Source organism: Sciurus carolinensis, chromosome 12 (assembly GCF_902686445.1).
Source record: "Sciurus carolinensis chromosome 12, mSciCar1.2, whole genome shotgun sequence".
Classification (NCBI taxonomy): domain Eukaryota; kingdom Metazoa; phylum Chordata; class Mammalia; order Rodentia; family Sciuridae; genus Sciurus; species Sciurus carolinensis.
The window spans coordinates 107,643,570-108,797,002 of record NC_062224.1 but is presented as its reverse complement, the minus strand read 5'-3'; the positions used below and the strand labels follow the sequence as shown (position 1 = coordinate 108,797,002).

Here is a 1,153,433-nt window from a genome sequence, read left to right as displayed (position 1 = left end):
GGCAACAGGTAAATTTAAGAGACCTGACTACTGGTCTCTAAATTACTCATTATATGACCACATATAACTGCATAGCAATAAAATGTAAACTATAGTTTATATGATTATGGAGACTATTTGTCAGAATCTAAAGCAGATTTTAAAGGTTCTGAGACAAAAAATCATTTTGGTTTCAATCAATTCTAAAATGGGAAATTTTTCAAGGATGGTTAAAACCAATTGAAACGGTTTTACCATGGAAATAATCATAAACTCACCCTCACTCCCACCCCAATGAAGCTTAGCTGACAGTTTTTTGAAAACAAGATAAAAGTTAATAGTTTATTTAAGTACACTAAAGGTCATGCTTCAATCAAAATGTTACAAACTAAGTGACATTCTAAGGTTAAGTACATATTTGTTCAAAAACATTTTAAATCCCTGTTATGTATAAAAGCTCGCATAACAATGTATAAGTAGCCAGGCATGGTGGCCCACGCTTATTGTAACCCCAGTGTCTTGGGAGGCTAAGACAAGAGGATCATGAGTTCAAAGCCAGACTCAGCAAAAGCGAGGTGCTAAACCACTCAGTGAGACCCTGTCTCTAAATAAAATACAAAATAGGGTTGAGGATGTGGCTTGGTGTTCAAGTGCCCCTGAGTTTAATCCATGGTACTCCCCCCACCTCTCAAAAAAAGTACAAGTATAAGAAAAGTCCAGTATTCACAAGAGCACTATAGAGTATGGGAAATATACACAAACTAACACACTTACTACTGAAACAGAACAAAATAAGCAGGGATTTTCTAAGTGGTTAATTCTATCCCCTATTCCCCTTTACCCCTTCCCTCATTTTTTAGATGACCTATAAAAAGAATAGAGAAGATTTCACTCTTGGTTGGATACCTGGAGGAAAAGGAGACCGAAGGAGGTAAAAACTACTCAGTAGATGAATCCATGCATTAAATGAATCCAGAAGAGGATTCTTGGTAACAGGAATAAATGGCATAAGCAAAAATACCCTGACTTTTTTTTCCCTTCTTTTTGTGGTACTGGGTTCAACCCAGGAGCACTGTACCACCAAGCTATATTCCCAGTCCTTTTTTTTTGAGACAGGGTCTCATTAAGTTGCTGAGACTGGTCTTGAACTTGCAATCCTCCTGTCTCAGACTCCCCAAGTGGCTGGGATTACAATCATGTGCCACCAAGTCTGGCTTACCCTGACATCTTACTTTAGAGTTATATTCAATTGCCTTTCTCCCTTCCATCCCTCTTGTGTTATCAGGGATTGAAACCAGGGGTTCTCTACTTCTGAACTACATCACCAGGTCTTTTACATTTTTGCAGCAGGGTTTGTAAAATTGACCAAGCTGGCCTCAAACTTGCAATTCTCCTGCCTCAGCCTCCCAAGTGGCTGGTATCATGGTGTGCACCACTGTGCCCAGCTACACTCAATTTTAAAGCACAAAATATTGCAAGATAGGGGTCAAATTATTATAGAAAGTATATGTTAAAAGATTTCAACCACCTCATATAATAAATAACTACTGAAAGATTTCAAGCAGGCAAACAAGTTCCTATTTCTGGCAATAATGTGTAAGAGGACAGGTGAAAAGATCACAGACAGACTCCATGTGAAATAGATCTAACAGCAGCAGGAAGAGCATAGACAGGATAAGACACTAGGCTACTCAAATTAGGGCAGTCCAGGATTTCCAATTATTTTTTTGTTTTTCAACTCATTTACATACATGGTTTAAACATAAATCCATAATTTATGTAAGGGATTCAAGGGGATGTAAGGGGTTCTCATTGTAGAAAAATGAATCTAGAAAAGGGCTTTTTAAAGTAATTCTGCTTAAAACAAAGGAGATCAAAACTTTAAAGAGAGGAATAAAAACATAAGCTACATAGTTATTTAAATAATGAAGCTAGTAAATATGAAAGAAAAAGTTAATAAAATTGCAACTACGTTCTTAAAAATGAAGAAAACAGTCTAACATTTTTTACAGCAATGAGTTCCTCTCTTAATCTTAAAGGTCATATTCACAAGAGTTTTTAAGGGTGGTAACATATTCTCAAGTGCCTATCTCAATCCCTGAGTGATATCTGAATCAACTGCTTAAATATTAAAAGACTCTTTTAAAGAAAATATTGTATGTTTTCCCTTCTTCAACTACTAACCAGTGTAACTATGCCAGAATTTCATCTGATAATAACTTGTTCAATAATTTTAGCAATTCTCTCAACATTTCACAGACCTTATGAAATTTTGTATATAATATCTGATACTTTATTTTACAATGCAACTACCTACCAATAAATATCCTAATCCAAACTATCATTTACCTTCTTCTGGACTTTTGCAGGGATTCCTATCTTTACTCCCTATTTCCAATGGCCCAGAACTGGGAAGGATACAGATAGTGTCTTCTCTGTTTTTCCACACAGGAACCCAAATAAACATTTTAAAATCTAAACCAGACCATGGACAACACTATCTAATGACTTTCCATCATATTTATACTTTCCTGCATGTGCTGGCTTACATGTCATGTCCTAAGATAAGTCCAACTGTCCAAACTGAAATAAAATCCACTTGCAAACCCCCAACAAGTCTACCTTTTCTTCCAAGTCTACATACAACTACCAGGTTACATATCTGTTTGTTTAGTGTTTCCTCAAACCTCTATAAGCACATCCCAAAAGGTAAGGTCCATAATATCGGGGCTTTGCCATCTAGATTCAACATCTAGAACAGTGTCCAATCCATTAGAGGCATTCCAGAAATACAGCAATTCAGTGAATACACTATATTGTCATATTATTTTCATAAAATCCAACAATTAGTAGCAAGTAAGAAATTGAGTAGCAAAGGCTTGAACACAATAGAGAAAAATAAACAAAGGAATATAACATTGGGAATGAATTACTAGTTTTAGACAATTTTTGCTCCACTGTATACTTATATAATATTCCGTTATCAAAGCTCCCACGTATCAGAAAGTGAATGCCAGACTGAAAGATGGCAATATTCCTATAGGCCTAGTTTTTCAAAATGTTTCAAAGAAAATACAACCTGGTGGAAAACTGGCTGAATTATACAGTTATGGTGACCATAAAATCAAATGAAACTCCCAAGGATTCTTCATACTATGGTTAATGGGAAAAATATACAACCTTTCAAGAATGCTCCTAAATTGAAACATTCCCTGCACCGCTTTCACCACATGCTGCACCAAACTCTACCCATAATAGTATTCCTGAACTGATAAGCGTTCTGAAGATTAAAGTAATCCACTGTACTAACATTAGATTTCCTGATAATCCACATGTTTTCCTAAAACAAATTTTCTGAAAAGTTTCCATTGGACCATTATTGTCCTAAATGAACTAGTGAATAATAAAGTGACTTACTTCATGTAAAATTGCTCTTGCTTTGAAAATTTCAAGTGTAAAAATTCAAAATTCAAAATTCAGAATTTAGTAGTACATATTTCATCAAATAGAATTTTAGAACTAGAAGAGATCATATTCATTCATTATATATGTATAAACACCTAAATTAAGCTAAGTATTATTCTAAAATCTAGGGAGACAGTCATGAGCAAAACAAATATAATTCCTGCTCTAACAGAGTATACAGAAGTGAAGACTTAATTAAATTATTAACAGGAAGTTATAAGGGAATACCAGGGAGATATCAATTAATGGATCTATCTACTGCCCTTATTTTCAATCTAGGGAAAATGATCATCTCAAAAATATTCAATGCTCAACAATTTCAAGGTTCTTAGCCCACATGTCCCCCCTAATACTACCTTTTCATGTTCAAAATTTAGATTCTGAATGTCATCTGACATTAATTCACAAGACATATAATACATTATTTTAAGAAACCTACCAAACTTTAAATCCTATTGTAAACTCAAAATATAATATTGTTCACTAATTATTCCTAAAATGAAAATCCAAAGCATTAAGAAAACAGATGGGCCATCCAAGTCTCATTTCTAAATCATGACCAAAAATAATTTCTTAGGGGTGTAGCTCTCTGCATTGAAAACTATCCCAAGGACTAGTATCACATGTGTACTTTGTACCTGTGTGATGGAGAAGGAGCTTCAAATTGAGGCACTGTGCTATCTTCACTGACAGGAGAATATAAGCCGCTCATTTCCTGAAAGTACAATTATTAGAATTAGACACTCCAAACAGAAAATGTATAAATTAAAAAAAAAAAAATGATACTGGGGAATAAACTGACCAAATTATATTGTTATACTACGTTCATATACAAATCCCACTATGATGTAAAATTATAATTTGTCAATAAAAAAAACTTTCGAAAAGAAGGGGAAAAAAGTCTCAGAGATATGACATCTTCCTTTTTATTCCTGGATTTTCATTGGTCTCTTTTTGTCTCAACACCCAAATTTCCCAAGGATTCCTCTCCACAGAGTACAAAAGTAAAAATAATCTGAAAATGAGGTCAGTCTTTTCTGTAGTACATATTATTAAAGAGCTTTGAATTCTCTAATAAACATTGTTCCTCCCTAATGAAGCCACCAATATGCAAACTTACATATTTGAAAGAAAACATGCAGCACACTATGTGAGCTGTGAACTAGCTAATCATTCATCCAGGTGATGACCTAGTGATACATATTAGGATAAATATGATGGCAAGGTAACTGAATCATCAGGTTCAAGGCTTTAAAGTACAAAAAAATCCAGGTTATGTAATTCTCTACTTTAAAAATATTCTCCACAAAAAGTAAGAAAAGGGGGTCGGGGATTTAGCTCAGTGGCAGAGCGCTTGCCTTGCACGCGAAAGGCCCTGAGTTTGGTCCTCGGCCCTGAAAAAAAAAGAAAAGAAAAAAAAAAAAAAGAAAAAAAAAAAAGTCTAAAAAAAAAGTAAGAAAAGTAATACTTTCTTGATTAAAATGTTAGCTCTGTTTAATAATGCATTAAATTCTAATCTTTGATCATTAAGCCAGGAAAAGGCCTCTTAATAATTATCACATAAATTATGTCTCAGAATCAGTTTGACAACCAGCCTCCTTTTCTATGTGCTGCATTTGATTAATGGAAAAACAGTATATTTGAAACTACCACTAAAAGGCATAATTGGGTAGAATTATTTCTGGCTAATTCAGGCTATGTCAAGCATATAGTCAAACAAGAAACAAGAATATAGCAAATTGAGAATGTCACATGAGATACTAGATATTCACTGAACATTGAATCATATCCTTTAATATGTTCTATACGTCAGCAAAAGAAAATTATAATGTGAATAATTTAAAATACACACTAAATTTAAATACAGCAAAGGCAAAAACTTTACATCATGACAGTCTACAAACTTTCCAAGAATCCTCCAACAGATTCTGTAAGTAAACTATATTTATTAAAAATTTTCCAGAATATTGGTAATGTTGTCTCATCTCTTTGATGAACTTAAACATCTAGTAATGCAGACAGTAGATATGTAAAAAAATTTTATTACTACATCAGTGGAAGAGTTAAGAATCATTTAATGGTAATAAGTAACATTTGCTACTTTCCTCATATTCAAGACCAATCCCATAAATTTAAAATGGCAATGTAAAGGAAAAGTGATAATTTCATAAAATTAAAAAACTTCCAGAGATCTGAAAAATTCTTAATGTCTTACTTCCACTCTTTTAATATCCTCTTCCAAAACACTTAGTTCCTTCTGGATCTGTTCCAGTTGCTGCAGATAAAAGAAAAAGAAAAAGGTCTAAGCCAAACCACACTTGTATCACCATGTTCACAAATTAACTGTAAATTTTGCAAATGATTTTTAGAAAACTGGGAACTGGTAGCAAATTAGAGGAATGAAGAGTTATCAAAAATAAATAAAAACCCACAGCTAAAAAGGTTCAATGTTAAAATGCAAATGGAGAGTTAGTTTTTAAGAAAACACTATGTTGTATTTCGTTAACCCAGTCCATCACATCATCTTATGTGAAATATAAATAAAACTTAAACAGCATATAATATATAACACCAGTAAGAAAACATTTATAATGATGTTAGTGAGTATTATTTAATAGAATGAAACACATACACTCTAGATTATGATTTCAACCTATTTTAATGCACCTGTGTCAATTTCATTGAAATATTCACAGAATTGAAAATCTGGGAACTAATGGGTTAATACAACAGGGACTGACATAACAATAATATGAAAAATGAACAATGATAATAAATGGCTTAAAAACACAAGATATGCATTCAAAGAAATTTCATATTACCTAATTTAATTATTGAAATTTAAAAATTCGACATGTCAATTTTTAGTCCTTTGAGAAAGTGGCAGAACTGGAAGTCAAATCAAGACAGCCAGGCATCTTGCTCCATACTTCAACGCTTCTAACAACTATGCTATAGTACCTCTTAAAAATAGTTCTGTTATTTTCTTTTTAATGACTGGTAAGTGTCAACAGGGTTTTCAAAATTTATTAGCATTAGGATCTTCTCTTTTGTGATAATACAGGCACAGCTGGTGACCTAACTGATAACATTATCAAATATTTACCAATTTTAGGTATTTTGTTAAGTACTGAAAATAACAGTATATAGGAGGTTGGAGGGTGAATAGCTAGATAACTGAAATTAGATATGAAATTGAAATTAAATCAAAGACTGAGTCTTAAAGGACTAACAGAATTTGTCCAGGTGGAAAACAGTGGATAAAGACAGAATAAAAAGCAAATAATAATACACGTGAAGGTTCTAAGGGTATGAGGAAGGGAAATAAGAAATCCAAAGCTATGGCAATGATTAAAATTGCCCAACATCAATCTGTATAATCAGAAAGGGAAAGAGTCGAGTCTGGATAGTAGGGGACAGCAATGTTAAAGAGATTAGCAAAGGAAGAAGCACTATTAACTGGAAGGGCAAGAAAGGAAAATGGAAGCCACAAAATCAATGGAAAAGACAGTAAATTATCAGAGAAATCAGGGGTTAAAAAAAAAAGTGATTAGCATTGCCAAGTGCTTTCCACTCAGCCATCTACTTTAATAAACTTTCATCTACCTTAAAATTTGTCATACAATACTAGTACCTTAACTAAAACATTCTTCCTTGAAGATACTACCTGTCTTAGAACTCTTTCAAATAAAAGTTGATCAACTGAGAAATTCCTTAATGAGCATGGTCACAGGACTAGGCGGGAATTCACAACTTCTACTCCGTTTCACTGTCATTTCCAACAATTAATTTTCCATCCTAACATGACGATACTCTTGTATAGTTCATATTTGGTAGTAAATCACTCTCTACCCATTCTAGCCATCCATAACTTTCCATTTTACCCAACCACCACTGAAGGCTTTTGGCTCATGACCATTAACAATCCCAGTGCTCCCAACCTCTCATTCTGCAAAGCACTCTCATGGTCATCTCCTTATCATTTTCATTTAATTACTCTGAAATGTTCTACTTCTAAAATCTTTATTTAAACAAATGCTTTATTGTAGGGACTCTTTAGTATGACAGTAATACTAGATGTAAAAAACACATCTAAAAACGGATGCAAGTAAACACCTGTAATGTCATCACTGACAACAAATGTCACTTATACATGAGTGACATCAAATTAATATGTAAGATAACTTTTGAACTTGAAATGCCAGAAAAAATTTCAGTGTGACCTGAAATCACAAAATATTCAACTCTGTCCTTTTCTCTGTAGATAATGTCCCATCTTCCTAGCGCCCCAAAGCTTTTGCTGTATAATACTCCTATTATTACATATAAATAAGGTGAACTACATAAAACTGTCAATATTCAAGATTTTTTTTTTAAATTCCAGGAATTGAACATGGGGGCACTTGGCTTTAAATTCACAATCTTCCTGCCTCAGCCTTCCAAACCACTAAGATTACAGGCATGCACCACCAGATCTGGATCAAACAATTTTTACTTTAAAAAAAAAAAAAAAAAACCATTTCATGATATTTACTTAAAATGAAACAATTAAGGTGTGAGTGATGCCCTGATGAATGTATTTGCATAATATTTAATATATATCACAAATACATATGTATTATATATAATATATTCACCAGTAAAAAAGATGTAACTTATAAATAAGAGTCTGAAAACGTGTCAGTTAAGAACTAGTGAAAAGAAAAAAGGAGTGAGAAGGAAAGGAAACTGCTTAAAAAGCATATATTGAACTTTATATATACTCTACTTCAAGATGAGATTCTCTAAATTAATACAACATCAATGCAAGATATTTTAGTACTAGTAAATAGAAGAAAGATAAAAGACAAATTATATAAAAGACAAATTATTCAAAAGACGTGGAAAGAAAAACTAATGGCTAAATTCGCTCTGTAAACATCATAACTAGAGAAGTAGAACCTAGAAAAAAAGAAGGAATAAAAGTATAAGAATGTTGTGGAGCTACAAGAAAAGTTCATGAAGCCAAACCATTTTTATCTAAATGAATATCAACCACAAATTAGAAATGACAAATTCCTGAATCTAATTTGCCCTAACAATGTCATGGAGTTTGGAATTACTAAAAATATAATAAATATATAAGATAAAAAACTAAGACAATGTTACTTCAGAGGATGGCCTTAAGGCATCAACAGCAAGCACTCTTAACAATGTCAAAGGTCAAAAGAAAATTTATAGAAACATTTAAACAAACAAAGTGAAGAAAAGTCTCAAACGCTTATTAAGATAAAAACGTGGGACTGGGGTTGTGGCTCAGTGGTAGAGTATCTGCCTAGCACATGTAAGGTACTGGATTCAATCCTCAGCACCACATAAAAAATAAATTAATTAAATAAAGGTATTGTGTCCATCTATAACTAAAAATAATTTTTAAAAAGATGAAAATGTGAAGAATTCAAAACTTTAAATTCCTTTATTATTGACATCTGCTTAGGTGCAGATAGGTATCTTCAGTACTCATTTATCTGACCTTCACTACAGTTTGATTAAGATATTTCAGTATTAAACCCATTACATGAATTTTGGTTTTTAGAAGTCAATATAATTAGGAATAAATTATATATAACTATTCCAAAATGAACAGAAGAATACACTCTTACACTTTAAGGGGAAAAAGTTGGTAGAAGAACAGCAAAACTTGATGTGTAGTAATTCTAAAAAGAGTTACTAACAAAAACAAAGCTAAGGAAATACACACTTCAGGAAGCCCAAACCCTTACTGTCCCATTCCACCATCCTCAACCCTACATGGCCTCAATTACCTAGTGGCAGGCTTCATTTCAAGACTTCATTCAACCCTCCCAAAAATTTTTCTTTTCATGCTCAGAAGAAAATATAGAATAAGCAAGACCAAAAATAAATAAAGAGTAGAGAAGGGACAAGTTATAAGGTGGCTTACTTACAAGCAAATGTAAACAGATGTTAACACCAATATTCTGTGATAAATTACAAATGTATGATGTAAAACTAGTGAAAAGAATACAAAGTAATGCACTCAGAAATATTACAGATGATTCAAATTAGAATTCTGAAAAATTCCAAAAAATTCTGAAAAAACCCACAAAGAGAGAAAAAGAACAAAAGGAAAAAAATAAAGGGGAATGAGTGATAGAAGAAGAGAGACAAGGAGGAAAAAAATAAAACAATAACAAAATGTCAGCCTTAAGCTATAGCATTTATATTTAGTAAATCATCTAAATACACAATTAAAGAGAGAGACTAACAATGGATTAAAAAAAGTCCAAAACTCACATCATATGTAATGATTCAGTAATTGATATAGTAAGAACACTAAAACTCAGTGAGTGAGTAGAATATTTTCTTCACACAGTTAGCAACTTTACACTGCACCATGCAACTGCAGAAAACATTCTTTTAAACACATATATTTCAAAATCTAACCAATTATTAGGTGGTATGGCAAAATATCCAAAGAAATAAAAAATATTTTTATTATATAAAGAAATCTATAAGAAAAACCAAAATAATCTTCATGTTGAAGGATAAAATTGTTTATTTATAAGTAATCCAAAAGGCCCAAGAAAAATTTGTGATAAAAATTAAAAATTCTTTTGGAATAAACCAAAACAAAACACTGTACCAAAATCATTAATCTGATGGAACTAAGATTAAAGAAAAAAGAGAAAGAAATTTATGGTTATAGAATTATCAAGAATATAAGTAACAAGAAATGTTAGCAAGGATGTAGGGAAAACGGTACACTCATGCACTGCTACATGAGTGGAACTACAAACTGGTGTAACCACTATGGAAAGAAGTATGGAGATTCCTCAGAAAACCTGGAATGGAATCACCATTTGACCCAATTATCCCACTCCTTGGCATATACCCAAAGGACTTAAAATCAGCATACTACCTATGATCTAGCCACATCAATGTTTACAGGAACTCAATTCATAATAACAAAGCTATGAAACCAACCTAGGTGCTCTTCAATAAATGAATGGATAAAGAAAATGTGGTATTTATACACAATAAATATTACTCAGCCATAAAGAAGAATGAAATTATGGCACTTGCTTGCCAATGAATGGAATTGGACACTAGCACACTAAGTGAAATTAAGCCAATCCCCCCAAAAAACCAAAGGTCGAATGTTCTCTCTGATATACAGATGCTAACTCACAATAAGCAAGGGAAGAGGGGAGAACAGAAGGTCACTGGATTAGTTAACGGGAAATAAAGGTAAGGGGGTGTTGGGGACAGGAAAGACAGTAGAATGAATTGAACATAACTTTCCTATGTTGATATATGAATACGCAATCAGTAAGCCCACATCATATACAACAAGAAGAATGGGAAGTTATACTCCATGTATGTTTGATATATCAAAATAGATTCTTCTGTCATGCATAACTAAAAAGAACAAGTAAAAAAATGAAAAAAAAAAAGAAACTATGGCCATAAAGGCCTATATAAGAAAAATGTCTGAATAATATGTGCATTCAATTCAACGAATTAGAAAGGAACAAAAAAGTAAAAATGAAATTCACAAAATGATCCAACCCTGACAAGAACTAATCAAGAAAAAAAAGAAAAAAAGGAACACAATATCAGGAATGAAAGACTTCACTAAAAATTCTGGGGACACTGAAAACCTAAGGCTGTTAAGACCAATCTTATGGTAATATGTTTTAAAATTATGCTAAAGCAGACAACTCAAAGTATAACATATCAAAAGTGATATATAAAACAAAAACCTAAAAAGCATATAACCTTTCAACTACCCGCATCAAGAATTTGAAAGTTCCTGCAGACAAATCCTAGGTGTATGACTTCTCTAGTAAGATCTTTAAAAATCCAACAAAGACACTGATCCTAGAATATACAAATTCTTCTAAGAAACAAAAAAAGAGGGCATAACTCCCAACTCACCTGACAAAGCTAACATAATCTTTATAGTAAAACTGTACAAGATGAGTGCAAGAAAAAAACAATCTCACAAACTCATTCACAAACACAGATGAAAAAATCCTAACAATCCAAACTGTATAGAAGAGAATATGCATAATGACCAAGTTTGGTTTGCACAAAAGGAAGCAAAGAGGCTCAACCAACTGTCCTGATGGGGTTTCCTAAAATTATAAACATCCTAAGAAAAGATACTCCTGGATCAGTCAGACAGTCAGAATGGCTGGTCGCTTCAGGGGCAAACTGACTGACTTTCTAATATTAAACCAATATAATTATTCACATTATCAGAATGAAAAAAAAAAATCACGTTTGCCTCAGATGCCCCCAAATTTAGAGTGTACTGAACTACACTCATAATTAAAGAAAATCCTCTTAGCAAACTGGGAATAGAAATATATTTCTTTGAATGATTAAAAAGTACCTACAAAAAACCTACAGAAAACATCATACCTAATGGTGACACGTCGAATGCTTTCACTTTGAGATCAGCATCAAGACTAGGATGCCCAGCTACCACCACTTCTATTCATCATTGTACCGGATGTCCTAGCCAGCAGAGTAAGACAAGAAAAATAAATAAAAGATATAAGAATCATAAAGAAAGACACTGAACTCTAATTATTTTCAGATTATGATGTGCACACAGAAAACAAAAGAATCTACAAATAAAGTAGAATTAATGAAAGTTTAACAAGGATGGTGGATATTTTCTAAAACTATGTAAAAAAAAATCAACTATTTCTACATATCAGCAACAATAAGAAACTAAAATTAAAGACAAAGACATTTTTAATAGCATCAAAAATGACTAAATCTAGAATAAAGATATGCAAGACTGATCAAAATTTTAAGATATTTTTAAAGACCTAAATATAAACAGAAATATCATGTTCATCGATTAGAAGACATAATTATTGTAAAGATATAGTCTCTCAAATTTATCTACAAAATAATCCCAATAAAATCATAGCAGACTTACCATAGAAATATACTAGTTGATTCTAAAAGTAATATAGAAATACAAAGAGCCATGAATAGCCTAGTTTCCTGAAGAAAAAAATGTAACTTAAAAGTTCTAGTAATCAACAAAATATGGTACTGCCAAAGGATAGACAAAAAACAGTGAGCAGAAAAGAGAGCCTAGAAACACACACATGCATGTATGATCACAGGATGTGTGACACAGGTGAAATGTCAAGGCAACAGTTAAAATGATGAACTTCTTAATAAAAAAGAATGGACACTTGGGTAGCCATATGAAAAGATTCGTATACATGATATCATACACAAAAATAAATCTCCAAGTAGAGTATAGATCTAAATATAAAAGACAGAAGAACAAAGTTTCAAGTAAAGGACAATATAGGAAATATCTTCATGACTACAGGTGAAGAAATCTTCACAAAGACACTCTAACAGGAAATATAAATTAACTGAGTTTGAAATTTCTGTTAATACATGTAAAAGTGAAAAAAGCAGCCCAATTAGAAGGAAAGATATTTGTGATAAGTCTGTTTAAGAATTTACATTCACAATATATAAATATCAAGTCATTAAATAAAGATCAAACAGAAGAACTACAAAATGTCTTAAGTAAGTAGTACTTCAGACACAGATTGATTTTTAAAAATCCATATGGCCAGTAAACAGGTGCTCAACCTCCTTAGTCATCAAGGAAATACAAATTAAAACCCCAAGGTCAACTAAACTGGAAAATGTCTACCAATACCAACTTCTATCAAGAATACAGCACAACAGAAACCCTCATGCAATGTCTTTAGGAGGAATAACTAATACAACCTGCTAAGGAAAACATTTTGGCATTATTAAATTTGAAGATACACATACTCTATGATTCATGCGTTCTACTTCTAAATATATTTCATATATATGGATGCTAAAATACCTGGATACATATATGTTAAGTACCATTGTTTATGAGTAGCCTAAAATTGAAACAACCCAAATGTCCATCAACATCTATTTTTATGAAAATATGGCATATCGATGTAATGAAACACTCTGCAACCGAAATCAACTATAGTCATGAACAACCGTATGGATGAATTTTAACACTGAGTCCAAGAAGAAAAAAAACAAAGATTACGCACTGCACAAAACATTTATAGAAAGCTCAACTAGAGAGAGACATATAAATACTTAAGCAGCAAAATATTAAAGGCAGGCAAGGGACTTATCGTCATACATATCAGGATATTGGTCACCTAGTAGGGAAGGGAGTAGGTCATGATCTGAGAAGGGTATAGGCAGGCAGCTTTAGGAGACCCAGCAATATTCTGCTGTTTACTCAGGACAGCAGTTACACAGGTATTACTCTCTTTTATATTGATTTATGCACTTTTCTGTAAAAAGTCTGATTCAGCTAAATTCCAAACAAAACCAAAAGGTAACTAAGACTCATCAAACTATTCTATTTAAAAAAGTAATACCCAAAATGCCCAAAAGTCTGTTTCAAAATTAAATCAAATGAAGTATAAAGCAATTGTTCAAATGCTGGTACAGATTTAAACAGATAAGCCTAGCTTTTACATGGGACCCAAAGTTGTTCTGTTCAGTTAAACATGATGGAAACAAAAAAATGAACATCTCAATACATTTAAATATAAAATGCTATTACAGGCAGACTTTAAGATGGCCTCCAAAGATCCTCGCCTCTTAGATATTCACACCCTTGTGTAAGTATGGAGTAAACCAATGAGTTTCCAATGTGTGGAAAGAAAAATGAGTCCAAAGTCTAAGACAAAAAAAGAAAAAATGCAAAATAACTACAGCACAATTTCACGTAGTAGATATAAAATATAAAAATTTATCATTTTTCCAGAGAATTTTCTATAGCAAAAAATGTTGAGCGTATACATGTTGGATTAACTTTTATATTACATTTTTAGCCTTATCAAAGGTGGTCCAAGGACCATGAACTTCAAAATCATGGGGCTTGTTATAAATGCAGATTGTCAGGATTCAAAAAGATCCCCTTAATGAGAACTTGTATTTTAACAACATCCTTGAGTGATTTTCATGCATACTGCAGTTTAAGAAGTACTACACTATAAACATTTAAACAAATGAATGACTAGATCCCATCTCCTCTCCCACCCAAAGGGGGAAAAAAAAAACCGCAGACACAAACAAATCTTAAAATCTTAAACATACAATGAAGATGTTTCCATAAACAGACATTACAATCATAATTGTTGACTTAGTAAAAGTTAAGAGTCACAAATCATGTTGAGTATTTAGCTATCATCCCTAGCAAAATCCAGGCAAATATAATCTAAACCAAGTCAGAAAAAGTTAAGAACAGGACACAATGAATAACCAAAAGTAGGGAAATTAAGTTCTGGCAATGCACACTTAGACTACATAATCATAATAAAAACCTCTCTCATATTTTTATTTTTAAAAAGAAAATAGTCAATAACACAGCACATAATTGTTTGCTTTTTTTCTAAAGAGTAAAAAATGCTCAAATTAGACAATTTTTAAAGTAAAAATACCACAGATTTGAGGTAGTTAAGACTTTAAAGAAAAAAATCAGATTTCAGAGTAAGTGTAGCATGCTAGGCAGATGACAGGATTCTGCCTGCTTGATTTTCCCATATTTTATACATATGTGAAATGAGAAACTTTACATTAAATTAGAACACTGCTTTAAAAGACTTAATATAAAACTTTTTTTAGCTACTTTGCATGACTTAGACTTTCCAAGTTCCAAATATGTGACCATGTTTTACTTATTTTCCCCACAAGCATTTTTTCTGAAAGAAAAACTACAACCCTAAAAGCTCTAATTAAATTTCCCTAAGTTTTGTTTTCATGATGAAGGGTAGCCTGCCATTTGATAATTCTATCATCTGTTTTTATAGCTTTAAGGTTTGTCATTAGTGTAAATTTTTCTGAAAACTTTTCAGCACATCTCCAAAGAAGAATTTAAAATAAATCAAATTGTAACAGTAAAACAACAAAGCATAAGAAAACTTCCTGAAAAGTCAAATATTCTTATTTAAATATTTCTGTAGCCAGACATATTTAAAGAAAAGTCAACAACAGTAAATAAAATAGTATGTAAAACACAAAATAATATACCTCTCTTTTATTTCTTCTTGCAACCTTGAGGAATTCCATTAGGATCTGTAGCTGAGCTGCATGTGACTCCTACAAAAGAAAATTGCAATTGTTCTTTTAAAAATATAAACTTTGAATTCAGGGTTACCAACATCAAGGAACTTTACGCACTCATTTCAATTAGTCTACTGCTTCTAGCTAAATAGTTTTCCCACTTGCTAGTTGACATTTCAAAAAGCAAACAATTTTTGATGAAAATAACTGAAATTAATTTTAAGAAACATGTGTTTTACATGTTGAAAATATATTTCTGGGGAATTCTTCTCTTCCCAAACATCAAGACAAAACTCATGACATAAAAATCACTTTTCCCATAAAAACTTCCTTTTGCAGGAGTAAGCATAATAAATATAGAGAAATTCATACCTTTCAAAAGCCAAATTTACCATTTGAGTATTATCTACTCAGTGGATATGAGAATTAATACATTTTTGTAGAAAACTTCAGTCAAAACCAAACATCTGGAAACAAAGATTTTTATCATAAATGGCAGGTGTGAGTGTGTGTGTGTGTGTGTGCACGCGTGCACGCGCAAATATTCCTAATTGGTAATTGAAACTAAGATGAAACAGATAAGTGACAATTATACGGGTTGACATTTACTATACATCAAAACATAAAAACACAATATTCATAATTTACTGTCAAAATTCACCAAAACAACCAAGTGAATCTGATAAATATATGTAAAAAGAATATCGAAAGCTAAAAACAGAGTAATTATAAGAGAAAGTTCATGACAAATATAATTTTTAAACGTTTATGTTTAAAAAAGAATTTAAAAATCTAGTGGAGTAATAGCAAAACAAAAATAAATATGAAAGACTAATAAAACTTCCATTTCTCTCATTATGCAACAGAATTATCTGGGGCATTTGTAAAAATACAGACAGGGTGAGATTTTAGAAATTCTAATTCTCTTGCTGTAGAAAAGATTCCAGGAATCTGTTTAATAAGGGTCCAGATGATAAAAATAAGCCCATTAAAATCTGAAGAATCACTAAGGTAAAACACATACTTAGAAAAAAGCACCGGTACTTCACACCCATTCCCCAAATTTATCTATCCTTACAGGGAGAGGGTGGAAACGTTTGCACTTAAAAGGATAAGCAACGAAACAGACCAATGAAAATTTTAAGTCAAGGCAAATAAGGAGAGATGAAGACAAAAATTGATAATCATACTAGAATATTACAAATACAAAACACAATTGAATAATGTTTAATGATTAAACCAATTTGTAAATCATGGTAACATGGAGATGATCTTTTTATATTTATTATGTATGAACAATTTGGTTCTTATGATTTTATTTACATGAGTACATCCTCCCAAGCACTGTGAGCTCTACAGTAGCTTTTCAACAGAACATCAAGCATGTTGAGGAAAGAAATGTTTCTACTTGCATAAGACTTTCCAAATAGAATGAAACAAGAGTGTTTTTTTGCAAAGTAGAATTATTATAGATAATGATAATGCACTATACATTTTTCAAAAAACTCAAGAGAATTTTGAATGTTTTTGTCACAAAGAAACCATAAATCTTTTAGAAAAGAGGTTTACTCTGATCTGAACATTACAAAAGGTACACACATATCAAAACATAAATATGCACAAATTTTATGTTGACTTTAAAATAAAACAAATAGAAATGTAAAAGCAAATTAAAAAACTGAAAAGCTTGTATATAGGAAGTTGATAGGGATAGGGAATGATGAAACTAGGGAATGCTAATGTTTGCTTATAAACCCTGTTTATAAATAACATTTGGCATTGTAAATTACAAATGTTTATAACTTCATTTAAGAGAAGGGAAAGAATATGGAAATAAGCAGCAAGGGGAGAGAGAAAGAGGAAAAAGAACTTTTCAGGTATGATAACAAAAGTCAAGGGTTCCGGGATTCCAACCCAAACATCCTACATAATTTTATGAGTGCATTCCCTGCTTGGCTTCAGATTCCCTATCAAAAAAAATGACCAGGTAACCTTTCTCAAACTAAGAGTCATTGTGTCATAACTCACATATCACAAAACAATTATTCAAGTGATATTTTTTCTCTGTATCAACACATTATTTTCCTTAAATCTAATTCAAAAGAAAAATTTTAAAGAATATTCACTTTCAGTTGCACAATCAGCAGCAGCCTCCAAGCTGGGTTACAAACCCATGGAAGAATGTACCAAGATCTTCCAAGAGTATATGTTGGGTACAGAAAGTTCCAGGAAATTTATCCCCAAATATTCAAACTTCCATATTTCTCTTTCCTACAAAAGATCTGCTTGCCAAGCATAACTCCACTTCTCTTAATATTTCTCATTTGTTCTTTACAAATTTAAGGGGGAAAAAAGCTATATTTTACTCAGCCAGAAGTTTATCTTGCTGCATGGTCCTGGGGCATAATAGCCCCTGGTACAACAAAACAAGACAATTTTTAAATATTGCTGTTTGGAAAAGTGAACAGCTCTAAAGAAAGACTAGGCAATGAATCCTCTTATATGTGAAGCAGTTCCCAATTCTGTGTGTTCAATATAGTAGAGGATATAAAACTAAAAGTATAGTAATGGAAAGAAAACTGAAAAATCCTTAATCACATTAGTAAATTAATACACTTTTCACTGTACTAGTTTTTTTTTATTACAAACTGATTTTAAAGGGAAAAAAATGAAGTCGAAAGAAGATATGAACAACCAATTAAAAATTATTAAAGAACATAAATACACCTGTTACAGTTTGGATGTGAGGTATCCCCCAAAAGATCAAGTGTGAGACAATGCAAGGTTTAGAGAGAAATGATTGGATTAGGAAAGCCTCACCCAGTGAATTAATCCCCTGGTGGGATTAACTGCAACTGAAGGAAGGCAGGGTGTGACTAAAGGAGGTGGATCACTGGGGATGTGCCTTTCTGGTATATATTTTCTATATGGTGAGTGGAGTCTCTGCTTCCTGATCATCATGTGAGCCGCTTCCCTCCACCACACTCTTCTACCATGACATTCTGCCTCACCGCGTGCCCGAGGAATGCAGCCAGTCATCTATGGACTGATACCTCTGAAACAGTGAGTCCCCAAATAAACTGTTCCTCCTCTAAAATTATCTTTGTCAGGTCTTTTAGTCACATTGGTGAAAAAGGTGACTAAAATAAAACCCCAAACAATTTAAGAATACATGTGCTTCAAAGCATGAGAAGAATATTTGTAAAAAGTCACAATAGTTCATAGAATGAATAACTAAAATTTGGAAGAACTAGTATCACAGTTAATACTTTCACAATATAAAACTGACATTAAAACAATAGGAACAGGGCTGGAGTTGTGGCTTAGTGGTGTTATGCCTGCCTGGCATGTGTGAGGCCTTAGGTTCAATACTCAGCACCACATATAAATAAATAAAAGATCCACTGACAACTAAATATATGAAAAAAAGGAACAGATCCACTTTAGATTAAAAGTGTTGCTCCTACAGAAACAATAACAACAAAAAATATATGAACTCAAAAAATATTATTATCAGAAGTCAATAAAGGAAAAGTAACCCAAGCAGTAATTGAGCCCAAACTCAGGTAAAATGCTGATTTAGACCCAAAAGAAATGAGTCTCATCCTTTCTTCCTGATAAAGAAAAAGTCAGACTGTTCAGGAAAAATACACAACTACTTTAGTCTCCATACCACTCATGAATGTAGAATAAATAGGATGACCTTTTAAAAAAATTACAAGACAGAAAAAGTAGTAGAAAAGCCAAATGATACAAAAGACCAACAGAAGGAAATTCAGATAATCTAGATGCTAAAATAAGCAACAAAGAACACTAAAACATTCCTATAAATTGTTAAAGAATTGAGAGGAAAAGTGAACAAAATAAGTGAAAGATGGAGAATTACAGAAAAGAAATGAAAAAAAATATAAATATTAGAAATGAAAAATATGTCTAAAATTTTACAAATTTAAGGAAAAACACTAGGGATAGGGGTATGGCCCAATGGTAAAGTACTTGCCTAGTCTCCCCCTCAGTTCCATAAAGAAGGGTATGGGAAGGAAGAAAAAACACTGAATGAAAACACTACATGAGGTTAGAGGCAGATTGGACACAACAAAGGAAAGGAAGAAAGAACTCAAAGAAAGCTCAATATGTATCATTTAATCTGATACACAGAATATAAATTTACCTAATTAATTTTGTTATATATTTATTTTATTTTATATTTTATTTATATAAATAAAAAAAGAACAGAGCATCAGAATTAAGTGATTAATGAAACTTGGTAACAATATGTCACTGAAAATCAAAAGAAAAAAGAAAGAGAACATAGTGCTAAATAAACAATGGTTGACAATATTCGAAAAGTAGATATTCCTATTCCACGATACCCAACCAGTATATTATAGAGAAAATGAAACCTAGGAATATCACAATCACACTGCTGAAAACCAATGTCAGAAAGAAAATCTTAAAAGTAGCAATAAAGAAAAGGGGAGTATTATCTTCAGCAGAGCAGTAAAAATGATTTCTGATTTCATCGAAAACAAAAGAAGCAAAAAAGACAATGAAAGTATCGTTAAGTGGTAAGTGAAAATAAGAAAACCTCTAGGCTTCTGTATATAGCAAAACAATCAACTTTACAATAAATAGTAAAGAAAGCTATACAGATAAAAGGAAAATGAGCCACATGGAAGCCCAGATCTAAGAAAAAAATGAAAGGGTAGATGAAATTTTTTTAATCACATCTTCAAAAGACTATTACCTGTTTAAGACAAAAACAACAATATTTAGCAGAGCTTATAACATAGTTTGAACTCAAAAAAGCAGGTTGGCAATAAATTATTTTAAAGCTTCATGTTTTCCTTTAAAGTGGTATACTAAATATTCAAGGTTGACTATAAATATATTGTCCTTGAAGTGGTATTATAAACTCAAGACTGTGAAGAGAAAAAGACATTTTGTAAACTTTACAAGAACCACTAAAAACAAAACAAACTATGCAAAAAATGGAAAAGACAGAATGGCTTACTAAAATGCAAAACTAAAATCTTAATGATTTCTATAAAAGGCGAAACATAAAAAACAGAATAGAGAATAGATGGAAGAAATGGAAAACAAACACCATGAAGTAGACTCAAACCCGACCATATCAATAATATAATAATATTAGAGGATGGGATGCAGCTCAGTTGTAGAGGACTTACCTAGTATGTGTAAGTCCTGGGTTCCATTCCCAGCACCACACACACACACACACACACACACACACACACACTATATGGACTTGAATTGCATTTGAATTAAACAAGCTTATTGTGTTTAAAAGAGAACAGAAATAAACCATATGTAGTGTTAAGATACACAAGAAATAAACCATATGTAGTGTTAAGATACACACGTTATAAGGACAATGATGGAACGCAAGTGAAGGATGAAGAACAAAACAATTATAAGGTGCTATTGATGTATCAATATCAGATAAAATAGACATCACAACCAGGACTGTTTCTAGCAACAAAATGATACATTTCATAATGCTAAAGCAAATAATTCATCAGGAAATGTAAGGATCCTAAATTACATACATGTAATAACAGTTTCAAAATACATGAAACAAAAACATTACAGAATTAAAAAGAAAAGCAATCAAAATAACTTTAATATACCTCTACCAATAGTTGATAAAGAGGAAAAAACGATTTGTATAATATTAACCAACACTGCATAATATTTATAAAGCACTAAAACAAATTATTTTCAAGTGCAAGTGTCACATTTGAACAAAACAGACCATTTCCTGAAAAATCACAATCAATTTCAAAGAACTAAAAGCAAATAAATCTCTTGGCCAAAATGGCAGAAGAGGAGCTAAGATTTTACATTCCTACCTTTAGTAAAGCATCAGTTCAACTATATGAAACATTAGCTCTCAAAGGACCAGAAATATCATATGCTCCCAGCAGCCTGAGTAAAAAAATCTAAAAGTACACAGAAATCACACACCTGCAGAGATTGTGTGAGCCATAGGGCAAAATTAGTTTAGACAAAAGAACTGTTCTGGTCTCACTTAAAAACAAGTTTTAAGAGATGCAAATTATTTCCAAATAACTACATATCAGAACAAAGCTCAGATATGTACAAAGGAATACAAAAAATCCAGTACAGAACAAGGTGAAATTAATTATTTCTGGTATCCAATAAATAAATTAATACACATGCAAAGAGGCAGGTAAATGTATCTCAAAATATGAGGAAAGGTCAACGTACATAAGCAGATACAGATACAGATAAGAGAAGACAAAGATCAAAGCATCATTTTAAGTAAGCATGTTCTAGAAGTTAGATAAAACAATGAGCATGTTAAGGAGAGAGATGGAAAATCGACAACATCACTGAACCTGAAAATAACAAGAGAAACTATCCAAAATGAACCACATAGATGAAAACTAACAAAAATAAAATTGTTCTTTAATGTCTGCGAAACAACTTCAAACTAATAAACATGTAATTGAAATTTCCATGTGGAAGAGGGAATAAAAAATATTTGAATAATGGTTAAAAGATTTCTAAATCTGAAGGAAACTATAAACCTATATATTCAAGAAGTTCAAAGAATCCCAATAACTAGAAACAGGATGGTACATCATAATGGAACAAAAAAGAATGAACTGAGAGAAATTCCTTCAGAAGACCATAGATAAGAATAAAAGTAGCCTGCTCATCTGAAACAATGCAAGGCAGAAGACAGTGAAGAAACATGTTTTAAAAAATCAACCTAGAATTCTACATTCATACAGAAGTACCTTTCAAACACAATGGTCAAATAAGGACATAAATATATTGAAGTATTAATTTGTCACTAGCAGACATGCACTAAAGCAATATAAAAGGATGTCCTTGAAGCAAAAGAAAAATGATAACAGATTCAAATGTGATATATATGAAGTACCTGATTGATGCCTTCAAATGCTGGAACTCTCCCTACAAGGTAAATAGGGTTAGCTCTTGCTCTCTTGCTGCTTAGTATAGTTTTATCAGATCTGTAAATCTTTTACTTTGCATTCATCTGCTTTATAGCTTACAAAATATTCTTGCCAGTCTCTTCTCCCATTTTCTTTGGTTTTATCATCCCTTTTCTACTGTTATTTTCATAGTTTCAAAAGGGAACAAGATAACTGCATATGCTCAATCTATCACAAGTTTCTCCCTTTATTACTGTGAAAATATTTACTTAATTTATTAAACACACACCCAAAACAGTCTTGTCCACAGTCCTTAACACCCCATCCAACACACAGCATATGTTAAAAGAAAACTGTCTAAAATCATAAGGGGAACAGGCCGGTGGCAGATGCTTGTAATTCCAACATCTCAGGAGGATTTCAAGACTGAGGCTAGCCTGGGCAACTTTGTAAGACAATGTCTCAAAATTAAAAAAAAAAAAGGTCTGGGGATATGGCTCAGTAGTTGAGTGTGCCTCAGTTCAGTACCCAGTACTGGGAAAATAAAAAAAATTTAAAAAGAAAAAACACAGAACTTACCCCCATCTCTAAGGAACACCCATTCTCACTGGCAAAACCTCAAGACTCTTTTCCCTACCAAAATATTCCCACCCGATTCAGCAGTATTCAGATCCAAACTAAATGAATCAGAATCTACCCACAGAACTTAAAATGAAGTTTAAAAGGAAAGACGACCTCTTTCATAAAAAACAATAATATAAGCAAAATGCAGATGACATGATAAAAATCTATGGGAAAAGAAAATCAGAGATGTCCCAACAAAGTAAACACGGAGGGAATGAAGAAAGACTCCCAACATTGGAAGATCTCATTTGCCTGTAGTTCTCCAGAGAAGACACAGTTCTAATCTCAATCTGGCTAATCAGCTCATGCTTTCTGTTTATGTAAGCTATTCAGACATCCTGTCTTAAGCTATATACCCTTCAAACATCAGCTCCATTAAGACATTGTTTATGATAAGGTGTGTACTGCCTTTATTATATCATATTCAATTCCTAATACATCTAACTACCCATTTTACAATTTTTTATGGGGAGGGTGTGTACCAGGAGTTGAATGAACTCAAGGGCACTCTATCACCAAGTCACCTCCCCAGCCCTATCTGTATTTTATTTAGAGACAGGGTCTCACTGAGTTGCTTAGTGCCTCGATTTTGCTGAGACAGGTTTCGAAATTGAGATCACCTTGTCTCAGCCTCCCAAGCCCCATGGGATTATGGGCATGCACTACCTTGCCCAGAACCATTTAAAAATTTTTTACACTTATTTATATAAACATAATTTTAACCTTTTATTTTCATTTAAGTGCACGAAACAAGATATATTTAGATACACACATCTCTACAAACGTTCTTAGTGAAGCCAGAGACTACTGCTGCTACCAACAGAGAAGTGTTGAAGTTATATAATGGAGTTAAAAATCATCTCTATTTTCTGCTTTAAATCTCAAATGTGAAAGGAATATGACAAGAAAGACAATCATTGGAAGAAAATAATCAACATAACTGTTTATATGAATTTTTTTAGATGTTGACAGACCTTTATTTTATTCATTTATGTATGTGGTGCTGAAAATCAAATCTAGTGCCTCACACAAGCTAGGCAACTGCTCTACCACTGAGCCACAACCCTAGCCCCAAAATAACTGTTTCCTATTAAAATAAAACTTTACATTTTCATGGTCCTTAACATTCAGATTTGTTAATATAAACTGACCACTGCAGATAGGGTAAAAGGAATTTTTTCTTTAACTTGAAAAGGGGACAGCTGTCAGAATGACTTTGCAGATGTTTCTAGACCAATAAGAACAAATCTTGACTATGAATTTATAGATATTTTTCACTGCAAAAGCAGATTATTGTTTAAAATTAAATTATTGTTTTCTCTAAGTTTAGCTTCCACTTACTGCTTCTAGTTGTTTCTTCTTCTGCACTAGTAACTCCAACATGAGATTGACATTAGCCAAATCAAGGTTATCTTGATCAGTTCCCAACAAATCTTGAAATATTTGCCATCTGTGGCCATTCTAAAATGAAGAAACACAATAGTTTCTTAAGATTATTTTGGAGACTCTAAACAATGTTTAACTGCTATTTCCTATATGCTTATTATATAGACACCAAAAATATACTACATAATGTTCCAACCTACTCCTCCTAACTAGTGAATCGCCACTGCCTCTTAGTTATAATATAAAAACTTTTCATCCTTAAATGAATTTTGATAACAGATACAAAAGACACATTAAAGATAAATGCTAAACCAGAATCTCTGAAAGTGTAATTTCTTTTCAAAATAAATAACACAATTTTAATTATTTGTCAAACAATATTATCAAACTTTGCATTTGGTAAGGTATTAATTTAAGCTCACTTGGCTTCAGTAATTTGGGGTTAATCCTTTTGAACTAAGAATCTTTTCAACAGTTTTTTCAAGTATCTACTCATTATTTCCACTTTGCCATTTACTACTTCAAATGTCACATATTACAAGCCAAATCTGCCTCACAGTGATCCCACCAGAACTTTCAAAAGATGATCACTCTAGTAAAGTATTAATATAATCAAGAAAGTTATTTAAATAGAACAATCTTAAACAATTTTTCTTTAAGAAAAATTAGTTATATGCTAAACTTCAACATCTATTAATATTAACAAAAACAATAAAATGGAATTTATTAAAAATAGTAATAAGAGTTGAAACATACGGTGCTACTCACTGAGTGGTCCAATTTGAACCTCTTTTCCTCAAATCTTTGCTTCTGTTTGAGAATGAGTTCATTCACTAAAAACAGAAACAAAAAATACACATAATTTGTACTTTTGTTGGCTGCATCTTCAAATAGTTCTGCTTGGATGGTGTTATGGTTTGGATATGAGGTGTCCCCCAAGAGCTCCTGCTTTAATGCAGGAATATTCAGAGGTGAAATGAATGGATTAAGAGCTCTAACCTAACAGTTCATCCTAGTTTGAATGGATTTACTGGGTGGTAACTATAGACAGGTTGGGCAAGGTTGAAAAGAGGTGAGTCACTGGGAACCTGCCCTGGAAGGGTGCAACTTCCCTGGGGCCACTTCTCCCCCTTCCTTCCTCTCTCAGCTTCCTGGCCAGCCATGAATGGAGCAATGTTCCTCCACCACACTCTTCCATCATAATTCCCTTACCTTGGGCCCGTAGCAATGAACTTGAACTAAATCTCTGAAATCAAGAACCAAAATAAACATTCCCTGCTCTAAGTTGCTCTTGTCAAACATTTTGGTCACAGCAACAGCAAAGCTAACTAACACAGATGGATTCTACTTTAACTTTACAAAGTTCAAAATTAAAACTCTTTGCTAAAAAGAACGTGTTATTAGCTTTTTGTTTTATTTCAAATTACAATCTTCCTGAACGTTACCATTACAACTTTTATTACCACAGAAAAATTCTTTAGAATATAAACTTTCTTTTACATGGTTTCTCAATAATGACATTTGGTACTTGGGGAAAGAATTCATCACTGTGTGTCTCATGTTCCACACGAGACAGGCATGGGCATCTGAGTATTTACAAGTAGGTATAAACACTGAAAGGTTGGTTTTGTTGTAATTTTCTAATAATACTGTCACTTATCTACCCCAAACCCATCTTATCTTTTTCTTGATAAGAAGAACTTTTTTCCAGATGGCAAACTGTAATATAACTTTCAGTAAGCCTAGATCCATCTCCAACCCTACAAGTATGGTTCTTGACTAAGATAGGCCAATCTAGTCATTCATATCCTTCCCAACAATGATGTGGGGTCACTATGTAACCCAGTTTTAACCAATGAGAGACATGCTGCCTTTCAGAAAGAGAACAGTAGAAAAAACAAATTTCTCCCCTGCCTTTATAAAGAGAAGGTATCCAAATTTGCTTCTAGCCATTTTCAAACTTGAGTGTACCTAGCCAAAGACCAGGGCACATGCTAGGGATGAAAGAACACACAGAGAGAAAGAACTTATCAATGCACCACTGGATTACCAAGCTCTGGAAATTCTTTTTCCATTAGCCAATACATTTTCCATAATGTTTAAGTCACTTTTAATTGCATTTTTCTGAGTGTTTTGATGGTCAATGCATACTAATACCCAAAAAAAAAAAAGATATAGAAACAGGAAACTAGCACTAACATGGTACACAACTCACTTTATAATCATCTTACATATTATTCTATTAAGAAATGAGGGACTATTAGGACAGAAAGCATAAAGCACTCTCACCAACATACAGAATCAAGAGTTGGGATCCACACTCAACCATCTAATATCTTCCACTGTACCAAAATGCAAGTATAAATATTTCAGAAAAAAAAAAAAAGATATCAAAATCATATTAGAAATCCAAACTTTAAAGATAAATAAAACAATCCAAGACTTCAAGGAACTCAAACTAGCAAGACAGATATAAATGATGCAGTAGTTGCAATATAATGTAATGATCAATACTATCACTGATATAGATTTACAAAGAACACAAATTGGATCAATCAAAATGTTAACAAGCAGGCTTCACATAAAGGTGAAATTAAGAATTGGGTCACATAAGGACACAGAGACTCACAAAGCAGATAAAGAAATTTAATAAGGTTGTGTATGAGAAAGATAGAAAAGCAAAGTCATAAAAGAGCTAGAGATAAAATAGATATAGTGAGAGATGAAGTCAGAGTGATTCTATGCATGATTAATATAAGCTAAGAACTAAGGGTAGAAATGTGAGCATATACAAGTTTGACTCGAAAGAGCCCAAAATGTATGTATTTCCCAAAGTTTTCATACAGAGAGGATAAAAAAAGAGAACTTGAAATAAGGCAAGGGAAAAAAACAGGAATAATTAAACAAGAGGGTAATGTATGAGTTACAGATATAAACAACTGAAAAAAATTTGGCTGTTAAATAACATTTTCCACATCATTACAATTTAATAAGAAATCTGACATATCACTGAATTTGATTCTTACAATACTGTAATGATCATCAAGTTTTTAAAAGCCAAAAAATTAAATGACAAAATGGTTCCAGCAAATAAAGGCTAAAAACAAAACATAATAACTGGCATAAAAATTATATATATACCAAACTAAAAAAAAAAAAAATTGGGGGGAGGGGGCAGGTACCATGTATTGAACTCAGAAGAACTCGACCACTGAGCCACATCCCCAGTCCTATTCTGTATTTTATTTAGAGACAGGGTCTCACTCAGTTGTTTAGCACCTTACTTTTGCTAAGGCTGGCTTTGAACTTATGATACTCCTGCCTCAGCCTCCCAAAGTTGCTGGGATTACAGGCACATGACCCACCCAAACTAAAATTTTTATTACTAGATCAGACTTTTCATGTAGCTACCTTAAAAAAAAAAAAAAATCATGTTTTCTTCTTTAAAAACCATATCCTGGGGTTGAAGTTGTAGCTCAGTGATAGAGTCCCCACCTAGTACTCTACCTGGTAAGGTACTGAGTTCAATCCTCAGCACCACATTAAAAAAAAATAAATCAATAAAAGTATTATGTCTACCTATAACTAAAAAAATATTTTTTGAGTATCCTATAATGACCAGGAACAATCCCTAAGGAATAAAAATAAATGAACTTAAAAAAAATTTTTAGTACATTTTACTGAAATTATTTCATCATGAAGAAATGTTTTCTTTTTTTATTTTTGTACTTTAAAAGTGAACAAAAAAAGCCAGTTATGGGGCACACACCAATAAACCCACTGACTCAAAAAGCTGAGGGATAGAGGATCACAAGATTGAGGCCTGTCTCGGCAACTTAGACCCTGTCTCAAATAAATAAATAAACAGGGCTGGGGATGTAGCTCAGGGGCAGAGACCCCTGGGTACAATCACTAATACCATAAGTAAATAAATTAATTAAAATTTTTAGAAATGCAATTAAAAATAACTCTCTTAAAATGCAAGATATATATGATGGGCTCAACGTGCAAAATTTAAAATATCAGTCACACATTTAAAGAGAAACATCTTTGGAAACTATGCCATAACTGACAAACAAGAAATGCAACATGATCAATTCCATTCTGTATCTTTGGAGTATTACTTTTGAAACAATGTTTACCTGCTGGGGGAAAAAAAAAACAGCTAGTTTCTTTAATCTACAAATTAAAGCATTTAATGAATCAACCTCTAACTTATACAGTGGCTGGCACAGAGTAGACACCACAGTTTGTTGACTGAATAAATTAAACTTTAATGACATGACTTTGATTTCATATTTCACATGTCACTTTTAACTAACACTTTTATATTTTTAAATCAAAACAGGCATGTACTTGAAACCATACCCAGTTCGCAGAATTGAGATCTAAACCTGCACTACTGTTCATACATTTGTTAATTTTAAGTTTATAGAGCCCTACAATATCCACAGTCAGAGAGAACAAACATTTCTTAATACTAAGAAAAATGCATTTCTACTGCTAAAGCCTTCACTCCAGCAACTGTCTTTTCAGAGGCCAAAAGAGTATAGAAAAAGAACAGACTCTGGAACCAGACTGCTTAGGGCCAAATCCCAATTCCATAATCTACCGTCCGTAAAAGTTAACCCATGTTATCCAATTGTCTCTGCCTCCTGAGTTTCCTCACTTAAGGAATGAGGATGATAATAAAATACCTATTTCAAAGGACTACAGCAGGAATTAAATGAATCTAAGTCCATGAAGCCCTGAGGATAGTGCCCTATAGTAGTAAGAAGATAAGTTATATCTACTCTGTTTCTAAACATGGATCTCTGAATGCATGGTGTCTTCTAAATCAATGAGTAAGAGGAACATTCATTAATAAAGTAATAAAACTTCATTTACAAATTGTTTATAAAGATAGAGAAAGGTAGACAGTCATGGGGGGAGAGAGAGAGAGAGAGATGAAAAAGACAAAATCAAGTGTACCCATGCACGCACACAAACACACACACACACACAAACACACACAAGGTAGGGGGAGATAGGGAGCAGCTGCAGAATAAGTCTTGAGAAGAGTAGAGGAGAGGACTTGCGGAGTATATATGAGAATAGCTGTGCCAAGTGTTCAAAGTGTTGTAGCATTGTGTTTCAGAATTTCCTTCCTTTTTAAAGCTGAGTAACATTCTATTGTATGTTCATTCTACATTTCACTTATTCACTTATTCATTCACCCCCGCACCTCCAATAGACAATGGACGCTTCCACCTCTTGGCTCTTGGGAATGATACTGCTGGGAACATGGATATACAATCTCTCTTCTGGACCCCGCTTTCAATTCTTTTGGATATCTACTCAAAAGTGAAATTGCCGAAGCACATGGAAATTTTGTTTTTTAAATTTCTGAGGAGCCACCACACTGTTTTCCAGTGGATGCATCATTTTATGTTCTCACCTGCAGTACACAAGGGTCCAGATTTCTTCCACATCCTTGTCAACACTTGTTTGTTTTGTTCTGTTTCTTTTTCTGATTTTCGTTTTTATGAGAGTAACCATCCAAATGAGTATGCAATCTGTTTTTTTAAAGCATTTTTTAACCTTTATTTTATTTATTTATTTTTACATGGAGCTGAGGATCGAACCCAGTGCCTCACACATGCTAGCACGCACTCTACCACTAAGCCACAAGCCCAGTCCCTGTTTCTTTTCTTTTTCCTTTCTTTCTTTCTTTTTTTTTTTTTTTAATTTTGCTGATTTATTACAAAGGATACAAATGAAGATTCATATGCAGCATAAGACAGGTGGGGAAAGGCAGGAGGACTTACATACTCTGCCCAGGCATGCAACCCGCCCAACACCTCCATGTGTCCAACATGCAGCTCTCTGAACCCTAGCTTCACCAAGTTGCCATGCTTGATTAAACAGTGGCCACTGGTGATCAACTCAACCTTTGGCACCTTCTGCACTGGGAGTGGAGGAGCTAAAAGTCCACCCTTCTAAATCCATGGCTGGTTTCCCTGAAAACCAGTCATCCAGAGGCTACCCTGGAGCACCCCAGACATTAGTCATCTCATTGTGCTTCTTCATTCTTTTATCAGAGGTGGCACATCCTACTTATGATGCCATGTTCATGAATAATCTACCTATTTCCTTGGCATATTAGTTTAGCATTAGTCTTTTCTGTTGTGCTCTAACAGTCCTTACATTCTCATTCGTACTGAGGTTGGGTCCATAACTTCAAGTTGGAGTTGGATATGATATGTAGCAGGTTGATATACTTCAGTCATGTAGAGTAATGGGTGTTAATATCCCAACCTGAACAACACTTAGGAGAAAAAAAGAAGTCTCAAGACCCAGGGAGAAAAATGGAGACGAGCAGAAAGAGTGTGCTCTGGAGGGAAGAAGAGGACAGACAGGAAAAGAAAATGGAAGGTAGAGACTGTGTGACTGGTAAGAACACACAAGTTGTCACAACACCTAACTCTGAGCATGATATTCTTTAGAATGAAGAGTTAACCTTTTGACATACATATCAACAGTGTCCTCCTTGACATACCTACTTTAATCTGACAATTTATCTGGCTTCATATTCGTTCTTCAAATACTCAAACTAAAGGTGTCCCACAATATCTTCAGCTATTTGATATGAAGATTTTTTCCCCCCAATGTTCCCAATTGGCCTCTAACTACATACTATGTCTAACCATTTACTATTTATAGTTTCGCATGCATGTCTCTCCAGTTTTTCTGAATTGGTACATTATGAATAACAGTGTAATTCATTATGCCCTATTCATATATGTATATGATAGAATTTGATGTTCCTCTCCAGTTTTTACCATTTCTGTATAAAAATATTCTGTCTGTACATCTTCTTTCCCCAGCTCTGACTTTTCAATTGTCTTCCCAGTTCACAGACTCACTTCCCTTATTTAGGAATTCTCACATACAACTTCTTTCTACCCTTTTCCACAATATTCACCAAAAATGGGTTTCCCCCTCTTTGTGAACCATTTCCTGTTATTTCTCACTGCTGCCCCAGCAGGAAAAGCAGAGAAATATGTAAGATTGCATAGAGAGACATAAAGGTGTTCCAAACCTTTGTCATTCTCCATAAACCTCACATCCTCTCTAGCCATCTACATAAAATTATAAAGGCAGCATCAGTTTTTTGTTTTTTCTCTTTTCTTTTCTTTCTTTCTTTTTTTTTTTTTTTTTGTTACCAGGGATTGAACTCAGGGCACTTAACCACTGAACCACAGAACCACATTCCCAGTCCTTTTTAGGGCTTTTTTTTTTTTTTTTTTTTAAAGAGACAGGGTCTCACTGAATTGCTTAGGATCTCACTAAATTGTTAAGGCTGCCTTTGAACTTGCAATACTCCTGTCTCGGTCTCCCAAACTGCTGAGATTACAGGAGTGTGCCACCATGTCTGGCCCTTTTTTTTTTTTTTCTTCCTCTTTTTGAAACTTAAAAATAATACAATATGGTACTAACAATGGATTGAAGTTATACCATAACCTAAGAAGAAGGTACCTGGGTGGGTGGTAGAGAGAAACTTGCTTACCTCTGACCTAGGTTTTCTGAACAAATTAGTGCCAGCACAAACTTTTGGGAAAAGAATGTTTTATAAAGTAAAAATAATTTCAAAGACTCACCCAAGAAATTAGGATAGAGATGGTCAATATTGTCCACAACATAGTTACACTTGGGACATCTATTATTGTCCTCCAAACTCTGATGAATACACTTGTAGCTATTAGCAGGGGAAAAAATAAAACAAGCTTAATTAAATCCATTTAAAAAACTGAAAAACTTAACAAATGGTCACAAAATGTCAGTCTAGTGCTCCTCGTTTTCAACGTAAATAATCTTAATTTATTTCATCTTGTATTTTTACATCATAAACAAGGTACATAAAGCATCTACTGCATGATTAGTATACGAGTAATGTGAAAATAAACTCAAATTGCAAGTCTATTACATACGAAATTTTAAAGGTACAAAATTTTAAGTTTATACAATTTACATAGTACAAAATAATTAGAAAAGCAAATATCTATGGTGTAGTTAAGCTAACAAAGTTTACATGTTACTGGATGCTAATATCCTTAATATACTAAGACCTCATTCACACAAAAATGAAAAGAAAAATCATATATAGAGAGTAAGTAAATATGAGAAAATCATTACCTTCACTAGTAACAACAATAAAATCAAAACTGTATACAAGATCTTAATCAGAATGGGAAAATAAAGAAAATGCCATCATATTCAAGGAGACATATAGATATGATATTTTATGTATTGTTGCAGGATATGTAACTAGAATAACTTTCCTATAGGGCAAGTTGCATTAAAATTCTTAAGGTTTTGCATCCCTTTTAACGTAGTGATTTTACTTTTAAGAATTTAATTTATGAATTGGACATTATTACCCTATGTGCATATATGATTACATGACTAGTATAATTCTACATCATGTACAACCAAAATAATGAGAAGTTATACTCCATTTATGTATGATGTGTTAAAACGCATTCTACTTTCATGTATTAACTAATTTCAACAAACTTTTAAAAAAGAATTTATTTTAAGGAAATATATAGGTAGAAAGGTATTCAATGTAGGGTTATCTATAAATAGTCAACTAAAATGAAAGCAACTGAAAAACCAGGAAGTTGAAAATGAAATTTTTTAACAATTCAATGAACCCTATATACTGCCAATAAAAATCATATTTCAATATATGATATGAAAATAACCTATTAGTAGTTATCTCTGGAAAAATGTGATTATGGAAAAATTTTCTCTTATATTTCTATAATGTTGGACCTTTCACTACTGAGTGTTAACATTTTAAAAACCCTCTTTAAATACTGTTCAAACAAATCACAGAAAAATATCAAACTGACATGAGAAAAAGAAAAAAATCACCCCATCATTATACATACCACTGGATACAATATAATCTCACATTTTAAAAAAATTTTATATATGTACATTTTAAATAAACTGAAAAAGACATTCACTACAATGTTCAAAAAGTATTTGTCAATAAAAAAGAGTGTTTGTGAACTATATAATTATAAAAAATGTTTTCTTTATAGATGTCCCTAAGTTCCTAAAATAAATATGCAATACTTATATCAATCAGAAAAAATAACGACTTACAAAATTACAAAGGGGGCTGAGATTGGGGTTCAGTGGTAGAGCACTTGCCTAGCATGTGTGAGGCACTGGGTTCAATCCTCAGCACCACATATAAATAAATAAATAAATGTCCATTGATAACTAAAAAATATTTTTAAAAAAATAAATTACAAAGGTGATTTATAAAGATCATTCCTAAAAAGAAAGTACATCTTTTTATTCTGTATCCTAGTTATTTTAAATTTATCTCAGCTTTATAAACTAAAGCTGACTATCCTATCAACCTACCCCACTCCACTTTACCAACAAACGAAAACACCCTATATCCATCAGGTTCTCCTATTTTGGTTATCAACTATTTCTCACCTCACACTGATTACTGCCAAGTAAAAAGGAGAAAGGTACAAAAAAATAAAAGTAGCCCTAGTTTTGGCATAGCACAAGAGCTTAAAATTCAGACTAAATGCTTGGTACATAATAAAAAAAAAAAAAAACCTATTAAACAAATGACCTGCACAATATTCCAGAAAAATCATTACCTGTTGCAACTATGGCAAGGGTAGGATTACCATATTATCATTAGATATGCTCTGTATCTGACTAAAAATTTCCCATATGGAAATTTCAGTGAAGCAAAAAACATATTAAATGTTTGTTTTCATTTTAATTATGAAAGAAACATAATACAGAAGTACAAATATTTCTCCCAACATGGAGAAACATACAGCCTGCTTAGAAAAAAAGGCAATGAGTTAACATTACAGGAAACACACGACAAGACTTTTAATCTTTTAACAATCAGCAAATTCAAATAAAGTCAAGTCATAAAGAAGAGAATCTAGGAAGTTTACTAAACATGAGAGAAGTTGAAGATAAACAGGTAAACATTTTGAGTGATAGCAAATAGTTTCTGCTGAAAAATAGTTCAAAATGGTCAATAATATGACAAAAAGGATGAGTTAAGGGCTGGGGGTATAGTTCATTGGTGGACAGCACTACAAAAGAAGGGTAAGTAAAATCTTTAAAACTCAGAGTTTTTTTTTTTTTTTTTTTTTCAATATACAAGAAACTGTTCCAGAATCTAGAAAAGTGCATCCTCTGTTCTTTGGCATACTAACCATATCCCCCATCAATTGGCTTACTATCACACTATTTCTCTAGGAAGAAAAAGTAATCTCTGACACAATCAAAAAGAATCGTCATCAGAACAAAAGTCCAACAAACTTTTCTGCACTGGACTTCATATACATTATTTATCTATACCATTAAATTAAAATGCATCAAAATACTAACTAACAATAAGATGCATCTTACAGCATCTACTAACTCATTACCAGTCCAGCATAGACCTACTGTAGTTAAAAAAACAGTAATTATCATATCTCGGACTTATCTCTGTATGTGATTGTCAATCCCTCTTCAATTTGCTTATAAAAAGCAAGGATTTGTTTCACTCATCTCTATACCCTTAAAATTCAGCATAATGTCCTGTTCAGAGTTGGAAATCAATAAATGCTTAATCCATGAAGGAATAAATAAAACAAGTTACACGTTTTGCTGCTTTCTATATTGTAATAGTACTAGAACTTTTCATTATTTCTAATTCATTCTCATTCATCTATCTGACTTATCACTGGTCCACATACAATACTCTAGATGCCAAGAGAAAGATAAATGACTACACTTGTAGTCCAAACAGTTGGGCAAAAAGAGGTAAACAGAATATATATATTGGGTACATCCCAGAATTTTCAAGCTGTTCACAAATGACATAAACAGGTACCTTTTTTTCTCTATTAAATATATAAAATGATAAAAATGATGATTAAAAAATGAACATTTCTCTAAAGATGCATATGAGTATCTGTTTCTTCTATTATCTATATACCTGTCTACAAAATATGGAAACTTTTTTGTCTTTGTGAACAAGGATGAGTAGACACAGAAAACTGAGTAATAAGAAAAATTTTTATTAAAAAAAAGGCAAAAAAACTGTACCATTCATCAAATATAATAACCAGGTATACAAAAAGACTACAGCATGGTATAAAATGATGAATTAGCCTAGGATCCCAAAAGACATACTGACACCCAGGCTGATAATCTATATAGATTTTATTTACACCCTTAGATCATACCCCAATTCCATTTTTTTTTTTTTTTTTTCTGTTCTAGAGATTGAACCCAGGGGCACTTAACCACTGAGCCACATCCCCAGCCCTTTTTTATTAGGGACAGGGTCTCAATGAGTTGCTTAGGCCCTTGCTAAGTTGCTGAGGCTAGTTTTGAACTCAATCCTCCTATCTCAGTCTCCCAAGTCGCTGAGATTACAGGCGTCCGCCACTGCACCTGGCTTGTAATTAACTTTTAATGTAGCCAAAGAATAAATCAAGACATGAGGTCTAAGAAGTGAGATACGGGGGACTAGATGGTGGCAGCAAAAGGGTAAAGAGAAAAAGTCAATTTTATCTCTACATTATACAGAAGCTGAAGTTTTTATTAAATCATTGAGTTTCAGTAAGGTTATAGCTTAAAGGCAGGATCACACAAGATGAAGAAGAGTTCTCGAGTGGGAATGAATGAAGTGAAAGACATGCTGTCAGCTTGTCTCCAACCTGCCAACAGCAAAGACTTATTTATATGTAAGATGGGATATGAACAGTTGATATGGTCCAATTTGATGTAATGCTAATAATCTGGATGCAGCTTTGAGTGGTATATCACTTGGCTCCAACTTACCAGCAAAAACCCATAGAAGAGAGGTTATGTTTTATGACTGAAGTTCCAGGGGCCTCGCACATTAGCATAAATAATTATGAACTTTTGCTTTAAACAAAACTGAAAAGAATTTTCACAGTATAGCAAAACTCACACTGGAACTGCCAGACTCCAGTTCTATTAGCTCCTGCTAATGTGATAGTCTCTGTTCCACCAAAACCAAAATGCAATCACATCAGGATATAACATAACTTCAATTGTAACAAGGATCTAAGCCTAAATTGTTGTAATTTGAGAGGAGAAAAAAACTATTTAAGAAACCAATGGGGTTTCCAACAATGAACTGAAGACACCAAAAAATTATAGCATCAATTAAAAAGGACCAAGATTTCCAGTTATAAGATCAACTAGTAATTTATTATACTTCATAACATAAATTACTGAACTGATCTGGGGCCCCTGTAAAATACCACAATAAATGTATAAGTTAAAGGACAATTAAAAAGAAACTTTTTTATAATGTTTACCACTTCATGAATTTTAAACCTATGAAAAGAGAGGAAGTGAAGGAGTAAGCAGAGAATGGACAGGAAAAAGAGGGAGGAAGAGAGGGGGAGGAAATAAAGGAGAGAGAAAGAAAAAGGCAGCAGAGAAGACAGGTTAAGTGACTTGACATAGGGCAGGTAAATTTTAGATCCAGAAGTAGTATCTCGGTCTATGACCAAAAGAGCTGGCTCTAGATAATAGTTCTCAACTGCAGACAACTGTGTCTCCTAAGGCACATCTGGCAATGTCCAGAAACATTTTTGGTTACTGCAGTGGGGGTGGGGTTTGCTATAGAACAGAGGCCAACAATACTGTTAAACAATCTTCAATGTATAGGACAGTTGCTCACAACAGTAAATATCTGTTATACTATATAAATAATGCTAAAGTGGGAAAAAGCTACTCCAGATCATTCAATTTTCATAATGATCAAATTCCAAAGTTTTGAGAAGTATATGGTTTTTCTTTGGAATACTGAGGTGTTGAATCAATTTATGGACCCAGGAGAATACTACTGCTAAATAATCAGCCTAAAAACACCAAGCCCATTCACGTATGAAACTAAAAGGAAGATTCAGATGACCAGAACTTCATTAGCAAATTCACAGAAAAAAGTGATTCATGAATCAATAATGACAACACAATGATATATGAAAAAATAAAAATTATTGAAGACAGCAAGATAATCTTAAACAGCAATAAGATTCTGAAAAGCTACCCATTCCCTGATTGCCAGTGATAACATCCTAGAATGGAAGAAAGATTAGGAAAAGAGAGACATTTACATTTCATATTATATATTTCTATTACAATAAATGTTGCATTCCTAAACAAAGAAGTATTAATTGGTCTAATTTTATTTTTAAAAAGAATATAAACAATGCAGGTAAAGAAGTTTTAAATGTTTTTCAAATGTTTTAAGTGACCATCAGACTGGATATACCGATCAATGAAGCATCATGTACCAGATGAATCTAAAGAACCTACAGATTTGTGATAACACACCTGATATTCTTCATAACTGAAGTATATCAACCTGCTACATATCATATCCAACTCCAACTTGAAGTTATGGACCCAACCTCAGTACGAATGAGAATGTAAGGACTGTTAGAGCACAACAGAAAAGACTAATACTAAACTAATATGCCAAGGAAATAGGTAGATTATTCATGAACATGGCATCATAAGTAGGATGTGCCACCTCTGATAAAAGAATGAAGAAGCACAATGAGATGACTAATGTCTGGGGTGCTCCAGGGTAGCCTCTGGATGACTGGTTTTCAGGGAAACCAGCCATGGATTTAGAAGGGTGGACTTTTAGCTCCTCCACTCCCAGTGCAGAAGGTGCCAAAGGTTGAGTTGATCACCAGTGGCCACTGTTTAATCAAGCATGGCAACTTGGTGAAGCTAGGGTTCAGAGAGCTGCATGTTGGACACATGGAGGTGTTGGGCGGGTTGCATGCCTGGGCAGAGTATGTAAGTCCTCCTGCCTTTCCCCACCTGTCTTATGCTGCATATGAATCTTCATTTGTATCCTTTGTAATAAATCAGCAAAATTAAAAAAAAAAAAAAAAGAAAGAAAGAAAGGAAAAAGAAAAGAAACAGGGACTGGGCTTGTGGCTTAGTGGTAGAGTGCGTGCTAGCATGTGTGAGGCACTGGGTTCGATCCTCAGCTCCATGTAAAAATAAATAAATAAAATAAAGGTTAAAAAATGCTTTAAAAAAACAGATTGCATACTCATTTGGATGGTTACTCTCATAAAAACGAAAATCAGAAAAAGAAACAGAACAAAACAAACAAGTGTTGACAAGGATGTGGAAGAAATCTGGACCCTTGTGTACTGCAGGTGAGAACATAAAATGATGGATCCACTGGAAAACAGTGTGGTGGCTCCTCAGAAATTTAAAAAACAAAATTTCCATGTGCTTCGGCAATTTCACTTTTGAGTAGATATCCAAAAGAATTGAAAGCAGGGTCCAGAAGAGAGATTGTATACCCATGTTCCCAGCAGTATTATTCCCAAGAGCCAAGAGGTGGAAGCGTCCATTGTCTATTGGAGGTGCGGGGGTGAATGAATAAGTGAATAAGCAAAATGTACAATGAACATACAATAGAATGTTACTCAGCTTTAAAAAGGAAGGAAATTCTGAAACACAATGCTACAACACAGATGAACACAGAAGACTTTATGCTAAGTACAAGTCAGTCATAACATTCTGCCATATGAGGTATCCAGACTTGTCCAGCTCATACAAACTATAATGTTGGCTGCCAGTTGATGGAGGTAAGGGAAAATGGGAAGCTATTTTTAGTGTATATATAAGGTTCAGTTTCACAAGATGAAAATGTTTGGAGAATAAATGTTCAAAAAAATAAACATACCTTACGATACTAAACTACACACGTTAAAATGCCTACAACTCTAAATTCTACTTTGTGTCAGTTTAACAATTAAATTTTCTAAAATATACACACTAATGTGACATAAAAATATCTAAAGATAACACTAAGCAAAATGTTAAACAAGAGAACACAGAACTTTTTGATCCTCTCTGTCCTTTTCCCATGTTTTCCCCAGCCTGCTTTAACGGGTCTTCTGCTTAGTCCCATAAGTGACTAATGGGTTGTTTATGTTTAGTTCTGACTGATCATCAACCTCAATTTTCTGAAAAAGATTAGTTGCAATTAATTAATAAACAAAAAATTTTTAAATCCATTTTGAAGACTTATATAAAATATTTCACACAGCTCATGTGCCAACCATATTACTACCTTGAACAGTCAATCCTATCACACAGATCAGTAAAGGAAATAATATAAAATTAATTTTAAAAGCATAATTTCTCATTGGTTTACATCTACATTTAAGTTAAAAAACATCAAAAGACTATTTTACTGAATAAAATCATCTTACCAAAAGCTGTGGCCACACTTTGTCATGTATGCTTCCTCGATCATATCAAAGCAGATGGGGCTAAAAAGAAAATAAAAAATAATTGACAATTTTTTTAAGAAGAGTGATTGCAAATTAGAAAAGGTTAGTAACAATACCAATGAAATCTGCTTCAGCAAATACTTGAAAGTTATATCTTCAAACCTATCAATGAAAGATGAAATTCCTACTGAGTTGAACTTTAGAAAGATTGTTGGTAAAATAATGAGTACATTTAATTGGTTTAAATACTTTAATTCAACCCATAATTTTATAGTGCAACGCAGTCACAGAGCCCTTAAGAAAATTCTACCATCTTCTTCCACAATTCCCGTATTCAAGAGTACCTACCTAGACCTGTTAATCTACGTGACCTCTTTTCTTTTCTATCTCCAAAATATCAATTCTTCAAGTGACAGATTTAGAATTCTAGTTTCAATGATGCTTATAGATAATAATGATTACCAACACTTCAAATAACTAACTAGAACCACTGAACCAAGACATATATTAAATAGTTTTAGCCTTTCTACAACACAATGATAAAGGTACACGTTACAGGATCCATTTTACAGATGAGGAAACTGAGGCACAGAGCTGTTAAAAACCTCAAAGCTAGGAAGTAACAGTCAAAATTCAAATTCAGGTCTAAACTCTGATGAAATTGCCTAGAGATACAACCACCATTTGTGACTGAGAAGACAAAAGCCATAAGCCTGCAACAGGATACTGGTTCCTTGATGAGATTCTCAAAAAGCTCTATCAATCCTAGATTGTCTATCTCTGAAATTCTCTTTGCAAGAGAAAAGCAAATCTGTCTCTTTTTAAGCCAGTGTTTATCCAGTTTTCTTTACTAGTATATAAATCCAAACCTTACTAATGATACAGTAACATTTAAAACTTTAAATGAAAATTCACCTCTTCAAGGAATATTTCCTGAGTGTAAACAGTATCCTAGAAAGTGGGGATGGAAAGCATTCTGACAGAGTCAAACATGTTATGGAAAATTGCCATAATGGCTACAAGGGGACCCAAAGGAAAGATATTTGAGATCTGTGGGTTAAGAAAAAGAATTACGGGGCTGGGGAGATAGCTCAGTCGGTAGAGTGCTTGCCTTGCAAGCACAAAGCCCTGGGTTCGATCCCCAGCACCGCAAAAAAAAAAAAAAAAAAAAAAAAAAGAAAAAAAGAAAAAGAATTACAAATCAACCAATTCACTGAATATGTCAGGAGTTATCCAATAGAAAATAATGCATATCTAATGGTAGAATTCTGAAAAAAGGGGTATTTTAATGCTTGAGTTTCTTCAAGTATATCATTAAGATATAACAATAGTTCTATGCAAGTTTTAAAGGGTACTCCCTTAAATTAGATGTGGCACCACAATCACATAAATTGGTGCTTTGTGGAATTAGAAACAGGTAGTCTCTCCTTCAGTTCCAAAAAAGGACAAAAGTCTTAATGAGTAAAATGTAAACTGATTTTCATGCTCTTAATCGGTCTCACCTTGATCAGACAGGATTGCTCAGTGTGCACCCTACATAAGAGTATCTAACAGCCTTAGATGCCAAGTCTCCAAAATTACTTGCCCAGAATTTAGAAGGACAAAATAAATTCTGATAGACTTTCAAGTCACAACAGCAACAAACAACTAAAAACATTTCTCTACTGTCCCTCCTAAACCTATTAAAATAATAGAGGAAAAAAAATAATGCAGGATTTAAAGTCACAATAATGAAAAAAAAGTTATTAATGATAAATATACTTGAACAAACTTCCACAAGATGAAAGGCAGATACAAAAGTAAATGAAGACTCAAGATAGAGACAGAGAAAGTCACAGATCAGAGTAAACACTAAAAGGGATAAAACTAAAAAGTAGGTCAATCAACCCTGCATAATCCCAAAGAGGCTCAATCCGAGGAGATGTTAAGTATGAAAAAGGCAGGCTGACTGAAAACAGAGAGAATAACTGGAAACCTGAGCATGAACAGTGTGGCTCATGGGCCAGGGTTGGTCCAAGGATTGCGGTACCCATTACGTTACCAACTTCTGAAGAAGCACAGAAATTCAAAGTTTAGAACCTTCACCTTGTAGGGCAATTTGACAGAATGCTGTTGAATATAATTTAAATGAGGCCTGTTGCATTTTATGTCTTATGTCCTTTATAATTTCATTTTGTAGTTAATTCATTTTCATTAATTTTTTAAAAATTATAAATGACAAAAAAATGAAAAAAATTATCACAGATAGTTTGAAAGCACTGACATAAAGGACCCCAATCGCCTACCTCTCCCAGAACTACCCAGCCAAGCATTTACCCTCTTGCTCCAGACTACCAGTTTGAAATAGCTACCTCTTCATCTATGATAGCAAGTTCAAGCAATAAGTCAAGGAACCATAGTATTATTGTTAGTTTTTGGTCACTGCGGATATATACCTGAGAACATCAACTTAAAGGAGCAAAGACTTATTTTGGTCTCGGTTTTAGAGGTTCTTGTCCATGATTTCTTGGCCCCATCACTGTAGGCTTCTAGTAAAGCAGAACATCATGGTAGGGAGGGTGCAGTTAAACAAAGTTGGTTTAGTTCATGGCAGATGAGAAGATACAGCTTTTCAGAACACTTCCCCAGTGACCTACTTCCTCTAACTAGGCCCCACCTCCTAAAGTTTCCATTACCTCCCAAGAGCAGCACCTTTGGGATGAAGCTGGAATACGTGACCCTTTGGGGAGTATCCAGATCAAAATTGTAACAACCATATTATTTAGTGAAATGAAGGCAATCTAGTGTATCAGTACATAGTACAGGTAGAGAAGTCATGATGTCTGTGTTAAATCCATAGGCTGTCTACTTATTAATTATATAATTGTGATGAATTGTTGAATCTCCCTATGCCACAGCTTGTTCATGTGTTACTATGCTGGTAACAACAGCATCTACCTCACAAGGCAATTCAGTTGAAAAGAAAAGAAAAAACCTACTTACAACATTAGAAAACACCTAATAAGCACTCAAATGTCATGATGATGACAAGGATGATTAATTTCACCAGAAGAAACAGCTATAAGAATTAAATGGATTGCTTCTCAGAGGACAGATTATCTTAGTATCTTAGGAACATTGAAGAGGAAGTTTTGTTTCTTGTCATTCACTGTAAGACATTTTAGCCTAAAACTACTTTTAAATGGTAAAAAATGTATCATTGTGTAATGTTTCAATCAGGGTAAACATACCTATCTCCTTAAACATTTATCATTTCCTTAGATGACAACATTTAAAAACATTTAAAAATCCTCTCTTCTAGAATATACGGTAACTAGCTATAGTTCCCCTACTGTGCAATAAAATACTAGAATTCATTTCTCCAAATCATATCTTAGTATACATCAATAGGCCTTTCCTAATCCTTCCTCCCACTATTGTACCCAGCCTCTGGTAACTACTAATCTATCCTATTTCTATAAGAGCAACTATTTTAGATTCCACATATAAGTGAGATCAAGTAGTCCTTGCTTTTCTGTGACTGATTATTTCACTTAACATAATGACCTTCAGTTTCATTTGTCTCAAATAAACCACACATAATTTTGATTTTTAAAAAGTCCATCTAAAAGAAACTCTGTAGTCTAACTATTAACTAATTTCTAAAACTAGAAACATTCTTGAACAATAGTAAATATCCAAGTTTTCTACCACAGGTCTAGGCATTAACAAACCAATCTTTCAAACAACACCATTAATGCGGCATTTTTTAAATAAGGAAAAGGAGATCTTAATTCCAAATTATGTTAATAAATGTGAGTAACAATACCACCAATGGACATTTTAGGGCTGGCCATGGCATCCACAATGAACCAACTGTGAAAACCTATCAATATTCACCCAGGAATTTCCATTTTTAACCATTCAACAAATTATACGATGAATACTAACTACACACCAGACTCTGTTCTTGATACCAGGATTTAGAATAAAATAAAAATCCCCCCACAGCATTTACAATCTAATAAGAGACAAATAATAAATAAGATTGAAAAAGACCTTCTAGAATAATGTTAGATTATGATAAAGCCTAAGGAAAAAATAAAGTACGGGAAGGGCCTAGGAAGGGTTGAGCTGGGAAACAGATTACAAATTTAGGAAACCAACAGTCAGGGAAGCCTCAATGAGAAGCTAACATTTTAGTAAATATTTCAAGGTAGTGAAGAAATTATCTACAAGGCAATCTAGGGGAACAGCAATCTGGCAGAGAGAAGAGTAAGTGCAAATGTCCTGAGGTAGGAAACATAATTGACACATTCAAAGACTAGCAAGACGACCTGAAGAATAAGCAAGTGAGAAAATAGCAGAAGATCAAGACAAGGCTAAAGAGATGACAGGAGTCAATTTGAAGAACTCAAAGTAAAGTTAAGGACTTTGGCTTTTACAGTAAATTAAACAGGAATTGACTGGAAGGTTGAGAACGAAGATGTGACATGATTAGACAAAATGATGAACCAAATCACTCCACCTGACACAAAGTAACTGAAGGAATTGAAAGTAGAAACACTAATGGAAGCTAATATACTCCAGTTGAGAAATATTGCTGGACTGCACAAGGGTAGTAGCAGTGGGGTTGGTGAGAAATCATCAGATTCTAAATATATTTTGAAGGTAGTTATGGTTTGTTGATGGATTAGATTTGTACATGAGACAAAGTAATTAAGACTTTTGACCTGAAAACTGGAAGAACTGACAGCAGGTTTGTTTTACATAAGGCTCTATCATCCATTAATTAATTTTTTTTAAAAAAGAGCAGAGCTGCAGTGTGTTATGTCATATAATGTACTCCACTAATACTAAAAGTTGTGAAACCTAAAAATTACCATCAGATTAGCTTAAACCAGTAGCTTTTAAGGAATATTCTAAGTAACATAAATTAAACAGAAGAAAATCTTCATTCTTTTCATCAAAAGTTAGCTTTATGACCTTCATGAAAAAATGGAATCAATAGAAGCTAATCCTAGCTATGCCATGCACAGGTTTATGACTTTGGACAAGTAGTTTAATCTCTCTGATCCTGTTTCCTCATTTGTATAACTGGGATAATACTTAAATAACAGAATCACTGCTCTCATTAATAAGACATATATGAAGTGCTCAGTGCAATACCTGGTATGCAATATCTAATTAGTGATAGAACATACAAAAAAAAGATAATATAGAAAATTATGTACCAGTGATAAAATTGGTTCTACAATCTTAATATTTGTGTCCCCCCAAAATTAAAGTTGAAACCCCCAAGATGATGGTATTAGAAGTCTGAGCCTGTGGAGGTAATGATCTAATGAGGGTAGAGCCCTCATATAGGAATTAGTGCCCTTACAAAAGAGGCCTTATTTATGTTCTTTTGTTTTACCAATTTGAATAGACTAAGGCATTTTGAAAAGGTGGCATCCATCCAAGCAAAAAACTTTAGGGAATTCCTATTAGAAATAGGAAGAAGATAGAATAAAACTCCCTTTCCTAAGAAATAGACTAAGGTAGATGACAGCAACTACAGCAATACAAAGGAGATCCCCCAAACACCACAAATTCTTTCAACTTTTTAAGGGCAAGAACATAACCAGAGTAGGTTCAGGAAGAAACCTCTCCATTTACAAAAATACATTTAAAAAAACAAACCATTTAGAACCCCTCCTCTTCTGCCAATTGACAGCAGTCACAGAGGATGGGTCAAAAGACCCAAGCATAAGTACAGGCATAGCAAACACCTGAAATGGCAACAGGGCCAAACATACAGATGCCTGAAAGTTCATACAAATCCCTAAAATTTTATATAGACCCCCAAAACCTCTCTCAAATACCCAAAACCTTTTCCAGCTTTGAAGTCTAATCAATAAAGTCTTTATATATTAAAGGTATTCAACATGTTTTGATACACATATACACTGTGAAATGCTTAACATAATCAAGCTAATTAACATATGCATCACCTCACAGTTACCTTTTTTTTGTGGTGAGAATATTTACGATCTACTCTCAGTCAATTTTAAGTCTAATGTAGCATTACTAACTACCGTCAACACGCTACACATTATATCCCCAAAGGTTATTCATCCTGCACAACTGAAACTTGGTACCTTTTGCTCCATCTCTCTATTTCCCAGGCCCCTAACCTCTGGCAGTCACAGCTTTACCCCTACTTCTGAGTTCAGCACATCTAAGCAGCATCACATGCTAAGTATAATCTACACACATCTAAGTAAGATCACTAAGCATTTGTCCTTCTGTGCATGCCTTAATTCACTTGGCATAACTCCTCTAGGTTCATCTATGTTGTGGTAAGTGGCAGGATTTCCTTCTTTTTTACGGTTTAATACTATGGTCTGAATGTATCTGAGAAAATTCATATGTTGAAATGTAATGGCCAATGTGATGTATAAAGAGGTAGGACCTTAAGAAGGTAAGTAAATTACACTGGCAGAGGTCTCATGGATGGGATTAAGACTCTTATAAAAGGGCTTCAGGAAGTGGGTTTGCTCTCTTTGCCATGAGAGGAATCTATTCATTCTCCTTTTTGCTCTCCTACTTTCTGTCATGTGAGAAAATGCACTGAAAGCACCATCTCGGAAGTAGTGAATGGTAAGAAATAAATTTCTATTACTTATAAACTACCCAATACCAGATATTTTGTTATAGCAATACACAGACTAAGACAATGAATAATATTCCATTATGTACCACATACATTTTCTTTCCCTTACCCATCAACGGTCATTTAGGTTGATTCCATATCTTAGCTAGTGTGAACAGTGCAGCAATGAATATGGTATTGTAAACATGTCTTCAACATATTAATTTCATTTTTTCTGGATACAAAGGCATCCCTTGGTATCCACAGGGCATTGTTCCAGACCACTCAGACACAAAGATCTGCTGATGTTCAAGTTCCTTACATAAAATCATGTAGTATTTGCATATTTACAAGATTTTAAATAATCTCTACATTTTTATAGCACATAATACAATGTAAATGCTCTATAAATAGGCTGTTAGAGAATAATAAGAAATAAAACATACATGTTTAGTAGAGATATATTTTTTTCTGACTATTTTCAACTGCAACCTGTTGGTTAAGTATACAGATGTAGATCCCATGGAAATAGAAGGTTAACCATGTACTCAGAAGTAGGATTGCTAGATCACACAGTAGTTTTGTTGTATCTGAAAAACCTCTATACTGTTTTCAACAATGAACCAATTTATATTCCCACTAATGGTATATCAGGTTCCCTTTTCTCCATATCACTACTGACAATTATTATCTCAAAATGTCTTATGAACTCTCTAATACAGTGGCATTATCCAAAAAAGAGAAGAACTTACAAATTAAATTCCCTGCTGGAACTGTTTATACCTTCTGCATCACCATAATTACAAACAATTCCTATATATCAATATGTAAAACCAGTAGGAAAACATGGGAAAAGATATGAACTGCTAATTCATAGGAAGGGAAAACATATCTTCCAAGTATATGGAAATATTTCAACTCACTAATAATCAAAAGATGCAATTTAAAGCAATAAAATACTCTATCTCCATTAAATTATTAAAAATACTAGACTATCAAGTATGTTAGAAATTGAAGAAATAAGAATCTTCACACATAGTAAGCAAGTAATCTAGAATTAATTATTCATATTTAATGACCCAGAAAGTCCACTCCTGAGATTATATGTAAGTAAATAAATACACACACACCCCGGAGTATATAGCTATGTGTCTACATGGGCATGAGTGTGTGCATATTTGTGTTAGGTGTATATGTGTGTATATGTATTCATACACACATATCACATCCCAGACAAATATCCGCATTTGTCAATAAGGGAATATGTATGTGGATACTTTTAGCAGCAATATTGTGATAGCTCTAAATCAAAGGCAGCCTAGATGTTCATCATGAGTACAGTGAAGAAGTAAAATGTGCTTGTAAAATGTGTTTGTGCCCATGATGCAAGGTCAGAAGGAATGAGCCAAAGGTACATGGAGCAACATGGTTTGATGCTTTGTCAAGAGAAAACAGAAAGGAAATGAGATCTGTGGCATAATTTATATAAAGTTAAAGCACATATAAAAATATATTTCACAGCAATACATCTATCCAAACACACACACACACACACACACACACACACACAGATACATCACAACTGAACACAAAACTAAGAAGTTCAGAGATTAAGAAAATAAGGGGGGGGGTAATACAATAGTCCCCTATTTAGTAAGATCTAAGATATCATCAATAATGAGATGTACCCATTACAAACCACTAAAAAGAGAAACAACTCCAAATATTTTCTAAGAAAATGTGGTATGTACACATTCATAATGAAATATTGTCATTAAAAATGAAATTCTGTCATTTATAGCAAGAAAAAGGAAACTGGAGAATATTGAGTTCAGTAAAAAAAAGGCAGGCACAGAAAGATGAATATCACATGTTTTCACTTATATGTGGAAACTAAAAAGTTGATCTCAAGGAAGTAGAGAATAGAACAGCAGCAATCAGACACTGGAAGAGTACGGGAAAGGAGGGTAGAGAAAGAAAGGTTAGAGTACAGGGATCAAAAGCTGGAAAGGAAGAAGAGCTTTTAATATTCTATAGAATGGAAGGCCGATTGCTTCAAATTATTCAAAATAGCTCAGAGTATTCTGAATGCTCCCAACACAATGATAAATGCCTTAGGTGATAGACTGCCAACTGTCCAGATCTGATCATTACACATTGTACACATGTACTGAAATGTTACACTGTCTTTTAAGTGTGTTCAAATACTATGCGTTAACTAGGTAGCACCTGCCTATTGCCTGTAATCCCAGTGACTCCAGAGGCTACGGCAGGAGGATCTCAAGGTGGAGGTCATCCTGGGTAACTTGGTGAGGCCCTGTCTCAAAATAAAAAAGGGGGTCACAAATAAACATACAAATGTATACATATACTATGTATCTATATAGATAGATAGAAAGAATATTTTTAAGGGGTCCCTGAGAGGGGAAAAATGTGTATATATATACATTTATATATTTTTTTATATATTTATTATATTATATATATTTAAATATTTTATATATATAAAATATATATAATAAATATATAAAATATATATATATATATATTTTTTTTTTTTTTTTGGTGAACCCAGGGCCTATGTACTTACTATCACTGAGTTATACCCCTAGTCAAAAAAATAATTTTGTTGTTTTATGCTTTTCCTGGACCTATTTAAACTTAACACAGGTTTTGTCACATAGCAATATTGTGAACATAGACAAGAGAAAAACCTAGGGTTTTCCTGCAAATTATCATTTTTCAGTGTCTAACTTTTCTGAATTACTTTTTAATCACTGATATCTAGATTTTTCCACATTACACTATCCATTATTTCGGTGATGCAGCATTTATTAAGGGAATCTATACCAGAATCTTAAGAAAGTTAACCTACATCTGACTCCAACTTTGAAATGTTGCTAAACATGTCTAATTTTCTTTTTTAAAATATTTTTTAGATGTTGATAGACCTTTATTTTTTTATTTATATGTGATGCTGAGAATCAAACCCAGTGCTTCCCATATGCTAGGCAAATGCTCTACCACTGAGCCACAACCCAGCCCCAAACATGTCTAACTTTCTACATCCCAAAATCTCCTTTGCCTCTCATTCCTATATAGAAACAATTAGTTCATAGGGAATGAAACAGTTAATTCACAAATGTCTCAAAAAGACTTTTGTTCAATCTGCTGAAATTTAAATTCGTGTTTTGAGGCAGATATTTCTTAGGTTCACGCATGAGCATTAAATGACAGCTACACCCAACCAGCAGCTAGTTAACAGTGATTGTTAATATTCCATCAACTATAACAAATAACCTACTTTTTAGAAATGTCAAAGCATTTTTTAAAAAAGGAGAAAAGCTCCATTTAGAATAAGAGAAACGTAATAAAGTAAAACAAAGCAAGAAAGGAGTCTTGCATGGACCACAGGACAATGTTCTTCGTAATGAGAAATGTGACTAATTCACTTGCACTCAAGGTCAATACTGAACTGGGAGCAACTTTCCTCTGACCATACATACTCAGAAAACTGGGTGGAAAATAAACTAAACAATTGCTTTCAGATATTGAACACTAGACAGCACAGATATTAAAAAAATTAACTGAACTCTACAGCTAAAAAATGGTATCTGCAATAAAAAATTCCTCTCAAGCAACAAGAATATTGGAGAAATAAAAAATATATAGGGATAAGATTACTTATAAGTAAATATTCTTATGAGTTACATTCGAATGGTCAAAAAAAGGAAATAATCCAGAATGGACAAACTGTGCATAATATAAAAAATATATTATGAAAGCATAATTCTAAAAAGTTGACAAGTACAGTGGCACAAGTCACAGCTATTAGGAAGTCTGAGGTATAGGCATCACTTGAGCCCAGGATTTCAGGTCTACAAGAACCTGACTCAAAAAAAAAAAAAAAAAAAAGAGAGAAAAAGGTAATAAAATTACAATACACACAATGATATAGTTTAATCTCAAAAATATGCTTAGTAAATAAGCCACAAAACAGCATATGACACAAGAATTTACTTAACATTTTATAACAGGCAAAACTAATCTAGTATTAGAAGTCAGATCAATGGTTGCCATGAACTGAGAGTAAGGAAGATTAACTGAAAAAGTGCATGTGGAAATTTTCTAGAGTGAATGAAATGGTCTATATTTTAAATATGTTAGTGATTACACAAGTACATATATTTATCAAAACTCAGTTAATTGTAAATTATTCCTCAGTGAAACTGATTCACTTTTTTAAAAAAGTTCTTCCCGGTAATCTTAGGTCAAAAATTCCAAAAGGAGCCCTCTGATAGACCCAGCCTATGTCACACACTCAATTCTGAATCAATTAATCAAAAAGTCCTAGAAATTTTGACAGGCCATTCTGAGAACAGCAGCAGAAACTGTTACAGGTAATAATAGATGCTTATAATAGATGACAAATTCTTACATTGAAACCTTAACTCCAAATGGAATAGATTTAGGAGATGGCGTCTTTGGGAGATAACTAGGTTTAGGTAAGGGTGAGAGAGTGGAAGCCTGCCCCCATGATGAGATTAGGATCCTCCTAAGACTAGAATGTGCTTTAAATGAGCCATACAGCAACAAAGTGTCTATCTACAATCCAGAAGTGGCCCTCCACCAGACACTGGATCTACCAATGCTTTCATCTTGGGCTTCAAAGCCTCCAGAACTACCGTTCTTTTGTTTAAGTAACCAAGTCTATGGTATTTTTGTTAAAGCAGACTGAACTAAAACAATGTCATAATTTGTGGGTGAGTACATGACAATCACTGAAAAATCTGACAATGCTGGAATGGTCTGGGGACATGAACTCTCTCAAAATCAATAAACTAAAACATACATCACAATAAATGAACACAGTCCAGCAATAAGGAGAAACCAGTCTATCACAAAGTGACAAGCATCAGCAGTCTCTACTAGGGGATGGGGACAGAACATACATATAACTCTTCTGAAAAGCAGGTATGAAACTGAAAATTGAGAAGAAAAGCTTTCTGGCACCCCAAACCTCACCCCAAACTCAAGACAATATTGGTAGAATGTGAAGCCTGTGGTAGATGGAAGGTGACTATATAGCAACAACAAAATCCAAATTCAGTCCAACTCCTGATCACACTGACTCAAAATAACAGGAGAGGTGTGATTATTTTCAGGCATAAACACTACTGTACAAGCAATCTCCAGTAGGAAATACACATAAAAAGAAGAATATAAAAAATCCCTGCCAAAAGTCAAAGCAATCAAGATTCAAGAGAAAATTCCAATGGTAAGCACACGAGACAAGAACTACAATTATTGTTAACAGATCTAGTAGAAAAGATGGCAATATGTATGAAGAAGGAATTTTAGCAAAAACAAGGAAACTAAAAGGGAAAATAAAATGGAATTGCTAAAACTTTTTAAAACACATGATATGATCCGAGATAAAGTATTCTTTTGATGGATTCATCAAAACACAAATAAAGAGGCAATAAATGTGAAAACAGGCCAATCTAAATGGTTCAAATTAAAACACTAAGCCAAAAGGACAACAGAGGATCCAAAAGCCACAGGACAATATCAAATGGTGTAACAAGTATATAAGTGAAGTCATAGGAGGAAAATACAGAATAGATCAAAGAACTATGTATAGAGTTAGTAGCAGAAATCTTTTTTAAAATAACAATAGACAACAAACCACAATGCAAGCTCTGAAAAGTCCAAAAAAGATTTTTTAAAAACATGATTCCTACCAGCTGAAGTGGCACATGACTGTAATCCCAGTGGCTCAGGAGGCTGAAGCAGGAGGATCACAAGATCAAAGCCAGCCTCAGCAAAAGTGAGGAACTAAGCAACTCAGTGAGACCCTGTCTCGAACCAAAATATAAAACAGGGCTGGGGATGTGGCTCAGTAGTCGAGTGCCCCAGAGTTCAATCTCCAGGAACCGCACCCCCCAGAAAAATAAAAAATAAAAAAAATAAAAACAAGATTCCCTAATACATATGTTGCTTTTAAACTGCTAAGTTCAAAGAGAAAAAGAAAAATTTCAACCATCTGCAAGCCAAGGACAGAGGACTCAAAATAAATCAAACCTGTGTATACTTTGATTTCATATTTCTAGGTTCTAGAATTTCGTGGTATTTTGTTATGGCAACCACAGCAAATGAATACACCTTATACCAAAAGCAGAAAAGTTACAAGAAAATTCTACATCAATATCACTCACAAAGATTACAAAAAAAAAACCCTCTTTCAAAAATCCATTAATATATTTTAAATAATGCATACAAACTAGAATAAAAGGAAAAAACTTAATTTGCAGATAACATAGAATATAATTCTATATTCTGGGAATATAGCTCAGTTGGTAAAGTGCTTGCCTAGCATGCACAAGGCCCTGGGTTCAATCCCCAGTACCACCAAAAAAAGAAAAAAATCCATATTCTACCAAAAAACAATTCAAGTGAATTTAAAAATTCATAGGCTATATGGTCAATATACAAAACTAAACTTGTATTGCTACATGCCAGCAACAATTAGAAACTAAAAGTAACACAACAGCATCAAAAGCATGAAATACTTAGTGACAAATTTAACAAAATATTTTCTTGTAATTTTTTCTACAAAATTTGTATTTTTCTTATGGCTGTAACCCTTTTCAAGGCAGCTTTTATATATTTCATATATATACATACCTTTATATATATACACAAATACACCAGTGTATGTATATACATATATGCATACACACACACACACACACACACATATATATATATATATACCTCCCATGGATGTCTGATTATCATATTTAGGTCCTCTTTAATTTGCAAAACTCAGGTAAAGTATAAGATATTGCTGAGAGAAATTAATGAAGACCTATTTGAAGAATCACCCCATGTTTATAAATCAATTCAGTATTTTTAAGATGTCAAGTTTTTCTGAGTAACAGACTAAAAGAAACTCAAATTAAGAGCCTCCATTCTCTTTTATATGAATTGACAAGCAATGAGCATAGTGGCAGCTGTAATTCTGGCAATTTATGGGCCTGAGACGGGAGGATCACAAATGTCAGGCCTGTCTCATCAATTTAGCCAGGATCCTGTCTCAAAATAAAAAGGAGTGGGGATGTAGTTCAGTGATAAACCATCCCTGGGTTCAATCCTCCCAGTACACAAAAAGGAAAAAAAAAACTGACAGGCAATTTTTTCTTTGTGGTGCCAGGGATCCAAATCAGCATCCTGTGCATGCTAGGGAAGCAATCTACCACTGAGTTACGCCCTCAGTTCCCACAAATAATTTTTAAATGTATTTGGAAATGGAAAGAATCTCAATAACCAAAACAACTTTGAAATACAGGAACAAAATTTCACTACCTGATTTCAAGGCTTATTATGATGATACTGTAATCAAAATAGTGTAGTAATGTTGTAGAGAAAAACAGATGAATAGAACAGAATACGAATTCCATACATTTCATACATAAATGGTTAATTTACGACAAGTTAATACCTCTTAGTAGGAACCTTAATGAACAATGATGGTCTTTTCAACAAATGGTGCTAGGATGATCAGATACCCATGGGAAATGAAGTGGATCTCAGCCATAAGAACCTAAAAATCTTCCAAGAAGGAAATCTCTTGTGACTTCATGCTAGACGATTTCTTAGCTAAAACATTTTTTTTAAAAAATCACAAACAATAAGAGACAAAAATCAATAAACTTGACTTTTTGGGCCCCTGAAGAAAAATAGTAAGAAAATGAAAAGAAACAACAGACTGGGAAAAAATATTACACTACATCAGACTGACAAGACATGTAGCCAGAACATAAAATGAACCCTTACAACTTAAAATGAGAAGCAACTTAGGAGAAAAACAGGCAAAAAATCAGAACAGATGCTTCATAAAAGATATGCAAATGAAAAATAAGCAGTTGACAATATGCACAACACCATTAGTGATTAAGGTAATGCAAATTATGACAAAACCACCACGTATACACTAGTGATTAAAATTTAAAAGGCTGAAAACACCAAGTGTTGGCAAAGATGTAAAACAACTGCAACTTTTTTATGTTGCTAGTAGAAATGGAAAGGGGTACAGCAACTTTAGAAAAACTTGCAGTTTCATTCTGCAGTACTGGACTTGAAACCAGGGGCGCCCTACCCACTGAACGTCACCCCCAGTCCTTATTCTATCTTCTGAGATAATCTCGACAAACTGTGGAGGTTGGCCTTGAACTTGTGCTTCTTCTGCCTCAGACTCCTGAAATCCTGGCACAGGTGTGTGCCGCAGGGGTGGGGGTGGAGGAGGATCAATGTCAGGTGCTCTCCCATCCCTCTCTATTTCCTTGCAGCATAAACTGGTACACTGAAACTAAGATAGTGCCTAGCAGACTGTGAATGTCAAGTTAAGTATCTGGTGAATGACTGAATGAACGGTTTCCTCCTTTCTCACATCTACACTATTTTAGAGACTTATAGGGACGCTGGCATGTTTGATTCTTTTAATCAACTAAAAATTGAAATATGAATGTGCTAAAACAATAACTAAATCCCACAAACTCCCAATTTATTTAATTAGCTTCTACTTCGGCATGTGGCACTATTAATTGAGTAAAAGAGTAAACATCTCTTTGATAAGCTTTAAATTATTTATACATGTCAATTATAGTCCAATTTCAGTGAAAAATGAATTAATTCTGAATTCAGAATAATTTAAGCAGAAATATGAATAAAGACGTAATTCTTTTTCTGCAGTAAACAGAAAGTATAAGTCTAAACAGCAACTTTTCTATTTCCAACTTCTAACCCGATCATAGTTAACAACACCAAATCTGGCCCCCTTCAACCCTGAAGTGAATCAACTTCCCCAGTAATGACTATGCAAGTCAACTTCCTAGGTCACTCAAAATTTACTCAATCAACAATTTACTCCAGAAAAAAGACACAAAACCCTGCCAGTTCCTAATCAGGGAAAAGCAATTACTCTCTCATAATCCTACAAAGAATACCTAAAATGAATGAGAATTTCAAAACACTCTCTCTCCAAGACAATCAACTCCACCTTTCGCTTAATGTGGTAAGAAAGCCCCACTACGCCAAATATGACTGTGTTTCAAGATGCCAACAATGACAACAAAAATATCTATACCCGAGCGCTCCTCAAGCCAGAAGTTCCAGTATACTGTTACACAGCACAGTGCAATAGTGACATGGGATACATGGATAGTCAATAAATGCGGATCCCTCTGGTTCCGTTGAAAAGAGGACCTTTGGTGAACAAGACTGACTACAGAATCCTCGCCAGATTTACAAGGGGCCTTCGCTTTGCAAAGGAAGTACACATTTATACATACCCATCATGGGTACTTGCAACATCCATACCCATGTTTAGAGCACCATCCACCACACTCACAAGAAGCAAATTCTGACCGGCAATTCCCTGCCTCAGCATCCCAAGCAGCTCAGTCCTCTTCCTTTACAAACTGAATGCACCTGAACAAGTACTCCAGACCAGGCGCTTAGTCCGTCCGCCAAATAGCAAAAATTAAAATAAAATAAAATAAAATAAAAAAATTCAAGATCCAAGCCCCTTGCCCCAATTCCTCCTCTTCTGCACAATTTATCTGACACCCACCCCCGTCATTCCCCAAACTCCCTGCACTTCCTGCCCACCGCACTTGGGGCTGGTCGCTTTTAGCCCGCTTCCCCGCCCAAGCAGACCCGGCGCGGCACCGGGTCCCGGCTCTGCAGCGGACCGCCCCCGCCGGAGCCCCCAGCCCAGGCGGGGACGCACAGCCGCGCGGGGGGCTCCCCTCAGACCCACCAGACGAAGTCGTTGCTTTTGTCCTCGTAGGAGTTGATGAGCCCGTTGCAGAGGGGCGCGAGCAGAGGACGCTTCCTGCTGCCGCTGCCCAGGCTGGAGCCGCTCCCTCCTACGCCGGCGCTGGGCCTGGCCGCGCAGCTGAGCCGGGACAGGCCCGCGGACACCGCCCCGCCGCCGCTCGCGCCGCCGCTGCCCGACACCGCGGCCGCCACCAGCACAGGCCGCACCGGGCCCCCGAGGCCGCCCGAGCCCGCGGCCTGCGCCGCCCCGCCGGACCCCAGCGCCGCCGCCGAGGCCGCCAAGGAAGGCGGCGACGGGGACGAGGATAAGGACGAGGAGGCGGAAGTCACCGAGGAGGCCGCCGACGAGCCGGGGCTCGTCCCCGCGGAGCCCGACCCGGCCTGGCGGCTACCGGACATCGTGACTCCCGCCCCTCCGGCCGGGCGCTCGGAGGCGAGGGACCGCGTCCGCGACCCTCCACCGCGCCCCTCCCCTCAGCTCAGTGCATCCTCAGGACGCGCGCCGGGAGGTGGGGCTGAGGAACAATAAAGTTGGGGGGTCTCAAGGCAACCGCACTACAGCGCCCGACGCGAGGGGGCGGAGGAGCTAATCAGGCAGAGGCGAGCCACAGCCGCTCTCGAGGCCGCCGCCGCGGTCCCCGCCGCAGCCAACCCCGGCGCGCCTCGGCCGGCCGTGCGCGCGCGAGCGGCGGAAGGGGCGGGGCGGCGGGGCTCTGCACGCAGCCGGCGGCGTCAGAGGCGCACGGGGGCGCGTCGGCGGGAGACCCCCAGTTGGAAGCCCTTTTCGTCCGTGACGTGCCGGAGGGCAGGCCGTATTAAGGGGGCGAGAGAGTAGAAGGGAGCGGGATGAATGGCAGGGTGGGGGTTGGTTGGGAGGCTCGGGAAGGGGCTCCTGAGGTGACTGCGCACGCGCGCCCTCGACACGGACGCTCGCGGTTTCCCCGGGCATCCGCCCAGAGTGAGCCGCGCGGCGCCGGCGCGGAGTCCCCGTGTCACGCATGCGCGCCAGCGAGCGTGCCGGGTTCCTGAACGCGCCGGGGAGCCGTCGCGAACGCGGTCTCCCGGGACCCAGGCAGCGTGTCGGGTGGCCGGGACGCCACAGGAACTTGCATGTGGTGAAGGGGAAGCGCTGTAGACTGGGGACTCCCGGGCAGGAGCGGGAGTCCCGGAGCAGTTGTGAGAGCAGGGGACCGAGTCGCCTCCGCCTGGCTCTGCTGGTCCTGGGCGAGTCGCCGCGTCGCCAGCAGCAAACGGAAGAAGTCAGTGGAAGGTGTTGAATGGCTCAGTCGGAGCCTGGGTGTGAAGTGGGTCTTTTGCAACCCTAACGAAACGAGGTTGCCTCACGTGTAATGCCACCAGAAAGTGGACGGTTTCTGGAAGGCTTCCTCTGAGTGTTGATCATTGAGGGCGGATTTTCATTTGCTACTTTGTGAACCCCTAAGATTCGGGGGAACGTAAATTGAAACAGCTGAAGTGGCTGCTTCTCTGTATCCTTTCCTGTCCAACGTGGTCGTGCTGTGATTCCTAGAGGAAATAGTCCTCGATGATTCCGTCCTGGGTGTCCAGTGGCCTGGACCTTGCTGTTGACCTGGCAGCAAACCATTCTGAGACTGGCACCCCCTCCTCTGTGCTTTAGCTCACTCACATCTCCAGCTGCTTGGACCTAGCTCAGATTTCTGCTCAGAATAATGATACAGGAATTGGTTTATCAAGTTTCTGAGGAAAACCCCTCATGTAAGAATTTTGCATTATTGATGTTCAATAATGCAACGATTAACGATCAAGACCCAGGTGAAAATGAAGCCTTCCTGATTTCCCTTGGCAGAGCTTTGCACCCTCCCTTGTGCTCTAGGATCCTTGGTTTCCATATATAACATAGTTTAGTGGTTTATACGTGAGTGTCCTCCACAAGCCTATCAGCTCCAGCTTCGTGTTGTACACAATACTTGGTGTGTGACAGGTACTTAAACATTTTACTAAGAAATGAACAGAGCTCTTGATCATCTTACTGCTTATCTCAATAAAGTCTTTGCAACTAGAACGTAAGCCCCATGAAATCAAGGACCATACTGGTTCTCATTGGGCTTTCAATAATTACTTGATGTAGGAATGCATAAATAAATAAATTTACAGAGTATTTTGAATACTTATAAAACATAAGCCTGGACTAAGCAAAGAAGAGAAAGAAGTTAACAAAATATTGTTTCTACATTCAGGAAACTAACAGGATAACTGGGGAATTAGAAAAATAAAAGATAATGCCAAGGAGCACATGCTTATTGTTTATTGCAGAAAGAAGAGAATCACAATAAGAGCTGGAGAAAGCAAGTTCTGAGGGCCAGCCAAGTTGGTGGAAGAAGAAATCAGGCCTTAAGAGAAAAGTATAAATTGGTCAATCAGAAACTTCAGTTAACATCATGAGCCCAGAAAATAAAATGCTTCCATCAAGTTCACATATCTGTTTGGTAGAAGCAGAAGTGTATTCCAGAGAAATGTATTTGGGAACCAGATGGTGAAGAGACTTGACCTTACATTGTAAGGTAGTCTCTAAACAATTGGAAACACGTGGTAAGTGAGATAAGTCTTTATTAGATTAAGTTTTCAGAAGATGTGGGAGATTAGGGAGCAAAGAGTCTAATTAGGAAAAAAAATTACATCAGTCCATGCATAAGTGTGAATATTCTAGAGTAGGTTACATATTCAATGTAAGTTAGGGACTATTCTGAGAAAACCAGTAAAGAACAATAGGATTAAGATACTCTGTAAAAGAAGACCCTAGAGGTCATTAACCACTTCTGCCTTTTTTTTAAATCAGTTTTCTCTAGTGCTTTACATAATGACCAATATGTTAAATCAAAATGATGGAACACAAAGATAAACCCCTGGATAACAACTGCATGACAACAGAGTTGGAGACATCTGGTGGGTGGTTTAATTTAGAATGTCTTGAGTGAATGTAGGATGAAAAAAACATTTAAGTAAGCATGACCAGGCAGTGATTGATAACACAAAGCTATGTCACAGGAGAAATACAACACAAGAGAAATATTTGGAATGTAGTAAGGGGATAGTGTATTAATCATCAAGTAGTTTTTATGGACCTATCCCTTGATAAACTATATTAGCCCACTTTGCATTGCTATGACAAAGTACCTAAGGGTACCCATAACATAAACAAAAGAGGTTTATTTTATTTACACTGTTACAAGAGCTGAAAAGCCAAGATTGGATGACTATATTTATTTTGGCTTCTGACCTGTGCAGAACGGGCTAAGCAGGTGGTCCTTGCTCTATATACAACATGCTCTTGAGAGGACAGCTTGTTCTCACTTTTCAAGAACAGCACTAATCGCTTTCCAGCAAGGACCCCCATCATCAAGTTGCCTTCCACTAGACCCTGCCCCACTTCAATACCACCACATTGGGAACCAAACTTAGCGGCACATGAAGATTCTGGGACACACTCAGACTATACTGTGAACATTTTGCTATATCCAGAATTCTCAAACATTGGTCCAGAGAAGAAACATCTACAGAGTTTGTTAACAACTGAAGAATCTTGCCTGGTGGACATGGTGGTGCACACATATAATCCCAGAGGCTTGGTAGGCTGAGGCAGGAGGATCACTGAGTTCAAAGACAGCTTTCTTTGAACAGAAAGACACTAAGCAACTCAATAGACCCTGTCACTAAACAATACAAAAAGGACTGGGGATGTATGGGGGGGGGGTCTCAACCACATCCCACGTGTATGAGAAAAGGGTTAGCAGCTGGAGGATGATGTTGGCTGTTTTCAGTCTATTACCCCAAAACTTATCTATTCAATAAACACACAAGAGCCAATACTCTTTTTAAATGAGAGGGGGGCATGACGGGTCTGGCCATACCAGCTCTGGCCTCTTAACAACAACACAGGTAATGGGAGCAAGACCTGGAGGAGCTTCTGTGATGAACAGGATAGGGTGGAGTTAGGGGAGACATTCTCTTAGGGGAATTAGACAGGGAACCCTCTGATTCAGCTAGATAAAAATGGCTTCCCACAGATGTGGCTCAGTAGTTAAGTGCCCCTGATTTCAATCCCTGCTACCACCACCCTCCACCCATCCCTACCAAAAAAAAAAAAAAAAAAAAAAAATTCCTGAGCTCTACCTCCAGAAATTCTGACTCTTAAGATGTGGGGTATGTCCCAGGAATATGCATTTTTACCAGCACTAGGTGGATCTGATGCAGATAACTAACCCTTTGAAAACACTGATTGATAATGCAAGGAATGTAAATGAAATATGTGAAATAATCTCTTTCTTTCAAATAGCCTCGTCCAGGGACAAAGGAATATGGCCCCAACAGAGACATCTCTTAGGAACAAATCAACAGTTCTTGGTATTTCCTCTTTGGGATCTGTCTTCAGTACAATCTTAATTGGTGAACTGAAGCTGGTGGAATGTGATGCAATAGAATTTCCCTTTGTACCAGATAAACATGTAAAGACTGTGTGAAAGTCCACAGTCCTTATTAGTTTCTACTGGCAATATCTTTTGGGAAAACAGAAGAAAAAATGAGGAAACATGGCAGAACACACCCAAAAAAGAAGAAAAGGAAGTCAGACAACTTGGAAGAAATGCAAATAGAAAAGAAGGAAATGTTTTTTTAAACGAGAGTAAATAGAAAGTAAAAATTAAACCCAAATAGTTTTAAAAAGTTTCATCATGTTGTTAAATATACTAATCCTATGAACCACGAAAATGATCAATGAAAAAAATCCAAAGTCTACTAGGGAAGGAGTTAAGATGGAAATGGAATTGCCAAGAGGACTGAACTTCTCAGGTATATTTCTGAAGTGTCATATATAATATTACAAATATATAAATAATACAGAAAATGTATAAGTTTATAATGTTTTAGGGAGATAAGTCTGCTGGTTTCCATCTTCAGCTGGTCTTATCCTTTGGTAACCAGTCACCTAGAAAAATCCTCCTTAAAAACTATATCTGCCTGACTCACCTGGAAGGTTTGCTGCCTATTTTTACCCTGATTGCTCTCTAACCAAATCAATAGCTTCCTGTTGTTTTTTTTTTTTTTTTAACTTTGTTGAAACAAATTAGTGATGTGAAATAAACTAAACCTGGTGTTCAAAAGCTAAACTTAAAAAATGAGAAAACATCTTTTTGTGTGTAAATGAACAAAATAGAAATGTTTCTATAAATCCAGTGATGACATAATGCATCTGACAGAAAATCATCTGTAATCTGTTGGTAAGATGACAAGCTCCAATTTATTGATTTTAAAACAGGTAGGCTATAGAGGAATATAATATCTTAGGCTTATTATTTGAAGACAAACCCTTTTTCAAAAATGTCCCACTTCTTCACTGTATAAAGTTTCACCATTTAGCTTTTTATAAAATTACAAACATTTTTTTAGAGAAGATAAATAGCACTAGTACCCTGGTAAATCAGTCACCATATTTTAAAAAGTTAATTTTCCTTATTTCATTTACTTTGCATGCTGCTGCTAGCAATTTTAGTCAAGGCAGTTGCACAATATAGCTTGAACTAATTGGAAGTATTGTAGCAATAAAGGATGATAGTCACAGCTGTATGAATGTGAACATAAGTTACTTAATAGAGCTAGTTAGCTTTAAAAAAAAATCCCAAGATTAGGGAAAGTCAACATTTACTGAAAAAAAATTTACTTGTTTTCTATACAGTGAATATGTACATATTTTATGAACATATGAGAAGGTTTGGATCCACTTGAAGGTTATAAGCCAAAATAAAATGAAGTCTAATGGATTCTACAAGAACAGAACACTCGGGGCTATCATAAGAAAGAAAAAAAATCTCACATTAAAACAGAAGCAAATGACATCCTCAGTCTTTTGTTCCATGGGTTCCACCACCAATGAATAGAACATAACTTGAGTGATCTGGGAAACAGTCTAGAGCAAGAATCATGAAATGTTTAAAACGGTATGTTGTTGATTGTAATCTGCATTAAGACACCTTCCTAAGTCATCAATGATATTTTTATGCCTAGACCCCTGTGTATTTAGGTGTAGTTGCTGGACAAGCTTAGTAATAGTTCCTTCAAGATCTATTCATATCTCTTCTAAAGGTTATTTTTATCCTGTGTGTTTTGGGCTTAAAATTAAATAAAACAATCAAGAAGAGACAACAAAATCATGAAATGATGAAGTCTAGGGTCAAGTACTATGTGGAAAAGAAGGGTCCAGTTTTCCAGAGAGACAAAGAGATTACAAACTAACTTTAGTTCCCAGCATAAATCCTATACTATTTGTACTTTATTGGTGTGCTCATGTTGAGTCATGCCCGAAAGATTGTTTCTTTACATGAGCAACTTGTAAGTTTTATGGTAGGAAAGGCACCTGGTGGCAGAGAGAGATGATGTACAAATTTGTTTAAGGATAGGCATGGTTATCAGAGTAAGTTAGAGTGTCTTGAGTCCTACACAGATTGCCTTGCAACCATCCCCCTGGGCTTATGCCCAAGTCCATGGGGTAAAAAAGATTGCAATAAAAGGCTTACATCATTGAATTACATGTAAGTTGGCATTGCTAAAGTAGCACTAAATTGTGAAACAATTTTTTTAAAAACCTAGGATGAAGAATGGAAAGAATTTGAACATAACAGTGGTAGTTAAGAGTTATGTCAGCTTAAAAGAGAAATAGTTCAAAGGTTAAAAATCTTTGAAGGTAATGTCAGCTAAAACAATCATTCCAATATTTTTCTTATATTTTTTGAATCATTGTAATTCTTATGTTCTTAATTTGCTGTATTCAGATACAAGTATTTCTTTTCTTAAACCATCAATCCTCTCATACAGAACCCTGGGCATCTCTCATTAAACCAGTTCAACAGCTTTTGCACTAACCAATTTGTAGTGAGATAATAGAAACTGATATTATCTAATTTTCAGTTTGGAAAAATTAGGTCAGAGCAATAAAGCTGGTGGCAAACATCTTGGCACTCCACCCTCTGTACGATGGCTGAGGATTGCTGAATCTGACTCTTTTCAACTGATACAGGTGTGTATCTTGATTTTGAATCAATTGAAGCAAAGTTACAAATAATATACCACTTTTACTTTGTTATATCATACTGTATCACTCTCAAACACTTGATTTGTACCAAGATAAAACTAGATGTTGATAATACCTCTGATGAAAGTACAGGTTGTCTTCTATACTGAAGGTCTAATGAAGTATTGCCATCTACTTCAGTGCCAGTTACAGCATGTTATTTTTCTATTGTTGGTATCACAAATTTAATATCTTAAAACAACAGAGTTTAGCCTCAGCTGGTTTCTCTGTCAGAGTCTCATGACTGAAATCAAGATGTTAGCAGGGCTGTGTTACTCTAAACGTTCTGGGGGATAATCTGCCTCAAAACTCATTTGGGGTGTTAGATTTGATTTTGCTATGGTTTTAGGATTAAAGTTTCCATTTTCTTACCCACTGACAGCTAAGGGCCATTCTAGCATTCCTTACTTAGTTCATGGTCCCCTCCCTTCATTGTCAACAACAGTGGATAAAGTCGTTCACACATCACATCTTTCTGACTTCTGCCTTTTTCTCAATTTTTAAGGGCCTATATGGTCATACCAGGCACACAAATAATCCAGGATAATCTCCCTGTCTTCAAGCCAGAATATTCCATCTACAAAGTCTTTTTGCCATATAACATTAACATATTGATAGGTTCCAGGGATTTGTGTATGGATTGGGATGGCATTTAATCTTCCTATCATATCCAGTGCAGATTATACATTGCTTGATGAATACTCATTGACTAGGTAATATGAAGTACTCTTTGGCCTACCCATGCAAATAGAATAATTGCTTTTTATCCCTTTTAATTTTCTCTAAGAGGTAGCCATCTCTCAGTATCTGTGGAGTGACTGGTTCCAGAATCCTCCATGGGTACTGAAGTCCACAAATGCTCAAGTCTTCTATATAAAATGGTATAGTATTTGCATATAACCTATGCATATCTTCCTGTATACTTTGTCATCTATAGATTACTTTTAATACCTAATAAATATAAATGCTATGTAAATAGTTGTTACACTACATGACTTAGGTAATAATGACAAAAAAAATTCTGTGCATGTTCAGTGCAGTTTTTTAAAAAATATTTTGAATCCATGGTTTGTTGAATCTGTGGATATGGAAGGCCAAATATACTAGAAAAAAATGTATTCCATTTCTCATGAGTCATCTCACCCTTCAGATATTAAATTTGACCAATGCCCTCTATTCATTATATTTATTAAATATTGAGTAATTTAATAACATGTCAATAAAGATTTATATCAACAGCTAATTTAGATACTCACTTCTGGACACCATGATTATTTCTTTGCATATCATGCAAGAACAGTGTCCTACATTTTTGGTGGAGATACTGTTCTCATTTTTAAAATGTTTAACATATTTTTATATTATAAGAGATACTTTCATCCGAGTGTTGAGACAAAAGTCTGGGGAACATTGAAACTCTGGTTCATTGATCCAGAGTATAATTTACCCCTCCCATTCTACTGTGTAAGTCAACCCAAAATTGGGATTCATGCCAGAAATGAAAAACTCTGAGGTTTCTGGTTTCAAGATGTCAGACCGAGATCACATGTTTACCTCTTTCCCTCTGAAAATACTTTGAAAACTAAAGGAATAATATTTTTTAAAAGAGTAACAGCACCAGCAAACCAGAGGAGACCAACAGTGATCAAGAAAAGTATACATACATATATATACATACAAAGTGTGTATGTATATACACACTTTGTATGTATATATATATGTATGTATACATATATACTCAAAGCTCAAAGTGTGATAAAACCCTCCACTGTTAATTATCTTAATTAAATGACTTTGGAACCTTGGATCTAGTTAAGTCCTTCCCCATTTAGCTGTGTACTAGAAGGCTATTAGTAATAGTATTTGCTCCTAAGCTACAAATCAAGAATAGCTCTCTAAAGCAAGTAAATCATGGGTGCTATTGAATTCAATCCCCAGTTCTACAAAAACAAACAAACAAGCAGAAAACATCAAGTGAATCATCAAGATAAGTAGGTATCTAACATGGTTGAGGATATGGAAAGATGTGGGCCAAATAAACCCTGAGATAACTCTGAACTCACATAATGGACATGAGGTAAGGGAAAAAAATGAAAAAAGATGGAAATTTGACCTTCATTAGATAATTAAATGCCGTAGAGAATATCATTACTTGAATGAAATCTTTCTTCATCATTTTTGAGAGTCCATCACTTATCTGCTTGCTACAGCTTTTCATGGCTCTGATCAAAATACTCAACGAGAACAAATTAGAGAAGAAAAGTTCATTTTGACTCATAGTTTCAGAGGTTCAGTCCATGATGGGCAACTCCATTGCTCTGGGCCAGAGATAAGGCAGAATACCATGGTGGAAGGCTATATGGTAGAGGAGTGCTACTCCACTGATGGTGGCCAGGAAGCAGAGAGGGAGAGAGGAAGGGGTCCCAGGGAAGATAAACTCCCCCAGGTCACTTCCCCAGTGATCCACCTCCTCCAGCCATACCCACCTGCCTATAATTATGACCATTAGTTCTTTTAAATAATATGTTAAATGAATTAACCTAATGATTAGGTTATAGCTCTCATAATCTAATCATTTCACCTCTTGCATTAACACAGAAGCTTTTGGGGAACATTCATGTTCAAACCATAACATTCAACATCCCTGCACACTAAGGAAAGCCTATCATGTGTCTCATAAACATGAACCTAAGTAAGCTTGACCCTTTGAGGCTCTAGTGAGAAAGCACACTCAATTCCAGTCCTGTCACTTACTTGCAAATTACAGTATTTAACTTCTCTCAGCTTCATGTGTAAAAATCTCATTTGCAAGAGTTAAAAATAGCAGTACGTACCCGTCTGATTAAAATAATTCAAATAGATTGAGTATTAAATAATATATTAAAATGTTTAGAGCACTGGTGACACATGGTAAATGCTTGTAAATGTTGACTGGCATTACTCATAAGTAAGAACTGGCAATAAAGATTAAATTGGATCAAATACATGAAAATTAGGGACCAATATAAACATAATAAGCAACTACAAAGAAAACATAGATAATAATTTTTTCAAAGTCTTGATATCTGCAGAAGGATTTAGCAAAATATGGCATTTGTGAAACAACATCACATTGTAATTTATTGAAGGTGGGAGGTGATCTAAAGACTAATAAAAGAGTTCTTGGAAATTAAACATAAAAGAACCAAAATGAAATGTCAAGTAGAATGTGCAAAAATATAATTTAGTAATCTAGAAAATAAAGGTGAAATAACTCCTTACAGCAAAAATACATGAAATAGATAAACTGTGGCACATCAGTGTAATGGAATATTATTAAGCTGTGAAAGGATATGAGTTAGCTCAAGAAATGATACCAAGAATTAATATAGGGATGGCATCAAATTAAAAAACTCCTGCACAGCAAAGGAAACAATGAAGAGTGTGAAGAGAGAACCTACAGAATGAGAGATCTTTCCTAGCTACTCTTCTGACAGAAGATTAATATCCTGAATATATAAATAACTCAAAAAATTTAACACTAAACAAAACCCAATCAATAAGTGGGCAAATGAATTACACAGATACTTCTCAAAAGAAGAAATACAACTGACCAACACATGTGAAAAAAATGTTCAACGTGTTTAGCAATTAGGAAAATGGAAATCAAGACTACAGTGAGATTTCATCTCACTCTAGAGAATGGCAGCTATCAAAAATACAAATATTAATAATTGCCAGAGAGTATTACACTGTTGGTGAGCTTGTAAATTAACACAACCACTATGGAGGTCAGTAAGGAGATTCCTCAAAGAGTAGGCATGGAATTGCTATATGACACAGCTGTAACACTTCTCAGTAGTTATCCTAAAGAATTAAAGTCATCATACTATAGTGGTACATGTACACCCATTGTCAATCAAGTGTGAAGGCAAAATGAAGAAATTTCACAATGGCCAAACTATAGGAAGCACCCTACTTGTGCATCAATGAATGAATGTTAATGTGGTCTACATAAACAGTGGAGTTTCACTCAGCCATGAAGAAGACTAGAATTGTGCTCTTTGTAGGACAATGGATGGAACCTGGGAATATCATGTTAAGTGAAATAAGCCAAACTCAGAAAGTCAAGGGTCATAAATTTTCTCTCATTTGTGGAAGCTAGAAAGAAAAAAGGATGAAAAGAGGTGGGGGAGTGGATCCCATAAAAATTCAAGGGAAAGCAGTAGAGGAAGGGGATGGGATGGCTAGGGGAGGAAAAGGTGAGTCACTGGATGACAATATTGACCAAATTATATTGTTATATTTTGTGCATGTATGAATAAGTAACAACAAATCCCCCTATTATGTATAGTTACAATGTACCAATTAGAAATGTGGAAAAAAAGATGTGATAAATTAAATCACTTTAAATGCATATGGATAAGTGAAAGGAGCAAGCTTGAAAAGCCTTCATACTATACAATCCAAGCTATGATGTTTTGGAAGAGGCAAAACTATGGAGACAATAAAAAGACAAGTGATTACCAGGGATTCAGGGGAGAGGGAAGGAGGACCTGATAGGTGGGATACTATTCTGAATAATAACTGTAATTGAGGGTACATGGCATTATACCTATGTCAAAACTCACATACCTGTATGACACAGAATGAACTGTCATGTAAACTATGGTTAGTTAATGATAACGAATCAACATCCCATTCATCAACTGTATACATGTACCACACTAAAGCAAGATACTAATAATAGGAGAAACTGTTGGAACAAGGAGAAACATGGTACCTCTCTGTACCCTCTGCTCCTTTTTTCTGTACACCTACAACTGCTCTTAAATATGAAGTTTTTTTTTAAAGAATTACATATTTTTTAAAACTTTATTTTATATATTTATTTTTATGTGGTTCTGAGAATCAAACCCAGTGTCTCACCTGGGCTAGATAAGTACTCTACCACTGAGCCCAAAAATGAAGTTTTAATTTTAAGAAAACATGGATATGAAAAAAAGAAAATTCCAGAGATTTGAGAAATATATTCAGGATAATTGAAAGAAAAAAATAGACAAACTTTTAAAGAGAAATTTCTAGATCAGAATAAAAACTTTATGGCAAGATTAGAAAACCTAAGAAGTCCCCAGGATTTATATGAAAAAACTTTTTCCAGCTTTTTCAGAAAAAAGCTTTTTCAGATCATCATGGGCAGAAAGAAAATACTAATGATTCCCTCTACAGAGAAAGATAACTATTACTTTAAAATAATGAGAATCATGTTGATAACACATAAGCAACACTAAATGCTAAGTGACAACAGAAAAATACCTTTAAAGTTTTTAGGGAAAACTACCTTAGGCCTAAAATTTAAAACCAAATTGTCAATCAAGTGCGAAGGCAAAATGAAGACATTTTCATATATAAAAGGAATTGACGTGCTTATTACCCAAAATAAATACTGATGACTCCCATCCAGATTCCTTATACTTGGCCAGTGTACCCAGCTGCTGAGTGTTAGCCACAGCTGCTTTCTCTGGAGATGGCCCTCGTATGAACTGGATGCCAGCATTACCTTTTATAACTACTCCCATCCCTCCACTCCCCTCCAATCCTAGTAGCCAATGACCAATGACTGACACAAGATCAAATAAATATAAAAATTTCAGCTCTCTTGGGACAAACATTGCAGCATTGTTTGCGCTACTGAGCTCCCCAGAGGACTAGGCTGACATTAGCCTCCAGTGGAGACCTCACCCTTGCTGACTTCTCTTCCTCTACCCTAACTTGCTTCTCCCTCACTTTCTCCTGAGAGCACACCCCAAATAAATAATTTTCACAACAGTTCTCATTTCTGGCTCTGATTCTTGGAAACATAATCTACTATTTTATCCAGCATGAAAAAAAATTGCTTAAGAATAAACTCCAACTTACAAAATAACAAAAAGAACACAAAGATCTTCTATTTCAGATGAGCATGGAATAATAAGGACCAAATTTATCATCCCCATCAAACTATGAGAAAGTATGTACACATTATACACTCTTAAGACCTCAGATGTCAAGTCGTGTAGGATAGTGATCCCTGAGAAAGGGTAAGAAATGAGGTGAGGCCTATAATTGCCTCTGCTTATTCCAGAGGAAAGGGAATGGGTAGCTAGGCAATGCTAGCTGCTCTCTCTCTGCCAAGGAGACAGACGTGGGAGTTTGAGAAGTGACTGGGAATCTAGTGGCTAAATTTTTCAGGGAGGACTCAAAGGGAGGAAAGAGCTGTACAAAGAGCTCATAACATCTCAAAGGCTTTTTCCTTAAGCCTTCAACTAGCTCATGCAAAACCTGAAATAGTCTGAAACATGTTTGTGGGTTGCAGCAACCAGTGCATGTTACTCTGATTCACAAAAATTTCAACATGCTTTTCAAATTCCTAGCAAGAACTGAAAAAAAAGGAATAAGTATAAATATTAGACATAAAGAAACAGTACTGTCTTTAGTCAATAAATAAGGAGGGACTATTCATTTAGAAGAATAAGTTGAATCCCTACTTCACACCATGCAAAAAAATATAGCCCAGACAAATCAAGATTTCAGATAATAACTAATATTTTTGAACTTTTTTCTTTTTCCTGGAACTAGGGATTGATTCCAGGGGAGTTTTATCACTGAGCTACATCCCCAGTCCTTTCTATTTTTAATTTTGAGACAGTTTTGCTAAGTTGTTGAACTTGCATTCCTCCTTGCCTCAGTCCCCCAAGTTATTGGGATTGCAGGCATGTACCTTAAATTTTTGCATTGCACTTTGCTCAATCATTTTCATAACCTTATAAGATGAGTATGCTACAATGCTCAGGTTATAGTGAGTAGGATCACAAGCTTTGGAGTAGGGTAGGAGAAGGCTTGCCTACATTTCTGTCATTCCCTACCCTCTTAGTATTTCAATCTAAAATCAGATCATTCTTTCTTATATCTTCTATTTATTACTCTATAAGCCTTTTCAAACCATGTTTTTTTCATCTTTACTTCTAAGAATTTAATATTTATTCCTTCATCATATGTTTTGTCCTTTTTTTCCTGAGATTTCTGTCGGTCGGATTTGGCACTTGTGTTTCTATCCTCTATGCCTCTTAACTTTTTTTTCTATGCTCTTCACTTGTTTGTCTATCTTATCTCACTAGTTTGTTCTATGGCTGGCTCCACCAGTTTTTATCCTATTAACTGTTGCACTTCTATTAAATATTTTCACTTGGTTCTTCTTAAAAGAATTTTGGTCCCTAAAATTGATAAATTTGGTAGATAACATCCATTAATTATTCATTCAAAAAATGTTCAAGTGGTTTAGTCTATCTGTGTCCTTTAGGAATAACATTCATTCATTCAATAAATACTTGTTGGGCATTTAATTGGTCAAATATTACCCTTCATCAACTGTTGTACCAAGCTGTATAGTGATTACAGAAGCTTCCTTCCTCATGGGCTTCAGGTGCTAATGAGGAAGACGGATAAATGAGCATTTAAGGCAGGTGATAAAAGCTATGAAACACAGATAAGTGATAGAAATGCTGTTCTGATGAAATTGGTCAAAATCATCCTCTCACTGATGTTTGAACAGAGAGAATGAAGAGAGGAAGTAGGCCAAAGGAAGAATTGGGAGGATCATGCTAGGCAGAGGTTGTCATAGCATGTGCAAAGGCTGTCGGAAGGAGAATGTTTGGAGTACTTGAAACTTGAAAGCTAGTTTGCTAGAGCAGTGTGTCAGAGGGAAAAGAGAAAGAAAAAGAAATGAGACCTGAAAGAGTGCTATGAAGTGTCTCCCTCACAATTTCATATGTTGAAGCCTATCCCCAAGTACCCCAGAATGTGACTGAGGTGGGGATAACACGGTCTTTAAAGAGATGACTCAGTTAAAACAGGCACTAATCCAGTCTGACAGGTGTCTGTAGAAGAGATTTGGAGAATTTGGACACAGAGATACCAAAGATGAGCCAGCACAAAGGAAAGACTAGGTGCGGACACAAAGAGAAGGCTGCCATCTGCAAGCCAGGGAAAATGGCCTCAAGAGAAACTAAACCTGCCCACACCTTGACCTTGGACTTGTAGCCTTGAGAACCGAGAATAAATTTCTGTTGTTTGAGCTACTATTTTGTTATGGTACCCTAACCAACTGAAGTAGGTAACCAGCAGCCTTTATTTATTTATTTATTTATTTATTTATTTATTTATTTTTGGTGGTGGTGGTGTTTGGGATTGAACCCAGGGCCTTGTGCATACTAGGCAAGAGGAGCATTTTTTTTTTTTTTTACGGTGCTGGGGATTGAACTCAGGGCCTTAGTGCTTGTGAGGCGAGCACTCTACCAACTGAGCTATCTCCCCAGCCCAAGAGGAGCATTTTTAACAGCAAGCTGTTACAACATGTATAGATGTTTTTATTCATATACATTGTAAAATCACGTGTTCCCTCTGTTTTACTAATGTAAAATATGTCTTTTTCAGAAAGATACAGAACTTGGTGGGACTTTCTTGATAACAATGTCGAATACTTTTTTCCCTTCATGAGAAGATGCGTAAATGAAAGAGGAACTTTTGCTAGACCATCTAGGAAGAGAACTTATGTTTTTCATATTGGATCTGAAGCATAAGAGATCTTCCTATAGGGACTGAAACTGTTGCCACATCTTGGTTCATCTTGCTGCCTTATGGAACCAAAGACCAGCACAGAGGGAAACAAATGGAGAGACCTGGGTGCCGTGGAGCACCCCTGTAATCCCAGCACTTTGGTAGGCTGAGGCAGGAGGATTGCAAGTTCAAGGTCAACCTCAGTGACTTAGTAAGGCCCTAAGCAACTTAGGGAGACTGTCTCAAAATAACAAATAAAAAGTGCTTGGGGTGTGACTCTGTGGTTGAGCCCTGGGTTCAATCCTAAGTACCAAAAAAAAAAAAAGAGTTGGAGAGAAATGAAATTCTAACCATACAATTTCAACCTTGAATTCAGCTTACTATTAGTATTCCCCTAAAATGTATAGTTACACAGGCAATAAATTTTTCCTGTCATTGTAGTTAGCATTGTAGTTGTCAGTGTATTTCAACTAGACTGTTAGATTCTTGACTATGTCATTTCTGACATAGTCTGTTCCCAGTATCTGGCAAAATACCAGGTATATAAAAGGCAGGGTTAATGTGTTTTTTCTAAATGGATGTTGAATTAATATACTTTCATATTTTAAAAAGTACCATAAAAACTAATCCAAATTCTTATGTAGTTTTGACTTTACAATATCATGAAGATATTTTTCAGTCTAGGGTGAATACATGACTTACAGAGAACTCATTACTATCCTCTTAATATCATGATTCCATACTTTTGGTGGGTGACACGATTTGATACACTCTCAAACACCTCCATAGCAATTGAAGTTTCAAAAATATACCCAAGAGATGTATTTTTGTTCTTGTCAGTTCACATCCTATGTGTCATCTCAGATTAGGAGCTCTAGTAACAATCCACTTTGGAAGTCCTTATTTGCCTTTTTCCTTCTGGAAATCATTAAATGCAATCTCCAGACTAATGTTATTTGTTGGTTAATTCTTTCATTCATGTATTCGGTTATGAATCTATTGCTTTATGCAATAATACATGTATTATTGCTGCATAACAAATGCTCATAAGCTTTAAATGACATCCACTCACTTAATTCATGACACTACAGTTTAGCAATTTCTACTGAGCTCAGATGGGAAATTCTTCAGGTCTCACTTGGATCCATTATTTTATTCTAACCACAAGTGCTAAGTAACACAGCTATGTGTATCTCATTATTTGATCCTGAATATTAACCTAAGGTTAAATGTGAAATGTAAAACTCTTAAGTTCAGGATGTCATAGAGGAGACAATACCAAGAGAAATCACTGATGACACTGTGGAATAAAAGTTAAACCTGGACTTAATAAGAAGAGACTTGATTCAAAGGATTATTGCAATAGGGTCAAGGGACCATTGCAACAGGGGCAAGAAGACTATCACAATCAGGAAAATGCTTTGACCACAGGTCTATAAGTGACTTGAGAGTCAGGCAAAAAGTTTTTCTTTTTATAGCTAGGAGTAAACAAAGATAAAAAGAAGCAGGTATGGGTAAGTAGGATGAATCGGTGATTCTCTCAGGTGGTAGATGAGAGAACGTTTCACCCTGAGATCCCTTTGTTCTCAGGAAGGGCTGTTTGGTGACTCATGCTGATGATGGAACAAAGTGCAGGGAACTGGAGGAAGAAGAGAGGTTAACCAAAAATTTGCTAAGGAACGTTCTGTTCTGTTCATTCTGTGTTTGTTTGTTTGTTTGTTTGTTTTTTGGTGGGGAGTGTTTGTTTTTTCCTTATTTTTGTACAAGGAGGCTGGAGTTGCCTCAAGGTCTGCAGGTCCTGGTGGACGGAAAATATAATTTAGGAAGCTAGACACTTAATGCTCAGAAATGAGAAGGTGTGATGGACTGGGCTTTATGCGAAACTTTTAGTAGCCTGGGAGTTAAGGCAGCCATGAGTCCCAGCATGGATTCTTATCAGTGTTTCCAAGGCTTCTTTTCAAATGCAAATGATTAGAGTGAGTACAAATTACTGTGTTTCGAGCATAACCATGCTTTTTACTGTTTAAAAGCTTTTCTCAAAAGCAACATGTCCAAAAAGGTATTTGACTTCTGGTTTCAGCTCGAAAATGAAAATGTAAAGAAATCATTACTCTCGTCCTTACAATAAAGCCATTTTGGCAATCTACTGCCTTCAGCAAATAGTTAGCAAATATGTATTCAATATGCCAGGCATCATTTTTGTCCCAAGGATAAAGAAGTGAATAGGATAGTTTCTATCCTCATGAAGAGTTCACTCTAGTTGAGAAGCAAACATTTTATGTATTTAAGAGGGCTCTTTAAATATTAGGGAAAAGGACTTCTTATGAATTGCAAATTGCTTTTCCCTACTTTATAGACAGCATGCTTGTTACTGATTTTAGTGAAAGTACTTCTACAGTCTTTCTTTATATTGTACGTGCTTTTTGCTGTAGATGGATGTCAGGTAGACATTGAAAAACTTGAATATGTTTCTGAACTGAAGGCGTTTCTATCAAGAACAGTTGCTCTGTGCCGAATACTTCCTCCACATGTAATTTATTATGTTTTTCCTTCAATCAGCTAATTTAGTGAATTTTATCCTTTTTTCTTCCTAAAATAAACTTTTATCTGGTCATCATCATAATTTTTGAAGTATACTAATCGTTCAGTCATCTTATAAGATTTTTACATCTATGTTAACAATAAGATTGATCATACTTTTCTGTTTGTCCTAATTTGGATATCAAGTTTACTTCATAAAATGAGTTAAATAACTTTCATCCCTACTTCTTCTCTGAAAGTTTAAAGGAGAAAGACATTATCTTTTTATTTTAAAAAAAGTAACTTGGGCTAACTATTCAGCTTATTTTTCTCTGTTTTGACAATTTAATCAATAATGTATTGTTTCTAAAATAATTTCTTGGATCTTTTGTTATTAGTTTCTAATGTAATTGTATTATGATCACAGAACTTGTTTGTATATATTGGTTCCCTGGAATCATGAAGGTGACCTTTGTGTCTTAGCAGATACTTATTGCTTTAAATATTCTATGTCTTTTCAAGAAGAATATATAAACTGCATATATTAAATGTACTATACTATATTAGCATTGTATTTTTCAAGTATTTTATATATTGTTCCTGAAATTTTAGTTTATTATTAATATTTTTTGAGTTGCTGAGGATTGAACCCAGGGCCTGGTACATGCTAGGCAATAGCTTTGCCACTGAGCTTCGCTCTCAGCCCCTTCTTACTGAAATTTCATGTGCTTGTGCTATCAACTTATAAAATTTTTCTTTTTGTGGTTTTTATCTGTTTTTGCTTTACATATTTCAAAGGTATAGTATTTAATTCATATATAGTTTCATTATAATTTTTTCTTACTGAGCATTATTCCTTTTACAATGATTTAGTATCCTTTTCATTGCTGTTAGTCTCTTAAATTTTAATTTTTCTGATAATGTAACTCCAGTTTTCTTTTAGTTATTATTTCCTTTATTTTATACTTTTCATATTTTTTTGTTCCTCATAGAAAGCATGTAGCTGGCTTTAAAATTTAATATGATAGTCTCCTTCAATACATGGTTTAAATCCATTTGTCTTTATCGTGATCACTAATTTATATGGATTTACCAATGTGATAATATTTTTTATTTTCATCTATTCTTTTATTTATTTCGTTCTTTCCTAGGTTGCATTATTAAAACAAAAGATATTTATCTATCTTCCTGAATGAGATAAGGACTTACATATTTTATATTCATTCTCACTGATTTGTCCCATTTTCCATGTTACTAATCATCAGAATCCTAGCTTCACCTTTTTAAAACACAAAATCACTTACCATGATAATCACTCATGGCTATAGCCATTGTACACTTTCTGAAGTAAAATAGGAAAAAAAAGCTAGGTGTAAAGGAGTCAAAGAGAGTAGAAGTAAAATATAACTTTAATCTGAAAGCCTGTTCCTCATACCTTCACTCCTCAGGCCAGTTGTCTCTCCCAGGTTGTCACTTGCAAATTTCTGGGAAATCTATAAATCTTCACTCACAATCTCAAAGTTACTGGAAATTCACCCACTTATGAAAATTACCTGGTGCACTGTTAATGAGCTCACTAGTATGTTTATTTTTAGAATAGATTGTGTAAAGGGATATGCGAACCTTATAATATAGGATACTTTCCCAGAAACCTATATTGGGTATTTTCTCAATATGGTCTATTGATCAGATAATGGAGATGATGTCAACCTAAGGATCTTGAGAATTGCCAGACCACTGTAAACCATCTTATAATGACAGACTGATGTCATCCCCACACTCCTCCCCATGCCCACCCCTCACCATATGTCCTTTAATAGAAGAGCCTAATAACTGCAAAAGCATCTCTCATTCCCCAGATGGGCCACGTTATCTCTTGAATGTGGATTTCTTGCTTTCCTAAATTAATCTCTTTGCCTTAATATCTGATGGACTGAAATTCTTTTCTTTCACATATGTCAAGAACCCAGTCATCCTGAATTGAGGTCTTCCTCTCTGGGACCTACTTGAACTACTTCTGGTGATAGGGCTACCTGTTTTTTTTTTTGTTTTGTTTTTTTTTTTTTTAATTCCAGAGCCCAAGTCTGAAGCGTCATAGGTAGATCTTTGCCCTTCTGGTCTGTTTATAAATCAAAGAAATGCTTATCTTGTTTTTAAATTCATCTGGGTCCTTTAAATTTTTGTGCACTTTTTCATTGCCATGTGTTTGCAGAAAAAATATAAGGGAAGCTTTGCCATGTGAATCTCACAACCCACATGCCCACACTTGACCACAAGATTTTCATACTGTTTTTAATCACAATGTGGAGTAGTCTATGTGCCGGTGTATTTGGATATTCCCTCTTACTACAGATAACTTTCTGATATTTAATTTATAACCTTTCAAATTGAACATTAAAGAATTCACCCTTCAGCTTCTACATTTTTGATTTAGTTTTCTGACTTCAGATATCATGCTACCTTGTAAGAAATTCTTCAATGAAGACCAAACATGTAACAAATGTTAAACTATTTACTATTGTTACTATTATCATTATTGAAATAAAACTTAGAAAGTTCTATTTTCTAAGATGGAGAAGCATAAAAAGATTGGGAAGAAGATGATCTCTCAATCTGATCTAAAAAAAAAATAAATTGCATGTCAATAAAGATATGATTGTTCCACATTTTCCAAAGAAAAGATGGCAAGAAAGACAACTTCCCTCATTTTACAGAAAAGAACAAGAGTTTCTGGTTGTTAGAAAGGAATAATTTATACATTTGGACATTCTGACTTCAATAGGCAGAAGAGAGAATGGACTGAAATGTTCTATTAATATCAAAGGAACCCTTGTGGGTGTTCATGGCATTGCTGAGCTGATGATGCAAGAATGACTTAAAAGACTGCTAACTTGGGAGGCAGAGGATATTATGTGAGTTGAGAACGCTCCAGGACCTTCATCACACTGTGCTGAGAATACTGGGACCTCATAGACCTGGAGAGGTACTCAGGCTGATGCCTTGCCCCTCTTAATCAAGCATTCAGATCCTAGAGCAGGGGTTTCATTCAGAGAGAAGATTGCCATTCTCCCCAACTTCGTTCCAAACCCCTGCCTCAGAAATTTTGCCTGGGAAGAAAAGTGGGCTATAAAATAGTTCTCTTAATCTCTTCCCAAAGGAACTGATTTCAAAAACACCTGGGGAAGTTCAAGTCTAATGGCAGTTGGAAGGATATCTATGGATTTAATGGAAAGACAGATTGGACTATAATCTGGATGATTTATAAGAGAGCATTAGAGAATAAAGCAGCTGGGAGGAGTCCTAATGGGTCAGAAGAAATATTGGATGTTGACTTCAGAAACTATTCCTGCAAGCTGGGTGCAGTGGTACATGCCTGTGATCCCAGTGACTCAGGAGACTGAGGCAGGAGAATCCACAAGGTCAAGACCAGCCTCAACAAATTAGCAAGGCCCTAAGAAACTTAGACCCTGTCTCAAAACAAAAAATAAAAAGGGTTGGGGATGTAGTTCAGTAGTTAAAGGGCCCCTGGATTCAGTCCCTAGTTAAAGAAAGAAAGAAGGAAACCATTCTTGAAAAGGAGTCATGTTTGATTGAATTCATTTGTAGAGTGATGGATGCTCACAGCTTTGTTGAAAACAATAGAGCAATCATCCAGCAATTAGAAGAATTTTATCAGGGACAGTAAATGGCAGGGGTAGAGAGGAAGAGAGCAAATGCCATCCAGAGGGCGAGTGGTTGTGCCCAAAGCTGCCCCTCTCTAAGAAGCAATAGTTCAGATTTACACTTTGTGTGTATGGGGAGAGGTGCATATGTGTATGTGGTGTGTGTATCTGAAGAGCAAAGATTTCATTAAAATAATCAGTAAATAAACAAGCTCCCTAAAGGGTGGTGAAGTAATGCCATGATTTGACTCTGGCTTGTCCCCTCAGAAACTCACGTTGGAATTTTATCCTCACTGTGAGCCATTAGCAGGTGGAATCTGGATCTTACTATAATGTTTAGAAGTGTAGCCTTCTGAAGTGATTAGGATTAGATAAGGTCAAGGTGGGACCCGATGATTTGGTACCAGTGACTGTATAAGGAGAGAGAAAGTGTGAGACAAATTAAAAGTGGTTTATTTCTTAGCCTAATTTGTTTAGAGTTTTTATCATGAAAGAATTTTGAATTTTATCAAACTTTTTTCTGTATCTATCAAGATGATTATATGGTTTTTGTCCTTCGTGTTGTTGATATGTGTATCTGAGTTATTGATTTGTTTATGTTGATTAATTGTCCCTGGGGTAAGTCCCCATTACATGGTGAATAATCTATTTAACATGCTGTTGGATTTGATTGGCTAGTATTTTGTTGAGAATTTTTTGCATCTATGTTCATCAGTGATATTGGCTATAGCTAGCTTCCTTTCTTCCTTCTTTCCTTCCTTCCTTCCTTCCTATCTCCTTCCCTTTTTTTTTTTTTTTTTTTTTTTCTTTCTTTCTTCCTTCCTTACAGAATGAGTTTGGAAGAATTCCCTTCTTTTCAACTTTTTGGGAAGATTTGAGAAAAATTAGTATTAGTTCTTCTTAAATGTCTGGTAGAATTCAACAGTGAAGCCAGGGTCCTGAGCTTTTCTTTGATAGAAAGACTTTATTACTGATTCAATTACTCATTTTTTTAAATCTGTTTTCTATTTCTTTATGATTCAAACTTGGTAAGGTGCATGTGTCCAGGAACTTGTCTGTTTTTTTCTAGGTTATCAAATTTGTTGACCAATAATTGTTTGTAATAGGTTCTAACAAACTTTTATATCTCTGTGTAATGTCTAATATCTCTTTTTTCATCTCTGCTTTAATTTATTTAATCTTCTGCCTCTCTCTCTCTTTCTTTAGTCTGACCAAGGGTTTGTCAATTTTGTTTATCTTTAAAAAACAAACAAACACTTCTTTGTTTTATTCACTTTTTTATTTCCTATGGTCAGATTTAACAGAAAAAAATTTGAACTGGCCATGATAAATCAGTTCATAGCTAAAAAAAACTAAAAAGAAAGCATAACTAAATAAGTAAAGGAAGATATGATGGCAACGTTGTTACCATGGATGATGCATAACAATAAAGATATAGAAATTACAGAGTAACCAAGCAGAAATTCTAGAACTAGAAAGTACAGTAGCTGAAATTAGAAATTAACTGCAGGACTCAACAATAGATTTGAAGTAGCAAATAAAGTGTTAAGAGTTTTGAAGCTACAATACAAACTTTCCGAGTTCTCTTTAGATCTATTTAGTAAACTTTTATGTATCTTTATTTTTAACTTCAAAATTTGTTAATTTGTGTAAGATTTCTTCTTTGAAGAAATTTCTAATTTGTTGTTTTAGTTTTCAAATATTTGACGCTTTCCTAATATCTAATTAGTATAGATATCTGATTTAATTTTGTTGTTTGGAATGCACATTCTGCAAGATTTCCAAGTTTTATAACTTGTTGAGATTTGTTTTGTGTCCCAGCATAACCTCTATCTTGGCAAATGCTCTTTGTGCACATGGAGAGAATGTGAATTTGTAGCTGTTGGATAAGTTGTTAGGGTGGTTGATAGATTTTTTTTCCAGATCTTCTAAATCTTTACAGATTTTCATTTAGGAATTAAAAGGGCAATTGATATTTCTACTTGTGATTGTAGATTTGCCTACTTATCACTTGAGTTCAGTCAGCTTTTTTTCATTGTTTTTTAAACTCAGTTTTTAGCCCCCGACATTTCAGGATTTTTATGGTTTCCTCATGAACTAATCCATTTATCATTATAAAATGTGCCTCTTTTTTTCGAAGTCTTTATTCTTCTTGTCTTGAGGTCTAGTAAGTGTGGGATAATTTAGAGATTTAATGGATCAAATCCAACATGGAATTCTGGAATTGGTCCTGGAACAGAAAGAGTATATTAGTTGAAAAACTGGTTTAAATACAAGTAATGTTTGCAAATTTACTTTATAATAATGTACCAATGTTAATGGCAAATTTATCAGTGTTATGTAAAATATTAACACAAGGGGAAACTGGGTGAAGGATATGCTAACATTTTTCATTATTTTTATAATTTTTTTAAATCTAAAATTATTTCAAAATAAATAATTTATTAAGAATATAATATATACTATGACTGTTAATAGTAACTAACACTTAAAGAACTGACTACATTACATTTTATTTTGTTTTCTACATATATTAATTCATTCCCTTCTCACTAGAAAAACAACCCTACTTGGCAGGTGTTAACAACTCCATTTCACAGAAGAAAGTGAAACACAGAGAGATTAAGATAGTACGTGGTAGGACTGGAATTTGAATTCAAGCAATCTGGTTCCATCATCCAGACTTCTTTAAGCCCCTACAATAATAATAATAAAAATAATGATAATAACAACAACAACAACCCCCTGCTCTATAATGCCTAAGACCAGGCAAGAATAATAATGCAACAGTAGGTATTGATGTTTGAGTTATGTGACAAGAGAGGCACACCTGGATCATACATTTCTTCCCAATATCACGTATTACATAAGTCACCCAGAAATGGAGTCCTCTACTGCCAAGGAATAAGGGAAGCAAAGGAAGAGAGTAAATAAATACCAAATATTTATCCTCAAGAAAACTGAATCTAGAAGCAATTAAGCTTTTTTTTTTCCCCCTAGAGTGACAAGTATCCTTAAAAATGTGATTTGCAGTTCTTTCATTCACTAAGAGGAAGTTAGGACTTTTAGACTGGTTGAGCTGTGTTATAGAAAGTCAAATTTTATATTTGCACATAAGTCATCCTGCATACATTTAAACCTGCTGCAAATGCAAATCATGTTGTCACTTTCTCACTGAAAACCAGTTACTTCCCACTCCCTTAGTAAAGTCCAAATCTTTCTGCTGTCCAAAGGCTATTCGGCACAGCCCCAAGCCTCTTCTGTTACCTCTCTTTGCTCTCTGTGCTCCAATCATTTCTTTAAAAATATTTAATTGAATTTGTAGCAATTTCTTAAAAGAAGCATACCCTTTCTAGTAGGGTGCTAATGGAGGAAATAGGGGATGCAGGCATTGTGTGTCTGCTCCCAATGAGGAAGAACTCTGTGTGTATGTGTGTGTGTGTGTGTGTGTGTGTGTGTGTGTGTGTGTGTGTATTGAAATTGGCTTATGTTTTAGATGTACAGAAAAAAATCTGAAGATATTTGAGACAGTTCCAAATATTCCATATCCATTTACCCTATTATTAACATGCTTCCTTAGTATGACACATCTGTTAAAATCGATGAACCCATATTGTGATATTATTAACTCAAGTCCACACTTACTCAGATTTCCTTAGTTTTTACTACATAGACTTCCATTCTAGGACCCTGTCCTATACCTTATGTTATATTTTCCTAGGCTGTACTTATATGTGACAGTTTCTCAGATTGTCCTTGTTTTTAAGGACCTGAACAATACTGAGGATTATTGGTCATGTATTGTAAAGAATGTTTTTTCAGTTGGAATTTATTTGATGTTTATTCTTGCATTTCGACAGGGATTATGGGTTTGGGGGAGGAGAACTGCAAAAGTCAATTGTCTTTTTCTCATATCACATCAATGTCACTAGAAATAAGGAACACAGCCTTGAATTTCCTTGCCAATGTGGCTGAAGTAGTGTTTTTCAGGTTTCTCCATGCAGTCTCTTCTCCCATCCATCACCAATTTTTTATACTGTGTTCTTTGGACAGAATTCACTATGTGTAGCCTGCAATTAAGGAGCAGGGAGCTATCCTCCTTCTCCACAGGGAAAAGTACATAAATTATTTGTGATCCTTCTGCAGGGGAAATTGTCTCTTCTTCCCTATTTACTTATTTAGTCAATAATTTATTTGTATCACTATGAACCATAAATATTTATTTTATACTTTGGATTATAATCCAGTACTACTTTATTTATCTTAATTCTCAAAAGATTCTGGCTCTGACATAGGGACAAATGATGGTGGGGCATTTTTTCATGTGCTCATTTATCTACACATCTTTGGTGAGATGTCTATTTAGGTATTTCTTCTCAACTTATATTTGGGTTCATGTTTTCTTATTGTTGCATCTCAAAGTTTTTTTGTATATTATGGATTTAAATTCTTTCTTCGAATTTTTTTCAAATATTTTCCCTCAATATTCAGTTTACCTCTTCATTCTCTTAATGCTGACTTTCACAGAGTAATAGTTCTAAGTTTTAAAGTCAACTTATGAATTTTTTTAAGTGACTCATGATTTTGGTGTTCCATGCAAAAATTCATTGCCAAACTCCAGGGTTGGTTTTTATAGAAAATTTCTTCTATGTTATTTTCTATGAGTTTTCTAGTTTTGTGTTTTGTATTTTATGAACCATTTTGAATTAATTTTGTGAAAACTATAAGGTCTATGTAAGAATGAGAGTTCCTGATGATATGGGACAGAGGGATGTGAGTGGGATCACAAGGTTAAGGGAATAATTCTACAAAATGGGCTCACTGCTCTGACTTCCACATGCTTTCTTTTCCAAGAAGCCATTTACCTGCATCCCTGCCTGGCCTAAGTAGATAGGATATGTCACCGTCCTCTGCAAACTACCTGTTATCTGAAGTAAAAAATTTTGATAAGAGGAATCTAAGTTACCCTATAGGGGGGAAATTTTGTGACCCTTTCCACAAACCATATCCCAGAACTCAGGAAGATAAGGATAACTCCTCCTTATCATAAAATCTGTGAGAATTTGTGGTTAAGAACACAATTAAAACCAGTCAGAATGGACCAAAGTGACCTAGAGTTTTCACAGTGGTGGGGACTTGAAAGTCTGATGTCGTTCTGCTGTCAGTCAAAAGTCAAGAGGTAGACCCTGGCAGGACTCTCTAGAAACTTCTCTGGGATCCCCAATAAAACTGAAGTGCAACAGAGTCACACAGTCCTTCTCTCTTAGAGGACCCTCAGTTGGGAGAGGGTCTTCTCTTCCTATTTCCTATCCCTTCTAATAAATTCATTGCCTGTTATTCTAAGCAACATGTCTTGAGTCTTTCTGACTTTATCACAAGAATGGGGACTTGAAGGGGAGTCTTTGTGCTGCCTCAGTTTCCCGGAAGGCCCCAGTCCTGTAACACTGATACGTGACATCCTCACTAATGTTTAGGATTTTAGCTTTTTAAATAGGTTTGTAGTGGAATCCGCCCCCTCCCCCTTTGTTTCTCTCTCTCTGCATATGGAGATACTAAAACCTTTTGTAATCACTTATTAATTTCAGACTTTTTTGTCAATTCTTTGGATTTTCTATATAAGCAATAATGTCATTTGCAAGTAAAGACAATGTTGTTCTTCCTTTCCAATCTGTATGCATTTTATTTCCTTTTAACTATAACTATACCTATCATAGATGTCATAGATGTTGAAGCATCTATTATAGTGTATTTGTCTATCCTTTTAATTCAATACATTTTGGCCGTGTGTGTGTGTGTGTGTGTGTGTGTGTGTGTGTATTTGAATGCAGTGTTGTAGGTTTATATACTTTTAGGATTATTGCTTACAAAAGTATCTCCTTTATTATTATGTATTTATTCCTGATCATTTTCCTTGTTCTGAACTCTGTTTATCTGAAATTAATGCAGCTACTATAGTTTTCCTTCACTGATTGATTCTAGCATGGTATACTCTTCTTTATTATTTTGCTTTTTACTTGACTCTTTAAACTTAAAGGCAACATCTTGTTTAGTTCTCCATGTTGTTAGTCTCTATCTTTTTTTTAAAATTTATTTTTATTGTAAACAAATGGGATACATGTTGTTTCTGTTTGTACATGGAGTGACAGCATACCATTTGCATAGTCATACATTTACATAGGGTAATGATGTTTGATTCATTCTGTTATTTTTTCCTCCCCCCCACCTCTCCCACCCCTCTTTTCCCTCTATAGAATCCCTTCTTCCTCCATTCTTGCCCCCCTCCCAACCCCTATTATGTATCATCATCCACTTATCAGCAAGATCATTCGTCCTTTGGTTTTTTTGAGATTGGCTTATCTCACTTAGCATGATATTCTCCAATTTCATCCATTTGCCTTCAAATGCCATAATTTTATTATTCTTTATGGCTGAGTAATATTCCATTGTATATATATACCACAGTTTCTTTATCCATTCATGAATTGAAGGACATCTAGGTTGGTTCCACAATCTGACTATTGTGAATTGAGCAGCTATGAACATTGATGTGGCTGTATCTCTGTAGTATGCTGATTTTAAGTCCTTTGGGTATAGGCTGAGGAGTGGGATACCTGGGTCAAATGGTAGTTCCATTCCAAGTTTTCTAAGGAATCTCCACACTGCTTTCCAGAGTGGCTACACTAATTTGTAGCCCCACCAGCAATGTATGAGTGTACCTTTCTCCCCACATCCTCGGCAACACCTGTTGTTGCTTGTATTCTTGATAATTGCCATTCTAATTGGGGTGAGATGGAATCTTAGTGTAGTTTTGATTTGCATTTCTCTTAGTACTAAAGATGGTGAACATTTTTTCACATGTTTGTTGATTGCTTGTAGATCTTCTGTGAAGTGTCTGTTCATATCCTTAGCCCATTGTTGATTGGGTTATTTGTATTCTTGGTGTAGAGTTTTTTGAGTTCTTTCTATATTCTGGAAATTAGTGCTCTATCTGAAGTATGAGTGGCAAAGATTTTCTCCCACTCTATAGGCTCTCTCTTCACATTGCTGATAGTTTCCTTTGCTGAGAGAAAGCTATTTAGTTTGAATCTATCCCAGTTGTTGATTCTTGCTTTTATTTCTTGTGCTATGGGAGTCCTGTTGAGGAAGTCTGATTCTAAGCCAACAAGTTGAAGATTTGGACCTACTTTTTCTTCTATAAGATGCAGGGTCTCTGGTCTGATTTCGAGGTCCTTGATCCATTGTGAGTTGATTTTTGTGCAGGGTGAGAGATAGGGGTTTAGTTTCATTCTGCTGCATATGGATTTACAGTTTTCCCAGCACCATTTGTTGAAGAAGCTATCTTTTCTCCATTGCATATTTTTGGCACCTTTGTCTAGTATGAGAAAATTGTATTTATTTGGGTTTGTGTCCATGTCCTCTATTCTGTACCATTGATCTACCTGTCTATTTAGGTGCCAATACCATGGTGTTCTTGTTACTATTGCTTTGTAGTATAGTTGAAGTTCTGGTATTGCGATACCCCGTTTCATTCTTCCTGCTAAGGGTTGCTTTAGCTATTCTGGGTTTCTTATTCTTCCGGATGAATTTCATGATTGCTTGCTCTATTTCTGTAAGGTACATCATTGGGATTTTAATTGGAATTGCATTGAATCTGTATAGCACTTTTGGTAGTATGGCCATTTTGACAATATTAATTCTGCCTATCTAAGAATATGAGAGATCTTTCCATCTTCTAAGGTCTTCCTCAATTTCTTTCTTCAATGTTTTGTAGTTTTCATTGTAGAGATCTTTTACCTCTTTGGTTAGATTGATGCCCAATTATTTTATTTATTTTTTTTTGAGGCTATTGCAAATGGAGTTGTTTTCCTCACTTCCCTTTCAGATGTTTCATCACTTGCATATAAAAATGCTTTAGATTTATGCATGTTGATTTTATAGCCTGCTATTTTGCTGAATTCATTGATGAGGTCTAGAAGTTTTCTAGAGGAGTTTTTTGGATCCTCTAAATATAGAATCATGTCATCAGCAGATAGTGACAGCTTAAGTTTCTCTTTTCCTATTTGTATCCCTTTAATTTCTTTAGTCTGTCTAATTGCTCTGGCTAGAGTTTCGAGGACAATGTTGAATAGAAGTGGTGAAAGAGGACATCCCTGTCTTGTTCCCATTTTTAAAGGGAAGGGTTTCAGTTTTTCTCCATTAAGAATGATGTTGGCCATGGGCTTAGCATAAATAGCCTTTACAATGTTCAGGTATATTCCTACTATCCCTATTTTTTCTAGTGTTCTGAGCATGAAGAGGTGTTGTATTTGCTTTTTCTGCGTCAATTGAAATAACCATATGATTCTTACCCTTAAGTCTATTGACATGATGGATTACGTTTATTGATTTATGGATGTTAAACCATCCTTGCATTCCAGGGATGAACCCCACTTGATTGTGGTGCATGATTTTCTTAATATGTTTTTGGATATGGTTTGCCAATATTTTGTTAAGGATCTTTCCATGTATATTCATCAAGGATATTGGTCTAAAATTTTCTTTCCTTAATGTGTCTTTTCCTGGTTTGGGTATGAGGGTGATATTAGCTTCAAAGAATGAGTTTGGTAGGGTACCCTCCTTTTCTATTTCCTGGAATACTTTGAGAAGTAGTGGAATGAGTTCTTCTTTGAAGGTCTTATAGAACTTGGCTGAGAATCCGTCTGGTCCTGGGCTTTTCTTGGATGGTAGGTTTTTAATGGCTTCTTCTATTTCATTGCTTGATATTGATCTGTTTAAATTGTGTATGTCCTCCTGGTTCAGTTTGGGAGGAGCATAAGTCTCTAGAAATTTGTCAATGTCTCCGGTAGTTTCTATTTTGTTAGAATACAGATTTTCAAAGTAGCTTCTCGTTGTGTTATGTATCTCAGTGGTGTCTGTTGTGATATTTCCTTTTTCATTATGAATTTTAGTAATTTGAGTTTTCTCTCTCCTTCTCTTTGTTAGTGTGGCTAAGGGTTTGTCTATTTTGTTTACTTTTTCAAAGAACCAACTTTTTGTTTTGTCAATTTTGTGAATTGTTTGTTTTGTTTCAATTTCATTGATTTCAGCTCTGATTTTAATTATTTCCTGTCTTCTACTACTTTTGCTGTTATTCTGTTCCTCTTTTTCTAGGTCTTTGAGCTGTAATGTTAGGTCATTTAGTTGTTGAATTTTCCTTCTTTTCTGGAATGCACTCCATGCAATGAATTTTCCCCTTAGTACTGCTTTCATCGTGTCCCAGAGATTTTGATATGTTGTATCATCATTCTCATTGACCTCTATGAATTTTTTTTATCTCCTCCCTGATGTTTTCTGTTATCCATGTTTCATTCAATAGCATATTATTTAGTCTCCAGGTGTTCGAGTAATTTCTGTTTTTTATTTTGTCATTGATTTCTACTCTCAGTCCATTATGATCTGATAGAACACAAGGCAGTATCTCTATTTTTTTTGCATTTCCTAAGGGCTGCTTTGTGGCATAACATATGGTCTATTTTCGATAAGGTTCCATGTGCTGCTGAGAAGAAGTGAATCCGCTTGTTGATGGATGGAATATTCTATATATTTCTATTAAGTCTAGGTTATTGATTGTGTTATTGAGTTCTATGGTTTCTTTGGTTGGTTTTTGTTTGGAAGATCTATCTAATGGTGACAGTAGTGTGTTAAAGTCACCCAGAATTATTGTGTTGTGGTCTATTTGATTCCTGAAATTGAGAAGGATTTGTTTGATGTACAGGGATGCACCATTATTTGGGGCATAAATATTTACTATTGTTATGTCTTCCTAATTTATGGTTCCCTTAAGCAGTATGAAGTGTCCTTCTTTATCCCTTCAGACTAACTTTGGCTTGAAGTCCACTTTATCTGATATAAGGATGGATACCCCTGCTTTTTACTGAGTCCATGTGCATGGTAGGTTTTTTCCCATCCTTTCACCTTTAGTCTGTGGATGTCTTTTTCTATGAGATGAGTCTCTTGCAGGCAGCATATTGTTGGGTCTTTCGTTTTAATCCATTCTGCCAGTCTATGTCTTTTGATTGATGAGTTTAGGCCATTAACGTTCAGGGTTATTATTGAGATATAATTTGTATTCCCAGTCATTTGGGCTTATTTTTAGTTTTTAATTTGCCTTGGTTTCTCCTTTGAATAGTTTTTCTCTAAGGTAGTTCCTCCCTTTGCTGACCTACATTGTTGTTTTTCATTTCCTCCTCATAGAATATTTTGTTGAGAACATTCTGTAGTGCAGGCTTTCTATTCGTAAATTCTTTTAACTTTTGTTTATCATGGAAGGATTTTATTTCATCTTCAAATCTGAAGGTTAGTTTTGCTGGGTATAGGATTCTTGGTTGACAACCATGTTCTTTCAGGGCTTGAAATATGTTGTTCCAGGCCCTTCTAGCTTTTAGAGTCTGGGTTGAGAAGTCAGCTGCTATTCGTATTGTTCTCCCCCTATATGTAATCTGATGCTTCTCTCCCACGGCCTTCAAAATCCTATCTTTATTTGAATGTTAGGCATTTTCATTATAATGTGCCTTGGTGTGGATCTATTGTGATTTTGTGCATTTGGTGTTCTGTAAGCCTCTTGTATTTGATTTTCCACTTTATTCTTCAGGTTTGGGAAATTTTCTGATATTATTTCATTGAATAGGTTGTTCATTCCTTTGGTTTGTATCTCTGTGCCTTCCTCAATCCCAATAATCCTTAAATTTGGTCATTTCATGATGTCCCACAGTTCTTGGAGATTCTGTTCGTGATTTCTTACCATCTTCTCTGTTTGGGCAACTTTATTTTCAAGATTAAATATTTTGTCTTCATTGTCTGAAGTTCTGTCTTCCAAGTGGCCTAGTCTTTTGGTGATGGTTTTCATTGAGGTTTTTATTTGGTTTATTGTTTCCTTCATTTCAAGGATTTCCATTTGGTTTTTTTTTGAGAATCTCTATCTTTTTGTTGAAATGATCTTTTGCTTCCTGCACTTACTCTTTCAGCTTTTTGGTATTATCATTCATTGCCTGCATTTGCTCTCTTATCTCATCCTTTGCTTCGCAAATCATCTTAATCATGTATAATCTGAAGTCCTTTTCTAACATTTCTTCTAACATACTGTCATTGGATTCCATTAATATAGAATCTAGATTTGTTTGGATCATTTTCTTCCTTTGTTTTTTCATGTTGTTCATGTATCTTCCCCTCTAGCAGTGCAGGTCTGGGGTATTGCAGATTTCCCCCTATAGGCTTATACTGGTCATATAAGTTTCCAAAACCTTTTCTTTAAGGAGAGATCAATATTAGCAGTGCCCAATTCAGACACTATGCAATCCTAGACCAAATAGCCCCTATGAGGACAATAACAATATTATCATAATAAACAGAATGAGTTCAAATATTATCTTCAGTTAAACAAACAGATTTGCAATAAGGTCTGCAGTTTCAAATGGAGGACAAAGAGGATGCAGAGAGATGTAGAATGTAGCTGTTAATGGGATAAGAAAAGAATATACAGAAGTTCTAGATAATAGAAAGGGTGAGAGTGTAATCAAAAGAAATTGGATGTTAGCATGCAAAAAAGGGTGCAAGAGACTCTGAGGGGACAGGTAAACAAAAGTAAAAGAGAGCAAGAAAAGTAAAGAAATAAAAACTTAAAATTTTTCAATAAGGAGAAAAAAGAAAATCTACGCTATAACAGTCATATAGTAATGAAACCTCCCAGTCTTCAGTAGCCTGATGCATGAGAGGTACCTGACAATGAGCTTCAAGTCTCCAGCAGGTGTCTCAGGATGGGATTTGCCCCACCTAAAGATTGGAGCTACAGCTTCCAGGATTACCCAAGATGGCCGCTCTGGCTTCCAAAAGTGTTGGCAAATGGGGAGCTGCAGCTCAGGGGTGTAGACGTGGTCAGCTGGAGGTCCTGGAGGCGGGGTGCAGTTGGTCAGGCAGGGGCCCTGGAGGTCAGGCGTGTTTGGTGTGGTTGCGGGATCCTGGAGGCCAGGTGCAATCAGTTGGTCTGGGGTCCCGGTGATAGGGTGCAGTCAGTTGGTCTGGGGGTCCTGGTGGCAGGGAGCAGTCAGTCGATGTGAGGGCCCCAGAGGCAGGGAGTGATCAGTCAGGCTGAGGGATCCTGAAGATGGGGCTCAGTCAGTCCAGTCAGGGGTCCTACAGGGCCTGGCTGTTGTCTCAAAATGGCGGCAGCCACGTGTAATCAAACCTGCAGCTACTGTGACAGAGAACTTCCAAGCAACAGCAGGCAGCTGGTGCTCCACTGGCGGTCGGTGATCAGTTTGCTGACTGTTGTCGGATGATCGGGAGGTGAACCTTCTGCGTTGGGTGATGGATAGGTGTAAGGCAGGCAATGGACAGGCGAGAGGCAGGCAAATGGCAGATGATAGGTGCCTGACAGTGAGCAATCTGCACTCAAAAAACAGTGTCAATATGCTGGCAGACTGCAGGTGATCACAGCAGACAAATGGGGTAAACAGCAGGGGATGGATAAGCAGCAAAAACTGCCTCACCAAGAAATAGATATCCTCTGCTTGAAACTGGAGTTTTGGAGCGACAAGGAACGCAGCCTCCCTCTAGTCCACCATCTTGGATCCTTCTAGTCTCTATCTTTTAATTGGTATATTTATATCATTCACATTTAAGTAATTTTTGACAAGGTTGAATTAATACTTGTCCTATTTTTAATAGTTTCTATTTATTATAATTGTTCTTTGTTTCTGATTTCTCCTAGTTCTGCTTTTTCTAGTTTTAACTGATCATTTCATATTATTATATTTTGTCTCTTAACATATCAATTACATTTCTTTTAAAAGTTTTTACTGATTGTCCTAAAGTTTACAGTATATGTTGTTAGATAGTAAGTTCATCTTAAATTATACCATGCCACTTCACACAGAGTGCACACATCTTATGCATGTCCAATTCCACCATCCAATTCCTCTGACATTACCATCACTCATTTTACTTATCCATGTGCAAAATTTACCCCACAGTTTATCACTATTATTGTTTTTAACAAAGTTATTTTAATTACAAATAAGTGCAACAAAATATTTTATCTACCTTCTTTGATTTTTTTCTCTAAGGCTTCCTTTTTTATGTAGACTATGTATCTGACCTATATCATTTTCTTCTCCTGGAACAACTTGTTTTTAATATACATTTCTTAAAGGACAGGTCTGCTGGTGATAAATTCCCTCTGGTTTTATTTGTCCAAAAAAAAAAAATTATTTAATCTTCCCTTTTGTACTAGATACAAAATTCTAGATTGTTGGAGATTTTTTTTTTTCAATTCTTTTATTTTCAACCACTCTCTTGCTTTCATGGTTTCTGATAAGAAATCCACTTTAACTCTTATCCTTGTCCTGTATTTAAGGTGTTTAAAATAAATGTCTTCATCAAGACTTTGTCTTTGGTTTTTTGCACTTTGATACAATATACTGAAATATAGATTTTTTTTTTTTTTTGGTATTTATTCACTTGATGTTCTCTGAGCTTTCTGAATTTGTGCTTTAATGTTTGCCATTAATTTTGGAGAATTCTTGGCCATTATCACTTCAAAAATATATATTTTTTGCTCCATTTTATTTTTCTTTTCCTTTTTGTATTCCAGTTACACATATTTTATACTATTTGAAATCATCTCATAGTTTGGATGTGATCGAAAGACAAAATTACAACAAATTTAGTTGTAAGTCTAATTGGTTCTTATATATAATTCATAAATTAGTGTAGTCTCCATTCTACAAAATTTAATAATAACGCCCACTTGCATTGTAGAGCAGTAGGTTTTATGAGGTAGGAATAAGGAAAAAGAACAATAGAAAAAATCTGATTGGTTCATATTAGGTTACTTCAGATTACTTTTTTATAAGAGTTAAAGCAAAGGGGACTTCCTTATGCTGATTCACATAGATTGGAATCTCTTGTTTTCAGAAAAAAAGCAAAACAAGCTGATCTATTAGAAATCTATGATTCAATATGATTACATGGCATTTAAATGTTTTACTCTCTTGTTTTTTATATTATTTTTAAGTCATAGATGGACATAATACCTGTATTTTTTTTTTATTATTATTTTTATTTAGCTTTTAGGTTTTTATAGACTACATTTTGATTCATTGTACACAAATGGGGTACATAATTTCATTTCTATGGTTGTACACAAAGTAGATTCATACCATTGGTGTAATCATACATGTACATAGGGTAATGATGTCTGTCTCATTCCACCATTTTTCATAACCCTCTCCCTCTCATTTTCTTCTACATATTCTTAAGTTCCCCCATTATTCTCTCATTCCCCACCCCACCCCCATTATATATCATTCTCCACTTATCAGGAAATACATTCGGCCTTTGGGTTTGTGGGCTTGGCTTATTTCACTTAGCATGATATTCTCCAATTCCATCCATTTATTTGCAAATGCCATAATATTCTTCTTCTTTATGGCTGAATAGTATTCGATTATGTATATATACCAGAGTTTCTTTATCCATTCATCTGTTGAAGGGCATCTAGGTTGGTTCCACAATCTAGCTATTGTGAACTGAGCTGCTATAAACATCGATGTGGCTGTGTTACTGTAGTTTGCTGATTTTAGGTCCTTTGGGTATAAACCAGGGAGTGGGATAACTGGGTCAAAAGGCGTGTGCATTCCAAGTTTTCTTAGGATTCTCCATACTGCTTTCCAGAGTGGCTACACCAATTTGCAACTCCACCAGCAGTGTAAAAGTGTGCCTTTTTCCCCACATCCATGCCAACATCTATTATTGTTTGCATTCTTGATAAAAGCCATTCTATTTGGAGTAAAATGAAATCTTAGCACAAGAAATCGAAGCACGAATCAATAAATGGGATGGACTCAAACTAAAAAGCTTTTTCTCAGCAAAGGATACAATCAAGAATGTGAAAAGAGAGCCTACAGAGTGGGCTCTCTGTAGAGATCTTTTCCACAAAAGAATCTTTTCCACACGCACTTCAGATAGAGCACTTATCTCCAAAATTTATAAAGAACTTACAAAACTTTACAACAAAAATACAGAGAACCCAATCAATAAATGGGCTAAGGAACTGGACAGACACTTTACAGAGGAAAACACACAGGCAATTAATAAATATATGAAAAAGTGTTCAACATCTCTAGTAATTAGAGAAATGCAAATTAAAACAACTCTAAGATTTCATCTTACTCCAATTAGAATGGCTATTATCAAGAACACAAACAATACTTGTATTTTATTTATTCATTTTTATGTGGTACTGAGGATTGAGCCCAGTGCCTCTCACATGCTAGGCAAGTGCTCTGCTACTGAACTACAACCCCAGTCTCAACTCTTTTAAAAATTCTATTTTCTCTCTACCTTATAGTTTGCAAAGTTTTTATTGACCTATTTTCAGGCTCACTGATTCTTTCCTTAACTGTGTACAAATTAATGAGAACATCAGAGGCATTCTTCATTTCTGTTATAGTGTTTTTTATTTCTAGCATTTACCTTTGATTTTTACAGTTTCTATCACATTTGCATATTGTCCACCTTTTCTATCACCGGCTTTAGCATGTTAATTATAGTTATTTTAAATTGTCTGTCTGATAATTCTAAAATGTGTTATATCTGTATGTGTTTCTGTTACATGTCTCTTCAGACTGCGTTTTCTTGCCTTTTAGCATGCCTTGTGATTTTTTTGTTGAAATTGGACATATTGGATTAGGTAATAAAAATTGGGTAGAAGATCTTTAGTGTGCAGTTTTATGTTAATCTGTCTAGAAGTTGAGCTATGTTCACATTTGCTATAGCTATAGGTGTTAGAAGCTTCAAATTCTTGTATGTCTTTGTTTTTAAACTTCCTTGTTGATGTTTGGCTTCCATAAGACCTCTTTGGAGAGATTTTGTGAACTCTTTCAGTTGTGACCCATTGTTATCACAGTAGAGACCTATGGGTATGGTATAAGGTGTGGGAAGGACAATTTCTTCTTTAAGGTTATGATTAAATTTTAGCTTTTTAATGGGGATTTGTCAGTGGACTATGAGCTTCACAAACATTTCCTGGGGTTTTTCCTCCCATAAGTGAGATAGGAAGGGTGGGTGGGGCAAGAGTCACAAATTACCTTTACCACAATGGGATAGTTTTGTGTACTTTTGCTTCGGAGAGAAGCCTTTATTGTCCAAAATTCTCTGGGTTATGTGATTATTATTTTCTCTTTTCCTAACCATGCTAATGTCACAGGGGAGCTTGCTTTGATTATTCCCCATGAGAATATAATGGGATTTTTGGAGGTAAGCCTAATGAAAACATGGAGGTCCCTCCAGAATCATGGCCCCTGGGAGCCTCTTGCTTAAACACCAACCCAAACTTAGACTGTCACTTCATCACAATAACCTTGTAAATGTTTCTACTAGTTCTGGACTCTGGGAACTTTGAGTCATTGACAAAGGAAATTAAATCAAGTTACTTGAGTCTGAATACATAGGCAGTGTCCCTATTGTGGCCTCCACTTCAAAAGGGAGACACAGTTTCTAGAAGAAAGTGTCAGACTGGATCACTAGAACTAAGAAGAGCTAGCTTCAGTGGCTGCTTGCAGGGGGTTTAGGAATGGTGCCCTGGTGAGCTACATGCAAGAACCCTAGCTCTAGTGATGCACCTGATACTGCTTGAGGGTGAATAAATAAGGTTCATTTGGTATCTGACAAACTGTAAGCTAAGTTGAGACCTTTTAATGGCTTTCAGGTTATGAGCCAAGTCCCAGGAGTGCATATACCCTTTGTCTCTACTATCTCATTACCAGTTTATGGTCCCCAAAGTTTCTAATTCAGGTCAGAAGTTTTAAACTGGTTTCTTTCCAGATTTGGGGGAGTTGATTTGTCCTGAACCACCATTCTCTGATAGGTCCAAGGAGAACTGATTTTCTGTTTTTCTGGATTTTTTTTCACTATAGGAATAACTACTTTCATGCTCTTTACATATCCCATCTAGAACTGGAAATGTGGAGAGGAATGTTGTATTACTGATATTATTTAGAATGGCTGACCCATATTGCTAATAAAAAGTAGATTTATTTTTATCAATTTTTAATTTCTTTTAAGGTCTCTGCAGATAATATATTCCTTATTGCATCATTTGGGAAAACCTGTCCTTTCTCCCCTTCAGCTCTTTTGTACAAGCTACCATCTGCCTACTTTTCTTCCACCCTTTTCTCATCCTTTACCCAGTGACTCCTACTTGCTCTTTAGGTCTTAAGTCTCACTTCTTCAGGAATATGTCTCTCCAAAAGAAGTGATAAGTGCATAAGATAATGAAATGCTAAGTACTTTGATACTTAGCATTGGATCAATATAAAATGTATAGATTTACTGAAACATCAAATTTTACCCTATAAATAAGAGTGATTATAAAGTGTCAATAAAGATATGTTCTTCACATTGAAAGTTAAATTTAACCTTAGTTTAAATTTTTTTATTCTGTATTCTTTTGCTAACCAGTTTGCCACTTTTGTTAATATTCAAGTCACTTGAAATTACTTCTTCAGCATCATTTTTATGAGGGCAGGGACCATTTCTCTATTTCCAGCATCTAGCATGATTACTGTCACAATGTAGATACTCCACAATTTATTGCCTGGTACGGTGGGACACTCCTGTAATCCCAGCGGCTCATTAAGACTGAAGCAGGAGGATCACAAGTTCAAGGCCAGCCACAACAGTTTAGTGAGGCCCTGTCTCAAAATAAAAAAAAAATTAAAAAGGACTTGGGGAGGGAACCTTAGTGGAAAAACACCCCTGGGTCCAATCCTTGGTACTGGGAAAAAAGAATAATTTGTTAATTGATACTTGACTGAAAGGAGTAAGCCAAGAATTCTATATCTAACTGAGTTGTCTCCAAAGTGTAATGAGCAATGATAACAGAAATAAATCCTTCACCAAAGGAAAAAATAAAATAAGAAATAATGTATAACTGAAGAAGTATTATGAACAATGAGTTGTCAACATGAACTTTAGTAAAGCAGAAACATTTTAAAGCAGACTGCAGTTTACAATTATTGAAACAAAAACTACATGATACAAAAATAATAATTTGATAATAATTAAATAAAATCTTGGAGCATGACCAAAAATTGAGAGTTTTCATGCTTATTCCATTCTGTTTCTGAAAGTGAGAAATATATATGTGTTTTAGTCAGGTTTTTCACTCCTGTGACCAAAAGACCTGATAAGAACAAGTTTAAGGAGGAAAAGTTTATTTTGGGGATCATACTTTCAGAGGTCTCAGTTCATAGATCCATAGATGGCTGAGTCCTTTCCTTGGAGCTTGAGATGAGTCAAGATATCATGGCAGAAGAGTGTGGCAGAGGAAAGCAGCTGGGAACATGGCCACAAGAAGGAGAGAGAGAGAGAGAGAGAGAGAGAGAGAGAGAGGGAGGGAGAGAGAGAGAGAGAGGGACTGACCCTGCACTAGCCACATACAAAATATATATCCCAAAGCACAGTCCCAGTGACCTATCTCCTCCAGCCATACCCTACTTGCCTTCAGTTACCACTCAGTTAATTATCAGGGGATTAATTCACTGATTGGATTGAGGCTCTCAACCCAATCATTTCACCTCTAAACCTTATATTGTCTCACATATGAGCTATCAGGGAATACCTAATAGCTAGGCCTTAACAATGTTTATTTAAAAATTTAAATGTTACCATTATTAAAAAAATAAAAATCAGAGTATAGCTTCCAAGTTTCTCTGTCAGAAGATGGGGTGAAGAGCAAACAATGGGAAACTACATAAAAGTTAGAAATTGAAGAAAGTGTCAATGAAACATGAAAAAGTTGCAAAATAATACAGAATTAAAACGTATTTTGTCTATATATTCACACATAAACACATGCATAACTTGAAAGGAATAAAATCATTGACTGAATAAAAAATAATCAAATAAAGAAATGCAAACCCAACTATGTGCTGTTTATAAAAGACGTATTTTTTGCTAGGAAGGATATGGGGGAAAAGGAATCCCACTCTTGGTGGGATTGTAAATTAGTACAACTACTATGGGATTCAGTATGGTGGAACCTCAAAAGACTAGGAATGAAACTACCACATGACCCAGCTATATCACTACTCAGTGTTTTTCAAAAAAAATTAAAACCTGCATACTATAGTGATATGTGCATATTCATGATTATAGCAGTGAAATTCACAATAACCAAGTTATGCAACCAGCGTAGGTGTCTGTCAACAGATGAATGGGTTAAAAAAAAGTGGTATATATAAACAATGGAGTTTTATTCAGTCATAAAGAAAAATAAAATCATATTATTTGTATAATAATACAAATATTATACTGGAAATATACAAATATTATACTGGAAACTGGATGGAACTGGAGAACATTTCATGTTGAGTGAAATAAGCCAGACTCAGAAAGTGAAGGGTCATATGTTCTCTTTCATATATGGAAATGAACATAGCTAGAGAGGAAAAGTAAAAAGAGGACTAATGGGAAAAAGAATGGAAACCAGTTCCACAGAGTTGAGAAAGGGGATGGGGGGAGGAAAAATAGGAGGAAAAGGGACAGTATTGGGAAAAGAAATTGATCAAATTAAGTGCATGTGTGAATATGTCACAATGAATTCCAATATTATGTATAATCATAATGTACCAATAAAAAGAAAGAAAGAAATAACACATTCAAAAGAGATTTTTTAAAAGATTCAAATTTAAAGTATGAGTATAAATATGTAATAAAAGAACTTAAAATCATAATGCTAGAACAACTGGAATTCATGATAAAAAGGTCATTTATGATAATTCAGGATATAATCAAAATGAGAATGTTACAAATATATGAGTCAAAATATTCTTTTCAGGAATATGGAGAAAATGTACAGAATATAATAGTAATGGAAAACTGTATTTGACCTCTCTGTCCTTGTATGATAGAGAAAAAATATGTAAAGCCACAGGGAGACAAACACTGAATTAATAAGATTGTTTTAGTTGATATACATTTCTTCAGTTCTACATCTAGTAGACAGATAATGCAGTTCCTTCTAACTCATAAAATATTTATACATTTTCTTCATGTAGTAGGTCATAAAGGAAACCTTGAATAAACCCAAAATATCAAGGAATACAGACCACATTCTCTAATTATAATGAAAAAAATCCTCAATTTTATTTATGAGAGTGGTTACTAGAAGGATTCAACTGATTAAAAATGAAAGAAGTTTTCTTTATATACTCCATGTCAAAAAGGTGGACTCAGAAGAACATGTATACCTTTAATTACTTTCATAACCAAAAGGGAAATAATTAAAATAAATCAAATTAATATTGATCTTATTTTTGGGGAAAGAAAAATAACCTTACAGGGACTGGGGTTGTGACTCAGTGGTAGAGTGCTGACCTAGCATGCATGGGACCCTGGGTTTGATCCTCAGCACCACATAAAATAAAACAATAAAGATTTTGTGTCCACCTACAACTTAAAAATAATTTAAAAAATAGCTCCTCCTTTAAAAAAAATAACCCTACAGTAAACAGAAGGAACAACTAAAGATAAAAGTACTAATAAATGAGGCAGAAAAGAAAGAGTAAATATACATTCTAAGAACTTATTTCTGGAAAGCAAACTTTATTAAATAGTTTACCTTCTCAAGAAGGAATGGAAACAATGTAAATACAGAAAACTCAGGATGAAGAAGGAGAAACCATAAGAAATGGAGAAAAGCAAAAGAAATTATAAGCAATACTTTGCAACTCTGTTAATAAATTTGATAAACATGAAATGGTATTGAAATTTATATACTGTGGTTTAATTTATAAATCTATAGCTTCTTCATTTTCTATAAGTGATCTGAACATTTCCATGAACTTACATCCCAGTGACAATGGGAAATTCAGTGTAAATTTACTAATTAGAAAGAACTTACTCTGATTGTACCTAGAAAATGGACCAAGAGGTTCAATATCCATCAGTATGGCTTGGATCTTAAATGTCCCCCTAAAATGTATGTGTTAAATGCTTGTAAGGTGGTGAAACCTTAGGAAGTGGGACCTCGTGCAAAGAAATTAGGTCACTGGGGGTCTTTGGGGGCACTGAAGGGAATATGGGGAACTGACCCCTTTCTCTCTCTCTCTCTCTTTACTTTCCACGTGCCAGGAGTTGTGAACCCTTCTGCACCACATGCTCTGGCCATGATGTGCTGTGCCCCACAGGCCCAAAGCAACAGGGCCAAGTGACCATGGGCTAAAACCTGTAAACTGGTGCTGAAATAAACATTTCCTCCTTCAAGTTGATTCTCTTAGGTATTTTGTTACAGTGATTGCAATCTCACTAACATGCCCACTGATTTCAGTACTGGAGAAAAGTGAGTATTAGAGGTTAACCTAACATCATACATATCGACTCAAGGTACCTCACTCATTTCTTCAAGGATCATTAAGCTTCCAATTATACCTGATCACATCTGGGGCAAAGGGGTGGAAAAAGAATTGAAAGACCCTCAATATTTGTCTCAAAGACTATTTCTTTTTCCATGAGAAGTTGAATTTACTATTTTAAAAACTTTAAAGACTATAGTTAGAAACTTTGAATTCCTTTCTCTCACTACCAAGTAAGATATTCAAAATCAAGATGAATTTAGTTATAGAAAACTAGAGCCCAATAATACCAGACTCTGTCATTTGGGCAAATACTTCCGCTGGAAAAAAACTAATGTAGATACAAAGTGTCATCTAAAGATATCATAGACCAAGCAAGGCAATGGACAGTTACAGGACTGAGATCCAGGGCAATCTAGAAACGCCAACATGTTTTGCTGATCTGAGATTGGCAGTTGTTAGGATGAACAGTGTTTGGGGGAGTTAAGAGGACCAGAGTCAGAGTTTGGGGATCACCCAGTGGGGATTTCTGGATGACCATTATTTTATGAGCATCTCAATTCTTAAACTTGGATTAAGATGGTCCTAGACCATAAGAATCAAGAAGAAAAGTGTTATCAGAAAAAAAGTGTTATCAGAAGAAAAATAATAGCTGTAGTCTTAAGTTGTTTCTGTAACTATGTTTACAAATAAAACACTGAACACTGGTGGGGAGAAAATTATATATTTTTTTCTCAATCCTGGTAAGTCTATAGTTGAGACACTCCTGGCAGGAAAAACAGATTAATGAGAGAAGAAAGCAAAGCAAAACAAAACATCAACAACACAACAGAACAAAACAACGAAAACTAAGCAAGTTTATCAATGCATACCATGTGCATCAGATGGGAAAAAAGTAACTCAGCTCCATGACCTAGGAACCTGCTTAAATCATATTTTAACAAAGAGAAAGAACTTAGAAGGCAAAAAGACAAAAGAGAGGTCAAGTACAGCTCTCAGTGGCAGGGAAACTCTGGAAAGAGACTAAGGAAGGTCTGCTCTCAGGTTTTGCTGGTGTCCCTGGTGCTGTCTCTGAGCTAATAAGCAGCTGTCTTCAGTACTGGAGAATTTATGTCCTGCCTTTAAGCAAATAAACAAAAGGCAGGAAAGTGCCCCCCCCTGCATTTTAATTGTCCTTAGCTCAACAATCTTCACTATTTTAGAAAGAAATATTTTGGGTTTCATCCATACAGTAAAACAAAACCAGCAAACAGTGGGACAAAGTAATTTGGGAAAACAAGCAGAAAGAAATCAACATATACAAACTCATAGAGATGTGGCTATCAAAATATTTTATAGACTGTCAGACATAGTCTAAAAAATAATGATGCTGACTATGTTTAAGAACAGAAAAGCCAACCCAGAAAATTTTGCCAGAAAACTAGAAGCTATAAAAGTGACATTTTGCAATATCTTTTAAACATTTGAAGAGATGATAGCTGATACTTTTTAGAATTGATGAAGGACATCAATACATAGAAGTCCATCAAATCCCATGCTAGCTAAATAAAAAGACACTTCACAGAGAAGTTGCATAAAGCAAGTCAAATGGAAAAATCTTTGAAGCAGCTAAAGAAAAGAGGCCAATTACCATAAAAAAGGCAACAGTTAGACTTATAGATAGACTTCTCAGAACAAAAATGAAGGTCAGAAAGTAGTGGAATGATAACTTCGAGGTACCAAACAAAATGACAACTAATATAGAAGTCTCTGTCAACTGAAAATAGTCATTAGATATAACAATTAAAATATAGAAATTTTCAGATCAACAGAAAATGAATTTGATGATACTAAACAAAATTCTGCTGGGTATTCTTCAGATTGAAGGAAAATCAGAGATAAAAAAGAAATAGAACTAGGCATGGTGACACATGTCTGTAATCCCAGTGACTCAGGAAGCTGAGGCAAGAAGATTGCAAGTTGAAGGTCAACCTAGCAACTTAGTGAGGCCCTATGTAACTTAGTGAAATCCTGTGTCAAAAAATAAAAAGGGCTTGGAATGTGGCTTAGAGGTAAAATGCCCATGGGTTTAATCCTCAGTACCAAAAAAAAAAAAAAAAAAAAAAAAAGAAGAGGAAAAATAGAAGGCATTGAAAGAGGTAAATTTAAATCAAATTGAATAAAACAATAATAAGTCTGTCTCATGATGTTTAGGCTCACTTGTTCTACATACCTACCTACCTACTCATCTGTTAGTCTTCTGCCACTATAACAAATACCTGTGATAATCATTTTATAAAGAGATTAGGTTTAAAGGTCGAAAGAGGTCGAATGTTCTCTCTGACTAACTCACAATGGATGCTAACTCACAATGTGGACAGGACAGGAAAAAAAATAGAAGTACTTTGGATTATACAAAGGTGAATGAAGGGAAGGGAGGGGGAACAGGAGTAGGAAAGTTAATAGACTGAATCAGACATTACTTTCCTATGTTTACATATGAATATGTGACCAATGTAATTCCACATCATAAACAACCAGAGGAAGCCGGGCATAGTGGTGCACACCTGTAATCTCAGTGTCTCAGGAGTCTGAGGCAGGAGGATCTCAAGTTCAAAGCAGCCTTAGCAATGGCAAGGTGCTAAGCAATCAGTGAGACTCTGTCTCTAAATAAATACAAAATAGGGCTGGGGATATGGCTCAGTAGTCAAGTGCCCCTGAGTTCAATCATTGATACCAAAAAAACAACCAGAAAAGAGGGTAGTTGTACTCTATATATGTATAATATGTCAAAATACATTCTACTGTCATGTATAAAAAATAAATTTTTAAAAAAGAGATTAGGTTTATTTGGGGTTATAGTTTTGGAGGTTCCATTCCATGGTTGGTTGACTCTGTTGCTTTTGAACTTGTGGTGAGGCAGAACATCATGGCAGGAAGCATGTGGAAAATTACCTCATTACTGGGAAGCAAAAGAGAGAAAGAGGAAGGAACAGAATCCAACAATCCTCTTGAAGGGCATGTTCCCAGGGACCCAAAGACTTCCCACGAGGGCCTCAACTCTAAACATTACTGCCACCTCCCAACAGTGCCAAGCTGGGGACCTAGCTTTTAACATATGGGCCTTTGGGAGACAATTAAGATCCAAATCATGTCTGTCTGTCTATCTATCTATCTATCTATCTATCTATCTATCTATCTATCATCTATCTTCTATCATTTATCTATCAATCTTTATCTGTGATTGTGATTTATAAAAAGAAATACATATTTGGTCTTCATTCCCATTTCCTGGCACATAGCTCCTAAAACCAAAAGTGATAAGCATTTTTTCATATGCTAATGAGATGTTAGAGGGTTGGTGGCTGAAGATAGCTTCAGGAAGGGGACTGGTTGCCAGGGGATCCAACCATGTGATTAGAGAGTTGGAATTTTCAACCCCATACCCCAAATTCCAAGGAGGGGAGAGATTCTAAATGTTGAGCTGATTATTAGTGACCAATGATCTAATAAATCTGCCCATATAATGAACCTTCCATCCAAAAAACCCAAAAGGATGGGGTTTAAAGAGTTGCTGTGCTGCCTAATAGACCAAGATGCTTTTTAAAGCTAATGCACTTAAAGAAGGAATGGAAACTTTGCACCCTTTCTCATATATCTTGCCTATGTATCTCTTCACGTGACTGTTTATCTGCATTCTTGGTCTTATCTTTTATAATCAATTGGTAAACATAAGTAAAATGCTTTCCTTAGTTCAGTAAGCAGATCTAGTGAATCACCTAACCCAAGGAAAGGGCTTTAGGAACATCTAATTTATAGCTAGTTGGTCAGAAGTTCCAGAGACTGGATTTGCTTTTGCTCTCTGATGTGGGATCTGGTCTTATGGAACTGTGTTAATTTCTGCCACTACAACAAAATGCCTGAAATAAATCAATCTTATGAGGGGAAAAGGTTTATTTTATCTCATAGTTTTACAGGTTGCAGTCCATGATTAGGTGGAGCCATTGCATTTTGGCCTGTGGCAAGACAGCACATCATGATGGGAATTCTTGGTCGAGAAAAACTGCCCAGCTTGTGGCCAAAAAGTAAAAGGGGGCAATTGCCTTCAAGGGCATTCCCCCAATAACCTAACTAGTTTTACCTCTTAATGTTTCCACAGCCTTCCAACAGCCACAACACTGGGGACCACGCCTCTAACATCTGTGCCTTGGGGGGGCACTCAAGATCCAGACTAAGGCATCCAGGGTAAAAGAACCAACTGCCAAAGGTGGAAGTTACTGAGAGGCCGAAGGGAAAGATAGATGCAGGATTGCACAGAGCACAATTTATTGAGGACTTATTGACAGATCAAGGTCAAGGGTGACACAAGACCAGTGGATCTCTGAAACCTGGGTTGGGGGTGGGGAAGAGGCTCACATAGTGCTCAGGACAAAAGTAGCTTTTGTCAAGCCTGTTCCTGATCTGTCTCAAACTAACAAGAAAAACATCAGGCACACTCCTGGCACAGATGGTGCAAGGATCTTTTGTTAGGCACCACATACCATTCTAATGGTTTTATTTACTTATAATCTGCTAGAAAATTACATGGGGAAAATAGGCCAGGGTTATTCGGGGTAATTGTGGTGGTTATGACTCAAGATGGCTGCAATCATGTCAAGCAGTATGCCTATATTAGCTCACTGATAGGTTTTCTAATTAACTGGTCCCATAATCCCCACTAGTAAATCTAAAGCCTGTCAGAAACATCATCCAAGGACTAGGTGATCAGGCTTCTAAGAGACCCTTGTCTTGGAAAAATGGCCTTCAAACAGTTTAGCTGGTTTCCATGACTTGGGTTGTGAAAATGGCAGCAACCATTTGGTTTTCAGATAGTGCCAATTATATCTGCCTTGAAACTTTGCAAAATTATAATTATTTTCTAAAAATAATGTGTGCTAACAAATTCATTCTATGCTACCCCAAAATCTATATATTTTTTAACTCAGTCATTTGTTCTATAAGGAACAGTAGAATTCAGTAAACAACCAGTCAAATCTGTGACACTGAGTAAATCTAATTTCTTAAAATGGCAAAGCCCTTAAATAGCTGTTTCTCCAGCAAAGAGATATAAATGTCAAATAACCATGTGAAAATATGTTCAACATCTTTAACCATTAAATAAATGAAAACTAAAGCAACACAGATAGCCTACATAACCATCATAAAAACTAAAATATAGAATAGTGACATCACCAAATGCTGGTGAGAACATGAAGAAACTGGGTCCTCATACTTAGGTGGTGAGGATATAATATTGTAAATCCACTGGGAAAAGTTTGTCAGTTTCACATAAAACTAAATATGCAAGATAGGTCTTGCCATGCACAGTGGACTCTGTTTCCAACTCTCTACTGTATGCAGCATGGCAAGGGCAGATGAATTCACTGTGTAATTGTGACATCCTGTCTCCATGAGATGCTGGTTTTGTGACTTGTAAAGCCCAGAGTGCAACTTTTTGCAGACTGGCAAGTGGAAAACATTTCACATCTTGCATGAGGTTGCCATGCATCTGTAGACCATTCCCGAGCGTGGCACACCCCTCAGTATACTCCACCCCCTCAGACCTGAGGCAAGTCCTTGGGTCTGGCTGTCGTTAGGCTTCTTATGATCCCTGGTAGAAGTTCTCCGTTTTTCAGATTAACTCCAAGTAACACATTACTACATACTCCTCAAACTGGACCAGGCATAGCCCCTGTTCTGTGTAAGGGCATGGAAAAGATCAGAATAGCTGTGAAACATCTTTCTGGAACATCCACTTGACTATAAGATTTGAAAGGAACAAATTTAAGTGACTTCCAAGAACCATTCCTCCTTTCTACAAATATGGAAGAAGGAGCAGAGCAGATAAAAAAAGGTCCCCATGTTAGGGCCCAGGTCTGCAGTTTTCCCAGGTCAGGCCCAGTCCTTGTCTTCAATTAAGACCTCCTAGTCTCTCTAGGTGGCTCCAGGTCATCCTTTATACTTAAGCCCAGCAGGTATTTTTTCCATAATGATTTGGATACATGGAGTTGCTGAATAACCTCCCACCTTGAATCCCACTCAGAGAACATCATAGCAGTTGGCACATCTCCTCCTTCTTCTACATAATATCCTCCGGGCTGGGTGTGCCATGGTCACATAGTGGCATGTGCTTGTTGCCCAGCTCCCATTCAAGTTGTTCCCTACGCCTGGCCAACTTCTGTACATGCCATTTCTTGCACCGTCTCACAGAGCTCCATGGAACTCAGGATCTTTATGTTCTGTGTATAGTGCAGGGAGTGTGGCTCAACCTCCTTAAGTTCTTGGGTTTTATTCCAGGCTCTGCTGCCCACAGAAGATATTGTACTCTGTTTTGAACTGCATGCATGCCTGATTTTTCTGGTTGGTGTGACACAAAGTTGTCTTATGATCAAGTTGACAAGACTACCAGTGGGTACTTGCCAGCCCTGGATCTTACCACAGAGTTGAACTTGGTTCTCAGCGTTGAACTCTCAGGTATGGAGGAGTCTCATTTGGAGTACACACCTGGGAGCAGTTGGCTTCAGCTGGGGCTCCACTGTACTGCTGGTGCTGTGGATTCAGGAGGAGGTCCCTGGCCATCCTAAGTGCTGTCCTGGGGTTGGGGATTCCTTATCTCCAGGTCAGAGATTATTTTTTTCTTTCTTCCTCTTCCTTTCTTTTTTCTTTTTTGATTCTTTCTTGTCACAGAGTAACTTGATATAAGGCCTTAATTCCTCTTGCTGGCCCATGTTTATATATGAATGCTTCATTGTGTCCTCTAAATTGTTTCCCTTACTGGTTTTGAAGATCAGGAAGTTCTTATCAGGTTTTCACATTGAAGGATATGAAGAAAGGAATGTTGTATATGTCTTTTAATATTTGCTCCCACAGCTCTTAAAAGTCTTCCCCAACAAAAGGTAGGTACTATGGTATTAGAGGAGGACTCCAGACCCTGTAAATCCATCATAGGGCTGTTGTATCTTTGGCCCTGGAGAAGTTCCAGAGAATAAGGGGGAACTTCCACAGAAGGTGTCAAGCTTATGGCCAGCAGTAAACCTTTTTCTAAAGTCAAAATCTGTTGTGTTTATGTAAAGGTTAATATCCAGAAGGAATTTATGTGACTTTAGTTTCCTATGAATAATATTCCTTCTGGGGCAAATACTACACAGCAGACTTAAGAAATTTTCCTTGGGCCTCTCTTTTATGTGGCCATTGTCTAGTAGGCAGTTGAATATCATTCCTCCATTAGCATCCTCCATGACCAGATGAAGTATATTTTGGGTCTCAGTCATCTGGTTGTTTCACAGTGTTGTAACTAATTAAATAAAATAATCACAAAGAGCAGTAAATATATATTTATTCCTGGGAAAGGTGTGTAGAACAATGCTACAATAGTAAGGTTACAGCTGGTAGTCTTGTATTCCGTGACATTGAAGAAGATGTCAGTGTTTCTGTGTTAAGTGTGATACTTACTAGAAGTAGATTTATTCTGAATGAAGCTTCAAATTCAGTCTCCCACTGAATTTGCCACGTCCTTGGCAAAGTGTTCACATGATCATATATTTTTGTAAAATTTGCAAAAGTAAAATATTTAAACACCATGGTTTGGATGTGTGGTATCCCCCAAAATGCACATGTGTGACAGTGCAAGAAGGTTCAGAGGAGAAATGTTAGGGATTAACTGAGTGGTAACTGAAGGAGTAGGGTGTGGCTGGAGAAGGTGGGAATCGGGGTGTGACTTTGGGTCTATATTTGTATCTGGCAAGTGGACACTCTCTATCTGCTTTCTGATCATGATGTGAGCTGCTTCCATATGCCACACTCTCCCACTATGATGTTCAGTCTCACCTCAAGCGCCAAGGAATGAAGTCTGTTGCTTATGGATTAAGACCTCTAAAACTGTGAGCCCCTAAATAAACCTTTCCTCTTCTACAGTTGCTCTGGTCAGGTCATTTAGTCACAGCAACAAAAAAGCTGACTAATACACACCATAAAATCAAATAAGCATTATTTATTTATTGCTGACTTCCCTGTCTTTATATTTCCACTATTGTCAGTTGGCATTGGAATTCCTATGATATATTTATTGTTTATTGTTATGAAAAAACCCAACCCAAAATATAAAACAATAAACATTAACTATTTCAAAAGTCTATGGGTGGGCAATTTTGCTTGACCTCTGCTGGAGATTTCTTCTGCTGTCTTTCCTGGGCTCACTCATCTGGTGCAGGTAGATGGTAAGATGCATGGGAGGATGAGGGGTCCCTAATGGATTCACTCACATGCCTGGGGTGGTGGAGGAACTAGGTTGGCTGCATGTTTCTAGTATCTAGCAGGAAAGCATTTACGTCTTCACATGGCAACTATATTCCTTTATTTCTTTTGCCAATACCTTACTCTCCTCATTTACTATAACCTTGATTTCTTCAACTTTGTTCTTCTTTTCAGAATTGTTTTGGTAATTCTTGTTACTTTCTTATATAAATTTTATTATTTATTTGTTTAGTGGTATTGATGACTGAACCCAGGAGCTTTCTATCTCTGAGTTACATCCCTAGGCACCCCCTCTAAATTTTATTTTGAGACAGGGTCTTGCTTAGTTTCTAAGGCTGACCTTGAACCTGTAATCCTCCTGCCTCAGTCTCCCAAGTTGCTGGGATTACAAGTGTGTCTCAGCACATCTAGCTTTATATAAATTTTGGAAGAAGCTTGTCAATATCTACAAAAATCCTGTTGGGATATCTATTAGTATTGTGTGGTACTTATAGACCAAATTGGGGAAACCGATACCTTAGTAATTGAGTCTTTCATTTCATGAACGTTGTGTATCTTTCCAATTATTTATAGCTTTGATTTCTCTTATTGATGATTTGTGGTTTTCAGCATAAAGAATTTGTCCATATTTTGCCAGATTTATTCCTAAGCATTTCACATCTTTATGAAGTGGCAACAGCATTTCAATTAATTGGAAATTTCAATAGTTCATTGCTAATATAAAGGAATACAATTGACCTGGACCTTATGACCTTGTTTAATTTACTTACTATTTCTAAGAAGTGTTTTGCAGATTCTTTGGCATTCTCTATACACAAAAACGTTATGTGAAAATAAAGGTAGTTTTAGTTCTCTCTTTTCAATTTGTATGCCTTTTATTATTTTTTCTTGCCTTATCGTAGTGGATAGGATTTTTACGATGATCTTCAGAGAGAGCATTTAGTCTCTCACTAATCACCATAATGTTGGATAGATAGTGGTAGTATAGATATCTTTAATTAGGTTATGGAAGGTCAACTATATTCTTTGCTGAGTTTTTATCATGAATGATGACTTTTCTGTATCTAATGAAATGATCATTACATTTTAGTTTGTTGATAGGTTGATTATACTAATTGTTATTTGACTGTTGGAATAATCTTGAATTCCCAGGGTAAATCCCCATTTTGTTGGAAAATCTTATTCTTTTTATATATTTCTGACTTAAAATTGGATTAAAATTCAAGTTCTCATCATATCTGTTCTTTTATTTACCACCACAGATGTGGATTTTAATTTGGCATTGTGTTTGGGATTTCCTTGCATTTCTCTCATTTCAGTTATCTTCCTTTTCCCTTTGTCTTGTTTAATTTTATTTTCTCTTATGGTACCATTTCCTGCCTTATCTTCCAGCTTGTCTTGGAAGATATGAAATTAATTCCTTTTCTTTTTTCTTTTTGGGTACCTGGGGTTGAACTCAGGGGCATTCAACCACTGAACTACATCTCCAGCCCTATTTTGTATTCTATTTAGAGACAGGGTCTCACTGTGCCTTGCTTTTGTTAAGTCTGGTTTTGAACTTGGAATCCTCCTGCCTCCACCTCCCAAACCACTGGGATTACAGGCATATACCACCACACCTGGCTCAATTCCTTTTCTTAAAGAGATGTTTTATTTTATCAAAGAGTAGGTTAGTGTGTATAATCATAAATGTTCATAGGAAACACTTTATCTTATGCAGGTGAGCTGCATTGGCATTAGATCTTGGTTTAACAAGTGGGTTTTCTGATGTATTTAAACATGATATATTTTTCTGATGTAGTGTGATATGAAAAATTATATCCCTGCATGTACTAATCCTGGTGTACTTCTATTTTATATGATTTTATGTAGACTTACTTAGGTAACTAAGAATGAGTAGATGCACTCTCCCTTCAAATACCTTGTCTGTTTTCTGCTTCATTGAGCTCTAGAGAATGTAGTTCTTGAGTAAATGCAGAAGAGAAAAATAAACAGTGTCAAATAATATGACTGCTTGTGATTTGGGCTGTGACTGATATAGTTGGAAAACAGTAATTTGTTTGGCTGGTTCTTATATTGCTTGTGTCTCAGAGTTGGAGACATGTAGTCAAAGGCTTTTCCTCCCTTTTTTGGGCCTTTCTATGTTTTATTCAGATTGTGGAAAATGTGATTTATAGTTCAAAAATGTTCTTAATCCATTTTGATTAACAATGTAGCTAAATGGAAATTCCCCTTGGACTTGTAATATGTTTTTCTTATTTTTAGCTCATAACATAGCAAGTTTTTGTCTTTTCATTGTAATTCTTGCTGTATTATCATGGATTTTGAATGGTGAGTTGAGTGAGAATTATATCAGGCAAGGTTGGTATATTGTCATTCAGAGAAACATTCTGAAAAAATTCTTGGGTTTATGAAGTGACATATAAAGTCATAGGGTGGTAAGTATAAAATTTTATGCTTAATTTAGTTTTGTTCAGTGTTCAATGTTTCAAGGTTACAATGAGATTTTAAAAATAATTCAATACAAATGAGGCAATGAAAGTGTCATGTAGCATAAATGCTGATTTTATGAATTTGGTGGTAAAGCAATGGTATTTATCCAAAGTGAGGCTAGACCTCTTGTAACTGAAGTGAAGTGTTTGTGGAAGTCCCTGGAGCTGAGGGATGTGATAGCCCAAGAGCAAAGCTGTAAAAGTTGGTAAGAATGGAAGTGGAATTAAATAAGGAATGGGCGAACAAAAGAATAGTCCATTTATTGAAGGCATCAGGGATATGACATGACCTGTAAGTACTGGTGATAGGGTGGTAAAAAGCCGTCCTGAGTTGATGAAAAAATTTGGAGAAAGGAACATTCAGGGCTTTATTTCTTCCATTTGCTTACTTACTGGGGCAAAAAGAATGCCTTCTTCCTGGAAGATATCTGTATAGTGGTTGAATTATCATAGCCAAGCCATGTTTCAGTTAAGACAGCATTTGTGCAAGTTCTGGGACTCTAGAGGACGCTCTGTCCACACTTCAAGTGACCCCTTAGTGCTTCTAGTCCCCATGGTGTCCCTGGCTTCAGGTTGCATGTCTCCAAGTAAGTGGATTCATGTACTCCATTCCTGTCCTCTTGCAACTCCATCCATGGAGATTACACTTCTTTCCATTTCTTTAGCAGAAAGAAATTTAATCAGGTTCCATGAAGTGCTCTATTTTTGTCCCGTCCTTTCTGGTTTTCCCCAGCTAGCTTTCTTTCCTGAATCCTCAGAACCTCTCTCATTTTTTCCCTGGGAGCCACTGGTTGATTTAAATCCATCTGCAAAGTCATTTATAGTGTGCTTTCTTCACTCAGTATGAATTGCACCTTCTTTTTTTTATTTTATTTTATTTTTATTTATTTATTTATTTATTTATTTTTATTGTATACAAATGGGATACATGTTGTTTCTCTATTTGTACATAGAGTCAAGGCATACCATTTGTGTAATCATACATTTACATAGGGCAATGATGTTTATTATTTTTTCCCTTCCCCCCCACCCCTCCCACCCCTCTTTTCCCTCTATACAGTCCTTCTTTCCTTCATTCTTACCGCTCTCCTTATCCCTAACCCTAAACCTAACCCTAAACCTAATGCTAACTCCTCCCACCCCCCATTCTATGTCCTCATCCGCTTATCAGTGAGATCATTCGTCCTTTAGTTTTTTGAGATTGGCTTATCTCACTTGGCATGATATTCTCCAATTTCATCCATTCACCTGCAAATGCCATAATTTTATCATTCTTCATTGCGGAGTAATATTCCATTGTATATATATGCCACAGTTTCTTTATTCATTCATTAACTGAAGGGCATCTAGGTTGGTTCCACAATCTGGCTATGGTGAATTGAGCAGCAATGAACATTGATGTGGCTGTATCTCTGTAGTATGCTGATTTTAAGTCCTTTGGGTATAGGCCAAGGAGTGGGATAGCTGGGTCAAATGGTGTTTCCATTCCAAGCTTTCTGAGGAATCTCCACACTGCTTTCCAGAGTGACTGCACTAATTTGCAACCCCACCAGCAATGTATGAGTGTTCCTTTTTCACCACATCCTCGCCAACATCTATTGTTGCTTGTATCCTTCTTAATTTATAACAATTGAAAGATTTCTCTCTCCCTCCCTTCTTTCTCCCTTCCATCCTACCTTCCTTTTTTATTTAGTTAAGGGGCAACCATCTCTCTTGACCTTTGTTCAGGAAAAAAAAGAGGAGAATAAAACTCTATCTCTTCTGCTTTCTAATAAGTTGAGAATTCTTATAGTGATGTACTTTAAAAATATTTTCTCCAGCTTTATTTATGAGTGTGTCCTTCAAGACCAGGATTAAAGTCTTCTTTCTTCCCTTTTCATCAATAATGGCGGGCAATCTGTCATGGAACAATATTACATAGGTTTGACTGATTAATCATTCCCAAAGTCCCACTGACTGCTCACTGGAAGACTAATGAAATGATTTATGAGTTTGATCTTTTCACATATCAAGTTAAGGTGACCATGCTATCATTTTTAGGGTTATTACTTTATTTTCTTCTTTAGCGGCAAGCCCTGCATGTGTCATTTCTCAGGTTTTAGGCTTCATAGCATGTCTTCCTTGTGTTCAGAAAGATTGTTTCTATGGTAAGTTCAGGACATGTCTTAAATATTTCTGAATCTATGCTACCAGGGCATGCTGATCTAAAAACATCCAGTATATTTATCTCTGACTCATTTATCTCCTATTCTGGATGAACTTTGCATCCTATTGCACAGGTGATTGGAACTGTTTATCTGACCACTATTTGACCTTTTTACAGGCTTCACACTCAAATTTAGTTTTAGGGAAAAAAAAACGAGAGCTACGAGGTTCGCTCTATAATCTCTCTCTCAATTCTGAAATTAGATGATAGAAATAATCAGAGTTATTTGAAAACCCTGGGAATGATGCACAATAACAAAATATATTTTAGTTTTTCTGTGTATTTCTAATCTTCTGTTGCCATAGATTGTTTAGAAATTGGTAAAGGAGGCATTTTAGCTTTACTTTTTATACTAAAAGATTTCATGGTCATGTCACCTTATGCGCCTGATAAGTCTAACTCAGAGGTTTTCCTAATTGTGGATTTCTTTCTACTTAAAAGAAACTAAACTTATTTAACTGGTTTATTGAATGAACTGTGTTTAGTAGAGTGGAACAGGAAGTATCTTTAATTTATTCTTTTTCTCTTGTTCTTTACAGCCTCTAGGATAAAATCTCTGTCAGGTCAGGTTCCAAGTCTTGCTTTTTTTTTTTTTTTTTTTTTTTTTTGTGTGTGTGTCTTTAATGAAAAACAGTATAGATAAATAGCAAAAGTCCAAAATCTTATTCAGTTTAAAATTTCTTTGTCCTCAGTTTAGGCTTGCCTCCAGCTTGGGAGAGAAAAGATGGGCAGGGAAGGGCTTTTTTGATCTGACATTTCTTGCTTCATTGCATTTTCCACCTAATAAAAATTAGAGTAGGCGAGGGAGAGGTAAAGGGAGGAAAGTGCTGGACCTGGGGCACCATAATCCCGCTATGAAGACGTGGGGGCATGAAGGAATCTAGGACTTGTCTTTGCTTTCCTGGGCTGATGTCTTTGATTTAGTGACTCCTCGCTGGAGACTTACATCTGGAGATCCTGGCAGGAGTGACAGGGCTTCCATGTGGCTGATTTTAACCCTCCACTCCATGTCTGCCCCTAGGGCACTCCTTCATCCTCCCTTTGTTGAGCTGCCTCATTCTTGGCAGGAGATTTTGGTGGACTAACAGCTGGCCAGTTGACTGGCCTATCAGCCAGCACCATTCCACAGGTTTTGCTCGACGAAAACCAGACTTTTGCTTTTAAGGGTACAGCTTTCTTTTTCTTCTATAGGCAGTTCTAGTACACTTACCTTTGCTTTTTAAAAGCCTGAACATATACTTTAAAGATTATAATTATTAACATATTAATTGTGAATTAATGGAATTCATTGTGGTATTTCCTTACATCATGTATCATGAATTGGTCATGTCCACTCACCCTTCTTCTATTCTACCCTTTCCCCCTCTGTTTTCTAGTTCCATTCATTTTCCTGTGAATAACAGGATTTCCTTCTTCTTTATGGTCATGTTGTGTAGGCATATCATTTTCTTTATGCATTCATCATTGACAGGAACATTAGGCTGATTCTGTATCTTGTCTGTTGTGAATAGTGTCACAGTAAATATGTGTATGCACGTATCTCTGTTGTGTGCTGACTTCATTTCCTTGAAGATATGTATACCTTGAATTGTGATAGCTGGATCATATGTAACTCTATGTTTAGCTTTTTGGGGAACTTCTCTACTTTTTTTCATAGTGGCTGTAGTAATACACATTCCCACCAGCAACATAAACAGTTCCTTTTTCTCCACATCCTCACCAGTGTTTGTTTTTTAATGTTTATCTTTTTTTATTAATAGTTATTTTAACTTTGGTGAGATGGAATCTCATTGTAGTTTGTTATTCAGTCATGGGTCAGATAACTTTCCCTATGCCCCACAGATTCCAGAGGATGCATACTCATTTTTCAAAGGGTCTTTTTGCGACCTCCCTCAGTTGGTGAGTGGGAGTGTGAGGGAACTCGCCGCCTCTAACACAAAGCCTCTTGGCAGCTTTCCACACACTCACTGCACTCTTAGAGCTCAGACAGAGGAAGCTAATGACTGAAGAACTGCTTTCCCAGTGACTTCAGGTGTCCAAGGAAAGAAAGTGGCAACACAGCAGGTATTTTTGTCTGTCATGAGTAGTGCTATGCCATTGGTTGTAGAAGAGTGCCTGGCGCTTAGTAGGCACTTGGGAGATGTAGCTGCACATATGTGTGAAAAAGCAGCATAGCACTTTGCTTTAGTTAGTATGTGAGTCATTTCTGTGTTGCTCTCAGACTTTGGGATGTCTATTGAACTAAAAACAGAACAAGAAATCTAAAATGTAAAACCCTACTATGCATATCTTATTTTAAAATGATCTATATAAAGAGAAAAATTCAAGATTTGTGGATTATCTTTCAATGATGATAAAAAAAATTCATGCATCTTTCAGAGAGCAAAGGCTATAAAACTCAGAGCTAAAAGCTTAACGAATTTTAGGCCATCTAGAATGAATAGAAAATTTCTTTTATTTAAGTAATTTGTTCCACCCATATGCAGTTTATAAATTTCAGCTTAAACCTCGAGAATCTATAAAGAATGAACAGAAGTGGAAATCACTAATCTCTGCGGATCACAGAGGAAGAGACACTTTAGGGCCAGCCTCTGGCAATGCTCCTTTCTCAAATTTCTCTGGTCTGTGTCCATGCCTTAAAAGCACAAGTGTTAAAACTTGTCCCCACTACGGATCATGTTGGAAGTCAAGACTGAATCAAGTTGGACTTTTGGAACTCCAAACATCAGCATCCGTGGTGTCACTGGAGAAGTATCCCTAAATTGACTGCATAAGTGTCTATTTGCATCTACAAATGAGAGATTTCACAAGCGAATTACTTACTTAGTAAGAATCACAAATATAGACCTTGCATGGCAAATGATTTTTGTGTCATAGGTCAGTTTTGGTCAATTGGTAGTGATTTTTGGAAAGTCGGACTGAGGAGGGTTTTGCAACTGAATTCAGTCCCGTTGCTGTGTGACTGATGAGAGGCCCTGGAAGACAGCCCACTCCAGTCACTATGTTGCTCATTCAGGTAGAACGAAGTGTCAGACTGTTCAAGTTGCTAAATATGAGGGAATGTGCTTGAAGATGGTAAAGGTAAGTTTATCCCAAAGTTTAAAGAAAAATAGTAGAAAATATCTTCTTTGATACAAGTAGGAATCATAACCCTAATGGTGAAGTAAAGTTGGACCATTGTAAAGTTGGACCAAACAAAGGGAAAAGTAAAAGGAATCTATCTCTATTTTTGAGCATGTTCAGAGTTCCCCAAAATAGATGGCTTAGACGTGAAGAGCACAAACAACATCCTTAACTGGAATGACAAGGTCTTAGATGTAGATAGGCTTAGGACGTAACCCGGATTTTATTCTACCCTTATAGAGTGGTAGGAGAGTCAGGACTAAGGAATTTGATAATAAAGCAACCATTTCATGAGGAAGAGTGGTGCTATGACCTGGTGAAGAGATGAAAGTTAGTGACAGTCTACTTTGCATCTGCTGATCATTGACAAAGTAAGTATATGGTGTGGCCAAGAAGGAAGCACCCCCCTGATTTGGAGCATGGCTCACTGCAAGCGTGAAGATGCACTGCAGAGCACCCAGCATGGTGGGAAGTGTCTGAGAAGAACATAGTTGTGGACTTGCCTGTTGTTATAACTCTCCTCATAGCTTGTCTTCAGCAAATAACAGCCCTTGAAGAAAGGTTTAAAAATGCACCATCAAGGGGCTTACGCTTAAATTCAATAAGTGTAGCAAAGAACCAAATGCACAAAAGGTTGGGGATGAGTCCCATGGGAGGAAGACATCTTAAAAGCTGAGCATTTCAAATAAACACTTAATATCAACAAGATTTTAAGTGGTGAAACAAGAGCTTAAAAATAATTTCAGATGGCAAAAAGAGATGAAAAGTCCTCTGGAAGCAGGCAGAAATGAAAAGGAAAGGCAAGAAAAAACATTTCAGGAACAAAAGCAGCATGAAAAAAGGAAAAACAGCATGGAAGATAGATTTGAGAAGAATGTACATGAAAGATGTAAAGAAAAAGTTAACGCAAAGAATAAAGAATTAAAAATTGTTAAAGAAAACAATGTGTATATGAGACAAGCATATCTGTCAGAGTTCAGTCAGAAGACAAAAACCAGACAGCAATTGGAACTAGGAAAATTTAATATAAAGAATTATTGACTACAACAAGAAGTTAGAGTAACAGGGAGTTGGCTAGTGTAGTGTAACTAGGGCTACAACCTCACAAAATACCATAGACTTGAGGGCTTAAAGAACAGAAATTCATTTAAAAAAATTCTGGAAGCTAGAAGTCCAAGATCAAAGTGTTGGCAGGGTTTCCTTATTCTACCTCTCCATAGCTTTCTTCCCCATAACTTCACATGGTCTTCCCTCTGTGTCTTCCTGTGTTTTTCTTTCTTGGTGTGTATGGGTCTAAATTTCCTCTTAAAAGCTTATTTTTAACTTAATTAACACTTTAAAGAGTCTATCTCCAAAGAGTCACATTCTGAAATACTGGGGTTAACTATGGAAATCGAAATGGAGGTTCCTCAAAAGACTGGGCATGGAACCACCATATGATTCAACTATACTACTTCTCAGTATTTACCCTGAAGAATTAAAGGCATCTTAGTATGGTGACACACGCAGATACATGTTCATAGCAACACAATTCACAGTAGTCAAACTATGGAACCAGCCTAAGTTTACACAAGCTTCAGAAGAATGGATAAATAAAAATAGTATGTATACACTATGGAATTTTATTTAGCCATTAATAAAAGTGACATTATGGCATTTCAGGAAAATGAATGGACCATTATTTTAAGTGTAATAAGTCAAACACAGAAGATCAAGAGTCCTGTATTTTCTCTCATATAAGGAAACTAGAGAGAAAAATAGAAAACAAAGGCAGGGGTGGATCTCATGAAAATCAAAGAGATCAGTAGAAGCAAGGAACCAAGATGTGGGAAGGAAGGCGGGGGAAGTGTTGGGGCGCCATGTTGGTCAAATTATTTCATTGTATTGTGCACATGCATAAACATGTAACAACAAATCCCATCAATATGTACAACTACAGTGAATCAATTTTTTAAAAATGGGGAAAAAATAAATATGGGGGTTAGGACTTTTACCTGTTCTGTTTTTTTATGACAGAATTCAGCCCATAACAACCAGCAATGGCAGATATGTATAGCAGCCACCATCCCTAAAGATGAGGTGGATTACTCAAGGAGGATAGGTTACTCAGGCTCTAGGAAACCTCACTTCCCTTTTGTTATAGTTTGGTTGTTGAATGCTCCCAAAGGCCCATGTATTTAAATGCTTAGACCCTAGGTAGCCATTTCGGGAGCTGCAGTGGACCTTTAAGAGGTAAGGCCTAGAGAGAGGTCCTTAGGTCATTGGTGGTGTGCGCTCAAAGGGAGTTGAGGTACCTCAGTCTTTCAGTCGCCTCCTGGGTTGAGACATGAGCATATGCTCCAACATGGACTTTTGCTATGAAGTGTTGCCTTTGCCAGAGGCCCAAACCAAGGTGGATGCTTGATCTTGGACTTGAACCCTCAAAACCATGAGCCAAATTAAACCTCTTCTTACTTCATAAGTAGTCTGTGCCAGGTATTTCATTAAAGTGATACAAAGCTGACACAAACCTCCCCTCAGGTCTGTGATCCAGACTTTGTGGAGATTGTATTGTGACTTATTGGAAGGCAAAATTTGTGGAGGATATGAAGCTATCTATGAGGAGTAACTGGTCTGACAGAGAGCATTCTGAGTGAAGTTTCCCTTGGGAAAATGCCATGTCCTGCTGGTCCAAGGAAATTGCTATGTGCCTCTGGTCACTCAGAGCTGTTAGAACCTACTGCTGTAGAAACCTTGTGTGCTGTTGGATCAGGACACTGCAGAATCTACATGTGTGGGAGGAGGCTGCCCAGAGGAACACTGGATCAGGATGAGAACCTGCTTTCTAGGATCTCTCCAGTGTCCTTCATCAACGTTATGTCAGCTGACCAAGGATAAGTATTTACAGGGTCTAACTTCATTCTCATAGCACAGGCAATGAAGGTAAATTTTGTTTATGGAAAGGCAATAAATGAATAGCTGGCACAGGAGGTATGTCCAACATATTTACCACTAGTATCGCTGAAGAAAAATTGGCAAAAAATGAAACAGAAAATACAGTAAGAAGAGATGCTTAGAACATGAACCCGACAGGGAGAGTCACTCAGAATCACCAACAAGCTATATGTTATTTACTTGTGTACTGTGTTGTCTTAAAATTTTCATATACAGAAGAATTCTATGAAATCGAATATGCTATTATTTAAGAAAAGCACTAGTTGTACTCGCAAAGCAGGGGAAAATGTGGTTGAGGAAGTGGTAGATAGGTTACCAGATGTTGTAAGTCTTGCCTAGACCGTGACATAGGGGTCTTCAAGGTAGTGTTTCTGTGGTATAAAGGGATTTCAGGTTGCAAGCACCAAACTAAATCCAGTCACTAAATGTCTCTTTTGCCCTTTCTTAAAATTGTTGCAATGAATATCCCTTAGTAAACTGATATATTTCTATCTCTAACTAAATTTAATGACTGCAGTATTATGGGAAATTTTTCTATTATGTTTGGGTACTTAAACCCCTTTCTCCACTGTATTTCTGTTGCCTAGAACATTATTTAGTAGATGATTAATACATATTTGTTGACTAAGATAATTATCAAGTCATGGTTGCTAAAAGGGGATATATAGAAAACTCTAAAATTTTACTTGGTTTACTCCATTCAATTATAATGTTAAGTCTTTGTAGCATCAGTAGATACTAATAGATTTTGGGGAGAGGTTAGATCCTAATGTTAGCTTATCAATTATATGAATACATTTACAGCTCCACAGAATACAAGAATAGAAAAATTTCCATAGACACAAAAGATATTGAAAGAATTGTAGACTCCTTTGATCAATTCTAAACAAATAAATTTGAAAATGTCATTGAAACAGATGGTTTTCTAGGAAACTAAGTCACCAAAGTTGATAGAGATATGAAATAAAAACTAAATGATTTTCTAAGAATGGAGAAAGTTATCCTAAGAGTTACTCAGTAAGAAATATTAAGCCACGAGATTGTTTAATAACTTTTCTGTTTATTTTTTGTGTGGTGCTGAGGATTGAACCCAGTGCTTCATGCATGCTAAAGCAAGCATGCTACGACTGAGCCACAACCCTAGCTCAAACTTGGAGATCTTTACAGATATTTTTGACCTCTTAAGAAAAATCTCAATGTTATTTTAGGTGTTTCAATGTACAGAGAAGGAAAATTTCCAAATATTCTCTATGACACCAGAAAATAATTATTCCAAAACATGTTAATAATGGGACAGAAAAGAAAATTTAAAAATGTGATTTGTGAATATCAATGTGAACCCTAAGAATTAGTTAATGGCATCTATTAGTAATATAAAAAAACTATATAAGGCACAGTTTCTGTTCATTTCTACATGTAGTAATGAAGAAATGGCTCAATATTAAGAAACCTTTTGATTTAAAACATATTAATGGGTTAAAGGGTTAAATGATTGTGATATAATTCAATATCCACTCCTAAGAAAACAAAAAACCAAGTAAATTATAATAACAGCAAGTTGCATTAATTCCCATTTAAAACAAAGGGAGATGCAGTTATTCATTTACCCAAGGTTATATAACCAGTAAAGATGGAACTTGGATTTGAACCTAGATATCTTTTTGCCCAGAGACAACTTAAGCCTACACCCTACACACAGCATCAGTGTTCCTCAACCTTCTTTGGGTGCTGTGCACATAGAAAAGGAAAATATTTTCATGACATGTTGGGCAATTAATCAGGCTGTTTGTAGAGGCAGCTGGCCTAGGTCTTGGGTGATCTCAGGCTCACAGCTAAGCTGCCCCAGGGACCATGGGGACCAATTTTTTTGGCATTTCTTAGCTTGTTAAAGCTGACTTAGCTCACACTGTCTCTAGAGGATAGCAAAGTCTACAGATGGGCTCAGAATAACACAGGAGTATATGTGACTTTCCAAATCAGTGGGAAAGAAAATAGACTATTAGTTTGGTATTAGAAAAACTTTGTTTCCATTTAGGGAAAAATATAACTGAATCTCTACCAACCTTTAAGTTGTCAAAATAAGTGTTTTAAAAAGAAGAAACAAAGTATTCAAGAAAAACATGCAGATTTAGAAAATCAATAATTTTGCAGTAAGGAAGAATTTTCTAACCAAGATATAAAAACACAAAGGCAGAAGAAATATCAATAAGTAGCTACATATCAAAGAAAAAGAAGCTTTCTGTGCAGAAATAAATATTCTAAACAGAATCAAAAGACCACTAGAAAAATTCCAATATATATGTACATATATGTATATATGTACATATATATATGAATATATATAAAAACACTACAGGAAAATACTAATTTTCTTAACACAAAATTTTACAAGTCAACAAGAAAAAGTCATGCTACAAAAATAAAAAAGCCAATAATATAGACATTTCACAGAGAAATAAATGTATCTCTGGATTGTATATAAGTGAAATTATGCTCACCTTTATTCATCATTAAAGAAATGAATATTTAACAACAACAACAACAACAACAAAAACCTCAAGGGAAGTATCATTTTCCACAGATCATATTGTTGAAAATGACTAAAAAGTTGGTTAATACGAGAATGTTACTGAAGATACAGGGATACAGCATACTTTTCCTGTAGGAGTACAAATTGTTACAAAGTACTCTGTGGAGGGCAATTTAGCAATAACCACACACAAAGCTTCTTATCTAGGAATTCCACTTTCAGGAATTCATTCAATGGATATACACCTATATAACTGAAGAGATGTATGTGCAAAATATTGAGCATCATTTGTAATGAGAAAAAATAAACACCCTAAGTGTCCAGCAAGTCTCTAGACGAACCCGTGGGAACAAAATGTTCTTAGTTATGAGTTATAAATACCAATATATTTTCCATCTTTACACTTGGAAGTCCATTTGGATGGATATAAAATTCTTGAATTCTCTTTTCTAGGTAATATTGAAAGTATCACCACATTTTTGTTTGCAATAAAGAAAATATTGATGATAAAATAATAGGGGAATATATACAGGGTTTAAGAAGAAACATAATAGGTAACTATAGTGTTTAAAAAATATGGAACAAGTCATATCCGTACATTTGTATAAAGCAACGGAACAAGCTAAATAGCTAGAAAAACACATATACATATATAACTACATAGGACTTATTGAAACTTAAATAACAAACTCCTTATATAGGCAATTTTGAGATATAACTGGATGAGGGTCTGAAAGGGAAGGAGCTCCCTGTTGTTCCATTTGAAGGTCCCTCTCCATCACACAACAAGTACTATTTCATTTTTTTTTTTTTGAAAAAGAAATAACAGTAAATTAGTCTTAAATAAAACTGATCATTTTAGGAAGTCTGGTGTCCTGTGGGGGGAAAATCATCCTGCTGACCTCTTCTACAATGGCCCCCCCAAATAAAGTATTCCATAAAGTATTTCAAAGACTCATTGCTATCTTTGTGGTTTTATCCAGGTTGTTATGGCTCTTGTTCTACTTGACCAAGGATGCATTTGTGATGGTCAGAACAGACTCTGGTGCAAGAGTCCATGCCCCAATCCTGTTTCCTTTCAGACTTGCAAAATAAGCTCCCTTCTGGTATGAATCTGCAGAGGGAGATTTCCCATGGAAGGAGGGTGGGTGCAGGTGCTAATGAGGGCAGGAGAGAGGTGAAAAAGGTCTACATTTAAGTGTCTTTACCTAATACTTTTGCTGTTGGCCTACTGGGACCCATTTCCAGGACCCAGACAGGGACTGACCATTGGACTGTAGATGCTGGGTCATCCTCACTAGGGAGAATTTAAATCTGGAATGGCATGATAGAGAGGGGTAATGGGCATACTTCTGGGGACATGAGTGCATAGTAAGATAATCATCTCCCATGGTGTGAGAAATATGAACTCAGAAGGAGAGGGACATGGGCACTGACTGAATTCAGTTTCTGAAAAAACAAAATGTATCTTAAACTAACTGTTCCTGGGCAAGTGCTTTTGCCATTGAAGCCTTTTATGTAAAACATAGCCATGTAAAACCAGGCAGCCATTTAGTTTGAGTAAGTCACAGGTAAGGTGGTGCCATTCTTTCTGCTTCCTGGTGTTTCTCCAAGTACAAGCAGCAAAAATACCCTAATGAGTGTCTTCCAGTTAAGTTTTCTTCAGGTAGAGCATGTCCTCCTTTTTTTTTTTTTTTTTAAATCAAAGAATCGGTGTGTTCATTTTCCTGTTTCACAGCTATTGGTTTGTTATTCAGCTATCTGCCCCAGAACCAGTCTCCACCCTGAGGATGTTATTTGGAGTGGGGTCATACCTGTGATTTGGAGTCTGAAATTCTGAGTGCCTCCTCCCCTCACTTTGTGACTTAGGTGGTACATGACCCAGATAGAACTGTTTTCCTTTGGGCTACTGTAGTAGGTGGCCTAATGGGTGATCACTGGTAGCATTGATATGCAGGTCAAAGGTCAAATTATCCTGATAAAGACAATTGGATCCCAACTGGGTGTTGGTAGTTGGCTGGTAGTTGTTGTGGGGCAGAGAGGAGTTATTGCTAAGGGAGGAGTTACTTGCAGGTCACGGACAAGAAGGAAGGCCTGTGCAGAGTCAGTGGGGCTACCATATGTGTAGCAGCAAAGAAAAGGCGAGGTCATCATGGCCAGACAGGACAACTGCAATTAGGTCTAGTACATGGTGGTGATTTCGGAAAAGTGTTGTTTCTCATTGAGGACAACGATGGATGTGACCAGAAAGAGTTTAGAGTTCTTTCCTCACCAGTTGATGAACTGCATCTTGGTGTGCACGTCGCACACGCTGACAACAAAGCAAAGCAGCAAGGGCCATCTCAATTATTCACAGGTAGGTGAACCTGGTTACTGTTGCCAGACACTGAAGCAGATGAGAATCAACAGGCACCATTACTCAGAAAAAGGGGAGTTTCATTGTATATGCTCAAAAAAGTTGGTGCAGGGTATTGGATTTTGCCTCAGCCTGGGCTGAAATCCCCGGGGGTACTGGGGGTCTTCTGACTTGCTCAATTTTCCAGGACTTGCCAGTGTGACAGTAGTGGCCAGTATCTGCCTTGGAAGAAGGAGGTCCCAGGAAAAGGAGGATTTGAGGTTTTAAACATCCCAACTTTATAGAGTGTGTGTGTGTGTGTGTGTGTGTGTGTGTGTGTGCAGAGTTTTTTATTGTTTGCAACAAAACATGATAATATTTTGATGTAAAATGCTTAAAACAGCTTCCTGATCACCAAGTAATATAGTTAACAATTGCTTTGAATGTAGTAATATAAAGTTTTCATACTATAATATAATCTTTATATTTGAGCAACTAGCAAACAATTATAAATACATTTTTAAACTTTTGTCATGTGTTCTTTCTTCATCCTGAATGCTGGTAATTTTTCCTTTTTCTTAATGTAGTGAACCCCATTGGTTGATTTTCTTAAGTTGACCTAACTGCATTTTAAGGAGAAACTGTGTTGATTATCGTCATTTTTGTTCTATTTGGTGGATTTCATTGGCTAGCACTTTGTTGAGGCTTTTAAAATTCTGTGTTCATAAAAAATATTAGTCTGCAATTTTCCTGTTTAAAAAATGTTTTTTTCAGGTTTTGGTAGCAGGCCTCATAAAACAAATTGGTAAATTTTCACTTCTGTTTTATGTAAGATTGGTATTCTTTCTTCTTTGAATATTTGATAGAATTCACTTGTGAAGTCATCTGAATCTAGAAGGTTTTTGTGTGTGCATTTGGGAAAGTTTTAAATTAAATGTTTTATTTCTTTAATAGAGTTGTTGCCATCGTTTTCTATTCTGTGATGTTCTATGAGAATTATAGAGCAAAATGACTAAATTTTGTAACCATTGTAGAGGGACTAGAATGTTAGCCAAACTGACATACCAAATTGGGCCTTTTCTACTAGAACAAGTAGGAATAAATGAAATGAATTTGGGGCTACCAGTGGCCATTTTCCCTAATCACAGGGGAGAAGACTTTGTTTAGAAGAGAAGATGAATTTTGGGGGGAAGCAGAGTTCACATCTGGAAGGGAAAGCAGTCTAATCATATTGTTTGGACCTGCAAGCCATTTGATGTCTACAACTAGTTCTATTTCTAGACTTTTCTAGTACACAGGCCAATACATCCTTTTAAAAGTTATATGTTGGATTCAAAATGGCGGAGTAGAGAAAGGCTGCATTCCTAGTCGCTCCATGATTCAGGATTCAAGCGGTGGGAGTACTGTTTCTCAGCAAGGTGAGTGAAGGAGTGATTTCACTAAAATTCCATAGTGCAGACAGTCAGAGTGTCTTAGAGACTCAGACATTTGGGGACATTGAACAGAGAAGAAAGAGAACATTGGAGCTGAGCTGATTGTGGCAGTGGCAGTGGTGCTGGTTCACCAGAGGGAGGCAGAATACAGAGCAAAACACAATGCATAGGTTTGATATGGAAAAAACCTGAGCTCATACAAGTGGCCTGAACTTAACTGATCCAGAGGCTGCACTGTGACCTGGTGTTTGAAAAGTGCTCTGCTTCTTAACTGGCTTAATGGAGAGCTGAGATGGAGCCATTTGAGGCACCTTGCTGCAGCTGCTGCTGGGGAGCTGGGAGATCAGAGCAAACATTACCACAGTGTCCCAGCCATCACCTGTCCTGTGGCCTAGGGTGTGCCTAGCAGGATGTGAGAGAAACAGGCACAGAGAAGAATGTACCCAGAGGAATTCAAGTCCGAAAAGCAAAGGGGAGCCCAACTCACTTCTCTGAGTCTGGCAGCTCACGTGACGAACTGAAGCAGGTTGGGGATCTGAACAGTTGGGTGTGAATATTCTCAGGGACGAAGTCTGGGAGTGCTGCTGTGCAACAGCGCATGCATAGGACTGGCTCCCCTGCCCCTTGAGTAGATTCCTGACACAGATTGGCATCTGCACGGCCCTAGGGATGTGCTGATCTAATCTCAACAGAGCCGACACCACCCAAGAAAGCCCCTGAGGTCTGATCAGACCTAAGCTCCACTTGCTGGAATTCCACTCATAGAACTCTGCAGCAACTTCACCCTGGGATGGTCCAAGGTGCACGAATCTGCTCTATGCAGACAGAACTCCAGTGGACAGTACTTCCCACTCCATTCCACCTCCTAGTGGTGAGAAAGGAAGCTGAGTTATTTCAACCAGTGTTAGTCTTAGGGCACTCCAACTGTCAGCTTGGTGAGCAACACAAAAAAGGGAAGGATTTAACAACCCCCAGCCTTCTCTCTCTCTCTCTCTTTCTCTCTCTCTCTCAGTATATAACCAAAGAAGGAATGGTAAGAAAGACAGTTAAGCATAGACAGTGACCATTCATTCTCGTAGACTATTTCGACCATCTCAGTGGAGATGATTGCTTCATTTTTCATTAAGAATTGCCCCCCATCTGCCTTTTCTTGCTTTGTGTGTTCTTGCTGTGCTGAACATATATACACAGGGACATATATACACATACATATTTGTTTCTATTTTTCTCATTTTTAGTATTTTTAAATGTAGTTGTTTTTCCTTGTCCTGTCTTTTGACAAAGCAATTCTAAGCTAAAGAAGCAATGGTGGAGGCATTGCAATACCTAACTTCAACTTATGCTACAGAACTTCAGTACCCAAAACTGCTTGTGCTGGCATAAAAACAGACACATAGACAAATGGTATGGAATGAAAGACACAGAGACAAACCCATAAACCTGTAGCCATCTGATCTTTGACAAAGGTGCCAAAAATATACATTGGACAAAAGACAGCCTTTTTAACAAATAGTGCTGGGAAAACTGGTTATTCATATGTAGAAAAATGAGACTAGACCCTTATCTCTCACCCTGCACAAAAGTCAGCTCAAAATGGATTGAAGACCTAGGAATTAGAACAGAAACTACAAAACTCCTAGAAGAAAAATGTATGGTCAATACTCCAGCAAATAGGCAAAAGGCAGCAACTTTCTCAATAGGATCTCAGAACTTCAGAAATAATGCCAAGAGTTAGTAAATGAGATGGCATCAAATTAAAAAGCTTCTGCACAGCAAAGGAAACAATTAGAATTGTGAAGAGAGAACCTATGGAAAGAAGAAAATCCTTGCTAGCTACCTTTTTGACAGAGGATTAATATCTAGAATATATAAAGAACTCAAAAAACTTAACACTGAAAAAGCCAAATAACCCTATGTATAACTGGGCAAATTAATTAAATAGATACTTCTCAAAAGAAGAAATACAAACGGTCAACAAATATATGAAAAAATGTTCAATATCATTAACAATTAGGGAAATGCCAATCAAAACTACACTGAGATTTTATCTCACACCAGTCAGAATGGCAGTGCTCAAGAATACAAACAATAAATGCTGGAGGAAGGGATGTGGAGAAAGAGGACCTCTTACATCGTTGATAGTACTGTAAATTAACACAAATGCTGTGGAAATCAGTCTGGAGGTTTCTCAAAAGATTAGGCATGGAATCACCCTATAAGCCTGCTATACCATTCCTCAGTATTTATCCTGAAGAATTAAAGTCATCCTACTACAATGATACATGCATCCCCAAGTTAAATAGCAGCACAGTTCACAATAGCCAAACTATGGAACCAGTCTAGGTGTCCATCAACAGATGAATGGATAAAGAAAATGTAATATATACACACAATGGAGTTTTATTCAGTCACAAAGAAAAATGAAATTATGTCATTTGCAGGAAAATGAAAGGAGATAGAGATTATTATCTTAAGTGAAATAAGCCAAACTCAGAAGGTCCAGAGTCCTATATTTTCTCTCATATGTGGAGGCTAGAGAGGAAAAAGGAAAAGAAAGTTGGAGGTGGGGTGGGGATCTCATGAAAATCAAAGGAAGATAAGTAGAGGAAAGGGACCGAGGAGTGAGGGGAAGGAAGGAAGGGGAAGTGCTGGGGAGTGATATTGGCCAAATGATATTTTTATGTTGTGTGCATATATGAATATGTAACAACAAGTCCCATCAATATGTACACCTAAAATGAACCAATTAAAAGTGTGGGAAGGGAAAAAATGTTATATTTTAATTTAGGTTAATTTGAGTTGGGTTTCTGACATCTGCCATGAAGAGAGACTTTAATCTCTCAGTAATCTACACTCTTGTACTTTCAGCCTCACTCTGTGGGTTTATGAGCTGTGGGAGCGGTGTAGAGTTACCTCTCCTTTCCTCATTAGGAAGGAGGTGAAGAGAGAGGTGTAGGTGTACAGACAGTGTTCAAGAAATACTTTTTGACATAAAATGAACTTGAAGTAAAATGAAATGAGCTGTTCTTATTTCAAAGTTTCAGTGGGTGAGCACATGGCTTTGATGTCCTGAATAATCAGTTTGAATGTATTTTACCTTTAAAACATCAGAGTATATGGCAACTAGATTCACCAGAAGAATTTGGTCTTTGAAATGTTATGTATTTTCTATATAACACCCAGTATACTCCTGTTAGGATCACTTCCTTGTGTAGAAATATAATTTCAAGTCACAAAATTCTCAATTAGAATATTTTGGGGAAGGTTATTGGAAAATCTGCGAACTATATTATTCTTTTATATCAGAAGAATCTCAGAGATTGTGTCCTACAAAATAATGAGGAATGACCTAATCAGACATGTCAATAATGAGTTGTTTCCTAAGACTAAATGAGCTCTACATTCCTCTATCTTGGTGAATAAATAGTCAATAGCACTGTACTTCATGAGTTTATGGAATATACTACCTACCTAAATTTCTAAATACCAAATGACTTAAAAAGTATATCAAGACTTTATATTTAATTAAACCTCAAAGACTTCTGCTTAAAATTTCTGTATAATTTAAGGGCTAAAGAAATTCATTCAATTTATAATTAAAAATAGGCTTTAGCAGACAATAAACCAACGCCTGGGAGTTGAGGTGTGGATTTGGTGGTGTGTTTTAGCAAAGTCTCACGTGAAGGTCAGTGGTGACTGGGGCCGACCCAACAATGGCAGGTTGGGCACAGTCCACCTTGGGGCAGACATCTATTTAAAGCCATGTTGCTGGTCTGGGTGACCCTACTCTTCCTCCACTTGGCGTCCTCCCGGTTCCACCAAGACTTTGCACCACCAGGTCAGCAGCAGAAGGAGGCCTCAGCCGACCTCTTGACCCAGATATGTCCATCCCTGTGGGGGACACTGGACACCTGGGTGGGGTCAAAGACCATGCATGTGGTTTCAGAGACTCTGTCGCAGGTGATGTGGCCATCTCATCAGCCATCTCTGTGGCCTTCTTTGCCCTGTCTGGGATCACAGCACAGCTGCTGAATGCCTTGGGGATAGATGGTGACCACCTCGCCCAGGTCCTGAAGCTCAGCCCTGGCCAGGTCCAGACCTTCCTGCTGTGGGGAACAGGGGTCCTGGTCACTTACTGGCTGCTGTCCCTGCTCCTTGGCTTGCTCTTGGCCTTGCTGGGGCATCCTGGGGAGTCTGAAGGTTGTGATCTTCTTGGTGGCTTTGTGGCCCTGGTGAAATGGGTACCTGACCCCTCCACCTGGGCCTTGCAACTCCTGGCCCTGCTGACTCTCTATGCCTTGCTGAGCTAGCTCACTGGCACCCGAGCCTCAGGGGCCCAACTGGAAGCCTAGGTGCGAGGGCTGGAGCGCCAGGTGGAAGAGTTGCGTTGGCAACAGAGCCAGCAGCCAAGAGGCCCCGGGGTGTGGAAGAAGAGTGCCAGGATGCCCCACAGTGCCACCTGTACTGTACCAAAGAGCTGAGCTGTTTCTGGGTCACTAGAGCCCTCCTTGCAACCCCTGCCCTTTTCCCTGCCCCGGTCCCCACTGGTCCTCTCTCTGCTGAGGCTCTCCGTCAGGGCTTGGCTCTCTGTCAGGGCTTGGCTCTCTTAGCCTCTCTCTGCTCCCAGCCTGTCTCCACCAGGGCAGGTTGGGGGACCTCCGCCTGGCTCCACGTCTGCTCTTAGCCTACACTGCTGCTGCTGGCCCCGTGACTTCCCTAGCTCCCCTCTGCTGTCTGGCTTTTCCTGAAAGCTTTGACTTTTTAACCTATGCAGCTCCTCCTTAGCCAAGCACCCAGCCCGCTTCCTTTTTCTCTTCCTTTCAGCCCTGTACTCACTAAACCACAGTCCCTGGAGGCCTGCTCCTGTCCTCATTGCCCAGCAGTGGGAAAAGGCAGGGGACATGGGACCTGAGGATGAGGGAGGAGAAATGGGGTCTTCAGAGGCCTGTGGGGCTGGGGGAAATGATGGACCTTAAGTCTGTTACAAGTGCCTTAATCCGAACCAGCAGGGCCCTCTGCTCGCTGACGCCATACTCTGTGTAGGAGTGTGCTGTGGCTACCTTGTGTCCAGAAGAGAGCAGTCCCTCAGAATCTTGATTTCTCTTCAGCCAAAGCAAGAGATGGCTGCTGCTTCATAGACCTGTGTCCTCCTGGGGAGCTCAGAGAGCAGGATCTCAGAGGCAGGAGGAGCCACTTCCTTGTCTGCACAGTGGCAAACCATTCTGTTCTGTTGTCCTTCCATTCCTGCCACCAGGAGCAGTTCTGGTCAGTGTCCGGGAAGACACAGGCAGCCCTTTCCTTTGTGCATGCTCTGCAGGGCAGAGCCGGCCCGCCACTGACCCCTCTCCACCAGGACACACACTCTTGGTAGTTAGGGGTCACTTCTTCCTGTGAGGCCCTGGTGGAGGTAGGTGTCCTCTGGCAGCCTGGCACCTGATGTGAAGAATCAATGCCCAGTTCTCACTATCAAGGTTTGATGTGGAATCACGGCTGTAGTGATATATATTTTTATCAGTGGTTGGTTGATTTTAAATAAACTGCATGCTATTTTATTATCTTGTTCTGAATAAAATGTATTTACTCAAAGTAAAAAAAATAAGTTTTAAAAGTAAATCAGTCAGGGATGTTATATAATTCTTCAATTTACCTAAATGGATAATATAAAAATATTTTGTTGGTATTTAGTATTTCATTTTTAGAAAATAAAATTTTATATGATTAGTTTTGGACTATTGTGTTTGAAATAGCAAAAAGAAATTCATGTGTAACAGATTGAGAATTAAGATGGCTCCATGACATGGATCCTGAAGCAAATCGTCGCATTACTCATTCTTAAACGTCAATAAGGAGTCTATTTCTAGATAATGACATTTACTGGTTTGGAAACTATTTTCACCTTAATATTAAGAATATTACTTTTGCTAAAAGTCTCTTAGAGGTTTGATGACATTCACTGATTGAATTTGAAAGAACAAGGAGAGATGTTCCCTCTCCTACATTACGCATGTGGGTTTTAAAGTTAGAAAGCTCTGGCTTCAATTCTTAGGTCTGCAAATAACTGGTTGTGTGTGCATGGGGAGGTTACTCAACTACTCTGGGTCCAGGACACTAACCTCAAAGGTTAATGGGAGCAGTAGTGATACTGAGCCTTAGGAATTCATCATAGTGTCTGGCACAAGGTATTTCCTCAATAAAGAAAACACTCTCAAGCAGGGTAGTGGAAACCATCTGGCCACGTGCAGATCTGAAGCAGAATGGTTTCCCAGAGAACTCCTCATCTGTCTAACTATAATAGCTACATTCGACCACATTTGACTCTTTCTATAAGGTAAGAGGTATTTTAACATGGATAAAATATTGGGATTTATTTCTGAGAAAATGAGGATAAGGAAGAGAGCCCCAAGAGCAACTGAAGCTGTGTCTGAGGAGGGAATTCATGTGTAGTGTGTGTAGGGGAGTTGGAGGGGAGGCAGGCAGGTTGTGACCAGAGAGATCAAGCTTCCTTCCTCCTTATGAAATCAGAGAGCATTTCATATATAGTCAGGATTTGTGTGATTGTGTTTTTTCTTTACTCAATGCATGCCCAAACTGGAGATTTCCAGAGACTACTAGAAAGTGAAATGTTTAGAAGGTAGCCATAGTGTTGTGAAAACCATCCCAATGGACAGGAAAGAGATGAGTAAAGGTGAAGGGAAGGGTGAATTGCCTACTTCTTGTACTGATCAGGGCACTGGTATATATATATTCTGTGTTTTGAAATTAAGATTGCCCGTGTAATTCTGGGCTAGTAGGGATTTCGAGATATGTGCATGAAGAGAGAAGTTGCAACAGATGCTTATTTCTCTTCCCAGTATCCTTTCACGGCATGAAAACTCCTACTTTGGGGCATGCATGTGAAAACACATTTTTAGCCACCTTGCAGGTGGCGTGGCTGAGTGATACAGTTCTGACCCATAAGATGCAAATGTGTCTGTGGGTATATCTTGGAAAACTTATGCTTTCATAATGATGAAGGACAGCAGTGACCTTTATTGTCCTTCTCACATTGTTCTGGCTTTGTTTGTGGTGTGTGGAGACATGGCATCCACCTTGTGACCGTCACGTGTCAAACACAAGGATCCATGGACCCAAAAGCCCGACTCCATGAAAGCACCATGGCGCATCAGAGCCAAGAATAGTCACCTCCCCTGGGCTTTTTGTTTTGTGAGAAAAGTAAAATCCTTTTGGCTTAAGTGAGTATCAGTTCTCTGAGACTCATTATCAAACATATTTACAACCAACACTATTGATTAATAAAATAGGTCATGTAGTCACTAATTCTTTTCTTTCTTTTTTAATAAAGAAATTGACATTTGTTGAGATATAACTAACATACCATAAATTACCAATTTAAAGTGTACATGTGGTTTTTGATATATATTCACAGGACTGTGCAATCATCACCACAGTCTAATTTTAGAATTCTTTTCTCCCTTCAGTAGAAGCCCCTTACCCATTAGCAGTCATTCCCTAACTCCTTCTTCCTTCTCTCCTAACTCCTCTGAGCCCTAGGCAGTCACTGCTTTACTTTATGTTTCAATAGATTTGCATATTTTGTACATTTCATATGAATAGAATGAAACAGAATGTGGCTCTTGGTATCTGACTTATTTTACTGAACATAATGTTTCCAAGGTCCATTCAGATTGTAGTACGGATTAGTAACTATTTCTTTTTTGTGGATGGATTATATTCTATTGTTAGATTTCACACTTTATTTACCCATTTATCAGTTTATGAACATTTGGGTTGTTTCTATTTCTTGGTTGTTATAAATGTTGCTTCTGTGAACATTCATCTGCAAGTTTGTGTGTGTGTGTGTGTGTGTAGAAATATGTATTCATTTCTCTTGTGTATATGTCTAGGAATGGGGTTGCTGGACCATATAATAACATTCTGAGAAACTGCCTAACTGTTCTCCAAATAAGCTTTCCCATTTAACATTCTTCCCATTTAACATTTAACTTCTTACCTGAGGTTTCCAATTTCTTCCCATCCTTATCAACACTTGTTATTATTGGTCTTTTTGATGATAGCCATCCTAGTGGGTATGGAATAGTCGCTAGTTGTGGTTTTGATTTGCATTTCTCCAATAACTAATGATGTAGGGTATTTTTTTCATGCAATTATTGTCTATTTGTATATCTTTTCTGGAGAAATATCTATCCAAATCCTTTGCCCATTTTTTTTTACAAAAGTGTTTAAAATTTTATTAAGTTTTAAAAGTTTCACATTTGTGATACAGTAAGAAATAGGAGTGCTGCTTCTCAAGTTATCCTTTAATACTTAGTTAATGCTGCAGTTTTTTTGTTAAGTGCTTCATGTGTTCACAGTCTTGTTTTAGTTCTGGGAAAATTGTGTCACCATCTTCTTCCTCACCAAAATGTCTCTCAGTGATATTCTGAGCTGTCGGGCCAATCTGATGGTCCTGGTGAAGCTGTAAAGTCCCAGTTCTATTGACCCCACTGAGTTCTTCTACCACGAAGGCTTTCCTTCTCACACAGTTTCCCCGCCATCTAGAGCCTATCAGAGATGACACTGAGGATGATGAGAACAATCTTTACATCTGGGACGTGAGTAGATTCAACTAGGGCCCCAGGATTCCAGAGTGGACCAGTGGAAAACACTGGTCCACAGCGGCCCCTGTTGCGAAGTCAGCCCCATCCAGACAGCTTCTTTATGGACTTTGCATTCTCTGTTTTTTAACAGAGCCACCAAGAAGGCAGCATATTGAAAGCTATCAGTTGCCAGATATGCTGATGGGTATCAGGAGTGATGAATGAATCATTGCTTTCAACTGTCCTGGACAGCGGATGCCCCGCTTGGGAATTTCCGGTGCAAAGGTGTCGAGAAAACGGCCCATTTGGGGTAGACCCTGTTAAGAGGAAGAATTCTGTGCCTCACAGAATTTATGGTTCAATAGCTCTGGGTTCAAATGCCAGCTGCCCGAAGGTAAAAGAGATATGGGCACGCTCAATAGCCTCGAGGCACCAACTGCCTGGAGGCAGAAGAAATGCGAACGCAAACTGATAAGATTTAATTGGGCTCTTCCCCTCACAAACCTCATTTTTGTTTATGTTGAAGAAGCTTTCTCACAACAAGTCCTTTTGATATTTAAACCTATGTAAGGAACATGGGAGCCTGCTCTGGTTCCAGTCCCGTCTCATCAGGGCCAGCTCTCCCACTGGGTCCTGCTTTCTCTGTATTTGTATGTTTGTCTTATTTCCAATCCTCTCACTGCCTACATTCAGAGAACTGATCAAACATTGCACAGGTTGCAGTGGATGGGCCCAGTGGCCCCCTGCTCGGAGCCCATCCTTTTGAATAGAAGACTCAAGGTGCTTCAGGAGCTGGTCTCCTTTGATGGGCAGTTGTGTCTGTGATCCATACCTGTGACAACATTCCTCATGATTCAGAGAGAAAGGATCGAGATATTGAGTTCTGAGCTGATGATGAGCTGTACCAGCCTAGGCAGAACCCCTGGGTCAACCTCTTGGCTGGTGTGCTCATTGCAGCCATTGGTGAAGTAGGACTGTCCAGTGGCTATCTGAGAGATTCTCACTGTCACAATGCAGCAAAAGGCGGAGGGGACCAACAGCATTTGCTTGACTGCTTCCTTGCAAGGATATGAGCTCTTGTCTTAGCATGAGGTCCATGTGACATTCCACAGAAATGTGATTGGTATGGTTGACAAAATCAGGGCCCACAGATGTGGGATGCATTGTTTGAGATAATGACATCTCTGAATTCTGGGTCATCACATGCTATGTTACTCTGCCTGCTCACGCACAGTGACAAGGGGGGAAGACAGGAGTTCAGTCAAGGCCGAGATGGTGCCCACTTTCACAACAGCTCGGGTCTGTTCCAAAGTTCCTAAAGCAATGTTAGTCAGAGCTTAGGCTGCCTGGAACTGCAGGTAGGGACAAAGTGATCGCTTAGGAACTCCAGCAGTCTGGGAAAGAGCCCTGCCTTGACGGTCAGTCTTAGAGGGGTCCTTTCCTGATTTTCCTGGGTGCCTGGATGGCCTGGAAACATGACTGGATTGGAGCTATTCAGACCTTTGATTATTTTATTCAGAGTGAAATTGATGACTTTGGCTGTTTTTTCAGAAGCTGGATTGGGGGATAAATGAGTGGCATTCCTTCTCCTTAACAGCTATTCATCTTCCTTGGCCTTCCAGAGCTCCAGATTGACTGCATCTTCTGTTGCCACCCCACAATGCATCTTTGCCTTGGTATTTGAATTTTCTCAGTCCCTTTTCTGGAGTATCTATGGTAGGCATACTGACCTGGAGAAGGAAACCACCTGGCAGTGGCTGCTCTTTGCCTAGTTTTTAATTGGGATGTCTTTATTATTAAGTTGTAAGAGTAGTAGCTATTTAAGCCAGCAATTAAATAGTAGCTTTTTCTAAAACAATATACTTTAAACAAAGTAAAACTTTAAGCAATTATAATTTTAGTACTTTTCAGTCAGTCACAGGAGGCATTAGCATTATATTCTTATTAATATAACTAGTATTAGTATTTCATTATCAACACATTTAATTATAAATCTTTTATTAATTTTAACTGCTACTGTCTTCAGTTTAACCAACTCTGGACCCAGTAGAATCAAATTGCTGGATCTTTCCAGACACGTGTCTGGTGGCTTGTCCCAGCCAGTGCACCAATGTTAAACACCTTTATTTTCTGCCTTAGTATTAATGATTCTCTTAAATTAAACTTATCAAGGCCTTTTTCTCTGACTCCCAAGAAAGTCCTTTGAGTGTATGACCTTCTCCTTTACTAAGAGTCAGAATTCAGTGGAGTAAAACACTAATGTACTCTAGATTCAGAGTTGCTCATTGACTTGTCTTCCACAGTGGTGCTGTAGGTGCAAGCTTCCCTTCTCTAGTGGTGGCATTATTTTATCTTATCAGGACTTAAGCTTGGGACAATTCATGAATATTACAGACAATTTAAAAAAATATATATATATAATTGGAATGAATTTGGTTCATGGTATCCTACTCCTTTATTTTGCGTTTTCCTTTGTGGCTATTTCAGATTTCTGTTCTCCCCTACGTTACTTCCTCACCATCTTCCTAGGATGCCATCAACTTTCCCTCCTACCTCTTTGGAGACACAGAAGCTGTCTGACAGGAGCGCCCTCAATTTCCTACCCCCTGCCTTACAGGAGAACTGCCCGCATCTGCCTCTACCCTTGCTTGGTCCTGCCATCCCGGGGAGGTTCCCCCCATGTGAGACTCAACCCTGTGCTTCTTAGTTCCTTCCATCTGCCTTTGCACTGGCCTTTGCCCATCAGTCCTGCCTACTCCTCTCTTTGTCGACACCTTTTCACTAAACGTGGGAAAAAATCCTCATTTGGTCACATCTTATAAAAACAAGACAACACCTCTCTGATCTCCATGAACTCTAATTGCAAACCTAGATCTCTGCTTGCTTTGTAAGATAAAGCCTATGTTTACTTCCTCAACTCCCTTCCACCCCTTCTACCCTTTGCATGTTTTCAACTTTTGTTGGAAGCCATTATACCAAAGTAAAACTTAAAGACAAATAGGAAATATTGGAGCAAAGAAGAGGGAATCATATTCTAGGCAAATAGAATAGTGTGTGTAGAGGCCAGGTGTTAGAGCCACAAGTGGCTCAATGTCTTCACTCTGTAAAATGCAGGGGAAGGGGCACTTGGAAGTGAGCCTGTTGAGGTGAATAGAAACCAGAAAATGAAGGGCCTTATAATGTGCAGACCTCTATCCTGGGGGCTCTGGGCAGCAAACCAAGAGAGTTTAAAAAGAGAAGTAACCTGGTCAGACTTATGTTTTTCTGTCATCTCTCTCTCTATGCAGCTTGAAAGGTAAGGAGCCAGCCTGATGTGGGTATGATGAGACAGAAGATGGTGAAGGAGATCCAGGAGAGAGAAGATGTTTTCCATGGAACCAGGGAAAGGCAGTGCAGATGAGGGAAATGGGCACATTTGAGAGACATGTGGGAGGTAAATAGGGATGAGGCTCAGTTACTGATCAGAGAAGAGCAACACGAAGGTGAGAGTGGAGTAAATATGATGCAGGCTTACAAAATGGGTGGCTTAGCCCCTCATGGCACCTTCATTAGCACAAGGAGCAGTAGAAAATAGGCTATGAAGAAGGCAAAAGCTCCTGTTAGGACATGTGATCCACTTGCAGTTTCCCTGGAAAGTTTATATGGTTATGTTGAATAGATACTTGTGCACTGATCTGGTCCTTACGAGACAGCTGTAAACTGAGTTATTACCTTGGATGTCTGACCGTGGGAAAGGATAAGGGTACCAAGAAAGAATGTGAAGTGAGGAGAAGAGTGCTTACTTCAGAACTCTGAAGATTTTCAGTATTTGGAAGTCAGAGTCTGCAAAGGTGACTGATAAGGGACACCTGAAAAGTAGAAGGAAAATAAAATTTCAGTGATGGGAAGCTGTTTTTAGCATCAAATGATTCAGAGCAGTCAAGGAATTGAATTATGTCTCTGAGATTTAACCAGAACATTTTCAGTTCTTTTAATGAGCATAGATTCAGGGGTTTGCTCACTCAGCTAGTTAATTGCAGACCTGAGATTTGAAGCCAGATCTAACTTTAAAACCCACGTGTACATGAGAGGGAACTCTCATTGTTCTTGACTTTCCAATTCAATGTGCAAATGTCATCAGATCTCTAAGAGATTTTTAATAAAATAGTATTCTTTAATATGAAGATGGAAATAGTTTCCAAACCAGTAGATGTCATCATGTCTGGAAATAGAAGCTTTATTGGTGTTTAAGGATGAGTAATGCTACAATTTGCTTCAGGATCCATGTCATGGAGCCATCTTAACACTGAGTCAATTACACATGAATTTTCTTTTGCTATTTCAAGCACAATCGCCCAAAGCAGATTCACATCAAAGTCTACAGCAGCAGGGGAAAATGGAGAGTGAGGGAAGACCGCACTACCAGAAGGGAGGACGTCTGATCAGAGCCTGAGTGCAGTGAGGAGCAAATCCACGCACCCCATCAGGGCCGGGTATTTACTCAGAGAGAACCGCAAATGCAGAGATCCTAGGGTAGCAATGGCCCATTGTAGGGGAGGCAGAGTAGAAGGACTTAGAGCCCCTGGATGGATTCTTTGTGGAGTGGCTGAATGAAAGGAGACAGTTTCCAGGTGTCTATTTGTTCCTTTTCAAATCTGTTTTGAAATGGAAATACTACTATTACAGAAAAGTTATAAGTAACTTTTTCCCTTTTGAAACATTTGGGAGTAAGACCCTGTCACAACCAATCACCCCCAATTTTAATGCGCTTTTTTTTTTTCTGTAGATAAAGATAGGTCCCAGGGACACCATTTTGAAAAAACTGTATATTATTTCCTCACAAGTTTGCCATTGAATATATTAAATATAACCAAGATAAACAATAATGTTTATTCATTAAAATAGATAATATGAACAAATACATACAATGAATTAGTATTTTAATAGTTAGCAGAAGTTGGGAGTACATTGTTTTATAGATACTCAGTAAATATTTATTAACTGATTGAACAAATGAATGAAATTAATTTATACCCTCAGGAAGATTTCGTACCATCACATTTTTTTTAATTTTATTTAAATTTTTTTTAGTTCATGCAATTTAAGGATGCAAGATTTCTGCTGTTCTATTTGTAACATCTCATAATTCAGTGTTATTATTACTTTAAATTATTTTTATAAAGAAATGTAATGATGATGCATTTTTATCTTAGTGGATTTTAATAAGAATAAAATATTTATTTAATATGTTCAGTGGAGTGAGCATGGTAGTAAATATTAAAATACCATTAATGAAGATTTGAGTCTATGAATTTATTAAAAATAAGAAAGCCTTAAATGAAGTTTAATACCTGTGCCATTGATAGGTATTATTTGAAGATGTGGTTAAACATTCTGAATATCTCCAATTCAAGTATCTTAATAGTTTTTCTAAGTGATTAAATATGTTTATATAATTCATTTTCCATTTTCAGGTTTAATTGAATTTGTCTTTTACTCAAATAAATAAGTAATGAAATATTTGTGGTTCTAATTTGAAACACAGGATTTTAAGTTAAGGCTACAAAATCATCTAAGTGAACTTACTAAAGTAATTGAATAAATTAGAAATGTGAATTTCATGTGATTATCTTATTGACTGTAATATCAAACCTTTATTTTATAAGGCAAGCACTTCTTTCACTTGTATAGATTGTTTACATGGGCACTGGGTATTACTGTCCTCAGTGATGACTATAATGACAGCTGTGACATTTCCCATTACTGAAATAGTTGAATTTTATTAATTTACTAACACCCACTATTTTGAGGCTTTACTCTGTTCAATGCATTGGTTTGAATGCTTCCCTATTTGTCTCTATGAAGTCATCTCCTTGAGTTTGGTTTTTTTTACCAAGTAAATCCAACATGAGTAGGATCCACTAATCTATGCATGTCTGGGGCTGCTGAGCATCTCCACCATAGTGGGAGGACCTGTCTTGTGGGCTGTATATCGTCACCACATATGTTGGTGCAATGAAGAGAAAGAAGAAAGAATGAACAAACAGAAAATAACTCAAGTAAATAGCAAAGGAAAATTTAGTAATAAAGAACCCACTCTGCTCTTTACTAATTACAGCTCCTCATTTCTGAAGGATATTTTTGTGCTCATCATGAATGTAATTCTCATTCTCAAGAGATGAACAACTTTAAAAGGCACCAATATTCCTTCAAAATACCTCCAGTGCCTTCACAGTTGAGAAGTTAGTTCAGTGATGTCTAACTTTGATCTTTGCTATCGATTCTTCTTTTGCTTCCCTGTTTTCAACTGCACCCTCCTCAAAGAGGGGTTTAACTCCCCCTTAAATATAACTGAGGAAAATTTGTCCTTGTAGTGTTTGCTATGTTTCCTAGGAATTTCACATAAAAGTCCAACTTTTCTAGATGGTTTCTAATAGCCCCCTGATTTGGAACTGTAGCATGTTTCACCTGTTGATGGTGCAGGTAATTTGCCACCTCAACAACAGCAGTCTGTGCTGATCTAGATTAGTCCACCAGCTCTGCCAGGTCACCGTCTGCAGTAGCTCTGCATCATTCTCCTCATCTGTGTGCCTAGGCTAAGGCTGCTGTCAGGTTTAAGTGATTCATGTGTTAAGGACTTTGAACAATGCCTGGCATATAGCAAGTACTAACTAAACACTAAGTAATAAGTTCTAAGGATTATTAAGTAAATAAGCACCAGATGTTACTTGTGCTAAGTTTACTGGTACCAAGGAAAACACTTTCCAGTTTCCTGCACTGTCAGTGGGGTTTGAGGCTGTAAGGTTAACTCTTTCTTGTCTTTTTGTTCTAATGCCCATCCCAACTTGACTAGGGTGTTCGAGACCATATTTAGAGGCAATATTGTGTCTAAACCACACTCATGTCTGACACTAGCATTAGCAGAATGAATTGCTGTCTGTGTACATGCTTCTCTCTATTTTGGTCACAGAATAACTCTTGCCCTATCTTCTGAAGGCAGCAAGCATACCTGGACCCTGGAATATGTGGTGCCCCTCCTCATAGCTGTGCATCCCTCCCACAAACATCAGGTTTCTAATTCCAAGGAGCACAAATATCTTAAAATAAAAGCAGTTTGGAGAATATATAAATTCATTTTTATCATTGTAACACATCTGAACTGTGTAGGAAAAAAAAACTGAGCAATATTCAGGAAATGGACTCAGTCTGTCTTGGGGAAAAATAGTTACTAAGTTCTTTGGAGGCGCAGCAACTTTAGTTATGTTTTGTGTCAGGAATGCTATTGCTCCCTTTTTGCTCCAGGAATTTAAAGGCAAATCCTAATTAATTTAGTTATAAGCATTTTATGATACCCTTGGGTGTAACTGGGGACAGCTGACCTTGGTCTCAAAAAATGAGCCTTGGGGATCACTGACTAATTTTTAACTTATCAGTCACAGTTGATGTCAAAAAAATCAAAAAACAAAAAACAGATCAATGCACCAACCATTCTTTATTTATTTATTTATTTATTTATTGAGAGAGAAAAATGGAGTTTTACTTATTTATTTATTTTTTATTTTTTTTATTGTAAACAAATGGAATACATGTTGTTTCTCTGTTTGTACATGGCGTAAAGGCATACCATTTGTGTAATCATAAATTTACATAGGGTAATGTTGTTTGATTCATTCTGTTATTTTTTCCCTTCCCCCCACCCCTCCCCCCCTCTTTTCCCTCTATACAGTCCTTCCTTCCTCCATTCTTGCCCCCCTCCCTAACCCTAACTCTAACCCGAACACTAACCCCTCCCACCCCCCATTATGTATCATCATCCACTTAATAGTGATATCATTCGTCATTTGGTTTTTTGAGATTGGCTTATCTCACTTAGCATGATATTCTCCAATTTCGTCCATTTGCCTGCAAATGCCATAATTTTATCATTCTTTATGGCTGAGTAATATTCCATTGTATATATATACCACAGTTTCTTTATCCATTCATCAATTGAAGGACATCTAGTTTGGTTCCACAATCTGGCTATTGTGAATTGAGCAGCTATGAACATTGATGTGGCTGTATCTCTGTAGTATGCTGATTTTAAGTCCTTTGGGTATAGGCCAAGGAGTGGGATAGCTGGGTCAAATGGTGGTTCCATTCCAAGTTTTCTAAGGAGTCTCCACACTGCTTTCCAGAGTGGCTGCACTAATTTGCAGCCCCACCAGCAATGTATGAGTGTACCTTTCTCCCCACATCCTCGCCAACAACTGTTGTTGCTTGTATTCTTGATAATCACCATTCTAATTGAGGTGAGATGGAATCTTAGGGTGGTTTTGATTTGCATTTCTCTTATTACTAGAGATGTTGAACATTTTTCCATATGTTTGTTGATTGCTTGTATATCTTCTTCTGTGAAGTATCTATTCATTTCCTTAGCCCATTTGTCGATTGGATTATTTGTATTCTTGGTGTAGAGTTTTTTGAGTTCTTTATAGATTCTGGAGATTAGTGCTCTATCTGAAGTATGATTGGCAAAGATTTTCTCCCACTCTGTAGGCTCTTTTTTCGCATTGCTGATAGTTTCCTTTGCTGAGAGAAAGCTTTTTAGTTTGAATCTATCCCAGTTATTGATTCTTGCTTTTATTTCTTGAGCTATGGGAATCCTGTTGAGGAAGTCTGGTCCTAAGCCAACATGTTGAAGCTCTGGACCTACTTTTTCTTCTATAAGATGCAAGGTCTCTAGTCTGATTCCGAGGTCCTTAATCCATTTTGAGTTTAGTTTCGTGCATGGTGAGAGATATGGGTTTAGTTTCATTCTGTTGCATATGGATTTCCAATTCTCCCAGCACCATTTGTTGAAGAGGCTATCTTTTCTCCATTGCATATTGTTGGAACCTTTGTCTAGTATGAGAAAATTGTATTTATTTGGGTTTGTGTCCGTGTCCTCTATTCTGTACCATTGATCCACCTTTCTATTTTGGTACCAATACCATGCCGTTTTTGTTACTATTGCTTTGTAGTAGAGTTGAAGATCTGGTATTGCGATACCCCCTGCTTCACTCTTTCTGCCAAGGATTGCTTTAGCTATTCTGGGTTTTTTATTCTTCCAGATTAATTTCATGATTGCTTGCTCTATTTCTGCAAGGTACATCATTGGGATTTTAATTGGAATTGCACTGAATCTGTTTAACACTTTTGGTAGTATGGCCATTTTGACAATATTAATTCTTCCTATCCAAGAACATGGGAGATCTTTCCATCTCCTAAGGTTTTCTTTAATTTCTTTCTTTAGTGTTCTGTAGTTCTCATTGTAGAGGTCTTTCACCTCTTTTGTGAGATTGATTCCCAAGTATTTTATTTTTTCGATGCTATTGTGAATGGGGTAGTTTTCCTAATTTCTCTTTCTGAAGATTCATCACTTATGTGTAAAAATGCCTTAGATTTATGTGCATTGATCTTATATCCTGTACTTTACTGAATTCACTTATGAGATCTAAAAGTTTTCTTGTGGAATTTCCTGGTTCCTCTAAGTATATAATCATATCATCAGCAAATAGGGATAGTTTGAGTTCTTCTTTTCCTATTCGTATCCCTTTAATTTCTTTGGTCTGTCTAATTGCTCTGGCTAGAGTTTCAAGGACGATATTGAAAAGAAGTGGTGAAAGAGGGCATCCCTGCCTTGTTCCAGGTTTTAGGGGGAATGCTTTCAGTTTTTCACCATTTAGAATGATATTAGCCATGGGCTTAGCATAGATGGCCTTTACAATGTTAAGGAATGTTCCCACTATCCCAATTTTTTCTAGTGTTTTGAGCATGAAGGGGTGCTGTATTTTATCAAATGCTTTTTCTGCATCTATTGAAATAATCATGTGATTCTTGACTTTAAGTCTATTGATATGGTGAATGACATTTATTGATTTCCTGATTTTGAACCAACCTTGCATCCCTGGGATAAAACCCACTTGATCATGGTGCACTATCTTTTCAATAGGTTTTTGTATGCAATTTGCTAAAAATTTTGTTGAGAATTTTTGTGTCGATGTTCATTAAGGATATTGGTCTGAAATTTTCTTTCCTCGATGTGTCTCTGTCTGGTTTAGGTATCAGGGTAATATTGGCTTCACAGAATGAGTTTGGGAGGGTTCCCTCCTCTTCTATTTTATGGAATACTTTGAGAAGTATTGGAATGAGCTCTTCTTTAAAGGTTTTGTAGAACTCGGCTGAGAACCCATCTGGTCCTGGACTTTTCTTTGTTGGTAGGTTTTTGATGACTTCTTCTATTTCATTACTTGAAATTGGTCTATTTAAATTGTGTATGTCCTCCTCGTTCAGTTTAGGCAATTCATATGTCTCTAGAAACCTGTTGATGTCTTCGAAATTTTCTATTTTGTTGGAGTATAGATTTTCAAAATAGCTTCTAATTATGTTTTGTATTTCAGTTGTGTCTGTTGTGATATTTCCTTGTTCATTCCGAATTTTAGTGATTTGGGTTTTCTCTCGCCTTCTCTTTGTTAGTGTGGCTAAAGGTTTATCAATTTTGTTTATTTTTTCAAAGAACCAACTATTTATTTTGTCAATTTTTTGTATCATTTCTTTTGTTTCAATTTCGTTGATTTCAACTCTGAGTTTAACTATTTCCTGTCTTCTACTACTTTTGGTGTTCGTCTGTTCTTCTTTTTCTAGGGCTTTGAGCTGTAGTGTTAGGTTGTTTATTTGTTGAGTTTTACTTCTTTTATTAAATGCACTCCATGAAGTAAATTTTCCTCTAAGTACTGCTTTCATAGTGTCCCAGAGATTTTGATATGATGTTTCTTTGTTCTCATTTACCTCTAAGAATTTTTAAATTTCCTTCCTAATATCTTCTGTTATCCATTCATCATATAATAGCATATTGTTTAATCTCCAGGTGTTGGAGTAGTTTCTGTTTTTTACTCTTTCATTTATTTCTAACTTCAAACCATTATGATCTGATAGAATACAAGGTAGTGTCTCCATCTTCTTGTATTTGCTAACATTAGCTTTGTGGCTTAATATATGGTCTATTTTAGAGAAGGATCCATGTGCTGTTGAGAAGAAAGTGTATTCACTCTTGGTTGGATGGTATATTCTATAAATGTCTGTTAAGTGTAAATTATTGATTGTGTTATTGAGATCTATGGTTTCTTTGTTCAATTTTTGTTTGGAAGATCTGTCCAGTGGTGAGAGAGGCATGTTAAAATCACCTAGTATTATTGTGTTATGGTCTATTTGGTTTCTAAAATTGAGAAGGATTTGTTTGACATACATGGATGAGCCCCTGTTTGGGGCATAGATGTTTGTGATTGTTATATCTTGCTGATTTATGCTTCCCTTAAGCAGTATGAAATTTCCTTCTTTATCCCTTCTGACTAACTTTGGCTTGAAGTCCACATTATCTGAAATGAGGATGGATACTCCAGCTTTTTTGCTGAGTCCATGTGCATGGTATGTTTTTTCCCATCCTTTCACCTTTAGTCTATGGGTATTTCTTTCTATGAGGTGAGTCTCTTGCAGGCAACATATTGTTGGATCTTTCTTTTTAATCCAATCTGCCAGTCTATGTCTTTTGATTGATGAATTCAGGCCATTAACACTCAGGGTTATTATTGAGATATGATTTGTATTCCCAGTCGTTTGGTTCATTTTTTAAATTTTATTTATTTAGTTATTTATTTATTTGACACAACTTGGTTCCTCCTTTATTTGACAGTTCCTTTAGGATAATTCCTCCCTTTGCTGATTTGCTTCTTTGTTTTTTATCTCTTCCTCATGGAATATTTTGCTGAGAATGTTCTGTAATGCTGGCTTTCTTTTTGTAAATTCTTTTAGCTTTTGTTTATCATGGAATGATTTTATTTCATCATCAAATTTGAAGGTAAATTTTGCTGGGTATAAGATTCTTGGTTGGCATCCATTTTCTTTCAGAGCTTGAAAAATGTTGTTCCAGGCCCTTCTAGCTTTTAGGGTGTGGATTGAAAAATCTGCTGATATCTGTATTGGCTTCCCCCTGAATGTAATTTGGTTCTTTTCTCTCACAGCCTTTAAAATTCTGTCTTTATTTTGTATGTTAGGTATTTTCATTATAATGTGCCTTGGTGTGGGTCTGTTGTAATTTTGTGTATTTGGAGTCCTATAAGCCTCTTGGACTTGATTTTCCATTTCATTCTTCAGATTTGGGAAATTTTCTGATATTATTTCATTGAATAGATTGTTCATTCCTTTGGTTTGTTTCTCTAAGCCTTCCTCAATCCCAATAATTCTCAAATTTGGCCTTTTCATGATATCCCATAGTTCTTGGAGATTCTGTTCATGATTTCTTACCATCTTCTCTGTTTGTTCAACTTTGTTTTCAAGGTTAAATATTTTGTCTTCAATATCTGAGGTTCTGTCTTCCAGGTGTTCTATCCTATTGGTTATGCTTTCTATGGAGTTCTTAATTTGGTTTATTGTTTCCTTCATTTCAAGGATTTCTGTTTGGTTTTTTTTCAATATCTCTAACTCTTTATTGAAATGATCTTTTGCTTCCTGTATTTGCTCTTTTAACTGTCGATTGGTGCTATCATTCAATGCCTGCATTTGCTCTTTCACCTCATCATTCAATGCCTGCATTTGCTCTTTCATCTCATCGTTTGCTTCCCTGATCATTTTAATTATGTACATTCTGAACTCCCTTTCTGTCATTTCTTCTGCCATGCTGTCATTGGATTTTAGTGATGTAACATCTAGATTTGTTTGGGGCATTTTCTTCCCTTGTTTTCTCATATTGTTCAGGAATCAGTGGGTCATTAAGATATTGCAGATTTCCTCTATTGACTTATAATGTCCCTGAAGATTGCTAGTATATCCCCTCTTATCCTTCAGTAGCCTGAAGTCTTGGAGGAATTTGATAATGTGGAGCTCCATGAAGAAGCTGCCTCTCTAGGGGTGGTGACCCTCAGGTGGGGTATATTCCCTGTTAGTGGGCAGAGGTGCCTCCACTTGTTGACCAATGGTCATCCAACGGGGAACTAGGCTGCGGGCTGAGGCAAGGCCTGTTTGTGCCTGTGTCTCTGGTTTTACCGTCCCTGTGGGAAAACCTCACCCGGCAGGGAAGACTCACCCGGTGGGGAGGTCTCGCTGGTCAGTTCCCCTCCTAGAGGTTCCCCTCAATCTACAACTACCGCCTGGGCTGGGTTGTCTTCCTCTGCAACGTTCCCAGGGGCCCGGACCTACCTTCTGGGCCTGGGAGCGTCACCCTTCGCAGGCGAGTCTCCTTAGGCTGCCTCTCCTCAGAGAATCTGCCCGCAGTCCTGGAACCTTCACTCCGCCCCTAGGTGTGTCTCTGTGCGTCTCTTCCAGCAAGAAGCTGCCTAGGCCCTGGGACCCTGCTCTGCACCCAATCACTTGGCTATGCGGCCCCTCCTCTGAGTTGCTACCTGGAGCCCCGTACAATAGCTCCAAGACCCAGAGACCTGCCACACACCTCTTCCTCCGGACAGCCGCCCGGTTTCCGACGCAGTCACTAGGAGTCCAAGCAACTCACTTCGCGTCTCCTCCTCCTGCCAACTGCCCGTAGCCCTAGGCAGTCACTCCGAGTCCAAGTGACCCGCCCTGTTCCTCCTCCTCCTTGGGGTAGCCCCCCGGGTGTTCAGGAGCGGTAGCTTTGAGTCCAAACAACTCACTACTCACCTCCTCCTCTGGCAACCGCCTGTAGCTCTGATGCAGTCACTCCTAGACCAAGCGACCTGCCACGTTCCTCCTCTTCCTCCGGGAAGCCCCCCGGTGTTCAGAAGCGATCACTCTGAGTCCAAACAGCTCACCACGCAGCTCCTCCTCAGGCAGCCGCCCGGAGCCCCAGTGGTTGCTCCGAGTCCAAGCGCTGTGCTGAGCCGCCTCCTCTACGATGATCCCAGTGGTCCGTGTTTACCACTCCAGCGGGGGGAGGGGCGTCTCGCCGAGCAACTCTACTTCACAAAGTTCCCTGCGTTCCGGGACTACCGCCCCATCCGGGACGCCTCCCCAACGGGAGAGACTCACCCGGCGGCTTTGAGTTGGTCCCAAGTCTCTCATTATCTCCTCTTTTGAATCCTGCGTCCTGGAGCAACATGAAATGCAGCCGCCCTCTAGTCCGCCATCTTGAAAACCCTCACCAACCATTCTTTAATCTATGGATTTCATTCCTCTCTATACCTAGCAAGAGACATTGAATAAAAACTTGAACTAAAAAGGACATTTTTATTGTGCATTAGTTATACATAATTGTGAGATTCATTTTGGCATATTCATAAATGCGTATAACATAATTTGCTTCATTTCAATCCCCAGTGCTACCTCCTTTCCTTCCCACCTCCCTCCCCTTAACCTCCTTATTCTACTCTATTGGTCTTTCTTCTGTTATTTTTAAAATTGGTGTATTATGGTTACATAAAAGTGGAATTCATGTGCTCACTTCGGTAGCACATACACTAAAATTGGAATGATACAGAGAAGATTAGCATGGCCCCTGCAAGGATGACACGCAAATTCGTGAAGCATTCCATATTAAAAAAAAAGTGGAATCATTGTGATGTATTCATATACGCACATAGCATTGTTGGGTCAATTTCATCCCCTCCCTTTCTCCTCTCTCTTCCCTCCCCCTTATCTCTTTCCTCTACTCCACTGTTCTCCCTTCTATCTCCATGAGATCCTCCTTTTAAAAAATGTCTTATGGTTTTTTGTATTCTTGATGATTGGCATTATAACTGGAGTGAGATAAAATCTCACTGTATTTTTGATTTGCATTTCCCTTAAGGTTGAGGATATCGAATATTATTTCATATATTTGTTGATCATTTACATTTTTTCTTTAAGAAATATCTGCTAAATTCTCTTGCCCATTTGTTGATGGATTGATTTTTCTTGTTAAGTTTTGAATCTCTTTATGTATTCTGGATATTAATCTACTATAAAGGATTTCTACCATTCTGTAGGCTTTCACTTCGCAATCTTGATTTTTTTCCTTTGCTGTGCAGAAGATTATTTTTTAATTTGAAGTCATTTCACTTACTGATTCTTGGTTTTATTTCGTCAGCTTAGGGGTTTTATTAAGGATCAGATGACTGTAGGTGTGTGGGTTTATCTCTGTGTCTTCTGCTCTGCTCTGCTGGTCTATGTGTCTGTTTTTATGCCAGTGGCAAGCTGGTTTTGGTACTCTAGCTCTGTAGTATAGCTTGAGATCAGGTATCGTCATGCTTCCAGGCTTGTTCTACCGCTCAGTGTTGCTTTGGCCGCTCTGGGTCTTTTATTCGTCCATATGAATTTTAGGACTATTGTTTCTAATTCTGTGAAGAATGTCATTGGTATTTTGATGAGGATTGCATTGAAGTTGTATACTACTTTTGATAGTATGACTGTTTTAACAGTATTAATTTCGTCTATCCAAGAACATGGGAGGTCTTTCTATCACCTGTCTTCTTCAATTTATGTCTTCAGTGTTCTAAAATTTTCATAGTAGAAGTCTTTCATCTCCTTGGTTAGATTTATTTCTAAGCATTGTTTTAAGCTATTGGGAATGGAATCGTCTCTGGTATCTTTCTCAGCAGATTCATTGTTGGAGTATAGGAAAGCTATTGATTTTTGTATATTGATCTTGTATTCAGCTACTTAGTTCAATTTATTTATGAGCTCTAGTAGTCTTTTGGTAGAGTCTTTTTGGGTCGGGTCATGTCATCATTAAACACACATAATTTGGCTCCTTCTTTTCCTATTTGCATCTCTTTATTTTCCTTCTCTTGCCTGATTGCTCTGGCTAGAGTTTCAAGTACTATATTGAATAAGAGTGGTGAGAGTGGACATCCTTGTCTTGTTCTTGATTTCAAAGGAAATTCTTTCAGTTTTTCTCCATTAAGCATGATGTTGGCTTTAAGTTTGTTGTATATAGCCTTTATGATGTTGAGGTAGGTTCCTTCTATCCCTAGTTTCTTCAGTGTTTTTTTTTTTTTTTTTTACCATGAATGGGTACTGAATTTTTTCAAAGGTTTTTTGGAATCTATTGAGACGATCATATGATTTTTGTCCTTAATTTTATTTATGTGGGGAATTACACATATTATTTGCATATGTTAAACCAACTTTGCATCCCTGGGATGAAACCAAATTTATCTTGGTGTACAGTCTTCTTAATATGCTTTCGAATATGAACTGCTAATATTTTATTAAGGATTTTTGCATTAAAGTTCATCAGGGTTATTGGTCTGCAATTTTCTTTCCTTGTGTCATTATCTGGCTTTGGTATAATACTGGTTTTATAAAATGAAGTGTTCCCTTCCTTTCTATTTCTTGGAATAATCTGAGAAGGACTGGCATCAGTTCTTTAAAGTTGTGGTTGAACTCAGTTGAGAATCCATCTGGTCCTGGGCTTTTGTTTGTTGGAAGGCTTTCAATTACTGCTTTAATCCCATTGCTTGATATTGGGTCTTTTTAGGCTTTATGTATCTTCTTGGTTCAGTCTGGATTGGTCATATGTGTCTAGAAAATTTTCAGTGTTTCTTAGATTTTCCCATTTATTGGAATATAAGTTTTCAAAATAATTCCTAAAAACACTCTGGGTTTCAGAAATGTCTGTGGTGATATCTCTTTTTCCATTTGTAATTTTGTTGATTTGAGTCTTCTCTCTATTCCTTTTGGCCAGTTAAAAGGGCATTTATGGGCATTCCTTCTGTGTTACAAGGCACATAATGAGCACAGGAATAACAGAGGGAAAGCACAAGATTAACTGTGGACATTTTTCTATTCAAAATCACTATCGTTGCAAGTCATGAGAGTTCTTGTTTAGAGTACAGTGGAAAGAACTTATTACTGAGTAGGCTGTTGGAGACTGAGTTTATGGAGGAGGATAGAGAAGTGAGTATATGAAGAAAGGAGTGGGACTGGAATGACTGACCTGGTACTGTGACCCTTCAGTTCAGGGGTGAGCAAAAGCATTTCTTTTCCTGCCTCCATAAGTCATGTCTGACTCTTCAAGCCTGATACTCCAACCAGGGCACAGCAGAGGTCAGCCTGACATAAACCCACAGACAAGAGACTTGTGCAGATTTATTTAAGGTTGGAAAGTTCTGTTTTGTCTTCTTTCTTTTCTTCTCTTTTTCCAAATTCCCCCTGGAATGCCATTGGGAATCTTAGATACTCCCAGGAACTAAGCTCAATATGAAGAAAGCAAACCGAAGTTCATGTTCTAATAAGTTTACAATAGCTAACGACCTGAATTTACATTAGAATTTTGCAACTCTTGCTGTTTCTATATGTAATTCATTTATTTGTATATGCAATTTATATATTTCTTCTGCCATTACATAGCTCTAATCAAATATTAGGCTCACTTTCCTTGTTAAATTCTAACTAAGGTGAAATGATACTTGTAACTTGAATGGTATGTCATTCTCATTCAGTAATGAACAGATGCTTACTGACACTGTGCTAGTGTGAGTATGTATATGTAAAAAGCCACAAACTATCAAAAGATGACTGCCTTCTGCTCCAGGAGAGAAGCTGTGGCTTTACACTGGCAACTCTCAACACAGTCCTAGTTACTCTGACACTTCAGTTGGACCGTGAGGATGGATAGTGGGAGGAGAGAGTAGGTATTTTAGGTGGAGGAGACCTGAAATGCCATGGCATGGGCAATGAAACTCAGATGTTTATAGGAAATAGTCCATTCGTCTATTCCATGAATGATCGTAGAGCACCTGGCAAACACTGCTGTAGACCCTGAGATCCAGCACTAAGAAGGCAAAATCTTCACTTGCATGAGACTTACCTTCTGAGAGGTGAGGGAGGGTGGTGAACAAATCAATTACATACTTTCAGATAGACAAGTAGTATGAAGGAAAAAGCAAGGTATTGGACAGCATGAGTGGGGTGGACAATCTTAGGCAGGGTGGTCAAGGAGTTTGGGTTGACTGGAGAGTAGGGTTTAAATAGGGTTATGGAATGGAAAACTAGGAAAGGGGAGGTTATGAAACATGCTGAATGTCAGGTCTGGTTAGCTCTTTGGAGGCATTTCTAGAAGACACTATGTACCTAAAGTGTTGAAGACATGAGACTGTTGCTCACTTTCCTAACCAACGGGCTTTTCTAGAACTGTCTCTAGAGGAACAACTGCATCTATGCTTGACAGTCAAGTGGAAATTGTCACTCTGCATTTGGACACTGCTTGGTTAGGTTTTGTATCAAGGAATGCTGTTGCCTCATACTTACTTCAGAAATTTAAAGTCACATCCAAGTTAATTAATTAGTTTTCTAAAATTTTTTTCCTTCCCCCCCACCTTTCCCACCCCTCTTTTCCCTCTATACAGTCCCTCCTTCCTCCATTCTTGCCCCCCTCCTAACCCCCATTATGTTCATCATCCACTTATCAGTGAGATTATTCGTCCTTTGGTTTTTTGAGATTGGCTTATCTCACTTAGCATGATATTCTCCAAGTTCATCCATTTGCCTGCAAAGCCATAATTTTATCATTCTTTATAGCTGAGTAATATTCCATTGTATATATATATACCACAGTTTCTTTATCCATTCATCAATTGAAGGGCCTCTAGATTGGTTCCACAATCTGGCTATTGTGAATTGAGCAGCTATGAACATTGATGTGGCTGTATCTCTATAGTATGCTGATTTTAAGCCCTTTGGGTATAGGCCGAGGTGTGGGATAGCTGGGTCAAATGGTGGGTTCATTCCAAGTTTTCTGAGGAATCTCCACACTGCTTTCCAGAGTGGCTGCACTAATTTGCAGCCCCACCAGCAATGTATTAGTGTATCTTTCTCCTCACATCCTCTCTAACACCTGTTGTTGCTTGTATTCTTGATAATCACCATTCTAATTGGGGTGAGATGGAATCTTAGGGTGGTTTTGATTTGCAATTCTCTTATTACTAGAGATGGTGAACATTTTTTCATATGTTTGTTGATTGCTTGTAGATCTTCTTCTGTGAAGTGTCTGTTCATATCCTTAGCCCATTTGTTGATTGGGTTATTTGTATTCTTGGTGTGGAGTTTTTTGAGTTCTTTATATATTCTGGAAATTAGTGCTCTATCTGAAGTATGAGTGGCAAAGATTTTCTCCCACTCTGTAGGCTCTCTCTTCGCATTGCTGATAGTTTCCTTTGCTGAGAGAAAGCTATTTAGTTTGAATCTATCCCAGTTGTTGATTCTTGCTTTTATTTCTTGTGCTATGGGAGTCCTGTTAAGGAAATGTGATCTTAAGCCAACAAGTTGAAGATTTGGACCTACTTTTTCTTCTATAAGATGCAGGGTCTCTGGTCTGATTTCAAGGTCCTTGATCCATTGTGAGTTGATTTTTGTGCAGGGTGAGAGATAGGGGTTTAGTTTCATTCTGTTGCATATGGATTTCCAGTTTTCCCAGCACCCTTTGTTGAAGAGGCTATCTTTTCTCAATTGCATATTTTTGGTACCTTTGTCTAGTATGAGAAAATTGTATTTATTTGGGTTTGTGTCCGTGTCCTCTATTCTGTACCATTGATCTACCTGTCTATTTTGGTGCCAATACCATGCCGTTTTTGTTACTATTGCTTTGTAGTATAGTTGAAGTTCTGGTATTGCGATACCCCCTGTTTCATTCTTCCTGCTAAGGATTGCTTTAGCTATTCTGGGTTTCTTATTATTCTTAATTAATTAGTTTTAAGACTTTTTACCTTTGGGGTAATTGGTGACACTTGGATTTTGGGATCGTTGCATCTTGAGACATTTAATTTCACTCAATTTCTAAATGCCTAAGGCTCATCCAGACAATCTTTAAGAATATTTTCTTTGTTGCTCATGAAGTGTTTTCAAATCACATTTAGTTTGAGTTTATTATTTTTCCTGTGTTTCACTAAAATTACCTCATTGAAGTCAATCTACACAAGAATCCACAAACTTCAGTCACTTTTTTGTTGGTTTTATAAAAATAGCCAGATACAACTTGGGAAAATAAGGGTCATTTCTTTGTATCTATGCCTCAAATATAAGCAAATAATAATGATACCTCCACCAAAAACTGCAGCCTAATAGACTTATCTCAAATATTAAAGTAATATAATTTTCATTCAGTGTAAATATAGAATATATTAACTTATAAGGACATTTTTCTCTTTGTGACCATACAGTTTATTTAATCCAAACCATGCTAATAGAAAGAAGACACTGAAAGTTTTAAACATATAATCTGCAGTGGAAACTCTTACCTTAATCAATGATATTTTTGATATAGAAACTATTAATTGAATTCTGTTAGCCTTATTATAATTCTAATGATCTATCTTTCCTTCCCTTGAAGATGTCAGTTCCTAATGTGTGTAGAATAGCTATCAGAAGTGTGTTTCATGAGAAAAAAAAAAAAGAGTTTTCACAAATTAAGCTGAATAGCACCAAAGAAATAGGCAAGATTGAGATCAATGGACAAATGTGTCAGGCAGGAAAAACTTGAGAGTGGGGACTTGGTTGTGGATCATATTAAAGATTAGAAAACAATAAAAATATAAAAAGAAAATGGCCTGGGATGGGATTGTTTCAAGAATTAATTAGGACACACAACTTCAAGAGGTCAAGACACATTAGCACACTTGTTCCTAATAATTTTGCCCATTTTATGGAAACATCACTAATAGAACTAGACACTTAAGTAGAAGAAAAAATCTTCATTGCTTTACATGAAATTATAGGGCACACTCCTAAAAAGCAATAGACAAGGTTGACTTTATGGTTGCAAGTAAGGTGGAGTATGGTCCCCAAATTACTGTGACGAGTTATTACCCTTTGAATTTCATTCAGATTATGGAATATTTCATCTAAAGATTTTGTAACTGGCAGGTGGATGGTGGATTATGATTCATCCTTCTGTTACTATAACAAAATATCTGAAATTATCATCTTAAAACAAGAAAGGGCCATTTTGGTTCACAGTTCTGGAGGTTTTAGACCATGGTTGCTCAGCCCATTCCTCAAGAGCATGCCCCCTGTGACCTACAACCTCCTGTAGGCCCCACACCACAATAGTTTTCACAACCTTCCAAAAAGCGCCAAGCTAAGAACCAAGCCTTTAACACACAGGCCTTGGGGTGCGTTGCAGATCCAAACTTCAGCAAGGGAAATGCAGCACATCAGAGTGTTGGTGGCCAGAGAACCAGGGCTGGTAGCAGGCAAGCAGTGAAGAGTCAGCTACGAAGAGAAAACAGGAACCACATGTGTTTTAAACTGCGCTGGGTTGCCATAACAAAACACCACATACTCAGTGGCTTAAAGAATAGAAATTTGTTTTCTTATAGTTTTGGAGACTGGAAGTTCAAGTTCAAGATTCTAGTCAATGCAGTTTTTGGAGGGCCCTCTTCCTGGCTTGCTCTGTTTTCTGAAGGCCTTTTCTTGGTGTGTGTGTGTGTGTGTGTGTGTGTGTGTGTGTGTGATCTCTGGTGGGTCTCTATGGTGTCACTTCTTATAAGAATACTCATACTATTGGATCAGGGTCCTGTTCTGGCAACCTCCTTTAACCTTAATTTCTTCAGTAGAGGATTATCTTCCAGGTGACCACTGGAGATTAGGGCTTTAATATAATTTTGAGAGGACATACACAGTCATCTCATAATAATGTAGAAAAAGGGATGGAACTTCTAACTGAAGCAGAAAGTAGAAAAGTTTTACTACAATTGAACAATAAATTAGACTATGAGTTTTCTGACACAAAGAGAAATATAAAGTGTGAATTTAAGTCAGTGGGTTGCTTCTTCAGTATCTTAAGCCTTTTTGTCTATCAGTATGTCTCTTAAAAACATTAGTATGTTTCTTAAAGTAATTTCAGACTGACCAGACACAGATTGACATGTATGGTATGTGCTGGAGCAGGCATGTGCTATGGGCTAAAAAGTCTGTTACATTCTGTAGATTTTTTTCTATGTGAAGTGCTAATTGCAAACACTGATCTCATCCTTTGGAGCTTGGGTAGAAGACATCAGGCAGTATAAAATTTGCACCTAAGTTGGTTTTATGGCCACAGAATGAAAGATGGGACTCTCTGAGCTGTCGATGCATATTCAGGAATACAAGAAAACAAGTGAAAAGTCATAAACTCTGCAAACGGGTGATGCAAATCTGAGGGGAATTTGCATATCCTGTCTCTGGTTCAAAGTTAATAAGATACCGCTTACTAAATGGATGGAATTGGAGACTATCATGCTAAGTGAAATAAGCCAAGCCCAAAAAACCAAAGGCCGAATGTATTCCCTGATAAGTGGAGGATGATATATAATGGGGTTGGGGGTAGGGAATGAGAGAATAATGGGGGAACTTTAGAATATGTAGAAGGAAATGAAAGGGAGGGGGTATGAGAAATGGTGGAATGAGACAGACATCATTGCCCTATGTACATGTATGATTACACAAATGGTATGAATCTACATGGTGTACAATCATAGAAATGAAATTATGTACCCCATTTGTGTACAATGAATCAAAATGCAGTATGTGAAAAATTAAAAGCTAAAAAATATGTGCTAAAGAAGATCACTTAAGGTAATGCTGTTGTTGAATTTAAAATAATTTTATGCTCAAAATCACCAATATAGGTTTTTTGGTCACAAACTAAGGTTAGTGGTTTCATTTTCAATGCCCTGGGTTGGTCAGTGTCATGTGCAGTGCCAAGGGAGCGTGTGAATGAATGCTGCCCCAATAAGTTAGGGCTAAGTTCTTCCATGGCTTGTGTCATTCTTGAATCCTGTTTAGCTTGTGTGAACTTTCTTTGACTTCAACTTTGTTCTTATTTTATTTAATTCTTTTTTTAAAAAAAATTATTGATTTGTCTTAGTTTTACATGATGGCATCCACTTTGATAAAATTATACAAGCAGAGAATATACATTATTCTAATTAGGACCCCATACTTGTGGGTGATTACGATAATGGGATTTGCTTAGGTATTTTCATAAGTGTATATAGGAAAATTATGTTAGATTTATTGTACTGTCTTTCCTATTCCTATTGCCCCTTCCTTCCTTTTGTTCCCCTTTGTCTAATATACTAAACTTCTCTTCTTCTCCTCCCCACTTTATTGTGATTTCGGTTCCACATATCACCAAACACATTCAACCTTTGTTTTTTGGGGATTGATTTATTTCACTTAGCATGATATTTTCCAGATCCATCCATTTACTGGCAAATGTCATAAAGTCATTTTTCTTTATGGCTGAGTAATATTCCATTGTGTATATATACCACAATTTCTTTCTCCATTCATTTGTTGAAGGGAACCTAGGTTGGGTTCCATAGCTTAGCTATTGTGAATTGAACTACTATAAACATAGATGTGACTATGTCACTGGAGTATGCTGATTTTAAATCCTTTGGATGTATGTTGAGGAATGGGATATCTGGGTCAAATGGTGGTTCGGTTCCTAATTTTTTGAGAAAACTCCATACTGCTTTCCAGAGGGATTGCACCAACTTGTGGTCCCACCAGCAATATATGAGCATTCCCTTGCCCCCACATCCTTGCTGTCAGTTGTTGTTACTTGTATTATTGATACTTGCCATTCTGACTGGAGTGAGATTCTTAATTCTATTTTGTTTTCTCAAAATTGTAGAAAGGGAAAATATAATTCCTAATCATAGAGATCCTTTCAAAATGGGAAGTTCAAGAATATCAGTGTTTAAAGGTATAACAACGTCAACAAAAAAACCCAAATAAGTATAATGTAATAAAATAATATTCTCCTTAATTCATCCTTTTGTTCATTCAGAATCTGACTGATTTTTCTTGAGTATTTTCTATTCAGTGGGATATTTTTTGGGCTCTGGATAAAGGGGTGATCTCTCAGAACTTTCAAGCCAGCAGATAATGCAGGATTGAAATACAGTAGTGCTGTGGGGCTGGGGTTGTGGCTCAGTAGTCGAGCGCTTGCCCAGCAAGTGTGAGGCACTGGGTTTGATCCTCAGCACCACACAAAAATAAGTAAATAAAATAAAGGTCCTGTGTCCACCTACAACTAGAATTACATGTGCAGTGCTGTATGATAGCTGCCATCCTAGAGATGTGCACAAGTGTCACTGGAATTCTTGCGAGGGCCACCTGTCCTGGATGAGAAAACCCAGGCTGTTCTCTGGAGGAAGTGGCCCCCAAGCTGAAGGTGAAGAGGAGCAAGTCATGGACAGGCACAGCTTCTAGAGATCGCTGCATGCTGGAAGCAGCTGGTGCGAAGGCAGACAGGCACACCCAGGTGCTACCTGGCAGAGGGACACCTGGTGTAGTGAAGCTAGAGTCGAAGGAGTAGTGGAGGCAGGAGGTGAGGCCAGGACACGGCAACACTACTGATTTGGTACTTTCCCCTAAAACCTCTCCTAAAGCCTTGGAAGGGTTTTAATCAGAGGATGGGCCTGATCAGGTCTGTGATTCGAATGACAGTGGGAGTGTGGCAAAGGGACTGAGGGTGTGGCATGAGGAACCACGGTCCAGGATCAAGTTAGAAGCCGTTGTGGTGACCCAGGCGGGTAGTGATGAGGTCCTGAGCCGACTGTCAACGGCTCCCAAAGACATCAAAACAAACGTCTTACACAATCCTGGGCCAGATGCTTAATAAGTGATTTAGAAGAAAGCAGATCATATGTGCTTGCAGGCAGGGCTAGTTAATTTCTCCTATGAAAACACAAAGAAAAACAAAACCTGTCAATGAAATTTCAAAAACATACTGTATTTTAGAACTCCTCAAGAAAACAATAGATAAACAGACATCCAATCCTCTGTGCTTACAAGCAGTCTACTCCGTTTTCAGAAAATGCTATGCAAATTAATTAGAATCAAACTCATAAATCTTAATCTCACACGTGTCCTGTCATCTGCCAATGCATTTTCATGTCTGTGCAGGTAGGACCCTGGGCCGTGATGAACGAATGAATTGGAAAGATCAAAGTTATTTGATCTGGTTCTGTGATTTGTAATTTCCAAGTCAACATGAAGAGAAAAGAGCAGGCATCAAACATCCATGGATGCCTGAACCAGGTCACACACACTCTATCCCAGCACAAGTTTCCATGGTAAACAGGCCAAGCCTTGCCAATACTTCACAGGTTTCCAAAAAGCAGCTATGTCCCTCTTGGGAGAACTTTGTAAGTGGAAAAGAAAATCTTTACAGATGAAATCTCCAGCAAAATAAAGTCACAGACTGTATTTCTCCAGAAAGTCTTTTGCCAAATGTCTCGTCACTGAGTCGAGCACAGCGCCGGCCGGCCTGCCTATGGTCGAGGTGGAAGGCGCTGCTGCCAACACTTGTTTTCATTTGTTCACAACTTCCTAGAAAAAAATAATCTCACTTTGAATTGAAATTTTCCATGTTTCATCCCAGTCCAAAGGTGACTGAAAAAAAATTTTTTTTTGAAGATTGAATTGAATTCAAGTGAAATTTATAAAGTTTAGTCATTTGGGGAACTATGTGTACACAAAGATCTCACTGGGTAACACAGTAAAATGTCAAAAATTACATTTTCTTTTTCTTTGTGACTTCTGAAAGACTAATTCCTTCTGACTGTTACTTCTGGAAGGATTTAACCCTGTTAGGGTCAGGAAACCAACCATTTCAAAAATTTATTCAATCAGATTTGATTTGAAGAATTCAAAAAGTAAGACTTTAAGTATTAAATCCACTAGTAGTTTTTTCTAAATTTGTTTTATATACATATGTATCACATATATATTTTCTTTATATTTATTTATTTATATACTTGATAGGAAAAATCTTTAAAAATAAGAATTTGATCCAATTAGACTCAATAAATCTGTTAAGCCAGGTATTCAGGATTTGGGAAACAGAAAGATGAAAAGACAGTTCCTAGTCCCAAGGGATGTACTTTCTGGTAGTCAAGGCAGTGAAGAAGGAGAGTAGTAAAAAGGGCAATAATGTGGAGCAGAATAGAATGTGCTGTAGCAGAAGTATAGACAATGTAATGTGCAATGCAGAAGTGAGAGAAAAAGTTGACTGGACAGTAATAGTTCATTCTGAGTCTTAAAGAATTGAGGGGGACAAAGGTCAGTGAGTTGTGAAGCACATTCAGATTAGAGACCAGGGTGAATGCAACCTTAAAGGTTAGAAATGAGATTAATTTGTGGAGTGACCCCTGCCTGCAATCCCAGCCACTTAGGAGGCTGAGGCAGAAAGACCACAAGTTCAGGTACTTTAGCAAGACCTCATCTCAATATAAAAAATAGAAGGAGCTGGGAGGTAGCTCAGTGTTAGAGTGCCCCTGGGTTCAATCTCCAGTACTGTCAAATAAATAAACAAATAAATAAGTAAATAAGACCAATGAAAGTAACTGGATTGGTATGGAGTGTTGGATATGAGAGAGGAAGGAATAGGAAATGGAGTTGAAAATTTAGATTGTTTCTAGATGGATGTGCTACTAATATTTTGGGTAGATGATTCTTTGTCATTTCAGGGGCTGTATATCCCTGGTCCCAGTCCCCTGAAAGCTGATAGTGCTCCCAATCATGGGGACCACCTGAAAGAATTCTCCCCCAACATTTTCAAACTGCCTTTGAGGCAAGCAATATCCTTCTGCAGAAATTGATTGAGGAGCTGCCAAGTTTTGGGGCAGCCTTAGTTCTGTAGGTGGTGAGGGACTAGGGAGGTTTGACTGGAGAAAGGGCACAGTCAGACCCATGGGTCAAGATAGCAGTCATCCTGGAGATTGCCTCAAGGAGGGACATTTTGGGATCATAAATTTGGTCTATTGCAAATGTCCAGACAAGAGCCACCGAGGGCTTGAACTAACGATTTCACCACTTTCATGTCTGAAAATATTAGTGTACGTTCTTTCAGTGACTGTTCTTGCCTCTGACACTCCATAGTCCTGCACTGCAGAACTCTCTGTGCTGTGGCTGCTTTCCTGTTTTATTTTTTTTTTTTTCATTCTCCAAATTAATATCATATGGTAAATTCAGTATTACAAAAACAAGATTCTTACAGGGTGATCATAACACCCGTTCTACAATACACTTTCTAATTATAGAACAAACCATGTGAGGGATGGAAAGCACTAATTTTAAAAAACAAGACAAAAAACTGCTCTGTTTCCTTTGAGATAGTATTTGGATTCTTTTTCTGCTTGACTATATTTTCCTCTTTTTAAAAGGAAGACTCTGTTGACAATAGATTGAATGATTTTGAATCACAGATGTCAGAGCAGTGGAAAGTCAAAGTGGATAGGCAGATGGAGCCTGTCAGAAGCACCACCAGTGGCCAAGACAGAAGACGGTGCCCAAGTCCAGGGAGGCAGTCTGATGTGTGCAGGAAATCTAGCAGACCGGAGGTGAAGGCTGCATGTATCAAAGGGTGTCTCGACTTAACTCAGTGTCCTGTGGTGTGTCCTCTCCCACCTGATGCAATATTGCAGTTTTCGGTTTTCCAGAAGAACTTTGGAAGGAACACTACTGACAGGAGATAAACCACAGACATGTTATGCTAAGATTTTGCCTTAAAAAATCCTCTTTAGAAAACTTTCAGCTGTGTGTGTTTGTGTGTTTGTGTGTGTGTATGTGTGAGAGAGACAAAGTGGTTTGTTCCACATTTATGCTGAGGTCCAAGGACTTGGCATCACAAGTTTGAATCTGTCCTATTCATTAGACAGACTTCTCCAGATCTTTTCCATGGGACCAGCTTCCTGTTAAAGGTTTCCAGAATTGGCTTAAGTTCCCACCCAGATTTTCTGGACTATATATATTCCCACTAGGTTCCCTGTGAAAACTTGCTAATTTTGCTCTTCATTGAGGAACATACTGAAGAAATAATGACAGTAATGCTTTTAATTGCTATGGTGTTTTACATGTTATAGCATTTTCATATCCATTGCCTCATTAAGTGCTTGGAAAAGCAGTGAGTTCAAGGGACTAACTCGAGGTCATTGCACAGGAAATCCAGAACTCAAGTCCAGGTCTTCTGATTCCAAGCCTGCGCTATTCCCTCGTCTTCAATGATTGTGAAGAGGGTCAGAGACTTTTGAGCAACAAGATCTCCCAGGTCTGACCTAAGTCTGCTGCTTCAAATAATGAGTGTCAATTCCATTATCAGTTCCCAGCACTGTCTTAGAAGTGCTGTACCAGCAGTTGTGAATCATAGCCCTAGTGACAAAAGATGCCAATGGCCCCCACTCCTGGTGACCCTTCCTCGGTGTATTATTGCATCCAGTGGTCTTTCTGCTGATTGTGGTAACTCCCAGTTACTCCTGTCAACAGCTCTTGGAAAATCCTATGGGTCATTCCAGTCTCTTCTTCCTGGAATAGTTCCTTGGCAGACAGATAGCTCAGTGTCACAATCTCAGCACCACCTCTGGGGGCAGATCACAGCTCTAGTGCTCTACAGCTCTTATCAAAACTTCTTCAGGTTGGCCTCAAAGTGATTTGTGGAAGTGGGACTCCCATAAGGGCCTGTAACTTCACACTGCTTCCTGGAATTTTCTGGACACTAGAACAGAGGTGGGTCCATTGAGTCTCCATTGGTTTTGAGTAAATGCCTTGATTCTTTCCTTAGAAGTCACATGTGTGGCCCACAAAATTTCTCTCTACTTGCTCATTCTTTCACTTGTTATACATTTATGTGGCACAGGTCCCAAATATTTCCCTAGACATCTCCATTTTCTGACAGTGACCCTGTTTTGTATAGAAATTCAAAATCAATCCCCATAACCACTTAGCAATAATAATAAGGTAACATTTATTTAGGTCTACCATGTGCCCAAAACTTATTATGAAATCCTTCTATTGACTTTTATAATCCTTGAAACACCCTCCTGAGGAAAGTCCTACTATCATCTCCTTTTGACAAACATGAAAACAAGGCTTATAAGGTCCAAAGACAAAACTTGCTCAAGAGGTAATAAAAGGGAGATCTGTCTTTTATTCCAGAAATTTTTAGCAGCTAAGAAACTTACACTTTCAAGAATTTTTGTGTATCCTATATTCTCCTATAGAATGCCACATCTTCTCTGAGGGTAGACTTCTTAAGCCTTTCACACGATCTGGGCTGAGCTGGGACTTCTGTAGTAGACGCTTCCATCCTTACCCAACAGCTCTTCCTTCTTTCTCACTGAAGTCCTGGATGCTCAGTTGGCATTGCACTGCTGGGCTCCCATGGATTGGATCCTCCTTGGCCCTGTTTAACCTAGCAAACCCATTCTCCTTTGCATGAGGTAGAGGCACAGGCTTGTGACCTGCTTCTGAATGAACTTCAGGATCTTTAGGAACTGGAAGACAATGTCATCCTCTCTGAGTGAAGACAGACCACACAAGGAGGAAGGCTTTTGCCCTCATCCTTCTCTTCTGCTGTGGGTAATGTTGAATGAGGTTGGGACATCTGAGCCTGGGACTTATGGTCATGAGATTAGAAGCTCAAGGACAGAAATGAATATGCTGTTGATGGCAGAGTGGAACCATGAAAAATAAACTTGGTCTTTGTTAATGGTATTGAGCCCCAAATTACTCCTGGGCTGACCTCTGACTTTATCATGAAGTCCACAGTAAATGTGCTTGTATTTATGCCAAGACTTCTTGAACTGTGAGTAATAGGTGCCAGTTCACAGACCATTTGTTACTGCTCTATAAAGAAATAAGAAAAACAATGGAGAAAAAAGAGTTTAGATCCCTTTATAGCAATTTGACATGTTGCAAAATCCAATTTGGTGACCAGTGGACATCTATCATTCAATAAGGTATTGACCAGTGCAGGATAGATTGGAAAAGAAAGCAACAATGACAACAAAAACAACTTGTTTGGGAAGAAGTGTCGGGGAAGGAAGGAAAGTAGAGTGAAACAGACATTATTACCTCAGGTACATGTATGACTGCATGACCCATGTGATCCTGCAATATGTATAATCCGGAAAATGAGAGATTATACTCCATTTATGTATGATCTATCAAAATGTATAAATGCATTCTACTGAACAAATAAAATTTAAAAACTTTTCTTTAAAAAACCAACTTGTCCTGCACCAGTGGATGTATCCTTTTTATCAGCTGAGAGTATTCTTAACTTACAGATCTCTTTGGAAGATTGTGTCCATGTGGCTGATATGCTCTCATATTTTAGCAAATTTATTATGTCAAATGATAGAGACCCAGGCATAACAGGCTTTCTGCTTAGAGGCTGATTTAGTAAATGACCTAATGTATGGCTTTTTTTTTTTTTTTTTTTGATTGATTCTTCTGTGCTTGTACACTCTGAGGGAAAACCAAGTCACTTGAGGTAAGCAGGCTATGCAGAGTGCCCCCTCATGAGCAGGCAGCCTAGGGCTCTCTCACACTATGCGTTAGAGGTTCTTCACGCTCAGTCAGCCTTTTATTTTCCACTCCCCACCTTCTTGTTGGTCTCAGCCTGACCCTAATTGATCTTCAATATAATTCCAATAAACAAGTTCCCATAAAGACTCTTAAGACTTCGAGGCTTTAGGAAATCACTAACTTCTCTGATCTCCATTTCCTTATTTGTATCATGGGTATAATATGACATCTTTTACATAAATAAAAATGGTAACAGCAACGCCTAATGCTTATTGTCTACTTACTCCATGCTTAGTACAATTTTAAGATCTTTATAGACATCATCACATTTAATTCCCTTAACAACCTTATGATATATGTTTGCAATTTTATCTCTGCTATATGAATGAGGACTGTAACTCATGGTTACACAGCCAGGAAAAAGCCATGATTCAAACCCTGAGGGGATCTCTAGAACCCTCCTCCTGACCACTCTGCTGCACTTCCTATTGTGAATGTAAGAAATTATCAATATTGTATACTGAAAACTTTGCATCAAAAATGCTTGTACCATGATTTTGTCTGTGTGAAACACCCATTCATATCACTGTGTATTAACATTACATGTATCATTGCTTTGGTTTGATTATGTCCTTAGGAGTTCCTGTGTTGGAAAGTTGGTCCCTAATGAAGTTCTGAGAGGTGGTGGGACCTTTAAGAATTGATTGGATCATTAGTATATTTTTTTTTTCTTAATTTTTTTTTCTGCTGTATGGATAGAACAGAGGACCTCGTGCATGCTAGACATGTGCTTTACCACTGAGTGATATCCCCAGCCCTTTTTGCTTTATTCTGAGTCAGGGTCTCCCCAAGATGCTAAGGCTGGCCTTGGACTTGTGTCTGTCCTGCCTCAGCCTCCTGAGTAGCTGGTGTTAGCGTTGAGCCCTTTGCACCCCACTTGACTGGGTCATTGAGAGGAATGAGTCCATTCTTGTGGGGTGGGAGTAGCCACCTCAGGGCAGGTGGTTAGGGTGTGAGGCTGAGCCCTTCTGTTTTGTCTCTTCTGCTTCAGCCCCTTCCCTTCTGCTTCTCTGCAGTGTGGTGATACATCACCAGATGGAGCAGCCTGATCTTGGACTTCCAGCCTTCAGAACTGGGAGCCAAAGAAAACTTCTTTCCTTTATAAATGACCCAGTCTCAGGTATTCTTTTGTATCTAAGCCGTTAGTAATGAGCTGCTTCAGAGTAAGGAAGCAGGGAAGGAAGGAAGGAAGGAAGGAAGGAAGGAAGGAAGGAAGGAAGGAAGGAATGGAGGGAGGGAGGGAGGGAAGACAAAGAAAAGAAAGAAAGAAAGAAAGAAGGAAAGAAAGAAAGAAAGAAAGATTGGTCAGCTGTAACACTGGAATGTTCCTGTTCAGGAGTTTCCTAAAAGAGATCTTAATTATCCTATTGACACTGGTAGATTAGAACATGTGACTAGCTGAGTGTACGTGGGCTATTGGACCAACCCTTTTCACCTTTGTCGTTTGGGAACCCAAGGCAGTGGGAAGATCTCCTGTGTTCCTTGATAATCAGCCAGTTTGGTGAAGTCCAGGGCTGAGTCCAGGAAACATGGAGGACTTGAAATTCAAGGAGCTGGCCTTTAGGGCTGGCTCTTTTAGCACCTGATCAAGGGCAAGTCACTCAACCCTTCCGAGTGTTATCTTCTTTTGAGGTGAGGGGCAAATGAAATAATCAAGGTTCAAGCTACATGTATGCTGTGAAACCTTGTGAGCACAATTGTTATTGGATTTTTACTACCACCTGACTCCTAATGTTGGCCTGTGGTACATTTGGATACTGTAGCTGTCTTAATAAAATTTCGCTGACTCAGATGAGCTGTCTGGGTTCCAACCTTACTCCATCTCCAGTTGTTTTCTTATATGAAAAGAGGGGTTGTGTGTGGAGGGGTTTCCTCAGAGATCTCTAGGACCCTGTGCTGTCTGGAGAGACATATGGGGACACTTCCTTCAGGTATTTGCCAACAGGCTCTGTTGCTGTCATACTTCTGCATTTGCTGAATCCCATTCTCAAACCACACCAGAAATCTGGTTTTCTGACCCACAAAGAGCAGATTACACAGCTGCAGGTCCTCAAGGTAACACCTGGACACCGTTCAGCTGTCTGCCAAGGGGAGCAACTTGCCTGCACACGTGGAGAGCGTGCCAGGTACCTCACTGGAGTGAATGCCATGTGCGTATGCTGCTGCCAGGACAAGCCACGGTTGGCAGTACCAGCTCTGTTGGGACTATCACGGCTATAAAGGTTGCGGTGGAGGATAAGGAAACAGAGGTTGAGAGAAGACACCACAGTTGTCTGATGCTGCCCAGATAATCAGCCATCAGCAGAGCTGTATCCTAGCTCATCTGATTCCCAGACTGATTTCCTTAATTGTCTCTCGTAGCCTCACTTACAAAGTTGACATTATTAAAATTATCCCAAGGGGTTGCCCAAAGAAATCACCACAAAATAGCAAAAGAACACAAAACCTTGAAATATTCAGATGATTTATATATTTTTCACTTACCTCATTTAAGACATGGATAGTTGAGAAAAATTTTAAATAGCATGTAATTATGCATATACAATTTAGTAACATTCCTCACTTAATTTCTGAGAATTTTATATAACCACAAGAATAATATTATGAACTCAAACTGGTGAAAATTTATATTTGGAAGATTTCCCTTTGGGGCTTCTGTTTCACAGGCATCTGAGGCAGATATCTTAAAAGAGTCTTATGTTCATGTGGAGCAAAATGTAAATGCCATCTCAAATCAATCACGGGGACATGTAGAGTGAAAGACAATGGCCAGGGGAATGGAGCCAGACCTGAGACCGTGGTGGCCATCAGTCAGGTGAGTCTACAATGGCTTACTCTGGAAATGAGTATTTTGTTTGGGCATTTCAAGTGGAGTAAGCTGAATTATAGCCACAATTATAGTAATTTTATTATTAGTACTGTCAGCCCTTCAACTTTCCTTCTGGAATCTACTTTTGTACTTCTCTTCAAGTAATCTGGATAAATGGCAAAAGGACAGTGGAAAAGAAAAACTCTGTTAATAAACAAAGCAGAGCAGCTTTCAATCGTGTGAAAGAGTATTATAATGTTATTAGCTGCTAGAAGAGGAAGGAGGGTCAGATGAGATATAAAAAATGATCTAATTACAATATTCATTGAGAATTGGGTGGCAAATTAATGGCTATCATTTATTGGGTGCTTAAATGCCAGCTGTGCTAAGTGCTATTCATAAGTGATCCCATTTAAACCTCACAGAAATCTATACGGTGAGAACTATTATTAACTTTATTAGTAGTTAAGGAAACTGAGGTTGAGAGATGTTTGGTAACTCCTCCAAGGTCACACAGCTAGAAGGAAGATGAGAAGATTCTGTTTGTCATAGACCCAACAGCGGCTCCCTCCTTTTAATTTTTTTCAAGAACGCCACCAATGTTTTTCACCATTAGGGGCCAGGTGCCTCCCTCTTGAGAAGGGATGCCTTCTAGTTGTTCTAAATCATTCGTGGCAAAATCCTCCATGCTGAGTGTTTCAGTCATGAGAATGAAACAATTCGGCTGATCAGATAGGAAGAGAAATGCATTGTGGGGCTTCTGGTCAGCTGACCCTCCTCTGTCTCTGGACGCTGTGGTGTGAAGCTGGGGTGTGGAGGGCACCAAGGCACATTCTGAGGAAGGCAACCTAGAGAGAAGGGAGGACTCGACAGGGGAGTGGGACCCACCCACGCCCCCACCTCCCGGCTGCCTGGGAACCTACCACAGAGGTCAAAGGTGCTCTTCAGCTAAGCTGCTACTAGCTGCCCTTTAGCTGCATGTTGCTGAACATATTCTTACTGATAAAGTAGAAACACTAGAACTTGAAGCCATGCCTGTCAGATATCAGAGTCTGTGTGCTTAATCACAACAGATAACTGAGGGAGACAAAACTGTGGCTTTAAAAGCAAAGAGAAAATTAGGGAAATTTGGCACACTAATTTGAGCAGATTACTTTGGGTGGTTTGGACATTTTAACAATATTAGTTCTTCTAATTTATTAATGCAGAACATCCTTCCATTCATCTGTCTTCTTCAATGTTGTCATCAGTATTCTGAGGTTTTCAGTGTACAGGTCTTTCACCTCCCACTTTCACCAGGAAGTAGAGAGAGACTCTGTTCAGCAAAATCTAAGTATCTGATTGTTTTGTAGATACTATAAGTTGGTTTATTTTCTCAATTTATTGTTTGGATACTTTGTCACTAGTTGCTACTATTTTTTGTATGTGGACTTTGTATCCTGCAACTTTACTGAATTCATGTTTTGCTTCTAAACATTTTTGACGAAATCTTCAGGGTTTTCTATACACAAGATAGTGTCATTTGCAAACAGGGACAATTTAGTTTCTTCCTTTCCAATTTGAATGCTTTTTATTTCCTTTTCTTGTCTAATCACTTTGGTACTTCCAGTTTTATGTCGAATAGACATGGTGAATGTGAGCATTTTTGTCTTGTTCTTACTGTTAGAGAAAAAGCACTCTTCATTATAGAGTATGTTGCTCTCTGTGGGTTTGCTGTAGATGTCCTTCATTTTATTGAAGTACATTCCTTTTATACTCAATTTGTTGAGAGTTTTAATTTTGAAAGTATGTTGAATTTTGTTAAGTACCTTGAAATAATTATATGGTTTTTGTCCTTTCTGTTAAAGTGGTTTATGTCATTTACAGATTTTCATATGATAAACTATCCTGTGTCTCTGGAATAAAGCTCTTTTGATCATGATGGATGATCCCTTTAATGTGTTGGTCAATTTGGTTTTCTAGTGTTTCGTGGGAGGATTTTGCATCTATGTTCATCAGGAATGTTGGCCTTGGCTTTCTTTTCTTGAGCATTCTTGTCTGGCTTTAGTATCAGGGTAATGCTGGCCAGGTTAAATTAGATTGGAAGTATTTCCTCTTCTTTCATGTTTTTAAAAGAGTTTGGGAAGGATTGGTGCTAGTTCTTCTTTAGATGTTTAGTAGAATTTATCAATGAAGTCATCAGGTCCTAGGTTTTTCTTTGATGGAACATTTGTTATTCTTGATTCAATCTCCCTACTCATTGATTTGTTTATCAATCATAGTTTTATGTTTATATTTTTTCATGATTCAGTCTTGGTAGGTTGTATGTGTCTAGGAATTTATCCATTTCTTCTAGGTTATACGATTTGTTGATATGGAATTTTTTTATAATATTTCCTCATAATCCTCTGTATTTCTGTGTTATCTATTAGAGATCTCTTCTTTCTGAAAATGATTAATATGAATTCTTTGTCAGGCAATTCATGGATCTACTTTTGTTTGGTTGGGTTATTAGAGACATGTTTTCTTCCTTTGTTTTTTTCTTGGTTCTTCTTGTTTCTCATAGTTTTGCTTTGTTGTCTGCACATTTGAAGAAGCAACTGCATCTCCCAATCTTTGTGGATTGATTTTGACAACAAAGATTTTGAGACTGACCCTTGAGGAGCACAAAAATCATGTGAAAATAAATGATTGGCTAGTGTTTTAGCCAGCTTTGTTTTTGTTTGTGTGACCAAAAGGCCTGACAAGAACAATTTTAGGAGGAAAAGTTTATTTTGGGGCTCATGGTTTCAGAAGTTGCAGTCCACAGATAGCTGGATCCATTGCCCTGGGCCTGAGGCAAGGCAGAGCATCATGGTAGAGGAAAGTGGCTTAGGATATGGCCACCAGGAAGCAGAGAGAAACTGAACTCAGCTCACAAAGTATACACCACAAAGGCACACCCCTGATGACCTACCTCTGCTAGCCACACCCTATCTACCTGCAGTCACCACTCGGTTAATCCCTATCAAGGGATTAATGCACTGATTAGGTTAAGACTCTCATAACCCAATCATTTTACCTCTAAACTTTCTCAAATTGTCTCACATGTGAGCTTTTTGGGGATACCTAATATCTAAACCATAACAGCTGGGAACTTTTAAACTGAGAATAGTATACAGATGATTTAGGCTCCCACAACTGGAAGAAGAAAATGCAGTTTGTTTAGAAAGACATATCTCAAACCCAGGATACCCAAGATTTCCACATATAAATTCACAATGAAGATATGCTCACACTCCAAAATTACAAAATACCAGCTGGGCTCACAAATTCAAAGTCAGCCTCAGCAACTTAGTGAGACCCTGTCTCAAAATAAAAAATAATGGGGCTGGGGAGATAGCTCAGTCAGTAGAGTGCTTGCCTTGTAAGCACAAGCCCTGGGTTTGATCCCCAGCACCCCCCCAAAAAATAATAAAATAAAATAAACAAAAAAAATAAAAAAGGAATGGGAGTGGCTCAATGGTTGAGCACCCCTGGGTTCAATCCCTGGTACAAAAAACAAAAACAAAACCAAAAATGAAAACAAGACAAAAAAAAAAAATATATATATATATATATATATATATATATATATCTCCAAAGAAATAATTCACTGTGAGTGACAGTGTATCAATTAATAGAACTATCAATGAGACTGTCAAGTATGTATACTTATAAAGACATAAAAGAAGGAATAAAATAAAGCATAAGGGGATTGTTAAAAAGAATAGGCATATTTAAAAATCATTAGAACTTTTAGAAATGAAACATATAGACATTGAAATTAATGAATAGATTAAGCATTAGTTATGGCTAAAAAAAGAAGCTGTGTACTAGAAGATAAATCTGTGGATATTATCTGCAAAGCACTGAAAAGAAAAAAAAATGTTGGAAAATATGAACCATCAAGAGACATTGAGGATATAAAAAGTTGAAATATACATCTACTATGAGTTTCAGTTGGAAAGAATAAAGAGAAGGATGGAGAGGTAATATTTAAAGATAAAGCAGATAAGATTTTTTAGCATTAATGAAAAAGAGAGTCCTGTGATTTAAGAAGCATGACAAGTTTCTTGGCAGAATAAGCAAAATAAATCCACGTAGAGACACATCTTAGTGAAACCACAGAACAACAAAGGCAAAAATAACATAAAAGAAACTTTAGCATTATGAAGAAGTTACCAATAAAGGAATGATAATTTGACTGGCTAAAAACTTTTCAAGAGGTAATAATAGAAGTCAGAAGATAGTTGAATATTGTTCCAAAAAGTGTTAAGAAAAAGCAAATATTAACTGAAATTTTATATCCAGCTAAACTGTCTTTTAGGAATCCCACTCCCCAAATATGACAACAATAAAATCCACAAATAACTTTCTGAATTTAGCAAAAAAGAATTTTTGCTGAAGAAACTACTAAAGGATACGATTCAGGAAGAATAAGATAGGAGTAAGAAGAGAGGTATAAGAAGATATGGTGAGCAGGAGAACTGCTCCTTCTTATTGCTGCTGAGGATCCAGTCCCTTTGTTGAGGTTAGAGGTAGAGTCTTAGTATGGAGATGAGGTAGGGAGACATGTCTGTATTCATGCAAATTTATATCTGAGCATTTACACTCATTTTCCCACAGGAGCAGTGTTATATGTAGTAATTAAGTTCCCATGCTGGCCCTTCAAAGCCTATTGAACTCAGGTGCTACCAACATATAAAACTATCTGATGAAAGAAGTACTTGAGTCCATAAAGAACCATCAGCAAAGAAATCAAGAAATTCCTTATTATCACATGTAAAGTCTAGGAGTGTTGACAGTGTTGGCAGTCAAGGGGATGAGGACAATGAGTAGCTGAACATCAAGTTTCTAAAGGAAATTGTACATTCTTACAGTTCTCCTGGATTCAAATTAGACTACACTTTTTCTTCAGTGGTTACTGACAATAAAAATGGAAGAACAAAAACTTTGGAAAAATATGTTGAAAGAGGCTATGATTGCCAGCAGCCTTTGAATTTCACAGGAAGGGACCTTTTAGGCAAAAACTTCTTTAGCCTCCAGGCACAGCTGATTGAAACACACTTTAGTGTCAAATCCTTTTTCTGAAAATAAACTCATTGGCAGAGCAGAAATCAGACGATTCTGTGGACATGCAAAACCTAGAAACCCTCTGGACCGAAGACATTCCTGAGTCCAGCCCAGCGGGCACTGAAGGTTGGGAGAACGGGTGAGGAGACAGCAGATGTTCTGGGTTGTAGCCAAGGGTTGCGGCAGACAAGCCCGTAAACCTCCATGAACTTGGCCCACACTAGGGTGGAACATAGATTCAGGGCAGGTGCAGTTTAAAGGGAAATCCCAGGACAGCAGAAAATGGAGAAGTTTTTGGAAGGAGAACCAGGCAAGTAGGAAAAATTAGTCGCCCTGCACCCACCTCCACACCCAGATAGAGATGAAACTAATGGACTCTCAGAAAATTCCAGGGGAAAACGTGGGTCTGAGAGCATTCAGTTATTTTGTAGGAAAGAACAGAAATGAAGAAAACGATGATAGCAGAAGCGATGGCTATCGTGTTAGTGCAGTCCAATGGAACCTTAAAAAAACCCACACAGTTTTGCTGTAGCATAGTTAAACTTTTAATAAGAATAAGGGTATTATTTAGTATGGCATACTCAAGGAAATGAGAGATCAAGAAGTCCTTAAAATATACTGCTTTTCTATAAAGGATTTCAATTTAATAAAGCCTCACATTTTAAAAAATAAAATAGTTGATATTCTAGAAAGGTGCTGACAAGCCTAATTAGCCTTTAATTGGGGAACAGGGATGTCATAATTAAGCAACTTGGCAGAATGAGAGCTGAAGAACTGGCTTGAAGGGTTATGTTAATTTGAAAAGTAATTTATGCAGTACGATGATCTTACCTCCTGAGCTCCTCTTTTTTTTTCTTTTTCCTTTTTTTGATTCAGAAAACATGGACAATGGATTATTATCTCATCTCCTATTTCTTCCTTCCTGTCAACACCACCACTGCTATTTCATGGAGATGTTTTTTTTTGTTTTCCCTAATGAACCCTTTATTCTAGAAGGAGTCTTTGTTCAAAAATCCAGGGAGATACATCAATTTGGTTTAACAAATATTTATTGAATGTCTACTATGTCGGATAACATACCGGGGACTGCAGCTGCAAAGATGGATTGATGTAAAGATGAGTGCGGGAGGTGGCAAGTGACGCAGTCAGCTCAGCATTCATTACACTGGATGAAGGACAGACTGCACTGTGCAGTCTGAGGTTTATTACTAATAGGGCCGAATGCTGAGGATGGGGGGGTCCTCAGTACTGGCTGTATATTAGAATTACCTGAGGAGATTGAAGAAATATATTTACTTGTTATATTGTTATCATTATATTTTTATGTTATTACGTATCATATTATTATATTATATTGTTCTTGTCTCCTGGTTCTGAGTTAAGTATCTGGGTGAGGCTCAGCCCCCTTTCTTTCCTACAGTTTCCAAGCTTAATAGCTATTAACTTAACAATGGGCCATTTTATTCCAAAGCCTGGTTTCAAACCCAACAGTGTTAGGCCTTAATTTTCTCATTGCTAAATAGGAACAATGTCAGTATTTGCCTGGAGTGGACATTTTCCTGGCAGTTGACTTTCCATTGGAACTCATGGTGCCTATGAGTCTGCCAGTTCCACGATCTACCTATCTTTGGTGGGGAGTGATGTTCACATGGCCCAAGCCTGGTCCACCAGACGGTCTGTTTGTGGTGGCTAAGACTAGCTGGGCCATTCACAGTCCTTCCATGATTGGGAGGAGAGGAAAAAGGCAAGGAAAGGGAGGGAGCAGGAGAGTTTCTTTTCCTTTTTGACTGTCATTCCAGGTGAGTCTTGGAGCTTCCAGCAGTTAATTTCCCAAGGTATGTCAAGAGTGACTGTCTGTGATTGCAGTCAGCAGAGTTGAGCAATAAGAACAGCGACAGAATCCTGGTGGCATTATTTGACCCCTTGGTTGCACCCATTTCTGAAGCTAGGAATATCTGTCCCTGAACTTGCCAGTGCTGCAAGACAATTCCCTTAGTGGTGAAGCTATTTTGAGTTGGTTTTGTATAATCTGTTACCAAAAGTTCTATCTAACAATATATAGCATGAGCTTTCTGTGAGGATAAAAGATGAAATCTTGCAGGTAAAGCACAGCTCCTGGAATATAATATCACTCAGTAGATGTTGGCCGCCATCTTAGTCTTCACCATCTCCACATGATCTTCTTTCCCTTAGTCCTCTCTTCTTAACTAGACCAGTGGATGGAATGCAGTTTACAGGGTTTTCTCCTTTCCCTATAGAACTAAAAACTAAAAACTTTTCGACATTCTGTAGAGTGTATTTACAATTGTTAGCCAGCCTCAGTTACCAGAAGAAATAGGGCAGCTCCAGCCTGGGGCCTTGCATATACCAGATTTCCCAGTTTTATGCCTTCGCAGGCAGAGGGCAAGGTATTACCTAAAGAACATCTGGTGTTAATATTTTCACCATTAGTTGAAAAATAAGCCTCAGCACCCCTCTGCAGTTCACCCAAAGTTCCCTGCATGCCTGCTGCCTGGTTCTATCTGTACGTTTGCTCCAGTTTGCCTCAGCGTACTTCCGTGCCTTTTATTTGTCTAAGCCCAGCTGCCCTTCAGGACTGGGATCAAGTCCCATGTCTCTGTGGAGATTTTCTGGGATATTGAACTGCCCCCTACTCCCCGTTTCCTGAGCTCCCTTAATGTCCTGCTGTGGGATTTACTCCTGAGCATGCAATTACTTTATTTCCTCAACACCTTACTACCACTGAAGGCAGGGCAGTCCCCCGCTTCTTTGAATCTTTCATGTACCAGATTCTCCTTTCAGAGAGTGCCATTCAAATTCAAAAAAGTTTACTCAGCAGTGGATGAGGAATGGGCTTTGGTTGGTTGTAATGCCGCCTTGTGGACCCATTTCCAAAAGGCTAGCAATTGTCATTGCAAGCCATAGATCCAGCACAGGGAATTCTAGGGATCAGTGTTTTTTTTTTTTTTTTTTCCTGCCTTGTGTTTGAAGCCAAGTCTCATTCATCTCCTTCCACTGTTTCATATTTCATCCACTTCTGCCTTGGGATTACCTAGGAGGTTAGCATGAATGTTTAAACTCCATTAAGTTAAACTTCATTACATTCAACATGAAAACCTCATTTTATGTGCCATAATCATATTCTTGAAATCTATGTCAACTTCCACAACTTGTTCTCCCCTGGTCTTTCTCCTGTTTGCTCTACAACTCAACTATGTGCACTGTCTAGTGAGGTCATCCTTTGGTGTATTATGAAGAAATGATTCCTGCTACTCAAATTTAGGTGCTAATTATTTGGGATCTTTTCTCCCCAAATGTGATTGTACATACTGCATTCAAGCCACGTTTCAAATGAGCAACAACCTGTTTCATCCTCTCCTCTAATCTCAAGTTCTTAGTATTTGTTTTAATGCTATTTTGGAAGTTTTTCTGCCTAAGATTCTGGATCACGCAAGGAGAGGATATGGCACCTTAGATTCAAGAACATACTTTGGCATATATCCATGAGAAGACAAAGCATTTAATAACTTTTGAAAACCATAAGGCACTGTAAAAGTGAGGGCCACTATTATAATTAGATCATTTACAATTCTGTTTTATATTGGTTTGAAATCTTATTTTTTTCAGGAATTGAATAACAGCATGCCAACCTCAAAATGGTTTAATTGCACATTCAGGTCCGGTCTTTTCATTGATCCCCAAGAAAAAGCAGGAGGAAATCTAACGCACACACACAGGCACACATACACACATGCCTATATGTGTATTTTAAAGAAAATATTGAATATAAAAAGAATCATTGCTAAAGAAACTTGTCCAGTTACTCTAAATACGTATTAACACGTTACATTTAGAACCATGAAACATGCTGATATTATTAAATAATCTTTATGAAGATTTGAACACAGATGTATAAGGAACAATTGAGATGATGTAGAAGAAGAGCATTTACTTAAGAACCATTAAAGACGAACACAAATGGATGAATTTTCAGTTATGTACATTGAATCCAATCTCAGGCACTAGGAATCAACACTTTGTCATGTGGCATTGACACACACTAGAGAATGCACAGTGTAAGGGGACTAGAACCCCAACATTGCAAAACAGCTTTGTCAACTGAACAACAAAGCCCTATTTGTCCATCCTTTTCTACACAGGAAGCAATAATGAAGTGAGGAGTGAAGCTGTATCCCTTTTATTTTGTGTTTAAGAGCAAACGGAAAATAAGCATAAATATCACTCCAGTTATATACTAAAATTTGTGTTCTATCTCATTTGTACAGAAGAAGAATTAAGATAAAAATATATCTATAGACAATGGTGGGCTGGAATTGTCTAGTACCAACTCACAAAAACCAACTCTTTGGTGACATGACTGTGTTTCAAATTTCATCATGGTAGGAGTATTTACACTTCAGAAATTGGCAAATGCTGTAAATAAGCACTCCCAACAAAGACCTGGTTTTTAAACATTTTCTAGCACACCGCTGAGCTCAGGGCACAAATGATTGTCAGTAGATCTTAGCCTTCTGCTGGTGATCAGGAGGAACCACCTCATAACAGCTGGCACTGCATAGTGTTGCAGAAATTTCTGCCAAGTGCTTTTAAAATCATGTAGAGGGCTTAATGCTACAGCTAAGGTCTCCTCATCCACAGGTGTGTTGGTTAGTAGTGATTGGATTTGTGCAAATAATTTCAGCAGATGTAGCATTTCTCAAACACGGGACATGCATTCATCAGGGTGGTCTGCAAGAACTCCAGAGTACTACGGTCTTGGAGTTGTAGAGTGGCTGGGTGTCCAACATTATATGCTTTATGTGTGCTGTCATTTCATCAACAACAACTCCTTAGGGCCCGTAATTCCCTGAGATGTAATCACCAAGAGTCACTGCACACTTCTCTTGGTAAGAAGATGAAAGCAGCCATGTCTGGTAACGGAGTTCCTGCCATCAGTTGGCCTTTGGTTATTCAGGGGTTTTTAACTTCACCTCTGTTCATGAGTGTTTCTTTGCTTGCAATTTTGGAGTCCACTTGGGTCCCTGTCTTCTGAGGGGGCTGAGAGGTCTCATTGGTTTGGTCACCAACTCATTTTCTTGAGTTTTCTGTTTGTCTTTTCCTTTTTACTCTAACTTCTTCTCTTCTCTGAACTTTTTGCAGACCATATATCTTTCCCGGAGAAGTCCTTTCGTCAGTCCCTCTGTATTATTCCTGATTGACTTCAGAAGTGCTCCCTCTTTTGCTTTCTGGAATACATTCATCCCTTTGACTTTAACTCTGGTTAAAAGTTTTCACTGGTTTTCCCCCATGATGATCTTTTCCTAAAGAAGGTCCATGAAAGCACAGCCCCTACCACTCTCCCAGAACTTGAACTTCAGGATCTACATCAGTGCTGTGCAACAGTGATTCATCACCTCCTCCTCTCCCACCATCCATGATTCCCCAACTAATATTTACATATGCAAAAATTACATGAGGTGCTGGAGATGCCTTTACATCCTAGTAGTGTAGGCTCAAAGTAAGTACTTTGCAGAGAAAAATAAGATATGGTGATGTGTGCGAGGATAGCACAACACAGGACTGACTCAAGGCACAAGTGGTGTAGCACCTGGCAGGGTCAGGAGATTAACTTCAAAATGGGAGTTTGAGAATGTGTTTGTTTTTTTCTTTCAGAAAGGAAGAAAAAATTATGGAAAGAGGTAAGACTAGAATGGAATGAACCACGTGTCACTGGGTTGGAGGTCAAAGTATTGGTATGGACTTACAGATATACATAAAATAAGTGTGAACATATTCATATACGAGTGTTATTTTTATGTCGTGTCTGTTTACATGTGTATATGTGTATAAACATGTGCGTATATTTTCTAGTTCAGCCCACTGAAAGGGACAGGAAGCAGTGCTATCCCAGGGGCTTCCAGTCCAGATCTTGATTTCCAAACACCATCTCCACTTGAAGAAGTGGTAGACTCTAGGACTGGGTTGGAGGAAGTAGGTGTGAGCTTCCAGTGGTTTGCTGTGTAAGAAAGAAAAACAAATGACCGAAGAATGATGGCGGCATCGCAAGGGTACAGGAAAGAGCTGGAAGGGCTCCCATGGACCGAATCTCCAAGACCTGTGTCAAAATAAACGATAGTTACAGATGATAATCTGCTGAAGGAAGGAGGAACTGATGAGTCCCCACTGGTCACATAAATGGGGAGACGAGAAACCTCTTCCTTATAATAGAAAGTCAGCTAGACACTGTAGATGAGTGATGGCATTACAGTCACTATGGAAGCCATCAGAATAGTTAATACAGACGAGAAACATCAATGAATACTAAAACTAGTGGGTAAAAGTGGGGCGAGAATTGAGCTCATTATATGGTTTCAATTCATCTTCCCACAAAATATTTATTAATTTCAAAGATGAGTAATAATATTACTGTGGAGAAAGCTAGAACGTGCTGTCTCAAGTGATCAAGATGGAGACTACCAGTTACAACTTTCCAGCATTATATTCACAACTGTTATAACTTCCAGTATGTCTCCTTAAGTCCATTCTGTGTATGATGTGGAAAGTAGAGGGAGGGGAGGAAGAGCAGAGTTCAGAAGTCTGGCTACGTGCCTGTGTCAAGATGGTAGTCATGAGAAGACATAGCAGTGCAGGCACTGAGGAGTGGAAGGGTTGGTGACTTTTGCAGATAGAATGACAAAAGTCTGGGGATGAATTGAGAGGTAGGACAAAGAGGATTAAGAATAATTTATTGAGTTTTGGTCTGAGCATCAAGGTAGATTTTGAGGCTGGGAAGGTCCAAAACAAGAGTAAGTTGGGAATGGGGAAATGGAAATTGAGAGTTGTGTTTTGACCATGTTTAAGATCCATATGTGTCTTTGTGCTATGATAGTGCCAACCACAGAGTGCAATGTTACTGTGGAAAAAGTGAGAAGGTATTCTAGAACAAAAGCTAAAAGACTTCTAAAAAATAATATCTTAGATGAGGTGATTTATATAAATAGCATAGATTTACTACTGTTCACAGTTCTGGAAGTTGGGAAGTCCAAGATCAAGGAGGCAGCTGATTCAATGTCAGGTGAGGGCTTGCTCTTTGACTAATCACTTCCCCCAAAGACCCATCTTTTAATAGTATCACTTTGGGTAGTAGGTTCTAAAACATGGATTTTGGGGTGGACACCAATATTTATTCCATATCAATCTGTAATGAAAATCTATCAAACTATCTCATATATCAGCCTAGAGTTTCTAGGACAGGTAAGAGCTAGAGACACACTGGTGATGTTTAAATCTGTGAGACCATGAGAGGTCACTAGGGAGAGTGTACTCCCAGAGAAGAGTGCAAGTCAGAGGCTGGCACTGCAGCATGTAGGATTCCAGCAGAGGAGACTGAGCTGCGAGAACATCAGACGGGTGTGTGTGTGTCACAAAAGCCAGGGAAGCAAAACAGAGTCAAGTTATAGGCAACAAAAGTAATGGCTTTTGAACTTATTAACACAGAAGTCAGTGTTTATTCACCCAGTTATGCTGAGTACATATTGAATGTCAAGTATTATGTAGACAACACAGGAAGGGAGACAAGCAAAGGACAATTAGATTGCAATAGGAGAAGTGGTATGATAGTGTCCACCACAAAGTCCTATGGCAATTTAGGGAAATATGCCTGAGCCAGCCTTGGAGTAGGGAGCAGGTATGGAGGCCTCTCGGAGGTGTTTATACTGGTGTTGGATGAGTAGAGAAGTGTGGGAAATTTGCTTTGAGCAAAGGAAACCCATGTAGAAAGGCTTGGAGGCAGGAGAAAACCCGTGCAGAACCACAGACAGGTTTGTTTAGGTGGGCCGAAGCATGCATGTGAAGGAGTGGAGGAGCATGAGGCAGAAGACCAGGCGCCAGATGATGAATGACCCAGGAGCCTGCAGGAAGTGGAGGACCAAAGCCAATGAAGGACGATGGAAGATGTGGAGAAATACCAGGTGGACTCCGGTGGAAGGTCAGCTTGCTCATGCTGCCTTTGGTTCTTGTGGGTCCATACTCAAGGTCATAGGAACTGTCCTTGATTACAAAGCTAGGGAGTAGATTCATGAACAAAACCATTAAGGTTGATAGAGCAGTTGTCAAGGTGACTTGGAGGAGAAACCAGAGGCAGAAACACCAATCTGTAGCAGAAACACAGGCATAGGGTAACGAGGGACTTGGAAAATGTCAAGGGCAGTTATCTGGAAGAAGCTGCTTATTAGAGCTTTGTAAGGGCAGAACACATAAGGCAAGAAGAAAATAATATTCAGAACATTTCACTTGGTTCTGAAGTCTTTGTACATCTGCTGGACCATAATAGCATCTCTTATTTTTAAAGTATATGGTGCTTTAGTGAGTAGCAGGTATTTCTGGTTGATCCGTAGGTTGGCATTGTACATCTATTTTTAATAGAAGAGAGGCTGAGGGAGGTGATTAGGTCAAGGCCACATACCAGTAAAAAGTTATGAATCCAGACCTCATAACTTTGAGTTCAGCAGATCATTTTGCTATCAAGAGAGATCCTGAAATAGCTTCCATCTGGAAGGCTTGGTGATTAAGCCCAATTAGGAGAGTCTATCTCCAGGTGGAGCTGTTAGACCACAATGCAGGCATCGTCCACCAGAGGGTGCTCTTGCCCCAAGAGAAAATTGGCAGTTCTTCACAGTTTAAGGGCACAGCTAAAGCATGTCTCTCCTGAAGATCTCTCTCTTTAGAAATAATGGGATTGCAGTAGCCCAGGAACTGCAAAGTACAGAACAATGACCTGTAGCCTCCCACAGCTTGTGTCAGAGAGCAATATTTGGCAGAGAGATGTTTAATTCTCTATGAAATAATCCCAGATTATGTTTGGGTGGAGGAAAATAGGAATAGACAGTTCAGAAATGAGGTTTTTCTGTTGATGTTCAAAGATAGAGGAACTACTTCCTGTGATTCCAGTGCAGGACATATTTCCATAAACTGTAAGGGTTTCCCAAGGAGAGATTCTTAGTTTACTTGTAGGTATAATGATGGATGTTCTCAAAGGGTCCAATTTAAAATTTTTGATTTTGCCTTAATAGGACAATTTCATTTGCAAAGTTATGAGCATAATAATGTCAGCCATTTTTTTTGCTTCTGTGCACAGGTTCATTCATTATCAGTTTGTTTCTCTCTCACCTTTTCCCTCCTTCCTTTCCTTCCTTTCTTCCCTCATGCATCAGTTAATTTAGTCAAGGATACAAACTCATTTGCCTTATGGTTAAAATACCGATACTAGCTTAAAATGTTACATTCCTAGGAGTATATGCATTATAGCAGAAATTAAGGTCTTAAACCAAGAGGTTAAAATTTTAAGGTTCTACAGAGGTACATCCAGGGGACCTGGGTGATAGAGAACTTTGTGGGTACCAGTGGTTTCTCAGTGGAGTTTTAAGAAATCATTTCCTCATTTCCTCATGAGCAGTCTTGCATTTGATTGGCACCTTATAGCTACCCTGAGAACCCCTTAGTAGTGTCATTCATTTATTGCTTTTCAGGAGAAAAGTGTGAATACTGCATAATAATCCGCTTCAGGAAACTTGAAAAACATCTCCCTTGCTCTTTGTTCCCTCCTCTCTTCACTGGCCACTCTCCCTTGACCCCTAGGAAGGCAGTAGGAGTAATCCAGGGTCGAAACTACTGAGATGTTTCTCTCTATCCCTACCTGCTTCTCCCTCCAGGCATGGACTCTGACTAGCTAGAACAAAAGTGGCCTCCACCCAGTTAATGCTGCCCTCCCAGGACTCGATCTGGGTGGGCAAGTGGGGGTCCAGGACACCAGATTCATTACATGTGTCCTTTTCAGTGGTTCCTCTCTTGAAAGTCTTCCATGACTTTTCCCCGGAGGGCAATATGGCCTAAATAAAGACATTTCAATTCAAACCCTCAGGAAGAAAGGATGTCGTTAATGAGAAGCTGGAGGCCTGTGACCATCTCCCCCAGAGACAGCAGGCCTAGGTCTTAACTCCTGTTTGAGAAGACTTGAGAGACTCAGCCTGCTTTCTTCATTGGGTTCCAATGTCTTCTCCTCACATCAGATGGGGCCACAGTGTCAAAGCCATGGAACAAGCCGTTTGTCTAGTGAGGGTTTTGGGCAAGTTCTGGTTCATGGTTCATTCTGTTGATGTGAGTTGGAGTGGCTGTAGCTCCTCTTCTGGGCAGACTGGCTCCTCTTTTGTGGTGTGTTCTGTCCTCTTTCTCGCAATAGTACTCTCAATAGTGAATGCCAAGGGTGATATGATGGATGGGGCCACCGAGGTCTCATAATTCTGCCTTTGTAACTGTGTCTCTTTGATCCTTGAAGGTTTCTTAGTCTTCAGGAATCATCTATTAAAATGAAGCTGCTCCAGGGGAAAATCGGCCTAGTCCTTGGCAATTGCTGTTGAAGTTTCTAATTCACAATTTAGCAGGTAAAAAAGTTTTCCTTTAGAGGAACTTCAAGTATTACTCACTTTACAGATGAGGAAACTGAAGACAAAGAGAGAGAGAAGTGTCACTTAAGGTTATATGTCCAGAAAAAAGCCGAACTAGGGCTTCAATTCACTTTTCTTCAACTTTTAGACTGATATGTTTTCTTCTCTGTTACCTGTGAATGAGAGGGGAGGGAGTGAAGGTTAGAGGGAGAAAAGGAGGTCACAGGGAGGAAAGAGCCCTTACAGAAGAGGTGGTTAGCTATACTGCATCTGCTCAAAGAGCGTGTACTGAGGTCTGCTCTTCTAGGTACTGAAGCATTGAGGTAGGCTCGCAGGCATCAGCCACAAATGCAACTTGGTCGCTCCTCTCCTGAATCCACGGTCTAGAGGCTGAACTGGGCAGACAAATCAACAGTCAAACTGAGTGTAATGGTAGAAATGAGAGCCAGGGGTGTGCTTTGGAAGGATGGTCTATTGTTAGACTTCTTTGGATTACAACCAACAGAACTCTTGGTTTAAACCAATTTGAATAAAGGGAGAAGTTATTGATTCACGTGACTAGAAGGACCAGAAGTTATTTCTGGTTTCAAACATAGCCATATTCAGAGTCTCTAAAAGCATTTATCAGGACAGTATCTCTCAGCTCTTCTTTCCTATGCGTTGACATCATCTTCAGGCAATCTATCTCCAAATTATTCCAAGGATGGATGAGAGTTCTGTGATCTCATATCTTATCAGTTTAGCAACCTGAAGGGAAAGAGGGCATTTTCTGTTAAGTTGACTGACTTGAATCATATGCCCATTCTAAAGCAACTAGAGAAGATGTGATACTTCTGGTCAGGTCTGTGTCTAACACTTATCTTAGAGTTAAAGAAATGAGATTAGTTTTACTCATACAACATGGAGGATGATTCCTTTTGGTCTTGCAAAGTTGACACAGACTCCTTCACCAGCTGGAGGGGATGTGGAGAGGAGGAACATGGGATTTTTCTGCTTTAAAATCCAACCAGGTATGTAGTGCAGTGTGCTTCTGATGCCAGTCATCTGGAGTTAGCCCTTGGCAGTCACCGTTGAAGTTTTTAATTAACACTTTAGCAGGTATTACCGTCAAGAATGTTCTCCTCTAGAGCATATTCAAATATTACTCACTTTACAGATGAGGAAACAAGCGCCACAAGTTAAAGGATCAATCCTCTACAAGACTACTCTTATCTCAGGCTCCACCTGCACTCTGGGGATCCCTGCATCACCTGCATATCTGACTGACTATGAATTTGGGGGTTTCTATGACACCTCACTGAAATAACATGTAAAATTCACAAAAGAGCTATGCTTATGATTACAATTTTACTATAAAGGAGGCACTTAGGGTGAGATCTAGGAGGAAATGTAGGGCTTCCTTGGTCTGTCACAGTGGAGTCAGTATGCATGAATCTTCTGGCACCTTAATGGATTCAAAGACCAGAAACTCCATGAGCTTCAGTGTCTGGAGTTTTTGTTGTGGTTTCCTTGCACGGACATGTTGATCGAATCGTTGGCCCTGTGACTAAACTCATTCTCAAGTTCTGCTCCCTTCCTTGGAAGTCCAGTGACTAAAAGTCCCAACTCTCTTCTGCTGACCATCCCCCATCCTGCAACTCTGTCTTGGGACCTACTACAAGTCACATCGTTTGCATGACAAGGACACTCTTATCACTCAGGAAATTCCAAGGGTATTTGAGTTTATCAAAATAAGGACCAGACACATTATAACACAGAAGTGAAGAACAGATTCCTACTGAGGTGATGTTTGAGTTAAGTCTTCACACTGGAAAGACCACATCTGTGTGAAATCACCAACGTATGAGAAAGAAGTGTAGTTTTAAGGCCCCGTAAGAATAATGTGGTGTTGGAGAGGGGGCTAGAGTTGGACAGTGTCCATATCTGGCAGAGCTTTGTAGGTCTATGGGTCTATCTTGTGTGAGCTGTCATGAGCTACTGAAGGATTTGAATTTCAGTATTAAGTCTGTAGCATAAGCATGGAGGATGCTGGGAAGGTGAGTAATATGGAAAGTGGTGAGGACACTAAGTAGGTGGGAATTTCAGCTTCCAGAGATATCTCTTTTTCATTTTGCCAAGGACATACCTTTTGCCCTCAGTATTGTTATTTAGGGTGGCTATTACAAATTGTCCCAAACTAGATGGAGTTAAACAATAGATGTTTATTCTCTTCTGATTTTGAAGGCCAAAGTCCAAAATCAAGGTGTTGGAGAGATTGGTTCCTTTTGGGAGAGAGGGTGCTCTCTCCCAGCTTCCAGTGGTGTTGGTGATCTTGGCATTCCTTGGCTTTCAGAGGCCTCATTCCAGTCTGTTTGTCATCACAGGATGTTCTTGTGATTCTGTCTAAATTTCCTCCTCTTGTAAGGGCAAAAGTTTGTGGATTAGGGCCTACCCTAACTCAAAATGACCTAATCTTCATTTGATTGGCATTATTTTCTGCAAAGGTACTATTTTCAGTTGAGGTCACATTCACAGGCACTGGTTAGGACTTCAGCATACTTTTTGGGGGGACTTCAACCTATGTCTCAAGTACTCCTGAATGCAGAAAGCAAAGTGATGGTTCTTCTGTAGTCTCATTGTGTCATAGCCATTCCTGTGGCCTCATCCACACAAAAACCATAAGCTCTGACAGCACTCTGGATGACTGATCTTGTTTGTTGGCTGGGCTGAGCTAGGTTGGGTAAAAGGTTGCCTTTGCTACTATCCTGGAGGAGAAAACTCTGTTTCTTCTTTCTCCCAACAATATTCTAAATTGTGGGGAGGGGAGCAGGATCTGAATACAACCCTCCCCTGCATTGATCCATAATTTTTGTAGCTCCCATTCTCTAGAGAAACTAAAGAATAGATGACTCTGAGTCCAATGACTGGTACTGGAATCCGTTACTGAAAGAGAAATGGTAGTAGGAAAGAACCATAGGATAGCTTTCCTCCCTGTTCTTGACTTCTGTCTTTCTCAACCAATACATAAGATGCACCACCTCAATCTAGTGTTGTCTTTGGTGTATTTAGGTTGTAATTCCTTGTGATAAAAATGTTTTACTGATCATGTCTCTAAACTAAACATTCCATGGTGTGTTGGAAATGTGAAATTGGTAGTTTAATATTAATCAAATCAGACATTTCCATGTGTAAGCTATATCCTGGAAATCACTTAGACACTTTTAGGGAGCTAATTTGTTAAATGGTACTCTATTGCCTCGAAGAGACCAGGTGTACCTGGGTAGAAGCTAAATTTTTGAAGTTATGGATGTTCAGGTATTTGTTAAGGGGTCCAGATTGCCTATCTCTCTGGAGCCAGTATTCTAAGATCAGACCTGATTGGTGTTTCTGAAGTTGTTTTTTTAAAAAATGTCTTATGCATTTCCCTTCTTCTATTTGAATATGGATTACTATGAATTAAGGCAAGGGAGTAACAATTTTTAATTATTTTAGAGTTGAAAGAAATAAGATCTATTTAGGGGAAGTGAATTTTCCAGACTCACTTCACAGAGTGGGTAACTCATTCTTGTTTGTCCTGGATTTTCCTTGTTTTAAAACTAAAAGTCCTAGGTCTTCGGAAAAACCCCCTCAGTCAGCCTATACCTTAAATGAGACCATAAATTCCTCCATGGCAGATATTCCATATTTACCATCTTGTCCCTTTTTCTGCCCCGTCATAATGTCCAGCATAAATTTTAGGAAGTATCTGCTGTCCAAAACAATGTCAACCAAGAAGCCAGAACTAAAAGCAGCAAAGGAAGTTCACCCAATTTCCAGTGTTTGATTTTATCCCATTAGTGCCCTTAATACTGAAGAGATTGAGAAGGTCAAGAGGGAGAGAGCGGTGAAAATGGAGGATGCAAACTCAGAATACTATTTATAGTCTAGGACGAGGCTTTGGCTGAGTTACTGGTTCTTGTCCAAGGGTCAAACAGTTCCAAAATTCCAAAGGAAGCCCCTGAAAAGGAAATTTTTCAGGAGAAATCACTCTGTAAATTTCCTAGTGAGATCAAAGCAAGTGTCCATTGGTGATGTCCTGTTCCGTTTCCTTTCACCCCTGGAGATCATCTCTCTGATGCAATTTACGGACTGTGATCAACCAAATACTGGTCACAATTTCATAGCCAAAGTATATTTACATGCTTGTTATTATGGCAACCATCAATAATATTACCAAAAGTCTGTCTTGTTGAACCAGATGAATGGGACATGTAAACACAGACAAGACCAGTCATATCAGATGTCAACATAGAAGAGCATAAGCACAGCAGTCTGTATGCTGGTTTTCATCTTCCAGGGCACCCCAGCAGCCACATTTGTCTTGTTTTGCCTGAAACACACACCGAGTAGGAATTAGGCAAGTGGGTACACAACAGGAAGGAGCCTACTTTGACCTGTTATGTAAGAAAAAGATAAATAACTCACCATGAGTTCAGGACTCCATGGAACCAGGGCTTCCCTGTACGATATTAGTACATTGTTCACCAATTAAGGTCATCATAGAACATATTGTCCACAAAGCTTTTTCTTATTAAGTATTCTCTTTGCACATGTTCATGACTTAAGTAGTGGTTGATTTTAGCTCGAGGGTCAGTGGACACAATAGCCTGATGATCACTGAATGTATTCGGATTCTTCTTTTGTAAAAATGGCAACGTACCTTAATAGATGAATGGAACATGTAATAGAAAGAATACCTTAATAGATGAATAATGGGACAAGTTGTAATAGAAAGAAAGAATAGATACAAAGCCACTGGCACAGTGCTCAGCAAGTGAAATCTCATGGAAGGCTATCACAGTGATCATGGACTTGGAAGTTAGTTTGAATTCCATCTATTCTATTTTCCAGTGGTGGGTAAGTTTTATAAATCTCTCTCAGATGAATTTCCTTATCTACATGAATGGCACCCCCATTATATGATTCTTGTGAGAACTAAGTGACATTATATACCCCAAGTGCTTTTTCCAGTGCTTAAGCTTTGACCAGGAGTTGGTAAGCAGCAGTGGTTGTTGATATTACTAGTCATGGTAGTACTTGCGCTATAAGTCACCTAGGGATGGGACAAAGCAGGTTGCAGTAAAAAATTGGAGGAAAACTGTTTTTCTTCAGGGATTGGGGCTACAGTAGGGTAATATTATTAATAATCATAGATTTTCTCTGTCCATCTTTGGTAAGTATTGATGCTACACCCAAGGAATCTTCAGTAGATTCCCAGTGTACTTCAGTGACAGATCGGAAGCACTAGTCTTTGAAACTTTCTCTCCAACTTTTAAATTTCACTTTTTAGGTTGGAATTAGTGCTATAAATCATCAGATTATATCATCATTTATTCTAGGCTCAAAGCACACTCTTATAGGTCTAGTTTCCTCACCTTTGCTATTTCCTTTCTTGCCTGTTCACTCACAGAGGCCAGTATCCTGCTAATATTTACTGTTGAGCTCTCAGAAAGCTTTACTACCAGGGAGGGGAATAAGAAGCTCCTTTCCTGACACCCTTGGCCCTTGTGCTCCTGGTTACAGAGAGATCTTTAATCCTTAATAACCCTCTTTTTTCCCACATTCTTTCCATTGCTTGATTAAGACACTTGTTTTTAAGAAATTCTATTGTTTGTAACTTCTTTTTTTTTTTTTTAAACCCTCACTGGAAGAATTCTTAGAGTTCATATTTCTAAAGGATTCCTAGAGTCCATATTTCTACTAAAAATATGTTCAAGGTAATTTCAGTTTTCTCCAGACGTGCGGCTCAAAACTATTTTGAGATATCCCATGTTCTTGGATAGGCAGAATTAATATTGTCAAAATGGCCATACTATGAAAAGCATTATACAGATTCAATGCAATTCTCATTAAAATCCCAATGATGTACCTCATAGAAATAGAGAAAGCAACCATGAAATTCATTTGGAAAAATAAGAGACCTAGAACAGTCAAAGCAATCCTTGGTAAGAAGAGTGAAGCAAGAGGTATTACAATACCAGACCTTACACTATACTACAGAGCAATAGTAACAAAAACAGCATCGTATTGGCACCAAAATACACAGGTAGGCCAATGGAGCAAAATAGAAGACACAGAGACAAACCCACACAAAACAGTTATCTCATACTAGACAAAGGTGCCAAAAACATACAATGGAGAAAAGATAGCCTCTTCAACAAATGGTGCTGGGAAAACTGGAAATCCATATGCAGTAAAATGAAATTAAACCCCTATCTCATACCCTGTACAAAACTCAACTCAAAATGGATCAAGGACCTTGGAATTAGACCAGAGACCCTACATCAAATAGAAGAAAAGTAGGTCCAAATCTTCATCATGTCAGATTAGGACCCGACTTCCTTAATGAGACTTCCGAAGTGCAAGAAATAAAAGCAGGAATAAATAAATAGGATGAATTCAAACTAAAAAGCTTTTTTTCAGCAAAGGAAACAATCAATAATATGAAGAGAGCCTACAGAGTGGGAGAAATCTTTACTACACATAATTCAGATAGAGCACTAATCTCCAGAATTTATAAAGAACTCAAAAACTTTACACCAAAAATACAAATAACCCAATCAATAAATGGGTTAAGGAACTGAGCAGACACTTCACAAAAGAAGGTATATAATTGATTAAAAAATTTATGAAAAAATATTCAACATCTCTAGCAGTTAGGGAAATGCAAATTAAAACTATCCTAAGATTTCATCTAACTCCAATTAGAATGGCTATTATCAAGAATACAAGCAATAATAGTTGTTGACAAGGATGTGGGAAAAAGTACACTCACACATTGCTGGTGGGATTGCAATTTGGTGCAGCCACTTTGGAAAGCAGTATGGAAATTCTTGAGAAAACTTGGAATGGGTCCACCATTTGACCCAGCTATCCCACTCCTTGGTTTACACCCAAAGGACTAAAAATCAGCATACTACAGTAATGTAGCCACATCAATGTTTATAGCAACTCAATTCACAATTGCTAGATTGTGAAACCCACCTAAATGCCCTTCAATAGATGAATGGATAAAGAAACTGTGGTATATATACATAATGGAATATTACTCAACTATAAAGAAGAATAAAATTATGGCATTTGCAGGTAAATAGATGGAGTTGGAGAATGTCATCCTAAGTGCAATAAACCAATCCCAAAAAACCAAACCAAATGTTTTCTCTGATAAGTGGATGCTGATACATAAAGTGGGGTGAAGAGGGTAAGAGAAGAATGGAGGAATGTTGGATTGTGTAGACAGAAATGAGGGAAGGGGAAAGGGTGGTGTGGGGAGGAAAGATGGTGGAATAAGACAAACACATTACCCTATGTACATGTATGATTACACAAATGGTGTGACTCTACTTCGTGTACAACCAGAGAAATGAAAAGTGGACTCTGTGTATAGTGAATCAAAATGCATTCTGCTGTCATGTATAACTAAATAGAGCAAACAATAAACAAAACAAAAACAAAAACAAAACTCTTTTGATCTTCATCCACTGCCTAGTTCCAAAGTCAGTCCCATTTTACCAGGTATTTTTTAGTATCTGTCTTAGCTACCTATACATAAAAATTATCCTCAAACTTAATGACTTTTCACAACAAGCCTTCATTGTGCCAAGTGTTGTGAGTCAGGACTGAGTATGGGTTAGCTAGGTACCTCTGCCTCATGTTCTCTCACAAGCCTGTCATCAAATTTTTAGCTAGTGCTGCAATACCATCTGAAAACTTGACTGTTGTAGGACACATTCTCAAGCTCACTATCATGCATGTGGTTGTTGACAGGACTCAGCTCCTCATGGCTGGTGTACAGAGGGCCTCAGTTCCCACCTGACTGTGTTTAGAGGTCTTCCCTGGTTCCTTGCCATGTAGGTAGCTACACAGGCCAGGTCTTAAGATAGCACATGGCTCTAATCAGAATGAATGAGAGAGAGCGTGTTTGGGACGGAAGCCACATTCTTTTTAACTCAATCTTGAAAGTGACATGTGAATGCATTTGCTGTATTGTGGATTAAAAGTGAGTTACAGGCTTCATCCTACACTCAATCCTCCAAGTAAAGAGAATTACCGGAATGTGAATACTAGGATGTGGGAATCAGTGGAGTCATCTTAGAGACTGGCTACATAGACAGCCATCGTGTGCTATGGGAAGAAACAAGATGTACACAAAAATGTGGAGGTGAGGTCCTCAATCTGCCCGGGCTCCTGGTGTCTATCCAGTTCCTACTTACAGTCCTTCCAAGAACCATCCACATCGCTTGCCCTTGGCTTCCATAATATATCCCTACATTTACTAAATGCATTCTCGTTTTTCTTTCCTTAAGTGAGTTTTAGTGATTTCTGATACTTGCTACTTGATTAGACCTTGACTGAGGCAGGACTGTACTTCATCAACTCAGGTCTCAGTCCATATTAGATTCTCAAACCACAGTTGCTGAACGAATTAAACAGACTATTGACAGGATATTTCCTGTGGAATCATGGCATTCTCTTAAACATAAATGAACATCAGCAAGAGTACCTCCTATTTCAATGTTTGGTGTCCAAAGGATAGGATTTCACAGACTGAGGGCTTAGGCCAGGGCCTGGTGGTGTGAGTTGTTTATCGTGTCTGTTTTTATTCGGTGTTACAGTATTTGTGTGAGGAGTAGACTCACTGCTGTGGGCCTTCACATTCCATGCATAGACCATAGTGCTGAGGGGAGATGCGGAGGCTATAATAACTGGGGAAGGGAACTGAAGGCTGCCCACAATGCATTCCTTGCTCCGAATAGTTGGAGGCAGGGGCTTTTATCATTAGTCTCAGCATGGTCCAATGTGTTTTAGAGTTTCATTCTTTCAGTTTTTCACCACTACCCCCTTGCAAAGGGCCTGGCTCTGTGGTAATGTGGACTGACTATGCAGTATTCAAAATCCCATGTTTGGCAAAATGTGGAAATTCCTTTGAGGACAACCATGGCTCATCGTAGGGGATAATCCTTTCAGGAATTCCATGTCTGGCAAACGTGGCCTTCAATCTGTGGACTTTTGTGGTAGATTGGTATTGTTCAGGCTTTCCAATCCTGAGATTTTTATTGTAGTTATCCTCCCTAATGATAGAGTCTCCATTACTTTTTCTTCCAGATAAACATATTGGTGCCAATGTTCTGCTGTGGTCTGGTTGTGGAAGCTTGGGATATCATTAGCTTAAAAAATATATATATATATATTATATATATGTATATTGTGTGTATATATATACATACATATGTATATACCTTTCAAGTGAAATTGGACATTTGCTGATGAGTCAGCCTGTTTACTAATGAAACTACTGAGTTGAAGGGATAGGCTGCTGGTGGCATCTTTGACCCTTACTGGGACCATGACAGTTAGGAAACTTCAAGAGACCATGGAGATTATCCAGTTCACAGTCCCCAGTTCAGTCAGCCTTAATGAATCCAATGCTTGAACCTAGGGTTTGGGATTCTTGCTCTTGACCATACCACTTTTAACTTGAGCTAGTGTCTTAATTGTTAATTGTACTTTATAGAGTTAGGAGAAACAGAACTTAACTTTTCAATGAACATTTTGAGTCATCGTCTCTTATTTCTACTAATATTCTCTTTCCCAAAAAACTTCTTGAGGTAGGAGATTCACAGTTACTTAGGAGTCAAATGTAAGTTAACGTTACCAGGTTTTCCAGACTCACCAATCTTTGCATTTCTGTACTATTGAATGACCGTAGTTGAATCCTCTGAGTTATGTGGCTGTAGGAAGTCTAATTCTCTCTCTAAGTATTGCTGAAAATGCTTGGTTTGCAACAGGAATGATTGCATATCACATAGTTACTCATTTGCTTTATCCCACAATACATACACAACTGTCTGAGAATAATAACACCAGGCTTTCCACCAACAATGTGACTTAGATTCTATTTTTGAAGTTCCTTCAGTCTTCCTCTCCATGTGGTTACGTGACCAGTTGGATACACATTTAGGTTTTTAGTTTCATTTTCTTTTAACCTTTTTAGAAATGATTAAAAAATTGTGTTTTCTTACAACTATGTACATGATTCCAAAGTTAAATCTATACAACATGATGTATTCAGAGAAGTCCCAAATATTCCTGTCTAGTCCACAATATTCTTCTATGTAATTAATTTTTTAAATTATGATTCATTCTTCTACTTTGTTCTGCAAATAGGTCATATAAATATTCTTTATGTAGTTTTAAAATCCCTCTTTATTTTTATTTTATATATTTTATATATATATATGAGAGAGAAAGAGAGAGGAATTTTGATAAAATATGGTTTAGAATGTGGGCATCGGGTATTTAACTTTTTGGTGTTGTTTCTTTTTAGTATTGGAATGAGAGTAATCTGGGCCTTACATGATAAACTGGGAATATTCTCTGATCTTCAATTTTCTGGTAGAGTTTGTATAAAATGAATATTGTTTCTTTTTTAAATGTTTGGTAGATTTCATCAGTGAAGATATGAGGGCTGGAATTTTCTTTGTGGAAAGGTCTTAGAGATTCAATTTTTAAAATAGATATATGATTATTAAATTTATTTATTTCTTTTATTAGTCCATGTAATCTGTCAAATTTATTGTCATAAAGTTACTCATGATACTTCTTATTATCTTAGTATCTATAGGTTCTATAGTGATGTCACCTCCTTCACTCCTGATATTGAGAATTTTCCTTCCTTCTCGTCTTCCTTATTAATCTTGCTAGAATTTTGTAAATTTTATTTATCTTCTTGAACTATTTATTAACTGTTTTATTCTCCTATGCATTTGATTAGCTTTTATTCTAATCTTTATTACTTTTTATACTGCTTATAGTAGGTTAAATTTGATCTCTTTTTTGCAGTTTGACAAGTTAAGTTGGAAACTGAGGCCATTCATTTTAAAACTTTATTGTTTTCTAATAAAGGCACTTATTACTATGAATTTCCCTTTAATCTCTGTTTGGCTGCATCCCACAAATTTTGAGAATTTCCTTTTCAGTGTCATAAAATTTAAAATACTTCTTAGCTGGCATTTTTAAATTTCTTCTTTGACCCAGAGTTTGTTTGGATAGTTTCTATTATATACTGTATGTGTTTTATTTCTAATTTAGTTCCATTGTGGCTTGAGAACATTCTTTGTATTATTTGAATCTTAATAAACTAAGCTTATTGAGCCTAATTTAATAGCTCAAGAGTATGATTTATGTATGAAAAAATTCCATACACTCAGAATGTATGTGGAGTTGGTATTTCCTAAATGTCAATGAGATCAACTTGGTTTAAATGTCATTTAAATCTTCCATATGCTTTATGATTTTCTTTCTACTTGTTCAGTCAATTATTAAGAGAGGTGTTGAAATCTCTGAAATAATGGATTTGATTCTGCAGTTCTCTTGGTTTCACTACTTTTATTTTAAAGCTTTGTTATTAGCAAATAATCTTTTAGTATTGTTGTATCCTTTTGATGAATTGATCTCTTTATCATTGTCAAGTGAACTTTATACTTGGTAATAGTCTTTGATCTGAAAACAACTTTGTTTGCTATGGATGTAGTCATTCCATTTTTCTTTTGATCACTATTAGCATTCTTTATTTTTTTCCTCTCATCCTTTTATTTTTAAGCTGTTGATATTTTTATTTAAAATGTATCCTGATAGGGAGTCCATAGTTGGTCCTAGTTTTTTAGTTCAATTTGACAATATTTGTCTTTACATTGTAGTGTTTATACAATTCAGTTATGGTTATAACTGAGATATTTGAGTATAAACTACCATCTTGGTATGTATTTTCTGTTTGCCCAATCTGGTTTGTGTTCCTTTTCTGTTATCTTTTGGATTGACTGTTTTTTATGATTTTTATTTAATCTTCTTTTTGGTTTCTTATCCTTGATTCTGTCTTTCACTTTCATATTTTTGTTTAGAGATTGATTTAGAGATTATGTAATCTTTTTAAAATGTAACATTTTTAAAATGTTTACTTTCAAGTGATTTTAGGCCACATTATGTACATTATAGAACCTTAAAAGAGTGTATTTCTAGTTCTCCCTAGAATTTTGCTATTATTTTTTACATTTTGCTATTATTTTTTACATATTTTATTCCTATGTATGTTATAACTCCTATGACACATTGCCTATCTTTTTATTAAATCTTCAATGATATTTTAAGAATATCTAATAAGGAAAAAGGTAGTCTTTTAATTTACTCACACAGTTATCATTTTCAGTATCCTTAATTCTTATAAGATCTACTTTTCTACCTGTTATCATTTACCTAGCCTGAAGGATATTCTTCAAGTTTTCTTGTGGTATAGTCTATTAGTGATGAATTCTTTTAGCTTATAAAAAATGATTGAAGATATAGTTATCTTACCTTGTCTTTTGCAAGATATTTTTACTGGGTATAGAATTTTAGATTGAAGTTTTTTCTTCCTCCTTAGTTTTTCAATGTTGCTCTACTGTCCTCTGGCTTACATTATTTATGTTGCTACTCTGTTATTTGTATATAATGTGCCATTCTTTAACTGTTTTTAGGATTTCATCTTTATTTCTGGATTTAAGTGATTTGGTTATGATGTTCCTTGATGTAATTTTATTAATGTTTCATGAACTTGGATTTTGTCAAGCTTCTCTGAACTGTGGTTTTAATTTTTTGTTGAATTTGAACTTTTTTGTCCACTAGTTCATTCAAAACTTTTTTGTTTCTCCCCTTTATGTTATCTGGGGTCAGTCACTTGAAGTTGTCCTTCATGGATACTGTATTTTTGAAATTTCTTCTTCTCTATATATTCTGTTTTAGATTGTTTCTATTGTTTTGTTTTCCAATTTATTAATCTTTTCTTCTTTGAAGTCTCATTTACTTTCATATCCATCCAGTGTACTTTTCATCTCACACATTTCATCTCTAGAAGTTTTACTTATATGTCACATATTTTATGTCTCTACTTACCACAGTTCATGTTTTCTCCAGTTTCTTGTCACAGTGAATATAGTTAAAATTTATAGTGTGCTGGCAAATGTTTAATTTTTCACATTTGCCTTTGTGCTTTAAATGATCCCTCCATGACTGACATGTCATCATTAGATGTACATTTGGGAGAAAACACACAATGGTAGGACACTGTTATGCAATATTTTCACCCTACAGATACAATAACCTTAAATAACCTCAGAAGCATAGATTATGCTAAATGCAGTAAAATAATAGCAAGTGATGAGTGTTAGTATTTATTGCCTTTTCATTAAATATAAACTAATTATGAATTTGTATAATTTGATTTAAGATAATGGTTCTGTTTAATAATTGGCTTGCAAAATACTCAATTATTGTGAGTAATTGAACAATTGGCTTTTGTGAGCCAGTGTGATATGACTAACACATCATCGGATAATAATTATTTTAATGTCTTTGTCTATCAAGTCTATCTGTGACATCATTGGGTTACTATATGACCATATTGTGGGTCATTCCCTTTCTTCTCATATCTGGTAACTCTGATTGGATGGCAGATACATTGTCGGTTTTACTTCATTGGTACTGGGTGTTTTGTGAAAATTGGCTCTCATTCTAAGATACCATTTAATTTCTGGAAACAGTTTGATTCCTTTTGGTCCTGATTTAAATTTTTTTTGTATGTCCAGAACAGCATTTAGGATAGGGTTAATTTCCCCCAATATTGTGGCAAAAGTCTTTTGACTACTTAACTAAATGCCCTGTGGATTAAGTTCTCTATGTTGGCTGGTGGGAATCAGAATTACTCCCCAAGAAGCTCAAGAACTGTTCCCTAAGAGTCTTCTAATCCCTTTTGGTGGTTCTTTCCCTTGTTTGAGCAGTTTTCTCACATGGATGGAGTGAGTACTACTCAGATGATGATTCAAGGGGGACATCTCTAGATCCATTAGTCTTAATTACTGAAATCATATATTCTTTTATTTATAATTCTTTCCTGAGTCCTATGTCCTCTTTTCCAAGGTTTCCAATTATAATATTTTGTTTTTTCAATCATTTTTAAAATTGATTTCTAGCTCATTTTGAAATATTAGGTTATAGTTTTCATCTGTTTTATAGACATGACCTTTTGGAGTGCTTTTGTTGTCTGAAAGGATTTTATTTTGCTCTTTATTTCCTTTTTTAAAATTATAACATTTTATGGGATTGGACCACAATCCTTGTTTGTGGCTCATTTTAAGTGAAATGACTTTTCCTGTATTTTAAGGATGGTAGGATGGGCCAAGGTAGCTTTTCAGACATCATGGCTCAAGTTTCCTCTTCTGTTGTTTTCACAAAGTGATTAACAAGTGGCCTCATGCTTTCTGAGATTTTCCTCCCCTACACTGGCATGGCTTCTTGCTCCTGTTTCCCTTCTGGTTTAAGCAGATTCGTAGGGATTTCTCCTCTTTGCTGGGTTTTATCCTGGATGGATATTTTAGTTTTAGGAATTCATATAGGCTAGATAATCCAGCTCCTTTATAATTTGTTGTGTACTCCTTGTACTTACCCTGCAAACTGAAACTCTACCAGTTCAGCTACTACTCTCCGATCAGTCCATTACCCTTTCCAGTGAATACCGAGTAAAGTAGATCAGGAGATCTCATGTTCTCAGGTGCTTCCGATACTGCCAATTTCCTCTGATTCATGGCTGGCGCCACCAATACCTTGTAGTTGCTGACTTTCTTCCTTTCTCTCTCCCTCCATCCCTTGCTCCCTCCCTCTTTTTGTGTAATTTGTGGCCATTTTTTATCATCGTTCTGTGATAGATTGTCAAGGAGCGCTTGTTTAGCCATGTGTGGTAGGCAGAATAATACCCACCCCCAAAGATGTCCCCATCTTAATTCTTAAAACCTGTGCCTATGCTCCCTTACATGGTGAAAGAGATTTTGTAGATATCCCTTATTAAGGATCTTGAGATAGGGATTATGCTGGATTTTATGGTTGAACTCATGTAATTTCAAGGGAAGAAACAAGGGAAGAACCAGGGAAGAAAGCAGGAGAACTAGAGTAGGTAGAGCCATGGCGGAAGCAGTGTTAGAGTAAAGCCATGCGAGAGTCTGACCAGGCACTGCTGGCTTTGGAGAGGGTGGAGGGATGGGACTGGGTGCCCAGTAAAGGGAGATGGGTCTTTGAAATCTCCTCAGTCATATTATTCTAGTACACCAGTGAGTAGGCGTCAAGTGGCTGCTGCAAAAATCTATCACAAATACGGTGGTTTAAAGGAACAGGCATTTATTTCCTCACAGTTCTGGAGGTCAGAAGTCTGAAATCCAGGTGTCCACACGACTAACATTAATCCCTGCTTCTGCCTTTACCTGACCTCCTCTCTGTCATTTTCTCTTTGATTTCTTATTAAGGTACCTGTCACTGGATTTAAAGTGCACCTATCTAGGATAATCTCATCTTGAAAACTTAGTTATATCTGTAAAGGCCTTTTATCCAGATAAATTTATATTCTCAGGATCTGTAGGTTAGGATGTGGACATTTCTTTTATAACATTTTGAAATAATTTAAATTAATCATTATTATTTTTATTGTACATTATAATATTGCATTATTATTTTTTATTGTCCATATGGAGCACAGTGTGATAATCTCACACATGTAAATATTACATGATGTTTGAATCAGGGCACAGGAAGGTGACTACAGTAACCTGTTGTATATTTTATGTATGTCTTTTTAAAAACTTTTATTTTTATTTATTTGACTTGATTTCTTAGAGAAGTTTAGGTTCACCACACAACTGAGTAAAAGGTACAGAGGTTTCCCATTTATTCCCTGCCTCCACATAGGCATATATTCCTTCATTCTTGGACTAGTTAGTGCTGTTGTAGCAGAATGCGACAGATTGGGTAATTTATAATGAACAGAAATTTGTTTATTACAGTTCTGTAGGCTGGAAACAGTTAAAGATTGAGGAGCTGGCATCGGGCAAGGGTTTTCTTGTTGCATCATGCCATGGTGGATGAGCCCACACTGACATATTATTATCACCCAGTCTGTGCTTTACAGTAGGGTTCACTCTTGATATGTTCTATGGACTTGGACAAATTTATGATGTCATGTATCCATCATTGAAGTATCATATAGAATATTCTCACTGCCTTAAAAAATACTCTGTGCTCTGCCTACTCATGCCTCCTGGGTTTTGCCTTTACCAGAATGCCATGTGTTTGGAACCATGCACTATGTAACCTTTTCAGAGTGGCTTCTTTCACTTAGAAATATGTATCTGGGTTTCCTTTATGTTTCTTCATGTCCTGATAGCTCTTATCTTTTAAGGACTGAAGTACATTCTCATCTGGATATAACACATTTTATTTATCCCTCTATCTACTGAAGAACATCTTGGATGCTTCCAAGTTCTGACAATTATGAATAAAATTGTTATAAACATCTATGTACAGGTTTTTGTGTGGACATATTTTCAGTTTCTTGGGGTAGATACCAAGGAACTCAATTTTTGGATTATAAGGTAAGAGAAAGTTTAGTTTGGTAAGGAACTGCTAAACTTTTTTCCAAAGTGCATACACCATTTTGCATTCCCATCAGCAATGAATGAGAGTTCCTGTTTCTCCATATCCTTGCCAGCATTTGGTATTGTTAGTATTCTGGATTTTGGTCATTCTGATATGCATGTAGTGGTATCTTATAATTGTTTAAATTTTCATTTCCCTGATGACTATAATGTGAAGCATCTTTTCATATGCTTCATTTCCATCTGTGCATATTCTCTGATGAGGTGTCTGTGCAGATATTTGGCCCATTTTTAAAATTGTTTGTTTGAGTTGTTTTTTCTAAATGCTTAGTTTTATGGGTTCTTTGAATATGTGAGATAATAGTCTTATATCAGGTATGTGTTTTGCAAATATTGTCTCCCAGTTTGTGGCTTGTCTTTTCATTCTCTTGGCAGTATCTTTTGCAGAGCAAAATGTTCAATTAATGAATCTAGTTTATAAATTCTTTATTTTATAGGTCATAATTTTGGTGCATATATAGAAAGTCATTGCCAAAATCAAATTAATCTAGATTTTCTCCTATATTAGCTTATATTTTTAAAGTTTTACATTTTGCATTTAAGTTTTAATTAATTATGATTTAATTTTTGTGGAGAGTGTAATGTCTATATTTAGATTTAATTTTTTTTTGTACTTGGAAGTCCTGTTATACCAGCACAATTGATTTAAAAGGCTATCTTTTATCCATTGTATTGCCTCTGCCCCTTTGCCAAAGTTCAGTGGACCATATTTCAGGCCTCTCCATTCTGTTCCTTTGATCTGTTTGACTGTTCTTTTACCAGTACCACTACATTGATTACTGTAGCTTTATAGTAAGTCCTGAAGTTGGGTAGTATCAGTCCTCCAGCTTTGTTCTTCTCTTTCAAAATTGTGTTGGCTGTTCTGATTCTTTTTCTTCTTTGTATAAAATTAATAATTGGTTTTCCAATATCCAAAAAATAACTTGTTGGGATTTTGGTTGGAATTGCACTGAATATATTGATCAAGCTTGGAGGAATTGACATCTTGACAATATTGTGTCTTCCTATCCATGAATATGGAATGTCTTTCTGTTATTTCACTTTTCTTTGGTTTCATTCACCAGGGTTTTATTGTTTTCCTTGTATAGATATTGTATATATTTTATACCTAAGTTTTAACTATTTAGGTGCTAATATCAATGGCATGTGTTTTATATTTTAAACTCCATTTGTTAATTGATGGCATATAGGAAAGTGATTTTCCTTTGAATACTAATCTCATATCCTGCAGCTTTGCTATAATCACTTATTAGTTTCAGGAGAGTTTTTCTTTTTTAATTCGTCAATTATTTTTGTTCTTCTACGTAGATGACAATGCCATTTGCAAACAAAGATAATTTTATTTCTTCTTTCCTAATAGCATATCTTTTATTGTCTTTTCATATTTTATTGCATTAACTAAGCTATAATGTTAAAAACCAGTGGTAAGAGGGAACATCCTTGCCTTATTCTTGATCTTGTGGGAGAGTTGTGAGTTTCTCACCATTAAGTATAGTGTCATCTCTAGGTTTTTTGTAGATATTCTTTATCAAGTCAACTATTCTTTTGAGTGCCAATGAGCCATTTATTACAACTACCTGAAGTAGTTATTTGAAAGAAGGAAATTCCTTCTGTTGGCCAGTAATACTTCTATTACAGAAGATCAATGATTTGACCTGATGCGGTAGCACATGCCTATAATCCTAGGGACTCAGGAGGCTGAGGCAGGAGGATCCTGAGTTCAAACCCAGCCTCAGCAACTTAGTGAGGCCCTAAACAACTCATTAAGATCCTGTCTCTAATAAAACATTAAAAAGGGCTAGGGATATGTTTCAGTGGTTAAGTGCCCCTGAGTTCAATCCCTGGTACAAAAAAAAAAAAAAATCAATTATTTGATGTCTAGTTCATACTGTACAAATTTAAAATACTCTTTAATATTCTTGTGAATATAACTAATGATGATAATCTGAGACTGTTATTTGTATAATTAATTTTGTGAGTTGATTGTATAACACTTTAAAAAAATTAATTAATGATGCCATTTATCACATTTTGGGATCTTTATAAGAAAAATTATTATAAGCTAGCTTCTTTAAGCATTTATCAAGTTGTCCTTTATACTTTCTCCTTAGGTTGGGGAGAGGAGATTTGAAATCTGGGTATTTTAAAATAGATTTTTATAGCCTTTTACTTTCTATACATCTGGTTGCTCAAGAAAAGTAATTTGGAGTCATATTAAAAGTTTGGGAGGTAAGGGAAGGAGATAGCACTGGGAAAAGAAATGGAGAAAATTATATTATTTATATTCGTGAATATGTCAAAATGAACTGCACTATTAAGTACAGTCATAATGCTCTAGAAACAAGTTTAAAAATCGGACATCCTATTGAAACTCTAATTTCTGGTATCTGGGATAAGAATGGGGATTTATAACACCTGGAATTTTCCTTAGGTGATTTTAGTCATGGTATTTCAAGAGGTGAACAAAGTAAGCAAAAATGACCAAAACCTTTTCAGTTTTGGTGTCTTCTTTTAGTTTCATGCCTATCTAATAGTACAGTTACCATTGTAGTGAAAGTCTAGTCCCAAGAAATAAATTTGAATCCTACATTGTATAGTTAACTTTTTTTTTTTTTTGGTGACAATTTCATTAACTTATAAGAATAACTTTAAAGAAGCTGGATTAACTCTAGAGAAAATGAATTCTAGAAACTATGTCTGTTTTTTTGCCCAGTTATGATAGATCAGCAATGGAATGTGTTGGAAGTAGACTAGAGTCAGTGTGTAGACCTTTAGATATGAGTAATAGAAAGGCGTGGATATAATACTAGATTGTACTCTCCTGTGGTTTTTATTTTAAAGTAACTTTATCAGAAAATCAACACATAATTTGACTATTTTTATGTTCTCATAAATAAATCTCAGAGCAAAGATAAAATGAAACATTAAACTGATTGTTTTAATGACTTTAGATGCCTATTATTCTGTAGGCACTAAATTAATTTAATTTCTGGTAGTCACATATGTTTTATTGGTCTGCACTCCAGAGTTCAAAGCCTCTGTGTTTAATCTTACGGGTGCTTCTCTGAGGACTTGGAAATGGACTTCTCAAATAGCTGCTTGATTCTGACTGATTAACTCAGAGTTCTCTCTCTTCTTTTCTTCCTCCTTCTGTCCCTTTTATTTATTTATTTTTGCCTAATGGCTTCTTTTATGATTTAGATGTGAGGTGTCCCCAAAAAGTTTTTGTGTAAGACAATGTAAAAATTTTCAGGGGTGAAATGATTAAGGAGAGGTGTAACCTAATTGGTGAATTAATCCACCGATATGGATTAACCAGGTAGAAGCTGTAGGCAGGTATGGTGTGGCTGTAGGAGGTCGTTCACTGGGGGGCGTTCCTTTGGGTTTTATATTTTGTCCCTGGTGAAAAGAGCTCTCTCTGTACTTCCTGTGCCATGTCCTGAGCTGCCTTCCTCTGCCATGCCCTTCTGCCATGATGTTCTGCTTCACTTGGGCCCAGAGCTCTGGAATCTGTTTGTTGACCATGGACTTGAACTCCTGAAACCATGAGCCAACATAAACTTTTCCTCCTCTACATTGTTTTTGTCAGGTCTTTTGGTCACAGTGATAAAAAAGCTGACTAAAACAGCTTCTCTGCTGTTTGACTTAACTTCTACTAAGTCCGGTCTTTTCTCTTGTGAACTTTTTAAAAGTCTCATCATATCACACAAGACTAAGTAAAGGATAAAACAACTAAACAAATGGTGGAAGAAACAGAATTGGGAGCCAGAAAAGTGCTAAAAATTTATTCCTTTATTTAAGAGTGTACCACACAATATTAATATAGACCTCACTTCTTCATTCTTATTAAAGAAAAAGAAAACTGAAAGACAGAAAAAAGAATTAGAACATAAGATGAATAAATAATAACAAGAGGACATTCAACTACTTTAAATGTTTATCTGTATACCAAGAGGAAGTAAAAACATGGGTGGTATATATATTACTACTACTAATAATCTTTGAGAAAACATGGCAGAGTGGAATGCCTTATTCCATTTTATGCTGCTATAATAGAATACTGGGGACTGAGTAATTTCTAATAAACAGATATTTATTGGCTCATGGCTCTGGAGGCTGGAAAGTTCAAGATCAAAAGATCAGCATCCAGTCAGGGCCTTCTTGCTACATAACATGGTGGAAGGCAACACATGGGTTAGAGAAAGAGGAAAGGGGGCAAAACTCTCCTTTTATAACAAATTAACTCCATGATAACTAAGTAAACTTGTGATAATGACATTAATCCATTCACTTTCCCTTATAGACCAACCATTCTCATTAAGTTTCACCTCCCAATACTGTTACATTGAGAATCGAGTTCCTAACACCTGAACTTTGGGGGACACACTCAAATTGCAGCACAGAGTATTGCCAAAAACTTGAGGAAGGCAAACATCTCAACTTTCACAATGGAAAATACATATTGCAGGAGCCACGGATGAGAGATGTTGATGTTGAACCATACAACTGTCCAGGGCGGGTCTGTCCATGCCCGTGTTAAAGCCCAGGTTAACGGTGCCTTAATACTATGGCAGCTCCCGAATTCTGTACTGCAGTACAATACCTGAGCCTCTTGATTTCTGTTTGCCCAGGAGGGGAGCTAGAACTGTTACATTTTATAACGAATTGTTAAATAGGTTTGGGAATTTTAAAAAACATGCCATTTTCACTAGGAGTCAGTACAAGTTCAGTGGTAAAAGTCATGTTTTACCCTCTTAGGCATTTACAGAAGGATTGTATTCCAAAAAGATACCAGGAGTTGTGGAATTGTAGAGCTGATCTTAGAGATCATCCAGATTAAATTCCTCATTTGTAAGTGAAAAAAGGAAGATCAGAGATATTAACTCTTTGACTTAATGTGGCACAGCAGGTTTGTGACAGGCAGGGTAGGAATAAACTCAGGACTCCTAGTCTGCATTCTTTCTAGCACATCAAGTTCTTCTTACATATTCTTTTTTGACAGGAGCAAGTATGGGCTGAGTGAAGAAGCACAGTTAGGTGGATTTATAGTTGGTACAATAGCCGTATTCCAAAAATGTTTACCAGATTTATGTCACTGTGAAGCGAGATCTATAAAGATACCCTTCAGGGTTCTGGCTCTGTCGCGGTCATGTTTCATACTGTAACCGCTGAATTATAAAGAAGACATGCACACACACAAAATAAAAACCTCTTACAAAATTTTCAGATGTCGCAAAGCTGAGAGGAATAGCTAATACATTGGATGATAGAAGATTCAATAGGCTTTTGACAGATTGGAACAATGAGATGAAACTAGTAAGATAAAATTTAATAGGGGTAGAAGAAAAGTACTATAATTAAGTTAACGAAATCAGCTGTGTCAGTTCAAGATGGGAGGATGGTTGGACGGAGTTTCAGATGAATGTAAGTGTAACGTAGACCAACTGTGTCATGTGGCTGCCAGAACAAGTTCTTGCAACCTTGCTCTGACTTATGAACGTCACCAAGTCCTGATCAAGGGTGGCAGATACTCTTTGCATTGACTGTATGCAGCCTTCAGACACCACATGAGCCTTTGGGGGACATCCCAGATCCAAACAGTGACACTCGCCTTATTTTTCCCCCTGTTGGGTAAGTGCTCAGAGTCTGCAATCCAGCAGTGAGGGAGGAGCATGTGCTTAGGGAGACTGTCCTGGTCACTCTGTGATGACTTTGTCAAGATGTGCTCTGCCTTGCTGTGACACTCACGCGGTGCTGCTTGCTCCTCTTGGCCGTGCACCGTTAGCGGTGTGCCCTCACCACCTGTGGGCACTTTGGTTGTGGATGGTGTGGCAGACTTGAAGCTCTGTTCTCAGCCTCCACTTCATTGATATTTGACAGAAGCTTCTCTCCTCCTCTGCCTACCTTGGTTCTCTGAGGCTTTGGCTGGTGAGGAAACTCGTTACCCCTCCTTGTGTCTTTCACCTTTAGAGGGTGTCCCTTGGCACAATTACGTGGCTCCCTCTTGGTGAAGCCTTCCATTTCCATCATCCAACCCTCTTTGGAGGTCATTTTCTCTTGTAAAATGCAGATGTCTTTACTGATTCATTTTTCATCTTTTGTTTTCATGCAACTCTTTCCTGCCTTGGATCTACAGACATCCCAGCGGACTGGCTGGGGTAGATGGAGAGTGTTTTAAAGATAACCTCATTTTATACCCAGAATAACCGCTCCCTTTCCTACAATCAGACCCTGATACTAATTCTGTCCCTCCCAGGACTCCTCCTCACTTGTGGTAACTTTCCCTTTGGTGGCCTTGGTTGTGGCTTTTTAGAGCATGACTTCCCTTGAGACATCCCCAATCTATCAGAAATGTCTGCATTTGTCTAGACTTCAATTATGGACACAGTTCAAGTTCTTTCCCTGGGGGTCCCGGGCCCCATACCAGTCAAGGGATGCAGCTAGATCCTTATCTAAGTGTCTACAAACATTCCACTGCCGTTTCTCTTAATAGCCCGGTGCACACAGCTGACCTCTGAACAGGAGGCGCCTAATTCCACATGCTGGCCTGTCTGAATCTAAGCCAGCATGCACTGCTACATACAACTTCAGGGTTCCAGGAAGTGGTCCTGTGCCATAGGGAGGGAGCTGAGACCCGCGACAGTTCTGTGCTTTAGGTCTTTGGACCGCGGTTTCCTCAGTTGTACATGTGGGAGTGAGACTAGGTAAACTCTAACAGCTCTTTCCGTTCTAACACTTTACGATTCTTGCTAGCTATTTGTGTCATCTTTCCACACTCTTTATTACCATGACTTTAATTGGATCTGGCATGAATTCCTCCGAGGGACGATATTTCCAAAACAGTTTGCTGCTGGAATGTCGATGACACTTTTCCAGGGTTGAGACATATGCATTTCTTCGTGTGACCTCTTGAGCCCAGGACAGAATTTCCCATCATAGTCTGCCTGGGATTGATCAAATGCTTCAGGGAGGCCCATCCGGGAGAGCTCCTTTGCAGCAGACTCTTGGCAGCAATCCTTGCTCACCTTGTACATAGGTAATGTGGAAGACTGGGAGGAAATGAGTTGGCCTGAGATGGTCTTCAATGCGTTTATTGCCCCTATACTAGACCCCTGGATTCAGCGAGCAATAAAAAACAAAGATCAGTAGGAGAAACTGGTACCCTCACTGAACAAGTGGTTAGAGTCCCCAAAGTGGTTCCATGGGATCAAATACACCATGTGTGTTGTGTGTGTGCATGTGTGTTTTAACACAGGTGGAAAACCTAGGAATGCGTCACATGGTTCGGGACAACTGTGAAGGTGTCTGTGTTGCTATTTCTTAAGGGTAAGTGAACACCCAGCAAGCAGTCTCAAATGGAAGATGATCAGTGTTGCCACAGAAACCAACAGACTGTAGCCCTCAGGAGGGAGCACTCTGCCTTCCTGTTTATAATAATCCACTGACCAGCAAGTGTGCTTGTTTTCCATCTCCATTCAGAGGAGGCAGCAGGCAGAGAAATAGTACAAAGTCACCTAAATGTTAGCCTTCTCCAGCATCCATTGTGCATGGTTCTGGTCACTCTAATGTGTACCCTGTCTTTGTCACACCTCCTTTGCCTCGGTTGGGGCCCTTCTCATTCCTAATCTGGATTAATGTTGTTATCTCTTAATTCCAATAAGCTCAGTTCAATGGTGTAAGGAGGAAATGGGACCTGATACAAAATCTGACATTCCCAGGTCCTCACAGTACATCATAAAACTTCTCATTCTCCTGCAAGCGTAAGATTGACTGAAAAATAAGATCAACTAGAAATTATCTAGCAGTCATAGGTCAGGAAGCTAGAAAAGGAGTGAACACTCAGACACTGTTGGGCCTGAGAGTACTCGAGACTTGAAGAAAGTACCACAGAACCATGCTTGCTATAGTGTCTTGTGTTCCTAGGAAGTTCCCTAGGTTTGGAGAGAAGGTGTGGGGTTAACTGGATCTAATCAGAGCGTGTGGCCACACTTCTTGCTTCCATACTGCTTGCTTCTTTCCCTACCTATTTCTCAGCATGTTTCCTTGGCCCTGGGATTGAGCTGCGCAGGTCTGCCATACTCCTCTACATCAGAGGCACAAGCTTAGTTTTTCTACAGCTTAGTCTACTTCTTTAGTTCATCTTTTGCATTGCTATGGAAGTGATTCTTTAATGCAGATCATATGGTGTACCTCACTCGATACCCTTCCATGGCTCCCACTGCCCTTAAGGGTCCATCCAAACTTCTTGGGATAGACAAGGCCTGCTGTGATCCAGCTCTTGCTCACCTCTTCTCCTTTTCATCTTGCTGTCTTCCTTCATGCATGCTGTCATCTTGGCCTGTGTGCTTACACAACTCATTCCAGCTCATCTCAAGAGTCCCCTCCCCAGAAGCCGTTCCTCATCCCTCTTCCTACTCTCCATTATTCTAATTCATTCCTTACGCCTGTGAGTTCTAAGGAATCCTAAACGTGTGCCTCTCACAGTCTGCATCATTTTGCAGTGCAATCATTTTTCACCTGGTTGGAAGCTTCTTGAGGTCTAGACATCTCTTTCATTTTTATGTCTCTTACTTTAGTACTGAAACTGGCCTGAAGTATATGATTAATGGTCGTGGGTGGGGTATGAAGTTAAAGGATTCCCTAACAAGGATGGTCTAAAGAAGATTTAAAATCTGAGTACAAATCCTAATTAGGCAACCTCTAAAGTCCTTAGCTCTTAGATATCTGCTTTTATAATATATTGGGACCTTAAGAGATGAAATTCTCAGAAAGTAGCTGCTTCTATAGAACAACACACATTTTTATTATTTGGGTGTCAAATTGGATAATTTTGATATTTTTTAATGGTCAAATGCAGATGAATCCTATTTTCCTAAGGTTCTTCTAATTCAAACGTTTTATACTTAGATAATTCAGTTCCATTATCTTTGTTCAAACAAGTGGCTCATGTTTATTACCCTGTGAGTTCCCATGGAATCTGAGCCTGTTTCCATCATGCATTCTGCACACTCTATTGCAGCTGTCTCCTGTCCGTATCTCCCACAAGGAATCGGGTTGGGACTGAGAAGAATGAGGTGGAGCTAATCCCAGGAATGGGCCAGATCTAAGGGCCAATGTCAAAGCAGGGCCAGGAGTCAGAAGCCCCTTCAGCAGTGCGATCATGTCGTGGATGTACCATGCATCCTGACAAGGCAGAGCCATAAACCCAGGCGAAGGGTCTGAAATCAGGGGAGAACAAACCCGCCAAGTTAGGGCCAGGCAAGTCGGATGTCCTAAAGACTGGGCGGCGAGAGAGAGGAGGAGCTAAGAAGGACTGGGTGCGAGGAGGTCAGGGAAGCAGAAGAGAGGAGAGTCACGGAGGGGCACCTTGATTCTTAGCCATTGTGGTCGTCAGAGGATTCTCGATGTGCTTCGTATTGGCAGATATTAGCATCACTGCTAATTCAGTCTAGACCTAAGCATGGTTTTACACTTGACGGCGGCAATCTGAGGGCGGCAAAGGAGCAGACATTGACTAGTAGCGTATGGTGACATTGCTGGTTTGATGGTCTTTGTACTCTTCCTGATACAAAGCTTAAAAAAAAAGCTGGACAACCTCTAAAGTCCTCCTAGCCCTTAGATATTTGTCTCCTATTCAATGAATGGATTCCTTCAGAGCAGGGGCCACGCACTTCTATCGTCGGACTGCCCATCACACTTAGCATACTACTTTATACATGGTTGGTAATTCAGTTGCATATAATGAATTAAAAGAGATAGAGATGATATTATGAATGCTTCCTGGATATAATTGAGAGGCTCCAGCAATTCCCCAAATGTTCATTTAAGCTGTGTGTAGATTTGGGTGTTCTTATGCCCATCACTGATTTTTTTTTTTCCTGGATGATTGAATGTTAATTGGAGTCTGTATGATCCTACAGAACAAGTCTTGCTCTGAGAGATGCATTGAGATCTCTGATGAGACAAAGAAAAGTGAGTTTTTCCTGGGACAAGTTCCCTGTGGAGCATCTGCTTACTAAGTGAGGTGTGGTTCAGTGGTTTAGTATCCCTGGGTTCAATACATGGTAGCAAAACAAAACAAAAATGTTGAGAACACTATTATCATTACCTATTTTTTCCATTCTTTTTTTTCCTATTTATTTATTTTTAATTTTGAATTTTACTTTTTCTAATTTGTACATGACAGTAGAATGCATTTATACATTTTGATAGCTCATACATAAATGGAGTATAATCTCTCATTTTTTGACTATACATATAGGATCACATTGGTCATGAGGTGATAATGTCCGTTTCACTCTACTATCCTTCCTTCCCCTATATCCCTTCCCCTCCCTTCACTCCCCTTTATCTAATATAAAGTAACTCTTTTCTTCCCTATCCTCCCCCCTCATTGTGAATTAGCTTCCACATATCAGAGAAAACATTCAGCCTTTGGTTTGAGGGGTTTGACTTATTTCACTTAGCATGATATTCTCTAACTCCATTAATTTACCAGTAAATGCCAGTATTTCATTCTTCTTTAAAAATGAGTAATATTCCATCATTACATATACATATATACACATATATTTAAATATATACATATGCACATATATTTATTTACACACACACCCCACAGTTTCTTTATCCATTCATCTGTTGAAGGGCACCTAGATTGGTTCCATATTTAGCTATTGTGAATTGAGCTGCTCTAAACATTGATGTGACTGCGTCACTGTTTATAAACGGAGGAGTGGGATAACCAGATCAATTGGTGGTTCCATTCTAAGCTTTCTGAGGAATCTTCACACTGCTTTCCATAATGGTTATACCAATTTGCATTCCCACCAGCAATGTGTGAGTGTACCTTTTCCCCCACATCCTCACCAACATTTATTGTTGCTTGTTTTCTTGATAACTGCCATTCTGATTGGAGTGAGATGGAATCTTAAGAGTGGTTTTATTTGCATTTCTCTAATTGCTAGAGATGTTGAACATTTTTTCGTATATTTGTTGATTGATTGTATTTCTTCTTCTGTGAAGTGTCCAGTTCCTTAGCCCATTTATTGATTGGGATATTTAGTTATTTGGTGTTAACTTTTGTGAGTTCTTAATATAGCCTAGGGATTAATGCTTTATCTGAGGTGCATGAGGTAGAGATTTTCTCCCAATCTGAAGGCTCTCTCTTCAAATTATTGATTGTTTCTTTTGCTGAAAAGAAACTTTTTAGTTTGAGCCCTTTATTTCTTCATGAAGCATTTTGGGAAGCTTATCGCCCCTACTGTTTTAAATTTTTATGTGCAAACCTTTATGTAAAATGCCATGAATTACAATGAAAGACAAATAGAAAATAACAATCATCACACTGCCACCAGCACCCTCATCAACATTGTAGTACAAGGAACACAGAAATAAAAACAGTGTCAGGCCAAGAGGAAGCCTCTAGGATTTGAAAGAGCAACTGAACGAACCCATGGTGCTCATCCGCATGTGCAGGACCAGGGTTGTCGATTGCTCTGCAGGGATACCCACTTTGGTATGATTTGAGGGATGGTGAAAAACATTTTTGTCCTACAAAATAATCCTGCTAATGGCTTATAGTGGAAAGTGGACAAAGCCACAGGAAACTAGTATTTACGTTCTCTGTGGGATATCCACCTGTCTTAAGGATCTGTGGAGTTTGGGGACAATGTCAGAAATAAGATTCAGGATTTCAAGGATCAGCAACTTTTTAACAATGAGGTTCCAAATCGGACCTCTGTTCTTTTGGTGTCTAAGGGAGAAGCCACATCTAGGGGAAAGCTGAGAGAAGATCATAGATACTTAGAAAACCTGCCATCAGAACCTTCTGTTTGCACTCATTCTATTGATTAGGGATTGATTATATGTGGGCACCATGCTGTGGTGGACAGTCATCAGTCATAGGATGGGGAGGCCGGGGCTCTACCTTTGTCTTTGCCTCAATAAACTGTGTTTGGAGTTTTGGGCCTTCATAACCCTGGGGCTCAGTTTCTATATCTTTAAAGTAAAAGGGTTGAATAAATGATCTCTCACTTTCTTCCTCCATAAAATGTTGTCGAGCTCCTGCTTCCTGCTTGGTACTTCACTAAGGTGTGATGGTATAAAACAGATACCACACAGACCCTGTCTTCAGATCACCACAGACTAAGAGGGCAGACAGGAGAGCAGACAAATGGATGTAATAAAGGAACGCCAGCGTCCAGTCCAGTGTCCTCTGAGTCTCTTTTAATTCCAATGTTCTATTATTTTGAATAACTCTCATGTGATCTGGAAGCAGTAAGTTATCAGCAAGGCAGTTTGACCTCCTTGCAGTTTTGTCAGGGTCCTGTCATACAGTGACCTTCCTGTTAACTAGTGAAAATCATTTCCCACAATTCTTCACTGCCTGTTTCACATTTTGGAAGGAACTTTCTAACCTAAAAAGAAATTACTTTGATATATTTTAATTCACATCATTATAGCACCACAGATTCACCAAGATATGACACTACAAATGACAATAATGATCATCACTAATGACAGTATTCATGTTAGTGCCATCCACTGAGGTCATCCCAGAATTCCCCAGGTAGATTTAGAAACTTCCTCTCCTGCCTTACCATCTCATTACCTATTTCTCCCTCTCTACTCTTTTACGCCTTCCCTCCTTTCTTCTCTGCAGTGTCATTATGGTTTTGTAATCTTGTCTCCTCCACTTGATGGTGAGCTCCTCCAGGGCCCAGGACTCTTACCTCTGTTAGCTCCCTGGCACTGAGCGTGGTCTCTGGGCACAGAGTAGACGCTCAGTAAACGTTAGCTGAATAAAGAATGAATTTGATTATCTTAACTATAGTTCTCTAGACAATAGAAGCTTTAAATAATAGTTCCTCGTGAAGATCCAGCCACATTCTGCAGTTAGGTCCTCAGGCTTTATTGCTCCACTGGAGGCTGGGGGACTCTAAACATCTGTTTGTGTTTAAAGAAAGGGACTCCAGTGTGTGTTGTGGTATAGATGTTCAGATCTGGCTATTTTTTCAGAAGTGTTTCTTTCTCTTTTTTGAAAGCACCCATTGTCCATGACCTGATCTACCCACCACACCTCAGACCCCTCCTTCGCCCACACTTCCTTTGGCTTTCACATACGTGCATCATGAAGCACCATTTGGGGGCAGGATTTCATGGAGAGGCTGGACACCTTAGGTGTCAAAAAGGTCAAAGAAGGTCTCACAGTTTCTTTGGTTGCAAAGAGACTTGCAAAGAGAGCACAGCTATGTGAAGGACTCCGAAGACTGAATTTGACACCCAGGGATTACCAAGTGGAAGTTGGCAGGGGGAGGTGCTAGATGTGAAAATTTGAAGGAAGAGTTTGAATTCAGAAGCAGCTCTAACCCAGTTGCCAAGTAACCAAATGCCCCTTTGTTTCCCTGATCTTATCCATGAAATTTGTATCTGAATAAAAGCATACTTTTTGCTGGTGGGACACAAAGTTATTCTGTTAGAGTTGAGTTTTTAGTGTTTTGTGTTCTTTACCCCAAATGTTCCATGAGTTCTGAATAATCCTACCTTGTCCACAATCCACAGTAGTGAAGAAATATCAAGAAACATTAGCTTCAGACCTTCTCTAAGTTTCCCCCCTCAGCCTGGGATGATGCCAGATTCCCCTTCTATTGTGGACACAGCAAGCCACTAATACCCACATTAATCTTGATTTTGTTGACTTCATACCATTCTGACAACATGTAACATTCCATATCTTGTTTAATTCCACAAAAGAAGGACAGTTCTCACTGAGTCATTTATGCACCATATTTCAACTGCAGAACATTTGATTATACTTTTAATATGTATATAGTGCCATGGTGCCATTGATGTCCATGGTGAAGAAAGGCTATGCTCTCAGGAGATCACAGACTGAAAGAATGAACTCTCACCATTTGGGAGAAAAATTTGAACTCAGAGAAGTAAGCAGGCATATTTAAAATTCATCTTAAAGTACAAGGTAGTTGAGATTCACTTAATCACGCAAAAGTATTTATTACAAGTCTTAGTGCATAATGTACTAGGTGCTGGGGATAAATTCTATGCCCTGGTGGAACTTTCAGTATTGAACCAGTGACTGTGGGTCATGAAGAAGGATATGAAGAGAACATAAAGGAGCGGCGGGAGACAGGAACCCTAGAACTCCCCTGTGGGGTCAGGGTGGCCCCCTGGTACAAGTAATAATAAAGCAAGTTCTGAAGGGAGGGTAAGCCTTAGTTAAGGTAGTAGAGAGGGTTCTTTGTAAGCAGTAAGATTGGAAGCTGAAGGGGAATGGCATGCTAGAGGACCTAAAGTCTAATTCAGCTGAAGCATAGGGAGTGAGGGTAGGTAGGTAGAATGATGGGCAGCATTCCTTTGAAGATAGGGAGGGATTTCTCAGTCATGGAAATGGCAAGAAAGGACTCTTAAAATGAAAGCAAGGTCAAGGGATTAATGAGCAGAGTGGGAAGGATAGGGACAGTTGATGGAAAGGAAATGGAGTCATATGACTGGGGGATTTTAATGAGTATTTTCACTGTTCTGAGTATTGGGATAGGGTTTTGGTACATCTTGAAGAATTACTCTTGGAACTATGTGATTGGAATAGGTACTTCTCCTACTCGTAGAAACTAGACAATAAACCCTCTCAGGGAAGAATCACATCTTTTTGTTCACTATTGAAGCACCTAAATTTAACAAGTACCTGGAATAATGCTGGTTTTCAACAAATATCTGTTGAATGATGAAGAAATACATGAACAAACAAGAGGTTGAATGATTATCTAAACAATTATCTTCATGCACCTTTGTTTGGCTCCATTTGCTTTGTCATTCTCCTAGGGTTTCTTGGAGACCCTTGGAAGCTTTGTAGATCTCCTTTCTTTGCTAAGTTTTGTTCCAGAACTGATCTCATGGGCAGCCTTGGACTTTGTAGGTCTGTTTCCACCCTGAGTGCTTGAAACAGTATGAGTGGGGACATCCAATGATGGAATAATAAAAAGCTCTGTGGGTTAGGGGTTTAACTTAATAGTGAAGAGGTGGTTTGCCACCACAACTCTTTATAACTTTTCTAAATGTTATTTTCAAGAAAGACTTTGCTAATCCCATAAATCAGATTATAAAGATTATTGGTCTTTTAAGAAGACCCTAATGGTTTAACTCATTATGTTAGTGGGAACTAACATTTTTGGAGTAACTTAAGTGTTTTTGGAGTGTACCTATGTGGTTTATAACTTCACTACTTCATTCCACTTTGATATTATAACTATTTTGTACAGACAAGGAAATTTTTTTTCTAAGGTAGTTTACCCAAGGTGACAAACTAACAAATCATGAAGACAGGATACACACTTTATTCTTCAAGGGTATTTTTTTACTAGTGTTTCAGCAAACATTAGGTTTGGGACCTTAGACACTTTATTTATGAGACTTTAGTTTCTTTGTAGCTATAAAAAATGACAACTATGTTAGAACTAGTTCTCATGACTATGGCTTTAAATTTTATATCTGGGAATATAATACTAAATTTAAAGTAATGGATCTATAGTGGTGTAATTTCAGGTGTTTTAGCAGACTTATTAAAGTAATATACCTATGTAGCAGGGCCTTTTCATGCTGCTTAAATTTTATAAAGAAGTATATTAAATGCAAAAAATAAGAATTAGGAGCTGGAAACCCAGAGCAATCCACTAAACTCTGTGTTTCAGGAGTGCTTCATAAAATTCAACCTGTCATTGTTGCTCCACCTCCTCAAAAAATTGTTGTGAGAATTAAGATCTAACATTTTTCAGAAGACTTTATAAAATATGTATGACAATGCATGCTACCAGTGCTTATGGCTAACTAAAAATTCATAAAAACAGGCCACTTTGATAGAAGGAATATTTGTTGAAATCAAGAGCTCAGTTCATAAAGATTTATCATGAACTCTCACTTTCCTCTTGGATGGTTGGTCAAATTACTTGTTTGTCTCTTTGTTCACATCAGGGATTATAATAAATGTCCTTGATACCCTTTTTAGGCATGATGTGTAGACAAATGAAAAACAAATTGGAAAACATCTTTGAGGAGGTTGTGTTATAAGATTATGTTGAGTCTTTTCAGATTCTTCTTGCTATATACAACAGATGTGTCTGCAACATTAATGTTTTAAGGACACTTTTCCACCCTTCTTTCATGGTGTTGGGTGATGAATCTGATTCCTTTTCTCCAATAGATCAGAAGGAGAATTGGGATGGGAATACACAGGGGTACTGAGGTAACATCTAGAGAACAATTTGGTCTTCCATCAAGCCCAGCAAATGGAATAAAATGCATGAAACAAAGGAAGCAGAAAAAAATATACTTAATTTTAGTATAAGAATTACACAGGAGAGGAGGTTGGGACAAGATGAAATTCGTCTAGGAACTGAGTGGTGAAGGGCCTTGACAGGGAGGGCAAGAAGTTTAAATTGGTTTTTGAAGGCACTGAGGAGCCTGGGAAGGGGCTAATTGCATTAGCATAATGTAATAATAGCATAATGTGCATAACAGAAGTCATTATGGTGAAGGGAGTGCAGCAGCAAGTGCTAAGTGCAACATATTCCTATAAAACTTCAATTTGGTGTCATTGTTTTGTAAAAAACGTATTATTTCTCTTCTTCCCTCTCTCTTTGGATAAACTTCCTCTCAGAGAATGATTCACAAGTATACTGCCATTGTGGAACTATGGTAACTTGAAAACATGGCCCTAGATTGGAAACCCTGTTGTAGATGAATTTTAATCCAATGAATGCCAAAGGAAATGATGTCTCCACACCTTTGCAATTCTGATAGGCCAAAGCGTATTTTCCCTAGGCTTCTTTTTACCCCAGGTTCATGGAAAACCTACAAGAACTGCAATGCAGGGTGTTTGAGAGGGGCTTGATCCAAACCCCAGACTTCCTGCATCACCTGAATTCCACGTGTTAAGGAAAGGAGCTCTTGTTCTAAGCAGGCAGATGCCTTCCCGGTTACATCTGTCCTGTGTGTGAATGCTGGCGCTCATCCCAGGGCTCTTTTTCTTTCCCGGGAGGAGATCCAGGCTGGAGGCACCTTGCTGAGGACATGAGCAAGGCCCCACCCTCCTCTCTCCTGTGGTGGCGAGCCCTTTAAAAGAATGTTGAGGTTTGGGGCCTCCACCCTGAGATACCCAACAGTCACTTCAAGGAGCTAATTAGTGAAGTACAGTAACAAGAATAAATCTCAATGAGCTTATTAAAAAATGGAACCACAATTTTGGCAAGGGCAGGAACCATTGTCTGGAACTTGTTTGTCGATTTGCAGAGTGTTACAGGCCTTTATACATCTCCCTCCCTCTCCCCTTTCAGAACAGAGAGATTTAGCAACAAAAGATAGATTTTCAAAGCTTCACACAGCTGTGATTTACACTCCACTTTGGAGACTGTCCGGATGGCTTCTTGTTGGGATTGTGAGGGGGACCAGCCAATCTCTGTTCTAATGGGCCTCCTGAGACTTCTGCTGTGGTGTGTGTGGAAAGTGGAAGAGCTCTGATCCAATCTCCATCTCTTGCAAAGTCTTCTTTGTAATTACTTTGGATTTTGTGAAACTCTCCTACCAAGAGCAAAAACTGGTTTCAAGTGCTGTAAGCCTTCTGTCCTAGACTCTTATCACCAACAGCATGGAATTGCCACCAAATGGCCTTTGCTTCCTTGCTGGGATGAAGATAATGTTTTCAGAGCATCTATAGAATTTAAATACTTTGGGAAATTTCAGTGAATCCATGACCCTCAAGGTCTTACCTTCTCAGGACTGTAGAGGTGCAGTTCCTAACTGGCTAGTTCTGTACCCGTTTCCGATTAAGAAGACTCAGGTTGGAGAGTGGAAATCACAGGCAAAAAGTGACAAATCACATGTGAAAATACTACCTCCAAATGTTTGATGTTATCTACTAAAACCAAACACATGTCTTCCCTGGGACTAGCAGTTACACTTCTAGGTGTGCACGCAGCAGAATTGCAGGAAAGCAACATGCTCAGGAATGTTCCCAGCAATATTTTTTATAATAGCCAAGTCCTGGAAATGAACCAATGTCCACTGACAGTGGAAAGGACAAATTGTGGTGTTTTCACACATAATATACAGCAATTGTAATAAATGATCTACAGCTAAATGCAATGGCATGGATGAATTTCAACAAATAATGTTGCACAAAAGAAGTCAAGCACAAAAGAATCCACATGGTATGACCCCGTTTATATAAAGTACAGAAAAAGACTAAGCTAATTCATGGTGTTAGAAGTCAGGAAAGTTTTTGCTCTTGGAGCGTGTGTGTGTGTGTGTGTGTGTGTGTATGTGTGTGTGTGTGTGTGTGTGTGTGTGCGCACGCTCATGCTTGGTTACTAGAAGGGAGCATAAGGGGGGTCCTGCGGTGGCAATTAGACATGTTCATTTTGTGAAAATTCTTTAATCTCTATGCATATGCACTTTTTTGCAAATATATTAAAATCAAGTAAGAAGGTCTAAGGAGTTGCAGGCTGTTGTGTGATTCAGTTAGGTGATTGCTTAGCTAAACTCCAGTCTTCAGGAGTACCCTAGGAAAGGTATTGCTGTTGATTGCTAGACAGAGTGGAGTTGGTGCCTAGCTCACTGTAAACTTGTCAGCACAATTCAAATCATAACAAATGAACACAAAAGTAAAACTACAGGCTTAAAAATTTCCATTGATTGGTAACACCACCTCACTCCACCCATAGGGGCTCTGAACCTTTTGCCTGTGTATAATTGGAGGGCTCCAGGTGGGCTCTCATGACCCAATGGGAAGAATGATGGCAGGTGTCTGCTCAAGACAGCATCCCAGGTAGACTGGTGGGGCCAAATGAGGGGGCCTGTCCTTTGCAGCAGGAGATTTTCTGGCTGAATTTGGTGATCTCCATATATCTTCTCTGTCATCATCTTGGTGAAACCAGATTCTCATCTACTCTTGTTATAAAAAATACTTTCGCTGAAATTGTTACTCTGCACATTCATTTGAATTAAACTGAAAGGAGAAATAAGACAGAAAGCTTTCAGGGTTAGGTTTATCCCCATCTATACTGAAAAATAAGGAGTTCTTTCAACATACCAAACTTCTTATTGAACCACTTTAGTGTAGAATAAAATATTATTCCCACCTTTAAGCTTCTTGGGGGGGAGTTAGACTTATGAATATTGAGGTCTGCTTATCAAACAGAGCTCCTGTATTTACTTATTTCTCCATTTATTAGCAGATATTTGCTGAGTATTTGTAGTATTTATAGACACTGGGGCGGGGGTCAGCACACCAGGCGACTTTTCCTCTTTCTATCAATGGATACCTGCATAAGCTTGTGTTTTCTCTATCACATCAGTGAAATTGGAAGAAAAACCACATTTTAAATGATAAAATCGTAATAAAAAAGTGGTTCTAAGACACATAAACCAGAGTTTGATTCCTGACTCAAATACTTAATAGTATACGATCTTGGGCAAGTTCCTTACTTTTTTCAAGCTTTGGTTAAGACAGGAATAATAGTTGTAACTGCCTCATCGTTCTTTGAGTAAGGATTAAGTGTGTTACAATGACAATTCCATCTGTTTTGAATTCAACTGGTAGCTGGATTTGAAAGAACCAGAGGCTTGTTTCTTAGGGTCCTTTCAGTGGACACTTTCTATCCTCCTCCAGATCTCAGATCCCTCCATGTTCTCCAGTTTCTCTTGAGAACATTTCCTTAATAAATTACTTGCATACGAGCCCTCATTGCCAAGTCTTTTTCAGGGGGGACCTGACTTTTAAGTCAGTCCTTATGGTCACATACAAAATAAAGTAAAAATTGGGAGAGGAGGTAGTTGGATTTGGGATGAGAAAAAGACAGAGGTGTCAGAGGGAGGGGTGTGTGCAGATGGGGGTGGCTTCTTGCTCTCCTATAAAGCAGTTCCCAAACGGGCTCAAGGTGTTACAAAAAATATTCTGACACTGCCCAAAACTGTCTTTTTCAGCAATCATTGGGTTACCAATCATGAGTCAGACACTACAAATAAGCTTTGTCTGAGTAGGTAACCCACAGAAACTGAAATATTAAGTATTGTTTGAAGACATTAAGTTTGGAGGTGATCATTACATGGCAATGCGTACTCGATAGAAACAGTAAGGAGGCCCGTTTGGAAGGAGCAAAGTGGTCCGGGGGCATGAACTTCACCCATGAAGATGCTGACTGGTGGGTCTGATTCTTCGAGGTCGAGGTCTGGGCAGCTACATGACTTTAAACAATCTCCAGGTAACACAGTCACGCAGCCATGCTTGCACACCACTGAGGAGAGGAATCCACTCAGGGCACAGTGGCAACACCAAAAGTGAGGCTCACTGTGTCCCAACCAGATGCCTGTCCTCAGGGCTAAGACATGCAGGTGACCAGGGTACATTCACATCACAAATCAGAAAATCGTACTAAAGGCTTAACTGATGTTTAGAAGATGACTTTGTAATAGTCCCACTGAATGTGGAGAGCCCAAGAGTTTGAAGTTTTTTTTTTTTAACAAGGAAACTTCCTTTTTGAAATACAATCTATAGGAAGTAAAATACTTCCCTTCCTTTTTAATATCAATATGCAATATTTGTATGTATTTGTGGAGTATAGTACAGTAGTTCAATATATGTATGAGATGTGTAGCAATCAAATCAGGGTCATAAGCCAAAACAAAGCAGGACACAACAAGAGCCCTGCCTTGTTTCCCATTTCCTTCTTGTTCTTGCCGCCACCTTCTTTGTAGCAAAGGCTTCTCTTGGTTGGAAATTCTGCTGAAGTTTCCTGTACCAATTTCCACTGCAAGGTCACCCTGTTCCTAGATCTCGTCATTGTTTTTCCAACTTTCCTTCATCAGAACCTATAGTTAACATCCATTATTTTCCTGGAGCTGACTGGCAGCTTCCTTTGACTGTGGTCAGGGTCTTTAATGAATTCTTTAAATAAAGCACACTTTCCCACTTTGAAATTCAAGGCATTTTTGTGAGTGTCAATGAAGAGTTTTTAAGAAAGAAGAAAGGATTCCCCTGAAGGGTATCATAAGACTTAATAGATACTACTAATAATGTCATTATAATAGCCATGGTTATACTAATATTGACTGACATTTACTGAGAACCACTAAGAATTGCTTTTCTTTATGAATTTGCCACAGTCTCTCTAATTTGGAGGCATCCCCTGTCCAATTATATTTCTGAAATAGTCTTTAAACACTCTCATGCTTAATCCTGCTAATTTTTATTCATATTTCCAGTTTCATAAAAAACATCACAACCTCTGGGAAGCCTTCCCTGACACCAGAGACTAGATCTTCTAGCATTCTCTTCTCCATACATTATGCCCACTGTAGTTCAGTGTTCCTGCTTTTCAATTCTCTCCCCTGCAAGATTCTGACATCTTGGGAGAGGCCTTGCCTAGTTTGGTTCCTCATGTCAACCAGCTGGCCTGGCAAACAGTAGTTGATTGAATAATATCTGATAAAACAATGGGTTCCTTTTAGTGCAGTTGACAAGCATTGGGTCTTTACATACTTACCTGTTAAAATCTTATGACAATTCTACAAAGTATATATTAGTTCCTATTGGCAGGAAAAAAAGACAACCAAAAAACCTGTAGCTCCAAATGATTAAATGAGTCAAGTTCTCATAGCCAAGAAGTGTCAGAGTTTGGATGGGAACCAGATGTGTTAGACTCTAAAACTCCTAAACATGACACTAGGTTTCCCTTGCAGCAGGTGTTGGGACATTGGGGAAAGTGGTAAAATTGAACAGATTTTATAGCCATGTGATAGAGGAATCCTGACCCCTGCCTCTTAGCTCAATGTCTTGGCTTATTAAATTCCAACTTAACAGGTCCAATGCAGTCATTGCTTTATCTTTTTCTTTTCATTCAAGATGTAACCTCATGGAACTTAGCTCCAACCACTATTGCTGGCTGGTTTTCTTTTATTTGTTCCCTTAATCACATCCAATAAATGTTTGACTAGTGCCCACTTTGGAATGGTGCTTGACAGGAACTGGGGCCACAGAGATGAAGAGCCACCCTGACCTCAATGAGTTTTCATTCTGGTGGAAGGAGTCAGAGGGGCATAAACAAGTATAACAGATTGTTACAATTTGATTGTTTATCCTTGGTAAGTTTTTCTTACTCTGCATCTGTTCTTTCAACTGGAAATAGTATTTCAGGGTTTTTTTTTTTTTTTTTTTTTTTGTGAAACTTCTCCTTTCTGCCTGGTTCATGTTGTCAGATAGGGCTGATCCAAAGGTGGACAGGCAAAGACACAGGCCTGTCCAACTGGGGCCTTCTGTACTCTGGTCACGTCAGTTCATTCAGGAAGGGTTTATTTTGGGATAGGACAAGATAGACCTGAGGACTCCAACTGCAACTCTGATGAAGCTTCCAGGGAGGGAGCAGCTTCTTTCTTCTTAGGTTGCCAGAAAAGTAAGATACACCTGGAAACTGACCCCAGGAGAAAATCAGTGTGCATGGAAGCCAACCCCGAGGAAGGCAGAGAAGAGAGGTGGAGGAGAAGACAGATTCTGGATGATGCTGCCTGAGTGCTTCTTCATTCTTATTATATTTTACCTAAATCGCTTTAAGTTTCATTTTTATTAAATATGAAGAGATAGAAGGGTAAGAGAGGGAGGAATGGCCTGGAGGAGGAAGAAGAACAAATGACTGTGTGACCTTTCAAGATCGCAGAGCTGAAGAAGTGACCCAGAGCTATTTCAACAATTTTTAGAAATTAAGAAATGCCCATGAACTGCTGAGCCAAATTTGAAAAGGAAGAGGAAATGGGAATTCACTGTAGCAGATACTGAAACTTACTACAAACATATATAGTAGCAAAAACTAATGCTTTATGAGTAGAAGAACAGGAAAATAAATCCACATGACCATAAAAAGAATCAAAAGTAGACCCACATTTATTTGGAGAACTAGTACATGAGAAGTGTGATTCCACGAATAGGTATGTAAGTAGGTTATTTAATATACAGTGTTTGGGCGTCAGGGAACTATATGGGGAAAGTGAAGTCAGATTCCTATAAGACATTAATTAATCTTCCAGAAGGATCAAACGTGCATGGAACCATAAAGATAATGAAGAAGAACATCTTTGTGAGTTAGGAGGGAGGGAGGCCTTCGTGAATAAGACCACCAAAGCACAATTCACAAAGCAAACCACTCACACATCTAATTACAACCAAATTAGAGGATTTCTTTTCAATGGAACTACCATAGATCAAGTTAGTAGACTGGCTACTTTGGGAGAATATTTTTGCATTAATCAAAACAACAAAAAGGGATTGATATCTAGATCAGAAAAGTAATTGTTACAGTACAGCAACAGAGACTGGCACACTCAATAGAAAATGGACAAAGAATAGGAATAGGCAATTCACACAGGGGAGATCTGAATGGTCAACAAGTAAATTTGCAAACAAATTCATTCAAACTCAGAAATCAGACATATGAAAATGACAATAACAATGAAATACTATTTTTTCACTCACCAACACAGCAAAGTAGAAATACCAGTGAGAACCAGGGGATGCTAGAACTTTTGCATGCTGCTAGTGAAATACACATTAGTGCAGCTTTTTTGGAGAATAACCTGGCAGTATCTGCTGAAGTGATGCCTGTGGGTAGATCCTATGTATGAGCCAGGACCCCCAGGCCGGAGTACATACCCCAGAGTATTTCCCACATTATCAGAGGGCATGCTCAAGGGGACTCACAAGTGGAGGCAGAGAGTTGGAAGCAGAGAGCTAGAGGCATGAACACATAGAACAAATAAAAGAAATAAATAGAATATGAAATTTTCAGCCTAATGCCATTTAAGTAAATTTAAAACATGAACATACTCCATACTACTATTTATTTTTCAAAGGTAACCCCCACCCAACACACACATACATCACTTCTGACACATTAGTTTGGGTGTCTTTAGAGTAAAGGAAGGTGTATGAAGAGAGAAGGAATGAGGGAAATAGGAGTGGGATAGGGTATGAAAAGGGACTAATAAATAGAAAACCCCTGTAGGGAATGACAATGATAGCTTATTATGAACTGAAGAGTATAATCAATTCAACGGCTTATTTTAGGTAAAAAATAAAATTATCATTGAGATAAAAATTTTAAAGCGCCTCAGGTGAGCAGATGGTCAGGATTATGTCATAGAAGCTGTAATCTCATCTTATCTGGAAGCAACACCATGTGATCTGGCCCATCTCCACCTGACACGAAGAAGAGGTTACCCTCGCCAACTACCTCTCTGTTGTAATCAGGGTGAAGTTAGATCCTGTTTATAAATCATTCTCCATGTTTTGCAAAGTAAAGCAATGAAAGCTGGTATTTTTGCATCTGAGATTAGAAAGCAATTTCTATCTTTTAAAAAGCAAACAAGTTGTTGGAAATCTGTATATTTATTTTCTAAAATTGTCAGCCTGAAATTGGTGCTTCTGTCTTTGTAATAATCCTCAGTTTGGGGTTTCCTCAAATGTCCAGTGGTAAGCAAGGGTTGGCTGGCCTTGTGTTAAGTTGTACTGTGCTTTCTTCCAGGTATGATCTAAGAGTCACAAGTCAGGAGGACTATTAGATTATAAACAATAACTAAGACCCCTTTCTGGCTTTTGTACCTCTGGACCCAATTAAGCGTATTCTCAGAGGGCACATAAAGCTTTTCTCTGCATGATGCAAATCCAAAGATACCACCCCTTCTCAGCCATGGCATAGACTCTACAAGCACATAAGCAGCATGAAGTTCAAAGATCAGGCAGCTATTAAAAGCAGATCCTAAAGAGGTGTTCAGGGAGGACAAGCCTAAGTTTTCTTGTTCTCCACTGTATCCCCATGCCTGCTTTCATACCTGGTATGTAGTAGGTACTCAACAAATATTTATGGAATGAGTGAATGTACATACACACACACAGGGCATACCTACTTGTCTGTGGCCTGCAATTAATTGGGACAATTCACTTTTTATTTTGCTTCTGCATTTTTGATTTTTAAATTTATATATATATATATATATATATATATATAGAGAGAGAGAGAGAGAGAGAGAGAGAGAGAGAGAGAGTGTGTGTGTGTGTGTGTGTGTGTGTGGTGTTGGGGATCAAAGCTAGGACCTTGCACATGTTAGGCACGTGCTCTTCCACTGAGCTACACCCATGGCCCTCTCCCTCTTAGAATTAGCCACACAGTCTTCTCTCCTCTTGAGGTATTGACATCATATATGAATCATGTATGCCTTGCAAGAGCGGAGGAGAAGAATAACAGAAATGATAGAACGGCACTCACGGAGGAGAGGCTTATGATCCAACAGGGCAAACATAGATGAGGAAGACACTGGAATAACATTGTTTGAAAACTTAGAAGAATGAGACAGGGTGGATCTGTAGGCAGTGGGGAACTGCCACCCAAGTAGCTGACAGGAAGCCCTGGGCCTCCCAGCACAGCTTGGGTCTCTCGGGGGTGGTAGGGGGTTGTTGGGAGAGCTGGCCCCAAGGAAGAGTCTTCAGGAAGTTCTGCTGGGGGAAGCAGAATGTGCGCATTGGCGGAGGCCTCCCTGTGCTAAGCAGCTGCAAGTGGGAACTGGGCCCTCCTGTGCCAGAAGAGGCCAGCACTTCCCGGGATCCCGCTGAGCTTCTGCAGACGCAGCCTCTAAGGAGTGGAAAACTCCATTCCAGACCCAAGGAGGTCGAGAGGATGCCCGCATACGTGAACAGGAAAATTGTGGCAAAAAAGCCAATAATACAATGATGGAAATCCTCAGCTTTGCGTCCAGGGAAAGCTTGGTTTAGCAATCACTGAGTGAGTGGAACCAGCTCAACCAACGTCAGCAATTTGAAGACATCTGGTCTTTATTTTTGGACTTTTGTACACTGAGGAGGATTATGGTTATGTGATGTAGAGGCCATTTGGTTTTGTCAATCTACAGAATTTCTTATAATAGGAATCCCTCACACTTAGAGTAGAACCTTGCTCTTAAAAGTCTCCTTGAGATTTTCAGATATTAACTCCTTGTCCCCCAGAGTGACTTTCTGACCTCAAAAGAGATGTCTTGGTAGAGAAATTGAGTCATAGAGGAGGTATTTATTTTACCAAAGGGTAATCTAATAGTTGGTGGAACCCTCAGAGCTTCAATGTCCTGTGACTGCCAAAAGGAATTCTTTTGCCCTGTTAACCTCCTTGACCTTCATTTCTTCCCGCTCTGCTTGGCCTTCTGGGTTTGTCTTTAACCATCCCCTAGCCGATGCTGATCTAGGAAAAATCCTTCATGTGGTCAAGTCATTGGAGATTCATGTTTATTTTCCACCCACCCTTCATGTTGGTGGGCTAAGGACCTTGTACCTCTACACCTGAGGGTGTCTCCCAAGGTCCCTCACAGATTTTCACTCTCTTGCCTCCCTTATCTCACCCTTCCCTGCTTCCGCCATTAATACCTGTGTTGGATTCCACTGCCCAGGGCAAATCACTTGTAGCAAAGCAGTTAATAGCCTAAAAATGGCTCAGGGACTTCCTCCTGTCAGTGAACAGTTGCATTTTCTTTAGGAATTGCAACTTCAAAGAAGTCAGCTGAGGATTCCTGCACCTTGGCAGTCTCTCCTGTGATTTTCTCCCTACCTGTCTGCTCACTGAGCCCAGCCTTTAGCCTCAGACACCTTATCACAGGTTGTCGCTCTTGAAAACTGGATGGGCTTATGTCTCTCATTCTAGCGCCTTTCAGTTTACACATAAACTGTTTTCCAATCTATTCTAGGAGCAAAGGGCACAAGAAAAGGCAGGTAACAAGAAAAGGAAAGAATTGTGATTGAGTCAAGGACCAGGTCTCTGGGCTGAGGTACTTAGTCTGTGGAAAGGCCCACTGGGCTCCGGTGATGTTGTTGTCCATTAAAAAAATCCATAGGCTTTTAAAAAATGCATTTCACCTTAATATAGCAGGAATGGGCACTTCGCTGTGCAATGCCCAAGGATTTATGGCTGGCTGGGGTTAATCGTTGCAGGTGTTTTGTTTTTTCTGTGCTTCATGAATCCAGGGAAATGCCTGTGCGGAGGTGCTCATTCGCCCTTGTGTGACTGTGGGCTGCAGAGGCACCCCCACCCCCACCCAGCTCCAAGTGGGTGGCTGAGGTTGGGGCATCTCAGCTCTCAGCTCCTCTTCAGGCTCTGTCTGGACCACCATGTCCCTCAGGCCTGGCTGGGTGAGTGACCCCACAAAGAGCTCGATGAAGTCTAGATTAGTTTTGGCAGCTCATTCTCTTAGGTGCTGGATTTCTTGATATGACTCTATGGCTTTCCCTTTCCCCACCCCCTCCCCAAGTTTGAAAAGACAAAATTGGCTGTGTCTGAGAAGAAGAAGAGTGAGTGCAATCCTCCTCATGCAGTGGATGACAGAAGAGACTGCTTGACTAAGGGGGCGAAATGGGAAACGAGACCTTTCCTCTCAGCAGCACAACATGCTTCTGACTGATCAGAATTTATCATGAGAGGGTGTTAATCATCTTCTTATATCAAACACCTCAGGTGATCAACTTGTGGAGAAAAGGTTTATTCTGGCTCTCAGTTTTGGAGGGTCCTGTCCACAGTGGGTTGGTCCTGTTGCTTCTAGGCCTGAGGTGAGGTGGTGCAAGATGGTGGGAGTGTGTGGTGGAACAGAGCTGCTCACCTCATGTCTGTGAAATGCAAGAGAAGGGAAGAAATGGGGGTTCCACAGTCTCTTTCAAGGGCACACCCAAAAACCTCCCATGAAGCTCCACATCTTACTTTCCACTACCTGCCAATAGCGCCAAGGTGGGGACTAAGACTTTAACACATGGGCCTTTGTGAGACATTCGAGATCAAACTATAGCAGAAGGAAAATCATAACTTCAAATGGAGGCAAGAGTGTTTATAAAGTATTCTCCTGTACCTTTCCACCTTCCTTCCTTCCATAAATATCAGTCGGGCACTTACTTATTAGGGTATCAGTGTAGATCTCAGAAACACACTATGAACAAGAGTGCCAAGGCCCTGCTTTCAGGTTTTTTTAAAAAATATTTTTGTGTGTGTGCATTTGAGGCATGTATATTAGAGGGCCAGATACGAATAAATATTAAATTTTTTTTATTCTCCTGTGGCTCAAGCCCATACTTACTTCACAAATAAGAGGTCAAAAACATTGGAGTAGTAACTTTTCAGAGGAGCCAGTTTCATTCATTCATCTATCAAGTGATTTCATGAACCTTTGCCTGTCTTAGATAATCTGCAAGTCTTTTGAGATATAAAGATGATTGGGGTATGAGTCTTGCATGCCAGGGCTCACAGAATAATGGGGAAGGAAACACATATAGACCAACATATTCCAATCTGAGTCTTGCCAGAATGGGACCTTTGCTTGCAAAATACGGACTTGGAAGAAGAGTCTTCCTGAAGGAGTCAGAGAAGCAAGACAGAGCTGGCTTGGGACACAAGTGAACGTCTGCTGCATAGAATGCGCTGCAGAACACTTGTGGACTCAGCTCTTCAAGGTGTGACTTATGACCTGGTTTAAAAGTGTTCTCAGGCCACTAGAAACCTTATATTCAAATAAAGCAAGAACAAACAAGCAAACAAGAGAAACAAATTTCGCATTCCAAATGAAAATAGCCGTTGTTTGTTCCATTCTTGGCTAGCCTTCTAACTTTTGTGTGATTAATTAAAGACAAAGTAGCCACTAAGTAGTGAGGTAAATGGTAAATTACTCAGGTCTTATTTATCAACGTCAAAATGCCCAGAAATTCCACTTAGAGTCTACTGCCTCCCCCATCACCTCTCCCGGATACCTCCTTACTGCCAGTAGACCACCTTCACCTGCAGAACATGGGTTTCAACCTCAAGGATACCAGTGTAGAAGGAACCACTGCACCAGATTCAGGAAACCTGGCTTTGTGCCAGGACCCCATCCTCAGTTAAAATTCTGATCCTGGGTAAGTCACTTAGTCTCTCGATATTTCTGTTTCCTAGGTTATAAAATAGGGTCATAATACCTGTTCTACCTTTTATTACTGGTCCTAGAGAGGGTCAGAAGGAATGTGACAAGTGGCAGTGATTAAGGAGGAGCAATCTGCTGTGTGTCAGGCCAGTCATTACCATTACTGCAGTGTGCTTGCCCACTGCGACTGTGGAAGAAGCTGGGCATTTGCTACCTTGTCTGTGAGGGACATTGGGTTTCTCATCTTCTCCACTGTCAGAGGGCTGGCAAATGAGGCAAGCAACCCCCTTGGTGCTGTTCCTCCACCCCCAAATGTCAGGCTCCCACTGAAGGGCTTTGTTCAGCAGTCTCATAAACGGCAACAAACGGTCTCAGTTTTCCTTATAACTGAAGACCCCTGGCTGCCTTGTCTCCTCAGGCTGCTGCTTCCATGAGTTGGCAACTCTGGTTCTCCTGGAACTTGGCCAGGCCTGTGCAGGAAGACCACAGCAGGATTAGGATGAGGGTTATTCACATCCTCTGCAGAAACCTTCTTGTGTTCAGAGTCTGCTTGGCTGCATTGGAGGCAGAGGCAGCGCTGAGGATGGGTGTGTGCCGGGTGGAGGAAGGAAAGGGGGGCAGGGAGGGTTCTGTTGCTAAGTTAGAGGGACAGAAGAGCAGAAGTGGGTTGAGGGGAAAGTGGAGAAGGGAGGATACACCAGTCGGAGCCAAACATCTCATTGGAACAGACAAAAGGAATAGTATTTTTTCTATATTATCCAGATCAAACACAGAGGCTGTGGATTAGGATCTAACAGATACATTGATGAGAACTCCAGGGCAGAATAGTCTCCGTATATGCTGTATGAAGAAATTCTGGATCGGGGGCTCTCTTCTGTCTCTGACCTCATACTCTCCCTTATTTCAAATCTTGGTGAATGTGGTTTTGTCAACAGGCACAGTTGGGAAGTTTGTATTTGGGACCCTCCTCTCTACCTGTCTTTCGTTTTCTTTCAATGAGTATCTACTGAACCCCTACAAGGTCTGGGGTTAGGGTGCAGAATCTGCGCCCTCACAACAGGGCCCCACGTAGGTTTAGTTTAATGTGCTACTGTTGTTATCTTGAAATGTGTAATATTTCTTGAAAAAGGAGTCCTAAATTTTACTTTGCACTGGACCCCATGAATTAATTACCCAGTCCTGTGTGGGGTACCGTATGAAGTGTTGGGTTGCAAAGATGGAAGGACACGGGTTTTTCTACTGTCTTCCCTGGCTGCCTCTGGCTCCCTGTGAGGCCCTCGAGGTGCCACGCCCAGCTTTTGGATCTGCTGGCACAATCTCAGCTCACTGGGAGTTTGAAAAGTTTCTTCCTAATTCACTATAAAGCATTACAAATTACATAAATATTTTTTCTTGTTACAAGTTGTGATGAGAGTTGCATTTTGTAGAAATTATTACATAAAATTAGGAATATGTAAAAATTATAAAGAGGAAAATAGAAAACAATCCATGATCCCATCGCTCATATGCAATGCTTATCTCTAGATGGTAAAATTATAATTATTCATATTTACACTTTAAAAAAAATTAGAATAGTAATACCCAGACCATTTTATAATCCCTCCTTTTCACTTAAAATTGCATTTTTGCTATTTCCCATGTCATAAAATAACTTCTATCACACGGATGTGCTACAATATATTTTCTTCCTCTCCCTATTTTGGGTGTATTGAGGTTGTTTCCAGTTTGTTTTTTTTCCGTGTTAAAAATCATCTGGATGAATACCCTTATATATAAATCTTCGTCTGCTTCTTTGGTTATTTTCTTAGGATAATTTCGAAAAGCAGAATTCCTGGTTAAAGGGCACAGAGTCACATGACATGCAGAATCTCCCAGGAGACTGGAGCCACCTTCCCTTCAACCCTTGTGGACAACAGGCCTGACTTCACAGTCTCCTAGTACTGCCTATTTTTATTTTATGAGTCGTCATCCAAGTTGACATGTGACAGCATTTCTTTGAATATCTGTTAGATTTGGCATACTTTCCCTGCATTTATCAGACACAATGCCACCTCTTTTAAAAATTGTCTAATCATAGCTTTTACTCATTTTCCTATTAGAGCATTCCTCTTTTTCTTAGTTATATATAAATTAGTTACCTGTTAATTATCTTGGATTTTTAAAAACATATTAGGATACATACAGAATTACATATAAGTGACTGATACCACAGCATATTTAACATGTTATCTCTGCTAAAGGATATTACATTTAAAAATTCTTTAAATATAGGATATTCTTTCCTATTTTTAGGCTTATTTTTAATTGACAAATAATACATATATTTATAGGGCTCAATATGATGTTTTGATACATGTATACATTGGGTAATAATCAAATTAGGCCAATTAGCATATTCATCACCTTACATATTTATTACTTTTTGTGGAAAGAATATTTAAAATCCTCTCAGCCTTTTTAAAATATGAAATATACAATACAGAAATGTGCACATAATATACAAATCTGCCTTAATGTTAACTATAGTCACCATGCTGTTTAACAGATTAGAACTTACTCCTTCTACTTGCTATAACTTTGTACCTGTTATTTTCTATGATAATAATTCAATAGAACTTAGTGAGACCCTGTATGGGAATGAGTTAATGCAAAGGAAATGAAATTCCTGTAATTGGAAGAATCACTACAGAGACTGAAAGAACATCAGATGATGGAGAGGGTATCTTGCATTGGGAAAGAGGTTGGACTCACTGGATAATGGCCAGTCATTTTGACACTCTGTAACTCTAATGGTAAAATTTCAAGCACCATTATCTATTTGTGAGGGCCCTTTCAATTCTCCACGAGTAGTTACTTGAAGGTACATTTAGGCTTTCCTGGGTCAAGTTAAGTTATCCCATTAAATAATTGCATATTATTTGAGACAAAATGACATTAAGTTCCAAATGCTATGATAAAGAGGTCTATGCTTAAATGTCTTCAAAAAAAGGAGTCAGAGAAGGAGGAATTTTATAAGGGTCGTGGAAATTAGGGAAGGCCTCGTGGAGAGAGTGAGTCTTGCCTGCAGCAGAGCCTCCACAGTGGAGGGGATGTGATTTGCCAGGGGCAAATGGCCCTGTGTGTTCACTGCAGCACAGACTAAAGTTAAATTGAGGCCAAAGGGGATTGATCATCTTGGGAAGACAGCTATTCCTTGTAACAGAGTGAGAAAAATAGTTTCCAGAGCTCAGGGCAACTCTAATTGGGGACTCCACAGTGAAATTTTGGTGTTGGGCTCATCTGTTTTGTTTAGAAATCCTATATTATATTTTTGTAGCTCTGAGACTATGTTGGAGGCCCAGCCATTCTGGAATAAATCCAAGAGAGCTGAGGGTTTTTTCCCTCTTTTCCTTTCTCAGTAGTTTCTCTCTGAGTTTTTATTCTATCTTAGTCTTAATTGACATATAATCGTGCATACTTATGGGGTATTATGTGATGTTTGATCTATGTATACATTACAGAAATATTCAATCATTCAATCATGCCAATCAACAGATCCCTCACTTCACCAATTTATATTCTTTTTTTGTGGTGAGAACATTAAAAATCTATTTTAGAACTTTGAAATGCACAATACATTATTATTAACTCTGGTCACTATGCAGTTCATATATAACTAAAACTTAATCTTCCAATTTAACTGTAACTTTGTACCTTTGGATCAACATTTTCCCTTTCCCCATTCCTCTCCCTTACTCGACTTTTGGAAACCACCTTTCTAATCTCTGTTTCTATGGGTTCTACTGTTTTCCAGATTCCACACACGAGTAAGATCACACTGTGTTTGTCTGTGTCTACTTCTTTCACTAAGATCACACTGTGTTTGTCTGTGTCTACTTCTTTTACTTAGCATATGTTGTTCAGTTCCCTCTACATTGTTACAAATGACAAAATTTTCTTCATTTTAAGATGATATAGTATGCCACTGTGTGTATATACCACATTGTCTTTTTTATCCATCCATTGATGGATATTTAAGTTGCTTTCATTTCTTGGTTCTTGTGAATGATGCTGACATGAACACAGGAGAGCAGATCTCTCTGCAAGATGTTGGTTTCAAACATTGAAAAAAGAAATTGAAGAAGACACAAAGAAATGAGAGTGCCCCATCAATCCCATTAGGACTCTTACAGCTCCTGAACCCCATGTCGTAAATTGGAAGAATCAATATTATTAAAATATCCATGCCACCTAAAGCTACATATAGATTCAATGCAATTCCTACCAAAATTCCAAGTCATTTTTTTCATAGAAATAGAATAACAATCCTAAAATTTGTATGGAATCAGAAAAAAACACCAAATAGTTCAAGCAACTTTAAGCAAAGGAACAAAGATGGAGGTATCACACTGCTTGATTTAAAAACATTTTATACAACAATTATCATCAAAATAGCATGGTACTGGCATAAAAACAGACTTTTTGATCAATAGACCAGGTAGAAAGAAATAAACTCAAATATTTGCAATCAGTTGATTTTCAACAAATGTGCCAAGGACACACAAGGGAGAAAGGGCAGTCACTTTCATTAACAGTGTTGGAGAAACCAGATATCCACATGCAGAAGAAGGAAATTGGGCCTTGTTCTCACACTGCATACAAAAATCAACTCAAAGTAAGTAAAAACTCAAATGTAAAACCTGAAGCTGTGAAACTAGTGGAAGAAAACAGATGGGGAAAGGTCCACAACACTAGGTTAGCCAATGATTTCTTGCATAGGACCTTGGAAGTACCAGCAACCAGAGCAGGAACAGGAAAATGGGATGGCATGAAACTAAAAAACTTCCACACACAACGGGCCCGACAGAGTGAAACGACAGAAAATATCTGCAAACCACACATCCAATAAGGAGCCAATATCCAAATACATGAGGAATTTAACTCAACAGCCAGAAAGTACATTCTGAACAAAAAATGAGTAAGAGATATAACGGACATTTCTCGAAGGAAGAGATGTGAATGACGAACAGATACCTGGAAAAAGGCTCAGCATGAGATTTCACCTCATTCTTATTAGAATGGCTGTTATTAAAAAGACAAATTGGTGGTGGTGAGGAGATGAAGAAAAGGAACCCCTTGCTGATAGGAATGTAAACTACTCCGACCTTATGGAGAACAGCATGGAGGTTCCTCAAAAAACTAAAACTAGAACTCCCATGTGATCCAGCAGTGCCAATTCTGGGTATCCATCTAAAGGAACTGAAATTAGTATGCTGAAGAGACACCAAGCCCTGTCCAGCTTTTATTGTCCTTGTGAGGAACACTGATGCCAATCAATGCTCAGCTCTGATAGGGAGCAGCTAAGCTACCAGTTTCCCCATCTGAACTTTGAGATGCTGCTTTCACAGGTGGACAACTCTCTTTATCCCAAAGAAGGGTTCTGTTGCAGGGGCAGGAATCTTGGCACCTTGGCTACCGAGTAGATCAGAGTCAGGGTACACTTCAGTGTTTGCAGAGCAAGGTGTGAATGAAATTCAGGTCTGGGATTCAATTCTCAGTTGAATCAATTATCTTCACTCTGTTTCGCAAATGGTCCTAAGTTATACTTCCTAATCGGATCTGTCAGTTTACGGGTCACCAGCATGGGAGCAGAAGTGTAAGTACTTCAGTCCAAACCACTTTGTGAATTGTGCCTCACAACGGGGATGCTGTACACACAGGGTGCTTCATGAATCCATTCGATGAGCATTTGTGCAGCCCTACAAGGGCCCAGAAATTATGCTAGGTGATGCACCCACCGAGTTACACCGACACCTCTCCTGTGTACTGGTGCCCGGTGGATTCGATAAGTATGTGAAGGACAACATTTGCACCCAGAGACTCAAGGGGGCTGCTGGGGGAGGGTGAGAGGCAGCAAGGAGTGTGAGATCAAGGTTAATGGAAAGTGGACACAATGCAATAGACAGGGATGATCTCCCACAACTAGGGAGGGGGCGTGCGTTAGGACAGCAGCTATGTCAATCAACTGAGGCAGTTCTGCTTCCAGTTCATCATGGACAGCTTCTGAGTGTGGGTCCTATCACTTCTTTCTTCCCACTTCCTTGACACTGAGCACCATGGTCCTGAAGGCTCCTCACCATCCAGGTCCAACCCTCTTGTGAGTGAAGTTGCCTTGGAAAGAACCAGGAGCTACCTGGCACCTGCAGAGCAGCAGCTGCAGTGATTGCTCTTTCCTTCCTGCCCTTGTCTCTCAGGTGGAAGTGTGCCCTGATTCTAAAAGCTGCTGGTCCAGCCACCACGAGTGTTGGCATGGCCACTTAGGTGTCTGCTTCTGTTCTCCCCTCCTGCATCCAGTTTCCCTGATGGAGGGATATAGGAAGAATGTTGATCCCCTGCTTATACTTCTTTTTGTCCTTCATGAGTGCTGTGGGACATGTATCTTCACTAAGTACTTTAATAAATAATAATACTCTCTAGTTATGGATCATACCCTACCCATCATGTTCTGTGAGTGGCAATCCAAATGTGTCATCTCATTAAATGCTCACAACAGTCTCATGAGGTAGAACTGTTACCACACCTTAGAGGTGAGTGAAGTGAGAGTGGAGAAATTCATGCCTTATGTAGCTGGAAGGTGGCACAAGCAGGGTTCAAGTCCAGGTTGTCTGTCTTTGAACTTTTTCTACACTGTCACTGCCCTGCCTCCGAATGCTTTGGACTTGTCCACTCCCAGCAGCATGCATTGTGACAGTACACAGGAGGGGAACGCTCGCTGTGGGTCTCAGAGACCAATGCTTCTTTCTGCTTTAATTTCCTTGATAAGCTCAGGTCTTTTTGTCCAGAAAATATTTTTCTTTCCTCAACTCTTTATAGTGCCCTCTTAAACAGAATTGCTGGAAAAGTACTTTCTAACTGGACAGAGAAAAGGTGTTTCTAATCTCCCTCTAGCGTCCATCAAATGCTCTTCCTTGCTCTATTTTCTTTTTGATTTCTGAGTGGGTGTGTGACGCCTGTGGATGTGGTGCCCCAGTGCATGCTAAAACACATGCAATGCTCTAGCACCTGTGCGAACACACTTATGAATGACAGGTGGGAGATGGGCCAGGACTCGTTACATTGAGAAGTAACCAGAGCAGTTTTTTGGCTCGACTGTTACTGGGGTGTGCTTTCTGCCTAGACTGGAAGAATAGCCCCTGGGAAAGAAGGAAAGGAAACACATGAGAACATCCACTGGGCTCAGTGGCCCTGACTGTTCTCACCTCCCAGGTACGGAAGGGTCCCAAGACACTTCAGGTATTCCTCAGATGTCCAGAGTGTGTGTCACCTGGGAGGTGTTAGCGCCTTGGCCACAGCTGTGGTATACATTCCAGGGCGGCAAGTACACAGCTCCCAGAGCCGCGCGCTTCACTCTGAAGTTAGTTAGTCCCCGTTTGGCGTTGATCCTCCTTAACACCTCTGCATAGGAAGATGCCAGCTACTTGATAGAAAATTTCATGGGCTTGAGGGAGGGAGTTCTTCTTCAAAATTCTGTCCAGAAAACAGGAAGAGTTTCTCTTACAGGAGACACAACTTGCAGTTTAGTTGGATTCCCAAATGCAAATGCTAACTGAGATTCACACTAATGTGTAAAGGAGAAGTGGTCCAGCCCATGAGCAAGAAGGTCTGAGATTTGTGAGGGAGGTGAGAGAGGATGTGGTGGGGCTCACTTTCACCATCACGGGGTTGAGGGAGAGACGGGGGCTGGGAGTAAACAGCCTGTGCTGGCTTCTCATTTTGCTCAGGTGGGCATCTATTTCTGTCAGTTGCCTCCATTCACCAGAGGTTACATTGACCAAGGAGTAAGAATTCTCACCTCCACCCCACTCTCCAGTGGGCAGCTGGAGAAAACACAGAACCATCTCCTTCCTTTGGTTTCCCAGTAATGGGATGTCCACATCCGCTTTGCACCTATCTTTCCTAGACCTGAAAGTTGAACAGGCTGATCAGAGGGGTGTGTCCAGACCTGGGAGAGGAGGATAATGGGGCCAGGAGACGCCAGGCAGAAGGCAGGCTGGCCCGGGCTGCAGGGCGCAGTCCCAGAGAAGGAAAACAGAGCTGAGTTGAGAAAGCAGTGCCTTCCTGAAGGAACGCTTCATCTCCCTGAGGGCAACAAAGAAGAGCATTCAGAGAAATGTTCAGCCCCCAGTGAAAATGGGAAAAAATGTGGAATGAAAACACCATCATCTTTAAAACAACACAATTCCGAGAATACTTTGCGCTTATCAGCTCTGCGCCAGCTTCTCCGAGTGGCGTCTCCTCTAATCGTGGCTGGATCTGGTTTCTAATCTGGGGACCACTGTTTTGGGTCATTGAATATCCCTTTTTTAAAAGTTTTGGGCAGAAAGAGAACAAGAACTGGCCCTGTGGTTTAGTTCCAAGTCCCCAGCGGCTTCTCGGGTCAAGTAGCACGTCCTCAGAATGTGAGGGAGCCCACGACGCTAGGATCTGGGGCTGCCTTCTCTGGCTGGGACAGACTGCGGGTGGTGGCTTGTGAACGCAGTGTGCCTATTGGTGGGAATCGTGCCTCTGTCAAGGAGGACTCCAGAATGGAAGTGTTTGTTACCTAGCACAGAAGAGCCCGCATGGACCAGTGAAACAGCCACGCACCGGGGAAGAGGGTGATGGTGGAGTTTGAACTTGACGAGCTAGGCCTGAGGGATTTCAGGTGTTCCTGCCTCAGTAGGGTTCTTTCCCTCACAGACAATTTGATTTTCATTCCCAACTCTTATTTGCCCTGCCTCTTTTGCTGCTGTGTTTTGTTTTTGCAGTGCTGGGGAATCAAAGAACCCAGGGCAAACACTCTAGCACGGTGCCACATCCCCAGCCCTTTGCCCTATCTTCTGAGACCCAGGTCAGGCTATCCTATGTCTATAAAACCTTCTCCAATTCCCGTGGAGTGTTTAATCTTAAACCTTTTTTAAAATGATAAGACACAAGCACAGAAAACCAGACACGACACGTACAGAACTTGAAGGACTTTTATATGGCAAGTGCCTTTTAACCGTCACTCAGGTTAAGAGGCAGGACTTAATCAGCCGAGTCCCAAGCCTCTGCCTGCCTTTGCAATGGCAATCACTATTGCAGGTGAAACTACTATTCTGACTTTATTGGAATCACTTTCTTCTATTTTTTTTTAACCACCCAAGTGGCCCTCCTACATGCACTAATTTTGTCCATTCTTTAATCTTTGATATGTTTCTAAAATCTCTTTAAACCTACAGAATTTTTACAATTTTATTTCTTTTATTTTTTACATTTTTTGTTTGTATAGGTTACATTTTGATTCATTGTACACAAATGGGATACAACTTTTTGTTTCTATGGTTGTACACGATGCAGATTCACACCGTTTGTGTAATCATACATGTATATAGGGTCATGATGTCTGTCTCATTTTACCATCTTTAATACCCCCACCCCCCTCTCATTTCCCTCTACATAATCCAAACTTCCTCCATTCTTCTCTTACCACCCAACCCCCATCCCCATTATGTATCATCATCCACTTATCAGGGAAAGCATTCAGTCTTTGGTTTTTTGGAATTGACTTGCTTCACTTAGCATGATATTCTCCAACTCCATCCATTTACTGCAAATACCACAACGTTATTCTTCTTTATGGCTGAATAATATTCCATTGTGTATATATACCACAGTTTCTTTATCCATTCATCTATTAAATGACATCTAGGTTGGTTCCATAATCTATCTATTGTGAATTAAGCTGCTATAAACATTGATGTGGCTGCATTACCGTAGTATGCTGATTTTAAGTCCTTTGGATACAAACCGAGGAGTGGGATAACTGGGTCAAAAGGTAGGTCCATTCCAATTTTTCTGAAGAATCTCCATACTGCTTTCAAGAGTGACTGCACCGATTTACAACTCCACCAGCAATGTACAAGTGTACCTTTTTCTCCACATCCTCACCAACAAAAATTATTGCTTGTGTTCTTGATAATAGCCATTCTAATTGGAGTTAGATGAAATCTTTGGGTGGTTTTAATTTGCATTTCTCTAATTACTGGAAATGTTGAACAATCTTTCATATATTTGTTAATTGTCTGTATATCTTCTTCTGTAAACTGTCTGTCTGGTTCCTTAGCCTATTTATTGATTGGGTTATTTGTATTTTTGGTGTAAAGTTTTGTAAGTTCTTCATGAATTTTGGAGATTAGAGCTCTATCTGAAGTGCCTGTGGTAATTATTTTCTCCCACTCTGTAGGCTCTCTTTTCACATTATTGATTGTATCTTTTGCTGAGAAAAAGCATTTTAGTTTGAATCCATCCCATTTATTGATTCTTGTTTTCATTTCTTGTGCTCTGGGAGTCTTGTTAAGGAAGTCTAGTCCCAAGCCAACATGATGAGGATTCGGGCCTACTTTTTCTTCTATTTGGTGCAGGGTCTCTAGTCTAATTCCTAGGTCCTTGATCCATTTTCAGTTGAGTTTTGTGCAGAGTGAGAGATAGAGGTTTAATTTCATTTTTCTGCATATGGATTTCCAGCTTTCCCAGCACCATTTGTTGAAGAGGCTATCTTTTCTCCATTGTGTTTCTGACTCCTTTGTCTAGTATGAGGTGACTGTATTTATGCGGGTTCGTCTCTGTGTCTTCTATTCTGTACCATTGGTCTGCCTGTCTGTTTTGGTGCCAATACCATGCTGTTTTTGTTACTATTGCTGTATAGTATAGTTTAAGGTCTGGTATTGTGATACCTCCTGCTTTACTCTTTCTGCTCAGGATTGCTTTGGCTATTTGAGGTCTCTTATTCTTCCAGATGAAGTTCATGATTGCTTGTTCTATATCTATGAGGTACATCATTGAGATTTTAATTGGAATTGCATTGAATCTGTGTAGCACCTTTGGTAGTATGACCATTTTGACAATATTGATTCTGCCTATCCAAGAACATGGGAGATCTTTCCATCTTCTAAGGTTTTCATTTCTTTATTTCTTTAGTGTTCTATAGTTTTCATTGTAGAGGACTTTCACGTCTTTTGTTAGATTGATTCCCAAGTATTTTATTTTTTTGAGGCTATTGTGAATGGAGTGGTTTTCCTAATTTCTCTTTCAGAGGATTCATCATCTATGAATAGAAATGCATTAGATTTATGCATATTGATTTTATATCCTGCTACTTTGCTGAATTCATTTATTAGTTCTAGAAGTTTTCTGGTGGAGTTTTGTGAATCCTCTAAATACAGAATCATGTCATTGGCAAATAGTGGCAACTTGAGTTCTTCTTTTCCTATTCCTACCCCTCTAATTTCTTTGGTTTGTCTGATTGCTCTGGCTAGTGTTTCAAGGATGATGTTGAATAGAAATGGTGAAAGAGGGCATCCCTGCCTTGTTCCAGTTTTTAGGGGAAATGCTTTCAGTTTTTCTCCATTTAGAATGATGTTGGCCATGGGCTTAGCATAGATAGTCTTTACAGTATTGAGGTATGTTCCTACTATCCCTATTTTTTCTAGTGTTTTGAGCACAAAGGGGTGCTGTATTTTATCAAACACTTTCTCAGTACCTACTGAAATAATCATATGGTTCTTAACTTTAAGTTTATTGATGTGATGAATTGTTTATTGATTTCTGGATGTTAACCCTACAGTTTTCTGCCTACAATTTTTCTGTTGAAGAGAACAGCATATTTGATCTACAGTTTCTTGCAGTCTGATGCTGCCAACTTGTTGGGAGAAATCCTAGTTCTTGGCTCACAGCAGTTAATGTCTCAAGTGTGTAAATTTGCAGAGAGGAGCGTTCTGCTCTGGCCACCTAGGAAAGTAAACAACTGCCCCAAATTGACCTAGTGTTACCAAGGAAACCTGTATAGAAACTTGGTGGTCTGATCCCCCATGGCACATTGTGATTGGGCAAGAAACCTATAAAATGTATGGATATTCCTGCAATAAACAAGTTTGCAGGCTGCTCTCCACAAGCCTGCTTCCACCCAACTTCCGGAGTCTGGGGTCTTGATTCCATGGCCCTTACCTGCACCTGAGCTAGCCTGGCACCCCTACACCGACTGTGCATCCTTTATGTGTGGTTCGACATGTTCCTCTATCCTCTGTATTTCTTGCAAATGGACAGCTGGTTGGAAGGTCGAGGAGATACTAGGTCTATCCCTGTGGCAGGATAAGAGCTGACGCATCAGGAAGTACCTAATGTGTGCCTGTCTGTCTTTGTGACCTTGGCAGATATGGAAGTTGTATATTTAGAATTTCTAACTTGTGGGCTACAGATTTGTATCCATATATTTATACACATATTCAGCATATTTGATTTGTTTCAAACCATCATAATAATTATCTTTATGCAACTCAGTTTGTCTCATCTTTGGCCAGCAAGAGTCCCTTGCCCTGACCTTGAATCTTCCTCATGCGATGTTCATGGTCTTCGACAGTTTCCTTGCTCTCTTACGTGACAAGATGTTTTAGGCTTATCTTGTGTACTTCCTGTCCCATACCTACAATCTGCCATTTCTTCAAGAATCACTGGTTTCTGTGAATGGGAAACAGTATTTCAAAGCTACAATGCAGGCACAAAATATGTTTATTAGTACTGCATTGATCATTGTTTCTAGGACTCTCCAGTGGACAGAGCTACAAAATATATTTTCAAAGGTAACATGCCTCATGAATTCATTTTGATACTTCCAATACAAATTCTAACTGTAGGTTTTATAAACACAGCAGGCAGACAAGGATGCTAATACTACCACAACCAATAGGATTATTTACAGTTACATTTTTCATTTGCTCTCTGTATTTACCTTTATTTTTTGGTGTCTTTAAGTTTTTAAATTTTGAATAGACTATTTTTTAGAGTGGTTTTAGATTCACAGATAAAAATTGAGTAGAAGGTACAGAGATTTCCCACATAACTCCTTCCTCCACATACTGTCTCCTCGCTCTCAGCAAATTGGAGCATTTGTTGCAATCCAAGAGCAACTGACACATGATTATCACTCTGGGTCCACGGTTTATGTTTGGATTTATTATTGGTGCTGTACTGTCTGTGGATTTTGACAAATAAATATATGTATGGATGTATCCACCATTTTATATTATGCAGAACAGTTTCACTGCCCTAAACTGTTCTGGTTGTACCAATTCATCCCTCTCTCCTCCAACCCCTGTCACCCACTGATTATTTTATTGTCTCCATAGTTTTGCATAGACAAGATTTGGGATTATACAATATGTAACTTTTTCAGGTCATTTCCTTTCACTTTAATATGGATTTATGTTTCCTGCATGTATTTTCATGGCTTGATAGCTCATTTATATTTTAGTGCTGCATAGTAGTCCACTGACTAGATGGGCCACAGATCATCCATTCACTTGCTTTTTCTTTCCCGCCTCCTTTGCTGGTGTGGGTGGGGAGGTGAATTAGGGAGGGGAGCTGAAGTAGAACTGGGAAGAAATTTCTGTTGACTGTATGGAGGTAATTATTATATACATTTACTTTGTGAAGGACATCCTGGCTGCTTCCAATTTTTGTGAAAATTGTGAATAAAAGCTACCTGTGTTCAGGTGTTTTACATGTTTTCAACTTTGGATAAATACTAAGGAGTACAATTGCTGGATTGCATGATAAGATCATATTTAGTTTTATAAGAAAATGACAAACTGACTTCCAAAGTGGCTGTACCACTTTGAATTCCTGTCAGCGATGGATGAGAGTTCCTGTTGCTCCGCCTCCTCCATAGCATTTGGTTTTGTCCCTGTTTGGGTTTTGACCATTCTAATAAGTGTGGTAGCATTGCATTGATGTTTTAACTTGTGATTCTCCATGACTTACGTTGTTGAGTATCTTTTCATATGCTTATTTGCTATGTGCAAAATTTCCCTGGAGAAGTATTGCTTCAGGTCTTTTCCTGCTTTCTGATCTCATTTTGGTTTTGGTCAACTATGATTATGTGCCACGCTTAGGATCAGTGTGTTAAGTTAGCCAACCGCCCAGTTTGAGCCCAAGCTGTATCCATTGTAGGCTTTGGATGCTTGAAGAATTGGTGGAAGAGGGGACTAGAAAACTGCTTGCACATTTCCTGGGAGTGGGTCCATTAGGGCGATTCTAAGAGCAGTGAAATGAATATCACTCCTATTTACCTCGTGTATGATTCTTACGGAGGAGTTTATCTGTATGTAAATACCTTTTAGTTCATTCTTCTAAATGTTTTTAATAAAAACTGTCCTTAGTATCAAGGATAGACCGTGCTCTGATGCAGTGACAAGCGAGCATCAAATTCCAGTGGCTTAACTGCACGATATTTATTTCTTGCTCACTCTACAAGTGAAGGTTGGGGGTGGGCTTGATTCTTCTGTCCCGCGGCCCCGCCTGATGAACGCTCTCTTCCGTGGTCGCACTCCCTGCAACACGGGGCCTTCTGGGTCAAAGGGAGGGTCTCACGAGAGCTCCGTGCCGGCTCTACTGTCTCCTGGTCGGAGGCGACACACACCTTCCCTGTCCGCAGCCCTGTGACCGGCATTTGTCACGCAGCAGCCCGATTGCAGGAGGCCTGCGGGAGGGAGAGGCGGGAAGGCAGCAGGGAGGAGATTTCCATTTCTTGCGCTCCCTCTGTCAGAGGAGGTGAGCACGGTGGCTGCCATGGCAGTGTCTGCTCTGAGGCTAGAGTCCAGCAGGAGGCGGCAGCGCCCAGTGGACCTGGAAGGGCTTTCCCGCAGGAGACTTCAGGACCTCCAGCTCCTGTCTGGCAAACTCCATGATTGTTATATTCCTTTACATAAAAGCTAAAGTTGCCAACTCTTTCAATTTGTACAGTATAAAAATGTGAGGCAGCTGCTACCAGAAAACATGGATGTGTTCAAATCTGAGCTGTGAAGGAGGAAGCCGTAGATTCCACTGTGACCTGCCATGGTTCTGGAAATACCTGTGCTGTCAAGACTTAGGATCTCACATTTGGAAAAAAAAAAAGAAAAACATAATTTATAAGTGAGGAAAACAAGAAAGATGGAAAACTGCATGCACATGGTGACTATATCTACATCAAACAACTAGGATAAAAACTAGATACCTTAAAAAAGGGAAAAAAATAGAACCAATTGGAACTGGCAGTCATCTTTGGTTGGTGATATTAACATAAATATTTTTTCTTTTAATTTTTAAAGCTTTCTATATTGAAGATTAACACAGTGTGAATTTACATAACACACAATACCTGAAAGCCGTCTCATAAAACGGTTCCTGGGGCACATGGCTCATCTAAAACAAGTGCCATGGGTTTCCTATGGTGAGAAAGCCACACTGTCATTAGCTCTGGGCTGGCATAAACTAGGTGCTCAATAAATATTTGTTGAATGAATGAATGATTACATATGTGTGTGTGTATGACTTGGCTCACAAATAACCAAAAGCCTAGTATAGGTGAGGAGTTTTTAATGGAGTGTTACTGAAAATGAAAAGCCCAGATTCTCGGCTCTTGGCCCAGAATCAGTTGTTACTGGCCTCAGTGCATCCTAACAGGAGAAAGGTCTGCAGTGGGGAGAGATGGGTGCCTCTTTCAGTAAGCTGTGAGAACCCCTTGTGCTGTTACTTCATCCTCCCGATGCCCAGGGAGAGCCCTGACTAGAGAAATCCCTGTCCTTGTAGGGTCAGACATATTTGTTTTCAAAAAATCCTACCAGACAAGTTTAATGATTGAGAAGGTCATCTGGTAATATCTTGGTTGGGCCAGGAAAATAATCTAACATCTGATATTCTTTTTAATAGAATTTAACAAATTTAGTCTGTTCTTTCACTTTGTTTTTTGGAGGATGGGAGAAGGAAATGGTTGAGGGATGGGGGAAAGAGTCAGGGCCATTTGTCCACTTAGTTTGGAAAGTCTGAAAAATTAGAGTGGTAAAATGTTAAAAGGAAATAAGCTGAATTATCTTTATTGAAATGCCTAACTGGTATCTATAATGGAAATGGGAAACAGAAACCAAAAATAATTACTGGACTTGTAGGGAGTGTGCAATTTTTCAATGTTAGTAGGGTATTGGCTTTTCTGAGTGACTGTAGTTATTTGGTGCTGTGACTTTCAAAGACTTTGGTAAATTGTGGATAAAAGATTTATGTTACTTGTATCATTTCTCATGACATCATTTCTGATGATCAGACCAGTGTTTTTAAAAAGAGTTAGAGAAGGTATACAAAATGCAGTCTCAAGAAGGCCTCTATCTCAGTTCTTCCAGTATTCCAAAGTCTGAGTCATCTAGTGATATGAAATGTGTTTCCAAAACTACCAGCAGGCACTTGTGCTTTATGTCAACAATGTACATTTCATGACAGCAGGGACCTTGCAGTCGGAATAGTGCCCAGCACACAGGGGCTTCCCACACTGTTCATTGTTGGCTGAATAGACTTGGTTTTCTGCTCTACCCCATCCTAAGAGCTCAAGAGCTAAAAGCTCAAGTCCCCATCTAGATAAGGACAACAGATGGCGACTGCCATTTTCCCCTAGAGCCAGTGGCCCTGGTTCCAGTTGACTTGTTTTGTTGCGATGGGACAAAGACAGAGATGGCATCTGGCTGGGCAGTTCAGCTGCAGAACACAAGACCATCAACTTTGTTTGATGAGGTCCAGAAAAGCATCCTTTGGGGTAGAAATCGGGGTGGCAATAGTCATTTACAGCTGTGACAGGAACCTGTCAGACATCTAATTCCCATGGCAACGAGGTAGGAAACAGTGGGCATTGGTAGATGAGAACTGCAAACTGCAAGTGGTTTCGGTGGATTTCAATGACTGCTCTTTATGGAAAGGACCGTGAGCTCTGGATTTCCAGCTGGGGGCGCTTCACAGACACCAAGTGGCTTCTGTGCCCACATGGTTATGAGCACAGAGTCATCTTGGTTCAAATGGAAATTGTGTTCTATTCAGGAAGGAGGTCTCTAGCCCTCTTCATTTTCAGACTTCTCCAGCACAGAGCACTTAATGCTTGTGAAAAGAAACTCTCCTTGGCCTCGGCGACAACAGACTCCTGCTGGGGCGTTCTATTCCTCATTCGAGCCTGAGATGCAGCCCGTCAGAATTATGTAAGTGATAGCCTTTGGAAGGAGTTGGCCGCACTCTGGACTGTGGTAATAAGAGCTTAAAGGTCTTGTTCAGAAGAAAGACAGGGAACTGCTCTTCTGCCATGAAGACTTAATCCTTGGCCCTGTTCCTTGAACTGGTTTCTTCTAGTAACTCTTGTTGGATAAAATACGGTGCTTGAGACAAACGGACTCCTAGAAATCAAAGCATCTTTAAAACTTGCCGAACTTAATGAGTGGGAGCCCAGGACTTTGGAGTAGTCAAAACAGAAGTTTGAAGCCTTGGGCAGCCTCAGATCTGGAAGCAGGCTGTCGGCAGGTTGCTGTTCTTGGGCATGGAGAGCCATGCTGGTGCCTCTCAATACATGGTCCTATGAGGGTCTGGGCAGCCTTCTGTGTGAGCACTGATTTGTGCCTCTCTCCTGCCTGCACTCAAAGACTCCCAGCCCCTCGTTCCTGCTGAGCATGGTCCCATGGAAGTATTGCTAAGCCAGCACTTGGACGCTCACTTCAAGGAGTCTCTTCTTTTCAACTGTTTTCTTGGCTCAGTTGCAGCTTGAAAACCATGGTTAGGTTGACATTAACAGTGTAATTTGGGAAGATTTACAGATTTCTGCTTTTTATATGTTTTAAAGGTGGAAGTCTTAGAATTTGTTATTTTTAGGAAATATTTTGATGTGAAACCAGTTTGGAAACAATTGCTTATTGTCCCTCTGTTGACACTTGGATTTTTGACTGGCGGAACCTGCAGTCAGGTCTTCTTAGCCTGATACCATTTGGTACAGCACCGGGGACCGCAGAGCCCCCAATGGCGTCACAAGAACTTCTGCCTGGGCCACAGTCATCCTTAAGGGATCTCTGCTTTCCTCCCTAGCCTCTTTCCTCATCCTCCTTAGCCTTTTGAGGAGAACTCCAAGAAAAAGCCTTCTCAATCCCAAGAAAGGGAATCAGTTTTAACCACTCTCAAGAAAGGAAATCAACTTTACATGAGAAAACCAGTTTTGATGCCTTTATTTCTACCACCCAAACCTACCCCTCCCCCAACTTCCTCTCAGGTTTACAGCCCTGTCGTACTTCCTTCTGTGACCTGGGTCCAGGCTGGTACTTCCCTGGGAGGGCCAAAGGGAATGTGAGCTGGACGTGTGAGCTTATATTTGTAAAACCATGACTTTCAAACATTTTTATTTATGATTCACAAAAGATTCATTTCATATTATGATGCCTCATTACACATATGCACACCTTTAGGAAGTTTCAAGTGACACTATTTGTTCTTACCACATATGGCATTTGCCATTCTCTATACTATTCCATTTCATAATAAAAATTCTGACCTGCACACACAAAAAAGTATTTTATGGCCCCCTAGGGGGGCTCAGCAGATTATTTGAAAAACACGGCTGTAAGGATCCCAGACTGAGCTTTGCCTTAAGTATGGGTGTGGGAAAAATATGCGGCAGTGAAGAACTTAGGCTATTTACAAGTCATCAGCTTAGTTATCTGCCCTTAAAGACTTGGTACACTGATGCAGCCTCAACGAGTAGCTCTTATAGCTGATGGGCAGTGTTTCTGGACACCTCCGAAAGCTGCTGGCGTGATCACCTTGGCCAGGATCTAGCGCTGAGTATTTCGAGTAGGAAGAAACAGCTGCCAGATTACAATGGATGAGCCATCAAAGACATTTAATTTTCTTTCAATAAGAAGAGACTGAGAAATCCTGTTAAGAATCCATGTTGATTTCATTGAACCATCCCAACGGAATATATTCAGATATGGTATAATTCTTTTAAAAGTGACTTGAAAGCAAGTAGGAGTAAAGAATACTTGTTAAGGTCACAGACTCAGGAGGCATCAGATAAACCTCCTGTTCGCTTCCGGGTTCAGTCACTGATTAGCTGCTCATCTTGAGCAATTTACTTAAGTGTTTCAGTTGCCTCATCCGTAAAATGGGAAAAATGGAATCCATCTACCAGCAGAGAGCCAGTGAGGAGGAACTGACAGAATATAAAGTGCTCGGCAGGATGCCTTGCAGACAGTCCCAGCTTCACAGTGGTTACTTGCATGACAGCAGATTCCAGACATAGGTTCCACAGTGGACCGCATGTTACCCTAACAAGGCTCGATAATGTGTGGATAGGAACCTTCTTAACCTTCAGCATTCTGCCACAAGTTCTTGAGCAATTGGTCATGCAAAACAGAAAATGCCAGCGAGGCTAGTCGATGTGCCCCACACTCAGGTTGTCACTCTTGGGTTCAAAGAAAATGTGCAGTCTTGCTAAATTCTTGATGACCTCTCCAGCTGGTCATGGAGGAGGACCAAGTCCTCATTTATAATGATATATTTATATCACGCTTTATACAGATACACACTGTAGAAGGTCACCTGTTTATATCATAGGAGTTAGACTTTGCTGACCAAAGTGGAGCTGGATTCAGTTGCACTGAGATAAGATCAAAGTTCTAGAGGGCCTTAGGGACCAACTTCCAGATCTTTATGTGAATCAACTAATGAGGATATTTTCTCCACAGGGACCTGACAAGAATCCCACTCAATAACATTTTGGAGACACTGATGATATTAATGGTAATGATTTCAGTCACTATGATGCCTGTAGGCACTTACTATGTGTTCTACACATTTTTACATGTATTAACTCATTTAATTACTATTGCGACTGATAGGATAGATACTAGTATTTCCATTCTGAAGATAAGGAAACTAAAGCACTGAGAAGTGAAGTAATTTTTTCAAGGTCACACAGTTGGTGCAAGAAAGCATGAGCCAGACTGTGAGAATAAAAGATAGCAGCATTAGCAACAGAGATGTTGGTTCCAACTGACATCGGTAGGTGAATCATCTTTTAAGGACTCACCAGAGTCATAAAAAAAGGGAGGTGGTGATTCTTCTTTGGCTTTTGCAGTTATGGAGATGATTGCACAGCCGACTCTGCATACCAGGCTACCACCAAGTGCCCCCAGGACATACACCCCCTGACTTAGTATTACACGAGGAGGGAGATTGTTGGAGACGGGTGTGAGTTCAAGGCTAGGAGGCCATGGGCAGCCTTGGGAATTCCTGCAGGTGTTTGCCCAGCAGTCTACAGCGAGCTGCTTAGAGAAGTGTATGAATGGGGAGAGCCTTTTGCAAACTCTTCATTCTTGTTCTTTTCATTGTTAGCCAATCTACAGTATCCAGGACCTAATGAGGTAGACCTCGTTCCCTGTGCGGAGTTAGGAGCTTTCCTTCTTCAATTTCTGGGGACAGGAAGTCTCAGGATGCAAGATAATAACTGTATGATAGCTTGATTTGTAGCATTGACTGTCGTTGCTGTATTCCCCAAATTTATAGTACATTTACCTTAAAGCTCAGAAAGTTTAAAAAACCTTTCACAAGCTTGGATTTGAAAATTTTGCCGCAGAAGAGAAATACACAGGGAAGTGCCTGTGGCTCAGGGCCCTGTCTACCTCCTCCTGGACCCAGGGTAGGGTTTCCAGCTAGCTGACCACCTCTGAGGCCTCCCCTCCATCACTGGTGCTCACCAGCTCTGCTGGAGCCATGCCAGCTGGTAGGGAGGGGTGTGTGGAGAGCAGCCGTCCCTCCAGTCCCGCTGCCCACACCTACCTCGACCGACCTGAAACTGGGCCTCCTCAATTCCCAGCTTGGCTTGGCACTGCTGCTCTGTGCAACAGTCTCCAAGAAGTCTCTGTGCCTCCCCAGCAACTGGGGCACCTGAAAGGGCAGGCTGGAGAAGTGTCAGTAACACAGAGCAGCCCCAGGGAGAGGGCCGCCCCACGGCTTCTGGGCGGGCAGACCTGGAATGAGTTAGTTGGCAGGCCTAACTCCAGTCCTGAGGGACAGGTACCCACATCAGGAAACCGCCATCCTAACTGGCCCCCTTTTTGGCAGTCTGAACGGAGAGGCTAAGAAGGGAAAGGAGAAGGTAGAATTCCACCCCACCTCAAGGGCAGGCCTGTGGGTGGCGGGGAATGGAGGTGGGCAAGCCCGAAGGGCCAGGTGGGAAGGGGACACAGAGGGGACATCACGTAGCCCTTGAGCTGCCGGCTGAGCAAGGTCTGTCTTTGTAGCGTTCACCCAGGACCTCCTTTATACACCCATGAGGTGCACCCAAGTTCAGCAAGAATGGATGGAGGCAAATATTTTTTCTCTAGCAATAATTTCATTCCATGACACTGGTTAGGACCCCCCCTCCACCCTCGCCACTCCCCACTCAGGATCCTGCCAGGAAGGAAAATCCTACGTACACACCTGGAATCACTGACCAGACGAAAACACTAAAACCAGTCACCCAATTGCACACACATTCTCCAACTTCCCAGAGCAACCACAGTAGACATGGCTCCTCGTACGCCTGTGACGACCTCTGGGAGACCCCCCTCTGTGTGGTCCACTACACCCTGTGGTGCCTTCCCCTCCTCATCTTGCTCTTCCCCTAGCCTCCCTGTCACCACCCATCCCATTAATGAGCAGGATTATGGAAGAGTGGAGGGTTTCTGAAAATAAGTCTGAACCAAAGTGACGAAGGAGGAAGAGAGGCTTTCTGAATATTGGATTGAGACTGGCTCCAGGAATATTGATATTCCCATAAGAAAGCCGTTAGCTTGCCCACTACTTTAGATCCCATGAATATTTCATTGGTTGATTTAAGCACTGAGATCTTAAAACACACACACACACACACACACACACACACACACACACAAAGCACATTTTTGGTAACAGGGCTCTCCTGCTGTCCTGTGCCTGCGGTTCTGACGTGGCTCTGGGGTAATGCCATGTGGTAGGTTTGAGACAGTCATCTGTCCACCTCACAGGAATCTAAATTTATATCTAAGCAGGGACATCTAGTGTGGCCAGGACAAGGTTTCCAGAAGGCAAACAGTGGCTTCCCTTGCATTTGTGACTCACAGGGAAGCTGACTTCCCTGGCTACCCACTGCCGGGTGACAAGTGTTTCCACATACAGATGACTTAATGAAGGGGCAAATTGGATTTGATTATTGTATTTGGGGATATAGGAAAAATTGAGGCCATGACTTATGTAACTCTGACCTTGGACAAGATTGGGTATTCTTAAAAGGATATATCTTTACAAATTTCCAAATTAATGCCAAAATAAAGAGTTTTTACCCATTCTCTCGGAAGTTACCTCACTTTGATACTCTTAAATTCTCTGTTTTCACCATGAACTTCTCATATCATAAGGAGAAGAGGGTCATTCAACACCATCCAGAAAAACCTTTCAGTTATACCAAAATCTGCTAGCCCAAATCCTTCTCTCCCCCCGGGCTGTCCCATGGCAACTTTTAAGTGACACATGTACCGTCAGTTGTAACGAATGCAGCTGCTCTCCTCAGAGCAGGGTTTACTGGAGTGGAAGGAACTGCCTGAGTCTGGAGCCCCGCATATAGACCCAGCATGGTCACAGGCTTAGACAAACCCCTTAGTTCATCACTTGCTTTCCATTTTACTGTCACTAATTGAATGTTACTATTTTACTCATGTCTCTTGGTTGCAAATGAAGAACATTAAATTTCAATTGGCATGAACAGAACAAAGGTTTTTATCTCATGTAACTAAAAAACCCAGGGGTGGCTTTAGGTCCAACTGGATCCAAGGACTCACACAAATATTACAGGAATTTCTGTTTTCCCCAGCTCTGCTCTCTACACCGACTCTGCTCTCAGCTGGCTCTGTTCTGCTGGTGACCTGGGGAACATCTGCTTGTTATTCTCAGCTCTGTGTCCAGTGGGAAAGTATTCCTATTTCCTGGATGCTCCAGTGAAGGTCTTGGGTGTGAACACTAATCTAGGTCGTGTACTCATCCCTGAACTTGTCACAAGTAACCAATGGCTGTGGCACTTCAGCTAGGCTCAGGTCACATGCCCAGCTCTGAGGTCCAACCTGCACAAACCATGTATGATGAGAAAGAAGACTGAGCAGCAGTCTAAGGGAAGCTTGTGCACTTGTCCCATGAATTGGGGGGAAGATGCTGTGTAGGTCAAGTTGGCATATGACCTTTCCAAGATTACCCATATTGCTCCATATTGCTGAATGCCATAGTCAATGTTTGCTGCTGTACTTACATGAAATCAACACCATTTCACACACAGGTCACTCCTGCCATCTTGCATTGGTTTCTTCATTTGAATTTAGGTCCTCCCACCCCTTCCCATCTGTTCTTTACAGACTCTCTTTGCTGGTTTCTTTTACTCCCTGGCTGTATCAATCAGGGCCCAAACAGAAACTACACCGGAGATTTGAAGAGAAAAAATAGAAAACAAAAAAACTGTCTTACACTAGTGTATTGTTCTTACTAGAATATTGCCTCATGCGATAGTAAAAAGTGGTTAAGAGAAGGGATGAAAGAAGACTCTGAAGGACAGAGAAGTAGTAAGTGTGAAGGCAGCAGCTACTTCTAGGGCTGATGGAAATGAACAAGGAAGGAGCCCTTCCCCAACCCTAGCTGGGGTTCAGGTCTCTTTGAAGGGGCCATGACTGCTTCAGGACAGGGAAGCCTGCCAGGGGTGAAGAAATTTGGCAAACAGCACGGCATGGGTAGAAGCATCAAGGCATGGCTCACAGTGACCTTGAAAGTCGCAGAGGCAAGGGCTTCCCATTACTGAACCCAGTCCTCAATATGGCATCGTATCAAACCATTCTCTCAGGAAATCGCAGCTGTACACTTGAAGCTGCTCAGACCGAAACGCTGAAGTCAACTTTTCCTTCCTTCATTCTCCACATTGAACCTGAAAGCAAGTTCTGTTGGTTCTACACACAGTGCCACCAGGACTGGACCCTGCCACTGCTCCCTCTTTGGTCCAGGACTCTCTCCTGGATGGAATCCTTCCCTTGCTCTTTCAAATATTTTTTCTGTTCCTTTCTCTCTTTTTCTTCTCTCTCTCTCTCTCTCTCTTTTTTCAGTGATCTCACAGGTCTTGGATATTCTGTTTAGGGTTTTTTTCTATTTGTTTTCAGTTTCAGATGCGTCTATGGAGACATCCTCAAATCTGGTGATTCTTTCCTCAGCCAAGTCCAGACTACCGAGAACCCCTCTAAGGGCATTCTTCATTTCTGTCATAGAATTTTTCATCTCTAGGATTTATTTTTGGCTCTTTCCTAGAATTTACAACTCTCTGCTTGTATTACCTATCTGTTCTGTTTTTTTATTCATTAGAGTCTTTAGCCTGTTGATCATAATTGTTTTAAACTCCTATTCTGATCATTCTAATGTCTCTGCCATATCTGAGCCTGATTTTGATGCTTGGTCTGTCTCTTCGAACTATTTTTTGTCTTTAAGTGTATCTTACAATTTTTTCTTTTTTAAAAATGTTAATTATTGGTGATATTAATTATATAAAAGAATGGGTACAGGTGTGTCTGTGTTAACTCCCTTTGGAAGAGGACCTCAACTCCAGTAGCACTCAGAAATCCCCACATCTCTGTTTCTGCCCCAGGACTGTCTTATCATTGTGTAGTCTTGACTCCTAGGAGAGCTGAGGGCCCTATTACCTTCTCTGCTGGAGTTCGTTTTGACCTTGGTAACCATGGTCAAGTAGACAGACTCTGAAGAAGCAAAGGGTAAATTTCCGAAGTGAAAGTCCTGAATCATGATTAGAAATCTAATTATGATAAATCCTAGAAATGCTAAATATCCTGGAAGCATTGATTATTATTTATTTTCATTATTTTTCCAATCCCTGAAACTCTGGTTTTGGTCAAAAGCACACAGACACATAAAGAAGCAAGCAAGAAAAAGCCAAGTGGGTGGCCAGGGCTGGGGTCAATAGTCACAGAATAAACATGACTTACTCTGGACTCCAGTAGCCAAGCCTGGTGAGATGATTAGGCTGGGTTCTTTTCCCAGGAGTTCATTGTTTTGACTCTAATAAGTGTTTATTAAGTGTGAGTATGTGCAAGGGCTTTACTGGGACCCGGTTGAGAAGAGTTTGAGGCCAAAAGGAAATAAAATGTTGTTTCTGCTCCCCAACGGGTTCAAACCAAGTAGGGGTCATATGTGTCAAGTAACGCAGGAGTAAAGGACAAAAGGAGCCAAAGAAGGAGTGGGAGAAGGTAGCAGGGTCAAGCATGGCAGTGTGCAGCCTTTAGATTCCAAATGAAACACCGGGTTAGGCAAGAATCCATGTCTAAATTCAACAGAAGCAGTGAGTGTGGGAATCCAACTTGGGATTTCAGGCAGGTGAGTGGAAAGATATGGAAGGTGCTACTTTGAAATCCTATTTCAAAAGTGAGGAACAAACACATCTTTGGAGTTATTAAGCCTTTACATTATTATTTTATTGGTTCTTTTTTATTTATTTATTTTTACAGAGTGCATTTTGATTCATTCTACACAAATGGGATACAAATTTTTGTTTCTATGGTTGTGCACAATGTAGATTCACACCATTCGTGTAATCATACACGTACATAGGGTCATGATGTCTGTCTCATTCCACTATCTTTCCTTCCCCCACCCCTCTCCCTCTCATTTCCCTCTACATAATCCAAAGTTTCTCCATTCTTCTCTTACCCCTGTCTCCCATTAGGTATCATCATCCACATATCAGAGAAAACATTCAGCCTTTGGTTTTATGGGATTGGCTTATTTCACTTAGCATGATATTCTCCAGTTCCATCCATTTACCTGCAAATGCCATAATTTATGATTTTGTACTACTCTTTCTCCAGCTGTGCTGTGTGGATAGAAAATAGACCCAGGTCATTTCCAGAGTAACTATATGTTTGTGAGCATCTTTCTGTTATTTAAAATAAGAGAACAGTAGTACTGGTTTGAGTATAACTTCTTATTTCCTAGGGATGCTCTAGATTTATCCTATAATGCACAAATTGAAGTGTGGACTATTAATGAGGGCTGAAGATTTCATTTCTATTACCTATCTTTCTATATATAGTTAGATATAGATATTATGTACATAAATGTTGGTTTATAAAATGTATAAAATTAACTTAGAGGTACAGATAGAGGGAAAAAATGGTCAAAATATGGGAACCTCTGGAGACAGGGTTACGTTGGAGACAGTAAGAGGAAATGACTTTGGAACTAGCTTTGAGTGTGAGTCTTGAGTTCTGTGGCCTTGGGCCATTACCTAATTCTCCAAGGTTCAGTTTCCTCACCTGAGTAATTGGGATGAAAAAATGATCTACTTCACATAGGTGGTGGAAGGTCACAGGAGGCTCTGTGTGATGCTACCGAATGTTTCTACTCCTCTGTGGGTGGAACATGGTTGTACAAGAGGAAGGACAGAAGTCTAGCAAGGCCAGTGCCTACTGGCACAAGGGGCCTGAGGGTTCAGCTTCTCCATTCTCTCTCTCCCTCTCCGTTTTCTCTTTACCTTCTGCTGTCCCTACCCTCCCCATTGCAATCCTGTGTGGATTGCACTAGGATTTGGGGAAACATTGAAGAGGGCATTTGATCCTTGTTTCTGCCTGCAGCAACGAGACCGTAGGAATTTATCGGAGGCGGACTGGGAATGAACTACTTCTTTATCTTTTTTCTGCTATGCTTCCTTGCTTGCTTCCTTGCTCCCTAGTTTATAGAGGAAGAGAGGCTTGCTTGTTTTTAGAGGTGCTACGCTTTCAGAGAGGCTATGCTTTCAGAGGGCTACTTCTTAGAGGTCTGCTGCTTCTTAGAGGTGCATCTTCCTCCCAGGTGAAGAGAATGTCTTACATACACTAAGGCAGCCAATCAGCTTAGGATTAAGTAGCAAGATTGGAGCACGCACCACAGTACCAATCAAGAAAGAATGAGGAACATCTGTTGACCACGAGCGCAGAAGAGACATCAACCAATCAGGCAAAAGGTCATGAGAGATCACGCCATGTTAACACTAATTATGCGCCACCTCTTGGCCCAACGCCAGCTGCCATCTCAACTACTTCCTCAAACGACTGTAAGCGTGTCTCTACAGATCCTAGTTTTGGTAGAACACCAGGCTCTGGTTGAGTTCTGCCACTGATGACAAGCATTTTAACGTGTCTGGATCTCAGTTCTCATCAGTATGATGAGGCTGGGCTCCATGCTGTCAAAGGCAGTTTTACAAGCTGTGAGCTACTGCTCTCATTTTACACTGTGACCCAGTGTGTACACGTGATGTGCACACACACACACACACACACACACACTCACTCACACACACACACACACACAAGCCTCTGCATTCACAAATGTAATGGTACCACTACTGTATGTGATGTATTCTGATATTTTCTGTCCTGCTCTGTCCTGTTCGATGTCATTAAAGCATTGCATGTCTTGGCCAAGTTAATTGATTTCAAGAGCAGCCATGGGTTGGGATTGGAGTTCAAACAACACTGGTCTTACCACCCTCCCCTTTCTGATATATGGGATCCTAATGCCTACAGATGCATCCCAAGAGCTGCAGTCTCTAGAGCCTTGATTCAAATTTCCTTTATGAATACTTTATGGCAAGTGGCTTTTACTCAGAAGTAGAATGCTTTGGAGATGCTCCCATATTGATCTTCTTGGCTCTCTAGGGAGGCTGGTGGCACATCACAGTTGGCAGGTGAATGACTGAAGTCTGCAGTGGTTGTATACTTTGGGGTCCCAGGGCAGATACTGCAGATGGCTGCGGGAGGTCCCTGACTAAATCCCACCTACTCACTCTAGAGAAGGCCAGGATCATGTTAGGCATATTTGCTTTACAGTCTAGGAATTTAGGTCTCTCTCTCCCTCTTTTTTGGGGGATGGGTACTTGGGATTGAACTCAGGGGCACTCGGCCACTGAGCCATATCCCCAGCCCTATTTTGTATATTATTTAGAGACAGGGTCTCACTGAGTTGCTTAGTGCCTCACTTTTGCTGAGGCTGGCTTTGAACTTGAGATCCTCCTGCCTCAGCCTCCCAAGTTACTGGGATTATAGGCATGTGCCAGCATGCCCTGCTTGGGTCTCTGTTTAATGATATATTTTTGGTGCCAAGACATGGAAGTGTTGAGAAATTGGCCAAGACCCAGGTCCACAGTGCCCTCTTTGTAATTTGAACTTTATATTGATCTTAGTATCTGTGGCATTAAATGATCCTTAGCAGTTTATGTATTTGTCTCTCTACTGAACTATTAATTCCTTAAAAGCACAAAATGATTTTCATTTAGTGATTTATCTCCAGATTATTATCAGAGGGCCTAGCACGAAGCATGTACTCAATAAGTGTTTGCCAAATCGATTTAAGTGAATTTGTGAAGCAACTCCAGACGAGAGCTCCTTCTTCTTGATCTTGTTCTGTGCCAGCTGGGCCAGACACTGAGAAGAGAGGGCCCTTAGTATCAGAACAGGGACTTATTGGACTGTATTACTTTTAGGATGGATCCCTTGGGTATCCTGTCTATTTTGTTTGATTCTCTTCTTCCATTAATGATAATATTTCCTCTGCTGATGTTCCAGGACCCCTCTGTTCTATCTTCTGTCTCAAAGAATCTGATGAACTAATTCATACAATGATTAATGTAGTATCCTTTCTGGGGCATTTAATAAAAGCAACAAGCATCAATTCAAGGAATGATAGGCTTTGGATGTTAGATCTCCATTTATCAAGTAGCTTGATAATGGAGGTATTTTAGGATAGAGCTGAGGCAATGGGAAGGAAGGGCCTGGCTGTACTAAAGCTCTTCAACATAAGCACTTCTCTACCTGTCTATGAAACCATCCCAGATTATATTTGTGTGATGCAGATGCAGAATCATAAATCAGACTGCCATTGTGTGTTTGGCATAGTTTGGTCCTTGGTTATGTACTTCTGTGTGTTTTCCTCCACATATTTCCTATGGGTTCATTTTTGTTCTCCAGGGATGCAGAAAGGCTGCCTCAGACAGGGTTTACACTTGTCTAAAGTGACCAGAACTCAAAGAAACCAGTGCAGGAATAAGGAAACAGCTGACTCTATCAGGGTTCCGTGGTCCTTTGTATTAAAGGAAACAGGTCTCTGGACTGTTCCTTTGACAGTCACTCCACAGCTTTGGTAGGAACCCTAAAGTTTATCTGGACCTCAAGATTTTCAATGCTACGAATAGATGTTTACACCCTTTTTTTTTTTTTTTTTTTTTTTTTTGCGGTGCTGGGGATTGAACCCAGGGCCTTGTGCTTGCAAGGCGAACACTCTACCAACTGAGCTATATCCCCAGCCCCAATGCTACGAATATAGTTGTTTGTTTTTGGTAACCATACATTTTAGCTTAAAATAGAGACTATCCTATCTCCTGCAGGGTGTCTGATGACTATGTGGTGGTCTCTGCAGCCCGAAACATGATTCACACCGTGATCACAAGTACTGGCTCTCCCTGTGACTTCACCTAAATGCTGTAGGTCGTGGGAAGTCAAGATAGCTATGTTCTTATGTCCGACATTCACTGTATGCTAGCTGAGGGCCAGGCACTGTGGAAGGCTGAGATGCAAACATGTACGGGACAGTCCAGCCTTCAAGGCTCAGACAGTCTAACTGGGGGAATACAGACTGTGAAGACACTTCTGAGGCAGCTCGGATGTGATCCCTGAGGATTAGGTAAGATGGGATCCTGATGTGGAAAAAACCGATTACTTGGGAAGAAGATGGAAGCTGCTGTCACAGATGAGGGGAAATTGATGCTGGACTTGAACGTAAGTGGAGGGTTAGGGGAGGGAGGAAGACACTTGCATGACCAAAAACACAGTCATGAGGGACAATGTTTGGGAAATATGGAAGCTGCATGTGCCCACAGCACAAAAAAGGAAGAGTCGATGAAACAGTGGAAGATTAAGGAAAAAAATAAGTAGGAAAAAAAGTAAATGAATGCCAAAGGAAGTTATTTGAACTGGTAAGACATATATTTGAGAAAAATATACCCTGTAAAGACCAGCATTTTAAGTAACTGTTATTAATTACTTAAAAGATTAGTGGTCTTATATATTTATCTATCATCTATTTATTTATTTATGCATTTATTTATTTATTTATTTATTCACATTTTATCCCTAGACCTTGTTTCCATATTTTTTGGGTGCATTATAGTTGTACATAATGGTGGGATTTGTTGTTACATATTTGAATGTGCACACAATATAACAATATAATTTGGCCAAAATCATTCTCAAATATTTCCCCTTTCCCTCCCCTCCACTCTCCCCTGGTTCCCTTTCCTTTGTTGATCTCTCTTTGATTTTCATGAAACCCACCCCAACTTTCTTTTCATTTTTCCTCCTAGTTCCCACATATGACAGAAAACAAGTGACCTTGACCTTCTTCATCTGGCTTATTTCTCTTAACATGATGGTCTCTAGTACCATGATGGTCTCTAGTTCCATTCGTTTTTCTGCAAATGCTGTTATTCCATTCCTCTTTGTGGCCGGATAAAGCACCATTGTGTACACACACTACCTTTGTTTCGCTCTTGTAAACATCCTTCTGTTTTGAGAAATGCAAATGTTCCAAATTTTTACTCATTGTCCTTTGACTGATTTTCTGCCTGGTTTCATCTGATTTTATTGAAGGAGGAAAACAACATAAAGAGAGATGAAATAAGTTAGGTCACATGAGAAAGTAGCAGAGCTGAAATGGAGAAGGGGCCTCCCGCCCCACCCCTCCACCTTGCACTTGGCAGATGCAGTAGGGTTCAGGCTCTTCTCTGCACCAGCTCATGGTCTGATGCCCACAGGACACTCCTGAACACGAGGCATGGAACTCTCAGTCAAAATGCCAGTGGTCAAGTGGATGGGCTAGGAAACAGCAGGGAAAGGACTTGAAATAACAAATGTCTCGGAAACTGTCAGTGATGCTCCCAGCACAGGGGAGTGCAGAGGCTGGCAGCAGGTCCACCTGGGCTCACCTAGGCAGCAGGTCCACCTGGGCTCACCTAGGCGGCAGGTCCAGCGGGCCTTGCCGAGGCTGCGCTGGGAAGGTGGAGCTGGCTCAGAGCATCCTTCCTCCTCTTCTCTGCCCCTCTTAGCCCGGGAGGGATTTCTGTCTCTTCAGTGTCACCAAAGTTTCTCCAGCAAAAGTGAGGAAATTTCTCATCCATCTTTGCAGAATATAAAATAATAATAGCTGTTTTGAAAAAAGATGATGATCGTATTGATCAGAATGATGAAACTCTGAGAATTTGAAGGATTTTCCTCAAGTTACACAGTGAATGGCAGAGCTAAGTCTGGGTCCAAGGCTGAGCAACTCCAAGGCGTGCCCTGACCACTGTCCTTCCTCAGCCTACAGGTGCTGCCAGGATTCCCTTTCTTTCTAAGCCTGACTGATCTGTGGCTCCACAGTATCAGTAGTTTCTCAGAAGAGTGCCGGGTAGGTGGGGCTGGTGCTATGGTTGCCCTTTTGTGTGGAAGAGCTGTACAGAATTGTCACCTGTCAGGTAGTAGTAGAAGCAGTAGTAGTAGCAGCATGATCATAACAACACCTTAAGTATGCATAATGCATTAAGGATTTCAAAGCATTTCATTTGCATATTCTCATTATAATCACTTGGCTTGGTGGATGGAATGGGTGATACCCTTAAGGGAACTAAAGATCAGCTTGAAGGTTGAGTAGGAAGTTGGAAAAACTGAATGAACTTCAACAGTTTTTACGATAACCTACAGTTGAAAATAATTTGTTGTGAGCCAGAGTAATATAAAGTCCTTTGATCTATTCTATTCTTATTCCATTTCCATTCATCCCATTCTACCCATCCTGTTCCATCCCATTCCATTCATCCCATTCTATTCCATTCCATTCCATCCCATTCCATCCATCCCATTCCGTTCATTCTATTCCATCCCATTTCTTTCCACCCCACTTTTTCCCACTCAACTCCATTCCATTCTTTTATTCATAAATGTTGATCAACATCCAATAAATTGATTTAATGACATGCTAATCACTGTGACTCTAAGTTTGAAAACACTGGGTAAGAAGTCTCTCCTACTCTGATCTGTTATGGTTCCATGATACAGTAGAATACATAATCATGAATTATTCACTAAATATCACAACAAGACTAGGCTCCAAAGTGAAGTGAGATCAGTGACCTCTTGCCCTGCTCCATGGCTCCCCCAGATCTGATTTTCAAGGCCAACTACTGTTAAATTCTTTCCCCACCTGATATTTGCCCCACTCTCTTTCTAAGTAATGTTCTTAGAGTTTGTAATTTGTTGGTTTTAAACACTAGCTAATGTCTTCTTGTCTACCTACCCACCTTTCATTAAAATATTGGGCCAACAGATATCAAGACAGAAGTCTTATGGCTCCTAAAGTTAGTGGGAAATATAGTTTAGGTATAAATTCATATTACTGATCTCCTGAACCAAACAGGATTTTCCCCCATCTGCTCTGCAGTTACAGGCAATGCTGCTCCCCTTCTCATGTAAAACCCCTAGCAGGGGAACAGAGAAGAATCCATATTCCTTGCAAGCAGGAAAATAACCACAGAGAGTGGGAGAGGAAGGAAGGGTTGGAATAGATATGCTTTGCTCTTGTCCTCAAGTTTACTGTTCATAGAATTTAGTCCTTCCCTGAGAGGAGAGGGTGAGAAGCAGCTCCAAAGGCTCTGCTGTCAAGTCATCTACAAGGAAACCTGCTGCATGGGAGATGTGCTTGGGCACGCACCTAAGTTCTAAACAGTACAGGGGACATTTGGATCCAAAGCAGGAAGTAGAACTTCCAGCAAATGGTTAAAGGAAACAGAAATATCTTAGTTGAAAATTTTATGTATGTGTGTATTTGTTTATTTATTGCCACTAACCTGGCTCAATATTGCAATTGACTTGTGTTTTACCACTCAGAATCATTACCAGACACTCAGGTTTGGGAGACCCAATTATGAACAGTATTGCAAAAAAATTAGGTTGAATTTTAAAAACCACACAAATATTAAGACAAAGCTATGGCTATGATGAAAATGCATTAGACTGAAACTTAGACTGAATACTCCAAGAATGCTAAGCCCAGAATTTCACTACATACTTGCCCATCATCTAAGGTGGGGTGTGGAGTCTATTTGGCACCATTAACTGATTCCAGTGTTGTTATTAAGGCCTAGGCTAGAAATGGAATTCTGTGACCAACAATGAATTAGAACTGTGTGTTAGGGTTGTATCTGAAGCCACAGAACCAATCTGGGAGTCCTACAGAAAGGTCTTACTGCAATGGGAGGCCACACACAACACATAGGCATAATAGCATTAAGGCCTTCCAACTGCGACTTGAGAAATTGGGTACTCACTTACCCAGATGAGATTGCCAACAGTACAATACTCTACTGCATTTTTCTGACCCTCGGGGATCTAAATTTGCAACCTGCATCAGCAAAACTTTTGGCACTGAATTCTATTAAAATCAAAGAGCCAAATTTCTGCCTTCTGTTACATGAGCACAGTTCTTGCTGACGTCAATGAGAGTTGTGCATGCATAACTGAGGGCAGGTTTTGGCCTGGGCCATAGACATATGAGAACTGGCACACTATGCTCACATCAGAACTCTGTCCCACTGGTCTTTTGATAACATGGCCTCCTCACTGTCCCAACACTGGGATCTGAACCTTATAGTTACAAGCATCATCTAACACAGAAATCGAAGCCAGAGGCACACGCAGGGTAGATGTGGTCCAAGCCACCTGCGTGGTCACTATTTAACTGCATATTTCACAAACAGATTCTGGGTCACCTCCCTTTGACATTTACTCAGTTCTAATGTAGGCAGTCCATGAAATAGGCAAGGAACCCTCCCTACTTCAACCTTACTCTTTGGTTTCTACCCTTGAGGTCGCACTGCCTATACTAAAGTCAGTATCCTGCTGCTGGTGTAAGAAATGCTACCAATGATATTCCAGGCCCGGGGAGGAGGAGGCAGCCCAGCAAGTGTCTAGTGGATAAATGGATTTTTGTAAGGCAAGAGACAAGAGTTTGCGGTTACACAGTGTGTCAAGCACTGTCTTATATTTATTGAATTATTTAATCCTCAGCAACCTTACTGTGTAGGTTTATTGTTTTGTAAATGGGAGATGATAGTGAAGTTAAGAAACTCAACAGATCTAAGTGATGGAGCTGGGATTTGAATCCAGGATGAGGCCAGGCAGTTATTCACTCTGCTAAGTGGCCTAGGTTAAAAAGTAGGTATTGTTTATCATTAATTAATTATTAGTCAAGTAATGTTTATTGATAGCTGGACAATCCTGTGGAGAAAGGAATATTTACTATTAAGAGCTTGCCAAGAACATTTGCATGTTCTTTGTTGTTTGAAGAAGTTTTTTTTTCCATCCAGAAATTTTTTCTAATGTGGGAAGCAATATTATAATCTCCCAGACTAACCAAGTGTTACAGTCTTGATAGTTTCAGTAATAAGAGAGATGAATTTTGCAGTGAATTTTAAAGACAAATTTTACATATACCACATTGAAACAAATTTAGTGTATGGTAAGTTAACAGTAAACAATGGTTCATGATTGGTTGGGATTTTGAAGTACATATCTAGTCATGCCATGGTCCCAGAGTAGATGTTAATCGCCTTAATCCTTGTATCTTCAGGGCTCTGTCTCATACTTGTTCCAAAGACCTACAAAAATCTTCAAGGTGGTTTATTGCATTTTGTGCAAGTGGCTTTAAGCTTTTGCTTGGGCCAGGAAACATATATTTAAGTGGATCTTAGTGAAGAGAAAGAGCACTGTTTGCTTCCATCTCTGCTTCCCTGGAGTGTATCTGTGATCCTTGAGTTTGATTCCCAGCCCAGATCTGTCTTCAGTTAGGGAGGGAAGACCGTGGTGGCAGCTCCCTCCATCAGCTCTTTCCACACCACTTCTTCTCCTACACACAAAGGGTCCTGAGACTAGAAAGACTGATTTGAAGAGGAGAGCTTGCCTAAGTTTGGTCTTATCACAGTCTGTCTGTCCTTCCTGGACAATTGGCCAACCCGGGCTTTAATTTACTGTGTGACTAATAACCTTTTGGGTTTGAGTAGGTCACCCTTCCTCTCCAAGCTCGTGGTTACTGAACAAATACTTGCAGCCTTTCCCTGCGTCTGAGTCAGTGATGTGTCTCTGTGTGTATGTATGTATTTGGAGATTATCATGTTCTTTCAATAATAAATGAGAACACCATGCTCTAGGTTTGAAATATTTACAGCTCTTTGCAATTTAATTAGAAACAAGAATCCTAAGATAAATGAGTGTGTGTGTCTAGATGGATAAATGCACTCAAGTCAAAGTAGAGGTGACACTTTTGAAAATTTTCACATTTAGGAATATTTAAATGTATATAGAAAGTTGTGAGGCTTTACTAACTCAGTAAAAATAAGACAATTTTCTAGATATTTTGCTTCTTTCCTCATCCCCAAGTTGGAAATTTTTTCTATATATGTTTCTATTTCCAGTTATTTATATTTCAAGGATCAGAAAAACAATGATTTTATGGAAAATATAAAAATAGTATTTTTTTCCTAAACAAAAGGAAAAGTGACTTTAGATCACTAAAACAATTCAATTTCCTGATGTATTTTATTTCTAAGAACTTTTTAAATACCACAACAATTTGCAAAGGAAACTGAAACCTCCAAGTTTATATACACCTATGCATAACCAATCACATCTGATCTATGAGCTTTGTACTATTTTATCATAGTAATTGTAATTTAGGCATCTATCACAAATTTCTTTTGACCAACATGAATTAAAAAAAATATTTCTGGCTGAGATTAGAGGTACATTCTGTAGTCATGCAATAAATCAAACATAACCAGGTCTTACTGGAAGTAATGACTCAATACCAATTTCCCCTAACCTATGTGATAGCATAGACCCAAACCATGGTTACTGTTGGCGTCAGCGATGTTAATTGGCTAATGCCTAACATGTCTGCCTAATGTGGCCTTGAGAAATCATCCTGAGGCAGCTCATTTAAAATATTGACTAATATGACTTTGCTTTGCTAATAGTCTGAGCAAATTGGTTTTCCCTTTGTTATATATTAGTACCTGGAACACTGGTTAGTATTAACTGACTGTTGTCAACCCTTCTCATTTCCAAAAGTTAACCATAAAAAATATATACGTGAAGCAAACAGAAATCTACTCAGAGGACTGAATTCAAAAGTTAAAAGCAGAGAAGAAGCAGCAGCAAAGCAAATTCCCCATCTTTTCTGATTTTATTCTCTTCAAAACTAGTGACGTCTAACAAATATATTTCTAGTTTTTAGTTATGCCCCTTAATAATCCATCTCTACAACTTTGAATGGTAATTGCAAACGAATAAGGAATAACAGGTCTTTACAGAGAATCTATTGTCACTGCAGAATTCTTCTAGGTGAAGTTGCCCTGTCTTGCTTCATCTCCATTTCCATCCCTCAGGCCACTTTTTCTCCAAATCCCAAATTCATACCCTCATTTCTGTCCAAACTGATGAAACAAACAAACAAACAAAAATCCTACAGAAACTTAAAATGGGAGCAAACAAGCTAACAATGAACTACTACATCCCTTGACATTTATAAGCCTTTTCTCTCTGGCTAATGTAATTTTCCAGTCAGAAATGGGGAAGCCTTTCTTGAGGTTATGTCAGTACAAATGGTTGTAGAGGAGCCCAGAGACTCCATTTCATTCTTTGCAAGGGTCAGAAAAGAGTGATTGCTTCCTTCGCTTTGTGGCCCTGCTCATTCCTTAAGTGGTTGAGTAAAACACAACAAGACATCTCAGGAGGAGGGCTCTCTAATGGGTTTCCTGTGGTCCAGTGCCCCCGGGTCCTCCCATCACAGCAGGTCGCCATGGCAATGCCACACTCTTCAGCCTCCCTCTGAACCTTTTGTGATAGTGACGCCAACTTCTCATTTATAAAATTAATGCACTGTGGTTCAGCCTCATGGCTGCTAATAAAAGACAATCTCCTGTGGTATATACAAGTGAAGAAGTGATGCATGTACAGTAGTGTAAAAAGTGGCGTCTGGGGTCAGTTCTCCATTAAATCAGCAGGACTGATGCTTATTGTTGAATGTAGGGATGACCTACTAAGCAATAAGAAAAGCCTTGCAAGTTTTCTTTTTCAGTTTTCTCCTACCCTCTGACTCAGACACATTATCTGTCAGTACCATTTTTCAGAAGTCAAACAATTCATCTGAGACCATTGGAAAAAAGTGGAGATGTCCCCAGACAAGTTCTTGCCCACATATCTTTAAGTTGAAATGGTCTAGGGGAGTACATGTCAGGCTTTCGGTGTGGGACAAGTACCTCTTATACAGCTATGAGCATGAAGATGGAGCTTGTTGCATTCTCAGTCATTCTGTTATACTTACTCTATCTAGAATTTCCATCCCTGAAGTGGTTAATACAATTGATACGATCAATTATTGACCAGTGTTTTGAGGGAAAAAGATTTATTTTTTTGGGTTATGCCAAATAAACTTGTGCATATTTTCTTTACCCTGCCCTGCTCTACTCTAAATGAAAGATATTACATCTGGTCAAACTTGCAGTGAATAATAATCCTGAGCTATGTTTCAGGAGATGTGGACAAGATATTAAGACCACAGTGTCATCTGTCCAGGTAAAAGGCAGATAAGCACTATGGAAGGCTTGTGCATGGTATGATTCACAAGTTGTTTTTCTTTAGTACAACTTGTTTCACATCCAGTTGAAACTTGACCTCTTCTTAATGTTTCTGAAGTTCCTCGTGTGGGTTGGTTATCAAGAGGGGTTTCAACATTTAAATGCTTTGAAAGAAAGAAAGTGGTACAACATGATCAGGTATCTGTGAAATCCATGTCCCAGGTTTTTCTTCCAAGCTTGTGAATAAAAGTGGTATATATCTTGAGTATGCGACTCCAGTGCTATACATAAACACTGAGGAATAAACATATTGTATTACTTTCATATTGTTGTTGAAACAAATTGCTGCATATTTAAAAGAACACAAAAAATTTACTGTCTTACAATTCCATAGGTCATTAGTCTCACATTGGTCTCACTGTACTACCCTGGGCTAAAATCAAAGTGTCAGGAGGCTGTGTTCCTTCTGGGGGCTTGAGGGACCATCAATTTCCTTGCCTGTAACAGTGTTCAGAGGCTGCTCACATTCCTTGGCGGGCAGTCCTTGTCCATGTTCAAAGCCAGCAGTGGCTGGTCATCTTGCATTCCATCAGTCTGACAGTGACTCCTCTTCTGTCTCCCATTTCCATTTTTGAGAACCTTTTGATTACATTGGGCCCACTTGACTTGGATCATCTAGGACAATCTTCCTATTTAAGTTCAGCTAAAGAGAAATGGTAATTCCATTTGCAAACTTAATTTCCACATAATGTAATTTGTTTTTGTAATTTGCATATAACATATTAACAGAGGATGGGATTAGGATGTGTGCATCTTTGAGTGGCCAGTCTTCTGCCTCCCTCCTAAACAGAAGAATTTCAAGAATTTTCAAAAACTTGAAAGCATAGTCACAGAGGCATCTCTGAAAGTTTCTGATTCAGACCATAAAATGACAACTGGTTAGTCAAAGTGTTCATTATTTCAGAGTGGGGTAGACCTTATTCTTGAGTAAAGGGCTCATGACTTGAATACTGTGAAGTAGGAATTCTGGGAGAAGTAGTCTCTCTTCATTGTAAGGTTTAGGCATGGGATTGACTCTTGGCATTCTGAAAAGTGTCTCCATGTTTCCTGGCACAGGAAGCAGATGCTGCAGAATGCCTCTTCAGAGTAGGAGATAGGAAAGCTCATCAATAACAGTTTTCATGGAAGAAAAACATGGGAGAGAAAGAACAGCACAAATAAGCATTAAGTCTTGATTCTGCTTGATTTCTGTTGTTGGTACGTTATGAGTTACACATTGCTGTGTGGGATGAAAGGCGCCCACCTGAGAAAGTCCCTTGACAGTTTCATTTCATGATTTTCTTTGTAATGGGGTAGATCTCTGGAAACAGGAAGGACTTCTTGAAGTAGCTCTGAGAGTTCACTGTGGTTGAGTCTCTGATTTCCACTGTGGTCCTTCTGTGGTGTGGTACTGTCCTTACTCTGCGATATACTGGAACATTGTTGGGGAAATTGGTTGACTGATGTCAAACTGTTCTACATATGCTAATACGGGTTTTTTAAATTAATTTTTAAAATTTGCTCTAATTAGTCATACATGAAAGTAGAATGCATTCATACATTTTGATGAATCATACATAAATGAAGTGTAATTTCTCATTTTTCTGATTGTACATATTGTAGGATCACATCAGTCTTGCAGTCATATATGTACATTAGGTAATCATGTCTGTTTCACTCTAGTATCCTTCCTCTCCCCATTCCCCTTCCCCTCCCTTCAGTTCCCTCTACCTAACATAAAGTACCTCTATTCTTCCTTAGTGCCCCCTCACACTTATTGTGAATTAGTGTCTGCATAGCAGAGAAAACATTGTCTTTGGTTTTTTGAGTTTGTCTTATTTTGCTTAACATTATATTCTCCAACTCCATCCATTTACCTGCAATGCCATAATTTCATTCTTCTTTAAAGCTGAGTAATATTTCATGGTGTATATAAATTTATATATATTTATATATATATATAAATGTGATATATAGATATATATACCATATATATAGATATCTATATCTATCTATCTATCTCTCTATATATATATATATCACATTTTCTTTACTCATTCATCTGTTGTAGGGCACCTAGGTTGGTTCCATAGTTTAGCTATTGTGAGTTCAGTTGCTATAAACATTGATGTGGCTGTATCACGGTAGTATGCTGATTTTAAGTCCTTTGGGTATAAACTGAGTTAATACAGTGATTTTTAAAAGTCATTAGGAAAATAATGAATACCTTTGGAAAAATTTAAATAGACAAAAAGGGTGTCTCCCAATCCAGATTCCAGCATTATTTTCCATAAAAAATATTTTTCCTGAATATTATTTTAGAAGTATCAAGTTCCTATGTATTTTCAAGGCCGAAGTTGTAATGCCCATCTTATGGTTTTCCATTATCTCTTTCTCAGCCATAAAACTGTGTCTCAGAAGGGAACTACTCCTTCAACTGAGTAACAGCATGAAGATGGTATGGATCAGAACTGTAATCCACCCATAATAAATGGGTAGCATGTATGAGAATAAAACTTTGTTATCTCAAGTAACCACTATTGGGAAGTTAGAATGATCTCACCTATCCTGCTTGATGTTGGAAGCAAGGAAATGCCAAAGAATGTGAAAATATTTAACAAAATAGTCCTTCCTGTTGTGAAATGGCTTTCCAGTGACCTTATATTTCCTGATTCCTCTTCTCAAATTTATTTAATCAAATATTTTAAAACCCACCAAAATAATATAACATGATACTTATTGACATATATAACATTGTCATTCGATTCAATAAATTCTTTCAAACTTTTCTAGGCTATTTCGTCCCCAGATCAAACCAATAAATGCATTCATGCTTGAAAAACAAACGCATGCACTGGGGCAAATGGCTGCTTTTGACCATGATAGAATAACCAGATCCAGATTCCCCCTCTCATCAAAATCAACTAAAAAACTGGATAAAGTACACGAGGCAACTGTTTCAAAGTAGGCAACCTACAGCTGTAAATCCTGAAAGTAGAGAAACAAGTGAAGTGGGACTCAAATTGCCCAGATGTATGTCAGAAGGCACTTTCTAAGCCTAGTTCAAAGGTAAGGATCCCAAACAGAGCATTGTAGAACTGCTGAGTTGCAGAGATAAAGACAGCAGGAATGCTGAGGAACTGGAATTATTGGGACCTTTTTGGATAAGAAGAAGTCACAAGAAAATAGGTTCACATCTTTCACAGGAACCCCCACTGGCCTGCTGCTGAATACTCAACTGTGCACACAAAGGGTGAACCCCCACAAGGTGAATCGAAGCATGAGGAAAGTACTATAAGTTGAAAGATTTCCAGAGTTCACACATGACTGCAAGGTGTCCAAATTCTGAGCACTTGGAACGGAGAGTACTTGTTGAAGAGTTGGGATGTTTGGTGGAAACCTCAGAGAAGCCATGCCTTAATAGTGGCTAAAGTATCCATGGGTAAATACTGCTCAGGATGCGCTTTGTAAAGCTTAAAAACAAACTTCAAAAAGACCTAGTTGACTTCAAGCAATGTAATTCTTACCAGAATGAAGTTCAACATGTTTTAAAGGAACACCCCCAAATCCAGCACTTGACAATATAAAATGAACAAAGTTCAGTATTCAATTAAAACTTAGTAATCATCTAAAGACAGAAAAATATAAACCATATCCAGTAAAAACAATCAATCACCATAAGCATCCCCACGATGACAGAAATGATGAAATTAGCAAATAAGAATTTTAAAATAAATACTATAAATATGTATATTATTAAAAGAGAAATATGAACATATCAATGCTAAAAATGAAATATATCAAGAAAAGAAACTTTCATTTTGAAGAATAAAATATCTGGAATGAAAACCAGTGGGTGGAATTAATAGTAGATTAGAGTATATAGGAAAAAAAGACTGAACTTGAAAAAAGAATAATGAAAACTATCCAAAATGAAGCACATATGGAAAAAAAAACTGAAAAATTAATGAAAAGTGCTTCAGTAACTTTGGAAACATTTTGATGCAGTCATATATATTTATATTTCCAGAAGGATGGAGGACAGAAAAATACTTAAAGAAATAATGACTGAAAATTTCCAAACTCGATGAAAACTATAAGCCTGCATACTAGAGAAATTCCAAGAACTTTAAGCAGAATAAACAGAAATAAACCACTTTATACCAAATTTATAAAAGTAGATTTAGAGAAAAATCTTAAAAAAGTATACAGAGAAGGGAAAGTGTATTATGAACAGAGAAGCAAGGGTAAGTGTTGCCATAGTTTTCTCATCTGGAAAAATTAAAATCTGAAAATAGTAGAATACCACCTTTTAAAGTGCTGATACTTATAAAATATTAAAAAAAAGAAAGTACCCTGTCCAACTAAAATTCTGTATTAAATGGAGATTAAATAATGGCTTTTTAGGCACAGGCTGAAATAATTTGTATTCAGGAGATTTGAACTATAGAAAAAGTTAAAAGACATTTTTGAGGGAGAAATTTAGAGGCATACAAAGAAATAAAGATCTCAACAAATTGTAAATATGTGAGTAAATTAAAAAATATTTTTAGATTAATTCAAAAGATAATCCACTGCTTAAGCAAAACTAGAAATACATTCTGTAGTTTAAAATAAATGCAGATGTAAACTACATAATAGTATAAGGAATGGGAAAGAGGGAATGGAAGAATACTGATGAAAGTGGTATAAAAACACCTAAAGTCAAGTTGTGATGCATTGAAAATGTAGATTTTAAGCCCTACAACAAACTCACATACAAACAAAACTAAATAACAGAGAGGTAGAATTAATTAGCCTGTAGCAGAGATAAAACCCAATTGTAAAAGATACAGTATTTAATTTGACCCCAAAGAAGGCAGAAAAAGAGGAACAGAAGGAGTCAAATGGAAAAAAATAACCAACTATCAAGATAATCAATTCAAACTTTACCAATAATCACTTTAAATGAACTTCCTAAACACTTCAATTATAGGACTAATATTACCAGAATGAATAAAAAAGTAAGAGCCCACAGATCCTATTCTTGCTTTATGTTGTCTATAAAAATCATACATTAAATATAAAGGCACAAATATGTTAAAAAGTAAAAGGATGGGAAAATACATAACATCCAAACACTGATTGGGCGAATGCCAGAGTTGCCATATTAATAATAGAAATAATAGATTTCAGAATAAGATACAATTATGATACCAAAAAGCATTTGAAGAAATGCAAACTCTGCTCATGATCAAAATTCTCAATCAACTAGAAATAGAAGCATATTTTCACGTACTTCTGATTTATAGGGCATCTACAAAAAGCCACAGTGAGCATCAAATTAATGGGAAACAGTAGAATATTTTCCACTTAAGATTGTAACAACTCAAGAACGTTTGTTTTCATAACTTCTATTCAACATTTTAATGTTAGTCCTAACTGGTTGTGATGGTCGATTTTATGTATCAGCGTGACCGGGTTAATGGATGGCCAGGTAGATGGCAAAATGATGACTTCAAGAAGAGGTAAATAATCAGTAGTCTGAGTAACAAAGACCATCCTCACCAGTGTGCATCCTCAAATCTGTTGAGGGCTTGAACAAAACAAAAAGGTGGACACAGTGAGTCTGTTCTCTGCTTGAGCCTGGGACATCCCATTTCCCTGGCTCTTGGACAATGGCACTCCTGGTTCTCTGGCCTATGGGCTTGGACTGAGACATACACTAACTGGCTTCCCTGGTACCCAGGCCTACAGGTTTGGACTATAACCATACCATCAGCTTTCCTGCTTCTCTAGCTTGCAAACAGCCGCCTGTGGGACTTACTACCTTCTGTATTAATGTGCACCGATCCCTCCCAATAAATCTGTTTCTGTTTATCTGTATATAACCTGTTGGTTCTGTTTCTCTGGAGGACTCTGAATAGTGTGTGATATTGCAAAATATAGACAATTTTGAAAAAGTAAAACAAAGTAGAAAGACTTGCATTATCTGATTTTAAGTATTACTGCAAAGATGTGGTATTCAGAATAATGTGGTGTTCATGTAAACATGGTTCATGAACCAAATAGAGTCCAGATAAAGACCCCCACATATATGGCTGACAAGAGAACTGAGGAAATTGAAAAGGAGAAAGAGTAGTCCTTAAACAAGTGATGGCAGAGCTATTAAATATTTATATGGAAAAACACAGCATGAACTCTAACTTTATATCATGAACATTAACTCACTTGAAGTGGTTTATAGTTCTTAACATAAAAGCTAAGAATATAAAACTTCTAGGGGAAAACAAAAGAGAAAATTCTTTGTAGCCTTGAGATATTACAAAAATGTTCTTTGACATATAAAGCATAAAACAAAAAAGAAAAATTATGAATTTTATCAAAATAAAATATTCTCTTGAAAAGTCACTATTGAAAATGAAAATGGAAGCTATAGATTGGGAGGGAATACTTGCAATGTTTATGTCAGAAAAGAACTTGTACCTGGAACACATGAAGGACCCTTACAACTTGCTAGTAAGAATAAAAATGATCCATTAAAACATAGCAAGTACTTTATACCACTTCATAAAAAAAGGACATGTAAGGGGCCACTATCATTGTCATATTACTCAATATCATGTCTCATCAGGAAAAACAATTAAAATCATAATGACATTCCACTACATCTCTACCAGGACTTAAAAAAAAAAAAAGACCACATCAAGTGTTGGCAAGAATGTGGAGCCACTGAAACTATCATATGTTGCTGGTGGGAATGTAGAATTATGCAACCAACATGGAAAACAGTTTGGCAGTTTATTGTAAAGTGACATACACTTATGTGACTCAGTAATCTTAGTTCAGAGAAATGAAAACAAAGATGTGTAGATGATAGTTCATAAAATCTTACATAACAGTCCCAAACTCAGAATAGTCCAATATCCATTTATCAGGTGGCAAATTTTGAATTATCCATACAGTGGAAAACCTCTTAGCAATAAAAAAAAGAAGGGAACTTGTAGATGTTCAGAGACAGGTTTCCTGAGGGTGAGGATGAACGATGCCTACCCTACCTAGCCTTACCCAGCGCGCTTACTCAGGCATCGGAGATCGAGCTATGAAGGCACGGATCTAATTTTATTTAGGGTTGCACAGGACATATATAGGTACATCATCCAATCAAGTTAACACGCTTGTTAAAGTATAACAGAGTCAGCCTATAGGTGAACTATATGTTGAGGGTCGAGGTAGTGTAAACAAACCAAGCATGCCTAAGCAATTCTGCCCAGCAACAGGTCTGAGACAAAGGACTGGAGGAATGTCAAACTCTGCACACAGCATGAGGCAAGGCAGTGCGGGCAAGCTCACATTACAGCTTTCTGGGATGTGCGACAGAACGAAGCCTTCCCTCAGTTCAAACTCAGCCTCAACAGCTGCAAAGACCTTCATTCCATGCGAGTCTTTACCATTACCTCAGTTTCTCTGTTCAGACTGTTTGGCTTACTTAGACCCTGGTGTCAGTGATTGCTGTCAGATAAGCTTGAGGGATGTTCCCTACACTACAACCAATACATGCAGCAACATGGGGGAAATCTCAAAAGCATTATGCCACATCAAGGAAGCTGGATGTGAAAGAGTACACACTCTAGCACTCCATTTGCAAGAAGTTCAAGAACAGGAAGCACTAATCTGTAACAATAGAAAGTGGATCATTGTCTTTATGGAACAAGAAGTGAGGGAATTGACTGCAAATGAACATAAAGGAGGCAAAATGTCCACAATATTTGCCCAACTTTCCTTTTAGCTTCAGTAAAATAGGGAGAATTTAAATATGGACCACCTGGGATTATCTGAGATGGTGCCCATAAAACACTGTGTTGTATGGTTCTTGAAAAGTCTTTGATAACTGTCAGCCAGCATCATCATCACTGTCACTGGGGGAGAGGGACTTCTGTTTGTAGAGAAGGACCTAAAGTAAGGACCAGGGTGGTAAGGAAGACATCCCAGAAGAAGGGACACTTGAACTGGTCTGAGGGATGAGGGGGAGTTTGATGGCCGGAAACTGTAAAAAGGCATTCTGGTTGGATAGGTCCCTACATGATCTCATCCAAGAGGGCTGTGATCATCCGGACGTTGTGAAAACAAAGGACCCCCAGCTCACAATGGAAGTGACCACAGTGAAAGGACAATTAAGCTGCAGCCTATCTATGGACTTCCTGCTAAACCTAAATGGGTGCTTAGACCAGTGACTCATCAACAGGACAAACTACATGTACCTTTTGCATAAATCCGGTGCTTTTGGTTTATTTTTATCTCACTTCTGTAACCGTTCTTTGTTCCATGATTAATATCCAGCGCGCTGGGCAAGACGGGCTTAGAGATGTAATAAAATCCATTTTGGCCTTTTCACTTGTTATGCATTTTTATGACCAAAAAAAGTGAATTCTTCATCGCCCCGTCTTCTTTTCTTCCTTCTGAAGAAATGTTCTTCAGAACAACATGGAATAGCTGACACTTCTGCACCTCATTCTACAGTGGACACATGAGTGGACTTGATATTGACTGAGTATCGCACTCGGCACTTGAAGACTTCCTCTCATTCAGTCCTCACAGTGGTCCACTGATGGAGACAGTTGTCCCATTTGATAGGTAAGACTCCAAATGTTGACAGAACTTGCCCAAAGTTAGCTAGCCTAAATGTGAGGTGTTGCTCTTGGTGACTTTCTCTAGTAGCACTCACTTTCTGCAACATATTCTCAAGACACCCATGATTGGGAAGAGCAACTTATGGGGAAGGCAGATCCCCAAAGACATTTCTGCCTCTGCTCAACTTAGATTTCCCCCAAGTGCAGGTCCATGGCTATGTTTATCACAGATGTCGCCATGATTTCCATTTCTATCTCTGGAAGTCAAATAGATCCCAAATCTCTCCTTTATGACAGGTTTTCACGTATCTGAGAAAAGTTTAAGTGATGAGGAATATCCTCATCACTTGCCTCTATCCCCCTTCTCCTTTAGTGATTGGTATTAAAGTAAAACAATTTCCATTATGAGACAAAGAAAAGTAAGACACAGCTAAGGTTTGAATGCTGTGTTCCTCCAAAATTCATATTGAAATCTAAGCCCCAGTGCAATAATAGTAATAGGTCGGGCCTTTAGGTGGTCGTTAGGTCATGAGAACTCTGCTCTCAAGAATGGGATTAGTACTCTATGACTGGAGAAAGCAGATTTGGCTCTTCTATCTCTTCATCCATTTGAGGATACAGTGTTTGTCCTTCGTGGGTGAACACAGCAATGGGGGGCCATCTTGGAAGCAGATAGTGGCCCTCACCAGATGCCAAATCAGCCTGTGCCTTGATCTTGAAATTCCCAGAATGTAGAATGGTTGAAAATAAATTTCTGACACTTACTAATTTCCCAGTCTGGAGTATTATTTTACAGCAGGAGGAACAGAGTAAGATAATGACTGTGTGACTATCTGTGGCAATCTGATTAGCTTTCAAAGGTCCCATGTGGGTGAGTCATTCATTTGTATGAATGGCTATGTGAATGGTTTTTCTACTTTCACCTTTAGTTCCTTCTCTATTTAAAAAAAATAAAATCTATTACCTTTTTTCTCAAGTTCCTGTTCTGTGATTTCTGGCACAAATGAAACTTGTGAAAACTCTTAAAGATCAGTAAATTTTTAGTGTGAGCAACTTAACCCACACTCCCTGTTCAATTTCCATTTCTACCAAATTCTCATACTTATGAAACATCTACCTCAACTTCCTTCATAAGCCAGGAAAAGTTTTCGTTAGTTAAAACGCCCTTTTTCCCTAAAAAAGTCAGGGCCACGATGGCGGTCCCCTTACCATCCTCCTCCTGCCTGGCTTTGCCTGGTGGTGGCATTAATTGGACCGCAATCAATCTGCTAAAAGACAGCAAATCGGGAATGGCAGGTGGAAGGAGGAAAACATGAATATTAATTAGATAAGATTCCAAACAGAAGCCTTTTAATTATATTAAAATGCATAGGCCTGCAGGCAGTGAGCTAGTTCCTGCTATAAATCTGTCGACAGGCCATTACCTCAGCAACGTCAATGTGTTTTAATGAATGAATATATACATTTCAAGTGGGGGAGAGGAAAATACTTTTGTGTTAATAAATATTAAAAAGAAAACTACTGATGTGATACCCATGACAGCCTTGGTGGACTGGCGCTGCTTAGGAAAGCCTCCACGGTCTCATCCTGGTGTGAAAGGAAAGCCCGGGCCTCATAGGAGGACTGAGTCCATTGTGAGCAGGTGACTGAGCCAGAGCAGCCAGGGACTCCGCAGCTCTGGGGTCGGTGAGTGCAGGACTTCAGGAAGCCACACTGACGTTCAGGTCACTTCAGAACTACTCACAACAGGAAACACGGAAGTCAGGTGCCTTTCTTTGGTACTTGTTAACATGAAGAAAACATTCAAAGGTTGCAAGGTGACTGGCCGCCATGGCAGAAGGAGCCATAAACTGAGGAGAGCTTAGAATTCCAGGGCAATAAAGATCTGGAATTTGAGACAGCAGACCTTGGCAGGTCTAGAGTCACCTTGAAAAGATCCATGGAAAAGGATGTCAGGAAGGCGACAGAGAAGGAGAGCTTGTCACAGGTTACCAGGCTCAGGGGCAAAGCGAAACTGAGTGATGGCTCAGTCCAACCCCCATCATCTTAGAGATCTGAAAACTGAGTCCCAGCAGGGAGGTTTGGTAGGGAAATCCTGGTTTTCTCCCTTACTTACCTACCGATCCACCTGCCTACTTGCCTATATACTGTGTACCTGCTCACCTATTTACCTATTCAGGGACCACTGCTTTCTCTAAAGTATTCGAGGCCTTCCACAGACCTCCTGACTCCTAATCTGGTAGATTTTCCGAGACTTCTTGCTGCATTGATAACTACATAAGAACTCATTTGAGGGAATTAGGAGTACCACATCCTAAGCACACTTTACATAATCAGGAGAATATCATGTAGTAGGAGCTCAGTGGTTCAATCCAAATGCAGGGAATTGATAAGATCCACACAGATCAACCAGGGTGTTGAGACCTTTGTAGGGTTGCCTTTGATTTTGGAAAGCCCAGAAGGCAAAAAAACCTCACTGGGAGACCCCTGAATAGGCCTTGAAGTTTGACAATGGCAATTTCGTAGGGAAGATAAACTAATACTTTTAAGTGCAGGTAAAAAAAATTCTATATATTTGAAATTCCTCCAGGTTCCTTATGAATTTGAAAAGCTTCATGTGGGTTTTTCAGGGCTAAACTCGGCAACCATCCTGTGCATGCACCTACCCGCGGGTGGAAGTGTGTGCCAAGGGTTCTGAGAAGGCACAGGTTGGCCCCATCATCCAGTAAGACTGCATTCCCACAATACGAACACCTGTCTTCGGCTCAGGAGGAATTCAGTAGAGCATGTGATGACTTATCAAAGGACACTTCCTTCTGGAAAAGCCATGCAAGGGGTACCTGAGAAAGAGGGTAAGCAAGTATTACTGCTCAATTACAAGGATGCAGATGCTCACACACGTTGTTCTACAGAGCAGAGACGAGGCGAACTCAGAACAACTTTCAGATGCACTTAACTTGGCATCCTCACTGTGAGGCATGTTAATATAGTTTATTTGGCAACATACAAAAGAATAAAGAAGATGCTAAAACAGCAGTATGTTAAATATCCTTTCAGTTTAATTCAAGGTGGACTTAACACCTTCCATGTGCCAGACACGGGTTTAGCATCTAAGACACAATCCGACTCTTTTTCAGCCTTCTCTTCTTGGGAGGCACATGCTCAGGCCACTTCACCACCAAGGGGTAAGAGCAGTAGTGGGGATGTGCCCAGGGAACAGGAAAGCAGCACCCAGCTTCCCCTGTGGCGTCATGGAGACTCCTGGAGAAGATAGTCTGAGCATGAATCGGACAGGCAAGGAGACCGTGAAGGGGAGAGGGACGGAGGCAGGGAGGGGAGAGGACATGACCTTCAGACCTAACAGCAATAGCAAAGGTACCCGGCAAGAAATGCAGAGTGCTTTTCCTGATCTATACCGTTTTTCTCCTTAGAGGAAAACTTATTTTACTTTCTGGCCTCCAGATAAAGGTCCAGGGTTATCTGAATTAGAAATAAGCTTCTCCATGAGATGATGATAGAAAAAACCAATAAAACGAAACATGTAGCAATCTATCATTCACTGTCTTGAATTGCTCCTATTTTCCTACCTAAGTGTTTGGAAGATTTGGCTGCTGATAATCTCCAGGAAGTGGGAACAACATGAATGTCCATCACCTGTCTGGATAATGAATAGCAATTAATCAATATAAGCCAAGATATGGTGATTTATCACAAACTACCCACACTTGCTGATTCTATCTTTTCCTTTTTAATATTCATAACCAGATAGCAAAGCTGACAGTTGATAGTTGGCTGGAAACTACAATAGGAAGTAACTCTTTGTTCCTTGGCTCTTCTTGTCTGTCCTTCTTCTATAAGGTAAGGAAGGAGAAACTTGACTGGGACAGCTGTGTCTTACCTCTGCTCAACTTGTTTAATCAGTGACCATCCTTGGGCAGTCTTAGCAATTGACCAAGGTCAGATCTTGACTGACTGGAGAGGGGACAGGAAGAAAGCCATCCCTCTGCAGTCTTAGTGGCTTTTTGACTCACTCTAGAAACTCGCATCCCTTCTCTTCCCTATCCAACACTGCCTCCTATGTCCTGCCCTCCCAGGCCTCTTGCTAGTCTTGGATACATACAGGGCTGATCAGAGTCTGTACTGTGTTGAAGATTTGTTTTGGAAGATGGGATATTTTCACTTTTTGGGGGTCTCAAAACTACCTGAAAACTCTAGAGCCACCCCAGTTCAATTGAGTTTGAAACTTTGACTCACTGGAAGTCTTTCTAGAGTTGTCTGTGTTCAAACAGTTCAGCTACACTTTCAGAGAGCAGAATTGTTAAGCTGAGGTTAGACTTGGGGAACTTCCAGGGGTATATGGCTATCCTGGACTCTTTGAAGATCTTGTCACCTCTGTGCCAGTGAGGGATAAAGAGCAGAGACATTTCAAAGTGAGCCCCTTATCAAAGATGGCATATGTGTATCTCTCTGACTGAGGTGAATTCATACTTTTTGGGGTAAGCCAGTGAAATTAAAACCACAAAAAGACACACCCTGTGATAAATGTGCTGGTCACAGAGGAAGGGTAGCTAACTGAGAAGCAAAGGAAGCTGGGAAGGAGGCTGCTTGGCAGGGGATGATTGACTCAGTGGACAGTCCTGTGACCAGACTCTCCCAGACTTGTTTCTAAGGCCTAGGGAGCTGCCAATGGAAATAGACCAAGTGGTTCTCACAAGACTCTCTCTCTGCAAGAGGCTGGCAGCAAAGGGATGCTCTGGGATTCAACGTAAGAAAGCATAGTGCTAGAGTGTGTGTGTGTGTGTGTGAGAGAGAGAGAGAGAGAGAAGAGAGAGACAGAAAGAGAGAGAGAGAGAGAGAGAGAGAGTCAGAGTAGGGTGGTGTGACAGATTCAAGATGATCGTAACTTAACTTCTCCTTTCTTCTCTTCCTTTTCTGTTCTCTTTTATCTTCTCCTCCTCTATTGTCTCTTTTCTTCCCTTCTTCCCTTCTTTTATTGCCAGTCTTCCCATCAAGAAGTAGAATTTGTTCCCTCCTTTGGGATGTCACCACTGGAATGTGGCCGAGATCATGCTATGTGCCCGAGATCATGCTATGTGCCTCCTGAGGCCAGATCTCTTTTCCTTTCACCTTTCTTGGAAAGCCCCTTCATGGACTCAGCCACTGCACTGTGAGGAAGCCTGAGAAGCCACATGGTGAGACTACTGGGGGGAAACCAAAGCCCCCAGCTGAGAGCCCTGACCAAGCCCCACCATCAGCCAGCACTAACTGCCAGCTGCTACTAATGAGCCCAGGCTTGATCCTCCAGTCCTTCTAGTGCCTCACCTGGTAGCATGTACAGGGGAAGGAATGCTTGGTCAACTCACAAGATCATGAAAAGTAAGTTGTTTTGAACCACTGAGTTTTGTGGTGGTTTGTCATGCAGTAATAGATAGCCAAAATGTTTGGAATCACCACACTTTGGAAGGAATACTTTAATGGGAGTGCAACTTCAGTCAGGAGTGGGGAGGGCAGCCACTGGACGCTTCACCTGTGGTAAGAGGTGGTTCAGTTGACAATGGGGTGACCACTTCCAGAGGGCAAGTGAGGCAGGGAGAAAAGTCCTTATTCTGTAATATGTGGGGAATGCTTCTGAGGAACTTCAAGAAGAATTTGCAGACTTTGATGGCAGTGAAGGTAAGATCTTGAGATTCCACGTTGATGAGTAGACATCAACTAGGGAGTCCCAACCTATGCAGGCTTGTTGGGTCTTCTCCTTAAGGTCTAAATCAGATTGGTTCAAACCTTGAATTCTGCTTTTATGAAAGATTCTCCAAGGTTATTGTGAACGTCTAGGAGAATTAGTTTCTCCTCATTAGTCCTGAACTCTTGCTTCCTCCTTTAATGGATGGTCTCACCATCCCTTTTATGCTTTTCTGTTTCACATATCAACCTAGACACAACCCTGAAATTTTCCTTTAATTTCCACAATTTCTACTCATAAAAGCAAATTTTGCGATTAGCAGATATTAATAAGGAATTCTTGAGTGTAAGATGAGGATTTGCAGTTGTAGCAATATGACCTAATTGAACCGGAGACCATATTCATTCTCAAAATGTCTTTGGTTGCCCTGCCACTGAAGAATGTCCAAGCAGTAACTCTTCAGCTAATGACTAAGCTGAGTCCTATGCCATGGTTTCTCTCCTAGTAGCAAATAAACAAACAAACAAATAGAAGTTCCTCTCCTGCTCTCCTGTTTAGTAGTGTCAACATCTTCTGCTCCATCTTCAGCAGCTTGGGGTATTCACTCGCAAAGACAGTTCTCCTCCCAGGAGCAATTTTATTAAACAATAAGTCTGGACCTATGACTCATCTCTGTACCCATCTCTTTGTCCTCCTTGAGGTGGGGTTGCTGCCCTGCCAGGTGCCTCTTGTGGGCTTTCTCTCCAACCCTTCCACCTTGCCTAGGTGCAAAGGGAAGAGTTTTTGCAACTCCCAACACGGGGCCTCTTCCACTCACACCAGGTTCCTCTCCTAGATTTGGGGTCAGTCGAGGCATCCTTGAGGACTTAGGAAAACCATTGGTGTGGATGGGCAGCCTCTTAGGACCAGCCACTTCTCAGTATGACATGAAATGCCCCAGTGGTTTCACTGAGTTGAACCCATTAGGCAGATCTTCCCTCACCTATAGAACACACGAAGCTCCCTCTCCCTACATCTGTGCGTATGTGCCTGTTTCTCTATGGCTAGAGTGGGCTGAATGTCCTCTGATTTTCTAGAATACTTTATCCAAACCAATAGAATGGTTTTGTGCTAATGAGGCCTGGCTTCTTTTTGTGACGTCTAAACATGTCTGAGGAATAACTGCTGCTGTCTTGGATGATGACGTCTCTTCCCTCTTCCCCCACCCTTGCTTTCTCCTCTGGATGCCACAGCAGTCTGTTCTCTAGTCTGGACAGGACTACTCCCTTGGATGGGGGCTACATTTGCCCTAATTATTTTCATTGATCACAATGAAAAGGGTCCCTCTGGGAACCAGGGATGACTGACTATGTCTGATCCCCAGAGGTAAGAGAGTGACAAATTCCAGCCTTTCTCCACAGCAGAAGACATTCCCTGGGCTCATCGTGCCTTGTCTTCCTAGGAGATCCCTGACATGGGGGAAGCTTCTGACAAACATGATCTATACTTAGAGTTCCTGACGATTTCCATTTGCTACAGGATAGGCTGCAGTTGGCAAGTGGTCTGTTTCACTTAGAAATTCACCCACTTTTTTTTATTGGTTCTTTTTAGTTATCCATGACAGTAGAATCTATGTTGGTATGATTATGCAAGAATGGAATATGCTAATTAGGACCCATTCTTGTGGAAGTACAGGATGGTAGGATTCACTGTGGTGTATTCATATATGTACATAGGAAAATTATATCAGATTCATTCCACTGCCTTTCCTTTCCCTATCCCCCACTCCCTACCCTTCATTCCCCTTTGTCTGATCTACTGAATTTCTATTCTTCCTTTCCCCACTTATTGTGAGTTAGCTTCCATATATGTTCAACTTTTGACTTTTTGGGCCTGGCTTGTTTCACTTAGTGTGATAATCTCCAGATCCTCCCATTTACTGGCAAAAGTCATACCAACTGATGAATGGATAAAGAAAATGTGGTACATATACACAATGGAGTATTACTCACCCACTTTTTTTTGGAGGGGGCTACCCACCAGGGATTGAACTGAGGGACATTTGACCACTGAGCCACATCCCCAGACCTGTTTTCTATTTTATTTAGAGACAGGGTCTCATTGAGTTGCTTAGTGCCTCACTTTTGCTGAGATTGGCTTTGAACTCACAATCCTCCTGCCTCAGTCTCCCAAATCGCTGGAATAGGCATGTGCCACCAAACCCAGGCTACTCACCCACTTTTAAAATGTTTTTGGCATAACTCTAATAGAAACCTAAGAAAGTCCAGCATGAATGAGACATAGAATCTCTTGTTGAAAGAGCTTACAATTGAGTAAGAGAAATAAAACAGTTGTAGCTCACAGGTAGCCAGGCTGATGCCATGTTGGAAAGTGGAGAGCTAAATGAATCAGTGTTATAAAGGAAATCTATGGCATCATTTGTGGAATTATGTTCCCCCTTTTGTACACCAGCAAGTGATTCCTCTCTCCCCTCCAAATTCCCTGAAGCCTATCCCTTTCATATGCCTGGTGCCTTCTCAGGTGATGTTTCAGGCCCTCCAACACACCAAAGGCTCCCGCCAGTCTCTGCTTCCCTGCTGCCTTTTACCCTGTGTTTCCTTATCTGTGGCCACTGCCTTTCAGAATTCCTGCACTGTTCTTGACCTTACCTTGAACATCCAGCATGTAGTGCTCGTCACGTATTTCTTTTTAGCACGTCATGTGCAGACAATTTCCCAGTCATGATGGGTCAAAACTCTTGTCTATGAACATAAAACAAATGGCAGGCAGAGAGAGGATCTGGTGGACTCAACCACACCTCCAAGAATACTGAAGGTAGCATGGTAGCCCATCCCTGGCAGGGGACATTTACGATGTGTTAACTCTTAATGTTGGTGACCAAGAGTGCTGGGGTCAGGCTGCCACACCAGCAGCCATGGGCTGGCACTCAGGCCATGAGAAAGAGAGCTATGTGGCTAGCATATTTTAGCAGATTTTTTTTCTTGAAAGTATTTCAAAGAAAACAGGCTTATACAAGTCAACACCACAAAGGAGGGGAAGGGGATGTTAAAATAAATGTCATGGTCTTTCACTAACAACACATTTAGTGGTGCCCAGTCTCATTCTTGAGTGGACATAGGTAACCATTTATTTTGGGATCATGAGTTAGTTCTAGTCTCATGTAATCTTCCGTTATTGTCGTGAGTAGATGTGGGCTCCTAGTATTCATGTTCTGAGAGGCAGCTCCGTGCTCAGGGGTTATAAACCTGCCTAGTGACCTGGAGGGAGAACTTGAGGCCATGTTTGTCTCACTTTATGCTGCTTCCTCTCCTTGGTGACTCCTGCCTGAGGGCTTACAAAGTCTCTGTGTGTACATTCGTCTGCAACAACCCTGCAGAGAGAACAGTCTCTGGAGTCCCCCATTTTGTAGGTGGTGTGTTCCAAGAGTGTATAATCTCCAGGAGATGGCTGCTACTTAAATTCTGGGGCTTTTGTCCACTCTAGCAATGATTTATATATATTCACTAAACCCTATTATTGTATCCTCATGGACACACAGCTACACTGCATTTCCCAGCATCCCTTGCGGTTAGGTGTGACCATGCAACCAGTTCTGGCCAAGGGGGTATGGGTAAAACTGATCCCCATATTCTACTTCCAAGCCTAAGGATTAAGCTTCAGTTTAACAACATGGAAGGAGAACTACCATGGAAGAAGCTGGTTTCTGGAGGGTCATGTGCATCCTCATTCGGTAATTTTATGAGGAGAAAAACTTTTATTGAACAAAGGTACTGAAGTTTCTGGGTGATTTGATACAGCAGTGGGTCTCCTCTGAATACTAAAGCTGACTTGTAGCTGCAATGCCCACTTGTGATTTGAGAGCCCCAGACCAGTGGGCAAAGGGTAGAGGTCTTTCAAAGAAGCTACTGGAGTGTGATGTGGCATAGGCAAAAATCTTAGAACTTGGAGTTGAAGAAATGGGGTTCATTCTCACACTCTGATCTGTGTGACCTATACTAATTGCTTATCCTGCCAGACATTCTTCCCCTGTGAAAGGGGAATAACATGAGATAACATATGTAAAAGAATCTGGCAATAAAACTTTTTAAATCTGAAGACTCTTAAGAAATGCAGTTAGAGTTTAGCAGAAGTTGAAGGAAATATCAAAGAGGAACAGTTTGCTGCTTCAAATAGCAAGTCCAGAAAGCCAAAGGATGCCACCGGGGCTATACTGAGACTTGAACTGAGTGGCAGGCTCAGTAGAGGGTGCTTTACATGCATTATCACATTTGACACTGCAACGACTCTATGAAGTATGTGCTATTATCTCCTGTTTGGAGATGAGGAAATTGATACTCACCTAGATAAAGTTTGCAACTGGGTAAAATTTTTTTTTGCAATTTTTTTTTCCTTCCTTCCTTCCTTCCCTCCCTCCCTTCTTCCTTCCTTCCCTCCCTCCTTTCTTCCTTCCTTCCTTCCTTCCTTCCTTCCCTCCCTCCCTCCCTCCCTCCCTTCCTTCCTTCCTTCCTTCCTTCCTTCCCTCCCTCCCTTCCTCCCTCCCTCCCTCCCTTCTTCCTTCCTGCCTTCCTGCCTTCCTTCCTTCCTTCCTTCCTTCCTTTTTCTTTCTTCAGGGTAACGATAGGATACCAGTCCAATGTGTCTTTTCCTGCACTGCATGCTGAGTGCTCAGTGTAGAACCTGTCACAGAGTACATGTTTCATGCGTATTTTTTTTTCTTTTTGGCTGAATGATGGATTAATTGCTCAGAGGAATAAAAGGGTAATTTGAACTTCACTTCCCCCACCCCATACCCTCTTCCTCTCACCTACAGGTAGAATGGCCTATAGACCATACGTAAGTGTGTATATTCAGATTTCTGAACTCCCTTAACCTTGGGATTGTTTTCTGACTTTTTGTTTTAAACCCCAGGCATTCAGAACAAACCCCTATGCAAGCTGATATTTTGATTTAAGGGTACAAGTGGATTTGAGAGATAGATGGGAGGTAATAACAAGTCTATCGAAGGCTGGCAGCTCCTTCTAGCTCTTTCCAGCTCTACGACAGAGCTCCAAGTGGGGGCAGATCTCCGATGGAGTGGATGTGACGCCACTCATTTGGACATTGAGTGCAGGCAAGGTGGCCTGCTCCTTCTGGTTTGCCTTGGACGTTCCTACTTTTATTATTTATTTATTTATTTATTTTTTGGGTGCTGGGAATCGAACCCAGGGCCCTGTGCTTACAAGACAAGCACTCTACCGACTGAGCTATCTCCCCAGCCTCGTTCCTACTTTTAAAACCCACTCCCAGGCTGGGAATGTCGCTCCGTAGTGGAGAGCTTACTTAGCATGCACAAATCCCTGGGTTCAGTCCCCAGCACCAAAGAGCATACAAAGGAAAGTAACATAACAAACAAATAAAAACTGAATCCAAAGTTTCACATCCTGAAAATCCCTTTAGTCTCAAATAAACCTAGACAGTTGGTCACTCTCTTCGGTCATATCTGACGATCCATAGTGAAAGATAATTATGCTAGGCTTGGCATGGAGGAAACGGTGCCTTCCACATTTAAATGGACCAGCAGGGCTCAGACATCGAAGATCAGGTTGCCCAAGATGAACTGAAGAACCGAGGCTGTACCCACACTTTCTGGACTGCACAATCCAGAAATTCTCAAATTTTTCCAGTGGAGTACAACTCAATCCCTGACTGTCCCTCACCCCTAAACATGACAGAGAATACATTTCTTGCTTTCAAGCAAGAGTGAGAGTTAATCAGATTTGGAAAAAGAAGACAACTTAACAAGACTTGCCCAGGAGCTCACATCTAAATCATGGTAGAACAGAACAGGGCTGTCTGGCTCAAAGGTCTGTTTCATTTCGCTTTTGAGGCCCACTGAATCAAAAGGTAAATAATTTGTTCATTCAGGTGGACTGCTGGACACACTCTTTTTCATATGACTTTTTCTTTGCTTCATCTGTTGATTTGATTGACGTAGCACCAGTTTCCCTTGCCTCAAGTCTGAATTTCTCTGACATTCAAGACTCTCTGGTCTGAGCCCTAACCCTATCTTTTCAGGCTCTGAGCCCACAGTGTCTCCCGTGCAGCCCGAGCTCCAGCCAAGCAGGGGGGCTTCATGCACTTCCACCCTGTGCCTCTGCCTCTGCTGTGCCTTCTCCCCGGAATGCCCTGTCCTCCAGCTTGGCTTATCAAGGTGCTGTCCTCCTCCCAACCCTCACAAAGCCTTCCCGGACACTTCCTTCTTCAGATCTTCTGCAGTTCATATTTTCTGCATTCAGTTTTCCCCACAATAACTCAATTCAGTTTGCTGGAACCCAGGTTCCTTGTGGGTAGGAAACAGGCCATTCACTTTATTTTATAACCTTCAAGATAACCTAGCACAGTGCTACTATGTGCACATAGTAGGCACTCTAACTATTTATTGAAATGCAGTGGAGAGGAAGTTTTTAGCTTTTCCTTAGAGTGTGACTTGGAATTGGGACAAAAGTATTTTAGGAAAATCAGGTAGGAAAAAAAAACAAGGATAGAGATGTCACAAACAGCTCAGTGGTAGAAAGATAGAGGTGTCACTGCGCAGCCCACAGCCCACAACCCACTTCATTCTGAGTGTCCCTGGAAATCTCAGCAGGAGCCAGAGGCTGATCTCTGACCTGCAGCCAAGAGTCAGAACACACCTCCCTGTGGTTTGAAAGCCACTCAGAGGTTCTCTGTTGTTGCAGCCTGTCTTACGGGATGGAAGCAGACAATCAGAGAATGCTCTGGATCTGATCTCTTGGCTGCCCAATTCACCGAGGTCCGCACTTGGAGGTGCTGTGGCTGTCAGTTATGTAAAGTTGCATGGCATTTTCTCCCACCCTGGGGTGAGAGAAGGTAGGAAGGAGAGCAGCTATGGCCCCAGAGAACAGCTGTTTGAGCAAGCGCTCAGCGACAGTTGCCTCTGCCTCCCTACCACACAACCCTTCCAGAGGTGCCCTGATGGGATTGTGTGACCAGTTTTGTTTTCAATACTGTGGATCGTTTTCTGGTGAGCCATCACCAAAATTAAAAAAAAACAAAACAAAACAAAACAAAAAAACACCCTTTGGGCGGGCCACTTGCCTTTCTTATGGGCATGTCTGCATCCGTGCTGCTACTTACTTTCTCTTGAGGCCGAGGTTTTCTTTTTTTTCCCCTTCCTGATTTTTGCCATCTGTGCCACATTTCTTTAGAGTGCTTCTTCTCTAATCCCTTCTTTGAAGCCAGGAGAAGTAAAACCAATGGGCTGGAGAAATTCCAAAGCTTGATGCACTGAGACTGACTAAAAACCTCAACAGCATTACTTCACACACATTCTGGAAACTTCTCTCTTTTTGATTTTTTTTGCAAGTGGGCATGGGATATGGGCCACAAAGGAAGATAAAGCTCACAGTTCAGCCCTTCCCAGAGGCTGGTGGGCCATCTGCTCCTAGAACACAGATCAGGAAACCCAGGAATTTGGGATGGCCAGGACTGCAGATCCTTATTTCAAGTAAAAAAAAGAAGACTATACTCTTTCCTCAAACCCTGAACTCTTTCTTAAGTTGTGAGCTGTGAAACCTGTAAAGCTTTGGACCCATCTTTCTTTTGAGGAAACCACGATATCCCATATAATATACTCAACAGAAGAAGACCTGTGAGGAGCAGAGTAAGAGCCACGAAAATCATTAACTAAAAAAGAAAGAAGAAAGAAGTACAGAATGCGTCCCATCACTCTGTAGAGATCCTGGTTTACTTGACCTAGGTAGGAAATAGGCATGAGATCAAAATCTAGGTAGAGGCTGGGGGTGGCTCAGTGAGAGTGTGCTTAGCAGGCACCTAGGTCCTGGGTTTGGTCCCCAGCAACCCCCGACCCCAATCTAGAGTGTGCCTTGAGAAGACTCTTTTGTGTTGTTCATTTTAAAGTCTTGTCAAGTTGACAATAAAGCAATCCATCTTCCATAAATTAATAAAAATATATTCATCACTTTAAAAAAAAAAAAAAAACCTGTTGAAGATTCTCCTTTTCCTCTTAAATTGTGTGGTTGAACGAAGCTGAGACTGAGAAATAGAGACTTCCAGCAAATAACTTTGTGGTCTTGGAAAAGTCATTTAAAGTCTCTGGATCTTCATTTCTTTATTTGAATGAGTTGAAAAAAATTGCAAGATTCTATACTGGGGACCTGTATTTCATGGGGTACTCTCAGAGATTGGAGTTGAAATGGTATAGAAAACAGAGAGTAAGAACTGGAACCCAACATTTTACAGGGCTAAGGAAGTTTGTGCATTTTTTCCTTTTCTTTTTCTCCCCCCTTTCATACATTTTTTTACTTCTTGCTTCCAACTGGGAGAATCAATTCTATGACCACATGAAAATCTCATTAGGCCCAATATCTTAGGTCACTTTGGTGGTTCATAAAAGACAACCAAAGTTTTAGTTACATCTACATGAGGCCTCCAGGCCAAACTGGAACTGAATGTTCTAATTTGTATTGAATTATTTGCCAAGCAAATATGGAGCTCTTTTGATGTAAACAGGAGTATTCACACCAACATGGTTCTTAGCAGCAGGCAAGCAATTCTGTTCCAACTTGGATTCCGTCTCCTTCCAGTAGCCCTGCATGGATGTTGATGTAAGTTAGTCCAGCGGGCTCCTGTGGATGTTTAGGGTTCGCCATCATTGGTTTTCAGTGTATTGTATCAAAGGCTAAGACTGCCAGACACATGACGTCCTGAGCAAAGATGGATCTGAGAGGAGCCTCCGTCTGGGCACTAGGATCTCTAGAATGTCTTGTGCTTGGTATAAAGATGGCCACAATCCTAGAATTATCATGAAAGTCAAGCAATACTAATTGAAAATCCATCCTAGGTGCTGAGGATGGAATACTGATGATATTTCCTGAAGTGGTATTTACCCATTTCAAGTTATCCCACAGAGTCTAGACTTTCAATTAATTTTGTCAAGCAAATTGGCCACTGTCCTACCTTCATGAAGGACAGTGAGAGCATGTGTGGACAGTCCCTACAGGGATGTGCTGGGGTTGCTGATTAACAATCAACTCACATCTCACTTTTCATTAGAGGGTATAATATCAGCATTTCTCTCTACTCTCATCTCCAGAATTTTCTTTCCCACTGAAGCGTGAATAGTACCTAGATCAGTTTTTTTAAAAGATGCTAATATAATAAATATTCTTTAGTATTTGCTGGAGTTCATACTGAGCACTAGTTGCCCCCTGGCACGTTTTGGGCCTGATTTGCCTGTTCGGTGCTAAACGGTAGCACATCTGTACCTTGGGAACTGGGTCCCTAGAGACCGCCTGTGTCAGGGCTGCCTGGAGCTCAAGAACTGGCCCTGATGTTTTGGCAGCAGTGCTAAAGAAAAGCTGTCTCTCACTCCGAGGTTTTTCAGTCCATAAACCAGCAGCAATTTGGTTGTGGAAGACCCCGGCAGAAACAACAAGGGAAAATTGAAAACACATAAGCACATTTGCTGGGTTTAATAGCCCTGCTCCTTCTCTCTACCTCCGGTACCTTAGGCATAAATTGCTGACCTCTATTTAATTTTCTGAACTGCAAGAATTATGGGCTCAAAGTTCAGTGAATTGGAAGAGGTAAGCTTTTATGCCTCTGAGCCAGCTTCCCCATAAGCATTAAGTCTACAAATAAAAGCAACATTTCTATTTATACTTCCTGGGGTTGGTGTATTAGGGAAGCCAGGCACGTCCCTGCAGCTCTACGAAGGTGACTGCATGGTCAAAGCCGTGTCCAGGTAATGCGATGGAGCCTTCCAATCTGGGCCAGAGGAAACAACCAAAGCAGATGGACAAGAGATATTAAAAATAACACACACAATTTCATTCGGAAAAGGGCACCTGCTCAAACAGTGTTTGTTTGATTCTCCTTCTGGCCCCTGGTAATGAATGTGTGCTAGGTTAAATCTTACGTGCGTGCCCTTCCTGGGTCCTCACCTCTAATCAGAGTAGGATCCTGAAGGCCACCCAGCTTCCTGAACCCACACAGATTGGGATAATGCAGCATCACCTTCTCACTTCAGAAACAGCAGGGGTGGAATTCTGCCACCACCAGGAACATGGACACTCACAAATCCATGCGGTGCCTTCTTTGTGGCCCTGCCTGATTGCTCTGTGCTTCCTAGATCTATCTCCACTCTGTCTCTGCCTCCCTCTCTGATGTTCAGCACCAACCTAACCTTGCAACCCACACTCATGGGCACCCCAGCTGATGTAGAAGCTTCTCTGCTCACTCCTGTTCCCTCTCCGCTAGAGGAGGCTCAGTGGGTCAGTCTGCTTCCTCACTGCTGGCCCCTTAGGTCCCCTGTCCTCCCTTGGGACCACTGCTTGCTTTTCCTCTTCCTATCGAAGCTTTTGTTTTCTATTCCTTTTCTCCTACACCTGCCTTACAGATTCTTAATATGGTACATAGGTAAAGTGACATCAGGTGCCCCCCTCCAGGGGTGAGTTTTGCCTGCTGCCAGGGGCTTTCTGGAAATAACACTGTAGTCCAAAGATACGAGTCAAATGGTGAGGACTTTAGTTCCTTTGGCAGACTGCTGAGGGAGTTATTTGGGGGCAGGCAGTGATCCACTTGAAATATTTCCTGTGACTCTGTGCAGAGCTTCTGCCTTGGTAAAGAACTTAGGTCACAATCACCATCACCGAAAGCCATTTCTTGACAGCTGAGCCCAGGGTACAGGACTGCTTCGAAGCCCGGGGCTGCGAGGAGACACTGAGATGAGTGTCGATCTTCGCTCGATCATGGTGTCATTGTAATTATTTTTATCTGAGCAATCAGCCAGAGGAGTGAGGGAATTTTGTACGCTCTCCCTTCTGCTTCTGTAGCCAAGCTTATATTTTTGTATGCCACCTAAACTCTTCTTCTGAGGGACTTCTGCCTTTGGCTACCGTGGCGCTTGTCAAACTTGCCCATCGTTGAGGATCTTGTTAAAGGGCAGATCCTGATTTGGTGGAAATCCCAGAGATGGCAATTCTAGCAGGTTCCCGGGGGCTGCTGCTGGGGTTGCCGGTCTCTGCACCACCCTATGAGCAGAAAGGGTCTAGGCTGCGCTGTCCAGCACAAGGACACGCTAGCTGCATGTGGCTGTTCAGCTCTTGAAATGCAGCTAGTCCCAGCAGAGACTAGCTCTAAGTGTAGAGTACACAATAGAATCTGTGGACTTAATACATAAAAGAGAATGTAAAATGTTTCCTATCAATCATTTAAAATTGTGATTTATATTTTGAAAGGATATTTTTATATATATTTGATTTTATAAAATTTTAATGATATATTTTATTACATTATTACATTACATATTAAGATTTAGTTCACTTTTTTTTTTTACTTTTGTTAAACATGGCTAATAGAAAATTTTACATCGCATGTAGGGCTTGCATTACATTTCTATGGGCTAGCTTTGATTTAGAGCACTGGGCCCATGGAAGGGGCAGAGAGGAGAGGAGTTACCTCTGCCGGCTTTCTCCTGAACTCTGGTGCTTTCTTGCACTCCTGCCCTGTTGTCCCAGGTTTTGGTTCCCATTGGCCCCCTGCCTCTTTCCCCGGGCTTCTAATATGAGACTCTAGGCTGCTCACTAACTTCTGGGTGTCCTCTGGGTCCAGCCCACTCACTTGCTTCTGTTCTAGTGTTGACCTCTCTCCCAGTCTCCACCATTCATAACGTCTCAGAGCCTCAACTAGATGGTGACCCAAAATATGCCCAGATGATAAGAACCCAGTCTGACTGCTTAGAATAGGGCAAGAACGTCGTGTTTGTTCAGGTCGCCATTGGATAAGAAAAAGAGAAAAAAATTAATGAACACATATGAAGACATCTGGTGACTTAAACAAAATGGGTTGGCATTTAGAAGGGAACCATTATACTTAGGCTTATCAATGGCAGGAAAGCCCATTTCAACGTGAGCTGTCTTCCCTGAATCTGAGCACATGAGAGGTTCATGTCTGAGAAAATAATCCAGGTGGGACAATTTATCCCAGGGAGTGGCATGGGCTCCCAGAGTCAGCTCCTCTCTCATGCGTGACCATCCAAACTGGTAAACTGAGGTCCCTGAAACTTGGTTGCATGTGATTCAACAGCAAACTCATGGATGTGTGACTCTGTGGGGTGGAATTTGGAAAGAAGAATGAAGAAGAGGGAGGTGTAGCAAATAGTTGGAATGGAAATGATTTGCTCTGGGAATCCTGCTCAAATTACAGTTAAGTCCCTTGCAAACCACTAAATGTCTTACTTAATTGGGTGCAAGAAGGTCCCAATTGCTCTTTATCATGTCCCTCATGCTTCAGTTTCCAATGAGAATCAGAGAATCAGAGGGAGATTATAGAAGGTTGCAATGAACTTGTGGAAAAAGACTGGATTAGCTAGCTACAAAGTGCGGAGAAGGAAGTAAAAAAGAAGTGAAGAATAAAATATGAGAAAAAGCATCCATAAACTAAAGGAACCCGGCCTCTTATTGCCTTCTACACTGCTGGCTGCGGGTGGGGGTGTGATGGCTCCAGCTCAAGCAGCCCCCTTGCACCATGAAGCAGATGCATGTGCTGAGGCTGTGCAGCAACAGGAGTGAGCGAGGCCAGATTCTCACTGACTAAGAATCCCACACCTACCCTGTTTTGCTGACCTCTAGATTTTATCTTCGTAAGAGGTAAACTAAACATTTTCCATCTGGCTTCATCTTCCATTTTTCTGAGTTTGCTTTTCCTCACAGTTAAACTAATCCTCTGATAACAGAGACACAACAGGCAAGCAACTCGAGCAAAAGAACACAGGGTCCGAAAGGCAGCATCCACCCCAGTCACAAGACCAGAATAGGACAGACCCAGCTCTCAATCCCAGCCGCGGTACTTACTGTGGTCTCAGGAGGGTTTAGATTCCTTCTGGGGGCCTCAGTTTGCTCAGATATCCATTGGGGATTTGACTGGTTTATGCTTGAATTTTTGTGTGGCATAAAGAAGATGCTGCACACTCTGTGCCTGGTATAGTGCCCTGCACAGAGCAGATGCTGCCTGTTAATATGTGCAGGGTGTATGGTTTGGATACGAGGTGTCTCCCAAAGCTTCTGTGCCAATAGGTGAAATGGTTGGGTTGTGAGAACTAGGAATCAGTCCATCCTAGTTTGAATGGACTGACTGGGCAGTAACTGTAGGCAGGTAGGGGGCGGCTGGAGGCAGTGGGGGTGCGTGCCCCGGAATGGTTGTTCTTCCTTGTGACCCCTTCCCCTCCCTTGTTCCACTTCCTGGCGGCCATGAGGTGGGCAGCTTTCCTCTGCTACACCTTCCACCATGATGTTCTGTCTCGCCCTGGGCCCAGACCAATGGACTTGCCCAACCATGGACTAAACCTCTGGAACTGTGAGCCCAAAATAAACTGTCCCTCCTCTAAGTTGTTCTTGCTTGGGTGTTTTGGTCACAGCAACACAAAGCTGACTAGTACACATGGAAAGACAGGAAGCCCCGAGGACTTACTCCATCTCGTGCCTTTGAGTTGATGGTCTCCTGACACAGGCTTTCTGGAAAGTCCCTGTGAGAACACATAAGGTGAGAATCTGAGTTGATAGGAGGAAGGTTCTTCACTAATTAAACTAATTAACCACTCATCATAACAGCCTGTGAGGCCACACTGTCATGGGCATCTCTCCTCACAAGAGAAATTACAGCATCATTAGCTGCGGCTGTCAGGAAAACAAGGCAGAAAGTTCGGAGGCTGCAGCCACCTGCCCATTTTGTTGCCTCTTTTTTTTTTTTTTTTTTTTTCTTTTTTTCCTTTCTTCAGGAAAAATAACAGGTTGTGAGAATGATGTTCTGTCTTCAACAGCTCGAGGCCTCAGGGAGCCTTTTTGTGCTCCTCTTAAAAGTAATGATAATAAAAGTGATAATAAAAATAATGGCAGTAGCAACGTTAGTAATAATAGCAAATATATAAATAGTTATCTCTGCTACAATAATGCTACTCAGCAACCTCATATCAGAAACCTCAGCGGCACACAGCAGCATAGTGAATGAGCTCAAGAGTTTTTAGGTTAGTCGACCTGACTGGGTTGATCTTGGCTGACTAGGTCCTGTCTCTGAGGTCAGCTGCAGGTGAGCTGAACGGCTCTGCTGGCCTAATCTAGATTGGATTGCTTCCCTGTGTGGTCTGGCTAGTGTTGGCTGATCCAGGATGGCCTCAGCCAGGGTGACTGGGATTATGCACCTCTTTTCTGTGTTAGCCTGGGCTTGTTCCCATGGCCAACACAGCAGCAAGAGAAAGGATGCCCAACCCTGCATGCAGTCTTCTTTGACACTGTGCTGAGCTCTGTTCCTGTATCATCTCACCTAATCTACCCAGAACTCTGTGAGAGAGGTACAATTACCATCCTGATCTTGCAGATGAGTCCTGAGGCTTAGCAAGGGTATGCATTAAGTGTTTGATAGAGAAGGTGAGGAACCCAGTTATTTCACACTGAAGCCCAAACATTGAGCCTGTGTAACAGACTGTCTGCGTTCAGCAGCATGGAGATAGGGCAGATGTTTTCCTAAGGGATTTGTTTCCTAGAGATCTTTCTTTGTAGATTTCCTGGAGCTGGTTAACAATGGGGTACAGGCGTGTTGTAGAAATGATCCCATCCTTTAATTGCTCTTTTGCTCTGAGTATACTTGGTACAGATTCAATTCTGTTCCCCAGTGTTACTCAGCAGGTGCCACTGGCTACTCTTCTCATTCTGTCTCCCAGGCGGCAGACAAGTGAAGGGACCCAAATGTTGTCACCTCTGCTATACCATCTTGTACCTCTATCCACTGCTTTGTATTGGGTCCCTGGGGACCTAGTGACACTCATCTGCCATCTATTTTAAGTGGGTCAGCTGAATATAGGAGGTTCAATCAGTGCTACACTCTGACTTATTTAAAAATTCCGACACTCGACCTGGTACTTCAGCTATTGGTGTTCTGACCCGGAACACACCTTGCATCTTGTCCATGCACCAGGTTCTGTGTTCTTTCATTTATGTTCTATCTATGTTCAGTGCTTAAGTAGCCAAGTCTTAGAGTTTTACTGAAAAGACAAAAGAGTGAAGGTGACTTTTTGAAGCAAGAGAGGGGTGTGTGTGTGTGTGTGTGTGTGTGTGTGTGTGTGTGTTCTTTTCCTGACAACAATGAATCAATGAATAAAATTAATTTGGGAAAGATTTAAGCATAGAATGTCCTGAAGCATAGAAGGACCAACACTTCAATGTCACAACAACAGCACCTCCTGAGATGCCTTAATCACGGTTCTCTCTGGCTCTACCTACCATCCCTCACCCGCAAACAGAATAGCAGCCTTGTCCTAGAAGGGGAGTCTTCCATTGTTAGTACAGTGACCTCGGGGGCCCTCGTCCTGCTGCCTGGACCCATAGGACCTGGGCCTTCCTGCCTTCTAGTCCACAGTAGCCTGAGTAGTCTCTACTTAGACCTCTGCGATTCTTCGATCTCCACCCACTCCTGCATGCTAACCTCAGGCTTCGTGGACTCCTTCTTCCTATTCGAGTACCAAATCTTGACTATTCCGGAAGTCCTGCTGCCCGCTGCCTGCTGCCTTCCTCCCTCCCTTTCTGCTTCCCTCTCCCCTCCCGCTCCTCCTTCCTCGGGAGGACCCTGCAGCTCTGAGGAAGACATGTCCCAATTCTTGTTTCCTGTCTCAAGGAGTACTTCGGCTCTCCTCGGGGACCGCACTGCTTCTCACCTCTGCTCCTGTCCTTCACACTCCAAGTGGCAGGGTTGCCTCTTCCATGCGTCCCCTTGGTGGTTTGCCACTCATTCCTCCTGGAGGGGGAAGGGGCAAGGGAGCCCCTCCAGGTGTCCGGAGCGGGCCTGCATCCTTGCATCCCATCCTCATGACAGCCTGTGAGGTCAGTGCTCTTCGTTTCTCCATTTTGTATCATGGACATCAAGACCCAGGAGGAGAAGTCATTTGCCATGGTTACACTGATGGTAAGGACACCGCCAGGCTCCAGAACCACATATCCACCCCCGGGGCCTTGGTCCCCTGTGCTCTAAAACATGTTTCTTCCTGAAGCCGAACTGGGTATGTTTCCTCTGAACCAGCTCCTGCGACTGCTTTTAGAGGTGGGGGCAAAGCTCACAGCCTGTCTCACTTTTGGGTCACTGTGCTGTTCTTCAGTATCTTCCCTCCGCCATGGTGGCCCAAATTTCCTCTGCAGAATTCCGATTCAGGCAATCCCTTTCTTAAGTCCCTTTACCTCACCACTAGCCAGCATTTCACAAATCCAAGCCACCTATAAACCCTGCTGCCAACTCTCCATTCACGGGTCTTTGAAAGGCAGACTCATAAAAGAGGTCAGCTGAGATTCTGGTTCTAAAAAGTCTTACAGTCTGTTTTTGCTTGGCCTCACAGGTTTAAAAAGTTTTGGTTAAAATTATGGCTGTTGACATAACCTTTATGGATTATCCCTTGGATTCTTGAGGAGACTTCAGTCGCTCTGAGGCCTTTCCTTTCACCTACATACTAATGTCTTGGCTGGTCCTAAAGCTCACCCAGTGTTGGATGGAACTGGGATTTGAGCTTAATAGGTGCTAGGGAAAGGCCTTCATGTCCCTTGGGGTAAGTTCCTCACTTTCAGTTCAAACACCAGGGTGCTGGTTCTACCAGGCAGACAAGACCCACTTGGACAGCAGAGCTTGGAGTACTCAAGCTGCCCAGATTCCTCATGTGTCTGCCAAGGTTGGTGTGGGGGGTAGGGCATGAGCTGGGGAAGAAGGAACTATATGGTCCCGGACAGTGAGGAGGTTTCCAAGGGCAAGTTGAAGGCACGTGGAGTGAAGCACAGACTCAGGTCATGGCCCTGACCAGCGGGAGCCACAGATAGCACCCTCAGCAGAGCAGACCCTCACACATGGCCTCTCTTTCTCTGCAGTTCTATGACCACTGATTGTAGCTCCCTTTTGTTGTCCAGGTTCTGTAGGAGGCTTCAGGGACATACGACTGAATAAGAAGAGATCCGTGAACTTAAGCAGCTCATAGTCTGGGAGGAGGGAAGACTTCCAGGAAGAGGATTGTCCAAGGTGCTGGAAGACTCCAGCTGAGAGTGACATGGGTTTTCCTCAAGGAGCCGAGGCAAGGAGAGGACACTCATGCCTTTGGAAGCGAATGCTGCTGCCCCCAGACAGTGCTCTTCCCCCGGCGCAGATCTCTGCTTCCCCTCTTCATTCTGTGGGATCCCACTGTCCACCGTCAAGACCCTACTGCTGGGCAGGGAAGTTGCAGAACTCCTTTCCTCCAGGTGTGGTCTCGGCTGAACCTGATTCTGGAAGGAGAAGTGAGAAGCAGATAGTTTTTTGCTATTTAAACAGCATTTTCTCTTTCCTTGTGTCTTGGACAGCCCTGGGCAGTGCTCCAATCTCGGTGTGCCCCTTCTGATCTCAGATTGCTGGGAAGAGCTCTATGCTCTTCACCAGGAAGACAAGGAAAGGGAAGGGTCATTTGCCTCTCTCAAATAGTTTCTTCTCCCCAGTCATCCAACTGTCTCATATTTCCATAACTGAGCCTGTCATTTTTTTTTTTCAGAGTTGGAGATATATAGATAATAATAAGTTCCAACTTTACCTTTCATTGTTGGGTGAAAATGTCATAAGTCAAAAAATGCTTTTAAAACATCTGAGCTCCCCAACGTCATTTCTGAGCAATACAGAATTCTGTAGAGCATCAATTATTTCTTCTTGCAATTGTACATCCGACTGCAAGCAGCAGTTCATTGCTGCTGTCCAGCACCAAGAGAGAGTAGCACACTGTATATGACTGGCCTGGAAAAGTTCAAAATTCAAAATTAGAAGTATGAGTTACTGAAAAGCTATCAGTAGCTTTCACGTCATTATAAAGTAAAAGATCACAAGTCAAACTATTGTAAGTCAAGGACCATCTGTATGTAAACAAGTGTTCAACCAGAATGGTCTGCGCATTTTGGCCTTGGTTTTAGATGAGTGTTTCTCAATGGGGGATGTTTCAGTCAGCTTTTTTGCCACTGTGACTAAAAGATCTGACAAGATCAATTATAGAGGAGAAAAATTTATTAACTGCTCAGGGTTTCAGAGTTCTCAGTCCTTAAGACAGCTGACTCCATTCCTCCGGGCTCAAGGTGAGGCAGAACATCGTGGTGGAAGAGTGTGGCAGAGGGAAGCAGCTCACATGACGATCAGGAAGCAGAGAGAGAGAGGTCTCCACTTGCCAGATACAAAAATATACCCCAAAGTCACACCCCATTCCCACCTCCTCTAGCCACACCCTACCACTTCAGTTACCACTCAGTTAATCCCTTTTGGGGGATTAATTCACTGATTGGGTTAAGACTCTCACAGCCCAATCATTTCTCCTCTGAACCTTCTTGCAATGTCTCACACGTGAGCTTTTGGGGGACATCTCACATCCAAACTATAACAGGGGACATATTTTCCCCAAGAGACATTTTGAAAATTTTTGAAGTTACCCCTGGCATTCAGAGAGCAGGCTCTAGAGATATTGGATGTTCCTACAGTGCATGAATAGTCCCATAAAGCGCATTTTCAGGCTTGACTCTCTAGTGTTCTGCTAACATCTGTGTCAATGCAAAACACATTTATAATGACCCAGTCTGTTGTAGATGTAAACTCTTTTATGCAAAGTATTTTTTGTACTCTTCAAATATAAATTTTTTAATTAATTTTTTTAGGTTTTCATTATTTATTGCAATTATGATTTATAAGTCGCTGCAAATACTGTATTAGTAAAAAATCAACCGTGTTGTTAGGCGAAATAGGTTTCATGTGAGCTTCTGTTTGCAACATTTTTGTTAACCACTAAATACATAATTCTATTTTATATACATTTTGTTCAAAAATATTATTTAACATATACATTTATAAATAATGAACTATGTGTGGTATTTCTTTATACTAAAACACTACCTGAGAAGAGTTTAATGATTCCTGAATCTGACTAACATGATCATACATTTCTTTGACTTTCAACCTTGCTTCAATACTGAATATCTTACTTTAAAAATGTTGTCATCTCAAGAAACTAAAAATTTTATTTTATTTTATTTTATTTTTATAACTCATAGCATTAGAGCTGTTCAAGTACAAAGATGTGTCATTTACTAATTGGAAAAATTCCCTCTTTATTTACCAATGCACTGTATTGTTGGTGCATTAGCATTTAACTCACTACACAAAGCTTATCTAACATACATATTTCCTCTGTGAGGCACATCCAGTGCCTTCTTGAAGAACATTATGTGTCACTTCAGCATTATTTGAGGGGGGGTCATTGTTTTTTATTTGTTCTTTTTAGTTATACATGATAGCAGAATGCATTTTAATATATTGTACGCAAATGGAGTACAACTTTTCACTTCTCTGGTTGTGTATGATGTAGTCACACCATTCATGCAATCATATGTGTATATAGGGTAATGATGTCTGTCTCATTCCACCATCTTTCCTACCCCTACCTCCTCACATCTCCTTATTCCCCTTTGCACAATCCAAAGTTCCTCCGTTCTTCCCTTACCCTATTACCCCTGTTGTGTATCAGCATCCACTTATCAGAGAAAACATTTGGTCTTTGGTTTTTTTGGAATTGGCTTACCATGCTTAGCATGACAAATATACATTCTTAAGAATTGAGCTACCATGTTATCGAAGGAAGATTATCTTTGGGCTTGTTCACAATTTTTATTGAGATTTTTTCTCCATCTTGGAAAGTTAGGCCATTGATGACGATTCTGCCCATAGTATTTGAGTCACTCATGTCATGTACCCATGTTAGGCACTGTGTCAGCATTTGGAATTGCTTATGGTCGTGTTGACTTGACAAATACAAACTAATGTACTTCATTAACCCTTGAGTCACAATGTCAATACTGCATAAAAAAATACTTATGTTTTTGGTTGAATGTTTTTCTATTTCTCTCCTTACCTTCCCACCTTTTCTTAACAGGGCCTTGCAATGTTCCTCGGTTAGACCACCAACTCCTGGACTCAAGCAGTCCTCCCACCTCAGCCTCCCAAGCATCTGGGACTGAAGATGAGCACCACCATGCCTGGTTTGTATTTCTCTTAAGTCTGAACCTATTCATTGTAAGTAGGTTCAGACATTTGTTTAAACCACTTGTCCTCTAATGTAGAAATATTGCAAATATTGCAACTACTCACAAATCAAACTTTATATTATTTCATTGCAAATTATTTACTTTTATGTTTCTCTTATGTTACTGGTAATGCATTAACTCAAAAAGTTACTTATATGATGTAGGTTATGTTATGGTTGAATTTTCAATATGAAATATTTGCTGTGACAATGGGGCTTCTGAGACTGGGAGGATTGAGAGCAACAGACTTAGACAAACACAAAAGCAACTGAAACACAGGAAAGGATTAATTATCTTTTGAGTACACTGAGAAGTGACATCAAAATGGACCCTTGGGAGTGACTGCAAGCTGAGAATTTGCAGGAGCTCACTTCTGTACTAATGTTCCTTAAGTGCTTTCTCTGTGCCAGATCTGTCACCGAGATATGCTCTATTACTGCATCTCCCCTATGCCAGAGGCATGGGCTTGCCCTCCATGGTAGCACAGAACTTGCCAGGACCACACGGGCCAGGGAACAGAGCCCAGATTAGAACCCCTGTCTGTCTGCCTGCAAACCCTGCCTGCTCAACCCTGCCTCATTAGCCAGAGTTCAGGCTATGGATAAGAAAAAACTTTTCATGGTACCTATTGTCCAGGCTCTCTGTTGAATGGATTCGAGGTCACTTGACAAGCTTAGGGCTCAGACTGCTGATGCTTGATTTTCTGTTGTGGCTGTGATCCGGGGGCTGGGCTGGGGATTAGGAAGGGCACACGTCCTTCCCACAGGCCTGCTCTTTTTCCTAAAGACACCTGGGAGGCATATCCATTTTGAAATGATACTTCCACAGGGACCACATTTCAACTATTAAAAAATTCTTTAATGACACAGCCCAACAACAGGAACTCTTTATCAAAGTATTTTAAGTGTCCCAGGCCCTGCAAATTTCCCCAGTAGAAATTCCTCTAAAAAAGATAATTTTAACTTTGTCATCTCCACAAATTCCTGGACCCCAGCTCCTTCCCCTATAGTTTCCAAGCATGGGAGAAGTTCCATAGCCATCTACCACAGCTCAGTTACTCTACTTCAGACTGAAGTAAAATGAATCCAAATGTCAATGCTGACTTCCTTAGGGTCCCCACAGTGTTGTGGTGGCATTGTCCAGAAGCATACATAGGAAGAGGGAACCGTTCTCTGAACAAAAAGTCCATCTGTGGTTCCCTAGACCTCCACCTGTGGTGTTTATGGAGACTCCATTATGGAGGCATGGCTGATTAATTTGATGATGATTCGTGATTGAGTCCATCTCCAGTTTCTCTCCTATCCCTGGAGGTCAAGAAGTGGGGTTGAAAGTTCCAACCCCCTGGTCCCAGGGGTAAGTTCCTCTGGCGCTCAGCTTGAGTCCTCCAAGTCACCTCATTAGTACAGACCACAGTGTGATGGGCAGGGGCTCATTCTGTGGAAGAAAGGATGTTTCTCTCTCCAACCACTTAGGAAATTCCAAGGGTTTGAAGTTCTTTGAAAGAGAGAATGAAGCCCAAACACAAACACTCCTTGCTTTACAATGATTAGAAGTTGAAAATATCGTAAGTAGAAAATGCATTTATTATATCCAATCTACTGGCCATCATAGCTTGGTGTAGTCTGCCTTAAACATGCTTGGACACTTGCATTAGCCTGCAGGTGGGCAAAATTATCTAATGCCAAGCCTATCATATAATGGAGTGTTTAATATATCATGTAATTAATTGAATACTGTGCTGAACATGAAAAACAGAATAGTAACATGGGCATGCTTCTGCACCAGCATAAGATCGAAAAGTTCTATGTACAGTCACCCTAAGCTGGGGACTGTGTCTATTTTTATTATAAATCATGATACATAGCCTTCTTTATCTGAGACAAAGGACAAGCAGTGAAGTGGAGGGAGCACCCTCTGTGGGTGACAGCTTTCCTTCTCAGTCTTGATTTTTTTCTTGCTAGTTTTTGTGGCATCGTATTAGCTTGTCTCAGTTGGCGCTCAGCCAAATTTCCAGTTCTTAATACACGCTGGTTTTCCTCTTATAAACGTAACTTCTTTGCATTCTTCTCAAATTAGAAAAGGTGGCATGTGCACAGGATTCATAGGGTGTTTATTCCTGGAATACCAATTTTACCCAAAGGGTTATCAACGTCAAAGTAAGAATGGATAGATTAAGGAGTAAAATGTAAAATTAATTAATTTTTAATGATAAGACCTGAACTTAACTCTCCCTTGTTCAGGACTGCTTCCTGGAAGTTGGAGAAACACTGCTAAAAACCAGTAAAGGCCCTTGCCGGGGCAAGTTAATTTTTGCTACCTGTTTTGACTCTGTGACTTCCACCCATCTCCATCCCAATGAACCCAACTTAGGCCTGGAACATTTTTTGCCAATGCTTTCTATTTGCTTCTCTTATACAGATATTTAGGCTGCCACTACACACAGAGTAATTGCAAACAAGTTAGTTTGGGGCTATAATAGGACAATCGTTCCTGAATAAGAGAGCAATTCTGGAATATTTGAGGAAAATTGCTCATGGTTTTTGTAAACTAGCCAGGTAAGTAAATAAGTGAAAACAGTCCAAAGTTCTACCCAACTCATAATGAATATTACCAATAGACATAATCAGTGCAAAATAAATCAGATAAGTAATAAAATTGCACATGGTCAAATTTACATATAAAAGATTTGTCATAGGAAAATTGACTCAGTAGCAATAATTGCCCCAAAAGAAAACTCACAAAGAGGAAATTGTAACTGAAAAAGCTTCATGATCTAGAAATCAAATTTTTGTTTAAGTAAGATAAGAGCTAATACATTTTCTGGGTGAAAGTTGATTTTAATAAAATAAACACAAAAATAGAAAATAATGAACATTATTTAATACCACTGATAGGAATTTATCAAAGAAATGAAGTGACTTAATCAATTTGGCTCTTGACGTCTAATTTGTCTTGGGAAAAAAATGCCGATTTCATGTTTATTTTTTATTATCAATTAATGAGTTTTAACCTTTAATATTTATTTTCACAATGTGAAATCATATTATTCCCTAGAACCAAAAATAGGAGCTTTTAAAGCATTCACTGAGTCAAAACAATGAGGTCAAAATTAATCAGAATAGTAGGCCGCAGTACTCCCTGACCCTTGGCTTGCATGTGGCGGTCAGGCCATGCAGTGAAAGCTAGTTCACTCCATGCCAAGCCCTACAGTACTGTTGGCAGGTAGCATTTCATGAACCTTAGGACGACCTGTGTGGTATGTGTTAGTTCCTCTGTTTTGCAAATATGGAAGCTTTATGTCAGCCTGCTCTTATAATTCTTTTGAAAAGACCTAGCTCTTTAGGGTTTGTCCCTGTCTCCTATGAGCTCCTTACGTTCCACTCCACGGCTGTCCACATAACAAGATGGTGGATCTGGGTAGTAAGGGTGGTGGACCATCTTGGGACAGCTCAAAACTCTCTGGTATCATCTGCATTCCTTGTCTCAATTCAGTTAATAAGTTGAAGTAGACTGCATTATCGTTCCCAATAATTTGTTACCATTCCTATTAGAATGTAACATAACCATGCCTATTGCCACTGGACTTCTTGCAGACTTTCCTTGTGTGAGGGGCTGACTTCCCTGCCTCATGGACATCCAGCTTGGACATGACTTACTTTGTTCAGTGGGAATAGACAGGAATGACCTGTGCAGGACCCAGGCCGAAGTCTTCAGAATCAGTGTGTGATCTTCCATACAGAGTTTCTCAGCCTGGGCACTATGGACAATGTGGGCCAGATCATCCTTTACTGGGGTGGGAGTAGGGATGGAGTCTGTCCTGTGTGTTGGAAAATGTTTAGTAGCAACCCTGGCCTCTACCCACTAGATGCCAGTGGTACCCTTCTCTCAATCGTGACCACCAAAGGTGTCTAGAGACTTTGCCAAATGTCACCTGGCAGGTTCAATCATCCCTGGTTGAGAACTGCTGCCCTACCACAACAGTGGCATGTACCATAGGAGTTGTTCCTTTATCCTTAACTGTGAAATTTAAAAAAATATGTGGCAAGCAGGGCTGCAGCTGACCGCAGCTTCATGCAACACGAGAGAAAGGCAACCTTCCTCAGGTAAGGCTTTGAGATTTGGGGATGTTCATTAGTATAACACACTCTAATGAAAGCTGACTGATACAGGAATGTAGAAGAAATCAGGGGCCCATTAGAGATAATCACATTCTCATTTTGAATAAGGTAAAAATAAGGCATATATTTTATGATGGTTAATAAATGATAAACTAACAGCTGCTATTAGTATTAAAGGTCAGTGTTAGTTAAATAGACAAGTTGACATTTATCCATCTGGTGTGACTCCACACTCATAGGGTTAATGAGTTGGAGGAATGACAGATTTTCTACTTATAATTGGCTGGTTATTTGTCCCTCCGATGTCAATGGGGACATGATGGTGGATCTGGGTAGCAAGGGTGGTGGACCACGAGTTTGCTGACCTGTGGTAAATACCTCCATTGGCAAAACAGCCGGATGCTGTTACTGACCATGACTGCATTTCCTGGAGGCATCAAACCTTCACACAAGGCACACTTTAAGAAAAGACCTAAGGATAGTCTTTCTCTTCCTTTAGAGAAATCATCAGGAAAGATGGTTTTGTTATGTTGGGAATCAAGTCATGATCAGTGTATATTTATGCCACTCATGAAAAAGAAGTGCAATATAGTGATTAAGAGTGAGGGCTCATGGGCTGGGGCTATAGCTCAGTTGATAGAGCACTTGCCTTGCGTGCATAAGGCCCTGGGTTCAATCCCCAGCACCAAAAAAAAAAAAAAAAAAAAAAAGAGAGTAAGGACTCAGAGATAGTGGATGAGTTCCTTAGCTTGAACTCTCTGTGCCTTGAAAACTGAGGATCGAGGTGGAGCTAACTCAGGTTAATTATTGGATTACATAAGGTGAAGTTTGTACATTGTTTAAATAGATTTTCATTGAGTCTGCATTGAGCATGTAGTATGTACTCAATTAATTTTATCTACTATTATTGTTACTATCATTTTTCATTTACAAATGGGGATAATAGAAGTGCTTGCCTCACAGAACTATTGTGAAGAATGAATGAATTAATATATATAAAGTGACCAGAACAGCACCTGCCATATGGTAAGTAATGAGTGTTAGCTTTTACTGGTGTTAATTTTATTTCAATTTTGGGGAAGTTACCAAATTTTAAAATTAAGGCAGAGTACAAAATTTAAAAACTGCTCCATTTTAAGTATTTTTACATAAATGTCAGGTGTTCTAATATTTGATTTGTAAAATACATGACAATGATATTTAAGTATAGGACATCTTTTTTACTAAACTAATAGAACAATAAAACTACATTCTGCATATCAGTGTTTTCTTATTTTGAATTTAAAAATATTTTTATTAGTATACTATAGTTATACATAGCAGTTGAATCCATTTTAATGTAATTGTAAATGTATATAATGTAGTTTACTAATTCTCAATATCCAGTTCTTTCCTTTCTTTCCCCGGATCCCATTCTTCTACTCTACTGCATATTACTGTTTCAATGGAGTTACATTTGAACATATGGCTTTCTTTAAGGGCCGAAATAAATTTCATGAGTATTCATGTTTATGTATGCTTAAATCTCTGGCATGTTGATAGCAAGTGAGACTATCAGATAACTGATAGTCTCAGTTATTTTTGATAACTGAGAAGACAGATTCAAAGAAGATTTGGGGCTGAAACTTAGAACATTTCAAGTATAACCTAGAAGGGAACTTAGAGGTCTTCTATTCCAGTCTTGTCATTTTAAGAAAATTATTTACTATTCATGGCACTAGGGACTAAATCCAGGGGGTACTTTATCACTGAGTTACGTACACAGTCCTTTTTATTTATTATTTTGAGACAGGGTCTGGATAAATTACCCAGGCTGGTCTTGAACTTGCAATCCTCCTGCCTCAGCCTACTGAGTAGCTGGGATTACAAGCATGCACCATTACGCTCAGTTCCAGTCTTCTCATTTTACAGATGACTCAGAGAAATTAATTAACATGCCCAAGGTCAGACAACTATTAAATGAAAGAACAGGGCATAATTGTTGACCAGTCCTCGTTAGCTGATTAGTTATTTGACTTGTTGGGATCTTCTGGATGGATGGAGTCAGCTTGGTGTTCCATCCAGTCCTGTTCCACGAGGTCCTCTCAGAGTCTAGGTAAGATGATCAGTGACTAGTTTAGGCACAGAGGGGCCCCTACCTATGACCAATCAATGTCACACTATCCTCTGGTCTCTGGGCACCTGCAAGATGTAAAGAGAACCTTACTCCTGACTCCATCTCTTCCCTCCCACTTACTGAGGCATAAGTTACATATGATGACCATTTTTAGGACATTATGCTTTAAATTTTAACAAATGTATAGTCATTCATTATTACCACCATCAAGATGAGAAGAGTCTTATGACTTCCAAATCTCTAAGGTTTTTCTATTCAACTTTTCTCCCAATTCTTAGCTTCCAGCAATCACTAATCTATTCTCTGTCTCCATGGTCTTCCATTTTCTAGAATGTCATAGAAATGGAACCATACAGAACATGATCTTTTGAGTCTGGAATCTTTCCCCTTTGCACAATACATTTGAGGTTTTTCCTGGCTATGTTGTCACTGCCTGCAGCTCAGAAGGTAAGTTACCTAGCCTCTTTTATTTTCTGTTTCCTGTATAAAATGATCAACATATATACCTTGCATTTATGTCCTGTGGTTAAGAAGAAAGAATGCACATATATATGCTTTAGGGTGGAGATTCAAGATGACAGAGTAAAATAATTCTGCAATTTCTGTTGCTGCATGGCTCAGAATTCAAGCAGTGGGAGTATGGCTTCTTAGCAAGGTGGGTAAAAGATGGATTTTGCTAAAATTCAATATGGGGCAGTCATAGTGTCTTAGAGACTCAGACGTTTGTGTACATTGAACGAGAAAAAAAAGAGTATGTTGGAGCCAACTCAGTTGTGGCAGTGGCAGCAGTAGCAGTGCTGGTCCACCACAGAGGGGACAGGTAACACAGAGAGATACAAGGCACAGGTCTGATACAGAAAAGTCAGTACAGCCTGCACCTGACTGATTCAGAGGCTGCATTGTGAACTGGTGTTGGAAAAGTGCTGTGTTTCTTGATTGGCCATGGAGAGCCGATGTGAGAGCTATCTTGAGGAAGCCACAGTGCAGCTGCAGCTGTGGCCAAGAAGATCACACCAAACGTTGTCATACTGTTCTGCAAGTGGCTACTCTGTGGCCTAAGGTGTTACCTAGCAGAACATGAGTGAAACAGGCACTCCGAAAAATGAAGGAGAGCCTTTGACTCTGAGCTCATGTGACCAGCTGAAGTGGGTCAGGAATTTGAATAGGCAGGTGTGAATCCACTCAGAGACTAAGTCTGGGAAGGCGGTGGGCAACAGAGTGTGTGGAAGGTTGGCTCCCCTGTCCCATGAGTAGAATTCTTGGGAGGAGGCTCCTGAGATCCAGAGTCCTAGTTGAAATCACCATCTGCTGGGCCCTAAGGGTATGTTGATCTAATCTCTCCAGAGCAGATACCACCCAACAAAGCCCCAAAGTCCAGACTAGACCTAAACCCCAGCCACTGAACTTCTCCCATAAAACTCTGGAATAGCCCCACCCTTGGAGTGTGTTAATCTGGTCTTTGCAGACAAAACTCTAATACATAGTACTTCCAATTCCATCCTACATTCTACTGGTGAGAGGGAAGCAGAGAGCTATTTCACCCCGATTCAGTCTTTCACTACTTCAACTTGCAGCTCAGTAAGTAACACAAAAAGAGGAAGGGTTGAACAACCCCAGCCCTTACTGTTTCTCTCTCAATATGTAGTCCAAGAGGAAATGAAATGAATATAGTTGGGAATAGACAGTGACAATCCATTTTCTTCAACTGTTTCAACCACCTCAGTGGAGATGATTCTTTCATTTTTCATTTAAAAAATTGTGTGCATGTGTGCGTGGGCATGCACATGTATTCTGCTGTGTTGATTGGTTTGTGGATATATTACATATACATTTTCTTTCCATTTTTCAGCATTTTTTAGAGGTAGTTATTTTTCCTTGCCTTGTCTTTTGAATGTTAGCATTTTTGGTTTGTTTCAGTTTTGTTTTGTTTTTATCTGTTTCTCTTTCTCTCCTTTCTTCTCCTGCTAATAGCTAAATTCTTTTATTGTTTCTTTCTTTCTCCCATTACCTTGCTTTTCCTATTTTCTCTTCTTTCCTTATAAACACTACCTGCTTCATCTCTTCTGCATTCACTCTGTTCACATTTTGAACATTGTAAACTCTCTTGCACCTTCCTATAACATTTTCTTTTAATGGACTGTATTACCATCTTTTAAACTAATTGGTTTATATAACACCTGACTCCACCATTCATATTGCTGTGATTATTACATTTGTGGTTGACATAGTTGAGACCTGCTGTTTAATATCAGATCTAGTTCAGGGTTACTTATTGGTTTTGCTGTTGGCAATCAGCAAAACACCATCCCAATTTTTGTGGTAAAACTGTGTTGTAGATATTGTAGCAGGAACTGGGCATTTATTTTAATACTGTATATTGTTTGTGTCAGTTGTTGCTATTTTTTGTTTGCTCCCTTTCAGTGAAGTGCTGGGAAATTATAGGAACACTATTAGTTCACAAGGCAGAGATTCTGCTGCTGAACTAAACTCTGCCAAAAGAGAGTGCAAATTGCTGCACACACAAATTAATGACACTCAAACTTCAGCTATAAAACAAAGTATAGAAAAGATAAAATCCCAAACTAATGACCAGGCCCCAAATAGGAATGACTGGGGGTGGATCCTTAGATCCCACTCACAGATACCCACTGCTACAGTGAAAACAGAATCAACACAAAGTCTGTAGATACTAATCCTATGAGGGGTCTCAATCTAGATCACTCTAGGATACTTTAGCAAGAGAAGGCTATGCCCTAAAAAGGCCCACATGTAAGAGTGGAAGAGAAATCCATTCCAACTGATGCATAAAACCCAACATAGGAACACAAAATGAAAAATACAAGGTAACTTGATGCCTCCTAAAGTTCATAATTCAGCAGCAATTGACTCCAGGAATACTGAAGTAGATGAAATATCAGATAAAGAATTCAAAAGAATGATTCTAAAAATTATCAATAAATTCCAAGAAAAGACAAAAAACAACTGAATGAATTAATAAATTCAGGTTATGAATGAGATATTCAATAAGGAGATAGACACATTGAAAAAGAAGCACAGAAATCTTGGAAATAAAAGGCAATAAAGCAAATAAAATATTCAGTTGAAAGTCTAATAGAGTAGACCATGCTGAAGACAGAATCTCAAGGCTAGAAGACAAAGACTAGTTTTGAACACTCAGAAAGCATTAAAGAAAAGAAAATAAGTAACCATGAACCAAATATACAAGAACTCTGGGACAACATTAAGAGATCAAATTTGGGAATCATTGAAATAGAAGAGGGGCATAAAATGTAGGCTAATGAAATGGATAACCTTTTCAGGGAAATAACGGCAGAAAAATGTCCAAATCTTGAGAATGAAATAGATGTCCAAATACAGAAAACATTCAGAACCGCAATCAGACAAGACTTAAAAAAGAAAAAAGGAACCTCTCTATGACACATAGAACTCAAATTGTAACATACAGAACAAGGATAGAATTTTAAAAGCCTTAAGAGAAAAATGTCAAAGTCAAATTTAGGGGAAAGTCAATCAGAATTACTTCTGATTTCTCAGTACAAACTCTAAAAGCCAGGAGGACTTGGAATGATGTGTTCCAAGTACTGGAAGAAAATAAAGGTCAACCAAGATTGCTATATCTAGCAAAACTATTCTTAAAAATCAAAGAAAAATAAAAATCTTCCTAGATAAGCAGAAAAAAAAAAAAAAAAACTACTAAGCCAGCACTACAGAATGTACTTAAAGAAATACTCCACATGAAAGAAATCAGTCTTAAACTCCAGAGCTCAGAAATGAACAAATGTCATTTGAAGAATAGTTAAGCAAATGAGAAACAGGGCCACATTAAACATAGAAATAAATCAAAATAGCAGAAATTAACAAACTTCTCTCTATAATAGTATTGAATGTAAATGGTCTCAATCCAATTAAAAGACACAGGCTGGCATAAAGGATTAAAAAGTAAGCCAAACTATATGTTGTTTGCAAGTGACTCACCTAACAGGCAAAGACAGTCACAGGATGAAAGTAAAAAAATGGAAATTGATATACCATGTGAATGGAGGTCCAAAACAAGCAGGAGTTTCTACTCTCATATCTGACAAAGCAGACTTCAGACCAAAATTAATAAGAAGAAACACAGGAAGACACTTCATATTGGTAAAGGGTAAATCCAGCAAGAAGATATAATTGTAGTAAATATTTATGCCCCCAATGTGGATGCAGCTAATTATATAAAAGAGGCACTACTTGACTTAAAGCCTCAGACCCCAGTATGATAATACTTGGTGATTTTGACACAACTCTCTCACCAATATATAGGTCATCCAGTCATAAACTCATTAAAAACTCTTTGGACCTGAAAAATATAAATCAAATGGGCTTAACATACATCTATGGAATATATTATCCAATGACAGCTGAATACGGTTTGTTTTCAGTGTCTCATGGAATCATCTCCAAAATAGACCATGTTCTATTTTGGTGCAAAGCAAATCTTGGCAAATAACAAAAAAAAAAAAAAAAAAAAAAAAAAAAAAATCCTCAAAAGAACAAAAAACATAAAGCCTGATATAATACATTTCATCTCATCAGATCATAATGGAATAAATTTAGAAATATGCACCAACAAATCTCACAGAAAGACATAAACACATGGAGATTGAACAATACTTTTTTTTCTTTTTTACATTTTCTATATCATGTATAACCAGAAGGAGGAATTATATATGATGTATCAAAGTGCATTCTACTGTCAAGTATAACTAATTAAAACAAATAAAAATTATAAAGAAAGAAATTATGACTGGGCATAGTGGTGCACACCTGCAATCCCAGCAACTCGGGAGACTGAGGCAGGAGGATTGAGAATTCAAAGCCAGCCTCAGCAATTTAGCAAGGCCTAAGCAACTTAGCAAGAGCTTGTCTCAAAATTTAAAAACTTATATATAAAGAGCTGGGGATGTGGCTTGGTGGTTAAACACCCTTTGATTCAATCACAGGTACCAAAAAAAAAAAAAAAAAAAAAAAAGAAATGTAGTTAATACATTTTTGAATGATAAATGGGTAATAGAAGAATTCAGGGGAGAAACTAAAAAATTCTTAGAATCAAACAAGAATAGTATAAAACATATCAGAACCTCTAGGACATTATGAAGGCAGTGTTAGGAGGGAAATTTATAGGTATGAGTATCTACATAATAAAATCAGAACTATCCTAAATAAACGACCTAATGATGTTTCTCAAGAACCATGTAAATGAAAAACAAACCAATTCCAAAACCAGTAGAAGTCTACCTTCCAAGATCAGAGCTAAAAATCAATGAAAATGAGAATAAAAAAATACAAAGGATCAACAAATCAAGAATTGGTTCTTTGAAAAGGTAAATAAAATTGATAAGCCATAACAAACTAACCAAAAGAAAAAGAAAGAAGACTGAAATCAATAAAATTAGAGATGAAAAAGTAGAAATCACCACAGACATCACAGAAATTCAGAAGATTATTGGGAACTATTATGAAAACTTATACTCCAATAAATTGGAAAACCTAGATGAAATGTATACATTTGATCTGCTGAAATTGAATCAAGAGGACATAGAAGGGGATGGGGTTATAGCTTAGTGGTAGAGCGCTTGCCTAGCATGTGTGAGACACTGAGTTCAATCCTAAACACCACATAAAAATAAACAAAATAAAGGTATTGTGTCCATCTACAACTAAAATAAAAAAAAAAAATAAAAAAGAGGACATAGAAAAACCAAACAGACTAATAACTAGCAATGAGATAGAAGCAGTAACAAAAAGTCTTCCAACAAAGGAAAGCCCATGACCAGATGGATTTTCAGCTGAATTCTACCAGACTTTTAAAGAAGAACTAATACTAATAATCTTCAAATTATTCCATGAAATAGAAAGGGATGGAACATGAGAGATAGAAAGGGATAGGACACTTCCAAATTCATACTGTGAAGCCAGTACCACTCACACCAAAACCAGATAAGGACACATCAAGGAAATAAAACAACAGCCCAATATCCCTGACAAACTTAGATGCAAAAATCCTAAGCAACATATTAGCAAATCATATTCAAAAACAAAAAGATTGTACATCATGACCAGGTTTTATCCCACAGATGCAAGGATGGTTTAACATGTGCAAATCAATAAATGTAATTCATCACCTGAACAGAATTTAGGACAAAAATCACTTAGTTACCTCAATTAGTCACATCAGTAGATACAGAGAAAGTCGTTGGCAAAATTCAGCACCTATTCATGACAAAAACACTGAAGAAACTAGGAATAGAAGAAACTTATCTGATCATCATAAAGGCTATATCCAAAAGACCCAAATCCAACTTCATAGTAAATGGGGAAAGCAGAAATAATTTCCTTTAAAATCTGAAACAAGATAAGGATGTCTACTCTCACCAGTCCTACTTAATATAATACTAGAAATTTTAGACAGAGCAATCAGGCAAGAGAAAGAAATAAAAGGGATAAAAATAGGAAAGGAAGAATATCACTGTTTGCAGACGATATGAACCAATATTTGGAAGATCCAAAAAACTTTACCAAAAGATTGCTAGAGCTAAGAAATTCAGCAAAGCAGCAGGTTACAAAATCAACATACAAAAGTCAATAGCTTTCCTACATACCAAAAATAAATCTGCTGAGAAAGAAATAAGGAAAATAATTTTATTCACAACAGCCTCAAAAACAAACCTAGGAATGAATCTAACAAGGAGGTGAGATACATCTATAAGGAAAACTATAGAACATTGGAAAAAGAAATTGGAGAAGACAGAAGACAGAAGGACCTTCCATGCCCATGGATAGGCAGAATTAATATTGTTAAAATGACCAAAAGCAATATACAGATTCAATACAATCTCCATTAAAATAACAATGATATTCTTCATAGAACTAGAAAAAGTAGTCCTAACATTCTTTTGCAGAATAAAAGACTCAGAATAGCCAAAGCAACTCTAAGTCAAAAAAAGCAATGCTGGGGGCATCGCAATACCTGACTTCAAATTATACTGCAGAGATATAGTTAACAAAAACCGCATGATACCAGAATTAAAACAGATACACAGGCCAGTGGAAGAGAAGAGAAGACACACAGACAGTCCTACACAGATACAGTCATCTGATTCTTGACAACAGGGGAGAAGAGATAGCCTTTTTAATAAATGGTGCTGGGAAAGCTGGTTATCCATATATAGAATGAAACTATATCCTTATCTCTCACTCTGCACATAAATTAACTCAAAATGGATCAAGACCTAGGAATTAGACCAGAAACTATGTGACTCCTAGAAGAAAATGTAGGTCAACACTCCAGCATATTGGCCCGGGCAACAACTTTCTCAATAGGACCCCAGAAACTGAGGAAATAATGCCAGGAGTTAATAAATGTGATGACATTAAATTAAAAATCTTCTGCACAGCAAAGGAAATAATTAGGAACATTAAGAGAGGACCTGGGAGAAAATCTTTGCTATCTACTCTTTTGACAGAGAATTAATGTCTAGAATACATAGAGAACTCAAAAAACTTAACACCCAAAACCCCCAAATAACCCAGTTAATAAATGGGCAAAATGAATTAAACACTTTTCAAAGGAAGAAATACAATTGGCCAACAAATGTATGAAAAAATGTTCCGCATTATTATTAATTAGGGAAATGCAAATCAAAATTACAATGAGATTTCATCTCATACCAGTCAGAATGGCTGGTGTCAAGAATATGAACAATAATAAATGCTGGAGAGGATATGAAAAAAAAAAAAAGAAAAGAAACACTTTTACACTGTAAATTAGAATAACCACTATGGAAATTCAATATGGAGATTCCTTGAAAGACCAGGAATGGAACCACCATGGGACCCAGCTGTACCACTTTGGTATATATTCTGAAGAATGAATGTCATCATACTACAGTGACACATGCATACCCATGTTTATAGCAGCACAATTCAATATCCTTTCCCAAATCATATTGTTGTGTTATGTGCATGTAGAAATATGTAACAACAAATTCTAGCATTATGTACAACTGTAATGCACCAATCAAACATCGTGGGAGAAAAATCAAATATGCTTCAGGAAGAGAGAAGACGCCCATGCACCAGCCCATGAACCCTAGAGAGCACCTCCTTCCTGCTGAGCAGCCCAGGGCACAGCATCACTGAGGAACCCTGCCCCAGCTAGAGAGCTTCACAGGCCAGATCCAAGGCTCAAAATCTTTCAGGAAACACCCACAAGGGACGAGGGACGGTCACCTGGGGATATAGCTCTCTGGCATGTTGCCTCTTCTACACCATTTCCCTGAGGTGATGGGAAGCCCAACCTGTCTTGATCTATTTGGAAAAAAGGCAGTTTTGAAAAAACAACCATGGACATTGCTAATAATTTATAATAGTAAATATATTGAGAAAACAAGATAGGATTATCTAACGGACAGAGCACCAAACAATTCCACAGAAGACAGGGTTTCTCTTGGCTCCAAATTCACAAGAGAGGAGAGTGAAACCCACATTTGCATTTCCTTCTGAGGACTGTGTGAGTCTGCGTTACAGAGCACGTATGACCAACAAATGTTCCCAGGGCACTTTTGCCTGGATTGGAACAGGGAGGCTGGTCTTTGGTTCTGCCTTCCCAACTCATGACATGTAGCTGGCTGACCAGCAAGTTAGGTGAAGACCCCATGTGTAGCTAGAGGAGGAAAAAACGGGACATTGATTTAGGAGACCTGGATGTTGTATCTAGTCCTGCCATTAATTGTGAGTTTATGTCACCCATGAAAAAGGTGACTGAGGTAAGCAACTCCGAAGGGAGCTCCAGTTAGCCCATGAAGGACAGAGTCACGGACTCCCAGATCTGAGCACCAGCGTGGCGGGCGTGCAGAGCCAGGGCCCAGAGCCTTCGCTTGGAGCTCAGTCCTTCCAGCACAAGTTGAACAGTATTCCAATAAACATATTGCTGAAATATTTGTTTCCGGTTGTCATTTTAGACTGCAAGTAGCTAAAACAGATCCGGCTCCTATATATAGATCCTGCGTTTGATTGTGTTCTGGGAGGCTTTTATTACTACGCTCCTTGGCTGGTTCCCAGCTAAGCTTTTCCGTCAAGGGATCAGATTTTGGAATCAGAAAGTCAGAGGCTCAGTGACCACACTCAGGGGTCTCTAGCTCTCTCTTCCTCCCTAATGCTGTGTTCTGCAGGTGGCTGCCAGCGTGGGCTGGCTTCTCCCTCTGCTCCTAGCTTCCTAATAATAATGACAATGCTAATGGAAACTGACCAGCTCCACCTTGGCAGTAAATAAAGCAGAGCACCTCTGACCTCCGGGCTTAAAGGAAACATCTTATAATTTGGATTGAAATGAAGTACAGATGGTCACAAACAGCCCAATCTTGAGATAAGAGGACCCAGGACCCTTTGTGCAATGAACAAAGAAGGGGGGCCTTAAGGGTGGGTGGGCTTCTGGAATTGACTCCTAAATTCTCCAGGGGAGGATTTGCCAGACAGCAAGGTGAAGGAAGGGAGGTGGAGGTGGTGGGTGTTGAGGAGGAGGTGTGGGCAGGGAGGGAGGAGGGGACAGGGCTTTCCTTACGGAGACAAGGTTGAAGCCTTGCAGTCTGATTTTTAAAACTGTGTCCGATCACCAGATCACCAAGAGACAGTCCCTCTCCTGTGTGTCCTTTGTTTTCTCTGCCCCATTTTATAATGTCTCCCTTCACCTGCCTCTGTGATTTCTTTACGTTTACCCATCCTGGATCTAACTGCCTTCCTGGTCTCCATATTTTACGTGCCTCCCCACCTCTTTCTCTTCTCTCCTTCCTCTCTGTCTCATTTCTGCCTCTTCTCTTCCCTACTTCTTGTTTTCAGTCCCTTCTCCTCCCAGACTCTCCTCTTTTTCCTACCCTCCTGCCCTCCCTCTTCCATCCCTCCCCTCCCCCTCCCCTCCCTCCCTTCCCTTTCCTCTTTCTTTCCTCTCTCCTCCCTCCCTGCCCTTCTCTTTCCCTCGCCCCCTCCCTGTCCTTCGCCCCTCTCTCCCCTTGCCCATCTCCCATCCCCTCTCCTGCCTCCTCTCTCCCTCTTTCCCTCTCCCTCCCTCTCCCACCCGTCCTGGTCCTTGTTTATCTCTGAGCTCCCATTTCTTGCCTTATACATTTACCTGCAGCACAAGACACCGCTCCTCTTGCAAAAACTGTTTAAGAAATCCACATCCTCTCCCTTCATTCCTTGGGCATTTCAGAAATGATATTCCTCCCCCAACTACCCCCGTCAAAATAAAATGAATGCAGCCAGCTCCTGCTGTGTGTCCTTAAATTCATTCCCTCCAGCCTTGCTGATCTGAAAGCCTGTACCCTAGAAGGGGCCTCCTGCATTTGCTGGCAACCCTGCTCCAGTCTGATCGCCACAGATAGTGCTTTGGAGTAAAAAAAAGGGGGGAAAACCCTCTCGTTGGAGATTTCAAAACAGATTCTACCAGCTTTCAAATCCCTGCACTTGCGGAGTGGCGGGTTTGAGGAAGAGGGAATGGGGACTTGGGGTGTGGGTGTTTGTCACAAACACATAAGCAACAGAATTTATATATGTATAGATCTGGGCTTCCCTTGGCATGTTTTGGTGTCTTTCTCCCTGGCATCGAGGGTGGATGCTGTGTAAGTCTGACTTCTCTCACACTTCTCGGGTTTGTGTGTGTGTGTGTGTGTGTGTGTGTGTGATGGAATTGAGGAGGGGGTGCTGTGTTTTTGATCTGATTCACTTGACAGATTATTTGAATCCAGCCCACCTTTCCGCACATGTCAAACAGATGGGATCATTGTTAAAAGCCTTGAGAGCCGGGCTGAGCGGTGGGTAAGGCAGGGGGGGGGGGAGCCAGGAGGGGCACCGAGGGGAGAAGGGGGCACCTTCCAGTGGCTTTGTGTGTTCACACATTGGGACTGACAGGAGCCCTTCTTCTCCGTGGGTGGGGGAGTGTTTGGGGGTATGGGGCTGATGAGGGGGGATGGAAAGAGAGAGAGGTGGGGTGTTGGTGGGCAGGGTTATGATGTCACAGCCAAAGTTACAACAGGAGGAAAACACAGAAATGGTTCAACATTTTTTTTTTTAAACTTTGGACTGCCAAGAGCTGAAGGAGAGTGGTGAGCAAAGGAATGAAGGGGAGAGAGAGAGAAACTAAACTGGAAGCTTGAGTTTTGTGTTGCCTCTTGAAACCTTATGAATGGATTACCAGCAGCTGGGAGCCAGGAGAGACCTATAGGGGATGCGAGCTGACTTACACACTAGCAGGGGAGCAGCAGGCGGAATCCTCCTTCCCTGCTGGGTTACCCTCCTTCCTGAGATGAATGGTAGGAAACCTTTTTCTGAGGGTCGTTGGGGTGTATGGTGGAGGGGGAGCTGGCTTCTTTTCTCACCTGAGTATCTCCCCTCCCTCTTCTTGTTTTCCTCCTCTCTCTCCCCCGCACCTCCCCTGCTGTTCTGACTTTCTGTACATCCCCCCTCCCCACTCCAAAGCCTCCATCTCTATTTTGATCTGCTAAAGGGAGGAAAAAAAGAAAGAAAAAAGAACTGAGTCAGAAAAGTGAATGGAGGTAGGGAAGTGATAAGAGAAGAAAGGACACGCAGACTGAGGGGCGTCTGCTTAGTAATGCCCACGTGCCTGGGTGATAGCCTCGCGGGGACTTGCTTTGAGGCTTCAGTGGATGCTACTTGGGGAAACAGGGCATGCCGGGGGTGGGGTGGTTAGGACTCAGCCTTCTCAAAGCAAATGGATCAGTTATTAGCTGGGTAGAGGAGTTTAAAGGACAATGAGGGGCCCGAGGCAGAGGAGGCAGCGAGGTCTTCCTCCCCAGTCTGTGGGCTGCCTGTTTTAGAAAGTGGGCTCCACAGCAGTGATTTTAAAAGTGGAAGTGATTTTTCTTAGACTTGAATGAAGGACCCAGAGTGCTTCTCTCCCTGTTTTGGACTACCTGTGGTCCAACTTGCTTGCGTTGAGGATTCAGAACCACGCTGTGTGTGTGTCCATGTGTCCCTGTATGTAGATAAGCATATGCCGGTAAGGAGTGGGGACCCTTTGAGAAAGCAGTGTGTGAGCATCTAGGCAAACGTGACAGGGGTTAGAATCACAGCATCTACCTCCTCGTTTTATCCATTCATTTCAAATCAGTTGAAAAAATAGTTGGTTGAGTTTAGCTGTTCATTTTTGTAAATTACTTATTTTGGGCATCTCATTTGTTTATTTGCTCACTCAGCATATGGTGACTTTTACTAACTTCAGATGGAGGAACTTCTGGGAGAAAAAGATCTATGTACTATGAAAGCATGGCATTTCCATTTAATGCTTCTCACAGCAGGATAATTGATTTCTCCTTTCTTCCAGTGTCCAATATGAAGTGAATTTGAGGTATTCTTTTAAATCTGAAATGATTGATTGAAATAAGAAAAAATGCAGGAGATTTGTGAGAAAACAAAAGAAAGAGATGCAAATGTTCCTAAAAGGCTAGTGTGGGCTTATTAGGGAGGTCCTTTCAGAATGGGGTGTGTGTGTGTGTGTGTGTGTGTGTGTGTGTGTGTGTGAGAGAGAGAGAGAGAGAGAGAGAGAGGAGGTACACACAGAGTGCTCCAAAACAGTATTGATTGTTCGCTATTGATTGTGTAGGCTGCGGCTGCAGAGAGAAAGCCCGAGATGTTTACTGGGGAAACCAAGAGTAGTCTGTCCCCTGTGCCTGGGTGAGCCAGGGAGGTTTTCAGGAGGAAGGAGGGGACAGGAGGAGGTGGAGTGATGCACCAAACTTACTAGCTTGACATCATCATTGTCTTTAAATGAAAAAACAAGAAGATAATTACAGGCAGAGAGAAAGGGAGAGAAGGGGAGAGGAGAGGCCAGAGGGAACAGGTCCTTGAAGTACATGCTCATCTTTGCGCTCTTTTCCCTGTCTTCCCAGGGACCCACAAGCCTCCCAGAAGGTGAAGTCGAGGGCTCCCAGACTCATTTGGTTAAGAGAACAGCAGACTGGCAACCCCAAGGAGAACTTTACAGAGACTCACTACATACCAACAAGTTGGAAGGGGATAAAAAAGCTTCGACCGTCAACACTCCACAGCACCAAGCTGAGGGTAGTATCCTATCCTGAGCTGGCAGACTGGCAGCTGAATGGGACCTGGCTGAGGACATCTGAGAGGGAAAGTTAAGTACCAGCTTGGATTTTTGTGCTTCCAGATTCTTTCTGCATTTTTAGATGATAGCCTTCAAATTGTATGTCTCTGTAGAAAGATTGTTCTAGCAATTCGCTTTCAAGTGAGCATTATTTTGGGTGAAGGAGTACAAAAAGAGAAGGTAACCCCTAGGGAGGGAAGAAGAGAAGGAAATGAAAATTGGACAATGCTGTTGTTCTGAATGACTTGGGGCAGCGTGGGTAAGTGTGTTCCTTGAGGAACTTTGGCATATGCTCTCCTCTTCTAGTATCAGCGTGGGGAGGGATTATTGAAGAAGGAAGAACAAGAAAAAGGAAAGAAACCTGAGCTCTCTGAAAGGAAAGTCAAAGGAACCAAGAGCCATTAGCTTCGTTCTGCAAGGACTAAACTAGAGCAGGAAGAGAGGTCGAGGAAGCAGCGTGAGGGAAGCACCTGCCGCGAAGCAGTGGAAGTGACCCTGGCTGGCAGAGCTGCCAGGACAGCAGGTCCTCAGGGGAGGCGCTCTGTTGGGGCAAGCTGACAAAGTTCGGTCTGTGAGTGGAAGAGTCTCCCCAGGGACTGTACGTTCGCTGTGGCCGTCTCTCCCTGCTCTCCCCGCCATCCCAGCCTGGCACCCAGAAGTTGACTTCCGGCTCTGTGGGAGAGCCGAGGGAGGCACGATGTGGTTAACGATCCTGAGAGTAAGCCTGGTGGTCCTGGCCGGGTGGGCGTTCAGCACTGCCAGCTCTGAGCTGGGCGGGAGGCACAGGAAGGCCTTGGCTCAGAGGGGACACCTGAGTCAGGTGCGGTTGGAAGGGGAGCGCTGTTGGCTGGGGGCCAAGGCTCAGAGGCCCCGAGCTGTTCCCCAGCATCACCTCTTTGGGGTGTACCCCAGCAGTCCTGGGGACTACCTGAGGCCCTACCCCGTGAGGGAGCAGGGAACCCATCCCGCAGGACGCACTGAACCAGACTCCCTGAGAAAGACTGCTCCCCAAGACCTGGCTGAGCGTGCGGGGGGAGTGGGGAGGAAGCCGAGGGAGCCCCCAGCAGCCCCGTGGGTAGGGGACGGTCCTACTGGGCAGTCGGAGCTGCCGGGAGATGATGGCACTTATCTTGGCAACCAAGGACCCAAGTGGTCTCTAGGCGAGGCTGCAGCTCGGGGACGCCGGGCAGCAGCCGCAGCCATTCCCAACACCTCTCCACACCTGGAGGAACCCGAAGCGCAGAGCCAAGGAAAGCGCAGGGCCACGTCCAGGCATCCTCGCCGCGTGGTGAAGAGGCAGGCAGAGGACGCGCCCGGAGACCCTGATCTCCCTCCCCTGCATTTCCAACCTTGGCCTAAGCGCCCCCTTAAGCACAGGGTCAGAAACAGTCCGCTGAAGGACAGCATCCAAGATGGTGGAGGAAGCCCAGACTGGGAAGCAGAGACCTTTAACCCCCGAGGAGGACTGCCCGTCTTGTACTTCTCGGGGAGGCGGGAGCGGCTGCTGCTGCGTCCAGAAGTGCTGGCTGAGATTCCCCGGGAGGCGTTCACAGTGGAAGCCTGGGTGAGACCGGAGGGAGGACAGAACAACCCGGCCATCATCGCAGGTAATGACCCACTCCTGGGCTTTCTGACGTCCCAGGGAGTGGCTGGCTCCATTTCTGATGGGGTTAGATACAGGGAGCAAGGTGGGGAAGGGGGCAGAGCAGGAAATCCAGGAATAAGGATGGGGAGCTGGCCAGGGACAGGGAGGAAGGCAGGGCCTTTATTTATAGCATAGCAGGATGCTGGACACCATCAAAGAGAAGATAATGCCCCTCTGCCATAGCAGCATTTGCCCCCGTATTGATCTCATGTAGTTTTGTGCTTTGAGCTTGCCCTCAGGAGACCTTGGCTTGGCTTTCTTACCTTTTTTAAAGGGAAGAGACTTTTTCATCCTTTAGTCAAAGGAGAAGGGGTCTCATACCCTGTTTCTCATCGTCCAATTTGCGATACCCAGGCAACTTTGAAAATAGATGAGAGTCCAAGACCTGCACTGTGAGTCATGCCAGACTGGGCCAGGCTGGGCCAGGCTGGGAGGACACAAGGCTATCAGGCACACGGCCATCTTGTCCTGCCTGGTTGCCTTTTCTCTGAACAGCCCTATACGTAGGCAGAAAGGTGCCACCTGTTCCACTTCTGGGGGTCCCCTTCACTTTGTCCCGACAACAGTGTACACAGACTAGGAACAGTAAGGTCTACTGGAAAAGGTGGGCACTCACAAGCCAGGATCTTGGCTTCTAGCCCTGGCTGTTGTAAGAGGGATCTACAAACGAAACCTAGTGTAACTCTACGATGTTAATCAGAGACACCTAACTGGGAGTTTTACTTGTATTTATTCTTCACTATACCCAGATGTTGGAATTTTTTGAAAGTTACTCAGAAGGGAAAAGAAGCAAGTAGAATAGGAGTTGCTGTCTCCCATTGCCTGCCTGGGGATCCTGATTCAAGCAAGGGGTGAGGGGTTAGGCTTTGTATCTCATCCTTTAATACCTTTGGATTCCCCATGATGGAACCTAACCCCAAACAAGGCACCTAGTAAAACAATGTAATTTCATTAATGTGGATTATCTACTGCACCCTTTGCTGTTTGTCTGTCCCATACATTGAAGGGGAAACGGAGGCAGCAAGGCGTGCCAGAGGTAGGCTGGGGTGAGACTTCAGAACCCTGAATTGCTTGACAGCTCTCCAAATCAGAAACTGCTCAGGTTGCCGGAACCCTGCAAATAAGTTTGAGAAGAGGGAAAGAAATCTGGAAGGAAGGAGCCTCTTCCAATGGGGTGTTGCTGGAACATCCCTTCCGGACACTCTGTCTCCCCCCCATTTGGCTGTGATTTCTCCATTGGAAGCTGGGATTCCCAGACACTGAGCACGCTCAGATTGTGTGGTTTTGCTTTATTTTGGGGTGGGAGAGGGGGTAAGGGAAAGGGAGAGAGAAGGGGCCGGGCGGTGAGCTAGGTGGGGGCAGAGAACGAGTAGAAGGAAATCCTTATTCTGGGGCCAAATGGAAGAAATAATGAGATGATTATCTGATCAGAGCTGGCAGTTTCACAGTCCCTCCCAGATGACTTCTTCTTGCTGCCTAATCTTGCTTCCTAGTACCCATCTGCCAGGGAAACTGTGTGCTCGCCGTCTAGACTGAAACCCGCGACTCTGCCTACCCCTCCTCTCGCAGTAGCAACCTAGAGACCTGGGATCAGTTCGCTGACTGTGAAGAATTAGAGAAGGATCCAGCAGGAATACACGTAGGAGGCTATTAGTAAAGCGTGAACCTGGGGAGACAGATACACAATCCTGGGTACCTGACGGCTGTCCTGTCCCTCTCATGTCCTGTCTCATGCTCTGCACAGAGGAGAGCAGTGGTCCGATTTGATTCTAGTTCTCAAGTTCCTTGCCGCACCTCCTCCAGCCCACCCCAGTACTCCTCCTCCCTGCCTTGCACACCTGTCTGTCCGTCACCACCAACCACTCCTCACACTGCCCCAGCGCACCCTCAGAGCCTTCTCCCAAGTGCTCATCTGACTCTCTGAACCTCCCTAAGCATATAAAATTGGGCAGGAAATCTGTTGCAGACAGTCTAGCTTCTGAGGTTTCTTCTCTTCAAATCAAAGAGGCCCCTGCGGTATGCTGGGATTTCCCCTTCAGGTCGGCTCCAGGAAGGTTGAGGGCAGAGAACAGCCAGGTCCAGCTCTCCTCCACCTCCCACCCTGTTCTTTTCTTCAGTCTTGTGTACATCAGGAAGTACCCCCACATAAGGATTTAGGATAAAAGTTGGTGAAATTTAGGGGTTGGAAACAAGGTCGCCATTTGTCAAGATTCTGGCAGATGGGCTCCTGAGGATTTAGGTATCCTGTCTGCTCATACTGATTACCATGCCACTCACCTGTGGACCCTGTGAGTGAGAACCATGTGGTCACCAAGCAAGGAGTCAGGAATTCATTGCACCGAATGACTCCCATCTATCAACAGAGAGCCCCTCTTTCCTCTTCCCTAGCACTGGACCTTGAGCTGGTCACTACCTGTTCCTAGGGTGGTTGGCTTCTCTTATTCAAACCAACAATGCAACATCATGTCCCTGGAGCGACAAATGCTTCAACTACTGCAGTTCTGCTTTCCTGAGGACAGTACAAGGTGCTACAAAGACTTGGCTCCCACACTCCTTCCCAACAGCTCTCAAACCTCAGCTTCTACCTACTTAACTTGAACCCCCTTTCCCAGTCTTCATTCTACCAAGCCTGAGGTGTTTTCTCTTGAGTAGAGTCATCAAGCAATTTGGCTTACACCAACTGTTGCAGAGGAAGCCCCACCCCCAGAGGTGGGGCCTTAGGGAATACTTCCCACTCGGGGCACTAGGTGGCAGTGTTGCCTCATTACAGCAGAGCAGGAAGCCTCAGAGCTGGACTGTGATTTCTTGGAGGGCTGTCCTGCCCTGGCCTCAGAGTGTAATTTAATCATCCTCTCCCAGAATGTTAGTAGGCATCTCTGGGATTTAGCCTCATATGGGGTTTTCTTTTTTTTTTTTTTCTCCCAAAAAGCTAATATGGCATTTTTAGGGGTTGTGACTGGCTTGTATTTCTAGCAACTAGCAAAGAAAACAACTAGAGCTGTCCTCTCCTTCCACCCCAATACTCACATTTTTTTCAAAATAGGAAGCTGGACTCCAGAATGGATTGCCACAACAGTTTTATTTAGGTTTGAGGATGATGTGGGGCTCACAGGCTGTAGGTGCTGAGGGTCTCTCATGGGGCGTAGGCCTTCCTGCAAGGTAGGCCTTCTGCAGTTGTCTGTTGCCCATGGCCGAAGCAGATCAACTGAGATCTAGGGGAGGGAGGCGTGCACTGCTCCCCTGGAGGGTCCCCCAGGAGCAGCTAGGGAGGGCCTGGCTGTGTGACATGGGAGTAGTCTGAGGCCTGGGCCCCATTCGGGAGGGCCATTGGAACTGAGTGGGGCAATCTGGGGGAACGCTTGATGCTCCAGCACTCAACCTGAAACCATCCTGTTCCTTCCCGCCTTCTGGACTTCCTTTCCTCTCCTTCAACCCCAACATACACAAAAGAGAAAATTTAATAGGTTCCTCCACACCCCTAATTGATTTCAAATGTTCCCTGAAGTGGCCCAGCTGAGTAACCACCTGCAACTCCAAGATGTAGGAGACTGAGTCACTAAATCCATGGCAGGACGGGAGCCCAGGTTTCTTCATCCAACAAATATTTATTTGAGTACCTTGCCATGCAGAGTGCAGCAAGCCACCGTGGGGAATACAAAGATGTCTAAGAAACTGTCCCCGACAGGGGGGCAAGTTTTCCTTCTCTGAGGATCCAAGTTTTAGAGCATGTCCCAGTGCGGAATTTGGGAGGAAGACAGATCTGGAATCAGGTCCCTTCTTAAAACTTATCAGGGCTGTGGTCCTTGGAAGTTCACTGAACTTTTCTGAACTTTTGTTTCTTCAAATTGAAAAATGAGAAAAAACAATATATATATATATATATATATATATATATATATATAAATGTATGGTTCCATCTAAATAGAACTAATCTCCAAAAAAAAAAAAAAGAAGAAAAACAGAAAAAGACAAATGAGAGAATGTCTTGTAGAGTTGATGTTTAAATAAGTTGTGTATATGAAGTGACAACACAGGACCTGACCCATGAGGCGTATTTATGACATGGCAGGTGTTAAAAGTGGGAGGCATCCATTACTAAGATTGTGTGTCAACCCATTCTTCTTTGGTTCTAACCTACTAGCCTCTCATTTTTCTGTAGGTGAGATATTAACTTTAATTCCTTAGGAATTTAATGTGCTTATATGTAAAATAGGAATTGTGGTAAATAGGGTGGTGTTTTGTTTTTGTTTCTGTTTTTTTAACAGCATGGTCTCAGGATACTTAAGGACTAGAATCAGACAGAGGCCCCAAAGGACCCATTTATTTTATTTTTAAAAACTGTCATTTTTTTTAGCTTGGGCAGCAGTACTATTTCAAATAAACTGAACAATGGTGCTAAAGTTTTTTTGGAACTGTAAGTCCTTTCGAAAAGCCAATGAAAGCTATGCTTACTCTCTAGAAAAATGTACAGGTTCACATGGCTTACATAACATTTAGGGCTTTCTGGATTTCGATGACCAGGGTCTGCTGACATTAGTCCATTGTTCAGAGCCTATTGATGGCTTTTCTGTTTTGACTGACATCTAAATAATGAGATTTTCTAGGATGGCTTGACATTCCCTTCTCTCCCAAGGAGGAACTCTGTATTCAGAGTAAGGAGTTCTTCAGTGGAATGTGGAGCTTTGTGGAAGACAGATTCACATAGATGTAAAGAAAATGGGGGCGGGCACATGTACTGTAGCTAACTTTATCCAGCAAGACTTAAGATTTACACGGGACTCTCAGGCCTGTGAAGACAAGCTTTCTATGGCCCTCCTCCTCCTCTTTCCCATATGCAGCAATGGTCAAAATCACACCGTGTGTCCTCACAGGACCCTGAGGGATGGTCCAGTTCCTATTTACCAGAACTCAGCTCCCAACCAGGACCCAGCTATGCAGTGAGGCCACGGCAGGCCTGCCCTTGGTGTAGAAGAGCTGTAAGAGCTGTGGAGTTGGGGCCTGCTGTGGGCCTCCAGGGCGGGTTTGCCACTGTGATGACGAAGAGACTCCTGAGTTTTATGTCAGAAGAGGGCGTGTGCCTGATGGTTGTAAATTAGCAACTCTACACAGGAGAGTTCCCATTGCGTGGCTGTGACTTTCTGACCCTCCAGAAGAAAGGCATGGTGGGGACATGAGGTGTGTGATGACAGAGGTAAACAGAGCACCAGCGTGGCCTTCTCTTACAGCCCACTGCAGGCCCGTGTCCCCGCAGACTTCTCTGACTCCCCGTGTGGGACCATCTCCTCTGTCTGCTTCATGCGTGCTCTCCCAGGTTGTGGGGTGCCTCCTCTTTACTAGTTACGAATGTGTCTTATTTCTATCCCCTGAAAACTTCTCAGGAGCCAAATGCCTTTGTGATTGACTTTTGTCATCACCAAACATCTACCACAGTATTAGAATCTCAGTTAAGTTTGTAGAATAATGTAGAAATGGAGATTGCTGGATGCCCCCAGGGTGAGTGAGAGGTTCGGGGAACCTTGGACACTGGAGGCTCTTTGGGAGGATCCAGGCCAGTGGCTTTCAAATTCTGCTTCTGCTGCCTGCCGGGATGTCTCAGGGGCCTCTGAGGGAAACCCTGAACGAGGGGCTCCCTGGGCTCCTTCAACAGGAACTGCCCCTCTCTTACCTATTTCACATGAGAGATGTTTTGATGACTTTAAGAAAGCTCAAACTCTACAACTCTAGAGCAGAGCTGGCATACTATGGTCTATGGGCCACACTGGCTGCAAAGCCAGAACCAACTTTTATAAATAAAATTTAATTGGAACACAGCCACACATCTGAGTATGCATTTGCTGCAGCTTCTTCTGTGCTAAATGGCAGTTTAGTAGTTTCAGCAGAGACCGTATAGCCTGCAAAGTCTAAAATATTTCCTGCCTGGTCATTTGTAGAAAAGGTTTGCCAACCCCTGCTTCTACAGCATTGCTTCTTGAGTGTCAATGTGACAGAGGTGGGCTGGGACAGTTCAGGCTGCCATGGGAGCACACCTAGCAGTAGATACAAAGAGGACACGGCTAATGGGGCTACAGCCAAGGGGAACTGCATGTGCTCTGAAGAGCCTCACTGCAGCTGCATGCAGGCCCCACACCCGGGATGGCAGGGAGGATGGCAGATCAGGTCCTGGGACACAGTGGACTCTGGTTCCGGGACTATCAGAAGCTTTGTGGAGTGTTCCTTAGACCGCTCAGCAGTCTACAAGGCTGCTGCCTGACTCTTCTTCCCTCTGTCCTCTCCTCGGGGTCTGGCTTGCATCATGGACTGGTGGCTCTCCCAGCCTTTTCTGGCTCCTTCCAGATTTCCTCTCGTAGTTGTCTCCTCTAATAAAATTCTTGCATATTTAATCCTGTCTTGGCATCTACGTGTGCTACACGACTCTCTAACCCAAAAGCAGATTTGGACTCAGTAGGTCTGGAGCCTGAAGTTTTGCCTAACAGGCTCCTAGGTGCTGCTGCTGCTGAGAGTGTGTGGATCATGGTCTCAGGGGCAGGGCTCCAGACTCACGAGCCTGGGGCGGGGGCTGCAGACTTTTTCTGTAGAGGGACAGCCAGCAAATTGTTCTGACTCTGCAGGCTATTCAGTCCTTGTTGCAACTACTTACTAGGACATGCAAACTGCCAAAGACAGCATATAAACACATTGCCATGGTTGTGTTCCAATAAAACTTTATTTATAAAAACAGGTGACAGTAGTTTACCTCCCCCTTATATAGGGGAATCTTTCCAAATGCTATGCTTCTTCTGTAGTTCTCTCTTGCTTTGCTTCCTGTGCCACACCATCCAGAACAATGCCAGCTGAAAGACTGTGGCACTACCAGTGATGGAAAACATTATTTTTGCTTAAGTGAAAAACAAAATTCACAGAGTGTTCCTGCAGGAAATAGTCATGCTAGTTTCTTGGGATGAACACTAAATATGGGTTATATATTTCTTTTATTTAGTTTTTAATCTTAGTATAGTATATATCTTAGTATATATAATAGTATATATATATATAATCTTAGTATATATAATAGTATATATTTCTTTTATTTAGTTTTTAATCTTTTTTCTTGACATGAAATTGTACATATGTATGGGGTATAGTTTGCCAAATTTCACATGTATACAATGTGCAATGATCAAGGTTCTTTTTAAATAGCATATTGAGATATAACCTTTATTACTTAAAGCTGGAATGTTTCAGTGTATGTTTGCTTAATGGTTTTTAGCATCTTTATGTTAAAGAATTATGCAACTGTTACCACAATCTAATTTTAGGACATGTTCATCAGACCCAGAAGAAATACTCTTAGCACCGTCCTTCCTAAATCCATCACAGGCATAGGCGTACCACTAATCTACTTGCTGTCTCTGCAGATTTGCCTATTCTGGACATTTCATGAAATATACGGCTACTTGCATTTAGTTTCTTTCACTGGAGGTTCACCATATTGTACCATGCATCAGAGCTTCGTTCCTTTCTGTGGTTGAGCAGTATTCCATAGATATGTCCAGTCATTAGTTGATGGACTGTTCAGTCGTTTCCACTCTGGGCTATTATGAATAGAGCTGCTTTGAACATTGTACACAGGTGAACATGTGTTTTTATTTGGGTAGCTAAATATCTGGGAGAGGGATTGCTGGGTCATATGGTAACTCTGTGTTTAGTTTTCAAGGGACTGATGGATTATTTTACAAAATGTCTGTGCCATTTTGCAATCCCCAACAATGTGTGAGGGTTTGGTTTTATATTGCTGTCCTTCAAAAATGAAATGGGTTGCTGTGGCATCGCTAGTGAGTAGGGCTTTGTCACTGGCAATGTCTGATGAGCATTGGAGGTCTTGGAGAAATGTGCTGTCATCCTACATAATCAGGAGAGTATTTCTTTGATGCCAAGGCCCCTGCAATCCCAGGGAGCCCTTACTGGTTGAAATGGGGACTCTTGTCAATCTCCCTCCTCTAGCTTCTTGAGGGTATCCCAAGATGAACTTGGACTCTCATGAACTGGTATCGGCATGTGGGGAGCTCATCTTTGATCCAGAGACCATTACTTTGTTATCTCTCACCTGATGAACACTGAATTACAGGCTTTTGGGGGACACTCAGCCACTTGGAAAAGTCACATTGTATCAGAGTCTAATACAGCAGTACCTTCAGAAAGAAAAGGAGAAGAGAAACAGAGCAGGAAGATGGAGCCCACATGATGCCAGGCTTATGATGCCAGGGCTTTCTCTGGGTCTTGCCCTAACTGAGGGCCTGGGCCCACTCTGTTCAGGGCTTTGTGTCTAATTCACAGGCTTCCATCCGGGACTTTGGAATTGAGCTGTTTTCTGGGATGTGGGTGGGGAGGAGGGGTTTCCACTGAACACGACACTGATCATCCTGCCCATCACCCTGCACTTCAGTGCCTACCACCTGCAATTACCCTCCCTCTCCTCATCCCCCAACCTGCAGTTACTGTGAAAGAATCTCCTAGGTTCTTTTGATGTGGTGAGTGAAGTTTCGACTGTCTCAGACCCAGGTAGTACCATTGGTGGCTCATTCCCCATCCTCTTTGAGCCTGTACCTTTGGGACCTCTGGGTACAGTTCTAGGGTAGAGTACAGGTTGTTGAGTTGGAAATACTCAGAAAAGGTGGAGGCAGGGTTAGAGAGTAGGACTCACCTACTACATTCTTTGGGCTTTTGGTGACCCAAATAAATTCAATGTTTGCTTGTCACCAGCAGCACCCTGTCCTTTACCTCTGCTAAATCCTCTGCGCACTTCTTTCTTGTTCCTCTGAGCATCTAATTCATTCAGAACGTGTGTGCCAGGAGTCTGGCTCCTTCTCTTTCCTGTTTTAGTTCATGCCTTGAGGAGGCCAAATAAACACCTTATTTGGTGTTTATTAAGAGGAAGGCAACACCTTAGTCTGGATCCTGAACCTCATATGCCGAATATCCACGCTTTGGTTCCTGATGTCATAAACAAGTACATAAATCCCGGGCTTCTGCCCTGGAATACATGGAATTAGGTTACTCTGGGGGCTCATCAAATCTGTTTCTGCTCACGTTGTACACACCCTCGTCCTAGCACCTTCCAGAAAGCATATTTCAATGCCAAGTTTGTATCCAGAGAGTAGCAGCATTCTTCCCTTCCCATGTTTACTACCTGCTTTAAAACAATCCGCCTTTTTGGAATTTTTTTTTTTTCTTAAAGAGAGAACAGCCAGGAAATAAAGCTCAGTAGGCAAACAAAAACATCCCAGTTCTCTTTATGAGTCAGAAGTGAGTGGTAAAGAAAAGTGGCTCTGCTCAGATATGCAATATGGCAACTGGAACCCAAGGGCTCAGGACTTTCTGAAGTTGAAGTGTTGCCATGACAACCAGCTAGGATATCAAGACCAGGCATTATGGCACATTTCTGGGTTAGAAGTCCAGTTACTTGATCAGAGAAGTCTCAGAGCGTAAAAGTTAATGGATTAATCAGTCATCGTTTAGGTGGTGACTCAGTACTTGCTAAGTTTCATACATGTAGTTGGTGCACATTCTGGTGAGGAAATTAAAGAAATACTTTGGTTCTATATGTTCATTCATTCATTTGCTCAACATTATTGAGCTTTTGTTAGGTGAATTGTGAAGCATTTAACCACATGCTGGGGAATTAAGGACTGCTAAGGCAGAGGTTTGCCTGAAAGGTACTCAAGGTCCGGTGGGTGGCTTTCTATAAATGGATTATTACAGCCTGGCTTGTGGCAGTGGCCAGACTTGCTTGGGTGAGCCCAAGGAGGTAACTGAAGAGACAGAGGAAGGGCTAGAATGTGATAGAATTGGGAGGAAGATAAAGGAGGTCAGACAGTGCAGGAGCACCAAGTAAGACTGCCTGAAGAGGGTTCTTTGGACTTTGTGATCAGGAAGCACTGGTATCTTTACAGAGGGCAGTTCTGCTCTAGAGCTGGCACCCAGGAGGAGAGTTGCTATTATAGTAAGTAGTGAGAGGCAGGGGAGAAGATGGCTGAAGACAGACGGCGGGTCTGGCACACCTAGATACAGAATGTATACAGAATGGTGGCTGAGAAGAAAGACATGAGGAACAGTACAGGCTCGGAGAGATCTCGTTTTATGGTCAAAGATCCAAGCCCCAGGCTTCATGTTGAAGAACTACTAATCTCAATACAGCACAAACCAAGAAAATATCAGAAGATAAATACACACAAATGTAAAGCACACACCTGCTAACACAATCAGTCTGAGAAATTATTGCAGATATTCTTTCTTAACAAATATGTCTGTAGTACTTACTCTGTGCCAGGTTCTACAGCAGTCAGTTTACAAATATTAACTCAAGAGCTTCTCAAGAAAAGAAATGGAGAAACTGAAGTACAGAGAGAAATAAGACCCGGCCTAAGGTCACACGGCCAGTCAACACAGAGCCAAGGTCATGCAGCCAACCCACGCAGAGCCAAGCTTTGAACTTCGGTGTCTGTCCCTAGAGCTCATGTTCTTCTCTTCTACGCAATACTGTTTCCAATTTTTTACAGCAGGAGAAATAGGGAGTGAAGGATCCCAGACTGCTCAACTGAAGCCCGCTATGTCTCATACCTACTCTTCTGTTTCCTGCAGGTCAACAAAGGGCCCTGCCATGCTGCCTAGGTCTCTGAGTGTTCCTGTCTCGCTTTGTTGCCCCTCACCCTCTACCGCATCCCATACAATGCCAATAATCAATCACTCAGTGATGACTGGTTTGTGTCTGCACTATGTTTCGATCCTGCTATGTTCATCCTTATGGCCTGTAGCTCCTGGAAAGATCAATCACTGGGCTGCAAGCTATCTGAGCTTTCTCAAATGCAAAGCAGCTTGTTGCTTTCTTGCCTACAACCATTAGATGATTCTGCTGTGCCCTCAGTATGAAGCTCATGACCTTCAGGTCAAATGGCATTCTACTTACCACCTTCTCAAGTTCATACTATCCTTTAGGCTAGGCATACACTTGCACACCCACATGTATACACGTGCACACATGCATGCATGTATATATGTATGCATACTCGTACACAGACACATGTAAGCATATACACACATGTACGTGTGTGTACACATGCATGCACATACATACATGCACACTCACATACATAGACTCACAAGCACTCACGACCATGATCAAATGCATTCACAAGTATGTGCCCCTTCAGTTCAACTTCCAAAAGCACCAAACTGCTGTCAGTGGTACAGATATACCATCTCTTCCTGGACTTGGGCCTCTGATATCTGCCCTTTGTCTAACAGTAAACTGTTCCCCAAACCCCGTATTCACCCAACCGGCTCTTGTTCACCACCTGAGTTTTCAGTTCATGGGACCTCTCTTCCCAGAAATTGACCTTGATCTTCCTCGAGACTAATCTAGATTTGTTCTCCTGGGACCTTTACTCTGCTTTATCAAAATACTTAGAAGAATTTACCATAATTTCCATTTTGATTTCTATTCACTAGACACATACTCATATGCCAGGTACTATATTGGGCATAGGCATTAAACAGGCAGACATGGCCCCACCTCTTGGTCATTTCTATCCCAAGCTAGCTCCCCAACCCTGGCTGTAAGTCTTCTGGGGCCAGAGGTTGTCCTGGTTCATTGTGGCATCCCTAGAACCTTGTGCATGGTCAGCTAGTAATAAATCACTCTTCCAATAAATATTTGACAAGAGGGTGAATGAATAAAAGTACGTCAGTAAGGAATCAGTCTTAGAATCTGCAAAGTGAATTATTCTATTTGAAAGTGGGAAGGAAGGCCTGGTCATCTTAAAGTTCTATTGATTTGGAAGATGGTCAAGATGCTTGAAATTTCCTAACAACTGGAAAGAGCCATTATTCTTATCCTGTACCTCAATTCACTCTCCCGCCTTGATAAATATTGACTGGAAACTAATCTAGAAAAATTGCATGCCGTTTACAACTTGGTTTAACCAAGATTATTTCTAAAATTTCAGCAGTTTTCTCTTGAAGTGCTTCTTTGGGTTTTCATGCAGAGTCTCTTTCTCACTCTCGTGGGCTTTTGTGTGTGTTTGTGCCTAGTTCCTGGAGTGGAAGGGAGTGGAGAAGGGCACCTCTGGAGCTAGCCGGATAAACAGGCTAGCAGGGACCTGGGCATGTTCCTCGGGCTCCAGGTCTTTCCAGGGTTGTTCTTTTTCTAGTCCTCATAAAATCTGGGGTTTTTATAAAATTCCCTGTGGGGGTAAAGTCCGTTTAATGTATTCATTGGCAGCTCCTAGGTCAGCTCATTTTTTATCCAGACACTCACTAGTTCCTTTATTCAACAGATATTTATTGAGCACAAAGTAGGTATTTAATAACTAATTTTGAAATGAACTCCAACTTCACATGGAATAAACACTAACCACAGTAAAGGTCTATTTTAGTTTTATTGTTTGTTCCAAGGCACATGAATAATTTGGAATAATTACACAATAGAATATCCTCATAATCCTGATAGTACAGACGTGGCATGGATCCTGAAGAAGGAGGTCATCCTAGCAGGATTCCCTTTCTGGGTGTGGCATTCTTGCTGGGCCCTTGAGCAGGGTGTGGGACGTCACTTGATTGACCTCAATCAGGGACCAGCCATGGTAGAGGTGGGGACACTGGGTGGTAATCCCACCCTCTCTTCCTCTTTGCCCTTCTCCTCTCAGCATTTCTGGGGACTGAGCAGTGACAGTGTGTCGCCGCATGCTGCAGAAACCCAGGCACCAAAGGGGGGAAACAGCTGCTTACCTTGCATTCCCTGGGCACTTCTGTCAACAAGATCCTCCTGGCCCTGCGTCCTGCCAGCCTGCAGCCTTCCTGCTCTCCGACCCAGCACCCTGTGGCTGCCCCTTCGAGCTGCTGCATTCATCAGATACAGCCTCTGACCTTGGGGGACTCTGGGTCCCAGGCACCTCTACTCTTCAGCATGATGCGTGCATCCCTGAGCCAGGCGCCTCTTTCTCTCCCCTCCCCACTGCCTGCTGCTTACCTGCTCCTGGCCTCTGCGCAAGCTGTCCCCTTGTCTTCAGTGTCGTGCCTCCACCCCACCATCTGTCTAAATTCATTTCCTACATGTAGTGGGTAGGAAGGCTGAGGTGGGGTCTGATGTTCTGGGTTCAGGTCCTTTACTAGAACTATACACTTGGCAAGTTCAAGTCCCCTCATCTGCAAAATTGAAGCAGTGGTGATTTCTGTGTCAGAATTGTTGTGATGATTAAATAAGTTAAAATGAACTGGAGGCTTGGGTGGTGCCCGGCACAGGGTGCTCTCTGAATTTTGGTTGCTGTTTTCGTTATCTGCAGAGTTCTGTGGCGCCCAGGGACCAGAGCTGGCTGTTAGGACGCTCCCAGTCCTGGCTCATGCTGCCCTTCCCTGGGGCCTTCCCTGCCCCTGCTAGTCTCCTTCTCTGGAACTTTTGTTTCATGGATGTCTATATGGTACAATTTAACATGTAATCGTAGTGAAATCTGCTTAACTGGATTCCAACTAAGCAGGATTCTTAACTGTGCTTTGGTTATTCTGCTTTTTAGGAGGATGGGTACATGATAAAAAGGTGAGTTCAAAAGAGGACCCCAGTGGAAAAAGACCCTGCCCTTTAACACGTGGGTTCAGACCAATCTGTTCCACCTTCTGTAGCCTCAGCCATGAAGGTTTGGGGTAGTGAGAAACAGTTCCAGCTATGACCCGAAAATCCTTTGATGTAAATCTAGGGACAGAGATTCCAGGCACAGTCTGTCCAGGCAGCAGACAACCCACCCCAGTCTCCACTTTGCAAATGGGACAGTGAGGCCCAGAGAGGGAAAGGGAACTTCCTGATATTACACAGGGATAGGCTGAGACTCTGCTCTCAGGTTTCCTGCCTTGCAATTTGGTGTAGTTTCAACTCTGCTGCTTGATTTAAATCTCTCACTGGAAAGCAGAAAAAAAGATTTTTAAGGAAGATTTTCAGTAAGAAAATGAAACAAACAAACAAAACCGATGAGGACCACAGTCCTCATATGACCTGAAATGCCAGTGAACTTGATCACTATTTCCCTTTGCCCTTTCTCATTCTCACTCAGGAGCTAAGTGGCCAACCTATGTCACTGCAGGGATTTACTCTGGGGCCAAATATAAGTGTCCTCTTTGAACACTAGGCTCTGAACACACCTGGATTCAGTTTGGGGACACACACTCTGTCCTCTGTTTCTTCCAGACTTTCACACTCATGGAAAAGGGGCTGTGAGCATTCAAGTGGACTGCCCCACTATTTGGTGTGTATGATCTCTGGGTCACCAGCCTCAACTTGTTCCCTATAAGGCAATCAGAGTCCTCTTGCCTTACTTGTTGATGGCACAGAGAAGGCAAAAGTGTTCAGCTCTTATTAAATGAGCAGAGAGGTTTACAGAGGATGACAATAAGACACAGCAGGCTAATGTTGGCAGAGTGAAGTAGTGAATCGCTTTAGACACCCTCAGCCTCCAGGCAATCGGGAAGTTGTTTCATTGCAAAAGGGTCTTCTGCAGGCTTGCTTTACACAGTGACTCCGGCAGTGCCTCTGCATCATTGAGTCTGTGTGATACTATTTAGGCACTTCTTAAGGTAGTGTTGATTCTGTAAGTTGCACTTGGTAAAAGAAATGCCAGAGCAAATTTCTGAGAGGAGTCTCAAAATTATTTATTTGGCAGAGGAGAAAAATGACCGAATTGATGGTGGTGCTGCTTGGTAGCTGCGAGAGAGAGTTCTTGGGCAGCTCTTGGTAGAGATGGAGGCAGGCTGGGGACGAAGGGTGGTGGCATCCTGCTGTGAGTACCACTGAGGCCCTCCCAGGATGGACAGGTGCTGGGGCATCTTATCAAGGTGAAGATAAGGCATTTATCTTCACAACATTACAATGCTTATTCGATTTTGCTTATTTATTTATTTTCCTATGTGGGGAAAGATAAAGTTGCTAAATGTTCTCAGATGATGGGTGATGTTGGGCAAAATACTGACTCTAGAGGAAATTGCCCAGGAGAGTCAAGAGGTGACAAGTCTGATGGTGGCTCAATTCTTCTTGGTCCCTCCCAGGTAATGGGGAAGGAAGTGGAAAGCCAGCGTGCTTTCCTACCAGCATTGTGGGTGGAGACGTGCTGGGCAGACTGGTAACTGCCCCCACTACGGGGAGGAAGTGGTACAGAAGGCTGGAGGGATTTTCTTTATTAGAGGTGAGGGGTTTTGAGTGTCTTGTGACATATTTTCAGTTAGGAAGATGCTCTTTTGTGGATTTAGTCCATTAATGGATTACTTATTCCTACATGGGCTTGATGTCAGCCTTACACACGGGAGTGTGGAGAGCGGAAGGCTGGTAGGCAGCTTTCACCAGGCTTATTAGACACGTGAAGAGATAGACCTAAATATGCTGAAAGGCTAACAATGATGTTAGCAGAGAATGATGTTATTGCGAGCTTAGTAAGTGCTGGGCACTGCTTTGTTTTGCATGTGTGCCTTCATTTAATCCTCCCCAGGTGAGGCCTGGTTCTGGCCTTCACCTGGCGGGGATGAGGAAGTGAGGTTTGAAGAATTGCATCAGGTTGCTTAGGGTGGCAGAGCCAGTGCATGTGGTTGATCTAGGGTCTCGAGCTCCACAGCCTGTTCTTTCAGCTTCAACAGATTTAACTCTCTTTTTGGTTTTCAGTTGGCTACTGGGCTGGCTCTTCTTGGTCACTGGTGGGTCTCCAAGGCCTTGGAGAGTCTGGGGAAGTTGAGAAAGGGGCAGGATTGTCCTGAGAGATACCCAGAAAGCTCCTGAAGGCACTGGTCATTCTTGGCAGGGCATGTTACAACTCTAGGTCGACAACCTGGTCTCTGTGTGTTGCTTTCTCAGCAAGAAAATAGGAACAAGCCACATGGCTTGTTGCTTGGTGGCCAGGCAAGTTCCCTGGAGAAGGCTCCTGCTGCTCTCGATCATTCCACGGTGATGGCAGCACTGGGCCTGGTTCTTCACAACTGTGGGCTTCACACGGACCTGTGCCTGCTGTTTATAGATTTTTCCAGAAATGCAAGATTCCTTTAATCAACCTCAAGGCCATGTAGAAATGAAAATGATCAATTTACTATTTACCTACTAACTTATTTTTGTCCCTACATTTTTCTTATTCTAATCTTCTAACAAAATCTGATTAGTTCACTTTTTCTACTTAAAATCCTTTAGGAGGAGTAGACTTAGGTTGTTTAATAAATTAAAAAATTAAAATTAATTAAATTAAAAAATTAAAATTAAAAATATTTTTCCTATGAATCTGTACTTTTGAAATAGACCATTTATTATTTTAAATAATCTGGATTAGAGTATATATATTGTTTCAGAATTTACCTTGTTTTCTTTTTTTTTCTTATTATTGTATACAAATGGGATACATGTTGTTTCTCTATTTGTACATGGAGTCAAGGCATACCATTTGTGTAATCATAAATTTACATAGGGCAATGATGATTGATTCATTATTTTTTTCCCTTCCCCCCTACCCCTCCCACCCCTCTTTTCCCTCCACACAGTCCTTCCTTCCTCCATTCTTACCACCCTCCTTATCCTTAACCCTAAACCTAACCCTAACCCTAACACTAACCCCTCCCACCCCCCATTATATGTCCTCATCCGCTTATCAGCGAGATCATTCCTCCTTTAGTTTTTTGAGATTGGCTTATCTCACTTAGCATGATATTCTCCAATTTCATCCATTTGCCTGCAAATGCCATAATTTTATCATTCTTCATTGCGGAGTAATATTCCATTGTATATATATGCCACAGTTTCTTTATCCATTCATCAACTGAAGGGCATCTAGGTTGGTTCCACAATCTGGCTATGGTGAATTGAGCAGCAATGAACATTGATGTGGCTGTATCTCTGTAGCATGCTGATTTTAAGTTCTTTGGGTATAGGTCAAGGAGTGGGATAGCTGGGTCAAATGGTGTTTCCATTCCAAGCTTTCTGAGGAATCTCCATACTGCTTTCCAGAATGGCTGCACTAATTTGCAACCCCACCAGCAATGTATGAGTGTACCTTTCTCCCCACATCCTCGCCAACAACTATTGTTGCTTGTATTCTTGATAATCGCCATTCTAATTGGGGTGAGATGAAATCTTAGGGTAGTTTTGATTTGCATTTCTCTTATTACTAGAGATGTTGAACATTTTTTCATATATCTGTTGATTACTTGTACATCTTCTTCTGTGAAGTGTCTGTTCATTTCCTTAGCCCATTTGTTGATTGGATTATTTGTATTCTTGGTGTAGAGTTTTTTGAGTTCTTTATAGATTCTGGAAATTAGCGCTCTATCTGAAGTATGAGTGGCAAAGGTATTCTCCCACTCTGTAGGCTCTCTCTTCACATTGCTGATAGTTTCCTTTGCTGAGAGAAAGCTATTTAGTTTGAATCTATCCCAGTTGTTGATTCTTGCTTTTATTTCTTGTGCTATGGGAGTCCTGTTAAGGAAGTCTGGTCCTAAGTCAACAAGTTGAAGGTTTGGACCTACTTTTTCTTCTATAAGATACAGGGTCTCTGGTCTGATTCTGAGGTCCTTGATACATTTTGAGTTGAGTTTTGTGCATGGTGAGAGATAGGGGTTTAGTTTCATTCTGTTGCATATGGTTTTCCATTTTTCCCAGCACCATTTGTTGAAGAGGCTTTCTTTTCTCCATTGCATATTTTTGGCCCCTTTGTCTAGTATGAGAAAATTGTATTTCTTTGGGTTTGTGTCCATGTCCTCTATTCTGTACCATTGATCCACCTTTCTATTTTGGTACCAATACCATGCCGTTTTTGTTACTATTGCTTTGTAGTAGAGTTGAAGATTTGGTATTGCGATACCCCCTGCTTCGCTCTTTCTACTGAGGATTGCTTTAGCTATTCTGGGTAATTTATTCTTCCAGATGAATTTCATAATTGCTTGCTCTATTTCTGTAAGGTACATCATTGGGATTTTAATTGGAATTGCATTGAATCTGTATAGCACTTTAAGTAGTATGGCCATTTTGACAATATTAATTCTGCCTATCCAAGAACATGGGAGATCTTTCCATCTTCTAAGGTTTTCTTTAATTTCTTTCTTTAGTGTTCTGTAGTTCGTAGTTCTCATTGTAGAGGTCTTTCACCTCTTTTGTGAGATTGATTCCCAAGTATTTTATTTTTTCGATGCTATTGTGAATGGGGTAGTTTTCCTAATTTCTCTTTCTGAAGATTCATCACTTATGTATAAAAATGCATTGGATTTATGAGCATTGATCTTGTAACCTGCTACTTTACTGAATTCACTTATGAGTTCTAAAAGTTTTCTGGTGGAATTTCCAGGATCCTCTAAATATATAATCATGTCATCAGCGAACAGGGATAGTTTGAGTTCTTCTTTTCCAATTCGTATCCCTTTAATTTCTTTGGTTTGTCTAATTGCTCTGGCTAGAGTCTCAAGGACGATGTTGAATAGAAGTGGTGAAAGAGGGCATCCCTGCCTTGTTCCAGTTTTTAGGGGGAATGCTTTTAGTTTTTCACCATTTAGAATGATATTGGCCATGGGCTTAGCGTATATGGCCTTTATAATGTTAAGGAATGTTCCCACTACCCCAATTTTTTCTAGTGTTTTGAGCATGAAGGATGCTGTATTTTATCGAATGCTTTTTCTGCATCTATTGAAATAATCATGTGATTCTTAACTTTAAGTCTGTTGATATGGTGAATGACATTTATTGATTTCTGGATGTTGAACCAACCTTGCATCCCTGGGATAAAACCCACTTGATCGTGGTGCACTATCTTTTTAATATATTTTTGTATGCGATTTGCTAAAATTTTGTTGAGAATTTTTGCGTTGATGTTCATTAAGGATATTGGTCTGAAATTTTCTTTCCTCGATGTGTCTCTGTCTGGTTTAGGTATCAGGGTGATACTGGCTTCATAGAATGAGTTTGGGAGGGTTCCCTCCTCTTCTATTTCATGGAATACTTTGAGGTGTATTGGAATGAGCTCTTCTTTAACGGTTTTGTAGAACTCACCTGAGAACCCATCTGGTCCCGGACTTTTCTTTGTTGGTAGGCTTTTGATGACCTCTTCTATTTCATTGCTTGAAATTGATTTATTTAAGTTGTGTATGTCCTCCTGGTTCAGTTTAGGTAATTCATGTCTCTAGAAATTTGTTGATGTCTTCGAGGTTTTCTGTTTTGTTGGAGTATAGATTTTTGAAATAGCTTCTAATTATGTTTTGTATTTCACTCGTGTCTGTAGTGATATTTCCTTGTTCATTCCAAATTTTAGTAATTTGAGTTTTCTCTCTCTCTTTGTTAGTGTGGCTAAGGGTTTATCAATTTTGTTTATTTTTTCAAAGAACCAACTATTTATTTTGTTAATTTTTCTGATTGTTTCTTTTGTTTCAATTTCGTTGATTTTGGCTCTGATTTTAACTATTTCCTGTCTTCTACTACTTTTGGTGTTGGTCTGCTCTTCTTTTTCTAGGGCTTTGAGCTGTAGTGTTAAGTCATTTATTTGTTGATTTCTACTTCTTTTGTTGAGTGCGCCCCATGAAATAAATCTTCCTCTAAGTACTGCTTTCATAGTGTCCCAGAGATTTTGATATGATGTGTCTTTGTTCTCGTTTACTTCTAGGAATTTTTTTATTTCCCTCCTGATGTCTTCTGTTATCCATTCATCATATAATAGTGTATTATTTAATCTCCAGGTATTGGAGAAGTTTCTGTTTTTTCATTCTGTCATTTATTTCTAATTTCAATCCATTATGATCTGATAGAGTACAAGGTAGTATCTCTATCTTCTTGTATTTGCTAACAGTAGCTTTGTGGCATAAAATATGGTCTATTTTAGAGAAGAATCCATGTGCTGCTGAGAAGAAAGTGTATTTGTTCTTTGTTGGATGGTATATTCTATATTTGTCAGTTAAGTCTAAATTGTTGATTGTGTTATTGAGATCTATGGTTTCTTTATTCAATTTTTGTTTGGAAGATCTATCCAGTGGTGAGAGAGGTGTGTTAAAATTGCCTAGTATTATTGTGTTGTGGTCTATTTGATTTCTGGAATTGAGAAGGATTTGTTTGACATACGTGGATGAGCCAATGTTTGAGACATAGATATTTATGATTGTTATGTCTTGCTGATTTATGCTTCCCTTAAGCAGCATGTAATGTCCTTCTTTATCCCTTCTGACTAGTTTTGGCTTAAAGTCCACATTATCTGAAATGAGGATGGATACTCCAGCTTTTTTGCTGTGTCCATGTGCATGGTATGTTTTTCCCCATCCTTTCACCTTTAGTCTATGGGTATCTCTTTCTATGAGATGAGTCTCTTGCAGGCAACATATTGTTGGATTTTTCTTTTTAATCCAATCTGCCAGTCTATGTCTTTTGATTGATGAGTTCAGGCCATTAACATTCAGGGTTATTGTTGTGATATGATTTGTATTCCCAGTCATTTGACTCATTTTTGTTTTTTGACATGATTTGGTTTCTCCTTTATTTCGCTATTCCTTTAGGCTAGTTCCTCCTATTGCTGATTTGCATCGATCGTTGTTTTTCATCTCTTCCTCATGGAATATTTTGCTGAGAATGTTCTGTAATGCTGGCTTTCTTTTTGTAAATTCCTTTAGCTTTTGTTTATCATGGAAGGATCTTATTTCGTCGTCAAATCTGAAAGTAAGTTTTGCTGGGTTTAAGATTCTTGGTTGGCATCCATTTTCTTTCAGGGCTTGGTAAATGTTTCAGGCCCTTCTAGCTTTTAGGGTCTGGATTGAAAAATCTGCTGATATTCTTATTGGTTTCCCCCTGAATGTAATTTGATTCTTTTCTCTCGAGGCCTTTAAAATTCTGTCTTTATTTTGTATGTTAGGTATTTTCATAATAATGTGTCTTCGTGTGGGCCTGTTGTAATTTTGTATATTTGGAGTCCTATAAGCCTCTTGTACTTGGTTTTCCATTTCGTTCTTCAGATTTGGGAAATTTTCTGATGTTATTTCATTGAATAGATTGTTCATTCCTTTGGTTTGTTTCTCTAAGCCTTCCTCAATCCCAATAATTCTTAAATTTGGCCTTTTCATGATATCCCATAATTCTTGTAGATTCTGCTCATGATTTCTTACCATCTTCTTTGTTTGTCCAACTTTGTTTTCAAGATTAAATAATTTGTCTTCAATGTCTGAGGTTCTGTCTTCCAGGTGTTCTATCCTATTGGTTATGCTTTCTATGGAGTTTTTAACTTGGTTTATTGTTTCCTTCATTTCAAGGATTTCTGTTTTTTTTTTTTTTTTTTTTTTTCAGTATCTCTAACTCTTTATTGAAATGCTCTCTTGCTTCCCGTATTTGGTCTTTTAACTGTTGATTGGTGCGATCATTTAATGCCTGCATTTGCTCTTTCATCTCCTCATTTGCTTCCCTGATTGTTTTAATTATGTACATTCTGAACTCCCTTTCTGATATTTCTTCTGCTGTGCTGTCATTGGTTTTTATTGATATAGTATCTAGGTTTGTTTGGGACATTTTCTTCCCTTGTTTTCTCATATTGGTCAGATGTCAGTGGGACCCTGAGATATTGCAGATTTCCTCTATTGGCTTATAGTGTCCCTGTTGATTTCCAGTGTTACACCTCCCAGCCTTCAGTAGCCTGAAGTCTTGGAGGAACTTGATAATGCAGTGCTTCTGAAGAAAGCTGCCCCTAGCCCTCTACTGGTTCCAGGGCTTGGAGCTGGCTCTGTGCAGAAAGGCTCTCACTGGGGGCCTGCATCGCGCAGCTGGCCATGTGGGAGGAGCCCACCTCCAGAGTGTGCAAGGCTACCTGGGGAAGACTCTAGCTGCCCTGCCCTGCTCTGATAAGCCGCCCCTATCCGTCGTCTCTCAATGCCTCCCCTTCTTGAATCCTGGGTTCTGGAGTGACTGGAGATGCAGTCACCCTCTAGTCCGCCATCTTGGATCGCCCTGTGGAAAGTGCCTGCGGCTGGAGGGGGCAGGGCCGCCTGGAGAAATCTCTGGCTGCCCTGCCCTGATCCCAGAGGCTGCTTGCGGGTCGAAGCTCTTCGTTGGCTTGGGGACTTGTGGCTGGCTCTGTGTAGAAAGGCTCTCACTGGGCGGTCTGCTCCGAGAAGCTAGCCTTGAAAGGCGCCTCTTGCCGCAGAGGGTCGGGCTGCTTGGGGAAGTCCCTGGCTGCCCTGTCCTGGTCCCTGAAGCTGCTTGCGGGCCGGAGCACGCCGTGCTGGCTCCGGGACTTGGAGCTGGTTCTGATCAGAAAGGCTCTCACTGGGGGGCCTGCTCCCAGTAGCTGGAGAAGCTGGTCGTGTGGGAGGGGCCTACCGCCCGAGTGCGCAGGGCTGCCTGACGAAGAGTCTAGCTGCCCTGCCCTGCTCCGATAAGCCACCTCTATCCAGGCCTGCTGCCCAGGCCGAGCTTTACCCGGTGGGTGAGACTCACCTGTGGCTCTATTTTAGTCCAAGTCTCTCAATGCCTCCCCTTCTTGAATCCTGGATTCTGGAGCGACTGGAGATGCAGTCACCCTCTAGTCCGCCATCTTGGATCGCCCCCTACCTTGTTTTCTAATAAATAAGCTGTGAATATTTTCTTCCTGGTCCCTAAATAGTCTTCAAAAATATGATTTTTTAAAAATGGCAGGGTGGTATGGACTGTGTTATTTTTCTGTGATTAAGTAATGCTGTTGTGAACATCCTGTGAACATACCTCTCAGACTGTTTTCCTAAGGAGGATTCTTAGGACTGAAATGATGGGGCTGGAGGGTCTGAATGTTCTGGCAAATGATTTTCAAATGACTCTCCAGAATGGGTTACCAATTCTTTTTCTCCAGCAGTGCACAAGTGTGCCTTTTCCTCCACAATGACACCTTATCTAGAGACTGTTGCTGTTCTTCCTTTGCCAGGTTGATAGATGAGAATTTTATCTTGTCTTCATTTGCATTTCTTTGATGTTAAACACTTGAAATTCTTATGTCCACTTGAAATTTTTATTTCTGAGTTTCCTGTTCGTGTCTTTGTACCCACTAGGCTCTCCCCTCTATTGTTGGCACCTAATATTGTGCTGGTGATAAGTGAGCAAAGAGGTGTCCCAGAGGATCACTAGGCAAACATGTCTATGGTGTGTTTGCATCTATGTGTGAGCCTGTGTGTGTGTGTGTGTGTAATAAGAGAGGTGAAGGTGGGAGTAGAGGGGGCTCACCTGAGGGTGGGAATGGTGTTACAGTCACTTGATGAATGTTTATCACTCACTGCTGACAAAGCCTGTCCTCAGAGACAGTCTGCTCTGATTTGGAGACCTGCTCCTGAGGGCCTGCGAGTTGCAACTCAGCAACTGGGCATGTGCATAGCACGTGTGTCATGGGTCGGATCCCCAGTACCACCAGAAAAACCAAAAAAAACAACCAACAAGCAAACCAGAAGCTCAGTGGTGGTGCTCTTCACTCCAGCACCGCCCGAAACAATCAAACTCAGCCAACGAACAAACCCCCTCCCCCAACGACAAGGGCCGAGTGGCAGTTGCTGCTCAGAGTGTAGTCTGAGGCTCAGCACCAGTCCTGGGAGGCCCGTGGGAAGGTGGGATTGCAGTCACTGCTGGGACCTGGCTTTTCAATCCCTAGTAAAATGTGAGAAGCTCTGGTCTGGAGCCTCTGGTCTTCCCGGAGGTCTGTGTGCCGCTTCAGCCGGACTTTCAGGCAGGTGCTTCTGATACTAGGTAGTGCACAAGGTGGGCGTGCTTTGGAATCAGGCCCCTGCCCTGCCCACATGCTCAGTCAGTAACAGTAGCATCTCAGAGAAGCCAGCGCAGCGTCGCCGTGCGGGATCTCTTGACGACCTTCTAGAGGTGTCATGCACGGGTCGCCTTTCCTGAGTTGTGAACTCCTTCAGCTTCTTCTTCCCTGCCTGCCTTCTGTGTTTTCTTGCTCTCTCAGGCCGTTTCAAAGCAGCCCTCCCCTCTCCCTGCAAACCTGCCTCCTGGACTCTCACCTTGTGCATGCGTGGCCTGTGGAGAGCCAGGGAATCCCCTCCCCCAGGGTCCCATCTTTGCTCATGAGACCACGACGAAGGTGAGAAGAGCTCTGTAAGGAGAGGATGAGCGATCTGTGGCCAAGGTGCCAGGGAACAGTCCCAGGAGGCTCCCCACTCGCGCCAACTCCTACTCCTTGGACTCGCAAATGAAAAGCTGAGCCTACTCCTGTCCTGACGGAGACCTTCTGGAGCAGCTGAGAGACCCTCCCTGGCTCGCCGCGCTCGTTCTTCCTGCTCATGGTCCTGCTCTCTGCAGGTGTGCAGGTCTTTGATGGATGGCTTCTCTCCTTCTCCTCTGTCCTCTTCGTCCCTCTCATGCTCTCCCTGGGGGGCGGGGCGTAGGTCTGCAGAAGCAGTGCGCATGCCTGTGGAGCAGCCCCAGCCATGACACCCTGAGAAAGGGCCCTGCCTTGCAGCAGGCTGATTTATGGCTGTGACCTCCCCTGGACTTGTTTTATTGCTCATTTTCCTCCTAAAAACAAACTTACACCACACAGCATGTTTTTTGAGTTACCAGAATGGATGACACCAAGCGTGACTCCTGTTTTGTTGAACGGAGCTTCACCTTCCCGGAAGCTGCTGGGGCTTCCTGGAGAAGCATTGCTGTCACCCTACTGATCCTCCAGAGGCGCAGAGTAGAGCTTCACTGGGGCCATTTCCTGGAAGTGAGCTTCCCCCACTGTTTCCACCTCACCTTACCTTTACCTCCTGTCAGCTGAAAGATCTCCTCTGTCACACTCTGCATGGACAATGTTCCCTCCACGGTGGGCCTTTGTCATGCCACGGTGTTGTCATTCACCTGTGCAGGGTTCAGAAGGAAGCAGTTTGTCACGTGATGGCAGGAAAAGCACACCTGACACCCTGGGAAGTGACATCCCCTGTAGCCGCAGCGAGAACCCGTGAACCCCTTTGGTTCATTCCTGTCAGTTATATGAAATTGCAGGGCAACCAAGAACCCCCAAGATTGGTGGAAGCACTTCCTCATAGTCAAGACTCTGGTGACTCAATGTGGCTTCTGTAGCAGAGGGGGTGCAAAGAAAGAACAAAGACCCGCCCTCCCTTGACCTTGGGGGAAGTTCACTGATGTCTAAGAGAGGCTCTTGCCATCAAGGAACTCTCAAGTTGCTTGGATGAATAATAATAAAGAAAATATCAGCAGGACACAAAGCTCAGCAAGTGGCACTAGAGAATCCCTTTGATGAGGGCAGTCAGGGGACTTTTCAGACAAGATGAAACTCGGTATTTGGAATGGCATGTCCATAGATGGCAGGCATTTCAGACGATGGGACAGATATCATTTCTGGAACTGGGACTCTACTTGGCATGTTAGTATTTAGGAAAATCATGGTTCCAGGAGCACATGTGGACCAGGGAGAGGGGTTCAGTTGGAGAGGCATAGGAGAATGGAGCTCCAGAGCATCGGTCTCAGCATCGGGCCCACGTGGCCTTTCAGAGTGAGGCAATTTGACTTTCTCATTGTTGAAGCTCTTTGAAATAAGTTGAAATACAGACACGTCTCTGCTTTGACGAGAAGAAGGGGCTGAGATGGTACTTTTCCCTTTTGCATTGCCATAAAATAAGCATGCCAAAGCAGTGGGTTCCTGGAAGATCTTAGATTGCTTTTTCTCACCTATTTATTGACTTTTCCAGCTCCTGGAGTGGAGGACACTTTTCCTCCTCATCGTGGTGCCAGGAGCTCTGTGGATGCATCACTCTTTCTCTCTGGTCTTGTCAGGGACTCCATTTGGACAAAACTGGCTGACAGAAGGTGACAGGGAGGGAGGCGATAACCTGGTAGGGAAGTAGGTGTGCCATTGCAGTTCTGCTGGAGCAGTGGCCAGGTGGGAGCAGCTCCTAGATGGAGCACCCCACTTCCCATTTCTATGACATTCTCTTCAGGCACAGATTCCTTTTCTACCGGAAAGCTGTTGGCCTGAAGGGAGTCCTCAGCGTATCCTCTTCTCGTTAGCTTCTCTCTACCTTCTCCCGCTTTGCTCACAGTCCCGGCTTCAGGATAGCAAATGCCCTCTGCCTCTGGGTCCCCTAGAAGTTAACTGCTGACTATTGTACATCACAGAAGACCCTGTGGAGCCACCCCAAAATCTACCAAATACCCAGCAAGGCAGCCTGTCATTTCAGGCTCTGGTGAAGAGGGAGATGTGAAGAACCGAGTCTGCCACTCTGTTCTCTCCTCCAATATATTTCCAGGTGTGGATGTAAATTTGTACTTTTTTTAGGATTCAGATCCTAGTTGTCTTCAAGTAGAGACCTACAAATTTATTAATGCTACATTCAGCAGCCCATGTCACTCTTTTAGTTCCCAAACAACAGCAGTTAAACATTGTTTGTTTTAGTATTTGAAATATTTTAGTGGAGTAGGAAGGATGTGTAATTTTTGATCAAATAAACTTAGTTTTGATCCTGTCTCTCGTACTTACTAGATGTGACTGTGAGTCACTTGCTCAGTTTCTGGTCTACAAGGGAGGATACTGAAATCCTCAAAGATTTGTGGTATAGTTTAATAGGGTGGCTACATGATCAGTAGTTGTGTCATAGTAGACATCTATTAGAAGACAGTTAGAGTCTCCATTTTTTCTTGGCATAAGCAGCAGATCTCTTGAATGCAAAGAAAGAATCCAAGAAGTGGAAAGAAGCAAGGTTACTTTCATACAGAGGCCACACCTTGGAATTTCTCCATTTGACATTGTGTGTGAACCTCTACTATGACAGTCACACTTCAGTTGAGTTTTTCATAATCAGCCTGGAAGAATGTTCCAACTTGAGAGGAGGACTTTTTCCTTGAGGGAAGTTGACTCTATCAATTCCAAATGCTGGTTATTAATAACAGAGAACTAGATGCAAATTATTTTTGTGGAAGACACACTTGAGTGTATTGCTCTCTTAAGATACCCATGGTCTCTAAATATGATTTCTGGAACTGAGAGCAGTAATACAATGAATGGGATATGCCCACTTAATTTACTTTCTTTTCCCTCCAAACCCAGTCTAAGTACAGGGTAAGGTGTTAAAAAAAAGTTTAAATTTAATGAACATTGACATATAACAGAAGGCAGTTGTAAGCAAGAGATGAAAAAGTTATTCTTAAAGTTTTAAGACGATGTGGTCTGAATGTTTGGCTTCAGCAACATCCCCATCTTTTAAGTTACATCATTTGATCTGATTTTTCTAACCATGAGCTATCATAGTTCAGGGTGGTGTTGAGTGATTTCATAAATCATATTCATGATCTGTTCCCTCTGTTCTTCCCAAGAATGTGGCTTTGATGAATAAACAAGTTATAATGTGCTTGCTTCTATCACATGTACATCCAAAGTTATAAAAGTGCAATGTTGCACGGCTCAGAGTCTCACCAGGGATATGGCACTGGCTTAGATGAAGTTGGAACTGCCCTTGCAGTTCTAGACTGAGAAGTCAGAGAAGTCTCCCAAATGTGGCGATTCTATAACTTCCCTTTTGAAACATATTTGGTCTTGTTTCTGCTTACTGAGGTCGAGAAAGCGGGACTTGGGATCCTTCTCAGGACACGTGGGGGCTGTGACCATAGCTTGTGGTTAAAGGGCGCTGAAAAGCAGATGTGGGATGGATGGATTTTGTACCCACGTACGATTGGTCTCTGGGTGCTCACAAGTAGACATCTTAAAGTCCAAAACCCAGAGTGGAGGCAACATTTACTTCTCTTAAATCACAGGAAAGTCAAATCATCAGAAAAGCAGCCACATCTACTTTAGTCAGAGGGAAAAAGAGACCTCTGGCAGCTTGCATCTGCTTTCCTGTTTAGTCCTGCAGCACTGGAAATGGCTCAAACTGGCTCACCCGAGCCAATTGTGTGTCTCTCCCCAGCCCCACGTCTATGACATCATGTTGGTAACTTGAAATTGGCCATTGTGGGAGTAATTTACACCACAGAAATTGGCAAATGCTGCAAATTTGTAACTTGGTTGTAAATTTTATAGCTTCCTATGAGGCAAGTAAGTAGAAATAATTATTTTATTGATAATTAAATAGAAGTTCTAAAGATAGTAAATTAAAGTGCTCAAAGTGGTAACTAGATGCCTGGCAGGTAATCAAGTCAATTATCTGGTAATTTATATACCAAGTCTAGTATTTTATACCCCAATTCATACACATACCTGTGTGTGCAACAGACATAAATTAGACTACCTATTTTTTTCCCTAAAAACCAGCATATAGTTGACAAATTAGTACCTCTGTGGTACTCATTTTAAACACTCTAGCACATTCATTCACAGCTCAGCAGACACACATAATTAAGGCTCTGCACTACTTATAAAAATATGTGAACCAAGAAGAAACTATGAATCAGGGAACTAAGTATTGATCTGAACAGGTTTGCCTTCCGTTATGAAAATCTACCCAATGCAAGAATTTTCAAAGCAGTATTTCTTAAGCTTCTTTAACAAAACTGGGCATAAAACCAACAAACCCAGACCCACATTGGAACATCCCCACCACATCCTATGCAGCTTCTCATCACCAGTTCTTCCAAATATCACTGTTTGAATCACTGGGTTGGTTAGGAGCTGTTTTTGGTAAAAATAATTTTTATCTTTTAAATCACAAGTAATTTACTTTGGTGATAAGAGAAGATATTCTGTCATTTCTGAAAATACAGCTACTTGCCTGCCCTCAGAATGGGAAGCCTCCTGCTTGTAATTTGAGACCATCCATAGATGAGTAGTGTTGGCTTGGACAATATAGAAGATCAAGGATAAATAAAGTTCTTGTTCAAGAGCCTGGGGGAGAAGGACTTGGCTGCTAACGCAGGGCACATGACTCTAGGGCTTGTCGATTTCTCCCACCATTCATTCATCAGATCAACAAACAAGTGTTATGCACTTCCATGCAGTGACTGTTGCCTTCATTGTCTTACAAGTACAAGCCCCTGAGCCTACACAAGAAGCAGCACCTGGGAGGACAGGGTGGGTTAACCAGCCACTGGTGTCTGGGAGCACTCGGGCCCTTGGCCCTGCCACACTGGACGAGATTACCTTCTCCTGCTGCTAACTGCAACCATCAGGGATCCCCAGGTGTTCCTGCCTCTTTTCATTCAAATAGACTTACCAGCCCTGTGCCCACTCCGAGCAAGGTGGTGAGGCAGAGAATGGCAGGGACCTTCCTCTATGCGGGAAGTCTGGCTTGCAGTTGTGGTGGGTGGGCAGCTATGGGTCTAGAATAATCATCCTCAGAACTGACTCCCTGATTTTTTAGGCTGGGACCGTGGGGCAAGACCATTTGCTTTCTCTCAGAAGCAATCATCCCCGGGGTGATTGTTGCTCTGTCCATGGAGAGGTGCCGGAGGGAATAGCAGGCTCGGATGATGTGACCCTCTTTGACAGACTCTTTGAGTCACCAACTCCTTATTTTCTCTATGAGAATCATCATTTTAATGTTCAATAGAGGAAAATGACTTTTAGAGGGGACAGGAGATTACTGTTGTTTGCAGAATCAGGGACTGTCCACATGGCTTCTGAGGAAATGGAAAGGAGTTAGGATCGGTGAGAGAAGGCCGGGACTCAAAGTCCGGGAGCATGCCAAGTGTTCCTGCATTGGATACTCATTTTCCAGCTTCCATTTTAGTTATTGAAAAATACCAGAAAGGGCCAAATTGGGTGGATTCTCAAATCAGCTTCCTTTTGAGAACGGAAGCTGACCGATGGTTTAATTTGGGATACAGATCAGCATCCCAGGTGGGGAAACTATCACTTTTTTCCCATTAAAACTCTACATTCTGGTCATTTACATGGGTTTTCTTCCCCTTTTCTCCATCTCCCTTTGTATCTGGTATTTCTCCCTTCAATTCTTGTTTCCCAGGTGTGTTTGATAACTGCTCCCACACGGTCAATGACAAGGGCTGGGCCCTGGGGATCCGCTCGGGGAAGGAAAAGGGCAGGCGAGATGCTCGCTTCTTCTTCTCCCTCCGCACTGATCGTGTGAAGAAAGCCACCACTGTGACTGGGCACAGCCGCTATCAACCAGGCACATGGACGCACGTGGCAGCCACTTATGATGGACGGCGCATGGCCCTGTATGTGGACGGCACCCGGGTGGCTAGTAGCCTAGACCAGTCTGGACCCCTGAACAGCCCCTTCATGGCGTCTTGCCGCTCCCTGCTCCTGGGGGGAGACAGCTCTGAGGATGGGCACTATTTCCGTGGACACCTGGGCACGCTGGTCTTTTGGGCGACTGCCCTGGCCCAGAGTCGCCTACAGCACAGTCTGCAGCATCCTAGTGGGGTGGAGGAGCTGACCACCCTGATCCTCACGGCCAGTTTTGATCCTCTGAAGGAACAGTGGGTCCCCTTTAGAGATGAGAAGTATCCCCGGTTGGAGGTTCTCCAGGGCCACCAGCCAGAACCAGAGCTGGTGTCACCTTTGCAGCCCCCGCTCTGTGGGCAAACAGTGTGTGACAATGTGGAACTGATCTCCCAGTACAACGGACACTGGCCCCTCCGGGGAGAGAAGGTGATCCGCTACCAGGTGGTGAACATCCGTGACGACGAGGGCCGCCTCCCCAGCGTGAGCGAGGAGCAGATCCGCAGGCAGCACGAGGCGCTGGCCGAGGCCTTCGGCCGCTACAACATCAGCTGGCAGCTCAGCGTCCACCAGGTCCACAACTCCACCCTGCGCCACCGGGCCGTGCTTGTGAACTGCGAACCCAGCAAGATTGGCAACGACCATTGCGACCCCGAGTGTGAGCACCCGCTCACCGGCTACGACGGGGGCGACTGTCGCCTGCAGGGCCGCTGCTACTCGTGGAACCGCAGGGACGGGCGCTGTCACGTGGAGTGCAACAACATGCTGAACGACTTTGATGACGGGGACTGCTGTGACCCCGAGGTGACTGACGTGCGCAAGACCTGCTTTGACCCCGGACTCACCCAACAGGTAAGGAACTGGGGCTCGGGGCGTCCTTCTTACCGTGTGCATTTCCATCCTTGTTCTCTCCTTTGGCTTCTGGAGACACAAAAGGGTTCATCCAGTCCCAGAATAAAACAGTCTTTCACCCTATCACACATTTTTTGGGGGTACTAGAGATTAAACTTGGGTGCTTTACCACTGAGCCACATCCCCTGCCCTTTTCATTTTTTATTTTTGAGACAGGGTCTCGATAAGTTGTTCAGGGCCTCGCTAAATCACTCTTTCATGATTTATCAGGATTTTTGGAAGTACCGGGTATCATGTTAGGCAATTAGGGACACTGAGAAGACAAGGGACAGCCCTTACAGAACTCAGGATCTGTGGAGCAGTCAACTGTGTGGCATCCACCTAAGGCACAGGGGAGCTGAAGGGCTTGGTCTACCAACCAGGTCAGGATCTCAAAGAGAACAAACACGGTCATGATAGAAACCAGTCAATGCCAATCACACAGGCTGTTCTTCCTCTAGTCACAGGGTCTTATCAAAGTAAAACAAATCCATGGAAACGTCTCATGTCTGCTCAGTCTTTGGTGAAGTTTGAGCAGTTCCGTGCTTTCATGAACACAAGCATACTTTATGCCTAGCCTCAAGTCCCTTTAGGTGACTAAAGTCTTCCACTGTTCCCTGGTAATTTCCATTTGCCATGTGGCATCTAGAAGGATCTTTTGTGGAAGGCAAATCAGATTCTGTAATTCCCCTTCTGAACTTTTTTCCCACTGCACTTAACACTTAATTGCCTCATCTGACTCACAGGTCCTGCTGTGACCTGGCCTTTCCTACCTGGCCAGCTTCTTCCTCTCCATCACTTTCTCTGCCCATATGGTGCAGCCTTGCTATCTGTTCTGTTCAATAGAGAGATCCTCTTCCCACCCCGAGGACTTTGCCTTGACTGGTTCTATCTTCTTGGAAATCTTTTTTCCTTCATCTTCCCTTGGTGGGCTCTCTCATCATTCAAATATCTATCTGCTACCTCCTGGAGGAGCCTCTCCCAATCCCCCAGTTTAAAGCAGCTGTCTAAACATTTTTGCATCGTCTAATTTTAACAACAGCACTTCAGATATTTTTCCCTATGCAATCATGTGTTTTTCTGTCTTTCTCCTCTTTGGATTGCTGGTTCCATGAGATCAGGGGCCTTGTCTGTATTGTTGCCTCTATATTCCCAGTGCCTTGAACAGCTATTGATGGGGCGTTATTTGTCTCATGTTTATCTTGATGAATGAATGCATCAGATGTGTCTTCTGTTCTGAGACAGAAATCGATATTAGGCTTCTCATGTGGTGTCTGATACAGATGCCAGGGGTGTTGGAGGGAGGTTGGAAAGGAGGGAGTTAGGCAGTAAACCTGTTAATCTGTCTATGTGGACGTGGCGTCCCTGGTACAACTGGTACCTTTGTTGGAATTATGAAAAGGCACACCTAAGCTAAAGTGTGGGGCTGGTGGGTGGCGGGAGGACTGGCTCACAGCTCCCAGGGCTTGGCTGGCTGCCTTTCTGTTGGACACTATTTGTTCAGTAGTTCATAGTGTCCGTATCCATGGGCAATCCTCCTGCTGTCAGTTAGCACTAACACACTGGCCTGTGGCTCTGGCACATGGTGTTGAGGACAGAGTGTAAGGTTTGGAATCAAAGAACACAGTTAAATTCCAGAGTCCTTGCTACCGAACTAGGTATGCAAGTTATGAGAGCACTTTCTGAAACTCGGGTGCCTTGCCTGCAAAATGGGGGTGACTGCAGTAATACTGTGTGTTAATATTTATCTTAAGTTATTTTGTGAATCAAATGAAATAAAGCACAACAAAGTGGTACCGCTAAAATTTTCAATGTACACAAATAGTTGGGAAATAACATTAGTTAGTATTATTAGAGCTGACAAGTGGAAAGCCTTTGGTTACATAATAATGCACAGGGAATTGATTACATTACCAGAAATAGTTGCTTAAGAAAATTCTGTTTGGGCTTGGTTTTTAGATTTTGCTAATCTTAAGCAGAAGTTAAACCTCACCAACAGCAGTGGTTGGCAAGTCTTAGGATTCCCAGGGGGATAGGGAAGTCTGGTCTGTTCCCATTTTTCTGCCGGCTCATTACAACAACCCAATGTTCTCCACCACTATAATGAAATGCCTGAGATAATCAACTTTTAAGGAGAAAAGGTTTCTTTTGACTTTCTGTTCTGGAGATTCTAGTCCAAGATCAGGCAGCCTTATCACTTGGGACCACTAACAAAGAAGCACATGGTGGCAGGAGTGTGTGGCTGAGCAAACGGCTCACCTCATGGCCAAGGAAGCAAGAAAGGAAGAGGAAGAGGCCAGGGTCTCCCAATGTCCTTGGAGAGCATGTCCCCAAGGGTCCCTGTACCTCCTACCAGGCCCCACATCCTGAAGTTTCCATCAGCTTCCAGTGGCACCACCCTTGGGATCAAGCTTTAACACATGGACTCTGCAGACACTCATCCAGGCCACAGCAGCAGACTTTCAATGCCCAGATGCCATTTTCCACAGGGTGGCCCTTGTTCTCTCGCAGTTCCTCCTGGGCTGCCCTTATCTGGGTGTTTCCGATTCACTCCCCTCACTGTCTCAGAGTTTCCGTGAGAGCTCATCCCACTCTATCTGGAGAACCAGAAGGCTGTGAGCATTAATTCATGGAGACTTTATTACCCCAACGTCGAACATCTGCTTTATGAAATTAAAGGAAATATTTGTATGATTTTTTTTTGGTGGCGCTGGAAATTGAACCCAGGGTATTGCCCATGCTAAGCGTAAGTGGCACCACTGAGCTATACTCCCAGTCCTAAATATTTATATGGTCGGAGTGTTAAAAATATTAATATCAGAGTAATAAATGCTCATGGTTAAAAATATCAAGTTTTAGAAAGAACAAGAGTCTTCCACCTGATTCTCCCCGCTTCTTCTCCACTTTCTAGCCTTGTTCCCACAGGTTGCCAAATTTAATTCTCTTACCTATCTCTTCTGGTGGTTACCTCCATATACCCAAATAAATTTATAATGTTTGATTCATCAATTTTAAACATTAAGCATTGACTTGATCTTATGATAAAGATGAGACCAGCTCTCTTAAATTGTCTCCCCTTTCTGTCCCTCCTTCCAACCAAATTATTTCATTACTTTTATTTGAATCAGAGTCATCCATTGGTATCCCAAGGGAATTGGTTCCAGGACACCAGAATCTGCAGATACTCAATTCCCTTGTAGACATAGTATTTGCATATAATATACACACATCTCTAGATTACTTTTTTTTTTTTTTTTTTTTTTTTGCGGTGCTGGGGATTGAACCCAGGGCCTTGGGCTTGCAAGGCAAGCGCTCTACCAACTGAGCTATCTCCCCAGCCCTCTAGATTACTTTTAATACCTAAAACCATGCAAATGCCATGCAAATAGTCATTGTACTGCATTGTAGGAATAATGACAGGAGAAAAATCTATATATGTTCAATACAGCTGCAATTTTCCCCCTACTATTTTAGATCTACCGTTGGTTGAATCCTCAGGTGCAGAACCCACAAACATTATGACCGTGATGTAGGACAAAATGTTTTCCTTTTTTAGTTCTTGCACAGTCTCTTCTCATATCCTCTCCTACACTTGTGTCTCTTTTCCCTCCCTCCCTCTTTTCCTTCCTTCTTCCTTTTCTTTCCTCAGTCTTTCTTGATGTACTCAATTGTTTCCAAATGCTTTATCACACAATCTTATTTATTGATTGTATTGTTAAGTTTTTTTTTTTTCCCCACACTCCTCTGAAGTTTTCCCTTCGAGACCTTCTATTTTCCTTTTCCAACATTGATTGGCCAGCTATCTTTAGGTAGGCTGTGTACTTGTCATTCTGGGACTTCCCTGCTTTTTTGAAACAGAGCCATTGTGTCCTGAGTTACATGAATATTTCTGAATTTACTACCTTATTTTACTGGAAAGCACCCTGAAGTAACTTTCTAAGAAAAGATGTCTTGGGCAACTTTTTCTGAAAATGACTTCTCAGAATGTTTTTAGTCTGCCTTTACAAAAAGCTGGTAATTTGTCTTTATACGAAATTCTGAGTTAAGAAACATTTTCTTCCAAACTTTAAAGAAATTAATTAGTTGCCTCTAGCTTCCATTCCGATAACTTTTTTCTTTTTAAACATGTATACACATGTTTTTTCCATTTTAGAATCTGAAAGATTATTCTTAGCCTCTTACTTTGGGGGCTCATGATAACTTTTCTTAGGGCTAACCTTTCATTCTACTGAACACTCAGTGAGTTTCTTGTTTGGGTAACTGTGACTCTTACCTCTGGAAAATTTTCTTAAATCATTACTTTGATATTTCTTTATCCTGTTTTCTTTATTTTATATTTTTTCTCCAGGAGACATCTGGGGATGACTCTCCTGAATTTACCAGATTTTTTTCTCTCATGTGTTCTATATTTTCTTATTTTGTTCCATTTTTTTGGATATTTCCTTGATTTTTATCTTCCAATTATTTTATTTTCTGTTAAAGATACATGTAAAAATAGAAATATATATACATATATATGAATATGTATATTTGCATATAAATGTATATACACAAATTTTTTGGCAGTTCTGGGGATAGAACCCAGGACTCCGTGCATGCTACACAAGTGCTCTCCCATGGATCCCTACCTGGTTCACTAACATTTTAAAGACTTGGTTATTCTTTGAATTTTTTTTTCTTTTTTTTTTAGTATTAGTCTATTTTTATTTTAAGGATGTAACCTTTTGTGAGGATAAAAATTATACTGAAAGAAAATTCCTATCTACCTTTCAGGCTGGTAAACCATGAACCATGTCTAGTGCTTGTTCACCATTAGAAGCAAAGCTTTAAATCTCTATTTATAATAATCTAAAAAAGACAAATATCTATAAACTCCCTATTTTGGAAGAAGTCTGAAGGTAGAACCATAATGGAGGGGAGAAGTTATCTTTCTCAAGTCCCTCCAACTTATTTCATGTGTAGATTTCTTCCTTTTTCTGTTTTATATTCTTTGTGCTGAATTTTTATTATTAAAATGCCTTATACAACTCTCATTGGCAAGAAGGATATATTAAAAATTCTTATTTGTCAAGTTCCTATGATGTGCTAGATAAAGCAGAGGGACAAAGAATATATAAAGGGTAACTGCTAATAACTTCACGGAGGGGTTTAGGAAGCTGGTCTGAATTCTCTGGATTTAAATCCAGGCTGGGGCATGAGAAGCAGAATGTGGATTATGGACTGCTTTTCTGCACCATTCTTGGATTATTTGAAAGGACTTTGGATTCATGGAGACATAGAATTCTGTGTTTCTATGAGGTCCCTGGCACATGGTGGAATTAATGGTCATCTCTGAACCAAATTACCCATATATAGCATCCCTAATTTTGCAATTAAGTTGTAGATTTTAAATTCACAGCTCTATTTTTCTGTTACTCTGGAGGGACCCAACTTCAACAAATACTTTGTCAGATATTTATTGAGCAAACAGAGTGTGCCAGGCACAGAGTCCTTCTACTCAGTGAAGTGAGGCAGGAAGTGGGGACAGACCTATAGATAGATCACTAACATGCATTAGTAATTGATGTCAATGTGCAAATATTTTCCTCACTTCTCAAATCCTACTTAACCTCCCCACCACTCCTGGTAAGAAACTAGAAATCTAGCTTGAAGAAGTTTCTCCCCTAAGATTCTGAGAGAAGGAGTGAGTCTAAGGAATCCAGCATCGAACATCTGTAACCCAGATGGGCCTATCAAACAGAGTATTTATCAGTCTTGGGACTGGTCAGAGGAGATATGAATTATAGATACATTACCCAGCCAGTTGAACAGAATTACCAAGATAGAAGGACTTGGCTTGTGGTTGGGAGGGCTACATAAGCCAGATGTCTATTTCTACATACTAGTTGCCCTGAGAGAGAAGGGAGGGGAGTGTCTGTCAGTCACAGGAGTTGAATGAAGGAAGGGGATTGAGGGTTCACTTAGGTAAAATCACAAATGTCATTGCCCACACCCTGTGGTGCATCCCAGGGAGCCACGCCAAGGGAGTTTCTGTGCTGAAAGGCGAACCTGGCTTCCCTGACTTACAGGCCTCAGCTTCCTTTGGTCACTGTATTTCCTTTATTTTCACTTTAAAATCAGGTTTCACAGTTTGGGTTCTTGGTGCTGCACCTACTTTCCATCTGTTGATTTCTCTCCTTTTCATCAGAGTTCAACCAAGTATCCAACCAAATCTGGAATTGTATGCTTCCTTCTCTCTTCTGGTTTCTGGGTCTCAGATTTTATAATATTGCTGATGAAGAAAAAAATCACCAGATTAAAACAAATGGCTGAGCACAGTTTAAGCAAGCTGTCCATCACTGAGTGTCAGACCATGTTTGAAGGTGACATTGGGATTCTGAACGTTTGCTTTCTGCAGCCTAGGGTGGCTAACGTCTCTGTGTGTTGGCAGTTCCCTGTCTGGTCCCTGAGTTTTGTCGCTGGGGTGTTCAGGCACAAAGACTGCAATGCAGAGGATGCTGGCGCATAGCACACTTCTCTCTGAAGAGGACCTCAAGAAGGGGGCCTGGGAGGTCCCCTGCAGGGGCAAGAGAGAGTGAGTGGTACCTGCAGTTGTACCCAAGAAGGGGCGCATCTTGGGAAAAGGAGGATCCATGCATGTGGCATCAAAGGGAACAGGTGGAGAAGCCGGTGATGCACAGGCCTGGCTGCTGGGGATTAACTGTGCTCTGCTCTCCCACACTGTGTGACTGTGGAGCCAAAGGAATGGTCAGGCTGGGCCCCTGCAGTGGCGGGTCTGTTAAACATCAGCCAGGCTTCATTATAGGTTCCTTTTGAAGTCAAGATTCAGAGTTCCCTGAAGCCAAAAAAAACATGCATGGGGAAAATAAGCGTAAGGGGTAGAAGAGGGCAGGGAGGAAAGAAACAGAGGAGAAACTAAACCCGAAGAGCGACAAAATCTCTCGATGCCCCCATTTCCCTGTGCTCAAAGTGTGTGGACTCCAAAGGGACAAATCTCACTTCCTCCTACTTATGTCACCTGGCAAAGAGGATGGGAGGGAAGAAATGAGAAAAACGATAGATAAGCTCAGAAGGTTTACCTAATCCCAGAAGCGTCTCTTGTTTATTTGCCTCCAGGTCAATTTCTCCACAGTTCCAATAGGCGCCATCTTAGAGTGTAAATGAAATTGTGTACTTTTTTCTCCAGGTGAGTGGGGAGAGACTGTTTTTCTCCTTTTTGTGGTTATTTCCTGGCCAAATATACAGACTTGTGAGTGAGCCATGTGGTCTGTCTGGGTTACAAATATTTCCTCTTAGAAAATGTTTTGGAGAGACCCTAGTCTCCAACCACAGTCAGTTACTCAAGGTGGCTGGGCATTTTCCTTGGGGCCAGGGTGTTAGCCCTGGTCCCCTGCTCAGCTACCAGCCTGTCTCAGTTGATTTCGCATAGGGATCCCTTCCTGGAATTTAAGCCTAGGAATCTGAAAGACAGCTACACCCTTACAAGGGATTTCCTTTTCTCCTCCTCTCTGAGAACCTTGCTCGTGGGTTACCTTAGTGCCTGGAGAAATGATAAATCTTGTTTTCTGGGGCTTCTCCTAATCCACATCCTCATTCTCTTGATGTCGGAGACTTAGGCCGTACAGGGTAGAGCGCAGAGTTGTACGGGCTTCCGGGTCTTATGAGAGCACCACCCGCTGGAGGAAGCTGCTGACCACTGAGTGTCCTCAAGTCCAAGTTTTCTCCTTCTTTCTGTAGCTCTAATAGCCATGGGCCTGATTTCCCAAGCTCGGCACTTGGATAACTAACTCCTACTTGTCCTTCAAGTCTGTCAGGATGTCACTTCCTCTCTCCTAGGAACATTCCTTCGTCCTAAATTATGGCCGCAGTTCCTCGTTTGTGTCACTTCAGATCCGCCAGGTGCCACTACCCTGCTCCTGGCCTTGCTGTCTCTCACCTGGCTCATCGCGACAGCCTAGCGACTAGTCTCCCACTTTTGCTCTTGTGCTCCCACCCGCCCCCTGGTCTGTTGTCAACACAACAACCAGAGTGACCTTATTAGAGTGTAGCTCAGACCCAGTCAGAGCCAATCAGTGGCAATGGTCTTACAGACCTCCCTTGTCCCGCACTGGAGGCTTCTGTGGCTTCACCTCTAGCCACACTGGCCTTTCTCTGGGTCCCTTGACTTGCTGGACATGCATGCCCTTTCCAGTGACTCTTGGCTGGTATGCTTGTCCTTCCAGATTTCTGCACGGTCAGCTTTCCCACTTCCTTCTGGGCATTTTTCAAAGTCACCTGGTAGGGGAGGCATTCCCTGTGACCCCATCTAAAATTCCACACACTCCCTTGACTTTTAATGTTTCTTTCCAGTTTTGTTTTTCTTTTTAGAATTCACCACCAGCAGGCTACTTTGTTTATGTCCCTTAATGTCAATCTTCACTGGAATGTAACAAAGAAGGGGATTTTTTGTGTTGGAGTTACTATCACATCCAGCACAGAGAACAGAAAAAGGAAGACTAAGTATTGACTAAATAACTTGAATGAAGGCATAGTTTCTCCAAGTACAGTGGTTGGCAAACTATGGCCAGTGGATGAAATCTGGCCCCCTGTGTTCTCCTAAAGAAAGTGATATTAGAACAGCCACCCCCACTTGTTTGCATAAGCATCTATGCCACTTTCACATGGAAGAGCTATATAGTTACAATGGAGACTCTATGGTCCATGGAACCCAAAACGTTCACTATCTGGGCCTTTATAGAAACGTTTGTCCCTGCTGCCCTGGTGCACATCCATCTAGCATAGATGTAATTGTCCATTGTTGTTCATCTCTTGTGTGCAAGACTTCAGATGTGTCGTTCATGGTTCTTGGAACAAAGCAAGTGCTCAATTAATGTAGTGAAAATGAACTAACATATAAATGGAAAATCAGTGATGAGGGGCAACTGATAGTGTTGGGCAAAGACTTGAGGGTAGAAACTTAAACCTCTCTGTGTTGAAGGAAAGGTGTTCAGACCCTCCACTGTTAATCTTTCCTACTGGTCTCATCCCTGTTGCCACATTCGGAAGTAGGGAAGATAATGGAAAATGAGTGGGGAGGGGAATGTGTTAGCCAAGGAGGGAACGGCACTAAGCCCTTGTGTTCATTATCTCGTTCTTTGAGTAGCTGCACTCCAGATGCCTCTGAAAGCGTGCAACATGGAGTGAGTTTCGATGAGCAGAGAAGTAGTCCAGTACCACAGTCGAGAAGCAAAAGGAATTCTCCTTACCTGGAGACAGTGACTCTAAAAGGGAGATCAGATGGTCTCTAAAATACATCACAGGTTAGCCCAGACTCTAAACGTTTAGTTAAGCTTTTGCAGTTGTGAAGAAGAGAGACCATAACTGTGCGTGGTGGCACATCCCTGCCACTGGGGAGGCTCAGGCAGGAGGATGCAAGTTCAAAGGCAGCATCAGCAATTTATTGAGGCCCTAAAGCAACTTGGTGAGACCTTGTCTCAAAATTAAAAAGAAAAAGGATGTGGCTCAATGTTTAAGCACCCCTGGGTTCAATTCTCGGTGCCAAACAAACAAAAAAACCACCAGAAACCACTGAAGTTACCTAAAGAAGGTGAGATATGGATGCCAGTGGAGCCAGAGGGCTGCACACGGCAGGCAGGTTCTGGAACTCTGTTCTCCGGTCGTAGTGCTCTGCACCACCCCTGTCCTGCTAGCCAGCTGCAGAGAGCCCTAGGATGGCGGCTGGTGTTGGGCCAAGAGGTGGCGCATAATTAGTGTTAACACAGCATGATATACTTTTGCCTGATTAGTTAATGTCTCCTCTGCGCTAGTGGTCAACAGATGTTCCTCATTCTTAATTGGTACCGTGGCACATGCTCCAACTATCCTACTTAATCCTAAGCTGATTGGCTGCCTTAGGTATATAAGACATTCTCTTCACCTGGGAGGAGATGGCAGGATGCAAGATAAAGCCACACCTCTAGATCGTAGAATGAAGGACGCAGTACGTGGGATGCACCACTAAGAAGCACCTCTGATAGCCCGCACCTCTAGCACGCACCTTTAGGTTGCGGGTCGCAGGTCGCAAATCGCAGAACACGGGACTAAGCATACACCTCTAGGTCGCAGGTCGCATGCCGCATGCAGCACCCCGCACCTCCAAGAAGTGACCCACCTCTAAGAAGCAGCAGACCTCTAAGAAGTAGATCTTTGATAAATGTAGCCTCTCTGAAAGAGTAGCACCTCTAAAACTAAGCAAAGTCTCTCTTCCTCTAAGCAAAGTCTCTCTTCCTCTAAGCAAAGCCTCTCTTCCTCTAAAACTAAAAGTAAGCAAAGCCTCTCTTCCTCTATAAACTAGTGAACAAGCAAGTAAGCAAGGAAGTAGCCCACATGAAGGAAATAGAAGTAGTTCAGTTCTAGTCCACCTCTGATAAATTACCGCGGGATTGTTGCTGCGGGCAGCAACAGCCAGCGACGAGCCCACTCATGGTTTCTGCTCCCTCATGGCTTCTAAAACTTTGCTTCAGCTTGCTGTGGCTCCTAGTACTTTTCTTCAGATTCATATTCTACTGCAAATTGCTGTAATATCTTGGTTCAAATTCAGTAGACCATCGATGGGAATTGGCCAAACTCGTCATTATGTGTGAGGTCAGAAGTCATAGGTTTCTGGTCACTGTCAGGTGCCAGAAACCGTGGCCCAGGACAGGCTCACTGGGCAGGCCCTCTGGGCTCCAGGGCAGCTCCTTGTCTTTCAGTTGGTCCATATTCTCTGGGGAGAGTGAGCTCCTTTATTGTCTCTTCTTGAAGATGAAACTCCGGATAAGCATACGTTCTTGACCTTCAACCTTGATATTCCTGGTCATATAAGGCTCCTGGAATTTTCATGTCACTTATATTCTTGGGATTCAATGATTTGGAATTTAAAAGCACTTGTTTCTTAGTAATATGGTAAATGCACTTTGCACTGGTTATTATATTCAATCTCACAGGAGCTTTGAGAAGTAAATGTTGTAATTTTCTACATTTCATATGTGAGAAAACTGCCTCATCAGTCAGATAACCATCAGGGGCAGAACAGGGATGAAGCTCAGACTTCTGTTCCACATTGTGCGTCAGGTATAAGTCTCAACTCCCCAGAAAATAAATTAAGGGGAAATGGTAAATATTTGGTAATTTTACTTATTTGGTGATTGTTTCAGAGAACATATACTTGAAGATATGAGAGGAAGGAAGATATGGGTTTAGTAATTAAATTAAGGACTTCACATAGGAAGTGTGTTCCCCAGCATGTGAAGGGAGAGAGCAGCTGGAGGAGTTGATTGGGCAAAGGTCAATATGTGACCCCAGGCACACACTGTCATGTGCAGGCCTATGAAGACTACTGTAAGAAGAACCACTAGAGGGAATTCCCCAGACAACAGGGAGAAGGAGAGCAATTAGAAAATTACGTGGTTGAATGTTTGGCTGAGTGTGAAGAGTGAGCCTTGGAGTCAAAGGAGATGTGCAGAGAGCTCTGTCTTTGTTTGAATATGTATCAGTTTTAATAGCTGCCATCTTTCTTGAATCTTAGATTTTTCTTCTGAGATAAATTTTCTTATTCCTGAAAAATATATTTCAGAATTTCATTTATTAAATGTTTGCTAGTTATATGCTTTTCTTTTTCATCCCAACAGAAATGTCTTTACTGTGCCAAGCTTCTTAAAAGATACCTGCATTGGGTGTATGATTTTAGATTGGCTGTAGTTTCCTCTCATCAAGAAATATTTCTTTCTCTTTCCATTAACTCTGCTGAAATTCATCTAATTGTCCTGTGTTTGTATTTACTTTGGTTTTTCTTTTTGGCTGCTTCTGAGATCTCCTTTTTATCTGTGGTGTTCTACAATTTCACTCTGGCATGTTTGGCGTGATTTTCCTTTCTTATTGTATTTGAGATTTATTGTATTTTCCTAATGTGAGTACTAATGGCTTCATCAGTTCTGGGACATGATGAGTCTTATCTCTTCAAACATCTCTCTCTGATTTTTCTGTTATTTTCAGGATTTCCTATTAAATATTAATTATTCCCTCTTCTTTGCCCTCCATATCTTTTGATAACTCTTCAATTTTTTAGTATCTTTGCTTTTAGAGATGCATATGAGTAACTATTTTTGTCTATTGCACAGTGGATTCTTTCTTCAGGTTTGGTTAACTTCCTCTTATAACCCACCAATAAATTTTGAATTTTTATTCATATAGTATTTATCTCCTTGGGTTATATTTGGCTCTTTTCCTTGTCTATTTGGCCCTTTTGAAAATTAATTCCTGTTGTTAATCCATATCTTGTAAATGCTCTTTTATTTTTAAAAACACATGAGTGTGATGGACACACAAACTTACACATATACAATTGCATAGAGCTAAACATACACACAAGAGTGTGAGCAAACCCGGGACAGCTGAACAAGAGGGGTAGGTTGTGCAGTGTCAATATCCTGGTTGCAGTACTACATTATAGTTTTGTAAGCTGCATTATTGAGGGAAAATGGATAAAGTGTATACAGGATTACTCTGTAATGTTGCTTACTAGTATATATGAATCCACAAATTATCTCAGAAGAAAAGGCTCAACTAAAACATATTAAGCATATCTTCTATATTTCACATCAGTTGGTCTGATTCTGTTATTCATTTCTGCTGGCTCTTCCTCATGGTGTCTTGTTTCTTCATGTATGTTTTATGATTTATTTTATTTTAGTTTTTTCAGTACTGGGAATGAATCCAGGGACACTGTATCACTTAGCAACATCCCCAGGTCTTTTTATTTTTTTATTTTGAGACAGGTTATTACTAAGTTGCTGAGGCTGCCTTGTATTTGAAATCTTCCTGCCTCAGCCTCCTGAGTAACTGGGATGGCATTTGTGCCATGGTGCCCAGTTATGCTTTATGCTTTTTTATTTTGAGCCAGTATTCCTTACAATTTTACCTGTTCAGTTTTGACTGGGTATAAATTGAAGATATGCTCATTTACTTTTGCCAATTACTTATAACACTAGCAACTTGAAACCACTTCAAAATACATTATTAGCATAAAGGTGTTTTTTAGACTATGGGTTGTTAGAATTGGGGGTATAAATTATTCCTAATTCTCAGGGAAAGTTTTACCCTTATATTTTGTATTTAGGTCGAGGAATGCAAGAATTTTTTTTTTCCTTAATAAAGTGAAGTTTTAATTTTTAGATTTTTGGTACTTTTTATAGACAGTGTAGTCCTTGGTTGCTCTGGTTTTATATGAGTCTCTCTTATCAAACTCCCTTCCTTGAATAAACCTTAAATTTTGATTTGTATTCAAGATGCTCCTGAATCCATCCAACTGAAGTTTATGAACACAAAGAATGGGCAGATCCCTCAGGGTGGCCAGTGTCTGTAAGAGAATCTTTACTTTTCTGGATTCCTGTTTTTACTTTGTATGTGGACTCTGAATATGTCTCTTAAATTCCTCCCACATTGGCCATGCATGCAAAATTTAATTTTGTGTTTTATTAATTGGCTTTGGTATTTTCAGCGGCAAGATGATCAGAACTTCCTAACACCTTATGCCAACGAGGGATGTCTTAAGTCACTGAGTATTTGGAATTCTCTAGAAAACAAATCTAGAGGGAGCATGCAGAATGAATGCTACGGACTAGGGAGGCTGGAGGCAGGAAAATGTTGGTAAACTCCTAGGTCGTCGGTTAAAAATGCTTAGGGAGATCATTGTGCCAGAGTGGAAAGAACTAGGAAAGTAGAAGCACAGAGAACTGGAGTCTAATCCTTGCTCTGGTCTGGCCACAGAGTTGAATCATTTGCTCATTCATGTTCATATTCATTCACCGTCACATTTTGAAGCCTATAGGAATGGTGGTGAAAAAGAAATTTTTCCCCCTTCCCTCTTGGAGCTTACAATCTAGTGTGAGAAGACCTGCAATCCACAAACAAGCAAATACTTGATCTGTATCATGGTAAGTGCATGTCGGACCGGAGGAAGACATCCGGTAGCACCCAGGACACAAAGCACTCTGAGGAAGCAACAGAAGGGTGTCTGTAGAGTGCCTCCTGAAAAGATGACATTAGAGCAGACAGGTGAAGGAACTAAGGCACTGAGCACCCGGAGTCTGGGAGAGTTATTCCCAGAGTTGGGAGCAGTGAGGAACCAGCATGGCGGATTAGAAGGAACGGAGCAGCGATGAGCTGCTGGGAGAGACCACGGGGAGCCCAGGCGGCTGAAGCACAGACCAGTTTTCCTCTCTGGGAGCTGGCAAGCTGTAGCAGGGATTGAGCAACAAAGCTGCAGAAAGATATTGGTGGAGGACACTCAAAAAAGCGCCTGACTGCTAACTCAAAGCCATATTGCAAAATTCAAATGAGAAAATGACGGTTCAAAGTGATTCGTAAATTGAAAGTATTTCTTAAGGGCAAGAGTTTGGTGAACCATTGCCTTGGATTCAGTGGTGACGTTGAAGAGATGGTAGGTGTACTCAATGTGATGTCAAAGAGGTGACTGCAAAATAAAAGTGAGTAAGGTGTTCATCTCGGTGTGGAATTCATAGAGAAGGGTCTATCGGTATTGTCATGAACAAGGCAGGAGCCCTTAACCTCTCTGGATCACAGGGGGACTCTGCCTGGTCTCTCCTCAGAGGCCTCTTTCTTATGGGTATAAAAATGCAATGCTGAGTACAATGAACATCTCCTTCCTACTGTCGCTTTCAAAAGGATTTGCTGCTCAGGAAAGCCTATGTCTACCTCTTGTAGTTGATACCCCACAGGTTCTCAGAGTTTCCTATTGAATTTTGAAAAACTTCAGGACAGTGGAGGTCATAGCATTGAGAATTAAGACAGAAGCACAGACTCAAAATTATTTTAAAAGGATTGAGTGCTGTGTTGAGCTCAACACCCTGGAAATTTATATGAACTTAGAGTTTAGTATATAAAACATTAGAAAACCAAGAGGATATAAAGCATTCATAAACCAAGCTGGCGGAGACTGTATTTGCTGTCATGGGTGTTGGGTGGTCATAAGCTTAATATGAAACAAAAGCATAATGCGGCCACTCAAAATATGCCAGTGATCTGGGACTCTGTTAAAAAAAGGATAAATAATCCAGATCACTGCAAGAGATGCATCCATGAGACACAGGTCTGGTCAGACTGTCTTGAGTCTGTGCTCAGCTCTGGGCTGCTCCATATTGGGGAGAGTGGTAATGGAGCATGCCCAAGTTTTGGGAGAGTGGTAATGGTCAGGATGGCAAAGTGACCCTGCTCTCCCGGCTGTGCAGTATTATGTCTTACTTGGTGGAGGAGCCAGTACGAAGATCACAGGGACCTCTTTTGCATCTCATTTCCTCCATCCCTTCTTCCATTCACTCACTAATTTATTTAGTTCATAGTAAACATTGATTGAATGACTACTATGGTTTAGACATGGTAGTGGACACTAGGGATGTGTCCTCATTCTCGTGGGAGAGAGACCTTTATGCATGTAATTGCAGTATGGAGGAGAATAAAGTCAAGTGCTACCTCTGATTATCTCTGGGCTCCTAAATCCGGTTTCTATGGTAACTAGCCAACTTGTCTTTCTATTTCTAGTCTCCCTTCACCCTAGCCCCAAATCAACTCTGCACACTATCATCTGATTAATCATCCTCAGAATCATTTACGATGTTCCATGCTTTCAACCTGGAAGGACTCAATATGGGAAGGTTATTCTTTAAAGATGAGTAGCAGAGACCAGAAAGGAGAGTTTATTAAGTGGAGAAGTGCAGTCAACAGAGAACTGGCACCTGGCATATGATATAAGATTCGGGATAATATCCATAGTAATAACTGCCACTTCTTCATTGACCTAACCATTAACTGTAAATTAGGGCAAAGTTGTGGGGTGTTCGCAGTGCAACATTAGGACGATTATTCATGCCGACTCTGTGTGGAGTCTTGTACTTGCAGCTAAATATGTTTTGTAATTATACCTGGTTATTCTGTTTAGTAATTTGGTCTACTTTTCCCATATATTTTAACATAAGCAAGTCATTGTACCTAATCTTGTCATTCTGTACCTTTCTGTACTTCCAAAGAAGTAAATAGATAAAATCACATTTTCTTCTTTTTAGGTAGCCTGAGGTGGCTGTAGGTAGTCTTGGTAAGGACATGTGGTTAAGGTGGTTGGTGCTGTAGGGATCTGTCCTACCTTGACAGACCTTGGGGAGCAATCCCAGCATCTGCATGCAAGTGATGTGATGGACCATCTTATTTCAAGATGTGGACATTACTAAATCTAATTTCTAAGAAATCCTTTTCCAAGGCTTTCTCCTTTGCCTTCTTGGTTTTACTTTCTTATATATATATTCTTATATATATATTCTTATATATTATATATTTCTTATATATTTACTTTCTTATATATTTCTATGGCTGGGAAATGCTTATACATTTTGTATCTTTATTTCTAAATAAAGGGTCTCTGAAGAAATGCTTATTCATTTGTTTAGGTGCTAGTTAATACCACAACTTACTGCAGGTAGGACTTAAGGTGGATTTATATTTTCACATGAAGTAACATTTTAAAATAAGAAACACAGGTAAGAAAATGAAAAAAAAAAAAAAAAAGAAAACAGATAAGAAAAGGATGAATTCAGTGGTGACTTTGGTACGCTAAATGATTACATATGTATTAGAGTGCTAGATTTAGGTTACATATTTAGCTCTGACTTTACCAGAATCAACACAGAGGGAGATGGTTACATTGTTCACCCTATTTCTAAGATGAATACAAAAACTTCTCAAGAGAACACTGGGCAAGAGTAATTCCACTGGACAGAAATTTCTCCTAGGGACCATATATAGAGGATACTATGGAGCATTTTGAATGAAACTGTTATGCAAAAATCTAATGTTCTTTTAAAGAGTCAGTCTGGTGTCTGCTTGTAAGAAAGCTCAAGTAAAACACCACTTCATGTCCTCAGTTTCAGCCTTTTAGAGAGTTGTTGGAATACTTTTATCCTGGAAGAGTTTTAAGGAAGAATTATCTAGAGAGTAGCCCACCTATGGAGAGAAGGGTGGAAGGGACTCAGAACTCAAGCCAGCTGGGACTTGAAGGAAGCCCATGTTCTTCTCAGAGCCAGAGGGAAGGACAGGAGGTAGACACAGAAGCATGAGCGCCAGGCAGGCATCAAGCTTGATCTTGCTGATGAAGAAAGGCAGCTGGCAGGGCAGGGCTGGAGGGAGGTGGAGATTGTCCTCAGTTGGTCTTCTTGTGCTCAAGTGACTGACGGGAAAGGAAGTGATTCTGAAAACAGCTGCTGCAGATCTATAAGGAGGTGCAGCCCAGGTAAATTTGGGAAGATAAAATAAGACATCAGAGTTGGTGGACGTCACAGATGGACTCTGGAGACCATCTAGTTCAACCTTTCATTTCATTTTATGAATAAGGAAGCTTCTCTCCAGACAAAGCTGGCCCCCTTGTTTCCCCTCTGTCCCTAACCACCCAAGGTGGTAGACAAGAGGCAGAGGACACTGGTCCAAGTCTCTGCCTCAAATTCTCCATTCCATAGCCTCTGTCTCACTTCACAGTCTCAAAACTATCCTTTGAGACTTTGAAGAAGTTGAAAACATGGATTCCTTAGTAGAACCCTTTGCCTGTGTGGCCACATTTCTCTGACCTGCATAACACAGTCATCAACAGTTTTACATCATATAGTCATTAACAGAGTAGACGATGCTGGAGAAGAAAAATATATATGCAGAGGATGATTAGAAGATCCTGTGAAAACAAATTCAGAATGAGAATAAAGCCCAGACCTGGCTCTCAGGTAATGTGCCTCCCAGGAAAGCAGAAAGGCTGACCGTGCTGGCCACTGCTGGGCCCCCGAGAGGCTGCTGGATTGGTAACCAAACCACATTGCCTTTTGCAGTGGACATGAAAGCTCACACCACTTCCTGAGCCAGATGGTGATGGCCAATCTCTTCTCTGAGGTAAAGGACACCTGACCAATTCAGTTGAAGGAGATGACTTTGCAAAGCACTTTTAAAAATGGTGCAAAACTGTTATCTCTAAACAAGAAGTCAACTAGCAGGCCCTTTGAAGCATTGTGACCATTCCCAGAAAGGAACCGTGTGTATTCAGCGATGCATACTGAGGGCCAATTTGTTCAATGAAAATTCTTCCTGTTAGCCCTCACAGGGGCAGGAGCTAAGCATATGTTCCTGGAACTTTTATTGCTACATTTCTATCAATACCTCTTTTGGTAAAGAAGTAGCTCTAGGGAACACATTTACCCAATTTATTCTTGAGTTGTCAGGTGAATGCTGGCAATGTCAAGCTTCCTTAGACAACAGAAGTCAACTGGAAAAAATGAGGCTCGATTTACAGAAAGTCACTCTATAATCAAATACCCTTAGAAGGAATTAATAACAAAATAAGCTTATGTATGCATTAAAATCCATGTACATTGTCTGAAGACAGACATTACTTAATTTCTTTTCATTGTTTTCCTAATAAAAGTATAATATCTTTATGCACTCTACACCAAAGGTACACTCTGCCTCCAAGTATAGAGATGCTGGAGTTGCCAGCAAGGAGGTAACAGACTCCATGGAGCAGGATCAGGAGGGAGGGGAGCAGGTGACCACAGAGTGACCCCCAAGTGTGAGAAGACAGCAGCCACGCAAACCTCAGGCTGGAGGGAGCTGTGGAACATTCAGGGAACATTGTTCATCTATTTAAAACAGGAACAACTGCAGCTTCATGCATATCTTTATTTATTTACTTATTTATGTATTTATTTATTTATTTTTTACAGACTGCATTTTGAGTCATTGTACACAAATGGGGTACATCATTTCATTTCTATGGTTATGCATGATGTAGATCCATACCATTCGTGTAATCATACATGTACATAGGGTAACGATGTCTGTCTTATTCCACCATTTTTCATACCCTCTCCCTCTCATTTCTCTCTACATAATCGAAAGTTCCTCCATTCTTCTCTCACTCCCCACCAATGCTCAATCTATTCACTGAGATTAAGGACATCTGATAATCTTTGATTGGAAGCTTCTGAGGGTCTTCTGAGATATCCCCAGATTGAGTAGTTGTTTTCTTTTCTAATCTAACAATCACTCATAATAATGGAAGATAGCAAGCCTAACATCTGGAAGGATGGAATGAGTTTATCAAGAAACCCAAATAGGCTTGGGTACAGTCACAGATAGTGCAAAAGCCACTGTGTTCTCAGTCATCGCCCTTGGCTCCCTGGTTCCTTAACCCAATGTCTACAATGACTGATACCTTAGTTATTTTTTTTTTCTCTGAATGTCATAGAATTTATTTTTATATGCTGTTACACATAAAATTTAAAATTAAGGAATTACCCCCCAGACCAACAAAATACAATACATACTTGCATAAAATTGAGTTAGTTTTTTGTTTTTTTTTTTTGCAATGCTGGGGATTGAACTCAGGGCCTTGTGCTTGCAAGGTAAGCACTCTACCAACTGAGCTATCTCCCCAGCCCAAGTTAGTTTTAATCTGCACTTCCCAAGCAATCTTCACTTTTCCAAGTAACCTAGCATAGTAGGTCCTGTGTCTAAAAAAATAAAACCTGAAAGAGAGAGAGAGAGAGAGAGAGAGAGAGAGAGAGAGAGCATACAATGGCAGTTGTTTTTGACAAAGTTGATTTCTTAGGAGTAAAGATCAAAATACCATTAAAAACTCCAGGAAGGACCAGTTGATGGCAGCAATTTTTCTCTGGCACAGAGGCCTCCCCTGAGGCACCTGCTCTGTCAGTGAGGAGCTGAGCGAGGTCAATGGCCTGTCTGTTGTAGTAACTGCCTCTAGTAAATACAACCCCACTGCATGCCAAGGAACAGTGCTGTCTCTGCCTTTCTCTCTTAAAAATAATAATTAAGAATGCTTTTTACAAATTATGAAGTGTATTGGGCCAGAGCTTTTATTCATGTCTATCATCACTTGACAGCACTTTCGTGGTGTCCTCATTAATCGATTATACTTAAATTTAAACTATTCCACAGTTTTATTTTACTTTAACACCCAAGGGGGTGGCAGGGTTGGGACTGGAAGGCATGTAGGAGAGAACTCCTGTGGGGGTCTCCCTGAGAATGCTGGGAATTAAGCTGAGACCTGAGTTGGGGACCACCGCCCACCGAGTCAAGGATCCATAACTACAGTCCACCTCTATTCACAGTACTTCAGGTCACTGGGAGATTTCAGGTCATTACACTGTGAGTTCCCCCAGGAGATGTGTACAAATGTATCTTTGCACTGCAGTAAATGCAGGAAATGACCATTAAGACCCCCTTTTGTGTCAGGCATGAAACTAAGTATTTGACATTTATTTTATCATTTAATTACCATTTTGAAAAATGAGTCTTGTCCTCATTTGGTAACTGAAGCAGCAGAATCTCTCATGGTTTGCTTGTGAGTCTCACGTAGAGAACATGGTGCTAAAGAAATGCATTGGAAGTATAAGTGGGAAGACTCTGATCTGAGGAGGTAGAGGGTGAGCTCTAATGGGCTAAGTGTCCTAAAGGATCAGTTTAGGCCAACAACTGTCCCCAGAGGTCACCTATCAGCCAGTTTTCTTTGTGTTTGATATCATGCTGTCTCGAAGTAATTGCCATTGCTACATTGTTGATGAGCCATGAGAACACAGGATCCCTTCTGAGGTTGGGGTGGTGACTTTGGGCACAGTTGAGGTACCAAGAGTTGGTGAACTTTTATGGTGCGATTGATTCGCCAGCTTCTGTTTGCTTCCAGGTATGACCACCTGAGTCTGAGAGAGATGGAAATGGTCCATTTGGGCTGCTGTAAGAAAGTGCTGCAGCCTGGGTAATTAATAATCACAGATACTTACTGTTCGCAGTTCCGGAGACTAGGAAGATCAGGACCAAGGTGCTGGCTTTTTTGGTGTCTGGCGGGGCCTGCTCCTGGTAGATGGTGGCTTCTCCATCCTCAAGTGGTAGAAGGAGCAAGCCAGTTCTCATCAGCCTCTGTTTTAGGGGCACCCACCCCTTTCATGAGGGTGTGGCCTGCTTAACTTCATCACTCTTCACCCTGTCACATTGAGAATTAGGTTGCAGTGCAGGAATTTTGGAGGGACACAAACGTTCAGACCATAGTAAATGGTGAGGGAAGTCACTGACCAAATTAATAGCTCAATGCATTTGTTCTCTTTATGATTATTGTAACCATTCCACATCTATCCCCAGCACGTCCGTTTTCCTTCCTACTCTCAAGCCCAGTGTTTTGGCCTTTCTCAGTCTGTTCCGAGCAATCCTTTGGGCTGACTCAGTGTGCCTCTAATTCAGAGGGGTGAACAGGTCCATGTGTGTCTCTGATGATTCACTGTTGGCCACATGGAGTGCTGGGCAGTAAAGAGGATCTGGCAGTCAGGAGGCCATTGAAACGAGTAGTGTAAACTCCAGCAACGCCAGGAGGAGCTAGAGCCAACCTTCACTGTGGCAGGGCCAAGAAAACAGCCAGTCCTCATTTCACCTGGGACTGTCCCTGTGGAAGACTTCCCTCCCTGTACAGCTGGCTTTCCTGCAGGGGACAGGAGAGATCCAGCTGTCCTGGATCTCCAAGAAATAGAATTGGGGATTCTGAGGAGTTTCCCAAAGGGTCAGTTTTTTTTTTTTTTTTTTTGTCTGATTCAGTTTAAACACACCAGCAGTTACTGAGCATCTCTTATACTCCTTCTTTTACCTCGTTACCTTAAGCAAGTCCTTTTAAATCACAGCGTCTCTGGACAGGTGGGCTGCCCACTGAGGAGATGGTGTCTATGATTGGTTATACTGAACAGGTTCAGAACTCCTTGAAAACTAAGCCTTTTACATGATAAGAGAAGTGAATTCACATTAGTTCCCAAATAGCAGAATGCATTATTGTGTTTCAGGCCCGTTACTGCCTCATCTTAATGATAGGTATTCCCTAAATGCACACCAACTTCGAGACATTTTTACTAGAAACGTATTTAGGATCTTTCTTTATTTTCCTGTTTTCCTTGTTGTATTCTTGTGTTTCACCTTTCCTTAAATGCCAAAAGCATCTTATTGTCTTCCAAACATGCCAGACTTGTTTTCATATTTGTGCTTTCGAAGACGTCATTCCTTCTTGCTAGAATCCCTCTTTCCTCCTTCTTGGTACATTTGTGAAGACCCAGCTCTACTCCTTCCGTTCTCATCCCCAGTCCTTTCTTCTGCTTTTGTATCACTCTATAGGCTCCTCTATTTCCCCATTTAGGCTGCTGTTGTCATGATTTTAGGAGTTTGGGAGCAGAGCCACCTGGAACTATCCAGGAGAAAGGTTGGAAGAGCGTCCATGATCACAGGATGGATTCTTATGAGGACAGGCGGAAGGGTATTGGGTGGGCACAAGTGACAGGCAGTCCCAGTAGCTAAGGGTCTGCATTCAAGGATCACTGAGCCATTTCAGAGTTCCTCTGTGCATAGGAGGGACCTGGGGTCCACATTCTGGGAGACCATCTAACTCAGAGTAGGGCCAGGACCATGGGCAGTCCAGCCTGCGGGAGGAATTCAGGTCAGTGCTCTGAAGGGACTCTATCCAGTAGATTCAGTCAGTATCACAGGGGTAAGAAGGCCAGGGCCCACTCTGACCTGCTGGACACTGAGTCTGACAGCATGGTCAATTCCACTCTCCAACCAAGTGAAGGGTCCCAAGGCTGTCCCCTCAAACCCCCCAGCCACAAAACCAAAAAGCATACACACACACAAACAAAGCCCAAAACACACACACACACACACACACACACACACACACAGCCAAAAAAGCACACACACACACACATACACACACTAACAAACAAACAACACACCAGCAATGGAAACAAAAACATCAAACCCTCCTGTCCAAATAGCTGGCTTGGAAACTGAAGATAAAGAGACAACAGGAGGAGGATGTCAAAGCCCCCAGCTAGGGTTGGAGATGAACCGCAGTGAGAATGTCATGGTGGTAAACTGGAAAGCTTGTTGTTTTCTTGCGTGAGATTACTCAGAACAGAGTTTTTGTCTTATTCAATTTTGCGTCCCTTGTACCTAATATTGGACCTGACACATGGTAAATGTGATCAAAGCCATGAGTTAGTGAATGCACATGCAGTCCTCAGTCTCTTAGATACACACCTCCTGTCTCTACCACACATCTACTACAGTTGGATAAGAATACTAACCCAATACAGTAGATCCAGTAGGTACGACCTGTATACCTGTACGACCTGCTTAACATAATTCCTCTTCCCATTTCCTCATCCCATTGTTGAGCCAAATCTTTGAAAAGTACAAGTTGAATTTATTTCACAGAGTTGGTGTTAATTTACTTTTTATTATTAAAAATGTCATATGTAGAGAAGAGTATATAAAAATACATGTGCTATTTAAAGAAAAATTATGAAGTTGGTGCCCACCCCTCATGACAGTGCAGAACACCATCATTGCCTTAGGAAAGACCTATGTGTACCCTTCTGTTTATGATTTCACCTCCTCCTTTCCATGCTAATTTTTCTAATAATATTTTTTCACTTTTTAGTTTTATCTTCTATGCATATATTCCTAAGATTTACATATTTAGTTTGCCTGGTTTTGAACTATGTTTAAATAGAATCTTCCTATATATTTTTATGTGTCACTAGCTTCTTTAGTTAAACTTTATATTCAAGAATATGTTTTTGACATTTCTGTTGCTGGGATGACTGGAAAGAATGTCTATCGTCCACCCTTGGGAAGACTTCTGAATGAGCCATAATGTACCCCCATGTCCCTCTTTCAGAAAAGCCAAACTAATAAAGTACATGGCATGGGTGGTTATTTATTTTACAAAAGGTTTTAAACTATGATTGGGTTAAAAATAGAAAGTCTTATCAATGGACTTCTACCTGAATTGGTTTCATATGGAGATCAAAAGTGACGGTATTGGAAGGATGGAGAAGAGAGGAGAGTGTGTAATTAGAGTAGGGATTAGGAGGACAGCTGGAAACTTCAAGTTCAGACAGTGCAGTGTGATGAGAAGTCTTTCTGCGTTTCTGGGCCAGGTGCTCAGAGAAGGAAATACTGTAATTTTTGGCAGTAAGATTGGGTATGTGGAGAGTTGGCAGATCACACCTGTTTTTCCTCTTGTGTCCTTTATTTTTTCCTATTTCTCTAATGATTCAGTCCTGTACATACAGACTTAATCTGCTGGCACCAAAAGAAATATTGACACTGTTTTTTTTAAAGGCATTTTACTGTCAAGAAGGTATATTTTCTTATTCATTACCCAACTAACTTCAGTTGTATAGATTTGATCTAAGACCGTGTCAATGAGTATTCACTGGTTTGGCATCCAAAATGTTATCAGTTGACCAGTTCTGCAAATAATTGTCGCATTAAGTTCACAACTGTTACTCATAATTTTTTTTTCTTTTTTTGCAAAAAAGCTGACTAGAAGCTTTTAGATAAGAATTTGAGAACTGGATAGAATAGTAAATATCTCTGCATCGGATCTCTAGAGGGTCCAGTGAGCTGCCCAGGAGCAGTTACTGAACCCGGGTTTCTTTGTTCCCAGTCCAAAGATCTTCCTGCTGCCTCCAAGTTTTGATTTAATTTCTTTGGTGTCTATAAACTGAATTTTATTTTGATATCACTCCTTGAAAAATAACCTGAATATAGATGTCATTTTCACTGTCTAATATCCATTTTCACAATGTAGTTTATCCTTCCTTATAAGGAGTATGCAGGATATGCTCTGAAGTGGAGCCCGTCATTTTTAAACTTAATCTTCCATGGATAACACTGCTGAGAGAGATCCTAGGGAAGGTGAGAGGGGATGGAGTTCCGTGCACACAGGTGGGCTGGTGTGGGGTCAGATGTCACTCAGTTCCCTTGCCTAACAGGGGAAGCAAGGAAAGGGTGTGCCGGATAGGGGGTTAGATGCGATGGAGGACCTGGCCGAATCTTCCTCTCATGCTGTTTCCCTGTGGCAGAAGCTCGAAGGTCATTGGCTTAGAGCAAGATGCAGGGAGGTAGGTGATGAAGGTTTGAAGAGCAGAAAGAAGCTATGTAGTGATCAATAGGAAACAGGAATGGGCCAGGGAATTGCAATGGGATCTAGAAGTAAAAGGGCCCACTTTAGATTATCTTCTTGCCTCTCAATGGAGTCCAGACAGCGTATTTGTGTTTTTCTCTGGCCATTTTAAGCTACTTGGGCATAGGTAGTCTTCTGAAAGGTTGATTTAACTAGGGATGGGGTTTTGCCAACAGAGTACAAAAAAGTAAGAGAAGGTAAAGCTGAAGGTGTTCTGCAGAGCTCTAATGATGAACACCTTCCTGCCTGTGCCGCAGAAGTCTTCCCCTCCTCCAGACCTGTTGGCCACGTTCAGAACTACCTTCAGGCTGGGGCACCCTGGTTAAGTGTATGTATTTTTTGAATATATCACTTACATTCATTAATCATAGGTTTGCCCTACTATCCTGGGAGTGGGGAGGACCTGTGACGGATACAGAAAGATATATTCCGTGATTTATGCTCTAAAGGGCTTTATGATTTAATTTATTAATAGGAAATAATGTAACATTATGGCGAGGGGGTTGGGCTTGTGGCTCAGTGGTGGAGCACTTGCCTCACACATGTGAGACACTGGGTTTGATCCTCAGCACCACAACAAAATAAATAAAAGTATCATGTCCATCTATAACTAAAAACATATTTTAAAAAATGTGACAAGATAGGAAATTAAAGCCTCTGAGTGTTCATATGTTCTGTGATACTGTCATCTGATTACTGTTATTTCCTTTAAAGATGACTTTCTTGAACACACTCAAGTACAGATTACTCTCCAGTGAATAAACCCAAGCCAAGTAGAAATAGATGTGATGGGCCTATGTAGACTGGCTTTAAAAGTTTCCTTTAAAAAGATAATACTGTATTTGCCCTCCTATTTGGTTTGTCATCTGAAATTGAAACTGTTGCTCAGTGTTGAATATGGATTTGTAACTGCCTATTTTAAAAGTCTTGCTTACAGATAAAATTCAATCTTTCTTTCTGGTTCAGCTCTTTGCAAGATGTATTGCATTTGACAGGTCTTTTATGTTAAGAGCTGAATATGGAATCCTAGGCCAAAGAGGCCATTTATGCTACCCATAAAATATAGGCCTTTGCCAGCAATGGAAAAGCAATCAAGAGGTGGTGTAAACAGACCAACCTGACCCCCATCTGTTGTAGTTTAGTATTTTCCCAGAGAGAGACATTTTCTTCAATAACTCCTTGATGTTAAGAGGAGGTCATGCACAGTGTCTGGGCCAGGTGCCTTCTGAGTAGGTCAATAAAGGTGGACACACAGGTCGTAGAATTTCTTAGTTTTTGAGAGAAACTTAGTCCCCACATCAGGTTGGTATTGTCGGAAATTATGTAGAATGTGATTTACATAATTTTAGCCAAATAAGAATATTTGCAAATGCATGACTGATGTGATCCTACAATATGTACAATTGAAGAAAAATGAGAAATTATCTTCCATTTATGTATGATTTATCAAAATGCATAAATACATTCTACTGTCATATATAACTAATTAGAACAATTAAAAAATAAAAAATAAATAAAAGGTAAATTCATACACACACTCAAAAAGAATATTCACCCTGTTAAAAGGAAATGTATCCTGTTTATCATTTAATGACAGATTAAAATATTGATAATGGGGTCTCCAAGTGGATGAGCACAGTGATTCTGGAAAATTTTGGCATATATTTATCCCAGATATGCAGGTTGGTGGGTGGCAACTGGCAACAGATGGATCTGTCAGAGCCTCAGGTATCAAGACATATTAGAGTGTCAGACCCTTAAAGAAGCCTCTGTGTGAATTAGAATGGGGTCTAATTTTGTGTGGGCTGAGGGTAGTGAGCAAGTAATAAGGAAAGGAACCTAGGGACAATGATGCAGGTCCAAGTTCAATGCTTAGAGCACATGGCAGTCTTAGGACGAAGGCTTCTTTTCACGGATTCATTACATCCATACATTCTTTAATCAAGCAAGTGTGTATTGAGCATCTGTGATGTACCAGGCATTGAGGTGGACACTGATACTGGGTGATAAACAATAATGGTTGTACAATGTGATGGGTATCACAACAAAATATATAGGTTAGATCGTGAAAGCACTTAGATCAGTTATTTAAAGTATACAAGGAAGAAGGCTTTCTGAAAACGTAAGACAAAAATTCTAAAACCATCATTGACAGTCAAATATACCAGTTAATGTGCTAAGCAGTCAGGGGCACAAAGTTCAGTGGAAGAGAGACCTTACATCATAATGTCATCGTAGGTAACCAGAGGCTCCAATGAGAGTTACCTCCATTGAACAGGAGGGTGAGCAAAAGCTTCCCTAGGTAGTGAACTTTGAACAATGAGAAGAAGTTAGCTAGGTAATATATCATGTATGTTATTCTAGAGCAAGTAAGTTTGTATAAAAGCTCACAGGGGTTAAATGACAATCAAGACTGTGAAACTGGACCAAAAGGTGTATTTGGTGAAAGACTGTTGACAACACTGGAGAATCAGGCAAGGATAATGAAGGGGAGCCACTGAGGATGATGTAAATAGACTAGCATTTTGTAGAAATATAGAGAATAGTTTGGGGTCACATTATAGAGGTCATTTTGGGGAATCTCCTAAAGAATCAACAAGCGCTTAAACTACAAGAGGGCAGTGGCAGTAGGAATGTAGAAGAGAGGATGGCTGTGTGGAGGATCCTGAGGACCATGCTGGCTTCTGGAAATGTAGAGCCTGGGGAGGGGCTGGAGGAGGGATGGCGCCTGCACTTTGACCTAGATAACTACATGGCGAACACTCTTCACCATAATAGAGAACCGGTGAGAAGCAACCTGCATGGACGTGGGCTTGAGAAAGAAATCTGACCCAAAACCAACTGAATTTGAAATGCTTAGAAGTACAGCTAGGTAAAAGGTACCAGCAAAAAGTTGAATATGCAGTTTGAAACTTAGAAGACGGTGTGTGGGTCAGGAATAGTGTTTGGGGAATCATTAAGAAATTGGTGAGAACTGATAAATTACATTTGGATGAATTCATCCAGGGAAAGTCTCTTGAGTGTTAACACCAGATTGTTAAATGATGAGGAGTTGGAAGAAAACCTCTTGAAGAAACTGGAAAACAACAGAGATGGAAGAAAAAGCCAGAAGGGGATATTGTCTCAGAATTTTAAAAGAAAAGAATTAAAGGAGTATAGTGAATAAACAAAATATAGTACCCATACAATGGAATATTACTCGGACACAAAAAGGAGCACAGAACTGATACGGGCCACTGCATGGGTGAAGCTTGAAAACAGTATGTTAAATGAAAGAAACAAGTCACCAAAGACCACATTCTGCATGAGTCCATTTATGTTAAGTGCACAGAATAGGCAGATCGATAGAGACAGGAAGTGGATTAGCAGTTTCTTAAAGCTGGAGAGGATGGGAGCAGGGGATAATAGCTAAAGGATATGGGGATTCTCTTTGTGGTAATGAAAATATTCTCAAATTGTCTGTGTGGATGATAGCACATATCTCTGCATAAAGCAAAAATATCAAACTATACTATTTACTTATTTATTTGGAGATTAAGTATGTGATTTTATTTTTCCATACTGTGGCAAAATATTTTGAATAAAAGTATGCTTACATTAAATATCAGCTATGTGATTACAGAATGAAAGATACTTATTACATATATTTTAGAAACATCCAAAGTCAAAAGAAAAAACATCTATAGTGCCTCTACTACATCCATAGCTAACTACTCTTTCCCCATGCAATTTATTATTTTTTAAATTGTTTTTATTTATTCTAATTAGTTGTACAGGACAGTAGAATGCATTTATACATTTTGATAGCTCATACATAAATGGAGTGTAATTTCTCATTTTTCTGATTGTCCATATTGAAGGATCACATCAGTCATGCAGTCATGTATGTACATGTGGTAATCATGTCTGTTTACTCTATTGTCCTTCCTACTCCCATATGCCCTTCCCCTCCCTTCACTCCCCTCTACCTAATATAAAAGAACTATTCTTCCTATCCCACCCCCCGACTTATTGTGAATTAGCATCTGCATATCAGAGAAAACATTTGGCCTTTGGTTTTTTGGGTTTGGCTTATTTCACTTAGTATGATATTCTCCAACTCCATTCATTTATCAGCAAATGCCATAATTTCATTCTTCTTTAAAGCTGAGTAGTTCAAACTGTACTCTTTAAGTGAATGAATTATATATGTGTTTCATCTCAATGGAACTGAGAGAAAAGGGTACGGTATAAAGATCAAGTATGGTGGAGAGGTCTAACAATATCAGACAGAAAAAATCTCTTAGTATATCACAGTTTGGAGAAATCATTTGCAAATATAGTGGGAAGCTAAGTGATATGAGGCAGATGAGGGCATGAAATACAGATAATAGTGGCACAGGAGCAAACGGCAGTGGAAATGAGGAGAGGCATGTGTTCCACAACCTTGGCTGAGAAGTGATTGGGAGACTGGAAGCTGACCGTATGTATTTCTTTGCAGTGAGGAAGACTTCTCTGCATTTAAATAGAAGAGAGTTGAGAGAGTATGAAAGTTTCAAGATACAAGCATGAGGAGGGGTGACTGAAGGAAATTGGTGAGGTAGAAGGTAATGGAACCCATTACACAGGTGGAGGGAAAAGAGGGGAGATAAGCCAGAGGAGACAGGATACAGTTTGATGGGGGGATGTTTGTACCTGGGAAGGAGCAAGTTTCAGGAAGAGCTGCCACATAGCTTCTATTTCCTCATTCAGTTTGGGAGCAAATCTGTAAGGTTGAGTGGGATTTAGTTTTGTAAGTGGTTTAGGGAGGAAAGGGGGATTTTTAATAGTGAAGGAAGAGGAGGAAGGAGATTACTAGAGAAACGTTGGAATGTGGGCAGCAACAAGCATTCAACTGAGCTCAAAGACCAAGAATTAGTAGTGACACCAGTGTTTGTGTGTGTGTGTGTGTGTGTGTGTGTGTGTGTGTGCACTAGGAACTCTCAGGAGACTGGAAAGAAGAACAAATGCTGGTATCGATTAAACTTTGAAATTTTGGGGACACTGCATGCAAAGAGAACCAGAGAATCAAATATGGAGATGAATGGTTGACCACCATGATCCATGGTGTGTTCACTGGTGGTCCTGTGAACTGGGAGATGGTTCAAACCTTGTTTTAGCAATGGAGCTATTTCGTTTGATAGAATCGATTTAATAAACAACCTTCAATGGTAATAACGAAGCTTCTAGTAGAAACAGGAGAGGCCATCTGAAGACACACCTTTCAGCAGACTCCTTCGCTCTTCAGAAGTTGCTGACTTGCCTCATAGGGTCCTAGGACTCTTACAACAAAAATTTAAAATGTCTGATCTATGGAGGACATAATTCAGGGGTAGGAAAATAGAACAGAATCTGGGAGATAATATGACCCCCAGCAACCAAAAAAATGAAGATGGGGAGAGGTGAGGAGAAGGAGAAAATGAGGAGGAAGAAGGTAAAGAAGAGGAAGTAGAAGAAGAGGAAGAGGAAGGGGAAGAAGAAAAGGACGAAAGTTGAGAAGAAAGAGGAGGAAGAGGACCAGGTTTTGGACACCTACTGTGTACTAGGCACCTGTCTAAGTGCTTTAAATCTAATCTTCAGAGAAGTTTGATGGGTTAAGAAAGCTCATTATCTCTATTTTCATACATGAGAACCTTGAGGTACAGAGAGGTAAGTCACTTGCTGAAGGGCACCTGCATGCCAATCTCTGAGATGAATGATTTGCTGGTAAAATTTCCTGCCTTTTTTCATACAAATGGGAGCTGTAGATGGCTCTGTTTGGGAATAAAGTCATACTGAATCAGGAGGAGATGAGGAACACAAAGGTCTGGGGACAAGCTGGACCTGACAGGATTGGTGGGACTTAGTGAGTGGCAGGTGGGTCAAGGGAGAGCAAGGAGTCCTGAACTGTTCCAATAATCCAAGTTCTGGAAAAGTGTGACATCTTGTAAAATTTGGAAATCTGATGAAAGATTGGGCCCAAGGAGCAGTGTACTATTAGTTCTTAAAAAACCAGTGGCACCAAGAGCTGCTATGCTTAGTATTCATTGTTGCATATAACATTTGAGGGATTCAACCTGAGGCTTTCAGGAATTAGATAATTTGCATGAAGTGGTTGTATAGGAATCACTTCTAGTTTCATGATTTTAGTTTTGTAGTTTGGAAAAAAATAAATTCTAGAGCTAGAAGTTTCATGTATTTCTACTTGAGGACTAAGCTTTTGGGGAATGATCACATATTAGAAGCCAGGAGGAAGCAAAGGAGCTATCTAGGAAGACAGGATGATTTAAGAAGAAGAAAAAATTCTCATGTAAGCAGAAATTTTCAATTTGTTTTTATCCTGACCACCAGTTAGAAAAACATATTTCATGACAGCCCAGTGTATGTACCTGTGTGTATTTATGGACATGGATAAACCATAAGTTTCCAGATACAATATTTACTGTGAGTAGTGTATGAAACAGGCTGGTATTTTCCCTTTTCTTCTCCTTTTTTAAAAAAATGCATGTAGGTTAGCAACCCACTAAATCTATTCCATAACTCAGTACTAGGTCACAATCCAGTGTTTGAAAACATTTCCCTATAGCTAACCTCAACCCTCCAGGCCATGAGGGCATGGTAATGCTGGGAGTTCTTGGGCTTAGCCAGTCGTCTTAGAATAAGAGCCAATATTAATGATTCTCAATTGATGTCCTTCTAAAATGTGTCATGAGAATTGTGACAATAGCCCCACCTTTAAGGTCCATTCTCTTTCTGTTTTTCTGACCCAATATTTGTTTTTGTCTCCCTTAATTTCCTGTTTTTCACTCAACTTTCCTTGGTCCCCTTGGTTTGGAAATTAATTCTTCCTGGGTTTGTTCTTCTTTTTATTGTTTTTTTTTTTAAATGAATTAAAATAATTTTAAGGCTGACCTTTCCATGTCATTTCCAATCTTCCCTTGTGGTTGTTTTATGCTTAAGTATACTGTACCACAGTATGAGAATGAACATTTTATTGTGTGGTACATAGTTTTCATTATATAATAATTTAATTATATGACAAATGAGGTTGCAAAACTGATATTACTCACAGCACCTCCTCCAGGGCTGCCAAATGCCCTGAGTTAACCTGACGTTACCAGGAATGAATCCTGGAGACCCAGAACCCACAGATCCTGGAATGCCAGATGAAGTTTGTCTTCAGTTCCGAAACCAAGAAACCAGAGTCAGGAGCATGAAACAGCGATGCCTGAATGCTCTTTTTTCCTTTGTGACACCCACAGAAACTAGCATCCGTGGATGCATTCTGCTTGGAGATTTTGAAAGGGACACTATCAATAAACACAATAATAAGGTGACAGTCATAGGTTTCCAGAGAACCTCTCCTGGAACTTCTTCATTTTTCCAAGATAAATCTAGAATTTTAAGTAGTATTGGCTATGCTTCTCTTTTTTGGTGGGGGGAGGTATTTTCATATTTTAATTGGGGAAACTGGGGCTTGAGAGTTTAAGTGGCTTTCACTAAGGTTGCCCAGCTACTAATTTAGATCTAGAGCCAGGAATCGGTTTCAGTAATGGAGTTGGATATGCTCTAAATTTAATTAGGTGTCAAATATCTCTGAACTAAGTTTTTTCTCAGAAAGGTTGGCTGTATCTGTTAATAACTTAGAGTGACCAATTGGGTAGAAAGAATGGGGACTTTGGGAAAAGGATTTTGATTTCGTTAACATGCCTTATAGATGGGAAAGTTAGTATAATTGATGGACTGAGTTCAGCTTCTAAGTTGAACCAGTTTGGGATAACTTGCGATCACTGAGTCAAATTGTTTTCCATGATTACACTTTTGCAGATTTGCTGCCTCCCAAGTTTTGTTGTGTATCAGGATTGTCAGCAGAATCCCCAGCTTTAAAGAAAAAAAAATGTTCCTAGGACTTGAACATTAAGAAGTCTCAGAGGTGGCTGTGATACTTGAGATATTTGGAAATCTCTACTTCAACAAGTACTACATTATGGCACATAAAGACCTTGGTTCATTCTTTTATAAAATGAATACTTATTTAGTATAGTCTTTGAGAATCTAGATTCTTTATGAGAGAAAAAAAGGAATAAGACGTGTGCAAAGAACTCACAATGTGCTGGCGCAGGGACATACAGATATTAATTCTTAACAAGGTAAAAAAGGGTTACATGTTCAAATGAGGTCTAGGATTTCATTGTATATGCAGCACAACCAGAGTGAGGAAGGAGGAATTAAGCTGCACTTCTGAAGGAGGCAAGTTCATCCATCAACAAGGCTTGGGAGGTAGAGCTATAGCATTGCTGGCAATGGAGGAGAGCATGCAAAAAAGTTTGAAGAAAATTTCTAGGTTTAATCAGGGAATAGAAAGTAGAGCCATCCCACTTATTAGGGTACTTGATGAAGGCTAACGAACAAGAGCACAAAAGATCTTTAACATCAATTCAGGATTTTGAAAGTAGTTATTGGGCAATAAAGAACCATGGTTGGTTTTTGAACAGAGACTGATATGACTGGCACTTATTCCTTGAAAAATTAATTTGCAGTGGGGCACGGGAAGGTGGAAGAAAGAAAGACACAGATGTGAACACAGGGGTTAAGAAGACACACTACTGAGTCAGGTCAACACCTACTTGTAGACTGTCATCTGGACAATGCACATAACAACATTTTCCACATTCTCCTTCCCTATCTTTATGTGTATATGTATATGTATGTATATGTGTGTATGTATGTATGTGTATATATAAGTATATATGTGTATTATATATATATTATATATATAGTACACATATATATGGTTGTCGATGGACTTTTATTTTATTTATTTATATGTGATGCTGAGATTCAATCCTCACACATGCTAGGCAAGTGCTTTACCACTGAGCTACAACGCCAGTCTTCCTTCCCTGGTTGGGAGAGATTCTAGGAGTTCTGAGTGCTTATGAGCAAGGTCAACCAGTGAAAAGTAGCATGTCAGCCAGTTTAGATGCCATGTGAATCGTAGTAGAAACAGGGAACTCCTGTAGTCTTAATAAGAATTGCATTGAATGAGAAAACTTGAGAACAATGTTTCAAATCACAGTGACAGCATGACACTTTTGAAGGGATTTGAGAGAATTGGATAACTTTTTCTTGATAGTTTAAAGTTGAGGAGGCATGGATTCTGATTCTGTCTGGTTTTAATTGCTATTCTTACACAAGGGTAGACAAAGGTTGTCAACATTGGCTCTTAATTCAATTATTAGTGCCCTTGTCTTATTATGAACATTTAATTTTCTCTTTTCCTTGCATAATCTTTTGTTCCTTTTCTTATTTTATATCCTAATCCCAAATTGTCTTGTTCTTTTTTCCTTTATCATTTTTCTCTCTTTTCTCCTGATTCTTCAACCTCTACTTTAGGTCTGTTTAAAAGGGTCAACATGACCTTTTCCTTGGGAAAAGAGTGGGTGGGGTCCAATTGTTAATTATTGTTTAGGGTGGAGAACTTGTCATGTTAGTTGAAACATCTCAGAATCTTCCCAAGTGGCTTTCATAGTGCTAGAAAATAGTATATTGTCAAAAAAAAAAATGATTTTTGAGAGAAAATGCATCATGCATATTTATGTCCTTAATAATGAAGGTTGAACCAACTTAGATATGTTAGGATGTGCATGGCTTCAAATGCCCTATCCTATTGTTTTACAAAGTACCCTGATACTGTAAAACCACACTCTGACTTTTGGTTTGGAAATATGCTCACTAGGCCCATGTAAAGTAAACATGTGTTTATACCCCAGACATAATACATATTGAAAAAAGAACATTCTTTGGGTATTTTATATACTTCACTTGGAAAAAGCCAAACTGGGGGAAAGGAAAAAACAAGAAAGAAAGAAAAAAATGTTGAGTGGCAGGAAGCACAAGGTGGTGGGTAGAGATTTGGCAGGGTTTGTGTAGCTCCGGTAGAAGGCTCTCTGGAATAGTGTGGCCAGCGTTTTCATTGGCAGGCCCAGCAGAACCATTAGAGGTATTAAACGAAGGTATTGTTTTGAGTTTTTTTTGGCTCAGTTTCCCCCATTATTTAGGATAATAGAATTGCACATTCGCAGGGAAGACAGAAGACCGAAAGTCTGCGAACTTGAACCCTCCCATGGCGCGCTGGATGTGAGCAGGCTGGAGAGCGGGGAGAGTGGAGAAGTCTTAGCCCCTTCAAGACCCATGTGCCAAGTGCAGCGGAGGAGCTGATCAAGATTCTTTCATATTTTTTCTTTTTCTGGTTAAAAAGTAATCAGGGCTTTCTGAAAGTTCCTCTAATAAATTATACAGCAGCCTTTTTATATCTGGCAACAAAGCTCTTTTAGCATGTCTGCTCAGGAGCAGACAGCCTTGATCTGGAACACTGAGTCTCTGGCCTAAAAATAAAAATGGGTTCTAAGAAACTGTGTGTGTGCACTCACACATGTGCACAGGGGAGGCAAATGAGAACACATCACGGCAAAAATAGTTGGTGCATAGATCCTGAGAATGGAAGTGCTGAATTATTTTTTTTCTCTTTTAATAAAGGATGAGGCTAAACAGACGACTCATCCATCCTGTGTTTAGCTTGTCAAGCATGTCTTTGGGAGAAATGCCAGATTAAAAAAACTAGGATTAACTCACTTGGTCCTTTCCCCCTTATGTTTCTATTTTCTGTTAGTTATTATTGGTTGACCCCACTTTTCATTCCAAATGCCAGAGTAGAGTGAGAATAATAGAGACTAAGAGTCCCAAATTCTGCTGCAGGGCACTGTTATGTGGAGAAGCTCAGCCTCCAAGGCCTTGGCAGCGCTGGGTCTTCTGCCTGTGCACCCTGGCCCTTCCATTGTGAGGCTTCTAAAAGGTTTACAGAATATAGGGTGAATATTCAACTAAAATCTAATTTTGCCTTTTTATTCTTTAAAAATTGAGTTTTTCTTCTGAAATAATACATTCTCCTTGTGAATTTGCAAGCAGTAAAGAAATAGTAATAAGTTCTGTCTTTGCTCCATTTCCCTGTCTACTTTTTTGCATCTTTTCACAACAGTCAAAAAAAAAAAAAAAAAAAAAAAAAACCCGACTCTGAGCTTAGATCAGTTTGTGAAAGTATGTTTCATTTTGAGTAGGCATTATTCAAAAAACAATACTGATTGATTGACATTTTAAAATATGCTTGAAAATGTTAAATTAAATAGCAATTGTTTTCTATATATTGTATGTGCTTTACATAAATTATTTCATTTAATCTGGGTCATTTTAGAAGGTAGATTATATGATTATTCTTACTTTGATGTTATTTTGTTTGTTTTAAAAATGATTGTGATCATTTTCAGATCATGAAACTGAATTTTAAAGAGATATGTTATAACGCCCCAAATCATTCAACGAGAAAATGACACACCCTGATGAACCTAGATCCTTTTAATTCTAAGCTCAAATCTTTATCACTAATTATACCATCCCCCAGAAATGGGAACATATTTGGGGTTTTTAGTACGGAAGGTTTAGGACTTTTAATAGTCTGCATTTAGAATAAGGCAGGGAGTATGTTTCCCTCCTATTTCACAAACAACACTGGAGAAAGCTTTGCTTCTTGTAATGCTCAGTCTAGGCCGAGCAGCTTCGTGCTGCTCTTTAGGGGCTCTTGGTGACAGAGGCTGAGACCCAAGGAGTGTATTATGTATTAGGAGCTCCAACAAAGAGTCAAGGCATTATCTTTGAGCATATGTGATTTCAGCTCAAAGCTGGCTCAAACATGTGAGTGCGTGACCCCAGAATTGCCATATGAGTCTACAGCCAATTTGCTACTTTCCTCTATAAGCAAGTTTAGATAAAATTTTGAAGCAGGAAGAATTCATACTCCTAAGTTTTCCTTCTCATTCCATGAATGCTCCACTTTTCTGGGCAGAGCCCAGGTTGTCCTTCCTTTTATAGGAATGTCTCTGAATGATATGAAAAAGTATTTTAGCCTAAAAAGTTAATGTCTGAGGAAGGCATTATTATTAACTGGGTATGGTTTATTGGTATTTACATGACAATAATTGAAAAGGATGCTTGATTATGCAGTTGGTTGATTAAAAAAAAATTGTAGGTCAAAAAGGATCAAATACCAGCAGGTCAAGATAGAAGTAAGGTACCCCCAATTATGTCAATTATTGTGCGAAGCACACATAGAAAAACAATAGAAGCAAATACATCGAAATATCCATAATAGTAATCTCCAAGGGATTAGAATTTGGGTAGTAAATCATTTTTTAAGAAATTCTCCTTTGTTTTCTAAGTTACTGATAATGTGCAGGTAGTACTTTTATAAAGAAGAGTGGTTAGATAGGAGGCATGTCACAAGCAAAATGACAAGAGCAGTGAACAGCAGAGATGGGTGGAAACCTCTCAACCGCGAGATGCTGCTGGACCCTGAAACACAAGCCAGGCTGAGACAAGAGGTGAGGTGGTTGGAAGCAAGACCACTACTTGGTCAGATGTGTGACTTCGATGGGTTGTTCCAGCAGCTACTTGGTTAATATTTTGGGAAAGATGAAACTGTGGCAAGAAGACAAACGACCATTGCTATAGGGTGGACAAAAGGTAATGAGGACCCATGGCAGTGACATTGAAATGAAGGGGATGGAGTGGAAAATATTAGGTAAAATGGGTGAAATCCAGTAACTGAGTGCAAGTGAGTGGTGAGAATGCACATGGAGGAGGATGACTCGCAGGTTCCTCCCAGGGTGAGAGCTAGTTCTGAGAGCTCCTCCCACAGGGACATTGTGGAGTCAGGTAAGTGAACATTGCCTTACCCCCACGCCTCACAGAACCACGTCATGACACTTGTTTGAGAGCAAAGAAATTAAAGTGACCTGGTTCACCCATTGGTTTGTACACATTTTGCTTTTCCTGGGTGTTAGTTTTTCCTGTAGGAATATAAAAAGTATATTAGAACTCCCTGAATCAAAAAATAACAATACAAAATATTGTTATTTAGGAAACTGCCGTTTATTCTTTCCTTCTTATAGGCAGGCCCTATGTAGCACACCATTTTTGTCTTCAGGTCAACCAAAAGATGAGAAAACTGAGGCTCAGAGCATGTCCAGGTCACATAGCTAGTAAATGGCAGAGCTGGACTGTAAATCCTGTCTGTCTGAATTCAGACCCATACACTAGAAACATACCGTAGTGTAGAACAGGGGTGCACATTTTTTTTCTGTAAATGACCAGATAGTAAATATTTGAACTTTGTGGGTTTGTGGGTCACATGCAACATATTATCTCTCTTACATTTTCTTCTTTTTTTTTTTTGTTCTTGTTGCAACTCCAAAAATTGTAAAAACCATGCTCAGTTCATAGGCCATGCCAAACTTGTCACCGGCTGGATTTGGACCTCAGTTCACAGTTTGCAGGTTGCTGGTCTAGAGTGTACACACATGCACATAGGCCTTTTCGAGTATACCAGTGGTGAGAGGGTATGTGGGGTGGAAGGAGAAAAATGGCTTAGCATGGCTTAGAAACAGTTTTCATGGGGAAAGGGAAACACAGCTGGAATAGAGCATCCATGGTAAACACAGGGAGACCACAAGAGCATGAGTCACCACTCGGCCATAGTCTGAATAGGGTCCCTCAGCCAAGAAGCGATCCTCAGATGGCTTCAAACATGACTGTCAGGGGCGGGAGAGGGTAAAGGTTTAGCAGAGGAAATGTGCTGGCCTCTCCTGGAAGAGGAACCATGGCGGAGCGGCTGGAAGGGTCTGCCTTTCTGGCCACCAACTGTCCAGGGACAGGAGAGGGGAAGAGACAAGCCAGGAGGAGGGAGTGCAGGAGGGAGGGCGTGGAGGGTGCCCGTGTGGGCACATGGAATTGTGTCTCCTGGGTCACCACCACGCTTGCACATTCAGATGGGCAGGGGTTGGTCTAGCAGCCTTCTGGAAAAGAGTCAGAGTTCACAAAAGGCAGTTGGAAAAGGCAAACAAAAATTTCCCCATCAAAAGCTCAGTGTCTTCATCAGGAGGCATGGAACAAAATCTCTGCATGGAGTCTGGGGGCTTATGAGAATTTAGTGGGTGTGAGGGTGCAGGTAGGAGTCCCCCATCTCCTGAGGCATGATGACCAGTGAGCCTCCACTGCCAGTTCAGGCAACTTCTGGGGAAGTCTAAGTGTCATTGGGGGGGCCCTGCAAGCACCTCAGTGCAATGCCACTCTGTCCCTTCCTCTCCTGTTGCCTATTGTGTGGTGACGTGTTCCTCTTGGTCTTCAAGAGGATTTCCAACAAGGGGAGGCTGAGTTGGGCTCGTGGCTTCATGTGATTTACTGAGAGATCTTTTCGTGGACAGTGAGGGAAACAGGGTGAGGCATGTGAGGCACAAAGCAAAGGCGGGATTTCAGCGGTGCCTAGCCTCTCGTATCTCAGCGAGCTGTGAAGCATGAATTCACTGTGGACTCAGCTCCACCTTGGGGAACAGGATTGGCTTTTTTACCCTTCTTTAAGTCAGTCATTGGCTACGAACTGCTCCATAACCTCTCGCAAGTCAGTTGCTGTTTAACTCAGGGATTCTATAAAATGGGCCAAACTGTTAGCCACCAGTAGCTGGGGGCTGGGGTGCCCATTCTGGTGACACCGAACAGCCCCCCCACACTCCTGTCCGAGGTGCATCTCTCCTGCTGGGCTCTGAATCACATGTTCTTGATTTTCTGCGCTCTTTCCTCACTCTTCTTTCTTTTTCCTTCTGGCTTCTTCCTGTTCAGTGACTTTGGTAATGCTTAAGTCTCCCATGATAAAAACTTTCCATCCTGACTTATCTCTGCCTCCCTCCTCACCGTCTTCCTTCCCCGCGGAGACTCTTGTCCAGACCCATCATCTTCTTCCGCACGCCCCACTCACTCCAACCCACAGCAATCTGGTTTCTGTCTCCACAGTTCTTCTGAAATTACTTTTGTCAAAGTTACCAACCTTCTCCTTATTTCTACTTCTGATATACACTTTTCTGTTCTTCTATCACTTCCATTGCCAGGAACATTTGGAATGACCTTCTTGGCTTTGGAGAAGCCAGCTCTCCTGGATTTCTTCCCACTTCTTCATCACTCCTTCTCAGATGTCTTTGCCAGTCGTTTCTCTTCTGCCTATTCCTTAAAATTTACTATTCCTCAGACTTTGTCCTATGTCCTCTCTGCTCTCTCCATACACCATTTCCTTGGCCAAAATGAGGCTTTTGAGAACTCAGAGAAGATCTCCCCCTTTGCTGTTCCATGATACACAATTCAAAGATGAACTGTTATTTATTTTATTTTTATTTACTTATGTATTTTTAACAACTTATTTTATTAAACTTGTGTTCATTGATTTTATAAGACTGTATAGAGTATTTACCCAATAGATACCATGCTTATCACTGCACTAAAAAAATAAACACATGTTGTTTCTGGCCTCAAGCAGTACACAGTCTTCCAAGGAAGATGAACAAATATTTACAATACAAGGTGAAACATGCTATAATAAAAACACAGGGCTGGGGATATAGCTCAGTTGGTAGGTGCTTACCTCTCAAGCATAAGGCCCTGGGTTCGATCCCCAGCACCGCAAAAAAAAAAAAAATAATAATAATAATAAATAAATAAAAATAAATAAAAATAAAAACACATACCACATACTATAACCGTACAGAACAGTAAGCTACTAAGTAATGTACAGTTGTTTATTCTAACTTTTTACATAGTTGTCTCTTCCATCAAGAGATAACAAACTTCTATGAGGCAGAGAGGATTATATTTTTGGCATTTATATAATACTCTCCACTAAAAACAAATGATGAAACTGACTCCTAGCTTCATTTTTTCTATCCTTAAGATTCTTGGGCTGGGGTTGTGGACTTGTGGTAGAGCACTTGTCTGGCCTGTGTGAGGCACTGGGTTTGATTCTCAGAACCACATATAAATAAATGAAAAAAATAAGGGTCTATCAACATCTAAAATTTTTTAAAATTCTTGATATTTTTGTATATTTATTATCTTGTATATACTTATAGAAGTTCCTTCAGGTATTGTGAAGAAGAGTTTGTTTTTCATTCGATGAAACACCTTTTTGATGTGCATACATCCCTTTAAATTTAGTGTTCTTTTCAGTGGCATAGGGTCTTAAGCAATGATGTATACTAGTTATTCTTTGCTACTCTTAGATATTATTTACTCTTAAGTGTGATTTAATCTGTTTTCATTCTAATTTTGAAATTCTCTTTTTTCAGTAGAGGACCCTACTTACTGCCCAGCAGTATTATATTTTAAAATATTGCCATATTATTAGAAAATTCACTATATCAGAGGATGATCAAGTAGGAAATGTATTTTGGTCTGAATCTTTGGCTTAGAAATATTATTAAGCAGCATTACAAACATGAAGGAAAGTGGCATTCACAATAGATTTTTGGTTTTGAAAGGTTGACATTACTCATTTCTAAAAGTAGACCTGATATTTCCTCACTGAGTTTTGCTTGAAAAAATTTAGCTAATACCAAGAGAATAATTTCTAAGTTCCAAATTTCCATCTCATACATACCACTTCCTCTATGAAGATTTTCCTTTTCGATGTTAATTAGTAGCTTACTGTTCTGTACTGTTCTAGTATGCGGTATAAGTCTTTATTACCTATTTTTAATGACAAATCTTAAATCCACACCTGGATTTCACCAGTGTTTTTGGTTGACTTAGGGTGAGAAACATTAAAGAATAAACAAATTCTTCAACTGATTCTAGTATAGATGCTTAGCAGAAATATTTTAAAAAGAATGTGGGTATTCTGGAAGACTCATCTTCTTCATCATTATAATTTCTAATCATGGCGCGTGGGCAGGCGTCCGTGTACAAGAGACACCATTGGCACCCAGATTAGCAGTTCATCAGGGGACTGGAGGGAAGACAGATTCCTAGATTCCTAGACCCTCGAGGCTTCAATCACAGTGTTCTTCTCAAGGATCTGCAAATATCCAGCGATAGTTATTGTTTTAAACAAAGAAGATTTAATATTGCCTCCTAGATTTTCAGGCTGCATAATTCTGGGTATGTTTTTGAAAACGAACTCTCTCCTCTGGTTTCCTAAGCACGTGTGGTGCTGAGCATACCCATCAGGAAGCCAGTAATGATCTCTTCATTCATCCCTAGCCTTTTATTCTCGTCTGCGTGTTAAGACTTTCTAAACTTACATGCTTCCCAGATCTACAACTACCTAAATGCATCTCTCATTTGATCATCACCCAAACCTGGACCTCCTGGGTAACTGAGCTACCCTGTTGCTCAATTTAAAAATTTAGGAATCATTTTGGACTCTTTCTCACTCTACCTCATCTAAGGAATTTCCAGTTTCTGATGGCTCTGTTTATAAATAATGCTCCAATCCAACCACAGCCTTATTGCAGCTTCTCTGTTTTGCAGCCTTGACCATACCTCACATACTTGGGTCTTTCTAAAAGGCAAATTTAGCCATGTGCCTTCCCTGTGTTAAAGGACTCTGAATGTAAGACCTTGCAGTGTCTGACTGCTGTTAACCTCTCCAGCATCAGTCTTTCTGCTGGGTACGACTCTCAAGAACCTGTTCCTGGTGCTGAGGTCTGCACTCCAGGGGCCTCCTCATACCTCTTCCTCCCCTGCCCCCACACCCCAGAATAACCCCTTTCCATCTGCTAGGTCTTGGTGTAGGAGTCAATTCTGGGAAGACCTCTGTGCACCCCAAGTCCTGATCCCTGGGCTCTCAGAGCACTGTTGCTTCTCTTATCAGACAGCTCCTGGTTGGCTCCCTACTAGCCATAGATTGTGAAGGTCAAAGTGCTGTCTGGACTTGTCCAGCTTTGTATCCTAGCCATTCAGCACAGGGCCTGAGATGCTGTTCAATAAATCCTTTCTAAATTAATGAGTATGTTGTCCTGTCTTCTAACATCCAAGCCTAAGGGATTTTCAGTCATCAGTGTTCTTATATGATCCATTCACTTTCAGTAAAATAGAAAGTTGAGAGTTTAATGTGTTGCATGTGTGTGTGTGTGTGTGTGTGTGTGTGTGTGTGTGTGTTTTAAACTGATTTCTGGGAGTTGATTGTGTATGTATATGTGACACTTTACAGGAGGAATGTGTTGCTAGCAAACAGAAGTTGAAGGAAACCTTTTAAGATCTTGTAAATGGAGGAAAGAGCTTCAGGAGAAGAAAAAAGAATCACAAAAGAATGAATAAAATGCTGGGTGACTTCCTGAGTTTTACCATTAGCCGAAACCCATCCCGTCCGCTCCACTTACCCACAAGGACCAAGGAAGCTTTCTATTTTTAAACCCAGTGTAATGCCTGTGGATTGCACTGCACATTCCTGCCCAGTCCTGAGAGTCTATCGTGATAGGGTGTTTGTGCCGAGAACTTGCTCTGCCTTCAGTCACTGTGCAAAGGGTTGTCAAAGATGGAGTGAGAAGAGTTTGGGCTCTGGGTGCATTTTTGTCTCTTTTTGCCTAACAGAGGTGGTAGGTCCTATATAAACTCCTTCAAGTTCAACTTTTTCAGATAAAATGGTAACCTCTGGCTTATGGAGATTTTATAATAGAGCAATTAGTGAACTTGGGAGAGGGAGAGAATGGGGTATTCTCTGCTTTATTTTCTATTTTTAGTCCATCTCTACCACTAATATAGTCAATTAATATTGAATAAGCACCTGACAGTATGCAAGATGACATACTAAATTGTTTTCATATTGAGAAAGGCACAGTAATTGCTGTGCTATCCAGCTATCCAGCTAATGAAAGAATGAATGCTCTAACTTTAAATATACATATTTCAGTTTACTTTATACATATATGTATATATACATTATGTATACATTACACACACACACACACACACACACACACACACACACACACATATCTTTTGGAAATGCATTGTGTTTTGGAAAACTTTTTAAAAAAAACACACAGAAGCGTGCAAAGCCTAAAAATGTCTTCAGATTCCACTGTTTGATCCCCTTCCAGAGATCCGGACTGATATAAGAATATGGCTTACATAGATAGGATTACATAATCACTGTTCAGTCATCTGCTTTGTCAATCAATATGTTGGGGTGTCTTCATCTCTTAGTGCTGCTATAACAAAGTTTCGGAGCCTGGATAATTTATGAAAAATGGAAACCTAATTTTTTCTAGTTCTAGAGGCTGGAAATCCAGGATCTGGTAGCAGTGTGGTGTCTGAGGGCTGCTCTGTGCTTTCAAGCAGCCTTGTTGCTGCATCCTCTGGAGGACAGGAACTGTGTCCTCATGGTAAAGGGAGGAAGCCTTTAATCCCACTCACAGAGAGGAGCCCTCGTGGCCTGGTCACATCTTAATGGCTCATCTCTTAAAATTGTCACATTGGACATTAAATTTCAACACCTGAATTTTGGAGAGTGTGAACTCAAACCACAGCAGGGATGTTTCACATTTTAATAAATATTGATCTAGATCATCATTTCAAATGTCCTCATGATATGAATGTTATCTTTCCAGATCCATGTGAATGGAAAATTGCTATTTGTATTTTGCTAGCATATTCTTTTTTGCTATTATTCTATTCCATTAGCATAATATAATATGTATGCCATAATACTACATATTTGTGATATTGAATATTCTCGATATGCATTTTAAAAATAACAGATACCTTTTTTCTTTTCCACCATACCTCTTTTTAAAAATTTTTCTTTTTTATTAATTTTTTCATTTGTTCTAATGAGTTGTACATGACAGTAGAATGCATTTATACATTTTGATAGAACACATATAAATGGAGTATAATTTCTCATTTTTTCTGATTGTACAAATACCTTTCTAAGATAAATGTGTAAAGGCAGGATTTTTGTTGTTGGTGATTCCTGTCAAAGCAGGCTCACATGTTACAATTCTGTTGTTTGTCACAGAGAAGACTAAATGATAAAGGGGTCCAGATGTAGGGGCTCATTGTAGGCTGTGGTGATCAGTGAGGGCTTCGTAGAAAAATTGAAATAGAGAAAGGGCTTTGAAAGTGAATTAGGATTTTGATAATGGAAGAAGTGAGGGGAGGACAGAACGACAAAACAGAAGGGGAGACACAACGCAGAGGAGATCCATGCATTTCAATCCATGCTAGAGCTGTGCTGGAGCAAGCCTGGAGGCAGGCGGGGCCAGAGCAAAGGCCTTGAGCAGCAACCTAAAGAAAATGGACAGGACTTTATCGTGTAGGCCACAGGAGCCAGAGTGGACAGGGCCATGTTTGATCTTGTGCAGGGGGGACGGGAGTAGATGTGATACTAGAGGAAGAAAAATAAGAAGACATTTCAAAACATCAAAACTAAAGCAAAAAGTGTCTATTCCAGGTGGTGGCCACAAGCAGGGGGAAATTGGGATGTATTTTAAAGACTTCAGGAAGGAAGATTTTATAAAAGTAGGCAAGTCATTGAATGTTTAGGTTTCTAGCTGTAAGTTTACAGCTAAGCAATTAGCAGAACATTATAACAGGAACAGAAAAGAAAGTTAAATTCAGCCAGAGATCTGGGTCCGGCAGGAAGATTAAATCAATGTGGTAGACCATCTATTGGAGAGGATGAACTCAAACCACAGCAGGTAATATTTCCTGGGTTGGAGGTAATATTTCCTGGGCTGCCATAACAAAGTAACACACTGACTGGCTCAACTTAATATTGTCTCTTGGTTCTGGAGGCCAGAAGTCCAAGATCAAGGTCTCAGCAGAGTTGACTTCTTCTGAGGGCTGTGAGGGAAAATCTACCTAGGCCCTCAAGAGCTGCTGGCAGGTCCAGGCGTTCCTTGATTTACAATCATCTCTCATGTCTGTCTGTCTTTTGTTCACATTTCTCCTTTTTATAAAAACACAGTCATAGTGAAGTGAGCTCACCTGAATGACCTTCGCCTGATCAACTGCAAAGACCCTATTTCCACATAAAGTCAGACGCACAGATACTGGGGTTTGGACTGGGAGGACCCAAATGAACCCATAACAATGGCTATCCCAGTGCACATGTTCAAAAAGTATAAGAAAATAAAAACAGAGAGATTACAGATCTAGGAGCCATTTGAATTAAGATGATAATTAAACTAATGAGAAAGCATTGGATCTCCAAGATGGTGAAAATTCAGAGCTGTGAGGGATGGTTCACTTTGGTATTCTGTTCAAAGAAAGATTTATCCCTTTACCATCTCTAGAAAGTGACCCTTTAGCTTCTGCCTCAATATTTTCAGGGGAATGGAAGTCATTTTTTAATTAAAATTTAGCAAGAGTTTCTAAATACCGAGGCAAAATATGGCACCTCCTACTTTTACCTATTGATCTCAAATCTTTCCCCCATAGCAAACAGCTAGGCTCTTACATATAATTGAATTGCAAATTTTCAGACAGAGTTCTGCAGCTGTCCCTGACTCACCCCTGCCATCTAGACTAAATATACTCGAATTCTTCTGTCATTCTTCACGTGGCATGGTTGCCAGATCTGCCTCCTTTTTCAATGATCTCTTCTGGGCATGCATCTCAAAGTTCCAATATCCTCACAGAAGGGTGCGCTGGCCATGCACAGATCTGCTCGTGGCTGTGCACTGTGTCTGTGCCTGGGATTTGAAGCCTAGTAGTTTCCATTTTCCCCCAGGGGCACCACACCACACTGTTGGAAGCTGAAATCTACAGGTATTTTTCCCTATTTGTTATTGTTAAACACAGACACCTTAATGCTGTGCTGGGGAATTATTATTATTATCAATCTTTGCCTGTATGCTTAAATATAGGTTTTACACTGGAAACTTTGGAATTTTATCTTCTGCATTTAATCCCCATAATTATCACTTTTGAGACCTGCTTGAACCCCCATTTTGCAATTAAATATTATCTCTCTTGAGTTTTTGTCATCTGTGAGTTCTATAAACTTACATGATATGAATTCCTGGAAGATATTCAATCAGTTATTGAATGAAATAGGGATAAACCCAGAGATCTGGACTAAGCTATTAAAATCCTCCTTTGGGGAAGTCCCAAGATTGGGTACTAGCTGTTACAAATTTGTACTTATACACATTTTCTACCTTCTTTTTTTTCTACCCTATTTAATAAGATCTCATGAGATATTTGTCAATGTCTTGTTGAATTAAGATACGCCCTCGCCAAGGGAACATCCTGCTCTAGGAAACCCAGCAAAACAACAAAAGAAATGTGCATGATTTTGCATCTTTCTTCTTGGTGAGCTTATGGTGGTTCCAGTAATCACCACTTTCTTATCTAAGTAATAGAAATTATTTATTTAAAAATGCATTTAAAATATTTCTGAGAATTGACATTGAGTTCACTAATCTGCAACATCCAAGTCTCTTTATTCCTCTACAGGAAGTTGAAATAGTTCCATCTTTAGCCTTTTTACATCACTCCATTGCCTGCAAAGATGAGTGTTAATTGTTATATAAGTACCAAAATAGGTCATTTTAGGATGTGAGACTGTTCTTCTTATTCCGGAGGCTAACTCATTCACAAATCCTTCTTGCAATATTTCATCCATTAATTAGAACTTCTAGTTTCAGTCCTGTGACTGAATGGCTGGAATTTATCTCCTCTGTTTTTTTCTACCTTGAGAACAAAACTCATGTCTTGACACAGCTGGAATACTGTCTCTGAGTCAGTCAAGAGTTAATTGCAGGAAACAGAAACCACTGTAGCTATTTTAACAACAGCAAGGGCAACAATAAAAGAAAATTTAATACAAAAATTGAGTTAGAGAATTTTTGTAGGAGCTGGGGTGGTAGGCTTGAGGCTGGGTACCTAGGACTGTCTCTCAAGACAACAGGCTGGAAACTGACCCACCAGGGGAGCCAAGACTCCTGCCACAGACAGGGAAGTGGGGAACCCCAAGGTCTCCATCAGAACTCCTGGTTTCAGGAGCAACACTGCGGTCACCATCCAGAGAACAGGAAGCTACCGATGCCATCAGTGAGTGAGCCATGCTGTGCGTGCTAGATCCACACCAGTGAAGAGCACTAGCTGCAGAGCCCGCTCCTCAAGACACACACTGCTAACGGCAGGATGCCAGAACACTGTCGCCCAGCCATGACTGCAGACAGGAAGTGAAAACAGGAGCAAGGACCTCCTCACAGTCACCTGCCGGCTGTAACGAGAGCACAATGGACAGTTAAGAGTCTAAATGGCATGCATGTCCCTGGGCATAAGAGGCTGGCAAAAGGTCAACTGAAACTTTGCTATCCTCTAGAACAGTTAGACACCCTAGAAGGAGGTTGGAACAGACATGCACCAGCCAATTCACACATTCGCCACGAACATCCTCAACGTCTTATTCTCGTCCCATTCTCTAAGCATATTTTCCACTCTATCCCCCATTCTTGCATATAATTTTGTGCACATTTTTATTATGGTGCCTGTCACCTTGTATTTTAATGATTTGTTTACAGGATTGTCTTACTTACCAGACTGAGCTTCTTGAAAACAAGAGTCATGTCTTACGTACCTTTTCACTGCCAGAGCCCAACACGGTGACTCACGGATAATAAGGAAAGCCAATTAAGAAGAGAAAAAAAAGAATGCATGCTTTGGATTTAGAGGAACTTGAGTTTAAAAATTTTCTCCCTAAACTCGCAGGATGTGTGGTTTTGTGTAAGATATTTAATCTCTGTAAGCTTTATTTTCTTATCTGTAAAAATGAAAAAAATATGCTAGTCATTCAAGGTTATAGTCAGGTTTACATGAAAAAATATATATGAAGCAACTGGCTATAGCTGGGACTTAATTAGTGATGATAATTATTATTATTATCAGGAACAAATAAATGATTGCCAGCTCACTGCAGGCTTGCAAGTACTCAGCTTTTTCTTCTCTTTCCCTTTTTTTTGGTCTTTTATAATCATGACTTTCTCTTTCTATTTTGCTTAATATTCTGAAGAATGTAAATTTAAAATTTATCCTTCTTTGCATTTTATTCATGTTTATGCTAGTTCTGAGCTTTGTCTTTTTTTATCCTTTTTCTTTTACTGTCTGTGCAATTCCCCCTTCCAAAATCTACATATGTTCTCGTAAAATTTTAGTTCAGCAGAATCTCTTACAAAATCTGGTTCTCTTTGGACACTTTGCATCTCCTCTCTAGCTTTGTTAGGATGATCTAGAACTAAGTTGATTTTAAAGTTTTACAATCTTGCAATTCCAAAGGGCCCTTTTCCCCTTGAGAGTTCCAGAACTTGGAATCGCTCCTCCTTGGAAGTCTGTTTTACTTTGGCCTGAGTCCTTGGTGACTTGTCTAGCTCCAGCTAATGAAATAACTCCTTTTATCAAAGGAACTCCTCCATCCATGTCACGAAAAAATATAAAATCAAGTTATCATACCTCTTTGTTGTTTCCCGAACTTTGCAAGAGTCAAGAAAGGTTACTTAGAAGTGGTGCTATTGAGGCTGGGGAGATAGCTCAGTGGGTAGAGTGCTTGCTTTGCAAGTATGAGACCCGGAGTTCAATCCCCAGCAAAAAGCAAAGAAGTGGTGCTATTGCTCTCCGCAGTCACCCTGTGGTGGCGAGAGCCTCTCCTGGGTTCTCATTCTTCTCTGTACCCTTGCTCTGGGTCAAGTTTGGGGCAACATTCCTCTTTGTCTAACCAGCCAACAAGAGCTGACTTACTATTTCCTTTTCACTAATGGATCCATGGTGAGCTTACCTCAGTCTGGGGCATGTGTTTGCATCCTTTCTTCACAGTCAGGTGCAGCCCTTATTTTGGTGGCGAGGTAGGGGGATACCAGGGATTGAACCCAGGGGTGTTCAAACACCGAGCCACCTCCCCAACCCTTTTTATTATTTATTTTGAGACAGGGTCTAACTAAGTTGCTTAGTGCTTTGCTAAGTTGCTGAGACTGACTCTGAACTTGCAATCCTGCCTCAGTCTCCTGAGCTGCTGAGATTAGAGGTGTGAGCCACCATACCCAGCTTATTTGCTTCTTTGAAGCAAGGCCTTCCCCCTTTTTAGACATAGCCATCATTAACTTCCCACCAAGTCTCTGAGATGATGCTTGTTTTCTTAGATTTTGATTTCTGAACTTCGTTGCCAGCTGTGTGAATATCCGAAGACATAGGTGTTGCTAATTATAACAAGGTTTGTTGAATGCTTATGTGTGACACTTGATTAATGTTGCTCATTTTTTACCCTCTGATAATTTTTCTCATTTTACAGCTGAGAAAACTGAAGTGTAGTGAGGGTAGTTTCCTTGCCAAACCCATGGTAGTCAGGGGAGGAGATGAGATCGGAAGTCAAGCCATTTGTTCTTGAGAGTCTGTTCTCCTTAGGACTGGGACACACCAACTGCCTGACCTCCCATGTGAACATTTTATTTGAAGTCTGATAGGGCACCTCTTCCACTAAGTCTTTCTTTTTTGCGCCCTGTCTTTTGTCCTTCTTCATGCCTGGTCCCGAGTTACCTGAGTATTTTCACTCTCCTCTTCCAATGAATTTCATTGTAAAACTCCCTTAAAACGGTAGGGACAGTGCTAGTGCTGGGGACAGCTTGAATGCCAGGATGGACTCTTCTCCTCTCCTCGAGGCCACAGTTCTAGAACCACAGGACAGGGTCTTCTAAAACAAATCCTTCCTTATCTTTAAAAACCTGATGTCCACTCCCTTCATGCTTTTTTGTTTTCCAAAGATGTTACACCAAAGTGAAAGATAATGTGTAAGTTTCCAGTCCTGTGTGACAAATTGCCACATGCTTGGTGGCTTATCTCATCGTTCTGCAGGTCAGGAGTTTGGCAGGCTGGGCGAGCAGGTATCGGAAGGGCTGCATTTCTGGGGAGTAGAGGAGAACCCTTTTCTTTGTCCGGTTTCGACGGGCCATCCATGTTTCCTTCCTCCTTCAAAGCCAGCAATGTGGCATCTCCGATTCTCCTTTCATCCCACATCTTTTCCTCCACCCATAGGAGGGAGAAGTCCTCTGCTTTATAAGATTTCACATAATTAGATCAGGCCCACTCAGATAACTCATCTCAAAGGCTATGCTCTGTAATAAATGCAGAGTTGTTTTTGCTGTGTGAAGTGACATACTCATGGTTCTGGGGATGAGGACACAGGCATCTCTGAAGGCATTATTCTGCCTACCTGGAAGATATTATGGCACTAGGTTTTGGTTACTTTTATTTAAACCTCAAGTTCTTATAAAACTTTAATATTTATAGAGAAAAAAATCCATTCTCCTTCTAATAGTGTTTGTTTTGAATTAAAAAAAGTGAATTAATATTTTGGGTATAATAAATCTTGTCAGATTCTTCACATGAATTTCAAGAAGTAAATGTATTCCCATTGATGATGTCCTAGGGATTATGGTATCTGTCCTTTCATGTGGTCTTGGGAAGGAAAACAGTAATTGCCATTATCTCTCTCCTTCCTGGGATCATTATCAGGTGGATGCTTATAATGAAGGAATGAAGAGAAGGGAGAAAGCCTGGATTTCTATTTGTGTCATGGCAGGGCAGTAAGGGTGGCACTAATTCAGAGAGGGACCCAGAAGGAGAAGCTATGGGAAGCTTGTGAATTTAGTGTTGGAGAGAATGAATATCCTCCAGTCCACATAATCTGTGGGTACGAATGAGATCATGCTACTATTAACCATCAGGTTACATTAGCTCAATCCATAATTACAAAATCTTATCTTCATACAACATTCTTTCCTCTAGTACTTCTGGGAATCCCCAGAAGAGTGAACCTCAAAGATCTGTGCCCACCACCTTCAGCTGTCCCGCTGTTTGCCACTGAACTCTGGCAATGGCCTCTACCTCATCTGCTGACTCTCAGAGTTTCCAGATGGTATTCTGCCCTTGCATTTTTTTCTGGGGAAAAGCTGGCCTTCTCAGAGACCTGGCTTCCAATGCAACCCAAGGCTGTAAAACTCTCAAGTGCCAGAATGGTGCTGATATCCCTTCCTTCTTGCCAGCCGTGGTGAGAGTCACCCTGATCCTCAATTGGTTGTCTATTTTTCATTAGGCCTTAGAGCAGATTTGCTGTATATCCTGGGACTCATAAATTTTCTTATGAAGACTTCTTCCCCAGGATCTCAGAATCTAGTTTGTTAAATTAGGCAAGTGACACAAAATGCCATTGTGTTCCTTCGCTTGTCCTTGACTTTTTGTCTTTCCATGGACACAGGAATATACCTCCTCTGTTTGTAACCTAAAATTCAAACTTTCTTGCAAATATACCTACAGAAAGATATGGCCACAGCTTTGCCAGAGGGGCCACTATCCCAGATACATTGACATTTGCTGTGTCCGGATTTGTTTTGTGCTCAGGTAGAACTGTTCATCACATTGACACATTGATTCCAAGGTGTCTATGGCTGAACTAGGTAGAGACATCCACTCGCCAGAGGAAGCAAGAATCTACTCTTGGAGGAAGAAGTGGGACTGGGTACACTGACATATTTTAGAGCCATCCAAGCAGCGATGGTGCTTGAATGTTTAAAAGTAGAGGAATTCTCAGTGGTGGACATGGAGAGCAAGAAAAGTATGGACCACAAACAGGACCCTGGGACATAACTTAAAGATTAGAAGGGGGAAGAAGAGCCCACAGAGGAGACTGAGAATCTGTGGTCTCAAAAGCAGGAAGAAACCAGGAAAGTGCAAAGCAAAGCAGAGGAAGCAGACAACTTTGGGAAGGAGGAAGTAACCAGTAACACAAAATGCAACATAGGGTGCTGGCAAGAGGGTGCCCGAAATTTTTTTTTTTTTAATGTTATGGGGAGGAAAAATTGAGATGTCACTGACAACTGTAATGAAAGCAATTTTGAAAAAATGATTCGGATGAAAGCCGGGTTATAATGGGATTATAGGGGTAGATGGGAAAAAGAAGTGAACGGGAGATGGGAAATGATTCTCTTAGGAAGTTTGAACTGGAAAGGAAGAAGGAAAAAGAGAGGGTGTTAGTTACAGTTTGCTCAGAAAACCTCATCCTGTGGGACCAGAGGAAAGAGAGCAAAAATAGGTAAGGAAGTAAATAAGTTTCAGCAGGTGGGTGTGGGTGTGGGTGTGGGAGGGAGTGACGAGTCCATGAGGAGTGGCTTCGGTTTTATCATCAAAGAAGGAGGCAGGCTTACCTAGGGAGGAGAGGCTGAGAGTCAAGCGATCCCGGAAAGGACGTGATCATAAAAAAGTGAAACCTAAGACCTATGAGAGATCACAAATTATTATTATTATTTTTTTTTTGAGAAAGGGTGGAGATGAGACTAGGTGGCTAAGGGAGAACGGGGTGCAGGTCATCAGAGTGAGGAAGCCAAGAATACCACTGCTCTCACAGGTGTTTCACATAAGTGTGGACATTTCTAAAGGGGATGGTCCCCGCTGGGCTGACGGGGAGGAGGAGCCAGATGCCCGAGCTCTGGGTGTGTATGGAGTAACCAGGAGATGGGAAATGAAGGGGAGTGGGGCGGGTGCGGGATGTAGGACAGGAGGAATTTGACAGGAAGAGAGAAAGCTAAGTCTCTGACGTTGCTTTGGGCAACTGAAAAAAAAAAAAACAAAACAAAAACAAAAAACAATTGTTTTGTGGCCACAAACCCCAAAGTATGGGCACAAGGCAAGGGCTGGGGGAGAAGTCCAGGCGATAGCTACCAGGTGGAGGAAGCCTAGTGGCAGCGGGATGGTGAAGCATGGCAGGGACCCTTCTGTGTGTTTTGGTAGAGAAGCATGGTTATAGCAATGACGGGAAGGTTTAGATTTAACCGAGCCCAAGCATCCAGCTTTGGCACAAGTTGTTTCTGGGAGGACATGCGGAGAGCCCTTGGCACCTGTTTTCGCCCCCTGGTGGTCACCTCCCCACCTGCAGAGGGCAGTTGGGCTCCTGGGAGGGCTTGCCTGCCCTGGTCTGTGGGTCCCGGGGTCTTGGGTGCACGTTTAATTCTCAGCATGCCAGTTTTTGATACTGGCCCCTCTTCCTTCAGAGAGCTCACGATCTTCTCCTTCTTTCTGGCTTCCTTCTGGAGTTATTCTATCCGTCTCTGAAGGGTTACTTAACCGACTGTAAGTGAGAGCACAAGGAGTCATTCTCCGTGCACGGTTATTTAGGAACGGAACCAGCGCTGGGGCTTGTGTGTACTCTGAGTGCTGGCATGTGGCTGGGGGCCAGTGCTCAGGGGACATGGCAGAAATCAGAGTGACTGCACACGCCTAGGAGACAGTGAGACAGTGGACTGGAAACTGGGCCATGGCCTATCCCAGGCCAGCAGATCCGCCAGAGGGGTCGAGCAGTGTGCGTTCTTCCCAGGGCTCGTCAGAAATTACAGGCCTGCGCCACGGGGCACTACGACTTGGTGCGTCAACCCGGAGCAGGGCTGGTTTCGGGGACAGTTTTTATAAAACTTGAGATGCAGCTTTACTTTGCTTGGTCCGAGGCCCTCGGGAGAAGCGGGGTGAGCGGCATCTCCATCTGCAGTGTGGGGGTGTCCGTAAAGGTGGATTCCGGCAGGAATCAAGCAGATAAAACGCAGCCCATCCCTTCGAACGCATTGTTCTTGTCAGTTCTTGACCTACGGGCACTTTCTTCCATTTATGTGTTTCGTGTTGTTCCCTTGAACATTAAGCTCATTGATCCCTTAATAAATCATTTCAGAAGCTAGTCATTTTGCTTTGTATTTCAGAACTACATTCATTTTTGCCCTACTCGAAGTCTGGGTCCCGTTAGTTGAGAGGCTTAGATGTTTCTCTTGATTTGCTCTGATTGGCTCTAAAATGACGTACATGGGATCTAAAGGGGCTTGTGCACGCAGAGCAGCCTCCCTCACCTCCCGCACTTTTGCCCTCTTGGAGTTAGAGTAATCTAGACCACAGTCTTTATTTCCAGCTAAAGAAGGCTTTCGTTTATCAGTTCAATTGATGACTGTCCAATGTCTCTAGCACTTTACGCTGCATCTTCTCCCTTGTACTTGCTGACTTCCATCTACTTCTGTGAGCGCAGGGTTCCAGGAACCACACCCTGTTTGCCCCAGCCTGACATGTGCACTCTCCTCGGGAAGGGTGATTTATGGCCTGGACAGGAAGAAAAGGGAGATGAGTAGAACCAGCTAATGAGGTTGGTGGAGGAGGCGTCTTGGAGGGTGCTCAAGAGAAATGAGCAGAGCTGCTGGGTTGAGGGAGGACAGATGGATGGCAGCCAAGCCCTGGTAAATGGCAGACAGAGAAGCCAGTAACAGAGAGATAGTCCAATCGACCATGCCAGCACCCTGGGCACTGGGGAAAAGTAAGGGAGGCTAAAAGAGAGAAAATTATTCAATTTCTAACTCCCAACCTGAACTGGGAACCTGGACTCAGAACAGAAAAAGGGTGTAGATTTCCTTGGTGCCCTGGACTGAGTGTAGTCTTGATCTCGAATTCTCTCCTCTCCTCTCCTTCTTCCCCTCCCCTCTCTAGGCCTATTGAAACATCTCCACATTGAAGATTGACTTGATGTCATCATCACCCGAAACCATCAGTAAAGTTATAATTATTTTAATAAAGAAGACAGAGAAAGGGAAAGGGAATGTGACTAATGTTCAGGGAAAACCAGGCAACAACCCAAAAACATTGTGTCTCCAGGAAGGCAGTGGAAGGAATATCCCTCTGATCACATCTGATGTCACCTCATGGAGCTTGGATGATTTCTTGGGGCTGAGAACTATTTTTCCAAGATATTATAAGTTAATAAAATGCTATTTGAAAAGTTCTTTTCTCCTCAGCATCTTTGTTTTATTTTCCTTTGCTTTTATTCCTCCTTTTGAAGTGATCCTTGGGATCTCTATTTCTCTGGTGCTCCTTGCCAGTGCTTCCTACCAGTGGGTTAATAGATGGCATCAACAGCATGGTGGAGAGGCAGCCCAGCAGGAGAAGAAGGGTCACGTATCCTAAAGTGAGCTTCTGAGTTGGAAGACTTTAATGCTTGTAGCTCGTCTGGTAGACTAGCGACCGCAAAGAGAAATACATTAAGGAAATTTCCAACCCAGGTTGAGGAGACCATCTTCCCTGAAGATGCTGTTAGAGGAATGTCCTTTCATTTGCAATGGTAGACCACGGTCACTGTGCAAAACCGTGAGTCTAAGAGGCTACTGGGCTCCGGTTTAGTAGTTCCTTCTTAAGACCACTCTTCAGTGAAGATGGTGAAGCTCTACTTGCTTATGGTAAAGTTTTACGCTTCATTGATGCCAGGAAGCTGAAGGTCTTTGACTACATATGAGCTTTTAAAAGAGGCCAAATGCATGTTTCCTTTCTTGTGAGCCATGAGCCATGTGTTTTTAATAGGTCTTTAATTCTGTGCATAAGTATGTGCATAATATTGCCTAGTGCTTTGAAGGCCACCAATAAAGATATGCAGTAAATATCACTAGGCAGTAGAGTAGGGTGAGAGTCTCTGTGGATTAAAGGATGGGAAAGGGAAATGTACATACAGTTACCCTTATTTGTAGTGGCTTTATGATGTCTTTCCCACCTATAAATCCTCACTTCTCATTTTTACCACTCTTAATTTCTTTTCTAAACACTATTTCCCCTTTTCCTTTTAAAAAATATAATGCCTATAGTAAACATGTGTTCAAACAGAGACTTTGCTGGGCTTCATATTGTAACACGTGTGTGGTGTGATGAAAAGAAGCAGAGACCGAGAGTTGGAAGTGCCTTTTCTCCATGGCCTGGGGATAATTCTCGGGGCAAAGAATTAGTAATATCACTGTATTTGTCTTGAAGAAATAATTGGGGTGTAAGTGGAGAATTGAGAGTGATGTCAAATACTGAGTACCATATGGATATTATAGTGTTATAAAAGGCAGGATATTATTTATCTTGGAATAATATCCCACGGGTGTATTTATGCCTCTCTTCTGGTCTCCATGATAACCTGGTCTCTGCCTCTGTGTCCCTCCAAAGACCATGATGGCTGGGAATTCCATGAGAGTGCTTAGGTCTGGCCCTCCTTTCCTCTAAGTTCCAATGCTGCGGTGTGACTTGTTTTCCTCGTTCACGCTCTCCAGGGCATACATGAGTGTGAAGGAGCTGAAGGAGGCCCTGCAGCTCAACAGTACTCACTTCCTCAATGTCTACTTTGCCAGCTCAGTGCGGGAAGACCTTGCAGGTGCTGCCACCTGGCCTTGGGACAAGGACGCTGTCAGTCACCTGGGTAAGTGCAACAAAGGCCAAATATGGCAGAAAAAACAAGGAGGTCTGAAGAAAATTTGTGAAAGTGAATTTGGAGAAAGAAGAAGGAATGACAAAACAAATTTACTCAATGAATTAACTGTTTTGGTTGAGGATGGATTTTGGGAGACTCTATCAAAATATCTCAATGTAGGCCAATAAGAGGTATTAGAGCAAACAGTGGCAAACACCCAAGATATTCTAGACCAAACCTATAATTTAGATGCAAATAAATTGCTGGCATGAAATAAGACTCATTTTAAGTCTTAGAGAGCCCCAAGAGGGAAGCTAACCAGATGGCAACTAGATGATGAAACTTGATTTACAATGATTACTATACCAGAAACTCGTGGGCTTCTTGCATGAACTGGGCTCTCAAGGAGAAACTGGGAAATTCTAGCAGGTGGGACATGCCAGCTCACCTAGGAAGAACAGGCAGTGAGTACAACTACTGAATACTTAGGAAAGCTAATCCCTTTTGCAACGTCTTTTTATTATAAATAGAATCATATCAACCGTTAAGGGTCATTAAATTGGTTTAATAATCATGTGAAAGAAAGAGCAATTAGCAAACATAAGTTGTATACATTTTCAAAGAATCTTAGATATAATTATACCAAAATTTGTTTCAAAAATGAATTATCATAACTGGGAGTAATATTTCAATATTTCAAAGAGAGTGGTTAGAGTTTGGAAACCATTTTATAAGTGACTTAAAAGAGGTCATGTAAATCTACTCTTCTTGGTAATAAAATATGAAGCAGAGAATAATAAATTAAAGGAAGATCAGATCATGCTCCATCGCATACCAGGTATAATAGAGTCATTGAGAAGTGGAGTGTAGGACATCTTGAATTCACAAAGAAATCTGAGCAAGTGTTCAAAGATAGCTTATGTTGTCAACGGGAAAAGAGAAAGATGAATAGGCAGTTAGCTATAGATAAAAAACATATATATTGTTTCTGTTCAAAAAGGAAGCAGAACATGGAAAACCATGAAGTGAATCAGGTTGAGATCAAGAGATACACACACACACACACACACACACACACACATATGATATACATCTCAGGCAATGGAAGGTGTTTTAGTTAGCTTTTCCACTGCTGTGACTAAGCACCCAACCAGAACAACTGTAGAAGAAGAAAAGTTTATTTGAGGACTCACAGTTTCAGAGGTCTTAGTCCATAGAAGACTGGCTCCATTCCTCAGGGCTCAAGGTGAGGCAGAACATCATGGTGGAAGCATGTGGCAGAGGGAAGCAGCTCACATCGTGGTGATCAGGAAGCAGAGAGAGACTCCACTTGTCAGATACAAATATATACCCAAAGCCACACCCCCAATGCCCACCTCCTCCAGTCATGCCCGACCACTTCAGTTACCTCTCAGTTAATCCCTATCAGGGGATTCATTCACTGATTGGATTAAGACTCTTAAAACCCAATCATTTCTTCTCTGAACTGTCTTACCTTGTCTCACACATGAGCTTTTGGGGGACACATCACATCCAAACCATAACAGAAGGGATAACAAAATTAAATATATATGGGTCTAAAGCAAATGTTTCATTAACATGTGTGGCTGGGCTTTATTGGCTCTATGGCATCTGAAACAGTTTTAAGGTTCTATACCAGTCCTTTCATTACTGAGATTCATAGTTTTAGTTCTCAGTACATGAAATATCAAAAATTTATGATGTTATTGGTGACCTGAGGCCACGCAGGCAAGAGTGTTGTTTGTGTTGATGACCTATTTTCAGGTACTCTAATTAAGGACCGGATATTTCATCCAGTACAAACCAAAGCACATATTCAGGTTCATCTGCAGTTATTATAAGAGGATAACCCAAGAAAGAGGGCTGACTGGGGCATAGACACAATAATAAAAATGACTTGTAGGTCATGGGCAGCACTATATTACTGATAGTTTTAGAAAAAAAATCTGAAGAATTATGTGGGGCTGACAGAGAAGGGCTGTAGGTTTCTATCACACATTTCCAAGATGATCAGGTAAACTGGAGAGGACCCTATGCTCCAGGTGAAAGCCAATGTGAACTATTCTAGTCTTCATGGTGGCAATGAGTGGACTAGAAGGTCATAGTCAAATAATCCATTGAAGAGTTAGTTTGCATGACTTGAATTATCCTCATTAAAGGCAACAGTTACAGAGGGTACATATCACACTGAAAGGCAGCACCTCCCAAATCAGCAAAGGTAACCTTCTTGGTGCACTTGTAAGGGGTCCTGACAGCAAGAGTTACTCAGAAGCAGTTTCCCTATGCCTAGGAATATCATTGAGAACTGAATCTAAAACCTTAAAAAGTGATCTTCCTACCCATCATGGAAAGAATATTGACTAATAAGAATCACTGGGCTGAAGCAGATCCCTAAATGTTTCCTCACTTTATCAGAACTGGGGCATTGGCGAGATTCATGATGTTAAACAATTAGATAAACCATTTAAAACTTAGCTGTTTGAAGGCATCAGACAGTGGCCAAGGCACAAGGACTTGAGGGATCTAATCCCAGAGAGAAGAAAAACACATTGAAGCGATCCCTGTATACAACTTAGGAACGTTGTCAAATTTCCAGTGAAAGGAATAGAAGCCGATCAGAGAGCAGCAGTTGGGAGCTTGCTTCAGTCTCACCAATGGGTAGATAGAAATTCGAGTCTAGGCCCAAGATCCAGAAACAGAAGGCACACACACAAAGCACAGAAAGTGAGCCCGATTTCCTGTTGTGATGTTTTCTTACAACATTTGCTAGTTATTAAACTACACATTCTTAGGGACAAGGGCCAAGAAAACAAATAGAAAATAACTTCTAAGAGATAAAAAATCTAAACAGTGATTACAGGAGTCTCATGACAAGGGAGAAAGAAGATGGAACAGAGGCCCTATTGAGGGGGCAATTGGGCTTCCCTCTGTGGAAGCGAAACAGAAATAGCCAAGTTACATGAAGTCCCCAAACCAGCTTGAAATGTCCTTAACCCTTGTTGGAGGAGGCACACCTCCCTATGTACTAAGTGCCTAACAAAGGAAAATACAAAATTCTCTAGAGGGAGAAAAAGACCCTCTACAAGTTTTCATGTGCAATGTCCATCAATCAGCAAAAAGATAGGGTCAAATGATAGAAACAAAACAAAAATAAACTATCAAACCATAGATCCAGACCCATAGGTTATTCAAATGTTGGGATTATTTGACACAGGCTTTAAGAGAAAAAAGTGATGAAAAAAATGAAGAAAGGTTGAGCAATATTTGAGACCTAATAAAATATTTCTAATATAAGTTGGAGTAGTAAAAGGGGAGAAAAAATCAGGGCAGAAGCAATATTCAAAGAGATAATGGCCAAGCATCTTACAAAATAACAAAAGAAGTCAAACTACAGATTCAAGATGTTTTAGAAACCCCAAACAGGATCAACTGGAAGAAAATTGCATCGAGGTCCATTACAAACTAAAAACCAAAAACAAAGGCAAAAATCTCCAAAAGAAAAAGAAAAAGATGTTACCTTAAAAGTACAATAAGATAGACCTGTGACTTCTCAACAAAAACTATGTGAGTCATAAAACAACATACTGATATCTTTTTAAAAATGCTAAAGAAAAAACTTTCTCACACAGAATTCTATATTTGGCAAAATATCTTTTAAAGAGAAAGAAGTTAAACATACTTTCAGACAAATAAAAGCTGAGATAATTTATGCCAATGCAGAAGGAAATACTGGAGAAAATTATGAAGGCAGAAAGAATATAACCAAAGTTAGAAACAGAAATGTAGAAAGAAATTAATAACACTGGAAAGTATAAAAATATTAAAAGCATGACAATAATGCCTCTTTGGCTTTAAAATAATTGCAGAATTAAAATATGCCAATAGTATCACAAAAGACAGGAAAATAGTACATGAAATCACATTCCCTTCTTTGCCTATATCTAGAAAAGCTACTAATTTGAGATAATTTTAGATAGTAATGAGTTAAAAATTAAGTTGACATCTTTAGAGATCTATTGAGGACTAATTGAATTATCTCTAACTAGTTAACTAAAAAAGCAGAAGATAATCCAGATAAGGTAATAATGGATAAAAAAATGGTAATAAATATCATGCAATAGAAAAAAATTATGAGACATTGATTCAAACCTGTTGGTAATTACATTAAATGTAAATGGCCTAAACACATCAATTCAGAGCCAAACATTGTCCAACTGAAAACAAACTCCAGACATGTGGTATTTGTAAGACACACCTTAAATATAAGAACCAGGAGAGTTGAAAGTAAAAGGATAGGAAGTATATACATTCAAATAGAAATCCAAAAAAGAAAATGTAACATTCTAACATAAGATAAAGTAAACTTTAAGGTTAGGATCATCAGAAATGAATAAGACTAATTTTATTATAAAAGATAAATTCAGTTAGAAAATGTAACATGGCAAATTTGAGTAAAGCCAATAACAATGCTCTGAATTACATAAAACATTTGATAAAAATATAATGACAATAAAATTTTTAAAAAATGATCATACTTGGTTGTTTGAAATATTTTTTTCAGAAAACAATAGAATAAATTAGAATTCAGTAGAGATATTGATATCTGAAAAACATGATTAAAAAACTTGACCCAGTTAACAAACTTAGACCAGTGTATTTACACAGAACAGAATACACATTCTTTTCTTGTGCTATTATGGTTTGAATACAAGGCATTCCCCCCAAACTCATGTGTGAGACAATGAAGGGATGTTTAGAGGTAAGATGATCAGTTTGTGAGAGCTGGATTAATCACTGGATTAATCCACTTGATGGATCAATAGTTTGAATGAATTAGTGGGTGGTAACTGTAGGCAGATAAGGCATGGCTGGGGGAAGGAAGTCACTGGAAGTACGCCCTTGGGGATTATATTATCCCTGGCTCCTCGCACTCAAGCTCTCTCTCTGCTTCCTGGATGTCATGAACTGAACAACTTTCCTCCACCATGCCCTTCTGCCATGATGTCCTGCTTCACCTTAGACCCAGAGCTCTGGAATCAGCTGACTATGGCCTGAACCTCTTAGACCATGAGTCAAAATAAACTTCCTTCTCTAAATTGTTCTTATCAGGTATTTTGGTCACAGTGACAAAAAGCTGACTAAAATATGTACCATGGAAAATTTACTAAGTGTATTCTGTACTAAAAAGTAAATTTTAGAGGCCAGAGACCATAAAACTTTGTTCTCTGCTCTTATTGAAAATAAGCCAAAAAAAAAAAAAAATCAATGATAGAAAAGACAATAAAAACAAGGAAATCCTAAGTCTTTGGAAATTAAGCTGTATACTTCTAATTATCCAATGGCTCAAGGAGCAAACCATAATGGAAAAAGGAAAATATTTTAAACAAAATGATTATGACAATATGGCATATCAAAACTTATACATACAAGAAAACTTGTATGGGGAAATTTATAGCTTTGTATATTAGAAAAGAAGAAAGTCTGATCTAATTATCTATCTACCAAAACCAACAAAGAGTAAATATTGAACTCAAAGAATGAGGACAGAAGGAAGTAATAAAAACAAGAGAAGAAATAAATAAACAGAAAATAAACTTTCATTAGAAAAAAATTAACAGAGCAAAAAGCCTTTCGGGGGAAAAGGATTGGTAAATTCCTAGAAAGACTTACTCATCAAGGAAAAAAGAAACATGACTCCAGAGGAATATATTACCACTCAGGGGAGTGGACGGGGTAACATCTTCACATTTACTACAGACATTACCAGGCAACACTTAGTGTCAGCAAGTGGACATCCACAGGTAAAAGAGGTGGACCTCAATCTGAACTTCAGTGCCCACACAGAAATTAACTCAAAGTAGATCATAAATTTAAATTGTGAAAAGTATAACTACAGAACTTTTAGAAGAAAACAGGAGAAAAACTTGAGGATAGAGCTAAGTGGAGAGTGTCTGCAGAATACCAAAAGCAAGGTTCAGAAAAATAAAAACTGATCAATTGGACTTTGTCAAACCTTTTTCTCTGAGGTCTCTATTAAGATGCACAAAGAAACAACAGATGTGGAGGAAATATTTGTAAAGCACTTGTATCTGGTAAAGCTCAACAATAAAAAAAAGTAGAAATGGACGAAGACATGGACAATCATTTTACCAAAAAGAACATATAGGTGGAAATAACCACCATTAGAGAAATGCTCATTAAAAACACCATGAGTATCACTATACACTTACCTGTAGAAGTAAAAGAAAATATTAATGACCATACTAAATGCTGGTGGAGATGTAGGAAAACTGGGATTCTTATGGGAAAGTGATGTGCCACAGCCACTCTGAATATGTTGGAAATTTCTTGTGAACCCCTTACTATGTGAGCCAGTAATTGGACTCATGGTCATCAGTCCCTGAGACATGAAAATACAGGCCTACTCAAACACCTGTACATGAATCTTCACAGCAGCTTTATGTATAATAGTCCCAAACTGGAAATGACACAATACGTCCTTTGGTACTGACTGCTAGACAAACCACAGCACATCCCTACAGTGGAATATTGCTTGGCAGTAAAAACAAAGTTTTAATAAAAGTGACAGCTTGGACAGAATGGGCATTATGCTGAGTGAGAAAAACAAAAGCCAGTCTCAAAAGTTACATGCTGTATAATTTCACTTATGGAGTGTTCTCAAAGTGACAAAATTAAAGAGGTGGAGAAAATGTGAGGAGTTGTCAGTGGGTAGGAATGGGGCAGGGATGGCCAAGGAATAAGAATACAGGAGAGCAATTATGAAGGACAACTGGAGAGAGCTCAGTGATGGATTAGTTCTGTGCCTTGACTGCAGTAGTGATTACACAAATGTATAAAACTGCAGAGAATTTCACACACACACACACACACACACACACACACACACAGTGTGTGTGTGTTAGAAAGTGATGGAATCGACCTCTATGGTAAGCAGAGCCCTTTGCATTCAGCAGGCGCTCTGAGAATCTCACTGACTGAAAGGGTAGGTGAACAAGTGAGAAGGTATTGCAAACACATGGCTTCTAGTGATTTTTACCTGATCTCTTGAGTCATGGATCATAATGAACTGCAGCAGAGGCTGAAAGTATTTATATCTTCTTCTTAAACTTCTGAGGGATAAAAGTGCTCCCTGCAACACAGTTCTTCATGTTGCTTTTCAGAAGTAAAATACCAGACTGAGCGGCTCGCAGATCTGAGTCAGTATGAAGTTGCGCAGGCTCTTATTTATTTCTTCATGTTCAATCATAACTGTGATTGAATAAAGGAGCTGTATTGACCCAAATCAGGTATAAAGTAGTACAGACAGCTGTGATAACATGTTAGCAAAGACATTCAGAACTTTTAAAATAGAGCCTTTACAAGACTCAAGATAGTGCCATCTGTTTGTGTCAACATGCAAATCCCTGAATTTTGAGGATCAACTGAGTGACCTGCAGATCAGCATGCCAACCCAAAAGTTGGAAAATTAAATCTAATTCCAACTACCATTGACTTAAGTCATTCTGTAGAAACAGAAGTATCTGTTGCCTGGTTGTCTTGCTTTGCCACCAACACCATTTCTACCTTTTAGCAGATTTTGTACTTTTATTGCTGTACAAACGCAGGGAAGATTTTTTTTTTAATTCATGGATCAGTGAATGAACCTCTCACGTTCAGTGGTTTGAACATCTTTAGCCATAGTAAGCAGCACCAGAACTGAAGATATATCAAGGACTGAGATGTGAATTAGTAGTGACCAGGCCCTTTTTTAACCACTAATACCAAGCTCATGAGAACACATTCACCATCCATTCATTCATTTATTCATTCACTTGCTCAAAGAACAAGTGCAGAATGTGTTTCGTGGAGATGCAGAGATAGAATAATGGAAGGGATTCACCCTTGAGGGACGTGCAGCGTGAGTGGGAGACAGATGAGAGAGACACATTGAACATACTGTGTGCCGGTGCTACAGAGAGGCCAGGTAGGGGCACGGCGGAGGTGTGCCAGAGTGCTCTGACAGCATCAGGAAGGGGTTCCCCGAGGGCTGAGGCTTGAGAAGAGAAGGGAAGGACCTGCACGTCCGAGTGGTGACAAAGCGAGGGCTTCAGAGTGAGAGGAAAGGTGGATGGCATGGTTGGCAGCTGCTATTATCTTGTTTTAAACTACTGACATTTTAAAATAAATCTTAAATTCACTTTTCTATGTCCCCAGAACTTTACTGATTTGTCACTGTCACTTTAAAATATTGATGGCCATGCACTTTTGTTTTTTAGTAACTGGGGAATTATTTATTTTTCCTATTTTCTCTTTGAATTTATGTTTTTGTTACAATTCTCCTGTAAATTTTTTTTTTTTTTTTTTTTTTTTTACTAAGGTAACCTTACTATATTCTTTTCAGTGTCTTTAGTTTGTCACCTATTTCTCAGCCTAAAAACATTTTGAATAAAACAACTCTTTGGTGATTACAACTTTTTCAAACCAGACTTTTAATTTTTTGATGTAATTGTATATTCAGCAGTTGTAAGAAATGGTACAATGATATTCTGAAGGACCTTTACCCATTTTCCCCAATAGGGACATCTTATATAAATTATATTGAAAATTTCTACTCAGTTGGATAATTATTTAAAATGATTAATTTCTACAGTTGGGAAAAAAAAAACCATTTCAAATGGTTGCTAAATCACTAGTTAACAACAACAAAATACATGGAAAATGTGTAGTTTAATGAGGTGAGTGTGGCTCCCTACACACGGAATTCTTTCTCTTGTCTGTGGATGGACAGTAATGATTACTCTAATGAGACAGCAGTTAGCATCAATTATACTGCTGGGTTTTCCCTCTATTCTTCAAAGTACAGAGAAACTTTGTTCACATAAGTCAGTAGATGGGAAAAGAGGAGCTCTGTTGGAGTGGGCGGTAGTGCCATGATAGATGTGTAGGGATGGAGGAGCAAACAGGGAGCCAGTTTGGTTTGGGATGTTCTGAGTTTGGGGATTCTACAAATCTGACTGAGAAGAGGCTTCTACAGAAGTGGGAAGACAGCAGGACTCAAGAATGTGCCAGAAACGGAAGGAGAGAGGGTTTTGAGAAGGCCTCCGTGGCTCATCCATCAAAATGCAGAGATGAAGCGCAAGGCATTCTGGTCAGGCTAGAGAGCGTGCCTGTCATTTTGACAGAGAAGTTAGACACCTCAAGTGCTCTGGGCCAAATCTTCCTGGTTGTTCTAGGAAATGTCTGTGCTGCCACAGAATGTCCAGGACCCCATGGGATCACAAGCAGTAGGCCCCAGTGTGCATGGGGCCCAGCACCCTGTGGGAGAGGCTCACATCTAGCTCATGGGGCTTTAAGCATAAGGGACTCTCTATTGAGTCCAGCTAATTTGACTTGTAGGCAAAACATTTTCCTGAGTGACGGAGTGGGCCGTGGTTTAACAGATGAGAACACGTGAGTTAGGAGCATGTTACCTCTCTGGGTCTTAGCTCACTCGTATGTAGAATAGGAATGACCAGGTGAAGAAGAATGAATGCCTTGCCTGTCGTAGGGGTTCCGTGAATCTTAGCTTCAATAGTCACAGTAGAAGTCCCCAGTGTTGTGTCTGTGGTGGTCCTTCCTCGGTGTGCCCTCAGCCTCACACTTACCTCTAACCCGAGATCTTTTAATACTCTGGAGAGCTGTTGACACTTTCATGGAGGGAATAAATGTGGAGTTAGAGGTCCAACTGCTTGTAGTGGTAGAGCTCTTCATAAGAAGTAGCAGGAGGTTCCTTAGACCTGGGAGAAGGGTAGGGCAGGTGATGGGGGCAGTTTGGGGGAGGTGGGCAGCTGTCTGGATGAAGGCTGTGAAGGACTTGGATTCGGTGGCCTGGAGGAGAGCAACTGGTGGAGAGGGCACCCTGAGAGGGGGGCACTCTCCAGCAGGCACGGGTCCTGAAGATGTTAGGAGCTCATGTACCATCGCAGCCGTCACTGGATGGTTCGGCCAAATACATGCCAATCCCATCTTCTATCCATCAGTCTTCTTACTATGCCCAAGCTCAGTGATTCCTCCTGGAGATAAAGAATATCCAGAGTGTGTGGGCTACAGCGCAGCATCTATGTGTGATGGGGAGAGGATCTCCCTTGAGGTAGACTGCGTGACATGAGCAAGAAGGGACTGCTGCTGGGAATTACTGCGCTGGTCGCTATTATAGACTGTTTAATTGTTAGAAGGTCATGGTCAGCAGATTGGGTTACTCTGGACACTTTAGGGTTTGGAGAACATGAAGTATAAAAACTACTGGACAAAATAACCCTAGCATTTGAACTTCATACCCCAAAGTTTGAGTACCCCAAAGGTTGGTTCCTGCACTTACAAGTTTGTAGAGTAAATAGTCATTTTTGTATGTGGATATTTGAAAGGTTTCTTTTCAAAAGCATGTCCTTGACTCCTTAGTGGTCTAGAACAGTGCCTGGCAGAGAAATGGTGCTCAGTAAATGCTTAATGAGTGTATGAATTATAGAAAATAGCGTCACCAATGCATGCTCTGGAGTACCTAAAATTCTGTCATGAGGTTGTGTGTGTGTATGTGTGTTTGAAGCATTGCCCCCATGCAAAAGCAAGGGAATGATAATATATCAAGTCTCCAGTGCCTCTGTATTAACACCTTCAGTTCTGCTTGATCAGATTATTTTTCTCCCGTGATCTGGAGGGGTCTAAGAGAGCCCTGAGTGCTTTACAGTTCCGGTAGGAGTCAGTGAGTGGGTCGCAAGGAGACCAAAACAATACCAGGCTCTGCAAATCTTCATCTGCACGTTCTTGTCATGGTTCCATCTTGTGTGGAGCGTGGCCTTCCATGCAGTAGACCAGGGGCTATACACCAAGGCTTAGGGATACACAGTTCCTGGGCTGGTTCTATTAAACATTTGCTCCTCTTTCTAGCTCCTGTGGCATTCTTCTGTTTTGTCTTTTCCAGTTCCTTTTCTCCCTTTGTCTGTGTATTCACCTAGGCCACTTTCTTTCCTTGTCCTGCCCCAGAGTGCTCCTTCCGGTCCCAGGACACACAGGTCCCTTCGCTGTGGAGAGCCTGTTTAGGGAGTGCATGTTCACCAGTAACTGGAAGTGATTATGTAGACACCTGCAGGCCAGCCCTCCTCTCCCTGTTTTATGGGCATATAACATTTGACCCTAAAAATTTTATAGAACCATTTTAAAGTCATTTCAACCAGTGTCCTTTTCTCAGATTGCCTGAAGGCTTTTCATTTTTTAATTGATTTTTTCATAGGAGTGACTTTGGGAGTGTTCTCACTAGCCACTGGTGTCTTGTATTAAAGCTGGAAACACCAGTCATAGCTTGGAAACCTAGCATCCCCTTGGAAGCATGGCCATCTGCTGCTACGATCTCCCCCTTTACTCAGCAACTGTTCTTTCCGTTTTCCCTCTGCACCACTCCCTAGACCGTGGCAGCTCAGCATTATTGTCTTAGCTTGTCCCTCATAATTAAAGCTGAAAGACCTTCTGGGACAGCATGTTTGTATTTCCCCTGCCAGCCCATTACAGAACAGCTGTGCCACATGTGGCCACCAGTGGCTAGATCCAGGGAGCTGCATTCATTCTGTGTGCACGTGCAATTTGATGTTATTGGCCTGCATTGAGTTCAAGTCCCAGTGCACACATTCGGGCATATAAGAAACATAACTTTATTCTTCTGTCATTTATGTCTTCTATGTTGAGCAACCCATGTTGCTGAGTATCAGAAATTTACTCCAGGTCAATGGAGCCTCTTTTGCTGTACCTACCAGTGGTGATGGCTTCTACATGCCAAGACCACAGGGCCCTTGGTTCCTTGCCTTCAGGGAATCTCTGGCAGGTCCGTCAACCTTCCTGCTTGGTCTCATGTCAGTCATTCTCTAGAGCGGGGCCACTTATTCAACAGTACAACAGTGCAATGAGTTCAAGTTCCTCTGCTGTTTGGGGTTCTTATTCTGCTATTGACCTGCATTATTGGGAACAGAGTAAGAACCTATTTGGGGTGAAGTGAAGACCAAGGAACCAGTGTCTATTTGAAAATAGGTAGTGGCATACCTTTCTACTTCCTGTTTCAGTGTAGCAGGTGAGGGCCAGGAGCACAATACAAGTGTTCAGTTAGAGGAGGGAGTCCCAGCCCCACTTTATCCCCCTATTCTACCACCACAACGTATCCCTCGCCTGTGGTTTTGTTTTATCCTCCAGGACAAAAAGAACAGTGGTTTGGAGTATAAGAAACGATAATTATATTCTCCCAAACTAAACGGGTGAGAAGGAAAAATTATTGGTAATATGGAACAAGGATATCTTGTGTAAATCGACCTCCCTGAAGACCTGTGAAGAATTTCCCCACCAGACCCAGATTCTTAAGCTTGTGCTTCATCCCCAAGTCGTTCGATTCAGGCTGTGAAGGACCATTTTGAACACTGTTGTGGTGTCTGAGGGAGGCGAACTGACCAAGCTTGCCTGTCTTCTGGGTGCTCATGCTTCTAGGATCAGAGCAACCTGGAAGCAGGGTGTGAGCAGTGTAGGGGCAAACCAGAGCTTTTGTGAGGCGTTTGCCCAATTTACCTGGAAACAACTGCCCTCATCTTGAGAGGTCTGTCCTGCCTGCAGCCGGGCCAGCTTCCGTTCTCCTGATGAATGAAGATGGTTAGGTGGGACACCCAGGCATGGAGCAAATGAGCACTTCCTACCAGGCCACATCAGGGAATTGTAATCATGTTGACAAATGTCTAATATATATTTTATGTTACTTTGCCAGCCAAATGCTCATTTTCCAACATTACTACTTTAATCTTCACAATAGCCCTTTGAGGTAGGAACTCTCGTTATTACCATTGAATAGATCAGGAAATAGCCTTGAGAGTTTTAAGGAATGCTGCCAAAGGTAAGGATCAATACATTTCCACTGATGTCTACAGCGAAAGAAGGGACCCTGGTTACTCATTCCAAAAGTCATCTTGTGAGAGAGCCTCCACACAGTGATGTAAAGGCCAGGTCTCCCCTGAGGCTGGCCTTGCAGCTGGTTTTGAATGTGTGGAAAGTGTGGGCTGCAGGTGTCGGCCTCAGAGGGGACACTGGTCTGCGTGAACACTGATAGCAAATGGTGCTTGCCAGAGGCACGTCCCACTGTTCCATCTCCCCACCCCCCAGGACTGCTTCCGGGAAAGGATTGCACTTTTCCCCGGAAGAGTGGGCATGCAGTCCCTTAGACCCTCCCCATGGGCCCAGATGGTGGGGAGGACAGGACGAGGATGTATTCTAGGAATTCCATTTTTATTTATTATTAAATCTTTCTTCTTCTTAATTAAGAAAAGAAGTTCTTTCATTCCTCTTTTTAAATTTTGGGCAATAAGTCTTTATGCTTCACTCAGCTTTTGGCATGGACACCCACACACACACGTGCGTGTGTGTAATTTTTATTAAACATGAAATTTTATTAAAACATGAAAGAACTTTTCTAAACCAAATCTTGAAATAAATATCTTCCCTCTTCCCTACATGGGTGTGTGTGTGTGTGTGTGTGTGTGTGTGTGTGTGTGTGTGTAGAGAGAGAATGATTAATAATTTCACAAGAGTGGTTTTAGTTGGCAAAAGGGGTGACTGATGTTGTGTGGGACCCCTACTCTCAGGCAAGGGGGATCGGGGATTCATGGGTGGTGAAGTGGGGCCACTGGAGATCTTCAGCAGACCTCAGGGAGAATTGCGACAGCCCCTTCCCAGCTTCCACGGACCTCCACTGCTGAGGGATGGGAGTTGGGGACACAGACCTCAAGGCTGAGACGGCTGACAGTCCACGAAAGCAAACTTCTTCACGTGGTATTCATGATGGTCTCGCAAAGTCCCACTCCTGGCTCACAAAGTTAGCTCTTGGGATGAGTTAGCTGAGGAGACCTTGATCTGTCCCACAGCACAGGACCAAGGCTGTAAAGGTCATCTGGGGCAGGACCACACGCCCAGTGCCTTTAGCTGGAGCCTGGTGACTCATGACCCTGTGCACTAGCAGGTAGAAGGGATATGAGAGGCCCGGGACCTTGGCATTTTTATCAACATACAAGGTGTGCACAGCACTTATCCCTAACTTAAAACAATATGTTGTACATTTCTAAATTTTGTGCACTATTCTATATAACACACATACCACTGTGAGCCCATTACTCTATGTGCCACACTGATGACTTTTTCGCAGAGACCCCATAGCTCTGAATTAAAAATTATAGCTATTGCAAGCATGTAAAAGTACTTGCTTTTATTGAAATTTATGTCCTGTCTGATTAACTCCCGAGTCTCCTGTTTGGGGAATGAACATTAAGAGTGCGCAGAGGAGAACCGGCCTTTTGTCCGGGGTCTGGAGGGGCCTGCATGAGTGTCCAGGGCTTACCTTGTCAGCCTCTCACCCTGCTGTATACATGCTGGCTATTGAAAACCAGCTGTAAACTCACTGCAGAGTATCCTTAGACTGGGAGATATCTCACTTGGAGTTGAGGCAGAAACATCTGCAGTTAGCAGGAGGCCCACCGTTGTAACAGCCACCCTCCATTCCCCCTGAGTGTCCCTGGAACCACGCTCTGGGCCATTCCTCCTCTGTGAGTTCAGATGCTTTGTCCAGTCCTTCTTTCTGGATCCTCCTATCTGTTCATCTATAATTACTTTCTCCACAAAAGGACAGGCTGGTCCAGGCACAGGACGAGGGAATATTTGAGATTTGTTCTGAGGTTAAGACACACGGGCAAAAAATAACTATGGATGGGAGTTTGTTTATCTTTGATAGTGTTTCCTGGGAGATGCTGCATGAAATCTGGTATTCCAGAGATGTCAAAATATATTCTACCCAAACAGGTTGTATGTTTAAATAAGTTTAGTAAGCAAAGAGTTAAAAAAAATCACTGCAGAACTTCCAGAGTTTTTACAGATTCTCATAGATGTTTTCAGGAGAAACGTGGCACATTACATTTTTTTGACAGTGTTTCATCAACAATGTCACTGTTTTCAGAAAGTGTCACCCAAGCCCAGGAATTATGAACAGAATTTGGAAAAATTGGAGGTAGACTTTTGAAGCCCCATTTCTGGAAGAATTGGTGTTTTTGTTGTTGTCATTGTTGTTTTGTTTTTATTTTATTTTTGTATCCAAAACTTAGTTAGAGATGGTGGGAGGAGAAAGAGAAGGAGGGGAGGAGATCTGAGCGTGTCAGGGAAGAAGTGCGGTGAGGCAGGAGGGTGGAGATGAGGCGCTGGAAAGGCAACTGGGGAAAACAGAAGCCGGTCCCCTCAGGTGACTGGCGTGGGTGTGAAGGTTGGCCGTGCAGTTACAGCACTGAACGCGCGTCACTTGGGTGATGATCACCCCTGCTGCTGGATATGGAGACACACAGGGCAGGTACATTGGAAAGCAGAAGTCCAACATTTCACAGGTTTATTGAAATACCGGGTACCATGGATGTTACGGAAATAGGCATGTTTTCTGGTTACTTTGACCTTATGTTGATACAATAATAATGGTGCACAAACTAAAAGAAATATCCAGAGAATAACCTTATAGAGGAAAGATAAAGGGGAAAAGGACAACATCGGAGAGTGAGAATTTTCACTGCAACTGGTACATGTGATTAAAACAGAAGGTGATCGACATCTGGTTCTGGGATTGGGTGGGTGAACACTATTTCAGGATGATGTTGGGCATGGCTTGGTCACTGTCACATGTCTGAATACACCATAAGAGACTAGAACTTGGATTTAGAAACTGCCCTTTGCAGCCACATAGTTACCAGAAAGGCAGACGAACCACCCATGAGCCCCCACCAACTACCCTGTGATTCCGTTCTGCCTTTGGCACTAACCTGTGTCTGCCATTGCCTACCAGGCATTGCACAGAGCCCAGCAGCAGGGCATAGTTCTTGGTATAGAACATGCCAGAAGAAAGGCTGGGCTCTCCTTTTGGAGGACCTGCTATTCTCAGGAGATTATTGATGTAGGAGGGCATGGTGGTAAGGAAAGAAGAGAGTCCTGGATGAGGCTCAACCTGATCCTGACCCTATGGAGAGCTAAAGAAAACCAGTCAAGTCCAGGGTGAGAGGAGGGAGGCAGGGACTAGGGTTTCAGCAACCAGATAGATGCTTAGACAACGTTTTCTCTGTAAGGTGACAGTGACACCTTATGTCTTTTATCTAAACCCCCTAAACATGACCACTCTTCTCTGAAACACCTCCTGTGGTGTCCTGTTGGAGGGAGTGTGGGGCACGTGTTCAGCATTCTGAATGTGGGATAGTTTACTGGTAGTGAGACACGCTTTTGTCTCTCTGGTGTTAGGTCCTTGAGAAGAGGGCCAATGAATGAGAAGCAGCGTGGGCAACCGTCATTCACTAAACCTCTAGAATGTGCCAGATGCTTTAAATGAATCCCCAGCATGACTCAGGATCTCTGAGGATGACCTAAAACCCAGTTGCATGTGGAGATTTGCCTTTACTGAAATCTCTCCCTTCACGTGTCTTGCCTAATGGTGGGGAAAGGAGCAGGCCCACTTGGAGATTTCCTCAGACCACAAACTGGGATAACTTCTTAGTATGTTCTGATGACACTGAGACAGAACCAGCCCATCAACTGACCAGTGCTGAGTGAGATGTCTCCTCTTTACCAGACTTGTGACAACTACCCCAAGGGAATATGGAGCCTAGTTTCAGACCGCCCCACTGACGCATGGTTTTTAACAGCTTATATTTTGTCAGACAATAGGGAAAGATAATCTGCCCCCTGAGGGAGAATAGTGGGTCACTCATTCCTGGGTGCCTAACTTAGCAAGTCTCCTTAAGAAATTCTGATTAGAGACCCCATTGTCTTCCCCCTAGAAATCCTAAGACATTTTTTTTGTTGTTGTTCTTTACCCCTTACAAGCTAACTTGCGAATAGAATATAGAGTCTATTATCATCTGCTGTGTGATCCCTCCCACTCTACAGACAACAAAGCGGGTTGAGGAGGCCAGTTAGATGTCCTCAAAGTAGGATTGGAGAGGGCCAGCAGCAGACCTCGATCTGCTGGCCTCCAAATCCCACGTGTGTTCGCCTGCACCAATGGCCCTCCACCTCGAAAATTAAGAGCAAATACTGATGCGTGAATGCTATCCCCAGATGTTTAGATTTAATTTATTGGGAGTAGCATTGAGACTCTGTATTTTTTTAACAGAGGTGATTTTGTTCCAGTCTATTTTATATTTTCCACATTTTTATTAGTGAATTGTAGATGTGCATCTTGGTGGGATTTGTTGTTATGTATTCGTACCTGTACACAATACAACTATATAATTTGGTCAACATCATTCCCCAGCACTTCCTCTCTCCCCCCTGACTTCTCACCCCTTGGTGCCTTTCCTCTGCTAATCTCCCTTTGACTTGTAGGAGATCCACCCCCACCTTTCTTTTCCTTTTTCCTCTTTAGCTTCTGCATATGAGAGAAAACATATGACCCTTGACCTTATCAGTTTGACTTATTTCACTAAACATGATGGTCTTTAGTTCCATCCATTTTCCTGCAAATGCCATAATTTCATTTTTGTTTGTGGCAGAGTAAAATTCCATTGTGTATATGTGCTACATTTTTTTTTTCCATTCATCCATTGATGGATACCCGGGATGGTTCCATAGTTTGGCTTTTGTAAATTGGGCTGCTGTAAACATGGGGATGCATGTATCACTGTAGTAAGATGACTTTAATTCTTCAGAATGAATACTGAGGAGCAGTATATATGGTGGTTCCATGCCTAGTCTTTTGAGAAGCCTCTGTACTGATTTCCATAGAGGTTGTACTAATTTACAGTCCCATCAACAGTGTAGAAGTGTTCCTTTTCCTCCACATTCTCCCCAGCATTTATTATTATTTATATTCTTGATGACTGCCATTCTGACTGGTGGGAGATGAAATCCCAGTGTCATTTTGATTTGCAATTGAACCTATCATGCAATTAATGCTAATGATGAACATTTTTTCAAATATTTCTCAGCCATTTTTGTTTTTTCTTTTGAGAAGTATCTGCTTAATTCCTTTGCCCACTTACTAATTGGGTTATTTGATTTTTTGGTGTAATGTTTTTGAGTTTTTTTTTTTTTTTCACATAAGGGAGTTTATTAAGCAAACAGTGTCTCCCTGCAGGGTAAGAGAGGAAATGAGAGGAAAAGAGAAAGGAAAAGAAAAGGGCGCGCGCTAGAGAGAGTGGAAAGCCAGGCGGATAGAGAAAAGTGTTTTTGAGCTTTTTATATATGTAGAAGTGATTTTAATGGGCAGCCAGGGCTGGGAATCCTGGCCCTCCGTCTTGCTGTTTGGTTCGTTCTGATATCCCTGGTCTCCAGGAGTGCACTCACACAGATAGGGGATAGAGAAATGCTGTTGACAAGCAGGAAGAGCGATACTTGGATACCACTGGAGGTGACTTATTAAGTGTTTCCTTGGAGGCTGAGCCAGGAGATTTGATCAGAAGCCATAGGTAAGGACTGGAGGGCTGCTGTTCATTCTCCTGCTGAGAGATGCTTTCCAAACCCGCCTTTGCAGGTGGTGTCGTCCTCAACCCTGCCTACTATGGCATGCCTGGCCACACCAACATCATGATCCACGAAGTGGGGCATGTCCTGGGACTCTACCATGTTTTCAAAGGGGTCAGTGAAAGAGAATCCTGCGATGACCCCTGCAGAGAGACGGTGCCGTCCATGGAAACGGGAGACCTCTGTGCCGACACGGCCCCGACTCCCAAGAGCAAGCTCTGCCAGGACCCTGAACCTGCCAATGACACCTGCGGCTTCAGCCACTTCCCGGGGGCTCCGTTCAGCAACTACATGAGCTACACAGGTACCCCAGCAGACTGGGTGCCCTTGTTTTCCATTATAACCTGGGGGCTCCTGGGGACTGGCAGGGTGGGGGTCTGGGGGGCAGAGAGATGACCAAGCAGTTAGAGAGTTGAAGTGTACTTATTATGGGATGTTCATTTTTTTTCCACGTTCTTGAAGATCCTTGATGAAGTACTGAGATACTAAAGGGGTCTTGTTGAGTGGATTCTCTTCCACTAGAGAGTAAAAGAAACACACACTTCTTTCTTGGACAGTAAAAATGGAACAAAGCCAAAAGCCCTCTTGAGATCTCTTCAGCTTCTAGAACTCAGTGATTCTTGTTCTTGTTCATGTTCTTGGGTTTTTACTCCAAAGGAGAGTCCAATAAGAATGGATGAAAGATGTTTCAGGTCAAGTTGGCACTTGCACCATTTTATAGTTAGCCAACACAGCGATTTAGTTCATTTAAGCTCAGAATTCCTTTTTCTTTGTTCTTTTAAAAAAAATCAGATTCTCTTCTCCAACCCTGGCCAAGCATGGACTCTCGGCTTGCCTTCCTGTGTATCTGGCCCAGAATGTTGCATCACATCTTTAAGATGGTATCTTCTTGGCCCTAGGAACAACTGTATTGTTTGACTTTGTCCTTTCTCATTTTAGCTCCTTGATTATCCTTCTTCCCAGTCTCTCACACCTTTCTTGTTTCTGGCAAAAAGTAACACTGATAATGGACTGAAATTTACCCCTAAAATTAAGGACTAATTTGATTTGATGCCATACTCCATGGTGAAAGAAGGATAATTTTTTTGAGTTCTAGGTTCCTATTTCTAGAACTATCCATAAAAGGATAAACCATCAGACCCTCATCATGGCTTTGAAGGGAAGAATGATGCACACCAGTCCTACCTGTGACCCACCAGGATGTTTCTAATCAAGTTGCATTTTGAATAATCCAGGCGCATTGAATTTATAAGCACTGACACCTCTGCCTTCCCTTGTTGGAAGGACGCAGAGGCCCTTGCCAAGGCTGGACAATGTGGTTCCACTGTTGGGATGGGCAGGGGAAACACCAAAGGAGCCAGATGGGGTAGTATGTGACTGATGTTTTAAATGGAAAAGTTCCTGAAACTGGGAGAGCTCCCTTTGCGACTCTGTGAGAAATACCCCTAGTAGGGAGAATTGATTGGTTCCAAAAGTAAGACTGGGCCACCTCTCCCATCCCTGCTCCCTCCGTGACACTTCAGCTTTGTTTCCCTCCAGTGTCCCGTCCCCACTGAGTATTCCAGTCTTGTCCGGTATCACTGAGCAATGAAGTAAACTCTAAATGCACCCTGGTGCTCAGGCCCTCTGCTGAAACACTGCCACCTTGTGGTTTGCTGAGAAAACAACCTTCGCTCACAGCAAGACTGTGCTCCAGGGCGCCAGCCTCGCTTGGGCCAGCCCAACCTCAGGTGATGGCCTTGCTTGGAGGCAAGTAGGTGCTGTGTCTCTGCTTTCTCTCTTTCGCTTCCAACTTAGTTATTTTCTGGAAGAGAATGCATTTATTCTTTCAACCGGTGTTTTTTGAGCCTAACAAGTGCGGGGTGTTGGTTGTGCGCGGGATCAGTTAGGAAGCCAGGATTTATCCCTGCCTTGGTGCACCTTGCAGGCTGGAACCTCTAGTTCTTGTGTTTTCCTTTTTGTCCCCACAGATGATGACTGCACGGACAGCTTCACCCCTAACCAAGTGGCCCGAATGCACTGCTATTTGGACCTTGTTTATCAGCAATGGAGTGAAAGCAGAAAGCCCACCCCCATTCCCATCCCGCCCATGGTCATTGGGCAGACCCAGAAGTCCCTCACTCTCCACTGGCTGCCTCCCATTAGTGGAGTTGTGTATGACAGGTGAGAGAGGCGCTTGGCAGAAGTGAGCTGCGCCATTTTCTTTGCAGGGTTTTGTAGGAGGGGAAGGATGTGAAGCAGGGGGAGCCCCATCTGCGACTGTGTACTGGGCTTCACCATCTGGGGCTGCCTCCTCCAGCCTGCTCCATTCTGGCCCCTCAGCCGTGTGCCTGGTCTTCTAGCACCTACTCAGGACGGGGCCTGAAGAGGCCAGCCAATGGGATCGGGATACACGGGAAGAACAGAGAGGGCATTTGGCACCTGCCTCTGTGGTGTGAGGATGGAGTGGTGATCTGCTACTTTCACAGTGGTGTTGGGGTGAGAGGAAGTCATGCTCCTCCGGGCCGTTCTGGGGTGGCAGATGGCTGAGTAGGACTGTACAAAATGCCACAGACTGCATCCGGGCCCACCCGACAGTGGCATCTACTGCCCTCTCTGCCTCCCGCAGCCCTGTGCCATCCTGCTGCCCCCAGAGTCACTGCCTTATGGAGTTCTTATCGTCTTTCACTTTCCTGTCAGCTTCGCAGGTCTGCCATGGCGGGGGGGGCAGGAGCGGGACTCTAGTTTGTTTGTTTCTTGACCTGCTACAATAGGCACCTCCTATGTGCTGACTGAAGGAAAATGTAAGACCCAGAGCTAGATTTTATTCTTCCTTCGTGTACTGGTATAAATGAATGTCAGGGAAATTATTTTTTGCAAAGCAGAAAACACTTGGAAAAAGAATGGCGTCTGCCGGGGGGGATGGGAGAAGCAGTGTGTGGCTGTTTTCCTGCCCTTGTCCTATGTAGTCCTTGTGGTGGGCTCAACTCCTGCTTGAAAAAGGTGAGAAATCTGAGGCTTAGAGAAACACACACGACCAGTCTGAGACCCTGCAACTAAATGGAGGTCAACTGGGGGAGTCCACTGGAAATTCAGGGATGAGGGACATGAGTGGATGATCTCTCTGCATCCTGTGCCACACTTCCCCGCCGGGTGTCAGGGCCCAGCTACGGAGCTGGCCATCCCTGGTGCTCCACTGAGACCTGGGGAGAGGACAGGGAGAGATGAGGGGAGAGAGCTGCTGAGGCCTTTGTCAGTGACACTCTCAGCCTCCTGGGATCTTGGCCTCGTCCCTGATACCTTGATCCACACTCAGTCCATGACATCAGTCAGACCTCACAGCCCTACCAGGCAGTCTCACTGCCATCAGAAACCAGGCTTCCCGGGCTGCTTTCGGTGATTCAGCTCACATCTATGCGATGCGTCTCAGAATCATCCTCCTGCGAGTGTGACCTTGTGCAGCCTCGGCTGGACGGGCTGAACAGTAAGTCCTCTGTGGGTACGCGCAAACCGGAGTTTTACATCAGTTTATGTAACACGTGTAAACAATTTAATCTTTCAATTCTCTCTCTGGTACAAGCGTTACGATAAAGCAGACATCAGAACTGGCGTGCTGAGAGCCTGTTGGCAGAAAGGACTGCAATTTGCTTCCTCTCCTCAGCTAGGTGGGCTAGCTTCGAGGCCTCCCAGCACGCCTGCTGGGGGGACTCGCGTCACATGCCTGGGGATTTGTGTCATGCCTGGAGTTATGTTTACTCCACCCCAGTAGGTATTTGGAATCCTTATGTCAGAAAGGAGCCCCAGCTACGCACTAGGAGCAGCTCCCGGAAGGGCCAAGTGCATCAGGGACGTGTGGTTTGGAACTGCATCTGCGTTAGGAGCGAGCGCGGCTCGGAGTCGCAGGGCCCTCACTACACCTCTTCGTTGCCAAAGCAACAGACCCTAGATGGTGTTTGGGAACTTGCTCTTGCTCGAAGGAATTAAGGAACTTGTGACCTTGGGCAATTTACTTAACCTTCCTAAACCTGAATCTTCTCACTTATAAACAGGGGTATTACAGGGATTAGAAATCATTTCTAGTAAGTACATGTGGCACAAGGCCAGGTATGTGAGGCATTTAATAAGTGGGAGTTACTGTCATGATTATGCCCTTTGTTTAACAATATATTTCTCTAGCACATTGTAAGATGTTAATAGCCATTAATATATGCTATTAATAGGTTACCTATTGAGTGTTCCTGATTCAGTGCCTGTATTTCAGATGTGTTGTTCACAATTGGGCTTCTAAAAGCATTCCCAGTGCAAGAGACAGGACTTATCACATGATTTCCTTTTGTTATTCAGCTTTTATTATCTCCACCTCTTCTGCTTACCCCAAATACAGTGCTAGTATTTAATCATTAACCAAGAGTAATTATTTCATGGACATCGGTAAGACAAGCACTTCCAAAAACGACTGAGTCTGGTCCCTGTGCTGACTTCTGGGGATGGAAAGAGAATAGGTCAGGACCTGCTCACCGACAAAGGAAGGAGCATGCGTAGAAATTCTCAGCACCGCGCGGCAGGAACCAGCTGGTGCAGTGGGTGCACAGAGGGAGAGCAGGCCACTCAGGAGGCAGCCTGTGTGCGCCTCACGCAAAGGCTGTGTTAGAACGGCCTGAAGAATAGGAGTGTGCTAGACAGAGGTGCTCGGAAAGGCCATGAGGCAGCTGGGAGGACAGCGGGTTTCATGGAGCCGTGTCTTTGTGGAAGGATGTTATTCATTGGGATGGAAATACAAAGTTCCTGAAGGAACTGCAGCAAGGAGGCTGAAGCTGCCTCATGCAGGACCTTGGTTCAGATATGTCCTCATAGGCCCTGGAGACTTGAGGACATACTTCACAGACTTTTGTTTTATGTATGTAATTAAAATAGGGAGTTTAAAACAGGAGAATGTGTATAAATAATAAGGTTACTCTGGAAATTACGGTCTGTTATAGTGGGGAAAATTCAAGGGGTCTCTAATAACTTCGAGAGTCAGTACAGAAAGAAATTTTATGTCAATTCAGATTGTAATTGTTTCGTATTTACTGTCCCCAAGACGGAAGCTACCCACTTACATTCCACAGGCCTCCTTTATGACTTAACTTTTCTCCTTCATGACCTGGAGATTTTTTGTGAATTTTGCAACGTCGAGGTCTATATGGGGAGGAAGTGAGTGGAAAATCAGTCGTGCTTCCTCTGTCACCCTCCGGGCCTCCCTGTCCAGCACCAGCCCCTTCCCCCAGGCCTCCTTAGTTTCTTACCCCGGCTCAGTGGATGGATGCCCACCTTCACACACGGCTTCCTCTCCCCAGGGCCCCGGGCAGCGTGTGTGGCGCCTGCACTGAAGATGGGACCTTCCGTCAGTACGTGCACAGGGCTTCCTCCCGGCGAGTATGCGATTCCTCAGGTTACTGGACCCCAGAGGAGGCTGTGGGTAAAGTACCATGGCTTTTCAAGTTGCACCTTAGTGGCCATTGACAAAGGGGCTGGGGGTAAAGGAAGGGTGGAGCAGAGCCATGGTGAGGAAGGCGGTGAGTGAATATGTGTGTGTGTGTGTGTGTGTGTGTGTGTGTGCGTATGTGTCTCTCGCTGGGTGTCTCCAGGGCCTTAGAAGGACTGCCTGGTGCATCTGTGTGCCAAATGTCTCCTATGCCCACATCGCGGAGGCCCGATGGCTGTGATAAAGCAGAGATCAGCATACAGCAGACAGGGACAGAGAATTCTGCTGAACTCAGGGGCAACTTCAGGGTAGGACAGGCCAGTGGTGTTCCATATGCCCACTGGAGCAGCCTTGCCACACGGCAGCGTAAGCTGATCTCTTCCTCCTCAGTTTCAGGAGACTGACAGGGAACACGCTGCTGGGAACTAACGGCCTAGCCTGGCGGCCGGGGTGGGGGTAGGGTGGACTAGGTGTTCCACACTGATCGTTCTCATCTACACTGTTTTACGAGTCTATTAATCACTGGTACTTGTTGTGCTTTGGACACGAGCTGAGCTGTCTGAGAGAGATGTTTTTCGTTATCTCTTTTCCTGTCCCTCCTCCAGCTTCTCAGTCACATACTCACTCACATATGCAGATCAGGGCTCCAAAGACAAATTTTAGCCTGGATCATTTTCCAGTTCCAGGCCAGAAAATGCTGTTGACATGACTTTTGGCACCTCCTGATGGATTGGCTTGAAGTCTTCCATCATCTGCAGCACGTGCTTCATCATTATCTTTTGTCTTTGCTTCCCTGTCCCCATAATTCTTAAGACCCCAAAAAAAAGTCCCCAGTAAGATGTGTGAGTCATGGTCGATTTGAATTAATTTTCAGTCTTGACTGTGATAAGAAATAAAGGACAGTGACCTCAGAGTATCTTCATGAAGTCATCTTGGGCTCCCAGTTACCCAAGTGACAGAGCCTCAAGGAGAAAACTGGCAGCAGATGCACGCAGGGTGGATTGTGCAGCTTTTCTCAGATGAGAGATTTCGCAGGAGTATGGAAAGCCATGTCGAATTTGCTCCAATAACCTCATTTAGTCTGGCCCTTCGCAGAAGGTTGCTTCCTGTGGAGAACGGATCTGGTCTGGGACTTTTATATCTGTCTGACTCCTTGACTCAGAATTTTTTTTCATTTAAATTTTTGAAAGAGTTCTAAGTTATCTGGTGTAGGTGAAAGGATTTGAAGTTCTAGGTCCTAATTCTTATGTCTTCAGGCAAACCAGGTGAGGTTTGGGAGCCTCTTTTACACCTTTAATATGAAATCATAATAAAGAGCTTCTGACAGGCAGGGCCACCCTGGGTTGGCTTTCAAGGCCTTTGCTTTGCTGGCATTTGAGATAAACCCTGGAAACTTAGGATGAGGAAAAACTGGTCTTCCTTTGCTTTGAAAGCGTGAAGGACCCTGATCATACTCAAAATACATGCAGTGAAAGTAATCGAACCCCCAACAGAACAGGTACAAACGCTTGTATTTAATGCAGGCACAAAATGTACTTACTGGCACTTACCTAGCCTTTCTTGACAACCATTTACTTTCTAAATGCTAGAAGGAACAGAGAATTGAATCTAGTGTATGCCTTGCTTAATTATCATCTTCTTGGTCAAAACTTCTCTGGCTTCATAATCTAAAGTAGCTCCCATCCCCACCCCATAATTCTCTATTCCTTTATAATCCTTCATTTTTCTTCAAAGATGCCATTAGTAATTGAAGTTATACTTTATGTCCTTTTATTCAATCATGGTTACATGAATCACCCGTGGGGAGATGTATGAAGGTCAGACCATCCTCACTCTGGTTCATTACTCTCTCTCTAGTACCGAGATTGGCACCAAGTGTACATGTAAAACATGGTTTTAATGATTCAATCAATCAACTCATCATGTTGCCAAAAAACAGTAAGGATCATCACACACACACACCCCCCACACACACACAGACACAGACACACACACACACACACACACACAGACACACACAGACACACACACCCTTTTGAACTTATTCATGCCAGGCTTCAGCCTATTCTTTATTTACAAATTCTGAAGGACTAAATAATTCTACTTTTGCAAATGGGAATACTTCATTTCTATGAAATATCATTCAGACCTAGTAGGGCAGCAGTTAAATATTAGTGTTTGTTTTGTAAACAAGCAAATCCAAGCTTAAAACAATGTGCCTACCATGGCTGCCAAGCTGAGGACACAGGGCCCATTAGAGCCCAGCTCGGCTGGATCTCTAGTCCTACACGTTCTCTTCAACTCCCCTCACGGGCTATGAAAGAAAGCCCCTTTGGAAGGACTATTTCCAGGGCTGACCTGGTGACCTTCTATTTTCCACCATCACATTTGCCGTGGTTCCATCTCCCTGTCTCCCCAGAGTCACCTGTTCCCGTTTCCTCCCCGCAGTCCCCACCTGCTCACAGGCACCTGCCCTCAAAGGGGAATCCAACGCATGGCTTTAAAGTCTGGCCTGCAGTCGAGGTGCTGAGGTGCCACCGGGGGCTTCTAGGGAATGGGAGAAGTCTTGTGAAGTACACTGCGAAGGGTGTGGTGACAAACACAGAAGCACTAATTTATCATCAGTTATTAATGAACTAGGTACACGGAATTCTCCTCTCCCCAAGGATTTCTGGAAGATATGACTTTACCTCTCTGCAGCAGCCTCAGGGTTCTACCTGGGATCTGATTGTCTCATTCCCAAGTCCCTGATGCATTCTTTAGTTAAAGGACACCACGTGGAGGTGACAGGGTGACAAAAGCATTATTCCTTTTACTGTTACACTATGCCCTTAGAAGTCCTTAAGATACAACCTGCTAAGCGGACTAACTTCCTGGGAATTCCAGTCTCTCTTCTCTCCTCATTCTGGCAGCTGATATGGGCTACTCATTCATTTTCAGATTAAATTATTTTATTTTTATTAGTATTGGGGTGTTCTGGGTCATTTTCAGATTTTTAAGACAATTTTTGAGTTGTCAATGGACTTTATGTATTTATTTATTTATTTATTTATTTGTGGTGCTGAGAGTCGAACCCAGTGCCTTACACTTGCTCGGCAAGTGCTCTACCACTGAGCCACAACCTCAGCCCCATTTTCCGATTTTAATGGCAGTTCCTGATGCGTCTCTCTGCTCCTGTCCCACAGGGCCTCCTGATGTGGATCAGCCTTGTGAACCCAGCTTGCAGGCCTGGAGTCCGGAGCTCCACCTGTACCATATGAACATGACGGTGCCCTGCCCCACAGAAGGCTGTAGCCTGGAGTTACTCTTCCAACACCCGGTCCAAGCCGACACCCTCACCCTCTGGGTCACTTACCTCTCTATGGACTCCTCCCAGGCACTCTTCGACACAGAGATCTTGCTGGAACACCAGGAGTCTGTGCACCTGGGTCCCTTAGACACGTTCTGTGATACCCCACTCACCATCAAACTGCACGTGGCTGGGAAGGTCTCAGGGGTGAAAGTCTACACCTTCGACGAGCGGATGGAGATTGATGCGGCCCTCCTGACCTCCCAGCCCCATAGCCCCCTGTGCTCTGGCTGCAGGCCTGTGAGGTACCAGGTTCTCCGGGAGCCCCCCTTTGCCAGCGGCTTACCCATGGTGGTGACACACCCTCGCAGGAAGTTCACAGACACGTGAGTTGGGTAGCGAGGCCTTCTTCCGAACCATGGGCTTCCTGAACCTTGGGGGTCAATTTGGTTCCCTCTATTTCCACTTTTTAATCTTCTGAAATGCCTTTACTTGGAGAAATGTTGAGAATCTTAGGGAGGATTTTATTCTCAAGTGGCATGTCTGAGAAGGAGAAAAATATTTCCCAGAAAGAGACAAGCAGGTGTTCTGAGGTCATCATTATGATGAAAGGAAAAGGAGGTTAGTATATGAGGTCTTTCAGTTGGACTGAATGTACTGGCCAAAAGTAAGTTCATCAGAATCAGATTCTTCCGTCCTGTGACAATTTGCTTTCTGATTCTTGCTGTAGCTTTCTACCAATCTGCCATGAAATTCAAAAGTTACAGTTCACTCTGCTACAGCTCAGGCTTCAGGCCCTGCAGACACTAAAGTCTGCCTCATGACTCACTCTTAATCTGTGTTTCATTCTTTCCCCCTTTTCTCATCTCTCCCTCTCTCTTTCTTCTTTCCTTCTCTTCCAAGTCTCCTTTCTCTTATTTCTGTTCTTTCTTCCTATGCTTAGTGAGTTCTACTGTGTTCCTGGCATGGTCTGCTCAGTACTGGGGACACAGACGCAGATAAGGTGATTACCCACAAAGAATTCAACGTCCATACTTGGAGACTGGTATCTCCAAAGGCAAATTCTCTCCACCTCATAATTCCTCAGAGACTGCCCTGAGGACAGAACAAGGGTAAAACAAAGTTTTATCAGAGGTGCTACATCAGTTTTTGCTGCATTAGAAATCATCACAAGCGCAGTGGCTTAGAACAGCTAGCATTACTTCTCACAATGCTATGGGTGGGCTGGGTGTTCTCGTCTGGACGGACTTGGCTAGAGCCGGGTGGCCTGGGATGACCTCATGCTCACATTGGAAGCCTCAGCAGAGACAGCTGGCATGCTGGGAAGATGAGGGCCTCTTTCCCCCGGTCTCTCAAGTCCCAGCCTGGGCTGCGTCTCATGGCGGTGGAAGGGTTCCCAGCAGCAGGGAGGGCAAGCCCCATGTGGCCTGCCCTTCTCCGATCTCCACTTCATGTTGTTCAAGACAAAGCTCCACCAGCCCAAGTGAGCCATGTGGACAACTCCCAATTCCAGGACTGGCAGAGTAGACTCTCACCTTCATGAGGGGCATCCTGCACGGGCTGGCCTTCGGCAGACTACCACAGCTACAAAATGTAGAGAAAATGTCCATCCTGAGCTCCGATACACATTCTTCCCACATTTGCTCTTTAATTAGAACTCAAAGATGGTGAAATGATGAAATATCTATTGCAAATGGGAAGACATTTAGACACATTGAAGGTATATTTGAAAAGAAAACTATCATTTTATGAGCTTCTCTAACAAGGCAGTTAACATGATATTCCTTATCTAATGAGGTCCTGGTACACACAGTGTTTAAGGCCAGTGACATCCCATTTTATAGACAGAAACTGAGGCTGAACTTCAATTTGGTTGGCAAACTAGTGAATGGCAGACTGTGGATTTAAATTTGATTTCCCAACTGAATCGCATTTCCATCCTCTTTCCTCAGCACTGCCTTTTATAAACTCAGAGCACTGAAGGCCTGCTGCTAAGTTCCCCCTGCCAACCCTGAACACGCCTGCCTTGCCATCCATCCTTTTCTCGGCCACAGAACAGCATCTGACTTTTATGCACGGTCGGACAAGAAATCCAACCAAACACCCTGTAAAGGGAAAATGTCGGCATTGATTAGAATATCCAGTAACATTGGTTTTGCTTTAAAACTCTCTGGCACTCTCATGAGAGAGTTGCTCTTCTGTCCCCCCAAAGGAAAGCTAATTTGGAAAATTAAGTCTTTAACATTTAGGTGTCTTTCCTATTAAAGTTCCTAAAAACCAGTACAGAGGTTTCTAAAGGTATATTTGAAATCCAAAGACATTTCCTGTTTGCTTTTGCCACATCAGGTGAGGGCAGGAAAACTTCGTGGTTGAGTTAAAGAGGGTTGGCAGCGCAGCAGTCCCGAGATCCTGTCTTCCTAGGTAGTTCCCTCCTGCCTTGACTTTGGTGATAGATTTCCAATCAGGGAAAGCACTGGGCAAAATAGAGATGAGGGCAGACTTGGTCTTTGGAACCAGAAGCTCCCTTCCAGAACTTTCCCCCTTCTAAGTGCCCTGCCTCTCACGTTCGCCACCTGATAAGTGCACTTGGGCTCTATAGTCTGAGAAACTCCTTCAGTCTCTCATGTCAACTGCTTCGGCTATGTTCTGGTATTGCAGATAATAATTTAATGCATTTCTAACAATGAATTTTTGCCTCCCCCAAATGGTGACGAGAGGTGTCTTTATCTTCTTCACTGAGATAGTTGCTCTTACCCCTAAGGGAAACAAGCATTCCCTTGAGAGCTAAGAGAACTATAATCCCCAGACCCAAGAAAGGCCTCAGCTGAGCCCACATACCTAAGCTTTCCTCTCTAGGTTGATTACTTTGAAGATACAGAACACTGGTTTTCCAATGGTTGTTTCATTTTGACTTGGTTAAAACACACTTGACGTACCCTTTTCCTATATTGTCTGGGACAGTTACCTTTAGTGTTAATTTACCAAGCACTTATTGCACAACCACTATGTAAATATTAAGGGAATATAGAAATAAATATGGATTCAAACATTTTGCTGCTTTGTACAACTTTGCCTGATCTTCGTTTCGGACAATGTGGTGTGTTTAATACTTATGTTCCCCATAACATTTCCTTAAATTCCTGAAAACTATCTTCAAAGGACCCACTTTGAGGAGGTCATGGTCACCAATCCATTGGTTTCCACAGGGAGGTTATACCTGGGCAGATGTATCAGTACCAAGTTCAAGCTGAAGCTGGATCAGAAGTGGGAGAAGCTTCGCCTCCTCTGTACCACATCCACGGCGCTCCTTACTGTGGAGATGGGAAGGTGGCAGGGTGAGTATTGTGTGTGTGGGGATGAGTGAGCGAGGTCTCTGATGCACCCTAACCAAGGGTTCAGATTCCAGTTTGAGCGTGACTTGTTTGGAAATGTAGGGACAAGGCACTGGGTGGGTCTAGTGTTGAAATGACAAAATCTGGGACCTGGAGGGAGCTTGAGAAGTCACTTATACCTCTTTACTTCTGTTTAGAGCTCATACTAGAGTATGGGGATATTGGAGTTGATCCTTAAGGTCTCAGTAAATAACTGTGTGCATTTATTCAGGAAAGGAATTTATGCAGAAAGCTACATGTCAAATAATGAGGAAAGAGGATATCTCTTGGACCAAGGGCCTGCTTTCTCCTAACAACTAGCTGTATGATTTTCATTTTGCCAACTGGATATGTGTTTTAAGTCAGTTGCTCATTTGACCCCTGAAAGAACTAATTAAAATGTAATTTCCAGCTTTTCTCTGAACATTACCAACGTAACAACAGAATCTACCCCTTCTGTTTCTTAACATACCATGTTCCTTTCCTGTTGTCCTGCGATATCAACCTTGGGAACTAATTCATTCTGTTTTCCTAGGACTTTTCCAACTTTAGCACTGAACGATCTCCAGTCCCAGGAAATCTAGGGCAGTTGTTCACTCTACATCAACCTTAATGTGTAGATAGCCTAGGTTGTTAATTATGTAAATCACCTGGGAGTAGGAGGCTGGCAGCCCAGTTACTATGATTTATCTTAGAGTCTGCATTCTAATAAGGTGGCCTATTCTTAATTTCCCAAACCAGGTGAAAACGTATCTTGAAGCCCTAATGGGAATCAATTCTGAGATTCCATTCCGTCATTTAGCAATCACTGGACATTGTTTATCTCCTCAGTCTGCTAAGATCCGTAAGCTGTAGTGGAAGTTTACTCCTTTGCATACAAGTGTAAACACTAAATGTTCCCTGACCTCTTTCAGACATGGAAGCAAATGAGGTCACTTCATTACACAAACCTTGCCAGTGAGCTGCCTCTCCCACCTCAGCCTGCCATCGTCTCCCCAGTTTCTCCCTGGGGACACTTCCAATGCATGCAGAGTGAGACTGACTGTCACTATTGGCTTCCATGGTCCGGCTGCCTCATTTCAGGTCTGCAGCCCACAGGTCAAGGTGTCTGGGCGGCTGCGTTCCCACTGCCCCACGGGCAGAGTCGTCCTTGAGCAAAACACTCTGCCCTAAGTCATAGTGCCTGTGAAGGTCCATCACCTTGAGGCCCCAGGATATCATGTTTGCCAGGTGTCAAGGGGCAGGAAGGTGTGCGAGGTCCTCTTCCTAACTTTATGTGTTCACGTTCGCTCCTGTGCCTTGAAGCAGCTTCGATGGAGGTGGCACTTTTTGGGTGCTGGGTCTCACAAGTTCCTTGTCACAAAGAATGTACTTTTCACTCTGCGCCTGCACCCCCTCTGTTTGGAGGAAGGACTACTGTGTTGCCCAATGAGAAGATGTCACTGAATTCCAGCTCTGCCTCAGCTGGAAACACCCATCACATGTAAATCAGACAGGAGCCAGACAGATCGTTCCACCCACCTGGTATCACTTGTCAACAAGGCTGTCAAAACAGGCACAGCAAGGCCCTTGGAATCTGGAGCAGTCCCTCAGAAGTTGATCCCTCAGTGTGTGTTTCCAGCACGGAAGCTGCCAGCTGTGTGTGGCTCCCGGGACTGTGAAATGTGGCAAATGCAACTAAGAAACTGAATGTTCGATTTTATTTCACTTTAAGTAATTTAGTTTAAAAACTGAAACTCAATTCAGTTATTGGAAAACCTTTAAGTATAATTTAAAGGCTTGAATAACTTGGGTGGGTGAATCTACTTTTCCGACTATATATTTTATGAATTTTACATAAAAGATCAAGTATTTAAATTGAGATATGTCATAAGTGAAAAACTAGATTTCAAAGGCTTAGGATGTAAAAAAGGATGTAGCATACCTTAATAATTTTATGCCGATTACATATTGAAATGATAACATTTAGATATGTTAGGTTGGATGTAATATAACTAAAACTAATTTACATGCTTTTTACTCTTTGTGGCTACTAAAAAATTAAAAATTGTATGTGTGACTTTCATAGTATTTCTATTGGGTCGCACTGCACAAGATAATATACAATATGCATAGATTATCTTCAAAACAAACATGTAAGTACTGCCCTCCAAGACTGTCCTAGACATCATGTGGAGAAATCGGATGTGGGTCAATCCTCTCTCCTAGATGAGCAGATTGAGGTGCACAGATTTTGGAGACTTCCCAGAGACTACACCTTTGATTAGGTCCCTAGTGTAGCCTCTTTCCATGGAATGCCATTCTTCATGTAGCAAAAGAGTGTACAGTTTCCTTAATTTCTTTTCTTATTTTTATCCTTTCTTCATTTAAAAGTTTACCATTTAAAACATGATTATTACACTCCTCCATCCATCCTATACTTCAACTTCATTTTAAAGCATTCTCACAGCTAATTATTTAATCGTTAATCCATCCCCATGGGATATATTTTGAATAATGGTTAGAGCCACTGATTTTCTGGGTCTGAAAGCCCTTTTGTATTACAAAGTTTACTTTAATGAGTTAAGATATGTGCTTGCAGTAGACATGATGAAGTCAAGTAGAAAGATGGCAACCATTTATAATAGCCAAATCTGAGTTCTTTCTTTGGCCAGGTGCAGTGGTGTACTGTAATCCCAGTGGCTCTGGAGGCTGAGGCAGGAGGATCTTGAGTTCAAAGCTGGTCTCAGCAAAAACCAAGTGCTAAGCAACTCAGTGAGACCCTGTCTCTAAATAAAATACAAAATAGGCTGGGGATGTGGCTCAGTGGTTGAGTGTCCCCAAGTTCAATCCCTGGTACCCGCCCCCCCAAAAAATAGCCAAATCTTTGTTTTTTCATAAGAGCTCAAGTCATGTGTGTCTTCTTGTCACACATGCTTCATGTTTCCCTCACTCTAATTCACCCACCTCAATCCCCATATAGTTATGAGTTGTATTATCATTCGAGGTCCAGAATGACATTTTTCTTCTCTCAGCCAGTTTCTCCCTTGCAATATATGGTAGCTGCCACCAGGTGGTAGTAAGGAGTTAGAACAGGAACTTGACTCTTCAACAGATGTCCTAGACTGAGATACAGCTGCAATGAGGCCACCTAAGTCTCTGGGTATTAAACAATCCAGAGATTGGAGTTCTGCAAAATTGCAACTTTTACAAGTGCATCTAGATAGAGAAAAGCAATGAAATGAAAATATAAGGAAATAATAGGTGAAAATAAATAGAAAACAATCTACATGGGATTGGTAGGTTTTTTCTCCCATTAAATAAACTTATTGAGTTTATTTATGAGTTATTAAAATAACTTTTCTTGTTTTTAATGGCCAAGTAATTTTTAAAGTTAAATTTATTTTTAACTGATACATAAAGAATAAAATATACATACTAATGGGATACCCTGTAATGCTTGCATACATGTATATACATCATGTAGCGTTTAAGCTAGGTCAAGCATACATTTATCATTTCTGTATGGTGAAAACATTCGAAATCCTTTCTTCTTGCTTTTTGAATACAGAGTGCATGATTATTATTGATAGTTACCCCACTGCCAGCGGCACACCAGAACTTCTTACTCCTGACTGTAAATTGATTGACCTTTCACCATCCCTCTCCTTTCCATTGCTCAGCCTCTAGTAACCACCATCTACTCTCAAATTCCATGAGATCAACTATTTTAGATTCCACATATGAATGAGATCATGCAGCATTAATCCTTCTGTGCCTGGCTTCTTTTACTCAGTGATCTCTAATTCCATCCATGTTACTACAAATAACAGGATTCCATTTCTCTTTATGACTGAAGAGTATTCCTTTGTGTGGATGTACCGCATTGCCTTATTCTCCGGTCAGCTGGTAGACACTTGGCTTGTTTCTTTTTCTCAGCTGTTGCGATAGAACTGCAGTGAGCATAGTGATACTGATGTTTATTTGGCATACTGATTTCATTTCCTTTGGACATATACCCAGCAGTGGGCTTGCTGAGTCAGATGACAGTTTGATTTTTGGGAAAACCTTCATATTTTTTTTCCTTAAGAGGTGTGCTAATTTACATCCCACCAACATTGTGCAAGGGTTCCCTTTTTCTACATCCTCACCAGCACTAATCTTTTGTCTTTTTTTTTTCCTTTTTTAATAATACTCAATCTTACTGGCCTGAGGACATTGTGGTTTTCATATTTTCCTGGTGATTAGTGATGTTGAGCATTTTTCCATATAACTTGGCCACGTCTATTTAAGCCTATTACCATTCTAATCAGGTTATTTGTTTTGGATATTAACTCCTTGACAGATCTCTCCCATTCCAGAGGTTGTCTCTTCCCTCTGTTGCTTGATTTATTTACTCTACACCAGTTTTTCTTTTATTCTATTTTTGCTTTTGTGTCCTATGATTTTGAGGTCTTGTCCAAAAAATTGTCACCATTCCAATGTCCTGAAGCGTTTCCCTTATGTCTTCTTGTTTCGTGTCTTATATTTAAGCCTCAATCCATTTGGAGTGGATCTTTGTGACTGGTGGGGGAGAAGGCTCTAGTTTCGTTCTTCTGCCCGGGGCGTCCAGTTTCCAGCGCCACTTATTGAGAAGTCCTTTCTCCAGTGCACGTCAGCACCTTTCTTGGAAGTCAGTTGGCACTGGGCATGTGGGTTGACTTGTATAGGCTCTCTGTTCTGTCCCGTGGGTCTGTGTCAGTCTTATGCCAATACCATGCTGTTTTGTGAGGTATATTTTGAAGTATTATGCCTCCTTCTTTGTTCTTTTGCTTAAGATTTCTTTGGCTATTTGGTATGTGTGTGTGTGTGTGTGTGTGTGTGTGTATGTGTGTATGTGTGTGTGTGTGTGTATGTGTGTTTTTTTCCATGTAAATTATAAGATGTCTTTTTTTCTAGTTCTCTGGAATCCATAGATCTCTTTGGATAGTATGGACATGTTAACAATATTGATCCTTCCCATCCATGAACACAGGATGTCTTTCCATGTGTGTGTGTATGTGAGTGTGTGTGTGTGTGTGTGTGTGTGTTCTCTTCAATTTCTTTTACCCACATTTTATAATTTTCATTGTAGAGAACTTCCAGCTCTTTGGTTAAATGTATTCCTAGGTGTTTTATCCTTTGGTCACTATTGTAAATGGCATTGCTCTCTTGATTTCTATTTCAGATCATTGACGGGTAGTGTATAGCGGTGCTGCTGATTTTATAGCCTGATGGAACTAATAAATTCAGCCAAGTTGAAGGTTGCAAATGAGTAATTTTTAGGACTATTCATCCTGGGATTAGTAAGCTTTTTCTAAGTTCAAGATCCTCTACCAGAAACACAATCAGAACTCTCATGGGAATCTTCTAGATGTTTTTGAGTCATGAGCTACTTAACTTCTAGGAATTTCCACAACCCACCGGACATACCAATCAACAATCTTGCTGAAATCGTATCACTTTGAATGTATTTATTTATTTTTTTCTGTAAAACCATTCTCTTAGCTCTACTTTACCCAGCCTGCACTTGTTAGTGTATAATGGGGAAACTTAAGAAGTTAAAATGATGGTAACAGAACAAGAAAAGCATCTGCGTGTGTATCTGTGTGTACTCCTAGGAACCTGGGAGAGGAGTGTGACGATGGAGACCTGCTGAATGGAGATGGCTGTTCAAGGGCATGTCAGCTAGAGAAAGGCTTCAACTGTGTGGGTGAGTTTAGGGGTTCCCGGTGGGAATTACTTATTTTTGGAGGCATTCGAGTGTATAATTTTTGTGAGTTCCTGATATCCTGTAACATATAGCTTAATGTTATGGTAATTATAGCAACAACATTTGATTTTTCCATTGTATCCCAGGCACTACAAATTCCACATATATTATCTCATGATTTAACATGTAGCATAGTTATGAGGAAAGTAAGCTGAGGCATAGACAGCTTAAAAACTTGCATGTGCTTATTTGCTAAGAAGTATTTTAAAGTCAGGATTTGAACCAAGGGAATGCAGCTCTAGAATTTCAGTTAAACCATGTTAGTCAGATTTTTGTTTCTGGGACCACACTAGCTGATAAAAACAACTTAAAGGAGGAAAAGTTTATTTTGGGCTCACGACTTTAGTGTTCTCAGTCCACAGTAGTCCAACTGTGTTGCTTTGGGCTGAGGTGACACTGAACATCAAGGAAGAAGAGGAAATCAGCTCAGCTCACTGCAACCAAGAGGCAGAGAGAGAGAGAGAGAGAGAGAGAGAGAGAGAGAGAGCGCATGTGCATATGCTTGCATGAGGAGTCAGACACATAAGACACAGTCCCCAAGGGCACACCCCCAGTGACCTACTTCCTCCAGCCACACCTCACCTGCCTACAGTTACCACCCAGTAGGCCATTCAAATTATTAATCAGTAAAATGGATTAATCCACTGATGAGGTTATAGCTCTTATCATTGCCTTAAAAAAACTCACCTCTCAACCTACCTGCATTGGGGATCATGATCTTAAAACATGAGCTTTTGGGGGGACATTTCTAGATTAAAATTATAACACATTATGAAACTTTAGTGCTTCCTGGCTTAATGTTGCCAAGGATTTCTCTTTAGCCCTCATGTGTAACACTAAAATGTCAGATAAGTAGCACAAGTACATGGATTCTACATACAAATAGGGGTGGGAAAACATTCCAAGCCACAAAGAGTGCAGGACGTCTCCCTGAGAGTCTGTGCTTAGTGGATAACCTCAGAAGGATAACTGAAGGATAACTGAGAGGCTTGTCATTTCAGTCCTGGAGAATCACTGATAATAGACCACAGTGAGGTGACTGACCCTGGACCCTCAGTGCTAGGGAGCCCATCGACACCACTCTCCCAAAGCTGATGCAAGCTGCCATTGAAGGTTTCTTCAGGGCAGATTATTTTCCACCCCCAGAGGCATTGGTTGCAGTGAATCTCCGGAGCACAACATGCATCAGTTATTTTAAATCACTGTCCATTTAAAAACACTTCAGTGTCTTCAAATCTCAAGATGAGGTAGGCTGTGATTTTAATCGTGTAGAATTTGTTAAGGTTTCAGGTACTGTATAGAACACACAAATACCCCTGCTCTCTTGAGCAAGAACTAAATCGTAGGATCTCAGTAATCATCCACCCGTTCATCTATCCATACATCCAAACATTTGTTCAGCAAACAAATGTCCATAGTGTACCAAGCCTTCAGGAGGACCATGAATTCAGTGCCTGTCACGTGCAAGGGTCTGAGAGAGACCTGATCCGTTCATGATACCATCTAGCTTCTCTTGTAGAAACCCCTCTACCAATTCCTGAGGGAGATGCCCACAGATTTTACTTACATAATTCTAGCAGTGAAGAATGTCCTTTAGCTTTACTATTATAAAATTCTTCCCTTTTCCCTTGGGCTGGGGATATAGCTCAGTTGGTGGAGTGCTCGCCTCGCAAGCACAAAGCCCTGGGTTCAATCCCCAGCACCACCAAGAAAAAAAAAAAAATCCTTCCCTTTTCCATTCTGTAAACTGAGGCTCAGAACATTGAGGTGACTCATCCCAGGGCACACAACAAGGCCTCTGCAGAGCCAGCCCTGGAATTCAGCTTCCCTCGTGTTCAATCAAGTGCGTTTTCCTTGCTATGAGACTACAGAGGATACATTTTTTTCCTGTTTTATTTGACTACCATTCAGATATTTCAAATGCCTCCTCATTACTCTCCTTGCCAACCCAAACATCCCCTCATGTGATTAGGTTTCCAGACCCTTCCCTCTTACCCCAAGCTGGCATGCTTTGTGTGGTCAATGCCCAGAAAGGAATCCAATACTCCAGATGTGGTCTGGCCATGCGGAATACACTGAGCTGATTTCCTCCCCCTGTGCACAAGTATTTGTTAATGCCACCTCTGTTTGCATCCTTTCTTTTTGATAGTCACACAGTGGTCTCATATTGAAAATAAACATACATTCCCCAAACACTGCCTCCCCCAGTGTGGCTTGAGTCTCATTTAACCTAAGAGCAGATTTTACTTTTTCTATCACATTAGATCCCATAAAGTTTGAGTCATATTTCTTTAGCCTTTAACTCCAGTAAGACTATATCTAAATTATTTTAACTATACTTAAATACTATATTTAAGACTATATTTAAATTACTTACTGGGTAAACTTAAAATGGTATGTTCCACCTATTAGACATCTTTTTCAGGGAATAATAAGGTCATTTTATGTTAGTGTATAGTTCTGTCTTATTCATTTTTCAAAAGATTAGATTGGAAGGAACCATTGGAAACGTATTTTAAAAGTAGTCTGCTGTTTTCAGATAGATTTGAAAATACAACATGACAACAATCTTAATTCCGTGGTTAAAAAACAATAGACAACAAGAAAAAGCAGTCACAGGGTTGTAATAGGAAACATTTTGTGTGTGTGTGTGTGAGATTACCATAAAGAGAAAGAGGGGAATCATCATGGGAAAGACTCCAAAGGCACTTTGGAGCGAGGCTGGCGTTGGTCACAGGTTTGATGGAACGCAGGAGCAGAAGCCTCAGATAGGCTCAGCACCACATCCTGTGGACAGTGTCTGGTCCTGGGCACAGATAGAGTCACCAAGGAGACAGGGCACTGACAAGTCACTCGAGTAGCCCTACGGGCATGCTGTAAGGTAAGGACCAAAGCCTGGTTCAGGAACAGTGAGTTTTAGTAACGATCTTACTGAACATGCACCTTGGTGTCGGTTTCCTTTCAATCTCGATCTTACTTTAGTGTCTCACTCTTCTAGGTAGATACGAGAAATAAGAACTGTGCAGTTAATATTCCTTATTCTGTGTCTTGGTTCATGTGCCAGAGAACTTATTTGATGGCTTTGTGATCGCTTCTCTGCTTTCTACCTGTGGAGAAAGCAAGCCCACGTGTCTGTGGGGGTCCACGCTCTCCCCTCAGGGGAGGTTACCGCACTAGCAAGTGTGGAGCTGGCCCAGTGCGTGGGGGCTCGCTCTGCTTCCCCATAGTCCCTTCTCACTGGTCAGAGCACCCAGAGCCAGTGAACCTGCCTCGGGGGTCAAGTGTGCCTTGGCAGGTCACTTAGACAGGCTGAGACTCAGGCTTCCCCCGAAAACGCACACCTCACATGGTTGTTCCACATGAAAGAAAGAAAACCTACAACACCTTACAAGTCTCAAACCCCTGTCTCTAGTTCAGAGCAGTTATCTGGTCAGAGAAGCACCATCCACAAAATGATCACGGGAAACAATCCCGTGGACAACCCCCTTAAATATCTTAATATTTCAAAGACTGTAAAGGGGATCTGAACATATAATGCAGTGTTCCATTTACTGGAATTCTTTGTTCTTTTTCCTACTTCTCTTATACCTCCAACTTTCTCTAAGTGTTTCGCTTAACTTACTTAAGATTTCTTCCCACGCTCCCCTTATAGCTGCTTTTGTTCTGCCTGTTCTTTCTTCCCAGTTCTCACCCTTTGTGTGACTTTGTCATGAGGTGGATGCTCATGATGACAAAGGGACCTTCCTCCTCAGAGAGGTGGTGTGTATGTGTTTGGGGTGGTACCAGGTCAAGTGGCAATCACAGGACCCAGTGGGCCAGGGCGGAGTGCTGCAAACACGCTCCTGTTAATTTTTTCCCCATGAAATATAAAAACACGGGGTCCTACTCATTTCTTGGCAGGGGAACCAAGCCTTTGCTACACGTATGAGGGAGATGGGATTTGTGAGCCTTTTGAGAAGGAAACCGGCTTCAGAGACTGTGGCCTCCATACTCCTGAAGGATACTTGGACCAGTGGGCCACCCAGGCTTACTCCTCTCGTGAGGACAAGAAGAAGTGTCCTGTCTCCCTGGTGACAGGAGAGCCTCATTCCATGGTAAGTGAAGCCAGATGAACCGAGTCAAGGCTGAGCACAATTGTCAAGTGAGGCTCCCACATACGTAGTAGGCACTCACATTTTATTCTAGATGTTGACCCCAACTTTTGTCCTCACTGATCTCAGAACGTGTTAAGGGAAAGATTCCAGATTAGCCATGAAGTCCCGCCCCTTGGTTCATCCCACTTAACCTCCCTGGCTTCATCTGGGAGTTTCTGATTCCAAGGTAGACATATGCATCTCACAATTTTACTCTTGAGTACCCATGTCAGAAATTATATTTGGGTTCTGTGTTTGGGAGAATTTATCTTAAAAGAATAGAGAACTGTAGTAGGGAGTCGGAGGACCTGGGTTACACTACTGGTAGTGGGTAGTGGCAAGTTACTTATCTTCTCAGGGTCCCAATGAGTATGTTAGTATCTGTTGCATTTAACTGAATGGTTTATTATAAGAATCATATTAAAGTACGTATTAAAAATCAAATGCACTTTTATTTAAATAATAATAATAATAATAATAATAATAATAATTGGAGAAATCCTAAAAAAAAATCCTTAGGTATGTAGTTTATGGATATCCACCTAAATAGATAGGAGATCCTCTGAGGACTCTAAGATGCTGTACTGACATTTATGAATTATAGTTGAATACTAAAGGAAGATTAAAGACTCTCGACACTTGGGTACCATTCTAGATGCTTCCATTGCCAAATAGACTCCCATTCATCCTAAAGATGGGCAATACAGTCCTGTCACAGAAATGAGAGAGTCCTCCATCCGTTTCAGGCCAGGATAAAATCATTGCATTTCACACGTGAGGAGCCATCTCTGCGGCGACCATTCGAGGCCCCGTTGCCTGTGTATTCCAGAACTTCCGTCATTGGCTTGCAGTTTTCTTCCTCCTCTCTTACCATGGCTGCCCTCCCCTCGGCATGAAGTTGGTGTTTTAAGTAGAAGAAGACAGCAGGCCAAAGGGAAATGCGTGCACGCCAGCTGAGCCTTTCCATTTACAGGGGAGTTGGCAGCTTTTCTGGAAGTTCAGCACTGTAGGCTTCCACTCAGGTCATTGGTCAGATCTAGGCTACTTCGTCGAGTCCAGTGGAAAGGAACCCTGAGTACTTATGAACTGGATAAACTTGAGCAAAGCTGGAGTTGGTTAATAAGAAAGTGAGGGGAAATGGATCTCATCAGTCGAGTAGGATTTTCTGCCACCCTCTATGCCTAATTGGCCATCTTTCTCCTTTGATTTCCTGCCTATTGACTGGAAGTTAGGGAACTGGAAGATTCTGAGTTAGTGACATCTCCCTGAAGTGGCTTTCAGTCCCACCTGTCTGCCTTTCCTGAGTGAAGTGGGAGAAGTTTCCCAGAGTCCTGCTCCTTGCCTCCTTTATTCATCCAAATGCTCAATGATTCCCATACTCCCTCTTGGGGCCAGTCGGTGCTGCATGGTGAAGACCTGACCATTATTCCTGAAAGACTTCAGTGGCTAATCTTGGGAACAGTTACCTGAAATCTTCCAGAACTATTCTTTGGGCAAGATCCCTGGGCTGACAGTGCATTGAGAGTTGTCATGTATGTATTTCTACTCTAGCAAGCTATATCTCGAGGCTAACAGAGAACATTGAGAAATTCTACACTGGGAAAAGTTTTCCTGCCAATAATGGGGTTATTAGGAACCCAAGAGGAGAGAAACAATTTGGTTTTACACTGGAGAGTTTCATTGTCTTCACTTCTCTCTCACGTTCCACACTTAATTTTTGGTTGAAATTGCTTTTCAGATTTGCACGTCACACCTTCCAGATTTCCCCAAGCAGCATTCCCTTCCTGGCTGGGTTCCCTGTGTTACCAATGGAAAACAACCTCAGGATGAAGGGAGTGAGCAGCCAGAAGGCATCTTGGAGAAGGAGGATGAGGTTTGGCTTAAAGTAAGTGGCTCCTGTGCTTTCTGGGAGAGTTGTAGGTAGGAGTACACATGTGTACACATCCACATCCGAGTGCAGGTGTGTGTAAAATTTTCATTTGAATTGTTTTTCAGGAAATTTCCTTTTGTTATCTCAAAGAGTTCATATCTTGAATTTGTTTTCACCTCTTTTTGAATTTTGGATTTCTATCCACATGATCACTGCATTGAAGTGGCATCCACACAGAAAAGTGCAAAAATCAGAAACACACAGCTCAGCGAATTTGGGGGAGCGGAACTTGCTCTCTGGCCACCCCACAGATCAAGAAGCAGGGCACTGACACTGGCCACACTGAGCTCTCTTGTGGCCTTGTCTGTTGTTAGGCCACAGGGGTGTTGACTACTTTTATTTCTATCACTATTGATTAGTTTTGCCTGTTTTAACTTAATTAGAAAAACTTTACTGTCAATATCCCTTGTGTCCAAGTCTCTCTCATTCAACCTAACACCTGTGGGGTTAATTCCAACTGCTTGCCCTACTGGTAGTGTTCATTTCCAATGCAGTGCTCCCTTCCGATGTATGAACTTGCAATATATTTTACCGTTCTAATATCTATATGGTTGGTTATCTTCATATATTGAATACCTGCATCACGCTTAATTTTTCAGTTTTTCCTATTACAAATTGTTCTGTTATGAAACCTTTCTGTACACTTCTGTTGGTGAACATGTGTAAACTGAGGGGTACATTTGGAAATGATCAATCATTGGTAGGCCAGCTTTGGTAGATAATCCCAAATAATTTCCCACAGTGGTTGTACTGCTTTGTACTTCCACCAGAGGTTTGTGTTTTAATTACCTCACCTTTTCATCAATACTTGGCATTTTAAATATTAATTTCAATCTTTCTGTTGAGTATGTCAAAGTAACCCTCCATGGTTTCCGTTTGTATTGTCTGGGTAACGAGATTGGGAACCTTTTTATTTATACTGGCCATTTGTATATCTTTTTCCTTTTTCCTTTCTGAAAGGCATGATCAGATCTTGTGCTCAATTTTCTATTGGATTGTGTGTCATTTTCTTCATAGCTGAGATTATATTTTATAATTTTCTGCATATAAACCCTTTTGAAGTTCCCTGCTCTTTAACGTCTTCCAGCACTCCTTGAGAACTGTACCTTGTTCTTCGTGACATCTTTAGAAGAATTGAAACTCTAAATCTTACTGATGTCCAGTCTTTTCTTGTGCCACAGGGTTGAAGCATTTTATGTAATGTAATAAATCTTTGCCTACCACAAAGATCTGCTTTCCCCATATTGTCTTTCATGTTCATGTCTACAATTCATCTGGAATTTCTGTGTGTGTGTGAGGTAGGGATCAAGCCACTTTCCCCCACCAAGACTCAGTAGTTCTAGAACCTTCTTGTTCACATTAAACGTTTGTTTTCCCACTGTGCAATGCTGTCACCTTGGTCATGAATCAATTGATCATATAGATGTGGAACTTCATTAATTCTGTTAATTTTATTAATATAAATTAATTCTATATTAATTAATTAATTCTATATTAATTCTAAATTAATTCTATATTAATTTTCTTTGATTAGTGTTTTTACACTAATATTGTACATTTAAATACTATATATTTTTAGTACTGGACATTGTAATGAGTCTTAAAATCTAATAATGTAAGCTCTAGGTATTTGTTCATTTTCTTCCAGATTGTATAAGCTCTTCTTGGTCCTTTGAATTTTATATAAATTTTGGAATGAACTTATCAATTTGCACATGTGAAAAAAACAAATGCAATTTTTACTGAGATTTCATTAAAGCTATAAATCCATTTGGGAAGAGTTTCCATCCTAAAACACTGAGTCTTCTAATATTTTCCTTGTTATTTAAGTCTTTAATTTCTCTTATTGATATTTTATGGTTTTCTGAGGAAGAGTCAAATTTTATCAAATGCTTTTTCTGCATTTATTGAGATAATCATTTTATTTCTCCTTGCTTCTATTAATATCCCGGCTTATACTGATAAATTTTAAAATACTAAACCAACCTTAGATGCCTTAAGAAACAAACAAACAAACACCAACTGAGAAGTGATGTACTCCCCTTTCGAAATGGTCTGGAGTCTGTTTGGAGGCATTTTGTTCTTTCCTCTGAGAGCTTGGTTCCTAATTTTCTTCATTCTACGTCTTATCAGGTTTTATGATCAAGAGTATGATGCCTAACGTAAGTGTCTTTCTTCCCCAGTCCCCTGGAATATTTTGTGTAAGGTTTTTGTTGATTTTTGAGGCATTTACTATTGAAGCTATCTGAGCCTGGAATCTTCTTTGAGGAAAAAAATTTAAATAATAAATTAAAATTTGTAAACAAATATAGGAAAATTTAGGTTTTTCTCTATCATCTTAGGCCAGTTTTGGAAGTTGATTTTTTCAAATACTTTGACCATTTTTTTCCCTAAAATATCAAACTTACTAAGTTTGTTATGATGTCTTGCTATATTTTTGGTACTGTTTCTATCATCTCTGGGATAATTTTTTCACTCATGTTATAGTTAATTCGTGTCTTTTCTCTTATGTATTTTTGTTCAGTCTTGCTAAACATTTATCATTTTAATTAACTTTTCATTAATCTTTTTAAGCAACAGTCAAAGATCCATGTGTTCTTATTTTCCATCATTTCTTCCCCTTTTGCTGTTGTTTATTTTTTTCAGTGCCTGCTACATGTGCTCTCCCACTGAGCTCTTTTCTTTTCCTTTAAGTTTACTTTTAACTTGCTTTTCTTTTTCTACTACCTTGAGATAAGGCTTATTGATTTTTTTGCCCCTCCCCTTTATATGTGATTTCATTAAGAACCACATTTTAAAAAAGTTTTTTATGTGTAGATGAACACAATACCTTTATTTTATTTATTATTTTCATGTGGTGCTGAGGATCGAACCTAGTGCCTTGCACGTGCTTGGCAAGCCCTCTGCCTCTGAGCTATGACTCCAGCCCCAAGGCCTACTTTTCTTTTTTTTTTAAATGTTTTAATTTTTCTTTTATTTTTACAGACTGCATTTTGATTCATTGAATATAAATGGGGTGCAACTTTTCATTTCTATGGTTGTGCACGATGTAGAGTCACACCATTCGTGTAATCATACGTGTACGTAGGGTAATGATGTCTGTCTCATTCCACCATCTTTTATAGCCCTCCTCCCCGCTCTCATTTCTCTCTACTTAATCTAAAGTTCCTCCATTCTTCTCTCACTTTGTAAGCACAAGTTTACACATACCTTATTTCTACTATCCTTTAGTTCAAGCATGTTTTAAAATTTTGATTGTGATTTCTTTTTTGACCCTTGAATTATTTATTTGTTGTTTAACTTGAAAATATTTCTGCATTTTTTGGTTGCCATTTTTTTGTTTCATTTTGGTACTAGAGATTTAAGTCAGGGACACTTTACTACTGAGCTACATCCCCAGCCCTTTTTGTTTTTTGTTTTGAGACAAGATCTCACTAAGTTGCTGAGGCTGGCCTTGAACTTGTGATCCTCCTGTCTCTGCCTCCCTAGCTGCTGAAATTACAGACATGTACCACCATGCCTGGCTACCTTTTTGTTTCGATTTATAGCTATCCTATAAATCAGTCTTTTTAATTTGTATCAATCCCTTGAAATTTGTTGAGCCTTGAGTTATGAATCAGCATATGGTCAATACTGGTGAATACTGTGCGTAAAAGGAGTATGTGGTTAGCAATTTTCAGATGCTATGGCATTCTGTGTATTTGGCAGGTCATTTGTCCATCATGTTCTTAAAATTTCCTACATCATCTTCATTTTATCTATTTTCTGTGCCGTGTCCCTCAGTCCCTAAGAGATGAATGTTAAAAATCTCCCACCATAATCTTGGATTTATCTATTTCTTCTTTAGTTTTGTCCTTTTTAAGCTCATACACTTTGAGGCTATATTACTAACTACGCAGACAGTCCTCGCTTGGCATGGTGGTGCGGTGGGACTTGCAAATGATAATGAGGCTGAAACCGTGCAAATCAAATGGTAGTCCATGGGAGAAGTGCAACCGTTTTGTGACCTATACGTGTTTTCCACAACATTAAATGCTGCCTTACTTTTTAGTCATACATATCAGGCAATGAGGAAACAGCAAAACTAATATTTCTTTAGTTCACTATCATTCAAAACATTAGAAACATGGAGAATTCAAGTGTTGCATCACCTTGTTAAAAAAAAAATAAACATTCCAAGGGTAGCTTGAACATGTCCTGCATTTTCTTCATCACGCAACATACGTTGCAAAGCAAGCAGTGTCACTGTGCCTTGGTGAATCATTGTGTCCTTTGCTACCTTGAGATCAGCTTCCAGCAGGCTGTTTGTCACACTTTCAGTGTTAGGAATCATCTGTGAGCGTTCCTTTAACGTGAACTTTTAAATTGACATCGTTTCCTCTGGGATGTATTCATTCTTTTTGTCAAAACCGCTCTTCTTGTTTGTGATGACAATTCCACTCACTGAGTCTCTCGGGCTGTGTGTCAAGCGTCTCTTGATTGGCACCCGAGTCAATATTCTTAGAGTTGGCGAGTTCTTCCATGATCACTGGTAGCACTATCATTTTTCTTTTCTTTGCTACAATTTTATCCTTATTGATCAGTTCTCTCTCTTGATTATCCATGTTCACAGTGTCATGTGGGTGAATCACTGGAAATAAGGAGTCAGCACAAGGATGTATGTAATGTCTGTGTGACCCAGATAATAAGTACCCAGTGACCACTCAGTGACAGACTCTGAAAGAAGTGATGTGATTGGTAGTGGTCCCGATGCCCATCGGTTATTTGCATGGCGATTTTCAGACTGAAAGGCTAGAAGTGAAACCTGTACTTCATACAGTTGCAGTTAATATATTGTGTGCTATCTGAAGTTTGAATCATGTGGTTGAGAGACTGGTTTTAGTTAAGTAAATTGTTATTCATGTTATTTGTGGATATGGGAACTATGGAAATTGGAAATAGCCTATATAAAATTTTAGAATTTATTTATCTTCCTGGTGAATTAATTCTTTTAAAACAAGAATATATCTTTTAAATTTAGTATCTAGTAATACCTATTTATTTTTTCTTATATATTCTTATTGTTTTTGGAATTCTCTATTTCGTAGTCTATTAAAAATAAATCCAATCATTTTAAAGTCTGTGTCTGGAAGCACTAATATCTTAGTGACCCGAGCTGTGCTTTGGTTGACTCTTTATCTCTTAATTTTCATTCATCTGGGTCTCTCTATTGTCGTACTGAATAATGTTTTAACTGGCTCTCAGGCACTGGATACACTGTAGAGATTCTGATTAATGACACCTTTGAGATGATTTTTTTGACATGTATTAAGAATTGGGAAGCATTACCTTAGTCCAATAAGTAATTAAGAAGAATTGAACTTGTGCTTTTTATTTGTGAGACCTAAAATGTTCACACTCTTCTCTTCTCCCACCGCCTAGCCCTAGTGCCTCCACTAGAAGCTGGTACTGGGCCCTCCACCTGAGTCGCTGAAGTGCCGTCTCTCTTTCCCCAGCGGTTTGTGTCTGCCGGGAACTCCTCTTGGCACTTGGGCCTCTCTCCAGCCAACTTTTGCTTGACTTCTAACACTCCTATTGTGCTAGCTGGGGATATGAAAAGTGCCTCTGAGGCTGAAGTAGCCCAGGACATTAAGCTCCTCACTGTGATTTCTTTCCTTTGGCAGTATTAGGCTCTTAGGTCTTGGTTGCTCTCAAATACTTTCAAACATTTTTTAACTTAATTCATATTTTATGGTTATTCTTGTCAGGAGTGTTTGTTCTATTATAAGCTACTCTATCATAGCCGGAAGCAGAAATCTCCGACTGGAATTCTACTAATGCATATCAATTTGCTACCTCATGTATTTTAAGTTTGTGCCCTATTCTTATAAGGGATCCAGGAGCAGAGTCCTTACACCAGGAAAAAAAAATCTTGAATATCATTGAAAGTCATGCTAATACATAAAATCTATTAAGAAAATATAAATTTCACAAATCCATTTGATACCACATAAAAATTAGAAAGTGTTTTCTTAAAAATAAGCTAGTTAGGAAATTTTTTAAGAAAACTTTTCTGAGGACTACAAGAATTTCTGACCCTTTATTCTTCCTTTTAGTATAATTTAATCTTGATTTGATGTACAAATATTATTTGTAAGCAGTGGATCTGAGATAAACTTACTGCATAAGTGAGAAACAGCAGTGTTGGAAAACATTAGTCTTAAAAATATCTTTTCAAAATCTTTCATTTGCTAAAATGCTACTTGCCCAATAAATTATATCATTGTAGCCCATATTTACTGAGGTAACATTGTCTATTTTCCTCTAATCTTGAGCCAAGTAGACCAAGAATATAAGAGTTTTCTTATATAGCATGAAGTATAGATTCTTTTTTATTATTTGCAAAAATACACACATTTTAAAGTCAAATTGCAAAGTGCATTCTCATATACTTTTTAATTTCATCCCTACAATAGCCCTGTGAGCTTGACAAAGTAGATGCTTTCCAGTTTTACAGATGAGGAAAGTAAGAATCAAAGATTCAAAGTGCTTTTTCTACATGATTCAAGTACAAAGTGGTAAACCTAAAATTCAAATTTAGTCTTCTGCCTGGTCCCATGTTCATTCCTTTGAACTCTTTTGCCTCATTCCATCAGCACTCATTAAGCACCTGCAGTACACCAAACTTAGAACCAAGCACTGGAATAGACAGGGAATGTGTCACAAATAAGGAGACAAATGTTAGACCCTCAAGGTTAAGACTTCCTTCCTTTGCGGGTTCCTTCTAAATCCTCATAGGACCAAATTTCTATGAACCTAGTTCACAGGATTTATTAAGTGCTTATTGTAAACTCTAGGAACATCAAAGAACAGAGGAAAACTAAAGCATTATTTCTTCCAGAAACCGTTTTGAATTCAAGTAATCTGGACAACAATTTGAGAAGCAAGCAATTTGAGAAGCAGTCATGCAATAGCTACTTGTTTGGTTCACAGGGAGCCAATCAACATATACAAGATCATATGTTTATGTTTACTTTCATGGTTGTTCTAAAATGTCTTCAGTCTGAAAGATCTCACTCAGGCTGGACTGGTTAGCAGTCCTAACAGAAACCATGAAAGTGCTCACAGGACTTTAGCCACCACGGTCCTCCATGTCAGTTACAGATTACGACGTCTCCCTGGAAACCCTTGCTACATGAAGTCTGAATCCTTTTAACCATAATTTCTTCCTTTTTTTTTTTTTGGTTTGGGTTCAACTAGCTAACACTGAATATGAATCTTTAACAGAAAATGCAATGCATGCATAATTTATTGGACTTAAAAGATGAGAATCCCCAACATTATACAGGAGGGAATAAACACATTTATTGAAATTTACTCCATTCCAGATATTTTACGATTAATTCTCATACAAATTCTCTATTGTAGATATGATTTTTCCCATTTTAAAAATGATTATCTTAAAATTCATAGATGATAAGCACTTTAGATAACATAACTAGTAGAGATACAGATAGAATTAAAATTCAAATTCAGTTTATTCTAAAACCCATGGTACTTTCTCTCTATACTAGGCATTGGGAAACATTTTCTGTGAAGAGCCAGTTAAAGAACATTTTGGGGTTTGTGTCATACAATCTGTATCACATCTACTTGGCACAGCTGTCAGTATGAAGGTAGCCCTAAATAATATGTAAATGAACTAGCATGACCTTGGGTGCAGTAGGCTATGAGTGCCTGGGTGGCTGAGCATGTTGCACAAACTTCCTGGGCACCCTGTGTAAGTAGGGTGCCCCCATGGTCTTTTCTGAAAGGAATTTTTTTCTTTTGTAGCCTTCAACCTGAGATGGGTTTGATCTTGCCAATTCCCGAGATGCCCTCAAGCCATCTCTTTAGTGGCCATAATCTCTTTAACTACCACCACTTTCTTAGCCTCAGTTGTACTCACAGTTTTCTGGTCAAACTACAAGTTTCTCAAATTTGGGAGATCTGCTTTCTGCTCCTGGTGATCACAGTAAATTTGGCTAAAAGCTACCAGCAATATCCATACCACCATGTGAATATTATGCTGCCTAGAAATTTCTCCCCTGTGATGGGCTGACAGAGCTGGCTCCATGAGAATATTACAGGCCAGACTCTAAGGGAAATGACTAAACAGACTCCATTTTGCTCTGAGATTCCATGTTATGTCGGAAATAAGCTTCTCCCATGGGAACACCCTGCCTCTGTACCCATCATCAGTTACTTAGTGTGACATGTTTAACAATACAGAATGACAATTCCTATGTAAAGAAAAATTGCTCTCTTTTGATTCCTGTTGCTCCTAAACAATGTACCATGTGAACGGTGATTGTGTGGATATTAGCAACCATTCTTTAATTTGTACCTAGGTAAGGGTCATTTTGACCCATTTCTCCCTCTGTTGATGATCTCATGATGTTAGTTTGTAATTTCAAATCATAGCAACAGACATGGTTGATGTGATTTTTGGTATAAGAACCCCTACAACCCTATGGCAGGGCTGTTCTCCCAATAGCCATTTTTGGGGGCATTGTGTGAGACAGTCAGCAGCCGGCTTAATAAAGACACTCAAATTTGGACTTCTCAGTGGTGATCGGTCTGTTCTTAAGCTGCAACCCATAACACCACCAGATTAAGAAGTCCATCATCTTTTAAATTCAGCTTCATGGAAAATCTCAGCACACAGGCAAAATGCAGACAACTTCTTAGCCAGAACTTAACATGAATGGCCTCTCATCCAATTTCTAATAGAGGCCTTCTCTTAAACTTTCTGACCCTAGTCTTTCTGGGCACAGTCTATCAGCTTTCTGGTCTTCTGAGCTCCTATCAGTCACCCTTTGATCTCTGCTTACGACAATCTAAACTTTTCCAGCTTATATCACTAAACTTTCCAAAATTTCTCCCACAAACTCCAAAAAGTTCCTAAAACTTCTGAACCACATGGTCAGGTTAGATACAGCAATGACCCCATTTCTTGGTACCAAATTCTTTTTCCGTCAGCTTTTTCATTGCTGTGACTAAAAGACCTGACAAGAACAATTTTAAGGAGGAAAAGTTTATTTGTGGGCTCACCATTGCTGAGGTCTCAGTCCACAGATAGCCAGCTCCATTCTTTAGGGCTTGAACAGTGGCAGAACAGTGTTGGAATATGCCAGAATTTTCATATCTCCATAACTTCCTGGGTGGAAAATTCATGTTTTAATTTTTCTGTAAATGTTTCTTCTGCTTGGTCTCCCCAGTAAATATACGCTTACATCTGATGATTTAGCTTAAGGATAGTTTCCTTTTTAAAGCCTAGTCTTTCCTGAACTTCCCTCCCAAACCCCAGCTAGCCTAGTGCCTGCATCCTTCACTCTCTTGTCCATCTCTCCATCCTGTGAATTGTATGGATCTTGGGAGAAGAGATGTGTAGTCCTGGAGGTATACCCAGTACTGAGCATCAAACCTGCTTGTAATGTTCAAAATGTTTGGTAAACAAATGAATAAATAATGAGATATGAGGGCTTAGCCTTGGCAATTGGGAGCATATTGATACTACTTCAGATGCAGAATAGAGTGAAGAGGTAGTACTGTGCCTGCGTTGGATTGAAAAGGGGAGGTGGCTGAGGCCAGAAAAGGAGGCGGAACACCTGTTATACTTTGGATCTGGAATGTCCCCTCAGGCTCATGTGTTAAAAGCAAGAGCCCTGTTATGGTTTGGATATGAGGTGTCCTCCCAAAGTGACTGTGTTCATGCAGGCATGTGCAGAGGTGAAGTGATTGGATTGTGAGGGCCGTAACCTCATCAGTCCATCCTAATTTGATTGCACTGACGGGTGGTGACTGTAGGCAGGTGGGGCATAGCTGGAGGAGGTTGGTCACTTGGGGTGTGCTCTGGAAAGGTGCATCTTCTCTGTGACTGTGTGTACCCACCTCCCTCTCTGCTTTCTGACCCCATTGTGAGCTGAGGAACTTCCCCTGTTGGGCCCTTCCCCTGTGGTGTGCTGCCTCACCTTGGGCCCAGAGCAATGGAGTCAGACATTTATGAACTGATACCTCCGATACTGTGAGCCCCAAATAAACTTTTCTTCCTCTAAGTTGTTCTTGTCAGGTATTTTGGTCACAGAAATGAAAAGTCAACTAAACCTCTTCCCAGTGCAGCAAGATTCAGTGATTCAATGATTGGATTATGAGAATTATAACCTCATTGGTGGATTATTTCATTTGATGGATTAATAATTTGAATAGACTACTGGTTGGTAACTAGAAGTAGTTGGAGCATGGCTGGAAGAAGTAGGTCACTGGAAGTGTGATCATGGGGACTATGTATGTCTCTTAGTCTCCTCCTCCTCCTCCTCCTCTTCCTCCTCTTCTTTTTTCTCTCTCTCTCTCTCTCTCTTTCTTTCCCTCTCTCTCTTTCTCTCTTTTTTTCTCTCTCACTCCTTTCTGGCTACTATGAGTTGAGCACCTTTCTTCGGTCACGTCCCTGCACCATGATGTTTCTGCAATGGAGCTGGCCATCGATTGACTGAGACCCCTGAAACCATGAATCAAAATAAATCTTTCCTTTACTAAGTTGTTCTTGTCAAATAGTTTGGTCACAGCACCAAAAAGCTGACACAGAACTTTTGTTTTGCAAAGTTTTTAAAAAGATGGAGTATAGGTTGAATGAAAAATCACAGTCAAAGGGAGATTTTCAAGGATAGGGAGAATGAGTGGTTTTCTTTGACCTGTCAGGTTGGTTTCTTCAGGAAATGAGCGGAGACGGAATTTAGCATGAAGGGTATTTGTAAAGGAAGAGCCTAGGAGTCAACATCTATGGGAAGGAAGGGAAAGAACCATGAACCATGAATGGGTGCAAAAAGAAGTTGTGCAAGCTCAGCTGCCCCTCCTAGAAGAACTAATATAGATGATCACAAAGGACAAGGCAGGAGTAAGCAGGAACATACTGCTTGTCCTAAGGTCCTTATATTATTGATGAAATAGTAATGTTATTTGAATGTATATTGGAACAAGTTGGAGATGCGTATTATAATCTCTAGAATAATCACAAAAAGTCCACATTAAAAAAAATAGCTGTAGGCAAGAAATCCAAAGAGAGGATTAAACGGAATAATAAAATAACTTGATTTGCCCACAAGAAGGCAGGAAATAAGTTAAAAAAAAAATAAACAGCAGATGGATCCAAGAGAACACGAGTACCTAGATGGCAGACTTAAGCCCAACCATATCATTAATTCTGTTAAATGTACTTTGTCTGAGGAAGCCACATGAAAGGCTGAGATTGTCAGATTATATAAAATAAAAAAAAAAAAAATTAATGCTGTTTACAAAAATGTACTTTAAATATTAAAGACATGCTGATTGAAAGTAAAAGGGTAGAAAATGATGTACCATGTAAACTGAGCAGAAGAAAGTTCATGTGGTATAGTAACATCTGACAAAATAGAATTCAAACCTGAATAGCCAGAGATAAAGAGGAACTTTTAATAATGATACACAGTCAATTTATCAGAAGGACATTATTATAATTATCTTGTTATAAAAGGAAGCATTTAGAAACAGAGCTTCAAAATAAATAGATGAATTGAAAATTGAGAGAACTGATGGAGATATAGCCAAATTCATAATCATAGCTGGAACTTTTTATCATCCATTTTCTAGCAATTGATAGGACAAGAACACGAAAGAAAATCAGGAGAGATGTGTCAGTTTCACTATCGCCATCCAATACGCTGACCCCATTGACATTTGCAGAAACATCCACTGAACAACTGTAGGTGGTGCATATTACATTCTCCAAGCCAGAACATGTGCTGGACATAAAACAAGTCTCGATAAATTCATAGTGATTGAAATCATACAGATTTTGATGTTTGGTGATTTTTTTCTTCTAAATTATACTTTGTGCCCATAAATATCGACATATAGAGCTTTCATTATCATTTAGTTCTAAGTATGTTGTAATAATGCTTCATTTCTTTTTAATAGATTTTAATAGCATTTTGTTTGTTTGTTTCCAGCACGGACTTTTCAGAGCATAACAACTTTTTATTGTGCCAATTGTGACATTATTTGAGGGTGTTTTTTCTCCTCCCTTTGGCCCTTTATTTTATTAGGAAGCAGTTCAATGCCGAGTCTTTATTCATTCAGAAGTTAAGGATCAGTCCACAATAAAATGTGTACTCTGCACCAGATCACCAAAAGGTGTCTGCCATTTTACTTATTTTCTCTCTTTGTCGTTATAGATAAAAACATCTACAAAGTCCTTTTCTCCATTCTCTATTCCCTGTTCCTTCCCTGTCTTCATTTTTTCATTTTTCTTATTGCGCATTTATTTTTTCTAGTTTGACACATGGTTTTTTTTTGTTTTTAATTACTGACAAATTAAAATTGCATATATTTAGCCAGGCACTGTGGTGCATGTCCATAAATCCCAGTGGCTTGGGAGGATTGCGAGTTCAAAGCCAGGCTCAGTAATGGCAAGGCACTAAGCAATTCAGTGAGACCCTGTCTCTAAAAAAAAAAAAAAAAAAAAAATACAAAATAGGGTTGGGGATGTGGCTTAGTGGTCGAGTGCCCCTGAGTTCAATCCCCGGTATCCCTGCTCCCAAAAATTGCATATATTTATAGTGTGTACTTGATGTGTATATATATGAGTATACACAGTGAAATGATTACCACAATCAAACTTATACAAGTACATTCTTGCTTCATTCTGACACTATATTGCAGAAGAGGATATCTAGTTATACCTAAATTTCAAATAAATAACAAGTATTTTAATATAAATATCTATCAATGTTATATTATTTACTATATTAATATATATTCCCATGTAATATTTGTTCAAACTAATACTAAAAAATCCATTGTTTGTGAGATCTTCAAGTTGAAGTGAACACTTTTTTTTGATTTGTATGTTTTTGCTAAGTCTCTTAACCCTTCTAAAATTTTCTTTAATCCCGTTGCAGGCTAATCACTTATTCAGAGATGACCTCAAACATCATAGGAATTGTCCAGATTTTATAGTTTAGCAAAAGAGAAGCAGTACATGTGTGGAAAGCATAAGTCCAATCACTACTCTGGATTTTTTGTTTTTAGGAAAGGTGAAAAGCCCTCTTTTCAAGAATCTTATATAGAATTCTAATAATATTAGTTATCTGAATTTTCAGTATCCTATAGAAAGGGAGCAACAAACTAGTAGGTGGTTTCAAAACTAGAAAAAAACATATACTTAAAAATAATACTGCGAACCCTGCTTTTCAACATTAACTGGTCAAGTAACCTTATATAAATTAGTAATTTCTCTGGGTTTCTGTTTTCTTTAAGTTTCTTTCAAATATGGTGTTTAGATGGATGATTCCTTCTAGCTCTGTATTTAAATTTACCCTTGGGAGTGAATTTTTCAAAAAATTTTCTTTATTATATTTTAATTTTTTACAGACTGCATTTTGATTCATTTTACACAAATGGGGTACATCATTTCATTTCTATGGTTGTACTTGATAGTGAATTTTTAAAAGAAACTAATAAAAGAACATGATAAACACCAGTCATTGACTGTTAACTGCTAAGGGCAAGGGTGATGCTATCAAATGATACATTCAATGTCTGTGACTTCAAAATGTCATTCCCAGAAAGTTTGTTAGAGGTGCAGGGTCTCTGCATGTTAGCAAGATCCTCTGTGATTTACGTGCATGTTCAAGTGTGAGAAGCATTGCTTTTAAGGATGGTTTTCTCAACATTCAGTGAAATAACTGATTTTCAAAATGCTCCCAAACTGTCTCTAATTCATCAAGAGAAAATTCAATTAAGTTCAGCATTCTCTGTTTAACAGGGCAGAAAATCTTAGGTATATTGGAATTTTTTCTACATGCATAATGGAAATTTTTAAAAAGTTCTTATGCTTCAAAGCTTTTCAAAGAAAATCTTCTGCTGTTATGAACATTTGCATTTGTGGATCCCTGCCTTCTCTGGGAATCTTGCAAAAGCAAAGATGACTGTGTATGCCATTTTCATCAAAAACTAGCCTAGTGCACTCAAAAAGTCAGCGCCACTGTGGCTGAGTAGTTTATTCCCTGAAGATGAAGCTCTGGTTTCCCCTTTCCATTCCCTTGCTACTAATCTCACTCTTCATTGTTTTTACATGGAAGCTTTTGCCAGTCCCAAACATGGCAGCTTCCCAGCTGTTCATTAGTCCAGTTCTGGGAATCCTTGGGATTCACACAGGGAGGACGCTTGCTTCACAGGTGATGTTCTCATTCTCCCTCACTTATGCATTCTCTCTCAAGACGACCTTCTCCAGCTATTTTCCATAGCATTCTTTTTCTCAATTTCAGGCTTGTTCTTAAGTGGGGTTTGCCCAGAATTCAGGATGTGAATGGAGATTTGCCTGCAGAAAGTTTATTGAGGATTCCCCTGAGATCAACATCTGTGCCAGAGTGAAAGAATTAGGATTGGGTGTGGTGGGGAGTGGATGCATGTGTCAACATCCCAAGGGGAGCTGAGGTGGCCCTTCAGAGTTGTCCCCCTGTCTACCACTCACTGCTACCAAAAGGCATCCTGTATCATTGGACATAACTGCCACCCCACAGTCACCCAGGAGAGTGGAATGACCTTGCCTATGGAGGTCATTTCCAGAAAGAGACTTTGCTGTGAACTGAGTGGCATAAAGGGGGGGGGGGGGGGCGTCACATGGAGCATCTACTTGGTTCTCTCCCCTTCTGACCCTAATCAAAAACCTCTAACAGAGTCTCTGTAGACTTAGCCTTCCTGTTTAAAATCATGGCTTGCTTTTACAAGGAATTGAGGCAGTCATCTGATTTGATCTAAGCCTCTTCACTGACTTGGCAAATAACACATTTTTGAATGTTTACCCCTGGTCAGTGAGTGGAGGCCTTGATAATGGGAACCTCTTCATTCTACAAAATAACCAGTTGGTCTCCTTCTGCCACTCATATGATATTTACAGCCTTATCTGTACCATGGATGAATAATGCAGGAAGCCATCTGGGCCTTGAGCAATCCAGAAGGGCAGGGCCTGGACATGGGGAGGGAACGTGCCATTTGGCACATCCCTCAGTATGGATACAACCAAGATGACTCCCAGGCAAGAGGTTGGTTGCCTCACAACTTCCCTCCCTCGATTGGATTTGGACTTCAGGAAAAGACCCTTTGAAACTTTGGAGTCAATCTCCACCTTGTCAAAATTTCTGAATTCCACATAGTTGACAATATTATTAGGTTGAGACATGAGTGTGGTCATATTTGACTGTCTTCCACCTATCAAAAAAGACATTTAATGTTTTAACCAATAGTACAAGTATTCTTAATCTGATTTCTGGAGACCCTAATTGAAACAAAAATGACTTTTAAAGGTATTTCTCAATTTCCTAAGACTGTAAAAGTTGTTATGGCTAAGTGTCTACATGACTTCATTTTGAGGGGAGGAGAGAGGTCTCAAAGGTCAACATATTTACTAAGGAATCTATGATTTCCTGCTCACCTCAAATTAAGACTGTGGTGCAGCCAGAAGAATGCAGAACTTAAAGAGGGAAAACCAAGTCTCTCCTTTCCTCCCTAGTGTTTGCCCCAGAAAAATCACTTCTACTTTCAGAATCCTGTTTCCACTTCTATAATACAACATTTTTATCCTGAGAATAAAAACTCTTAACTCAAAATAAGCCCCCACGAACCAAGTGGGGCCTCCGGCAAAGCATACTCTGCAAATGGAAGTCCAAATGCCTGCTCTCTGCTGGCCTGGGGCCTTCCTTTCCCTCTGGAATCAGGAAGTGCCATAGATGGGTAAAAATGGAAAAGCACAGGAAAACAGCAACCCAGTAACTAACCAAAAGCATTTTAAAACCTCAGAGAAGATTGTTTTCAAGTTTGTGGTATAGTTTTAGGGTCTGCTATCCAGTGACCACCACAAACAGTGACCTGGAAGTTGACATGCTTGGCTTGGGAGCTTATTGAGTGTGTGGATGCCCAGCAGCAGCCTGCAGAGGGATTTCTTAAGCCCAAACCGTGCAGCATTAGTGAGATACTCTTTCAACCTTACCCTTCTCCAGTGGTCAGATCGGGTGGTTAACGTGCAGTCTTTGAAAAAGCAACTTGGTGTGTGGGGCTGTCTTTCTCCTCTCTCTCTCTCTCTCTCTCTCTCTCTCTCTCTCTCTCTCTCTCTCTCTCTCTTTCTCTCTCTCTCTCTCTCTCTCTTCTCTGTCTTTCCCTCTCTCATCAATCTGTCTATCCATCACCAACTTATCTATCATATGTAGTATCTTTTTCTTCTCTATAATATATATCTATCCATCCATCCCTTTATCTTTCTATAATTTTTATCATTTCTATATAAACTGTCTAGATCGACCTAATCTCTTTATCTACTATATTTATCTATCTCCCTAGAATCTGTATCTATCTCTATCTTTTTCTCTCTCTATAATCTGTGTCTACCTATCTATTTCTATCATCCATCTCTGTCATCTCTTTGCTCTGTGTTTTCTCTTTGTTACAAAGTACTTTGTGACAGGTTCACTGGGTTGATTTCACTGGCAATCTCTGTCTGGGAACAATTTCTTAGACTTTAGAATCGAGAGACCTTATCTCCTTCCTGATATCTAGCTATAGATTTTCTTCCTGTAAGAGACATGCTCAAATTAATTTCATATTGCCTATGTAATACATTGCTGAAATCTCGTTAGAACAAATAATGAAATGTTACAGATAAAACTAACAATCCTTTTGACTTTCTAGTACGTTGGATCTTTCACAAGCCTGGTCTGAACAGTCCCTGTGGTACTTCATGTGAGTTTGGTCCTGGAGGGGAGAGCTGTGCAGAATCATGCATTAAATGTGATCAGAGGATGTCACCCTTACAGTGGCAGAGGTGACATAGAGGTACAATAGTAGCTCTCCCTGTTGCCAACTTTTCTATTGTTTTATGTTCTTTATGTCTAAGACCATAAAATTCACTATTTCACATAAAGTAAAAACCCTCCAGGCTATAATACATATTCAAATAGTTGTGATTTGACTTTTTAAAATAATTTTGAATAAGGAATGTATTTCTAATTTTCAAATTCCTTGTCAATTCTAGAAGTTTCTATGTCTCTAAGCACAACAAACTAGAGTTAAAATACACAAGTTAAACTAAATTTTCTAAAATGTCCATTAAAAGAATTACATGTAAATTGCATTTTCATAGATTCCATTTATAAAATAGAGATACATAATATACGAAGAACTTCAGATTATGACAGTTTCTATGAAACCAGAGCCTGAAGGTCACATTTCACATTTCCACGATCCACATCCCCAAGTGTTAATTGAAAAAAGCATATATGAAGCTTTTTAGCTTATACATTCAGAAAAGTATAATTCTCTGTATTTTAAAACATAAAAATGTCTCTTTAATTTAAAATTTTCATCCTTTTACCTTTTCTTCTTATAGTGCAAACTAGGTAATAAGCATTCATATAAGAATCATCCAACACTGAGACCTTACTATGCCGTAGGTACTGCCTCCCGTGTTCTGGCATGATTTCATCTGGTCTTCAGAGTGACCATGTCAGATAGGTAATCTCTTTCTCAGTTGTACAAAAGGAGGAACCCCAGGCTCATACAGGGGAGATGAATTGCTCAGATTTATCCTGATAGTAAAGATCAATCCAAGAGCCAGAACCTGGGGCTTCTGCCTGGTCAGCTCTCTCAGGATGGTGGTTTTGCTTCGCTCCTCTTTCCCCTGCTGGGCCTGGTGATGCAGGCATGTGCAGATTCAGGCTAGTCTCTGCTTGGAGATGCCAATTCTGTGAAAGAACTTGCACTTTTTTTTTTTTTTTTTTTGCTTCTAGTTGCTGCTGTGGGGCATACTTGGGGTTCAAGTAAGAATGAGCTACAGCTACCTTTCCTATGTTACTGAGGGCGGAAATGTTCAAGACTCGGCATCCCATGACTTGATCAAGCCCTTGTCCCTGTGCCTTGTGTAGCCCAACATGCCTTGCTTGCATGAGCTTTCAAAGTTCCAGCTGTGGTTTTCCGGCTTAAGCCTCTCCCCACAAACCATGGCAGACACATTGCCATCAGGAGCAACCTCTGAGTTGCAAGGGTGTGATATTCAAAAAGCCTTAGAACAAAGGGGCATGTTGTTAAGAGATACCACAGGGGTTGGAAGCTTTGGGCATGGGCCCTCAGGACAGAGATGCTCACGCCATGAGATCTGCCTCTGCTAACTAGTTTCACTGGGTGGCATCTATTTGGGGCCCAATAGATGCTGAGAAGACTGAACTCTCCTGTTCCTTGTTGAGGCTGCCCCACTCTTCAGGTCTGAGGCCTGTTGAGCTAAAGCCACCAGGTTGCTTATTTGGACTCAGTCTGTTCCTGGCTCAGGAAATAACCCAGAATTTTCTTCTAGTGCTCAGGTCTCTTTTGTGGTATATGAGAAGGAAGAGGTTATGGGAGTTCCCAGGAGGCTTTGATGTCATTTGCTGCTGAAGTGGAGAGTGTTGAATTGGGCTCCTGGTTTCCTTAGGGTGCTTTCATGTCTAGCCCTCACTCAGACAAGGACAGTGGACTTCCTGTTGGACCCTACAACCTATGGGTCTGGATGCTTCTGAAGTTATGAAGGAATATTTATTACTTCAAAGAGGGGAAATAAAAAGAGGGGAAGACACTGTAAAAAGAGTGTGTGGCTGGTCTTTCCCTTGAGGAGGAGAGGAAGAAGGGAGCGCTGTGCTGCTCTGACCACTGCAAATCATAAACCTACCCTAATTAAGCCAGCAGTGCGAATGGACACTACCAACACACTGCCAAGACTCAGGAGACACCAGTCTGTGGATGAGAAAGAATTCTCATTAAAGTGGAAGACGTGTTTCACTCTCCTGCTCCCCACGTTAGAGGAGGTTGCTGCCATTAGATGCTATGTCCTGCTTTCACACTGAAAACAAATTTCCTAGGTACCTGATAAAAAGCCAAAGAGATGCATACAGAACGTTATAAAGATCCATATTCCAATAATATAACATCCATGTAATGCTGAGGAAAATGGCACTATTCTCTACAGAAATCAGGAGTAATATACAGGAATGGAAAAATAAAACAAAAGTAGAATTACTGCATCAAGAAAGTCCAGTGTGGAAAGGCTGTATTCCATTCTCGAACCCCTAAGATGTTTGTTCTCCTGTTAAAAGATTCTCAGAGACAAAATTTCTTTATCGAACCCAGGGCTTTGTGCTTGCAAGGCAAGCACTCTACCAACTGAGCTATCTCCCCAGCCCGAGACAAAATTTCTGTAGTTTACTTTGAAATTCTGATGGAGTGTTAATCGAACTAACCATCTGGGAACAGTCCTTATAAATAACAAACTAGTCCTGTGCCTCAGTGTGGGCTTGTTTTCCAGCCAGGCACAGGGCAGATGAGCATGGGACACCAGGAAAACTGCATAACCATAGGGGGTTCGTCAGGTTTTAATCTCAGAAGCAACAGATGGTGTCAGTTCACATGGCAAGTAACAGGTTCTGAGAAAAAATGGCGGTGGAAGAGAGAAACAGGGAGATGGGGAAGGATAATAGGTGTGGAGGTGCAGAACTCAGGGCAATTCAGAGCAAGCTGGCTTGCTAACCTGGATATTGGCCAGTGATTCCCCTGGTCCACTTCCCTGACTTTCCTATAAAAAAGAAATTTAGACTGACTATGTGGTGGCTTATTATCTCCAGTTAGGTATTCTTTGAGTGATCTTTTTGAGAAACTTAAAGAAGGAAAGGTCGAAGTAAAAAAGAAACAGTTGTGGTAAACAGTTCCAGAAAAAGATAGAATGCTCAGTAGCTGAAAATTATCTTCTTTCCATCTTATCTTGACTTTTGGTGTGACCTCGGATGCTCTTTTGTGCCTACTCCATATTTTTCCCATTTGTAAAGGAGAAGAAATCTCTTACTTTATAAATGGTGAACCAGCTGAGAAGAAAAGAAATGGCACAGCACATGCCTTGATTGCCACAGAAATAATGACTCATCCGTATATGTGCTTATGCCCAGGTGTGTTTCAATAGACCAGGAGTTGCCTCAGCAATTTTCATTTTCTTGACGTCTGATGGCCTGGCCCCTGGGGAGCATCAGCGGCCAACAGTGACCCTCTACCTGACTGATGTCAGTGGAAGCAACCACTTCCTTGGTGAGTCTGAGAATGGTTCATTTAGAGCCACTAGAAATGATCCATTGACCCAGGAGTCCGCTTGATGTCTATCTCTGATATTGTTCAGGAGCGTGCCTGCATCGCACAGCTATTGAGAGGATAGAATGGACGCTAGATACGGAAAGATCATGCTGGCTGAATGACTGGAGGGATTATTTCTCATCTCCTTATTTCTCTTCAGGAACCTATGATCTGTCGTGCCAGCATAACCCACTGGTTGTCAATGTGAGCCACCACACAAATGTCCTCTCCCACCGTACCACCTCCATGCTGCTGAGCTTCTCATCCCCACTGGTGGGCATCTCCGCGGTGGCTCTAAGGACATCCTCCCACATCAGTCCTTCAGCTCCCGATAACTGCATGCCAGAGCATGAGGGGCAGAATCAGGGACAGAGGTACAAAGTCCCCTTTCTTCCTTTCTCCCCTTCTCCCCGTGGCTATGATGTACTGCTATTATTTAGGTGCACAGTGTTATGTACACAGTGGCTGCTTAATATTAATATCTTAAAATGGATTTAGGAACTACTAAAAAGTCCTAGGAAGCACACAAAGAATAATTTGTAGAAGGTACACATGGGTTTTATATTTTGCTCTTCTTTTCTTAGCTGAGTATAATTTTTGTGTAAATATTTTACATCTTTACAAGGTCTTAACATCTTTTTTACATATAAAATCACTGACTTCAAATCAACATTGTTATAAACTGCCAAAAATTCTTTGCCAAAAACTCAATGTTCCCTAAGCAATGTATATTTTTCCACTTGCTCCCACCTGGACAGTGTAGATGGCAAGTTTAACAACTACTAGCTGAGGCATGTCACACAATCACTTAGTGTTACCTATGGGAAAAAAGAATGCGTTCATGTGTCTGTCTGTGGACATCTGTGGTTGTCATCATCTACACATACAAGGGTCACTGGATTCTAGCAGTAGCAGGTAGAGGGACTGCTTCATAGCACTGGCCTGCCCAAGTTGGGGCATGGGGAGCAGCACACACACCAATCTACACTGCAGTTGGGGTGGACTCAGCCCATCAGTGATGGGAGGGGAACTGTAGGTAGCAGGTACATCCCCTCAGGAGGAGGTGAGATAGCCCACTTATTACTAGATGACCAGGATCCTAATCACCACAGCTGGTGTTCCAGGTGGCACTCCATGACCAAGTCTAGGACACTGTGCCCATTCTAGGAGCAACAGGAGCCCAGTCCTGAGAAGAATGGGGGATGGGCAGCACAGGAGTACATTGGTTATCTAGTGTTCTGAGGCGATTCTACCGGAAGTTGGTGGTCTGACACAACTAATGTTATCTCACAGTTTCTGGGGGCGAGGAATCTAGATACAACTAAGCTGGGTGTCCCTGGCTTGGGATCTCTGATGAGGTAACAGTTGGTCAGGGCTCACTGCTACCTCAAGGCTGGAGGGACATTGGAGAATTCACTTCCAAGCTCACTTGTGTGACTCTTGGCAGCCCTCGGAAGACCCCCATCCAAGCTCACTCACGGAGGTGTTGACGGTCGGCATGCTCATGCAGGCACATGACAGTCCCTTGTCATGTGGGCCTCTCCATAAGCTTTCCAGTGTCTGAGACTTGGAAACAAATGATCCAAGAGAAAAAGTAAATACCTGAGGGGAAAACATGATAGACCGCCCAAGACGGGGGCCACAGTCTTTTTATAACATAAGGTTGGAATCGACACCCATTACTTCTGGCATATTCTATTCATTAAAAATGGGTCAATGGGTCCACCCACACTCAAGGGAAGGGGTTTGCACAGCACACAGATCACCGGGGATCATCTCAGAGGCTATCTACCACATGCAGGAATAGTAGTTTGTGTTAGTTGAACACTAGCTATCTGCCAGGTGTTGTTCTAAATGCTGGGAAGAGAGAAACAGTAAGGGATGGAGTCTGGACACTGGACAGAGTAATATCAACTGGTTCATCTGCCACTTTTAAGTTTTCTTAGCGAGAAAACACCTTCAGACATTTACACAAAAATGTAGGCTATTAAAATAGCATTGTTTATTAGAATTAATTGCCTCTTCCTCATGTGATTTCAAATGATTTTCTCTACTGGCTCTACCTCTGGCCTTGAGCCATGCAGAATTTCTTTCAGGTCCCTGAAGCATATGTTCTCGATGAGCTTCGCACACAATGTTCCTCCTCTCTGGAATGCCTTCCAGTTCTTCTTCACTTCAGCTCATCAGGTTCACCTTCTGGGAAGTTTTGGCAAACTCCCTCACTGTTTCCATAGGACATAGTACATAACCCAAACTCTACAAAAGCAGCAATCACATTGGGTGGTCACTGGTTACTTACTTCTTGTTTTTCCCATTAGATTCTGAGCTTCCTGGAGTGAGAGTTCTGCTTAGTGTTTCTCAGTGACTAGAAGAGGGCCTGACACATAGTAGGTACCAGAAACTGTGTGTTGCATGATAGTTGCTGATTTTAAAGGCTCTGTGGGACTGAATGGCGCAAGCACAGTAGAAGATACAGCCTCTAGATGTGAGGGACAAGAATCCCCCTTACCATCACAGCTGTGAAGTGTCAACAAAGACATTGATTAATTGTGATCACTGCTGCTAGTTCGCCACTTGTTTTCATGTGGCACTGTAGGAAAAACAAGTTTGATATGCACGCATGCAAACCAGTGGAAATAGAATATGATTCTCCAGTTTACACAGGGTGTATCTGGAATGCATAAGTATTTCCAAACCACATGTGACTGACAGGGGCCGTGCAAATTGGCTTTTCCTTCTCAGCCAGCAGATGAGTACAAAATAGTAAATTTTTATATACAAGAAACCTAATAAATCTCATATATTTTGTCACGAACATATTTAAAATTTGAGTTCTTATGTATTTTTTAAAAATAGAAGTTTTTTTTTTTTCTGCCTTGTATCCATCAGTTTTATGTGTTAGTATGCCATAATATGAAACTCTCAAAATCTGTACATGGCTACCTCTTTTCACCTCTCATGACCTAAATTTCATTAATAATTCCATGGACAGGGAAGAGTTAACAGATGCCTGGATGTAGAAGCTATGTTGTTACTTTGTATTTAATTATTAATGATCTTTAATCTGTCCTTCCTATAGCACTACATCTTTAACCAACCTGATTGACCCACAGAATCTTGGTGGCAAATCAATAAACACAGCTCTGACTCTCCAGTGCTATTCATGATCTTTGCCTTTGACAAAGTCATTTCTCCCTTCCCTTTTAAATACCAACAATACAGGAAAAACTCTTATCTAAACCAAAGCCCAAACCTAGCCATGAGAATATTTGTGAGGATTTCTTACTGATTGCAAAAATGTATTAAAATAAGAAACATTATTTGAAACCAAAGCACATACCTGTGTTCTGAAAAAAAAAAATTAAGTAAGGAATGGAGTGATATGGAAAGAAGAGAGGGAAACAGATCATTCTTTGTTCATTTGCTTGGCCCTTTGACTTTTTAGATAGACAGTGGTATCATTTATTTAGACAGACAGTCTGAGTTGCAGCCAAATCCAGGGAGAAGCAGACCAAGATATTAGAGTTGGGTCATTTTGAATCTGTCATGTCTACCAGGCATCCACATCAGAAAATGGTCTCTATGATTCTGAATTGAGAGAAAATCTGGGGTGGATGCGATTAAGAATTAAGGCCTTAGAAACAAATTTGCTATGTGGAGATTTGGAAGGAATGAAGAGGAAAGAAAGAGAGAGACAAAGGAGAAAGGGATGGAGGGATAGGAGAACCCCTTTGGTTCTGATGTGTCTTGGCCTTGTGTCCCACCCTGTTGGGATAATTGTCCAGTTTATGGGTTTACCCTACTGACGATGAATCCCTTAGTCTTGAAAATCAAGTTTGGTGTTCCTGGTTTTGGCCCCTGTGCTCAAGAATAGCTCAAATCATCTTTACTTACCTACTGTTTCCTGCTGTATCTACTTTAGGGAAGATGCTGTACAACCTGCATAGCCTCAGTGCCAGACGGACTTCTAACTATCCTAGATGAGTTCCTTGAGAAGTGGCTTTTTTGTTAATGTATTGGGATCTGGAATACTTCCGATAAAGAATTCAGGCCACTAATATGTTAATTGACCTACTTGAGTGGATTGGTTTACAGATAATCAGGACTCTTAATTTTCTACTTCAGAAATTTACAAGGTCAAATCTAGAAGAATTTATCAGTAGGAAATTGCTGATGGACACACAGCTTCTCCTACAGTGGAATTTTGTTCTTCCAGTCACATAAATACATTGGAAAAACTGATGGTAACTTCTCTGACCTGTCTTATGGCTTATTCACAGGGTCCCTGGTGCTGGGTTTCTGGAGATAAATGCTCCCAGGTCACGGCTGATGACAGTGGTTGAGTCTCTGATTGCTCTTTCCCTTCTGTTTACCCAGAGTTCTCTAAGTGCAAACATTGTGCTTCTTTCAAATTTCCTTGCATTTCAAACAGTGTTTGCTTTTTCTAATTTGATGTTACACAGTTAGGTGTAAAACTTTTTGTGACGGTTGGTCTTTATTAGGTTCCTACCTCTTGCCAAACCTTTTGCCTCCTTAAACGCTTTTGGCTTTGACTTCTACTGTGTCTGGCATTAAAATTTCCATCCCTGCTTTCCTTTGTTTGTTTTTGTTTGATAAATATTTGCCTTCCTTTTATTTCCAACCTTTCTTTATCTTCACTGCCAATAAGCCCAGGGCACATTACTTCCCTGTACTGTTTACAAAGATGGTAGTAGCATGTAAAACGAATCCACAACTGTGTTCTGAAAATTTATCTCCTGTGCATCCTTTAGCGCTACGTAACACGTTTGCCTTTGGGATGTGAATCTCCCAGGAGGCAGTGGCTTTTGTCAGTGGTTGATCATCCCCACTCTCCCTCTCCCCAGCTCACCAAGACCGTTATCCTTTGTGACCTGGAGTCTTGAAATGAGTAAAGGGAGGGAGACACTGAGGAGAATAATGAACAGAGAACAGATCTCAGACAATAAAAAGCAGTTCTCTGTGTTCTGTTCTTTACGGCCGCCAGGGAATGAAGAAAGAATGACTTGTTTACCTCTTTTAGTAAGGAGGAGAGCGCAGGAGAGAGAAGGTAAGGTATGCCTCCTTGCCTTTAGTACAGTTCCATTCTTTGCTTCTCTTCTTCAGAAAACAAATGTATGCTGTGGCTTCCAAGGATGTTTCTGAATTTTACTCTAAAACATTTTGCAATCAGGAAGATATTCCCATAGCTTCTAGCTGCCAGGCTTGGTTTTGAGTATTGATAAGAGTTTCATATTTTTCAGTTTTGCTGAGCTTTGAGTAGGAAACAGAAGTGACCCTATCTTATTATTGTGAGAGTAACTGAAAACAACACACTTGGAGTTGTAGAATAGTCTAGCACCAGATTGAAGCAGCACCCATGGCAGTTTCCATACTTTTCCCCTCTTTATTTGTTTTATCATCCTCCTTTTAGAAGGGGTGCCAGTCATCCATCAGTCTGTTGACTCTCATCTCCAAACCCATCCTTATCACCTGCACTGCGGCGATACCAGAGCTGAGCTTCATTAGTGTTCACCCTTTGCCATCGGAGCCCTATTTCTCCAGCACGCTCTGAGTGCAGGAGGAAGGGGCCTCTCTTCCTGGCATCAGTGCTGCTTCCCTTGGTGATGGGCTCAGCAGTGGTGTGATGACCATTGAGCTCCACGGTTACTTAGGCTCCCAAGTGTTTGTTTCAGTTGGCTCTTCTTCACAATCAACCAAAGATTGTGGCTGGATCAACTGCGATGTCTGTGTGCCATGGATTATTAGCATCCCATTACCCATCAACAAAGAACTCAACACTACTCAAGCCCAAAGCCACAGCCAAATTGATCCCCAAATCCCATCTCTGAATCTGTCTCCTGGTACCACTTCCCAGTACCATTCTGTGTCAGCTGGGGTCCAGTTAGGACAAAATAGAAAAGGAACCGTTTAATATAGTTATTAACTAGCAACAGAGGATTAACACCTAAGGGATAAAGAAAACTCTAAAGATTAACTAGCAACAGGAGATTAACTCCTAAGGGGTAAAGAAAACTAAAAATTAACTAGCAACAGGGAATTAACCCCTAAGGGGTAAAGAAAACTCTAAAGAATAGAGGAATAATTAGAAAAGGGAAGAGTCTTAACTTTGGAAGATTAGAAGAGTATCCAAGGAAAGAACAAATGTGGAAAAGACTCCCCCTTCCAAGATGGGATTTAGTTCCTGTTGGAGAGGGTAGGGCTGTGGCGTCCTGGATGCGTAGTCCCCTGCGTTTCTGCATGATGGAGCCTGCAGTCTGGAAGCCACCCAGTGGGGTGCCGTTGAAATCTCACTACAAAACTGCATTGTGGGAACTATTGGAACCTGCTGGAAAACTGCCATCAGGATGCGGCTAAAACTTTCTGGGAGGCCACCATGGGGCACTGGTGAGACTTGATGGGAAGGCCCCCATAGGGGTCCCCTGAGACTGGCTGGAAAGTCAGTGGGTGCTGGTGGAACTTGCTAGGATGGGAGGGAACACTGCACCTAATTAGGTGGTAAACATCGCTGGCTGTCCCCACAGAACAGCAGGTTGGTGGTGTGGAAGGGAGGGGAGGAGAGCCTCACGCCAAGGAGAGGAGCCCTGCATCAGCAACGTCCCTCAGTGCTGGCTCCCAGAAATCCACACGCGGGCTATCAAGAGAAACGTCTGCGTGGTCTGTCTCTAGTCACGGAGTAGGGTGGGGAGTGTGCGTTTGGAACTGAGCAGCGGGACCTTGATGGCTGGCAGAGGCAGTCTTGCCAAACCGCCAAGAAGGAAATCGTGTTTCATCTGCCTTTTATTCAAGATAGGATTTCCTTTAAGTTCCTGGGTTTAATATCAAGACCATTTTCCAATATAACTTCTAAATAGATTGAGCTAACTATGAATGCATATTTTCCTCTTTTGATGTTTTGTACTTATTTGAAGTCCAAGGCAAACATAAAGTATAAATAATGTAAGTTTGCATTTTGGTTGAGGTGGAAAACAAGTGATGGATACTCATAAAAGTGTAGCAGGTACTGAGGTTTGCCTTAAATTCCAGCTTATCAAGGCCAGATATTCTAATATAAAATTGAATAGGATATTAATCTTTTAAAATGAATATCCATGTGGAAACCTGAGTCCTTTCTTCTATCTCTTGCCTACTCCCACCAAATATATTCATCTTTCGAGCCTTTTTATCATGGTGAATAATTGAAAATTGATATTTGTAACCATTTAGATCTACTATGATGAATGGATGAATGTGTGTTCATGTTGTTGCATAAACATTGCTGGGTTTTACTTCAAGTCAGAGAGCCTTCTTTATTTCATTTCAAGCAATTTTCTGAAAAGTTTAATGTGAAATTGAACTATAAAACCAATTGTTCTGTATGGTGTGTTTGCTTGCCAGGGTGTAGTAAGAGATAGACTTCATCATCTAAAAAACTTTTAATTGCCACGATGTGCCAGGAATCATTTTCCCTTTGAGGAAACTGAAACTTACGGTGTGCGAATTTGCCTTCTTTGAGATTAGCAAAACCAAGGCTAGAATCCACATCATTTATTCCTGGTAAGGAAAGCTTCCACTCAAAAAATGGCAAACTGTTTCAGAAATATGTTTGTGTCTACCACCATCTGAGAAATCCCACGGCCCTCTTCAACTATATTTGGATTGGTGTAACAGGAGTTTAACTGACCCTAGAATAATCAAGAACACCCAAATTTTGGATACTTCGAGGTAACATTTTGAGAAAATGGTGAAAGGCAGATGAGAGCTGTGTTAATGCTGGTTAGTTGGAAGGATTCAATGGAGGGGGTTACAAGGGATGGAATTGGAAAGGTACTTTGGACTTTTGGGCAAGTTTAGGAAATGTAGAACCCATATCAGGATAATTTTATGGCAGAATTCAAAGACTTAGGGGTCATTAGGAAAAGAGGTTTTGCCCAGTTCCTATGTGGTCTTAACCTAGACAAAAAGAATCTTCCTCCATAAAGAAGAGAAAATCTGAGAAAAGATATTCTGCTTTGAGATAGCAAGTGCGGGCAATCCAGAACGAGAAACCCCAAGATTGAATGCCTGGTTTATGGGTGTGTTGGTTTTCTATTGCTGAGGAACAGTTTTAGCCAGATTTATCAGCTTAAACCCACACATCGTAATCTCACTGTTTCTGAGGCCAGAGGTCTTGGAAAGGCTTGATTGGGTCCTCTGTGAGGCCATGGTGGGGTTTCAGCCAGGACTGGGCTCTCGTCTGCAGACTGGACTGGGGAAGTCCACCTCCAATCCACAGAGTTGCTAGTATTGCTCTGAAAGACCCCCGGGTGGAGCCTCCTCCTCCTGGGGGACCTGTGCAGAGGCTGCCCTGGGTTCTCTCCACATGGCCCTGTCCATTGGGCAGCTCGCATGTGGCAGCTTCTTTCTTCAGAGCGATGGGACAGTCTGTCAGCAAGAAGGCCTTTTCTTCTATGTGGCATAATTATAGCAGTGACATCTTATCAGTGGGCTGCAAGGAAGTCACCAGTTCAACCCCATGCTGGCTGAGGGGCTTACAAAAGCCATGGACATTCCAGAAAGCAGGATGGTGTCCACAATTTGTAAGCCTGGGCTCAGTGAATGTGTGTGCAGACCCTGGAGTTCTACGTATCTAACCACGTGGGCCTCTCACGCTGACAGAGCCAGGCACTATCACCACGTAGTTTCCACCTACGGCACAGCTCAGGCCAAGAGGAAATGTGGGAATGGACATGTAGGAAAAAAGCATGAGGGAAAGGGGGTGATTCCAAGAGCAATGTCTCCCGCAGGAATCCCCAGCACTTGGCGGGTGGATTGTGTAAACTGTCCTCTACTAGAGAATGCCTTCTCTCTGTGATCCAGGTACAGCTCATCCATCCATGCACATCCCTGTCCACGGTTTATCCATAAGCTCGTTTCCCCTCATTCCTTGGCCTGCTCCAGAGCCACCTTCTCCATGGCTCATAGCATATCCTTCAGAGTGCAATTTAATCAGAAATATCAGGTGTTTTGCCTAAAAAGTCATAAAACTATATAAAAATCTAAACAAGTGGGAGGAAAGTTCTGGTTATTGTCTAAATTACCTGTGTTTTGATTCTTTTCATAGTGATGGATTACAGTTAGCAATTATGATCTAGTAAAATGTGATCGCAAATGTGCGTGTATTTGTGTGTGTGTGTGTGTGTGTGTGCACATGAACATGTAGTTCACATTTATGCAATGTGTGTAGTCTTTTGGAAAAAGTTAATATAATGTGCACTGAACTTTAAAACTCATTTTTAAATGATTTAACTTTTTAAATGGTTGTGCATTTCAAAAGAACATTCTTCTTTTTTTAAAAGACAATTATTTTAGAGCAGTTTTAGATTCACAACAAAATTGAAAGGAAGGTACAGAATTTCCTGCATACCCTCTGCTCCAACACATGCACTACCTCCCCTTTGTCAACATCCCCCGTACATTTGTTACAACTGATGGATCTACATGTACACATTGTAATTACCCTAAGTCTGAGGTTTACATTAGAGTTTTCTCTTGATATAGTATATGGGCTTGGACAAATGTACAATGATATACATATGCTATCTTATACAGAGCACATTCATTGCTGTGAAAATCCTCTGTGCTCTGCCTATTCACCATCACCACTACCCTCACCAGCACCCCAATTCCTTGGCAACTGCTGGTCTTATTATTGTCTCCAAATTTTTGCCTTTTCCAGAATTGTGTGGTTGGATGCGTACAGCATGTGGCCTTTGCAGATTGGCTTCTTTCACTTAGGAACATGCACTTAAGTTTCCTCCATGTCTTCTCGTGGCTTGATAGCTCATTTCATTTTATTGCTGAATAATATTTCATTGTCTGGGTATATGCCATATTTTATTTTTCCATTTATCTACTGAAGGATATCTTGGTTCCTTACAAGTTTTGGCAATTAGGAATAAAGCTGCTATTAGCATCCTTGTACAGATTTTTGTGTGGATATAAGTTTTTAACTCCTTTGGTTAAATACCAAGGAGTGCAACTGATGAATCACATGGCTTAAAGTATGTTTAATTTTGTAAGAAAATGTGTTATTTTTTAAGCAAAAAAATAAGTATTTTGTAAATAGAAATATCCTCCCCAGATTTTCTCATCTTCTTTTTTCTTCTCTTCTTTTTCTTCCTTTTCAGCATAAATCTATATTCTTCTACACAAATTATGCAGGAACACATAACATTTGAATCAAGAAAAAGCAATGAACACACATGTTGTGCTCTTATGTGGTTCTGTGTTTAAGCAACAATCCTTAAAATGGGAATTGACCTTTTATATTAATAACATTTACTATTAGGTTGCTATTTCGGACAGCAATCGGAGTTATATATGTAAGTCTTGCATATTTATTGTAAAAATGCTCATACATCTACATAATCTACCCTCCATGCTTTGCTAATGACAGTTACGTAAAGAAGAGAATCAGGTAATTTTTTAAATCAAGGAATAATAAATAAATAAATTATGTTTGGTTTGTTTTGACTGCCTCAGGACTGCAGCTAGAGACCCGCTGATTTACGTATGTGTGTACCACGTGTCTTTTTGTAGCCTTAGATCTTCAGGTTACCATCTCTTGAGGTAGGATCTGGAAAAATAAATAGTTAGCTCCCATCAAATAACTCAATTTTATATTTGCAGTTTGTGAACTTGGGTGCCTGACAGCATCCGTGCTCCCCCAGGCTGACTTACCCCAGTCACCTGGCTCCTTCAGATAGCCTTTGAATGGCACCTCCATGCTTGTGCCTCAAAAGATGTGTCTTGCCTTGGAAAGCTATTGGGTCTGCTAATTAGGCAAATGCAGGTCAAATACAGACGATCTATGCGTTATCCTCCACTGTTCATGGAAAATCCCCTACAGACGTGGGATTTTGGTTGGGAGTAGAGGGATGTGGTAGAAAGGAAAACAGTTTTTCCTTCCATCTCTACTTCTATGACTTTAATACTCCACAATGAATTTCTGGGAGGAAGTGGTGTGTTTTCTTTTTAGGAGATATAGGGGCTCAGGTGTGAAAATATTTCTTTCTGGTTATGCTTGAAGTTCCCAATAGAGTTAGGGCCTGGGTACAGGGCCTGGGAGCCTATCCAGGGGCAGTGAGCCCAAATGCAGCCTTGGCACTCCATCCCTGCTGTAATAAGATTTCGAGTCTGGTCTTGGTAATGGGATCACTCTGTCTCTGGTATCTGTCACTCCACTGCCTGCTTCGTTAGTCACTGGAACCCTCATTGCTGCTGCTTTACCAATTCCTATTGTGCTTTGGTCGTTTGGGCTCAGATTTGAGACACCAATCCTTTCCCTTCCTCCTCTGGACCAGATCCTAGACCTCTCTGCTCAGTCTTATGTAGAATCTTCAGGTTTCCTCCCTTCCACAGCCTCATGCAATGAAGGGCTCCATCCTTTCTCGTGCTTTGGGCCCACAAGGTAAATCGTTGCTTATTCTTTGGCTCCCCATCTTTTATTTTTAGCAGGGGGCTCCCTTTTAATGCTCCAGAGTGATGGGAAATACTCTGACTGTTGGGCAAGGCACTGTAGCAATGAAATGTGTATTACATTTCTACTCATTTGATTATCTTTTTCCCCAAAGCAGTTTAGCAAATTAGCATTGAATCTGTTTTTGTTTCTGCTGAGATTCTTTTGAGCAAGGAAAGAATTACAGCTGCTCAATTGTTCCTTAACTTTCTTGCCCAACTTCCTTTTCCCAGAACGATTTGCCTATAAAATAATAGGGAAACCAGGAGACCCCGCTAGAGAGAATTCTGATTCCTCTGGTCAATGACAAATGACCTGGTGGAAAGCAGGTCTGCAGTGGAGTCCAGTGAGCTATTTGAGTCTTTGCTCATGGGGCTACAGAGGAACACTTAAATGGCCATGGGCATGATCTCATTTGGGGGCTTATTGGAATGTGACTAGACAATTCTAGAATAGCCTTTACTAAATCAGGACCGTGTCTGAGATTGTTCCTAGTGGGAAACATTCTGAGAACACATTGGATGACAACTTTCAAGGAAAAGCTAGGAATAGGTACAACCAGGTTAGGGAGACCAACAGACCAGGTCTCAACTCCAAAAAGTAGACTGATTTCAAGTCAATGACTCCTCATTGACTTATCACTGTATCTAAAATTCCACCATTAGGAATTAAGTTTTGAGAGTCTCCAGAAGTCTCTTTAAAATAGTAAGTACTAGAAGTAAATATGTTTTATGTGTTTATCAGCTATTTGTACCAGATGTATTTTCTTATGGAGACATTGATAACTCAAAAGGTGGGCCAGGGCCCTACTGGAATGTGACCTAGTACAGGCATCTGGAAATTCTGGGAGAAAAAGAAAACATAGAAAACGTGGAGCAAAAACGAGGGATGAATTTAAAATGTCACCTACTTCTTAATTTTGCTTGGGGTTGGCCTTGTCAGTATAGTCTGTATTCATGGCAGCTGGTGGAAAATTTTCAGAAAGTAAAAACAAACCAATATTTCCAGGGTTCTGTCATTTTGCCAGCCTGCCAGGCAGACAGACGCTGTCAACGGATTTGACCGTAAACTTTGGCTGGAACGACTCTAGGGGCCATGTCTGGTTTTGTGCACAGGCATAGCCAGGGCGGCAGAGGAAGTCTGGTGATGGGGGAGCAGCAAGCCCAGTCTCAAGACCCCTGACTCTCACGTTCACAGCATCTTCTAGGCTCACCACATGGTTTTAGTCCCTTCCTTTCTTTGGGTCTTTATTTCTCCATAAGCAAGTGAGTTACTAATGTCACAAGACTTGGGAGTACTGAGAAAAGCACAGAAAAGAAGGCAAGAATATTCCAAATCCGATGTCAACCAAGGACTGGCAGATCTGGGGTTAAGAGATGGTGGGAGCAGCAGGAAGTTTCTGTGCAAGAGTCCAGAAACTTTAAAGAAAGAAAGCCAAGGGCAGGAGCAGAGAACGGGAGCCCCAAAGGGGCCTGGCGTGTGTTCTGTGTTCTACTTCTGTGGGTGAACTTGGGACCCAGTCAAGGTAGTGTGCAAACCTTCAAGCCCTCCACTGACCCACAGCGTGCGCATGGTTTGCAGAGAAGCTGAGCTGCCCGGACTTCCTTCCCTGTGGTTCTGCTCCACGACGGTGCTGTGGGAAGCTCACGCCCACTAAACGGTATCAGTGTTGTTCCTCACAATTTTACAATTCCCCAGGCTCAGGTTCAACCTATAGATGTGACTGGGAAGTGCCATTCCCAAATAAATAGTTTAACTGGTGTCCAGGAATGAATCGTAGGCAGGAAGGGTGTCACCTGGAGGACTTTAGTGACCATTCCTCTTTAGGAGATGCTGCACGTGGAGATGACCTCTGTATTTGCAGATCCTGGTATATATGATATGGATGTATCCCTTTTTGCTGTTTCAAATGGTTAATTCTGCTTCTGGCCAAGTTCTAGGAGGCACAATCTCTGCGTGTTAGTCAGCAATTGAATTATTTTGACTTTTTCTTTGGTATTCCACATATTTTATAATCTACATGAAAAGCCTGGGTTCTAAAACGTGGTGAGACAGGGCTTTTGAAAGGGAGAGCTTTTGGCTGTTTGATGTAAATCTGTTTCTCTTTAGGACAGGGGCATTTGGATGGAACTTCTGGTGTTACAGCCAGACATGGTAAAAACCATGCCCAGAATTAGAAATGAGTAAAGTGAATTACTGGAGCCACCAGAGTCCAGTCCTGACCTTACACACAGGTCACTGGACAGGACTATGCTGAGGAGTGACACTGTGCTGAGACTTCATGGAAGGAGCACAGACATCCTCCACTTTTCCAGAGTAGGCAAATTGAAAGCAAAGTCTGGTGGGTGCAGTAATTTGTCATTTCTCTGTCATGTAAGGGAGGAATCGGGATTACTGCAGTAATTCCTGTTTCTCTCAGATGAGAATCTTCAGGGGAGAGGAACTTGAATCAGTCTTTGCTTCCCAGTGGACATGGTCTTTCAGTAACACACCTTGAGAAACTAGCTTTGGTTTTGCCCAAAGATGAAGCCAGAGGAGAGAGAGGTGGCAGGGGAAGCCAGAGTGGAGCCTTCATTTTGCATTGGTTTGGACACACAGGAAAGCTCTCCAAGGAGGGATACTGTTATTATCACACTGGTTTTGCAGTGGATAGTGGGAAATTTAAGGAGGATTCTGTCCCTTCTAGTCCACTGTGTATTCTCTACATCCTACCCCTATCTGCTGCCAAATCCAGAGCATACATTCTTTCTTAGCCCACACCCTCTTATTTTCAATGACAATCAATAAAATTGGGGAATGGGGAGAAATAGGTTCCTATTTTACCATTTAACCTTGAAAGAACTGGTTTAGAGAAACCACTGGGATTGCTAGTTAGACAATGGTGGCACTTCTTGGATAGAGGCTTTACAGGATTTTGTTCAACTAACCAACTGAAAAATTGAGACATTAAGCCAAAGATTTATACTGGGCAAGAAGGCTTATGAGAAACTGTTTCTTGGTTCTCCACCACATCCTGTCTATTCATGGGTTTTTTGCACTCCCACTCCAAATCCACCACCACCTCATCTATGAAATTAAACACCATGGTAAAGCTGGAAGGGACCTTTGATAGAACACGGTTCGACCCCATCATTTTATAAATGTGCAAAGGGAGGGTTAGAACGGTGGAGACTTGCCCTGGGTCGTAAGGTCAGCAGGGTCAAGCTGAGATCAGAACTCAGCTCACATGGCCTTGGTCTGCTGCTTTCTCCACCACACCAGGCTGTTTCTTGAAACTGTGGCACAGATGCCAGACAGTTTCTCCTAAACTAATCTAGATTCTAGGAAAAGAAAAAAAAAAAAAGTTATGGGCAGACTTTCTGGATGCCTCAAGGAGGATGAGGTATTGACTTTAGAAAACTTCATGAACTGATGTCATCCGATTTTGAGTTTGGGTCAAAGATGAATTAAATGCTTGTTTGTTCTGATATTATAGTCTTAATGCTGTTGGAAATTCTGGAATATCCCAACATTTTGGGGGGGCTCAGTTAGCTCATGTCCAAAATGGGGAATTTGGGTTGAATTATCTTTAAGGGCTGTTTCAGTTTTAGCATGGCTGCTCTAAGATGGCTGCCAAATGTCTCACCACTGTCAATGGTCACAACAGGAAATGGGGTCTTTATTCCATAAACTTCCCCCAACTCCAGCCTCAGAGAAACAAAGGTTTCAGGGCTGATTCTGGTCATCTCTGGAGTATTGTCATAACCTCCTGAAGTCCTTCCATGGTAGCTCAGACCTTCAGAGACCATGCACAAAAACTGCAGGGCGAGTGCAGGCAGAACAGCCAGGACTTTCTTCATTTTGGGAGGAGCTGCAGGGCTTCCCAAAGGTGGACCTAGGCTGCAAGCTTTGCCAACATCCCTGAAGTAGCTTCAATAACTGCAAAACTAAAAGGAAGCATCCAGAGTGGTGCGCTCCATGATCCAGCCTGAGGATTTTCCTCTGCCTGTGTGGCCTCCAGCCAGTTTCCAAACAGCTTCAGTTTCCTATTCTGTCAAACCAAGATAAATACCTCTCTGGGGCACTATGAGAGTCGCTTCTGCCACTTTCATGGACTTTGTCCAATGACTATAGAAAGAAAGCCTTAGAGGAGTTTTAAGATTAACATTATCTTTATGATATCAGGACTTAGGTGGCATCAGGTGAAAGGAGAACTAACAGAATAACGGAGAACACAACCACCTCTCTCAGAGAGGCCGTGTGTTGTAGTGAGAGAGAAACACAGACGGGCTGTGGGGTTGGGGTGCAAGGGAGAGAAGCCTACAATTGGTACCAGATGCCACCAGAAGCTAACGACCTGACAAACACCGTCCTCATAAAACAAATTCCTTAAAAAGGAAGCAAATGGAAATATAAGCTAGTGAAAGAATTTGTAGCAGCTGCCCTGAAACCATTTTTCACTTCATAAACAGGTCTGGGTTTGGTCCTTTTTTTCTTTTTCCTTTTTCTGGCCTGGGTCTCCTTGCATGCTGCTTTGTCCTGTGGGTTCCCCTGCCAGCTCTTGCGCCCGGCTGCCAGTGCCGGTTGCCCTTCCTGCCCTGGTGCTCTGTGCAGTCACCCACTCGATGGAAGGAGGCTCTCTCAGCGTATTTGTTTCAGTCTCATCTCAGCATGTTTGTCCTCAGCGATGACGTGGATCAGTCGGATGCAGTCACTGAAACCAGCCCGGCACTGCCTTCCACCTTAATTTCTTGGCAATTGGCCGACAGGAGCCACAGTGCTGAGGACTGTTTTCCAGCACTTCCTGCTCAACATGCTGGAGAATATACGTGTTTTGGACAGCGGTGGCATGTAGCAGCAATAGAGCTTGGGGTCTTTAGCACCTTAATGAGGCACTCTCATCCTGTTCAGGATGGTCAGGTTTTATCTGCCTTTTTCAGACATAGAATGAAGACTCAGAAACAAAGACCTATTTCCAAGACTCAGCAATGGACCTGGGAAGTCATGCCGATTCCTTAACTATTGTCTCCTCCCTTGACTCAGATGTGTCTGCCTTCATCAGGTCCCGTGAGGGATGATGCCACATCATCACAGGGCATAACGAAGGCATAAAGGAGTAAAAACACATCCTTCACATCACTCACCTCCCCTTCCTCCAGCCCATGCTACCAAGCAAGTATAAAAGAAATGAGAGTTGTCACGGACATGTGATTTCAATCCCAAGAGGATAAGGTCAGGTGCAGCAAATTTATCACAGATCAGATTCACCATTTTTGAGCTACTGCTTTCTTTAATCAGTTGTCAATTTTTATTTCCTGCTTTCTTATCCTGTTATCCAGCTCTTTGATAAAGTCGTTGACCGCTAACAATCCAAGGGCAAACAGAGCCCATTAACAGTGAAGAGATTCCCAGTAGTCATTGTGGCTAGTAATTAGCACCACTGGCAACAGATGCAAAAACATATTTTGCTCTCCCTGCTAGACCATGAGTTCCTTAAGAGCAGGGTCCTTGTTAAGCCAGCAGCACTGAGACTGTGTCTTGCAAAAAGTAAGTGCTAGTGGATGTTTATTAAGAAATGAACAAGTGGGGCAAGATGGCGCATTATGGGGTAATGTTTTTGTATTTCAGAGCCCTGTTTGTTACTATGTAATTCAACACCTTTCAATACCACTTTGATGGGCATTGCCTTACTTTGCCATTCATAATACTAACAAGTTTAGTTCAGCAAAATTATACTGGGTCTACTGCAGCCCAGTGTAGGTGAACATAAAAGTGGGTAAGAGGGAGGGTTTCTCTCCAAGAAGCAAGTTCTAATAGGGAGATTTCGTATTTAGGAGACACTCAGGTACTAATTTCCTTGTAGATAAGAGGTTGGATAAATCAATTAACAAATTTATAAGCAAGAAAATACATACAGAATGCAAAACAGAGTAAAAGAAATGTTACAAAGTAGTTATTGCCATAATCTTACTGGGCAGTTTGAAAGAAGATATCCGGAGACATCTTTTTTGAGAAGGAAGGCCTTTTAGAAAGCTCAACAAATTGAACAAAGGTTTAGAAGTGGGAGAGCTAAAAGGTAGGGTGGCCAACAGCAAAACAGAACACCGAGGGCAGGGACTAGGCCACCGGGGTGGAGCAGCAGAGGGAACTAACCTGGGAACAATAAGAATCTTAGGAGAAGTTGGCTGCAGGGGTGCACGCCTGTAATCCTAGCAACCTGGGAGGCTGAGGCAGGAGGATCTCAAGTTTGAGACCAGCCTCAGCAACATACTGAGACCCTTTCTCAAAATTAAAAAAGCAGAAGGGCTGAGGATGTGGCTAAGTGGTTGGGTAAGTGCCTCTGGGTTCAATCCCTGGTACCAAAACAAACAAACAAAAAACCTTGTGAGACATGTACCGTTATTGCCCCATGGAGGAGAAGGAGTGAAACACTGGGGAATGAATAACTCGCTTCATATCACACAGGTAGTAAATGGTGCAGCCAGGACTCGAGCCACTGGCTCAGTGCTAACACTCTGATTTTTCACTGTCTGGTTCCGCCATGGCAGGAGGGACAGTCTTCTTGCTCCGTTGCATCCTTGCAGCTGTCTGGGTCTAGGCGCAGGTGGGGTCCTCTTCAACTCTGGGGAATTCATGTATCCTCCTGTTCCTGACTGATTGGCCATACTGCTCCCGGAAGCAGCTCTCTGCTGAGAGGGCGTCTCTGGAAGTACCTAGCACAGTGGCAGACAGATGACAGGTACCCAATGTGTGTGTTCCTCTTCCTGTAATGGGCCACTTGAGGGTCAGCCTTTGCTGATATTCTGTGGCGTGTCCTCCTGTGACTGAGCCAGTCGTCGAAATGTTTCCATAGCAATCACTGAACGGATGTTGCCTTTTTTGTCATCTCCAATCCCAGGCCCTTCATGGAGGCCCTCTGGGACCTGCCTGTGACCAGGCCCCTGAAAGGTGGGTGCTGACAACCAGAGATTTTCCCTGGGTCTGTTCCCAGTTTGGCCATCAGAAGCACTGGTTGGCCAGCATTTCGAGCACTGCCCCTGAGCTCTTGGGGTCCATTCTCCTCCTTATCCCATTGCCATTCGATTCTCCTGGAAGAGCCACACCAAGCTGGTCAACCATCCCTTGTTGACTCTCCCTGTTGGTTTCTCATGCCCCATGATTGGAGGTAATTCAGAAGAAAGGGATGAATGAAATGTAGGTTTTGCAAACTAATTCTTCTCTCTGGTCTCGGAGCCTTTCCTGGAGGGGCTTGACATCACGGCTGCTGCCTGTCGGCTCTGAGGCCGTGCTAAGCTGCTCTGTTTCTGTCATCCCCAGCTGTGTCCGTCGGCCCTGTGGAGAGCAGGGCAGCTGTGCACCATTGCTGCTTGATCACGCGGATGCGGTGAACTGTACCTCTAGCGGCCCAGGTCACATGAAGTGCGCTATCACCTGTCAAAGGGGGTTCGCCCTTCAGACCAGCAGCGGGCAGTACCTCAGGCCCATTCGGGTGAGTTGGGAGCCACCGTCATCAGGATCAAGCTCCTGGGGCAGGAAGCTATCCATGCTTTCCTCCCTGGCGGGACTAGGGCAGGACAGGTGTTTCCAAATCATTTGAAAAGAAAACGTGAGGCTCTCACAAGCGAAGAGAATCACGGCTCAGTGGAAATGAGGTGTGTAAGAGCGGGCACAGCTTGGATGACTAGCATGCCAACTTACTCTAGGTGGGCAGTGACGTGGATGCTTTCTGCTCTTCTCTCTGGTTTTGTCTTCCTATCAGAAATTATTTTTTCACTTTTGCCTTAAAGATGAGGATGCCATAGGACAGACCTGTGCCCAAGGTCAGAAGGGTTCTAAGTGACTTGTCTGTGGTGCACTGTCTATTGCCTGCCCCGCCCTCCTTACCTGAAGCTGGGGACTTGCAGCCTGGCTCCTCCCCAACGTGTCAAAGCTGTCACTGAGGCAGAGGTTCCATCACGGTGCTAGATTTGGCTGAATTTCCCACATTTCTGCAAGCCCCATTCCAAGTCTCAGCAGCACCATTTCCAGGATTGCAAGGTAGTTTGGAGGTAGTGGAATATTGGTTAAGAGCAGGCTCAAGGGACGGGTCTGAATGAAATTGCAGCTCCACTCTGTACTAGGTATGGAACTTTGGATAAAAGCAAACAAAAGAAAAATAATCTCTTTAAGCTTGTTTCCACATTTATAAAATCATTGGAACAAAAAGTATTCACCTCTTTGAGTTATTATAATGACTGACTGGAAATCATTTGAAAGCTTCTAGTAAAATGATAGGCACAGAGGACTCCAGTGTTCAGTTGCCATTATTACGAGCATGGTAATGAATTCCCAACTAAGAGCTTAGTTAGCACTCCATCTTTCCTCCAGAGGGTTTGTGACCCTACAGAAACGACCCTGTAGAAAATATGGCCATGTTTTGATTATCCTAGAGAAAGGATGCACCAGCCAAAAGACAAGGGTGCTTGAGGAAAGAACCAGAAAGATGTTATTATCATGAGAAAAGAGTAGACAAGGGACCGTTAGATATCAATGGTCTGGAAGACCGGAGTGATTTCCATTTAGAGCCAATTGATTGCTTAGCAGGTAGTGAACTGTGGAAGCACCTCACTTGCTTGGGGATTGTGAGAATTTAAAGACACAACCTTGAGTTAGAGAGGGTTCAGGTTCTGCCTAGAGAGAAATCGTTTTAATGGATCTTGAGGTACCAACTTCACGGTCCAGGATGCTTTGGTTAGAAGGCGAAGCTCTTGTCACCTGTTCTTAACTCATCTCCACTCAGGCAAAGCTATGTTCACAATAAAATTAAGATGGAATTTAAAAGAATGAAGAGAGGTAGATGGTGAATATACTTGCATGATAAATAAAGAAGGGGAGAGAAGAAAAGCCACTGTTTGCAGCGCATACAAATTAGGAGCACATCCAAGACCAAATGTGCAAAGCCAGGGAAAACCCAGGCAATAGATGCAGAGTTTGAGAGCATTCTTCAAACGATTAGCGGCTTGTGGTCTGAGCCAGATTTCTTGGCTAAGTGTGTAGGGGCAGAACCTGGCTGGGAGCGGGTAGCTAGGAGTCAGCCTGTGCCAGCCACGGGGTGGAGTGAGCAACAGAGCTCCTGTCACCTGAGGCTGCCCCCACGAAGGAAATTACACAATCCCGGATCCTGATCACAAGACAGTGGGGCTGTTTGCTCTTTGCTGACACAAGAACTGAAGCTAAACAGAAAAATGTGTCTGGCTTTGAATTGGGTTCTTCTGGCAGGCAACGGGGGACACTGGGCACAGGGAGGAGCAGCTAGCCAGGAGGTAGCGTCAGGGGTGACAGGTGCCTTCAGCACTCATTTGACCTTTGGCTTTGGTGCCACTGCGTTCCCTTGGTGGGATGGCTGGCCGAGCCATGGAAACTCCCCTTTCTGTCTTTGACCCTTAACCCTATGGCCAGAGTGACTGTTGACTGTGATTTTTCCAAATAAGCCAGGAACTCCCAGGTTCATGCTCCTCCTGCCCCCCACCCTGGACTTCTTCTTCTCCCCCCGCACCTACTTCTTCAGCAACACTCCCCACCTGCCAGCTGCTTGGAAGTCCTGTCACTGTCAAGCCCAGTCCCTGTGCTACCGCCTCTGTGGAACTTCCCAACCCTGTCCCTCGCTGCCCAAGGCCGGCAGCCCCATCTCCAGCCCTGAGTGCCGCCCACTCCACCCCACGCAGCACCATATGATTTGCTTTCACTTTCACATATTTATATTTTCTTCCTCTGAATTCCAGCTTTCTAGTTCTTTTTCATTGTTTGCATTCTTCATATCATATTCTCTCCAATCATTGTAGAAGCGGGCAGGGAGTATTTGTAACCAAAAATCCTTGGCATTTCTCTTCTTTACTTCCCTTCTGACTTCTTTGTTCCTTTTCTCCTCCTTTCCATTCTTCCTCCTTTAGACATTTTCTTAGCCACTGTTTTAACAAGCAATTTGCGCCCCCAGTGGATTTTAGCTCCTTGATGACATCTAGTTTGGTACAGGACCTGTCCCTTGTGGGTACTCATTCCATACTTCTCCATTTAATCGGTGTGAATTCGCCGTCAGCTCTTCTTAGGTACCATGCAGCATTCCCAGTGGAGGGAATTATTTTCAGTGGCATTAGCAGCTGGTTTATTAATAAGCGTGCCAAGAGGAATCAGTTGACACGCTCGACTGTGGTCAGTTTGAGAGAATTTAATGCTGGACTGCTGAGAAAGGTAGGGCAGGGCACAGGGAGACCATGGAAATGTGTAGTTTCCGGGGTGAAGGGGCTCAGCTGTCACTCTTTTGCCTGAAAGGTTATACAGGGAGCAGTAGGACCCATAGAGAGAAGGAGCAGAAGCTGTAGAGAGAGGGCAGCCGAGGGGATGGTCAGAGGAAGCAGGCGGAATGAGCACCGGGCCTCCCTTTCTCTGCCCCTCTCCAATCTTCAGCCACTGCTTCCCAGGGCAGAGCCTAAGCACAAGTCAGAGCAGGGGTCCGCAGGGGCCAGTGTTTGGGCAGTGTCCCTGGGGCAGAGAGCAGATCTGGCAAAGCAAGGGGAGAGCAGCGACCCATGGTGGCCTGGAGAAGCACTGCAGGCTCCTGTCACACCCACGGGGCCACGAGAGCCCGCAGTGCAAGCAGGGAGGCAGAATCAGGGACAAGGCAGGGAGTTTTGCCTGTTCTGAACGTTTGGACAGGTGACCACTGGAGCTTTTCCGATTCTCTGTTTCTAGAAGGAGATTCTGCTCACGTGTTCCTCTGGGCACTGGAGCCAGGACGTGAGCTGCGCGCCCCTCGACTGCGGCGCCCCCGACTCGTCTTTGGTGAACTACGCCACCTTCTCCTGCCCGGAGGGCACGCATTTCCTGAGACGCTGCTCCATCTCTTGTGTCCCACCAGCCAAGCTCCAAGGTATCGCCTGGTCAACCAGCAGCAGTGTGCAAGTTCTCCTTGGTCTCCCTCTTTGGGGGCAGCTTTGGGGGTCCCTGCTTTATTCCTACACCCTTCCCACTTGCTCCACAGTGACACCGTCTCCTGATAACAGAAAAAGTCACAAAGGGCAACTCCCTTCTTTGTCCTTTGTCCAAAGTTAATATTTACGACTATTCTAGGGATTCGTGTTTTGTTCTATTTTCTAGAGGAGACAAACATAGTTGTCACTTGTCCCTGGCTATACCACTAGTTAGAGATGCAGGTGGGGTGGAACCACTGGCCCCACACCTTCCTCTTTACCTTGCCAGGCTTCTCAGACCTCGGCATGTCTTGTCATTACTTGTCACAAATGCAGGCTTCAGGCCTTCCTCCACGAGACTCTGATTTAGTAGGTCCATGGTGGGCCGGTGATGTTCCTTAGTCATAGATTGCGCTGGAGAAAAAGGAACTACTCAGAGGCCTGTGGGGTGTGTTCGAGTACAGAACTCTGCATCCAAACTGCCTGCATTCCAACCCTAACTCTGCCCCTTACAAGCTTGGACAAGTTACTGAACCCCAATTTCCTCATCTGCACAAGAGGGATTAATAACAGACTCCATTTCATAGGGTCATTTGAGGTTTGAAATGTACACAAGTTAGCAAATGTAAAAGGCTTAAATCAGTGCCTAGCATTGATAGCCACTGTAAAAGTGTCACCGAGGATGATTTTCATGCTGTCACTGTTGTTATTGTCTCTAAATGGGGAGGGAAATAGAGAGCGGGGTGATAGCCTATCTTTCATTCACATGTTTATGGGACCTCTGTTCTGTACAGGAGACCACATCAGGTCCTTTCCCCTAGGGTAACAAGACACAGGACGGATGTTCCATGTGGGATTTTAGAGACGGCTCGGCAAGGAGTGAGGAGTCTGTTGAAGGACGCCGGCCTCTTGTGGGCTTTCATTCTCTCTGCTGTTTCCATATTCCTGGATTCTGTACTAAGCACCCTGTGCTTCTCTTTCCTGGAACCAGGACCCAGCCCGTGGCTGACCTGCCTTGAAGATGGGCTCTGGTCTCTCCCTGAAGTCCACTGCAAGCTGGAGTGTCAGGCTCCCCCGGCTATTCCCAATGCCAACCTGCTGCTGCCGCACTGCCGCCAGGGCAGCCACGACGTGGGCAGCGTCTGCAGATACGAGTGCAAACCCGGCTACTACGTGGAGGCGGCTGCGGACAGGAAGGCCCGGAAGTAAGTGTGGCCTACCCGCCCTCCCTCCTTGCTCCTCTGCCCCAGGCACCAAGCCCAGAACTTTCTTTTGGAAATCACAGTGTACCCCTGGCCGCCCGCTGTTGTCCTGTGTGCTCTCTGTACGGTTCCTCCTCTCCTGCACAGGAATGTTCTCCGGTCACAAAGCCAGGTGACCGTCTGGGTTTGCTTCACAGGTATTCTCTCCGTGGGAGACTCCAGTCCCGCCCGGGTGCTTTTACAAGAATGTCACTCTAGTTGCCATTTTCCTTGCCATCCCGTGTCTGGAGTGCCCCCACCCCGGCATGCACGTCACCCAGCACTGCCTCCATCAAAACACAGCTGAGAGGCGGGGGCTGCCGGCTGGTCCCCAGTCTCACCAGATATGTGATGGTCAGGAGGTTCTTTCTCTGGCTCGGTTTTCTCATCTGTACCTGGGGTGATGATTGAACCTGATAAAGCTGATACAGGGACAGACTGAATTCACATGTGTAAAAGAAAACTCGGCGAGCTCAAGCAACACCTTGTGGCTATTAGTGTTGCTGTCATGGTCCTTCCGCTTTCTCCCTGAACTTTACGGATGCTAACTCCTGGAGCCATAGCCGGGGGCCCTCCTTCAGCAGGCCTGGGGGATAAGAAAACAAAGCTTTTAGGCAGAATTTACGAGGAAAGGTTTTCAAGAGTCGTGCTGAGTTTCAGATCCCCATCCCTTGTTTTTACCAGCTGAGGAACCTCAGGTAAGTTTCCTAACTATCTGGGTCTCGGTCACCTTTGTGAATTTTGCACAGGGCTCATGTCAGTGTGATGACTTGGGGGTTGAGATCAGGTACCACAGTGCGGCTTGAGCCAACTACTCGATGGTTTCAGAAAAAGTGGCTTTTTCTGAACAAACAAAAATAAGCAACCACAAGAAGCTTGTGGAGAAAAGAAACTCATTCTATTTAGGTGTTCTTTCCCTATCGTTCATTCCTATGTCGTTCTATAGGCACAGGAAAAAATTAAATCTATTTCTTACCCAGGATTAAGTTCAAAGCCTGGCCACAGGTTTTCTTTTTTAAGGTCCTTTTTTTTTTTGAACTAACAAAAGCCCAACCATGGCATTACCAACAATGCCAGGAGATACAAACTTGGCTTGTGAGCTAGATTCCTCTAAGGCAACAGAATAAAGTCAGGAATCTTAGCATCTAACTCTCTGGATCTCACTAGCCCTATCTGTGGTTGATTCCCAACCATCTGAGTCTGGGCCCGTGGAGCCTGGGCCTTCCACCCCAGGAAAAGCTCAGGCTCACATTGGAGGAGCACAGGCATCCTCCTCACCTGTCCAGCTGGAGGAAGAGCCAGGCTGACTGGAACATGAGCCATGCTATGAAAAATGCATAGGAAGCGGCACCCTCTGCTGCAGGGCGCTCCAGCAGGCGCTGTGAACACCTCCTGATAACGGAGAGCACATCCGCAGGCTTTCCGTAGGGTCGAGGTGCGCTTTGCATAGACGCTCCTTGGCGGGCCCTGAGCACACAGGGAGTCTTCGGTGGGAATGGCACTGCAGAGAGCCTGCCGGCTGCTGTTCTCTTGCTTCTCCCCATCTCTTTTCTTGCCTGCCTATTCACGTACTAGCAACCCCCTGGATTATCTGCAGAATAGTGCAGTCAAGAATGATCAAGGGGGACAGAAATGTCTCAGGACTGGGGGAACTGAGGGTCAGAGGTAATCACCAACTCTCCGGGCCTATGGCCGAGTTCTATGTTGGGGAAAATGAGGCTTCAGTCAGAGCTCTGGTTGTCCTGCCTCATTTCTGTCCCCAGGAAGGGGCACTTGAGGGCCATATGTGGACTCAACTTTTCTGGCTGTGAAACTGGACACTTTCATTGCAACATCAGCATCAGAGTTGGCTGAAGCATTTACATTCGCCAGCACCATGCTAAGGAGAGATTAAATTATTTACTGTGCTGTGTAAACAGATTAAATCTTAGTTTACTTCTGTTTACACAGCAGGCAACAGACTGGTAATCAGAAGTTTGCAAGTTGGGTGTAAATCACTGTCACTTGCCACTTGTGTTTACCCAACACACTGTGCCCGCCGTGCTCCTCCATGTGGGAAAACCCCAGTGTTGTACAAATGGGGCCCTAGGATTCTGCCTAGGATGTGCATGCATGAAGAGGAGAAGCTGAGAAACGCAGGCAGAGGATCGATCCAAAGAGCCAGGACATGCCAATTTCAAGCGACTGTACGATGCAGTGTGGAACAAAGTCTGTTACTTGATGGTTGTATTTGCAGCTGCTGGCAGGCCTCTGAGCGGCAGAGTCAACACCTGTGTGTCTTGTTTTCACATCCATAATACCAAGGGTACAGCCCCGTCTTGAGACTGAGCGCTGGGTTATGTACTGAAAGCATGTTGTAAAACTCGGAGGTTCAATGCATTCGCTAGGCCAGGTCTCACTTCTTGTTCATTTCTTTTTAAAAGAAAAAAATAACTGCCAACATGTCAGCCAAATACATCCCTTCCTGCTTCTTCCCAAGTCTATTGTTTCAAGAGAAAAGAAGGCCGGGTGCTGGATTCCAGTTTCTGAGAGCCTCGTTGCAGCTTCGACCCACTCCACCCGGGAGTGGAGGGAAGGCGCGTTCATCACCTGCACGCTCCGTGCCAGGCTTGGGTCAGGAACGAAGACGGACAGGAAGGAGATGGGCAGGTTCCTCTGAGACCCCGTGGGCCACACCCTCCTTCTGGGTTCTGTCTCACGCCCGACTTCCCTTCGTCTAACTGCCTCTTGCCAATTTCCTTCCCTCTCCCTGTGCCCCTTTCTTCATGTTGATGCTTCTCCGAGTTCTCTTTCTCTCTTGACATACGTACTTTTCAGGGATGAGGCTCATTTAGCCCACCCTGGATCGAGGCTCACAAAGTGACGTTTCTTAAATGCTCACCTATCACTATAGGTTCCCGCCTTCAGGGCCGCAAGGGCCATGAGGCCAAACGCCTACAGCTGTGGCCACCAGGACATCCCACGTGCATCTCAGACTTAACTCCATGACAGCCCCTCACAGTCCTTGCCAATCTGCGCGTCTGCGTGGGGGCTGTCCCTCGCCCTCTTTAGTCATGAACTCTACTGACTCTCCTCGGCCCACGGCTCCCTACCCTGCTGCCACTTCTCTATAATGGATGACGGTCATTTTCACTCCTGAAGGGAGCTTTGCAGGGGAAAAAAAAAGTCTTCCAAACAACTCAATCCGGTTACAGTATTCCCCCACGGAAAACCGGATAGCAGCCTCTGCCATTGCCTCTGGAGGGGAAACCCGTGGAAAGGAAAAGGCTTCGCCGCGTGTGGTCTGCATGGGTCTCACTTACCTCCTCGGCCTCAGCTCGGGCTCCACTGCTACCGAACTTCTTTTGCTCCTTCCGAGAAGCTGTGCCGAGCATGCCTGGGGCCACCGCGAAGCTCTCCCTTCTGCCCAGAGCGCTCCAGCTCTCCTGCCCTGAGTTAGCGTAGCTGTGACTTTTCTGAAGGAAGCCTACCAGATCCCCCGACTGTGGGGACGGCTCCTCTGTGGACTTGCACGCATCCAGAGCTTCCTCGGTGGCACCGGCCTCCCCCCGACTGGCAGTGCCCGTTGCTCCTCCACGTTCTCCGCTGGCCCACGAATATTTTGCTTTGCGTTCCGTGTCCAGCGCTCAGGGTACGCACAGGCAGGTACTCAGGAAACACTGTGTGGATGGAGGAAAGCCCCGCATTCATAAGAAAGCGCAGGTAGGATTTTGATGTGAAAGTTGGTGCCAAAACGATAGTGAAAGAAAGAGAAGGACTCTGTTCTGAGTTGTAGAGGTCTTTGGGTGCTTGATGGGGAAAGAAGACTTTAAAAGTTCACGTGTCTGGTTTTCTTCCAGCAACCTTCGCGGTATCAGAGAGGAAATGTCAGTTCTCAGGACAGTTTTAACTTCATTTATCCACAGACATTCACTCTCGATGAGCACAAGCTAAGATAGAGGAAGGCCAGTGCTCCGGGCTCACTACCTCAGCAGTTCCCACTCTCGGCTCTACGTGAGAATCACCCAGGGGCATCTTAAAATCCTGCTGGCCAGCTCGTGCCCCAGCCAGTCAGAGGGCCCTGGCTTCTGGTGGTTCCACTTTATGACTTTTTTTTTGTAAAACCTTACAAAGATTCTTTTTAAAAATTTGTTTTTTATTTTTATAGACTGCATTTTGATTCATTGTACACAAATGGGGTACATCTTTTCATTTCTATGGTTGTGCACAATATAGATTCATACCATTCGTGTAGTCATACATGTACATAGGGTCATGATGTCTGTCTCATTCCACCATTTTGCATACCCCCCTCCTTCCTCTCATTTCCCTCTATGTAGTCTAAAGTTCCTCCATTCTTCTCTCACTCCCCACTCCCCCAACCCCATTATATATCATCATCCACTTATCAGGGAAAACATTCAGCCTTTGGTTTTTTGGGATTGGTTTATTTCACTTAGCATGATATTCTCCAATTCCATCCATTTATCTGCAGATGCCATAATATTATTCTTCTTTATGGCTGAGTAATATTCCATTGTGTATATATACACCACAGTTTCTTTATCCATTCATCTGTTGAACAGCATCTAGATTAGTTACACAATCTAGCTATTATGAATTGAGCTGCTATAAACATCGATGTGACTGTGTTACTGTAGTATGCTAATTTTAAGTCCTTTGGGTATAAACCGAGGAGTGGGATAGCTGGGTCAAAAGGTGGTTCCATTCCAAGTTTTCTAAGGAATCTCCACACTGCTTTCCAGAGTGGCTGCACTAATTTGCAACTCCACCAGCAATGTATGAGTGGGCCTTTTTCCCCACACCCATGCCAACATCTATTATTGCTTGTATTCTTGATAATAGCCATTCTAATTGGAGTTAGATGAAATCTTAGAGTTGTTTTAATTTGCATTTCTTTAATTACTAGAGATGTCTACTTACAGTGGTGCAAAAGTAATCGGTGTTCATGAGAATTCAAATTTTGAATTTCGATCTAGCAGTATGTGGCAGGCACTGCAGGTCCCGTTGGCCCCATGACCAGGGCTCAGGAGGGTGAACGGCTGGCACCCTGAATGCTGTGCTGTCAAGCTACGAGTGCCCTAGCTTAGGCGTGTTAAAGGCATTGTTGACCTGACATTCTTTTCAGTTCGTGAAGGGTTTATTGGGATGCAACCCCATCCCAAGTCCAGGAGCATCAGTATATCAGTGTCTCTGGGGGTGGAGCCAGGCGTCAGTATTTTGAAAAGCTTCCCGTGTCACTACAGTGTGCAGCCAGGGTCCAGAAGCACATGTCTAGTAGAAACTGTACCTGTTCACACATTTTCACTCTCTTTTCAAAATTAGTGTATCAGCTCTTTTCTTGTCAGATTTTCACAGTCACTTTGGGGATTATTTATTTTTGAGGATAACAGAAAAAATAGGAAGAAGGGTAAAGAGCCTGAGAAGTGTCTAGAGGTGTAACTGTGCCTTCCTCTTGGCATGTAACATGCACAACCTCCTTTCCCCCTGCGCAATCAGCTTGCGCACACAGGTTATCATTAACCGCTCCTTTGTTCTTTCATCAGCCTGACATGCCAGCAAGCTAACAGAAGTGTGTTTGGCTTCATGGTATCAAAACAACCATCTCCTGTTCTCCCTTATCTTTCCCAGCCGCAGGGGCCTCTTTCTCATGACATGCTATCTGTATGTTGAAGGCTAGGTTAACTCGCTAGGGCCCACACTTAATTCAACTTCTAAACTAGTCCAACTTTGCTCAGGCAACTCCTCCTACGTGCCATATGACAGGTCACCTGCAAGGTGCTGCAGGCAGTCAGAGCTGCTTGAACGTAATTGGAAGCAGCCATTCTTTCCGAGGTTGCCCATGGTAGGAGCTTCCCAAAGCACGCACCTCTACTCAGGTGCTGTAACACAACTCCAGATCAAGACTGCAAGAAAGACGCCCGTACTCTGATCGTTTTCTGTTTAACTCGTACTTGGTGGGTGAATGTCTTCCGTGGAGCCTGGCCTGCTCTGAATGGGAGCTGAACCGGGGCTGGTCTGGAGCTGGGGGTGCACACTAGACCCCTCTATAGCCCACAGCAAGGTTGTTGGCACGGAGGGCCAGAAAGCCCAAGCCCAGCTCTGCACCAGTGGTTGCCCCCCAACCAAGTGCAGTATCCCAAGTATCTTGGGCATGGTACCCCATTCAGTTCTCATGACAACAATACATTTTGTATTGTTGTCATGAGAACATGACACAATACACAATAATATAATATATTGTGACACAATCATCTATGATTTGGCATACTATAATCCATTTTAGTATAAGATTATCCCCTGTACAGATGAGGAAACTGACACTCAGATGTGATTATGTGATTATGTGGATTGCTCAACCAGCAAATGGTGAGACTGGCTAAAACCACTCTAACTCCAGAGCCCGTGCTCTTGGGTAACGCAGCTTTCCATCTTGAAACCATTTCATGTCTGAAGCCTCCCTTTCCACATTCGTAAGATAAAGTCTCAGTGTTCTCTAGCTCAAAAATCTGCAATTTATTTTCTGTAACAACACAGCTAATGAGAAGAGCTAACACTTTGGTCTCACACTATTGAGAGAAGTGATATAGAGCCAATTCATTACCACCCAAAAAAAAAAAAAAAATAAGCAGTGATTATTATAACACAAATACCACCCAGGTGTGAACTTAGTAGGGAATACTGAAGGCGATCTTAGGGTAGTTGTTGGAGAGCTCCTGGTCTGAATGGACAACAGAAGTTTTATTCTCTTTTCTGGATGGATGTTGGTCCATCATTCTTCCTTCATACCCAAGAGGACTTAGATCTAGTTCTCCTCTAAAGATACAATGTTAGGAAAAAATTTTGAGATTTGTAGAATTGAGTTTAAAAATTAAGTGCTTCCCTAAAATTTCTAAAGAAGGCGATTCAGTCAAACTGCTGACGTAGTCCAAGATTTATCTCCTGGCTTAGTAGTTAATCATACAGGCTCTGGGCTTGGTGAGATCTAAATCTGAATCCCAGTTCTGCTATTTGTTAGCTCTTTGACTTGAACAGGTTATTGATCTCTACTGAATATTACTATTCTTATGTACAAGGAGAGCTAACAGGAGCACGTACGGGTTTTGTGAAGATCAAATGAGATAATAGATCCAAAGAACTGAGCACGATTTCCGGCCTATTCAACTTTAGTTCAGCAGTAACTCCTGCTGTTTTCCACCACCACCGTCACTGTCACCACCATCAGCCCCAGCATGGCTTCTCACAGCTTAACGTCCCTTTCGAGATACTTGCTGGCCTGTTGCCCTTCTGGTATGTTTAACAGGACAGCTCAGCTACATGTCTTAGCTGTGGCTGATGGTGCCTATCTGTGGCTGCCTCCTGTACTTCAGAAAAACAGCAGGCAGACCAGGAAGCCCGGAACTGGCACGCACAGTGGGAGGTACAGGTCTTCCATTACCAGGTGGCGGAGAGTCCGTTTCTCTGCCGATAAGACATACGCGCATCCAAACAGAAATTTCATGAAATAAAAACAGAAAGCACTTCCCTCCCCAAGTCAGAGTCCTGTCTGTTTCAGATCATGTTACGTCAACCCAGTGAGTTATCTGAGACTGTCCAAGTAGACCACGAAAAGAAAAAAGAGGGATGTGGGAGAAAAGAAATGGAAATAAAATAGCAAGATAGAGCTGGACATACTTCAAAAGTTAGGCTGGGCAAATCAGGCTGGTCTGGAAGGAGAAGCACCAGGCATGTCCTGCAGATGTTGCCTAGATATTTTGGTTCTTAATTTTTTGAACACTAGCTTAAGAACTTCTGAGGTACAATAGACGTTATCCTACTATAGGAAAAAAAAATTAGACTAATGAACTACAAATGTGTAGTAAGACAATGCTAAAACTCCTTCTACATCCTGACTTTACGACTTTTAAGAATCACTGAAATAATCAACCTATTTTTTAAGCTCTGAGTCATAACATTGTGCACATATGTAAATGAATAGGTGCTAACCCTATGCTTAGCATGTGGTATCTACGATTTGCCAAGAAGGGTAAACACTTTAGTATCCATGTATACTCTTGCATCTGTAAGAAATAGGAATTGGTTCTTGTTCCATTAAGACTTTGTCTGACTTTGTAATTAGTGTTTGTAGTAAATATATTCAAGGTTTATCCTGAGAATCTTCAATTCTCTTGCCATTTAGGATAATGGGAGCTTTAAGCTAATTTATTACAGCTTCTTTTGTCTCCAAAATGACTGACCCTCTTCCCTGAGCCTTGGCCATGCAAAGCGCACCTGGGCGCAGGCCAACTCACTGCAGCAGACTTTGCAGGGCTGGTGATCGGCCCACAGACCCTCACTTCAAATAGTACTGCTGGACTCACAAACTTCCCTGCGACCTTCAATCCTGAGAAAGGAGCATCTTATTATGAAACTCCTTGTAAGCCTTCTGCTGTCTTATCTTCCTTCCCCTGCCCCATGTAGAGGGCTCTGCTGACCGTGCTGTCTTCTGCCTAGCGGGGAGCATGTTGGGGGTGACCTTGCCTTGCTTGCTAGTGATGAACTGGGGTCAGGCCCAACTATCGCATGGGGGATTCTGGGGTGACAGAAAACTGAAGAATTAAGTAGAATGGGAATACTGATAGAACCTCAATATCCCCCGCTGTCCACATAGAGATAGAAAACAGAGCAAGCTTGGTGAGAGAGCAGTGTGCCTGAGCAGATCTTTTGCTGGACATTCCTTTTAATACACACTTTAAATGCAACCATTTATATGATCTCCTTAATGATGCTTTGAGGAATGTGTGATTATCCCATTTTTCAGATGGGGAAACTGAGGAGGAGAGGTCAAGTAATGTATTTCAAATCAGGGATTTCTCGGCAGCCGAGGCTGCAGCTGTGGCATTAGTCTTGTTCCACTGCATCTGCTCTCAGTCACTCTGCCACACTCACTTCTGATGAGGATCACCTGGCATAGACACTGAACCCCGCCAAGGCCCTGTGACTTCTGACTCTTCCTCTTTGAGCAGGGAAAATTGGTAAGGAAAATGTTAATCAGTACTTTTCCCTTCATCCCACATCAAGGCCTGTGTTTCAGTCAGCTTTCTCACTGCTGCAACTAAATGCTCTGACCAGCACAATGATAGAGGAGGAAAGGTTTATTTGGGTGCTCACTGTTTTAGAGGTCTTAGTCCATAGAAGGCCGGCTCCATTCCTTGGAGCTAGAGGTGAGGCTGAATATCATGGCGGGTGAGGGTGGCACATCATGGTGACCAGGAAGCAGAGAGAGACTCCACTCTCCAGATACAAAATATATGCCCCATAGCCACGCCCCCAATCCCCGCCTCCTCCAGCCACACCCTACAGCTTCTATTAATCCAATCAGGTGCCTTTTTTCACTGATTAGATTAAGACTCTTAGAACCCGATCATTTCTCCACTGAACCTTCCTTCATTGTCTCACATGTGAGCTTTTGGGGGACACCTCACATCTAAACCAAAGCACCCCTCTCCTTCTCTACCCAGAACCACCTCAAACTATTCCCTTCCCGACACCCTGCACATCTGCAGGCAGTGTTTCTGGCTCATTCTTCAGGCTGCCACAGTTGGTTAGTATTCTGGCCCTATTACGGTTTTTATATCTCTACCTACAACTGCAGGGCCTAATGGGATGAACAGGCACACACCTGGAGCTCAAGGAGTAATTGCTGAATGGACGGACGAATGGACAAATAATTCAACGGTGAAAATGGCGAAGGCCAAGAAATCACTAGTTTCTCAAACACACCGAGTTGATAATAGGATCTGAGGAATAACTGTATGTTGTATGTGTTTAGGTTTAAATCACACACCTTGGAGAAACTTCAGGTTGATTTCAGTCCAGGGAGTAATTTGAACATGTTGGTAGGAAAAACTCTTGCCAGTCATCTGAGGAAAGGACCGGAAAGTCATGAAGGAGTTAGAGCAAGGACTGCTGATCTTGAAGTGAGGAGGGCTGAGAGGACAGTGGCAGTGGAAGATGGAGAAGGAAGCCTAACCTGGAGTTCAGGTGTCCCAGTCTGGGGCACAGAACGTTACGGCACCTGCCAGCCTGGAGACCTAGATTTAGCAGCAGAAGATCCACAGAGTGAGGAGTGGGATGGAGAACAGTCCCACTTTTAGGAGTTGGCTCACTGTCCACGCTGAGGGAGAGGCTGGGTCACACAGGAGAAGAGTGTGGTGTGGGACTTTTTTTTTTTTTTTTTTCCTTGAGTAAAAGTAAAAAGGAAGGTGGGAACCAGTGTGTCTGACCGGTGGCCCTGCTGATGCTACTTCTTGCCTAGTGGAAAGAGCCGGGGCAGGACATTGGCAGGCCTGGTGCTGGAGAGTGCTGAATGCTCCAAGCAGCCATGGACTAGGCAGGTTGAGGTCTGCCTGCTCCTCTTTTAGGATACTGGTGGCTGGAGGAACCTGGTCTGTGATTTGTTAAGAGGAAAACTGGCCTGGGGTTTGGAAGTGCTGATGGGTGGGGTCAAGGATCGTGTCTTCCAGAATGTTCTAGATCAGTACTTCTCAAACTTCAGCATGTGTAGGAATCTCTTAAAATGCAGATTCTGACGGAGATGAGTTGGGGTGGGTTCTGCGATTTCTTTCTGTCCAGTTCCCAGAAGATTCCAATGCTGCCTCTCTGTGCAGCACACTGTGAATAGTAATTGTCCCGTCTGTTTGCTGAGTAAAGAGGCTCTTTACTTGCAGCTCAGAAACTGGCCCTATGTCAGGCAGAACACCTAACCAGTTAGTACTTCCATGTCTGAGTCTGTGTGATAGGCACGATGCCATCTGCCTCTCTCCCTTTCCTCTCCTTTTCAGCGTAGGGCGGCTGCACCAGTGCACTAAGGGAGGCCAAGTATGTGGAATTACGTTTCCTAGAACACCAGCGCTTTCATACTATGACGTAGGCCTTAATATCAGACTTCCTGTGGCACACTGACCATTTCAATAACCCCAGGCAAGTTAGTTCAATTTTCTAAACCTTGCTTCATCTATGAAATAAAGTCATACGTTGGTTGAGCCAAGACTTATTGGCACAATGACCAAGCATTGTGCTGGATACTGAAGATATGTTAAATAAGGTCACCAAGCTTATATTCCAGTAAAGGGACACTGGCCATAGGTGAGAAAATCCAATAAACAAAACAATTATTACTCAGTACATATTGTATGGAAGGAATAAAGATGAACTGACTAAACAAACAGTTTAGGCATAAAATAAGAATGCTCTGGGGTGGTGAAAATTATTCTTGATAGGAAGAAAGAGAAGGAGCCAGCCAAGAGACAGAAAAAAGAAGAGGAGAGCGAGCAGAGAGAAGAGCACCCAAGTCCCAGGCAGGAAAGATCTTGGGTTGTATTTGGGATTCTAAATCCAAAGTGTGCCAAGTGCATTAAAGAAGCTGAATATGGCATGGAATGGGGACAGAGAGTGGGGTCAGATTGTGCAGGGTCTCACAGACTAACATGAAAAGTTTGGATCTTATTTTTCTGGCAGGCAGAAGACATTGAAATGTTCTACACAGGGAAATGACACAATCTAATATATTTCTTTATTTTTATGAAAATTCTCTTCAACTGGTATTTGCTGACTGGGTGGAAGGAGAGCCAGAGGAGAAGGGTGCTGTCCAGGTGGCAAGTGAGAGATGGTAGCTCATGGTGACATTTGTGACTGCAGAAATATGGAGGTATTGGGACAAATTCCAGAGGTATTTGGGAGGTGACCCTGACTGGACAAGTCCATGGATTACGTCAGATCAGATGGGACTCAGAAAAAGTAAGATTGAGAGAAAGGGTGAAATCATGACATCTCCGTTTTGGTTTTGAGTGACATGGGGGATGGTGGTGTCCTTTACTAAGCTGGGCTGACTGAAGAGGAGCTATGTAGAAGAAAAGCAATCCAGGACTCAGTTGATGACAGTCCCTATAACACAGGGCGGGCTTGCGGTAAAATGACTAAATATACATTCTTCTATACAATGACTCTCTGAAGTGTTCAATATTTTTTTCTGTTATTGATATTATTCATGAGGGACTACCCACTGGAGACACCACATGCCCTTGATTGGCAAAGACAAGATAGTTCTCTCTTGGACTCAACAGATCATACTTTTCGCCAATGGAAAATAAATATTACTTTTGAAAACTCTTTAGTGGTGATAGAAGGATGGGGTAGACTCATATGTGCTTCTAAACAACATCAATCAAACTTGCAGCCAAGTTTTGATTACAAGATCTTCTTTTCTGGCAATGATGTAAAAAGGAGAAAAAGCACAGCTGGGTTTTCAGCACTAGGTGGAGACCACAAGTTCTGGAAATTGGAAAAAGCACCTTCTAACTTGGAAATAGTGGTGATTTGTCTGGAGAAGTTAGAGGGAAAATAAATACGAGCTTTACCCTAACCCAACTCCTCAGGGTAACAGTGGCAGGATGAGTAAGAAGCCAGAAAGTGAGGCCGTCCAACTAGCAACCCTACCTCAAAGGCTGGGCGCTTAGCAGAAACCAGAATAGCTACTTGCTGGGTGACTACTTTGAATCTCTGGTTTTTTTCACGTGTGTTATATTTTCACTAGCAGGGGAAGGAGCAGAGAATTCTGTAGTTTACCAACCCGAGAGCATATAAAAACTGATGGCAAGTTTAAAAAATACAGAGTCCTAGGTCTGTCCCAGGAGATTTGGTTCCGCGGTCTTTGTAATCTAGGTTTTAAATAGCACCTATGTGATCCTGATGGGGCTGATCAACAAATTTCACTTGGAAATCATTGGTCTTTTATTGGAAATCTATTCTTGCTTTTGCCAGTGACTTGCTAGTTGTGTGATGTTGGAGAACTCACCTACTTGGTTACCAATGTGCAGTTTCCTGCCTTTAAAATTAGATATTTTTTCTACCCTTATTCCACTGGGATGAAGAATGTGTAACACAAAAGATACTTGGAAAGAACTTTCAAAGAAGTTTTGGAATCTCTGTCCTAGTAAGGGCCTGTCGTGCACTGGCCTCGTATTCAACACCATAACACCATCATCTTTAAGACGCAAAGCCACTCACTTTGAAAGAAACTCTTGGCCCCTGACTTATACATATTATCTGAAGGGGTTGGACTATTGTGAATAAACCACAATCTTTTTTCACTAATGACCTTAAGGGGTCAGAGGTCAGTCCTCAATGTCACCAAACTGGAAGAAACATAGAGGCAGCTATAGCATTGCTGGAGATCCAAATAGTGCCATGGTTGCGTCTTGGTCAGTTGGGAGTGCTATGGCAGAATACCACGGTCTAGGTGGCTTAAACAGTAAAGCATTTATTTCTCACAGTTCTAAGTTGAAAAGGCCAGGATCAAGGTGCTGGTAGACCCCTTTTCTGAGGGCATTCTTTCTGATTCACAATGTCCATCCTTTTCTGTGCCCACTCAGGACAGAGTACAGAAGGCAAGCTCTTATGTCTTCTAGGAGAACTACCTTCATTACCCCCCAAAGGTTGTCCTCCTAATACCAACACTTTGGGGTTAGGATTTCACCACATGAGTTGAGGAGTTGTAGGAAGGACCACAAACTTTCAGTCCACAGCACTAAGTAACTAATTGAACAAGATTGACAATATGATTTAGGCTTCAGTCCCCTTTGGCAGCCTTAGAAGGAAACCAAACTTCCTGAAACTGGGAATAATCTAGGACACACTGATTTCCTGACACAATCAGTCTCTTTTGAAATAAAATGGCCAGAATAAGCCCCTGGCACTCAAGCACCAAGTTCCATATCAGGAGTCTCAAGACTGAGACCCTAAGTGACAATCAGCAGGTATGGTCATCGAGCAGAATGGAACAGCCTTCACTTTGGGGCCTTGAGGATCCAATTGGATGCCATGGAAGAGGTCTGAGGGTGGCACCTAGAGAGCATCCCCTCGTGTGGAGAGAGGTGGAGGCTGTGAACGGCTGTTGGGGAGAAGTCATACAGGACCATCCTCTTTACAAGGGAATTCGAAGCTGTGAGGAAGGAGACTCCACGAGGTTGAGAGGGGCTCAGAAACAACTGTGAAAAGGAACTGGATCTTCTAAGCAATCAGGACACTCCTCTCAGCCTCTCCTCACTCCCACCCGGGTCCCCCCTCTCCAGCCTGGAGACCCCAGTGTGGACTGTGGTGGTTCTCTTGCTACCACGTAAGAGTCTCCCTCCCGGCATTGCCAGAGGTTTGCAGCCCAGGGCCTGTCACGTGGTCTGGGTACCACCCAAAACACCCAAACTCGCTCTTCCCCTTCCAAGCTTGATCTGTCTGCCCTCACCCCTGAGGTTATTAAACTGGCAAGGAATATGTAGAATTGGCATTCTTGAATGGTTCCTCACTCTGGGCAAGCAAAGGAAGGACTATTTCCACGGTTGAAGTGTTCCAACCAATTCAGAGAAAAATATCACATGAAGTAAAAATGTTATGGTCCTGGCGAGGCAAGGGTTTTCCTTTGTAACCATGCTGACATGCCCGGTTTTAACAGCCTGGCCTCTCCCCCAGTGTCAGTGGTACTGCCTGCTCTCTCCAGCTGGGGCATGTCAATTCAACAGAGGTAGGGGAAGGAGTGCATCTGGGGGAGGTGGTAGAAAGGAAGAGTCCCTGGGAGGGTTTAAACTCTGTAGTGTGGAAGAAGAGTAAATATCCAGTTTAGAGAGGAACACAGGGAGCCTTATCACAGAGAAAAGAATTGCAAAACCCTCACTGAAAATAGGTTTGAGCAGACATTTTAAAGTGGCCCCTTTCTTGAGAAGAGCCATTATTAAAGAAGACATAGGTTGTGTTTCATTGGTATAGAGCTCAGGAACAAGCAACCCTAATCCATCCTGGGGAAGTGTATTGCAGAGTACTGTGTGCCGTGGGTGCTGGGGGGATTCTGTAAGAGAGAGAATTCTGAGGGGCTGAAAATGTTCCATATCTCCATCTGAGCTGTGGTTACCCAGCTGTGTTCACATGTTAAAAATCCTCAAGCCCTATACAAAAATGGGGGTGTTTTCCTATATGTCATTTATTATTCAGTTCAGAATTTTTAAATGAATCTACTTTTTGCCACATTTATGAATGTAGCCTTGGGACAAAGGACAACTAGGGGGTTCAACAAGATGGGAATGCTATTAATAACCAGAGTGGCCCATGGAGCAAGGCGGGAATGGCCCCATCCTGACACAGCAGAGGGACCTCGGGCTTTGTCAGCTGACAGACCTGGGTCCACATCCTGCCTAAGGGTTCTATGCTGGGTCTTTGAGAAGGCTGTTTCCTCTCTAAAAGGTGGATAATAACATTGACCCTTAACTGTTGTTTGGAGGATTCAAATAAGTAATGTTCATAAATGTCTTCCCAAACTTCTGAAATATAGACAAAAATGCTTGCATTATTAATAGAAAGTAGATACAGGTTGACATAGGCTACAATGCTAAAGAATCTCAGTCATGAATCATATATATAAACTAAAATATTCCTGAAAACAAAGGAAGACTTTAAATAACTGATGATAAAAACATTCTACTCATTTCTAAGTGGATACTATTAAAATATTCAACTTTTAAAATATTTTGTTATTAAAATTATTTGAAATCAAATGCATTCTGTGATGTGTGATATTGAAAAAGGAGCTTAACATCTCTCAATGTGTTTCTATCTATAAAATGGGGATAAGAAATGATTTTATTTGCAGTGTTTTGATGATTCAGTTTATGTGATATTTCTTGCAATGGGTCTGATCTGTTAATTTCAGTTCAGTGATTAATTTAGCAAGTATTTATTAAAGTCAAATATGAGCCAGATATTTTTTAGTTCCTAAGAATAAAAACAAGAATAAGACACAGCTTCTGCCTTCTGGAAACCTCCAATTTAGTGACAAAGACTGACAGATGGACACTGATAAGACCCTGTGTGATAAATGCTGGTGTCAGAGTAGAGTAGATACATGGGAGACATCTGACAGTTATCAGTCAAAAGCGTGCATGGAATGGTGGGCACATTGAAATTTAAAACAACACTAAAAACTGGCACTTTAAGGCCACTGTGCGGTTGAGAGAGACAATGGCCAAAGCATTATTTACATTTTAGGATCACGAGCTTATCTATAACCAGTAGTGTTCTGAATCAGAGGTGGATATGTTAGAACAGGAAACCTAGAAACCATCTCCAAACTGTAGCGCATCCGAAGAGGAGGGGAACAGATTTTGCCGCCATGAGAACCCTGTCTGGTTGCAGGCCGTGTCTGTTGATGAGAAGGAGGAGGGCTTCCTCCAGGATCCATTGAGTTGTGTCTGTGTTGGAGATCTGGTGAAAGGTTTGGCCCCTTTCCAAGGAAACTGGACTGGTAAGCAATCAGAGCAGCTGTAGCAATGTTGGGAGGTTAGTCCTTCCGAAGGCAAGGTGGGTTCTCCCAAAACGATACTCATCTTGCTGCACCTTCTCTGCTCTCTGAAGAGATAATCTATTAGCAACTTCAGCAATCATGTCACCGTACCGGCACCCCGATGATCCCCACTTCACATCAGCGTCGTTCCCTGAGCGTGTGTGGGATGCCCTCTTCTGTGTCCCACATGACCCAGCATTCCCCGGGGCACTTACATGTGAGTCTTCTCCAAGACAGACATCTCAGAGAAACCCCAGCTCCAGGTAACCTAGGTGCTGCACTCTCTGCCCAACTCTCATGAGCGTATACATCTGGGATTACTCTGCAGCACCTATGCCCACCGCTGATCCAAGAATGATCCTATTTTTTAGCTCTGTGACTTGGAGATTGGACTGGTGTGGGGGGACATTTGGCTGCTCAGGACCATGTGCCCCTGCCTGTTTGCTAATGCTCATCACATGCTGCTGAGGATCCAGTTTTCCCACAAGTTCCTTGAGTGGTTCTTATGGGCCGTTTTGTTTCATGTCTCATCAGCAAGTTCCTGAAGATACAGTGCCTGGAAAGTGGCCTGTGGGAGCCAGCCAGCTGCATCCCGGTGGTGTGTGAGCCTCCTGCTCCTGTGTTTGAAGGCATGTACGAATGCACTGATGGCTTCAACCTGAACAGCCAGTGTGTGCTCAACTGTAACCAGAAAAGTGAAAGGGTAAGACTCCTTGAACTTGGTTTTGGACGAGGCTGTGTTCTGATCTTGATGGCCATGCCAAGAATATTGAGCAGAAATTATCCTAGCAAAGATTCTCTCCCAGAAAGAGTCCCAACAGGCAGGGCCTTACTAAATTGGGATTCTAACCAAGGGTGCTGATACTATTCACCAGGAAATAGAAGATACCATGTTTTTTGAATATTCTCTCCCAAGTTCAGAACTTCCTCTAGGAAAGAAGACAAACCTAATGGGTAGGGCACCTGGGTACATTCCAAACAGTTCTGGGATCCTGATTTGTTAATGCAGGCTCCTCTCGTGCATGGCTATTGACATAACTTGGCTAGGAATGCTAGTTTATATATATTTTTTAGCAGAACAAAGTCCTGAACAGAAACACAAATTCCTCGGCAAAACTCAAAGTGTTGTTTGACTATTATCCTCCCTAGGATTTTGGCACAAGAGGTCTCAAATGAAAACCGCAGTCTTATCGTGGTTGTGTGACTAAAATCAATTTGGTTTTAGAATCTTTTCAAGCACCACACACTTACGTGAGACAGGAAGTCGAGCAGACTTCCTAGGCAAAGATCAATGGCTTTACTCCTTTGGCATGTATCTTTAAGTTGGTGTCCAGCACTCCAAGGTAAGAACTGGAGAACAGATGTGAAAAGGATATTCCGTTAAATGAGAGCCCCAGAAATCCAACACATCTGTGTGCACGGATTAGATATGGAGCCCGGGAGGTGGCCAGACGCAAGAGTTATCTATATTTCTAAAATCTTATTTTCTTGGGTGTTTTAGGCAGTGCCCCTCTCTGTGTTCTAGGTAGGGAATTCTCTGTGATTATCGGGGGTGTGAAGCCAAGGGGTCCAGAGCCAGCACGTGCGCAGAGGAAGGAAAACAGCAAAGGCATCCGTGATGTTTTCCTTCTAGTCGAAAGCAAAAGCATACCTCTAGGGAAATGGTGAATTGCTTTCACTGGGTGATGCTCATCTTGAAGGAAATGTGTCACTGGCCACAAGCAGCATTTTTGTGACAGTAAAGATGATCAATGCAAAAAGCCCACTTGGGAAAATTCCCCGAAGTAGCTCAGAATACGTGGGCTACAGTCAAAAACTCATCATATCCGGATATCCAAAAGGGAACGCACTGTTGGTAAATTTCATGAATAGCAAAATTGTTTATGACTCCTTCACATGAAAAAGCAGCTGACTGCCTTGGCTTGGCATCTTCTTCTTTTCCCCCTTGGTATTCACTGTTTCCAACACAGTTCTTTGTCCCAAGAGTATCTCTTAGTCCAAGTTCTAGAAGTCGAAGGATCTCACCATTTAATCAGAATCCTGAATGCAGTGAACAGTAATGAAGATGCTCTTTGCCTTTGGCATTCTAGCTTCCCATCCTCTGCACCAAAGAGGGGCTGTGGACCCAGGAGTTCAAGCTGTGTGAGAACCTGCAAGGGGAGTGCCCGCCGCCCCCCTGGGAGCTGCATTTCGTGGAGTACAAGTGTGAACAGGGATACGGGATTGGTAAGGAAGGGAAGGGAGGCTGAAGTGTTCCCACGTCGTCCCTTGATTGAGTCTGTCTGGAGCAGATACCCCGTTCCCCTGAAGAGTGGATGGAAATTCAGACTGACTCTTAGCTGCTTCAGAGCAAATGAAATGCATGGCAATTTTTTTCTTCTTCCTCTTCTACGTGTGTATAACATCGGTACAGCTAAGATGGTCACGTTCCCCACTCTGCTGCAGGGTTGAGAGTGGATGGCTTCCTGGCAGGAGTTGTAATTCCAATTAGAGGAAAGGAGGGTAGCCATATCCATATGCATGCTGGGCTCCTCCATTCTTGCTGTGGAGAGTTCCTAAAGGGAATAATTTGCCATTGTACTTGCCTGGCTTGCTCTTCTATCTCTATGGGAACTAGGTTCCAGAGCCGGTGGGCAACTTCTTATTCAAGTAATTCCGATGAAAGGTTTTTAGAGGCCAGAACTGACTTATACTGATGTTGACTCAACTTTTCCCTGAATGGCCCCAAACATCATAAAAGAGAGTTCTGTTTGGTGTGTAACCTTGTGAGATCACTCCTAAATTCTAAATTGCAGAAGTAATTCTATAGGGCAAATGATAGGGCATTTTAACCTGTGTAATGCAAATAAAGATAACTTGAGTTCATCAGAAACATTCTTAGTTTCTGAAAGGGCTCTTTACCATTTCAAGGTGCTGTGTGCACTGGGGCATCTTGTGGTCCGGCCTGGAGTATCAGGAAGGTTGATGTGCCTCTTGAGTAGAGTGTTCATGAGCAGACTCATCTTCAAATCTTCTGCTTTCTGTATTAAGGTATCACATACTCAGAGTCCTAAAGGGCAATGTGATTTGTTATCACTATCGCAGTTACTTAAAAACAGAAACATGGAGCTGGGAAGAAACTTAGAGTCATCAGACCTATCAATGAGGAAATAGAAACCTTGAGAGTATGTTTCCTTTTAACAGAATTTTAGGAGCTACTTGAACCCCACCTGCAAGGAAACCGGGTGAGATTTTCCTTTGAGAGACCAGCACATGGTCAAAATCTCTGCTTCTGATTTTCCATTGCTTCCTCCTTTAATCACACAGATTTCCTGGCTGCCAATTTAATGATCTTCAGTGTAGCAACTGACAGGACATCCCCTGGAGTAATTTCATAATTTATGGGCCATGTTTTGCCCAGCTAGTCAAGTTCTCAGGTGGTAGTTTCTGCAGTTGTTAAGTCACCAGACCATAAAGAAGGAATGATGGAACTATACTTAAAGGCACAGACAATGAAGAGAGAGTGTGGCTAGCTAGGATCCTGGAGTGGGGACATGGACACCTGCTGGGCCAGGGGTTAAGCCCTTAATTTCTGAGTCGTAGAGAAATTCAGAATCCTAGAGGAGAGGGCATGTTAATTCAGGCAGAGAAGGGTCACTTGGTGCAAGAAGAGTTACCTTATGACAGTGGCTATTTAACAGTTAGTGTGGATGAGTACCAACCCTGTCTGTAGCCACCATAATGTGAAGACCCATGATGGAGAAAGCATCTGGAAAATCAAAGCTGCTGGTTGCAAGGTGAAAGAGCCTGAGGTCAGGAAGTGCAAGTCTTTGCTGTAAATTTGTGTTCCTGCAGGTGCAGTGTGCTCCCCGTCGTGCATAATCCCCCCCAGTGATCCTGTGATGCTGCCAGAGAACGTCACTGCGGACACTCTGGAGCACTGGATGCAGCCTGTCAGAGTCCAGGTGAGAAGAGGGATGCTTTGAAGCGCCAAAGATGTGAGGCCGCTAAAGTCACCCTCAATTGACAGGATGTTGTTCCCTACGGTCACTTCAGAGGCTCTCAAAGCAACCTTGAAGCAAACAGCCACATATATCATTCTCAGAAATAAGGCTTAAATGTCAAGAAGAAACAGGGAGAAAACTTGAGAAGAAGGTGGTCCACATCTAAAGGGAGGTTAAAGGATAAGAATCTGCAAGAAAGAGATAGGAAAAGCTAAACAAGTGCTAAGTGGGAAGACCTTGTAAGCTCATCTGTTCTTAGGAGGGGCAGACAGAGATGTTAGAACCCTGGGAATCTGGGTGCTTTGGGTATAGGGCTGCTTTCTGTGTGGTAGTGCTATTGCCATAGAATCACCAAAATATGCATGCCAGACACATACATTTTGCTCCCAGATTGTTCCCAACTCCTCTTTTTTCTCACTGGCTAATTGTGCTGTGTTATTGGCAGGGATTTGTGTTAAAGCAGAAGATCAGGGAAAGCACACTCTAGGTGTGATGTGGGGTGAGAGGTGGGGAAGAGCACAGCCCTATCAATTCTACTCGTTCTTTATTCTATTAAAGTTTACTGAGCCTCACTCGGTGCCGTGGAACTGTACTAGGTGCTAGGAGAAGGAGATGAAAAGCGATAGTCCCTCTGTTTAAGGAACTTACAGTCTGGCCTTGGAATCAGATGCTTCTAACCATGCCTCGTGGGGAATCGTTCCCCTGTGGTAGTTTGCTGGGGGAACACCTGAGAGGAAGCACCTGACTCTTGCTGCCCCGGAGCCAGGTGGAGTTGTGGAGGATAAACTGCAGAAGATTTCCTCTGAATCTTTAACCATGATCTGGAGGAAATTTCTAGAGGATAAAGAACAGTGAGAAGTACCCTGTGGCTGAAACAGGGATGTGTGATTGTGGGAGAGAGGGAAGATGGGGGAAAGGATGAGATGAGGAAAAGACAGGCCAGCAAGGTCCTGCGGGACTTCCTTGCCCTTCTGAGGATGTGAACCAGAGGAGGCACAGCTGGCACAGGCTGAGGGCCGTGCGCAGACTGCACAGGAGTGCGAGGAAAGGCCGGAGAAGCACCTGGGCAGCTCTCCCCTCCTGACCTGCTAGACTGGTCCACTGCCCACGTGTGCACAGGTGTGGCTGAACTGAGGCAGCTGCAGGTGCCCAGGCTGGAGGCTCGCCTCGTGTTCTGTGGTGCGCCACATGGTCTCGGTTCTCTCCTCCAGCCCACAAATCCCCCTTCCTATGATGAGAGACTTCTCCATTAGCAGCCAGAGGGGGAAAGGCTCTGACAGGTGAGAGCTTTTCTTCCTTCAGGGACACAAACTGCTGCAGAAATCCTTCCACTACTATTCCACCATCTACCTCACAAGACACCTATGGGACAGTCCGTGGGTGGGTGCAGGGTTTGTGTGGCCTGAACACAGGCCTCCCAGAAAGTGGGGCTTCTTTGCCTCTGCTTTTCAAATGAACATGCAGAAGAGGATAGTTCATCTGTCTACCTGCAAACAGCAGAAATACCAATTACAGAGTCTGACCATTTCCAAACTGGAAACCCATTTTCTCTATTTTATGAAAGTCTCCCCTTCCCACCCATCCTGTAGGTGAGTCATTATTTTTTACTGTGATCGCATAGTACTCTGTTTGTGTTTGTATTCCTAGAGCTCTTCTCAGTGACTGCCACTTTGTAGGTGTCTTATCAATATGGGTGGAATGAGCAAAGAAATTGCTGTGGTACCATTATTTTTTCCTACTTCAGAAGTAAATGTGTATTTTCTCTTCAAATTGAGTGCATTTCACCAGCTTCTTACTCCTGTGTAATTACATTCTTGTCTAGTTGCCTACCCCAGGAAGAAAACGTAGCATACTCATTTCTCCTCGAGCCAGTACATGAAACATTATCATTTGTATTACTGCATTTGTGATGACTCTGGTCTAGTCCGTCAATTCTTGGTTTGGACATTCATTGTCCATAGCCTCAGAGAAACACTATAAACCTTGGAATGAAAAACGTATTTGTTAAAAAACAAGATTCTCCTGGTGATCTCTGTTTTTCACCAACTGCATAGCCTCAGGAAGCTTGCTTTCTGTTCTTGACCTCCTCTGCTCAAGTGTAAGGGGGTTGCCTCTTCTCCTGGGTTAGCACAAGTCAGAAGAGAAGTGCATGGGTAGAATTTAACTTGCGGGATGCATGGCTGTCCTTCTCCATCAGCTGCCCTTCTTACCTGAGGCAGGTAAGAAGCTCCCCTCACCCGGGCCCACCTCTTCTCTCCTGTGATGATATTGCCCTACTCTGTATGATTTCAGGGTACCCATAAACGGTGTGGCTGCTTATAGTTTGCAATTTTGTTAGGGGCACAATAACTTTAATGGGAACTCTTGAGACGCATGTCATACTTCTGTGTGAAAACAAAGTGAAGTAGATTAGCTGTTTCCAACAATATCAGGGAAAAAGTGAAGTAACCCCAAAACAACCTTTTTCTTACCTTGTAAGAGTCATTTGTTCCTGGAAAACAACCAGCAGTCAGAATTTCGATGGTTGAAACTATAATTAACATTTTTATGTGCTCCTGAGCCCCAAATCAATATCCTTTAAGCCAAACTAAAATCAAATAATTAACATTAACAGTTAACACTAATCGTCAGCGTGGTGACCAGCTGCCACCTTGCCTGCTCAGCTCTTTCGTAGATAAGACATTAAAGAGTATTGCTTATGCTCAAAGCTTGCAAGAATGCTCTGCTCTTAGGAAGCTGAAACTTTATTATAAAAAAGTAAGAAAATGAAGTTATTGGAAGCAAGGAAAATGATGACGACACCATTGCCCTTCTGTACCTCAGGTCCTCCAGGACAAGACTGGGCAGCCATGGATGATCTCATGGCCTCCTTGTGGCACTCAGTGGCATATGAGGTGTGTTCACGCTAACCCTGTCCTCATAAATAGGGAGAAATGGTTCGCAAACCAAAGCAATTGCATTAAATGAGTAAAATCCTTGCAACTCAAATTGACGCATGTTGAAAGTCACTCCATATTGTACTCGATCTTAAATTTTCGTGTCCTTAAGAATCACTTGGGCAGTGTGTAAGAGTGGTATAAGTTCCATCCTCCAGAAGGACTGGGATGTCCTGGAATAGGCATCTTTAACAAGAATCCCAGATAATTCCTCTGCAACACTTTGAAGACCCTACGTCACAAAATGAGATATTGGCAACGTGAACATCGTAAGGTGCAAGCGCACCTACATGGAGCATGGTTCATTTGCTTAGCAAGTGGTGCTTACCTGTGTCACAAGAAACCCTCCCATCTGCCAGATTTCAAAATGTCATATCTGGCAAGACTACAGAGCGTGGATTAAGTTGCATCATTGTCTCTATTCTGCTTCCAATGACTTCATTCTTCATAATAAAAAATGACAACTTACATTTGGTTAATGTTTTATTGTTTTCCAAGTTGTGTGTGTGTGTGTGTGTGTGTGATTTCATTTGAATCTTATCATAAACCAATAAGCTAGGAAAGGAGTTTTATCATCTTTAGTTTACTTATACATTAGGCAGATCCTTAAATGAGGTGTCCAAGATTTGAGAGCTAGCAAGAAATGGAAAAAAAAGTCACCAACTTTTCTGACTTCCAGTTCAGTGTGATATCCCCTGAATCACCCAGTTAGCTGTGGTCTTTTTATTTTTTTCTAGTATATACTTGGATTCATTTGCCTAGTAAGTAGAAAATGAATCATTCCACTCACCATGAGAACCACCTCACCTTTACATTCCCCTACTCTCATGATGGAACCTAAAAGAATAATTTAAGAGGGATATTTCTCTATAATACAGCTTTTCTTTATTTTGAAAGAAATTGTTTTTTTTTTAATTTTGTTTTGTTTTTAAAGAACAATGACATATACTTTTAGATGTCCACAGAGATCATTTTTCCTTCTCTGGGATTCTATTGGCTTTTTACTCCTGCCAATGATGCCTCAATCCTAGAATAATATATTTTTTATTAAAGGAAATATTTCTGAGAGCTTAAGTAGCCTGGAGTTTCAATGAAAAATAGTTCAAACTAGCAAGTGGCATAAAAGAAAGAATGGTGTCTTCCTGGGTTCAAATACAATGTGACCTACTCCTTAGAGTCCCATGCACTCAACCACAAGGGTGAGAGAGATAGTGTCTATCTTGCAGTATTGTTATAAAACTTAAAAATAATACATGAACTACCATGGAAAGTTTTTAGCATACAATTCTTAAGTTTAAAAGATATTTAATTCATTTAGTACAAATTTTATCCATGGACATATCCTCCATCTCTGTGAAGATATCACCACCTAACTGTATGAGAAAGAAAAATATTTTATGGATTGCTTCTTGCCTGTGTGTGTGGACAATGCCTAGATCATTTGTCTTTTCTGTCCCTTTTACAAACTGGGCTTGCAAGAAAGAGAATTAATCCATTATTCCACATTTCCTGTTGAACTGCCTGTGACTAGAGAAGCAATTTCTAAAAACTTTATGCGACTGAGAGGGATAAAAATATGCTATTACTTTTAAGTGTTTCCAGGGCATGCTAACCATGAGAGACAACAGTCAGGTTGGAGGTTCCCCATGAGTTCTGGGCCTTTGCCACTGTAACCCTGTCTTCCTCCTTCACCTGTTATACACACAGATCTAGACCTTTGTGTGACATCTGCTTCCCTGCTCTGCTTAGCTGCTGGGCTCCTGATAGTCTGGAGTTGAGGATGTGAAAGAGGTTCCTCTCAGACGGTTGCTGAGAGTAGTACTTTGTCATTATCTTATCCCTATTTTTCCTTTCTTCATTTCTTTCTTCCTTTCTCTTCTGTGTCGTTCTAATCCCGATTTCCCACTAAGTTGTGAGGTTCTTCAGGGTAGCATGACATCTCATCCTGCAGCCCAGGGTCTCTTTGGTATGTGACCATACCCCTGTTGCCCAGAGCATGAAACCAGAGAGCTCAGAGAAGAGAATGGCTTCCACGGAGCCATTTCTCAAAGAAAGCCCTTTTGTCATTCCAAAGACCTGTGTAAGGTGGGACTTTTATGACTTTCCCTGCTCACTGTGTCAAGAGTGTGTTTTTTTATGTTATGTAACTGAAACAGGAAAATCACTATTTCAGCTTTCATAGTAGTGGTCTTTCAGGAAACTGATTTTATGGGGAGTTTTTTTTTTTTTAACATAATGTGGCAATTGTTTGCACGTAAATGAGTTTTCCTAAACTGTATTTTAAAGCATTTCCTTCAGAAGTACAAAGGTATCCATCATAACATCTCACTTCCCCTGTTATTTTTCTTCATAAAGTCCTTTTTTCACAGACTTAAAATGCTTTCATTTTTTCCTTTTAGTACTATGGTAATTATGAATTAGTGAGGTGAGGTTTCCTGCAGCCGCACAGGACCACCTCCCCGGTTCTTCACCAAAATTGCTCAGTCACATCACATCTCACAATTTCTGACTGTGTGTTCCCAAATTCATCCCCAAAGAATCAGCCAGTCCTTTAAATGAAACATGGAATGGTTCAATGAGAAATAGCTTCCCACAAAGTGGGTTAACACCCCCTTCTGGCTCTGAAGGCTCGGTCCTGCCCCAGAGTGCCCTGTTGGTGGTCCAACCTTGAGTGACAGCTGCCGTGACCCTGCTATAAGTCGGTGTAGACTCGGGCACATGGTGTTCCAGGTCTCTTCCATTCTGAGCGTGGATTTGTTCCTTCCTGGCATCTAGGGTCTCATCACTAGGGGAGAGAATGCAAGAGAGTCTGGGGGAGGGTGAAGAGGAACTAAAGTGAATTACACTTCTCCAAATAAACATGCAGAACAATGCTGTTTTATTTATGGAGCCATACATACATAGCAATTAGGACATTGTCACAAACCTACCTGATGTGATCAGCAGCCCCTTTTGCCAAGTAATTATCACAGATTAAAAAATAATAATAATTGGATGTTTCTGTTATATCTTAATGTTGGCTAACTAGCAGTCTCATGCCCTTTAACAAGAAATTGAACCAGGCAACCACCTAACATAGCCTGGGGCCATCCTAATGACCCTTAGGTCTTCCTTCCTTCCTTCCTTCCTTCCTTCCTTCCTCTTCCTTCCTTCCTTCCTTCCTTCCTTCCTTCCTTCCTTCCTTCCTTCCTTCCCTCCCTCCCTCCCTTCCTTTCTCCCTTCCTTTCTCCCTTCCTCCCTTCTTCCCTCCTTTTTCTTTTCTTTTTCTTTCTTTACTTCCTTTTTTCTTTTTTAAAGGAATTTTAAAATGGCCCAACCAGGACAAATTTTCAACTGGTTTTCTTGGAAAACTCAAAAGAAATCTTTGGCACTTAGTTGTAATCAACTCATCTGAGAAGCCTCTGGCTCATAGGCTAGTTGTGATGGGGTGATTGTAATAACATGCAAAAGCATAGAAATAATAGCAGAGGCAGAAGACTCGTTACCAAAAAGGATAAAGGAAAGGGAATGACACGGGGGGACACATGGAGGGGGCACGAATCGAATCTCCACACAGATACAGCAAAATGAAAACCGTATGGAGCTGGGCAGAGGATGTGCAGCTGTTCCGCAGTTATTTTCTGTGTTGTTTCAGATCTAACATATATGAGCATCATTTGCTAAAAGTATTCCAGAAAATAAGGAAACCATGTTAGTACCCTCTCACTGAGGTTGCTCCTGATTCACTTCCCTCTTGCATCTCAAATGTGCACATAAAATTTAGTCCTGAAAAAGTTTCAATTTGTCCTTCAATTAGCATCAGTTAATGGCATGAGCATATTTTTATAGATACAGGGCATCTTTAGGGGATGGGTGACTTTCATAGGTCAGAAGATATAGGAAAACCTAGAGATACCACATTCCAGTGAGTGATTGGCAAATACTTATAAAATACCATCTCTCTGTAAGGCCGAGAAAAGAAGTAGGAGAAGTAAGCATTCCTTATCCTCAAAGATTTTGCAATCTAGGAAAGGATATGACCCAGGTACCACCAACTTTTGCAACTTTCAGAGAGTAAGAAAGGTTGGTTGCTAGTCTGAACTAGTCTCAAGACTGAATTTCATAGCATTAAGAAATCAACCAGGTGGATATTATCATTCTACTCGAATTTTTTCTGATATACTTGCATGTGTGAAATGACTTTACATGAACTTTGTTACAGCAGAAGGACTGAACAGAAGTATCTATCAATAAGAATCTGGTTCAATAAGTTGGCATACATTCATACAACAGGAATAACTGTGTTCAGTAGAATGCAACATCACAGATATTATAAAATAAACAGAACCCCACACCATGCATCATGGAATAAAGTAAGACCATCAAACAAATACTACCAACAATTATAAGCTAAAATGAAAAATAATGTCATGGCATTTTGCATGAGGAAATGAAGAATTTATGTGTGTGTATGTGTGTGTGTGTGTGTGTGTGTGTGTGTGTGTGTATGAATATATGTATATGTATAGTGTATGATACAAAAATAACTAGAAATAGAACAGAAGATACTGGGTAGTTGGGGAACAGGAGCACTTTTAAAGTCTTATATTTTACTCTTTGAATGTATATTATCTTGTAAGAAAATAAAATTCCAGAAGAATACAAAGCTGTAAAAATAAATTGGAAATAACAGGAGAAAGAAGAAAAATGAGCTCTGGAAAAAAAGATTTGAAAATAAATAAAGACAATTTCTTTCATTTAGTTTTTCTCCTTTTGTAATATATGGTAGAATTTCTGGAGTGTTATGAGACCCAGACATGTGCATTTATAAAGATTGTGGGCAGGTAGGAGTTTGGGAGTGCAGGAGAAGTTGGTGCAGTCAGTTCAGAATATTCTGGTGAGTCCTGGCTATCTGCATCATGTGAGTTTGCCAAGGCGGAGAATCTTCTTATGTGGAGAAAATTGGCATTCAGAACCTTCCCCCAAAGACCTTGAGCTAGGTAGCACTGGGTTCAGGGATTGCAGATTGTCTTGCTCACCAGGAACCTGGCTCTTGGTTGCAAACATTTGGTCTGAATGGAATGGTGGACTGGTGTGGGAGGGGACTTTAGTGAATGTAGCAGAAAAGGAGTCAAGTTGCCATGCATCTGCCTTTCAAGGGGACAAGTTAATGTATTTTGCCATCACCACTATGTGAGGACAGCAAACTAATATCAAACACTGATATTTTAAGTAACAAAAATCTCAACCACAGCTAAGGAGGATTCTAGTGAAATCTGCTTTAAAAAATGAAGAATCGTTTCTACTTAGAAGAGTAGTTGTTTATATGCAAATGTTTCTGTTTGAGTGACTTTACCTGCAGGAAAATAGCACTTTCTTCAGTAGTTTCAGCACCCCTGTTGTGTTTCCTTTGTATATCTGCTTTGATAATCCTTTTTTATTGTAATGATAACTTAAGTCAAATCACCTTCTAATAATATAATATAGAGCTTTAGACATCAAACCCTGTGAAGATATTCTATTTATTTCCCCCTATGAGGAATCTGTGAAAGAAGAGTTTTAGTTTGCAATAGTATGACTCCAGAAAAATATTGCAGATCACCATGCTCATAACTGACCATAAGTATAAATTCATATTCCTGCATATTAATATATATGAATGCCTCCAATCATATTATTGAATCATCTCAGCCTTCTGGAATGTATAATTTCCAGTTGCTGGGATGCTATCTTATGTAAAGCTTCTCTCTCCCTATGTACTGTTTTTCTTCCAATTGTTCTGAATTCTTGTTGTATTGAAGTAAAACGTGAGAATGAATGTCTGCAAGCGGGTAGGTTGGTAGCAGGCTCTGGAGAGAACCTTTATTTATCTCTAAATCCTGCTGTGGGACTTTCTCTTTTCCTGCAGTATAGCCTTTGAAATTTTAAAATATAAATATTGAAAGGAAAAAGCTCATTGTGAAGGGGATTATAGCCAACAAAGAATAGATGACCACTAGTTCACCTGTGTCACTGGTGTTTTAGAATGAAAGTGTTCACGTTCCCACCAGCTTCAAGTTGGTGTCATTTTCTTCCTTTTTAAATGTTTTTCTTTTTTTAATTATTTTTATTTGTTCTAACTAGTGATACACAGCAGTGGAATGCATTTAAGGAGTTAGAGAATATCATGCTAAGTGAAATAAGCTAAACCCAAAAAACCAAAAGGCAAGTTGGTGCCATTTTGAGTTCTGGTGACTTCACATTAGTCTTATTTACCCATTGTGTGGACACAATTCTGTTTCCTAGAAGGAAGAGCTAAATAGTGCTAACAAGAGTTGCAGAGAATGCAATGTGGCTTCTAGTCCTAGTTTTACACACATACACAGTACAATCAAGGATTTCTGAGATCCATTGTACTAGTCTATTTTCTGATGCTATTCCAAAATACCTGAGGCTGGAAACTTTTCAAAGTGAGGAGGTCTTTTGGCTCATGATTTGGGTGATCAGAGGGTCAAATAGCATGGCACCAATGTACCAGTCAGTGCCTCCTGGTTGCATCATAGCAAGAAAATGCTGGAGAGGGAGAAAAAATGGTGAAAAGCCAGAGAGATTCAGGGACCAGGTTTGCTCTTTTTATAATTCACTCTTCTGGGAACTAAGTGGAGTCGCAGAGAACTACGTTCATCCCTTATGAGGGTGGCACTCCTGGTGACTTAACACCGCCCATTAGGCACCACCTCCTCAAGATCCTTTCCCGTCAGTACCCCACCTGGAGACCCAGCCTCCAGCTGAGCCATGGGGCACACCTCCAAGCACACCCAGACCATCACGTGCCTTTTTAGTTAGAGACCCTTCTTCTGGTATTTGTCAGTGTTTGAAAACCCATGGTGCTTCTGAATCAACACAACCACCTTATCATTTTTTAGAACATTTAAAATGTCAAGACAAGTGCAATCGGTATACGCCTAAGGACGAATCAAGCTCATTATACTAGTGAAGGTGTTTCTCGAACCACACTCTGGACATTTTGAAACCTTGGAGAAGGACGAGATTGCCCCCACTGAGAATGCGCGTCTTGTCCCATCCAGCAGACTTAACGGGAAGGGCCCGCCAGCAGCCAGCTCCTCTCTAGGGCCAGTCAGCTCTTGCTACTGAGGGGTGGAGGCGGGCTGGTGGGCTAGCTCAGGACCTCCTTCCCTCACAACCAGGAGTCTCTGTTCATGCTACTGTTTTCCTCCTTCCTCTTCAGAGCATCGTGTGTACTGGCCGGCGTCAATGGCACCCAGACCCCTTGCTGATCCACTGCATCCAGTCCTGTGAGGTAAGTCAACCTCTTCTTCCCCCAGCCCAGGCTGAAGAGCTGGGGTCTGCTGGATTCGCTGAGTCCCTCTAGCTCAGGATCCTGTCCCCCGCCCCCACTCCTCTGGCCTTTGTTCAGTTCCTTTAATGTAGTTATCTCTGCAATCCCAAATTTATAGGAATTAGGAGCGCTGATTTTTGTTCTGTTTGAGTCAAATCTTAGCATTCTACTTGAAATGACTTAATAAAAATAAGTTAAAGGGCGGGTCAGAAAGAATGATTGGTATGTTCAGGATTCTGTAAGTAGGCCTTGTTGGGACTTCGTTAGATCGGGATTTTGCAGACAAATGGCCCACAGACAGGTTTGTGAGCCAGCACAGTCTAAAACCAATTTTGTTTTGGTTGCCAATGTTTAAAACTTGAGATTTTTACATAAATTTCTTATGTACATATGTAACATTATACACACACACACACACACATATACATATAAAAATAAATACAAAAAGTTTTCGTGCCAAGATTTTTTTTCTTATAAAACAAGAATATCTGGCAATCATGGCAGCAATTAACTGGATCCAAGTAGCAGCTACTACCCCAGAGTGCAGTCCTTGTCCCGAGCCACCCACTCCACCACCATGGCAATTCGTCTGGGGCTTCCCTCAACCTTCCATTGCCTGGGTCACAGGGAATCCAGGTTTGCGACCTCCTGGGGACCTCCGCGAGTCCTGTCTCTTTCTTCGCACGGTGGATATAAGACATTGGTGCACTTCGGGTGCTGTGAATTCCTTGGCTAGGTTAACTGGAGCTACCCTAACAGAGAAGAGTCAAGAAGGGGGCAGAGCCTTCCTTGTAGAGGGAGGGTGACCCAAGGTCCTGAGAGAGAAAGGAGACCCTCCCCATTCAAGCCTTCCCACCCTGGGAGGAGCCAGTGAGAAATACCAATCCTATTCTCAGTCACTACAGGTTTTGTCATTCAAACGTCTCTCTGGAAGAAAATAAGTCACTTAGTAGTCAAGCCCGGAGAGTTCTGGCTCCTGGTGTGTAGGAGAGAGAGCCTTTAACTGCCCTGGATTTCCAGCATCCTCCCCACGCCAGCCCAGGCCACATGCACGTTAATCCCTCTGTTCTTCTGCATCTGTGTCCCTTGATCTAATTCTGGGAAACTGGGATCCACCAGAGGCCAGAGGAGGGAAAGGGTGGGGTTTTAGAGAAAAGAGAAAGCTGGGTGGGGAATCGATACCCATAAAATAGCATTCTGAGAAGCAGGGGAGATGCTAGCGTGGAGTGCGCTTCTCCACGGTGCAGGCCAACAGGACAGCTCATCCTCTGCCTTCATTAGAAAAACACATGGCAGAGGGGTGGGGTGAATCATCCAGGGCAGGGGGAGGAGGGGAGGCCAGGGAAGGAGGGTGATAAACAGGCAGAGGCCTGTGGAGCTGGGATGAGATCAAAGGGAGCCTGAGAGTTCCCTTCTGCTGGTTCCATGCAGATCACAAGTCGGGGCATGGATGGCGGGCTTGGAGCTGGCTCGGGTGTTTCCCAGAAGGCCATAGTACAGAGCCTTCCCCGCTCGGCCTCCCCTCCTCCCTGCATCCAACACACCCTCCTGATCCACAGCCAGAGCTTCCTGGGCTGCCGCAGTCCCTCTGTCAGATGTGACAAGGAGCAGACCTCCCTCCCTCTGTCATCTCCCCTGTCCCACGTCCACCATACACAGCTGATCCTTGACCTTCTAGAAGCTTCTAGTTCCTACAAGGACTGGCCCCTCAGCATTACCTGGGAACTTATTAGAAATGTACATCCCCAGGCTCCCCAGACCCGCTGAAGTAGAAACTGTGGGCATGGGGCCCAGCAGTCTGGCTTACCAGGCAAGCCCTGCTCCAGGGGACTTGGAGCGCCTCTGGGTTTGGGAACCCCTACCCTGACCACCAAGGGAGCAGACAAGCAGTTTCCCAGCCTGTATATTCTTATTCTGAAGTTTTCTTTGTCCGGGAATAATTCCGACCAACATTATTTACATTTTGATTATCCTACACTGTTCTGATTATTTCACAGTATCATTCCCAGATTCTCTGAGTAGGGCAAGATTTTAAAAACTAGTTATTGCCTTCTGTTCCTTCAAGCAAAGGGTAAGAAGAAGAAAGCCCAGAAAGAGGGAGGAAGGAAGAAGGAAAGAAAAAGGAGAATCTACACTCCCAAGGAAAGGGAAGGGAACCAGACAGGGCGAAGAAGGAGAGACAGCTCTGAAGAAATGAGCCGGAAGACCTGCAGGGAGGGAGGGTGAGCTCGGGGAAAGATGGAGAGAAGCTGCTGTCTTTCAGGGTCAACCCGTCCCGTAATTCATTCTTTACCAGAAAAAGTCTGTTTAATATGCGAGGGTCAGAGACAGATGGAGGGAAAACGGACCCGGAGACAGGAGAAAGCGCAAGGGCCTGGGGCTGGAGAGAGTGTTTAAAAGCACAGGGCAGGAATCTGAGCTCACTGGGACCCTTTGCTCCCCAGTGTCTAGAGGGGTTCCCCATTTTGCTTTCTTGTTCTGAATATAATTCTGAGATGTCCCCTTTAGCCACTCAGCCTTGAAAAAGAAGAGCACTTTATTTGTTATTGTCCCAGTAAGCCTGAGGCCACAGCCTGCCTCCCTGTCCCAGCCTCTTCTGCGCCTTGTTTGTGTCTCTCTTTTGCCCGCCCGGCTGTCTTTAATTCTCCACTGTTCTTTGCTTCTCCTGTTCTTTAAGAGGCACCTTCAGGGTGTCCTCTAAAAAAATCTTGTTGGAGTAATTTCGTCTCCTTATTGTCCTTGAGCCCCACTGTCCCAGCAGGAACAGGGGTGTACCACGCAGCCACCATTCAAACTTGCTCATACATTAAGTCCGATTGTTCTGGTTGCTTCGTGCACTTGACCTGGTTGACAAGAAGACTCGCACTTTCTACTTCGTGCATAAGTTGAAAACGGACAAGGAAGGTCAAGTTGGTCAGGGGAGGGGCCAACCAAATCTGTATTCAAATCCCGGGTCGTGTGACTTTCAGGGTTCTGGTCTGTCCTGGGAAGTGGCGTAACAACCCACTTAGGGAGTCGCTGGGAGGGATCGATGTGGTAATGAACATGAAATGTTCAGTGTCACACCTGGCCCGTGGTAAACTCTTACTGTGAGTCACTGGCTGCTCTGGGAATGTTGGCTGAACGTGTAAAGCAGAGAGCAGGGGACCTGCTGCTGATGTGGCTTTAATATGATCAGGTACACATCCTGAGGATGGGAGGGGGAGAGAAAAGGAGAAGGAAGGGAAAGGGGACATTCCCATGGAGACCCGTTGGGATCCGTAACTCGCAGATCGCTTGGAGACAGTTTGCGAGCGTGCCTCGTGGGCCACCTGACCATGGTGAATTGTGACCTGTGTGACCTACCCATCCCTGCTCTTGCCCGCCTAGTCCAGGTCATAACATTCTCACTGGGCAGTAGTTTCCTTATTCTTCTGCCTGCCTAATCCTGCGCCCAGCGCTGTCTGCAGTCTGTTCCTATCACTGGAATCTTTGGATTGTGTATCTCTTGTTAAAAAAAAAAAAAATTGAATTTTTAAAAATCTGAGGAACTCTGCCTCCCCCTCATCCACCTGTTGGCACATTTCCATCAGTAGGAAGTTTGTAGGTAGCACAGGACCTTTGTGTTTTCAAATCCCAATGTGCTTTCTTGACTCCAGACAGGAAAAGCCTCTGACTGTACAGTATTGACAAGTAAGTGTGTGACTTCACCTTTTGGGTCCTGGTGGTGTGTTGTGGATGATGGTCTCGCTGCTGGGTGACCCTGGGAAATTACTTCACCTCCTTGGGTCTCACTACTCTCCACCATGTTTTTGTAGGGTTTGTAAGACAGTTTAACAGCAATGCCCACTTCATACAGCTGTTATGAGGATAAATGGGGTATCCGAGCAGTGAGCCTAGCCTAAGGTCCTGCGTGTAACCGTGCAGAATGAAAGTCTTCTCCCCCGTTATGACCCCAGATGCACTGGTATTGCCCCATGCTACCTCACACTCTGTGTCTTTATACATGCTGAGCCATATTTCTGACCCACCCCATATAAGCCAATAATTCACAACCAAGGACAGTTCTGCACCCTTCCCCTCACCAGGAGACATCTGGAAATATCTGAAGACATTTTTAACTGTCACGCCTAGGACAGTAGCAGGAGTTAGTGGCCTCGGGTGGGCAGATGTGCTGATGAACACCTGTGTTGCACAGGACAGCCCCACAAGGAAGGAAGCTCCTGCCCAGGTGCCAGCAGTACCACCGTTACGATCCCTCCATGTGCCTTCCTGACCCTCCTCTCCCGGGTCTCTTGGCTACCTGGCACCCACCCACCACTCACCACCCCACCCCAGCTGTGCTACGTCAGTGTGCTTTGTCTCTATTTTACCTTTCATCACCCTGGGGAAAACCCTGGTTTTCAGGGTGTCTGCCTCACACTCCATGACCACCTGTAGGACTAGCTAGAGTCAGTGTGTCCAGTAGCTGGAGTCCAGCACTCAGAAGTAGCTGCGCTCAAGAAACACTCACTGAAAATACAATTTAATTTACAAACTGCTTATAAAATCAGATACAAATGTTCTATGCTGTTTAGAAAAACAATGCTTATTCTGTCCAATGATTGTCCATCAAAATGTACTCTAGTCCCAGCTTGAAAAGAGAAAGGGGATGCTGTGACATCAGACAGTAAAAGTATTTTTAAAATAAAGCTATCTTCTCTGTGTGTCCCCCCCTCCCTCCCTCCCTTCCTTCCCTCCCCTTCCTTCCTTCCTTCCTTCCCTCCCTCCCCTTCCTTCCTTTCTGCCTTTCTCTTTCCACCATTCCTTCCTTTCTTTTTCTTTTATAAAGCCATACTTCTTAATTGTGTCACAACCTGGGCTCCACCTGGAGCGTCCCATTCTCCAGTGAACGCACCCGGGCTCCTGTGCTTACTGCTGGTGCCCCTCCTTCCCCCGGCTGTTTGAAGTCCACCTCCTCCGTGGCTCTGTGGTTCTTGCAAGTCTGTCCTCTTCTTCCCGCAGTCTCCATGCTAGACACAGTCTCTGACGTTCTTTGCTGGTTCTCATAGGGTTGTACCTTTTCGTTTTTGAAAGGAAGAGCTGTGGAGGAGGACAAGGGCAGAACGAGGTGGAAAGAATCAGTTCAGGTTCTGACTCTGCACGTGTTAGCTACTTGGAGTACCCGCCTGCCTTCTCTCAGAACTCCTGGGAGGCTCAAGGAAAATGATGAACATTAAGGTGTTGCATAAAGTGCCACATAACATGACATATTGGTAGCGATATTGCCTAAGGAAAGAGACATAACTGTGGGGATATGATCACATTGAAACAGGGTATTAAGCTTCAAGAATCAGTTCATTTACTCTGTTGATAACTTTATGACTCTTTATTAAACATTACATGTAGCTGTGGTTAATTTATGTTCTTGAGATCATCCGTAAAATTTATAAAGCCTTTTAAGATTTTTTTTTAATTTCAAAAAGTCTCTGGGCCTGAACTGCTCTTTATTTATGTTATTTATATATCCCCTTGTAAATGGCCACGGAGTCTCCTAGCACACTATTTCAAGATGATCCAGCCGACAATACGCAGCCCCCTGAGTGGCAGGAGGTGTGTCCTGTTCACTTGTATGTCCCCTTCAAAGGACTCAGATCTGATTCTTTAGTGATACCTGCCTCTGTTCTCCTGGAGATGGAGATGGAGAGTTGGAGTGGATCTTTGACCCAAAGAGTCTCAAGTTGGTGAAGACTGAATGGGTCCCTTGCACAGTAGCCCAGTGGAACTACGGGCAGGGTTGGACAGAAGGAGAAGAGGACAATAAAGTCCTGTCAGGGGCGGAATCCAGACTGTGCCCTGCAGCAAGGGTGGCAGGGAGCAAGAGGAGAGTGCCGGGTGTGGAGGCAGACGGGAACCTCCGTCCCTGCCCTTACTGGACAGCTCCTCCGGCAATTCCATCATCTTCTCTGAATTTAGGGTTCATTAACTTTTCAAGTAGACAGATGAAATGGATCTCTTTAAGTTGTCAGAATTCAGATTCAGGAAATAATGGAGTCAAACCCTTTGGGGTGTGGCTTGGGGCCTTCAGAGACTGTGGGTCACGCTAATTGCTCAGGAATAATAGCAACCCGCCCACATTTGGCAGAGCCGGGTGGGTTTCTGTCTTCCACATAGATCTTGGTCTTTACGAGCACATGTCATCTGATAGGGCTCTCCTGTTCAGAGGTGGCTGTCTTCACGGTTCATCTTGACTTACTTCCAGGACTGATTATTTGTAAACCCGTAGGTGCTGTCCTTCCTTGGCATCTGTCCACGGCCAGTCCTGTTTTGGTTGAACTACTTCCACTCTGTCACTAGCTTGCAAGAGAAAACGCAGTTTAAGATAGGGTGGAGAAGAGAGTCAGAACATGATATAGGATGTACGGTACTGGATACGTGATTGTCCAGTAAACACCGAGTGTGAGATAGACATTAGTCAACTCGCAGATATCAGTAATACTTCTATCATTCGAAGCAAAAGTAACACTTTCCAACTATCGATTCTCACAAGACAGTGACGTGCAGTACACATGTCCGTGTGTCTGTGAGGGCGAGAAGTCAAGCAGGGTTGAGGGATGTCTGATTGAGGTTGCTAAATGGGTCCCTTTGGAGCTTGGGCTTCATTAGAACCCTAGCAGAAGGTGATTTTCCATCTCAATCTGTGAAGAAATGAAACAGAATCAAGTAGTACATACCATTTTATTTTGTTTAGCATTTACTAATTTTTTTTTAAAAAAAAAAATTATTTGTTCTAATTAGTTTAGGGAAAAGGTGTTAAACAATAACATCTCCATGTGTACAAATTTGATTTTGCTACTTGAAAAAGTTCTAGGACAAATTTCCTTAATCCAAGTTGTATATTTATGAGGAATACTGATGTTATGTCCTGTGACAGAATGATTGGTTCAAGAGGCAAAGAAGCCCTTCCTTAAATTTAGCAGTCTGCCCTTCTAGTCCAAACGCACCCCTACAGCACACCACACGCTCTGCACAGTGGTGAGGCCTGTCCCCTGCAGCCCTCAGAACTTGTTCCAGTCACTCCTTGTCTCTAAACTTTGCCATGGGCAATGGAGTCAGCTGATAGGGTTTTTAAAAAGCATGCTTAAGGTAGCACAACTGTAATCCCAGCTACTCAGGAATTGAGGCAGGAGGATCCAAAGTTCAAGGCCAGCCTGGGCAACTTAGTAAGGTCCTATCTCAAAACAAAGAAACAGAACAATAACAATTTTAAAAATATATAAAACTTTTTAAAAGGGTTAGGGATGTAGCTCAGTGGTAGTATGTCCCAGGGTTCAAGTTCAGTACCACCCGCAAGGGAGGGAGGAAGGAAGGAAACCTGCTTAAGGATCACACAGAGTGCTTATTTTTAAAATGCAGAGTCATAGGTTCCTTCCTAGTTCTTTAATGTCAAGTCTGGTGTAAAATCCAAGATTTCATTTTTTTTTTTTTTTTTAACAAGTAACGCTTAGCACTTCTAATGCAGGTGGTCCTCAGCTGCATGTGGTGGGACACTGATTAGGGATCAATTAGTACACCAGCAGAGAGTTACATACCACAGTGCCCCGCTAGTTCTTTGGAGTAAAAGATCCACCTTCCCTCATTCTGGGCTAAATGAAGGAATCACTTGAAATAAAGTAAAGTTCAGAAAGGTAGAAATATCTGGCAGAAAGTGGCAAGCCTGCAATTTTCATAAACCAGAAAAACCTGAATTGTTTTAAAATTACAGTAAAATATTTTTAAATTATGGTTCATCATGAGTAAATAGCAGCTCTGTCCTTGGAACGCACTCATCAGTGTAAGTGGTCAGCAGAAAACCTGACCATTTTTCCTTGTTTTATCATCAATCTGGTTCTGTTTTCACAGCCACTAGAAAATACAGAGCCTGTTGAGGGGTGACAAAATGGCACTGAAAACTGGATAATAATACTTTTATGGAATAAGCAAAACAGCTGGGATCTTTAAGCCTAAAATAAGGAGGAAAAAAACTAACATACTAAATATGTTCAGGCATTAAATATTTTACATTGAGAAAAATTAACAATCACCATCCTCCAATGAAAACAGGGTAGAAAATTATAGGCTTAAAATGTGGAATGAACTATTTAAAGTAAATCCATGGAAGAATGACCTGCCAGTGTTTAAGTTTATACAGGTCATAAAGGGAAGTGTTTAAAAGGCATATTAGTCTTTGGAGAGTTTCAAAGGGATACATTTCCTCCTCTCTCTGACACGGTTAAACAGTTTTCCTGTCTTAAACACCGAAGATCGTTGGTGTTCTCTTTCCCTGTAACCCCAGCACTCCTTGGATGTAAATGTGGAGATGTTTGTGTTTTCTTAATCCGCCATTGTGTTGTTTAATCCGCCATTGCCCTTTGGGTGCTACTTCCATAGAAATTAATATAGGAGGGAACTGGGAGTGGGAAACTGGTGCTTAGGGACAAACTCGGCTGCGTACGAGTGACCGTGTTACTGAAAGGAGGTGGGAGTTGTGTTGTTTTTACACTTCTGGTAGCTGGTACCAACAACGCTCCCATCACTAATTCACTCCATCTGCCGCACCATTCCTTGGATTCTTTCTTCTCTGTTGTCTTGGATCTCTCTCTGCCTCCCCTTTATTATTTATATTCCAGATGGTAGCCCTGTTAGCTGTGTCTGGGACATGTGCTTCTCGATCACTCATGGCCGCTGCTTGGGTTTGCTGCTATAATTCTTTGGGATATAGGGGCCAATATATAATTCACGAGGTGGAAAATAGTGGCATGAAAATTGAGTTTTATTACGCCGTTTTTTCCCCTTGCCCAGAGTTTGAGCCAAGGAGGGTAGAAGTAACTAAAGTCTAACTAACAAGCCCCAATTTAGGGGATGTGTTTTATCCTGGGGTGTGGAATACCTGCCTACAGATTGGAAATGAGATGCTCAGAGGACAGAGCGCAACGGGAGTTTGGCAGTGTGGCCTGTCTGAGACAATACTGGCACAATAAGGCACACTTAGGACCATGGACCTCAAGGAATAAAAGGAAAAAAAGTTTTTTGCCTCGATACAGTTTTGGCCCCTTGTGTTTAGGACAAGATGTCGTGTGTGTGTGTGTGTGTGTGTGTGTGTGTGTGATAGTTCTTCCTACTTGACCATGTGATGCTCCATAGCAAGATGCTAAAATCTGTCACCACAACCAGGAATGCCAGAGCTCTGTGTTCTAGAAGGTGGAAGGAAATGTGTGAGTGCACAGCAGACAGACCTCAGCGCAGACTCCCCGAGTCCTGTGACAGTAGAAGCAGACTCGCTCCCACCTGTAGAAAAACAGGAAGGGGGTTTTCTCTCAAGGTCGGAGAGGTAGATGGTTCAGCATTATGCCTACGGAACTCAGAGCCTCAGACCTGTGGAATGACAGCTGTTGAAACCTGGGCCTGCAAAGAGCCAGAATGGCCCATGGTGTGGGCCCCGTCCAGGGGTAGCAGCCCCACCAGGGACTTGCTGGGAACACGGGACCTCAGGCGAGTCAGAAATGCTGGGGCTGAGATCCAGCAGTCATTCTTACCAAGCTCTCCAGGATTCCATGCACTCTCGGGTTTGAGATCCACTGGTCCCAGACATGGGACAGTGGCAGTGGATTAGAGCCAGCTTTGAGGGACTTGATGAACATCCCAATGCTAAATGCCCCTCGCTGGTTCTAAATTCTCCTTCCTTTCTCTTGCCCTCATTTGCATAGTGAGAGCTGCTCCCCTTTCTCTTCTCAGTGTTCCTGTCTCTGTGCCTTAGGAATATGGCTTTCATCACTGGATGGCACAGATCACTCTTCATAAAGGCCGACCTGGTAGTAGAACTGTCCAAGATGGAATTCCAAGTGTGACTGGGTGGAATTGCTACTGATCTTGATCACTTGAGTACGACTTTATGAATTCCTCCTTAAAAAGAGAAAAAGGAATTCCAGTTGTGATATAAGAAAATAAATTGCTCTCTATCACTTGAGCATCATGTGATTAAGAAGTTTTCAACTTCTCTTGTTTTCTCTTTATTCATAGGTTATTATCTAAATAATAGCCAACAATTAAACTTCTCTTTGCCACATTTAAGCTATTTACAAAACAGATACAATAAACATTCCTTCCCTTCTTCTCAAAGGACAGATCTTCTGGGCTTACATTTCTTTTAATTCTTGCCAGGTTCTTTAGGATCCATGGTTGAGAGGAAATTATAATAATGATCCTTCGGGGGGTGGGGGTCATCATGTCCTAGGAGCCAATAATGGTCACAGCTACTAGACTTCTGATGGACACCATGGTAGTACAAATCTAGATCTAAATACGTGTTGAACCTGTTAAAATCCAGAGAGAAACTGAAGGTTAGCTTAAGTTGGAGCTGTCTTCCAGGTTCACTGGCTGCCAAATTCCAACCCCCTTGAGTTTTGTTTGTGAATTTTGCTGCCAGTTTTGTGCAATATCTGCAACAGTTGAAAAATCCAGGCATGTCTTTAGGCTTGTCCAGAGTCCCATTTGGTTCAGGGTTTGACTTTAGAGTCTCCAGCTGGAATCTCTGAAAATCAGTCTTCAAATGTTAATTAGGACTAGGTTTTCACTTTGAAAATTAAAACCATTGTTTTTTTTTTCTTTCTGCTTTTTAAAAATGTAAAATATTAAAAGCACAACCATGAAAATTGTAAAACCTCATTTAGATTAACAACATTCATGAGAGTGTATGCTTGTCTGAATCTCTCCTAGAGCCACTGCAATATCCTGGTGGCCAATCAGGCTGCCTTGGCCTCTGTCCTCGGGCCTCCTGGGTCAGCCACTTCCTCATGCTCATTCTCTACCACACTCCATCTCCCTTTTCCTCTTCCCACCCCACCCTTTTTCAGATGTACTCAAATTTTTCCCTTTTTTTTTGCGGGGGGAAGTTCTTTCCGTTTTTCACTGCCATTTCTGGCCCTGGCTGGCAGATAATTTAAAGATTACTTGCCTGCAAAATGGGCATCCTAGAATTGCTGCCTTCTTTTCTCTGACCTGCCAGTTCTTCCATTTGCTTCCCAATGGTTATGCTGATATTGTGAGAGTTAGCAGTAAGCAGAGTTTAATCCATCAATAACTCTCCCCTCTCAGCTTTCCACAAAACTTCTGTGTTCCTAACATGTGTTTAAATACATTTTAACCATGACACAAATGTAGTCCACTGAGACTATTCACAGATCATATAGGGCATTGATTATTTTACCATTTACCATCATGATAATTGGTATAACTCCTTTAGTAAATAGTTACGTAGGCAAGCTCTTTGGAAAATTCATGCAAGTTGGAGTTCTAGTTCATCCTATTAAATTGAAAAATCCTTTAAGATGAATCATTTTTATTAAATTCTTACCTATTACAATAACTATGTACTAGAAAGACTTCCTACTTAGTTTCCTATACCTTATTTTCTAAGTATGTAAAAAATCCTGTATATGTCCACCTATATACATACATATATACATGTATGTATGTATGTGTGTGCACTGCATGTTTGTTCTTTTGACTAACCCAATGGCGAAATGACAACAGAGAAGAGGACACCACTCCTAAAATGGTTGATTACAAATTGCAAATTGAAACAATATTTGTAGTGGGAAAAATGTACATATAAAATCCTACGTAGTAGATTTAAATCTCAGCTCCACCCTTATTAGGTATATTTATTTGTAATATTTCTTAAACTTAATTTTAATTCTATAAAAGTAGTACATATGCTGAGCTTGAAGAGTCAGTCAGCACCCCTGGATTTATTTAGTGCCTGTCCTTCTGCTCCCTACCTCTGACTCCCTCCCAGAGGAGTTTATTCTGTGTTTGTTCCAAAAAGGATGCAAGGAGGCAGGACAGCTGGAGTTCCGCCTCCTTTGGGGTGCTGAGGAGTCCACGTCCACTGGGAGACACTGGTTCAGGAGGCTCTACTGGAAGACTACAGGATGGTTTGAGGGAGGGAGCAGTGCTAAGAAAAGCAGAGGCCTCTCGTCCTACCTCATCTTCCAACTCCCCACTTACAAGTCCTACCTCTGAAGTAAGCCAAAACCTGGTGGAAAAGTTAGCAGAAAAGCAAGAAGGTTAATGCTCAGAAAGAGACACTGTCCCACCATCCTCCCCTCCCTTGGTGCTGACTGTAAGCCTAGTGTCTGGTTTCCTCCTGAAGGGCTCTGACTGGGCCTAGGGTCCCACTTGGAGAACAGCCAGCTTGGTCAGTCTGCAGGAGGGGCCCATGCTAGCTGCAGGTGCCAGGCTCTGTCCTCCATCCCCCATCCTCCTCGTCATCTGGCTGTACCAAAGCTGTATCTGCTCCACCATCACTTGGATTTGGACTTTGCAGGTTGGTGGAAGAGTCAGAGAACAAGGAGGAGGCCCAGATGTAGTCCTGTCTGGTGCAGGTAATGGCAGGCTCAGCTCCTCTAGATGGTCCTCCACCCCAGAAGTCTGGGGCGTTGGTGGAGGATCTTCACAAGGCAAGAACACATCTGTTCCATCCTGATCCCTGAGATCAATAAGCTCTACTTGCTCCCGTGTGTCTACATTAACCTCCATGGATGAGATACTACCTGTGGGGGTCTCTGTGACTTGAGATGCAGGTGGGACTGAGGGAAGACAAATTCTGTCTCTGACTGTAAAATGTCCTCAAAGAATTTCTGCCTCTCCTGAAGGCATGGACTTGGGTCCATGTCAACCCCTGCAGTGCCAAGTGCCCTGCTGACCCAGTCTGTCTGCTCCAGCTAGGTGGCGGTGGGGGCACGGGTGTGAGCAGGCCAGCCAGGGTGGAGCTTGCCTCCGGGTCTCCCCAGGGATGGGGACCAACAGCCCTCCCTGCTGTGTCTTTTTTATTTCTTCTGTCTCTTTCTATTTATTCTAGAATTTATATATGTGCATATATATATATATGTTTGCATATGTATGTATAAAACACTTCTACTAATTTTAATTATTTGGATTTAGGACATTATCCACTAACTTTCTAATGTAAACTGTGGGTTTTAACTGTGAGCTCTACACACACACACACACACACACACGCACACACACACCTGCAGTCCTGCCTATATAGGTACCTGGTTTCAAGTGGAGGCCCAGGTGAAGCAGGAAGGCAGGGACAGGTTGGGAGCAATCTCAAACGCTGCCTCGCTTGGGACACGAGCTTTTTACTGAAGGCATTCCGCAGCCTCGCACATTCCTCCACCAGGAAGTGATGAGATCAGACATGACACATTGTTGGAGATAAGGCCTGTGGAGAGAGACGGGCGAGACCCAGAGTGGTTGTAAGACAGGGAACAACTTTGAAAGGACAGATGGAGAGGGCCAGGCTCACAGGTGCCTGCAGCGCAGAGAGAAGTCATCTAACTCCCTGGTGCATGGTGCTTACACCAGTAACCTCTGAAAAGCAAAGGAAGCCGGTCGCTAGGAGAAGAGAGCGGGCCTGGCTTTAGACTGAGTGACTTCAGCAGGACTGGGAACAAAAGCCAGAAGCTGAAGAACAGTCTGGATGGGGACTTCCTAGAGGTGAGTCCAGGTGGTAATTGAAGGCAGCCGAGCAGGCCAGATGACACAGGAGGGTGAGCAGGGAGGGCAGAGGGGGAGGCCGCGGGCAGAAGGCAATGTCAGGAAATAGCACAGGAGGCGAAGCCAGTTGAGGGGACAGAGAGAGTAATCAGCAAGGTAGAAGAAAACAGGGTCAAGCGTGTTCTTAGGGAAACAGGGAGGTTTGGGGAACAGATGGGAAGAGCGTTCACCGCAGCACCGTGGACCGATGTTCACCATCAGGCCTCATTGAAATCCCTGACAGTGAGGCGGGGAGAAGCGATCAACTGACAACTACGTAAAACAGAGAATACAGAAAGTGAAAATATGATTTTCGAGGTCAGGCAGCACGAGGGGCAGCGACCTGAGTGAGCGACTGCCCGTGAAAGTCTTCTGATGTGCAGGCCAGAGCGTAGGCATGGGCCTGGGCGCGAGTCGGGTTGAGCGGAGGGAGACCCCAGGCGAAGGGCACAGAGGGCTTACGCTGCTGTCGCCTCTGCATCAAGGGGGAGGGAGAGACAATGGCTTCAGACCAAATCTGTAGGGTGGGGTGGACTTCAGGAACTCAGGATATTTCCCACGCAGCTGCCTTTCATTTCTCGGCGTGGACGTCCCCATTTCAGTCGATGGCAAGTGCTTCCATCCAGGTGCGCAGGACAGAATCCTCCTGGCCATCTTGATCCCTCTCTTTCCCTTACCGTCCACACCCGCCCACGGGCTCTACCTTGCAGCTGCATTGTACAGACACGGTCACCAGCTTCCGGGATCACTGCCACGGTCCCCGGCTGGTCTCGCCGCCGCCCCTCCTCCTCACAGCCTTGTCTCAACGCTGCAGCCACATCATCCTGTTCTAATACAAGTTAAATCATTGCCCCCAACGGTTCCCCATGCACCCAGAGCAAAAGTCAAAGTCCTTACAGTGGCTTCCGTTACCCCCCCAAAGTCCCCTTTCTGACCAGTCAGTTGAAAATGACAACTTTCTGACCATTCAGTTGAAAATCCCTCAGCCTCTGCCCATCCCCTAGCATAAAGCCCTCCTGACTCCTTTACGCTGCCACCATTGGGTTTCTTAGTGGAGTTATTGCTTTCTGATTTACTATTTAACTATTCGTTGTGTTTAATGTCCGTTCTCCCCACCGGGATGTCAGCTCCGCAGGGAAGGAAGGTTGGTGTGTTGTTTCACGGTTGCAGCTCCCAGCAGGGATGCAGTGCAGACCCTCCAGTGAAAGGGAGAGGCAGGAAGTTCAGGGTGCCCACAGGTGAGGAGGGCCTCAGCAGTGGGCGGGTGGTGGAGAAGCAACCTCACTACTGTGGGGAGGGGACCTTCTGCCAACATGTGAAGAGTAAAAAGATTGCCAGGAGACCCTGAGTTTTACCACTCCTCCAGGAGTCTTTTCTACTGAATGCTTTTTTTGTTTATTTTGTTAGCTTATAGTTAGCATCTCCCTGTTTCAGGGTTCTCAAGGGTGGAAGGAATTTGGACTCCCAGGGTCCCTTCAGCTCTTTGAAGGCTGTTTGTACACCAGAAAAAGAAGACTTAGTTGCCCATGGTGTCTTTCTTCTCCTTAGTTGTGTGACCTCAATCAAAGTCACTTAACTCCTATAGGAAAAGAATATCTCCCTAGATTGACTAGTTAAAGTTTTTTTCTTCTGTCGAGTCTTAAATAAAGCGATGCTTGTGAAAGCGTCTGCAGACAGTAAAATGCCACACGCATGTATGGGAACAGCCTCCTTGCCATGGAGCCCGTGGGGGAGGCCTGCAGCAAGCCCCGGCTGGGCCTGGCGTGTGCCCCCCGGCCGTCCCCACCGAGGAGGCCGAGCCTCTGCTAGGAGGTGCACACGTAAAGCTGCAGCAGGGACTGAGAGGGGGGACGGCTCCGCTCTTCCTGCAGCTCCGCCTGCTTCCTTCCAGGCCTGCAGCTCTGGGGGGCTTGTCTTCTCCTTGGCTCCCCCTTTCCAAGCTGGCATCAGAGCCTCAGCTCCCCTCTGCCTCCCGGCAGTGCCCAGCCCCGGGGACCTTCCTTCAAAAGCTCCTCCTCCCTCTGTGGAGCAGGCTTGTGTTGCCACATTTTGACTCTATGCGTGGACAGTGACTAGAAGACAGGACACAAGTCCTCGCAAGTTTAACCAAACCAGGCTGAACCCAAACAAAAACCAGGTGCCTATTTTGAAAACAGACTCGTGACCTCACGCCCGTCTCAGCACCCCTGGCCCAGTGACCCTGAGACGTTATTTTCCCAGTGGAAATTCTCCACGGCCTCCTCAGCCTCACGCATGGCGACTTTCCTCCTTATTTAAGATCAGCCATGAAAACTTGGCAGGAGAATGATTCAAATGGGTCAGGAGGCCCTTGTGGCTTCTCTCGGGCTTGTTTTCCGCCGCCCATCCTAGCCGGCAATATATTTGCAAGAATAAGTTGGCTGGAGATCTGAGCCGCGGCGCGAGGCCGCCACTGAGGCAGCATTCCTCCCGAGCCAGGCTCCCGCCAAGAGCAGGCTTCCTGCCGCACAGAGGCCAGGGCCTGCCCACACGTGCACACACGGCGACACACACCACTCTCCTCGAGAACAGACATCGCTGCCCCCTGTGCCAGCCATGGGTCTCACATGGTATTTTCTTCTTTCCAATGCGTGGCAACTATTTTCCCTTTTTTCTTCTCTCCATCCTCACCCCTTGTCTCCCGCTCCCTACACTGACTGATGTACAGGCTCTCTCCTGATTCATACTGGGGTAGACTCGTTTTTGTTGTTGTTTTGTTATTGCAAATGCAGATACTTTCAGTGGTGGTGGGGGGAAGAGGGCGAGAAAGAGAAAGAAACCACAACCCCCAAAGAAAACACGTTCTACCCCAGGAATGTTCAACACTGCACGCACGGGAAGCATCTTCCCACCTCTCCAAGTTTAGCTGCAGAAACCAGGTCTCCAGACTCCAGCACACAAGAAAACACTTTGTCCAGCTTTTTTTGGTTGTTTTTTGTATCAGGCTCAGACCATTTCTCCAAGTTTGCCATTCACCCCATAATTTGCAGGCATGTCACAGACTCCTTCCCAAGAGACACTACAGTCACAAAGCTATGGTCATCCTGCAGGGTCGTTCATTCATTTCTTCTCTTAAAATATTATTTTCTGAGTGTCCACCATGAGTTGAGATTGCAAAGCTCAACACAGATCCCCCAACACGGTGAATACAACAGAGACCAAAACAAAAGTTGCTGTCCAAGGAGAGACAACACAAAGATAGGAGTCAAGTCTTATGGGGTCACAGAGAATAAAGCAAATAACTTACTCGGGTCACGGTGGAGGTCTTGTAGAGGGCAAACCTTGGAAGGGGGCTTGAAGGAGAAAGGAGTGTGAGAAGTCAAAGATGTGAAAGGAAAGACAAGAATAAGCTGGTTGGAGCAGCCATTGAGTTTTCCGCAGTAATTCTGCATAACAAGGAATCCATGGTTTCATTGTAATTAGCAGCAAAATTTGTTTCCCACTCTTGCACCTGCAGGTTGGCTGATGTGGCTCTGTGCTAGGTTGTGGAGAGCGTTCAGGTGCACTCCAGGAGTCTCCTCTCAGGGACTCAGCACCCAGGTGTCAGGCCAGCAGCTACCCAGGGCATGTTCCTCTCACGCTGGACGCCTGAGCACAGAAGGGAGCACTAAGGCATGTCCACGCACTGAGATCTTCTTGTCAAGCGTAGCCTCTGTCACTCACGTTCCATCAGTCAGGGCAAACACGTGGCTAAGTCTAAAGAGAGTAGGACATGGTAGATAATTCTGCTCTAACTGTGATTTCATGCCAAAGAAAGGAGCGTCCAAACTACTGTGGATCAATACCAGTCAGCCCTTCAAGTCACAAATTCAAATTCATTCCACCTTACCCCGAGACATTGCAAAAGTCGTGTTATCCATTTGTAGCATCAGGTTTGGAATCTGGATTCCATGATTTATATCAGATTGCCATGAAGTTTCTCTTGGTCTGGAGCCCCACACAGCAAAATAACAAACTGTCTCCTACTCATCTCACGTACAAAGTGGAGCAGAAACAAAACAACCCCAATAAACATTCCCATTCAAGGAGAATAATGAGAGGCATAAAAGTCACTGATCCACAGCAATTCTGAAATCCCTCTGAGCAAGAATTGCAAAAACCTCTGTCATGAGGGCTGGGAGCGCTTCTTGTGTAGGAACTTCTGACTACGCCTGGGCAGAGCTTCCAGGGCATCACTCATGGCCCTCTGCTCTCATCTGGGAAGTCCCTCCTATTCTGTCCTCCTCTTTGGTCACATAAGGGAGCACTCGGGAACATTCCTTGTTGGAAAGTTGAGCAGCTCTGTCCATCTGCTTTCTCCTGGTAGAAGATAGTGAGTTCAAAGGTCTTTTTCTGTTCTCTAAAAATAAGTCTCCTTTAATCCAAGCTAATGGTGCTTTTGGCAACCCAACTCTCACAAGCTTGTGGTTTTGTATATATTTAATTCTAGACAGATTCATATGCCAAGAGCTGTGCTCACAAGCCTTTTCAATACAGGCCTCTTTATAGGTTGAACTAGAGCTCTTCTGAATTTGCACAGCTTCCCTTGGACAGAGTTCTTGGTCTCTAGACTGTGGATCTCCTAGGTGCCACTGTGACCCAATTAAAGGGCCTAACGAACGGGGTACTGGCCCACCGTTGGCTTGATTTTTTTGTTTTGTTTCGTTTTGGTTTTTTTGCCTGAGGCTGTCTTGACTTCAGTCCTTGAAAGCCTTTCTACCACAAGGCATGGTGGTTGGCCCTCCACATCCATGGGTTTCACATTCATGGAGTCAACTGACTGTAGCTTAAAAGCACTGAGGGAAATAAATGCATCCGCACTGAACAGGTACAGGCTTTTTCTTGCCACGATGCCCATGCAGTACAGCAGCGCAACCATTCACACAGCATTTACATTGTGTTAGGTATTAAAGGTCACCTAGAGCCAGGTGCAGGGGCACACGCCAGTATCCCCGCAGCTCGGGAGGCTAAGGCAGGAGGATTGCGAGTTCAAAGTCAGCCTCAGCAACTTATTGGGATCCTAAACAACTCAGTGAGACCATGTCTCTAAAAAATAATACAAAATAAGGCTGAGGATGTGACTCAGTGGTCGAGTGTCCCTGAGTTCAATCCCTTGTACCCCAACCTGCAAAAACTGGTAATCTAGAGATGATTTAAAGTATACAGGAGGGTGTGTGTATGTAGATACAAACACAACACCACTTCACAAAGGGATCTGAGGATCCACAAAGCTTGGTATATGTGGGGATACCATGGATCCTGAAGGATGATTATACTGTTTTATCTTTTGCTGTCTACAACTGAGAAACAACTTTTTTTCTTAGTACTGTAAGTCATAGAATTTCTAATATTTTCTATTTCCTGTCAATTCTGCTGGCAAAGCAGCAGCATTTTCTGAGCTCATCTTTTCTTATAATATCTTTTCAAATGAGGGTAATAACCACCAACTAACCCTAGTGATAGTCTTCTTCACAGTCTCTTTACTCAAAGCCAATAGGGCATTAATAAATTTTCTGACCTGCAAGTTATAACCATTAGCAATGTAATTTTCTCACAGGTAACTACAGGAAATATTTTATCAAATACTTTGCTACCACATAAATAAGAGGCATCATTTTTCCAGTCTTCTAACACAGTCCCTTTGCCTCTTGTGCTCCCTTTGAGATCCAAGTCACATGTTTTAGTTTTCTTTTATGGTAGCATCCACCTCTGATACTAATCCTCTGCTAGTCAACCATTGCCGCAGTAATGTCACATGACAACCCGAAGATATCAGTGGCATATAACAGAAAATATTATTAGTCTGCTCAATGAAGCAGACAAATAACATCTTGAAGAAATGTGGAATAATTCAAGGTTGAAGAGGTGAATACGGGGTAGATCACCGAGTCTCTTGCTTGCCAAGCTAAGGAGATTGGACGTCAACCTATAGCCTGCATCTAACGAAGGCTCTACTTAGGAAACATGGACTAACCAGGATGGGCTACAGTCACAAATCAACCATGAAACCTCAGTGCTTTACCACCACTAAGGAGTTACCGCTCACTTATGCAAAGTCTAGTGTCCTCTCTAAAGAGGCAGAGAAGAAATGCAGAGGAGCCAGTCACATTTTGAGTCTCTTGGACCAAAAGTGAAGCATGGTTTTGATTTGCCTCCCTATTTCCCAGAACATGGTCGCACAGCCTAAAGAGCACCTAAGATGAGGGGCACATACAGCGGACTGCTGAGCTTTCAGTGTCTCTGAGAGAAAGGCTGATAGGATTGGTAATCAGGAAGGGATCACAATGACAAATTTAGACCACAGTGGTGGGACCTTATTATTTTCCTGAACTAACAGAAGAGTGTGTGTGGGGGGGCATCTCCTCACTGAACTGAGAAAATGGAAAGGGAAGGGAGAAAAGAAGCTGAATGAAAAACTACTTCTGCAGTGGAAGGACACGTTTGGTTACTGGGCGTGATGATGATGGGGGTGTTGGAGAGAAAGTGAACTGGAGGGGTGGGGGGTGCATTCCAGGGCCACGGGCTTGCCCGCCACTCTGATGTCTCAGTTTGCTCTGAAATGAGTGCAGTCAAGAGCTCATTGATATCCACCGCTTGAACAGCCTCTGTGGGGAGCAGATGCCTGGCCCCTGCCTGGAGAGAGGGCGGGCCATGCTGGTTACTGTTCTCTTGCTGCACCTATTCTGGATGCTCAGGAAGCTTCTAGAGAGCAGGCCCCGTGTTTCAGCTCCTGTGCTTACCCCTCACCCCGTAGGTACAACCTAATTTATTATTAACCATTCCATCAATAGTTACTAGAAACTCACATTTGGCTAAGTGATACTCATTTTATTCTCTTCTTTGGCTGTTCATATATTATTTGGTAACTTCCTGATACATTAGATGTGGAATATTGGCGTTCAGAGCTAGAATTAGTGCTTTGCTCTTTTTATTTTTTAATCAGAGACACCACGTAGTACATTGAACATGCACTCTGCAGATGTGGAAGGCCCTGATGTCCTCTCCCTGGCTGGTTTGAAAGTTTAAAACAAAAGTTTAATTTTCACCTGTATCACTCATTCCCCAAGTGACCTTGGGACACGACCCTTTGTCTCATTTTCCCCATCAGTGGATTATGGATAATCATATTAATCTGCCTCACCAGGTGATGGAAGGACTAATTAAAAATGAGATTAGATTGGACTGAAGTCCTTCTAATGTTAGAAATAGGAAACTTGGTGGTGCATGTCTGAAATGCCATTAGATTTCTGGAAATGGTCTCTGCCTTTGGAGCCACATGTGACCCCAGTGGCACTGTAGCTAAAGAGGGGGTGCCTGCATCCTGCGCAGGTTGGCCCTATCTCCCCTGTCCTGGTTTCATGCCCCAGGTACCCAGCCCGAGGGCCAGACCTGTCCAGAGCAGCCTGGGAGCTGAGGAGTAGAGCCCCACCCTGCCTGTGCTCCCCGGGCCTCCTTTTTACCCTCTCTCCTTTTTGACAGGCGCTCTGGAAATTGGGGGTAGATGAATCAGTAAAATATCTCAATTGATAAATTCGTGTTTTCTGCTCCTCCTCACTTCACCTGGGCAGAAAATGCCCTGCTCGCTAGAGTTGGGCTTCCCTGTTCTGTTTACCACATATCTACCTCCGTGAGGTCATTTGGGCTGCTATGCATGTTCCCCTTGTCCCCCCAAGACATGTCTGCTCAATGTGGTTCATAAAGTATCAAACATCTCATAACTAAAGTTTCATGTTGCCTTCATATTTTATTTTTTATTTAGTTACAGATAAATATTAGTCATTGACCTCTCTATGTCAACTGCTTCCCTTGGGAGGAGAAGGTACAGTAGGCAGGTGGAGATGGGTAAGCCGATCCTGAGGGTTGTCAGAGGGTGCGGCGGTCAGCAGAGGTGGGAATGACAGATGAGAAGCAGAGGCCAGGGAGAGCTGTGGCCCAGCACCGCTGCTGCATCTCAGCCACCAACAGCAGAACCCAGGGCTCAGGGCTGCGTGCTTCAGGAAGCTTTGCAGAGACACTTTGCTTGACTCACTGCTGCAAACCATTCTATCCCATAACCAGGCAAGGGAACTGGTAAGATCCATAGTGTTGTAGAGCATAGTTAAAAGAGGAAGAATGGCAAGGTTATCTGATAGCTCTGCTTTCACAGCAAGGAGCCGCTGATACCCAGAGGACCCAGGCTCATGCTCATACAGGGAAAAGTAGCTGCTGGTTACATGGTACAGTTAATGACATGATTGTTTACTGTATACAAGGTGCACAAGATGAAGAATTATTGCCATCATTACCAATCCTGTCGTACTGAAGGGGAAACCAAGTGGTCAATAGCATGATTAACTTCCCAGAGTTCCCAAGATAGCAACTATGGGACCAGTGAGTGAACCCAGGCAGCCTGATTCTCCACTCTGTGTTTTCAAACTGGTAGGAAGAGTAAGATCAGAGAAACGAATACATGATACATAAACTAGAAATGAGAGACTTTAAAAAACTGAGAGAGGAGCATGGGGTGCTGACCACCTATTAGGACACCTCCCCTGGCTTGGTAAGCTTTAAGTCAGAGAGAGAAGAGAAAGAGGTGGTGTTCCAGTGAACTCTGCATAGTAAGGGTCAGAGACGCAGGAGCTGGATGCATTTGGTCAGCAGATGAGGGCATAGATACAGACAAGCAAGAGGATAGGTCATGTGAACAAGACACTTGCTCAGAGAATAGGTTCCGTGTGGGTGAAAGCGAGTCTGGATGAACCAACAAGTCAGCAGAGTATGGAATAGCCGGCTGACAACCCAGAGTGGAGTGACATCCTGGGATGAGAACCACAATAATCAGTCACACAGACTGAATTGTCCGTAGATACAAGATCTGAAAACTAGACAGAGGCTAAAAGAAACAAGACAATTGGCAAGAAAACATTCTAGAACATTCTAGAATAAACATGTCACCCCCTCTTGCCATTCCTTAACTCAGCTGGGCCTGGATAGTGCTGGGGGTGATAAAATAGTTGTGTCTAAGTTGTGGAGAAAGCTTGGAAATCAGGCAGGACAGAAGATGTGCGGAGACCCTCTGTGTTGATGTGAGCAAAGAAAACGTGTGCAGTTTTGCTGTCTGCTCATGAACTTCGTCCTGTGACTCAGTCCTTAGATGGTGGGAGAGATTCTTTCTAGCTAGTTTTGCAATGAGCACATTTTTTGAGAAAAGCATGTCATGATTTAAATAGTCAAAATGCCATTAAATATCTCTACCCATCTCCTCCCCAAATAGAACCACTCACCCAGGACCGTCGACCTTCCTTCACAATGCCGTTTCCGCTGGCCCTTTCTATTCTGTCACAAGCAGCCAGTTCTGTTCTCAGTTCATTTCGCTTGAAATAATCAACTTCTTCCTGCTCTGGGGTCCTCCAGTTTTCTGCTGAACTCTCCTGCATTGTCCCTGAATTCAACCTTTGGAGCATAACGTTTGTCATGTTCTTCTTCTGTTCAAAAAAATAATCACCTTCAGTTGTTCCTATTGTCTTTAGGATATGGACCAAATTCCTCTGGATGGAGATTTTGACCAAGTTCCCAACTTGGATTGTTAATACTCAAAGCAGAAAACCACAGATATATCTTTTCTTTTCCCATCTCAAATCTTGGCTGGTATTTGGCTGTCCTGGGGGCTTATTCTCCTTACATCTCTACCCAAATCCTATTTATCCTTCAAAGATCAGGCCTAATCCTGTATACTCCATAAAACTTTTCCAAAATGCGCCTTCTCCTCCCTTCCTGCATCCTCATAGCTCTTCGAGGTGGTGCCATCAGTGACTTCAGGAATTCTCGCTCCATTTTCCTGGAACCACAGGAGAGACGCTTCTCCATGGTCTCACAGGCCAGTCAGGGTTCTGCCCTATTCAGTGCTTGTCCCACAGAAACCTCTTTAAGGCACAGACTTTGTTCTGCCTGGAATCGACTGTGTGCCTGGTGCAGGGAGACAGGCTAAGTATGTGTGGGGTAGGAGTCCCAGGATTCTAGCCAAGAGCCCCAGCCTGGCTCATACGAGCTGCTTTGCCATTTAATGTCTTACGTGACACACTAACACATTTCTGTGACACTGAGTTTTCCTGAGACAGAGGGTGGCTGCCTCCTACCAGTGGTGTTAGTGCGCATGCCCCAGGTGTGCAGGACTGAGAGGCAAAGTGAAGGGTGTCACTTACAACGCCAGAGGCAGCAGGGGCAGGTCAGACCTGGGCATCAGAGAGCGGCTGCCCCGCCTGCCTGCAGACTCATTCCTTTACCACTGCAGCTCTTGGACTTTCCCTCTAGAACATGGCCAGATAAAGGCACCTACCCCTCTGGGCCATTACCAGGATCAGTAAGATCGTGTGTGTGGCCTGTGAGCACACAGCATGTGCCACACGTGAAGTGAAAAATAGCGCTTTGCTTCTGCATCATGGTTTGTATTTCTAAAAAGTCTTACCTTCAGGTTTGCTCCCTACACCTGAAACTTCCTGAGGAATTGTGTGTGTGTTTGTGTGTGTATAAAAGAATATGTTGTATGTGATATATCTCTAATTATGGATTAGCAATTACTATTCACATGCATTGTCATGAGCAGTGAGTGAGAGAGGAATCGAGTTTGGTTCCAGCAAGTGGATTTTACTCATGCAGTGCACACTCAACATTCCTAATGATAGCAAGTCACGAATACATTGAAGATTCACTCCCTTGTTCACCTACAGTCCAGTCCCCATGGACTTACTCAGTGCAACGTCTCTTAGCCAAGAAGCCAGTCAACAAGACGGAGGGGATTCTTCTCAGCCATAACCTCTCTCAGCTCCTCAGATGTCTTTGGATGTCCTCGGGTGTCCGATAGGCTGGAGGCTGGATGGCAGTTGTCATCACAGGAGAGGTGGTCAGTCATCTGGCCTTGGTGACAATGGTCGATCAGCAATCAGTGATGGAGTGGACAGCAGCCGGGGCAGTCAAGAGACAGAGCGACGTGGAGTCCTCTGGTCACGGTGCTGCTGACAGTTTGCTCCAAAAGTCCAGGGGTTTAAGTAGTGATTTTCACCCAGTCATGCTCTGGTCTTCATTGTTAAAGACCAGAGCACAACTAGACTAGGAGCCACCACTCAAGTCATAGATAAAGGTTCATATTGGCATTGTTCAGGAGTGTCATCCTGCCACACAGCAAGGTTGTCACCAGGTGCCTTTATTTTAGTTTTGCAAGTCCAGACAAACACCAAATACAGCTTATTATAGCAATGCCTATTATTTCCTTGTCTCATTACATGTATGTCTCACGTATATGAGAGGAAACATCCCTGTGTGTCATACAGGTACCATGTAGGTACCCGGGCATATATTCACACATTAATGTAAGCACATATGTATACACGCCTGCACTGTATGTAAGTGAAAGACAGCAGGGAAGAGTGACAAGTGCCGTGAGCCATCCCGTGAGCGCTGGTGGAACCCCAGGAGCTGCGGGCTCCCAGAGAGTGGGCTGTGGCCGCGGAGCCCACGGGGAGGGCCTCTGCTGGCGGCTCTGGCTCCGGAACTCCTCCGGCCTGGGAGTCTCTGCTTTCTCCCCAGGGTTTCTCTCAGGTGTCTGACTGCTGAGGAAGGGAGAGAGGGCAAGAGATGAAGGAGGGAGGATGAGAGATGGAGAAAGAAAAGGCACTCAGCACGCGGGCGGCAGGCGGAGGAAAGTGCGCGGTGCAGACGTGCGCACCGCCCTTTCCCCCACCGGCACTTCCAGGGCAGCTCTGGAAGCTCGGAGCGAGACAGGCGCAGCCGCCCGCCACTGTGCGACCATGGTGTGGGTCGGTGAGCACACGTGTCGGGCTGCGGTGGGACATGCCGGTGGCCAGCTCAGGCCAGCCTCCGCCTCCCATGACCCCACGGCGGGCCAAAAAGCCAGGAGGCAGAGCAGAGGAAGTACAGGCTGGAGGTGCCCGCGGGACCCAGGAGTCCTCAACCCGTGGCCTTTGCCGGGGTCCCCCTGCCTCCTGCTCTCCTCCCAGCACAGGTGCAGTCTCGTCCTGGCCTCGCGTTGCCTCCCAGAACCGCGGGGGCTCTTGAGCACAGCAGGTACCACCGAACGATCCAATCAGGCGGAGAGGGTCCTCGAAGGACATCTGGCCTGGCGCCCAGAGAGGAGTGGCCGAGGGAGTGGCTGCCGAGGAGGTGACTGGGGGCAGTCGGCGCCAGGCAGCTTGGTGCCCGCAGAGGCCTGAGAGTCTGCTCTGTCTCGCGTGTCTGGGTCTTTAAGTGTGGTGTCTGTTCAAAGTCCAAGTGAGCCTTTTTCTGGAAGGTCAGCCAAGCTGTTTTCAGGTGATGTTTTAAGGACAGTAATTAATAGAACAAATACTTGAGACAGTTAAAGAACAAGAGAGGGGAAAGGTGACCTTATCTTGGAGGAAAGGCAAGAAGAGTGGAAAAAGTTGTTCTGACTCCTTAGTTGACAGGGTTGGTTCTGAGGAGGCTGCCAGACGCACCCCTAAATGTTTATTAACCACCAACTGGTTTGGGGAGCTGCACTTGTGTACCCGGCTCCCTGCCGAGGGAAGGAGGGAAACAAAGCAGAATGACGTGGACGCTCTCCTTCCTTTGTTCCCCGCAAAGTTGGAACCACCTGTGTTCCAGGCTCCTGTCTCTGACCTCCAGACCCAGGAGGCCGGCTCCAGTTAGCTGGAGAGGAGGCAGAAAGGTCCCCGAGCAGACAGTTGCTAAGCTATTGCTCTTTTAAAGAAGAAAGCCAAGTGCCACGCAGCAAGAACGCGTCAGGACACCTGCAGCCACCTACACCCACCAGGCCTGCTGTGAAAACAAGACCAAGGAAGTCCTGAGAGCAAATAGGCCCACCCGCCACACCAGGGACGCCCTCGAGGTGAGGCTGTGTCATCACTAACTCCTGTGGGAGTCCAGGCTCAGACGGTGTGCACCATGGATGCCCTGGAGCCAGAGTCCAGCGCCTGTAGTCGCTGGACAGCATCCTGAGAAGTGTGGCTCTGTGGTTCCAGGAGGACGGAGAGTGAGGCTGCCATGACGTCAGATTCCCGTAGCAAAGGAAGGGGACTCGCTGGTGCAGCATTTGGATGGACCACACAGATCGGCTGCACCAGGCAGGAGGCAAACCAGGACCTCGGGGAGGGGAGGGGAAGGTTTCGTGGGTGGCTTTGTTTCAGGACATGGAACTGAGGTTCGAGGCAGACGGACCTAGTGGTGACTCTGAGTGGTTATTGAGATTTGTAGAAGGAATAACCGGGTGGCTGGAGTCCAGCCCCGGGACCTTTCACAGCCTGCACAGGTTTTCCTGCTGTCTCGGTGGCAGGAGGGAGGGGACAAGGGCAAGAGGTACTGAGTGCCTTACCTCAGTGAGGCCTCGGGGCCGTCAGAAGGCCAGGACACCTTCCCTCGTCCCAGTGACTGATGCAGTGGCTCTCAACAGAGGGGCAGGTGACGCTCTCGCAGACGTGCCTTGGCTCCTGTGGACCTGGTGCAGTGGTGTGCGGATCTCCTTGAGAAGCAGGGCTCTGACTGAGCTCAGGTCTCCCGGCACCGACAATCACAGACCCCACCTTACAGTCCCTTGCCCGTCCTCACCATTCATGGCTGTACCTCTGTCCACCCTCCACTCCACCCTTGGGGAGTCTTGGGTCACTCGTGTTGGGCCATGTTGGGCCTAGAGGACAAGCTAGGCGGGGCACAGGGTGGTGTGTGTTGGGCCTTGAGGTGGACAGTCTGTGTGACTCGGGCGCTTTATTTGCAGCTAAATGAAAGGGGCTGTGAGGAGGTTAGTTCTGACGGGAAAGTCAGTCCCAGAGAGTCTCCTCACCCTCCTGTCCTGTGGCACATCAGGGAAGAAGTGCCTGGGATGGTTTGGAGCTTCTCAGAAGCTAAGATATACAGGCTGCCCCTCTGGTTTTGAGGAGCACCCTAGTTTCTGGACGCCAGGAAGGCCCGTGCCCCTCCGTTCTCACAGGCCTCAGGCACACTCCCTTCCCACTCAGACAGGCCATTTGTGGTGACGGGGTGGGCAGGAGGCGCTCGGGGATGACGACATTAATGGATTTGCCTCTGAGGTGTTAGAGTTTTGAAGTTTTTCTGAGCAGAGTCTATGCAGAGAACTTTCCCACCGACTTGCGACCTCCGTGAAGCCATGATGTATTGGGCTTGCTGTGGGCAGACGCTGGCCGTTCACTCCTTCCTAGGATTCGCACAATCCCGTGAGGAGGGTGTTGCTATTCATTTCCTGATGAGGATGCTGCTTGTAGCTAAGTAACTTGCTCAGATTCTGGTAGTTGGTAAGGAGCGGGCTGGGCTCTGAGCACAGGTCCGTCCAGCACCACCTCTTGCTGTTAAGCTCTGGGCACCTTGAAGGAGACGAAAACACTGCAGGTGAAGGAAGTCACTGTATCTTGTTTGGTTTGCTTTTCTTTTTCCACCTCAATTCCTCTCACCCACTTTCCCAGTGACTGTCATCTGCACCCCTTAGGACTTTGCTCTGGTCCTGGTATCAGACACAGGGGAACCGATCACAATCAGACTTTGTCTTCAGCCCCTGAAAGATACACTTCTGCCATTTCTGTGGGTCCAGCAGACAGCACAGATGGACACTGGAGGCCCTTTACGGGGGTCAGTGAAGCTCCGCAGACCCCAAGACCAGACCTTACCTCTGCCCTCTGCCCTCCGACAGCACATGCGTCCCCGTGTTCCTTCTTTCAACAACCTGTGCTTATCAGCCGTTTGACCTTTAGCCTTCAAGGAGATACGCTGCAGTTTCACCTGTCAGCTGGTAACCCGGAAGGTCCTTAGCATCTTAGCAGCTAGTGACTTAGCCAAGGCCTGGATTTGAGTCATGAAGACTTTGGGACCGATAAGCAGACCTCCTGGCTCCCAAGTGAGCCAGTCAACCTGGGCAGCATTAGCATGACTGGGTCACTCCCTGTCAGTCCTGGCAGAGTGTCCTTACTGAAATACCAGCAGGGCCACTTATAATTCCCCACCTTGCAAGGGCCAATACCCAGTCCTCTGTTCCTGGATTACGGATTTGCGAACGTTCCCAGGATAGCCCTGGTTTGCTGCCTTCTTTCTGCTCTAGTTTTTGTCTCTTTCTCTTTTGGGTCCCTAGGGAATTTCCCTTCCTTTCTTAAGATCCCAGCTGTGGAACTGAGGGAATGTTGTTAAATTTTATTCAGCATTTTTAGTTGGTTTATAGAGGGAGAACTTTCAGATGGTGTAGTGTACTATTTCCTTCTACTTCCATAAATGGATACATCCAATACTCTGTACCTAGTAGAAATATACAGATATGCATATATATACATGATTTACAGATATATGTGCACAAATCTTTCTCAGCTCCAGTGTGCACGGTGGGTTCATGTTTGTAATAAGGAAAGAGGGGCTAGGGTACAGCTGTATATCTGGATTCCATTCCCAGAACCACACAAAAAAGTAAATATAATAAGAAAAGTGCCAGATGCCCTTAAAAGTAGACCTGAGTCTAAATCGTGTGAGTCTTATAAAGTGGTGTGCCTAGCAGAATTCTAACAGTAGAGGAATAAAGAAAAGGAGGGGATCTGGTCATAAAGTGTGCTCCTACCTCACCATGAAGTTAACCTCCCACTTCAAATAGGGCAATCCTATTCATTTCTTTGTTGAAAAAATACACCCACCTGCTTACAGTTGTTGCTGGGTAGTCCGTCCACATTATTAATCCATCGATTGGATTAATCCACTGATTAGGTTAAAATCCTCACAATACAATCATTTTGGGGGACACCCCATATCAAAATTGTAATGATTCCTAAATCCATTTTGTAGAGACTCCAAAGGAATTTAAGTTGCCCTTTGTACCCAATAAATTAAATGCATAGTGAAATCATTAAGTAGTGTGTGCATGGCATCACAGAGAGACCACCAGATCAGGAATTGAGGAATTGGTTCTGTCTCCATGATTGCCACTAATTTTCCTTAAAAACAAGACAGTTCACTTTTTAAGACTCTGTTGCATCATTTATAAAATGAAGGTTTTATACAAATAGTCTTCAAGGTTCATCTATCCTTAGAATTCCATGTCCCTTTGGGGTGCAGGAGGGACAACTGTCTTTGACGTACTGATTTAATTTCATTTGGATATATACCCAGGAGTGGGATTGCTAGATCACATGGTAGTTCTATTTCTATTTCTTAAATTATTTTATTAGGGCACTACAGTCATATATCATAGTGGGGTCCATTCATACATGCATGGAATAGAACTGCCTCCATTTCAGTCTTTAGTGTGTCTTCTTCCCCTCCCCTCCTCCCTCCCCCATTCCTCTACCTCTACTCTACTGGTCTTCCTCCTATTTATTTATTTTTAATTGATGTTTTATAGATATACATAAAGATGGAATTTACTGTTGCATATTCACAGCATCATTTTGTCAGTTTCATTCTGCAATTTGCTCTTTTCCCGTCCCCCTTTGCTCCCCCTCAATCCCCTTTCTTTACTGCTCTCTCCTGGGTCTTCATGGGATCTTCTCCCCATCTCCTTCCCCTGCCCCACTTTTTTGCTCTAACTTCCACATCTGAGAGAAAACACTTGACCTTTGACTTTCCAAGTCTGGCTTATTTCACTTAGCTTGATATTCTCCATCCATTGTCAGACAATGCCATAATTTCATTCCTTTTTATGACTGAGTAAAACTCCATTGTGTATATTGCCACATTTTCTTTATTCATTCATCTGGTGACAGACACCTGGGCTGGTTCCATAACTTGGCTATTATGAGTGGTGCTCCTATGGACATTGATGTGCCTGAATCACTACGGCATGCTGAGGAACCTCCATGCTGTTTGTCACAATGGCTGGACTAATTTACATTCCTACCAACAGTAAGCAAGTGTTCCCTCTGCTCCATATCATTGCCAGCACTGGTGATCTTCTGTCTTATTGAGAAGCAAGTACTGTCCCTGAAGGTCCTCAAAGGCCTCCCGAGTTCTGCCTGAGATTCTAAGAGAGGTCCTAGAAAAGGACTCCACCTTTTATATTCTTTGCTGTCTTTGGGTATGAAACCCAGGCAGTACAGAAGTAGTAGGCTGAACCACGGTGTCTGTTTTGTGCAATTACATCAAAATACCTAAGACAAGGTAATTTAAAATAAGCAGAAATGTACTGACTCACTTTTCTGGAAGCTGAGAAATTCAAGGTCAGGGGACCGGCATCTGGTGAGGGCTTTCTTGAAGCACAAACTCATGGCAGAGGTAGAAGGGCCACAGCACGTGGCCGTGGAGGGGCAATGGAGGGGGCAGATGAGGGCAGATGAGGAGCTCTGATAATGGCATTAATCTCTTCATGGTTTAGTCAATTTTATATCACTGTGACCAAAGGAACTGACAGGAACAAAGGAGAGGAGGAAAAGTTTATTTTGGCTCGAGGTTTCAGAGGTTTCAGTCCATAGATGGTCAACTCCATAGCTCTGGGCCCGAAGTGAGGCAGCACATCATGGTGGAAGGACCTGGCGGAGGAAAGCAGCTCAGGACATAGCATCAGAAAGCAGAGAGAGTTCTGCTCTCCAGAGACAAAACATAAGCCACAAAGGCACACTCCTGGTGACCTACCTCCTCCAGCCACAGGCTATCTGCCTACAGTTTTCACTGGGTCAATCCACATTGGTGGATTAATCCACTGATCAGGTCATGACTTTTATAGTCTAACCATCTCACCTCAGAACATTCTCGCATTGTCCCACACACGAGCTCTGGGGGACGCCTTGTATCTAAAGCCAACACTTCATCAGGACAGAACCCTCATGCCTCAATTACCTCTTAAAACTCCTCTTCCTGTGGTTGCAAGGGCATTACACCAACGTGAGTGTGGGAGGGTGCAAACATTCAAGCCACTTGGAGTGAGAAGGACAGTGACGCTCAGGCGGATGTCACCATCCACTGAAGAGCCAGAGAAAGGGAAAGTAGTGACGGCTCGTCTACCTGTACACAGGACTTCATCCTGCTGCCAGGGCTCCCAGGCACTGGCCACAGCCACTGTGGAAAAGGGCTTCTCTGGGGCCTGCCGTAGCCCAGTGGATACGAAGAAATGGATGTGGGTCTGGCTGATCACTCACATGACTGGGAGACTGGAGAGAGAGACGAGTTGTTGGCATCAGGTCAAAATATGCTTGACCTCTCCCTGTCTACGACACTCCTTGACTAATAGGACAAGATTCGCCCCACTCCTTACCTACAGGAAGACGGTCCCTTCTGGCCAAGATCCCAGCCTGTAAGTCAGCAGAGCAGGTCTGAAGTGCAGACTGCCTTCCTAAAACCTCAGCATGGTCTCCATGCTACTGCAAGGTGTTGAAGAAAACGTCCCTTAATCTGATTCAAGGGAGGGAGGTATTATTAGCCAATCCAAGTTTGTGGTGCTTCCCTGAAGGAGGCCTTGGGATGGGCAGTCTGAGCTTCCACTGCCTCTTTATTTTCACCCTCTTCCTCCCCTTCAACAGCTCCCTCAGACTCCTCTTCAGAATCGCCCAGTCCCAACCCTTCTCTGTAGTGGCTAGATGTGGCAGGCAGCACCAACCCCTGAGAGCAGACTCTCCCACCCCCAAACCCTCAATTAAGTTTTCTCCTCATCTTGTTGCTAGCTCTGAGCTATCACACTGAGCTAAGATTCCTTACAGGGGGTTTCCTCAAGGGACAGAAGCAGGTTTTAATTATCTCCGTATCCCCATAATAGTACCTGGCCCGTGTGGGCACAGAGTAAGGAATGGTGAGAGATTCAATGAATGGCTACAACCACAGGCATCAGAGGGGACCGCCATCTCTCAGCTCTCGCTCGGGCAGAGAAGCTTTAAAAGAGGAGCTGCCGCTGGGCCAAAGGGGCTGCCCTCGCCCTGCTATGAGGACGCCGTGCTGTGGGAATAGCATTAATACATAAAGAAGAAATCAGGTTCACGACTGGCAAGTTTGCAAAGTGGTGTGCAGGTAGTACAGACGGTCGCACTGCCCTTCATGTGGCCCCCTCGACTTCCTGGGACACAGCTCACTCCAGGAGGTTGGCATGATAGCCTCCCTGTAACAACCAAAGAAGGGTAGCTCAGGCTGTCTCTCAGATTTACATAATTAATTGAGTTATAATTCTAAGGGCTTGGATGTCTGCCTCAAAGATAAGTCAGACCTGATGTGTGTGTGTGTGTGTGTGTATGTGTGTGTGTGTGGTGTGTAAGGAAGCACATCATTTAGGAAAGGGGAGAGCTTTCTAGTGCAGGAAAAAAAGCAGTGTTTGTGTTGATGGCTACGTGTACTATACATGGTTAAAAGGCAGGTGAATGGGAATTTTCTAAACATTTTTTTCTTTCATCAAAATGGTTACAATAAAAATGGCAAAGTGGCCCATAAAGAATAAGCTTCAGGTATTTGAAAAATGCACTTGAGTGCATTTCTGGTGTTACGGGTTAAAGTACGCATACGTTTGTGTGGTGAAACTCAGTCACCTGCATGGTGTGCCGGAGACCAAGCCCTCCCTGGGGATGTCTCCTGGGAGACATGGTGGCCCAGGCCCGACAGCTTGCAGTTGTTGAGGTTAGAATCTCCTACTCTACATCCAGCCTTCAGATGCTTTCAAACTTTGGATCAATTAGTCATTTTTCCCTCCTAGTTTTCCATTGTAACTTTGGACTCAAGCTGTCAAGCGTCCCAGGCACTTGTTGCCACGGGAGACTCTGTTTGTTGAGGGCGGAGTGGTTGTTTTTGGCAGGTTGGGTAGGAGCAGTTAATTCTAATAGGTATAGAGCACGTTAAATGTGTGGGTCTTTTCAACCTTTTCTCTGTGCTTCTGCAGCTTTTCATAAATTTCCTTCTCTTCCCAAATGATCATTTAAGAGTAGAAAAGAAGGAGCTTCTAGAAATCATCTGGGGCCATCACAACAGAAGTCTGAGGGGACCTGGAAAGGCTTACTGCCTTTTCCAACTTACCTTTCCTAGTGTTCTTGTGATGAGAAACCATCTGTGGTGAGGCCTTTGCAAAGAGTGATTTCCCAGGATTCTTTACTCAACCCATTCGAAGTGTAGGTTGTTCTTATGAAAAAGAAGATATCTTTAGACCCACCTTTAATTCTCCGTTGTGAAGAGCATACTTACTTGTGTATGAGAAACGTGTTTTGGATGCTCTTTGGATTTTTATAGAAAATTACATGGAAGAGAAAAAAAAGGAACAGATGAAGTTTTGTCAATGAGTCAGTCACGGTTGGAGGAGAAGGAACAGATGCAGTGTTAGCGGGGTAACATATATGCTAAACACTTGAGCAAGGCCTAGGAAACTGGGGGATCTCAGCAAATATCCAGTCCTCCCAGGAGGACTCAAGAGCATCCACAGGATGTGCCAGTTACATTTTGACTCTGATTATTTGGCTGCAACTTTGGACCCAAGTCCTGATGGTATGGTTGGTCCAAATTCTCCAGAGCTGGAGGGATTGGCTCCAGTGTAAGACAAACGCCCATCTCGGAATCTTTGTCTCTCATCCCGGCGAGGCCTGTGTTGAAAACAGGATTCATTCTCACTTCCTGCTCTCCGCTGACATTGCCTGCAGCTGTGCAGCAGCTGTTCTCCCCGCAGGAGCCGCAGCTTTGCAGAGGTTGGCAACCCGGTATACATCTGGAATGGGATGTGCAAATGACCTCAGGACCCCATAGAATACATCAAAACAGTGAAGTAATCACTTGGCCAAGCCCCTCTGACATAGCTCAAATGCTGAAAATCATTGAATGGCCATTTCTGAGTTCAGTGATGTATCTCATGGAAGCCCAGTGAAATAGGGAATGATCCTTCTAGTTGACATTTAGGGAGGCCAGGGAGAGAGAAAGTGATTTGAACATGGAAACTTGGAGGTGACCTTAGAATCCCAGAGTTCTGTGACCCACACAGTTTGTGCACAAGATGTGTGCTGAGACTACAGCTGGGCACGAACTTGGGCTGTTGAGCAGTCATGGCGCCTGAGTCGGTGGGCTGACCGCCCGCAGTCCAGGGTGCTATGGGCCGTGCTCCCCTGAGGTCGTTCCCTGGAGAGACAGTCCCGGGCTGCTGAGCTATTTATAGCTGCTTGTTGCTGTTCTTATCACACATTCCCTTTCAGGGGCGAAACACTCCATTAACTCTGGTTTCTTCTGGGCCCCTTTCCCATTTTGGTTCTTGTTAACTTGCAGCAGTAACAGGAGTAAGTGAAAATCTCACTTTCTCTGCTCTAAGCCTGGGTCAAGCTGCTGGGCCTCAGGTGGCCACATGTGTGGGAACATTTCTGTGCTAGCCCTGGTGTCCTCAACCCGAGGGCCACTGCCCTCGGGGCAGACATCAGTGTAGTCTGTAGAGCACACAAGTCTTTAAAGCACTGGTGCTAGAGTCTCTCGGCGCCAGTCTTGAGTGTACCAGAAGACAGGCTGGGGCCATGGTCCTCAGTGTGGGAGGAGCAGCAGGAAGCCGAGCTATGTGCCAGGCACTGCCTGAGCCCAGCAGCAGCTCTGTGACCTGGGTTGATTCTGATCATCTACGCATCCTGGTTTCTCACTGATAAAGTGGGACTTTCAAAACCAATCCTGTCTAATATATAGGTTTTCTCTGATAGTCAACGGGGCTACAATGTGTGAATCTTTCTGTAACCTGCATACGATAAAGACCTGGTATTTATAAGAAGGTGAAAAGTTGATCGAGGCATCTAATGACCCATTGCAGACCTTAGAGTAGGCCAGGAGCAGGAGTTGCAAGAGAAATCCGACAATGTCCTAGGTCCCATGGTCTTATCTCAAGGTTCCCAGCTTCTCGAGGATGTGTCCTGCCCTCAGGTGCTCACTGGGGTCTCTGGAGTTCCTTGGGGAGGGCGCCGGGCAGTGGGAAGGAGGGCCAGGCACAGAGAGACTGCTGGACTCTGACCTCAGCCTCCTCACAGCCTTTTCAAGCAGATGGTTGGTGCGATACGATCAACAACCGGGCCTACTGCCATTATGACGGAGGAGACTGCTGCTCTTCTACGCTCTCCTCCAAGAAGGTACACGGGGGCTCCTGGGGACGGCAGGGGGACGGCAGAGGGACAGTGGGCTGCAGGAGGGAAGGCAGGTTCTCCGGCCAGCTCTGCTTCAGAGCACATCAGACTTGGCTTTTAGTCACCAAGAGAATGATAATCACGTTAGAAGTTGTAAACATTGGAAGCTCTAAAGTGACAGGATTGAGGGTAACCGTCTTCAGTAAGGGTCCTAGATAATGCCAGTCCTCTCAGTCGTCAATCATAAACGCACTGGCCTTGGCTAATGAAAGTCTCTTGCCTGCTCATCATTGTCTGGGAAATTTCTCCCTGGGCAGGGAAAACAATGGTCTCCACCCGTGAGGACACTGGGTCCCGGTGGAGTGCTATCCCACTACCGTTCAGCTTCATGATCACATGAAGTCAGATGGTGCCATATAGTGACATTGCAGGCACGTGTACAACGGCTGCCGCTCACCACCTGAGTGCTGTCTGGACCAGACCCCAGCAGTAATCCTTGTCTCGATGCCCCCGATGGCCATTATTCTTGGCTCTGTGAAATTTATAGACAGGCTCAAGTGAAGTCTATAAAATTAAATAGGCTAAAATTTTGTAATAAAATAGGTAAAAATTCAAGTGCTCTGAAGATATTTGAAGTGAGTTGGCCAGTTTGCCGAACCAAAAACTGCAGCCGTTATATCCTTCCTTGTACCTGGCTCCACAATAAAGCCACACCTACCGTGGTCACCTCTACGTGGACCTGAGTGCTTTTCTTTCTTCGCTAACATTTTCTGCTGCCTCACTGTGTGCCAGATACTGTTCTTGCCATTCGCGGGAACTGACTTATTTAGCACAGAGCATGTCGGGGTTCATCATATCACTCTCCAATTTGGCCCTCTTCTGCTGTAAACATCAATAAATCCTGAACTAAGAGAAACAGATCAAGAGCTTGGATCCCAGGTCAGAAACCAGGCCAGCTATTTCTGTTCTGTCCTGTCTTGTGAAAATAACTGGTGAAGGAGCCCATCTCACGCAGGAAGGTCTGATGGTGGAGAAGAAAGCAGGCAGCTCCCTCCCCATCTCACGCTGCAGACCTACGACTCGTCTTAAATGGACACCAGAGCCCGTGGCCAATGCACACGAGAACCCAGGCTGCAGAGGCACACCCCCTCTGTTGACCCGTGTCACGCTTGACTTCATGTGTGCAAATGTGCTGGGATACGTCCCCTCACAACCCCACCCAGCTCCAGTTCGCTTGCCCAACCTGGGTCCATCTCTTCAGTGGGCTTGGACCCATCTTGTATGAGATCCTGTTCATTTTTATCTCATCTGATTGCCAATGGCCGAAGGGTAGAATCTCCGTCCCTTCTACACCATGTTTCCAAATGTCCAGTTCTCTCCCATGCTGGTCATGGACACTCAAGTAGGGGGCTCCTCTGCTGGTATCCGGGCAAGCAGGAGGAAAGCAACTCTTACTTGACCACTCCTGGCATAGAGGAGGGAGAATTGCCTGGAAAGAGGCAATACTGCCACAAACAGTGGGTGGAGATGGTGTGACACCATGCCAAAGCATACCTGGGCTCAGGAGGGCAAAACCTCATGCATACAAAGATGTCAAAGATGATCCTAGTGCCCCAGGAGCACTGAGGAGCGGGAGCCAGAGGGACAGTCTTCAGGGCTGGCTTTCCACAGAGTCCTTCCGCTGCCCTGCATTAAGTCAGTGAGCCCCTGGCCCTCCCTGGGGGGCGAGGAGGGATGCTCACATCAGTCCTTCTAACTTGCAAGAATTTTGTGAAGTATTAACAGCGACAAAAACCATAGTGTTAGACATCCTAGGTAACAGTAGAAGTAGTCCTAAGAGTCTGGCCAGATGAGCATCCTCCACCCATCAGTTTACTGAAACCACACACACCTCTGTTTCTGTTGTCCTTCTCACAGAAGGAAGGACAGTCTTGCTGAAATGACACTGTGTGTGAGAACTGAGTGCTCATTCCAGGTCCGTGATACTGACACATGGTCCCACTTCCTTCCGGACCGAGTGAGAACAGTGGAAGCTGGTGGAGGAGGGGTGCCTGGCACACACGTCCATTATTGCCACTTCTCTTTCATTCCCCTAGGTCATTCCATTTGCTGCTGACTGTGACCAGGATGAATGCACCTGCCGAGACCCCAAGGCAGAAGAAAATCAGTGACTGTGGGACCTGGGACTGAGCCCACCCCTCCTCTGCCCTGGAGGCAGGCAGAGCCAGCGGCCTCCACAGGAGGAAACACAGGGCAGGTGAAGGAGAAAGGTCATGAAGTGGAGGAAGGAGAGAGTGTGAGCTTTGTTAAGAAACAAGAGGATATTTGTAGGTGTCCACTGAAGCATCAAGTAGTCCACGTAGGGAGAATTAGAGCAGAAAGTTTCTTTACAGTGGCTGTTGATGAAAACAGGAAGGAGAAATCAGATAGAATAACAAGGACCCTCCTCCCTGTCTATATTCCACTCCACCCACATCACCTCCTGCCCGACTGACTCCCCACTCCGCACCCCGTGACTACTCAGCCCCACCAAATGTGTAACCCATTAGCAGAATGCTAGAAGGAAAATCACCAGGGACACTCTGTCAATAACTCATTTCAAATGGATTGTCACTTTTCAGGGCTTGTCTGCTCTAAACTGACCCTTTCCCTTCCTTTTGTGTAGTCTCTCTTAAATGATGAGGTTAGTTAATAATTCTTTATAAGTATTTAAACATAATTATATAAATATATTATATATTATATTTTTTGCTGTTTACTAAGCTGAAAATTATCCATTGTTCCACACATGCTGCTGTGAAGTTCATGTCCAAAATGAATGCTGAGGCTTTGAGGACAGAAACACAAGTTCTTCTGCCGTCTGTCTATGTGGAGGGATTGGCAGGTTAAATGGGAAGTGGAGGAGAGAGTTCAGATAGAATTCTGGATGGTAGCATGCCAGCTAATCATCTTTTTATACCCTGGGATCTGGGCCCACTTACCGGGGATAGGAGTTGCAATGATCGCACTAAGCAACATGGAAAGTTGGGTGTGAGACCCACTGCTGGAGAACAAGGCAGTGGTTCTTAAGTAGCCATCAAAAAAGAATGTATTATTTCTTCTCCATTTCTCAGAACTCTCCATTGGATTTTCTCCACTTTCATATGTGCCTATTCCAATGTGGCTGTCGACCAGCCGGTCAGCAAGTTTGTGTTAGGGCTCATCCCTGAGCACCAGGATCACAGAAACTCACACACTCTTTGTACTTGGCCTGTGGTCTCATCTTTGTTAGAATTCCCCAAGCCTGTTCATCATTCATAGCCACATCACCAACTGTTGATTTTCCAGGGGAAAATGTCTTGAAAATCACCCAGGAGAAAGAACAGGAAGAGATGGAAGACCAGGCAGGGATGGAGGAGCCAGAGGAGGCCACAGAGAGGTTAGGGGTCAGGCTGAATCAGGGCAGAGAGTGACAGGATGGAAGGAGTTGAGAAAATCTGGTCCTTGTTCCAAGCCCCCAAAGAAGACCACAGTGGAGCCTTTGAGCAACCAGCGTCTGAGATGAATTCTATTCAAGTGGGTGCATAAAACCTGTGACCCAGAGATTTCCACTGGGCAAGTGAAGGAAACAACATGGAGCAAGGCTGACACTCTGTGGGAGAATGAAGAATTTCAACTATTTAGGGTCCATTTTGTGGTCTTTCTCCTTTCCTGGTCAATAGATGGACCATGAGGTGACCACATCAGTTCCACCTCTGTTTGCATCCTGGGTTCTTTTGTTTGTTTGTCTGTCTGTTTTTGCACATGGCCTGTTGTAGTTACACTTTTTTTTGTGATAGTTTTGGGGTTAACCTTGGGGAAAGAGAGCAAGGAGCCAATTTCTGTTCGACACCCAGTCTTATCATCTTAGAAAGGGCCTTGAGCCATTTCCCTCTGAGTTTCTTCTCCAAGGAAAACCGGAGCAGGCCAATCTCAGAGCTCAACCATGGTCTCTGCACCATTGCTTTCTGCTCTGATTAAGTCTTCTACTCTTCCCATCAACACTGAAGCAATGGCTTTGCAAAAAAGAAAGGGAAAACGTTATCCACCACTATCAAAATATTACTCATGCTCAGCGCAAGGAAGAATAATATTCATGAATGAAAAAAATGAGGATAGAGCAATCTTCACATATCTGTGTGCATTGTTTAGAAGGAAGGCAGCATAGTCATTGGGAAGGGGAGGAGCAGAGTTTGCCCATTCGCAAATTCTTGTCCCCGGTATTCTAGTCGTTAGGGAAACTGCAGCCTAAATCCCACTCCCTGTCTGGGTCACCACTGTGCCCCTAGGAAAACAAGAAATTGTTCTTTCTGGGACCCTGATCGGCTTTAATATGGAGGACAGTGGAAAAGTTTAGATTCTCTATTTAAGCACACACTTAGTAAAATTGCTTTCTTGGGGAAAATATTCAAATTTCTGGACACATGTCAAGCTCTGTCCTGGGCAATCCTTCCTGCTGCGAAGGCAGACCCCTCATTATCTGGGGTGTCATCCAGCCCAGGGAGACCACGACCCCTCACAAGAAACACGGAGCCCGTGAATCAGGCCAATGGGCGCTGTGATTTGTCTCTCCGGAAGAGGAATGGTGAAGAGGTTTCTGTCCCACACTTCATTCTAAAGTACTTTGCTCTCTGTTGGTGACATCTGCGATTCACTCACCCCTGCTCTGGGGAAGGGAGAGGATAATTCCCGCAGTGTGAAAGGCCGCTGACCCTGAAGGCCACCTAGCTATGTCAGCGGTGGACATTCAGAGGTGGCAGGTTCTCCCAGTCCTTCTCACTGGCCCTAGTGTTATGAGCACCTTAGGCCACTGAGAATCAAAGGATTAGGATATCATGGCCACAGATCCCAGGGCCGCTCACACTTGCTCCATGTGTTGGTCTTCCTGCTGCTCTTACACACCCATGGAGTCATTAAGGGTCTTTCCCAGGGACTCTTCTGCCTATTTCTTCTTTTTCCTTGTAGCAAGGGGCTCTGGTGCCCATGTTGCCCAGGGCTGGCTGACTCCAATGACTAGCATGGCAGCCTTCAATCTGAGAGATACAGAGAAGAGGTCAGAGTGGGGAGAATGCATAGCTCCCAACAAAAAAGGACATCAAGAGCCCTTCTTGATGTCCCTCCCATCCCTCCACTGCACAGCATTGGACTTGACACTTCTATTCTGTGCGATCACTATTGAGTGTGTCAGTCAGCACCCAAGGGGTCAGTTTGATTGAAAACATAGTGAAAGGAGATGATCTACTGTATTGTAACGTAAAACAGCTACAACCAGTTATTTTGTAAGATTATAAGATGTTCATTAAAAAATCAGCACACAAAACGTGAAGCTTCTTTGGTGTTTTGCCCTTGGTTTGAATCATTCCGTCACTTCTGATTCACTTTCCATTGGCCTGTACCAGTTCCAGGCATCAGTCATTGGTTATGAGTGGATGGATTGTTCTTTTCAGTCATTTAAAAACTATTTTTTAAGAAATAGGATGTGTAAGGAAAATGAACATGAAAATTCACAAGAGGTGATACATACAAAGGAGAGTAGGCAGTGATTATGTCAAATGCCTCGGGAGTTGTGAAGTGACATGTAAGAATCCTTTAAGGTTCAGAAGAAATAAGCCTCACCCCTATATGGCAAAGGTAGGAGGCATTTGGAGGTTAGTTCATGAAGGATGCATATGATTTGATCGGCAGAAATGGGAGGGGGGGCATCAAAGAACACATTTGAAGATGTGAGGGTGCTGTGCATTATTGGACATCTCTGGAAGGTAGAACCCAGTTGGCATGTGCCAAGCATTTGGTAAACACAATCTTGTTTAATTCCCATGACAGTTCCAAACATCACATAGTCTCGCTTCACAGATGAGATCGGCAAGCCCCAGTCTAGAGGAGAAAGCTCTTCTGAGTCACATGACTAAGTCAAGTTCTAGCCTGGTCTGTGGGAGTCCAAGATGTAAGAAGAGAAAGAAAAATGGTGATAAATAAGATGTGGAGAGGTGGAAAGCATGTCCGCGAGGGTCATCACTGACAGAAAAGGGAAGCCAGAGGAGCAGCCTGCTGACCAAGAGCAAGTGCTTGCTTGGTTCATAAACTCGGTCTGAGGACCAGGTAGATGATTAGTTGGGAATGTTATGTGAAAGGCCCTCAGCTCTCTGGAGGAGGCTTTGCAGCCGGGTCACTATGGTGCTAAATTCCCTGGTACGCCAGGCCCCATCTGGCTGCTTGAATGGCCAGGTGGGTGGCAACACACCTATAAGCCATTTGGGAAGAACTGGATAGGATTGTTGCAAATATGAGCTTGGAAGTTGGCAGAGAAGTTTGTGGTTAGAAATAAACATTTTATAGTGAAAAGAACATTACCTGACATTCTTACTAACGATTTATAAAGTGCTTTCATATGCTTTATGGCTACCGATGGGCTGCGCAGAGCAAGAACAGTTTTGTTTTGTTTCTTCCATTTTCTACATGAAGAAACTGAGACCCGGGTCGTTGGAAAGTGTAAATCCATGTATCGAAGCGCAGGTTGCCATGGGGATGTGATGTGTCTTCCACACCATATTCAGCTGCAAGCCCCAAGAGTGAACCCAGATTCTGTTGCAGGGGAAAGTTTCACATCTTTTCACTTGCTTGTGTTTCAAGGTGTTGGTTGGTGCCCTGTGGCTTTCTGAGCAGCTGAGTCTACTTCCTCGCCTGCGTGTTGTCCGTGGCAAGTGGCAGGAAAGCTGAGGGCATACCGTCCAGGGCTCTTTCCTCATGCCAGGCCCTGAGTGTAAGCAGATGCCCTTGTGCATGTCAGTCCGGACAGCTGGACAGAAACATGTGGCAAAGCTGCCTTCTTCCTAAGAGTTTCCCCAGGAAGAGTCCTGGACAGAGACTTTGGAGCTCTGGTGTCCATTGACTGGCAAACTTAAATGACATGGTGAGCCATCCATAACTGGAGGACTCACTAGGCTCAGATTTAGACCATCCAGACGATGAGCAACTCCGGGAGGGGAAGGGTAATGAGAAGACTGAAGACTTAAAAATGGTGCCGGGGCATCTCAGGAGCTGGCTTTGGGTCATCTCTTTTTATGTCACCCTAGGAAGACCACCATTCTGGACTCCTGGTATTTCAGGTTTCACAATGTTTGGCCCAGAAGAATGGGGGTGGGGGGTAGTGATGAGAATCCTGTATCTCACAATGATCTGTGTCCACAAACCTCCTACATCACCTTGAATATTTGCCCTGGAAAAAGACAAGACCAGTTTAGAGAATTGATGGGCATTCTCCAGTCAGTGGTGGCCCGAGTCTACCTAGGTTTTAGTGAACATTTCCTGGCAGAATCAGTCTGGTGGTCAATGCAGGAGTGTGCAATGCTCCGTTCAGCTCCTTGCTCTTGATTGATTTGCCTTTTTCTGATCCCGCCAGTCGATCTTTAGGTCACCTTGCTAAGTGTCTGTAAGAACTGGTGTGACAACCTACCAGTCTAATCTGGTCAACATTTCCAGTGACCATAATAAGAGTACTTCTGAACTCTGAAAGACAGTTCGGAGTAACAATAATAGTTCCCAGTAACTGCAGTTTGCTAATGGTTTTTCAAATCAAATTTTCTCCTAAGGATAATTTAATATAGACAAGCTTCCTTTTCTTTGTCTTTGTCCACATAAAAGTCACTTATTTGAATGCAAAAGATAAAAGTAAATAAAGGAAGAGTGTGGGCTTTTCTCCTCATTAGCTAACTGCTATCTGAAGGCAGTTGCCTTTTTAAAACGTTTATAAGCACACAAGTCACATACTTAAATCTCACAGAAGGCTGTCAAAGTTATAAAATTTCCCCATATCACAATTAATGTGCAATTCCAAGTGTTTTCTAAATAGTGAGACAAGTTGTATTAGGGCACAAATGACTTCCAAGTAATGACTTGGTTGGTGGTGGCTCCACTGCTTTAGAATGACTTGTACAAGGGTCCCTACGGCTTTTGAAAATACTCAAGTAGTCTCCATGCTGGGAGATGGTGCGTATGGACTCAGAACTGCTCATCTTCTGTCCCAGAGGGAGGCAGGAAGCAGGGGTGACTGTCTGGATCTTGAAAGCTAAATCATAGGACAGATTGGTGACCCGAGACCCACCGGCGGCAGCATGGTGACCTGCTAGGATGGAGGCCGAGGCTGTCAAGCCTAATGAATTGGAATTGGAATTCCGGCTCCAACACAAACGAGATAGTCATCTAGTTCCTAAATCTCGCTGAGCCTCATTTTCCTAAATTCTTAACCTTCCCAGCGCTCTGCCCAGCACAGTGCCTAACTATGCTCCCGAGGAGCAGGGCTTGAGGATTGAGTGGTGGAGGCGATGAGAAGTTTGAAGGATGAGGCCAGGCGTGGTGGCACATGCCTGCAATCCAGCTACTAGAGAGGCCAAGGCAGGAGGATCACAAGCTTGAAGCCAGCCTCAGCAATTTGGCAAGACCTTTCCTCAAAAATAAAAGGCAAAAATGGTAGGGAATGTCATTCAGTGGTAAAGTGCCCCTGGGTTCAATCCCCAGTACCAAAACCAAAATGTTTGATGTTGGAGAGGAGCAGGGAACTGCCTTTATTCGAATTCTAAGAACTTCACGTCCTCAGACACCATGATACTCTGACATGAGAGGGTTTCTGAGCTGTATGCCATCGTTCATTCTGTTCTCGGGGTGGTTAGAGCAGATGGAGACTCCCGAGTGGTTCGACTGCCAGAAGATGTTCCAACCCACTGATCCAGAGAGAAGCAAAGTGGATTTGTAGGGTAATAGTGGTAAAGCTTGGCACTGAGAAAAAGGAAGTAGGCTAAGGGCAAAAAAATGGAGCTCGCAAAAAGTGTTTGTAAACTCAGTGGGAATCAACCTGGAAAATGGCATTAGCTTTGTGGAACGGGGGCTATTTTCTTCAAAAGACGGCTGAATCTCTGAATCTATCACGTGTAGAACAGCACTATCTGATGAAGATTTGTAGTGATGTGGATGTTTTAGGTCTGCATTGTCCAGTTTAGAGACCACAGGTGCACGTGGCCATCTAGTCCTTAAAGTGTGACTCATGAGATAAAAGAATTGAATTTTAAATTTTGCTTAATTCCAATAATTTAAATGTAAATAACCACATACAGCTTGTGGGCCACACACATGTAGCATTTGATTTGCTTTTAAAAAAGATGCTCTGGGAATGATTTATTTATATCTCATAGCTGACATAAGGATATATCATGCTCACTTGTATATTTTGGGTTTTATTCTGGTAGTTCGGGAAAACAAATTGAATACATCATCTATAGATTGAATTGAATTGAATACATCATCTATAGATATTGATCTATATATCCAGAAACCTCAAACCATAAATTAGAAAGCAAATAAAAAGGTCCCCTTTTGTAAAACCTATGCATAATGTTTTTAACAGATAAGGGAGCAGAATCACCTCTGGCAAGTCAGACAGTGGGCCCAATCAAAATGGGTGACCATTTTGGGAAATCAGACAGCGACTGAGGAGCAATGAATCACTTAACTTAAATGAGATATGAGAAATGTTCAGAGAGGCACAAAGAAGCTTGAGGCGGTATATCCAGTGAGTGGTAGAGCCAGGAAGTGCTCAGTGGTCGGTCTCCTAGTGTCTATGCGTTCACCCACCACGCTGTGCTAGCCCGTGCCTTTTCCTGGGAAACCATACACATAAAGCACTGTGCTTGGTTTGGTAGGTCTTTACACTTGAAAGGATTCCCCAAAGACGTATCATCTACTATGACCCTTCCTTCCATGAGCTGTCCTGACTGAGACTTGATCCAGTGCTAAGGACTCACCATCTCCCAGAGCTGCACGGTTTACACTCGACCCTCTCTGGCCTTAGGAAGGCAAAAAACAACTACTTGGCTGGTGTCACGTGCGGCAAGGAGGAGTCAGTGAGAATAAATTTGGTCCAAATCAATTGGCTTTTATTTGTTGCTAATCACACAAGTATTTTAATTATCTTAGCTCTCATCACACCAATATCACACATTACTTAATCACTAAATTAGAATACTATACGCCCAGAGTAAGCAAGACTCACTCCTTACTGAGACCCGTTCCTGAGGTCCACTCCTGTGAGACGTGTCTTAAGTCGAAGGGCAGCGACTCCGGGAGATCAGTCAGGAAGACAGCTCAGGAGATCTCGCTGCGGAGCTCCCTCCGGCCGGAGTCCTGATCTGCGAGGACGGTTGGAAGGTGAAGGAGGAGGGTGAGGCAGCTCCAAGGTCACCTCCCCAGGAACATCTCGGTCAGGACGACGGACGTTCCAGCAGGCCAACGTGAGCAAGTCAGTGCGTCTCCTCCAGGCTTGGTGCAGAACGGGCATTATCGATGTCAGCTGGAGACTGAGCAAGGCTCAGTCATGAGTCCTTATAAATCCTTCTCATCAAGCTCTACCAGCCGGTCTTGGTCAGGAGGAGTCAGTCACATGTCTGTCTTACTTGGGGCAACATCAATCTTATCCTGGGGTAACATTACATCATTACATCATCACAGTGCACAGCACTCAAGTTATTTTATAAGTTAAGTTTTACAGAATGCACTGCACACAAAATGTCACACATTTAATTTGCTCCTTACAGCTGGTAACCTGGTTGTTGCAGTTCAGTATGTTTTTACTGAGTACCTGTGATGTGCCAGGCACTAGGGATACCGTGGTGAACACTAGAGGCCTGGTCTCTGCTCTAGGATCCTGGGGACAAGCTGAAGGAGACAGACAATATGCACACCGGTGGATCCATGGGCCAGGGCGGAGCCCTGAGGAAAACAGGGTGCAGCAAGGGGCGAGGAGGGCAGGGCTGGGCAGGGCTGTGTGTGCAGGGCAAGTCCCCAGTGCTCCTGGCAGATGGAAGGAAGGGAGGGAGGGAGCCAGGCACAGGACGCCAGTCAGAGGGTGCGACAACTTCACGTGGGTGAGAAGAGCAGAGCCACCCTCACTGGAGAAGGGAGGGGTGGGCGAGGGCAGAGGGGTACGGAGGGTGGAGAGAGCGTCCAGGGCCTCCTTGGCCTTGGTCACGGTGCAGTTTCCTGTACCTCCACCCAGCCGCGGACACGTCCTCCTTCACATCATCCTCCCCAGTCTACTTCCCCGAACCCCCACGGCTTCTCCCCTGAACAGTCCTTGCAAGCCCCTGTCCTGCTTCTTGCCCAGCTTAGCCCTCCTGGCAGCCCGAGTCCCCATCAGTCCTTTTCAAACGGAACTCCCATGGCGTCCTGCATTACCAGGGCAAGGACTTCCCATCTCTGCCTTCCTGAAATGCCCTACAGGTCGGGGCACAGCAGGTCTTCCCACTGAGCCACCGGGGCTTCTGGGCATGAGCTCTGGGGCCCTGCTGCAGGGGCTCCTCCCCGGCCCTGGGGCCCCCGCTGTGCCTGGCCATCCCTGCTCTGGGTCCTGCTTTCTGTCTCCACATGCCGAGAATCCTGCTCCTTGTCCCAGGTGCTCCTCGTGGGTCCCCATTTCATGAAACCTTTCTTCTTCCCCCTATTTGCTACTTATTGGTTCTTTGACCCCTTGTTTTTCTCTTTGGATAATCAGTGAACTTTCTGATATTGTTCTTAGCTTTACGCTTGCCTCCCACTGCTCAGCTATGAAATCTTTGAAGGCAGGTGAGCTCCGGGCTCCACTGAGCCTTTGTGAGAATTAGAAAAACATCCTTCATCAGGATAAAAACAATCCAGTGTCAGAAACCAGGTCCTGAAAATCCAGTCTGCACAAGCAGGACCTCTGGACACATCCACCCGTTGGACCAGGGAGCCTGGGCAGGACACGTCTCACACTCTGCTGGTGGCCCTAGAGATGCCGTCCTACCCATTTTGAAATCTGGCACTGCCTTGCTTGAAGTCTGCCAAAGAAACACTACACATATGCAGCTGATCAACCCTGATGTTATGGATGTGAATCCAGAAGAAAGAGGATGCTTTGTTTGTGTTTGGGGTTGGGGTGAGTGGGCCTATGGACACTTGGGGTTTATGCTTTGATTGGTTCTTTGCCAAGAGTCCAAGAAGTGTTGGGAATACAAGACCAACGCAGAAGACTGCAGGTTTGAGTACAGAGCATCAAAATGACCCCTCCCCAGTTCACCATCAAATTTGGGGCTCACCAGTCAGTTTTATATTGAGGCACACTCCTGCTCAGATTAACAGATGTGTATGCACAACTCAGGGACAGGTGTGTCGCCACAGGAGTTGGAAGAAGTAACTGCAGATCAGGCAAGATATGGCATCCAAGAAGCAGGCTGACCTGAGACCAGGCTGGGTGGTCTTGAGCAAAGCAGGCGATGACATGAGATTCAGTTTTTCCCTCTGTGAAATGGAATAATAATATCTCCCAACTTAAAGAATTGTTATGCAGACTTGGTACAATGCCTGTCAAATGCCTGTCTCGGAGCTGGCGCTTCAGAAGTGGTTGTTGTATTGCCCTTGGTAAATTGAAATGTCCTTGCTATAGAAGGACCAAGAAGAAACTTAGTAGTGGGGACAGAAGTCAGCTGGCTTCTGAATTTCCCTGCACTTTTTGTCAAAGGATGTGTTGCTTCAATAGGCGCTCTCTCTCTCTCTCTCTCTCTCTCTCTCTCTCTCTCTCTCTCACACACACACACACACACACACATAAAATTAAGTGTTCCATGAACTTTTGGCTCTGTTTTAAATACAATTTCATTTAAAGCCATGCCATGTTCCAGTTTGAGGTCCCATATTAAATAATTAGAATGTGACCCTGATTCCAAATATTAAGGGAGGGAAAGTTTTTATATAAAAACTATTGTCAACAAGACAATATAATTTGCCAGCTATTTCAGAAAGCCAGGCCAGTGCCAGAGCTTATCCCAGGGCTGTGCCTGGGCAGCAAGCTCACTAACGAATGATCCACACCCACGCACAATAATGCTGGAGTCAACCAATTTGCCTTGATTTGCCTTGGTGAGGTGCAGAGGGCACGGCTGAGGTCCTGCTTGGGCAGAGTCTCGGAGGTTCCCCTAGGTTAGCGGAAGTTCCCAGGCATGTGCTTCAGGCCTGACTCTCAAAGCGATCATGGTAGACATCCTGGGCACTTGTGTACCGATGCGTGCTCATCCAGAGCGTGCAGACTGTAGACTCAAGGCCGGGTGTGAAATCCCAGCCCAGGGAGGCCTGGGGCAGACATCTTGGAGGGCCACAGGCTCGTTCAAAGGGGTGACACTAGTAATCCTTGAAAGCGCTTGGCCCAGGGCGTGTTCCAGGTGAGCTCCTTTCCCATGGTGTAGATGGGGCTCAATAAACACTTATTAATAAACATCTGTCGGTAAGTGAGAGAATGCTCGTCCTCCCTTTGCGATGAAGAGCCCCACGCCATGCCATTATCCTTTCCAATGTGCTAAAAATATCTCCTCTCACGTCCAGGTTTCATCAGGCTCATCTCAGAGAAGAGCTTCCTCTGCCAGGTGAGGCTAGTCAAGAGGTAACAAGACGGAAAAAGGTTGAGTCTGGAGGAAGGAAGCTAGGTGGAAAGACCTCGAGGTGAAGCAAGCGCGGGCTCTGCTGACATCCAGGCTCCAGACCGCCTTCCTTCCAGGTCGCCGAGCCCGCACTGCCCTCGCCCCTGCGTTCTTGCAGGTTTCCTATGGATGACTGGCTAGTGAATAGCATCTAGTCTTTGGGTTTCTGACACAAGCTGGTCTAACCTCAGACTCTTTTGTGCCTCTGTCACCATATACCACCACTGAACATGTGTCTTCTCTGGGATTAACTGGAGGGGCCTTGAGATCCCAGGTCCACCTCCACAGGAAGAATACCATCCTCCCTCGAGAAGGGCAGGAAGCACAGGGAACAGCGGAAGTCAGCTTCTGTAGGTGGGGACGGTCTCAAAGCAGTTCCTCGGGCCCTGAGGAATGGGTTCAGGGTTTGGGGGAAGAAATCGTTCATAGATGGAGTCTCTTTTGGCTCTGGAAGGAGTTTTCCAACTTTCTCCTGGGAGGCCCCGTTCTGTGGCTGGCGGTAGGAAAACCTACCCTGGGAGGCCTGCTTGTCTTTTCCACTCCTGTCTTCATCCTGAGCATTCCTGAGAGGTACAGGCAGTCCCTGCCCGTGGCCTGGCCCCGGGCTCTGTGGGAAGGAATGCGGCTACTCTCAGACATTCCAGCTGTTGCTCAAACCCAGTGGCACTTCATTAAGTCCGGGCCACACCCTCTCCTCTGAGTGTTTGCTGGTTTGCCGTGGCAACCAAATACCCTTTCTGTATGTCCCCCTCCTTGCCACACATCAGTCAGTTCCATCACCGACACCTCCAGTGCAAGCCCCTTTCAGTCCCTTCCTAGCTGCCAAGGGACACAGAGGCCACAGGGTGAGGATCAAAACATCTGCCCCTGCCCGATGGCCAAGAGTGAGACTGCTTGGAAGGTCGGAGGTCTCATGCAGTGACTCACCTTGGTGGTATAGACACAGCTGCCGGATGGGGGAGTTAGAACATTTCTGCTCCGGAACCATATGGACAGCCAAGTAGCTGGTGTGAGTCTGTCTGAGAGTAGGACCTGGCTCGCGGGTGGAGCAAAGGCTTATACTGTGACTCTTACGCCAGCGTAGGTCAGAACTCAGTGAGATCAGATGGGAGGAGTTCCAGAGTTCCGTTTCTCCGAGAGCCAATAAACACCTCTCACCGGGAGTCTTGACAGGACACGGGCCAGCTCCACAGTCACTCCTTCCCCAGGGCAGAGAAGGACTGCTTAGGCCCGGATGAAGCACATGACTTAGCATTGTAAAGACTGCTGCATTTCCACCAGCCAAAGACGTCCAGTGTGGCTGCATATGAGAAGTGCACGTGCCCGCTTCCTATCCCTCCCGAACAAAACCAGTCCAGCAAAACAGCTCAATGGATCAAGTTTTGCTCTTAGTTTGGGCTTCTCTCCATGTCGAGCTCCTGCAGAAGGACGGTGATTTAAGCAAGGTCGCAAGCAGGACGGCAGAGAGCCGTGCTGAGCAGCTGCCCTGCCTCGAACAAGTTCCCTACGGTCTCCAGGTCAGAGTGTCCACATGGGTAGAGTATGGACGGTGGTAGTGATGTGCTCGGGGACCATTAGGTGAGAGAAGCCACGTAAAGGGGCTGATATGATGTAGCACATAGCGAGCCATCAGTGAGCACTAGTTAGATGCTGTTAAACGCAACAGCATCTTCATCACCAGAAGATATTTCCTGCAAGATGGTAAAAGTTCTTTGAGGAAGTTAAAAACTCAGCCAGATCTTTGGCACATAAAAAGGATGCATAGTACGAACTTGAAACGTCTCTTTCTCTGCCAACCGCATTGTCAAGGAAAGCCAGCTAGGAAAGGGTACTATTGGTGAGCACGTAGCTCCAGCCCAGGCTCCAGGGAATCAGAAGGGGACCCACCAGCATCCATGTTGTTGAGCATCTAGACGGCACTGTATTAATGACCTTCAAAAGTTTTCTCAGTTGCCCCCCCAAGCGACTTGTCATGGTTAATCAGGTTAATCGGCTATGGTGACGGTTCTCAGGCCCACCCTTCGGTGCTTTCTTTGTGATGCTGCTGTTGGAACCCTGACAACTTGGAGTCCCTCGTCAGTCAGGCCCATGCTAGGCCTTGTCAGCCGGAGGCACTTGGGGGAGACTGAAAGGGAGAAGGAGCCAGAGGTCAGCTTGCTGTCCCTGTCGGCGTCACCCTGCAGGGACTCTTCACCACGGCAGCATCCCTCATCATTGCCCACTCAGAGAAACAGACCTTACCCGCCGAGAAGTTCCAGCACCAGGCAAATGGCCTCTTCTTCATGAGGGCACCTCGTTTCTGGTAAGCCAGCTTCCTCCTCCGCCCCAGCCCCAGGGCGGGGCAGAGATGACCGATACCACTGCGCCATCTCAGCTTAAAGTAGTTCGGCTTTTTGATCCTGTAAGGCATTTTAACCGATTCCCTACGTTAAACTCTCTCTGTTGAATGGAACATAACTGACACTCTGCTCAGGTGGCAGAAGCAGATGGAGACTTAGAAATCCTGTTTGATGACTTCTAAGATCCTATAGTAACACTATTAAGACCATCTTAAATTTAGAAAGGAAAACGACCGTTCAGGAAACTCGAGGGCAATGCAGAGAAATTAATCATGTAATCGTGGGCCGGAGGGCCTCCAAGATGAGCCACGTGCTTCCATTCCATTTCCACCATCAATTGACAAGGAATCTATATTCAACTCCGTGCGTCTCATAAATCGTATGTGACGTACGGTGCTGTATGTAATCCAGATGCTTCTGGACTGCTGGACACCAGTGTTCTATGCCTCTTCTGCTCCTGCAGATTAGGTGGCCCTTCCACCCCTTCCACAGGGCTGATCCACTGTCAGAATCCTTTTCAAGCCAGTTGTCCAGACAGCTACTTGCATTGGTGAAATTTGGCACCCACGTGGAAGTTCATTTGCACCCTGCAGTCTTTTCCTTTTTTGATGTTGATAACCCTCTATTTTATTCATTTATTTATATGCAGTGCTGATAATCGAACCCAGTACCTCACACATGCTAGGCAAGTGCTCTGCCACTGAGCCACAGCCCAGCCCCCCTGTGGTCTTAAGAGTTCATGGAAATTCATTTACTTTGGATATCAAAATTTCATCTTCCACCAACTCGGACCTGAAAGAGTTACTGAATTTCTGTGTCAGATGATATGTAACAATTGTTAGTTCAAAGTATGTTCAAGTGAAGACCCAGCCAGGAAAACCAAACCCATTTTAGGTAATTCATTAGAGGAAGTTGAAAATGGGGTTTTGGGGACGGAAAGGTGACTAGTGAGTTTTAGAAGAGGGGTGTGCCCTAAAGATTAGCCACAGCCAGAAGCAGGTCCTGCCGGAGGGACAGGGGACACATGGAGGAGATGCACACCACAGAGGAGGCACTGGAGACGAGATGTCATCCGGGACAGAGAGGGAAGTGCCCTGGTTTCCTTCTCCTATCCTCCAACCTTCTGCCAGTGCCTCCCATGGTCCCAGCAGGAAGCCTGCTTGTGAGAGAGTCTGGGAAATGTAGTTCGTAAGAACTTGCTCTGTGTGGCATAGAACAGAGCAGAGAAAGGTGAGCAGTGGATCTGAGAGCACAGAGGCGATGGGCTGAGGAGGAAGACATGCGGGCACCTTGTGTTCAACCGTCAAGGAAACAAGGTGCCCTCCGGAGCCTCCTCAGCGGGCAGTGAAGCCCGGTGGCTCCACGGCGACACGGCTGGAGGTGGTTTCCTCTCTAAGTTGGTGGGTAGAGAAAACCGTCTGACTCTTTGGGTAATAGCTTCAGGGTCACTTGGCATTTGAATCACTCGAAACAAAGGAAGTTCTCCTATTTATTAAGTACAAAATATGACTGAGGTTCTCCTGCTGGGAAAGGTAGTAAGGAATCAATTACACTAATTTGTACCCCATGCGAGCAGGCATATCATCGTCACTAACAAAAGGCAGTGTGGGTGAAGAAACTTGATGTCAAAACCTGCCCATCTCTGAGAAAGTCAAGCTAATTACATTGCAAAATCACAGAACAAAAAGGTTTATATTTTTCTCACTGTGGAATAGTACAGACTTGAACCACGGCTGGGATTCCCACGTGCACCAGGAGAAATTGTTAGCTTATTCTATATAATGTGGAGGTCTCATCTGAACTGAAATTACTAATTAATTGGTGCATTGGAAATGATGCTACCATAGTGATTGATGGTGGGAACAGGGTTGGGAGGAGGACTGAGGTTTTCAAAATCAGAATTGGGTTCTGGCTCTGTCCTCGCCCCAAAGTGCCCTCTCCCTTTTCTTTCCTTTCCTGGCCTTGGAAGGACCCTCCCCCTCCTGCAGGGTTCTGGTCCACCCTCTAGAAATACTGGACTACAGCATCACATGCTTCTTTTTGTTCCCTGTGAAGGATCAGAGACTCACCTGCAGTGAGGGGATTCTGCACGGGAGCCCTGCCTGCACAGGACCCTCCTTTCCATGAGAATTCACACCTCACCCAGACGCCAGCACCGGCTGTGTGAAGTTGACACTGTGGTTTTAATCAGATGATCTTTAGTTAGCAGACCTCTTCAGTGGCTTAAAAATGACTATGATGTACCATAATTTGGGGGTCAGGAACTCAGGCAGGGCCAAGGTGTTTCTGCTCCTCCATGAAGCACCGATGGACATCGTTTGGTGGAGGGACTCAGTCTCCAGGCCAGGACAGCTTCATTTGTGTGTCTCAGGCCTTGGTGGGTTTGTCCCCACAGGTCGGTGGATCCAAGTGCCTACATGGGACCTGTCCATCATGAGGGACCAGCACAGTGGCCCTGGGTTGTGATGACTCAGAACTCCAAGAGCAGGAACTGCAGAGAAGGAGCAGGAGTCTCAGCTTTTGTGACTCCTACTGAAGTCACATGGTGTCACTTCCTTCCTAACCTGTTGGTCACAAACCTGTCTGGAGTCAAGGGCAGAGGCAGCAGAACACACTTCTAGAGGGGAGGGGTGGGAGAATGTGTGTCCATGGTTTAAAACTGCCCGTCGTCATCTTCCTTTAATCATCCCTGCTTCGCAGGCAGGAGGACTTTGATCATGGCTTTTCCAGAGGGTGTCCGAAGCCCAGGCTCCTAACATCTGATTGCTGAAGAATTTAAAGGGAATCACATGTTTTGGTGGCAGCCCAGATAACATCTAAAATTACATTGTAGAGAGGAAGAAAGAGATTAAGTGTTTGGGCTCCCCACTGCGAGGCCTTGCGAAACAGCCAGCCTCTTCCAGATGCCTTTAGAGAATGCAGGTCCAGGACGGGTGGGCTTTTTGTAAACTTCCCTTGGATGCCTGAAGTTCAGAGTCTCCCAGAGCATCCTGTATGTCTTAGTCTTAGCTCTTCTTAGCTTGTTAGGATAGGCTCACTAGGTAACTTTCCCCATAAAAAGTGATGCTCCCTGAGAAAATCAGCTTGTGTCTTCTGCATTGTTAATGATGTCTGAAATACAGCAGACCTGGAATACATACATTTTATTGACTAATAACTTGGAGAAGGTGGTAAAGAGGAGATGAGACAAACAGTAACAATTGGCCATGAAAAATTCAACTTTGTTTTTCTATTAGAATGAAGGATATATAAGGCCTATATATTTGTACTATAAAATGTGATATTTAAAGTCTTGATAACTCCCCAGTCAGTCCAACCAGATCACTCAAATTAAGGAGATGTGAGGCAATATCGGCACACCCAACACTTACTAACAGCTTTGTTTATTATTTAGTTGATTATTTCATTTTTATAATCATACAATAATTCTCTTTCAAACAACACTGTTATACTTGAAGGTGGTCACGTTATATTCTTTCTCCCTTCTACTGTTGTAAAGTATTTCTTTCCACACTTGTTTTTTTTTTTAATAGAACATTTGAATATCAAGAAATGCAGTTAACTAAAAATAACAATGGACCAAACTCCGTGGAAAACACTTGCACACTCAGTTAAAGGTCTACTGCTATTACAGCGGTTCACGTACATCAGGCAGGACACGGCAGAGATCTCAAGGGGACGTGGAGCTGGGGTGTTGGTGGGTAGCAGGGACTCCCTAAGACCTGTTTGGCAGCTTGGAAACTTGGAGTCTAATACTGGCTCAGTCCCATCACTCCTTCTAGCCAGGATGGGTTCTCCAGGCAAGCACGGGAACATCAGCAAGGTGTGGGCCATAGTGACCCCCAGGGAAAAGTCCCCCCGTTATTTGTATACCCTCCCTAAGACGACCCGCACCCCACTGGTGTTGGCCTTTTAAACTTGAAAGTAAACTGGACCTGGTCACAGGAGGTGTTCAGTGTTAGGGTGTGGGGGGCCGTGGACGGGCATGTGCAGTAAGGGGAACATGAGAGGCCACCAAGAAGGAACAGAATCGTGGGCAAGGGAAAGGAGGAAGGCCAGACGAAGCTAAGAGAGGAAACAAAGCAAAAAAACTAGCAAGGGGAGAAGACAAAGGGGACAAAATGGAGGTGGAGGGCCGGGGCTGAGCAGGGCACAGAGCCCGAAGGACAGAGGAAGGCAGTGACCTTCATAAAACAAAACAGGATGGGGGCCACTCCTTGGCCTCGCTCCCGGGCCCGTCAGCTCCTGTCCCCACAGCAGCTGGGAGGGCGCTGGCGGCCTTGCCATCTTGCGCTCCACATCAGGACGCCATCTTCTGCGCAGACTGAACGGGAGCAGGGCAGCCAGGTGCTGCAGGCCTGCCCCGCCGGCCCCTGGCACCCTCTGCTCTGGCAGTGGCGGGCGGCGGCTCTTGAGGCACTTTACCTGAGGCCCCTGCCTGGACTGCATGGGGCAGCCATGTTCCCTGCTGTCCTTTGCTCTGGAAGGAGGGGCGTCTGAGGCAGGTGCGTTAGAAAGAATGAAATTCATCTTTCAAGGGTTCTCTGGACAAAGCAGAGAGGGGAGCGAGGCTGGCTGGGCCCTCAGCCCCATCCCAGGTTCATTCCCATCACTGGTGGGGGACCGTGTGCGGCAGAGCTGCGGGGACCAAGGTGGCTTGCTCCACGGCTCAGGTTCGCTCAGGCTCGCTTTGGCTCCCCCGGTCCACGGCACAGTGGCCACGTCTGTGCCGTGGGTGCTTGGGAAGGGTGGAGCTCAGAGCTGGGACAGCTGTGTGCCGCAAGCCACGTCCAAAGAGCTTGGGAGCTGCTAGAACCCCAGGCCCTGGAGTCCGACAGCCCGAACTCTTTCTGTCACTCAGGATATGGTACATGAGGGACTGGGGACAAAGCGAGTCACCTCTCTGCCTTGGTTTCCTCTTCACTGAAATGTGGACAGGAACAGCACTTTCCCCAGGGGGTTGTACAAATTCAAGGATATTTAAAGGGCCCAGTGCCTGGCACATGGCATGCACCCCAAAAATGTCGTGTGTCCTTATTTCCATTTAGAAAAATTGGTAAGGTTCAACTCATGGGTCCTGCACCTCCTCCTGACCTCTGTCATGGGTTTCCACATAAGGGGTTCTGGACAAAGCAAGGGTGGCTGCACATAAGGTGTGGGCAGTTAAGGCCATCGATGGTCAACATGGCCCCGGGGATGTTTTTCTGGAAGGCTGGCTTCCAGTTAGCTGGACCACTGGGCAGTGCTCAGGCAGTGGGCGGAGGTGGTGTCTCAGCCCTTCGCTGTGCTCAGTGCTGATTGGCAGCAGAGAAACTCCGCTATTCCCAGCAGCCAGAAGAGGGTGATAATGGCAGCATCCTCCTGCTGATGGTCACCAGGGAATCGACTGGCAGAACTAGCAGTTCAGCCAGTTTAGCAAAGAGAGGGAGAGGACAGACCTTTCTGGGGATCAGTAATGGCTCTAGTTCACTGAAACACTGACATGGAATACCAACCCCACTGGGACTGAACCAGACATCAGCCCAGCCTCATCCGCCCTGGGTAGGAGGTACAGGCGCCAAGAACCCAGGCGCTGGGATGTACATTAGTGGTCTGGAGAGGGCCTTTCAAAGGAGTAGAGGAGCTTTTTTAAATGATGGACTCCACTTACTTCCCTGGGTTGTGGACTGCCAGCTAGTCTCCCAGGTGGGAGTCTCCTAAGGTACAGTTGGCAGGTGGCATCTAGTTGCCACTTAGAAAGGTCTTGTTCCTGGAGATTTCACAGGGGGCCTCTTGTCACTGCTGAGAGATCGTGGTGATCAGAGGGCAGAGCCAAGGTCCCCCGAGAGGGTTTAATTCCAGACCTGCCTTAGAATGGGAGCCCTGAAGGCCTGGGAGGCCCGCGGGGCCCATCCAGCAGCGAGGCGGAGGCTCCCCTCCAGGTGTGCAGCGAGCGCTCGGGGCCTGGAGGAAACCGCGAGACCAGGCAAGCGCCAGACCCCAGCTTGCTTTTCGTCTTTCTCCCAAAGTGAGACGTTTCCCAAGGAATGCCTGAGGTCAGGCGCGGTGCAGGTCTCGCTTTCCAGCGTCACCTCTGTCCCCAGTTGCAATGGACCCAGGGACTCAGTGGGCACCGGGGCCTTGACCGGGTGGACATTTCCTGGGAAGTATGACAGAACTCTTGAGTATTTTGACAAAACTCTTGGGGAAAAAAATAAGAATGGAACAAATTAACACCAAAACAAGTCCCAAAGTTACCCTGGAAGAAAAAAAGGTGCTGCATGAAGCCACTGACGGGCAGGCTGACCGGTCACGCTGACGGAGAACATCGTCCTGAAGAAGTTCTGCAGGGAGCAAGGGTCCCTTCCTCCCTGCCGTAGATGTCATCTCTGGAGCTCATAATGTTCCATTAAAAAATGATAAAAACCTACAAACCAACCCGGACGGCCCCGGCCCCTCTCCTGCCCCAGTTTGGCAGCCACTCTCTGGCCTCGCAGTGTTAGATGTCCTTGCTGTCCCCATAGTCATTGTAGGGGATGCTCAGGGTCTGCTCCTCACAGGTCTTCCTGAGGTCCCGGCTGAGCTCTGACCAGTCGAGCCCGTAGGGCCGGATCTCGCTGTAGCGGCAGCCCAGGTACTTGAGCGCGCTGCGGCGCAGGCCTATCTTGGGCTCCTGGAGGAGCCCGTCGCACCAGCTGCTGAGGTCCCCGAGCTGGGACAGGATGAGGCCGGCTTTCCTGTGGAGCGAGCATGCAGGATACTTAGGTTAGAGAGAGAGGAAGGCAGAGGGACAGAGAGCCACCATTCGTGGGAGACTCTCAAGTTCCAGAGGGCAGAGGTGTGCTCTGTGGACCGTTGTATCTTGGGCACTTAACAACTAATCCAGCGGATGGATGTCTGCGCACAGTGGGGCAGGCACCAAGAAGAAGAAGAGAAGATGCAATAAGGAAAAGTAAAGAAGAGGAGGAAACCCTAATATTTTAATGGGAATGCACACCTTCGAAAACAATGGGGTCAGCAGGCTTGAAAGACAAATCAGTTTTCTTTAAAGCCGCCGCAACTGAACATCCCTGAATGACAAGTGATGTGCTTTGCCGAATCTCCCTGCTTTCAAGGCTGTCTCTGAACCAGTGAGGGGAGCCAGCCCGTGGAATACACGGGGGACCTTCCAAAGTGACCCAAGAAGCCTGCGTGGAGGTGATGATCATACAACCAGGGCCAGGACAGCAGTGCCCTCTGGTGACACTGACACAGTGACAGCCTTTGGTCAGCGCAGACTCTCAGGGGCACGTGTCACCTAGCTAACCTCCAGGGGAGCTCATGCTCCATACCCTTGTCTCCCCCAGGAGCAGCGAGGCCACCTCAACACAGGAAGCCCCAGTTGAAAGAGTGAGAAAGAAGGGGTGAGAGGGCTCCTGGAGACAGGAGAGGGGCGGGAGGCGGCCCGGCTCACGCACCCTGGAAAGCAGTGAGCCCCCGGGTCAGGAATACAGAGTGTGAGAGCCTCTGACACCCGTCTGGGGACAGGGCAACCCCAGGCCTCAGCCCTGCAGCCCTGCCTTCCGGGACCCACCTGCTGTCAGAGATCGGTGCTACCTGAGGGCCGGTCCTCAGACCCCGTCCTCAGACCCTGCTGGCTTTCCCTCACCACTTAGGATGAGTGAAGGATTTCCTCACTGTTTATCATCATTATATTATCATTAAAGACCTAAGTGACCCGAGGCTCGTGAAGGAAGATTCTCTTATTTGACCAAGTTCACGTGGGGCTGCCTAATGCCCTTCTGGAACACCCAACCAACTGCATGCCTTGCGTGAGACGGCTGGGCTCATGCAAGGAACCGTCCCTTCTCTAGTTTAATCAACAGTTCCTTCCAGAAGCTGGATGTTTTCTGCACCCCATTTAGAATGAACTTTCAAAGAATGGTAACCACGCTCCTGTATTCCTCTTCTTCTGTCCTGGCAGCGAGCATCCCCGAGGGGTGGTCTCCCTGCGTTCCTAAGAGGCCACAGGGAAGCGAGGGTGGGTGACGCTGGAGGAAAGGTGTTGAGCTAGTTGGCAGCAAAGTCCAGGGGCCGAGGGCGGTGGGGAGTCACCGCAGGGAAGGGAACGTTTCCTCTGACGCCAGTGGCGGGTCAGCGCCAATCAAACAAACACTCGGTCGACTAAACAACTTCTCGGGCGACGATCTGTGCTCTATCCGCTTCTGCGGCTTAGCCAAGCCGGGTTTCCAAGCACTCGTCAGCGAGGAGGCGGCTGGCCCTTCCTCTTGATCGACCCTACTGTATGGCATTCGGGGCTCACAAGTTCCTGGGAGGTGAGGAGGGGAGCTGAGAAAAGCGAGGGCAGCCTCCGCCACACCTTCAGGAAACATGAGGGAGGCATCCTGGCCACTGGCTCCAAGAGCGCACGAAGGAGCCCGCGGGCCTCTGGGAGACTTTCATGGCTCGCACTTTGGTTTTTCAACAATAATCACTTAACCATCTCAGAGCCTGGGCCTTCTTTCTCCGTAACACAGCGACTCTCAATGTAGTTTCAACCTGTACTCAATCTGGAGGCGGCCGCCGGTTTTCACGGCCGTGGATTTTACTGGACCCAGGGAGGTCCCTTTGCTGCTTATGGGAAGTGTGTACCCACAGACCCATTTTTACTCATTTTCTCAGCTAACCCCAGAGTGGGCTGATGTAGCTGAGGGCAGGATCTGTGGTCCTCCTGAGATCCATGACTCTATGAAGAAAAACTTTATTTTCTATGGGCTAATGAAACTACACAATGTCTTCTAACATTTTTTTTTTTTTTTTTCTGTAAAAGACCAGTATTACACAGGAAAGAGGCCCCTGGGAGAAGAGAGAACTGTCAGTAGCCAGCTCGCTGTTACAGGGAGACCTACATTTCTTCCCCTGTTCACTTTCTTCATTAACCAATTTTCCTTCTAACTTCTGAGTTACAAAAGAGAAATTTTACAAAGACTCCAAATGCCCTTAGAAAGCAAGATGAAATATGAAAGTAAGTACTATCCAAATTGAGGCATTTATTCTCCCTAACATAGAATTGGGTATGTACTCAATAACTGTCAGAAGAAAGGCGGGCAGAGGGGAGCAGCCTGGGGCCAGGGGATGCTGGGAAGCACTGTGCTTACTGCAGGGCACAGTAAGACTGAGGAGGGTCTCTAGCGACCCTCACGTCACTCTCCAAGAGAATGTGGAATTTAACTCAAGACAAGTCTGCACAATGCAAATCACATGCAAAGTTCCTGTGCAATCAATATTTTTGGATAAACTCCTTGATAAATTCTTAACTTCCCTCTCCAAGACTAAGCTTTGGGCGCCTACAGTTTTGGCATTTGGAATTCAGTGTCAGCATAATTCAAAGGACAAGGAAGGTCAGGAGCAAAGGTTTCAGAAAATGCATTCAGGACTTGACTGCTTAAAGAGCTTATCCAAACTAATCTGCACGACCACAGCCATCAGAAAGCAGAGGACTTATTTCTCAGAGCTCACCCAGGAGATCTCTGCAATCACAGAGCAAGAGGCACAAAAATTCAAAAGAACCTTTAGAGGAGACACCGCAGTCCGTTGGTTACCTGGGGCCTAGCTCATCCTCACACCGCCAGGTGAATTCCCCAAAACTCTCATAGTGCTGGTTATAGTGGTAGAGAACTCGATGTAAGGTGGGGGACCCCAGATCCAGAAGAGTGTTATAGGCGGTCTGCTGCTCCTTCCCGCTGGTGTAGCCGTTGAAGAGGTTGTAGATCTTGTCCGCTATTTCTGAGGAGGAAAGAAAAAGCAAACAAACCATGTAGCCTTTATCGAGGGGTCTGAGAAAGGCATCCTAGGCGACTTCAGCGTTACACAAACCGAGAGCGCACAGCCGACCACACACGGGGCTTCATGGTCTGTGGGGGTCACAGCCTATCGCTCCCAGGTCAGGATGCACAAGACAGGAAGAGATTAAATCAGGCCCAAGAGAAAGGGCGCGTCCGAGATGTGGTGACATGATATGCATGCAGCTGCTGCTGGCACAACCTCTCTTTTTAAGTGAGATACACTCTAAAATAATGACAAAAAAATAGTGTGCAGTAAATACACAAATTGATCACACAGCCATCTGTTAGCATGATCACGAGTTGTGTTCTGCACCTGAATGCAGGGGTTGGGCTTCGGTGTGACCGCGTGTCGCTGGTGTGTTTCTGCCAGCGTCACCACAGACGCATGAGAATGCATTCCGCTACAACATCATGACACCATTACGTCCCTCCCTGAAGACAGGGATTTCCCAGCTCCATTATAATCCCTGTACTGCTGAACGTGCCATCTATCCAACAGTGACCCGACAGTGCTGCGTGGCATGTGACTGTAAACACGTTTCCAGGTATCTAATCTATATGCACACGTGTGTGTATGTACACGTGCCCTCATACACGTGTGCACGTGTGTGATGTTAAAGGACACTGAACCCAAAGACTAGAGAAGGTGGTTTGCATGATTCAGTTCGCCTCTCCCGCACCAACCTTCAGGTTTTCCTCGTAGAAGATAAAAGTGCTCAGTTAGGATTCCTCTGAGGTCAGGTTCGGTCACAATGCTGTTTTACTCAGGTTTCTAAAAATATGTAACCTGAAGTAAAAGCTTGGAGAGTCACACTTGATTGGCAGGTGCAATCCCAGGGAAGCAGGAGGGAAGCGAAAGAGAAAAGAGGCAAGAGGAAGTACTGGAAGTGCACGGAGGAACTGGGCCACCCCCTCCTGAGAAGCCTTTTGTATGAAGCCCCTGGATCCCCAGTGTCTCTCCAGAGGGAGAAAGACAGACTATCCCCAGCTGGTCCAGGTTTGCTCCCCTGGGATTAACAGTCTGCATTTCTAGGCTGCACGTGTCTGGGTACAGTGGCAGCCCCAGCAGCAGGTGGCAGGCCTTTGCTCAGGGGCGAGGTGAAGCACTAGCAGGTCTTTGCGTCAGTTATTTACTAGATCCTGCTTTCCCCAAGTCCAGGAGAAGGAGAAGGGGACTGAGACCCGAATCCAAGAGACGTGGGACAGAGTCTGATTCAGGGAGCCTCGGGGCAGGGCTTTCTCATCTCCTGGGGGGTCGACCAGCCCCGGAGAGGAAGGGGATCGGCCTCCTGGGCGCCTTCCATCAGCGGTTTCCTTGGCCCCACGGACAGGGGGCCTCCGTGACCACCTTATTATTTCTCAGGGGCGACCTGCGACCTCCGCCTGCCCCACCCCGGGCACTGATGGTACTGCTCCTTCGGAAGCTCAAGGGGCTGGGCAGAAGACCTCCACCTTGTCCCTAGCTGTGGTCCTGCAAGCTCCCTCTGCCCGGCCCAGCCCCAGCCCTGCCCCTCCGCCTCCCTCCCAAGCGGCTCTGTGCGTCCCGCACTCGGGATCCGCTCACCTGTGTGTCCCCCAGTCACCAGGAGCCTGACCACAGCCCAGCTGAGGGGTCCACTCGAGTTTCTGCTTCGCCGGGTCTCAGGCAGAGGCTGGGCAGGTGAAGGTTGGGGCACCGCTGCTGCTGCTGCTGGTCTGGCACCACATCGGGATCACAAGGTCCCGATCCGTCCTCTCCACACTTCCGTTACTTCCCTCTGGGACCAAGCAACCTTCTCTTCACCCTGGGCGTGGGCACAGGCTCCCTCCCTGGTCCCGTGCTGGCCGAAGCCTTCCCCAGGACCGAGGGCCCTTCTCCATCTCCACCAGCGCGCTCCCAGCCTCTGAGGCCCTGCAAACACTTCCTCTGCAGGTGCCCAAGTCCGTCCACGTTCAGACTCACCTGCTTCTCTTCGCCTCCCACTCGTCTTCTGACCTTCGACATCCGTTGAAGAATCCGGCTTCTGCTTCGTGGCCAGCTCTTCTCCACGGAGGGTGACTCTGCTCTCTTTCAGTCTAGAGGCCTCCAGTCACCAGAAGCCGCCGCCGACCCGGAGAAGGGCTCCACCTTGCCATAGTGAACTTGACCTCCCACGCCGAGCGCCACATCCCCTCTCCAGCTTCTCTGTTTCTTCCCGCTGTGGAATCTGCTCTGCAACCATGGAAACCCAGGGCTTCCGCTCCTCCATCCACTCCAGGAGGGACCCTCTGTCTCCTCCTCTGCCTGACCTAATCCACAGGCCATGGCTAGTGCCCCCAGTTGGCTCTCCCTTCTGCTTGCTGTCCGCAGCCTGGGTCTCCCTGGGGGGATCTGCAGGGCCTGACCAGGCAAGCCTGTGTGTCCTTCAGCATCCTGCCCTGACCTGCCCCCGTGCCTGTCACAGTTCGCGACAAGACCGACATGACCCTCCCTTCTCTCGCGCCACATCCAGCCACTGGCAAATGCTTTCGGCTCCCTGTCAGCATGATTGAGAACCAGACAAGCTCGGACGGCCTCTGGGATCCGTCCTAGGACGTCCTTCCTCCGCTGAATTGCCCCAGGCTCCTACTTCCACCCCGGACCCCCTTTGAGGCAGTCCTCAGCTCGGCGGTCAGTCAGGAAGACCTGGACAGCACCAGGTCCAGGCCGCCAGCCTCCTGCTCCAAGCCCTCGGGGCTCCCATCGCAATCCCAGGAGTCCGGTCTCCATGACAACCAGGCCCTACCAGACCTCCCGGATCCCCTGGAGCCTGTCCTGCCCCCCTCCTCTCCATTCTCTTCCAACCTGAACCAAGGGCCTCGAGCCTGTCTCCTCTCCCAACAAGCCACGGATCTCTGCTGCTGCTTCCGGTGTGACGTCCTAGACATCCATCCACCTCCTCCTGGACCTCTTCCCGAAATCCTACCGGCACTTCCGCACCCTGTCCCGCTCGGGCACCTCCCCAAGATCCACCGTCATCTGAAGTAGGCGATGGTTCACTCCCTGGTTGCCGGAGTCTGTCGCCTCTGCCCAAAGATGAACTCCAGGAGGCCAGGGGTCTGTTCCCAAGGCCTAGTAAGGACTGAAGAGTTGTTGGGTAAATTAATAAATTCATAAAATCCGAGGATAAACTTCTTGAGAATAGATCGGGTCTGATTATTTTTGTTTCTTCATCCTCTAACGCCAGGATTGGTAAGTAGCTGTGGAAGCAGCAAATGAAGGAAGCGCCACGAGTTGCTGCCTGGCTCCAGGGTGGGTGCCGGGGGGAACCGAGGACTGGCGCCCCTCCGTGGCGCTCCGTCAAGAGCTCTGGGGAGGCCCTGCCCAGCCTCACCCTGGGGTTGGGCTGGTCTCGGTCAAATGCTGGTAGGATCTCAAATGCACGGCGGTCACTGTCATGACGTGATAAAAATTCCTAGAAGGTGTTTCATGTAGGAAAGATTCTCACATGAAGGACGGAGTCTGCTCCTGCCTGGGTAATCAGGAGCTGAAGTCGTGCTCTGGGCCACTTAGAAGGTAGTTCCCATTTGTTATTAGATTCACGCTCAGAGCCGAGCGAATGGCATTTACGATCTCCATCCGGGTGTGAGGGAGATGAGGCGTGTGGCTCTGTTGGAAGAACCGCTGGAGCTGATTGATTTGCAAGGATCCCCTCGATTAGCCCAACTCATTCATCTCCAGATTGCCCTGAGCAGGTTCCTCCTGGCTGAAGGGTCCGGGGTCCCAAAGTGTTCTTTCTTTTCTCAGCACGGAATTGGCTCTCGCGCTCCCAGCTGGTCTGCTGGGGTTCCAGAAACTTCTTTTTCGGAAAGCACAGGCAGAGCTCATCTTGATACGCTTGGTGGGACTGCCGCTGACCCTGAGGAGCCCCTCGGACACAAAGGTCCGTGCCTGGAAAACGCCCCTGCGTCGGCCGCGGTGCCTGAGAGCTGCTTCCCACCACCGCCCTGCAGCTGGAACCAGGCTGCCTGGCTTCCGCGGGCGTCACCGCCAGAAACCGTGGCGGCTGCCACCACCTGCAGACACCAGCAAACTCCCAGCACAGGAAACGCTGGGGCAGCTGTTGTCTCCGCTCCCTGCGGCTCGGAGGAAGAAATGGACACCTGAGGACGCGGGGCCCCGGAGCTCCCCGGAGCACTCCCTCAGGGACCGGCCATCCCACAGCGCGTCCCAGAGGACACTCGGTCCCGAAAGAGGGATGCTTCTGGTCTCTTTTCTCACGCAAGCTTTCGCTTCTCGTCAACGTTTAGAAACAAAGGAAAGGTTTTCAATCTGTGGCAGAAGAGCCCTCCGAACACCTAGCGTAACATAGTAAAAACGGGAATCGGGGTCAGGCAGTCACCTGCCCTACTCCGAATCTGTTTCCACGGCTATGAAATTCACTTGCCATCCTTGCAGCAGATGCCGAGTCCCTGCTGAAGGGCAGGCGCGAGGCACTCACGTACCTTTTAAAATATCACCTTAAGTGACTTAACTCAGATCTCACTAGGACCTCCTTGGCTGGGGTACGATAGTTTCCTCTCCCCATTCCACAGATGAGCACACTGAGGCTTGCAGTGAAGTGAGGGACTGAGGTCCAGAAGCTGGACGGTGGAGTGGGAACCTGAGCTTGGGCCGTGGCCTCCAGAGGTCAATCAGCCAACCGTGCCGCCTTCTGGGTGTCAGGGACAAGAGGGTGGGCGAAAGGAGCTGGGCGTCCTCACTCTCGGGGAGGTAAACAGACATTATGATTGCTATGATAAGAGATTGGAAGGAATGTCGTGAAGGGAAGAAGTGAGGACGTCCAACTGTGGCAGCTGCCCTCTCCTGGTGTGTGCAAACAGATTGGAAGGTGCAGGCTGGAAGGAATCTGCTGGAAGGGGTGAGGTGGAGAGCACTTGAAATGATGGGACCAATTTGTGCAAAGGCCCTGTGGTAGAAGTAGGAACAAGTAGAGGAATTGAGGAAGGCAGTAGGGCTGGAATGCAGACTGACCAAGTGAGCAGGGAGTGGGCAAGGAGGTGTTGGAGATGTTGGGTGGACAAGGGCCACCCGTTTAAGTTCTAATATAGCTATTTTTTGTCTCAAGAGGAATGAAAATCTATTAAAGAGTTTTAAGAAGGGGCCGTGAAATGATCAGATGCCTGTGTTGACCCCAGGCCTCAACGGGCCGTGCAGATTAAACGTGAACAGGTTCTCAGAAGTCACCCAGTGGGACAGTGTGGGTGGTCTTAACTAAAGCAGGTCTGTCGCTGTTCCACCTGACTTCCCACCACCCTGATGTCACCCTTTGGACCTTCTGGGACTGTGGCCCTGTGATCAATCAGATCACACCAGAGCCAGGAGCCACACACAAGGTGACCCTCTCGTTGGAATCTGCACAACCTAACCTTCCAGCAGTCGATGTCTGTCAATGGGCAAAGGCCATGAGTCTGATTCTCTCCAACTGACACTGATGATTCACTGGGTCACTTTCATGAGTGTGGAGCCCTGTAGAAGTGGGACCAGGAAGAGAAAGTTCTAGATGGGTAGGGGCTGCGAAGAGCTTGGAGGGAGGTGCTGTCAAGACCCGCCTGGGAGCATGCTGAGTGATGGGTGTTGACCGCTGACCCACCCTGCCTAACTGCCAGGGCCAATCGGTGTGTGTGTGTGTCTCAGGGTGGTCACCAAGGAGGGACAGGCCTTTACCAAAGAACCAACTATAAGAACTCCGACATGAAGGCTCGGAGACCTCAATACACCTTTGCTGGGAAGGAGTGAAGTACAAAGGATTCCAGATCTGCAGCCTTGCCGTGTGTTCGTCCAGAGTCACACCCCGTGTTCAGAGGGCCATGAGAGAGCACGGCCCGCGGGCGGGCGTCCCCGGGTTGCGGTTCCTCAGCACCCACCTAGGCAGCTGGGGTGCCGACCCTCACCAGTGTCTCCTAGACTCCCCGACCCATGGCCCAGCGGGATGATGGAGTACGACGCAGTCAGGGAGCGCGGCTGAGGAGGAACGCTGGGAGGGCGCGGCTCCCCCGGGCCTGGCCCACTTCTCTTCCCACCCCCTCAGGGTGGTCCTGCGTGACGCCGAGGCCCCCTCCTCACAGCCGGAGGTCGCTGGGGACCGTGGACGCTGCAGGCCTGGTCTCTTACCTTGGGCTTTGACGTCGTCCACCACGGGGCACGGGGTCTTCACGATCACGTCGCTGGGCCGCGAGCGCCGTCCGGTGTTGTCCACGCCCCAGAGGGTGAACCTGGCAGGGAGGCGGAGGCAGCGTGAGCAGAGGGCACTGGCGGGAGCGGGGCTCAGAGCCCAGGCCGAGCCAGCCTCTCCCGAGGGGCCGGTCGTGCCCCTGGCTGCTGCCACCAGGTGAGCCACCTACCGCCACGGCTGGGCCCCTGGCTGCTCCCTGTGGCCTGGGACTGGATCTGCCGTCCCAGGGTATCATCTGGGGCCGGCCCCCTGCTGTGGGCCCTGGGTGTCCTCCGGGGCCCAGGCCGGCAGCTCAGCCTCCGGGGAAGCTGCTTGGCCCATCCCGGACCTGCTGGACCAGCCTGGGACCGGAGCACTGCGCTTCACCCGCCTTCCAGCGCCTCTCTCGTCTTTTGTTTTTCATCTTTTCCCTCCTTCCTTTATTTCCATTTTTTAACAGGGAGCCTTTCTGTGTTGCCCAGGCTGGTGTTGAACTCCTGGGCTCCGATGAGCCTCCCGCCTCGGCCTCCGAGGAGCAGGGCCCAGAGGCTGCTCCACCAGCCCTGCCTCCCTCCCAGGTGACCAATGCCCGTTTAATTCTGTCACCTGCCGAGCGGGAGAGCACACGTCTTTGGAAACAGGGTCAGAACTCGGCCGCCTGGAGTCAGAGTAACTCCCGGGAGCTTGGTTTCTGCTTATCTGTGAAACAGGGTGACGACTCGATCAGTCCCTTTAGTAGGAAATGAGCTAACAGTGCAGGAAAGACCTGGAACCACAGGACGACAGGACAGAATCCCGTCCCCTCCGCCCTGCACCGTCCCGCGCCCGCCGACGGCTCCACGCAAGACCCGAGGGCCGCTTCGGTCTCTAAAGTCGGAAGCCAGAATGGAGGACCCCTTGGCGTCTGTGGCCGGACCCTCCCTGGCCCGCACACTGTCTCTGCCCCACTGAGCTGCTCCCACCGCAGGCCAGGAATCCAGCCGGAGACCCTGCGATCCCAACAACAAGAAGACCCAGGTCCCCCGAATCCCCGGAGCAGCCTGGAGGCTTGGCCGTCCCAGACCTGGAGCAGAGCTTCCTCCCTGGTGGTGGAGCTGGACGGAGGAAGAGGGAGCGTCCGGGGCCTGCGATGCGGAGAGGCTGTCGAACGTCACCCTGAAAGCAGGCCGAGTCGCGGGCTCCGAGCACTGGCCGTCTGGGTGTCCGAGGGCTGCCCTCCCCGCCCCTGCCTCCACCGTGGCCACAGGAGCTGGGTTTATTGGCAAATATGGGTGTTTATTCCTGCTGGCAGAGTCACAGGGAGGGACGGGGCGCAAGGAGGAGGAAGTCACAAGGCGGAGTGGCCCAGGGAAACGTCAGCTGGGCCCAAAGCCGAATGGTGACCCGGAAGGAAATGGAGATCACCCAGTGGCTCTCTCAGGAAGGACGTGCGCCTCTCAAGCAGAGGAGTGACCTGATGGCCACCACTCCCTCTCCAGAGAGAAACCCTAGAGCAGTCAGAGCAAGGGCCTGCGTCCCGCCAGGTGCCGTTTGTCCTCTTCAGCCTTCCAGCCCGGCCCTGGCGCCACAGGGCCTCAGGAGCAGGCTCCATCCAGCAACCCTGCGCTGGGGGCGGCCTGTCTGGGTCCAGGACGGTGCAGCCCGCGCCACAGCTGCTGGACTCCTAAGGGACTCCCCACCTCCTCGCTGACCAGTCAGGACCAAGCACTCAGCTCCCGCACCCTCTCTGCATAGGTGGCTCAGTGCGCTGCACTGGCCTCCACACATGTCCTGCTCCTGTGCTGTGATCACTTAACCCCCCCTTGACCCTTGAACTGAGCGTCCTGCCCTCCTTCCTCCCGCCACCCCTCTCTCCCTGCCACCAGTCCACACAGCTCCCAGGGACGGCGCTGGGCTCCCTCAGACAGCCTCAGCATTTCCTCTCGGGCTTCCTCAGCTTCTTGGTCCCAATTCTAGAATCACAGCTGAGGCCGCCAAACCCTGGAACCGGTGCCTCCGACCAGACCTGCTGGAACCAGCCCCACTCCGGGTCTAACCTCACAGTCGGGTCTAGGAGCCCAGGACCCTTCCCTCTCTGCTCACGTGCCCAGACCACGGTTAGCTAAGCTTCCGGGGTGGCCCAGAGCTACCGGGGGGCAGACTGCAGGCGTGCGACTTGCGGGCTGGGATTCCCATGCTGAGAAGTTCCCGGGGCCCCGACCGAGTGCAGGAAGCCACACAGTCCAAGGACCTGGCGTGGCACAAACCCGGGGAGGGCTGTGCTCCAGCGGGGAGGAGCGCCTTCCTGTCAGGGCCCTCGTGTGCAGGAAGGTCGTCTCCCACCCAGAGATGGCTGGCTTGGCCTTTGCTGGAGAAGCTTCCCTGGTTCTGCTTCCGCAGTTGTTCGCAGCAGAACCAGGAGGCACGAAGCCCTCCACTCCAGGCCGGTGCTCCAGGGCTGGGTGGCCAGGGCTGGGGCAGGAGGAGTCCTGAGGGGCTCCGCTTCCATCGGCAGCTGTTGCCCCTAACTGCGTCTGTCCACCGGGAGCCCAGCCTGGGTTCCGTGGCTGAGGCCTGACGTGCCCCGGGCCCTGCAGTCTGCTCCTGCTTTCTCTGCTTGCTCTCCTCTCAGGGCCCTGAGCATGGCCTTGGAGCTCCAGGCCAGGGTGGCTGTCTGGTGATCCCCTGGCGGGCTCAGATTGTAATCCTGGGCCCTTAATTCCGAGCAGTTTCCCTGGCCTACAATGGGAAATACCCCAAGCCTCAGGTGCCAACGTGGCTGCCAGGTGACCCGGCTTGGCGCGTGGGCCGGAGTCCGTTCCCCGCTCACCCCCGCTTGCCCTGCTCCTCTGGCAGGCAGCTCTGCGCTACCCCGTGTCTGACTGTGAATTCCACTCGGAACCAAAGCCCCCGAGCTTACACGATTCTCATGTGACCTGAGGGGCAGCTATTGTGACAATTAGGTTCCCAGGACATGAAGCAGACCCTGGGAGAGGCGATGCTCAGCACGACCTTCGCAGGTCAGACGGAGCTGGGCCTCAGACCCTCCCCGGAAGTCCCAGCCCCTCGGTCCCCGCGACACGGAGAGCAGCAGTTCATTTTGCTAGCGAGGCGGGGAGCACGCTGCACCCCTCCCTGCACCGTCACCTCGGGAAGCCTTCTCTGTTCATTGTTAGCGCTGTCGCCTCCACCACTGAACGCTGGCGGGACGGTAAGAGGGTTAGCTGGATTACTGGGCAGAGGAGATGAGCCGGGCGCCAATCCAGAGGGCTGGAGCGTAAGTCCATTTACTGCTTCGTCTGAAGCTTCTGGGCTTCCTCCACGGCCGCCAGGCAGGGACCCTCATGTGCGTAGTTAGAGACGCGGCGATGACATGGGTCGGGGCGTGTGCACGGGCACAGACTGGCTTTGATTCCAGGGCCGGCTCTCGGAGGCCTGGAACTCCACGTGCCCGGGATCACAGGCCTCCCCTCAGGCTGCTTCCTGCCTTCCTTCTCCAGGCCCGCTGGATTCTGCTGACCCTTTTCTGAATGATCTGTCTGCTGTCAAGTGTCCAGAAGGGCAGGAGCTCGCCCGTGAGCAGGTGGGATGGGCGCAGGGGCCGCAGGGCCTTCGGGCCATGTCTCCACTCTGTGAGTGAACATGTCGGACCAGACTCTCTTTCGGATCCCTCTCACCCGAGCTTCTTGACCCTGTGTGCCAAGAACCCTTCTCAGAATAAGGCTTTTAAAATACTCAGATGACTAAGGAAGCGCCCAGGGGGCCCTTGAGGAGCCAGCTCTCGCTTCATGTGCCTTAGGAAGATCTTGCGACTCGGTCCTCACGGTGACCTTGGTGTCTGGGTAAGACACAGCGTGGGGAAAAACAAAAACAAAAACAAAAACAAAACGCAAACCTGATGCAATTCCACACCCCAGACAGCTCGCTGTGTGGTTCTGAGGGAGTTACTCAGCTTTGCTGATCCTGTTTTCTCAACTCTAAAATGGGAATCAGTCCAAGCTCACAGGGACAAAGAGGGTTCCCAGACACACGGGGACAAAGCGCCCGTCCGCTCTCCCCCTGGCCCCTGCCCTCCTCCTACAGACAGGAAAGCTCCCTTGCAGAAAGCTCAGGGCTCTTACAGTCCCTTGGTGGCTAAAAACAAAACCGGCCTGGGGCCCATGTATTCCCAACTCCTCATCCAGTGCTCTCTCCCTATCCCAGGCCCAAAGCGCAGGCTTCCCTGTATCTTTGAGTGGCATGTCACCGGCCAGGCCACCCACCTCACCCTCTCTGTGCGATCTGCAGCGCCACCTTGTGGAGGCCCGCGGTTTCTTCCTTAGCCTCCAACTTCTTGAATGATCAACATTGACAGGAAGTTTGATTCTCAAAACCCCGGAGGGTAGCACTGGGGGTCACCAGGAGAGCAGAGAGGACGGGACTGGCCTGAGAGGCCAAACCAGGCCAATGCAAGTCGCGTCCCAGTCTGGGTAAAGGCTGCCACTCCTAAAAGATGACTGTCCAACCTCCTACCCATCGAAACTGTGAAACCCCTAATCCCCGTGTGACTTGGTGACCAGGATCTCTGCGCCCTTGTCACGAGGATGACACCAGCCTCCCTGAGCTGGAGGGGTTCCACAGGGTTGGTGGCGTGCCTTCTCAGGTCCTCGCTGTTTCACAGACTCTCCTCCCAGGGAAGGGCCACCGCTGCCCAGTACGGGGAGAGGACCGTCCGCCCTCACCTGAAGAGCTGACGGCCTCCCTGGGTCTTGTCACCTACTCGCACATGCTCCCCACTCCCCCAGAACGTCCCTTGTCCCCAGGTGCCTTATTTCCTGACGCAGGGACTCTGCTCAGGGCTGTCCTCCTGCACTGAAGGTGTTCAGCCAGAGCAGTGAGATCGCCGCATGCCCAGCACTTCCCATCTCTGGACCCCCACTGTGGGGGTGGACGTGATTTATTCTGGAAACCTTGACTCTCTTCCTGTGACCTCATCTGTAAACTGTGAGATGCTTTGCATACCGATGGGGTCAAGAGGCCCCAGAACCGCATCACTTAGCTCTGCCTTAGCCCCCAGATTTTTCCATCATGACTTAGATTCTGTCACCGTCTCTCTCCTCTTTTGGTATCTTTTATGCTCCGCTTCACAAATATCGTACGATTGTCCCCAGAGCACAGGGAGAGCCGGGAAAGAGTTCACAGAGAAAACAGGGTTGGTGCAAGCGTCATGGCATAATTCACAGTAATTTCTTTGAAGAAAAATGCTGACCAGTTCTAAGCTCTATAAATTACTTCAGTGCCACTAACGCTCGCTTTCCTAAAGCACAGTTCTTAGTGTTCTTTCCTCCAAAAGAAAAAAAAAAATTAATGGTCTCCTCTGACATTCAGCGTCCACCATTCTGCTGGTCTGGTTTTCCTCCGGTGCCTCTTCCTGAGCTGCCAGCTTCCCCCTTCGGTCCACTTGCCACTTCCCTCTGTGTCCCTTGACTTCAGCCTGCTGTTCCCTTCCCCATTTTCCCAGCAACGGAAGGCCGAGGACCTGGGAGAGAGGGCTCCGCCCTCGTTGGGAGGAATCGCTTCCTTCTTTTCTCTTCGTCACGTTCTCTGCTCTTCCATCAAACGTTCAGCCTTTCCACCTTGTGTTCAAGCCCGTTGTCTATATATTTGTTCTCTGCCTTCAACCCCCTTGAGGGACAGGATGGTTTCTTCCTAGATCCTACCCTCTCCACTACCTAAGCATCCAAGAAGCTTCTCTAAAATGGCCCACTGGGGTAAGACTTCAGAGTCTCAAAACCTTTTGCCAAGTCTCTAAAGGAAGCCAAGTAGCAAAGGGGGACCAGCAAAGAGCCTCGGGACTTTCTGGGTAAAGAATCCCCAGGCAGGTGTGGGTTACTCACATGTAAATGGTGTCGGGTTCCAGGCATCGAATGATGAGAGAGATGGTGGTGAGCTGCTTGTCCGGCACTTGAGACGGCATGGCACAAGGGGACTTTGCTCCAGAGATGATGTCGTCCACGAAACTCAACACTGTTTCTATCCAGAGGGAAAGAATTGAGAGAGGCCTGAGAAGCAGTGGTGGCCGATGGGATTGACTCAATGAGAACTTACTAAAATTACTTGGTCCCCAATCTTCTTAAATTCCTAGTTTAGGGGGAGAAACCTAGAAGGAATATTTTTTTCTGACTGTTTCATATTTAGTCAATCAGTTTAGAGCTGTTTTTCCAGACTTAGTTTGGAAACGACTCAGGTAAAATATGCATACCGTATATGTGAACTCTTTCCTGAGACACTCCTGGTGTGGACAAAGTCAGCGGATCGCTGCCATGCCTCAGCCATACCTGAGCACCCCAGGGGAAGCGCCTAAGGAGAAGCAGTAGATGTCTCTCCAGGCCTGAAGGCAACTAGCTATACGTGAGACCCATCGTGTCTCAGAGGCTGGTGCACCAGAATCTACTTACCCCGATTGTGGACGTCCTACCCTGATAGGGACATCTCTGCCTAAATCTCAGAGATTATGTTGACCATTCCCTCTGCATAGACAGGGAGATAACAAGGTCTGGAACATTTTTCACGGTGTATTTCTACTCCTTTAAGGCTTCCCTCTCTTGGTTGGACCCAACACAAGCAGCGTTTGCTTCAGGAGGAAACATGGAGCCTGCGCATCTGTTTGCACATGCTTCTGCCCGAGGGGGTTATTAGCTAAGACATTTTTTTTTTTCTGTAATCATGAGAGTGGTTAGCAGAGAATTGTTTCCTAATTGTGGGTGAGGATGACTAGTGTACTCTATTGCTGTTTCTTTGTGAGTGGGCCCAGAGGCAAAGAAATGGACACTTCTTTTATAAACAAGAAGAGAAGCAAAATCAAAACAAGATTCTGTTGGAGGCTCACCATGCAAAGACTCTGAAATGGACAAGACGGGCTGCTGCTTGCAAGAGTGGGCAGCCTCCCCGTCCTCCTGCGCTGCTCTGGGTCCTGGGCACTGGGGCAGAGCAGGAGGCAGGGCGCTCTTCTGTTTTATTTCTACCCTGGCTGTTGACCAGCCCCACGCCCGGGGCGTGCTCACCCGTCTCCACTTTGGAGTGGTCCATCCTGTCGGTGACTTTCTCTTGACGGATGAGGTAATCCACAATCTGCACCCCGATTGGCGGCTCCGAGTGTTCCCACTCCAGGACCACCAGGGTGCTGCTGGGCTCGTGGGCCGTGGAGAGTCTCAGCCTGCACGCAGACAGGAAGGCACGTGAGACGGGCGCCCGGCAGAGACCTGCGCTGGCCGCGGGGCGCCTCCCAACTGTTCCCGGGTATCCTCTTCTTTCTTCAGCTACTGAGGTGACCTCTTTGGGGACCTTTCTCTTTCACTAGACAGGAAGGGTCTTCAGGATCCTTAGTATCTGTTCTATGCACCTAAGCCCCCGTTGCAGATTAGGGACTCGATGAACGTTCGTAAATAAATAAACAGACAATAACAATGAATGAAGGAAAGTTACAAGGATAGGGGTAGGTTTTGGGGGTGGCACTTCTTTATATGCTTGAAAATACAATTTCGGGATTTTTTTTCTTGAGAAATATTAACAGAATATGTGTCCCACTGAAGATGGTGACCAAGGGAAACTTGCGTCAAGGTCACACTTAGTTCAGGTTCTGTACCATCAGCGGGATCTGCCCTGCTGTCCTTGCCCACTGACCCCCTTGCTTCTTCCCCGTCTTCGCCTGGCTTGGGCCTGACTTGGGCCTGGCTGCTTAGAAGTGACGCTCATCAGGGGCTTCAGAGGGTGTGAGAATGTGTCAAGTCCCCCTCAGGTCCATGTCCTCAACCTGCCTGCTCAGGTCCTGGTACATTTTGCCTTTGCTCTTAGGTTTCTGTGAATATGCTGGTTATTACTCCAGTATCTACTTGTTTTTCCCGATTCGAAATCTCATTCTTCACAAGATGTCCACTTTGGTCACCGCTCTGCCTTGCTCTCTCTTACCTTTTGTACCTCAGAAATCATTATTGACATTGACTGGTGTGGATCTCCTGATCATCCAAGTGGTTTCAATTCACTGCCTGTTCCGACTGCTTGTGGGGACTCAGGTTTCCCTCCTGCTTCCAATTCCCCACTTCTTTCTAGATCACTGGATTCTGAGAATTTTTCAAGCTCCTGCACAGTCCAGTCTCCCTCCCTAACAAGGATCCCTGCCACTCGCCCCTGTCCTTGGTCTCTGAATCCCACGACCATCTGCAATTCGGGCCCTCCTGCCCTCCACTCAGCTACCAGCTGACTTGTCAAGACACTGGGCACAACACTGTCTGTAATGTTCTATTTTAATTCAGTAAATATTTATAAAGTACCTGTTATTTTAAGGATGTGCTCAATGCTAGGAATACAGTGGCCCCAACCCCTTCTTTTATGTAACTTAGTGGGTAATAGAACTATACAATTATACATGTGATAAAAATTTCAACAGGAAATCACAGACACTGTGGGAGCAATAGTAAGGAGTTCGGCTAGTGGGAAAATAATCAAAAACACATGCACTTCTGCTGGTGGCTACTATACAGGAGGGCACAGTCTGTGTATGACATTAGGAGGGAATGAACCCAAAACAGTGTGGATATTGACAAATTCATTAATTAGAGTCATATGCAGAATGCTATTTTGAAGAAAAAGCATTAGGAAGCTTAAGTAAGTAACTAAGCCTTCTGAGAACTCAAATTCTATGAAAATCTGGATTAAGACCAGCCCCTATTGAGAAATAGAAGTGTGTATGATTTACACAGACTTGTGTAAAATTAGAGTGCATTTCTATTTCCAACTACCAATTAAAATGCAAGAAACTAAGGTCTGTAATTGAAAGAAGTGATCAGAATTGACAAGAAAAGCGAAGTACTTAATGGACATTTCCTGTTGATGTTACTTTAACCCAACCTGCTCTTTAGCTATGATATTTAGCAAATGCAGGGTTAGAGATGAAGCCAGCCCTGGGACAGTGGGTGAGCCTGTGTCTACGTGACAACTTGGGTGGCTTCAGTGGTACCTTCCAAAGGTGGCTTTCTTTCCTGGTAAGTCAGTCCAACAGCATGAGATTCTGGTGCACTCTTTCCCCTAAATGAGAGAACTTACTAATAATGAACTTGGTTCACTTTTGACTCCAGAATTCCAAGTTATGATATAAAGAGCCAGTGCTCGGTGAGTCTAAAATCACCCACATGGAGAAGGAAGGCTGGAGGCAAGAGAAGACACTGGCTTGGAACGACACTCTGTCAACGTCTCCTCTTTCTGTTTTCTTCTTGCTCAGTCCTGGGCCTTTAATGTCCACCTCACCTCCATGAAATAGGCCTGGTCTCCACCTACTGCCTCTGCTCCCGCTTACTCAGCCCTCAGTTACCATGGACCCTACTAGCCTTGGGATTCCTTGCTTTACCAACCCATGGGGTCTTGCTCCACCACTTTTGGACACAATATTCTGTGGCTTTACTAGCATGGCAGATGCCATGTTAGAGGCTAAGCCGAGTCCTGCCTCGGGCCCTGGCTCCTCAGCTTGCCCAGTTCTGGTGAGTCTTCCCTCGAGGGGGAGGAAATTGGAGCTGTTCATTCTCAGGCACTTTTGCAGTGCCTCCTCCTCTTCTGTGCCTCACAGTACTTGCTCCAGAGCATCCTTTCTTATAACCATGGGCCCATCTCCTCTGGGGGAGGACTGACAGAAATCTTGTCATCTCAAGTTCACTTTCTCACAGAGCTCCATCCTCCTCTCTGCCACTGATCATCTACAGAACGACCCCACCATAGCTCCCAGGCAAGCCCAATTGGAACTCGCCTCCGCAAACCACATATCCTTTGATGTTTCCCCTCTCTTTCCAACCAGCTGGGTCTTAAGCTTTAAGATCATTCTCAGCTTCTCCTTCCTCCTCCTGTGCACAGTCATCAGTCACCAGACCCTGTGGCTTCTACCCCACACCGTCTCTCAGTTTCATCCTTTCCATATTATAATGGATGGTGTCACAGTTTAGATATAAGGTTTAGAGATGAGCTCATGTGTGAGACAATGCAAGAATTTTCAGAGGTGAAATGATTAGAGTATGGAAGGTATAACCTAGGTGGATTAATCCACTGATACAGATTAACTCAGAAGTAATGATGGGCAGGTAGAGTGTGACTGGAGGAAGTAGGTCACTGGGGGGTCCCTCTGGGGTGAGTGGAGCCCTCTCTGCTTCCTGGTTGCCACGTCCTGAACAGCTTTTCTCCACCGTGTCCTTCTACCATGTTGTTCTGCCTCACCTTGGGCCCAGAGCTATGGAGTCAGCCAAGCATGGACTGAACATCTGAAACCGTGCACCAAAATAGACTCTCCCTTTCTTTAAGTTGTTCTGGTCAGGTCTTTTGGTCACAGTGATGCAAAGCTAGTTGAAAACATGACCTCTCAGTCATGACCCTGCTTCCTGCTCTGTCACCTAGGATAAATTTTTCAATCCATTTGAAGCTATTTCCTGTCTATTAATGGGAGGGGTGAGAGCAGCATCTAATCACTCTACACAGTGCCAAGAATCCAGTGAGTGTGTGATGGATGGTGGGGTCACTGGTCTAGTTCAGACCTCACTGAGGACCTCTAACACCCTCCATCCACGGCCCTGTCACCCTATGCTCTCTTAACCATGTTGCTGTTCTTCCACATTCAAGGTGAAGTTCAAGTGCCACCTCTTCCATGAAGCCTTCACCACTGCCCAGATTTGGACTCAAGCACCCCCTCTTCACCCTGACTTTAAATGTCTGCAACACTTGCCACACAATTTCTTGTACTATAACAGCTCCCTGCAAGCAGGCACCACGCCACTTCTTCCTAACCCCAGTATGCGGCCTACTTAGCCCTGCGGTACTTCCTTGCAGAACGATGCTGAGGCCCACGTGCAAGAGAGGCAGCGAGGGAACGTACACGGGCTGAGGGAGCGGCGCGCAGGTGGGCAGTCCGTCGGCTCCGAAAGCAGTGGAGTCGCAGCGACACCAGTCCTCAATGACGTCTCCAGTGCCTGAGCACCAGAGAGAGCTCATGGTGGCCTCCTGTAAGAGCTGCACAAGAGAGCCAAGAGTCAGCACCGGGAGGCCAGGGCCGGGCTGTCGGGATCAGGAGGTGGCGGGTCAAGTCTCTGCGCCACCCGGAGTGATCTCCGGAGAGCGCGCTGCTCACCCTTTCACCATTTTTTCTAATCCTGGGAGATGGTTTCTGGGGAGGCTGAGCCCTGTAGGACCTTGGGGTCCCTCTCCTGTAAGCATAAGAGCTCGACCTGTGGTTGAGAGGGGTCACCTTGGAAGCAAGACATCTCCCTCCTCGTGTGCTCCATCACTCCACGCCAGGGCTCCAGGGACAGCACCGTCTTCAACACATCTCTGGGAGTGGCCTCTCCCACTCTTTCCTCTACTGGAGGCACTTTGCCTTTTCAAGTACCTCCATCTGCACCCTCGCCTGCCCTCTGCATCTTGCCCTCGCATTCCCTTCCCGCTCCTTCAACACGCTTTGTGAACCACTTACAAAACAGCTGCGATTCTGCCTTGGGCTGTGGTAGGGCAGCTCTTTCTCAGGGGACCATGAATAGGGGAAGCCACGTTGCACAAAAGCTAAGAAGTAGGCTCTGGTCAGTCTGTCCTGGGTAAGAGTTCCAGCCTTGTCAATCACTGCCCTGTGGCCTTGGGCAAGTGACATGAACTCAGTTTTCTCAGTGATAAAGTAGGGTAAAAATAGCACTTTCCTAATAGGGGTATTGTGATAATTAAGTGGAATAATATATGCCAAGTGAAATAAAAAGTACAGCACCTGGCACACATTAGTCGTCAATCAACCCTATCTATTGTTATTGTCTTTGAGTGACAGGGGAGGACTCTCATGTAGAACCTGGTGACCACCACAGAGCCTAGTGCAATGGGCTTCATACAGTTGATTACTATTCAGTAGTGCATACACTTAGACCACCAAAGTGACAGAACTGGAATAGGCAATCCCCAGGTGAAAAAGTGGATTCTGATGGGCTTCTGACCCAGGAGTGGGGCCCTGCTTCCTCGCCCCCGGGTCAGGGTAAGTGGGAGAGACTGCTCCCTGCTCCTGAGCCAGAGCTTTCCCTTGGCCGCTCTCCCTCTGCCGCTCTCCCTCAGGGTCACTTCTCCCTCTGCAGAAGAGTCTCCCCTCCTGTTCCACGCTCCACACCCACAGCTGATGGGCAAACTAGAGGGATGAAGTCTGGGAAGAATTGAGACCCCAAGTTCAAGAAGAAAAGAAGAGGAAGAAGAAAAGGAAGGGAGGAAGAAAGGAAGAAGAAAGGGAGGAAGGGAAAAGAAAGGAAGGGAACAGAAAGGTGACCCTGTGAAAAGTCCAAACACCTGTACCTTGAGCAGGAAGCTCTGTTCCGGTCCTTCAGAGCTCGGCCTAGACACCTTAGGTAGGAGAGTCGGGAGTGTTTCGGGAGCAGGAACCAATTCTTGATTATCATTTCTGTAGAGGTTGTAATTTATAAGGCTATTTCTCTTGCTAACTCTTTGGTAAATGGTTCTCATGTTTAGCAGGGGATGATCCTAAGGATTAAAGAAGCTGGGTGACCTGCCCAGGGTCACCAGCTAGTGAGTGGGGCAGACCTGAGTTCAGCATGACCTGCTGGACATCAGAGGCTCTTGACTAATGCGTCCACCAGCCAGGGGCTCATTTTATGCCATGTCTAACTGAACCAAATCCAAACCAAAGGCTGCAGGATTGAACACTAGGAAAACAGACTTTCTTTGAGGTTCATAGAATAAAAAGAAATTGTGACTGCTGCCTGCTAGTCTTCAATCAACAATTACTTGCTAAGCATCTAGGGAGGGCCGTTTCCTGTGCTGAGTGTTAAGGACAGGAGGACACACAAGACACACAGGACTCCTGTCTGCATGAATCTTCCAGCCAGGTGATGGACAAGCAAACCCAAGTTACGTAAATACCCAGGTACCCTCAGTTGAGGGGAGGGCTCCAAAGTTCTGAGGTGCACGTGGCGGCAGAGGGAGAAGGAAGGTTGGGGGACCCCACAGAGGGTTTAGGAAGGTCTCTGTAAGTGGGAACTTTTTTTATCTCGGCTTTGAGGGGTAGGTCAAGGGTCATCTGATCACAATGCTGAGATAATGCCACAGGTAGAATAAATAATATTAAGACAACTTGGGCCTGGATGAAGGTTGGTTTCTAAAATCAACTGAAAAAGGCCAGTCTCCTTACAAAGAGACAGAGTAGGGGGATGCGCAGCAAGCGAGAGGGAGATCCGGCTAGATTATAGAGGGCCACATGGGCTGAGGTAAGGAGGGGATGGTGTTTTAAGAGCAATGGTAAGACATTAAATGTCATAACAGGGGAGTGACATGACCAATCCTTCAATCCAAAGGAGTGTGGAAAAACAAGATGTCCTCTCTTCATATGCTTTAACTTTCTACCTTTGATTCATACCACTCTGTGAGAATTTCTGTGTTCTGAATCCTGGGTCACAGTTAACTATGAAAAATTGAATGAGGGAACAAGAGAGAAATCAAGGAGAATCCCTTTAGAAAAGGGAGAGAAAAGGAAATTGCATTTTTCTTAGTATCTACAAGGCGCCATGCATTGCATGAGGAATCTCTGTGTTATCAAATTTAATCCTGAGTCCAGAAAAGAAATAGAATATTTTAGTGTTTTTTTTTGTGTGTGTGTGTGTGCATGTGTGTGCTTCTCTAAAGAGAACAGCTGAACTTCCAAGCCAAGTTCATCTATACATTCATTTAAATACCCATCCATTTATTCACTCACTTAGCACAGTGCCAACTCTGCACCAACCACTGCAAGGCATGCTGTAGAAGCAGCTTTTCTCTTGGTCTAAACAGGAGTGAATACCTTTGTGAGCAATTCTGAGAGAGGTATACACATGCCATGGGAATTCCATGACAGGATACCTGAACTGGGAGACAAGGGAGGGCCCCCGGTGTTTGGGCTGAACCTTGATGTAATAGTAAGAGTCTGAGAAACGTGGGAGATGACATTCTTGGGACAGAGTTGGAAGTAAGCAGGGCCAGATGTACAATGGACAATGTGTTTGAGGGGGTACAAGGAGCAAAATTTTGGAGCATGACGTGTAAGGTATAGAATAGGAACAACAAAATCAAGCAAGTGAAGATAAATTGGATCATGAACTTCCTTGTGATATTGTGCTAAGGACTCTAGATTGTATTCCATCTGCAGAGCCATTAAATCATTTTGGTACAATATGGTCAGAAATCCATATTAAATAGTAACGTTGGGTTACTGTAATAAGATGGCAGCCCAGTACTACAAGAGATAGTTGGACTGTGAGAGGGATCTCATAGAAAGTATGATTTAAGAGACTGTTGCTGCTCTTGGTAATGGAATAGACACTGGTAATCACAAGGAAAATCTAGGAAGCATCCCTGGACTCCAGTTTGGCAAGTTAAGGAAGAAAGTGATGTTCACTGAGAGGGTAGCACAACGGCTATGTGCTTGGGACACGAGATGGTGAGCTCAAGTTTGTCGGGTTGGCTACATGGTTTACCTACTTGCTTCTTTATCAGAAGTATAGATTACACTGAAATACAGCACCAGAGATTATCCAGTCCAAGAGAAGGAGGACGTGAAAACACACGCTGAGTCACTAATGTCATGACTTAGCCCCCATCCATTTCTCCTTAGCCTCACACCTCCTCTCCATTCTTTGGGAGGAAGAACAAACACAGGAAGAACAGAGAGCAGAGGGGACGGCAGAGACTCAGGGAACCATGAGAGGGGAAGAAACATGGGATGGGGACCGAACTCCTCTGGGACCACCTCGTCACTTTGTTTAGGACGTAAAGTGCTCAAGTTGTGACCGGATGGAGAGCACCTCCACACCTCTCCCTGAAGACTGGCACAGGCAGAGCGGGAAGGGCTGATACTTGGCCTTTGAACTGGGATTGCTGAAGACAAACTCTGTTGAGCATCTTCTCTTTGCTTGCGATCCCCCCACAGAAAGTAGAGATGCATCCTCCTCTCACGAAGCTCTTCTCTACGCGGCAGCTTTGTGTGCCCTGATTCAAAGGATTGTTCTGGTGAATTCTCTGACCCTACTGTGCCCAGCCAGGTGGCATAGGAACCCTTGGGTTGGCCGATGCGGCAGCGTTGGGGAAGACAAGGTGAGGTGGGCAAGAGAGGTGGGCAATGCCCGAGTCCCTGCAGCTGTGGGCCTCCAGGGTGACCCAGCCCCCTCCTTTCTTCCTTAAGCCCCCTTCAGGGGTCTCTCCTCCCCCCACTCCTCTTCCCATAGCCACCTGGATCAGATTCAAGAGGAATTTGTAGGCCACAGGAACAATTCCTCTTTTCCTTCCTGGGGTGAAAAAAAATGTATTTTCAAACATTGGATGAAGCATCTGTGGCAGAGGCAGCTAGGCGAGAAAACACTCAGGCACACCGTCCCTCCTGCGGGTCTGCGCAACACCTTTGGAACAAACCGACACACCAGGTGTCCCTTCAAAGAGGAAGGAAAGCAATTATCGCCCCACCTGGACGGCACGCCTCCCAGTCAGGTGAGCAGCTTGGCTGAGGTCTTCTCCCAGGCTGCGCCGCCTGTGGTCCCACACCCAGGGCCTCCCCGCGTGGACTCCCAGGGTGGTGGCGGTGTGTCTGTGTTTGGGCTACTCTGATCTGGATGTCCCTGAGGAGTCGGAGGGCTAGGAGATGCGGGAAGTCACTGCCCCCGCCCCCTTCCTCCTCCGGGCTCTATTCCTTTTCTCCTGACATCTTTGGAGAGGGAGAGGGACAGGCAAAGAGGAGTGGCTGGGAAAGGGCGAGGGTGTGGCGCTTTGTTCTCCCAGCCAGCGTGGTGGGCAGGAAACCACCCCTCCAGGCTGAGGCTGCCAGATCCTTCCTCGGGACCTGTGCCTGATAAGCTCCTTCCAGTTCAGACGCAGCTGGCCCCAGGCTTGGGAATCAGCTGGGAGAGCTGCCCACCTCCCATGCCAACAAGGGTGGGCCAGGGCTGAGCCTCTTCCTCACACCGACCCTTGCGACACGAGGGCTCTCCACCCAATGCGACCTTGGCCAGTACAGTCCTTGTGCCTCCCTACCTATTTCCTCCAGTCCGTTTTGCTCAAAGACTCTACAAGTGCTCAGCTGTGACGCCCGAGTCATATTAGCATGGGTGTTGAGGATGCATCTCTTTGACTTAATATGCAAACATGCAAATCTAAGTAAATTAGGTCACTGGATTAGCTAAACAAAAAGCCTCATCACCCAGAGCTAGCATGGAGCTCTGCTGTACCCTGTCGCTCCCTCAGGCCACTTGAAAAGCTCTCTGTTGCTGTTGGCGCCTCCCAGAGCCAAGGGTCCCAGCTCTTACCCTCTGGGTCTGGTTGTTGGTCACCAGTTCATAGATGGGGGCTGCTCTGGTCACCTCCAGCAGGACCGGCTCAGCAGGCGTGTCAGGGCTGGAGGTCACATGACACAAGGGGCAAGATGAGGGACATCGCCCTTTGCTCTGGCATTCCATGCGGACTCCGGCTGCCATGCGCTTGGTGCCAGAGTCGGACAGGCTAGCGATGTATTCTGGGAACGTCAGCACCTTGGGGTCCCTTTCCCGCTCCTCCGACTCATCGGATGGGGAGTTGCCTGCCAGACACAAAATGAACAGGAACAGTGAGGGAGGCACCTAGCCAGGACCTCCATGACCTGGTGGCCCCCCAGTGCCAGAGTCCAGTCCTTGAGAGATCGGAAAGTGCAGTTGAGAGGGGAAGAATGTCATCCCATCATCCCACTTAATTTGGGGCACACACCCCCAGTGACACAGAGCTGGAGATGACCCTTCCAAGTGTGTGACCAGGTTGCTTCTTTTCTGAGAAGCATCAGCCCCAGAGGGATGCATCTGGAGGATGTGCTGCTGACCACCACCAGGAACACAGACAAGACACCAGTGGTCCCATGACCCAGTTTCTTCATGTATGCAGTGGAGAGACGAAGCGTCCCTACCTCCAGCTTTATGAAATGAATAACCACAAAATGTTTATAGAGCACACACCACGGTGGCTAGCACATATCAGATCCTCAGCATTGTCCTTTCCATCAGGACTATAGCTGAGGTGTATGTGTCCTGCGCTGTAAGGAGATGGGTCCCAGATCTCGTTTAGTCATGGCATGAATGGGGTTCACCTCCAGACCCATTTTATAGAGGAGGGAGGTGAGACAAGTAACCCGGTTATAGTTGGTTCTGGAAAATCCCCCAAAACATGTTGGAAGACTTGGTCCCCAGTGCAGCCGTGTTCGAGTGGGATTTGGGGGAAGTAATCGGATCATGAGGGCCCTGACTTCATCAGTGGGTTGATCCATGATGGATTTAAAGCTGAATGGACTATTGAGAGATGACAGAAACTGTAACCGGTGGAAACCAGTTGAAGGGAGTGAGTCCTTGGAGGTGTGCCTTTGGGGACTGTACCTGGTCCCTAACCCCTGCCCCCACACCAGCTTCCAAGCTCCCATGAACTGAGCAGCTTACTTCCGCCACCTCCTTGCCCCTAATGAGCGCCCTCACCACAGGCCGCAGTGATGGGTGCCTACAGACTGAAACTAGGGGCCAAATGCATCCTTCCTCCTTTAAGTCATTTTTCTAAGGTAGTTTGTCTCAGAGAGTGGCAGAGGGCCGGCTGACAGAGACTTAAGGTCACGCAGCGAGAGTACTATGTGAGCTAGAACTTGAATCCACTCGTCTGATCCAAAGGAAGAGCAGGACCTCTCTGCTTTATGATTAGTCCATGGATTTGGGACGGGGGTGGGGGACATTTGGCTTTTTCAAAAAGATCAGGCTCTTGTTTGAGGAATAAAAGGAAGTTAGAGAAGCTCTTCATCAATTTTTGGTGACGACCATGGGAAATGCCTATCAGATAATGACGGTTTGTTCACCACACGAGAAAACACGGCCTGATATTTCACTTCCCAGTGATCCCCCGATTTTCTCCATTTACCTCATTAGATCTGAAGGAGTCGGCTGGCAAAAAGCACAAGGCGCCTTAAGAAGTTTCTGACTCCTTCCGGCAGCTCCTTCCTCTACCAGGAAGCACTTCCGGAGATCCCTGTGCTCCTGGAAACCGTGGGTATGTGTAGGCATTGATGCTGGTCTTTGGCCTCATGGAGAATACAAGACTAGATGGGCCAGATCTTTGAGTGAACTGGTTGGAAGGATTTGCAAAGTGGTTCCAGAAGGTCATTGTGAGATTTGACACACCTCCTTTTTAAACAGTCCTCTCCCAAGGGGACCAGGGAGCTCCTGTGCACCTCCCTCTCGTGTGCTGTGTAATTTGAGCCCATTTGGAAACACGAGGCTTTGCCTGAGCAGTTCCACCGGGCTGTTTCTCAGGTGAGTATCATCCTGCAGCTCCACTGATGTGGGACTTCTTGACGTGAGGGCGAAGCACCACTCAGTGACCATGAATATGGGACATAATTTATTTAGCATTTGCATCTGATAACAGGCCTAGAGTTGAGCTCAGTTCCTTCCAGGAGCATAAGAAAAGTGTGCAGTTGCCCACACCCAAACCAAGAATGGTGGCCTCCAACAGGAGGTCCAGGAGGACGCTCCACCTTGCCAAAGCTCTTCCTCCACAGGCGCATCTCTACCGATATTTTGGTTTATGCAACAGGGTTGGCCCATGGCTGGGAGTGTCCACAAGTAGTCGAGACTTTCCTCCTTCAGGTTCTGACCAGGTCTTCCTCAGTCTGCTATATGGACTACCAGGAATCAGTAGGGTGCAGTGAAGCCTTTGACCCTTGGTCTGATATGGGCCAACAAGCCTTCAATCACTGGGAAGTGAATACAATTTTAAAAATCGGTAAAGATTCAGTATCTCTTTCAAAAATAATATTTTTGAAAAATTTTGGTGGAAGTTTTGCCAAAGGGTCGAAGGTCTCCTGCTTGGCTCTTAGGCCTCTTCCTATCAGGCATTTCTTCCCAAGGAACCCCTTCAACTGAGGGAGGGGAAAGAATTTCAAAAAATGCCACTAGATGGTGGTATCGAATCTCAAATGACATTGAAAACTAAAATTGTGTGAGCAGAGGTTTTGGCGTCACAGAAAATAAACTTAGGAAAAAGTAACACTTAGCTCTTTTGACAATTTTGTGGAAATACAATTTTTTTTTCAATTGGATAATAAAAACAAATAAGTAAAACAATCACATACCACTATCCTAAAGAGAAAAAATATAATGCGAGGCAGAAGATAATGACAGAATAACTAAGAGAAAATGAAGCCCACAAGAGAAAATTAAAAACTCCCTCAAAATCCTTCCATAGGGTAGAACTTCCTTCCACCACGTTCCATTTTCTCACTTTTAATAAAATACCCAGGAAATCTTGGGCTCCGTACTTTGGACACACAGTGCCAGCAGGCAGATATTGCCACTAGGGGGCACTGTGTCCACAGACGCCGTGGGCTGCCAGGGTCTGACAGCTTCCTGCCCTCCAGCTCTCCATCATTAAGGCTTGTAATTGCTGCAAACATGAGGGGCTGCTCCCCTCGCTGCTGTCTGCTGGCTATTCCAATTAAAATCAAGATGCAGCTAATCCCTGTCAATACCCTTCAGCCCCAGACACTTGACAAGATCAGGGAGTGAAGAGAAACGGGGTGGTGCAGACGAAGATGACGGGGAGGCCACCAAGCTCCTTTAAATCCAGAATCTTATTCCCATCTCCTGGAAGTAGTTAGGCCCATACACACACAGAGTCCCTGCTGGAGGGCAAGACCAAATGTTCCTGTGGTCCCTTAGTGACACCGGATGGCCTGTCAAGACAGGAGCTGGATTTGCACGGAAGCAATGAACAGGGAGCTCCCACAAGCCATCTATTCAGGTTCCAGCGAAGAATGGAGATGTGTGTGAGAGAGATTTTTCAAAGAGGAAACGCATTTTCTATGTGCAGTTAAAGATACAATTGGGAAATACTCCTTAAAATGATGGAGTCCAGTGGTGAAGGCCCAGATAAATCTCCCTCAGCCCCGAGAGCACTCCTATAACCATGGTGTCTGTGAAAGAGTGGTTCTGGTCCTAAAAGCTTCAGGAGAGTCTGATCTTTGACACTTACTTCCTTTTAGCTCTCCCTGTGTGGGTTGGAGCGAGTGGTAGAGAGGTTTTTGGGTAGACAGAAGCAGGGAGGAAAGGCCAACTATTTCCATGGGTTCAATGGCTCTTACCTCCAGGGCCCACTCCTCTTACAGTCCCTTGGTATATCTTCCTTCATCTACCCTCAAGGGCCTGGGTAGAAACGCTCCAGGAATTTGAGACATCATGCTGTCTCTCACTAAGATGGATATTCTATTTCAATAAGTACACAGTCTCTGGACATAAAAAATAAGTTAAAAGATATAATTTGCATAGGTGCTTTCAGATAATGAATACCCCAGGATGCCCTCCTCCCACCCGTTTGCCAGAATTCACCCCGTTGCTCTCAGGAGAGGCTCTTGAGTCCAGCTGTGACACTCGGCTTTCTTACAAGTAGAAGAACATCCAACCTGAAATGTAGTTAACAACCTTAAAACTGCAAAGCATTTTGCAAATACAGGTTGCTATAAATAAATGCCATTTGCTTTAGGCTAAATCTGTATCCTCCAGCACACAGTAGATGAATTTCCCCAATAGAATATCCTGGTGGGAGAATATTGGCGTCCTTAATGCTCAGAATCTCCTTGTGTATGTGCCCATGGCCGCAGGCATGTACATAGTGACCCTCCCAGATCCAGGGCACATATGGATAACTAAAGTGACCAAGCCAGTCTCTCGCTCTGCTGGTGGGAACTGACAGGTCTCAAAGGCGAATTCCTTGTTATTAGTAAATTGGTACAAGTCCTGTAGGATTCTGGGGCTGCTTAAGAATCTCTCTCCTGAGCTGGTGCCCTCGGCAAGGTGATGCTAATGACATCACAGCTAGATCTACAGACGCAACTCATTAGGCAGCAACGACGTCAAATGCAAGTGGATCAGATCACAGCTTCCGGACCCCAGGGAGGAAGGCGTGGCATGGGCAGAGGAGGCACAGCCACAGCAAGTTGCACCCTGACACCCACCCCTGCCCTGCATACCAGGCCCTACCCTGTTCTCACCCCAGTCTACCCTTTAACCCAGACGCCCGGGGTCACCTGAGTTCACATCTTCCATGCGGCCAGGCACAACCAGCCTCTCAGGAGGTGGTGGTCACTCTGGATATCAAGCAGGCTGCTAGACCTGCCACAGTGACACACTCTGAGGCCCAGTGAAACGCAACATGGCGGTTTGATAACTAGGAAAAGGAGAGAGAGCGCGAGCCGCCCACCCCGCTGCACCTCCCTGTGAGAGGAGTGACCTGGGACCAGGAACGTGTGCCCTTCACAGTGGACTCTCCGCCACCTGGTTTACCCGTGTCTGTCCGCTGCGGGCCTACCCTCTGTCTCCCTACGTCTCTATCTGAGGGATCAGTCACGACTACAGATTTGAATCATTTCAAAATGTCACACATAAGGAATAAAAGGAAGCATTGATAAACAGCTCTCTCGAGTACAAAGAAGAAAGCATCCTTGTGGTGCCACGGCCCCCGTGTCTGTGGCCAGGGTCTCTGCCACAAGGAGCAGAGCCTTAAGAGGCATGCAGGGACATCTGCTGTGTGACAGGCACCTCACACCCACCGTGTCCACACTGCAGAAATCATCTCCTGCACACTCTCTTGAGCAACCTGCTCCTCCCATAAGCCTTAGCTCAGGGGGAGGGTACAATGACTTCCCAGGTGCTCGGCACAAAGCCGGCTTCACTGCTGGTTCTGTGTTCATCCCCGCGCCCTCTCCTAACCAGGCACCTTATCTTAAATTTATATTCTCTGTCTCCCCAAACCCTCCACTCCTCCCTCTCCTACTAATCCAATGGCCTGGGTCTGACATCTGACCTTGACCTTGTTGGCTATGTCCTTTGGGGTATTTCCTAGCCTTCCCGTGCCCAGGCTTCCACACATATAAGGTACAGATAACGAACGCAATTCAGTAAGACTGGTGAAGGCTAACTGTGGAATCCACAGAGGGTTCTGACACGCTCAGGACGCAGAGGGGGCTCCCTCAAGTCACCATCCACCAACGCCAGTCACCTACCCACCGTGCCCACCTTCAACACCATCGTATGGTGTCTCGAAGGACAAAGCGATGTCTTGCTCTGCACTATAACATCCCACGGTGCCCAACATGCAATGGATACGAATACATTCTACAAGTCATTAAGCAAATATTTATCGAATGACTGTGTTTGTTGAATTAATAAATCATTTTATTGACTCATGTGCAAAGTAACTACACTGTCATCTGCAGGCACTAACTAGACAGGCTGGGTTCAAGTTCATTTTGGACACTGCTGTCCTGGGTTCTTGTGAAATTTTCTAGTCCTGTCCTAAGAAGAGGGGCATCATCCCTGTCAGGTAGAAAGAGAATGATCCAGAGACGATAGGTGCAGGGATTTGAGGAAATACTGCAAAAAGCTCACTTGGTAAAACACACACACACACACCTCAAAGGTCGTCCAACTGCTCTGCGTAATTACTTACCTTGGGATGGAAGGATTTAGGCTTAAGAAAGGGCACAGCTGGCTCCAGCGCGGAAGGGCAGACAGCGGTTTCCTGCGGCTAGATCTGGGAAGTGGAGGTCGGCAATGTTGCAAAGTGGCAAGAGGACAGAGTGGCCTCCTGGGCTGGCCAGGGGATAGGAGCCAGCAAGGAGAGTGATCCTGCGTCACCTATTGCTCCTCACCAGCAGAAACAATACCGGAGTGACGGCAAGAGAGATCCACCTGGACCCCGAGGGGCATCGTGAGGAAGAGGCCGGGACACCACCTGCGCCTCCTGCAGACCTTTGGCTCCGCTCAGTCTCAGCCAACCTCTCATCCACGCCCACCCACTAGCTCCGAGTAAGTGCATCTTTCCCTTGGGATTACATAATGGAAAGCTGTTGGTTCACATCTGTCCAACACATCCTGAAAGAGTCGGAATTCCAAAGACTTTATACTTTCATCCTTTCCTACAAATGTACTTCTTATTTTAAAACACACTTTTTATTTTACTTGTTCTAATTAGTTGTATATGACAGTAGAATGCACTTATACATTTTGACAGATCATACATAAAGTGTAATCTCTCATTTTTCTGGTTATACATATTGCAGGATCACATGGGTTATGCAGTCATACATGTGCATGAGATAACAGTGTCCATTTCACTCTACTATCCTTCCTACCCCATATCCCTTCCCCTCCCTTCACTCCCTTCTACCTAATATGAAGTAACTTTATTCTTCCCTAATCTGCTACTTCTTATTGTGAATTAGCTTCCACGTATCAGAGAAAACATTCAGCTTTTGGTTTTTTGGGTTTGGCTTATTTCACTTAGCAAGATATTCTCTAACTCCATCCATTTACCAGCAAATACCAGAATTTCATTCTCCTTTAAAGTTGAGTAATATTCCATTGTATATATATCACATTTTCTTTAACCATTCATCTGTTGAAGGGCATCTAGGTTGGTTCCATAATTTAGCTATTGTGAATTGAACTGCTATAAACATTGATATGACTGTGTCACTGAAATGTGTTGCTTTTAAGTCCTTTGGGTATAAACCAAGGAGTGGGATAACTGGGTCAAATAGTTGTTCCATTCCAAGTTTTCTGAGGAATCTCCATATTGCTTTCCATAATGGTTGCATCAATTTGCATTCCCACCAGCAAAGTATGAGTGTACATTTTCCCCCACATCCTCACCAACACGTGTTGTTGCTGGTATTCTTGATAATTGCCATTCTCATAAGGATATATCCCCTATTTTGTGTTCCAAGATTAAGGCCACTATGCATATCAGACCTAGTTCTTTGGTATTTCCTTAGGAATTTTCTAGAAGTAGCAGAAGGTCTGTGTTACAGTCATGCCCTGTGTCCAGTCCCTTGAGAGCAGTACCTAAGGGTGCCCTGTGGTGCATTGTGTTTGATAACAGTCATGAGATGTCCACAGACCACCATTGACTGGGATGTTCAAGAAGAGGTGTCTCCTGGAAAACTGAATTTTTGCTGAATTGATACTTAACCAGAAAATGCTTATTTTTCCTCCAATCCTTGTTGACATTTCTCTTTTCTAAAAATGTAGAGTTCCAATTTCCTGCTTGCCTTGTGAAGCATTGCCTACCAAACAGAATTAAACCTTTCCCCAAGGAGCCTCCAGGTGATGATTTTGTTCATCAATTATGACTATGCAGATTTGGAAGCTGTAGGAGACAGAAATAAAATGGGCTCTACCCCCAATGGCTTTTAGAAATTGATCCATAACATAAGGTTATATTTTGTTAAGTTGTCTTCTCTTTGTAGGCATGTTTTCAAACAAATAATTGTCTGCTTGAGGTTCCTGGATAATTAGGTTCTCAGTAAATTGGGGTTTTGGTGTAGATGCGGTGCTTGGAATTTGCCAAAAGTCATTAGTCAGCTTTGGCATGGGAACAGTAAATTTAATAACAATTTGACTAAACTTGCCAAAGCTTCCCATACGCCTCTTTTGGTCAGTGATAGTGATCTTCCATCTGGGACGAGGAGTTGAGCATAGGAATTGCAGGGCAGCAAAATCTACCAAAGGATGAATAAAAAAACACAAAAAAAAAATCCTTTGAAACTTCACCATGGCCCCCACTGCACCCCTTTTAAATGGTCCATTTTATGTGAAAAAGCAGCTCCTCTGTAAGGATTCCTGGAGATCCATCTCGGCACAGCTGGTACGTCTCAGGAGGAACGAGGATCAGATCCAAGAACTGCTAGGAAGCCCTTAAGCTTTTGCTTCAAAACTGAACTCCTCAGATCAGCTGGACGGTGAGTTCCCAGCGGCAAGAAGCTGCCTTATGCTGGGCGGGTTATCGTGGCACCTGCCCAAGGCCCCACGCTTGGAAGTGTTCAACAAATACGTGGGATGCAAAGGAGGGAAGGGGATTTAGCCATTTTAGTCTCTGATTGCCCCAAACTCAACTGGCAGCACCAGGCCTCATGAAGACTCACTGTAAAGGCGGGACTGGGGTCCCGAGGCTCCGTCCTGGGTTCTCTAAAGACATTCGCTGGGCGGACACCTCCACCCAGTGCTCTCTCCCTTCCTCCCATCCTTCCCTGTGTACTTCTTAAGAGCCACTCTGCTCCCCTCCTCCTTGATGGAAGCAGTTCTACGGGCACTCTGACTGCACTGTATTAGACTGTGCTTGGCTTCGTGGCCTGTCTGTCCCACCTGCTTCCAGGGCATGTACTTGCTCCTGGGTGCATCCCTGGAGTCCAGCTCTGGGACGTGGAAGAAGCACCCTCAGTTTGGGCTGCAGTGTGTGTGCACTTTGAGGCTTCAGTCTGACAATGTAGAATTTATCTGATTCCATTTTTCCATGTGCCCCTTAAGGTCCTATTTCTTGATTCACCAAATGCCTTTTATGCAACTGAAAGCTGATGGCCAACGTCTTTAAGTTCACAGCAAGTTTCTCCCTCTTCGTTTCCAGCAGTTACTTAACGAATTATCACCAATTGGCCAGATACGTCTCCCCCTCCAGTTCTGGAGGCTCAAAGTTCAAAACCAAGGTGCAGTAGGAGTCACACTCTAGAGAAGTAAGTGCCCTTGCTTCTTCCTAACTTCTGGTGGCTCTATCAGTCTAATCTAGGCCTCGGTGGTCACATGGTTTTCTTCTCTGTGTGTCTGTGTCCAAATCTACCTTCTTTAAAAAAAAAAAAAAATCTTAATTTTTTTTTAGTTGTCAGTGGACACAATATCTTTATTTTATTTATTTTTATGTGGTGCTGAGGATCAAACCCAGAGCTTCACATGTGCTCGGTGAGTGCTCTACCACTGAGCCACAACCCCAGCCCCCAAATCTACCTTTTTCCCTCTTATACGAACCAGGTGTTGGATTCAGGGCGTCCCCTAACCTCCCATTCTGAGGTCCCAGGTAGGCATGAATTCTGGGGGGACACTGACCACGCCAGTGTAGGATCCACAGCCTACAGAATCGAGACGCTAACCAGTGAGTCCTCCTTGATCTGCAGCCTGTGCCCACTCATTCACCAGCCATGTGGGCACTGGCGTCCACCTCGGGGCGGCCCCGGGGAACACAAGCACGGGAAAAGGATCAAGCTGCTGGCTGCCTCCCTGTCTCACGGCCCAGAAGCACCACGTGGGGCATCTTGTCAGCGTCAAAGGCCTTAGGGGCTCTGGAGCTGCACGGGGTTACCCCTGCTGTTTGGCCACAGACGAGCGAGCGGCGTGGGGAGATGCAGCAGGGCAGTCCGGGCTGGGAGAGAGGTGGGCATAGGGACACCTGCGGAATTTGCTGTTTCAACTCTCCATCAGCAGAAGGTCAGGTGAAGGGCGGACCAGTTGGGAGTGCCGCACACATATCTGGAGATGGTGGCTCCTCTTCATGTTTCTCTAGTCTGGCGGGATGAGCGCAGAAGCCACGTGCGCATCCTTGACCCACTGCAGGGAGGGAGTGCTTCCCCTCTCTCCCGGTGCTTCCCAAGAGGCTGCCAGGAAAACTCTCAAAGGGGCAGCCCAGGACAAGCAGAGGGAGAAAACTGAGACCAAGAGAAACAGAAGCAGCGAGTGCTTGAGCAAGAGCTTCCAACCCTGGCCTGGGCCTCTGCTGGCGCTCAGGGCTGTGCCCTTTTGCAGAGGATGGATGAGGCCCCTTCCCCGGGGTGTCCTGTCTCAGCCAGGGCCGCGCCTGGGTTCCTTCAGCACTGCGGGACCCTGGGCCCAGCATGCCTCTCCTGCCTCCAGGAGCACCTGCGGGCTCATGGCTCCCCTCCCCTCCCCGGCGCTCCTGCCTCTGCAGCTCTCTATGCTTCAACCTTCAAGCCTGTACAACAGCACAGGGCAGGGAGCCCCTGGAAAGTTCTGAAATGCACACACCTGACATTTTACCACCACTTGTTTTGACTCCGCATGATAAAAACCAGGCTGCGTGCTGTATATCCAGCGAGCTCCGGGGCGAGGGCGCTTGCTGAGCTACCTGCAGGCGGGAGATTCAATGCCTCGCTGGAATGCTGCAAAGCCTGGCTTATAAATATCTTTAACTACCAAATGGTCTAGAAACGCTTAATAAAAATATTATTCAATAATAATACTGCTCCAACTGGCAAGGGAACCTTGTAACGGCCTCCATTTTCCTCTGGATACTCATCTGGCTCCTGTTTTTCAAATGAATTTGGATGTTAAATCCTTTTGCTGCCCTGACCAATTTATTCTGCAAATTAACTCTATGTGACAGAACTTAAAGTCCGTTCCCACTTAGCTTTGCTTTGCTGAAATTGATGTGCCTCTCTGCACACTGGAGCCACGGGCTCAGACAGACGGTGGCCTGGGTGGTGACCTGGGATCCGGCACAGTTCTCTCCTGTGCGCCTCTCCTCTTGAGTTCTGAAATGCACCCATGGGCCAGGCTCCTTTCGCCCCTCGGTGAACCTCGCCCTCCGTTCTCCGCAGCAGCCTCTCCAGCCAGAACGACGCCCTCTTTATGAGCTCCAGTTTTGCTCAGCTGCTATCCCTCTGGAAGGAGGACTCAAGTGGACTTGGATGGTTTCCGTACCATCTGTAAATGGTGGAAATGACTGACCTCCAGGGGAACAGAGGTTATGAGAGAATAAGCTATGGATGAGGAGACTATGACCATGAAAGCCAATGGACAGATCTCAAGCCTATTAAGAGGGTGACCAAGATGCTGGAGAAACATGGCGCCCACAGATCACACAGGACAAATTGGGTCAGCTCTGGGTGGACCATGTAGAGAGTGACTGTCACCATGGAGGGCATGCAGCTGGACTGCAGGGCAATTGAGCACTGTGTCAAATGAACAATGTCTGAAGGAAACAGGCATTTATGATGAATACAAGGAGGCCGAGAGGCAGGCTTAGCTGTGTTCTCATTAAATGTCTAAGGGACTGTAACCTTGAATGCGTCACATGAGTTCTGTGTATTTCCAGAGAACAGAATTCAGATCCAAGATAGGAAATAGCAGTGAGATAAGTTTATTGAGGCACAAATTTTTATTGAGTGCCTACTATGTGCCAGCAATAGTACTCAGTGTCCAATAAGAAAAGCACTCAGATAAATAAGGAAAAATAAAGCTCTTTTTCCAGGATGCACAGGGGTGGGGGAGAGAGTGGACAGAAAAGCAGACAATGATATTGATAAGGGGTGTTATCAGAGAGGTGGGAGAGATGCTTGGCGGACACAGGAAGAGGTATTTAAGTCTATTTGAGCAGAGGAGATAGGCTAAAGAAGGACACCTGGTTCCCTTGAGGGTATCTGTGAGGGAGATAGATGCACAGCCTTGGAGAAGGTGATGGAGGGCCCTCAACTGGTACATGCATCCATGTAGATGTGGGCCAATGGCTTCTCAGAGCTGTCAGGAGTGTCTTAGGAGTTCTGTGTACCTTTAACAGCCAAATGTTAAGCTTCTATCATTCTGTTACCTGATCTTCTCAAAATTTCCCTAGTGTACCTAGGAATCTGCATTTTATCAGGCATCCCAATGATTCCAACTCGGGCAGTCTCTAGGTGGCATGCTGAGTCTCGCCACCCTCGATAAGAGTGACATTCTGTTAAATACTGCCAGAACACTTTCAAAAAATCTTACAAGTGGTACCAATACGTAAAGGGGTGGGGGTGGGGTGGGAAATAGATTATTTAGGCAAACAATTCCATTGTTTATGGAGTCATTTTTTTTAAACATTTACTCAGAGCCCCAGGATATGGAGACCTAATTTGAAAACCTGATTTAGATTCTAATGTTGTTGGCCTGAACTATTCCAGAATTAAGCCCACGTGCTCCCCAACCAGGAGAATCACTGTGCTGGACCTGAATTGGTTACTGACACAAGCAACAGATTTTATCACTCACAGTCATTTGCCTCCTGGATTCTGCCAGACTCTAAGCCCTGTGAGGTTTTAATTTAGAAGTAAAGAATGAAAGTCAGAAAACTTCTATACACTTGACCAAAGAACGTACTCATTCATTCATGTTAAATTCATCTTCCTGTGAAGAAAGGATTTTATGGAGAAGAGAAGAAGACAAGATCCCAAGAGATAGCCCCAATGGGCAGGATGCACTCTGACAACAAAGGGGACAGATATAGATGCCAGGTCCAGTACTGTCCTCCAGACAACGGTTATGAAGGGGTGTGTGTGTGTGTGTGTGTGTGTGTGTGTGTGTGCCACCAGATTTCAAGGTTAATTCATCTCCTCCAGTTGCCATGAAGAAAACTTTATCATTATGTCCAACCAAGATGGTGCTGTGATTTTATGTTGCTCCCCTGAATACTTATAATAGTAGTGGATACTAAAACACTTATAAACGTTTAAACAATAGAATTGAGTGGCCTCCAAACAGGTCCCTGCCAAGAAAGGTAGAGACTATAATTAGTGCAGAAGGTCCTAGCTGGCTGCTCTGATAACCAATAAAGATGGCCAACCTGTTACTTTGCCCACCAAAGCCCCTTCCAGCAGGCTTTCTTCTATGGTGCCACTATAGTTTGAGTGTGGTCTCCAGAGGCACATATGCTGGAGGTGTGGTCCTTGGTTTGGCAATGTTCAGAGGTGGTGGAAATTTTTAAGAGGTGGATGCCAGAAGGTCACTGGGGAGCTTGCCCTTGGAGGGGATTAAGACAGACCTCATGCCACCCTGGAGCTAGGTCTTGGGAGGAGGTTGCTACAAAAGAACAGGACTGGACCCTTCCCAGCCTCTCTGCCTTCCCGTCTAGCAACGCGATCTTCCTTCTTGCATAAACTCCCACCACTGTGCTACCATCTGCCTTGAGGCCTCTCTGCCTTCCCGTCTAGCAACGCGATCTTCCTTCTTGCATAAACTCCCACCACTGTGCTACCACCTGCCTTGAGGCCTTCACCAGCACCCAGCAGAAGTTCGCACCAAGTCCTTGGACCCCAGAATTGTGAGTTAAACAACCCTCTCTTCTTTATACATAGTCTGCCTCAGGTGATTTGTTATAACAATGAAAAAAGCAGACTAGTACATACCCCTGAACATCTAACTCTTCTGTGCACATGTGTTCAGTTTGTTTTCCAGCAAAGAAGTTCTGGATGAAGTTTGACTAAGGAGTAGCAGCAGCATTCATAGCAGAAAACGGACAGACATAAAGATCTGGCCCTGCAGAGGAGGCTCCCAGGCCCATTGATCTGAGAGGACATGAGCCTTCCTCTATGAGGAGGCTAGAGTCTCTGGGATCATTGAGATTGGGTCACAGGGGAAATCAGCAAATAAGTATGGCCCAGGAAACACAGGAGGAAGGAAGCAGAGGGCTGTAGCAGCTCTGTCACTTCTGAGAGTAAGTGCCTGAAGCAGAGGCTGTGACTGCACCAGATCCTCAGCTACCCCCTGAACTGGTGAAGACGTCACCTAGAATTCCTTTCTCAAGATACAAGGCAGGCAGTGCTGGGCTCAGACTCAGAGCTCTGAGACATTCTAACCTCTTCAGCCTTCAGTTTCATTATCTGCAAAATGGGTTAATAACAGAACTTACGTTCTGAGGGTTTAATGGGATAATGTGTGTGAGGCCTGTAGTCTGGCTTCTGGGATAAAAGCTCTAATGGTAGTACCTTGTTCACCATTTTATCACCATTGTCTAGCACAGTCTTGGCATCTAGTTTTGAAACCCCCTAGGCTGTCAGTAAATGCATAATGGAAAAAAATATATCAATGATCAAAAATAAAACAAGGGCCTCAATGGAATAGAGACAGAACAAGAACATTCAGTAGTACATGAAGACTCAACTTGTAGACTTCAGGTCTGCAGGAACTTAACCCAACAAGGTGGCCATGAGGTCCATTCCCACAAAGGAAAGAGGCCAGAAGTCCTTCACAGTGCTGGGGACCAAAGCTAGGCCCAAGGGGTGGAATGAGATTTGGAGGAGCTCTTCCCCCCAAAATGCAGCTGAAGGAGCCATACCTTAATCCAGGCCTCTCACAGGACTGAGCTGCACACCTGTGGTGGAGGAGGGAGGAAGCCAGCTGTGGCCCTGCTGACCCCTGGCTTCAGCACTGGAGCCACCTGATACCATTAGCCCCACGGAGAGGGAAAAGGGGGAGGAAAGATAGTGTCATAGACAATTCATCTGTGACAACCGCTTCCACGTACAGTTTTGTTACATGACTTCAATTAAAAGATGTGACCGGTTTGTCTAGTGGGGACATCTCAGGCATCCTTGCTGTCTCAGGCTGGCTTGTTCAGAGTGACATGCCTGTGTTCCCAGGGTGGCTGGCAAGGCCAGCAACCAGCCTCTCTGGGAGTTGCTTACTAATTAGTTTTAAAAGAAAAGCAAACAGAAAAGACGCTACTGACCAGGCCGAACTGAAATTCAAATAAGAATACTCCACTAGTAGAAGATTAAGCTTTGGTCCTGCACACCATCCTCTTTAGTTTCAGAAGATTTCTCCTTGAAACACAACACTAGGTGGATGGCATATAAATGGCAGCCTGGAAGGACCTCCATCCCGTGTCTGGAATAACTTCACAATACTTAGCTCTAGTACTAAGGGAGTGTTAGGATTTCTAGATTATCTTTTATTTTAACAGAAAATCAGCCTATCCCTCTTAGGTACTAGCAAGAGCCAGGTGGTATCTTTCCCCATCTAAATTTGGAACCAGAAACCCACAGAGAGATACAGACAATAAGCCACTCGGATATATTGAGTCATGAATTCTATCTATTTCCAAGTGTTCAGCTGTAGGATATTATATTTAATTTTCATTCCTACAGTAATGAGCCTACTGGAGGACAATTCAGATATTGTCTTTATTCTACTCTAGTGTCAAACAAAACCACACAGTGGAATGCCTGTCTCTGTGTGCACACCCACCCCTAACTAAACACCCCAATGCCAGGGAATTAAATGGTGTTAAGCAAACTGAGAGAACAGGGCCCTTTTACCCACAGTTAAGAAAATTCATTATATTCCCAAAGCCCTGAGGCACATCTAACTTTATTTCCAGAAACAGCAAGAAGCACATGTAGTCAACTAGTAACATGCTGAAAGTTCCCATCTCAAGATGGTTACTTTTCTTTCTTTCTTAAGTTTCCTTTTTCTTTCTTTTTTTTTTCTTTTCCTTTTTTTTTTGAGTGTAAATCTTCTTAGATACTCCTTGTGTATCTGACTTCGGTCTCCCAGGACCTTCTTTCCATCAAAAAGCTTGTTGACATCAGGCGAAAGTCAGAAGACCCAAACTGGAACTCAACTCAATTCAACAGAGCAAATACAAAGTTATTGAATGTCTATTTACAAGACACTAGGCGGGTCTTCCGAATGTACCAAATGAATTATATGTAATCCCTACATCCAAAGCATGCATTATCTCACAGAGGACATAAGGCACACAAACAAAATATAAATGCCCTTAAAAAGAGGATCAACTAAGGACCAGATCCTATCAGAAGGTAGACTAGGGGTCTTCACTGAGGAGAGGGCTTCTGGGATGAACCTCGAAGGAACACAGCATCCTCAGTAGGAGCCATAGTGGCGGGCTTTATCTGTGGGAGGGCAGATGGACGAAGTCTCAGACTTGGGGGCCATGCCTTCACTGCTGTGCTACTCAGCTGCACCTGTAGTGCAGAAACAGCTGCAGTCTCAGGTAAATGAATGGGCATTTACCCATTCAATCTGCTCCAGTAAGACGCTATTTATGGAGACTAAATGTAAGTTTCACATATTTTCCACATGTCACAAGGTATTATTTTCTTTTACTATTTTTTATTTTTCAATCGCTTCAAAGGTAGAAACTGTTCTTACCTTGAAAATCTGATAAAAATAGGCAGCAGATCAGCTTTGCCTATGGCTCATAGTTGACTGATCCCTGCTCTAGTGAGTTTTCACCACAGATACATGCTTTATTCTACGGTTCTCACTGGATCCTCACACTTGCTCTGTGAAGCGGGTATCATGGTGTTCATTTTCTTGATATCCAGGATGAAGCGTATAGAACTCAGGTGGCACAGATTTCAAGGCCTCGCTTCTCACCACTAGGTCATGTTACCTCCCAGTAACAGTAAGGAAAACGTGGAATGGTGCAATGGATACAGGTCTCCCTAGTCAGGGGCATTTAACACCCTGAAAGTCCTTTGAGCAATGAGCATGTGTGCCATCATGGCTTTCTCATGATAAACTCATTTTAGATCTCCGTGTCACCATGTTCCATCTTTTCACAAGTCATACAGCGGATGGATACAATGCTTAATAACCTCTTTTTCCAGGATATATCCTTCCCCCATATTTGAGGGAAAAAGAGCAGCCTTCCAGCATGTGTTGCGACCTCTCCCACCTCCCTTGGCTGTTGGAAACGCCACGTGGAAGGTCTTGCTAGCCCCTGCAGGTAATGGGTACGCTTGAAGATTGAACTCTCCCAAAGCCACTCACTTTTCTCTTTCCTTTCTCACCATTTTGAGCAACAATTCTATTTTACCTGGCTTCTTCACTATCTCTTGTTTAAGAGTCATTTTAGGTATTAGAGAAGATGGAAGAAAAACAGGGGCTGCCATGTTCCCTCACCTACCTGCTAAGGTTACGCAAGTGGCGTCTTTCTGGAATCACCTTCTTTCTCTGAATGGAGCTAAATACCTTTCCAACTATCATTGGGCTTTTCACAAATGTCAGGTCACACTGGGTTTCAGCTTCTCCATGATACTGAGGGGCTGGTCACTCAGTGTGCATCCCCTGAAGATCTGCCATGGAGCTGGCCCCGTGCAGATACCATGGGGAGCTCCAAAGACAGCAGAGGATACTTTCCTCAATGAATTATAATCTACCTGGGATTTAATAGTGATACCAACAGAGTTACCAGCTGCTTTTTAGAAACACGTTCTATGTCCCTGGGACTCTGCAGAACACTTTGTATGTGTTCTGTCAATAGGAAACAGATTTGGACTTAGGAGAGGTTTATCCAAAGGGCTTATGGCCGAGGTGGCAGTGGGGGGTCTAGAGTCTACAGGGAGAGGAAATCTTCAGTTTGCAGTATTCACCTGATCACACCTGACTGCAAGAAGCAGAAGAGTTGGAAAAAAGAGTTTTTGACATTTACAGAGAGAAGTAGCCAACACTAGGGAGAATCAGGTGTGGGCATCAGGACGGAGTCCAGTCTGCCTCCCAGGTGGCTGTGTGCTAGCTCAGGCAGAGGCGGGCCGGAGACCAAGGGCCTGGAGCAAGGGGAGATGCTTAACCAGAGTTTGATCAACAAGTCTTTAGTTCTGATTAATCATTGGGACAAGAAATTCAGCTGATCACTTATGAGTCACAGAATGGGACTTTGGAGAGACTGCATTCAGTCTGCTCATAGGTAAATCAGAGGGTCCCTGGAGCTACATCTAAGTTTCCCAGGGAAGGATGGTTCTCTGCTATAAGTGAGTCTTTTCCAGAGCACAGAAGGATGAAGGGATTTCTTAACCTGCCAGTGAAATGCAACATGGTCAGTTCTCTATGCGAACTTTAGAGGTTGGTACTGAAACAATACCTATTTTAGACATGACAAAACTGGGTAACAGAAAAATTTATCACCTTGTCTAAACTCACACAATTCTAAGTAGAAGACTTGGAACTCACACCCAGTTCTGACCAACTCCAAGGCAAACAATGAGTCCTAAATTGCATGGTAGAGTCCGCACGTGTAACAGGAGTTGGGAGAAAAGAGAGGTCGCCAGGGCTTCCTGAGGACCGTTTTGAAGAATGAGAAGGTGCTGACTAGGTAGTTAGGGACGGCGAGGGTTACTCAGGGAGAGGCGATGCAGGAGGAGGCAGCCACAGAGTTCTTACCTCTACCACAGGGTGTTAACTGGAAAATGAATGAGCACCAAAGGCAAGGAGGTAGGGTAGGGCCATGCTGAAGGGACTCCTGAAGAACTTGACCAGTTCTTACCAGTGATTTAGAACAAATGAATGTTTGAAGGGACGGAAGACTGGTGGCAGAACAGCCAAGGGGAAGTGACTGCTGCCCAGGCTTAGAAGTCGGAGGGTCAGACGAGAGTTGGACCATGTACAGAGAATGAGGGACAAGTGAGGGTTTTTTTCAGGAGAAATGAGAGGATTTGGCACCAGATCAAGACGAGGTTAAAAAGAAAGCTTCCACTAGCTAGAGGCTGCATAACAAAGGTTTTCTGCATAAGTTTAGGACTTTTTAACAGCAATATGCAAAATGAATATAGACAAACACAAAAATATTCATGTTCTCTTACCATGGGACGACCTGAATTAAACTTAGGCAGGTCTTTTGTAAATCTTTGAAAAGTTTTTAAAATCTTAATATGTATCATGAATCTCCAGGGAAGAAATATAACGTGCAGGGTTAATCAAAAATAATTCAAATGCAGAACTCACCTCTTGTTAGCCTGGTGCGCTTCTGAGCCCCTTTGGAAATACCCTATGGTGACATTATTGAGGACATAAAATGGGCCAGTTGCTCCACCAGTCTTAAAACTCTGAGTCCTACAATGTTCTCATTATACCATTTTGCAGATGTGAACACTGAGGATCGGAGGTTTTAAGCCACCTCTTTTACCATCATTCAACCTCTGAGGATCTAGCTTCCAAATCCCCTCACCCCTGCAGCATGCTTCCTTCCACATTATAGATGCCCAGGATCTTCACAATCAGACTTTGCAGCTGACTCTGGAGCACCTGATTACTGGATTTTCCCGAGCTGTTTTTGACAACGTCTGAAGTCCTTGCCCGGGATGCAGGATCTCACACACCATGGGCCTGCTGATACTGGCTTCCAATCTATTGGCATTCACCTGCCGACAGACACGGCTTCTGGTGGTATCACTCGGATTTTAGATTACCCCTCTCCCTTTGTTCCCCAGAACCTGACATCTATAAACACGACAGCACAGGCAGGAAAGGGCACAATGAGCAATCTCCAGCTTCTTAATGCAGGCTGGTGTGGCCTGGGGAGGGAAGGGAGGGCACAGATCAGGTCCCGGTGTCTCACACGTCGCTAGAATTGACATGCACCAGGCCAGTGCTCGCAGTTGCTACCATCAAGAACTGTTTAGTGTTAAATTTAGAATAAAAACCAATTAAAAGATAACAAGGAAACATATGCTCAGAATAGCAAGAATCAAACGCGACTGCTAGTTACTGCAGGGAAGCCTTAGTACATTTTGCAAACCCGAGTCCTCCTCACCCCGTCTCAGTCTCTCACCCACGTCCCTGGCTCGTCTCCACCAAATGGCTTCAGAGTGAAAACTAGTGGGAATTTTACTACAGTGGATGGAATCACCTGTGTCTGAAAAACTAGAGTTCAAAAAGAATCGCTGTTAACTTTTTACCCCATACTAGGCCAGATGGCTGGGTCTGCCCTGGGTTCAGGGATGCATGGGAATAATGGCATTAGCTGGGTTTGAGGTGCATCCACTTGGGATTACTGCCCAAGCAGAGGTGACTTGTGAGGTAAGCACACGGCTGCATGCGTCAGTTCCCGTTCCTTTCTTATATGCCAGGAAGGTGTCCCTGCAGTTCAGGAGCTTAGGAAAGACACCCTGGAAAGGTGAGCTTGCTGCCTTTGGCATGCCCAGGCTTGTCAGCATCTAGAAGCAAATTCACTGTCACACAAGGCGATAATTCTGCTACTCTGAGGTCCACGTCAATCGGGTTAACGCCTGCGCTGAAGATCTCCGCAGTCTTGCTGTGCCTTGCTGGGCAGGTTCCATGGATGCCTTCCTGGGAGATTTCCTTGGGGTGGCGGTGCTGTGGCCCACCAAGACCTCACCCTCCACATCCAGCAAGGCTTCCTACCGTTCTCATGCCCACCTCCACTTGACGGTTCTTCTCCTTCGCCCAGACCCTCAGCACCCCCGCCTGGTCAGCCTCTCCTGAGTTCCGCCTCCAGCCATCCTTGCGCCCTGGTCAGCTGTGCTTCTGCAGCCCCCGCAGCACCTGCCTTCTCCTGCTGCAGCCTTAGTGCTCTCAACGACGTGATGATGAAAGCCAGGCGGGACAGGCGGCTGGCTGGCCCTCGGGCATGTGGGGCCCTGAGCTGCCTCCCAGCCCTGGCTTCACGTGCCCGCCTTTTCCCACCCAGGACGCCTTTCCTGGATCAGCCCCACCACGTTCCCTCCCCAGTCGCAGTCCAGGCTCGTCTGCACCAGGAGCTTCTCTCTGGCTCTTCCTGACATGGGGAGTCTGAGAGCGCCTCTCTTTTCGTTGTCACTTCTAGGTTACTGGACACTTGCCATCTGCAAAGCGAGGGGCCCTGGCTCCCCTTCACGGAAGCGCTCCCGGCATTTCACACAGGTGCTGCTCCACCCCGTCTGGCAGGCGCGGTTTATGGAGCGGGCTCTCTGCAGGGGTGGGGTGGCAAGGCGGGAACCGGACGGAGTTTTCTTTCGTCCGCTCTCACGTTAGTACTGCCTGATAACAATCCGACTGCGGAAGGAAGGCATTATCCTCTGGTCCGGCGTCGTGGTGGGCAGGGTGCAGCATCGGGGGCAGGCCCAGGCAGTCCTCAGAGCCCTCCTGGATTCCAGCACCAGGAAAGCAAGCATGGAGCTCTCCGAGGCCAGGATACCTTGTGCTCCAGGCCTGGGCCCCGGATTCAGGGTGCGGCTCTCTGCGACTCTTCACCTGTGGGCCTCGGCCCTGCCCCTTTGGAGGTGGGGTGCTGGAGGAGTGGGAGGGGACTAGGGCAGGGACATGGTAAGTGTGGGCGGATGTCGCGAGCAGTGGCTCTTATGCCAGTGCCCCTAGCATCTGGGACAGCAACGCACCCTGGACTCAGGGGACGGAGCTCTGCTGGGCAGTGTGCCCTTTAGTGTTTCATAGCTCATAGTGAAGCCATTGTGAATGATGCAGCTCAGGAAGACTTCACCCAGCGGGGTCCTAATGTGTGACCTCCCTCCTCGTGTCACAGAGTGGTGACAAATACAGTCCAGGGGGAAGTGCGGCTCGCTGCGAGTTCCTGCATGATATCCCATCATATTTATTTCACAGGGCGTTTGCGGTGAGAATACTCAGTCTCTGTGTGACACAGGAAAGGGCTTGACCTACTCCTCTCACTAGATGACACAGCTGCTCACTGCCCGGTGACAGCAACCCTCCTGGGCCCCCTGCCTTCCGGCTGCTCCTCGGCGTCCCCTCTGTTGCCCACCTGACCTCTGACGGGAGCATTTCCTGGCCTAGGCCTCTCTCCTCTTCCTCCTCAGGGGCACTCCTCCATCTGGGACCTTAGATGCAGGTTGGACCCTGAAGACTCACAGATTAATGCTCCAGCTCTGCCCTCTCCTCTGAGCTCCACCTGCGCCTCCAGTGGCCTGCTTGGCTTCTCCATGGCAACTCAAATCCACTGGCCTACCGGAAGCTCTTTGTTCCTCTCCCTCTCCCAGCCTGTTCCCTCCCAGTGTTCCCATGCTAGTAACTGGCATTTCAGTTGCTCAAGTAAATACCCAGGGGTTACGGCTGGATCCTCTCTCGTCCCTTGTTCCTCCCTCTCCCAGGCCCACCCCAGCACCAAGATTTCCTGTCCACTAAACGAACCTAAGTCTGTGCTTTGCTCTCCGTGTCTGCTGCCTGGTTTACTGCCTCAGGCCTGTAACCATTGCCCACTCAGGCTTCATTAATGACCTCTGCCGGCCAAGTGCATGCAAGATTCACAATCTATACAGATTCCCAAACATTGATCACCCTTGAAGACAGAGATGGTGGGAGGTTTGAAGGCATCCTTTCCTCTCCTTCCTACCCAGACCTGTGGAAAAATCCAGAGAGCTGCTGTTTCCTGGTCCACGTCACCATGGTCAATATCGAATGAGGACACCCTGGGAGCAGAATCTATGGCAACACCTACAGAGAAGAAGTGGGACAGGGCCTCCGCTCCTCAAGGGAAGACGCAAAACAGACCAAATAAAAATACATAAAGTGTAAATGCCCCCAACACATCGATATCTGTGGACCCAATTACCCAGTCATCGACTCGGCTTTGAAGAGACTGACAGGTGGGCCGTGGGAGTCAGCAGGGCAGTGGAGGCACGTGCGGGAGAGGCTTTATAGGACCCCTCTGTGGAATAAACCTGCCAGAGAAAGACCCCAAGGAACGCGCAAGGCACCGGGGAGCGCGGGCGGGGGCTCGCCTCTGAACCGTCTCCCCGTGGCAGGCCTCGCGTTTCACCTATAAAGTGCACACTTCACCCTGAAGATTTATTGGGACATTGAGTTGGAGAAATGCTTCTTTCTACCTTTTTCTTTCTTTTTTTGGCTTTTGATTAATCAGCACAACAAAAATATTCCCAGGGTCTTTTTGATCCTGCCTGGTCCCTGCAGCTGCTCTGAACTGAGGCTCTCGCGGTGCTGGGCTCTGAGCTGGGGCAACGGCCACTCCGCACCAGGAGAGGTGTGTGCCTGGGCTTCGTGTGCGTGTTCCCGGCTAATGACACCATGCTTTAGCAGGAGACCAGCCTGACTGCATTCTAGAACCCCAGGGTAGGAGCGGTTTGGACCCCTTTTGTCCCCTCTGCAGGCTCAGCAGGTCATCACTGGGCCCTGAGCAGTCTACAGTCCCCCACAGGCTGTGGGACATGTCTGGACATCCATGTGTCTCATCAACAGGTCCTCTCTTGAAATGCTTGAGGTCACAAGGCGTCTCTCATTCAATCTCCACACATGCTTCCTCCTCACCCTGCCTCAGATTTTGAGGAGCCCGGCCACCTTTGCGACAGGCACTTTGATACCTGAACATCAAGCCCTTTCCCTGAGGATCTTCCTAAGAAGCAGGTGAACTGTCCAGGCCAGAGTGTTCTGGACTGTGCAACAGCTCTCCTCGCCTCTCCTCGGCTCCCCTGCTGTGCCCTTGTCTCTCTCTCGTCTTCTTCTGTTAACCGTGGTATGCCTCGTGCCTGGCGCTGTGCCCGACCACAGTGAGCGCTCAGCACACACTCTTGGTGACGACGTAAACACGGCAGCTTTGCAGAAGAACCGTGGCCTTCCCTCAAGGAGCTGTACCTATCACAGACTCTGCGGACGGCAATATATCAACAATAAAGGTTCACCCGGGAGTTTTTCTATTTTTAGTTTTTAATTTAGAGGCAGGGCCTCACTGGGGACTTGCTAAGTTGCTGAGGCTGGCTTTGAACTCATGATCCTCCTGACTCAGCCTCCCGAGCTGCTGGGATTATAGGCTTGCGCCACTGTGCCCAGCTCATCTGGAAATTTTTAAGGGAAGGAAGTTGATGTGACTGGAGAACCATCCACCTATCACTGGTAAGAGACCGGCTCTATGTCAGGGCCTTTGACAGCTATAGGATCCATTTTGTATATAATAGGTCATTGATCAGGTTTGAAAATGTCACTACTCTCCTTTTAAAAAACATACCTGTTCTGTTTCTTGCTGATTTATTTAACATTAGTTTTTATTTTAATATAGTTTTTACTTGTTCTAATTAGTGGTACATGACAGAATGCATTTATACATTTTGATAGGTCATACATAAATGGAGTGTAATCTCTCATTTTTCTGATTATACATATCATAAGATCAAATCGGTCATGCAGTTATACATGTACATGAGGTAATAATGTCTGTTTCACTCTACTATCATTCCTTCCCCCATACCCCTTCCCCTCCCTTCATTCCGCTCTACCCACTATAAAGTAACTCTATTCTTCCCTACCCACCCCCACCTTATTGTGAATTAGCATCCACATATCAGAGAAAACATTCAGCCTTTTGCTTTTTGGGTTGGGATTATTTTACGTGGCATGGTATTATCTAACTCCATCCATTTACCAGCAAATGCCAGAATTTCATTGTTCTTTAAAACAGAGAACATAGTTATACTTTTTTCCTTTTAATTCTTATCTTCTATTAATTGAACCAACTTCCAAAATGTTCTATGAGATTCAAGGGAACTACCTCTGATGAGGTATAGAGGAATACAGATCAGGAATGACCAGAAATGACCAGTGACCCAACAGATGAAAGTTTAGGCAAAAGATGTTTTGATTATTTGTTGCTTGAGTTTAACTATATTTATGTCGGTTTAAACACATGTTGCCTGTTCACCTAACACATATTTCCTTATCACTACACCAGGAACTTTCCTACTCATTTTATAAAAGGAGAGCACTGGTAAGAAAGGTAGTAAAGGAAAGACTATTGTTGACTCCGGTGACATTAACTAGTAGCTGGAAGCTGGAATAATAATCACAGGTTGGTGGTTCACATCCGGGTCTAACCCAGCTCCTAGTAATGACGTCTAGTGCCGCCTTGTATTGAACCACTGGTTTTTCACATTGAGCCTGTTCTTTTTCTGCCAAGTCCCTGGACACCACACTACCCGCCCACCCTCCATTCACACCTGGAGATCTGAGAGGAGGATGGACAGCTGCAGCCAGGCTGCCTTTGGGGTGGTGAGGGGTGGCGAGGGGTGGAGTGGAGGGAGCTTGGGAGGACCTCTTGTAAACCATGTGCTCTCCCTTCCCTTAGAGAGGGAAGCAGAGAAACAAACAGCACTCCTTCACTTATCCATCCAGAGAATATTCAGTGCTGCGAGCCAGGTGTCGTTTGTGGCGCGATGCGTTGGGAGAGATGGGCAGGACGGGAGAGGATGCAGAGCCTGCTCTCAGCAATTGTGCATGAACCCTCTTATGACCCTGAGGAAGCAAGACGTTCCTCTAACGCAGGGTTATTAATTGCAATCAGGAAACTACACGAATCTAATGGAAACACAAACATTACGAAAAGTTAGCTCTCAACCCCCGATAGCCACGTACCATTGCACTGGGATGTTAATAGAGTTGTGGGGGCACCAGGGGGACCGGCCTGTGCCTCTGTAGCAGCCTGTGGGACCAGACGAGCCGGCCTGAAGCCAGGCAAAAGGAAAGACTGGTGCAGCTGGACCCTGTCCTGGCCCTTCCCTGAGTGGAGAATGCCTGCCAATTCCTTTGCACTTCAAAGGCTGCTCCTCAGGGGTCCTGAGCTCATTCATATGCCCCTCCCCAGTAAATCCCCTCTTGCTGGGAATGAAGGTTTGATCCTCCTGTTCCAATGGCCTGGTTAGTTGGAGATTCGTGATTTCTAAAATATATACATCAGTTGTTACTGTGAAGAGTGAGTACGTTTTACCAATATCCCTGAAAATTTTTTGTTAGTAACTATTTTGTTCAAAAACAGGGAAGTAAACTGAAAATTTCATTAAAGTAATGGTAATAATAATAAAAGTAATCAATAGTACTAGTAATAACATGAGCTCCAATACATTAAATGCTTACAAAATGGTAGACACTGTGCTTTATATACAGTAGGTGAATTCAATTCTTCCACAACCTTGTAACATAAGTACTAATAGCCCTATTTTACAGACATAGAAACTGAGGCTCATGGCCATTAAATAAACTTCTCAAGAGCCACATCTAGTGAAAATTCCTATGCAATTCTGTCAGGCAACCTTGCTACAAGCAGGTATATTAAACTCCTTCCCTTGCAATATTGGATGAATTAACCTATTTAGCCTTGAGTCAGGCATTATTAAATGGTGCATTCTGTTATCAGAAATAGAAATCATTTGCTGAGTTTATGGAGTCACAGAACATTAGAAGTAGAAGAAACTCTAAGGATAATCTAATTCAAGTTCGTTATTATACAGATGAGGAAATTATTTTGAAGAGGGTTAGGTAATTTATTCAAGGTCAGCTGTCTGGCTAATGGCTTCGCTGAAACAAAGACTCTAGTTCTCCTGAACCCCAATCCAGCGTACACCCTCAAGAGCTGCCTCAGAGCAGGACGGACAGGAGGTGCTCACCACGCAGATGTGAAGAGCCAATGAGGTCAGGTCGGATTCTCATCTTTACGTAGACTCTCACCTTGCGCTTCCCTTCATCTCGTGATTTTCCCCAGCCCCATATCTCTCGTATAGATAATTAGCTGTGGAATGCCACACACAACGTGATCAAGATAAAAGCCTGGCAAGTCTATGCCTTGTACTAGGAAGTCTCTGGTCGTGTGCTTTATTTCTCTTGGGTCTGGGCCACCACAGCTAGTCCAGGGGCACACTGAGCTAGCGGCATGCTGGATAAAAGAAGATGAGCTAACAAATCACCCCATTTCAGCGTGTTAAATCTAGCCAACAGGACAGCTTAGGCCATAAGTAGTTCCTTCTCTTCATGCCCATCAGAGAATTCAGGCCTCTCTCTTCTCCACAGTCGTGTTGGTTTCGATCTAATATTTAGCAATCACCTCCTAGATGGACTCCCATATTCTCGGAGCAAGGGGAATCAGAAAAAGATTGTTAGGGCTGTGTTCTTTCTTTCGGTGCCCAGGTTGTTCCGCCCTGATCTTTGCCTGGTCAGCCCTTTCTCGTCTTCCCGGCCGCAGCTCAGAAGCCCCCTCAGCACTATCCTGGAGGTCTGCTCGGTGCCTGCCTTCTCGCCTGTGCCCAAGCCTCCAGTCCACCGCTAGCACGTCAACTGGCTTCGGTTTCTTCATAGTGCACCTCGCTAGCTGAATTTCTTTCTTTCACATATTTGTTACTTGCCATTTTCTGTCTCTTCTCACTGGGATATAAGTTCTACACAAGCAGAAAATTTTTTTGTGTCATTCATCATCACGTGCTCAGGGCCTGAACTGTGTCTAGGTAGGGAAGTGATGGATAAATGAATGAGTAAATCCATTCCCAGGGAAGCAATCAATCAAGTTATGCAAGCAAAGCTTACGTATTTGGCGTGGTTGAGAATAATCCAGATACAATACAAATAACTGCTAAGTTGTAAGACACCAACTATATGTTACTACTGACATCACCACCAGAATTGTCCCATCAACCAAAATCCTATCCAGTTTCAAATGTGAAACTCTGAAACCCTTTGTGGTTTCTAGAGGTAATGAATAATTAAGTGAGAACCTCTTGTGAATACTGTTTCAAGCAACCAAGGTGGAATCTGCTGGAGTGGTAAGAGGAAGACGGTGTTGCCTAGAGTTCAAAGCTAAAAGAAAAGCCCGCTTAGCATCTTTAATCCTGAGGTTGGCATATTTCCAATGCCTTCCAGGGCCCGAGGCTGAAGACAGGTCTGTGCTGTGCACAAACCTAGTGATCAATGGCTTCATCAGAAAAAGGTCTTGGTCCGAAGTGAAAATTACTCAGGACAGTCATCTGGCCTGTGCCACTCGCTGTAAGTTTGACACCAGGACATGGCCCTGGAGGTCACGGCCATGCTCCAGTGGTGACGCTCATACCTGGACAGGATGGGTAGGGATGACTGGAGAACCCCTGCCCGTCCATCTTTGAGAAGAGTGAATGGAATGTGGTCCCGGAGCTAACAGCTTTGGCAACATCCAGCAGGGTCATTGTTTGGATCTGGAATGTTCCCCAAAAGCTCACATGTGGAAGTCTTGGTCCCCAGTGCAGCAGGGTTCAGAGGTGGCACCTTGGGGAGGTGAGTAGAGCCTGAGGCTCTAACCTCATGAATGGATGACACCTTGATGGGTTCATAGCTTAATGGGTTACTGGGAAGTGGGAGGTATTTCAGGAGGTGAGGCTTACCTGGAGGAAGGAGGTCACTGGGGGTGTGGCCTTGAGTACATTTTACCCCTGGTTTCTTCCTCTTTCTCTCTTTGCTTTCTTGCTGCCATGAAATGCACAGCCTCTGCTGCCACACACTCCAAACCCCATGCTGTCCACCCCGGAAACAAAAGAGCCCCATGACTGTGAACTGGAACCTCTGAAGCTGTATACCAAAGCACACACTCCCCTCCTCTTAAGTTGTTTTTCTCAGGTATTTTGTCACAGCTATGGACAGCTGACTAATACAGGGAGCTTGCTAGAAATACGAAATCTCAGACCCTACCCACATTTTACTGAATTAGAGTCTGCAACTTAATAATATTCTATTTAATACAGGTGCACATTAACTTTTGAGAAATGCCACTGAATAGGGTAATAACAACTACTCCAACAAACAAAAACATCCCACAACAAACAACACAAAAAATCCAGAAAATTCAAGGTGAGTGACAGAGGATCCACCATGAAGTCTAACCAGGGTCAACATTTAGCCCTGGTCTAGTGTCCTGACCAAAGTCCTGGCTTCAATTATTTCTTGATGTCATACTGAATTCTTGTATGCTTATCAGAAAACATGGTATCAAGTTATACCTGACATAGGAGCATAGGTAAAGGTACTCTTTTTAGTCCTAACCCAGCTCAAAGTAAGCTCAAAGTGGCTCAAAACAAGCACTGGAAAGATGGTAGCTATTTAGTACTATTATCCTTAGTAACCTCCTCCCTCAACCCAGATCCAGTTTACTCTGGACTCACTGCATCAGAGCTTGAAGCTTTAACCAAATTCTCACACTCGAGCTTAGAGACTCCTACAGATGACGTGCTTGTGACATCTTCTTCAGGTCTATGTGCCCATGAGTGCCTCTGAGCAGAACAATTGTCTAGATCTCCACTCTGTTCACCACAGGGCTTTGCATACAGCAGGTGCTCAGTGAACATGTGTTGGATGAATATATTAATCATGTGGAGCTAATAACTGTACACCTTAACTGCTTTGCTACTTGAGGGCTGACTTTGGGTGTAGAAAGGTCCTTTAGAGTCAGTTTGCAAACCAAAGGCTATAAAACCATGAAGGATCATAGAAACAAGCTTCCACTCCTTACTGCACTCTGTAAGCTTGTCTCCTTACCTGGATCAGATTTTTAAGCCACTTGCCTCAATTTTGCACATTAGCTTCAAAGTGCCCCATAGTGCACAGGACTAAGTCTTGGCTGGCCAGCACTCAGACTGGGATCAGGAGGCTCCGTGTGATTTGGCTGCTGCTTTGGTTGCATCTGTGTCCCACATCTGTGCACTGGAGCCTGTCCTGCACTATCTCCACTTAAGAACAGAGTGGCAGAACACAGATGTGCGTTCCAGGCGAGGCCACAGAGCCGCTTTTCTCCCTTCTGTGATTAGGACTGGAGGTCACCTCAGGGGAAGGACCGTGCTTGTGTGTTGGGGAAGAGGAAGGACACTTCTCAGCTTGCCCTAGGGGAAGGAGGCCACTCCTGGACAGGAAAGGAGTGTGGACTATGGATTAGAAGTCGCAGCAGAGGACGAAACCTAGCTTACTGCCATCGTCACCTAGATGACTCCACCGAGACTCTCCAAGAGCAACGGCCAGAAAGGCAAAGGCAAAGCGCGGATCTACAGCAACCGTGAAGGCGACATGGGAAGAGGAAGGGAAGAAGACCCATGGAAACCCAGACAGGATGGAGCATGAAAAATGAAAGACGGAAGGAGGGTCTTTTGACGCTTTGTGCACCAGGTGGGGGCTAATCTACAGCCCTGCCAGCCGAATTAGAGGCTCACTTTCCTTGGTCACTTCTCCAACTAAAATCTGCAGACCTACAGCTCTTCGCTTGTTTCTTCCGAAGTAAGGGAAGGTAGAGGATTTGTTCCCCTGACAAACTGCAGATGCTAACCGCAGGATCAAGGATGAAGACGCCAAGATTAGTAAGAGGTGACCACATTATTTTGTACTTTCTCCCAGGTTTCTGTCCAAAGTTCAGCTTTCTGAAGACATGATTGTATGCTTTGCTTTTTTTAGGTTAACTTTCTAAGTCTTTATTAAAAATAACATAAACCTTTCAGAAAATGTTTTGCAATCATTTGAAAGAATTATTAAAGTGGCAAATGCCTTCTGTGGAAAAAGTAATGTAGAAGTTTTCAGTACAAAGTAAGTAAATAAAAGTCCCTTATCCCTATCCCCAATCTTGGTGCAAACAGATAATTTGCTCTTACATATAAATCAAGCTATTTTGAGATTAGGTAGGCAAGTTTCTCTACATACCTTACATAGGTGTGTGCAAGTGTGTCTAAGCATGTGTACAGACAGGGAGGGAGGACTTGAAGGATCATGTACAGATGTAGGTATGTGTCTAATTTTTAAAGACCGGACCCTGAGCCACATCTCTTCTTCTACAGCTTGTTTGTTTAGTATCTCCAGTGGGTAGGCCATAAACTGGTCGTAATGGTTGTCTGATCACCTCTGGGGGTAGAACTAGATTCTTGGGAAATAAGAGCAAGAGAAGATTTACTTTTCATTTTATGCTGTTTTAAGTGTTTTGAATATTTTAAACAAACTTTCAAAATTAAAGAAAAGAAGAGAAATATGGTTAGTGCCGTCAGGGCTGTGATGGTGGGAAACGGTCCCGCAGGGAAATGGCAATACGGGGAATGGGAAGGGCGGGGGCAGAACAGTGGTCAAGAGCAGAGGGCTCAGGGAGGGAGCAGGGGCGGCAGGCCGGTCCAGCAGAGCAGGAAGGAGAAAGTGGCAGGGTGGAGCCGAGTAAGGCCAGCCTCAGCCAGAATGAGCACCCAGCCAAGGCTCCAGGGGAAGCCTCCATGCCCTCTTCCAAGCTGGGAAGCTCAGGGAAATGGTCCTGTGGCTTTGACCCAGGGAGGCTGAATTTGGACTCCTGGCCTCAAGAACTTCAGAGAATAAATTTGCTTTGTCTTAAGCCACCGGGTTTGTGGTAGTTTGTTACAGTGGCCACAGGAAGCTGATCCAGGAAGTGAGTCATGCTGCCCGTGCTGAGAAGGCAGTAAGGAGTTAGCAAGGGCTTCAAGCTGAGGAGCGGTGCCATTAAATCGCATTTTAAAAAGGGAACAGATGGCGAATTGTTGAGTGCAGTACAGTGGCAGGAAACAGAGCGAAGGAGACATGAAGAAGCTTCTTCAAATGCTTTTTATTGACACACAGTCACTGTACATATTTATAAGGAACAATGTGATATTTTGATTCATGTATACATTAGGTAATAATCAAATCAGGGTGATCAGCATCTCGAGCACCTTAAATCTTTCTCGTGTCTTCATCATAAGTACAGTCCTGTCGCTGTTTCGGGACACGCTACCTATCTTGGCCCTACTGTGCACACCCGCCTTCCTCACACCCAACGGATATGTCATGCCACTGACCAACCTGCCTCCATCACCCTTGCCCTTACTGTCCCACTCCCAGTCCCTTCTGTGACAGTTGGTAGTGTGAACGCAGGCAGCCTTGAAGAAACTGAGAGAAGACTGTGGAGGAAATATCGGGTGGCGGAAAGGACAGGCCTTTGTCGTGGCTGAATGTGACATCGAGGAGTCCTCGCTCTACATTCTGACCCATCAGAGGAGTGCACGAATCTTCTAGCAGATATAAAAAAAGAGAAGAGATGCTGACCATTGTGGTGCCTGCAGAATATCCAGGTAGAAAAGGAAGTTTTGACTGTTGGAGAGACAGAGGGAACGGAGGTCTATGTCAGGGCAGATGCAGGCGGGACTCACCTACAGCAGTGGAGGAGAAAGGAACAAAATCTCTCTGCAACCCTTTTGATAAATGTAGACCATTTCTTTTAGAGGAATAAGGGCAAGAAGGAATGAGAAAAAAACCAAAGACTTATGCAGAGAATCTAAGCAGAGCAGCACTCACTGGGGCATCAAGGGAGGAGAGGACTCCTGAGGAGCAGATGGCTGAGAGGGACGGATTCTTTACTGGGACGAGGGAACGGTCCTGTGGAGCAAAGTCGAGGAAAGCAATGATTGGAAGAGAGGAGTTGAGTAAGCAGGGAAGAGACGCGTGGATAAACGACTCTCTTAAGAAATCCGACGCTAACGCCATGAAAGGATGCATCTAAAGGTCGTAGAAGACACGAGGTTGGGGAAGAGCGAACTCAGTGGCTGGAGAGGCTGTAAAGGTGGAGAAGATGAGAATAAGGAACGGACCAGGGAGATCCAGCGGTGGGGGTGGGGGACAGCTGGCACGTAGGCGGAGGGCCAGCCTGGAGAGCAGGAACACAGGGAGAGGAGACGGAGTTAAGTCTGGATGTGGGGACAGGGCAGGCGGGGAACCTCAGGGCTAATAGCACTCGACTTGTGAGCAGAAAAAATGAGGCGGATCTTAGACAATTAGACAGTCAGCACACGTTCCATAGGCTTCCTCGGACTTACATGGAGGCAGCGATCCTAATGGCAGGGTGGCGTTAGGACAGATGTGTGCCTGCGGAACGGGAGGCTGCTGCCTTCTGAGGGTGGGGCTCCTCTGCCCTTACCAGCCGGGGACAGCTGCACGGGAAACCCCAGAGGACTCAGCACCGCAGAGGGACCCTGCCCACCAGCACCATCACCACCATCTCCACTGAAAACAACAGGAACAAGGAAAACCAACAGCGGCCACGTGCTGAGCAGCTGCTCACCCAGCTTCAGCTCAGGGAGTATAAAGATGAATGAGACGTGGGGTCTACTCCTTAGAAAGTTATCAATTTTGTAGAAAGAAGACGCTATTGTTTGGAAGTGCCCCCAACAGTCTATTGTGCTTGCTTCCCAGACACTGGTGCTTCTGGAAGGTGGTGGAAACTTTACGGGATAGAACCTAGTGGATTTTCCAGTCACAGGGGTGTGCTCATAAAGAGATCCCAGGATCCTTGCCCCTTCCCGTCTCTCTCTTTGCTTCCCAGCCACCATGAGATGAGCAGCTTTGCCTTACCACATGCTCCCTACCTTGATATGCTGCCTTGCCACAGGCCCAAAGGCAACAGGGACAACAATTATGGAATGAAAACTCTAAAACCATGAGGCAGAACAAAACTTTTCTCTTTTTAAGTTGATTATCTCAGGTATTTTGCTACAGTAACAGAAAACATACTAATACAGAGGAGAACACTGTACCCAAATCCTGAGAATGATTCTCACATAAAGGAGCATTAATAAGGCCCCATAAGCTAACAGAGCTGGAAGACACAGAGTACAGGACATATGGTCTGGATAATTAACTGACTAAAGTAAAATCACTCGGCCAATTCTAAATTTCCATCCCATAAGTCCTGTGCCCCTTCCATTTCATTTTACCACATAAAACTTTTTCTTCTATTCAATCTATAAGTAATTTTGGGTAACTGGTCATAGGTACAGAAGCAAGGAATAGAGAAAGCCTTTTCACAGAAGGATTTTAAAGTTAGAGCTGATGCGAACGCATAGTCAAAGGGCCAGTCAGGGCAGGGACAGAGCCATCAGGGCCCTTGTGAGCCCAGGGTAAAGTCCCATTCTGTGCCAATCCTCTCTGAGGGCACAACAGTGGAAGAACTTTTTCCTTTGTCTTGTGAACTTATCATTCTTAATTAGTAGCCTGCCTAATGCAGGGGTTTGGAAGAAAGGAAAATTAGCGCCTAGAGGGGAGAAAGATATTTAAACGTTAGAACCAGGCCAAACAACAAATTAGAGAAATCCCATAACTTCCAGGTGAGGCTCGGGAACAGAGGCAGACCTGGTTGACAGGTACCCGTCCCGTAGGTTTCACCAGCCGGGCATAATTAAAGGAGACATACTAAACGTGGGAATATCTTTTAAGATGAATAAGAGGTGTTATGAAAATCACATTTCAGAGAACTCAAGTCCACAGCTGGACAGTGTTCCCCAGTCCAACGGCTGAGTGGCAGGAGGGGCTCGAGATGGAGGAATGGATGGCATAATGCCAGAGCAGCAGGCGGCCTTCCGTCCCGGCTCCATGTTCAGCCCTGAGGATGCTGGCATGCTCCGGAGAGAAGCATGGTGTAGAACCAGCAGCTCTGGGTAAGGTCAGCCCCTCCTGTCCAGAAACCCCAGGCCCTGGCAATCCCTGGACCACGGCAAACAGGACGCAGGGGGTTTCAGCCTTTGCTTCCGTCCCCAGGCCCTGGCGGGAAAGGCGAGGAAGCTTTGCCAGCTGGAAGGGGGCTTATCGACATTCGCTCACATTACGCCACTCTCTTGGCAGACTGGAACTGAACAGTGTTAAGATCCTAAGTTTGAGGGGACACCAGAAGCCTGTGGGTGTACCACTGAGTTGAGGAGAATCAGGGCTTGGGGGGAAATGCCTGCAGCAACTGCAGCCCGGAAACAAACCTCTGGCTCCTGGGAGGGAGGTCCCGCCAGAGAAGAGGAGGAGAGAGTGTGATGGCTCACAGAACTAAGAGCACCTCAGCCATGGGACCACATCCTGCTGACAGGGAGCTCGGGTCCCCGAGGAAGCCTGGGTGGCTGAGCCTGAAGGCCAGCCACTCCTCCGGTTCTCTTGGCCAGAGCATCGTCGCCCACCGCGGCTCGGCCTCACCGGAAGGTCGCGTGGACACCCCCAGGAGGAAGGCCTGGCAGTTCCAAAGCAGCCCGGGGCCCTCAGAGCACAGCGCCTTGGCCAGAAGGTGCACTCCAAAGGCCGGAAACGTCCCGATTTCTTGTAGCAACTCAGACCGAATGTTAACTCTTAAGAGCGTGGACGAGGGGTTAGTTGTGACGCTGTCACCCAGAGCCACGTAACCGCTAAACCAAAGGAGAAGTCCTGGCAACACACATCAACAGGACGCAGGAGCCTAAACGTGGGGCCGGGTGGGGCGAGGAGGGCTAGCAGCTGCTCCGAGGGGGTGTCTGTCCAGCAGCGTGTGGGCCCTCGGAAGCAGCAGGCGGGGGAACGGAAGCGTTTCCCTCCCCTCTCCGCTCCCATGACAGCGGTCATTCACAGGAGGTGAAGGGATGGTGGTGTCAGTCCTTCAGCAGATTCCCCCTGCGGTCACGCCGTTACCACACAGCTGTGACAGCGGCCCACGTCCACCAGTCCGCCAGACATTCTCATTCTGAGATTTGGTTTTAGCAATCAAACCTTAAAAATTCCAAGGATGGGCACAGGGCACTGACGGGAAATCTGAGCTCCTGCTTCCTCTGCAGACTCCCCGAGGGTGGCCGTGTGGACGGCGCGTGGGTCGCCAGCGCCCGCAGGGGTGGAGCTGCCGCAGCGCACGCCACTCACCTTTACTGATGTCTTGGTACTCCAGCCAGAGTCGCCGCTGGACTTGCTTATTTGGGTACCAGATAGAACAGGACTCCTCAAAGCCGTAGATCGCTTCCTGGATGTAATGGTTGCCAAACTGGTCCAACAAGGCCACAAAGTCTGCACGAGACGTGGCCCCGTCCAGGGAGTGGAGCGCGTTGCTGAAGGCTACGGAGGAACATGGCCCAAGGGGAAGGGTGAGGACTCACACGTGGCCTCCGGACCCCCAGGCACCTCAGCCCCAGATGTGACTGTGTAGCCCAAAGTGACCTGGGACAGCTGGCTAGACTACCAGGTCATGTTTCCACGTGACCAGGCAGACAGTTCAGCTCCTGAACAGACATCTGTCGGTCCTGCCATTACCTTTGCACAGGTGAAGCTCTGCACAAAGCTTCCACTCCCATACCCCTTATTAAACGTCTCCCCGCAACACACTCAGGTCGTGACACTAAGTCAATGTACTCTGGTCAAATGATGGCCTTGTAAAAAAGGAAAAGGAAAGCAGAGTCTAGAGCAGAAACACAAATACTAGCAGAGAGCGGCTCCCCTCATAAGGTAAAGAATGGCTTCGTGGAATGTGTGAGGGTGGGAATGTGTGGCACCAGGTCACGCATAAAACGTACCCTAACTGTGGCTGGTGACCCGAAAAGTGCGTGAGACGTTGCCGTTGGGCAGAGACACAGGCAGTGGTCAGACGATGAGGGGAGGGAAGAGAAGTCCCGAACACTCTGCTTTCATTTTATATCAGAAAATCCAAAGGGAAGGGACTGAAAACGACCCATGGAAAAAAACACCCTGCTTGCCTCTACCCCAGGCCCCCCACTCCAGCCAAATCTCCTCGGGTTCTTTGCTCCTTAAGAGATTTACACTCACAAGACAAGCCGGCCTATGGTAAAACGTCCAAATCCAAAGTTTTCTGTCTCTAGCCAACTTCCTGGGACACTCCTTTCCCCACAGGATCAGGGCAAGGTGGAATCTAGCTCAGGCGTGAGACCTAAGGTGCCAAGGGCACATCACTTGGGGCACCATTACATAACTTTAAAAAAGGCCCATCACAACAGAGACATCCAGCTCTAGCCCTGGTGTGCACAGCATCTCTGCTATGTGCAAACTGAGTGTGTGGATGGTGGAGTTTTTACTGTGGGTTTTCCCAACACAGTCCTCACTCCAATCCCCTCTTGTCAAGAATTCTTGCAAATTCAAAAGAAAAAGTTCTGAGCTCTCTTCTGCCCCGTGGACATGTTCTAGCTCCGTAATGCATGATTTTTGTGTATTCGGGAAGTGTTACCTTTGAAAGTGTGTAGCTCGTTTCTCACCATGACCCTCCCATTGTCCTCTACCATTTACCTTCCTCCTGATGGCCAAAGACTCCAGCCACCTCCCCCCTGCTGACTCTGAGACCCTAAGTGAGTTTAGAACTCATGAATCCTTAACGTACTAGATGTCATTCACATATCCCTCCATATGTAACATAAACCATGAATGTTTTACTACACATAACTGCATTTCTCTGTTGCTCTGTATCTCCATCCCTCTATCACACTCACTTGCTCTTTAGGAAATTTAGGCTATTTCTCACCTCCCCACCCCCACCCCATCCTGTTTTCCTTATGTCATTATGTGGAATTTTAAATCATTTTCTTTGCATTTGGAATGTTGTATTCTGTCACTTTGTGAAAAGCCTGTAAGTTTTGAAATACCCTCTGCACAAGCTGGGGGACCCCAAAGAAAATAATAATAGTCACTGGCTCCAGCCGGTCCACCCCATCTCTTCTTCAATTCAGGATGAAGCATGCAGTTGGATCTGACTTGGGAAAGGATACCACTCCCGTCATTTGTCCTCAAGAGTGCACATGGAGTAGCCACATGCAGGCAGCTCAGGACAGTGGAACAGTGGGGCTGTGCCCTGTGTCCTGGCGTGGGGGGCGCTGGCTGAGGGGCTCACCCTGAGAGACGGCCGCTTGGTTGAGTTTGATGTGGTACATCACCGATCGGACCTTCCAGTGCTGCAGCACAGGGTACCCAGACACTTCACTGAAGTTCACCATCCCTGGGGACAGAGGAGACACGGGTCAGTGTGTGAGCCGAGCTCACAAGTCCCTAGTGGAGGAAGGTGACCCCACTCCATTAGGTTCAGGATTGCAATTGTAAGAAAATGATAAAGCGTTCTCTGATGAAGAGAATTTCTAGAATCACAGTGACAACAGCTATCATTTATTGAACTTTTACTCTGTGCCAGGCATTTCACTAAGCGCTTTGCATATATTAAGCCAGCTGAAGTGACTTGTGAATCATTGTGACTTGGGTGTTATTATTATTTGCATTTTATAAATGAGGATACTGAAGCTCAAAGAGGCTGTTTATATCAGGTCCCTAAAACACGAGGTAAGCCGGGATGGGGTTCCAGATGGCCTGAGCCCAGGGCCAGGGTTCCTACTAATTCTACCACAACACCCCATAATGAATTTATACTACACTCTAGGCTGACTGCGACACGCCAGTTTACTGTCTTTAATAGTAGCAGTAATCGACTCAACTCACGTATCTGATAGCATTGATTTTTCTGTCTCATTTAACTGATTTGTGTTTGGTATTTAAGTTTTAATTACTCTGAGGCTGATAAAGCTCATTTTTTTTTCTTTGCCAGAAGGGACAATGTCAGGGTGACTGAACCACTAGGGGGACAGAAATAGCCAAATATCAAGGGCCATCTCTGTGCCAGGCAATGTTTGGGGCACTTTAGGACCCCTTTTGCTGATGGGGAGACAGAGGCTCTGAGAAGCGTAGTTAGCTGATCAAGGTCACTCAATAAGCCCTTCCTGAGACCTTTAGAGAGATTATTAGCAGGCTGTTCTTCCTTGAGTGCTTTGGAGAAAGAGTGTCGCCCTGTTTAAATTCTAACCATTACTATAAATATAACATGCTAGAGAAACAAAATAATTAGGCCACAGGAAATAAAAAAATCACCTTTCTAAGTTTAGAGAACCAATTTTAACTTCATTTCTATACCCAATGTTTGTTATATGTGTAAGTTATAGGAATATACATATGCTTTTCTATATGTATATGTACATAAACATATACAGTAAACTTGTATAAAGTATATAAAGACATATAAAACTAGATAACATATAGTGTATATAAAGTGTGCGTGTATACAACTATAAGGGCAATAATGCATACATAGTTAATTATTCTGCTGCTTTGACCCATGCTTCCTTTAAGCTAAATCAACTAATTTAATACCTAAGCTGAATAAAGAGTAGGCAGGATTAATTAGCTGCTTGTCAACCCTGATCAAATTAGATGAGTAATTACCAAATTTCCATTTCTGTCTGAATCATATGGGAATAATTATTGGTAAGAAAAAAAGAAAAAAGGTCAGAAAAGGTGCTTAGTGAATCAATTGCTTAAATTTTATATTATGTAGTCAAAGATAAGTTGCCTAAAACTAAGAGAAGGTTTTCCGCACTTTCCTTCTTTCGAACATTCTTTGAGGGCATTAAGCTTTGCAATACCAGTCATGTGACTGCATGCTTTGGCTTTTAACCTCCATGTTAACTTCAAAAGCATACAAATGGAGTTCTAACTGTACAAGTGAAGGCTTCAGTCACAGCCCTTACAGGTGCGTTTCATCAGCGTGTCAGATGTGGGTGGCCTTCAGAACCACCGCTCCTCACGTCAGCGTGTCGGCTTTGCTGTTAATCAGAAAAGCCCAGGTATGAAGAAAACAGCAGGTCCAAACAATAAAGATGCCCAACTTATTTGGGGAAAGCTCCCTCGAACGGACTTGCTCCACAGTGGAAAACCAACAGGCAAGGCAGGCGATGGCAGGCGACAGTCTTGTTTAAATGACCGTCCTTCTCAGGCCAGAGTCTCCTCTTTCTGGCTGCCGCCAAGGGAGTATTTTGGTTCCAGTTGTTTTGACTGAAGACTGAGAGGCTTGCTGACATGATCCCTTGCTTCCTTTTCAAATCTGGCATGGCCACCCACTGTGTGATTTGGGGCTAGGCGACTCATTTCTTTCCGTTTTTCATATCTGGAAAGTGGGGATGACAGTGTGCATCCCATTTACTCTACAGGTAGGTTGTGACAAAAAGAAAATTATAGGCACAAGAATACTTTGAGAAGAGATGAGGCACTGGACACACTGATGGCTCCCATCTCCTCCTCCTCCCCTCCTCTGCCTCCCTCTCCCCCTCCCCTCCTCCTTGGTCCTCTGCCACCCCCCAGCTGTATACACCTGGCACTTAACCGATGCTTTTGCTATTACTCCCTAGACGGCAGTCCAGATTAACAGGGGAAGAGGAGGAGGAAGGACAGGCGTGGGCTGGGGAGGCCCGCACACCACATCTGCCTAGCCGGAGCCCCGCAAGGGAACTCCATTGCTTCGCTGCCCACACTTGGCGACACTGGGTCAGGGGGACACTTACATAACCGTTAGAGCTTAGAAATGTTTCTCTGTGCCTACTTACAGAGACTATTTCCATTAGTTAAAAGGAAAGGGGTATTTTAAAGCATGTGTTTTCTAGCTGAGTCCTATGATTCTTTCTCAGAGTGCCCTTGACTTGCAGTCAGGTTTAATGTTTTATTTTATTATCATTTTGAGACACATTTCTGCTGAATGGCTCTTTTTTCAAATGCAATGTTTTCTCAAGAAAGAACATCATTTGTTTTTCTACCTAATGACTCAACAGACCTGTGTGCAATCTTGCAAGGAAGGAAGGAAGGAAGGAAGGAAGGAAGGAAGGAAGGAGAAATAAAGAAGGAAAGAAAACTAGCTTTCTCTTGCTATTTTATTTGAAATATCAGGAGCATATCTGATCCCAAAGTGTTAAAGCCAAGAGTCTTTTTCCTTTGAATGAACTTGAAGCAGTTCCAAAGAGTCCATGGTTCTACATCTTCAAATAGATCCAATGACTGTGGCACCCAACAGGACTCTGGATATGGCCAGCAGCCCCGCCACCTCCTTCACCCATCTCCACACTTCCTCCTTTGTCTCCACTGAAAGACTGAATGCACAGACAGACAAAAGCCAGGCCTACACAAAAACGAAACTCAGACCCACGATCTGTCGCAACCAGCTCAGGAAACCACCCCGCTGGCTACAATAACCCATCCAGGAAGCGGATCCACTGTCCACGGCACAGACTTGCAGGAAGCCCCACCACTACTCTAGCAGGTAGAAAAGGAGCCAAGCGATATCTCCTGTAACGACCGGTCTCGAACCACCAGCGCATCATCTCCAGCGACAGCTTCCCTACCTCTGGCTCCCACTTCCTAGGTCCAGCCACCGACAGCCAAAGGTGCACCCCTCATCAGTGGCATGGGATGTCCCAGGCCAGCAGCCCCCAGTCCACCTGAAACCCTGCCGTTCTCACTCCTGTGCCTGCCCCTGAGTTCTGCCACCACACAAGTGATGGCCACCACGTCCCTTGCTATAGCCAGCTCAGAATGAGCAGCCTTTGCCTGTTCTCGTTTGGTGGGCCTTCGTTATCTGCACGCTGCATGCAACAACAAGCAGACCCACGAAGCTCCGCGTGCTTACGTATTACTGTGACGAAGCAAGGAAAGACACGTCGATCGGTGTCTCCCAGCGTGTTCTTTAACCAATTCTGCCAGGTGGAAATAGAGGTTGCGGGTGAAAAGAACTCTCTGGTTAAGCAGGTTTGGGAATTGCTAGGTTCAATAAAGTGAAAGGGATGTTTTCTCCCACAGGAGTCTCTTTCTAATGCTAAGGTGATACAGATAGCAAAGAGGACAATAGTCTCTCCAAACATATTTGAAGGCAGACCCAATTGTGAATGGAACTTGGATTTTTCATAAAAAAAAATAATAAAGCTTGCAAATGCTGATATAGAAGATTCTGAAGCTCACTTTAGCTTTAAACATCCTCTCTTGCTTATAAGTTTATGGGAACTATGACCTATAATAATAGAGTGTGAAATGATACGGAATTCACTGTATGCCTTTCAGGAAAGTTACAATTAAAATGTAACTTTACAACTGGAAGGATGACATCAAAGAAATTTGGTCAGCTCTCTCCTTCATCAATCCTTCTGGTCACACTGGTATTTAGAAACAAGCTCATTCCTGCTTATGTCAAAGGAAGGGCATGCTCTTGGCCTAAGTGATACCACTTCCTGACCAAAATAGGCTAAAAGCAGAGCATCAGGTCAGGAAGAGCTCCCACCTCGCGGTCAGGAGTGCGGGACTCCACGCCTCACAGGGAAGATGGCAGGATCTTATCTGGACAGCTTCTCTATTTTTTTCCCCTCCCTGTCCCCTGCAATAAGCTGTATTAGGAGAGACCCAAGGACATGGGGAGAAGGAAGTTTCTTTGTGAAGGAGGACCAACTTGGGGGTCTCTTCCTTATTCCCCAAGTAGCAGATCTAAGCGGGTTCCTCTGATGTTCTGCTCCATCCACTGGCCCCTCCTAGAGAGCTCCAGGTATCGTCCAGAACCACCCTGGTGTCCTCCTGGTATGATAAATGAGATGGAATCTGCCCTCAGCCAATAAGTCATAAAGTGTGCGGGGGGGTTCTGGAGGGTCTGGAACCGAGGCAAGTGGTTTTGTAGTGGCGCAGAATCTGTCCTGTTTGTAGGGTCCACCTCGCCCCCCACCCAGCACGAGGCCCTGCACACACATCTGGGAGGTGCTTCTCAGCTAACCATGTACAGGCAGGAAACTAGATTCCCTAATGCCAGAGACAGAGGCTTTAGGGACAGTCCAGAGGCTGCAGTTTGATTTCTGTGTGTGCGTTTATATGTGTGTTAATCTTTATAGAGTCTGTTCATCTTTTGAAGAGAATTATGGTTGGTCCAGAATAAATTGTTTTCTAAGTTCTTTTCCAATGAGGAAGAAACCATTTGGTGATTTTCATACTAATTTCTTTCTTGGTACACTGATTTAGTTCACAAACACAGATTTCAGTATGTGTTAGGAACTGTTCTAAGAACTTTACTAACATGAATTTATTTATTCTTCATATCGATTCTATAAGAATTATAATACCTATGGGTAATTGAGGCACAGAGAAGTTAAGTAACTTGCCCAGATCACACAGAAATGAGTAATGGTGCCAGGACTTGGGCTCCGGAGCGCACCCTGTTGATCACCATGCAGCACTGCCTCAGGGGACCTACCTCACGCCTGTGAAGTATGGAGGACGCTTGCCTCAGCCCACCCCATTCTTTAGAAAAGGAAAAAGCGAAGGAAAGTGAGCCCAGACTAAGGAACTTAGGAGTCAGGGAGGGAGGGAGGGAAAGACAAAGCCGACAGCGTGGCCCTCACGTCTATCCTCAGCAAGTGATGCTCCCTGCCAGGTGCGGCATGGGTCACGTTAAGGTCTCTCCTTTGGCCCAGGAGGTGCCAGCTAGGAGTCTTCAGAGGCACGGAGGGAGGAGTGTACCCTGTGTTCCCACTTCTTCTGATCGGCCCACACTCGAGTTCCACAGGGGGCCCAGAGGGAGAGCACCCCAGCTCAGAGCAGCAGGCACACACAGGTATCCCACCCCCATCTCATGACAGTGCCCCCCGAGGGCCGGAGAGACGATGTTGTCTAATGCCACACAGCCACACAGCCCCAAAGTAGCAGAGCCAGGACTCAAACCCAGGGTCCAAGGACATCAGACTCTACCATTTTCATTTTTTTTTTCATTTAAATTTTTTTTAGTTGTAGGTGGACATAATATCTTTTTATTTTATTTCTTTATTTATACGCGGTGCTGAGGATCGAACCCAGGGCCTCACACGTGCGAGGCGAGCGCTCCACCACTGAGCCCCAGCCCAGCCCCAGAACGCTACCGTTTTTATTTCCCCGCCCGGCTCCATCAGTATTCCCAGGGGTCCCTACAGCAGCAATAACACATATTTAGGTGATAGTGGCAACCTAGCTCCTCTCTCTGCCTCTGTGACCTGGTTATTTCCGCCGACCCCATCCAAACCTCTGACCTTCTATTATCTCATTTGTTTTCAAAGCATCCCTGGGAAACTACTAAGCAAAGATCTTATGACAAACATTCTGCAGGTGATCATATGATAATATGGACAATTTTACTGACAAATAATCCTAAGAGGGTTCCGTGTTATAACTGAGCATTTATATATCAAAGAAACCAGTGGCTCAGAAACCAGAAGAGCAAGGTCAAGTCTTGATTTTTGAAGCCACACCCCTGCCTGGCTTTCTGAGGGGAGGCACTCACCAGTCAGGAAGTCGGGGTCCGGGGTGGGCTCTGAGATTTCCTCCAGGCACTGATTCTCCAAGGGGACAGTGGCCACCACAAGCCCATCTGGCAGTTGCTGGTCTAAACCACGAGCAAAGTTGTTTTGCCTAGAAACAGGGCATACTTTCATTTTTGAGTGTCCGGCTGGCGGGGCATCTTTATTTCAACAGAATCGTAAAAGTCATCTTTGGACCCACCCATTCCCCTCACCCTGAGCCCCATTTAATATGCGAAGGGTAGGGAATGCTCCTCCCTGCCTCTCCGCCCAGTCCTGCTCCCTGCCTGCTCAACAAGATCTCCAACACTCGGTCTCATCTCTGGACCACAGTGAAGACAAACTTCAGCCATATTTCTTGGCTTTGGCAAACCAACTCCCAGACCCCAAAGCAGAAGTATCAGTCTCCTCTACGTTGTTGTAAGAACTAGTTTGGAAGTTTACCCTCAGTTTGTTCCTAAGGGTTTAGACCTGGGCTGCTGTCATGCGGGTCCATATGGTACCAGTGACAGCATCGTCACCAACATCGCTGTCACCATCCTCTCTTGGATGACATTTCCCCACAGGATCTGAGGAAGATGCATTCAAAGAGCCAAGGTAAAATATGGACAGAGGTCAAACCGAGAACCTTGTACAGATATTCTAAATAAATTTACTTGAACTATTTTGTTCCCAGGATTCCTTTATACTCGTAAAAATGATTGAAGGTCCCCAGTAACTTTATTATGTAAGAAAGCTCTAATTATATCTGTCACTATTTTCTGTATTAGAAATTAAAATAGAAACTTTAAAATTAATTCACTTAAAAATACAATAAGTCTATTGAATATGAATGATCGGTGGGGCATTCTTGTACATGTTTTGGGAATTTTTAGAATGTCTGACTCAATAAAAGGCAACTAGATCTTCATTACCAAATCTCATGTATTACAGTGTATTGCTTAAGTACGGGAAGAATATCTGGTCTTTCTGCAGATGGAAAAGGCAGGAGCTAGGGTGTCCCCCAGGGGTGCAGGGACCCCAGGGATCCTTGGCTCCCACTCTGGGGACTGCTAATCTAGACCGACTCACATGCTGAGTCTTCTATTCAGAGGGAAGATGGAACTTGGGGCATTTGGGGGTAGCATTCTTACAAAACCTTTCAGCCCACATCTGAGCAAGGTAAAATCTCACTTTATTCTTTACTCTTCACCTGGAGGAAGCATGGTTTTTGGATTCTTGAAGAATGTCACATTGGAGAAGCAGCACAGTGAGAACAGGACCTAATCCCTTCGGCACTTGACATTTACCTTGCTCCAGGATACAAAACTTAGGTTGCATATAAAGCAATTCAGAGAAGCTCCGCGGACAGCCCTGAATAATCACTTCTGTGTACATGAGGTTCACCTGAATGTTCCTTTCAGCACTTGTCCAGAGGCCACTTCCTTGGAATGGTTGTTGTAACCAAAGAACATTTCTCCAAAGAGAGTCTGGTTCATGGGGAGCTCCCTGCTTTCCCCACAGTCGCCTCCCTCTGGGCAGGTCTCCGTGATGAGCTGGCAAGAGCGTCCGTCCACAGCAAGCTTGTAATCCTCGATGCACCTAACATGGTGGAGAACTCAAGATAAGAAGTTAGTCCATCTAAGAGCTATGCTGGCCCATCAGCTCAACCGCTCAGGAAGAGATGCCTTTGAGAGAATGGAAATGGCCAAAGAGTAGGACTATCCCATTTCGCTTCTGACCCCTTTATAAGTGAGTTTCTTAAGCCTCTAGATGCAGGCTCCCTCCATAACATGATCATACCAAATTTCTTCCTTTCCTTTGAAGTTAGGTCTCTCATAACCTTGGAGTGCTCTCCTTCCTAAGAGTTATCTGATTTCCCAAAGAAGAATCATGGGAGACAAGGTTGTAAATATGAGTTAACCATTAAAATCCAAGATGTACTAGAGCTTTTCTCACAAGCACTCTGTACGACCAGGTTCTATATTCGTCAGGAGAGTCATTTGGCAGCAAAAGGAACAACACCGTGCTTAAGAAATTCATAGCTTTCTAATCTGGTCCTCTGACAACTCAACTCAGAATCAGGAAGATGGATGCTCTCCTCGCTGTGCTCTGCTTGAATGTGTCCAAACACAGGATCAACCCAGGCCAACTCCCCCTCCACCCGGAGTAGCCACCCTGAACTAAACAGATGCAGGGCATCTACCCCATGCACCGTGGCTGAGAGCTGCCTCCTGGTGCCCGCCCCCCAGGCAGGTACAGCTTCTGTAATGGGAAAGCGATGCTAATTTGGTAAACCTGGGTCAGAGACTCATAAATCATCATTTGGACCTTACTTGTAGTCATATTATGGAGAACATGTATTTGTTAGCTCAGGTGGGAACTACTTCTTTGGCAACACTGTCATTGAAAAAGAATGTTGATTTAATTGGGTTCTCTCCTTAAAAACAGAACAGATTTAGAATTTAAAGGTGCTCATGACATTAAAACACATCATTTATCACTATGTACAGTAAATGTTGTAATACTATAAAGACCTCTGTCCTATATAGAAGAGCAAATGATCGTGGTTTCAAGTAATGGGGAGAAAAACTGTAATAGCAAGGACTGTCTTCTTCCCTGGGTAATCTTAAACCAGTTGAGTAAGCTCTCTGACTTCAAGACACTTGACGTGAGAACTAAGACATGGCCCTATAAACAGCTAGTACTCTTTGTATGTTGCTATTATTAGCAGCAAAGGTGCAAATGAGGCCTGTGGTGATACAACTTGAACTGCTAGTTTTTCCCATGTATCGTTTATATATTTGTGTGAATAGGTGTGAGCAGAGCTCTTTAACTCTAAGGGCATGTGATCTGGTCATTATATAAAAACCTCAAATCCAGGACTTCTTTGCCAGGCGGTGCATAGCATCTTGCAGAGTACTAAACGCACACACGTGCCTGATTCTGATTAAAGAGGAAAGAAAGTCCAGCTAAGGTCCTGCCACCTTAGCCCAGGGAGTAGATGTGCCTTCATCCCGCACTCCAGAATTCCCTGGCTCCATCGAGCCTGGGAGCCGGACACTGAAGATAGTGCCGTGGCTCCTTCATTGAGCCGTGTGTAAATGGAGTTTTAGGAAAAGGTTTTGAAATCGACTGCTTCCTCTCCAGGACATGCTGAACATCCTGACTGCTTCCCTTCCACATGACCCCAGCGCCCCTCCTCCTAGTCCTGGGTCCCCCTGAAAACTCTCTGAGGAGAGACCAGAGCTGGCTCCTGCTGCTTCTCACAGGTCTGCACCTCACTAGGCTCCCAGCCCAAGGAGGTGCCCAGATATGTACTCATTAAACAAAAAGGGGCGTAACTTTGTCTGAGTGGACTTCTATAAATTGAAGTGGGTCAGCCTGGTTATTATAGAGATCATTATATTTTAGCACAGCTGCTATTTATAGAATGGGATTTTATGAGAAACTAAATATGAAAATTACTCAGTTGTGAAGAAATAAAAAATACAATAAAATAACATTACAACTCCACTGAACAACCTTTCCATACTTATTCAGCAGGCACTGCCTTTTAGAACAACAAGAGAGTTTTATTACTAGAAACACTGATTTTTTTTGGTCACTGGGGGTTGAACTCAGGTGTGCTTCACCACTGAGTCACATCCCCCAGTCTTCTTTTTATTTATTGACTTATTTTTTTTGAGACAGGGTCTCAATAAGTTGCTTAGAGCATCGCCAAGTTGCTGAGGCTGGCCTTGAAATTGCAATCCTCCTGCCTCGGCCTCCCCAGTCGCTGGGATTACAGATGTACGTCACTGCACCCAGCCGGGATTTTCGTTGCAGCTACTGGCAGGCAAGAACTCAGTGCTACTCCTCTTTGCAGCCCAGTGGCCAGCAGAGCATTTGGCTTGGAGTAAGTACTCTCTGCCTGACTCGCAGGAAGAGAGAGGGGAGAGGGAGGCAAGAAAACGATGGGTATAGCTGAATGTGATAAATATTTACTTTGTAAATATAGCATGAAAATGTCTTTGAATATAATTCCACTTGGTGATATAAATTTAAGTTTTGAAAAAATTGTAGAAGTTTTTAAAAAATCAGAGAAGGCCTGAAATCTGGTCTTAATCTTCCCACTTACTAAGTCCCCAGTCTTGGGAAGTCAACCTCACTGGGCATTAGTTTTCTCATCTGGGGAATGGGCTAGCCTTGCCTGCCCTGTGCCCTCACACCCTCCCAGAGCTACCTGTGAGCTTAAGGAGCGAGTGGGTGAGGGTCCACCAACCGTGAAGGGCTTACACTGAGGAAGGCTGGCCGCAGAGTGCTGGGCCTTGAACGTGGAGAAGCTTCCGCTACTCCTTTCTTTGATAATTGATCAGTTTCACCCAATCTTTTCCAAGTTTTAGATCACCAAATGCTTTTTGTCACAAAGCCTTAATTAACATAGTTGCACAAAGCACACTGGAACATTCTGGCTTAATGAGGCCATGAGTTAAGCAAACCATGTGGCTAATTCTCCCTTGCATAAATAAGGCTGGGTTCTCACACCCAGCCAGTGGGCCAGACTTGCCTAGGGGTCCTCCCAGCCCAGACTCTAGAGGGCTCCACCTGAACTGCGGGCCCTTCCTCAGGCCTCGGGGCTGGCGGGGGATGAGCAACTCATTCACAAGGACTCTCCACGGGGCCTCTGCCCTCCCCCGCCTCAGCAAGCCTCTGGCTCGGCTCACTCACCCGCAGAACATGAGGATGTTGTACAAGGTGGGGTCGTCCGGGAAGGGCGCCATCTGCTGGAGACACAGCTGCTCACAGCCGCCATTGAAGCCATCCGAGCAGTCCACCCCGATGTGGCGGTCATAGCAGCCTGAGCTGTCCTTCATGGGGCTGAGTCCCGACGGGCACTGGCACAAGCAGAGAGCATCCACACAGGTGGGTGAATCAGGGGACCGGGTCCTGTACCGGAACACAACCACTGACACCTGCATTTAGCACTGTGCCTGGAAACCCTTAACACCGACACGCAATCTGTGACTTTTCCTCTGCGCTAGATGCCACTATAAAGCAAATGACCTTTTCTGACACCTTGCTTCTCTCTGGGCATAATCATACACATGTGCATTAAGGCTGCTTTGTCCTCTGAATAGGCAGGAGGGGTGCCCTGCCGTGAGACAGATTCGAGGCCATCCCCACTGGCCACAGAAGAGTGAAGGAGATAGTCCAGAGGCAAAGAAAAAAATAAGTCTCAGAAGGCATTCCTGTCGGTGAGGGAAGGAGGGCGGCTGTTTGGACTCAGCTTATGATAACTTTTTCCACGTCCAAAGCACTCAGTGTGGATACCAGGCCGCAGAGCAGGAGGGAAGGGCGGAGCCAGGGCTTCCAGCCTGAAGTGAGAGTGGCCTTTCCTGCGACCCTGGAGGGGGCTTTGCCTGTGCTCATGCTCATCCCTTCCAGCACCGCGGATGCCCCCTGAAAGACACAGACAAGGGCACTGGCCAAAGGGGTACACAAGGGTGCTGCACCCGACTTTGAGCCAAAACCTCTTAATGTGAAATACTGACATATTTAATTAGGCCATGAGTTAAGCAAACCACGTGGCTAATTCTCCCTTGCAGGTAAATGAGGCTGGGTTCTTACGCCCAGCCGGTGGGCCAGACTTGCCTAGGGGTCCTCCCAGCCCAGACTCTAGAGGGCTCTGCCTGAACTGCGGGTCCTTCCTCAGGCCTCAGGGCTTCTACTACTTCATCCTCAATCAACTCCCCAGAATGAAGCAAGGGAGAAAGTCCCAGCGGAGACGGCAGATCCCAGGGAAGCCTGCGGGGCTTGCCTCACCACGCAGCACCTGCGCCACACCAGGCAGTGGGCGGCCTCGCTCGCTCACTCAGTCCCCATGACGCCCGGTGGGCAAGAATGGCGAGCACCCCCCTTTGACCTATGAGGAAACTGAGGTCGGGGAGGTCAGCTTTCCTAAGGTCACACAGCTGCTCATGACAGGGCCATACCTAAGCCCTTGGCAGCTGCTGTGGAGTCCTGAGGGCTGCTCTGTCAATCACTCAGTCTGTGACTCAACATTGTTTACTGAACACTTAGGAGGAGCCTGCCCGCCACCACGGTGCTAAGTACTCTCAGGGCATTTTATCTCACACCACCCTGTATTATCCCCATTTAAAGATAAGGAAACCATTAACATTGCCAATTAATTCGCAAGCCCCTCCTTGCTCTTTGCTTCCTTTCAAAGCGGGGACTCTTGCCATCCTGCTCCTGCATTCTGCGGTCTGTGGGTCTGTGAGTACCGTCTGCACATGTGTGAGAGCTGATCCTTCCTAACAGGCTGGAGTGGGTGGGAGCTGGGGGTCTGTCCCGCTTTGACCCCTTAGGTTGGACTTCTAATGACTGTGTTATACACACACTGTCAGCTGCAAACCCTTCACCAAACCCAAACACAACTTGGAACACCCGGTGGAACAGTGGGAAACACGGCCTCTCCCTCCCGAGGCGGGCTTGCTCTTCCTCTTGGCTGCCAAGCTCCTTGGCCTGCTGGTCCAGAGCTGCTGCAGATGAGCCTCTGCAAACCCACCTCTCCCCCTCCTTTCCAGTCAAAGATCGCAGCAGGATGTGTGCTGTTTGCTGACACTAATTCTGCAATTTACCAAACAAACGACCCCCTGTGGACCCGCCAGACCCCCGGCCTGGCCCATCCCTCCCCTCCCCATGGAGGCGGCTGGAGTGCTGGAAGACCACAGCATTTAAAGAAGTTCCAAGGTCCGCCCCCTGTGGTGCGAACCCAGATGTTCCTGATGATGGTAGACAAGAAGAGGCAGCTGAGGATGGCACCCCAGGTTTGTGAGCCCCCCACCCGGCGAATTCCTGTGCCACCCAGCTGTGAGGCCAGATGCAACACCAGAAGGGAGCTGGCTTCAGCACTGCCTGTCTGTCGGGCACGGACGCTGGTAGAGACACAGAGTTGGGATGGAATGAAGTGGACTGCCCGGGTCGCTGCAGAGCTGCTTTTGCTTTTGGCTTCCACAGAGCTTGCCAGAAGCCATCAAGCAGAGATGAAGCTAGTCTAGCCAGGCTCCTGTTATCCACCTCACCCGGTTCACCCCTCTTACCAGCTAGCTACCTCAATCGCCAGCCAGGGCTCCCCATCTTCCCAACCGCCTGCTTCTTTCCAGAATGCTCCATCAAGCGTGGTGTTTGACAAATACTTTACTGAATAAAACATGAGAATTCCGAAACCTGACACGTCCACAGCTTGCCTGGCCCTGGTGCCTAGGTGACCGCCGCTGTCTCGAAGCGCACCCCACATTCATGGTTTCTCAGGAGATCTGGGGAGAAGGCGGTCAGCTGCCTGGTACAAGTCGGAGATTTTATTTTTTTCTTATAATCAAAGCTAAAAGTAACAATCACAGCTCTCAGGAATCAGGCAATTCTCGGTGCAGGTCATAGATCACCTGTATTTATTCAGTCCCAACGACACAGGTCTACTCTCCCTTCCCATTTTACAGAGCAGCAAAGTTAGACTCAGAAAGACTAAGAGCTCCTTTACAGTCACAGGGGTGGCACAGCAGACTCTGGGCCAGGCTCTGTCTGACCCCAAACTTGTGTGTCTCTTCCGTTCCTCCACTCTGCTCCCCAGGTGAGATAAACCTGGATTTACCGGAGGCCCAAAGCAATGAAGCCAGTGTGTCAATGAGGTGAATCGACCCTGTGGGTTTGCTGCGTGACTGCTTTAAGGCGTTCCTGGAGCTTATTCTCAGGTCCATATGGACTTGTAGACTCCACCCAATAATCTTTTTCTCTTTGTCTCTTTCACTCTTGTCACATGTGCACACACACATGCACAAACACACACCATATCATAGGTGCAAATATTTTAGGGCAAAACACGGCAAACTGTGCAGAGTGATGGTGTTGAAGGCCTGACAAGTTATCTTTACTGCACTATAACAGGCAATTCAGAGTAGAACTTTACAGGGAAAAAAGGTCTGAAATGGAAGTGAGTTTTCTTCTTAACCCTTGGGAATCAGAACACCCCCTCTCCCCCTCTGCAGGGAGTTAGCCTGCCAAGCTTCCCATGGTATACATTTCTCTCTTTTTCTTTTCCTTTTTTTTTTTTTTGGTGACTGTTCCTTCTGCTATTATAGTTACATTCTAGGCTTCCTCCAACTCTATAACTATGGAGAAGCTAAAGATTCCAAACCGGGGCCCTTCCTAGAAGTCACTGCAGCCAGAACTCGGTTGCCAGGGCAAATCCTGCCTCCAGGAGGAGCCTGGATTATCTGTTTGCAAGGACTGGCTGTTCTCACCCTGGCTGTGGACAGTCCCCCCACTTGTTCCTGGAAAGAGAGAGAGAGCCCCAAGGTCATGTCGTAACCCTGCCTTGCATAGGTTACATTCAGCAGTCCCAGGGATTTTATAAACTACAGGCTTAAGAAGAAAACTCCATTTATTATGGCAGTAGCCCTCCCACCTTCAAGAAGGTCTAATAAATGAGCTCATATTTCTGTGACCCCTAAAATTCACAAGGTTAATCATCTTTCATGAGATGCTCGTGGCTTCTTGACTTATTACTGGTCCAAGGCCTAATTTGCTAATGAGATTAAAATGGTTTTCCCAATTCAACTCTTTTTCCTGGCTATCTTTCCTTTCTTTTCCTACTGATGATTTTGGTTGATTAATCACCCAGGAGGCTGGTGAAATCTTCCTGAGTCTCAACACACACACCTCGGCGCCAGATCACCAAGTGACTGCTGTTGGCGGGCGTCTGTGAGTGATGGGCCATGAGCGTGCGTGTTCAGAGCCCCTGGGAGAAGAGGGATGGACTCCTGCAGCCTTGCCGGCCACCCTACCTGGATGAGTCATCCGACATGCAGCCTGAATTCCCACCCGACACAGGCTTCTCTTACCAGCTAGCAATCTTATTCCTTCACAAATAATGATCTTCCCAAATTTTGATGGGCTCTGACAAGCAGGCCCAAGCCACACAGGACTTCTCCCAAGGGGGCAAGTTGGAGGGAGTTAAATGTCTATTTCAGGCTGTGATAGCCCCCATCCCCAGTCTTCTAGAAACCTCTGAGGCACATTCTTCTGCTTATTATTTCAGAGAGAGAGAGAGAGAGAGAGAGGGACAGAGACATCTGTAATGGTCTGTACTCATCTGTGCTCTGGGAGAGGTGAACTGCCACATTCCATGGGCAACCATTGTGGACAGCATGTGGAGGGAAGGGCAGCCAGGTCACTGGGTAATTCAAAGCTCATTAGAGCACAGTGCTCTGGCAAGGAAGGTCACGTGCCCCACACACAGGAGAGCATGGCCACCGACCTCTCCTGGCCCTGCGTGGACACAGCCTGCTCATCAAGTACATTCCCACATCTTACAAAGCAAAGACATTTTTAAAATGTTGGACACTTGCAGGATGAGTGTGAAGATGAGGAAGGAGCATTTGAAACGTTGGCTTTTTATTTCTCCTCTTATTGGAATAGCATAAGAAATCACTTTCAAACATCCAAACCTAGTTTCCCATTGAACCTCGCGGGCAGGCTGATAAGAACCAAGAGGTCCGTTAAAGCTGGGAGCGGGGCACCCTGCCTACCAATCTACTCCACCCTCCTGCCAGCCACTGCAGAGGGGCCCCCAGATTTGTGTCTAGCACAATCTCAGGAACCTGGGAACCTATCACCTTCCACAGCAAAAGGGACTCAGCAGAAGTGAGTAGGTGAAGGAGCTCGAGATGAGGGGATCATGCTGGGCTCTTAAAGTGGAAGAGGGAGACAGAATAGGGGAGAGAGAGAAGGGGACACTTAACAGAAGAGTGGTCAGGAAAAGGTGGTGCCGCTGACCCTAGGGATGGAGCGGCAGGCGCAAGCCAAGCAATGAGGGTGGGCTCTGAGGGAGGGAAAGGCCAGCGGGTGGACTCCCCCTAGGTATCGCTGAAAGGGAGACAGCCCTTGATGTTGGCCCAGGGGACTCCCACCCACAGAGCTGTGAGATGCTAGACTTGTGGAGCTTTAGGTCACTAGACTCTTGCGATCGTTCAAGCAGGAATATGATAATACAGTACCCTTGAAGGACCCCCTAGGGCTCTACAGAACCCAGAACGACTGCTCTGGGCTTCATGGGTGGGGACCACAGCCCACCTTGAATGTTAAGAACAATGGGTAAGATTGGGTCATCAGCAGTGGGCGACAAGCCACGAGCTGGGGACCCTCCTTGAAGCTTCCAAGATCCCAGCTCTGGAGGGCACTTGGTTTGTAACAGAGCAGTCGTGGTTTATACAAACCTGTGCCTTTAACGGGCATTTGGTTCCTGTCCTTGAAGACTTCACAAGCAACAGGGCAATTAACTGGGTGGCCACGAACCCTGTGGGAGCCCATCAAAACCAAAACGTGCCCCTCCCAGAAAGAAGCCGCAAGCAGCCCCTGGACACCAGCGCGAACCCCTCCTGTCTGGCTTGAATTAAGTCAGAGAAGCGTCCAGGCCCACCCAGCCTCCGCCTTCCCACACCGCTGCCCTGCCCAGGTTCCTGAATTGTCAACATGCTCCGTGTTTCTCATCTCTTCCTCCATTCTAGGGAGGACGATTTTGTTGGGAAGCCTTTCAGATCAGCACCCAGAGGACTGGACGGAAGTGTTTATGTGGAGAGGGGGAAGGGGGCCAGTTCCCCTCAGATGGCAGTTGGTGCAGCTGGTGACTTTGCTGTGGTCTATCTTTGGATGACAAGGGACTTTCTTTACTAACACAACAGGGCCTGAGGACAGTACAATGCCCAGTGGAGTCAGTTCAGGCTCAAAGTCAAGTCCCTAATCTTTTTCTCAGTAGGGTCATGAGCATCAGGATGTGACACATCAGCTCTCAGCGCATCAGTCTTGCCTCAGGGATCATCTGCTTCACAGCCAATGAGGAACCAAATGGAATGTGTCTGCCAATCAGCCCTGCTCCTTCCTCCAGAGCCACGTGGACTAGTGACTTCAAAGTATTATGCAAATACCACATCCTGGTATAATTGAGTGACTTTCCGCGGTGGCTCCAATTCTAAAATGCAGCAGCTCTATCACAAATGCATATTCATCAGAACTATTCCTGCTAGCTGTCTCCCAGACCAGTGCTAGAAGTGCAGCTCTCCACCCGCTCAGCTGTGTGCCAAGCGGAAGGGGCTAGGATCAGCACCAGACCTCTGAGGCTCCCGTACCCAGGGGCCAGGGAGGGCACAGAAGTAGCAAGAGAGGAAGAACCTGCCCGTGTGTGTGTGTGTGTGTGTGTATGTGTGTGTGTAAATGTGTGTAACGTGTGTATGTGTGTGTATGTGTGTATATGTGTGTATGTGTGTATATGTGTGTGAATGTGTATGTGTGTATATGTATGTGTGAATGTGTGTGTATAAATGTGTGTATGTGTGTATATGTATGTGGGTGTATTGTGTATGTGTGTAAATGTGTGCATGCATGTGTATGTGTGTATATGTATGTGGGTGTATGTGTATGTGTGTGAATGTGTGTATGTGCATGAATGTGTGTAGATGTATGTGTGTGTAATGTGTTTATGTACGTGGGTGTATGCATGTGTGCATGTGTGTGTATATGTGTATATATGTGTGTGTATGTGTGTGTCTGTGTGTGTATGTGTGTCTGTGTGTATTGTGTATATGTGTGTGTCTGTGGTGTCTATGTCTGTGTGTATGTGTATATGTGTATGTATGTGTGTGTACATGTGCATGTATGTGTGCTTGTGTATGTATGTGTACATGTGCATGTGTGTGCATGTGTGTGTATGTGTGCATGTGTGTGTATGTGTATGTGTGTGTGTGCGTGTGTGTGTGTATGTGTGTGTGTGCGTGTGTATGTGTGTGTATCTGTATGTGTGTGTGTGTGTGTGTGTGGTACATGCTCACTCACATGGGGGTGGATTGGGAGGAGCCCGCGTGTGCCCAGACAGTACTTAGAATGACCCCAGAGAGCAATTAGGAATGAAAGGTTGCACCCTGGATGAAGAAAGGCAGGCTGGGTAGTGGAAGATAAAAGGAAAGGTCCTGGCTGGGAGCCCCAGAGACAGTGACCGGCGTCCCCTGAGGGACCTGAAGGGGAGCTCCTTGCTGAGCAGGATGTGCGGATGGCCTGCCAAGGGTGGGCTCCCTGTGGGACACAGCTTACCTCCGGCTGCGGTGGAAGACAGGACCTGACAAGCATGTTGCGGTCTTCTTCCTGATGGTTCTCTGTCCTTGGCCCCTCCTACGATCACCTGCTGGCTCCCCCGAGCCCCCAGCTCCCTTTCCCCTTTTCTTTATCAAGCTCCCTCCCTCCTAGGGTCAGTCCGCGGCTGGTTCACTTGGCAACAGTCTGGGGAGCCTCTGGGCTGGGAGACCCCCCCCTACAGGCCTGCTCCATATTTGTCTTTGATACAGAGCAACTTCCTGAAGAGATCAGGTGCTAGAGATGGAGGCAGGAGGGTGCCGATGGCACTCAGTGTCCTCAAGCGTCCCCTGCTCTGGGTCCCCTCACAGCCCAGCTGCCAGCTTGGAAAGCGGGTGGGGCAGCGGGAGCTCCTGGCCCTTTCCCAGCACCGAAGGGTGACGCGTCTCAATGCCTGCCTTCTCCCTCTCCTCTGCTCCCCTTGGCACGTCTTCCTTGCCAACTCTATCTGTTCCCTCTCTTCTCTTGAGGAGGGCTGGACACTGACCATCGTGCTGATGTGGGAGAGCAACCCACACAACGGAACCAGCCTCTGGCGGCCTCCTCTGTCCTGCCTCATCTGCCAGCAGGGTCAGTACCATCTCCATCCCCATGCCATGCACACAGCCTAGTCTACCCAGCCCGAATACTCCTGCCAGTTGAGAGCATGGCATTTTTAAGGGTGGCCAAAGTCCACAGCGCCGAACAGGAAGGAGAAGCGCACTGTGGAGCCGCAGGACAGAGCTGCCGGGGCCCCACCAGATCTCGTCTTTATTTTCATTTTTCTCTACCTTTTCTGGCATGACTTCCTCATCCTGTCACTGTACCTGTGGGTAGGTGCTCCTGACACTCCTGTTATACAAAAGCACTTAATTCGTTCTCAAATAGTTCTCACCAACTGTTTTGCAAGACTGGAAAGATTCATGCTATGCAATTCGTGAAAATTCCCTCGGAGAGAAGGCATCCTAGGTGCCATGTAAGGACTTCTTAATTAATGGGCTCGGGCTCAGCTCCTCATCCCTATCAAGAGAAAATTCCTAACACGGACTAGGAGGTGGTTACCACTGGGGTGGCGGCACATGGTCATCTGTGGTCTCTCTGCCTTGCGTCTCCCCTGTGCTTCCTACCCTACCCTCCCGACAAACGCCTGGCACAGCAGGACAGACATACCACACAACCCGTGGAGTCCAGCTTGCGATCTGAAATGCAGCGGAAATTCTTACTGCAGCCCCCGTTATCTTTGCTGCAGTCTCGCACGGGCCCAAAGGAGTCTAAGAGAACTTCCAGGCTGTCAAAGGAGGATGAAGTCATCAGCTCCTCTCTGCAGGGAGAAACAGCGGGAGGCAGGGAGCAGTCAAGGGGCTTCTAGAAGCGAGAGTGGTGTTCTATTCTCCCTTCCTATCTGGTCAACTGGATCAAGTCTTGCTCGCTCTTACAGAATTAAAGATCAACCATACAAGGAGGCTTGAACTAACAAATTATGGGCATTTTCCACATCTGGGAAATGAGCCAAAGCTACGCCTGGTCCAAGAAGGAAGTCTAAACTTAGGCAAGGACATGAACATTTTATTGCCTGCCAGTCCTTGGGGAATGTGGGAAGTGCTTACAAACTCTAATTTTATGTCTTCTTCCAGTGAATGAGACTTGGGGTGTGCAATATTGACCCAGATAAAGAGCAGATCTTGGCACCACGTGTGGGGAATGTAAAGGCAACCTGCCAACTTCTTCTTCTGGCTTGCAGTGACTTCCTACCCAGCACCTAGAACCCTCAGGCCTATCTCACGTGGTCTCCCGAGCCAAGTCAGACCCACCTGACCTCCACAGCGTCCTCCATCACCGTCATGTCCGTCTTACACTTTGCGGAGGGGTTGATGGCCAGTTCTGCCGGCGGGATCACAAAGCTCTTGCTCAGGGGCAGCCACATGCCCTCGCCCAGGGTGTAGGTGAATCTGCAGGGACACAGAGCACCAGGTGGTTAGGCCAGAGGCACCACTGCCCCCACCAGAGGGTTCGGTGCTTTGTGGCCAGCTGCTTCCTTCTCAGCCCCCCGCGGACCTCTCCAAAGAGGAGAGCTGATGGCCTTTCGTGGAGGAGACCACTGAGTCGGAGGGAGGCCGAGGGGCCAGAGAGCGGGAGGACGCATCACGAGCCCATTCGCCAGTTATTAAAAGCAGTTCTTATCAAGTCACAGGAAGTGGGCCTCAGCGTCCCTCAGGTTTGAAGCTGGGCTTCCCTGTGTGAAGTCAGGTATAACTGGAAGCAGTTTAACTGGAGAGAGAGGCAGGGCCCCCAGCAACCCCAGCCTGCAGCTGCTCACCCACCATGGTAGCCATGTTTCTCCTCCTGCCTGGAGGAACCCTGGCCAGGAAAAGGCACGAAGAAAGCACCCCTTTTCTGGCTTCTGCGACAGGACCAGAAATGACTGAGGCCAGGAGCCCCCCGGGAGGAGAAGAGAGGGGATGAACAAATGAACAAAACAGCCCCACGTCTGTTCTCTGTGCTCCGCCCACACCCAAGCCAGCGAACGGTGCTAACCCTTGGGATAGGGAAGATTCGGGTGTTTTTATTCTTATAACAAGGGCTAAGAGGAATAAAAGAATCCATCGGCATTTCAAGGGAGAGCTTCGGGAAACCGTGCGAGATTATTTGTTTATTTATTCATTCATTTCATTTCAAAGGCATTCAAATGCTCTGTGTTCACAGTCAAAAATAGTCTGTGGGATAAAAGCCAGTGTGGGTGGGACATCACGAGGCTGTGGCAGGCTGTCCCCTCTGCACTCAAGGCGGGGGAGGAACAATGGAGGAGGTGTACAGCGCAGCAGAGCCAGGGCCGGGCTGGCCGCCACCCCTGGAGAACCCTGCTCCTTGCTCGCTCGCTCCTCTCCGCCCTGGGCTGCCTGAGGTGCTAGGAAAGCTGATCCAAGACTGGGGAGCTTTTATGGAAAGGGCAGTAGCCCTCTCTGCAACGCTGGCCACCGAGCAGACCCAGTGACCAGGGCTGCCCCCTATCCCACTTGCACACACACCCTGACACTGGGCAGCTGCAAGAGGAGAAGGAGGTGACAGGGACCCCCAGGAGAGAGGCAAGACCTCCCGGTAAGAGGGATGTATTTGGGACTTGGGGGGCTTCCCCCTATTTCTGCCCTGCTCTACTCCTCTGACCTGTTGGGAGCCACAGGAGATGCTTTTTGACCTGCAGACTGGCTTCTTCCACCCTTGAGGGCACCAGGTACTAGGCAGGGCTAGGTATGAGCTGGGAGGGGCCTGTGCCAGGGGAGCTGAGCCCATTACTTGGAGGACAAAAAAGCCATGCTTCATTCTGTTGTGGACCAAGTAGTGAACCTGGAGACACAACAGCACATTTATACACACACACACACACACACACACACACAGGATATGAAGGAGCTGATTCAGGGCTAGCGATGGCCTCCAACATGCCTGGAATCTGGGACTTAAGGGTGATTGTGGGTTGAAGGAAACAACTTCCAAGAATTTCTGTGATTTCACTTTGCACTTCACAATGGATTCTTGACAGCAACATCTCAAGAGGCACGCTCTGGTCAGGGCCCTGCTGCATTCTAACACATGGTTCCTGGGAGATCCATCTACCAGTCTGAATGGTATCAGGGATGAGCAGTTCATTGGACATAAAGATGAGGTTTGGGTTTCTATTTTGGTTTTGAACTTATAATTTTGTTTTGATTATGTAAGACTTTTGGAAGCTGTTGGCAGTTCTAGTACATTTCTGATAGCTCGTTTTTCTTTTGGAAGGGGGGGTCTCTGGCTACTCAGCTCTGTTTTCCCTTTTTCCTCTGCATATAGTGATAGTCATAAGGGAAAAGCAAACCATGGCTTTCCCCAAAGTCAGCTGTCCAATGCACCCCATGCGTAGGGGGCAAAGATCAAGCCTCCAAAGGTGTCAAGTCATCCCACCCCACCTCTTCAGCTTCTCTCTGCAAAGTCATGTCACTCTGCTCCTGTGGTGCCGATTGCCCTTCCTAAAGGCATCCTAACTTCTCACCTCTTTTCTTTTGTTCATAATATTCTCTTTTTTTCTGGATTTTGTTCCTTCTCTTCTCCTGAATTTGATTCATTGAAGTTCCAACCTTTCCAGAAAGTCTCCCAGAACCTTGACTCTCAACCTGTAGACTGAGCAAGGGTCTGTCCTCTGTCCCCTTACACAGGGTCCTTGATACCCCGGAGATGCTGGATCGTACCTGTCTTTTCCTGTGTCCATCATCATTAATACGGATGTGCTCCCTGGGGTGGCAGAGGACAGCTCTTTGTCATCTTTGTATCCTCACTGCCAAAAGCAGTTTTTGGCTCAAGGGTGCCACTCAGTGAATATTTATTGACTTATCAATAAGGAGGTTTTGTTTCTTTGGTTTGCATAGGTTTCTGGGGGGCTAGGGTTTTGATGTTGATATTTAAAATGGAAGAGATGATGAAGTTCATCTTCCATGAGGGGCAGGAGGGATCTGGACTTGATATTTGAGGAACTTGCAAAGTGCACAGAAGCCTCTGCAACTCTATATTGCAAGCGAACAAGAAAACAAGGTAACCTCTGGTCTGCAGTAGGGTCAGGGTGAAACCTGGCCAGGGAAGCCATGCTCAGCGTGGAGTGAAACCAGCCTTCACCAGGCACTCTCCAAGTCATAGGGCTCTGCAGATGCCCTTGCAAGATGCCTTGTCTATCCTCCCGACAGCCCTCTAAGCTTGTCAGTGTGACCCATCTTGCCAACTCATCATCTGCTATTCTAAGGAGGTTGATAGCTCCCCAAGGTCACCCCTTTGTAAGTGGGGAAGATGGGGATGGTCCAAGTCTCAGGTGCGAATGGCAGCCACTTTCCAGCTCATGCTGGCTCATGCCTATGAAATTCTAGAGTTTTCTTTCATCTGCAAAATCCACTGAGTAACTCCAAAAACCAAATATAGAATATGCTGTCAGAGAAAAGCTGTGTCCTGAAATCTCATCTGTCCCCCATTCATAAAGATTTGGCAGGAATGACTTCAAAACAGAAGTTGGGTGGGCAATTCCAACACTCTCCCAAGATGGGCCTTCTCTGGGGACAGCTGGTGAAGACCACTGTAGTGGTGGCTCAGCTGCACGCTGCACGGTCCTGTTGAACAGAGCTTGAGAGTTCTGTTCAGAGGCAAAGCTTCGGCAGAAAGCACGGCATAGAATCAGCCTGTGCTCTCTCCATGGCTTGGCATGAAGTAGAATGTGGGGAAACAGATGAATAGCTCTCAACCTGGCACCTTTACGCCTTCCCAGAGCAGGGTGTTCCAAGATGAGATATTGTTCCCGGGATACACTTGGGAAGAAGGTCTCTGAGATAAATTTGGTTCACCCCCACAGAGCCTATGGGAATGAGGAGTGGAGTAATATTGGAAAGAGCACTAGAATGGGTTTGGTGGGAGGATTCGGCTGGGGGCCCAGGGTGCTCGTGGACCCTCTTAGCCTAGTTTGGAGTTGCAGGCTACTCAGGTCATCTGGGATTGCAGATGGTCAAGGTTGGGTTGGGCCTCAAGGACTTTTCTGAATCTGGTTTCAAGTCCTTGGGAAACACCTGAAATTCCATCTGTAGACAGCTCCACCTAAAGCAGGCGGTGCAGCACTGTGTTTTAAACCTTCAGGGCCATTGAGGGCCTGCCCTTTCCTCAAGAAGACCGCCAGCTCATTGGGAAACAAATAGGCAAGTTAAAAATAAATCTGAAATAAAGTAATTGACAACCAAATATCAGAGGCATAGAAATTTGGAGGGGAAAACATTACTGTGGATCGTGCAGTGGGTGTGATTGAGGAGTTGAGAGCAGCATTTCTCAATGTTGGCTTTGGATCGTGATTAATTCCCATGATGCTTTTAAAAAGTGTTTATTCCCCAGCTACAGCTACACTGCCCTGAACTTTTTAATTAATTGGCTTGTGCTGATACAGTCATTGGTCCTTGTAAAGCACACAAGACATTCTCAGAGGGCCGGGCAGAGACCACTTCCTGGATGAGACTGTGAACCCTTTTTTTTTTTTTTTAATTTCTTGTATTTAACACTCAGGGATACTTTACACTGAGCTGCATTCCCTAGTCCTAGTTATATTTAGTTATTTGAGGCAGGGCCTTGCTAGGTTGCTGAAAGTCTTGCTAAGGTGCTGAAGTGGGCCTTGAATTCATTCTCCTTCTACCTGGGATTGCAGGCACGCTCTGCCATGCTGGCAAGACTATAAACTCTTCAAGGCAGGGACTATCTTGGTCACATCTACAACATCTGCAACAGGATTTTGCACAAGTAGGGACTCAAAAAACGATTGGTTTAGAGACTTGGTCTATGCCTTGAAAAGGGGTAATATTGACATTAGGAGGATAAGATGACACTTTTTTGGAGGGGGGGGGCATGGGGTACCAGGAATTGAACTCAGGGGCACTCAACCACTGAGCCCCAGCCCTATTTTGTGTTTTATTTAGAGACAGGGTCTCACTGAGTTGCTTAGCACCTCACTTTTGCTGAGGTTGACTTTGGACTTGTGATCCTCCTGCTTCAGCCTCCTGTGCTGCTGGGATTATAGGCATGTGCCACCGCACCTGACAAGATGCCTTCTTATTAAAGGAGAGTGTACAGTAAAATGTGCAAAATAGGTGATGTTCAAGTTATTGGAGGCAGTGGATCAGTTAGAAGACAGATTTGACTAAGAACAGAAGGTTCCAAATGAGAAAAGCAGCTTAATTAAAAAGAGTTTTATGTTGACACTCAGTGATGGAAAGATTGGAATATCAGAGCTTTAATTTTACTCTGTGGTTTAGAGAAATGTGCACTGACTTGAAATTCAGCAGGGCACTAAGACATGAGTGAGGAGGGTAGCAGGTAAATAGCCCCTTACAGTCACTGACCAAGTCATAGACCTTTCCAGGGTGGCCATTGGTAGGTAGTTGACTCAGATTCCAGAGAGGTTCTAAATAAAATTCCTAATTCTAAAATAAGCACACTATGACCTATTATTTCCATTTGAGAGACTAGTTATTGCCATTTAAGGGCCCGAACTAGTAATCACTTATTGATGAACTATGGGGATCCTGATTTGGGTGACCTCATGGATTACACTACACAACTAACCCCTTCTGGGTGCTCGGGTATCACATCCAACTGTCAGTCAAGTGTGCAAACACAAACGGTGTTTGTGGGGATGGAAACACAGCTTTGTGCAAGTTCTACCCTAATAGCAATTTATTAAAAACCTGTCTTTTAGTATGAGCTTCTGGCTTTTAGGGAACAGGGAACTTTGGCTGTTAATCAGCAAAACTCCACATGGTTCCCCATTGCCTTACTTTCCTGTCCTTTGAAGGCCTTGGAAGACTGGCAGTAGGACAAAGGAAGAAAAAAGTTGGCAAATGATAAATCATTGTTGGAAAGTATAAATGACTAAGTCACAGTCCAAGGAATTCAGTTGACATCTCTTAGAGCACAAATACTCCAAAGCAGCCTGCAGCCAATGCCACTAACCTGACCCACACTGCCCTGGGAGAGGGCTTCAGGAGAGCAAAGGGCAAGGAGAGGCCCTCTGAGGAAGCAGTTCTGGAAATCCACTTTCTAGCTAAGAGCATGCCAAAGGGAGCACTGCCCGGGCCAAGCCTGGTCAGCCAAGCTCCCAGCAGGGGCGGGAGAAGCTTTCCAGAGCCGTGAGCTCCAGGAGGCCAGAGCAGGAGCAAAGATTGACACCTAGGCCGGAAATGGCCAACAGGGAGGGCCTGGGGAAGGACTTAGAGAGGAGCCTCGACAAACTTCATAGGTAAGGCAAGAAGGAAGCAAGACTTGCCTTTGCCCCCTGGGGCTCAGAGGACTTTATCCTCTGCCATCAGCCACCCGTGCAGGACTGTTCCCTTTGACACTGGCTCATGAGCGGTGGTATTCATGTGCCCAATCTTTGGTGCTTAGCAGACTGACATGTCCTGACTCTAAGATCTTAGACTGGACCTAAGCTTGTGTTCCAGAGAAGGCCTGCTGTGAATTCAGTCTTAGGAAAATCCAATAGTGCCTAGCTGCCACCCAAATTCTCCCTGGGCTAGTGGGCCTTTCTAACCTGTGTTATTCTTCACAAGTAGAGATGTGGGAGGGACTAGAAACATCAACTCTGATCAGGAGGGTAATAGGTAAAAGAAACTAATAATGAGGTAGAGTTTAGAAAAGGGGAGGCAGGGGCGGGAGCGATTCATTTTGAATAATCTAAGTCTCTATGAGGAAGGTGCAAATTAGATGCAGCACAGAGAGGCAGAAACTGACATTAATTGCCCGTTCTATGCCAGTTTCTGTGCCAGGGACCTTCACTGCATTATCTCGTATATCCCTCATGGTGATTTAGCCAGACGTGTAACAAATGCGGGAACTGGGGGTTCTAGGAGGCTAAGTAAATCACTGAGGTTCACAGGACTGGCGAGGAAAGAAAGTGGGCCCCAGAGTCTGACTTCTAAGTGGTCCACGCTGTCACTGGCCATGATTTGGGAGCGAGTGCTCTTATTACTAGGTGGACAGAACAAAAATTCTTTCCCATTTTATAGTTTACCTCTAGGAAAGGAAGTTCAGTGGGAAGTGGGACACCGGGCAAGTCCCCAGACAATCAACCACTTACCTGAATATTTTATCAGAGGGCTGCTCTCCCAAAACCAGGTCAAAGCCTCGCTGAAATATTGTGTAAGGCCAAGGCCTAAAAGGAGAAACATTATTCGATTAAAGTCCACTCAACAAACACTCCCTATGTACCAGGCACCATGCTGGGTTGTAAAGACCCAAAGATGAAGAAGACACAGTCCCCATCCTCAAGATGCTCACTAAAGTGAGCTCGGATGACCTGGAATCCAGGAATCTGACCAGGAGCACAGTCAATGTAAAAACCACAGAGCCACTAGCAGAATTGAATAGGCATGACCACTGAACTACACACAGAAGACACTTTTATCAAGCCGGAGCTCACACCACCATGACTGATAGTCCTTCAGATGGATATTTGCAGAACCGGTTTCTACTCTGCCTAAGAAGGGCTGCAAGGTTTCTTGAGGGAGGCCTTAGTGACCAGGCAGCTCTGGATTCAAACCCTGTTCTGCCATAGAGCCAACATCTGACTTTGGCACATTCTCTGCTTTATTGAACCTACTTTCCTCACTGTACAAACAAGTTAAGAAGAGCTGTCCAGCAGACCCTTACAAAAATCCAGCCAACCTCACAGGTCCAGGGCCACTGCTCACACAGGGTCTCCTTACTCAAAAGGACTTGAGGATTCGGGTTCTTGATAACGCCCAGGTATCTCCAAACATTGTAATGTCACTCATCCAAACAGAAACAACTGAAATGGTATTTATATTATTAACTATAAGCCTCCCTAGGTATTGCCACAGATACTAGAAAGTAGCAAAGTTCCTTTTGAATAGTGTTTCTTATCTTCTCACCAGCTCAGACAGCTAAACCCAAATGATTTGCTCATTCAAACAAAACCAAGTGAAATCAGAACTGCACTTGTGTTGAGTACTAAGCTATTGTGCATACTGGAGGGACTTAGTCCTCAAAGTCCTGAACTTCCGGTCTTATAAACTGACCCAGTTATTGAAGATTTTACTATAGGAGTTCCTTTATTTTCCAAGGATTATGGAAAGTCAGGAGAAGAAGGTGGAGTTATTATTTTGGGCTAAATCTAATGTTAGGAAGTAACCTGGGTATCGCCCGGTAGAGGGCGTTTGGGGAAACGCATGTGGAGGTTCTTGAATAGCACCATGACTGGTGGGCATTACTGGCATTTGGAAGGTAGGGCTAGGATGGCTCAGGACAGCTCTGCACAAGAAAATTTCCCATATCCTACAAGTTTTCAAATGCCATTATAGTCATTTCCTTAAGTATTGAAAACTTGCTTATAATGATCTGAGCCTAAATGTAACTCCATTTACATATAAACACAAAACAGTTTAATGCAAGATGAATTTTCAGGTATATAACTACTATGTAAATTGAGGGAAGATTGCACATTGTATAATCACTTGGGTTCACCCACAATGCATATCCACATCAGTCTGTGTTGCTCTTACACATATCACATTCTACATTATATATTACATTATGCTGAGTTTGTATTAGGTGCAAATGCCTGCCAACTTTATTATTTTTGTACTCTGATAGAGTATTTACAGAAAAAATTGTTATTATATCATTATAAATTACTTTCTTTGGGGGGCAATGGTGCTGGGGAGCGAACAGAGAACCTCACACCTGCTAAGCAAGCACGGTGCCACTGAGTGGCGCTCCCAGCCCTGTAAATTACCTTATTATTTCTCCTCCTTTAATTACTGTTAAGGCATTATATTTATTTGTTGAAATTTTGTGTATCAGATTTTATTATTTATGGATTTAATTTAAGAATAATAAGAGATTAAAAATATTTGCTATGAAGTAGGGTGCTGGGTCCAATAGAGTTCAGAACCATCAACTTAACCCAACCAGCTAACCAATTACCTCCTTATGGGAGTCAACAGTCATAAGGGGAGACCATTGGAGCAATATAAAGGAACAGCTAGAATGGATGTGTTCACTTTTAATGCCTACTATTTATAAACACTTTCTTCCTGAGATTCAATCTAGAGATACCCTGAGGCTCCAAAAAGTACCCAAACACTACTCTGAATAACTCTTGCATGCAAGAATCAGTGCCCCACAGACACTCTTCATGTTAGTTCTGTTTATTGGAGGTGAATCCACAGAGTAGGACTTGCTTCTGATTCTGTTCTGCTTAACAGTAAGTGCTAGTTTATGGGCAGCTAAAAACAGGAATTAGTTTAAGAAAATGTCTACAATTCATGAGAAAAAAAACAATCCCTATGATTTCAGACCCCTAGAAAGGGGGAGAAAAAGAGAAAAGGGACACGCAACTTTGTCTCTTCCTTTTGGAGAGAATCACATTTATTTACTCTAAGCTGAATAGTTTTTGCCTTCAAGTCATCTCTAATATTTGAAACTGTTACAATGTGTAATTAGAGTGAATTCTTGGCATGGATCCTATGTGGCTTGGAAATGTATTTTGAGAAGATAAATCTTTGGACTGGCGTTGATTACAATGTGAATAATTAACTGCATAGAATGATACAAATAAACCTGCATTCAGGACATAGTTAATGACTAATGAGCTTGGAGACATTTATTATGCACACATCCACATGTTGCTTATAAAGGTCAAGGAGACCTGCTCTTGATGCTCTCGAAAACAGTCAATTCATGCTGGGAAGGGCACAGATACGCAGCACGGACCCCTCCCTGATCTCAGGTAGAGGTGGCAGGGCCTGGGGCACAGGGCAGGAGTTTTGGAATGAGCCGCCCATTGCCAAGTCCAACTCAGCCACCTGTGTGACCTTGTGCGACCTTGCTCAAGTTCTCCCATCTCTCTATCCCCATGTCCTCACCTATAAATGAGGTTGATGGCAACCATATTTACCCGGCAAGGTGGTTACAAGGAGGAGCTAGTTAATATAGTTAAGTAGCTCAGAACGGTACCTGGCATTTCATGAATGCCATCAAAGCATTTATTAAGTTAAATTTACTAATTCCCTGAATCAAATATAAATCCTATGAAAAGAGCGAGTCCTGCTTTTCCTTCGAGGAAGAAGTACCTGGCCCTAAGGTGCAAATACAATGCCAGCTGAAGAGGAGACCATGGTGAGCGTGGGAAGACCGAGGCTCCCCCAGTCCCCTGCCCAGTGATCACATCGCAGAGCAGCTAACTATGCCATATTGACACTAAATAAAGAGAAGGGGAGGACTGTCCCGTGAAATGGCAGAAATTAGAAAAGGGAATTCACTTATTTTCTTCCACCTGTCAGGGAGGATCTGCGGGAGAGGCGGGAACTCGTGCTTGATTGATTCAGCATATAGTTATGGAGGCCTACTGTGTGTAACCTGTGATCCCCGACAGAGGATTGGAATCGGGAGAACCTGGCCCTCAGAGAATCTACAGTGTTCCTGAAGATACACTCCTGGGCTCAGACAACCAGAAAAGAATGCTAAAGGGAAGAGGAGCGGAGTCGCAGACCACGACTGAGAGGTATTGGTTGGTGGGGGATCTGCCGGCCTGCGTGCATGGAAGGATGCCGTGGGGAGACTGGCCCACGTGACTGGAGAGGCCACAGGGAAGACACGGGAAAAGCTGATGAGAGATTTCTGCAGTAGGGTTCTTTGGGTGCAAGTCCAAGTAAGAAAACCAGAGTGACCTCACCAGATAGAGGCCCCGCAAGGAGTCATATACCCAGGATTAGAGGGGAGCTGCCTCTGGGGTGCTGCAAGCCAGCTCTGAAGCCCCCTGAAATGGTTGCTCTCCTCTCTTGGCTCTGTTACCTACACTACAGGCATTATTCTGTCACATGCCTAATGAACATGGCTGACGACCCCCAGAAACTCCGGCTCCTGTCCTTACTGGCTCAGATCTCGGAGGAGGCCACCCTCCTCCTCATCAGGAAAGAGTGAGCTACAGAGTTGCTTGGCATCTCCCGGATCTGACGAGCACCCCGGATCAACCTCTGGGTCCCGGGCGCGGAGGCACCTACCCACAACCACTGCCATTTGGTTCTGGACGGCAGGAGGAGAAGGGCGACAGAGGGTGAAACAATCGTCACAGTCGTTTCCACCTGGCTTCCCTCCATCTGCTGGTGGAGGAACGCAGGGGCGGGAAGCCACTGAGCAGTCTGGGCCAACGTGCACTTTGTGGGAAGGGTGCTCAGCCACCCAGGTGCCCACAGGCAGTGTCCGGCCAGATGTGGGGCGGGGGGTTGAACCTCCCCTTGGATGTGTGACCTCTAACGTACTCTGGATGCACTCACATCTTTGTTTGGAAAAATCAGCAGAACGTCTTTTTATTTGGTTGTTTGTGAAGCTTTTCATTCTGGCCAATCGAGACCCAGAAGATTATCCTCCTCCCTGGGCAGCTCCAGACGGCCTCCACTCAGGCGAATCACACCAACACGGGAACCGGCTCAGACTCGTCGCCTCAGGCAGGAGCATAATGTGGAGCACAGAGGGGCCCACTGAGGCGGAAGCACAGCAGCCAGCAGGGTGCACACACAAGCGTGGATGCTGAGAAGTAAGAGTCGTCTTTTGTCATTTCTTTCTCTTCTTGTCTCAGAAAATACCCACCATCTCTTCAGTCTCCTCCAATCGCTGACAATTTCCAGTGCTCAGTTTCCTTTCCCAGCTGTCCTCTACCCAAGGACCTATCAGCAGTGGCAGGTTTTCCCTTCGTCTGGAGGGTGTGCGGGGCCAGAATTACCTGTGGGCTCGACTTGCTGCTTGGCCTTCATCCTGGCGGCTTGAGCACTCTGTCCACTATGAAACCCAGATCCAGCCGATCGAGCAAGAGCCCGACATGACCACCTGCCATTGTGAGCTTGGGTGATCCCTTCGTAAGGAGTCCCTCAGTGCAGAAAGGACTGCTTCTGCTCTGCACAAGGGTCCTTTAAATGCTGCCTTTGATAAAGAGCTAATCCCATCTCTCCACCTAACACAGGAAACCCTGCTCAGAGGCTATCGGCCAGCGTGCCGGCTGATGGAATTCTTTGTGTAAAACATCTCCTGGGAGGTAAGAGGAGCAGTAGAGACGATAGGCGGTAGGTAGACAGGTGTGTAGAAAGTAGGTAGGACCACAGGACACATATGTGCATGTGTGTTTCCATGTATTAGGCATGTGTGTGGAGGGTGGGGTTGTATTTTCTTTGATGCAATCCAACACAGAGGTCATGTTTCAGCTGGAGGCCACGATGAACAATATGTCTCCTGATGAGTTTTTAGAAACTAGAACATTTTTCTGAACTTATATATTCCTCCACCTATCACCAACGGGAACACTTTACAAACTAAAAGAATTTTTTCCTAGTGAAATAACAAAGCATTCTTTCAAGCCTGCTGGTGGCCTACATTAGGCTAAATTTCCAGGAGAAGCATTCCAAAATTTCTTCCCAGTCATTCACAACACTTTGGGGACCCAGTATAGAATGTCGTCTCCATATGTAATGTGAGAACTTTTGAGCAACATTTCTTCTCTTAACTGGATGTGTTTTCAAGAAGGGAGCAGTAAAAACCAAGATGGAACAGAGGTTTACTAAAAAGCGCTTCTGGAGTTTGCAAGACACAGGAGGAAGCGAGAGGCAGAAAATGGGGAAAAGGGCTTTTCCAACTTTGCAGCTGGCTGAGCCATTCAGTGCCTCAGTTTACCCCAATGGAAAGATGGGGGATGGCAATGTCCACTGTCTTCCCAGCCACTGCCAGTTCTGGAGGCAATAAGATCCTCAGATGACTGCTCCCTAGATTATCTGGTCAAATTGTGGCCTTATCAAATCAATGTGGATAATGATAGATAACCATGCCCAAAGTTTATATAGACACCTTGGGGCTTTGGGGCCTCTGTAGATTTTTCTCCAGCTGGAATCTTCCTCGCCTGACCTCCAATACACTTGGATAATTTATATTAGCCTTTAAGTTTAGCTAAGTTTTCCTAAGACAGGCCTTCCCTGGCACTTCAAGACAAAATTGTGTCCGTTTGTCAGATTCTCTTTGGCATCCTGAATTTTCTTTATAGAACCTATAGCTATGATGAATATGTAAATATTTAGTCGATACTTCTGCTCACCAGATGTGAAGGCCTTGCCATCGTAAGTACTATATCCTCAGAGCTTAGCACAAAGGGACCCATGGCAGGGATCCTCCATAAAGAACTTGGATCGTCACCAATGAGGCTGGAGAGGCCTGGGCTTCAGGCCTGGACGAGGCAGGCAGAAGCCACTCGGTCACGATCTCAGCCTTCCCATCAGTGACGTGTGGTCAAACGCACCACAGCGCGGCACTCAGCAGCCACTCGAGCTCAGTGCTCAGGATTTCAAAGAAGACCAGTGGGTGCAGTGCCAACTGCAAGCATTTGTGCCAACCACATGCATTTGTGCCAACACAGAAATGTAGCCACCGGTGTTGAGTTTAGCCAGTGTTGGCGTGTTTCGGTGATTAAGGTAAAAGGTACCTAGTACACTCGCGTGGACTCCATTTACCTTAGAACCTCGACTCCCAAGAGCACGTGCACGTGAAACAGCTTGTGGCCCATAGAATAACCTCAACAAATATGAGCTATTGCCCATGACAATTATCTTTCCCACTTGGTGAATAGAAAAATATCTTTCTAACATAATATCTAAAAAGTAAAGTGTGACGATCATGGTCTATTTTATAAACTTGTGTTATCTTTGAACATGCTAGTCTCGTGTAAAGCAAAATTGGATATTGATGTGATTGTATTCGTTATTAAATGTCTATTAAGAGAGGATCAAATTCACCAAGTAGTTTTTATATAGAAAAATAGCACATTCATCACTATCGAGTGAAGCAGCGAGGTGCACAGGCTCAGGAGCCAGACTGGGTAGGCGTAGGGCTTGGTCCTCTGACTTGACAGCCCTGGGACAGGGACTCAGTCCATTACTTCATGCCACAGGCGGTTCTGCCCACATCTGCTCCTTGCGCCAGTCGTGCCCACGCTGCTTGCTTCTCCTCCCCCACCGTTCAGAGCCTGGATCGCTGTCTCCTCCTAAGTTGCTCCATACTTTTGGTGACGTCAGCCTCCACTAAGACGATGCTCCGGATGCTAGAGCCACCCAGTCCCTTGAGTTTTCCCCTCTAATGACCCTGTCTCCCTCCCTCATGCCTGTGGTCCTACCCCCCACTGCCAATGTTGGCGACCTCCTCTTGGTCCTGAGTCCAAGAACCCACTGTCTGGCTCTCATCTCTCACCTTCCGGCCTCACTCCTTCTACTGCCACAACAACCTTCTTCCCTCCTGAGGCTTCAAAGTCACCCATTCTACCAGCGTTTTCCTGGCCCTCGCCCGCCTCGCGTTCTCTCCTCCCACTTAACTCAGATTAAATTCTGTCATTCATGTGATCACCCCCTTCCACGTCACCTCGACTCCCACACCCCTCCCTGCTTCTCCATGCTCGCCTGAAACCCTCCAACAGGGGTGAACCCCAAGGACCCCCCGGTGACATTCCTGAGCCTGCACAAATGACTGCAGTTGGCAGCCACACTGATTGGCCTCATTGTCAATCTCTGGCCACTCACCTCAAGTGGGCTCTGAACGCTGCCAGGTGATCAAACTACGTGCTCCCTGTCCATTCCGCATCCCTCTCTCGATCACCGTTTCATACCTTCTTCTTTCTCCTCAAACCTCTGACACCTCCTCCCCCATCCTCGCCCTCAGCTAATAATCTGCTTCCTACGCAACTGAGAAAATAGATGCAATCAGAGTCCAAGTGTCCCCTGCCACATCTGCCCACCTGCCTGATCCTCTGCCTATTACTCGGGCGTTTTTATAATAATTAGGCAAGAAAATTCAGGTTCCCAACTGTAAGACTGCCATCTCAGTCCACCCTTCCACATCTTATAGGCAATGGGCTATACAGGCAGCACCATATGCAATTTTCTTCATACAAAAAGTGAGAACCATGAAGTGCAATGAGCTTCACATCAACTGTCCATCGTGGAACAAAGGGTGTAGACAAGTAATTTCAGATTCTGAAAGCTCTTTGGTTATTAATTTTCTAATCAACTTTTGGGGCACTTTTCATTCTATATTTTGTACGAGTGTGCACGCACTGTGAAAACCTGACACAAGCGCTGCCTGCGTGACCCCATCATCTCATCTACAGAAAGGGGGAAAGAATACCAGCCACCTGCACGACGGCACAGCGTCCAATGAGCTTTTAACACATGCAAATAACTTGCAATCACCTTGGGATACAGCAAGTTCTAAGTAAATGTTAACTATTATCATTCACATTAATAGGAATTCTGGTTCTCATGTGAAAAGGCAGTTTTGCCTGAAGAAATTTTAGAGGGCTGGAAAATAATTTTGAAAAGTAGAGTAGCAGTGGCTGGGCGCAGAGACACACACCAGTAATCCTAGCGACTCAGGAGGCTGAGGCAGGAGGATCTCAAGTTCAAAGTCAGCCTCAGTAACTTAGGGACCTAAGCAACTGGGCAAGAGCCTGTTTTCAAAATGAAAAATAAAAATGGTTGGGGATGTTGCTCAGTGGTTCAGCTCCCCTGGGTTCAATCCCCAGTAGAAGGAAGGAAGAAAGGAAAGAAGGAAGAAAAGTAGAGAGCAAAATGTTAAAATGTTACTTTCTGCCCCTAGATTTTGGAATTCAGGGACACACCCTGTCTCTCACACTGGCAATAAAGACACCTACATACATGTACACAAACAAAAAACTCACACTTGGGCTTTTTTGTCAAGAAAAAGCAAGGCAGAGAAGAAGGGAAGAGGCAGGTACTATTATGAAGACATTGCTACCTGGATTCCCCAGGAAAGGCTAGATATTCATTTGACTTGGGGCTCATCACAGATGGCAGGGGGCAGTTCATGTGTCCTCGGATGGGGAAAGTTGGCCCAGACTTGCAATTCCTGGTATATTTTGAGATCAAGAATTATTTAAGGCAAAGGAAGAAAAAACTTGAATGAGTCAGGAAAAGCTGATAATAGTAGCTGCTATTTACCGAACCCGTACCCTGTGCCAAGATGCTGTGCTCAGGGCTGTCCATGTACAATTTCATAACCAGCTAGAGAACCCAACAGCTATGTAGTGGTTCTCCCCACGTTGCATACCAGACACAGGTTCAGCAAGGTTAAGCAAGTTGCTCAAGGTCACACAGCTAGGAAGGGGCAGAAGCGAGGTTCAAAGTTTATGGTACAGCACTGGCTTTCTCCTGCTCCCTGCTCTGCTCCTCTCCCTGCGTGAGCAGAAGCTGCTTGAGAAAACAGAAGAAGATCGTCCTAGACCTACACACTGGCTGTTGCCTGGGCATTGGCCTAGCTTGCTGACCACTGTCTGCAGGGTGCAGAACATTGGGGGAGCAGAGGTCACCTAGGGAGCTCAGCAGGAATCACCCGCTGCCTTGCCCGTGTTCCCCCAGGGTGATCCTAGTCCTCGTGGTGCGTTAGAGGCACTGGCCTCCCTGCCTTCCTCTGGGAGTGGCCTCCACTCTGAGCCAGAGTCTCCTGAGTCTCTCCTAAGAGGCGACTAGAGGAATGCTTCTCAAACTCTAGGGTACAGCGGGTCCACCCACATACGGACGCAATGGCCCTAGCGTTTTGGCTTCTCTGATTCCACTCTCGTAGGTCCGCACACATCAGTATTTCTGGAAGGTGGGCTGGAGGATTCTAAAGCACACGGGGCTTCAGAACGGCTGACCCAGCCTGCCCGTCTGCACCCCAGGCGTCTCACAGATGTTTGGCCTTCCGTAAAACATGGCTGCCGTAAAAACAGAAATTGCAACACAGCCTAGGAGTTTCTGGGAACCCATTTTTTAAAATTCCTGAATAATATTGAGAGTTGAAGCATATTGAGTTCCTTCCTTTCCCCTTTATTGCTGAAATAAGATATCCCAAATCTCATTACAATCACATAACACGCACATTTGTTTCTGTACCGTGTCAGGCATTCTGATTTCTGAAGCTCCACATTTCCATTAAAACGGTGTGATGCAGAACCAAGATTCTCAAATGGACCACAAGCGTAGACGCCGGCCCCCACGTGCCCACATGTGGCTGTGCACATGTGACACATGCCACATGCAGTCACAAAACTCACAGGGTTATAGCTGCAGTGTGTCCTCTGGGGTCTGAAGGACCAGCGGCTGGTGGGACTTGCAATAGCTGTTCTCTCTTCCCCTCCTGGCAGGTGGAAAGCACTTCTGCAGGAGAGAGGCAGCTGAGAGCTGGGTCCCTTGCTGACCTCGGAGCCCGTGGGCCTCCACAGAAACCATGCCAGGAAGGTGTCACCCTGGCTTCAACGGTGTGGGCGGGTTCTGGAGAAAGACACGTGTCTGTCCACGTTCAAGGTCTGGAGCTGAGTCCCTTGCTGGCTACATGAAACTGACACAAGTAAAAGCCCCCCTTTCCCTCCTGTGGGAAGGCAATGACAGCAGCTCTCTGTTACTGAGAGCACTGCAGGATGAAATGAATGGACGGACGGAGTCTCAGGACAATACCTGAAAGGCAGTTGTCACTTTTTAAATACAGTTGTCAAGTTCCCTGCCCCCATCCCTCTCTGGATTCTGCATCTAAAGGTTTTTTCCCTGGGCTAATGCAATCCAGGTCTCAAGTTCAGTCCTCCTGAAAGCTTGTTAGTCTCACTTCCTCCCGTCCATGGACACAGCCTGCTGGGTGTCCCTGACACTGTCTTTACTCACAGATGAACAGGACCAGAGCTTGGCAGTGGATTGGCGTAAATCCATTCCTGCCCGAGGAAAACAGCTCCCCACCTATTGGCAGTGGAATGCAACCCGTGTGTGCAAAAGAGGGTGCGGAACCCTGGCTTCCTCCTCCACGGACACACGTGTTGTATTCCATCCTGATGCAAGAGAAGGGCAAAGGATGAGGGTGCAGAGGTGCAGCAGGAGACGCAGCTATGCCAGGGAGAGCTGGCTGTGTAAATAAACCTGCGAAGAATAACATGTCCATCTAGGAACTGTGTTTGTATAGCTTTTGCCCTTTCCTGAAAGTCCTTTCCTAGCTCCTAATTTGTTTCAATTCAATATATATTTCACTCAATTTCACTTTTAATTGAGCCACTCATTCATTTATTCATTTATTTATTTACTTGAAAAATATTAATTAACCAACTGCCATGTAAAAACACTTTGCTAAACACTGTCAGGGGACCCAGGAATGATTTATACACGTTCTCTGCCATCAAGGACTTCGTTAATGAACCCAGGCATTCCCCAAGCATCTATTATGCACCTCTGCAGAGCCAGATGCTGCGGAGAACAGCAAGAGACACAAATGGAAGGCTGGGTCCCTGTCTTGATCACGGTCCAGTGGGATAAAAAGGCACGTAAACAAACCATGGCATTTAGTTTGTCAATTTTCACCATCGAACAAGTAAAAGTCACTGTTGCATATTAACAGTGGTCAAGGAGCCCAGTGCTTTCTGTTTATTATTTCACTTGATTCTCATTTAAAAAAAAAAAAACCCTGAAGTACAGCTATTATATTATTCCCACTTAATATATGGGGAAAGAGAGGCTTAGGGAAATTAAATAACTTTATCCAAAGTCTCGAAGTCTGACATGTGGCAGAGCCAGCCCTTTCTGTGATATCTGGGAATCCCCGCCACCTGCTGCTATGGGAGAACAAAGGAGAGATGCAGAGATGCACTGGTTGAAGGGCGAGTGAAGGGAGGGCCCTGAGGAAGGAGAGGGAGTCCAAGGACAGGAAGCCAGTGGGACCAGTGGGAGAAGAGATCACACCCGGTTGAGTGACCACGGAAAAGCCTCCTGCAGGGAAAGCTATTTTAGATAAGCTCAGACCCATGGGCCAAATCTGGGCGTTTGTGATGCAGAGAACAGGGAAGGCCTGTTGCAGAAGGCAGTGTGTGGGAACAGGTGGACGTGAGGGGACATGGGGACAGTGGAGGGTTTGTGCCCCATGGGTGAGTGGGACTCACAGTCGTGTCATGGTGGTTCCTGAAAGCCAGTCTGCACCGGGAGGTCAGGAGGGGTCCTGAAGAGAGGAGCTGTCGTCTCGGGACTTTGCTTCTCAGAAAGCAGGATAAATGGGCTAGAGAAAGGCCCGTGGAGCAGCCTTTTGTAATCAGGGCAAAAAAGAATAATTAGGGGCGAATTTGGTGGGGAGATGTGGACTTGGAGGAGGAGCCTCATCAGGCAGGTCTCTTGGTGGCTACTTCAAGCGGTGGCTGAGGGTCAGGAAGCAGTTTAGGATGGCACGATGGCTTTGCCATGAATGGAAACCAGCAGTTCCAAAGGATGCTTTTGTGGAGGTGGGGGGCGGGGGGCAAGTCTGGAGGCACAAGGAGGGACTGAGAAGGCCAAGTCTCAGCTGGGAGCGCCTGGGAAGAGCAGCAGCAGGACAGACAGAGGACAGTGCAGGGATGGGTTTGGGGATGAAGGTGGAGACAGACCCCAGTGGTCAAGCACTGAGCACCCCGTTTTATAGCCAGGCTCACGTTGCCAAAACCGTAAGACACATGAGAAAAGACGGCTCATTTGTTCGTTCATTCACAAACACGGGTCCAGCAGCTCTGAGACGTGGGGCTGAGCAGAGGCGAGGGCTGGGCTATTTCACGGAGTTCAGTGAGCTTAGTGAGTCTGTAGCTGCGAGTCGAGGAGCGTCCTGAAGGAAGGAACAGGGCGCTTGAGCGCACGACGTCAAGGAGCCAGGACCGCGCTCTGGGCGGGCAGCCTGCTGCCTCCCAGCTGCCAGTCCTTAGCCTTCTCCTTGCTCCGTTCCACCCCTCCTCCAGCTCCACTCCTTGGTCTTCCTCAGGCGCCTGCCTGACCCAGCCCTTCCTGCCAGCCAACCTGGCCGGTCCCATCCTCCCCACTTATTAGGGTAGAGCCATGGCGGCCACAGTCCTAAAGTAGCTGGCACTTTCCTCCTCCAGTCCTCAAGGTCCCCGAGGACAGGGGGCTCCCTTCCCTCCCTGACTGGCACTTTCTCATCCCTCAGTTTCAATGGAGAGACAACCCAAATTTCAAGTCAGCCCCTCCCACCGCCGATGGTCTTAGTCTACTTTTTGCAGCCTGTGAGTGCTTATGATGTGATGTATTTCTTTTCCTCTGTGTTCCAATGGCCATCTCAGCTGATGGCTAGTCCCTTATGGCAGGGACCTGAGGATCTTTTCCAGCACTGTATCTGCAGCCTTTAGGTGAACTCAATGCAGAGCAAAGGCCTCAGGATAGAGAAAACTGTAATGAAGGAGCAAGCAGAAGGTCATCCAAAGCAGGACCCAGGGTGGGCCAGGCAGGGGTGGCAGAAGGTGAAAGAGACAAAGATTTGGGGTGACGAAGGGTATTTTTAAAGTGGTTTTCATGAGGTGGATGCTGGCTGAGGCGCTGGGAAAGTCTGAGAGGGGACAATGGGTGTGATGGATACAAGGAGGAAGACCAAGGAGTGGAGCTGGAGGAGGGATGGAATGGAGCAAGGAGAAGCTGGGGTTTGCAGAAAACTTCAGGGTTCACTAAGCTGCACAGGGCCTCACTAAGTGGATGAGGCTGGCCTCAAACTTGTGATCCTCCTGCCTCAGCCTCCCAAGTTGCTGGGTCACAATCATGCACCACCATGCTGGGTCTTTTTTTTCCCCCCTAAACACTGTATCCCAGAATGTGGACTTGTTTGGAAATGAGATTTTTGCAGATACAGCTAGTTAAGATGAGACAAGCCTGGAGTAGGGTAAGCCCCTAATTCAGTGTGACCAGTGCCTTATAGGAGGCCCAAACACATAGGGAGGAAGCCAAGGAAGGCTGGAGGCAGGTATTAAAGAGAAGCATTTACATGCCAAGGAGCACCTGAGGAACCCGAGGGCTGGAGGGGCCTGCAGAGGGAGCCTGGTTCTGCCAACACCTCCATCTCACATGTCTGTCCTCCATGTCCACAAGACAGGACATTTCTGTTGTTTCAAACCACCCAGTTGGTGGCACTTGGTTATCGAAGCCTGAGGAGGTGCACACATTTGGTAAAATGTGCTCGGTGTAGGGACAGTCAGGGTGGGATAGGTGTACGGAGGAAAGGTATCTACTAGGGACTGAGGCCAAAGAACGCTTCACAGAGGAGCTATAGGAAACCGCAATTTGCAGGACAGACATTAATCAGTTCATCAGATGTGGGGAGGTGCAGTCCTCTCTGGACTTGGCCTCGTATTTAATCACAGAGATTCATTGCTGCAGGTGGTTCCGCCCCTTGGAGCCCAACAGCCTGGACACAGGCCCTAGAGAGGGGTGGAGGCAGGAGGCAGGACAGAAGGCTTTGGTGCAAGCAGAAGGACTGAGAACTTTGTCGCGAAAGGTGAGGGAGAGCTGCTGGGTTTACGTGGTGGGAGCAAGGAGCGTGGGCAGGAGGCTGGGAGGGAAGTCCTCATGAGAAACCAAGGCCCTGGTGGAGGGAGCAGGACAGAGAGGGGACAGCCCTAAGTGATGGCGAGGAAGTAGAGCTGACAGGACGAGAGATCGACCGGATGTGAGGATGGGGAGAGAGGGAAGCCAGCAGGAGAGCCGGATCTCTGGTTTGACACAGCTGCTGGTGGCCCCACTCACTGAGTCAGGGAATCCACAGGAGAAAGGCCTTTCAGTGAAGGGTCCATTTTGGATTGTGGAGTTTGAATTTTTTACCCCGGGTAGGGATGAGTCATGGAAGTAAGAAGGGGAAGATCTGTGCCTGTTTGGTTGTGCTAAATAAAAGGTGTCTTAAGAGGTAGACGAGATAACCAGGAAGAGGAATGCAGTCAGAAGAGGGGCTTTCCGCACTACCTGAGCCCCAGAGCTTCCTGCTGCAGGATAAACACAAGGCAGCGTCTCTGCCAATTTCCGTCTTCAGGGGCTGGCAAATCTGCAGAAAAGTCCTGTGAGTTATGTGGGGTTTCTTATTAATTGATTCCTGTGGGGAAGAAATAGGAGGAAGATAGAGAACAAGATTCCAGAAGCCTGGCTTTATTAACTGCGTCTATTCTGGGAAGAAACCAAGGCCACACAATCAGAGGGACAGAGAAGTCAGGATGAATATATCAATGGTCCAGTTGAGCGCATTTTGAGCACTGCCGTAGTAAAGTGGTGATTTTCCAACTTCACTGTACATCCGAATCACCTGAAGGGCTTATTAAAATGTGACTCTTGGGTTTCCACCTCCAGAGTTTCTGGGTCAGTAGGTCTGGGGTGCCTGAAGAATTTCCATAGCTACAAGCTCTCAGGTGATGCAGATGCTGCTGACCTGGGAATCATACTTGGAGAACCATCCACAAGAGGTTTTAATCATCATTGGCTTCCAGAATCACCTGGGAAGGTTTTAACTCTCAGAGATTGCTGCCTTGGTAGGTCTTACAGGGGGCATGGCCATGACTTTTTTTAATCTGCCCAAGGAGAGTCTAATGAGCCTGGTAGAGAACAGTGGTTCTACTTCATGCCTGGAACTCTGACAGACAACCCAGAAATTCAGTGGAGAGAGCTGGCCTGGGCCTTCAGGAGCTCGTGATCCAGCAGGGAAGGGGGGTTACACATGCATATATGTACACAATGTAAGGGAGGTAAATAAAGAAGGGGTGAAAATGTGGTGTGCAGCTGAGGAGAAGCACAAAGATGACGAGCAAGGTGAGGTTTGGAAAAGGAGACTAGAGAACAGGCTTGAGTTTCCCAGGCTTGCAAATGGCGGACATGACATTAGCAATGATATGACGGGGAGTGAAGTCTGATGGTGGAAGAGTTCCAGCCCAGGCTGGGAGAGAGCCTAAGGATGGGCGAGAGGGGTTGTTAGGATAACGCAGGCGCTTTAACATGGCGGATGCACCAGGGTTGAGGAAGACCAAGACCTGGGATGAGGCTGGACCCACGGCAAGCAGCAGGTCAGAGTGGCACGCACACCAGACCTAGGATCTGAGGTCCCCCTGGGGGTCCCCTACTCTATCCCCAGCATTCCCAGACTCCCTTCCCTCATTCACAGTCTCCCCTGAAAAGCACCACAACTCCCCACATTTTCTTGTTATTTTTCATGTAAAAGACAGATAGGAAAAAGCAATTCGGTGCCTGGGTCTTGTTAGACTCGCAGTAGATTTCAATCCCTTTTACTTATTTATGGACCTATTTTTCCCAAGTGCTACTTTCCCCTGGTATGTTCGTAAACACCATTTTTATTCCACTTAATCCTTTTGGCAGCATTAACTCATTCTGCAACCCCCATCCTTATCTTTCCTATGAAGAGCGTTCACAGACATAGTTAAAATTCACAGATAGTTTGTTATTCTCTTCCAAAACTTTTTCTGATTTGGGGTTTGGGGATGCTGCCTTGTGCAGGCCATTTTTTGCTGAAGGCATCTCGCTCATCAGCTCAAAATGTTTTCTGTTTTTTGCGTCTCTGTGTCCCTGTGCTGTGGGCACCAGCCTCTCTCTCTCTCTCAAGCCTAGCAAGTGTTCACTCTGACCTTGGACTTGGGCACAGTGGTCGACAGCTTCGGGCCTCTGGACTAACAAAAGGTTTCAGATCCCGTGGCTGTCCCTCATGCCTCTCCCACCAGCCTCAATTTCACTCATACAAATGACAGCCGCTGGGTCTGCCACTGTTAGATTGTGCTGCTATAGAATGTTCCGGCCACAGCCTAATCCGTTCTGTCAAGCTGACTGCGAGTGGAGGCTTCAGGAAGGCCAGTGATTGTAACAGCCCAGCCAGAGGCAAGAGAGAGAAAGACAGCAGCAGAGGCTGTCCTCCATGCCTCGAGGATGCTGGGAATGCTGTGCGATTTCTTGGGTCTTTTAGCCTCCCCCAGGATGGGGCCTTATTCTCTCTGCACACCACTGGTGCAGCAGCCAGGAACAAAAAGCAAGGCTCAGTAATTGTTCAGAACAGACAGCAAGAAGAATGGAGTGTTCCAAAGTGCCACTCGGCAGCATTTGGCTTTTGATTTTCTCTCTCCGATGTAAGTGATGGGGGATGGTGAGCATTGCTCTGGAGAAGGGAACAGAGGACTCCGCTTCCATTAGAACCATCCAGAAAAGAAGACCCTTGCCTTGTAAGGTGGTGAGGTCTTCAAACCCCTGAAAGCTCAGAGGCTGGACCCTTTGGGAAGTGCTATTGCGATGATTATAGACTGGAAGGAAAGGCGGACTCTGCACCCTCATAAACTCACAGGATCTGAGACTGTGTCCCCCGCTACAGACCCACTCCACGTGTACCAGGTGGGAGCCCCAGCATTTCAGAGATTTCAGGGTATGACCCAGAGCATTTTATTTCTCAACAGTGTAAAGCATTCTTTTTTTTTTTTTTTTTTTAATTTGAACCCAAAATCTGCTTCTAATTTGTAACTATTATTCTTAGGTCTGACTTTCAAGGAAGAGCAGATCAATTCTGACGTGCTTGGTAGAGTTATTAGCACCCCTTCCCCTTGCTTCTCCCTCTCCAGGCTAAGCATCCCCAGGAGCTTTACCCAGTCCCGCCAAGTGACCAGCAGGCTCCAGCCCCTGTGGTCTGGACGTTCTCAGTTGGTCACTGAACTGCCTCGCATTGGAGCTTGAGATCTACGATTCATCAGACAAGCAACCCCAGAGGTCTGTGGAGCCATCCACCCTCTGCCTCGCTGCCCGTCAACCCTTTCCTGGATGTGCCCACCCTACGGACGCCTTCAGCCAAGGCTCCTCAAAGTGTCCTCCCGTTTCCCATGAGTTTGGCACGTGGGGCAAGTGGCAACATGGACACCCACCCTGCTGTTGTGGATGCCATGCAGGGCCACCCAGACACCCCACAGCCTCAGGCGGAGCATCCCCAGGCCTGGGAGTGCGGCTGCCAAGGGTGCTCCATGAGGCCCTCTCTGCGACTCGCCCTAGGCACAAGGGAGTCACTGTGCCCAGGGGGGCCTCCTGCTCAGGGAAGCCCACACCCATGGCTGGCTGGGTGGGAGGCAAAGGGCTGGTCCCCTGGCTCCAATTTGAGACCACTGTGCAAGGTCCCCAGGGCACCAGCTGAGGCCTCTCTTGTCGCTGTGGCACAGCTGAGCATCTCCCGCTGCCCAGTCTGCTCCTCTCACCCCCGCACGGCGGATGCCCCGAGAACTCTCCCTGGTGACCCCCTGCACACAAGTCCCACCTCAAAGGACCACTCTGCTCCCCCAGAGTTCTGCACCCTCGCTGCAGCCCTGCTGAGCAGGTGCCCCACTGCTCACTGCTCCGTCACACCTCCCTGCCAGTGTCCTCCCTGGTCCCCTCTGCTTGGCAGTCACTGTATCCTCACACTCTTGGGAACTTAAAAAAGAAATGGGGCTGATCCAACAAGGACTCTGGCTAGATGGGAGAGAGTAAAGGGCCTGAGCAACAGGATTCTGCTGTCATCCTACCCCTTTGCTGCCTGCCACTACCTGGTGACTCCCCAACACCAGACCAAAGCCAGGCAAGCAGGTGGGTGGGTGCAGGTCCCCCCTGCCACACCCCTTCCTCTCTCCAGTGTTGAAAACCCTTGTACCTGGAGAGGCAAGCCCGCTCCATCCTCTCCGTCCTGGCCCTCTGGGGTCTAACCATTGGCCTCTCTCCTCCATTTGGTGGGCTTATTTAATTTGAGACCATATTTGTTAGTCCTAGTAATTTGATTGTTCTTCTGTCTCCTGTCCAGGTCATCTTCCGAGTGGGAGACGGATACTGTCTTTTCTTGCTGCAGAGATGGCCAACCAACCCCCATGCTCACACTGAAACCCTAACTCAGCAGGCCAGTGATCAGGAAGAATTGAATGACAGGTTTCCAGGGGTGGCAGCTGAGCGGTGGCTTCTGGCACTTTCCAGGAAGCTGACCCTCGAGCCTTCTCTCTTGTCCCTAGAAGGACTGTCTCCCTTCTGCAAACGTCTTCCAGTTTATTTCATCTTACCAGATCCATCTTCCGCCCATTCCTCCTCACAGCCCTGCACTCTCAGTGGCCATAATAACCAGGATGATGACAGAATTGCTGTCAATTCCAAATGGGAAATTAAAATGGCGCCACACCACAGGAAAGGGGTTCTAATCACTTCACACGAGGGTAAGAAATCACTCCTCTTAAAATGTGGTAGAGTGATAAAGAATATTAACACTGAGAGGAAAGCAACCATCTTGACAGTTCAAGACATATTATCCTGATTAATACATGTGCCTTGCTGGGGGAATTAATAGGGCAGTTGGGTGTGACATAAAAGGTACCTGAAGAGATTCTCCAGCTGGTTGTGGTTAGAATGAAATGAAATGGTTTGGAAGGAGGCAGAAGGAGATAGCTCAAAATGTCTATTTTCTACCACTCCAGTATCCATTACGACACCAAAACACATCCATTATGTTCTCACATGGCTCAGTATAGCCTCACGGTTCAGCCTGCGAGCCGAGGAGCCAGACTCTGAGCTAAGACCTGGCTCTGACATGTTAACTGGGTGACCTGGAGTAAATCTTCCCTCTGTGCCTCGCTTTCTCCTGTGTAAAGCAGTGATGATCACATCCACATCCTGGATACCAATGAGACAGTGGGATCCTCCTCGGAGGACGGTTGAGAAGGCTCAAGGAGCCTCACAGGCAAGGTGCTTGTGCTTACATACTGCCAGTGTCCTCTGCCATCATCGTCATGAGCCTTGTTGCAGTTGCCTCCCACATGGTCCCCTACCCTGCTGGTCTCCTGGGCATCTACTGTAGAGGCTGCAAGGTCTTGCCTGGCGGGGTGATATCTACCCTGTCTCCTGGCTGGGCACCGTACGCAGACACTTTTGATTGACATGACTTGGGGGTGGGGTGCTACGTGTATGCAGTGGGCCAAGGTCAGGGACTCTGCTACATACCCTACAGTCATACAACAGTCTCCGTAACAAGGACTTGTCCAGCCCTGAGTGTCAATTGTGCCAAGATTGAGAACTCCTGATCCCATGCAGGGTTGTCACACATTTTCTGTTAAAAAGACAGTAAGTAGTTTTTGGCTTTGCAGTTCATACAATCGCTGTTGCAACTCTGCCAGTGCAGCAGGAAAGCAGACACAGGCAATACAGAAATGAATGGGTATTGCTGTGTTCCAATAAAACTTTATTTACAAAAACAGGCAGCAGATGGGATTTGACCTGAGGCCAGTAGTCTACAGATCCCTGGTCCAGGGCCTTCTCTGCCTTCCTGTAATGCCATCTCCAGCACCCCAGCCTTTCCTCAGAGACTTTATGGCTTCCCATTTCTGACTAGGTAAATCCAAGCTCCCTGTTTGGGATGCAAAGCCTTCTCTCTCTCTCCCTTGACTGAGCGGCGGCCATGTCCTCCCCTGCCCTCTGCCCAGACTACCCTCCCTGCCATGCATCCCTCCCCTTCCCTTCTCCCTCGCCCTCCTCACTCCGCTCCAGCAGGTGGGCCCAATGGCAGCGAGAGCAATTAGAAACATCTCCGGCAGGGCCACAGCTTTGGCAAAAGAAAGAAGCAGGTGGGATTCAGAGACATTCCCAAGGTGGACAAAGAGGATTTGGTGACTGAGAGAATGCGGGCCAGTGGGGGAGAAGGGAGAGTCACTGTGGGGGACTCTGGAGAATGACATGGAGAATGACCCCCAATTCTCTCATCTGGGCAAATGAGTGGCTGAAGATGCTCTTTTTGTGGGTCAAGAATGAGGGGAGTTGGCGCGGGGACCAGGGTGGCCGTGGGGTTCATGTTCAACTCTCCACAAGTTAATTTGAGATCCTTGTACCAAATCATGAACAAGTGTCCAGAGGCAGGTGGAGATGGAGGCCGGCAAACAAGAAAGGAGGTCAGGACTGGAGAGACGGATTTGGAAAACAAGAGTGGAGGCCACAGTCAAGGCTCTGGGGCCGGGAGATCACCTGGGGACATGTGTAGTGCTGTAATAGAAGGCCACCAGGGACCCCACCAAAGCCTCCAGGGAGAGGGGAGAAATGAGGGAATGCCTTTGACAAAAAGCCCCCTTTCAGATCCACACACGCATGGGGATCATCCAGGATAGTTTTATGATGGGAAAAGCAGAGGACCATGGTCTCAATGTAGGTTTTTTACAAATAATAGATATGAGGAAAAATAAACTCTTATGCCTAAATAGAGTAACAAAGCCATTTCCAAAGAATTTCTTACTCATTCTAAAGAACTTGGCTCTGGATCTAAACCTACATTCTATCCAAACCTAAATGTGTTTGAAAGTCTCCAACTGCTATTAATTCTACCCTTGGATGTGAAGCTCAGAGACAGCATTTATTCCTTGAAGGAGACTATGTGATGCTAGCCCATTGGTCTCTCTACTTTTCAAAGGTATCCTGGTTTAAAGATCTTGAAAATTACTCAGAGTTAATTTAATAATCTATTCCTATGCCTGGCACTCAGTACCAGGTCCTGCCTGGTAGATCACTCAGTATAGGAGCATGCAGAATAACTCACTGATAGAGGAAATCAAGATTCAGCATTGAAATGGATAGTCCAGATGGAATGCATGTTTGTACAGACACACTCAGTCTTCTGTCTGTGCAAATGAAGCTAAAATGATTGATTTCGTGTGTAAGAAACACTGGCTGTGATAGCTGCTCTTTTGTTAAAATCATGAGACTTTGAACAATGGGGTGAGCACAGAGTCTAAATGTACAAAGGTCTGCAATGATCCAGGTGGATGCTCACCAGTGGAGAGATCTCCAGCACTCAGTAGCCTGAAACCCAGAAGTTGGAAGGGATATCGCCCAATTTTGATTTGTCCTGACCCTTTATGGAATTGGATTTGGGGAGACAAAATAGGTGTGTCACTATTTTACTCAGAGTTCTGAATGTGCTGGAGGAAGACTATTTTGGCAAGATGGTTCATTCCCAAGTTTGGGATGCATGTGACTTTCTGATCCCCTCCAGGTTCAGGCCTTCAATTTATTCTTATTTAACAACTTTTTATCCAGCTGTCAAAGGCGTTAGATCTCATCACTGCCACTTTCTTTAGAGAACTGTAACCTCTGCAAGGAGATATCGTCCCTCCTTTTCAGTAGTAGGAAAAGAGCCAATTAAGCTCCATCTTGCAGAGGCCGGATGGCCGAGCGGACGGGTGTGACCCTCGCAGCTCCACTCGGTTTTGCACACATGACCCCAGAAAACTAAAACTGGGAGAGGCAACCAGCGGCTCCATGCCTCAGAGGTTCACTCTCTCCCTTTAAGCAGAGGGTCTGTGAGGTCCCCTCCCTCCAGAGTGCAGGGAGAGGAGGAAGAAGAGAAGAGAGAAGGGGTTAGTCTGGACCATGAATTTTGCCAGTAATGGACGAATAATGGTCCATTCCAGGAAGACAGGGAAAATGGGCTAAATTAGAAAACATTTCACAATGCTGGGCCTTGGTATCAAGTTGAGCCAAACTCAATCCAGCACAGCAATTTCCCACCTTCCAACTGTTTCTGCTTGTGCTCAAAGCTCCAATTATATCAGCCTGAATGCTTCTCGTAAGACTACTACTTCTCTTGTCTGCCGCCCCTGCCCCCAACCCGGGCTCCTCTGGCTCCACCGGGGGAGTGTGGACTGTCAGTGGATTCGGGCTCCCTCCCTCCTGCGGGCTTTCTTGAGCTGCCTCCCTCTTCTCCAGCTTCCTTTATTAAAAATGCTAATGCTACCATTTTCTGCCTGGATTTCTGTCAAAGGCAGTAAAAAGGAGCCGGGGATGGGAGGGAACGTGAGAGCAGAGATGAGCTGAACAAGGAGCAGCTTTTTATCCGGCTGTCCCTCAGCCGACGGTCACAGCCCAGGAATCCGCGCGTGCACAGCAGAGGGGTAGGAAGGAGGAGGCTGGAACACTTTTTTTTTCCCCTTTTAAAATTAAAAACCCCTAAAAAGAAAATGCTGTCCTTGTAACTTTGGCAGGGACTTTCAGCTTTTGTTCTCTTTGTCAGGGTGGCAAATTTCATCTTCTATTTTGGAGGAAGAGAGAGGAAGAGCCGAGGCCTGGAAACGTGGACGAGAGAAGGAGCAGAGGAAGGTGAGGAAGGGGAGAACAATGACAGGAATACAGGAAGAGTGAGCAGGAGGGGTGGCGGCAGAAAGAGCTGAGGGGAGAAGAAATGGAGGGAAGAAACTGGAATGGCCAGAAATGAACAGGAAGCGGGGATACAGAAAGGGTAACGGGCACGTAGGAGACAAATGGAAAAATATGGCTGAGAACCACAATAAATTGCAAATAGGAGAGATCACCTAGGCGGGGGTCAGTGTGACCGCCCCTCAGGTGTTGGCACAGTACTTCCGTCAGGTGATACAGGACTGACGACTGTCCCCTCCTCCCATCCCCCTAGTAAACGTCCCATTGCCAGACTAAAGTTCCTTTCTTCTTCTTGTCCCATCTCTAGATTATATGCCCTAAGTCACCTCTCTGTCCTGTCTTGTGACGTCTTTATCATTTAGTAGTAATACAGCATGGCCACATCTTACGGAAGTGTGCCTAACGCACGTCCTCCATCACATGCTTGTTGCTGTAGGGTTTCCCTATAAGCCAATCCCTTTAGTCCCATGATTAGCTTTGCTGTTCTTCCCCAAAAGCCCTCATTTTTCTGTGATTTCAGGTAATAAAACACCATCAACATTTTGATTAGAAAACTATAGAAGCCATAATGAGTGGTTGCCGAAGCTATGAAGGAGAAAGGGTCAAGTGGAGGAGAACTACTGCAGAGGTAGGAGTCAGGAGAGCCGACCCCTACACAACTCACCACTAACCAGTCATCTGACCAGCTAGATTGTGAGTCGGGCTGGCTGGCCACCGAGGCCTGCCTTAGCTCTGATGGCCGCTGCTCTGATCTTAGTTGGCTCTGCAATTGAACAACATACTGGAGAAATGGATTTGGGAGTCTGAGTCTTAGACTCAAGTGTTGGTTCTGCCACTTGCAAGCCATTTAAACAGGTAGTCATTTATTTGACCTTCCAATTTCAGTGTCATCTGAGCTAAGCTTGAGAGACACTGTATAAAGTAAAGGGAGGTTTAATTTGCTTGGTCATACCACCCAAAATCACTAACTAATCTTCTAACCTCCCTTAGGCCCAATGAAATATCTCTAAGATTCATATATATGAAACTTATTAACTATGTATTTACAGTAAATGTTAATAAGTATTTATATCAGAACAACTAACTTAGTAGCTATTAGGAGAAAGCAATACCAGTAAGTTGAAAGTTCTTTGTGGTGTCTGACAGACATTGCTATTTCTTTGACAGTATCTCACAGGACCCAGGAGACAGCTGCTGGGCTCCACATCCCCTGGAGCTTAGCTGGGAATGATGGAAGCAAAATGTAAGTAAAATTCTTTGTACGAACATGGAACAGAACAGAGTCGGCAGCCAGCAAATGGAGCTATTTCTGCTACTAATGGGAACATTTCCCAGTCTCTGAATTGAACCTAAAGAAGTGAATCAAAGTTGATCCATCCGGATCCATGGACTTCTCCATAGTGTTAAAATATTGGTCTGAGGGAGATGAACAAAAATGGAAAAAGCGACCTCCTGGGTTGGACCCTGCCTTTAAGAAAAAGCACATACTGGCACTGGCCTGGGGAGATAGCTCAGTGGGTAGAGTGCTTGCCTCACAAGCACAAGGCCCTGGGTTCAATCCTCAGCACTGCCAAAAAAAAAAAAAAAAAAAAAAGAAAAAAAAAAAGAAAAGAAAAAGCCCATACCTAGAGCATTATGAAAACGAGTTACAGAGACACCCATAGGGAGCAAGAATTCCGCTTCCAAACTCCTCCTTGGGCCCTTGTGGCGACTGACATGAAGAGGCAGATGAAAGGGTGTTCTCATCTGACCAGATTTGAACAGCAAGAAAATTTCTCATCTCCCTTGCTCTCTTCCCAGGAAGATTTGGCACCCCCTGCTAAGATGATTCTGAAGCAGTCCATCAGGTATTACTCAGGGGGAGGGTGGAAAAGTAGGCAAAGACACACAAGAGCAAGGAGATTCCTGTCACTCTTCCCGTTCAGAAAGTGACCACAGGGACACTGTCAACACTGAGCCCTATTTGTGCATTGACACCTGCCTAAGCCCTCTTCAGGATGCCTCCTTCTCCCTCATCCACTGGTCTCCGCTCCATTCGTTCCCTCCTCCACGTCGGCAGCCAGTCCAGCACACAGCCCCTTGCATCCTGTGCCCCCCGCACACCATACACCTGTCTGGGTTGAATGTGAATTTGCAAATTTTCATCTTCATTATTCCTCTCTGGATTCCTCACTGATGCCGACCCCTGTTGGAAACTCACCTGGGCGTGAGTGGTGTGTGCAAGTGTGGGTAGATCTGTGTTTCTGTATGTATGTGTGTGTGTAACTATGTGCACATCAGTGCGTGCGTGTGTGTGTTTGTGTGTGTGTGTGCCTGTGTGTAGGTGGTGAATAGCCTAGGCTTTGTTCATTCTGACATTATGGATGTGTCTGGAAGGTAACAGTCCCCCGTGAAACTAGAAGACAAGTTAGTACCAGCAGGTAGATTCTTCTCCTTTGCTGCCTACGCTCCACCTCACGGACTGTTCAGAAGTACAGATTTCCATAAGTCCTGTGCCGTAGTTTGAAAGTCCCCTCCCAAACTCATGATAAAATTTAATGGTGACTGTGACACATTTAAGAGGTGGGGCCTTTAAGATGTCATTAGGTCATGAGGGCTCTGTCCTCCTGATTAGATGGACGTTACCACAGGAGCAGGTTAGTTATCTCACGAGTGTTGTTTGTATAAATATGAGTTGGCTGGAATTCCTCTCCTTGAATTGTGTGTGCTCACTTGCCCTTCTATGCTATGATGCAGGAGGGGGCCCTGGCCAGAGCCCAGTAGCATGCACTTGGACTTTCACACCTCCAAAACTATGAGCAAAAAGACTTCTATTGTTTATAAATCACCTAGTCTATGGTATTCTGTTATAGTAGCAGAAAACTAGGAAAATTGGAACCAGGAATGAGGCTGTTGCTATAACAAACACTGAAAATATGGGTGATTCTGGTGAGGACTCAGAAGAAGACAGGAGCTCTAGGTAAGCTCTCATTCTTGGAGATTACTCAAGTGGCTGTGAAGAGCAGATGTGAGTAAGTTCTGAGTTGTAGCAATTCATAAGAGACCAAGTGCACGGGGTGGTCTCTTCACACCCACTCACAGGAACTAGTTCACTCTGCAAGACCAGCGCTGTTCCCCTGAGGATGGTGCCCTCTTGGCCTCAGAGCTTCCCACCAGATCCTGCCTCTAAAGGGTCCATCATGTCAACAACACCACATTGGGCAGAAAACCTGAAGCATGTGAACCTTTGAGAGACAAATCACAGTCAAACCAGAGCAAGGTCTCAGGTGGAAAAAGGAACGAGGTATCAGAAACTAGAGTAAAGGCCATTCTTGTTCCACAGGTGCAAAGAACGTAGTGAATTATATCCATGTCCTGTGGATGCATGGAAAGCAGAACTCAAGAGTCATGAGCTAGGACCTCCAGCAGAAGAAATATCTCGGCATCAAAGCATTGAAGCCGTTACGTGGCTGCTTTTAAACACACACACTGAGATCAAGAGCAAAGAGATGATTTAAAGAAGGAATCTATAATTAAAGGGGAAGCAGAATGGAAAGATTTGGAAAACTCTCAGTCTGACCATGTAAAAAGTTAAAAAGGTGCATTTCAGAGAGAATTCTAAGGGTGTGGCCAACCTAGACAATCGGAGAAACAGCTTGAAGACATTTCAAAGATCTTTGGGCTGCCTCTCCCATTCCCATAGAGGCCTAGAGTCACAGCAGATTTCTACTCTCTGGTAAAATGTTCCCTGGCTGCCCCAACTAGGACTTCTGTGCCCCAAGCACAGCCTGAACCACTCTGACTATTGTTCTACAAAGTACAGGCAGTCAACCCCAGTAGAGTGCACCTGGTCTCAGGTCTGCAGGTTTGTAGGACATAAGAGCCGTCGAGGTATAGCCATCTCCAGCTAGGCTTTAAAGGATGTCTTGGTCACATGGGGGCCCAGACAGAAACTCATCACAGACGCAGAGGCACTGCACAGGGCTCCACCAAGGCAACACCTAGTGGAAAGCAGGCATGGGGCCACACTCAAGGTCTCCGAACGCCTTCAGCTTCCAGCGTGCCAGACCAGCCTGGAGAGCTGCAGGCAGGAGACTCCGGACCAGAAAACTGGAACCTGGGCTGAGACCAGCAAAACCACAGGGATGGAGCTGTTAGAGGTTTTGTGGGACAAGTTCCCCAGGGCACCCACGTTGTAAGAAACAGAGTAAAAGGAGATCATTCTTCAACTTTGACAATTAATGTTGTATTTCTCGTTGGGTTTTGGATTTCCTTGGGACCTGATAGGTAACAGACAGATGTGAACAGTGGAAACATGAGTTTATGGGGATAATTCTGTAAACTGGGCCTACTGTGTTGACCTCCACATGCTTTCTTTTAAAAAGCAATTTACCTGCAGCCCTGCCTGGCTTAAGTCAATAGGATATGAAGCATTTATCAGCCAACAATCTGTTATCTGCAGAAGAGAAGCAGTCCCAAGAGGTTACCCCCTGTTGGTAAGTTTGTCCTGAAGTGGGGGAACTTTAGTGTTCTTTATACAGACCAGATTCCAGAACTCAGGGAGGTAGGAGGATTGGAAGCAAATCCCTGAACCATAAAATCTGTAAGAACAAGTTCAATTAGAATGGATCAGCATGGGCCAACATGACCCAGAGGTGCCTTGGATCTTTAGTATGTCTTCAGACATGTTTATGTCTAAGGAATCTCCCTCCCACGGGGTAAGACCATGCACAGTGGGAACTTGAAGTCTGGAACAATCCTGCTGTCAGTCAAAAGTCAAATGATGAACCTGGGTGGGCCTCTCTGGAAACATGGCTGGGACCACCCCAAAACTGGAGGGCAAGAGGGTTATGCCATCTTTCTCCTCTCTGAGAGGACCCACTCTCTCCTTTGAGAGTGTTCTCTTTTCTCCTTTTTCTATCCCTTCTGATAAATCCATGTCTGCTCCTTTGAGTGGCGTATCTGAAGTCTCTCTGGCATGACTGCAAGGGCCAGTGACTAAGGACTGCTGCAGCTGCCTTGACTCCAGGGAAGGCCCTTGCTCTGTAACACGACCAGTTGCCCCTCTTTCCTTGCCTACTGCTTTCTTTGGGAATGGAAATGTCTACTTGACGCCTGTACTGTGACTGTACTTTGGAAGTAGACAACTTGTTTTGATTTCGGGGGCTCCCCACTAGAGAGAATTTGTCTCAGGATGAATCCTGCCTTCAGTCTCACCCCTATCTGGTTAAAGTGAGACTCCAGACTTTGGACTTTTGAGTTGATGCTGGACTGAGTTAGGACTTTGGGACTATTAGGATGGAAGGACTGTGTTTTGCATGTGAGAAGGACATAAATTTGGGACACCAGGGGAGGAGTACTATGGTTTTAAGGGCTCCTTTAAGACTCACTGAAATTTAATAATCTTTGTGATAAGGTTAAGAGTTGGGACCTTTGAGGGATGATGGTCATCTCACAAACAGGATAACGTTGCCTCAGGAGGGGCTTCATTATCTCTAGAGTGGGTTTTTCATAAAAGTGAGTCAGCCCAATTTTGTTCTCTCTCTTCTCGTGTGAGCTTGCTTGCCTTCTGCCATGTTGTGACATAAACCAGAGGCCCTTTGTCAATGCCGGAACCATGACCTTGGATTTCCCAGCCTCTAGAATATACCCAGTCTGCATTATCTTACTATATCAGGAGAAAATGGATTAAAACAGTCTGTCTGTACTGCATCCTGTGCACACAAAATCGTCTTCTTGTAAAGCTGTGGCCTGCTCACCAATGTGCCACCTTGTATTTCCTCCTCCCTGTCTCAGTTACCTTTCCCCCTCACTCTTGCTGTCTTAAGATAGCACCTTCTTGTAAACATTAGCATATAAATTTTGTTTCTAGGATAATTAGGCTAAGACCTGTCTATGCACAGATGGTCCTCAACGATGGTTTGACTTACACGATTTTTATAATGGAGGTAATGTGACATGCACTCAGTAGAAACTGTACTTTGAATTTGGAATTTTAATGTTTTTCTGGGCTGGTTGTATGCAGGATGATATTCTCTCATGATGCTGGGCAAAGCCACCACTGCCAGTCAGCCACACATCACGAGGATAAACACCTGGCATTCTGGAGTCAACTATGCCACTAAGCTATGATATTCAGAAGGTAGGTGCATTTGGGACTTATAATATTTTCAACATATGGGTTTATTGGGATGTAACTCCATTGTAACTCAAGGAGCATCTGTACTTGAATTTCTTCAACTATGAAATGAAGATGGACTATACTGGTACCCATTCATAAGGTTGTTGTGGAGAGTACATGAATTAATATTAAGTACTTTAACCAGTGTCTAGCATATAATAAGCCCTAACTGATTGTTTGCTATTATTATCCATCTTCTTTCCCAGGTATTTAATACAATCCCTGAGACATGACCAAGTGTATTTTAAATGAATGAATGATGGATGTACCCTACTTCAGTGGCACTCGGAAGACAGATGAGTCAACTCAGAAAAGAACACCATGCCAAATGTTAAACACAAAAACACGGATTTCTCCTCTGTGGATAGAGAAACTTAAGCACTGGGAAATACGCTAAGAAAATCATGCAGAGGTTTGCCAGAGCTTGTATGCATCAACTTGTGTGCACCCATTCATTTATTCATTCAGTGAATGTTTACTTTCTGCTTAATATTGAATGTGATAGGAAAAACCATAGCATTACAAAAACGAGTAAGACACAATCCTGACGTTGCATCGGGTATAGTGAGGGCAGAGGCAGATAAGTGATCAGATGATTATAGTCATCAGATCATTATAATTATGGTTTGAAAACAATAAGAGATCTATGCAGGGATACCAGGAGAGGGTCACTTCATAAAGACTGGATCGTCAGATGGGTGTCTAAGAAAGGCTACCTGGATGCAGACTTAAACAGTAAGTAGGAGAAGTCCTGGATGTTTGGGACTGGAGGAGGAGAAGTAGAAAAAGCCGTTTCAGGCACTGCAGAGTCAGGAGCAAATGCAGAGGACTTGGTGCAGCACGGAGCACCCACTGGCTCTACAGCAGATCCGATGCTGTGGAACATAAATCCTAAGCAGAGTGATTGGAGAGGAGGGGCTGAAGGAGTGGCAGGAACCAGGTCATGAAGAGCTTGTAGGCTATCTTAGGAGGCTCCAAATTTATCTTCTGAATGGCCACAGAGATCACCTTAGAGAGATCTTTTTGGTGACTTCAGAGGAAGGACGTGAGGATAATTAAGGGGTGGGGAGCCACGTGAGAAACCTAGCATGGCGATCAGCATGAGCGGTAGTGGTGGTGCTGGTGACTCTAGCACATGTGTGAGGGGCCCCTTTGATGATCTAGCACATGATGAGGGGCAGCAGGGAAGGGGAGACGCTCCGTGCTGGAGCTCTGCCAGGCCCCCGAGACTGGATTCTGCACCAGCACCGTCCCCTAGAGAAAGCCAGGATGGAGCCCACCAACAGGTGGGTCTTCCAAAGACAGCAGGTTAGGTGGTCAGGTCAGGGTCCTTGGATTTTAGTACTGAGATCTAAAAGCCCAGGTTCACACAGACATCTAAACTCTGGGTCTAAGTAAATGACTGTTAAGAATTATTTAATTTATAATGTCCACTGAGCTTCATAAGGGTCAAGAAATAAAGACACTCCCAGCTTCTCAGGTAAATGACAAATAAGATGCAAAGCCATGATAAAAACCAAGACTGACTCTCTCGTCCTCTCTCTCTCCCTCCCCCACCCCGCGTCCCCTCCTTCCTGCACATTCCTGCACACAGATTTCCAACTTCACAGCTCATAGTAATTATCAAGCACATTCTCAGTATCTAGAGCCTCCGAGCCAGTTTCCTCCTCTCGCCAGCCCCCATCCCGTGGTGCCTTAGATTACCAACTGCAACTTTAACCATGCTCTACATTCTGGATCTCAGGCCTCGCAAGTGTAATTGCTAAATTGGTCGCAGACTGGAAGAATGGGGAGAGGTTTTGCAACAGCATCACCAGCCCTCTCCCTGGGCTTCAGTTCAAAGGAGTCGTGGTTCAGGGCCAGAGAGAGAACAGCAGACTTAATGCACATGGAGGCTCATCACTTCCTCCCTCTGCTCACTCCCTCCCTCTGCCGCCCTCTGGTACACAAGGGCACAGCAGGGGTTTCTGGGAAACGGAGTCTTTGATGATGTGCTCTCCCTGCTGTGAAGACTAATGACTTCAAAGAGGGCATCCTGCCACGCTGGGGGCTTCCATGGAAAATCTGACTGCAGAGTAATTAGGCAAGAGGCTCCAGTTCAGGCTGGCGTGTCCAACATCACCCTCCCCAGCCCTGCAGAAGGCACAATTTGGGGAAGGAAAAGACAAGGCTTTTGAAGAGTAGGAGTGTCTTTGATGATAGCAGAGAAAGGTGAAAAATTAAAACCACACCAAACCAAACCAGCCTGGTCAGGGGCTGCTGACCAGTGGCCGAGTTGAAAGGTTTTAAATATTGGAAGCAGGACCTCCCTGCTGAGGAGCATCTCCCTAACAGGTGTCAAGATGCCCGTGCTACAGATTCCGAGCACCTTAGAGGAAGATCCATCCGATCCCAATCACTGCCAGGTATTACCAAGCACCATCCATGAGCTGGACACTCGCTTCCCATGACTCTATCATTGACCATCAGTCCTCTCTATCTGGGCCCTGCATCCGAAAAAAAATAAAAATTGCATCTGTGCCGAACATGCACAAACGTGTTTTTCTTGTCATTATTCCCTAAACTACAGAGTATAACAACTATTCACATGGCATTCATATTTCACTAGGTACTCTAAGAAATCCAGAGATGATTCAAAGATGCAGGAGAATGGACACGGCTCATACGCAACTACTAATCCTTTTTATATAAGCACTGGAGCCTCAGATTTTGGTATGCACAGGGTTTCGTTACTTGATCTTATAATCTGCCGACACTGAGCGATGTCTGCAGTCCTCACGACAGCCCTACAGGGTGGTTACTATTCTGACCCCTAGTTCACGGGATGGGGGTGGGGCAGTTCAGGCTCAGAAAGCTCAGGTGATCTGCCCAAAGGGATGGGTAGTAAGTGAGTGGTAGAGTCGGTACTTAGACCAGGCAGTCTGGGTGTGCTGTCTTGACCTGAGTTCCTCTTCTGACCTGAGTTCCTCACACAGTGCCTAAAATGGAGTAGAATGGACCACACAGGAGTGTTGTGAGAAGTTTACAAGGTACCTGGCATAGAGAGGATCCTCAATAGAAGTGAGATTTTTTAAGTAATAGAAAGATACTCATTCCTTCTTTCATGTCCTATAAGCCCTGTAAGGTGGTTACCCACATACATATCTCCCCCATCAGCCATAATGCTTGAAATCCCACTAGGAGAAAATTATTCAATTTTTATTGAACACCTATTATATGTGCTTGAGATTGTGTCTCAAAAATAAGCTCTAGCTCCCAAAGACCATTGGTTCAGTAGGGGGTCAAGACAAGGAACAGAAATAGCACAGGGCCCCACTTGCCACAGAAGAATCACAGTCCTGAGACTGCCAAAAGCCATAAAGGTGTCTTCCAAATAGGAGTTGGGAAAGGTTTTGTGGTGCAGCAGCTCTTTGGACTGGTCTTCAGAATGGGGAGAACTAACCAGGTGGGGCCTGGGAGGAAGGGAACTGGAGGGGAACTAATGACCGAAGCAGAAGTGGAAGGGCACAGTAAGTCAAGTGTGTCCACAAGTGGCTTGGCGGGACTCAAATGAACTCTGGGTCTCTCTTACCAGGAGCCTCTCCGGACAGTGTACTGGGTGGCACGTCCATCCTCATCCTCACACTGACAGCCTGACCTCAAGCCAGACTTTGGAGGTCATCCCATCTCCTTCTTTTCCTACTGTGTGCTCTCAAGCAAGCCTGAGCCCAGTGCCACAGCTTCACGTCTGTAAACCTCAGCAGGAAGAGCTATGATACCCAGAGTGCACTTACAAATGATGCCTGTCACATGGAAAGCACTCAGTCAATATTACCTACTACTATCCCAATGAGAGAACAGACATAAGGCACCTAGAACAGCTTGTCACTATGAAAGGAGTCCGTGACTTGATGGTCTCCCTCCCTCACTTTTATGGGCCACAGAGTACCCTAAATACCTCTCCAAATGTGTTTTGTTGATGCCTGAAGATTTTATCCCTTTGGGTTAAACACTACTACTCTGTGGTTTCCTTTCAAAGAGCAAGCACTCCTGGGAACAGGGAGGAAACCATCTAGTGGCTAACAGTGGAGAGAAGACGATTACATCATTCAATCCCCAAAGCTGGAGAATCCAGGACACTGGCAGAAGCACAGTCCTGGAGTGAGCCTTCAGCTCCTGTAGGCAGCCAGTTCAACTGTCAGACTCACACCACCCTGAGCTTCAGGGGTGGGGTTGGGGAAGAGGCCAAGGCAAAGCAAACAGGGGCTCTCGCCACTCACGAATCTGCTTCTCCACCCACGAACCTGCTTATCCCTAAAGTGGACTGCCCTCCTCTGCAGACGATCTCCCTCCTTGAAAGGCAAGACTCTTAGTGAGATAAAATGACAGGGCCCAGAGGCTAAAACCGCGTGACAACGTGGAGGCAAGATCTCAATGGTTTTGCATTCTCCAGAGAATGAATCCATTCAAACATTTCCTTAAAAACAATGAAGGTCAAAGGCTAAGTTGGATTCACCAATGAGGCTGAGTCCAAAGAAAAGCTCCCAATCACTTCTGATGGCATCTCTAGGTTAGCATTTCTCAGGATGACACAAAAGCCATCTTTCTTGATTTTAGAAGGGCCTTGGCTCCTAGGTTTGCAAAACATATTGAGCACCTGTTCTGAGCTAGACTCTTGGAAAAGTCTTTCATGTGGACTAGATAGAAATATGGTGAGCAATTACACAGTTGATGAATTCCTGTGTGGTTGAATGAGTGTCACCAACAAGTCTTAAGTAAGGGGTCAAGGTCAGCCTGCAGGAAGGTCTCTCACAGGAGCTGGGGCCGACCTTGTTCTCTTTAACAATTCCACCAGTGACTCGGAGAAAATCACTGAACCTATCTTAACTGCAGTAATACCCCTAGTCACAGGGGGTGAGTTCCAAGACCCCCAAACAGAGACCTGAAAATGTGGATGGTACTGAATTCCAGACATTCTGTTTTTTTGTCTTTTTTTTTTCATACATACTGACTTGTGATAAAGTCCAGAACTTTCATCTTTCGTTTAAAGGAAGTGCTTTCTGATTTTTCCTTGGCATATCCAAATTGCCAGCATTACTACTCTTGCATTTTGGGGCCATTAAGTAAAATAAGCATTCTTGAACAGAAGCACTATGGTAAAGTAACAGATGCTCTGATAACTGAAGTGGCCACTAAGAAGCTAATGGGTGGTGGTGTGTACACCATGGGCATTCTGGAAAAAGAAATGAGTCACGTTCTGGGTGAAATGGAGAGATACCACACAAGATTTCAGCATGCTTCTTAGAATGACATGCAATGGAAGACTTATGAATTAGTTATTCTAGAATTTTCCATTTAACATTTTCAGGCAATGGTTGACTGCAGGTCACTGAAACCTCAGGGAGTGAAATTTGCAAATTGCAGAAGGTAGAAGGGGTAGCTAGTGCGTGAGACAACAGAGTCGAGATTCAAAGGATTTCGATGGGCTGCACGTTAAAATTTAATAGGGTGTTGTATAAGAACTGCATCTAGGTCAAGACAATGGACTGTTGTCTTGAACATATTTGCTCTTTCTGACAGCAATCCTGTGAAAAAAGATCTTTAGCTGACCACAAAGTTGTAAGTCAACACCATGACTTTACTCTTAAAGGACTTAACATAAGTGTAACTTAGAATTCGTGAACAGAAAACACAGGACAAGAAACACGAGTGAGGAAGACTATGGAGTGATTTGATCAGTCTTAGACCTTAAGGGCATAACGACACACTAGGGGGACCCAGAAGACATCTAAACCAAGAGGTTTAGGACTTGCAATCTACAGAACAGTAGACAGGATCAGGTGCATTCAGAAGAGAAGGCTCAGTGGAGAGTCCATCCTCTAGGGAAGCAGGCAAACATCTACAAGAAGCCAACCCACAGGAGGGGACTTATTTATTCACAGACATCCACACCACACTCTTCAGAAGACCAATGGATTTCTCTAATTCACACCAAGGTTCTTCTGCATGAACTAGCAGCCCTGAGTATAGAGAAAGAAGCCAACATATTCCTTATTCAAAGGACAGAGCTGACCAAACAGGTGGAAGTTACAGGAAAACACATTTTGGCTCAGCCTAAAGATCTGTCTAAGAATCCACATGGCAACAATGGAATGTGCTTCCTCTTCAAATAAAACCGCCCCCATCGCCGGAGTGTGCAGTGGCTGGGAGGCCATCTGCTGAAACACTGCGGGAGGGATCTCTACACCAGGTGGCAGGTTGGATAATACGACCTCGAGGTGGGCTTCCAACTCCGAGTGTCTGGAATCGTCAGCAATCCAGCTGAGATTCCTACTCTTACTTCCTAAAATTAGGGAGGTGACTCACCACTTCCATGAGAGAAGCTGAAATTTCCTAGGGTTTACATAAGACCTGCATTCAGGTTCAGAAAACAGAGACCAAAGCAGCCTGCCCAAACCATCTCCAAAACTCAGCAGGACTTGGAGGATGGTCACTAGGCATTGCTCATGAAGGTCACTGAAGGATGGGCACATTCCTTCATTTATTTAACAAATATTTATTGAGTACCTACTATGTTCCAGGTAGGACAGTGCAAGGGTATATAAGAGATGTTATTTCTACCCACTGGAATTTACTTGCCAGTGGTGACAATTCTACTTGGCTGCCAAATTGTCATTAAGATCACATCATTTGGTGAAAGTTCAAAGAATGTCAGTTATGCCATGACCAGTGACAGACATCATTGGGGAGGATCCTTACTGCCATCAGTAAGCATCCTAAGTGCTTAAATATTGTATAAGAGCAATATTTATTGAGTATCCTCTTTAGATTTTAATAATCCTTATAACAACTGATGATGAGATACTAATACCTTATTTTCAGTGATGAGGAAATTGAGCCTTCTAAAGGTTACAGAGTCAGCCCCAAAGGGCTTTTAAGTAGAAGAAATAAAATTTGAGCCCAAGTCTGTCTGATTCCACCTCTGAGCTCTTCCCATGATGCTCTGCTGCCTCCCATAAACACGTGAGCAGGTGAGGGCCAAGGCGTGGCTCAGAGGTGGAGCGCTTACCTAGCACACACAAGGCCCTCACTGCAAAAACAAACAAAACCATGTGCCCAGGTGAGCATTACCTTTTGGAAGTGAAGTGCACTCAGCCTCCTGGCTAGGAGGAAGAGTGACCCTAAGTGAAGTCAGTAAGACTACACCCAATCATGTCCTAGTATCTCCTTCCTAAAGCAGACAGCGTGAGAAAATGGACGGTCCTACCCACCAAGGGTGAGGGAGACATTGCTCCTGACCCGCTGGGTAAGGGCTCTGAAATCTCTGCCAGTAGAAAGGACCTGCCTCGGTATTTTACATCAGTGCTAGTAAATGGGTCTGCGCGCCCTATGGGTGGAGTCCGTGGTACTGGCCGTGCCATGCCCTCTGCAACAGAAGGTCCTCTGCGCTTGAACCCATGGCTACCCCTTCACAGCAGCCTTGGCACACAGCTATGCAGTAATGGGCCTGTCCCCACAGACAGCTACCAACCGGGCCTCCCAACGGAAGTGCCTGCTTCACCTGAACTGGGCCGCAGCCAGTGGCATTCACTGTGTTCGGCCTCCAGCAAGGCCGCTTGGTGACTTGTCACTCTCCCCAGGCCTTTACATCATTTGGAAAGAGAGTCTCAGCTCAGGACAAACACTGAAAGTTTTAAACTAGGCCTCAACTCATGGAGCATTTGTTCTGGGTCTTCAGGATGAATTTCAACTCTGTCACCTTGAGGCTCTCAGGAACAAGAGCCCTTGAGGGGGCTGACAAAAGAATATCTTTAGGAACTACACTTCTCTTTTCTTGCCTATGGGAGACTCTTCAGGTGCTGCAATACCCACGAGATTCACCTGTAAAATGGGGACAATAATAGTTCCTAGCTATGGTGATGAAATGAGAAGTACATCTGTGGGCGCAGGACAAGAGCTCGGAAGGGTGCTGGTGCCTGGCAAGAACCGCCTAAACAGCAGCTTTGTCGCTACTGGTCACAACATAACTGGTGTTGCTACCATAGCTGCAGGGCAGAGGTGGAGGCTGCAGGGCAGAGGTGGGGGAGCTGCAGGGCAGAGGTGGAGGGGCTGCAGGGCAGAGGTGGGGGCTGCAGGGCAGAGGTGGGGGCTGCAGGGCAGAGGTGGGGGCTTCAGGGCAGAGGTGGGGGCTGCAGGGCAGAGGTGGGGGCTGCAGGGCAGAGGTGGGGGCTGCAGGGCAGAGGGAGGGGGGCTGCAATCTCAGGCAGGCAAAGTTCTGGCTCATTGGAATTTTTAACTCAATGCCAGTCCTGCTTCCCCAGTGTAGACTCTGCTCCTATTTGTGACCATTCCACGGGGGGCACACTTGGTCCATTTAAAGTTGAGTTTTTCCACCTGGTTGTAAACCAGAGCCCCTGCCATACCTCAGGATGGGGGAGGCCATGCTGAGAGCTGGCACCCCAGGGAGCCCTCCACCTGCAGGACTAATGGGGCTAATGTGGCCTCAGGGCTCTGAGCAGCTGTTGGACTCTACACCATCTACTCAGCAGGTGTCTGGGGACCCTCTGACATCTAAGGGTCTTAAATCCAAAGCCAAAACCAAATGGCAGACCTGAAGTGGGCTTTATCTCCTCAAGCCAACGATGCCACTCTCCACCCGGAAAACCCTGTGGGACTAGGTGGGAAGGAGGCCACAGGGAAGGAAAGGGCAAGTGCAGTGGTTGAAGTCCTTTATGGTTTCATGAAAAGACCTGGATGTTGCCTTGGAGTTCTGTTCCACACTCGGTGACCCTGGGCACGAGCCACAGAGCCTCATACACACCTTTCTCAGTATGTGTGTACATACACGTACACGTGCATGAATATGTACATATAGATATATGATTAAAAAAAGGGATGGTTAAAAACAGCATTGCACCTAAACAAATAAAGCAAAAAGTCTGTATGAGTTCACTCTGGGACAGACTTTCTTTTTGCTGTTCTATTTTTTCTCTCAATTTTCTACCAATCGTGTGTATGTTAAGAGGAGTTTGTTCTGAATGCAAGTCTCTAAACCACTTTTTTTCAACAAAAAGAGGTTAAAGTTGATTGAGGGTTTTAATTTAGACATTAAGAATAACTTTAAATAATGTACCATAGTGGTAACTTTAAAACTTCTGTTCTGTATCTTCCCCCATTTTGTGATTAGAAAAGTACACACATTTATTGTTAAACTATGAGAGAACAAAAAATATGCAGCATTGCGGTGGATGACTGGAAGCAACTCTTTTGGTGCCCGGAAGAAGAAATTGGAAGGAAACATGTCAAAAAGGCGATGGTAATTTCCTCTAAGCTTGAGATAATGAGTAAATTTCTTTTCCTATTGATTTAAAAAAAAAGATAAACAGCCAAAATTTCCAAAACTGGGAAAAATAATAGCAGTCTCCCACCTAGTATTCTGATACTGAAACTCAAGGAAACTGAAGGTCCAGGGAGCATTCCTAGTGGAAAATATCCATGCATTCAGTGGAATATATAAATTCAGGACACTCTCTGGAAAGCATAGGCAAGACATAAAACATTCATTTCTATAAAATTGAAACAATTTATCTTCCATTCTTGAGCAGATGGGAAGGTAAATTGAGGTTGATTTTTTTTCACCCCGGTGGTCATGTTGGAGGAAATAAGTGTTCCCGCCTCCGGCACTGTTTAAAATAAGTCTCTTGGTGCAGTGACCGCACTGGTCAGAGGCAGCAGGACAGTTGAGTGTTGCCTCCTGTGGAGGAAGGCAGTACTGTTGATGGACACCTGTCAGCCAAGTGCAGGGGGCAGGGGGAGGAAGATGAGTCTGCTTGGTCCTGGGGGTGGCGTGTGGAGGAGGTGTCTGTCTACCTCCCCTCTGCAGCTGATAACTCTCAGAGTGTGATGCGCCTCTTACGTCTTCATTTGCCCACCTGATTTCTCTCCAATACCCAGTTATTAATATAGACTGGCCACCTGTGGTCACAGGTCACATTGCTTTACTTCTCGGTCCCTCCACTTCCTATCCAGTAAAATGCAAGGAGTATATAGGCTGCCCCCAGCCACTGGTCTACAAACCCCTTCTTAGCTCACCGGAGGGGATGGTGCCCCATAAGACGGTGCTCCCCAGGTCTAGCTCAGGAAGTGCTCCCAAGTCTGCTGTGCCTTAGACTCATCGGAGGGGCAAGTCCAATGCACAGACTCTGGGCTCGCTTCTGGATCTATGGAATTAACATCACTGGGGATAGAAATCAGAAGTCAGTATTTTAAATAAGCTCCCTAGATGTTACCTAAGTAGCTGCTTCTCAGACTGGTCCCTGCGAGGACATGCTAAATAACCAAGGAGACAACTGACTTCAAGAAAGGAACAAAGGGCCTCACCCCATACTGACCACAGGGTCAACACTAGTTCTTCAAGGTTCTCGTGCGACTTAGAAAAAGGCGTCCCTCAGGGCAAATAAGCTCTTCATCTCAGAGCCGGCTCGCCCTGGCCAACACAGGCTCCCCGGTTCCCTGTCTGCAGAAGATGAGGCGCCTCCCTCTCTCCGGCTGGCTGACCACGCAATTTCTGTGAAAATGGGTCAAGAAAACTTATTTTCACTTGAGAAAAGCCCTGCAAACAAGACGCAGAGTCTGCGAAACCAACTGGGTGGGGTTTGGAGAGACTGAGGCCCTACCAAGCTGGCCAGAGATGCTGGTAGTGGAGATGCCCCTTCAAACACCCAGGCCCTACCTGCTCACCCAGGGAGGCTGGGGGCTCCTCCCAGGGGCAGCATCTCCACTGGAAGCAGCTACGGGGGCTTCTGCAGAGAAGGAAGTGGGGGCTTTGGGGTCCCTTCCAAGGGCCTCCTTCTTTGGAGTAATGGTGACATGAGAGGGGAGAAGAGAGCAGTCTGCCCTGCCTCCAGGAGGAGGAAGAGGAGCAGGCAGCTGGCAGAGTAGAAGAGAAACAGGAGGGGAACACAGATCGAGAAATAACCAGCAAGCAAATTCCCAGAAACCCGCCTGAGCAGCAAGTGACAGGATGGGGTGGAGTGGAAGGGGGCTAATGGGAAGGTAATCCCATTGGAGGATGGCGTGGCAGTGACCAGAGCTGGGCACAGACAGGAAGGTCTGGGCTGCGGGGCGGGAGAGGAGGTGCCTGAGACAAAGGAGGGGTCACAGGCTGGCTGACAAATCTGGTCTGAGGGGTTGGGGGAAGGTAGCCAGGGCAGCCCTGATGTGACCAGAGGGAGGGGAAGAAAAAGCCAGACGAAACAGGCAAAAAAAAATCAGGAACTGTCATGTGTCACAAAGGACTGTCTGACTCCAAGTGAGTCACTTCTGAAGAGACTCGGGGCTGGGGAAAGGCCAGACTCCGTCCAAGCCCTGGGCTGGCAATCGGCTCCATCCAACGTGCCAGTCACTGCCCTCCATGGGGTAGCCTTCGCGGAGTGGCTTTGACAGTCGAGGAGAGGGTTTCTGCTCAGCTTCGGGTGGCCAGGAGAAGGGAAGATGGGTTTTGGATCTTTCTGAAAAGGGTGGAGCTTGGTCTCAGCTCAATGCCAGGAACCCAGGGGTAAAGGCATCCTTTTCCCCAGCCCTGGCCCTTGTTCTGTGAGGGGTCTCCAGCAAAATGTTTAAAGGGGCATCATTCTGGCAACCCAATAAAACCACCTCCTGTCAAGGACAGGTTTGCAGAAAGACAGAGGGGCCGAGGCAGACCATGGGGAACACGGTCCTCACGGTTGGCTGTAAGAGGAAGCTGGAGCCTATGTTTGGGACATTTGCTCTTTTTAGAGATTTAGAGTCCCTAAGAAGTCGCTCCTGGGTGGATGAGAAGTAGGGAGAAGTCACAGAAATGGAAGGAAAGGAAAAGGAAGCAGGTGGGCCTGGGGAAAGGCCCTACTGAGGGAACACGGACCGTGCGCGAATGAGCATGTGGGCCTCTCTGGGGGCGCTGGCAGCGTCTCCTCCTGAGCAGCCCATGGAGAGAGGAGGGGTCTGACTGAGCGCGGCCCTTCCTGACGACAGCTTTTAAATCCTTGGAGAAACACCTGTTCATTTTCCACAGCAGGTTTCTTCCCGTCTCATGAATTATCACTCTGTCTCCATCCTTCAGCATTGAAACCTAGTGATATTTTATATTTCTCTAGTGGAGAATCTCCTTGGTATTGCCCTCTGTAGCCGAGATGCCAGAATAAGAAATCAGACTATTATTTACCAGGAATCTTCAAATGCATGAATTTAATCTAATTGTGGTATTCTGAAAAATGTATCTAGAGGCCCTTGGGTACACTTTTAATTTAACAAAAAAACATTATTATGGCCTTTCTTAATAACTCCAAAGTAGCTAAATAAATTTGTTTTTTTCTTCTCTCATATTTTCATGTAAATCAATCTCTCTCACCTCCTCCACCCTCCTGTATTGTTTTCGTTTCTCATCTGTGAAAATTTCCAATTTGTCTTTGCCATCCTAGCAAACAAATCTTAAATATAGACTCGAATAGTTCCCGGCTGTGTCCACGCAGCTACAGGGGTGGGAGGCCAAGGAGTTACTCAGTGAATTCACGCAGGGAAGGCAGGAGCCGTGGCACACCACTGGGCTGGGTGAGGACCCTTCCCCCGGGGGGCCTCTGACAGCTGGGTCACATGGGGGTGTGGGGAGGGGGTGTTGTGACAGGGAATGATTGATTTTGTTGCCAACATGGAGGGACAAGCATGTGACCTCCAACACCCCATGTTCTTTTAATGACCCATTAGAAATCTGCCATCCCTGACTTTAAATCTTTTTGAGGCTGATTTTACTTTTAGCAAGTAGAACCTGAGTTCAATGATTTTACAACCTTCCTCCTGGACTCCGTCACCTGGAGGAGGAGAGTAAGGGCTTCACCAGCCAGCTCAACACATGGCCTCTCAACCTGCCTCCCTTCTCCCGGGCGTTTTTGGCAGAATGCGAGTCACTAGGAAAGTGTTACAACCCCTTGATTCATGTCCCTTATACACATGCTCTCCAATTCTCTTGTCATTTTTTGCTGTCTGTTCTTGAAAACTTTTATCTGCAGGATAGTTTCAGGAGTATATTTTACTTGGAGAATCCACATAAATAAAAATCTAGACAGTTCCAATGGATTTCATGTTCGCTTGAATTTTTGTTTCTCTTGGGATTACTTATTTGATTTTGAAGGGTCTCAAAAACAATGCGACAGTCAACCTGGAACATCCCTCCTCTGCTAACAGCTCCGGGGTCTGCACACGTGAGAGTAATGTCTAGCGCTTCCATAAATGAGACCTCTGAGACCTAGACTTCACCTGACCCAGACTCCTCTGTCTCTGTTATTGACACTCTGACTGTATCTGCATTTCCTGGGAAAACCATGCTTTGTATGTCTCCAGGCCTCTGTTCCCACCGTCCCCTTCACTTAGAGTCATCTTCTCCACCTGTCAATGGTTCAAAATCCAACTTCTCCCGAAGTCCAGCTCCAGATCCTTCAACCTCCCGTAAGTCACCCCTGAACTGGAATCTCATGCACCACTGCTCACACCTCTACTCTAACAGGAGGTCTTAGAATTCAGTACAATTATTCAGTTACAGTCTTCCTACCTATGTAGACTATCAGTTCTTCCAGAGCAGAGGCCCCATCTTCTTATGTATAGCAACCTGGCACACTGGACCCCAAGGGTAACGGACTGAATGTTTGTTAAAATCATAAATGAGTGGGAGAATAAATGATGGAATATCCTGGTGAGAGGATTCTTGAAATACGCTGGCTCCCTCGCACACACAGATGTGTCCACACACAGCACAGTCGCAAAGGTTGTGCGTATCCTAACATAATACGTACGCATCACCCCCCACACACACAGCCAGGTAAAACAGAGAGCTAGACAGAAGCTGGGTAAAATTGCAGATGCAAGGCCTCTGTCCCCACAACCATCCATTTGTAACTTTTTTTATTAATGTCCTTGATCAGTTTTCTTCCCCGTCTGAAAGTCACGGATGCTTATTTCTATTTTTCTCCTGGTACAGCAACCCTGATTTTTCACAAAGGAATTTGTTTTAACTATTACTAGCCTAGGATTTGGTTGTTCTTTCTCAAAAGGATGTTCAGTTACCTGAACGTATGCAGCGTCAGAATGCTAAAGAAATAACATCAATCCCCACACGCAGGCTGCTTACCTTCACCCTCTGGAACATTAAACAAAATTTCCAGAAAAACCGGCCTACCATCGATTTTTCCATAATACCCCAATACGTATCATTATTTGGCAATCTGTCAGGCAGTTTTCAATTTCAGTGACAGTCTTTGCATTCAAAGCAATTTCGATTAATTTTGTGAGAATCATTTAAAGAAACATGGCAGCAGGTCCCTGATTTAAATCAAGATGCATGGCATCTTCTACTTTTCACTTTTCTTGTCATTTTAGGAGAAAAAAAAATGCAGTCATTTGTCTGGCGCTGTTTTATAAACATCAACCCAGGCTGCTTATCACTCCTGGTTCCTTTATCCTCAGGAGAGTCACAGTTTTTCTTTCCTGCTAACATTTGCTCCATTATTTTATTAGTGTTCAAAATGAGACCTTGTAGACAGTGATGATCATAGAATAATGGAAATTAGAGATGGAAATGACAGATTAGGTCTCCTTGCCCGTTTCCTGGGGCCAATGTTCTCGTCAGTCTGCAGCTCCGTGCTTTAGCCCGTCTTGTTCTAAATGACACCAATGCAGGGTCCCCACTGTTCCCTGAGGCCCTTGTCTACATCCGAAGACTGTCTCTACACACAGCCAGAGGGGATGTCGAAGGCTTGTGCAATTACCAAGGGAAGTCAGGCCCATCCTCATAGGACCCGTCTTCAAGGCCAGGGACGTGGAGGCTTGAGCGATTAACCACCAAATCCAATCACTGCAGAGAGCCAGACTGCAGCGTTCAGGGCAAAAGTAAAATGATATTTTGTAGTTGTTTTCTTCGGCAGCAAGTTTGCAGGGGATGAGTTAGAGAGGAGGGATCCATCGCCCTTTATAATATCGTACTCAATGAAAATCACGGTCAACTGCGAGCCGCAGCCATCCCATAAGCGACAGGCGGTAGGTAGGGCTGGCTCTGCAGCAACTAGGCAAACATGAATTTCAGCGGTTCAAAGAGGGAGGCAACTCTGCAGATTTTAAATAGTGAGCAGCTCTCTTTTTCATACTGCACTTGACATCTGTCTGCCAAGGCCTCTGGCTCCTCACCAATCCTTCAATCATAAAGACCACCTCAAACGTATTGACCCTTCTTAGGAACACCTTCCTCTGAATTTTGTGGACGGCCTCTCTGATCTCAGATCTGGCTGAAACCGAGCCATCCTTCATTTTCTCTAATAGAAAAATGTCACGGCATCAGGACTTCCCCAAGTTTTCTGACCTGTGACTCAGATTTCCTTCCCCTAACTCCATTCTCCCTTGTCCTTAGCCCACCACTTCAACCTGTTCCAGAGCATTTGCCCTCTTCTAAGGCCTGCGGGCATCGATCATGCCTTGACTAGTCATCAGCTGGCCAAGTGCTCAGAGTTGAGTTCCTCTATCCCCTTATCATAAATCACTCCCTGGGGCTCTTCAATCATTTTTATTGCTCTTCTCCAAACCCTCACCCATTTGTCACCATATTTATTGCTTTGAGAGTCCAGAACTACATTCAGTATTCTAGGTTTGGTCTCATCAGACTCATACAGAAGGGGCTCGCCGTCGACCTCAGGGACAAGAGACCTCTGCGGCAATGTCTGAAAGGAGATGCGCCTCTCTTTTCCACCTTGTCAGGCTGCAAATATCTAATTTTCAGTCCAAGTAGTCACTCCGAGATGTCATTTGCCTAGATTTCCTTCTTGTTTTCCCTGTTCCATTGATTTCTGTTATTAGTGAGCATTTATCGATCACTTCCCCTCCCCCACTACTTAGCTAAAGCAGAAAGCAGGCTCTCAGCATCCAAAATAAGGTACAAAATTGCTTTTTAAAAAGCAGTGAGAGGCATACGTACAGTGGTTTTATAGCAGTGTGGATATACTTAATGCCATAGAATTGTACACTTTAGAAACGATTAAAACGGTAAATTTTATGTTAGGCATGTCATCACAATGCAAACATTAAAACATGTGAAAAAATAAAAAATACTTCCAGATGTGGTGGCACATGCCTATAATCCCAGTGACTCAGGAGGCTGAGGGAGGTGGATCCTGAGCTCAAAGCCAGCCTCAGCAACTTATCGAAGCCCTAAGCAACTCAGTGAGACCCTGTCTCTAAATGAAATATAAAAAAGGGCTGAGGATGTGGCTCAGTGGTTAAGCACCCCTGGGTTCAATCCTGCTTCCCCCAGTACTAAAATAAAAATAAAAAGTAGACCTTGCTAGACATGGTGGTGCACACCTGTAATCCCAGCAACTCAGGAGGATGAGGGAGAAGGATTGCAAGCTCAGCAATTTAGCAAGGCCCTTTTTCAAAACAAGAAATAGAAAAGACTGGGATGTAGCTCAGTGGTAGAGCACCCCTTGGTTCAATCCCCCAGTACTGCATTGAAAAGATAAGCAAATAAGTAAATAAAGTACAAGGTAACTTCTTTGCCCCAGCCATGAGAGCTCGGGGGACAGCAAAGTACCCACAGGGAAGTAGAACTGGGGACCTGGCAAAGACAGGCTTGCTCATCCCAGAGTGTACCCTGAGATTTTGCACTTCACCCCTACTGATGGTGCTGGGAAAAAGTCCCTACTCATGTCAGTCTTGCGAAGCTGGTCAAGCTGCAAGAGCGCCACACCACAATCTGTGTGACTGCGGGTATCTGCCACTACATCACCGGCTAAGCTCAGCCTCCGGAATCCTCCTGGCTGGGCTGGATGTGAAAGGGTGAGGCCCAACCTGGGGTCCAGATCCCAGCTGACTGCTGCGGGCTGTGAATCAGAACCCTCATTCTGACTTGCAAATGGATAAAGGGTGATTTGGACGTTGTGGGGTGGTATAAACATGGAAAGGCACAGTGAGTTTCAACCCAGTCACTGTTCAGAGTATACCCCCCCATTAGCTCTGTGCCCCTCACACAGTAGCTCCTTGGCCTGTCTGTGAAAGGCAGCGGCATCATGGGAACCTGCCCACTGGCCATCCCCTTACTTACCCCTGGTTGGTCCCCCATTCATTCCGAATGCAAAGGTGCTTGTGGACTGGATCCTTCATGTACCCTTCGTAGCAGAGGCACTCCCCTTAGCAGCAGAACAGGGAGGAAGAAAGAGAAACACGTGAATGGGCTAAGGTAGCTGTGCTGGGGAAAGGTAACAGGAAGCGGTCAGATTAAACTCCAAGTGCATGACAGAGGCAGTACGTCTCCTCATGTCATGTATTCTCCCGGGAATGAAGACACCTCCAGCCTCTCAATTCTCCAGTACAGGACCACTTTCTCTACTGGAGGTGTCCCAGCATCTGCAACGCCCCTTCCCGGGTGCGCTGTGAGCACAGGGACCAGCAGCCCTTGGGGGAAGAGATGTTCTCTCTGCATTGTTTTGACATGCAGGACTTCAGGGCACCGACCGGCAGAGGATGAGTGTGGAAAGGCTGCAGACGCGTGTTACTGCGTCAGATGTTTCCGAGAATCTTGAAAGGTAGGTATCATTAGCTAGATTATGCCGAAGGGGGAAACTAAGGCATAGAAACATCGGAAGACTTGTCGACAGTTTGGAAGTGGCAGAATTAATATTCATCCCTGCGTCTGAGTCTAGACCTTCTCTCCCCACTATTTCAGGATGCTAGCTCTCAGAACAGCTCTACATTTAGAGGAGACCACATGTACCTATTATGGTTTTATAGGAATGCTGGGTTTCAGCTTTTGAGTGAAAATGGCTAATTATCTTGGAACGGGCAAACAGAAACATCATCTGCACTCTGTGTTCACTTAGGATATTACTATTCTGCATTATTATTAGTTCCTCCCTTGGTACCACAAAGTCCATGAACCCTCTGGAATGGCATGCAAAACTATCTATGTGTGTGCATTCATTTTCCAAGACAGGGTTCCATAGCATTCATTTGATTTACAGGCAGACCCCAAAAGGTTAACAATCATGGCCATATTTAGCATTGATCTTGAGGAAAATTGTTGCTACTTCCTTCTATTAATAATTCCACATGCAAAGCTATGTAACCCCAAACTACTGAGACCAGTTACAACAAAGCACTTGTTTTTGCTCTTTTAATGGCTGGTTATTTAATGCATAAATAAAAATAACAGCATGTGATTTCCTGAAATTGGTAAATAACAAAATACCATGCCTTAAATAGACAATAGGCATACAGACTCTTTATCACCAAAGGAAGAGACATTGTAAAGGGATATAAATAGAATAATAGCGTTGATTGTTATTTTCCATTTTTGAAGATAAAACCTAGTAAAAATGAAGTTAGGGACCCCAGAGTAAAGAAAGATAGGACTGGGTAGTCTGAGCAAGAGTGTTTTTGTTGGAGTTTAGCCCAAGTATTCACTTAGAGATTGACCTTAAGCTGTTTTCCATCAGGATCTCACTTCCAGGTCATGGGCACTTTCCTTCCCCACACCTTCCCAGGTCCCTGCACCAGGGAGTGGACTGAATGTAGGGAGCACTCAGTTTGTGAAAAATCCAAAGAGAATAAGAGATCACTACCCTGTTTGCTGTAAGGCAAATTCTGGTTTCCATATCAAGGGCCATATGCTACTAAGCCACCATGGGTCCACATTTACTGCCTTCAGTGAGGCCAAGCTATATCCAGAAATGGTCAGGGAGCTCTCAGCCAAACAGGAAAACACAGCTTGGAATTAGGCGGCTGGTGATAGCCAGTGAAGATTGTCCCTCTGATAAAAGGAAAGATAAAGAAGGCAAGAACCAGGGCAGTGAAAACAAAGGACAACACTGAGCCTGGCTTCATTCCTTATTAACTCCAGAACAAGTGTGGGCCCCAGGTTGAAAGCTTCCCAGGCCAGGGACAAGGTCACGTCCTCCAAAGGAGCCAGCCTTTCATAAATACTGGGTGATGGAAAATTAATTAATTCAAGGGGTTGCCCTACATTTATAGATTACACTGTCTCCCCTCAAGATGCAGATATCTAAGTCAATTAACAAGTCAAGGGCTCAAATATACTTCTTCTTTGGGAAAGATACTCTCCTGATTGTCCCTGTGGGCAATTAGGTATAAACATGATGTTATAAAACAGGAAGTCACTTTAGGAAGCTGTCAAAGCCATCACTCCGACTCTCAGAATAGTTTCGGCTGGACACTTGACTAGAATGAAGGATGTGCCAAACAAAGGCTGCCCTCTCCCACATTTGATATCTGGGAACCACAAAACACGTAAAAATAAATTCAGTAACAACCGCGTGTTCAAGTGGAGCCTCATTTTCCTAATGATGGCAATACCTACCATGTGTACAGCACATTTACCTTCTCAAATTGCCTTCACGGTCATTATCTCCTCATGAGGCTTCATCACTCATTACCATGTGGGGACACACTGCCGACAACAGATAAAGCTTTTCTCCATATAATGGCATATGTGGCCCACCGTAAGAGAAGCAGAAATTTTCAAACACATCAGACCAGAGTTTGAGGATATCCAAAATCTGCCTCTCAAAGGATCCTCATTTCCGGAACCCACCAAACTTGCCTCTTCTGTATTCCTCCACAAACCCAGTTTGGCCATCTACATGGAAAGGAGTGCAGACTTGATGAGGGACGTTGCCATGGCAACCAACTGCTAAATCTTGACTTTAAGAGGGGTTTCGTGCAAGCACGGGCTCCGACTGTTAGCTGTGAATTTTAAAGACCCCACAAGGGTGTTGGATGCCCTCCTAAGCTAGAAGTGTTACAGTCTCCGCATCTGCTGTGACAGATGGCGGGGAACACATGAGGTGCCGGCTCTGTGGTGGTGAACATAGGAATCCAACGGAGAGATGTGTCATGGCCACGGAGAATGCCCTGCCAGGGTAGAGTGTGCCCTGCGGGAGGCGCTTGGGCCTCCGCACTGCCAGGGAGGGACCTGCCACGGTTGGTGCAGGGTCTGGAGACTGCTCCGCCCGCCTCGTGCCTGGTACCCGAAGACAACACCTTGATCTGCCTTGTACGTGGGACAGGGCCTTTGGTTATTTCCCATCCTACAGAGGAAGCGCTGGGGCACAGATCTTGTGGGAGGATTAAAGAATGACCTTGAAGCTGGGGCTCCTCAGGCATGACTTGATCAATGCAGATCAAGTCCAAAAGCCCTGACTCATCCTGCTTCAGGTAGTGGTTGGCTTCTATTAACCGGAATTGGGTGTGCTTCATCTGAAAAGGGAAATCTCTGCAAGACATTCAAAGACATTCCTCTGATATTCCTCCCCTCTGCAGACATCAGCAAAGGGGGGTCTCATAGCCCCACAGGACTCTGAGAGGGGAGAAGAGAGGTGCCAAGGTGCATCTTGAAAGAAGATGCTTTAATGCAGCCAAAGAAGTGCATTTGGAATGAGTGGGCAATCCGGGTGCAGGAACAAAACAGAACCAGCTCTCCTGCCAAACTAGGTTCAGCAACTCCCAGGAAAGGTTAGAGAGAAAGGCAGTGGCTTGGAGCACGCAATGGAGCAGAGGCTGACTTGTCTAGCAACCTGGCTCAGTGGTCCTCGGCAGGTTTGCACTTCTCTACATGGCTGGCTCTGGCCCATGAAAGACCTGAGACAGAAGAGACTTTGGTGAACATCTTGGATCAAGATTAAAACTTGATTTAACTTGGAAGCCTGTGCTCCTTGCAGGCCTATAAAAGCTACAGATCTTGAAAAGGGCAATGAGGGTCTGTGGCCAGAATCAAGGGGCTGTGAAATTAAACAGGTGTGAGGAGCTTCCACAGCTGCCCATATGGCAGAACAAAGGCTGGTGGTGGAGGAAAGAAAAAAGTCACTGAAACCAGGTAGCATGTGTTTCCATAAAAACAAAACCAGACGGCAGACGGCCACAACAAAATACTTAGAAAATGCAGGAAAAGTCAACTTCAGCTGGATCCAGTGGGGGCACTAAGTCACATATTCTTAGTGCTTTGTGATTATCCCAAATGACCACAGCCATGCCTGGGAGGACCTGGGAGAGAATGTCAGAGTGCGGCTGGCAAAGGGGTTTGTCAGAGGGCTGCTACTCTCAGCGGCCACTTGGCAGGGGGATGATTCTTCTACCCAGTTCCCTTCCCAAAGGGCGAGCAGCACAAAGCGTCCTGGAGTGTGAACCGTGTGTCAGGCAGCATGAACTTGAAGTCCATCTTGGCTAGTAACTGGCTGACTGACCTTGAGCCAATTAGTCAACAACTCTGTAAAATGAGGCTAAAATACCATTTGCATCATAGCTTTATTCTAAGGCTTCAAAGTCTAAGTAAAACACAGTGCTTGACAGAGAGTGAGCACTCAATCAGCACAACCTATCCTGGTTTTTACCGAAAATCATTTTCCCACACATTCTCCACGGGTCGTCCCTGATGCAGCAGGCTTCTGGGAAGATGGACCACAGTGCCTTTTCTGAATTTGTCATCAGGCTGAAACTAACTTACACACACCTGAGTTATCTAATAACCCAATGAGAGGACTTGTCACCAGATCACAACTTGTCATCGGTGGAGATCTGCTGGAGGAGGGTCACAGTGCTCAGCAGGAGATGGAAAACTGCAGAGAAATCTCAGGGTATATATCTGTCATTCCTCAGGCACAACACATTCTTCAGGTCTGTGGACCCTGGGTAACGGTAAGAGCATTTGCTTGCATCTATTCTGTTCCAGGCATTGGATTAAGAGCTTTAGACAGGCTCCCTCCCTCCCTCCCTCCCAGAAAGCATGTTGCTGGACATAAATGTGGAAGGAGGCTGGATGGAGTAGTTAGCAAGGGTCCTCCAGCTCCATTACTCCACAGGATCCCAACCCATCTTTAGAGGGTCTATAAACTGGGCTGGGGGTTATGAAGAGGAAGCACAAGCTCATTCTGCCCCTGTCCTTGATGTGGTGTGCTTCTCACAACAGTATAATATTATCACAAGCTTAGTGTTCAAAAAGCATCGATTATTATCTCACAGTTCTGAAGGTCAGAAATCAGACTTGGTTTCATGGGGCTAAAGTCTGGGCATCTTCAGGGCTGTGCTCCTTTCTGGAGGCTAGAAAGCAGACTCTGTTCCCTGGCCTGTCCATCTTCTAGAGGCTGCCCACATCCCTGGTTCACCCCCTGTCCTCCATCCTCAAAGCCTGCAATGGCTGGCTGGGTCCCTCTACAGCAGATCACTCTGATATCCTCTTCTGCCCTCCTCTTCCACTTTTAAAGACCTTTGTGTTACATTGGGTTGACCCAGACAACCAGGACAATCTTTCTGTCATAAAGCTAGCTATTTGGAAACCTCCAGTCCCCATCCTCCCTGGCCATGCAGCAGAACACACTCAAGGGATTAGGATGTGGACGTGCTGAGGAGTCCCTTTTTCTGCTTCCTCTGGAGTACTGTGCAGGTGATGGGTAAACACAGGCGTCGCCTTGGGACAGTGTGAGGGCAGATGCCTGAGGGGAGCTGCAGGCACTGCTCCTTTGCAGTGACTGAGCATCTGTGTTTGTGTGCTTGTTTATGTGCATGTGTGTGTGCGTGTGTGGAAAAGTAGACAAGGGCTCTTGCACAACCCTATACATCCATATGGGCAGACCCCTCGGCATGGCTGGGAAAGCACATGTCCCAACACTCTGACATTTCCAAGGAAGCTAGCTGGAGGATTGTAAAAATAGCGTCAGCTTGACTTGAAGCCAATTCCCACACTCAGTTCTTTGGAGAAGGCTCTAGGATGGAGTGTGGGAGGCGATAAAGTTTCTTACTGATGAGCGTGTGGGATGACCACCTCATCCATGTGCAGAAAGAAGCAGGGCGGGGCCGGTGGGGGGGAGTCCAACTCCAGCATTAATGAAAATAAAGCTCTCTGTGGCATCATTTCTCAGCTGCTACCCCAAAGGAAGATGTTGAACCTGAGTTCTGCTGTGGGGTTTGTGTTCTTATTTTTAGCCTCTCTCCATGGTTTTCCAGTTGGAAATTCATCAGTCATCACATTTTCAGGGAAGGGGCTTCCCAAAGTCATCTTTAGTCAGGATCAGAAGTGAGACATCTGGAAGGAACAGAGAGTTGCAGGGAGAGCTCAGCAACCGACAAGCAGCTTCCTGGCACACAGAACGGCAGTGCTCAGTCATGACTGTTGCTTAAATGGTTTTGAGTGACAAATATGTTGGATCTGACATGTCTGGGGAAATTAAGCAACCCTTCATAATCCCACTTCTGCTCTGATTTTATGATAGATTAAACACAGACTCTCTCTGTAGGGAGCCATGGGACTCTGGGCAAATCATGGAACTTCTCAAGGAATCCAAATATTGATGTCAAATAAAGAGGTGGTTTATATCTGAGACCCCTGGAAGCATATGACACCAAGCCCTTCTTTTCACATGTAATCGTGGGTGCTTCCTCTTCTTCGAAACCCAAGTAGAAGCATCCAAGGTCCTCTGGAGATCATGCTTCTCTCAGAAGTGAGTTTAACAGTTAAGATTGTCCCAAATCCTCCTAATCCACACCAGCTGGAGAGTACGGGTCCCAGAGCCTGGATCAGTTGCATGGAGAGGATCCACCTCTGAGATGAGCTCTTTTTAATTTCTTCTGAGCACACGAGCTTTGGGCATGGTGCACAGCCCATCTGTTTGGTTTGGTGTTTGCCTGACAGCGTGGGCAGAGCAGCAAGCAAGCAATCTTAGACATCAGATGTTTAAAATGCTGTACTTTCTCTTCCATATGGGGGCCTAGAATCTCTGTGATGGGCCCACATTAAATAACTCTAAAATCTAAGAACATGAACATGAACTTTAGATGTCTCAGTTACCTGCTGCTCTTCCAAAGAGATTTAGCAAGGGATTACAATAGAAATAAGAGTTAGGTACCTTAGACGCGATCGTTGGTGAGATTCTTTCACCTGGGTGCCTGAAGAAGGTACATCTGCACGTGTGGGTATGTGCCTGTGGTGTAGGGGCTGCATCTGGTGGGTGTACTGACAGCTTGAGGAGCTGACCCATGCCTCCAGAAACCTTTTTCTTGTGAGACCATTTATTTGCTGAAAGGTATCATAATACTTCTTTGAGAAGGATCACTCTTGGTACTCAATGTACTGGAAAGAAGTCTTCGTAATGACTACTGCGGATGAGCCCCTTCTAGTGAAAGTACAGAGCAATCTGGAACCGGAGATCTATGCTGCTGGATGTACTGGATCTCGGGGTAACATGACTGCCTCAGCTCGTGTCACACCAGAATGCAGGACATCACACAGAGATGCCCCAGTCCCATTGACGGCATGACAAAATTAGAGATGCTCATATTCTGGCCACGAATCCCTCTCTAAATTCTTCAGATATATTTATCCGAAGAAGACTATTTGCCATGTCCCCCACATTTATGAGGAGAGATGTTCATTTTAATAGTATTTATAAAAATTAAAAATTTAGAGCCTCCTAAATGTCAAATAATAGGGAACTATTTAAATGAGCTATGGTATAGACAGACAAAGGATACCAAATGGCCATTAAAATTATACTATTGAGGATTATTTTGTGATTCTGGAGAACTCTGATGGAAAGTCAAGTGAAAAAAAAAAAAGCAAAAAACTCTACTAGACTTAGTATGTATCTAGGGAGCTTCAAAAAAAATCATGAGAGAAGGAATTGGAAGGGAAGACATGAAATTTCGAGAGGGACTTATTTAAGAGATAGACTATCATTTGCTGACTATCATTAGTCGACTATCATTTGCTTCTATAAGAAAAATTTCCAAATTTTCTATAATAAACATGCATCCATTGTGTATCATGACATGGCTGTGCCCAGCAGCTGAGTACCACTGACTAGATGACAGATGAAGCACAGAGTCCACTCTAACTGGTCTTTTTGGAGTGGGGCTACAGGGAGGATCCTGCCAAGGCTTCGGCAAGATGGCTGCACAGCTTGATGATCAGCGGCCCCACGACATGCTGGCAGCTGGCATGGTCCAGGCTCGAGATGGCAATGGGACACTGGAGTTGAGGGACACGGTCTGAGTTTTGAGGGAATGACTACAAGAGGCACGATCTCTCTGACAGTTACCCGCTGCCCGGTGCTCCTGCCTACCAGTTTCGGGGTCACATTGGTGTTCACAGGGGTCCAGGAGCCGCCGGGCACAGAGGTCCATGGCCCAGGGCCCACTGGAGTTCTGCTGAGAGAAGAGCACCACTTGGGCAGGGTTCAACCAATCACTGGCATCCAGCTGGCTGCCCTCCAGCAGGATGAAGCGGCTCCCTGCAGGGAGACAGAGAGGAAGCACGTCTTATATGCACATACGACACACGTACACAGTCACGAAGGCAGAGCAAGCCCCATCCAAGACCATTCCTCCCGCCTGACCTCGCCTGTCATTAGCACCAGAGCAAGGGATCGGCAGATGGAGTGTCGGCCACCACGTGGGCTGGTGTGGGGCCAGGGATGTTAGGCCTTTCAGCCAGATCGCCCCCGCTGTCCTGCCCCATCCCATCTTGCCAGAGTGTTCCTAAGGGATACAGGGACAGAGCAGCTCTGTGATGGCTGTGGCATGGCTCCATCAGACCCAGCCACGGGCACGGGCACTCATCCAAGGAAAAGGGACCTGCTGCCTGTCTTCACTTGCCATGAAATAGCAGGCCCTCTGACACTGCAAGCCGTCCCCACCTGTTCCCAGCCTCACGGCAACTGAGAGAACAGACGTTAACAAGTCAATTAGGTGCTGTGGGCTTAAGTGACTCAGGCACTCTCAGGACCTGTATTACTCCCTCATTATATTGGGGTCCCCCTGGATGGAAGTAAATGATTGCTTCCGAGTTCTAGGCATATAGCAAGTTACTGCCATTAGGAATTTCTCACCTGGGCAAAGCAAACCGAAGCATGGCTAATCCTTAAACACCTCTACTACTCCACTGAGCTTTCCCAAAGGCTAAGGGAATCTTGATGGCTACCTACCTACCAGTGTAGCTCTGCATCTCTCTACAAAGACAGGGGCTTATTTTAAAACTAACAGAAAGAGAGTGGGTATGGGGAAAAAGAAGTGCTCTTTTCAATTTGCTTTCTTAGCTTGTCTGTGGGCCATCCAATCTTGTCCTACATCTTACTTGTTCTGGTTTACAGCCCCCCACACCTGCAGGAAGAGGAAACAGTGGCCTCTGGTTTCTGTATCCTCTCCCAACCCAAAACCTTCCACTCCAGGGCAGGAGGTCACCTTCTTGGAAGAATGAGCTCACCATCAGCAATCAGGTGCTCGGGGACGTGCAGTGTGATTTTGACAACCAGAGGGCAGCTGACGTGAGAGGAGCACACGAGGCCGATGACACAGCTGGTGATACTGATCAGGGTCAAGGTGGTCTTATTCACAGGACTCCGGGGAGAGCCCACTAAAGTGAGGGGAAAAAAGAAGACATGGTGGTAAAAATCCCAGCACTGAAAGTCCAACTTGACTTTTTGTGTTCTAACTCGGCAAAGAGGGGAGGGAGTTGGCAACCATCACCCACCACAGGTGAGAAATGTCTCCGGCTGCCTGACCTCAGAGACATTCATTCTCGGAGATATCGTGTCATCAGTTAGAGTAGGACACTTGGCCAACTGGTGACCCTCAGGGTCAATCGCGGTGAGCTGGGTGCAAATCCTTTGCACACTGCCTGGGCCAGGTCCACAAAAGAAGTCATAACCAGGGACCCTCTCCCTCTACTTGCCTTGCTGAGCTCCAAGTTCTGGCCCAGGGAGGCAGGCACGAGCTAAGCCTACCCTGCACTTCCATAAGTGTCCACAGAGGGCGCTCTAGCAGAGGTTCGAGTTCCCTGGCACAAAGGGAGGAGTCTCCTGAGCAGGAAGAGTTTGTGCTTTCTCTAGGGGTGATAGTCCTACCATTCTGAGCCCAGACTGAGGAAAATAGGGCAACTCTGATCTGGATGAGTGGATGATGTCACATCAGAAAGCTCCCCACATTCCTGCAATCATTGGAAGGAATGGTCTTTGCTGGGAAGAATACTCCTGGGTAGTCCCACTCTGGGGATGGGGAGGGAGGGGTTTGGGTTTTGTTTATTTTGCAGTTGGGTTTTTATAGTTTTTTTTTTTTTTTTTTTTTTTTTTTTTGGTTGGGGAGGCTGAAAAGGATAAAATGGTAGTAAGCAGAGGAGATACTTTTTATGTGGAGGGCAGAATAGATGTGAGCAAGTCAACAAAACATATAGGCCTTTAAGAATTCTCTTCTGTTCTACGTTGATATTTATTATTAATAGCAATGAAGGGTATCCACTATGGTAGACACCATGCTGGGTTTCACATACATTATTTTCTTTTTTATATCTGCTTCCTTACAATACACCTCTAAGTCTGTATAGTAATGACCTACTTTATAGAGGAGAGCAAGTCTCAGAGAGATGGACCACATCATGACAGTTCACACTTAGGCAGTGGTGACCACCAGGGCTGGGCATGGTTCGTATCACTGAATGATACCAGGTAAACATTGTGAGGCAACTCCCATTAAGGAACAGAGAGTTAGAGAGGCTTCAGGGCAAGTTTAGGGCTGAGCAGTTATAAAGGCACGGAGCTGGGATCAAAACGCAGATCCAACTGAGGCTCCAGCCCACAGGAACGACGAGCTATTCCTTCTTTTGGCGAGGAGGAGAGGTTTGAGGGCAGCAGGAAGCCTCTGGTTCCTCTGTCCTTGCTGGTTGGAGGTATTCCATTCAGGCTAGTATCCTTCCAGAATGGAGTTCATCTCCCCTCACTCAGATCTCCAGCCCCACCAGCTTCAGCAGCTCATCCCCCTCCAGAGCATCCCTCGGACAACAAAATGCAGCCCGTCCACAACTGGACTTGCCACCATCTCTCAAGCCCTGCTCCCATTTCCACTGCCCAGCAAATGGCTGTGGCATCAGTTTGATTTCACGATTCCAAAAACTCCATCATTTCTAACCCTTCCCTCTTGATCTCAGGCCACCCTCCTACCAACAATGCTATTCAATCTTTTTTTTTTTTTTTTTTCATTTTGTGTCCCAAATTTCTCTCACTTTCCTTCTCTTCATCTCTACCTCCCCCTACCATTTTGTACCAGTGCCAGGGCAGTAACCATCCACCTGTCTGACACATCTTGACCCCCTGCCCCACCCAACCTCCACACTGCCCCCAGAGGGATCCTTCACCAAGTGGGGCTGAGCAGGGCAGCCCTCTGTAAATGCTCCCATGACTCCAGCTGAAAGGGCAGGTCCACGCCCGGCCCAGTCAAGGCCACGTCCTTTCTGGCTTCTGCTGATCTTCCAGCTTTGTTTCCTAAGCAACCATACCCTAAGTTTAATTCTAATAAACTATTTGCTGCTCCCAGACGAGACCATCATCCTTTATGTCTCAGTGACTTTACACATATTATTTCCTCCTCCACAGAAGGCCATTTTGTCACCTTGTCATCCCGGTATACACCTACTCTTCAAGTCTCAGCTCAAACAATATCACTCTGTAAACACTTCCCTGAAACCTTCAAGAGCAGATTCTCACTCCCTGTTCATCCAGTCCTCTGTGCACCTGCTGTTACAGCTCTTATCACGCAGTGTGGCATGTCCTCACTGTTTACAGGCACTTGCCATTGCTCTCCGTGACTGCGATAACTTGCTGACATCCTTGACTCGCTCCTCTGTCTGCCTCACTGAGTCATAATCCAGCATGCCTACCTGGCTTCCTTATTTGCCCACAGAAGCAAGTGCAAACCTAGTCACATGAAGTGTGTATGGTTCTTTGGCAGCTAACCTGTTCTCTAGCCTCGTCCCTACTACACCAGTGGGTTTATGCTTATATCCCACCTAGAGCTACCATATTGAATTTTACTTCCTTGGAAAAACCACGTTCTTGTGCCTTCAAGGATCTTCATGTGCTGTCCACCTCTCTTGAAATGTTCTTACCCTGTACTTCTTCTCTTTCAGGAAGTCCTACACAATTTATATATCACACTTCTAATTATTTTCTTCTTTGCTGCCTCCTATTGCTGCCAGGCAGGATTAACTGTCCTCTCTCCTAAGTACTCATTTTACTTTATTTATACCATTAAATGAAGCCTTATCATTGTGCCATGTTTTCATGTTTCTACCACTATCGTAAAGCCTGACCCATAGCAGGTAGGTTATAAAATGCTTTTGCTGGTCTGATTGATGTATCTAGTCCAATTAAACAAGCACTTACAAGCTGTATTATAAGCAAAATCCTTTACTAGGTACTTTGAGAAAATAATTAGGCATGCTCCACCCCTAAGATGCTTACAGTCTAGTTAACAGCAATAGACAGCTGATGTACTAAGGAAAGCTTGGCATTTAAAAGAGTTTTAAGTGGTTAAGGAACTCATTCTAATTCATTATCAGGGATTTTCTTAAACAAGATATTAAAGAAGGACACGCCCTGTTTGGATGTGGCCTGGGTTGGACTGGCCTAGGACAAGAACCTGCTGTATTAATAAGTAATGAGGAACAAAGGAGAGGGTGAGGCTGGCATCCATTCTCAACTCCAGGACACTGAGCTTAGCTTAGCTTTGGAAGCTAAGCTGCCCAGAGTCCCATGGATCGCTTCAGAAAAATGGTGAGAAATGTAATAATTTAGAATTAAAAGCTTCTTCCAGCCTCTGGAAAGGATGCCCTCGGCATGAAGAGATTCAAGTGGAGGAAGGACAGAGCTCGAATGTACGTCTTTTGGGGGGCACTTGTTAAATACTGGCTGGGAAAATGCTCGTGAGCTTAGCACAAGGTGATGTCACTCATCCTTCCCTGTATCTCAAGATGACTTTGTCCAAGATTTTAAGATGGGGCACTACAGAAACCTGAGATCACACACTGGAGAGATCGAATAGCAACAATAGAGATTTCATGGGACTTCAGCAGCTGCCAAAACACCCTACCCTTGAACATAGTTTAATCTTGACAGTGGTCCAATATCTGAGGTACTGTCAACCCACTCTGAGAAGCTGGTGCCTTATCCAGTATCACAAAGCAAGTGAAGGGTGGAGCTCACTGGTGTTTGGGCACAGAGCTCCCTCAGAGATGGTGGTGATGCCAGCCAAGTCACAGGCAGTGGCAGCTGCAGCTGCAGCAGTCACATCTCAAACCACTAAACACCAGCGTTGAGTGGCTGCTTGGAAGGACAGCTCTGTCAGTGCCGACCGGAATGAATTTGTCACCTAAATTCTGCCAGGAAGGAAGAGGGGCCTAGATCCAGACCATGAGAGTCTACCAGGTAGAGAATTAAAGGTCAAAGAAAATTACACATTTTTCAGGCTGTAGAATTCCCGCAGCACCCACCTAGCTCAATCCCCATGCCAATATGGCTGAGCAAACAAGGGGCATGAGGACTATTGTGGTTTGGATATGAAGTGCCCCCGAGAAGAACAGGCAGGGATGTTCAGAGGTGAGATGATGAGATTTGCAGGAGCTATATCCTAATTCGTGGGTTAATCCACCTGATGGATTAACAATTTGAAAGGACTACTGGGTGGTAACCGTAGGCAGGTAGGGTGTGCTTGGAGGAGGTGGGTCCCTGGGGGTGTGCTCTTGGGGTTCATATTCTGTCCCTGGATCCTCTCCCTGCTTCCCAGTACTCTTCTGCCACACCCTTTAGCCCTCAAGTTCTGCCTCACCTGTGGCCCAGAACAATGGAGTTAGCTGACCATGGACGGAAACCTCTGAGACTGTGAGAAATAAACTTTCCTCTTCTAAGCTTTCTTGTCAGGGATTTTGGTCACAGCAATGAAAAGCTAACACAGGGACTATGCATTTTTTTCACCTATAACATACTTCATCAACTTTATTTCTTTCATCTAAACAGCAAAATATGACTTCTGAGGCTTCCAGAAGGAATTGAGAGTCTTCTGACCAAGAAATAGCCTTTCAAACAACTTGAAAACTTGTTTGAGAGTGCCATTATCTGGGAGAGATGATTCTCTGAAAACTTCCACCTAGGCTCTTCTTTCTTCCTTAGGAGGGAACGCCAGTCCCTGTCCCAGAATTCTTCCTGCGTTGACTGGCTTTTGTCCCTCCGGAGGCCCTGCCTTCTCTGCCACCTGCACCTGCACCGCCCCCCGCCCCTCCTGCCCCCATCCTTCCTACCTCGACTGCGCCTCCGGCTGCGAGAGGGGTCAGTGTAAAAGGTCAGCTGAGGGTCATTTTCTGCCTCTGTACCAGAATCCCCTTCAGGGTTCAAAAAGGCGGAACCAGCTGAAACGAAACACAGCAAAGACAACATCTTCAGTTTTGTCTTCCTGACACCACAACACTGGGGAAGTTCAACAGAAAAATCAATGAGTTTGAGAGCAAGTTGACTGACAATTTGGGAACAGTAGCCAGGGGGCTGGGGCTTCCTGAAACCCACATCTGGGAAGATGTGGAGAAGCATACCTCCCTGTCAGCAATCACTGCAGCCGACTACCCACCCCGCCCACGTTCCCAACACCTAGGGTCACTTCGGGCACCTGCATGCCAGATAGAAAGAAAGGGAAATTCCCCTTGTGGTTGACAGAAGACAGGAATTATGTCACCAGAGCATAGGATGTCATACTTTTGTGTTTTTTTTTTTTTTTCTGGTTCCAGAATTTATATATATATATATATTTAATGTAAAAGAAAATATACAAAAAAATGTGTAAAGGGAAAATTTTTGATGTCCTCTAAATCCTTCAATTCAGAGAATTCTGTTAACATTCCAAGTATAGTCTCTCTTTTTCTGATACAGAAAGAGGTAAAGGGTTGTTAATCCTTCCTTAAAATGGCATTCTGCTATACCTTCTGTTTTATAACCTCATTTTTTCCTCATTTAATAGATGGGTGGGCAACTTTCCATATTAACAAATATAGATCTTTATTATCATTTAAAATGACTACATAAGAAGCTACTGGTCAGTAGACAGATGTGCCAGGTAGTTAACCAATTCCCTGTTGATGGACATTTAAACTCCTTTTGATTTTTCACTCATTTAGGCAATGTTCTGATGGCCTCTCTTTTATACACATCTTTGCAGCCTCATCCAATCATTAACTAAGCATACGTTCCTATTGGTGGAAACACTTGATCTAATTTTTCGGGACGTGATGCTTAGCTGACTTTCAGAAGGCTGAGCCAGGGCACACACACTCAGTCACACATGCAATGTGGGTAAAGAGCACTGGCGGTCCCGCTAGCGAGGATACCTCTTGCTTTGTTGTTGATCCGCTTTCTCTGGCTACTGGACGTGTGAGAGAGCAGGGTGGCCTGCTGGTGGTTGGAGTCCACGGGGCTGGTGGCAATGATGTTATCTTTGTACTTGTTCATCAGTGACAGCTTGGCATTGTCACTTCCTGTATAAGGAAAAGTTGAGGCAAAAATTTTAAGCGGCCAAAAGAGCATAAAAGCAAGGAAATCTGCATGAACCAAGTAGATGAGATTTCACAGGAGTGAAATAAGGAAACTGTAAAGTGAGAGATTGGCACAAACTAAAATTCTCCTCTTTGATTTCTAGGGGCTATGGAATTATGGGAGGAGTGAAGTAAGAGGATTACAACTGAAAATCCAATTCAACTAATTCTGTATTGATATGGGCACTGCTTGCCACCCTTTGCTTAGAAACCGACTGCAGGGTCAGTAGAGTTGCAAAAGAATTTGAATTTGTGTGCATTCAGGAAGAACATGCCCTATCTTTTTATCACAGTCTATATCATTCCATATTGTCTGACCTCCAGCTACTGCACATATTTGTGTGATCTGTCTGCCCCCTAAAGGCATCTGAGTTTGTAACCTCTGAGTACCATATGCTTACTTGGTGGTTGTAGCACCATGTCAGTTGCCGTGAAAAATACGAGGGATGCCGAGGACACCCCCCCACCCCCATCTCAAAGAGTTCTCAGGCTTTAAATCTCATAAGGAAATGGTTATTCAGGGTTGGAGATGTAGCTCAGAGGTAAAACACTTGTACAAGGTCCTGGGTTCAACCCAATACCACAAAAAATTAAAAAATACAAATGGAAATGGTTGTTAATGTAGCATTACCTCTAGATAACAAACAGAATTTCCACTTTCCTCTGATTTCACTCTTTCAATCCCCACTGAAAGACTCTGTATCATAAGCAGCGCACAGCAGGAAATATGTCTTCCTCGAAGATAACTGGGCAGTGCCTTGAAAGATCACTGTCAAGCATTTATCTATGGGGAGGTGCTTATTCATAGCAGTTTGAAAGAGAGACAGGTGGGCAACTGTAAAAAATAGTCCTTCTCTCTCTGCATTTTCATTTTTGACCCTGATCTTATATTAGATTAAGTCCAAGTCTTTTCCACCAGTGTCTCTGTAGATACACAAAGCATACGAGGTCTGATATCTTGACTACATTCCTTCATTTTTCTTTGGAAAAAAAATACATGCTTTGTAGAGACCACAGAAGCATGGACAAGATAATATAACTAATAACCCCAGGCCAAATCTTGGGAGTCAGAGAAAAGAACAGACAGCACTGTCCCCTCCACTGCATGGGAGAATTAAACTTCCTATGCAAATATGTGACACACTAAAAAAATCAACACGTGTTGGTTTTTCCTACAATTACCTTACTTCCCAGAGGGTTGCTCATTACCTACTGAACAGGCTCTAACTCACTCCTCTGTTGGATGCAAAGGTACCTCTGCTTCCAGCGCATGGTGGAAGTGGAAGGGGTCCACCTGACACTGCTCTTTTGATTTCCCAGATTAGAAAACAGAATGGACATCTCAGGAAACGGGCTATTTCTGCCCACCCGGGGAAGAGCATTGGCACATTCCACCACATAAGACAAGCAGCTTTGTCAAACAGCTGTTCCTACCCACTCTCGGGCTCCCTGAGACAGAGGATGACACCGCGCGGGCCCTCCCCCCACCTGGCGTGAGGTCCATCCCTGTCTTCTCATTGCAGCCCTGCAGGGAGTCCAGGGTGCGCGTGACCTGGCTGGCGAAGTCCTCCCCTCCGTTCATGCACTCCCTCTGCAGGTGGTGGCGCAGGTCCGTGATGTCGTACTCATAGCCGTCCAGGATGGGGGTCTCCCGGATGCTCAGCGTGCCACTGGAGTTGTGGCCCTGCACTCGGGCGTTGCGCAGACTCTCCCGCCCGTGGCCACCGATCAGCACCGAGGGGATGTAGTGGATCTCGTTGGCTGCCTCCGCGCTGGCACTCTTCTGCGGCTGGGGGACTCGGCGGCGTTTACACCAGCGCCGTCGAGTGTACAGGATCATCACCAGACACAAGATGGACAGCAGCAGAGCGATCATGCCTCCCTGGAAAGAGAGGACAGCGCGTGGATGCGGGAAGACCGGCGGGCTCTCCCCATTAAGCGCCATGGTGCCTTCTGCTACCGGCATTCATCACTCACCCACCTGCACCTTCAGACATGGTGAGCACTCAGAGTCAGCCTCACTCGGCAGCAAAGGGCCAGCCTGCGTGACCACTGCTTACCATGAGAGGGGAGCTGGTATGCCCCGTGCAACATTTCAAGGCACCCAGTTGCTTTGGGTTTAGCAAACGATTAGAAGAGGCAATGTCTTTGGAGTTGTGTGTGTGAGAGAGATTTCAGCAGCAGAAGTTGGGAGGGAGTTTTTTCCCCTAAGGCCACTCTGCAAACTGCATACTTGGCTTAAGGCCCTTTTTATTTTAGCAGTATGGGGTGGTATCTAGTTTCTTCCTGTCTCACACTGAATAATCGATCCCAGGTGGGTTCTAACTCTGGATCCACAGATCAATGAGTCCTGTAAATTCTAAACCTCAGATTCCTCATCAGTAGTACGGAGAAGATGCCACTTAACCACCCAGGGAGGTTGCAAGAATTAGGTTAGGTAACTATGCAAAGTGCCTGACTTGATACATCACACACAATCAAGGCTGTTCTCAGCATCACCTGAAACGTCTCCGGCTGAGTGACTGGCCCAGCAGGGAAAGCCACTGGCAAGTCCAAAGAGAAATTTGCATCCATCAGGAACTTGCCGCCGGTGTGGGGAGAAATCACACCATTTGAACGTGACTTTTGGACCACTGCTCTCACATAATTATTCTGTCCTGAGTGATACTCCCCATGCTCACCCCTGCTAAGTGAAGAAAATGAGACCCATGTCCTGGAGACGGGATGGCAGAGGACTTTCCTTCTGAGTCTGCTGATGCACAAAGGTCATCACCTCTAAAGCCATTCCTTACAAACCAGTACACCACACAGTCCTCTGTCTGAGGCAACAACACAGTGCTCAGTGAGATGGAGCACCTTGCCGTGACATCCACCTGGGGCAGGGCTCAGAGGAGGGCCTTCCAGACGGTGCATAGCAGGTGTAAATCTTCCAGTGCACAATCTGTATTCACTCCCTTTATGTTGGTCAATATCCCTTCAAACCTATTTCATTAGGCCAGGGTGTGCCAAATGGTTCTCCTCTCAACCTTGGACTTCAATCACTGCCACTCTGTTGTGTAGGGTAGAGATGAAAATCCCCTATTAATTCCCAGGGAGCCCACCCACACAAGGATGGGTCAAGAGTATTCCCCAAAACACATTAAAGAAGGCCTTTCTAGTCTCATAATAATTATATTTTGGATTTATAAAGTTCCTTTCTCAGTAAATCTTCCTGTTTAACCTCTCTCTCCTAATATCACCATGAGCAAAGGCACACGTGCGCGCGTGCGCGCGCACACACACACACACACACACACACACTGCCACTTTCAAACAGGCTTCACAGAGAAGCAGAGACCCAAGCCAACAGAGTCAGCTGCTGAGATGCAGGAGTATCAAGTGACTTGTTGGGGTATACACAGGCTCCTGCTTTTCAAATTTGTCTTTTATCTAGAGGATCCTTTCTCTTGGTGCACACTCTCACGCAAATACAGAAAAAGAGGAAACATGTTCAGCTAAATTAGGTGGCAGTGCAAAGACAGGCACTGAGGTCCACGCTAACTGCCGCCTGTCCTGCTATCCATCCTAGCCACCCTGCAGACCCAGAGCACTCCTGGGTCCCTGCAGAACCCTGCCTAAGAGACACAGCACCTCAGTGCTGCATAACCAAGCCCTGCACCATCTAGTGACCATGAACGTGTTGCCCAAACCAGTGGTTTTCAACAGAACCTTTATCTCAGAGTCAGATCCACCTTCCTTTCCCTCGCCCCAAATTGAAACTGCGACAATAGGTAATTAAGCCACACAGAAAGAATAACTTCCTGACTGAAAGAAGTTGTCAGACATTAAATTAGGCTAGTGAAAGCCAGAGGTAATTTTATTCCCTAAAGAGCTATAAGGGCAGCATAAACATCAATCTCTAAGGAATTAAATACCGTCTTTCCAGCTCACACAGGGGTTTAGGAAGCCCCTCTTCTCTTCTTGTCTAATTCTCCTTTCAGAGGGTAGGATACAGCTATGATGGGATCCAGGCTAGAGCTGCTTCTCTCCTAATACTCAATAATGAAGCAAGAACAGCTGTCTGTACCTGGGCATTTCCTATGGATCAGATATTTGTCCAAAATGCTCTGTAGTCGCATCTCTAAGAGGTAATGTCAATTGTCACCATTTTCCATTTGAAAAAGCTGAGGCACAGAGGTGAAATAATTTGCTCAAGGTCACACAGCAAATGACGAGTAGGTCTGGAAAGGAGCACAGTGACTCATTTCAGAGCCTACGTTCTTAACCTCTAGGTGCGGTCACCCTGAATGGGCTTTGTTGGCAGCAGACCTGCACATCCTGGTATTTACCTCAAAAACCAGAAGAGAAGGGAGCGGAGGATTTCACCCGTCTATCCTCACTTCTCAAAGAAATAAGAGAAACTAGCTGGCAGTGGGTCAAAAGGGGTCTATCACAAATAGAGGGCCTTCTACTGAGCACCCACTAAGTATCCAAGTCCAAGATCAGCTGGTAGTTTATAAACTACCTTTTCTGATGCAGAAACCCAGGCTCAGAGAAGCTGTGGCTAGATAGTCCTCGTTCGACCTCTCTCACCCCTCTGCCGCATTATTAGGGTCGTCACATTTCTCTTTACCATGTGTGGAGCCCAGACCCTCAGTTAAAATGTCTTAGGTTTACTTTTGTAAACTTTCACCTTAGTAAAAGGAAACTGGAACACAGAGTTGGTTCAGCAAAGTCAGTGCATTTAGCATCTCTAATTGCTTTAGTGGAATGTTTCCTCTGCGAAGAGGCCAAGACTCCTGACCACCTCAGCTTTTTCGTAATCAGCTACTAGTAAGGAGCTCTAGCCTGACCGTGGAGCTCAGCCCAGGCATATGAAAATGAATTCTCAGCACCTCAAGTAGTGCTATGGTTTCTCTCCTATGACCGAAATTGGTGACAGGTGTCACAACACTTTGCAATGACTTATTAATTGTGATTTATTATGTAAATAATGCATACCATAATGTTATATAATATTAATGTGTAATATAATTTAGTAATATTTTGTAATAATCATTTATAATATCATCACACAAATTCATCTGAAGTGCTTACCTGCTCTACCTGCTCTACCCAGATAGAAAATAGAAATATGTAGGCCCTTGCTTATACCAGGAAAAGGCATGGGACCAGTCCCCTCGATAACGGTCCTTGTCCATTGAGGAGTTAGAAATCTAGTGTTCTATTAAATTATTATTAGGTCCCTGTGATAAACCATATTCTTTGGCATATTCCTTATTTTTAACTCTTCTGCCTCCTTAGAGGATTTTAAGCAGTTTCAAGGAAAAATCACGGATGTTCTAGGTATTTCTTTCAAAGAACTGAATGAGACAAAGACTAAGCTGAAGAAAATGGAAAGTGGTCAAGGCTGTATCTGGGACCTTCCTAATAACCAAGTCCAAAAGAGAAAGGCAAAGGGCACACATCTTTTCATGTGACAAGAGAAAGGTCTGGGGGAGGAAGAAACCTTCTCTGGCATCCAAGTCCAAAGAGAGTTCTGCCTAGAGTCCCCCCAGAGGCAGGCTGTCTAACCTGGGCAACAGCGGCCACCAAGCTAAAGGAAGAGGGTGGGCAATTCCTGGCCTGCGTCGCTGTGTTTCTGGATTACCCCAGCTGTGTTCAGGGTATAATCTTTATTATTTGTGTTAGCTTCAAATTATATGGTAGATCTGGATTCAGATAACAAGCTGCAAACCTCGAACATGAAGAAAAAAATAACACTGATGGCAAGATATAGAACTGTTTTTCTCCTTATTCATCTTTGCATGAGTTTTCTGATTATTCTATTGATTTCTCTGAAAACTGTTAACATTTTGTAACTAGAAGTGCATTTGGGGTATATGAGAGCTCCACATCTATTAACAAGTTTCTCGCCCAAAAAAGCAGCATTTTAAAATATATTTTTCTTTAAAAATCAATAAATCTTTTCAACTGGCTTTAATAGAGATCAGACAAATGAAATCAGCTTTTATTTTATTATGGAATTGACATTTTCAGCACTTACCTGAAAGAGTAATATGAGGTTTGTCAGACCACTCGTAGATTTTGGAATTTTTATGTAACAATGTTTTATATAACATTGGTGGTGGTGGCGCAGGGATGGAAAACTCTGGCCAGGTCTCCCTTTCGGGTTCGTCCTGGTTGGTCGACCCAACCACAAGATTGCCTCGTATTCACCTGCATGTTCACTGGGCTCAGGGTCATGACACACTTACCCATCCTTCAAAGTCACACAGCCTCAGCCGACACCTCTGGTCTCACTGCGCTGTCTGCAGATCCTTTCGCACAGCAAAACACACGTACTCCTACCTTTGATTTGCTTGTCAATCTCATCTATGAGACTCCAGACTTCATAAGCTTCATGTCTGACAAATCTCTTACAGCTCCAGGGTCAATCCCAGTGCCTGGCCTAAAGCAGACGGTCGATGGATGTTTGTAGAAGGAAGGGGAGGAGCAGAGTTGGTCACCCTGAGTGCATTTCCATACGGATGTCTTCTGTGTGCCTGCAGCTAAGTCCTCCGCTCAGGTCATTCATTCTTACAATTGATTCCAAAGTTCTTCAACAAGTGTTTACTGATCCCGGCTTTAGAGAGGCATTTTTTCTAGCAATCACCTTATGGAGATGCTGAATAATACCGAGCCTGATCTAATGGAGTCTACATTCTAATTGGAGAACATAAGCCACAAAATGTGTTTTTAAAAGGGAAATACAGGCATCAAAGGAAGAAACACACACACACACACAATAGATGCTAGTTGTTGCTTCTCTTCTTATAACAACAACAAAAAATCACAATACAAGAAGACACCTTGGACTGGTGTGAACCTCAGAGTAATAGCCGAGGCCAGCACAATCCTCTCTGAGTCAGTGTGACATGATCGATCAGTCCCAGAATAAAATAATTGGGATCTATCAAATGCTGCCAAAGTTTAGGGAGTCACCTGGGCTTGTGAACCCTTGGCAGAAACATGGAAAAGCTGAGATTTTGTTTCCAGCTGCCATCTGTCAAAAGGCTGCAGCCAATCAATCAGCTCACATTTCAAAGCTTAACTTCACCCTAGGAGTAACCGGAGGAGTGAATCCAAGACATAATTAATTATCCCTCAAGGCGACTGGACATACTGAATTCAAATTATATTCTGAAAGGAATTAAATGGTGGCTTAAAAAAATAAGAATCAAATAGACAAGTTTGGTGGCTCTCGTTTCTTATTTTTCCTCAACAATGTCCAAAGGTCCAAAACCCTCTCTCCAGGGTGACAAAAATCACTTAAATCCATTTCTGGCTTTTATAGGAGGCATAGAAAAAGAGGAAAAACACTGCAAGCCTTATAACAGCACTGGACGTTCTCCAGATGAAATATTTGGATCAAGTAGATGGGTTGACACTCTGTTGAGGTCCTATGGAATCCTGGGATTCTGTGAGCCCACTGGAAAACTTGACCAGATTACTAACAACGTTTACATTACTTTCCAACAACAACAAAAAAGAGGGCTAACAAACTATGTGACTTTGTGTAAACTGTGTAGCCTCTCTGAACTTCACATAGGCCTTCACCTATAGCACAAGGTAACTGAAAGAAACACAGTGCTTTTTCAACTTAAAAAATGTCTTGATTATAACACTGATTCCTGCCAAGGTGGAAAAAGCTCTAAACCAGGAAACTAAAGGCACAGATGTTGCCCACACATTCTTCCTGTCCAGTAAACCAAAAACCACACACCAAGGACATGATGGAGGTAATCCTTCAGAGGTAGGCCACCAACTCCATTTAGCCAGTGGAGCCTCTGATAAGCAGACACGCCCCTTCCCTAATGGCATAGTAAGGTCTTTGAATCATCAAAATTGTGGTAACGTGTTCTTGACCTCAAGGATTCCTTTACTGCCAGAGGGAGTCACCCAAACTAGAGAGAAAGGCCTTTGGTTATCTCCTCTGACAGGTCCTCTCCTCTGTGGTGGCTGGTGAGTAGAAATACATAATCCCCTGCCCATCTCCTTCCCAAGTGGAAGTCAAGTGAAAGACTTGAAGCATATTAAGTACTGAGTTCAATTTATAAATTATTAGGAACATTACCTTCTCTGGGGGGTTCTCTGGGTCTTTAATGGTGTGGAAAGGCTTTCCAGTTGCCATGGGCCACCACGTTAATTAAGAGGCCTCAATACACCCTCTGGGGCTTCTGACGTGAAGTGCACATCCCACTGGTGAGGACAGTGGCCCTGGCTGGCCAGGCTCTCCACGGGGCCTGCTTCTCCTGCTGCCTTGAGACACTCCAGGAAGCCTTACCACCAGCCTTGCTCCAAGTGCCCAGGCTTAGGGAAGAAATGGGAAGTTCCCCAAGATCCTCTCTCATTAAAATGCCATTTGCTGGGTAAAGCTTGGGAACAGGCACCCTTCCATGAACAAGAGACAAACTCAAACAAACAGCTCTCCAGGCAGGCAGGTGGATATTCGAGGGCCCTTCCCACCTACCAAGGCCATGAACACATTCTTCTCAGAAGGAAACTCAGCTTTGTAGCAACTTACTTAATCCATTTCTTTGTTTTATTTTGTTTTGCTTTTCCTAAGTCTAAAAGGTTAATACAGTCAACTTTGATCACCATCTTTCCCCTTTAATCTGGGCAGTGCGTCTTCAATTCCTTTATGAGACTCAGGGTTTCATCTAATAAGATCCTGGAGCCCTACAGGGAGCTAGTGTGCCGGAGTCTGCCTGGGCTATTTCAGTTGTCCTCCTTCAGATTCTTTTCTTGGAGATGCTTTTTTGGTTCTTGAGATTTTTCTTCCCTCAGACCCTTGACTTTGCTGTCCCAAAGAAAACACAAGGGAATGAATGCATGTGTCCATAAGCTGCTGAGAGCGCTCTGATCTTCAGGAACTTCAGTTACCTGCCACTTGCCGTAATGACACTGCTAAGGCTGAGTGAGGCTGAACGTCACAGATTGACAGAGAAACAGCTCGCCATGAGCTGGGTGTTCAGGTCCTGCGCTCCCCTGGTGGATCCTCTCCTTCCAAAGACTGACCTGGATCTCTGCAGACCAGGAGGGCAATGAGGAATAGGCTATCAGGGCAGAGCTGAGGTCCTTTGGTCCCTCTAGAAGTATATTTAATGCTTTTCTGAGAGATGGTGCCACCTGGTCAGACTTGCTGGACGGGATCCCAATGAGTGCCTCACACCCCCCCATGCGTGTGGTACGTGTGCGTGTTTGCATGTGCACAAACGTGTGTAGTATGTGCAGCAGGCAGGATGGGAGATAAAAGGGTCTGCACAGAAGCAAAGGCACTCCAGGTCGCTGTCGCAGCAAGCCACGGGCAGCGCTGCGTGAGACAGACCCCCCCGGCTGTGTGCACCAGCCCTCCACAACTTCACGAGCCAAGCGTGACACCAATAAATAAATATCTCCAGCTGGATGATGCTCAATGCCTTTTCTTGGCCATGTTCCTTTCCTCTTTCCTCTTTGTTTATATGCAGTAGGTGATCTTGATGAAATAAAATAATGACAATAATCTGCTCCATTAGGACCAAACATTAAGGGAATTATTGAACAAATAACAGAAGAGGCAGCAGGCACAGGGTATGCTAATGACCACTCGACTCGGCCCCTCTTTCTCTCTAAGCAAATGGAGTTGCTAAGTCCCTCTTGCTCCCATCGCCCCAGAAGCCCGTCAGCCAACTCCAGGGTAGGAGAGGAGGCTCGGGAGCTGATAGCTCTGTGGGTACCAGCTGAGGCTGAGCAGATAAAATCAACAACATAAAAAACTAGTCAATGAGGCCAGACCTCATGCAAGGTACATGTGGGGGTTCCAATGACTTCGGATGAAAACTGCCTGGAACACAGTTAATTGGGAATAGAAGGGAGAGACCTGGTGTCAAGATCTCTCTGAATTGGGTACATCTTCTTCAGTACCACGATGTGAACTAGGAAAGATTTGGCCGATCCAGCTAGAGTGCGGTGGAGCCTTAAAGCTGGGCTATTCAGAGTTGGCTGCTGGTCAGGGCTGGTGGAAGGCCTCTCCCTTGGGGACGGCCTTGCTCTTAATCTTATTCAACATGTGGAGGTGAGGCTTGGTCATCATGATCACCAGGAGGTCTGGAGTGCCAGAGTCTCTCACATACTCAGGGACCCTGGTCCTTACTGGGGCTCTCCAAAGGCAGAGTCCTTATCCCGGGGGAAGCGCACATAGCTGTACATAGCTGATGGCTTGTTCTGTGCAGAGCTCAGAGGTCACAAACCACTACAGAAGGACTAAGCATTAGCCAGCTTCCTACAGCCATCCCACTCCCCGTCCTCAGCTCCCCTCTGAATTCCCACCCCAGAATTCCTCCCGTGGCATTGGGACAGTGGAAAAGGAAAACTACTAGAACTACTGTTGTAAAGCGCTGGCCAGGTACTGGACACATCACCTAGCAGGTAACAGTCATCACTTCATTTAACCCTACGCATGAACATAGTAGTAGAAATTACTATTTTTGTTTTTAAAAGAGAAAACAGAATATCAGAGGAGCTGATTAACTTGCACGTTTACATACAGGTAAGAGGCCAACCAGTGGTCTTAGTAATTTGGTTTCAGGACCTTGTAGGATAGGAAGGGACCCATCATTGTAACCTGGGCCCAATCACCCATCTTTCCATCTTTACATTAAACTCTGGACTACCTTGCTTCTACGTCTAACCTTAGGCCCATGGGGACAAATGTCCACACTTAGTACTGTCTGTACTGCCTGCCTCAATGCCCTAATCTCCTTCACTTAAGCTTGATCACTGGTTCAGCTAAATGTATGACTTCCAGCAATAATTTAACTGTGCCCAAAGCGGCCATACTTCCAGGCTGCCATTTTGACAGAGGCAGGGAACATCCATGTAGATAGATTGGGTAGATGATTTCTAATGTGAACTCAGCTGTGTTCAGAATCCAAGGGTGCAGAGGCTCAGCCATTTCCTGGATGGCATTCATACAGATCTGGGTCTCTCTGTTGTCACTAAGCCTTTGTTCTGCATTTGGGGACCTAAGGGGAATAGGGGATGGTTTCCACACTATAACAGCACACATAGAAGACAGACAGAGAAAATGTTGTACTCGATCACTTTCAGGGAAAATAGAAACTACGTCACAGTTTGGTCACTCAAAAATATCTGGCCAATAGATTTAGAGAAGATAGGAAAAACTCTGTGGTGACATTTTGCATTAGGACCCAAAGGATGACAATGGTTGCTCCCAAATCACATCATTCAAAACTGGCCAAATACGAAGGCAAACATATATTGCTTTCTGCTCATAAAGCTCCTCCAGCTGGTAACTTGATTGGACTCACAACACTCAAAATTTTAATCATGAACTCCAAATTTTAACCAAAACCCAGGAGAACAGTGGGCATCTGCAGTCATGTCCCTTGTGTCAGCCCAGCTGTGACTAGACCATGACATCGACACAAGATGCATAATAGAGTGAAGAGCTGTAGCAAGGGGACCAGAAGAGGGAACTGAGGACACAGGGGAGATGCTGCCATACCCAGGACAGAGCCTCAAATGCCAAGGTGCCTTCCAAGCCCAGGCTCCTTGCCAGTAGGCCCTGCCTAGCACCAAACAGGAGGGTGGTCAAGAGTCTTCCCTTGGGTCACGCACTCAGTGCTGTTGTATCTCCTTAAAAATTACCAAATTCAGCTTCTCTCTGCCACTAATCAAGCACAGAATCTAGAGAAGAGGCCTAGTTTGTGAAGGCAGTTTCGGAGTGAGAACCCAACATCCTCATTAGAGCAGGCTTTGTTAAGCCACCAGCTCCAACATCAGCAGCATATTGCTTTCAGCTAATTATATATTTTTTCTGGCAAAACCATTGTACAAGTCTTCAAATCCTTCCCTATCACTATTTAAAACAATAAAACAAAATAAAAACAACAAAACCCAACTGCCCTTTTCTGCTCTGCCTCCTCTGTCCCTACCCACCCAGGCCGAATGTCCTCAGCTCTGATCTTCCGGTTCTCCAGTCTTCCTTTCTTGTATCTGGGTTTTGGGGGCGGGGCAGGGGACAATGATGAGTGAGGCAGACAGCCCTTCCCATAAGCTCCATTCCTTCTCTAGCGGACAACGGCTCACTTTGTTCCCAGCCAGATGCTACTTACATACACCAGGACCTTGGCACAGGCCTGGTGCTCACCGGCCAAAGATGGTCCAGGGCAGAGGGAAGCTGGAAGATGAATCCCAGCTTCTCCCCACTGCCACGGAAAGTGACAAAAGGCTCAACTCTGCTATTGTTTGTCAGATTTTATCATACAGCGTGAATCCCCAGGTCACTCTGATCCAGCCAGACACTCACATGATACAAAAGCAGTCAGAGGCTCTTGCTTCCAAGGCAACTGAAGAGGCAGACATCGTCTGCCAGTCCAATAATTCTAAACCTGGGCAGGCCTGCTCTCCTGGCCTCGTGAGGGCCATTCCCAACCAACCTGCAGCATCATTATGAATTCATTCACATCGCCATCTTTAGGAAGTTTTATTTTTATACTTTTTAAAGTGATTTACTTTTTTCTATTCTTAACACATTCGTTAAGGGGAGAAAGAGAAAGAGATAGAGAGTGACAGAGATAGACAGGAACAGAGAGAGAACAGGCATCTGGCAGAGGGCTGCTGTGCCCACCCTGAACCTTTGCTCTTTCCCTGCCCTGACTCTCCATCTTACCTAGGCCCTTCCCACCTTTTAAGTCCCAGCACACCTCCCTCTCCTTCCTGAACGTACGCTGATCACTTCAAAGAAGATGTACAGATGGGTCAATTTCTTCCAGCTCCTAAAGCAGGTATTTCTTAATCCTTAATCCCTAATTCTGATGTTGCCCTAGCATAGCTCTGATTAGTCTTGCAGGCAGAGACCATACTTTAAAGACCTCCTCCAGCCCCTGCCTGAGCACAGTGCCCAGCACAGGTCTGACACTGGTAACACAGTTGCTTGAGGAATCACAGGGGTCACACGTCCCGGCTTGGCAAGGCAGATGAAGTAAATGGCATTACTATGGCACCATGTGCCAGCTCAGACCCAGGGCCCCCATCTGGAAGCCTGTCTTCATGCTTCTTGGTTGGCCACTGGGCTGACTCGAGGGACACAGCCGTGACTGCAGAGTCCTCCTGGGAAGAGTCAGATGCATGAGGGTGCTAGCTTCACCCTCAAGGCTGTCCAAATGGCAGGTGCGTAGTACAGGCACAGCGTCCAGAGGGTGCGGCTGCCGTTCAGGATGTGCAATGTCCTGGCTTTGCTCAACTGCCCTCTAGCTCCTACTTTTGGTGCCATCAGCAAGCAGTTGTGAGATGACTCAGGGCTCAATTACCTAGTGAAATGAACTGACCCACACTTAGATCTAACTGTTCCTGCTCCATCCACAGAGCTCTGCATGAATAGAGTCTCATCACCAGGGGTCAAAGAAATTTGTCATCAAATTTTTAAACATCTACTTAGCACTTAATTAGAAGCAGAGTTGTACATGTTTTACAATGTGAATGGTGTAGAAAAGGCCCTTTTCTTATAAACTAAAGCTCTAAATCTCATTTGTATTAATCTATGCATGATATGTATTTATTTATATTTACTTATGCTAGTAATTCTGTTTCTACAGAACAACTGCAGAGAGCACAGAAAAGTTCTCATCAACTCAATTCTGTAATTGGGGAAAGTCAGCTCGGCTGAGGACCAAATGCTGCCAGGCCAACAGCTTTCCCTGCCACCTCATCTTGACAGACAAGAGCTACAAACGGGTGCACCCACGGCCCGCTGAAGATTCAACAGACTCCGGCACCTGCCAAAGCCCCAGCTTTCACTCTGTCGGTCAAGAGAGCACACAAGAATGTGAGTTCAGTGCAAATGACCTTCTCAGAGGTCATTTATAACTCAAGCTTCACTCTAATGGGAAAAAGGAAACCAGTCACAAATTTTAGCACTTTACCTATTGTTAGAATCAAATGCACTTGTCACATCTTAACAATTGATGGGGACACACCAGGTATCATGACTGTGAACTGCAGAGGTGTGAAAGCAGCCACTGAGAACAGGAAAGAAGGTGCTGTCAGATTTGCCCAGAAGACCAGGCCAGGGACTGTCCTGACTCCAAGGCAGGAGGAGCCCTGCACACAGCTTCATGCCGTGGGGTCTCAGCCTGCACCCACCCCAGGCCTCAGAATACTCTAAGTCTCAGGAAATCTTTCACGGAGATTTGGCTCGTGATCAATCCAAAAAAGTTATCATAACTATTCTATAAATTAGTTGTTCATGGGATTCATTAGACTTTTAAAATTATACTTATGCATATAATAATGTAAAATATATATACTATTGGAGGGGAGATGGTCTTGGGACCCACCTGCTTCTGGTGTGAGTGACAGTCTTCCCCTAAGGTTCTGGTTCCATGATTTAGAGAAAGGAGAAAGAGAAGTGAGGGTTTGGTGAGGACAGGGAGTCGCAGCAACCAGAGATGTGACCAGAAGGTTGGCTGCAGAGGAAACGCACCGATTGATCCTGCCCTAGTCCCAGCAGTGCCACTTACTAGTCCCTTAGCCAGTCAGCCTCAGCCAGTTGCTATTTGGTCAGACTCGCTCAGCCTTCCTCACAGGGCTGTTCGTTCATTCCCAAGGTCCCTCTTAGCTTCTCAGCAAAAGGCCAGGCCCTCCCCTAGGACACAGAGATGTACAATCCTCCTGCTGCCCACGCCTTGGCAAGGAGCCCGCTCTCAGGGGAGCTGTGCATAAGCATAGATAAGGACAATGAAGAAATACGCAGCAGGGATTGCATATCCCCACCACCTAAGGCAGCCCAGAGCAGAGACGGCAGGAATGGCTTCCTAGAGGAAGTCATGGGGCAGAGCTGAGTCGTAAAAGAGCAAGAAGAGGACCCCCACTCACAGCAAAGGAAAGACATTCTAAGTCAAAGGGCCAGCTAAGTGAGACCCCAGAAGTACAAAACACAGCAGGGGGGTGTCCAGGAGTGAGGACGGAGCCAGGCAGGGTGGGCAGCACAGACCTGGGAGGCCCAAGTGCAGGAGATGAGGCTCAGGCCTCTAGTAGAGGAAACTCAAAAGCTCTTCGCCAGGAAGGGGACACAAACCAAGCTGCATTTATTTGGAACAGCCTAGTGATGATGAGAGAGGTTTTGTAAAGAAGTCGGGAGACAGAGGAACAGAGAACCCTGGCCTCAGTCCAGGGACAGGGGGTAGCAGAGAGGGAAAGAAGTGCGGAAGATACGGCGAGCAGAGCCTGGTGAAAGGACGATGCAGGAAGGTCTCACAGCCGTGGTGGGCACAGGGGCTGGAAGTCAGAGGGCTCAGAAAGGGGAATGAACAGGAAGACTGAGCCCTCTCTGTCCCCAAACAATGAAAATGCTCCACTTGCATAGATGGTTTTCAAGTGTCTTTTCCTTCTGACTGTTCATACTCTGGAGCCCTGGAGCCCTGAGCGCCCTTAGTGGGCCAGGCAGTGTTGCATGAGATGCTTGGGAACGTTCTGGAGGCAACAGCGAAGTTTGGAGGTGCTGCCTGCCCCACAGGAGTCATGGCCCCTTCACTCCAATTCTTTTAATTTGATGGAATCAGGCAAAAAGGAACCTGGAAATCAAGCTTGATCACAGAGGCAAAGAAAGGACAGTGGTCAGAGGGGAGAATGGGAGTGGGGAAGGGATGCCCAGTCTCCAGTGCCTCAGAGAGAGCCCCCCTTCCTAAAGGAAACATGGGACTGACCCTGGCCTCCTCCAGAGGCCGTACTGAAAACCAGCGAGGCCCACCTGGAAGGCCCACCTGGAAGGCCCACCTGCCCACCTGCATGCAGCTCCTGGCACTGCTACTTACGCAGCAAGGCACAGTCCAGTCCTGTCAGGACCTTACCTTCTAGAGCAGATGTCTCCCCGCTCCTCGGGACAGGGCCCGGGCAGCTGCAGCAACCACTCCCATGAGAAAGGAACAGGAAGGCACGGGCTGGGTCAGCCGGACAGCGCTCGCTCTGCCTCTGCTTCACTCACGTCACTTCGGGCAGGATAAATGTCCTCTTCCTAAAGGACTCAAAGTCCTCCAGAGGAGACTCTGGGAGATTATGCCTAACCAAGACCCCTGTTCGGTCCACTGCTGTGACTAAAGGATCCAGGAGAACAACTAAGAGGAGGAGAAGTTTATCCGAGGGCTCCTGCTTTCAGAGGTCTCAGTCCATAGACGGCCAGCTCCATTCCTTGGGGCTCAAGGTGAGGCAGAACATCATGGTGGGAGAGTGTGGCGGAGGGAAGCAGCTCACATCATCAGGAAGCAGAGAGAGACTCCACTTGTCAGATACAAATATATACCCAAAGCCACAACCCGGTTCAAGTGTAGGCCTCCTCCAGCCGCGCCCACCACTTCAGCTCCCACTCAGTTAACCCCTATCAGGGGATTACATCACTGACTGGGTTAGGACTCTCCCACTCCGATCATTTCTCCTCTGAACCTTCTCGCATTATCTCACATGTGAGCTTTTAGGGGATACCTCACATCCAAACCATAGTACCCCCAAAACGGGAAGTTGGATGCCACTCTCACACGTGGTCTTGGACCCCTCCACTCTGGCAGCAAAGGTGGGGGTATGTTTAGAGAGACACCTGGGGGACCCAGAGGAGCAGAGCCAGCTGAAAGCAAGGGGCCCTGGGCCAGCAGTTCAGCACACCCAGGCACCTGCAGAGAGGCCCCATGTGAAAGCTATCAGCCACCAAGCTCCTTCCAAGGACCAGCCAGAGGCCCACTGTGGAAAGTGACAGCTCCCTACCAGGATGGAACTTCTTCAGTTCCACCTACAGCCACATGAGCCCAATATCTCCCCACTGACTGTCATCTCAAGCAAAGATGCTGCAAGGAATGGAAGAAAGTCTCTCCACACATCAGCTTCAGGTGTGTCCACCAGGGACCACTAGTGTCCCCATGTCACTCATTTCCATGACCCTAGAAGGTCCCAGCCCAAGGCGACTCGCCAAGGCTTCCAACCTGGGATTCTTGGGGCAGAGGACATACCCATTTATGTATGAGGACAACCCATCTGTGTTGTCCTGGTACACAGCAAGTCAATCACTGCTAAAGGGTTGGACATTTTATTTTATTATTAATTTTTATAAAAGATAAGTTTTCTCAGCATGTATTGAAATAATTACAACTTCAAAACCATAATTTTATTGGTAATTTCATCTCAGATAAGACAGGAATAAGTTCAAGCAGGAATAGTCATTCGATTTAAATAAAAATATCCAGAAAATGCTAAATACAGATTGTATTAAAATGTGGTCCCCAAACAAGTAAATAAAACCCCATGAATGCCTGAAATTTTGAGAACGATTATCTCAGTCCAGCCTCACATTTCCAGATCAGAAACAGACTCAGGAAGGTCAGGGGCTTGACTGAAGGCTTTTTAGGGGAAAGCACTGCGACCATCGCCTCCTGACTGGAGCTGGGTCTGCCTGTCTCCCAGGCCTAGCTCCAGTCACTGCTGAGGAGAGACAGGGACGATGACGTCTCTGTGAGTGCTGCGGGGTCTAGGCCCATGCCACACTGCTGCAGAAATACCCTGTAAGCCGAGTCCCGGCTGGAACTAGTTGGTGCTGCCCTGTCTCCACCACAAAGGGAGTCCAAGGACAGTGACCATGACTCGGGGAGGCCAGGGCCTCAGATGCCAGGCTCTAAGACACAGAGCACTGAGGAGAAAAGGGCTAGGACCCCCACAGCCAGCTGAAAGCCCAGGGATGGTGACTCGGAAATGTACATTCCATGACATTTAGAGAATAAAAGAGGGACGTCTTGACGTCACCGTCGGGAAGCAGAGCCCTTCTAGGTTTGTTCTCTGTGACAGCTTACCTCGCTTTGCCAGAATGTGGCTAGGGCCCAAGAGCACCAGATGCTGACAGGTTCGTTCTTACAAACCCCAAATGCCTACAGGTCTTTGTCCCAAAGCCATCTATCTTCTCTGCAGACAAGGTGTAGGAAGGAGATGAGGGCTGAATCCCTTAAGAAGCACCTGGTGTCTGAGCTCCCATCCGGATCTCCGGAACAACACTATCATGGCATTGGGAGAGTAGAAGTCCCACCTCAGGCCACCCCAAGCAGTTGTATAAATCCCAAATGTCAGCATGGTAGCCAGAGCCCAGCAGGTCCCGGTACTACTCACTGCTACCAGCCACAGCAGGATACATCAATGGACCGACATCAGATGCATCCCAAGTCAGAAGGCCACCTGACTCATCTGGGGCTATTCACAGGCATCAGCAGCACTGGTAGAGGAATGAGCAGGGGCGTCATAAATAGGAAGGCAGCAGCAAAAAGTACCTGACCTTCCCAGATTCATCATAGAGACCCCTCCCCAACCTAGGGGGGACCCCTGACATCAGCCTCTCACAGAGGTAAGACATTTAATAAATTTTAACACATATGGAGAAGTGTCACAGCTGGTTTTATAAGACAAGGTCTAAAAACTCTCTGTCCACCCTGAGCCTCATCTGCATGGTGAGAGCCACCACTAGCTCCTTAAATCATCAGGTATCTGTCCCCACACAAACCCACCTTATCATGACATTGTGTTTGGAAGCATGATTCTACTTCCTTTCTTAAACAATGACATTAGGCAGTTTGCTGTAACGGAGTGTTTTAACACAGTCTGGCATTTCATAAAAGTCTACTGTGTGCATCAAAGTTGAAGCCAAGCAGGAGCCATCAGATTTACAGGGGAGAAAAATAGCATATTTGCTAATAAGCATCCTGTTTAAACTTCTCTTGTCAAGGCTAGGCACAGTGTTGTTTTCAACATCTGTCTCGGCTAAACCCATCAGTACCTCTCAGGCGAGGTTAATGTGCTTGGATTTCTCCTGAATTGGTGAATACCACATGCCTTCAATTTATAGCAAGAACAATCTTTGTCAAAGCCTGCCTTAAGTGACAATTATAATCAATCTGTGAGGATGGGACTAAAACCAGCAAGTTACCATTTTTCACACTGCAAATAGGACCCTGGTACTTCTCCCAAGTTGTGAGATTTTAGTCTCTAGGCTCTGAAGACAAAATGAGAAGAATGTACTAGATCAGGCTTAACAAACTATGGACTCTACTCCAAATGCATCCCACTGCCTATTTTTATAAAGTTTTATTGGCACGCAGCCATGCCTGTTCATTTACATAGTGTGCATGGCTGCTTGGGTTCTGTATGGCAAGTGAGTGGTTGAAACAGAGCTCACGTGGCTTACCATCTGACCCTTTAAAGACCCGGGCCTAGATAACCCCTGGCATAGTCCATGCTGGCTAGTGTTCTCTCCATGGGTATATGGCTGGCTATACCTACTAAAGCAGCCAGGGCCCAAAGGTGTGGGTTTGAGGTCAAATTTAAAGCAACCTCAGGTCTGTGAGAGAATCCCAAAACTTTAACAACCAGCAGAACATGAGGGAAAGACGATGATCTGGAGGAATGAAAATGGCACCAGGGATCAGAATCTCTGAGTTTTTACAACGGTCAGGAGCATAACCCCCCATTCTGTGCCTGTTCCTTGTGGTGAAGGAGAGAAAGAACAATCCCGGTATGTGTGGATGCCTGGGTAGAAAAGCAAGTCCCATAATGACATCATTTGGTTTGATTAAAAAATAAATTAGTGAAGTTCTTCCTGGGAAGTTGGAACTAGGACTATCATCTTTAACCATAGGCCACCTGCTAGGAAACCCTGTAAACAGTGAAACAGATGTGGCCTAACAATGCCCAGGATGTACATGGCCACGTTCTATAGTTTGTCATGGGCCTATTCTATTGCTCTGATGTCCCTAATTGCCTCAGTCTTTTCCCTGAGCACAGCTCCTCCAGGACTCCTATAAGAGGTTGCTATGATCCCAACTACTTTTCTGGCCCCTTAAGGTACTGGGTCCCTGGGTAACACATTGCATGCAGAATTATTACAGGCAGCTTGCATAGCACCCCAAGAGTTTACCTAGCTAATATTTACTGGATGCTTCCCCTGGGTCCAGCACTGCAGGAAGTGCTTTACAAGCATCAGCTTATTTAATCATCAGAATAGTCCTAGAAGTAGGATTTAGCATTACCCCCATTTTATGAATAAGGAAAGTGAGTTTAAAGAGATTAAGCAATTTGTACAGGTCACTAAAAAATCTGTGGTAGTGGTAGAACTATGACTTCAATTGTTTTCTCTCTAGTAGCAAAGCCCTTGCAGTAAACTACGTCACTAAAATTCAATACCATAGAACTTAGAGTCCTCGCTGGTTTCTCAATAATTAGTGTGAGCTCAGAGACAATCCCAGCCTTCTTTGGAATGAAGAATTGCCCAGTTCTGATCTGCACATTTTGAAGCTCAGAGACCACACCGTGATAGCTTCCCCCGTAGCTTTATGAGCCGTCCTAATCTGCATCAAGTGAAGGGATTCTGCTTTCCTAGCTAAAAGAAGTAAAAGATTCCCAGCCTGGAAAACTGGAGAAGTCAGCCAATCCTGATGCCACCAACTAGGAGAATCTTGTGGCAGAGACAAGTCTGGCATCAGAAGTCTTGAATCTTGGCTTCACCTCTCATGGCCTATGTAACCTTGGGCCTATGATTTACTTTCCCTAAACCTCAGTGTTCACATCTGGAAAGTGGAATTAACACCACTTTCACAAGGTTGCTGTGGAAGTTGATTGATACTATGCATAAAAACGATCTCATATAGTGCCAGTGATATCAAGGCTTAGTAAGCGTTAGCTTTATTACTAGGAATATTACCAGTTTTGAATATTGATTTAAACCCAAAGGAGATTATGTCTCCTGCTTTCAAAAGGATCTTCAGGGATTTGGAGGAACTAAATACTCAAAAGTAAATTGTTGGCTTCTACATCAAGTGAACTAAATTGCTGAACAGAATATTACATCAAGTTGTTAAAAGACGTCAGTATCCTTGTGAAAATTTGCCCTCTTAGCTATATTCCTTGCTGTTTGGGAAGATGGAGAAAGCTTTAGGCCTCTATGAATATCAAAAAAGAGAAAAGAATTGTAAAGAAGGTGTAAAGAATGGAAAGGAATGAAAAAGAGTGGAGACACCCCACCTGGTGCCTGGTTCTGCCAAGGGCCACCTTCAAACCTTCAGTATTAACAAAATGATTAAATGCTCCATGAAAGCAGAATCTTTTCTTATTCATCTTTTGCCTAGTTAGTATCTAAAAAAATCTCCAAAGCCTAAAGAATATTGTTGAATCCAAGAATCAAAATCTAAATGAATGAGTCAATGATTCTTTTAAGTCAATGGTAGGTTAGTACTGCTTATAAAATACTTTTACATTTTTCTAAAATTTTCCTGTGAAAGTGAGAGAGTATACAAATGAAGAAAGTTAAGCTTATTGTTACATGACTTTCACAATTCTGGAGCTGGAATTTCCCAACGACTCTCTTTTCCTCCTGCCAATAAGCCCACCACCAGCTGTGAGGTGGTGAGACAGAAGCCAAGGCGAGCAGGTGGGTTTAGCAGAGCTGAACAGAGTCTGAGCTCCTGGGGTAAGCGGCCTGGTAGGGCCATGTTCCAGCATGGCAGTGGGTCCTAGGGCTCATAGAGTTGTTAGAGCCAAAGGAACAATGGGGGGAAGTGTCAGATTAGTCTCAGAAGACAAAAGTCAGCCCAACAATGAGAGCTGGTAAAGAAACGGGAGATAATTATATACTGACATTCACTGTGGGCCAGGGGAGGAGTGGGGTGCTTCTTAAAGCAAGAAACTAGACTCTCCCAACTATCACCATTCAAAGTCTAGTTCTGTAAACTAAGAGTTGTTTAACTGTGGGTAAGTCACTTAGCCTGTCTGGATCTCGGTCCCCTCACCTGAAAAATGCCCTAATAATAAATCCTATTTCATAGTATTGTGATGAGAAAAAAAAATAACAATATATATTGAAAGCACTTGCAACAAACAGTTCCTGATGCATAGGAAATGAAAAATCAGATTTCAGTGATGAAGTAGATGCTGATGGTGATGATGATGTCTCCGATATCTTCCGATTATCTTATCAACTCTACAAGTTAGGTCTTAGTATGGTTGTTGTGCTGAAAGAAGTAATCAGGGAAGCACCATTGTTGAGCCTCTGCTAACGGAAATGACCCCCAAGTGTGACAGGAACAGGAAGGTGCTGTGTGAGTCCACCTTCCACAACCACAGCAGACAGGAGGACTGACACACTCTCCCACGGGACAGCATGACATGGGCAATGAGCTGAATCCATCTGGCTGAGGAGTTGGAATTGGGGAAGGGGGAAGCAGAGAATTCTTTTTAATATCTTTATTTTATTTATTGGTTTTTAGGTGGTGCTGAGGATCGAACCCAGTGCTAGGTAAGCCTCACATGTGCTAGGGAAGTGCTCTACCACTGAGCCCCAGCCCCAGCCGGAAAGTGGAGAGCATTTAGCAGCAGCAGGGTCAAAGTTGGAAGCACTGGGAAGCTGAGAGAGGGAAGGAGGGGACACAAAGGAGGTGACTGCAAACATATCAAAGCATCATATTGGAGAAACATTTACATAGTAGACTAGGCAAGGAAGCTAACTCAGCAACAGAAGCAACAGGAGCAGGTGCCAGAGCCCGGTCACACCTTTGGAGACTGAGTGATAATAATAACATAACCTGGGTGCTGCACAACCCTCGAGTTCCAGGCATCATGGAAATCTACGTTTTGGATGTTTTAATCAGGAGAACTATAGTGAGGCTCCATTATAGATAGAGGCTGAGTGAGGCTCCACTCTCCAAAGCTGAAGACCATGTCCACTGCACTCATTCCCCATAAAGGTTCGTGAATTACCCGAAAGGGTGAAGCCAGGACTTCAGCTCATTCTTCCAACTCAAAATGGAGGATAGCTCTCCATTACAAGCTGGCTCTCGCTTTATAGGAACACAGAAAGCACAGAAGGAAAACGGAGTCGAGCCAGGTGTGGTGGCACACGCCTGTAATCCCAGTGGCTCAGGAGGCTAAGACAGGAGGATCTCAGGTTCAAAGTCAGCCTCAGCAAAAGCAAGGTGCTAAGCAACTCAGTGAGAGCTTGTCTCTAAATAAAATACAAAATAAGGCTGGAGATGTGGCTTAGTGGTTAGAACCCTGAGTTCAATTCCCAGTACCATAAAAAAGAAAAAAAAAGAATGGAGTAGCTGAGCCACTGGAAAGGCTAACAGATCTGAGACCTGTGCCTGATGTATTTTAGCAAGAGACGCAGAGCCAGGTGAAGGAGGCTTACATGCCAAACCTTGCTTGGCCCTGGGCACAGCCCCAAAGTAGACTCTGGTACCTCTTGGCTTTAGCGCCTCAGTCTTCCATACAAACAGAGCAAAGAGGTTTTGTTTTAGGGGTTTCATTGATTAAGTTAGAAACTGCCTACCGCCCTCCTAGTGGAAGGCAAAATATTCAGTCATGGTTGCGGCAGGTGGTGATATGACCAGTCAGTCAGTCCCATGATGGATGGCTAGAATCACTAGCAAAGTCTTCCTCAAATGAAGACAGACATGCCTTTTGTTTTTTTCCACTTATTTATTTGGTTCTGTTCAGTTTGGAAACATAAGACATGCCTCAACTCCTCCATCAGTTTCCTGAACATCAGAAGGATTGACCCTGATAAATTAGGGCTTCGTGAGTTAGATGAAGCAAACATCAGCTGGCCACAAACCTGCAGAAGTGACCCTGATTAATGAATTTGCTAATGAATTTTCATAACAGATTTGCTGAAGGTAAAAGGTGCTGACAGAAAACTCATCCAGCTCTTTCTCCCTCTTGTCCTGTGGACACTTAATAAATACCTGATGGTCCTGATGGCACATGGTGATGACCCTGCTCGGGACTGCTCTTCCCGCCCCCCAGGAAGTGCCATGCTCTATGAGTCAAGAAACTCAAAAAGTAGCATGTGCTACTCAGGCAGCTGCACTGGACTTGAATGCAAACTCAATGGCAAGGATGGGCCCTTGGGCACAATGTCATTAGACCCCAGAGGCTCCCACAGGTGTGTTCTTGAAGGCCCAAAAGTTATTTGTCCAGAATGGAAGTACCCTAACTGACATTCTATTTGCTGGACTTTGGGACACTGTGATAGCACCTGCAGCCTCTTTTGTTCCCAAACTTTGTTCTTTACATTGTTCTCTCAAGTGAGAACTCTATACCTTGAGCTCACCTGGAGCTCCCAGGACCAGGGACCCTGGGGACATGTGAACACCTCTGGTGGCAGGTAGCAGTCAAAGGTCATGGGAGACTGCAGGTACAAACCCGTGGCCTTCACGGGCCAGTGGTCCTGAGCAGCACCCAGGCTTGATGGATGGGGACACACAGAGGCTCAAAGATACATTCCCCCCAACAATTGTGAACTGTGCCTAACTATAGGCTAAACTATAAAAGACATTTCCTACAAGTGGAAGTTATCAAAATAAAAAAACAGGCAGACAGACAGATGGATAGACAGGTATAAAACTGAAGCATTTTAAAAGGCTGCTTGCTGTGAAAAAATGTATTCAACCAGCCTGTATGTGTGTAAGAATGTATTAATACTGCTATCTTTAATGACGAAGATGAAATAGATAGATAATATTGACATTCTATTAGGTACCTTTAAATTCTTTTACATACTTTAAGAAGAAAAAATGTACACCATATGGTAAATTAGCAGAAGTACAATGTAGAAATTTAAATCTACAAAGAGTCAATATCTGATGTAAATTCATATTAAAATCTAGTTTTCTGCAGAGTAAATAATTTACCTTATCACTGAGGAATTTCTTGACTTTGGGTTTAAACTCCCACTCAGTTTTAATTTATCAATTCTGCTTCACTTGTTGAAGAGTTTGCAAAAGAGTATCCTTGTGTACTTTCATGATTCTAAATGTCAATTATCTTGCAAAATTTGAAATAAATCTCTTCAGCCAAGTTTGAATCATGCAGGAGGTTAAAATACATCATTTGACCCTCAAAGCAATAATGTAAGATTTCAGGAGGGAAATCCAATTATTCTACACAAGGAAGAAATGGTGCCTCTTTGGAAAAAATAATTCAAAAATTTTAGGATATGATTGAAAAATTTAAAAAAAAAGCAAAAGCTTTTTCAAAGTTTTAAATTGCCAAACTCCCAGCTGGGGTATTGGTTTTCTGCAAGACCTCGATTTTGCTGTTGACAGATTTATCCTGGGCAGAGTATAAAAGAGGACTTGCAAATTCTCATTCATATAGTGTTTAAGGATACAAAAAAGGTTTACTTTTATTTCTCATTCTAGTATTGTTTGTATTTTGTGTTTAAAACAAAACACAGTAAATGCAAAATATGAAAATAAACAGTGGACCTTGGATTAAGGTAACTCAGATGAGGTCAGTGTAAACACAAAAGGAGAGAAATGCAAACCCGAAGGGTTTCACAGAATCACAATTCCCTTGGAACATATCGGAAATACTCAGGATTATCAGTTATTTAAATATACACTTTTTCGACAAGGGAGAGACGGTTGGACAAACTCATATTTGGATGATAACCTCAATTCATCTCTTTTACAAATTATGTGATTTTGAACCCATCTGAAAGCTGTCACTATTGATCATCACAGTTAATAAAAAAAAAATAGCCCTGCTGTTGTCATTTCCTAAGTGAGAGAGTTGAGGCAATACGATTTTATTTAGGTTTGTCTCACTATCCAACACTGCTACTAGTCAAAGGATCTCACTACCTTCTGGCTTTTAAAATGCTGCCACTCCAGATGCTACTTTACCTCCAAAGGATATGGTATAAAGTGAATCAAATGAAGTCTACCAATCCCCGAGTCTCTTATGAAGAAGCCACCAGAGACCCCAGGAACGACATCTTCAAACAGGATACCCTCAGGCTTGATTTCTGAGCCGAGGGCAGACACCCGACTTCGGGCTTTGAAACTGTTTCTAGAACAGAATCCTAAGGATTGGAGAGGCAGCCTGCGAGGGCGTGTGGTGTGGAATGGGAATGGAGGGGGATGGCTGGGTGGGCTGAGGGCAGTTCCGTTGACCCAACCGTCTTTGGCACGCATGGGCTCGCATCTTCAGCTCACCCCGAGGTCTCTGTTCTCCCACAGAGGTCAAAGGCCTTCCTGAATCTTTCATGGACCTGTTGGCCTGTCCACATCCAAGAGCCATGCCAGGGACAACACCCGAGTTCCCCCCTACCTTTTGCCTGTGCCCTTTTAACTCTGCCTCCTCTGGTCTGGCAGAAAACTACATGGAAAAACTGAAATAAAGCTGAAGGATAGTTCTCTTCTACTTTATTTGGAAAGACAATGTCATTGGTGGTCTGTCCTGGGGGAGGGACCAGCAGCACATACAGGAGACATCTCAGAGATAGAATTAAGGCTGACTCTTCTTCACTCTCAAATTCAGTGTCCCTGCCCATTAATCCCTGCCCAGGGGACAGCATTAAAAAGCATTAGCAATGTAGGGCTTCTCACAGGGTTGTCATATTTTAAGAGTGCACAGTATTTCCTAAACCCCTTTGGGAGCCTCGATCAGCACATCTCTGTCTTCAAAGCCTCCCACCCACCCACACATGCACCTATCTGGAGAACTTGCTGGAGCACCTTATCCTGAGAAGGAAGGTAGGGTCCTTGCAATACTGAAGCTATGGGGCAGCAGCCAGGGGAAGCTTCAGACTGTCTTTGGGCAGTGTGTGACACTATGCACCTGCCCCACCAAACTCACCAATAGACATACTGCCTGTCTCAAGTTCTAGGGATCACAGTCTTTCTATCAGAAACAGTCACACCTCATATTCTTCCTTGGAAGTCTCTGTGTACTTTTTATACCCTACACACTTTTTATGCCTTGGTGGGGGGTGGGGAAGAAAAGAAAAAGAAAACCAAACCAAACAAAAACTACCCATGACCACCACTGCTTCTCCCAAGGATGGGCAGGTGGAGAGTACCTCTGCACCCTTCTTTTCTATCAGATCATGTTATCAACATGAAGACAATCCCATCTTTGGACTGGTAAGGCTGTTCTCATCTCTCTCTGGAAACTAGAAGCCACACTGATGAAGAACCTTCTCTGAGAGAGGGGACACTAGGCTTTGAGTAAGGATGTGTAGATACTATACCTCCCATGTATGCACCTCAGTTACTCTGTATGCGTGAGGTCTAGCCGTCTCCTTAACTGCTGTCTCTGGCCTTACCGAGACATTGAGGTTTACCATTTGCGGCTCAAAGACTCTCTTTTCTGCACCATGTAGTTTAAACAAAGTGCCTGCGTCCGTGCAAGTAACCTGCCAAGCCAGTTATTTATGGGGGGTGCTGACTGAAGAAAAATATGGGAAGCTTACATGCTAAGATTTTATCAGAGATTTTTATGGGGAAATTCTCCATCCTCAATTTTTAGATAATGGAGATTTGTATATATCTAAAATGTGCTCAGTTTCCTTTCCATAGAATTAAACTGCATATAGTGATGGTAACAGAGCAATAGATGAATCAAAGTTAGACCATGGACTAAGCTGATTATGTGTTGGTTTTTCCTAATAGTAAAATACCCCAAGCCCTCACATACTAATGGCTAATCAGTCAAGTCTCCACCTGCTCTCAGGCTACCCTATGAGCAGACAATATATCAGTTTACCAGTACAAAAAGAACATATAAAATACCTGGTGAAACAGGATTTTCTATCTCCACTAGAAAATTCACTCATTTATTCCATAATGGTTGATTAAGAATTAACTATATGAATGTGCTGTTCTAGGTATTTATTCATCAATAAATAAAGCAGCACCAGACACCTCTGCCCCATTCCTGACATTGCACTTCCTCTCTAGTGAGACTATAGGACACAAGTTCCTAGAATTTTAGGAAGCATCTTCTAATTTTCTTGAGGTCTCACATTTCTACATGACATAGAAGTGATGCTGATGGTAGTTTTGACTGGGGCTAGAGTCGGGAGCAAGCATCTCTTGTCATGCCCTTTATTGTAAAGAGGAGAGAAGCCAGGATGCTGATTTCTCCTGACTGGGATAAATGAAAAGAGAACTTGGGAGGAGCAGCAAGCAACTTAGAGATCCAGTCATTCAGCAAACATGTAAAATACCCAATTCCAAGATGCTCTGATGTACTAGTTGAATAATTCCATTCAAGGCAGCTACCCCATATCTAGGTGTGCTCTTAGAGAGAGTGGCTGGGGAATTGTGCTGTAGAAATACCTGCAGGGGCTACTCGAAGCATGAGGGGCTGCATTTCTCACAAATGGGGAGGGTACTTATTACCATGATCAATGGTCATTATGGTGTTGGGTCTCACAGAGCTACATCTATGCCTATTGCTTGGATCTTGTTCACCTCACAAGGATTCAGTCTTGGAAGCTTTTTCCCCAGGGCGGTGGTATTGGGAAGTGGTGTGGAACCTTAAGAGGAGGGGGCCAGTGGGAGCTCCTTGTCAACTAGGGGCATGCCTTCGGAAAGGGCCGTAGGACCCCAGCCTCTCTAGCTTCCTGTTTGGTGATGTGATTTCTATCTTGCACACACACTCTTGCTATTGCATCTGCCATGGTGTGATGCAGCAGAGAGCCCTCACCAGAGCTTAGCAGGTGTAGATGCCATGTCCTTGAACCTCCAGAACTATAGCCTGAAATCTTTTTCCTCATAAGTAATCTGTCTCAGATATCTGGTTAGAATAATAAAAAGTCAATTCATACATTTATTGCCATGCTTCCCTTACCATGACGGAGATGTGGAGGATCCTCAGTTCCTCTTCAGCTGATTCATGCTGGGGTTCTTCAGTTGGGTCTTGCCCAGGGAGACTTGGGGCACCATCTTGGTGATGGATGTGAAAAAGCAAAGTGCCATTCTCCAGCCACTGCTGCCTCCAGCGTACTAGGGGGATGTCCTCCGTGTTCCCTGAGATCTCTAGAGGAGGAACACCAAAGGCAGAGGTAAGAATCTGAACAAGGTTTTCATCCTCTTCCTTGCCACTTATACTAACCAGCCAGTTCTGTCCAAAGGCAACAAAGGGCTCCGACTACAGTTAGGTTAGACTCACTGCTGCTCACAAAGCTCAAGGAAGGGAAGGGATTCTTAGAAGAAGAAAATTATCCCCATCAGTCTTTCCACCATTAATCTAGTGAGCCAGGTTCTCACCCATTGAGAAAAATACTGAGGTGCAAATTCGAGTTCTTCCCCTAGTTCTATGATCAATGGCATCCTTCATACAGCACAGTTTGAATACCTGATAACCCCCGAGGTAAATACAAGGTTGTTTGCCTGTTGTAAATTTGAAAGTATGAGTTCCCCAGCAATTACTCCTAGACACACCAGTGAATCTACCATGGAGAGAGTTGGTAATTACTGTGCAGAGAACTGGCATTTATGGAATAGTCCTGGGAGGTTACTGCAGAGCTGCTGGGGCTGACAGGCTATTTCCAAAACCACAATCATTTGCTGCATAGTCCACTGGAGATGTCGGATAACTTGCTATGACAGGTAAAGTAATGTTTTAATTCCCTTAATTTCTTTCTCTTCAGCCTTGAAAGCAGAGGTGGAATGCATGAAGGGGAGGATGCAAATCGAGCTCTTTCCATCCAGGTAAACACTTGCTTCTCAGGGGTCCAGATCAAAGGCTGGACAACCATCAACAACAAAACCCCAAAACCCTGCTCTGCCCTCTGTACTGTAGTCGACGTTAAGGTCGTGCTGCAGAAAGACCCCGTTGTGTGCCCATCCCTCTCACTTATATGCCTAAGTAATACCATCTTAGAGCTTCGAGACATCCCACAGTAGAGAAACTGATTCACTCAGCCCTGCCTGAACTCCATTCATTCAGCTCTCTGACCATTTTACCTTTAACAACTATTACCACACTATGGGACCAGTGTTCTTGCTGAACACATTTTAACAAACCATTGCTTTACAAAATTTTGTTTTATAATATATATTATTATTAAATATTAATATATTTTACACATATATATACATACACACACACATATATATACACACGTATGTATATTAATGCACACATATATATCCCATTGATATAAAAAAGATTTAATAGACACATTAAGAATGTATTCTCATCAAGTATCATAACCATAAAGAGGAAAGTAATTTTAAATATTATGGAGTTTATAAGCACCTTTCATTTTTCGCAGGAGGGCACAATGACGTTGTTTATTTATCTAGTCCTTCCTCTATCCAGCAGGTATCGGGCATGCATTGTGCAGCCGACATTGTGCTAGGCACTCGGCGCTGACTGGAACAAGGCCCTTGGCGAGTTCCCCAACCCGCCCAGAGTGAGCTAAGGTAGCAGGCATTTCACTAGGGGCGTGACTAGGTTTCCTGGGAGCAAAGCAGAAGGAAGGAGTGATCGTGCCTGGGTGGCAGGAGGAAATCATTTGTTTTAGTCAGTTTTTTCAATGCTGTGGCTAAATGACCCAACCAGAAAAACTGTAGAGGACGAAGGTTTATTTGAGGGCTCACAGTTTCAGAGGTCTTGGTCCATAGAAGGCCATTTTCATTCCTTGGGGCTTGAGGTGAGGCGGACATCATGGCGGAAGAGTGTGGCAGAAGGAAACAGCTCACACCAAGGTGATCAGGAATCAAAGAGAGACTCCACTTGCCTGATACAAATATATACCCCAAAGCCACGCCCCAATTCCCACTTCCTCTAGCCACACCTACCACTTCAGTTACCACTCAGCTAATTCCTCCCTGTTAGGGGATCAAATAACTGATTGGGTTAAGACAACCGTTTCTCCTCTGAACATTCTTGCATTGTCTTACACGTGAGCTTTTGGGGGACACCTCACATCCAAACCATAACAGCAGTCTTCTCAGAGGAAGGTGACACTGGTGCTGGGCCTGGTGAGCGGTTCGTGGACAGGTAGAGGAGGGAAAGGATGTTCAGGAGAAGAAGCACCAGGATAAGAAGGAAGGAAGAACATCAGTGCGCCCTTTCTGGGTTGGCCACTTCGGTTTTGTGTGAGCCATAGGTCACTAGCTTGTCCCAGAGGATGCTGACAGGGCTGCCAATCTCCTCCTGCTGTCTCACACACCAGGGAGAACAGCAAAGTAGGTAGCGTGAAAGAGGGCTGAGAAAATGGGGACCAAAACCCCTTCATGCTCAGTCCCTCTCCCGATTGCCCTGCTGGGTTGGTGTGCCATCCACAACCTGGAGCATGACTGGCACAGCAGAGGAAGTGAGGATGGATGATCCCCTGCACCTTGGTCCCGCACGGCCCATTTATTAAGTGAGGTGGGGACACAGGCTTCCCGAGTCCATCTTTCCCGTGAGGAGGCTTTCCTGATTTCCAGTGAGGAGAAACCCTCAGAAGTATCTCTGAGGGTGGGCATTTGGAGCAGTGGTCACCATGCAAATGCTCAGCACAGATGCCACAATCATACTGGGACTCTGACCCTTTCAACCAGTCCTTGTGCCTTCACAAAGCACCAGAAGACTCGTGAGAAATGGTGCCCCATAGTTCCTGTTCTGCAGTGGTAGTAGAAACCAAACCGTCTCCTCTCATCACAGACAAAAGCAAAAACAGAAAAACATAGGCAGTCCAGCTCCTAAGAGAGCACCAAGGCATGATTAAGTCACCTAGAGCAGCACACGCAGCCTGGGACTTATTCCACACCTGCCTGAGTGCCACTCAGTCCTTCCTGTAACCACTGAGAAGGATCTGGAGACTCCTACCCCCAAATCACTTAACAAACTGGATTTCTGTTTCCCTGGGGATCCTCATCAAGTAGGCAGGCTCATTACCTCTTTACGACTAGGGAAGCAGAAATGAGGAAATGCCTGGACTGTAACCCCAGTGTGACACAGATCAGGGACTGGGATGGCTGGACTATCAGATCCCTTCTACCCACAGCACAACCAGCAGGCAGCACGACCTCAGAGTACACAGAGGAAGTGCTGAGCAGAGGCCATATGGTCATTTAGGATCTTCTGTGGCACGCCATTTTGTATGAGGTCTTAGTGTGCCACGACTTCTTTTAAAATTTTAAATACAATTCACATGCCATAAACTCACCCTTTCAAGTCTATAATTCGCTACGTTGTGCAACTATTCCCATTGTCTAAGTTCAGAATATCTTTATCAAAAAGAAGGCCCATATCCATAAGCAGCCCATGGCCCTTTCAGAGGAAGAAGGTGTTCTGTCCTACATCTCCAGAGGGGGAACACCTGAGGTATTCCAGATACAGTGGAGGACTGAGCAAGCGCACCCCCCTGTGGGTCAGTGGGCTGCTAGCACAGAGGCCTTGCCTTGTAGGTCCGCCCACTGAACCCATCTGTGAGTTATTCATGTCCACCCCTCCAATGGGGACATCATGATTCTGCCCAGACTAGACTCATTACAGAGGGGAAAGGGGAAGGAAAGAGGCCACCGTGCCTGCCAAGAGCACTCGTCTGTGTTTAGTTTCAAAATACTTACGCAGTGATAGCTTCTTCCTTGGCTTTTCCCCTCTCTTGGCAGGACCTGACATGGAAGAGCTCAAATCTAAACCAGGAACTTACTTACTTATGCTATGACTGGCCTGGTCAACTAATGAAAAACCACACAGGGCACAGTAAATGTCAATTTCTTCCCCAACAGGAGTGAGATCAGAGCTTGGAACACCAGTGTAATCATGTTGGTCTGGGTTTCAGCAGAATATCTCAAGAAGAGGAGAAATGCAATACAAGGCAGTCCGGAAACCCCGAAGGGCAAGTTATAGGAGGTGATAAAATAGTCCAGCCCAAAGTCATCTGCATTGCCAAAGAGGCTCCGATGGAAATTTCACTACATGTATTGAATAAAACAAGTGCCAGCAGGATCCTGCATGGGCATCTGAAGACACCACAGGTGTCACCGGGTGACAGACACCAGTGCCGTCATCATACTGTGGGCCAGGATACCTGGAAACATAAGGCTGTCCTGACTGTACCATGTCCATTCTTCCTTTCCACAAACCTCACATCCCTCAGCACCTCCCAAAATTTCAGAACTGCCTGGAATACATGGAAACCAGGGTGCCATTTATTCTTACATACGTCTTTTTTGGATCACAACTCGCCATTTAGAAAATTGTGCTAAGTGGTTCCTGCTCTCAAGGAGCTTTCAATCTAACAGGACACTTAAGACAGGGCAATGAATGAGCCCTCTGCATAGTAATAGCAGCGCTGAGTGAGAGGCTGGAGCTTGGCTCCATGTACATGGATGGGAAGAAAGAAAATGGGTAAAAATGTTGGGAGGCAATTTCAGATGAAGAGTCTATGCAAAGGAATGAAGGATAATACACGTTTGCAGAACCACGAGAGGTCTGGTGAAGTGGCGCAGGGAGGACAGAGAAGAATGGCTGCAGACCTAGACTAAATTCAGACTGGTATCAACAGCCAAAGTTGTGAATGCCAGTTTAAGGAGTTCAGGGCTAATGGAAAGCCGTCCATGGTTTTGCTCAGCAGAAGTGAGAGCTAAACCATCATTTAGAATGATCAGGAAGACCCAGAAAGAGAAGGGAAGATAAACTAGACTCGGAGTCTCACTCTGACTCTGAGCATACTGTATTCTGCGGGGACTAAAGCTGTGAAGTGGAACGCAGGAGCCTGGGCATGGTCTGAGGAATTGTGGGCAAGTTGCTCTGCTTTGAGTTTTCTGGTCTGTTTAAGAAGATCTGGAGAGATGAACTTCAAGATCGTTTGTAACTTCGATATCCTATGATTCTAGGTCCGGAAGGGATGTTAAGTTCAATGTTCCAAATGATATCGCACCTCCTCTCAAGTATAACATCGACTCCTTCCCTCGTTTCCCTTGGCACGCAGACTGGACAGGTTTGAAGGAACTGGACCAGAGCCTCCCAGACTCAGGCCCTCTTCACAATGGATGGCACATGGCAAGAAAGACTCTCATTCATCCTCCTACAGACATGTGATTTCCAAGAGCTTCTTCAGCCACAGAGGATTGCAATGGTAGGACATCAGGCAAGGAAAGTCACAAGAGAGAATCATCTGGGATGGGGAAAGGCAGAGAGAAGGAGATGAGATGAAATCACTTTTAAATTGCCTTAGTCATTGTTCTAAAGTTAGCTTGTGTGCTGTGAGCTTATAGTCTCTTTGTGGGGTGAGCTCAGGACACTCGAAACTTTGCTGCAAAATTCCTCCTCTGGTCTTACAATTTCCCTGTACCACCATGCCCTTTTCCTTCATGGGGTGTGCCCTCGTGGCTGAGAGTTCCCAGTCTGAGCTGCTAAAGCAACACATCCTGCAGGATCAGAATTTGCCCCAAAGGACCGGATCCACGATGTCCTTGCTCAAAGAGTTTGACTATTTAAATTCAAATATGGATTTGAGCTGGGAAAATTCTCCAGGACCTTTTAATTCACTGAATTACGGTACAGTGGCTTAGAGCAGTCCGGCATCCTGGGACCCTTTTCCACTCTGAGCAAGTCTGAGTCTCAAGCTGAATCCAGCTGAGTCGTAATGAGGTTACCGCGGTTGCCAAGGTCAAGGCGGGAGGAAGCATTAACTTGTCGATTCTTGGCCTTGTGTCGAGGGCATCGGAAGAACTGACCCTGTAAGTCTTTCAAGGTTGCGGTTGCCACCCCCTGATGGCCATTACTGATTGTTGAAAGACCTCCTTAGATTTTCAAACTTGCTGTTGGCTTCAGAATCTTGCATCCAAACCAAATCTAATATGCTTTCTCAAGGGGGTTCCCCAGAGCAGAGTTAGAAAAGGACTGGATCAATTGGAGGACAAGTAAAATTCACTGCTCAGATAGGTCCCTGCTGATAGAGGACTGGGAGGTGTCTAGGGGGTCTTAGTTTTGCTTGGTTGTTTTTCCATTATATTGAGTGTGATATTATGAAGAGCCTTCTATCCCTCCTGAAATAATTACAAGGAAAAGAGGACATCTCTAAAAATAGAATCCAACCATACCTCCACCTGTGCTAGCTCAGTGGCCATTATGAGATTCCCTTGGTGATGAAGATTAAGCTCAGAACTTCAGTAGTGATAAGTCGGCTATCTAAAACTAAGAAGAACAAATGGACCTTGGCCATCAGGTAGTGACTATCACTAAGGTTACCAAGGACAGGCCTACCACAGATAGAACTGCCCCCTTTTCTTTTGTTCTTTTTTACTCTCTTTTTTCCACCCTCTGATTTCAGAGTTTGAAAGATATTGATGGTGGACCTAGTTTCCCACATGGTTTCATTATGGTCTTCTGACTGAAACCATTAACAGTGGCATTAACTTTCAACACCTTTGTAAGAAAATAACCTGCTGGAGTCAGGGGTTAATCACAGTAGGGGATCACTAATTATCCTGCAAATCTTCACCCTGGTATCAAATGTGACACCAGTCTTTAATGTCTCTGGAACAGCAGCCTCCAAAGACCCCAACCTGTTTCATAAACAACAGCAGCAGCACATTAGTGTCCTGGCCATCTGTGAAGAAAGATGAGGGGCAGATGAGAAGCAAACAAAGGAGAAGGTGGCAGAAAGGACAAAGCCAAGAGGCATGAGCAAGTGAGACCAGGCGAGGAAACCAAGGCCTTGGGTGGAGTTGGTGGGCCTCTGCACCGCTCTCCAGAGGGACCATCTGGCACGGAGTTCTGAGGTAGGAAGATCCCACGTCCCAGAGTAAGAGCCACAGAAAAACAGCACTCTGCCAGGTCTGAGTTCAGCCAGCATGGATGGCAGGCACACGGAGGGTTTGCTTGAAGTCTGTGCCCTGAAAGACCCAGCCAAGTGAACAACGGAATGGAAGATCCTGTAGCCACGTTCTTCTGTGAAGATGTTCAGAGACCCATCAGCGCACTCTCTGTGTGGAGCTGCTTCCTGTCATCACATTCTTTGTCCTCTGCCTCCAAGGATGAAGGCCAGGCTTGAGCTATGGCCACAAAACTACAAGCAACACATGCTTTAGAGCAAGATAGCTTAAAATTTCAAAAATCTCTCATCCAACAGCAGTTTCCTCTCTCAAGTCACCAGAACCTTCTAGAATTGCTGGGAATTGGAATAGCAATTTTCATTTGTACCCAAGTGAAAGACAATAGAATTCCTATTTCCCCTTCTTGGTGACATCTGTCCTCATGGCAAATACAAGAGGCGTGGAGTGTTGCTAATCCAATGGAGAGAGACAGAATGGCAGGTTAGAGACAGTCCCGGCACAGCGGCCCTGGAGAGTGAACTGCTGCCGTCTCCGGAGTTCACTCTCCTCATCCATCTCCCGGTGATGGGATAAAGGTCTCTGGCGACTCTCTAGCACTGACCCGTTCTTCACGCAAATCCAGTTGTCACACCTGGCTCCAGGTAGACCTGAGTCAGGTGCAGGTGCAGTGCACTTCTGCATAACAACTGGCTAAAAGTCTCAGATTCTCCTCTAGGAGTTTGGAAGGCTTCCATCTCAGCCCAGCCTATTGATTTATATGCTAAGGCCTGGCTGGAGCAAAACCTATCAAATCTCCAATCTTGGGTCTCCAATAAGAATCATCCACAGAGAGAGGCTGCCCAGTGTTTCCAGTGAGTCACTGACCTTTGATCAATTATGCTCATGTGGATAAGGGTAGTCTGGATAAGAAAGCTTCAGCTGACCTCTCTTGGTGGCTCCACCAATATCCCTTTATAGAACTATTCTCTGAAAATCTGAAACATTAACTTCCTTTAAAGCTGCCCACTCACCCACTTCTCCTTTTCCAGAACAGGCAAAGATGGACTCAAATGAGCCAACCCAGGGAGCAGGAGTGATAAAAGACAGCCAACAAGGACCACATAGTCCATAGTACGTTGTCTCTGAGGGCAGCTGGGGGCGGGAGCTGCAGGAAGCAGAGGGTGGCTTTTTAAATCAGCCTTGATGGGAAGCAGCAAAGCTTTCTATGGATGCTGCTGGAAGTAGGTCACTCCACCCTACTCCGTGCTGGCATGAATAGCAATCCAGCAACTGCAGGAACATTCTATTTACCTAGCCATGGAGATGAAAACATTCCTGTGGGGGAAAAACGCAGCCAAAAGGTTCTGACACAACCAGAGAGATGAGGAGGCATTCAAATGGCTTGTGATTTCATCCAAAATGGTTTGCTTGTTCCTGCCACTGTGTTTCTCTGGATCTTTTCAAACCTCTGCAAAGAGTTTATCCACATGATACTCATTAAAGTCTCATTTGAAAAGGGGGAAAAAAGCCCAAAGCTCTTTGAAAAAGGCCTGGTTCTCTGAGACGCAGATGTACTGCTGAAAGGATTTCATACATAGATCTAGTTCTATTCTCCACTGCCACCCGACTGACCTTTGTAAATTGAGATAACGGCACACATTTAACAAAATCTGACATCAAGTAAGATGTGTAATAATATTTAAACTCTGGAATGTTAAAATATGTATTTATAGATCATTTGGTACATTGTGATGAGAATAAGTCATTTTGAGGTTTCACAACTGGAATTCTGATTTTAGCTTCATAAGTCCTTGGGGGTCACCCTCCCTGCTGTGGGGCTTTGGAAGTATTATGGACACCTGGGTTCGGAAATCAGGAACACTGGTTGCAGGTAGTGATAGGGAAACTGCCTACGAGCCTCAGTGAGAGTTCTATTCAATCTGATCCTCTCTCTTGTACTCCTGTTCTTTCATTAACAGAGAACTGAGCATTTGCTGAACTTCTCTGATCTTGAACAATCTCTAGGCTCTCTGGTGCCATGAGTCTGGCCTGATAAAATAGGTGGAAATATGAATTGATATTGACAAAATATCATCTGCAAATGATGTACGAAAGGTGAATAGCCTGTATGTTGTCCTAAAGTATCTCAGTTCATCTCCATTTCTAATTAGTTCTCATCCAGTTGTATTTCTGTCCTTATCTGTGATTCAACTCAGTAAGTAACGATGTCTCTATTATGTGCTGGCCTTGCTGAGAAGCTCTTTCAGCATTCTTGAGATAAGGGAATCCTCGATGACCCTTTAATGTGGGTGTGCACCTCCCCATTTTACAGATGAGGAACAGCCTATTTGATTTACCTACGTAGTAAATGTTAGAATTGGGGGGAAGGGAAATCCCAGGTCTCCCAGTTCTAAGGTCACTGTTCCTTCTCACAATCTCAACTCCCTTCCCTCACTGTGCAAAGTCCAATCTTGGGGTAATACAATGCTGAACAGTTTCTGGCATTTAATTGTTCAATAAACATCAATATCATCGTCCCTTATTAACATTGTGTTGGTTGCTGTCATTACTAGCATCACTCACATAGATCTAAAATTGAGTGGATAATCTTTGATAGAATTAAGCAAATGGTACCTTAAATGGTTCCAGTTGCTTCTAAGTCTTCCTAAGTTCAGGATGTGAGGGCGATCCGGCTGCGACATCTGTCACCCCATTGATCGCCAGGGTTGATTCGGCTGTTCTGGCTGGCTAGGCGGGTGTCCGCTTCCTCCCTCACCGCTCCATGTGCGTCCCTCCCGAAGCTGCACGCTCGGTCGAAGAGGACGACCTTCCCCGATAGAGGAGGACCGTTCTTCGGTCAAGGGTATACGAGTAGCTGCGCTCCCCTGCTAGAACCTCCAAACAAGCTCTCAAGGTCCTAAGTTCAGGAATTAGCTCAGTTCCAACTGAGGGATCTGGGTAGTTCACATGTGTACCTTCCCGTAAGTGCTCATTAGCAAACGGGACACTCTCTCACTGTCTGATACAACTTCACTTATACTACATTTGCTTTAAGACCCAGTCACAGGGCCTTCACTCAGGGAAGCCATGCTATCAGTGGCCACCCAAGGCTGGCAATGTGAGGGAGCCCCAGTGAATTTACGGTCAGGCCCTCTGCAAGACACTTGTGAATTTGAATGACAGTCTGCCCAGAGTGATATGGTGGTGGTGACTGGAGAGGGCACAGGAAGAAGAGGATGGAGGCAATATTAAAACAACAGTTGAGGGCTGGAGCTGTGGCTCAGTGGGAGAGCACTTGCCTAGCACGTTTGAGGCCCTGGGTTTGATCCTCAGCTCCACATAAAAAAATAAGTAAATAATATAAAGGTATTGTGTCCATCTACAACAAAAAAAATTCTAAAAAAGCAACAACAGTTGAGCTTCCTTCAGTGGAAAACTGGGGTCTTGCCATAAATGACCAGAGCATCTGCATGCATGTGGGACCTTCTGTTCCCACCCACCCTGGAGAGCCAGGTTTCCCTCCCCATTCCACAGTTGGTGAGCTTTCACTGCCGACCATGAGAAATGCCATCTTATGCACGCGGCTTGGAGGGCAGCCATTTTGCAGGATCTTCTCTGAACTACTTTTCCTTAACATCAATGCTGTGTTATTTGGTCTGAGAAAGTGGAAGGGCAAGCGAATTCAAGAAGACTCAAGCACATGGAAAATCCATTATCGTTTCCATGTTACAACTTGCAAAGACCTTTCTTACAAGGTCCCCTTTTCACTTGTTAACCCTCTGTAGTATGTTTTTTAGAACTACAAACCAGAGACCAAGGAGGGTACGTGACAGTTTCCAGGGCTAAAGCTAACGAGATGAGAGAACAGGGCTGGAACCCAGCCTCCCGACTCACGGCACGGTACACCTTCTACCAGACTGTGCTGTCCACCTGAGCGATGTCTACTTACACCAAGGACCCGTGCGTCAGTGTGCTTGTATTTCAGATAAATGAATTAGATATACAGAAGATACGCATCAACAGTAAACACCGTCAGGAGTTTGAAGAGTTTGGGCTCAGAGAGCCGGGAATGAAGTTGAGTTATCAACCAATTCACACAGTGCACAAATCATACAGCATTCTGTTGTGACTTCACTGCGACAGGCTCCCTGGAGGAGCAGATCGCTCAGTCCATGGTTCCAGTTCCTGGTCTAAAGATGCTTGACACTGCCTTGGACCCATCTCTGCAGGCTAATTTGTGCAAGTACTTATTACAGAGAGGGTCAAGATGACCTTTAAATGACCTGACAGACAAATACCCCCATGGCACTGTTGATCTAGCCATTTAGTCCCTCCTGGAGGAATAATTTAAAAGAATATAAGGCCACTTGATGGCTACGGTGTGTTACTGCTCAACAGAGAATAACACATCGACAGGACCTTTATTTACTGCCTCCCTTTCTATATTTTCTATCTCAATTCTGGGCTCCTCCCTCCGCTCTGAGCCCTGTGCACCAAGTACCCATTAAGGGCCTGGCAGTAGGAAGCGGGCACCATTATTGGCGCCTTTTCCATTCCCACTCTGTTCTTCCACCACTTCACTCTGCCAGCCACCGCCGCCGTGTGTCCCAATGTTTACATTCTCATGCGCACTTCCTGGTAGCCCTGCCCATTAATTACAGGCTGTAGTTAAAACAATGTTAGTTGAGTTTTACAAACTAATAACGAAGTGCTGGGTTTTTCTGCTTCTGATGTGTAAGAGCACACTCTAAAAGAATGCAGCATAACCTTCACAAATGAGCCACAGCATGAACGCAAGTGAGAGCAACCGGAATGAGTGGATTATGGGTTTAAGTCAGGACGCGAAGACAGGAACTTAGGGACAGCTGTAAAGTGTTGATAGCTCCTCTAGCTACTTCTCATTTGGAGGCCAAAAAGGCAGAGATGATTCTGCACCAAGGGACACTTGTCATCCCTGACGTCAACCCTCAATCTGAGGGCCATCTCAGCTCCTAGTCTCAGACTCTGCCTCTTCTTTCGGAAACTGTCAGGATCTTGTTTTTGTTTGCTGTATCTCCATTTCTTGATCGGACTACACCTACGGGAAAGAGTTCCGTGTGGACCACACCAGTTGGATGCCATAAACCCACCTTCCTTGGGTTTATGCATTGCATCTTAGCTGGGTCAATGTTTGGAGAACAGAGTCACATATACTTTATGTAATAAACATCCCTCTCTTCCTCTTTGCCTAGAATCACAGACTCCTCCATATTTCTTTCACCCTTAGGCGCCTGCTGCACCTAGTATGCATCTCAGTTTCTATTCTACCTACATGGAACCACACCCACTTCCTACTGAAGTCACCTTTCTACGCACTTTCTCTGGGTTCATTAAACGCATTCCCAGGAGCGGGGCAATGTGCCGTTGCAGAAATAGGTAGTAGTCACATTGGGAAGCCAAGGCTGAGGCCAGGGTCCTACAGCTCCTACCTCTGAAGTCTTTCTGCCTCAGTTTACTTTTTCACAGAATGGGAAATAATACAAACACTACTTCACAGGGCTGTTAAAATGAAAATGCACATAGAAATGCTTAGAAATATGATTTATTGTCATCATTAATTATCATTAGAAGTTACTGACAGGAACAACTTATTTTACTCCTAATATCAAAATCAATGTGGTTCTAGGTAAGGGCAGAGTCTTGTGCTTCCCATGTCCTTCACAATGACATTGTGTTTCCTTTTTCAGCCAGGACAGCAAATTGGGTCAATATTTTCAGAGAGTGGTTTTAATGAACTCTAGATCATTTTCCTGAATCATTAACGATATGACAGATTACTTTCTGTTACTATAGCTAGAGTCTTTATCTGGAAGAGTATTATCTTGAAGTGGATAACGTGAAAACCATGTGAAATTGTCCCCCTGTTTTCTGACCACTAACATAGATGCCTGGAATCCTCTTATGGTCTGCCCCATCAACTGGACTTTTTAGTATATAAAGTTTAGTACCACCTAAGTCAATTATAGAGACTGACAATTATGTTGTTTTCACAAGTGAAACCATAGGCCCAACAAATATAGTGGTAACTCATCGTTTAAGAAAATTTGATTTTAAAGGTGGAGCCTATTAAAAAGCTTGTTTGAAAATCTAAGTAGATCCCCTAAAAAACAGGGATCATTCAAGTCTGGCTCCCCTGTAGATGCCCGCGGGCTCTATGCCTGGTGTTGCCACTGTGCCCAGCCCCTTACGCTTGGCCAAGTTCAGTTAGTGTTGCAGTATGTACGGGTCTGGTCCACTGCTATCCGCTCAGATGGCTTGCCACCAGTAAGGAGACAGATCCTCACAAAAAGGACCCTTCCCCAGATGAGATGAACTATTTACTTTGACAACTGCCTCCCCAACTTCATCTCTGAAGTTCTTTAGGACACATGTGCGTATATCATATAGCACCAGCAGTATAATTATTCATATTTCATAACCCAATTTCGGGGGTATTCTTACTCCTAATTATTCTTTATTTCAGTACTTCAATTTCAGAGGTAACATGCTTATTGAAATTTCACAAATCCTCCAATAAAAACAGAAAATTTATTCTATGAGTTATTTTTCTGATTTCCCCCTCTACAAAATTTAACAAATTTTGGTTTTACTAACTGGCACCGTTTTCTCTTATCTTGCAGCAATGTCTTACACCCCTGATGGTTACAAACATCTATTTTTGGCTAACTAATTTCTACTTAACACCTTTTTTTTTTCATACATAGTCATTTAATAATTTGTTAGATTTTTCCAACTCCTTAAGTCCTTGCTTTAAAACATTTCTTTTTGATATATAAAAGGTTCCATTCAACCAAAACATGTACTAGGTAGATTTGCTTTCTTTGATAGAAGTTTCTTTAGTTGTTTAAGGAAGAAAAATTATATGCCACTTTGTGTTATCTTTGATTTTTCGTGAAAATATATTCCTGCATTTGGTGGGGGAAATAAAGTTTCTTATTGCTTTTCTTTTTCTGGGCCTTTCTTTCTTAAGTGAGGGATCTCTAAACTGCACCCCATTTTCCTCCTGACAGAAGCAACTCAGAAAGCTTCCAGCATCTTCTCTCTGGGTGGGACAAATGGAAGAGGAAATCCTTTCTCTTCCCACGAGACCCAATGGTGGGAGGAGGGCTGAGAGAGGGAAAGATGTTTCCCGTCTAGAGTTTCTGAGGCTGTTAAAGATGATAAAACTAAGATGAAGGGACTTTAAAAAGGAGCTGGCTCTGCCTCTTTAATTACCCTGTCTAGAAAGAAAGTGTCATCAAGGGCTGGAAACTGGATCTGCTCATGAGATTGATTGGAGTGACATTTTTTTTGCCCAATCTAGATTGCTTCAGTTTTACTGGAATTGAGGCAGGCCATAAACCTATCAGTGACTCAAGAAAATTGAAGCAATTAAGTGTGCAGGTGTGCATATTTGTCATATTAATGATGGATCTGCGTTAATATAAGCCACAGAAGGCTTCGCACAGCACGTCCGCTTCCGCTGAGGCTGAAACCACCTGGAGGGGGCGCCACAACCCCGCAGTGCCGACACCTGGGCAGCCACCGACCTGCCACTGGAATCGCACAAAGTGAGGTCCCCACCCCAGCAGGGGCTTAGGGCGCTCTCCCATTCTCTCTCCAATTCTGATCAAATTATTTCGTGGACGCAGTCAGAGTGAGAGGAAGCGAGTATTGGTTAAAGACACCCAGGTGGATGCAGAAGGGGCCTCACTGACAGACATGATTTGGGAGTCCCAAAGGCCCGCTTTCAATATCAACGTCCCTACTTCAAACCGGTTTGTCTTCGACAGATTATTTAAGCCCAATAAGGATTATCATAGCTACTTTATAAAGCTGTTGCGAGGAGGGACTGAAGAAATAAATGTAGAGCTCTCAACACGACGCCTCGTGGTTATGGTCACTTTAATGATTTCTCCTTTTCTGACCTTGAGAACACTTTAGCTCCTAGAAATTAATTTCCAGCCATTCCTCACAGACGGCCAGACAACTGCAGGGCGAGGAACAGCATTAGCAAGGGTTATGAACAGACCCATTAGGTACGTGCACGGGGTGTGCGAGTCCCGGCGCCTGCGCACTGCTCTGCCAGCGGAAGCCGCCCACTCCTGATAGTCTTTCTTGCGGCCCCCACAAAGACCCCTGTGAAGTGGGTACCCCACTCAAGGGCAGCCCTTCTGCAGACGGTGCAGTGACCCATAACATGGCTTGACATAAAAAGATGAGCTAATCAGGTTCTTGCTCTTAGGAATTTGAAAGGGGGACTATGGAACAAATCAGGCATAAATCAGCAGAAGCTGAGCTCAGAGAGATGCCCAGTAAGAGCACAGATGGGGAGTCTGGGCCATAAGGGCCACTGCAAGCTGTAGAGATGAGGAAATAGAAAAAAAATATATATGAGTAAGCAAAAGCTCTGAGGTAGAGAAAAAACATAGGGCAGAGAAGGAAGAGCTCAGCAAGATGGCGGGAAAAGGAGGACAGATGTGTGGAAGGAGATGAGCTCACCAGTGCAGGGCAACACAGGGCTTGCCCACAGCCCTGCTGCACAGTCCCAGCTGCCCTGGACCCGGGTCCACCTGTCTCAAGGCCTCGCAGGCATGACAGCTCCTGCACCTTCGCTTCTGTGAGGTCACTGTCTCCAAGTGACATGTTCAGGCCAACAAGGATTCCCACCAGTAAATAACTCTGTGATTGCCTTGATGTGAACACCCTTCAGGAGATCTGGAACACTCAGAGACTTCTGATCTCTGGCACCCCACTAGATGGCCTATCATGGCACCTGCCCCAAGCCTCCTCAGAGTTTACAGGAGTAACTCCCGGTACAATAGGGAAATGTACGCCATTCTGCGGGAGAAACGTCAATGAAAGCATGTGTTTTGGACAGTGAGAGAGTAAACTGGATTCCAGATTTCTTCACAACTGTGTCTTTTCAAAATCTCTTTGGCCCTGAAGCTTCTTTATAATTCTTTTCTCATCTGCAGAATGAGAAACATGATAGTGAGAACATTGTTAAACCTCCATATTCCATATCTGGAAGGTCCTAAGAACAAACAGGCAGCTGATGATATTGGAAAGGCGACATATTCTTTTATATTACAAAAGGAAAGATTTTCTCTGCCAAACCACATAGCTTAACAGTCAGCAATAATGAGAAAGGGGAAAAAAACAGCACTGTACATGACAGCTAAAATCAGAATTTGATAAAATGTTCTACTTCTAAAGGGATACTGTCATGTAAAAAAAATCAATTTGAGTAGGAAAAAATCCGGTTTGTTTATTAGTTTTGCTTCTAATACCACCAAATGGACCTCAATCTGAAATGGCTTTTGAAATCAAATTTGCTGTTCTCCAATTTTGCAACTTACTCTTTATGCTAATTTGTCTGCACCTGTAGGGACAAAGAAGCTGGCAGCATTGAACATGAGATCCAGGAAGAAAAAGCAACACAAAGATTCAGGAAATGAAACCAGAACTAAATCATATTAGGTGTATGAAGGTTGGACTTCTTATAAAACAAGGAAAGAGTGGGTTGAATATCTGAGAGAGTATTCTGAATAAAGAAAATTATAGCCCCTTGGTGAAAGAGATGGTGTCTTTCTCAGGCTCCATAAGGGAAGCGTGGGGTGTGGAACAATCAGCAAGACAGCGCTAGGCCTAGCCAAGTCCCTCTTGGCCTTCATGTTCTTTAATCATGAGAGTTATTATAAAATTGTCTTCAAGAATTTCATCCTTTGGGAATTTAGCTTGTAAGAGTTGAGGTTAAATCCTCCCTTCCAATCTAAAAAGTCTCCTTATTGGAGGCTTTATTTTGAAAGAAGAAGTACTATGACTTTCCAGAAAAGTCTTAGTTCCAATTTTCCTACGGTTCTTTGTTCTGTGTACCTCCAATTGCTCCCCACTCATTTCTTCCTGCCACTCTGTCTCCAGATACACTGGGGCTGGGGTATCTGGAATCTTAGTCATAACAACCTTTGAGCATACAGTAGTACAGATGCTACCAACGACTTAGAGATGCCATCCTCAGTCTGCAGAGGTTCAGCCCTTCAATGGCATAAATTCCACACACCCTGTTAAAATATACCCAGTGCTCAGGGAGCTCAGTATTTTGTTCAAGGATACACAGAGCATTAACTCAGGAAATCCAGAGAAAGAATCCTAACCAGATCTCTTTCTCTTATGAAGCCACACAAAATCCAGAAATAATTGAAAATATAATCTTTATGTTCTAGGATGCTTCTACTTTGCATACTTTCCCTCTCATCATGTCCACTCTTTAATTTTAGACTCTCTGTGTTGTATAAAACACTGTCAACATTCAAATTCTGTCAACAACCAGTCACTGTTGAAGTGCAATGAATGCTGTGTTTAATGCCTAAGCAAAAATGTCACTTAATGCCAGTTTCTTGGAGAAATAAAGGTACTTTCATGGTTAGTAATTACATAAAGCGCACTTCTGTGGCAAATGACACGAACTCGTGTATGAAGCAACTTTGTCATTATTGGATGAGAAACAGCTGTGTCCCCCGTTTGTGACTATGAAGTCATGGAAAAGAAGAGGTTAACTGGCTTTCTGAGAATCACACCACACAACAGGACTGGAGTTGGGGCTCCCGGCTCCTGCCTCTTGAGTCTGCTTTGTTATTGAAGTCACAGAAGAATGTCTTTTAGTGAAACTTTTTGAGATTTTATGTCCCTAATTCTGTTCTGTTTCCCCAGGGAGGAAGTTTAGTGAAGGGGAAAGAGAATGGGCTTTAGAATCCGACAGACGTGGTTCGACTGTCAACTCTGACACTGGCTAGTCACAGGCTCCTAAGCCAGTTGCATAACCTGGGAGACTCAGGGGTGTCACTGGTTGAAATGCAGATGACAATACCCACTTCCAAGTGGGTATTGATGAAATGGGACCACGTGTGATACAGACAGCAGATATTCGATACAAGTGTGCGGCCTTCTTTTCTGCATTCTGGTTTTTGATTTTTGCCTTTGTTGTTGTTTGGACAATTACAATATAATTGAATCATAAGACAGTGATGATAAACCTAGGTACCCAGGACCCCCCTCATGTATTTCCAATTTGTTTCTTTTCAACCTGAAAACGAGACAAATTTTGTTGAGAAAATGCTCTGATGGTACTAGTTTAAACATCAGGGCCTTTCCCTGGACAACGCAGAAACGCAGATGCGAAAGGGAAGGAGGAGGATCACAGGTCTCTCGCTCGGCCACTGGTGACTGTGTGAACTTTCATCCACACGTTTGTTCATTTATTCGCTCTTTACAAAGTATTTTGCTGAGTCCTACTTCATGCCAAACACCAAAGCTTACAAATATGAATGAGTCTGCCCCAAAAGGATTTCTATTTTAGAATGGACCAGGAAAAAAATTAGTCATAAATCAAGGGGCTGCAGCAGAGGTGGGCACAGGATGGAGGGCGCGTGTTAGGAGAGAGTGGCCTATGGACAGAGCCCTGGGAGGGCTTCCAAATGGGACACCTGCACTCGGCTTGAGGGTAAGAGGGGTTACACCACTGTGGTGTGTGTGGCAACCCGGCCACCCGCTGGGCTAAAACACAGAGCCAAGTAACAACAGCAGGGCGCCTTCTGAGAACATCAGGATGCTACCTGGTAGGTGTTTGAAGATGGCGTGCTCACGGGAGGCCATCTTCCAGAGGACGCTGCCTGCCCTGCTTAAGAGTGTTACTTTATTATCTAGGTACACGGGGGTGAAAGACATGACTGGAATTTATTTTGTTTTTAAAATGGTAGATGAGAAAAGGCTAAGAACAATTAAGGGCTGGGCCTACAGAAAGGAGAAAAGAAAAAAGGCAGGAGAGAGATGGCAGGGGAGTTAAGGGGCAAGTCACTGCTTAAATGTGGAAGGAAAGGGAAGACCTGCGGATAATCCTGAGGGGTGAGGGTTTATTCCCTTCCCGGCCGCAGGAAGCACAGGACGGAGAAGCAGCTCAGCTGAGGAGTGGAGCACTGCATTGCACGTTCAGTTAGAACTGCATGCAGACCGCCATGTCAGAACACCCCAGACAGGGAAGTGGACCCATCAGGAGTGTATGGTGAATTCTGATCTCCAGGCCCGCACGAGGTACGGTAAGTGGACCTCACCTGCCAGTGTGCGGTATGTAAAAGTCAAGGGTCACGAATAACGCCTGGGACGATGCTGTGCTGCAAGGGAAAGTCTCTGGACCTCAGTTTCCTCTTCTATTAAACGAGCTGTGTTTTCCTCAGGTTCCGTTCACCTGCGATGTCTCACTCTGAGCTTTTTTATTTGGCTCAGGTTTTTACCTGCATGGCTCTCTTTTCTTTCTTCTGCCTTTGTTATTTTTGGAAAAGGCGGGTTTGAAGCTTAAGCTCCTCTGAAGTGGCCCCTTGATCTTTCTGTCATGAGGACAACTCACAGAAAGAGTACAGCAGGGAGACTTTACAGGAGAAGAAAAGGCGAGGGAGAACCAGGGCGGGTCTCAGCGCCAGGACGCGGCCTTTCTCACGCCTTCAAAGAAACTGCTCCTCAGTTGTTCAGGGCAGGTGTTTTTGATACAAACCAGAAAAATAACACGGGTGCCTTGTATTAAATACTCCTGGCTTCGTTTCCACACTCTTCCTCTACAGTAGATTGTGCCTAAGGTATTGGTACCTCGTTACTCGCTAGATTTAAAAATTATTGGGACCATGACATTTTCATTGGCCATATCCCCATTTATAATTTTACCCACTCTTGCTTTTATCAGTGCACAATATTTCCTGTTTTCCTACATCCCTCTTGCAATAAGGCACATGTAGATGTTCTTGGTGGAAAATATACCCAAATTCCTATTAAACCCAAGATAAAGAGGAGGAAATTCAATTTATTTTTTGTATTCTGCCCGTTTCTCATTAGCCTTGACTTCTTAAGCCCTCAGGTTATGGGCCAGTGCTTATTTTCATGGCTGCATTACTAGATTATATTACATTTGTACCAAGAGGCAAGATAGTCTCATTTTATATCTGGAGAAATAGGTTTAGTGACCTGGTGACAGCAAGTGGCCATGGATCAGTATATTTTCCTTATTATGTGAGTCTGGGGCCATATGTTTTTGGTTGTCTGGGCAGAGTATAAAATGTATTGCTCATCACATACAAATTCAACACTTGCGATCTATTGCCCTCTTTCTAGAACCAACCAATATCAGGAGATGACAGCCCTCAGGATTTTCTACAGTTCTTATTAGTGAATCTGTAAGTCTGAAAGCATCCTTCTTCTCTCTATGCCAAATTAGGTCATGCGCTATTGAGAAAAAAAAAAAATGCTTCATCTCATCTTTAAAAATAAAAACGTTGATTTTAGGTATTGGAAGTTAAGAATTCCAAGTGTGAAGTCAGAAATAAAAGAAAATTCAGCAACTGGAGCATTCCCTGTATTAAACTGTGACTAGGCATTCGGTTTTGAGCCCCTGGAATAAAAATCTTCACCTGTCATAAAGGACTTTACACACCAGGCAATCAACACAGTAATCTGTTTCTCTTTCTCTCTTCTCTCCCTCCTTCCCTCCTTCTCCCTCCCTCCCTTCCCCCTTTCTCCTCTCCTCTCTCTCACTCTTCCTCTCTCTCTCTCTCTCTCTCCTTCTTTTGTAGCAAATAATTGGATTCAACAATTCTACCCCAAATCCTAAGCTGTCAACACAGTATACTTAAGTGAACAGTCACTCCCAGGGGTAACAGCCTGGAGTCAAGGCAAGATTATAGATTAAGGATAGAACTACAGGGCAGTCCTAACACCACCTGGTCCTAACGCACTTCTGCTCCTCACAGCTGAGGGTCTGGGGGTCTCTAGGGACAGATGGTCTGTATCCTTCTCCAAATCTGCAACATGTTTGTCTTAACCGACTAAGGTATTTTTCTTCTTTGGTCAGAGTAAATTCTCCCTTGCTGTTACTTAAGCCTGTTTCTTTTAACATTGTCTTCTGTAGATGGAAAGAAACTAGTTTGGAGCCTCCTTATAATACCTGCAAATACATGACCACCTCCATCGGGAGCGCCATATGCCTCTGACTCCAAGTGCAGCACTGCTCTAGTCCCCGTTGAGAGGGAGTTAGCTTCCCGTAGCCCCGCTTCAGAAACCCATCATGGAGTGAGTGCTTGGAGGTGACACAGCCTCCACTTGGGAGGAAAGAGAGGACAATGGGCAAGAGAACCATCTAGTTATGCTTCACCACAATTTCCATTCTACAGGTCTCCCACCAAAGACAGAAGGTGCCGTGCGTGGACCAAAGATTTATGGAACTCCACAATCGCAGAGGTGCCAAAGAATGTGCCCCTCCCTCCATAAACATCCCCAGAGTTTGTACATTCTGAGCCCAATTCCTGTCTTCATAACTCAAACCTGTCATGCCAACCCCCATCTATTGATAGGAAAAGTGAGTTTGCACCATTAACTTCTTTGTTTTCACTTCAAGGCTTTTCATAGCTTCACATTTCACATCCGTTCTGTCTTGGAGCGCTGCTCTGTTTCCTCCCAAGGTTAACCTTCTACCTGTGCCCTTGATCCCTCCCTTTGTTTGCCACTTCCACAAATTTTTACACTTTTATATTGTCTTTTTTGGCTTCAGTCTCTCTTTGCACTCTTTGCTCCCTGATCCTAATTAATGCTCAAAGTTACTCTCACATCTCCTCAAAAAATACTTCTGACTTAATTTGGACTTTTGCTACTGTTCAAACCTTCCAACCTTGAGCCTATGAATTCAGTTTCCCTATTCACTCTCCCACTCACTTCTGAACTCACTAACATTTGCTTCTGCCCTAAATGATACAGTATGTAGAAAGAAAAGCATTGGCATGAGATACTGTGAACTTCTGGGTGGGTCGAGGGCTTCCTGAAAACCTGGCTTTGGTTCAGTCAGTGAATGCTGAATGAAAGGAGGGCGGAACACAGGAAAGCAATGGAGTAGCTTTGGGTTTCCATAAGGAAGGGCATTTGCTGAATGACTGGTAGGAGTCCATGCTGGACACTGTCAAGTGTTATAAATACATGTCTCACTTGATTGCAGATGACTTTGAGGCTTACTTCAGTTCTGCTCCTAACCATCTAAATGATGTCGTAAGTCAATTAGCATTTCTGGACCCTAGTTTCTTATCTATAAAACAAAGTGGTTAGAGTAAAGGATTTCTCAAGCTTTTGATATACTAAAGATATTAAGGAAAAGTATTTGATTATATATGTTGGAGTAGACCTCAATAAGGAAACATTCCTGTGGTTTCTAGAGCATCATTATTTTAAACCTATCAAAGGATCCTCGCATTCTATTTTTCTTCTGGTTTACCAAACATTCATTGAGTAATAATTCATTTTTTTCCTTTTTTTATTCAATGAAATATATGACTGGGGCCATGGGGTCCAGTGACAAAATCCTAGTTTATGAAACCAGGCAGTATGGATTTGAATTCCACTTAGTCACTTACTAGCCATATGATCCTGGACAGGTTACTTAACTAATGGAGTCTCAGATTCCTTACGTGCCAGATGCAGTTAAGGTGGTAAAGGGCACCTGCAACCCCCCCCAAGCCCCGCCTCCCAGCATTGCTGCGAGAACAGAAGACAAAGTGCCTAGTTCACACAATGCTTGGCATCCAGGAGGCAGGAGATAAATGGGAGGCTCCCTGGTTTTCTTCTTCGGTCCTCCTTCAATAACAAGGGCAGGGTTCTCTTTGATTCTTCCTTTCACAGTGGCTCCTCTGTGGGCTGGTCTCTTTCACGGAAACCACTTAACCTGCTCCAACCTCCTCATTGTTCAATGAAACAGGAGAGCTTGCTCATTTGCCCAAGTCCGCAGGGTTAGTTAGCACATCAAAATCAGAAATCAGGGTGCCTTCCTAAACATGCAGTTCAAGGCTCCTCACAGTGACACATGGGGAGACGTTCAGGGCCAATTTTGTGCTCCTGTGTCCTCAGAAATGGAATATTTTCTTAACTCAATAATTGTGCTCTGACCCAAGCTTTCTCTATTAGCGGAGCTGTCGGATGCCCTGGTCTGTTGTCATGGAGGGAGCCCTCCCTTGTGCCCTGCTCCTGGTGGGCTTTTCTTCTTTCCTGCCTCTCTGGTGGCACCTTTTCTGCAGTGTTCATTCAACCAGCTCTTCTCTCCATCTTTTAAATAGCTTTAGACATAAACCCAAATTTTGAAAAGGGGAAAACCCAGCAATAACATTACAACCAAAACAAACAAATAACCAAACAACAACATCAACAATTCAACTTTTAACAGATATACATTGTGGGAAAGAATTAGTCTAGAAATGATCTTCCCAGGTGTAAACAGGCAGACCCTGGAATTCATTCAGAAGCTAAGCATTAGAGATAAATGGTGTGTGCATATGGTGGAATAGTACATGCCACTGGCCATCAGTTTCAAAGAACAAAGTAGCGAATCACTCACAATTTAAATTTTTTAAACTTCTTTAATGTGTGCAAAATATGAGCTCAGTTTATTTAAAAAAAATTGATCTGCATAGAAATTTGGCAGAATATGCAACTAATGCTTATAATTTCTCTCTGGAAAATGGGATTACAAGTGATCTTAAATTTCTTTATTTTTACTTTTTTGTTTTTTAGTCATTGTTTCATGATCAATAGTTTTTAATTAAAAGAAAATGATAGCTTTTATTTTGAGAACATATTGTCAGATACCTTGTGGGATAACTAATATGCATACTCAGGGTGTTTTGTTTGTCAAACTGCCAAAGACACTTGCAGCTACCATACTATAAGAGCTAGAGAAGACTAGGAAATGCCATCTATTCCCAAACATTTTTTAAAAGCAAAACTCAAAAGAAAATATGCAGAGATGCTTATATGTCAACAAAGATAGAAGAAGTATTGATTTTATCCCTGCAGGGACATCACAACAGAGTCCCATCATTCCCCACCCTCTCCCCCTCCTGGTAGCAGCTGTCAGACATGTGTGAACCCTGTGGACACTAGAGAGCATAATTTGTAAAGATCTTGATTTGGTCCAATGTCTCCATGTCACCGGTGAAGGATCTGTCACTAAGTGAGGCAGTGGCTTGAATAACGTCGTTGGTTTTCCTGTCCCAGCATGCCCAAACAGAAAACCCCCGTCTGCAGACTTCCACGCTGGTTTCACGGGAGACGTCTACATAAGAAGATCATCTTCCAGCGATGTTCTCGGGATCCCAGATCCAGTACCTTTGGTGCTGACTGAATAGCCAGCCACCCTCGGCGGTGCAGTCAGCAAGCCCTATGCCCAGTTCTGCCCATTCAGCAAGAGCCTGAACATTATTCATTATTCAGAGGTGACCATGGCCTTTTTTACAACCTTCATACTTTGTGAGTCTCCTCGAATCCCCACCTCCGCCCTCGGGCTGCCTAGGTTTACAAGAAATCCTAGTAAATCCTTTCCCCTGGTTGCAATGAATCAATGTCCCCGTCGTCATCTGCGAGTCCTCAACAGTGTTTCACGCAGAGCCAACTTCTGGATGAAGCATAAAACTCCAGATCTTGCTGTAGCCATTCAGAGAGCCCGAGGTGTTTGTGGGAGCTGGGGAGTGTTAATCCCCTCTTGCCAGGCCAGCTCCTACTCTGTAATTACATTTCGCCTCAAAAGAGTGTTCCCGCCGCTGCCCTTGGATGCGGTCTTCATTTCCACCTCTCCAGGTGAAGTCTGGAGTTAGGTCTCTCCGAGGTGGCTGGCTGACACGGAGGCTGCTTCCTTCAGGAGATGGCTGCACTTTAGCACCAGCAGAGCCGGGCTCTCTGGGTCCTGGGGTTTGCCGAGCTGTTTGCAAAGGGTTTGGGATTAATGAAGTTGTGTACCTGTAAGGTGTTATTATCACCTAATCTTTTTCTATCTTCTACTCTGGTAATAGTGATGGGGAACCAACAGCATGTGCTTCGGCTTCAGTTTAATATAAATCTCAAGGCTGGGATTTTGACAATATATCTAAACCCCTCAGATGTGACAAAATTGCACTAGAAATCTACTTAGGCATAGAAAGAGAATGGGAGGTATGTGGGGACACTGGCCTGCTGCTTCTGCCTCTGCATGAAGCCAAGGCCAAGTTCCCTACCAGAGTGGAATGATATTCACCCTGAAGGGTGCAGCTGAGCTTGTGTGATGCTCTCCATTCCACAGAAGGGGAAACTGAGGCAGTCCTCAGGTTGGGCAGTGAGGCCAATAAGCCAAAGACGTGGACGGGGTGGAAGAGCAGTGACGGTCACCATGTGTCTTCACGGTACATCATTCCCGACCATGTCTAGTGCCATCCCCAATGACGTCAAGGAAGGACGTTCACAAGGGACAAACACCCGAGCTGTAGGGTGTCAACCAACCAAGAGGAATGGCTTTAATTTTTCAGAAAAACCCCACATTCTATTGACAGAATACTACTTTAAAAGTCACATAAAATATTTTATCTAAAATCGTGACTTGCTCAAGAAATCAAACAACCCAGGGCTTCTGGAAGCAAAACCTTTGCTCCTCTGTTATCCAGTCCCATCCCCAGAAGTAACTGATTCCAAAGTTTGAAGCAGATCCTTGTGTGCCTTTCTCCAATTTGTGTAATATCTACGAACATATCCGGGCTCTCCCTTCCTTCCTTCCTTCCTTGCCCTTGCTCAGCATGTCCAAGGCTCTTGGTTCCAACCCTAGCACTGAAGGAAAAAAAAATAAATAAAAATAAAGCTATTTGTTGTACTTTGGTTGCTGTGCTCATCTCCGATCCATGGCTTGCAGACCATGAGGACCCTCATCCAATGCCTCCCGGATATATTCTCTTGCACACTCACACTCTCACACACACCCACTAGCCATGGACACACACTAGGGGGTCCGTGGTCTGAGGCCTCCCCCCAAAGGGCCCCATCCCCAGTCTCACCCTAACCTGCAGATCGTACCTTCCCCTTCACTGTTGGGTGCTTCTTCTACAGCCCTACAAACCCCACCAACATGGACTGAGGAAAAGGCTTGCAATCAGAGAGACTCAGATAGAAACAATAAGTCGCTGACATCTGTCTCCTTTTCTAATGCCGTGCCTGTGGTTGAGTGAAGATCTTACTTGGTTCAGTAAACCAAGGCGTTCTCTTCACGTCAGATACCAAAAGCACAGTTGCCCATATACTAATTTGGCCCTGCTCACATGAGCGTGAATGTCCACACAACACACACACACACACACACACACACACACACACACACACACCCCTCAGTCAGTGCCATCATCAACATAATACAAAACAAAGGCCCAGCAAGGTGGAAGGGTGTGATTTATACAGAGTCACCCTGATAAATCTCTGACCCACATTTGCCATAAAAGCTAACCATCCCATAGGACAATGCTCTAGTAGAAGTCTCAGAGACCCAGTCGTTAGTGACATGCTCAACTTCACTCTGCTCAGGTTCTGTGGACACTTACTATATGCATTTAGCTTTTCTTTCCTAATTTAAAAGATCACTAAGATTCATTGAGTATAAATATATTATAGGCTAGACATAGAGAGCTTTGCTTTATTGTATCACTTCTCAAAATAACTCCAAGGTGGTGATACTCTCTTCATGGCTTTTAGACTGTGAGCTTCCCAAAGGGCGAGGTCCATGGGATAGTCTTCTGTTTCCAGGCCCTGGTGCAGTGCCAAACAGATCAATATACTGTCAGAGTTGCTTGGCACAAATTAGCATCATGATAAAACCCCAAAACTGAAACCATTTCCAAGGTCATAGAGGCCCTATGTCCATCTGAGAATAAACTCCATCTAAATGGCCATCAACCTTGTGGGAATGCATTCTGCAGCCATGGAGGAGGGCCACCTGTCCTCAGAGAGCTCTGCTGAAAGGCTCTCCACTTTCAATCAGAGTCTTTCCTTCCAAGGTCTTTGTGCATACACCCCTGTAAGACTCATCTCCTTTCCCACAACTACATGAAAACCTTCAAATATTTGAAGCCAGCTCCCTTGGCTTCTAGATACTTTCCTGATCAAACATAAGTAGTTCATTCAATTACTCCTTGTTTTTCAACATACTCTGGGACCGCATTACCATTCCATTTACATGCCTTTACTTTCTAGATTGGGTGAAGCAGGAAGCAAAACTCAAATATTTATAAGCAGCAAGTGGGTAAGATGCATATACGTCAGGTCCCACTGAGATAAGGAGGGCAAGACAGGGCTGATGGCCAAAGGAAGGTTCAACCCTACCTAAGTGCCTTCAAATGAAAGAACAGATTTTGTGAAAGCCAAATACAGTGTGTATTAGATGAGATTCACCCACTGAACTAGATGCTTCTGAAACACAGCAACCAGAACTGACCTCAAAAGCTTGAGTGTCATCTGACCTACTCTCAAAAAAGTGATGTGAATTCACTGGAGTAACTATACTTCTATTAATGCTGCAAATATGACATTAACTTCTTAGAATATGACATACTTTTGACTCCCATCAGGCTCCCTGTGAACTAAAGCCTGGAATTATTTTTATAGGGCTGTTATTAGTTGTTTTTCTTGAATGCAGTTTTAGGATTCTGTTTATTCCTATTAAAATTCACCACATCAGATTCTGCCCATCTTTCCAACCTGTCAAGTTTCTTCTGAGGACTGACTTATGTCTCTACCATTCAATGCAAATACCATTTTGCCAGTTTCATGCAGCCCATAATTTCCATATACAAGTCCTTTTTATTGAGATATGATTTACCTACCATAAAATTCACTCTTATATAGGTATAATCAAGTAACTTTTAATATTTCCACAAAGTTGTGCAACTATCACTATTATCCAACTCCAGAACACTTTCCTCTCCTTTATTCCGGTTAGCAGACCCCATCCTCCACCCATCCATCATCTGGCAACCACTATTTCACTTTCTATGTATGTGCCTATTATGGACATCCCACATAAATGGAATCATACAACGTGTGACCTTTTGTGTCTTATTCCTTTCATTTAGCCTAATGCTTTTAAGACCCATGTATGCTGTATCATGTATCAGTACTTCATTTTAATGACCAAATAATAATATGCCATATGGGTATAACATATTCTGTTTGTTTATACACAAGTTGGTGGACACATAGATTGTTTCTGTTTTTAATGTCATGAATCATGTTGCTATAAACATTTATGTATATGTTTTTGTGGGAACAGATATTTCCAAAGTGGGCAGATATTTTCAATTCTCTTTCATATTCACCTCAAAGTGGAATGGCTGGGTCATATGTTGACACTGTGTTTGGTGCTCTGAAGAACCGAGCAGTTGTTTTCCACATCTGCTGAATCATTTTACCTTCCCGCCAATGATGCACAAGGGCTTTGAGTCCTGCATGTCCTCCACAGCAGCTACCATCATTTGTCTTTGTTATAGTCACCTTTGTGGATGTGAAGCGGTATCTCACTGTGGCCTTGATTTGCATTTTCTAATGACTGACGATGTTGGGTATCTTTTCATGTGCTTATTGACTATTTGTGTATTTCCTTGGAGAAACAGCAATTCAAATATTTGCCAAATTTTAATTGGATTATTTGTCTCTTTATTGTTGGGTTACAAGAGTTCTTTATATATTCTTACTGCAAACCCTATATCAGAAACATGATTTACAAATATTTCCTCTCATCCTGTGGGCTTTCATCTCACTTCCTTGATGGTGTTCTTAGAAGCACAAGGTTTCACATTTTGATGAAGCCCGGTTTACCCAGCTTGCTTTGCTCACCTGTACTTTTGGTGGCATATTTAAACCTACCACCTATTCCAAGATCATGTTGATGCACATGTATGTTTTCTTCTAATAGTTTTATATTTCAGTCTTACATTTAGGTTGTTGATCTATTTTGAATTTGTTTTTGTATGAGGTATAAGCGAGAGTCCAATTTCATTGCTTTGCAGTGATATGCAATTTCACAGTTTGCCCCAGCACCAGTTGTTGAAAAGATTATTTTTCCCATTGAATGGTCTTGGCACCCTTGTCAAAAATAAATTTTGTCCTTAGAACTCTCAATTCTATTCCACGTCTATGTCTATGCTTTGCTAGTACCTCGCTGTCTTTATCTCTGTAGTCTTGTAGGAGTCTTCAAATGCTACAGAAATGTTGACCCAATAGGACCGAGGAAAGAGCCCTGTGGCATGTGAAGCCCTCGGAGGCAGGAGCTTCATCTTTAGTCACTAGTACATCCCAGGTACCTAGACAAGGTCCCACACATGGTAAGCTCTGAATAAAAATTTGTTGGCTAACTGCATGAATGCCTGAATGAAAAATACGACTGATATCCACTTTCAAATTCCAACCACATACGAATGTACTTAGCTAGGCTGCCTTCTGCCTTCCTTGCCATCGTGTCTGGAACGCTACAGTGGAAGACTTTTGCCAAATGCCTTGCTGAAGTCCAGCAGACATTCATTGCAATCCTCAGTGCCAGTACGCGGCATTGATCATCTTAGAGTCATCAAAAGAATGATTTTGCCCACTTCTGGCACAGGCAGGACTTCGCCTGAGGATTTAAGGAGGAAGTCATCTATTTCTGCACCTCTAAACCCATTACTTTACTAACCTGGAAGAACCACAAAATTTGAGCATAACTACTATCATACCATTTGGTGGGTCGAGAGTAAAAGACAAATCGCCATCTGAATGGCTAATACTCTGAGGTGGCACTTTGCCCTTTGCAAAGAAGTGAACATAAAAAACAAACAAAGAGGACCATGTACACCCCTCCCCAGATGGCTCTCCAGGGTTCCTGCTCACGAACAGGCCTGGATGGGCTGAAAAAGACACAGGGGGTGATTTCATCTGAAGACAAAATAAAAATCAACAAAGAAAAGGAGAGATTTCAATCATTCCCCACATTTTAAGGCTGATAACAGGTTTGCTTTTTAAAATTCTGCTTTTTCTCATTTGTATATGGCAGACGACTTTTCTCCACTGTGCAGGCACCCGGGGCTGGCGGGTCTCGGCACTCTGTTGAAGGTTGGCATTTTGGGATTTGTTCTTGGGTGCAGATCCACATACGAATCCTGACACGGATGTTGGCTCCCAAGAGAGCCTGCCTTGGCTGAAATTTCAGGCAACTCCCGTAACTCACCCATCACGCAGTCATGTGCCGATGCTGCTTTCATAATAAATGATAACCATCGCCTTTCTCACTTAGATTGTCACCCAGGTTACCTCGTTTAATCTCTTCCATTGAGAAAGATGGTTATTCTCTTCCGTACAAACGTAAGCTCAGATGAGCTAAGGCAATTGTCGATTCATAATCAGCAGAGCCAGGATTCAAACTCAGATCATCTTGATACCAAACTGCCTGGCTTTAATCAGTGTGTTATCCTGCAACCCAAGAGAATACGCTGCACCAAAATAGTGCACAGGACTGTCTTCAATGAGGAGAGGCTCCTGCGTAACTGGGGGATTCCTGAGTATAACCCAAGTGCTCCTCCTCCTCCACTTCCCAGTCCTGGACTTGCCTAGCCCAAAAGTACAAAATCCCAAGATTTCCCTGTTTATCCTTCTCCAGTTCTCAATATGAACTTCCATTCTCAACGTTGCTTTTGTTATTGTGACAAAAATCACATAAAATGTACACTATCCTCTGGACAAATTTTTAAGTGTACAAGCCAACACTGATAACGATGTATACAAAGCTGTACGGCAGATCTCTGGAACTTTCCCACCTTGTGTAACTGGAACTCCATACCCACTGCACAGTCCCTGCCCCTCCCCAGCCCTGCCAAACTCCATCCTACTTTCTGCTCCTGTGAATCTGACTGCTTTAGATCCCCTAGAAGTAAAATCACCCAGTATTTTTGTCCTTCTGTGACTGGCTTATTTCAGTTAGTATGATGTCCCTAAAATTGAGCCATGTCGTAGCATCTGACAGGATTTCTTTCTTTTTAAAGACTGAAAAATATTTCAGTGTATGTATACAACACATTTTCTTTATTCATCCATCGACACTTACCTGATTTCATATCTTGGCTTTTGTGAAAAACACTTCAATGAGCACAGGAGTACAGGTATCTCTTCAAGATCCTCTTTTCAATTTTTTTTTTTTTTTTTTTTTGGATAATACCAAGAAATAAGATTGGTAGGTCATAAGGCAGATTGACTTAATTTTTTAAATGAATCTCCATACTATTTTCTATAGCAGCTGCAGCATTTTACATTCCCAAAAGGTATAAGAGATCCAATGTCTCCACATCATTGCCAAAACTTCTGATTTTCTGGTGTGTGTTTTATATTGATAATGGCCATACTAACAGGTATGAAAGAAATCTGACTATCTGATTTGCTTTTCCCTGATCATTAGTGATGCTAGCATCTCTTCTTATATCTGATGGTCATTTTAATGTCTGCTTTGGAGAAATATCTATTCAAGTCTGTTGCCCATTTTTAATTAAGTTATTTGAGGTTTCTGCTCTTGACTTGGAGGTGTTCCTTGCATACTTTGGACATTAACCCCTTATCACAATATGGCTTGAAAATACATTCTTCCATTCAGTAGGTTGCCTTTCACACTGCTGATTTCTGCTTTGCTGCACATATGCTTTTTAGATTGATATAGTCCCACTTGCCTATTTTTATATTTGTTTTGGTGCTTTTGATGTCAAATGTAGGAAATCTTTGTAGGACCAGTGTTACAAAGCTTTTCCCCTTGTTTCATCTAGGTTTTATATAGTTTCAGGTCTTAAATTTGAGCCTTTAATGCAACTTTTTGCATATGGCATAATATTAAGGGCCAATTTCATTAATCTGTGTATGGGTATCCAGTTTTCCCAACACCATTTGATGAAGAAACTTTGCCTTTCCTACTGTGCAATCTTGCCACCCCTACTGAAGATAATTTAACCACAGATGTGTGGGTTTATTTCTGCGCTCTCTTTTCTATTCCATTGATCCATGCCTATCTTTGTGCCAATACCATGCTGTTTTAATGACTGTAGTTGTATAATGTTTTGAAGTTACAATAAAATAGATATCCTGTGTTTATGGGTTTAATATTTTTTAAATGTTTGTTAATACCCAAAGCAGTAAACAGATTCAACAGAATTCTTTTGGAAATCCAGATAGCATTGTTTTGCAGAAATAGAGTGGGGAGGTCTTAAATCATATGGAACCGCAAAGGATCTCAAAGAACCAAACAATCTAGAGGAAGAACAACAAAGCTCAATGTGTGTCTTTATTCCTTGCCTTTTCTTGAAGATCCAGACTTAACAGGGCCACAGGAGGAACTTTTGCATTCCCATGGCACTCTCTTTGGACATAAGCTTTCAAAGGGATTTAGAGGTCATTCAGATGCATGGATCCCCGAAAAACAGTCTGCTAGAACACCTGATATGAGTCCCACATAGCTAACTTAGGAGAGGGAAAGGGCTGCGGTCTGCATGTGTTGAACCTAATCGGCAATGTGATGATATGAGCAGCAGGGGACTTTGGGAAATCATCAGGTCATGAGGGCGGCTCACACAAAACGGGAGCATTACAAGTACCGTTAAGAGAGGCCCAGAGGTTGCCTTGTCCCTCGCACATGTGAAGACACAGTGAGAAGGCACCATCTTGCCAAATGATCACAGTGGGAAGGCACCATCGATGAGTCACGGGCCCACACCAGACACTGAATCTGCAGGCACCCTGCTTGGATTCCCAACCTCCAGAAATGTGAGAACCAAGCTTCTGTTACTTATGCTACAAGGGCATGGCATTTTGTTATCACAGCCCAAATGGACTGAGATAGATGTCCAGCGTATAGCAACCCATACAGAGATTTTAAGTGGCTTCCTCATTTCCTCCCCAGCCTTGACAAAGCTCCCATGATTTTTACTCAACACTAACCTTTCTCTCATGATCGCTACCACTAAAAAGATGCTAATGTTTTCAGGGAAGATCTCGTTATTTTTCCTCTCATTGCCAAATCCTTCACCTTATTTTGTATGGAAATTCTTTGATAATAGTTCAACCTGCTGAGTCCAACTCCCCGAGCCCTCTAGGGTTTGGAGCATAGTACCATCCTCTAACAGCTGTGTGTCTCTACACAGTTCACTGAATTAACCCAAGCACCAATTTATTCATCTGAAAGCAATTACAATAATATTGTGATGCAGCGATATAAAAAGAAATGCATCTTTGGTCTTTTTCCCTGGTTCCTGGCACAGAGTTCTTAAAACCCTTGAAACATTCCAAGTGATAGGGGTAAGAAAACATTCTCCATTATTCAATCACTATCTGAATTTATGATAATGAATTGACTCTTGATGGAACACATAGCTTCAGGATGGGACTGTTCCAGGAACCAGACAGGTGATTAGAGAGTTGGAACCTTAGCCCCACCTCCAACCTCCAGGAAGGGAAGAAGGGCTGGAGATTGAGTCAATCACCAATGGCCAAGGGTTTAATTAATCATATCTGTGTAATGGAGCTTATTCAGATCCAGTAAATGACAGAATTCAGAGACCTTCTGGTTGGCAAACGTATTGAGGTACTGGGAGAGAAGTGCTCTTGAAGAGACACGGAAGCCCTTCATATCCAGCATACATTTCTCTATGCATCTCATCCATTTGGCTGTTCCCTGAGTTGATAAATGCAAGTAAAGTGATTTTCTGAGTTCTAAGTCATTCTAACAAACCATAGAACCTAAGGAAGGTGTCATGGAAAATTCTCCAATCCCCAGTTACATAGCTGGTTGGTCAGAAGAATGGGTTGGTTAGACTTGCAATTGGAGTCTGATGTGGGGCAGTCTTGTGGAATGCTCTGGGGTCTGAAGCTAACTCTGGGCAGTTAGTGTCAGAGTTGAACTGAATTGAGTTGTAAGACACCCAGTTGGTGGCTGAAGAGTTGAAGAATTGGTTGTTGGTATAAACACGCACACACACACACACTTGATGTCAGGAAGTACTGTAAGCACAGACAGCTTCACAGTGATAGAAGATATCAAAGGTATGTCAAAGAAATTGAATGACAGTAGCTCAGGAGGCTGAGGCAGGAAGGTTGCAAGTTCAAAGACAGCCTTGGGATCTTAGTGAGGCCCTAAGCAAGTTAGTGATAAAATATCAAAAGGGCTTTGGATATGGCTCAGTGGTGAAGTAGGGGTACAATACCTGGTACTAAAAAAAAAAAAAAAGAAGAAGAAGAAGAAATTGAATGAAATGATACTGGGCCTAACACCTAGTGAACCCACATGCTAGCTCTTCTTATTTGTTATCACTTCCCTCTCTAGAACCTCGGGATCAGTCCCTATGCGCTGCCTCACCCACTAGGTATGCGGTAATAACTGGACTTCTCCCTACATGGCCAGTAGGTGTGAGGAACAGCTAACCTTGGCTGGGAAGAAGGAAGTAAGGCGAACAGAGATGCAGAGGAACAAATGAAGGGGACCAAAGAACGTGGTAGAAGAGTGATTTAAGATAAAATCATTGCTTATGTTCTCCTGTGATAAACTGATCTCTAGTCCTCTCTCCAGCTGCCCCAGGATGAGAAAATCCATGTCCCTGGGGAGATCAGGAGGGAATCTTTCTGTGACCTGTTGCTAACTGGCTGTCTGGTCAACCCTAATCTCTTAAATGACCCAGTCTGTGATTTAGGTTCCAAGAGGTCACGAGGAACCCTGATCACATTCTATTAATGTTAAGTGAGCCTGTAAGTGCATTTCGGGCAGCAAATCAAAACCACGGTTAGCAGCTACTCCAGCACAGGAAGCTTTGGTCTCTTAAAGGACCAGCTGCCCTTTCATGAAAGACCATTTTTTCTATGAATAATGCATATTCTACTGGGGAAGAATATACATCCCCATTAAGCAACATCAATTCTCAACACACTGGATATGATCCCTTGCACTGCTATAATTAAAAATTAAATAAGAAGTATTATGTTGAAGAAACTCCAAAGCGGATTTTTATGTACTCTCTTTTTTCCTCCAAAAACATCATTCTTACTAGTTGTTTTTTTTTTTTTTTTCCACTATAATTATATTCCAGGGAAAACAGGCAGGCAAAAAAGAATAAATCAACATATAATCTTTCTTTAAAGTCCTAGTTTATATTTTATGATCTTGAGAGACTGTTAAAAAATCAGGTCTAAAATTTTTTACAATGAACACATACTATTTTCCACTTTTTTTTTTTAAAAAAGGAAATCACATAAAATATCAGATTGGGTATATTTTTAGACCCAAGAGATAATCACAGACTTTCATAGGCTATGAGGGTTTCAGTTAACGTATTTTTTATCATAAGTACCTGACATATAGCTGGTGCTTAATGGATTTTTCTGAATGAATAAACATTAATATTAACAATAAAAACTAAGAAGATATTTGAGGTCTTGAATATTCAATATTTTGCCAATATCATTGCCTAGGACATCTCCCCTTCTTAGGCTCCACTTCCCGTTTTGCTAAATAAAGTAAGGCCAGTCTCAAAGAAAATACTTCTGGGAAGGGTGAAGATTTTTATTATTTGCCTTCATTTATTTAGGAGGAGCATTTTCGTCTTGTTTATTTAAGAAGGTCCATGGAAAAGGTCATTGAACTCAGAGAAGTGTGAGCATCTATCTTCATAAAGTATGAAAGTAAGAAAAAAATGCATATTTAAATGAAATAAAATTTTGCTTAGATGCATGTTAATCAACATGTCCAAATGGTTTAAAATTCAAAACAAAAGAAGTTGCATGCAGGGCAGATCCTTTCACATCACCCAGCCCAACCCTCCTTTGAAATCTGTGGACACAGAAGAGACGGTCCCAACGATACAAAATAACTAATCGACAGAAAGGACTTGTTCCTAGACACCTAATTCTAATTCTAACACATGTTCCACCACACTGCACTCTACTATGAGCTCCTTAGTGCTTTATGGACAGATAATAAAAATTAGTTAAGGCAGATGATGACGATAATGAAATTTCACTGTACTGGAAACAGAGAAATGAGGTCAGTTAGCTAGCATTTGGGGAGGCTTTTGTTAAGGTAGATTGTCTATTCTTTTCCATCTCCCTCTGCATTAAAAAAAAAAAAAATCCATGTACTTTGTTTGAAAAAAAAAAAAAAAGCCTTAGGCAACTAAATATCATTCATTAAAACATTTAAGACAAGTGACAGCTCCTAGTGATACATTCCCAGGACAGAATAAGCAGGACAAGGATAGCTGAGAAGCTGCACACACGTAGAATTCTTCTGTGGACACCCCAAACCCCTGCTGGCCAAGTTTTAAAAGTGGGCCTTTATCATACCATAAAAATGAACAAGCTGAAGCTTTGACCTTCAGAGAAAGGCTGGTACCTCCATAGAAAATGCTTTTCCTAAGGAGTCTAGGAGGAAAGAAAAATCACTAACATGAGTAAGGACTGCTGACCATCAGGATGGGACTTGTGAGTGACATACGCACTTCAGTTTGGGGAAGGTGACTCCATTTCTGAGTACAAATTAGTTATTGACAAGAACTTGGCTTTGGGGTCTTTTTTTAACGTGACCACTAATATAACCTTCTCCCTTACGAATGTGGAGAACTAGTGTTGGAGAACCATTTGGCAAAAACTCTGCAAACTAATGAGCATTTGCACCCACATAAGCCAGAAATGCCAATCACTGGTATATATCAAACTACGATGTGTTTATATATGAGTCAAAACACACGTGAAAGATCTTTCACAGCAGTCCTACTGAAAATAGCCCCAAACAGGAAATCAACAGCAGGATGGCCATCAACAGCAGGATAGATAAATACACCGTGATATAGTCACACAAAGGAATACGATTTACAGCCATAATGGGCAGACTACAGCTACTCTCCATAACGAACAAACTTTCACGAGACCCATAAAGCAAAAGAAGTCGCAGCCACAGAAAGTTTGCATGGCATGATTTCTTCATACAAAATTATAAAACCAAGTTATCTATGGCATTACAGTCAAGTGAGTCTTTCTCCTGGGGATGTCGTGCCTGGAAGCAGAACAGGGATCATTTGGGGGGAAGGACTGGCAGGTCTGCTTCTCTATCAGGGTCCTGGTTACACAGTCACTATCTTTATTAAAATCCATTGACTTAGGATGCATTTTAAATGAAAGTATGTATGTGCCATTTAAGAAATATGAAGCACTAAGAGTTGTCTTATAAAAAACATGACAGACAGAAAAGGGACACATTAGTAGAAGAAATGTTCTGTCAATACGGTAAAGAATGATTCACCCACAGGCAGCCTTTCCTTCCCCGCCCTCTCCTTCCCTCATCACTGATTAGGAACTGGTCACCAGCTGCAAATGAGGAACACAAATGTGTGAATGTCACATTCTTATGCAGGAACTTAGGTGCTCACTTCTTTATACCCCAAGGCAAGATTGGGTCTCAGTTTTTATATACTAAAAATGGACCTATTAGGATAATGAGTGAGCTTGAGTCTGTCATTTCCAAATTGATTGCTGGCAGTGTGCAGTATCTGAAGTGGGTCCCGCTAATTACAGAGAGCAGTTGGACACACTCGGGGACATACATCATTTTGGGACATGGACTAATTGGGTGTTTGTCCTTTGTGCTCCCCTGTAAGGGCTATTGAGGGAAAGCCATCCTCGAGGTTCGATAAAGGAGAAAGGAAGGGAGATAAACTTTATGTGCATCCATTATGAGCTAATGAAGAGTTAAACATGTATACAATCTTGAGAGCTTCTCAAGTAGGTTCTACAGTCTCATTTCACAGAATAGGACGCACACTGAGCCAGGAGGAACCCTATGCAAGTCACACCACTGACAGTGAGGGAAGACGGTCTGAAATCCGGACCATCTAAGTCCTTTGGCTCTTTTGATCCTGCCATGCGTCTTCCCACTAAGGTCGATGGCCTTTGCCAAACATCTGCGTTCTTTAGAATGGGTGTCTCTCCATTCCCCTCAATTCTTTCCTAATACCACAGAGTATTCCAAAGTTAATGAAAAATACCAACAACCTCTTACCTATCAGGGAAAAAAGTCTTTCATATTAGCCGCGGGAGTGAAGGGATACAATTCTATAATGTAAGAAATTCAGTTGTCATCATTGGTGAGATCCTGTTCTCGGTCCAATCAATAGTCTTTTTTTTCTTTTCTAGGTACTAGGGATTAAACCCAGGGGCACTTAACCACTGATCCACATCCCCAGCCATGTTTTAATATATTTTATTTAGAGATAGGGTCTCGCTGATTTCCTTAGGACCTCTCTAAGTTGCTAACACTGGTTTTGAACTCACAATCCTACCTCAGCTTCCCCAGCCACTGAGATTACAGGTACCACTGTGCCCGGCTCGACAGTCTTTTATAAATGATGACATCCAAGGGTGGTCTGTGAGAGACCTCCCAAAGAGCAGGCCACAGAAGGTTAGGGGTCGACCTTCAGCATGTCTAATTTCTCTTAGAACAAAGAACATTCTCAACACCGTAGAACATATAGAATATATAAGAGGGGGGAAGAAATCTGGGGCATCAACCTTAAAGACGTCCAAGAAACCACAATCCATATATGCTGCTTTGAGTTATTAGGACCCAGACTAGAAGCTTCCCCTAAAAGTCATCCTCTCTCTGCTGTGACCTGGAATAAACATTTGACCTTCATATCTCAGTTCCCCCACTGCAAAAGTATGATAATATCTACCTGTCCTCAGACTGTGCTAGAATGACCAGCTAATGTCGTCAGAAAGCTCTGACAGTGAAAATCACCATGAACAGGCTGAGACCGGTGTGACCACCGGGCAGGAAGCCCTGAGCAACACAAACTGGAGCTGGGCTCCTCCAGACCTGACGTGTTCACAGCTCCCAACAGGGAAGGTTTGGGAACGACTTCCTGACTAAGAATGAGATGCAAATGCAAACAGATGATGGGAAGTTATATTTGGGGACTGAATGGATCTAAAATCCAGAATATAAACCTTAACGAGTGAAATTTGCCACACGAGAGAAGATCGGCAAGCAGCCTCTCCCTTGCATAAAAAGTTACAGGATGGACATTTGTCCTTCGGACTCTGGAAGTTTAGCAAGAGGGGACACTGGGAGAACTGACTGAGGCCTTCCTGGGCGGGACAGAGACGCCCTGACCCAACACTAGGTTTGACATGAGAATGAAGAAGAGGAAACACGAAGACAGGGTAGCAGATACTCAGTGAGTATGTAAACATGGAGAAACTACAGAGGAATGAAACGTAACGGCGTCTCGTCCAGCCTCCGGGTGACACCCAGTGGAGTGAGTAGCAAGCATCTCCCAGGTCTGGAGTCAGGTTGTTTTACACAAACCTCACAGTCCTCCAGCCAGCTCCTGAAAAGTGGATATTACCATTTTTAAAGAAGTGAGAGAAAAAGTAGCTCGCCTAAGATGGTAAGAAACAAAATCCTTACAAAAATAGAGGTCTGGCTGACACAAGAGGCCTTGCTCATTCAGCTGGGTCCCATTGTCTCTCGTCAGTTACTGACGACGTGTGTGTGCTAGCTCTGAGCAGATCCCAAAGCCAGTGCAGTGAGAAATCCAAACCACAGTGGGGTGCTAATTGGGAGGTAGCACAAGGTGGCCTTTGTAGAGGGTCTACTGTAGACCAGGCTGTGCTAGACAGGCTAATGCAGAAAAAGAAGGCCCTCCCCTGACCTGGGCATCTTCTGAATGCATCCTAATAGGCATGGCGTGGCAGCCATACTGGGCAGGTTCTCCAGGCTTCAGCCATAGCTGGTGAGATAGGTAAGCAACCACTAGTTACAGCCCCTTGAAAGCCTTTCCCAGCAAACAGGAGCCCCTTAGTAAACAGAACATATTCTTTAGTCTGAGTTCCGACCATTCTTTATTAATCTCTTGAGGATTACGGTTAAAAAGAACTGCTGCATACCCCTTCACTATTAATTACCGTCCCATGGAAGGTTTGGTATTTTTAAATGAGCAGAATTACTCCAGAAAAAAAAAAAAGTAAAGCCCTTAATAATTTATTCATAATGCTATTAAGACAAAGTCATGTTTTATTGGACCACACATGTTTATGTTGTGACGCAGAAGTCGATAAGGAGCTTCAGTAATATATGTTATCTATTAATATTCTCTACATATGTGCAAACGGTATCTCAGCATCAATAAATGATTTCGATAATTAAGAAGTATGATCTTCCCAGCTTAACTCTTTCCTGCTGGGAGACCACCAGGTGCTCATTCCCAGGGCCTTTCATTCCCAACTGAAGCAACTGTACTCTGTGGAGCAGGTAGTGGAGAAGAACGGATGTGAGTCCAAAAAGAGGTTCTTGTCTCCGCTCTGACACTAACCAGCAGTGACCTTGAGGTCCAGATCCTTCCTCCGCCATCCGCAGGATGAACAGATTTAGATGAGACCAGGCCCGCCTCTTCCCCGGCTTTGCGACCATGAAATCCTATTCCTCTGGGCATTAGCTTTATCCCTTCTCCATCACCACAACCTCTCGTCAAGTGTCATTTTGAAATGAGTTTCCTTTTTCACAAATGGCATTCCTCCGCCACTACTCAGCCTGGCTCCCAGAGCTAATAGACAAAATGGAGGCTCCCGGCCGGGGAGCCCAGCCAGGCTTCTCTCTCTTATTCGCTGTTTGCCCTTGAACAGTGAGTCGCTTAGGAATGCTAGGCCCATCATTTCCTCACTGATGGGGGATTATGTGACAACACCAAGCTACCACAAAAGAGTGGCAGAGGATTAAATAATATGCTTGTACGGGATTTAGGCAATACTTGACGTAACACTGGATCCTCGGTAATAATTACCTCTGAGTCTCAAAGAACTCACCTGAAATACCTTCCAGATTCAAGGGCAAATGGCTCTGTAAGAGGGTTTAGCTCCTTTTCATTTCCCCCAGGAGAACTGCACCAAAAGCTAGGAGGCTTGCCATCCCGGGGGAAGCGTGACTTCCCTACCTCAGGGGCCTGCCTCTGCCACCCCAAATCTCCCTCCACACACCTTTCCAGACAGAGGTTTAGGTTTTTCCAGGGGGAAAGGGTCTTGTGTGTTCCCACACAGTCGGGAGATACACACAACCAGCACAGGCACTCGGCCATCCCTTCATTAACTGTATTTTCACCACGCTGGAAAAGATAACACTCATGGAAAAAAACCTCATATTTATGCAGGAAATCGACCTTGATTAGATGATAATAATAATTATTGTTGGCAGTGATTGAAGAAGCGGCATCTTCGAGCATTGTCCTCAGTAATTTTCACTTAGCGATCCCTTTATTTGCTAAGACAGCCCTAGGAGGCTGTTCATGTCCGTCTGACTGTACAGGGAACACACAGCACCGAGGGGTGAAGAGCTCCCAAGGCCGCATTTTCCAGAACTGGTGCGTGCCGGATGTGAACCAGGCAATCTCGTTTCGAGTCAGCACTCTGCATCATTATGCTATTCTTCACAGAAGGTGCGATGATCCGAAATGAGTCTGTGTGGAGAACTGGCCATATTGTAAGCACTCCATAAATAGGATTTTTATATTATTTAGGTTAAAATAGCTATTTTCTTAGATGTTGTTGCTCTTCCCGGTGGATTGTGACACAAATCCATTTGTTAGAGTCCTCTTTGTTCCTTCACTTCCGATATTCTTAACTCCACTGGCCTCACTGCCACCTTGACCTGTGAACACAATGCCCAGTAACATCCAAAATCCTCCCGAGGTCAACCTTCCTTACTCCCTCATTGTACCCTCCCCAGATCCTGGGTTCAGAGTCCCGCTGCAATTGAAAAGTCCCTCCCTCATCCTCCATACTCTCCCCTCTATTCATATAGGCTGAAGCATCTGAAAACTAGTACCTTACTTTATCAATGTTGTTCCTAAGTTTTGCTGAAATCCTCTTGAACAGTAGGAGCAAAGATATGTTAAGATATCCGAAGTTTGAGTCTGTGACACCTTACCCTCTTGAAGGGACGCTTACCCTCAGAGAAGAGGCTCCTCCCTTTCCTGCAACTCACTTATCCAGTGGCCAAAACTTCAGCAGCATATTTGGCCCAGTTAGCATTGAGCTAAGTAATGTTTAGACACCCAACAGCCACAGTGAGGCAGAGAGAGCAGCTCACAAGACACTGTTCCAGAAGACAATCATGGCCTTTTGCTGTCACCGTTCCTTCGCAAGTCCAGGGAGAAAGTGGAATAAATCACACACAGAAGACAGAAGCCTCAAGGCTTGGAAAAGTGCATGGTAGACCTGAACCCTGGGGAAAGTGGCAAATCCAAGACATAATCAGGCAGCAGATGGCAGCCACTGCAGCAAGAAGGTGGGCCCTCCCACTACCTCACCTGCTGGACTTGGGGCAGCTGGCGGTTTACCTAATGACCATTTTCAAGTGGTTCAGGGACTTGTTCTTCAAATCCCTTCCGTGACCAGTCGCAGGGGCATCTCTTGGGAGCCTATTGCAAGTGAGGAGGCTGCCCAGATGGACGGAATCCAAATCAGCCTTAGAACAGCGGGGAGGGGAGCCCTATGTGGAAGGATGTCCCGTCCCGCTCGGTTCTCTGGGCTCAGGGTCCGCGAGGCTGACTGTGCAGAATCCTGCATGACTCCTTGGTCATCGCACCTCTGCTTGGGTCCAGGAGAGAAAGGGGCTGAAGGGCGAGATTCTGCAAGCGCTGGCCTCGGGCCTGCTGGGTTCCTCAGTGAAGGGCATCACTCCCTCCAAGCAGCCTCCCGTCTCTGGTTCCAGTAACTGCACTTTATCCCACACCCAGCCTAAGGCTGGACGCAGCACCTTCCATGATCAGCCCTGCACACTGCACGCCCCTTCCTGGGCCGTTTCAACAATCCCTCAATAAACTGTCTAAAATACTCAGTTGGAACATATCACTTGTTTTCTTTTGGGACTCGGACTAATGGATTTGGCAAAACTATTCACTCCAAGAAAGAAAGGAGAAGGCGAAGCAATCACCTATTGTTGGGGAAAGGACTTAAAGGAATGATCCAGAAATAAAACAGTTACAATCAATTTGACCATGGGCTGATGTGCCTCCCACCTATGTGATCTGAATATGTGTGACAGTAAGCGTCCCCTCCATAGGTTACAAGTCTAACCCTAACCCTAATTCTCTGCATTTCAATCCAGATTCCTCATTGATCAAGAGCTTGCTGTTTGCAGCTCCCTTTCTGCCTTCACCCATGAGGCAGCCTCGGAACGTAGGACAGGTCCTGAGGATGCCCCCCGCCCACCTTCCTTCTCCCTCAGGTGCTGAGCTGGTTTCCCGTAAGACCCAGACTTCCACCATCGGCTTCCGCAGCCCTGCCTTCCTGCCTCTCAAGACTCCTGTTTTCCAGAAACATCCGGAATTCCATCAGATGGAATTTCTTTTCTACTCCCTCACCTCACAGAATATCAAATGTGTACACGCACTAACTTACCTACAAAACTGTCAGTGTGGCACACACCACTCCAGGGGACCCACTGCAGCAAGAGGTCAGATGACCAGACTGGCCAGGCAACATGTCCCCACAGCTGCCCACCCATTACAGCACTGAGGTATCGAGCCCATTCCCAACACACCGAAGCATCCCTTGTGGGGTTCCTCCACCTCGAACCTTACTCCAACAACCACATCTTGGCTGATTCCAGGTTACCCAGGATTCTAGGTCCTTAGGAAGTCCCATCTTCTTGGTAAAACCTTCCTTGACCCCTAATACATAAAAATGTCTTCCTTATTCAACTCATTTGGCATTTTCTTGCTTCCAAGTCAGGACCCAAGGGTTTCCCTTTAAAGAGGGTACACAACCAAATATATATGGGTACACATGTCTTCCTTCAAGGTTTATCCACATTGTAATGTGTGTTAGCTCCTTCCTTTTGAAGGCTGAATACTATTCCATTATACACATAGACTATATTTCATTTATTCATACATCTGAAGATGGGCACTTGGGTTGCTTCTGCCCTTGGCAATTGTGAATAATGGGATGAGATAATTTAGCCAAGGTAGGAAAAACAGAAGGAAGAAGCTTAGAAGGCAAAGGAGAAAGGGCAAATGCAGCTTAGGACATGTCAAGTTTCTGTGCCTGTGACATATATTGCTATGGTTTGAGAATAACCTGAGTGTCCCCTCAAGGTCCATATATAAGACTTGTTTCTGGGGTGATGATATTGAGAGGTGGTGGAACCTGTGAGAGGTCCTTAGGTCACGGGGGACATGCCTTCAAAGGGGACTTGGGAACCTGGCAGGTCCTCTCTATCACTGTCAGCTGGAGCTGTGAATGCTCACCCCTACACACTACGGCTCTGATGTGCTGCCCGCTGCTGTCCTTACCAGAACTGGCCCAATGTGGGCCCCATGCCTGTGATCCACCAACATTGTGAACTGAATAAGTCTTTTGTCTTTATAAGTTAGTAGTGTCAGGCATTTTGTTGCAGTAACATGAAACTGACCCATACATATATAAGTGTTCATATTTGGTAAATAAATATACAGATATAAGGTTCCCAACCTTAGAAAACGTCTAGATATATGGTATAGATTCAGAAGTGGTCAGCATTTAGATGACAATAGAAACCAAGAGAGTGGATAAGAGCAACCCGGGAAACCAGGCAGAATAAAAAGCAGGGGGTCTTGCGCTGAGTCCTCGAGAACTCCAATTTTGTGGTTAGGTTGAAGAAAATGAGCTAGAAAAGGAGACAGAACTATTCTTCTGCTTCTTAGCAGAAAAACAGAAATAAGTTCAACGGAGTGTGAAGTTGTTCCAAAAAACACCTGGAAAATATACAGAAATAAAGAGATCTATATACACACAAGGGTGTCAGGCCTCATCAGTTTGGTAAATCTAAGATGGAGAATAATCGAAATTCATTAACTCATGAATAATAGTTTCTCAAATATGGCATGCCAAACTTAAAAGAATCTACCTAAAGCTTGTAGGAAACAGTAAACCTAAGAAACTCATTTGCCCAAAGAATAGTGCAGAAACATAATCACTTATTGGAAAGGGGTTCATAAAATCACTCATTATATTTGTAACAAATTGTTAGAAGATGTTTAAGACACACCCGATGAAACTTCCAAAGTAGCTTGAAAGGAGAGAAATCAAACTTTCATGCACACACGCATGCAGGCACGCACACACACACACACAATATCTGGAGAGACAGACAACTCCACACTGCACAAACAGCAGCACACCCCAGCACGGCGTCTTGCATTCCGGCTCTTGGCAGTATACTATCTATAAAATTAAGTGCTGAACAAGAAGCATGGGACTGGGGCTAGATTTCAGGACAAGCTCTCGGTGACTGGAAATTGTTAAAAACTAGCATGCTGATTGGAATCAGGAGACCACAGAACATCCTCCTCTAACATTGTTTAAACACAAAAATACGTTCTCGTCTGTCTGGCGCTGTGAGCGTGCTTGGAGATGGAGAGACCCGCCTGGAAGATCTCTCCCTGTCTCTCCTTTCCTAACTGCCTGGGATTCCACTGTTTTTCTGCTTGGGAGAAGAGCTTTCGTCCTTCAGTCTTCCAACCTCCTAGAATAGACAGTTCAGCCTATTCCTCAAACACACCGGCTTTTCCACTTCCTTGAAAAGCTCAGCCAAGGCATCTTTCATCTTTAATTATACCTTGGAATATTTTCCTCTTCCGCTGCTTACTGCACTCACTAGGTTCTTTCCCTAACTTATTTATCTACTGGTAAAATACACCCATACTTTGTTTTTTGTTTTTTCTTTTAATTTAACTTTTATTTTATTTATTTATTTATTTTTATGTGGTGCTGAGGCTCAAACCCAGCGCCTCACCCATGCTAGGCCAGCGCTCTACCACCAACCCACAACCCCAGTCCCATACTTGGTTCCTTTCTTGCTGAAGTATAGTCTTTTGAGAACTCAGGGTTGATGGGTAAATATGAACTCTAGGTGACATGTGAAAAAGAAACATTAACAGAAATTTTACTAGGTCAGAATTTTATTGCTTTTGGCCAAAGGCCATAACAAGACCTAGAGAGGAAAGATAACCTACAAAGAGACCTTTAAAATAAGTCGTAAAGATCAAAGGAGAGCTGAGTTAGAATGAGTTCCTAAGTGTAAAAATAGGTAACATTTCAAAGTTAATTTATTAAAACGAGTCATAAGACCTATATGTCATTGTGCCATTTTGGCTGAAGTGTCTAACATAACCTTAGCCTGATTCTGAAGTGGCCATTAAGTAAGAGAAGAGCAAAATTATGTATTTGTCCAAGACACACAAACCTGACTGTTCTAGTCATGTTCTAGAACATGTATTAGTTGAATGATCCCCCAAAATGGTTATTTCTAGATACAAAAAGAGAGGGCAAAAATAGCACATAGCACCTACTATGTGCAAGGTTCTGCCCTTCCAGCTGAGTGTGACTTTTCACTTCATCTTCACAGTAACCCTCTGAGACAAGGATTTATCAGCTCTGTTTTTCTAGACAAGGAAACAAAGGTTCAGAGAGATAGACAATTCCCCCCGGGCCACACATTAGCAAACGGCAGGGCCAGAGTCTGGCTCCAAGATGGTTTATGCTCACAGCCCAGGCAGCTGATTCTCAGTCCACTTGAGAGAAAAGGAACATGAAAGGTCAGGTTCCAGGTTATCTCTAACACAGGCTCAGCCGACCCAGAAATAAGTCATCGTTGTGCCTTTAATTATGAAGTAGATATGATGCAAGGAAAAAGAAAAAGAAAAAAAACCAGCAGGGAAAGCCCGATGGAATTTAAGAGAGGTGAGATCGGTGTAGCAAAGAGAAGTGCCGGGTAACTCTCTCGGGGCTCTGAAAACACTGGTTTCTGCCACTGCCCTATTGGGGACGGGGACAGGGCATTTTATTCTAAGATCCTTGGTAGTGGGGAGCCTAAACTTTGCCAAGCTCCTCTCTTGGCTGGGTCTCCACCAGCTCACTCAATTCTCACAACCACCTGCCGTTATGATTTTACAATGGAGAAACTGAGACTCGAAGAAGTTCTTTCTTTTTTTTAAATTTTTTTTTAGTTGTTGATGGACCTTTATTTTTATTTATTTATTTGCAGGGCTGAGACTCAAACCCAGTGCCTCACACATGCTAGGAGAGTGCTCTGCCACTGAGCCACAATCCCAGCCTAAAGAAGCTGTTTCTTGATTGACATTACAAAGCCACAGAGCCAAGGTCTGAATCTAGGGCTAATTCCTAAGACAGGGTCAGCTCCACAGTAAAGCCAACCGTGTCCCCCAGGAAGAGCTTCACGGTCTTTAGTGTGCATATGAATCACTGGGGATCTTGTGCGGTGAGGTCTGACTCACCAGGTCTGGGCAGGGCCCTAGCATCTGCATTTCTAACCAGGTCCCAGCTGATGCTGATGCTTCAGGTCTGCTGACCACTTTCAAGAGTAGAAAGGCTGGAAGTTGACAAGTCAAGCCCTAGAAGAGTGAGCCAGACATGCCACTCTCCCGCTCGATGGCTTCAGCGGAAGAATATTCACTTTCTGCTTTGCTCTAATGGACAGGACGTCATCGTCTGTCATGTAGCTACTAAGATACAGGTGGGTCTGGGAGTTGAGGGTGCCATCCTGGTACCACCTCAAGCTGTCACCTGGCTTCTGCCAATGTCTGGGACAACCGCCGGACACTGGAAGGATTCCACAGCAAGAATAAGCCACCCTTCCCTCAGGTAGAAGTCGGATTTGTCTGGTATGATCTTCAAGGGTGCAGCCGTCCTTGAAGGGACTGTGATTCCATCTTCAGGCACATCAATGGGGGTCGGCAGTGGCCAACAGGGACGGGGACGGGAGGCAGATTGGAGGGGTTTGGTGCAAAGCCGGGTTGCCTCATTTTGCCACGTTCCAGGGCTCCGCTGCATTTTGCTCACATTCCTCCAGCTCCCTCTTTGGCTCCTCACCAGAGCTGAATGGCAAGTGACCCTCCTCCATGTCTGCATTTGGCCTTAAGGCTGGCTTCATTGAATGTTGTGCTATTTCAGTGGAAACCAACTTCGCAGCAAATTGCTCCGGTTACCACTGGGGTCACTTAGGTGTTTGCATAGTCTGCAGTAATTGCTTTATTTCAGCAGGAAAAAAAAAATACTTATTACCATGTTTTTGCAGCTGACAGTGGCTTTTGTGTTGAGCATCCTTCACATTGAAGAAAGAGGGAACTTTGATGGCGCTCGCGCCAGCTGTTTTCAGGACTGCTCTCTCCTACCCATCAGGCCGCCTCTGAGCACCCGGGGAGACCAGGATGTTCACCAGGGGGGAGCTCCCAGAGGACACTGCATTTGTCCCAGGCTGAGCAGGAGCAGGAGCCACTGGGCGACAACCAGACTTCGGGCGTGACTCAAAGGCAGATGCAGGTAATGAGGTCTGATGGGGGAAAAGCTTCAAATAAAGCTTTCTGTGCTTGCTCAATATTGCCACAATGAGTGGATTTTGCTCCTCCAAAATAGGCATCTCTTTTTTTCTTCCTCTCACATCCAGATGCCCTGGGGTTTGAGATTTTCAGCCTGGGAAGGGAGGAGGAGAAGAGGAGCCTGCGGGGCAGACACCCCCAACTCTAATAAGACGGCTGCGCTGCCTTTTATCCGTACATTTCACGCAGCTTAGACAGTCCCGGGGCAGCCCAGAATCCTTTTCTCTTTTCCCTTTTCTGAGTCGGTCTGTTATCATGCCCAGAGTTCTTCTCATTAATTTTTTCCCCCACATCATCCCCTGCTCCTCCCTCTGCAGTGACCTCTCTCCCCTGTGACTGGTTGCGCAGGTTCCCTTTCATTTCCCCTGTAAGGCAATCTTTGCAGAGCTAACTTTAACTCGCCGACCATTTCTTTTCTAACCCTGAACAAAGTGCTCCATGAAAAGACAGGTAAGCAAACACAGAGCCAACCTGCACGAGGTCACGGGTCCTCCTGACTCTCCCAGCCTCCTCCGCACATGCTTGGCATCTTCCTGAGATCACCTGGAAACTGCCTCTCCGGATCTCAAGAACTCAGGCACCGAGAGACACACGACAGTCAGTTCACCCCGGGAGGCAGTGACTCAACCACTGCTTGCTCCAAACCAGGCCATCCACATCCAAGGCTGTTTCCAGCTCCCACACAGCAGACAGGAGCCCATTACCGCCCAACGAGGTCACCATGACATTGAGACATTCAAGGTTCAGTGGTTGAAGTCTGCCAGCCACTTGGAACCAGGTCCAGCTGGGCAGTGCACATGCATGTCCTGGCCCTGGTTGCTTCTCATGGGAGCTGTGTGCAGACGGCATCCTCGGTGCCACCACCCCTTGGTCTTTGACTTCTCCTCCTCTCCTCTGCCACTGTTTCCTGTGTGTGAGGCCGTGTCTGAGCTAGCACGTCCTGGCCTTCGCCATCAGCCTTCCCCTTTCTGGGGTACCTGGTCTCAACCTCTCTTTGCTTTCACCTACAATGCACTCACTCAACTGTCCCCCCAGCTCCAGACGCTGGGTTCTGCCCAGATAACCAGCTTTCAGTCCCCTGTACCTTACTTTCCCAGGCTGGCCACAGATTCATCTGTCGTGGATCTCGGGTCCTGCCCAAACCTAATCTCAATAAATGATTAGTAGGTAAGGAGTGTCCCACGAAAACCTAGGAGAAGGAGTTCAATTTAAAAAGACATGGCAGGTTGTGAACGTGATTGACTGGAGAAAGTAAAGTCAGTCATATAAATAATTGTAGTATTTAGATTAACTTGGAGGGGAACAAGCCCCAAAGGACCCATGTAAAGAAATGATGGCTGGGAGGAGCAAAGACACCTCTACCACCTGAGCTAAATGTCTTTCAAGGAACACACAGCACACAGTGGAGTCAGAACACCTGGGCGGCTTCCTCGCTGTGAGCTCCTTGCTGGGTGGGCGTGGGCAAATCTCTGAGCTTTTTGAACCTTCATTTCCTTATCTGTCCATTGAGGATGACAATAATACCTATCGTAAGACCAAGGAACTGATTAAAAGAGAATACTGCATGTGAAGTGCCCTAGATACCACAATGCCCAATACATAATAATTTCTTAATAGATATTTATTTTAAAATCCTTCATTTTACTATCAGAGCAGAATCCTGAGCCACGCGGCCAATGGATCTTACATGACATAAATGGCTTACACACGTATTTTTAATTTTTACTTAAATTTTTTGAGCTAATTATAGACACATGCAGTTATAAGAAGCAGTACAAAGATATATCGTATATCCTTTACCCAGTTTTCTCCAATGATTACATTACACAAATCTACAATATTGCAAGTAGGCTATAGAGAGTGATATAATCCACCCATCCTAGTTAGAATTCCCCAGTTCCCCTTATGCTCATTGTTTGTGTGTGTGTGTGTGTGTGTTTGTGTGTGTGTGTAGTTATATGGGGTTTTATCACATGCGCGGACCCATGTATCCACCAGCAGACAAGATTCACAATAGTGTCATCACCACAAGCAGACCTTTTAAAATCAATGTTTTAAATGTTTGGATTGGGGGCGCCACAGTCAAAATGCTCACTTTGCCTTCCTAAGGTTCCGGGGGTGTTTTTACCAGTGAAATCCACTCATTTTTCCTGAACTGGGTCTTCATCCCCCAATGCCTGTGGTTCAAAAGCACACTGGAAGCAGTGCCAGACAGAGGAGGAGGAGGAGGGGGTTGGGGATGAGAAAGAGTGGGACTAGGAGGAGGAGAGCAAGAAGAGTAAACAGGAAGAGAGGGAGGAGGAAGAGGAAAGGGAAGGATCATCAGGGTGGCCTTCCCGTCCATCACCCACTGCACCCCAGGCTGGGCCTGGGAGAAGGAGGATTCTGACAAACGTCTACCCAGAACCGGTTCTGATCCACACTGAGCCTGGCTGGAAACAGACTCCCAGGGGTTATAAAATTGGTCTCCCCAAACCCTAGTGAAAACTAAACAGAAAGACAGATACGAGAGAATACATAAGCAATTACACTTTTGTGGGTTTTCAATTCAGCTTTTAAATAATTTTCATGATTATGAAAATAATGTATATCCATTATATAAAACTTGGCAAGAACATAAAAGCATAAAGAGGAAAATAATAATCTCTCATAATCCCATCACCATAGATAACTACTGCTAACATTCCTGGGATATAATGTTCTTTCTGGTTCTTTTTTATACTAATATATCTACAATGCGCAACCTTTAATTTCACCCAAACTTGTATCATATCACACAGAGATTGTGTTCTGTATTTTCCTTGACTATTTTCATTCAGTTTGTTTCATGTTTTTGGATGGATTTTCGTGAGAACCTTCTAGAAGACAAGGTCAATGAACCCATCCCCTGCTAAAGTATCTCCACATCTAGAACTGCTGACGTTTTCATGAAGCTCAAGTTCTAGAACTATCGTGTGCTCCCTGCATCAAGGCTGATGTGGCCTTGCTTGGAACTACACGGCCATCATCAGGGCACATGGGACAGGTGGGGACAGACAGACCTACTGCTACCTCTCTGACCCCAGCATTCACAGAAAGGAGCCTTCTTTACATATACAAAATCCGAGAGTGCCAAAACGATAATTATTAGGAAGACTAAACTTCATCTTTATGGATTGCGTTTGACACTGTCACATTAAAATTGTGCCCAGGTGTATTATTATACACACAGATGAAAGAGGGTTTGTAATGTCCCTTTTCTCAGAATCAAAATACTTTTTTTTTCTGATATTACAAAACAACAGAATGTATCATTAAAGCTTTATATAACAGTTTCCTTCCCATTAGCTCAAAAACAAACTTCACTTCATAAAAAATAGTGTCTTTCATCAGCTACGACTTCCCTCCAGTTAACCTTCAGCCTGTCTTTTCTGCCTTCTTTGCCAAGTGTCTTAAAGAGACCATCCACATTTGTGCCCTGTTTTCTCAGCCATTTGTTAGTTTCTGTCAGTTAAGTCTTCTGCTTCCTCCATTCCACGGATCCCCAGGACCTCTCAGTGCCCAGTCCAGTGGCTCTCACCAGCTTTCACCCTCCTTGCCATCTGACCACTGAGTTCTTCTGGTCCCCTCCTCAATCAGAAATCCCTCCTTCGACCTCTGTGACCTTCACTGATTTTAGTCTTGACTTTTCTACCATTTCTCAAGTTCTTGCATTTCCTACCCATTAAATGCAAACCTCCAGCTTTGTTCTTCTGAGTCCTCAACCCCCTGGGAGACCCAGTGTCCTTCTTCTTGCACTTGAAGATTGTCTCCATCCTAAGGACTCCTGCACTCTGGACTCCAGTCCCCAAGTCCCAGTGAGGCACAGAAGGGAGCTCTCCTCCCTGATTTTCCCTCTGAGTCAAGTGTGCTACAAAATTTCTCAAATTCTACCATTCCCAAAGGGTGCCACCCCTCCCCCAGTGCCCCCCACCCCCACTGAGTGGCCACTCCTCTCGGGGAACTCTGCGCCCCGTTAACGGCAGTCCCTACGGGAGGGACACCTTGGCTGCTCAGTGGGCAAGTCCTCCAGCGCTTCTCTGTCTCCCCACTTACCGTTCTTCTCTTCCTCCCACCTTCACTCTCAGGTGTCTCTTGAGTTACAGGGAGAGTTTTCCAGGTTGAATCTCCTGTCTGAAATCCTTTCTGTTTCCTAATGCTCACATCATCCCCAGAAATAAATTCCTAAAGCCCTGTTGGAATCCCATTCGACAGATATCTATTAAAATGAACTAGGTGCCAGTCACTGGGGTAAGCTCTTGGGATATGTGAGCAAACAAGCCAGAGGCAGCCCCTCACCTAGTGGAACTTGAGTTCTTCCGAGTATACACAGACAAGGACAAACATCATGGCCACGCCTTCCTCCAACATCTTCATCTCCCCTCCCAGTCCGCAAATCAAGCCCAAACTGCTAAGCATGATGGTGGAGATTCTCCAACATCTAGAGCTGTTTCCACCGACTTCCTCACGGGACCGTTCACCACTTCCCAGGTACAGGCTACGACGTCCCACCACCTAGTCTTTGCCTGGGCTGTTCCTCCAGGCTGCACTGCCTACTAAACATCCACCACCCTTTGAAATTCTACCTAAATGTTACTTCTTCCATAAAGCTGTTCTTTCCTACCATCCCTGGACACCCATCGAAATGAATCATTTCTTCTCAGTATGTTTACAACACGTTTATTTATCCTATCAATCATTTTACACTTCCAAAATGTGTTGCGTGTGAGGCACAGTGCTAGGTTTTATATACATATTTTTATATATATATATATATATATATATATTTGTGTATATACAGCAGTTGCTTCGTTCTGCTTTGTATCATATTTATTTATACATTTCCACCCTCCCTTCCACAAACACAGTAAATTGTAAGAGTCTTGAAAATAGGACTTGTTCTTTTTTATATTTATATCCCCACCATAATGCCTTCACCGTAGCTGTTGGATGAATGGAAAGGTCTCGATATATGAGTAGTACTATCTGTTGTAATATTGACAATCTGATTATTTAGTGAATCTAGGTAATAAAATAGCCTTTGCATAAAAGTGCTTTCTCAGTTGCAGCAATTTTCTTCTTTAAGGATGAGGGGTGTTATTTTTCAATTATCACCAATTAATATGCACAGAGTGTTCATGGGATGACTGGCATTGATCCTAGGGGGCTCTGTGGAACAGTTCTGGGGTGGGCCTTGCTCTCCAGTGCTCTGAAAGAAGTAATTTATCTTTATATTCTTGGTGTCAGAATGCAAATTAGTACATCCCTGGTAGCATAAAGAAAGCAGCAAGTTAAAGATCACTCAGGTAGTTCTGAACAGGTACATCCCTCTTTTAAAAAGTCATTAAATGCAGAGCCAATCTAATGGTCTGGATTTCTGAGGAGGAAAGTATTCTAATCCCCAAACAGAAGTCTTTTTTAAATATTTAATTACAAGCTGTCTTTAAAAATCAGCTCTGACCACCTTCGAGACCCCCATAGCCCTGGGTTTGTCAGAATTATTATTTCCACGTAATGTTGGAAATGCATTTGGCCCTCAAAAGAGGTGTAGCGGTAAAGCCCCACAAGGGCTTGGGACATGCTGTCGGTCCAAGGACTTGAAATCAACCAAAAGTGGTGATGCTGCAGCTGGGGGCAGGGGCCGGGGGCAGGGCTGCAGAGAGGGCAGAATCTGCTGGATGGGGGCCTCAGGAACACGTCAGGAAACCAAATTCTTAACTGGGCTTGTTTTTTTTTTTTTTTTTTTTTTTTTTGCGGTGCTGGGGATCGAACCCAGGGCCTTGTGCTTACAAGGCAAGCACTCTACCAACTGAGCCATATCCCCAGCCCTTAACTGGGCTTCTTTCCTGCTTCGTGGATGTTATTCCCCTAGGATTTCCTTTCTATTCTCCACCTGGGGAACTCCTACTCACTCCTTTTTGTCAGATCGTGAATGTCATCGTCACTGGGAAGCCGTCCCAGTGCCCTGCCAAAGGCACACCCTCCTCTGCTGGGAAGCCCACAGCGAGCGCTGCTGTGGGGGATCTCATGGGGCGGTAACTTTGTTTCTTTGACTGTTGTCCTCAGATCTCACTCTAGACAGCAGCTGCCTCAGTGTCAGGGACTAGGTCTTACTAACCTTGGTTCCCCACACCCACCACGCTGGTGCCTCACAGGTGCTCCGTAATCGCACAGAATTCATGTTTAACGTCAAGGAAGAGAAACAGCCTTTGCTACAGAATTCACAGACTGCTACATACCTCTATGTGTATATATTTAATGTTAATAATCCTGGAAACAAAACTTGTCCTGTAACGTTTCCTGGTTCGGAGGCACAAGCTCCGGAGTGGGCTGTCACAGCCTTGCAGGCTGCAAGCAGGTTGCCATGGTAACAAGGTTCTGGATGGAGGCTCTGGCTAAAGAGCCTTTCCCAACCCAAGAGAAGTCTTAGAAATGTAAAGGGTATCTTGGTTCCCTCCCCTCCTCTCCTTTCCTCCCAAGCTTCTCATCCTTTCCAGCAATTCCAAAGCTGAAATAAGCTGAGTTCAGGAGCCATTTCTCCCAGGAACCCACACTCTGCTGGAATGGGCTTGACCACACACGACAGTGCGGATTCGGTTCTGGGCTACTGACGATCCCCGTGCTCCCTTTTCCATTCCTCTCCCTGGCTGGCGTTGCTCTTGACGTTACTCCTCCTTCCTCTGCCCCATTCCCAATGGCACACGCAACTGCCCCAAGTGTCAGTTGGTATACGGTCTCTTCTGGATGCTTGTTGACAAGCAGCATCAGCCCCGCAGCCTGATCAGAGCAGGACAAGAAAGAGGGCAGACCTGGGTGAAGCTGGTGCAGGCGCCCCTGCCTCCCACATGGAAGACAGGTGCCTCATGGCAGGGTCCACCAGAGGGTCAGCTCAAGAAGGGGACCAAGAACCCAGGGCACAGCTCCCTGCTCACTCCTAGCAGCAGCGTTTCATTGATGATTATTTGGTCCACTCTACACAATCAAAGCAGCATCAGCGTGACCTCGGAGCTGGAAAATGGAGCAGCCGAGGAGCTCCAGCAGCTGATCTTGTGCTCGCAAGGCCCCCAGAAGTATGTCTGTGACTGCTTGATACTCAATGGGAACACAGGTGGCCCAGACTTACTGCATCTTACTCTTTGTTTTTAATGTTACAATGGTGCAAAACCAATGTGCCTTCATTAGAGATCATGTTTCAGCTTTTGCATTCTGATCTTTTCCTGGGCTAGTGATATGGGATCCAATACTCTCCTGCAGTGCGGGGCAGTGGTGGTGAACCCCAGCTCCCGGTCAGCCCCAGGACCACGAGGGGACGGGTGGATTCAGCACAGCGTGCGGGGCTGCCGAGCTGCCATGCTCCGTGGGTCAGCTGCACCCGAGGCACATTCCAAGTGAGACTCCAGCTTACGATGGATTCGTCGGGACACAACTCCATCGTAAGTTGAGGAGCATCAGCACTGAAATTCTGAGCTGTACCAATGACACCTTAACATCCGCAGCCACCCTGGTGGTTTTCATCACTGGCACGTTTTGGCTAAAAATACTGTGAAAAATCAAGCATTGAGAAGCTCCCCTGGTTATGAGGACACCTGCCCACCACCTTGTCCCAAAAGCCTTTCTCCTAACCTCAGGGGTCCCGAAGGGGTTGTCTTGATCTGGTTTCCCACAAAGCTAAAATTCCAAAGCAAACCCCTGACAGAAACTTCCTTCCACAATCAAATTGAAAAGCCCTTCCTAAGGCTAGTTCCCAGGAGTTATTTAATTCTCTCAGCTTCTGGGTTTCTTTTTCTCCTCCTCTTAAATAAGCTTATTCTTTTGATGCAATATTCATGACTCCCAGACACAAGGAGGGCCCTCCAATGCAAAGAGACAGCACTTTCTTCTATAATGAGTTTCACCCTTCCTATCTCACACACGCAGGCTCGTCTCTCAGGTTCTCCAAGCTGGTATTTGCCTTAGTTTTCCTCAGCAGCTGGAATGCTATGGGAGAACCAGGCAGCAAGTCCAGCCCCAGCACAGAGGGCTTCCACCTGACTGGACAATTCCACACACTCGGGAGAGACATTGCCCAGGCACGGTCCTTCCCTCTGATGGGGTCTTAGAAGGGTCTTCCTCTCCCCTCTCAACTGAGTGCGGCCCCTCCAAACCCGTGACTCCTCTAAGCACCCCGCTGCTGTGTGGGAGACTATCGTGTGTTCACACTTAGAAATGGATGCTACTGACTAGTGTGGAGGTTTTTCAACCCAGAGAAATCAGATAACATGAAGTAAAACCTCCGCAGGCCAGGTTGGGTCTGTTTTTGTTTAATCTGTTGCTGACACTGCTATATATCTGTTATAAAAAGTACACGTGAGTTTTAGGATGGAAAATGGTTTCAGATTTTGATAAACTCAGAGATGGTGCAGCCACCAACGCTGTCCATCTACAGAGGACAGAGGGGAGTGCCCGGGTGTCCCAGGAAGGGTAGGGGTAAAGGACTGAGAGAGCGCCACCCATCGTGGCAGTTGTGTGACCTTGAACAGGGGAAACGCAAACGCTCCAGTTGCTGTATGCTCCTCAGGAAAATGGATGGATGGGCTGAGGACTTTTCAGGCGGGAAAGGGGCATTTCATGGGAGGAACGTGGGCCTTAAAGTCAGACAGACTCGGGGTGGTGGCTATCAGAAAAACAAAACCTGTCCTTTGATGGCGGAGTGTTGTGAGGAAAGCTGCTGTTCTCTCTGAGCCTGAGATGTCTCTCTAAAAATTTTTAAAGATAATAATACCATTTATCCACTGTTACACTTGATGGGGTTAAAATAAAAAGTAAATGATGTCGCTTTGTACTATTCTTACACGAGGAGTGACCCATCCCCGAGCATTCACAGGATAGTTCTGTGACTCACTGATCTGAGAACAACCTCAGGTAAAAAGGCATGAGGAGTCCGTACTCCCCGTATCCCTTCCATGTATCTGTGGTGACAACACAGGTTTGACCAGAGAGGTGGGTTGACCCTGACAGGACCCCACACCGGGGAAGCACTAGTGGGAGAATTGCTGGTGGGACTGTGCCACCCAGGGGTGTTGCCAGCAGATGCAAGAAAAGGAGAGGTCCTCCTGACCACTTCACTCACAACCTGTCTTGGTTCAGGCAGGAAACCTAAATGCTGAGGGAAGGAGGTGGCGGCCACTACCTGGACCACTTTGGGGTCATTGGGTTAGAGAAGAGATCGATGGGGACCCTACTGTTACCTGCCAAATCCCATTCTCTGCTCGCCAAAGTGGTTGTCAAGAGTTGCAGCCTGGTCCTAGTGAGGGTGGCCCTGTGTCACTGAGGGCCTGAGAGCAGGTCCAGTGGATGTCTGCTGGCCAGAGACACAGCAGGCTGCAGATGTGGGTCAGGAGTGACAGGAGCCACATCCGGCCGGTTCTGCAAGAGGCTCAGCATGACGCCACTCAAAACAGAACCTGGAGTAGAACTGCCTTCGCCTCCTGTCAGCCTGAGGAGCAGCTCTATCTGGGGGACGCTGGGGCTAAGCAGTGACAGCTCCAATGGACGTGACTGCTGCTGGCGGGTGGCAGCAGCTCGGAGCATCAACTTGCAAGGTCAAGGGCACTAGATGCCTGTCTTTTCAGGAGCAAGTTGGGACATTCCTGTTCCCTCTTCCCTCCCCCACCCCTCCTCACTGCGTAACGTGGAGCTTGGTCAGAGCTGAGGGCCACACAGCCCTCACGGAGACCGGCCTACTCACGTCACCCCAGGGTGTGCATCTGGCCACCCCACTCCCTCTTACCTCACAGCGGGCCACGTCGTGTCCAGACATTACCTAACTCACCAGACCACTGCCTTCCCACAAGGGAGGCAACGCAAATTCTCCTCCTTATTTCAGAGAACCAGGGGCAGAAATGGGCTGGGTCTAAAAGGCCTTCCCAGCTGCTTGCAATAAATTATGGAAGAGGCTGGGAGAGAAGAGCCCTTGAGATGGGGAGCAGATCAAAACACCCCGCACTGCCCTTTCCAGCCACAGCCACCTTCTCTCCTGGGATTATCATGGCTACAGCACGTCACAAAGTGCCAGCCCCAGTGGCTAGGCCAGGGCACCTCACAACACTCTGGGGAATGCCCAGGGCAGCTGGCTCTGCCTCTCTCATTTTAACAGCACACATAAGCCACATGCAGCTGAACTTGACCACGGGGTTGGTTACCACTCAGGAGTAAAGAAACATGTTCCTCTGTGAGGCTTCATGGAGGGAGTCGAGGAAACCAGCAGATGTCGCACAGAACGTATTTGCTGTTCATGGTCCCAAGCAAACAGTCCCTGTGCAGGGGATATCTTCGTGCCAACCGTCAGTGGGAAACAGTCAGTGCACATGTGCATGAGAATTTTCAAGGTGTTCATTTAAAAACAAAGGGAAAACATTACGTCAACTAACAATAATTACTATTGGACTTTTTTCCCTACTAGTGACAATTAATACAGTTACCCAGTTCTTTTGTTTTATTGAGTTCTGGAGAACAGACTGGAGCATCTGTTCCTCATCAGAACCTCTTGGAGGAGGCAGGGTAGGTGCTACTTTTCCATTCTTACAGATGAGGCAGGCGACCAAGACCCCAAAACACATAACCCCAACTCAAGGTCCCAAAGATGGGGACCACAGATTCCAGAAGGCGGAACCTCACAGTCCTATCACACCCAACTTCCTACCCTAACCCCAACCCAGCGGCCTTCCTGGGGCCGAGGGGCTCCTTTGTACTGGGGTCAGGGGTTCCCAAGACAACTCTTCCTCTGCGGGCGGCAGTTTTTCATTCCAAGCTGCTTCTTCTCAACCAGCTCTATGAGCTGATTTCATCTTGGCCAGCGGTGCTGCAAGAAATCGGCACATCCAAACCTTTGGGAGGCCTGGGGATTGACTTGTGAGCTCACCCCAGGCAGCAAGCAGAATTCAGAGGCTGATCAGCAAAGAAAGGACGGGAACAGGAATCAAGCCCCAGAATGGCAAGTCTATTTCCATCTCGCCTAGGAGGGGACAGGTCTATTGTGTAAAAGGTTTGATTTAAGGGCATTTAATTTTGTTCTGACGGAGACGTTTTCGAGGAAGCTTTTCAGGCGCACATCTGATTATCGCGGAGTTTGGGGAGCTGCTTCCCACCGAGGGCTTGACTCTTTCTTCCAGCTGAACCACGGCTCTCTTTCTAAGAGGCTCAGGAGCCAATTCGGCATCTTTTCCCTGCTAAGATGAATCTATTAGCTTAAACCAGGTAATCAGAACGTGCAATCCTGGACAGGACGCCCCGACCTGCCCGGGAAGTCCATACTTTCCTCATCTGCCCAACACTATACGTGTTTTCTCTCTGTTTCACCCTCACAGAACACATCAGGAAGATAATGAAACAGACTGATAAAGGTTCAGAAGCATATTTGGGGACACAGTACTCAAGGCTACATGTCTTTTCTGTACTCCCAGTTACAAATGAACCTCCTCCCTCAAGATAAGATGGAAGACCCTGGAGCCCCTCCGCTGTTTGGTAAGGGTGAGTGCGCACTGCGCATGCTGGGGCTGGACCCTGTACCATTCAGATGTTAGCCTGGGAGGAACCTCGTAATGATGGATTTCAGTATCTGATGAAAATCGCCCGAAGCATTTTGCTAACAGTTACCACAGAAGCCACTGCCCAAAGGAACAAAGGGAAAAGATAGGGCTGGAAAATTTGCTTTTTAAAATCAGGTAGGAGATTAAGTTCTCTTTAGTATCAATTAGGAGGTCTTTAGGATTCACCAGCACCGTTTTGATAGAGGAGGAGGAGTGGGAGGAAGCCAGCACCACTAAAAGGTGCAATAACTTTTATTACTCTCAGTGAAAATTAAGGACTGCTCTCATTATCCAAAAGCAATGAGGAGGCATTTACACTTGAGGTGCAGAGAGCTGCCTGCCATCCCAAGTCGGATTGAAGGGCAGCCTATGAGCTCAGCAAGTGTTCAGCAAGCATCAACTAAGTGCCTGCCACTGTGCTAGATGCCGGGGGAACATCAAAGGGCTATGAGATCTCACTCTTGCCCTTAGCAGGGTTTAAAATCTGGTTAGAATAACTTAATCTATATACAAAGTGATTAGCAACCAATTCGAGACTGCGTATTTATAATAAAGACAGCAAATGCCAAGTGATTTAAAGTCGCAAAAGGCCACAAGGAATGAAGTGGTGAAAGAAGATTCGGTGGAGGAAAGGGAATTGGCCTAAGTCTTTCTGAGGATGGATTGGATAAAGAGGGAGAGAACGGAATCCAGTGTAGAGATTAATTTAGGCAAAGAACTAGAGTTCAGAATGAGTATGATGAAGCTAACGTATTTTATATTTGTGTTTCAAATGACTAGGCAAAGATCAAGTGGACTGATTGCCCATTTAATTCCTCACCCGTTTGCAGAGGAGAATTAAATGCTAATAGACTGAGCATTGACAGAGGCAGCAGAGTCCTTAACGTGAACATCCTCCTCCAACAGGAACACAAGATGCTTACCTAGATGGGAGGCAAGGGTTGTGAGGTACCCTCCCCAGCTCCCCACACCTCAGGGAAAAATGTCCCTCAGAGTACCACAGATACTCATGATGAAAATAGGCATGCAAAACACTCCACATTGGCTCAGAGCAATGATCCATTCAGAGCAGGATGCAGTCATTGAAAATGACACCACATCTATTATGTGAAGGACATCACTGTCTTTTGTGACCTCAATCTCCAAAGGTTAGGGTTGGCACCCTCAATACCCAGAGTTTCCTCATGGTAGCTGATTATGACTCCATAAAATATAAACTTACCTAAATTATTCTTCAACCAATTTGTACTTTTTGTCAATATCACCTCTAAGGGTAATATTTTTTATGTGTTTACAACCCACTATATTAACTAATAATACCTCCTTTCAAATTAACTCTCTTCTTCAAGCATCAAAGGATGCCCCTTCCATCTAATATCTCAAGATGTTACATGTGTTTTCTAAAAACCTGTGTTCATTTAATTAAAGGTCCTCTAGGACTTCACCTGTACAAAGTATCCTCACATCAACATTTTCTCCCATCAATTTGTTGATTCTTGTTGGCATCCTCAAGTGCTTTTCCTGGCTCCATTTTGTGCTGGCAAGTTTTTTGGGGTGGTGGACATGGTGGTTCTCTTTTGACCATCGCTATCAGCAGCAGCAGCAGCAGCAGCAGCATCCTGTCACATACATCTTATGAGCATCATCTGATTCTCTTGCCTTCCCTACCTCTGAGAGCCTAAGCTACTTGCTTTGCTTCCTGGAACCAGCTACTTGACCAGGAAGAAAAGACCCTCCTCCTGGCCACAGACACACAACCAGGCTAGCACGTTGCACCATTTGAGTCTCAGAAACTCCTGAAATTTAAAGATCAGTGATAATACTGGTAATGGTCTTAGGATTTGAAATCTGGCTTGTTGACCACTGTAGGGACCAGACGATGTAACCTGGAGGTACAGTAAAGATAGTAAAATACCAAGGGATAAGAGGAAAACGGAAAAAGCCAAGCAGAAAAATGATCTCTTATCCCTACCTTCCAGGAACTGCTCAAGTAATGGTTAGTCCTGACCAGAGATCTCCCATTTAGCAGATCAAATGTCTGTGCCAAGTGAACTGCTGTCCTAGTCTTCTGCTGCTGAACTAAAGCAGTGGCCATTGTGGTCAGGGATTATCATGCATCATTTCCTGCTCTTTCCTGGCTTACTGTCCTTTCTTTTCACTCCTATGGTCCTTGCCATTAGGGTGAAGCAACAAGATTTAGTGCTTGCCTCAAGTCTTGTTTTCTAGGGAACCTGAGAGAAGGTAATCATCCAAAGTATCACTGAAGGGCTCTCTGCTTCCTGGCCATAACTGGAATAGCACTCTGCACTACACCCTTCTGCCATGAAGTTCTGCCTCACCTCTTGCCTAAAGCAATGGAGTTGACCAACCACAGAATGAGATGTTTGAATCCGTAGCCATAAAAAAAAACTGTTCCTCTTCTAAGTTGTTCTGGTTAGATATTTTGGTCACAGTGATGAAAAGCTCACTAACACAGAAATTGGTACCAAGAAGTGGGGGGGTTGTTGCTCTGACTAATATGACCATGTGGTTCAGAAGCTTTTGGAACTTGATTGCAGGAAGATATTAGAAAAGCTTGGAGGCATAGGACGGAGAAATCTTAGAATGTTGTAAACAGAGCTTAATAAGTGATTCTAGTAGGAGCTTTGAAGACCAGAATGCCAAAAGGAATGTGAACAGTAAAGATGTTCACAAAGTTTCGGAGGGGAAAGGGGACTCTATTGGAAATTGGACTAGAGTCTATTCATGCAAAGAAGCCATCTTCATTTTGCCCATATCCTGAGAATCCATTAGACTGAATTTAAAGGTGATGAACTAATTAATCTGGTGGAGGAAATTTCAAGGCAGCACAGCATTCAGACAGTCTCACGGATATTATTGGCTTTTAGCTAGGTTTACTGTAAGAATCAGAAGCAGAAAGCAAAGGAGAATTTTTAAAACTTGTGATATGGCTAGAAAAGTATGTGTAAAATTGGGAGGAAGGTATGGTTGTTGAAGACATTACCATCACTAAAGAGAAGCACAATACATTGTACAGAGACAATAAGAAAGATGCCTTGAGGACATCTCAGGAATCAGCAAGACCACAGTCATTGTGAGGTCAAGGGTATAGAAGGAAAAATTCCTTTAAGCGACCGTGGGGTGCCTGCTTGCTTCCCTAGGATTTGTTTCACCATGCTCCTCTGCCTAGGCACCCAGAACCACTGCAGCCGTGGTATAAAGGGGATCTGTTACTGCACCAGTTCTCATTCATGTGGTGCTGGTTCTGTAGGAACGCATGATGCCGGAGTTAAGGGATCATAGAGGCTTCCACTAAGACTCTTTCAAAAGTAGGCCTGGGAGGCCAAAGTATGGCAGGGTCTGAATTCCTACAGGCAGCCCCTGAGAGGGTGAAGCATGAAACTGTGAGAAGAAACCAAAGCTGCAGTGGGGACTCCTGAAAGTAAGAGATTCCAGTAAGTGGAACGTCTACTGAGGAAAGTTTCTGGCTAAGGACAGCCAGGCTGAAGGAGAGGCTACATGGGCTGCCACCAGCAAGGCCAAAGGGGTGGAGCCACCCAAGTCCTTTGGAGATCACATCTCACCACCGGGCTTCCCAGATGCCAGTGGTGGAGCTACAGGAAATGTTTGCCGGGTTAGGTTTAGATCTTTCTTAGGCCCCATCCTTCCATGTTCCTATTTCTCCCCTTTTACTCTGTGCTATTGTACATTGGATTATGAAACTTGCTTTCAATTTTTAAAGGGGCTCACAGCTACGAGCTTGCTCTGGGTCTCAAAGGAAACTTTGCCACTGGACTTTTGGGCAATGCTGGAACTGTTAAGACTGGGGCTCTCGTTGACTAAATGCATTTTGCATTGTCAGATGGACGTGAGCTTTTATGAGCCAAGGGTGGAATATTATGGCTTGGATATGAGGTGTCCCCAAAAAGTCCTGTGTTCATGCAGAAGGTGAAATGATCAGATTATGAGAGCTGTAACCTAATCAGTAGATTAATACAGTTGATAGACTGATACTTTGAAAGGATTAACCAGCTGGTAACTGTAGGCAGGTGGAGCATGGCTAGAGGAAGTGGTTACCGGGAATGTTCCTTTGGGGATTATATTTTGTCCCCCTGGCTCCTCTGCTCCTCCCTCCATCCCTCCCTCCTTCTCTCTCTCTCTCTCTCTCCCTGCTTCCTGGCTGCCATGAACAAAGCAGGCTCCTCCACCATGCCCTTCCACCTTGATATTCTGTCTCACTTCTTGCCCAGAGTGATGGAGTCAGCTGACCATGGACTGAAACCTCTGAAAATCTGAGTCAAAATGATCTTTTCCTTCTCTCAGTTATTCTTGTCAGGTATTTTGGTGACTGCAAAAAAAGCTGACTAACGGGGAAACTCGAGAGTGCTTGGTGGCACTTAGCACACCTGCCCCTGTGATTTATAAACTAGGTTCACGTGGGAAATGTGCAAACTGAATGGTTGTAACCTGCTTAAAATTTTATTATTGTTGTCAATTTCTCCTTCAGTTTCCAATAAAGCGTAGGTAATATACAATAGCTCTCATTTGATGAGGGTGAAAAGGAGTAATATTTAGATTTGGGGAAAATAAGAAAAGGACATTATTATTATCCAGGAGCTCAGGTGGTGTTGAGGGGAAGAGTGAAAGTAAAAACTCCCTAGATAAAGTTTACCCCTAGAACTCAGGAATAAATTATCTGAGATTGATTTTCATAAATCATGTCCTAGAATTTGTCCCCCAAAAAGACCAAGTAGGCACATTCCTTGAAAATATTTATGCTACATTCTCTTTCAAAAGGTCCAAGGTAATGGAATATTATGTGTTGAAGAAATGCCTTTGCTAATATAAGTCTACATTTTTAAAAAAAAGAACATCACCAAACGTTTTTGAGGATCTAATGGATTCTGGGCTGTGTGTTAGGTTCTCGTGGTACCAGAAGGCAAAATTCAAACTTATCAAAGATTCAAACTGTATACAGAAAAAAATATCATTTTCAAGCTAACATATGCTACATGCCAAATACAGAGCATAAATACTAAGCATAAAGACATTCCGAGGGTGAGCACACACTGGAAGAGTCAGGAAAATCTTGTGAGGTAAATCATACTCACCTGGGCTGTAAAAATGAAGCTTTAATTTTTTTTTAAATCACCCTTCAACTCTCATCTAAGCGTCTCCAGTAGCTCTGAAATTTATTTCTATTGGCTTGACATTACTGTATGTGGAAGACTTTAATGTCGATTGAACACTAAAGAAATTTCATTATAGTCTCTCTCTTCTATAAAAATATTAAAATGTTAAATTAAAAAATTTGAAGTAGTGGTTTCTAGAAGACCCCACAGTTAATGCTTTTTATTCCGAGAAGCACCCATTCATTCTTTCCTTTGACATCTAAACCAGCTCATTACCCACATCACAGTTTTTTTCTGCCCATCTCTGCATACTGAGATTTTCTTCATAATCATCAGCCTGGACACACCTGACCCACCATGTTTTCAGGGTCTGAAGCCCAAGACCTTAGCCACCACACTAAGTGGAACTAAGGTTCCACTCTGGCTGTGGTTTTGCATCCCTTCAATGGCCCTTTTTACCTCTTTTCTGCCATGGGAGAGTGATCTGCAGTCATGAAGGGCCCTTCTGGTCCCTGGATATCACTGACCCTTGCACAGGCACTGATGTGGGTGATCTGGGCTCAGATAGGAGCCATCGGACACCTTTGGCCCTTGCTTTTACAATTCCACTTTCAAGTTCTTTCAAAACTGGGGGATGGATGGCATCCCATTTGGATGATTTATTTAAACAGTTTGTCAGGTCAACAGCATCCCGTATGCATATGATTCAAAACATAAATGTTTGCTGTAGATGCAATTTTTCATGTCAACTTATGCACCAAGAGAAAATGACCTTTATTCCAGGGAGATGCAATTTCTTTACAAATAGTGACTCGCAATGCCCTGGTGAAACAATTGTCACGTTCTGATAAAGTAAAATAATAACAGTATAAGTGTACATCTCAGTCGTATAGCCGGAGTACTTTGGGGGCCTTCATTTTTTCTTAATTACATCCCTGCGGGGGATGAAAGGGTTAGTCACACAATTTTCTGTTATTAGATAAATTTGAGCAAATAACATATTTCTGAACAGGACTAGAAGTACTATATAAAAAGAAGTACCCATTTCTCTTTTCTCATAAGCCTCTCTGGAGAGTATTTCTGACCACCATAGGCTATGCTCACCCCCAATTTTCTCATTATGCAGCAGGAATGTTCTCTCCCTGATACTAGACTTTTTATGGTAAGTTCAAATATTGCAAACCACATTTACTATTTGCTTAATTGAATCAAAACCCTAAAAGTCAAAACATTATTAGAGAGTTAAAATTGTTACCTTCAAATTCTCCATGTATTGCTTGCAAAAGTCCAACAAGTTACTTTTGAACAAACCCACAATTTTAAAAATACTCTTTTCCTCAGTTTGGAGAACTAACAGTACCACTGCTATTTTTGAAGCCTGTGCATGTCTGTTTGTGCGTGCAGGCACCAAATATGAGATCCCACAAGTGACTCCTAAATTAAAATCTAGAAGAAACATCTGTGAGAAAAATGACTCTTCTCTTTCTCCTGTGATTTCGACAGTGTGTTTATGGTCTTTGGGTATTTGACAAGAATCTAAAAGACCAGTCCCCTGTGGGGGCACCTGAGGGAAAGAGTTGGTTAATTCCATAGAATGGATTGAAAAGAAGCTGATGGAGCGGGTAGAACTAGCAGCAAAATCAGGATCAGCCACTGGCCTTGGAATACAGCAATCTCTTATCTGAACACAATGTGAGGGATGGGATTTCTTATCAACCTTAAAAGAGGAATATGATAAATCATCCTAAAAGGAGTGTGAATCTAAGAATCTATGAACAGAGAAGAAATGGGCCTCTGGTTGTCAAAGGTCAAGTGGAGCTCCTAGGAAGGTTGGTGCCACCATTAGATTAATGTAGCTTTAAGAAGACTAGGTGTGCAAAGCTACCCTGGTAGATGAAGATGCCACACCTCACAAGTGACAGGATCAATCTCAGAGGGGAAAGAAACTCTTCGATGAGCTTCAGGCAAGGTCAGAATGTCCCAGTACCTTTGTAAGGGACAAGAGCCTAAATCGTGGACCTGAATGATCTGTGGGCTCAGAGAACAAACTGATGTGAAGTGAGAAATTCACATCCAGGACACTGGGAACCAGAGGAGAAAGAAAGGGGGAAATGTCAATGTCAAAATCAAGCTGAAAATAACCTTGAGGACTGGAAAACAGTTTAGGGAGATTATAGAACAAGAGAAGAGTGCAGTTTTGCAAGACTGGAGGAAACCACCAAACGAGGAAAAAAGCAGTTATTGGAAGGGATCTGGACACACTGTCAACCCAAACCTTCCTCAGAATGGGCAGCTGAATATCTCTTTTTATATCTGCTTGAGACAGGAACTGATGAGAAAGGGAAAATTATAACCACCTAATAAGGGAGTGCGGGGCGCACCTGAGAGCCTTGAGCCCTGAGGATGTGTGAAAGTCAAGCCATTTTCTTCTCTGGACATTCCACCTTTTCTGTTAACAAGAATCCTGCAGTGGCGATTGATACCATCACCTGAATTTCACAGGTGAGGAAACTGAGGCTCACAGAGGTTAATTGATTTGTCCCAAGATCCCAGAGCTTGTGAATGGAAATCTCGTTCATACCTAAATTTCCGTTTGCAATCTCATATAATTGTTTTCCAATTTATTTGACTTTCTTTTCTTTTTTAATTGTTTCTTCCCATGGAAGCTTCTTTTGCAAGGCAGTCGTCTTAGGTTAGTTAATGAAGAAGGCCAGAGATAAGACTAGACCTTGCCAACGCAGGTCTACATCAGCCTCGCTTTAAGGTTAGGTTCTCCCTCCAGATCCCTCAACAAGCATATCCTTCCACCCCAGCCCTGTGATAGATCCACAGGAGATTTTAATCCAACAACAAAATAGTAAGATAGTCCATGTCCCCCAGACATTAACAGAATACAGAGGAGCTGCCAGGGTTCCTACTTATGCTGATGCTCTTAAAATTGTCCCTGCAGTTCTTCTTTCCTAATGATGTAGGGCCAGGAAAATATCATATGTCACCTCCCCACTTCGAAGCATCAGATTGCAGGTCACTTGATGGTGTCCTGTCATCTGCACTGAGGTCCCTGAGCTGGAAGCAGGTTTTATGCACCCGCCAGAGTCAGCCGGGTGAGGACCACGCCCTTTAGGTAATGCTCTAAAACCCCAAGACGCAGCTCATTAGGGACCCCAGCTTGTTAAGGCCCATCACACACTGTCAAGGGTAATTAAATCAGGGATTAGTGTCACCTAGAGAGTTTGGCATGAGCCTGGTCCGTGTTAAAGTGCTTGACACTGAGCTGTGAAGGCAGACAAGGTTACCCGTAGCTCCTGGCATGCAGCGTTCTCTCTGAGGCTTACAGGGCTGGCTGTTAGGTCCCTTGAGCAGCGGAAAGCTTTAGATTTCAGTTCTCCTAAAATGTTTTTTCCTCTACTCTGAGACCCAGTTTGCACTTATTGGATTTTTTAATTAAAGTACATGACATACTTCACTTTCAGATCTTATTAAAAATACCTCAATTCACCAGAAGCTCTTGTTGTCCATCCTCCCAGATGGATGGAGCTGCCCAAGTGGTCCTTGAAGCTCTGTTGACCCCTTGTCTGCCTTTGGTACAGGGTGATGTGCCTCTCATCCACTTCTTGTGGAAATATAAATTAATACTCCATTTCTGGAAAGCTGTTTGGCATATGTTCCAAGAACTTTAAAATGTTTATACTTTTACCCTCTTGATTGTGTAATTGTGCTTCTAGGAATCTATCCTAAGACAATAATCAGAAATATAAGAAGACATTGCAATACTAAAGATGTTCCCTGCAGCATTATGTATAATTGCAAAAACATGATGATGTCAATATTATTTAGTAGAATGTTGGACATTCATATGTTAGAATATCATTGTTCATTTTACTGGACAAATGGAGTGAAGCAGATTTTTTTCACAAACTCTGTTAGGCACTGAAAATTTAATAGCAAACTACCCACACCCTTTCCCTGACTTCCAGAATTGAGTTTTTTAGATTAAGAGGGAAATTTGTTTATATTAAAATTTTGAATGAAAAACCAAGATTTTAAGTTATGTATACCATAGTATTTTGAGTACTAAATACTATGTTATAAAGAAGAAAATATACTTAATGTCAATAAGGATACTCCTAGTTAGTAGGGGTGAGTGGTTTTTTTCTCTCTTTATTTTTTCTTATATTTTCTGAAGCAAATATTGTGAGTTATGTATTGCCTTTATTATCTAAGGAGGCAGAAAAGCATTCCATTTATTTTTTAAATCATGCAAATAAACAAAGGCAAACAATCTAATCAGCTCCTTTCCCCTAAGTAGGAAAAGTAATTCTTACATCAGAGAAGAACACCGTCTTTCAGATTGTCAATTACTATCTCCTTTGGACTTATTAATCATGGAGTATAGAAGAGTCACCAAGAGGAATAATGGCACTCTGCCTTCCCCTGCCGCAGCTTCACTCAAGTGGTTCTGCGATTCGGAGGCCGAATCCCTTCTAACCCAACACCCCCCAAGCTCACTCATCAGGAAGGCAGTACAGGTAGATTAGCAGCAGGTCTCGCTTGCACCTTAAGGTCATGATTCCAGCAGCATAGTGGCAGTCTGGAAGCAGCAGTCCAGAATCCTGCCAAGGCCCGAGGAGGTGCCGGGGGGTGGCCACCTCCCTGCTGACACTGGACTCCACAGGCCCTGATGGAAAAACAGAGCTAACGCAATCCTCTGCAAGCCGCCCAGGCTCCTGCCTGGGTCCGTGTTCTACCATTTGCTTAGCAGAGTGCCGGCGCTGAACAGGTGTCAACTGCTGCAATGCCAGCAAAGCTGTTCGCTGAAACCCGGCATCGCCGCATTTACTTTTGCGTGTACCAGTTGCAAACATAGGTGTTAATGGATATTCATACCCAGAGTGAGAGGCAGGTAAAATGCAGAGAAAGATGTTCCAATGTTGGTAATCTCCCTGTGCGTGTGACCTAGCGTGGGTCATCTTCTCCAGGAGATGAGCCTGGTTTGGGTTGGTTTATAAAGCACAATGAATTACAAAGTACTTAAAAGATAGCTTTTAGAGGGTTCTAACATCCCAGAGTGATGACCACGTGTTGGCTCCCTTCCTGGTGAATCTTGTTTTTAGTACACATCGCACCTTAGTTACCTAATCAAGGTTTCTGCAAAGATGCCCCTAAGTAGTGACCTAAATAAGGATCAGAATCAGAACAATTAAGCAGCCATTATGTGTGGGAACTTTATTGTTTCTAAACTTCCTGGTGGTCGAAATGAGGCTCAGAGCAGATGGAATTCAAAACAGGGTCTGTCTGGATACAAAGCCCAAGCTCTTCTCTTTCCACAGCATACTGTCACCACACACACACACACACACACACACACACACACACAAAAAAAAAAAAAAAAAAAAAAAAAACTTAGGATATTTTAAAGAGACTGAAATAACTTTCCTCTATGTAACAAACCACATGGTACAAAGTCCCTGTGCCATGTAGACATGATGTCCCCGAATCCCAAACACCTCCCTGTGCCTTTCCCTTCTCTTGATGGATCACAGTGTTCAGAGCATAACGACAGGGCAGGAATGGGGCTCTATCTTTTTATTAACGGTACTTGCACATTGAATATCAGCAGAGCAAAGAAAAAGCCATTATTTTACCTCTTGTGTTAGTTAGGTTTCTGTTGCTGTGACCAAAATACCCGACAAGAACACCTTAGAGGAGGAAAAGTTTATTTTGGCTCATGGTTTCAGAGGTTTTGTTCATGGTTGGCAGGTTCTATCACTCTGGGACACAAGGGGAGGTGGACCATCACGTCAGGAGGGTGTGGTGGAGAAAAGCTGCTGAACTCACATGGGACTCACGTGGGCAGGGCAGCAGAGAGGGGAAGGAATCCCAGGGGAGATGAACCCTTCCAGGGCACGTGCCCAGTGACCCACCTCGTCCAGCCATGCCCCCCCTGCCTGCAGTTACCACCCGCTCCGTCCATTCAAACTAGGAGGGACCCATTAGGTTACAGCCCTGGGAATCCCATCATTTCACCTCTGAATATTCCTGCATCAACACAGGAGCTTTGTGGGGACACCTCAAAACCATAACACCTGTAGGCCCACTAAGGTAAGAACTTTTCAGGTAAACCTTTGTTGGTAATTTGTAGGTAAGCATTTCTACTTACACACAAAAGGATGGGAAAGGTGGGGCTGGATGGGTTCATAAGTCACCTCTGGAAGGGTCTGCTTTGTTTTGGGTTTTGAAGTAGAAAAAGTGAGACCCATGAACATGCCCATCTTGCTACAGCCTCGTCTTATGAAGGCTACGTGAGGGTGAGGAACATCCCTCATTTGCCTTTTCACGTTGATCTATTTAGCTAACTTCTCTTGCGTACACTATATATCAGATATCGAGAGAAAAATCTTCTGTGTCTAGGACTGTGTTGTGTCCACAGTAGGTCACCCAGGAATGGGTTCCAAAAGCATTTTTTTTTTTTTTTTTTGGATATAACAGTGGCAAAAACAAGGGCACATATCTCTGGGCTCCACAAATCCCCATCTATTGTGCCAACACCTACAAGATTCATCATTCCATGTCTGCAGTTGGCCTCTGCGCTTCCAAGGAGCCCTGAGATCTGCAGATCGGTAATGGATTGCAAACATAAGAATGTCATTTCATCAACACTAAATGGGTTACATTTTCATTTCACTGAGTGCCTTCTTGCTTCTGAAATGCAGGCCCTGGAAAGAAGTAGCACCTAACTGACCTCTCCACCACTCATTATCCACTCCTGCTCCTTCCCACAGCTCTAATCAGCTCGTACAGTCCTGATCTTGTTAGAGAACACCGGTCTCCCACCCCTGGAGCCCTGCCTAATTCACTACTGGAAGCAACCTTTCTGGAGTAGAGAATCACAAGGGGTCTGGGCTTCTGTTCTTAATATGGGTCCATTCGCTACCAACCCACGGGAGTGAACTTAGGCAAACACTAAACTGCCGTGTTTCCGTCTTGCTATTATTCAAAGGGGAATGGTAAGAGCTACCCTCTTTAATGCTTTAAAGGGATAGGAAAGAGATTTATTGTCTCGCGTTTGCACAAATCCTCAAAGAAAACTCCTATGAAAAACAATGGGTCTTTACTGCTTAAAATATTGATTTTTTTTCCCCCAAGTTTTAAAAATAGCCTCACTGGATGCTTGCTACAGAATGCAAAAAGGAAGTGGTAAGAATGCACGCAGAGGGGAAGGCAAGCTTCAGCAATAATAACCGCACTATGAGAAAAGATAGAATCATTATTTTCATACAAGTTTTGAGAAACGCCTTAGGAATTCCCAGGGGGATGTCCAAACCTGACCATTTTGGTTAGTTATAGCAATGGCCTGATGAGAAACGAGATGCCAGAGAAGACATTACAGCAGATGAATAATGAAGAGGTTCAAGTGAATGAGGCATGGGTCTCCCCTCTCCTCCTCCTCCCCTTCTTCCTGCTGCCCTCCAATGCAATATTAATAGCAGTGCTATCACCAGGATCCTGAGAGTCTTTGCTGTGCATCTGAGGGCAGGTGGATGTGCTCACTGCCACAGGATGCTGCTCTTGCGTTGTCGCCTGGTTTCTCAGCAGAGAGGAATGCCAGTTCCGATTAAGCTCTGCACATCTCATAACTCAGTGATGGCCCTGAGCCAACTTGAGACCAAAGTTAAAGCCCGTCTCAAATAGGTGCACTCACAAAACAAAGATGGCGCCTACTTATCTAGCTAGCACCCCACCACCAGTCCCCAGCAATCTTCTGCCCACCCAGCCATGTTTCCTGTGTTTCCTGATTCATTCCCTATATGCAGCAGGGAAAGAGCTAGGAGCAGAAGTGACCACGGGCATCCAAATGACAGAGGCATGATCGAAATGACTGCCCCCATGATACCCAAATTCCCAGTCACCGTAGCTCACTTGTTTTTCCAGAGAGGAAGCCAAGCCCTGGCAACCCCAAGTGATTTGCTAAAATTCATCCAGCAATGTGGGAAGACTGGGGTGAGAGAGGACAGGGGCAAGAGTCTGGATTGGGCCTGGATATCTGCTCACCATGCTCTGCCCATGTCTGCCTCTGAGTCTCCAGACCTCAATTTCATCACCTGTGAAATACAGGCTTGTACTATAAATGACCTTGAGATACTTTCTAGCTTAAACATTTGCAAGCCTTTTCACTCAAGGTGTATTAACAGTCCAGCAACGTGAATACCACCTACAGCTTGTTAGAAACATGGCATCTTGGTCCCTACCCCAGAATTACCTCAAGAGACTGCATTTTATTTCACAATACCCCCAGGTGACTCATATGCACATTAAAGTTTTACAGGTTTTGTTCTGGAATATTTTATCACAGGTTCATAGAGAATCCCCAGCTCTAACTTGAGAATTATAAAATAAAGCAAAACAAATGTTAGATTAGATGTCCTCTTGTCCTTCAGAAAGTACTGTCATTCCCATGAAGCGGGACTGACACTGCTAATTTGTCATCAAATTAAGTCCCATCCCACTCAAGGATCACATCCTGCTTAGTCTGTACTCACAGCGGGCCCCCCAGGGCCTCGCAATTCATTGCTACTGCGTCTCTGTGGCTGTCCTCCTGTAGAGTCACCTCTTTTGAACACATCTCAACCAGAGGGCCTTAGGGTCTTTAGTCTTACTATGCTGGACTAAAGATCTCAAAAGAATATTCTTCGGATATTTCAAAGTATCACGTGAAATATCAAAACTATGGTTTTGGTCAGATCTCTCTATTCAGGTCCTTAGATATAGTTGTGAGATGTCAATATAACTAAATTCTGTCACTGAGCCTTAATTGCTCTGTTCACCTACCCAGGGGTTATTAGTTAAACATAATAGATAATGGCTTCTCTTGTTATTATGTAACCCTGTGCTGCATGCCATGCACACGCAGATGGGCAGAGTTCCTCCTCTGAAGGAATCAGAAATGGTTATGTGATGGTTTCTCAACCTCAGCACTATGAACATTTTGGACCTGGCCATTCTTTGTCCTGAAGGCTGCCCTGTGCATTTCAGGACATTAGCACATTCATGACCTATTCCCAATAGACACCGATAGCACCAAACGCCTCCTACCATTGCCAAATATTCCTTGGGTGGGGAGAGGGAAGTAAAATCACCCCTGCTTGAGAACCACTGAGTTAGAAAACACTAGTGTGAACAACCAGAAAAGAACTAGGAAGCCAATGAGGCTGTGATTCCCAAGAGCCACACACAGATGTTAAGCATTCCTATTAGTGGGCAAAAGAAGCCAAGAGGTTCCCAGCACATGCAAGTCAAGGGGCTGATGAAGAGAGAAGGAAGAAGCAAGAGAGACTGGAAGAGGAGAAACCAAGGGAATCGTCTACCTCTCACCCCAGCAAACATCTCTACTGAAGACCCTGAGTCCTCATCAAGGGGTTTCCTGAACCATAGACACAGTTAACATTGTAAGAGACTAACGATAGAGTTCAAGGACATCAGATGGGGGGCGGTTATTACGGTATGAAAATGCTACTTTGAAGTATTAATTCCCAGAAGCCGATCTGCCTCACATTGATTCATAAAATCTACAGCTGCAATGGGCACGGGGTGGACCTCCTCCAACGCTGTCATTACACACATAACCCAGAGGGGTAGATGCACTTGGCCCAGGTGCCGCTACTTGGAGGAAGAGCAGGTGCCCAAAACTTCAAGGTCTATACAGGCTCAGGATTGGCGCCGACTGCCTTTGGATGCCCAGCTCCCTGGAAAACACCAAGGACCCGTGAACCCGTGCAGTCAAACTCCTGCCTCAGCCTGATGCTCTGATAGCTTCTCTCTTTGTTGTGATTTATGGTGATTTTTATAGAATGGAAAGTCCATAAATGAAATGCTAACTAAAATAGCATCTAGTATATTGGAAAACATAAAACATACATCTATGGGTCTTAGAATAGAAAATGATGAGGACAGTGTTGAGAACGAGGTTAAAATACCAGCACTCAAGGGATGGAGAAAGTGCCTTCCCGGGCAGCAATGGCAGGGAAGAGTGCCCTTCAGAGGCTAGAGGGGCTACGACATGGTGCTCACTTCTTCACCCACCCCACATCAAAACCAGCTCCAGAACCAAAGCCCAGACCAACTCTTCCCAGAGAAGGAGGGAGCACAGCCAGCAAGGAAGAATAAAGATGTCCCCTCTGAGCTAGCATAGCCTATTACCTTCAAAAGGCTGAATCTGGTTTATGTTCAAGGTCAAATTTAGAACCAGCAGATTGGGGTGGTAGAATTTCCCAGTCCTATAAAATCTCTCTGCTTGCTCATGCTGATCTCCCTTATCAGGGGACAAATCTTATTACACCACAGACATAAAACATTTAAAATATAACTGCTGGTTGGGGTAATACACTGGCTGAAACTCATTCACATTCAACTACAATCAGTTAACCAAAGAGCATTCATGAGATGGGATCCTCCGGTTTTTGTGGCGGGAATGGAAGAGATGCCACTGAGGAACCTCTGGTTGCTGAGGAAGGGAAGGAGAAGCCAAAACCCAGAAAGAAGAGGCTGCAGACCCAGATAAATCAAGAACACTTGTTCCTTTTGCTGAGCCAACATGGTCCACCTTCAACTGGACTGGGACAAATAGCTGTGTCCTGGGGTGGTTTTGTCATGCTAATGCACCCGGACAGCTCTGCTTCAGAAGATTTAGAGGAAGATTTTGTGAGTGTGTTCGCACCAAGCTGAGTTTCCCTAGAAAGACTTCATTAATCAGGATTATCACTGAATGGAGAAGGAAAGGGAACCTGGGAACTACCTGAGGAGGCAGAAGAGAGGGTGCTGCTTAGGTAGAGTCCAAGAGAGTAGCCAGAAGAGGCATCTTCCTGGTGCCAAATCATGCGCCAGTTTCCCACAAAAATAATTTCTCAGACTCTTGCAAAAAAAAAAAAAATACTCTCTTATGCAGATGGGATGATTGATGTTCAAGGGCTTTGAGTAACACTTGGCTGTGGTGTTTTAAATAAGTGGTAGATTCTCATGCTCTTCCCACACTACCATGCAGAGAAGCAAGCAAGGAAACAGCCATCCCGCGAAAACCTTCCTGTGCAAGTCAGCAACAGGGCAAGATTTAGTGAATCCCAGCAGATGAGAACTCATGCATTTGTTCTGCAACTATTCACTGAGCTTCTGCAATGAGCAGAGCTTTGTTCTGGGCTTTGACAAGGTCAAGGGCTCTTACAAAAGATGTGTAAGAAAGAGAACCTCTTACAGATGAGCTTACTGTCTAGCTGGAAAGAAAATGAATGCATATTGAAGAGTTAAGTAATATTAAATAATGCGAGTTAGATAATAAGAACTGCAGGATTTTAAAGATTAGGAATTCTAGGTGAGACAGGGCAGTTATGAGCGGCCTTTATCAAAGACAGGAACTCAGATTAATCTTTGCAGAATGACTAGTATTTACAGAAACAATGAGTCAAGAGCAATGGCGCACACCTGTAATCCCAGCGATAGGAGGCTGAGGCAGGAGGATCACAAGTTCAAAGCCAGTCTCAGCAACTCAGAGAGATCCTAAGCAACTTAGCATGATCCTGTCTCTAAATATTTTTTTTTTAAAGGGCCTGGGGATATGGCTCAGTGGTTAAGCACCCCTGGGTGGAGAGGAAAGGAAAGGAAAGGAAAAAGGAAAGGAAAAAGGAAAGGAAAGGAAAGGAAAGGAAAGGAAAGGAAGAAGGAAGGAAGGAAGGAAGGAAAAAGAAAAGAAAAGAAAAGGGGAGGGAGGTGGGGGGAGGCAGGAAAAAAAGGAAAGGGAGGAAAGGAAGGAAAGAAAGAAGAAAAGAAAAGAGGAAGGGAAGGAAAAACAAGATGTGAACCAAATCAGGACCAGTGCATGTAAGTCCCGAAGCTCAGTGTGAACCAAGGTGGGGCAGGACGCGGGCAGCCATGGTACTGCAGAGACACTGTGTGACTGAACATCAGTAAGTTTATTACTTGAGGGCAAATCCTGGTGGTTTTCCAGGATTGATCTGATATAATTGCTATTCTAATTTTACAAGCAGAAGACTTAGGTGGACAGAAGTCCCAGGGCTTTGTCAATAGTGAGCAGCAAAGGAGTCTGGCAAACCCAGGCAAACTCCCACTCATCTTTCTTGCTTCTCGTCCCGGGTCCCCGCCAAGATAATGTTCCCAAAGGATGAATCACAGGTAAACAGAGTTTCGAAAAAAAGCCTGAGCATATTCTATTACCCACACTATATAGGAGATTCTCTTTCATCCACAGGTAGGTTCACTGGGTATCCTTGTGTGTGTTAGCTAACTACAACTCTTCCTTACGAGTTCTCTCAGCTAAGTCAGATTGTTCTCCCTATTGAGCAGACCATGAAGCCAACACATAGAAAGACATGGCACTATGTCCAAGGCACATACTACGGTGAAAGTGCTTTTAAAGTAAAGATCTCTGGGACCTCACAGCACCCTGGTTAAGATGGCAGACTTTGGGGTCCAGTAGTCTGAAGGATAAAATTTGTTCACTCACTGTCTTAGCTATGTGACTTAGGGGAAGCTTCTTGTCCTAAGAAGTCCTGGTTTCTACACTAATGAAAGATTATTCGCTTCCCTGGAAGTGCTGTGAGGACACAGCAATGCAGGGAGAGCCCTTAGCCAGGGACCTGGCAGTGTCTGAGGGCTGTGTGGAACCTCCCTTCCTGATGCAAGCTTCCGTGTGCAAAAGGTGCCTAGTGCAGTAGCCTCGCTGGCCTCTACCCTTGCACTCCTCGTGGGGAGAAGAGAAACCCATCTGACTGATGACTGGGAACAAGAACTGTTTTGGCAGAGCTCACTCGGCCCCTTCTGCTCCCCTCTCTGTTCTTGGAGTCTGCATGCCCAGGGAACATGCACCCCCGTTCCATTCTCTGCGCTCTCTGCGGGCTTGGCAGGCCAGCTCTGTTTCCAAGGAGGCCTGACATTTAGGGACATGAGTTTTGCTTAAAAGAATGTTAAGCAAGCCCTTTCACCACATCTAACCCTCGTCTCCTAGCATAGTTTTGTCAGTAATAAAGATGATATTTTCATTTCCACCTGCTGGCTTTTGTCTCTCTCTCTTAATTGGTTCTGAGTTGGGAATAGAAGGAGTGACATTCATTATGACCACTCGATCCCAACAGTAAGTATTCTGCAAATGGAACCTTAGTATGAAACCAAGCATAATTATGTGCTGTATTTTCTCACTTGACTGTATGAAATCGCCCAATAGATTAGTTAGTACTGATGTCAGTGGTGAACAGGATATTACAGTCCATGTGAAGTGTAGTAGCTCCCACCTGCCAAGTTAGGATGAATAAATGCCCAGTTTCCTGGATGCCCCCCATACAGCCAGGGGTGGGTATTAGTGTTTACCAGAATTACAGTCACCACAGGGGACTGTACATCATTATAGCACGAACCTCAGCTCTAATGGCTATGTAGACAGGATCTGAAGATGGCTCCCTTTGGTCATATTTATTCTGTGCTTATTGTTATTTGAGGCAATAAAAATAATAATTATACAGAGCCGGCAAATTTACAAATTCTAGGCAAGGTGGTCAGCATGTGGCTCAGTGGTTAAATTGCTGGTTTTTTGTTTTTTTTTTTTTTAATTATTCCTGTATTACCAGCAGTTGTTACATGATAGGCAAACCCAAAAAATGAAATAGAAAATTATAAACAAATAAAAAGCCAATGCAGAAATATTGAGTTAACTATAGTTTATGTGTTTAACATTTAGAAATCTGAAAGTAGTTGCCCATTAATATCCATGGGAGATTGGTTCCAGGACCCCTGGTAGAGATGGAAACCTTGAGGACGCTCAAGTTCCTTATATAAAATGGCAAAATATTTGCATTTACAACCTATATATACCTTCTCGTATACTTTAAATCATTCTGGATTATTTCTAATACCTAATGCAATGTAAATGCTATGAAAATAGTTGTTACACTGTATTGCTTAGGAAATAATGAAATGAGAAAATGTCCATACATGTTCACAATTTTTTTTTTTTAATATTTTCTTTCCATCTGTGGTTGGTTGAATTGACAGGTGCAACATCCTCAGGTAGCCAACCACACTCATCCCACTATTCCAGAGCACCGCAGGACATAGGAAAAGCACTTTAGAATACCAAACATGGGGTGGTCTGGAAAGACAGGCAAACATAAACAAGAAACACAGAAGACAGTCACGTGGTAGCCGCCAGCCAGAAGGTGCCTCATACATCCCTGTCATCGCTGTCGTTCTTCACATTCAAGACACCGTGTAAAAAAGTAAACGGAAAAAGCCAGAGGATCTGAAAGTCAGTGGGACTGAGTCTATTTTCATCAATAAAGATTCTAAGAAAAAAAGATTCTAACAGCATTCCCCGGGCCTAAAAGCACTTTTGCTCTACCTGGAAGTCATTATTTCATCCAGCCAGTTCCTGACTTCTTTAAGAACAATCAAATGGTGGAGGGGGGCCTTCCTTGAAGCCCAGCATCCCCCAAAACCTGCACTCACCAGCAATGAGAACATGCAAGCGGGAATTGGGATTTTTGAGCCAGGGAGGAGGAGGGAGGAGAGAGAAAATGGCTGACTTTCAAGAGCCACAAATTATTTAAAGTGATCTGACTCCTGAGGGAAGAGGGCACACTGAACTTCAAAAGACAGATGTGGTCAGCAAATTTCCTTCCAGCTTGCACATGAGTCCTCCTCGCCTTCTGCACACCCCTGTGGCCATCCAAACCCCTCGCACAGCCACCCTGCTCCAGAGTTCTTAGTAATCGTCTCCGCACAGAACCTGGGAGGATGTAAAACTGCCAGCCAGCAGTGTGATTTACATGGCGACCTGGAGATGAAGGCAGTTTTTGCATTTATATTGGGGAAAATCCATTAACTGGATAATTTACATTTCCCTCTCAAATCTCCCTCTAGTATGAACATTTCCAAGTTGTTGTCAATGTCCAGTCTTCGGAAGAACATTAACTTCCATCATCAGCACCATAATCATCAATCTACATTGTAATGTGAGAATTATAGGAAAGTCAGATTTGCTATGGCCATGTTCAGGGACATTATTCTAGGCTTGACCATCATCAGCCTCCTGGATGGAAAGTGCAAATCACTTGGAAGTGGCACTCTGAAGTGGTAAAGCCCATCCTGGGAAGCTATCCTCCTAGGGGCGTCTACCAAGGTAGTGAGGGGAAAGGAGGTAAATTCTTAAGATTTCCATTTGTGCATTGACTTTGACAGAGATTCCCAAATGTCAGTCACTCAAGTAATACCTTCATCATTTATTTTTGTCATGCTCATGTACCACCTGAAATTTCAGTAATTGTTAAAGTTTCCTTTTCATCTACTTTTTGCTTAATCTGAATCTCACTGTCAAAAATCAATGAAATTAAAAGTTTGATATGCCTATGATTTTTCTAACACACATTTTCTAATGTACATGTAAATGTCACATATTTTAAAATGATAGCCCAACTAACACTTAAAAAGCATTCTCATGCTTATGCTAACTTATTACTTTTCATCAGCATACAACAGTTAGGCAAGATGATAAGAGAAAGTGATTAAAGCTTATATAGGTATTCTCTGCATTATTTTCATCACTCTTTGTAACCATGATATTTCAAAATAATACACTGCCATTTGTTTTAGTCAGATTTTTTCACTCTCTAACTAAAAGGACCCAACCAACACAACTGTAGAGGAGGAAAAGTTTATTTAGGGCTCGAAGTTTCAGAGTTCTCAATTCATAGACAACAGGCTCCATTCCTTGGGACTTGAGGTGAGGCAGGACATCATGGTGGAAGAGTGTGGCACAAGGATACAGCACACATGATGACCAGAAAGCAGACAGAGAGACGCCACTCTCCAGAAACAAAATTTATACCCCATATTCACACCCCCAGCAAACCACTACCTCCAGCCACACCTCACCTGTCTCCAGTTACCACTTGCTTCCCACCAGGGATTAATTCACTGGTTAGGTTATGGTTATAACTCAATCGTTTCTTCTTGAATTGTCTCACACATGAGCTTTTGGGAGACACCTCATATCCAAATGGTAACGCCATTTATTGGGTGATACAGACATTAAACAAGCTCTAACCAATAAACAAATGTCATTTCCTTGCTTTTGGATGTAAGGCTAGTACTTTGTCAAGTCCCTGTATGGTTTTTACATGTTTTCACAGTCTCCAACTTGTGTTGATTATGTCCTAAGACATTCTGGGACATGTTCTCTATGCCAAATTACTGGACTAAATAGAAACAGCTCCTTCAGCTGGTACCAAAACAGGCTTACAGAAGGGTGGGAGTGGAACTCAATGCTTTGGAGTTATCTTAAGCTTGCATGACACACTGGTTGCCAGTCCCACCAATTTGGGAGCAATTTGGTCTAATCAAGGTGCCACAAACTTCAAATGTTTGGGAATGTTATTGATGATGTCTCATGGCCTATGGGGAATCCAGAAGGTACGAGGAGCCTGTAGCCTCTTCCACAAAGTTGCTTTGGATTACACAAGGACTCCCCGGTAGGTACGCCACAGCATCTCAGCGCACCACAAAGAGGCTGCAGAGGTGCTATGGGATTCCCCCCACGCACTCAGGAAAACTGATGGGATATAAAACCCACCCCTCCAACCAAGAGAAAACACATGATTCACCCAGGGAGGCAAAGAAATTGTCGTTCTTAGAGATGTCCTGTCACAAAAAAGTTTGGGAAGCACTAACCCAAGAACTTTCAGGACCCTAAATCCTTAAACCTCTGAGACTCCTAATGCCTGATCCCCAGGATTGCCCTGCTCTGGATCAGGATTTGAGAAACTCAGATGATTCACCAGAGTCCTTTAACTTTCAAGTTTGGACAAATGAGCTTTCAACTCATTTCTCTGGTGATAAATGAAGGTAAAAATGCCTGGGATTTAGAGTGCCGATCCTGAGGTAGCTCGAACTCTTCCAGGTGACTCTAGAACAATAATCATCCCCAGCCCCTTTAATACCAAGGCCCCAGGGAAATAAGTCACAGTTGCTTTAAATGTCATAGTCTCTCGATAGGTCTCCCCTGTGACCTTTAAGTAACCATAACAGTATGCCTCCCAACCTCACTATCTGTCCCAAGTCCAGAGGAAAGTGTCTAAAGCACCTCTGAAAGCCCCTAGAAGTTCCAGGACTCTGAGATTCTTAACCAATCACATTTCCTTCGACACCCACAGATGTTCCCCACATGGCTGAAGGGGGATGGGGCTAAGAACAGCAAGTCAAACTGGTAGAAATTATTGTGTGTGTGTCAAGTTCTGCCCTCCATAGGAGCACATAGCATGATGTAGTAACAAAAATCAGCCCTGGGAGCAGAATGAGATTAGGAGTCATTCATTCATTCATTCATTCATTCATACCAAGTATCAGATGCATCAGTCTTAGGTTCACAGGCTAGAAAAAAACACCAACTAAAGTTACTCGTGGGCAGTGTTGTGATAAAGATGTAAACCAAGTGCTACAGCGTTCGCATGCAGGATAATTAACCCTCCATGGGACATGGTGGTCCGTTCCCAGCTTAGGTGCCATGTGAGCTAGGTCAGCAGTTCTGAAACAACTCTTTTCCTTCCTAACTGAAAACCACAAACAGCTGCCATCTGTGTGAGTTATATCTACCAATGTGTACCATATTTGAAGACAGAACTAAGAAAGTTTTAAATATTTACTAATCCATTTTTAAAATGATAAGAAATCCATTACATGTTAACATGAACCACACATTTTACGAAAAATAATTACATTTTTCTAAAACGAAAAATACTGAGAATAACAGTTTCTAATATATTTTTTGCATTGTATTGACTCAGTAGAAGACAAGGTAGATTCTCATCCCTACTTCAGCATTGAACACACTCTGGCACATTATTCTGGTTGAAGTATATGAAGAAAATCCTTCCTCGGGAGTGAAGATAGAAAAAGGAATATTTTAATACCCATTTCATATAATTGTGGATATATTTCTTTGATACTACACTAAAACTCACCAAAAATTAATTTCTTTAAAGTACGTAGCAATGTGACAATGAAAATCATACATTGAACATTTTGCACACACTTTTCCAGGTTGACATTCGAATGTGCATTTAAATTACTCATGAACAATTTTGAAACCTCACGCATTAGTCATCTAGAAAATACTAGATCATGGAGGTACACAAATCTTTGAAATGTTAGTACATTTCATTATAGGACTGAAAACTCTCACTAGTTAATATCATTACTGATTTCATCAGAAAAGTCAACATTGGAAAGCTGTCAAATCACTGTGGTGTTGACAAGTTTTAATAATATTTTTTAACTTTTTAATAATTTTTTTACAAAAGCTTGGAATTTTATTATCAGTAACAAATACTGCCAGTTGTTTTTCAAACTCCTTTTGTCCATATCTAAGAAAAATTTGGCCTAATATTCAAGTCTGAAAAACTAGTTTGCTTCTCAGTTGTTCTTTCAAGTAAAAATTATGTCACAGACTAAAGCAGATAGTTCAGCTAGTAACTCAAACAACCTCACTTCAGCCAGCAGCAGAATAGCCTTAATGTACCTCCCACTTCAAGAATATTAGAGGTCATACAAAAGAGTCAGTGTTTAATAAGCTGTTTGTACTGCTTCATTTCAAGTTATCTTTAAGTAAATATTGACTCTACCAAAAAAAAACTGACTACAGTGAAAAAGTACAATGACTGACTACTAGCATAATTGAGTATCACGGCATTAATTTCTACAAAGAGGTCTGTGGTTGTTCCCGTTAGTTTTGCACCATCGGTGTAAGTAACAACACAATGAAAAACGCATTATGGTGAAGAGAGTTTTCATGTTCAAAGAGCATCTGGAAAGAGTCAGTTCAACCCCTCGGGAGGTCTGTGAACCACTTTGAGCATCACCAAGATAGACTGGAGGCTTTCTGAGGTAAGTCGAGTGAAGCTCAGTGGAACAGAGACTGGCATGCATTCACTAATTCCCTACCCCAAGTCAAGCAAGCCCAGTGCTGGAGTGAGAGATGCTGAGATGATTAGCAAACCTTCTGACTTTAAGGAGCAGAAAGTCTCATTGGTAGGCAAAGAGGGAAGAAAATAATTTTATAATTAGAGAACCACCAGGCATATGTGCATAGAGTGCTATGAGTATAGAGGGGCAAGAAACCCTCAGGAGTTTCCTAGACAGAGGTTGTAGCTAAAATGTATGTCGAAGGATTAAAGGAATCAGAGGGGGAAAGAAACAGGAGGCACTGTTTTGAAGAATGAGGTGGAGAGCTGTTGAAGCGACTGGGGTGGTCTCCTCATCTCGCTCCTCCAGGCCTCTGGGAGTTGGACTTCAGCTGCAGGAACGGACCCCCACTTTTCAGAAAGATGAGTAAGTGCATCATTCTTGATATAGAAATTGCTCCAAGAATTGGCAGGCCTGACTCAATTCACATAAAAATTATCAAGGAATAGCTTGCAGAAGCTTTTGGGAGAAAGCAGCCTCCTTCCTTTTAGGAGAGACCTGAGAAGCAATCCTGACTCTTCCCTGCTCCTTTTCCCACAGGAATATGATGCCAAAGCTGCTTCAGGTATCCTACTACCGCTTCAAGGATGAAGACCACACAGAGGTCAAAGCCACGAGAACGGCAGAGATACTCAGATGGAACACTGAAAGAAATCAACCCTGATTGCCTCCTTCATTGACCTCAGTCTGTGAATCCTTCTCATTTACATCACTTGGAGTATTCTCGTACTTGGAATGGAAATATTCCAAACTAATATGAGGTCAAATTAAGATGATGCTAGAGAGGTAGAAACCAAATGATGGAGTAACCATGCCTGCTGAAAACTCGGGGCACTTTCTCACAGGTTCTGGGAGTCAGGTTACCATAGGCTGGGAAACAGCAAGGTCTTTGAATGTGCTACTAAGTGACTTTGGGAGGACTCCCTATTTTTATGTCCAGACCCCTGGTTTTCTTTCAGTCATACAAGTTTCCTTCCTACCTATATAGAGATTGTACATTACCCAAGCAAAGGAGGCGGCCAATTCCAAAACAATCAACAGTGGCAAGAGCCAAAGAGATGAGGACAGAAGGGTTAACATTGGGAATCAGCGGCCACCTCAGTGCAATGAAGCATTCAGGTGCATGATCGCCACTGTGAACAGGGGGAGACGGATGGGATGCTTGCTGAGAGGGCACCCCAGGAAGTGGATGATTTTGTCTTGTTTTTAAGATGAGAGAGACCTGAGCATAGGTGTAGGCTAAAGGGAAGGATCTAGGACAGAGAGGGGACAAGACAAGGTAAAGATGTGGAAGAGAGGAAGGATAGACATGGTTGGGTCCTAGAAGCACGGAATTCTTGGTTCTGTGAAGGAAGGATTGTGTCTGTCTTCTCTCTCATGGCAATCCCAGAGCCTAAAGTCGTGACTGAGACTAAACACCTGCTCAAAAAATACTGGAAACTGGAGATGAAAAAGTAAGAATGAAAGTTGAGTCTATAAATTGGGGGATGAAGACGTACAAAAATTAGAGGTAATTCACAGCCTCAATTTTTAAGCAAAGTATAAGGCAAGGTTTTATGTAAGGACATGGGAATTAAGTTGAAAGCTTAACTATCTTACTAAAGATTTGAAATAGTCACTTAGGGATGAGAGGAGAAGTTCATCAAGGTCAATAAAAAATTAATAAGCAACTTTCAGGACCAAACTGGGATTAGAACTCAGTTATAGTAACTCAAATCCACACAAATAGGTACATTTATGCACAAATCTCAGCATTCAGTCTGGGGATAAAAGTAAGGCAGATAGATTTGGGGAACTGATCCACATCCAGACAGTTGACTGGTAGATGCCACACAATGACAAGAAGCAAGAAGCAATTGAGGACTCTGGTAAGAGAGTAGGCCAGGAGAAGGATGAGGTACCAGAGCTTTCTAATAGCCATGGAAGATACAAAGGTTCAATGAGATCATGTGCTTTCAAGGAGCACGAATCAGGCATAGTGAAAGGGGGAGCACAGGAGCTGGAAGAAGGAAGTTGTGCATGACGGGGTCAGTTCTGGGGCTGGACAACATTTAGGAATGAGGAGGGTGTTACTGTGGTCACAGGGAAGCAAAATGGAGTTTTGAAGGTGGAGCCATGGGAGTCAAGGCATTAGAAAGGAGGAAGTGAGGTGCACTGTCCACATCAAGGGTTGGAAAACAGTGGTCCAGGGGTCACTTGCCTGTTCTTGTAAAGTTTCAGGTGGAACACAGGTATATCCATTCATCTGCCAATCGCCTATGGCTGCCTTTCCACTATCAGGGTTCACTGAGTAGTTACAACAGAGACTGTATGGCCTAAAAGGACTAAAATGTTTACCGTCTCACCCTTTAAGAAAATATTGGTTGACCTGGGTCCACATGTGTTCCTGGGCAAAGTCAGAGGATGGGACAGAATGACCAGGGCAGCACTCAGCACACTGTGAGTGACCTAGAAGCCATCCGTGGATGCAAGGAGAGGAGGAGCAGAAGATGACGGCACTGAGGGTGTACACTTCCAAAAAGGAACGGAGGTGTTTCTGAAAGAAGAGTGGAATTATTATGTGGGTAGAAGGATGTTCTTTATTTTGGGGGAGTCTTATCCTAAGGAGTGCAAATTGGCCAAAAGTAAAACAAAAAACCCTATTCTTTCCTTCCTTCCCTTCTTTCTCTTGAATTTAAATTCAGCAAGGGCCACCCAGTTAACACTGCAGTCCTCAGGGTCATTTGCTGGAATTTGGTTTGTGTAACAAAGTCCTCACCAATGGTATATGTTATGGTTTGGATGTGAGATGTTCCCCAAAAGTTCAAGTGAGACAATGCAAGAAGGTTTAGAGGAGACATGATTGGGTTGTTAGAGTCTTAACCCAATCAGTGAATTAATCACCTGATAGGATTGAGTGCTAATTGAAGTGTTAGGTGTGGCTGGAGGAGGTGGAGTATTGGGGGTGTGGCCTTGGGATATTTATTTTATTCTCTCTGCTTCTTGATCATCACGTGAGCTGCTTCCTTACACTCTTCCACCTTGATGTTCTGCCTCACTTCCAGTCTAGAGGAATGGAGTAAGTATTCTATTGACTTGGATCTCTGAAATCATGAGCCCTCAAATAAACTCTCCTCTACAGTTGTTCTGGTTAGGTCTTTAGTCACAGCAGCAAAAAAGTTGACTAAAACAGTATGGAAGTGGGAAGAATGTGTGCAACGTTTTCCTCACTTCATTAAAAATAAAGCTATCCCTGGACATCTGCTCTTCCTCTTCCTGGAAGCTGAAACATGCATTCTCTGATGACCTGCTTTGCTATCCTGTGGGGCGAAGAGCAACAAGATAGACGGATCCTGGGTTTCTGAACCACTAGATGGAGTGGAGCACAGAGGAGTGACCTACCGAACTGCACCACTGGCTCTGAACGTCACCTGAGGGAGAAGCAGCTTTTCTCCTTTAAGTTACTTTGTAAAAGCCTTTTTGTTCTAGAAAGTTAACCTCTATCCTACTTATAGTACCCTTTCAAAACCCCATTTTGAAAGGAATTGTGTAAGGAATTGCACTTACACATAGATTTTATATTCAATGGACTCCCAGCCCATAAATGGTCCTGATGCTAATTACATGTGGTATAGCAGCAGCCACAGAATTAGCAGTGGAGAGAAAAGGAATGGCCTCCCCTTCCAGGCGCATGGGAAACACTCTGGGAATGCACGCAGAGGACACTTGTCAATAAAGTGCCACTCTGTGCCACTGTGCCCTGTCAGGTTATGGCCCTAAATTGGTGGTAAACTGAAAAGAGCCATCCAGGGAATATCAAGAAGGACAGGAGAGGAGACATTGGGAAGAGCATAAGGTCAAGACACGGGATAAGATTATCATGGAGAAAAATGAGTAAGACAGAATTTTAGTTCTCAGAATTCATGCTTGGAGAAAAACATGAAGCAAGGGAAAACAGGATAATCTGAAGCCATCAGTCCACAGAAGTTCACACTCCACGGATGCTCTGTGCACAGGGATTGCACTGGGAATGGTACCTGGAGGAGCTCAGTGGTGTGGCAAATTCACACTTAGATGCAGGCAACGAAGAGTTTCACGGGGTACTGAACTGGTGTACATGTTTAATTTCATGTCCTCTCGACCAAAGGTCATCAGTTTTTAACACAAGTGCCAAATATTTAAGATGACCCTAAATATTTATGTACTGACCTATTTTAGTTTTCACACTTCCTACTTCCTGTTAATGAGGTTATAGCTCATAATTTCTCACCCAGACAAACTCCCAACATCTTCTGAATCTCAACCTAGACCACTTTTTCTGGAAAGAATTTGGTCCTACTCTGACTGACTTAGCTGTTCAGTATTTTACAGTGTTACCAAATCTTAACTGAGTCATTATAATCACCACACTGATTAAGTACAGCAGTTAAGATTGTGGGCATGGTAGGTCATTTCAATGCTATCTAAATTATTGTAGCACAAAGAAAGAAACAAACTTGAACATTATTTTTATGAAATAAACATAAATTCATACTAAATCCTGACAAACATTATACACACACAATAAGATGACCTAAGATTAACCTCACTTAGGAATAGAGTCTTAATAAAATATTAATGACCAGAATTCAACAGCATGCTAAAGAAATAATTCATTACTACCAAGTGAGGAATTATTCAAGGAATGCTAGGATGATTCAATATTAGCAAGTGAATTTACATAACTCATTATTTTAATAAATTTAAGGGAAAAAAAGTCATATTATTCTCTCTATAAATACTAAAAAAAAATTAAATTTAATATTTTCTTTACAACCAAATAAAACAATCGATTCTTCCTCAATCTGATAACTTTTATTCATGTTAACCCAAGTTCAGAAACAAACCTAAATGTGTTATGAAATTTAGTATGTGATAAAGGTAACACCTCAAATCAGAGGGGAAGCCAAGACTATTTAATAAATGGCACAAGACAGTTGAATAACTATGTGGACATCTAAAGGCAATACTATGTATATAGAACGTCTGGATAATTGTGTATCATTCTAAATACCAGAATAAATTCAAAATATATCAAATATTTAAATATAAAGAATAAAACCAGAGCTGGGGATATAGCTCAACTGGTAGAGTGCTTGCCTTGCAAGCACAAGGCCCTGGGTTCAAATCCCCAGCACCACAAAAAAAAAAAAAAAAAAAAAAAAAGGAATAAAACCATTAGAATATTAGCAGAAAAAGTGGGGAATACTTTTTATAATCTTTTTTTTTTTTTTTTTTTTTGTGGTGCTGGGAATCGAACCCATGGCCTTGTGCTTACAAGGCAAGCACTTTACCGACTGAGCTATCTCCCCAGCCCCTTTTTATAATCTTAATGTGAGGAAGACTCTCAACTAAGTCTTAGGGAATAGAAGCCAAGAAAAAAATAATTAATCACTTTAATTACATAAAAATTCAAAGGATTTCAGAAAATCAACCCACCAAACAAGCAAACAAAAACTTAAACAAGGACAAGGAAAATAATAATCAAGGAAAATTTTATTTGTAACTCATATAGTCAAAGAGATCATCTCCCTAGTATGTAACGGGTTCCTAAAAATATAAAATAGAATAGTGAAGAGATATCATTCTAGATATATTGAATTGACAAATATTAGGAAACTGCACAATGCCAAAGCATTCATGGGTGTTCAGGGATATAGGAACCATCACATGTTACTGATAAGCATGCAGATTGGGTCAGCCATCTGAGCACAATTCAGCAGTTATATATCCCAGAAAATTTTTCACAAAATTCCTTAAGGAAATATGCACAAAGGTGATAATTGCAGCTTTATTTACAGAGATGGGAACAAGAGCCAACCTAGGTGTGCATCATTAAGAGAATTGGTCAAATGTGGCAGAAGCCTATGATGGAGGGCTCCATAGAACCCAGAATCAATGGTGAGACCTGTGTGGTTCTACACACCTTCAGCAAGGAAGCAAGTGTCCAGACTGTTTAATATGGTAGTTGGTAGCCATGAGGCTATTTAGGAGTATACTAAAAAAATTTTTTAAATAAAAATTCAGTTCCTCTGATGTACTAGCTACATTTCAAGTGCTCAAGAGCCACATTGACTAGGAAGTGCCATACTGCATAGTGCAGGTATAGAACAGGACCTTAGTTTTGCAGAAAGCTATATTGGACGGTACCGAGTGGAGAAAGCAAGAATCAGTGACGTGACAGCACATCTTCCTTTACTAAAATTAAAAATGCATGAACATAAGCTATGCACATTTCACAATAAAAGAAGGATAAATATAGGTAAATGACAATCCTTGCTATGGGGAAGGTTGGGTGGAAATTCAAATTAGAGATAAAGGGAAATAAACACACAAATGATCAGACACCTGGAAGAAGAGAGGATTTCATAGACCTCTGATAAAATGCGCTGAGTTGAGGAATATGATTATTTCAATTCTGTGCACTGAGATCACAATAAATAAATGAAAGAAGGAAAGAAGGTAGAAAGGAAGCACACAACAACCTGTATGCAGCTTTCATCCAGAGCCACCACCGTTTTCCAGGAATTCACCAAAGTAACCAACACAATGGAATCAAGGGGAGTTGCTCAATATTTCTAAAGTTCAGTGTTTTGGGGCTTTTTAGAAAATGTGGATTTACTCCTTCAGTCACATACCTGGAGATCTACAAGAAAGATAATATTGTAGATGTCAGAGGAACAGGGACTGTTGAGAAAGGAGTGCATCACAGAAATGTTATCAGGTAAAACTGGAAGAGTCAACAGTGCTACCCAGCATACTGTGGGTGTGCTGTGTGCAAACAAGTTAAGGGAAAATTTTAACCAAGAGAATTAATGAGTACTGAGCATGTTAAGCCTTCTAGGAGCTGAAATAGACTCCTGAGATGTATGAAGAAATGATTCATCTTCATACATGATACGAATGATAAGAAAAAGAAGGAAACCAAAGAGAAATGTACCAGGGTTCAGCTGAAGCTCCAGTCTGCTCAGCCCAGAGATGTATACTTTGTAAGAATCAACAAACACAGTAAGAGCTGCTGGAAGCTATTCCCTAAGAATCCATGGCACAATGGATGTAAAACAGTAGAAGACCTCTGTACTGTAAAACTGTTTATTTAAGTTGGGTAGAAGTGTGGTATATTCTCTCCCAAAAAATATTTAAAGCAACAACAAAAAATGCTGCATGCTAATATTTACAGTGCTTATCTTTATAATTGTTCAAAACTGGAAGCGATTGATATATTCTTCAGTAGGTAAATGGATAAAAAAAAAAAGGGGTATATGTATAAGGTAATATTATTCAGCAACAAAAAGAACTCAGCTACCAACCCATGAAGAAAAGATAGAGCAAAGGGAAGAGGTAAGTCTGAAGAGGTTACAAATCACAGGTTCCAACCACACTCATTCAAGAACAGGCAACGCCACAGTGACAGGACAAGATCAATGCTTTCCAGGTTTGGGAGCAGGGAAGAGAGAACTGAGCAGAGGAAGGGCAGGGAATTCTGAGAGGCAAACTATTCCATATGCTTTAATTGTGGATATCTTACAGTGCACACTTGTCAAAACTCATGTCACTTTCCAGGACATAAACCCAACCTTAATGTCTGCAAACTAAATCACTTAGGAGGTTGAGGGAGCCCAGGATGGAATGCAAAATGTGACAAAACACTAACTATAAAGCATATTACAGTCTCACTGAAGGAGGTGAGTAGGAAAAGTGCTGACCTAAGTAAATTTGGGAATGAGTACCCTTTACGACTAAAGCAAGAGAAACTGTGCATAAGACTGTACTCTGATAAAGTTGTTCCCAATAGGGGAATGGAAACATTAGACTGCTACAATGGCATCATGGAATGGAAACATTAAATAAATGAATGGCAGATGATTGGAACCAGGCTTCTCATCGTTGGAGTGAGCAAAGTAAGGTGAGGAGCATAGAATTGTCCATGGATTAGATAACAGATCAGATCATAACAGTTAAAGTTTAAGTAATGAATGATAATTAGATCATGGATTAAAGCTGGAGACACCAGCATGAACTCATGCTTAGTTCAAGACAGATAGATAGATAGATAGATAGATAGATAGATAGATAGATAGAGAAATACTTATGAATGTGTGTATATGCATGAGTTTGTGTACATGTATCTATATCCTGGCTCTGTCAGCTGAGAGGAATGAGAAGCAACAACATCCCAGTATAGACAAGCACACCTAAGGCCTACATCTTGGTTTCTAACACCATCCTCCATTAAGAACTATCCAGATTTCTTAGAGAAACAGGTAATTCTCCATGCAGGCAGGACACATACAAGATGAATCTGTGCCAGTTTATAGTGACAGAAAGTAATAAAGTGCTCAAAAAGCAAAAATAGGACTACATGAAAATCCACAATGACAGGGGTGTGCCACAGACACATGAGAGCCGACTGGAAGAAGTTCCATTAGCTAAAGCTGGAACAAGCAATTTGAGCAATAAAATCAATAAAATAGTATAAAATAAATATTTATGAGTCCATTCAATATGAACAAATGATGAAATAAATAAACAGAACATTCTCTCACATAGAATAATTCAAAATAATTTATGTTCTCAGTCTACAAAAAGATGAATCATAACTCCCCACTTCTTTAATATGGTCTGTCAAGTGCATTCTGCCAGAATAAAAACCAGGAGAAAAGCAAGAGTGGAGAAAGTCCACCTACCCCACCCTGACCAGGTGATCAAGGTCAACAGCAATCATGGTCAGCCAAGTAGACAATACACACTCTTGATGTGATGTAATAAAAGGACATCTCACAGCCTCTTCCCCTAAACTGGAAATCTAGTCAAATCATCAGAAAGACGCTAGACAAATCCCAGTTGAGGAATGTCTATAAAATACCTGATCAGTATTCTTCAGACTGTCCAGGTCAGCAAAAACAAGTCAAGGAAAGGTCACAGCCAAGAACAGTTCAAGGGGTCATGATAACATAATGGAAAGTGGTGTTCCGGGTGGGGTCCCGGGACAGAAGGAGGGTTGTTTCAGTCAGCTTTTTTGTGGCTGCAACTAAAAGATCTGACCAGAATAATTTTAGGAGAGGAAAAGTTTACGTGGGGTCTCACGGTTTCAGTAGTCTTAGTCCATAGAAGGCCGGCTCCATTCCTCGGGGCCCAAGGTGAGGCAGAACATCATGGTGGAAGACTGTGGCAGAGGGAACCAGCTCACATGAAGATCAGGAAGAAAGACTCCACTCTTCAAATACAAAACACACACCCCATGGCCACGCCCCCAATGAACCACTTCCTCCAGCCACATCCCACCTGCCTCCAGTTACCACTCAGTTAATACCAACAGGGACTGATTCACCGATTAGGTTAAGGCTATAACCCAATCATTTCTCTTCCAGACCTTCTTGCGTTGTCTCACACGTGAGCTTTTGGGGAACACCACATCTAAACCATAACAAGGGTATCAAGCAAAAACCAAGGAAACTGGAGTGACATACAACTTTCAACAATAACAATGCATCAGCAATGGCTCTTCAAATGCACCACAGGGATGTTAATAAGAGGAGAACCAGGTATGGGGTCATGGGAACTCTTTGTACTATTATACTAATTTTCCCACACATCTAAAATTGTTCTAATTAAGTGTATCCTTTGGAAAAGGAGAACAAAAACCAAGTGCTGCCAGTATCTCCGGAGCTCCCTTTTCTATCTTTCCACATCACATTATCTCCCCTTTCCTGGTGGCTTTTCATAAACATTTTAGCACTTATGTACATATCCTTAAACAACATGTTGCTTTGACTTTGTATGAATAAATTATACCTTTTGTATTTTCAGTGAATTACTTACTTTCACTCATCATTACAGGTGTGAGATTTATACATATTGGTACTAGTACCTCAACCCATTTATTTTCATGGCTAGATAATATATCATTGGGCGAATGCACCATCTTGCTTACTTCCAGCCTCCTATTAATGGCTGCTTCCCGGTTTTGCTATTACCAAAAGGAATGCTACATTCCATGTATACATGTAAAACATCCTGTGCAATAAACAGCTAGCTAGAGGTGAAATTGCTCTGTTATCAGGCATGCACATTTTCAATCTTACTTTTCCAAAAGTTGTCATGTCAGTTTAGATTACCATTAGCAACAATTTAAGTTTTCTGAATTTTGTTCCTTGGGAACCTTGTGGAGATCCACAGAGATGTTGTCTTTTGTTTCCCTCAAAGTTTTAAAGTGTGTGTGATTTAAAAACAAAATATTAGTCATTTCATATCTGTAATAAAAATAACATGGTGATAGATACCAAACTGTAATACATTAGAAATTGCCATAAGCTTTAACTTGTCCTGGGAGACTAACTTGCTCAAAATAGAGCTTTCTTTGATATCTGTGTGCATGTATTTGAAGTGGTATAAAAGCGAAAAAATAAAGACTTGGCATGACCCTGCAGAAAAGGTGCCCAATTCTGTTCTTATAAACTGGCCTTTATCTGAGAAACTACCAGTCTTTTATGTTTAATTGCATGTCAAGAACTAGGGAGGAAGGAAGGAAGAAATAAATATATATATATATATATATATATATATATATATGCACACACACACACACACACACACAGACATATATATATGGAATATGCATACAAGGTCTCAATCTTGCCTCCAAAGAGAAATAAAGAAATTAAGTTTGTGCTTTATTTTTTCCTTCAAAAACTGCGATGACTTGAATTCGAGGCATATCAGCACATCCAGAAGAACATGTGAAGTGTTGTAAAATTCATCACTTCTGCATTCAAAATTCCTTTGATGTAAAAATCTACATTTCTATAGCGGAACAGTAAATGACGACCCTCTCAATGCTATAAATGAGTGCATTCTGCTAGTGAGAGGTATGTAAGTGCTGCGCACCCTACCTTCAGATTGCTACCATTCACTCCAGTGTGTCCTGGGTGGGGCGCCACGCTATGCAAATTTGTTCACTGTTAATCTAGACCACTCACCACAGTAGAAAGCAAAAGGAAGCAATGAAAAGAAATAAATTTTAACATTTCCCCCAAATGGTATCTTTCCTCAGATGGGAAGAGGGGTGAAAAGCAGTTAGAGATATTTAGGCATTTTAGTTGCTTCCTGTTCATCTAAAGCTCACCTTAAGTAGAAAATGATATCCAATCTTACACCTGGAGCTGAGGGAAAAGCTCAGTCACTGCTACTCGGGCAGCTCACTGGGCCTTGGCAGTGGCTTCTGAGCATAGGGCTTTCTAGCACAAAGATCCAGGGCCTTCCACCTCACTGGGGATTAGAGTTTCAACATTCGAATTTTGTGAAGTCAAAAACATTTAGTCCATGACAGGCATCACACTGATTTTATAATTAGTCATTACTTTACCAGTGAGGTTTAATTTAAAATTTCCTGTTTATTAGACAGTTAACAGTTTTTCTTGGCATGAATAGGTAGGTACTTTACATCCTTTGCCACTTTTCTACTGAGGTGTCTGTTTTTAATTTTTTTTTTTTTTTTTTACTTGTAAGAGCTCTCTATATTGTAAGGAGACCCTAACCCTTTTAAAATTTTAGTTTGCTTTTCTTTTGAATCTTGTTTTTCAACTGTAATCTTAGTAAATAAATAAGTTGAAGGTTTACTTTTCATTAATAAAAAAATTAAAAAAAAAAAACTTTTAAAGTTCAAAATAAGAAAAGACCTGGGGCCTTGAACACAGGTGGCCTCTGGATGGCTCTGTGATCCCATCCCAAAGGCATTTCCAGAGGGCCCTTCTCAGAAGAGCACTGACGGGTTGTCTTCAGCCTGTGCATCTTACCTTGTTCATCGCATCCCTTGGTGTCACAATACGCCACCAAGGAACATGGAGACATGACTACCCAAATCTGGAAACGACAAATGAAATAAGAATGCCCCCACTCTTCTTAAGGAATATACCTACCTGTGTGACATACTCCTTGACAGCTTCACCTCCCACATCACGGCTTGTGTAAGAAATCACTGGATGGGCAAGGAGAGTGTAGAGGTATTTGCACAGACACCATAAGGGACATCTTTCCCTATCCTAACCACTATCAGGGCTCCTTTTATTCAAGTAGGAAACAGAACAGATTTTGAGAAAATTTTAAGGTATGTAAAATAGTAGCTAGAAGAAAGGGCTAAACTTGACATTGACCTGAGTTCCAGTGACAGATTCATCATTTGTTAGCTAAGTGACCCTGAGTCATTCATTTACCCTCCCTAATCTACTTTTCCCTCCACTGTTGGAAGAGGTGGCAAGCTAAGAGTTGACACCAGATCTGTCTTCATAGCCTGTTCTTTAAACCACTACACTGGACTGCTTGAGATACTTCAAACAGCACCGTGCATGTGGGGACTTACTACACCTCTGCAGACTGATTTATCTTCAGGAATGCTTTGTTCAATCAAAAGCCATGACAGCTAAAGCAAAACTCCCAGGCACAAGAGAAATAGCTTTCTTCACTGAGTTTCATGCATGCAAAACCTCAATATTGGGTATGAACCAGAAGGGTGTCACCTTCGAATAGCAACAGGACTGACAGATGCATTGTGTTCACAGCACGGAGTATCTGGAGGTCCCACTGCAGGTTCACCTATTGTCTCCAAATCAGATTTGCCTCCAAAATAGGAGTTTCCACTGTGTTGAAAGCTGAGATATGAAATTTCAGCTAATGAATCTGTCAAGCCTTTAAAAACTTCTGAGAGGATACTAAGACTTAGGTACCTAAGTATTTAAAATTAGAAACTGCAGTTATTTTTTAATACTCTAGAGACTTTTTATAGCACATTTTGAAATTGGTGTTCAGATTACCCAACTTAGAGTTGCCAGATAAAGAAGAGGGCCAGACACAGTACAATTAGGATTTGTGGAAAGGACAGCAATCTAGAGATGACACCCCTGAGTAAACACAGTCCAGTTCAAAACTATGTGTAGTTCCCCTCCCCACCCCCCACAAAACCCCATATCTGAAAGTCACATCTGCCCTTTGCACCTGAGTGCAACTTACAAACCCACTTCAAAGAAGAGGAGACATGGTCTCATCCCCCTCTGCCTGAGATTATCCTACAAGCAAAGGTAACAAGGCTGATGGTTGAGATGGCACCTGGGAGCCAAGCTCCACCGTACTCCCTGGCCTCTATGAGGACACCCAAGCCCCCTCTCCAGAACCAGGAACAGTTCCCACCAGTCTCCCAGCCTGGCCGCTCTCCACACTGTGCCACAGGCATGTGATTCCCATGCTCAGATTCATTCCCCAAATTGCGGTTTGCTCTTCTCCTCCCCATGAGCACAAATCTTCACCTCTCCTAATCCAAGCCAAATCCAAGCTTCCTTTAATTTCATTCATTTGCTTTGCATTTTAATCCATGTAAAGGACACAGAAGTGGGATGGACTAAGACCCCTTCAGAGGGAAGGGAAGGCTTCATACAGAGGTAACCTCAGTGCAGGGTTCAGAAGGAAGCATGGATGGCCACCAGGTAAGAAAGGGACAAGGAGCCTTCTTTGCAGAGGGAATAGTACATGCAAAGATTCAAAAGTGTTCTGAAAGCCCTGGAGGAATATGAAATGTGAAAAACCAGCTGCATACAACTTTTGAGAAAAACTTTGTTTGTTTGAAGTGATAGGTCTTGATCTGGAAACAAAGGGAAGTCAAGGCTTGCTTTGCTTTTGTTATTTGTTTTCCTCTCTTTCCCTCCCCCCCCCCTTTTTTTTTTTCTTTTCTCCACTCAAAAGAGTAGCCTCTGGTCAAGTCCATGTCTTCTGTGGAGTCTGTACTTATTATGGAAACATCTCCTCCCTCAGCATTCCTAGACTGCTTTTTACGTCCCTACTACACAATCATGTATCATTACAGTTCTAGCAGGTTTGGGGTGTTTCCAATGAGAGTACCTGAAAGTGGGAGCTTTTTATTTTTTTATTTGTCTTAGTGCCTAAGAGTGCTAAGCAAGTTCATGCTTAACAAATTCCTGGGTGTGACTGATTCAGATTTCTTCAGGGGATGGAGGAAGCACACTGGATTCCAGAGAGGAAGTGAAGGACTGTAGTCATTATAGCCATCAGGATTGGCCATGAGTGACAGGATCCAGGACCACAGAAGTTTAACTTAAAAAAACAACTATCCTCGAGTCTGCCCTCCATTCCTCCATGAACTTGGACTCCTCTCCCTTTCTGCCCAGTTTGGCTCCACCAGTGAAGCTGAGACTTATCCTTGCTCCCCTTAGGAATACTGGGCCAGGAGGGATAATAGGTACCAGCAGATCTCTAGTTCCAGCACACCTCATTAACGGGGAGGACAGGGAGGGACAATCAATGATGCCTTTAAACAGTGCACCTGGCCCAGAAGTGAGAGCTCTGCCTGTACCTATGTGCAAATGCCAAGTTGCAGCAGGTTACCATAGCAACCCAAACAAGGTGCTGCAGTGGGCAGCTTTGCACAGAGGTGCAGAAAACCCATTCTTTAACAGCTGAGCTTTTGAAGTGCACATCAGATCCTGGTAGGCCTATCAAGATATTCAGTCCCAGCATTGGGATTCTGCAAAAAAAAAAAAAAAGAAGTGGAATTTTGAATACCTACTAGTCCAACCTCCCTTGTTCCATCCACACAAGTCCCTCTTTATGCACAATAAACACTGTATGCAGAACCCAAAAGAACCCCTTTAGAAACACATAATTCTTCATACTCATTCTATATATTATGATGAACAGATTGTACTTGGACATCGGCATGACTTCCACCCAAAATTCACGTCCACTGAATAACCCAGCAATTGTACATTGTAATGCGTAGCATATCCACAACATTCCCATTCTCACACAGCCCCCAGTTTTTATTATGTTATTGGTGTTTTTAATGCAACAATAAGTAATTCTATCAAGAGTGTAGGTTGGTTTGAATGATTCAACTGAGGTGCACTCCAGGAACTATAAACCAACTTTTCAAAGGACCAGGCAATTTTTTAAATTACGTTTCCATAGGAGTTGGGAGTGAGGGTTTTCTTACCCACTTGCTCATGTTTTTACGATGAACATATCTCTTGCGAAGGGAGAACAAGAGAGAGACTTAGCACTTGCCATATGGTTTCTAACCTACATTTGACTCTCAGGAATCCATGTCCCTGTGAGTAGGTAGGGCATTAAGTAGATGTAACAATATCCTGGACCCACCCTCCCTCCCATCTCTTTCTTTCTTTCTATCTTTCTTCCTTACCCCCTTGGATCTAGAAACTGACTTGTGGCTTGTGGTTTTCTTTGAATTCTCTCCTGGGCAAAATAAGACTATGTAGAGCCTCACTCAAGAAACAGATTGCACAATGGTGGTGCACAGCAGGGTGAGAGACACAGCTGCACCTGGAGAAGGGGAGAGGTTTGGTTAACTAAGTCCTGTGAACCTGTGGTGCTTCACAAGATGCTGAAACAGGACCTCAATTGCTTTCTGACTTGATAAAGAGAGGAAATCCAAAGTGATACAGGGATTCCAGTACCTGAGGAGTTCTGCGGCCTAAGAAATGACAAGGAAGGCACCAAAAGAGATAGATGTAAACAAACAAAGGAAAGAGGAGCCTCATGCCAGGGGAGGTCCTTCTGTGTGCACAGGTGCCTCTGCCTCTCTAAAGCAGCTCTGGGAACAAAGAAACCAATTTAACAGAGCACAGTTGGGTGATCTCTTTATCCAGGGAACTGTGGTGACACATGGAGATGTGGAGGTGGCTGAGTGAGGGGGTTGCTACATTTAGGCACAGAGGTAGGACTTCCCAAGGATGAACACTCTGAGTACAAGAAACTTGAGTATTTGGAAGGAAGGTGTCGGCAACCCGGTGACACACAGGGCTGTCAGTGACTGAAGACTAGAGATACAGCCGGTGCAGCTGGGCCTGCACGTGCCTGACAAGGTGATGACCAAATACCTGCCTCTAAAACCCCCAGGAATGGCTGTGGGTGGCTGCGGGTGTCCAGAGGGTGTGAAGCGGAGAGCCGAGCATGTGGTCAGGGAGCAGGGAGAAGGGCTCATGGGAGTTGAGCTGGTGGCAGACCAGAAGTGCCATGCGGATGTGGTCCTGAACTAAAGCCTGGAGGGGCGAGACCGGGAGAGGGTTCACTCGTGCAACCTGTTCCTCTGGGGCAGGAGGCTGAGGGCCCAGCACCCAGGTCGGATCTGGGGGGAAGTCAGGCGCACCGAGGCGCTAGCCTGCAAGTGGGTGTGGAGAACGGTCCGCGCGTGGGGCGGATCCAGGGGGGTGGGGGAGGGGATGTCGCCGGCGAGTGGGTGTGTGGAGCGAGCCGGGTGGGGGTTGGGGGCGCCGGTCCAGCGCCTGCGGCCGCCTCGACCTCCCCCGGGACTCACCCAGCACGAAGTAGGGCAGCTCGGTGTTCTCCAGGTCGTCCACCACGACCATCTCTCCCGGGAAGTCGTTGCGCACCGAGAAGAGGAGCTTGGGCTCGGAGGCCGAGGGGCTGTGCATGATGCTCAGGTCGTTCTCGCGCAGGAAGGGCAGCGCCGACACCGTGATGCTTTTGAGCTTGCACTCCAGCTCCTTGGAGGGGTCCCCGTCGCCGGCGGCCGTGGCCAGCACCGCCGCCGGCCCCCAGCAGCAGGCGAGCAGGGCGCAGAGCCGGGCTAAAGCCATCTTGAGCCCCAGCCGCTTCCTCCCAGCGCTGCGATGGTGGGGGAGGCAGCGAGCGGGGAGGGAGGGAACGAGCGAGCGAGGAGCGAGCGCGGGAGGCGGGGGAGGCTGGGGAGGGACGCGAGCCGGGAGCCCGGTCCCCGCAACCAGAAGCCGCCGGCAGGGCGCTCGCTGCAGGCGCTGCCGTCCGGAGAGCCGGCTTCTTTGTTCCCCGGAGCAGCTTATCTGGGAAAGGGAAAAAAGGGGGAGAGGGCGAGAAGCAGGCAGGGAAGGACGCTGGGAGGGACGAGGAAGGGAGCCGAGGATTCTAGGGAATCAGGTCAGCCCCCAGCTGGCTGCCGGGGCTCCCGCCTCTCTCCTCCTTTGCACCCCCCAGCACGAGCCACGCTCTCGGCTATTAACTATCTGCACTGCATTTTGAAAGATTCTCCTTTGCAATGCAAATTCTTCCCTGTCGCATTATCATCCAAATGCTTTGGGAAAGGCACGCACCTTAAAGGGCGCTTCCTGGGAGCAGGTGTGTGTGGTTGGTGGTGATGTGGGGGGTGTCTTTCTAGATGCAAATTCCCCTCGTGATTTTATGCATGTAGGTTGTCCCATTCTTGTCTCTTTGTGCCCACTAGTTAATTGGATTTGTCTGTTGGATAAGTGAGTGCCAAGATAAATGCACATGTGTATATTTTTACTTAACATTAACTTTGCAAAGTAAAAAAAAAAAAAAAAAAAAAAAAATTGTAATATTGATAGAGATAGATACACCCAATAAAGAACCAAGACAACGTATCTCATATGGCTAAGCAGGAGAGCAGAACTTTCACTGTTACAAGTGAGTTACATCTTGCCTTTTCACTTCATTTCTGTCACAAATGTTACCTACAGTATTCAATAAAAAGATGATTTGGGAAATGCTACAGTCGATAGAAGGAGCAGACTTAGCCCAAAGAAATGTTGTCCCTTTGGTTTTAAAGGAACTGGTAAATAGAACAGATCTAGGAGAATATGTGAGAAAAATGGAAAAGCATCCTTAACGAGTGAAAAAGTAATAAAAGAATACCCCCGAATGTGAGCCAAGTCAGTCCTAACTCATCAGGAGCAGAACAGGGTAATTATTTAGCCCCCTACCTAACTATTCGGAGAAATAAGAACTACTCCAAAAACCCATGTAAGATCTGTCTGCAGTTGGGCAATGTTGCCTTTTAAAGATGACAACAGTGTGCAGAACACAGTGATAGAAAAGTAACATTTGTGTGATAGAAAAGGGAAACGCTGGAACGTGATGTTTAATGGAACTTTCTTACACATGATAACCAATAACTTGTTCAAAAGTCTGTCCTGCCAATGATATTTCTTCAACGCTGATTTTAAATTCTAGGTGTTATGAAGACTGGTAAGCAGAGTTCCCATTCTATGAGTTTAATTCACCGCCCTTGCAGAGACCTCTACTTTAGGAACAATTGCATTCTTAATCTACCTGACATAAATTTATTGACATATCTAAATAAGTGTTCTTTAATAGACAAAAGGGTGTGCCATACATTTCTCAAGGTTAATCTATTTGAATAATTGAGAAGTTCAATCTAGTCAAATCAGTCATATGTAAGGTCACACTTAAGGAGTGAAAGATCTGTTTATCATCAAAATAAACAAATATTTTGATATAGGTTTAGTTTTTAAACTTGACATACCAAAAATCAACCCAAAGCTGTATTACCACGAGCATTACAAACTACTGCAAAAAAGATGTATCAGCAAATGATCTTCAAAAACTCATTCCCATCTTCATTCTTCCCCTTAGAAGAGCATAGAATTCATGATTCCTTTTTTTCAACCCTTTCTAGCATTAAAAAAGAGAGATATGAAGCATAGATGGGCAAGTTGATTCACCATTGAATAATCAAAGTAATGCCAAGGAAACACACTTAGTTCTAGAATGTGAGAAATGTCATGAAATTACCAGATAATCTACTACTTATGGATAAGGAAACTAAGGTGAGTGAGTTACTCTTCAGCGTCAATCTGCTAAAATGGAGCTAAGACCACAGATAAGATTTTATGGACCACAATCATTCATTCAGCAAACACTTGAACGCCTCTCTTACCCTGTACATTTGTCAAAATATGGGGGGGAAATGCTTTTTGGTAGTATGTAATGTATTCCCAGTTTGAAATCCTTTCTAACTTTCTGGAGAATCTTGAGTCATGTTGGAAAATGAAAGTGAATTATTTGGGGTTGATGTCTAGTCTTTTTTAAAATCTATATGAAGTTGGAAGTAATTAGAAATTGGCATCTCAATCCTTTAGGTACCTCTCTCTTTATGGAACAGGCATGGGAGAAAGCCGTGTAAATAGAAAGCATATTTTTCCAGGACACTTGATTCCTGTAGGAATGGGTGTAATGACATGTGGTCTCCTCTTTGAGAAAAAAAAAAAAAAAAAATCTAGAGATGGGATAGAAATTGCAATTCACAGAAGCCATATCTACGAGTGATGTTTTGCATTTTCAATTGTGTGGGCCACGTGTACGCATCTCAGTTGTCACCTTTGTGTTAGGCAACATGATCTAGTGGAATCATAGACATGGATTCAAGTTTCTATTTGCAGGTGAGTTTGAACCATTTTTATCTTCAGCTTCCCCATCAATAAAAGAGGATCGCTCGTCTCTGCCCACCTCACAGGCCACAGATAATAAATATGCAAATATTTATATTATTTATAGCACTATAAGGTAGCAAGTCCTATTATCTCTAATCCTGAAGCCCAACTTCCTCTATTTGAGTGACAGTGGCCTCTTGAATCTTACAGTAGCTTTTGATTGCTTTTCCTGCTATCAACCAATTCTGTGCACAGGTACCAGGTTGATCTTCATGAAATCTTGCTCTCATCACGACATTTCTTTTCCTAAAGGTTCAAGTTCAAACACCATGGTTTGGAAATTTGAGGACTCTTCCAAATCTCACACTATGTATTCCCTGAGATGGATTACTCATGGCACTGCATCTCTTCTGTGCTCTCAGTGTGCACACACATGCACACACACCTGGAATATTACACTCTTCATCCATCAGAGCATCCCACCCCCTCAGACCTACCTCCGGCCTCCCCTCTGCTGTGCAAACTTCTACCTCTTCTGTTTCTCATAGCTCCACTCACTAAACACATAGTAACACATACCTGCAGAAGGGGAAGGACCACCTTCAAATTGTGTGTCTTGTCTCTGAACAGGGTGTTTTGCATTTTGTAATATTTTATTTGGAAAACAAATAAGTGCATAATTTAGGGTGGTCATAAGGAGGAAACGTGATTGTGTTTGTATGCAGAGGTTCTGACACATCCTTACCATTATCACCTCATTGTACTATTTGAGACAGAAAATAGACTTCAGAGTCATCTTCACAAGATTTTCTCCAGTGTAGAAATCAACAATTAAGTGATTTATACTCCTCAGTGTTTACCTACCATTAATAATGGCATGTGTACACACACTAAAGGATAAATAAAGGTTTACTGATAATAGACAAAAAATGGAGACAACCCACACACTCATCAATAGAAGAGATAAATGTCATATAGTCAAGCAATGGATCACTACACAGTTTTTTTTTTAATGCAACTTCATAAATTAATCTCCCTGATGTAAGGATGAGTGAAAGAAACAAGACACTGAAGAATTTACACTCTGAAGATTCTTGAATTAGAAAATTCAAGAGCAGGTAACATTAGCCTTTGGCAATGAAAGTCAGAATAGTAGTTATCTCAAGGGGTGGAGGGCTTACCAAAAGGGGCAGCAGTGTGCTTCCTGAGGTGCTGGAAATGATGTGAGTGTGGTTACACCACTAAACATATAGACAAACATTCATCAGACTGTACACTAGCAAAATGTTCTAGTGCATATCTCACCTCATTACATTTTTTGTTAAATGATTTGGGACACCGTAGGAGAAGGAAGTACAGATAAGTCTTATCTTTTTTCTTGTTTTTGTGCCTGCCAACTCCACCCCCTTCTGTCCTCAAAAGATCTCAGAATCTCTCATTTTCTTTCCACTCCCTTACACTATTTTACAAGAATGCCAATGTCCTATGTCACCACTTGGAACAAATTCAGTGTACCTCCATCCCTAGAAATCACAGGAGTAAATGCCCAAAGGTTGGGCAGCAATGGATTTAGACTTTCACTGGTTCACTTAGATATTTTATCCTAGAAGAAAAGCTGGGGATCCTGTAGGATCACCATCCCCTGACATATTTTGTAACTTTTGTAGACAGACCTGTGGTATGCCAAAACAACGTCAGATTTGTATGAGAAACGGAGGAGAATATACAGGTGAAAGTCAGGGGTGGGTGAGAATGGGGTGTGCACGTGACAGTCGCCATTTCTAATTTTCCTCACTCATTCAGGACATCTGACTGCCTAACACTCTTTAGTTAATCCAGGTGCATGCTACTTCGACATTCACTAAACCTCTGAATTCCTATGTATATTTTTTTCTGATTCTTTACCAAATAATCTCTGGTGTTGCTCTCCACTCAAGGAAACTAAATTGAGAGACTTTTCTCTTTTTCTGACTGTCTATTCTTTCCCCATGTTTCCACCATCCTACGACTTAATCTGAATCCCCCAAGTCCCTTTGCCAGTTTCAAACCCCAACTCTTCTGTTGAATTGGATTTTTCTTCAACAAGGACTCTCCCATGCCCTTGCCAAAATGTAGTGTAGTATGCCAGTTTGGTTTGCACGATCGTTAGGACATCAAAAATATATAATTCCCACCCTTCGGTGCAAAATTGATGCTTTCTTCCTTTACTCTTTTCTGCCCCTCCCTCTCGATCCCCCCCTCCCCCTCCCTCTGGCTTTTTCCCTCTCAATTAACAGGCTCAGCAACAGCACCTGCTTCACAGAGACAAGGCTGGTCCTGTTGTGATTTCTCTATAGTTTTCCTTTAAAAACCAAGTCTCTCTTCCTGACACACTCTGAAGTGACAGGAACACACAGAAGGAAAGCACCACCAGCAAAACAATTCTTTTCTTTCCTTTTTATTTAATGTCTCCCCAGAACCCTGAAGTTATTCTTTCCTTTGTCTGCACAGTCCTGGTGTGGGGGCAGAATGTTTCTTAATTTAGCTGTCCAGCATCCCTGTTTCTCTCTAGCCATCTTAAGCAGTTCCTGCTATCTTTTGGTTTTCTCTCCCTCTCTCTTTCCTTCGTGTGCGTGTGTACTATTTCTCACTTGGGGCTCACTTCTGAGTAACTCAGGAAGCTGAAATGCACAAAACAACCAAATGAAACCTCAGATTAGAAGGAAAGTGGGTCCCAATCTCTGGGAGTTCTGGTTAAGCAAGCCAACAAAATGGGCTGGGGCAAATGATGATTATAACTCGGGGAAGATTAGAAGAAAATGTAATTAGCTCCCCCGCTGCTTCTTGTTCCCCAGTCTTCGTAGACTATCCAAACTTGACCCCCGCCCCCGCCCCAGCCCCAGCCCTTGAATCTATCCGAGGTTCCCTTATCTGTGCCAAAAAGTCCCTGCTGCAAAACCGGGAGGGTTAACTCTGAGCTGTGCCCCAGCCTGCCAGCTAGCCAAAGGAGATAGTCGCTGGGCTCAGAGCCCGCCCCTGCCAGGCCGCCCAGCCAATGGGCACCTGTGGGGAGTGTGTCGCTGCGTCCTATTGGCTGCCGACCTACATGCATAAGAAAAAAAGAGAGAGGCAGGCCGGGCAGCATTGTTATCTTAAGACACTCATCTGGTGTCTGAGTCTGCAGGTGACACTGCCTAGGTACGGAGCGCGGAGTGGCAGCGGGGACGCGCCGGGCTGCAGCCCTGGTATGGAAACCGTCCGCCTCGCCAGCTGCTCGCGGCTCCTCTGGCAGCGCCTCCGCTGAGCTCGGAGGATCGGGAGAGCACTTGTCCAGGGCTATGCACCTGCGGGGCGCTCCGAGGGCGCCGCTAGGTCTGCAGGCAGCCGGGCAAGCCACGGGGCCGGAGGAACCGTCTTTGCCCATGTGCAAGGCTCCGATCTTGGATGACAGAGAGGGCGGGTGAGTCTTTAGAGTTGGAAAGAAGGCGAGACCTTAGGTTTCTCTCGGTAGAGGGACAGGGACTCCCCCAGCTGGGTTTTCCACTTTCCTCACCTCTCCCAACCCGCGTGCCCCCAGCCCAGCGCCAAAGCCTCACTTCAAAGATGCTCTGGGTGACTGGGATCCTTGCTGCTCAGCGGGAAGGCAGCAGGCAAGTGGTCTAACGGCGGCGGCGGCGGCGGCAACAGCAAAGCGGAGAGCAGGAGAATTTGAAAAGAGACATCCGCTCCCTCTCACACGCTGAGGGGGAGGCATTCGCGTTTCCCCAAATGAGAAAGAGCCACAAGAAATCATGAAGTAAAAACTTTGGAGAGCTGCCACTAGAGATGTTGCACGAAAATCTGGAACCTTTTAGGAGCCTCCTCCCAGTCGTTGGAGGTTTGGGGAGCAGCTGATACGGCAAGGAGGGCTCTTGCAAGGATTCAAGGTAACAGTGCAGGGGTTTCGCGATTTTTCTCTATCTCCTCTTCGTTGTCCTTTGGTGCACGCATTGGTGAGGGATCATCTTGCCCTCCTATAACCCTCGTGCCCTGGTGCCTGACAGTTGTAGGCAAAGGGGGTAATGATTCCAGGGCTCTTAGTTCTGTCTTGTGGAGCTGAGCGGTGGACTTCAGGGGCTAGCTGGAGATCGCTCTGATTTTGTCTCCTGGTGTTGCATGGCTGTTACACGACTTGGACACTCTGCCTGACCTATATTGCTTTTGCTTGGTCTAAGTCCTCAAAGTTAGTGCAACTCCCATTAGCTTCAGAAAATCCAATCGGGCTGCATAATTGCAGAAGATGAAGAGGACTTTTGCCTGCTGAGCAGATGCTGAACTGAACTGTATGAGGTTCACTATATTTGGGAAGGACCCTAAGGCACCGAGATCCTGATGCACGGTACATCTGTCTTCACATGTTCAGAGAGCCCTGTAGCCTGCCTTTAGAGGCTAGTCCTTCTCCCATGCACTTGCAGCTGGGGGTAGGTGGTTCCAAAGAGTGAACCCTTTAAGGTGCAAATAGTCTCCAGGGTGGTGGCAGAAGCCCCATTGATTGATGGAGCCCGGCAGAGCATTGGAGACACTAGGAGAGAATATTCCTGTGCAGAAAGGGGGATGTGCTGGTATCATCTAGCAGATATCTCTCCCTGTTTCTGTGATCATCTGGGTACACAGTCCACTGCTGCCTGTAGTGTGTGTGTGTGTGTGTGTGTGTGTGTGTGTGCACGCGTGTGTGCGTGCGTGTTCACAGCTATCTGTAGGAAACTGGCTACCCACAGAAGAAGCAAGCATGCACAGTGCCCAGCGCGGGCCACGGGTGCCTGGAGTGGTTCTGCCTAGCAGGAGAATCAACTTGTGAGCTGCTATTCTAGCCCAGAGGAGTTTTCTCCTCCCCAAGCAGTCCCTCTGCATGGTACATATTTATCCAGGGTCTATAGACCTAAGCCAAATATTAACTAAAAATCAAGCTAATGCACTATAACATGATTGAACAGACCCCTCTGTAAAGAACTGTGTGTGTGCTCTTCCTAGCCTTGGGAACAGGGTGCCCTGAGTAGGAGCAAATGTTTTGTTATAAGGATAATGATTATAAAAGGCCATGCTCGTAGCCAGGCAATCTGGGCCTTATCCAACAAGCACAGTGAAATGTCAGCACAGACCAATCAGAAAGCTAAAATGTATATTGTAAGTCAATTATTTCTGCCCCGTCCTTCTCCAGTTGTGTGTATGTTGAAGTGACTCTCTGACGGTGCTCACTAGAAGATGAGCGATGACATGCGATGCCAGTCTTACCCAAGCAGCTGAAGTATTTTACCAAATCCCCCAGGGGCAGTCTGATGACCTCAGGCAACAGCAGAGGGTGCTGAAGTTTGTGTTTCTCTTTTGACTTCAAACGGTTGTGTGTATGCTGTTTGTTTAAAGCATGACTCTGAAGTTCTCCTCTCCCCCCAGTAAGTTGCTGTGCAGCATTGAGGGCATGACCAAGCAAGGCTGCCACAGTGATCCTGTCCTGCTGGTATCATAGCTGCTGCCTGCTCTGGGAAAAGATGCATGCTTTGCTTCTTTGAGGAGGGATGTGATGTGAAAAGATGCAGTGCCTGGATACTGAGGAATGTTGAAAACAGGAAGCAAATGTCAGACCATAGTCTTCCCTGCTGGAAAGCAGCTGGCTCCAAAGGTCTGACAGCTGGGCTGCAGCCCGGGAGAAGATAGAAACATTCTTGACTCTTGCTTTCCTCTCCTCACCAAAAAATGGAGTTGTTTTTCCCCCCACAGAATGGAGTGGTGTGTGCTGTAGTGTGGGCATAAGAAAGGAGATGAGGAGGAAATGGCTAGGGAGGGCAGGAGGTTCCTGCCCTGCTACCTTGGTCTTGTCTCGAGAATGGGGAGCATCTTCTGTCCATGGCCCTCAAGATCCATTTCTGAGTGTTTCTTCCTGGCCTCCTGACAGGTTGTTTACTGAGTGAGGCCAGAGGGCAGAGTGTCCCTGCGTCATCAGCTCCTCCAGATCCCCTTTCCCAAGGCACAGGCTAGTCCCCAGGGAGAATCACATAAGTGAGATCCCCTCAGAGAGGGTGCTCCAAAATCCCTCTCCAGCTCACAAACAAGAGGTAATCTGGAGGGACTGGAGACATCTGCATGGGCACTTTCTGCTGACTGAGATGCTGCGTGTTGAGGTTTGCTGGTTAGTGTTTATCAGAACACTGTGCTATATGCTTTTGGTGATTCCACTCTTTCTCTTAAAACATAAGACCTTGGATACATTTTATAAAGGCATCCTTTTCCAATTTGGGGGGGAACATTGGAAATTTTAAATGCCGGGAGCATTTTACAAAGCTCCTCTAATCAATATTCTCATGGCAGATTGTCTCATTTATCTTTGATTAGTCTAAGAAGTAGACTAGAGTGATTTTAGCCTTCTTCTTGGAAAAGGAAGGGGAGAGAACCTCAGAAAGAGAAATGCTTTAGTTTGGGTCACACAGCAATTAAGGGAATCTTGGAATGGGATCTGAGTCTTATTGCTCCTAAACCAACCCATCTCCACCAGCTTCTTCTAAGGAGGGGTCAGTCTTGGTAGTTGCTGTCTGATTTAGTTATTCTGTACTTTACAAGGTTGGGAGGCTGCTTCTTCCCAGAGCTCCTCCTCTGGCACTGACCTAAAGGTAGTGAAGGATAAAAGTCTTAAAAGCCTTTGCCCTCAATGATCTTCCAGTCTAGTTAGGGAAGCAGGCCTACATCTAGCACCAGGCAAATGATGATATAAGTTCTAATCAGCAGTTCAATACAGGAGGGGCCAAGAGGCTGATCTAATTAATCTGCAATTGATTTTTACAGATAATGAGAGCTATCAGCGTTCAGAGGAGAGAGAGTCTGAGCTAAGCCCTGGGGATGGGGTGGGTTTAGTTCAGATGGGGAGGGAAGGGCAGTTGGGTTCCAGCTCATGGAGACACCAAGTGCAGCACAGTTGAGAAAGCGGGACTCTTCACCAGTTCCTTAGTGCTGACCCTGGATCACCTCTGCTCTCCCAACATGGAAACACTATAAATCTGGTTCCATTATTTTAAACATACAATGACCTAGGAGAAGTTGCCTGAGGATCTGAACAGAGGGCTCTGAAATGCTGGGTATCTCTTTAGGCATTGAGAATGACCTGTGCTTCTGCCCAGCCCTAAGTCTAACCCACATACAAGGAGGAAAATGTTGCTCAAGGTCAGAGAGCTTATCAACCTCATATCCAAAAAACTGAGTAAGGATATTAGGGGAAAGCAGGCAGTTTCGAGAGAACATGAGAAAATCTCATATTTTAGAATCAGAATATCTTAAGAGAGAGCTTTGATTTTCTTCCATTTCCTATTTCCCCACCCAAATGTTCCTCTTGGGGTTTACTTAGAGTCGGCAAAATGCCAAAGCCCTTAGGCATTTAGCACTGAGCAGAAGATTTTCAATCTTAAGATTCTTGAGCATGCCCATGTACATAACCTCTTGTCTCCCCTTCTCTTTCCCTTTTAATAAAACATATGCTGTAGCAGTCACCAAGGAGGAGACCACAAGAAAGCAAGAGGGGGCAGGGTGTGGTACTGCCCACAGCTGTACCCCGGGCTACTGTTATTGCTCAGCTGAGCAGGAGAGGGGAGAGGCAGTCAGTCAGCCTGGTCAGCCCAAGGAAGGACCAAAGGCTGCCCACCAGCAGAAGGCTGGGTCTGCCAGCCACACACGTACTCCTCTCCACACACAGTGGGCTTCTCTCCCAGGGAGAAGGTCAAGGTGAAGCATGGTTCCTGTGAGAGGGCTGGTAACAACTGTCCTGCTCCCTGGTCTTCATTTGTTGTGAGACGTGTATTCAGGCTGCACATCACTGCTCTGTGGCCCTATTCCTGTACTAGAGGGAGTTCATGTGCAGCACAAGAGTAAAATGACTTGCCTAAAGTCACACCGTAACTGCTCAGAGGTCAAGCGGGAAATCCCCAGGAACCCAGTCTGTTTGTGTGCTTTGCCTCAGGAGTTCATTCGGGGAACAGGTCTCTAGGGACATTTACTGGCTCTTGAATATCCTGCCCTAGACCTTGATTCCTGTATTCAGTGTCCATGCAGCTGGACTCTGGGCATGACCTTTCATTTTACTCTTCAGAAGCATCCACCACCATCTTTAGGGAATGTGAAGAAGGTCCAGGAGGGTGGGTGTATGGTCAGTGGTTGTGGATTTAAGTCTTTTCTATTTATGAGAGAAGGGACAGGCAGAGCAGCTAGGCTTCAGCCTCAGGGCTACAGTGAACTGGTCTTATCTGACCAATTAGGGGCAGGTTGGTCCCTCTTTAATTGCCACTCTGCCATGCAGAAGGAAGTGAATTTAAGTAGCATCATTACAGCATGGAATCTTCACTAGCCAGTCCCACCATTCCTGGTATAGAAACTCACCCTGCAAATATATCCTGAATGATTACGGGCCAAAGGAGCTGACGATTTATACCTCAGGACTGAACTGAACATGTCCTAACTGCCCAATAGGATAGCCGCAGGTGGCCCTTGAGCATGTGAAACATGTACTGTAGTATAAAATTCACAGTGGATTTGAATATTCATTTTAAAAGGAATGTAAAAGAATTTATATATATATATATATAAATTATATATATATATATATATATAATATATATACTTTTTTTTTGTACCAGAGATTGAATTTAGGATCACTTGACTACTGAGCCACATCCCCAGCCCTAATTTGTATTTTATTTAGAGACAAGAGTCTCACTGAGTGGTTTAGCACCTCACTTTTGCTGAGGCTGGCTTTGAACTCATGATCCTCCTGTCTCAGCCTCCCGAGCTGCTGGGATTACAGGCATGTGCCTGGCTGTGCCTGGCTATGCCTTGCTCATCAACAATTTTTAATGATGATCACATATTCTGGACATACTGCATGAAATAAAATATACTACGTTTGCTTTCACCATTTCTTTTTCCTTTTTAATGTGGCTACTAGAAAAGTTAAATGTGGCCAGCGTTACATTTCTCTTGGAAAGTGCTGGTCTAGGCCCTGCAAAGAAGTGACAAGTTAATGGGGAGAAAGGGCAGAGCCACGAGACAAAGAGCCAGAGATGTGAAAAAGAGAGAACATGGAGGGTGAGGTCAAGAGCAGCCCAGGGGAGCCTGTGGACAGGTATTTCTGAAACTTAAAGTCAAGGAGGGCACAAATGGCTTATGCTGACCTGTATTTGTTTGCGGAGGGACCTCGCTAACCGTGACTCAGCCCAGAGCCCTTGCAAAGTGTTGCAGCTCTCCGTTCATGCGCAAATATTGAGGAGATGGGAGGCCTGCAGATTGTATCCTGATATTTTTGAGTCTCTTCCTGACAGTGGAAATAACCAAGCGACTGATCTTTACAGTGGGGATCAGTTGGGTGTATTCAATTTTCAAATTCCCTTCTTCTTTCTCATCTCTGCCATATTAGGATCATACCTGTGAGGGGTTTTCCTTTTTCAAACTGGACATGTTGATAGTGTGACGGAGAGAAAGAAAAGGCACTGTTTTGTGTCAAAGATTATTTCATCGAATTATCAGTAAGAAGAAAGGGGAGAAGTCATAGTTATAGAATATCATTTAATAATTACAGATTTGAAAATCATAACTCATCTGTTGTCATTATGTTATTATTGCTAGTCACTGCAATAAGGTTTGGCCCTGACTAGAACTCATATTTGCTCAATGTTTTATAATTCACAATTTTTTTTCCACAGGCCATATTTCACCTGCTTCTTACAATAACCCTGCAGGACAGTTAAGGTTCCATTCTAGGATTTCCACGATCTGCCCCACATTACCTGTACGACTGTCTTTTCTAATCCTTCTCTTTACACGTTCTTTGTTCAGTGTGGCTTAATCACAATGATCTACTTAGAGTTCTTCAATGTTAACCACGAAGAAAAGATACTCTGAAGCTGAGTTTCGGTGCCCATAAAATAAAGACAAGAATGTCCCATCTCTCAAAGTGTTGTTCTAAGTGTGAAGTAAGACAAAATACAGAAGGTGCCTAACACAGCTCCTGGCACAGGGTAGATGCCAAACAGTGCCACCCCTTTTCCTACTTTAGGTCTTCTGTTGGGTACCCCCAAGGTCACAGTGTCCAAAGCTGGGGTCAGCATTCACACACACACCCATTGCTTTCCCCAAATTCCCTGCTTTGGCCAGTGGCGCGACCAGGCCTCCAGAGGCCTCAGGAAGCGTGTTGTCCAGCTGCCGCACTCTTTCCCCCCGCCCCCCGCCAATCGATTGCCAGGACTGGACAAGGTGCACCTGGGCTCTGTCTCAAGCTCCTGCCACTCTTGGGTAGCTGGCTCTTGTCCCTCCTCACCTGGACCTTCCCAGGCTCTGGTCTCCCTGCTTCCTGTCTTGAAGGCTGGCGGGTTCCCTCTGCAGCTGGCACCATCTTGCAGAATGGTACTTCCGGTCATGCCTCTCTCCTTGTAACCACCAGAGACTCCCCACGGTTGTCAGAATGCAGCCCAGATTCCTGAGCTGGTCCAACAGCCTCTCCCTGCTCATCTCTCCAGCCTCTGCTTCTCACTGCAGCCACGTGACATGACAGGCAGCAACTCACAGGGACGGGGGCACTTAGCTGTGCCTCCTCGTGTTCCTGCATAACCTTCCCCTGCCCTGGTCTCGCTTCTTGAAGGGTTACCGAGTTTCAAGACTCTAAATATCACCTCCTTGAGACGGCGTCTCTGAGACCCTGGGAGGGACTCGTCGCCTCCCCCTCTGTACTCCTACACATCCCACTGCAACTCTGCTCAGCACCGCTCCCACCACAGCGTAGTGACTTGTCTATGTGGCTCTCTCCTGCACTAAGTGCCAGGGTGGAGACTGGGGTTCCACGGCAGATTTCTCAGGAAATATTTATTGTGTGTGTTGTTATGAGTGTGCGCTGCATCCTATGCTGCAGCACAGGGGACTCGGCAGAGAACGGCACAGATCAGAGCCCTGCCGTCAAGTTGTTTCCGTTCTAGAGGAAAGCCAGGCCAATCACCACGGTGAGAGTGGGTATTTCAGACACTGATGATAATAGCAAACACACGCACGGTACCCGCGGGTCAGGCACGGTACTGAAGACTTCACGCACAGTAACTCGTTGATCTTGTAAGTTAGGTAGGTTTGCCATTCCCATTTCATAGATGATAAATAGGAGGTTCAGAGAGATTGCATAACTTATCCAAGTCACACAGCTAGTAAACAGGGGAGCTGGCGTTCTAAACAAGTTTGATCCTGAGTTCTTTATTTCTCTGGTATCCAGAAAACAAAGCATGTAGGTAAATAAATAAATGAGATAACTTCAGGTAGTGATAGTGGAGAAGATAAAATAAGGAGAGTGTGATTGAGAGTCAGGAAACTCTTTCAGGCAGGTAACATTGAAACTGTCACTTAAGAAAAGTGGAGAGGGCTGAATCTGAACCCAAGATAGGGCTCAGCCTGGGACCTGAGGGGAGAAGTCATGCATTCGGTGTAACTAGGGCTCTGGATGCTGCTATGTCCCTCTCACCCTGCAGGCACTGGGTCTGCCCTGGGTGGTCTCAGGGAGGAGCAGAGCCCAGAGGTTTCAAGCCTCTCCCTCAGCAGTCCCCTTATCCCTCCTGTCCTTCTGGGCAAGACATGTTTCACAAGGTGTCCAGTTGGCTGCTCTTGACAAGGTCAGAAGGCGCGTGCACACACACGCACACACACACACACATGCCGACTGTGCTGAACCACTTTATTTTACTTCCCTCTTGTGAATGACGTGTCACTCAGAACTGTAGAAAAGTGACAGGCACGGCAAAAGGGCTGGTGACAACCCAGAGGCATGAGCAAAGGGGAAAAGAAAATTATTTTTTAACAAGATGAGAAGCGAATTGGACTGGAGGGAGAGAAAGGAATCTGACCAGGGAAGGACAGGCAGAGGGGACGCCTCTGACAGTTTGCTGGGTGGCGCTTTGCCTTATGACTTTCCATGTAGCACACACGTGAGCACACAGACATGCGTGTATATTCACACACACGTGCACACCCCACCTAGACGCAGGTATACATCTATGTCTTCTCTATGAATAGTTCTCATAAAAAAACTTAAATGATTTAGAGCTGGGTCAGGTGGCACATGCCTGTAACCCCAGTGACTCAGGAGGCAGAGCAGGAAAACCACTAAGTTTGAGGCCAGCCTCTGCAATTTACAAGATTCATCAACTTAGTGAGACCCTGTGTCAAAATAGAAAATAAAAAGGGCTGGGATGTGGCTTAGTGGTGAAGCACCCCTGGGTTCAATCCCGGGCACCAAAAAAAAAAAAAAAAAAAAAAAAGAAATTCTAAGTAATTTAGAGAACAGATAAAGTTTAGATGGAACAAGTTCATGTATATTTAACAAACATTCAAAGTCTTCTTTATAATAAAAATTGTACTAGGCTTGGTTTTACTTGTACTATCTCATTTAATTTTTATTTCAAACTTATAAAGTAAGTATCATTCCTGTTTTGCAGATGGAAAGTGAGGATTGCAAGCTTAGAGGTTTTCAGACTCAGGACCCTGGGAAACTCTAAGCCAGGTGGGGAGAAAAGACCTCTGACTTTTGGGGCCAGATAAACTTGGACTTCAGTCTTGTCTGGGTTGTTTGCCAGCTGGGTGACCTTAGCTAGACTACATAAGCTCTTCAAGCATCAGTATCCCCAACTGTTTTGGAGACAAAGAAATATCTCAGCCCGCACCTGCCCCATGAGCATTCAGTCAGTCGGTGGGAGCTGCTGCTTTTGTTCCCCCAGGTGTGAGTGCTAGTGAGATGTTCAGCGATGATGGGATTCAGCTGAGGTCACTGAGAGGCGGGTAGTGGCTTCAGTATATGGGGGGCCAGGGCCGGAGGACTTCCTGGGAATTGCTACCGCATGCCAGGTACCATGCTAACTGCTTCCCAGGCACTGTCTCACTTAATCATAGCACAAACTTAAGGTGTGTTCCTACCTCTGTTTACAGATAAGGCAATTAAAGTTTAAAGAGATGAGATAGCTCGCCCAAGGTCTCACAGCTTGGATGGGGCCGGAGCTCAGATCTGACCCCAGCTCAATCAGATGCAAAGGCTATGATCTTCAACCTTGGGTTCTGCGATGTGGTCACTGTCTTAGGTCACATCCAGGGGAAAGGGCACCTTCAGTGGTCAAGGTAAAGGTAATGGTAGCTGTTCCACTTCCATCAGAATGGAGGAGAAGCGCTGTTAAACCCTGAAGGAATTCTGGGAGCAGACCACATGGGTTGGCGTATGTTCAGAAATTCCACTAAGTTTCTGGTTCAATTCCTTACACATCCCAGTTTCTTCGTATGTGTGAGCTGAATATTTCAAGCACCGCCATTTCCGAATACAGGTGTGCTCCATTTTCAAAAGAGCAGGCTTTCAAAACAAATAAAATTAGAGACGAGTGTCCTTAGGCTTGGAAGAAAAGGTTTCCCTGAACTACACAAGAATATATTTGCCGTGGTTTTTAACCTTTAAAAAAAGCAGCGAAGGCTTTAATCAATAAGCCCTTACCTAGAATCCCAATATATAAAGCAGACATGTGTGAACTGCCACGGTTGGAGAGACCTCTAGGGTTCTGTGGTTCCATACCTGTCCCTTCTGTTCCCCCACCCAAGGGACACCTGGGCACTTGGAATCTAGAGACTGCTCAGAACACATGGAAAACCTCTGCACTATAGAACTCCTTAAAAAGCAAGACGTGATTAATTTAAAATAATAGGTGACATTAAAGTTGATCACAAAATATAAGTCCAAACCAGTCACATCAGTGCCTGAGTGGAGGCCGAGTCACTCCCATTTCCTCTTGCTTTCGATGAGAGAAAATGTATGAAATTCAACATCTATGAATAAACACCCATGGTGTGTCAGGGATGGTGCTGGCATTCAGTTCTAAAAGCTCCCCCAAAAGCACAAAGTATCATGCCCATTTTGAAGATGAGAAAAATTAAGTATAGAGAAGTGATCAATTATCCAAGACCTCGTTCTAGTTAGTGGAGCTGGGATTTGAATCCATGTAGCAGAACAGATGAGAAAGCCCGAGCTGGACAGCCCGCCATTGCAACTTCAACAGGGACTGCAGGTAACATCACCTCTCTCAGAGTTCCTTACAGACTTGCTCTCAATACTCCTCAGTTGTGAAATTTCACTTCATGACTTCATTTTCACAAAGCACCCAGGTCCCCCAGGACCCAGGCTGTGGTCCTTCCTTCTCTTGCTCAACCTCAAACTCAGGGAAGGCCTGGCCATCCGGATCTACCCCCAGTGGCAGCAGGAGCTGGTATTTGGGGGGCCCAGCTCTGTTGTCCACTCCAGGGCCTGGTGCAGCTCCCTGGACGTGAGGCGCCTGACTGAGTGGTCGTTGTAGGTTGGAGAGGTGGCATGCTGGAAGAGAGTGGGGGAGGGGGGCTGCAGAGGATGGTCCTTAGAAACACCTTGAGGCATAGCGAGGCTTCCACAAGGACTGCGGGGCAGTTCATTTCGGCTTCCCTATCACTTTGGGTTCAGCCATTAGGTGTATTATAAATGCAGAGGCGGGAGCAAGGCGGTGGATGAGCGGTTCCGGCGGGCCTTGGCGTCCTGGAAGGCGTCCTGCAAGCTCAGTCTCACACAGTCTCTTCGCGCAGTCTTTTGCCCTTCGGGATTTGAGCCCCGAGGGAAAACAGAGCAAGGTCAGCATCCTTTTGAAGCCTCAGGGCACTGGAGACCCCTAGAGGCCAAAGGCTGCGTTACAAGCCCCCGGGCTGCTCAGGTGCTTGCCTGAAGGTTGCTGGCCTGTAAGGACAGCTCCCACAAGCTCAGAAGGGACAGCAGGGCGCCTGTGCACAGTGTGTGTGTGTGCGCGTGTGTACAGGCATCTGTGGAAGCAGTCCTGTCCTGCCCCTCCTTCCTGCCTGGCCCCTTAGGCCCCAGGCGGCCAGGATCTCACCCACCCCCGCAGCAACCCGGAGACTGGCCTCCTTGGCAACTCCCCACTACCTCCATCAAGAAATCGTTCCGTCAGGGCCCTTTCACACCTGTTGGTAACCTGATCAACTAATTCGTGCTGAAGTATTAATGACTAGTAATGATTTAATGTGCTGCCCTCCCAATTAACATGTGAGCATTTCAAAAGAGAAATTCACAGATTTTAACCCAAAGAAGAGACCGATGTTTTTCCCTTTTGAGGGGAATCATAGACCCTCCAGCCGCCTGTTCAGTAGTATGCGCCTGATCTTAGCAGGGTCTGGAGGCGCCTGAGGAGCTCAAGTAGAATTTCCCAGAGAAGACCCCCTCTAATCCCCAACCCTGAAAGATAACATCCACTAGCCTTGATTAGGAGGAGAAACCTGGAATACAGGAGTTGACATGGATGCCTACTGGTATCTCAATGCCATGTCCCTAGAGGTCTGAAGGATCTTGTGACACGATCTTGTCATTGAGAGAAGAGGTGCAGATATGATTAACCTCGTTCAAGTCTTGGGCAGGCTCTGCCATGCACCAGCTGAGTGATCTTGCCAAATTGCTATGGAGTCTCAGTGCCCACATCTGCAAAATGGCTATAGTAAAACTCACATCACAAGATTGCTCTGAGCATGAAATGCAATACTGCAGGCTTAGCAGATATCACAACATTATGAAGAGTACTCAGTGACAGTTCTTTTTCTTAAACTTATTTTTATTATTTTTGCCCTAACTCAAACTTCCAGTGCAGGGCAGCATACAAATGCTGTGTTTATTTATTATTTAAAAGCAGGTGAATCAATCCAGCCTCCTAGGCGTGGTTGGTTTGGTAATGAACTAGCTTTCCAGGTGACCACACTGTTTGAGATTCCCCCTTGCCCCCTCTGCTCGGTTTCTTTAAATGTATCTCACAAATGCAGTGAGTGAAATAGATTTGGCAGTGACTTAGAAAGACTTAATGCATTTTGGAAAGAAAAAAAAAAAAAAGCCCTAACAAAAACTGGTTTGTTTTTGTGATATATGGTTCATTTGATATGACAAAAATCCATTTTTATGCTTAGGAAAATTGGCTAATTTTAAAACAGTTGACACATGCCATATGCATATAGAGTAATGATAGATTTTGCTCAGGCAAACAACAGAAGAACACAGGGCCAGAAATATCTCTGTTAGGGTTGCAGTCAGTTAAATTCTTATTTGATGTCAGCCCTACCCCTCATAGGAAAGGAGAGTGACACAGGAAATGGACTCAAAGTGGCCTCAGGTGCTTGAGTCAGATATTTGATCATAAAAATACCATCTACCAAGAGCGGAACACAGACAGTGTGCTTTCATGAAATGAGCAGAGAGAGAGTTGGGAACCCCCCAGTGTAGCAAGCTTTATGTGCAAGAAATTAGTCTATAAAGATATTATCTGGATAGGAGATATGAATGCTGCAAAGCATATGGAATTGGTGAGCTACCCTGATTCGGGGAGACTTTTGAAATTTGGTCATTTATCCATAGGAGAAAAATGGATAATAATAGATAATATTTGGACTTTAAATATTATTTATAAATATTTTTATTTATATACTTCTGCTTTCGAGTGATGCATAAATCACACTGAAAAGGGCATCCCAAGTGTTTTCAACTACTGTTATTAAGGGTAAAGAGGGGGCTAGGGTAGAGTGCTTTAAAAAAAAAAAAAAAGGTAAAGAAGTTACATATGAAAATAAGGTGCTCCAAAGATTGCACAGAAAATAAGAAGTGGTTACGAGGAGTTTAAAACAGAGTCATGAACTCTGTCATCTTGATATTTCTCCTGCCGATCCCATCCCACTTTCAGTTCTGAGTACACATGGACCAGAGTCCCAGCCTGTTATGGGCTAGTGGTGTGCAATCTTCTTGACTCAAAGCATTTTGTGTTTTATTTTATTTTCTTTCTCTTAAGGCCTGATTTAATTAGTGACTACAGAAGAAAAAAAGCTGAATAACCTAGAGAGGGTTTATGGGTAGGTCTGCAGGACTCAGCAGTTTGACATTCTAATCCTGTTATTTCTCACCTTAAACCAAACAGAGTCAGCAGGGTTGAGCTTCTTTCTTCCCATAATTCATCTTGGGTTTTCCCTCCCCTTACTCTTCACTCTCATCCTGTTTCATTTGACGTTTTGTCTTGTTTCTTATTGCACATTTCCCCTCCCCCAGAGAAATTTTTCCTCTCCCTACTTTGATTCCCAGAATCAACCCGCTGTCTCCCTTGTGAACTTGACTACTAACCTGACTGCATTCCAGGTTCTAGGGCGATGCCCAGAAAGGAGGCTGAGCAGTGGGCCTGGCTCCTTCTTCCCTGTACACACCTTGAAGGCAGGGGCTGAGTCCTGTTGGTCATTATCTCCCCACTCCCTGACACAGGGGAGACTTCTATGCTTATTAAGAGCCAAACAAAAAAATTCCCAAACCTGGTCATTTACACCACCACACCCATTTTCATTAAAGTATGGTTTACTGGGAAGTTAACAAGCATCTTTCCTACAAAGGATATTTAATATTCAGGCTTCAAATTTATAGAATTGCAAAGTTAGGGAAGTGTTTCCTTTAAGGCAGTGGTTCTCAAAATTTAATGTGCACCTGGGGAGCTTATTAAAATGCAGAATCTGCAGCCCCTCCTCCAAAGGATCTGATTCTGTAGGTCTTGTGTGTGATTCAGAAAACTGCATTTTAACAAGCAGATGATTTAAAAACCACACTTTGAGAAATACTGTTTTAAGTCAACCTGAATGAAATGTTTCCAAATGCAGTTTAGTAGAATGTGAGCATCCCTTAAGTAGTTAGGGGGTTCATGTAGAAAAAAAAAGTTCTGTGACTAGAAAAGTTGGGGATCATGGTGCTCTTATCACCTCCCACCCATCCCTCATGCACACCTGGAGGTTTACCATGCACTTATCATGTTAGATGGTCTGGAAATTCCACAATAGACACATTTTAGCTTTGTGTAACCAAATATTTCATATGTGTGTGCATGTATATGTGTGTATATATGTGTGTCTGTGTGCACACATATATATGAAACTTATATTTTATTACCAAATACCTATTAAATATTGACAGATTTGGTCTGCATAACTCTGCCTTTGGGAGTGAGCAGCACCTACAGGACCAGGGTGGTATTGCAACCCAGCTGTATTACTCCTATTAGTTTAAGGAAAGAGAATTAACAAAATGTGTGGGGAGTTGGGGCATCCCTAACCATGGGGGTATCTTACAGTCTGGAGAAGTGTTTGTTAAGACAGCTAGCATGTATTAAGCATTTAATATTTGCAAGCACTATTGTATGTTTTAAGTTATGTGTTAACTCAGTTCTCAGAACAACCATGTGAATCAAATGCTCTTATTATCCCCATTTCACTGAGAAGAAAAACCGAGATATAGAAAAACTAATCATATGCTGATCATGGAGTTAGGAAGTGGCATGATGTCATTTTAAGCCAGGGAGGCTGCCTCAAGACTCTGCCCTGTTAACTGCTGTACCAGGCAGTATCTCTTCTGGTAGCGAGGTTCTGGAAATTCTTGCCAGTGAGGAATGACAGGTCCTGGCAGACATAACCTGTTCAGGAGCCATACTGTGTCAGTGCCTGCAGATACTCTTCTGTGCATGAGGGCCCATAATCATTGCCCTTTATTCATCAGAGAATTTATTATAATGACTGCCTGTACCTCTGAAAGATTTTGCTATACTTAAACACAAAATATGCTTAGCAAAACAAGCCAACAGGGGTGATTCATGGGTAGCAATTAGGTACGAAATCTTAGGCCTACCAAATCCCAAATTGGGTTGAAGATCTGGCCATCCTGATGACACCTGGTTATGGATTCTCCTCATTGCACCCAAGCACGAGAGGTGTCCCTGAAGGGGAAAACTGGGCTAGAGGACGTAATTATGGTTTTGACTTTAGCGTGCACGTTATTTTACCTTTTTGGTCTTCAATTTTCTAATCTGAATACAAAAAGAGGGAAGGAGACATTCATGATACCTGAATGATTATAAGCCAAATACACATGACTTATTCCAATGTTTGCCATGGGGAAGGTGTTTGGCCTCTTGTCTTTGGCCTGAGGATGACATGGTTTCATGTTAGTACCTTCAAAGGTGTTAATGTAGAGGTGACCCAAGTCGAAGTTATGGCTCTGGGGAATGAGAGGGGATCGGGAAAGATGCATCTTAGCGTCCAGATCCTGGATCTCTTCCAAAATGTATGTGGGGCTTATAATGTAACCAGGATTCCTGGGTACTTTAATTTCCTCCTTTATAGGATAGGAATAATACTAGTCATGGGCACATCCTGTTGGGAAACTGAGCCTTCTTCATTAAGGAATGCTGGACTAGCGTCATATGGCGAGGAGGGAGCATTTCCAACCCCACAGGGCACACATGTTCCACACATCATTTTGGATGCTCTACAAGTGCAAACTAAACAGCATGTCTGTCCCCTAAATGATCAGGGAAAAGGACATGTAGACAACTTTGATGCTGACCTGAGGTCCCACAAGTGGGAGAGGCAGGAACTGAACCCAGTCAAATCTGCTTAACTCAAATCCCTATTTTCTCCTCTCAACCTTTTAGAAAACTATGGGAAGGAAAAGGGATGAGGGACAAACTAAGCAAGGAAGAACAAACTAAGTCTGGCATTGCACAGATGGGCTCTTGGAAAGAGGTTTTAAAAAATCATACTGGACTCTTTGGAGAACCAGCCTTTCCAGCACCTCACTCTTGTGCCCCAAGTTCTGTGGCTCCCCTAAGTCAACTTTTCCCTGTTCTAGTCTGTCGTGTGCCAACATTAATAGAAAACGCTTGTGGTGTATCCAGGCTGCATCAGCCAGAAGCCCCAGTGACCCAGCTAGAGATATCTAGCCTTGTCCTTGGCCACTTGATCTCCTTTTTGAACTTGCTTCTCTGGACCACTGAAACCCCTTGGCAGTGATTCAGATGGGCAGAACATTCCTCCTTCCTAGACTTAGCACATGCACTTATCTAAATGAGTTCTTGAGCTCTTTTTTCTTGAATCAGACCTCATGGGTCCTGAGCTCAGGGATACTCACAGAGTAGGGACAGAGCTTCCACCCCTGGGCTTACTTGAAACCTGGAGAATCAACTGGCAAGTAGCAGGAAAAAGGAAGTTTAGCTAACACAGGCCTCATGGAGGTGTCCCAATTGCTGAAATATGTGGAGTTCTATTCTTTCTGCTCTTGAAAAGAACATCTCAGTGATCTGCTGTGATCTCAGTGACTTGAGAGGCTAAGATAGAGGATTGCAAGACTGAGCCAACCTGGACAACTTAGCAAGACCCTGTCTCAAAATAAAAAAATGAAAAGAACCAGGGATGTAGTGGAATGGTAGAGCACCCCTGGGTTCAATCTCCAGTGCCAAAAAAAAATCAAATATTCCATTTCACTTAATTGATCATGTGGCAGATGATGAAGACCATGAACTCCGCCCTGGTTGCCCATGTTTTTATCATTGTTGGCTGAAGCTGAGCAATGGGTACACAGTATGAAACTTTCTACTTCTGTACATGTTTGGAAATGCTCTATAATTAAAAGGATTAAAAAGAATCCACAGATTCTGGAATGAAAAGACCCCAGGCTGACATTCCAGCACAAACGCTTTCTTGCATTTGCGTAACCTGGACCAGTGATTTAAGTTTTCTGAGACTCTTATCTCGTCAATAAAGTGGAGTTAATGTCTATCTCCAAGGATTATTTTGGAAATTAAATAAGATAGTGAAACAAGCTTAGCACACAACTGGGCCTCAAACACTTGATACTTGACAGCCATCATCCGCATGGTTATTATTTCTATCTTGGTAGTTAGTGTCACTGTGAATTCCTAACAGCAGCTGCTGTAACTTGCTTTCATTTTCATTCTATCTACAGTTCAATTTCAAGCTCATATAATGAGAATTGCAAATATTTATTGAGTTCCTTTGAGGTTCCAGGCACTTTCTAGGAGCTTAAGAAATAGCAAGGAATAAAGAATAAAATCCCTGCCCTTGTGAAGCTTATATTTTGGTGGTGGTGGGAGACAGACAGTAAACAAAAAATAGAATAAGCGAGTTGTATTTTTGTTAGAAAGTAATGTGTTCTATAGGGAAAAAATAGCAGAGACAATTGGAACACTTGAGGAAGTTGGCAAGATGAAATGGCATGACCAGGGTCATCCCCAGTGAGAAGGACACGTTTTGAAAAGACTAGAAGAAGGTGGGAGTCTGTGCCCTGGGGCTATCTGAAGCATTTTCCCATGATGGGGAGTCAATACGTTTAGTCTGGTAACTGCGCTGCGATGTTTCTTGATATCCCTCCAACTCTTATGTTACCTCTTAACTTCTGAGGTTTTCTTGCTTTATTCCATTACAGGTTCCTGGAGGGCTTAGTGCAGGTACTGTATTTTCCATTTCTGTTTGTTCGCAGAGCTCCTGAGTCACTATTATGCTTAGGTTAAGAACTCAGTAATTGTTTATAGAAAATAAACCCACACCTATTTTTCCTGGGAGTTGTTTTTCAAAAGCAGAAACTACAGTCTACAGTATACAGTGAAACTCACCTCTTTCACCCAGGCCTTTATAAAACACTCACCTTCTCTGCTTTCTATTAACTTGCAATTTTCAAGTAGCTAACTCAGGACAAAGCATAAACTAATTGTGGAGAAAGCTGTAGCTCAGAGGTGAAGAAGGCCAGTGTGTAGGAAGATGAGAAAGATACACATTTGATATCTTTAATGCAGTCCTAACTGTGACAAAACATTTAAAAATGTTAATGCTATTATGAATTGCAATTATACATTGTGTAAACTTAATTGAAAGCTCTAGTCCTGGTTAGACTGAGTTCCAGAGATCCAAAGAAATAACCGAAGACAACTAGTAAGAAAGCTCAAGAAAAGACATGCTGTGTTTTCTTGTGATACAGTCCACAAGACTTTTTGCCATGGAGTCACCTACAGGTATACCTGTTTGTCAACAAGGTCCTTCTGGCAATAAGGTCCTTCAGTAGCCAAACCTCCCAGAGAAGAGGTCAAGACAGCCCTGCCTCTGGCCAAGGCTCTGTCCACAGTGACTGTTGAAGAAAGGTGGCAGAGTGATTCATTTTTTTGTCCCCACTGTCTTCCAGAGAAGAGCCACAGCCAACCTGGTAAATGACCTCAAGGACAGCAAACTGCCTCCTGGCCAGTTATGGATCTAAGCAATCAGGGGCACTAATCTGTTGTCCTGCACACAGGCTGCCTTGTCTGGTGCTGAACAATCTTTGAATCTTTTACCTCAAGCAGTCGTGTCAATATAAATGCTGCTCAATCTGGGAGCGAGGGAACAGTGATCGTTATTTTAAACAGATGCCCCTACATTGAGATGTTTTGTCCTCATGGAGCCTGATGGAGTGACACATTGTATGGCTGCCACTCTCCAGAGAGACCCGCACAAAAGCAGGTTGTCCGTCTCCCGTCTCCTAAGGCAAACTCATGAATAAACCATCTAAACATTAAGTCATGTGCATAAATAATTTAAGATGGGCTTGTGAGGGGAAAGGAAGGGTGGATATGTGTGACACACCATCAGTGAGCTCTCAGCCAAGATCTGGAAGAGTCCTTGGAGCTTGGTAACAGGTGTTGTATCTAGAAGGTCCAACCGAGCAGAAATCCCATTGCCTCTCGCTGTCCTCCTTCCTGGAACTCAGTTAACAATGGACAGGGTCTGATAAAATTCAAATTTCCTCAGGACATTCCCATCTTTTCTCTTTGGTGAGGCTGACTCCCAACCAGCATGACGAGGGCCATGTCTCCTTCAGGAGTGAGTGTGGATCCATGTCTTCCCGTGTGGGAGAATCCGGCCTAGATCTCTCAAGTCTTTCCATTGAGAAGCTGCAAAGAAACCCCAGAGAGGATCTTGCTCTCCTTGATTCTGATTGTGTCTCTCTCCTCACTCACTTCTCCTCACCAGGCTGGAGTGATGTGACATTTAAAAAATGTCTTTTCAAGTCTATTTACCCATCTGTCGCCCAGAGCAGTCCCCATCCCTCAATCCTTCTCTCCTCCACATGTATTTCAAGCGCAGCTCTTTCTGCTTATGTCACACTTCTCTCCAATCTCTTTCCCTTGTTCTTTGTCAGCCAGCAAAAATCTCCCTCTTCCCATCCCCGAAACAGCCCACACACCATCTGTCGAGGTTGGCAGACTCCTGTTCTCTCCTCTCTTTCTTCCTCTGGTGGGAGTTGGTAAAGAAAAGCATGTGGATCCCCCTTTGAAGCAGCTATAGGCACAGTAGGCCCTTCTGGTAATTCCTCTTCACTGATGGACGGTAGTTCTACAGGATGGGAAGTGAACTTTGGGGTCACAGAATGCAGCCTGGAACTAAGCACAGTGAAGCACAATAGGCTCTCATTAAGAGAACTGACTCCAGGGTCAGTTTGCCCAGTTTCTGTTCTGGGAACCACTGGTCATGTGAGTCATTTAACAGATTTAACTCTCCTCGTGCAGAAAATGTAGATGATCATGTCTCTTCCTCATGGGTCACGGTGATGAGCAAATGAGATAATTCAGGCCTTAACAGGGTTGCCTGGCCCCGAAATCTTAGTTGTTCTTATTACATCATTCTCAATGAGTGGACTAAAGCCCAGTATCTCCCTCAGTAGGAAGTACCTACTGAGAAGGACCCCAATACCTTCATATTTTAGAGGGACCTCATTGTGGTCACTAAGGGTCCAGAGAGCATTGTCCTTCTAGGAAAGTATGATAATCCCATTGACTTCTCAGTCACAGAACACAAGTTTACAAATCCAGAATCTCAATGCTGAAAAGTCCTGTCAAAACTCATGTCCTAATTGAACAAGTGGTAATTTGTGCAGAGTGTTTTTAGGACTGGTTTCGGTAGGGCTGCCAGGACTTGGGCCAGCAAGGCTTTTTAGTGGCAAACTGTTCCCCAGGCCTCTTCCTTTGGGAAATGTACTGCTTAAGACATCTCAAACTAAACTAGATGAAATCCTGGAGAATATTAGGATGAGAACAAACTCCAGTAGCCCTTGGGGACATAGAACTTAATGACCAGCAGTCCCGTTCCATATCTGGCTCGTTTGATTCATGTGTCCTTATAATGTGTACAGAAGAAAATTAGAATGGAAACACCAAAAATATAGTTTTCCAGCTGCAGAATGTAAAACTAGAAGTGTACAGTGATTGGATCTATTTGCAAAGATCAGATCTATTTTCTGTGTTGTAGAAATAAAGTATTTCTTCTTATATTTTCCTTAATATGTATCTTGGTTTAACTTTAAATTAGAAAAATAAAAGATGATAATGAAGACCATATTTCTTTCAAATAGGTTTAAAAGTGGCATCAATCAATGGGAATAATGAAAATAATGGGAAACAACTTTAAGTGTGAAGTTCATGTTCACAGTAGAGCAATTATTCCAATAATTGCTCTGCTATAAGCAGACATAATAGGGGTCTTCTGCAACTCTCACTTCCTCTCATTATCTCCCATCTATGGTGCAGAATCCTCATCAATCTCCTAAAGTTAAAAGTGTTCTGATTTGAACCTCCTTAAACGTGGAAAGGGATGATCTTTTGCAGTGGAGACGAGAACTGGACTCTTTAGGCAATCTCACCAGACCCATTTCTGCCATGGATGGAAGGGCCTGATAATTATTAAAGAATTAGTCCAAGAAGGAAATGATTTGCAGAATTTCAGGTGAGATTAGAGAGATTCACTGTGAAAGTGTTCAGGTTGCAAACTCAGTCTAACTTATCTTCCCCCTTACTGCACTGCCTGGATCTGTGCATATATATTGGTTTGTGGAGAGGAAATGAGCCCATCCTAGCACTAGACTTATTAAAAACATCACTCATCTTCTTGATACAACAGAGTTTCAAATTTTATTACTACCGCTGACCAATGGCCAGACATTGTATTCAACTTTGGATTATTTATTGTGGTGGGTGAGAACATGAGTAAATGCAATTTGCAGAACACTTAAAACTTATTTTAACCAAGTCTTCCCATGAATGTCTCATTATAGAAATGAACTAGTGTGAAATATATCAGGTTTTATCTTGCTCCATGAACATGTAGAAATGAATGAATTATCAGGTAATCACAAACAAAAGGAAGAAAATCAAATACCTTGAATAACTAAAAACTAGTCTAGATTTAGAAGTATACTCAAGATGAAATAGAATAACTAAGATTTCACCGAATGTAGGAGCCAGGCTGCAAGGGCCACAGGGTGAACCTCTGGCATTGGATGTAACTACCCAAAGCTGACAAATGTCTACCCACGTGGGACAGTGGAGCCTCAGAGTGGGCAAACACCCGGCTGTGAAGCATCTACTGCTGGTGTCCCCAGGCAGTACAGGAGAAATGGGCGGGCTCTGTCTGCCTTTCGTCACCCTCCCTGCCTGTTTTGATGATGGGGATCTAAGTACCCATGTTCATTTCACCCACAACATGGTCAGAAGCCGTGAGCGTGGGGTGAGCAGAAGGGAGGGACTGGATCTCCCCACGGACCGTCATGTTTTCCAAGCAGTTTTGATCAGCAGTAATAAATGCCTGGATTTGAGCAATTGCAAGCCATTTCCCAGGCTGTGAGGGGGAGGGATTAGGAAGACAATTAGGGAAAATCATCTGTGTTATCTCATTGAAAGCAAATATCTGCCTTATGTTAATGGCGTTTATAGGATCCACAGAGGTAATACTAATAGAATTATGGAGGACGTGGCCAGGAATGCCCAACAGGCGTCTGTGGTAATTCAATTAGAGGAACCTTCAGGAACCATATAATTGCATGAAATTCTTAGTTTCCCCTTGTTGGGCGATTTAGCAAAATCTTTATTTATCTGTCTCTCTTTACATGGAAAAGGAAATAGAAGTGTGTCCTCTTTTGAACTTGAACCATGTCACTAAAGCCTCCCTCAGGTGAATTCAACAGAGAAAACCCTACCACATCCAGCACGCACCGCGGGCTGTCTCTCCCGCAGAGAGTGCTGGGGCGTTTACAGAACTATGTGGTCCTCTGCTTGCCTCTCCCACCACATGGTGCAACTGTGTTTAAAAAGCTTGCCAGTGTTTGAAGGAGACCCTCCTATGATCTACTCCAATACCTTCTTCTTATTCAGGAGACAACTAAAGCCCAGAGGAGTAGCTTGCCTCAGGGAGTGATCAACTTACCGTGACAGAACTGGCCATTAGTGGAATCTGCAAATGGAACCCAGTCCCCTTTCTTCCCAGTCTGTCACCCTGATCTTCTGTATGCTAGTATTGCACTGGAAATGCTGGAATCAGGACCAGACAGACTCTGACACGTGAAGAAGATACTAATGATGCTTATGAGATGTTTGGCTGTATATCTTATTGTTTGTATCATGCAGAAAGGAATAACCCTGACATTCTTTATCTTCCTTCATTATTCAGTAGAAGATACTAGGGGAGGTTTTGTTTTGTTTTGCTTTGTTTTTCCCAGTAACATTTGAAAAGTAACTTATAAGAAACTAGATTTTCTATTTCTCGCAGCACCCTAACTATTTTTAAATGATATGATCTTAGTCCTGGTTCCTTTCATATGTATTTTACTTTTATGTTGTTTTGTCATCCAAATTCAAAAAGGATAGATAATGGGGTTCATTTCCCCAACATAATGTTTCTGAGAACCCAAGTCTAGACCCACAACATTGTGTGGCATCCTGGACTCTGCCTCAAAAGAACACCCATGCTCCAAAGGGACAGTGTCACAAAGGAGACAGCCAGGCTCATTTTCCTGGTATCAGGAATGGGGATGAGATGCTTCTGTAATTTGCAGGCAAAACCTTGTGTCTAACCATTCAGTGTATCAAATCTCCCTCTATCCCCTTTTGATTTTAATAAGCCTTCATTTTTTCCCTCTCTTCTGAACAGCTACCCATGACTAAGAAGTCTTAACTCTGTTTCCGTGCACATGTGAGTGTTTCATCCACATCTGCATATGGGTAGGAAGTGCAGGAGTGTGAAGTGATGACATTGATGTGCAGGCACACATGTGTGTGAGTGCACATGCCTGGGTAGCCCATTCCAGGACTGGCGTTCCCAAGAAGAGGTGTCCCTCCAGTGCTTTTTGATCCCTTTGAGAGCCTGGCACTCTCCCCGTTAATAGTCTACCAGTTAGAACATTTTTGGACTTCCTATTCAGACATTATTCTGGGCTTCAGAACAGAATAATTTCCACCCATTCGGTAATTTGCTCATAGTTTCAGCAAAGCCCTATCGATCACCCACTGAACAGCAAGCAACATGGTGGGACCCATGGACACAAAATTCAAAACCAACACCAGCTGCGCCCGGAGGGGCCTTCCCAACAAACCCTCTTCATCTTCCACTGTCCTCTTTTGTCCTCATCGTATTGGGTTCTAAATGACTTTTGATCTAAACATAAATTATTCCCTCAAAGGACAAATATTTGCCACCATTAATTATATTTACAAGAATGTGCTGCGGGTTTTGGAGGCACTTCCAAAAATATTCCTGGGTCACTGCCACATCTCTGGAATAAAACAGGGCACCTAGGGGACTTCTTTGATGAGCAGAATTCTTCTTTTTGATGTTTCAATTCTAGCATATTTCACAAAGTTTTCTTTGTATTTTAGAGTCTACTTTTATGCCTGCAATTCAGCAGTGGGTCTGGGCAGACTCACGAAGGGCAAAGAGCCCCTTTCCTTTCGGTCTCTTCCTCCCTCTTCTGTGCTCACTTTTGACCTCACAGCATTGGGTCCTCCTGTGTTGTTGCTTGTTCCAACTGGGTTTGATTCCAAGGCTTGTCACTCACTAGTTTTGTGGCTCTAGGCAAGTCGCTTAACTCCTCTGAGCTCAAGTGATAGCCAAGCAACACCAACGCCTGCAAGGCAGAAGGGAATCACTTCCTGAAAAGCAGTTGGCAAAGAGACAAGCCCATCTGAATGCCAAAGGGCAAAGCAGAAGTCAATGACCAGTCATGGAACAACGCATGGGAAAAGCCAAGTACAGAAAAATGTGCAGGGCCCAAGTCCTGGACAAGCAGCGGGGACAGCCTGTAGGTAGCATTGTTGATAACAGATAGGCCAAGAGCAAAAAACCTAGCAGATGGCGTTTTGCTGATGTGTTGCTTCTTTTAAAAGGGTTTGGTGAACCCCCTCTCTGGGCTGTTGCCTCAAAGCATTTGTAAAGAATGATACCTTCCTCACTGGGTTATTTTAAGATTTTGATGACACACTGCATATGAAAGTGCTTTGAAAACTGTAAAGTGCTGTACAAATGCTAATTTCTCTATCTACCCCTTTTCAAAACTGCTCAAAGCTGGCAATTTATAGTGGGATAAGAGAAACAAATTTATGGCCAGGAGTAGAGGGCTGATAATGTTGAATGAAATGCACATTTTAATGGATTGGCATTCCTCCAGCTCAGTTGTTTCAACCCCGATGTACACTAGCGCCATACAACAAACTTTGATACTTAGCAGTGCTTGGACCCCCCTCCAAGAGATTCTGCACTGATTGGTCCAAGAGGCCCAGGTATCAGCATGGCTAAAAGGTGATTCTAATGTGTTGTGAGGTTGGAGGACCACCATCAAGAAAGGCAATCTCACAGGTTAGAATTTAGGTGAAACCAAATGATAACCAGATTGCTCTTACATATACCCTCATGGAAGCGTGAGACTCTGCATTCCTTTTTGTATCAAAATATATTCATGAGGGCAGCTTCTCTGTATCAGGCACATACCAGGAAGTCAAAGATCAATAATACAGAGTTCCCATTCTTCAACTCACAGTCCATGGAGCATGTAAGCATGCATATTACAATCCCACTGGAAAGTTCTATAATGAGGTAAAGAGGCTATAGGTGTAAGACTCTAAACTCTGCCAGGGAATAGCAGGAATACTTTCCAGCAAATGGAAGTTCGAGATGAGTGATGATAAACGTGTGATTTTGCCAGGCAAAGAATAATAATGACATCCAACATTCATTGGACAATTAGCAGAGCCAGTTACTGCTCTAAGTACTTCACCTTGTCACTCATCTAATCAGTCCAATGACAGACTTACAAGGTAGGTGCTAATATTAGTCCCATCTGATTATAGGGAAATGGTTCTCTAAATGTGGTGCTTCCAACAGCAGTGGCATCACCTAGGAGCTTGAGAGGAACGTCAGGGCCCAGGCCCCAGCCAGACCCAGAACTCCCTGGGTGGCTTCAGTAACCTCTGTTTTAATAAGCACTTCAGTTGATTCTGCTGTGAGCACATGGGAAGCCAAAGCACAGATGGGTTAAGTACCCTGCTCAAGGTCACTCAGAAACTAAAGGGCAGAAGAAGTACCAGGGATCGAACCTGTGGCTTTCTACCACTGTGCTGCACCCCAGCCCTTTCTAATTTTTGTTTAGAGACAGGTCTTACAAATTTATTCCGGCTGGGCCGGAACTTGCCATCCTTCTGCCTCTGCCCCAGAGGTTACTGGGAGTTTACAGGCATGCGTTACCATGTTCAGTTGGATTTGCTTTTTTTTTGATACTGGGGCCACATCTTCAGACCTTTTTATTTTTTATTTTGAGACAGGATTTTGCTAAATTGTTTAGAGCCTCACTAAGCTGCTAAGGCTGACCTTGAGATTGCAATTCTCCTGCCTCAGCCTCCCAAGTTGCTGGGATTACAGGTGTGGGCCACTGCACCCCAAGCCAGTCTTAATATCCATGCTAAAGAGAAGGCAGAGTCCTCTTCCCATCCTGCAGCAGCCTGAATACCCTCCCTCTTCCTCCACTTCTTATGTTGAAGCCCCAAACCTAATGGGACCATATGTGGAATTAGGATCTTCAGAAGATATTAAGGCTAAGTGAGACCAGAAGGGGGTTTCCTAGTCCTACAGGACTGTGGCCTTAAAAGAAGAGAGTGAGACACACACACCCAACGCCTGTCATGTGGAGACACAATGAAATTGTGACTCTCTACAAGCCAAGAAGAGAGAGCTTGCCAGAACACAAATGCTACCGGGCCTTGACTTAGACTTCCCAGTCTCTAGAACTATGAGAAAACATATTTCTCTGAAGTCCCCCAGTCTATGGTATTTTGCTGTGGCAGCCTAAGCAAATGGACACACTTCACACTTGACCTTTTAAGGGCAGCTCTGCAGACAGCAGCAGAGAGGATGCTTATGGGAACCTATGTGGTCATCACCAGGAAGTGAGGCGCATGTGTAAAAGACAGGAGAGTGTGAAACGTGCCCCGAGCACAAGATGAATAGGATGAGAAACAGGAATGAAGGGTGCATGGTATACTAAGGAGTGACAAGAACGAAAGTTGGAGAGACTGAAGTCAGATTCCGAGGCCTTCATAGGCAAGAGAAAGGTATTTGAACATTTTATGTGAGTGATGAGGGCCACTGAAGAATTTTAAGCAGATCAAATTTGCATATTAGAAAGATAACTATTCGGGGGAAAAAGATAGGTGTGATTAGCCAGGGGGGTAGACGGATGGGCTAGGAAGTTGTTATGTGGTTCCAGATTCAAAGCAAAGAAAATGAATTAAAGTTACAGAGGTTTGGGTCTAAAGTCTAAATGTAAGAAGCACTGGGATTGAGATGTCTGTGGAAAATATATACAGAAATACCTACGTATGTCTTCTGTATGAACAGCCACATGTAGAGGGCAAGTGAGTGTGATGGAGAAAGCTGCTGAAAGATGTATATTAAGCAGTCAACTTTCCTTACTCAGACTAGTGAACCAGGAGTGGAAAGAATAAATCGGTGCTGTGCCCTATGCCTGGGTATCGTTCTACCTGTTGCATCGAGGTGGATAGTTGCAACAGATACTTTTTCAACACACCCAGCAATGCTGGCGCATGCACAGGCCGTTCTGGGACTCAGGTGGAGCTCCTTGGATTGAGAGGTAAACTGGGTAGCTGTGGATACCGTGGGCTTTCAGAAACCTTGGGAATGAGGAGAAGAGTCCTCCAAGGAGGGCAAGCAGAGGCCTATCATCTCTAAAGGATGGTTGAAGGAACACAGAGAACAGAGGAAGCCTGACTCATGAAAGGGCACCAGAAACGAGTCCAGAGAGCTGAGGAAGCAGATTCTTCATCCTCTGTCTGCCGGGTTCCTCCCGACACACGACAGATAAGTCAGTCGCTCAAGGGTTGTTGGGAGAAAGATGTGCTTCAGGAAGCAGGGGCAGTGATACCAACATCACGTCCTGTTAGAAAATTCAGGTTAATCCTGCAAAAGGCCCCTTAAACTTGATAGTGCGGATATGTCTGAGACTCAAAAGAAAGCAAGGGCATTTTTTATTTTCCTTTTCTTCCTTGTCGGGCATGGCTTGTATCTGACATCTCCCTTCCTAATTCTGAAGAGAAATATGCACTCATAGACACACAAACACTCACTCCACACACACAGGCTTCCCACGGATGGATGCTGCATTCTATTTTTATCCCTGGGGTAATATATTAGGAAAGGGAAAAATAATCCTTAGAAGTGTTTCACTCCTGGAAAGAAGAGGGGGAAGCAAGTTTAAAGATCTCTCACCTTTATTGTGCCTTTTCGCTCCCAAACGGTGGCAGTCATAAACTTTTAAACATGGCAGCAAGGCTAATTTGCTTAGAGAGAGGAATTGTAGGCCAGATTTGAGAAAAATCAATGACCTATTTGCAGCAGGTAGTGGTTTTGGTTTCTGCTTTGGCCACCTGCACAGGAGCACTTTCTATTTGACTTTTTAAGGGCAACTTGGCACAGCATGAGACACCAGAGGGTGATTATCAGACACTGTTTGGTCATCCGCTCCTTCTGAGGCGAAAGTCACAAAGGTGGGAGGGGACTGAGAGGCCACCGGCCCTTTCCCAATGTCCTGGGCAGTCTGGAATGGAAGGCTATTTTAAGGATTCATCCCCATATTTAGTAACTCACAGCATCCGATCTGGATTTCCTTTGTATTCAGGTGGCGTCTGTCAGAGTACAGCCAAAGCCCTTCCTCCTGTCTTTCTTCAGCAGAGATGCAGGAAAGGCAGAGAGCATTTCAGGTGGAAAGAACTTCTTAGCATTCTAATTGTAAATTTTTATTTAGGTCAAGAGACTGAAAAGTCACACATGTCCCAAGATTGTTTATTTATTTATTTTTTCCTGTTGTATAAAAGCAGAATGGGAAAGAACTGAAGAATGTCTTCTTTCAAAACAAGCCCTTAAATCTGGAGCATGACCACACTCCTTTCTTCTCCTCCCTCACCCCAGGCAATGTGGAGGGCTGTCCACGTCAGGTGCACAGAGCACCTGTCCAGTCTTTCCCAGCTCCACAGCCCCCACATCTTTCTTCTGGTCTGTGGTTCTGACCTCTCAACTGGTCTCTCCTTTGGCCCTTGGCATCCCGGAGCCTACTCTCAGCCTAGTAGCCAGAGGAAGCCTTTCGCAGCCCAATGTCACACTGCGGTGAAAAACTCAAACTCCCCCAGGGTCTTGCAGAATCTGATCATCACTACCCAAATAACCTTCTCTTCTCTCTTCTCCCAATCACTGATTTGTCGTCACTCTGCATCTTTGCCATTCTGGTGGCCAGCAAAGCAAGCTCCTGCTGCACCCACCCCCTCAGCCTCCACAGGCCTTCTCAGGGGTGAACCTCACTTACTTTGCCCAGTTAAACCTTTTTCTTGAGTACTCTGTAAACTCGTGCTTCCGGTTCCCTGGCCTTGCATTATCCTTCCTGGCATTTGTGACCACTTGCTGCATTATATATTCACTTATTGATATATATTTATTGTGTGGAACCCCCCTCACTTTAATGCAAGCACCATAAAATTAAAGAAATAGTTGATTAGTGCTTAACATGTAGCAATTACTCACTGCTTTATGGAATGAGTATAAGAGATAAAAAGAATATTTATAGTGCCTCATAGTTTATAAAACAGGCATTGAATAGAATGTGGACATCCGTGCATTGTAGAGGGCCAAACGTATGATGCCACATCTATGCCTGTGGTTCATTTTCTCCTAGCATGTCCCTCTTTTAATTAGGACGGGCTTGAAAGGATCCTTCAGGCAATTTTGGCTTTATCGATTGGATCATAAAGGACGGTTTCTTTAATGAAAGAAGGTAAAATGTTTCTCCAGTTTTTCTCTTGAGGCTGTAAAATGAGTCCTCGCCTGTCACTGGGAGCCCGAGATGGTGTTCTGCACCTGCTGGCAGCCTGCACCGTCCCTGATGCGCTGCCTTACTTACCGTTGGTTGACATTCGAAATCCTTTGCTTAAAAAGTAAAAACGGTTGACCATTTGGTTGATATGAATCTGTAGTTCCCCAAAGCTTAGGCCATGTATCGAGCTCCCATGGTTGAATCTGGACTGAGGATCCGTCTTTTAGGACTAGTTCCAGGCAGGGTCCACTGGGAAGAGGTGAGATCCATATATTCTGAGTGCACTGGGATGAATCAGGGTCTAAAACACCACATTTGATTCAGTTTTCATTACTTTAAGGACCATTTTGAGGGCCTTTTATGTGCTAAGGATAAAATGATGAGTCAGAAAATAATGGCGGAGCATCCCATGTTATTATTTTTTTATTTATTTATTTTCTTTTGCAGTACTGGGGATCGAACTCATGGTCTTGTGCTTGTGAGGCAAGCACTCTACCAGCTGAGCTATCTCCCCAGCCCCCTCCCATGTTATTTATATGCTAGTATGGAAGACAGTTTGACCAGTGATCCAAATGAGTCTGTAAGATCATGATTAACAGGTAAAAGAGATGGGTGAGGTGCCATGAGTAAAAGAGATGTCTCAGGAGGCTGTATGGAGAGTGTGGCCATGACAGAGTCAAGGAAGAAGTACTCAGAGGAGCAATTCTGGGGCTGAGAGCTGTGGGCTGAGAAGGGCCACCAGGGAAGAGAGCCCTCAAGTCAGCAAACCATCAGGAGCCAGTGCCCGGGGTGCGCTCTCTGGTCCAAGGTGCTCGCTGGCCCAGGCTCTTTGAGAAGATCTGTGTGGCTGATACTGAGTTCAGACTATACAAGGCTGCAGAGGAAGGGAGGGGCCCGGCCATGGGCTGGGGATCCATTTTGATCCTTTTGATCTCTTTAAGCACTCAGGCAGTACATAAATCATACTGGTTCAGAAGGAAGGCCCCGGCAGGGTGCAGGGGTGGTCCCTAAGGATAGAGTCGGCCGGAGGAGGTGCAAAGGACGGCCTGGAGCACAGCTCTGAGGACCTCCAGACTGACCGACGTGATGTAGAAGTACGAGGCTCGTGGGAAGCTGAAGGGCAGGTCCAGGAAGCCCAAGGAGAGGCCATGGTCAGCAGTGTTGTCCAGTGAACTTGAGCGACCAGGCTGCGGACACAGAAGTGCCTGACTCCCCCTGACAAAGAATGTCAGGAGCTCTGCTTGCTTTTAATGGAACCCCAAACTAGCATCTGAAACTCTTTGTCTTTTTTCCTCATTACAAAGGTAATGAGTGTAAAATATAGAGATTTTAGGAAAAACATATTAACCAAACTGAAGGAAAGTTTAACTGCCTCATAAACCCACCAACCAGTGATGATAACTACAAATTGTATTTTTATATGTATCTACATATATATACACACACACATACGTATGCATAAATATATATATGTATTCATACACATACCACTATATACACATTGTGTGTGTTCTGTGTTTCTCCTTAGAGTCCTTTTCCACTATTATTTTTAGTGGAAAAATAACTTGCATTCCATTTGATAGCCTTATTCTTCAATTACTATATCCTTAATAATCATTAAATATGCTTGCATAACATACCTTTAAATCATTGCATTATACTGAATTGGGTGATCATACTATGATTTGCTCAAGTAATCTATTGTTTGACATTTGAGTTTTTTAATTTTCCACTGTGATAAAGTCACATTATAAAATATAAAATGCATTTTGGAATGTGGGGGGCACTCCTTTCTTCACCTCTATAGGAGGGATTCAACTGAGGAATGAGATACAAGTAAATATCAGCTACACTTCAGAAAAGGTAAGGAGAGAATGTGACCCAGATCTGGAACCAAATCAAGCTCAGACAACATGAGCCTTCCATTGCTACCTTTCAAACCTTCCACTGAACAACAGAGGCAGAGTCTGCTAGGCTAAATTATGGGATAACAGAGAGGAGGAGAATGCATATCCCTTATGGGCAGACAGCTGGCAAAGAGCAAGAAGTCTAGAACAAAAGGAACCAATGAGCTCTGTGGTCGCAAACTCATAGCACAAGAAATCCTTTGTGAGCAGAGAGCAGGTTCTATTTTCCTCGATGACATCTCTTCTGTATGTGGTAGCAGACCTTCCAGGTGACCTTCGACCATCTGCAGCCCCTAATATTCACACCCTGGTGTAGATGCCGCCCACAGTGTACAAGTGCTGGTTCACATGACCAGTAAATAGAGCAGCCACGATGGCCTGTGACTTCTAAGTTCAGCTCGTGAAAGTCTCCACAGCTTCTACATTGCAGTCTCTTGGACACGTGCTCTGGAGGGAGCCAGATTCCAAGGTGGGAGGAGGTTCAAGCTGCCTTACAGAGAAGTTCAACAGCCAGCCCCACCCTGCCATTCTTGAAAATGAGCCACCTTGAACATGAATCCTCTCTCCCCAGTCAGATGTGTGAGACACTCAGAGCAAGAACCACCCAAACTCCTAACGCTCAGGGGTTGTGTGAGAGGGCTGATCTTTATTTCTGCTCACAGCTGAAAGGTTTGGGATCACCTGCTCGCTTGTTCAGTGTAGGATGTGAGCATGCACCTTGTAAACAAGAGATCAGGTAACTGGTTCTTTCCTTCTCCCAATTACCAACCAACAAACATCCTGAACCCGGATCTTTGTATACATCTTCAAAGTCGTGATCCACAGGTGGACTCGCTAAATGAAAGGAGATGCAGAATTCTGATGTCAAGTGGTTGAGTTTTGCTTGTCCCGTTTTTGACATTATAGTGTTGGCCTTAAAGCACAGGGTCATGCCACCCCCACGCTGTCCCCACTCCATGCCTGTCTAAAGAAGTCTCATCAAGACAGCTGGACTGGAATACGGGTAGGAAAGACAATAATGGCATCCCTGAAGGTTGGCAGGAAGCACTAAGGGCCCTGGGCAGGTGCAGACTTTTGCAGGGTCATCTTTGTAAAGAGGTGGGAAGGATGTGCCAGGAATGCTCAGTGTCCTCCTCTGACACTGAGACTTCAGGAGCTGGAACATGATGGATGGAAATATGATCTACATCTGAGAGATGTGGAGAGGAGGGAAAGGAAGCAAGAATAAAGAAACAAAGAGCCCCAAACAATTGCTAATACCTATGGTGTTAGAGAGTGAGAGGAAAACACAGGGACCATGGGAGAGGGAGATTTCAGCTAATAATTCCACCCTGTAGCAAGCTACTCTGGCCTCTGGGAAGCTATAAAGTAGCAACCTCATGCTTTTCTAAGGCCTATTTTTAGAATGCTCCTGATAATGCCCTAGGAGTTGCTAGATCTGAATTTAAAACTCCAGGACCCTCCCTCCCCACCCCTTTTCTAAATAAAGGGTTATTGATTTACTAATGGCCTTCATATCCTGCTGCAAATAACCCCAAAGAAGAAGAAAGATGTTATGTAGAGCCCAAGTGGCTCACAGCTTGGAAGAAAATGTAGTCACGGGTGGATAGGCAAGCAGGAGACAGAAAACTTGGAGCCTAAGGCACAGGGAGGGGACCATGCAGAGTTAAAAAAAAAAAAAAAAAAAGAGGCATTTCCTGGGGAAGAATGGAGCCGATGAAATAAACAACATAGGATGCAGCTGTGTGCACCAGGGGCCTCTTGGTCTTTGTTGAAACCACAGATTTCTCCACAATGAAGGACCTCTGAATTGGGTGCAAAGGCCTGCCTTTATGTTAATCCCGGCCATCTCCTGGGTTGACTCCATAAACCTAATTCTTGTAGCCTGGCTCTGGACTCTGTTGCTTCCTCTCTGAAACAAGGGGCCTCCCTGGAGTCTAGGATTCCAGATGTCACCTGCTAATAAGGTAGCCATCTCCCTGGGATTTTCTTCTCTGCTCACAAGGTTTGCAGTTTTTCTCTGGTTGGTTCCTTTTCCCTGATCCCTCAAGAAGCCTGCCTCCCAGGCCTGAGAGTCAGGACAGACTTCCAAGGAGTGGAAGGAGGATATCCAGGGAGGGGAAGGGATCACAATGCTGAATTCAGATGGGGAGACAGGAAAACTGGGACAAGTCAGGGATGTATAAGCCAGGCAGGCGTGGGCAGCTGTGACTGGTACAGCAGGGAAGAGTGGGTGATGTGGGATAAAGTGGACTGAGGAGAGGAGACCCTGTGGCCACATCCTGGGCTCTGGATCCAGACAACCCACTTAGGCCATATAGTGCTGCTGCCCGGAGAAATTACTTTATCTCCTTAGTCTAATTTCCTCATCCATAAAAAGAAAATAGCAGGGGAGCACAGTGCTTTTTATTGTCTTGTGGATCAAATGAGACAAGTGTACGTAAAGCACTAAGAGCAAGGACCACTGCTGCTTATTACTTAGTAAGTATTATTCGCAGGTGTGAAAATCTCTCCCTGGTTTGGAGGTTGCAAAGTTGCTGTGGGTTTCCAGGAAGTCAAGCCTAATGTTTGTGCAAGGTGAGCTTGGCGGAGCAGAGCGCCCTAAGGAAGTTTAAGAACGATGTCGTCAGGCAATTTGGGGAGGGATAGTTTAGCCAATGAAAAAAATTCAAGAAATGAGGATGGAAGATGTGTACTTTAAGGGCTGTGCTAACTGCCCCTCCACACACCACCCCTGGGGTGGTGGCAATTTTGCTCTACTCACTGTTGACAAGGTCCTTTGGAGAATTGCTTCACAGGGCTGAATCCAAGAACAGAGCGCACGACTCTCCGGCCCTCCTGCACTGTGTTTATAGCATGACTTCAGGTGTTTGGAACCTGGCAAGTCACCTCTGAGGATCTACACTTGGGGTCTGTTGATGGCACCCGGAAATATTGTGCTGGTCACACAAATTTACCTTGATTCTTTTTTTGCTTCTTTGATCTTTCCTGGCATATGCTCCCTGCCCCTTTATGACTGCTGCTTCCCCGGGAGGGAGGCTTCGTGGCCATGCTGGAGATTAAGAGATAAAATGTCAGTCTCGGCAGGGTCCCTGGCGTGACCCGTGAAGGTTGGGTTCTCAGCAACCCGGGAGGCTGGGGAGGCCGGGGAGGCCGTTCACTCGGACAGTAGTGCGAACGGTATCCCTTGGTGTTTGCAAGGATAATCTGTCCCTCTGTGCAGTGGTCCTGGAGGGGAGGGGGAATCTAAATCAGGATATTAGACAACAAAAGCAAACAAAAACAGAACTAAAAGCAGCTTTAATTGAAATTTCTGGAGACAGCAAGCACAGAGAGCATATGTGCAACGGCTCCGAGGCCCAGCACACCAGCTGGGATGGCAGGAGGGCAGTTTCAGCCTTCGGGCAGCTCATTAGGGCAGAGCGAGGATGGATGGGGGAGGCAGAGAGCCCCGTCCTGCTGAATCACCAGTGCCAGTTCCAGGATGTGCCTGGGCCATCCCCACGGCCGCCCGGCCAGGGACTAAGCACAGGCCTGCAGAGCTGGCAGTGCGTCAAGACTGGCGGGCCGGCCATAGCCGAGGGAGTGACATTTGTGAATGAGTGTGATGAATCGCTTCTGTTTGTTTCAACGAAAGCCCAGCTCCGCCTCACACCAGTGGGGCACCCAAGTGAGGCTGCTGAGATGGCTGGAGACAGGCAAGGTCTGAGAGCTGTGCAGGCTGGTGGCCGAGGCCGGCCGCGAGAGCCAGGAGGAGACCCAAGAGTGCTCCCAGCACCTTGCTTCCCACTGTTTAATTAGAAAAAGTTTTCTCTTTCTTCGGGTTACAAAAATAACCCATTGCTTTGCAGAAAATGTGGAAATATAGAAAATCATCCCAAAGAAGATAAAAGGTATCCATAACGGCAGCATTTGGCAAGGATTATAATTGCCATTCATGCGCGATGCTTCCCTCTCCAGAGACCCCAGACTGTGCAGCAAGGTTGGGTCTGCAGTGAGGTTGTGGAGGGTGGATGGAACAGGGTGGCACATTCCTTGGTCACCTTCATGGGACAGACGTCAAAACCGCAAAGTCATGACTTTGAGAAAGTGGTGATGGTTTTGTCCCCTGTCCTCTGGTTCTGGCTTCTAATAATAAACTAACCAGAACAACTGTCCTTTGTTGTGTGCTTTTCAGTCTTAAAAAGGCTTTCCTTGGAGTTCCATTCTGCAGTGTATTTTCACATTTATTCATCTAAATTCTGGAGGAGAGAGCCATGATGAAGCAGTAACCCGGTGTTTTAAAGTGGAAAATCAGGAGCCAGGACCTCTAATCTCTTCGCTCCGACATACCTTACCTATGTTGCTTGCAAGACTAAGAAGCTAAGTTTAGATGTAGGGAATTTAAAAATAATTTTGGAATAACTCAGGTATGAGATCTATTTTTTAACTCTAAATATTTTTGAAGTCTAAATAGAGAATCAAGCATTTCTGATGGGAAATTAGTGTCTAAATCAAGATGTGCTGTGAGTATAAAATACATACCAGATCTCAGGCTCATTGTGAAAGAAATCTCAGTAGTAATTTTCTTATATTAATTATGTGTTCAATGGACAGTATCTTGCATTGATCAGATGCAATAAAATACTAAAATTAAGTGCATCTCTTTTGTCCTTTTAATGTAGCTATTTATGTAGTTTGTATTTGATGTCTATTGGTTAGCCCTGTGTATATCTAGTTATGCCTACTAAGCTCTAAATACTGAAGAGACTATCTTACAACAGCATCCTCAACATCCTCACTTGTTTGAAGAGAAACAACATCCCTCACTTGTTTGAAGAGAAAACATATTTTTGAACCATGAACCAGGCACAGTGGCCCATGCCTATGATCGCACCCACATGGGAGGCTGGGGCAGGAGGATCAAAAGTTTCAGGTCAGTTTGGGAAATTTAGCAAGACTGTTTTAAAATAAAAAATGAAAATGTTAGGGGTGTATCTCAGTGGTAAAGCACCCCTGGTTCTGCTAAATAAATAAATAAATAAATAAATATAAAACTGTGGAGTAGGCAGCAGCACAGGTGTCAAAGTTAGAACAACTTTAGAGTTTCAATGTTGACCCCATTTCTCTGTAACCAAGGGGAACTTTCTTCTTTCTTTTTTTTTCCTTTTTCCTTTGTACTTTGCAACACTTTAACTCTTGCAGAGAAGTTATGCAAGAGTATAAAGCACTTTCTTGTGCCCTTTACCCAGAGACCCCATTCAAGTTATAAAACTGATCCAAGAATGTTCTTTCTGACAAAAGAGCTAATCCAGAATTGTCTGCTTTCTCTTCCTGGAGTGATTAGTTCCTCCGTCCCTCTTTGGCTTTTATAACCTTAATATTTTTGAAGTTTGAAGGCTTGTTATTTTGTAGGATGTTCCTCAATTTGTCTGCTATTTCCTCAGACTGAGATCCAAGCTGTGGTTGGGGGCAGGGCTTGCACAACAGGGACCTTGTGGCCTCCCTGAATCCTCTCAGGTGGCAAATGATTTGTCTTTGTCTTATTCCTGGTGATGTTAATGTTGACCACTTGAGTAAGACCTGCTTGTTCTCTGGATGATTATTAAGTAATTTGAAGGAGATGCTTGGAGACAATAAAATACCTCATTCTTCCTCAACTTTTACCCCCTGTTTTGGCACTGATTTCTGTTTCTCGCCTGGTTGGATTGATTATCACTGTGATGACTAAGTGATGATTTTCCAATTCCATCATTTTTTCCTACATATATTCACTGGCATTTTATTGAAGGAAAATGTTTTCCTCCTCTCCTTCTCCTACCTTCCCCTTTTCTTCTTCTTCCTCCTCTTCTCCTCCTCCTCCTCTCTCCTCTCCTCTTCCTCCTCCTTCCTCCCTTTCCTCTTCTCTCTTCATACTCACAGATGGATAAACAGATATAAAGTGTGGTCTCATTGATTCAGTTTTTTCATTTAATGGAATATGACCTCTTATTTTTATCCTAGAGTTCATAAGAGAAACTTTTGGAGGTGACTGTGCCTTTGGACATGTACCCATTGTCCTCTGGGTGTTTATTTTGTTATCATTGTTGTGCAAGGGCTGGCTTCAGCCTATTTACTAAGAGCTCACTATAAAATTTGTGAGCCATCTGTATCAAGTTGGTAGCTTGGAATCAAGCATGATAAGAGTATTTACATCATGGAGTTTGGCAAATGTTACCATCAGAGCCTTTTCCCCAAGGACCTGGTTGTTAAAAATTTACCAACATACCACTGTTTCTGTCACAAAAAAAGATGTTACAGAATCATATTATATTTTAACTACCACAGTTCTACAATCACCCATTTCTCTCAGGAGCCCTATTTCCTTGTAGTGGAGAACAGCACTTAGAAAGCAAGACCTTGAAGCCAGGAAAGGGCCGCTCCGTGGAGGCTGTGTGTGGGGTGCCCACGGAGACTAGGAAACAAGTGCATGGGCATATTTATGCAGGCGTACATAAAATGTTTCCAAATAAACATTTTATTTTGGAATAATTTAGATTTACAGAAAAGTCACAAAGAGTACTCTTCACTCAGCTCCCCTTAATGTTCCTATCTCACACAATTGTGGTACAGTTGTTAAAACTAAGAAATTAACCTTAATACTATTAACTAAACTACAAACCATAATTGGATTTCACCAGTTTTTCTACCAATATCCATGACTGTTCCAGAATCCAATCCAGAATACCATACTGCACTTAGCACCTGGACACACACATGTATCATTTTTACTTCTCTATCTACCTATCTATCAATCCATCCATCCATTTCTTCATCTACTTTTTTATCTATATGTAGAGACTTGAACTAATACAGGGCTTATTTTAGTTTTTGTCCTTTCCATATTTATAAATCTCTTCTTTGACCAGGATACACTTGGTTCCTCTTATCCTCAATCTATGCATTTATTGTCTAAATCCCCCTTACGTGATCAGTTTCCTAACTCGACTAGGTAGATGCCCCACTTGACTGCCCACCCCACATGGATCCAGGCTCTTACTAGTTTGCCACCCTCTACAGGCCTGCCTATTATTGGCTGAGTTAATATGGAAAGAAAGATGAAAGGAAGTAAGCTAGTTCCACAAATTTCTTAATCTCTCAGAATCATACTCTCCTTACAATAATTCCTCATGCATTAATAGTACCTACCTTGTTGAAAGTGAAGTACTTAGCACAATTCCTAGTAAAATCACTCAATAAATAGCATTTTTCCAGTGGTTTTAATGTTATCAAGGTCCTTTCAAGTTAGTAAGCCTGAAACTAGAGACTTAGAATAAGGGGGATGTAGAGTCAAAATTCTGGTCTTTGCTACCATGGTATGCACGCATGAAAAACTTCCCTAAAAAGTTGTTCTTCTTTTTTTTAAGAGATACCTCTCAAGTCGAGGTTCATTGGAATTTGTAGGCATAAGTTAGCATTTCTCAACCTCAGCACTACTGGTATTTGGGGTCAGAAAATTATTTACTATGGGATGCTATCCTGTGTATTATAGAGCATTAATACATGCCTTGTCTTAACATGTGCTGCATATAGTGGGTCCCAAGCAAAAATTACTTTAGACATTGCCAAAGATCTCCTGAGGGGAAAAGTACCCTTCTTCTTGCTCCAGTTGAGAACCACTGAAGTAAGTGGTTGACTCTAAGTAAATGTTTGGTTATTCAATAGGTTTGAGAAACAGAATATTTGATTTAATTGACTTTATCAAATTTTCTACCAATATCCATGTCTGTTCCAGAATCCAAATTAGAATATCATATCACATCGAGTGCATGGTCATACATATGTGCAATCTTTACTTATGTATCCATCCATTTCTTCATCTATTTCTCTATATGTAGAAGATGTATTTGATATATTTGATTTAATTTTTAGAATTCTCAATCAGTTACTTTTTGATTTGTCTGAAAACTACAGATACAATTCAAAGTTAGGTTGAAGATAATTTGATCTTAGTTTTGATTCAAAGGTCACTGTTTTGAGCCTCACTTACCACTGAGTAGTGGAGGTATATAAGTCCTGTTGACTTTGGGTAATAGGGTTTATAAAAATTGTTTCCACAAAACTGTCTTTCAAAGAAATCCAAACTTTACCTTTCAGGTTTTCTTTCACCTTGCCCTTATTTCATTTCACATTCTAGCTAAATGCGATGTTTTTGTTTGTTGGTTTTGCTGAATAAACATGAATTGGGTGAATAAGTAGACATTTATTAACTTTTCTAAAAGGAAGGAAGAGGGAAAATTATTACCACATTTTACAATCTTTTCATTTAACAGACATAGTTTAGGAAATCAGTAGCAGTCTGAACCAGAACTAAGTCAGGCTTTTCTAGAGTTACTCTAGTCTTTCCACTGGAAAAGACCACCAGGCAGTGCCCAAATCACAGCTGGCCCTCTCAGTCTCTGGTCCTACTCTTTGGTGAAAAAAGAATTTGGTGTTAAATAATTGAAGAGAAGCACAAAGAACAAAATTTGCAGTAATATAGTACTTGCACAAAATGTTCAACACAAGTAAAACCTTCACCCTCAGGACAGCACTGAAGTTGTTTTGAAAGCAAAGCACCAGCCCCTACAGTGGGACATCTGGGATCTGAGCAGTGTACTGGGGGCTTTGTATCGACCCCCAAGATGGCACAGCCGACCAATCTTCTCCCTGAAGACTTGAGAGAGGCCCCAGTAAACTCTTCCAGGGTGCTGATTTTAGTGGATGAATACCAACTTCTGACCTTGCCATTATTAATTTAATAGGTTGCTAATATGTAAGTCCTGGTTGTCTGTGAAAATCTGAAGGAAGGAGAGCCATTTGGCTGGAACACTGAAGAGAGGACCTGAAGTGATGGACTGGCCAGCTACCCATCACTGGGTCTCTGGAAACCTCGAAGGGGCATCTGAATATTCTTTCAAAAATGGCACCTTGAGGCCAGCAATCCTAAAAGGCTGACCATTATATCCTAGTCTTCCTGAGGACTCTTCCAGCCGGCTCCTGCCACCACTCACGATTCCCCAATGAAGCAACCTTACCAACTGCACCCCCTTTGTCTCCTCACCCACCCCATGTTCCCCCAGCTGCCCACCAGTACGAGCAACGGTAGGAAGTGGGGCAGAGTCACAGGGGAGAGTCACCTTCAGAAAAGAAGAAAGGAAGGAAAGAAGGTAGGAAGGGAAAGAAAAGGAAGAGAAAGAGAAGAAAAGAAAGAAGGAAGTGGGGAGAAAGGCACTTAGGAATGGGTTTTAGACTACTACATGACGAAGAGGGATGATGATTCTCAGTGTACTTATTGACATTCATTTTGCAGCACGTAGTCTCTTTTAGTTTGGGTTTGTGACGTAGCACCTATATTTAATTCTGCAAGCTGTCGGGCAACTCATATATTTACAAACACAGTCCCGGAAACAATGTGTTTGCCGGTCACATCTGCATCTGTAACATCTTGGAAGCTCTGTTTGGCATCGCTCAGGGCATTATTGTTTTACATTCTGGCTGATGCCAAGGCCCACTAGGGTAGAGCCTGGGCTAAAAGTTCAGATTCAATGACAGGCCTGGCAGAAATCCAATAGCAAGAGAAACGCCAGAGCCCGCAGGTCAGTGTGGAGAGCTGCTTGTCAGTCCCACGTTGCTTCTGCAGCCTGCACGGCCATGAGCAGCCCCTCGCCATTGGCTTGGGTTTATTCTGGCTTTGTGGGCCTTGAACTGCTCTCTACGTATACTGAGGCACTACTGGAAGTGGGCTGGGACTTCGGCAATGGAAGCCAGGCTGGCGGGAGGAGGCAGAGACAGAGAAGGACTCCTCTCTGGTATGTGGAACCTGCTGTTCTCAAAGGGCGGGACAACCAAGCCATCTTCAATAGCTGGACCCAGGAAGGGTGCCCAAGCATGCCCAAGGGCAGAACCAAATGGCATGATTCAGCAGTCTTGGTAACGGAAGTGCCACTGGTTGGCCAGAATACACGAGGAGCAACTCTAGGTGGCGGGGCAGCAGGTAAAGGGCAAAGGGCAGGCAGTTCTGGGACATCTGTCTCCCTGCACTGGAAGTGGCAGTGGGAGGCTAGGAGCCTGAAAGGGTATACGTCCTTTATTCCTTGGCTAGACGTGCTGAGACTGGAAAGGGGAGGGGTGGGCAACCCAGGCATAGAGTCAGTCAGGTTTGGGGTACAAGGGACGAACACTGTAACTCAAGGACATAGAGGCAGCCAGCAGCTGTGGGTTGTCCACCAGACTCAGGTTGGGGATTCCGCCTGACCTTGAGGTTTTTGTGGCAGTACAAGTAAATTGTCATTACTTTCCCAAGAAGCCACCCTGTAGACCTTCTAAGCTTCCACAGAGCCGAGGCTTAAGCGCCCTTAACCAAGCAGGGAAAGCAATTTTAGGAAAATCTGCCTTGGTACTCTGAAATTTTAAATTTCTTTTCAATCCACAGCAACTTGCAAAATGAGTGAACTAAAGGAACCTAGGATTACCTCATGTGTTTGCAGCTCCCTTGTGAAAATCTGTGGCTCTTGGGTTTGTAGATCTTCTAGACAATCCTATGACTTTATTGGGAGGACATGAACACTATTGGCTTCTCTTTTCCTACATTTTCTCCTCTGTAAAATGAATATACTACAGATACTACTTAATTTTTGATTGGGGTTATGTCCAGGTAAACCTATTGTATGTCAAAAATATAATGTTGAAAATGTTAAGACATCTAACCTACGGAAGACCAAGGTCAGTAACACAGGGAACTCTGGAACATCAGCTGTTCACCCTCATGATCTGGCTGACTGGAAGCCGCTCTCACTGCCAGGGCTCAGCATCATGAGAGAGTCTCACAACACATGGCCCTAGGAAGGACATGATCAAAACTCACGCTTAAAGAGTCTGGGGTGTAGCTCAGTGATCAAGCACTGTCCTGGTGTGCCCAAGGCCCTGAATTCAGTCCCCAGTACTGAAAACAAAAACCAAAACCACCCACCAACCACCAACACCAAAAATTCCACCAAGGTTCAGCTTTCACTGAATGAAGATAGCTTTTAAACCCTAGTAAAATTTTAGAAGATCAGAATGAAACCAATCTTAAGTGAAAGACCAGTGGTAACAACATCAACCTCACAATTTCCTGAGCATTAAATAAGTTAATGCAGGTGAAGTGTGATCCGTGTCTGGAAGAGAATAACCAATATCTAAACATAATCGGAAGTGACCAGAATATAGCTCTGGGACTCATGGGTTTTGAAAATTTCCATTTACCGCTGAAATTTTCCATTTGTCTGGGAAACAGAGACAGAATAAGCTCTAGGCTCAGGGTCGAGAGACCCAAGTTCAATCCTGGTGTTGTTCTCCACCAGAGGTAGGACCTTCAATGGCCATTGTACTTCTGTGTCCATAAGTTTTCTCATCCACTGTACAATGTGAAGGGAGTCCACCGCTGGCCCTCTACTGGGAATGGTGTCAAAATCTCAAGCGGGTTTTAAAAATTATTCCCAAATATAAAAATATGCCCCAACCCAAGATCAGTCATATCTGCTTTCTTCCTACCCTACTTCTGTTCTACTTTATGCCCTGACCCCAAAACACACACATACTCATGGTGACCAAGAATCTCACTGGCCTGGTGATCTCCAGTTCCATGGTGTGATCAGGGGCTGAAGAGTGTAGAAGACAAGGTGACCACATCATAACACACAAACGAGCTTTGAAAGGTTCTTGGAGAAAATGAATCTGAAAGATGTAAGGGACAGCAGTGGGCACAGAGAGGACAGGCAGAGTGGGCATGCGGGTAGGACTCAGAGCCAGCCTGGGGGGATCAGGTGACCACAGGATGAAGGCAAAGCACCCCAACTGCTGAGCCCACTGCTGCTGTCATTAACTGTGGAGGTCTGGCAGGGGCAGCAGTGAGGTCCCTTGGAGGGGCCTGCAGGGATGTCCACATTCACGAGGATGCAGCTGTGGTAGAGATCACTTCCCCGGGCTCCAGTCCTACCACCTGTAAACAACATCAACAAACAAACCAAAGCTTCGGGTTGGGTGAGTCGGTGCCTACGGACTGCCTTCCACTCTGACAACCTGTTAGTCCAACAGGAAAAGGAATGGCGAGCGCAGCCTCCTGGTACCTGCCGAGGCCCGGCACTTATTAAGCCCTTACAAACATTAACTTTTTAAATCCCCATGATCCCATGAAGTAGCGCCATGATTTTTTGTCCTTCTTTTAGCATCTTTCCAGCCGCCACTCCACTTTGGAACAGCAGGTGGAGAGGTCCCAGTGCCTGGAAGAGGAAGGGAGACCGGTCCCCAGGGCCACAGGAGCTTACAGACGGGGGTAGAAAGGGTTTTGAGGACGTGGTTCTGATCTGCATGGAGATGAGGTTTTAAAAGCTTCAAAATGTGCCACTTTTCATTGCGAGGTTCTATTTGATCAGCAGTACCCTCTTTCTCTTTCCTGGAGATGGCCCCTGACCTCAAGGGAGGCCATGGGGCAAAAGGACCTCCCTGGTGCACATGCTCTGGCCCTGACTGTCACATATGAAACCCTGGGCCAAACTGTCAGTTAGCTTCTCTGGCCAAGGAAAGTGCCAAGGACACCCGGCTACAAGAGGGAAGGCTCTGGCACTGACAGAGGACCCTGTCCTTGACAAGCAAAGGGCTGTTGTCACACTGAAAGACCTATAAATATGGACCCGAGGGATTAGAGCCTACAAGGTCTAACATCACCAGAGCTACCAGTGTCTGTGAGTGCTGTGCGTGTGTGATTTTAAAGCTTATTTCAGGATTTGAAGTCCTGTGTTTCATTCCTGCCCCATGAGGCCAGGGCTGGGTCTGTCCTGTTCACCCAATTTACGCCTGTCACTGTGCGGCGACATTGTTAATAACTGATTGACTGTTTGACGGACAGAGGTGGGTGAGGATAAAGAGCCGAGTTAGAGGTCTCCACATTAGAACGCCTGAGTTTTACTTCTGCCTTCTTTGGAGTGGTCTCCAGAGAGCCCCTTCACCCTCTCTCAGCCTCCCCTCCAAAAGGTCTCAAATTAATGTAAGAACTTTTAGTAAATAGCAATTATGATTAGCTCTTTCCTTTGCATAAATAATCATTAATATTGTTGACCTGATTCTGTGCAGTGAGGATATCCAGATCCTCACCAGTTTTAAGTCGTTTCCTGACGAGCAGTGGGGTAGTGCATCCAATGTAGCTTGCTGGCTCCAGGCCAGGCCTGAGGGTGAAGCTGAAGGTCATGTCACGGAGCCTGGGATCACAGTGGCAATAGACGCATCACACCTGCCTGGGTTCAAGTGGGAAATGATGGGGCTCCATGAAGTGCAACCAGGAGCTCACTGCCAGCGCGGAGGACCCTGGTGAGTCTCTGTGGAGGCTGGTGTGCCTTCCCAACAAAGGGCAGGAGGCAATGGTTGATCCCAGCAGATAGCATCCTCAAACCCACCCCAACCTTCAGAACATCCTGTCATTCCGATTTCTCCTGTCTACCCTCTCTTTCTAGGAAAAACAGGTATTTTGCATCAACACGTTATGGATGATAAGAACAAATAACACTTCCACGATATTTTAAAACTCTGACCCCCTCAGATTTATTCAAGAAAACATCTCCTCAATATAGTTGGCCAATTAACCACTTAAATGGCTTGAAAACTTATTTAATGTCACTGCCTAATCACTTTATGAAATGTCACTGCTCCAGCAGGCAGAAATTTCTGCTTTCTACCTCACTTCTCTCATGCTCCACTCTTTCGGAGACACAGAACTTTCTTCCAAAGAAGACTGAAATCTTAGTCCTCTTGCCCTCGGTACGTGTTCCTTGTATTTGCGTAATCATGTGGATCCTGGGGATCATCTCACCTCAGGGATCAACTTACTGATGGCTAAAGCGAGGCTCCCAGAGGACAGTGTCTGGCACCAAGTTGTAAGTGGCAGGGCCACCATGTTTATAGCTGCAAGTCAGGTAACTGGTGCAGCCAGGGGTGGGTGGATCTGAAATACGTGACCACATGCACTTCACCATCCACATCAAACCTCAGTGTCCTCACCTGTTCAGGGAGGTCATTTTATAATCTGTTTTATAAACTGTAACTACCACACATACATTAAATGATTTATTCTGTTATTTCTTAGTAATAAGCAACATAAGCAATCAAATTAATTATAATAATACTGTCACACCCATAGCTTAGCCATACTCTTAACTCCTCTAGGATATAGTAGTTTTGTGTGTGTGTGTGTGTCTGTATTGCTGGGATGGAGCCCAGGGCCTCACCCACCCCAGGCTAGTACTGTCCTTGAGCCACGCCCCAGCCCTACGATAATCTTCATGGAGGAATCCCTATTTCCACTTCATTTGCTAAGAGTGAGTGTATAGGCAGTTCACACCCTCATCATATTTGCTCTTTCTTTTTACCCACCAAGTATAAGAGGAGATTGCAAAACATGGTGATGGGGGGGACTCAACAGAACCCCTAAAATCTCCTCAGTCAGTGATAGTCTCAGCATGGCTAAGCACTACCACTTTGAAGACTGTACTGCCTGCTGTCCACGGGACCTCATCTGTACTTGATTTTCTCTATTGACAAAACTGTGACCCACTTAATTCATGGCTTAAAGAGCAGATTTGAGTTAATGCACTCAGCCAAGGAAAACCCACGCTTATCTTACCTGGATCTTTGGTGTGAAGCCAATTTATTATTTTGCCTAGGTGGAACGTTGCCTTAAGTACAGTGAAAGTAAATGAAATTTTTTGGTTTTCAGAAGTAACTTCGTGGTGTTGTCTGTCAAGGCTGGTAGGGCCATCGTGTTAATGTGCTACCGTGGGACATAGGGCCTTCCCGCATTGTGAGCCCCAAGGACAAGAAGGAAAATGGAAACGTGACATGGAAGGCTCCAATTGTCTCATCCTGTGCATGTTAGCGGTACCACCAGACGTTGTGAGAACCAGACAGTTAAAATTTGTTTGACAGGTTGCTGTTATGAAATTTAGTGATATTATTGTGGAGAATAAACAAGAAATGACCAAAAGCTATTCTCCTTCAAAAACCTGATTTTTATACAACTGTCAACACAGCAATTATTTTGTCTTTTTTTTTTAAAGGTGAAGGAACACATTCTAGAAATTTTGCTTTAAAGAAAGTTTTGAAACCTGTTTAACACTTCTCTTCCTTAAAAAGAGATTTTTTTTTTTTTAAGTCAAAATGTCTTCAGATCCTGAGGAAAACCAATGAAGCAGAAAGCGTGTGATTCCAAGGCCAGGTTTTGGAGGGGATCAGTGAGCGCTGAATTCAGACGTTCCTGCTGCGCTCAGCAGACTTGGCCCAGCAATCAAAACCATTTGATTCTGAAGCTGATATTCCTATAACCAGGCAGGTTCCAGCGCATTGTGAGCTCTGAAAAAGCATAATTACAAACAAAGAATGACAAGAAGTGCACTTAATATAGCTCCTTTCTCCAGGATGCCTATGAGTGCTCTCACCTGTCCCCAGGAGCCCTCCCTGGCAGGCGAGGTGGTGCAGCCTGGGAGGCCAGTGCCCCTGGAACTTAAGTGACTGGGTGTGGCCGCAAGTGGTCCCTGGCCCACAATGACCCCTTGACATAATGCATGGGATTGAGGCAACAAATGCATTTGAGGGCCAACTCTGTGTGAAATGGGATGACAAGAACAAAGAGGTGACCTCCAAGTTCGAAGGGTCCATAAACTAGGGAGGGTGTGTAGTGTAAGGGCCCAGCTGGGGAGAGGATCAATATCGCTCTGCTCCAGAATCTGCCGTGCAAGCTTTTCCCCATATAGAGAATAACAGCTCATTTTCTTCAAGGAGCAAGAATCCTCCCCAGGCCAGGCCTTAAGCCTAATGGGAGAGGGTGTAGCTATCTTTTATGTTTTTTGCATTATTTTTCTATTGCTGAGCAACAAATTACCACAAACAACAAATATGCTCTGTTTAATAGCATAAAACAATGCAAGTTTATTATATTGTTGTTTCAGTGGATCAGAGCCTGGATTCTTAGTTGAGCCCTTTGTTTAGGATCTTGCCAGAGTGGAATCAAGGTGGTTTGCCAGGGAAGAAGGGCTTCTCGTTGTAGGCTCGGGGGCCCCTTCCAATCACACATCGTGGTTGGCAGAATTCCTTTCCTTGCGGTTATATGACTGAACTTCTCATTTTCTTGCTAGCTATTGAGTGGAGGTAGCTCTCGGCTCCTAGAGGCCACCTGCAATTCCTTGCTGTATGTCCTTCATGGGCAGTACACACTGCCTGGCTGTTCTCTTCCAGGCCAGTTGGAACCTGTCTCCTTGACACTTCACTTTCTTCTAAAGAATCACCTGATTCCGCCAAGCCCACCCAGGATAATGCCCAAAGTCATCCATAAGTCTTTGTCCTAGACGCCATCATCACCATCTAAGCTCCCCGATGCATTCTGCAAGCATCAGCTCTTAACTCGAAGCTGGCTGATTATTAACCCGATCATGCCAGTGACAGCTCATCCTCCTCACGGCCCGGCTCACACTCAGCAGGAGCAGACTGCATGAGGCATGCACAGGAGGACATGGGATTCTTGGGGGGCCACTCTGAGACCCTGCTTCCCACATGTCCTCCCACCCATGTCTGCATTTCCACTTTGCTGTGTACCCTGCCTTAACCTCCTGCATCCAATAGCCACAGTCTCCCAGGTGAGCCCTCCTCCCCCTTCCATCAATATGCCTTTAAAAGATAGAGCAATATGTTATAAGAGGAATTAGTCACTAATAATGGAGTTTCAGGTAGCATAACAAGCCCTTGCTTTTGTATTGTCGAGGCTTAGCATCGTGTCTGGCACCTAAGAATCCTCAGTTTATGGATCTTTAGTGGATGAGTACGTGAACGAGTAAATGAGAAATACTTCGGGCATCAGATTTCATCCATATAAAAAATGCCTACTCCCTCCATATGCAAGGATGATTCCTCCTTTTAGTTTTGAATCACTTTTTCTTTTTCCTGGTAATGCAGGCTTCTTATAAAACACTTGGGGATTTTCCTTCTTTCTATGATTTTATTTTTTACACTTAATTTTTAATCCAAGTGGAACCAAGTTCCCAATATAAGTATAAAATATTCCATCCTTACCCAATTAGTCTGTGATGCTTTCTCCCCCACCCCCCCATCACATACTAAATTCTTATATAAAAGGTTCTCTGGGCTGTGCTATTGCATTGGTCTGCCTGTCCAATTTGTGAGCCTATTTTAATTATTAGGATTTTTATCCTGTTTTAAGATCTGTCACTGTTCTTGTTTTCAGTTCCTCTCAGTCAGTTCATTAAGTGGGGGTCTCTCTTGCCGCCTGCTCTAGATCTGTAAGCAGTGTAGTACTTTTTGGCAAGGTCTGAACCTGGAGCCCCATCCAGGTGTATGTTCTACCTCTGTTTTCCATAGCTCACCTCCTTTGGGTCCCAATGAAATGTGAATTCATAATAATAATAACCAGGCTTATGTAAAAACCTTACTATGAGAGTGAAGGCTACTTCTAAGAACAACCCAGCATGCAGTAGGTGCTTAACCAGCTGGAAGGGAGGATGGCCTCTGAATGTCCAACCTCTCATGCTCCTGTCCCTCCATCCTTATGAGCAGGGACTCTTGAAAGCATCCTGTACAAATGCAGAGGCGTGGTATGCCTCCCAGATTCAGGCCAACCTTGAGTTGGGAGTTCCAGGATTCATACCTGGATCCAGTCTCTGTGCAGTTCCTTTAAGGTTCTCCTTGATCCTGGGAACCCTGGGGAACTCTGGGAAGGGCATGAGTCGGGTGCTCAAGTCCACTTTGTCTGCTCTGTCTGGAAGTCCTTCATCCCCAGGGAGCCTGCCTCTGGGTTTTGGCAGCCAGAGCAAGTCCTCCAGCCATGAATTACAGGTACTGGGAGCTGGAAGTCATTCTGGCATACTGAAGCAGAGTTGGCGAGGGGGCATGGACGGGACTCTGACAGCATGTGCTAGAAATTAAAGATAGAAGAAATGATTACAATTCCAAGCAGCTCCACAGTACTGAATGATCCCTGTATCTGCGCTGAGGTTGATAAAGGTGACTAGTTGTCCTTAGACAAAGTGCACGCCCTGGAAATCAGGCCTGTGGTGAGTCACGATGCAGCCAGGAACTGCCCGGCCCCAAAACTAACTCCTTTCCTGGTATCTTCCCTTCAACTTCATTCCTTCATGAAGGGTGTCTGAAGGCCGCTCTCTGCTCTTGGAGGTTGAGACAGAAGGATACAAGAGCGAGATGCTGCTCGGGCCTTGTGTAGCTCTCAGCCACGTGGTGAGGAGAGAGGGAGCCCCAGGGAGACCCTAGCCTGTGTGGAGTGATCCGAAGACAGCAGTATGGCAGTCTTTACCCCACTCAAACTCAGTCCCTGCATGGCCTTCAACAAAAACAGATAGAAGTCTGATCCTTGAAGAGAGCTTAGAGACTATCTAGTTCACCTCTTTATTTTCTAGAGGCTACAACGAACCCAGAAAGGAAGGTGATTGGCCCAAGTTCACCCAGCTTCCTGGCAACAATGAGATTAGACTCCCTTTCTGCCCTCCCAGTCTCCATTTGAAAAACAGGTGGCTTCTTGTCTGTGAGGTGGCTATGGGAACCCATTGAATGCTCTTGAGAGAGAAAGACAGAAATGGATGGGCTGATTGAGTGGAGGTGGAAGCTCGGAAGCCATATGACATCAAGGTTAAGAGTCAGACCCTGAGTTCAAATTCTGGGCTTATCACTTCATGCTTGAGTGGACTTGAGCAACTGCCTTAAACACTCTACGCCTTATTTTCTCATCTCTAAAATAATGACCATAGTGTTTCCTCAGGGGCTTTCTGAAGAACTTAGTAAGATGATGTACATGGAGGGTTTAGCTCCAGGCCAGGCACCAGGGAGTCACTGGGGTGAAGGATTTCCAGAAGACCCCGCACGTCTGCCCTGTGTTCAACGCAGGCCCGCAGGGTAAGGCCAGGCGCCCACCTGACATCTCCCTTTGCCCTTCTAGCTCCAGAGCCCTGGAAGAGCGACACGGACGGGGAGAGCGTGGCAAGAGAATGAAGAAACCAACCGCCCCGGAGAAGCATGAGGTGGCAGTGGGGCGCTCGGTTTAGAGGGCTTCGGCCGGCGGCCCCGTGGGCAGCGCTGCTGGCACTGGGCCTGCCCGGTTGGGTGCTGGCCGTCTCGGCCACGGTGGTCGCTGCGGTCCCAGAGCAGCATGCCGCCGCGGCCGGCCAGCCGCCCCTGGACTGGCTGCTCACAGACCGCGGCCCCTTCCACCGCGCCCAAGAGTATGCCGACTTCATGGAGCGCTACCGGCAGGGATTCACCACCAGGTACAGGATCTACAGGTGAGTGGGGACCTGCTGGGCCAAGACGGGCCTCCCTCCCCCAGGACACAACCTGGGCAGGTGGCCCAGCGTGCCGGCCCCACAGCGACAGCAGCCAGAATGCCCTCCAGCGGAACTAGAGGTGACAGCTGGAGGACACCAGGCAGGGAAAGGAGCCTACCATGTTGGTTTTTAAAAACAGAAAGACGAAACACATAGGCGCTGGAAAGCCTGCCGCCGCCTCCTGGGGAGTCGAGCAAAAGGCTTTCTATTTATAGGTTGCGCTGCTTATAAATTGAGGACAAATCAGGCGGCACGGAGTCAGCGTGTGGCCCGGGCTGCCGTAGGAGGTCAGAGTCAAACGCTGGGCCCGGGTTTAACTAATGGGTTAGATACTTTTATGAGTTGTAATTGCTTAGACATGCAAATGAAGGAAGGGCAGCTCGGCCTGACCTTAGAGGTCTGTGAGCCCTGTGGGGTCAGGGGCAGACCTGCCCCGCCCTTGTCAGCACGCAGGCACAGCTGACCTGTGCGTGGAAATGGGCCGCACCTGCCTGGCTCCTTAGGCCCATCTCCAGGAGCCTCGGAGCTGGAAGTCAACACAGAGTCCTGCTGGGTCCTCTGATGTGGGACAAGCCCTGCACACATTGGGGCCTGGACCGGTGCCTCAAAAGTAGAATGCCCTTCAGTTCTCCCGCTGGGCGGCCCTGGTGACCCAGGGCTCCCACAGGTGAATCCTCCCCCTGATCCCTCTGCCCTCCCCCTGACCCCTCTGCCCTCCCCCTTGCCCTCCTTACCTTATCTGCATAAAAGAGATCTTTAGACAACCCTGGGACTTTACTGAATTTTCTTTTTTCAAAGACATTTATTTTTTAAATACAAATTAGTTTCTAATGCAAAAAAAAGGGGGTGGAGAAAACATGAAAAAGCACAAAGAGAGACAAAAACACAAAATCACCCATTCTTTTAGCATCTGGAGATCACTATTGTTAACATTTTAGCGTGTGCATTTTCAAGCCTGTGAGCAGACTAATGTTTTTGGATCTCTTGGCACTTTGCATGGCTTATGTAAATCACCTCACTGAATCCTTCCAATAACTCTTTGTTAGAAGAACTATTATTTTTCCTTTTCTACAGACGAGGAAATTCAGGCCCAGAAAAGTTGCACAACTTGCTGAAGAGCACACAGCAAGTCCATGGTGGAGCAGGGTTAGCTCCCAACGAGTCAGGCTTCAGAGTTTGAGTTCTTAAAATAGAGATAGTTTTCTGTTTCTGGGAGTTATTTTAACCTCTGCAGTAACCATGCAACCTATTTAGGTTGGTATGGGGTCTCAGAAATCAGTTTTAGGAGAAATCAGCATTAAAGATCCCCAAATTGTGAGAGAGCAGCTGTTCGTGGAGGCCATTCATCTCTTTCATGATTTCCACACTTGGCTGCAGACAAAGGGGTGTGCGCAGATATTTGGGCGTCTGGTACCTCTTGGGGTATATAGAAATGGAATCTTGAGCTCAGGCCCGGCCTGCCCACATTTCCTTTCACACTGTGCCAACTCCAGTCTGGTCTGGGGGACTGTAGTTCATGCTTCCTGCTTTAGTGGCTCTGGTCCTTGTCATCCTCCAAAGAATGCAGCATAGATTGACATAGAACCACTGAGGATGGGAGAGGCCACCTCAGCCTGGGACTCTTGACACCTGCTCAGGTGAAAGCAGATGAGAAGAACGGAGCAGAGTGTTAACTCCACCTCTAGGAAGTGCATAAGAATCTAGGCATGTGCCCCCACAAATCTGCTAACAAAGCAAATTCAGAGTGATCCTTCTCTTATCAAAGGATTTATTTTTCCATCCCACTGGGCAGGGGGCTGGGATCAGAAAATCTACTCTAGAATGTGTTAAGCAGAAAATTCTTCCCGTCTAGTAAAATAAAATTCAACTTACTTTGGAATATTTGGTTTATCCCAAATCTCACAGAAACATCATTGTCACAAAAATATATTTTTAAGTATATTGGAAGTGAAGTCAGGCTAAGAACCCTAACACCCCTGCCCTCACCAGAGGGCCACAGGAACTCGAGGGAAGGAACCATCAGTCTCCTTCTCCCCTCAGTAGGTTTTTGTTTTTGTTTTTTTTTTTTGTCACCAAGCTCCAGTCCCTTGTCTGAGTAGCCTGACAGCCAGTTAACGGCTGGGCAGCTGCTGGGAGCTGGCCTGTGGGGAGCGTCCATAATCACTTCTGCACCATCAACCGTTCTATCAGTTGGTAATGGTTTTCTGATCATTTAATGTGACAAGCTCTTACACTGTGCCATTCTGTCTCTCTGGGGTCAGTTATTGCTCATGAACCTGTACTTGGGGGAAACAGTAACCAGTCATTCTGACAGGAACGCGGGATTCTGATTTGTGACCCTGGTGGGCTGAGAGAGAGTGGTCACACACCACTGCTCCAGGAGCATTCTGGGAGTTTTGCCTTCAGTTGTTAAGCACAATGGTAGTTCCGTAAGCACGCGTAGGGCTGTCTGTATAATCCCACTGGGAATTCTCTTACCCCTTCCCCTCGGTCTCTAAGGGCGACTGCCTCTGGCAAATTCAGGACCTTGCTTACACTAATTAAAACAGGGCACAGAAAACTGGTAAAATATATATTGAGTCGTCCCCTGACCTTTCTCTTACTATCCAAAAGGGCAGAGGGAATCCAGAAGCTTACAGAGAATATCAATAATGCTTTTTGAAGACGTATAGGGTCTCAGACTGAATTAATGTTTCCTTTCATTCTTTAAGGAAGTTTGGGGCACATGGCAATCAGATGACAGCCACATGTGTCTTCTGCTGGATTGGGGTGGGAAAGAAAGAGACCTGTCAGTGGGACTGGAATGCTAGGGGCACAATCCCTCGAAACTCTTGCTCTTGTGTGGAGGGGTGGGGGGCAGGGGCCCTCCGCCCTCTGTGTGGCAAGGATCTATATTAAATCCCCAGTCCCACCTCTTCTCAGCTGGAAATCAGGGTGAGCTCTCGCTTTGAGGAGATGACTCGTCATTCTCACTGTCTCCAGCCTTTCTAACTGTGGCCCCCAGAGAGCACATATTTGTATTCCTGCAGGTGTGGGAGCTACAGGGTGAAGACCCCGGAGCCAGGTGATGCGGGTTCTAATCCAGAGCTGCAGTTTTCTGGCTGTTTCGTTGTTAGACCAATTACATCATTTCCTTGTTTCCCAATGTCCCTACTTGTAAAGTGAGGACTGTAGTGCCCATCTAATGGACTGATGTGAAAATTAAATGGATTAATTGATGTGAGTTACTTAGAACAGTGCTTAATAAATATTATCTATTATTACTAGATTGTCCTCAATAAATACTAGACTATGCAAGTATGGCAATGCAGTGGGATCCAGGAGTGCTATCTTTGCTACACTGTCTACTGAGGGCTTAGTAGTTGACAATCTCTATTAGGATGAGGAGAACTGTTCTCTTGCCTGCCTTTTTAAAGCACATTAACCCTTACCCCTCAATCTGTCTCTTCACCGGGAGAGGAACTCAACTGCAAAATGATGGACTCCTCTCTGGAGTGTGCTCTTACTGGCCACAGGGCTGGTGGAGGCAGCAAGATGGGTTCCTGCACATTTCAGAGCTACCATGAATCAAGCTCTGGCTCCTAAAGTCGGGATTGCCTAGGGACTGGGCTCTGCTGACTCCCTGGTTGGTCCCAGGGTGGAATACACAATCTCAGTGTGGTGCTGTTAAGAGGAGACAGTCTGATCTCCTAAAGAACAGGACGGGCCCAGGCATCTCACCCAAAGGCTCTGCAGTTCCATTGCCCAACCTCTTAGCATGTCCTCTGGACCCATCAGACTAAGAGCTGAGCAATCAGCCCCTGCTCAGACGCCATCTCCTCATAGGTTAGTGGAAGAGCTCTCAGTGGAGACCCTGTCTCCAGTTCCATTTGTGACCCCAAGTGTCCCCTCCATAGCCCCCACTACAATAAATGCTTGAGTAACCAGCTCCTCATAGCAAGCTCTGAGGCAGAGGGGGGCTGTTAGGGTCTAAGGCAGTGAAACAGAGTTGTTCAAGGTCAGAGACTAGCCAGACACAGCCAGAAATAGCACTCAGGGCTCCTGACTTGGAGTCTCCTGCTCGTTACTCCGGTCCATGCCACTTCCTTTTGACTGGTAAGTGCATCTTCATCATCACACGCAGCCTAATCAGGCACCTAAATTGAGCTGATGCAAATGTAAATATGGTTTCTCGAAACACTCTAGCAGTAATGTTCCATTCTCTCTTTGCTACAAATCAAAGTAATGAGCAGTCTGGTTTTTTTTTTATTTCTTTTTGTATTAAGGTTTTAATAGAGAGATAATCATGGGATTGGAAAAAATCCAAGCCACTATGATGAAACACTTAAAACTCGGAAAGAATAAATTAAAATCGAGAAAGTTAGAAATCATACAGAACAATGAATATAATATGTCGGCTGGGAGGAAAGCAAGGCTAGGTATAATTCTGAAATATTGACCTCAGTCATTATGACCTCCATGTCTACCTACCTTTTTTTTGGAAAGGAAGGGTCTGGGGATACATTAGAAGGCTTTTGGCAACAAAACAAAACAAAAATTAATTAGATATCTTCATTGACAAAAGAGGGCAATGCATTCTGGGGAAAGTTTGCTAATTTCTAGAATGAAGTAGAATGAAGCAGAAAACTAAGGGGGTGTGGGGTAGGTGGGGGTAGACTCAGGGGATGTGGTGAATGGCTGCAGTTAACAGGGCAAAAGTACCTTCCAGCAGGCACTAGAGCAATAACCCTAAAGAAAGACAATCTGTCTGGAATTTGACAGGATGAAATGTAAGATTTGGTGAGGTCCTAGGTATGAGGGAAGTGAGAAATAGAAAGAACCAAATATTAGATCCGGACTGTTCAGTGTGCAGTCTGTGGGCCAGCAGAGCACGTTAAACATGCAGAACCCGGGCCTCGCCCCAGACCTACAGAATCAGAACAAGGTCTGCATTTGAACAGGGTCCCCGGATGCACAGCGTGGCATTCAAGCTTGAGGGGTCCAGGAGGTGTGGAGATGGAGAGGGCGCAGGAACCGCCAGGGAGGCGCAGAAGAGAAGGCACCGTGGAGGGCTGCCCTCCCACCATGCGCTGAGGCAGGAGACGATGCTCAGGGATGTCACAGATGAGAGGAGCGGAGTCAGGGGAGGTTAAATTTAGGAGTTATTAGTACCAAGGCACTTGAACTCATCAGAGCACTTAGAGCAGCTGGGAGAAAAGTTTAAAAGCAGAAAAGTCTGCAGGGCCCCGAAGCAGCCTGTGAGTGCTCCTGGGAGAGGGGGAGGTGAGGAAGCAGAGAGCAGCTGTGGAAGCAATCGCAGGAGGAGCCCCAGAGCCGGTTTATCACCCGGACCACGTCTCACCCACTCACAAATACTGATTTGGATAAACAGCGAACCCTGGGAGAGGCACCATCTCCAATTAAGAGATCACAATCCACGTAAATAAAAGGCAACCCAAGGCAACCTCAGTCTGCTTAGGTAAATTCCAGTGATTTCTTAGGTGCTCACTACAGCTACTGAGCTAGAGAGGTAGCGTTATCCTGCGACTGCAGGGTTCTGCCAGGAAAGCCATGGTTGCCAGGTGGGTGGGTCGGGCAAGGCAGGAGGGAGGACCAGGACCCAAGAAAATGGGTTGATCTCTGAAATTCTCACTGGGTTTACATTTCAGCTGCAAGGGAGTTTGTCTGGACAGGAAATAAATGGTTCATCAACTGATATTGTGATTCAAATGAGAGCAAAATGCTGGGCATGTAGCTCAGTGGTAATGCTTGTCTAGCATGCATGAATTCCTAGGTTCAATCCCCAGCTCCAAAAAGAGACAGACAGGAAGCCAAATTAAGGCAATATTGCAACGATAGGCTTGCAGGTCTGGTCACTGGCACTCTTGCCCAGTGTGAGTATGGAGGAGAGGGACAGAACAAAGCGGTTAAAAGTTGCTTTAATTCAGAGTCCAATGCTGGTGCGGTCTCTCTGACGTATAAATACTAGATCATAGACCCGGCAGAAGCATCTTAGCCCTGGAGGATGAGACCCGGCATGCCCTGGTCTGGATGTAGAATCACGTCTTCCCTGGCGTGGAAACAGCACACCAGCAACCGCAGACCTGTGTGAAACCCTGTGATAGAAGACCCAAAAGAACTGAATGGAAAAGTGATCGGCTCTCTAGAAGCAAGGAGAAGGGGCACCTAACCAAACAGCTACAGTTCAACAGGAGTGCAATTAGAGGAGCCGTCGTCTCACTCGACAAGTGGCTTCAAGGCCAGCTCTGCTGATTACGTCCCTAGATTCTGACAGGAGACTGTGAACAAGGTGGACACAGTTCTTGATTGAGTCGAACTTCCAGAGAAGTTCATCTGAAGGAAGTGCTAGACTACTGTACAGAGAGCTGAAATAAAGAGTAAGGCACAGGTGAAACCTGGTGGGTGGCTGGAAGCTCTCTAAATGGATGCTCAGGGAGTGCTTTTGCGACACAGGAGCAGGTATATTGGAAGCGTGAGAAGAGGTCAAAATATGTTAAATGCAGTACAAATATGCCACAATTTGAACCACTGTTCTGCATAATTCAGGTGTACCGATTTTTTAAAAGGTGTGGTTTAGGGACAAAGCAGTCAGTCCCATGCTGACATGAATGTCAAGAAGTCCCTCCTTTCCCTATCCTAATCTTATTTCTCCAAAATGCCAAAAATGTCTCTGACACTGAGTATTTCCTAGGGTGCAATTTCAAAAACCTCTCACACAGAAGGGCAGACCATTTTCCAGCATTAGGGGTAAATAAAATGAAGGTAAAAATAGTTGTGTGTCTAGGGCAGATAGGACCAAAGGTCATTTTCCATTTCTACTTTGGGAAAATGGAGTGTAAATACTCACCTGGTGAGAAAATGGCAAGTGAGTGCTCTAAGATCCTGTAAGGTCACTGGTTTCAATGAAAACTTAGCATCATTTATGCTTAAAAAATTGAATTAAGAATAACTCTACCTCATGAGTTGCTCATGAGGTTCTCTCACAAGTATTTGTGGTACATTTCCTTTGTACAAAACATTATTCTGGGCTTAGAGCAGGATTCAAAAGATGGAGAAAACAGTCTTCTACTGTTTCCTGGAGGATGAACAGCCAATTTGAGTGACAGCATGCAAACCTGAAGACACACTGGAATCCAACACCTCAAGCACCAGTGAGAAGATGTTTAATTCATTCTCAGTGACTGATGGACTTATTTGGTCCATGGGTGCTGGGTTAGGATGAACCTCAGGATGCCAGTCTCAAGTTCCCCCAGATACAATGACAAATTTTCTCCATCTTTTGGGGCTGCACCTAGATTAGTCACCCTGGTTTGAGATAAGATTGCAAAGATGGTCTCTGAAGAGAAAATAAAAATGTAAAAGTAAAAATGTCCTAGTAGTGAAGGGAGCATCCAGGATGGCTCAGGGGAGAGAGGGAGAGATGGGTTTTGTTTTCAGATGAGATTTTGTAGAGAGATTTTGAGTCAGTCAAGCAGAGAAAAAGAGGATTAATTTTTGCTTTGAGAAATAATTAATTTTATTCATGAATGAGTTGCTACTGAGAGACCCACACATGTAAGAGGGAGTGAGGGAGAGCGCATTTGGAACCTGCCACCGCACGTGCAGGCAGACAGGGACACTGGCTCTTTTTTTGTTTTGTTTTCTCTTCAAGAGAAGAGCTTTTTCTGGGTCAGAGATTCTCACTTTTTTTTTCTTTATTCAGTTTCTGCCACATTTCTCCCACTTCAGAGCTTCCCACATCTCCCACAAGAAAATTATTTCCGTACATGGAGCTTGGAACAGTAAGTGGCACATGGTGTGGCCTTTCTTCTTTCAGTCCGTTATTTAGGGAGCATTGAGGTGTGCTGGCCACGCCACAGGTGCTGGGGACACAGCTGGACCCCAGGGAACTTAGCCCTCTAGGAAGAACCAGGAGGGGAAGCTCTCGGATGTGGGCTGAGGTCTGTGAAAGGGCACGTGAGAGGAGCCTGGCTCCCCTCTCCTCCAGGATCAGAAGCAGGCGGTATGTGCACCAGCTGCTGATGGCAAACTGGCTTGCAGAGGAAGCTTTGCGCCTCGCTCTGAGATGGGGATTCCAATCCCACGATTCCACCCCTGCCTCAAACTAACGACAATGGACCTCGCCTGCCCATCTGACTGGCCTCAGTGAAGCACCAAGAGGAGACGTCACTGGCCTGTGTGACCAGGAGGCTCAGAGGAAGCTCAGCCAAGGGAGCGAGCAGCAAGGAGGAGGGAACAACCAGAGGGTGTCCACCAAAGGGCGTGTGTGTCCAAAAGACAAGAGCCTTGTGCGCGAGGGTCTCATGCAGACTCCATGTGGACCCGTAGAGCAGGCTCTCACCGGTCTCCCTGATGTCCCCGTGCAAAGAAAAGAATAAGGGGCAAAAAACAGATGGTTCTGAGAGGGCAGAAAAGAGCAGACCAAATTTCTGTTTAACTTAGGGAGGAAAGCAAAGACTTCTCTCTCTACTAATATTAATATATTAATAAATAATAATGGCTAATATATATTGAATAGTCCTCATATACCTAACTTTTTACAAAGTGCTTTATATATATTACTTAAAATTACTCTAATAGGAACCCTATAAGAGTGTGCTGTTTGTACACACATATTATAGATGGGGACACTGGGTTTCAGAGGGTGTCACACATCTGGGAGGAGGAAGAGCCAGTGCTTAACTTGTAATCAAAAAAGTCATCTGAGACCAGGGCATTTAGTGTCCTGTGAGAAATGGTTCCCCCATTGGAGCCAGCTTCCTTCTGGCATCCTTACAGATCTTTGGGATGCAGAAGACAGGTCCCCAGGGGCTGGAAGATGGCTCACCTCACTTAGAGATTGGGCAGTCCCTTTTTTTCCCATCAGAAGTCCTGATCTGCACTTGGGCTCTGCGGAGCCCTGAGTGGGAGGGAGCCCCAGATGGATCTTCCTGAAACACTGTCCTCATGGCAAATTCCATATGTGCTGGCTTTGCACCAAAGGTGTGTTTCCACAAGGATGCATGTCAATCGAATTTCTGTAGATCCAGTCCTCCACCGGAGGGACACTTAATGCCATTTCTAAGATGCAATGTCTTATTTCTTGCCTGGCAGTGTTGAGTAAATCCCTGGCCCCTGACTTTAGGCTCTAATAGGTATTGATTTGAAAACATACATGTGCACTTGGAGATGTCTCCTACCTCAAGGAATATTTTCATAAAACCAGAAGAAACCTGCAGTGCTGCACACAACCTACTTATTGGATGACTTTGCAAATTTAATTTTTTTTTAACAGTGACAAGATTGTTATATGCTCTGGGACAGTCCCACTTGCTATTGCATCTATGACATACCATGTAATCAGATGAGGGGATGCAAAAGACCAAGAGGTTGGGACTCCTGAATCAGTTTTAGGATTTGTAGGTGTAGCTGTGGGCAGATTGGGGCTGTTCTAACCAGGGCGTGTTTAAGGGAGATGCAGAGAGCTGGCTGGGCTTCCCATCTGTGTCGTCCCTCTGTCTGGCTTATTGCTCCATGATTCTGTCGCCCTGCCAGGCTCTCCCACAGATCCAGAAATGTGCTCTTTCCCCGCCCTCTGCAAAGAGCAGACAAGCTGTGGTCACCAGAATGAGTCCCAGTGAGCGACAATCCTCACTGACTGGGCAGGAGGCTCCGATGGGGGAGGAACGAGGTGGCTGGAGCCAGGCTGCACGGAGTCCTTCGTCACAAGCCCCAGGGCCTGGGAGAATTCTCATTTTCCCTGTGTGCCAGGAGAGCCTAGGTCTCACTGGGGACATGCCAGTGACGGAGAAGGGACAGGAAGGAAGGCTCTTTGGGGAGCGCCTTCTCCTGGGTCCACAGAGGCACATAAACACCGAGCGATCCCTCGACGTGGGTTACGGAGTTGGTTGACTGGAAACAGCAGTAAACTTTTGCCAGGAAGCCAGCCCGTTGCTCACTGGTTCTAAATGGCAAAGTCCCATAAGGAGGGCAGGGAGAGGAAGGGACACGGGAAGTCCTGCAGCCCTGGCTGGTGGGTTGGGATAGTCTCAGGCAAGTCTCATCAGAGAAGGAAGGTGACCAGCGCTGGTCCTGTGTCCCCCTACCCTCTGCAACCACAGCACGGAGCGCTGTACGTGTGGTGCCTGCGTGTGACAGCTAGGTCCGAAGATGAAATCCAGACCACCGCAGGACTCACTTGCTGGAGAAGAGAGGCCCAAGCTGCAAAGACATTGTCTGGGTGTGCGAGGAAGCCCAACCACAGGGAACGGCAGATCAGAACCAAGTGACACCTGAACCTGTGAATTAGAGGGAAACTGTCAAGTCACCGTGTCCCACCACTGTACAAACCCCCAAGAGGTGGACAAGCAGCCTCGGCGTGGGCAGCTCCTGCCATGAGGAAGCCAAGTTCAGATCAACAGCCCCAAACACTATAAAGAGCTTTCTGAAATGGAGCCGTAGTCTTCCCCACGACTTCGCTTGCTGGTGCTGACTCTGCTTTCTCATCTCTTCAGCAAGCCCACTGCCGGGCTTCACAGCAGGCCTCTAGATATTTGAAAATAGTTATTATTCTCCCAGATTCTGAGGCTTGTCTGCACTCTATGACGCCCCCGAGGTCCTTCTCCCTCTCTTTCCCCTCCTCTCATGTTGCCTCTCATAATCTGCCCTTGTTTCCTTGTCTCCCCAGCTCTACCTTCATCTTTCTTCATAAAGAAAATAGATGAAATTTCTTTTGACATCCGTTTTCTTCTTGAATCAATTCTGGTTCCTGGGGACCTTCCTTGCTAGCTCACTTTTCAAACTACTCAAGAATTTTGTCACGAATCGGTTCCAGTACCCCACGCTGGAGTTTCTCCCTTCTCCACAGACTTCTTGAGCTCCTGGTGTTCTGGGCAGTTTGGGAGATGAAGCAGGGTGGCCGTGCTCTGGAATCTAAGCATCAGCTTCCAGAAAAGTTGGAGATGTGTGTTTAGAGGTGTTTAGAGAATACGGAGTGTTTTCTTTTATTCATTCAAGTTAAATGTAGGAAAAAATTCTGACTTTTGTTTCCACCTTGCAGAATTCCACTTGCCGATTTGGTTTGATTCTGTCCCCTTGGTTTAGTTTCTGTGGTGAAATCATGAAATCATGGCCAGAAGAGGACCCGTCCTGCTTCCTTCTGCACCGACCGCCTCCCACGATCTTGGCCGGCCCTGCCCCTCCCCAGGGCTTCCAGGACGCTTGCCCCGACTCCCCGTCTAGGCCTGTGGCTTCCTCCTCAGAGTCCCCTGCCACATCCAGCCTCTCTTCTCTTTCTGGCCTCATCCTTTAACACCTGTACTTTCTTCACACCTCCAGTTCAACCTACCTGAAGTTCCCTGTCGGTCCCTCTGTACCCAGAGGATAAAAAACAAACCCCTTGTCTTAGCATGAAGGTCACTTTGGACTCATCCATTCCTACTTTGACAAAGAGTCAGTGAGGACCACCAACCCTGTCCCACTGATGAGGCCCATCATTTCTTCCCGCTTTTCCTTCGTTCCAACGTCTGCAGATGCCCGTGCCTTTCCCGCCCCACTCCCTCCTCCTGCAGAGCCCTTTCCATCGCCTCGGCTGCCTCCGCTCCTACTCACCCTCCAAACCCATTACCACCTCTCCTTCTGAAGTCCTCCTGCCTCCCCCAGGAGGACCCGTTAGTGCTGCCTGTGATCCCCCCACTCTCTTCATGCTTCTGCCTTAGAACTGATCTTGTGCCTTTATTTATCTCTGTTCTTCCCTTGACTGTGAGTTCCTTCAGGCAAAGGACACTTCTGACCTCACCTTCCTGTCTCCATTGCCATGTTGGCCACATAGAAAGACACAAGAGCGTGAAACTTTTGGTAAAAGTTAGATGTTCTGGGACTGACTGAATTAACCGGAGTAGAAAACAAGTGGTTGAAACTACAGGTTCTAGAATTTACTGCCTGGGCTTCAATTCTGCGACCTCTCGAAGTGTAACCTTGTGTGAGCTGTTTTGTGTCTCTCAGCCTCATCATCCTCATTAGTCAAATTGATAGAATAATACAGTCTTGCTTGTATGATTATTAGGAGACTCCTGAAAACCAGAGTTTTCATGAGAGGACCCCCCCCAGGGGTAACTATGGCAGATTGTGGTGTGGGAGATCTAGAGGAGAGTATGGAAGAGAAAACGAACCTTCACCAAGAACGAGGACAGAGGAAAGAGGCAGTCTTACTCTTTCAAACTCCGTCTACCACATAAAATTCCTTACGTTAATTACATGTATCGCTTAAAAACCACTGTAACCTGGGTTAATCTATCCGTTGATTTTATAGTTATAGTTTAAGATAAATCTTTAACAGTGACACGTGCTTCCCCTGCAGAGCATGGTGCATACACCATGACCCCGCAGCTTCCAGTCGAGGCTTCGAGACCAACAGTACTGCCTGTGTGGACCCCAAAAGCAAGAAGAGGGTCCCCCAAGAAGGCACGTTACTGAGCAGAGGAGGAATGGGAGAATGCTCACTGCGAGGAATCCTTACCCAACTGGGCGGTGCCAAGGAGCTGAGACGGCTTCACCGCGGAAATACGGCCGTGATAGAATCAAGACAGCATTAGGCAAAGTAGGCTAACTGCCGAGACAAATGGCCCCCATCTCGGTGACGTCATGGTACTCGTTGACATCTTCGTTTATGTCACACTCCAACATCGAGTAGTATTTATGAGAGAGAGAAGAAGACGTTGCTTCATGACCTCATCCAGGACAAGACTCCTTCGACCTGGTCACTCTGCCATCCCGTAAGTCCTCAGAGTCTCTTCCAGATCTTGGGTAGATAAGAAAAGAGACAGAGCATGAAGGATTTCATGGGGGGCATTTGGCTAGGCCAGAATCTTATTCCAGGGGCCCAAATTATGCCACGTGGCTACACATAAGTGCACAGAAAGCTGGGGGGAACTGTCCCTCTGTGAGCCCAGGAGGAAAACGGAAACAGCTTACTCAACAACTTCCCAGTCTCTGTCACGAAGAGTGGAAAGCAAGAAAAGAGTGAAACACAAAGCCCTCAGTTTAAGCTAAAAATGTCAACTTCAGTGACACAGGACGGAGAGGGCCGCCTTGACTGATTCTTATGGGGACCAAAAAAATTCTGAGACTGAAAAGAAATATGGAGTACTGGTTGACCGTAAAATTACTGTTAGCCGAGACTATTTTTATCTTTAAATAAAAGCAAATACAACATCGAAGTGTGTTAATAAAGGAAATATGGACAGTAGAAACAGCAGAGACTGTCTTCACCTTTTATGTAGCTGAATATCCCTGACTAAGATACTTACGAGAGCTCAGCTATCAAATAGGGCTGAAGCTGTCTTGTGTATCATGGAGCTATTACCACACTCACGCATATGGAGAAAAACAAAATTCAGTAGCTTAGAAGGATGATTTATTCTTACCACACATGTGTTGTGTTAGCTGCCCTTCAGACTGGAGGTCTGCAAGAAGGCCATTAGGTCTTTCTTCTGTGCTTATTCTGGGCCCAGGCTGAAGGAGCAGCACCTACAGTAGCTGGGAGAAGCAATTCCCAGTGAGGGCAGAGGTGGCGGCGGGAGAGTGGAAACATGCAGTGCCCCTTAATTTATCAGCTCAGAATTGGCACACTGTCACTTCTGCACTCATTGCTTTGTCCATAACGAAGTCACACAACCATGCCAATATATATGGGGCTGAGAACCGAGTACCATCCATTTAAGTGAGTGATCCTGCAAAGTCACCTGTTAAGAGCTTTCTAATGCAGGCAAGAATGATGACCCAATCTACCATCCTGACGTCCGCAAGACCGTGGTGATGATCTAAATATATATAAAACAGCCAGTCCCATTCCTGGAAACACAGGGGTTGAGTACAAACTTGATCATGATAATGGCCGTAATGATGATGATCAGATGCATTCAGATCTCATATCCTAGTGTACCCTCCGGGGCTCAGAATATATCAACCGGATGGTGGTCAATTTTGGTTGCTGTCTTTAAAAAGAAATACACTGACAAGCAGATAGAGTTGAATGTGAGAACCTAGAGAGCTGGAAACTCATGGAGGACCTAAAAGGAGTCCAGAGAAGTGTGGCCCCTATGAAAATGAATGCACCTAAGTCCCAGAAGGCCTATCGCACAGTCAGAAGAGTGAACTCGTGGCGTAATGGAAGCCGAGGAGTCTAGGGGAATTCTCCTGGGGTGGAATGGGTAATGGGAAGCCTACGAGAAAATCTGATGGGCCTGGGCTGAACCAATGCAAGAGCGACCGGAGGAGCAGAGTGCTGAGGAGTCTTTTCCTCCACAGAGAACAGATGAGCTCCAGGGGAGCAGGTAGAGCGGTCAGGGCAGAGCTGGGGCCTCTGCTGGAAAAGTCCATCTTGGCTCCCGCTTCAGCTCCTCCTGTCTCACAGAGTCACTGGTCCTTCACTGCAATGTGTGCATTGCATTTCATGTTGATTCTAGAAACCCGCCACGTCCAGTGTCCTCTCCAAGTCCCCATGCCCCACCAGGGCAGTGTGAGACTCGCCAGACGCCCATCTCCTCCTCCCCCTTCAGCTTGACTCTCCCCTCCCCATTTCTCCCAATCAGCCTTAATTAAACTGTTTGAAAGCTGCAGCTTGATTTTAATTAGAGCAAAATTGAAAAGATTAGAATGAAATTGGCCAATCATTGTTTACGGGCCGTTGTTTGAGAACACAGCAGGGCTGCTAAATTACCTCCATGCCAGGATTCTTGAGCTCTTGCAGACAGTGGAAAGGACAGGGCACCAGGGCCAGGGGAGGGCTGGCCTCATTTCTGCTTTTAGGCCTTCAAGAGTCGTAGGGGCCCAGATATCCTTTCACCAAATGACTCCCGGCCAGAGGTCTTCCTGCCTGTGGATCCTTCCTATGCACAGCGGAAACAAGGCCAAAGACCTGGGAAGTAGGACAAATGTGGACAAAAGTAGGACAGTGGTCCCTGGCTTGAGCACAGGTCACAGTTCATTGATAACCTGACCTGGATGCCAGTCAACCTCTACCACTTATTAGCGGGGACTTGGGACAAGTCACTTCTCTCAGTTTCTCTGTCCCTTCATTTGTTACCCTGTAAGAGTTTAGTAGTCGATTAATTAAATTTCTTCTTTCTCTTTTCTAAGGTCCTTGTATAGTTAAAATAGTTGAGCATGTGTAAAATTGTTTGCAAATTTTTAAAAACCTTAAAGAATGCACTCACCAATATAAGAGATTATGGTTTTTATTATCATTTCTTTTTATAGCTCAGATTAATCATGTCTGATTCATATAGCAGCAGAGGCTCTAATAGCCAAGTACATTACAGTAATCTGTTGTTGAGATAGGAATCTCCTGATGATGTGATGTGTGTAGAAATATTGCCTTCTGTACCGGAGCCAAAGCATGATAGATCCCTAAGATGTCCAGCTAGAAAATGCGAAGCCCTCTCAGCTGAGACGCTGAGGTAAATAACGGGCGACCTTCCATGCACGTGGAGGCTCTGACGGTTCCTGTTCTCAGGAGTTTTTCAAGATGAAAAATGCAAACCCTGTGAAAAAGAAACAATGGTAATGCCCCAGCTTGGTGCGATAGAGTCCTGGACATGAGGTACCTCAGAAGGAAGAAACAGCAAGAGAAGGCCTCTTTTTTCCTAGAGTTCTTTAGGAAAATCAGCACCGCAAAACACAGTCTCCTGTGTCAAATGGGAGAGTCTCAAACTGGCTGGGGAAGACAGCGCTCCAGGAGAACAGGAACACCAGGGTGTGTCCAGAATCAGTTGATGTGGGACACTTTCTTGTGGGTCGTTGGTTGATGGTTTCAGCTGACAAAGTAAAGTCATAGGAAAAAAAATGACAAGAAAACTATTCACGTCCCTGGCTGAAGGCTGATTCATCATTTTCTCCAAAGGCCTTAAATATTTTATTCAATAACTGATCCTGTATCTTCCTTCATTTTTCAAGGAAAACCAGCCATATTTTTTCTTATAAGCATGGTCCACACCAAAGTCACCTGTTTGGAGCCTGACGGCTCAGTCCCCTGCCCCACTGCAGTGCCTCTGAGCACCAAGGTTGGAGGGCTGTGCCCCCCAATAAAGAGATCACTGCAAATACAGCAGAAGATTAAAAAGCAGAGAGGGACGATATTCCTGGCCACAACGGCTCACTGGTTTTGTCGTTGCAGAGTGGCACGTGATGTGGGGCATGCTCCGGGGCTGTCTCAGGACTTCTCCTCAACCTCTCAGGGGGTCCCTGAGAAGAGCCGCCTGAGCGAGCTGGCGAAGATTGCCTGTCGCTGCTGGAAGTAGCATTGATTCCCTCCCCAGTAAACTCAGCCTGGAGTCTAACTCAGGAGGAACAAATGGCTCCTAGTCACTGGATCGGATGGCACCAAGTCTGCAGGGGTGCCGTGGTGGGCTGGGTGGGGAGAGTCGAGTGCCCAGGATAGCGGGGTCATGACTTTCCAAGTGGTGACTACATTGCTGGCCTTGAAATGCGCCCGAACGGTCTACCCCACAGAGGTGGGAAGATTAAATATTTGTTAGAAAGTCGGTAATAGAGTCATCGGCTGTCAGCACGAGGTCTCTGCCCAGCCACCCACATGGTGGGCTGCGTGTCGGTTCTTCTGGATTTAGCCTCAGTGAAGTATGGTTTGCATTTAAAGATCTGTCCATCTTCTGTCTGTCTGTCTCTATGTCTCTATCATCTATTTTTGAACACTCCCTTCGGGCTCTGCAGGAAGAGAGAACATCTTCCTGGGGGCTGGATCGATGTTCTCAGTTTACAAGCCAGAAACGCTTGGGGAAGCAGACCTGGGGGGGCAGACCCCGCTGAGCTCCCTCTGAGTCCTTCACCTCCAGGAGCTGAGAGCCTGCAGGGGGGTCTTGCAGGCAGGTTTCTGGTTGACCTTGAGTAACACGTAGAACACGGTGCCGCAGGGTGACTGGTGACGTGGAGGCATCACTTTTTATTGGCATTTTTTGAATCAGGAACTCCTCATCGCTGTTTGGTGTTCTCATTAGGGACTCCCTTTGTGTTCAGACCCAGAGCTGACCCGGTCCCAAAGCCCCACGGCAGCTCCTGAGGCTGAGGTCTGGCACGGTTGTGGTTCGACCCTCCTATTGCAGAATCCCCCTTGGATTCTGGTGAGACCCTTAAATCCTGCACAACCAGAAACATCATTTATTGGAATCTGGACCCTTAGTGTTAAGTGGTCCGGGATAAAGGTAATTATGATCCCCTCAGAACATGCCTCTATCTTTATCTGTCTAATCTGTATGTCTGTCAGTCTCTGGCTGATTGAAGACACTGGATTATACCTTCCCATCTGGATCTTACCTTTCTTAGACTTTGTCTTCATTGCTAATAATGATTTCATGGGTAGGTTAGCCCTTTGAAAGAAATGGGTATCATTCACTCAGTGCTAACCTAAAATATGCTGGAGGAACACTGGAAATGGACTAAACTTCGGTTAGTGACAGCTGTCCAGGCCACAGAAGCACCCTCCTGAAGTGCCGTGTGAACACGTGTTCCAGGCCAAGTCATCCTGAAGAGCTGTTTACCCTTTGGCTCAACCTGTGTGCCCTTTATATAATGGTCTCTGCTGTTCTAAAGGCACTTTCCATAGGGACTACCGTGCTGTTTGAAATGTTTGCTTTTTCAGCCTGTTTACTGTGTAACAAACACAGTGGGAGAAGATTTTAGGAGAAATGGCTAAATTGAAATGGAGATTTACTTGATGTCTTAATTGAAACAAAGATGATGGCTTAATTGAAGCAGTGTGTGTTAATATAATTGATATATAGAAAACATTCTTTTCTTAGGAAAAAAAAGAGCCTTGATTATTTTATTACTGGAAAAAACTGCTAAATGAAAAATCGGAAATGAACACTTATTCTCTGAATAGCTCAGGCTGCCTTCCAGTATTGCCTTCTGAGGTTTTCAGATGCTGGAAAGAACCAGGTTAATACATTCTGTAAGCACATTTTTACCACTTTCTGGCTCAAACTCCATTCACAGATGTTTCCCTATTATTTTGATTCAATGAAGGGCCTCAAAGGGCAGGGAAGAAACTTATTAGAGTAGAAGAGAAAAGCACTGGAGTCTCAGAATCTAAACCTTTCTATGGTTTCTGCCTTGTGTCTAATTCTGAGTTGATACCTATTTTGGTCAGTTTTCCATTACTATAAGAAAATATAGGAGGTTGGCTACTTTATAAAGAAAAGAAGTTTATTTAGCTAACAGCTCTGGAGATTTAAGTACATGGCACTAGAATCAGTTCATGTCTGGACAGAGTCTCCTTGGCTGCATCTGTGGTGGATGATATCATGGTGGAAGTGTGTACAACAAGGAGAGATCACATGGTGAGACAGGAAGTCAGAGTCAAGAGGAAGGACCAGGCTTATTCTTTTATAACTACCTTCTCATGAGGACAAACTGGAGTTGCATGAGAACTACCTTAATCCCTTCTGAGGGCAGCATTCCCATGACCTGTCTCTTCGCCTCTTCAAGGTCCTACACTTCTTGATTGCTACACTGAGGACCAAGTGTCCAACACGAACCTTTAGGGCCAACCCACACTCTCACCTTAGCAACACTCCACCATATCTTACTGGGGAAGCAGAATTTGCTTGGAGGTTTTGTTCGTTAGTTGGGTTTTGTAAACATAAACCCTCTTATGCATTCTTTTGAATTCTTTCTCCAATTAAATTCTCTGATGAAACTCTTCAAATATAGTCCCTATTCTTATGCAGTCTTTCTCCAGTGAAACTCTCCCCACACACCCACCCCCCCACACACACGCACACACATGCACACACGCGCACACATACACGCACATATGCACAAACATGCACACACACACATGCACACAAACATGCACATGTGCACATGATGCACACATGCACACATATTCATGCACACATGCACACACATACACACACATATACACACACAGTTCCACTCACACTCACGATATCATGATTGCCCTTTTGAGTTTCACAGGCAGAGGTCAGATACGGATTGTAGTGGTCAAACCTGTTCTGGAGAAAGACAGCCTGTGTTCAAATCTTGAAACTGTCCCCTTCTGCCTGTTACCTACTGGGCAAATTGATGTATTTGTGCCTCAGTCACATCATCCATAAGATGAGGATAATTGTATTTCCCTCATTATAGGAATATTTTATTAGCTAATCCTTATAAGATGCTTGGAATGCCTATCACATAGTATGAATTCATTAAATGTTAGCCATTACTTTTTATTCTTTGCTCATAAAGTGCTTCCTAAGACGCTATCATTCATTTTTCTAGGTCATTTGTTATTCTGTGTTATGATTCCTGAGCAGCTGTGGAAGCTGGATTCCTCCCATGATGCTCTGTGTATGAGCTTGATTGTTTTTGGGCAGTCTCAATTCCTCCTCCTGTAAATGGGCATGTGACCTTGAATCCAAAATCCACTTGAATCCAAAAATGTTTTGCCGTAGTACAAATATCGCACTGTGGTTTGAATATCTAATACATTCATGTTTTGTGTTTTGTATAGATAAATGGAATGATCTGGATAATAAAACTATTTTTGTTAAAAGGTAGTAAACATTTAAAAACAATTAGCATGTAATGAAGTGCTTAACTTCAGCTCCATGGAGGGACATGTCGTTGCAGAAAGAGCAGAATGGTGTTGACCTCAGCTGCTGACACTGGGCTTTAAGTTGAACTTTCCCACTTGCTGTGAGACTTCATCCAAGTCACTTAGTCTGCCTGGGTTTTAGGTGCTGCTGATGTCACCATTATCATGCTAGTTGGTTGGTTTTTGTAAACATAAGCTCTTTCTATGAATTCTATCTGGTACCAACTGGTTATGTTGCAAACTGCTTGTCTTCTGTTTCATGGTTTTCTTGTAACCAAAGAGCATTGGAATTGAACTTCTCATCCAGCATACATGTCAGCACCTGGGTGTGCTGCAGGTGGATCACAGGCAGGCGAATGCATTAGCCCCTCAGTCCTTGGGGCAAAGACTGGGGTCACAGAACTTCTTCACTGACCTCTAGTCTGGTCCATCACTCCAATGCTTCCACAATAATGTGGAAAAGATGGGCAAATACTATTGAATGTTTGCTCCTAGTAGTTGTGCAACATCAGACAAATTACTTAGCTTTCTGAACTTCAATTTCCTGATTTAAGTGAGATGCATTCCAAACTACTGGTTTGAATAAAATATGTTGACTTTCCAAGTCTGATGTCAAACTGAGCAAGCGTGAAAAACTCTTCAGACTGTTGCTTCCTTTGGTGCTCTTTAACACAGTGAGTGTGGCAGTAATGACTGTCAGACCCAGGGCAGAGGAATGCAGGTATCGATCAACCGCATCTGGGTGTGAAGCACAGCAGAGTCTGACCAAGTGATTCTTCTTCACTCTCTGGGCTTCCCACGTGGACAGTGGACAGGCATCGGAAGTTGTCCGTGTCTGCTGAAAAAAACACAAGAGGACTCAGGCAGTGGAAGAGGATAAAATGTAAGCACATGCCTGCAGTGCCTTGGTTTCTATATTTAAAATGCACAATATTATACCTAGTTCATTCTTATAAGTCAAACCTAATTTTCTCATTGATAGGTGTACACATTTAGAATGCTTTACTTCATTTCAGATCAATCACTGATTGGTTGTTGCCTTCATAAATTCTCATTCTCATCCTGTAACTGCTTTTTTTTTTTTAAATCAATTTATCAATAATTTGCAGACAACTAGAGGATCAGAAAAACCCTGACATCAAATAAGTGATGTGAAGGATCTCTCATTTGATCATGCCACCAAACCATGTTGGACATCTATTATTGCCCTACTGTTAGGACCTGTACACTGTTCTATTACTGGAGAGGGAGCTACATGGGACAAAAAGTCCCTTGGGCAGTTTAAATTCTAAAGGAGATAAAGGGGTAGGAATGGGTGGCGTCATGGGCGGTAAGTGCGCAGAGCAGCACCCACAGAAGGAGCCGGGAGGGTGCCCTTGGGGTAGGGGAGTGAGGGATGCTTCTCAGAAAAGGAAAATGCTGGGCGGTCCTAAGGGACGTCACTGAGCTAGCTGTGCCACTGCCACTTTTTATTTATTACATTTAATTAAAGTGAGGTCCACCTCTACAGCAAGTGGCCTTTCCTTTCAGGGAGAGACCTTGACTGTCTTAAGAAATGATGGAAGATGGAAGAATGCTTCCTTCCGCCTTAAAATCTCAAAAACGGATACGATAGAAATGGTTAGTTAATGAGGTCTCGGTGTGGCCTGTCCCAGGGCAGGGGGACCAGGTCTGATGACCCCGAGGGCTTTTTGTGGCTGACTCTTTGCTGGTTTTTAGTGTCCTGGTTCTGTGACTCATCCATGTAATGATCCGCTAGCCAATGAGAGGCGGCGAGTTCCCATCCAGTCAATTGGAACCGAGATTGGGCACGTGCTCTTTACCCTGCTGCGGGACTCCGGAGAGAAAATGCTTTTGACAGATACCCTGTACTTTAATTAAAGTTTAGCATTTCCTGCACAAAAGAAATAACTGATAATATGTTATTACCAACTTGCCTGCTTAGATAAATAAAGCCACACAGCAAGGATTTTTACAGACTTTGTTAGAGCCAGAATTATTAGTCACCTGTTTCTCTTTGCCTCCCTGTGAAATTCGGCTCCCGCTCCTCCTCGCCATGGGCCTCTCGAGTTAGACGTGGGGAGACTCTACAACCTCAAAATGGCATGGGCTTTCCTTTGTTCTTTTTTAATTCTTTTGTTTTTCTGCAGTCCCATTGTTGAGCTCCATGGCTTTGGACGGAAGGTTAGGCCCTGGCTTAGCACTGTTATTAGGGCAGAGCCAGGGTGGCCAAGGAGGTCGCCACTGCACCTTTGGTGGCTTCCTAAGGCAGCACAGGCAGTGGTCCTTACAAAGATTATCTGGGAGACGGTGCAAAACTCTTTCCCCACGAACGAATGTGATCCTTTAAATTTCATTCCAAGACCAAGATTCCCCTTAGAAATCTTTTCCCCTCAGAATGCAAACATTTTAGCGAGGAACAAAGCATGAAGATTAAAATCTGGAGGACACTGGAGAGGAACTTGGCCGTCTCTGGAATAGGGCTTCTCAACATAGGGGCCTCACGATCCCTTTCAGTGTCCTGGTGACATCTGCACTGAAGGCACACAAGCAGAAGTGAATGAACGCTGACATCTTAATGACAGTCAAACGGAAGGACACTGTGGTCATGTGCCCTTCATCATGACATCCACGCCCCTCCACACACACCACGGGCACGTGCTAGCTTCACCTAAGAATGTCCTCAAAGCAGGCACATGTATTAGCTTTGGGCAATCATGACCTTGAGCTCATGTCTTTTTAGCATTGTATTTGATAAAGAGGGAAACACACATAAGACACCTCCCAGGCTGTTGATGAGCGATGGTGGACTCAGGGAAAATACACATGAGTTGCAGGATGATCTAGCAAATTCTTTCATGGAACCCCATTTTTCTCAAAAGCACAACCAACAATCTATGGTTATTCAGACTTGAGTGGTTGTCAGACATATTCTCACACACACACACACACACACACACACAATAGAAGTAAGCCAGCTTCTTTAAAGAACATTGACAGTATTTGTTACCAATGATGAAATTTAAGCTTTCAACTGAAAATTAGAATTTCGGAAAACTTGCATTTGTCATTGTGAGCTTGACAGGTTCCTAATATTTAAAGACTCTTCTGATGAGATTGGTGCTAATATTAACTAATGTGATGTTTTGATGTTGTATAATGAAAAGTGTCAAAATGTGGAAGATCTACATAACTCAGTGATCTGATATGTTCAAGATGACCAATGCTACTGTTCTATAATCATGCAGGGTTAAAAGGTCCATTCAAAGCACAATAGAGAACACGGGATTTTAACGTGGCAGTATGAAAGTGTGCTGATGTGGTTGGAGCTAACCTTCAAGAAACTTCCATTGTTTAATTTAAGTGTGGTCCTAAGGACAAAATCCTCACCAAATAGACGTAGAAGCAAGACCAGCAGTGCAGCCTCTTCACTAAGCCAGATGTGAAAGACATTTACAAAGAAGCAAAGCATGCTGCTCTTCTTGTTAAAAAATTTTTGGTCTCAGAACTTCCTGTTACTGTCATAAAATACCTTATTTATGTGTTTGTGATGGGTTTACCACTGTTATCTTCAAATGAAACAATACATACATTTTGCTCAGTTTTAATTTCCGAAATGGTAACTATCCAGAGAGAAAGGCCACACAAACAGATCTGGGCTACAGGATCAACTCAGAAAAGTGAGAAGGGGATCTGAGACCAGGAAGCTGGAGAGCTGTGGCTCTAGATCAGCCTTCCTGATTTCACCAGTGAGTGACTGAGGCCTCTGTGGGTGAGGTGGCTCATCTGAAGTGGGACATTGTGACCATGTATGCATTTCCTGCTACCCCACACAGCTGCATGCTACCTTCTGTGATGAGTCATCAGTTACTTTCCAATAGAATACCAGGTGGAAGAGGCGCTGAGACAGGGCTTTCTCAAAGCCTGGGAATGACAGGCCAGGCCCGGGCTCTGTGTGTCCCCACCTGGGGAAACCAGGGCTGCGAGTGAGGCCGGGGGTGACCACGTGGTCTGTGTGCCTCTTGTTCTGAGACTCCGTGAGCTTTTCCTTACCCCGTGGCTTTTCCTCCAGGGAGTTTGCCCGTTGGAAAGTGAACAATCTGGCTCTAGAACGGAAGGACTTCTTCAGTCTGCCTTTGCCTCTTGCCCCAGAGTTTGTCCGGAACATCCGCCTCCTGGGAAGGAGACCCAACCTGCAACAGGTTACGGAAAACCTGATTAAAAAGTACGGCACTCATTTCTTACTTTCCGCCACCCTTGGAGGTAAGCAGCATCTCCAGCCCCAGCTAACGGGTTGCCCGAGTGCTGAAAATAGCTTTATGACCTATTGAATGGAGCTCCAACGGTCTTTTTTCCTTCCTGGCCTATTATTTCCTGAGAAATTCTTTCTGGTGCATTGGAGAACAGTGTATTCTCTTGGAATCCAAATTTACCCCAGAACATTTCTATTTGCTTAAAAGCATCCTCCTGAGAGGGGGGTGCGGGGTAAGGAGGTCAGGGGACGGCTGGCTCCTACTAAGCACATACCAGCAGGGGGCGCTCCCAGTTTTCTTTTGACGGAGCCATCTGAATATTAGCCATTTCCTAATATTTGCTGTGGCTGCAAATGTCAGACCCATCGGCTAAGAAGTAGATGTCGGTTGAGTCCCTGACCCCTGTTTCCTCTCTATAAAGCATGGTAACCAGCCGACCCAATTCCAACAAGCTTCTGGGTTGGGGAGCCATCCCCTGGTTGGGGTGAGTGTGAAGGTGGGGATAGTGATGTGACTGGGACCTGGGCAGAATGGAAAGCTCTGCAGAGGCAGAGTCCTCTCCGCCCTGGGAAGAAGAAAGCAGGATCCATTATCACATTCAGCTCGCCATCCATGGGATGGACAAAGAGAAGGTCCCCTGGGTTCAGGCCAGCTGCCGGCATGGGGTGGTATGCAGCGTTTGATGGGCGCAGAGGTGGTCTTTCAAGCCTTCTGCCCTTTCTGAGGGAGCAGAAACGGCCCTGGTGACCTCTCATAAACACCTTGAGAGAGAAGGAGAACCGCTCTTCCCCTGGAGGTAGGCTGCCTGAGACGCAGATCAATAGAGGACGTTAAAGGGCTAAGCTGGGGCGAGGGGCTGAGCTTTGGGGGCCTTAAAGAACTGAGGAGAAGGAGGGCCGCTGGGCGGTGAGGCCTGGACCCTGCGGCGCAGTCCAAGGCGACTGCTTTCAAGCTGGGAGGGATGGGGAAGAGGTCCGCAGCGGGGGCACGTCCCTCCCAGCCGCCGCCGCCCTGGCCAAGGGTTTCCTGTTCTTATTGGTAAGGATTCAGGAGCCAGAGGCCTCACCAATGAACCCATGTTTTTCTTTTCTTCTTCTTCTTTTGTTTGGTTATAGGAGAAGAGTCCCTGACCATTTTTGTGGACAAGCGGAAACTGAGCAGAAAGACAGAGACGGCAGGAGGTGGGCCTGTGGTCGGGGGCGGCGGGAACAGCTCGGCCGTGTCCCTGGAGACCCTGCACCAGTTGGCAGCCTCTTACTTCATTGACAGAGAGAGCACTCTGCGCCGGCTGCACCACATCCAGATAGCCACAGGGGCCATCAAGGTAACAGCCCGAGGGAGCCCGGGAGGCCGGAGCCCTGAGCAGCTCCCGGTCAGCCAGGCCTGACGGGTCAAGGCCCCAAAGCAGCTGCTGATGGGGTCTCAGCCGGTCCTCAGGCGGGGTGGGTCGTTCATCCCACGGCGAACATTCCTGGGGTACCTGCTCTGAGGTGGGCTCCAGCCAGGGGACTGTGGAAGGTAGATAAGGTCCCTCCTCCCACAGAGGTTGCCTTCTGCGAGAGGATGAGGTCATGAGCGAAACAAAGTGGTTTCCAATAAAGATATGAGGAAAAGACGGTCATCAGGTGGACAGGTCCTGGAGTGCCGGGGGGGAGCAGCTAATGCCAGTTAGATTGGTCAGGAAGGACACTTGGAGGTTTAGGCTTTGAGGCTGATTGAATAATAAGAACCCAACTGTGTGTAGCACTGAGGGAGGAGTGTTTGTGCAGAGCAGCGAGCACTAAGGTCCTGAGGCAGGAACCAGTTTGGTGCCTTGTTAAAGCACAGAGAAGCCTGTTGTGACTCTAAAGAGGTGACCAAGAAACACTCTGATACAAGAAGAGGTTCAGACTGCAGCTAGATCACATGGCCATGATGAGGACTCTTGATAAAAGTCACAGTGCGGTGGAAAAACCACAGGAGTGTTCCAGCAGGAGAGTGACATGATCTCATGCATATTTTTGAAAGATCAATAGATAGTATGACTTTAATTACTAGGATCTCCAGCCCATCCAGGAGAGAGTTTTAGTAAAATTCATCTTGTTCTAGGGAAGATTAATCAAAATAATTGACAATGCTGGGTTTTTAAAAAATTCTAAGTCTAACATTAAGGTAGTGAATAGACATCAGACTTGTGTTATATGCTATTTTATCCCATCTGAAGTCAACAAGGACATTTTGTTCGCATTGATGAATTCATTTGACAAATATTTACTGAGGGCGTAACTATGTGTCAGGCACTGTTCTGGGTCCTCAAAATACAAGAGTGGACAAAGCATATGAAGTCCTGCTCTCAAGAAGCTTGAATTCTAATGGTGGAGCTACAGTTTAGTAAACATACAGTGTCAAGTGGCGACTGAGGGCATGGGGCCATGGATCCAGGTATGAGGACAGAGAGTGATGGGGACGCGGCCCTCAGGATTGACCGCTCTGAAGGAGGACCCCTTAGGCAGAGACCCAAGGAAGTGAGGGAGCCATGCATGTGGGTCTCTTGAGCAAGAGCCTATGGACAGTGGGTAGAGCAAGTGCCAATGCCCCTGGGAAGCGAGCTTGCGTGTTCAGGGAACATCGTGGAGGGCAGGGCCCCTGTGCGGTGTACCAAGAGGGAGTGAGAGATGCCTCTCTGGGGTGCTTGGCCCACTCGTCAGGCCCTTACCTATGAGGGAGGAGATGGAAAGCGATGCTGGAGACTCCTGCAGTGGCCATTGTGGTCACAAGGTGAGACACGATGGTGGCTTGGACGAAGCCTAGAGGTAGCGAGGAGTTGATGGTAGAGCCTGCAGGGTTAGGTAATGGGCTGGAAGAAAGGATTCAAGATTAACAGCAAGATTTTTGGCCTCAGCAATCAGAGGAATAGTGATTCCATTTACGGAGAAGGATAACACCAACAGGGGGTACAGATCTGGAAGAAATGAATCAAGCCTTGATTTTAAATGTGGCCATGTTAAATTTGACTTTCCTATTAAACATCCAACTAGATAAATCTAACAGGCAGTTGGACATAAACACCAGGATTTCAAGAAAAAATAAATCATGATTATGGATAAAAATTTTGCACACAAATATATACACAGGTGCAGTTGGTTCTTAAAAATGTGGGAAAGGAAGAGATAAGTGCCTTCCAGGAATGAGAGTAGCTACTAGCTAGACAGCCCTGAGCCTGAGTGGAAAGCACCCCAATATTCAGAAATGGGAAGAGGGAGAGGATCCAAGCAAGAAGACTGCCACAGGACAGAGACATAGGAAGAGAGCCAACGGGGGATCGCAAGAAAAGCAAAGTGCATCACAGTCACTTGGAGCAGGGCAGCTGGGAGAAAGCCATTGAGTAGTCACCTTGGCCAAGATGGAGAACCGACCTTCAACTTGGCAACTTGAAGGTAGCAGTAACCTGCAGAGCCATGGCTTCAGTGAAGGGTACAAGAGGCTGAGTAGACGGGTCCCAGGAGAGGAAGCACAGAGGATATCAGATTTGAAGAGACAGTGCCATTGCTATAGAGGCAAATAGAAAAACAGGCGGTGGCTGGGGAGCAGCGTGGGGTCAAGGGAGGCTGTGTTTGGTTTGAAGGTGGGACACTGAAATGATTCGTAGTAAGGGACACAGTGTCGGAGCAGGAGAGACGGGAGGTAATTGCAAGAGTGCAGTCCGTGGGTGAGAGGGGTCCCTTCTGTGTGCGAGTGGAGGGACGGGTCTTGCTGGGAAATGTGAACTCTTCACCCCTCGTAACAGGGACAAGAAGTGCACACAGGACACATGCTAGAGGCCAGTCAGGTGTGGTGGGAAGACACAGCTGCTGGCTTCTGATTGATTCCGTTTCCTTGGTGAAACAGTCAGTGAAGTCCTGGGCTAAAAGGAAGGAGAAGGAACTGTTGAGAAGAGGTCCGCAATGGTCTTCTCAGAAAGCAGGAGCTACTGTCAGGACGGTCAGCTGACTGGGTAAACAGGTAGATTTCTGGGGAGCACAAAAGGCCCAAGTGAGATTCTTGTCTATGTTAGCTCTTTGTCACTGTGGTTAAAATACCCGTTAGAGGAGAAAAACAACAACTTAGAGAAGGAATAGTTTGGGTGCATGGTGTCAGAGGTTTAGTCCATGACTCCATTGCTCTGACCCAAGATGAGGCAAAACATCGCGGCAGAAGGTCATGGTGGAGGAAAACTGCTCAGCTCATGACAGCCAGGAAGCAGAGAGGGAGGAGGGGGCGCTGCAGGGAAGATGCGCCTTCCAAGGCATGTCCCCCCGTGACCACGTCCTCCAGCCACACCCCACCTGCCTGTAGTTACCACCCAGTCAGTCCATTCCAACTAGGATGGACAGATTAAGTTGTAACTCTCACAATCCAATCACTTCATCTCTGAATATTCCCACATTTCCAAACTATAACAATGTCAATATGAGACCAGTTAGCATAGTTGTGAGTTTTATCATCTACCTTTAAAAATAGTTCGTGTACAGGCAGGCATAGAATAGGAGCAGAGTTGGATTTCACCAGGATATGAGTTTGTATAAGATAAAAGGAAAAAGAGGCCAGGGTATTGAGAGTGTATGCCAAGGAGTGACTATAGTGTCAGGCGAAGGAACCTAAGTCAGGCAAGGAGGGGAAGGAGCTCAATAAGAGATGGTAAAAAATGAGAAGTAGGTCAGGTCCAAAGACTGAAATCTAAGTAGCCTCAACAATTTGTTAGAGGGAAGGGACTAGAGAAAGTACGATTGCAAGATACTTCATGTTTGGGTGGGATGTGGCTATCACCAAAGAGGTTCTGGGGCTAGGATGGTCAAGATGGGGTTAGAACACAATGAGAGGAGCCCACGCCAGGTAAGGAGGCAAGGCTGGGTGACAGGGATCTGAGAGGCCAGGGCACTAAAGGATTATCTATGTGGATGCAGAAGTCAATAGGAATGATACAGGCGAGGCGCTGCTAAGAATAATGGTAAGTTTAACACTGAGAATCTCAACAAGTGAGGGAGGGTGGCAAGAAAAATCGCTTGCAACCAGGAGGGATGTGGGGTGAATTGCCTGGAGGTTCTGCCTTCGAAGGAGCCAACGATACTTATCCAGAAGGAAGAGAAGTGTTCAGGAATCACAGTGGAGGAGCCACCTCCCTTCCGTGCCCAGGAGCGTGCGGGAGAGAGAGAAGACAGCCACACTAGGGAAGGCTGTGGGGAAACACCCCAGAGGCAGCTGGGCTGTGGTCAGATTAAATAAAAATGAAGCGGACTCTCGAGGAGAGGCTGCCATGATAGGGATTCTGTTGAGTTTGCTCATGAACTATGGAGGAAGTTCACCGAAGAGGAGCAATCAGATTAGCAGGGACACAGCGCCCGGAGGGAGAGTCTGGGAGGTGGGGTGACTTTCCATTAGCAGGGATGAGAGAAGCATTTATGAGACTGGTGTCTTAGGCAGCCTGACACGCGCACAGGGACTATCAGCAGGATGGAGAGGGTTGGACCGAGGAGACAGGACTCTGTGGAAGCCCCTCTCCCTCTTCAGTGGTGTAGCAGGTTCTGTCTAAGTTGGAAAACTGGGAAAGTCTCACAAGGAATTGAAATATGGGCACTGGATCAGCAACATGGGTCTCCTTAAGGTCCTTTCCTGTCCCGGGCCTGACCAACTGTCCACTACCCCTTCTCAGTCTCACTTCCCCCTTCCCCTAACCTGAATTCGTGGCGCTCTCTCTATAGTCTCTTCCTTGCCTGTGTCGCCTTCTCCCCCTTTGGCATCCCCTCAACCCAAGTCCTCCTCAGCTCTTGCTGGTGCTCTGTCCTTTTAACGTATCTTTTCTATCTCCGTTCTCAGCAGTTCTCCCTGATCCACTCTCTGCGCGGTGACAGAGAGTGACAGAGAGTGAGTTGTCTGGTCACCTCATCCCTTGCTTCAGATGTCACTCCTACTGCCCACACCTGAGCCAGGGGGCAGAGTTCTTGGATGGAGAGGACCTCGGCTCCAACCTGAGCATGAGCTCAGTAACTGCTCGTGGTGGGGCTTTGGATAAGTCACCCGACTTCTAGTTTCCTCATCCTAAAATGGTTGACTGATTAGAACAATTTCAACCCAGAAGAATTTCTGTGATATTTATTAAGAAATATTCTTTTATCCTCCTCTCCATCCTCATTCTCTGGTCTCCACTCTGTTGTCCGTCCATATCCTGGAACCTAGCCCTACCTAAATGCCAGTCTATATTAAAATATGGCTGCTTTCATGTGTCACCTCCCAGTCACTTGCTCTTGCGCCCTGCAATGTTTGCTGTTCACCCAAGTGGCTTTCACTCACCTTCTTTGCTCAGCTGGGGAAGTTAACTTGTGGTGAAGCTTTTCCTGACTCCCAAGGTAGCTAGCACTGCTCCTCAGGGTTTCAAGCACATGTCTTTCCTACAGGGCTTGTCATCCAGCTGTAATTGCTAGCTAACATGATTATTTCCACCTGAGACTCTCAGGTCCTTGTGAGAGAGACTGGGTCCCGTTCAGCTCTGATTCCCTGGAAGAGTGCGGATCTTGCCACATTCTGGGTAATGAGCAGACGATTCACTGTTGAATGAAGAGTGAAAGCCCAGGACCCAGCGTTTACCAGATGCTTTAGGCTGGTCTACTCAGACTTGTGCAGGAACATGGAGCATGTTATTTGAAAGCGTCAGGAATCTATTCAAGATGGCGCGACTACAAAGATGGCTTACTAAGAGGACTCTGGTGAAGACTGTCACAGATCTCCAAGGATACTAACTCCAACCCAGACATCTGGGGCTTGTGAAGGGTGCTGCTCCTGGTTACTCCCTCTGTTTCTTGTTGAATACATGCCTCCACTTCCTCATCTCCATCTGCTTCACCTTCCTGCTTCTCTTGTTTGATAGTTACCATCTGTTGATTCCAGACCTTTCTGTGCCTCTGTGGTTTCTCCATGTAGCTTTGCCTCACAGCAGCACTGAGTCTGACCCTGGTGCACCTCACCTTTCTGCTTCCCCTGTCATCCAGTGCCACCAGGGCAGGGACACTCCTTGTTCTTTCTTATGCCCCCCCCCCCGCCAGGATGTGCTTGAGAATCATCTATTATCTCAATACTGGAAATATCTATCATCACCCTCGGATTTTTCTCTCTCAGTGGTACAGTTCTTAATTCTCTTGAGAACAAATGTGGCTCAAAGCCTGCCCTCAGCCCAATAATACAAAGACTGGGGCTTCAGAGTGTCCCGCCTCTTACGTAAAGCCCACGTAGTGGGGTGGGCAGCAGGTAGGCATTGAAAACCACGTTTATTGTAATACCTGTGGATGCACAGCTCAAAAGAACCTGAGCAAACAAGGCTGATCTCATGCCTTCTCCTACCTCCACCCTCCAAGTCTCCATAGTTACAGATCCACTTAGCAAGGGCCAGTACCCTGGGCGCATCCCGCAGCCCATCCTTGCTAGCTGAGGTCCTTCCTGGGTGCTGTGGCCCTGCTGTCTCCCTGCCCTGACTGGACGTGCCTTAGCAGTGGTTGAGCTGGCTGCCAGGAGTCACTGCTCTGGGTGGAGCGGGCGAGGGGAGGGAGAGGTCCTGCTCACCTGCTCTGCCTTTGCCAAGGAAAAGTTCTCCAGGGCATCTGCCTGGTTTTGTTTCCCTAAGCAAATGTGCACTTACCTTTTACCCTTTCTTAGCACCTTCCTTGCACTGATGAGGAGAAAGAGGTGTCCTGCTGCCTCTGGTTCATCTGACACCTGCCTCTGGGACCCCACTGAACATCGCTGTCCATTGCAAGGTTCACCCTCATCAGCACGTACTTCCGTTACAGGATTTGTCACCTGACAGTTGGGCTGTGCCTTCCCGATCTCCCCCCTCTCACACCCGAGAGAGTACACCCGGGGGCAGTGGGGACTCTGCACCACGCATGGCTGCAGGCCCCTCGACAGTGACTGGCGTGTGCAGAGATGCTCAGTGGAAGGAAGGCTGGAAGGCAGGCTGCGGTTGAGCTTGGGGGCGTGAGAAGAGTCGGGTTTGGTTTCAGCCCTGAAGCCTACTATTTCTGTGGCCTTGAGGAGTCACTGAACTCTGTTTCTCTCCTCGATGACCCTAATGACCAGCTGTTTACACTGGGCTAATTTACCCAGATAATATGGCTACACTTCCATAAACTTCAACCCCCTGTGTACCACCCTAACAGCCCCTGCTCTCCCCTGGGACCTCCAGACCTCCTCTTCACAGCAACCAAGGGCAGATGCACCCCAGGAGGTCTCCAGGCACTGAGGCTGGCTTCTGCTCTGGCTAGTTCACGCACTCCTGTTCTGCCTCATGATAAATACGGTGACTGTCGCCCCTGACTCTGCCAGTGTTGGAGTGACACCAAATGATATAGTCCACATGAGAACACCTTACAAACTGTAAAGGGTCGTGCACACGTGTCCTTTCTTTAATTCCCTGGGAGGGATCAGAGCCATAAAGGAAGGAAGAGAGCCTTTTCTTAGAGCTCTGTTTAGTTGAAGAGTTTGGAAGGATTTGGTGGGGACGTTATGAAATGCCCTGAAGAGAACACACATGAAACTTGAGCTGGATCCTGGCTGGCCAGGGGAGCCTTTCCTCATCCTTAAAATGACTTGTGGGAATTCCTGCCACAGCAGCCTGGGCTTCTCTTGGCAGCCCTGTTCAGCACACACCATAGGCTGTGCTCTCCAGGCCCGGCCCTAGTGCTCACAGGGAGAAGCCCCTTTACTGTGCAGGACATGTCGCAGGTGTCCTCCTGGATAGGACAGAGCAGTCGGGGGGTGGCGAGGGCAGGGGCAGAAGAACGGGCTCTGAGCTTTCGCAGGATCTGGGATGTATGGAGAACTGGATGTGCTAATGAAGCTGAGATCCATCAGGGCTTTCTGGAGGCAGGATGGTTCTGTCAACAGACCAATTAGCACACAATTATTTTCCCTTTCTGGAAGCTTATCTGAGGCACTCTTTGAACACAATGTGCCTGAGTGAACCGCACTTTCCGTAACCTCTCTGGGCCTCTTTATAATCTGCCGGCTCTGCAGAGAAAGCTGCAGGATTGTCTTGACTGACCCTTCAGAGGCTCTGTGGCCTCTGGGGCCACACTGGGGAGGGGGCTTCCAGGCTATTCAATTTACTCCAGTCGATGCTGGGCAATACCTGCAAGGGGACCTTGGCTAGTTCCCTCTCTTTTTCCCATCTCCTTACTTTTTTAGGGAGGAGAGAAATTGTCTTAAGAGAACAGCAACAAAAAGGGCTAAGATATTAGGATTTTGGGAAAACTGACTAAGTCTCCCTCACTTGTGGAGATCTGGTTCTGAGCCTCCTCTGCTTCAGGAAGTAAGCGAGAGGATCCGGGTGAGGTCTCTTCCTCCTTCCCATCCTGGCACCACAATTAGCAAAGGGGAGCTGCACACACCCTTGCAGTGACCTGCCTAACTGATTGTCTTCTTGTGGAACTGAACTTTGGAAACAGCAGAGTAAAAGTCATTATGTCAGGGTCAGTTCCAGAGTGGGGAACAAGATGGCAGAGGGGAGCAGATGGATTGTGGGTGGGGAATGGGGTGGGGTGAGGGAAGGAAGAGAATCTTCCGACTGTGGCTGTCCTCTGGCCTGTCCTCGTCTTTGGGTCACATCTTACTCTTACATAAAGCTTGTCAGCTCCCTCCCTGCCTAGACATGGTTGGGGAGTGATCAGTTCTGGAGTGTGTAGGTGGGAAAGCCAGTTCAAAACTTAGTGACGTTTTGGTGACCGGCTTACTTGGAGGCAGGGACAGGCCAGTCTCCCCAATACCACTGCTCTCCAGCCCACCCCATTCCAGGAAGGACAGTCTTCCCCAGAGTCACTAGACTATTTCTTGGTCATAGTTCTCATTGTAGGAAATTTTACTCCATATAGAAAGAGAAGACTTGGCTTCAAGTGAGTCAGGCTCTGTCTCCCCAGTCCAGTGTGACAACTAGCCACTCACCCAATAAGAAATACTGAGCACCCAGTGCTGTGGAAGAAGGCAGATCCACACGGGAGAGCCCAAACCTGTTCCGCTTATCTCCAAGCTCCTTATAGGCAATGACTTAGTCTTATTCATCTATGATTTCTTGATACTCCTTGAATATTTGTTAAATAAACAAATAAGTGAGTGGAAGAATGAAAGAATAAGTCAGACGAATCCTAGCTCTGCAGTAACCTGAGTAGCTGTATGACCTCGAGTGCATCGTTTAACTCATCTGGGTCTGGGTTGTAATACAAGGATAATGACACTGATTTCACATCAATACAATTTCTTTTCCCCACATCAACATTCTGAGGAGCGGGCAGATCACCATGTACGCTGGGTGGACTGGTCTGCTTAGAATACTTGTTTCTTAGAGGGTGACCTCATCTTAGGCGGTTTCAGCCCACTTTGCTTTCTGCGGCCCTTTGACCTGTATTCTCAGGAGACAAAAAAGGTATTGAGCTGGAGTCCAGACACTGAACACCTTCACCTGCTCTGTGGTCTGAACCTTGCTCTCCTCTCTGGAGAGTAGCAGAGGTGAGATTTGTCCCTGGGAGCGCCTGTGAAGGTTGAACAGAATGGAAAACTGCAGAGAAGCCGTCCAGCTCCTGTCCTGCTCTGGTCCTGCTCTTCATCCGCTGGGTCTTGCTGCCTCTCAGGCGCTCTGTCTCCACTGCCGCTTGGTCTTGGTCTGGAGTCGCCTTTCCTTCTTCACCCGCTCTTTCTCCCTTCCCACCCCTGCTTGTCTTTCAAGAACAGCATATGGCTCGCCCCTCTGTGAAGCCGGACTGCTTTAAGCCCCTGTCTGTCCCCGCTATGTTTTCACTTGGTGGAGCCCTGCTTCTCCCTCCACTGCTCTGTCCCATGTGCACTTTTAAGGTGCAAGCAGAAGCCCCTCTGCGATGCTATGATGTCACCTGCATGTTGGCGTGCCCCAGGGCCACCAGCAGGGTGCCACACCTGTGCTGCTTTGAGCCCAGGTGCTGTAGATCTCGCGGCCCCTTCTTTTTCCTTCATGGTCTGTTCCCTCCCTTCCCTCCCTGCCCACTTTCTACTTATCCTCGCGGACCAGCTCAGATGGTGTTTCCTCCGCTGCTTCTTGTTCTGCCTCTGTGCAGCGCTGTGCGCTCCTCAGGGCTCCTTCTGAGGCCTTCTTCTGCCACAACTTGCATTCTGTCACTCACATAGGAACCTGTCTCCCCACCCCCAGCACCCAGGTGTAACTTGTGCATCTTTGTGTCCACCTCTCCACCCTGCAAAGCTAGAGCATGTTGCTCATCCATTCTGTGAATTATTGAGTGCCTACCGTAAGCCAGGCACTGGACTAGCTGCTGTCAATCACATGGTGAGAAAAATAACATGAGCTTACCTCTGTGGGGGTAATAGTGTGTGGGACCCAGACATGAATCAGCTACTCCCAGAAAAGGATCTAAAACTGCAGCTCATGCAGCAGCAAAGCCTAGATGCCTGCAGCGCCAAGAGGAGGTCAGAGGTGTCAGGAGCCGGTCCTGTAAGAACTCCGGCAGGTACTCCAGGAGGGTCTGATGAATGGCGTGGAGCTGAACAGCAGCTGCTCAATAAATACCCGTTGATTGGTTGATTGATCGTTGGCAAAGACTTTGGAGATCCTGAGAAGAAAGGGCCTCGGGTCCCCATCATTCTTACTACATAATTATTTTAGTGCATTTAAAGCTCCCCATTTTTCATCTTATACTTTAAACATCAGGGAAAACTGATGGGCCAACTTTATAATATTTTAAAGTGACTCTCTGGTGTTTTGCAATATTACATGGCTCTAAGAGTTTATGTATATTTAATATACTTATTAAAATATGCAGTGAGCCCATGGCTGATTTTCTCTAAGGACATCTTGGTGCCGAGGTGGGACTTAAATGTTTAATACTAATAATAATACTCATAACTCATATTTCTCTAGTGCTTTCCATCCTCAGGATCCCTAAAACCTGTGAGCACCACATCGAGTGGCTGCAGCTGGGCTCAGCAGCAGGCTCACCAGGACCACATCTGGGCCCCCCCTTCCTCTGGGGAGGAACAGGGTGATGTGGCCATCCAGGTCTCACCTCTTCTCCAACTTCCTCAGCCCAGGTTGCATTTCCTCTTCCCTGACGCAGATTCCTGTTAGCTCTCTCTGAAGGGCTTGTCCTTACATGCAGCTATGCCACCAGTTATACATCAGAGACAGTCTTAGGACAAGGAAGCAAAGCGACTGTGTTCCTTTGGTTGGACAGGGACAGGACAGGAGTCTCCGACTGGATGACTGGAGAAGGAACAGCTCCCTACTGTTTCCTAAATCCATCTCCTGCCCCTTCCTTCTCTAGGTCACGGAGACCAGAACCGGTCCTCTGGGCTGCAGCAACTATGACAATCTGGACTCGGTCAGCTCTGTCCTGGTGCAGAGCCCAGAGAACAAAGTGCAGTTACTGGGTAAGCAGCTCTGTGATGGTCTTCATACTGCTCCTACCTGGTGGGAAGCTGGATCACCAAAGAACTAGGAAAGGCTCTGCCTTCCCATTCGGTTAGGCCCTTCTTACAACAAGAGCTCCACCGATTTTGGGACCCATATTTAGCAACTTGCCATCATTCTTTTGAGAATATTCCTGATGGTTTGCCCTCCACTGAAGACTCACTGATCCCACCCCTTACACTTACATCCTCCCATCTCATATTCCTTCTCAAAATCCCTGACACCATCCTAGAAGGAACAGCACATCCACCCTTTTAAGCCTTGACCTACTTCAGTGATCTGCTTTGTTACTCCTGAAAGTCCCTCTGCTTTATCCCACGGACTTACAGAGGAATAACTGGCCTTTGCAGAGTAGTTATGAGTTCACCCCCTTTGGCTCAATTAAGAGATCTACAAACTTTGGGACCTGTGGTTACCGTGACCATGACCTGAGCAGGGCCCCTGCTTTCTGTTATTAGTTTGTGGTCTTCCATGGCAGCTTCAAAGTCAGAAAAAGAGTTTGAGAGGAACTGGAGCCTTTTGACTGGAGACAGAAGAGCAGGACTGAGGAAGAAAAAGGAAAGGGAGCCGCTATGGTCTGCAGGCTGGAGATAAGGGGAGGTGCATTCCCTGCCCTCTGTTCCCTGAGCATCTTACGGGAAGAGCTGTGCAAACTGAGTCAGGAAGAAGAGCTCATTTTTCTTGTGGCCTAACTGAATTGGACTCTGCTTAAGATATTATTGTCTCAGCATTACAAAATCAATAACCCTCAGCCAGGATCTACGATTACAAATTCCAGGCAACCTGAGCCAGATGTGACCCAGTAATGCTTTAGGAATCCAGAAATATATAATAAAGAAGAGTAAAAGGTGCTTTTATTTAGAGCTTCCTAATACAATTAGTGTCTCTCTTCTCTGTTCCTGCTTGGGTTGGGTGTGTCTGGAAATGAGCGATGAGTGAAGTTCAAAACGTCTAGTGGTTCATTTGGAATCATGATGCTGTTGGATTTTACAGCCATCACGCATGCAGACGTTGCTCAGGGCGCTTATTTTAGAGCAATGGGGAAATGAGACCATGCTAAGGAGGAGGACAGCCTGAGGGTGGAAGGAGAGTAGGTGGACAAGGTGTGTGAGGAGGACTGTTCTAGTTCCATGGTGGCCCAGAGTCAAGAAAGGAACTTGCAGGAGCAGTTCAGAACAGGAGGCGGACCTCACGCAAGAACAACAGATGTCCACCGTTGCTGACAATTTTAAGTTATAGGTCTGCCCAGACTAGGATACACATTTTGAGCTCTGTGATTTTTGGCCAAGGGCAAGGTCAAGGGTATGAAAATAGAGCTAGCATACTTTTAAGAAAAGAAGAGCCCTCAAATTCAGAAGTTCTCCAGTCCCCTTCTCTCCTGGCACAAGGTCTCATAGGGTCCCTATTGCCAGAGTTTCCTGCAGGTCTGACCTCAACCATGACCCAGACTGCATCCAAAGGCATGATCATCCTTCATTCCTCTATTGGTAGGCTTCCAACAGCTACCTTTTCTGTGGCTTGAAGCCAACGAGGAGTATATCCTGCTGCTGGTAAACTGACATCCATCACAGATGGGTGAAAAAACTGAAGCTTGGAGAAATTTAGGGTTTCACATCCAAGATCAGAGAAAGCCGAGGGGAAGAGAGCTGAGAGCCATTCACATCGATCAGTCCTGACAGATCTGGGGGCACTGACCTCCAGCCTGCTCTTAGGTTTACTTAAGAATTAAATCATATTGAGATGAGGAAGTCATTCCCAAGTACGTGATCTGATGGGACAAGGACAGGGTTCTACCACCAAGCAAATTCTACCAGTTGGGTAACTTGGGCAGGTCTCTGTCTTCTTAGGGCTTGAATTGCCTCATCTATGAAAACCACAGTGTAGCTGGGTGCAGGGGAGTGCACCTGTCATATCAGCTACTCAGGAGGCTGAGGTAAGAGGATCACAAGTTCCAGGCCAGCCTGGGTCACTTAGTGAGAACTTGTCTCAAAATTTAAAAATTAAAAAACAACTGAGGTGCTGACTTAGTGGAATGCCCCTGTGGTCAATCCCCAATACCATATTGAATAAAAGAAAAAACTGAAGTATGGCGATCATGAGTGTTACTGGCAATTATACATTGAAGGTGCCTGGCATAGGCGATGAGCGAAGTTCACTGGCCACCGTATACCTCACTTCTAACTGGGGCAGCCTCCTTAGTCATCACAGCTGGGATGGGACACCCAGGAGGGCCCACATCCACGGCCTAGCATTCCTACTGCTAACCTCAGTTAAGCTAGTAGGATGACTGTCGCAGGCAGAGCCAGCCCGTCAAGCCTTGATTCCTCCCCCATGAGAGCTGTAACATCTTTCTGTTTCCATCCTGGAAATGCTGATATGCAGCCAACAAGCCTGTTCTTACAACATGCACCATCTCAATTTGGCTGACGCGAGGGGCCCAGTTAAGTGTTGGGCTTTGGTGTTTCTCATCTGCATTTTCAAATCCTCTGCCTTCTGTCCCTGGGGCAGGGATACCCCTCACTCCCAAACAGCGCAGCACGGTCAGGCCCAGGAGGGACCATGCTTGAGCCCAGGACTCACAAGTCAGCAGAACCCCAGCTCGGGTTCCTGCAGACTTGGGTGTGGGAAACTGAGCGCCCACTGATTCTGCCCAGTGATTCCTTGACACATCCTTTCCCCAGGCCTGCAGGTGCTGCTGCCCGAGTACCTGCGTGAGCGTTTTGTCGCTGCGGCACTGAGCTATATCACGTGCAGCTCCGAGGGGGAGCTGGTCTGCAAGGAGAGTGACTGCTGGTGCAAGTGCAGCCCCACTTTCCCAGAATGCAACTGTCCCGACGCCGATATCCAGGCCATGGAGGACAGCTTGCTGCAGATCCAGGATGCCTGGGCCACTCACAACCGGCAGTTTGAGGAGTCAGGTGAGCAGCCAGCTGGTGCAGAATCCCTTCCTGCCAAAGAGGGGTTAGCTGTGAAGTGCAAGGGCAAGAACATAGGGGGGTTTGGTTAGGAACCCAACCCAGTCACTATCTCTGTGATTTTAAGCAGGTCGGATCACAGCCCAGAGTCTCAAGAAGCTTGGGTTTTTCTTTATGTAAATAGAACTAATTCTTACCCAAGAAGTATGTTTCAAAGACTTAAGAAGCTATGATAAATATCCCTAAAGGCAGATCTCGTGAGTCTAGTTTGCTACTGATTCCGCAGTGCCTAGAACAAGGCTTGCACACAAGGGGCACAAAAAGTACTTGCTGAATAAACCCAGAGTGTAGACTGGCTCCAGGTGGCCCCTTGGAATCTAGTGGTTGCTAGTTGTGTTATGACTTATACCAATATCACCTTAAGACCTGGATTCTAAGGAATTGGTTTTGTATCTTTACCTTATTACTGACCAGCTTGAAGAGCTTGAATTGGCTATGCACCTTCTTGGTGCCTCCATTTCCCCATCTGTGAAAGAGGGAGAGTGGTGTGGCTCACTTGCGGAAAGTAGCCAAGAAGAGCACCACATTCCAGTCCCCTAGCCCCATGCTTTGGGCTAAGGTGGTGGGTTATGTTCCAGAACATAACTTCAGGCTCCCACTGCTGGGAGTTACTGCTCATGAGTACAGGGAGGCTCAGACCTCCCCCACGGGACCTGATGATTACAGGCATCGAGTAAAAGCAGAGAAAAGGACCGAGACTGAGGATGTGCCCAGAGAGCTCTGAGGAGATGCAGGTTGAAGCAGGGAACCCGAAATCACCGGGTTTCCAGATTAGCTACAGGAAAGAATGGCCATCTGACCAAGAGCCAAAGAGAGGAAGAGCATCTTAGAGAGGCAGAGAGAAGGGTGTGGAAGGAGCGGCAGGTCTCAGGGACTGAAGAGTTTCTAAGAAGATTTCTGAGCTGAGTACCACGCCTTCCTTGCCTGTCTGCACGCACGCCCCCCTCTTCCACCAGGGCGCCCCGGGGTTGTTGAAGATCGGCCTGAGACAGGGCTATGGAGACTGGTAGGAGGTGTAAAGGGGGAAGGGGAGCCATCTCAAGGTCATGAGCAAGAGCAGGATCTCTGGCCCTCCAGGTGGTGGCGGAAATTCAGAAAGGAGCAGGAAGGATAGGAAAAATCCTGAAGCCATGTTTGTATAATAATAATAATAATAATAATAATAATAATAATAATAATAATAGCAAAAGAGCCCAGGGCGGCGGATGCGCAGCCTCCGACCTCGTGCAGTGACTCTCGGGCCCCTGGTCTGGGAGCAGCCGCCCTTCCAGGACTCCGCGCAGCGCTGCCGCCGCTCAGCTCCTGTGCTCTCACCCACAGAAGAGTTCCAGGCCCTGCTGAAAAGGCTGCCGGATGATCGGTTCCTGAACTCCACAGCCATCTCCCAGTTCTGGGCCATGGACTCCAGCCTCCAGCACCGCTACCAGCAGCTGGGAGGCAGCTTGAAAGTGCTGTTCAAGAAGACCCACCGGATCGTCCGCCGCCTCTTCAACCTCTGCAAGCGCTGCCACCGGCAGCCTCGCTTCCGCCTCCCCAAGGAGAGGTGAGCACCCCGGGCCGGGGCCAGAGAGCGCAGCACCCCTGCAATAGCCGCCAAGGACGGGGAGGACCCGTGTCCAGCAGGGAAGGACGGCGGGTGGGACTCACACATAGCCATTTGGTTCCCACCATCGTGACCTTCTTGCAAGTCCCCTTCCCAGTGATGAGTCGTGTCTGAAAAAGAAAAAGAGAAAACAGGCAAATTTTACTTGTGTCTAAATTATAGTAGATTCGGACACTGTTCTACCAGGGCTCTCCTCACCCATTCCCCTTTGAACAAGTCCTTCAGGAAAGGGAGGGACGGAGTTCAGGCTCATACATCAATTGCATATGTTAAGAAAGACACATGGGTTGTTCAGACAAGTGGCTGCTCTGAGTCCAGAAGGAAGAACGCTGAGTCCCAGGCCCTTCCCACACGGCAGCCGCGTTGTCCTCGGCATTCATCATCTGCCCATCCACTCCTTCATTCAAAGGTTCTTATTAACTTCCTATTCCAGGGCCTACTATTTAGCTGCAGGGGATATTATTGGGTAGGAAAGATTGAGCAAACACACGGAAACATAAAAACTAGAAAATTATAACTATGTGGCAGCCACTTATATTCACGGTGGCAGAACATGAATCAAAGGGATGGTCTCAAGAGGCATGGACCAGAGAGGGAAGGCTACTTAGAAAGGACACGTTGGGCAGATTGAGCAGGAAGAGATGGAGACGGTCTGGTTCACACGGGGGAGACAGTGTTCCAAGAGAGGGGATCCCCTCTATAGCAGTCCAGGGTGGGGCTCTACCTGAAGCACACAGGTGAGTGGAGAGGACGGGTCAACAGGATTTAGGTGAGGGTTAATTTGTTTTCACCAACTAAGTACAAATGGCTCCCACATACCAGAAACCATCTTGATCTCTGAGAATATGCTGGTCCCCCGCTCTCCCTGCGTTTGCAGGAGGGATGTGGTCTAGAAGCCAGGAAACTGCAACACACCCAATAATCATGGACACTGAGAATAACCATAGGTTGAATGAAAGCAAGGTGACGTGAGAGCGACTGTTGGGTCCTTGGACTAGGACGTCAGGAAAGACCTCTTCAAGGAGCTTGCAGAAGAACTGAGCGTCAGTCATAGGAAATTCCCAGCCGTGGTGGAGGTGATAGCAACTGAGCAGATGGAAAGGAAGGAGCCCCTGAAGTAGGGATGAAGTTAGCAAGAAATTGGAGAGTTTGGAGAGTCTTCTAATGTAGAAGACTGAAAAGTGAGATTTGATACTAAAGAGGTCTTGCATTTTCGAAATTGGAGGTCTTCCATTTTTGAAAAAAAGGAATGAAAACCATTGCCTGGCTGCTTCCAGTTCAAGTCTGGTGTCCTGTATTTCTGGGTCGATGCATCGGATGCAGAGCTCCTGGCTTTCCTCAGCGGGTCCAGGGGGAGCATCAGGGTGTCCATCGCTCAGAGAACTTGGGGCGTTGCCTTCATCAGAACCTTCTGCTCTGAGGGATGTTGATGGTGTGGAGCTTCTTTTGACTCTTGCTTCTATTTTCTCTCCCCTGCCCAAGGTCCTTGTCCTACTGGTGGAACCGAGTCCAGTCCCTCCTCTACTGTGGAGAAAGCACCCTCCCTGGCACCTTCCTGGAACAGAGCCACAGCTGCACCTGCCCCTATGACCAATCTTCCTGCCAGGGCCCCATCCCCTGTGCCTTGGGTGAAGGGCCGGCCTGCGCCCACTGTGCTCCAGACAACAGCACACGCTGCGGGAGCTGCAACCCCGGCTACGTGCTGGCCCAGGGGCTGTGCCGGCCAGAGGTGGCCGAGTCCCTGGAGAACTTTCTCGGGCTGGAGACAGACCTGCAGGACCTGGAGCTGAAGTACCTGCTGCAGAAGCGGGACAGCCGCATTGAGGTCCACTCCATCTTCATCAGCAACGACATGCGTCTGGGCAGCTGGTTTGACCCTTCCTGGAGGAAGCGCATGCTGCTCACTCTAAAGAGCAACAAGTACAAGCCTGGGCTGGTGCATGTGATGTTGGCCTTGTCCTTGCAGATCTGCCTCACCAAGAACAGCACCCTGGAGCCTGTCATGGCCATCTATGTCAACCCCTTTGGGGGCAGCCACTCTGAGAGCTGGTTCATGCCCGTGAACGAGGGCAACTTCCCCGACTGGGAAAGGACTAACGTGGACGCAGCTGCCCAGTGCCAAAACTGGACTATCACCTTGGGGAACAGGTGGAAGACCTTCTTTGAGACAGTCCATGTTTACCTACGGAGCCGAATCAAGTCCCTGGACGACAGCTCCAACGAGACAATCTACTATGAGCCGCTGGAGATGACTGACCCCTCTAAGAACCTGGGCTACATGAAAATCAACACTTTGCAGGTCTTTGGCTACAGCCTGCCCTTTGACCCAGATGCTATCCGGGACTTGATCCTCCAGTTGGACTACCCATACACTCAAGGCTCCCAGGACTCTGCGCTCTTGCAGCTCATTGAGCTTAGGGACCGGGTGAACCAGCTTTCCCCACCCGGCAAGGTCCGGCTTGACCTTTTCTCCTGCTTGCTCCGGCATCGGCTCAAGCTGGCCAACAATGAGGTGGGCAGGATCCAGTCCTCCCTGAGGGCTTTCAATTCTAAGCTGCCAAATCCTGTGGAGTATGAGACAGGCAAACTCTGTAGCTAATGGGGCGTGGGCTCGTCCAGTGCCCGGCAGGGAGAGGATCCCCAGATCCAGGGTGTAGAGAGAATCCAAGCCCCGCCTTAGTGCCAACAGGAGACTTTCAGCACCCAGGAGCTGGGACCTTGAAGCTTGGGTTAAGTAGGCAGGAGAGAAACAGCCTCTGCACCTGTGCACAGACGCACGCGCACACACACACACGCACACTCCCACACACTCACTGGAAGGCTGCAGCTCAGCGGCCTGGAATCTGCAGCAGGTGCTTTCTCTAATGAATACAGTTGGAGGAGAGGAGCCAAAGAAGAGATGGAAAAGAAGAACCAGCCAGACCATGAAACCAACAAAAACCCTTCAAGTGATTCTTGTCACTCGAGAGAGCCAGAGGGGACAAAAACGGGTGGGGTGGGCATTCTTCCTCCCCTCTGCGGAGTCACTTTTGTATTCTTTTTAACCACATTTCTTAAAGTGTCGTTTCCGTGGCTGCCTACGGTGGTTCCTCGTTTTTGTACACCGCCTCCTCTGCTCCCTCGAGGCCTGTGCTCACTGATCCTGGGGCTGCTTCCTTCAGAGGCACCGGAAGTGCAACCAGCAGAGGAACCCAGGCCCAGGGAGGCTGGGCCTCCTTGCTCAGCCTCTCCTCCCCCTCCCTCCAGGCCCTCCTCCCAGGCCAAGTCCCGGGCCGTGGCTTGTGCCGGGCTCCCCCAGTGGTCCATCCAGAGCTCCTCTCCCCTCATCACCTGTTCTGTCCAGGAAAGCAGCTCCATCAAGAGAGAGACACTGTATAGGGAAATGTTCTTTTTTTAAAAAAACAACAACCAAAAAAACATTTATTTTGTGATTGTTTTCCTTGTCCTTCTGCTCCAGCCACACGAACATCTGAGTAAAAAAATTACTTGGTTTAATAGATTTTTAAAAGGCCTTTTTTAGGGGGAGATAGAAGAGAGATAAGAAAGAGTGTAGTTCCTTGGGTGGCCTGGATTTTTTAAATTGTCGCGGGTGTGACGCGGGTGTCCACGGAGGAGGGCTGTTGCTGCGTGGGAGGCTGGCGGGTCAGTAGGCGCACAGTCAGGGTAGGCCGTTGACTAGGGCTGAGGGGTGTGTGGACGGACAGACAGATCAAATGAGGAGTGAGGCCACGGTCCCAGGGAGTTCTCTGACTGCACCCATCCTCTCCTCTCCTGTCTCCCCCAAGTTCAAGGACTAACATGGCTCTTACCACCAGGGATTCCCCTATCTGGACAGGAGTTTGAAATTCCTTGCTCACAAAGGAACTGCGGCCTCGGTGCTGGGCCAATGCCCGCTGAGGGGGCTCCTCCTTGTGGCTCCTGTGGTGGGTCCAGGGTCACCCTTGGAGGAAATTAGGAACGATGCAAATGTGGCATTGGTTTCCCAGCCTAAAAAGGAGCTCTGACACCACTGAGATGGTGCACCTGCCCCCCGACCCCGAGAGCCTCCTGCCAGTGGGAAGGGGGCTTCTCAGCATATCGTTTGGATAGGGAACCACTTCTCTGTCTGTGCGCCACACGTTCCAAGTATAATGTGTAGGCATGACAACCCTGGCTTTATTCAGAGGGAAGCCACCACATAAATACTAAGGAGTTCATTCCCTAACTGTGGTGCATCTTGGTTGGCAGAAAACAGGAGACAATGAGAAGACAGTCCTGTCTTACCCACCCCAGAATCCTCTGTGCTTATGGTTGCATACGGGAGAATTTGATATTGCATTCGATCATTGGGCCATCTTTCAAGAATCTGAACTCCTGGGTAGATAAGCAGCCTGGGGTACTTCCACACAGCTCCCCTAAAGGCTTCCAGGGTAGAAATCCAGAGCGATAGGATGATGGGGGCGAGCACAGCTATTGGCTGTTGCAGTTCAAGTCCCTGCTTACTTTGTGAGTTGATACCTGTGGGAGATGGAACCAGCAGGTGACATCTTCAATGGGAGTGTTGAGATGTACCAGAGGAGGGGTTTGGTGGGGGAAGGGGGTTGCCCTAGGGCAGACACAATAGTCTGATTTTAGGACTCCCAATGATCACGCCCAGTGCTGTAGGAGTAGGTGGGCAGAAACTGTCACTCATGAATTAAAGGTAGACTCTTCATGAGGCAAATAGTCAACTGCCACACACAGCGATATTCAGAGTGGGAAGATGGCAAAGGAGGACATACTGCGCAGAGTTAGCAGAGTGGACCCTCGGGGTGCGATCACAAGTGCCTCATGGGAACTGAGTCGACACAGGGGGACTTGCATCCAACAGGGCCAGATCCATAGCTGTGCTGAAGGCTGGGAAACCTTGGCCACCTGTCTCTGAATCAGAGACCAGACGGGGGTGGAGAAGGCACACTACACAGCTTCTAGTAAGGATGCCACTTTTACTTATTTAGAGATAAGAGATCTTATCTTGAGAGGCCTTGGGGAAGGTGGTGGTGGGGTGTGTGATGGTTTTAGGAATGTATACATCCAGTTACAGAAACTTCCACTTCTGTCTGCTGCTTGAAGGTTTAAACTCTGAAGCTAAGTATACCAGCTCCATCTAAAAGTACTACTATGTTGGTAAATGGTTAGGAGTGCCCTTTTGATCTCAGGTGCAAGTAACATTGATAGAGAGCCTAAGCAAACATTCAATTATAGGAGTAGAGAAATTTTTTTTTTTATATTTTACCTACTCATCTGTTCTCAGCAATGGATATTGGACTCATCTGTTCTGGAACAGTAATGGAGTGCCTGGGGTGGAAGAGCTTGGGGTATAGCAGCACCAAAGACTTTGCTTCCAGAAGACAGGCCTGAGGGTGTAAAGGAGGGGCAGGATCCCTTAAAGGGTTGTCTAGACTTGAAGCCACTAGTTCAGCTGTTTCTAGAACTAGGCTGAGAGAGATTCTATGAAGAAAAGGCTGCCCACAGTTGAAATTTTCATCTGTAAAGTCTATAATAATCAAAAGATGTGAGCCACCTATTTTTAGTCACCGTTGCAAATAAAGAATTGTCATTAATTAGTACTGGGTTGTCAGTGTTGGTGAACTCATTGTGGAATTAAGAGCTAAATCACAATTCAGTTACTACCATGCGTTACAGAAGAACAATCAGGAATTCAAGCCTTAATTGTAACCCCAAAGAACTAATACATCAAATGCTAATCTGCCCTAATGCTTGAGACTAATACCTCTAATACTAAATAATATACTTAATACCTGCTACTAATAATATAATGCTATGTTCTGCAAGCCTACTCACGCATTGACAACCAAAGCATAGATGAAGATAATTTTCAATACTGGGTATCACAAATTGTTCAGAACCAGTTCTTGGCTTCTTTTTAATAACATGGAAATAGCAGTCATGATAGATGGAGTAGCCTTAAGGGTAGACAAAATATTATATCCTGCCCCAAAATATCAACTCCAAAATCTGTAATTTCTTCAGGTAGGTCCTGAATTGCATAGAGGTCCCTTTTTTGCTATTCTTCATTAAAGCTAAGACAGTCTTTGGAAGACATAACCTTACAAATTAACCCAACGGCAACACAGAAAATTAGATTATTGGAATTGGAAGATGTCGAGAGGTCATCTAGTCTAATATGCTCATTTCAGACATCAGGAAAAGAGGTTGAAAAACTTGAGCGATTGAAGAGCTTGCCCAAGGTGCTATCTGTCAGTACAGCCAGGAACAGCAGTCTCTTCAGGTTCCTTCTCTACCTCTCTTTGCCAATAAATGACATCAGAGTCCTGGGGTGTGAGAGAGACTCATGTTCAGTACTTGGAAGTGTAGGATGGAGGTGGGAAACAAGCTTCCAGGAAAGAGAAGACTGCTAGGAGATAGGAGTATCTGGATGTTTTTCCCTGTGATTGGTGCTAGCAAAAATAGCCAGCTACTGTATTAAGGAGGAGACTGAAGATTCTCTCCTGAAAAGCTTTCTGCACAGAGTACATTTCTCCAGCTAGGCTGGGGAAAGAGCAGTCAACTGGCTGCCTCTCTGATGACCCTATCAGCTCAGTGTTTTTGAATTGCAACATACTGCCTCTAATTTGTTGTTTTTTTTCCATAAATTACCAATAGAGACCTTGTATATCATTAAAAATCTGATCATTTATGCAAAACATCTTCCTCGTGAAGGCTAAAGGTGTCTGGTAGCACCAGCATCCAGGGCTTTGGCCTGTGTGCCCCCTGTGGTCTAGATATGGGGCAGTGGCCAAGAAGAGCATCAAAGCCAGGCTTTGCTGTGTGCGAAGAGTCCTTTCTCCTTCCAACAGCTAAGTACAGAGAATAAGCACCCAGGGAGTCACCCCCACCACACAAAGCTGGCCTGCACGCCCTCTCGGCCTCCTTCCTTTTCCTTTCATCCTTCAGGTATTTGTGCTCGGTGCTAGGCTAAGTGCATACACAAGACTCTGTGGACCATGTTTCTGGGGATCTATTCAAGACTGTGTGTGTGTGGCGGGGGGATGGAGGTTTAAACAAGTAGGAGAGGGGCGTTCTCTAATACAGAGGATCCAGCAGAGAGTGTGGAGTACAGGGCATCAAGAGAGCACAGAGAGGGAAAAACTCCCTGAAAAGACTCAAATGACATTTGTTGTGAACCTTCTAATAAATAGGAGCACAAATGTCTCCAAGATCTCCAAATGGTTTCCATCTCCATGCGGGCAATGCCCTAACGCGCACATTCATCTCGGAGACAACAGAGCCCCAGCAGCGCCACACCACACTGCAGGCACGGGCTGTATCCTTCTTTTTGACTGCTGAGCACCAGTCAGCACCTGGTTAATCACTCAGGAGACGTCCATGCTCCATAAGCTTAGGAAGCCTGTTTGGTAGACGAGATGCCTCCGCCCCCGGAGGAGCACTGTGAAACCAGCGTTCCGCCCACTGTCATTCAGCCCTGGGTTCTGACTCACCAGGCAGATGCTGACTCACCAGGTCTGCGTTCCTCCCAAGCTCCCAGGCAATGCTGACGCTGCTGGGCCAGGGACCACGCTTTGAGGCACAGCCCCATAGAAACACATCTGTTGTTTTTTGTTTTGTTTTGTTTTGTTTTTTTGCTCAGGACTCCAAACAGGACCCTTTTAGGAAGTATAGGAAATAAGAAACCAAAGGGTCCCTCACATCTGGCTCTGAGGTGGGGACTTTGGGGACAAAGACCTCGGTGTTCTACTGGCCTTTCGTTTCTCCACCTATTAAGAGCCGGATGTCTAACCTATATATACCAGTGGGCTGAGAAGAGAGAGAGACAAGAGAAAAGAAAGGAAACCTAATTAAATAAAAATTCCAAGTTCTCTAAGCTGGCTTGCTTGTGAAGTGTTCACAGATAAGCAGCCCAGCAGACTGGCAGAATCACACTGGCTGGGTAAAGCTCTTTTCCTCCCAAGTCTAACGGAGTAAATCTGTTCTTAAGAGGGACAGAGAGTACCTGTCACTCGACAGAAACACACCTCAGACGAGATGATTAAATCCACACTGGCAAACCCCAGAGGACCCTGACTTTACACAGTGCCCTGTGAACCCCCAGGTACCTCATCTAAGAAGTGAAATGAATTATTTTTGTTTTCCGTTCTGTCCTTCTCTCCTCCAACCTGTGTGATTGCCACCCTTGCATCATTAATAGAAACAGCCATCAGAATTTATGAAGGGTCATTCTTCCAAGGATCTCAGAACCTAGAAGAATGAATCAATCAAAATTATTTATTGAGCGTTTTCAGCTAGGAGCCATGGGAAATAAAGCAAACATGGGTTTAGGACGTATGCTTCCTTAATTCAAAAGGTTTGCAGATTACTTAGAAAACGAAGCATGCGGGGATGGTCTAAAGGCAAAGCGGGACTAGCATTGCTTTCTGGAGTCGGGCTGCCTTGGTTCAATCCCCTCCCTGCCACTTGCATAGCGTGTGGGGCTGGAAGTCATTTAATATCGTTGAGTCTCATTTTACACATCTGCAGAAGAAGGATGATGAGTGTGTGCATCTCAGAGTATGTCGTGGCTGCCAATCAAGATGCAGCATACAAAGGGCAGGGCAGGCCCGTGGCACATGCTCAGTACGTTTGGGTTGTTCTTACTACATTAGAGGATTCTATGTCTGGGTAAAAGGCAAGGAAAGGGAGGAGAAGGTATGTATCACTCACCTGCTGAAACAAACTTCCTGGAAACAAAGAGAAATTTATCATCTGGGCCCTTATATAAGGGTTATTGGGTAATACAATGGAAAAGGTCTTCGATGATCGTTTTTTGGGAGACACAGATAAGCCATTCAAATAGATGTTTCTTATATATTCCCTCTATAAAAGCAGAGAATATACTATTACAGCATAACTCATCACTGAAATGCCGGTGCCCAGCTCGGTCATGTGGCCTAGGAACATTGCACTGAGGATATAACTTATTATAGTGGTAGAGTTTGGAGTACCTAAGAGAATGGCTAGTTAACATGCCCATTAGACTGTCTCTTTCCAATAGTGCATCTTAAGTGCACTTTTAGCAAGTATCAAATTGCAGTCAATTCCAGGTTGAGTTATTTGATGGGGAGCCAGGGTACAGTACTGCCATAAGGTTTGTGGACGCAGACATAAGGGAGGCAGAGTTGATATTCCAGTTATATTGGAAGTATAAGATGTGGATCGTAGAAAGGCGGGGGAATGTAAGCAGTGGGAGCCGCATATACCTTTGCACATATTCACGCAGAGAATGAGAATTCGAGTTAATATTTTATTCCATAATCAGTCTCTAGAACCAAAGCCCTTCATTTCATTCTTTTTAAAAAACAGCTTCATTGATATATAATTTATATATCATGAAGTTCACCCTTTTAAGTCATGCCATTTGGCAAGTTTTATTTAAAAAGATGTACATAGATCACCACTATCAATTCTAGAACATTTATATCACCCAAGAAAGAAATCCTGCACCTCAGGCAGGTGGTCTCTGTTCCTCCTCAGTTTCCAACCCCAGGCAACCTCTGATCTGTTTCCTCTCTCTATGGACCTGCCTATTCTGAACAGATCATAAGTGGAAGGATATAAAACATAGGCTTGTGTGTCTGGTTCCTTCACTTGGCATAAGGTTCATCCATGTTGTAGTATGTATCAGCATATGATTTCTTGTAAAGATAAATAACATTCCATTGAATGGTTATTTTACATTTTGCTTATTCATTTGTCAGACTATGGGTATTAGGGTTGTTTCCACTTGGAAGCTAATAATGAATAATGCCACCATATGCATTGAGTGCGTGTTTCGTGTAAACAAAGGTTTTCAATTTCCTTGAGCATTTACCTAAAATGGAATTGCTGGGTAACATGATAACTGGTTTAGCATTGTGAGGACTGTTTTCCAGAGCTTCAGTATTTTACTTTCCCAACAGGACTTCCTTTCCAGCATATGTTGTTATCTGCCTTTTGATCATAGCCATGCCAGTGGATATAAAGTGGTATCTCATTGAGAGTTTTATTTGCATTTCCCTAACACCTAATGATGTTGAGGATGTTTTCATGGGCTTATTGGACATTTGTATTTCTTCTTTGATGAAATGTCTATTCAAAAGTTTTGCTCACTGAAAAAAAAGTAGAAGTGTCTTTTTTTAGTTGAGCTATAAAAGTTCTTTATATATTCTGCAGATGAGTTCCTTGTCAGATATATGATTTACAAATATTTTCTCCCATTAAGTGAATTGTCTTTTCACTTTCTTGATAATGTCCTTTGGAGCACAAAAGTTTTCAATTTTGACGAGGTCCAATTTACCTACTTTTTCTTTTGTTACTTACACTTTTGGTGTACGATCTAAAAAAGCACTGCCGAACCCAAATGTATGCCTATGTTTTCTCCAAAGAGCTTTATAGTTTCAGCCCTCAGTTTTAGGCCTCTCCTCCAATAAGGGTTAATTTTTGTACACAGTATGAATCAGGAGTCCAACTTTATTACTTAGCATGTGTATGTCCAGCTGTTTTGGTATCATTTGTTGAAAGATTTTTCTCCCATCATGGAGTCGTCTTGGCACAAGTGTCAAAATTAATTAATCATTAATGTATAGCTTGATTTCTGGATTTTCAATTATATTTGATTGATCTACATGTCTATTTTCATGCCAATATCACACTCTTTATTGTAGTTTTGTAGTAAATTTGCATTCAGGAAACATATATCCTTCAACTTTGTTTTTCCTTGTCAAGATATTTTGACTATGCTGGGTCCCTTGTATTTCAACATAAATTTTAGGTTTAGCTTATCAGTTTCTACAAAACAGGCAGATGATATTTAATGTCAATTATATTGAATATGTAGATCAATACAGGAACTATTGTTATCTTAACAATATTGTCTGCTGAACCATGAACATGGAATAGCTTCTCATTTGTTGAAGACTTTAATTTCTCTCAAGGAAGTTTTATAGTTCACAATGAACAAGTCACATTTTTTAAAAATTTATTCTTATGTATTTCATTATTTTTATACAATTATGAATGGAGAATTTTTCTTAATTTCAAATTTTTTTGAAACCAAGGATTGAACACTCAGGGGCTCTTAACAACTGAAGAACATTCCTAGCCCTTTTTTGTATTTTGTTTAGAGACAGGGTCTCACTGAGTTTCTTAGGACCTTGCTAAGTTGCTGAGGCTGGCTTTGAACTAACGATCCTCCTGCCTCAGTCACCCAAGCCTCTGGGATTACAGGTGTGTGCCACAGTGCCCAACCTTAACTTCATTTTTGGATTGTTCATTGTGTATAGAACTACAACTGATTTTCATATGTTGATCCTCCTGTCTTGTTGAATTCATACTAGTTCTTGTTCATTAGTGTGTGTGTGTGCGTGTGTGTGTGTGTCTGTGTGTGCATTCCTTATAATTTTCTCTATACAAGAGCAGACCATCTTCAAGTATAGTCTATTTCTTTTATTTGTGGACCCCTTCTTCAACTAATGCATTCTGGCTCTTACTTTCAGAGTAGGAACAGGAAGACTTCTTTCTTTTACCAGAAGGATCTGAGAAAATTATTTTACTGCAGACTCAAATTGGTTTACAGAAAAATTTATCCCTCCCAGCATTATCTGTGGGCATGCAAAGACATCCAATATGGTGAAAGGAGGAGAATTATCAATAATCCAGGGCACTAACTCAGTTTTTAGCCCACCTCCAACATTCCTGGCTGTCTCCCAGGACCAGTGCACAGCAACAGTGAGTGAATCTGTCTTAATTAGCGGGAACCCATGCATAACCTCTATACTTGCCATAGAATCAGGTTCTGGTTCGTGCACCCCTTGTACCATGGCAACCAATGAAAGAGATGGGCTTCCATGAGCTGGCCAAGTCAATCCACCCTGTTGCTTAGTACCTCGTCCACAGGAAATGCTCTCTGGTAGACAGTAACAGGTAATTCAAACATCTAACACTTCCTCTCCACTTCCTTAGATTTATCCACTCATCACCTCCTGTCTTTGATCTTTTAATCTGTTTCCTTCCAGGCCCTCGAGCAACCAACCAGGTCATTCACCAGCGCCCATGAGTTCACGCGTATTTTCACCTCGGGTCACTGCTCTTTCTACACAAAGTTGATGACTAATTGCATCCCACACAAGATGGCCATTAGGAGGATTTTCCCTCCTCACTGTGCATCGGGGCCACTCTATAAGCAAGGCCTGGCCTTTAGACTTCTCTGCTCGATGGCCATAAAGACCCCTCCACTAAGCTGTAGATGTGAGCTGTGGAGAGAGGTCAGGACAGCATCCAAGGAGGGCATGGATTTCTGTGTCACCTGCATTTAGCTGACTTTGCACTCCAGCCCTGCTTGGGCCCAATCTTGGGCCCATGTTCATCTTAGAATGGATCGCTGAAGGGATGGCCCCAACCTATGCCTGGGTAGCCCTTAGCTGACCCAGCTATAATGGGTAGCTCTGGCCATAAGTTCCCTTGGTGTCTTATGGTCATTAACTCTCTATTTACCAGGGCCCAGTAGCTTGTTAGGAACTGCTTTCTGATGGAGTGTTCTCTGTTGGCATGAACTTTCCCCAGAAAAACCCAAAGATCTGCATTGTGATTCTTCTACTGGGCTTTTGCATTAATTCCACAATCCTTTCACCATATATGCCTCTAGCACTAGTGTCTCTTGGGGTATATGGATCAAGTGTCAAGGCCAATTTTTCCATAGTCTGGTCCTTCTACTTACCTCTTTACTGCTCTAGCCACTACTCAAAGCTACCAGTCTTTTGCATTACCCAGCAAATGGGTCAGGATAGTATTTCCTAGCACCGAATATACTGCCTGTACAACCAGAAGAGACTATCGATTTTTGTGTTATTTTATTAGGAGTGGGAGGTACGGGATGTAATCCTTTGTCACCTAAGTTGGAAGGGACAACCTGGGGTGCTGTGGTACACTGACCCCTGAAAAAGTTCATTAGTGTGAAACTTTAATCTCCACTTTCAGGAGTATGTGTGCTTTGCTAAGACGTCCAATATTTTTGACACTGCTTGTTAATATGGTCTTATTAGCATGACATTGTCAATATGATAGGCCAATGTGATGTTCTATGAAATGCCAGACACTCCATCTCTCTTGTACAAATATCATGACCCAGGATCCTGAACAATACCATAATTGTATCCTCTTGTTCATCCCAGAATGTGAACTGCTTCTCATCCTCTTTTGTGAAAGGAATGGAAAAGAATGCATTCACCAGATCAATGGCTGCTTAGTATGTGTTGGAGTCATTGATTTTAGTGAAATCACATCTGGCATAGCAGCTGCAATTAGGGCCACTACTTGATTAAGTTTTCAGTAGTGATTCATTCGGTTGTGATTCATCCTATTTTTGTAGGGTCCATTCTGGTGAATTGAATGGGATTTGATATGATCCATCACGCTTGCATTCTTTGTGTCTTTGAAATTAGCACTGATCCCTATCATTTTCCCCAGGTTACAGCATTATTTTTTAATTTGCTCTTTTGGTTAGATTTGGGGCACAGACTCAGAGTTTCCACTTGTTTTTTTTTTTTCTTACTATTACATTTCTTATCCTAATTGGTAAGGAATTAATGTGAAGATTTCCACCAAACTCCAATATCTATTCCAATTATGCCAGTAAATGATTGCCAGGTGGGATGAACCCAGTATATTCACCATGAGCCAGACCTAAGATTCCAGGATTCCATTTATTTCCTGGCCCTATACAGCCCTATTCTAGCAGGAGAGTTTTGTGGATAGTGGATCCCCTATTGAGTATCAATGTCAATTCCGATGCAAGGTCTGACAGCCATTGGAAAATCTTGGTATTCTTTTCCCAAATGCAGTCACTTGAGTAAAAGACTCTAGACCCTGGGGGAAGGACTGAAGTAATTTCAACTATGGCTATGGTGTTACAAGATTCCTTTCCATTTGGAGAAAATATCTCTTTCTGCCCCTACTGTTCTTAGTCTAAGAACGACTCAAGTCTGAAAACTTAACAAATGATCACGAATTTGAAATCTGTGTAAACTAAGCAATATCCCCTTGAATTGCTCATCTAACTTGTCTCTGGAAACACCAACTCCCATTAATACCTCCATAGTTCTTTGAAGGTTAGAGGTCACTCCTCCAGCCCAACGCAAATGTCACTTGAGTTTTGCCGTACATCGTCATATCTGTGGCTACCTTGCTTCACTACAGTAATTGCAACTTCCTTGATTCCAAGGTCTGAGTGCCATCTCCTGTACCTCCTTTGTTTGGGGGACTTAATCAGCTCATTGCTATCAGGAAGCCTATCTCTGTGCTGGCCTTTCCTGGACACTTGGAATGTCCTTCAGGCCCTTCCCTGGAACACGTTCAGCTGGTGAGTTTCCAGACCTATATACTAATGCACTCGGGAGCACCAGTTTCTTTGACCTCTTGATCTCTTCCTTCTCCATTCTCCATGGCAGCTCTGGTACTTCACTTTTTTCAGTATCTAGGACCCTTCTAGCAACTCACTGGTATCATTTCCTGAGTCCTTGTCAAGGTGTCAAAACATATTGGAAGGATTCTGTCCCTATGTTGATAAACTCTTGATTATCCAACCTGGTACTGCCTCTCTTGATCCATTACCTTGGAACCTGGTCCTGCTACCAGCTACTACAGGAACATGACCAGATCATGCAGATCCTTTCGTGCTAGTCTCTCCCCTTCCACAGCAGTCCTAACACATCTCTCTGGTTGTGCTATACTTTGATCTTCCTTATTGGACTAATTTCCAGGAGGGGAAGCGAGATAGATCCTGAAGCAGGCAGCACTGGCTTTTATAGTATATGACTAATTTGAGATGTTCCCGCCATTTTAAGCAAGAGGAGTGCTACTATCTCCTAATGAGGCAAGGGGAGGATGTGGAGGGGACCTCCATCTACTTATCTATCTGTCTTAAGCAGGAACTGATGGGCAAACAGACAGACAGCATGAGGAGGAGGGATCAGCAGCAGACTGGCAGCCACCTGCATCTAGACTCCAGGACAGCAAAAGGGCCTTGGGACCCAGGACAGATTACAGATCTCCCTGGAGGATTTCCTGCCCCTCCTGTGCTCCAAACACAAGCTCAGATTGGGACAGGGAGTCACACTGCCCTGTCTCCCTGCTCAGGACCCCTCCTCTCACAGGGCAGCTGTTCCCAGACCCCAGCGAGTGGACAGCTGCCAATCTGAGAGGGAAGCTAAGGGAGCAGGGCTCAGGGCTGACCTATATCTTTATCCCAAAGACTTGCTTTAATCAAAGCTCTTAACTGCATTTACTCAGCCCACCCAAGTCCCTGTTCCTTCTCTATGAAGCGCCTGTCCTTGGCAAGGGAGGATTACCAAGCCCCAGAATTCAATCCTGTCTGTATCCCCCACTATAACACTAAGGCCAGAGCCTGGCTTCCTCTTCTTTTGGAATTTTGGCTGCAGGACATCAGGGTTTCCTAAATGCTGCTAAGGAGGCCCTCTGGCCTTCGTGTTTGTCTTGAAGTGGTAATTCATCATCTCAGCCTGTCATTATTTATCCCTCACAAATCAATAGTGCTCAGCAACAGTCACCCAAGTCTATCATCCTCCTAATTACCTCGTCCCTTGCACATACCAGCAACACCGGATGGGGACATGCACCTGCTTCCCTGGATAGCCCACATCCACCCACCACTGGTACAAGTGTCAACCACTGCACAGCCATTTCCCCAGTTTCAACCACGGCACGCTACAGATCACAGGGGCGAACTGGATTCCACCCACTACTAGAGGAGGGGTCTGCATTTTCCCATTTGCAAAACCCCATTTAAAAACTCGGTCTCCTGGGCTGGCGATATAGCTCAGTTGATAGAGTACCTGCCTTGCATGCACAAGGCCCTGGGTTCAATCCCCAGCACCACAACAAAAAACTCAGTTTCCTGAAACCACTTTTTGTACCAACAAATTCTAGATGGGAGTTTCTGGGCAAAGGCACTCTTGGAGGCAAATAAGTAAGAAAGTAAGGAGGTGGCTTCAGGCAGAGGGAGAAGCTGGCCTGTGCGGAGGTTGGACTTCAGCCAGACTGATTCTCTGGGGAGCACGGGGGCCTGAGTAGCCTTTAGAGTTGTCCTGACATGAGGCAAGAGGGCAGGACTTTGTATCCCCAACCAGGCAGGCATTGGCAATGGACTACCTCCCTAGGGGGAGGCGTGACTTTGGATCAGGCAATTTTCTGATTCCTGTCCTTGGACTAAGGATAATTTCTAGTAAGAAGCAGAAGAGGAGCAGTCAGCAGTTGATATTCCAGGAAGCTCGGGGATGTGTCTGTCAACCCTGCAGAGGGAAACTGCCACACCACACGTCTGCTACAATGACCCTCTCTGCTGTCCCCGCCACCAACACTGCTGCCTGGCACTCACTGCACCCCACACGCTGAAATCCCCACACCTTTGCAGAGAGTGTCACTTGCTCTGGATATTCAGGGATGCTTAGTAAAGCAAAAGTAAAGCCCTCTTTCACTGCCATGCTACCTTAGATGATCTGCTAAGCTTCGCTGGTAAGTGGGAGCTCTGAGTGACAACCTGGTCCCCATCAGTGAAGGCAGCACTAGCCTGGTGACTTGTTTTGTTGGCACTCGGCAGCAGCATCTTCTGTTGACTGAGAAAACTGATGAGATGGGTCTAGAGTACAAGAGAGAAAAAAGATTTAGTTTGGTATTACAATAGCTCAACCACAGTATTGTCCTGATTAATAATCACCTTGAAATTCTAGGGCATTACCTTCTAATTAAGGTCGCCTCTCTCCTGAGGTCTCTGACTCTCAAACCTCCAGGGGCAAGTCAGAGCATGAGAAGTCTATCTTAGTCTCATCAGAGAGGAGAGAGAGAGAGAGAGAGAGAATATACCAGAATGAAGACTGATGAGCTGTTCAGTAAACATTTCCCTTCTCTCCTTTGGGACACAGTCTCTATTTTCCAGCTTTCTTTGAAGTTTGGTGCTGTCATATGCCTGAGCTATGGACAAAAAGTAGGCAGAGGTGATTTTCCAGTCCTTCCCGTGCCTGGCCCATGGATGCCCACCATGCAAATGCTTCCCTTTCTTTCTCATCCTAGGAGAAGACAGGACAGGTCTCTGAGCACTCAGGTTAGTCAAGGGTGGAGCCATGAGGTGGATGGTGTGGGGTCCTTGGGTCTCTCTCTACTTGGAAGAGAGCTGTCCAGGGCCTGGCTCCTCCACATCAGTGCTGTTATGCAAATGATCACTGGTTGTCATCCCCGCGGGATGTTGGGGTTGCTTGTTGCAGCAGTTGGCTTCCACTGACTAATACGGCGATGGCAAATGACTGTGAGTCAGAGGGGCCCAAGGGAACGAGTGCTGAGCTTCTCGCCAGCTCTGGGCACTAATTGCTTGGGAACATTTTTAGATTCTCAGAACCTACTCAGTGACTTCAACCATCCAGCATAGTCATTTTGAAAATAAACAAATATTCATCTGAGATTCACCTTGGTGAGAAGAGGAGGCAGGCAGGACTTCTAGCCACCAGAAGGACCTTACCGTGGCTAAGATCGGAGTTACTCCTTGGACACCCTGCATGGGCTTTTCATGGAGTGAAGAATCATCCATCTTCCTACCCCTTGCCCCCGCCTCTCTCCTCAGCCCGAGCAACTCTATCTGCAGAGCTGAGTCTGCATCTACTTAGGAATGCATTCCCCACCCTTAAAAAAAAAAAAAACATAGAAGCTGTTGATGTGTGCACTGGAGTTAGGCTGGGGGAACTCCCAAAGAGAGCAGGGCACATCAACCTGAAAAGCAAGGAATGCGGACTCTGGGTGACATTCTTGCTCTTCACCAGGCCAGCCTGGAGCTCCACGGTGCGCACATTCCTATAACTAAACCGCGGAGTTCTCAGTCACCTGCAGCCGCTGGCTGCTGATAGCCAGAGTGCCTGCTGCCGGGGTGTCAGCAATACTTCTCTGCAGCCTCCTCTGGACTGGCTTCACTGTGCTCCTCCAGCCTCCCAAGACAGTGGGGCACCCATTTCCCTCTTCCTGGGGGCTGTGGAGGGAGACCCCTGGGCAGGTGCAGGGGCGCTAGCATGCAGAGGCTCCCTTCGGGACCCATAGCTTCGCCTGTGCTCTGCTACTTCAGGGCTCCACACACCACCTCCTCCTAGTGGGATGGTATTTCTCATCCTGAGGACAGCAAACAGCCTGCAGGGTGGAGAGAAAGTGCTGAGCACACATTCCCTGCCAGCCACGTACCATCTCAGAACCTTCACACCGCCAGGGAAGGTAAACATTGTATCCTGGTTTCAGAAACACAGGCACTCGCCAGAGCTTCACCACTTGACAGCCTGGCCCTCCCTCCCATCCCAACACCCTGGGTCAGACATTTACGACCTACCCTTGACCTTGTATGTCCCTGTTTCATCTCGAGGCTCCATTCACTTCTCACCACTGAAGCCATCAGCCACAAAGGGCCCCTGAGCCCTTGCCAGGTGGTGAGATGATTAAGATGTGCTGTAAATATAACGAGCACAATGGATTTTGGTGGTTTAGCACAATTAGAAGGAATGCAAAATATCTGGTGAATGAACAACGTGTCCATGTCGAGATTTTGAAATGCTTTTGCTGATTGTATTTTGGATGTAGTACATGGAGATACATTATTAAAATTAATCTTTTCACTTTCTTTTTACTTCTTTACTGTGGCTCCTAGAAGAGGTAAAGTTATGTGTGCAGGTGACGTTTCTGGCTCATGATGTCAATGAGGTAGCTCTCACAGGGTCTAGAGAGTGACCAGAATGTTCCGTTGGAAACACAAACTGCCCGTCGCCTCCCTGCTCCCCACAGCAGCTGGACTCCTTCCAGGGTCTCTGACACGGCTGACGAGCCCTTCCGTGCTTGCTTCCTTGTCTCTCTCATGTCTCCCAACACTCCACTTCTAATTTTATGCTCCTGCCAGCTCTAAACGCGGGTCATTCTTCATCCACGCCCTGTCTGTCTGGCTCCTCTGCTGCGGTGGTGCCCGTCTGCCAGCAGGGCCTCTCCCTCCGAGTTGCCCCGCACTCCTCCTGCTCATCTCTCCGACTTGATGACTATTCCAGAAGCCTCCCTCATCCTCCTGCCCTCCCCGGGGTGAGAACGAGGGTGAGGCAGACCGGACACCTTCTGTGCACCAACCTCAGAGCGGGGCCTCCTGCAAGGCGTCCCTCGGCGCCTCACCTGGTCCCACAGGGCCCGCCTCTCAGAACGGCACCCTCTTCACATAACGCCTCACCTACGGCAGCACTCTGGGTCCCTATGATGCCGTATGCATTAGTGGATTCCCCAAAAGCTGAATGGGACGCTCACAAAGTGAAACTTCTTCATTCAGAGGCCTCGAGGTATCGCCAGGCCCTTGGACTGTGGCAGGGGATCCAGCGAGGCACAGTCTCCGTCCTTAAGAAACACCACGGCCTTGGTTAGTGGGCCCTCCCTCTTCCCACTCTGAACACGAATTTCCCAACTTTGAGACGCGGGCTGCCCATGCGGCTGTGTGGAGTGTGGACCTGGGTCCCATCCCAGGGGTTCTCATTCTGAAGGCCGATGGCGAGGCCCAGATGTTCCAGGAGCGAACTCGGAGAGCGGTTCTGCTGCATTCCCCGGCGCGCACGCCCCGGCCCAGGCGTGTATTGTGGAGCACCTACACTGTCCGTCTGTTTGAGGACTGTCGAGGACACCAAGGGGAATCGGGGAAGAACAGTGTTTTGTAGGCGCCTATGATCCAAGACCTGTTCCCGCGGGTGCTCTTCTTTTGGACGTGGAGAACCAAGATGAGGTCCCTTTTAGAGGTACCACTGCTTTGCCCAAGATCACAGGAGAGGAAGGAACAGGACGGCAATCCTGGGTTAGGAGTGGGGACTGGATGAGCCGGCTGTCTCCCCACTCGAGGAGGCGTTTGCCTTCAAAGGTGATCTTGAAAGTCTTAGGAATGTCATACCTAGGAATTCCAGACCGGCAGGGAGAAAAGGAAGGAGAAAGGAAAGGAATTGTGGAAGTCAACGCATGGGGGAGAAAGGCGAGGGCCAGCTCACCCTTGACCCTTGGTAGCTGCCCGCTGCCCCAAGACCATTGCTCAGTGTGACCCTGGCAGGTACGACCCCCTTGTACCCGTGTGCCTGGACTGGGTTTGGAACCCTCTGAACACAGTTCTGCCCTCGCCTCCCTGTACCCAGGGAGCCTGTCTTACCCCGACAGAGGCGGTGACCTGGGACAACCGCAACTTCTCTGCAGCACAGCAGCCCTTTACCTGGAGGCACCGCTCACCCTGTGTCCTGAGGCAGCCAGCCCAGCCAGGACAGCTCCCTGGGCTCCCGGGACCAGGTTGTCAGTTAAGCAGATCTGACAGCTGACAGCTTTCAGCAACAGCCGGAGCACAGTAGCTTCCTTCTCTCTCTCTCTTTTTTTTCTCCCCTTCCTTCCCCTGTTGTTGTTGCAAGACTGGAAGCCTGACTGGAATTTAAAGCAAGTCTTTGGGATAAAAATATATGTCAGCCCAAGCCCTGATCCCTTGACTTCCCTCTCAGATTGGCAGCTGTCCACTCGCTGGGGTCTGGGAACAGCTGCACTGTGAGAGGAGGGGTCCTGAGCAGGGAGGCAGGGCAGGCTTCGTGTCCCAGCCTGGGCTTGTGTTTGGAGCACAGAAGGGGCAGCAAGGCCCTTTTGCTGTCCTGGAGTCTGGGATGCAGGTGGCTGCCAGTCTGCTGCTGATCCCTCCTCCTCATGCTGTCTGTCTGTTTGCCCGTCAGTCCCTGCTTAAGGCAGATAGATAAGTAGATGGATAGATAAGAAGGGGGGACTCTAAACAGCTTAGATAAACCATCCTATTTACATCTCGGCTCCAATCTCTATCAATCCATCCTCTGTCGAGTGCGCACTGTCTGCGGCTTCTATCTCCCTGAACCTTTCATCTGTCTTCCCTCTGCCCCACACTCTCCCACCCAACCCCCATTTTCCAGCATCAAAATAAACCTGAAGCTGAGACACAATGAGGCATGTCCTTCCACTCCAGTTATCTTGGAAGGGTGGTGATGGTGGCTGACACTGTGGCTTCCTGTGACTCTCCTCAGGAAATATGCAAATGTCCTTTTGAATGCTCAGGGGACAAACACCAAGTGTCAGATCTGCTGGGTTAGGCCTGCATTCACAGTTTTGCAAATAGAGCAAAAAGCTCCCTAATCTAGGCTCTCCTGGGATCGGGAGTTGGTGGGAGACTGCAGTGGGCTGGGGGAGGAGAAGCCATTTGAATTAATAAGGCGAGCAAGGAATTGAGGATGTGTACACTCAGTAGTCGGATCACTTTTTAGCTGATTTGGACTACCTGGATGACGTGAAAGAATAGGAGAAGGAGGAGGAAGAAAGTGGGAATTTTCTAAATTTCACAATTAGCACTATTAGCATTCAAATGGTTCATTTCTTTAGATCCTCTGAACTCCAAATTTCACTGCTAACAGCATAAGGGGCTAGTTTGAATGATTACATTCCCAGTAGAAGCAATGAAAATTCATGATATTAATTGTATATGAAAATATCAACAAAGACAGAGAGGAAAAAAAAAGGACCGCTTGTCTTATTAAATGAAGCGCGCTCTGTAGGCCAGACACACATGGCTAGGACACCTGGCCCTTTCCTTGGGGCCACCAGGCATCAGATTTTGCTGGATCCAGAAAACGCAGCAAATCTCCCACTTTATATTGCCCTGGTGAAGACCACTCAGTCCTGTTCCCACAATCTGTCCCATGACTGGAGTCCCAGCCGCTGACTCTAGGCCTTTCCTGGTGCCTTCATATCCCTTCTGTTGACTTCTGGATAAATAGGAGCAAAGGAAGCAGCACCTTTATCTAGGGATCCTTAAATGGAAGAACGTGCAGAAAACTTTAACTTCTGAGATTGGCCCTGTCTTCTGACCCATGGTCACAGATGTGGGCCCATGCTCACAGGGTGCGACTTGCCATAGGAGGCCAGTTCCAGAGGAAGAATGACGGAGGAGCCCCTGTGGCTGCAACCCTGCTCCAGCGGATCCTGGGGCAGCCTTCAGAACCATCTGCCTCCCAGCCAGCGTGAAGGCTGCTACTGAAATAGGACCCGAGCAACCTGGAACTGGGGGGCAGCGCACACAGGAGAACCAGCACCCAGAGGGGAGTACTTCTGTCCTCCAAGGCCAGAGAGGCTAAAAAAAAACAAAGTCCCATCGTAGCCTGTAAAACTATGGTACAGTTAACACTTCATTCGTCTACCACTTAATAGATATTGGCTGACTCACTTTGGTCCCTGCAATATTTATGTATAAGTGTGCACTGGTGAATATCACAAGGTGTCTGGGATTAGGAGCCCTCGAAGGAGAAAAGACCCCTTCCTCAAGCCAGCCAGGTGCATGGTCCAAGGTGGCTCTTCTGAAAGGGAGAGGCTACTCTGCCATGCACTATTTCAGGATGAAAGGTTCTGAATACGCATTATTTTAAGAAAAAAGGAGATGGGAGACAGAAACCTCTGCCTTCTATTTTCTGATCCTGACATTCAGAAAATCCATGTTCCTGACTCACTTCGTGTAACAGAGATAAGGAAATGACACTAGCGGACTCTGCTGAGGACTGTTCCCTGGAGGCCCTCCCAGCTGTGATCATGATGCATCGTCTAGGGAAGAAGAGCTTCCTCCTTAGCTTGAGATAATCCTAAGGAAGAGAAACGCAAACAGTAAGTCAGAAAGACGAGCCTCCCACATCCGACTTACTCAAGGCAAAGAAGGAGAAATACAAGGCTTTAAATCATGGGGTTGCTGGTGACAAGAGATCCCCTGAGAAAGAATGCCAAGAACAAGTGGGAGGTGCGTGATAAATGTTTGCATGAATAGACGGATGAGCGAACCAATGAACCCAGAGGCTCTGAATCTTGGCTAGCTCACGTGACCCTTGGTACATCTCCAGTGAAGGAAATTGCAAGAATCCATGGAGATTCTTAAAAAGAGGCAGGGTATTTGGTGTGGTGTGTTAGAAGTGGCCTCTGTGTAAGGCAAGCAAGAGCAGTGTGTGGACCAGCTGCATCACATGGCCCAGGAACCTGTGAAAAACAGATTCCTAGGTGCCACCTCGAACCCACTGGAACACAGTCCCCAGGGTGGAACCTGGCAACTGCGTGTGATGGGCTCCCAGCTGCTTCTCACATAGGCTGGCCAGACTTGGCCAATCTCCAGATAGCATTTGGGAACTATTGTTCTAGATGACATCACAAGACCTTTCCAGCTCAGGATTCTGTGACTGTGAAAAGAAGATATCGGGGAGAAGAAATCTAGTCTAGGAGAGTTTGTTCATTCCACATTTATTAAGCACATACTGCACACCAACCACTGGGAACTTAAGAGATGGTAAAAAAAAAACAGACACGTTGCTCTGGTCTTTGCTGAGCAAGAACAACTTGATCTCCAGAGAAGACCAGTAGGAATCTAGCCCTACCATTACCAAGATCATCATAGAGGATAAGGATTAAAGAAAAAAAATTTTGTTTTTGCATTTCACAGAATTAAAGTAAGTCCTTAGATGTGTAATGTTTTACTTTAATAAAGTTTGTTTTTATACACAGGGTTCACATGACCCAGTGAAGTCGTTATGGTTATTATCTCCATTGCCTAAAAGAGAAATCAGGCTTAGAAAAATTAAATTACTTCCCCAGGGTCACTGGCTTATATGTAGGGGGACAAGGAATCCAATCCAGAATTTTAAACTCCCAGAGATTCTTCCACGGTGGAGTTCAGTTTACATGTCCCTATGAAGTTCCTGGTGGTTTTCCATATTTTATCTGTGGGATGATATCATCTCCTGAGTCAAGGGAAGTGTTCATCTCGCCAGTAAAATAAAACCCAGATGCACAGGGAGAAAGGTAGCTGGGTAAATGAGCTCTGATGTTTCCCCAAGGTTCATCTTCCTTTGTTAACATTCCCAAAGTCTGTTCCTCACTGCCAGCTCAGCAGACAGTACTGGGAAGGGAGCTTTGAGAAACGCCTCACGCCTCTAACCTGGTTTAGAGTCCCTGGTACTCGGCACGTGTTAGAGGCTGTGGTAGGTAGCATGGTGGGCTTGAAAAGAGGTCTAATCACATCTTAGTCCCAGCATCTCTAAATATTACCTTCTATGGCCAAGGGTGTGATTGGATTAAAGATCTGAGAGAAGCTTGTTGGGACCAAATGCCATTGCTGTGTCATTGTGGGAGGGCAGGCAGAGAAAGAATTCACACATTCGGAGGAGAAGTTCATGTGGAGATAGAGCAGAAATTTGGAGACACTGGCCTTGATGTTTGAGAGGCAGCTACAAATCAAGAGATACTGACAAACACCAGAAGCTTGAAGAGGTAAGGAATGGGGTGTTCCCTGGAGCCCCCAGAGGTACAACCCTGCCAAGGCCTTGATCTCAGCCCAGGGACCCAGGTTCAAGCTTCTACCCTCAGAACTGGGAGAGAATAAATCTCCGTAGCTTTCGGCACCGTGATGGTGGTTGTGACAGCAGCCACGGGGGATAAACAGGAAGTTCTGGAGAAGTCTTGCTAGAAAAAAGTCCAGTTCAGTTGCTTAACCCAACACTCCACCAACTTACTTGATGGTGGCACTCTTTCCCCCATCAGGCTTATTAATAGCCAAACAAAACACACATTACATGCAACCCACTTTGGAAAATGCATCCTGAGGGAAATCTTTTGCTAATTACTAGAGCCACCTCTGCTGGTCTGTGGCGAGAGATGCTCCTGTTTAATGTTCTGACCAAACAAGAGCCAGGAACCTGGCCTGCCAACTCTGTTGCACAGCTGAGACCAAGGAGAATATTTAAATAAGATTTTCATGAAGGCTGGGGATTACAATAGAAGGGAGTCAGAAGGGACATAAGAATGCAAAAGAACATAAAATTGGATGATCTTCCAGCCCAAAGGACTTTGGGGGTTGATGACTTGAGCTTGCTATAGTGGCTAGCGCTGACCACTATCATGAGGCCACACATCTATGAACGTCCACACCCCAGGCACGCTGAACCACCTCTAGGTTTCTCTGCAGAGAGCAAGACCCATCTCTGCAAGAGGTCTCTCTATGAGATGGCTCTTCCCAAATGACCGAGACCTGGATGATGATCTTCTAGACCTCAGAAGAATAACTGTTCAACCACAGCAAGAAAGGTTGTACACGGTGCAAGACTAAGTCTAGGAGAAGACAAGGAGGCCAGCTTCTTCCCCTCATCTGGTTCAGCTGCCGGCCTCATCCTCAGTAGGAGGACCACCTCAGCAAAGGAGGCCCAGGGCTGAGGCAGGGGTCCCCACCAGCGGGAAATGCATCACGCTGGTTCTGCAGGAGCCACAGGCAATCCCACCAACGGGAAGGACATATTTTCTCCTGGGTCTGCCCGCAGCCTGGCTTCCTCATACCTGCTTGTCATGGTGACTATTATCATGACTTTACACGCCTCTTTCACATGAGCGGTTGGCCATAAAGATGCACTTGTTTTGCTTTATGGCCATTTGCCTTACGCAGGCCATTAAGTCTTTACCGCTCAGGCAAGGAGGTTTAATTTTATTTTTAAACAAGAAGCTTCTGTGACTTCAAGACATTTGCGAACTCCAGCTGGGAGAGCCGAGGAGTCAGCATCCTGGCCATTGAACAAGAGGGTCAGGATGACATTTCAAAAGTCCTTTCATAGGCTAGCCTGGTTGGAAAATCTTAGGAAAAAAAAAAACAGAGAAGTAAGAGAAGGGTAACAGCATGATGGAAAGAATGTTCAGAGAAGAAGGAGCCCAGGAAGCACACGTGACAGACACACACAGAAAAGTGGCTGCCAGCTCGAGTCCAGGTTTCGGGGAAATGACTTGAAGCCAGACTGCCCCGCTCCTCACTCAGCTGATTCCTCCTGACGAGGAAGGGAAGGGGGCCGGAGGGAGCCGCCTCGGGTCTCCACCGCACTGGTGAATATTGTATGAACGCTCCTTTATGCTGGGAGAATGGCCAGGGAACCCTATAGATATTCACAATGTGCCAAGGCGGCCTCCCTGTAATCGACTCTAAAAGCTCTCACAAAAGCCTGCGAGCCCAGGAGGAGGTGTGTGTCTGTTCTTGGGATCTGAATGGAGTCCTTTTTTCAAAGAGTGACCTCAGGCTCTACCAGGCCACTTGCTTCCCCGAAGTTGCTTTACTAATAAGCGGAACAGGTGAGTCGGAGGGAATATCTCTAAGGAAGTTTCTATAACATAATGGGAGAGGAAGCCACGTCTTCCCACCAGGGCAAAGGATGACCAGCTCTCCCCAGGCAACACCAGGAAGGGAGGAGAATGCATTCTTGGGATTGGCCGGGTGATGGGAGAAGGGCAAATATCACTCTGAGGCTCACCCCTCCTGCCCGGCTGAGTCTTGCCGCTCCCTGGGACTGAGACAGCTGGAAGCAGGTGGAGCAGTGCAGATAAAAGAACCCACCCCCGCCTTTGGCAGCGTGGAGACAATCCCCACTAACCTTTATAGGAGGCATTTATTCTCTTCCAGCCATTGTCTCTGCCTCTCCGAAGCCCTGGATGGAGCCAGCACGGTAAATACCAATGTGCCGATTAAAAACGGAGGCTGCGAGGCCAGCTGTGCCCAGGTCCATTGGTCTGCAGTGGGACAGCAAGGGAGGGGAAAGAACCGAACTCTCGTGGACCCCCTTGGGGATCACCTGCCTCTACACACAATTCCTGGAATCATCACTGACCCAAAATGGGACCATCTGACGGGGAATGGGCTGCACAGTGCACAGACAGAGCCAGCGCCATATGGAGCAGGAATTCCAATTCCGCACAGCAATACATAAAAACAATTCAGGAGGCAAACTCTATTTCCCTGGCAATCGAGTTTAACTATCACCGGGCTTGCTATAATCAGATTCTGCTGCTGTATTTATTAAATATAAGTTGCTAAACATATGGCCCAAGAGTTGGGTAATAGGACACAGAGCCTGGCTTAGCAGGGGTGTCATTTTTCAGGTCTGCCCTCAGGTACTTGAGGTCAGCAGCAATCATCAGCCTGTCACTATTCAGAGCCTGCGAAGAATGGATCTTCTCAGTGACAGACATGGCTTCTCATAATGATATCTAGTTAGAAGTTACAGCCACAGAGGTCAAGATCATAGGTTCAATTTCAGTGCCAGACAGTTCTGACTCCTCTTGATTCAGTCAAGAGTTTAGTGAGCACTTATTATATACCGTGTCCAGTGCTAGGACTTAAAGAAACTAAACTGAGTAAATTATGGGCAATATACCAACCTAGAAGTCACTCAGTCTAAGGTGGAAGAAGGCTAGGGAAATATAAATTTAGCTCCAGGGTGGTTTGTACTCTGAAAGAAATAGGCACAGCAGTTTATAAAAGCTAAGCCTTACATAAAACGTAGAGATTTGTTTATTTCACAAGGGCAGAGATTGAAGTCAGAGATTTAGAATGTCCAAGGCTAGGCAATGAATGGCAGCCGTGGGAAAACCCTCTGCTCCCCTGAGCCTTGCGGCCCATCCACTGTGTGAGGTGCTATCACACACAGAGAGCCTGTTGGCAGAGCAGGGCAGCGCCCTTCCAAGACTTGGAGCTCACTCCCCTGACGGATGACCCTGCCACAGTACTTTCTCCTTATTAATTATCTGAACTGTGGTCCTTGTTATTCATGGTTCACTGTGCAGAACGCAGGAAATGTAATTGTAAAGAGTGGCAGATTCAACACACCTGCATATCTATGCACCTCCTGAAACTCTAGGAACATGATAATAAGGGATTTTTTTAAAAAAGACTGCATACATTCGTAAGAATAAAGATAAAAATGGAAGAAGAAAATGGCCACAGAATTTGAGAATTGGAAGCAGATGAACAAATGATGAGGAACTTAATACGTTGGAACCAAAGTCTGCAGAGGGCAAAGTCCAGAAGCAAGCAGGTCTGCACCCCCAAAAGCCCAGAAAAGCCTAGGGAACGTGGGCCAAAAAATACTCCTAGGAGGAAGCAAGCAGGCAGAGATGAGAGTGGGAATGTCTGTCAGAAGCGCAGGTCCCTCTATTCTGCTACCATTCTGCAGGACTAGGTGGCTGTCAGCCCCAGCGCTAGTGGAGGATGTGGGTCTCTGAAGAGGGACTTCGGGCTCAGGGACATGAAGCTCAGCAGCATCTGCTGAACCCAGAGGGCTTACGCGGACCTTGGCCCCAACCCCGCTCAGTTCTAAGAACGCTCTCTGGCTACCAGCTATGTACCACCGGGCAAGAGACGAGGCTGCCCAAGACCTGCAATATCGGGGTGCTACCACGAAGGGCCTAGAGCAACACCTCCCTGTCAGTAAGCCAGGTGCAAACACTAGGAGCATCCGATCGGCATCGTAATTCCGCACCGTTAACCTGTCATGCAAGGTCTCGGGAAGGCTTGAGTGTAAGAGACCAAAACCAACAACTAACTACAAAGAGAAAAAGAAGTGCAGAGGCGAAGCAGGAAGGAGAAAATCTTTCCAAGCAAAACTCCTATTATAGTTATCCTCAGAAAGATGAGAATGGCCATCGCCCAGAAGACAATAAAGTCGGCATGTGCTGAGCACTTCCCGGGGCTGGCTCTGCTCCAGGTGCTTTCAGAGAGGCATGCAGAGTCCTCAGCAGCAGCCCGCACAGTGAGTGTTGTGATCACTCCCATTTAACAGCCGGGAAAACTGAGCCACGTAGGGTGTCGGGATGTCACCAACGCCACAAAGCTGGTCTAGCAGGTAAGCTGCAGTTTGTACCAGGCAATCTGCTTCCCCCATTTATGAGCTCAACATCCATGCAAAGCATCCTGCTCCAAAGCAAAGGAGGGGGCCTAGAAAGGGACATGGAGAGAACAAAAGAAGTTCCTGGGAATGAAAAGTACAATTGCAGGTGAAATGTTTAGTCCTCAAAAGTAGAGAAAATATTTTAGAAAGCAAGTGGGGGCAGGAATAGGAGAGAATATATAACATCAAAAGCATCACACCCCTCTGCAAAGATCTAGAGGATCAACCCAGCAGGTTCGTCCCTGAAAGGTAGATGTTTTAGCAAAAGGAAATGAAAATATGGAGGGAATAAAAAATATAAAGAAAATTAATTACAGAAAATATCCTAGAAATGAAAGGTCCAAGTTTCTAGAGTAAAAACGCTTGGTACTTGTCCAGTATTATGAATGAACAAGATTCAGAGGCACGTTACGGCACTTCAGGCTGCTGGGAAAATGGGAACAGCATAATGCTTTCCAAAGAGAGAAACAGGTTAAAAATAAAAGATTGGGATTCAGAAAGTCTTCCTTTTTCAATAATCCATGGGAAGCCAGGAGACAGCGGGTGATGTCTTCAAACTTTAGAGGGAAGACAATTTCTATGCTCTATCACAGAGAATATAATAAAGGTTTTCTTCAGAAAGAATATTATCTAAAACGTGTCTTCAACCCATGTGCTCTTTTGGGAAAGCCACTGGAAGATCTGAGAAGAAATCAATAAGGAGCAGGAAATGGGATCTAGAAAATCAGGAAACCCAACATAGCAGGGTGTGTAAGGGACCTGAGGACAACAGTGAAGGAAGATCCCAGGAGGGCCAATGGGGAGTCCACCCAGGGAGCAGCCAGGAATGGCCACACGGGTTGACTCTCCAGGGGGTACAGCCAAGGAAAACAGAGAAACCAACAGGCCACCTGATGTGCGGAGAACAGTAGCTCCCCGATGAATGAGAGATAGTTGTGAGTGTAACTGAGTGAAATGAAAATTTAGGCAAATCATTAACTAACTTCAGGGGAACAATTACACAAGAAGAAAAAAATCACCTTCCTCCCTATGACTCGGCAATGTGAGCCTGTTATCTCCACTCTCAAAATAATGTAACTGATGCATTGTAACCTAATTAGGAATTATGATATCACCATAACAGGAAAATGGAGGGGGAAGAGAAGCGTGTGTGTGCACATGTGTGTATCCATGTATGCCTGTGTGTGCGTGTGTACCCACGTGTGAGAAGTTATGAATACATGCATCAGGGGCCCAAAGGAGAATATTTCGTAGCAGGAAAAGCAATAGATTATGCCTAAACTTCAAAAAACTAGCAGTGTAAGCATGTTATTTAAAATTATTGAGACAACTACCAAAGGAACTATTAAAATAATTGAAAGCAATTGCTTCTGGTATCTAGGGTTGGGGCAGGGGACTGAGGATCATGGAACTGTTTGAATTGTTTGAACTGTGTGCACCTTAGAAAATTAAACTATTAAAAGAGAGAGAGAGAGAGAGAGAGAGAGAGAGAGAGAGAAGAGAGAGAGAGAGAGAGAACTCTGTCTTCCTGAAGGCAGTCGCCAATGCACACTAAAGGGTCACTTTCCACTGCACTGATCCAGCACCTTGAAGTGGCAGCCACTCCCGACGGGTGACTGAAGAAGGGCACCCAGCCTGGCACGCTCAAATTCCTCCCGCCGTGGGTTGCAGCTTGTCTGACCCAGGTGATCACGTTTTTGCCCGTTGCGAGTGCTAAGAAACCCACTAATAGATCCTAAGGGAGGAGCAGGACGTGCTGACTGAGCAGGAGTCAGTGTGAAGCCCACCAAGCCCCCTGCTTTCCCAAAGCGGGCAGGCTGCCCTCACTCACGTGCACCTTGTTTCCAGCAACAGTACTGTCCAGGGAAGGAGGGCAGAGGTTTCCAGGGAAATCGGGATGGAGTAACTTTTCTACTGGTTTGAATTCAACCATGTTGGATGGTTTCATTCTTAACCTTATAAATCAGTAAGTCACACAGTGAAAATTGAATTTGTAGAGCTGGGCAAGGGGGTGCACACCTGTAACCCCAGCAGCTCAGGAGGCTGAGGCAGGAGGGCAAGTTCAAAGCCAACTCAACTTAGCAGAAACCTGAGCTACTTATTGAGACTCTGTCTTAAAATAAAAAATTAAAAATGGAATGGGGATGTGGCTCAGTGGTTAAGTACACCTGGGCTCAATCCCTGCTACCAAAAAGAAGGAGGAGGAGGAGGAGGAGGAGGAGAAGGAGGAGGAAGAGGAGGAGAAGGAGGAGGAGGAGGAGAAGAAGAAGGAATTATTTTTGTGATGAAACCAAATGCTAGGGATAGATTAGAGATAGATATAAAAGCAGCCAGTGAGGTTCACATTCTGATGGCAAAAACAGGGGGTGCCTGTGGGCCAGGTGCACACCAGCCTGCAGCCACCCTCAAGAGCTCCCAGGAGGCCCAGGACCTGGGGACCAGACCACATCCTGAATGGATGGTATTTCCCTTGCAAATCCAATTTCACCATAATTGTGACCAGAACCACCTCACACATCTCCATCGCAACCCCTGATAGGTGGATGCTGTTCCTTGTCCCCCTGCCAAAAGGAAACGGTAAGGATAGGGGGATTTCTCCCACAAAGCCGCAGTCCCCTCCTTTCCATTGCAGGATCTGATTTTTCCTTTCCACCCTCTCTCGTGCTGAAACACGGACACCAGCCTGAGCAGCCGCTGGGGAGTCCCTTCTCTGGCTTCAGGTTCCCCAGTGAAGGGACACTCTCTGGTGCCCTTCCTGGGGGAGAGGGATGACCGTGGCTGGTGGCGTGGGTCAGGTTGGGATCAGCGCCTTCTTTTCTCTTGTTGGAGCGGCAGCCTGCTTGGCGGGAGGTTCCTTCTCTGCTTTTCCGTGGGGTGAATTTCAGATCTAGTGCCCGCTGGGGAGGCCGCCGTCTCCTCATTAGGTGAGCAAGTTTAATTACGAGGTTCCCTAGCAAGCCCCCTTCCGGAGACCTGCCTTCTAATCTAGTCCCTGCCCCAGCAGTAAGGCTGCCATTTTGACCTCCAACTGCCCGTTGCCCCTCATCCCTCTGGAGTGTCACTCACGTGTCCCCACCAGGCTGTTATTAGTTTCTGGAACAGGACAAACTGCTTTCCCCTTGGGGGCCTCTGTGTCTGCTGCCTCCTGGGCCTTCACTGATTGGCTCCCAGCCTCACAACTCTGACTCCTTCCTCACCTTTCAGGCCCAACTTAGGACCTCCTCAGGGGGGCTTCCCAGACCTCGCCACCTTAGGGGCCCTCTCCCTTTGGTCACCCTTATGACACTGCTCACAGTGCATACGTTCTTATTTATTTTTTCTCTCCTGAGTTATAGTGTGCAGGGTTCCCTCTACAATGAGAGCTCCCGAGGGCAAGGACGTATCTTGTTTTTTATTGTGTCTCCAGCACCTCCCACGATGTCTTGTAGGAGGTGTGTCCTTAATAAATGTTTTGTGAATCAATTAATGGAGTTAATATTTTCTGCAGAAGGCGCTTAGCTCAGCTTTCAAGCATGGGATAGCTTCGTGACCACTATCGGTGAGTGGCTCATGGAGTACCCTCTCTCGAGAGGCCCTGCCCCTGTTTTGCCAGTTTCTAGAGGCTCCTGGTCTAGCTGACAGCACGGGCTTCCGTTACCAGCCATGCAGAGGTACAGGGTCCCTCCCGCCCCAAGCTGCCTCGTCTGCTACCTCCCCCTGCATCCCTCCTGAGCCGAGTCCCCGGCGCAGACTCTGTTGAGCTTCTGTTACAATCTAGTCACCCTTTAGTTATTTCTTGCTGTTTCATTGCTTTCACATCTATCTTTCGGGTTGTCGCACTTCACTCCCTCCTTCCCATGTCTGATCTGCATTTGATTTTGCTTTTATAACCCTTTATGCTCTGTCCCAAGGGAAGCTGTACCAAGGCCTCTCAGCTCCTCCTCCTCCAATCTGGAGATCATTTTTTCCCTGCTACTTCTCCTTCAGGGCTTCACAGCACTTTGCACTTAAAAATTAATATCTGTATACCTTTACAGGTTTTAAAAAGTCATGAAGACACTGCATTTATATTTTATTAGAATAACCCTCACCTACAGTCTAGGTGGCCTTTCTGAATCTCCAGCCACAGCTGCATGAAGCTTCTATGCCAAGGCTCCAAGGACTAGAGTGAAACTCTACAATTGGAAAGTAGCAGGGAGTCCGAGGGCTCCCTCTGGAGTCCCACGTCTTGATGACCCTCTGCTTTAGATGCTCCAGCCAGGACAAGGACAAAGGGCAAAGCAAATCATAGCAGAGTTTATTCTCATGAGATTTTAAGTTTGGCACAATTAAACTTGACCTGTGTTGCTCCGAGGTAGTTCAAAATCCTTCCCAGGCTTTTCTGAAACTAATGTGAGATGTCCTGTTGATAGAGGCTCCACCCAGTGTGACTCGGGCACCATGTACAGTCAGGCAGGCATAGTGACTTTTCAGTCACCCATGGACCACATGCACAATCCTTGATGGTCCCATCAGATATAATGGAGCTGAGAGTTTCCTATCGCCCAGTGGCACTGTAGGCACCATAACCTGGCGGTGTGACGCTCCACTCGTGTGACTGCTGTGACGCTGGCGTGAACAAGCCCACTGCACTGCCGATTGTATAAAATTACAGCACAATTACACACACCAAGCAATGAATGCTCGCAACACAGTGAATGACTATGTTACCGGTTTGTGTATTTGCCATACTGTTGTTTTAGCAGGATTCTAGAGTGTACTCTCTGTTCTTATAAAAATGTAACTGGGAAACGAGAGGGAGGAGGGGGCGGGGTATGAAGGATGGTGGACTGAGACAGACATCATGACCCATGTACATGTATGGTCACACAAATGGTGTGAATCTACATTGTGCACAGCCATAGAAATGAAAAGATGTGCCCCATTTATGTACACTGAGTCAAAATGCAGTCTGTAAAAATAAAAAAATAATTATCTCTGCATATTTAAAAACACAGCAATAAAATTAGTCTGCACAATTATTCTCAAAAACAAACAAACAAACAAACAAAGGAACTGTTCCTAGTATGCCCTATTCCACCACCAGCAGCCTCATGAATCACAAGTTTAGGTCACGTTGAGTGACTGATCTACACCATAGAGCTTTGTCACAGTATGTCTTGTGAGGTTCACATAACGACAAAATGTTAGGGATGAATTTCTTAGTGCATATCCCCCTCATTAAGAAGCACATGCCTGTATATATGAATGAGCATGTGAGTGTGTGTGTGTGTGTGTGTGTGTGTGTGTGTATATATATATGAAACGTATTTAAGGCAGAGATGTAAATGGCCATTGAAAATAGAAAATTAGATATTCAATGCAAATGATGTTTCAAATTAGAACTTCTTTGTGGTGTTTTCTTTACTTTCTTTTTTTTACTCTACTGCTCATTTTTGTTTTATTCATAGTCTTGGGTAATTTTTTCCATGTTTCATTTTATTTTATTTTTTTATTTGTTTTTTATTTTTAAAAACTGCATTTTGATTCATTGTACACAAATAGGGTGCAACTTTTCATTCCTATGGTTGTACACATTGTAGATTCATACTATTCATGTAATCATACATGTACATAGCATAATGATGTCTGTCTCATTCCACTGTCTTTCATACCCCTGCCCCCTCCTCCCTCTCATTTCCCTATACATAATCTAAAGCTCCTAAATTCTTCTCCTACCCCCCCATGCCCTCACCCCCATTATGTATCATCATCCACTTATCAGAGAAAATATTCAGCCTTTAGATTTTTTGACTTGGCTTATTTCACTTAGTAGGATATTCTCCAATTCCATCCATTTATCTGCAAATGCCATAATATTATTCTTCTTTATGACTGAATAATATTCCATTATGTATAAATACCACAGTCTCTTTATCCATTCATCTGTTAAAGGGCATCTAGGTTGGTACCACTATCTAGCTATTGTGAATTGAGTTGCTATGAATATTGATGTGGCTGCATCAATGTAGCATGTTGATTTTAAGTCCTTTGTTTATAAACTGAGGAGTGGGATGGCTGGGTCAAATAGTGGGTCCATTCCAAGTTTTCTGAGGAATCTCCATACTGCTTTCCAGAGTGGCTGCACCAATTTGCAACCCCACCAGCAATGTATGAGTGTGCCTTCTTTGCTCTTTCCTTCCTAAGAAGATTGGTCTAGGGACAGATGTGTCCCTAAGACGTTCCTGGATATCAGGAAATTCTTGTTCTTCTTATCCTCAACTGCTGTGGATGGACTTAGGCAGCCCAATGTTTTTAAAGTAGGAACTGATTTGATACATAAATGGGCAGGCATATCTAGTGATGCCCAGATAGTCTAAAAAGATCTTAAACGACTAGTTGAGTTCATGCCTTCCCTGGAGAAAATGCATGGGAAGAAAAATATATTCTATTCTTTCTTTATTTTACCTTAATTTTAATGTCCTAATCCTGGTATCTTATACATTGAGCTTAGTTCTATTATATCCAATATATACAAAGGCAATATATTGTCTTAAGCATCATTTTATGTATAATATAAGTAGATACCCATACATAAAGGTATATATGTATGTGCATGTGTGTGTGTGTGTGTGTGTGTGTGTGTGTGTTTGTATACACACACATAAAACATATATTGGGAAATGATCCTACATGAAATGCCTGGACCCAGTAAGATGTCCCTAACATGACCATTTGATCTGACAGAAACATTTGAAGTCTCCCATTTATTAAAAGTCAGTAAGTCTCCTGGTTACTAACGATACAGGTTTATGGAAACAATTTTTAAAAGGAGAAAGTGTGCCTGATGATTTGCTTAAGCAAAGCTGTTGCCAGAGGCAACCTGAGTCACTGATGGCAAATGAAGTATTGGCCAGAAAGAGAGAAGATGGAAGGAGTTCTCAAGAAGGAGAAAAAAAAAAAAAAAAAAAAATGGAGATACATGCAAGGGAAGTGGTCTCTAGGCTCCAGTACATGATTTTCTCTGCCACGCTGTCCTCTAGGAGAGAAGACAGATTTCAGGGAGAATAGAGCTGGGAGAGAAAAGACAAATAAAATCTGTCCTTCTGATTCAAAAGGAAGTTGGGTTTCTAGTAATAAACAGATGGGTGCCTGATCAAGACAGGATTCTGTCCTTCCTCAGCCACTTTGCTTCATGAAATTCCCAAGGAGGGAGAATCTAAGTACCCCTAGTGCTTAAAATTGAACTTGGTGAGTCACATACGCCAGGTGTTCTCAGAGCAGTCCTGGCCTGTAACTGAAATCCTGTGAAGAGAGGACCTCATAAGAAACACCGTCCCCAAAGAGGCAGAGAGGAGTTCTCGGCACCCTGGCCCCACAGGTTTCCTTGACTTTGTGCATTGAGATCATCTCTCCTTCACTGCGGGGTGCGGCTGGGGCGGGAGGGGCAGGGAGGGCACAGGGCTGCTCCTGGGCCGAGCACCACAGCTCAAGATTCCAAACGGGTGACTAGGTCGGTAGTAGCTGGGATGAGAGACAAGAGATCCTTGGGTCTCTGGAAGCAGAGGAAAGCCCCCCAAAGAGCTGCTGTGGCCAAAAGCCTCCATGCTTATGTGCCAGCAGTGTGGAGCCGCACCCAGGTGGGATTCAGAGTTCATAACAAAGGAAGGAGGTGATTTTAATCAAGGAATGAGGATAAGATGAGAATTAGATTACCATAATTTGTGAGAAATGTTCTGTAAGAGCTTGTTCTTTCTGATTAGGTGCATCATCAATAAATTAGAAGTTGATAGCACAAGGTTTCTATATAAAAGTGGCAACAAATATGTTTATTTTCAGCTAAGGAAAATTTTCTGGAATGTAAGTAGTTTTGCCTTGCAATGTTCCGGTCATATGGGAGATCTACTAAATATATGCTGAATTGATGTCAACCGTAGTTTTAACATCACGGTCTTCTGTTACACTGCCACCTAGTGGCTGCATGCCTAATTGTAAGCAAAGTGACAAAGGAAAAGAAAGTATTAACAATATTGGAATATTAGTAAATATTATTGGAAAGGGGGTTTTGTTTGTGTTTTGTCCTGTGTGTGTGAGAATGTGGTTTTATTTATTTATTTTTGCTAAGGAATGCACTAATAATGGATTGTATAAATGTTTTTATAGTTATTCTAGATGATTCAAGAGAGCGCAGGAGAATCCATTTTGGAACTCCTATATTCTACACCTGGAATTTATCTTCAACTTTACAACATTCTCTCAGATTTAAGACTCTAATATTTATAATTCCCCTTGACTCAGAAGTTACAAGAGAACTAATGACTTAACTCAAAACTTTCCGAAGAGTTTAAGAAAATATTCAGTCTCCAGAGTCAGTGCAGGTCCAGTGGGCTTTCAGAACCACCTCCCCACCAGCAACCATGGACTCTCTTTCTAGCTAAGAGGAGATTGTAGGGGGCTGACACAGACTTCCGTTTTTCACTTTAATGAATGCTATTTTCGTTTGCTTTAGAGGGCCGTCCCTAAGAAGACCAGTGACAAGATGAAGGTTCACTGGTCTGCTTCTTCCCTGACAGGTTCAAAAGTGCCATGCAGGTGGCAAATTAGAGTTGGTTTCCCATTAATTGGTAGGAAGAAACTTTCTCTCCTGCTGTTCATCTTGTCATTGGCTCCTTCAGTGCACATTGAGGTTTCGTGGAGTTATTATTATTACATTTATCATTGCTGCTTCTAGAGCAGCAGTGGGCAATATCTCTGAGAAAATGATGAAGGTCTGATATCAATTAGAAGCCTCTCTTAAATAGGTGTCTTAAAATAGCTAGAAACTTGAGAAAACTCTTGGTGGGGTGAAGAGCATATTAACTGATAAAAATCTGATTGGGGTAAACCTGGATTTGGATTAAAAAAAAAAACTATGAGATTTTCTTTAAAAAATGTGAAAAAGTAATTCAAATAATATTGGCCATGATAATGAACAAGATGTGCTATCATGTTTCAAATTCCTACAGTGTGCAGGTGGCATGCATTGTTTTATATCTATTCTGTCATTTAGTCTATAGGGTGACCCTAAGAGGTGATTATTCTTTGAGCCCTGGACAGGTAAAGGATTGGCCCAGCTCCACACAGCTTATAATGGCAAAGCCATGATTCAACCTGAGTTTATCATTGGAAGGCCTACAGCAAAGTGCCCACGAGAGTGTAGATCTTTTCTTCCTAGGACATTCCAGTAAACAGAGCCAAAGACGGATGTGGTGAGTGAAGGGCTATGGAAAATAATATTCCTGTAAGGTAGCCCCTGAAGAAAATATGGAGAGAGGTGAGGCTCGGGAGGAGGGAGCAGAAACTAGCCAAGGAACAATGTGCTCTGGGGGAAAGGGTGGATACTGAATGCTGGACCCTAAACTTTGACCTTCCCCCATGGTAAATTAGCCCTAAATGGAGGCAACCCAAATACCAATGGGAAAGATTTGAGTACTCATCCCTTGGTGTCTGGACTCTTATCTCCTCAGACAACACTGAGTTTCAACTTTTACAAGTACCCTCCTAAATTAAAGTTTTAACCTGTACAACTAGCCCCTGACCGTCAAAACTGCATGTACAGCTTCCGATGATGACATCATTATACCCTATAAAACCAAAATCCCCTCTGTAACTGGGGGCCATTTTCCCATTTGGAAAGTGGGCCTGACGGCGCCCGAGTCTGAGAATGAATAAAGGCTTCTCTGAACCTGTTGAGGTCTGCTTCCCATCCTTTTGCGCTTACAGTGAGACCAGACAGGGCTTAACCCTGAGGAGGACAACTAAGGGAAGAAGAGGAGAACATGTCTCTCTGAAGCTGGTGGTCTTTCCATGGAAGTCAGGGAAGGGTTTTTGACGGGCCAGCCCTAGATGTGACCATGAGAGTGAAACAGAAGGATGCATAGAGCATTCAGTGCTGAGGTGGCCTTGTGATGGCTTTGTGGTGGCCTTGTGATAGTTAAACAATATTACCCCAGATTCCCTCCTTGGTGCATCCCTGGTTAGGATGGGCTACAAGAGAGATTATTTCAAGAGTATCAGAGTGTCCAAGGGAGATGGCAGCCACTTTATAATAGACACATACCCTTTCTCAGTTATTCAGTCAAACATGAGTCTAGGTGCCCCTGCAAAGGGATTTTTGCACCTGGAATTCAAGTCCCAAATCAGTTGATTTTGATTTAATCAAAAGCAAGATTATCCTGGATGAACCTGACTTAATCAGGTGAAAGCCCTTCCAAGAGGGACTAACCTTTCCTTGAACAATAAAGAGAAACAGAGAAGAAAGGAAAAATAGATAACGTTTCTGCAATCTGGGATCTCTACACTCACCTCATTGTTGGGGATCTGCTGATGAACCTCAACTCCATGAAGCAGCAAATGGAACTGTAATTGTTTGCCCTTCCTTCTGGATCCTTCCCTCATGGTTTTCTGCCTGGTGGACTTGGGACTTGCACAGGCGTGAGTACAGGTGCATACACACACACACACACACACACACACACACACAAACACACACACACACCCTTTAGGTGCTGTTCCTCTGGGTGCACTCAGACCTAAACACAGAGGAAGGGCAGAACCAGAGCACACTTGAAACCCAGCCCAGTCTAAAAACCAAGTTGTTCATGTAAGGAATCATCTCTCCAGAAGGAGAGGGGCACTGGCTGGCACAGCATTCCAGGTGAAAACATATTCAGGAAACATTAATCTGTCTGACTGTGAGGAAGAGGGAGTTCTTCTAATGAAGCAACACAGTTTGTTAGTCCACTTGGGCTGCCAACACAATACCACCAACTGGGGGTGTAAAGAATGGAAATTTATGTTCACACAGCTCTGGAGGTTGGAAGTCAAGGCTGAGGTGCCAGCATGGTTGGCTTCTAGTGGGGCCTCTCTTCCGGCTTGCAGATAGCTGCCTCCTTGCTGGGTCTTCAAATGGCACTTTTTCTGTGTGTGAGTGGAGACAGGAAACTCAGGCATCTCCTTCTTGTAAGGACACCAGACCTGTTGAATGAGGGTCCCACCTTATGATCTCATTTAACTTTAATTCCCTGGTTAAAGGTCTTATCTCCAAAGAAGGTCACACTGGGAGCCAGAGAATCAACCCATACATCTTGGGGTATGTAACTCAGTCTCTAACACATTTGTTAGTAAGAAAAAACAGAACAAAAATGTTTCCAAAATTTGTCAACCTGCAGAATGCACGGTTTCCACAGAGGGTTCATGAGTTATTGATAGAAAGTAATATCCTGCTATCCCGGTCACCACTGAACACTGGGGGCTCTCACTCAGCACTCCCTGCCCTCTGCTTCCCATCACCCATGTGGATGGAGGTCTCTGTCTTATCTTCACCAGAGTCCATGACCATCCTGGCACTGATTATGAAGAAGAGTTTATTGATAGATTTTACTGAAGATTTGTAAGACGGGCAGAGAGGAGAGTTTATGTTGTCCACTCTACAACTAAGTAAGCCCAGCGTTCTTGTCAGCGGGAACTCCTGTGCTTCTACTGTGGTGCCCCTAGGGAATCCCCACGCTCAAAGTCAATCCTTTATTCCTCTACTGTCCCAAGCACCTCTGTCCCTAACCTCAGGCTCTGATGATTTAATATAATATCAACTTGTCCCATTCCACCAGCTCAAATGAGTTCTCAGACGTCACATAGTGAGTGCCTCCCTTGAAAGAATTCTAATGAAACGTATTTTTCTCCAAAATAATGCTTCCAAGGGAAGGTGGCCTGATTCAGAAGCAGACAAGGGAGAGGAAGGTCAGGCGTCGAGTCATCAAAACGAGCAGATATCATTTCCTAAAGACCAGACTGCTCTTTTCAGGAAAGGAGAAACGCAGCACCCTGCGTGTCACTGCCGTCACCGCTCCGAGTCAGCAGAGAGGGTCAGAAGCCATCTTGACAGTCTGTTGGGACAGTTGGGCTCACAGAACACAGGGCAGCTCCTCCCGCAGGGACTCCCTCTGCTGCTCATAAAAATGGCTCATTTCACACACAATCAAATTAATAATGGGATGTAGCTTTGCCACAGCACCGAAGGCCTTCCATTCATCAGCTGGCTGTCGGGATGCGACCTCCCGTGCCCTTCCCTCAACTCATTACACAGCGCCTCTGTCTGGGGCTCCCTGAGAATGGTCCCCGGTGGGACTCTTCTACTCGGTGCCTGGAAAACGCTTAGCTCTCCATTGTGGGGAGGCGACAGGGTGAACGGGGAGTTCGGGGTGATGCCTGTCAACGTGTGTGTTGAGTGAGGGAGAAGAGACCTAAGTGCAACTTTCCCTTGTGAGTCAGGAGAGGACAGTGTTAGCACCCATGCAATTGGTGACCTTCGGCAAGTCTGCCTCTGGAGAATCCAGCTTCCTGGTTTGTGTAATGGTGGCATTGAACCAGACGCCTGTAAGGCCCATTCTGGCTCATCGGTGACCATCATCCCAATGGTGTGTCACATGGTCAATTCCTAACAAGCCCCTCTAGCTCTTTTGTATGTACCATCCTAGTTGTTCCTCACAAGGAACCCGTGGAAGTATCCCCATCATCCGCATCCTTAATTTTCCAAGGAAAAGTCAAACTAAGGCACAATGAAATTAAATAGCTTGCCCAAAGTCATGCCTGTAAGAGGCAGAGCTAGGATCCAAGCAGTCAATTTGCCTCTGGTGCCTACACCGGCCACTATGCTATATGGCCCACCAACAGTGTAGTTCAATGGTGTGTTCAATAAAAAGCAGAGATAAGCAAAAAAAAAAACCCCCAAAACAAAAAAATCCCCTTGAGACTTCCAACACCATGGCCAATATTCAACTGTGGATTTTTAAAATGGTGGTGGTAGATTTATTGTCAGTCATTTATGTCCGTGTTCACATTTCTTATGACCAACATGGAACCACTGGCCCCGAGTTGGCAGCGACACAGGGAGGGGGACAGGCGGAGCTAATGGCTTACCCAGGTTTGAACCCTGGACCTCGGCACGTCATCTCTCGAAAATGCTTCACTTCCCAAGTCTGGGGCAGGTGTTTACACACGCAGTGCCTGGAGAACCGGCTGCAACCACCAGCCCTGTCTATCGACCGCATGTCACCTTGGGGGCCTTCCATTTAGCACTGAGAGACACTCGGAGCATTAGCTGCACAGGAGCCCTGATTTCTACTGCTGCTCAGCACATTTTCCACACCAGCAACGGCTTCCTCCCCTCTCTGCTGACCCCAAACACAGCCTTCCAGAACAGACGCCATGTCGGCTTTCTCCTCTGAATCACGTAGCACTGTCAGGTCTGCCGAGTTCAGTGCCCTCGGGGAGCTTGGTCCTGCTGTTTTGTGAGTTTCACGTAGAGTTGGGTCTCTTTTGTACCAACAGATACCTTGGAGAAAACGAAGAATACCTCTTTAGACCCTCTGCAGCCTTCAGGTCAGTGACAAGCTGAGCTTGTGGTTCTGTGACCAGGCACCACACTGGCTGAATTGGGTCGAAGGAGGAATTGCGTGCAGGGACCCTCCTCGGAAGGAGAGCCTCAGCATCCAGGCCTCTTTGTGGCAATGAGACCTCCTAATCATGATCCGTGTGTGTTCTTCCGGACTTAGCCTCATACTGGGCATGTCCACCACCGACACTTCTTCAGATTGTGAACATTGACTAAGGAACAGGTGTCACCTGGAAGGACACCACAAACTACCATGGACACCATCAATACCTCAATCCCTTTAGTTTGGTAGAAAATCAGAGAGAAAACTGAAACCCCGTGGGAGATGTACCCAAGGAGGGCACATCAACCCCGGAACAAGACCAGCCAAGGGGAGGGAAGCAGGCTGAGGAAAGCAGGGAGGCCTCCAAAGGCGGCCCACGGGAAGAGTCCTGTGCTGAGCGTATTTCTGTGAACACATGTGCTGCTGTACATTGGAGACACCACAGAACAGTAGCTCATCAATCCACAGCTTGGGAAGCTCAGCCTCTCCCGATGTTGCCCACATGTAATTTGGCATTCTAGGCAGCTTGGAAAAGATGCATTTGATGGATATCTTATTTTGAAGAAACGGCCTCTGAATGATTCAGCTCTCAGCTCTTTCTGCAGAGAGTTTCACTGTGGTTTTCAAAGGGGACTTTCTGGGCTGCCAGGGCATTTGAGCATCTTCTGTTCACAAGGTTGGTACAGCAGGTGGTGGAACGTCCATGCTGCTCCACCAGGGAGAGGGCTAGACTCTCCCAGGTGGGGTGTGCCCAGGCCAGGGCAGGGCAGAGAGAGCATCCAGCGGCTCCCCTCAGGTCCTGTGTGAGGGACTGTGAAAGGAACACAGGCAGGTTCCAGCCAGCGGCCATCACTGGCCAAGCCATCTGCAAACCACGTTTGGTTTTTGGCCATGAGGGAAAGGGCTTGGCGCTCTCCGGTCTCATCTCCTGGGCCAGGGGAAGGTGTTGCCATTGATCTTTCCCGGGCATGGCTTGTTGTTTTTCTTTGTAGCTTTTATTCACTGGCAGCCAGAACCCTTGAGTAAGGAAATGGAGCTTTCAGAAACAACAAAAAAAACCCTCTTTTGTATGTGGCATTTATGGACATCCAGAAGGGTCTTCCCAGGCAGAGTTGGCTGGTGCTGGAGAGAGCGGCATCTCTGGATCATAAGGCACCATGTCTCACGTGTGCCCTGTCCACAGGCATTGTCCATGTGCAGTCCCATGTGTCCCTGTCTGGACTTCCATTTCTACTGCGCTCTAGATCTTTCTGCCGAATCACCATCGCTCACAAGGTCCTTTCATGGTGCTAGGAAGAGTGAGAGTGCTAGTCTCAGTACCTTCTCAGATGACTTTATTTTTTTGTTGACTGTTTCCAAATACTAACTTTTATTTTCTACAAAGTCAAAAAAAAAAAAAAAAGAAAGAAAGAAAGAAAAAAGAAATAAAGAAAAAAAAAAGGAAAAAAAAAGGAAATAAATACCAACTATCGCAGATTGAAAACTTTGAACTTGACTGGATATTAAATCAAGCCCTACTGCACAAGTTTAAAAAACTTTTTTAAAAATTGCAGTAATTTCTTTATGGAGCCAAGAAAGTCTCTCGGCCAAGTGCCAGGAAGAGAAGCGTCGTGTCCAAGTGACTGGGCTGTACTCAGAGGCCTCTGCTCTTTTCTGTGAATCTTGTCATCTTGCCCAAATCATTTCATTCTTTCCCCCAGGACATTTCTGTGATCTTTTTTTATCATGAGAAAATATGCACATGAATTGTATTCCTAAGTCTAAATTGGAATCACCTCTCTGAAATTTGGAAAAAGAAAGAAAGGTTTTTCTGTGGGTTGGGGAGGATGCAGGTCAGAAAGGAAAAGGCGGCTCCTGCCTTCACTGATTCCTGCAAAGGCAGGAAAACTGAGCTATCTACCGTCCTTTCCACGATGGGAAAGGCCACTGCAAGTTTTGATAGAGTGACCTGTGAAAGAGAATTGATCACTTTTATCGATTTGCATAAGGAATGTAGCATTATTATCAGAGATTTTAAAAATTAGCCTTCATTTTTATATGCTTCATAACTTTAGGGGATTTCTTTTAGTAAAATGTAGGGCAACAGGAGAAGCTAGAAAATGTATGTTTCCATTCTTAAGTGAAATCAATGTGAATCTTTAATACTATTTATTCAAAATATGTCACATTGGAAAAAAGTGCATCTTTGGAACCTCTCTATGATGTTGTCCTCAGGGTCTATAGCTCAGAGCTGCCTCAGTCTAAAAATATTTCATAACTCTGTCTACAGTAGAGGATTCCGAAGAAAGACACATAATTTCTTTCAATTACACCCAAGGGATGGTGATTGTGTGTTCTCTATAAGAAAAGATAAGAAAATGAAAAAAAAAAGGAATAAAGAAAATCTATAGTTGGATACATGGAAGAACTTTCCCGCAGTGTTTGTTAGACACACAAGAGAACAGAGGTATTTTCTAGTCTTCCTTCCAGAACAGAGTTTTAGAGTAGAAGACATCAGTTGACTAGAGAGTGCTTAGGGTAAGTTTCATTTGCACGTTAAGGAGGGGTTGGGTCTTCCAATCCTCAAACTCTTAAGACACACACACACACACACACACACACACACACACACAGAGTGTTCACCAATGTTGCTGTTGTCAGGGAAAATTGTCTCACGTGGGGATGCTGTTCAAAATATAGATCCCATGACCTGTTTTCAAAATGTTGATACAGTGATTGTGGAGTGGTATCTAGAGATCTCTATGGATTCTGAAGCATTTTAAAGCTTGCAAAGCACAATTGTTGTGTTCGGCGTCTGACTGAGGAGCCAGGAGCCTGGGTTCCTCCCCTGGTCCATTAGCAATCCATTGCAGGAACTTGTCAGCTTCCCAAACAGAAATCCCACAAAGCCCCTGTTATGCTTGCCTCACCTGGTCCTCCTAGTTTACGAGATACGCCATAGGGAAGGTTCCGTAAGGGAGATTTGCACATTGCAAATCTGATTGAATATTCCTTTTATCAAATCCTACATCCCTCGTTAATCACTCTCCCAAATTAATCAGAGAAGGCCTGCTCTTCTTCCAGCTAATTTTGCACATGGAATTTCAAAACCTCAGATATTAATTAGGAGCCTGCCCTGTGAGCAGACCCTGGCACCCAGTTTTGCTACTCCCCACCTCTGTGATTATTCAAATCACTGAGTTTCTTTATCCTCATTTGGTGCAGAGGGGATGCTTTTACCTGCCTCCCTGTTGTCCTGAGGAGGGAATCTGCCACCTTCCATGAGTTTCGATCTTCTCACCTCCTCGGTCACCACTTGGACTACAATTGAAAAGATCATCTTGTGTTGGCAACTGAATTCTCCATTGTATTTGGCAAAAATCAGGTCAACAGAAAGTTACCTAGAATGAATAGAAATGAACTTCTTTCTCCTTTCCCCAACAGCTCAACAGATCTCATTAAAAAGAAACACCCAGAAGGGAGAGAGCAATGCCTAACCTTGGGTGGGCAGCAAGGACCACAGAATTCCCCCAGGGCTCCTGCCAAATCAGCTTTCCTGAGCACTCAAGGCCATTCAGCAAACAGAACACTCTGGAATCTCCAGAGGCTCCTGTAATGATGTTTAAAAAGCAAACAAAGGTATGTTCAGTGGATCCTTTTGGCCCCAACCCTGGAATGATTTTTGCATTCATTCCGTGAAGCAGAGCCTGGGGAGTGAATGGCTTGTTGGAGCTTCAGGGGCAGATGGAGAACAACCGACCCAGATTCTAAATGGAACTTTAAGAAATAAAGATATAGAGCTAGGTGTGGTGGCACACACCTGTAATACCAGCTACTTGGGAGGCCAAGGCTGGAGGATCACCAAGTTCAAGGCCAGCCTGGGCAACTTGGCAAGACCCTGTCTCAAAATGAAAATATAAAAAGGACTGCGGGTGTAGCTCAGTGGTAGAGCACTTGACTAGTGTATTGGGCCCTGGGTTTAATCCCTAATAACACATATGCGTGCGTGCGCGCACACACACACACACACACACACACAAAGATATAGGACATTTCACCCTCAACCTTTCTGATACAATAGAGAGCAGCCATGGCAGGTGTCATTGGGAATGTGGGTTTTCTTTTCTCTTGGGGAGTCCTTATCATTTAAAGGTGTGTCCATGGGTCTGTACCTGTAGTGCTCAAAGAGCAACAAGTGACACCAACAAGAATGACTAACGATTTCTCTTTTATGTCAGACAAGCTCAACGTGACGTGGAAGGTCCGTGCAGCCTCAGCCAGTGCGTGCCTTTGCAAGAGATGGTGGCACTGCAGGCTGATAATTGCTTAGTGCCTGGGAGGTTGCTTGTGAAATGCTTAGTGTCAGAAGAGATGCCGTGACAGAGGATGGTCAGTCATCTCCCCGAGTTCAGGGCTGCGGAAGGAATCAAATGGAAGCCCAAACTCCCCCATGTCTCCTGAGGCCCTTTCTCATAGGCCCCTGCTCTTCCCTCTCTTGCCACCCTGCCCCGCAGCTGGCTGCACCCAGGGCACTCTGTGAGCCCCAGTGGCAGGGCTGTACACTGTTCCCTGCACCCACCCACCTGCCCCACACTTGCCTCTTTCAAATCTAATCTACTCTCACCTCACTTTCTTCCAGAAACCAACCCAGCCATCTGCTCCTGCCCCTCAAACTGGGTAGGAACTCCTCTGTGCTCCATCACATCACTTAGCTCGTGCATGCATCCATTACGAGCCTACCTTTCTCCCCCATTGAATTGGGATCGCCAGAAAGCAGAGGGCAGACCTATTCAGCTCTGCTCCTGTCCCCAGCCCCTGTTCAAAAGAGCCCAATGAATCTTCACAGACTGACTGATCAATTAGATGAATGGATGGATCCTTTCAAGTTGCTTCTCAGAAGTAAAGCTCCTGCCCTTGCCTCCTCCTCCTCACAACTCTGCCCTGGGCAGGTAGAGTAATGTCATACTTTACATTTTCCTAGACCCAAGCTTTTTGGAGTGAGGTGCTTGATTGACAGTTGAATCTCCCCATTTCTTTGGATTAAATGTGCCAATCCCATCCCACCACCAGCCCATGTGGGGAGCTCGGACTTGGTCACCCTCCTTTGAAGGACCTGAGATCTGCTAATAACTGTGCTTCCACTGCATGGAGCTCTTCAGACACCATGGGCAACGGTCCAAGGGGCAGAAGGTGTGGCTTCGGGTTGGGCTGGTGGCGGGGGCTGGCTTCTCAGTTTTAGCCTTTAAAGGTGGGGAGGGTTCCGGAAAGCAACCTAGCACCTGTTTGCAGTTTGCATAATAGACAATTTTAAATGGAGAGAGAAGTTGTCTTGGGAAAAGAATCCTGTAGGAGATAAAAAGGGGGAAAATTAAGAGGGGGCAAGTAGAGGAGCTTGTTTGAGGTTTCAGGAGAGGTTTTCTGCTGTGAGGTGTCTTCCACTGTGGGGTGTCTTCCAGAATTGTCAGAGAGCACCTCGCGCCCACTGCCTTTGTTTGAGGGGAACACTCTGTGCAGGTCTTTATTGAATAACCGCCCCCTGCCCACCACCTGTCATTACATCCTCCACGTATTAGTTCTCCAATGAGTATTTGATGTCTATTTATGGTGCATTCAGCATTGTGCTAAGCTTTGTGGGCCATATAGAAAATGTAAGAGGCACAGTTGTGTGCCCAAGTTGTTTATGGTCTTACAGAGGAAACAAGGTTCATTTGTGTGCAGCAAGCATGAACACAGCAGAACGTGATGCACAACAGTACAGTTTACAAGGTTCTCTGGTCAGAGGCTCATTGCCGCATATTAGAATCACTTGAGGAACTTTGTTTTGTACTGGGGATTGGACCCAGGGGCTCTTAACTGCTGATTCACATCCTTAGCCCTCTTTTAAAAATATTTTTTATTTTGATACAGGGTCTTGTTAAGTTGTTTAGGTCCTTGCTAAGTTTCTGAGGCTGGCCTTGAACCTGTGATCCTCCAGCCTCAGCCTCCCGAGTTGCTGGGATTACAGGCATGTGCCACTCACTGTGCCCGGCTATTTGAGGAATATTTAAGAGGTCTTGATTTTTGGTCATACCCATATCTGTGAAATCAGAATCTAGGGAATAGGGACCCAGACATCAGTATATCTTACTTTCCCAAGTGATTCCAAAGTACAGTCAAGTTTGAGAAACTGTACTGAAGTGAGATTAGCGCTAATTGAAAAAAATCTGAACTGCCTGTTCATCAGCGCTCAACCTTAGGCTAGCCAATGGACATCTTTGGGCCTGGCTATTCCAGACATTTCTGTAAACCCTAGGGTAACTTATATCCCCAAATGCTTAGCATAATGACTGACATATGGAAGGTACTTATTTGAATGAATAGTATATGGTGAGTTATTTAACGAGTCCATAGATGTAGTTATTAATAATGATACTATTTGCAAAATAAGAGGTAATATAAGTAATGATGGTCATGGTAACTCAGATTCCAAGGCATACAGTACAGAGAGCCCCAGTGTTTAAAATAGTAGCTGTACATAATGGCACTGCAAACATTTGTCAAGTTGATAAGTGTCTTGGGTGGGTTGGAAGAATCCAGAGCAAAGCTTTTTAGCTCACCTTGGGAATTTGCCTACCCTGTTGCTTTGGTCTCTGTCCATCTGCCCATGTACTGAGATGCCAAACCAATAAGGCATATGGCAGAGGTTCAGAAAAATGCAGAGGATGTGTGGGAGCAGGGGTGGAGATCAGGGAGAAAGGAGTCCTGGCAAAGAGGAAAGGAGAGGGTTGGGTTAATGACAGGGGAGGCAGCTGGGAGTGGTTGGGAGGGTGGGGACTGACTGAAGGGGTATGGGCTCAACAGTTCAAGGGGATGAAATGACAACAAAGGTTTTGCTTTATGTTAATTCAGAAGTCCAAGGACAGAGGGCAGAGGGAAGAAGGGGCTGGACTTGTAAGCCTCAACCGATCAAGTGTAAGAATTCAATTGGACTCCGGAGCCCACCCAGGGCAGGCCACTTTGAAAGTCCAAAGGTCATCGAACCGCCTCCCATTCCTGAGGAGCCGGGGCAGGCAGCTCCCTCTGGGCTATGCGTGAACCCCGCTGCCAGAGACGCGGCTCACTCCACTCGGCCGTCTGGCCTGCAGTCCTAGCAAGCACAATCAAACTTTATGAGGCTTGTTACAAGCAAATTACAAGGGAAACTGCAAAGGACTGGAGGGGGTCAGCAGCGGGGAGCTGAGTACATGTCGGGAAGGGGAGCCGGGAGGAGAGTCTGGGCACAGCCCGGACTTGGAGCGCGGTAGAGCCCATCACCGAGCAGCTGGCAGCTCCTGCCTCCAGGGCCCAATTTTCCAAGCAATGACTTGAGTGTCCACACCTGCACTGGCTGAGACGGAGGCCTCCCTCGGCAGAGTTAATGGGGCAGGCAGGACCTAGGAGTGCTTTTGGCTGCAGCACAGACTCCTCTGCTCAGCCCCACCTTCTCTGCTGGCAGAGCAGGCTCCTCTTCGAGCATCCAGGCCTCCCGCTGCTGAGGTGTGCAGATGCCTCTGGCAAGACAGCCATGCGGAGGAGGGCAGAAGAATCCCAGGGCTCTCCCCCTTAGTTGAGCATCTGGGTACCTCACCTCCTTCCCCAATAGCTTCTTTCTCCTCTTCCCCGTGTACAGACCCCCAAAGTGTTTAAGACTTGACTTCTTTCCCTGTGAAATATAAGTTTGAATGATTCCTACTTCTTTTTTGGCTTCTCCTGGTGCTTTCTGCTGGAAACAAACTAGAGATGGAACAACTGGGAATGTCCCAGAAGCTGGGATTCCTGTGGCTTGGTATAACTCCTACAGAAAGAAGCAAAAAGATTTAAAAAAAATTTTAAAAATGCATGCATGGCATTTTTCTTGAACTCTTTCCATGGCAATTACTGCTAGGCTGCTAGGAGAGTATCCAAAAACCAGAGCTCACCTCCCATCATTGCTTGACTCGTGCATGAGTGTGCACGCACACGCACCCCCAAGTGAACGCACGCTCAGTCAGAATCTCACTGAGACGACCTTATGAGAGTGCTGGCACAGGTCTTAAACATTCTGGACAGCTGAGGAGAGGGTGAGTTCAGTTTGGGCAGAGGATGGATGGATACCTGGGCCCAATCTGAATACAGGAGGCCACAGGAGAGATGCCCCTTGAATGTCGGTACCTAAACATCCCCAGCCCGCCCAAGGTCGTTGAGATGCTGGTTCCAGCCAATGGGAGCTCCTTAAGCTCTCCCACTAATGCAGGAAAAGCATTCACTTAACAGGCTTGTCCAAACAATTCCCTTTTTAATTCAGACATGATGAACTGCAGGGGAGAAGCAGAGTCCCAGGCTGTCTGCCTCAATACCGTCACTCCTGACAGGGCGCCGAGCCACCCGGTTCACCGCAACGGTCCATTAAAAGGCCTGATGGGGAAGTGGTGCTTATGGCCAGGTTACAGAAACAGGTGGCAAGCAATCAATGCCTTCCTGGTCGCCGCCTGCCCCACCTCCCCTTCCCGACTCCTGCACAGCAGGAGGGCAGGCCCAGCTCTCCTTCCCCGGCTCCTTCTCCGCTGCCTACCGCCTTCTTGCACACGTGCCCGCCCGTGCGCAGTGGCTCCCTGAGTCTCCTGCAGGAGGAAGCAGCTTCCCGCGTTCCTCACGTGCTCATGCCCCCTCAGATCGCGGCTTCCCCCACAGCAGCCTCCTTTGCTCCATCAGGTTCTTCCGAATTGATTTGCAGCTTCATCTCTGACCCTGAACCTGCCCCCACCTTCCTTTCTCCAGAAGACTTGCAGAAATTAAAAAAAATACCTTCGCCTCTGCCCCTTCCCGAATCCTACCTTCCACCACGGCTCATCTGTCTCTCCATCTCTCAGTGGCCAAATCTATGCCCCTGGCCCTTCCTGGCACCCACAGCAAGCCTCTTCACGAGGCAGTCTTATAACTATTTTATTGCTTCATCTCTCTTTCAATATATTCCTGTCCTTCCAACTGCACTAGATTCTCCTGAGTTAAAAACCTGTCTCTGGGTTATGTAACAAGTTCCTTGGGGAATATATGAGGATTCAGCCACTTAGAAGTAAAGCAAACTGCCAAAAAAATCCCATATATATATGCACATACACATTTTAAAAATGGCTAGTTCACACAGGAACCTAATTAAAGGAAGATCTAGCTGGTGGAAAGTGGTGGAAATAAAAACAATCCCAGGCCGGCTAATGTTAGTTTCTTGTCCAACAGTCACTTTGCAAGTGCTAACAGGGTAAAAAATGCCATTGGGGAAAACACACATCTGTGAATTCCTAATACATGTGTCATGAGCTATGGAGCAAATACTGGGCATTCACTGCAGCAATGCAACATGGATGCTGCAGGTGTGATTAATTAGCCAGATTACCTCTACCATGTGAGAGGACATTTGCTACTATGAAGCTTAACCACACTGCCTATCACCCTGTGATCGATACCCCTTCGGTTTTTCAAATATGGTGGTGCTGCGCTTATAGTTTATGAGATATGGAAATCGCTGTAACACATTTCACACATATTTCCATAAATAACTTTTTCTGTGGTATTTTGGAAACTTGGATGAAACCCGCATGTGATTGCTCAAGTGAAACCGCGTGTACGCTGAGTTCAACCAGTAGGCTGGCTTCCAAAAGGAACAATAAGAGATGAACAGGAGTCGTGCAGGTGGCTGCGGGGCCCATCGGGACGAGAGGCATAACGGGGAAGGTCTTTCTCGACCTGCCTTTGCAGCTGGAGCCCCAGATGTGCCAGAAAAGAGATGCAGTAACAAATAATTGCTAAGTGCTTCTTGCTGAGGAAACTTTAAACCGAATTTATACACCTATGTTTCAGATGCTGTCCAGAGCAGGGGTCAGCATGCTATAAATCTGCCAGGAAAGGGCAGATTGTGAGTGTTTTTAGTTTTGTGGGTCCCGGTTGCAATTGCTCAACCCTGCCATCGTAGCAGAGAGAGTCATAGACAATAACCAGCGGGTGTGGCCATGGCCCAACAAAACTTTATTTATGGACTCTGACATTTGAAATTTCATATAATTTTCACAAGGCACAAAATATTTCTTCTTTTTTGCAACCATTTAAAAAAAATTCATGGCTCATGAGCCAGACAGAAGTAGCCAGATTTCCCTCCTACTGTCCTTGATCTAGTGTTTTACTGTGGATAGTTTCTGGTTCTTGCAAGTCTCCCCTGCCCTGCCTTCTCCCCCGCCATCATCTCTATCTCAACATCTACCTGTCACCACCTCCAAGAATTTTCACAGGCTTACAGTAACACCCTTGAAGGACAGTGCTCTGTGGGTAAGGGTCCACATTTCGTCTGTGGTGCTGTTGTCTAGGGTGGAGATCTCTGGGGCTCCCTCGAGGAAATGCCACTGAGAAGTGTTTTTCTGGACACATTCATCAAAGAAGCTGCTCTTACCTACAAGAGAGGACAAGAGAGATTTTTTTTCATAGGTGGAAACAACAATCCTAACCTTGGGGAGGCGAGGGGAGAAAGTCTTCAAATACTAGCGTCTTAGCTGTTACTTTGTTTCCTACAACACAACCCAGGCAACCCTTTGGAGAGTTTGTGAAGGGGTAAGAGTTTATCATTTATTTGAATCCCTGAATAAAACATAGGTACTGACAACCACCCCTGCACCCCCATGCCAGGTCCCCTTTGGGGGGTCTCCAGAGTCCACTCCAATGTCCACTCCTTACTTGGCAGTGGAAGATGTCTTAGTCCACGTTCTGCTGCTATAATAGAATACCAGAGACTGGGTAGCTTATAGTTAGCATTAATTTATTTTCTCACGGTTCTGGAGACCATGAAGTCTACGATCAAGGTACTAGCATCTGATGACAGCCCTCTTGTGTCATCATGAACATCACATGGAAGAAGGCAGAAGTGCAAGAGCCCAAGGGTGTGAACCCACTCTGTGAGCCCTGTGCATAATGGCATTCATCTGTTCATGAGGTCAGAGCCTGTAGGACTCCAATACCTCCATCAGCCCCTGCCCAACACTAGCACCGGGGATGAAGTCTCCAACACACACAAACCACAGCGTGAAAGGGAGGCCCTCAGGGCTGGCCGCATCTCCGTTTCCAGGATTCCTCTTGACGCACAGAGATGGAATTGGAGGAGGACCGCCGAGGTGTTCAACAGGAATGAGGCGTGAGGAGCAACGCTGCCTTAAGCCGCCCTCATTTTTACAGGCTGGGAGCGTTTACCAGAGCTGAACGACCTGTGAGGCTCCAAGCAGAGTGCTGTATTATCCCCAGCCTACAGAGAGGGACACTGAGGCTCAAAGCCAGGAAGTAATATGCCCACAATTGGAACGTGAGATCTTGGTGTGGCAGAAAATCGAAATGGCTTCTCTGTATTCCAGGAGTCCCTGTGGGCAGGCGGAACTCTGTCTTCAGTGGGTGCATTTCTACAGTCGTGACTTTTACTAAATGCAACCACACCAGCTCCTTCGAAGTCCTGATCTGAGCACTGCCCACTGCCACCTTCCTATCCCAGACTGGATCTGAAACAAAACAAAACAAAAACTGTAGAATCACCAACAAGGATGCCTAGAAGATGAACAAATGCAAAGTCCTGGCCAGCTCTGGTGCTGTCCTTCCCTGGGCCACCCATGCTACTTGGTGAACGATCCTTACCCATGTAGCGCCAGTGAGTTAAAGTTTAGCCAGGTCCTCAGAAGCTGAAATCTATCCTCACAGTCTAATGCCAGGCGAGCCCACACTCTCCCTCCAACCGGTTATTTTTAACCATATCAGCAAAATAGCTGCAGCAGAGCTACAGTGATAGGCAGCTGTGAAGGGGTGCACCCATCACCAAATATTCCTTTTCCCTGTCAAGAGGCAGGACAAACATCCTCCCTTTGCCTGGGAAGCTCATCTGCCCAGCAGCCTAGAATTCATGTCAGCATTAAACCACTGGGCAAAGCGGGACTCCAGCTGTTGGAAAACCAATAATGCCACCCTCTTCTGCGTTGCCTTTGCAAAAAGGTCAGAATGGATTTACTAAAAGCTTGCATTTTGTGGGCAAAAGGCAGGAATCGATGGAAAAAATGAAATTGATGGGTAGAAAGGGATTATGATCAGCCAGTGTCTCATTACTGTGAATCAAAACCCAGCCATAGGAAGAGTGGCCGGGACGTCCAAGACGCATCCCGGAGAACTCCACCGGAGCTCATAATTACATTCCTCTAAAGTATGAAGTATATGTTAAGCAAAGATTCTCGAATGTTTCATGAACCAAATTATCAAAAGCCAACTGTTGACCTTGTGTGTTTTCCTTTGTAAAGAGCCAGAACAGATGGTGGGTCCAGAAGTCCAGGGCCTAGGATTCTAGGGAAGGCGGGATGGGTGGACAGGCCCAAACCACAGCTTAAAAGAAGCCTTGCCAGCGACCTGAACAGAATGGTGTCTCACCAACTTTTTCAAAAAGGGTGCCAACATTAAAGTCCCAAAGGAGAATATGTTGTAAGCTCCTGGTGGTGACTGTGCCAATTGATTCCCAGTCTTCAGAGTCAGGAAAGAAGAAAATGACCTAGTCAGAGTCAAGCAGCAGCCCCGGAGGAAGGGAGCCAGGACCGCCGTCAAGGGGCTCACTCTCCTGAGTTCACACACGCTTTTCTGAACACCTACTCTACACTGGGCTTTGGCGGGGGGCTGTGGAGACAGCAAAATAAAAATAAAAGTGTAATCCTTGCCATCAGTTGACCTCCACTCTCATAAGGAAATAGATGTAAAAACAATTATAACACAACTGGATAATGCCTGGGAGAAGAGAGATGCAGAGGAGAAATGGGACTTGCAGCAAGCGCACTAGGTGATCTGGGGTCGGACTAGTCACATTATTTACATACGATAAAAAAGGAGTGAGAGGACCTGGAAGAAGTGCCTTCATGTTCCTGGGAAGCTGAGGGAAAACTCTGGAAGATAACGGTGAAGATTTCCAGAAAGGCTTGCAAGGCCGAGGGTGTGTGGACAGAAGAGACAGCACACAGGGGTGTGGAGACCCAGAAAATAACTGTGGTAATAAGAGGCTTCCTGAGGACCTCGGGAAGGTGAGGCCCTCCTTCCGCCAAGGAAACGGCGGGTGATCCTGCTGCTTCCCTCCAGTGGGAGGCTGTGGCCCTGTTCTCCTTGGCAGTCCCTGTGGACCGTCTCCACACCTGCCTTTCCTTTCTGCGTCCTCACCAGGGATCGTCCCAGGGGAGTGACAGATGACTGGTTTTCCAGCCAAGCAGTGCTGCAGCAAAACTGGCCTCCACTTATAATCTGGACCAGAGCCAGCCAGGGGAAACACGTTCCGAGGTCCCAGGGTCCAGGCATATTTCACTGCCGCTGGTCTAACCTTTCCTTCCTCCTAGATATTTGCTATTTCTGCTGACTAGAAAAATGGCATTTTGAAATGTAGTCTGTTGCAGTGGGAAAAACAATGGATTAGAAGAGAGGAGCCTGGGCGTCTCTGCGGGTCTACCTTTAATTAGCTATGGTACTTCTGCCACATCTCTTAATCTCTCTGAACCTTGGTTTCTACATCTTTAGAACAGATGGAGTAAGTAACTTCCAAAGTCCTTTTCGGCTCTAAAATTCTGTGTTGTTGTTACAATGGGCAGAAGCTATCATGATACTGAGTTTGGCCAGGTTCTGTGGCATAGAAGATGATTCTAGAACAAGAGTTGGCAAACTACAGTCTGTGGGCCATATTTGGCTATGGCCTGTTTTTGTACAGCCTACACATTAAGAATGGTTCTCATAATTCATTGTGGGTTGTAAGTTTAAAAAAAAAGAACATGCAACGAAGATTATATGTGACTCACAAAACTTAGGATATTTACTATCTGGTCTTTTACAAAAAAAAAAAAAAAAAAAAAAAAAATCTATTGACCTGTGTTCAGACTGCAGGCCCTGGTTATTTAATATTCTGCAGCAAAACAGTGTTTCCTAACTCTGCTTCAGCTCTGTGGCAGATTAAACAAGGTTTTTCTACATTCTTCTCACTGACAGGTAGGTCTGTATCTGTCCTTTCCCCTTGACTCTGGGTTTTAGTCAGCTTTTTGGCTGCTGTGACTGAAAGATCTGACCAGAACAATTGTAGAGGGGGAAGGTGTATTTGAGGGCTCAGTTTCGGAGGTCTTAGTCCATAGAAGGCTGACTCCATTCCTCAGGGCTCAAGGTGAGGCAGAACATCATGGCAGAAGAGTGTGGCAGAGGGAAGCAGCTCACATCATCAGGCAGCAGAGAGAGTCTCCACTTGCCAGATACAAATATATACCCAAAGTCACGCCACAATTCCCACCTCCTCCAGCCGCACCCACCACTTCAGCTACCACTCAGTTAATCCCTGTCAGGTGATTAAATCACTGATTGGGTAAAGACCCTTACAACCCAATCAGTTCTCCTCTGAACCTTTCTTGCTCACAGGTGAGCTTTTGGGGGTTAGAACCTTAACACTCTATCTCTGCTCGATCCTATAAAATATTGAGGAAGTGGTATTAAGCCAGTTTGGGGACATATGCCTTGAGTGATTGGCAGTTTCCCCACCCTGTCTCCTGGAATACTCTGTCTGGAAGCCTTGGGTTGCATCCCTAGAAAAGTAACAGAATAGGAAGTGAAGCCATCATGGACCCTTCTAGGCCAGTTCATCTGCTGGCTAGATGCCACCCAGGGACCTCAGTCAGCACCACACAGAACAGAACTCTCTGGTCAAGTCCTGCTCAAATTCCTAACCATTAAAATCTGGAGATACAACAAAATGGTTGATGTTTTGAGGTTCTACATTTTGGGGTAGTTTTGTTACGCAGCAATAGGTCACTGAACAGGGTCAGAGTGTGGGGTGCATATGATATGTGCAGTAAGCACCCCCTTCACTGCCCTGGGAAATTGCACATCAAGCAAGGTTGGACGTGCATCTTCATCCTGACTCTGCTCCTGTGGTAGGAGATTCCAGGACATGCTGAGGACTGTGAAAGAGCTCCCAGACCCTCCCAGGTACCTGCTGGGGACCCAGACTCAGCCCAGACCTACTTACAGCCCAACCCCCAATGTCACTCACTCCCCAACTATAGAACTCCTTATTTGAAGAGAACACTCCCCAAGGCATTTGGGGACTAGGTTGATTCCAAGGTACTGAAAAGCCAGGCTTGGGTCGTGTTGGTCACCATGGCACCTTGCACCTGCTCAGGTGCAAAGTAGCTTCTCAACCTGTTTACTAGTTGAAAACAAGCAATGATTTGCATAAAGTTACTCACCTTGTTTTCTGTGACAGCATGGTACCAAATATTTTATATAGATTGTCTCATTTAATCCTCATAACAATCTCAATCTCAGAACATCACTAGCCTTATCTCAGAAATAGCAAAACTGAAGTTCAGGGGACAAAATGTCTAGATATGACAGAATGGTTGATACTTTGAGGCTCTAAGTGGAGCAGATACTGTTCGATTTCAGTGCTTGTGACCACTGTAGTCCTCTCTCTCACTGAGGAGGTACCCATAGTCCCTGCCTTTGAGGGACTCTGAATCTAGAGGCACCCAAACAGAACTGCACACCTGGAAACATTTTGCAAAGCAGATTATGTAAGTGGCCCAGCTCTGTCAGCAGAATGCAGTAGGATCCATGAAAGCTATTAGTTTACTATGGCAGCATAGCAAATATCACACATTTAATGGCTTAAAAGAGATTTAGTTACTAGCTCACAGTTCAGTGGGTCCAGAGTCCAAGCATGTCATGACTAGGTTCTCTGCCCAGGGGCCCAGGGTCATCCAAGTACAAAAGAAAGATATTGGCTAATCTTTTTTCTCCTCTGGAATGCAGGGTCTTCTTCCAAGATCATGTGGTTGTGGTAGAATTCAGTTTTTGCAGTTGTAGGACTGAGGTCTTTTTTTCCTTTTTGGCTACTGTGGGAGGCTTCTATCAGAGCCTAGAAGTCATCCATACTCCTCATCACATGACCCCGCTGCTTGAGTCAGTTTTGCTTTGCTATGACCAAAAGACCTAACAAGAACAAAGTAGAGGAGGAAAAATCTACTTTGGCTCACAGTTTCAGAGTTTTAGTCCACCATGGTTGGCGGACTAAAGCTCTGGGCCCAAAGTGAGGTGGAACATCATGGCGGAAAGGCACTGTAGAGGAAAGCTCAGGACATAGCAATCAGGGAGCAGAGAAAGAGAGCTCTGCTCACCAAGGACAATAACATACACCCCAGTGACCCTCCTCCTCCAGTCACACCCTGCCTGTTTACAGTTACTGCCCAGTTAATCCCTCTCAGTGGGTGAATCCACTGACTAGGTTAAGACTTTCACAACCCAATTCTTCGACCTCTGAAACTTCTTGTGTCGTCTCACAGATGAGCTTTAGGGAGATGCCTCATATCTAAACAATAACACCCTCCATCCTCAATGCCAGCCCTGGGCTTCTTCCCTATGGAAGAATCCATAGGATTCCCTATGGAGGGTGAATCCATTGCACTCCCAAAGCTTCAGGAAAAGCCCAGTCTCATTTCAGGGTCCACCTGATTAGGTGAGGTTCAACCAAGATACTCTCGACATATTGATTGCATTTACAGAAGTCCTTCCGAGCAGCACCTGGATTGGAGTTTCCTGGATGGTTGGGAGAAGATGGGCATGAACTCAGGAATGGGACTCTCAGGAACCATCCTAGAATTCTGCCCACCATGGAAGCGCAGAGGAGGAGCAGACCAACAAATTCTATTTGCTTCTGCTGCTCCACAGGTTTGTCCTTTTGCAAAGATATTGTTTTTCTCCGTACTCAGAGGTCCCAGAAGAGAGGATCTGTTCTGGAACCTTAAGGCAGATGATTATGTAGTAATTTTTAATCTGGGAGTGGGGTTTGGAGAGGAGGGAGCGTAGGCCAGAAACAATGACTCGGCATGTTAATGTGCTGCACAAAGGTAGAGAGGCTGCGAACAGAGGCCCCCCATGCTGGCTCCCCATCTTTCTCCTCTTAATAAGGTCTCTGTGGAGATGATTCACTCCAGCGGGGATGAGCTGGGCAGGGTCTGCCTCTGCCTTTCCCCACAGCCCTGTGCTGTCTGCAGAATCTGCTGGTTTTGCAGTTGAAGTTGATTACTGAATAATGAATTATCATTCTTTTTTATTTTTTTTCCAGCCCTCTTCAGAAATGTGCAGCTCCTTTTCTATTTATTGAGACTCAAAAATGAAAAGAAAAAAAAAAAAAAAAGACTCTTCTTTTATCCAGAGGGGAAAAACATAATTGTACCTAAAAACCCCATTTTGGTCCTGGAGACAATAGTAATGATTGTTTTAATTAATTCGATTTCCAATTTGGAGCAGTTTCATTTTTTCTTTGGCTTGACAATAACATCTAGAATGAAGCAAAGCTTCACTTGATAATTCCAGGCAGGACCAAGTTATGGGAACAGCTCCTGCTCTCTCAGAGAGCTGCTTGTCCCCAGCTGCACAGGGGTGGGGGCGTGAAGAGGGCCAGGGGCCTGGAGGGAGCCGTGCATTTGGAGAAGAACCCTTAACTCAGCAAAGGCCTTTGTTCAAGGATGAAGAGCCATTTCTGTGCTAGAGACTAGAGATGTTTCTCCAAAGTCCTCACCAGGTCACAGTGGAGAGATGCGCTATGACCTTCTGAGCCCCTCTCCTCAGCTCGCAGATGGCCACCGCCTCCCTGGCCCCTGCATGGCAGGCCCTCAAGCTGCGCTATGTCCTTCTCTTCTTCCGAGGACACCAGATCTATTGGGTTGGGGTCCATTCATATGACTTTATTTATCCTTGATCCCCTCTTTAAAGACCCTGCCTCCAAATACAGTCCCATTCTGAGGTCCAGGGGGTTGGGACTTCAGTGTGTGAACGGGGGCGGGGTAGACAATTCAGTCCACAGCGGTCCACCCACACAGACATTGGAATGGGGAAGGCTGGGGTTCCTAGACGGCAATGCAACTGAACACCGTCCAAAGGTGGCTTCTCGAAGACTCACCTACGACACGTGAGGGGTCCTTAAGTTACTGCATGCCACTTGCTGAGGGAAGGAGCTCCAGAGGCTGGGTCAGCGAAGGGGCTGAGTTAACCGTTCTTCTCTGAAGCTGACACAAGTGCACAATTCCCGCCGTGCTCCTTGGCAGGGGCTGCAGGGCTTTTGTGAAAAGGTTCTGTGTGTGTGTGTGTGAGTGCTTGTCATGCTGGAGGAATCCTGACACAAGCCAGGATGCCTCAGCACCTGCTATACCTTCCAGCAAATTACTGGGTAGGGGAGGAGCCAGGAGCCAGGCAGGGCAGCCGTGAGGAGGCTGCAGGGCTGAGGTGAGAGAGGAGCGCAGTCCAGCGAGCCTGCATGCTGGAGATGGGAAGCAAGGCTGATCTACATGCTCACGCTCAGGGATTACGCACAGATCGCAGGCTCCTATTAATCCCAATCACTGGGGGCTCAAAATCAAAGATTAAAAATATTAATGTGTAGTATCCAGATGTCTTGCTTTCTCTTGAATTCTTTCATCCCAAGTATATCCCAATTTTCCTATTTGTCCTGGGAGTTGATAAAATCCCTTGGGAGAAGGACCAGCTTTGCTCTACTCAGCTTGTCACTGCTGTGATCAAAACATCTGACAAGAACAATGCAGAGGAGGAAGAGTTTGTTTTGGCTCACGGTTTCAGAGGTCTCAGTTCATAGATGGTTGGCTCCACAGCCCTGGGCTTGAGGTGAGGCAGAGCATCATGTGGAAGGGCGTGGAGGAAAGCAGCTCAGGACATGGCATTAGGAAGCACAGAGAGCTCTGCTCCCCAGGGACAAAATGCATGCCCCAAAGTCATGCCCCCAGGGACACGCCTCCTGCAGCCACACCCTGCCTGCCTATGGTTACCACCCAGTTCATCCATTCAAACAGGCTAGTGCATTAATTAGTTTAATGCTTTCATAACCAAGTCATTTCACCTCCAGACTTCCTTGGGCTGCCTCACACTTGAGCTTCTGGGGGTATCTAACATCTGAACCATAGCAAGCTTGCACAACCGCTGCACAGTCCTCTCCCATCCCTCCTCTGAGTGGGCTTGGGTTTTCTCCTTGGCACTTGGCAGTATGCAACTGGTACAGGCCCATATCTTTTCTCTTATTTATCTTCTGGCTCCTCGGGCCCTAGGTACTCTCCCTGGGGAAGGGGACTTGGCTCACAGTGTTCACTGTTCCATCTCCAGGACCTTAAGTAGAGGCTGATGTAGGACATCGATCCGGAAGCACTGTTGGGTGAATGGGTGCGTTTGGCGACAGCCTGCTGTGCTCCGGGTGTTCTGCTATACCAGAGAAAGAATAAATAAGGTCTCGGGCAATTCCCCGGCACGCATAGGATCCGATCTGCATGCAGACAGTTCGAATGAGGCCAGCGAGGGTCAGCAGAAGCCCACCAGAGAGACAAGGGAAGGGGCTTCCAGTGGCCAGCCTCCCGGAGACTTCCCAGAAAGCCGATGTTTGGAGTTTGCCGAGCATAAACAGGGCTCGCCAGTGTGGGAGCAAAGGAAAGGATGATCCATGGAGAGGGTGACAACCCAGCGAGGAGCCACATGGCATCATCGAGGACCTGCAGAATCCCCTATCCCTGGAGTAGTGTTCTGAAGCCAAGTGTAGTACCAAACTCCATATAGAGCTGTCCCTTGGTATCCGAGGAGAGTTGGTTCCAGACTCCCCTCAGAGAATACCAAACTACATACACAGAAAATGTGTGTGGCATTTGCCTGTAACCTACTGACATCCTTTACACGATCTCTAGATTTCTTATAATACCTAATACAGTGTAAATGCTGCGTAAATAGTTGTTACACTGTATTAGTTTAGGGAATAATGACAAGGAAAAAGTTCTGTACATGTTCAGTGCAGATATAAAATTTTTAAAATCTTTTAAATCTTCAGTTGGTTGAATCTACAGAAGCAGAACCCATTGATATGGACTGCTAACTGCACTGCTTTTTCATTCATATCTACAATAAATTTTAATTTATAAATTAGACACAGTAAGAGGTTAGTAATAATGCCTAATAATAGAATGATCATAACAATACACTGTAACAAAAATCATGTGAATGTGGTCTCTTTTTCTTGGCTGCTACAGGGCAGGTAGCATATACAGTGTGGATACTCTGGACAAAAGGATGGTTCACTTCCTGAGTTGAACAGAGTGGGATTGTGATGGGCTGACAGATCTGACACCATGAGAATGTTATAGGCCAGACTCTAAGGGAAATGACTAAACAGACTCCATTTTGCTCTGAGACTCCATGTTATGTAGGAAATAAGCTTCTCCCATGGGAACACCCTGCCACTGTACTTAGTGTGACATGTTTAACAATACAGAATGATAATTCCTATGTAAAGAAAAATTGCTCTCTTTTGATTCCCATTGCTCCTAAACAATGTACCATGTGAACAGTGATTGTGTGAATGTTAGTAACCATTCTTTAGTTTGTTCCTAGGTAAGGGTCATTTTGACCCACTTCCCCCTCTGTCGATGATCTCATGATGTTAATGTGTAATTTTGAATCATAGCAACAGACACTTACGATTGATGTGATTTTTGGTATTAGAACCCCTATACCCTGTGGTTGGGGGTTGTCCTCCCAATAGCCATTTTCGGGGGGCATTGTGTGAGACAGTCAGCCAGCTGGCTTAATAAAGACTCTCAAATTTGGACTTCTCAGTGGTGACTGGTCTGTTCTTAAGTTGCGCCCCATAACAGGGATGATGCAAGATTTCACAACAGTGTGAAAAAGGGCAACTTAAAACTCATAAATTGCTTATTTCCAAATTTTTCATTAATACTTTCAGAACATATTTGATGGCAGATAACTGAAGTACAGGAAGGAAAATTGTGGGTAAGAGGAACCATTGAGTAAATCCAAGTGTAGAAAGGATGAGGTCAGAATATTAGAACTTTATGCAGGATAAGGATTGGAATCTTGTTGTGTAGGAGCCTGGGAGTTCTTTTTAAAAGATTTCAGGCAGATTGGGAATGCGATTAAATTGGCCATTGTGGCAGAGTAAAGGAGAGACGAGAAGGGAAGTCCAGCAGCAGAGACGGGTCCGGGCGGCTCTGCAGTGAGTGGCGGGGCCTGGAGGAGGAGAGCCAGGGTGGAGCCAACAGTCACAAGACAGAAATGACCTAAGGACCAAGAGAATGAGGGAGGGGGCTGGGCCCAGGGGCTCTGAGCGTCTGACTGGAGCAACTGGGTTAACCGTGGCACCGTTCGCACGGAACAGAGAAAAACGCAGGCGGGTAACAGGGCGTAAGTTGACATGAGCAGACCCTGCTGAAGAAACCATGAGAGGCTTAAGAAAGAGTTTCTGCCCTAAGATTCCATCTCACCCCAATTAGAATGGCGATTATCAAGAATACAAGCAACAACAGGTGTTGGCGAGGATGTGGGGAGAAAGGTATACTCATACATTGCTGGTGGGGCTGCAAATTAGTGCAGCCACTCTGGAAAGCAGTGTGGAGACTCCTTAGAAAACTTGGAATGGACCAACCATTTGACCCAGCTATCCCACTCCTTGGCCTATACCCAAAGGACTTAATATCAGCATATTACAGAGATACAGCCACATCAATGTTCATAGCTGCTCAGTTCACAATAGCCAGAGTGTGGAACCAACCTAGATGTCCTTCAATTGATGAATGGATAAAGAAACTGTGGTATATATACACAATGGAATATTACTCAGCCATAAAAAATGATAAAATTATGGCCTTTGCAGGCAAATGGATGAAATTGGAGAATATCATGCTAAGTGAGATAAGCCAATCTCAAAAAACCAAAGGACGAATGATATTGCTGATAAGTGGATGATGACACATAATGGGGGGTGGGAGGGGTTAGTGTTAGGGTTAGAGTTAGAGTTAGGGAGGGGGGCAAGAATGGAGGAAGGAAGGACTGTATAGAGGGAAAAGAGGGGTGGGAGGGGTGGAGGGGAAGGGAAAAAATAACAGAATGGATCAAACAGCATTACCCTATGTAAATTTATGATTACACAAATGGTATGCCTTTACTCCATGTACAAACAGAGAAACAACATGTATCCCATTTGTTTACAATAAAAAAAAAAAAAAGAAAGAAAGATTTCTGTCCTCAGAGCCTGTGAGAGCCTTAGGACTGTCATCAGCCTCAGATGGAACTGGCAGGAAGATCATTTCCCGCCTCAGTCGCCCTCTCTGCCCCTGCCTCCAGCTTCCTGGGGATGTAACATTCCCTCGGTCCTGCCGCGGTCCTCTGCTGACCTGTGCTCCCTTCCTATAACGCTGCTGTTATCTCCACACGGTTGCCTCAGAGCCAAACCCAGCACAGCCAAGGCACCAAGGAGATCCCAGCTGCTGTGGACTTCAACTCCACATAGCTAAAGACTCAAAAGAGAAAAAGCCTCGCAGTTGTTTTTGTCATTTTAAAACTTTTCTTAGCTTTATATCTGATAAGAAAGTTCAGGAACACCAAGAAATACATAGAAATAAAACCGCACGCAGTGGCTTCTGCCCATGAGAGAGCGTGTGCTCCTCCTCACCTTGCTAGTTCAGCTGTCACTATCAGAACCCAGCTTTCCAGGTGAGCGCGTGCGCCCTGACTGGGGAGGTAGGTGGAGAGATGGGAGGGGATGGCTCTCCAGCTTTCTCTGGGGTATCCTAGGGAAGTGCAAGGACGGGGGAGCAGGGGATGGGTGTGGGCAGCTTCCCCGCAGCGTGACCAGGTGGCCTCAGCCCTCACAACAACTGGGCACAAGTGACACTCTCCTGAGTCATAGGAGGCGCCCACTGGGAAAGAGACTGACTCCTCAGATGGCCCATTACTACAGGACTACATTTGTAAAACTTAGCTAGACCCCTCACGAGGGAACCAGATTGAAGACACACGCTGCCTAGGTTGCCTTGTCCTCTCCCATTTCGATCAAGGCTCTGCAAATGCTCTCCAGCACTCGGGCACGAATCCTGCAGTGGAGAGTGGCACAGGCCCTGGGGGAAGGAGGCCACTGTCACAGCGTATGCCAGGATGCCACCGAAACCCTGCTGGGAGGGGCCTCAGTAGCAGGAGCTGAAGGGCACAGGGCCCAGTGGCAGGAGGGTGGAAGTGTGAGCAGAGACAGGCAGGGTATCTGAGGACTCAGGAAACTGGGGAAACCTCACTCTATGAACTGAGAAGGAACAGGTTCCCAGACATGGCGGATGGCACCAGCAGGGCTTCCGCAGACAGAGCAGCTCAGTCAGCACCCGAGGGCTTTCCTTCTGGCACTCAGTCATTGTGATCTCCATCCTCTGACGCAGGATCCCAAAGCCAAACTCCAGAGAGCTCAGGCAGGTCATGGAATGAGCGAACCCCTCAGGGGAGAGAAAAAAATTCCTCACCTGGATCTCACTGTGCATAGGGACACCACGGACACAGATGAAGAATTCCCTGTCCTCAAGGAGTCTGCAGTGGGAGAGGATGAGGACAGGTGACCAGCAGCTGGCCTCCTGCCAGAAGAGAAGAGGGCCGGGTGGGAGGGGTGGTGACTCGGAGCGTTCATGTCTGTCCTACGCAGGGCCACCACGCCCAACACCCAATCGTCAGCCCAAGAGCCTGGGTGTCCAGAGGCTGCCATGTCTGATTATCAGGAGAAACTACTCTAATTTTTATGCAATGCCTGCCAATTTAAAGTTTTTTCAAAATTATACAAATAAAACACTTGGGTAGGTTGCATTCATCTTGCAAGAAATTAATTTTAAAACCTCCAACTTGGTCTAACTTTCTTTATAGGTGAGACAACAGGCCCATCAAGAAGGGGCCCGTGTACTGTGAACTGGGGCAAGACCACCTGTGGAGCCCAGCTGTCCCCAAATCCCGCTGGGGCCTCTCCTTTGGTGCCTTTGGCTTCCTTTGGTGCCTCCGCCTCTCTTCCCCTCTCACAGCATCTGTTTTGGTCTCTTGTGCTGCCCCCTGGCTGTCAAAGGCATCACTGCAATTCCACATCGGGAGCACTCTAAGCCACACAGGGTTCAGCTGCACAAACAACAAACAACAACAACGACAACACCCATCCTTCAGGACGTGTTGGGGGGTAAATCTCAACACCCCCCTATATGTTCCCATCCTAATCCTCAGAACCTGAGGATGCTATCTAATTTTGGAAAAGGGTCTCTGCAGATTGTAATTAGTTAATATTGAATGAGATCATTCTGGGTTATCCAAGTTGACCCTGAATCCACCACAAGGGTCCTTATAAGAGGGAGGCAGAGGAAGACACAGAAGAGGAGACAGTGTGATTCTGGTGGCACGGATTGAAGTGATGTGGCCATAGTCCAGGAATGCCCGCAGCTGTCGAAGCCAGAAGAGGCAAAGAATGGACCTCCCCTGTGGGCCTCCAGAGGACGCGCAACCTTGCCAATATTTTGATTTCAGACTTCTGGCCTCTAGAACTATCGAAAAGCCAATCGTGCTCTCTTCAGTCACCTAGTCTGTAGTACTTTGTTACAGGAGCCCCAGGAAACGATAGCAGGACACTTCTTTTGGCTAAGGGCTGGGAGTGTCCTGTGACATGGATGACAATAGGACTACCACCTGCTGGGCACTTCGTTCATACCAGGGACACGGGTTGGCTCCAGTCCTCAAGGCACTTTTTAACCAGGAGTTCTCTTCTCTCCACCCCTTTCCACCCCTCGTTACACCAGCTGGGGACATTGGAAAGCCACATAGCTCCTAAGCAGTGGAGCCAGGATTCCAGCCCCACGCTCTTTGTTCTCTTTGTTCTCACTGCGTTGCTCATGAGAACCCCCTGAGGAAGCTTCTGGAGTACATGGTGACCTCCTGCAGCTCCAAAGAGTGGCAGTGGGGGGGGGGGGTTTCCATCATCCCAGCAGATTCACGTAGACGTTATTTGGGGGAACGATGGTCAAGTTTCTAAGATGTACTGTTTTAAGTCAGATTATGTCAATCAATATTAACAGAAGAAGTTGTGCCCGGGGCACACAGTCCAGGTAAAACTGGGCAAATGTACACCCAGAGGCCGGCACTGCAGGACCATATCCTAGGAGGGTCGCCGTGAGGACAAGCCCCAACGCTCCTGCACTTCAGACCTCTGGTCACAGCTGCCGCAAGGTCACGGCTTCCCCTAGCAGAGCAGAGGCAAACCACGGATTGGCCCAAAGCAGAACAGGCTTAAGGAGGGCCAAGGGAGGTTCCTGGAATCACATGAGGTTTAACTGGAAATACTTTAGGAAGGCGATTTGGATCCTGAGAAATAAAAACTAAGCATGGATTTTAAATATTAAGCTTTTCTTAGATAATTAAAGTTAATCTCTCTGAGCCTCAATTTGCAAATCTGTAAAACATGAGGGGTAGAAATGCTGTGTACATACATGGAGCAGCATCTGGCTCATCTACGGTTCTCGATAAACAATGATTGTTAAATTATTGTTGTTGTCACTGCTGTGAAGTGTCCTCGGCTTGCTCTTTGCCTTATCACACACACTTTTTGACTCAAATATCCCGGAAGAGGATATCATGAAAACAGTCCATCACCAGCTTAATTTCTCTTTTTCATAGTTACATAAAGAATGGCAATTTCACACCAGAAATAAGCACCCTTTCCCAAATTATCCTTTAAAATAACTTGTTGCAAGCAAACATCAATTCACTCCACGTATAATATTCTTTCAATTGACTTGGAGATATGAAGGCAGACTTGTTAGAGGAAGAAAATCTATAAAGTTCTGCACTCGTTCATCCACCAAATATTTATGGAGGAACATCTCCACAATCGATGGAAAGTGCAATAATCGCCCTAGGAGCTAGGAGGGAAATGCTATGAGATTATAAACAGAAAAGTTAGTTAATTAAAAAATTAAGAGTAGATTCAGAAGAGGGAGAATTCCCTTTCCATACAATGTGGAGTAGAGGGAGGGGGAGAGGAAGGGAGGAGAGGAAAGCCCTCCGGAGGGGCGCATCTGAGAGGAGAAAGCCTTCAGGATGAACTTTAAGGGGGAGGCCACATTTGGATGGGGGAGCAAGGCTTTGTAGCCAGAAACGACGGAGACAAAGCTGTAGGGACCCGTGGGAAGCAGCAGACGGGTCTGTTGTGATGGGGCACATCATATATAAAAGTGGGTGTTTGCTCTAATATGGAAAAGTGGGTCGTAGAGGCCGTAAATAAACCTGAGCATTGCGCACCCTGTTGGTTAGATGACGGAGTCCCCGCCACCCTTAGCAGAGAAAAGCTAGCGACTCAAGTGGGCACTTTGTGATTAAAGTGTGTGATCTCTGCTGGTGAGGACGGAGGCAGAGAGCCCAGTCAGGAGACTGTTTCAATGATCCAGGTGAGAGGGATGGGGCGGGGAGGGGAGGAGCCTGGAGCAAAGACCAGGGGAGGCCAAGGCAGGGGTATCAGGTCATAGGCGGGGCAGAGAGGAGTCAAGGGTGACTCTGAAGCTTTAAATCCCAAAGTCTCAGCCACTCTTCCGGTGGTAGCCTCAATAGGGAACATGGAACAAAGGACAGAGTTTTCTGGAAGAAATGTTAGGTTTATTCTGGGAGACCTGGAAAATCCATTATGCAAAGTTGAAAAAAGAAAGAAAAACAAGATTTTTGAAGACAGCTGGGTCCTGGAAATGGAGAAGCATAGTTCCATAAGGGAACAGGGAAGAACCTTGAGAAAGCTTGAGATTGCTAAAAAAATTAATAAATAAATAAGAAGATATAGAGAAAGAAAAGAATGAGATGAGGACGGACTCTTGAGGGCAGTCTCTAATTTGATGAGTTAGGAGTGAAATAACACGCAGAGAAAGAGCAATCTGAGAGGTAAGAAGAAAATAGAATTGATACAAGCTCTTTTCTCTGTATTCATCAGGGTTCTCCAAAGAAATGGAACCAATAGAAGCTAGATAAGGAGATAAAGTAGATACAGATGATCTGGATACAGATATGTGGGAAGGGGCCTCTCAGGAGAATCAGCTCACATGATTGTAGAAGCTGAGAAATCCCACAACAGGTCATTTGCAACCTGGAGAAACAGGGAGGTTGGTAACGGTTCAGTCCAAGGCTGAAGACCTCAGGTGCAGGTCCTGGAATCCAAAGACTGGAGATCCTGCAGTTCTGACATCCAGATGCTAGAGAAAAGGTCCCAGCTCCAGAGGAGAGAGGAAGAATCCCCCTTTCCTCTCCTTTATTGTTCTATTCAGTCTCTTAACCAAATGGATCGTGGCCCCTTACATTGGTTGAGAGTAGACCTTCCTTATTCGGTCTTCTGATTCAAATGCCAATCTCCTCCAGAAACACCCTCACAGACATACCGAAAAACAACGTGGGTGTCCTTAGCCCAGTCAAGTTAACACCTAAATTTAACCATCACAATCTCTAAAGCCTTTGAAAATGAGGAGTTAGAGTTATTTTAAAGGTCAGGATCCTAGAGAGAGCTGTGCTTCTGCCACAGCTGTTTCCCTGTTTTGTGTTTTGTTTTTGTTTTATTTTATTTTTATTTTATTTTTTGGCACTGGGGATTGAACTCAGGGGCACTTTAACACTGAACCACATCCCCAGTCTTATTTTGAATTTTATTTAGAGACGGGGTCTCGCTGAGTTGCTTAGCACCTCACCATTGCTGAGGCTGGCTTTGCACTCGCAATCCTCCTGTCTCAGCCTCCCAAGCTGCTGGGATTACAGGTGTGCACCAGGCGCCTGGCTCCCTGTTGAGATGATCACCCCACCCCTCCCATCTGGCCAACCCATCCACAAGGTTCATCTTAACAGGACTCCTCCGTGAAGCCACCCCAAGCCATGTCCTCGGAAAACTCAGTCCCATTTTTTATTACAGAGACCCTCACTCTCCAGTTTTGTCGCCACCAGTCACATGATGAGGTGGTGGACATTCTCCAGGCGCTTGGTGACAGGCACCAGAGCTAGTGGCAAAGGCATAGAGAGGGACTAGCTCCTATGAGGGCGAATGACCTTTCTCTTCTCCGAGAGGTGAGAAGGGAAGGCCTCTGGGCTCAGCACCTAGACTCCACAGGCTTACAAAAGCTTGAAAAATATCCGAGACCTAAAATAAATAAACCTCTAAAATATGAAAAGGGAAAAACACTGAAAAAATGTTTAAATATCTACAAAAGTTACACCAAATAGTCAGCTATAATTCAAGTCAAATCTTCTATAATCAAGTATAAATTTGATTTAATGTGGGAAGTGGGTACATTAAATATGTACATAATATATAAACATGTTTGATATGGTTTGAGGCGATGCATCCAACAGTACGCATGCCCAGACCCTGCGAAGATCTAAATCATCCTGAAACAAGACCATTCCAGGAATTTTGAAGGAGAGAGGAGGGAAAAAACAATATATACCTTATTGGCCCTCTGTGCTGCCACTGTGTTTCATACAGTCACTTAAATAAAGGCATCTGATTAAGGTAAAGGCTGAGAAATTAATCCCATATAAATGTTGTCTTCCTCAGACCTTATTATTACCTAATTCATCCTTGTTTCATTGGCAGACCCACCAGTGACTGACAGGTGTGTCCATCAATCATGCCCTTGACCATGAGGAATAGCAGTCAGTTATCTCCAGTCTTAGCACTCTGGTGATCTCAGTCACACCCTCAGAGGTAAGCATTTAATTCTTATAAAAGCTTAAATCATGCATAGGTGCAAACAAAACAAGCTCTTGACATTTTGGGAAGAATAATTATGATACTTTCAAAAACAAGATATGATGTACCAGATAACTAACTGCTTACAGGTGGCAACTTCTAGCTTATAGCAGATCTATACGTTCTTGTTTTCCTTACAAAATGCATTAACAAAGTAACAGCGGTATGGCCCCTGCAAGAGTACCAGGCCTGGTGAAGCCCTGAGGGGAATTTACAGAGTGAGAGGCAATCTGATCGTGATAAGCAATGTCTTTTCCCTTAAAAAAAAATTCAATGGAGTTTTTAAATTAACTTCAGACTTAAAAATTATTAAAAATGGAACTATATGAACAAAATATAATCCCATTTATGAAAATGACAGCCCAGAATCCTATTTCAGACCCAATTTTCAGTACCTGGAAGTTGTTTGTGAGCATCTGAATCATGTTAGGCTATTCTTGTTAAAATTACCACAGTCTGTGGAGAAAATTAACTTTCTGAAGTATCACGTAGGTACAAACATTACAGGCCTTTTTGAAGTTAACATTCAATTTTCTAAAATATAGAGCTAGGTTTTCCTATTAATGTGTAAATAAAATAGGCATCATCTATATTAAATGTATGTAAATTCAAACTGTATATTTTAATATAATTATGATACGATGATTTTATATTACATATCTGACATTATATCATTTTCTTTACATATGCATCTTTCTCCCAGCTTCTGCAAAATTAAAAAGCTCACTGGTGTTTTATCAACGCGTCTCTGAGGGGTAGAGGCAACCACCTTCCCTTGCAATCAACCACCTTCACGTTATTTTCAAATTTTCATCATGAAATTGCATTTGTGAAACCAGGAAGCCACAGAGGTGAGTGGGTGACTATTTCAAGACACCCAGTGAAGAGGCAAAGATTAAGTCAGAACCCAGAGCTCATTTCAAGGAACAAGTATAAGACCAAGTTTAATTTTTTGAATAATCAAGCATTATCTCAACCACATATGCCATTCTCGATATAAAGACGTGGCTTGGAGTCTTTCCCTTCCCTGAAACAGCACCAAAAAAAATCAAGAGTGCATGTCAGCCTTCTCAAAGCACCTGGGAGCTGGCAGAGAGACAGCAATCCTGCAGAATGACAGAGACAGCAGGCTGGCGGTCAGTAATTGGCCCATCTGCATTTAATGGTCCTCTCCGCTGGTTTCCATTTTGTAGAACTTCTATTAATGATCAACAGGCTATGTATAAAGTACTCACTGAGCTTTTTAAACTTTTTAAACTACTTAGAGCCACTTACACATTTGGGGAAAATTCCATTTGCAGAAGCCAAACTATTACATTAGTTGGGTGAATATGCATTTTAAGAATTACAGGTAAAAGCTGATCATTTAAAAAAACTGACCAGGCTTGAATGCTGGGATTGTATGTACAAAAGAAAGTTCCTAATTGGGGTGTTGATTTGCCTGATGGAAGGGATTCCCATGGTGCTCTGCTTCCCTCTGACTATAAAACTCTCCACATCTCGGAGGCGGGTCACATCAACCAGCATGACAGGTACCCTCCTCAGGCCAGGGGCACTCCCAGGCTCTCTGGCTACCTGTGCTGAGGCGGGAGGGTCCATCAGGTCAAGTGTTTTCCTCTGGTTTTTAGTTGAGGGAAAGGTGTAGTTAGAGCATCACTGTCCAGACATTTAATGCACTCCCTCAGCTGAGAGAGAGGAATGGCGGAGGACAAAGAGTGGATGAGGCAGGAGTTCAGAGAAGAGGCTTCTGATCTAAACCTGTGGCTAACCAGTCGTATACTGCTAATTAATCATGTCCTCGCTCCTGTCCAGAATATCCCCTGTTAGAATGACCAAGGGAACCAAGGGGAGGACCTGGGGGAGGGGTCTTGGTCAAATTAGGTGAAACCACACCCTCGCTACCCATTCCATATCATTACCTCACTAGCCCAAGGGATGGTCACATAATTACCTCAATAGCCCATGCCATTTGTGCCTGGGACCTTCCTTTTTGAGTTGCAATAAATTTGAAAATTGGAAGTGTCAGTTAAAACCAAATTACAGAAGCTCCCCATGGCCTGGGTTGCCGGGCTGGGGAACTGAGGCGGAGAGGGGCTTTTTGTACCTTACGTTTGTAATGCTCGACAAATGGGAGACCCCGAGGAATTCCAAGGAAGAGTAGGAGTCTCTGCAGAAGAAGATGAATTTGGCCCTGGGATCCCAATTCTCTGCAATTTCAAACGTCGTTTCAGCCTTCAGGACAGAGAAAGTGATCCATTGCAACTGTCAAAAAAAAAAAAAAAAAAGAAAAGAAAACACCAGAAAATAACAACCTACTCCATTTTCTTCTCTCTGAGCAGACCAGAGGTCGGGGGACAAATTACTAATTTCAGACTGGGCTGATGAGGAAAATAACGTAAAATTTTAAATAAGTAAACTCAGTTAATGAGATGATTATAAGAGTACAAAAAGCACCGTGAAGGAAAAGGATCACCATGGAGATGCTAACACCCTTAGAGTCGGCAGGCTGTTGTGAAGTCGTTGTGTATACACAATGCCTGTAAAGACTCTAGAGAGATTAAGTCAGTGGCCACAAGATGTGCACCGTAGGGACTGTGGTGATGTGTGGCTTATCACAATTGTGTACGTCCAAACAAGACTACAGCCTTCGTACCTGACACACTATTACCAGGGGACAGTAAAGCACAGAGGTTCTGATGAGGGAAACTCAGAAAGACTGAGCCAATTGCCATGTCGCTCAATTTTTAACTTCAATTTCTTTCTCTCTTTAGAATGGGGATTCATGTTCAAATCCACTCCCTGGATTGTGAGGATCACAGTGCATGGGAAGCATTTAGCTTTAGACAACTTCAGTAAGAGCTCGGCCACAGTGGTCCCCTCTTATCGAAGGTTTCTCTTTCTGTGGTTCCAGTTACCTATGATCAACTGAGGTTTGAAAATACCAACTGGAAAATTCCAAAAATAAAAATAAATTTAAATTAGACACTATTCTGGGTAGCATGATGAAATCTTGCAGCATCCTGCTCCATCCCACCCAGGACATGAATCATCCTTTGGTTCAGCGTGTCCACGTGGTATAGGCTACCTGCCTGATAGTCATTTTGTAGCCATCACGATTATCAGATTGGCTATTGTGGCTATCACAGTGCTTATGTTCAAGGAATCCTTATTTTCTTAATGATGGCCCCACACACAAGAGTAGTGATACAAAGGGACCAGGGCATAAATCCACAGAAGGACAGGTCAACTCTCGTACTACATGGCAGTGCTGAGCACATAGGGGGAAAACCAGTACTGTACCCATAAGGTTTGGCACCATCCACAATTCCATACATCCACCAGGGTCTTAGAGTGTCCCCCACATACAGGGAGGGTACTGTATACATTGTTATTGTTAGTGTCTCTATTCTGTTTTCTTGTAGACACACATTAAGGAATCAAGTTAAGGTATGGGTGGCGTGATTGGTTTAGGTGAATACCTGTACTCCTTAACCTGGAGCCACTCACCTGGTGGAACACAGATGTTGATCCATGTCGCTCTGCAGTTGGTAATAGCGTTAGTAGATGAGTTCTGAGCTCTCTTGTACTTAAGCACAATAATTTAGTATACGTGTATGGCCTGCAATACATTTTGGCAAATGACCAGCCATTTTGGCCTCCTATATCACTGAATGCTCTGAGGAAAGCATGGTCAGTCATGGGCCCTGGGTGAGCCCCTCCCTACTCCCCATAGTGCATAAAGATCATACGGAATGATGGGTTTCGTGGTAGCAAGTTGATGCATGCACACAATCTCTACTTGGATCAGACCTACCACCCCCACTACCCTCCTTTACCTTCCCCTTTCCACCTGGCCCCCTTTCTTTTCCCTAATCGTCACCCTTCTACTTTGATGTCATCTTTTTTGTTGTGTGTATGGTGCTGGGATCAGTTGGGGTTTCTCACACATAGGTAAGTGCTCTACTGCTGAGCTACATCTCTAGCTGGGTGAGAGTCTTCTGAGGCAGGATGGTGCCCAGCCAGAATCCATTCTCCAGCACCTTCTGTGTGAGCTCCAGCAGTCCCCAAGAAGAGGATGGGAGCCTCAACACTAAGCCTACTTAGTCTCCCAGAATGCAACTCAAGGGCACCCCAATAGCACACACACAATCCAGGAAAGAGAATCAGGGCAGTCCCTCGTCTGTGCTGCCTCTGGTGAGATAGCAGCAGTGGGGACTCATTTCAGGGACAGTGTTATGACATCCACATACTGATCAACCAACCCTGAGAGCAGAGTGGAAAAGGAGACCATAAAACTCATCTCGCAAGAAGAAGGCTTCCAAGAGGTGGTTAAAGAGCATTTTGCAAATTATAGTTACATTTAGATTATTATTATTATTTGTGTCAGAGATCAGAATTCCTCAAGGTAGAAAGAACAGTTAATGGGCTACTTAGTGGCTGATCCTTGTATCATCATTGAATTTGAGAGTGGGTACTCGTGCACGCATTCCCCTAAGTACGCTGGAAGGCACAATGGTTTCGGTTGCTTTTGTATTTATTGTTGCTATTGTTGTTTCATTAGCAGCTGATGAATTATTCCTAACACATCATCAAAGGCACTAATGATATCTGGGATCCTCTTTTCCACTAAGTAATTCCAGTGAGAAGACTTGGCACTTTCGGGAAAGCTTCTGGGTTTTTTAATCATTTCTTCAGGTCTCACTTGACCTTTGCCACTTCTACAGGAGGCGAGGAGGGTGAGGCTGGGTATGAGCTGAGGGCCGGGGCAGACAGAGTGGGTGCTCCCCACTACTCCAACAGGAGGAGAAGGAGCTCCAGGAAACCAATCAACCCCACTCCTCCTGCTCCTTTCTCCTTTTAGCCTCAACTGCTTAAATTAGCTTCAAGTTCCCTGAGGGTAGGAAAAAGGTCTATTTTCAAAATGTGTTCAGGATCTAGCACCTCGCTTAATCAATGTTAAATAGTAACAGTGCATTTTAATTGGCCTACTTTCAGAGCATCAGATTAAATTATTCTGCTAATTAATTGGTTGATCTCATATTTCACTTTTATTGTCAGGTTATTATTTTTCCCTTTAGGGCTCAAGACACCACTGACAGTTCAAATATTTCTTCATTAATTATCAGGTCTTAGATTTTGCATAATTTTATTATAATTATTTTGATACCATATTTATTGAGCACCAGCATGTATTAGGAGCAGTTAAGAACAGAGTATCGGTTGCAACTCCTCTCATTAATACCCCCATCAGTTCACTGCTCAAAATCCAATGGACATGGCTTAGAAGAGCAGGGCCTTCAATTAGGTTTAATTGGTCAGACATTAAACTAGTTTCATGTAAGCGATCAATAAACATTTTATAGCATTGGATCAAGTTTCTTTTTCACCAGCCAAACGTTTCCTGTTAATTGACTCATCTTCTCTTCCCTAGATAGCTGTGATATTTAACTAAACCAGCCAGACATTTTAAGAGAAAACCAGGCAAACTTGTAGGTTTTCAAGAGAAAAGAAAGCAAGGGTGAGAAGGTCAGCACAGGTCAAAAGGTTAAAGGAACTAAGAGCTTTTAGTCTAGAAAACAGAAGCTATGGTGGGACCCTACAACACTGAAACAGCATCCATGAGTAGGAAGTGGATTTTTCTCATGTAACAAAATCCAAGGGGTGGATGGTAAAGGGAGAGAAAATTTGCAAAATATGAGAAAATGTAAACAAATTGTCAAAATAATATACACGTTGGGGGCCTTAGTAATTCAGATATTCTCCTATCACTCAAGGAGGATAACAGGGAGTTAGAGAGATGGCCTTTGCTAAAACAGTGCCTCTACCTGGATGCCCAGTGGGTAACAAAGTAGGATAAAGCTTGGCATCTCTGCCTTCATGTGGTGTCTCTTCCTTAAACTTCGTCACCTGCTCAACTCTGCACATAGACCTGATAATCATTAAGTTGTGTTCATGTAAGTTAGTAACTGATGGTTCATTAGCCCCAAATTTACCTAATCTGTCTTGTTCCCCTTCATGACTCGGGCAAGATTTGCAGGGATCTTGGGCTGGGGAGATAGCTCAGTTGGTAGAGTGCTCGTCTCACAAGCACAAGGCCCTGGGTTCGATCCCCCAGCACCACCCCAAAAAAAAAAAAAAAAAGGATTTGCAGGGATCTTTATGGCATCTTGTTTCAGAGCTCTGGGGGGGCACCTGGAAGTCTCCAGCCATTACCCGACACCTTTCTGGAACAGAAAGGTATATCACCTCATGATGAGAACCCCCACCCCTACTCAACAGGAGCAGTCATCTCATAGGAACCAAATTGTCCCCTTCCTGTGATCACAGGACTGATGGATCCTACATCCTGTAAAACAAATGAAGATTGCCCCCTAGGGGTTAAGGACTTCCGCAGAGCCACCTCACAGAACCCGAACTGAATGATGATCCACCAGACCACAGCCGGACACTGTGTGGCCCTCACAGCTGTCCTGAGTTTTCTTTAGTTCAACCTACAGCCCACGTTAGTACCCTGTAGACAGGGCTGAGTCTTGATCTCACTTTGCATTCTGACGTGGCCACAGTGATTCAAGTTCCTTTCCTGCTCTTCACCATTACTTCTCTGTTCATTTTTTTGGAGTAAGTGGCTAGGAACCCCCAGAGACAGGCTTTTGACCTAGGACTCTGGTAATAGTATGGAATGCTAGAATTTTTAAAAATTCAACAAAAATTATGAATATCTACTTGGCAAGGCACTTTTATAAGTAGAAATTAACAAATCTAAGTAATGGCTGTGAAGGAGTTTAATTTTAGAAGAAAATTTTTTTCTCTCTTTGTTTTTCTTTTCTCTAGGGCTACGAACTGGACCCAGGGCCTTGCCCCTGCTAGTTAGGCCCTCTACCACTGAGCCCACCCAGCCCCTAGAAGTTAGTTTTTCTCTGTGTGTTTTGGTGTGTGGTAGTTGGGGCTGCAACAGAAATAAGCAAACAATCCCATCCTGCGTGGTGGTAAGTGCTGTGCAGGATGTCAAGGAAGTGAGGTCAAGGAGCGGGGCGGGCTAAGCGGGTCGGGGATTTACAGGGGAGGGTGAGAGTTAAAGTTTTAATCTACGTGCAGAGGAGTCTTTGGAGGGCATTAAGCAGAGAAGACATCATCTGATTTGCATTTTTAAAAGATCACTCTGTCAACTGTGTGGAGAATGGATCACAGAGGAGGAAAAGAATGGAAGTAGGGAGACCAGTGAGGAGGCACTAGTGAGGCAGGTGAGCGGTGGGGGTGGGAGATTCAGAGAGTGTTCTGGAAGTGGAATTGCTGCCAGATAAGAAGTGAGGGTGAAGGAATTGGGGGAAGGTGGTGACTACTTTAAGGGATGCTTGAAGCAGGAATTCTTACCAAGAATGGTTTCCAAAAGCCCTTTTTACCCTAAGGTTGTGCTATGCATGGACAATTTTGGGTGAAGTGACTCCATGTCCTCTATCTAGCTTCTGTTAATAGCACAGGCACTTACGGGAACACCAACACTGATCATGGGACTGAGAGAGAACACAGTATCTAGGAAGCAGAGATGTTCTAGTGCTTTCTTCAGCACTGTACTCCTGGTGTCCAGGATAATAGCTAGCAAATCATCAGAATCGAATAAAGCTTTGATGAACAAATCAATAAGGATGAAGAAACACAAGCACTGTAGCCTCTCAAACCTATAGTTGATATTCAAACGAATTCATCCCCAACAAATCCACCTTGCTCTCCTTGTAAGGTAAGAGTTGTATTGGTGACCACAGGAGCTCAGCAGCTCAAACAGGCCAGAGTGCTGTGTTTCTCAGACTCACAAGTCTTGGAGTTGTCTTCTCTGGGTCAGCTATGCCAAGTCTTCCAAAGGAAGAAATATTAAAAACAAAAATAAGAACGAAGACCACGCTAAAGTTAACTGAAACCATTTGAATAGCATGTCTGGGCTTCAAGGGTACCTATGGTGCCTGGAACAGGAGAGAAGCTTCTGCCAGACTGCACTGTGAATGCCAGGTCTGTCTGACAGGTCCTCAGGAAGGGACGGTGCATCCAAAATGTCTAAGTTTGCTGAGGGCGAGAAGAATGTACCAGATGCACCTTGAGGAGACGTTCAGCACCGCTGGCGAAGTCCCTGTTCCTGTGATTCTCACAGGGCATGGCCCATTATGCCAAGGCCTCTATTGACCTGCCTTTACATCATTATAGAAAAATTGCTTCCTGGTTTTAGCACCTTTTAAAATGCATACCTGCTCCACAGATTCCAAAGACCCAATGGTGCCTTTCTGGGGGCTTCTGTGCCTGCTCTCCCCTCTCCTCCTCTCCTCCCTGAGGGGTGTCCTTTGTTCCCTCTCCTCCACTGAGTTTATCCACCACTCTGTACCATGAGGCAGAGGAGAAACAATGACAACCAACGGTAAACTTTGCTGGCAACAAACACAAGTTGTTGCCAAGGCAACCGAGCAAGAGAGTCCCTGCATCCAGCCGCCACAGTGTGAAGTGAGTTTCAGAGGAGGAGATGGCTTAAGGGGTAAGGAGACCCTTCGGGAAAAAGCTGCCCTAATGAAAGAGCCAGCCAGTTGCCATTCCTGGTAATGTCTCTCTCCCATTCTCAATAAAGAGAGGAGCTCTCAAAAGCCCCGGGAGACGGGCAGGCCGGGCCAACTTGATGGGATCTCACAGGGTTCTGTTCAATTAGTCCCTCTACAGGTAGATCAGAACCACTGTGCTTCTGGGTACAGCAGAGGTGAGACGTTCGGGTGAGGAGACGCGAGGAAAGGGGAAAGGGCATGAAGCGCTTCTGAACCACTGTGTACACTCTAAATAGCAGTGATGGTCTTTATCTGCACAACGCCTTTGTCCAGGAAGCTGCGTGCGCAGCGCAGACACTACCTCCCCAGGCTTCCCAACACCCCTGCGAGCAGAGGATCAAGGACGGGGATTATTTTACAGATGGGAAAACTGGCACTTAGAGGCAGCCTGCGTGCCAAGGCCCCTTCAGAAGGCAGCAGCACCGCCAGAAACAGGATGCAGGTAAAAATAACAACAATACATTTTTCTTTTTTTAATTGCTTCTTAGCATCTCCCCTGCTGGATTGAGATCTGTTTCACAAAACTACTTTAAAGAGTCAAAGCCTTCTATTCTCGCTGGCAAAAGTGAACTTGCACACTCAGAATGAGGTCGTTCAAGCCCCTGGCCCTGCTGGCCGAGGGCATTGAGGGGGGGCTGTGGATTCCCTTTATCAACGTGGAGAGCATTAAAGAAGCATCGTGACTGCTCTGGAATTCACTCTCCTGGTTTCATGGAAGAACTTCCAGGAGATTCATTTTGGTACCTCCCAACCATGTGGATGCTCCATCTGGGGACCTTAATCAATCAAACAAATGCTTATTGATTTCCTACCATGTTCAGATCTAGGGCCACAAATGAATAGCAAACGTTGCCCCTGGTTCTGCCCTGATAAAACCACTGTGTGCTTAGCACACGCCTTTTAGGGAGAGCATGGAGGGCGTCAGGTGCACAGGGAAGGAATGAAGAGAGGATGAACAGAGGTCACCTTGGGGGTGGCACAAGAGGGCACAATTGGGTTCCGAGGAAAGCAGGCTGTCACAGCCTGAGGTCAGGGAGCTGTGGCCAAGGAGGGAGTCCTTCGACTGTGTCAGGGATCTGTGACTAGAATGAGACGGTGCCAGCACCAGAGAGTCGCCTCTGGATACCCAAAGTGTCACAACACTCCTGTTATGAACTTCAGACAGGACAGAGCATGCTGAGCTGTGAACGTGTGCTTGCCTCCGGGATGCAGATCCTTCATGGGACCCAGTCCTTCCTGGCAGGGCCATGCTCCTGTCAAGGCTGTGCCCCAGTGCCTTGCCCTATGCCTGCAACAGAGCAAGTGACCATGACATGCATGGTGACATGTCCTGGACAGTAACAATAGTATAATGGTAAAGTCCAAGGCTGTGTTCCATGCCCCAAGGACAGAGTTGGCTCTAAGGGAAACCTGTACGTTCCCATGTAACCAAGAAGGCAAGACAGGGAGATTTGAGTCCTGGCTGTGCCACTTACTCCCCTTGTCCTGAGGGTAAGGCCCATGGCTTTGTCTCTTCAGTCATAAAATATGAAAGAAATAATCATATTTATCTCAATGGTTTTGTTAAGGATCACATTAAATAATGCATGAAAAACACTTTGCATGGTGTGGAGCCAAAATGGTGTGATTCAGTCCATCACTGATTACACCCTCCATTGCCTGCTCTCCTCAGAGGTGCTGTTGTGAATCACAGGCCAAGCGTGGCCGTCAAGACCATAAGCCCTGGTTAGGTGGGGTGAGACTGCGTGGGACTCATTGCTGGATCTACTAGTTCTTTGCAGAGCGTAAAGCCCAGGCTAGGCCTCAATGCCCACTTGCTAAATGAGTGGGCTGGTAGTGAACTCTGCTAAGCAAGCTCTCTTCCAACCTCTCCTCTCCATTGTTACACGCAAGCTCATAAACCTCCAGCCGAGCTTTACGTCTACAAATTGTGTGCAATATATTCGGTGACCCTTGATAAAGGCAGCACTTCTGATGGTGGGTGGTCATTTGTGATGTTCATCTTTTTTCTCCCTTCTGGTCCACTGGCAGCTCTCCTCTTATTCACCACCCCTTCTGCAAGAATCCCCTGACCTACAATTTCTGACCACAAGCCCCCCACAATTCTCACTCCTCTTTATACATTGACCAATAACTCACTACCATAGAACCACCCTCTCCAATCTTCTTCAAAAACCAGGTTTTAAGGTTGAGGGTGTAACTCGGTGATAGACTGACTGCCTGGCATACAGGAAGCCCTGAATTCCATCCTCAGCTCTACAAAACCAAACAAACAAAGAAGTTCTCTTGCTTAGGACTGTGCCCAGGGTCCTAATCAGCATGAGCCCTACCTGATGTCCTCACTGTGTCCTCTTTAATGTGGTATATTTACAAATGGGCTTCGCTTTAGAAGTAAACAACAGGTATTGTGCATCTGTTATCTTTCCATCACTATAATAAAACACCTGAGAAAACAAATTTATGAAGAAGAAATGTTTACTTGACTCATAACTTTAGAGATTTCAATCCATGATCTCAAGCAGACTCATTGCTGTTAGGCCTCTGGTGGGGGGTGCCAAAAGGCAATGGCAAGGAGCACATGACAAAGCAAACTACTCCCTGTATGACCAGGAGCAAAAGAGACAGAGGAAAGGGTCTGGTGTCCCACAATCCACTTCAAGGTCATGCCACCAGCGAATGACCTAAGTACCTCCCACAGGGTTCCTCTTCATGAAGGTTCACCACCTTCCAACAGTGCCACCCTGAGGACCAAGCCTTTACCACCTGGGTCTCTGGGGGATATTCAACCTCCAAACCACAGCAGCACCTGCTACAGACCAATACCAAATGCCACAGCAGCTGCATGGTGTGCCAGCTTCAGTCCCTGCCTTCTGGAAACTTGCAGCTGGCTGGAGATCAAAGAAATATGCATAAAACAGCAGCGTGGTTTCCGGGCCGCTCCTGTCCCAGGTATCTCCCTCCCTTCCAAAGATCTATTTACATCGTCTGAGCTGTCCACTGCTTGTTTTCATTCTTGTGTCCCTTTTGTGCTGTGATGTTTGTGACGGTTTCTCCAAGTGTGTCACTTATGCACAGAGATATTTCTGTACGTGACTCTTTATGCATGCCCTGGCTCCCCCGCCAGAACACAGGCTGAAGGGTTGTGGTAATTAGGTCCTTTCTATCACTCACAGGCTGCTACCTGCAGTGGCTTTTAGGAAGTGGCAGTGGTGGAGGCTGGCTGAACGAGTCATCTGGCCTGGTTGCCACTGTCACTCACACACACACACACACACACACACACAGAGAGAGAGAGAGAGAGAACTGGGTTTGTGAGCTCACTTGGAATCACAATGCCAACTCTTCCAGAGGAGTGTTAAAAAATCCACATCAACTTTCTTGCGATCAAGGACCCCACACCTTAACATGCCATTAGGTGGGAAGCAAATGTGCATGAATCAGGTGCCAAGAGTCACAAAAATGGCCAGAGCACATGTACCTCCCCAGGGCCTTCATGAGCCTCTTCCTCCACTGCCTTCTAAGCAGAGAATTTGCCATCTCTTCTATGCATTCAGCACGTAATGTATGATCTCTCTATTGTTAATGAAGTGATACATTCATCAAAATATTTGTGAAGCATTTATCTCTACTGTGTGCTGGTCATAGAACAGGGCACTAGGCACAGACTCTTTTCTTCAATTGCTTACTGTCCAGTGAAGGAACTAGAACAACAGTAAAATGCAAAATCCAATGGCTAAGTTCAGAAAGGGCTTCCATCCAGGAGAGGTTTAGCAACCCAGGAAGGGCAGATTCCCATGAGGAGATGACCTTTAAACTTGACCTGAGGATGAGCTGCTCTTTAGTGTGACCCAAGGAGGAAGGAGGAGCGAGATCTGCAGAGCTGACCATGTTACTGCCACACACATATTTTTTGGTGTTACAGTCACATTGTAAAGTCCCAGAGGCAAATACTAAAACACACACGTGTGGCCTCCTTGACCCCCAGTGCCAAGATCTGTGTATAAAAACCTTTATACCCCATTGGTTGTGGCTAAAGAGAATTCCGTGTGGGCACTACAGTTGTCAAACTCTGAAGACCATAGCAGCCCTCCAGTGGGACGGGTCACAAGTCCTTCAGCTCAGTGGATGGGAAGCTGGTGCTACTGTGCAGGAGACTGCATCACCCCAACTGTGCTCAAGCACTCAGGAGTTAGACCTACCACCCTGAACCACACTCCTCTGTGGCCTGCCGAGACTGGGGGCAGTGAAGGCCAGGCAGCAGCCATATCGGAAAGAGAAGGGAATCACAGATGGTGCCCTCTCACGGGGCTTCGAGACCAGGTTCAGGCCTGGTGGCATGAAATAATCCCCTGGCAGTAGTCTCTCCTCCCCATTTAGAAGCCCTGTCCATGAAGGCCTGCACTACAGACAGCCTCTTGTTCTCACGAGGAGGTAAAAAGGTGAGATCTGGCATCCACATCCACATGGGCTCTCCTGTGACCCTTCCGAGAAAGAGCAGAGAAACTGCTCAGTGAGGAGCAAATAGACGTGATAACAGAGTCTAGTCCCCATTCCCTCCACTCAGCTTGCCTGGCTCCTTTCCAAGTTCAGGTCCAAAGAAGTGCCTAGGAGGCATCTCTCTGTTCTCTTCCCACCCTGCGGGGGGGAGACAGCTATAAATAGCTAAGACTCAGCAAGTCAAAAGTGCTATCTGAATGGTGGGATTTGGGCTCTTAGGAGATTCTCCCATAAGTCTCTCAAGTCTCCCAGGGCAACATTCTTTGCAAAGTCATCTTCCACTAAGCTAGGAAATCTATTGAGAGAAATGGAAAAGACATTCGGAGGGGCAGCTGGGAAAAGAAGGTTTCTCTTGCCCCTCTGGGTGATGGGTACACTCCACATTGTTCACCTCCCCAGGTCAGTATTCAGTTTATTCCACGCAGGACATTGCAAATAGTGAGGTGAAGCATACAACAGAAAAGGAAAAAAGAGATCAAAGGGAATTTTGAAAACAGATAAAATATAGATGAGAAAGTAACATAAAAGGCCAGAAAGCTGTAAAATGAGTTGCAGAGGACTGAAAACAATTAGACAAGGAAAGAATTAAAATTTGGGCTTAGTATTTCAAACGGTTAAGGGTCCAAAAATAAGGTAGATAAGAAGGCAGAAGGAAATTGAAGGATATGGACGATAGGCCCCAAAGGAACTTACCTTCCTGTTCCCCTCCCACCCTGCCCGAAGTGATCCTGCCACCAAAACTCATCCCAGGACCTGGCCCTGCCCCCTGCCTGTTAAAAGGTCCCACTACAGTCACTAAGTCCTCCCACGACCCAGTTCTGCTATAAGACCCAGACCCTGGGGGTGGCCCACTGCCATTTCCCCCGGAGATGTGCCCTTCCAGTGCTGAATGAAACATCACTGGTCCATGAGATCTGTCTCCATTTTCCTTTTTCTTTTTGTATTCCCTTCCATTTGCTTTCATTTGGTTCCCTGACCAGGAAATGGGATGTTCAGGGGGTTCTTTGTACCCCTCCCTGTTTCCACAAACCTCCAGTTTCTCTCTCACTGAGACCTCCGGGTCAGAGGCCACGTTCTGCCATTTTGTTCCCGAATGCCTCACCAGCCTTCTCATTCCTCAGAGAGCTCACCAGCTCCCACAGTGAGGGATGTGTTGGGGTGGGTGCCAGTCCGTGTTCAGGTCACTGCCTGCCCCTGGTGGTGGTCCACAGGGACTGGTCTCGCTTCCCCATTCCCCCTCACTCCCTTCCTAGGAGCCCCTGACGGCCACCACCACTGCATGACCTGGGCTGCTCTGAGGGTCACCACTGCTTGTGCCCACGCTCACCCTGCCGGGATGGGGCTCGCACCAGGGGAGGAAGCACACATGCAGTACTGTGCCCCAGGGACGTGTGGGCACCACAACATCTTCTGCCATCTTGCATCAAAAGAGGATTCACCCAGGTTTTGGGAATGTCTACCCTGATTTGCTTCAGCCTCTTGTCTGTGGGAGAAATGTGGATGGGACGGGGGAAGGCAGTTGGCTGGGGCCACCCCCAATACTGCATGAAGTTCCCAGGTCCTGAATCCAATCCACCTTCCTGATAATTCTGGCAATTCATTTTGTATTCATCTCACTCCAGTACTCAGGTCTTGTGTTTCTCTCAGGAGTATCCACCCCCCAGATGACTTTACAACCCATTTATTCTGAACCAGGTTTTGTCACAGACCCCTCCACTGACCCCAGACATTGTTAAGAGGGAAATCCAAACTGCTTTCCCCATGTCACCCCCTCTCAGATCCAAGCAGTCAAAGCCATTATCACTCAGTCAGTGTGGGTAATAAATCGTTGGACCAAGAAAGATGGGGGCTAATTCAGGAGAAAAGAAAATGTTAACACCTTTAGGACACTTCCCTCTCCTCCACCTGTTATTAAGATAACCTGCCTCCAGGGAACTGTTCCTCCCAAGAGGGAACTGTTAATGGATGAATGCCCCCTGGGTGGCTTTGTTCCTGCCCTTGGATCACTCCACCATTAGCCCATCTTTTGTCACTAGTCACATAAGGATGGAGGGAGGAGAAAACATGCTAAATGCTGACCCCACATGCTTTCTTTTCCAAGAAGCAATTTACCTACAACCCTGCCTGGCCTCTAAGGACAGGATAAGTCATGTTCCTTACCAAATTACCTGTTCACTGCAGAGAAATGCAGGCCCCAAATGGTGTTGAGAAGAGAAACCAAATTTCTCTGAAGGAAGAATCTTTTATAACCAGATCCTATTTGTCAGGAAAAAGACCAAAACTCTGTCTCAGTTAATTAGAGTATAACTACCCCTCAACTGTCCTAGTTCAGGAATCCAAATTATTTATTTTCTCTTGTGGAGACATCATCCAGAGCACTAACAGGCTAGCCTTCCACTTCGAATTGAGGAGCATAATATGAAACCATGGTTCTGTGAGTAACATGAAAGAAATTTTAAGGGCACAACTGACTGGCAAATGCCCTTCCATAAATAAAATAGTTATCAAGAAGTTAGTTAGTATCCTCTATTCTGTCTTTCCTTCCAGCCAGAGGTCATGGAAGACAAGGCAGAAACTGCTAACCCCTAGAGACTCCAGCATTGAGGAGCTGCCCCCTAGCCAAAGAAACAGTTTTCTCAGCAAAAGCACCCATATTTCTGCTCTCTTTCTTTTGTTCAGAGGAAAGCCTGATCCTCAAAAGTAATAACAGTTTATTTTAATTATAGCAGTGTTATTTTTTCTTTCTTTTAGGCCTCTTGCTTTTTAAAAATTCTACATTTTTGAGCTCATTTTATGGTGAATTCACATTTGATCCTGCATGCCTAAATTAATATATTTTTCTGATCAGTCTTATAGAGGTTTTTTCACCCAGTTTTTGTTCAGAGGCCAAATTTTTCAAGGTTTAGCTCTCAGTCTAATACAGGCTTTAATGAACACTTGTAGCATTGCAGTGGAGACATACCTACAAACAGCTGCAGGATCTGTTTCCTGTCTGTCTTGTGTATGTGTGCACATATGTGCATTGTGTTTTGTTGACATATGCACTTGTTTTCGTGTATCATATACATGGCATCAAAATTGACATATAGATAAATGAGCGCTCATAAATTCAAATTTAAATGAAAAACGAATCCAAATATCTTTAATTCACATGATTTAAAAAGTTCAATTTAAATTAGGTAAACAAATGAGAGTAAAGATGTCTTTAAAATTACTAACTCATGAATGTTTCAAGGTGGTCGAATTACTAATAAAATGTTGATGTCTACAGAATGTCTAAATGTAATATACCCATTATTTCTAGGATTTTTCTTCAACAAGGAAGAGATGGCTAGTGCTGTTCAACACACTTGTCTGATACAGGATTAATCATAGATGTATTTTTTAGTGACATCTGATTAATTTACAAAGTACCCTTCCCCAACAGTCATGTCAAAAGGCTGATGAGACCAGGGAAGTGATTGTTGAGTGTCTGGCACCCCCATGGTTTTCTGAGGTTGGGGGAATCCCCAGCCACCACTCATGCAGCTATGGCTGACCCCCAAACTGACCATGCTCCCTTTCCCTACAGAAAGAGATCCTTCACACTCTCTGAGTCCACTTTGGCTCCTGGCTGTTAGTATGCGGCCCGTAACCAACCCTAACTCTGGGTTAGGTTTTCGAGACCTTATGCTACATGGACGGTGCAAGGGTTTGTATCTAACCCTTTATCAGTGCTGAAGGCATCCTCTTTCTGACCTCCTCCACTCACCCTTGCCACCCTCTTTCCAATCCCTCTCCTTCACAATACCCTGCAGTCCTTCAGAGACCTCTTTGCCATTTTGTTCCTGCATCCAACACTGGCCTTCCTCTTCTCCAGAAAGGTAAGACTTCCATTCAGTTTCCAGCAGATAGGTAACCTGGCCCCAAACCACACCTTTTGGTGCACTGGGACCCTGGAGATTCCCCCACCATTGAGATTGGGTTGAAGATGTTCTCCCACTCTCTGGTGGAGCTGTCCAGTTCAGTGTCGGGAAGATTTTGTAGAATGCTCTGATTTCAAACTGATATCCCAGTCAAGTCTCTCCAATATGAGAATTTCTTAGTCCATTCTAAGGGACTTCCCTTTGGGTTGTCTTGTTAGTAATTTTAAGGCCATTTAATCCCAAACTCACCTCAAAATCAAATGCTTCATTAGGCTCAGCAATCAAATTTGGCTACAAATATAAATTAAACAATTTGTACTAATGACCCAAGTATGAGACCTTTGATCAAGAAATTCTCCAAAATTTAGGGCTGGGGAGATTGCTCAGTTGATAAAGTGCTTGCCTTAGAAGCACAGGGCCCTGGGTTTGGTCCCCAGCACCGCAAGAAAAAAAAAAAAATTCTCCAAAATTTAAAAAGTTACCTGTTACAGAATGGCAAGTGATCTGAGATAACTTATCTCTAGGCCATCCTTTTCCTCAGCTCAAAGCCCTCATTATGTCAGCCTGCCCTGCATTACAGTTAATCCTCACCCACTCATAGCTCTCTTCCTCGTGCACAGTCCCATAAATAGCATAGGAGCCCCCTCCTTACAGTTCCTGGGGTCCCACAGCCTCCTTATCAGGCTCCCCTCCCCAAAGTCCCACAGGCCCCCAAAGCAGGCTCCTCCCCAGCCCCAAGTCCCACTGCCTCCTCATCAGGCTCCTCTCCCAAAAGCCCCTCTGCTCCCCCATCAGATCCTCCTCCTTGACCCCCACACTTCTCCTCTCCTTTGCCATCCCCTCCCTGAACATGGTCTAAAACTCTCCCAGCAAAACACCTGTTCCCCGTTTAGGAGGTGGCAAGGGCTGAAGAGACAGTTTGGGTACATGTCCCTTTCTCCATGAGAGATTTGTCCCAAGTAGAGGACAGATTGGGCTATTTTCTGAAAACCCTACTAGGTGTAGGAAGCAGTTTGCCCATCTGACTCAGGGTTACCACCTTACTTGGGCAGATGTGTACTATATATTAACTTCCACCTTGACCCCTGGTGCCTGTATTTGGCAGACATCTAGAGAACATGCTGACCTCCTACATAGTCAAAACCCCCATATCCATCCTGCAGCAGAGGTCGCCATTCCTACATCTGAACCCGATTCAACATATCAGTCACAAAGAGACTGGGGTTATTAGGCTCCAGCACATGACGACTTGTCTCTTTAATGGCATGGCAAAAAATTCTCATACCCAAGCTAACTGGGACAAGGTAAAGGAAATTACCCAGGGGCCTGATGAAAGCCCTCTTTTTGGCCCAGCTTACTGAGGCTATTACCAAATTTACCAACTTAGACGTGACTAGTCCTGGTGGCATTCTCTTTCTCCATTTTAATTTTATTAGCAGGTCTGCACCTGATATTCATAAAAACTTAGACAGAAAAAGACCCCAAGACCCACTAACAACAGCTTTTAGACACTCCTTTCAAAGTTTTTTTTTTTTTTTTTTTGCGGTGCTAGGGATTGAACCCAGGGCCTTGTGCATGCGAGGCAGGCACTCTACTAACTGAGCTATCTCCCCAGCCCCCAAAGTTTTTAAGAACAGCAAAGATGAGGCCAAAAATGAGAAAGATAAGCATCTTAAAACTAAATATCAGCTCCTTGCTTCAGTTATCCAGAGCCCTAAGAAAGCCCCTATGATTCGTTGCCCAACCAGATCCCCTAATCCACTTCCTGGGCCCTGCTATCAATGTAGGCAGACTGGACACTGAGCAAGGGTCTGCCCTATGAGATCCCCACCACGCACTGTTCCAACTGCGGGCAATGTGGACACTGGAAAGTAGACTGTCCCCAGGGAGAACACCCCTTCCCTCGGTGCAGTCATCCACTTCCCAAGTCCCATCCACAGAGCTGCTGGAATGAGGGGGCTGGGCTCCACCCCAGGTGGTACATCCATGGAGCCCTGGGTTACAGGGGTGGTGAATGGCCACACTATTTTTTTGCAGTTGATACTGGGGCAAGCTTTTCCCTTTTGACTCAGTGTCATGGACCCACATTTAAGACAGATACCCCAATTATGGGTGTCTCAGAAATCCCTACATACCCACTAAAGATACTTCCCCTTTTTTGCACCTTTGGACCCCTCTCATTATCCCATTCTTTTATAGTCATGCCCAGTTGCCCTGTCCCTCTACTGGGTTGGGATCTCCTCCACAAATTAAAAGCCTCCATCATCCTTCCCCCTTTAAAGTCTACTACCATAGCTTTAATGCATTCTGGCCTGGACCTGGTCCCCATGCCCTCTAAGACTCCTAAGTATTCTTTTCTGGCTGGGATTAACCCCACAGTCCGGGATACTTCTCAATCTAAAATAGTTAAACAGCATTTTCTGGTTCATATCCAACTAAAAACCTCCACTCACTGTTACCCTTTCCCATTACCCTTCAACTCCCTTAACCTTCAGAGGTTTAAAACCCATCATTACAGGCTGAACTACTTATACCAGCCTATTCTCCTCATAGTTCCTCTATCCCTGGTGTAAAGAAATCCAGGGGCCAATTCTGGCTACTACAAGACTGCAGGAAAATCAATGAGGCAGTTGTTCCCACATACCCTGTAGGACCTAATCCCTACACCCTTTTATATCATATCTCAACCTCCATCACACATTTCTCAGTGTTAGACATGAAAGGAGCCTTCCTTACTATTCCCCTCCATCCTGCCTCACACTCACTTTTTGTTTACCTGGACAGACCCAGACACTAAGTATTTGCAGTAGCTCACCTGGACCATTCTCCCACAAGGCTTTTGAGATATCCCCCACTACTTTGGCAAGTCTCTCCAACATGACCTGGTCACCCTAAATTTATCCCCTAGCTACCTTATACAGTACATAGATGATCTCGTGCTCTGAAGTCCTTCACTAGAACATTACACATGCTACATTACCACTCTCCTTAACTCCCTGGCTTCCTGGGGGATACCAGGTTTCTCCATTTAAGGCCCAGCTGTGCTCCCCTCAGGTGTAATATTCAAGTATCCTATTAACCCCCACCTCCCACACCATACCCCCAGAGAGACTCCAGGCTTTAAAGGACATTCCCCTATCATCCACAAAAAGGAACATGCTGTCCCTATTAGGTCTTTTTAATTATTTTTGCATCTGGATACCAAAATTCTCCCTCACAGCTAAATCCCTTTATGAAGTTTCTGAAGGGACTCTTTCAGATCCTCTTCCATCTCTCCATTCTTTTTCTTCTACCATTTCTGCTCTCCAGAATTCTATTCTCAAATCCTCAATTCTTTATTTACCAAACTCTAATAAGCCTTTCCTTCTGTCATTCCACTCAGAACATGGGCAAGCCTTAGGAGTTCTTCACCAGAAGTCAGGGAATACCCCCACCCTGTTGCATTCTTATCCAAATAATTAGATTTAGTTTATCAAGTCTGGCTCCAATCCTCAAGGTTTTAGCAATAACAGCTCTTCTGATGCCTGAGGCCAGAAAATTTGCATTATATCCACCCTTTACTGTCCTTACCACACACTCCCTCCCTGATCTTCTCAGTCATTATTCATTTTTGTTTCTCTTCCCCTGACCAGAGTCCAATTACTGCATGCACAACTCCTGGACCCCCTAACTACCTTCCAGAAAGACTCCTTATTAAACCCTGCCACTTTTCTCCTAACAAAAACCCCTACTGCCCTTGTGATTTCTCACTCTTGTCCTGACACCCTTGATTTCTTAATGACTCCCTTTTCACATATAACTGAAGTTGCTGATCCTCTTGCCCAAAATTCCTAATGTCATTTTCTCAGACATCCTTCCTCATTTTCTTAACAACACTGAGACAAATTAAATTTATCATATTTATTGCCCCTTCAGCTTTCTCTTCCTCAAACTCTACACCTCATTTGGGATCTCTGGCTTCAAGGGACATTCATTGACCTGACCTCCATCCAAATTTCTTATTCTCCACATGTTTTCCACGTATCATCTTTAATAGCCACACTGGGCCTGAAACAATGTAGGCAAGAACTGGTTGATTCCTGGTAGTCTTCTTGGTTACTCTCCCTTATATTTCCCTTAATATTCATCCTTCTCATAATAGCTTTTCTTCCCTGTATTCTTAATTTTATACAGAAACAGCTTCTAAGTAAGGTGACCCAGTTAGTCCAAAATGACTCCAAGGAACATCTCAAAGTCATTCTCCTTCTGCATTTACAATCTAAGTTCTTGAAACCACAACAAGGAAAGATTGCCTGCAGTTACCCCAAAGCTCCTTCTATATACACCCCTCTTCAGCTCCAACTGCCAGAATCCCTGTGTCCTCTCACAGAATTCTGAAAGGGAGTCCCCCTACTTTGCCCATTTATAGCAGGAAGCAGTCATATGTGATATGGATGCCCCAATTCATTATACCCCTTTCAGAGTCTGGAATGAAGGATATGGACAATAGGCCTATAGGGGAATAGGAACTTACATTCCTGTTCCCCTATCTGCCCTCCTACCCTACCATGCCACCAAAACTCCTCCCAGGACTTGATCCTGCCTCCTGCCCATCAAAAGGGCCCACCAAAGTCACTAACTCCTCCCATGACCTGGTTCTGCTATAAAATGCAGACCCTCAGGGTGGTCCACCACCATTTTGCCCTGAGGATATGCCCCTCCAGTACTGACTAAAACATAACTGGTCCATGAGGTCTGCCTCCATTTTCCTTTTTCTTTTTGTATTCCTTTCCATGTGCTTTCAGAAATAACAGGTTAGAAAACAGAGAGAAGGTCCAAGCTATGGAAGTAAGAGATTAGAACATGGAAGTTGAAAGATGTAAGATTATAAAGAAGCTCAAATCTGAAGATAAACCTAGAACTGTGAGTAAGTGGGGCTAATGAACAGAAAGAACTTGGGACGTGTGAAGATCTGAGAGGAGAGGCCCTGGGGGAAGGGTTGTGAACCCTTTGGCTTTGGAGCAGAGTAGGCTGCTTGTTTCATGGTGCAAAAGCAGCCAGTCATGAGCAACCATTCTTATCTTTGCCTTTTAGAGTGTTTCTGGAAAGTTCTACTTCAATATCAGGTTCCATTTTCACTCTGCTGATGGGGAAGGAAGAGGAGGCATAGATCTTCCAGAGCTGGCCAATAGTTAACTAATTTCATCAGCTTCAAAACCCCATAACTTGTACAATGTCACCTCTTCCCAGTCTTGGCTCTAGAGTGTGTCAACACTTTGGCTGACTGTGCTGGGCTAGCGGAGAGCTGACTGCTTGCAGTCAATTGCCAAGGCACTCTGGCCTTCACCATCACCTCTGATATAAAAAATCATCAGGAGCTACTTTGGGCCCAGTACATCAAAAAAATGGTCTAAGCTGAGATATGGAACTATTTGGATCTCCCTAGGTCCACACTCCCAGAGCCCACGCTATGTTTCTCTCCCTTATTCTCCCCAGTGTTAACCTCTAACTAATCTGGCTTACTGAGTCCTCTCTCAGAGCAACTCCTCCACCACCATTTGCCTTTTGGATCATTGGCTGAACTGATTCTGTCACCACCTTGGTGACCCCATGGTGTCAATCATATTTCTCCAACAACACTGGGTATGACAGCTGCTGTGTCTTACAGTGGTGGCATTCTGATTCCAACCAGTCTTCTCACAACACTTGTCATGAAGGACAGGGGAGTGTGTGTGTCTGGTTCCACATAAAGTCATCCTGACTGCTGGAAGAACTAGCAGGATGCATGCTGTGTGAGAGGGGGCAGGCATCCCAGGAAGGGTGGCCCCTTTACTTTCCAGATTGGAGACACTTTGTGGGGGACAGTCTCTTAGATCTCTCTTGTTCTTTACCTTCAATTAATTCTTTAAGATGTAAAGACAGCATCATGGGAGGAATATATATCCTGGCCTTGTTAAAATGATTTAGAGAAACCGTGGGAAACTCAGGTGGGTCAACACTGAGGTGATGACCATTCAGACCTGTGGTGCCTAACACAGTTTCCTGCCTTCCCACCTGAATCGTGAGTTTCTAGATGTCAAATGAAGGCTGAGTGCCCCAGCGGGAGAGGAAGCACATCTGTGGTACTGCAAGTGACAATGCAGATGGGGCCTCATGTTGCTTAAAGCACAGAAGTGACATCCTTAATGAGCAGCAGCTCAAAAGCCTAGGTATAGAAATGAGGCTGGGAGGGGATATCAAGATAGAATGTACTAGATCTTCCTCTTGACAAACTAAACTTGCAGATGGAGCAACTAATTGAGCCCCATGTGTTGAATCCAGAGGGTTTTGTTTTGTTTTGTTTTGTTTTGTTTTGTTTTGTTTTGTTTGATGACCTGAAGCTGGAGTCAGAAAAGTGTGGTTTAAGGTAAATGACATGAAGTACTGTCCTAGGTCATGGAATCCTTGGAGAGAGCCCAGTGGTTGGAGCCAAGAGGGGCCAGGCAAATCACGTGAGATGTTGCTCTGCTAGCTAGGGCAGGCTAGTGTCCTCTTGATATCTGCTGACCTCCTTGGAACATCTAGGTCAAGGTGGGGGAAGGGGTGTCTTTTGTTCTTTAATCCCAGTGCTGTTTATTTTCCCCGGAGCTGGATTAGTGTCCATTTAAAGAAAGAGGCAGAAAAACAGTAATCACTGTGTCAGGTTATCAATTGAGGGCTCACAGCTTTACAATTCAACAAAAAGAAGTCACCCAAGGGAGGGCTTAGATAGGGATGCAGCCTCTGCTAAAATCCCCAGCAGCAACGACTCCCAGCTTTTAGGACAAAAACGCACGCTCAGACGTTTAGAGGGCACATGCTGTTGCCCTGTGCGAAGCTTATTAGAGGTGGGACCATAGCAGAGTCTATAAGTTTATTGAGTTTGGTACCCGTTCCCATTAAGTTAATACACAAGTCGGATCCTTTGATAACATCTCCATTTTCTTCTTGGCAGGTACCAGCGCTACGTGCTTCCGCCTTCTTCATGGTGAAGGAAGTCATCTCCTCTGTCTCAGCTCTGTAGAACCTGTGCTCACTTCAGATCAAGATGGCGCACCTTTCATACTTTTAGCAGTCAGCTTGGACCCTGTCCACTGAGTTTCCCTGAATCTCTCTTTCCTGGGTATAAAAGAGCCCAGGTCTTGGCTATAGCCATGTACTCTGGCTCTCAACCTTCCACATCATCTCCAAATGACCTCTTGCATCTGCATCTTGACTCAGTTTTTCTGAAACAACATCTGAATTTATTTTCTTTGTGAATCTTTTTGTGGTTGGAAACAATGAGGTTTTAATTTCTCCTTGGTCTAGCACAAGCTCCTTCAATGTACAGAAAATTTCTACCAGCAAAAATAAATCTGTTCTTAAATATTTTAATAGTCCAGTTGCCTTTTAATATCTATTCACCCAAGATAGAAGAGTGAGGATTCCTAATCCCTAAAGGTCTTTAGGGACCAGAGAGAATCATGGAAGATGACAAAATGGTAAACATGAAAACAAAAAGTCAAATTAAAAAAAAGTTGTGACTATGGAGTACAAGGTTCAGTCTCTGAGAACACTAAATCGAACTTTCATTTTAACTCTTGGTAGTCTAGTAAGTCACACTGATGCAGAGTGATAGGAAGAGAAAGAAACAGGTAGAATCAAGGAGAACAAAAATTCCAGGTTCCCACAAGCCAAACAAGAGCTGATCATTTTAGGAATATGCCAAGTGAACATACCTTTTTAAAAAGGAAGGAAAGAAAAACCAACCGATTCGATTTATTTTAACCAGCAGGAATTTGGCTCGGGTGGCTGAGTAGGATGGGAGGATTCATTGTAATTATAATTTTTTGAGATGCACATAGAATGGAAGAGTCAGCAGGAGAGGTGTGAGTGCTGCTTGGGAGACCCCTTCTTCAGGGAGGCACCGGGGAGAGGGGGCCATGGAGCTTGGCCATGGGTGCATAGCTTCTCTGGTGGTTCTGCTTGTGGACAACGCAATGAGGGCTAAGGTTATAGATATAGGCTGCCTTTGCCACCGCTGGTATTCAGATGTCTGTGGGCTGATATCGCCTGCTGGTCTTGTGTCATTAATTCCTGGGTTCCCACCCTAGAGACCTAGCTGTCCTTGTTCAACATCTCATTGCAGCTCCAGGAAATGTAACACATTTAGAGTCCTAGTTGCAGAGCTAAGGGCTGGGGATGTAGCTCAGTTGGTGGAATGCCTGCCTTACAAGCATAAGACCCTGGGTTCAATCCCCAGCACTGAAAAAAAAAAAAAGAAAAAAGAATTTAAGAAATGCAGAGCTAATATAACCCAGTTCTTATTCACTAACATTGCTTTTTCCAAATTATAAAATTTATGTTCTCACTTTAAGAAGTATAAAAATGAAAGGAGCTCTAATACAAACACCTGAGCTCTAAATTTCGGTTCAGCTTTGGTTTCGGGGAGGATGAGTATGCATGCACACACCTGTGTGTATAGGTCTGCCTGTGCATGCGTCACGCTCGTTCCAATCTCATGGAATTGGCAGTATACTGCGTGTTCAGTTTTTAACAGTAGGTACATGGTGTGGATGTGCCCACGTCAGTAGATACCCTTCAGAAGTCATGATTTGAAAAAATAATGTATGGAGAAATCCACAGAATATAAAATTAACGATTTAAAGCGGACAATTGAGTGGCACTAAAACCACTACCTCTATCTAGCATCAAAATGTCTCTGTGAGTCCAAGGAAAAGTCCAGACCCATCAAGCGGTCTCTCCTCATCTTCCCTTCCCACAAGCAGAAGCAGCTAGAAACCACTGATGCACGTTCTATCTCTGGACTTTAGATACATCCTGTTAATGGAATCATACAACACGTGGCCTCTTGTGCCTGACTTCTTCTGCTACTTACCATGTCTTTCAGGTTCACCTTCCTTATAGCATGTATGACTTCTTTATTCTTTTTGTGACTGAAAACAATTTCATCAAGTGTGCATGCCCTTTGTTTATCATTTGCCCATGGTGTTCTCAAGGCTGTCTCTACCTTTTGGCTGTGGAGAACACGATTGCTCTGAACATGAGTGTACAGGTCTTGTTCGAGTGCCTGTTTTCAACTGGATTGGACACCTAGGGTGGAGCTGTAGGGCCATAAGGCAATTCTATGTTTCATTTTCCAAGGATCCACCAACTGTCTCCCACAGACACTGTATCCTTTGGTATCCCCACCAGCCATGTGGAGGAGTGCTGATCTCTCCAAGTCTTCCCCAGAACTTGCTAATTTCATGAGAGCCATCCAATGTGACGTGGTACCTCGTGTAGGAAGATCGCAATTGTCTTCAGTGCTTATGTGCGGGTTTCCTGTGGTTTTCCCATAATGCATTAACCATTGTTGGCAGTTAGCTTGTTTTTAAATTGCTCCTATTGTAAACGGCCGTGTGATAGAATCCTTGCACAATACATAAATCTTTAAATCTCATTGTTCCACAGCCAAATTTCCTGAGGGCAGTCATCTGATTTCGCAGGTGAAGATGCTGCTCCTGGAACTCGGGTTGTCTTAAGCTCAGTCGGTGATTTCCTTTGATCTTGGGATGAGGTTGTTTTTCCACCTCCATGGGATGCTGGGCTTGGGTGGGAGACTGACAAGCAGCTTTGTGTGTCATCTGCAGACCTCTATTTAAATGGTGTTCTCAATGAGGTTCGAGCTGGTGAGAGAGTGAGATCCAATGATACATTTTGAGATTTTTAGTGAGATCCCAAAAAGAAATATATCCAACCACATACAGTGCATAAAACTACAGTCTGTTTCCCCTCTAATTGGTAATAAATGTAAATGTTTAGTTATGCCTGGCTGGGGAGCTATGAACAACACATCTGTCTGCCTGCTTTTTCAGTCTTCACAAGGACTACAGCATTTACACCATCTGTAGCTGTGGAAGAGGAGACGGGGAGAGTGAGGCTGGGATGTGGGGAATGGATAGGAAGAGAAGTGGGTAAGGAATTGATTTCCTCAACATATATTTATTGAGGACCTCTCGCGGCCTGGGCCCCCAATGAGATAGCTATTGAGTTGGAGGAAGATAATAAATTTCTCCCCCTCCCACATTCTAAATCAATTGATGTTGGTGGCAGTGTCAGGCAAATAGAGATGTAAATGTCAAATTTATTATTGAGAACAGCTACTAGAGAAGGAGGCTTTGGCTGCAGTAATAATGGATATTTGAGGAGTCTAGTGTTAAACAGGCCCTCCTGCCCAGAATAGGTAGCATTCGCGGACAATAGAGGGCAGAGTACAGACCACTGCTCTCCAGGCCTGGCTAGAAGCAGAACAGCAGAGCCTCTGCAGGCCAGAAGAGCCCAGGCAGGAGGAAGAGAAGGGCTGGCTATGGCCAGGCTTCCTCCTGTGGGAGTTCAGCAAAACCTAGACTCAATCCCTGAGCCCACAGATTGATTTCAATGGGCTGGAATTGGGCGTGGCTATAGACTTTTTTTTTAAACCTCCAGGTAATTCTGAAAGTGACTCCAGAGTCGAGATTCATCTTTCTGGTAGAAAATGAGAGTGAAGGAAACCACATCCCACACAGCCCAGCAGGATACAATGATAGCATCCTACCTTCTACAGTCTGCATTGGTGCAAACGGAGTGCCACATGCACCCAGAGGGTGGAGGGGCCAAAGACCTGGGGATGGGACCTTCCCAGGACCATGGCTGGCTTGGGTTCAGAAGATCACCTTGGCAGCTGGGGAAGAGGTAACAAGAGGCAAATGACTGAGAGGCCCTTTGGAGGCTGCAGTACATGGAAAGAGTATAAAATAAAAAGAAGCCAGGTAGCGAGGAGCAGACTGCTCATTAATCAGCATCCTTTGGGTTCAGACCTGGGGTAACAATCCTGGCTCTCGAGAGCAGGCGGCCTGTGCTCTGCCTTGGCCACACACGTGCCCACCACTGGGGCCGGGGTGCTGGGTGGAGGAGCTCAGCTTCTGGTGGAGGCGCCGAGGGTCGGAGGAGAGGCTGGAGGCCGGTGCCCAGTGCGGGTTACCTGCTTGCAGATGTGAGCCGAGGGCTGCTGCTCGTTTGGAGAAGTGGCGGAGACTGGCAGCACAAGTCCTTCCTTGACTTTCAGGGACTAAGGGTTTTGCTGAAATCCCGCAGATATTTCACTCCCTTTTCTGGTTCAGTCATTCGTATTTGGCAACAACGGCAGCAAAGACGCTGAGGATACCTGGACAGTGCGAGTTTTATGGATGATCAGACCAAAGCAGGATTCAGTCCCATAGGTTTTGCTCCATGTTCTGCTGCTCTAACAGAATCCTTGATATTGGGTGATTTTTAAAACTATACCTCACCTTCATCTTTATGGAGATACTGGACAATTTCTAAAGAAGGGAGGTTTATTTAGCTCCTGGTCTGGAGTCTGGGAAATTCAAGTTTAGGCAGCTGCAACTGGCAAGCATCTCATGCAGTGTCAGACCAGGGAAGGTGGCAGACACCTGCTTCCATGCATGACATGGAAGGAGGGAGCGTGGGCGAGACTGGTGGACAGGTGTGTGCAGAAGAAAGGAGGGAGGGGAAGGGGCCGGTGCTCTACACAATCCACACTCATGGCCACCAGCCCCATCCCAAGAAAGTGAGGACCCCTGAGGGGCAGCACGTACCCACCCACGAGTTAGAATCCCCATGACCCGATCACCTCTTTTTAAAGGTCCCACCACTTCTTAGCACCACTACACAGGGGACCAGGTCTCCAACACGTGAATTTTGCGGGGACAAACCATATTGAAACAACGGTAGCAATCAGCCTTTTTCGTCTTGTTTAATCTTCATAACTGCTGTGTGAAATGCATATTATTCCACTTTACAGATAAGACACTGAGCTTAGGGGGCTGAGGTTGTGGCTCAGTGGTGGAGACCGCGTGTGAGTCACTGGGTTGGAATCTCAGCACCGCATGTAAAGAAATGAGTGAAAGGAAAGGTCCGTCCACAACTAAAAGGAAAAACAAAGAAACTGAGGCCAGGAGGTGTTCGATCATTTTCCTGATGACAGCTTTTAAGTACCAGAGGAAAGATGGGAATTCGGGGCTCTGGTGCCACACCAGGCTCTGTTTTGATTACAGTACAGCCAGAAAACAATGTTTTTGGCCTTTAGAGACGAGGAGGAAAAGAAAGGCATGATTCTCGAGCCCTCCGGAGGCACGTGCCCACAGGTGGCTGTCGTACGTGGAGGTGTGTGGTGCCCGTTCCAGAAGCCCTGTCACGCCCTGTGATCCACCATCGTCACTGTTTCTCTCAGAAAAACGTGAAAAAATTCCTCCCTTGAAGGCACAAGTAAATTAACACTCCCGAACTCCGTCCGTTTATTTTTCAAGGACTCTATAGGATACCCTGCCGACCATGGAAAAATGAGAACTTCTGAACTCAGAATCTCTTTTTCCCCTAATTTAATTGCACGCCATATGCCTTAGATGAGTGTCCTCGCTGTGTGTTTCCTGTTCCCGCAGGCAGTCCCTGGGGAAGTGCGCAGAGATGGTCGCGTCAGCTCCTCACATCCACACCTGTGCCTTCATGTGACGGATACCTTTCTACCAAGTGAATGAAATGTGGAAACGAGGAGCATTGTGGAATTCGAGGGGCCTTAGGAATACACTTGGAGGGTGACAGACCTCAAGAGCTGGAGTCTGACAGGACAGGGAAGGCTGAGAAGGGAAGGGAGGTGTCCTCGTTTCCTCCCAGGCCTGGTGACAATATCTTTGGTGATGGCTGAAAGTGCTTGATGGCTTTACTCATCTTCATTTCAAATCACTTCTTTATTGCGAATCTGTTAGACACTGCGTGGTAGCAGCCCCGCCAATATCGTTTGTCTCCTGGCCCCTCCTGGAGGCCCTATCTTGGCAGCACTTCCAGCTGACTTACAATTATCCCCACTTGCTTTTTAAAAAGGCATTTGACAAAAAAGGCATTGACTGCAAAGAGAAAGAAACGGTCACTTTTTCCATGACTATCACAAACAAAAATGGTGTCTCAAATTAGTTTCTCTCCACTTAGCAATCTCCGTTCTGTCCAACACACATTTATGGGGGTCATGCTCTGTGTGGGGTACTGGGAGAGAGACACCAGCTATTTCAAGGATAAATAAGACCTGAGCTTTGTTTCCAGTAGAAACATGGTCATGGGGACTAAGGCGTATGTGCATAATGGTGGCGCACTGTAGGTAGCTTAATAACTCCCCGCTGCTGCGACTTCACCGAAGCTGTATTACCTTGGTCTTGGTCGCCTATCTTATCATCCACCTTACTTAATATGGGTTTGGCCACAGATAGAAACTTGAGAACACTCAATTGCAGCACTCGCCACTCCGAGTTCCCTGCATCCTGCTTCAGGGACATGAGAGATTATACCAAAAGTGTTTCTGAACCCCAGGTTTTGAAATATCAGGAACTGTGAGTGACAGGGAAGTGCAGACACCTACATTTTGTAATGTAGGGAATCCTGATACTATTTTGGTTCAAGATCTATATTTGTTTCAGCCTCCTAAAGGGTATTTCATATCAGCAAACTTTTATGAAGTGCCTACTATGTGCTACCCATTTGGTTGTGTGCTATAGGGTGGGTGTGAAGATGGATGAAAGATAGTTCCCATCTTTTAGGAGCTTGCAGTCTTGTGAGGGGTATAAAAATAAAGAAGTTCAATAAATAACACTGGGTACTTAGATAGGAAACAGCACAGGCCACTCTCCAAGCAGAAAAGAGGAGTTTATAACCCAGGCAGAGGGCTGCAAAGGCTCCCTGGAGAATCACTGCCCGCCCTGGACTTGAAAGTTAGTGCTGGTCAGGGGAAGAAAGGTGCGAAGGCAAGTGCAGGCAGAGAAAGGAAGAGAAGGCATGGAGGACCGTGTGTGTGTGTGTGTGTGTGTGTGTGTGTGTGTGTGTGTGTGTCCTGGGTGGGGGTTCTCAGTTGCTTCCTTTAGAACCAATTGTGAGTCAGGAAAAGGGGGATGCTGCTGGAGAGGCAGACAGGTCAGGCTAACGGAGGCTCCTGGACGAGGCGAGGGGTCTTGGCTCCAGCACATGGAGCTGTGCTGAACATCACCGGGACTGCCACGTAGGATGGATTTAAGCAGAGCAAGGCAGGGGCAGGAAAGCCGGAAGCCCAGTGTAGAAGGCTCTGACTAACAGGTTGTGAAGGCCTGAGTCAGGGTGAGAAAGTAAGGGCGGAATGGCAGAGTCAGAAAGTGGACCCAGCTATTAGGAAGAAGAGGAAATCTACAAGGACTCTGAGGTTTGGGGCTTGGCTGATCAGGTAGGCTGGTGACATGTACAGACATTGGGAATAAAAGAGAAAAGAAGTTTAGGGGTGGGGGAGCAGAGTCCAGTTGGGGATGTGTGTTGAAGTGGAGGTGCCGATGGGACTATCAAGGCAGAGTCAGAGAGGAAATGTGACATCCACATCTAAAGTCCCCTCCGGAGGCTACAGCTGGGGATGCAAGCTGGCCCGTCTTCTAGTTCACCTCTCTTAGATCAGGGCCTAGAAGGAAGCTAGCAAGACAGTAAATAATACATGCTTAAGGCTGATTGCTCGGGGCCACGGGGGGAAGGAGAGAAGAGTAAAGAAAATCTGTTAAGATTTCCTATGCCTTAAATTCTCCATTACAGGAAAACACTTCAGACCAGGACAGGAGTTGGCTGTTAATCACAGCTTGAAAGTATTTCTTCCTACTCTCTATTTATGGTGTCATTCCGTTTATTTTTAGACACCACTGGAATTAACTTTGGAGACTCTTCTCTTGGAATTTATCCAGGGGTAGGTGACCCGGATAGTGAAGTATGTGGAAATCCTTTCATACGAGGATTAATTTAAATACTTGCAGACAGCAAGCCAGGAGAAGGACACCACCCTTGCACACACAGCACGTGAAACAAAGGCTTCCGCCACATATTTAAAGGTCTATCACATGGAAGAAATAATGAGCTTAATCGAACATAACTCCAGCAGATCAATGAGTGGACATCATATGCAGATAGAGTTCACCTTCACTCGATAAATAATTATTTAATCGCCACATCTAGTTGCTTTTGTTCTAGATAAAGGGATCTAATGAGGAACAAGACAGATAAAACCTCTGTTCTCTTGGAGTTCATATTCTAGTGATGGGAAGACAGATAATCAACAAGATAAATGACTTTATGTACTGATAAGTACGGGGGGGGGGGAGGAGTGGAGTGTGAAGAGATGGAGCAAGAGACGGTGGCCAGGGCAGCGGGGAGCTCTCCAGACAGGGTTCCAGGGAGGATCTTCCAAAAAGGGGACATCTGGAGAGCAGAATGACCAGAGGACTATCTCAAGAAGAGCTTCCTGAGCAGAGTGAAATAAAGTAAAAAGGTTGAAACAGGATTGAGCCCAGGCCACTGGGACAAGAAAGCAGGCCAGGGACGGGGAGGGAGCAGGTCAGGGAGGGGCAGGAAGCAGGTCAGGGAGGGGCAGGAAGCAGGTCAGAGAGGGGCAGGAAGCAGGTCAGGGAGGAGCAGGAAGCAGGTCAGGGAGGGGCAGGAAGCAGGTCAGGGAGGGGCAGGAAGCAGGTCAGGGAGGAGCAGGAAGCAGGCCAGCTGGGGGGGAGGAAAGTGAATGAGGTAAAAAGGCAGCAGAGTTGGATGAGGAGGCGGAAGAAGCTCAGGCAAGGCCCCTTGAGAGTTCACTCCCAGTAGGAGGGGACATGGTGATGCCAGTTCTGGACAGGCGGGGCTTGTTCAGGTAGCTAACCATCTAAATTACACTGCTACAAGATCACTGTGGCCATTGGGTATAGAATAGGTTGTGGGGGAGTTAGCTCTATGGCAAAATCCAGCAAGGGACAAGGGACAGAGGCTTGGAGCAGGGTGGCAATGTTGTGGATGGAGGGAAAAATGGAAACATGAATAGGAATAGCAGGGCTTGCTGATGGACTGGCTGATGCGGGGACTCGGAAGACTCGAGCTGCCATCTCTGAAGATGGGGAAAGACGGACAGGGAGGAGCAAGAGCAAGCGGTGACGAAAGTGGGACCAAGGGTTATGTTTTGGAAATACGCCGCTGGAATCCCAATCCGACTCATAATTGCCGTATCATTTAGAAAGCTGGACTTTCCTCAGGGAGGATGTTCTGCCTAGAGAAATAAGAGACCAGGAGCCGCCAACATCCACATGACCAGAGCTGTGGAGTAGGTGGAAGGAAATAGAGAAGAGACCTCAAAGCTGAGCCTGGGAGTTTCTAATACTTAGAGACCAATGAGCGGACGCAGAGCCATCAAGAGGGAGGGCTAATCAAACAGGAAAAAACCAGGAGACCACAGTAAGATGAGAACCCCAAGGCAAAGCATTTAAAGATGAGGAAGTTGTTCCATTTAGGACAATTCTATAAAAGTGAGTTTTTCCTGTTATGGCTGGAATGTCATGGTCTCCTGTCAAGGGGACAGGGACTTATTGTTTGGCATCTTTCCTCTCCTGGATGATGAAAACTAATCTACCTGAGAGCAAATGTCACCGGGCAAGGGCTGACTCTGAAGAAGGTGCAGAGGGGACATTTGTCGGCGGCTTGAGGCTTGGCCTCTGCCTCTCCAGTGCTCCTGGACACTCATTCCCCTGAGGCTGGGTCCTTGCCATGTTCCTAGATCATTGTGGGCAGTTTTCTTGCCCACTGAAGACCCTCCTCTGCTTTGATTCTGATTCTTGCTGCCCCATCTTGTATCCACCTAGGTCCACCCTGTCTTCTACTGATGGCTTCACCCCTGCCCGGGCAGACTGTCAACTCCCAGTTCTGTTGGGTCCTTGTCCCCTTATCTCCCTGCCTCCCTTGTCCTTTCAGCCATCCTGGTAGCCATAGTTGTTTCCTGACGATAGACCAACTCTGGTCACACCCATGTGTCCTGGGCAAAGGCAGCCTTGATCTTTGCCCAGCACCACTGACCTCTCCAGAGTCCAACACCTAGTCACACCGGGGCTGTGACAACTCACAGACCCAGAACCAAGTTGTGATAATCATGAATGTCTGAACTCAGGTGGGATGAACCACCGGAAAGGGGGCCTGTGATCAAGGGCACCTGCCCCATGCCAGGGGTGGGACAGGGCTGGCCTCTGGGTCTTTCCAGCACCAGGTTTCTGTGACATTTTCAAATGCAACATAATGAAATGAATTCCAGCTTTCTTCTTAGGGAATCATTTAGAAAGCAAACATTTAATGAAATAGAATTACATTTCTTTTTCTCTAACATACGACTATTCTCATACAGAAATTGTTTTTTTTTTTATATATTTCTCTCATATGTTTTGTTTTGGGTTGAAGAAGCTCTTGTTTTGCTGACAAGATCTTTTGCTTGAGGCTAACATATTGCTGCTCAGGCATAATTCCAAATGACAAGATTATACACCAGAGGGTACAGTTTATTCTGGTCAAAGTTGACCTCCCCATATTTTCTTGCACATAGTAGGCACTCAGCAAATATTGAATGAATCCAATCGAGGTCCTTTAAAAAGAGGTTTCCTTGACAGAGCCAATGGTCTGCATTGGTGCTTCTGATCAGGAGCCCCACTTTCTGCTTCTACCCTTGTGTCTTCTCCTGTTAATGGGAAGGTGGCAGGTTTATGCTTTCCTACTTGTAACAAGTATGCTGACCAAAGTTGTAAATTATAGATTTGGGATTTCTCAAAATCTTCCTGTGCTTTCCTAGTAAATGCCATTCCTCAGTGTACATGAATGGGAGGTAGGGATGTGCCAGCCATGGCCACCATGGCAATGCAGGTTGGCAATGGCCCGAAGAGGGAGAATTGCCTCCAACAGGCCAGCCTTGACGGACAGTCTGTGTGTGCAGGGACTGACCCTCAGAGGACTTCTGAACCCTTCAGAGGCCTGCACCCTCCAGTCTCCCTCCCTCTCTTGTACATTGCTCCTGACCTTCATTCATTTTCTCCCTGCTAGGCTTCTGGACGCTCTCAGATGAGCAAACCTGGCCTAACATACCACAGAACAGAAATATGGCAGCGCTTGGAAATTGTCAGTCGTGAGTTTTATTTGGACTCCAACAGTGTAAATGTCACAAAGTTCTCAGATGGAAACAAATGTAACTATACCGGTTTCTCCAACAAGCTGGACTCAGAAAAGTGCAGGTAAAAAGCCCCTGGATCCTCTCTCCCCAGCATCCATCCTCACAGTCCCCAGGCAGCATCGTCTACCCAGCGCCGAAGGACTTTGGGTCATGTCATTATTTTCCCCTTCACTCTCAGGGATTTGTGAAAAATCTGGCTTTTAGAGTATTTAGAAAGTCAGATCCAGACATAACGAAGTGTCCCTCTGGTGCCCTATTGAACGCCCCCTGCCCTGCCCCACACTGCAGCTGGACACTCAGCTCCGGCCCTGTGGTGAGGGAGGAGCAGGGTCTGGTTTCCTCACTCTGTGCCACGCTCTAAGGCTGGGCCCAGAAGAGTGGTGACAGGAGGCCACCGTGGTGTTCCCCTGGGGGCTGGCTTCCCAGCCTGCCCAGTGCGTGTCAGAGGCCCGCAGGCAGCTCCCCCTCCTGAAGGGCTGCTTGGTGGGTCCTCACGTGGGTCCCCATAGAGGGCGTCCCAGTTCCCAGTCCCTGATGTGGGACATGTCCCTCCCGTGGGACTTCATGACTCCCTGTCATCTCCTGGATTCTGGCCCACCAGACTTTTTTCTCTTGGGGTGCTTCATCTCTCCAAACTGTCCTACGGGGAAAACTCCTTTCAAGGAGTCCCAAGACTACCTACGTTTGTGAGGTTTACATATAACTTGCAGGAAAATAAATTATTTTTTCGATCCTGGTAACTTGGGAAGTGTAGGAAATTCTCAGCGAGGCTGCCTTCGCCCTGCTGCCGGTGGCCGGTCTTCCACGCAGACCTTTCCGTGGAAGGGCAGGTGGGCGCCTGACCCGTGCTCCCAGCCTCCAGGGACGCCCGTCGAGCTCTTTCTGGCTGACCTGAAGTGGGGGAGGCACTCCTGCTCCCTCAGGACGAGAGGAGCAGCCAAGTGACCGCCCCGGAGGCTATCCCAGCCCCCGCCTCCCACGCACACGACCTTCTCTCATGTTGCCTGGAGTTATTTGGTGGGCTAACGGGGCAGAGCAGGACTTGCCATCGCTCTCCGAGTCCCCAGAAGTGATGTGCCCCTCACTTCAGAATGCAGGGGTTCAGAATGCAGCTTTGGGGCGTCAGCAACGGAAGTGGAAAAGCAAGTTCCCTTTACGTCCCGAGTTTCATAAAATAAAAACTCTTCTCCCACCAAAAGCCAGCTGATGCCTTGGCTTCTGCTCTGCCGACTGAGGCGACCTCCCTCTCCTTTCCCCAGGATCTCGCCCTCTCAGGAAGAGGCCCATCAGGACCCAACACGTTCGTAATCTCCCGTCGTGAAGAACAGAAGACGGGTACGCTCTCCCGGGACCCCGCACACGGCTCCAGTCACGGCGACACTTTTCTGCTCCTCCGCAGTCAGACTTCCTCAGCATTTTCCACGCACGCTGTCTCCACGCTCCACTCTACCTGTCACCCAGCACCGCCGGGCTTCATCACCGGCCCTCACGGGAAACTGCCGTGGCAGAGCTCCGACCTCCCTGCAGCCCAAGCCGCCGACAGGCGCCTGCCTCATCTTCCAGGGCGTCTCCCAGACTCAGCCCGCCTGACGAAGGTGCCACCAGAGTCGCTCTGCTCCTCCGTCCCAGGTTTCCACCCGTCTCCCAGGTCCTCCCTCTCCTCTGCCCGGGCCTGGTTCCCTGGAGTCCTCTCGGTGCTTTTCCCCAGGAGACGGAGCCCTTCCTAGGCCCCACTCAGCCTCCATCCCAGCGTGTCCCAACCCGCTGTGCGGAGCCCCGGCCTCTCTGCTCTGGCTTGGCACACTCCGCCGGCCGCTGGACACGTGTGCGGTAGCCATGCTGCAGTTAGATATCCAGGTCAGAGTAAGCTTCCCTCGCAGATGGTTCTCAGTCTTCATCTCGGAAAACAACTCCCGTCCTCTCTGCTACAGAAGCCAGGGATCGGAGGCAAGCGCTTGCTTTTCCCCAGTGGCTCAACATAGTCATGTGTGCACCGAGGCCTGTCGCGTGTCCACCCGCAGTTCCCACTGACTGCCTCCACGGAGAGCGCTCATCTCATTTAATCTCTCCTTCTGCTGCCACCACCTGAGTCCCAACTCCCACCACCCTAGCCCCAGCATCTCCACCGCCTTCTGACTGACCTCTTCTCTCACTCGGACCCAAAACTCACACCCCACACATTTCCCACCCAGTCTCTAGAGCAATTTTTAAAGCATGATCATTCTACTATGGGCTAAAATATTCCAAAAATTATTTTGTAATTGTGAAAAACTAAAACACCCTGGAAGTCCTGGTGCCCAGCCCGATCTTTCTTTTCAATGTCAAGCATGACTCCCATTCGTCTTTCAGATATGAATCAGTGAACTTATTTCCTGCTTCAGGGCCTTTGCATGTGCTGCCCACTCTACCATGCAGGCTACTGCATGAGGTCATCTTTTCACACACATCTCTCACATCTCTTCACACATCATCTCTTCACATCTCTAATCACACTCTATAAATTAATGTCCCCTGTCATTCTCTATCTTGGTATTCTATTGATTTCCTTTATAGCTCTCCTTGTAAGTTACAATTATTTGTTGGCTGTTTAATATTTGTGGCTCCCACTGGACGGTAAATTCCAGGGGGGCAGACGAGGTGTCTGGCTCACTCACAGTAACATCCTCAGCACTTACTGTGGAGTCTGACCGACAGAAGGCATGTGAGAAAGATAAGTTACATGGATAAATGGGTGTACGGGAGCATGTCCTGCGAAGAGACATCTCGTCACCAATTGTCCTGCCTATGGAGTCCATGGACTTTCTCTCATGAGGGAAACAGGGAAATATGATGTCACATGGAACCATTCATTTATTCCACAAACATTTAAGGGATACTTATTTATGATGTGCCAGATTTTGTCATCTTCACAGGAGAAACACAGGTAAGGAAGAAAGTCTCTGCTTTCAGAGAGCGTGTGTTTTCAAGAGGGAGAGGATCACGGTGTATTTCATAAGTAGAGACGTGATGTGATGTCATTCCACAGGGACTACATCAAGGAGAAAAGTAAAGCAAGCAAGATGACAGAGAATGACCTCAGCAGCCCTCAGCCGGGCGGTCGGCAGGAATCCCCCTGGGAAGGATGCACAGGAGCCGAGATGCAGGGAGTGGCCTTGTGGCCAAGGGAGGGGCAGGTGGACAGGCCCCAAGGCAGGGGAGGATTTGAGATGGTAGACTAACAGAAGAAAGATGGAAGACCACAGGAGTGAGGTAAGGCAAGGGGAGGAGAGAAGATGAGACCAGGAGGTGGCCAGGGCTCAGCAGAGGGGCTCTCGGAGGACACGGTGAAGGCTGGAGTTTTATCCAGAGCTTGGCAGGGATTATGGCGGGAGATAAAATGATCTCACTGACATTTCAGAGAGACTGTGGGAACCGACTAGAGGCAACTGGAAACAGGAAGACCAGCTGAGAGGCTACCGTAGTAGTCAGAATGAAAGATGGACTGTGGACACAAAGAACCGTGGACACGGAGGCCAGCCCCTGCGGGACAACCCGTGGACACACAGGCTGCAGGCCAGCAAGTTTCAAGCAAGGGGCTTCCTTTAGGCCTGAGCAAGTGGGTGGTTGCTTACTGTGAAGAGGACGCCCCAAGGCCGGCTGGTTGGGGACAGAGGCGAACAGAGCTGTTTTGGCCACCTTATGTTTGAACGGTGTTGAGACGGACACAGTTCGATGAGGCACAGCTCCCGTGTGCGGTGCAGTACAGACCCAGGAGGAGGGGAAGGTGTCAATCAGCTATTGACCTCACAGACTCCTTACCAGGTTAAAATGAAAGCAAGGCTCAGATCAGATTTTACAAAACACAGAGATAATGTCATTAACAAGCAAGCACAGGGCAATTTACACACCCGCTCTGTAGGCCTGATGTCCTCCCCCTCGCCGTCCTTCCAGGTATGCCAGCCGGGCATTGGATGAGCTGCTCATTCTCAGAAGATGAGGTTCCAAGGCACGACAGACATCCAGAAATCCCGTGCCTAATGGCTGGAAACAGGACGGTTTGGGGAGTGAGCTGTAAGCACGGCCTGCAGGCCCCTGAGAAGGTTCCACAGAGTTTTTGTGTGAGTAGGCAATGTCCCTGAAACATTTTAGCCAATTCGCGTATCTTGATTACCTCTAATTCAACCTATGAAACCCATTTCTCACATCCATTATGCTGATTAACAAGCCACTAATTTCACAAATGAAAACCCAGTTTTGACTTCAGCATGTTAATTAGCAAAATGTCTGGTGTTGATCAGAGTTAAAGATAGCTGAAGTGCTTGTAGTAGCTGCCTCAAGAGGAAGGTCTTGCCGCAACGAAGCCAGCTGTGGTGCAAACCCCTGATTGCAGCAACCGTCTGTGGTTTAGTAACTAAGGCTCACCTTCGGAACACACCATCTCCGCTACAGTATTGTAAAGCAGATGTCAGGCTATGCCACAGGTTGCTCCCTGGACCGTGAGGCTGGGCACTGCAGAAGGACATTTTTGGGTCCTTGGCATAAGGATGATATTTGAAGTCATGGAGCCACGAGATGAGTTCAGCCAGCGAGTAAACATGAGAAGGACGGAGGCCCAAGGACCGAGACCTGGGATACTCCAACTTTAGAGGCCAATTTAAAGGGGAATGATCTAGTCAAGGAACTGAGAAGTGACCGGAGATGTAGGCAAATAACCAGAAAAATAAGAATTTCAAAAAAGGAAGAATGACCAAACTTGTCAAATGTTCCACAAAACTAAGTAATGAGGATTGAGATGGGAAGAGTGGATTGGCAGAATGAAGTCCTGACATCTTTATAAGATGGTCCCATCCGTGACTGGGCTTGGAGACCTCATCGGGGTGGGTCGAGGGGAGGCTAGGGGACGGGGCAGAGTGGCAGTGTGGACAGATCGAGGGAGCTGCTTCCCCACACGGTGAAGGAGACAGTGGAGTTGCTGGGGAGAAATGCGACCAGGAGGCCTGTGCTGTGTTGAGCACGTGAGACAGGACAGCGTGTTCGGATGCTCAGGGAATGACTTGGAAAGGAGGCAAACGAGTGAGGAGCGTGTCCTCCGCGGCCATCCTCTGTTCCCACCCCGGGTCGTGAATCCCTGCCATCAAGCTCACGTCCCATCCTAGAGCAGAGTTGAAGGAACCCCTCAGTGAGCCATTGGGAGGGGACAATGTAATTTCCAGAAGAATTCAGATTCTGAAATAGAAGACCTCCAAGGAAACAGTGCCCAGTCCGTGGGCGTCTACACCACAGGCCAGGAGTGGACGAGCGGCTTCTCCTCCATTGTGCACTGGCAGTGGGTTGTGTCTGAGGATTTTGAAGTCACCCCAACCCTTGAGTCTCAGACCCATCCTGAGCCACGATCACATCAGCCTCCAAAGATCAGAAAGAGCTTCCGGCAACAAGGTCAGGACCCTGCCAGTGTCTGCGCAAAAGTGGGCAGGAGAGACGCCAGCATGGGCCAGAAAGGGGACCCCGTGCTCCCCTGAGCGGTGATGAGGCTCCCCTTCTCTCCCTGGGGTCACCAGTCTCGGATGATCAACTCACAAGCCTCCAGTATGGACCTGGATGAGCCCAGAAGGGAAGGAGCCCAGGTGACCCTTCCTTCCCTGAGCCCTGGCCCTGTACGTGAAGGGAAGATGTGGCACTTACAGTCTTAGTTGCTAATGCTGCTTCTCTCGCTTGGTCGATTCATCGTGGTCAATTCATCCTTGGGTTTCGGTGACCCTGGCAACGAACTTCAAGAAAAAAACAAAAAGATTTGGCTTCACAAGGACCCATTTACCTCCCTGGCTCTGCACCACATCCAGCTTGAGTTAGCCAGGAACTCAGGGTCTTCCACCTGGGACTTTGCAGGCCTGTCTTTTGCCAGCCCTCCCGTTCTCTGCACTCCAGGTGAGGCAGTTAATCACCTGACAGACACTTACCCCCGTTGTCTGCTCTGAAATCAGAGCCTCTGCTGGTCCTGCGTTGCCGGCGGCCTGCCAGTACGGAGCTCCCAAGGTGTTCGTCATGGCGCTGCTTGGACCACCCCACCGCTTCAGCCCCTGTGGCTCTTCTTTGCCTCCTTGAGTAAGCATGAAAGGTACCAGGTGTGTCCGGTCTTTAGCAAAGGCACAGACCTGGACGTACACTTAGGGCCCTCCTCGGCCTCGTGAGCTCCTATTCATCCACCAGGACCCAGCTCCAACGTCACTTTCTCTGTTTCTGGTCCCGCATCTCTTCTCTTCTTTCTTTGTGCGACTTCCCACACCATGTATGTGATTCAAGGGGAGTTTACTGGGGGGGGGGGGGTCTTCTTCAGTCCAGCCCCGTCATGATAATCTTTTCCCTTCCAATGTCCAAGGTGAGTGGCACTGTCCCTGGAGCGGGCACATGACCCGAACTGACTGGATGGAAGAAATGTTCTTCCCAGTTTGAGTGCAGGGGCTTTTGTCTCTGTCCTGTTAGGCACAACCAAGGAAGCCCATCGCCCCACAGGCTGCCAGCCCTCAACCCGCCATGATCGGGGAGGCCAAGGTAAATTCAGCCCACAAGAGGGCAAGCAGAGAGAAGACGGGGAAATGGAGCCGGAGCTCTGGCCCCGGGTGACTTCTGCCTACCTGATGAGGATACTGTGTCTGATGAGATCATGAATTTCCTTATTGTTCAAATCAGTTCAAACTGGGTTTTCCTGCAGCCGAATGCCTCATAACTCACGGTTCCTCTCAGCTGAGTAGAGAGAATATTCCCCAGTGTCCCCATTCCACAGGACTGTCAGAACCCATCCCCATCCCCCTCCCACACCGGACTGTGACCCCATCAACACCCGCGTGTCTCCAGTGACTTGCACAGTTCCCGGCGCACGGGAGGCTGACGGATATAAAGGTACGTGCAAGATGAGGACCTTGGTATCCCCCAAACCTAATCCACTGAGTGAAAAATCATTAAGAGGAAGGGGACAAATGGGAAACAGAACAAAGCTAATGACAGAGATATCGGCGTTTTAGATTAACTAGTGTCTTCAAATCCCGTTTCCTATTGGGTACCTACTTGCAACAGAGACCGGAAATTACAGCAAAATTAAAGCCCATGAACTTCCCTCGGAGCCTACACAGCGTCCAAGCTCAAGTTTCAGATCTTGTCTGCAGCGCTCACCAGCAGTTTGACCTTGAACAAACTATTTGAGCTCCACTTTTCTTCTCTGTGATGTGGGGATGACACCCCCTGACAGGGCTGCTTGAGGCTTGAACAGGGTTAAACCTAAGTGCCCACCATGGGACCTTGACCAGAATAAATGACTGGGATCATGCATGAAGGTGAAGAGAGAGGCAGGTTGTAAGATGCTCGTTCATTTTAATCGAGAAAGGTTTCCTTAAGAGAAAAGCGCTTGGCTGTCAATTTCCCCATAGCCAAGATCCTTGATCCCTGGCTCTGCTCATATCTGAGCTTAGCCTAGATACCACTGTGGAGATGAAGGCAAGACAGCCCTTGAGTTGTGACAGAAGCATTAGAGTTTTACCTAGTTAAGAAAATAAATTGGAATAGAAGAAGTGGAAAGATCAAGTAGAAAGAAAGAAAGGGATGGAAGGGCCCTCTCACTGGATGCCCTTTTCCTGCCTCAAGTTCACTGGGGTGTGTGTCGTGACCCCATCTTACAAAGGATACCGAAGCTGAGGGGCATGAGAACTCACCCAAAGCCACACAACCAGTCAGGGGCAGAGCATCTAATCCAAGTCCATTTGCTTCCAGACCTGCAGCCAAGCGGAGAGCCAGAGTGCGATCCTAGGGGCTGAGACGACACAGCCAGCTTATTGCCTTTTTTCCTGCGTCCTGGGGAGCAGAGACGATGAGTGTTTTATTCATTCCCTGCACTGGGCAAAGCATCCGATCCGCAGGGGGACCAGGGGAGATGAAGCAGGGTTCTCAGAAACCATGTTCCTCACGTGGAAACAGACCAGGCAGTGGGAGAGGGCAAGCTGAAAATAGCCTGCGGGAGTGACAGAGTGAGAGGGAGGCAGCGGGCGAGGGCGGCAAGCGGAGGCCGGCTGCAGGGGGCAAGGAGTTTTTTCCAGGCTCCTGTTCCATTCTCCCCTCCAGGCAAAAGCATTCCCCGAAGGACCAGGGATTTTAAATTATGTCAACTGAGTTAAAGTGCCGCTTCCTTGATAGTCTACCTGCCCTTCCAGGAACCCACATTTTCTGAAGGAAACAGATAAATAAAAGCATAGATGAATAGATAGGTAACACTTTCGCCGGATTTGAAATTAATGCATTCTTATTACATAAAATTGAAAATGCATAAAAGCATAGTGAACAAAATCAGCCATCCCGTCACACAGATATAACCATTATTAGCATTTTTATATGTTGATTTTCTGCTTTACATACATAAAGGTGAGAGAGAGAGAGAGAGAGAGAGCAAGAGCAAGAGAGAGAGAGAGAGAGAGAGAGAGAGAGAGAGAGAGAGAGAGAAAGAGAGATCCATGATGCAGCAATGTAACAAAACAGGAAAACAGAAGCAGAGTCCCCTGGTTCCTAAACAGAGATAAATGTTGCTGGAGCTCCAGAAGTCTCCAGAACTACCTGTTTTCTAGTTGACTTTCAGATTCTTATATTTTCAAAGACTCTGAGTTTTTATTTGTGTCTTCTATTTTTTGGTACTGGAGATTTCACCAGCCACATCCCCACTCCCTGAGACAAGATCTCGCCAAGTTGCTTAGGGCTTCACTAAGTTGCTGAGTTTCTGGCCTTGACCTTGCAATCCTCCTACCTCAGCCTCCAGAGTTTCTGGATTTATAGACACATACCACCACACCTGGCCATAAAATAAATTGGAAAAGTATTTATTAAGCCTACATATTCCTCCACTTACCAACACATTCCCATCTTCATCTCTATCTCTTGAAGGAATTGTCTTCATGGGCTGGTGTCACTTCATCTCTAATTCAAACTGTTGTAGAATTACTGCACTTATTGGTATAGATGTTTATACATATATACACATTTATGTGTGTCTAATTATACAGCACCTATGTTACTGAATACTGTATATACTCTATATGTATAATCAGATAAATATACAAAAATTGCGTACTTTTAAATTTAACATTCATTTTTCCATACGCCTTCACAAACGCAGCTCCAAAGGAGCATTGCTTAGGCCTTTTCTCTGTGTTCATTCGGTTACTCCAGAAAAGACTGCCTCTTTCTTTTCAGACTAGCTGGAATTCTGATGGGTAAGCACTTTCCAGAAGGTAAGCTCTCCCCTTGTTTTAGCACTCACCTCCCCTTCTCTGCAGGCTTCCTGGGATAGAGCCCTGAGGCTCTGACTGCTCTTGACAAGAAGACTCCTTGCCACACCCATGTGTAGCTCCTCCTCTTCTCAGTCTTGCTGTGGAAGGGCCACAGATCAAGTGTTTGCATCTCCCCCAAATTCACACGTTAATGGCATTCAGAGATGGGGCTTTGATGAAGTGACTACATCATGAAGACAAAGCTCTCGGGACTGGGGTTGGTGCCCTTAAAAAAAGAGACCTCTCTGGAGGCACTGCTGTCTCCTGAGGGCTTATTGTCACTAACGCCATTCATGTGACTCAGAGGAAGCCACCTTCCTCAGAAACCTCACTGTGTGTGTCCCATGAACTGGCACTATGTCTCCTTGCTTATTTGAGTGCAAAGCTATGCATTTGGTAATCACAGAACCATGAATTTAGATCTCCTTGGAGGATATGAGTGTCCTCAAGGTCCCCGCCAAGATGATTGGCCTTGAGTGTGGGACAGACAGTAAGAATACTTCCAAAAGAAATAGAAACTCTTCCTATTTCAAAAGGAACATCTGAAATCATGAAAGACAGATGGATATCTATTCCCATCATGAAAGACATGGATATTTAATAAATGAACTTGCATACTTCCAGAAGAATGGTCACCTCGGTCACTCAGAGTTCTTTGGTGTGTTTCTCACACGTAGCGACCTAATCTGCCATTATGTTAGACTTGCTACTCGGTACTGGATCTGCTGGTGGAGAACGGGTAGTCGCTTTGTATATACTGGTAACACCAATGCTTTTGCCTAGTTCTGGTACCTTCTGGCAAATTCCACTGACTTACACCTCTTAGTACCCTACCAATGAAACTGAAAAAAGAATCACAGGACTTGAGACTCAACGAGCCACACAGGATGTCTCTTTCTCCCTTCAGGAATCACTGGAGTCTTGTGAGTAAGGTTGAACATTTTATATAGCATTTTCTCAACTCCTGGGCTACAAGCTGCAAAATGCTGCTGACCTGGCTACACCCCTCAGACGGGAGAACTTGTCCCTCCTGGTTGTTACTACAAATGTGCCTCCCCACGTGCATCAGGTGAAAATGCCCTGCCTCCTGGCAACAGTCAATCGACCAGCACTAACCACCCTCCCAGGCCTCTGAATGATGCCAGTGACTAATCTCACCGCTGTCAGATTGAAAGGCACAGGTTTTGACCATAGGCTATGGGGCACAGACACCAACTTTTGGAATCAGAAGGTGGATGGGGAGCTAAGGATAAGCTGTTTAAGACTCTTCTCCGGCAAGGCTGCAGCAAAGCTCCATGGAAACTGGCTATATCCCAGCTGGCTATATCAGTCAATCAACACTAGTCGACCAGAAGGTCTGAACCCCAGGGACCCAATCAGACCATGAGGGCGTCCGATGCTTTTCCAACCAAGAATGCTGACACAGAAAATCTAGCCAGCAAAACACCATATGATCTAGTTGTGACCCCAAGCCTTAGATCTCATTCCCGGCTCACATCAGAAGTGGGACCCGTGCTTCATCAGCCATAAACACAGAACTGGCAGAATAAGGCTGGAGCAAAATCCTCCACCCAGATGCTAATGAGCAAGGCACTGAGTGTGCCCGGCTAAGGGCTGATGCTTTCTCGGTCAGACAGCTTCAAAGTCCCACAGTCCCCGAACTGTAGTCCAATATCTGTCCCTGCTAAATGCTGGGCCTTGACCTGTGATGTAACAGGCATCGGGTACCCTGAACACTTGCTAAAAGGCACACTCTAAGAGCCTGTCCCAGAACACTGGCAAAGTTAGTGTGTATGCTGCCTTGCCATCGCCCTGCTTTCTGTGGGACTCGGAGCTCAGTTCTGGTATTTTCTCCCTTGAAAACATCCTCTCTTATCATGGTTTTAAATGTCACCCACATGCTGCTGGTTCTCAAGTACAGGTTGTACCTTTGACTTATTTGACCTTAGGGATTACACCCTCCACCGCTTACTTGACCCCTCCATCTGAATGTCAAGGGACATCTCAGACTCTTTATGTCCTGGACTAGAACATTCTGTTCTCCACCTCAGCCACGACCCTTTTCTATGCCCTGCCACCTGCCACCTGGAACACAGATTTTCTTCCCTCCATCCTTGCCCACCTATGTCCCATTCTCCCATGACAAACAAAGCAATCTTTTGAAAATGTAAGCCAAATCATCTTATTCCACTGCTTATTGGTTTAATGACTATACTGATGCCAAATTCATATGATATAAAAGTCCCCCAAGCTACTTGCATGATAACGGTGTCTCGTCCTTCTAGGCTTACTTGAAGGCAACCTCTTTTTTTGAGTACGTGTTCTTCCTCTCTTGTCTAAAGTCCTCATTCTTATTCTTTAACTAAGTAACTTCCCAAGTTTTAATTATGCAAACTGCTTGTTTAATTGATTGCTTCATGAGTTTCATGAGAGAAAATATCCTACCTGTTTCATTCATCATCATTTTCTCAGATTTGATACAAATGGCAGTACATCTAGTAAGTGCTCAAAAAATATTTGTAGAGTGAAAACTAAATATTTCTAGTGTGCTCACTCTGCATGTCCTCACAGCGTTACTTCACGGCCTTCGCGACTTCTGTCGACATTTTTCTTTCACAGAATGGCCATTTTTAACAAAGCTTCTGATGTTCAATCACTCTAGTAGAATTCAGGTAAGGAAAGCACTCCGTATATGAAGACCTAGGGGCTGAGACACTCATAGATTCACTCCGTGGCTCACCTTTCACCAACTGCTACGTAGCAGAGGTCTTTGTCTTGCATGAAAATAATTAAATACATAAGTATGATATTCACTCATGCAAGCAGCTCTGTATGAAGTTTTGTTTAAAAGTTTGCATTTTAATGATGATTTCCCCATTCAGTATTAAAAGTTCCTTTTTCAGTTGAAGAATATCTTTAACTCACTCTTTTCAAAAAGAGTGAGTCCATGATCTATACTAATTCTTTGCTTATATAAAAAATGTTTTGAATAACTATTTAGTTGGGTATAAAATTGGGGGCAGTAATCCTTCCTTTAACAGCTACCCAAACTCCAGATGTTGCTCCATTATCTTCTAGCATTTCTCATTGAAGGAGATGAAGTGTATCTGTCACCAATCTAACATTAATGTAAATCAGCTCTCCATTGCCTTTCTTTCTTGTGCCAGGGGTACTCACAGGATTATCTTGTCTTTTTGATAATTTGAAAATTGTGCTTGACGCTATCCAGGTGAGGGTATCATTTTATTAATTTAACTATAAAATTGAGCTATTTTAGACATTGTGATATGATATCTTTTCTCAAATCAAGAAATGGTTTCATGATCTTTCCTGATTTTATCTGGTTCCAGTTGCTCAGGATACTTTTCAAAAGGATTTCTAATTAGCTGGTAAAGCTTTGGTCTTCTAATTCACAATCTTTCTCATTTCCCCTATTCCCTCTGCATTTTTGAAGAGCTTCTCCAGTTACTCTTGCCAATTGCGAATCGCCTCTTCTCAGCATCGTTTCTGTTCCCAAGTGCTCTGATGTTAAATTGAATTCTTCTAATTCTTCTACAGGATGCCCAAATTTACACTTGCCAGACTCGCACCTTCCCCTTCCTGCAAGTTTTATGACATGTCTTTTCATGATCAAATTAATTGTCTAATCTAGTATTAAAGAATATCTAATGACTGAATGACACCGACACTAATTGCCTCGCAGGGCGATCACACACTTGGTGAGCGAGTGAGGTGCGTCCTGCGAGCCTGCTCAGTCTGCGAAAATCTCAGTCAGACACGTTCTACAGTGAGGCTTTCAGTGAACGAGAAGGGCGAGCAGAGAAGCTAGATGACGGGTATCTCCTCTGCAGGGACCGAGGCCTCTGGGAGGGCGTGGTCCTGAAGGTGAGCAGAAGCTGCCTGTGGCTGTACAGTCTCATGCTGAAGGGTAAAATTTGGGGAATGGAGAGAAGGCTGGATTCCAGCTTTCCAGGGAGGGAGGGAGGGAGGGAGAGAACGAAGGAAGGGAGGAAGGAAGGAAGGAAGGAAGGAAGGAAGGAAGGAAGGAAGGAAGGAAGGAAGGGCCGGCAACCTCCTAGTCTGATCATATAAAACTGGAGTTAACAGAGCTCCGAGAGACAAGATGTGGAGTGGGGTTTGGGGCTGCAGCAGTGGCCTCAGTACCCTTCTCCCAAGTCTATCAGAATGAAAAATTGAAAGCAATCCACTCTGCACAATTATGAAGCTATGACAGCTTTTGGTGTGTAACCAAGAACTCCCCAAATTAATAGTTTAAAACAGTCATAGACATTTACTTAGCCAACGGTGGTGAGTTGCCTGACTTAGCGCCTAACACCATCGCCTGGCTGGCTTTGCTGTGGCTTCCTCACACACATGTGGCCGGCTGGGTATCACTGACTGGAGTGTGCCTCAGGGGACACAGATCCCACGGGCCTCTCGTCATCGTCCTGGGACCAGCACGGCAGCCCTGCTTGCTCTTTGCATGATGGTGGCACACATGCAGTAGAAGTCCGACCGTGTGCGCGTTCTCGAGGGTCTGCTGGAGTTGCCTCCGCCAGCATCCCATTGACCCAGGGAGTGAAGCACCGAGACCATGAGTGCAATCTACCTATTTGCATTAATCTAAATGATTAACCTAATGAAGAGGCTCTTCATCCCCGTGAGAGCAAACAACTGTTTTAAAAGCACATCCCAGACCAACCATCACGTGGTGTAGAATAAATAATTTTGGGGAAAAAAACACTTCTAAAGTCTGACTGGAAATTCAGATCACCAGTCACAAAGCTAAATCTCCTTCCTAAAACCAGAAGTGGTAATACCTGGTCAAAATCTGCAAGGGTCTAAGATTTTACCCTCCATGCGTACTAACAAGTTAACCTGCCACAATTTCATAGATACTGATAAACACCAAAACAAAACAAAACCAGATTCCCGGGTCAGAAACGAACGCTGTTTTATTACTCGCAGCTTTAGCAACAGCCAGCACATCCAACTTTTACCCCCGTTCCCCAGCTCAGTTCCAAAAGGCACCGCTTAGAGGACCAGCAGGCACATACAGACTCCATGTATTGCACTACGGGAGATGACGGCCAAGCTTAATGAATCCAACCTTGAATAACAGTAAACATGCCTGTCCTTACTATCCCTCTCTCCCAAGGCTATTGACTAAACAAATCTCACTGAAAAGATGGTCAGGAATAACAGCAGTCGGTGCCTTTTCTCATAAGACATATGGAAGCGTAAGAGATCCATGGAGAATTGTATTCCAACGACATAAAATAATCTTCACCCTTCAGCACTGGCCTCAGCCAGAGCCAGGATTCATGCAGGCTTTAATATTGATTTTTGGGTACCGACACTACCTGTGGGTCCAGAGTCTCATGCATAGATCGTATAGAATAGGGAGACCAAGCTGTGATCTCTGCTCACTAACTCTGAGTTTGTGCGTGTCCCTGACTGGTCAGATAGCTGGGGCGATGCTTGTCTTAGAGTCTCAGTTACCCAATCTGCAAAATAAAGGGTAGAGGCTGCAGTTGCATTCTCCTGGGTCCTCTTTTCTGGGTTGGAGTCCCCATCTCTCAACGCTTGTGAGTGTTGCATAGTGATCTTCTCCAAAGAATCACCCTCAACTAGAAGCAGACTCCCCAAGACATTATGCCACGCCCACCCCATGCTGGGTACAGTTGATGTTTCAGAGCTTCTGTGAGGTCAAGCTGACATCAAATGCTTCCTTAATTCTTTCTCCTGCTGTTTTAGTCAGCTTTGTATCACTGTGACCACAAAACCTGACAAGAACTACTTAGAGGAGGAAAAGTTTATTTTGGCTCAAGGTTTCAGAGGTTCAGTCCATTGGGGGCCAACTTCATAGCTGTGGTCCTGAGGCAGAACATCATGGAAGAAGGGCAAGGTAAAGGAAACTGCTCATTTCATGACAACCAGGAAGGGGAGAGAGAGAGAAAGAGAGAGAGAGAGAGAGAGAGAGAGAGAGAGAGAGAGAGAGAGAGAGAGAGAGAGAGAATGAATCAGGGATAATCCCCAAGGGTACTCTCACAGTGACCTACTTCCTCCAGTCATGCCCTGTCTGCCTATAGTTATCACCCATTAATCCATTCAAATTATTAATCCATCAAGTGGATCAATCCACCGATTAGGTTACAACCATCATAGTTTAATCATTTCACCTCTGACCATTCCTGCATTGTTTCACACATAAGGTTTCTGGAAACACTTCATATCTAAAGCACAACACCTGCTCTATCTTACTTCCCTCATTCTGCTTCTCCAAAGAGCATCCCCATGTAAAAATCACGTGCATTCAAATCCCAGACTCCAGCTCTAAACCACCAAAATTCTGCATCATCTAGAGAAATCATGTAGCCTCCCAAAAAATCGTAAGACCTGAAGGCCTGAGCATTATGCACACCTGCATGAAAGGCAAAGGAGAGAGAGAGAGAGAAAGAGAGAGGGAGAGAGAGAAGAGAACGTGAAACACTCTGCCACATTGGTGCATATAATCCAAATAAAAACTGATTTCTCAGGCTGCATGAGCCTGGGAATACTGTCAGGAGAGACAGTTATTCGTTGGGACTGCTCTTAGCTTTCAGATCACTGCAGTTACCTGCTGCTCTGGCTTGCACAAGACTGTATGCTGACACACCAACAATGCCCCTGGCGGTGCTGGGGCCTGGAAAGCTGCCCGCCACCTTCCCTGGTCCTGATGCTGCCTTTAGTGCTAGGCTGCTGTTTCTGCATTAATCAGTCTCTACTCTGGTTGAACGGATTCAGCCATTTCTTAACCTGCGCAGTTGGCTGCTTGGGTACAAAAGCCAAAGCAGACACTTCTTAACAAAACTTCGGGTCATTCTTTAATTTCTGTTTTCAGCACCTCTTAGAACTCCAAAATGAATTCACAGGTCCTTCCTTTTGAATCGACTTGCCTGTCCCCAGAACTCATTGTGACCACCCCATTTCTACTTAGAAGTAGCTTGTGGTCCCTCCCCACCTGCTTCCAGTCAGCCACCTCTCTCCTGAGTAAAAGTCAACTCACTGGCACAAGTCTTGCTTTTTATTCTGACACTTTTTTTTCCCCATCCAAAGAAAGAATATTCTAGAGACAATGTACTGTGCCTTTCGATGTGATGCTCTGATTGACAGCATTTGTTATTAGTACAGAACCACGTCCCTAAAGTCAAACTAGCTGGGGATGCGGTTCACATGGGCAACTCCCTCCTGCCCCCACACCCTCACGGGTGCAGGCAGAGCTGTGTCCAGCGCCCCTAGTAGCAGAAGGCAGAGAAATGGCATAAGAACCAAGATGTTCTGGGTTGGGCTCATCTCCTGTAGACAAGCATCTACACCCCAGAGGGTCTCAAATTGAGCACAAGTAAAATTGCACAAAATGGCCATGGAATTGTGTTCTATCCATCCCAGTAGATTTGGGAAACACGTGACTTCGCCAGAGAGTCCCATTTCAGAGGTGTGGAAGCTCGTCTCCAGAATGCCAATGCTCCTACTTAGAGTGTTCTTTGACGCAAAAAAAAAAAAAAAAAAAAAAAAAAAATGGGAGACCTGCTGGCACTAATTTATTTCAGAAGAGAAGCAATTGGTACTCAGAGTGATCTTGCTTCACGGTGCCTCAAAGGGAATTAGGGACATGGTAAAGAGATAGGCACAGATGCTACTTGAGAGTGTCCTCATTTAGAACATTTCAATCCCTCAGAACACTAAGACACATTTATTTGCTGCTCTGAATTATGTTTCTCAAAAATCTAAAAATATTTACTCTTTTGTCAGGCCTTAGAAAATCAAGTGTTGAAAGACCTCCTCCTCCCATGCCTGTTACGTGAACGTTCACGACAACCCACGAGCGATCAGAGACAAATAGGTATGTAGAGTCTTCTCTGGAAACCAAAACAGTGACAAAGGGATCCGAGTCTTGTTCTGGCAGCCAAGGAACAGAATTAAAAAAACAAAACAATCCACCTCCACATTTGGGAAGGAGGCAAGGCTTTGTCCCTCAGGGAAGCTGTCCCAAAGGCACCAACATACCGTGAAGGGGCTTTTCTTTAATTTCATTTCACTTTGGTGTCTGAGCATAGCTAATTCCCAAATTAAGGCATCTGTTTAGATCCCCAGAAAAAAAAAATTATTTTCTCACACCATCCCAAGAACTAAAATGGGCCAAAATGTATAGATGAGATTTTAATAATGGAAGTTGTGACTTTGTGAAGTCCAAAAAACAGAAGAGGAATGTAAGTGTGTGTCCGCCTGAAGGGCTGTGCTCCCGAGTGACGCAAGAGCACAGGGTGCACATTCTCTGCTTCTCTGCACATTTGAAGGGTGATTTCACCCACTCACATCTGAGCTGATGTGTACATGCAGATGACTCTGAGGCTCCAGACCAGTGCTGAACATTGCCCTGGGATACCCCACAGACATCTCACTATCCATCTAAAGCTGACCTCACTGCCTTCTCCTTGGTGACCACAACTTGGAGCTACTTCTGCCTTTATTCCTTTGCCCTCAGTTGTAACAACCAGTCAGAGAAACTATTAATTTTTCATACATAAGATGGTGCAAACTCATCCCTCTCTCTCCATCCCCGATGCTACTACTTGAGTGCATACCAATCTATCTTGAGCTATTTCAAGAATCTTCTGGTTTCCCTACTTCCAACTTTGTCTTCATCAATTCATTCTTATTCAAGTCTCTCCCTCCATCACTCAAATGACTTTAAAATCACAAATATGAGGATGTCCTTATTGGGCAGTGATTCCTTGTTGCTTTCAGGCTCGCACCCAAATGCTTTAGATCTGCCTCATCCTGTCTCTCGAACCTCACGTTTGATCATTCCCACCTGGCACTCTGAATTCCACCTCATGGGACCCCTTGGAGGTCCCTGGAGAAGTGGTTCACCCTTACCTCACCCTCTCCCCTGGCCCTTTCTCTCCCATTACCCATCCGGAGCCCACTCATCTTTCAAGACTCCTCTCAGACCTCTTCGGGCTCAGAACTCCTCCCCCTGGCATTATTCAACATCACACATCACATACCTTGAAGGTCCTCTCTGGCAAGGCTAAGCTCTTGAAGACAGGTAGCATGGCTTATGTGCATAGTACATAATCAAAGTTCAATAGTCAAAACTCAGTTTTAAAACTCTGGTCTTTTTTAGAGTATGAGATTTCTTATACAACTTTTCACTTCTGAGTTCTCTGAATAACCTCAGATTCTAGTTCTGTATTCTGTTACTGGGAAGAAATCTAGAGTGAAGGACACAGGCATCCACAGTACTAGGAACACAGATTTTCCATCGTTAGGAAGGGCTAGAATCTGAGTTGTCTATCACACTCTGAAGTCAGTGGCTCATCATATACCAGTTCTAGGATTGTGGCCCCTGGGATGGTCTGAAGCAGGTGAGGGGCTAAAACGTCAAAGGAAAAGACAGGTCCACCCAGGACTGTGGTGCTTTCTGCCCCATGTAGGTCATGTGACCCTGCCTGGAGGTTTTATTGGCCTGATGAGCTTTGGGCAGGCGATATCATCAGCAGGGACTTAACGATAAAGCAAGCTCTTCCTAACATGGAGCAGTGAGGGAAACGGTGGCCACGGAGCTGAAGGAGGCTACAGATCAAGAGCCTCTGCCTTCACTTCTACGGAAGCTGTTCAAGTCCACATCTGATTTGATACTGACACAAATAGGATCTCGAAGTCAATACCTCTCCTCCTGTCGCAGATGCTGTGCTCTCAGATGCAAAGGAAGCCATCCATCCCTCTTCTGCACACTCCCGTTCCTAGAAGTCTTCAGTTCTCTTCACATTCGGCCATTCCGCCCACGGCAGAAAGGCAGGGGCGGCCTTTCCAGATCTGAGCCTGGGCACCTGGAGAAAGTATCGAAAAAATTTTCACTAACATGATAGAAACATAAACTTAATTGTATCAAATAAAGATGATGTCTTCCAATGTCGCAAATGACCCCACATACTCATGCCAAGACTTTTCAGGAACCATGGCTAGATTCAGATGAGAGAGAAGCCAATGCTTTCCAACTCTAATTCTTAGAGGGGTTAAAAGAAAAACATCCTGGCAATAAGGATTAATAAAGATTATAATCATTTGTTCAGAATAAGGAATGCAATATTTTATTTTGAAAAACTAAACTAAGAAAAGAGAACCAGTCTACCTGGGAAGCCAACTGCTAACCTACACCAAAGCAGGGGAACAAACTCTCCGGACTCTTGACTTCTCTTCTGATCTGCAATTCTACAAATATCCTCAATACCAAGTGATTTATATTTATTTTTTTTCCTCCAAGTTAAAAAAAAAAAATCACTGACAGGTGGCTGATATGGGGACTAAGTTTTCAGAAGGATCAGGCCTGGCTTCATCTGCATCAGGACCCAATGGCACATGACCAAGGCCTGCAAATAAGAGCCTAATAGAAGTATGAATCAGGAGGACACATCTGGAGTGGCCGATTCTTCCAACAGTGTCTAGGAATGCACGCATGCTCTTAACCGGTCTGGGTCAGGGCATGATCATAACAACAATGTGCTTATTGCTAAAAATTTAGTAGTGAAGCTCTGCAAGGAATGCAAAAGACAACAGGAAAATTGCTGTAAATAGCCCCAGGTTGAAGAGACAGGACAATGCCAGATGCTTCTACTCTTGGAAGAAAACAAAGAAGATTTATTTTAGGCAGAGTTCTAGGAGCAAGAATCTGACACTCATTTAAAGCTTCATGAGGGGAGCTATGGAAAGAAAAATAAAAACACAATTCTTAGGATTAGGAGGAGGAGCTCACTAAATTTTAAGATGCATTTATAGATGTTGACCGTGGTGAGCGGAATCCTCCAAAACGTGACAGCATCCATGCACTATGCACTCGGTGCTGTGTGTTTAATATTGCTTATATTTATTTGAATACCCTTGCATCTGTTTAGTAATTGCTGGCAATGAGGCAAAGTATTACCAGAAAAATATCCTGCTGTTATGAGCATGTATTACTTTTAAAAGATAAAATAGATGTTAAAATATATGTATCTGATTAAAACATATGAAATATTACGTCTAACTGGTAGGGGGATGATTCATTTTAATAAATCCTTTAGTTTTTCATAAATCTCTCCCATTTCAAGATTTTCAAAGTACTTTTTTTAAACTTATTGGTCAATTATTTTTTAACATTGGTAACAAAGTTTGGGAAAAGAATAAATGAACCCACACCAGTTTTTAGATGAGAAAATGGGATTAAAATCACTGGCTTTGCTCCTACCTTGGTAAGATGGGGTTTTGAAGAGCTGTAACTGGGTAGATGAAGAGGAGAAGGTGAGGCAACCTCTTCTCCACCCTCCCCCACCCCCACGTACATAGAGCCGGGCCTTTGAGAGTATCAGGGAGCCAGAAATCCTGGACAAATTCCCAGTTTAGAAGTCAGAATCCCACTTCAGAGATCTATATCAGACCTTGCTCTCTTGCACGACCTGTGGTATTTCACAACAGTTGAAATCCTTTCAACACAGAGTGGCTAAATACACTCCAGGAAGGTTCCAGTGTGGAAGATTAGGCAGCGGTCATAAATAACAACAAAATCCCAGTATATTGACAAATAAATATCTGTAAGACATTTTATGAAGGGAGAAAGCAAGTTACAGTATGATACATACATTCTAACATTGTTAATGTTAAAAACACAAACAACACTATATCTTTCTACATATAACTAGTTCATTGAGAAGTCTAATTCATTGGGAGACAAAGAGTTGATTTTTTTTTTCATCATTGCTTTTAACTGAATTGAATTTCCCCTTCCAAGATCTTAATGATAGGCAGGAAAGATCCCATAGCTTTCTGGTCACTGTCATGTCTTAAAACACTCCAGGTTAGTCCTATCCATTTGTCCCAGTTTAAGTCATCAATCTCTTCTACCCTTCCTTCTTACCTGGTCCCTGGCTGGAGGGACTTGGAGTGCGGGAAGCTTCTCTGCTCCTTTGCTTCTTCCCTTCTTCCTTCTTGCTGGCTCTCTCTCTCCTCCATTGTACTGGGATAGAGGTAAAACTGGAACCCGGATGCTCTCCTGGCACCATCTGGTCCTCAATGCCATGAGTTGGCAGACATCTTCCTTTGGGGAGCTTAGTGAGCCTTTCCTGAAGTAGATGAAAGGCTTCGATTTGATTCCTTCTGATCCACCTCACTAGTGGATCAAAGCCACATTCTCTTAAGGAATGTGGAAGTCAGACATCTTCATCAGTTAACAGCAAGAATGCTCAATGTACCTTCTTCTGTGTCCACTTGAAGGACAGAAAACTCCCTAGTTTGCTCCAAACCAAGGACTGTGGAGCTGCTTCACTTTCCCCTATCTATCCAGTCCTCTTGATCCTGCTCAGCTGGGTGCTGAGTGGAGATCACAAGGCCACTCTCCTAGTAGCTGTCCCATTAGTGAACCAGAAGGCAGACACTCCCAAACTACAAAAGTAGTTTGGATCCTTCCCCATTTAGCCTGAGGATGAAACTAAATCCTTTCATTTCCCATGAAATCAAATGGGCAAAGCAACAGCACTCTTTCCCTAAGCCAACAAATCCCAGCGCTATCTCCTTCCTCACATCCTGTGGCAGCCATTTGGGGTGATGGTGGCAGATCTCTTAGTGGATCCTGCAGGGAGGTGCCCAGACTCCTGAGCTGAGTAGCCGCTCACCTTCCTGTTATACATTCATATGTCTAAAAACAAAAGTAATCAATCGTCAGTGTTCTCCTCTGGGAAGGACATTGGATGACGATAAAAAGTAAAAGGGCTTCAACTTTTATTGTTTGGGATTTTACAAGGAGAATGCTTTTACATACTTCCTTCATAAATTCAATATGTGGGTTGGCCCCTGGAGCTACCCTGGGTGCGTTAGTCAAGGCAGACAAAATTGAAGCCTCAGTCTTGACCACTAGATCGTGGGGTACACGGTTGACTCTGCCTTGGAAAAGTTTTCCCTAAGTTTGATTAAGGAATTGCACTTTTTCTAGGAGTATAATTGGCAACTAATTGGAGCAGAGAACACAGCACAGATTCCCTTTACCCACATTGCTAATGGGACACAGACTACAAGTCAATGTTCCTTTCCATGTTCCACCTGCTACAAGTCTGTATGATCATCTGCTAGGCTCTGACTAATGAGAGCAGCAGAAGCCCTGCAGGGCGGAAGGGGCAGTGTGACAAGAGCCCACAGGGAGGCGTGTGCTGAGCATCATGTGGAGTTACCACTTGTCAGGTCTCCTCATGACTGCCCAGAGGGCCAGGGAGGGGCTCAGATCACAAGCAAGAGGCATGAGTCCCCTCTCCTGGTTGTTATTCTGCGTCTCCACACTAAAAGGAAGTCCCCCAGGTACCCCACTGGCAAGGAGAGGAGGTAGGCTAGCCACCCTCTACAAGGGTGGCAATGGGCACCTGGAAACAGCCTTTCCGTCTTTGCCAAGACCTGAGAATCGCAGTGGGCATCTGGAAAGGAGAAGGCACTGCCATCCCTAGCAAGCGTCATCGACATTGGACAGATGATTCAAATGAGAAGTCAAAAGGGAAATTGGAAGGTTTCAGAAACAGCACAAGTACTATGATTTTGGTTTTAGACAAGTTCATCCTAGGAAATTGAGAGCTCTATAAACAGTCCCAAAATTCCCTCCATGACCTTGTTCTTTAACATCGAGTCACAAGAGAATTGTGATCTCCTTGTTTTTAAAATGACAACATGTGCTCTTTCATTCCTAGCTTATCATCTGGGTTTTCATCATGATCTCCCTTTGATCAAAGGCACAAGATTTGGTACTGGGAGTGAATTTTAGAGATAATTTCGCACAGCCACTTCATTTCGCAGATGTAAGAAGCAGAGATGTCGCGTTAGCTGCTCAAGGGCTGGCTGTGGTTTAACAGCAGGAACAGCACTGGAATCCATCCCCTCAGACTCAGGTCATCGTCTTTCACCACGTCATTGTGCCTCTGTGTCACAGAGAAGTTCCTAAAGGTGTAATTTACTTTTATGATCGTCGTCCTTCAACATCAGTGCAGACGGTGGGACATAACAACAGAACCTCGGAGTGACTTCTGTCCACACGGCCTCACTTAACTGCAGCAACCGGAAAACACAAGGAGCAAAGCCACCCTCAGGCCCATTTTACAAACGTGGCCACTGAGTTCAGGGAGATCACATGGTTTGCCTAAAGTCACGCAGACCTGACGGTTCTGATTCTTAGTTTAACTTTATTTCCAGATCATCAATCACAAGTCTTTGTAGTTTCCACAAAATTTTAACAAAATAATTCATTACTTTACACCTGAACTTGATGTTTTATTCATCTCCACATGGAAAAACCATGGATCAGCCATGTGTTTATTTTTGGATATGTCTGCTAGAATTTTATGATGAGAACATGGTACTAGCTATTGAAATTAACAGCCAGAAGACCCAGTGACTCAAAGAAGTACACTCTGAGCCTGCTTCTCACTTTCTCACTTTGGGATGGATGCCTTTGGGGAAGAGCTTCAGTCTCTGCAGACTGACGTGGGAGCAAGAGTGTGCCCAGCACCCAAGGCCCAGCACCCAAGGCCCAATGACCAGCGCCTCTCCTGCTGCCTCAGCCCCAGGGACCTCTGCCTCCCTCACATTCATGGCGTGACACACGCACACGCACGTGCACACACACACGCACTCGCACACAGAGGCACCCTCAGCTCTCTTTGAACAATAACTTAAGCTAGCTGTTCCAGGGAGCACTCAGCTTCTGGAGCCTCCTGCTTCTTCCCTTCAATACCCGCCACTTGGCCACATTAATTTCTGTCACAGGGGGGAGATTGGTCAGTGAGATCTAAATGGGCTTTTCCTATTTATTGATACAATTTCGTGGCAAGAGCAATTTTGAGAGCTTATTTTCCACTCCATTGAATCCCATGTTACTGCAAATGAATATATTCCTCGGTCAGTGGCATGGCAAAACACAGTTGTAAGTGCTTTATGCTTCATTTGGATAAAGAGTTCAGGATATTACCAAATATAAAAGGAAGTTAAGGGGCATATTTCATTAGGAAGCTGTCTCCTGTGTTAATAAAACCTGATGTTGGCGGTAGATGTGTAAAAAACCAGAGCAAGAATGGGCACATGGTGGATCCAATGCCACCCAGGGAGCACACGGCACCTCCAGGCGAGCCAACATCTGCACACCAGCCCAGGGATCAAGAGGAGAGGGTTGTGGGGTGCGACCTGGGCATTTCACAGAGAATCGAAAATCTCACCCTCAGCCCAAGGTGTTTCCCTGCAGGTGTCAACTTTGCCACCATGATAGGAAGGCAGAAGCTGCCGTGGCCGAGGGTAGAAATCACCAGGTCAGTCTCCCGTGGTCGGATGAGTTGTGGCTTCAAAAAGTCATGCAGTGGATTTGCCTCCTGAACTTTATATGTTCACTGGGTACAGGAGCAGGTCACGCCACCTCATTTCTCAAATGGGAACGCTCAGGAGCAGCTGCAGACAACATGGGGGACTCAGAAGAACTGTGTCACTCTGGAAATAGAGAGTCTCGATGTCATCCACTCAGAATGAAGGGGGCCTCCTGGATCCGGACACGTCATCCAGCCCTTTCCGTACCCGCTGCTCTGCAGTGAATGCTCTCCGCTGCGTAGAACCAGTTCACATAATTTCTTTTAGCCACCAACACGAGAAACAAGAGTAGTTACTGGCTTAGGAGTGGTACTGAGACTACTTCCCAAATCCAGGGTGCAAATGTCCCCTTTTATCAGTTACTGAGTGTGTACATTAAATCCCACATCCCAGCCTCTCTGAACTGCCCTGGCACTTCCAAGCCCAGGCAAGGGTTCCCTGGCTAACCTCACTCCGTCCCCTCACCTTATTGTCGGGCAGCTTCATGGGCCCTGCCCTCCCTCTGGTCTCCACATTCCTATTTCCTATCTTGGAGACAAGCTTTCGCCCACATTTCCAATGCTAAAGCTACTACATTTCATCAAAAGCCTGTTTGTGTTACCCAAGGTGGTCTGAGGCTCCGTGGAGGAGGGGCCTCTGCAGACCCCTGCTCATCTGCTGCCTGCCTTATCTGCTGGGGCCAAGCACAGCTTCCAATCCCAGGAGCAGAGTGCCTGCCTCCAGATCAGCAGTCAGGGCAACGGGTTCTGTGACCGAGGTTCTGACCCAGGAGTATACCCTCTTTTCTAGAGGTTCAGGTCTGGATTCTGCCTTTTCCTTGGGCTCAGGCTGCTCCTTCCATCAGGGTTCTTGTGCACACAAGTCCTAATTCTGGATTCTGAGGTCTGTTTTGGTCACATCCCTGCCTGTGCTTTCTGCCAGGTGGCCTTCTGAAGACCACGCCTGGCTTCCCAACTCAGGCTCAGGACCTCGTGTGCACCCCAACATGTCCAGACCCTGCACACACTGACCTCAGGTGTGAAACCTGTCACTTTACTAATCACTTTTTCTAAACTGAGTTTTATTTCATTTGTAAAATGAGCATAATAATGCCCACCTCATAAAGCTGTTGGAAGTACAGCATGACTTAGATGCTTAGTACCTAACTGGGACCCAACAATTCACCAGGAACACACACACACACACACACACACACAGCCAGAACTTGTCACTCTGGCTCGGCTTCAGGATTCAGTGAGTTTGATTGAAACTGTAGTAGCTAGAAATATTCATATCCAAGTAGCTAGATTTAATCCAGATTTGGATACAGCACCTATAATCTAGAAAATTTGTATCCTTATAAAAGTGAAATAGTTTGTCATTATGTTTCCCTGAAGTTTTAAAAATCCAAAATCATTTTTTTTCTAAACTAAGAATAACAATGTTTCTTTAAACCCTAACTTGATAACACAGTTATCTCTGGTGAGTCAACATGAGGTCTCACACATAGCACTCAATGTTTATCTTTGTTTCTTCCCCCAGTTAATTTCCCATATAATTTTCTACCTTTATTCCTAACTTAGTCCCTACAATTTTTATCATTTGTGGTGAGCAACATGAAAATAAGATCTTTAAGAAGGAACGCTGATGTCACTTCCTAGTTCTCAGCCAGGAAGATCTGTCTTTGGTTTTAAAGTATTTTTTCAGTGTTCTCAAAGTCATTATTACATTGTTATTACATTTTTTTTAATACCAGGAATTGAACCCAGGGACACTTAACCACTGAGCCACATCTCCAGTTCTCCTTTTTTTTTTTTTTTTTTTTTTTTGAGACAAGATCTCACTAAATTGCTTAGGGCCTCACTACGTTTCTAAGGCTGACCTTGAATTTGCAATCCTCCTGCCTCAGCCTCCTGAGCTGCTGGGATTACGGGCATATGCCAACTATTACATTGTTTGAATACAGACATTTATTGAGTCTTCACCCGAGATCAGGCACTGAACCATGTGCCAGGCACACAATGTCCTTGACTGAAGACTGTGGAAGACCAAGCTGTGAGGGAGAACTTCAGTGCTGTTCCATGCATGTGGCTTTCAAGCTGGCATTGGAGAGTTCCTGGTTCAGGCAAAGTCCAGAGGCACAACGTACCGGTCACAGTCTATATTCCCAACCGCCACCTGTCAGGACCCAATATTGTCCTGAGGAAATGCGAGGTGAGGGTGGGGCTTGGCCTTCAGGGACTATGCGAATCAGAAGAGTGGGTCTGGAAGCGATGGAGTTCCCTCTGCGAAGGGGAGCAAGAGCAGGTAAGTGACACGGACACAATGCCAGAACATCATCCGAGTGCTTGGGACTTAGAGCAGCTTGGGGTAAAGGGAGAGGAGCAAACATTTCTAAACTGACTATTTGTCAAAAAAACCTGGAGGAGGAGAACTGGTGGAAGTGACTGTGTTCACCTTAAAGAGATTAAAACGTTCCCATGGACAGAATTTAAGACCTAGGGTGGCTTTGGATATAAAGAGGTGGAGAAAGTTCCGACCGCACAGCGGCGCGTAGTGATCGCCGGGCATCTGCGTAATGACGGTGGGTGTTCCTGCTGCCCCAGGCCGTGAGCCTCTTGGGGGAGAGCTGGTCTGTCATCTTTGAGGAGCTGGTGGAGGGTGGATCTGAGGAACAGGCCAGATGGCGTTTCAGTTTCAGGTCTGTCGTGTATCATTCGTCTGAACGTATGGAGTCTCCATGCGTCCCCTTGTCGGCACACAGTAGGTCTCTGAGGGACATTGTCGGGATTTAACCAAGTAATGCGTGGACAATGTCTGACACTCACGTAATTAACCTCTTCCCTTTGCTTTTTTATGCCCCCCAGGAGGGTAAGCTTTTTTAAAAAAAAATTTAATTTTATAGACAGCATTTCAATTCATTGTACACAAATGGGGTACATCATTCCATTTCTATGGTGGCGCATGATGTAGAATCACACCGTTTGTGCAACCATACATGCACACAGGGTAATGATGTTCCCTTTGCTTTTTTACCTGAATTCCTGCACACAGGGAAGAACCAGCCCACAGCAGATGTCAGTAAACACCGGGCATATACCGTCCTACATTCTACTGTCTGTGGCCCCCTTCCCACATGTTATGCCCAGCCTGACCCTGATCCTGGAACGACACCTTCACCTGCTCCCCCGGAACATTTTCAGGTCAACCTTAATGAGACTCCACCTTATGAAGTCGCTAATGTTATCATCCCCGGCCGCAGTTAGAGAAATCAAGGCACAGAATGGATCAGAAACATCCTCCAAGTCAGGCAGCTATGAAGACGGCAGACCCAAGGTGTTTCTCACTCCAGAAATAACCACTTTCCTCTCCGGATGCATCCGATTCTAAGATCACACTTCTTCCATTCCACCTCACGCCTCCCTCCCATAGACTAATTTTTCTTCTTAAAACACTCTGCCTTTGGTTTGAGGTGGCTTTGATGAGGTAAAACTTCAAGGTCTCAAGGGAGGAACATTGTGATTCTGAACTCTACAAAGCACACTGGCAAGCAGCCACCTTTTCAAATTTCTGCTAAATCAGCCAGTAAATCCTTAGCGAGAACCAATATTTGGTATCAAGTTCTGAAGGCTTCTGGAACCGCGTGTGAAGATCTTGAGCCATGAAGACAGATGGGACAGAGAAATTAGCCTAATCAGTGTCTGCAGTTCCCTCCGCTTCTCTTTTCCCCAGGAGAGTGGAGCACCAGCTAAGGTGCTTGTCAGACCCACTCAAGGGACAGAGGAGAATCCAAAGGTGACTTCCTTCTCAAACAAAAATTTCCTTGGATTTTCTCTTTCAAGAATTGATAATCACCAGTGTTTCCTTCTACACCTTCTTGAATATCAAACTAAAATTCTTATCCACTAAAACTGACTTTTCCAGTCCAATGCAAACTTTAGGAAAGCAGGGCCCATTCTCCATTGTATTCCAACTACCTAGCACAAGCCCTGGCTCATTGCAGGTTCTCAGTAAATAGTCATTTGATTGATAATTAGTGGCCCTTGTGAAAACTCTGATTCAAAAACATTGCATTTTTTCTCGGATGATTCCCTTTGTCTGGGGAAGGGAAGGGAAATGACACATATTGACCATTATTCTTTATCAGGCACAATGTTCTCTATGCTGTTTCTTAGTCTGTTTTATGTTGCTATAACAAAATACCGGAGACTGGGTAATTTCTGAATAATAGAAGTTTGTTTAACCCAGTCTGGGAGATGGGTTCATGGCCCTGCAAGAACAGGATGCTGACATCTGGCGAGAGGTTTCTTGCTGCATCACAGCATGGCAGGGGACATCGCATGGCAAGACAGAGCAAGCTTGCTAGGTCAGGTCTCCCCTCCTCTTCCTATAAATCCACTCTTTCCATCCTGGGGCCCCACCCTCTCAAGCTCATCCATCCTAATTGCCTCCCAAAGCCCCACCTCCAAATATCATTAATGTGTGACTTTGGGGATTAAGCCTTCAACATGTGAAATTTGAAAGGATAAACCCAAACCACAGCAATGATGTTACTTAGTTCTCATAACAATCCCACAAACTGGCTACCAGGATTTCATTTCACACTGGAGAGGTAAAGAGTCAAAGATAACACAATGACTTTTCCCTGTACTTGAACAATTTTCATGCAGACCTTAGAAACAGATGAATTTTTAAGGTTCATTCCTTCTTCCATGTTGCTGTTAGATGGGCAGTTGGATCTAATTATTATAACAGTGAATGGATCATCTCTGAGCACTTACTGTGTGCCAGGCATTAGTCCAAAGATTTACATGTATCAATATATTTAATTATTTCAAAATCCCTGCAAGGGTTGGTGATACTTACAATTCAGATGTCATGAACAGTGGGTGAGAAGTTCCAGTCACAACCATTGCGTGTAAGGTGAGAGCTCTAATGGGTGGTGGGCCCACCTTCCACACCAGGCAGTCTTGTGGGTCCCAGCCCTCTGCCATTCGCTTCACCTTCTTTCAAAGTCCACTTAAATTGCATGCCTGCTCGGATCAACCCGCGGCTACCAAGGGCCGGCCGGTCCCGACCAGCAGGGTGAGGGACACCCAGGAGCAATTCATCACGTCCCAGACATTGGTCTCTGGCACAGTTTACCAAGCTGGCAAGTTCCTGGTTGGCTTCCATTCTGTAAATCCTGCCCCTTTCACATAGGCGGACCGACTGGTGACAAGGACGTTCCTTTTGCTTTCTCAGTGTGAGCACAGTTTGCAACCTTACCACATTTCAGGTGGTGGACTAGTTTCTGTTGTTGTTGTTATTTGTCTGTCTGGTTTTTTTAAGGAAGATCTAAACAGCTGTTGAGGGCACTGGGTTTTATCACATCATTGCTGATAATTCTGTCACATTATAAAACTCCAGAGAGCCCAGGACGCAGCTCCGCCCAGCGACATGCTACACTGTACAGTGGCTTCACATGTAGATCAGATAGAGCGGCTAAAATTCTGGAAACATAAAGCATGGGAGGCAAAATCCTTTGAGAAATAAGAGAAACCCAGAGTCGGGCGTACAGGAGCCAAAGCGTGAGAGACGCTCCCTGTCTCTTCTGTCAACTCACCTCCACACGAACTCGACTTGTGTTCTGTCCTCAAAGCAAACAAACAAACAAAAAGAGTAATCCTTAAATAGAGCACTGAAGTTTAATTTTTCTGTTGACCTGTCATGTGAATACAATAAATAATGCAACCATTTTTCCTTATTATAATTTTCTAATAATACAGTAAACTGCTTTTTTTTTTTTCATTAAATTCTCAAAAATGACCTTAGGACTTAGCCAAACTGTAATAGGGGTGTATCCAAAAAATTCCTTCCCCCCCCAGATAGCAGCTGATTTTTTAAAATCAAATGCACCGACCAGCAGAGAAGTCCTTGCAATTAATCTAAAACGGAAGACTTTCCTAGAATAGGACAGGCCAGTGTGTCCTTTAAAGTCATTCCCACTCCAGGGCCAGGCAATGCAGGAGCCATAGAGAGGGATTCTTCTTATCTGGCAAGGGGGAAAAAGGGATCAGCGTCCACTGCCCCCAAGGGTTAATTGTCCTGGGTGCACACAGGCCTTGCTCTCTCTTATGTTCCTTCTGCCTCCTCCCTCCTTGATCCACCTCCACTCCCCATAGCACCAGCCCCAGGCAATGAGCTGAGATAAGCCCTGTTATGATTTAGACACGAGGTGCCCCCCAAAACTAATGGAGGAATGTTCAGAGGTGGAATGATGAGATTATGAGAGCCGCACCTAATCAGTGGATTAATCCATTTGTTAGACAATTTGAACAGACTACTGGGGCTCCTCTCTTGCTCTCTCTGCTTCCTGGCTGTTGTGAGCTGAGAAGATTTCCTCTGCTGCACTCTTCCACCAGGATGCTGTCTCACCTCAGGCCCAGAGCAGAGGAGTTGTCAGAGCAAGTACGGAACCAGGCCAAAAGAGATGTTTCTTTCCTAGGTTGTTCTTGTCAGGTGCTTTGGCCACAGTGATGAAAAGCTGATTAATACAACCACATTCTAGGATGGCCACAAAGGCCCTCTAGGGCTCCTGCTAATCGTCTTAATGCCAGGAAGCTTCAGAGTTGTAGTCAAGGGAAACACAGAATCAAAAAACCTGGAGATGGCTACTCAGGAAGAAACTTCAGATGTGTTACTCCCAGCAACTAGGTCTACAAACCCAGCCTTGTTCTCATTTCCAGCATCCACAGATCTTACTCACTTCAACGTAACACCATGTCTTTTATCTAAGTATCCATGTGGCCTGGGACAAGCCACATCACTTCTTGGGGTCTTCATTTGCTCATGTGCAATGAAAATGTATTGGATTATTAGTTTAGTTAGATGATTTTGGACTTCTCTTCCTCAAACACACCATGATTCTAAACACAAGTAGATGTTTTGTTTCATTTTTGTTGATGCCCAAATTACTATATGTTCATGTAACTTAAGGACTCAAAGACCTTTCTTTCTTAGCAAAAACATGTCTATACACCCCAAAGCGTGTCAGGTTTAGGGATCACATTCCTGGGAGTGGAAGAGGTAAAAATCTAGATTTTGTATTTTTATACTGAAAGATGAGTGAGATTCTTGAAAAACAACCAAAGTAAATATATTTAGGAAAGGAAGTGATTTGGAAGGATGAGTGAAAGCAGTATTATTGGTTTTGTTGTCCCAAAAGCAATTTTATGATTGTCCACAGTCACTGCCCATCAGCAGGTGACCTATATTTATAATTTATTATTTACTGCTGATGTGTTTCCAACCTGTTGGATGCAGATGCATGCAGTTGTTATCCTGAGGATGAGATCAAGGACAAGGATAAGTAATATTGACTTATGTGGGTCGGTGTCATCAGTTCTAACTAAAAACATAAGCACTGGGTCAATTTAACAAGCACATCGACCAACACAGCACAATGTCTGCACAGAGGGACTCGATTCTATTGAGAGGAGTTAGAGATTTTTCCTGAAGCTTTGCTGAGTTTTACAAGAGATGGTTTATGGGCAGAGGAGGGATCCAGCTTTGCTGAATATACAAGATACATGCTATGTGGAATCCAGAATTTTTTTTTCTCACCACATTCTCAAGGTTGCTTACATAAGTTTGGAAAAATTAGAAGGTTCACTGAGTTAATATCAAGAATTATGAAAGCACTCGAACCCAGAAAGGAGACCATAAATACGGCCACTGCTGTTCTGAAGTCTAGACTATATCACTACAGTGGTCCCGAGTGTGCGATTTGGCATTCCTTTAATTTGCCTCCAGTTGTAATGAGATAACCACAGTTTATAATACAGTAAATGTATAATTAAATGCAGATGATATGCTATTCCTGGCAGTACAATTCAAGACTCTGGGTTGACACAACATAATACCATGACTACCTCAAACACAGGTTTATTCAAGGAAATAAAATTCATAGCTAAATGACTTACTTATAGAAGTCCACACTGTTAACTTTTCTGTCGACTGGACAATTTGGTCATTCAGAGAAACTTCAATTCATTCATTCACTTAACCAATATTTGTTGGATGCCTACTATGCTAAGCCCTGGGTAGGCAATTAAATGCCCATACATGCCTTTTATTCTATAGAGTAGAATGTAACAGTAAACATATGTAAATAAACAGAAGGTATATATCAGAGTAAGTTCTAGGCAGACAGCAAGCAAGGTTACTCGAACCATGTAGGAAAGACAATGTTTCTGGAAAGTCAGGTTCCCCAACATAGTCACCAAAGAACACCTCACATTTACTGCCAATGCAGTTTGGACGGTTGAGGAAATGAGCTAAAGAAATTGGTACAGGTTGCTGGGACCCTCATCCGAATCTTTAAGCCCTGGTGGATGAGGGCTCAGGTCATCTGGAGGTCAGGGGCGAGGCCTAGAAGCCTCATGGAAAGGCAGAGTGACACCTAGGGATGTGGATCAAAACCCCTGGGTTTACAGGAAAACAAAACAAAGCAAACACACACACACACACACACACACACACACACACACACAGAAATCTGGGGGAAAAAAAAGAAAAATTAAATATATATGTATTATACATGGGGGAGCATGTTGGTAGAGGTAGGGGTAGGGTGTAACAGATCTTTCTGTAAAATACATTGGACTGTGGATCAAAATTTAAAAAATAAATAAAATACTAGTTCAATTCTCAGCCCTGTCCCCAATTATTAACTGTGTGATTTGGGGCAAGTCATCTACTCCAATCATTGATCTTTCTCTTACAGAAGTTGAGATAGTACCTGCTATACCTCTTTCTATCATGCTGCTGATGAGCAGTTAATACACACAAAATCACAAAGCACATGGAAGTATTGGCTGTTCTCCTATTAGGACTGTTTTAGTCAGCTTTTTTGCAGCTATGACTAAATGACCCAACCAGCACAACTATAGAGGAGGAAGGATTTATTTGAGGGCTTATGCTTTCAGAGGTCTCAATCCATAAACAGCAGATCCATTCCTCAGGGCTCCAGGTGAGAAGGAACAATATGGCGGAAGAGTGTGGCAGAGGGGAGCAGCTTACATGGTGATCAGGAAGCAGAGAGAGACTCCATTCACCAGATACAAATATATACCTAAAGCCACACCCCAATTCCCGCCCCCTCCAGCCACAACCTACCACTTCAGTTACCACTCAATTAATCCCTATGAGGATTAAATCACTGCTTGGATTAAGTAAGACTCTTACAACCCAATCGATTCTCCTCTGAACCTTCTTGCTTTGTTTCACATGTGAGCTTTTGGGGGTCACCTCACATCCAAACCATAACAAGAACAGTGCTAGTAAGTTCACATCCCATCTCACACCCTCAGGATGCCTGCCATGAAGACATTACCTTGTTCTTTTCCTTATGGTTTTCTAATAAAATGCTCTGACTGTAAACTTAGCCTTCCAGTGAAATGTGACCTCTGACATACACTGTGCGCGAATTTCATTCTGCAAGCCGTAGAAGCATCTTAAGCACTCTGCACATTAGGAGTTGGGAATATGTTTATTAGTCAGTTTGAGGTCTCAGTGGTGACTTCCTTTCAGTGTTCAAGTTACATAAGGAAATAATCAGTAAATAGAAAGATTGCCTCATTATGCAAAGTAAAATACAATCTGCCATAGAAAGGAGAGTCATGCCGAGAAGCTTGCTGAACAGACTCTGCCTCCAATTAAGCTCCGATTACAGAGCTGTACTTGAGATGAAAATCCATTCCCCAGAATGGCTTAGATTTCAAGGGACATGGTCAACACGATAATAATAATGGCATCATGCTGATTCCTACGATTTCTTTTCCCAAGGAACTCAGAGGCTGTGGCGATGATGGGTAGAGATTCTTCTACTCACTTCCAGACAGGTTCAGTAGGGGAGAAAAATTCTGAGGGTTTTGCCTGGGGAACCAGGCTAAGAAATGAAGCCAGGTTACAGGTGCTTCCACACCAACTTTATTGGGTGATATCATTTAAGTACCGATGGGCAATGCTATAATACCAAGAGCTATAAATAACACAGGAGCTAGCTAGCCCTCTGCGTCAAAAAAGATGTCAGTAGATAAAAAGTGCCTGATTGAGTGTTTAACAAACATGCATATTACTTACACCCTAGGATATCCCAGAGGCACTTCACATACAGGACCACTGTGTGTCAGCACCAACTGTCCCACAAAGACCAACAATATTTGCATGCTGTAGTTGATGGAGTGAAAAGGAAAGTGAAGACACACCATTATCTCCCTGCCCCACCTCCCCAAAAGTACCAATTAAATTTTGACATATTTCTTTCTTAACATTGATCATCAGACATATCTTGACTTTGGAGGTGTTAAAAAGTAGGGAGGAAATGTGTCTAGAATCATTGAAGTACAGTGTATTGATTGATTGATTTGTTGTGTTTAGTACATCCCTAAAAAGATACATGGGAGGCAGGGCTGTCTCAGGGAAATGTGCAGTGATCTGATAATGACGTGTGACAGTCCACTCGGAGGGAGAATAAGAAGCACAGAGGGGTGAGGGAGGATAAAACGGTAGCTTGCAAAATCGTGCAGGAACAGGTAGGGCATGTAACACAGGCAGGTCCTCACTAAATCCTGGAGACTCGGAATTAGTAGGAGTTCCTATCAACTTAAAGGAAATCATTTCGGAACAAGCAAAAAGATGTTATTTCACACAGCAGGGAGTCCGCATAAGGAACTCATTATTTCAGGAGCCAGCAGACTAAAAAAAGATAATTTGGTTCAAAAAGGGTCTTAGATAAATTCATGGATGATAGAACCATAATGGAGTCCATCCTCCATATACTTAAATACTCTTATTAAGTCATCACAGCAGCTGTTTCCTTCTGTTCTAAATAATAGTGCTTCCTCTGGCTTTCCCTAATAGTCCCCATTTTCCAATCCTTCAATTTTATCTGTCTTCCTTTAAATAAGTGGTCCCTGTTTTTCTCCCATTAATGAATCTCTAAAAACATTATCATAGAAAGTTCAGGTGTAATCCAGTTCCAAGTCAGGGTTTGAGGCTCACCGAGGGCAGAGACATATCATTTCATCTTTGAGGTTTCAAAGCACCCAGCCTAGTGCCTGGATAGATTCTGTTGGATTGATCAGCGAATGTGTGTAATCCCGAGCTCCTCTTGGGACCTGAGTTGCCTGGGTACCCCGCGTTCTGTGTGAGGTTTCTATGTGCATGTTTGATGGTAGAGTTTGAGGAGAGGTTTGGAGGGACAAACGTTGGTTTGCACTAAGAGGGATTTGGTCTGTTGCCAAACCTTGGGTCCCCAAGTTTGGTTATGACTCCTACTACGGATTTCAACGGACCCCTAGGGATTATGGGAAGTCAGCTCAAGCCAAGTAATAGCCCACTGCTGTTCTTATCACAAGACTCAAGATCAAAGGATGGATTAGAAAAACAATGGGAAGGCCAGGCAGGCAGGCTGAGCTAGGCTTTGTTTTGGCTCAAGTTTTGTTTTAGAAGCAGAGAAGTGGGATGTTTCTTCCCACCAGAAAAATTTCCTTAAGAAAGCAGGTCTTTGCCTATTATACAGGATTCTGCAGCTATCCTTGGGGCTCAGCAGATGGCCTGAAGCACTTCTAGCTTACAGAACCAGGAGCTCTCAAGGTTAGAAAGTATTCCACAAGGCCAGAGTGAGACCGGACTGTCAGGAATTGTCTGAGGCAGCAAGGGGTCAAAAACACTCAGATAACAGAGGATGTGTGCCCCTCTTGTCCATGGGCATGAGCACAGATGGAAGTTCTCTTAATTATAAGAACAACCATTAACCAGAAGGTGGCTTTGGTGACATGGACTAAGACATCCAGCAAACTGATTGTACACTAGCAGAGCCTGGATGTGGCCTAGTTAAAAGCACCCCTGTGACATCATTTAGGAAACATAAGGAAACAAGAGCAGTTAATGCCTCCATGAACTAAGGATCATCTCCCTCCTTGCTCAGCAGTCTAGATTCCTGCTGATGGGCAAATACTAAAGGAAAATAATTATTCACACACACACATACACACACACACATATATGTGTATTTATTTCTCCATGGTAGTTTTGTAACATCCTTTTGATACAAGCTTTAAAACCTCTCATTGACAGCAAAAGCTCTTTTATGAACATTTGTCTCTTCCCCAGTGACCTGAGTTAGCACTCATTATTGTGTTCTTTATATACCGTATTTATGGAAATGCCACCATGTGAGAACAAAATGCTTTGTGACTGGTAATCCCTGTCTTGTTACGTAGGATTTATGAGGCCTGAGGGGTACCCCTCATCACCAGCCTTGGGCCTGATGTCTATGTTTTATACATTTTCCCTTCTTCCTTGTTAAGGAGTTTAGAATTCATTTTACCTGGTGTTATATATTGATTTTTCTTTCCTTTTATGATATGTGTTAAATATTAAGAATACAGCAATACTGCTTAGGCACATCTTCTGGGGGATGCTCACGGCCTGTGTGTGTGTCTTACGTACCTGGGTCTGTATGTGTGTCTGCGTGTCATATGTCAGTGTGGTTGTGACCACTTGGGACTACACAGACAGATCCTAGTCCCAGACCAGAAGACATCGTTTCCTCTGAGCACTTGCCCCACCTGTTGGGCGACTGAAGCAGGTTTGCAATCCTCAGGAAGCACTAAGGGAGTGACCACTTCTGCTGCTCACCTGTGTGAGCTTCCTGAACCTTCCTACTCAGGGGACACCGAGCATCGTTGCAGATACATTGCTTCCACTGTCCCTCATTGAACGTCCTCATTGCTATCAGTTTCTGCATCTCTCCAAGGGCCCTGACAGGTCACTCAGTGTCCTTGAGCTTCTAGACAAGGGATGTGCCTTCTGCCAGGGTGGAAGGTGTCTGGGCCAAGGTCCAGTGGACCAGAACCTGAACCTGTTCAATGCAAGCGTCTTATAGACCGTTTTTCAAGTTTAGTAAGAAAATGGGGGAAGAAATTGGGGGATGTGGAGAACTGCTGGGAACCAGGGTCCATCGGCTAGCCTTGACGACCTCTGGAGGGACAAAACTCAACTTCCGACTGTGTGCAAAGTACTGTTGGACTTTCTCAGAGAGCTTCCACATAACGTGGCATGGCTCGACTCTCAGAGTCTGCATCTGCATGTTGTTAGCTCCAGGTTATAGATGAGGAAACTGACATTCAGAGTGGTCAAATGGCTGTTCATCGAGGGTCATGGAGAACAAAGTGGAGGAGGGGCTCAGTCCTGGTCAAGCACGGTGGTGAAGTGATGGGGAGGAGGATGGCCTCCACGCTGCCTTGACTTATCTTGAACAGGAAACAGGTCACCGATGAGGGCAGGTTCTACCTCATTCAAGCTGAGGAAATGATTGAATGGGAACAAAAACACCAAACCCTTAGCAGAGTGCCTGGTTCATAGTACATTTACAATAAAAGTCACTGACATTTTGTTTTTATATTGTTCATTATTATTCTCAAAGAGAACCTTGGAAAATTTCCCATTGTCCCATTGTCTATGTGCTTTACCACATAGAACTTGCAGATTACCAAGAAGACACTGAAAGGTAATTTTTTCATTAATGAATAAGTTTAGAATAAGGTTTTTATGAGCTAAAACTTTTTAATAAAAAGGAAATAGAAAAATCACTATTTTTAATTACCTAGGGCAATAAAAAATTAAAGAAATATCTTTAATTACATTTATAAGCTTCTAACTTCTAAAGGTTATTGGGGTCTAGCCTTCCTTGCATACTCTTACAAAATTAACTAATCCAAGCCCAACAAGTATTTCCCTCTACTTTCATAAAATTTTCTTCCTCTGCTCTCCTGCATACAATATTTTAACCTTGAAATTTGGCATCACTCATCTTCAGGGAAGGCCTAAGGAAGTCTCTAGGAAAATCAGAACCAAAATAATTATCCATTAGATTCAGATCATGCTTCGGTTAGGTTTTGCTGCACAACTAAACAACCCCAAACATGGAGGTATAGAAACCATAACCCTAACCATTTATTTAAATCATGATTCTACAAGGTCTAGGTCGTATTTTTGACCTGGGTTAGGGTAGATTCAGTTAATCTCATCTAGGATTACCACATTCTACTCAAATGAATGATCTGTTAATCTCTCTTGACTCTCCCAATGCTTGAGAGATGCAAACTAAAATCTGGCTAAATGTTTTTGAATGAATGAATAAGTGAACTTATCTACCTCTTGACTCTTTCTGGACACTATGTGGTCCAGGGATCTCTCTTGCAAAACAATTACATTTCCACAGCAACTTCTGAACACTCCTTATCTCTGAGGTTGATCTAGTGCCTTCTGTCCCCGAGTCAGACCACACACATGCCCCGACATGTCCTCCTGAAGTGCTGTACCAAGTCACATACCTTCTCCCAAATCATCCCTTCTCTTCCTTGAAAACTCTTACTTTGTCAGTTCCCAAAGAAAAAGAAAGTCTTCCCCTCTCGATTGGAGGGACCACAGAGTCATACTGCTAGGGTAGTGCATACATTTTTGGGGAAGAAATTGTGGCCACTTTTGCAATCACCACATTTTATGGATCCCATAGTGTGTCATGCCATCCATGATCACTAGGTAGCAGAGAAATGTTGCTTCGTTAAAGATAACAGGGCACCTCTTTCTAAGACTCTTCTTTCTATTAAAAAAAATGCTCCTGGATGTCAGTGATTCTCAACCTAAAATAGATGCCTCAGCCTCAGTCAAACAGCCCTCAAGCTCTTCAGAATGCATTCATCACAGACTAGAGAAGTGACAGACAGGCTTCTAAGAGGAAATCCCAAGACCGAAACATCATCTGTCACTTCCGATGGAGGATGGTGTGCCTTCTGGGAGGGGGAACAAGCTGGAGAAGATGACCCTGTGGAGAAGGTGGCCCTAGGGTTGCTGCTGTGTGCAGGAAGCATGGCTAGGCATACCAGGCCTGGCGAAGGATTTGAGAGATGGAGACCTCCATCCTGTGGGACTCTGCTCTACATGAGCGCCATTGCTCAGAGGAAATCATGAACCGAGCGTGACTGACCTCTGTTTACCTGCATGGAGCTGCAAATGGTCCTGACTCTCCCACCCAGAACCGGAAGGAAGCTGGACCAGTCACAGATACGTACACTTCCAGGGCGGGGAAGGAAAGCTTAAGTGGAAGTGGCAAGTGACCAAACCCCAATCACAGGCATTTTTCAGGTTCTGAGGGGCATTCTGCTCGTCACACCTGTGACTCACACTAGGCCACAGAGCCCTGTGCGTTCAGCTTCTGCAGACTATTTGTTTCTCTCCCTCTCTCCACCCAGACCCACTGCCTTAGTTCGAGGCTGCTCAGACTCCCAGCTTCCTGCCCCCATGCCTCTTTCCTGTCAATTGTGCCCTCTTTTTAAAATGCAGTTCCGGTCATCTGGTCATCCGGCTTTCTTTCTGGTGTCACATACTCTCAGGATCAAGTTCAGATGTGTCAACTACACTTTCCCTATTTCTCTGTTTCCCCCACCTCCCCGTGCATCTCCCTAGTCCCACCCCACCACACCACACACGTCTTAAATAGTCACCGGAAGCCACTTGATGTTCCTTAAAATACAACAGGCTGCTTCAGGCTTCCAAGTCCTTGCACATCTTGTTCCTTCTTCCAGGAAAACGCTCTCTCCACCCCCACGTCATCTAAGACTTACTCATCCTTCTAAATTCAGCTCAAGCATCACCTCTTCCAAGAAACATTTCTCAAGCTTCCTAATCCAATCTAGATGCTCCTCTGCCATGCTCCTTTATGGCCTTTCTCTCTCTCTCCCTTTCTCTCTCTCTCTCACAGTGCTGCCACATCATGTTGAAGTGCATGCTCTGTTAGCTTGTCTCTGGTACCGCTCAGCAAGGTTGGGTTTTATCCAATGCTCCTGGTGGCGACCACAAAGCAAAGCCTGCCCAAATGCTTTTTAATGAATGAATGCATAGACGGGTGGATGGATTGGTAGAGTTATATACACTCAACTCTTTTAAGGCACCATGTGGTCCAGTGCTCTCTCTTGGGGAACTACACAGTGATCAGTTTATTTTCACTCAGCAATTTTTCTCTACCTCTTGGGTTTATCCAGTACATTCTGCTTCCCAGGTAAATGCATGGCCAGACCTGACCTTGATACGTAAATCATGTTACCTCTCCCAAATTTTCTCTTCCTTTTTTTTTCCCCCATTAAAACTCCCATTTTTTCAATGCCTTCAGAGAAAAAGAGAAAATTGACAGATAATATCATTTACAATAAAGTGGAAAACACTGCGATTGATAATTCCATTTAATTACCTAGTCGTCTAAAGTTTAGAAAACTTCCAACTTCATTGCCTTTATCTTTCTTCAACCACCGTGAAGCAGGCCACTCAGGCATTGGCATTTCATTTTATACCTGAGGAAACTTCAGCTCACCTAAGTTTTGCAACTCTGCCAGAATCATGTAAGTAATAAGTGGTAGAATGTCAACTGAGACTCTCTTGAAAACTTTCCTGTTTTATTTTTCAAAAGATTATGCTTAAATGGAAAAGGAAAACCTTAAGCCTAAAAGGAAAGTATCATGATTTGTGGAGATGGAATCCAGGTGAAAGGACCTTTCTGACATCACTAAATAATACTCTTTTCCCTGGCACCCCCCGCCCCACACACCCACTTACCTAAGATTGACCTAGGTTGGTTAGAGGTGACCTAGGCATAAGATTCTAGGTCCTTTGATTTTTTTATCTAGTGAATTATTCTATAAGCAACATTCACAGAATGAAACAAGTTGGAAAGTCTTTGCAAAACCACATGCATGTGGTGGCAGATGCCCTGAGGCCCATGGAGTGCTCATCTAAATCTGGTTTTGCTAATGAATGGATATCTCCCAGATCCCCATCCAAGTGCCTGACGTGGTAGCCTGCCCTACAGATCTGCTGGGAGGCCACCTGCCACTCAAGGCCAAGTGTGCGTGCAGCTCTAACAGGGGTGTGGAACAGGGAGTGAGTGGAGAAGGAGAGGAGAGAAGAGACAGGAAGGAGCACCTCTAAGAAAAGGAGGTCCCAACTGTGACCATCTGCTCTGCACCAAAGGCATATGCTTACACAGATCATCATCCATGTCTACCAAAGACCGGAGGCTCCCGTGTGCAGGGAATGGGATGGTTCACTTCTCAACCCTCACACCCTATCCTTCCTGCCATGTCCCTCCCCCTGCCAGCATCCATAGCTACAGTCATTTACTTATGCATTTCCCCTCTCCCCCAACCCCATTTCATTCTGCAAAGGAACATAAGCCAATTCTGTGAATGATTTTTTTAAAGAAGCTGAGGTGGGATGATCTTCTACTTCTGGGATCAGATACCTTTATGAGGAAATATTGCATCCCTTCAGAAAAAGGAGGTGGTTACTTCTAATGGAGTCCGTGCATTTGTTCTTCATGTATTTGATTGCTAGTAATTTCCCTAGGCCCTGCTGCAAGATTAATTTCTAAGGAAAGCAGATTTCGAGATGGGGTTCAGTGTGCAGTGCTTATTAGGAAGTGTCCCAGAGAAAAGGAGGGACACCAGCCGGACGGGGTGGAGGGAGAGCTGAGCTTTGATGGTGGTGGCCTGAACTACAAGCTCAGCCACAGGGAGCTATACAGCAGAAATGACCCATCAGCCTTATCCTACCTTGGTTCAAATAGCTGGGTCTTTAGGTCATTTCTTTTATCAATGCCTCAGGAATGCCCCACCTTGAACACTTTGCCACTTTGGTGGTTTTCTGTAACTCAGGCAATCTCTGAAAGGGCCTATAGCTGAAGGCTATCTGCCCACAGCACTCACTACCACCAGAGGAACAAGTCACACTTAAAGGAACTCTGGAGGGCACACACTCGTGTTCAGCACAGTCCACCCCTTGTTTCACTGGGTTGGCTTTCCTGCTGTCCTTGTCAAACAGATTCTCTAGGACTTCAGTGGTTTCTGTTCCCATGGAAAACATGGAAGGGGAGTTGAATGGCAGGTCCAAGACCAGGGTGAGGCCCACGGGCAACTAGAGCCCACAGTTTCGGGAGGTTCTTGCACAAAAGTAAGTGCCTCCTTAAAATCTACACCTTCAGTCCCTATTTTATGTTTTGAACAAATTTATAGATTTCAAAGTATGATACCTTAAAATCCAACTTTTAAAGTGTGCACATGGTTTTTAGTTTTTTGTGTCATTTGGTTTTTGGGTGGACATATATTTTAATTTTTCATGACCTGGGAGTGGAATTTCTGGTCCATGAAGTAATTCTATGTTTAGCTTTTTTGAGGAATTACCAAATTGCTTTCCAAAGCAGTTGCACCATTTTCCATTCCTCAAACAATGTGCAAAGAGTCCAATCTTTTGCATCCTCATCCACCCTTGTTATTGTCCATCTATTATTATTATTATTATTATTATTATTATTATTATTATTATAGCCACACTAACAGGTGTGAAGTGATGCCTGTCTCGTCACGGTCTTGAGTTGGTATTTCTCTAATGATTAATAACATTGGGTACCATTTTGTGTGTTTATTGGCCACTTTTCTGTATTCTTTGGGGGGAAGTTTCTACTCAAATTCTTTGCCTATTTTATAATTCTATTTTTATTGTCAAATTGTAAAAGTTCTTCAAATTTTCTGGATACTTATTAGATATATGATTTGCAAACATTTTCTCCCATTCTGTGGGATATCTTTTCATTTTCTTTATGGTATCCTTTGAACAATGCAAGTTTTTACTTTCGATGAAACCCAATTTTTCTACTACTTTATCTTTAGTACCTCTGTTTTGGAATCATAGCTAAGAAACCATTGTCCAATCCAAGACCACACAATTTGTACCTATGTTTTCATTTTTCTTCTAATAATTTTATGATTTGCATTTAGATATCTTTTCCATTTTGAGAAAAAAACATCATATCAGAATAATACTGGCTTCAGAGAGTGAGCTGAGAAAAGTCCCTTTTTCCCCTCCTCCTCCTCCTCCTCCTCCTCCTCCTCTTCCTCCTCCTCCATTTGTGAAGCTTGGTATTAACTCTTTTTTAAACATGTATTAGAATTCACTAATAAAGGCTGTGAAGTTGACATTTATTATGGGCATTTTAAAAATGAATTCCTTTTTTCTGTTTCTTCTCCAGTCAGTTCAGAAGTGTGTATCATTTTAGGAACATATCTGTTTAATCAGGTTATCTTTGTCAGCATACCGCTAGCAGTTTGTGCTGCTCCTTTGCAATCCTTTTTATTTCTATAGGTAATGTCTTGTGTCATTCTTTATTTAGTAATTTGAGTCTTCTCCCTTTTTCACTTGGTCTTTTTAAATTAATTAAGGCTTGTTTGTGTTCTAACATATGAACTCTCCTGGAGAATGTTCATGGTGCACTAGAGAAGAATGTGTATTATGCTATTGTTGAGTGGAATGTTCCATAGCTAGGGCTAGTTGGAATATAGTCTTGTTGAAATCTTCTGCTTCCTTCTTGGCCTTTCATCTAATTGCTCAAATCATTATTGAAGGTGAGGCTTTAGCCCCCAACTACTGTTGCTGAATTCTCTGTTTCTCTCTTCAATTTTTTCAGTTGCAGGTTTCATGCATTTTTGGACTCTGTTATTAGGTTCATATATGTTTACAATTGCTGTTAGGCTTGAATACATTTGTAGATGTTTTCTTTATTGAGGGATGCTTTATTCTTAAGGAAATATTCACTTCCAGAGTAATTTCAAGCACATAGTTGCCATTTGCATGATCCCAAGGGTGAGGGTCTCCATAAATTTTCATTCTAGGTACATTGTTGCCTCAATCTGGTGCTGATAGTTGATCTCACAACCACACTTAATACTATCATCTCCCTGCCACAGTATCTCTTCTAGATTCCCTTCATCCTCAGGTAGCTTCTCTGCTGTTCCTAGTGTCTTACTTGATAGTGTTACTGGATCGTCATCCCTGAATGGTTTGAATCTTGGTCCACGCCTGCTCAGGCTGCTTTCCATACCTGTTCACTTACAACTAGGCAACAGAGAACTAGAGGACCCTAAATAGATCATCTGGATGCTAAATAGCTTCTCTAAGTAACATTGACCACACTTTCTCTTGGACAAAGGTCAGTTACTCCTATGAAGATAATGCCTTTTCTTGCATTTTGGGAGTTGGACACAAGGAGATCTAAGTACCCAGGTGATAACCAGAATGTATAGTTCAATGGGACTCTCATTGTATCACTTGATGAAAGTGTTTCCCATTTGGGAACAAAGATTAATAAACCTGCAGATCCCAGAAGCATATATTCCTCATGATGGACTGGTGGTAACTGGGCACTTCTGTGTATTAGTCAGGGTTCTCTAGAGGAAAATAATCAACAGGAAGTATGATTTTAAAAAGGGGATTTATTAGATTGGCTTACACAACCAGAAACTAGATAGTCCATAGTGGCCGTCTGCAGACTGGAGAGTTGGAAGAACCAGTAACTGCACAGTTCAAGATGGAGAAGCCCCAGAACAAGAAAGATCAACAGTGCTACCCTCATCTGAGACCAAGGCTTCTGGAAACTCCTTCTAGAATCACTGGCAGAGTCCACTTTGAAAGAGTGAAGAAGCGAGAGTCTGATATCCTCAGATAATGGAAGCAGCAATCAAGAACCCGTTCAAGAAGAGCAGAGCTTGCATCTGCATCTGCTTCCTTGTTCTTTCAACTTTTATTTCATTCACACCACCGTCCTATTGGGTGGTACTACCCATGTTTAGGGAGGGTCTCAGGTTCACTATCCCACATTCTAATCATTTCTAGACACGCCCTCATTGACACAGCCAGAAGCCTCTTAATCATAGGCATCTCTTAATCCAATCAAGTTGACAATTCGAATTAACCATTATATCCTATTTCCAACCCATAATTCCCAGATTCTTACTTATAGGGTCATAATCCTATATGAGGATGTGGGTCTGACATGATGGAAGGTTCTATGCCAGTGAATCAAACACTAAAAATCCTCTAAGAGTGGTGTTGGCTACATGTATTCCTAGGTGTCCATTCCTGTATGAATAAATGACTCCTCTTTCCAGGATGGAATGGGCCTGATCTAGTTCACTTTACATCAAGGTCCAGATGGTCTTCTTAAGTCATATTGGGGGTTAAGCATTCACTTCCTTTGTGGGCAGTTTGGACATTTTGTGGTGGTAGTAGCCACATGAGTGTTGAAAGTTAGGCCCATGCATAGTCATTATCTCTGCCACTATTATCACTTCATTGTTTAACCATTGGGTCAGCACTTGGGTACCAAACGGTAGAAGCTAGTTCACATCAACTGGCCAAGTTACTTCTGTCTGTGTGATTAAATAGAGTCCATTCCATGATGAGTGCCCTCTGCTGTGTATTAACATGTGATAAAAAATACTCATATTTTGTGTCTGCTCTCATACCTGCATACCTCAGGTCCACGTTTCTTTGGTTTCTATCTTCAAATATTTGTTTCAGACCCCTATTCAGTCTTCCAGATCATTCTCCTGTTCCTGAATCAATGTAAATTGTTTTAGTCAGCTTTTTTCACTGCTGTGACCAAAAGACCTGACAAAAACAATTTTAGAGGGGGAAAAGTTTATTTGGTGTTCAGGGCTTCATTTGATCATTCCTAGTATGATAGCTTTTACTGGTAGACCCACATGTAGAGGTTATATCAACTATCAAGAATTTTTAGCTCACTTATACTTTGGGGTATTGGAGACATTACCACAGGATAATCACAAATCCAGTGAACCCACAAGCTGGACTTTGTCATGGTCCATATTTTACCTGAGCCCCAAATATCTCTCTCTCCATGGAGAGACCACCAAAACATTCCATGACTTTGGGCATGAATGCTGAATCCAACACTGTGTCCAACAGTCCTGAAATATTTGGGTATCCCCTTTTCACAATGTCCCTAAATAGACTGCTATATATACCTCTGGGGAAGGACTGGAGGGATCATTACTGTGTATCTTTCGATGGTGTTACAGAGTCTTTCTTCTCAGGGACCCTGTCTTCTTTTTAATCAATGGGTTCAGAATCAAAAAGCTGTCTCAAGACCAGAGAGTGGGCAAAGAACAATGATTTTTATTGGGGTGATTGCCATAGCCTCCCGGTGATTCATCCCTGGTTTCTTCTGATGGTGGCTTTGAAGAATACCCTTGTTGGATGCCATAGCCGGCTAACAAACCATAACTCTCTGCAGATCACATCTTCACGACTGCCATTCCAAACTTATTGCTCTTTATGAAAATTAAATCCCCCTGTCAAGTGCTGCCACCTGGCCTCAATGTTTTGGTGACCCATCATCCATTGTTCTGTGATGTTCCTTCTGCCATTAGACCTGGCTGGTAAATGAGAGCCATTGCTGGATTTCTTAATGCCAGGGACCCTCTCATCCTATGAGCTCTTCTATGGCCTTGGTAAATTACATATCTTCTGGTCTTCCACTGCCTTTACATAACATACGTGCACTTTGGTGTGCCAACTTTCCTGCATTATTTTATTGATTTTCTCCACCCTCACCCATGGAATTGCTGGCATTTCAATCTCAGTCCAGTGTGGGCTATTGCTTTATCATGCTTCCAGGAGCCACACTGTTAATAAGTTTGCCATATCTTTTGGGTCTTTGCCACAGTATGAAATTCTCTATCTTAGAATATTCCTCCTTAATTCTCCCTTATCTAACCCTATCCTTTAGTCCCCTTGAAGACGCTCCATCAGCATGCAGTCCACACAGCCTCCCTCAGCTCCTGCCAGGACATTTTAAGTCCACCAGTTCCTTTCAGGCCCAGCACAGTTTTGGCTGCTACATGCAGGTCTGTGGCCAGAATGGAAGACGAAGCAGATACTGAGTGGAGTGTGTGTTGTTTCTAGGAGAGATATTCTACATTTTCTTCAAGCAGGAGTGGAGGTATGAAAACTTTAAATAGGAATGGGGGGGTACTTCAGGCTCAAAGGGTTCAGATAAATGTGGAAATTGAAGATTAGTGGAGGCATCAACTTAAATGCCCCTATCCTATGTGTTGGTATGTTCTTGCCTAACTGGAGTCCTGACCTTAGCATGGCAGACCTTCCTTGGCTAGAAGCCCAGTTACTTCACTACTTACGTCCTGGTTTAGCTCTGTAACTTTCTCTACTTTCCAATTGAGTGAGATGAGGGTCTCTTTCTAGTCTGCCAGTCAAAAGGTTTTCTGTGTTTCACTCTTGGTTTTATAGTTGCTTGGTAATTATTCTCTTTCCCTATTTTCTTGTGCATGGGTCTGCAAACTTTTTCTTTATAGGATCCAATAGCAAACACATTAGGCTTTGAGGCCATAAAGTCTGTCACAACTATTCAACTTGCCTCTGTTGTGCAAAAGCAGCTATAACAATATGCAAATGAATGGATATGACTGTGTTCCAATCGAACTTTAAAAGACAAGCAAGGGAGCTGGGTTTGGTGACACATGTTTGTAATCCCAGCAAATCAAGAGGCTGAGGCAGGAGGATCACAAGCTTGAAGTCAGCAGTAGCAATTTAGCAAGGCCCTGAGTAACTTAGTGAGACCCTGTCTCAAAAAAAAAAAAAAGTGGAGGGCAGGTAACTTAGTGGTAAAGAATGACTGGGTTCAATACCAATTATAAAAAAAAAGCAATGGAGAGAGATTAGCCCCTGCACCATAACTTGCCTACCTACTCTTGGCCTGGTCCCAAGTTAGCTTAGCAACAGTCACTGGATTCCTGGTAATTTTCATTACAATTTCCCCCATATTTCTCACTTGGTATGAAGCATCATCAACAAGTGCATTCCCTCCCAGCCCTGGTGAACATTTGAATAGTGAACTTTCACCTAGCACCAGGAATTATCGGTGCTCTGCTGGTGACATGGCCAAACAGGTGGTAAGTCACCTAGCTCCAGATCCATCTTAACACCTGCTTTCTTGGACACTTTCCTGGCACCGGGCTGCCTGTTGAGTTCTCCAGGAAGCAGACTGAGATGGAGCTTAGCGGGGAGGATGCTTCCCAGAGAAGAGCCTATGGCAGGGAAAGAACAGGGCTGAGTGGGAGAAGGGGAGCGGCAGCACAAAGCCGGACAACACTCCGCAGGGGAGCTGGGGCTCCAGTGCTCCGCCCTGGTCCTGCACGGGGCCAAAGTGGCCGAGCTCTTTCTCCTCCCACCTCACTCTGTCACTGATGCAGGTCCCTCAGGAAGGCACGGTTCTCCCGATGCAGCCCCACGGTGGACTGCCAGCTGGAGGCAGTGCGCAGATGGGCTCCCCACGGCTGGGGCAATAAGCCCTCTGGAAGGGGACTGGGCGGAGCATTTCCAAGCCCACCAAGCCCTCGAGGCTGGTCCTCTTACCCTCCAATCTCCCCTTTCCTCCTTCACCCATCCGGGTTGGCCTTCACCCCCATACTGCCTTTCTCCTGCCTTGGCCAGTTCAAGCCTCAGCACAGGGTCTGTGCCTGTGCGCCGTCCTTCCTTTGCTGACCGGTACTGGCCCAGCTTGCTGGCTCCCACGGCGGAGGCCCTGCTTCTCCCAGAACCAACGCCTTCCTGCTTTGGAGCGCCCCCGGCAGTGAGCTGAGCTTGGTGAATGGGAACACGTCTCTGGAAGGCTTTTAACAATATTTATGTTTGCCTTCAAAGAGCAAATAATCACAGGTTCATTAGGGGTGGGGGCAAAACTCACAGATAAATAACCTCAAAGCTTCCGTGTAAATGTTCGGACAGTTGACAGAATGGCCTCCTGGTGAGTGAGACGAGCGGTGCCATCCAGAGATAAGGAGGCCGCGCGGGACAGCCTGGGCTAATTTGTCCGGTGCCCTGGGGCAAGGGCTTTCCTGCTCCAGTCCCCTCCTGTCAGCCCATCTGTATATCCAGGAACAGAGCTTTTCACCTCCACTTCTCTCCCCTGCGGGACTCCTGACCATTAAAAATGCAAGTTCTTTTGAAAAGGTGGTAAACAAGGAAGATTATTTTGAAGAAATGGGAAAAGGAAGAGATATTCAGGGGGAAAAAATAACTGTAGAAGATAGTTAGGTTTGAAATTTATAGGAAGGAAAACAAAGTAAAATGAAAAATGAAGTAGAAGAAATTGGGTGGATTAAAGAAAGAGGAGGAAAAGGAGGAACCGGGTGAAGAAGAGGAGGAGGAGGAACAGGAAGAGGAAGAAGAGGAGGGGGCAGGGAGGGTCACTGTGAGTCTAAACGTCCAGCAGAGCAGCACAATCTCTTTGACAAACAGCATCACATCCAGACTCAGTCCAGAGCTCATCATGGAGAGGAAATTGGCAACCTGGACCGTGGAGGTAGGCCAAGATCTTAGCAGGATTTCCTGTACTACAACCCTTCCTGGTCCCTTGATTACTTGTCCAATGTAACTGGTTGGCTGGGATGTAATTCTCCCCAGAAGGATGACTGGAATAGGCTCCTAGAAAAATCAGAAGGAAAAAAAATCCCAACTTTGAACAAAGGGTAGACCCCACAGAGCCAGGAGAGGGCACACAGAGCGGGGCAGGTCTCCCGTACCCCCTCCCACTCGCCTCACCTTCTGAGCTGATGTTAGGAAACCTCAACCATTATCAGAAATCCTTCCGAAGGTCAGGAGAAAGTTGCGCGTTACCTTTGTCTGCAGATTTAGTACTCAAGAAATGCCATAAGAAATTTCAGATAACTAGAATTATTTTTTTAAATATAGCTTTATTGTGCTCTACTCCCCTGCCAGCAGTAAAGTGGACTCCTTAAATAGACCTTGTAAAAGCAGATTATGAAAGCAAAGATCCAAGAGAAGCAGGCATTTAAGCACCCCACCTGCTGTCCACACCAGTCGCCAAGGACCTCTGAGTGTGCACACGAGAAACAAGCGCAGATTTTTATATTTGCTTTGCCTCAATTACATGGGTAGCATGCTCCCAGCCAAGCTCCTTCACCTTTGGCAGTAATTATTCCCCATCTCAGCATTTACCTCTTCTTCTCGTTCTTCTTTATAATAGTTTCAGCACTCCAGGGTGTAATCATTTCTTTCATCCAAAGGACAGAATTAAATTTGGTTTTATATAGAATCTCCCATATCCGTAGCTCCGAGTGCTTCAAAAGGCAAGGCTGGTGCACAGTGGTGAGCAGGAGATGGCTGGGGGCAGAGAGGCTCTCTGGACTACTGTCACCCAGATGCGGGGGATCTGTGCACCATGATGAGATGCACATTGACCTCGGAATGACCCTCCGACCAAGGGAATTGACTCCTTTCCTGACACCTTCTAGAAAGCATCCAGTTGAGGTGGCTGTTGTCTCACTTCATTTACAAGGTCTCTGAAGTTTACAAGCATAGGTAAGGAAGGGGGAGGTGGTGGAGGAAAGAAGGGTCTTCAAAGCTCTCTGACAAGGAGAAAACCAGTGAGAATGAGACAACCCTGGGGATGCTATATTTTGGAGAGTAATCCTAACAGCTCGATTGATTGGGTGCCTGTTATGTTAGGCATTTTACATAAATTATCTAGTCAATGTATGAGGTTCAAGCCCAATCTGGATTCAAACCTTAGCTTCCTTTCTTACTAGTTGTATAAACTTTGATGAATTAGTTAGCCTCTAAACACCTTGGTTTTCATTATCTGTTAAGGGATAATAGAACCGATTGTACAGAATAATTGAAGAGGGTTAACAGGTTGCACTTGAGTGGTGAGTGGAAGATGTTTACTATATGGCAAACACCATTATAATCACCATGGAACCAATTCTGCTATCTAGGCATCTCGAAGTGAGGAAACTGAGCTCTAGAGAGTTTTCAATCACCAGTTTGAGGACATAGAGCAATAAAGAACCAGACCTGGGATTTGAGCCCAACTCTGCATGATTCTTTCCACTGTGCAGCAATACCTCAGAGCACCCAAGATAGTATCCATGGCAACTGCAGAGAGACTTTGGGGACAGTTTTTCTCACTATTCAACAACATGTCAGTTCAACTTCCGGTATGAATGCTTCTTATCCCCTATCCCTGCCTATTTAGGGTGCACGGCACTGAGTTCACGACACTGATCTCCAGGGGATTTATTGTGATCTAGTCAGAAAAATACCCTGGTAAAAAAAAAATGAGTGATGGATCCTTTTGTCTCTTAAAATAGAACACTGGACATCAAGCAATGGAGGAAGACCCACAGAACAAATGCCCAGCTGTCACTCTGGGCCTGACCGCTTCCCTCTTCCAAGCCTCTTTTTAATTAATTCTTTCAACTAATGTTTATTGAGCATTATCACATGTCAAGCACTACCCTAATGCTGAGAATACAGCCTAAACAAGAAAGACAGGGTCCCTGCCCTCAAAACTCTCAGAAATCATTGTTAAAGCACCATAATTGAATATCAAGAGAGGAAGAAACCTTGGAGATCACCTCACCAACATCAGACCACCTAAGAATGCCTTCAATAAAAATACTTAATTATAATAATTGAAGACACATGTAATTGAAGTAATTACATGAGTTAAATGGGAAAGAAAGAAGGGTCAGAGATTTTAATAGCAGCATGATAGATGGATTTAGTTAATTAGATAAGGCGTCCTCTTTGCACAGATCCCTCTGAACATAGACCTGTCAGTCACAAAACTTGGCATATTCACCATCTCTTCTAAGGAAAATTTTCTGCCCTCAGATTTCTGAAGGCCACAGATCTGGGTTTTTTTTTTTAATAAACAAGAAATGGTCACTTAGTGGACAACATAGGAATCTGCCCCAAGTGTGGTCATTTTATATGCTGGTCACAGCCAACTGATAGTCTGTTAAGAAAAGCTCCACACAATGGAGACAGTATGATTGCCCAGCATCTTTCTCCAAAAATAGAACAGAATATGTTGCTGAGAAGGGCTTTAAGTAATGAACTCGTTTTTTATCAAAACCAGCACCAAGGCAGGCACCATTGTTATCCCTATTTTCCAGAAGAAGAAACCGAGTCATGCAGAACTTCAATAACTTGTACACCTGATAAGGAATAGTGTCAGTGTTTGAACCAGAGGGTGACTCCAGAGTCTATGCTCTTCGTCACCTTGCAGCTCCAAATAGTGGGAAGAGACAGGAGAAAAGACACAAAGGAAAACACACACACACAGAAAGTACCAGTGTCTCATAAATGGTGTCAGCGAGCAGATCGACAGATTCTTGCTCTGCAGGGACTATGAAGATCATACTAATGCTCAGCGCTACCTGGGAACACGGGGGATAGATGTTCCCATCTTCCCAAGAGAATACTGGCTTCCTTATTGCTGTGCGCTCTCTTTTATGAAATTTTTACAACTCAGATAACTCGAGCAAGTTTCTTGCAGCCCAGGACCTAACAACCCAACACTTTTTTTCAACTATGAGTTCCTTATATGTGAAATTCTAGAATGCCAGCACTTATAAGCTGTATTTTTTGCAACACATTATCTTTTAAAACATCTCCCCCTCTTTCTCTCCTTCTCCCTCTCCTTCTCCCTCTAGTAGAGAACCACTCCTGATGCGGAGCTCTAGGAAAAGAGGAACCTGGGGTTACCTGTCAGCCTAGACCTCTTTTTCCTCTGAGCTCAGCACATGGTGATCTGACCACTGACTAAAAACCTGCCGAAGGACACTGAAACTCATTCTGTAGGCAAACTCAGCTAGCCAACCTGCCCCGCTCATGAGATTGTCACTCTTGGGCACAAATAGCTAAATCCTGTGGGCACACAGGGTTCCTTATTTCACCTTCCCATGCCACTCTACCTACTTCCTCTCTTTACCAAGGTTCTTGCTGCCCATTCCTCCCCGTATTTTTGAAGTTGACCTCTAAAATTCCAATTATGCTCCTACCTTCGAATCCATTAAATGATAACTACTTTGTTCTCTTTATTCCAATTTGGGAAACTTCTGGCTCATCTCCTGCACCTGCCCACATGCACAACCTCCTCCAAGTCTTCTCAAAACCTCTTTCAGATTCTTTGTTCTTTCGGAGGGGTCCACAGTTAATAACTGCCATTTGTCTTTTCACAAAAAGTAAAACTGTTTAGGTAAAGGAAGGCCTGAAATTAGAATTTGTGCCAAAAGTAGAGGAGGGTTTGGGGGGTGCTAAGATGACTTTAAAAATATCATCTTTTTAACTTGCCATAATATGGCTTCAATAGCAGACCTGGGTACAAATTGTAAGACTTACCCAAGATAAGATGAAAAGCATTTCTTGCCTACAGAATTAGAACCAGCTTTACGTGCCATCTCTTATTAGACTAGGGATATGCCTCTGTTCTACACATCAAGAAAAATGGTAAAATTGAAATTTCCCTAGGTAATAAAATCATGTTATTAGCAAGGAGATTTAAAGTGTAAATAGCACGCCCACAAGAAAAAATACAACCAAACATCTCCCCTTCAAATCTTCCCTGATTTTTCTCTCTGAGAGAATGAGAACATGGGCAAGTTTGAGGCTTATAGCTCTAGACGTTTCTGAGTTACACAATCACAAGAAGGAGATTGAAGTATTTTCTTTGAGAGGGGGACTTGAAGAGGGAAAAAAGTCTATGTGGTCTGACTTACAGGCCGGTGGAATTGTATCAGTCTGAACTTAAAAAAAGTTCACTTCAGGGTGAGCCATGAAGCATGGCCATTTCCAGACTAAATCTTTTTGTGATGGGAAAGATTAATATCCTGAAAAGTCATAGGAGATTTCACAGTTGGTTCACAATTATATGTGTGCTGGGTTTCTCCTTGCCCAGTAATTTCCAAGTCCACAGATAACTCCAGAAATAATCACTCATAAAAACACTGATTCCTAGGGAATAAATGTTTACAAGGTATCCAATAGGATCCTCAAATCAACTCCTGGTTGTGGGTATTATGAAGCTCATTTATGGATAAGAAGAATCTTACCGAGATTAATGATTTGCCTAAGGCCACAAAGATGCTAATTGGCATAACCAAGAATGGAAATTGAAGTCTTCTGACTTCAAATCCTGGACCCATTTCATTAAGTCATAAAACATGGAGGCCCTAGCCAATTAGGCTAAGACATTGGACCACCCAAGCAAGATGCAATTCTGAATCTTTCTGTCACCAGACCCTCAACTGCAAAACTCACAGTAGATTTGGAGCCCACTCGAGAGGAACCAAAGAACTAAAGAATTCATCTCAATGGAAGCATCATTGCTTTTATTTTGTTCTATCACCAGGTCAGACCTAAAGGATCCATCACTTTTGAATGGATCACTGCTTCCAGTGACTGGTTTACCATGACACCTCTTAATTTTTTATGTAAACTAGATAAATCCTAGAATGTGGCATCCCATTGTTAGTCAAATGTCAATAAGTTTCAACCATGCAACAAATTCATCCTGGCATCTTGGGGATATGAAGAAGACTTAAAGGTATCCTGACCCAAGAAGATGATTTCCTAGTGTTGCAGAAGAATGGAAGGATTGTTATACATTTGTAATAAAGCAGCAGTGAAAATGTACACAAAAAGGGACAAAAACTCTGTCAGGGAAGTCAGACAACTCTTCATAGAGATGATATTTGAGGATATTAGAGTTTAAACTAAAAAGAAGATTTGGAGAAGAGAGGGAGGTGCATTCTCGAAGTTAATTCTTTTATGTCATTTTGAGTCCCATTCAGGGCCAGGCATGAAGATGGGAAGGGACAAACCTCCTACATCACCCAGCATGTCTATGACATCCAAATGGTTATTTCCTGTGTCACAATATTGGGTTGACTCCAGATTTATTAACTGCATAAGCCTTCATCAAAAATTCAGGTTTTAAAGATTCAGAATCTATCTCCACCCACCAATGGATAATGGATCTTATTAAAAGACAATTTTAAGAGGACAGGAACTATTATTTTATAAAAGAGGATATCTTCTTAGATTAAAAAATTGAAAAAAATCTCAGAGATATTACTACAAATTCAAAAGCTAAAAAGAGCTGTGCCTGGAATAGTCCCAAAGACTCAAGATTTCTCAGAAAAGAAACTGAATTTTCTTTAAAACTTTGCATTGTCTTATTATCATCTTAGAAACCATGGGAGAAAGAAAAGCTTTCCTTAAGAGATCTTAGGAGCCTGCTTACTCCCATCAGAATGTGAAAATAAAAACTTGCAGGTCAACAGACAGATATGAAAGGGAAAAGAGATGTTCCTGAATCACATGGTTCAAAAAGAGATGATTAGAAAAGGGGAGGGGATGCTTTCTTTGTTCTGAATGCAAAAGGGTAACTCTAACCCAAAGACTGCTCAGAGTGAGAGGCAGGGCTGAGTCGGAGACCTTTGTTGTCTCCTAAAGAGCCTGGATCCAGGAAGCTGCGCCTTTCCAACTGAAGATAGTCTATACTTGCAGAGCAATTGAGGAACCTCTTCTTGAACATGGGGTTCAAGGAAAAACACAACTTTCGTAAAGATCAGCATAAAATACAGCATTATTGGCATGAGTTTCAAGGTGACTCATTTATTGCAGAATACATTGGTTAATGGTTAACAACACACTCTTCAGAAAAATAATACATGTAGCATTTGCCACTTTCTGCAATATAAATACAGCTTCTATGGTTGATCTTGGGTTTTCAATGTAATGTCACTGAACTTGAGTTGGGAAGAGGTATGCACAGTCAACTCCTGAAAGCCCACAAGAGCCGGTTCCAGCACACCATTCTGGGGATGCAGAATTTGAAGCATGCTCAAAATTTGTGCAATTTGGGCACTAAAAAAATCTGAGGGTCAAATAAACCATCTTAATGGGGACCTGGGGAAGACAACAGAGACAGAGTCCTGTCCTGATTTAGATGTTGGATTGTTGCTATGCTACTTCATGGTGAGGTTTACCAACTCAGGGTTAGGAAGCCAAAGAGGATTTGTTTGATCAATAGATGATTTATTGACCAGAAATCACTGACTTTTCCTGTCTTATTAAAGGACTCCAATGGGAAAAAGTACACAAGCATAATTTTCTAAATAACTAACGTCAGGGGTTGGCCTGACAGTTAGCACGCAGGCACGCCACATGCCCATATGACTTGTTTGTAGTCCTAGTCAGGTTTTGGTTAGTGGCTGTGCTAACTATTGGTTAAGTATTCGCGTATCATTTCTGTCTAGGCCAGAAATCAAGGAGAGGAGAGAAGGCATTTATCCAGCAAATATGCCAGAGTTGCACCTCATGCTAGAGAGAGAAGGAGCTGGCCGAAGGAGGGCCTGCCCTGGGAAATTCAGCCAAGGCTTTCTGAAAGTCCTAGGGAATTAACAAGGTGAAACGGAAGAGGGAGGGGAGGGGAGCTAGTCCACTATTACAGAAAAAGAATTATGGGAGAAAGAGGGGCTGTTCACGGCTGGTGACATCCCAAAGCAGAGAGAATATAAGAGTCACATGGCATGTGCCACAGACTCCAGAAATGTCCACTCTCGTTCCTGTGTGAGAGTCTTCCGAGGGTAGTGATCTGAATAAAAGGGATGTCAGAGCAAGGGTAAAATCCTTCTTCAGTGATCCCTGGGCTTGTCCAGTGTTACAGGGAATGGCATGGTGGGGTCACTGAGGCCCAGGGAGAAGCAAAGAGGCTGTACCTCTGAACCGAGTCTGCGCCGCCTCGGTTCTCAGGCACCAGGTGTGGGAGTGTCAATGGGAAAGGGCAAAGGAAGAGACTTTGAACATGCAAAATGGATCCAAAGAGATCTCAGCTAAAACTGGTGCTCTGGCTGCCACCCTGTCTGTCTACACCTAGAAGAACCGTGCTTTCTTTGAAAATGGGAGCTGCTCACAGTTTTGCATTTCCCCTTGTCTCCAACAGACCCATAGCTCTTTCATGTGAGTTTATAGCCAGGTGGATTTATGTGCATAAGCCATGGAATAAACCAGCTGGTATCCTGGCAAAGTTGCAAGCATGACGCTGTCTTCTTCTTAGTCAACATTCTTTCAGGCAGGACTCAGACTCAAGTATCCTCTTTGACCAAGACCAGCATGGTCCATACAGTTCCTCTCTTCTCCCTGGCAATGTAGAACTGGATCTTTGACACTCCTAGTGAAGACATATTCCTAGCTCAATTCTAAGCTGGTTACTTAATCTAAGATACTATCAGATCAACCTTTCTCATCTGGGGTCCCCTAAAGAACTAGACCTACTTGATACCTAATGCCCTAAAGTAGAATTTGGCAAGCATCTTATTAAAGGGTCAAACAGAATACCTTTTAAGCTTTCTGAGCCATATAGCCCCTGCCCCCACTGTTCAACTCTTCTGCTGTGGCATGGATGCTGCCATCTGCAACTTATAAGCAAATGGAGAGGCTTTGTTACAATAAAACTTTATTTATAAAAACCAGGTAGTGGGCTGGATGGACTTGGCTACCGGTAATAGTTTGTTGACACTTTCACTAAAGTCACCTCAGGATGTAATGATTTAGCTACCCTTCTACCCACCTAGAATGATACTAGTTATGTACCAACATTAATAGAACTGAGAAAACAGTTCTTGAAATCATCTTGTGTGTTCTATGCTTCAGAAGAGGAAACTTGGGAAGTAGGTACCTGATAGTGTAGATACCCCAACTCAGTGAACCCAGTCCAACTTTCAAATGCCCCCCATAGCTCATGGAAGGCCTCTCCTCCCCAGCCCCTGCGGCCTTCCCCACAGATCTACTTCATCTATTTTTGACCTTCACCCAGGATGTAGAACTTAGTACCCCTTCAAAGTTCACCAAAGGAATCCGATCACCCCAAAATAAAGACTTGCATCAACCAGGGATGGGTTAACTTCATATGTGACATCTCACAGCAAATCTTTCCACTGTTCCCAGGGGACATGCCTATATCTCAAATTTCCTTCTAAGTCACATTAAAACTAGAGATTTCTCTGCTTCTAATTTTGTGAATACCCTTTTGCCTGTGACTTCGTTCCTGGATGTTCTCTTGCCCCAGAAACTTCAACCCTCCTTATCCTCTATCACACAAAGCAACTGTGCTTGGCTCCAGGCCTGTGCCCTCAGGATCACATCACTGAATCCATCCCAGACTTCAGCCTCACTGGCAACAGTAAACACCTGCTTAGAACCAGGCTGAGTTAGAGATACCAGATGAGCCTTCTTGTCATACAGGTATGGTTTGTCAAGCGTTCTAAAATTGTGTGTGTCAAGGAGAAAGGCACGTGCGTTGTTACCTAGCCATGTCATCCGTAAGTCACGGTTGGACCTTGGGATCCTTGCTGCGTGTACCCCTTGTAGTCCAGGACAACCCAACCCTTGGACAATCTGACCATGTTGGTGAAGGCCTGATGCACAAAATGCTGAGGCCGCTGGAGGGAGAAGGTGAACAGGGAGTGCTGGAATGATCTAGAAAGAAAAAGATGAAAGCTAGGTGGGCAGCCAAATGCACAGTGATGCCAAGAAGCACGAGCAAGCTCTGTGAGGATAAGCACGTCATCATTAACACGATTATATATCCTGTTTAAAGTGACCTGAAAGACAGACTGAGACTAGGAGACAAATCTGGTTGCTCTACCCTGAGGGAAATTATAAGGTTAATGAACCTCTTGGCAGAAGGTACTCAGAACTCACTGAAAAGCAAACAAGGTGTCTTACGTGTGTTACGTGCGGCATTTGGTTGTGTGGTTGAAGTCTCCTGCTGACATGGGCCTTGCCTCTCCAGGTCCCTGACTTCCCCGCTTAGGTTTCTGCCTTACCACTGCCTCTTCAATAGAGCTGCTTCCCAGAGAGGGAGGGTTAGGGTCCTGACCCTTATGGTCTAGCAACAAAGCTCCCGCTTCAGGTTTCAGAGATAATTTCAGAGACAGGAGTTGATTTCCAACCCGCATACAAGCAAGCACACGATGGTTGAGATGGCTTCTTAGATGCAGTGTTGAGGGGGTGGGTTCTGAGGTCACATATGGGGTGAGCAGGCAGGGGTTTGTCTGCCTTGATAATCCAAGTCTTGCTGACTGGCCCATGCAGCACGGATTTTTTGAGGAAGAGTTTTGTAGAATATTGAAAAGGCAACTGCTTTGTGGAGAGTCAAGCCTAGCTTTGAGTGCTAATTCTTCTTTTTATCTGTGTTTGGGGGAAGCACTTAGAACCTCTCTAAGTCCAGAAACCCTTATTTGTGGAAAGGGGACAATAGCACCCACCCCACAGAAACGCAAGAAAATTGGCACCTGTTAAAATGGAGCAAATCCCTGCCACATGGTCAGTAACTCAAACTGTGAGATTTTGCCTTCCTGACTAGAAAGACTGCTTTCTCATGCAAATGCCTCAGCGATTTCTACAGGTCTCGAGATCAACTGATGGATTCATGATGAAAGACGGTAGATCTTTTCCATCTGGGATGGAATGTTTCAGAGACGAATGTGACTGTCAACAAGTTTGTCTCTCTTTGAGGGACACAAAATTGAGAAGCAAGGACTTGAAGTGAATGAAAATGTAATTTAATACACAATCAAATAAAAATTCTATAGCCTTAGAATCAGAGAATATTCTTGGAATGGACTCTTTCCTGTTCCATAAATTTAACCAACTGAAATTTTTAAGTATCCATCTTGTCAACCTTCTGAAACGAAGGTTGATTAGGTTCAATGGGAAATCTGCATTTCATCATGAAATTGGAACACAACGTCCTTGGCTGAGTCTCCCGAGGAGCAGCAATTTGGGGCACTATGTTCAAAGCATGAGGTAAAAACACAGGTAGAGAATTCATTCAGGCATGACAAACGGGAAACGTGCTTGTGCAGAACTTCAGTTCTCATCCTGCAGACCTCCAAGCAGGGAAGCTCCCCAGAGGGGCTACTACCACTTCAAATAGTAGTTTATGAGAATGGAGACATTATGAGAAACGGAGACATTTTAGATTAAGTGAGTTTATGCGTTTAAATTTTAGGGGGAAGAAGAACTCAATCATCAAGGGGTGGATGCAGCAAGAGCAAATCTTATCCAGGAAACTAAGCCCCACAGGGTGTTTTGCAAATCCTCGCTTCTTTGGAGAAGATTTAATGCACGACCCAAGAGAATTCGACTAGTTAATAACCCAAACAAATAAAAAAAGTGTCGTGGAAGAAAAAGTGGCATATAACGCACCCCGTCTATAAAGCAGCGGGGGGCAGTCCACTAAATTAACGGCTGAGGAAGGAGTCTGTTAGCAGTGACATGAAGGCTGGCACACACCCAGTTCTGCTGTGACTCATCACGACACAGGCGCTACTGATGCTTCTCCAATACACCAAGACGTGTCCCCTAATCCAGAGAAAATGCATTCTCTGTAACAGGCTTAACGTCAGATTGGAGGCCCAAGTGTCCCCCGTGCTTCCAGATCAAATAAGAGGCCCTGAAGAGCTGAGTAAGCCGTTTGGCTGATGGAACAGTTAGAATTGAAGGGACAGTTCAATGGGCTGACGCTGGTTAAGAGACTCATTTAGCCGAGTTCGAGTTCGTGACATACCCTTTTCAATCCTTTAAATCACATTGACCCCCACCACTACCACCACCATGGAGCAAGTGGCTCCTGGCCGGTTAACAGGAGAGGTGCAGGGACCCATTCCCTGTGATTCTGCTGACCGGAGCACCCAGGCAGGCCCCCTGAGCTTTGGAATGCCAGAGCAGAGCGCAGCACGCAGGTCATCCAGTTTGGCACGACCCACACTGATAATCGCCCACGTGCATCTGGCGCTGCGCTTGGTGTTGTGGGTGTACTTGGCCTTGTGGATGCACAGGTCGATGAGACGTGACTCTGCCTGCAAAGAGCTCGCCGCCGAGCGCGGAGAACAGATGGCGAACAAGGAGCTGTATCACAGATGACAAAGTCAAACACGAACCGAAATGTGGAAAGATGGCGCCAAGAGGGTGGGGCAGGGCTTGGGGAAAAACGAAGGTGAAATGATGATCCCTGAACAAGGACTGAGAGAGGGCCAGCCACAGTCGTCATCCTTGGGCGCCAGGGCGCATCTCTTGTTCACTCCTCTTCCCCTCCCCACCTTGCACCATGTCGCCCTGCCCTGCGATGGACCGTGCTTGGCACGGGACCCCGGGAGTCTCCCTGGACTTCGGAAGAGCTCATCGGGTCGGGCGTGCGTCCAGCACACAACGGAATGACCCTCAGAATCTCCACGATCCTTCTCTCCTTTCCTGCAAGGTCGCATTCCTACTGACAGGCCACAAATGCCATTCACAGAACCCACGAAACTCGTTTATTTCAACACGAATTAAGCTTGCTCCTCCTGAACTGCAGCAGGAGAGGAAAGGCCAGGGCAGCCATTCAGAGGCCCTTGTCCCGTCTGACGTGAGGGCGATCTCCTGTTTCTCACATTTAGAGGATTCAGCATGGGTTGGAATAGCCATGCCTGCCTTTGACATGAAGTAGGAGAGAGTCGGGAGGGGACATGGGTTTGGATGCGACAGTGAGGAAGGGGTTGGCAAGGCCCCCAGAGAGTGGGCTGAATTTGAGTCCATATAAATCTAAAAAATCCTAGGACCAGCCTTAAAAAGAGGGGCTTCTTGCTCTGATTCCTGAGTCTGAGTGATCAGGAAGAAGCCCGATGCATCGGGGGAAGAAAGAGAGGGGGAGAAGAGGATCAAAGCGACTATTATTGTCAACAAATAATGGGAAAATCAGGCAGCATAATGCTTGAAAATCTGTGCCAGCATCTCTAGCAGGATGCCACCTGCAAGCTGGTCACTGTGACATTCTGAGAGCAAACCAAGGGAGGCGTACGTGGTAACAAGCAGCTGCAGGACTCCAGGATGCAGCAACCCGGGTGGAAAGTAACCGCTGTTGCCAAAGAGGCCTGGTGCTTAGCTGTGCCTCCGAGGGTGGCCGGCGCCCCACAGACAATGGATGATTTAGCTACAGCCTCCTGATTAACCTGCCAGAAGCTGAAATATAAGATCAGGGAGACAGACAGGGATGTACTAATGAAGCAATGATTTAAAAAGAAAAACCCCAAACAGTCAGTCCTAGACAAGTAATTTGTGTCCCCTGACAGAACGCAGTGTCATTATTCCCACACTCTTCCCCAGGGAGCGGACAGAGAGGTCACCCGGCTGAAGGGAGGGAAGGAACATGGCTTTCCCCTCCTGCCATTACCGGAAGTGTGGGAGGAATCCTGATCCCCAATGCCCAGAGCTCACAAGGAGAGAGGCTAGGGAAAGCATGTCCAATGGTATTCCAGAGCTTTCCTGTTCCCAGAGTCTTGCCATGGAGGCACCATGACCAAGAGAGGAATCTAAGAAGACGTCTTCCTGTCCCCTCCCTGAGCCCCCTCCCTACCAGACCACAGGCTGCTCCTGTCGAGGTCCACACTCCAGAGCCCCATGTACCCTCCCCAGGAAAGAGTGTCCCCAGAAACCCCTCCCTCCTTCTTGAAATGTAAGGTAACTCCCCATCCATATATCTTTTTTTTTTTAATTTTTTAGTTTTAATTTTTATTTTTATTTAAAAAATTTTTCCCATCCATAACTTAAGTCCTCAGATTTCTTGAAAGATGCAGATGTCTTCAAGATAGCTCCAAGAAGAGGTGGCATCGCAAGCAAGCAGCTACTCAGACCTCAGTGAGAAGGACTTGCAGGCAGGCGTTATTGCCAACACTGTCCCTGCTCAATAAATATTTGCTAAATTTAATGTAAATGGGGGGAGGGGGAAGTACCATGAAAATTGAAGGAAGATGAGTGGAGTGGAGGGGAGTCGGGAAAAGAGAAGCTGCAGAATGAGCCACCGAGGTACGAAGCACGCTAGTACACACAGGAGCATCCCACAGGGACCCCCACCCTTCTGTACATCTATGCAGCACCACTTAAAAAAAACAATAAATAAAGAGGGAAGACCAGGAGAGTAGAGTCAGGGGAAAGGAGAGAGGAGGGGAGGGGAAGAGGAGGTTCTGGGGACCGACATGACACTCCACGCGTGTGTGAAGGTGTCACACTGAACCCCACTATCGTGTATGACTATAATGCACCAATAAAAACATTTTTTAAAAGTTGGGGAAAAAATCAATGCAAGAAGTAGTAATACCCAGATGACATAGAAAACACCACACACACGAAACAAACTAAATAGCATCAAAGGAACAGGTCAAAACTCCAGGCACACGTCATACACCTGCTTTTCAGAGAGAGAGTGGAGGCTGAGAGAGGAGCCAGAGAAGCACAGGCGGACTTGACGGGCAGCTGTGGGTGTGATTGATGTCCTGTGCTATATTCTCGCTCATGGAGAAAATTAGAACCAGATCGTGTCAGATACTGGCCCTTCTTGGTTCCTTCTGTGTCCAGTGCCTATACTCATGGGCTCTTCTGAGGACCCTCCTTTCCAGTCTGGGGTCTCATTATTCAGAATTCCAGGATAAAAAAAAAAAAAGGAAAATCCCCCTTTCCCTCTCTCCCTCCTCCCTCTCTTACTCCCCACGCCCAACAAAAAGGAAAAAAAAAAAAAAAAAAAAAAACACTTTATTTTGAGGATTCTTCACTGAGCACCTTGAGGGAAAATTCATCCCTCTGGATGCTTCAGGTTATTTTTCTACAGGACTCTAAAGCGACAGCAACAATTACTTCTGAGAGCGTCTTCATCAAATTTGCCGTGGCTCCATCTCGGCTAAATTGGTCAGACGTCTCTCTGCCTCTCCACGGGTCTCCCGCGCTCCCTCCCACACGCAGCCCACCCTGTGGCAGGCAGGATTTATTTTATAAGTCTGCTTCTCCACTTAATCAGTGTGCTACCTTTTCAGCAGCTCTTTCGTAGTTTCAATTCCCCTCCCAGGGGAGAGGCAGCAACCGAGCATCTACGTCCTTCTTGGGGTCCAAACCTCCCCCAGTTCCATCAGGAGCATCATTTACAAGCCACATTCACAAGACACCACTTGGAAGAAGGAAGATAGAATGCTGTGTAGCATCATCCAAAATTTGAAGTGTCATTCATAAAATGACATTCACGGTATTCACATCTACATTTTATTTTTTTTTATCAATCTCTGCTAATACATCACTTTTCATGAAAATCTAGGATCCATTGCAATTTCTGAAGAGTCTGCATATTTAAAAGCCATTACTGTCTACCATTTTGTTACAGTTTGGAAGCCTGAAACACCTACCCAACCAAGGTGGTGATATTTATCAAATTTGCCACAAGACACACATGCCAAATAAAAGGTAAATTAAAAAAATGTCTGGAGATTAACTTGAGGCAAAGATCTCACTGTGTGTATTATTCCACGTAAGACTGAGTTGATATTTCACTTGAGGAGAAATTTTCTGTGTGAGGAACCTCATCGTGAATCCCACAGCAGCAAAGCAGAGAAGTTGAGAGACGAGGCCTGGCCTCCGGTGAGCAAGCCACGTGGGCGTCACGGCAGGTTCTGAACACGGGGAAGGACAGGGTGCTGAGGTGCCTCTTCCTCCTCCAACCACAGCCTCTCTTTACCTCAAATCAAAAACACTCCAGCTTTATCCTTCTCAAGTTCACATCAGCACTGAGAATGTGGTTCCATGCAGCCGGGGATGCTGCCCAGACAGGTAGAAATGCCACTAGAAATATCAAGTGTGTCGCCTGCAACTTTATGTCTAATATGAAGACCTTTCTCTGCAGGAAGACACTTGCTGACATGTGATCTCAACTCACCTCAAGAAGAAAAGCACAAGCCCGGCCTTGAAACCAAGAGTCTCCTTCCGATCTGGAGGAGGCTGGACCTCGTGGAATTGGCTCCTGGGAGCTGCGTTGGGACAGGCTTAGCCAGGGCCACGAGCGAGGTGCTCTAGAGCTTGGCTCGCTCTCTTCTGTTCTTCCTCCCATCTGGACTCCCGCTGCCGCTCACCACAGGCCTTAGGGTCGCCCTCCCAGGGGGCTTTGTTTGTGCTCTGGTTCACACTGCAAGCCTCAGCCCCTGCCGCCAAATAGACCCTCCTCTTGCAAGTCCGGTGTCTTCTCTAGTCTTGCCTCTGCCTCCTCCAGACTTCTTTCTGCTCTTTTCACTCCAGGGATCACCTATGTGGCTTTATTCTCCCCCAAATCTGACAGTGGTGTGGGGGACAGTCTGCCCAGCTCTCTCCTCTTTCTTGTTTCCCCCAAGATAACCATAAGGCCTTTGTCATTTTAAGGGTTTACTGGTAATAACTACGGGGTGCAGGGGGGGTCCAAAAACTAGCAGGGACAATAAATATGGTGAAGTTACGAACCTGAAAAAATATAAAAGTTTTTATAGCACTGGTCTCCAGGTTGCTGTTATGGCTCCCTTTAAGATGGTAACTGAAAACTCCCTATGATTTCTGTTCTCTGCTTTTATTTTTGGAGTTGGAACCTACTCGACTCTGCACTTCCCAGCACACACTCATTGACCACCCATGAGTTAAAGCAGTCCCATGTGGGTCTCTAAGAACCTTCCACACTGACTGGTCTGTCTCTTCACCTCACCTCATATCAAACGGGTCCTTTGACCACGGATATTTCAACAACATTTAGCCTTCACCCAAGTCCCCGTCTTAAAGATCCCAGTTTAATTAGGTCCTTAAACTGATTTACACCAAGAGGCTAGTAACTAACTACTTCTTCTGTTGCCCGTCTTGGGATATTTACATTTTAAAAAATTCCAGAGGGAAAGAGAAATACAAGGAGTGAGGACACCTCACTCCAGTGACTTATGGTGACAGGGAGAAGGGAGATTGACCAACACCTGGGTAGGGAGCCCTAGCTGAGCTACATCTGTCCACTGTGAGAGAGTCTTACTACTAACGGAGGTTGTCGTGAAGAGCTGTTCCAGCACATGCTTTGCACCAAGATCAGAAGAATCTAGATTTCATAATGGACTCTAAATCCCAGTGGGTGTGAACTGTGGCTAAATGGACTTGAGAGGAGACAAATCAAAGCGCTGCCATCTGGTGTTCAGCCAGGCAGCCAATTAGTTGGGGCGGGTGGGGGCCAGTTTGCTGAGCACGGTTCTAGGCACTGGAGAGCATCGGGTGGTGCCCTGCCCTCGTGAACTTAATTGAGGGTGCATGCTGGACAAGTATAAAACCAACGCTCGATATACATGTTAATGTTGGAAAGCAATGGTGCAGATAATCAAAAGCAGCACATCATCTGCTCATCAATAGCAGAAAATTACCCATGCCCTACTCCCCACCCTGGCTGTGGGAAGCAAGAGAAAGAGGGAATCAGAGCACCCAGCAGCACACACAGAAGGACGTGTCGGGCAGCGACTGTCCTGGCAAGGGAATGTTTTGTGTGAGTAATTATATGTGTTGGTTAAAAAATGTAACTGTTTAATATATGTCAGTTGCATTGGGGCTTTTAAATATTCAGGTGGTGGAGTCACTTGTTGAGAGAAAGCCCAAGGGAGATAATCATAATAATCACCACCACAACAACACAACAGATAAAAGCTGAGGCTTCTCGCTGGGGCCACGATGACTTTACCAAAATATTTTTTTAACCTGGTACCTTATGGCTTATAGACTTATTAAAGGAATTGGTTAAATAAGAACTGTCACCGTAATTTCTCAGTCTACTTCAGCCTGAGATGGTTGACTCCACCCCACACCAAGAATCCCCTTGACTCAAAATGCCCGAGGCCTTGCTGTGCCCACCTCCCTCTGTGTGCAGGGGCAACTTGAATGAGCCGAAGAGAGGTCGCCTCCTGGCTTCAGCCGTCCGCACCCAAGCCTCTGCCCCGTCCCCTCCACCCTCAGGAACTGGCTCCCTCCATTTCCGGGAGGGTGCCTGCTCCTCCTTCCCAAGTGGAAGGAGGTCTTCCCACCCTGTGTCATGGCCTTGCAGCCTGGTCCACTTGCTAAACGTCTGCAGCTCCATCTCACATGGGCTGGGCAGAGAAGAGTGGGTGAAATCCTAGAGGAACGCACCGGAAACCACGTTCACCTGCTTCCCACCCTGGCATCTGAGGCCTGGCTCTGTCCGCTGACTTCTCCCACTTTGGGATGCGCTTTCCAACTTCCTGGAGCCCTTTCCCAAGGGACCGGACGGAGGGCAGGCCTTGTCGTCACCTCCCTGCTCCCCGTTCTCTGCAGTTCCCACCCTGGTGCCTCCCCAGTGACTCGGGAGACTTCATGAAAACAGCGCCCTGTGTCACCTGCTGTGGCATCACCGAATTCCTGAGGTAACTATGCAGATTAGACCCCTCCATGATCCTGGGCAACTTTAATTTAAGGCAACATGCTAATTAAGTACTAAAATGAGTGGTGCCAGCAGCGAGTACAGAGGGAGTTCAGAGTAGGGAGAAAGTTCATGTCCTTCTCAGTTCACTTTACCGAGACGGCCAAGGAATCTGATTCTCCTTGCCCTTGAATTCTCTTCCTACCTCTTTTCGAAACACACCACCACCACCAGCACCCTACACACATGCTGCCTTCCTTGTCTGTAATAATCTCTGAGTGGAAATCATGGGTGTCCTCAGCAGTGGGTGTATTCCCAATCCAACCCCTGACACTGGGCCCAACATGCAATGAGCACCTACTATGTGTCAGCATGGTGCTTGGCTTGTTAAAACAAATAGGATGCACTGTCTCCAGGCACCTGTAGTCGGGGTGAGAGGTGGGTAGGCATGTCAGCAAATCCCTGAGGTTCGGGGTGAGAAGTGCTTCCACAGTGGGATATGCAGGCTGCTGGGGTGGCAGGGGAGGGACCCAGCACACAGGAACTGGCAGGAGGTAGCACCCTGTGTATTTCAGGTGCAGACAAGCGATAACTCTCCCCCGGCATTTAAACTCCTGAACCCAGCAAACCTTCTGGAAACTCAAAGCACAGCCAAAAAGTACAGGAGGGTGAACAGGCACACATAAATCTGATGTACAAGTGAAGATAAGAAGCCAGACTTTTTAGAAGAAAAACTAAAATGGGATTTGTGTGTAATGATAAACCATGAAACTCTTTCCAATGCTTTGTGGCCAATAAAAGGCACAAATGTGTGGTAAGAATGTGTACAAGAAACATGGTATAAAAGCCAGTCACACCCACTTTTTATAAGATTTGTATTCTCCCACTGCGACTGAGGGCGAAACTTCATATTGTGATGATGTGGAGAAGAGAGATTTTAGGGCATAACAGGAACAAGTGAATGGATGTCAGATTTGGGGGGGGGGGAGGTGGGGGTGATCAGAAATTCAAAGATGTAGAAAGTGCCACGAAATTATTTTGGACAACCACCGATATGGAAGTCTACATCCAAATTCTAGGTTAAGGCTCTTCTCTGGTTCTGGAACATGAGGCCAAAGGTTAGAATCTTTATCTGGTCAATTGGGAATTAAAAGGAAAAGTTTCCAAAAGATGTTGGTACTATAAATATCCTATTTGATTTGATGAAGTTATACAGCAGGCGTGCACCCATACGCACGCAGACCCACGTGCTTCCTGTCCTGTCTTCCTCAATGATTTAACCAGGTTGTGCACATGTACCTCTCCTGTCGTGAAGGCCAATGGTGCTGACTTAGTGCCTGCTTTGGGTTTCTCCACTGAGCGCTCAGTCATAACCCTGTGGAGATTTTGCCTGGAGGACTGACTGGAACTTCCCCTGACCCTGATGTGGGAGCAAGGATAGGGTCTTGTTCATCTACAGGAAGGAGGTGAATTTGAGAGCTCACCCAAGAGTCAATGACCAATGTGGAATCATGAGGTGACCTCAGTAAACAGACTCAATGAGGGGCAGGTCATCAGAAGTTAGATCATCATCTGAGAAAGAATTGAAAATAACTAACCAACAGAGCTATCATTCCTATCAGAGATACACAGGGAGACCCCCAAAAGGGGCAGTGACCCCAGGAGAACACACAGAAGTGGACATATGAAAACCCAACATGAATAATTGCAACAACCAAAGACAAAACCAGAGAGAACCACAGGGGTTTAAACTGGTACTTCTCACCATTTTTTGATAGAACCACAAAATTCTCTCTTTGAGGTGAACTGGTTGGGGCAATTATATAAAAGAACATACTTTGGGAAATACTGGTTTACACTTATTGTCCCCTGCACTGCTCTGGTCAGCAGTGTTCTGTTGACATTGGCTTATGAAGGTCACTAATCAAATCTTTAGTCTTCTTGCTTAACTTGTCTAAGACATTTGACATTCTTGGTCACTTCCTCTTTCTTGGAATGTGTCTCTTGACTTTGGAGGCAGATCTTCTGTTCTGGCTTTGATTATTCCATTCCCCAATTCCCATCATGGAACCTGTTCTCTCTCCCTTCCTTTTAAATAGTATGGGCACCAGCATTCCATCTTGGCCTTATTCTCTCCTCACTCTGCACACTCCTCCCTGGTCATTTGTTTTGATTATTACCTTCCTCCTTATTACTTCCTAGCCCTGTTGGAAAAATAAAAGCAAACAGAAAATGACTTTTCCCAACTCTCCCTAATGAATTAAGTTTGTTTGTTTGTTTTTAATGTAAAGCTTTTGGGGGAATATGTTGCTTAGGATGAAGTAAAAATAGAATCAGTAGCCTAAACACCCTTCCCTAATATCAGGTTTTAGATGCTGGTCTGCAGAAGTTCTAGCAATGGTAGGATGGTAAATGATCCTTGAACCCTAACTTGGTTTCTTCTGGCACCTTCTTTCAGAGAAATTTAAGGTGTCCAATGTAGTGTGAAACTCATCTGAATGAGAACCCATAACCCATAGCTATGGCAGGGACTCGATCTTCTTGTGAAGGACCTGATTACAAGACTATAATGCTTACTGGATCACTCTAGAAGTGGAATCTAGAACAGTGACTTTTATCTATCATAAATCCTCAAAAAGAACTCAACACCAGAATGGCAAGACAACAATTGGAGATATCAGCTGAGTTTGCCCCAGGGTCCCCAGGACCTTGACCCTTTCTAACCCACTTAGTAGACATACTCAGTTACCTTCAGGAAGATTGTTACAGCAGAAACACCAAAAGACAGCATATTGCTTTTGAGTCCCAAAACTGTGTCCTGAAATGATTGACAGAGACAATTGTTTGAGAAAAAAAAAAAATTTATGCTTCAAACTCTTGGTTATTGAGTATCGAGAAGGAAAAGTTGGGAAAGACTCTGAGGTTAAAGCTTATTGCATGTAAACACAGGCTTGGGAGAAACAAGAAGGATGAGACCAGCCTGCCCCAGACTAGATAGAGGTTCCAACAGCTGGAATGAGGAAAGATCATCCAAAAGGCAAGGAAAAGAGCTTAGATGCGAAGAATTCTCTGGGAAAAAAACCCTATCCTGTGCCTTATCCCAAGTTTTAGGGAAAGGAATGTTAGAAATTCCAGAAAAGCCTAGGAATCTAAATCAGAGAGGACCTGTGCTTCATGGGCCAGAAGGAGCCATGGAAGTGCCAAGATACCATTATCCACAGGAGGCAGGAGAACCAGGGCACGTGTGGAAGGAAGGTCCTGAGGTAGCGGCTCCCCTGAGCTTCTCCATCCTTGAATTACCTTTGGGAAAACACATGGAATTTTCCCACATACCCAAGGAGACTTGTAGAGCTGAGATGGCCTCTCAGTTTCTACAAGGAGGTAGCAAAATGTCCCAAGTGGAACTCTCTCTACAGACCAGGTGAAAATCTACTTCCCTGTGAACACCAGAGAAAAATGAGGCAAAGATCAAAGCCCAAACACCATCCCAACCAGGAGCATAAGCTCCTGGGAACTTAGAAGAATCCCCAAGAATTGCCAAGGTGGAGGGTAAAAACTGAATTTAGAACATCCTGAATTGTCCAGTATTAAATTTTCTCATTTGCAGAAATTGATATGATTAGTTTATGAAAAATAGATCGTTTGCACACACACCTCCTCATTCGTTTGAGACCAAGTCCTGTTACGCTGTCTGGGCTGACCTCGGACTTCCAGGCTTGAGCAAGCCTCCCGCTCCACCCAGACAGCCAGGCCTGCACCACTGCGCCCAGCTTGATTCTCATGTTTGCGTATTTGAACTAGTGGACTTAGAATTTGTAACTTTTACATGTTCTTTTGCTTAAGTAAACTTCTAAAAAAAATTACAGGACTCTGGAGGTTGTGACTAACTTTCTATCAGGTTCAGGTCCCTGAGGCGAGGCCAATACACCAACTGGACTAATGAAATCACCAAGTTTTAGGAGGCAACTATTGGTATAACTTTCAACTTCCACTGTCCTCCCCTGCCCTCCTTCCCCAAAAGACATCCCAGATGAGTTGAAGGAGGTGAGAAAGGGGAACACTAGGGAGGGTGGAGAAGGCAGCCCTTCCTTCCTTCCTTCCTTCCTTCCTTCCTTCCTTCCTTCCTTCCTTCCTTCCTTCCTTCCTTCCTTCCTTCCTGCCTTCCTTCCTTCCTTCCTTCCTGCCTTCCTTCCTTCCTTCCTTCCTTCCTTCCTTCCTTCCTGCCTGCCTGCCTGCCTGCCTGCCTTCCTTCCCTCCTTCCTTCCTTCCTTCCTGCCTTCCTTCCTTCCTGCCTGCCTGCTTGCCTTCCTTCCTTCCCTCCTTCCTTCCTTCCTTCCTGCCTTCCTTCCTTCCTGCCTGCCTGCTTGCCTTCCTTCCTTCCCTCCTTCCTTCCTTCCTTCCTGCCTTCCTTCCTTCCTTCCTTCCTTCCTGCCTGCCTGCCTTCCTTCCTTCCTTCCTTCCTTCCTTCCTTCCTGCCTTCCTTCCTTCCTTCCTGCCTTCCTTCCTGCCTTCCTTCCTGCCTGCCTGCTTGCCTTCCTTCCTTCCTTCCTTCCTGCCTGCCTGCCTTCCTTCCTGCCTGCCTTCCTTCCTTCCTGCCTGCCTGCCTTCCTGCCTGCCTGCCTTCCTGCCTGCCTGCCTTCCTTCCTTCCTGCCTTCCTCCCTTCCTTCCTTCCTTCCTTCCTGCCTTCCTCCCTTCCTTCCTGCCTTCCTTCCTGCCTTCCTTCCTTCCTTCCTTCCTTCCTTCCTTCCTTCCTTCCTTTTTTTTAATCTATTGGGCAGATTGGAAAAACACTACACAAAACGAGCAATCACACAACTCCTTTTGGGGACACTTGTTCCACTGCTGCTGCCTCAGAGCTACAGCTGCGTGGGGAGAAGAGGGCACCCGTAGCTCAGAGCTGCTGGTAACAGTGCTCCCTCACCAGCCCACGGCTATGGCTGCCGCTGGCAGCTCCACCTGAGCAACTGTTCCCTTCTCCCGCTGTGCTCACCCCATCCCCAACCCATTCTCCAGCCTTCTCAGGAAAAGCTGCAGAATCAGGAACTCTGCAGCCTCGCCGCAGGTCAGAACCCTCCTCTTGTGCATCCCAGGTCCCTGGCTTCTCAGCTGCTCTCTGCAGGGGCACAGGAAACTCATCCAGGATCTTATTGGATTAGGCCCCTCCTGCAGCTCAACGCTTCCAACTTTGAAACAGATCTTGACTTTCTCAAGGCACTTGCTAAGCCTGAGGAGTCAAGGAAAGCAAAGGAACCCTAAGATCCAGGATTTGGCATTTGGGGCTAGAGTGTCTCATGAATTTGAATTTAAAAACCCCAGTTCCTCAGAACTAAGCAGTTTCATCACCTAAAAAAAGCAGGATATTCTTGGCCAGCTGCACTTTCTTGAGGCACTAGGAGGACTACATTAAATTTGATTAATGGAGAAAACAAAAATTCATTGGTTATAAAGTAATGTTTAAATAGAAGTTACTGCAAGTTTCAACATTAAATCTGAGTGGTGTCCTCTGTTGCTTAAAATAAGTGAGAAATATGTGGTAGAGTTGGATGAAAGATATATTAATTTTTTTTCTAAAATAACTAATCACAGCTGGGACAGGTAAAGGGTTTGGGGAAAACAACTGCCTTGAAGATTTTTTCTCCTTCCAAATTTAAATAGAATGTTTGCAAGCTCATTAACTTTAATACCTGCAACTTGCTTGCCTCTGAATTTTCTTGTTCTGTGCTGAACAAGAAATGAGAATGCTGATGACTTTTGTAGGCAGAGAACCCCTTTCACAACATCGATGGGGCATTCGCCATGAGCCAGGAGGATGTGCTAGGGACTCAAAGACAGCAAAATATGGGCCAAATCTACAGAACTCAAAGTATCAAAGGATACTACTGTGCTTAAATACGTGCTCCCCAAAGGCCCATGTGTTAAAGACTTGACCACTAGCCTGCAGTGCTCCAAAGAGGTGGTGGAACCCTTAAGAAGTAGGGCCTAGTAGGAGGAAATTAGGTGACTAAGGGCATGACCCTGAGGGGAATATTGGCACCCCAGCTTCTCTCTCCTCTCTCTCTCTCCCCCCGCCCCCTGTCTCTATCTCTATCTTGGTGAATAGACCTCCTCTGTCATACACTCCTGTCATAATGTACTGTGCCACCACAGACCCAAACGGGGCCAAGTGACCATGAACCTTTTCCCCGATTAAGTCAATTACCTCAGGTATTTTGTTGCAGTGATGGAAAGCTGACTAACACAGAAATATCCCACAGATATGTATAACATAATGGGAAAATGGTATCACAGTTTTGAGTTGCCACATAATGGGAATCCAGTGAAAGTTTCAACGAATACACCCAGGGGTGAATCAAGGAAGAATAAAGAAAAGTAGGAGACATTAAAGCTGAGATCTTTCAGGGCACATATTGGTGTCTCCAGCAGATTAGAGGAGAACAAAAATTCCTATAAGAAGGAACCACAAACAGAATCATAGAGATGTGGCAGCATCAGTATGTTTTTTGGAACCATGGCTAAAACCAATAGTGCTTGGAATAGAGTGACCATGTGAGAAGCTAGAAAAGTGGACCAGGGCCTGGTGTGCCAGCCTGAATAATGTTGTTTTATCCTGTAAAGTCATTGATGACTTTAATCAGGACAGTGACCTGATTAGAGGGACGATGTTTTAGGCAGAGGCAAAGAAGCCATCTGGCAGGGAAGCTGTTGCAGAGGCAAGATGGGACAAGGTAAATCTCTTCTGGTTTAATCTAGACCCAGCAGAAGAATGCCCTCCCAAAATAATAATTAATTAATTATTAATCAAAAATAATCAAAAAATTTATGAGTCAGATAACTTAAAATATAAATTGAACCATATGAAATTGCCATTTTTGTAGGTCAACAATGGTTGAGCATCAGCAATTTCAAATAATTCAATCAAATATAAAACGAGTGGCCATAAGTTACTCTGAATTTAGGAAAGATACCCGCAAAGAATTAGATTTCTGGTACCAAGGATCATATCTGTGTAACTTGCTTTATACAGTATCTACAGTGGAATTGCCTATAGCAAAATTCTTAATGCTCTGATAAAGAAAAAATCTGTCAAAATTATTGCTTAGAATTTGGCTATTTCTTCTGTCTCCTCTTTGTTGTGTTTTATTCAGAAGCATGTTACAAAAGAAAGAAAAATATCAAGATGAAGGTAGAACAGAGAAGAAAAAAAGAAAGTAAGTCAAGATAGTAGGAAAAAAGGAATACAGAGGCAGCGAGGCATAGAGGCACACCTGTAATCCCAGCTGCTCAGAAGACTGAGGCAAGAGGATCACAAGTTTGAAGATAGTCTTGGCAACCTATCAAAACCCTGACTCAAAACAAAATGTAAAATGGGGTGACATTTTAGTTAGCTATTGCATCACTGTGATCAAAATACCCAATAATAAAAGTTATTTTGGCTCATGGTTACAGAGCTTCAGTCTGAGGTTGGCTGATTTCATAATTCTTGTGTCCAAGCGGGGGCAAAACATCATGGTGGAAGGTCATGACTCAGAAAAGTTCCCCACAACCAGGAAGCAGAGAGGGAACTCTACTCACAGGGACAAAATATAAAGCATGCCCCCACTGACCTACTTCCTCCTACCTGCTTACGGTTACCACCCAGTTAATCCACGTCACTGGATTAATCCACTGATGAGGTTACAGCTCTCATCATCTAATCAGCTCACCTCTGAACATTCGTGCATCATCTCACATATGAGCTGCTGGGGACACCTCATATCCAAACCATAACAGGTGGTGGTGTGGCTCAGTGGTGAAGTGCCCCAGGTTCAACCCCCAGTGCTGAAAAAAGAGAGAAAGTCAGTTTTCTCACTTCACTCAGAGAGGAGTCACCTTGTGGGAAGAACTGCCTGCACAAGTCCAGCAAGGGTCCCTTAGGTCCCAGCTGGACAGAGAGGTAAATACAGGGATGAGCAAAATGGAAAGGCTCGGGTAGACTGGGGAGGACCTCTTCCAGCACAGACGCAGCACGATCCAGTTTGAATCCAGTCACGGCCCCAGCACGCCCCCACCTTGCCACCACCAGCCCAGCCGTGATCTGTGGACACTTCCCGTTCTCAAAGGACAGTTCCTTTGCTGCATTTTCTCTGCAGGGGTAGGATGTATAGGATGAATTTCTGTAGCTCTGGTCATTTCCCTTTCTTTTTCTTTTTTCCACATGCTAAATCATGCCCAATCTCTCTCACTTGCTCTTTCTCTCCTAATCTCACATAAATGCGCGCACACACACACACACACATGCACACACACACGCACACACACACGTGCACACGTGCACCCCCACACATACACGGTTCTTCTTGGATGGAAAATTTATGTTAAACTGTTCTATTCCAGGAACCAAGACTCTGTCATCACACCCTGAGAAACGCTAAGTGCGACTTCCACCATGTGGTGCCACCCAGAGCTGGGGACGGGGAGAGCTCTGAAAGGCGGCCTGAGGGTCCTGCTCAGACATCCCACTGCCACCCTCGCCAGGCCACATGGCATGTGGCACCTGTCCAGAGAAATGAACGGGTCCCCGGAGCACAGCCCCTGGCTCTCCAGAACCAGGAACACTCATGGCCTGTGGAGGAAGGGGTGGCCCCAGGTCAAAGAGGTCTCCAGACCAGAGGGAACCGGCAGGGCCTGCAACCCCACGGGTTTCAAGGTGAGGTTGTGCTGTCTACATACCACCGCCCTCAGCCACCTAGATCTGCCACCAAAGCCAACCTCCAGGATCCGTGGTGACCTAGGGATTACAAAGGCAGAAACACTGAAGAGGGGAGCCACAGCCAGAGGTTTGCCCAGATCCTGCTCCATGGCACTGAGGACGTGCTCAGTTTGCTTGGTTGCAAAACTGGCCACAGAACTTTTCAGTTCCTCGCATAAAAAGAGGTCTGTTTCCCTGGCCCTTGGGTCCGGCTGGCCTTATGACTTGCTTGATACAGTGAAGTTCCCACTGTGGGCTTCAAAAGCCCTCGCACCTTCCACTCTTCCTTTCCTTGGGTACCTAGAACCACAGGAACGAGGTCAGCTACCACACCCGACGACAAGAGGCAAATGGCCTCCGCCTCAGCCAGAGCCAGCTGACTGCCAGACAGCGGGAGCGAGGCAGTGACTTTCAGCCTCACCTAGAGGTGAGAGCGAGACCGGCAGAGAGCATCGGGAATTCACAGGGACCCCAGCCCCGCTGTCACCAACACAACAGTTGTCACTCAAAGTCACCAAACTTCAGGGTGGCTTGTCACCCTGCTCAAGTGAACTGATAGAAAGTTCAATAAAATGAATAAAAGAAAAACATTTAGAGCCTCTACAGAAGAGTACTGTCCAGAAGAAAAAGAACATTTTTTAAATTTATCAGACAAATAATTAATGAGTTCCCTGTTTCAGCTGTCCTGTGCGGAAATATTTCTAAAAGGCATTGTGCTCTTTTCTATTCTTTACCAAAATAAACAGAGCGCAATTTAAGCTTTCTTCAGAGTTATAAAATGGAAATAAAATGTTCACACTGTGCTGTGTTCACACTGTGCTGTGGTCACATGATGGCTTCAAGGCACTCGTGAGGCCTGTGGAGAAAAGCCAGAGGGCCCGGTGATTGCTCTCCCCAGGATGGCATCTGGGGTTTTCCATTATTTTACTTTTTACTTTTATACACATTTCAGGAAAAAAGAATGATGACCTGTGTCTCACAATCCTTATCACTGGTTTGGTGATATTCCATCATATTTCCAACTGTTACAATGGCTTTCTTATTGTACTTCAGGAAAATTTGGGGGTGCATGGTTGAAGAGGGGCACAAGAGTGACGTGAACAACTTAATGACAAAAAACTTTGAAAAATTAGTGAGTTGGACACAATTATAGAAAAAAAATACCACTTAAGATTGACCCTAGAAGGCTTATAACCATTAAAGAAATTAAGCAATTAAGATATTTCTCCAAAATATTGTACAAATGAATCCAGGAGTGCATAAAAATATGTTGTCATACATAGGTCAGTTTTCTTCCAGAAATGGAAGAATAGTTTAGCTAGAGAAATGAATATGCTAATTGCTCTGATTCGGTCACTACAAATGTGCACATGTATTAAAATATCACAGGACGCTCCCATAAATATGCATTAGGTGTCAATTAAAAATTTTAAAAAAACTAAAAAAGTAAATCAACTTCCTAACATCTTAAAACAATGAAACCTTAAGAACAGGTCAACAGGTGTTGAAGTAAGCATTTGATAATATTCAAACCCACTCATGTTAACAAGCTACGACTAGGAAGAAACTTTCTCAGTCTGAAAAAGTTCAGCTACCCCAAGCCTCAGATCATTCTTAAATGAGGAATAATGGGGAAAAAAATTCAGTTTTAAATTGGGAAAAGGATACAACCACCACTTATATTCAACATTTTACCTAATGTTCTAGCCAGTGCAATAAACTTCAGGAAAAATATTAGGATTGTAGAAGGACTGATCTATCATTTTTCATAAATGATGATTGTCTACCAGAAACCCACTCCAATTTACAGAAAAATGTTAGAATTTTTAGAAGTTTAACAAACTTGCTAAATATCTAAGTGATATACAAAAACAATTTGATACATACACACCAGCAACAACCATTTCCTAAAAACCTTTTAAAAGATATTTATTTATAATAGCAAAGAATAAAAAGAAATGAAGGCAACTGTCAAGGATTTTTAAGATATTTCTATGGAGAAAATTTTAAATGTTATTAAAAAGAAGACCTAAATAAAAATAATTAATTATGTTTATGTGTGTAGGTGTATGCATGAACATACTATGTTCACAGATGGGACTCTCAATATTATAAAGATGCCAATCCTCCCAAATTAAAATACATGTTCAGTCTAATTACAATTAAAGGCTGATAGCATTTGAAGTCCTTACCAAAATGATTGTAAAATCCATATGAAAGGGCAATAGTTGGAGAATAGTCAGAACTCTCCTGTAGAAGAGAAAAGAAAATATCAAGATGTGTTTAAAAGCTCTGTAATCAAGTTAATATTGGATCACTGTTGAAATTGATAATTTAATGAAAGGAGCAAAATAGAGAACTCAGAAATAGACACATGCATGTGTGGAAGCTTTATGTCTGACCAAGGTGTCACTGAAAAACAATGTGGAAAGAATAATAGACTATCAAATATAGATTATATTGTTTAGGGATATCAGGATATGTGCATATATACCTAAAAAATAAACATGGGTTCATATTTCATATCAAATATAATGTGAACTCCAGAGGAAGGCTTCAATGGGAAATCTAAAACTTCAAACAACCTAATATAAGGGAGTATACGTATTTGTAATTTGGGTTAAAAAGAGTTTCCTAAAGAAGACATGAAGAACATTAAGCATATGAAAAATATTAATAAGATTCCTTTGTAATTAAGAACTTCTATTTCAAATAAATTGCAAAGTAAGCAAAGGACAACACAAACATAGAATTAGCACATTACAAGGTAAGTAATTGGTGGAAGACTACTATGCAGATATATTAAGAATAAAAAGCCCTGTAAAACAATAACCAAATAGACAAGTGGGCAAATGACCACAAAATGCTCATGTTATTGGAAACTCTTATGTTTTTGTTCTTAATTTGCCTAAAATTTAACTGTTTTCAGTAAAACTAATAAGATAGTCAGGTGATCATAACCTCTGGGTAATCAAAGTGATGACAGCGTTATCAGGGATGGGAAGGAGGTGTTGGGAATTCTCCATGGGAAGGGAATAGCACAGGCCTGGAGTGACCTCATGATATATGAAAAGGGGACTTAGTCAAAAATATTTATTGCATCTGGGTGCAGTGGTGCACACCTGTAATCCCAGTGACTTGGGAGGCTGAGGTAGGAAGATTGCAAGTTCAAAGCCAACCTTGGCAACTTATTGAGGCCCTAAGCCACTTGGCAAGAGCCTGTTCCAAAATAAAAAATAAAAAGGGCTGGAGATGTGGCTCAGTGGTTAAGCACCCCTGGGTTCAATCCCCAGTACCAAAATGAATGAATGAATAATTTTAAAAATGTATATTGCAAAGTCTAAGGTAATCACAAAGTATTTTGAAACAAAGAAGTTTGATTGATATGCTAAAACATAAAGTAGAATCATAAATTCTTAAAAGTAAAAGTAAAAAAGGATAAAGAAGAAATAAAGCACAAATACAACTTATAGAAAATACGCATGAATAGGGTAGATAGTAATCCAACTACATCAATAATCAATTTAGATGTGAATGGTCTGAATATGCCAATTAAGAAAAAAGAGATGGCCATGAGGATAAAAAATGGTCCAACTCTATTTTGTCTATAAGAAATTCACTGTAAATATACTCAAAGACATTTAAAGGGATGGGAATAAAGGTACACCATGCTAACTGTGATCAGAAGCAATCTAGAGCAATGTCTAATTTCAGTCAAACCAGAACAAGAAAAGTTACCAGGTGTAAAGGGGCATCCCATAAATGATAAAGGGGTCAGTTCTTGAAGAAGACATAGTGCTCTTAAGTGCATATGCCTTTAACCACAGAGTGCCAGAAACTGATAACACTGTAAGGAAAAGCAGGCAACTCCAGCATTATAGTTGAAGACTTCCAAACCATCTTTTAGCAACAGAGAGATCAAGTAAGCAAACAATCATTGAGGTTAGAGCTGACCTAAACAGCACTATAAAATCAGCTTTAAAATCAGCATTTAAAGAATATTCCATTTGTGTACAATGAATCAAAATGCATTCTGCCGTCATGTATAACTAAATAGAATAAACAAACAAACAAACAAACACAGAATACTCCATCCCAGGACAGCAGATTCAACATTCTAGTTACACTTCCATGGAATAATAGATCACCTTCTGAACCCTAAAACATACCTTAGCAAATTTAAAAGAATAGACATTATGCAAAGTAGGTTTTCAGGTTACAATGGAATTAAACTAGAAATACATAACAAAAAATATCTGGAAATCTCCAAATATTTGGAAATTAAGCAAAGTATATCACATGGATCAAAGATACGTCGCAAGATTAAAATATTTTTGATGAAGTGAAAATGAAAGCACAATTTATCAATATCTGAAATGCAGAGAAAATAGTGCCTGGAGGAAAATTTATAGCATTAAATGTATGTATTAGAAAAGAGAAGTATCTGAAATCAATACCCAAGCTTCCACCTTAGGAAAATAGAGAAAGAACAATTCAAGACTAAAGCAAGCAGAAGGAAATAAATAATAGAAATTACAACAGAAACCAATGAAACTGAAAACAGGAAAAAATATCAATGAAACTAAAACTGGTTCTAATCCATCTAAGTCAGGTGTGGGTGAGACTCAGCATAATCTATTCTGAGGTACCATTCCCCTCCATTTGTGAACCCAGAAAACACAAGGAACAAAGGTGGGAGAGGCACAGGATAAGATTTATAGGCATTTGCCTACAAAAAAAAAAAAAAAAGGAGAAAATACAGAATAAAAAAGGAGTTACTATTCCCAAGCAATTTTGAAATGCAGCCAGTAAGACTCCATTTAGTTTCAAAGTCTGGAAATAATCCTCTGTGGTTCTCACTCTGCCCTCTGGGGTCTTGGCTTAGTTGTCTGAGCTCAAAATTCCACCTAGTCATACTTCTGATTTCATGAAAGTTAGCATGTGCTTCCAGCAGACTGATTATATTAGCCACCTTCTTGCTGTAGGATTTTGGGCATCTGGTGACTTTCTTTCATTCTGTACTCCCTCTGTCCTTTCAGTTCTAGGTAGCAGTGCGTATACTGATATAAAATTCTCAAAACTCCATGTGTCTCCTGTGTACCTGACAGGGATTCGCCTCCCTAAACAACAGGACCATTCATCAGTATCTTTCCTGGAGAATCTCATTTATATTCCTAATCCTGCCAAGATGACTGAGGAGACCATGAGTCACGTGACTAGTGTCATCAAGGAGCCCTTTCTGTGACTAGAAACTGACATCGAGAAGCACAAAAAAAGGGTTGTCCATTCAAACCATGGATTTCTTTCTAGAGAACACTTTCCTAGGAGGAGTCACCCACGGTTAGTGTAGTCTGGACAGTCTGAGAATTTCCCAAAACATCATGGCTTAACAATTCTTCCCTCAACCTACCTCTTTCTCCTCACTTTTTACTGTAAGTAGTAAGAAGAGACCAGACCATATCTACAACACATTTCTTGGAAATCTCTTAAGTTAAATATTCCAGTACATTATTTAAAAATTTGACTGTCCACATAAGCAGGGTCATGATTCTGCCAAGCTTCCTGCCATTACTTGACAAGGGTCCCCTTCCCCAGTTTCCAACAGCACACTCCCCCTTGCCATTTGAGCCTTCCTGTTGGTGACATTAACACCCATTTCTACCAGCAGTCTTTTCGTAATGACGTAAGTCCTAAGACTACCTATGCTTTTTCTACCGTGTTCCTCACTTCCTTTCCGGTCCTCACTAGAAGAATCCTTAACGTACATATTTCTAGCAGTCTGCCCCAGGAAATCTAAGCTTTTCCCATCATGCTGTAAATTCTTCCAGCCTCGCTCATTGCTCAAGTTCAAGCCCACTTCCCCATTCTCAGGTATTTGTTATAGCAGCACCTCACTCCCAGGTGCTAAAATCTCTATCAGTTTCTTATCTCTGTGGTAGTGAATGACCATACCCTTCATGGTTTCAAACCCATATTCCCTTATAGCTTGTGTTCAGGAATTTGAATGGTTTCAGATCAGCAGAACTGTGTTCTTTTCTGGAAGATCCCTTCTACCTCCAAACCAGTGATAACCACTAGAGGCCACCTCACTTTTCCTCCCCTGGTCCACATTGAGGGACCCTTCTGATTACATTGCTCCCTCTCAATTCCAGATCCTCGCCCTGTCTCAAGGTCTGCTAACTAGTAACCTGCATTACACATGCTACTTTAATTCCTCTTTCCTATGTGATATAACAGGTTCCAGGTCCAGGGTTACAGGTTCCAGGGCTTACGACATGGACATTTGGGTGAGGTCATTATTGTATCTACTACAAAGAAAGTTTAAGAAACTTCCATCATCAAGAGCTGCCTAAGGAGACATGATGACTAAATATCCTATGATATCCTACAAGGAACCTTGGAACAGAAAAAGGGACACTAGGTTAAAGCTAAATAAATCTGAATAAATTATGGCCATCCGTTGATAATGATTCAATATTTCATTGGTTATAACATGTGCCACAGTGATGTAAGATGTTAATAATACGGGAAACTGCACGGGGCATATGGAAACCCTTAGCTTTGACCCAGGCCTTTCTCCAGGTGATGCCAGGGATAGGGATCCCATCTCAGGACTATGAGATATGTAACAATGAAAGCTTTTTCTATAAAATGAGAAAACGTGGGATATGTTCTTGGCAGGAAGGGGAAAAAAAAATCCTCTGGGCTTTAACCTACCTACCAGGAAAAAAAAAAATGAGATTTAAATTCCAGTGAGGGATTTCTGGGGTTTCATTATTACTTTACTTTGTGCAGGAAAGTGTGTGTGCGTGTGTGTGCTCGTGTGCGCACACGGTGGGGTGGGGGGAGAGAAGACGGATAGGGAGAGAGGCAGCTGGGTTCATTTCCACGGGAGCCAGGGGAGCCACAGAGGCGTGCGGGCCATATGTTTTAGGGGTGAAGCCAGCTGTGTGAGAGAAGAGCCCGCAGGTAGAATTTGCACCGACTCTGATACGAGGAGCCTAAAGGAACGCATTTATGGATTTGGGGCTAATAAGAATCTTGACCACCAAAGAGAACTGATGCGCACTGTTTCTTGCCTCCAGCCGGTGTCCCTATCACCTGGCGCATCTGATGGCCCTGAGGAACCCCTACGCGTGAAGTTCCCATTGAACCGTCAGCTCCTGAAAACCATCCCTCCAGCAGACTCGCCTCCCCTGGCTCCGGCGATGGCACAACCTCCAATACCTCCTGCGATCACTACCTTCACGCTGCGCTTGGGGTTCTCTTTTTGCCTCTGTGGTCCCATCTGTTTGCCCATCACCCCCTCCAGCCCCTGCGCCCAGCAGCACAAAATGTTAGGGCAGAGATTCTGCTTGATTCCACACCTGCTGTGGCTCAGCACTTTGCATGGTGCCTGGCACATGGGAGGTGCTCAAAGGTATAATGAGTAGATGCAAGAAGAGATGGGAGGGAGGGGGACAGAGAGGGTGGTGGGGGAAGAGTCCCCAAGACACTTCTCTCAGCCCAAATGGGAGCAAACCCATAAAGTTCAACAAACCTCATGTCCTTACGTTTGTCCTATAGGATTTGCAAGAGCCTAAGGAAGTCAATTACTTTTGAAACATGGCTACTCTCAGCCCACCTCTCCACGTACTGCAGGGCCCATTTCCCCTGAGACTCTTCTCATGTCCTCTTATTTTCCTCAAGTCTCCTTATGCATGGCAACTCCCCAACGGCAGCCAGCCAGTTACTTGAGAAGTACGAGCTCGCTGTGATTTATATTCCAGTCGCCTTCTGGAAGGGGCTGTGTCCAGCTGCACATTTGTATATTCATTGAGCTGTACTACTGACTCCACAGCCTCTTGACAGCTGCAGATGGCAAAGCCATTTTTCATAAGGTATGTGTGAGGAGGAGAGGGATGGGCGTAGGCATCACCTGGAGCAGACAGCCGCTTTGAAGCAGCCGAGAGAGCCAGAATTGTTAGAGAATTAAAAACTGAATAGAGGGCAGATAATATCTTCTCCTGCTATTGACATCCACTCAGACCTCCTGTACAGCTTCACCATTATCAATTACCGGGACACAGTCCAGAATACTCTGAATACACCGGGACTGTGTTCAGGAGCTTGTAAGCACAGGCACTGAACTTAGGGTGCTCTCTCTCTCTCTCTCTCTCTCTCTCTCTCTCTCTCTCTCTCTCTCACTTGCTCATATTTTTTCTTTCAGTATGATCTTATCAATCATAACTCCTACAGTGAACCATTCTGGAACAACAAAAATAAGAAGTTGCAATAGTAGAAGTGGCAGAACTCAAATTAATAAACATAAAGAAAGGGCCCAAAACCTAGTTTTCTTGCTAAGAGTGGAGTGCAGAGGGGGGAACTACCCCCTTGGTCTTGGTTCCCATCTCATGGAGCCAGCAGCAGTTGACACACCAAAACCAAAACTGCGGCGCACAGGAGAGAAAACAGCGTCACCTCCCCCATCCTGAGTCAACCATTGCCAAGCGATCTTGCAACCTAAGATAGAAACCAGTGGGCCACCTACCTACAGTGTTCTCCCCATCACCCCATATTTTGTACCTCCCACCCCCCGTTATGTATCATCAACCACTTACTATCCGGCCTTTGGTTTTTTGGGATTGGCTTATCTCAGCATGCTATTCTCCAACTCCATCCATTTTCCTGCAAATACCATAATTCTATTCTTTATGACTGAATAATATTCCATTGTGTATATATACCACAGTTTCTTTATCCATTCATCTATTGAAGGGCATCTAGTTTGGTTCCACAATA

General features: G+C 43.8%; 4 protein-coding genes, 2 non-coding genes and 2 pseudogenes across 11 annotated transcripts in view; 5 read left to right on the top strand and 3 right to left on the bottom strand.

Moving 5' to 3' along the window:
• Positions 1-56,989, bottom strand: part of Cop1 (COP1 E3 ubiquitin ligase) — a 187,859-nt gene extending 130,870 nt beyond the window's left edge. The window contains exons 1-8 of one of the 3 annotated variants that reach the window (XM_047520152.1): positions 56,293-56,989; positions 39,836-39,895; positions 32,159-32,256; positions 25,275-25,351; positions 24,474-24,593; positions 15,529-15,597; positions 5,660-5,719; positions 4,083-4,159 (exon numbers count right to left, since the gene is read on the bottom strand). In XM_047520152.1, coding sequence (XP_047376108.1) covers positions 4,083-4,159; positions 5,660-5,719; positions 15,529-15,597; positions 24,474-24,593; positions 25,275-25,351; positions 32,159-32,256; positions 39,836-39,895; positions 56,293-56,711 — 980 coding nt within the window. In that variant the 5' untranslated portion in view covers positions 56,712-56,989. The remainder of the gene's footprint in view (positions 1-4,082; positions 4,160-5,659; positions 5,720-15,528; positions 15,598-24,473; positions 24,594-25,274; positions 25,352-32,158; positions 32,257-39,835; positions 39,896-56,292) is intronic. The other 2 variants (XM_047520153.1, XM_047520154.1) reach the window with 2 other exon arrangements.
• Positions 52,811-52,883, top strand: Trnaa-agc (transfer RNA alanine (anticodon AGC)). Its single transcript has one exon. It is a non-coding gene; the product is annotated as a tRNA-Ala (tRNA).
• Positions 56,990-123,348: 66,359 nt separating the features above from the next.
• On the top strand, positions 123,349-129,567 carry LOC124961450 (transmembrane protein 109-like; annotated as a pseudogene).
• A 4,767-nt stretch (positions 129,568-134,334) lies between these two features.
• On the bottom strand, positions 134,335-135,204 carry LOC124961449 (importin subunit alpha-8-like; annotated as a pseudogene).
• A 12,675-nt stretch (positions 135,205-147,879) lies between these two features.
• LOC124962524 (U6 spliceosomal RNA) lies at positions 147,880-147,984 on the top strand. Its single transcript, XR_007104531.1, has one exon. It is a non-coding gene; the product is annotated as a U6 spliceosomal RNA (small nuclear RNA).
• A 169,048-nt stretch (positions 147,985-317,032) lies between these two features.
• Positions 317,033-566,664, top strand: Pappa2 (pappalysin 2). Its single transcript, XM_047521747.1, is given in 24 exon segments — positions 317,033-317,243; positions 318,840-320,658; positions 350,568-351,622; positions 351,624-351,640; positions 408,734-408,879; positions 427,439-427,732; positions 429,399-429,591; positions 432,744-432,865; positions 436,057-436,546; positions 439,367-439,495; positions 445,150-445,241; positions 449,202-449,395; positions 451,173-451,319; positions 471,377-471,512; positions 471,715-471,928; positions 490,348-490,519; positions 493,759-493,936; positions 494,968-495,181; positions 512,115-512,283; positions 513,671-513,806; positions 515,415-515,524; positions 525,707-525,778; positions 561,256-561,354; positions 563,445-566,664. Coding segments are annotated over 23 exon segments (5,364 nt in total). The 5' UTR covers positions 317,033-317,243; positions 318,840-319,748; the 3' UTR covers positions 563,520-566,664.
• A 13,984-nt stretch (positions 566,665-580,648) lies between these two features.
• Positions 580,649-864,782, bottom strand: Astn1 (astrotactin 1). 3 transcript variants are annotated; one of them, XM_047521201.1, is made up of 23 exons: positions 864,302-864,782; positions 764,003-764,190; positions 736,814-737,207; positions 735,122-735,268; positions 734,045-734,152; positions 729,185-729,334; positions 728,046-728,213; positions 720,023-720,107; positions 673,856-673,930; positions 667,047-667,184; positions 666,406-666,556; positions 657,805-657,971; positions 654,502-654,696; positions 653,100-653,227; positions 646,839-646,943; positions 644,873-645,061; positions 609,437-609,705; positions 604,006-604,139; positions 600,161-600,312; positions 598,994-599,129; positions 593,099-593,199; positions 586,744-586,927; positions 580,649-583,899 (listed from the first exon to the last, which is right to left on the bottom strand). In XM_047521201.1, the coding sequence occupies exons 1-23, from the start codon at positions 864,582-864,584 to the stop codon at positions 583,662-583,664; spliced, it is 3,885 nt and encodes a 1,294-aa protein (XP_047377157.1). In that variant the 5' UTR covers positions 864,585-864,782; the 3' UTR covers positions 580,649-583,661. The 3 variants fall into 3 exon arrangements, with proteins under 3 accessions (XP_047377157.1, XP_047377158.1, XP_047377159.1); XM_047521202.1 differs by having other exon boundaries at positions 666,406-666,523; XM_047521203.1 differs by lacking the exon at positions 673,856-673,930.
• A 5,536-nt stretch (positions 864,783-870,318) lies between these two features.
• On the top strand, positions 870,319-967,972 carry Brinp2 (BMP/retinoic acid inducible neural specific 2). Of its 2 annotated transcripts, XM_047521449.1 has the most exons (9): positions 870,319-870,612; positions 870,730-871,078; positions 921,121-921,463; positions 945,172-945,362; positions 946,468-946,676; positions 957,661-957,766; positions 960,488-960,724; positions 962,102-962,324; positions 963,867-967,972. In XM_047521449.1, the coding sequence occupies exons 3-9, from the start codon at positions 921,198-921,200 to the stop codon at positions 964,981-964,983; spliced, it is 2,349 nt and encodes a 782-aa protein (XP_047377405.1). In that variant the 5' UTR covers positions 870,319-870,612; positions 870,730-871,078; positions 921,121-921,197; the 3' UTR covers positions 964,984-967,972. The 2 variants fall into 2 exon arrangements, with proteins under 2 accessions (XP_047377405.1, XP_047377406.1); XM_047521450.1 differs by lacking the exon at positions 870,730-871,078.
• The last annotated feature ends 185,461 nt before the right edge of the window (positions 967,973-1,153,433 follow it).

Excerpts from the sequence above, each read along its gene's own strand:
- Astn1 (XM_047521201.1), bottom strand. The coding sequence starts at position 864,584 with ATGGCTTTAGCCCGGCTCTGCGCCCTGCTCGCCTGCTGCTGGGGGCCG. Across the intron at positions 737,208-764,002 it reads TCCTCCACATCTCCGTCATG|GGAGGCATGATCGCTCTGCT; the intron begins GTAAGGGAAGCA and ends CTCTCTTTCCAG. Across the intron at positions 586,928-593,098 it reads GGACGACGTCAAAGCCCAAG|AAATAGCGGACAAGATCTAC; the intron begins GTAAGAGACCAG and ends TTTCCTCCTCAG.
- Brinp2 (XM_047521450.1), top strand. The coding sequence starts at position 921,198 with ATGAGGTGGCAGTGGGGCGCTCGGTTTAGAGGGCTTCGGCCGGCGGCC. Across the intron at positions 921,464-945,171 it reads ACCAGGTACAGGATCTACAG|GGAGTTTGCCCGTTGGAAAG; the intron begins GTGAGTGGGGAC and ends CTTTTCCTCCAG. Across the intron at positions 962,325-963,866 it reads TTCCGCCTCCCCAAGGAGAG|GTCCTTGTCCTACTGGTGGA; the intron begins GTGAGCACCCCG and ends CCCCTGCCCAAG.